The 872,946-nt window shown below is 41.1% G+C and overlaps 6 protein-coding genes, 1 long non-coding RNA gene, 3 other non-coding genes and 2 pseudogenes across 53 annotated transcripts; 7 read left to right on the top strand and 5 right to left on the bottom strand.

Moving 5' to 3' along the window:
* The first annotated feature begins 178,778 nt into the window (after positions 1–178,778).
* TRNAC-ACA (transfer RNA cysteine (anticodon ACA)) lies at positions 178,779–178,850 on the top strand. The gene has a single exon. It is a non-coding gene; the product is annotated as a tRNA-Cys (tRNA).
* A 138,796-nt stretch (positions 178,851–317,646) lies between these two features.
* ATP10B (ATPase phospholipid transporting 10B (putative)) lies at positions 317,647–622,537 on the top strand. Of its 2 annotated transcripts, XM_081500594.1 has the most exons (24): positions 317,647–317,870; positions 319,210–319,275; positions 497,280–497,574; positions 498,732–498,926; positions 518,107–518,311; positions 539,425–539,510; positions 543,488–543,594; positions 548,710–548,841; positions 553,139–553,266; positions 555,271–555,523; positions 556,677–556,915; positions 572,736–572,927; positions 574,406–575,006; positions 577,189–577,298; positions 580,302–580,428; positions 583,531–583,715; positions 590,734–591,055; positions 593,368–593,444; positions 594,749–594,874; positions 602,471–602,671; positions 603,969–604,049; positions 605,351–605,455; positions 614,637–614,824; positions 619,463–622,537. In XM_081500594.1, the coding sequence occupies exons 3-24, from the start codon at positions 497,300–497,302 to the stop codon at positions 619,920–619,922; spliced, it is 4,395 nt and encodes a 1,464-aa protein (XP_081356720.1). In that variant the 5' UTR covers positions 317,647–317,870; positions 319,210–319,275; positions 497,280–497,299; the 3' UTR covers positions 619,923–622,537. The 2 variants fall into 2 exon arrangements, with proteins under 2 accessions (XP_081356720.1, XP_081356721.1); XM_081500595.1 differs by lacking the exons at positions 317,647–317,870; positions 319,210–319,275; positions 497,280–497,574; positions 498,732–498,926 and adding an exon at positions 502,721–503,106.
* LOC145510152 (uncharacterized) lies at positions 406,340–411,418 on the bottom strand. The gene is made up of 3 exons (XR_014056823.1): positions 410,985–411,418; positions 407,952–408,026; positions 406,340–407,275 (listed from the first exon to the last, which is right to left on the bottom strand). It is a non-coding gene; the product is annotated as an uncharacterized LOC145510152 (long non-coding RNA).
* LOC145510150 (uncharacterized) lies at positions 571,258–759,332 on the bottom strand. 20 transcript variants are annotated; one of them, XR_014056822.1, is made up of 6 exons: positions 671,477–671,691; positions 624,259–624,361; positions 582,063–582,140; positions 579,704–579,756; positions 574,861–574,984; positions 571,258–571,382 (listed from the first exon to the last, which is right to left on the bottom strand). XR_014056822.1 is itself a non-coding variant. In XM_081500625.1 (5 exons), exons 1-5 carry the CDS (start codon positions 671,520–671,522, stop codon positions 596,996–596,998), a joined length of 393 nt encoding a protein of 130 aa, XP_081356751.1. In that variant the 5' UTR covers positions 671,523–671,691; the 3' UTR covers positions 596,816–596,995. The 20 variants fall into 20 exon arrangements, 1 of the variants encoding a protein (XP_081356751.1); XR_014056820.1 differs by lacking the exons at positions 571,258–571,382; positions 574,861–574,984; positions 579,704–579,756; positions 582,063–582,140 and adding exons at positions 596,816–597,141; positions 597,645–597,707; positions 607,612–607,646; positions 608,926–609,095; XR_014056807.1 differs by lacking the exons at positions 571,258–571,382; positions 574,861–574,984; positions 579,704–579,756; positions 582,063–582,140 and adding exons at positions 596,816–597,141; positions 604,803–605,645; positions 607,612–607,646.
* TRNAG-UCC (transfer RNA glycine (anticodon UCC)) lies at positions 595,818–595,890 on the top strand. The gene has a single exon. It is a non-coding gene; the product is annotated as a tRNA-Gly (tRNA).
* On the top strand, positions 728,864–728,997 carry LOC145511868 (U2 spliceosomal RNA; annotated as a pseudogene).
* Positions 759,333–760,217: 885 nt separating the features above from the next.
* Positions 760,218–855,986, bottom strand: PTTG1 (PTTG1 regulator of sister chromatid separation, securin). Of its 19 annotated transcripts, XM_081500624.1 has the most exons (8): positions 855,566–855,986; positions 855,022–855,119; positions 794,187–794,287; positions 793,076–793,257; positions 792,330–792,423; positions 789,045–789,203; positions 788,214–788,316; positions 760,218–760,470 (listed from the first exon to the last, which is right to left on the bottom strand). In XM_081500624.1, exons 3-7 carry the CDS (start codon positions 794,275–794,277, stop codon positions 788,237–788,239), a joined length of 606 nt encoding a protein of 201 aa, XP_081356750.1. In that variant the 5' UTR covers positions 794,278–794,287; positions 855,022–855,119; positions 855,566–855,986; the 3' UTR covers positions 760,218–760,470; positions 788,214–788,236. The 19 variants fall into 19 exon arrangements, with proteins under 19 accessions (XP_081356750.1, XP_081356739.1, XP_081356749.1 ...); XM_081500613.1 differs by lacking the exons at positions 855,022–855,119; positions 855,566–855,986 and adding an exon at positions 794,738–794,808 and having other exon boundaries at positions 793,076–793,260; XM_081500623.1 differs by lacking the exons at positions 855,022–855,119; positions 855,566–855,986 and adding an exon at positions 794,738–794,808.
* Positions 799,981–815,161, top strand: SLU7 (spliceosome associated SLU7). 2 transcript variants are annotated; one of them, XM_081500596.1, is made up of 16 exons: positions 799,981–800,090; positions 801,774–801,957; positions 802,784–802,937; positions 803,263–803,343; positions 803,640–803,804; positions 805,600–805,668; positions 808,756–808,803; positions 808,992–809,123; positions 809,415–809,512; positions 809,670–809,737; positions 809,868–810,007; positions 810,745–810,906; positions 812,268–812,372; positions 812,638–812,709; positions 812,824–812,937; positions 813,587–815,161. In XM_081500596.1, exons 1-16 carry the CDS (start codon positions 799,997–799,999, stop codon positions 813,764–813,766), a joined length of 1,866 nt encoding a protein of 621 aa, XP_081356722.1. In that variant the 5' UTR covers positions 799,981–799,996; the 3' UTR covers positions 813,767–815,161. The 2 variants fall into 2 exon arrangements, with proteins under 2 accessions (XP_081356722.1, XP_081356723.1); XM_081500597.1 differs by having other exon boundaries at positions 799,981–800,314.
* On the top strand, positions 816,543–822,284 carry FAM200C (family with sequence similarity 200 member C). 2 transcript variants are annotated; one of them, XM_081500598.1, is made up of 4 exons: positions 816,543–816,951; positions 817,775–817,852; positions 818,629–818,670; positions 819,866–822,284. In XM_081500598.1, exon 4 carries the CDS (start codon positions 819,915–819,917, stop codon positions 821,697–821,699), a length of 1,785 nt encoding a protein of 594 aa, XP_081356724.1. In that variant the 5' UTR covers positions 816,543–816,951; positions 817,775–817,852; positions 818,629–818,670; positions 819,866–819,914; the 3' UTR covers positions 821,700–822,284. The 2 variants fall into 2 exon arrangements, with proteins under 2 accessions (XP_081356724.1, XP_081356726.1); XM_081500600.1 differs by lacking the exon at positions 818,629–818,670.
* Positions 816,543–870,236, top strand: C1QTNF2 (C1q and TNF related 2). Of its 4 annotated transcripts, XM_081500604.1 has the most exons (5): positions 816,543–816,951; positions 817,775–817,852; positions 866,638–866,890; positions 869,458–869,475; positions 869,680–870,236. In XM_081500604.1, the coding sequence occupies exons 3-5, from the start codon at positions 866,647–866,649 to the stop codon at positions 870,069–870,071; spliced, it is 654 nt and encodes a 217-aa protein (XP_081356730.1). In that variant the 5' UTR covers positions 816,543–816,951; positions 817,775–817,852; positions 866,638–866,646; the 3' UTR covers positions 870,072–870,236. The 4 variants fall into 4 exon arrangements, with proteins under 4 accessions (XP_081356730.1, XP_081356727.1, XP_081356729.1 ...); XM_081500601.1 differs by having other exon boundaries at positions 869,458–870,236; XM_081500602.1 differs by lacking the exons at positions 816,543–816,951; positions 817,775–817,852 and adding exons at positions 865,576–865,716; positions 866,342–866,477 and having other exon boundaries at positions 869,458–870,236.
* LOC145510934 (glycine cleavage system H protein, mitochondrial pseudogene) lies at positions 850,595–851,131 on the bottom strand (annotated as a pseudogene).
* On the bottom strand, positions 859,690–859,791 carry LOC145511765 (U6 spliceosomal RNA). Its single transcript, XR_014058146.1, has one exon. It is a non-coding gene; the product is annotated as a U6 spliceosomal RNA (small nuclear RNA).
* Positions 870,237–872,946: the final 2,710 nt, after the last annotated feature.

Here is an 872,946-nt window from a genome sequence, read left to right as displayed (position 1 = left end):
TTCTCTCCATCAGTGCAGGAAATTAGGTGTTGACTCTGTTTAAGTTAGAAACAAGAACTGATTTAAATTCTGCTTGAGAATATCATTTAGGCCTCCCTTAAAAATAAGTGTTAGGCCAAGAGTTTCGAAAACTTGGTTCTAGTTCAGTTTGCTCCTAGTTACATTGCTGCCTGTGCTGAATGAACAGGGTTTTTTTTCCGGTACAAGTGGGATGTTATGTGCTTTTGGGGAGGGGCTGGCTGGGGAGGTGCGTGCTAAGTCGCTTCAGTCGTGTCTGACTCTTTGAAACCCTGTGGACCCTAGCCCACCAGGCTCCCCTGTCCATGGGATTCTCCAGGCAAGAAGACTGGAGTGGGTTGCTGTGCCCTCCTCCGGGGGATCTTCCTGACCCAGGGATCAAAATGGTGTCTCACGTCTCCTTCATTGGCAGGCAAGTTCTTTACCACTAGCACCACCTGGGAAGCCGGGTTGGAGAGAGAGGGAGTGGAAATTAAGCCAGGATGTTTATATGCTGCCTTTCCTGCTAGCACTGTCTTTATACTTTATTATTTTTATTTTATTCTTAGTTCTTTGAGGTATCACCACTTAATAGGGAATTTTTATACCCAAGGAACACAAGAGAACTCATCTATATCCACTGGGAATATACCGGTTCTTAGGCTTCCCAAGTGGTACACAGGAGGTCCCAATTCTGAGGAAAGGGGCAGAATGAATGGCTTCAGGAATAAATCAGCAGAGAGGAGGCTTATCTGTCTCTCGTCACCACTTCCTCTTCTGGCTCTGTGGCTCTCGTCCTGGCAGGAGTTGACATGAGATGACGAGATGACCCTAGGTAATATGAGGTTGAAAGAGAAAGGAGGAGAAGGGGAAATATGACAGTTTGCTATCTCAGCAGTGAGAGATCCACAGTAATACTAAAAATGGCTCCCACGTTGAGTGCCTACCCTATGCCAAGCATTGTTCAGAAGTTATTTTTCATACTTGCAACAAGTAAAGTATGACATCTGCATTTTAGTGATGAGGAAGTAGAGACTCAGAGAGGTTAAGTAACTTACCCTAGATTAAACAGTATATGTCAGGGCTTAGGTTTAAATTCATATCTGCCTCTCAAATCTATACCCTTTACACATGCTATGCTGGGGAATGGTTATGAAAGGATATAGAAAGTCGATATTTTTATCAGTTACTGCCTGTATTCAAAACTCAAAAAATCTTATTTCCTCCTCTGTAAAACAAAGAGATTTAGGATCCATCTAGAAGCATAATTTTAGACAAACCGAAGCTTAACACCCTTTGACATCTGCCTTGGCAAAGGATACGTTATAATGTTCCAAAAGAAACCTCATCTAATTCTCAGTAAATAAAATCTTTGGATAAACAGAATAAATAAGATAAGCACAAGAGCCATGCAAGATTCTGCAAGTGCAGATAAATAACTATAAGTAGAAAAGTAAATTTCAATTTCTTGAGATTTATGAAGCCTAAGAACTAAAATAGAGATAGATCTTTGGATGAAGTGGCCTGACAATAAATCACAAAGAGGAATGGTTGGGAGAGATTTTTTAAGGTCATTATTCTAATGCATCTACTTCACCTTCATGCCCCCAAGTCATCTTCCAGGCTCTGCTTAAACATGGTCAGAAATGTGGAACACACCATTTATGGAAAGTTCTTGCATTGAGCTCAACTCACTGCCATGATAAATCATAGACAATAGAGTGCCTAAATAATTCATTTTAGTTGAGCAGTGTTATTCATTTGGCACCATCTCTGGACTCCCAACAAACTGAAATAAAGAGGAGAAAAGGCTCAAACATTTCAGTGGAATGTTTTCAAGATAATATATTATCAGAATAATTAATGCAAGTGCAAATGTGATATTAGTTTCTGGGTACGTTTACCTTGTAAAATGAATCATAATTGTAATGTCAAAATTTGGCATCGAAAGAAAGGGACAGAAAGTCTCTTGACAATTTTTTTTTCCCCAATAGGATCTAGGCAGAATACTTAGAGTTAGTGTTTTCATAAGATTTAGAATCAAAAGTATTTTTTAGGCTCTAGCTTTTTAGTAAAAAAGACACCTTTTATTGGATGTATTGATTTGGCGAAAAGAGGGCATAAACTGTAATCAAATGACTAGTCTTCTAAACAAAACGTACTTGGACAATGTAGAAGGAATGTATTTCCTGAATGTTATACATTGAATGGAGCCCCCTCAAAATTCACATGTTTAAGTCTTATCCACATTGTGAGTATGTTTGGAAATAGGACCTTTAGAAAATAGTTAAAGCTAAATGAGGTCATAAGGGTGGAGCTCTGATCTGATGAGTGTATTTATAAGAAGAGCTATCAGGAACCTTAGTTTCATTCCTACTCCCCCACGCCCCAAACACACACACACTGAAGAAAGGCCTTATGAGTGCCCAGTGAGAAGGTAGCCATCTCTACACCAGGAAGAAAGCCCTCGTGAAAAACTGAGTGCTGCCAAACCCTGACCCTAGACTTCCCAGCCTCTAGAACCACGAACAAGTTAATTTCTATTGTTGAAGCCAGGCAGGCTGTGATGTTCTTGTTATGGCAGCCCAAGCAGGGTATCATTGTTCATCATAGATTATATATTTTCTCATAGGATTGCAATATAGTCTAAGATCTCCTGTTTGCGTCTTTGGCCACACATGTCTTCCCACTCTCTGTCTACACCATTCTTCCCCCTCCCACATTGATAGATTTTTTTTTTTTAACTTTTTGGTGTATAGTTGATTTACAATGTTGTGTTAGTTTCAGGTAAACAGCAACATGATCCAGTTTTGCATATTGTTGTTGTTCATTCACTAAGTCGTGTCTGACTCTTTGCCAGCCCATGGACTGCAGCACGCCAGGCTTTCCTGTTCTTCACTATCTCCTGGAGTTTGTTCAAACTCATGTCCATTGAGTCTGTTGCCCCCTTCTCCTCCTGCCCTCAATCTTTCCCAGCATCAGGGTCTTTTCCAATACTAGGCTCTTTGCATCAGGTGGCCAGAATATTGGAGCTTCAGCATCAGTCTTTCCAATGAATATTCAGGGTTGATTTCCTTTAGGATTGACTGGTTTGATCTTGCTGTCCAAGAGATTCTCAAGAGTTTTCTCCAGCACTATTGTTTGAAAGCATCAATTCTTTGGTGCCATATATTCATTTTTTTCAGATATAGGTTTTTCCCATATAGGTTATTACAGAATATTGAGTAGAGTTCCCTGTGCTATATGGTAAGTCCTTGTTAATTATCTATTTTATGTATAGTAGTGGGTGTATGTTAATCCCAATCTCCTAATTTATCCCTCCCCCCACATTTCCTCTTGGGTAACCATAAATTTGTTTTTGAAATCTGTAAGTCTGATTCTATTTTGTAAATAAATTCATTTATATCATTTAAAAAAATTAGATTGTACTTATGAGTGATATCATATGATATTTGTCTTTAACTGTCTCATTCTGTCCCTGACTTCCAGTCAGACTGAATTATTCTAGTTCCCTCGATCCATACTTTTGTCTTTCTCACTCCCAACCACAGGTACGCTCTCCATAGTAATCAGTGTCATCATTTGAAAAATCAAATGCAAGTGTAGGCCTGCTCTGTCTGACCCTCACTGGAACTTGACTGCACTTTGGGTTCAAGCCAAAATCTTCAACTGAGCCTTCAGCCCTGCAAGTCAGATTTGCTTCCTGCCTTTCCCCGTGTCTTGCCCTGTGACTCTGGAGCTCCCTGCTCCACTCACATGAAGCTCTGAAGTGTCTCTCCTCTGTCTCCTAGGTCTGGTGCTCCTTTGGTTAAATAAATAGAAATAAGGCATGTTATTCTTATTTTCTCAAGAGATGCTTTTTCCCTTGTACTTTTCCTTCCTGGCCCACATCACTGTTTTTTTCCCTGATGTTTTGATTACTTTTGGGCTTTCCATTCAGTTGAAAATTCAGAGGCTGTATAAACTAGTCTCCACTATATCCCAAGGGTATCACCCAAAGTCTGACATATAATCGTTAGTTTAATAAATATATACCCTTGATTAACTGCTCTTACATCCTTTAGTCTCTCCTCTCTATCTTAACCTCCCAAACATCCTTTAGATGTTATCTCAGAGAACATTCTTGCAAAGCCATCTGTCCTCCTCCCATGTTAAAACTTTATTTCCTGCCTCTTAACATTTTCCTGTTTGCTTAACCATCCCTTCCACTAAATTCTGATCTAAGGGAATGGACCATACTTTGTGCATTTCTGTATCATCAGAGCTAACTGGGGTGCTTGGCACTTAGCAGAACCTCAAAAAATCACTTCAAATGTTTGAAGTACAGAGTGCAGTGCTGTCTAGTGGTTGTTTGCTAGCATGCCAGTAAAACACCCTAAGTTCTGCTTCTTAAAAAAAGATGACTTCGTGTATGTGGGTCTGGGCTGTGTTTGTGTCTGTGTCTGAAGGAAAAAGTTGGCATTGACTGGAATGTGTCCTTGATGTTTTCTGTGGCATCAGCGCCCCTGTTTAAAGAGGCAAAGGCAGTGGCAGCTGCTCAGCATGTCTGTAAGGTGCTCCTCTGGATGGCTTTATTCTAACTGAATTGCTTTCTTCATTTGACCTCACCTTGCTGTGCCGGATGCCTCCCATAGACTAGCTATGGTGTCTTCATTAGCTTTTGAGAATATGAATAGCTTTGACATTGCCTGGCAGGAGTTACCCTCTTCACATTCTCCCTGAGGTAATAAAAATGGGAAAGCTATTTTAGGGAAGAATGTAGATGGGGATTAATCTTTTCAAAATGGAGAACAGAATAGTAGACAACATACAGGGTGTCTTCTTAGTCCATACCACACCCTATATGCCCTCTGTCCATGGAGTATAGAGGGAGCTGAAGGGTGCTACTGTTTTCCTATTTCTGTTATAAAAATTCCTTCTCCTACATGGAAGTTATCAGTCCAAGAACGTGTTTGACCCATGTGTGGGTTAATTCCAGTACCTCTCCTAGAAGTTTGGCATTAGCATTTCCAAATACTGGCCGTCTTTCTTCTTGCTTGAGTTGAGGAGACATAAACTGAAAGACTGCAGCAGGCATTTTTCATCACACACTGGGAAGGAAGAGTAAGCGGGTCTGCCAAGAGGAAAGCTTGAAAGAGACACTTTTGAGCAGGGATGAAAAATGATGTGGCTGCAGAGAGGTGGAGATAACGACACTGATGGGGCTGAGAGAGGGCTACCTTGGTGTAGAACTAAGGTCAATTACTGGAGAGTTTAACGTTTGTCGACATGTTTTCTTGTTTCCATCCTTCTTTAAGATTGGCCTCCCTGTGCTGCTTGTAATATGGGACACACTCTTATTTCCTTCTAAGTTGCTTCCTTGACTTCATATAATTTGAGTGGATTTTCTTTACTTGACCAAGGCACAGATTTTATAGCAATATTGAATATCTAGTCACTGAAATGTGACTTCAAAAAATGTAAACAAAAACCCAAATAGAGCTAAGGAACCGAGACCTACAGAAAAAGGAAGGGAAGTGGAAACTGGGCATGATCTTTGACTCAGTTGAACTGCTGTGGGAATTTTCTATCCTTCTCTAGGCGAGAAAGAGAATCAAAGTTTATAGGCTGGCATGGTATCTGTTTCTCTACATTGTCATAGAGAAGTCAGCAAGTGACTAGAAAGCAAGGCTCCACACTGTGTAGAAAATCAAGTTACTGATAATTTATTGGTTAAATTACTGAAAGAGGTACTTGTGTCCCAGACCCAAACAATTTGCCTACCCTACCTAATCCTCCATGTTTTTGAGTCACAAAGGATTTTTGTTTTTAGACTCCAGAGTCAATTGAGGACACAATATTTGGCAGTAAATGAGCTGTGAACACACTTGTACCTTCAGAAATAAACTCCAATATCATGTGAATGTAAAAAGCATAACTGAAGTGTTAAGGTGGCTTCTTTCAACTGGTTTATCAGCTGGTTCTATAGCTTGATCTTGGGGCTTCCTCAGTGGCTCAGGGAAGAAGAATCCGCCTGCAGTGCAGGAGATTCAGGAGATGCAGGTTCAATCCCTAGGTGAGGAAGATCCCCTGGAAGAGGGCATGGCAACTCCGGTGCTCTTGCCTGAAGAAGCCTATGGACAGAGGAGCCTTGTGGGCTGCGGTTCATGGAGTCTCAGAGTCGGAAACAGCTGAAGCAACAACACAACAGCACAGGACAGCTTGGTCTCAGTGCTGTGCTGTGACATATCGAGGAAGAGTAGAATCACTACAAAAAGTGTAGAACTAAGGCCCTATTTTATGAAGAGTTAGCCTTGAAATCGATCCACACTGTAAGTTTAAAGAAGATATAATGTAATTGCAGTGCTTTATAGTCAACCTTGCAATGCAGACATTTTCCTGTGAGGATCTCTGTAGCCCCAACTGTTAATAGTTAATGCTGGTAGTGTCACACAGCAACTACCGTTTGTGGAGGGTCGACTGTGTGCTAGGCACAGACAGAGGGCTTCGTGAATAGTTCGTCTAGGACACTCAACAACCCTATGAAGAACATAATTTTTTTTTAAGAAAGCAGTGCATAAATAAGAGAAGAAAGGGTGTATTTAAGCAATTCACTTGTACATGTAGATTTAAACCAGCCTTCATTCTTAACAAATCATTAACAATATATAAAATACAAGTAAGACCAAGAAGTAAAATGGCACCTGGTCCATTTTTTTTTGAAGTCTAGTTGATTTACAGTGTTGTGTAAGTTTCAGGTGTACAGCGAAGTGATTGAAATATATATATCTATATAGTGAGTGAGTGAAAGTCACTCAGTTGTGTCCAACTCTTTGTGACTCCATGGACTATACAGTCCAGGAAATTCTCCAGGACAGAATACTAAAGTGGGAAACTATTCCCTTCTCCAGGGGATCTTCCCAACCCAAGGATCGAACCCAGGTCTCCCGCATTGCAGGCAGATTCTTTACCAGCTGAGCTACCAGGTTTATTTATATACCCCAGTGTGTGTGTGTGTGTGTATGCTTTTAAGGATTCTTCCCCACTTTTGTTCTCTGTGCTTTACAAAGGTCCTTTCTGGTTATCTATTTTATATATAGTGGTATGTGTGTGTTAATCTCAAACTTCTAGTTTATCCCTCCCCACCCCTTTCCTCTTTGGTAACCATAAGTTTGTTTTTTATGTCTGTGGATCTATTTCTGGTTTATGCTGCTGCTGCTGCTGCTAAGTCGCTTCAGTCGTGTCCGACTCTGTGCGACCCCATAGACGGCAGTCCACCAGGCTCCTCCATCCCTGGGATTCTCCAGGCAAGAATATTGGAGTGGATTGCCATTTCCTTCTCCAGTGCATGAAAGGGAAAAGTGAAAGTGAAGTCACTCAGTCGTATACATAAGTTCATTTGTATCATTTTTTTCTTTTTAAATTTCACACGTGAGTGATATATGATATTTGTCTTTCTCTGGTTTGTTTCACCTAATGTGATAATGTCTAGGTCTATTCGTATTGCTGCAAATGGCATTATTTCATTTTTTATGGCTGAATAATATTCCCATTGTGTGTGTCTATGTATGTATCTGTTGATTATATCACATCCTTTTTATCCATTTTTCTGTTGATGGGTGTTCAGGTTGTTTCCATGTTTTAGCTACTGTGATAGTGTTGCTGTAAACCTTAGTGGCACCTGACACATTTAAACAGATTTTGGTTACAAATCCTGATGGCAAATCATAGAGCAATTGTATGGAAAAAAAGGATTTCAAAGCTTTAAATCCCATGTTTATTAAAAGCTAGTGAATTCTCAGGGCCTCCTAGTACAATACTTAAGTCTTTCTTGAAAAAAATCTGTCATTGAGTATTTCATAGAGCCCTTCAAGGCTTATTTTACATTTCATTTAAAAAAAAGAGAGAAGAATTTTGCTCATCAATAATTCCCCCCAAATTACTCTGCCACATTTAAAAATTTCTACTTTGCCAATAAGCAAAAGATATGTATATGTAAAGCTTCTGTGGTGGCTCAGAAGGTAGAGTCTGTCTGCAATGCATGAGACTTAGGTTCGATCCCTGAGTCAAGAAGATCCCCTGGAGAAGGAAATGGCAACCCATTCCAGTATTCTTGCCTGAAAAATCCCATGGACGGAGAAGCTTGGTGGGCTACAGTCCATGTGGTCACAAAGAGTCGGACATGACTACGCGACTAACACTTTCACTTTCATATGTGAAGTACTTAAAATGTTTCCCTTTCTCAATGCTTGCAGGCGTCCTCGTGTGTGTGTGTGTGTGTGTGTGTGTTTATTCTTGGTGAGAAAATAACACAAGAACAACTTAAGAGAACTAGTCATACTTTTGATTACATCCCTGGACAGCCACTTAACTTCCATTTCCCCATTTTTCTCAGTTGTAAAGTTGAAATTTAAATATACACGGTCCTGTTTGGAGAATGAAAATGCAAGATAATGGCATTACATGCTTCATCTTGATGATATTTTCCCCCACAGGGAGTGATTATCATTCACAAACCATGGGAAACTTTCTATTAAGGGAGCTTTCCAGTTGTTTTCACTTTCTTTTTTTCTGCCTTTGCCTTAGACCTTTAGGAAACATTATTCAAAAGGGGGACTGTAATTTCTTTAGCAGGTTAATGGGAATTTTTGTAGCATAAAATCATACAACTGTGATTGAAACAAATGGAGCATTTAAATCAATAACAACAAATCATTAGAACAGCTGGTAATTAACCTTTCATCTCTATAAAGGATTATTTAGACAGCAACACAGGGTAGCATCTTGTATACAAGTTTGGTGTTAGTGGAAAACCTTCTGGTCCAACACTGTTTTAATCATGAGTTAAAACTGTGAAATGGAGACTAATTTGATTTTAAAACTGATCTTAAAAAGCATAATTTGATTTTGCTTTTCAGATGCAAAACTTCTAAAGGTAACTAAAGATAATAGTTCAGGGTTTTCTATTTACATAGCAGTTTTCATCTCTAGATGATAGCGTATTTTTGTAGACATAATTTATTTGTGCTCTGCATGATTGGCGTAAGAAGGCTTTTAAGAAATAAGAAATATATAAAAGACATAAGTATTTGTCTAAGCAAGGGACAGGGGAGAGAATAACTTTTCAAGTCAAATAACCACCAAACCATTGCACAGTTCTTGGTGTTTCAGACTAATTTATCTTTCACCTCTATGGAGATCTCAAAAGACATCAAGTTTTATTTGAAATAAGCTAGACTTCAGGCAAGGTAATGAGTCTGATGCATAGTAGAGTCTCAGGAAGACATTACGACTGAGATACCTTCCAAGGCAAATGAGAGGGCAGACCTCATTCTTCATTCGTGTATTCAACAAGTTTATTAAGCTTTACTATGTACGTAGCAATTTACAAGATACTGGGAGAACACAGCAAAATAATGTATTCTCTAAACTCTGGGAGGATAAAACTTAACAAATGCATATAGGCAACTCATGACTACTATGATAATCACTGGATAAAGTGGGAACACAGAAAAAGAACATATAATGCACTCTTAGAAACTCTTAGAAACCACTTATAGAAAGCATCAGCTAAACAAAATTCTGAAGGATGACATCTATTTTACATAGGAATTTGCAATGTGATTCAGGAAGCTCAAACTCGGTTCTCTGACAACCTAGAGGAGTGGGATGGGGTGGGCGGTGGGAGGGAGGTTCAGGAGGGAGGGGGTATATATATACCTATGGCTGATTCATGTTGATGTATGGCAGAAACCAACACAACATTCTCTAAAGCAGTTATCCTCCAATTAAAAATAAATAAAATTTAAAAAGAATTAACCAGGGGAAGAAGGAAGGTCTGGGTCTGTGCTTAGAGGAATATCAGTGCAATAGTGTAGAAAAAGAAAACTGTTGGAACTGCAAGTATTTCAGTTTTAACAGGAGTTTGGAGCTGAATGGAAGAGAGGGAAATAAGACTGAAGAGATAATTATTAACTATATCAGTGACTTGTCCACCTACCAAGGCATAAGGATGGGTGATATGACTTAAGTCATGACATGTGTCATGTGACATGACTCTACACATTCAAGTCTCTGCCTCCTAGCCTCCTTATGGACTATTTCAGCTGAGTGGTTAAGTTTCAGATATAATTTTCTAAGTCATCCTTATGTTTTGCCCAGAGTTATACTATCTAACTTCCTTGGCAATAACAGTTTGTCTTAGCATCTCCCCAAGCAAGAACTTTTCTTCTGAAGTGTGTCAACATGGTCTTCTTTCCAGTGTTTTCCATTTTTGATCCATTTTGGTAGCTATATCTTCCCTGTTGTGTTATACTTACTTTAGATTGATAAAGTATTGCTAACTCATGGATCCATCAATCTTTCTGAGAGATTCTGTCCCAAGGGCCAGTGCAAATCATCCATAAAAACAAGCCAAGGATTAACGTTTTTCTGATCTAAGCTGAAAGAATTTATCCCCTAAAGAAAACATAACTTGTCCATATTCATCAGGGTGTACAATTCTTTCCTATTGGAGAAAAATGTGCAGTCATAGCCCTTTATGATTTATAAGCCAGTCTCACCAGTAGCCATTGTAGAATTTACTTTGAATTAAAAGTATGATATTGTGGAGCTATTTTTAACTGATCAAAATTATGCCAATGATTTGTGTGTGTCAACATAATATGAGGGGCTCAATTAACTAGTCTTCACCTGATGGTAATTTTGAAAAAAAAAAAAATAGCATTTTAGTTTCTCTGAGATCAGCAGCTAGGAATGTCAATTTTTTTTTATCTTTTCCAAAGGCTATGAAGAAATTTAGAAGTGGAGGAAGAAATTCTGACAAAAGCATTATGATTTTCTTTACACAGAATCTTTACGATGCCTATTGTAAGTAGGTGATAGAAATTTCCAGCAAAATTGTTCAAGCCTTTTTCATTCTTAGAATGATAAAAAGGGTATTCTACTTTAGTTGGTCTTAAGACTTTTTCCCCTTCTTCTGCATTTGATTTGAACATTCATAAATTCTGTGCCCTTTGCTATTGAATCATCTTAAAATTTCTTGCTTTTCTTGAATCTAGCTAGGGTAAGGATGGAGGAGTCATTCATTCTTGTAATATACTTGAATTGTGAATAAATGTTTGATGTTGAATAATCAAAAAATGAAAAGTGATAAAACCTTTCTCAATGTAGAGAAAATGTTCAGTGAAATGTTATTATTATATACAAGAACCACTACTTCTATTTGCAGAACATTGTGATAATATTAGAACAATTTAGTTTATACTGGCATTTTTAACTTCATTTGTGAATGAGGAAAATCATGCAAAGAGATCAAGTATTGCATAATACATACATCACTCAGAGTGACAGAGCCTGGCTACCTCATAACTACTTCATCTTTCTCTCTGAAAACACTATCAGTGTAGATTTTCCAGCCTTCTTTTATTCTTGGCTATGGCCATGATATTGAGTTCTAGCCAATGCACTTTAAAAGAATGAAGTGTACCACTTCTAGGCTGGACTTGCAATTAATATCCCTACTCAATCCTCCAGGCGTCTTCCTCCTTCTACCATAAATTCTGGAAGCTATTTTTGAGAATGGCAAAAGTCACAATATGAGTGAGCCTGGAAACTTGAATCACTGCTTAGAGGATAGCCATTAACCAATCAGGAATTATAGTTTGGGTCTTTTAATAAGAGAACAGTATACTTCTTTGTATTAAACCACTGAGATCTTGAGGGTTTGCTTATCACAACAACTAGTGTTACCCTAACCAATACATGCAGATAGTAACTGAGGGAAATAAAATTTGAATGACGGTATACCTTATCACAAAGGAATGCTCTTACATACTTCTCAAGCTGTCGGACAATACAGTGTCTCTAATATGTTGCCTCTGGGACTGTTGTAATGGGGGTACTATGTGGAAACTAATATCTGAACCCTTGGCAATCTATTTTCCAACCCTCAACCTCAATGCTGATTCCATCCAGGAGGTGCATCTTTTTTCCCTCTCTAGGAATTCAGAATTGTATAAAATATGATATGCCTAATGGATTACAAAATAGTGCAATGACAACGGCTGCTTGCCTATTTATGACAACTTGCTTACTCATTTAGTGGTTTCTTTGATTAAGGTCATTTTTAACAACTGCATGCAAGAAATTTAAATTATCTGGGCTTCACTGACTAAACACAAGCTATTATTTGTCATCTGGCACTATGGAACCTAGGAACTTGTGCATTGGAATTTGGCAAGATAAAAGGAAAATAAATTCCTCTTTGAGGTGCATTCTTGATGACTGAGAATAATAAAAATCATTATTAGATAATAAATAATATAAATCATCTAATCATCTGTTTAGATGACACAAATCATTTATTCTAGAACTTTGGTCCAAAAGATTTTTTTTATGGAAATCCATCTCATCAGGATCAAAAAAATGAGTTGCAGTTGGGTTTACTGATACATTCCAACATCGCAGTTAATTCCTTTCTGCCACTCAGTCCCTTGAACTCGGAATAAAATAACTTGCCAGAGGTGTTCAAGAATAAATGCTGTATTTACAAGGCTATTGACAACTCTGTTCTGTTCATCTTTGATCTACTTATTTCTCAAATAAGGGTATAAAATGGCAAGATACTATCTTGTCACTCTGGGGTAATGTATTGTTTTGAGCTGCCATGTGAAAATTCTCTGGGATATACCAATAGGACTAAAACTGGGTGAAGTAAAAAGCCCTTTTTATTTAAATATCTTGGTTAGTAAGAAAATCTTTCTACCCAAGAAAAACTTCTCCATCTGCTTTTTGGTGCTGGAAGTTGTTTAATAAGCTACAAAATCAGAATCTGAAAGACATAAAAATCCCCCTTGGATAGGAAATGGAGGGACCAAAACTTAGACTTCCTGGAAATGACTTACTTCAGAGCTTTTCCTGAGAGCAGGAAGAAAGATGATAGCACAAGGCCACAGAGAAGACAAAAAGTTCGAAAAGACGAGGTTGAGAGTTCACCAAACTTAATTTGTCTACTTCTCTGCTCTTCCCTGGGCCAGTTTATTTGTAATCATATTTCATCTCCATGAATGTATGCAAAAAGTATAAATAAAATTCAATAGCATCTTTTGGTCATGGCTGTGTTGCATGAACATATTTTTATATCCTTAATAGACCTTTTAAAGCCAAAAAATCTGAATATAAAAGCTTTTAAAAAGCTTCAAATTGATGGTAATAACTCATTTACAAACTTAGTTGGTGGTACTGTCTCATTTATAACTCATTTCCATGGTATATGTGTGGGCCTCACTTTTAAAATGCAGAACACTTGGTTTGAATTTAATTTCTCCGTGCTTATTAATCACATACAATATTGGGAATGGAACCTCAAAATAACATTGCCTCCCAGAGAGTGGCTTGTTCACAGCTGCCCAGAATACATTATTCAGTATTAAAATACAGCATGAGAAACTATTCCTCCACGTTCATCCGTTATGTATGATATTTCAAAATTTATATCTTACTACTTGAGATATTTTGTGTTCTTATCGACCTAATTCCTTCTTCACTGGTAGGAAAAATGACTGAAGAACAAGATGATGAGAATAAATTAAAATGGGTTTATCTTAGGTCACACACGTGTTTCATATTCCTTTTTTGGGAAGGACTGTAGGAAGGGCAATAGTAGAGGTGACTATAGGGCTAAGAAGAAACGTTTTCCTCTTCTTATACATCAGGGGAATCCTTTCTCACATCCTTCCTTTCAAAACCAAGAAGGGGGGAATAATTTGGTCAGATTATAAACCATTTGTTGGGCATCATTCACCAGGAAGGAATGGGGTCACCTTGTGCTTTCATAGAAGCCAGGTGCTATGGGGAGTTCTCCAGAAACCACCACTTCTAGGGTTTCAGCACCATCTCAAAGGGATACTTGGATTTATTTTTTGCCATTTGTAGTTCTATTAAGAACCTCATAAAATGGAGACGAGCTCTAATTTGGGGCAGAAGTACGGCATTCTACGATCCCTTGACCAAAATGCCATCTAATACACCCCTCCTCTACCAACAACTCAAATGCCATTCTTTGAGAATAACATATAAATAAACGAAAATCATATTTATTGCATTGATGAGATGAAAATTTGACAAAGCAACAGATATAGAAGCTGTCGTATTTTTACCAGGTTAGGAAGTTGAAGAAATAGGTAACAAATTCTGTGTATAGATTGCCTTTGTTCGTACCAGCTGAATTTCTGGAACGCATTCTTACTTGCAAATGCAATGTTGCTCCAGAGAAAATCAGTAACTTTTGTACATTTTATTTAGCTTCATTTCTATATCCAGGTAACACCACCAAAGCTTTTAGTCAGAAGACTGAAGAGGGTAGACATGGTTTAGGCAATTGGAAGAATTGTATTCCCTTTCCATGGGACCCGTGTGGTTTAGCCTAGCTTTGTCATTGTGTTGTTTTGCTGTTTTAACAGAGCATTGTACAGTATGTCAGGTTATCAATGTCAGTCTTATAGGATGGATTACTCTGAAAACTATGCTGCCTCCTGCCAAATCATTACCACTTAAAATTAAAAGGACTCAAAAGTTAATAAGATGCTACAAGTTTCTCTCCTTTTATCCCGAATCTTAAAAAATAAAGACTATCATAGAAAGTGCTTAGATGACATAAAGATATTAAAAGGAAAAAGCTATGTTCAGCATTTGTTTTATGAAGATTAAAGAAAAGGAAATGGCCATAAAAAGAAACATACGAAAGCTAATAATTGGAAGCAAGGATTCTGAATAAGAATCAACCAGGAGAAATATGATCTTCACAAGAAACTGGCGACCATGAGGAAGATTATGAGTTTCGCACCATACTTGGGATTCAAGCCACATTTTAAAAGCTAGTGATAGAAACAAACTCTTAGATACAGAGAACAAGCTAGTGGTTGCTGGAGCGGGGAGCACAGATGAAATAGGTGAAGGGGATTAAGAAGCACAAACTCTAAGCTGCAAAACCAGTAAGTGATGGGAATGTAATGTACACCTAGGGAATATAGTCAATAATATCGTAACAGTTTTGTATGGTGATGGACTTACTGTGGTGATCACTCCACAATGTATAAAAATAGCAAATCACTGTTAGACATCTGAAACTAATATAATATTGTAAGTTAATTGTAACTAAACAGAAGTAAATAAAAGCCAGTGATCATCCAGGATACTCACAGCAGGCTAAAAGGCTTTGGTCCTCCAGATGCCTGATGTTAGCGTTATAGGTACTCCTTGCAGAGAGCCATCCTTTGGAGTGTTTAGCTAAAGATGCTGCCTAAAGTCAGGCTAATCTTCATGGCAAAGCTTAAAGGCAGTTCTGGAACAAGAAGTGACAGAGGAGAATAAGATCTCGATTCGTGCCAGTGATGCCACCCAAGAGGGTGAGAAAGTGGTCTCAGGCTAGCTTAAGGAGTTGGCTCCTTATCTCTTCATTATGCAGATGCAAACAAGTCATTTATCATCAGTGTGCCTCAGTTTCCCCCAAAAAGTGCATAACGTTATTCCCTACCACACTAGATTGTGATAAAAGTCAAATGGGAATAGTAAGATAATTATGTGGTGTGTAGAGGTGTTAGCTAACACTATAATGGCAATTGCGCTATAATATATAAATGTATCAAATCAACATATACATTTTAAATGCATACAATGTTATATGACAAACATGTTTCAATTAAAAAAAACACCTAAAAAAATGTCAAATGGGGTAAAGCATGGGGAACACTTTACAGAGTTGCTGGCACAGTTAGAGCTCCATGGCTGCCCTGCCACTCTGCCCTGGGTGCTGTAGTACCACAGGTATGTGGCGGTTACCCAGTCCAACCAGTTCCCCTTGAAGAGATGGGGAAACTGAGGACATTACAAGTGAGCTAGTGTTTAAACAAGGTGTTTTAACCTTAGATCACAAAGATATCACAATAAACCACATAATGGAAATATGTGCAGTGACAGTAAGGAACTCAGAAGCCCAGCCCCGAAGTGGGGTCTGTCACCTGTGCTTGAAACTACTGACAATTGTTTTCACAAAAACCATAGCGTAAGAGTGTCCGCTGGAACCAGCAGGGCATGAGGAAAAGGACCCATTTCAAAGGTGAAGCAGAAGATTACCTCGAGCTGTTTGGTAAATCCCCAGGCTCTTCCCAGAGTGGGAAGCTGAGGAGGCCTCCTATTTGATGCTCCAATTCTTTAGCAGAAAAAAGAGAAAATCTCAAGGCTTCGTCATTGCTCAAGGTGAGCCGAAATAGGGCACACCACGTACTGCTCCCAGGCAGCTGTATTTACTTTAAGCCTGTGCTGTTTGCAGCTGCACAGGGTCATGTGGTGTGGTCTCTGCCAGGAGTCCAGAGAATGCTTAGCGAGACTCCCTCTGATTGCTAAACCATTTATAGTGTGGCAGGCAATAATTATTAGTGCCAGGCATAAGACTGTCTCTGTTTAATTCAACAGAGATAGACGATCTCTCGTGCTGATCGTCTCCAGGCATTGACACTGAGAATGGGGACTCTGGAGACATCCAAAGATAGCTTTGTACACTTGTTCTCTATCTTTGAGAAAGAAGTGTTAGAGACATAATTAAATGTCTGAATCTATTAGGCCATATGCTGGCATCAGAGCTAGTCTTTTAGAACAGAAAGTTCTCTAATTCACACCTGAAATTTAGAACTTTGGGGAGCTGTCCCTGAGTCTTCTGAAATTGGGTATAAAAGTACGTTTATATCTAAAGGATGCATAGGACAAAAATGTTAAGACCCTCTCATTTCAACTTGCCTCACATAATACTGAATCTCAGTTCCTGCTCCAGCCCTGTAGTTATAATACAGCGAGCCTTGAGTTTGCAAGTTCTTCAAACCCAGTTCAAACTGACTTAGGAACTAAGAGAATTCATGGTTTTTTGTTATTGAAAAAAAGTCCAGAGACATCTTGCTTCAAAACTGGCTGGATACAGGCTTTTAAAGAAGATTACCAAGACTAATTTTTTTTTTTTTCCTTTCTCTCTCCATCTCTCGACTCAGTCTTTTTTCAAGAAAGATTTTGCCACATCCTGGCAAGAAGTCCGTCATAGTTCCAATCTGGCAACCCTGCTAGTCTAGCAAACCCAGGGAAAGAATTCATCTCCTATTTGGTATTCCAGCGATTGACTCTGATCGGACTAAACTGAGTTACATTTCCTATCCCTGAGTCAATCACTATTGTCCAGTGGAATTCAGTTTTGCACATTTGGGAATACCTGAAGACAGTTTTGGTTATCACAGCTCAAGCATGCTACTGGAATCCAATAGTTGGAAGACAGGGAGGCTGCTAAACATCCAATGCATAAGCCAGTCCTCAACAGTAAAGAATTATTCAGTTCCACATTTAATAGTGCTGAATTTGGGAAACTCTACTACACAATGGAAGATAAATGGATCAAGCCTGGAAGCCTATCCCTGGAGTGGGATAAGAGGATCCAACAATAAAATGTGTAGAAGAAGACATTTCCAAAGCAAAATCAGGATGCTGGCACCAGAGGAAGGAGGAGTGTGTTGCATGCAGGCAAAATCTAAAGAGATGCCTGCTAAAGAAGTTATTTTTATGAGCACTCTGTCATTGAAGGCTTATGATGTATCAGGTACTGGGCTTATTATTTAGCCCTCACAAAACAATAAATCATTTGTTATTATTCCCACTTTGTAGATAAAGCATTTAAGCCTTAGCCACCTCATAAGAGGCAGAAAAGTGTACAAACTCGTGATTTCTGGCTCCATAGTCTGAGCTCTCTCTCACATTCTTCTGTGTCACAAAATTCTGTTTGATGGAGAGGGAAAAAAAAAATTCTACTACTTAAAAACTAAGAAGAAATAAAAAGTATCTTGTCAACTGATTACTCAGATCTGTCTTGACTCCAGTGAAAAGGAATACTTGCCTTACAAAGACATTGCCTGGGTCACACATATTCCATGTATGCATGCACACACTGGTTTTCACTTGTGTATTTTAGGTCATTGAATAATTCCTTTTTCCTTTTGCTTGTATGAATTGTGTTTATTTAGGGGAAAAAGAATTCTTTTAGGGCGCATATTTTCTGACTGCTTGCTTATTCTTTATCACAAATGTCAAATTTTAAATCTCTTGCCACAGGGCAGTGGTGATTTACTCTCCTCCTTAACTTTGGTGAGCTGGTAAAATTAGACACAGCCCTGGATTTATATATGTGTATATATGTTTTAGGAATTGTATGTAAGGATTAATGGCTTCATTAGCAAAGTGTTATGGACTGATTTTTATATGTCTCACCTATTTTGGTTGGTTTGTAAATCACATCAGACAAATTTTGTATTTCAGTCATTTTTTAAACTGTTTATTATGGAAATTTCTAAACATATCCCCAAATAAAAGATACAAAGTACCCCATGTACCAGTTATCCAACTCTAATAACCATCTTTATTTTTACATTCTCATTTAATTCTGAGTTTTTTTCCTGGAATATTTTATAGCAAATGTCAGATGTCATTTAACATCAAGATATTTAAACATGCATATTTAAAATGACATTTTCTTGCGTACTACAACACCATTATTAACACAAAAAAATTAACTCCAGCTCCTTTTGTCTAATACCAAATTTATATTCAAATCTCTCTCATAGAATCTGTTTACCTTTGGATGGTTCAAATTAGTGTTTAACTTGTGTCCACTCATGGTATTAAGTTGTTAATACTTAAGTGCTAAGTATTGATACTTAGGTTGTTAATAATTAAGTCCATTTAAGTCTTTTTTAAGATAGTATCCTCTCTCTACTCCTACTTTTTTTTATGTCACTGGTTTGTTAAGGAATACAAGTAAGGTGTGCTCTACATTCATGGTGTAACTGAACTAGTTTATCATGACCATATTATCTATCAACTGAACTGTGGACCTAAAACTCTGATCAAGTTCAGGATGAATTTGTGTTTTCATAAATTCATCACTGTGTTACATTGTATGAGGGAAGACATGTCTCACTTTAGTGGCACTAATATTGATCAGTGATTAATAGATAATAATAGATTCTTTCATTGCAAATTCCCTCACGGAGTTTCACTTGGTAGTTTACCGTTATTTGATGACCATTACTTGAATCAACTCTTTTACTATGGGTTGCAAAATGGTGGTTTTTCTAATTCTGTCATCTCTTTTGCACCTATTAGCTAGAATTCTGTATAAAAGAAATCCCTGAGGTAGGATTCATTAGGCAAAAGCAAGATAAATATTTACTTCTTTTTAATTATCAACGTTCAGAGTAATGGCTACTATCCTAACATCTTTAGTTCTGCCCAATGACTTGTGTATATGTGTGTGTATGTATATATAAAATCTCATTTTGGGGGTAGAAAGATATGTTCTCTTATGAACTCATGGTATTCTAAAATATATATTATGTCCTTTGTGAATTACAGGCATTATCTTTTTGTAACTCTTTCATATTGACTTCAACTGTATACAGTTATTGAGAGAATAGGAAATAATAAATTCAATTAGCCATAATCCAACTTTAACAATTAGCAGTTTATGGCAAATCTTTTTATTAAGTCTATAGGTACACACTGTGTGCTGTGTGTCTGGTTTCTCAGTCAAATCTGACTCTGTGACCCCTTGGACTATAGCCTGCCAGGCTCCTCTGTCCATGGGGATTCTCTAGGCAAGAATACTGGAGTGGGTTTCCATGCCCTCCTCCAGGGGACCTTCCCAACTTGGGGATCACACCCAGGTCTCCTTCATTGCAGACAGATTCTTTAACATCTGAGTCATCAGGGATGCCCCTAGGTGCACACTCCATACCCCAAATTCATATTATTTAGAAGTAGAATCTTGATGTATATTTCACCTATAAATACTGACTATGTCTCTCTGATGAAAAGAGTCACATTCGAAAGTCAAATCATGTCCACAATAAATTATTAAAACCATCATTACAAAAAAAAGCAGAGTAACAATATACTCCTTGATGAACTCCTTTCCCAATTTTGAACTAGTCCATTGTTCCATGTCTGGTTCTAACTGTTGCTTCTTGACCTGCATACATGTTTCTCAGGAGGCAGGTAAGGTGATTTGATATTTTCATCTCTTGAAGAATTTTCCAGTTTGATCCACAGAGTCAAAGGCTTTAGAGTAGTCAATGAAGCAGAAGTAGATGTTTTTCTGGAATTTTCTTGCTTTTTCTATGACCCAACAGATATTGACAATTTGATCTCTGGTTCCTCTGCCTTTTCTAAACCCAGCTTGCACATCTGGAAGTTCTCAGTTCATGTATTGTTGAAGCCTGACTTGAAAGATTTTGAGCATTACCTTGCTAGCGTGTAAAATTAGCGTTAATTGTGTGGTGGGTTGAACATTCTTTGGCATTGCCCTTCTTTGGAAATGGTATGAAAACTGACCTTTTCCAGTCCTGTGGCCACTGCTGAGTTTTCCAAATTTGCTGACATATTGAGTGCAGCACTTTCACAGCATCATCTTTTAGGATTTGAAATACCTCAGCTGAAATCCCATCACCTCTACTAGCTTTGTTCATAGGAGTGCTTTCTAAGGCTTATTTGCCTTTACATTCCAGGATGTCTAGCTCTAGGTGAGTGATCCACCATCGTGATTATCTGGGTCATTAAGACCTTTTATGTACAGGTCTTAAGTGTATTCTTGCCACCTCTTCATAATATCTTCGTCTTCTGTTAAGTCCATACCATTTCTGTCCAGTATAGTGCCCATCTTTGCATGAAATATTCCCTAGGTATCTCTAGTTTTCTTGACGAGATCTCTAGTCTTCCTATTTCTGTTGCTTTCCTGTTTCTTTGCATTGTTCACTTACCAAGGCTTTCTTATCTCTCCTTGCTGTTCTCTGGAACTCTGCCTTCATTTGCATATCTTTCCTTTTCTCCTTTGCCTCCAGCTTCTCTTCTTTTCTCAGCTCTTTGTAAGACCCCCTTGGGCAACCATTTTGCCAAATGGTTTTTTTCAAAAGCAATAACCTGATCCAGAAACTCTTGAGTCAAAGAGGAACAAGGAGGCCGTAGCATAATAGGTTTCCACAGGCACTGGTGGCAGAATTGCCATTATCTCTCTTTTGTAGCTACAGGGTAAGGCATGCCATTGTGTATTCAGTGCTGTCCCCACCATCTGATTCTGGAGCATGATTTTGCCTGTTGTGTTAGTTATCTGGATTCTGGTGGTTCTTGTCTGTTTTCAGAACCTGATTTTCCAGGCATTCACCTTGTACCTTTATGGGACACAGTATAGTTTCAGTAAATTCCTTTCTAGCTTCAGTCAGCCATGAGTGGTTACTGTTGTTTACAATTGTGGCTTATGAGCAGTGCAATTACCCTTGTCATTATCATGTTTATGATGATAAGATTACAGTTCATTTAAAGTGTGCCAGGCACTCTGCTAACCACTGCGTGGGCATTATCCCAAACAACTCCTTCAGCAAAAATGGTCTTTCAACTGTACTGAGAGCTAAGTACCATAATTACCCTCATTTTACAAAGCTGTAGCTTGAAGAAGTTAAGGAATTTGGCCCAAGTTAGTAAGTATAAAAGCTAATTGATCTCAACTCAAGCATTTTCAATACCCACCTTGAATTGTTTCCATTAATATTAGAGTAGTAGTATCTGTGTTGTTATTACTCTACTTCCTCACTCCTTGACAGACTTTAAAATTTCTAATCATTTTACCTTATCCTATTCTACTGCTAGAACAGTGTTTCCAGTCCTTGTGAATTAATCATGGAAGGCATCATTAGCCTCAATTTACAAATAAGAAAACTGAATAGATACCTCAGTTGTTCAGAGTCACAGTCAGTCAGAAAATGGAAACTGAGATTGAATCCAGATCTTTAGACTCAAATATGATTCAAAGTTTATTACACTAGAAAAATTCTAAAATAAGTTTTCTCCCATTTCTAATCAGGGATCCCTTTAATAATGATTATTGCTGCTGCTGTTTAGTTGCTGTCGTGTCCGACTCTTTGTAACCCTATGGACTGTAGCCCGCCAGACTCCACTGTCCATGGGATTTCTCAGGCAGAAATACTGGAGTGGGTTGCCATTTCCCTCTCCAGGAGATCTTCCTGACCCAAGGATCAAACCCATGTCTCCTCCTTGGCAGGTGAATTCTTTACCACTGAGTCACCTGGGAAAACTTCCTTAATAATAATTGTTGTTCAGTTGATTAGTCATGTCTACATCTTTGCGACCTCATGGACTGCAGCACACCAGGCTTCCCTGTCCTTCACTATCTCCTGGAGTTTGCTCAAATTCATGTCTATTGAGTCAGTGATGCCACCCAACCATCTTTTCCTCTTCCACCCTCTTCTCCTTTTGCCTTCAATCTTTCTCAGCGTCAAGGTCTTTTCCAATGAGTTGGCTCTTTGCATCAGGTGGCCAAAGTATTGGAGCTTCAGTTTCAGCATCAATCCTTCCAGTGAATATTCAGGGTTGATTTCCTCTAGGTTTGACTGGTTAAACCTCGTTGCTGTCTAAGGGACTCTCAAGAATTTTCTCCAGCACCACAATTCAAAAACGCTGAGCCTTCCTTATGGTCCCAATTCTCACATCAGTACATGACTACTGGAAAAACCATAGCTTTGACTATATGGGCCTTTGTCAGCAAAGTGATGTCTCTGCTTTTTAATATGCCATCTAGGTTTGTCATAGCTTTCCTTCCAAGCAGAAAGTGTCTTTTAATTTCATGGCTGCATTACTACCATGCAAAACACTGAGAAATTAGGAAAACACTGTTTTTTGATCAGGTTCATATCCCCAAAGGATCTATGAACCTAATAGACTTTCATTAAATACCTGTTGGGATGACAGAGTGAATCAAGTGATACTGTATCTGTCAACTTTAAAGATGGTGTACTGTTGATATTTGTAGATTTTTTTTTTCTTTTCAATATATAGAAGCTTGGCATCACTGAAAAAATACCTCCTTTAATTTGTCTCCATTAGACATTAGGAAGTAATACTTAAAGCTAATATGCAAACTCCTACAAAAGAAAAATGTAATATGAAGTTGTTAACAGGAAAAAGAAAATGGAATAGAGCCCTTACAAAGCTAGGCTCATGGAAGCATTAATTTACAACAGTGAAAGATTGCAAACACCTTAAAATTTCTACATTAACCAGAATACTCTCACTTTAATTCATTTTTTTATTATTCTGCATTTGCTATTGTTTATTAAAAGTATTACTGTGTTTAAACAGCATTTGGATGTCTTCCATTCAAATCATGTAATAACAGGCTCAGACCCTTATAGTCAGCTTCAATATTCTCTCCACTGTCTCTGCTGTCTTATTTCCTACAACTCTCCACCTAGTTCACCCCATTCCAACCACACAGGCTTTCTCAATGTTCCTTGAATATGTCAGTCCAGCTTCTGTCTCAGGGTCTTTACCCTTTCTTGTTCCTCTGCTTAAACAATTTTCTGCCTGATATAATTAGGGCTAGTTCCCTCACTTCACTGATACTCCCATTCAAATGACAGACTTTTGTTTTCGTTTAGAAAACAAATGTATTTTTTTTATTGAAATGTAATTCATGTTCAATACTATGTTACTTTTAGGTGTACTACATAATTTGATATTTGCTTACATTATGAAATGATCACAAAAGTCTATTTACCATCTGTCCCCATACAAAGTTATTATAATATTATCGACTATATTTTATGCTGTGTATTGTGGCCCCTTAACTTATTCACTTATTTATACAACTGGAAATTTTTACCTCGTAACTCCCTTCACCTATTTCACTCACCTTCCCCAACTCCCTCCTATCTGGCAAACACCAGTTTATTCTCTTGTACCCATGAATCTGTTTTCATTTGGTTGTGTTCATTTTACTTTTTTCGGTTGTACATATAAGTGAGATAGTGTGATATTTGTCTTTCTGTCTGACTCATTTCACTTAGCATAATACACTCTAGACCCATCCATGTTGTGACAAATGGCAAGACTTCATTTTTATGGTTGAATTGTATTCTTTATCCATTCATCTGTCAAAGCTTCCATATCTTGATTATTGTAAATTATATGGCAGTGAACATTGGAGGGCACATATGTTTTAGAATTAGTCTTTTTGTTTTGCTTGGGTAAACATTTCAAAGTGAAATTGCTGGATCATATGGCAGTTCTATTTTTAACTTTTTGAGGACCCTCCTGTACTTTTTTCCACAGTGGCTGCACCAATCTGTAACCCCATCAACAGTAGTGCACAAGGATTCACTTTTCTCTGCACCCTCACCAACACTTGTTATTTCTTGTCTTTTTGATGATCCCATTCTGACAGAGATATCTCATTATGGTTTTGATTTGCATTTTCCGAATGATTACTGATGCTGAGCATCTTTTCATGTGTCTGTTGACCATCTGCATGTCTTCTTTGGAAAATGTCTGTTTAAGTCCTATGCCCATTTTTTAGTCAAGTTATTCATTGTTTTGCTTTTCTGATGTTGAATTGTATAAATTCCCTCTGTGTTTTGGATGTTAATCTTTTATTATATACAGTATTTCCAAATATCTGCTCCCATTTAGTAGGCTACCTTTTTGTTTTGTTGATAGTTCCCTTTGCTGTACAAAAGCTTTCCAAGGTGTATTAGAGAGACATTCACTGACGTTTGTAAATGAACAGTATTCTACATTCATTCTCTACCCTTCACCCTGCTTTCTTCTTCTTTATTGTACTTATTTTTTATATCCTCTGTGTGTGTGTGTGTACATACATACACCCACACACATGTGCATATATGTGTTTGTGTTTAACTGTGTATTGTTTGGTCACTGCCAAATTCTCAATGACTAAATCAGTCCCCCCAAAATAGTTATTGGTCAATAAATATTTGTTGAGTGAAAGAAATTTGTTTGATCTCATGTAAGTCTGCTATTGAATTCCTAGTTGAGTATTTACTCTTGTCTTTTTGAAAAATCCTCTTTTCTCTGAATAGGAGACTTGAGCCTTGCTGGTCATTTTTAGTCTTTTTGCCATTCTTCCTTGAGCACTGCTTCAATTTCTTATCAATATTTTGTTTGAATTCACTGCTTCTTTTTTATGAACCTTGACACTCAGCTAGTTCAGTTCAGTTGCTCAGTCATGTCCGACTCTTTGTGACCCCATGAACCGCAGCACGCCAGGCCTCCCTGTCCATCACCAAACCCGGAGTTTACTCAAATTCGTGTCTGTTAAGTCGGTGATGCCATCCAACCATCTCATCCTCTACTGTCCCATTCTCCTCTCACCTTCAATATTTCCCAGCATCAGGTTCTTTTCAAATAAGTCAGCTGTTCGCATCAGGTGGCCAAAGTATTGGTCTTCCCCCAAAATCACTTTGAATGTTAGCAAGTAGAATGCTGTGTATTTTTAAAATGGTATTTATGAACCATAAATGAAAATAAGTAGAAAAATATTCAAAAGGAAGAAGGAAAGAAACAAAATCTGTAATACTGTTGGGTAATTTAACCTGAAAGTAAAACAATTAAATCTATCTATTTATCTATCAATCTATCTATTTACATATATAGGTGTGTATGTGTGTGTGTATATACACACATTGAGAATCAAATGTATTGGTATTCAAATATTCTATATGTTTTATTCATTTTTGTGTGACTGTTCTGACAAATAGCACTTATTCAGTAAATATTTGCTGAGACTTACTATTAGGCACAGTGTTAAGCATTTTCCTAGGTCATTTTATTTGATGCTTAAAACAATTCTATGAAATTATACAAGGGAAACAAAAGCTTTAAGAGTTTAAGTAATTGCCCGTAACCCTACAGCTCAGGGAATATGATGAAGTCAGTGATCCAAACATCACTAGAATGCAATTCTGTATTGTTCCAAGTTCATACACTCATTCAGTTCAGTTCAGTTGCTCAGTCGTGTACAGCCCTTTGCAACCCCATGAACTGCAGCACACCAGGCCTCCCTGTCCATCACCAACTCCCGGAGTTTACCCAAACTCATGTCCATCGAGTTGGTGATGCTATCCAATCATTTCATCCTCTGTCGTCCCCTTCTCCTGCCCTCAATCTTCCCCAGCATCAGGGTCTTTTCAAACAAGTCAGCTCCTCACATCAGGTGGCCAAAGTATTGGGAGTTTCAGCTTCAACATCAGTCCTTCCAATGAACACCCAGGACTGATCTCCTTTAGGATGGACTGGTTTGATCTCCTTGCAGTCCAAGGGACTCTCAGGAGCCTTCTCCAACACCACAGTTCAAAACAATCTTCGGCGCTCAGCTTTCTTTATAGTCCAACTCTCACATCCATACAGGACTACTGGAAAAACCATAGCCTTGACTAGATGGACCTTTGTTGACAAAGTAATGTCTCTGCTTTTTAATATGCTGTCTAAATGCACTCATGACATTGCTTAAAATCTCTTTAGGTAATATTCTCTATCATGGATATAGCAACTATTTTTGTTTGTTTTTTTCCAATCTATTGGGCAAAACCCTAGCTTCATTCCTTCTTATCCGAGAATGGTTCCTGGTTGACCTTGCAACTTCTCCTGTAGATCTGAAGATCTAGTGACTGTGTTTTGATTCTCATACAGAAAGGTGATTTCCATGATCTATTGAAGAAAAAGATAACATCCAACTGGGAATGTGAGCTGAAAAGAGATCCCTGTTATCTGAGAGAGAAAGAAAGGAAGAGAGAATGAAGGAAGAATGGATAGATAGATACTGAAAATCATACTGCTGTATAACACTCTTAATTGTTCTCCAGGACAGAAATACTTGAGCAGCCTTACTCTGGTGACTTCTAGAGAGGGACCTTACCTGATTTGTCCATTGCTGTGTCTTTGGCACTTAGGACAGTGTAGGTTTTTGTAAATATTTGATAAATAAATTAATTGGTATATATCATGACAGTTATACTAGTAAAGAAATTACTGGCTTGTTTTTATTTAAATGATGTAAAGGTACCAAGAGCAGATAAAGCTTTGAACTATAAGACTGGTACAACTACAAAATGCACTTACCGTGCTGTGCTTCAAACTTACTTTCAATTCCTGTTTCAAAGTCCCAGTGAATTAGCTGACTTGATAGTGTGATAACAAGGCAGTCTCACCCACATCTAAAATTTCCAGTTGGAGACTTACCTTCAGGATTTCCTTCATAACTTGCTATCCATAAATCACTCAAGTTATCCAGGTGTTATGAACTTTAAATGATCTCCAGAGAAAACTATCTTAATACTGTTATTATATTTTATTTTTAGCAAAACTGAAGCAATTACAATCATTCCCTTATTGAAAAAGGTATGAGACAAGATAATGAGTAGTGGGGCTTGTACAATACATTACTTTGACCAGGTATAAAGATAATGAACATAGATCAAATAAAAGTCTGGGACATTGACTGATGGCACCATCACAGCCATTTGTATGGGGAACAGCCAATTCATCATTTTGTTGAACATGTGCCATTGTAGAAAACAATCATTACAGATTATTTTGCTGTTGTTGCTTTATTATTGTTGTTTTTTTTATTTCAAAGTTTGAGACTGGCTTAGTAATATGAGAAGCCCAAATTTGAAATATATATAAATACAAATCTTGTGCAGTGATGCTGTGATAACATTTTCCATTATTTTAATGATATTTGTAATGCTCCAATCATTCGAATAATAGCATATGAGAAATTAATAGGCATTCTGCAAATTTTGATATTGAAAGCTTTGGATTTAAATGTAAATTGGGATAGAACTTCATATAGGCATGACGACTGAAAATAGAATTGCAGAAGTACATTTAACAACTTGAAATTCTTGGCAGATTTTACTCCTTATTTCAGTTGAGGGAAATACATTTAACTGAACAAAAAACCTCTAAGAGAAGCTGCCTTGTGGCTTCGGTAGGCAGCATTTATGGGATGTCATGAACATTTTGAGGTCTTCTGTTTTCGTAATGTTGGTCTTAATGTTGATTTAGAAATTTTATGACTGACAAATGACAGAGTCATTCAAAATGTGTAATATCTGGAAAGATGAATTGATCCTTAAAATAAAAGAAACAGAGTTATTGAGGGAAATTGTATCCAATAAACTACACGTAGTTGAAGTGTATGATTTCATAAGTTTTGACATATCTGTGTACCCATGAAACCTTCACCATAATCAGATAATGAATATTTTCATCACCCATGGAAGCTGTCTCAATCTCCCTTGCAATGCCTTATGCCTACCCCTCCCTTTTCTCCTCACGCAGGCAATAACTAATCTGTTTTTGGTCATGACACACTGACTTGCATTTCCAAATGCAGTCGTAGAATCATACAATATGTATTTTTTGCCTGTTTTCTTTCATTCAGCATAATTGAGATTCATTCATGTTGCATGTATTAATAGTTTATTCCCTTTTTTGCTGAGTAGAATTCATTATATAGATATTCTGTGGTTGTCAGCTCTTAATGGATATTTAAATGTTTCCAATTTCTGACTTCTATAAGTTAAACTCCTATGAACATCATTGTACAAGCCTTTATAGGCATATATGCTTTCATTCCTGTTGGGTAGATAACTTGGAGTGGAATGGCTAAATCATGTGTTACCAGCATGCTTAACTTTTTAAGAAAGTATAATCAGTTTTCCAAAGTGATTGTACCATTGCTACCTCAGGAGGAGTGTGTGAGTTCCAGATCTTCTACATCTTTGTCAGCACTTGACATGGTCAGTCTTTTTAATTGTAGCTGTTCCAAAAGATGTATAATGGTTTCCCATTGTGCTTTTAATTTTCATTTTCTTAATGACTGATATTAAGAATGTATTTATGGATTGGTTGATTCAAATTTTCTGCCCAGTTGAAAAAAATTGGGTGTTTCTTTTTTTACGGAGCTTTAGAGATCTACATATATTGTGGATACAAATTCTTTATCATATATATAATTCACAAATATTTTCTCCCACTGTCTTCTCTTATCATTCTCCTAACATATTATTTTGAAGAACAAAGGTGGTTTTTTTTTAACTTTGATGAAGTTCACTAAAAATTTTGTTTGTTTTTTTTAATGGATTATACTTTTGATATTACCTAAACATTTATTTGCCTAACTCAAGGTTACAAAAACTTTCTCCCATGTTGACTTCTGAAGTTTTATAATTTTTTGTTTTATATTTACTTCTATACTCCATTGAGATAGATTTTTACATATGGTATGAAGTACAAATCAAAGTTGGCTTTTCTGTATGTGAATATCCAGTGCTTAAAGCAAAATTTGTCAAAGAAACTATCTTTTCTTCCCTGAATTGTCTTTGCACCATTGCCAGAAATCCCTTACTTATTTATGTCTGGGTTTATTTATGTATCTTTATTTTTTTTTTGTTTAATCTATCTTTGTGCCAAAACCACACTGTCTTGATTACTTTTGCTTTATAATAAGCCTTGAAATAAGATAGTGCTATTTCTTTAACTTCTAAATAGATAGTGCTATTTCTAGGACCCACAACAGATTTCCCAACCTGGGGATCTGGCAAAGGGACTGAGAACCCCCAGGGAATTGGACTTTGGCAGCAAGTGGGATTTGATTATAGAACTTCCATAGGACTGGGGAAACAGACTCTTGGAGGGCACAAACAAACCCTTGTGTGCACCAGAAGGCAGGAGAAAGGAGCAGTGACCCCACAAGAGACTGACCCAGACTGGCCTGTGAGTGTCCAGCAGTCTCCGGCAGAGGTGGGTTGGTGGTGGCCTGCTGCAGGGTCAGAGATACTGAGTGCGGCAGTGCGTGCACAGGACTTTTTGAAGGCAGTCACCATTATCTTCCTTAACTCTACCATAGTTTGGTCTCAGGCCAAACAACAGGGAGGAAACAGAGCCCCGCCCATCAACAGAAAATTGGATTAAAGATTTACTGAGCATCAGAACTGGACCCAGTTTCCTACACAGTTAGTCTCTCCCATCAAGAAGATTCCATAAGCCTCTTATCCCTATCCTTCAGAGAGTGGACAGAATGAAAACCACAGTCACAGAAAACTAATCAAACTGATCCCATCGACCACAGCCTTGTCTAACTGAGTGAAATTTTGGGCCATTCCCTGTAGGGTCACCCAAGACTAATGGGTCATGGTGGACAGTTCTGACAAAACATGGTCCACTGGAGAAGGGAATGGCACACCACTTCAGTATTCTTGCCTTGAGAACCCCATGAACAGTATGAAAAGGCAAAAAAATAGGACACTGAAAGATGAACTCTCCAGGTCAGTGGGTGTCCAATATGCTACTGGAGATCAGTGGAGAAATAACTCCAGAAAGAATGAAGAGACGGGCCCAAAGTGAAAAAAACACCCAGTTGTGGATGTGACGAGTGATTTAAGTCAAGTCCAATGCTGTAAAGAGCAATATTGCACAGGAACCTGGAATTTTAGGTCCAAGAATCAAGGTAAATTAGAGGTGGTCAAGCAGGAGATGGCAAGAGTGAACATTAACATTTTAGGAATCAGTGAACTAAAATGGACTGAAATGGGTGAACTTAATTCAGATTATATAATTCAGACCATTGTATCTACTACCGTGGGCAAGAATCCCTTAGAAGAAATGGAGTAGCCCTCGTAGTCAACAAAAGAGTCCAAAATGCGGTACTTGGGTGCTAGCTCAAAAATGATAGCATGATCTCTGTTTATTTCCAAGGCAAACCATTCAATATCACAGTAATCCAAGTCTATAACCCGATCAGTAATGCTGAAGAAGCTGAATCCAAACGATTCTGTGAAGACCTACAAGACCTTCTAGAACTAACACATGAAAAAATGTCCTTTTCATCATAGGGGACTGGAATGCAAAAGTAGGAAATCAAGAGATACCTGGAGTGACAGGCAAATTTGGCCTTGGAGTACAAAATGAAACGGAAAAGGGTAACAGTTTTTCCAAGAGAGCACACTGGTCGAAGCAAACACCCTCTTTGAACAACACAAGAGAAGACTCTACACATGGACATCACCAGATGGTCAATACTGAAATCAGATTGATTATTTCCTTTGCAGTCAAAGGTGGAGAAGCTCTATACAGTCAGCAAAAACAAGACTAGGAGCTGACTGTGGCTCTGATCATGAACTCCTTATTGTAAAATTCAGACTTAAATTGAAGAAAGTAGAGAAAACCACTAGACCATTCAGTTATGACCTAAATCAAATCCCTTATGATTATACAGTGAAAGTGACAAGTAGATTCAAGGGATTAGATCTGATAGACAGAGTGCCTGAAGAACTATGGAGAGAGGTCGTGACATTGAACAGGAGGTGGTGATCAAGACCATCCCCATGGAAAAGAAATGCAAAAAGGCAAAATGGTTGTCTGAGGAGGCCTTACAAACAGCTATGAAAAGAAGAGAAGCAAAAGGCAAAGGAGAAAAGGAAAGAGATACCCATTTGAATGCAGAGTTCCAAAGAATAGCAAAGAGATAAGAAAGCCTTCCTCAGCAATCAATGCAAAGAAACAGAGGAAAACAATAGAATGGGAAAGACTAGAGATCTCTTCAAGAAAACTAGAGATACCAAGGGAATATTTCATGCAAAAATTGGCATAATAAAGAACAGAAATGGTATGGATCTAACAGAGGCACAAGATATTAAGAAGAGGTGGCAAGAATACACAGAAGATCTATACAGAAAAGATCTTCATGACCCAGATAACCATGATGGTGTGATCACTGGACTAGAGGCAGACATCCTGGAATGAAAAGTCAAGTGGGCCTTAGGAAGCATCACTACAAACAAAGCTAGAGGAGATGATGGAATTCCAGTTGAGCTATTTCAAATCCTGAAAGATGATGCTATGAAAGTACTGCACTCAATATGTCAGCAAATTTGGAAAACTCAGCAGTGACCACAGGACTGGAAAAGGTAAATTCTAATTCCAATCCCAAAGAAAGGCAATGCCAAATAATGTTCAAACTACTGCACAATTGCACTCATGTCACATGCTAGCAAAGTAATGCTCAAAATTCTCCAAGCGAGGCTTCAAGAGTCCACGAACCATGAACTTCCAGATAGTCAAACTGGATTTAGAAAAGGCAGAGGAACTAGAGATCAAATTGCCAACATCCTCTGGATCATCGAAAAAGCAAGAGAATCCTGAAAAAAATCTGTTCCTGCTTTATTGATTACACCAAATTGTTTGACTGTGTAGATCACAGCAAACTGTGGCAAATTCTTCAAGAGATGACAATACCAGACCATCTGACCTGCCTCCTGAGAAATCTGTATGCAGGTCAAGAAGCAACAGTTAGAACCAGACATGGAACAACAGACTGGTTGCAAATAGAAAGAGTATGTCAAGGCTATATATTGTTACCCTGCTTATTTAACTTCTATGCAGACTACATCATGCAAAATGGTGGGCTGGATGAATCACAAGCTAGAATCAAGATTACCGGGAGAAATATCAATAACCTCAGATATGCAATGATACCACTCTTATTCCAGAAAGTGAAGAGGAGCTAAAGATCCTCTTGATGAAAGTGAAAGAGGAGAGTGAAAAAGCTGGCTAAAAATTCAACATTCAGAAAACTAAGATCATGGCATCTAGTCGCATCACTTCATGGCAAATAGATGGGGAAACAATGGAAACAGTGGGAGACTTTATTTTCTTGGGCTCCAAAATCACTGCAGATGGTGACTGCAGCCATGAAATTAAAAGGCACTTGCTCCTTGAAAGAAAAGCTATGACAAACCTAGACAGCACATTAAAAAGCAGAGACATTACTTTGCCAATATGATCCCTCTGGGCAAAGCTATGATTTTTCCAGTCATCATGTACAGATGTGAGATTTGGACCATAAAGAAGTCTGAGCGCCGAAGAATTGATGCTTTTGAACTGTGCTGTTGGAGAGACTCTTGCGTGTCCCTTGTACTGTAAGGAAATCAAACCAGTCTATCCTAAAGGAAATCCATCCTGAATATTCATTGGAAGGACTGATGCTGAAGCTGAAACTCCAATACTTTGGCCACCTGATGCAAAGAACTGACTCACTGGGAAAACCCTGATGCTGGGCAAGATTGAAGGCACGAGGAGAAGGGGAGGGCAGAGGATGAGATGATTGGATGGCATCACCAACTCAATGGGCATAAGTTTGGGCAGGCTCTGGGAGTTGATGATGGACAGGGAGCCCTGGCGTGCTGCAGTCCATGGGGTCTCAAAGAGTCGGACACGACTGAATGACTGAACTGAACTGATTTCTCTAAAATTTTTTTTCACAGTTACTTTGTCTATTCTAGGTCCTTTTTATTTCACTAGTGATGATGGGAATGTCAGTTCCTTGAAAAAGTCTGCCACTGTCTTGATTGGAATTTAATCTATAGATCAGTTTGGAGAGAACTGATATTTGAACAATGTTGTGTCTTCTGTAAACAGGGTCTTCATTTTTGAAGTCTTTTTCTAATTTCTCCTGGAAATGTTTTACAGTTTTCAATATAACAAGGCTTTGACATATTCAAATTAATGCCAAAGTAATTGATATTTTTGTGTTGTTATAAATAGTAATATTTTCTTAATTTCAGTTTCTGATTGTTGATGAAATATAGAAATTCAGTTGCTCTCTGAGTGCTGATCTTTTATCCTGCAGACTTACTGAACTCAATTCTTAGTTCTAATAGCTTTTCTGTAACTTCCTTCAGATTTTCCAGGTAAACTCTTATGTTAGTTGAAAATAAAGACACTTTTTTTTCCCCCAATCCAAATGCCTTTTATTCCTTTCTCATTTTTACCGTAATGGCGGGGGCTACAACCTGCTGTATAGTGTCTAGTGGAAGTGGTGGGACAAGCATCCCATCCTGTGCCATTGCATACAATGTTTGCTGAAAGTTTCTTGTGTCTACATTTGGTCAGGTTGAGCAAATTCTCTTCTGCTCCTAGTTTACGGAGATTTTTCTCTCAAAAATAGATCTTGGATTCTGTTAAGTCCTACTCAGTCTATTGAGATGATTATATTTTTCTTTTACAGTTAATATAGTGAATTAAATTGATTGATTTTTAAATGTTTAACCCACCTCGCAATCCTGGAATAAACCCAAGTGGCTGTAATGTATTAAACTTTAATAATGTATGTAATTATTGAATGTAATAATGTAATGTAATGTAATGTAATGTAATGTAATGTAATAATGTATGTAATAATTGAATGTAATTTGCTAAAATTTTGTTTAGAATGTTTGCATTTATGTTTATAAGGCTACTGCTCCATAGATTTATTTTTCGTAAAGTCTTTGTCTTATTTTGGTAACCGGTATCGTAGAGTGGGTTGGAAAGTATTCCCTCCTCTTCAGTTTTCTAGATAATTTTGTAAAAGATCCTGGTTTATAAAAAATGAGTAAATGACATGAATACAGTTTACAGGAAAGAAATATAAAACTTTTCTAGATATTTCAAAAAAAAATTTACCCATATTCATCATATAAGAAGTGAAATTAAGACTGTAAGCTACCATCTTCACTTTCACATTAACAAAAACCAGAGTTTAATAAATTACTACTAGTGAAACAGTCAACAGTGACATTCTTCTTTGTATGGTGAGATGGTAAACAGGTTTAACCTACATGCAGGAAAATTCCACAGTATTTTCTAATTTAAACATCCATGCTCTTTATCAGCAATTCAACTCCTAGAAATTTATCCACAAAATTTAGTCATAGGCATATTATATATAATATTTTTAGCAAAGCATTCTAGTGATAACAAGATTGGATGCAACAGAAATATCCATTAAGAAGCACATGGCAAAAATATATAACCCACATCAGTACAACATAAAACAAGGCAATAGGTTAAAAGAACTGAACAATTTTAATGTATTGATATATACCTTCATTATAAATAAGAAAAGCAAAGTGAAGAATGTTTACAGTATGTTAATGTTCATGTTAACTATTGAAGGATGGTTTTCTCTCTATATAGTCAAATTCATCAGTAACATAGATGATTATTAGATAGTTGTACTACATATCAGGGTCCAGGATTAGAAGGGAGATAATTTTACTGGATGCCTTTTGGAAACTTTTGATTTATGTACTATGTTTATCTAGGACTTATTCAAATGAGCTAGCAATTAGTATATTAGTATATTTATATATTAGTCACCCATGATCACTCAGAGCTTAGAGCAAAATGTCAAGAAATTTATTCATTTTATCACTCCTCTTTACAAAAATACTGATCTCCAAATTCACCATCCTGTGTGTGTGTATATGCATGTATACGTGAATTTATTTTTCTGCTTAATTAAAGCAGAAGACTGTATTTATTCAGATTTATTTAAAGATTTTTAAACACTGATTTGTCTCAAGTAATTACACTTAAAATCAATTATCATTAAATCATTCAAAATGTCAGTTTTGAGGAAGCATCAGTGTGTATTATTTATATATTTCTCATTTATGCTGTTTAATTTTATTTGTTTTTATTAAGATAGAAAACCATAAAATTTATAATTAGTAAATAATTGATTTATACTTAACTACATATATTTAAAGTGTGCAGTGTAGTAAAGTTTGATATATGAATATATACAGGGAATCATCACAATAATCAAGATACTGACCATAACCGTCACTCTCAAAAGTTTCCTCGTCTCCCTAGTTTATCTCCTCATTCCCAAGCAAATCTTCACACGCTTTTTATCAAAATGGATTAGTTTATATTTTCTTGAGTTCTATATATAGAATTCTACTGTATGGAATTTTTTATCTGGCTTCTTTAACCCAGAATAATTATTTTGAGAGTAATCTGACATGCATAACTGTATTTCCTTTTAATTGTGGCATAGTGTTCTGTTGTATGGAAAACCACAATTTGTTTATCTGTACCCCTCTTGATGCACATTTGATTTGGGTTCAATTTTTGGCCATTGCAAACAAACTTGCTAGAGCACTCATGTACAAATTTTTGCATGAACATTTTTTCTTTCCTCTTGGATTCATATCTGAGAGCTAAGTGGTTGTACAATATGGTTGGTATGTGTTTAACACTTTAAAACACTGGCAAACTCCTTTCTAAGGGGCATGCACAATATTACAATCCCAGCAGCAACGCATGAGAATTTTAGTTCCTCTATATTTTCCCCTACAATTGGTATAACCAAGTTTAAATCATTCCAAGGAATATATACAAGTGGAATTGCATTCATCATTATAGGCACTTTCTCTATTTTGAAAGATTATCAGACTTTTTCGCAGTGGTTTCATCATTATATAATGTCATAGGCAGTATACAAGATTTCCAATATCTCCACATCCTTACCAACACTTGTTTTTGTCTTTATATATATATATATTATATACACACATATATATATATATAACCATCCTAGTGAATACAAAGTAGTATCTTGTGATTTGGATTTACATTTCCCTACTGGCTAATGAGGTTGAGTATTGTGATGTACTTATACATCATTTGTATATATTCTTTTGAATAATGTCTATTCAAATTATTCACTCATTTTGAGGGTTGTTTTTATTGTTGAGATGGAAGAACATTGGATGCTATCAAAGGTTGAAAACCTACTTAGATAAAATTTGACAAGTAGCTATGGCAAGTCTCCCCTAAAGTGCCAGGTCCAGACTGTTTTCAACTTTATTCTCCTGAATTCCTCAAGAAATGAGATCTATTTTTGTCTACTGAAGTTCAGATAGTCATTCCTCTTGTTACAAAATTCAAGTTTGGCTGCTTACCACTCAAAAGCAAATAATTGCAAGGCAAGTATTAGTAGAAAGGAAAGATGCTTTAATCAGAAAAGCCAGCTTTCTGTTCGACTTTCAGGACAAGGTAGACTCATGTCCTGAAACCAATTCTGAGGATTCTGCTTAACCATGATGATTTTCAAAGGGGAAAAGGGGTAAGAATTTCAGTGATCCACAGAGGCTGGAGGTTGGATTCTTCATCATTCTCCATTGTGTACAGGCTGGTCGATTCTCTCTTCAGATGTTATCTTGCCTGAGTGATCTGCCTGCAGGATTGCAAAGAGGCTGTTGTGGGTAGTATGTGCATGGTAAGTTGCCTCAATCATGTCTGATTGTGACCCTATAGACTGTAGCCCACCAGGCTCCTCTGTCCATGGGATTCTCCAGGCAAAATACTGGAGTGGGTTGCCATGCCCTCCTCCAGGGGATCTTCCCAATCCAGGGATCAAACCCGTATCTCTTATGTCTCCTGCATTGGCAGGTGGGTTCTAGTCATTCTTTAACTACTTACTTCTTCATTCTTTTTATCTAGGAAAAGAATCAACAAGTTATACAAGGCATGATGTGCATTAAGGAGAACATAAGTCAGGAGTTAGGTTAAATTACCCAATAACCCCATTCCTATCAGTAGATTCTTTTAACATTAGAGGGTAACAGAAATGGGAAAACAGGAAAGCAGCAAAAGAATTGCTTTCACTCTAACTACTTCTGATTGGGTTGTGTTGCACCAAAATGTTGGACTAAGAGATTGAGATCTTAATCATACAAGATGCCGATCTAAGATTTAGAATTTGGGAATATTTCCAACTTGGCATCCGTTCTCTGAATTGAGGCAGGACTATACCCTGTTACAGAAGAAAGTAACTGGAATGGACATTACTCTGTCCCCTGAAAGATTTGGAGAAGTTTGAAATTGGATTGGGGACTGAAACCAAATCCCCATAAAACCAAATTCCTCTGCAGATTTTATGACAAATCTGTCTATCCAAAATGTTGTTTCCTTTCTGTCCAACACTTGTTCTCCTCAAGATTGAGGAATATCAAAGAAAAGTGAGGGATTAGAACTAAGAGAAGGAAATGGCAACCCACTCCAGTGTTCTTGCCTGGAGAATCCTAGGGACAGCGGAGCCTGGTGGGCTGCCGTCTATGGGGTCGCACAGAGTCGGACACGACTGAAGTGACTTAGCAGAACTAAGAAGGAATTGTACTCCTGAGTACAAAAGCTTTTCTGTGTCCCCCAATTTCTTGCTTGAAAAAAAAAAAAGGGCTTCAGCTTCTTAGACCTCCCCTGAGTTCAGAAGGGTAGATTGTTTTTAATTAGAGAAGAGTAGGAATGCAGAAACAAAAGAGGAACAGTCAAGAAACAATAGAGCTGTGATAAAGCAGGGTCCTGTCTCCTCCACAGGGCTTCCCAGGAGCTTCTGTGGCAAAGAACCTTCCTGTCAATGCAGGAGACATAAGAGATGCAGGTTCAATCCCTGGATTGGGAAGATCCCCTGGAGGAGGGCATGGCAACCCACTCCAGTGTTCTTGCCCAGAGAATCCCATGGACAGAGGAGCCTGGTGGGCCATAGACCATAGGGTTGCACAGAGTTGGACACAACTGAAGGGACTGAGCAGCAGCAGCAGGCTCCTCCTCAACAAATGTATATTATAATGTATCTTTGAGTTCGCAGAAACGAAGGTCCCCACCCAGGTAGAGGATGGTATTCATGCTGCACACTAGATTTCCTGAAACTCTGTAAAAAACAAACATAAAAGAATATAGAATGCTAAATCCTTATCAGATATGTAGATGTATGGTTTGCAAATATTTTCTCCCATTTTCATTTTAACAGTACATTCTAAAGCGTACACTTTTTAATCCTAATGAAGTCCATATTTATTTTTTCTTCGATTGCTTGTGCTTTGAGTGTCATACCTAAGAAACCAGAAGCTATATGTTCTTCTATATATTCATACCGTGAATCTGATATGTTTTCTTATAAGGCCTTCATAGTTTTAGCAGTTACTTTTTAGGTCTTTGTTTCATTTAGAGGTAATTTAAAAATGTAATGTGAGGTATACAGATCCATAATAAACTTTTGTCATGCCACCATCCATTTGTTTCAGCATCATTTGTTGAAAAGAATATTTTGCCCTATTTGAATTGATTTGAAACTCTTTTCAAAAATCTATAAATGAATGGATTACTTCTGTGCTCTGATTTCTCTTCCATTGACCTGTATGTCTAGCATTATGCCAGTATCCCCAGTCTTGATTGCTGTAACTCTGTAATAAGTTTTGAAAGTGTGAGTCATCCAACTTTGTTCTTTTTCAAAGTTGGTTAGCTATTCTAGGTCTCTTGAATTTCCATAAAAAGTTTAGGATCAGTTTGTCACATTCTGCCAAAAAGACCAATTTCAATAGGGATTTGTGTGGCAATATTGCAGATTAATTTGGGCAGTTTTGCCATTGTAATAATATTAGGTCTTCCAATCCGTGAATAGGTTTATTCAGTTTATTCAGTTTTTCTTTAGTATCTTTCAACGATGTTTTGTAGTTTTCAGTGCACAAGTCAGGACATCTTTAGTTAAACTTATTCATAAATATTTTATTATTTTTTATTATAAATGGAATATTATTTCATATTTTACTTTTAGAGCTTATTGCTAGTGCATAGATACACTATTATTACCATGTATTAATCTTATATTCTGTATACTTGCTTTCAGTTTTTCTCCTCTAAGCATGATGCTATTTTAATCTTTAGGTTTTTTTGTTTTTTGTTTTTAAATAGGATCCCTTTATCTGGTTGAGGATATTCAACCTATTCCTGTTTTGTTCAGTGTTTTATCAGGAAAGGGAATTGTTTTTTTTCAAATGTTTATTCTGCATCAAAGGGTATGATCATATCATTTTTATCTTCTATCTTATTAATATGTTCCATTGCATTGATTGATTTACATGTATTGATCCAGTCTTGCATTTTTAGGATAAATCCCAGTTGGTAGTGGCACATGGTCTTTTTTTTATGTATTTGCTCAATTCTATTAATATTTTCTATTATTTCTGAGGGATATTCGTCTCTCGTTTTCTTGTAATGTCATGGTCTACTTTTGCTATCAAGATAGAATTTTTTTTCATAGAAGAAAGTGGAAAGGAGGTTTCCTTCTCAAAATTTTTGGATGGGTTTGTGAAGGACTAGTGTTAATTCATTTTTCAATATTTGGCAGAATTTACCATTGAAGCCATCTGTTCATAGGCTTTGTGGAAATTTTTCTGATTACTAATTCAGTCTCTTACCTTATACATATATTCAGATTTTTTCTTTGCTATATTTTAATACTTTGTGTCTTTCTAAGAATTTGTCCATTCCCTCTGTTACTTAAATTATTGATATTCAATCATTCTTAGTATTATCCTATAATACCTTTTATGTCATCTTCATTTTTAACAGATAGTTTTATTGAGTATAAATTTGTCAGCTGACACTTTTTACTGCCAGTACTTTAAAGATGTTTTCACTTGCACAGCTGTATTGTTTCTGGTGAGAATTCTGTTATCATCTTCAATTTTGCTACCTTGTACATAAAATTTTTCCCTATTATTAAGTTTGAAGCAATTTGGCTCTAATATGCCTCAGTACATGTGTGTTAGTTGATCAGTCACGTCCAACTCTTTGCAACCCCATGCACTGGAGCTCGCCAGGCTCCTCTGTCCATGGAATTCTCCAGGCAAGAACACTGGACTGGGTAACCCTTCCCTTCTCCAGGAGATCTTCCTGACCTGGGGTTGAACCCTGGTCTCCCACATTGCAAGCAGATTCTTTACTGTCTGAGTCACCAGGGATGCCCATGCTTCAGTATAGTTCTCCTAGTATTTCTTGTAATTGAGATCTCTTATAGTTTCTTAGATCTGTGGATTTATAGTTTCCATCAAATTTGGAAAGCTTTTAGTCGTTTCTTGATACAGCTTTTCTGTGCCTTCTCTCTTTTGGATACTCTAATTATAGGTACACTAGGCTGCTTGAAGTATTCCTGCTGCTCACTAATATTCTTTTTGTTTCTTTTATATATTTTAAAAAATTCTTACTGTGTTTTATTATGGATAGGTTCTGTTGATAAATCTTCAAGTTCTATACCCTATACTGATCTATTTGATATAACATAAAATCAGTTAAGTGTACCTTTTCATCCTAGTTATTGTTTTTATTTCTAGATGTTCAATTCAATTGATTAGTGTATCTTATGTGTCTACTTAACTTTTTGAAAGTATACATTATAATTGCTGTTCTAGTGATCTTGTTGCTAACGTAAAATCTTTGTCACTTCTGTGTCACTACTACCAGCCTTGTGTGAGTGCCAGACACTTTAATTTCTAACCCTTCTACATAGTTCTTTCTCTCGTGTCAGGTAATTTTCCCATGTTCAGCTCTATACTTTATGAAGACCCTCTGCAACTCTCTGTGAGGATCTCTGTAGGCTTTTTGCTCTCCAGTACTCTGTCCTATGAATTCTAATTTCCTTGATTTCCTTGGACTCTCAGCTCTGTTCCCTGAACTTGGGAATCTATTGGGTTCTGTCTGTTTTACCCACTGCACCATGGTCTGGAAACTCTTTAAAGGTAATAGGCAGAGGCAGTCATAGGGTTTACCTCGTTCGTTTCTTGTTTCTCAAAATCACTGTTCCACATTGCCTGTTTTTCAGTGTCTTGAACACTATTGTTTCACATATTTCTGTGCCTGTTTTTATGTTTCAGGGAGGAGAGTAGATATGATTCCTCCTATGTCATATTGTCTGGAGTCAGTTTATATCTGAAAAGAATTCCTTTCGGATATTATTTAAAGCATCCCCTGAGTCCATGGCCTCCCCATTTCAGAAACTTGACACAAGCCAAATATAGTTTTATTCCTACAGTTTTATTGCCTTTTACTCATCTATGCAGTCATTTATTAATTATGCAGTAAATAGGGTTTATTAAATGTGAAGTTTTAGGCTGGGCACTATGCCTATAGTGACAGGCAAAATCAAGTACATCTCTTCTTTAATGAGACTCATTGCCTAATGAAGGAGAAATATATTGCCAAGTTCTAAGATAAGTACTCTGAAAAAAGTAATATGGTCTGATGAGCCTATTTTAAAGAATAAACCCTCTGGAGTGACTGTGCAGCATGTCAACTTGGCTAGGCTGAAATATATTTTCCAGTACTCACTTTCTGCTATGTTTCTGGTTAGAGTATGCCACAGGGAAGATTCTTGGGAGAACAGGAGGATGAAAGGAAAGCAACATCTATTATTTAGCTCATGTACATATTTGCTGATCTGCTGACAATTTGTTTTCATGAAGCAGGAGTTAGATCTGAAGTTGCTCTACTTTTCCTGTATCTGTTTTAGATTCTCCGACTTTTTAGTGAGGTAGGTGTGTTTACTTTTGTGATGAAGGACCCTGGTGTCTACAGGGCACTGTTGTCACCAGGGTCTGAGACAAGAATTGACAGGGTTTCAGTGGGGTTTCAGGTTGAGTTTGTGGTTTCCAGGATGCTCTTGACCCTCCTACTTCACATCTATCTTTCCTTCCAGCCAAACACAGAAACAACAGCCTTCACAGAGACTGATTATCCAGCTTCCACAATTGCTGATGGTCAATTCCCTGTTAAAAATCCCTTTATCTGTTTGTATCTCATTAAGCTCTCTTAGCAGCTATTTGAATTTAGGATGTGTGAAACTTAGTGTCTTTTATCCTCAACTTTGGGTCTAACTATAATTTCAGAATATTAGGAAAAATCCCTCTCTGGATCCTATTAAATTTTATCCTGAAGGAAATATGGAGCCATTAAAGCATTTTAAGATAGGTCATGACATATGATTTGCAGTTCTGAGAAATAGCTCTGTCTCCTATATGAAAAGCCATAATGGAGACAAGAAGCAAGATGGCTAAAATGTCTATAATTAAGATGTTCTTGGAGCAGTCCAGCAGAAAAGTGGTAAAGTCACAAAAAAAGGGGCATAGAACATTAGGAGACTGCCACAAAGATATTTGGAGTAGATGCAGCAGAATTTGTTGAACTCTGATGTATTTCAGCTCATAAATTATTTGCACTTTGAAAGAGAAACAAGAAGGGAGAACACACAGAAGGAAACCAGTCATAATGGGCATTCAGGGTTCCAGGACTCCTAAGTAGGAAACTAGATTTAGGACAGAGTTGTCTTATCAGTATCTTTCATCAGCTCTGCATCACTCTAATTTTAAAATAGATTTTATAACTCCTTCCAAATTTTGGCTAATGGACCAGTGCTTCCTGCATCTCCAGGCACTTGTTAGAAATGTAGAACGTCTGCCCCACCTGTAACTTCTCAAAGCAAAGTCTACATCTTTACAAGATCCCCAGATAAGTCACATGCACATTAAAGTTGGAAAAGTTCTGCGAAGATTCTAGCAGGCTGACATTTGCGACACCATAGATAGACTTTGAAGGCATTATATTAAGTTAAATAAATGAGACACAGAAAGACAAATTTTGTATGATCTCATTTATATGTGAAATCTAAAAAGTTAAAAACAAACAAAAAATGAGTTCGTAAAAGCAGGGGGCAGGATGTGAGGGGTGGACAAAATGGGTAAAGGATCAAAAGTACAAGCTTCCATTTATAAAATAAAGAAATTATGAGAATACAATGTATAACTGTAACTATAGTTAATAATACTGTATTACATATTTGAAAGTTGCTAAAAAGAGTAAATCTTAAATGTTCTCATCACAAGAAAAATGTAAGTATGTTATGGAAGTTAACTAGAATTATCATAGTGATCATCTGTCAATATATAAAATATCAAGTCATTACATTGTAGACCTGAACCTAATATAATGTTGTATGTCAATTATACCTCAATTTTAAAAATAAAATAAGTGACATTTTAAAAGATGAATGATGCTGGCAAGTTAGAGAAATCTAAATCATGTGGTGCCTTCCCAGTCATTTAAAATATACCATCCTAGACAAATAGGAAATGGCTGGCTATAGAAATGTTTAGAATTTTCCCTCCCACTCTCAGGGCATCAAAGTAAGGCTGCATATTCTTCTTCACACTTATCATCCTCCACGTACTATTTTAGCCTCTTCCCAGTCGTTGAAGCAGGTGGGACTCCTGACATCTTATCACGGCTTGTAATTTCCAACCATCACAACAGCCATGGCTGTCAGTGGGATTTTCCGAAGCATTTGGCATACAGCAGACTTAGCACAACTCTGGCAATGCTAATAATAAAAGGCCTCCCTTTGGGATGCCTCAGAAGCAGATGTAAAACATTATCTAGTTATAACTAGATTAAAGAAGTTTCTTCTAATGAAGGCATTTTTCCCTCTTGTAATTTCCTCTTACTAATGATGAGCAGAGAATAGATCAGGCTCTTCATATCTCTGAATGCTTGTGATGAGACCAAGGGTGAGGACTGGGCTTAGTACTAAGTGAAGGCATTCTTATTCTCAGCCAAGCCCTGGGTCTGCTTATCCATAGGTTGCAATAATCCATTTCAGGGACATTCCTTTGAGGTCTGCTTAATCCAGCTTGCCATGAAGCAGTGCCTAGCTCTGTGTCTAGTCAGCAATTACTAATTGGTTGAGATCTAAATAAAAAAGAAGCTGTGATATGCCTCGATAATTTTCCATCTTCCCCAAGTAAACACACTCTACAACAGCCTGCAAAGCTTTGCCTGATCATCCTACCTTTTCAAACTCATCTCAGGCTATTCAACTCTCTTTACTCCAGTCTCTTATTTACCTTCCTCTAACATGCCAAGCTGATGACCTCCCTAGGGAGTTCACACATGTGCTTCCTCTGTCTGTGTCCTGCCATCCCCTTCCTGATGATGTCATTCCCTTGCTTTAGGTCTAAGCTCAAGTGTCATCTCCTCAGACAAGTTTTTCAAGAACCCTTCACCCATGCCTCCTGCTAAAAGTAGGTCCCCGAAGATATTTTCCTCATATTACCCTGTGAGTTTATTATCATGGTATTTATCAGAGTTTGTAACTATTTATTTCTTTATTTCTTAGTCCCCTTCACTAACTAATAAGCTCCCTGAGACCAATTCTGTCTTATCCACCCAGGAACTAGTACAAAATTATTGGTCAAAGGCAAATATTAATTTCATAAATACATGGGTTCTATCCTACCACCCAAACTGAGCACTTGTGAATGTCTGTAGTTCCCTTTAGGTTCTGTGTATGTTATGTACTTAACCTTGTGTTCTTTTGTAACTGTTTTTGGCTCATCCAGAATGGATGATTCCGGTATCAGCTCCTGAAGGAAAAAAAAAATATGTCTTTGTTCTTTTTTGTATGTCCTTTTTGGAATAGTTTTCTGAACATGGTGGCTCTCAAGAAAAAGTTAACTTAAATGAATAATAAATTAGTCCTCTATGCTATAAGTGGACTTCCCTCGTAGCTCAGTTGGTAAAGACTCTGCCTGCAGTGCAGGAGACCGGGGTTCGATCCCTGGGTCAGGAAGATCCCCTGGAGAAGGAAATGGCAACCCACTCCAGTATTCTTGCCTGGAGAATCCCATGGACGGAGGATCCTGGAGGGCTACAGTCCATGGGATTGCAAGAGTTGGACATGACTTAGCCACTAAACGCCCCCCGCCCCCGCCCCCATGCTGTAAGTAGGTAGTTCATATCCTACAGGAGAGCTTATCTTAAAGCTCAAAGTTACTTGGTAAAAGAGGCCAAGTGTTTGCAAACTTTAGTTTAATTGAGATGAATGATACCTTTTCTTCTCTGAACTTTTTTCCTTGTCCAGAATTGAAGAATTACATCATGTTTCTTTTTGTCTATGAAATTTGGCAAGTAAAATGGCAGAAGGAGATACTTGTAGTCATTATATACTTGCTTTAAATTATTTCAGCAGGTGCTTCTTATAACCTTGAGTATTATCTTTCAGTAAGAGAGTGAAGAAAAATGGGGAGTACAATTTATGGGAGGAGTAGGGGAGAAAGTCTTTGGAGGAATTTAATTTTTGGCATTGTTAATTGAATTCTCCCTACGAGATCAAATAGAGTTATCCAAAATGGACAGTCTGGTCTGTAGCTCCTGACACTGGAACAAAAATCATGTCTGTGGTCCCTTTCATTAACTCATTCAACGTTTGAGTGTCTGTGTATGTCAGGTACTGTTCTAGGCTCCAAAGACAAAGGGGCGTAGGACATTCTGCCTGTAGTTATCACCAGAGAGGAAATACAGAGCAGGAAAACACAAAAACAAGCACAAGATCATTCCTCATGTTAATAAGCGACACAAAGGAGGTAAAACAGGGCTGTGTTTATATAGAGTGGCTGAGGGGTGCTCCTTCAACTTGGTTGGTCAGCGAAGGCCTAAGGGACACATGAGCGGGGGCCTGACTGATAAAGAGAAGCCATCATGCTCTCCTTTCCCCCTCCCTCCCCTTCCTTCTCTCCTTCTCTTCACTTTCTTGCTGTGCTTTGTTGTTTTAGAGTTGTCTGACTCTGCAACACCTCGTGGACTGTAGCCCACGAGGCTCCTCTGTCCACGGGATTTTCCCCCCAATACTGGAGTGGGTTGCCTTGCCCTTTTCCAGGAACTTCGTAATCCAGGGATTCAAACCTGCCTCTCCTGCATTACAGGTGGATTCTTTACCTGCTGAGCCGTAAGGAAAGCCCCACTTTACTTCAACCCAAATTCTGATAAGTGAGACTCTTCCTGGTCCTACTTGAGTGAAGGGTCCACTTCTGACCTAGGAATGATGGAGGACGCTGTATAACATGGCCATCAGGGAAACCTGCCTAGATGAAGGGCCAGTTAAGGGGAGCACTGTGGCTGCGCAGACAACCTAGTGGCTGTCTCAAAGACTGCTGACTGTGTCCTCCTACCCACAACCAGGTATCTGATAATTTCAAAGATAGGAAAGAGGAAAAGATGGGAGGAGTGAAAAATGCGTGTGTGAGAGAGATGCATTCTTGCTTAGAAGTGAGGCAGCGGAGTTCGGGTCCCCACAAGGCTCATTCCTCCAGCTCCTGGTTTAAAACTCAGCATAGTGAATTTATTATCCAAGTACACATTATGTAGTTTAAACAGTCCAAATTAAAGAAACATTTTCCACACTGATCCTAATTGTATCTTTCTCATGATGCACAATTATACAGAAGGACCATAATTTAATTGTTGCTCCTTTGTTGATATATTGGTTTAATATGCTTTCTTTTATTGTTTAGACATTTAAACGTATGCCTTCTGGTATATGTGTCCATGCAGTGAGAGTAGTTAAATGATGTTAAACAATTAAACCACTGTGTCCCTACCCCTTATGTCTTCCATTTAATACCAAACACTGCAGAGTAGTAATGGTGTCTCATGATGTATCATTATAAAATGGGCCTGTATTGTCCTGGCTTATATTATCTCTCCTAAATGTGAAACACCTCCTATCTCCTCTCTTTTTGACTTCAGTGGAATCTTTGACATCATCAAAGAGGTATCAACAAGAATTTTTCAATGCTAGCAGGAAGAGAAAAATGTCTCTACAATTTCTAGTACTTTCCTCATAAGAATCTGAAAAATTGGTGAAGTTGTCAAGAACTCGACCAACTAACAAATTAGGAAAATTCCTGAATATAGTGTTCTTCTTAACATTCACTCATGTAATAAATTCATTAAATATTTGTGTATATGATGATAGTTTACATGTAAGATTCGGGAATACCAAACCCTGTGCTGGGTATGGAGAAGAGACTAGAGGAATTCTCAGTGTGCTAACAGTGTCTTTTCAGGCATCTTAGCTTCATATTATTTTTTTAATAACAAGAGAATCAATACCATTTGAAGAATGACAATGGCCTATAACATTTAGTGAGCATATGTTAATTGCTGAGTATTGTACTTAATTGCATTATATGCATCTTCACATCTGAACCTGACAACAAGCCTACAGATGACTGCTCTTGTCCCCATTATAGATCTGGACAGTTCTGGAAGGAAACAGCTATATTCTTTAATACCCTACTCGGCCTAGCAAACACATCTTTAGCATGGCCTCACTGAGAATCTAAGCCCCCAGGCTAAACACATATAGGTGATTGATAACAGGAACTGTAGCCTATGGAATATGCCAGTTGTCCATTATTAAACACGAGAACACTTAATGTTGCCCTAAAGATAGTGGTCAGCTGTAATGTCCATTATGCAGCCAGTTGGTAAGGCCACTCGGTACTTTCTTTCTCCAGAAATCAGTTCTCAATCACAGAGCTCTTCCACTGTCAAAAGAAAATTGCCACAGACAAATCAGAGGGGAACAAGAATATACACAGGGATACCATTTGGGTGATTGTTGCAAGAACCCACAGAAGAACCATGACTTCGTCCTTGATTCTGGCCTAGGAAAGAGACAGGGACAGATTTTAAAAAAAAAAACAAAAAAAACCCCACAGAGTATAAAATACTTATCTGCAGAAAATGGAAAAGTGAGGGAAAGTGGGTCCATTCAATCACAATCTCACATTCGAAGAGGCACCGAAAAAACTCACCATTGCCCAACCAGTATCATTTGGTCCCATTACTGAGCTGATGAGTGCTATTGATGGAGAAACAGATGGGTCTGGATTTTTCATTTCCTGATCTGTCTGTAATGTTGGTATATGGCCCCTCTTGATTATACAAGATTATTGTGAATAAAAAATGAATTATCCCTAGGAAGGATTTATAAAAATGTCAAATTTAATGGAAATGCCTGCTTCCGATTGTAGCATTGCCTTAGTAGTTTAAGTCATGACATCAAATTCATAAAGTTGTCAAGGGTAAACAGATAATATTATACTGAGTTTCACTCTGTAAACTATTTACTTCTCAATAAGGATTGATGTCTTGGGCCTGGCTCTGTGATTTATTAGTTTAGTGACCTTGAAAATGTCAATAATATCAGGTCATGCACTATGTGCAAACATGCTTAGTAAGCACTTTGCACACCTTCCCGCGTTGATTCCTCACAACAATTGGGTGTGTAGGTCTTGTGTTATTTAATAGATAAGGAAGCTGTCACCACTGAGATTAGCTTACTTGACCTCACTTATTAACCAGAAAAAGTCACTGAAAGAGCCAGAATTTAAACTAGGTTCTCAACATCAAGTTCAGCTTTCCATGTTTCAATTTCTTCATCTTGACACAGATATAATCCTACCAGCTTTACATGCTAGTTAGGAAGATCAAATTCAATAGCTTATGTAAAATACATCTGTAAACTGCAGTGCATTTTAGCATGTATATGAGGTTTAAAGCAGGTATAAGTTCTATGTGCTTTATCCTACCAGCTGGCCATGAATTGGATGTTTGGAGTCTTTCTGCTGAGTCCTGAAGATGTGCTATTTTTCTTCAGCATCTTTGTGTACTTTTGTATTTGTCATTTATTTTTTAATCAGTATTTCCTCTACTGGGACCTGGCTGGGGTGATCTGCTTAGGATAACACAGGTTGGTCTGTTACTTCAGAGCTGTCATTGTTGAACTGACAGCTTTTTAGGATCTCCTAAAATGATGTAATTTGAGATTAAGGTCTGTGCTGGCAGCTAAGAATCGTAACTTTAAAATGTCTTAATAGATACAAAGTCTAGTTAAGATCATATCCTATAAAAATCTGGGGGAATATCTTTTTCTTATTTTGACTGCGCTGAAAACAATTTAGAAAAATAGATCACTTGGATAATCTGGGCTTCTCTGATGGCTCAGTGGGTAAAGAATACAACTGCAGTGAAGGAAACACAGAAGACATGGGTTCAATCCCTGGGTCGGGAACATCCCCTGGAGAAGGAAATGGCAACCCACTCCAGTATTCTTGCCTGGAGAATTCCATAGACAGTCTGTGGCGGGCTACAGTCCATGGGGTTGCAAAGAATCGGACACAACTGAGTGAGTAAGCATGCACTTGAATAACCCGGGACTGAAGAACTCCATACTCTTATTGAAGATATGCGAGGGAGAATGCCATGCTGTGCTAAGTAGCTTCAGTCATGTCTGATTCTGTGCAACCAAGGGAAAATACATTGATTTAAATGAAACAATTAATTAAAAAACTTAATAGATAATACCTTTCTTTTTGGATTTAGATGTGCAAGTGACATACCTGGGCATTTCAGATATTCTTTGATTGATTGAAAAAGTGTATAGAATGTTTAACCCAATCAAGTTTAGAAAAACTCAGCAGCACATGTAGATACAACATATTTTATCCAAGTTTTCACTGGGCATGTGGATCCCTAGGGGAAGACTTGGATGTTGATGGTAATTCTTACAGAGTAAGGTCATGCTGGACTTAAGAAAGACCCTATTTGTGGTAAGTTATATCACTATTCAGCAAGAATTTAAAATTAGCTGTACATGTACTTCTATGTAAGGAAATACTGACACATTCTAGTTTCTCCTGACTCTTGAGTTGTGATTAGTTAAGTGAGGCCAAGTCCCCATCCAGGGACTTGTATCCACATTTCTCTGTGCAAAATCTCTGCCTACATATGTTGTCTACTCCAAAGACCCTATCCAGTCACTTATGAAGTGCTCAAGTACTTTGGAAAGCCTACCAACAATGATCCTTTTTGAGTTGGATCATTGAGGATGGGAAGGATTTGGGTGGAGAAGAAGTAGCCTTCCAGGTGAGGGATTAGTGGAAGCAATGATAGTTTTGAAGCCTCACCCAAATTTAAAGGAACTTAGACTGGAAAGATGACGAGTATGATTTGGAATTGCTAAATCTGTTTTCTCTAATAAGTTTGAATATTTAATTTTTTCAAAACATTCGGCTCCATATCAACTTCTCAGTTTTCCTCATAGAATGAGTGTGACACCATTCTCCCTGGAGCCTGGCCCACACTTCATGCTGAGATTTAGGCATGGGTCCATCTGGTTGATGAGTTGGGTCTGACAAAGGTCTCTACCTGAGACCAAGGAATCTTTGGAAGATTTTCAGTGAGGATTTCAGTGTTAGATAAGCTTAATTTTCAAATCCTAGTCCTGCCAAATCTTTAGCAAGTTGCTTTACCTTGCTAAACCTCAGCTTTCTCATGAATAAAATGAAGTTTCATTCATCTAACAAATATCTATTGGACAATTACTGTTTCAGACTCTGTTCTAGGTGTTGAAAATATAGTAGGAAACAAAACAGGCACATTTCTCTGCCTTCCTAGAAATAATGACCAAAATCTACCTTATAGGGTTTAGCTGAGATTAAGACACAAAACACACGCCAAGCACATGACTAGCACTCCTAAATATTAGTAGCTGTTATTGAGTCAGGCAGTTAAGCATAGTTCAGTAAAGAAGAATTAGTCACCAGAGGAGGAACACAGCTAATACATAAAATCAACTCTGAATATTCATTGAAAGGACTGATGCTGAAGCTCCAGTACTTTTGCCACCTGATGCAAAGAGTGAACTCATTGGAAGAGACCCTGATGCTGGGAAAGATTGAGGGCAGGCAGGAGGAGAAGGGGGCAACAGAGGAGGAGATGGTTGGATGGCATCACTGACTCAATGGACGTGAGTTTGAGCAAACTCCAGGAGATGGTGAAGGACAGGGAAGCCTGGAGTGCTGCAGTTCATGAGGTCACAAGTCCAACATGACTTAGCAACTTAACAACAACAACAAATTGTTCCTTGCATATAGATTCCGCCATGTGTTAGTTGCCCAGTCATGTCCGACTCTTTGCAACCCCAAGGACTGTAGCCCACCATACTCCTCTGTCTGTGGGATTCTTCAGGCACAAATCCTGGAGTGGGTTGCCATTTCCTTCTCCAGGTTCCACTATAGGTTTGGGCAAAAATATGAACAGAGCTGAGGCTCAAGAATGGTTGAAATCAGAAGCAACTAACTCACCAGGAAACTTAGGAAACACCGGCCTCTTTTTTTTTTTTTTAATAACACTAGCCTCTTATTTGGAGAAGGCAATGGCAGCCCACTCTAGTACTCTTGCCTGGAAAATCCTGTGGATGGAGAAGCCTGGTAGGCTGCAGTCCATGGGGTCTCGAAGAGTCGGACACGACTGAGCGACTTCACTTTCACTTTTCACTTTCACGCATTGGAGAAGGAAATGGCAACCCACTCCAGTGTTCTTGCCTGGAGAATCCCAGGGACGGGGGAGCCTGGTGGGCTGCCGTCTCTGGGGTCGCACAGAGTCGGACATGACTGAAGCGACTTAGCAGCAGCAGTAGCAGCCTCCTATTTGGAGGCCATATGACAAAGTGGATGACAGAAAAAAAGGGGAGTCAATCGTTTTCTGTCTTCCTGAAATATGGTGGCTCTGTCACCTTAGGGGCTGTGCTGAGTAGTAGCACCGCTTGACAATGGCAGCAGCAAGAGCAGGTAGCACTGCTCAGGAGACGCCAAGAGTGGGACTTGGAGCAACACTTGTGGTGCCCAAAGGGTGTAAAGATGCAGAGATGGGACTTGCCCTAGGAGGAGGCTAGAGTGAGTGGAGAAAACACAGTGCTTTTTTTGTGATAATGGACGAAACATGTTCATAAGTCACTTCTGTGGATGTAGTATCCATAAGAAGGGGAATATCTCTACAAAGCTGGAAGTTCTGCAAAGCAGGTAGGAGAAAGGGTGAACTATGCCTGTCTGGATTCCTCCATGACACTGCCGAAGACTTGCCAGTGTATACCATCTCCATACACAATTGTGTGATAAGTAGCATAAATGTTCAAACAGTGCTAATACACTGACTATCACGTTTATAAATAAATATGCTGAGAAGAGATCTTCATCAGAAAAAAATGGCAGTTTCTATAGGGAAAACTACCAAATGTACTCGTGTATGTGTCTGGAGCAACAGCATTAAAAAATGAACAATAAAAAGGATCACACAGAATACAGAGGCCAATCCTTGCTCCTAAATGAATATCTAGCAAATAGTAAATACCCAAAATGAAAGAGATCAATTGTGGAGAAAAATCTATATGGCCAGTCTGTGATACACCATTAACTTTAATGGTTCTCATTTTTTATGTATAAATTCTACTTCAAGAAGAGAGAGAGACCAATAAAATAACTTAGGCTGGCCCTTTGTTTTGTTTTTTTTACATGACAGCAATATATCTGCTTTCAACCTAATTTCTGGCCATGCAGGACCTGAGTGACAATAGTTTCACCTCATGATTCCAATTAGCTAGTTTGATTTCTTTTTATGGTGAACGGACTCTTTTTAAAGCAGATTATTTACAGTTGCCTTTGGTTTGTTTGTTATGATTAAATTCATTTGCTTATCAAATATTTACTGAATTTTTTCTAGGCACCCAGCAAGCACTGTTATAGGCACTGAGGATATAGGAGTGAGCAAGGCAGGTAAGTTTCCTGCTCCCATGGAGATTCCATTTTGATGTGAGACAGACCATACAGAAAACAAATGAATAATCAAGATGATTTCATAAAGTAGTAGTGCTTTAAATAATAAAAATAAAGTAATGCACTAAACTGTGTTTGAGCTTCCCTGGTGGCTCAGCTGGTAAAGAATCCGCCTGCAGTGTGGGAGACCTGGGTTTGATCACTAGGTTAGGAAGATCCCCTGGAGAAAGGAACAGCTTCCCACTCCAGTATTCTGCCCTGGAGAATTCCATGGACTGTATAGTCCATGTGGTCACAGAGAGTTGGACATGACTGAGCGACTTTCACTTTTACTTTCAAACTGTGTTTAATAGGTGGGTACTCATGTACGTAGGGAGGTGTGGGAAAAGTTCTCTCAAAAGGTGAGATTTTGAGATCTGAATGATGAGGAACCAGCTGAAAAGTTGTGGAAAGAACATTCTAGATGGAGTGAACAGCAAGTGCAGAAAACTCTGGGTTAGAAATAAGCTTAGAGAGAAAAAACATCTTAGAGACAGAAGACCAGTAAGCTAGAGCATAATGAAAAAAATGAGAGAGTAGTAACAACTCGAGAGAAAAGGGCCAGGACATGGTACCCATTCTAAACCTTGGAAGCAAAATTATGCTTTGTCTTGAGTGCACTGGGAAACTGTTGGATAGTACTAAGTAGTCTCTGAAAGTACTTACTTTAATTTCTTTTCTTTCTTTTTTTTTAATTTTTGGCTATGTTGGGTCTTTGTTGCTGGACAGCTTTTCTGTAGTTGTGGTGAGCAGGGGCTGCCCTCCAGTTGGGGTGCATGAGCTTCTCATTGCGGTGGCTTCTCTTTGTTGCAGAGCAGAGGCTCTGGGGCACACTGGCTTCAGTAGTTGGGGCTCACTACCTCAAGATCTCGGGCTCAGTAGTTGTGGCACGGGCTTAGTTGCCCCGAGGCCTGTGAGATCTTCTCGGACCAGAGGTGGAACCAGGATCCCCCGCATTGCAAGGCAGATTCTTAACCACTGGACCATGAGGGAAACCCTTACTTTAATTCTTGAATAGATTGTTTTGGCTTCAGTGTAGAGGATGGGTTGATCAATCAATCCCTGACTTAAATAACAGCTTGGTTAGATAGTAACTTGCAATTCAACTGCCAAATTCAAATGTCAAAATTCACTTGCTCAACAAACATTCATTGAGCACTCCATGCTATGCCCTGGGAATACAGAGATCAGTAGGGGAGCCATCAAGAATCTCACAGTCTAGCAAAAAGCACAGAAATTTAACAAATCATGGTTTACAGTTTTGACGTTACCCAAGTGAAGGTACAGATATTTCTTCCTTATTTGAATTTGACATGAACTCAGGGGTTGGAATCTATGACCCCCCAATGAAAAAACTCCATTGTTGACAGAGGTTCTACTGATACCTAAAGCCTTTATTTAGATTTTCTTCAGTTTCAACAGATGGAAAATCAAATCAAATTAAGACAAAAAGAACTGTATGGAGGATTTATTATTTCATATGATGGAAAACTCCAAATCTGAAGAGTCATGGCTAAGCTCAATCTTACTAGCTCAATGAATCAGATAATGAAAATCAGTGCAGTCAGACTCTGTAAAATAAAGGTGAAATTTTGGAAAGGAAGGTGCCACAAAAGTCTCCAAAATACTGCCCAAATCCCTTGGTGATCCCTGAACTGTTCATGAATCAAGGAGGCACCAAATTTCTCTGTGTAAAACAACAGATGAAAGACTAAAAATGTTGAAAGTTTTAGTTGCTGCTCACCATAGGGAAGGCAGAGTTTGGATCTTGATTCCAATTCCGAATACATCCAAAGACTCAAAGGAAAATATGCTTATAATGAGAGAAAGTGAAAGTGAAAATAAAAGTCACTCAGTTGTGTCTGACTCTTTGCAATCCCATGGGATAGTCCATGGAATTCTCCATACCAGAATATTGGAGTGGGTAGTGTTCCCTTCTCCAAGGGATCTTCCCAACCCAGGGATCAAACCTAGGTCTCCCGCTTTGCAGGTGGATTCTTCACCAGCTGAGCCACCAGGGAAGCATAATGAGAGAAGTTACACGAAACCCAGAGTAGAAATGGAGACTATAAAAACCAAATGGAAATTTTAGAATTATAAAATATCTGAAATCAAAAATTTCCTGTATAGGTAGCAGACAGATTGGCTGACAAATGAAAGAATCAGTAAATAAAAAATAATTTATGTATTACCATCTGACCCGCACAGCATGAAATACTAAAGAAAACTCTTTAGGCTAGAGTGACACCAGAAATATACAGTATGAAAATTTGTATCTATAAGAAGAAAGAAAGAACACTGAAAATGATAAATATTTAATTTTTTCTCTTAATTTCTTTAAACAATATATGACTATTTAAAAAAAATAGCATGTATTATGTAATTTGTTATCATATGGCTATATAGTATATAAAGTAACAATGGCCCAAAGGCCAGAGTGTAATTGAAAATATTCTATCACAACTTTCTTATATTTTGCTATTTATGTACAAATTAATTCTAAGAATTCTATGGTAAGTTAAGGATAGATATCGTCACTCTAGAGCAGCCACTAAACTAATGCTAATAGGTTTAGCTAAAAAGTTAAAAGAGGCGTTAAAATATTACATTAGAAAAGGATTATTAGATCCCTAAGAAAGAAAGGAAGAAATGAACAAAAACTGACAGAAAAATAGAAAACAAATGGTAAAATGGTAGTTAAGTTCAATCACGCGTGCATGAGTGCTAAATTGCTTCAGTTGTGTCTGACTCTTTGCAACTCTGTGGATTGTAGCTGCCAGGCTCTTCTGCCCACAAGGATTCTCCAGGCAAGAATACCAGAGTGAGTTGCCATCCCGCCTCCAAATTCAACCATATGCTATGCTAAGTCGCTTCAGTCGTGTCCGACTCTGTGCGACCCCATAGACGGCAGCCCACCAGGCTCTGCCGTCCCTAGGATTCTCCAGGCAAGAATACTGGAGTGGGTTGCCATTTCTTTCTCCAGTGCATGAAAGGGAAAAGTGAAAGTGAAGTCGCTCAGTCGTGTCCGACTCTTAGCGACCCCGTGGACTGTAGCCTACCAGGCTCCTCCGTCCATGGGATTTTCCAGGCAAGAGTACTGGAGTGGGGTGCCATTGCCTTCTCCGAATTCAACCATATTGATAGTTAAATTTTAATGGATTAAACTTTCCAGTTAAAAGTCAATGATTATTATGTTGGATTTAATCAGACCCAACTATATGTTATCTAAAAAAGCCCATTTTAAGTTTAATGACATAGGAAAAACTAAAAGGAAAGAAAAAGAAATGCCATATGAATAGTAGACATAAAAAAGTGGAGTGCTATATTAACATAAAAAATGAACTTAAAATATTATCAGAAATAAAGAGGAACATTTCATAATGAGAAAAACATTAATTCATCCAAAAATAAGACAATAATAAATGTATACATGCAGGCCTCATTTTATTGTGTTTCAATTTGCTGCTCTAGGCAGGTAAGCTTTTTTTTTTGATACAAATTAGAGGTTAAAGGCAACTCTGTGTTAAGCAGTTCTATCAGTACCATTTTTCTAACAGCACATTCTCACTTCAAATCTGTGTCACATTTTATTAATTCTCACTATATTTCTGTTTCATTATTATATATGTTATGGTGATCTGTGATCTGTGATGTCACTACTGTAAAAAGATTATGACTCACTGAAGGCTTAGATGATGGTTATCATTTTTTAACAGTAAACTATTTTTAAATTCAGGTATGTATTGATACATTTTTTAAGATCTAATCCTATTGCACACTTAATAGACTACAGTATGATATATATGTGACCTTTATATGTGCTAGGAAACCAAAAAAATAAAAAGGGATTTGTGTTATTGCGCTATTCACTTTATTGTTGTTGTCTGGAACCAAACCCACAATATCTCTGAGGTATGCCTTTATAGGCCTAATAACAGAGCTTTAAATATGTGAAGGAAAAACTTACATAATTAAAGGAAGAAAGATAAATCCCCAATCATAGTTAGAGATTTAACACCCTGAGCTAATTGACATTTGCAGACTTCCCCAACCTGTAGAATGCACATACTTTCTGAACCCATAGCTAAGCTAAAAATGTTTCAGTAGATTTCAAAATAAAGTCTTACAAAGTATTTCCTCTGAGTAAAATGCAATAAATTAGAAATTTAAAAAATAACATATTCAAAAATCCCAAAACTTAAAAATAAAACAAAGCACACTTTAAATATTCTATGGGTTAAGGAAGAAATGGCAAAGAATATCAGAAAATATTTCCATCTGAAAAAATAAATGTACAGTATATCAAATAAAGTGAATGAGGTTAAAATAAAATAAGACATAATGATATGAAGCCCAGGATATGTTTTACAAAAAAGTACCAAATATCATTCTGTAGAACTCTTGCAAAAATAGATGTATAGCTTTAACCTGGTTATAAAAAATTATCAGACAAACCCAATTTGAGAAACATTCTCAACTATAATGGGGCTTGCCAGGTGATGCAGTTAAAGAATCTGCCTGCCAATGTAGGAGACTCAAGAGACGTAGGTTCACTCTTTGGGTCAGGAAGACCCCCTGGAGGAGGGCATGGCAACTCATCCAGTATTCTTGCCTGGAGAATCCCATGGACAGAGGAGCCTGGCAGGTTACAGTCCATGGGGTAGCAAAGACCCTGACACGACTGAACACTCAGGCTCTCGAGTGTAACTGAGTAGTGTTCTTCAAAATGTTAAGGCACAAGAGACAAGGAAAGACTGAGGAGCTGTCCAAAATTGTAGAAGAATAAGGAGAAACAACATAAAAACAAGAAAAATATTGGAAAAATTGGTGAAATTCAGATAACGTCTGTAGTTTAGTTAATGGCATTATGCCAACATTAATTTACTCGTTTTGATAGCTGTGCAATGGTTATGTAAAATGGTAATGATAGGAGAAGTTGAGAAGGGTATACATGAACTCTACATTCTGTTTAAAAATATTTTCTTAACTCTAAAATTATTCAAAGTAAATTTTTTAAAAAAGTAGAATGAATCTAATGCAGAGTTTAATGTTTGTATCATATAGCAATTTATAGCTTCAAATATTTATATTAGAAAAGAAAAAGTGTTTAAAATCAATGATTGAAATTTTTACCTAATGAAATCAGAAGAAACAAATTCAATTCAAAGTAAATAAAAACAAGGAAAGCTTAAATATAAAGACAGAAATTAATAAAATGGAAAATAATATAGAAAACTAACAGAGCAAGCCAACTTTCTAAATTTCTACTTTTTATATACATATTAAAACAAAGTAAAAATGATAATAAAAATACATATATTTACTTACTTTTGCTAGAAACCTGAAAGTATTTAAGAACTTTTGTTTTTTTTTTTGAATTTACAACTAGAAGCTTTGTGGACTACCCAAGTAACATTAATTTGTGTTTCAAAGCCCCTTTAAGGAAAGTATATTGTTTAACAGTTCAGAGATTCCTGTACTATTGCTTAGCATCAAGGTAGCATTCATTATGGTTCCTAGGGGTTGGAGGAACCATATATTTCTGATTTATAGCTTACAGTAAAGATACTGACCTTTGGTCTGCCAGATTTAGACAGTTGAAAATCTCCTATTAGAACCTCCTTTTTTCAGTTTGCCAGCAAGGCCCAAAATACCTTTCAGTCAAAAGCAGTCACAGTGTTTTGCCTACTGCATTAGATTTTAGCCTTTTACTTAGACCAGTGATCAACAAACATTTTTTTGTAAAGGATTAGATAGATAGTGGGCTGGATGAAGCACAAGCTGGAATCAAGGTTGCCAGGAGAAATATCAATAACCTCAGATATGCAGATGACACCACCTTATGGCAGAAAGTGAAGAAGAACTAAAGAGCCTCTTGATGAAAGTGAAAGACGAGAGTGAAAAAGTTGGCTTAAAGCTCAACATTCAGAAAACTAAGATCATGGCATCTGGTCCCGTCACTTCATGGCAAGTAGATGAGGAAACAGTGGAAACAGTGGCTGACTTTATTTTGGGGGGGCTCCACAATCACTCAGAGAAGGCAGTGGCACCCCACTCCAGTACTCTTGCCTGGAAAATCCCATGGACGGAGGAGCCTGGTAGGCTACAGTCCATGGGATCGCTAAGAGTCGGACACGACTGAGCAGCTTCACTTTCACTTTTCCCTTTCATGCACTGGAGAAGGAAATGGCAACCCACTCCAGTACTCTTGCCTGGAGAATCCCAGGGACGGCGGAGCCTGGTGGGCTGCCATCTATGGGGTCGCACGGAGTCGGACACGACTGAGGTGACTTAGCAGTAGCAGCCAAAATCACTGCAGATGGTGATTGCAGCCATGAAATTAAAAGACGCTTACTCCTTGGAAGGAAAGTCATGACCAACCTAGACAGCATATTAAAAAGCAGAGACATTACTTCGTCAACAAAGATCCGTCTAGTCAAGGCCATGGTTTTTCCAGTAGTCATGTATGGATGTGAGAGTTGGACTATAAAGAAAGCTGAGCGCCGAAGAATTGATGCTTTTGAACTGTGGTGTTGGAGAAGACTCTTGAGAGTCCCTTGGACTGCAAGGAGATCAGTCCTGAGTTTTCATTGGAAGGACTGATGTTGAAGCTGAAACTCTAATACTTTGACCACCTGATGCGAAGAGCTGACTCATTTGAAAAGACCCTGATGTTGGGAAAGATTGAAGGCAGGAGGAGAAGGGGACGACAGAGGATGAGATGGTTAGATGGCATCACCGACTCAATGGACATGAGTTTGGGTAAACTCCGGGAGTTGGTGATGGACAGGGAGGCCTGGCGTGCTGCGGTTCATGGGGTCGCAAAGAGTCGGACACAACTGAGTGACTGAACTGAACTGAACTGAGATAGTGTATATTTTAGGCACTGCTTACAGTCATAACATCTCCATCAGGATGACTCACCCCTGACATTTTAGTGCAAAAACATCATGAACAATAGGTCAATGAGTAGAAAAGCCGTGTTTCAATAAAAGCTTCAGTTATAATGATTGAAATTTGAGTTTCATTTAATTTTCATGTGAAACTCTTTTTGCAATTATTTGAAACCATAGAAAACATTCTTAGCTTAGGGGCATTACAAAAGAGAAACAGCCCAGATCGTCTCACTGCTGAAGTTTCCCACCGTCTGACTTAGATATTTGCCTGATAATTTTTTCCTTCTTTGTTAGTGTTCACTAGTATATGTTTGTGTGTGTGTGTGCATATAGCAGAAAGCTATAATCAGATATCTGGCCAATCATATTAACAAAAATAGAAGTAAATACAGAAAAACTTATATTTAGAAATACAGTATCCTTAATATTCCTACATTTTTTTCACACTACTTGTAGATTGTAAATTCTCATGGATTTAGAGCCATTTATTCACCAGGTTTAGAATTAAAAAGAGAATCTGTAGACTTTATTTCAGAAAATATCAATTACATAGGCATTTATTTGTGTTTAGTATGAGACTTTAAGTTGAAAATTACTCATTTTATTTCAACATAATGGAATGGAGTAGAAATGAGCATATAAATTGTAATCAAAAGACATAAATTTCAGTATAACATTTAAGAGCTGATAATAAAGAAAATACAAGGTAGTCAAAATGTTTAATATTAAAGGTATTTCCTAGAGGCATCTTAATAGCTTTTATAGTAGGCTTACTTTCATGGTAGATGTTTAAGTACTTCCTTTAATATTTGACAAAATTTAAGAGCCAAAATAAGAAATGTGAACTCAAGCCTGTCAGTAACTTTGGTTTCTGTGGGAAAGTCACGGATGTATAATGAGAGTAATAAATGGTGGAACACAAGGACAGTGTAGTAAATTATAGCACAGAATGTCAATGTTTAATAAGTAGAATGCAGAGGTTGTATTGATTTCTAAAAACAAAGTATGCAAATTAAAAGAAATATGTCTTGTTTCTATTATCTAAGAGCACAGTAATGTTTATGAGTGTGAAAACATTGGTGAACAAGAATGCATCAGCCTTTTACATTTACGGTCAATTCATTTTTGGCAAATGTGCCAAAACCAGTCAACGTTGTAAGAATATTTTCTTTTTAACAAATTTTGCTTCAATAAAGGCATATCTACAAGTAAAAACATAAAGCTAGACCCACACCTTACTTCATATACAAATATTAACTCAAAATGAATGAAAACTCAGAAATGTATGGGCTAAATCTATTAAGCTCTTAGAAGAAAAAATAAGAGTAGGTCTTCATGTACTTTATTTTGGCAAGAGATTCTTAGATATGACACCAAAAAGTACAAGCACAAAAGAAAAATAGATGAATTGGGCTTTATAAAAAGTTCCATATGTATATATATATAAAGGTCAAATATACAAATAACTCTTACAACTCAACAACAGAAAAATAACCCAGTTTTTAAATGAGAAAGTAATTGAATAGACATTTTATCAAAGAAGATATACAAATGGCCAAGAAGCACATGAAATGTTGTTGCTCAGTGTCATTAGTCATTAAGGAAATGAAATAAAATCATGAAGAAATACAACTTCACACCCACTAGGCTATATTTTGTTTTTAAAAATACAATGGAAAATAAATTTGGTGAAGATGTGGAGATGAAAGAGCCTTCATTCATTGCTGCTGGGAATGTAAAATGGCGCAGTCAGTGTGAAAAAAAGCTTGGTGTCTCATCAAAATATTAAACATAAAATTATCATCTGATCAGCGATTCTGTTCCTAGGAATACACCAAAAATAATTGAAAAATTTGTACACAAGTGCTTCTAATAGTACTATTTCTCAAAGTATAAACAGACAAATGGGTAAACAAATTATGTTGTATACATATATTGGAATATTTTTCAGCCATAAAAGGAAATAAAATACTGACGCATGCCACAGTGAAAAAATGCAGACACAAAAGGTCACTTATATGCTATATGCTAAATAGGTATATTCATAGACATAGACACTTTGAATCAACCGGGCAAGAATACTGGAGTGGATAGCCATTCCCTTCTCCAGGGTATCTTCCTGACCCAGGGATCAAACCTGGCTCTCCTGCATTACAAGCAGATTCTTTGCCATCTGAGCCAACAGGGAAGCCTTAGCAACTAAGCAACAACAAAATCATAAAGACAGAAAGCCAATCAGGATTTGAGAGGAGAGGGGGAAATAAATACAATTGGGTGACAGCTTAATGAGTATGAGTTCTCCTCTTGTGATGGAAAGTTTTCAGAAGTTAATAGAGGTGATAGCTGCATAACGTGAATGTCCTAAATTTTACTGAATTATGTGCCTTAAAATGGTTACTTTTACATTATGTGAATTTTACCTCAATTAAAAAAAGGTGATATGCTGTACAGAGTTTTAAATCCTCATGCTGACATATTTACAGCACACCTTGCCTGTTTTTTCTTTTTATCCTATAAAAAAAAGTACAGACAAAAGAGAATAAGAATACATTGTGCCTAATTTTAATATATTTCCCATTTTCATATATTAACTAAATCTACTAAAAAATCCAAAAATATCAGATTCCTTCAGTCCCCCTAGTGAAAATGAAAACTGGAATCAAAGGCATTTTTAGGGTAGCTCATTAAATTTTTTGGTTCTCTCTTTTTCCTAACTATGAAAAAGATACATAGTTTCAAATCCAATTTCCTCATCTCACCTATATTTCCAGAGGGCTTTTGTTCTTGGATCGAACCCAGGTGTCCTGCATTGTGGACGTATTCTTTACTAGCTGAGCCTCAAGGGAAGCCCCCAAAAGCTGAAGATGATACAGTGGTGGTGCTCAAAGAGCCATGTGCTGTGAGGTCTATCAAAAAGCACCCTAACCTAATCTGAACGACAAAGGGTCTTCCTGGGGAAGCTAATGTTTGAGGAGAGAACTCAGGACAAAGTGAAGTTATTGAGCAAAGAACAGTAGAAGAGGCTTCCTATCCAAAAAGATGGATCCCCTGTATATAGGCAATGACCATGAAAATCAATATCACTGAAAATAAAAAAGGCCATGTGGCTGGAGCTCACATAGAAAGAGCGATCTAGTCCCTGTTTCTAGATAAATAAGCAAGGGCTATTTTATGCAGTATCTTGTTTATCTAAGGATTTGGAATTTTACTCTAAAACTATTAGAGATATACTTGAAGCTTTTAAATGAGAGAGAGACCTATTTAGATTTGTACTGTTGGGATATCTCTGACAATTTTGTGGAGAACACGTGAGTAAATTCAAAGAAACTAGTTGAACAGGACAGAAGTAATAATAACCAGTGAGGTGGTCAACAGCCTGGAGAGAGATAATCAGATTTCAGAGTTGTTCAGGAAGCAAAATTAAGAAGTCACATGTAATTGAATTATGGATGAGATGTTTTTGAAAAACTTTTGGTTAGCAGCTTCTTGTAATGGCAGACACTACCAGATGACTCCCCTGCAGAAGACAGTTATAAAACCTGGCCATAATCAAAAATAACAGCTTTCCTGAGGACCTGGAGATGGAATAGAAGAAAGGATATTGGAAACAGTGCTCTTTTTGGGCACGGGAGGAGTGGAGCTGGACAAAGTTCTGTTTTCACAGCTTTTAGTCTTGGACTAAGGACAGTTGCTGTGGCTCGTATGCACTTTTTTCTGACAAGGGGAACTATAGCTATGGAGATATTGATGAACTGAGGGATCTTGGAAAGACAGAAGAGGGAATCTTCAAATTCTTTCTACCCATGTCTCTGGTTGATCCCTGACCACACATTGATGGCCAGACTAGGACAGCTTAACCAAAGACAAAAAGTCAAAATGACAGAAGCAAGTTAATTTGGAAGTTAGAGCCTGGAAATTATCTAATATGAATAAGAGAGAAAAATAAAAATAAAAGTAAGAAAATAAGAGAAAGAAAAATAAAATTAAATACAGCTCTGAAGACCTGTTGTAACAAATGGTTCAACATATTGGATAATTGGAATCCCAAAAGAGAAAGGAAGGAAAAATTATGGCAGTAAAAATATTTAGTAAATAAGGGCCTCAAATTCCCCATATTTGATTGAAGAAATCTGCAGATACAAGATGCTTAATAAACATAAAGCAGAACAAACGTGAAAAAGCTCATACTGTCAAACTATTATAAGCCACAGTCAGCCTACTGTAATATAAAGATGCAAAGCACATCTTGAAAGCAGCAAGGGAAAAATGACACGTTACTTATAGGGGAAGATTGATTCAATTGATATCTAATTTCCTATGGCAAACCATGGAGGCCAGAGGATAATGAGACAACATTTTTAAAGTGCTGAAAGAAGTAGAAAAATTATACCAGAGTCTATAGATTTTTTAATCCTAAATTAGAAAATCCAGAAAAAATAATCTGCAAGAATAAAGACCAATTCAACCTAAGGAAAACTAAGAGATATCTTACTATAAATGTCTTTAAGGAAAATCTCCAGACTTAAAAAAAAAAAATGATATCAAATGTAAATTCAGATCCTCACATTACACTTAAGCACAATGTAAATGGTATATATCTGAATAAATTCAGAAACCTATTTTATTATTTATTTTTTCTCCAATTTTGTGTAAGTTATATTACTGTTTAAAGCAAAATTTATAGGTTGTCTTGTGGGATTTATAACACATATAGATAAATATATGTGACAACAACAACATAAAGTGTTAAGTGTATCAGTTCAGTTGAGTTCAGTCACTTAGTCGTGTCTGACTCTTTGCGACCCCATGAATCGCAGCACGCCAGGCCTCCCTGTCCATCACCAATTCACGGAGTTTACCCAAACTCATGTCCATCGAGTCGGTGATGCCATCCACCCATTTCAACCTCTCCTCGTCGTCCCCTTCTCCTCCTACCCTCAATCTTTCCCAGCATCAGGGTCTTTCCAAATGAGTCAGCTCTTCACATCAGGTGGCCAAAGTATTGGAGTTTCAGTTTCAACATCAGTCCTTCCAATGAACACCCAGGACTGATCTCCTTTAGGATGGACTGATTGGATCTTCTTGTAGTCCAAGGGACTCTCAAGAGTCTTCTCCAACACCACAGTTCAAAAGCATCAATTCTTCAGCGCTCAGCTTTCTTCACCATCCAACTCTCACATCCATACATGACCACTGCAAAAACCATAGCCTTGACTAGACGGACCATTGTTGACAAAGTAATGTCTCTGCTTTTTAATATACTGTCTAGGTTGGTCATAACTTTCCTTCCAAGGAGTAAGCGTCTTTTAATTTCATGGCTGCAATCACCATCTGCAGTGATTTTGGAGCCCCCAAAAATAAAGTCTGACACTGTTTCCACTATTTCCCCATCTATTTGCCATGAAGTGACAGGACCAGATGCCATGATATTAGTTTTCTGAACGTTGAGCTTTAAGCCAACTTTTTCACTCTCCTCTTTCACTTTCATCAAGAGATTCTTTAGTTCTTCTTCACTTTCTGCCATAAGGGTGGTGTCATCTGCATATCTGAGATTACTGATATTTCTCCCGGCAATCTTGATTCTAGCTTGTGCTTCTTCCAGCCCAGCGTTTCTCATGATGTACTCTGCAAGTAAGTTAAATAAGCAGGGTGACAATATACAGCCTTGATGGACTCCTTTTTCTATTTGGAACCAGTCTGTTGTTCCATGTCCAGTTCTAACTGTTGCTTCCTGACCTGCAGACAGGTTTCTCAAGAAGCAGGTCAGGTGGTCTGGTATTCTCATCTCTTTCAGAATTTTCCACAGTTTGCTGTGATCCACACAGTCAAAAGCTTTGGCATAATCAGTAAAGCAGAAATAGATTTTTTTCTGGAACTCTCTTGCTTTCTGGATGATCCAGCAGATGTTGGCAATTTGATCTCTGGTTCCTCTGCCTTTTCTAAAACCAGCTTGAACCTTTGGAAGTTCACGGTTCACTTATTGCTGAAGCCCGGCTTGGAGAATTTTGAGCATTACTTTGCTAGCGTATAAGATGAGTGCAATTGTGTGGCAGTTTGAGCATTCTTTGGCATTTCCTTTCTTTGGGATTGGAACGAAAACTGACCTTTTCCAGTCCTGTAGCCACTGCTGAGTTTTCCAAATTTGCTGACATATTGCGTGCAGCACTTTCACAGCATCATCTTTGAGGATTTGAAATAGCTCACTGGAATTCCATCACCTCCACTAGCTTTGTTCATAGTGATGCTTCCTAAAGTCCACTTGACTTCACATTCCAGGATGCCTGGCTCTAGGTGAGTGATCACACCATTGTGATTATCTGGGTCGTGAAGATCTTTTTTGTACAGTTCTTCTGTGTATTCTTGCCACCTCTTCTTAATATCTTCTGCTTCTCTTAGGTCCATACCATCTCTGTTCTTTATTAAGTCCATCTTTGCAAGAAATGTCCCCTTGGTATCTCTAATTTTCTTGAAGAGATCTCTAGTCTTTCCCCTTCTATTGTTTTCCTCCAGTTCTTTGCATTGATTACTGAGGAAGGCTTTCATATCTCTCCTTGCTATTCTTTGGAACTCTGCATTCAAATGGGTATATCTTTCTTTTTCTCCTTTGCTTTTCACTTCTCTTCTTTTCCCAGCTATTTGTAAGGCCTCCTCAGACAGCCATTTTGCTTTTTTGCATTTCTTTTCCATGGGGATGGTCTTGATCCCTGTCTCCTGTACAGTGTCACGAACTTCCACCCATAGTTCATCAGGCACTCTGTCTATCAGATCTAGTCTATTAAATCTATTTCTCACTTCCACTGTATACTCATAAGGTATTTGATTCAGGCCATACCTGAATGGTCTAGTGGTTTTCCCCACTTTCTTCAATTTAAGTCTGAATTTGGCAATAAGTAGTTCACGATCTGAGCTACAGTCAGCTCCCAATCTTGTTTTTGCTGACTGTATAGAGCTTCTCCATCTTTGGCTGCAAAGAATATAATCAGTCTGTTCTCGGTGTTGGCTATCTGGGATGTCCTTGTGTAGAGTCTTCTCTTGTGTTGTTGGAAGAGGGTGTTTGCTATGACCAGTGCATTCTCCTGGCAAAACTCTATTAGCCTTTGCCCTGCTTCATTCTGTACTCCAAGGCCAAATTTGCCTGCTACTCTAGGTGTTTCTTGACTTCCCACTTTTGCATTCCAGTCCTCTGTAATGAAAAGGACATCTTTTTGGGTGTTAGTTCTAAAAGGTCTTGTAGGTTCATAGAACTGTTCAACTTCAGCTTCTTCAGCATTACTGATCGAGGCATAGACTTGAATAACCATGATTGAATGGTTTGCCTTGGAAATGAACAGAGATCATTCTGTCATTTTTGAGTTTGCATCCAAGTACTGCATTTCGGACTCTTTTGTTGACTATGATGGCTACTTCATTTCTTCTAATGGGTTCCTGCCCACAGTAGGAGATACAATGGTCATCTGAGTTAAATTCACCCATTCCAGTCCATTTTAGTTCACTGATTCCTAGAATGTCAACGTTCACTCTTGCCATCTCCTGTGTGACCACTTCCAATTTGCCTTGATTCATGGACCTAACATTCCAGGTTCCTATGCAGTATTGCTCTTTACACCATCGGACCTTGCTTCTGTCACCAGTCACATCCACAACTGGGTGTTGTTTTTGCTTTGGCCCCATCCCTTCATTCTTTCTGGAGTTATTTCTCCACTGATCTCCAGTAGCACATTGCACACCTACTGACCCAGGGAGTTCATCTTTCAGTGTCTTATCTTTTTGCCTTATCATACTGTTCATGGGGTTAGCAATGCATTTTACTGCAGAGTTCTTACCTTCTTTGTGAAGAGGCTCTGCATTATCTCTATGTGACCATAAAAAATAAGTCCCTTAAAACAACTTCAGAAACATGCAGTGAAGTATAAAAAAGGTATTCAGAGAGGCTGCAGGATGCTGAACAATTCTTTAGGAAATTATAGGACTCAACAGAAACACGTGAGAATGGGATTAGAAGACCTCTAATACACCTCTAATGAGCTACTTTAGCATCACTGAGGTGTACAATTAAATCTCCTATCAAGAAAATACGTGACTTTGTATTGCAAGGAGTGAAATAAGCCAACAGCTTCTAGCTATGAACATCTTCAGAACCTGCTTCAGGTTTCAAACTGAAGTCGTGCTCTTTCTGGACAGCTGTAGCCAAAGACTGATCATGATGTGGTCCTGAACATTTATATCCAATATAGGACTCATCTAATGGAACATGTTTGTTCCATAGCTCCTCCATGGGGTTGACCAAGACTTTTGTTATATCTAATGCCATGCCTGTAAACCTTCTGTCTTCAACACTGTTTTTTCTCCTTTTATATAATAAGCCTCTTGTAATCCTAATTACATCTCAGCATTTACTCCCTGAGGACCTAATTAATACAGCTTCCATTTCAAAGCTGGGGCCATGCCTACCTTCTTTCATAGCTTTCCAGAAAACTGAATTTTCTGAAGCAGGGGCATGACAGAGAATAAAACATCACTTTTGCATGAAGATTATGAGGAAAAATAGTTTGCCATGTTCTCATATCCATCTCCTCCCCCAAGAAGTTCTGCAGTGGTGTAGAGACATAGAATATCTACATGCTGTAAGTGCCAATGTAAAGATCACATTTTTTATCCTGGCTTTCTTCCCTGCTCCATAGCGAGGTCACATCAGTATTCAAACAAATATAATAAACATTCACAACAAGTATTTGCTGAAATAGATAAAGGGGCACATGGAATAAATTTAAGCTATTTACTTATTGTTGCAACACATCATTCAAGGTAGAGAGGAGAATTCTATGGTATTTTTTTATTCTTGGGCTAAAGGAAGTATGCAGCTATTATGCAAGAGTAAGAGTAATATGAATAAAATTGTAAGAATGAAGCAAAGCTCTTAGGTGTTACTGGTCTAGAGAGAACACTGGAATCAAGAAGTGGCTTTTTTCCCTATTTTAATAAAAAAGAGGAGGTTAACTTTGAGACTAGAAACAGATAAGTAGCAATTTTGCATCCATTCAAAAGAATAATCTTGGTCTCCAAAAAGTGTTAATGATCAATTTAACGCTTTCTTGATTAAAAGATTGAAACTTAGAGGAGAGTATGAAGTTGTTTCATATAAAACAAAGAGCCCAGGCCTGGACTTGTAACCTGATTGCACTATGTGATAACTGTGGTCATGGGCTCTGAACTTGATGTTTTCATCTGTAAAATCGACAGAATAATGCCTAAGCAGGATAATTATGCAGATAAAATAAAAAGGTAAAAAAAAAAATCTATCACAATTTCCAGCTTCCAAAAGACTCTCAGATGATTACATTATCAATTATATGACAATGAAATATAATTATATTAACAAAATGATTATCTGTGGCCCCTCTGCTATTCCTAACCAGGACATCAGAGATGAACAAGAAAGCAGGAGTGATTTGTAGTACCTGAACCAAACTGATTTGGATTGAATGGCCTGAAGCTGTAATGGCAGCAGATAGTGATTTTCCTATAAGGAGAAAGGACGTTGAAGGTGGTAGTTCATCTTCAAAGCAAAGGCAAAGAAAGAATAAGCAAAAATGAGCAAGAGAGCAGGAATGCTGGAACAAAACAGATTTTGCTTAGAAAGCTGAAAATCACTCAGAGTCTGGAATAACCACACATTCTTTGAAGTTTTCAGGGACTATCCATTCATTGATCCATCCATCCTTTTTTGTTCAATACTTATTTTAAAGTCTAAATGAACAGCTTAGTTACAGAACTTGGAAGAGAAAATCTGAAAAGTGCCAATTTCCCTTGAGTAGCTCGAGCCTTATAAAATACAGTGACCAGGGGCCCAGAACACCAGGCAGTTTAAGAATATACATGCCAATGTCAGATGAAGTGGGCTTGAGTTCTGACTCCAGCACCACGACATTGGTCAAGTTGTTTAACCTCTCTGTGCATCATTTTCCTCATAATAACTACCTAATTCAGAGCAGAGAGGATTCAATGGCATATTCTTCTGAAGTGCTTAGATCCTAACTCCATAGTTAGCGCTAATTGTTATCTGCTATTGTTATTATCTCATTGACTGTTACCCACATTAAAGTAAATACTGCCTTGCCAGAAAAGAAAAATGCTAAGTGCATAAGAATTGTTATTGAGAGGGAAAACACTGCCATAGTTTCCCTTCCACCCACAATAACTTTGATCTTGCTTGCTTGGTGGTCTTCAGAGACAAAGTGAAAGAGTAAAAGAAAGAAAGCAGAACAAGAGGAAAGAAAGAGGGGAAATAATAAATTAACCTTTTATCAAGAGCATATTTGCTGCTGAACCAGAGTAAAGGTGTAGGTACATTATTAGCTTTTCTTTAATCCTTGCAATTGTATGTGTTCAATTATAATATCCACTTTCTAATTAGGAAATAAAGCCTCAGAAAATGTCATGAAAACACCCAAGGCCACACAATGGTATGCAGAGGGGTTTTTTACCCCCCTATGGCTTGCCATCAAAGCTTAAGGGAAAAGGGACAAAACAGAACACATTGTATAACACTTTACAAAGGGCTTCCCATAGTTAACTTTATTCCAACTTCACGGAATTTTTGTGAGATAAGATAATGTGGCAGGTTGGATTTGCCAGTTGAGGGAAATGGAGTCTCAGAAAGGTTATGTGACACGCCCCAGGTCACACAACACAGCAGAGAATGTGGAACCACAAGGGAGGCATTGGGTGTCCACCTCCCTTCTTTCCCTGGCTCCATTCTCAAGAAAATAGAGGACAGGGAACTCGGGAGTGATGTCTGCCACTATAGCAAAGAAGAAGAGTATATTCTTATTATCAGAAAAGGTGCTGGACTATTTCTCTTCCCTTAGGCCACTTCAATTATCATAAGGAATTATAAGCTGCATGAGGGCAAGAAAAAAAAAATGTCCTTTATACAACTGATTGTAACCCCAATAATTACCACAATGCTGGCATGGAGTGAGCAGTTGATACATATTTATTGAATAAGTAAAAGAATTAGTTAGAGGCAGAGAAAGTACGAAGCCCTCAATACCTTATGAGAATGAATTTATAGCCTTGGCGGAGGAAGGCCCATCTATGAGAATTTTTAACTATCCTTAAGTAAGTTCTGGTTATGTGCATTGATGTTTCCTGTATAAGTTCCAGTTATATTTCACTTTTTTTGTAGTTCCAGTGGACAGTGGGCTTCCCTGGTGGCTTGATCGGTGAAGAATCCACCTGCAGGGCAGGAGAACGGGGTTCAGTCCCTGGGTCAGGAAGAACCCCTGGAGAAGGGAATGGCAACCAAATCCAGTATTCTTGCCTGAAGAATCCCATGGGCAGAGGAGCCTGGTGGACTACAGTCCATGGGGTCACAAGCATTGGATTTGACTTAACGACTAAACCACTCACCACCATGGATAGTATTTTTCACCACTAGAATTGTAAATCTCTAGATTTGCAGTAGCCCCCTAATTTCTCCCATTTCTTTGCAGGAAGAAATAAAACATCTCATGAAGCATGTGACCCTTTGGGCTTCTGTGTAACCCCAGCCCTGAAGCATGTGGCCTGAATCCCAGGTGCCACGGTTTGGAAGTCCGGTGGACGTCTTTGACCACCTGCCAGGTAAGATGACTATAAAAGAGGATTTGCTTTTCAGAGTTTAATTACACAAAGAGTTAAGTTATTATTCTTCTTCAACAGTCAGCTTAAAATCAAATGAGTGTGACTCCTAAGGCTAGAATAACAGCATGACATAACCAATAAAACCAAATAAATAGTGGAAAACATGCATTTTTCTTATCAGAAGAAGAAGGTTTGAAAGAGTGCAAACCCATGGCAGACTTGTTCCGTTAGCTTGCCAGATGGGGATCCAAGGTCCCCGGGGTAGGGACTGAGCCATGGGGTGCCCCTCACACTAATGAGGTTTGCCCTAGAATCCGAGGAGACAGATGGATCTGCAGGTTGGAAGCCCTCAGCAATCTCCCTGGGAGTTGGCATCATTTCATTGGGCCGATTCCCACCTCTGGCCACCCCCCTTTCTCTGCCCTCCCTCTGCCTCTTCCACCTTCTCTCCTACTTGCTTTGGTAGCTTGTATAATACTCTATGCCCCAGTAAACATTCACCCCTGCACATTTCCTTCTGCATCTTGTTGACTGACTCCTTTTCTGGAATCACATCATTCTCTCTCTCCCTCCTGCCTTTTCCCCCCAACCCTTGCGTCCCACTATTTTGGTCTATGACAGCTCCATCTTAATCCCTTCTGACCCCATTAAATTTCTGTTTATTCACAAGTGTTCCAGAAAGAGGTCATGCATGAAGTAATGGAAAGGAAAGGAAGATACTATTCAAAATTCTCATTTATAACTCAATTTAAGGACTTTTTCAATCTTAGCTGACTTACAATCTTCTGTTAATTTCTGCTGTATAGCAAAATGATTCAGTTACACATATACGTACATTTTTATTTTTAAAATATTTCCTTATTTTTATTTATTTGGCTACTCCGGGTCTTAGTTGAGCATGCAGGATCTTTGATCTTTGTCACAGCATGTGGGAGCTTTACTTCAGGATCTTTAGTTGCAGCATGTGACCTCTTAGTTGAGGCATGTGGGATCTAGTTCCCTGACCAGGGATTGAACGAGGACCCCTGCTTTGGGAACATGGACCTCCCACTGGACCACCAGGGAAGTCCCTGTACAGTCTTTTAAAATCTCCTTTTCCCTTAAGGTGTATTACAGAATATTCAATATAATTCCCTGTGTTATACAGTAGAACCTCATTTATATTAAGGTTTTTTCTGTTGGGGGAAAAAATGGGAGACAATGCGTTGGTCATTTGAGGATAGTAGGGGTCTTCATGCCTACCACTAGCATTTAAAACTGCAGATCTCAGCTAATGTGGATGATCTAATCTCACACAGTGAGAAATGAGATTTCTATGACTCATGGCAGACTCACCAAGGAGAGGATAATTCTCAGGCACCACACTTCATGCCCATGACATGTGATACCCTAGCTTTGGAACTCTGTAATTGCCTTGTATGTGGCAATGCCTGGAATACAACTAATTCCACTAGTGCAATGTGAACATCATAGCCACCTATGGACTATTTCATCTCCCTCCAAACTTCACCAGTAGCAGCCAGAGTGCTCTTTCCAAAATAAAGTATACCTTTTAAAAATACATTAAGTGTTATGGTACATATATATATATATATATATATATATATATATTTCAGTAGAATAGTATTCAGTCTTAAAGAAGAAGAAAATTCTGTCATATGCTATATCATGGATAAACCTTGACAATATTATGCTAAATGAGATAAACTAGTCATAAAAACGGAGAAGGCAATGGCAACCCACTCCAGTACTCTTGCTTGGAAAATCCCATGGACAGAGGAGCCTGGTAGGCTGCAGTCCATGGGGTCGCTGGGAGTCTGACATAAAAAAGACAAATACTGTATGATTCCCCTTATATGAGGTATCTAAACAGTCAAAATTATAAAAACAGAAAGTAGAAAGACGGTTGGCAGGGACAGGAAAAAACAAAAGGTTGATATCGATGTATATAGTTTCAATTTTCTAAGATAAAAATAATTTTGCAGATTTCCCAACAATGTGAATAAATATGAATGTGAACTTTTAACATAATTTATAATGTTAAAAAAATCAAATAGGATTGCAAGACTTCAAACAGAAAAAGAAAACAAGAGAAGAATAAACTCAGAATTTAGGATAATGGTTACCTTGAATTGGGAAGGACAGGGGTATGGGACAAGAGTTAGAGGAAAGAGATAAAGACTGTTGTCAGAGCCTCCTAGCTTTCATAATGTGTAGTGAATCCAAAGGTGTCATTAAATTATTGGAAATAACTAATCAATAAAAGAGGACCATACATGGATCAATGATGGAAGTAGGGTAATGAGCCAAAAATTATTGAGACCAATTTTGTACCAAAAAAAAATTTAGTTACATCAGTTTCCAGTTTAAAACACTTTATAACTTTTTTATTCTTAAAAAATTCTTAAAACAGTGTTTAAGGCCCCACAATATCTCCCAGCATCTTTCTCCCTCATTATGCTCATTTTGTACCCTTTTCTCCTAAACGCTATTCAGGCTAAACGTGTTTCAGTTCCCAATGTGCTGTGTGTCATCTTGCCTCCAGGATTTCCAACGTGCCACCCCATCGCCCAGAGCACTGTTCTCCTTGCTCATTTTCTGGCGCACTTCCACTTCTTGATATCTTGGTAGAATGTTATTCTATCCTCAGGGAGGCCTTCTTTGAAGTTGGTCCTCCTACATCCCCATCAGATACTGACTGCAGTGATTGCCGCTGCCTGTGGACTAACTCTCCTCTCTTCCCTCTTGGCAGCAAGGACGTGCCTGTCTTATTTACCAGTTTTATCTTTAGCCCCTTGCACAATATTGATAACTTTACAAATATTAAACCATGCACAAAAAAATCAGCGGGCCTTAGAGTAAAATCCTAATCACCTTCCCCATAAAGACCTTCACTTTGCTGAATGGCCCCGGGCATGATGAATATCCAGAAACAGCAAATCTACTTGTTTTCTTGTTGTTCCTCTAATACAACAGGCATATTCCCACCATCAGGTCTATTCCAACTATTCCCTCTACCTGAAATGTTTGCCTTTCTCCCCACCCCCACCGCTAGTTATCTGTTTATCTAACCACTCACTTGTGTCAAGCTTTTGCATAAACATCACCTTTAATGAGGTTTTATATGTTTTTTATTTAATACTGAACTTCCCTCTGCAAGTGGCCCTTCAAATCCTCCCCTATCTTATCTTGTTTGAGTGCATACCTTCTACAATATCATATAATTTCATTATATTTAGTATATATTGTCACTTTCTGTTTTTCTCTAACTTACTTTACTTAGTCTGATAACCTCTAAGTTCATCTATGTGGCTGCAAACGTCATTATTTCATTCTTTTTATGGCTGAGTAGTACTCCATTTGTGTGTGTGTGTGTGTGTATATATATATATATATATAATCTTCCATATTCATCCCTCTGTTGATGAATGTTTAGGTTGTATCCATGTCTTGGCTATTGGAAACAGTGCTGCTATAATATTGGGATGCATGCATGTTTTAGAAGCATGGTTTTCTCCAGATATAAGCCCAGGAGTGGGACTGCTGGATCATATGGTATTTTTCTTTCATATTAAGGCTATATATTAATAGTATTTATTTTTATGTGTATATCACTTTCTGTTTATCCTTTTACCCACTGATGAACATTTAGGTTACTTTCACATCTTGCTATTATGAATAAGAGGCATAGATTTTTGTCTGTTTAGTTCACAGATGAGTCTTAAGTGTCTAGAACAGTGCCTGTTACATACTAGATGCTCAGTAAAAGTTTATTAGCTAAATGAAATATAGGGAGCAAAACAGAGGCTATTTGATAATCCTAGAACTTTCTGGATGACTTTTTCATTCTTTAGACACTACAGTCTATCACTATCTTGTCTTTGAGGCATCTCTATAGCATTTTCTTTAAAAATACTGAAGTCCATGAGTAAATAGGGTAGTTAAGGAACCATGGGGCCTGAATATCCAGACATTTCTTACCCACAGATCTGTTCTAGCATCTGGATCTTTGGGATGTGTCTTGTCCCTCTAAAATTATTGGTAAAATGTCATTGCCCTAGCTAGGGTGATTATATATACTCTGAGATGTATAAGGAAATAGAGGAGTCCTTGGCTTCCAAAAAGTAAAAGACCTAATGAAGATATGTTCTAAGGGTAGGAAAAAAGGCTTGGATGGGTACAAAGGGTGTACAGTTGGGTGGTACTCTCTCCACCTTAGGAAAGACTATGTGAGTTTCATTGATTCCTCCAAACACCTCCAACCCCACAATGGTTACAGACTGGTATTCTACGATTTCCCTCGAAAAGTCAGAAAATAATTTTTTCTACCCAGTGAGGTCATTCTTGTTGGCCTACCAACAAGGTAGAGGCCTATCTCTAAGTCAGACCTCACCCCAACATGCCATTCTTCCCTTTAAAAAGAAAATCCCCCAAATATTTTGATGGTTCCAAGATCTTGCTACCAGATTTGACAGTGATTACATAAGTTTGCATGACTTAACATTTAATTTCATCATGGAGTTTATGGCTATGGAATTCTGGAATCAAATTTAGGTTTTCATCTGTCAATTATAAAGAAATGAGATTGATAGAACAAAGTCTGGCAGCCTGATTGAAAGGACCTGGTGATGGCTATTCCTAAATCTTGGTTTACAGATAAACTCCAGACCCTTGACATTTGGAAAAGTAGATTCACAGATATTAAAAAAAAATCCCCAATTTGCACATATTTCCATAGCATATAAATTCTTTGAAAAAAGCAGTAAAGTTTGAAAAATTTGAGTGTTCTCCCCACATTCTTACTTCAATATATCAGAAAATATTGCTCCTGGATTCACAGTTCCCTGGAGAATCATATGTTTCTTATGCTCAACCTCTAGAGAGGCATTCCATGAGAGTTACTGCATATTCTTGGCTGAAGAACAACTCACTCCTAAAGTGCCTCCCTGATACATAACCATCCTTATAGTGCACAGTAGCTGGTGCTTCCATAAAAGTTAATACATCATAGGACATTGGATTTCTTAAAATTAATCAAAACCTTGATCATTCAGGTTATAAAGGTCAAGGGTTTATGATACAGCAAGATGCAATAAATAAAGTATTTAAACACAAAGGCTTTGGAGTTATTTGGATGTTCAATCTCAGCTCAACCACTTAATAATTATGATATTGGGGAAGTCCCCAACTGGTTCTTCATTTATAAAACACAAAAATAACTGATGCCTCTCTGGGCTCTAAACAGATCCAGGAAGAACAGAAGTGGAACACTCAGCATGTAAGCAAAGAATCAAGCACATACTACACGTGACAGCGAATCAGCTTTATGCTACCACACTTGTCTCCTGCCCTCCCCAACCCACCACTGGTTCATTCTCCACTTAGCAACAAGAGTGATCTTTCCAAAGCTTAATTCAGATCCTGTTACTTGATGATATAAAAGCCTTCCAATGACATTCCACTACGGTCAGAAGAAAATCCAAAGACGGGATGAATCCTGGACCTCTTCTAAAGCCATCCCCTGCCTCACTCATTTTGCTCCAGCTACACAGAGCTTCCTTCTGTTTCTCAAATTCACAGGCCTCATATCCTTATGAGGCCTTTGTACTTACTGCCTTCTTCTTCCTGGAAAATGCCCATTTCTGCATCTTTGCTTGGCTAACTCCTCCTTATCTGAGTTTGCATGTTACCTCCCTAGAGAAGCCTTCTGTAACTACTCAATACTCCCTTCACCCTGCATACTGTAATTTGATTTACTAACTCAGTAGTTCTCATCGTGATACATAATTATCTTGCTAATTAGTTTTCTTATCTATTATCTTTCTTTCCCAACTAGTATATAACTGAGCTCACTTTCTGCTAGGTTCTCTGAATCCCCACATCCTTGACATAGAGTAGGTATTCAGTAAATGCTGGTTGACTGGATGAATGGATGAGGATAATATCATACAGTTGTATTGTATGTGGTGACAGCATGGTAGGAAAATTATATACAAATTTACATGAGAAAGAAAATATTTTTAAAAATTAATGTAGTCTCCTAAGGCTGCTCAGAAACAATGGGACATGAGCTGACCGTGAAAGGATAAGTGAAATTCAGATAGAGGGAGGAACTTTTAGAAAGTTGTTTAACCTCTAAATATCTGAGACTTTATTCTTGTCCTCTATGGGTGGAGACAAGCCTGCCCCTCATTTATGGGGATGTTCTGGAGCCAGAGATAATGCATAAAAGCTGCTGAGTGCTAATTAGTCCTATCTGTCAGAGCACAGGAAGCCAGCAGGTCTGAGTGGCTGATTGCAAGGTCTGTAGCTGAAAATACTTCTTGCCAACTGCCTGGAGGGGCTGATAAGGGAAAAGACTACATTCTGTAAATTAACATATTCTAAGCAGGTCACAAGGCCTTAGTTGTAGAAAACAGTGGTGAGGATAGAAAGAAAGGTGAAACCACCCCTTTTTTAATGAAGCTGTGAGTTCTTTGACAAGGATCCTTGCCTTGGAGTCAGAGGTGGTGGCAGCTGAGTTTAGTTTATAGGAGTAGCTACTGGCAAAATTAGGAAAGAAATGTATTTGTCTCCATTGTGTTCACTTCCTAAGAAGAACTAATTCTCTTCTAACATCCTCAGAGAACCAGTTCTCTCCATTTTGCCCTTTCCTATTTGAGCTGTGAGTTTCACACTTCTTCTTCTTCCTTTTAGAAGCAGAGTGTTTTCAATTCTGCTACCCTAGCTGATATACCTTTTCTGGATGATTTTGCAAGCTCCAGGTTTCCTTGGACCTCATAGTCTAGGAGGAGCACTGGAATTGACATCAGAAAAGCTAGAATTCTGGTTCTGGTTTCTGTTGTGTAGGTGTATTGATCATGACTTCTTAGGTTGAAAGTTACAGAAACACAGATTAAAACACGCTTAAGAAAGAAATCATTGGCTTACATAATTGAAGACTTCAGGATTTGCTAGATCCAAGCATTTATCAACAGCAGCATCTTCTCTCAACCCCCCTTCTTTCAACCTTTCAACCTAATCCAAACTGTAACCCTTTTTAATTAGACTTGTTCTCAAGCTTTTTGCCTGGACTCACTATCCAAAAGGAAGAAGGATCTCTTCATTTCTACCTGGTCCATGCATTAAAACTCAAGGAACCAGAGGAAAGTGATCATCTGGGAAGTCAGGCTGGTAGTATGCTCGAATTTGTGTGTTGGCAGGATGGCAGAGTAGAGCCCCTGCTCATGAGCCCATGATGGACATTTCTAAGACCACTGAGAGGGAAAAAGAGACATTCACAAAGGAAAGGATGAAGACAACCACTGTGCCTACTAGTCTTTTCATCTGTAAAATAATTGTGTTCACAAGATTATGGATGTGGATATACTTTGAAAACCATAAATCTTAGTACAAATGAAAGCTAACATTGTTTCGTAAACCTTTTCTCTGTGTCCTGATTCCAGAACCCTTGCTATGCAAGGTGTCAATTGGCTTGTAAGGTTGGTGCAAAGATTAATTGGGACAATGAGTACAAGAACTTTTCACAGAATAATGGGCAGGAAGTCTGCCCAATGTTAGTATTTCCCCCTCATGCCGGGTAATATACAATTTGCCAAAAGTTTTACCTGAAGAGAAGAATCTGACGGTTAGAATTACTCATTATTTCTGCCAAGTGGCAAAGATATGTGGGGATGGGAGAAGAAAATTGCCGGTATTCATAACATTTCTTTTTTCTGTGTATTTCTTCTGACTCTCTCACTCCACCTACATAAATGGGGGGGGGGGGGCATGGGGAGAGGAGTGGGGAGAATAGTGCAGAGTTGAAATCATGCATCAGTAAGAATATGCAAATATGCCATTACCATTTGAATTTGTTACCAGTTGAAGTGTCTGGTACATGTTAATCTGAATTGTTTGGGTAAGGCTGATGAGTTTAATACAACAATGGGGACGATAATAGGTGTCAGTTTTATGGCACATGCTTTTGAGTGGAGGCTTTCTTGGTGTGAGTGGCAACCCCAATTCAGAGTGTCTTGCTCTGTGCAGGGCCTCCTCACCGTGGAAGAGGACAATTGACTGATGCGCTGGTTCCTGAGGTTGTGGGGCATCTGGTATGGGTCTTTCACGGGCAGGTGACATATTCAGTGAAAAATGGGTTCTTTGTCAGTAGCTTCTAGAACGATATGAATGGCCTCTCAGCCATCTAAAGTTTCAGTTCATGGAGGTATTCAGATATGGTCGGTCGAGAGAACACTAGACGAAAAACTGAGAGACCTGTGTTGTCCCCTTGAGTCTCTTGCTAACATCCTTCATGACTTTGGTGAACCTACTTCCCTCTTGTGAACATGACTCTGTGGTGATCTTGGAGGTGATATTTGCCAGCTGTATGTACCTGAATGCTTGTGGGAATCAGCCCTTAAATAGAACCAAGGCAAGTTTATGGGTGCTGTTTCTTCTCATCCGGTTCCCCTGACTTTCATTCTGGGCTGTTTGTCACTGTAGCTTCAGAAAAGAAAGATCAACCCTGGTTCATGGACCACTTTATTTCAACACGTACATTAGCACCAAATACCTTTACCTCTGAGGGGTCGTCTACCACTTTATTGATGTATCAAAGCTACCTGAGTGGGAGAAATTTTAGATATGACCATAAGCAGTGCCATGCTAATTCCACAAGAGGTGATCAATTTAGAGCTAGGAAACAGAGAAAAAGCCCTAAAAATGATCACCATTGCTCTCGTGAAAATATAATCCTCTCTTTCCAGTATTTTTCCCTGACCAATCCTTTTCCCATCCCCTGTAGATCTACATAATGATTCAAATTTAATTTCTGCCTGCAGATGAAACTGACTTGCTGGAATATCACTAGTCTTGATTCTCAAGGGTTTGTTTTGTCTTTCTGCCCACATGTATAAAATAACATGGATCTACTCCCACACTAGACTACAGACTCTGGGAGAGAAGGCATTATGATTCACTTATTCATTGCCAAAACCCCAGCCCCCAACATGCTATATGAAACAGAAAATCAGTCAGTGGGTAAATGAATTAATAATAAGTGACTGAATGACTGAATGATGTTCTGCTGATGAAACTTGTATAGGAAGCATTTCTGGAATTTCATTCATATTTGGTGTGAATTCCCATTGGTTTTTCAAATGCTGTCTATTAAGAAATTTTACATTGGTTGCTACTTCATTGTTTTGTACATCTCTATAAAAACAACTCCTCTTCTACATTTTTCAAAACTCAACTTCTTGGACACCACTGGATTGTTAGGTCCTAACATGCAGGGACATGAACAGAGAGTTCTCCATATTCAACACAAATTTGAATGTAAAGGAGAGTTTTGAGCTACTTGGGGTAGATAGTTGGAGAGGAATTCAATGGAAAAAATATATAACACACAGGTCTAGCCTGGTTAGGGAGTAGGAGATAGCTGAGAATCATCCACAGCATAATTCAGTAGTAAGAAAGCTACAGAAACAAAAGGAATATAATAACGTGTTTCAAAAGATGCTGAAAGTTACATGGTATAATCTTTACCATTTTGCAGTTAGAGAATCTAAAGATCAGAGAAGTTAGGTGATTTATCTGTGATCATCCAAGTAATCTGGGATCCTATTTCCAAATTCAAAGACAGTCTGGGATGCAGGCTACTGAAGTGAAAGTTAAATGATCATAGGCCAGAAAAGGTCATAAAATAAAAATAAATGGACAGCCATGATGGTCTGAGAATTCTCAGAAAGCTTTGATCACACCCTCTCTCAATCCTGGCTCTTACCCATGGAGGTTAGACTAAAGAAAGTCAGCTCCTGCAACTGTCCCGTCAAGGTCTAGAGTATTCAAGTCACATTTCTTTAGATCATCAGCTCTTTTCATTTGAGACTAATAAATACCTTTGAATGAATGACTGTACTTAATTCTGTTTTCTGAACCCTTTTAAGAAGAATTCTTATGAAACAGAATTGGTCTAGATGGGTGTTTTTTAACCTCTAATGCATTAAATTTATCTTTAGGATAAAAAAAGAAGACTCCTGCCAGTAATTGTAATAAAGTAGGTAAGGTAGATTTGTGCCTGGAGTACATGTTTTTAATAAGATGCCCGGGAAATTCTGTGGCAAGTGATTCACAGATTGCACTTAGGAAAAAACAGTGGACTAGGAACAAAAGAAGAGAAAGCACCCAAAGAGAATCCACAGCAGCAGCTGTGCATTTCTTAACTGACACACGCTCAGTGTAGGTGCTCAACAAATACTCATTAGATCAGTAGGTGGCCAGGAAGATACATGGATAGATGAGTAATGGATGGATGGATAAATGGACGCGTGGGTGCATGCATGGATAGAATGAAATAATGGATAGATGTTTGGACATATAAATGGAGGAAATTGCTTTTCTTTTCCTTGTAGATGAGCTAAATACTGACCTCGCCATGGTCACTGTAACAACTTTCCACAGATAAGATGAAATTCATTGTCCATGTGAAACCATTACGCAGTAAGTAGATATTTGCTCTTCCAGACTGATTTGTATTATTGTTGTTACACATTCAGTAGAACTAATATTACTTATGGTGTTATTTTTGAGGTGGTAATGGGGTAATACAAAATATCAGGGGGTCATTTTGCTTGACCTGAATATTTAGTGCCTGGCTTCTAGGCAATGCATTTTATTTCTATTATTCATAAACCACATAATCACTATACAACTGTTGCCCTTTTTGGATAGATTACCTAAAAAGAAATTTATTATATAAGATTGCTAATTATGAAGCTAAAGCATGCCCATTAAAGGCATTTACCTTGTGATTTTGTGATGAGAGACTGTGTGAAACAAAGCATAGAATATGATTATTGTGGCTGAGGATATAAGGATATAAAGCTGCTCATTTATTTTAGAACTGGGAATTAATTTCACATGATATGTTAACATCAGAAACAGAACTTCTCCAGAGCAAAGCTCTTTCCGCCCCCTCATCTGATTCTGAGGTCTTTGTCCAATTTCTTAGCTGCCTTTTCCCACCTCCTTCCTCCTCTCCCCTGTCTTAGACCTCCAAATTCAAATGCTCTGGACCTCTGTTTTTCACTAGATTCAGCTATTCAAAAAAACAGCTTGTTAGAGGAGTTCAGTGCATGGTCTCTGGAGAAAGAATGCCTGACTTTATATCCTGATGCTGCCATATACTAACTAGCTTTAAACCTCTCAGCAATTCAGTTTTCTTATCTGTAAAATAACAGTGCAAAATGATAGTAATTAACTCACAAGAGTGTTAGGAGGATTATTTGAGTTATCTATGCATTAAGTTTAAATCTTCATAGTAAGTTTTCAATAAATGTTATTGCGAATTTTTTATCGTGAAGGCACTTAATAACAGAGAAATTATGAAAAATTTTAAGAAACATACAATCATAATCCTAACATTCTAACCCACATCTGGTATTTTTCATTCTCATGCGCTAACATTTGAAAGTGGAATTTTGTCTTCTGGATACTCTTCTGGTTTGAAGAAACCACAAACATGACCAAAGAGCTTTTAATACTTTTCTCCTACAGAAGAGTTTTCTTACACAAATAACTAAAAAGGCCAAGAACTTACTTTGCAATTTGAAAAGATCTCTATATCTAAATGATATTTATTAAAATTTAAGAATATTGCCAGTGAAGAGCACTTTAGTAAGCAAATAGTTAATCTTTGAGTCTGGGTTTGTTTATCAGATTGGTTCAATATTCTGTAAAGTTTCATCTGGTCCGTAGGACCTTTAGATGAATTTATTGTATAAGCATCACTGGTTTGAGCCTTGAGGTCAACCACATGAGTTCAAGTCCTGAATCTGGATTCATGATCTTGAGCAAATGACTGTGCTTCCCAGATGCTTCACCTGGAAGAATGAGGTTAACAACCCTACATGGTGTTGTCAGAATTGCGATAATGATAACAATCCTTGGTCTAGCCATCACAGTGCACAGTGATGAACTAACCCTGACCAAAAGGTGGTGCAAAGAAATGGACTTTCCTGGAGGTGAAAAAGCTGGAGGCAGAGATATTCTTTAGGGATTCTGGTTTTGTCTCTCCATACCTTCCTGGCTCACCACAATCAAGTGTTGCAATGATGCCAGAGAACAAGGAGTACTATATATTTGTAAATTTGCCTTAAATCAGAAGAGCTAATTGATGGAATCCTAAGTATAAAAGGTCAGTGATGTGGCAAGACTGGAGCTTTCCACTCCGGCAAGATCCTTTAGGCATGGACAGTGTCAAGGTCAACTGTGTCTCCATTGGAGACCTTCTGGGTGGTATTCATCTACTTGGGCTCCTATAACAAAGTAACACAGACTAAGAAGCTTAAACAACAGAAATATATGTCTCAGAGATCTGGAAGCTGGTTAGCCCAAGATCAAGGTATTAGCCAATTGTTTCTGATGAGAAGCCACTTCCTGGCCTGACCTTTCATAGGTGTGAGGGTGCAGGGTAAGGGGAGGGTGGTAGAAGGGAAGAGGGAAGAAAGAGTAAAAAGTCTCTGATGTTTCTTCTTTTCAAGACACTAATCCCACTGGATCAGGGAGCCACCCTCATTACTCCGTTTACCTTAATTACCTCTTTGTTAGTACTATCTCCAAAGAGTCACATGGTTGTGGGGCGGGGTTAGGACTTTGACTATGAATTTGGAGGGGACACAATCAGTCCACAGCAGGGGCCAAGAGAAGTGATGTTGTGTTACATCTGCTATTCTTACATAATGAGAGTTGTATCAAGGTCAGCTTAATCGGTGTGTGTGTGTCCTCTTCCTACCAAATTATCAGCCCTGAGACTTGCTGCAGGTACCCATTATTGGAAATCTCAAAGTATAAGATGCCTCTCACTAAATATAATAATATCCTGATTATTATAGTTTTCCAGAGGCCTATTTAACAGAAAACAAGCAGGAAGTATGGCTTGCTCCTCCTGAGTACGGCACATGAGAATCATCTTGGTGGTTAAAATGAAAAAGTGGGGCTATCACTTCTCTTTCCATTAGTTTGTTTCAGATTTCCAATCACAATTATCATGACTCCTTGCAAGAGTTTTGAAGTAGTTTTCCTGCTCCGTCTCCTTAACTTATCTTTTCAAGCTCATTCCTTGCTAATGTATGACACCAGGCTTGGCTTCCTGGAGAGACGTGATCAAGGAGCACAGGGCCCTTGCTGAGACACACATTAGCACAATTTCTAAATATGCTCTTTAGACTCATTTGATCTATGATATGTGTTATCATTTGATAAATATTGGGCTAGCTGAGGTTTTGTCTATACATATGAGAAACATCTGTTGTCATGCTCCTTTAAGCAAGACAAAATAGATATTCTGATAATTGCTTCCAAGTATTTTGTTTTTTTCAAAATAAAGTTGTGATTCAAGAAACTTAAATGAGATAATTATAAAGTGTGCATTGAGGAAGAATTTATTCCTCCTTAAAAGTATTAATTAGGCCCTTCTTAATCTCTTTTGCAGATCTTCTGATGAACTTGTTTTTCTTCCAACTGCCTCTTTTGATTATGCATAAATAGAATGTAATTACGTATGGATGGAAGGTTATTATACACAAATATATTCAGAAATTATGTGGATAAAATTCGCAATAGGCTTTTGTAGTCCAATCATAAAATGATACAAAATAGGGCCAAACTAAGCAATTTGCTCTCTTTTAGTATCTACCTTCTCTATTGCTTTTTTCATGTTAGCACCATGGACCATTTTAGAAAATAGAAAGAAAATAATTAGTCATTTTGACCCGTAGCTAGAAGGAAATTTGGTTTCCTTACATATTTCCTTAACAGGTGAGTTCACTGTTAGTGATACTACTGAAAGTGTTAGTTGCTCAATTATGTCCAACTCTTTGTGACCCCATGGACTATAGCCTGCCAGACTCCCCTGTCCTTGGGTTTCTTCAGGCAAGAATACTAGCGTAGGTTGCCATTCCCTTCTCCAGGGAGTCTTCCTGACCCAGGGATTGAACTCAGGTCTCCCCCATTGCAGGCAGATTCTATACCATCTGAGCCACCAGTGCTATTATTATCTCTTTTTCTTTGCTTTGCCATCTTTTCTGTCAATTTCTCAACTCAAAATTTAAGATGGGGATCTCTAAACCTAAATTCTCTTTTTCAGAGAGGAGTGAGAAGAAGAATGTAAAAGGGAACAGTTGAAAATAAGATCAGTTTCAGTGATGCTTGTCCATATCATAAATATTTTGTTTCCTCAGAATGCTCACAGTGGGAAGGCTTTCCAAAAATAATTTTGAGAATAGTCTGCAATGGATTACATTTCCTTATGCTTACAGGCTGTCGCAGTCTCCAGTTTGAAATTGTGTGTGCATATGTGTATGTGAGATAAACAGCTAATTACCTGTCGGTTACCATAGCGATGTTTGTAAGACAAATTCTTATTATTCTAACAGAGCTCACATAGCTCTGTTACCCATCTTAATAGTGGAAAACCCACATAATTTCTTCCTTTCAATCTGCACTGGAGATTCTGGCAGAAATTTTGGGATGCTCTCTAGTAAGTGCTTCTGTGACATTTGAGCCTCTTTGTTTTGAGTAGAGACTGTGTTGATTTGAGTGAGAAGTGGAAAGAATTAGCTTGGAAGAAGCTCTGGGATGCTAACACAGTTGACTCATGACTTAGTTCTGTTAGCAGTAGTTGATACAGCACTGGCTCAGCCTGAGGCCTTCTTCCAATAGTTTTACCTACCCCCTGTGAATTCTCAAAAAAAAAAATCCTCTATAGATAAATACACTATTCTTTCAACAAATATTTTTCAACACCTACTATGGCTCAGCACTGTACTAGTCTTAGGGGAAGCCATAGTGAGGTGAATGTAAGTCCCTAATTTGAGAGAGGCATCCATTTATTCAACAAATATTTCTTGACCACTTCTCACGTGCTTACAGTGTTATCTGGAAATGATAAAAGAGTGGCACAACCCAGATTTGGAGGAGACATCAGTAGTCAGGAAAAACATCCAGGAGGAAGTTAGCTAGGAAGGATGGGGAGGATGGGAGGATGTGATGGGAAGGTATTTCAGAGAGAGGGATAATCTTGTGAACAAGATCAAACGCAAGTAAATATGGTAGATTTAGGGGAAAGAGGTTAGTATGTCTAGATAGCAGAATTCAAGAGAGGTGAGGGCAGTGCTATAGAGATGTAAGTAGAGATCAAATCGTAAAAGGCCGTAAGTAAATTGTGATGGATTCTATTTTCAAAAGATAATTACAACAATATCTCTGACTCCACATGCTCTTATAAAATGTGAATTTCCCACATTTCTGCCTTCAGACATTTCTTCCTTCTTCTCTCCCCTACAACTTGGATGGACATTTTAATCTCTGAGACAAATTATATAATGCTATTACTTCTGTTTTATTCACTGAAGACATTTGCTCTTGAAACTCAATCATGATGCAGTGAGGACACCCTAGCTAGTCCTCACAAAAAGAACACAAAGAGAAGCCACATCAAAGTATTTGGGGGTAATGGCTGGCGGTTGTCCAACCAACAGGTAACATTAGCCACCAAACATGTGAGTGAATTCTCTTCTAGATGATACCAGAACCCAGCTGTCAGGTTATTCCCAAACTTCTGCTGCTGCTAAGTTGCTTCAGTCATGTCTGACTCTGTGCAACCCCATAGATGGCAGCCCACCAGGCTCCGCTGTCCCTGGGATTCTCCAGGCAAGAACACTGGAGTGGGTCCCAATCTGCTAGTATTCCCAAATGAGCTCCCATACCTACTAGAGCAGAGAAGAGACAAGCTGTTTCCACTGTAATGTATCTGAAATTCTAACCTTGCATGGTTTGTTTTGCAGCAATAGCAACTAGAACATTTCTTAAGGAGTTTGTCCCTTTTTTCTGAGCCAGTGGGGAGCCACTGAAGTTTTAAGCAGCTAACTAACAGCATCAGATTAGCATAGGAGAAGGTTCATTCTGTCACTGTTGATTGGGGAGAGTTAGTGAGAGTCAACTCTGGAGGCAGGGAGACTGGCAGGGAAGAGATTGCCCCCAGTGAAGCAATATGTAAAAATGACCTGGACTTGGGTGATATTAAGAGAGATGAAGAGAGTAATTCAAGAGTTATAAGGAAGCTTGGATCTGCAGGGTGTGGCACTAGATTGAATGCGGTGACTGGAGAAGAGGAACATAGGAAAATATATCATGAAAACACTAATCAAAACAAATATGACATGACTATCTTGATATCAGAAAAGGAGACTTCAAAACAAAAATACACCAGAAAAGAGAGGGCATGAAGCAAAGACATAATTACATACAGAAGTCAATTCATCAAGAAGTCAGAACCATCTGACATGTTATATACCTAACAGCAGAGCTTCAAAACAATGAAACAAAAACGGATAAAACTGAAAGGAGAAATGGGCATACCGAGAGTGTAGTTGGAGGCTTCAATGCTCCTTTCTCAATAATTGGTAGACTAAGTAGAAAAATCAATGAAGGTATAGAAGTCCTGAAAACACTATGAACCAATATGACGGCAATGACATTTATGGAACATTTTGCCCAATACTCATACACAAACTTTTCAAGTGCAAATAGACTACATTCTGGACCATAAAACAAATCTCAGAAAATTTTTAAAAATTAAAATCATACAAAGCATGTTCTCTAACAATAATGAAGTTAAATGGAAATCCACACATTCTAATAATCAAGGACAGCATCTTCAATTAGAATTCATCATCTGGTAATAGCAGAGAAACTGGCTCTAGTATAAAGTAAATATAAATTAATATTATGCTTAACCTAAGTCTTCAAAATTTTGGCGCTAGATGCTTTTTTTTTTTTTTTTGCTCATTCTTTAGAGAATAAAATAGAAAATCTGCATTATTTCCCATCATTGTTGAAAAATGAACAGGAGAGTAACATTCCAGAATCATGTGACAGGAAAAAAGTAGGGTAGGCAACTTATTATTGAACCTATAAATTTGATCACTTGATTCAAAAATATGACAATACTTATATATGTTATCTATATATAAATAAATATATTTGAAAGTATTTTGTATTTATATACTTTACGAAGTAGGAATAATCTCAATTGTTTATAAGAGATGTATTACACAAACATCATAGAGTCACTATATGAAGTTGTTAAGAACTTGAGTTCTGAATGTAAATGGTCCTGTGTCCAAATTCCCAATTCTGTTATTTGGAGCCAGGTAACCTCACTGGTGTGCATGATGAGGATAATAGCACCTTGCCATAGCTTTATTGTGTGAATTCTTAAATAGATACATGAAAAAGCAAGTTAGCATAGCACCTGGTACAAAGTAGATCTATGTGTAGATGTATGGAGGGTAAACCCTCCATTCTGTTACCCACCATGTTTGACTGGTTGTCTTTGCCTTCTCTATAACATCATCCTGTGACTGCCAAAGTTTTTGCCCTCTTATCAACCAGTAGGTGTTTTTTGAACACCTAACATATGCACAGATTTTCACTAGATATTGGAGAAAAATGGCAGAGATAGATTATTCCCTTGGTAAATATAAAAGTTTTTATATTAAATCATCTAGGGAAGACTTTGAAGATGTCCCTTATTTTTAACAATAGGAAACTTTTCAATGAAATTTTATTTTCCTCTTTGTGCTCTATTACATTTTTTCAGCAAGTATTCCATGCACTGAAAATAAAAGATAATCATTCTTTCTATAGGAAATATGATGTTTAAGTATTTAATCTAAATAATTCAGAAAAGAAGATGGGGACAATGAGTACAGAGCCAAGTGGTAAGAATTCTGAAAACTCTGAATAAGGATAAGGATAACTCGGGAAACAAAAGAGGAATGCAAAATAAAATCATGTGACTTGTTAAAAGCCCATTGATCACCCCAATCAGTTGCTTCACATTTACAGCTCCCTAGGGGCTTACCCATGCCAAATGGGTCGGTTCATTACCTGACAGAAAGAATTAGAGAATGTTATTTTTCTTTTAAAATATCTGAGATTTTGACTCACAGGTGCTTCTATTTCTGCCACAGAGTCTGGCTATGGAAAATATGCCTGGATTCTGTGCTGTGCAGCTGTTCCTGCAGTTTCTGGCCCCCGGGTGAGCCCTCTCAGTCACACTCACCAGCTCACACTTTGTCTCTAATCTCATCATAAGCACTAGAACACTAGTCTTGAGGGCCACCTGTTCTTTGCTCAAGCCAGCTTTCCCACCAAGACTGCCTTATTCCTTACCACATTACATTTACCATTCCTCAGGATGAATTCTCTTTTGATGACCTTTGTTTAGTAGAAAACCTTTTTCAGAACCATTTCAATTTATTAGTGAATTTCTAATTCTCTGAAAGGAAAGAGGTTGTTTTCCTTCCAAAAATCTCATTTGAAGCCAACTAAGTCAACCAATTTCTTTCCCAATTCAGCTCATTGCTACACAGTTCTCATAAGTACTGTGGACCTCTCTATCCATCTATCGCTAACCTCCAAGGAGCCATCAGATTCTCCCCAGGGCAAGGAAAACTGCTCCAAGAAGATCTTCCTTCTTCAAGGAAAGTATCCAGAAACTTTGAAATGAGAGCTTTTCTTGTAAACCAAATAAATGTTGTATAACAAGACCTGAGAGAAAGTCATGAAGCTTAAAAGCAGTAGGGTTTTTTTTACTTTTAATATAATTTTTAAAGATCACTTTCCATTTACAGTTATAATAAAATGTTGGCTATACTCCTCATACAGTACAGTACTTCCTTGAACCCATCTTGCAACCAGCAGTGTGTCCCTCCAGCTCACCAACCCCTGTACTACCCCTTTCTCCCTCCCCACTGGTAACCATGCGTTTCTCTATATCTTAGTCTGAAAAGCAGTAGGTTTTAAACATATATAGAACCTGGGAATAGAATACATGGAATAGGATATATGGAATTTTCTTGAAGCTGAGCCTCTAAATAAGTTCAGAACATGTTCTGCAAGATAGACTTCAAATGGGGATCAGCTAGTGAAACTGAGATAAACAGTCCACAGCACTGACAGGCAGAATGTTAGACTAAATGTGATTCAAATTGAGTTAATATTTTTGAGGCCAGTTTGGCATGAATTCTGTACCAGGCACTGTGCCTAGATAAAGACAGCATAAAAGCCATGCTGGAGAGCCTTGTGGAGCCCGAGTTGGACAATTCTAGTAATTAAGTAATTGAAACAGTAGAGCCTCTATAAAAAAGAGACTGTATTGCAGATGGTAATAGTATGAGCAAAGTAATTTGAGAAACTTTTAGTTCAACAGAAGGAAACAGGTTTCTTTGCTGTGAGGCTTTGTGATATGTTTTATACATCACCAGGACAAGTGTAGAGTATGCTGAGTTTTCTCCACGAACTAACCAAGAAACGGTTTTGTCTTTGGAGCAGCTTTCGATACTAGGGAGTGGTCTGCAGAACCCTCCTTGGGAATTGCTCATTGTCATTTATTTTTCCCATCTGTAATATTTTGAAACAGATGACACTAGTGCAGACCCTAAGATTGCCACTCGTGCCAGCAAAGGAGAAAGTACAGCGTTATTCTAATCCTCCTTAACTTCTTGGCTTTATTATGCAGTTACTGCAAAGCTTTGATTAATGGAACCTTGATTGGAGACAACAGTACTTGGTTCTTTTTCAGGCAGGCAGCATGTTATTCCTAAAGGTGGGAGCATTAATCTTTCTTACTTGTTTACTTTCACCCTCCTTCTTTATAAATAGCTTCTTACACCATTGCTGGGATGTCTTTCATTTGGGTGAATTTGACCACAAGAAAAGACACTTCAATTGAGGGGGATCTACAGTAAAAAATACATATGACTCCTTCATTCATAACCATGTTCTTCTAACATACTTCTCCAGTTGTGACACTCAGTGTGAAAAAACAAACTATATTGAGTCTGTGTTTTAAAGACATGAACTTAAGTAGCTGGAAAAGATAGAAAATTAATGCAGAAGAACTATTTGTTAGTCTGTTACCTGGCAAAGGCAGGAAAATGAAAACTAATTTTGTTAAAGAGAGGGGACAGGAAATAGAAGACCCAGGTCTGAATTTGGGAACAAGGACTTCTCTTCTTGTAGGAAAACAGGCCTGGGAGTGCTCGACTGTGGAGAAGCAAATGTTGCTGTACATCTGAGAAGGGAAAAGCAGGGGGAAAATTTAGAAACAATGTAGACCACTCACATAAAGAATGACAAATCTAAGACTTTGTTGGGCATGTTTTGGGAGAATGCCTGGGATCACTCATGTGATCAACAAGAGACCCAGGGTTAGAAAGCTGTTCTTCTAGTGCCCCATGCATCACTCTTTTGCCTTTACTACAACCCTCTTAAGTGATTTTCTATCCCATCTGACTCAGGTTCTTTTCCAATCACTTTCACCCCCTGCTTTCTCATCTTGGTCAATGTCGTCAGCATATATCCCGTTGCACACATCTTTAACCATGAGCTCATTTTTTGTTTCTCTGTTCTCCCCAATACTTCCATTCGACTCATCCTCAAGTTCTTTTGTCTCGGTTTTCAAAATATACTCTTGAAAATATAGCTATCTCTACTGATGACACCATGCTATGTCTCTTTTCTGGACCATTTCTAACTGGTCTCCCTGTTTCCATGCTTGATCCTGACAATCTACACTCCATCCAGAATTCAGAGAGAGAGTTTTAAATATAAACTATATCATGTTATTCTACTACTTAAAACTACCCAGGGACTTCTCATAGCTCTTAGAAAGCAGTTCAGTTTTATTATTGTTCACAAAGCTTATGATCTGGTCCCCGACTTCATCTGTGGCATCATTTTGTACCTTGGGGCCACATTGACCTTCTCTCTTTGCCTCAGAAAATTCAACCGCATTCCTGCCCAGGGCTTTCATCATCAATATTTCCTCTGCTCTGGGTGTTCTTTCCTTCTAGGACTCTGCATGCCTGTCTCCTTATCATTTCTAAAGCCTCAGTTCAAAAGTCTCCTCTTTAAAGACCTTTTCCATGACTAAACAACCACTTCCCCCATGGAGCCATCCCTACCACATAATACTGTTTTCTTTTTTATAAACAGCTTACCACGATCCACAGTTCTTCTTCGTTGTCTGCTTAAACCCTGCTCCAAGAGATCAGAGACTTGTTCACCTTGTTCACCCTGGTACCATCAAAGCCCAGAAGATTGTGTGTCATAAAATATCCTCAGTAAAGATGTGCTGATGGAATGAGCACCTAGAAAATGACAAAATAAAAATCAATGATGTATTTTGTTAAACACCATAAGTCTTAATAGGAAAAATGAGAAAAAAGTTTACAGAAGATTATTGGTCTTTGGGCTGATAGAGTAATGCTATCTAGATTTGGCAATGGGGCAAATAAGACCAAGAGTAAAGATGCTGGTTAGTTATTCATCTAGTGTCTGAATGAGATCTAACAGATGGTAAATACTAATTCACATAAAGAAATAACCATTTTAAGAAAAAATGGTTATTTCTTAAGAGATGAATCTAGGAGTTAATGGGAAAAAAGGCTGAGATCTGAGTTGGAAGATCTTACTTTGCTAATATCAGTGGTCAAGTCTTCTAACAACTCAGACTCAGTGTCTCTGTATGCTGTGAAAGTATTTGACATAGACTATGAGGAGAACTACCATGAAAGATGTCTGCTTTAATCTTGCTGAAATTAAATAAGGGAGATATATATCTTGACTTCAGAATGTGTTTATACATAGAAGTTCTGAATATACATCAATGCTGACATTTTAAAAAATTTATAATCAAGATAATTTGTCTTCCAGAATGCTTGATAAATTCACATCAAGTATCAGTTGAGTTCCTACCATGTATAAAATATTTCAGTGTATATTAAAAATAACAATTTTCTTTAAAACAGGGGATTGGCCAGTAAAAGAAGGAAAGGGAGAGATTTTAGAGTATTTAGTCTGGAAATACATAGAGATGAAGGGTAAGAGGGAGGATGATGTACAAAGAGTTTTATTCAAATTTTGGGGGTTAATTATATAGAAGAATGACTAGACTAGCCCTGTGTTGCTGCAGAAAGCAGGATGGGAATTAAAAAGACAAATGCCACACATTTTAGAAACTACATAATCACTAAGTACTTGTAATGGTGACAGCTGTCCCACATCAGATTAGGTTGTTTTAGTGATCACAACTTGATACCTTAGTTGGTAAAGAATCCGCCTGCAATTCAGGAGACCCCAGTTTGATTCCTGGGTTGGGAAGATCTGCTGCAGAAGGGATAGGCTACCCACTCCAGTATTCTTGGGCTTCCCTGGTGGCTCAGCTGGTAAAGAATCCACCTGCAGTGTGGGAGGCCTGGGTTCGATCTCTGGGTTGGGAAGATCCCCTGGAGAAGGGAAAGGCTACCCACTCCAGTATTCTGGCCTAGAGAATTCCATGGATTGTATAGCTCATGGGGTTGCAAAGAATCAGACACAACTGAGTGATTTTCACTTCACTTCACTTCAGTGATGAGGGAGAGCCCCATCACTGAAACTTTACAAAGAATGGCAAGAGAAATACTGTGGTATGCTGGCAAATGTTAACTCAAACTCTCCACAAAAGGTTAAAAGGAAAACATAGATCGCTGACTTGTTGAGTCTGCTGATTTCCATAGTGTGAATACTCCCAGTGTGCCTGACTTGAAGCTGCTGCTGCTGCTGCTGCTGCTGCTGCTAAGTCGCTTCAGTCGTGTCCGACTCTGTGCGACCCCTTAGACGGCAGCCCACCAGCCTCCCCCGTCCCTGGGATTCTCCAGGCAAGAACAATGGAGTGGGTTGCCATTTCCTTCTCCAGTGCATGAAAGGGAAAAGTGAAAGTGAAGTTGCTCAGTCATGTCCGACTCTTAGCGACCCCATGGACTGCAGCCTACCAGGCTCCTCCGTCCACGGGATTTTCCAGGCAAGAGTACTGGGGTGGGTTGCCATTGCCTTCTCTGGACTTGAAGCTAATACCATTAAAAGCAGAGTTGGAAGGCAATGAGCACATTCCATTCTCACAAGCCTGAGTAAGACAGCTCTAGCACAGCACTGCCTGTAGTCAAGTCTTTCAGCCACCACTTTGAGGAAACTGAACTGAAATATCAGAGAGAAAGAGAGAGAGAAATAAGATTTTTGGTTCTTGTACTGTAAAGTTGGAGAAGACCATACCCTGCATTGCTGGGTTCATGGCTCAAACATGTTAGGAATTTTGCTACTGTCATTCATTCACTTATTTACTGATTTGTTCACATCTATTTAGATTCCCGGGTGGCTCATATGGTAAAGAATCTGCCTACAATGCAGGAAACTTGGCTTCGGTCCCTGGGTCAGGAAGATTCCTTGGAGAAGGGAATGGCTACCTACTCCAATATTCTTGCCTGGAGAATCCTATGGATAGAGGAGCCTGGCAGGCTACAGTCCATGGGATTGCACAGATTCAGACGTGACTGAACAACTAACACTTTCACTTTTTTTTTCTTTTCCCATCTATTTATTGAATACCCACTCTGGGTCAGGTACTATTCTGTGTGCTGAGTGTACAGGTGGTAGATAGACATAGTTCTGCCTTCATGAAGTTCTAGGTCTAGAGACAATCAGTGTATAAAACTGTATGAACTGATAAGTGCAATGAAGAAAAACAAGCCTACCTAAAGAGTAAGGAACTATGATGGGCTTAAGGAGGGACTATAACAAACTGGTTGGTCAGGGAGGTGATGATAGTTGGGCGGTAAGCTATATGAATAACCAGGGGAGAGCATTTCAGGTACAGTTATCAGCAAATTCACAGGTGCTAATATTGAAGCATGCTTTCATATTTGAGTTGCAAGTTGCAAAGTGTTAAAAAGTTCTGGTTGGTTGGAGGCAAGTGAGCGAGAGGAAAGACAGTATGAAAGGAGTTTGGGAGGGAAAAGGACCAGGACATATATGACCTTGAAACCCGAGCAAGACATGCAAAACCACTGAAGGTTTTGAGCAGTGATGTGCCATGATCTGATTTCTATATTAAAATAACTTGTCTGCCTGCTGAATAAAGTGTCATCTAATGAGGGCAAGACACTCTAAGTAGCAGGTAACAAGTTAGAGGGCTATGGTTCTAATCCAAGTGAGAGATAGATGAAAGTGGCTTGAACTGAAGTAAAGCTACAAAGATCAAGAGAGGTGGTCAGGTTTGTGACTGACAGGACTTAATGATGGACTAGATGTGTGGTGTAAGAGAAATAGAGATGTGAAGATTGACTGTGATATTTTGGATCTAAGCAGAAAAATATTCAGGCATGTGTGTGTGTGTAAAGATTCACAGAGATGCATATTATTGTAGACCATCTCAAGGTAAAGGTCTAAAGATAAACACATAGGAATTATCCATGAGTGAGAAGATGGCATTTAAAGCCGTGGATAGTAAATATAAATAGGGGAGAGAAGAGAATCTGGGATGGAGCTCTATTCTAAAAGAGAAAGAAGATCCAGTTACAACAATGAGAAAGGAACAGCAAATAACAAGGAGAAAACAAATGGTCTCAAAGTCAACTGAAATCAACACATCAAGAGGTAAAAGTGAAACACTGATTAAAGTGAAAACATGACAAGAGTGATTTCAGCGGGATAGTGGGATCACAATTCTCATTGCTGAGGGCTGAAATGAGGAGAAAGAGGAGACCAGGAACATAGAGAGATACTTAGAAGAAGGTTCACTGTAAAGGGCAATAGAGAAAAAGGCAGAAGTTGAAGAAGGATTTATGAGTTAAGAGAGGGAATGTTTTTAGTTTTCTAAGTTGGGAAAAGTCACAGAAAGTTCATAAACTGACAGGAATAACATAGTAAAGAGAACTTTGACAATGACAAAGAGCAAGGTGTAAATGAAAAAGCAAACTCCTTGAGTATTGGTGCTAATATTTGGAACCCAGTACACACCTATGTGCTATGTACACATCTGTGTACAAAGGTCCGTATAGTCAAAGCAGTGGTTTTTCCAGTAGTCATGTATGAATGTGAGAGTTGGACCATAAAGAAGTCTGAGCACTGCAGAATTTAGACTTTCAAACTGTGGTGCTGGAGAAGACTCTTGAGAGTCCCCTGGACTGCAAGGAGATCAAAGCAGTCAGTCCTAAAGGAAATCGACCCTGAATATTCATTGGAAGGACTGATGCTGAAGCTGAAGCTCCAATACTTTGGCCACCTGATGTGAAGAGCTGACTCATTTGAAAAGACCCTGATGCTGGGCAAGTCTGAAGGCAAAAGGAAAAGAGAGTGGCAAAGGATGAGATGGTTAGATAGCATCACCGACTCAATGGACATGAATTTGAGCAGACTCTGGGAGATAGTGAGACAGGAAAGCCTAGCATGCTGCAGTCTGTGGCGTTGCAAAGAGTCAAACATTGTTGTTCAGATTTAGTGACTGAACAGCAATGCTACCACATCAGAGAGCGTTGATAGTAGATCAGAGACAGATGACCATTGTAATAAAGGGAGAACAATATTTATAATATTACTAAGAAGCTGGAAGTTTGATAGCCTTGCTAGTGGAAACATAGGGTGTCCCCTTCTAATCGCTTTTATTTTCTCACTGAAATAAAAAGTGATATCATCAAATGCAAATGGATGGTGAGGGGAACACACCAGAAGCTTGAAGAGCAAGGGGAAGATTTAAAGTGGACCTCTCAGACAACAAGAGGGTAGATTGGCCAGAAAAATACATTAGAATTGCCAGGCAATGCCAAGGGACCACTTGAGGTTTGCAGTCATGTTTCTGGATTTTGCCTTCATTCTCTGACAGGCGTAACCTTGTTTGTGCCTGCTTCTCTTTGTTTTCAACCTAATGCCTTAGCAAGTCCAGTAGAAAGATAGAGCCTCTTTCCTGAGAGTTCCGATAAAAATATAAAGATGTCCCTGCCTGTCGGATTTCAGCCTTGCTCAGGTTTTATCTCACTGTTGTGTGTGGGAGGATGTTGTACTGGGACTACAGCTGACCTGAGTGTCCCTCCCTCCCCACAACAAGGAGCTTTGGGTTGCTATGGATTCAGCCCCAGCAAATGCAATGATGTGATGGGGAAGAGTGGCTTCCCAAAGAAAATCATAAAATATGTTACCATGTGAAAGAGAAATAGCAACTGGACAAAAGAGCCAGTATCCACCACTGTATATTATTGGCATATCATTTAGTACAAAATTGGCAGGGGAGAGTCAAACATCATAAATCACCTCTAAGAACTTTTTCATTCTAATAATCTTTAATTCCCTAGCTTTGGAACTCCCAAATTGGGCACCTTTGGCTGGGACAAGAACAATCCCACAGTCATATTATTGATAATTTTCATCAATCCTTTGAAATATTTACCAGCTATGGGCTTCCCAGGTGGCTCAGTGGTAAAGAATCCACCTGCCAATGCAGGAGACGCAGGACATAAGAATTCAATCCCTGGGTCGGAAAGATACCCTTGAGGAGTAAATGGCATCCCACTCCAGTCTTCTTGCCTGAAAAATTCCATTAACAGAGGAGCCTGGTGGGTTATAGTCCATAGGACCATAAAGAGTCAAACATGACTGAGTAACTGAGAAACCAAAGCCCTCCACCCCCGCAACACACATACAGCCTGCATATCTACTTAGTGCATTTTCAACCTCTTTGTAACATGCAGATTCTCCCTGCAGCCCTCTGTCCTGCATTGCTACACAAGCACTACTTTCTTCAGGATTTTTTTTTTATAGCCGTCTTATTGCATTGAATTTTCCTTACTGAGTTTCTCATATTTAAAAAGGTAAAATAAGATTCATTTTAAAAAATGTCTGTACCATCACTCCACAAAAGTACAATTTGGTTTTTATTTAATTCTGACTGTATATGTGTTTAAAAAAATTCCTTCCTAACAATTTTGTTGTGGATTTCTATTCTCAGTATCTGCGCAATCACATGAGTTGCTATGGTAATATTATAAAATTATTCCAAATCACGAGGCCTTCTTGAAACCATGCGTGCTGGATTTGGAAATGACATTGCTGAAAACCTTGCATTTAAGATAAGAAAGTCCCAGATAAGCAGAGACTCTTAACTAGGTTTACTGTCCCAGTTTTTTTCCTTAACTTACCATTAAGTTCTTGGCTTTGAGTGATAATGGACAGTGTAAAAAAAAAAAAAAAAAAGAAACCTTCTGCTCACTAAAAAAAAAAAATAATAATTTTGAAAAGAGCTACATCAATATTTAGAAAGAATACTGTTAACCAAATATAAAATAAGCTTTATTTCCTCTTCTGCCCTGAGCAAATAACTTGAATAAAAATATTAATACCTTTTTAGTCTTACCAGAATGTGTTTATTTTTTATTATAGTAAGAAAACACTTAATATAAGATCTATCCTCTTAACAAAATTTTAATTGTTCTATACAGTACTGTTAACAGGCACAATGCTGCATAGTAGATCTCTAGAACTGATTCATCTAGTAAAGCTGAAACTTTATACCCACTGAATATCAACTCCCATTTCCCCTCCCTTGGCAACCACCATTCTACTCTCTGTTGCTTTCAGTCTGACTGTTTGAGATACCTTTCATAAGTAGAAATATGTAACACTTTTTCTGCTGAGATTATTTCACTCAGCATAAGGTCCTCCAGGTTCATCCAGCATTAATCATAATAGCCAAGGAAAGCAGACAATTTGCTGTTGTTCAGTCAGTGTCTGATTCTTCATAACCACATGGAATAAAGCACGCCAGGCTTCCCTGTCCCTCACCATCTCTCGGAGTTTGCCCAAGTTCATGTCCATTGCATCAGTGATGCCATCCAGCCATCTCATCCTCTGACAATTTACATGTCAATTTAAATTGTACAATTTGCATGTCCACTAATGGATGAATAAAGAGAATGTGGTATTTACAGACAATGAGATATTATTAGCCTTGAGAAAGAAGGAAGTCCTGTCATGTGAAACAGTATGAATGAACCTGGAGGACATTGTGCTAGGTTTATTAGAATTTAAATAAGATGAGGTATCCATAAGGTTTGAACACAGGGTCTGCTACTGAATGATGATTTGTTCTCTCCTTCACTGTGTCCCCGACCCTCACAGCATTGAGACTTCACAGGTCTGCTACATACACTTAGCTCAGGTATGTGTTCCTGACAATTTGTTTTCCCATCTGCCAGCTGAAAGCCAAGAAAAATGGTTGATTCTGGAGGACCCCTCTAGGCTAAGAGGCAGGACACAATGGGAGGGGAATTCCTCCATAAAATTTTTTGCGAATGGCTGTTAGATTAGATTCCTTGGGAGCAGAGCCTGAGATAGGGGTTCTTACACAGGGAGATTTTAAGAGAGGGCTCTCAAGTGAAATCAGTTTGGGAGTGAGGAGACAGATCAGGGAAGACCCTATGCAGACTCAGCATGAGCTCACTGGGGGCTCTATAGCAGGAATGGTAGAATCAAAATGTCCCACCCTGGGGCAAGATAGCAGGCTTCCATTCCTATCAATCAGTCAGTCATTAACGGAGAGCTGCAGGGTGTTTGGGGAATGGGGTGTGGTGTATCCTCCCAGGCATCTCAGCAGGGTGGCTTCCTCTTGTTATTGTTTAATCTTTCAGCCACATCCGACTCTTTGTGACCCCATGGACTGCAGCATGCCTGGCTCCACTGTCCTCTACTATCTCTCAGAGTTTGCTTATATTTATGTGTCAGTTGAGTCGGTGATGCCATCAACCATCTCATCCTCTGTCGTCCCCTTCTCCTCCTGCCTTCAATATTTCCCAGCATCAGGGTCTTTTCTAGTGAGTCAGCTCTTCACAAAGTATTGGAGCTTCAGCTTTAGCTTCGGTCCTTCCAATGAATATTCAGGGTTGATTTCCTTTAGGACTGACTGGTTCGATCTTCTTGCTGTCCAAGGGACTTTCAAGAGTCTTCTCCTGCATCACAATTTAAAAGCATCAATTCTTCAACTCTCAGCCTTCTTTGTAATCCAACTCTGACATCTGTACATGACTACTGGAAAAAACATAGCTTTGACTATATGAATCTTTGTTGGCAAAGTAATGTCTCTGCTTTTTAATGTGATGTCTAGGTTTGTCATAGCTTTCCTTCCAAGGAGCAAGCATCTTTTCTTTTAATGGCTGCAATCACCATCTGCAGTGATTTTGGAGCCCAAGAAAATAAAATCTGCCACTGCTTCCACCCTTCCACCTTCTATTTGCCATGAAATGATGGGAACAGATGCCATGATCTTAGTATTTTTAAATTTTTCAAGCCAGCTTTTTCACTCTCCTCTTTCACCCTTATCAGTAGGCTCTTTAGCTCTTCTTTGCTTTCAGCCGCTAGAGTGATATTATCTGCATATAGGAGGTGATTGATACTTACCCAGAATCTTGATTCCAGCTTGTGATTCATCCAGTCTGGCATTTTTCATGATGTACTCTGCATAGAAGTAAGCAAGGTGACAGTATACTTCTTTCCCAATTTTGAACCAGTCCATTGTTATGTGTATGGTTCTAACTGTAGCTTCTTTACCACAAACAGATTTCTCAGGAGCTTCAACTGATCCAGGGCAAATTGTCACAGAAGAGTATGCCACTATGAACCAGTAGTAGCCAATATACATGGCAGCTGAGCTCAGCAAAAGGGATTGGTGCTCACCCTTTAACTTTTTTCTCTTTCACATTCTGTCTAAAGAATTTGTTGCCTCTCCTAAGAACCACTCTTCACCTCCCCTACCACATACAGGTACACAGTTTTCTGTCTCCACAAGAGAAAGGAGACTGTCCTTTGGTATGAATTACTATTAAACAGAAGGTGATTGGAAAATAAAGGATGGTGATATTACATTGCCCAAAGATGAATGCAATGAATTTTTTCTAGAAAGAATGCAATCTAAACTTTGATGGAAATCATCACTAGGACCACCATTTACTTGTGAGCAACAGTGCATCAGAGACTGCTTATTTTATATATTATCAACATAAAATGTATAGTAAACCAACATATCATTTGATGTTCACATTAAAACTATGGGGTGGATATTACTGACTCACTTGTCCATGGCCACATAGCTATTAACAGACAGAAGCAGAGCCCAAACTCTAGTCTAGATGATGACACTGTAGTTGAAACTCCTCATTGCTGCCCTCTATGGCTCCCTGCTCCTTGAGGACAGGAGGGCATTTGCCCCGGCTGGCACTGTAGCAGGCACTCTAATGTTTGTGCACTGGAGAAGACAGAGAAAGAGCATAATACTAAAAAACAAAAGGACCACAACAAACAAACAACAAACAAATGCTGCCTTACTAAGACTAAAGATTGCATATAGTGGTGAAGAGTGTTGGCTTAGCGGATCATACCTAAATGACTGCAACGCTTCTATTTGATGACCGTCTCATGCACCTGAGATTTGCGAAGTGCCTTGCTTCTTATTCCTGAACCCTAGCTCTGTGCAGAGAATATATTTTTAAGTAAAAAACAAAAAGGCTGCTCCAGGCTGTCCAACTTTGCCACAGGACACGGGGGAGAAGAGCTGCCTTTACTCAAGCTTGTTTGTCAAGAAGCAAAGTTTTGAAGTTGACCTCAAGAGCCAGAGTAGCCAGATAGAAGCATTTTTCATCCTGGGGAGGCTCTGCTCAAGTTCTGCATCAAACACGTCTCTGCTCTCTTTTTTCCTCTTGAACAGGACAAGAGCCCTAATCAGTCTGCTTAGAAACTCCCCCTCACAGTCACCTCTCTTCAGTCTTATCTCCAGGCCTTTCATAGAATGTGGAAATTACTTTCAACTTGAGGATTCAAAAGAAAAGTTTTCTCCACCGAGGCAGCCAAGGCAATGTGTTCCCTTCCCTCACCCCATCTTTAAACTAAAATTTCCGCCTGATGGCTGGCAAAAACTAGGGAAGAAAATTTTTGCAGGTGAGTTTAGAGCCCCTGGTTCACTTTTCAGCATGCCAATATTTGAGAAATGAGTTTTAAATATGGAACATGAGGATGGAGGGATGAGAAAATACTTCTCTGAAAAAAGTCAAGGGTATTTACAAACCTTTATCAAAAGCTCTAATAAACTATACATTGATAAGCAGTTCCTGGCAACTACTGCCTGTTGCTTTTCAGGAGTATGTAGCTAGGAAAGCTTTCTCTGCTTTATTTTTCCTCTGTTTTCTGGTAATGAATTATTAATGTGATTGATATAGCAGGGAGATTTCTTGATATTCTTCCTGTCTGTTTGCCAGGGACATAACTCCTAAGATGAGCTTGCCTAATAAAGCCTCATTTGATCATGTATGCATTTACTGAGCACCTACTATATGTTAGGCTGTAAGGGAATGCAGCCGTAGGAATTAGTCCCTGACTCAAGGAGCAAGAGACAGCAAGAGGATCAGTTACCATGTCATGTGTTAAGTAACAGAGGAAGAAGGTGTTCAGTGAGCACAGAGTTGCAGCAAGGGCCTAAGCATCTCACCTGGACTGGCTATAGACAGGCGACCAGGGATCTGGGCAAAGACCTTGGAGGAGAGAAGGAACTTGAGATGGGCTTAAATATTTCAAGAGGGCTTTAAGAACCTGAGAAACAGTCTTAGGGATGGGAGTGAAGGCAAAAGGTGCTGAAAACCATAGAGATAAACTTCTGATTAGAATAATGTTGGATACAAGTTATTGAACGCTTGATAAGTACCAGGTATTAGGCATAGCTGTATGTACACATTGACTCATTTATTTGACATGAAAACTATTTCAGCTAGGAACAGTTAGGTGGCAAGTAATAGAAAACTCAGCTCCAACAGACTTCCTTACAGTAGAGAATTTATGGGTTTATGTAGCTCAGTAGTTTAAAGGTAACAACAGTTTAAAGGTGTATCTTGAGAAGGTTGACTCACTTTTGCAAGTGAATGGGGAAGCCAGATATACCCTCCATGGAGAATAAACACTTGTTTTTCCTGTCATCTTTAAACACTTTTCCTGGTTTCATGTCCTCTTTCACTAACTCACTGTCTGACCTTGAGGAGGTTACTTAACTTCTCTATGCTTCAATTTCTTTACCTACAAAATGAAAATGATAATAATAGAACCTACCCTACAAGATGGCCATGAGAAGTCCATGAGATAATTCACATAAAGCACTTTGAAAAATGTCTGGCATGATGTAAGTGCAAAATAAACATTAGCAGTAATTAAATCTGTTAACTTGGAAAGCCTGGCTATACATCTCCCCCCAGAGGCAGTTTTGGCTGACTCAAAGAAACAAATCAAGCTCCCTATCATGTGACATTCTAAAAAACCAGTGATCTCCATTGACTGGCGTGTCTCTTAATGAGAATTATTCTCTCAAGGACACAGAAAAACTGTAAGAACTTCCAGGGCTGGAGAATTACTGAGAAAAGATCCTATTATATTTACTGTAATTGTTTTGTCACATATGGTCTCTTAAGTTTTGGTGGTTTTGAACAGAAAACCAGCACTGCAGGCCAAATCAATCACTTCCTGGATGTGAGACAGTTGTTCTAGATGTTTAGTTCGCTATACATCAGTTTCTTCCTGTGTAGTATACAGTTAAGGAGTTCAACTAGAAAATTTCAAGAAATTCTTTCCAGTGGTAATGTCCTGTGGCTCGATTAATTGATTTTTATGTATACTTGCTATGGGGACTAAGAGATCTGTGCCATCAGATATTTCAACAATTCAACAAATATTTACTGATTTCTTCCTGTATATCAGTCACTATAATAGGTGGCAGCAATACATTAGTGAAGAACAAAGGCTGATGTCTGCTTTTATGGAGATCGCAGGCTAGTGATGAGGGGGAGTAAACTGGCTCCTTGAACACACTGTGCAGGAGAGGTTGGGACAATCAAGACATCTTGACTCTTTGGCTTGGATGGAAAGTTCATAGAAATGTTAGTAGAATCAGAGAATGTCTGGTTTCACCACAATTTAGAAACAGAGGCCAGGGGAAGGAAAGCTTTTGGAGAGTTTCAGTAACAAAAAGATAAGAATCTATCAGAATTGAGGTGTTATAATGGGCTCCCTTTTAAAGTAGAACAAATCTACCTCAATGAAAATTCTCTCATCTTTATTCTTCAGGACCAAGGCATTGCTCTAATTTATGCTTCGGTCCTCTGTCTTATCTATTAGACTTGTCAGAAATATCTGGGAGAGTCTGCAGCCCATTATTATTTTAGAATGCTTTCAAATTTACCCTTGGCTGATATGTATAATCTATACAATTTTGGTGTTTAGATGACATGTTCAAGCTAATCATGAAGATGGATCCATACTATGATCTAGGCATCATGATTTCTTGACAAGCCCAATGCTTCAGTGTTTATCAATATGTGCTAAAAATCAGGGCAACATGGAAAATTAGACACTGAATGATAAATATTTCTGAATTAGTAGCAAAGATTTCTGACTCCTTCCGAAAATGCTTTGACAACATTGCTTCACCTCATTCTTATGTGGTTTGGGTGGTTAGGATCATGTGTTGAGACTGGAGGGAAATAGGTATGTTGAAAAAATGAAACTGTTTCATTCACACATGCATTTAACAAATGGCAACAGAGTATGAGCTAGAGGCCATTCCCTGCACTGTATCAGGGGGCATAACGTAACACATAAAAGACAAGGTCCTTGCCCTCAGAGTTTACAATCCAGTGAGAAAATAGACAATAAAAGAGGAAACAACAAATCAGTTACACATTGAGGTTTATGATTTACAAGATATTTATAGGCTTTTGTAATAGAAAGTAACAAAGAATATCTGCTTAGGTCACAAGGTCACTTATGAGGCAGTTCTGGATTGTGCTTTGCTTGCCTTCTTTAGGCTTCTTTAATGTCCTAAAATAAATAACAGACTGAAATCCATTTCTTTGGTGATGGATGTCCCTGCTAAAGGAGCATCCTAGATTCAGCATGGCATCCCACTCCAGTACTCTTGCCTGGATAATCCCATGGATGGAGGAGCCTGGTAGGCTGCAGTCCATGGGGTCGCAAAGAGTCGGACACGACAGAGCGACTTCACTTTCACTTTTCACTTTCATGCATTGGAGAAGGAAATGGCAACCCACTCCAGTATTCTTGCTTGGAGAATCCCAGGGACGGGGGAGCCTGGTGGGCTACCTTCTATGGGGTCACACAGGGTCGGACACGACTGAAGCAACTTAGCAGATTCAGCAACAAAGTTACTTGCCCAAGCTCATTAACAGCAGAGGAGAGATGAGAATCCAGGCCTCTCTGTTCTTGCACCTCTTGGTGTAATGGCAGAAGGTTAGCCTTTGTAATTAGAATCCAGAATATACCTCACCTTCTCTCATTTCACAGATTTCTTCTAGAAGTGAATTCCTGAGTTGTCTACCTTTTGATAAGTTTCTGTTCATTTCATCCACTATCCTGCAAAATGATTTAATTGGAAGGATTACCCTTAAAAGTAAAACCCAACATGCTGGGTAGGCTAGGAAGCCTGTGTATGTCTTGGCCTCTGGTTATGAAAGTCTTGTCATCTATTTGCAGGGACATTAGCCCACTAAAATGACAGAACAAAATGCCTTTGCAAGGGGCATCCAGCATGACTTTAAGTGGTAATTAGGAGGAAGGATTGGTCCCTAAGTGCATAGCAAAAAGGGCCTCAGGGAGGAGGAACAGGGAGAGGAAGGTGAGGGTGAGGAGGAAGAAGGAGAAGTGGAGAAGGAGAGAGGCGAAGAAAACAGAAAGAGGAAGCCTTTGAAGAAATGGTAGAATTTAGGCACAATTAGTAACTTCTCTGAGCCTTAATTACCTCACCTGTGAAATAGCAGAGTTGAGTACTTGGTCTTATAGATCCCTTTGAGCAACAATCTGAGTCATAAATCAAAGCTACAATGAAATTTTATTTGAAATATTGCAAGATATTCTTTTAGACTCTCTTTTTTATAAATAAAGGGCTTATTTATTATTTTATTATTTTATTATTTTTATAAATAAAGGGTTTCTTTATTTATTATATTTTTTTAATTTTTAATTTTGTATTGGGATATAGCCAACTAACAATGTTGTGATAGTTTCAGATGAACAGGGAGGTGATTTGGCCATACATATACATCATATACATGTATCCATTCTCCCCCAACTCCCAGACTGCAACATAACATTGAGCAGAGTTCCATGTGTGATACAGTAGGCCCTTGTTAGTTATCCATTTCAAATACATCAGTGTGTACATGCCCATCCCAAACTCTGTAGTTATCCCTTTCCCTTATCCTTCCCTCCAGCAACCCCCAGTAAGCTCAATCTCTAAGTCTGTGAATCTGTTTCTGTTTTGTAAGTAAGTTCATTTGTATCATTTATTTTTAGATTCCATATATATAAGGGGTACAATATTTCTTCTCTGTCTGATTTACTTCACTCAGTATAACACTCTCTAGGTCCATTTATGTTGTTGCAATTAAAAAATTTATTTATTTTTGTCTTTGTTGGGACTCCATTGCTTTGTGGGGGTTTTCTCTAATTGCAGCAAGCAGGAGCTACTCGTTAGCTGCAGTAGTTGTGGAATTCTCATCGTGGTGGCTTCTCTTGTTGGGGAACACAAGCTGTAGACACGCAGGCTCAGTAGCTGTGGCTCACGGGCTCTAGAGCCCGAGCTCAATAGTTGTGGTTCATGGGCTTAGTTGCTCTTAGTTGCTCCTTGGCATGTGAAATCTTCCCAGACCAGGGATCGAACCCATGTCCTCTGCATATTGACAGGCAGATTCCTATCCAGTGCGCCACCAGGGGAGTCCCCTGTCCTGCCTATTTCTATATATTCTCTCACGTCAGTTGGTTTGATTGTTCCAGAAAGAGAAATTTGATCATGCCACTTACCCTGTTTAGAACCCCAGCATGATTTCCCATTGCTCTAGAGAAATAGTCAGAAATTAAAGGTGACATAGAAAACTTCATAGGGTCTGGGCTCTGCCTTCTTCCCCAACCTTCTGAAACATTTCTCCACCTTCTGTTTGTCATGTATAAACCACATTGTTCTCCTTTTACTTCCTCAAACAGGCTGTTTCCGATTTCATCTCTTTCATAAATCCCTATAATTCCTCTTAAACCACACTGATTGCAGTTTGTCAGTTTTTATTTGTTTGATTATTTGATTAATATTTTCCTCACCCTGTGAAGAATAAATTTGGTTTTGTGTTTGTGTTTTGTTCATCATTGTGTCCACATGGTAGATACTTAATAAGTATCTATTAAACCAGAAAGGAACTAATCTCTGACTCCAAGATTTACTATAAATCTACAGTAATCAGGACAGTGTAGTATTGACAAAAGGCTAGACAAATAGATCAATGAAACAGGCCAGAGAACCCAGAAACAAATCCACATAAATAGAATCAACTGATCTTTGACAAAGGAGCAAAGGCAATACAATGGAGTAAAGATAGTCTTGTTTCATGTTTTTATTACATTTTATGTTTTTTATTATGATAAAATTCATATAATATTGAACATACTATTTTAGCCATATTTAATAATTGTACAGTTCAGGGGCACTAAGTACATTCACACTGTTGCTCAACTTTCTCACCATCATCCATCTCCTGAATTTTTCACCTTCCTAAGCTGAAACTCTGTCCACGTTAAACACTAAGTCCTCATTCCCGCTTCCTACCACCCTAGTTCCTGGCCCCTGGCATCTACTCTATGTACTTTCCGACTCCATTTGACTGTTTTAGGTAGCTCATATAAGAAGAATCAAACAGTATTTGTCTGTACCTAATGTATATTGGAATGCATTTTTAAGGTTAATTTAATATATGTCCCTCAAACATACTGTACCTTCATTTTTCCCCCTGTGGTATATAGTAGGTCCTCATTAGTTATTTATTAGATTTTGGAACAAGTAGATATCCACATGCATAAAAATGAGTCAACATGGATATCACACAATTCACAAAGATTACCTCAGAATATATAAACCTAAAGATAAAACCCAAAACTATAAAACTCCTAGAAGATAAGTTAGGAGAAAATCTAGATGACCTTCAGTATGTCAAGGCCTTTTAAAATATGATACCAAAGACACAGTCTGTGGAAGAAATAATTGAAAAGCTGAACTTCATAAAAGCTGAAAACATCTGCTTTGTAAAAGATAATGCCAAGAGGTTGAGAAGACAAGACAAAGACTTGGAGAAAATATTTGTAAAATATACATCTGATAAAGTACTATTATCCAAAATATACAAAGAAATTTTAAAACTTAACAATATGGGAACTAGCAACCTGATTAGAAAATGGACCAAAGATCTTAACAGACATCTCTCTAAAAAGATATACACATGGCATATAAGTAAGCATTTGAAAAGATGTTCCACATAAAACGTCACCAGGGAAATGCAAATTAAAACAATGATGAGATATCACTATACACCTATTTCAATGGCCAAAATCTGAAACACTGATGACACCAAATGCTGATGAGGATGTAAAGATACTAGAACTCTCTTGCATTGCTGCTGATGGGAATGCATAGTGATATGGTCACTTTGCAAGACAAGTTTGGTAATTTCTTTCAAATATAAATATATTTTAACCATATAATCCATCAGTCACACTCTTTGGTATTTACTGAATGAATTGAAAACATGTCCGCACAAAGACCTGTGCATAGATGTTTATATCTGCTTTATTCATAAGAACCAAAATGTCCATCAATAGGTGAGTAGATAAACTCTGGTACACCCAAACAATGAAATACCACAAATATTATTAAATAATTACTAGACCTTTTGATTTCTTTTGTAATTCCTCTATCTTATGGATAACTGGTAACCCATGGCAATTGAAAAGCTTGAGATTTTACACTTAAATGGAGAGTAGTCCTAGGTGCCAATAAGTGATTGAACAAAGAAAAAGCAAATAGAAGGGTGAAAGAAATCACACTTTAGCTACCTCAAAAATTTGCCTAGGGGTGGTCTTATTGTTCAATCGCTAAGTCGTGTCCAACTCTTTGTGAGTCCATGGACTGTGGAACACCAGGCTTCCCTGTCCTTCACTGTCTCCCAGAGTTTGGGAGATACTAATGTCCATTGAATCAGTGATGCCATCCAACCATCTCATCCTCTGTCGTCCTTGTCTCCTCTTGCCCTCAATCTTTCCCAGTATCAGAGACTTTTCCAGAGAGTCAGCTCTTCACATTAGGTGGCCAAAGTATTGGAGCTTCAGCATCAGTCCTTGCGATGAATATCCAGGGTTAATTTCCTTTGGGACTGACTGGTTTGATATCCTTGCTGTCCAGGGGACTTTCAAAGAGTCTTCTCAAGCACCACAATTTGAAAGCATCAATTCTTCAGCATTCAGCCTTCTTTATGGTCCAACTCTTACATCTATACTTGACTACTAGAAAACCCGTAGCTTTAACTATATGGAGCTTTGGCAAAGTGATACCTCTGCTCTTTAATATGCTGTCAAGGTTTGCCATTGCTTTTCTTCCAAGGAGCAAGCATCTTTTAATTTCATGGCTGCAATCACCATCTGCAGTGATTTTTGAGCCCAAGAAAGTAAAATCTGCCACTGTTGCCACTTTTTCCCTCTATTTGCCATGAAGGGATAAGACTGGATGCCATAATCTTCGTTTTCTGAATGTTGAGTTTTAAGCCAGCTTTTTCACTCTGCTCTTTCACCCTCATCAAGAGGCTCTTAAGTTCCTCTTCATTTTCTGCCATTAGAGTGGTGTCATCTGCATATCTGAGAGGTGCTCTTAGAAATATGTAAATTTAATTTGAAGCAGTACTTCTTAGCCTCAAATTCTAAGTAAAATATCAGGGTCCTGCTTACACAGACAAGCATTTTTTCTGGAAAGAATTTCAATACTTTTTCTTAGATTCTCTAAAAGTTTGTTATACTTTATTTTTAAAGGTTTTGTGGCATCTACACTTTATTATTGAAGGGTCAGCTCTTCCAGGTTTCTTTGGGGAGGCCCTGAGACTGAAAACATTGGCTTTGAGTGGTCATCTCAAGCTATACTACTGTGCAGTTTACACAAAGGTAAATTAAGACCTAAAGTGAGAAAGGAGCTAGCTGAACTTTGTATAGCTACTTAATGGTAGATCCTGGAGCTAAAACTTGGAGCTGTAACTTCCTGTTAAGTACCATTTTTGTTACATGAGACGTCTCCCCAGGCAAACCCTCCAGCAAACCGGCATTTCTCACTCTACCACACATAAAGGTGATGATCATGAATAACTTATATAGATAGAAGAGTCATAGGGTGATGCAAGGTGTGACCTATGAAAGAAAGAGGCATTGAAATGGTGAGAACCTATACTTCATTTCCTTGCTAAATAATTATTGAGCACCCCACAACTGTCAGGAACTGTGCTAGGCATTGACGTGGGAATGGTTTGTAAGACATTCACAGTCCCTGACCTCTTGGGAATAACAGTAGAACGAGGATTAATGATGTTAAACAAGAAGTTATAATTACAGTCAGTGGCATAAAGAAGAAACGTGATGTGTGAATGGAATCCTTACCAGAGTTTTAAGCTGATTTAAAGAGGCCAGATAAGGCCTACTGACAAAGTACTTTTTAAAGTGAAATTTGAAGGATGAGTAGTAATCAGCTCCTGAAAGAGGGTAGGACAGTGGGGTGAAGGACAGTGCTTTCAGAACATGAGGAGGAATACCATGTCACTTGAGATCCAAAGGACATCCAGTGTGGCTCAAGCATAGTGTGAGATGGAATATTTCCTGCCATATCAATAAACAAGGATATCGCAGCCATCCTTGCTTCTGGCCCTCCAAATGTGAATTTCTGAGCCCAGAAGGAACGCAGGAAGAATAATGCAACTATCCACTGGTCGTCAGCTACTCCTCACAGTGACCTAGGAACTAAGGATGTGAAAAATCCGATCTCAGAATGCTGGCCGCAGATAGATGAGGTGCGTATGAAAGGAGTAATTTCAGTAAACCCAGACTCTTGCATCTTCACATACATAGAAAAGCACTAAATTCTTAACTTGAGATATCTGATTTTCCTTCCTTAACAATAGTCTTTTGATGTTCACACTACCTACCCCTTGTTACAAGCTTCTGTACAACCTGACTCCCTCCCCACCCCACCCCCAGCTCCTCAGAACAGTTCTCTTAGGGACACTTGAGATGCTGTTTTCTGAGCTTGAAGTCCCACATAATAAAACATAACTCTCAACTTCTAGGCTGTGACTGTTTTTTAAGTCTACAATAGTATGTGAGAGGAGAGGAGCGGAAATGAACCTGGAGAGGTAGGTGGGGTCCAGATGAGCCAAGGCCTTTGAAGTCATGTTAGAAACGTAGCTCATTACTAATGAGAAAACACTGAAAGATTTGAAGCAGGGACATCACATGGGCACATCTACCCTTTGAATGGACAGCTGCAAGAATGGAAGGAAATGTGGGGCCCACCCTGGGCCCTGTGGCAATTTTCCAAGTGAGAGATGGTTTGTGGCTGCATGACAAAGAAATGGCCAGATTTCAGAGATGTTTTAGGATCATAAGCACTGGAATTTTGTTTTAAATTGAATGTGGAGGTGTAAGTGAAAGGAGAAAATTAAGGGTAATGTTTTGGTTTCCATCAAAGACTAAAGGAGGTGGCAGGTGGGAGTTAGGTGGATATAAGTGATAAGCAAAGATCTGAAGACATGCTGCTATTGATTACATAGACTTTGAATTCACCTAGAAGACAGTAAAGACCAGAACTCCAGTCTCTACCATATAGATATTCTTGGACAACAGGAAGAAAAGTGATAGTGATTGGCCCTGGTTATGCTCAGGATTTTGGCCACACACCCCTGGTCAGCTGTTGCCAGGTGATGCTGAGCAGCTGGTGACATTTCCTGGTGAGTTTTGACAGCTTCCTAGGAGTTCCCTAATACCCTTCCAACCCAGTCTCCTCTTAGACTCTATAGCCAGGCAGAAGTGACACTGAAAAAGGATACCACCGATTCATTTACCCATTTATTCAACATATGTGTGCTGATCTCTGCCACGTTCCTGGCTCCATGCTGGATCTAAAATATATTTTTAGATTTATCAATTGTTTGGGCTTTAGTCTATTTGAAGTCAGTAGCTCTTGGAGCTGATTCAGTACATCTAGACTGTGAAAATTGACAGGAAAGATGATGGTTTGTATCCATGTACCAATTGTTAGCTGAATAATCGTGTACATCAGTTTGCCTGGGAGGTCTTTACATCTCTGTTTTTCTCTTTTTGAAGTGTGGAGATGGTAAACTCAAAAACTATCCACAGAATGGATGACAATTCCTCAAAGACTTAATTCCAATTAAAACTAAATTAAGAAAAAGAGGCTTGTATCTCTGGGTGGATAGAATGGTTAATTTACTGTGTTCCCTTAAATCCTTGTCTGAGAAAAGCCATTCATCAGACCTATTCAAAGGTTATGTCATATCCCTTTTAGGCATGCAACAGTTGAGTAGTTTGACAATGTGCATGGTGAATGCCTTTCATATAACAGTTGGGTTATTTCAAGAAACCATCACAATAAATACTCACTGAGCATCTTCTCTGTGCAAACCAGTGTATGTATGAAAGATATTAGAAAGAGTATTTCCCTATACCCCAGGATCTTATTACTTCTTCAATAAAAGTAGAATTAGAAATAATTAACTCTAAAAGGCAGAGTATAATATCCTGAGGTGGATGTAGGAAAGAGTTCTCTCTTTCATGGGTGGGAGGAGATCTGATCCACTCTGTAGAAGAAAAAAAAATTTCTAATTGAAAAACTTTAGCCTGTATCTCCATTTTATTATGAATCACTCCTCCCTGGAGGAAAAAGAAGAAATATCCATTGGTGATCTCAAAGAAATCTGGTTATATAGGGAGGAAAAGTCATTGCTTTTAAAAGGTAATATTGGATCAGTATAATTCCCTGGTTTTGTTATTATACTGTAATTTTTAAAAGAATCCACATTAGGGGACATAGGCTGAAGGGTTCATGGAACCCTATTCTTCATTCTTTGCAACTTCTTCTGAATCTGTAGTTGCATGCATCCTTAGTCATTCAGTTGTGTCCAACTCTTTGTGACACCATAGACTGTAGCCTGTGAGTTTACTTTGTTCATGGGATCTCCAGGCAAGAATACTGGAGTGGGTAGCCATTCCCTTCTCCAAGGGATCTTCTGAGCCAGGAATTGAACCTGGGTCTCCTGCATTGCAGGTGGATTTTTTTACCATCTGAGCCATCAGTTCAAAATAAAACTTTATTTGTAAAAGGAAATAGTAATCTCTGTATTACCCTAAGGTTTTGCTGTCTGATAGAATAGCTACTAACAACATGTGGCTACTAAACACTAGAGATGTCTTTTAAGTATAAAATACATAGTAGATATAGTATGACCAAAAAAGGAAGGCAAAATATCTCATGTTGAAATGATAATGCTTTGAATAATTATTGTATTATAATTAAATGAATTTTTAATTAATATTAAATAAATACATTTAAAATTAATATTAATATATTAATGTTATAATATTAAATTAATTTTACACTTTAAAATTTTTTATGTGGCTAGTGAAAATTTTTTAAACTGCATATGTCTCACATCATCTCTCTATTGCACAATATTGCTCTAATATTTCTGTATAAGTCTGTGAAGGAAGCTGTGCTGTGCTTAGTCGCTCAGTCATGTCTGACTCTTTGTGACCCTCTAGACTGCAGCCCACCAGGCTCCTCTGTCCTTGAGGATTCTCTAGGCAAGAATACTGGAGTGGGTTGCCATGCCCTCCTCCACGGGATTTCCCAACCCAGGGGTCAAACCCAGGTCTCCTGCATCGGGGGCAAGTTTTTTACAGACCGAGCCACCAGGGAAGCCCTGGTGAAGGAAGCTACACTTTTGTAATTAGCTACTTATATAAGCATTTTCTCAATAGACTCAATTTTTCCCACATGGACTGTAGACTTGGGAAGGGTAGAGAAATGGCTGCTGCTGCTGCTAAATTGCTTCAGTCGTGTCTGATTCTGTGCGACCCCATAGACAGCAGCCCACCAGGCTCCGCCGTCCCTGTGATTCTCCAGGCAAGAACACTGGAGTGGGTTGCCATTTCCTTCTCCAGTGCATGAAAAGTGAAAAGTGAAAGTGAAGTCGCTCAGTCGTGTCCGACTCTTTGCGACCCCATGTACTGCAGCCCGCCAGGCTCCCCTGTCCATGGGGATTCTCCAGGCAAGAATACTGGAGTGGGTTGCCATGCCCTTCTCCAGGGGACCTTCCCAACCCAGGGGTCGAACGCAGGTCTTCTGCATTGCAGGTGGATTCTTTACCATCTGAGCCACCAGGTAAGCCAGAGAGAGGTTTGGGAGACAATTTATAATCCCATTTGGCTGGATATTATAATATTTGCCTGGGCAGTGTGTGATGTCCCCAAGATTTCTTAGGACAGATTATGGAGCAACTTAAATGAAGCCCATGACTGTGTTATTACTCCATAGGCAGTGAGGAGCCATAAAATAATTTTTGAGCAGAGGAGTTAGATGATTGGGGCTCTGGTTTGAAATAAATGCCAGCAGTGTGAAAAAAGATTGACTTAAAGAGAAATTAAAGGCAGAGAAACCACAGAATCCAAGAGTTGTCCAATGGTCTATAAAACCTAGACATTAAAGGTGAGGAAAGCCAAGTTATCTATAGGTTTTCCATTTGACTTCTGTTAGTGTTGATTGAAAATGTTCTCAAATCCAACCCTGTGTGAGGCATCTGGGTTACCTCTCCTCATCAAGCATATAGTCCACTACCTAAAACAAACATTGAAGAAATATTTAAAAGTGTGTCACTGAGTATTATGATGGTCAAGTGCAATGTACTTCTAGCACATTTAATCTCAGAGTCCTAAATTAACTGTGGGAATTAAGAAGTGACATTTCAACTGAGCCCAACAAAATAATTCACCAGTGGGGACTCAGTGACTTGGGGAGGGAGGGGGGAAAGTGAATATGCTAAAAGAACAACAGGTGTGTGGAAGCTAAGATGAGAAAGAGCATGGTGTTTTTGCAGAACTTAAAGGAATCCAGTAGGACTAGAATATGAGAGCAAGAAGGGAAAAGGAGCATGGGCAAGTGTGACATCATACCAAGCCTATGTCATAACAGAGACCGCAGTTCACATCCTTTAAATGTGGGAAGTCCCCGAAGGATTTCATACTGGGCAAGAGACAATTAGGTATTAATTCAGTATTGGAACGGGAAGGTAGGTGGAGCCCATCTAACCACAGGGCTGAGAGGACAGGAGGAGAGGTGTGCTACAATGTATAGGGAACACTCTGCCTAGAGGACAGGAAGAGTGGCTAAGCAGACTTTTAAAGACACCCATTTGCTGAATAAATGAATGAAAAACATGGATTGGAAAGAGGAATAGAAGGGTGGAAACTTTTTAAGAGGCTGGTATAATATGGTCAAGAGGAAGATGATGGTTACTTGAGTTTTATTTGTACCAGTGGAAATAGAAATGCACAAACAGAAGAGTCTAGAATTATTTAGGAAGGAACTGGATGAGACTTGATGAATCATCGAATACAGGAAGGTGATGAGGAGAGAAGAGACAAAGAGAATATTCAAGTTGTTGGAATGGCAGATGACATGAAGAAAAGAAATAAAGAACAATGTATAGGGAAGATCTTATATGCAAAACATATAGAGGTTCTTTTTCCTGTTGGATTAGGTTTGTCAGGGATTTTTGAGATGACTGAGTCCAACCTGGGACTTCTACATCCTTGCCTCTCAATGACTGATTCATGGTCCTGAAAATATCACTGTCACTGGGGATCATGTGAAAAGTGCAGTTGTAAGGCCCACCCTGGATATTTGGATCTGAATCTGCATTTCAGTAAGATTCCTGTGTGATTTGTATGCACATTATAGTTTGAGTCTTAACTTTTCTACATCAAAACCCCATTTTGTATGTCAAAGTCCAAAGCTAATCCACAGGCGATCATTCTTTATAGCTGGGAGACAAATGCATTTATTTCCCCTTGTCTTTTACATAACCCAGCACAATAAATTTCCATTCTATGTTAAGTAAAAAGAGCCATTCCTAGTCATGCCAGGATGCTGCTTTTATTCCTTTGTAAAAGAGAGGTTAACAATCTCAGCCCATTTTCCTGTGACAGAGGATGTAATTGAATGTAGCTATGAACTCAAAACACAATCAATCTATTTTTAACAACTTAAACTGTTCTTAAGGACAAAGATAACACAGATGATCTCTTAGATGTTGCTTGCTTTGTAAATCATCCTTGACACTAATGTGATTAATTCTGGACAGACATCTTGTTCCCGGTTATTTGTAGGAGGAAGGAACATGTTCTTTGCTCTTAAAAGCTGTGAATCTCCCCAGAGTTCCTCTGTCGTGCACAATAATCTTTCAGGATATTTCAGTGTTTTTCATATAAACCAGTTTGAGTGGCATTGAAATCAGACTTTGCAGACTTTCAGGTGATCTTTTGGTTCATTTCTTTTTTTTTTTTTTATTATGTCCCTTTTAAAAACTCTAATCCAATAATTTTTTTCTAGTGTTCCAGTATCTCACCTGAAAGTAGCCAGGCCCCTATCAACTTGTGACTGAGAGTTATATTTTCATGACATAGAAAAGTCTCCTGAAAGCAAAAGATCATATTATTTTTCTTGGTTCCACAGAACCTGACAAAGTGTGCTTTTACTTTATGAAGACTCTTGAAAACAAATGACGGAAGGAAACTCAAACCAAACAGACTTAAGGAATAAAGAGAGTTCATTAACTCACAAAATCAAAAAGTCCAGAATATGTTCTGACTTCATGAAAGGCTTGATTCAGTGGTTCAAACCCACTCAGTCACCAAGGCCCAGGGGACTTCTCCTAGCATCTTGAAGGCTTCAGTGGTTTCAGGCTCACCATCTTCATATCACACCATCAGAGGGAGAAAGAGAGAATCTGTTTCAGTTGCTTCCGTGGAAGACAAAGGAAGCTCAGTCGCTTCTTGTTTTAAATTGTCTATGATGTGCCCAACCTTGAATCAACCTTGGAGTCTAGGGAGGTGGACTATGTTGATTGGCTTAAACTGACCCAGGACCCTCTGAGTGTCAAGGGATGGTGGTGGGGCCCACTCATGCCACTGGGTGGTGATTGGTGGTTTAGCTGCTAAGTCGTGTCCAACTCTTGTGACTCCATGGACTATAGCCCGCCAGGCTCCTCTATCCAGACAAGAATACTGGAGTAGGTGGCCATTTCCTTCTCCAGGGGATCTTCCCAACCCACAGATAGAACTTGGGTCTCCTGCATTGCAGGCAGATTCTTTACTGACTGAGCCACCAGGGAAACCCCTGGGAATGTGAACCAAAGAGGGTATGTGTGCTGAAGAAAAATTGTTAAGTTATGTCAAGGCGAAGGGCAGTAAAGTAAAGATTTCTATTTGTTGAATAGAAATTATATTTGTTGACTAAATGAACAGTTGAGTTCATATTGATTTTAGATGCCTTACCACAGAACCATATTTTCAAATGCTGTCTCGGGATGGTAGAGATTATTTCTTGGATAATTTCTGAGAGGGCAGAGTAATATCAATATATTCTTGTCATTCAAAGAAAAATTATCCATAAATTTCTATATTTCTTCAGATCAGTTTATCCTCTCCTGCTCTCTGTTCCCTTCTACATGTGTATCTTCATTTTGAAGAAAATATTTAACCCCTATTTTTCTGTTCTGTTCACAAGGTGACTGAATCCTTCCCTGTACTAATTTTGCTGCTATTCTGAAATTTGGAGTTTTTTCAAACTCTCAGTTCAAATCTAACCTCAATACTACTTAACTGTTAGTTCATCTTTCTTCTCTTTCAAAGACCAAAGATTAGATGTCAAAGTATCATCTGCTTTGCTCCTCATTTGCCTTCAGACTTTCTATCCCACAGCTAGACTCAATGTTTTCTAGAATGAGCTACGGGCTCTCAACCCAGCTGTGTTTCTGGTCTGGCAGGACATCAGTGCCACATGGACTGAAAGCACAGTCCAATAGCAATCAAATACCATGGTTTGTCAGCTTAGATTTGTGGTCCCTTCTCTTTTTCGCTGTCTTCCTTTTAGTCAGATGATAGTTAGAACCTGCTATTACTTAGTGTTCAAAAATAGCTTTTTGTGTTTTGTATCTCAAAAATGTATCATTTATACCATTTTGAAGAATGTGTATATTACAATTTGTATATGAAACTGATTCCTCTTAAATTATATAGCAGAGTTCTGACTTGTTCTTGTTTTTTTTTTTTCATTTTCCTCATAATTAGCTGCTATTCTAGTGACAGTTGTCAATCACTGTAAATATATTCTTAATATGGATATTAATTTTCTAATTGTCAATATATGAAGTTTCATGCTCTGCTTCCTTTTTGGACCAATCCTAATGAACTAACTATAAAAATCTGATTTTAAAAATTACTATGGCATAACTAACACCATGTTCTACATGACAGCACCAGCAGATTTTAGAGATTTATAAAGCTATGGAATTGGTTATTTACTCTAAAAACATGTTAAAATATTTTGACGAAGAGTGGCATACACACCCTCCTTGGACAACCACACTAGCTTTTCTCTACTACTGGTTTAGACTCCATATATTGAAATATAACTTGCTCTGCTGTTGAAGAGAATCGTCAGTTACAAGTATGCTACAGAGCATCCTATGGTCCTAAGAGGGTAAATTAAGGGGATGAATTAGGTTCATGTATCACTTCCAGTGTTTTGCTGGTGGCTCAGATGGTTGCGGAGAAGGCAATGGCACCCCACTCCGGTACTCTTGCCTGGAAAATCCCAGGGACGGCGGAGCCTGGTGGGCTGCCGTCTGTGGGGTCGCACAGAGTCGGGCATGACTGAAGCGACTTAGCGGCGGCAGCAGCCGCAGATGGTAAAGCATCTGCCTGCAACGCGGGAGACCCAGGTTTAATCCCTGAGTCAGGAAGATCCCTTGGAGAAGGAAAATTCCATGGACGGAGGAGCCTGGTGGGCTACAGTCCATGGGATCGCAAAGAGTCGGACATGGCTGAACGACTATTCTTTCTTTCTTTATTCTCATGGCTTACTTGACGTGAGCAGGTTACATAGCATCCGTAACCTCACTTTCTCTCTGAAATAAATAAGCTAATGCAGAAGAGCGCTTAGTACATGCCTAGGACAGAGTAGGCACTTGGTGAATGCTGACTAACCCATAAATCCTCAGAAACTCATAGTGAGCCCTGCTACAGTTACCATAGTTCATTTGCATGAAGGGAGGGGGAAGAAGATATGGAGAAATAATTGGTTCTTATAAAGTAAATGTTTTATGGAAAAAAATACCTTGAGAGTACAAAACTAGAATTAATAACTTTTTTAACATATCTGCCTGAAAAATGTCTGATTTATATATCACATCTATACTGCAAGCCTAGACCTGCGACATGTAAATACTTTTAGAAACAGAGCCACACCCATTCATTTGCTCATTATCTTTGACCACTTTCATGCTGCAGCAGTAGTGAAGTAGTTACATCAGAGATCACCTGGCATGCAAGTTCAGTTGTGTTCAGTTGCTCAGTCATGTCCGATTCCTTGTGACCTCATGGACTGCAGCTCACCAGGCCTCCCTGTCCATCAGCAGCTCCTGGAGCTTGCTCAAATTCATGTCCATCGAGTTGGTGATGCCATCCAACCATCTCCTCCTCTGTCATCCCCTTCTCCTCCCACCTTCAATCTTTCCCAGCATCAGGGTCTTTTCAAATGAGTCAGTTATTCTCATCAGGTGGCCAAAGTATTGGAGTTTCAGCTTCAACATCAGTCCTTCCAATCAACACCCAAAACTGATCTTCTTTAGGGTGGAGTGGTTGGATCTCCTTGCAGTCCAAGAGACTCTCAAGAGTCTTCTCCAAAACCACAGTTCAAAAGCACCAATTTTTTGGTGCTCAACTTTCTTTATAGTCCAACTATCACATCCATACATAACTACTGGAAAACCATAGCTTTGACTAGACAGACCTTTGTTGGCAAAGTAAGGTCTCTACTTTTTAATATGCTGTCTAAGTTTGTCAAAGCTTTTCTTCCAATAAGCAAGCATCTTTTAATTTCATGGCTGAAGTCACCATCTGCAGTGATTCTGGAGCCGCCAAAAATAAAGTCTTTCACTGTTTCCTTTATTTCCCCATCTATTTGCCGTGAAGTGATGGGACCGGATGCCATGATCTTAGTTTCCTGAATGTTGAGTTTTAAGCCAACTTTTTCACTCTCCTCTTTCACTTTCATCAAGAGGCTGTTAGTTCTTCACTTTCTGCCATGGTGGTCTGGTATTCGCATCTCTTTGAGAATTTTCCACAGCTTATTGTGATCCACACAGTCAAAGGCTTTGGCATAGTCAATAAAGCAGAAATAGATGTTTTTCTGGAACTCGCTTGCTTTTTCAATGATCCAGCGAATGTTGGCAATTTGATCTCTGGTTCCTCTGCCTTTTCTAAAACCAGCTTGAACATCTGGAAGTTCACAGTTCACATAGTGTTGAAGCTTGGCTTGGAGAATTTTGAGTATAACTTTGCTAGCATGTGAGATGAGTACAGTTGTATGGTATTTGAACATTCTTTGGCTTTGCCTTTCTTTGGGATTGGAATGAAAACTGACCCTTTCCAGTGCTGTGGCCACTGCTGAGTTTTCCAAATTTGCTGGCATACTGAGTGCAGCACTTTCACAGCATCATCTTTCAGGATTTGAAATAGCTCAACTGGAATTCCATCACCTCCACTAGCTTTCTTCATGTGATGCTTCCTAAGGCCTGCTTGACTTCACATTCCAGTATGTCTGGCTCTAGGTGACCACACCATCGTGGTTATCTTGGTTGTGAAGATATTTTTTGTACAGTTTTTCTGTGTATTCTTGCCACCTCTTCTCAATATCTTCTGCTTCTGTTAGGTCCATACCATTTCTGTCCTTTGTTGTGCCCATCTTTCATGAAATATTCCCTTAGTATCTCTAATTTTCTTGAAGAGATCTCTAGTCTTTCCCAATCTATTGTTTCCTCTATTTCTTTGCACTGAGGAAGGCTTTCTTATCTCCCCTTGCTATTCTTTGAAACTCTGCATTCAAATGAGTATATCTTTCCTTTTCTCCTTTGCCTTTCACTTCTCTTCTTTTCTCAGCTGTTTGTAAGGCCTCCTCAGAAAACCATTTTGCCTTTTTGCATTTCTCTTTCTTGGGGATGGTCTTGATCCCTGCCTCCTGTACAATGTCACGAACCTCCATCCATAGTTCTTCAGGCACTTTGTCAGATCTAATCCCTTGAATCTATCTCTCACTTCCACTGTATAATCGTAAGGGATTTGATTTAGGTCATACCTGAATGGTCTGGTGGTTTTCCCTACTTTCTTCAATATAAGTCTGAATTTGGCAATAAGGAGTTCATGATCTGAGCCACAGTCTGCTCCCAGTCTTGTTTTTGCTGACTGTGTAGAGCTTCTCCATCTTTGGCTGCAAAGAATATAATCAATCTGATTTCGGTATTGACCATCTGGTGATGTCGGTGTGTAGAGTCTTCTCTTATGTTGTTGGAAGAGGGTATTTGCTCTGACCAGTGCATTCTCTTGGCAAAACTCTGTTAGACTTTGACCTGCTTTGTCAGTAAAACAATAAAAAGGTTGAAAACTCCAACATGTTTATCATTTAATCAGTTATTTTAATCACTTATTATTGATTAGCTCACTCAAGAATAACGTACATCCCAACTAAATTATAATCAACAAGCATGCTAGAGTCTTAACCAAGTGCTTATGGGCTTTTAAATTTAATTCATTACTTAGCTTCTAGGTGATAGAAGAGTGATCGGAGTCTATAAACAGTATTTAAAAGCACATCAATACATTTTCAAGTGATTTTCACAGCACGATGTACTGTAGCTTTACACATGGATGACAGGCTAAGGGCAGTGTCCCAGAATGAAAAGATAAATTATGTTTTACTGCAACTTGTGGCAATGAGAATAGTCCTGAATCTAGAGTCAGAAGTCATGTGTTCTTGATCCAGCTCTGCTACCCAGGTGGTTCAATGCAAGTCCTTTAGCCCCTCAAGGTCAATTCCCTGACGTTCACAAGGAGGTACAGTATACCTGCCAGACTATAATAAGGCTTGGATGAGGTCATATACTTGAGAACACTCAGTTAACCCTAAACATGAGGATAAACACAAAGGATAGCTAGCAGGATAGAAGTGTGTTTCAGCTAGGGGTTGTAGCAGCAGTTGAGCTGATGTCAAATATGCCTTTTGCTACCTGTGAATACAATCAACTGATTATTTTCTATCAAAAATGATGGACCTACAGTTATACATTCAAGAAAGTAATACATGAAAGAATAAAAACTTACAAACTGCCAGGGAATCTCTTTAGACCCTGGGTAATCATGATGACCCCTTATGTTTCAGTAGAACCTTTGTCAGTAGTCTTGCTGCTTGTGAATATTAGCATTTTAGGCCAAAGAAATAATTAACTATGTTTTAAACAAGACCTTTATTCAATCAAATATGCATGAAACTTTGGGATAATTTTTGAAGTTTTAATTTAAAAAAAAGTGTTTCAGTTAAATTAATGAACAAAAGTACACTATAATTACAATAAAGGACAAAATATTTGTTGAACTGAGTAATAATGATAAATTACTAACCTTTGTTGGATGTTTGCCATGTACCAAACATTTAGCTAAACATTTTGATTCTTTCCTCTATTATTGAAGAATCTACCTTTTACCAGAAACAAAAATGCCACAGAATTGATTTCTCAGTTTTCCTCCAAACCTACAAAGTTATTCAAAGTCATGTGAATATTTTTCCTTCTATTGCTGAGTAAAGTGTTCTACTTAATGATTCTAGAACATGAGTGTGCTACATTTGAATTCAGATTCATCCATGACTGTGTAAGTAGAAATTGAGCTGAAACACACCTAGAGATTTGTAATGACATGGATGAGCCTGGAAGACATGATGTAAGAGAGGTAAGAGAGCCATAGAAGGACAAACATCTTGGTTCCACTGAAGGGCGGTGGTTACCAGGGGTGGAGGGGAAGAGGACTGGGGAGTTGTTCAACTGGAATAAAGCCTCAGTTGTGTAAGATGAATTTTTTCTAGAGATCCGCTTACAGCATAGTACCCATAGTCAACAATACTGTACAATGCACTTGAAGATTTGTTCAGAGAGTAGATCTCACGCTAGGTGGTCTTACCACAATAAAGAAAGTGAAAGTGAAATCACTCAGTTGAGTCCGACTCTTTGTGACCTCATGGACTGTAGCCTACCAGGCCCGTCAGTCCATGGAATTTTCCAGGCAAGAGTACTGGAGTGGGTTGCCATTTCCTTCTCCAGGAGATCTTCCCAACCCAGGGATCGAACCCGGGTATCCCGCACAACAGGCAGACGCTTTACCATCTGAGCCAAAGAACAAATCCTTCTTGCTGGAGAACAGCAATGCCCAGACCTTGCAAGACCAGATGAGTGAGGTAAAACTTCATCTCCCTCACAAGGAAGTCCTCTAGAACACCTAGACTTTCTTTCTTCCTTGCCTCTGAAGCTTCAAAAGACAAGTTTCTTTCTACCAAAGCTCCAGGACAAAGAAGAAATGAACTGTCTATTCTCCATCTCAGAGCAAGTCAGTGAGCTGCCAAGAGCCTGAAGGGAAGCGAGGTTGGTTGAAATAAACTTTCAGTGATGTTTTTGCAGGAAGGTACATGCTGACATTGCTCCTGGTTCTTTTATCAAACTCCCCTTGCACTTCCCTCAGTTTGTGATTTAATTCCTCCTTTCTTCTCCAGGATCCTTTGCAAAGTCCCTGGTCTCCTTCATTCTCTATCCTACTAGATTTGGAGTTGAGGTCTCTGGTGATATGATCCTCCAGTGAAATCAGTATGCTCACTGCTGAAATGTTTCTAATTGTCCCACCTCAGTATACACACACACACACATGCACAGGGCAAGATAGCACACACTTGATAGCACATGGATATACTCTGACAGGTGTGTTGTTTTTTTTTAATTGTGATGAGAACGCTTACTATGAGATCTGCGCCTTTAACAAAATTTTAAAGCATGATACAGTTTGTTAGTTATAGAGACACTATCATACAATAGATCTGTAGAGCATCGTCTTTTTGCATAATGGAAACTTTATGCCTGCTGAATAATAATCTCTCATTTCCCCTTCTCCTTTGCCCCTGGCAACCACAATTCTATGCTCTAATTCTATCTGTTTGACTAGTTTAGACACTTCTTAGAAGTGGAATCATACATTTTTTTTGTGAAATATTATTCAGCCTTAAAATAGGTATTTTTTAATTGGCACAAAGATTGAGTCTTTCTATTTTGTTGTTTTTTACTTTGAGTTAATTTTCCAAAATTTACAAAATTGAATATTTTGCCAAAAACTATGATTTCTGCCTTCTGTTGAAGTATTGATAGCTTCACAAAACTGGGTCACATTCCAATCTGGGAACAGCCTGTGAGAGCTGAGAAGGGTCGGCTTTTATAGATTGGCTACATTGCTTTAATATACCATTGTCAACTCATTACCCACTTTCTGTTACATTTCCTGGCTGGCTACTGTAACATGAGGTGGTGCTAGTGGTAAAGAACCTGCCTGCCATGCAGGAGGCTTGAGATGCAGATTTGATACCTGGAAGATCCCCTGGAAGAGGAAATGGCAACCCACTCCACTGTTCTTGCCTGGAGAATCCCAAGGACAGAGGAGCCTGGCGGGCTGCAGTCCATGAGGTCACAAAAAGTCAGACACAACTGAAGCAACTTAGCATGCACGCACACACACATACAAGAGGTGTGCTCAGAATTCTGAATACTATAATACGAAATTTTGATCTTGGTTGATAAGCTTGAAACTGCATGTCCTTTTGGCTGAGTGATCACTCTCCAAGAGAAAAGCAAAGCAAATTACATGGTTGCACGTCCCTTGCCAGGGACAAACACTTCCTTGTATCATCCAGACTGACTTATGTCCCTTTTGATAAAATAGGAGGAACTAGAATGTGCTAGAATATAAGTTCCACAAGGACGAAGATTTCCATTTGTTTTCTTCACTACTGTATTTGCAGGGCCTGAAACTGTTGACACATGGAAAGTACTCAATAAACACCATTGAATGACTAGATGAACCAAATGCATAAGCTATCTGCATGTCTTCCAGCTTCTTGAGACAGCAAAAGAGTATTCTACTCCTCTTGGTATTATGACCCTATACCTTGGCTGAAGGATAAAACTAAAGATCTGAACTGTTTTATTTCTATGACAGAGATTTAGTGGTTAAAGCAATGTGGCATTAAACTGCTTACATTCCAACTCTAGCTTTCTATCAATGGTTGTATGACCTTGGAAACATTACTTATCTTTTTTTGTACCTCAGTATCTCTATCTATAAAACGGCATTTACCTCATAAAAGTAAGTGAACTCGCTCAGTCGTGTCCAACTCTTTGCGACCCCATGGACTGTAGCCTACCTGGCTCCTTTGTCCTTGGAATTTTCCAGGCAAAGATACCGGAGTGGGTTGCCATTTCCTTCTCCAGGAGATCTTCCCGATTCAGGGATCTAACCTGGGTCTTCTGCACTGCAGGCAGACTCTTTACCATCTGAGCCACCAGGGAAGCCCTCATTTACCTCATAGTCATGAAATTTAATAAGGTAATTTACATAAAGCATTTAGCAGAATATTTAGCACAAAGCCCATGCTTGATAAATGCTAGATGTTAGTATTGTTACTGGAAGCTCAATTTTAGAATAGAGACTAATAAATCACTCTATCTGAAGCAGAGAATTCACCTAGGACAGTTGTGGAAGGTAACGGCAAAGCCAAGCAGAGGGCTCAGTGCTAAGGAATCTAGGCAGTGAGAGCGATACAGGGTGCATAAACAAGGAAGTGGTTTAATATTCTCCCAAATATGCATGAGAAAATTAATCTGAAAGTATCAGGGGATGGTCTGGATTAAAGGAAAGGCAGGTACTACCTCTGGTCTCTATGTGGACTAACACAGACCCTAGGCTTTCTTTTGCTTCTTTTCTTATCACATATGTAGAAATTATTCTTAGTTCCTTCAATCTGAGAGGTTTGATAGAGTTCTAAAACACTGATTAGTCTCTGGATTTGTAAATTTGGCAAAGCCAGGACCTTAGGCTCCCTCCCTCTGAGGAAGAACACTGCATCAGCACTTCCAGAACAATGCGCCAATCAAGGGAGGAAATGGCATCACTCCGGTTGCTCTCCATGGTACTTATGCCTTTCAAAGTATTGATAGCAGGTCCTTGTGAACAAGAGGTCATCTGGAAAGCTATCTTGGGAGCTCTTCAAAGCCAGCCCTCTCCATGAGTTTCTTTATGACCCGGTGAGAGGAGGAAACAAAGAAGGACATGTTGTTTGGGGTTGTTACAAGCTCTGTTCCACCGGAACTCTCTCCATCTATGGGTGGAAAATTCAGCTAGTCTCCAGTTTAGAGCTATTTCTCTAGGACTAATAAATGATGTTTCCTAAATTGTTAAGATTATTAAACAGTGGGTCTTCCCAGCAAGATACCCAGAGAAGGAAATTACTAAACAGCATCCTGAGAGGGGAAGATGGCTTTATGAAGAAAAAAAAAAGATTTGATTCTATTTCCATTCAGATTATTAGCCTCTTACTCATGTATACATTTATTCACCTTTTCAACAAAGATATACTGAGTATCTATTCTTGGTGTTGCTGCTGCTGCTGCTGCTGCGTCGCTTCATTCATGTCTGAATAGTATTGAATAACACAATGTACCTATCAGCATGGGATATATATATATATATGTATGTATGTATCACAGGCAAGTTCATGTCTAATGCCTTTAAAACCTATACAGAATAATAATCAGCAGTTTGAATTTCAGGATCACACAAAGCTGGGATAGAATCCCATACTGTTTACATGGTCTTAGGGAAAATACTTAGTCTCTCTAAGCAGCAGTTACTTCATCAGTAAAATGAAGAAAATAGTATAGAATCTATTTCATGTCTTGTTTTAAAGATTAAATGAAATAAAGCATGTAAAGAGGTTATCATCATGCCAGGGACATAGTAAGTGTTCAATAAAAGATATTGAATTACAACAAACATGATGTCTCTTGTAAAGACACAGTATTCATTCCTCCTCAGCTTTTCAGTAATAGCTCACTCTGGTAACAGGTTTCATTCTACTCCCATGTAGTTATTCCTACACAACTATTGGTATGTCTTTTAAACTTATCTGGTTGTGAACAAAAAAATAATGAAAGAAAGAGCACTCATCTTTTGGAATCATTAGAAAAGCAGTAGATCCAGTTTATAAACTTGGCTTCATCAGCATTATCAAACAGCTATCAAAGTGTGAGTTAAAGTATTAAATGACTGATTGCTTTAAGAGTTTTTCATTTTTTATTTTGGATGTGAATTGATAATAAACAAATCAAAGCACATAACATTTAATAAGGTAGGCACTAGCAGTCATTAGAAAGGCAAAATAAAATGATCTCTTCTTAAATAATATTTGCAGTTCTCAAAATTTTATCTCAGTGAAAATGATATTACTCTTCCTCAAAAGCTGAACAGTCTAGAAGCCCTAGAATAAAAGAGTAATTTAAGGTAATCCTTACCATAACAATCTCTAAATTATCCTTGTAGATTCATTCAAAATTAAAGGTTCATGCATAAGGTTTTTATTATTTATGAATCTTTTTTTCTGAAACTCTTCTACCCATTTACCACCAACTATGCACTGGGGAAAAACTACTTTTAGAAATAACTAAAAATTAGCCACCTATACAAATAATTTTTGAGGACAAAGAAGCTATACGTATTATGTTTCTCCCTTGTCTACCTGGAATTTCAGTTAATTCCTTCAATTACTGTTTGAAACTCAAATTCTCATGAGGAAGGTAAACATTTAAGCTGTTATCAAGTGTTTATATTTTGACATGAATAAATTTATTAGCATGTCAATGTGTAATTATATGCTCATTGACCAAGATTCAAGCAGTACTAAGGACTGGAGAGAACACAGAATCTCTCGTTCTCATTCCATGCAAAAAATGAACAATTGTCAAAGTTTCACATACATGCTTACATCTACACATATATATTTTTATGTAAATGGGGGCATATTATACATACTGTTTTCAAATGTGTTTTTTTAAGCCAGCAACAAATTTTGATGACCCTTCTGTGCTTTTGTGTGTAGGGCCACTATTTTAATAGCTGCGTGGTGCTCATGTTTTATGTAACCATTCTTCTTAATAGTGAGCATCTAGGTTATTTCCAGTTATTTGCTATTGAAAAAAAATGATGAAATTAATGTTCTTGTATACATATATGTGTCTTTGGTATATTGCTAAATATAGCTTTAGGATAAATTCATATATTCCAGACATAAAATTACAATAATAATACTTAATGTATTTAAAATGTGATAAATTATGCCAAATTGCCTTCCAAAAACATTTCATCAATCCAGAATTCCACTGTGTATTTTAGGAATTATGCAAGTAACAGAAGATCCTATTAAAAGTAACAAATAGGTGGAGGTTTATTTTTCTCACAGACTAGTAAGTGTGGAGGCAGACAGCTACTGGCATTTGTTCAGTTATATTATAGCTGCACATCTGTGACCTCCTTGTCCTTCCCCTTATGATGAAAAGAGGACAGCCATTGTTCCAAGTATCATGTTTACATCAAAACATAATAAAGCTAAGACAAGAAAGTATCAAAAAAATTTAAAAAAAAGAAAGTATCTCCTACAAATTTACTTTATCAGCAAACCTCCAATTCAGAGTTTTTCATATATTTATTGATAAAACTCTGTTATATGACCGCCACAGCTGCAAAGAAGTCTGAGAAATGACTGTTTACATTTTTGGTCTCGAACATTAAGGTAGACAAGGGAGAAAGTGGCAGAAAATGTGTTAGCAAAATATCAGTGTTTATTAAACCCACAGAAGTGTTTGAGAATTCCCATTTTATTACATCCTTGCCAACACTAGAAAACTCAAGCTTTTTACCCACCTATTTGGTTACTGAAAAATATATCTAATTTTTAAATTTTTCATTTACCTAATAATCTGTGGGGTTGGTCATCTTTTTATTTTTTAAATATTTGGCCATTTATAATTCTCTTCTATGAATTTCCAGTTTATACCAATTGTTCATGAATTGCTCATCTTACAACAACACATTCCAGGAGTAGGTTAACATAGAGAGATATTTCATTGGGATAAGTCATGAAAAAATGATTCTAAGATTCTTTGATAAAACTAGTTCAGATGTTCAGAAAAGCTAATCAGAATTACCTATGGATTATGCCCACTTACTCGATGGTCCTAATCCTCAATCCAAAGATAATGAATCAATAATTTTTTTGTTTCTTTTTCCCTGACAAGGGGCACGGTTAATTCCAATGTTTAGCAGGTTGGCATAGGCAAATCATCAGTTTCAAGGGTGGTTATTTCTCTCCATGGTGCTGAAAGTAAATATCTTTGTAGGAAAAAAACAAAAATCAAGGGAACAAAATTTCAACAAAACTCACACTTCACAGTAGAAATTAGTACTTGTTTTCAAATCAAAAGAACCAACAGTGTAAAGAAACTGTTAGTTTTATAGGTTTACTAAGTATTAGCTAGCAAAATAAAAGCATTATCTATTATTAGCAATAGGTATATGCTATTAGGAAATAGGTAATAGCATTACCTATTAAAAGCAATAATTGCCTATTATTCTCTATGTAGAACAAAAATTTAATTAATTTGATCTCTAGTATAACAATATCTGGTGTTGCTCATTTTAACTTTTTAAATTTGCTTTATTTATTACCTTAGTTTTAAAAGCTAAAAATATTCATCTTTGGGAAAATTTGATGGGGATATTAAGAGATCTACTGACCTAATCTGCCTTACCTTTTATCTCATATCTCATAATAAAAAAGAACCTCCCCCAAATTACCTAAGGACTTTGGGTGGGAAAATTTCTATGTAGCTACAATAGTTGTCTACTAACTGTAACTACAGTTAGTTCAACAGTGTGCAAAACTTTGGGTGCAGACTCTGGAATTAGACTTCCTGAGTAGAAACTCCAATTCTAGTACTTATTATCTATGTGATTTTAGGTAAAACTGTTATCTTCTCTTTGTCTCAGGTTCTTTTTATGCTAACTGGGAGTAGTGACAGTACATATTACATAGAGCTATTATGCATGTTTAATAACATTTAATGATATAAATGTCTCTATGCCTATTCTGTAATAAGAATTAAGAAATTTAGCATTAACTGCATATTTCCTACTAAGCACCACAGATAACCATTAGCAAATTATTACACACATGCCTCTACATGCCATCCCTCTATGTACATAAAGAAAAGATACATATATCTCAATTATAATACAATTTTTATAATCTTTGAAACTAGACTATAGATCTAGGGAGTAAGGATCTTCTCTGTTGCTTACCACAATAATTATATCAGTTATTTGTTGCTAAAAAAAAAAACTATAAATGGGTGAAATGGAAAAGAGAATGTTCTTTGGTCTGTTCTTTTGATGCATTATTTTTAAATGTCTTATTTACTTTTGGTCTTATGAATTTTCTGTAAATAGACTAAGTAGGGTTTACAGATGAGGAAACTAAGACATAGAGAGGTTAACCTATTGCCTCTCCATTCACTGAATAGAAAACTCCCCTTCATAGAATTCTGTTCTATACAGGTGAGCATCACATTAAAAGATTCCTAGTTGCTTAGAAGTGACAAAAAATATACAGGAAAGATTAGAGAGAGCAAGCAGATGGGTTGTTAAGGAAATAGTCTGCCCATTTCATGATTTGACTCGTGCCCACTCTGCCTTTTAGCGTAAAGGATTATTGATTGGAAAGAAACTAGACATCAGCTATAACACAGAGCTTATGCTTTTGCAGACAAATTAATGAGTCAGTGTAACCCAGCCAAATTTATAAAGTAACTAGCTCAATACAAGTGATCAGCAAAGACTTGTCTGCAAGTGTCCTGGCTCTTAAGGGATAGTGCACAAAAACAGCAGATATTGTAAACATAATTACAAACAAACTGTTTAGATTATTTTCAGGTAAGTCAGAGGAGTATGTTTGAAATTAGAAACCTCAGTAACACAGGGATGTAGGTGTGAGAAGGATTGCTTTGCTTTGCTTGACAAAATTCATCTTCACTAGATTATGTCCTTTCTCTTCACCTGCTATTCATTTCCTCACCGCATCCCACCACCATCATAATTTAACTTCCTTACCAGTCTATTTGCTCTCAGAGTCTCCTACCACCTAATTTATCAAACTAAAGAAGTATGTAAGCAAAGGGTTTCTCCTCAGAGATACAAAAAAGACAAAGCAATATATTAGAAATTTGGGTTATAAAAACTATTGGAATCAGCCTCAAAGATCTGAAGGCTTAACATTTGTAAGGGATTCAGAAAGATTGGACATTTGTTAATAAAAAGTTCATTGTCCTAGATGAGAATTGGCTTTACTTAGAACAAGCTAGCCCTCATGAACTTAGATATTGAGACCAGTCAGGATGGAGGAAGGGGTTGGAGAGATTTTAGCAGTTTATAAATGCTAATGACACATATTGTGACCAGAGGATCTTTGCTGTGGAGCTGAGTGAATATGCTACTGAAAGAAGAAAAAAGAGCACTGGTTTCAATTATTAAAATGATTTGTTGGCAATAACAGAAACAGTGTTTAAGATATGGTCCTCTGTATCATACAGGCAGGTTGAAATAAAAATTATGTGCTAAGCCAAAGAGGAAAATTAATGATTAAAATGCTTGGTCCTGTCAGAGAGACCAAATTGGTGTTTCTAAAAGGCAGGAGTAAGGGGGTAGAGTTCATAGAGTCTCCTATTCTAATTTTTTGGGGGAGCACAGTCACATTGAACATATAGACAGTCCAATGCCACAGGGACCCAACTGTTCTAATTATTATGCAGTATATTAAATTAATGGAAATCACATTGGGAAAAAATATATAATTTATTTTCAGTCCATGGAAATGTCTAGTATCTCTTGGGAATGAAATTACTCAGGAAAAGAAGTGAAACTGAATATGATAGCTCTATGATATGTTTAACTTCTGCCTATAATTTAATTGAGTTGACTGATAGCCAAGCTTATTCAGCTACATGGGAACACAACAGCTTCAATGTCCAATTGGCCAATTTCTCCACATCACCCTTGTTCAAAATAGGATCTTATTTGGGGTCTCTAAGTCTCCCTTTCACAATTCACCAAACTCATTTGGTGCTATATTTTGTGGATGCAATTAACTAGCATTAGAAAACCCTGATTAAAGCATTATGATTAATTCAAGCATATTCATTTCCACTTCATCAGTCATGTTCATCTGAATCTGCTCAGTGCCTCATTTTAGACACTGCTCCTTTATTGAAATAAAAAAATGAAATGGTCTTCTGTGTACCAATAGCAGAGAGGGGAAAAACGGGTGCCATGAGGTTGTGTTTTGATCTATTTGCAGGTTCTTTCAGAGCTGGGAGCCTATAAATTTATTATGCTAAGAACATTTTTAGACTTGAGTCTTAGATCAGATGTAAATTTCAAAGGAAGTTTAAGCAGCACGTTTCTGCCTCATTGAAGTATCAAGTATCAAAATGGTATTTGATATCCAAGAAACTTTTAAAGTTTTCCATTTCCTTTGAGCAAAGAAGGGCATAATTTTCTACCATCAAAAGGGATTTAAAGCCCCAATTTTTATGTTTTTCTCACATGGTCTTTTTCCTCCACTTAGACTATTTTCTCCCTTAGCTTTTCCTCTGTTTCTTAATAGTTTGTCTATCCCCAGGATCCTTAGATTTCTTTACAAAGTTACTCTGTACTTGTACATTGCCATCTATCATCCGTGAGGAAGAGAAACCGGTTCACAGCATAAAGCACCAAGGATTTAGCTGAAAATGGATCTGGTGAAATGACTTTTTGAGAGAGAGAAAGAATCCAGAGAGTGAACTCACCCACTAATAAATGCATCGAGTGGGGAGATTCCGGCCCTGCTCCCATGTATATTAATTAACCCCTTACTGATTTTCCCGCTCCACAGTGCAAGATGAGCCACATTTAGGTTGGCACATGTTTCATTCTCTGCCAACCTGAGTGTGAGGAAATTTCACCAGAGAAGTGGCGAAGTTGAAACTGCTCCAATCATGATCACATGCCCTGGTGTGTGTTACTAACCATCTACAACATTTTAGTAAATAAACCACAGGATATTGCATCATGTTATCACTGTGTTAAGTCCTACTAGTCCCAGAAATTGAAACAAACCAGCAAAGGAAGCAGATTGATACAATCAAAAACATAAAACTCGTTAGGATAAGCCATCTGAAAGTGATTTCAAGACAGGAAGTTTAGAGGTATGATTCAACAAAAGGCATGAACATGAATGCGTGTGTATGTGTAGACACGGGAGGGGATGTCTCAAAAGATTTTAATAATTTCAAGGTCTGTTCTGTAACAAAAAAACTTAGTGTCCATAATTCATCTAATTTTTTCATGGAGAAGTATAGTATTTTAAATATGGCAGTGTGTGCATGTCAATCCAAGACTCCCAGTCTGTCCCTCCCCTGCACCCTTCCCCTGCATCACCATAAATTCACTCTCTAAACCTGTGAGTCTGTTCCTGTTTTGTAAATAAGTTCATTTGTATCATTGTTTTAGATTCTGCATATAACAGTATCATTTAACGATATCTGTCTTTCTCTGTCTGACATACTTTACTTAGTATGATAATCTCCAGGTTCATCCATGTTGCTGCAAATGGCATTGTTTCATTCTATTTTAATGGCTGAGTAGTATTCCATTGTATATATGTGCCACTTCTTCTTTATCCACTCATCTGTTGATGGACATTTAGGTTGCTTCCATGTCTTGGCTATTGTAAACAGTGTTACAATGAACATTGGGGTGCATTTGTCTTTACAAAACCTATTTTTCTCCAGGTATATGCTCAGGAGTGGGATTGCTGGATCATATGATGGCTCTATTTTTAGTTTGTTAAGGAACCTCCTTGCTGTTTTCTATCATGGCTGTACCATTTTACATTCCCACCAACAGTGTAGAAGGGTTCTCTTTTCTCCACATTCTCTCCAGCATTCATTGTTTGTAGATTTTTTGATGATGGCCATTGTGACTGGTGTGGTGATATCTCATTAAAGTTTTGATTTATGTTGCTCTAATAATTAGTGATGTTGAACATCTTTTCATGTGTTTGTTGGCCATCTGTATGTCTTCTTTGCAGAAACGTTTATTTGTCTTCTGCCCATTTTTTTGATTGCGTTCTCTGTCTCTCTTTTTTTTTTTTATGTTGATCTGCAACAGCTGTTTGTAAATTTTGGAGATTAATCCCTTCTTGGTTGCACTGTGTGCAAATACATTCTCCCATTCTGTAGGTTGGCTTTTTTTTTTTTCACTTTCTTTTTGCTATGCAAAAGCTTTTGAGTTAATGAGTTCCCATTTGTTTATTTTTGGTTTTATTTCTATTACTCTGGGAGATAGATCCAAAAAGATATTGCTGTGAGCTGGTAAATTTCTATACACTAACAATGAAAAATCAGAAAGAAAAGTTAAGGGAAAATCCCATTCACCACTACACCAAAAAGAATAAAATACCTAGGAATATACCTACCTAAGGAGACAAAAGACCTGTACTGCAAAAACTATAAGATGCTGATGAGAGAAACTGAATATGACACAGATAGAAAGATATACCATGTTCTTAGATTGGAAGAATCAGTATTGTTAAAATGACTATACTACCCAAGACAATCTACAGTGCAACCCCTTTCAAATTACCCATGGCATTTTTTTTTTCACAGAACTAGAACAGAAAAAAGATCTTAAAATTTGTATGGGAACTCAAAGGACCCCAAATAGCTAAAGCAACTTTAAGAAAGGAAAACAGAGCTGGAGAAATCATGCCTTCTGACTTCAGACTATATATACTAAGCTTCAGTCATCAAAACAACATGGTACTGGCACAAAAGCAGAAATATAAATCAATGGAATAGGATAGAAAGCCCAGAAATAAATCCATGCACCTATGGCCAATTACTCTGTGACAAAGGTGAGAAGACTATAAAATGGAGAAAAGACAATCTCTTCAGTAAATGATACTGGGGAAAGTGGAAACTATATGGTGAAACTGAAATTAGAACATTCTTTAATACCATATGCAAAAATAAACTCAAAATAGATTAAAGACCTAAACGTAAGATCAGTTACTATAGAACTCTTAGAGAAAAATGCATGCATTTCTATTTTTTATGCCACTGAACAATTTCAGTAGATGAAATGTTTCATATGGTGAAATGGTAAGACAATCAAATAAGCCTGTTGAATCTCTCAATACAAGGCTGTACTGTCACAAATCACCTATACCATAGAATCTTGAAGAAAAGCAAACATTTTTTTAGTAAGACAGACTTTATATCCCAGTGGAGAGCTACGTGAGACAGTAGCTGTGGATGAGTTTTATAAAAGTGAAGCACAGTCTCATCGTATGTGATGGCTAGGTTCTAAGATTAATACATTAAATGAAATTCAGTTATACTAAAAAAAGTAATTTTTGTTAGCCTGAAATTCTGCTTTAATTGGGTGTCCTGTATTTTATCAATCAACTCTAGTTCATAGTCATTCTCACATACCATAAGAAAGCCAATGCTGTCATTTCTCTGGCCAGTACAGCTGGCTTTCCTTCAGTCTTGGAACAGATCTTGTTTTCTTCACTCAAGAACCACATGGAGAAAGTTGGTTTAAGAGCCAGATTGTATGAAAAATGTGCACCTTTGATTAGCAGGCTCACATTTACTGACTTGAGTATTCACTATACACCAAGGCGTGTGGGATCTGAGAGAAAGATGAGCAGAAACAAGACTTCTTTTAGCTCCTGCTCCCTTGGGGCACACTCTTGATAAATAAAGGGAATAATGAAATTTATGTTTTCTTTTGTTTTGGCAAATCAGTATACATTAATAGAACAATGTGCAGCATGAGAATTATATAAAGTACCATAAAATATCCACGAACATTATTATGATAACTACTAATTAGAAACCCCATACATGTAACCTCCCAAGGAAGAGAAACTTGATTTTCAGCTTCAGACACATCTTAGTGATCTTTGATCAGACATATCTTAGTGATCTTTGGTCAGTCTTCAAAGCCTCTCAATACCACACCCAGTAGTTTTCATTCCCCCCACCCAAAAAATTAAAACAACCATTGGGAGCCTTCTTAGCTCTGTGCTTACTGTAGGAGTTTTATGATGTAGAGAATGCTCCAAGATGAGCATGAGGATCTTCACACAACCTGATTATCACAAATTAGAAACTTGGAAAACAACACCGGGCATGTGCATGCATCACCTTGACAGCCTGCCATCAAAAATGAACCCTCAAAACAGAATTTTAATGTGGATACCATGGAGATAGGAAATGGCTCCTCTTCAGTACCCAGATAATAGATCATCACATAATACATTACAACCCACAAATAAGATAGAACAAAATATCTTCATAAGAATGTTCATTGCTGTTGTCTCTCATTTAAAAAAATAAATCCCCTGTCTTTTGAAACCAAATTACTGCAATTAGTGACTCATCCACACATGGATAAAGTGGTATTAAAGATAATAGTGTAACTGTCGAAAAAGGTTAAGATCCTCAATTTGTTAGAGTTTTTTAAATCTGTGACTTTTTTTGAAATTAAAAATATTCATTATACAGTTTTTTAAAAACCTTAATCATACAACTTTTGAAAATAGTTCATTTGTAGCTATGTCAGATTTCTTTTTGATTCCAGTTCTCTTAGCACATTCTTTCTGTAGTCAAAATATCCACAACAGCTGCAGTGGCTTCCATGTGAGGAAATTCCCAACAGTTGAGAAGCTGCCATGATCTGGAGTGCCTTGTTATAACTTTCATCCTGTAGTTAGATCGCTGTGTCAGCCCTGCCCTGTGAGGCAGGTGGTCAGCGCTTGGAGCTGTGCCCAGTGTGTTGTGAACCAGGGAGTCACTTCCAGTAACTTCAGAGAACCTGCTGTTGTGGCTGTGTGATTCTTGAAATTGAACTGTAAAGTGATTTGCACCCTAGTTATTGGAATTTTTCTCGAAACTAAATATACACAGTGAATTTCTACATTTTCTTCAAAGAGGTCTCCCTTTCTCCTTCTTCGTTAAACCACGAATGTATCTACACTACCTAAGGGATTGCAGCCATAGGAATGGGCAGTAATTTGGTGGAGTCAGACATTAGAGACCATCGGTATAAATAAATTTCCCTTGTGCAGACATAGGCCTGGCAATGTAGGTGGAAGAGTGAGGAAGCAGAGTGGTGCCTGTCTGGTTCTTTCCACTTGTGTGTCTGTTAGTCACTCAGTCACATCTGACTCTTTGCGACCCCATGGACTGTAGCCTGCCAGGCTCCTCTGCCCATGGGATTCTCCAGGCAAGAATACTGGAATGGGTAGCCATTCCCTTCTCAATGGGATCTTCCCAAGCCAGGAATCAAACCTGTATCTTCGGCATTGCAGGGATATTCTTTACCATCTGAGCCACCAGGGAAGCACTCATCATTGTTCAAATATTCAGCTCTCAGAAAATGGTGAGAGTTTGTATGGGTTTAATATCTTACATCTGCTTTATAAAGCATCCTCTCTCCCTCTCTTTCTCTTTCCCCCTTTCTCCCTCCCTCTCTCTCAAAGTATTTGATAAACAAACCAGGGATTGAACTAGAAATAGGAGTGAGTGTATTGTCTTGAGTTCACCTCTTTACTTCTCTGAGCCTTCTACATTTATATAATTTGGGGGAGGAAGGGATATGTTGAACTGTTTCCAAAATTTTCTTTCATTTCTATATTCTCCAAAGAACTTTGTTAAAGTTGGTCTGAAATTATAAGCTCTACTCTCTGAAATGTTTGAGACTAGATGGTGTCAGGGCTAGGTTTGAGCAAACATTTTAGTAGATACAAATGTGGATACAAATCAAAACAGTACTTTTGTTCTTTCAGCTCAGCCAGTGTGATGAGAACGCTGCTAAAGAATCAGTAAGATTCAGGGAGTTCCCGCCAGCACCTTCTTTACTCATAGGCCAAACTTGATGCCATATCTTACACTGAAGCAGTCAATGTAGTTTCCTCTCTCAGCAGAATAGCCACCAAAGGATATGTGTGTGTGTGTGTGAGGGTGTGTGCGTGCGTGCACGTGCATGTGTGACAAGGGGCAGGAGAGGGAGGTGGAGAGAGAGAAGGGGGTGGCTGGCAGGGATAGGGAGAGAAAACCAGAGAGACAGAGAGAATTAAGATGTATCATTTTTTGCTAATTTATCTATTGAGATGTGAATCTTAATGAATGAAAAGTCTCAAATGAGTTGTGGTCTCTGTGGCCAGTTTGCTTCTTCTTCTCAAACTTGCTTCACACTGCAGCAACCTTTTCATGCTCAATAAAAACATGTATAGCTTGTGCCTTGGTAATGTTGATTATAAGTGTGCAGCTTTGAGAAACTCTTTCTTAAGAAAAAAATTGGTTACATAAACCAATTCTGTAAGTCTCTCTTGCTTGTTAAGCTGAACAGATATTTTACTCAATCTGATTCCTTTCTCTTTATATAGTTAGTGATTCATTTCCTTTCTTCTCACAAAGAAAAGCAAATTCAATCTCTAAATTTGTTTACACTGATCAGCTCCTTCTGCTGGCTAAGGTAGAAAAAAATGGGGTAGAAGGTAGGGACTTAGATTACAAATTATTCTAAAAAGGCTTGTAGAATACATTTTTTATCCATTTTAAAGCAGCATGTTGTACAATCAAAAGAGAAATTAGAGCAATAAAGTCCATTGCTGAACTCAGAAAGCCTAGAAGCCATAATCAAATTCCCTGCTTTCCTCATGCAGCCTGTTTACAGCCCAGCTTCATTTGCACGTGTCCAGTCATCTTTCCTGGTCAATCACATGTGCACTTAACTGCCTATGTATCATATTAGAAATGCCTTCAACAATTATTATATTTCATTATGAATCACTTTGCAAATTAATTATGTGCAAAGTTGCTTCAGTCATGTCCAGCTCTTTGTGACCCTATGGACCATCAACTCTTTTGTCCATGAAATTCTCCATGCCCACCTCCAGGGAACTTCCTGACCCAGGGATTGAACCCGTATCTCTTACATCTCCTGCATTGGCAGGTGGGTTTTTTTTTTTTTTTTTTTATCACTAGCACCATATAACTTCAGATATTATAACCGTAAGGATGATTAAGATACCTTCATAAAATGACAAAATCACAATGCTATTCATATTCTTGTTTTAAACAATAGTTAAGGAAAGAATTACATAACCTTCCGTTCCCCAGGAATCTGATGAAGTATGTTAGACATTATATACACTGAAGCATGTTATTTAATTGTTTGGAATGAGTGTACTTTTTCAAGACTGGCTACTACCATTTCAACCCCAAACTTCTACCAAACGAGACATTGTCAAATTTTGTCCAATATAGTGAACATCACATTTCAAAATGATTATCAAACAGAGACTCAGGTGATCTTTATTTTCTAATTTGGAGTTACTTTTAGTTGAATTGTTTTTAGTCAATATCTGTCTGGTAAGATCTAATACTGTATGAATTTTTAAAGTTTTTTTGTTGTTTATGGTAAAAATGGTACATGTACCCAAAATAAATTTATAATATGTGCAAATAATTTACAGTGACAATAATTAAAACTCCATATACCCACCATCTGTTTAGGGGTTAAAAATCATCATTAATAGTTGCATATAAGCCCTATCTCATCATCCTCTCGTACAACCACCTGAGTTAATCACTTTCCTGAATTTCATGTCTACTGTTTCCTTGCTTTATGTTTTAAAATTTTGCCCTATATACATCACCTGGTGGCTCAGATGTTAAAGAATCTGCCTACAATGCAGGAAACCCAGGTTCGATCCCTGGGTTAGGAAGATCCCATGGAGATGGGAATGGCGACTCACTCCAGTATTCTTGCCTGGAGAATTCCATGGACAGAGGAGCCTGGCAGACTATAGTCCGTGGGGTCACAAAGAGTTGGACACAACTGAGTAGCTTTCACAAGCAAATACCTCACCAAGCATTAGATCATTTAATTTTTCAGGTTTCTGTGCTTGACGTGTTAATATACAGAATAAAACTAGGAATTCTTTCATCACTTGATTTTTTTTTCCTCCCGATATTGCATTCTTCAGATTTATCCATGATGATTATATAGGTTTAGTTCACTTACTTTCAGTTCTGTCTAGAAATCCTTTAATTGACACCATGTTATTTCTCCATTTTCCTTTCAGTGGATGTTTGGGCAGTTCCACTTTTTTCCCCCCATTCTTGCAATGAACATACTTGTATATAATTCATGAAAACATGTGCAAGATTTCTCAAAAAATCACTGGTTTGAAAGGAATAGGCATTTCAGCCTCACAAAATATTACCAAGTTATGTCTAAAGTAGTTGCACAAATTTATATTACTGATAATGCCATCAGATTATAAGCGACCATATTGTTCCACATACTTTCCAATTATTGTTATTGTCAAACTTTTTGATCTTTGTCTATCTGATGGATGTAAAACAGAAGCTCATTGTCACTTGTATTTTGAAGATTACTAACAATGTTGAATATATTTTGATAAATTTATAGCCTTTTTTTTTTCTTCTCCAAAGTCTGTTAAAGTCCTTTATCCATTTTGATTGGATTGCATTTTTTGTTGTTGATTTTTAACATTTCATCACATATTCAGGAAAAACTACTTTATAAATATATTCTTACAATGCCTAAGTTTGTATTTTGACATTTCTTATCATAACTTTGATAAATATGTTTTATTCTTAATGAGGTTATATTTTTCAATCTTTTATAATTTGCATTTTTTTAAAGTCCTTATCCTTACTTAGTCCTAGGTTATGGATATTCTTCTGTGTTTTATCCTGTAAGCTTTCAAGTATGCTTTCAAAATAGAACTTTCTTCATGTATGATGTGATTGAGGGTTCAGCTTTTCCCTTAAGGATAACAAATTGTTCCAGCATAGTTTTTTGAGTCATAGTCAAATTTTCTTATATACAATATTATTTCTGGACTTTTGTTGTGTTCATTTGGTCCATTTCTCATTCTCTGCTACAAGATCATACATTAATGTTTACAGCTTGATTACAAGTCTTCATTTCTGCTAGTATAGTTGTCCCACATATTCTTCAGAAATCTCTTAGCCAACATCTGACCTTTTGTTCTTACACTTATATCTCAAAATCAACTTGTCAAGTTCCACAAAACATGCTGTTGGCATTTTGATTAGAATTGCATTGGATCCAAAAATCAATTTAGTGAGTATTGATGTCTATAGGATATTTAGCTTCTAATTCATGGACATGGCATAAAGCTTCATTTACTTATATCTTGTTTAACATCTGAAGTTTTAAAATTTTTCTCCACAGTTGACTTACTCATCTTTTTAGATTTATAAGTTAAACTTGTTGTATCCGGGTAGTATCCGGTAGTTGATATATTTTTAGATTATATTTTTTGTTGGTTAAAGATATAAAGAAATTTATTTGGAATTTATATGTTATTTTTTTTAATTCAGCAACTGTCAGATTCTTTTATTAGTTCTAATAGTATACCTGTACATTATTTTGAGTTTTTTATGTAGACATTTTATCATCTACATGTAATGGTAGAATGCTTTCTTTCTTTCCAGTTGTTGTTTAGTCACCAAGTCATGTCCAACTCCTTGTGATACCATGGACTGCACCACACCAGGCTTCCCTGCCCTTCATATCTTCCAGAGTTTCCTCAAACTCAAGTCCATTGAGTTGGTGATGCCATTCAACCATCTTATCCTCTGTCACCCTCTTCTCCTCCTGCCCTCAATCTTTCTCATAATCAGGGTCTTTTCTTTGAATCGACTCTTCACATCAGGTGATTTCATGTTCAGCATCAGTCCTTCCAGTGAATACTCAGGCTCGATTTTCTTTAGGATTGACAGGTTTGATCTCTTTGCAGTCCAAGAAACTCTCAAGAGTTTTCTCCAGCACCACAATTCAAAAGCATTAATTCTTCAGAGTTCAGCCTTCTTTATGGTCCAGCTCTCACATCCGTACATGACTTATATGACTGTTAGAAAAACCATAGCTTGACTATACGAAACTTTGGTGGCAAAGTGATGTCTCTGCTGTTGAATATGCTCTCTGAATTTGTTACAGCTTTTCTTCCAAGGAGCAAGTGTCTTTTAATTTCATGGCTGCAGTCACTGTCCACAGGGACTTTGGAGCCCAAGAAAATAAAATCTGCCCCTGTTTCCACTTTTTCCCCATTTATTTGCCATGAATGTTGGGACTGGATGCCATGATCTTAGTTTTTTGAATGCTGAGTTTTAAGCCACTTTTTCACTCAACTCTTTCACCCTAATCAAGAGGCTCTTTAGTTTCTCTTTGCTTTCTGCCATAGAGTGGTATCATCTACATATCTGAGGTTATTGATATTTCTCCTGACAATCTTGATTCCTGCTTGTGATTCATCCAGCTAGGCATTTTGCATGATGTACTTTGCATAGAAGTTAAATAAGCGATGGCAATATACAGCCTTGACATACTTCTTTCCCAGTTTTGAACCAGTCCATTGTTCTATGTCTCGTTCTTACTGTTGCTTCTTGACCTGCATACAGGTTTCTCAGGAGATGGGTAAGGTGGTCTGGTTTTACCATCTCTTGAAGAATTTTCCACTGTTTGTTGTGATCCACACAGTCAAAGGCTTTAGTGTAGTCAATGAAGCAGCTGCTGCTGCTGCTAAGTCGCTTCAGTCGTGTCCGACTCTGTGCGACCCCATAAACGGAAGCCCACCGGGCTCCCCAGTTCCTGGGATTCTCCAGGCAAGAACACTGGAGTGGGTTGCCATTTCCTTCTCCAATGCATGAAAGTGAAAAGTGAAAGTGAAGTTGCTCAGTCGTATCTCACTCTTAGCAATCCCATGGACTGCAGCCCACCAGGCTCCTCTGTCCATGGAATTTTCCAGGCAAGAGTACTGGAGTGGGGTGCCATTGCCTTCTCCCAATGAAGCAGAAGTAGATGTTTTTTTGAAGCTTCACTTGAAGGATTTTGAGAATTACCGTGCTAGCATGTGAAATGAATACAATTGTATGATAGTTTGAGCATTCTTTGGCATTTCCTTTATTTGGGATTGGAATGAAAACTGACCTTTTCCAGTCCTGTGGGCACTGCTGAGTTTTCCAAATTTGCTGGCATATTAAGTGCAGCACTTTCACAGCATCATCTTTTAGGGTTTGAAATAGCTCAGCTGGGATTCTATCACCTCCACTAGGTTTGTTTGTAGTAATGCTTACTAAGACTCACTTGATTTCACACTTAGGGATGTCTGGCTCTAGATGAATGACCACACCATAGTGGTTATTAAGACCTTTTTCTTTTTTTTACAGTTCTTCTATGTATTCTTGCCATCTGTTCTTAATCTCTTCTGCTTCTGTTAGGTCCTTGCCATTTCTGTCCTTTATTGTGCCCATCTTTGCATGAAATTGGTATCTCCAGTTTTTTTCTTTTTTAAGAGATCTCTAGTCTTTCCCATTTTATTGTTTTCCTCTATTTCTTGGCATTGTTCACTAAAGAATGCTTTCTTATCTGTCCTTGCTATTCTCTGGAACTCTGCATTCAGTTGGGTGTATCTTTCCCTTTCTCCTTTGCCTTATGCTTCTCTTTTCTCAGCTATTTGTAAGGCCTCCTCAGATAACCCATTTTGCCTTGTTGCATTTCTTTTTCTTTGAGGTGTTTTCAGTCACTGCCCACTGTACAATGTTATGAACCTCCATCCATAGTTTTTCAAGCACTCTATCTACCAGATCTAGTCCCTTGAATCTGTTCATCACCTCAACTGTATAATCATAAGGGATTTGATTTAGGTCATACCTAAATGATCTAGTGATTTTCCCTACTTTCTTCATTTTAACCTGAATTTTGCAATAGGAGCTGGTGATCTGAGCCACAGTCAGCTCCAGGTCATCTTTTGGTGACATTTATACTTTCTTTTTTTCCCCCTGCTTCTACTGCATAGTAATAATGGTATCGTTCTATGCTGGATTTCATTTACTAGTATTTGGTTCAGGACTTTTGATATTCCTCAACAAAATCAGACTATAAGTATTCTTTCTTTTCTTCATCAGCTTTTGGTATCAAGATTATACTAGACTTTTATAAATGAAACTGGATTTATCATCCTCCTTTTCCATTTTCTGGAGTTACTTATATGATATTGGGATCATATGTTTCTCTGATAATTATTAGAACTTGTCTATAGAAGTTTGTGAATTTTGCTAATTTTTGCAAACAACCAAACTTTAGTTTTGTAGATTTTCTCTGTTGTGTCTTCCTATTTCACTAGATTCTATGCTACCTTTATTATTGATGTTAATTTCTTTCTGTTTATTCTTTATTCTTTAGTATTTTTAGAATATTTTTAACTTATTTGGCTATCCTTCTTTTCAGAAGTTGACATTCAAAAATCTACGTTTTATGGGTTTTAACATATAGTAATTTCATTATAGTCAAATTATGAATCTATTTTCCTTTAAGGTTTCTTAGGTGATGCATCTATTGTTGGGATGTGTGTATTTTGTTTTTGGTTTCCAGTCCTAAGGAATTGTTCTTGTTTTATTTTTATTACCTGATTTCTTAATAAATTGAATTTTTTTCAAAGAATGTGATCTGAATGCTTTCAGATTTGAAATTTATCAACAGTTAATGTATGCACTAGTATACATTCATCTTAGATATTCAACATTTGCTCAAAAAGAACACATATTTTCAATTTTTTGGCAAAAACTTATTATTTTTCTCTTAAATCATCATTGTATTTTCTGGCTTTCTGTCTACTTGCTCTATCAGTGACTAAGAGTGAAGTGTATGGAGTTCTAATTGTAGTTGGGATTGCTATTCTTTTTCACTATTTAGTTCATTGTGACATCTTCAGCACTGATACTGTTTTTATTAAAGGCATTAGTTACTTGAGATTATTCTGAATTTCCCTCCCTGTCTTGCATAATTTCAATTGTAAGCATATGCTTCAAACATCTTATCTTATTCAATAATTTGTGTTTCTTGCTGCAAGTGAAATTGTCTTCATTTTTAGACAAAGAAAGAAGAAAATAAAACTTTCAGTACCCAGAATCATGTGTGTTCTTTTGTTCCATGTGAATTGAAATTCAGTACAGCCAATTGTTTGTGAATTAAAAATTTGAATGTATGTATAGGAAGTTGAATTGGTTTGTGGAAGGCTGTGCGTTTCCTATTTGTAATTAGTACTGAAGAAAAAAAAAAGCAACCCGAATTTCTAAGATGGCAAAAGAAGTTTTCTAAAACAGCAGTCTTTACTCATCTATTATAGTCAGTTAGAGATATTGGTGTGCAGTTTTATGGCTGAAATTATGAACTCCTTCATTCCTTCATTTTAATTTAATGTAGTGGAAATAGCACAATGTTTTCAAAAGCCCAAAAGTTTAAAATCCTCTAGCACTCATGTAAGTAACTGTTATATTCCTTGGGCTTGAATGGAACTTATGCTTATAAAGCATAATATGGGTCATTGGAGTTGATAGAAATGTTGATGATTTACTTGTCCATATCTGTGGCAAATCCCTTTAAGAGAGAAAAAGATTTTGTTCCCTCTAAAAATTCTTCCAGTAAAAGTGTAGTGTAGGAAGACATTCCAGGTTTATTCCTCCACTTCCAGTGTTATGCAAGCTGCCACTAAGTATCTGGTTTGAGATGAGATATTCAGTGCAGAGAAAGAAAATTTTCTTTTAAACCTCATTTGGCAAAATATTTTTGTCAATTATTAACATGTAATTGATAACCTCTCCTAGATAGTAGCTAATATTCCTGATAGAATACCTGAACAATTATCCAGTAGCTTTTAATGAGAGTAATAGCTACCAAGGGAAGTGAGAGTTGGACCATAAAGAAGGCTGACCACTAAAGAACTGATGCTTTCAAACTGTGGTGCTGGAGAAGACTCTTGAGAGTCCCTTGGACAGCAAAGAGATCAAACCAGTCAATCCTAAAGGAAACCAACCCTGAATATTCATTGGAAGGGCTGATGCTAAAGCTGAAGCTCCGATACTTTGGCCACCTGAAGTGAAGAGTTAATTCACTGGAAAAGACTTTGATGCTGGGAAAGATGGAAAGCAGGAGGAGAAGTGGGTGACAGAGGATGAGATGGTTGGATGGCATAATCGGCTCAATGGACATGAGTTTGAGCAAACCTGGGAGATAGTGAAGGACAGGGAAGCCTGACATGCTTCAGTCCGTGGAATCCCAAAGAGTTGGACATGACTGAGTGACTGAACAATAAAGGGAAAGAAGCTATCCACCCCCTCTGTATTGCCTAGCAGCCTCAGGCCAGACCTGCAAAGATACAACAGTGTCCTACATTCATCTTTGTGACTGTCTCCCAATCATATTTAGCTGGACATTCCTTTACCTTATTTTCTACATGTGGCAATAAGAGAGAAATCTTTGAGTTAGCTTTTCTGAAATCTTTTTTCTTGAGACTAGCTAGACCTAAGTCTTTTTCATAATCAGTTTATCTGAGAAGTTAACAGAGTTTTTCAAGAGAGAGACACTACATATATCTGGAAAAATATAAGGCTTTCAAGGATAGGAAGTTAATAAGCTAGACGTTAAGGGTGAGTAGAATTTTGACAAGTAAATTAATTTTATAATTTTTGCATCATATTTTCTCACCTAACCCCTCCATTTAAAGTAAAATACAAGGATACTTTAACAGAGTGTCTGAAATTCCTGTTAGTGTAAATACTAGTAGAGGGTGTACATTTATGGGCAGAAAGACAAGTTTTTAAATCATTCAAATAATCCTGATAAGCCAAATAATATTTATTATTTTAAAGCATATAATTTACATGTTTAAATGCAATTGTTAATACTTTAATTTGCTGATAGTTTGTAATTACCAACAGGCTCAATCAAGATATTAATTTCAAAGACATGTTTCCCCATAATCCTGTATTAAATATTTACTTCTTATATTGAAGCTCCAACTCCCATTCTTTCAATAATATACTGAAGTATTACATGTGTTTAAACACAAGTATTTATTAGAAACAGCATCATTTGAAGGTTAAACTTTAAAAACAGAATAGGTGCTTTTACATATATACCAAACTTCATAAGCCAGAAGATTACTGGGGACTGTCTTTTACAGTGCAATTCATATGAAAAGGATGCTAAATCAGATCACTAAATACACATTTGGTAGCCTGGAAAATTTCATTGACAGAGGAGCCTGGTACCCTATAGTCCATGGGGTTGCAAAGAGTCAGACACGACTGAGCACACAAGCATGTTTGTTTTACTGTAAATAAAAAATCTGATAATACAGAAAAACATGTGGAAAAGCTGATATATTCGACGCAAAAATACACAAAACAACTCATCATTTCAAAGTGGTCTTTTCCCCACCTCCTCAGTGAAAAACTTAAAGCTTTAAAACAAATACAGCTGTGTGCATGCTCATTCGTGTCCGATTCTTTGCAACCCCAAGGACTGTAGCCCACCAGGCTTCTCTCTCCATGGGATTCTCCACAAAAATATACTGGAGTTGTTTGCCATTTTCTTCTCCAGGGGATCTTCATGACTGCAGGGGTCAAAGCCCTGTCTCCTGCATCTCCTGCATTTGCAGGTGAATTCTTTACCACAGAACCACTTGGGAAGCCCTAGAAAAATCCTGTAACATACATCCACCTTTTTTTTTTTTTTTTAACAAAAGAGTTCCTAATGTTGGCAAGTTCTTTATTGCTGTGATTTGACAAGACAAATAGGAGAGGGGTTTAGTCACCAACTACATGAGCTGACCCCAGCCATTAAACTGCAAACCACAAAGCTGTTTTACCAAAGTTGACTTTTAATTCAGGGGCCATTATTTTGAAATAATTTTCTTGGCACCAAATACATATCTGAACATTTAAATCCAAATATGCCAACAGATGTCTAAAGCAAGAGCATTAATAAACCAATTTCATGTCAGTTAGGAATGCTTTTTCTGTCATGTTTTAAATAAACTTTTATTTTTTGATAGTTTTAGATTTATAGAAAAATTGCAAAGATAATGCAGAGACTGTCCATATACTCCACCCCAGTTGTCCCTATTATAAAATCCTATGTTAGTTCAGTATGTTTGTCACAATTGATGACTAAGTATTGATACACTATTATTAACTAAAGTCAATATCATATTTCCTTAGTCTTTACCTAATTTTCTGTTGCAAAATTCCATCAAGGATATTACATTACATTTAGTCATCCTGTTGCCTTAGACTCCTATAGACTTTGACATTTTCCTTCTTATTGATGACCTTGATAATTTTGAGGAATAGTGGTCAGGTATTTTGTAGAATGTCTTAATTAGAATTCCTCTGATGTTCCTTTTCTCACGAATAGACAGGGATTATGGGATTTAGGGTGGGAGATTCCCGAGGTAAAGGGCCATGCTTACTATATCACATTAGAGTACATACTATCAACATTATTGTGTCATATTGTTGACACTGATCTTGATAACCTAACCAAAGTAATGTTCATCATTTTTCTCTTCCTTACTATTTATTTAATTGTTCAGTTTACGTATACATGTAACGTAGTTTCAAAATTGGAAACCATGCTTCCATGAGAAACAACCTGATCAGCTAGTATATGGTGCTAAGGTGCTGTTTCTTTTGCCTTGTAGACCCTGCCCAACTCCAAAGTTAGTTAGGTCAAGATCATTTTCTCCTACCCCAGTAAGTACAGTTGCTTCATACCTTTGTAACACAGTTAAATTATTTTGTCATAGTCCGTATTCCATCTTTAGATTTCCCTATATCTTGTAATATTTTTAAAATTTCATACATTAAGGTTTGCTCTTTTATATACTTAAATTTATAGTGTTATGAATCCTGGCTACAATATCATACAGAATAGTGTCACCCTCTAAAAATATCTCCTGTATTTCACCTATTGAACATCCCCTCCCTGATTTTTTTCCCCTAAATTGTTGCTTTGGCCAACAACCTTCTAGTTAAAAAAGTAAATTTATGTGTGAAAAGCATTTATCAAACCAATATAATTTGTAGAAGAGCTAGAAAACATGAGCCCCTCTCTTTGAGCAGTTAGGATCTGAGTAGGAGAAATCCAAGGACCCTGGACATTTAGAACAGAAGGGAAAAAGAAAAACATGGGAGCACCCACAGTAAATATCATTCATTTTATAATTCATTGTTTAAAATCTATAGTATATCAGTGCTTCACTATGTAAGATCCAAGTTTATTCAGCCACTAAATGTTTATTGAACACCTACCATGAGCAAGATACCATTAGGCACAGAGGATCTAGTCATATGTAATACATGCCCTCTGCTTTACAAAATATTTCATCTCATAGCTCTTCATTCCCAGATTTCCATTACTTCTAGAGATTCTCAAGGAATGGTAGAAAGAGTTTCATAAGGGTAAATATGTAAGTTCAGATGGTAACTCTGACATTTGCTAACTTACTAAATGTATGACTTGTTAGTCAAATAACTTACCAAATTTTTTTTGGTTTTCTCATTTATTACATGAGTTAAGAACGTTCACCTCATAGAGTTATTGGAGTCCTGAAGAGTGTTTGGCATTGTCATGTCTCTCCTATATGTGATATTCTAGTCCCACTATTTCACAGTGGGTCACACCCAGCAGTACCTTCTGTGTTCTCCATCAGATATGATCATGGACTTGTCAAAAGGATGATGAGATAGCTTTGTGAGAAGCAAACCCCTCTCTAAGCAATCATCTAGGTTAACAAGCCCCTAGTCCCAGTCCAGATCTACTGCACCAGAATTTCCAGTGTGGGGGATCAGGGTTGGAGGACCTGATGGCCTAGTAACAACCACAGAAGGTAATCCTGATCATGGGAGCATCTTCCTAGATTTCATTCATTGTTGAGAAGGAGCTATGCCCAAGATTCCACAGAAGGAAATGGTAAGAGAGTATGGTGCATTGATATTGACAATTAAAATGTAAAACTGATGGTGGTGGTGGTAGTCAATGTTCATCAAGTACTCCATTGTGTGCCTGACTCTGAGTTGAGCCCTCTGTGAGCATTATCCAACTGTAAACTCACAACATCTCTTTGAGGTAGATACTGTTCTTTTTCTCTTTTTAGATAAGTAAATGAATCTTAGACAAATGAATTCATTCATTCAAATAATAGTGAAATAGTAAATAGTGAAAACATGTATTCCCCGACTTCAGAGCTGCTTCTCTCAACTACACACATAAAAAATATTATGGACAAAGTGCTGACAACTGGGACTTGATACCAGGCCAAGATTTAATCTTGTCCTTGTGCTCTACAGAGACTATAAAATTCAAGTATTTGATAAAAGAGTGATTCTAGGTCATTCATTTCACATGCTTCATTTTCCCTGTGTGTAAAATAAATGGAAGCTGTAACATTCTGTGATTCCCACACTTGCCTACTCTCCCCACATTTTTTGTTTCAGCCATAATTTTTTAATTAGTTTTCTGTTAGAGGAAAAAAAAAAAAGAGTCTGTAATTTTCACTTTGATGTTTACAATACCGTCTTTCTGATTAAAGTATTTAGATATTCCTTCAACAGGAAAAAGAATTCTGACTCTCATGATACACAAAGTTTTGAAGCTACACAGAACTAGGCCAAAGAGGATTTTTAAACCAATCTACTTTGCCTCCCTTTCTGCCCAGATTCTATAATAACCACACTTTAAGTAAATAGTCAATATGACTGTGAAGTGCATGTATCACAGAGTTGTCTCTTCAACCAAGGCAAACACTTACTGAGGACAGACTATTTATCAAGCAGTGGAGATTTAAAAAAACTAAATAAGAATAGGCCATGCTCACTATCTTCAAACTGCTTATCATCTGGGACCCATAGGCAGCCGTGTCAGCTGTAATAGACGGACCCTGCTCTGGGAGATATACAACTCTGGGTGTCTAGAAAGATATCACAGCAGAGCTGCCTTGATGTTGGGCTCAAAATAGAGAATCTGATAGATGGGGTTATACTGCATGGGAGGACAGTACACAGAGTAGCGCAAAGCAGTGGGGAAGCTAGGAATTAGGGACCTAACAGAGAGTGGTAAACTCAGCATGGCTGGACACCGTGAGTGTGGGCAGAGAGTGGAAGAGAAGGTAGGAGAGGCAACTGGAGCTCATTGAGATTTTGTTCTGAATGTGACACAGGGAGTAGCTGTTATTTTAGGGAAGAAGTAACACATTCCAGTAGTTTTTCCAGTAGTCATGTATGGATGTGAGAGTTGGGCAATAAAGAAGGCTTAGCACCAAAAAATTAATGCTGTAGAATTGTGATGCTGGAGAAGACTCTTAAGTGTTCCTTGGACTGCAAAGAGATGAAACCAGTCAATCCTAAAGGAAATCAACCCTGAATATTCATTGGCAGGACCAATGCTAAAGCTGAAGCTCCAATAGTTGGCCACTGATGAGAAGAGCCCACTCTTTGGAAAAGACCCTGATGCTGGGGAAGGTTGGGCAAAAGGAGAAGGGACAGCAGAGGATGAGATGGTTGGATGGAATCACCAACTCAATGGACATGAATTTGAGCAAACTCTGGGAGACAGTGAAGGCCAGGGGACCTTGGCGTGCTGCAGGCCATGAGGTCGCAAAGAGTCAGACATGACTTAGCAACTGAGCAACAAAACACATTCCTAACTGTGGTTGAAAGAACCTAAGTATGACAAGCCATGTATGCAGAAGAGAACTTGGGCTGGGGACTGACTGAAAGTGAAGGACATTAGTGAAGAGGTTGTTAGTAAAGTCCTGTGAAAGGAAGTAGAAATTGGGAGAGAAGGAAAGACACAGAGGATGGCAAGGGAGGGTGCAGGGATGAGAGCTACCCAGCTGGTACCCAGCTACCTACCCATGGATGGGCTGCCCAGCTGACTTCCTCTGCAGAAGACAAGTGCCAGTTCTGAGAGCTCCTCAAAGAAGACGGGATGTGAGCCTGAGTTTGTGCTCAGTGACTTCTTTAATCCTGCCTCTTTACTTTCCCGAGTAACCACTGAGTAAACAAACACGCCTTCAACAGAAAGAGGATGAGATTTCAATTCTGCAAATTTGAATTTGTATTTCAGCTCACCCATTTGAGCTATGTGAACTTAGGGTGGGGGGAGCTCATATAACCTCTCTGAGACTCACTTTCCTATTTTACTGGGTTTGGGGGAGAAAGAAAAGAGATTTATGATGTATGATTCATAGTAGTGAGTGCTAAGTTGATTCAGTCATGTCTGACTCTTTGCAACCCTGTGGACTGTAGCCCACCAGGGATTCTCTGTCCATGGGATTCTCCAGGGAGTGGATTTCCATGATGCTCCATGGGATCTTCCCAACCCAGGGACTGAACCCACATCTCTCAACACTTCTGCATCAGCAGGCGAGTTCTTTACCACTAGCACCACCTGGGAAGCACATGACATGTTGTAGGTGTTCAACAAAGGGCAGTTCTTTTGACTGTTTGTATCACAGGTGTTCCCTTGGAATGGAAAGGTAATAGAGACCATTGAGGGTCTGTCAAGAAGCTCATTCGTGGCACTGATACAATTTCATCCTGTCTCCTTTTACTGTCAACTGAACAGAACTGAAAACCATTTTTTTTTCTCTTCTTGCTTACACATATTTACACCATATTTGCCAAATGTCCTGTTGGTGAGAAATCAATTTTTCATAGCTTACTTGTATTCTTTTCCAAAAGACAGAAAACTTTCATAGACACTGGGATAAGCGTCAAAATAAAATGAAACATGTTCTGCTTCTTCCAAGGCTTGATTCACCATAACAACCAATACTTTTTCTTACATGTTCAGCACACTCCTTCTAATCTCCATTTGCCATTATAGTTCTTGAAACAAACGATAAAATAGCACCATATGTTTTTAACAATTTTAAACAAAATTTAGCTCCTGAGCCACTGCCTGCTTTCTCCTTCAAGAAGCAAAAACATGGCTCAAATATCAGAACAGTTTGTAACATTTGTCAAATACTTGCTTTATGGTCTGAATTTTGCTTACCTTGTATGATTATCTTATTTAATTATCAAGAAAATCTAAATACTAAGCATAGAACAAATGTTAGTGGTTAGTAATATTACTACTGCTACTTTTGGTGACCTCTTAAGTGAAAGTTGCTCAGTTGTGTCCAACTTGTTGTGACCCCACAGACTATACACTCCATGGAATTCTCCAGACCAGAATACAGGAGTGGGTAGCTGTTCCCTTCTCCAGGGGATCTTCCCAACCCAGGGATCAAACCCAGGTTTCCCGCATTGCAGGCGGATTCTTTACCAGCTGAGCCAGAAGCCTTGGTGACCTTTTACTATAGACAGTTGCTTATGTTATAGAATTTTTTTGTTTCCCCAAACCTCGGATTTTCCAACTTTTTCTTCAGCATTGACTTTTCTCTTTGCCTCAACCTTAATGATGAGGAGGGCATAAGCCAACACTTTTCTATCTGTTATGGTCTGAATTACACCCCCCCACCCACCCTTAAGTACCTCAGAATGTGACTGTATATAGAGATAGAGCCTCTAAAGAGGTAATGAAGGTGAAATGAGGTCATATGGTTAGTCCCTAATCCAACATGACTGATGTCCTTATAAGAAAAGGAAGAGGCACACGGATGCATTTGCACAAAGGAAAGGCCATATGAGGACTCAATCAGAAAGGGCTATCTGCAGGCTAAGGAGAGAGGCCCCAGACATAATCAAGCCTTCCAGGCCCTTGATTTTGGACTTCCAGCTTCCAGAATTATGAGCAAATAAATCTCTGTTGTTTAATAGGTCACCCCATCTGTGGTACTTTTGCTAGGGAGCCCTAGCAAATGAATACACCATCTGACCACAGAATTTTTCAACTGTACCTGTACTTCTGAAAAATCTTCAACTATAAGGACCCTGCTTATAAAGTAATTTTAAATAAGTTTATGTCAGTTTTCTGTTTATCTTCAGTTTCAAAGTATTTTCTAATTTATATTATGACTTGTTCTTTGACCAGTGACCTAGTAAGTATGCTGCTTATTTTTCTGAACATTTGGGAGTAGCCTAGTAATATTTCTGTTGTTGATTTCTAGTTTCGCTCTGTTGTGGTGAGAGAACATACATTGTATAATATCAGCCTTTTGCAATGTATTGCTTTTGGCTCAGACAGGAGTCTATTTTGGTAAATATTCTAATCCTTTTAAAAGGAATTTGTCTTCTGTACTTGTTGGCTATGTCTTACAAGGATTAATTCTATATCTGAAGCTGAAAGTCCAATACTTTGGCCACCTGAGGTGAAGAACTGACTCACTGAAAAAGACCTTGATGCTGGGAAAGATTGAAGGCAGGAGGAGAAGGGGATGACAGAGGATGTAACGGTTGGATGGCGTCACCAACTCAATGGACGTGGGTTTGAGCAAGCCTCAGGAGTTGGTGATGGACGGGAAAGTCTGGTGTGCTGCAGTCCATGGGGTCACAAAGAGTTAGACGCGACTGAGCAACTGAACTGAACTGAATTCTATATCTTAATTTTTTATCTTTTTTTTTTATCATTTACTAGTAGAAGTATGTTAAAATTTCCAACTGACATTTCAGTATTCACCTATTTCTCCTCTTACTTCTGTCTGCTTTTACTTTGCATATTTTAAAGTTATGTTATTAAGTGTATGCCTCCCTGGTGGCTGAGATGGTAAAGAATCTGCCTGCAATGTGGGAGACCGGGTTTGATCCCTGGGTTGGGAAGATCCCCTGCAGGTTGGCATGGCAACCCACTCCAGTATTCTTGCCTGGAGTATCCCCATGGACAGAGGAGCCTGGCGGGCTACAGTCCATGGAGCGACAAAGAGTTGGACATGACTGAGCGACTAAGCACAGCGCATTAAGTGCATAGGAAGTTTGAAAGTTTATGTCTCCCTGTTTAATTAACTTTTATATTACTATGAAATATCCTTTTCTATGTTTAATAATACTTTTAGTATTAAAGCTTTATTTTTCTGATGATAATACAGCCATACATAGTTTCTTTTAGCAAGTCTGACAATCTTTGTCTTTTAGTTAGAATACTAAGTTCATTTACACATAATATAATTATTGTCATAATAAGGTTTAAGTCTGTCTTGGCATTCATTTTCTTTCTGTTCTGTTTGTTCTTGTTTCTTATTCCTTCTAGCCTACTTTTTATTGTTTTTTATTATTTCATATTATTTTAATGTTTTATATTATTTTATGTCTTCCATAGGGTTTTTGGTTATTGCTGGTTTACCTTAATATTTTAGTGGTTACCCTAGACCTTAGAATATACATCCTGAACTTAAATATGCTGCCTTATATTATTAGTACTTCTCAAAGATTGCAATAACTTTACAACAGTTTAACTTTTATACCCCTTTCTACATTCTGAACTATTGTTTTTATATATTTTACTTCTATTTGTTGTATATAAACTCAACAACACAATCGTTTTTGCTTAAACAGTTGATATTCATATCAATTTAATTTTTTCTAATTTTCTTAATTCTTTTATACAGTTTTGTACTTCCTCTAGGATAATTTTTCTTAATCCTGAAGAATTTCTTTCAGTATTTCTTATAGTGTCATGGGCTGGTGACAAATTCTCTTAGATTTTTTTTTTTTAAGTATCTATGAATTTTGCATTTATTTTTGAAAGATTTTATTTTCTTCTTTTTTAAATTAATTTCTGTAAATAGTTTATTTATAATGTTATGTTAGTTTTTGCTGTACAGCAAGATAATTAGAAGTGTTAGTTGCTCTGTACCCCATAGATTGTAGCCTGCCAGGCTCCTTGTCCCTGGAATTCTCCAGGCCAGAATACTGGAGTGGGTAGCCATTCCTTTCTCCAGGGGATCTTCCTGACCCAGGGCTCAACCCAGGTCTCCTGAATTGGAGGCAGATTCTTTATCACCTGAGCCACCAGGGAAGCCTAACTTCATACACATACACATATCCCTGTGATTTTCAGATTCTTTTCCTGTATAGGTTATTACAGAGTATTGAGTATTCCGTTCTACAGCAGTAGGTCCTTGGTGATTATCTATTTTATATCAGCTCAGTTCCGTCACTCAGTCGTGTCCGACTCTTTGCGACCTCATGAACCGCAGCATGCCAGGCCTCCCTGTCCATCACCAACTGCCAGAGTTCACCCAAACCCGTGTCCATTGAGTCAATGATGCCATCCAGCCATCTGATCCTCTGTCATCCCCTTCTCCTCCTGCCCTCAATCTATCCCAGCATCAGGATCTTTTCAAATGAGTCAGCTCTCCACATCAGGTGGCCAAAGTATTGGAGCTTCAGCTTCAACAACAGTCCTTCCAATGAACACCCAGGACTGATCTCCCCCAGGATGGACTGGTTGGATCCTCTTGCAGTCCAAGGGACTCTCAAGAGCCTTCTCCAACACCACAGTTCAAAAGCATCAATTCTTCTGCCCTCAGCTTTCTTCACAGTCCAACTCTCACATCCATATATGAGTACTGGAAAAACTATAGCCTTGACTAGATGGACCTTTGTCAGCAAAGTAATGTCTCTGCTTTTTAATATGCTGTCTAGGTTGGTCATAACTTTCCTTCCAAGGAGTAAGCGTCTTTTAATTTCATAGCTGCAGTCACCATCTTCAGTGATTTTGGAGCCCAAAAATATAAAGTCAGCCACTGTTTCCACTGTTTCCCCATCTATCTGACATGAAGTGATGGGACCGGATGCCATGATCTTAGTTTCCTGAACGTTGAGCTTTAAGCCAACTTTTTCACGCTCCTCTTTCACTTTCATCAAGAGGCTCTTTAGCTCTTCTTCACTTTCTGCCATAAGGGTGGTGTCATCTGCATATCTGAAGTTATTGATATTTCTCCCAGCAATCTTGATTCCAGCTTATGCTTCATCCAGCCCAGTGTTTCTCATGATGTACTCTGCATATAAGTTAAATAAGCAGGGTGACAATATACAGCCTTGATGTACTCCTTTTCCTATTTTATATATAAGTGTGTATATGTCAATCCCAGTTTTCCAATTTATCCCTCTTCCACCCTTTCCCCCTTGGTAATCATAAGTTTGTTTTCTACATCTGCGACTTTATTTCTGATTTGTAAATAAGTTTATTTGTACCATTTTTTCTAGATTCCATATATAAGTGATATCATATTTGATATTCTCTGTGTGACTTACTTCACACAGTATGACAATCTCTATGTTCATCTATGTTACTGCAAATTATATTATTTTGTTATATTTTGTGACTGAGTAATTGTCCATTGTATACACATACACACACACACACACCACATTTTCTTTATCCATTCATCTATTGATGGACATTTAGGTTGCTTCCATGTCCTGGCTATTGTGAATAGTGCTGCTGAAAGATTTTTTTGATGTGTAAAGCTTCTTTTTACCTTTATGGAGTATGAAGTTAATCCATGTTTATGGCTTTTAAGTACTCATACAACTCAAGAACCTAAAATAATAATTAATTTAAAAATGGGCAGAGGAAATGAATAGACCTTTTTTTTTTCAAAAAAGTCGTACAAATGGCTAACCAGTATATAAAAAAAATACTCAACTTCACTAAAATCAAAAAAATGCAAATGAAAACCCCAAAGAGGTATCACCTTATATCTGTCAGAATGGGTATCCTCAAAAAGGTAACAGATAGCAAGTGCTGGTGAAGATGCGAAGAAAAAAGAATCCTGTGCACTGTTATTGAGAATGAAAATTGGTGCAGCCAGTATGGAAAATAGAATAGAGCTTCCTCAAAAAATTTTTAAGAAATTCAAAATATTACATGATCCAACAATCCTACATCTAGGTGTATAGCCAAAAAAAAAAAAAAAAAGAATAGTATCTTGCACTCTCATGTTCATTGCTTCATTATGCACAAGAGGCAAAATGTGGAAACAACTCAAGTGTCCATCAATAGATGAATGGATAAAGAAAATGTGAGACACACACATATACACCCAGAACTATTACTCCACATGAAAGAAGAAGAAATCTTACCATTTTCAACAACTTGGTTGAACTGGAGGACATTATGCTTCATCAAATAAGCTAAAAACAGTTATTGCATGATCTCTTTTATATGTGGAATCTACAAACATCAAACTTATATAAGAGAATAGAATAGTGGTTACTAGTGGCTTGGGTTAGGAGCAGGGGATGGGGAGCTGTGATCAAATGGTATAAACTTTCATTATATAAGAATGAAAGAATAATAAGAATAAACCTTCAGTCGGTTCAGTTCAGTCGCTCAGTCGTGTCCAACTCTTTACAACTCCATGGACCTCAGCACACCAGGCCTCCCTGTCCATCTCCAACTCCTGGAGTTTACCCAAACTCATGTCCATTGATCGAACCTGGGTCTCCCACATTGTAGGCAGACGCTTTACTGTCTGAGCCACAAGGGAAGTCCTAAAGTCATAAAGTTGCAAGTCAAACCATTATAAACTGGTGGTCACCTGTACTGGTCCAGGGCTCTTTTTTGTAGTGAGTAGATTTCCTCCCTCAATATGTGTTTAAGAAATACAAGAGGGGACTCAGAAAGATGTTTCTGCCATGTCCTCAATCAACACGAAAGTCCCAGCCAAACTCTTCACCAAGTAAATCAAAGCCAGTAATCTTGAACCAATAATAATAAGATCAATTGCATTTTATTGACACCTTCACAACCTTCCAGACCTTTAACATCATTTCATTTGTCCAGTGGTAAAGAATCTGCCGGAGGATGAGACAGTTGGATGGCATCACCGATTTGATGGACATGTGTTTGAGCAAGCTTTGGGAGTTGGTGATGGACAGGAAAGCTTGGCATGCTGCAGTTAATGGGGTCGCAGAGAGTCGGAAACTACTGAGCCACTGAACTGAACTCAAAGAATCTACTGGCCAATGTGGGGGACTCGAGAGATGTGAGTTGGATCCTTGGGTCAGGAAGATCCCCTGGAGGAAGAAATGGCAACCCACTCTAGTATTCTTGCCTGAAAAATTCCATGGGTATAAGAGCCTGGTGGGCTACAGTCCATGGGGTCACAAAGAGTCAGACATGACTGAGTGCATGCACACACACACACACACACACACATACACATTTGTCATAATAATCCTTTGGAACAGATACTAATATCAATCATTTTAGGGTTAAGGAAACTAAGGCCCAGAAAAAATAATAATAATTTGCCTCAGCGGACAGAACTAGTAATTGGTCAAACCAAGATATACCAGAGCCTACGCTATGTTGCCCTTTATGAACTCGAGAAGAAAATTTAATAATAAAAACATGATTGCACAAAAATGAATTCAGACTCAAAAGATGGACATTGCAGTGCTGACTTTGTCATTGGCTATAGTCTTTATTTCTTTCCCCTAAACCTTTCCATGCCTCATCCAGAGCCTCAATTCTACCTGAAAAATGGAAGACTTTTATTACATTATTTCTAAAGCTCCATCTGAGTCATTTTCTTCTTGTTTGTAGGTAATTATATTTTCAAGAGTTAGCTAATACAGTTTGTGTTACTGCCTGCCAATCTTCTCACTGACTGTCCCCACCCAGTTTTCTCTTCTGGCTTGAAAACCTCCCACTACCCCAGACTCTTAGGCAGTTCTCAGCTGCCTTTCAGAATGTTCAAGAAACATCAGCTCGGTTGAGAGCTTGGCAATTAACTCATCCTGCTAACACACTGTCTCTGAGCTACGTGCTAAATTACAGAGGGTGTTTATCATATGTCAGGCTGACAGCCTCCTGCTGTTGGCTTTGATTTGCTAAATACCTGCAAAGATGAGGTGCCTGGAACACCTGGTCTGCAGAGCAGGCTGTGCAGAGGAGCTTCAGGCAGCATCTCAAGAGGATCCAGTGTGCCTTCCTATGTCCCTCGCCTACCCACCCCTCTGCATTTCGGAATGAACTGAGACAGACCTTAGTCTGGACTGAAATGAACTGAACTTAACCAACCAAGAGAGGTGGGAACCCACTCCCATCCCTTTGCCCTGGCTGAGGCTATCATGATAAACTAACAAACAATTACAGTGTTATTATTATGTACCAGGATCAATGCCAAATACATCACTTGTACAAACTTATTTCATCTTTCCAGCACCCCAGGAGTTTAAATAACATGCCCCCAGTTATCCAGCAGGCAGCTTGTTGCTGTTCATTCACTGTCATGTCCAACTCTGTGACTTCATGAACTGCAGCACTCCAGGCTCCCCTGTCCTTCCACTATCTCCAGGAGCATGCTCAAATTCACCACTGAGTCAGTGATGCTATCTAACAGTCTCATCCTCTGTCACCCCCTTCTCCTTTTGCCTTCAATCTTTCCCAGCATCAGAGTCTTTTCCAATGAGCTGACTCTTCGCATAAGGTGGCAAAAATATTGGAGCTTCAGTGTCAGTCCTTCCAATGAATATTAAGGATTGATTTCCTTTAGGATTGACTGGTTTGAGCTCCTTGCGGTCCAAGGAACCCTCAAGAGTCTTCTTCAGCCCATGATTCAAAAGTAACAATTCTTTGGTGCTCAACCTTCTTTATGGTTCAACTCTTACATCTGTGCATGTGGGTACATGTACACACATGCATGTGGGTAGTATAGCAGAATAGGATTTGCCTGGTTCAGATCTCACTTCAGCCTAAGAATTTACCATTAGGTCTCTTAATCCCTTCTTGTTCTCCACATCCCAGTCATAGCTGTGCATTCTGAAAGGCAATAACGAAACAGCAAGAAAAATGCTTTCTGCTATGTTTTTCCTTGTCAGTTATCTAATCCCACTGCTCAGTTAAGGGGCAGTGGTCCCAATCCAAGCTGTGAAGATGCGATCTAGACACTGATAGAAGGAGATTTGACGAATGGCCAAACAGAGCTTTCCTTTGAGACTCTTCTTTCCTCTATCTCATGCTGACTCTGGCTCCATTCAGTCTCAGTCTTTGAATTTGCAAGTTGAAAGGCAAAGGTCAGTTGGTTCAGTTGGACATAGTACTTTATTGAAAATACTGAAATGCTCAAAACCAGGTACCACTGCTAATATTTAAAATTTGTTGAGGTCAGACATTCTTGAATGAGAATTTCGGTTTTTGTATGTACGATCTCTGCCATCTTAGGCAGCTGACTTAGCTCTGAGCCTTGATGTCCTCATCTGTAATATGCAGGTGGTATCATATATACTCTCCTCAAAGGCTTGTATAAGGATTAAAATGTAAACTTTACAGAGGGGCGAGGAAGCATGGGACTGTGGAAATGCATGTGCTTTTGAATCTTTTCTCTGAGACTTCAAAACATTGAATAAGTCACCCACTATCGGTGAGTCCATGTTCTTCGGGACTGTGTCTGTAGGACACAGTGTCCTACAACTGTCTGTAGGAATAATAACACTGATTTGAGGGTTGTGTGAGGAACTAAATGAGACAGTGTATTAAAAATGCTGAGAGCAGCAACTGCCACAGACTATTCACTCAGTTAGCATGTATCTTTCTGTTTACACATCTCTATTTTAATTTCTTAATTATTTTGCACTCAAATATAGACTATATGACTTTATCATGTTCGTAGAGAAAAGAATATTAATTAGGTTGTTGACCATAAACATCATTCAGGAATTCATGGGTTTTATATCTTTGGAGATCTATTAGCTTTTCCTAACTTTCATAGTTAGGAGTTATGGACTTAAGTCACACAAATGTATACAAGTCAGAAGCAGAAAAAAGTGGTGAGCAAAATAGTGTAGTGACATGGTGTCAACCTACAGTCATGAAACAGCTCTTGAATGCCGGTGACCAAATATCATCACAACCTGTTGATTCTGTGTGTGTACACCAGTGTAATTTTCCCTTGAATCGGCTAAGCTCAAGTAAGGGACATGCCAAGGCCCCGTTCACTTACTGGAAGTAAGTGGTGGCCTGTTGTGTCTGCTGTTTCCAAACTAGGGCTCTTGTACCAGGACCTCAAGGTCCCACAAATGACAAAACACCACTGTTTCTCAGTCTTTTATTCCTCTTCAATGTAAAGTCATTTGACTTGCTCTTCAATTAGGAGTGGGTAATTACAGCTCTTGGGAAGTATCAAAGGAAAAATGTTTCCATGCTGGGTTTATATAAAAGGGTAGTTGTCATGGCCCTTGGGAGAATGGGGCTGGAATTTGCCAGACACAGGGCAGAACCTTTCTGTAGCCCTTGGGAGGAGTCTATTGTAAAGAGACACAGGGATAATTCTCTCCTCCAGGAGCTGACTGCACATATGAGGGAACTGGAAATGGGTAGATTTCTTTTCAAAAACTAACTTCTAGGCCAAGAGAAGAATGTAGTAATCTCAGACCCCTGGCACAGAAAGCCTAGTAAGTTAGAGGCCAATAACCAAATCACAAATGCAATAACATACCGATAATTTGAACCACTGAAACGCTGCAGCCAAACAAAGGGATCTGTTGAAAAAAAAAGACAAGGTGATGAGCAGAAAAAAGTCCTGCATTTAGAGTCAGAGAAACCTTGATTAAGCTCCTGATTTTGTGACCTGGAATAAGTTATCCATCTTCGCTCAATGTGGGCTTATTTTTCTTTAAGGAGGGATAGTAATGTCCACCTCAGTAGAATTTTGTGAGGATTAAGTGAGATAATATACACAAAATCCACTGACTGATCTCTGGCAAATGCATGGTCACACTTTTTCATTCTTGAGTCCACAGAGGGAAAAGGGGATTCTTTCGGAGTGTTGCAGAATTTAAAGTTTGTCCTCTGTCTTCCATGTTTAAAAGGAGCACTCAGAATTAGGTATTAAATTATACCAAGGCCCTTTGTTGAACATTTAGTACATGCTGGCCTGAAGCCATGTGATTGACATGTATTTAACATTAAGTGCTACCTTTCATCATCACCTCCTTTTTACAGAGTAAGAAACTAAGCTCTAGCTTTAAGTAACTGCCTTGGTGACCTAGTTAGAAAGGAGCAAAATCAGGATGGAATCCAGGTCTACCAGGAGCCAAAACACTCAACAACTGTACTTTTCAGCTACACTGAATTCTTGGCTGCTTGGCCTCATTTATCCCTATGTTTTTTTTTCCCCTCTCTTTCTGACCTCTTTTCAGTATCTTTTCTATAGTCAAGTCTTAATTCATTTGGGATTTGTAATCATTCTGAAGTTGAGGCTACCAATGCACATTGTTCAGGAGCCACTTGCTTCATATGCAGCGTAAATAAGTGGTGTTCTGGGTATGTTTACACTACTTCCCTGGTGGCTCAGATGGTAAAGCGTCTGCCTACAATGTGGGAGACCTGGGTTCGAACCCTGGGTCGGGAAGATCCCCTGGAGAAGGAAATGGCAACCCACTCCAGTACTCTTGCCTGGAAAATCCAATGGACGGAGGAGCCTCATAGGCTATAGTCCATGGGGTTGCAAAGAGTCAGACATGACTGAGCAAATTCACGTTCATTCATTCATTCATTCATTACGCTACTTAAGGAAGCAAAAGGTCAAGAGCAAACAGAGACTAAGTGTTATTGTTCTTCTGTCCTCATTAAATCAAGTCACCTCAACTGGGCAAACACTTATCCTTCCTAACTCATTTCCTATCTGTCTAAGCTGTTGCTGTTGTTCAGTCACTAAATTGTGTCTGCCTTTTGGTGACCCCATGGATTGCAGCACAGCAGGCTTCTCTGTCCTTCACTACCTCCCAGAGTTTGCTCAAACTCATGTCCATTGAATCAATGATGCCATCCAACCATCTCATCCTCTGCTGCCTCCTTCTTCTTCTATGACACTGAGCCGAAGTAGCTTTTAAGTTGACCTTGTTTATCTCTCTCACTTTCTACCAAAGACCCTGGGCCCCTAGAGGTTAGTATTAATAATAGCAGTACAGTAGCAGTAGTCAAAGCAGTAGCAATAGCCACAGTCAGAGTGGTTGTAGCAGCAGTATTGAATGCTCACTATGAACTGGACAGAATGCTATACACTTTATTTGCACTATTGCAGTGAAGAACAAACATTATTTCTATCTTCACTTATAGGTAAAGAAACAGCGATTATATGGTTCATTCAGGGTCTGCTAGTCAAGTAATGATACTGAAGTATTTGCACTTTATCAGTGTTCAATTAATATAAAATAGCAAGTCCAACTTAAAGGCATTGTCACATTAGATTCCCTCATACCACCCCACATCACCCCATATGAGTTTGGTGGATGACTGTTTTCTGACAGAACCATGTGAGGAAATAAAGAAATGCAGAGAATAACTGTGAATGAGACTGTTAGACCTTTTGTAATGAATTAGAACAGGGATCAGAAACCTATGACCTGTGGGCCAAATCCACTCCAGCACTGGTTTTTGTAAGTAAAGTTGTATTGAGCTACAATCAAGTCCATCCATTTATATGTTGTCTGTGGCTCCTTTCAGGCAACAATGGCACAGATGAGTAGTTGCAACAGTGACTTTATGGCCTGCAAAAGTGAAAACACCTACTATTTGTCTTTTGACAGAAAAAGTCTTCCAAACCCTGGCCTGGCTTAGAACATCACTGATTCTAAAGATGCCCTACAGTCCTCCCAGATCACTTGCCAGCCTCCCACTGCTCCTCAGAGGTAATTTCTAGTCTAAATTTTGGGTGAGCCATTATCTGGCTTACTAAGAAAAAAGTTTTAACACATATGTATTCACCTGCAATATTTTATATTGTTTTGCTTGCTTTTGTTGAAGGAAACTTTTAAGTGAAATATACATAGAGAAGTACACAAACCATAAGTTTGCAGCATGCTGAGTGTTTATAGAATAAAGGCAGCACTAGTAATAGTCAGTGGTGACAGGATTATTACCCCTGTTGATGTACAGAACATCACCAGGACCTCAGAACACACTCTCATGCACCTCCCCAGTCATTATCCCTTCCTGAAAGAGAGAACAATTATGACATCTATTACCATCCATTAGTTTTGCCTGTTTATTATGAAAATGAAACTTTTGATGTGTAAGCTTGTGTTTGGCTTCTTTGCTAATCTTTGCTAAATATTGTGTCTGTGAGATTCATCTGTTTTATTGCATAAAGCAGTAACTTGTCAATTTTCATTACTCTAGTATACCATTATATGACTATTCTACAGTATTCTCAGTATTTTAATTATTATTCAGTTGTATTTTTAGTTTCCATTATGATTTTTTTCTAGTCTCAAGATAAAAAATTTTAAGGTTTTTAAGTTTCCTTTACTGTTAATTATTTCTTTGAATCTATCCCTTTACAAAAGTTATTTCTAAATGCATTGTGATCATATAATGTGTTCTAATAATGTTCATATCCTAAAATTTATCAATGTTTGCTCTATGACCTAGTACTAGGTTTGTTTTGTGAACGTTCCATAGGTGCTTCCAAAAAATGTGTTCTATAGTTGTTTAAAGCAGAGTTCTGTGTATGTTATTATATCACTCTTGTTATTTGTGTATTTAAATTTCTATATTGTACTGATTTTCCATCTGCTTGTCTTAAAATTGAGAAAGATATATTGAAAATTTCCACCACGATGATGGATCTTTCAGTGTGCCCATGTAGTTCTATCATAGGTTATATCTATATGTATGTCTTTGTTGTCGTTCAGTTGCTAAGTCTTGTTCAACTCTTTGCGACCCCATGGACTGCAGCACACCAGGCTTCCCTGCCCTTCACTCTCTGCTGGAATTTGCTCAAACTTATCTCCAATGAATTGGTGATATCATCCAACCAACTCATCCTCTTTCGCCCCCTTCTCCTCCTGCTATAACATTTTATTAGATACCTATAATTTTAGAATTACTATGTCTTCCTTATAATTAAACCTATCATCATTTAATAATGATTTACTTTATCACTATTCATGCTCTTTTCCCTTAAGTACAGTTTGTCTTATTACCCAGCTACATATTGCTTGGTATTTGCCTGACGGGCCTGTTTCCATCATTTTTCTTTCAGTCTTCTCATTAATATTTTAAATGTGTCTTTTAAATATCATAGAGTTGAATTTTAAAAAATTTAATATGGTAGTCTCTGTCTCCCAGTTAACAGGCATAGTTCATTGTAATTGTTATTGTTGCAGAAAAGTGAGTGAAGTACAAGAGGATAGTCATATCCAAGGTCATGTCTGAGACCCTGGAATGGCTGCCTAGTGTGGGTTCTTGGCTTCACAGAGGAATTAATTGAGGAGGGAGCCATAGTACAGTGAAAGAAGGTATATTCAGGAAGGAAACACTCCATAGACAGAGTTTGGGCCATCTTGGAAGACAAGAGAGATATCAGGGTATGGGGTTGTCAGTTTTTATAGGAGTGGAAAGTTGGCTTAAAGCTCAATGTTAAGAAAACTAAGATCATGGCATCTGGTCCCATCACTTCATGGCAACTAGATGGGGAAACAGTGGAAACAGTGTCAGACTTTATTTTGGGGGGCCTCCAAAATCACTGCTGGTGGTGATTGCAGCCGTGAAACTGAAAGACGCTTACTCCTTGGAAGGAAGGTTATGGCCAACATAGATAGCATATTTAAAAGCAGAGACATTACTTTGCCAACAAAAGTCCGTCTAGTCAAGGCTATAGTTTTTGCAGTGGTCATGTATGGATGTGAGTTGGACGGTGAAGAAAGCTGAGCGCCGCAGAATTGATGCTTTTGAACTGTGGTGTTGGAGAAGACTCTTGAGAGTCCCTTGGACTGCAAGGAGATCCAATCAATCCATCCTAAAGGAGATCAATCCTGGGTGTTCATTGGAAGGACTGATGTTGACGCTGAAACTCCAATACTTTGGCCACCTCATGTGAAGAGTTGACTCATTGGAAAAGACCCTAATGCTGGGTAGGATTGGGGGCAGGAGGAGAAGGGAACAACAGAGTATGAGATGGTTGGATGGCATCACTGACTTGATGTTCATGGGTTTGGGTAAACTCCAGGAGTTGGTGATGGACAGAGAGGCCTGGTGTGCTGCAGTTCATGGGGTTGCAAAGAGTCGGACACGACTGAGCGACTGAAATGAACTGAACTGAACTGAATGAGTGGGAGGAGTATTCCAGCTATTTTGGAGAAAGGGTGGGATTTCCAGGAATCAGACTGCTGCCCACTCTTTGACCTTAATGATTGGCCTTGAAATTGTCATAGCACCCATACGTGTGTCCTTTAGCTTGCTAATGTGTTACAATGAGTGAATACTGAGGCTCAAGGCCTAGTGGAAGTTGACTTATCCCATCATCTTGAATTTGTTTGGTTCTGATCATTTTATGCTGTGTCCTCGGGCTGTGTCATTCTTTTAAAGGTTATGTCCTGCTTCTTTCTTGTCACATCCAGTTCCAGTTCAGTAACTCAGTCATGTCCGACTCTTTGCAACCCTATGGACTGCAGCACACCAGGCTTCCCTATCCATCACCAACTCCCGGAGTTTACTCAAACTCATGTCCATCAAGTCAGTGATGCCATCCAACCATCTAATCCTCTGTCATCCCCTTCTCCTCCTACCTTCAGTCTTTCCCAGCCTCAGGGTCTTTTCCAATGAATCAGTTTTTCACATCAGGTGGCCAAAATATTGGAGTTTCAGCTTCAGCATCGGTCCTTCCAATGAATATTCAGGACTGATTTCCTTTAGGATGGACTGGTTGGATCTCCTTGTAGTTCAAGGGACTCTCAAGAGTCTTCTCCAACACCACACCTCAAAAGCATCAATTCTTCGGTGCTCAGCTTTCTTTATGGTCCAACTCTCACATCCATACATGACTACTGGAAAAACCATAGCTGTGACTAGATGAAATTGTGTCAGCAAAGTAATGTCTCTGCTTTTTTAATGCTGTCTAGGTTGGTCATAACTTTTCTTCCAAGGAGCAAGTGTCTTTTAATTTCATGGCTGCAATCACCATCTGCAGTGATTTTGGAGCACAAAAAATAAAGTCTGTCGCTGTTTCCACTGTTTCCCCATCTATTTGCCATGAAGTGATGGGACCAGATGCCATGATGTTAGTTTTCTGAATGTTGAGTTTTAAGCCAATTTTTTCACTCTCCTCTTTCACTTTCATCAAGAGGCTCTTTAGTTCTTCTTCGCTTTCTGCCATAAGGGTGGTGTCATCTGCATATCTGTGGTTATTGATATTTCTCCCATCAATCGTGATTCCAGCTTGTGATTCATCCACTCGAACATTTCTCATGATGTACTCTGCATATAAGTTAAATTAGCAGGGTGACAATATACAGTCTTGACATACTCCTTTCCTGATTTGGAACCAGTCTGTTGTTCCATGTTCTTGTGCTGCATACATATTTCTCAGGACCCAGGTCAGATGGTCTGGTATTCCCATCTCTTTCAGAATTTTCCACAGTTTGTTGTGATCCACACAGTCAAGGCTTTGGCATAGTCAATAAAGCAGAAATAGATGTTTTTCTGGAACTCTCTTGCTTTTTGGATGATCCAACGGATGTTGCCAATTTGATCTCTGTTCCTCTGCCTTTTCTAAATCCAGCTTCAACATCTGGAAGTTCATGGTTCACATACTGTTGAAGCCTGGCTTGGAGAATTTTAAGCATTACTTTACTAGCGTGTGAGGTGAGTGAAATTGTGCGGTAGTTTGAGCATTCTTTGGCATTGCCTTTCTTTGGGATTGGAACGAAAACTGACCTTTTCCAGTCCTGTGGCCACTGCTGAGTTTTCCAAATTTGCTGGCATATCGAGTGCAGCACTTTCACAGCATCACCTTTGAGGGTTTGAAATAGCTCAACTGGAATTCCATCACCTCCACTAGCTTTGTTCATAGTGATACTTCCTAAGGCCCACTTGACTTTGTATTCCAGGATATCCTGCTCTAGGTGAGTGATCACACCATCGTGATTATCTGGGTCATGAAGATCTTTTTTGTATAGTTCTTCTGTGTATTCTTGCCACCTCTTCTTCATACCTTCTGCTTCTGTTAGGTCCATACCATTTCTGTCCTTTATTGTGCCCATCTTTGCATGAAATGTTCCCTTGGTATCTCTAATTTTCTTGAAGAGATCTCTAGTCTTTCCCATTCTATTGTTTTCCTCTATTTCTTTGCATTGATCACTGAGGAAGGCTTTCTTATCTCTCCTTGCTGTTCTTTGGATCTCTGTATTCAAATGGGTACATTTTTCCTTTTCTCCTTGTCTCATTATTACTAATATATTTTCACTGTTTCCTAGCATTAACTTAACGTTCTTTTTTCACCTTCTTTTTTCTGTAATTTTTATGCTAATAATCTTCTTTTTGATTGACTAAGATTGTTTTCCAAATATATTTCCCTTCTTCCACTCTTTTGGTGGTAATATACTCTTATTTCTCCACTTTTACCACGTTAATGTTGCCATTAACATTTTACCATGAATACTTAACCTAGCGTTTAATCAGCAGAACAGTAAAACCCCTTCAAGCTACCAAAATCCACCCCATTTAAAAAGCCATTGCATTATAAATTATGATTTTTTTCCGGTATGCAGTAATAATATTTTTGAGTCTAAAACTTCCAACTGTGTTCATTTTTAGAGCCCAATAGTAATAAGGACCCAGGAATTTATATTCCTTCCTTTTCTTTTTCCTCTTAAAATTTTCTAAAGAGCTATTGGAACTTAAAGGCATACTTTGATAAAATAAAAATAAATTACCATCTTGTAAATAGCCTATGAGATTTCAGAGTATAAGTAAGACTCAAACAAGACCACATTAGACTCATATTTGGAAAACAACAGAGGCAATCACAAATGATCAAACACAGCCTCCTGACTGACCTGTGTGATTCTGATGCTGCCAATGGTAGCTCTAGTCCGGATAATCCTCCCACCTCATAGATAAAATGCATTAAGATTCACAGTCACTGCTGCTTGAGAGCTTCCAGTAGACAACCAGCCTCGGCTTTCTTAATCTCTCCAGAGAATCATCTAGCACAAGCCTAAGTCCTACAAGAAGCCCTTCCTAGCCTCCTTCTCCATTATGGAGATATTCCCATGATTTCTCTGGAAGGCATTTTCCTTTGCTTCAGTGAGGTAAATAAACCAAGCAATTTTTCTGGGTGTTCCTGGTGGCTTTTAGTCAGTGGGCTTCAACAACTTTGATCTCTAGTTGTAAAGATACCAAGTAAATTGCTAAGTAATGATGAGATCACGTTGGTATTCCTTTTATTCCAACTTAACAGACTTTGTAGTGCTGCAGCCAGTGCAGCAAGGAGGCATCGCAAGTAGTCGACACACAGTTTGGAAAAAGGAAACTAGAGACAAAATTAAAGTTTTAAAGATGGGACCGAGGGCTTCAAGACCTCTAGATGCAAGAGCCCTGTTCCTCAGAGCCACATCACTTTTATTTAGTGTCTTGGCACACAGAAAGCATCTGTTGTGCTATGATAAAATCAGCCTCCTGTGTCCCCGGTCACGTCTCCCGTTTTATTGATTACTTTGGACTATCTTTGTTATTTTCTTGTACAAAGAGTATCACCCAGCTGGAGACCATAAACCTGCATATGCTTTTGGAAAACATATGCAAAAAACATCTTGGAAAATGAGAAAACATATGGTGTGTACACAAACAGCATCCTAGACTTGCGCTGACCTGGCATTCCAAGGTCCACACTATGTTTTTCCTTAGCTCAGCAGAGCATGACGACCCCAACTAATCAACCCGATGTACTTTTGTTTAGATTATATTGGATTGCTATATTTTGCTTTTATTTTTTTCCCATGGTGTTTTTCTCATGGCTTAGCCTGAGCAACAGGCAGCTAATTATTAACCCCTGCTTTCTAGAAAAACATATATGGCAAAATCAAGTTGTTTTAATAAAACTGGGTTTTGGTGATATGTTTGAAATAACATGTCTGTAGTACATGTAGTCTAATTTTTGAAAATCATACTTTAGGTATTACTAATATAAGAGGCAAAGGGGCAGCATAGAAAAAGCATCAGAAGAGCAAATTGTAGGGTAAACATCATAATTATTCCTCCTAGGTGACTCACCTGTCCTGAATCTTGTCGTCTCCATTTGTAACATCAGCTTATTAATAACTTACCCACTGATGTCCTAGTTTTACTGAGAGGAGAACATAGGCAGAGGACTTAAAGTTTATTTGCAGAAATCTATCAATATTGTCAGTGGAATCATGCAACAGCAGCAGTTTTCACTTTGCAGTAAAAGTAATCTGATGAACTTTTAATAAAATACCATCACCCATATCAATTTCATCAGAATTCAGAGGGCGAGACCTCACCCAGAATGGCCAAAACAATGTTGAAAGAGAAGAATAAAGTCGGAGAACTGAACCCCAAAGTTTAAGACTTATTTTAAAGCTACAGTAATCAATACCGTGTGGGAATGGCAAAAAGAATTTTTTTTAATTAATATTTTTGAAAATACCTCAGATGATTCCAATGTGCAGCCAAGTTTGAGAAGTAATGGGTTAGAGCAGTGCTTTTCAAACCTTATGTTCATATGAATATTTGATTTTTTTGAAATGCAAATTCTGATCCAGGAGGTCTGTGGTGGGGCCTGAAATTTTACGTTTTTAACAAGATTCCAGGTGATGCTGGTGTTTCTTATCCATGGGCCATCTGTGAGTTATGGAATAGAAATGCTAAAATATGTATTTAAAAGACCAACGCAAAATAAAAATGGCAAATACCTTCATAACTCAGATTGGTAGCAAAAACTAATATAACATCTTGGCACCTGAGATAGTAACTACCAAAGAAACTGGCAAGAAAATTTTATTTGTGTACAAAAATGCTTTTTGGTTTGTAATTTCTCCCTTCCCATCTCCTCACCTTCCCCTTGGATTAAGAAAGAAATAGGCTAGAAAAGCTAAGATCACAATGAGAAAGAAAACCAGAAAGGACAAAAGAATGAACATCTTAGTGAATTTGTTTTATTAGGAATTAAGAAGGGAATTAACTGCTGATGAAAGTTATTTCCACTCTGGCAAAATGAAAAGAATAATTAATATGTATGCTTAAATGCTATTTGTGCAATACTTTTATAAATAATGTACTTTTAAAGAAATGAACCATTATATGTTAATGCACTGTGAAATTTTGAGTGTACCACAAGTAGATGCTTCAGTAGGTGGGAAATCATATAAGAAGCTGGAAAGACTCTAAGCATGAATGAATGTTCAGCATCCAGTGAGGAAAAGTGCATCTGTATTTAGGAAGTTCCACAGCTCTAACCAACACTGCCTCTCACCAATGAATTAGTTTGAATTGAAGGCCAGAAAAAAACAAAAGATTATGCCCAACTATAATCTCCCAAAATATATATTCTGCAGGTAAAATTTCAAATTTGAGTACCTACTCTATATAATACTTCTCAAGTGGCACAGTGGTAAAGAATCCACTTGCCAATGCAGGAGACAAAAGAGATGCATCACTGAGTCAGGAAGATCCTCTGAGGGAGAAAATGGCAACCCACCCCAGTATTCTTGCCTGGAGAATTCCATGGATAGAAGATCCTGGCAGCCTAAAGTCCAAGAGGTTGCAAAGAGTTGGACATAACTGAGCAACTGAGCAAGCACTATGTATAATACCTTGTCAAAAGATATAAATAAGCCCTGATCCCTATCCTTAAGTAACCCATAAATCTAGAAAGGATGTTAAGTATCACTGCTGGGCATGATGCTTTAAATTTCTCCTATGAACTGGAAGTTTGGCCTTGGGCTTTCTGTTTATTTTCTAACTACCTCCGAGTTTTGCTGATTGTAGGAAGACCTCTTTTAATCCTACTAATGCAATACCCTTTGAGGATAAAGGGAGTAAAAATATTAGAGTAGGAAACTTTTTTTTTTTTGTCTCAGTTTGCCCAGCATATAAACTATTTCAGTCAGAGCAAGAGTCACTGTTGAGATATTGGTAAACAAGCTAACGTGAAGCTTTGCAATTTTCAAGAGATTGCCAACTGGGCTGCAGATTCACAATGAAAAAAGATTTAATATCCCAAGAAAGTAGTGGAATGAGGCAGAGAATGAACAGCAGTGGAGTTGAAGTTGTATTATACCTGAATATTCCCATACTTCCACCTGAACACTCAGTTCTCAAAGGTGTTATTAGGAATTCCTGCATGAAGAAATCAGCCTGACTTGACAGACTGTTGGGAGAGAATAAACAATTATGAAGTTTAGCAAGAAAGAGACTAGGCCTCAGCAGCCAGGTCTTGATGAGCTCTTGCTAAGTATAAGTCTTTTAATCGGTACCCTCTACTAATGTGAACATTGCTGTCATCATCTTCAGAAAATCTGGAAAATCCTCATTGTCTTCTCTAGGGAATCTGATGTGCTTGAAATGCCAGGATGCAACTAATATCTTCCTTTGAGGCAAAAGGTTTATTCTAGACATACTCTGTTAGGCCATGGTTGCTGCTCTGAACATGACCAAGTTACATAGGTTTCATGATTAAATTTTATATTCAAGTTACTATTACTCTGTCTCACAGTCACAGACAAAACAGTCTGTGCAAGTGATCACAAGGGTTCTGGACAGGAGACAGTTGTTTCCATTTAAATTCCATGGATAACACATGTAATTTTATCTTTACTAAAGAGGTAAAGATTAGAGATAATGCCTTTGTGCAGGTTTGGACTGTGGCTTTTTTTTTTGTGTGTGTGTGTGTGTGTTAATCAGTTTGGCTCTGTTGTGTTGGGTGTGAATATCTTTGTATTTATCCTACTTGGGATTCATTTAACATCTCAGGTCTGTAGATTTATGGTTTTCATCAAATTAAGGGCATTTCTCTATGATTTCTTCAAATCCTTTTCTACTTCTTTTTTTCTTTCCTTTCTTATGACACACTGCGTGTCTGTTCATACTCATGATATTTTCTGTGAAGTTCTATTCATTTTTCTTTGAAATTATTTTTCTCTGTCTTTTAGACTGAATGATTTTTGTTGATCTATCTTCAAATTCATCTGATTCATCTGCCAGTTTAAATATTTTGTTGATCTATCTAGTTACTTTTTCATTTCAGTTATTGTGCTTTCTAAATCCAGGCTTTCATTTTTCCAGGTTCTTTTTTATAATCTCTGTTTCCTTATTGAAAAATCTATTTTATTCATCGTTGGTATCATTTCATTAATTTTTTAAACATATGTTCCTTCAGTTTTTTGGCTATGTATGTAATAGCTTGTTTGAAATCGTTGTTAAATCCCATATCTGGGAACACAGTTTCTATTCACTTTATTGACTGCTCTTTGTATTTTCTTGAATATGATTCATACTTTCTTATTTATTTCCACATCTTATAACTTTTTTTAAACCAGATATTTTATATAACATATTCTATCTCTTTTGGATTCTAATTCTTCATAGCTCCACCCTGCCCCAAATTTTGCTCTTCTGATTTTGTTTCTTTGTTTTGTAACTTTACAGGCTAAATCTGTGAAATCTTCCTCTTCTGGAGTGTACAACCTCTATTCTCAGGGTTTTTTGTTCTTTCTCTCTTTCCTCCTTTATTCCTCTCTCTCTTTTTTTCATTTCTTGAAAATAATTCTTATTTTCATCTTGAAGCTTGGTTTCCCAAGGATTACCCTTGGGTCTGCCTAACTTAATAGCCAGACAATTACGGAACACCTTTAGCCAGCGAGGCTCCTGTCCTCTGCCAATTTATCTATATGAATAAGAAAGTACGTTATAAATTCAGATTGCTTTAAAATCTGCCTCAGTTTTTACTTTCTGCTTAGTCTTTCTAGTCTTCACTGTACATGTGTGCTGCCTCAGCCAAGAGTATGTATTTTTGCAGCCACATTTGCCAACTCCAGCCCCATTAGCCATGCATTCCCTAATATTTGTCACTTGCTCTAAAAACATCAATGAACTTTGCAACTTTTCCAAATCTAGTGATCCTCCTTCAATTGTGACAGTGACACTTCTGGTTTATAGTCATCCCTGCCCTGGAAGAAGCTCTATGTTAATGGCAGAAATGGGAATTTTCTCAAGCAAGAATACCACAGATGCCTACTGTTCTTAACCAAAGTTCACCAGTTTTCAAACATAAGTGCTTTTCTGATTGCTATATGAATTTGTTTGATTCCCAGGGAGCTAAAATGGTTGTTTTTGTCAGTTTTATCTGGTTTTACAGTTGCTCTCATATTCATAAAGTCTATGAATTATTCCCTTTGATTCAATTCATAACACCATTTATTTGAAGTTGATCTTTTCCTACTTTTGAGTATCTACCCATGGGCATGGGCTCTTTTGATTACTTTTGTTATACTCCAAACTATTATACATTCTACTGGGTTTTTGAATGATAATCCTACCCCTCTACCCTCCAAGTTCTGAACCAAGTGAGAAATAGATACAGGAGGCATAGAGGGATCTAAATATCAGCTTTCCCCCCTTGCCTTGTGGGTATAAGTTAGATTAGAATTTGAGGCTTTGATCTGAGGTTTAAAAGAGTTCCCCACCCACTCTGAATTGAGCTGAACTTTCCCCCTGGGTCTTCATGGACTGGACTCCTGCAAACCTCACCCTTGAGAACATTGCGTTTCTCCATGTGCGTGCTTCAGGAGAAGCAGAGAGAGAGCAAACAGGTGAAGTGGCCAGTGGTCCAGAGTGTGAGAGACATACACGCTCAAGAAAGGGTAGTGCTAACATCTGATAAAATCCCCCCCCCACCCTCTTCCTAATATATTACGAACTGGACAAGTCACTCTTTGCTCTATGCACATGCTAGAAGTGGTCCTTTAATCGCTGGTTTCTGTTTTAGAGAGAAGAAGGATGATCTCTACACTACTGGAAATAAAAGAGTAAGTGTTCTTTTTTGTATAAAGAAAGTACCTGGTAAACATCAATCCAATCTTATGATCTATATTTATATGTAGAAAACATGTTTGTCACTCTTTGCCACATCAGAAAGTCTATTCATGTTGTTAGGATGTTTAATTGAAATTATTTCTATAAGGTCACACCTAATGGGCTTCCCTTGTGGCTCAGCTGGTAAAGAATCTGCCTGCAATGTGGGAAACCTGGGTTTGATCCCTGGGTTGGGAAGATCCCCTGGAAAAGGGAAAGGCTACCCACTCTAGTATTCTGGCCTGAAGAATGCCATGGACCCTATAGTCCATTGGGTTGCAAAGAGTCGGATATGACTGAGCGACTTTCACTTTCACTTTCAATGATAAGAAGTCCCCTTATTTTGAAAAGAACAGTCCCCAGACAACCTTGATCTATTTGTAGTGAATTCAATTCTGAAAGAGACTGAATGTGAATATCACATCTGAACTGAAGGCTTCACTAAGACTGTATCACACCTAAGCCTAGATGGTGCAAAAGAATCAGTTCACATCTGTGACAAATGGCATAGAATGGCTAGTGAAAGTGTGTGTGTGTGTCTTTCTGCCAAGCCATTGCCTAAGTCAGTTATACATTCGTAAAATGTATTTTTTGCAGTACAATCCTATTTCTAAATGAAATCTTAGGTGTAACTCCAAAAAAAAATAAAAGGTGAACTGCTTTTGTTGAAGCCGTAGTATACATCCAGTGGCATGCAGTATACATCTACGCCTCATTCTGCCTTGGGCCCCAGGGAGCGAGTGAACTACCAGCAGAAATGCAAAGAAATTGGTCTTCTAGTCCAGGGCTCTCTCCACCTGATTTCATTATCAGCTGAAAAATGTAGATATTAGATTTCCAGCCTTATCTGCATCAACATGGAGACAGTACGGATGTCTGAAAATTTCCTAGTCTTTGTCCCTTTCACTGAGGAATAATAAAATCTAGAGTCTTGAGTTCTGATCTTGGCTTGAGCCCTAACTAGCAAGTTTTTAAACTTTATCATATACCAGTTTTCTCATCTATAAAATGGGAATAAGAATAAAACAATATCATGTGAAGGAGATAGCTTTTCTAACTGTTCAATAAGTTAAGATGATGGTAATGACATTTATCATTGCTATTGTTGTAAACCAGCACAATTCAAGTTTAAGACACTGGTATCAATTATAGATGGTTTTATTGGTTGAATTGTATTCCCACAAAAGGTATGTTGAAGCTCTAAATCCAGCACCTGTGACTTCCACCTCATTTGGAAATAAAGTCTTTACATATGTAATATTTGAGTTCATAATGGCATATCAAAAGGGCAACAAGATATCACCTCACACCTTTTAGGATCGTTATTGTAAAACAAAGGATGAGGGATTCCTTGTTGGTCCAGTGGTTAAGACTCTGTGCTCTCACTGCTGAGGGCTTGGGTTTGACTCCTGGTTGGGGAGCTAGGATCTCACAGGCCACATGGCACAGCCAAAAAAAAAAGATAAGTGTTGGTGAGGATGTGAAGAAACTGAACTCTTCTATACTATTGCTGGGGATGTAAGATAGTGTAGCCACTACAGAAAACAGTATGGCAGTTTCTCAAAAACTTAAAAATAGAATTACTATGTGATCTAGTAATCCCACTTCTGGATATTTATTGAACTGAAATCAAGATCTCAAAGATATCAACTTGCATATGTCCATTGCAGAATTATTTATAATAGTCAAGACATGGAAGCAGCATAAATGCTCATTGATAGGTGAATGGATAAAGAAAAACTGGTATATACATACAAGGGAATATCATTCAGTCTTAAAAAAGAATGAAATCCTGCCATAGGTGGCAATATAGATGAACCAGAAAGACATTATTCTAAGTGAAATAAGCTGGTCACAGAAGGACAAATACTGCATTATTCCACTAGTGTGGGTATTTAAAATAATCAGACTCATAGAAAACAGAGTAGAATGGTGATTGTCAGGGTCTGAGGGGGGAATAAAGAAGAGCTGCTGTTCAATAAGTATAAAGGTTCATACTTGTATATTAGTTATACAAGAATAAATTCTAAAGATCTGCAGTGTAACATTGTGCCTAAAGTTAGTCATACTGTTTTGTGCACTTCAGAAATTTAAGAAGGGAAGGCTCATGTTAAATACTCTTACGACAATAGAAAAAAATGATGTAACATGAATTAGAGTGAGCCCTAATCCAGTGTCCAGTGTCCTTGGAAGAAGGGTATTCAAACACAGAGACACATAGGAAGGATGCTACTGAAGGAAAAATCTGAGTGTCACTTTTTTTTTTATAGCACTTCACAGCAAAACTGAAATGAAGGTACAGAGATTTCCCTATGTCCACTTCCATCAGACAGCTTCCCCATTATCAATTCCATGATCAAGGCACATTCGTCACAATTAATGAAGCTACATTGACATATTGTTAACATATTATATTATGGTTCATTCCCTAGTGGCTCAGTTGGTAAAGAATCTGCCTACAATGCAGGAGACCTGGGTTCGAGCCCCAGGTTGGGAAGAACCCCTAGAAAAGAAAATAGCAACCCACTCGAGTTCTCTTACCTGGAGAATTCCATAGACAGAGGAGCCAGGGAGGCTGTAGTCCATGGAATCATAAAGAGTCAGACACGACTGTGTAACTAACTTTCATTTTCACTTTGATGTGGTAAAAGTATGTTTAGTCTTACAAGCAACTACCAAACTGTCTTCCGTTGTGACTGAACAATTTTGCATTCCCACCAACAGTTAATGAGAGTTCCTGTTGCTCTACTTTCTCATCAGGATTTGTTGTTGTCAGTGTTCCAGATTTTGACCATTCTAACTGGTGTGTTCCCTTGGTATCTCTAATTTTCCTGAAGAGATCTCTAGTCTTTCCCATTGTATTGTTTTCCTCTCTTTCTTTGCATTGATCACTGAGGAAGGCTTTCTTATCTCTCCTTGCTATTCTTTGGAACTCTGCATTCAAATGGGTATATCTTTCCTTTTCTCCTTTGCTTTTCACATCTTTTCTTTTCACAGCTATTTGTAAGGCCTCCTCAGACAGCCATTTTGCTTTTTTGCATTTCTTTTTCTTGGGGATGGTCTTGATTCCTGTCTCCTGTACAATGTCATGAACCTCCATCCATAGTTCATCAGGCATTCTGTCTATCAGATCTAGTCCTTTAAATCTATTTCTCACTTCTATTGTATAGTCATAAGGGATTTGATTTAGGTCATACCTGAATGGTTGAGATTTTCTCCACTTTCTTCAATTTCAGTCTGAATTTGGCAATAAGGAGTTCATGATCTGAGCCACAGTCAGCTCCCGGTCTTGTTTTTGCTGACTGTATAGAGCTTCTCCGTCTTTGGCCGCAAAGAATATAATCAATCTGATTTTGGTATCAACCACCTGGTGATGTCCATGTGTAGAGTCTTGTCTTGTGTTGTTGGAAGAGGGTGTTTGCTATTACCACTGCGTTTTGGCAGAACTCTATTAGCCTTTGCCCTGCTTCATTCTGTATTCCAAGGCCAAATTTGCCTGTTACTCCGGGTGTTTCTTGACTTCCTACTTTTGCATTCCAGTCCCCTATAATGAAAAGGACATCTATTTTGGGTGTTAGTTCTAGAAGGTCTTGTAGGTCTTCATAGAACTGTTCAACTTCAGCTTCTTCGGCGTTACTGGTCGGGGCATAGACTTGAATTACCGTGCTATCAAATGGTTTGCCTTGGAAGTGAACAGAGATCATTCTGTCATTTTTGAGATTGCGTCCAAGTACTGCATTCGGACTCTTTTGTTGACTATGATGGCTACTCCATTTCTTCTAAGGGATTCCTGCCCACAGTAGTAGATATAATGGTCATCTGGGTTAAATTCACCCATTCCAGTCCATCTTAGTCCATGATTCCTAGAATGTCGATGTTCACTTTTGTCATCTCCTGTTTGACCATTTCCAATTTGCTCTAATTCATGGACCTAACATTCCAGGTTCCTATGCAATATTGCTCTTTACAGCATCAAATCGTGCTTCTATCACGAGTCCCATTCAAATGACACCACCCTTATGGCAATTTTTCCATGGACCAGGGGACAGGGAGAGTGGTTTCAGGATGATTCAAGTGCATTATGTTTATTGTGCATTTTATTTCTATTATTATTGTATCAGTTCCACTTCAGATCATCAGGCATTAGATCCCTGAGGCTGGGGACCCCTGCTTTAAAAAATATACTAGAATTGGGCAAAGGTAGAGATGGAAGGAAATAATTGCAGGCAGGTAGAATAGTAGGAACAAAGATAGTCCAGTAAAAAATGTGCTTTAAGTTTTCAAGAACACTGAAATCCAGCTGCAAATGTTGTGGGAGGAAAAATGTAAAGAAGGTGGATACTTGATGGAGTGAGAACCTTTCATGCCAAGTTAAAGAATTTGAGATTTATACTGGGAAGTTCCTTGGAAAGTTTGAAAATAGTGTTTCATAACAATGTATTAGTCTCCTAAGACAACAGAGACTTGCATGAAGAGAGATAAATTTTTTAATGGTGATTGTTTTTAAAATTTGAGCTCTGAACATAATATAAACATGAGCAATAATGAAGTAGCCCAGTGGGGTCTCAGGAAGTAAATGGATGGTGGGCCCATAAAATATATCATATGGGTCACACTGACAGGGCTGACAGAGCTTTTGACTGACGAGATGTGAGAAAAGTTGAGCGGAAAATGATGTCACCTGGGTATCAGTTCTGAATAAGACAAACAACAAATGACCCATTAACAGAGATGTCAGACAGAGAAGGGGGTTAATTTGGAGCAAGAGGGGAGCTCAGAAGGAAAAAGAGAAGCCTTGGATGGAAGGACAAAGAGAAACTAAGAGGACAGAAGAAATTAATGAGGTAAAAGACATCATCGTCACTTCAACCTTCAAAGGAGAAAATGTGTATTAGAGGCCGTGAATCATTCAGCCTAGAAGCACGGGCATTAACACACTTGAGTGAGAGATTTTGAAATATTGGCTCATGTGGGAGAATTTATAAACCCTAATCCCAGAGACCTTCTGTTGTGCTTTTCAGAAACTTAATCAGAAGCTAAGCATTAAACTCACAAGTTGAGGTATAAAATAAAAGCTTTCCCTGCAGCCCTCTCCCCAAATTTTTTCACACACAAGCACTGAGATCAGTTGCTATGAGAGGACACGTAAATTCTGACACATCAATTCTTGTATCGCAGTTATATGTTACTAGGTCCTCTCAACATTCTCTGTGTGAGTGTGTGTATGTGTGTGTGTGATAAATATTCTCCAAGGGATTCATTTCATCCTTCATTGGCAAGTGTTCCAAGACACAGTGGGTCTCAATGTGATTACCTTAATGCAGGGATAGTACCTCCAGACACAAGCCAGCGTATCTGCCTTTGTGTGCCCAAATATGCTTGCCTGAGAGCAAGCAGAGAGCTACTTACTTCACTCAGCATCACTTACAATCTTATCGGTTAGGCAGGAAATCATGCCATAAGCTACAGAGAGTTGGAAAGAATTTCCTGGAGTCCAAGCCCACAGATGCAATCTGAGGGTCATTGTTTTTGATGACCACTGGTATCAGAGGCAACCATTAACATTTACTCCAAGGCCGAGATGGTTCCTAATTTGTCTTCCTGTCTCCCATTTATCTTATGCACTGTCTTAATGTCTTTGAGCTGCTATAACAAAACACGGTACCCTGGCTATCTTACAAGCAACAGAAATGTATTGCTCCCAGTTCAGGAGGCTGGGAAGTCCAAGACTAAGACACTGGCCTGGTGGCTTCCTGGTTCAGAGCCAGCACCTTCTATCTGTGTCCTTAAATGATGAAAGGTACAAGAGATCTCTGGGGGAAGGGGATATTAGTGGGCAATCAACTGTATGAGGATTAAGAGCCCCCTTAGACACCTCAGAGAAAGAGAAAACACAGAGCTTTCCTTATGGACTTCCTGAGCTCTCAGAAGAGGAAGCTGAAGGAAGAGCACCGGCAGTCAGGGGAAGCTCTTCTCTGTTCTCTCTCTATTCCTGCCTGGCTCTGGCTGAGTCAGCAGAACCCCAGGGCAAATGTGCAGGCGAGCCACGGTTATTTGGAAATAACTATGGCTTTGCACATATTTTTGGTTGTTGTTCTGAAGGAGTATTTGTCAAGGGCAAAGAATGTAACATATTTCATGTGATTAGTTTGATATATAACTCATACATATTTAAACATGTATTATATAGGCTTCCATTTGTACACTTGCTCTGGCCCCACAGACATTCTGGGTAGCCTATCTGTCTTTCTCCTGCTTTATCTTTAGGCTTCTCCCCTGTTCTATGAGCCCCACATGTCTTTTCACAGTGGCTTTTTGCAGTTGGGTCAAAGTTAGCTTCTGTGTTTGAAGTTATGGGCACTTCCCAGAAGGTTTGCCTGCATTTGCAAATTGCCCTATTTCTCTTTCTTTTGTTCCCTAATGGTTTTGGAGATGGGTGTGTGTTTGTGTGTGTTTTAAATACAAAAAATAAAAAGCAGAAAAAGCAACCCGAAATTCAGTTGACATGTTTGTACAGTCTTTTTCAATAATCCACTTTTGGCAGAACTGGTGTTAGTCACATGGTTTTATATCTATCCTTTTCACTTAGCATAATCACTTCCCCATGACTAAAAATTCTTAGGGGCAATATTTTTAATGACAGAATCCCATTGTGTGGATATTTCATAACTTACCTGACAAATCCTTGAGTTTTTTCATTGATATAAACAATGCTGAGATTCAGATTTTTGGACACAAATCTTTTTCTGTATTTCTTATTATTTGTTTAAAAATAGATTCCTAAAGGAAGGAATGTAAATTTTTAAGTGAAAACAGTGGAAGTGTTAGTCATTCATTTGTGTCTGACTCTGTGCAACCCCATGGACTATAATGAATCTTCCAATGTCTACTTAGATTGGATGATCTGGGAATACCAGACCACCTTACCTGCCTCCTGAGAAATCTGTATGCAGGTCAAGAAGCAACAGTTAGAACTGGACATGGAACAACAAACTGGATCCAAATCAGGAAAGGAGTATGTTAAGGTTGTATATTGTCACCCTGCTTATTTAACTTATATGCAGAGTATATCATGCTAAATGCCAGGCTGGATGAAGCACAAGCTGGAACCAAGACTGCCAGGAGAAATATCAGTAACCTCAGATATGCAGATGATACCAACCTTATGGCAGAAAGCAAAGAAGAACTAAAGAGCCTCTTGACGAAAGGGGAGAGTGAAAAAGTTGGCTTAAAACTCAACTTGCAGAAAACTAAGATCATGGCATCTGGTCCCATCACCTCATGGCAAATAGATGGGGAAACAGTGGAAACAGTGAAAGACTTTATTTTCTTAGGCTCCAAAATCACTGCACATCATGACTGTAGCCATGAAATTAAAAGACGCTTACTCCTTGGAAGAAAAGCTATGACCAACCTAGACAGCATATTAAAACACAGAGACATTACTTTGCCAACAAACGTCCATCTAGTCAAAGCTATGGTTTTTCCAGTAGTCATGTATGTATGTGAGAATTGGACTATAAAGAAAGTTGAGCGCCGAAGAATTGATGCTTTTGAACTGCAGTATTGGAGAAGACTCTTGAGAATCCCTTGGACTGCAAGGAGATCCAATTAGTCCATCCTAAAGGAAATCAGTCCAGAATATTCATTGGAAGGACTGATGCTGAAGCTGAAACTCCAATAGTTTGACCACCTGATGCAGAGAACTGACTCATTTGAAAAGACCCTGATGCTGGGAAAGATTGAAGGCGGGAGGAGAAGGGGACAATAGAGGATGAGATGGTTGGATAGCATCACTGACTCAGTGGAGATGAGTTTGAGTAAACTCCAGGAGTTGGTGATAGACAGGGAGGCCTGGCGTGCTGCAGTTCATGGGGTTGCAATGAATCGGACACGACTGAGCGACTGAACTGATCTGAACTGATATGTATTGAAGAATGATGATTGGATTACGTCTCTTCCATTATTATCAACATTACACATTTTTCTTGCCAGTTCCTCTGTCCATGGAATTCTCCAGGCAAGAATACTGGAGTGGGTAGCCATTCCTTTCTCTAAAATATCTTCTCAACCCAGATTTCGAACGCAAGTCTCCTGCACTGCAGGCGGATTCTTTACCATCTGAGCCATCAGGGAAGCCTGTAGATTTTTAAGATGATTGGTAAATATGAACAGAATACCCTCAAGCAAAGTTTAACCAGTTTGCCTTCCAGCCAGCAGAGTTTGAGAATGCCCAATCTTCACACACCTTCCCTCTCCACCTCTTTTTCATCAAATGCCCTTAAGGTCATTATTAGCTGCACATTCTAACCCCAAGTGAGAGTCTTCTAACACACACAAACACACACACGCATGCACACCACGACACCTCACTTCATCAGGGTAAAGGAGGTGCCATGATAAAGTTTAAGAACAAAATGGATGGAACAGAGGAGATAAATAGATTGTGAATTGAAACAAAAATGGGTTGGAATTCTCTCTTGGTCTTTGTCCCTTTTGGTCCTGTGAAAGTGATCTGGCTCCTCGTCCTTGAAGTCTAAATGACATCTTCTCTTAACTTGGAAGGCCAACAGGAAACAGACAATCCTGAAGGGAACACTTAGGTCAGACACTAATCTAGGTAAAGGATACTTTAGTGGGTCACACTTGTTTCAGGCCCGTTTAGCAGATATACATGATATAAAGAAGATGAACTTCCAGATGTTCAAGCTGGTTTTAGAAAAGGCAGAGGAACCAGAGATCAAATTGCCAATATCCGCTGGATCATTGAAAAAGCAAGAGGGTTCCAGAAAAACATCTATTTCTGCTTTATTGACTATGCCAAAGCCTTTGACTGTGTGGATCACAATAAACTGTGGAAAATTATGAAAGAAATGGGAATACCAGACCATCTGACCTGTCTCTTGAGAAACCTGTATGCGGGTCAGGAAGCAACAGTTAGAACTGGACATGGAACAACAGACTGGTTCCAAATAGGAAAAGGAGTACGTCAAGGCTGTATATTGTCACCCTGCTTATTTAACTTATATGCAGAGTACATCATGAGAAACGCTGGGCTGGAAGAAACACAAGCTGGAATCAAGATTGCTGGGAGAAATACCAATAACCTCAAATATGCGGATGACACCACCCTTATGGCAGAAAGTGAAGAAGAACTAAAGAGCCTCTTGATGAAGGTGAAAGAGGAGAGTGAAAAAGTTGGCTTAAAGCTCAACGTTCAGAAAACTAAGATCATGGCATCTGGTCCCATCACTTCATGAGAAATAGATGGGGAAACAGTGGAAACAGTGTCAGACTTTATATTTTGGGGCTCCAGAATCACTGCAGATGGTGATTGCAGCCATGAAATTAAAAGACGCTTACTCCTTGGAAGGAAGGTTATGACCAACCTAGATAGCATATTTAAAAGCAGAGACATTACTTTGCCAACATAAGTCCGTCTAGTCAAGGCTATGGTTTTTCCAGTGGTCATGTATGGATGTGAGAGTTGGACGGTGAAGAAAGCTGAGTGCCGAAGAATTGATGCTTTTGAACTGTGGTGTTGGAGAAGACTCTTGAGAGTCCCTTGGACTGCAAGGAGATCCAATCAATCCATCCTAAAAGAGATCAACCCTGGGTATTCATTGGAAGGTCTGATGTTGAAGTTGAAACTCCAATACTTTGGCCACCTCATGCGAAAGGTTGACTCATTGGAAAAGACCCTAATGCTGGGTAGGATTGGGGGCAAGAGGAGAAGGGGACGACAGAGGATGAGATGGTTGGATGGCATCACCGACTCGATGGACATGGGTTTGGGTAGACTCCGGGAGTTGGTGATGGACAGAGAGGCCTGGCGTGCTGCAATTCATGGGGTCACAAAGAGCCGGACACGACTGAGCGACTGAACTGAACTGAACTGAAAGAAGATGGAAGCAGACCCTGAAAAGTATTAGATTGACAAAAGAGTTCATATGGGTTTTTCTGTTAGGCATTCCAAAAAACCTATATGAATATTTTTGGCCAACCCTATATTTTATTAATTACCTGAATTAACTTTTTTATGGATGAGGGAGTAATTGCCTGAATTAACTTCTTTATGGATGAGGGAGATTGGGTGTCAAGGTTAGTAGAGGCTGTGCTTGAGAGATAGTCATGTGTTTGGTGATATGATATCTCACCATCAAAGGCCTAGCACTATTTTATTTCAGATTTGCTTCTAACGGACATTTGGTACAACATAAATTAGTCAGCTGGTTATCTGGTTAACTGGTAGAAAATGGAATGAACACACCGAGGAAACCAGAATTGAAAGAGACACGTGTACCCCAATGTTCATCGCAGCACTGTTTACAGTAGCCAGGACATGGAAGCAACCTAGATGTCCATCAGCAGATGAATGGATAAGGAAGCTGTGGTACATATACACAATGGAATATTACTCAGCCATTAAAAAGAATACATTTGAATCGGTTCTATTGAGATGAATGAAACTGGAGCCCATTAAACAGAGTGAAGTAAGCCAGAAAGAAAAACACCAATACAGTATACTAATGCATATATATTGAATTTGAAAGATGGTAATGATAACCCTATATGCGAGACAGAATAAGAGACACAGATGCATAGAACAGTCTTATGGACTCTGAGGGAGAAGGTGAGGGTGGGACGGTCAGGGAGAATAGCATTGAAACATGTATATTATCATATGTGAAACAGAACACCATTCCATGTTTGATGCATGAGAAAAATGCTCAGGGCCAGGGCAATTGGATGACCCAGAGGGATGGGATGGGGAGGGAGGTGGATGGGGGGTCCAGGAAGGGGAACACATGTAAACCCATGGCTGATTCATGTCAATGTATGGTAAAAACTACTACAATATTGTAAAGTAATTAGCCCCCAACTAAAATAAATAAATTTATTTAAAAAAAAAAAAATGGAATGAAATGATGCCTCCCACAGAAAGCTCAGCAAGAACAGAAGGAAGCCAACCAAATCTGCTGATACAGCTGGAAGCATCTCAGAAGCAGGAGTTGGAATGAACCAGATGGTTTCCCAGAATGGCCTATTGTAGGAAAAGTCAGAGGTCAAGTGTAGGTTGTATGGAAAATAGGAACAACCTGGGAAAATCAAATCTGCCTAACTTAGGTGGTTAGAAATGGGAGAGAATTTCCATGTGGACGAAGACAAAGTGAGAAGCTACAGGAATGCAGAGAAGTAAAGAGAGGATCCCCATGAAAATAAACACTGAGGTTCCCATTTTTATGGAGCATGGACAAACAGCACACCCTATGATGCGGCACTCTCCCTCCACCTTCAGGCCTCATTTATCACTAGGAATTCCATTGTTAAAGGCAGATGATTCAAAAATCTTTCTGTGCCTTTTGAGGGCACCCCCATTCATCTCTCTCATACTTTTATCTCAAACTTGTCATGGCTCTGATGAGGACCCAGATTTACTTGTCATATTTAAAAAAAAAAAAAACTAGACAACATGGGGTCTTTCAAAGTGAAATGGCAGTCTTTGATTCAGAATATTTGGAATCATACTGAATTGCAGTTTACAGTGGGTATGAGAAAAATTATGTACATATAAAATATTTATTTATTTATTACTTTGAAAAAGAAAAACACTCTGGAAATGCATCTCCTCTGATTGTGTCTTTGGGTGAAAAGATTTCTGTGGTTTATATAAACCAGGAACAGTCTCTACCTTTTTGAGAAGGTTTTAAATTATCACCATCCTGGTGACTCAGATGGTAAGAATCTGCATGCAATGCAGGAGACACAGGTTGGATCCCTGGGTTGGAAAGATCCCCTGGAGAAGGGAATGGCAACCACTCCAGTATTCTTGCCTGGGGAATCCCATAGACAGAGGAACCTGTCAGGCTTCAGTCCATGGGGCCACAAAGAGTCGGACACTACTGAGTAACTAACAAAATCCTTTCTCTAGTTCAAATTTCATTTTTGTTTTCTTCATTATCTAGGTACTACAATTTAAAAGTCAAAACTGCTAGGAGAAAAAGCTCCAAATCATAAAACAGACCAATTGGAGGAACCTGATTACACTGAGTTAAAATAAATCTGCCACTAGCTCTGAAGTAGATGGTAGAAGTCACCAGGGTCCCATATTTATTTGGTTTATGTTCTGAAGAAGACAGCTGGTGGGTGAGGCTGCCTGGCCTTAAGAAGGAAACAGAATTCTTTCTCTGAGAATCAGTAGATTTGCAGGCCCTGAACTCAGAAAATGTATATCCCGTCACACAAACAAACAAAAGACATGAAAAGTATACGTATGCCTTTAGCAGCTGTGAATGTTCTAGTACAAGTTTCCAAGCTGAGGGGGAAAGGGTCAGTGTATGTGGGAGAAGAAAGTCAGTTATGTCCCTTCACTGCACATCAGACTTGGAGACCAATCTTAGAAAGTACATTTGCCTTTATTCTTCTTGACTGAAGGTAATGGGATGAAAATAGCTTCAGAATACATCATTTCTTTTCCAATTTCACATCACCGCAAACCCTTTATTAAGGAGAGCTGACCTTCCACACTGTAGTGAATGTGTTTTGTTCTCTTAATTTTGCCAGCAAGTAGATAGCCAATCCAATGTCACTCACCAAACCTGGCCTAGGACAGTGAGCATTTCATTAGCCCTATGTTAGGTCCGAGATAGAGACAACCCCCATTAGAGGGTAAATGATTTTTCAGAAATGTAGATTCAATAGGATTTGTGTTTCCTATTTTTTATGCAGGGAACAATGCAAAAGGTGTGGGTGGTTGCGGGGTTTTTTTGCTTGTTTAAGTTACTTTGAAGGATTCATCGACAAAGATAATGACAGGAAAAGAATGTGGGATTTGGATTCAGGCAGACCTAGGTCAACTAGCAGTCAGTATGATCCTGGCCAAGTTATTGAACACAGTGTTTCCTGAACCTGATCTCACACATTAGAATCACTTGGGCTTCAGTGAAAGAATCTGTTTGTTAAACAAGCACTTGAAATGATACTGATATGCAACCTGGGTTGGGAACCTCTCACCTAATTTCTCCATATTCCGCTTCCCCTTCTAGATAATGTGCTTCAATTACCTACTCCATGTGCGAGATCTCAAGGAGACAGAGGACAGGAGACATCTATTTCATTGTCCTGAACTCAGTACATAGTAGATATTCTCTTTGTAGGAATACCTTTGAGATGATTTCCTCCAAAAGATTTCACCTTGATTTTAAGAGGCAACCTAATTATCATAATGAGCTTCCCAAGTGGCACTAGTGGTAAAGAACCCTCCTGCCAATGCAGGAGAAGTAAGAGATGTGGGTTCGATCCCTGGATCAGGAAGATCCCCTGGAGGAGGGCGTGACAACCCACTCAGTATTCTTGCCTGGAGAATCCCATGGACGGAGGAGCCTGGTGGGCTGCAGTCCATAGGGTTGCAAAGAGTTGGACACAACTGAAGTGATGCAGCACATGAGCACAAATTATCATAAATACCAACTATTGGGTTTTGACTACCCAAGTAGTTGCAGCAGTATTGCTGCTAAAGGAATCCAACACGTCACAAATAAAACATCTCCTATCAGAGAGGCATGAGGTTAAAGTCAGAGAAATGTTCTTCTTTTACTGAAAGATGTAACTCTGTAAAATCAGTAAAACATGGATTTGAAAGATAAGGATTACATGTTCTCTTCCCATTTCCTTTCCATCTGAACACAAATAGGGATGGGACAACCACTCTGCAGCCGGAGATCACGCTAATCTTCTGGGTCATTCTCTCAAGGTGTCCTTAAAAGGAGCAGTCATCTCTGTTCAAAGCAATTCTCTCCCATTAGATACATCGGCTCCCCAAATGTTTGACACCTTTTAATAGCTGCTTTCTGTTACCTTAAAAAGCACCGCCTGGGTGGAGGAGTTTTTCCACCAGCTTTGCCCAGTGTGAGAACTGCAACATTGGAAAAAGACAACAAACTCCTACCAGGGCAAATTTTTTCAGAATGAATGTTCCATGATGATGTCCATATATCTGTATAGCATTTGTTTTTACTTTCAAATTCCTTCCATAGCCTGATCGATATAGCTCTCACAATATTGGAGAGCTTGTAGGTAAAGTAAAGTAAAATCACTTGTAGATAAAGCAAGTTTCATGGTTGCATTTTTTAAAAAATGAGGAAATGGAGGCTCAGAGATATAGAAATGTTTCAGAGCTGGTTGAGTGCCCAAAATGGAGCCAGAAACAGTCCTATTCTGTATTGTTTAGGACTCTAAGCCCAGATGGCACCAGTGGTAAAAAAAAAAAAAAAAACCTGCCTGCCAATGCAAGAGATGTAAGAGACACACCTTCCCTCCATGGATTGAGAAGGTCCTCTGGAGGAGGGAGTGGTGACCCGCTCCTGTATCCTTGCCTGGAGAATCCCATGGACAGAGGAGTCTGGCCAGTTATAGTTCATGGGGTGGCAAAGAGTTGGACACAACCGAAGTGACTTAGCATGCACCAAACCCAATAGGCTCAAGCAATGTCATCTCTTAGAACCAGGAAGTCCTATGAACAGATACCATTTTATGCACAGATGACTGCAGGAATTCAAATAATATCATCAAGTGTCAGTGACATCAAGTCCCTTTGGTCCTCTTCACATATATCCGATATGTCTGCACGTGTGTCTATTTCTGTTTGTGTGTATGTGTTGCTCCCTGTCTGGGTTTATGTGTATGGATCTGTGTGATCTGTGTGTATACGTGCCTAACATAACTCTTCTTTCTTGGTTTTTGTCTTTTCCTGCCTTTTTCTTCGGAGAAGGCAATGGCACCCCACTCCAGTACTCTTGCCTGGAAAATCCCATGGACGGAGGAGCCTGGTAGGCTACAGTCCATGGGGTCGCTGAGAGTCGGACATGACGGAGCAACTTCACTTTCACTTTTCCCTTTCATGCACTGGAGAAGGAAATGGCAACCCACTCCAGTATTCTTGCCTGGAGAATCCCAGGGATGGCAGAGCCTGGTGGGCTGCCGTCTATGGGGTCGCACAGAGTCGGACACGACTGAAGCGACTTAGCAGCAGCAGCAGCCTTTTTCTTTGAGTTTCTCTCTTCCCTGCCTCCTTCCCTCCCCTCCTCCCTCTCTCTCCTGTTGTTTCTCCTCATCTGCCTCTCCTCTTTCTCAGTTAGCAGCTCTGTTTTCTTCTTTTCAAATTTAATTCTCCAGTCAGTTTGTTCCACACGATAGCGGATGATCCCTTGAAGTTTCAAGCCTCCATGTTTACAGAAACCTAGAGTGTAATGGCGATCTCTCTCTGGCAAAAGTCAAAACAACCCTCTAAAACTGACTCTGGTTGACCTCCCTGGGTCCCATGCTCTCCTATGGACTACTCTGCTTCTCTGGCTAATCTGAGTCATGTGTGGTCCTGTGCAGGGACCACAAGTCCCATCAGAATCACTTGGAGGGAGGAATAGCAGTTCTTGAAAGGAGAAGCAAGACACATCACAAAAGGGAGAAGTCCGTTGAACTGGCCAAAACAACAGGCAATTTACACAGCCCTCATTTTGGTGCACGAGATATTATCTCCGGTTCATGGTGTTTGTAAGGATTCTTACTCCTTTAAAGTCAGGTCCAAACAAAAAAACACCCCATGTTACTTGAGCTGATGACACATATCAATCACTGAGGGTAAAACCATGTGAACAGACTAAATTCCCACAAGCTTACTATAAATAAACCTCATCCATGAAGACTTTAATGAGAAAATATGTTTCCTGTGCAAAAGAGTTTAATGGAAGGAATGTTTCCTTCCTTATAAGCAGCTATGAGCCTGTTTCCTCATTTGTCAAATGCGATGACATAAGTCAGAGGGACTTCTGCAGACCCCAGAATCCACTCTGATTAGTTCAAACAGAATATAATTTTAAATAGAAGCTTCTAAATAGCTTCTATAAGCTTCTAAATAGAAGCTGATATGATTTCTGGAACCACATTGGGCTGCTGTTTAGCCATCATCACGGGCAGTCAGGAGAAATGTCCAGTCACCCCAGGGGCTGTTGTGTGGAGGCTCCACTGCTGTGTCACCCACAACCTGGACCAAAGACAAGGGAGAGAGAGAAGTTTCAGCCCAGCCACCCCAGAAGAGCCTCCAGCAGTGTGTTTGCAACAAGAACCTGTTAACTGTGTGCAGAGCTTCCACTTTGTATGGTTCATTTCTCACATACAAATCCAGAAACCATAACACAAACCTGCTCCCGGATGTGAGAGGAAGGGCAGGGATGTGCTTTATCTAAGGCATGGATTCTCTGAGCACATGTAGGATGCTTGATAGTCTACAAAGCATGGACTTTGGATTCAAGCCCATCTAGGCTCAAAAATGTATGGTTTTACTTTAACCTAATTAAATGCTCCATGTCTACCCCTTGTTAAATAGGAATCCCTAGAAGTAGAGATCAGGTATGCAAAGCACTTGGCATATAGCCCACAGCCCATACAAGGTAGCTCTTAGTGTTTTCTCTGTGAAGGTCAAAAACATTTGTGAGAATATATAAAAGACATGTGGAGCAGGAAATGGCAACCCACTCCAATATTCTTGCCTGGAGAATCCCAGGGACAGAGGAGCCTGGCAGGCTACAGTCCATAGGGCTGCAAAGAGTCAGACACGAAAGAAGCAACTTAGCATATATAATAGACATGTCTTTTTCTTCTCTCTTAAAATCATCCCCTTGGCCCGTCCTTCTACACACAGCTTCACTGAATACATTTCCCTGCAAACATGTGTTGCAAAAGCCTCCCCAGGTGAAATGTTAGTCATTGGCAGCCTTGATTTCTAATTTCTAATACCTCCAACCCTAGACTCTCCTCTGGCACTGATGTGGCTGCTCAACCACCTCCTACCACCCCCAGGCTGGGCCCCCACAGCAGTGGCAGCTCTGTGTTTGCCCTGGCTCCAGAGTCATAAGGCACTCCGGGACAGACTGCTGGGATCTCTACTTCCTGGACACCAGGCCCGTCTCCATGGCATCATTCAGCTGAAAATAGACAAGAGGTTTATTTCAAGATCCATAGAGAAGAAACAGATAGATGGGGAGATGATTAAAATGAGGGATTGACAAGTCTTCATGCAAATTCCAGAACCATCCACCTTCCCCAACAGGCTTTTAGTCCAGGGCAGCTGAAAGGTTGGCCCCCATTCCTCCTGGCTCAGAGCAGTCAGTTGCTAACCTCATACTTTCAACTGGAATTGGAATTCCATTTCTGCTATTTTCTGTCCATTGCTTTCTATATCCTTTGGGAGACTGTGAGATTCTGGAGGGAAGGAGTCAAGATCTATTGCTTTTCTATATTCTCCCAGTCCCTAGGTCAAAACTGTGGCTTTAAAAATAAACACATCGTTGATCGTGGCTTCCCTGGTGGCTCTGATGATAAAGAATCTGCCTGCGATGCAGGAGACCTGGATTTGATTCTTGGGTCAGGAAGATCCCTTGAAGAAGGGAACGGCAACACACTCTAGTCTTCTTGGCTGGAAAATTCCAGGGACAGTGGAGCCTGGCGGGCTACAGTCCATGGGGTCACAGAGAGTCAGACACGACTGAGTGACTAACTTTTTGACTTTTTGTCAATCATCAAGCTACTACCTACGTGGTATTAGGCAAGTCACTTAATGTCCCTCCATTTTAGTATATTTGGAGGGGGGCAGTGCTGTGTAAATAAGATAGTTTTTAAACATCCAGCATAATATCTGCCACAGTAAGAGAGACAACCCCTGAAAATGTGAATTCTGAATGCAGGCTTTCGGGTTTTGTGTTGGCTCCAGCACTTACTGGTAGTTTTATGGAACTTCATTGTAGAACATTTATACATTTTTAAAATGAGTCCATGATAGTCCATAATATATAGTGTTACTGTGAGAGCTGAGTGAGACAAGCCATAAAAAACCGCTTAGCAAAGTGTCTGTCACGCAGAGAAAACTTTAACGCAATTCTCCATGGTCTTCTCATCAGAGGCTAAACTCAGACAAACTGAGATAGCACACTATCTGCATCTTGCCAGTCTTTCAGAAGAATTTTTTGGCTTGCTTTTTAAATTTAGTGAACTATTTCCTTATTACCACTATTGTTGTTTTATCACCATACCCCACCTTCACCCTTGGAATATCATTTTCACTGGATTATTTAAAAACAAGTGGTAGAAGTTCTTTCTGATAAATTAGTTACTTTGGAGCTTCAGAGCTTTTAAATATAGCAAGTGAGTACATTATTCTCCGGAGACTCCATATTCTCCCCTCCTACAATGACCGATGGAGAAGGCGATGGCAACCCACTCCAGTACTCTTGCCTGAAAACTGCATGGACGGAGGAGCCTGGTAGGCTGCAGTCCATGGGGTCACTAAGAGTCAGACGTGACTGAGCGACTTCACTTTCACTTTTCCCTTTCATGCATTGGAGAAGGAAATGGCAACCCACTCCAGTGTTCTTGCCTGGAGAATCCCAGGGACGGGGGAGCCTGGTGGGCTGCCATCTATGGGGTTGCACAGAGTCGGACACAACTGAAGCAACTTAGCAGCAGTAGCAGCACAATGACCGAAACACTTCAATGGCCAAAGAGCAGAGTTGGTCTGTTCAGGCAACATGGCTTCCTCTGCTGGAGGAGGGAAGTTTGGGTCAGAGGAAGGGGCAGTGCAAATATATGGCCTCTCCCAGCTTCCCACACTGCAAATCCAGCCACAGTCATGTAGGATATTCTCTTCTAACCATTACTCTGGTAGATGAATGCCACATGAAGCTCCAACCCACAATCATCAATCCTCTTCTCAGAATTCGTATTATGCTCTGTGGAATTGTTTAGATCTTGCTTATAGTCCAACTTTGTATCCTTCTGTTTAGTTACCTCAACTGCCCCTGTAATCATTATCTTTGTCTATATTGGGTGTTCCACTTACAAATGACTTATATAAATATACTCCTAACAGAGGACCTTAAATTTCCCCTTCTCTTCCATCCTGTTTCTATGCCTGCAAAAGAAAAACTAGGGGGACTTTTTCCAGATGAAGGCAGTGAATCAGAGATGTTCTAAGAGAATATTTAATACAGGAAGTGTTAGTTGCTCAATTGTGTCTGACTCTGTGACCCCATGGACTGTAGCCCTCCAGGCTCCTCTGTCGGTGGGATTCTCCAGGAAAGAATACTGGAGTGGGTAGCCATTACCTTCTCCAGGGGATCTTCCTGACCCAGGGATCGAATCTGGGTCTCCTGCATTGCAGGCAGATTCTTTACCATCTGAGCCACCAGGAAAGCAGGCACTAAGTGTCTGGTGTGATCCCTGAAGTCCACACAGTTAGGTGAAGAAGACAGACAGACATGATGACATAAGAAGGCACATCCATGTCTGGGCCCTGAGGGGAAGGAGTTGCTGTATTAATAGCACAGACAAAGCTCAGGAACCGCTCAATATATCTTCATTTTGCATGTGTGCTAAGTCACTTCAGTTGTGTCCAACTCTTTGCAACTCTATGGACAATAGCCACTATTTTGCAACTTTTCTTTTTTCCCCAGTGTACCATTCAGTGTCTTTCAGTTGATCACACTCATCTCTTTGGAGGACTTCCAAAAAAAAGGGGGGTTGGTCATTTCATTCATCTGAATCTCTGTTTTCCATTTTGAAACTTTTAAGAATCCTCCACCTTAGTTCCTTCCTTGTTCATACTTTCCTTGTTTAACTCAAAAGGTGGTAAAATGTTGCTGGGCTATGCTATGTTTTGGCCAGGACAGGAGGCTTTCATTGATATTCGTGGTTGGTAGGAAGAAAAAGCAAGTTCAGCTTCATAGAATGTTCTTTTCTCCAACTTTGAAGACACATCAACTCTTCTTGGTCACAGATTCATAAAACCAGGTAGAAATGGGCTGGATCTCTCAGGTAATGAGCCTTTGGTAGCACTGAAATAAGTAAACATTTGTAGCCTGAAAGCCAAGTCCAGGAGACCCCCCCTGACCAGTCAGCCATACCCAGATTCACTGGAATGAGGTTATAGTGGGAGGACATGGAGAACACACACTGGGGTTTCTTACATTTTGAATGCTGGGTATAAAAAGTGAAACTGAATCCAAGTGACTGCACCTGCAACAGCAAAAAAAAAAAAATTATAGAAGAAAGTAAGACAAGTTCAAACTTCTAATTTGGGAATCAGCCAAATTATAGTCTCAATTCGGTCCTTGCTTTCTGATCTACCAAGTGGCAGGTGGGCAAACAGATTCGAAAGAGCTATTTTCTCTTCTCCCTGTACACACAAGTAAGGGGAATATATTTAACATACTGAAACAATGTAAAATCTGGAAGCAATTTTTGAGATCATAATTACTAGCATGCATGTTTACGTGATGAAATCAAATCCCAGAGAGTGAAAGTGGCATGCCCAGGGCCATCCATCCATCAATGGAAGACTAAGATTCAGACTCAGAACCTTGATTTATTATCCACATCTCTTTGAAATCTACAGAATTTCTGTCCTTGGGAGAACATTTCTTGTTGGTTCTCATAATTAGAGGAATCTTAAATATTGCCATCAAAAAAATTGCCAATTTTGTATTATGAGTCCCCAGTATTATAGGAATCTTAAATATTGCTCATCATCCAGGCGTGTATTTACCTGATAACACTGTTGGAGTTAATGATATATATTACTCACTCAGTCGTGTCTGACTCTTTGCAACCCCATAGACTGTAGCCCACCAGGCTCCCCTGTCCATAGGATTTTCCAGGCAAGAAATACTAGAGTGGGTAGCCATTCCCTTCTCCCAAGGGATCTTCTCAACCCAGGGATCGAACCCCAGTCTCCTGCATCGCAGGCGGTTCCTTGACCGTCTGAGCTACCAGGGAAGCATAAAGTGCAGTGAAAGTGCATGATGCTTGACCCTGTTAAAGTCAGAGAGGCGAGCAAATAGGACTGAATGTCTAGGGTAGAAGCCAGTAACACAGGAACCTCACATCCTGGCAGGGGATTGGTTGGGATCACAAGTCAGCTTCTAAAGCAAACACCAAAAATAGTCAAAAATCTCCTTGCTACCGCCCTGAGAAGGCGCTGCATTGGAGATCCCAACACTAACTCTCAGCCTATCCAACTCAGACTGCATTTGCTCCAATTTTGAAACAGATTGCTCTTTCTTCGGTTGAGCACCAGATGAAGTGGTGAGTTGGCTTGCATTCAGGGGCAATGTTGTATGAAAAATATGTATCTTTAAACACCAAACACTCAACGGCAGAGTGAAATGCTGTCTCCATGGGAAGCACGAGAGAACTTACTAACAAGGGAGGAATGGTGTGTCTGCCTGTGTCTGGCTGCTCCGGGTCTTAGAGGAGCGTAAGGGGGGTGACTGGCCAGCCACCTGCCTTATTTAAACTCTTCCCTCCCTCTTTGCTTCTCCCTTTCTTTGCTGAGCTCCTGTAGTTATGTTTGACAAAATTAAATGTATGTTGGGTCTTCACTGAACTTACCTGTGAAATTTAGACAGGTCCATTATCGTAAGTCACTGGCTCAGAATAGTGAAGCTACATATATACACACATGTACTTATTTTGGTGAATTCTCTGCCAAGCAGCCTCAATGCTTCCATCTCAGCTGCATCTATTATTGCAGCAATTGTAAGGCAAAAAAATTTTTAAATGTGATGTAATTGGGAATGAAGAGAACTAGATGCTAAGCTTGGTCCTACAATCAAGCAGCTGAGAAATGTTGTCAGGTTTGTCTAACCTCTGAATCTCAAATTCTTATCTTCCCAGAGAGGGCTCTGAGTAGATACCCAAGGTGACTTTCAATTCTAAATTTATGTTAGAAGTTTATACAGCTGGTGACTGCAACCACTGGGACTTCAACCAAAAATAGAAGACAGGACTGCAATTAGTAATCTGATACCTCTCCCTTCCTGTCTTCCTCCTGTTTTTCCTTCCCCTCCTTTCTGTCCCCAGCTCCTGCCTTTTTTTTTTTTTTTTTGCCATGTGGTTTGTAGGATCTTAGCTCCCTGACAAGGGATGGAACCCATGCCCCATGCATTGGAAAAAGAATAGTCTTAACCACAGGACCACCAGGGAATTCCCCCTTTCCTTTCATAGTTAATTTCTGATCCCTTACTCTTGTCACTTTCCCTTTCTCCCTCTTCCCCCCGTCTCCTCCTTCATTCTTTTCTTCCATTTTTCCTCCCTTGCTTCTGCCCTCCCTTCCAGACCATAATTCCATGCCCATTATGTGTTAGAGATGACAGAAGCCCTAGGGATGCAGCGATAAATTTGAGATTAGATTCTCTGGTACATTGAGAAGTCTTTTTCCCTTCACTTATCTTCAATACGGCTGAGCAAGTCCAGTCTGATACTATTGTCGTATAATAATTCAGTGTGAAGTTTCTTTGGAAAATCACATCCTTTATCCAATTTGGATAGGCAAAAATACTTTTAGGTTCCAGCAGGGAGTCACACAAATCTCTCTAAATTACTGAAATGTTTCCTGAAGCTGTCTGTGCTCTATTTGTTGACAAAGAAGGAAAAGGGACTAAAAGCATCTAGCAGAGTATTCATAGCCGTGTGGAGTCTTTCTTCCATCATACTCCAACTGCCCCCAGTGTCAGGACAGGAAGACAATGTGCTGCTGCTGCTGCTGCTAAGTCGCTTCAGTCGTGTCCGACTCTGTGCGACCCCATAGACGGCAGCCCACCAGGCTCCGCCGTCCCTAGGATTCTCCAGGCAAGAACACTGGAGTGGGTTGCCATTTCCTTCTCCAGTGCATGAAAGGGGAAAGTGAAAGTGAAGTCGCTCAGTCGTGTCTGACTCTTAGCGACCCCATGGACTGCAGCCTACCAGGCTCCTCCATCCATGGGATTTCCCAGGCAAGAGTACTGGAGTGGGGTGCCATTGCCTTCTCCGGAAGACAGTGTAGCTCACCAGAAAAAACCCAGGCATGGAATTGGACAGACCTAGTTCATGATGTAGCTCTACCACTTATAAGGTGGGTCACCCTGGGAGTGTAACTTCACCTCTCAGAATTACTGATTCATTTACATTGTAAAATGTAAGTGATAATATCTACCTGGCAGAACCGTGGTGAGGAATGACAGCATGCAGGCCAGGAGTCCAGGAGAGTGCTTCATATGTCATAAGTGTGAAAGAGAAGGTAACTGAGCAGAACTGTAAGTGTAACTCACGGGAAAAGAACTCACATTCACATAGCACCTGCCATGTGTCAAGGATCATATTGTGGAACTGGGTCAGGCTGCAGTGACAAATTGATGTCAATGTGTACAGTGGCCCAAACAAAATAGGAGTATATCTATCACTCATCTAACAGGGAAAGTAGATGTTCCTGGTGGGCTGCTGGCTGTCCTCCACATGGCAATGCTGAGACCCAGGTTCCTTTTGTCTCATGGCTCAGTTCCCCTCCTCATCGCCGATATTCAGCTGACAGAGAGAGGATATGTGTCGCTTCTGTCCTCAGTCCATTATGGAGAACTACTCACCAGGCCACTTCGGGCTCTAAGTAGGACCTAGGAAATGTAGTCACTGCTGGGAAGTCAGTACCCAGATATGACTATGTCCTAGGAAGGACAGCAGAACTTTGGTGGACCAATGTCTTTGCTATTCTTACTACAACTGTTAAGACACTTAAGTCTGTAAGTTGGGCATCATCATCCCACTTTTTAGTGACAAGGAAATTTCAAGTCAGTTATTAAGTGACCCCCAGGTCATTGGGATCTAAGTCCAGGTGTCAGATTCCAAAGCTGGCCTTGCCCATCTCGCCTCACTGTGTCCTCTAATGAAGAGTTGACAGACTCCTGAGAGGTGGATTGGGCTATCCCACACAGCATGCCCCAAAGGATGTTAATTTACACACAGAATGTGCACACATAACCTTTCTTTATAAATCAGAACATCTGGCAACTCTGGATCCCCATTCTAGCAAGGCTACAACTGCCTGAAGATGGTTTCCAGCTTTTGATCCTTTAGATGGGTGTTTGGCCAAAAGTCTTCACTTTCATCTCAGGTTCAAAGAATTTGTTAACAAAATAAGCCACTCATTATATACAAATAAATATTTATTAGAGGATTATCTAGCTTACTTTCAATATGCTAGCATTAAAAGAAAAAAGAAATACTAACAGCAGAGGATACATCACCAAATTGGGTTTTCACCAACATCCAGACTTAAACAGCGCTGGGAAGTCCTGCGTCACAGCACATCTGGGGTCCCAATTAGGAAAAGGTCCCAGGCAGCATTTCTGCTCCATGACTGAGACTTCAAAAATTGCAATTTGTGGTTCCCACTTATAATCCCAGGATGCAAACTGATATCGTCTTCAATCTGTGAGCAACTTGCAGATCTGGTTGCATGTTAATGCTGTTTGTTTTATCATGTAAAACTTGGAATGTTGTTAAGCCTGGAGCTTGGTTGGCCAGATCCCCTCCAGAGGTTCAACAATCTCAAGTTCACCCCATCCTATCTATGGTGCTACAAGTCTTGCACTCATAGCAGGCAGTCACTCACAGTCAGGGCAGTGTCCAGGCAGGTTAGAAGTAAGGTCAGAGGCCTGTTCTGCTTTGTCTCTGAAGCCTGAAAGTGAAAGTGTTAGTTGCTCAGTCAGTCATGTCTGACTCTCTGTGACCTCACTGCTGTAGCCTGCCAGGCTCCTTTGTCCTTGGGATTTTCCAGGCAAGAATACTGGAGTGGGTTGCCACTTCCTTCTCCAGGCGATCTTTCAGACCCAGGGATCAAACCTAGGTCTCCTGCATTGCAGGCAGACAACCTACCATCTGAGCTACCAGGGAAGCCCTTCTCTGAAGCCTAAACATGACTATTTAATTTTCCTTACAGATGAGGCATGTGTTTTGGGGTTCATTTACCACTATCACTGGCCTTCCTTTGTGGCTCAGACAGTAAAGAAATTGCTGCAATACGGGAGATCCGGGTTTCATTCCTGGGTCAGAGGAGCCTGGCGGGCTACAGTTCATGGGTTGCAAAGAATCAGACACAACTGTGAGACTAGCACTTTTACCCCTGTCCCTTTCTTCCCAATTCATCCCTGTCCAATTTCACCCATTGACATCATCTACGGAGGCTCTCTAGGCAGTTGAATCTATCACCTCGGCCATAAAAGCTGTCTCTACTACTTGATTTCTTGACAGAGAAAGTCAACAATTTGCTCTAAACCCTTGAGGACATCAAAGAAATTAAAGGCATTTAGTATTTGAAGCTGTCAGAAAGAGACTAATATACTTTGTGCATCTTCAAATTTTGTGTTTCTCATCTCTATCTTTCATCTAAGTTTTATTATTCAGTCCTGATTCACATATCCATCTCCACACATTTCCCTGAAGCCTGACCCCATGGGTAGAGAAGGGCTCTCCTACTCCTCCACAAAATAGGTCTTGTGTCTCTTCTCCTGGTTCCCTCTCTCTGTTCATTTATCTACATTCCTCATTTCACTCCCAATAATAGCTTTGCTTCTATCCGTTTCATCCATCTAATCAAAGCATCAGCTATTTGTCATCAGAGCTAGGGGAGTTTCAGGTCTGTGTTCTCCAGATTAGAGTTCAGTGAAGCAGTTGAAAAGGAAAGAACAACAGACTGGGAGGGGAGATGGACACCAGTGAGAGAGTAGGAGAGTTCAGAATGAGCCCATAGTCCACCCCTTCTGTGGGCTTGTCCCCTAACCCTGAAAATCAGCTCCAGCTTTGCAGTCTGAAGCATGGCACCTCAGAGGACAGGGCATTTCCTGTCCTCTTATGCTGAATTAAATGTAATTTTATTTCAAAGTCTTAACTCTGATTCATCAACCAGACAGGTTCTGCTTTGACATTATAGTGACTTGAAACATGGAGGGTATTGTTAGAATTCTCAATTTCTATATTGATTAATTATTTGGGTTTCACAAGAGCATGCTTTCTTGAAATAGTTGCCTCACTATGTCCACTTTCTGTCATCAGTTGGCGTCTTCATTCAACTTTCTCACTGGCCATTCTGCCCTTACTGCCTTAATCCTTCATCAGCTCGTTAAGCAGCCCTTCTAAGTGAAAGATTAAGAAAACTGTGTTCCCATCATTCTACCCAATAACTGTCCTGAAATAGGGCCATACAATATTAATTCAACAAGATGCTCCTAAAAGGAAAGTTTCATCTCCTGTAAGATTTGCTAAAGCTACCTACTACATCATCTTTTAGCATATTCATGACACAAGTGAACAAATAAAAAACTTTGAAAGTGCCTCAGTTAGCAAAACAAAACATCATTTAAATATGCCTCTGTATTTTCTGTAATCTACCATAGAATCCCACCCCTTCCCTCCTTTATGATGAAACATTAAGTCATGTCTCTTGAAATTAGTGTTTCATGGTGAATATTTTAGTAAATGTTTTCCCAGCATCATGATGAATTTTATTAGCTGAAAATGTTTATTTGCTTTTCACTGCCTTTTTCAACCTTATTACACACACGTTAGGATGAATTATTGGTTACAAATCTTCATCACTTGTATATCCATAACTTTCGACATATACATTTCAGTTCTCATTGTAGATGACTTTGCTCTTGACCATGTGGTTTGCTTTGGCTGGTGGTAAATGTAGAAACAACATGAACAGTGGCTTAAAATGGGCTTGTGAGGTTGAGCTTGTCCCCTTGCACTTCTGCAATGATCCTGAGAAGAACATGCTCCAGCAACCCACCAGCCCCAGATAAAGGATGAGCGACACACAAAGACCCACAGACCTACAGCCTGAAGTAGGGCTTCTCCAGCTGACCAGTAGAGCATGATCACGAAATCAATGCCTATTTTGTAGCCTCTGAGATTTTGAGGTTGCTTGTTATACAGCTATGGCTGATTAACCTGCTAGGTTTTATTTCTAGAAAATATCTGGCTACAAGTGAAAAAAAAAAAATTGCTCTCTAACCTTAGTGACCTCATAGTAAGAGAGAATAGAAGTAAACAACTAGTTATAATACAAGACAAAGTAAAATGGAAGTACCAGTAGTAAACTGTAGAAACAAAAAAGTAAAGCTGATGTCCTCCATAAGTTCTTAAGCAAGAAGGTAGAATTTTGACTTGCTAGAGGAGTGAAAGGATTACACTACAAGAAGAAAGATATTACAGGTCTTCTTTGTGGAATGGCACGCACACGGAGAAGTTTAATTGTCTTCCCTCTCTGGGAATGGTATTGCTCTTTTGTGTGTATATATTGGTTTGCCTTTGTAACTGAGAAAACTAGAAGGCAACCTAAGATCCTGTAACTAATAAATGGCAGAACTGGGCTCTGGAACATAGGTCTTCTGACTCTAGTTCTAGACTCCTGTTCTATAGTTGTTTACATAGCCTGCTATAGAATGGAAAAGCGAAAATAGAAAGTTAGCTTTCTGTTGTGCCTGGCAGTAACCACTGGGGTCCAAAAGTAGGCAAGTAAAGTGTGTATATTACTGGCGATTATCACCATCATAATCATAATCATACAAACAATAAGAATTATAACCCCCACAATAAGAACAAAAACTACAATAGCCATCATACTTGCTATTTATTACTAACCCACCATGTGCTACTTGCTATTGTACGTGCTGTTTCTATGCTATCTTAATCTGTCCTTCATATGGGGAAGGGACTACTATTAACCCCATTAAACAAGATGAAATAACTAAGTATCAGGTTAGATCACTTTCTCGTGGTCAAATTCTAAGTGGGAAATGAGGATGTGAAACCATCCTTGTCTCTTCCAGATACCTGAGCTCTAACCACTGTGTTAAATTGTTAAACTTACAAAAAAAATTATAATCCCCTCTGAGGGCTTTTAAAAAATACTGATACTTATGTCCTACTCACACTAAATTAGAACCTCTGCTAACAGAGTCCATGGCACCAAATCATCTTAAAAGCCCTCCTCGTTATTCATTAGTACTGCTGGTATTAAGAACCACAGAGAGAGCAAAGCAGAAGGCACAGGCAGGCAGGCCAGCCGGATTCAAAGTGTTCACAAAGAGAAAGAATGCAAAACACGTAGATTAGACAGATACCAAATAGGGTAAAGCTGACCTGGTAATGATGGTTGGTGGTTTAGTTACTAAGTTGTGTCCGACTCTTGCAACCCCCTGGCCTGTAGCATGCCTGGCTCCTCTGTCCATGGGATTCTCCAGGCAAGAACACTGAATCTTTTCCAGGCGATTGCCATTTCCTTCTCCAGGGGATCTTCTTGACCCAGGGATCAAACCCAAGTTTCCTGCATTGCAGGCGGTCTCGTGCATTGCAAGCATATTCTTTACCGACTAAGCCACTAGTTTATAAATCAACTGGGAAAACCTTGGAATTAACTTACTGATAAAGGCAATGTTCTAAATGGAGACAAATTTCTGTAATAGCCCACTGGGGCATAACTGACCCATATAATGGGCAATCTAAAGTACCAATAATGTAGATTGCATTTGGACTCTTCACAGTAGGAGGGAGAGAGAACAGAAGACAGATTGTACCATCTTTCCTGGTCTGATTCTTTCACGTGGTTCTGTTTTGATATGGGCACATTCTCACCTTATCTTCTGTAATTTTCTTTTTTGCGTCATATTTTTGGCTGGTTTTGGTATCAGGGTGATGGTGGCCTTGTAGAATGAGTTTGGGAGTGTTCCTCCCTCTTCAGTTGTTTGGAAAAGTGAGAAGGATAGGTGTTAGTTCTGCTCTAAATGTTTGATGGAATTCGCCTGTGAAATCATCTGGTCGTAGACTCTTGTTTGTTGGAAGATTTTTAATCACAGTTTCAATTTCATGACTTGTGATTGATCCGTTCATATTGTCTATCTCTTCCTGGTTTACCTTACCTTCTGAATTGCCTTGTGTGCCTTTCACCACGTGCCTAAGATCTTCACATTTCCCTTAGTTCCACATTGCCATGGACACACTCAGGTCCTCGAGGCAACTCGATCTATGATATGTCCATCTGCCAATGAAATAGTTCCCCAAGCAACCATTGCTCTCTTACACAACTCCTCACTGAGGCTGGACCCAGGCTCAGATCAGCTTAAGGCAACCCCTGAGAAGCACCCAGCCCTGCTGCTCGAGGGGACACATCAGTTCCCACTGGGGCGATCACCATATCAGGGTGGTAATGATGCCACACAACAGATCCAACACCTGCTGAGCTGGAGTCAGTGCAGCCGCTGGATGTAAATACTTCTCCTGCCTGCTTCTCATGTCTTCCTCTGTCAGTTTCATTTGCCAAATCAGACCTCCCATTTGCACATTTCCTCATCCACTAACAGTTTTTGTAAAGACTTCACTGGCTACAGGCCCGGCAGCACATGATAGAAAATTCTCTCAGGTGGGTACTCCATTTTATATAAGTTTAGCCCAAGTGCAAGATCACTTTTTCCTCATCAGAACCCTGTGAGTGATGCAAGGTAACTGCTACCTCCTCCTTTTGTCAGGTGATAAACTGAAGCTCAAAATGGAAAGAGTGTTAGGATTTTCAAATACTAGTCAGGAAGGAAATTGTGTCAGCTCATGACTTAGTTTTTACCAGGATTTGAATCATGTGTTCAGTCAACAAATACTTTCTGAACACCTACTGTGTGCTAAGTATTAGGATAGCACCTGTGGTGGTGGTGGTTTAGTCGCTAAGTCGTGTCTGACTCTTGCGACCCCATGGACTGTGGTCTGCCAGGCTCCTCTGTCCATGGGACTCTCCAGGCAAGAATACTGGAGCGGGTTGCCGTTTCCTTCTCCAGGGGATCTTCTTGACCCAGGCATTGAACCCGGGTCTCCCGCGTTGCAGGCAGATTCTTTACCAACTGAGCTATGAGGGAAGCCCCAAGGATAGCACCTAGAAAGAGATAAATAGGTAATGGTCAGTATTCTGAAGAGCTGATAATCTAGAACAGATACAAACAGATCTTAGATTCTGGGCCAAATTTGGCCCAAAGCCTGTTTTGCCAAATCAAGTGTTATTGAAACACGCCCAGGCCCATTCATTTGTATATCATCTCTGGCTGCTTTGTGCTACATCAGTGGAGATAAGCAGTTAATAGAAACCGTGTGGGCCACAAAACTGGAAATATTTACTATCTGAGTCTTTCCAGAAAAATATTGCTCTCCCTGATATAGTAGAGAGAGGCTTAAGTGAAACCAAGTTTTGCAGGTGTTATTATGGAATTTTGTGAGGGGTATACAGTGTAGGCTCAAATGAAGCAGGGGGAGGTCTCATGAGAAAGATGATGTCTTGAAAGTTATCCAAGCAGAGAGGCAGGATACAGGGATGCAGGATGAGGTGGCAGTATGAGCAAAATAATGAAAAGAAGAAACAGCAAGGCTCATTAGGCATTTATGGTGAGGGTGGGCCAGAGTGGAGGAGGAAGTCAGCAAAAAGTGGTGATCAGAGATCATGAAGGAAGGGTTTTATATGCAAACCTAAAGCCACTCACTGTGGGCCAAAGAACCTTTGAGTTTTTGTATGACACATGCAGGCTATGGTAAAATTGAAATCTTATATTTCTCTCCCAGGCTGAGCAACCCCCCAGGAGGATTTAGGATTCAGTAATCATGGTGCCATTATAGAATAAGATGAGGCATAGTTTCAGCTGAATAAATTGAATCTCTGTTAAATGAGATTTCAAGCTGTTTCTTCCTGTTATAATAGTTCATGGCAGTAGCTAAGAAAGAGAGACAGAAGGTATTGTAGGAGCAGATGATCAAGAGACCTGGCTCAATCTATGGGAGTTGAGCAGGTTATCCCCAGGAAGCAACACTGAAGGCAAGATTTGAGACCTGAGTACACATTAGCCAGGGAGTCTCACATGAGAACTTTGTCTAAACATTTCAAAATCTGCAAAACCAACAAGCTATCCTCCAATGGGACTCCTCTTCCTGGGAAGGTCACTGGGTTAAAATATCATTGGGTCCAGCTATAAAATGGAGAGGATAATGGTACCTATACCATAAGGATGCTCCAAGGACAAAATAAAGTAATATATTGAAGGTGCTTAACATAAGGTCGAACACATAGTAAGCTTGCAGGAAATACTAGCTGTCAATCTTTGTATCTATTCTTTTCTTCTTAGTCTATAAGAATGGTGAGCCTATCTTGTGTGTTTTATACCCTTCACAAAGTCTAGACATAAAATAATTTTTGTCCATAAATTGTTGTGAAATACTGATTGATAAGTATTTTTGTGCATCAGTGAATCTTAGAATCAAAAGCAATGGAGCTCCACCTCCCCCTAAGTGTGGTAATCCCTCTTGCCAATACCTACTTTGATGAAGCCAGTGACTGCTTGTGCCCCAACCAGGCAGCTCTGATCACAGGAAAATTATTCTCCATGTGGAGCTCAAGTTAACTCTCCTGAAACAGTCATCCACTGCCTTACTTCTGCTTCTGGATCACAGAGAACATGGCTTCTGTCACTTCTACTTGTTCTTCACTCTCTAGGTCGTGCCCAACTCTTTGCAGCCCCATGGACTGCAGCACTCCAGGCTTCCTTGTCCTTCACCATCTCCCAGAGCTTGCTCAAACTCATGTCCCTTGAGTCGGTGATGCCATCCAGCCATCTCAACCTCTGTTGTCCCCGTATCGTCCTGCCCTCAATCTTTGCCAGCATCAGGGTCTTTTCCAATGAGTTGGCTCATCCAAGCAGGTGGCCAAAATGTTGGAGCTTCAGCTTCAGCATCAGTCCTTCCAATGAATATTCAGGACTGATTTCCTTTCAGATTAACTGGTTTGATCTCCTTGTGGTCAAGGGACGCTCAAGTGTCTTCTCCAACACCACATCAATTCTTTGGTGCTCAGCCTTCTTTGTGGTTCAGCTCTCACATCCATACATGACTACAGGAAAAACCATAGCTTCAACTATATGGACCTTTGTCAGCAAGTGATGTCTCTGCCTTTTAATACACTATCCCTTCCACATGATAACCCTTCAAATCTGACAGTAGCCTTCCCACTCAGACTACAGAATGGGATCCCTCCATTGCACTGCACTGACTTCTCTCTCTGACCTTTACTGATTTTTGAAAGTCAGAGGCCTTTACCACAAAGCTCATGTCTCATTCATTTCTGTATCCAAGTACCCGGCACAGAGTCTCACACATGGTAGGCACTCAGCAAATGTTTGTAATAATGAAGGAAAGAATCCCTAAATCAAGTGATTTACTCTTTTTTATTGAAATATTGTTGATTTACAATGTTGTATTAGTTTCAGGTGTTCAGCAAAGTGATTGAGTTTATTTATATACAAATATATGTATATATATAAAACTTTTCAGATTCTTTTTCGTTACAGATTATTATACAATATTGAATATATTTCCCTGTGCTGTACAGTAGGTCTGTGTTGGTTATCTACATACAGTGGTGTGTTCTTTTAATCTCAAACTCCTAATTTATCCCCCTGTCCACTTTCCCCTTTGGCAACCATAAATTAATTTTCTATGTCTTTGAATCTATGTCTGTTTTGTAAATAACTTCATTTGTATCAATTTTCTTTTAGATTCCACATATCAGTTCAGTTCAGTTCAGTCGCTCAGTCAAGTCCGACTCTTTGCGACCCCATGAATTGCAGCATGCCAGGCCTCTCTGTCCATCACCAACTCCCGGAGTCCACCCAAACCCATGTCCATCGAGTCGGTGATGCCATCCAACCATCTCATCCTCTGTCGTCCCCTTCTCCTCCTGCCCCCAATCCTACCCAGCATTAGGGTCTTTTCCAATGAGTCAACTCTTCGCATGAGGTGGCCAAAGTATTGGAGTTTCAGCTTCAACATCAGTCCTTCCAATGAACACCCAGGATTGATCTCTTTTAGGATGGATTGATTGGATCTCCTTGCAGTCCAAGGGACTCTCAAGAGTCTTCTCCAACACCACAGTTCAAAAGCATCAATTCTGCTGCGCTCAGCTTTCTTCACCATCCAACTCTCACATCCATATGTGACCACTGGAAAAACCATAGCCTTGACTTGATGGACTTTTGTTGGCAAAGTAATGTCTTTGCTTTTAAATATGCTATCTAGGTTGGCCGTAACTTTCCTTCCAAGGAGTAAGCGTCTTTTAATTTCATGGCTGCAATCACCATCAGCAGTGATTTTGGAGCCCCCCAAAATAAAGTCTGACACTGTTTCCACTGTTTCCCCATCTATTTCCCATGAAGTGATGGGACCAGATGCCATGATCTTAGTTTTCTGAACGTTGATCTTTAAGCCAACTTTTTCACTCTCCTCTTTCACCTTCATCAAGAGGCTCTTTAGTTCTTCTTCACTTTCTGCCATAAGGGTGGTGTCATCCGCATATCTGAGGTTAAGTAATAGCAAATGATATTTGTCTTTGCCTGACTTACTTCAGTCAGTATGATAGTCTCTTGGTCCATCCAAGTTGCACAAATGACATTATTTTATTCTCTTTTATGGCTGAGTAATATTCCATTGTATGTATACACCACATCTTCTTTATCCATGCATCTGTTGATGGGCATTTAGGTTGCTTCCATGTCTTGGCTATTGTAAATAGTGCTGCTAAGAACATTGGGGTACATGTACCTTTTTGAATTACAGTTTTCATCTATTCTAGATATACGCCCAAGAGTGGGGTTACTGGATCATATGATAACTTTATTTTTAGATTTTTTTGAGGAAATTCCATATTGTACTCCATAATGGCTGTACCAATTTACATTTCCACCAGTGTTTCCTAGGAGGGTCCCCTTTTTAGACACCCTCTCTAGCATGCATTATTTGTAGACTTTTTGATGGTGGCCATTCTGACCACTGTGAGATGATACCCCACTGTAGTTTTGATTTGCATTTCTCTAATAATTAGCTATGTTCAATATCTTTTCATATGCTTATTGATCAGCTCTATGTCTTCTTTGGAGACATATCTTCTGTCCATTTTTTGATTGTGTTATTTGTATTTTTACATTAAAGTTTATTTTTAATTTAAATTTATTTTTAATTGAAGGATAATTGCTTTACAATATTGTGTTGGTTTCTGTCATATATCAACATGAATCAGCCATGAGTATACATATGTTCCCTCCCTCTTGAATCTCCCTCCCACCTCCTACCCTATCTCAACCCTCTAGGCTGTCACAGAGCACCAGTTTTGAGCTCCCTGCATCATAAAGCAAATTTCCTCTGGCTATCAATTGTACATATGGTAATATATATGTTTCAATACCACTCTCTCAATTCGTCCCACCCTCTCCTCCCGCCTCTATGTCCACAAGTCTCTTTTCTATGTATGCGTCTCCATTGCTGCCTTGCAGATAGTTCATCAATATCATCTTTCTAGATTCTATATATTATATACATTAATATTACAATATTTGTTTGAATAATCATTCAGCCAGTTTTAGTCCGAACTCTAATGTGTGTCAGAAAACATCACAAGGAACTTAGTAAAGATGCAAATTTCTGAACCACACCTTCAAAGATTCTGATTCTATCAATCTGGAGTTTTCCCAGTCATTTGCATTCTTACCAAGCACCTTGGATGTATCTGAATCAGGTGGTGACCACACTTGGAAAAAAACTACTTTAAGCCTCCAAACATCAAACCAAGAAACTTTTATTAAACTTTCTATTTAGAAGCAGCAAATGGATTTCAGTTATTTCTACCTAGAACAGCTTTTCATTTGTTCATGTACATATTTTTTTTTCTTCTTGAAGTATTTTTTTCTGGGTTACCCAGCCATAGCTCCCCTCCCATGCTGAGAGGTAAGTATGCTCCATCTATTACATTCTTTTCAGGCCTCCTAAGGAGATAATAAGGCATTGCAATTGATTGCAATTTATTAATCAGGGCAGGATGTTATAGAGTTTGGTGGGGATGGGGATGGGGAAGGAAACACCATCTTGAACTCTAGTATAAATGCAAGGGAAGTGCCAGGTGACAAGGAAAAAGGCAGAAATAACCCCAAAACACAGGATGTTTTAAGCTCATTCCCTATTTTACACTGTGGTATCTTGACATATAAAAAGGGGATATTAAAACCTGACTGGTCTACCAGCATAGCCAGGTGAGGTTTATTCTATAAATATTTATTGATTGCCTATGAGGTGACAGGTACTAAGGTGCTAAGGATCACAGAAGAAGACAAAATTCTTGCCTCATAGAGGCATAGATAAAAAAAAAAAAAACATGTAATTACATAATTACATACATTTATGTTACACTGTAAGTAAGTAGAACTGAATAATGTATTAGAGAGGAATGGGAGAGTGCAGGTAAGATCTCCTGTTATGTAGGAAGGTCGGGGAAGAACTCTCCAAGGAGGTGCTATTTAGGCAGATACGTAAGCAATGCAGAAGAGCATGCCTTGTGAAGAGCTGATGGGAGAAACTTCAGGAAGAGGGGGTGGCAATGCAAAAGACCTAGGAAGCCATCAGAGGATAAGGAATGGACTCTGTATGTTGAAGGAACAGCAGAAAAGTCTACATGACTGGAACAGAGTGAGTGAGTGAGGAGTGATAGATGCAAGTAAGATCACACAGACAGTAGCACACTGACAATTAGTCCATGATGGGATAGTTTTATTCTCATGGTCCTAAGCCACCAAGGACCATATTGGTCATTTGGTCCAATCCATTCATTCAACAGGTAGGATGACACAATCCTAGAGAGGTTAACTGGTAAAAAAAAAAAAAAAAAGTGAAAATGAGGTCGCCTAGTCATGTCCGACTCTTTGCGACCCCATGGAGTGTAGCCTACCAGGCTCCTCCGCCCATGGGATTTTGCAGGGAAGAATACTGGAGTGGGTTGCCGTTTCCTTCTCCAGGAAATCTTCCCAACCCAGGGATTGAACCCGGGTCTCTGGCAATGTAGGCAGACACTTTACTGTCTGAGCCACCAGGGAAGCAACTAACTGGTAAAAGTCAGCTGGTGAAGAATTCGCCTGCAATGCAGGAGACCCTGGTTCAGTTCCTGGGATGAGAAGATCCACTGGAGAAGGGATAGGATACGCATTCCAGTATCCTTGGGCTTCCCTGGTGGCTCAGCTGATAGAGAGTCTGCCTGCAATGTGGGAGACCTGAGTTTGATCCCTGGGTTGGGAAGATCCCTTGGAAAAGGGAAAGACTACCCACTCCAGTATTCTGGCCTGGAGAATTCCATGGACTATATAGTCCATGGGGTCACAAAGAGTCGGACATGACTGAGTGACTTTCACTTTCAGAGAGGTTAACAGTTTTCTCTTATGTAGGAGCCTAAGAAAAAACAGTGCTTATGTTTTATAATATGTAATAGAGTTTTTGTTGTCATCTTTCATGATTTTCTTCTTCATCTTCCATTTTTCTTTCTCTTCCTTTCTCTTCCTTTCCCTTTCTGCTAACTCCTCCTCTGATTTCCCTTATTTCTCTTCCCTCTTTTCCTCCTTTTTTAATATCTTCTCCTCCTTTTCTCATCCTGCTGTCTCTCTTCTTCCTCATGATATCAGTCTTTTCTAAGTCCCTGGCCTGTGGTCAGTGTTAGGTCAAGGCAACAGTATTTATCCCTATATGACAGCAGTTCTAACTAACAGTCCTGTGCTACTTAACATCAGATGATTTTAAATCCTGAGATCTGCAAACCTCAACATATCACTCCCCTAGTTCTCCTTCCCTTTCTTTAAAAGCTACTTGTTAAAAAATCCCTTTTCCTAGTGTCTGATGTACAAGCCACTTCCATGATTACAGAGGTTGTATATCTCCACCCAGTGCAAGATATTTGATACAGAAGGTCTAAAACAAAACTCAAGTGTGGCTAAATTCAAACAGAGAATCTAATATAATGGGCCAGGTGTTAAGTGTAACTAACTGCCATTAGGTATAGAGGAATATAAAGACTTTAGACAAACCACAGGAAACCGCTGCTCCTGTTAGAGAGATCTGTTTGTTCATATCTGGCCCATTTCTGGAAGCAGAAGTCTAATTCAGCCTAGAATCTTATGAGAGATGATAGACAATGGTGGTACTCTGAGCAATGATATCAGTGACCCAAATAGATGTCTTTTTTTCTAAACTGTGTAGAAGTAGTGCAGTGTGAGTTCATCACATCCTCTCCCCAGCATACCTTCCCAAGGGGGTCCTAATACAAATCCCTGACCATTATATTTGGTTGGCCAAAATGTTCATTCAGATTTTTCCCATAAGATAGAACAGAAGAACCTGAATGAACTTTTTGTCAACCCAATATTTCAATTTCATATTTCTAACAACATAGCTGGAAAATACAGAGCTGGCATCTGTAGAAATTGATTTTTCTTTTTCTGTAGAAAGAGTCCTTTGCTGTCACAACAAAGCATATTCTTTCCCTTGGAAACAAAGTAAGAGGTATTACTGGGAGTCCTTTTATCCTGCCAAGTAACCAACATCGGTCTTCCATATAGCTTTTCAACTCTCCCAACTCTATCTGCTGCTGCTAAAAAAGAATAGCTACACATGTATTACTAAATCTTGAAAAAAGTAGCAAGTCAAAATTTATTCCCACACCTAGTCTCCCCGGAACTCAGTTTCCTCATCTATAAAAAGAGGGAGTCAAATAAATGAGGTGCTGCCTCCCGGGCTGCAGTCCTCATTTTGCCCCAAATGAAACTTAATTCACAACTCTCAAGTTGTGCATCTTTTTTTAGTCAACATTTGTTAACTGTCTGGTTAGAGGTCTTTCTCAGATCCCAGAGGCTGCCTTCTGGTCCTAACCACAACTTGGCAACTTCTTCAAAGCCATTAAGAGAATCACTGTCTGTTATGACTAAGTCTTATATGACATACCATAACCACAGAAATGACCATCCCAGTATTTTTGTCACATAATGAAACCTAATTAAAGGTTGAAATCTCATTCCAGTTATGGCCCTACACCCTAGGCAAGGAGAAGGCAGTATGTCCTTGGTATAAACCAAGAGGCAGGAATCTTCAGGGCTGTCTTAGAATTCTACCTGCTTCCTACATGATATCCTCAGCATTGCCTGTTGATGTGCAAAATCTAAAATATTTACTATCTAGCCCTTCACAGGAGAAAAAAACAAACTTGCCTAGCCCTCATCCAGCTGTTTTCTTTAATGCATGATTTCAGCTGCATACGCCTACCCTGATTCTTTTAGACTGAAAGCCGGTGCAGGGGAGGAGGTGTGTGTATACCCCAATCAAAAAATTGGACCATTTCTGTGCATTCAAACGACCTCAGGTCTATACCTGCTCATCCAGTGTCTAGCTGTTCTCAGTTTTCTCCAGTATAAGCTCTTGGCCCGCACTCCGCATTAGCATTTAAGATAGAAAAGTGAAGGCAGTGCCGCAATGTTTCTGAGCATCTCAGCTTCCTGTTTTTCAACATCCTAAAAATCCATTTCTCCTCAGCTCCTTGCTTTTCTCAACCAAATAAATTGACTGTAACATTATCCCAACAATTTTAAATGCCTTCTGTTTCAAACACAAAATTTGTTTGGGAGTTGAGATTCATTTCTGAACTGTGCTCTTTTTCATTGTTTTCTGTCCGGCCCCGAGTCGGTACCATTCTGCTTCAACTAGAGTAGCCGGTTGCTTCATTTTCCTGATAGGGTTAATCTTCTCTTGATACGCTTCTTTTTAGGCATCTTTCTCATGTGGCTTATTTATTGTGGTTTTGTTGTTGTTGTTGTTTTGACCACTTAAGTGAGTGTATTTATCTCCACATTCTGGGTCAGGAAACTGAAGAGCAATGAGATGCAATATCCTTCCCCAGGTCTGTGTCAAAGCAAAGGTTAAATCTCAGAGGTATCATCCCCTTCTTTGGAGTTTTGCATTTATTTTTGTATTGTTGTTTGTGTGTTGATTTTTTCTATTCCCTTTGTTATTTGCGCTTTCCCAGTATTTTGTAAAACCCTGCTTGAACTGTTTGAATGTCAGTTGTGATAAGTGTACCCCAGGGCGTTTGCTTGAGACAGCATCTAACACAAAGGATTCACGGTTGGGTTATCGCATCTCTGGGGGCTTTGTATGATGGTAGCAGTTGCAGAAGGCAAAAGTTAGAGCATCTCAGAGAGGGGGTAACATTTAGAGGGCAGAGCCATGGGTCATTTTATCAAACTTTTTACTTGAAAATAATTTCCGTCTTACAGAGAAGTTTCCTGAACAGTGAATGGCATACTCTTTACCCAGATTCACCTCATGTTATCATTCTGTTCCATTTGCCTTCTTTCTGTTCCTACACACAATGACGCTTTTTCCTCAGTGTTGGAAAGTAAATTGCATACATAATTGCCCTTTATCCCTAAATACTTCAGTGTGTATTTCCAAAGATGGAAATTCTTTTCTACAACCACAGCATGGTTCTTAGCTTCAGTGAACTGAACATTAATATAGAAATTCTATCTAATCTGGTGACTGCATTTCTTGTCAATTTAGCCAGTAATGTCTTATTGCATTGTTTTTCTCCAATACTGAATCCCATCTAAGATCACATATTGTGCTGCTCATTTGCTTCAGTCATGTCCAACACTTTGCAATCCCATGGACTATAGCCCCAGGCTCTTCTGTCCATGGGATTTTCCTGGCAAGAATACTGGAGTGGGTTGTCATTTCCTTCTCCAGGGGTTCTTCCTGACTGAGGAATCAAACCTGTGTCTCCTGCATCTCCTGCATTGCAGGCAGATTCTTTACCAATGAACCACTGGGAAGCCCTTAGGAAAGCCCTAAGATCACATATTATCTTTATCATGTTTGGAATATCCTATAATTTGCAAAAGTTCCCAGCCCTTAGGAAAGCCCTAAGATCACATATTATCTTTATCCTGTTTGGAATATCCTATAATTTGCAAAAGTTCCCCGACTTCTACTTTTATCACATTACCAGTTTTGAATTATAAAGTGTTTTTTCCCCTTTGGGGGAAAGATGGGGACATTCCCTTTAAGGAACTCAGTGAGAAGGCAGAGGGACTTCTCTCATCAGAGAGGTAATGGACCACCTTTCCCAGGATGTGGCATCAACAGAGACCTTAGTGCCCCAGTTCTTGCATTGAGGAAAAAGATGCTCGTAAAAGAAAACCAAAAAAAAAAAAAAAAAGGATGAGCTATTTGCTAGGGTGGATTTGTCCAAGGAGAAAAGGGAAAAGATAGCAAGTTGCCTTGAAACCAACTAGGTCAGTGTCAGCTGTCCAGCGATGGAGTCCAAGGCGTCCTTCTTCCATCCCTCCTGGAGAGTCTGTGTTTCCCATAAGGACCCACCAGCAGGTGGCAAGGGTGCCAGGTCCCACAGACTGTTGTCACCACTGCCATCTGCTCTGTATTATGGGATGTGCTTTCCTCCCTGAGCCCTAAAGTCTCTTTCCATCCATGTAGAACCTTCTCTGAAGAGGATAACCTGTTTTATCTATCCCCCAAAAATGTTCTTTAAAAATATGCTTGTTCAAATTGGAGAGTGATATCCTCTGTGTCTGCTGCATTTGGGGTTTAGGCTATCCCAGTAGCTTGTGCTCTGATAAAGGGAGCACCAGCTCCTAGAAAGCTCCTGGTTTGCCTCCTGAAGAGCCCTTCTGGAGGGAAGCTGACAGTGGGATCGCACATCCATTACCATCCAGCGTTTCTTCCTTTTCATCACTGAGAGGCTCTACCTTAAAATATTTTTTCTTAAATTTATCATTTAAAAGTTTCACAACAAAGACATATTGTAAAAGTCTCTAAGAGCCTGTGAGGGTGAGACATGCATTAGAGTCCCAAGCCCAATGCCGGCTCAAGCAGCCCTTCACCCTACACCCTGGCTCTCCTGAACTCTACACAGAGGTGGGGTGGATAGGGCCACATAGGCCTGCTATGGCCAGAAATCCTCCATGAAGAGTAAAAGACAAGCGCCTCACATATCACCCTGTGAGAATGCAGTCTGGGGAGGCTGGGTCCTGAGTCTGGAAGAGTTGGGGGAAATCTGTGTTTCTCAGTCTCTTGGTGGAAAGAGCTGACCCCTTAACTCAGACCCCTTTCCCTTCCTGATGAAGACTAGGAGATGGGCACTCCGCCCACCCCCACTGCGCTCTGCCCCTCTGCCTTAGTGAGGTGGAGAGTGGCCATGGCTTCCCCCTCCCCACTTGACATGCTCCAGGAGCTGGATTTCCAGGCGTGTGTGTACATACATACATATGTGTGTGTGTGTGTGTGCGCATGCGCGTGTGTGTGTAGCTGTAGGGGTGGCTGCAGTGGGACTCATTTCCCTCTTTACACAAATGAAGATGTTTATCATTTGTATAGCCTCATTTCCTGTCTCAAGGCCAGAGAGGCTGCAAATGGCTCAGTGGGTGGACCGTGACTGTCCACCTTGTGGTGACCTTGGCTATCGACTGTTGGATTCAGGGGACCTGAAGGGAGGTGGGGATGGGGTGGTGGCATAAAGCAGTGTCCTTTCTGTGTTCTTCTTTCCCCAAATGGGAGAACAGCAGAGGGGAGAGAGGGAAGGTTTCAGAGGAAGTTTCTAGCAAAACTAGGAGAAGCAGTAGGACATGAGGTTCATCAGCCTGGGCATCTCTTCACACATGCCAGGGCCTCTGAGGTCTGTCTCCAGCCCTTGGACGGGAACTTGATTCACAAGTAGGAACACAGAAATGGACCCCAGACCTAAGTCAGGTTTCCCTACCTTCCCCAATTGATAAGATAGCCCAGCTGTTAAGTGATTGAGGTATGGGAACATTTTCCTGAAGATACTAGAAACAAACTTTGAACTTGACCATGACATGATTCCCCTGGATGGAAGGAAGGCTCTGCCTCTTTAATCTCTGCCCGGTGCTTGGCTGCAAATCTTCTTTGCAGGCCAGGGGATTGCCCAGTCATCAGTGGTGGGAACACCCTCAGTGCAGTTACACGCTGGGCCGGGGAAAGCGAGAGAGAGTGAAAAGAAGTGTGGGGAGAGTGAGTGAGAAAAGAAGAAATGGATTGAAGAAGAGAAAGGATCCACCAACTGGCTAGAGGGAATGGAATGTCTCCATTTTCCTTAATTGAGACTCCTGCCTTGTGATCAGCATGAGCTTGGTGCAGCCTGACAGGATCCTTCAGGAACACCCTTACCTCATGCTCCACAGGAGGGTCTTCAGGCTTCTCAGGGGGTGACGGGTTGCCCCTACTCAGCGCACTGAAGTCAGTGTGGACAAAGACCCTAAATGCTTCTCACATGCACCCATGTACCCTGGGACAAAGGCACTGGGTAGTTGAGGGTAATGACTGCTGCAGAAGAAGTCTTCAAAGGTGCAAGACACCAAAGGGACAGAGGTTTTATGGGACGTTCCCATGGATAATGTGGGAGAAGAAATCCCAGGGCCTCTTGACACCAGACCATTGTTGGTCTTCATTCCCTGAGAGTTGAACGAGGCAGGGGCATCCTGACTCTACCCCAACCTCTTCACCTTTTCCTACCTATGAATCATAGGCCTAGACACAAATGGTTCTCCTATGTAAGTCTTTGCTTATTTCTCCTCCTCAAAGCCCCTTTGCAGCTAAACTTAAGTAACCAAGAAGCTGGTCTTCTGAGTGTGAGAACTTCCCTTGCTCTCCTGTCTTGTATTCCACATGGTCCTATGCATCTTGCCCATGAGACTGTCAGCATCCTGAAGCAAGGATCTCATCTCTCTTATTCTTCGTTCAGTCACTTGCACCAAGAATACCCCGGTACAGGGTAACTGTTCAAAGTTGAGAACCTTTGCCTGATGGTCTGCTTCTTTCTACCCATCCAAGTGTGGGTCAAATGAGGACATCTGAGGCTGTAATCTCTACTGGCAAGCGTGCCTGTTTCAATGCAAATGAAACAACCAGAGGAGAGTCCTCTGGCTAGGGTTTTGATGTGACGCTGATAGCCAACTCTCATATTTCAGGTTCCTTTTTATCTAAACAGTGATGTTCCTTGGAGGGCTAGGTACCTGTATCCTGAAGTAACACCTGGATCTCCCTGAATTTCAATTTTATGACTGCTTTGCAGAGATGTCATGGATAGGAACAGGATCCCCAATTTTGAAGGGTTGTGATGCATAGCCTCTCTAGCTCTCTGAGGCTGAAATCCCCTGGCTCTCTGCATCTCCTGCAAGAGCTGTAACTTCATTATGCAGTGATGACTGTCCTCATGGGGGAAGATGGGGGATCAGAGCCCCCTCGTATTACACGCACAGTCACTCAGAAGGAGTCTTATCTGTGGCTTTCACTTTTCATTTAGCTTCTTCTGCTCAGGTCAAAGAGATTAAAATTAAGGACTTAAGAGTGGAATCAAAATATTAACAGCTTTTTGTTTGTTTTTATGTTTCCCCTGACATCTTCTGATGACAGTTGAAGGCCATAGAAAAATAAGCTCAGGCTATGGAACCTGGTTTGTCATTCTCTGTGTGACCTTTGGCAAGGTCATGTCTCACAGTTACTGTTTTTTCCAGCCACAAGATGGAAATATCAACTCACCCAATGTGGTGCTTTAGTCCCTAAGTCATGTCTGACTCTTGCGGCCCCATGGACAGTAGCCTACCAGGCTGCTCTGTCCATGGGGATTCTCCTGGAAAGAATACTGGAGTGGGTTGTCATGCCTTCCTCCAGGGGATCTTCCCGACCCAGGAATCGAACCTAAGTCTCCTGCATTGCAGGCAGATTCTTTACCGACTGAGCTATGAAAGCAGCCCAACTCACCCAATATGTTGCTTTAAGTGGAAGGGAAACCCAGTTATCAGCTGTCCTCTTGTTTTGGGGAGCCTTTGTTTCAGTGGGCTGTCTCTGTGATCACCCAGCAAACACTCAGATGCAGATCTTCGCACCTCCTCCAGCTTCTCTAAAGGATCCACTCACACAAGTGTCTTCTTCACTAGCAAGATTGATTTTGCTGAAGCTTTTGTAAGATTGAGGATGTTTTTATTACATACGTGATTTTTTTCCACTTTCATTACTTGTTTTTTTCTCTCCTAAAGAGCATCAGCTGAGCTGCCACAGGTAAGACGAGAGCAAGGATGCTCATCAACCCTTTGTCCACAGAGGGACCAGTCCACCTGGTTGCTCTCATTCCCTCTTGGGCAACTTGAGTTCTTTACCTTGACATTGTTAGGCACAATAGTTTTCTACCCTCTTAAGCCTTGAGATCAAATCCCTGAGGCTCTGAAACCCTAAGGGACTTAGGAAACAAATTTCAAAAAATAGGCTGAAGTCTTAGGAGAGGGCGAGGGCGGGATGATATGGGAGAGTGGCATGGAAGCATGTAAATTATCATATGTGAAACGAATCGCCAGTCCAGGTTCAATGCATGATACAGGGTGCTCGGGGCTGGTGCACCGGGATGACCTGGAGGGATGGGATGGGGAGGGAGGTGGAAGGGGGGTTCTGGAAGGGGAAAACATGTACACCCATGGTGGATTCATGTCAATGTATGGCAAAACAAATACAATATTGTAAAGTTAAAAAAAAAAATAGGCTAGAGTCTTTAATGAGAGAGTGGTGTCCTTATTGTAAAGAAAATTTTAAAATCCCCCTTGGGGGCAGACTGCTTAGATTAAATTCTGGTTCTGCAGTTTCCTACCTTGTTGGGGCAAGTTGTTTCCTCTTGGTAAATTGTAATTTCCCTGTCTCTAAAATAGGAATAAGAGATTTTACATTATACTGTTGTTATGATTAAATGAGATGATCCCTTAAAAGGACTTAGCACAAGATCAGGCTCATAACCCCACAAATGTTAAGAAACAGATGTGTGAAATGCCGAATACACAGCGGACTTTCAGTAAGGAGAAGCTATTGCTATTTCATAGGCTTTTATATGAGTCAGATGATGTCTGCTTGTCACGCACATTAAAAGGGTAGAGATTTAAGGCCCTGCTGGGGAAATATTTTGAATTGAATATGTGGTTGGGCAGAGAGCATTTCTCTACTCATTGAATCAGAACTGTCTGTGAAAAAGAACCATCCTGGATGGGTTTTGGAAATGTAAGTTTTTATACGTGTCCAAGAACCTTTTAAATTTAGGAGGATGCTTTATCTGCCCCATATCATTTCCAGACCAAGGTGCCATTGTTCTTTTTTTCTTATTAGGTAGTGTCTGGGTTCATGGGGTGGTCTTTCACTTTAGTCAGAGATCTGGCCAATAGGATTCATTTCCACAGGTAATTATTAAACTTTAATCTCATATGGCTTTTGGTGACCTGCCATTATAGACACGGTGAAGTGCCATCCAGATTTCCCTTCATGGCAAGACATGTTGCCCCAGTTGACAGCAGGCAGCCTCAGCTGATAGCTGCTCTGGGCCTTACGTCAGTGCAATAGGACACACAAAGGCAGGCCCTTCTGAGGGAGCCTCGTGTACAGTGACTGATCAAGGCAGGGGCTGGAGGCTGTAGAGGCCCTGTGGTGCTGGTACTTTGGGGAACAACTCTGTAGGGCTGGGTTGACTGAGGCTTTGTAGGGTCTGCAACTCAGTTGGACTTCTCCATCTGCCCAATTCTTCTTCCACCTTCCTTCCACGTGCATTGATCCCTGACAAATATCCTGCAAGTTCAGTTCAGTTCAATTCAGTTGCTCAGTCATATCCAACTCTTTGCAACCTCATGGACTGCAACACGCCAGGCTTCCCTGTCCATCACCAACTCTCCGAGCTTGCTCAAATTCATGTCCATCAAGTTGGTGATGCCATCCATCCATCTCATCCTTTGTTGTCCCCTTCTCCTCCCACCTTCAATCTTTCCCAGCATCAGGGTCTTTGCCAATGAGTCAGTTCTTTGCATCAGGTGGCCAAAGTATTGGAGCATCAGCTTCAGCATCAGTCCTTCCAATGAATATTCAGGACTGATTTCCTTTAGAATGGACTGCTTTGATCTCCTTGCAGTCCAAGGGACTCTCAAGAGTCTTCTCCAACATCACGGTTCAAAAGCATCAATTATTCGGTGCTCAGCCTTGTTTATGGTCCAACTCTCACATCCATACATGACTACTGGAAAAACCATAGCTTTGACTAGACAGACCTTTGTTGGCAAAGTGATGTCTCTGTGTTTGAATATGCTGTCTAGGTTGGTCATAACTTTTCTTCCAAGGAGCAAGAGAACCTGCAAACTGAACTTCATCTCTTTGTCTGCTTCTGGAAAACCCAAACTGTGACATATCATTATGGGACCTACCTCTTTGAGGTCTTAAGGAACGTCTGGGACCAAGCTAAACACTATGGGGTTTATAAAGGAAGTGCATATGTTCTTATACTCAAGGAACACCATAAAGAGAAAACACACACACACCCCTAAAATAGCTAAATAATAATGCAACGTTGTTTACATGACAGTATGTGATTTTGTGTGATTACATGACAAGATGAGAGAAAGAAAAACTATTTACAGAGAATTAACAGTAAGACGAGTAAGTTCAGGGATTTTTCAGGCTTGTGTGGGCTCTTAAGGTTGAGGGGAATTGGAATAAGCATTCTAATGTATAATTTAAAAAATTTTTTCCCTTTTAGGAGGAAATAGGCAGATTGGCCTTCTCAATTCGTGGTAAACAAACAGATTCAGCTATTAATCCCAAGAGTCCTTGCAGTTCTTTCAGAAATTGCAAAATCAGGGCATTGCAATCACTGAGACCACAGTAGGATGGGGGAGCCATGCACGTTTTAATACCGCTGACCTGGCAGCTTGAAGGGTTATCATGATGTATTGGGCACAGAACGTGTTGGGCAGCCTTAAGGAGATTCTGGAAGGTGGTAGATAAGAAAGTTTGCCAAAGACAAAGTCTGTGCTAAGTTATGGTGCTCCAAACTTGCCTCTCAGCTCCCAGACAACTTTGCATTCCATTTTAAGTGTCAGATGGCAGGGCTTCTGTCAGTGCAAACCCTGGTTTCCCTTAATACTTGCGACTGGGGAGTCTACCAGGCATTTGTGCAGTGGGCAAATACATGAGCTGAACACAGAAAAGCATATCTTCCATGCTGCCTTGCTCATTCATTCATTCACTCATATGGCATTATTTATTGAAAGTTTATTATGTGCCAGGAACTACATTGAGCACTGCCCTCAGAGCTTAACAAAGGTTCATGGGAACAAGAGAGTATAAAAAATAATAATCAATACAAATAGGGCAAAATGGGGGGAAGTTTCTTCAAGACAGGCTGGTGGGAAGAGCTTTTCAAAAGAGAAGACAAATAAATGGAAATCATAGAACCAATAGAAGTCGACCAGGTGGAAAGGTGGCAGGTGGGATGAGAGGATGTAATTTTAGGCTAGGAGACTGGAGCATGTGGAGGGAGCCTGGGACAGAAGGTAGCATGGCTTATTTGCAGAACTGCAAAGAGGCCAGCTGTCTGGAGTTGATCAAAGGAGGGAGCAGGTAACTCAGGTGAGGAAGAAAAAGAGGCAGGGCATGTACAGAAATTTGAATCTTGACCCAAGAGCAAAAGGAAGCTATTTCAACTTGAATCATGGTCTGATTAAATTTAAAAGCACATTCCTCCTGAAGGATGAAGAAAAGTTGCTCCCAGATAAGTTAACCAAAGCCCATGGAGGACTAGTAATGATGGAGACTTTTTTTTTGTCTCTTTGTCTTTGTTCCCTTTGTCTAATCTTTCTCTCTCTTTGTGGTGGGCTCCAGCATCTGTCTGCAATGCAGGAGACCCAGGTTCTATCCCTGGGTTAGGAAGATCCCCTGGAGAAGGAAATGGCAACCCACTCCAGTATTCTTGCCTGAAGAATCCCATGGACAGAAGTCCCTGGCGATCTACAGCCCACGGGGTCGCAAAGAGTCAAACTCGACTGAGTGACTAACATTTTCACCAGCCCCAGAACTGCACTGCAGAGTTTGCTGCTGTGTATACACACCACTAAAACCCATGATGCTCTAAACTATGTTTTGGGGAAAGACATCAAATGTGAAGGAGTACATCAAAAAAGAACATGGGCATTGGTGCCAGATACGTGACAGGTTGAATTCTGACAACTTGTTTCACCTCCCTGGGTCTCATTTTTTTGTTCATCTTTAAAGAAAATTAAGCAACATCTAATGCCACTCTCCTTTCATAAGAACAGTGAAGAGACATGAGATAAGAGATGACTTAGAAGCATAGTATTTTCATAAAAATAGAACCATTTTCTTTACAATTTATTAGCATTAAATAACCTGGAAGATAGGTTGAGTGCATTGGTGAGAAGTCAGAAGCACAGAATTTAAAGAAAAGACATGATTTTTCTATTTTCAAGCACATATGGTTACAGCAGGTAGAGAAAAATTTATTCTCAGGTGTATGCTACAGAATTTATTACAGAGCAAAGCACATACCTTGGAAGAACGCCATGAGAGGCTCTCTTTGGGTCATTGAGTGGCTGTGGGGAATGCATGTCAGCTTACAGGGAGCCTTCAGAGAAGGGCAGAGCTGCCTGCTAGTGACAGGAAAGGAAATTTGTTCCTAAGAGGGAAAGAGGAGAGGGTGGGGAGAGAGGAGAGGAGAAGAGGGGCAGGGGAGGGCAGAGGTGGCAGAAACCTTTCCAGGACACAGTGTATGCTCTCCTCTTTGACCCTCCAAATGTTTGGAAAGGTAATCTAACTCACAAAATGGGAGTAGCTTTATTTCCCTGGAAAGAGGAGAATAGGCCAACCCCACAATGGCCACAGACCTCAAGACAGAAGTCACCAGGAGGAAGCAAGCTCCTGAGAACTCCTAGAAATTTTGGTAACACTTCAGCCTTCCCAGAGCCATGGAATCAGCCATTTAAACAAGGGCTGGCTGTTCTCCAAAAGGCAAGGGAGCTTCTATCGTCACCTTGGTCATAAGAGAAAGCAAATAAAGGTTTTTACAGGGGATGTTTAGGTGAACCAGCATCCTGGATATGAGCACATTTTGGAAAACTGCCAAATTACAGTAGACCACTTCTTTTTTTAATTGCAGTAAAAGTCACATAATATAAAACATGCTATTTTAACTATATTTAACTATACAGTTCAGTGGCACTAAGTACGTTCACTTTGTTGTGCAATTTTCATTATAATCCATCTCCTGAATTTTCACCTTCCTAAACTGAAACTCTGTCCACATTAAACACTAACTCCTCATCCCCACTGGTATCTCCCACTGTATGTTCTAACTCTATGAATCTGACTATTCTACGTACCTTGTACAAATGAAATCAGACAAATACTTTTTGACAGACCAGTTTTCTTATGCAGACTTAAGGTCATTTTATCAACATCATTTTTTTTCTTTTTTGGCAAACTCTTTCTTCTCAGAGCAGGGAAATTTGCTTTCAGCCCAGTTCCTTCTCCAAGCCATGTAATTCCATTATATATGAAACTAGAAATGCTTTTTCACCAAGTTGTGTCTGACTCTTTCAGCGTGCCAGGCTTCCTTGTCTTTCACTGTCTCCCAGAGTTTGCTCAAACTCGTGCCCATTGGGTCAGTGATGCCATCCAGCCATCTCATCCTCTATCGCCTCCTTGTCTTCCTGCCCTCAATCTTTCCCAGCATCAGAGTCTTTTCCAATGAGTCAGCTCTTCACATCAGGTGGCCAAAGTATTGGAGCTTCAGCTTCAGCATCAGTCCCTCTAATGAATATTCAGGGTTAATTTTCGTTAGAATTGACTGGTTTGATCTTGTTGCTGTCCAAGGAAATCTCAAGAGTCTTCCTCAGCACCACAATTGGAAAGCATCGATTCTTCAGCTGTCAACCTTCTTTATGGTCCATCTCTCACATCCATACATGACTACTGGAAAAATCATAGCTTTGACTGTACCGATCTTTGTGGGCAAAGTGATTTCTCTGCTTATATTCATTCTTTAAGAGGTTCTCAAAATAAAAGGCAGTACAGCCTTATCTAGGGAGTGGCCAGCAATGAACTCACTGACATAAATGGATGGAAGGATGGGGATTCACATTTCCTGCTGAGCAAGAGGGCTCTCAAAGAAGGAAGACGTTTCTGTATGATATTTTCAGATTTGCTTTCCAGTGTGGCATTTTAATATTATAAAGTAGTTCAGGACACTGACTCTAGAAACTAACTTCATAGGTTCAGATCCTATTTCTCCCACTTGCTGCTGTGTGACCTTTTACCAATCTGTTAACCTTTCTGAGCTTTAGCTTGAACATCCATGAAATGGACATGCCTACCTTGTAGAGTTATTGCAAAGGTTAGATGTATATGAGTCCTTAGCATAGTGTCTGGCACTGCACAAATAGTGAATGTTATCTGCCTGTATTTTTATAATTATTATTATCTTTAATATTTGGGCCCTTTGTCATTGCTACCCAGGGCTATAATTAGATTTGTTTTTTTTAATTTTAAGAACACAATTTCTCACTAATTTGGTGGGTATAAGCCAAGCCAAACTTTAAAGAACATGAGTTCAAAGTTATGTATTTGACATTTTTCATTCTGATACTTATTTTTATTAGTTCTTCCCTGTCAAAACAGTGCCATCAAAACATACCTGTACTATTGTTACCTTCCACTAAGGCAAAAGGAGCACCCTTATTCAACTGAATTTTTTAATGGTTGATAATAACACACGTACAGAATGACAGACATAATGTTCATTCTTAATTCAAAGGCACAGGTTAATGTGGACAAAAGACATAAGTATATATACCATACCTAGATAGACATTAAGCAGATTCACCTCTTGTCTCTAGTTCTGCTTGTACTTAGTTGTATGATCTTGAGAAGGTCACCCAACCTCTCATGTAACCTCTCTGTCTTTCTTTGCTCATTAGTAAAATAACAGTAAGTAACATTGTCTGGGGCCGTTTTTGTTTTAAAATGTGTGCAATTGATATTTCATTTTGAAAAACTGTAGAGGATTTTCTAGATTTGGATCTGCAATTGAAATGTATGGGGAAAAATAACAGAGCTGAAAGCCAGTGTTCTGAGTCCAATGCTTCCCCTACATTTTTAGTGTGACTAAATTCTTGACTTTATTCTTTTTTTATTATTATTATTGTCTATTTATTGAAGGATAATTGCTTTACAGAATTTTGTTGGTTTCTGTCAAACCTCATCATGAATCACCCATAGGTATACATATATCCTCTTCCTTGAGAACCTCCCTCCCACCTCCCTCCCCATCCCACCCCTCTAGATTGATACAGAGCTGCTTCTTGTTTTACAAGCCATACAGCAAATTCCCATTAGCTATCTATTTTACGTATGGTAGTGGAACTTTCCATGTTATTCTTTTTTAGTTTCTATTTTTTAATTGAAATATTGTTGATTTACAGTGTTTCACATTATAGCCAAGTGATTTAGTTTATATATATATATACATATATATATATTCTTTTTCAGATTTTTTTCCATTGTAGGTTATTACAAGATATTGAATATAGGTCCTCGTGCTATACAGTAGGTCCTTTTTTTTATCTGTTTTATATATAGTAGTCTGTATCTGTTAATCTCAAATTCCAATTTATTCCTTTCCCCTTTGGTAACCATAAGCTTGTTTTCTATGCCTGTGAGTCTATTTCTGTTTTGTAAATGATTTCATTTTGTATCATTTTTTGGATTCCACATATAAGTGATATCAGAAGATGTTTGTCTTTCTCTGACTTATTTCACTTAGCGTGATAATCTCAATGTTGCTGCAGATGTTATCGTTTCACTCTTTTTTATTACTGAGTAGTATTCTATTGCATAAATGTACCACATCTTTATCCATTCTTCTGTCAATGAACATTTAGGTTGCTTGCATGCCTTGACTTTTGTAAATATTGTTGCTATTAACATTGGGGTGCATGTATCTTTTAAAGTTAGTTTTTTCTTTGACTTTATTCTTGACAGAACTGTTTCTTCGTTATTTATAACATAAAATGGTTAAATTAGCTCTGTCTCTCCAAAGCATTTCATATTGTAGCTAAGTCGACTCAGTCGTGGCCGACTCTGTGCAGTCCTAAGGACTTCAGCCTGCCAGGCTCCTCTGTCCATGGAGTGGGTTACTGTGCCCTCCTCCAGGGGATCTTCCCAACCCAGGGATCAAATCCAAGTCTCTTAAGTCTCTTAAGTCTAACCTGCATTGCCAGGCAGGTTCTTGACCACTAGCACCACCTGGGAAGCCCTAAAAAGACATTTCATAGGTTTGCCAAACAAAGGGTTCTACGAACAAGTCCCTTTACTGTACAAAACCCCAGAGAGTTAAAATGCTGATGTACACTATAATAATTCTTTGCAACCTTCCTGAAGCTTATTTGACAAAAAAAAAAAAAAAGAGTCGTTTCTTTTTCCCACAGTGGCTCTTGTTTCATGGAACACCCATTGAAAAACAGAGCCAGGCAACCAGCCAAGTTCTTTCTGACCTCGATAGCCCTAAGTTCTGTGACTCTGGGGTAAGGGAGCCGTGAAAGTGAGGGAGATGTGGATTTCAAACCATGAAATCGATGCAGCATTATTCAATGTCCATAGGAGAGCAGTAATCCTCTCAAAGAGTTAAAACTGCCTTCCTCTGAGACAGAATCCATAGGTCTATAGGAGGTTAGGTTCTGAAGACACTATCCCTTCTGTTTTATTAAGGCTTAGAGATAGAAAGATGGAGAAAAAATGATATGACATTGTACAATATTGTAAGCCTCCGTTCAGTGGCATCTGCTATAATTCAGGTAAAAGCAATCTGGAAAATGGAAACTTTAAAGAAGATTCTTCAGGAGAACTGGACAAGACCACTGAGTGCACTTCTCCTGTCTAATGCTAATAATAATCTGTGAAGATCTCCTCTTGCTCCCCCAGATGAGTTTCTCTAAGTTTCAAAGATGCTCATTCTACAACGGCTTGAAAGGGTAGAAAAAATGTTGTCGACCGCTGAAATTGTTTGGCTTGAAATAAAAGATTCTGAAACTCAATGTGAGGAAAAATTGCCTCTAACAGGTCTTCTTCAACAATAAAAATTAGGATTGCCGAAAATCACAATAATGTTTCATAGTAAGTATTTTATAAACAAATCAACAGTCAAGGTTTATCTTCATTAAAAATTTGGTGATGAAGGTATTAAAAAGCTTGTCCTTAAAACACATTAATGAATGAAATTGAATTATGAGTAGTAGAAGTAAAAAGACCTTAGAAGATTGTCTAGTTTGCTCTTTCCCCTTATATAAAAGAAGAAATCAGCCCAGAGAGGGAAAATAATTTGCACAAGGTCATATAAATAAGTTAGTGTTGGAATCCAGGTTAAAAATCTTGAGTCCCCATTCTCTCTTTAGGTTGTACTAGATTTGCCAGGCATGGATCTGGGTATTTTATCTTAAAAAATAAGACAAGCTTTTGTTTTAGAATCCTCACTCTACTATGGAAATGTAGACATTTAAATCTTTGAGGAGTTTACTAGTATCCCTTTAAGAATAATATCATGCACAGTTACCTCTAATAAGCACAGTAGCAATACTGCTTTAATGAAATGCCACCTAGTGGAGTTTTTGAGTCAAGACACAGTTCTTCCATGCATCCTTCTCCAAGCGAATTACCTTTCTTAGACTCATATTTTAATCAATATCATTATCTCCCCGAGTGCTATGTGATTAAAAATAACACTGAAAATTGTCCTACTTCCAGAGCACAGCAGGGAAGATGAGATTGCACAAAAGTAAGTTGGTTCACAAGAAAGACAGTATCTGAGGTCAAACTGAAAACCATGAAGCTAAGTGGCCTTAAATCTCCAACCCCTGTTGGACTATAACAGAAAACAAAAGAAGAATCAGAAGGAAGTTTGTTAGGCTATCACCTCTCCATGGCATGAGGCATCCAAGTCTGCATGGAAGGTAGAGATTGGAAAGGGGGGAGGACTGTCTATTATGAACAGCCTACTAGAAAAACTTTCCTAAAATCAGAAAACCTTGGGATGAGAAAGCACCTAAAATGATGTCTCGTCTAGCTCACTGACTGGTGAGGTTCTCATATATCCACCCAGATTGTAATGTGTGTGCAGCCCATCATGCAAGAATGAATGGGTGGATCTGAAAAGTTCCACATGGAAAGCTAGTAACAGTGCATGGATATCAGGCAAGCTGATTTCCACTCATAGAAAGAACTGTCGAAATCTAAAGTGTCCAACATGAAATGAAAAGACTATCGCTGGAAGGATGGATAAGCATAAATCAGGACTATTCTATTGGTTGTGGAGTTTAAAGAGGCTTAATATTAACCCTACAGAGACCTAATACTTAAAAGGAATTGGAGTGAACTATTCTGAATGGTGGAAGACTTTGGAATTTGTCTCAGATTAGTTCTCTGGTTAATAGACTCTGAAAAGGAGATTTGGTGGCAGGATATTGATTGAGAAGTGCCCTCAGGACCACCTTCAGGGGAATGAAGGCAGCAGGCCTGGGCCAAGGGAGGTATTAGACAGTAATGCACAAGCAGGAAAGGCGCCCTCAGATCTTCTGGGGATATCTGAAATTTCAGAGTTGTTGTCTCTTGTAGTAAGGGCTTTTATATAACTGCTAATTAGCCCTGGCTTTGGACTGCCCCAGGGGAACAGGTGTGACCTTGGATTAACAGCCCTCTTTTTATATATACATATAAATGTATTTATTTTTAACTGAAGAATAATTACTTTACAGTATTGTGTTGGTTTCTGCCATGTATCAACAGGAGTCAGTCACAGGTATACATATGTTCCCTCCTTCTTACACCCACCATCTTACCCCCCCTCCACACCATCTTACACCCCTTCCCACCCCTCTAAGATGTTGCAGAGCTCCGGTTTGAGTTCTCTGAGTCATACAGCAAATTCCCATTGGCTCTCTATTTTATATATGGTAGCATATATGTTTCCATGTTACTCTTTCCATTCGTCTCACCCTCTCCTTCCTCCCCTGCACCCGTGTCCACAGGCCTGTTCTCTATGTCTGTGTCTCCATTGCTGTCCTGCAAACAGGTTCATCAGTATCATCTTTTGAGATTCCATATGTACACACACAGACATATATATATATATGTATGTATGTATGTATATTACACATACACATACATATGTGTTAATATACAATGTTTGCTTTTCTCTTTCTGACTTACTTCACTTTGTGTAATAAGCTCTAGGTTCATCCACCTCATTAGAACTGACTCAGATGTGCTCCTTTTTGTGACTAATATTCCATTGTATATATGTACCAGTTTCTTTATCCATTTATCTGTCAATGGGAGTATAGGTTACTTCCATGACCTAGCTATTGTAAACAGTGCTGCAGTGAACACTGGGGTACCTTTGTACCTTTTTCACTTGTGGTTTCCTCAGGATATATGCCTAGTACTGGGATTGTGGGGTCATATGGTAGTTTTATTCCTAGTTTTTTGAGGAATCTCCATACTACCTTCGATAGTCAACAGCCCTCTTTTTGAGAATAATTCCCGGAGAGGAACTCACTGAGAGTAGCCGGCAGTTAGTATTGGGTAACTTAGCTCTGAGGAGGCTGTGGGCAGCACATGACAGCATCCACTACAGCCAGCTCCCCCATCTCCCTAGAACCCAACAGGAAGTTATTCTTGTCATCGTCCAGGGTTGAATAACCTTTAACCTGTAATTTTTTGTAGGAGAGTATTCCTCAAGTCTTTTTGTTTTCTATCTACATGCTTTAGCATATACCTCATAGAAGTTTGCATGAGAAACCTGATTTGTTCTTTTCTGATATTTGTCACGGAAATTTGGCCTCACTTTGAGTTTTAACGTCTCTAAAATCTATCTTCTTAATCTCTAAAATCCATGTAGTAATAGTATTGCCTTTCATGAGTTGTTATGGGGATTAAATGAAATAATAACTGTGAATTAGCATAGTATCTAATTCAAAGTAAACAACATGCTATCATTATTACCAAAAGAGAAAAAGATTCATGTATATCACGTAAACACAGAAACACTCTCTCTCTTTCCCTCTCTCTCAGCCCTTTAATCTCCAGTGTCTTTGTCTGGACCAGTGGCTCTTAAAGGTCCTCAAGACCCATTTTGGAGGTTCATGAGATCAACATTTTATAATAATACTGGCATTAACTGACTTTTCACTTTTATACTTTCTTAAATGTAAAATGGAGTTTTCCAGAGGCCAAGTGATGTGTATTATTAATGTGCTGATGTTAACAACTTATTATTGTTATTTTTAAATAAACTCACAACAATTTAACTTCTTTATAAAATTTCTAATGTGATAACTATTGGTAGATATAACCCACATGAATAATGATTTTTACAAATGTGAAGAAATCCTGGGACTGAAATGTCTGAGAAGCACTGTCCTGGAAAAACTTTGTCTCCTCCTTTTAAATCTATCTGCCTGCTCCCACACTTACCGCAAGCCTGCCTGGTGGCCTGCCTGACTAGTACTTCAAGGTTGATCTCCCTATTTTTAACTGAGATCTATTCAAGATATAGGGGCTTCCTAGGTGGCTCAGTGGTAAAGAATCCACCTACCAATGCAGGAGACGTGGATTTAATCCCTGAGTCAGGAAGATCCCCTGGAGAAGGAAATGGCAACCCATTTGAGTATTCTTGCCTGGGAAATTCCATGGATGGAGGAGCCTGGCGTGCTATAGCCCCTGGAGTTGTAAAGAGTCGGACATGACTTAGTGACTAAACAGCAGCAATAATTCAGGATATAATCTGGGAGATGGGGACATGGCAATGGGATCAGAGAGTAGGTACATGATATGCTTTACCATTTGTTGTTGTTGTTCAGTCATTAAGTCATATCTGTCTCTTTCCAACCCCATGGACTGTAGCATGCCAGGTTTCCCTGTCCCTCACTATCTCCCACAGTTTGCTCAAACTCATGTCCGTTGAGTCAGTGATACCATCCCACCATCTCATCCTCTGTCACCTCCTTCCCCTCCTGCCCTCAATCTTACCCAGCTGCTGCTGCTGCTAAATCACTTTAGTCGTGTCCGACTCTGTGCGACCCCATAGACGGCAGCCCACCAGGCTCCGCTGTCCCTGGGATTCTCCAGGCAAGAGTACTGGAGTGGGGTGCCATTGCCTTCTCCAGTCTTACCCAGCATCAGGGTCTTTTCCAATGATTCAGCTCTTTGCATCAGATGGCCAAAGTATTGGAGCTTCAGCTTCAACATCAGTCCTTCCTATGAATATTCAGGGTTGATTTCCCTTAGGATTGACTAGTTTGATCCCATTGCTGTCCAAGATGCTTTCCCTGCAAGGCTCCTCCATCCATGGAATTTCCCAGGCAAGAATACTCAAATGGGTTGCCATTTCCTTCTCCAGGGGATCTTCCTGACTCAGGGATCAACCCCATGTCTCCTGCATTGGTAGGTGGATTCTTTACCACTGAGCCACCTAGGAAGCCCCTATATCCTGAATAGATCTCAGTTAAAACCTCAAATGGGAGGTTCTGGAATATCAAATGAGGTGCCAGAGAATAGGATGCTATAGTTAAAAACTGCACAGAAGATGCTGAATGGACCCAAAAGGATCACAAATTGACTGATGTCCTGCTGCTCAGTTGCTGACTGGATATTAGGAGGACAGCAGAACAATGTGGATTCCATCATTAAATAAATTATCGTGTGAGGCTTTTTCTGATGATTACCATAGAGATGACTCACACAAGTCAATTTGACAATGCAACAGAAAATTTCAGCAAGGCAGTTTCAAACTGTCAGTACTTAGGGAAAGAGTAACTCTGACAATATTTGCACACACTTTAGTTTCTTATCTTCCCTCCAGCCCAGTGAGCTCTCAGGATAAGGAGGGGGCACCTGCAGGGATGCTGTGTACCTAAAGGGAGAATTTCACAGGGAAGGGAAAGCAAAAACTGGTAAGAAAGGTCCTCCTCATTCTATGTGACTGTCCTGCAGCAGCTCTGGGCTTCTCTCCATTTCCCTCCCACGAGCCCCATGAGGTAGAGATGGCCACCCACACTCTACAGATAAGAAACCTGTGGATGAAAGCCGCTTAACTGACTTGCCTGAGGCCAGAGCTCAATTAGATGACAGAACTAGGTTACTCTCCCACGTCTTTCTGCCACAAAACAGAACGCTTTGCTTTTTTTGTGCCTGAATTCCCAGATTCAGTTTTTAATTGATTTGAATGTTTATTTACTGCCTAAATAGGTACAGAGTTAGAGTCAGTGGGGTCTTCAAAGATGTAAATCTACACCTATCTGGGCCCTGCTCGCAAAGGAACCACGGGACTGGCTGAGAGCAGTCAGCCTGCAGAAGCCATGGAGAAGTCATGGAGTCCTGCAGAGGCACAGAGGTTGATGGAAAGAAAGGCCATTTCTACAGCATTGCTGCTGGCCATTCACACGGCATTTCACAAGCAATCTCTTTTTCCACCCCACAGGTAGAGAAGGTATAATGATTGTCCCTACTTTATAGTCAAGTAAACAGAGGCCTGAAGGGATGAAACACTTTGTCCAAAGTATGCAACTTGTAGTTCCAGTGCTTGTATTCAAATCCCAGTCTGCAGGCATCATGAAGCTCCAGGCTGCTCATGGGCAGATCTAATCATAGGGGATTGGGAAGGACCTTGTATGAGAGGATATTCAGCAGTCTCTGATGTCCTTGTCTACCCCTCACTTAGAATTATCCCTTCCCTCTAAGCAGTGTAGTCTAATGGCCAGGATGTGGGTATCATGGATGGGATAAGAGACTCTCCAAACTGGTATTAACCGTTTGCTCGCAGAGGTGCACTCTGGATGGGGGACTTGGGGTATGAAAGAGTTTTCTCATTTACAGGATAGCACTTTTATGTTTTTGTTAGCATACTGTGTTCACGTGTTACTTCTTCAATTAAAAGTTACAGAGAGAGGGGGTGGTAAGTGAAGGAAGAGAAAGAGGAAAGCGTTTTGAGATAGAATTAAAGGATGCATAGGATTTTGAAAGAAAAGGGGATATGACATTCTAGGAGGCAGAAACTTGAACCAACTCCATGAGATGGTGAGAGGGGCTGAATCATGTCCCAAAATTCATTTACTAAAGCTCTGATCTCCTGTGCCTCAGACTATGACTGTATCGAAGATAGGGCCTCTAAAGAGATGATCAGGTTACATGAGGCCACTAAGGTGGGGTCCTGATCTGATGTGAGTGGTGTCCTTATAAGAAGAGGGAGAGACATCAGGGATTCCCATGTACCGAGAAAAGGCTGCGTGAGGACACAGCGAGAGGGCAGCCATCTGCAAGCCAAGGAGAAAGGTCTCAGGAGAAACCAAACCTGCCAGCACCCTCATTTTGGACAGCCAGCATCTTAAGCTCTAGAACCATGAGGAATAAATTTCTGTTGTTTAAGCCACCCAGTCTGTGCTGTTTTGCTATAGCAGCCTGAGCAAACTAATACAGATAGCAAAGTACAATGTGAGAGAGTCTGAAGTGGCCATGGTAATGGAAGATCAGGAAGGATTATGGAGAGAGAAAGTAGCAAAGACAGGGCAGATCGTGGAGAGCCTCGTGTGTCATTAAAGGTCAGATTTTCAGACTAGCGTGAAGAGTAAGAAATAAAGGGGAAAAAAGAGATTTCTCATCTACAGTTCCTCACCTCTCAGAAATATTTGTAGCAGAAGAAAATCTGCTAAGATTTTTTAAGTAATACTTTCTTTCCCTAAGCAAATTAATGATTTTCCATACTCTAATTGGTGCTTTTCTTGTCCAGTTCTTTTTGTTTCTCTCTTGATGCTGTCTTCTGCCTTATTTCTGTATTCCAGTTTTATTCTAAGTTTCAAGTTTCTGAGGATTATGCAACAGCAAAAGCATACTGACCTGCAGCTTTGCTAACCAGAAGAATATCCAAGGGAGGAGAGCTGCCTGAATGTCTTGTCTAGTCCTCTTCCTTCACATATAAACATAGTGAGGTCCAGAGAGGGAAGGGACACTCACAAGGTCACCAGGCACCTCTGCAATCCAGTGCCCTTCTCATCTGTTCATTGCATTTGCTTCATCACCTGTTTGCCTGCTCAGTTCATTCCAGGGACCATTTTTGCTGAGGTTAGAATCCGCAAACAGATTATCTTTTCTGTACATACAGAAAGTATCACTCCCCTGCATGCAGGCGACAGGATAGCATGCACACAGACCGACCTGAGCTCACACACCCAAGCCTGGCCAGAACTGATCCCATGCTCCTCATTTCTCCAGGGTCCCCTTGCATCTCTGTTTTCTACACCCTGCAGGTCATTCAGCAGGAAATTCTAGATGGGAAAACAGAAACAATGTCCTATTGCTGTACCCGTTTCCATACCCAAACTGGCCACCATTCATCCCAGAGTCTGTCTGTAAGAACATGTAAAGGTCCCTTTTGTTCTCTTCCCAGAAGCTCTTTCTCCCTGGCAGTAGACTAGAGTCAAGGTCTGGTGAGAGTTGGATCAGACTTTAGCAAATAACTTATACTTTAGTCTCCAGCAAATGGTCTTTTGGTTCTGCTTAAATTTCAAATGACAAGCTACTAATGGAAGAAAAAAAATTCTCCATTCTCAGTCAGCTGTTTTTAAGTTGTATTTTTAATGTAACCATTATAATCCAGGTACCCAGGTGGTTCAGTCACAGAGGGACTTTATGTTCAAAAATATCAGTATAATCAATATCTAGAAGCAATGAGGACTTCCCTGGTGCTCCGGTGGTTAAGACTGTTCCCCACTACAGGGGGTGTGGGTTCAGTCCCTGGTTGGGGAATGAAGATTCCACATGCCACAACCTGGCAAAAGAAAGTAATGAGAAAGGAATTCTACTCTCCACTCAACAGCATTAAAAGTGACCCAAATAATGTGTCCATAGCTAGACACATTATCCATCCAGACCTAAGAAATGTCTTTCATCTCCCAACCTTTTCTCTCAATGTGAAGCTGCTGTTGCATCACCATCCAACCCTTGAAACGTTTCTCCTCTGTTTCTACTACTGCAGCTTTCCTTTGCTTCTGTCTTCCATTGCCCTTTCTCCCCAAGATGTGTGTTATATAGACCGACTTAGCACCTCTCTCAGCAAGAGGGCATCATTCGTTTTATAAGAGGGAAAAACTGATGGCAATTTGGGGCTTCTCTTTTGTAGTCTTTGTGAGCCTATGTTAATATCTCCTAATACCTATTTACTGGTCCTGTCAAAGTGGCTTGACCTTGGAGCCACTCCTCCACATGACAGTGCTTTACTGTTTGACCAAAGGGTTATAAGCCTGTGTGTGTGTGTTAGTCATTCAGTCGTACCTGGCTCTTTGCGATCCCATGGACTGCAGCCCACCAGGCTTCTCTATCCATGGGATTTTCTAGGCAAGGATACTAGAGTGGTTTGCTGTTTCCTTCTCCAGGGGATCTTCCCGACCTAGAGATCAAACCCAGGTCTCCTGCACTGCAAGCAGACTCTTTACCAACTGAGCTACCAAGGAAGCCCATACATGACTACCGGAAAAACCACAGCTTTAAAAACATAGTATAAGCCTGTACCCACTCTCTTTTCTGTTCTCCAGAAAATGATGCCTGTTAGGGGGTCATTTCTTTTCTGAGCCTTCATGTGCAACATGTGGTGTGAAAATACTATGTATCGATAGAACGGGTTGATAAAAAGAACAGACGTTGCCATTGTTGTTATCAAGTATTAAACAATCCAATGTTAATTAAGCCAGTCATTGTTCTAGGCACTGCGGATTAAGTGCCAAACAAAACCCTACCATCTAGGAGTATACCTTCTGATTGTGAGACACTGAATATTAATTAGTAAACAAAGAAATATATAAGATATTACATAGTAATAAAATTCTGAGCAAACAAAAATAAACCATGAGATAGAGAGTTACTAGGACATGGAATCGAGTCACTTTTGTTGCAGCTCAAGGTGGCCTAGGGAGAATGTGATATTAGAGGTGAGACCTGAATAAGCTGAAAGTGGCAGCCTTGTGACCACCTGGAAGTCCAGGGCAAAGACCTTCAGAAAGTGACAGCTTGGCATGTTCAAGGGTAAAGAACAGCATCACATGGAGTTGGAATTAACCAAATGAGGGCAAGGGCAATGGCATATCACCTCATGGTGGAGGGGTCAAGGGTGTAAGGTAAGGAGAACGTGGTTTTTTGTTGTTTTCGTTCTTTAAATAGTAAATAGAACATTTATCTTTAGTCTTTCAAAGCTATCATTAAATGGATAGTGCATTTTAGTTTTTAATTTTATTGAAGCATAGTTGATTTGCAATGTTGTGTTAGTTTCGGGTATAGAGCAAACATATTCAGTTATACATATACATGCATCTGCTCTTTTTCAAATTCTTTTCCCATTTAGGTTATTGCAAAATACTGAGCAGCGTTCCCTGTGCTATACAGTAGATCATTGTTGGTTATCTATTTTAAATATAGCAGTGTGTACATGTCAGTCCCAAACTCCAAAGTTAGCCCTCCTGCCAACTCCTCCCTGGTAACCATTAAGTTCATTCTCTAAGTCTGTGAGTCTGTTTCTGTTTTATAAATAAGTTGGTTTGTATAATATCTTTTAGATTCCATATGTAAGTGGTATCATATGATATTTGTGTTTCTCTATCTAACTTACTTCACTCAATATAACAATGTTTAGGTCCATCCATGTTGCTGCAAATGGCATTATTTCATTCTTTTTTATGGCTGAGTAATATTCCAGTGTGTGAATATGTGTGTGTGTGTGTGTGTGTGTGTGTACCACATCTTATTTTCAAGGAAGAGCCAGTTTTACTGGTGCTGCTCTCTTGAAAATCTCATTGCAGATGAGTAATAGAGGGCTTGAAAATTCTTTCTAACACACCATGGTTCTGCTTTGGGAATTACCCCTGTTTCAGTCTCATTTGTAGGACATTTCTGCCCAGCTGCAAATTCAAGGTGGTGAAGGAATGAGAAATCCTAAAAGTTCTCGGGACACATAGAAACTTTCTTGCTGTTTCCTCATCAATACCCACACCCCTGCAGAAGAGGAAGGTCTGACTTTCTAGAGAAGCTGTATCTGTTTTCCAAAGCAGCCATCTTCTGCCAGGCAGACATTTAGTTTGCTTCCATGTCTTGGCTATTGTAAATAGTGCTGCTATAAACATTGTGATGCGTGTATTCTTTTGATCCATGTTTTTCTGTGGATATATGCTCAGGAGCAAGATTGCTATATCATATGATAGCTATATTTTTAGTTTCTTAAGTCACCTCCATACTTTTCTGCATAGTGACTAAACCAATTTACATTCCCAATAACAGAAGAGTTTGGTTTTCTCCACACCCTCTTCATCACTTATTGTTTGTAGATTTTTTGAGTGGTGTGAAATGATATCTCATTGTAGTTTTGAATTGTGTTTATGTCTATTTAGATCTTCTGCACATTTTTTGATTGGGTTGTGTTGTTCTTTTTTTTTTTTTTTTGACGTTGAGCCACAAGAGCTTTTTTGTTAATTTTGCAGATCTATATTTTAGATAAAATTTTTATAGATACAGTTTTTGCAATTTTATTTTTTTATTGAAGTATAGTTGATAGCAATGTGTTTGTTTTAGGTGTATAGCAAAGTGATTCAGTCATATACATACATATACATGTCAGTGTGTATATATATATATATTCAGTCATAGAATATGTGTATATACATATATTCTTTTTCAGATTCTTTTCCCTTATAGGTTATCACAAAACAGTGAATGGAGTTCTCTGTGCTACACAACATGTCGTTATCGTTTATCTATTTTATAGATAGTAGTGTATATAATGTGTACATATTAATCCCAAACTCCTAATTTATCCCTTGCTAAACGGGGGATATGTTTTGTTCTGAGTGAGGTGAAAAGCTATGTGAGCATTTGAGCCAGGGAAATGATGATTAATTTTCAAAAGCTCACTCAGCTGCTTTGGGGAGAACCAACTGATGGGAGACAAGAGAAAGCCAAGACGCTGGGAGGAGCGGTCCACACAGGTAACGCGCTGGTCCAGGCAGGAGAAGAAGAGAGTGCCAGCTGAATGTGCATGAGTGGAAGTGATCAGCCTGGGGCAGTTATGTGACATATTTAGAACCAGCAGGATCTTGGTTTTCCCTGTGAGCTGCCTTGGCCTGCGGTGAAACCCATGTGCACACAGCCTTCCTGAAGGGCTACTGAGCAAATAAAAATGCACACTTTACCCTAAACAAGCCACTGATTTTAGTCACATGTATTTCTAAACCAAGACTTTGAAAGGAAAGTTGCCTCTCAAAGGAATATGGTCTGAAAATATATATCTTTGCCTACAAAACAGAAAATGCTTTCTGTTATTACAGATCAATTTAGTTCCTTCAATCCCCCACTTCTATCCTTCTACCCCCTCTTTTGATCCCACTCGTTTGTTGTTGTTGTTCAGTCATTAAGTCATGTCCAACTCTTCATGACCCCATGGACTGCAGCACACCAGGCTTCCCTGTCCTTCACTATCTCCCTGAGTTTGCTCAAACTCACATCCATTGAGTCAATGATACTATACAGCCATCTCTCCTCTGTTGCCCCCTTTTCCTTCTCCCCTCAATCTTTCCCAGTGTCAGGGTCTTTCCCAATGAGTCATCCCTTCACATCAGGTGGCCAAAGTATTGGAGGTTCAGCTTCAGCATCAGTCCTTCCACTGTATATTCAGGGTTGATTTCCTTTAGGATTGACAGCTTTGATATCCTTGCTGTCCAAGGGACTCGCAAGAGTCTTCTCTAGCACCACAGTTTGAAAGCATCAATTCTTCAGCTGTCAACCTTCTTTATGGTCCAACTCTCACATCCATACATGGCTACTGGAAAAACCATAGCTTTGACTATGTGGACATTTGTCGGCAGAGTGATGTCTTTGCTTTTTAATGCACTATCTAAGTTTGTCATAGATTTTCCTCCAAGGAGCAAGCACCTTTAAATGTCATGGCTGCATTCAGGTATAACTAGCTGCTGCCTTGCCAGTGGCTAGGTTTAGAATCCAGGAACACTAGGGCTGTTGGTTCTGATACCGACCAGGGCCTTCCCCAGTCACTAGAAATTGATGAGAGTACTGATAAGAAATTCAGGCAAGGCTTTATTGGGGCTCCTGCACCAGGTGCAGGATGGAGGGAAAATAAGTAACAGGTTTCCTTGCTCATTCCTTTTATGGGGTGAAGGTAGGGGTGTGCTCAGGGCTCAGGCAGAGGGGTGGTATAGGTAGACTGCCCACTCATTTGTGGTGTTAAGTGCAGGGGGCGTGTGCAGTACCCTGCTTTTGCTCCTGACACCCGATTTTTGTTACTCCCAACTCTTCCGAAATGATAGTTGGGCTTTTTGTCTTTTTGTATCTTTTGGTCCAGAATTTGCCCCAGCTGTGCATGCACGCAGTTATTTTTAGTTCCATGTAGCCTCTCCGTATTTTGTCACTCGAGGAGAGGTATGTCCAGGTACAAGCGTTGCAGCACTGCAGCAAAAGGCCCCAGGTCCCAGCTTGTCTCAGTCTGACTCCAGAACTCAAGTGCAGTGCACGTTTATGAATGACTTCACTTTGGTCTCACTCAAGGTGTAATATTAGTCTAAGCCAGGCCAGATTCCACATCCCTTGATGAGTGACTCTGAAATGTGCCTGTGACCTAACCGGCCAATAAATGAAACACAGAGGGGAATAGTTTACCTTCTTCCTCTGGCTGTTATCATATCTGCCAGAGATGCCTGTAAATCCTGCAGCCATTTTTGAGCACATAACCATCCATAAAATGAAGCCCAGGCTGAGGATGACAGAGTAAAGAGAAGAGAAGAATTTGGGTCCTTGGTGACATTATTGAGACAATGATCAAAAGAACCTGCCACATGGCTAGGCGTCCAGATTCATGAGATAAATTTTCTTTTTGCTTTCTTTCAGTTTGCATTGTAGGTTTTGGTTCCATTCAGGAAAATTCATTCTACCAAATGTGTTGAGGTTCGTTTTGTTTAAGTATTTATTGAGCACCCACTATATGCCATGCACTGTTCTAGGTGCTGGTAATACAAAGGTAAAGAAGACATCAATATCTACTTTTATTACACAGTAGTCTAGTTTAGGAGGACAGGAAGTAAGATGTAAGAAATAGATGGGTTATCTTAGACATACCAAATTCTAGAAAGAAAATAAAGCGGTATAAGGTACTGGAGAATTGCTAGGACTATGGAAGAGGGGAGGGCTTCTCTGGTGGCTCAGATGGTCAAGAATCTACCTGCAGTGCGGGAGACCTGGGTTCAATCCCTGGCTTAGGAAGGTCCCCTGGGGGAGGGCATAGCAACCCACTCCAGTATTCTTGCCTGGAGAATCCCCATGGACAGAGGAGCCTGGGGTTGCAAAGAGTCGAACACGCTGAGCGACTAAGCACACACACACACACGGAAGAGAATGGAGTCAACAAAGCTATTAGACGTAAGCAGAAGGGGGCCAAGTACAGGAATAAACGCCCCTCAGTTTTTGCAATAGCTTTGTAATGACAGTTACCAGAAATAACCCAGATGTCCACCTATGGGATCCTAAGAAAATAAATCTTGATACATTATGTGACGAAATAGTATATTTTCAGTAAAAATATTAGAGTATAAGATTATTTTGCTTATATGACACTATCTCCAAGAGAAATTATTAATAAAAATAGAAAGCTGAGTGAAGAACAGTATATAGTGTGTTACCTCAATTCTGGGAATTAGAAAAAGTATAGCTGTATATAAATATTGGTATAAATATATTTCTGACTGGATATGCAAGAAAGTTTATCGGTGTCCTTTAGGAGAGGTGAGAGAAGAGAGACTTTATCTTTTATTTTGTGTCTTTCTGACAGTTTTAGAATTTATTTTACCATGCGCCTTTTCAATTTATAGAGCAAGCTCCATTTAAAAAATTTAGTGACATCTAAATTTTCTTTCAATGCAAATCTGAGTTCAGCAATAATTAATCTAAGTAAATATCATTGCTTAGGAGGAGTGGCTTTTGATATACATGACATCAGAGGAAAAGAATTTGACTTTAAATTGGAACCAGACAGAAAATGAGGCCATCTGTTCTACCTGGTGTCACCTGGCATACAGTCTCCATACCATCAGGGATAAAAGCTGCAGGAAAAGATTCTACCTCCAAATGCTCTGCAGCTACCAAGAGCAGCATTGTGTGGGGCCAGCTGCCAGGATTACCCACAAGACAGTGTCAGGGCAGAGAGATGATGGGGAGGATGATAGAAAAATATTTGAGGATGCTACAGGAGGCCAAAACCCTGAAAGATGATGGCAGTACCTGAGGAAGGGCCCACATAACCAGAAACCTCTGAAGACCTGGAGGTTGATGAGGGAAAGTAAGGTTAGCAGCAGGTGTATTTACATGGCCTTCCAGGGGATTTTACTCCCCAGGTCTTTTGATCTGAGCCAGGCCAAGAGCTCACATTGATTTCACTTAAGCTGTGACCTCCCTCTTCACAGAACATGTGTTCTGAAAAATCCTCATCTGCTCCATGTCAAACTCGTATTTGTAACACAATCAGCAGGTCTCCAAAGGAGGCTGACTCAAAGCCAACTTTGAGAGCAGAACGGATTGGGCGATCCACTATGGTGATGAGAAGATTAGTGGCGGTCTGCTTTTCTGCATGCCTGATTGTTTTCCTTCCAGTTTTGTTTTCTTGTCTTATCAATAACGATCACCTATTTGGTGGCTAGTGAGCCATTTTCTGATAAACAGCACATGTGGTGAGAAATGATCAATCAAGATGAGGAAAACAGGCTTTTGTTCATCCATGGAAGCTTCCACACATTCACAGTTCTGTCCTGTGAGTACCTATTCCTCAGTTGTTACATGCCATTGCTTAATGATAACCAGGGTTGCTGGAAACCTTGGGACTTTAAGTTGTTTCATACATGAACTGTGCAAGTTTAACCAGACCTTTAACCTCCTTCTAACATGCTTTCTCCCTTCCTGACATAGGCAGAGGTGGTAATCCAAGGATGAGAAAGGGAAAGTACCCAGTGGTTGCCATTTGAATTTGAGTTTGTCTTGCAAATCCTAAACTCTAAAATACATTCTCTCATCTAAAGCAAGCAAGACTGTGACACGTGTTGCTTTCCTATGCTCGTGGCCAGTATCACTAAGTCAGCATAACAGCACTCTCTCCTATTGCTCTGGAAGAGAACTTAGAGCTTCAGGCAATTACTTTAGAACTGGCCTGTGAGCCAGACTATCTGCCACCCGTGCAGTCGCTCCAGCCAGGCTTCGACTTTGAGTTTTGTCCATGGTTTGGGTCCCAGTGGTGTCAATTTCCCTTGTATTTATACAGTGTGATGTGTATGTAGTCTAGTGTATATCATGCCATTGCTAACAGATGACTGCTGAAGACCTTTTAACTTGCATAGAACACATCCTTATACTGAAAAGGAAGCTAAACTTTTCTCATGGATCATTGTGTGTCATTGACAGCAAGTTTGGAAATTGATGGTTTCCTCATTAAATCACTTCTTCAGACTTCCTTTTTTTAAATTAATTTATTTATTATATTATAGGCTAATTACTTTACAATATTATGGTGGTTTTGCCATACATTGAGATGAATCAGCCACGAGTGTACATGTGTCTTAAAAATAACTCAGTATAAGGGAAAGAAATTTTAGCTTTCGTATCTATCCACTGTCTTTCCAGGTCTCCTTTCAAGGGAAGGGATGGGGGGGATTTCCAACATAATTGGTCAGAGATCAAGAATATGTGAATATTAATGGATAGGGCCATGGCATTAAAAGACCCTAACCCATATCCTTCTCCTCTCTCCATTGCCATCCACTACACACAGCGTGGTTGTAAGTCAAATAGGACTTGTGTTTGGCAGGACATGTCACCTGCCTCTACTTTTCTCAGACTTCATGAATACACTCACTCAGCTGAGTCAGGATTCTCCTTGGAGCCCTACCATCACTTTGCCTGCATGCCAGCATGTGTGTACACATGCAAGTTATGCCAGACATTGCACTGGGTTAGCATCTCATTCACTAAATTTCTTCCAAATAACTAAATAGTACCTACTATGTGCAAGCATCATGGGAGTCATGGGCTTGTAGCACTGCACAAAGCAATGAAAAATAGATCTTTCATTCTAGTAAATAAGTGAGTAAAACTAGAGTTCACCAGATAGTTGTAAGTTCTTTGGTAAAAATAAAGGAGGCAAGTGATGTAAGGAATAGAAGGGTTCAAGGGAGATGCATTCTGATTTCAAGTAGTGTGGTCAGGAAAGCCCCATGGAGAAGGAGACAGGTGAATGACACCCAAGGATGTGAGGCTCAAGTAATGTGACTATTTTGGGAAAAGAGCAGGTCAGGTATGTAAAAGATAAAGGCAAAGAGCAGAGGGCGCATCCGAGTGTTTGAAGCCAGGAGGCCAAGTGGCTGGAAAGAGCGAGTGAAAGGGAGGCTCATAGGAGGTGAGGTCTGAGTCACCAGGTGGATAGTGGAGTACAGATGGTGTGGGACCCTGTAGATCCTTGTGATGACTTTGGATTTGACTCAGGATGAGAGGGAATGAAGAGGGTGCTGTCTTCAGTGCATGTTGCTGCTGTTGTGAATGACCATGAGTTTAACAGCTTAAAACAACCCAAACTTATTCTCTTGCAATTCTAAAAGTCAGAAGTCTGCAATTAGTTTCACTGGACTGAGGTCAAGGTGTCAGTGGGATGGTTCCTTCCAGAGGCTGGGAGAAGAGACTCTGTTTTCTGGCCTTTCTCAGGGTCTAGGGGTCACCTGCATTCCCTTACTTCTGGCCCGTAATTCCATCTTCAAAACATGTTGTTGCAATCTCTGCTTTCATCATCACATTATTTCTCCTTTAACTCTGTTCAAGCATCCACTTGTAAGGACCCATGTAGTTGCATCAGACCCCCCCCCCCACCCACCGGAGATAATCTCATCTCAAAATCCTTAACTTAATTTGATCTGTGGCATCTCTTTTGCCATATAAGGTAACATGCATAGATTCTGGGGGTTAGGATCTGGCCATATGTGGGAAGCCACTGTTCACTCTACAGACTTCCCTGTAGCTCAAATGGTAAAGAATCTGCCTGTAATGTAGGAGACCAGGGTTCAATCCCTGGGTTGGGAAGTTCCTCTGGAGAAGGGAATGGCAATCCACTCCAGTATTCTTGCCTAGAGAATTCCATGGACAGAAAAGTCTGGTGGGCTACAGTCCATGGGGTCGCAAAGAGTCAAACATGACTGAGCAACTAACACGCATAACACACACACACACAGTGTTCACTCTGGGCTTCCCTGGTGGCTCAGATGGTAAAGAATCTGCCTGTAATGCAGGAGATTTGGGTTCAGTCCCTGGGTTGGGAAGCTCCCTGGGAGAAGGGAATGGCAACCCACTCCAGTATTCTTGCCTGGAGAATTCCATGCCTGAGCAACTGACACTTTCACTTTTTTTTCTTTTCACTGTTCACTCTACTACAGATACCTTGGTCTGGCTTATGTTTCTAAAGGGTTCTTTGGCTGCTCTCTTAAAAAGAGAGTTCTGGAATTGCAAAGGCGGAAGCAATGAAACCTGTCAGGTGGCTCTTGCAGTACCCCAGACCAAAGATGGTGATGGTTCAGTTTTGGGTTATGGCAGCAGAGTGACTGAGAAGTCATATCCTGGGTATGTTTAGAAGATAAAGTCAACATGTTTTGTTAATGTGAGTCATGAAAAATATAGAAGAGGAACTGACTTCTCCAAGTTTTCAGTCTGAGAAATTGGAAGGACAGATACAATTTTTCCAAAATGAGAAAGGTTATTGAAGGAGCATATTTAGAGGAAAAATAATGAGTTTGGTTATACATTAAATTTGAAATTAAATATTACATTTGAAATGATATGTCAACATTTGAATTAAATGTTAGCAGTTGAACCTAAACAGGCAAATCAGATTAACCTTTACCGTAATTGTGTGCTGAGAGATGTTACACATTGTACTTTAAATACCATTTGGCTCTTATCCCTTGCATATAATTCACACGGGAATATTAAAAGAGCAGGAGAATGTGGGAAATGTGTGCGAGCAGGGCAGGATTCATGCACTACCAAAAACTAACTGTCATATCATCAAAATGCATCAAAAAAGACCTCAAATCCCATTTAACCCTAACACTGAATATTTGCAAATACAGTTGCAGTGTCTGAGTCTGACACTGAGATCTACTAAGATCCACTTGTATCTTGGTTGATGGTCTATTTCAATGGTCTTAAACTCTGGTTTGCGTAGAAACAATTGAAGAGTGTGTTAAAATGCAACTTTCTGACTCTATCTGAGGAGTCTGACTCAGAAGAGCTGGATGGGTAATAGCAGAGATCTGCAACCAGGGTAACAGTGGGGAAGGAGAGAGAAAGGACAGATGGATTGTGTTAAATGATACATGTGGTGCAGATTTGGTTTGGTTTGAAGCTAAGAATTTATTGAGGACTTAGACTATGAAGTTATGATATCACTGTATGCCCACAATACCCTAAGAAGTGGATGCGTGTGTGCAGGCTAACTTGCATCAATCGTGTCTGAGTCTTTGTGACCCTATGGACTGTCACCTGCCAGGCTCCCTTGTCCAAAGGATTCTCCAGGCAAGAATACCGGAGTGGGTTTCCATGGCCTCCTCCAGGGGATCTTGGAGGAAAGTACTATTATTAGTCTCATTTCACAGATGAGAAAACAGAAGCCATAACAAATTAGATGACTTTCCCAGATCACATAGCCCATCAAAGCAGAGCTGAGATCTTAAGCTGGGTTTGTTTGTCTCTGATTCCTGTATCCATGCCGGTACTAAGAGCTCTGTGATGCTGACAGGAAGGTGGATTGATGAGTGGTTGGATGTGGGGAAGGGGACGATTCTAAGATGATAATGAATATGTCTGGATTTATGTTGGAACTTGTGCTTTGAGTTTTGGAGCCAGGTTGGTTTCAAATATGGACTCTACCACTTGCCAGTGATGTGACCCTGACCATGCTACATCACCTGTCTATGTCTCACTATTCTCTTCTGTAGATGGGGATACAAATAGCACTTGCATTGTAGGGTTATTGTGGGGGTTGAAGAAGATAATGCATTGAAGTGTTAATTGCCATGGCCTACAACATCTCCTCAAGGCTTCCCAGGGGGTGCAGTGGGGATACAAATAGCACTTAAGCTGGGTTTGTTTGGCTCTGCTAAGAATCTGCCTGCCAATGCAGGAGACACAGAAGACATGGGTTTGATCCCCTGAAAGAAGGCATGGCAACCCACTCCAGTATTCTTGCCTGGAAAATTCCATGGACAGAGGAGCCTGAAAGCCTGTGGTACATGGGGTCACAGAGTCAGACACGACTGAGCAACTGAGCACACACGCACACACACATCTCTGCAGTGACCTGCCGTCTGCTTTCCTCTCCAACCTCGTGTCCAGATGACTCTCTCCCGTTGTGCATCTTGCTCCAGAGATGCTGGCTTCTTTCTATCCCACAAACAAGACTGGATCACTGGGGACATTTGTCTTGAAATGTTCTAGAACTGTCTGCCTAGAAAACCTCCACTGCAGATTGTTACATGGCAAATTCTTTCTTACCCACTGAAAGAATGTCAGTTAAAATGACTCTCCCATAGAGAAGTTTTTCATGTACATGCAAAGGAAAGTAATCATTCATCCCCAGGTCACTATCTCATATTACTCTGTTCTGTATCCCCATCTGAAGTTGTATTGTTTGTTCACTTGATTATTATTAGTATCCCTCCAAATAGAATTTAAGATGCATGATGTCACTTGTTCACTAGTATAGCCCTAGCTCTTAGAAGAATACCTGATATGTACAGGGAACTCCATGAATATTAGTGGAAATACAAAGAAGGGAAGGAAGGATTGGAGAGAGTGAGAGAGAGAGGAGAGAGAGGAAAGATAGTACTTAACATATCACCTGATACATAAAAATATTAAAAACATACTCTTATTATTATTAAAGAAATGGTTGTTAAATACCTTCTCTAAACCAGGCATTTTGCTAAACTAGATTCATCAGCCTTACAGCAGAGTACATTCCATGTTCCTTTAAACCTCTGTTGTATATGATCTGAAAAAATTGAGTGGTGGCGACCAAGTACAGTGGGAATCTCTCTGAGAACTCACAACCACATTTTCAATATATTTAGGAAATTCAGATTTATCTGGAACATGTCCCATACATGCAATTCACTCTCCAAATCCACATCAGACAGAGTGACCAAACAGATGGGCTCTGCGTTGCACCTGGGAGTCTAGCCAACTCTGGCTATGCTAGCACATTGGAGAATCTCACAGAAGTAGGGCAGAGTTTACAAATTTTCAAAGGAGAGTGAGATCCTAAGTCCTACTTCCAATTTTGAATTACACAGGTTATGGGTTTTAAATAGACCTTTTCACTGTTTATTTTCCCTTAACATTTGCCCCTTCTCATCTGGAATGATGAGACATCATTTGGTAGCTCTGTCAACCTTATCATCAAGGTTTTCTGCCTGGCAGAGGATGGCTTCTTTGGAAAACAGATCCAGCTTCTCTAGAGTGTCAGACTTCCAGATCTTCATCTGCAGGTGTGTGGGCACTGGTGAGAAAACAACAAGAAAGGTTCTGTGTACCCAGAGAACTTTTAGGATTTCTCATTCCTTTGCCATCTAGAATTTACAACTGGGTAGAAATGCCCTTCAAATGAGACTGAAATGGGGGTAATTCCTAAGGCAGAACCATGGTCTCTGTTAGGAAGAATTTTTTTTCCAGTCCTCTCTTGGGCATCTCTAATGAGATTTTCAAGAGGGCAGCACCAGTAACTAGCTCTTCCTTGAAAACACTCATTCGAAACAGACTTGGAACTTGTCAATCTAAAAGTCAGATCTTTACTATCCTTCCAGTTTTGGCAAAATAAGTCTTGGAATTCAGTTCACTTCACACAGACTTAGGAAATATTTTCCTACCAGGCCCAGTGTGTTGTAAATACTATGGTAAAGCAGTCACTTTTCTCATGGAGCTCACTGTCCAGTGAAAAATAAAATCAAGGCAATAATTCATTACAAGTCACTGTGATGAGACCTAGACTGTTATAGAGTATTTTTTTGGAACCCAGAGATGTTTACAATCCAGGTTTTGGATTGTAGACTGAAAATCTACCAGAGGAAGAGGTATCTTAATCCAAATCCTGAACAATATATACCTGAAAGAATCTTAGACCTGGATCTGTATCCAGGTCCAGTTTTTTTTTTTTTTTTTTTTTTTTGAGTTATTGGTCTTATAAACATGTGCAAGTCATTTAAAATTAACATCAGTTTATTCATCTGTGAGATGGGGATAATAATACAAGTCATAGTACCATGTAGCAAAATATATGTGCACATGATTGTTAAATTCTAAATCATTCTACACAGTGCAAGAGAAGATATTATATGAGGCACCATTGCTGTCAGTTTTCTAGCATCCTAGCCTGTGTGTATTTAGACGGGGGCCATAAAGTTGGGCTTTGCCTTTCCATAGCATCATTCATTGAAAGTGCTTGAGGTTATTTTTTCAACCAAGATCCACAAACGGCAACCCAAATTTACTTCCAACTTAACTCTGCTGATATTCAATCTTATCTCCCACCACACTCCAAGCTCTGACCCCCATAAGGTGTTTTTCTTCTCTCCATACTTTTCTCAGAAGCAAAAGAAAATGGTCCATGAATATTTACCAGTATGATTTGTGACTTGTAAACAGATTTGAGAATAAAATGTTATTATTTCAAACATCAAGGCTGAATAGCTTTCAAACTAAAACCAAGCTCTTATTGCAAAACAAATATGAGAAACAAGCTTTTTTATGGCAATGCCATAGATTTATTTGTATGTCTCATCTTTCAGCACTCTCAGTTTTTAGGGCAGCCCTTTTCCCTATCATCCTTGGAGGCACAAAAGTTAAAGATCTCTTCTCCTCAACTGAAATGCATTTTGCACTAATGAATACAACAGTCACCAATGTGTTCTTCTCTAAGAGTGATATCTGGAATCACCTCTGAGGTAGGAAACCAAACTCTAGGAAACCTGAGCCAAATGCCCAGAAAACCAGTGTCAATTTCTTATAAATATTTGGACAAAAGAAAACACCCCAAATGAAGGGTGAGATGAGAAGACCAAAGATAACCTGAGAGAGAGAGTAAAAGGAGCCATTCCGTCAGTGTTAACCTATGGAGACAGTGCTTACACCCTGCCCCACATTTCTTCACTCAAGATAAGCAACTATTCTCTCTTAGAGGCAGACTTTTCTGCAAAGCTTTGATCTAGATGAGAAATTTTATCCTAATGTTAGACCTCAGGAAGCTAAGATAAGGCTACCTCTCAACTCAATACAACCTCATCACTTGCTTGATTGGACTAAAAAATCAAATTGCTCAAATAAAGCTAAAACAGTGGCTTGAGGTTAGGGTTCGTGGAGGATTTTTTTGGTTTTGTTTTGTTTTGTTTTCAGGCGAGGTTTTCATTCATTAAAACCCAGCAGAAGACTTTTGGGACCAGATGTTTCCATCCGGGGCTCCTTCAGAGGAGAACAGAGTGAAACAGTTAAAAACTTGAATTCCGGAATCGAGTATCTTAACTTTATGGGCTTCCTGGCTGGCTCAGTAGGTAAAGAATCTGCCTGCAATGCAGAAGACACAGGTTTGTTCCCTGGATTAAGAAGATCCCCTGGAGGAGGAAATGGCAACCCACTCCAGAATTCTTGCCTGGGAAATCCCATGGACAGAGAAGCCCAGTGGGCTACAGTTCAAAGGGTCACAAAGACTCAGACATGACTGAGCTACTAAGTAAGCACATCTTAACTTTAGTTGTTCATGAAGTGTAGCAAACAGATGAGGTACATATGTCTTTTTAACTTATGGTTTTCTCAGATATATACCCAGTAGTGGGATTGCTGGATCACGAGGTAGTTCTATTTTTAATTTTTTAAAGAACCTCTATACTGTTCTCCCTAGTGGCTGTACCAATTTACATTCCTACCAACAGTGCAAGAGAATTTCCTTCTCTCCACATCCTCTCCAGCATTTATTGTTTGTGGATTTTTTGGTGATGGCCGTTCTGACTGGTGTGAGTACAGATAAACCTAGTTCCAGGGTAGGAAGGAGACACAGATTTTGAAAACGGACATATGGACATCATGGGGGTAGGGGAGGGTGGGACAAATTGGGAGATTAGGATTAACAGATATACACTACCATGTATAAAATATATAGCTAAACGGAAGCTGCTGTATAGCACAGGGAGCTTAGCTCAGTACTCTGTGGTGACCTAGGCAGGTAGGATGTTAGGCAGGGAAGGTCCAAGAGGGAGGCAATAAATGTCTAGCTGATTCACTTCATTGCACAGAAGGAATTAACATGACATAGTAAAGCAATCATATTCCAATTAAAAAAGACAATGATTCTAAAACAAAATCATAAAAAGCAAACAGATGAGTGGAGTAAAATTTTCAAAACTGTAGAGTTTTCCTATCTAGTCTGTCCCTGTGCAAAGTAAGGGAGAAATGTAAGTTTTATTAAAGGATCTCATAACTCTTCTTGCCTTAGTCACGTTTCCCGTGCTGTGATCCCTGTGTTCCCTGTTTCCTTCACTGTCAATATGACATATGTTCCAAGCTTGCATGTGTCAAGTTTACCTGTCTTGCTTCCCATTAATGGGGGGAATTATATTTTCAGATTTTCAAGGTAAAAACTGGTGAAGTGTTAGCTGCTCAGTCACGTTCAACTCTTTGCAATCCCATGGGCTATAGCCCGCTAGGCTCCTCTGTCCATGGTATTCTCTAGACTAGAATACTGGAGTGGGTTGCCATTTCCTTCTCCAGGGGATCTTCCCAACCCAGGGATCAAACCCGGGTTTCCCTCACCTAGAATTCAATATTTAATGGCTCCTGGTACTTTGGGGTTGTACCAGTCCTAGCTGTATTTTATAGGAGATCCCTGAAGACAAATGCTTTCATGAAAAGGAATATCTATCTAAGTCTAGATTGTTTAATAGGCCAATGAAAATATAATCTTGAATGGAGAAGCTTTCTAGTCTTCAAATCATTCAACCTGCCATCTAGATCTAGTTAGGAATAAGCATTCATACAATAAATATGAAATACTGAGATTAAAGAGAGCATCAATCATTCACTTTTAAAAACTCAAATCTGGATGGCTAGTGCCAAAAGTCTCATAAATGAGCAGCTGCCTAAGGTGAGTATTGTATTTTACATATTTAAATGTCTTCATCTTAGGAAACTGAACAAAAAGTCAGTAAAGTTGAGTGTTTCCTTATTCTTTGAAAGTCTGGATCTTTAGAGGGCTCCCCTCCATTTGTTTTTCCTGCATTTGTTATTTTGCTATAGGCTGCCAGAGTGCCAAGATGTAAATGATCATTACTAGTTAAATAGACCACTTCAGTGAAAAAGAAAACCCAAAGAGAAGATAAGGGGGGAAAAAATCTGCTACAGGCTGCATATGAAAAGAGGTAGCTGAGAAGGACATGATTCCTGGTGGATGAAAGTGAAGAAAGTCAGCTTAATGTTTTAGCCCATCTTTGATTTTTAGAGGAAGATGAATGCTGAGCTTGCCACAGATGGAAAAGAAAGAATAGCAGGAAAGTGGCAGTACATGGTGGAGAAAGCAGGTCTTTGAGTAAAGACACCTGCTGTGCCACTGCTAGGATGCTTTAATGGGAAAAGACTCTCTATTTTTTGAAACTCAAGTTGACCCACTTTAAAAATGAAGATGTTGTACTAAGTGGTCTCCAAAGACCCTTGGAGGGATGCTCTGATGCTTAAGGAGCTCAGAAAACTGCTTGGGGTGCTTTGAACCTATCAGCTCTGTGATTAAAATCTTCACTTATCCCCTCTTTCCTCTTGCATAATTTCAGGGCACTTATCCATAGATTAGGCAGAGGGGGTCAATTCCCAGACCTGAAAAAAAGTTGTGTCACTTTCTCAGCATCGATTTCAATTGTATATTTTGGTTTTTGACACATAGAACAGATTGTGAAAAATAAACTCTCCAAGCTGTATTGCAGAACCATTAGACACAGCATCTCACCCACTGGTAAAGTGTTCTAGAGGATTTGTCTGCAGATACACCATGGAAACAAGACACAATGATGTGATGAGCTTTGTATCTTTTAAGTGGGCCGTATTTCTAGTTGAAAAAGAGTACAACCAAGTTCTCATCTTTGGAATTGGTGGGAATAATACAGAGCCTAGAAGTTGCAGTTGGCCTGGGGCTGCTTCTGTCCCAGTCATTCACTCATTCAACAAATATCTACTGAGTATCTATTATGTACCAGGCACTGTGCTAGGCATTGAGGGAGCAGTAGTAAGACAATCTTGGTCCTTATTCCAATGAGATGTACAATTTAAAGGGTGCCATGGCAATTTCATGGGAGATAGCCTAGAGTTACATCTTAGGGAAGTTCAGTTCAGTCGCTCAGTTGTATCCGACTCTTTGCGACCCCATGAACCGCAACATGCCAGGCCTCCCTGTCCATCACCAACTCCCGAAGTTCACCCAAACCCATGTCCATTGAGTCAATGATGCCATCCAACCATCTCATCCTCTGTCATCCCCTTCTCCTCCTGTCCTCAATCTTTCCCAGCATCAGGGTCTTTTCAAATGAGTCAGCCCTTCGCATCAGGTGGCCAAAGTATTTGAGTTTCAGCTTCAGCATCAGTCCTTCCAATGAATATTCAGGACTGATTTAGGGAAGTTCTTAGGGAAGTTCTCCCTCAATAATAGCACTTGGGAGTTGAAAGATAGCTCTCCTGCTTCTCCTCAGCCTTCTAGTTCTTTAGATATTCCTCATATGAGATCTTTCCCCTTAGCTACTCCTGAACACACTACAGTTTATCAGGGTGCCTTTAAGTGGGGCATCAGACATGAAACCCAGATATTTCTAATCTGAGAAGAAGGAAAGAGGATTTTCCATTCTCCCTGTTTTGAGCCCATAGTTCTATTAATATAGTCTGCCATTCTATTTTCTCTAATAATAGTATTATAACAATGATGGTGATGATAAATAAGATTAAGAGGATGCCAAGACTTTGACTGGGCAAGTCTGTCTCACATCTCTGTTTTGGTTTGATTCCCCAAAGAACAGAGATAAGTTGGGGCATAATTACAAGACCTAGATAGGTTGACTCTGAAATATACTCTTTATATGTAGAGAAACCCCTACCTGCTCCCTATACTTCTCTTCCTGCACACACTCCAGCTGGCAGTGCCTATAAAATCTTCAGGTCTTAACCTCACTACCTCTAGGAAGCCTTTCTTAACTCCCACACCTCTTCAGTTTGTCCTCTTAAGTGTTTCCACAGTATCTTGCCTTTGCTTGCTATGGCACTCATCTTGCTGCATTTGATATGGCATTGTTTTTTGTATTCATGCAACCATGAGTTCAAAATGACCATATATGGAATAGTGATCTACTTTTCTCTAGACCAGTCAAGCATTACCTCACTTGCTACTCTGAATTTAAAAACAAAAACAAAAACAAAAAAAACACACAGATCTGTCTTCAAGAGGTTTATTTATTCACAATGAATATTCTTCCATTAGGTCTACTCTGATCTCCTCCAGTCTGTAGAAACATGACTTATTTTGGTTACTGGGACAGAATTTTTGAAATGCATAACTTTTCAGGCCCATTTGGTGAATGTGAGAGGGGACAGTTTAACATTAATCAGGCTGCTGCTCCAGCTTGGAAGTCCGGTGATCCCTCCAGGCCACTTCTGGATGGTCTATTCAGGAAATTAGTCAGATCTCGGTCCTACAGGATATATATCCTCAGGGTGACACTATTAGTGGTGAGAGAAGAGACTGTATTATTTCTCCCTTAAAAAACTCACCGAAGAGTCCTCTTGCAGACCAATGAAACACAAGCCAGGACCTAGGCAATTAGCAGGGCGTCCCAGGTGACTCAGTGGCAAAGAATCGCCCACCAGTGCAGGAGATGTAGGTTCAACCCCTGGGTCAGGAAGGTCCCCTGGAGTAGCAACCTACTCCAGTATTCTTGCCTGATAAATCCCATGGACAGAGGAGCCTGGCGGGCTACAGTCTATGGGGTCACAAAGAGTTGGGCATAACTGAAGTGACTGAGCACACACACAGGCAATTAGTAAAATAATAAGGAAGAATGGGGCATAAGTTTCTGAGAGAATTAAACCCTAAGTCTGTCCATTATCAGCCTCACACAAGTCACCTCCATTCAGTGTGCCTCACTCTCCTCTGTTATCAAGTGGAAATAATATTTTCTTTTCTTGAAACTATGCCTATAATCTAATATATCCTGATCTTAAGAGATACATGGTAGCATACAGACGGAAGAGTATCCCATTTGAAACGGCCCACGGAGGGTGCAGGGGAAGGGCAGTAGATCGCTATTCTTACGAAGCCAGTAGTTGTTCTGAAAAGATTCTTTTATACTCGGGCTTCTCAAACTATAGCAGGAATAAGGCTCAACTACAGGACTTCTTAAAATAAAAATGGGCCTGAGTCCTTAAGTTTCTCATCCAGTAGGTATGAAATGGGCCAGGCATTGGGCTGGGCCCTGGAGATACGGGGGTGAAGTCACTGGTCCCTACCATTACGGATCTAACAACTTAATGGAGGAGGCATATATTAAACAATGCTCTGACATGTAGAGTTTTAAGAAGACAATATCATATTCAGACTTCTCCTCTAGAATATCATTAAGCCCTATGTTGGTTCTCAAACTTTGTTGTACAAAGAAATTATCTTGCATGTGAGCCTGCTAAGTCACTTCAGTCATGTTCAATTCTTTGTGACCCCATGGACTGTAGCCCACCAGGCTCCTCTGTCCATGGGATTTCCCAAGCAAGAATACTAAAGTGGGTTTTCATACCCTCCTCCAGGTGGTCTTTCTATCCCAGGGATCGAACCCACATCTCTTATGTCTCCTGCAATGGCAGGTGGGTTATTTACCTCTAGGTTCCCAGGTTCTTCACACTTGGGAAGCCCAGAATGAAAGTGTTAGTCGCTCAGTTGTGTCAGACTCTTTGCAACCCCACAGACTAGAGCCCCCCAGGCTCCTCTGGCCATGGAATTCTCCAGGCAAAAATACTGGAGTGGGTAACTATTCCCTTCTCCAGGGGTTCTTCCCAACCCAGGGATCAAACCTGGGTCTCCCACCTTTGCAGATGGTTTCTTTAGCATCTTATCCAGCGTGGTGGATGTTAAAATACAGATGCAGGCTACACCCTCAGTGAGTTCAGTAGGTCTGGGGTGAAGCCAAGAACCTAAATTTCTCACAAGTTCCCCAAATCATCCTAATGTAGGCAGTCTTCATGGCACACTCTGAAAACACTGCTTTGGAACAAGGCATCATTCTTTGCTGATGGAGTTTTAATGTAGCCTCCTAAGTTGAAATAGACCAGATTGTCTTCCCTTCCATTTTAATAAAGGATTTATTCAAAATTAAATCTCTGTTCTTCAGTCTCTTCTGCTGGTATTTCAATGGCCTTCAGGGAGCTCTTTTAATTAAGTAACTCATGGAGAGAACACCTGTTCAGGGAGTGCCTTGGCTTTATTTGTAAAACAATGATTAAAAACCAAAATCTCACTATTTCTGGAAGGAGATGGGCATCTATTTGTTTGAAGGCATAGGTGATATTTGCAAGATGGGAGAGAACAGGGAGAATATATGGTAGACTGTATATGATATTCAGGACTTCCCAAGTGGCGCTAGTGGTAAAGAAACCACCTGCAATGCAAGAGACCTGAGTTCAATCCTTGGGTGGGGTGGGTCCCCTGAAAGAGGGCGTGGCAACCCACTCCAGTATTCTTGCCTGGAGAATCCAATGGACAGAGGATCCTGGTGGGCTACAGGCCATGGAATTGCAGAGTTGGACTCACTGAGCGACTAACACATACTATGTTCTATATAGTATGTGTATAGTATTCTATATAGTATATAACACATACTGTAAGCACCATCTGGTAATATTGAAGCAGGTAGGGAAGGCAAATAGATTTGATGTCAGTCATGTAACCATTTTTGTCACTGAGGGGGGCTGTGTGGAGCTATGTGAAAGACTACTCCTACAATTACTTCTGGATTCAGTGGCACAGAATGAGTGTAGAAGGACTGACATGATGAAACAAAGAACTGACAGGCTTTAGCCCCTGCTCTTTCAAGACAGGGGTGCAAACGATGCCAGTGTAGAGATAAATCATCATAAGTCCAGTTCACCTGAGGCCTCTGAGAGACTTGCAGGCACTTAATCTAGCACCCCAGCAAGCAGGACCATGTCAACAAGGGTTGCCCTTTTCTCCGCATTCCCCACGGACACAACCCAGTGCTCTGCTAATGGCCTTTTCATGTTGTAAGGCTTGGCCCCGCTGTAACATGAGAAGGAGAGCATGAAGGTACAATTTACATTGTCAGACTAGCTTGACAAGACATTAGCACAATCTGTGACAGGAGGGAAAATGAAGTCCAATCTCTATTAAAAATTAACTGGAAATCATGCCACGTATCAAATGGATAAAAATTCTTCGTCTCTGGCTAGGAGGAAAAGTGTGTATATAAGAAAGAGAGATTTAAGTCATCGGGCTTCTATCAAATCAGAATGTGTTGTTGCTAACCTCTGTTATGAAAATGGAAAAATTGGTGTTAATTACAATCTAAAAAGAAATTCTGAGTGACATTCACAATGACTTTTGGTCCATAATCTTTTATTGATATAGCCACGTGCCAGTCTCCACAAGTGAGTCATTCATCAGGTCAGGATTTACCCACCCATTATGCCATTGTGCCTTTTCTTGGCATTCATTCAGAAATGTTTATGGACTATAAGGCATGCAGAGGACAGAGTGAGTCACTCTAGGAGGGCACAACATTTAACTACAGAAACACGCTCTTCATTTGGGGAGATGAGGTGTATAGGAAACATATCATCCTTTCATGTACATAAAACCAACTGTCTGCATTCTTCCTGGCAGCTTCCACAGTAAAGAGACTGAGGCAATCAGAGAAGACTTCTTGTAGGAAGCAGAAGAAAATCTTGCAGAGTCATAAGGTGACAAGCAGTCATAATTTGCTGAAGAGAAACAGAGTGCATTCTAAGCCGAGGATCCAAAAGGCCCAGCATGTCAGTCGGGTAAGTCCTTCCCTAATGAAAACACTGGGAATTATAGAAAATAAGGTTCATCCTGAATAATCAAATAAATGTAAAATTAAAATAATTCCACTGATTAAAATGTCAATATAAGATAATTATCAACAGAGCTGGAAAATCCTGTTCTGCTGTGGTGTGTGATTTGATATGACTTTTCTGGAGGGACAGTTGACAACTTGTGTCAGTGGTCTTAAATTTGTATATCCTTTAAGATAAAAATGTCACATCTATGAAATAATATTGATGTTGCTAAATCTAAAGAAGTCCATTACAGAGTTATTTAGAGACTTTTATAAAATGGAAAAATTGGGGGGGGGGAAAGCCTGTATGTCCAGTAGTTTAGAACTAGTTAAATTATGGCACATCCATATGATCATACAGTAAGGAGACTATTTAATAACTTGGAGAATATTTGTAACAACTGATGAAGAATATGATCCAGTTTTTGTTGTAGAAATTATGTACTTTAAAATAACATCTAAAAGTCTAGAAATATGTTCAACAAAATATCAATGAATGACAGCTCTGTGTTGTAATATTAAGGGTGATTTTTAAAAATTTATCTACCATATCCACACTTTCTCTAATAAACAGTATAATTTCAGAGATCAGAAAAACAGGAAAAGTATTTTTTCACAACTAAGGGAAGAGATTGAATGGGTAAAGATCAGTGTTTTTATTGCTCACAGGATACAGTTCAGATTCCTTTGCATGGCTTGGCCCCGCCTGCCACTCCACCCTCATCTCTCCTGTTCCAGCCAACTCTCTCACTACTCGCCATGTAGGCCTCAGACTTTTTCCTGTTACAGAGCCTTAACACAGTAAATTACATTATTTTTGCAGTTTTTCATTGCCATCCCTTTCCTATAGGAGGATCACATTCCTGTCAACTGCTGTGTCCCCAGTGTTGACGACCATCATTCCTGTCCCACTGGCTTTGTACTTTAGCCAAAGGAATGTACACAGCGCAAGGCCACACCCAATCAGAAGCCCTCAGAGTCATGGCACGTTTCCACCAGTGCTCTTGACCTTTCTTTATGCTACATGAATACCGTGTCTCACACAGGGACTGTTCTGCAGTTTGAGTGTCTAAATGAGAAGCAGAGGCATAGCCTGGGCAGAACGACAGTCAACCATGGCCTACCTATAAAATAAGCAAGTAAGCCACAGAGACACGGAGGTCTTTTGTTACTGCAACAAAAACTGGCACATGGCATCTCTCTATCTGTAACATTCTGACTGGCCACCCCTACTCCGTGAGGCTAACTCCAAACTTCCTTCACATCCCAGTTCTAATCTAACCCTTAGGCCAGGTCAAATTACTTCTCACACATGCTCTCTCAGCACTGTTCCCTCTTGACAATTATCACAATATTAATGTCACAGTTTTTGTGTGGTTGTTCAATCAATACCCTGTATGCCAATAGGCTGTAAACTCCTCAAAGCAGTAATCATGACTGTCTGTTCACCCATTGTATCCTCAGGACCTGTCGGTTCTTGACACACAGTATATGATCAATTTAAAAAAAAGAAAAGAAAATTTAGATGAATACATGAAAGAAAGCATGGGTAAAATAATAAAGAACTTTGAACATAGAGTTGAGAAGTGTAAATCAAATAAAGCAAATGTTTGGACAAGATTATTTGTCTTTAGGTGAGAAAACATTATGAGTCTTCTATAGTGCAAATAAATATGCACAGTGCTGCTAACAGAATAATAATAGTAGTATTTAAGCACTTTTGCTGTTAAAAGCACTTAATAGATATTAGTTCATATCATCCTGGTAACAGCCCTATAAGTACTACTGTTATCCCAGAAGGAAGGTTAGCACTTTGCCCAAAAATGTAACTGGAAGCTCGTAAAGAATGGGTTGAATCCAACCCAAAGTCTGTTTATAACCACTGGACCCTGATGCCGTTCCTTTGGTCTGAAGATTATGTTGTTGTTGTTGTTTAGTCACCAAGTCTTGTCCAACTCTTTGTAATCCCACGGACGTCAGCATGCCAGGTTCCTCCGTCCTTTACTATCTCCCAGAGCTTGCTCAAATTCACGTCCATTGAGTCAGTGATGCCATCCAACCATCTCAACTTCTGTTGCCTTCGTCTCCTCCTGTCCTCAATCTTTTCCAGCATCAGTGTCTTTTCCAATGAATTGGCTCTTCGCATCAAGTGGCCAAAGTATTGGAGCTTCAGCTTCAGCATCAGTCCCTCCAATGAATATTAAGGACTGATTTCCTTTAGGATTGATTGGTTTGATCTCCTTGCTGTCCAAGGGACTCTCAAGAGTCTTCTCCAGCACCACACTTTGAAAGCATCTGTTCTTTGGTGCTCAGCCTTCTTTATGGTCAAACTCTCACATTCGTACACAACTACTGGCAAACACATAGCTTTGACTGTATGGACCTTTGTTGGCAAAGTACTCTCTCTGCTATTTAATATGCTGAGTCCTGGGAAAGTCTTACAGAACTTCATTAACAAGGCAAGAAAACATTTCTATTTAGTTTTCATATTGTAGCACATGGGATCACTTGAGCTAATGATAGGGTGGGGGTGTGCAGCCCTAAGAATGCATTTCCCCTTGAACAAATAAAGCACACACTCCTTCCCACATGGCTCTCATGAATGGATTCCTACTCAGTGTCCTCTGCCCAATTCACTGGTAGGACGATGGATGCCAATAACTGTAACACCATCATCAACACATCTTGAGTTTTTTCCTTTTTTTTAATTTTGGCTGTGCTGGGTCTTGGTTGCAGCATCTGGGCTTTCTCTAGTTGTGGTCTGCAGGGGCTTCTCTAGTTGCAGCACAGGGCTTCTCCTCTTGTTGCAGCACAGAACTTCTCGTTGCAGTGCACAAACTTCTCTGGTTGTGGAGCATGAGCCCCAGTAGTTGCCACATGCGGGCTTTGTTGCCACCTGCTCACCGCCCCCCCCCCACCCTGTGGGACCTTAGTTCTCTGATCAGGGATCAAACCCTCATCCTCTACATTGGAAGACAGATTCTTAACTACTGGGCCATCAGGGAAGTCCCCATCCACACATTTTTGTCCTCTTTGCATTCCTTGCTGGGCTGAGCCCAGGCCCCTGCCCACATTAGGTGCTTAGTCAATGTGTTTTAAATTAAACAGCCTTGTAGTTCTTGCTTTAGGGTTGAAATGATCGGCATGAACAAAGCGGTCATCTGGGAGATCTAGTTACCTGTATGAAAGCTCCATTTGGGAGAGCAGGTGGGATGTGAGAATCTCATTGTAAAACTAAATGACTCAGGAAATAAGGGACTTCTCAGGTGGCATTAGTGGTAAAGAACTCATCTGCCAATGCAGGAGACACGAGATACGAGAGACAAGGGTTCGATCCCTGGGCTGAGAAGATCCCCTGGAGGAGGGCATGGCAACCCACTCCAGTATTCTTGCCTGGAGAATCCCATGGACAGAGGAGCTTGGTGGGCTACAGTCCATAGGATTGCACAGAGTCAGACATGACTGAAGCAACTTAGCATGCAGCACAAACAGACTGTGTCGGCTATGAGTCAGGAAGAGGAACTGATTGTGGGGCCTGGTTTCAGCAGAAGTGCTACGATGGGGTGCTATGAGGACAGTGTGCCTGGGGTGGGGCTGGCGTGGGGGGATTTGCTTTGGGACAGGTGGTTATACTGTGAGGTCTGGGCCTCTGGTGGGGAGAAAGGGCCAAACTAGGGCTTAATGTCTTTGGTCTTTGCTGTTGTGATAAAGGCTTCAACAATATCATCTCTAATGCCTCTTATAGGCACAAAGGTCCTCCCAGGTGGCGCTAGTAAAGAACCTGCCTGCCAATGCAGGAGACATAAGAGACACATGTTGGATCCCTGGGTTGGGAAGATCCCCTGGAGAAGGGAATAGCCACCCACCCCTGTATTCTTGTCTGAAAAATCCCACAGAAAGAGGAGCCTGGCAGGCTACAGCCCATGGGATCGCAGAGTCAGACCCAACTGAAGAGACTTAACATGCACACATGCATAGGTACAAAATCTTTGGGGCTAGCACTCTCCCCTGACAAAGCTCATTTATGAGTCAAAGGAAGGAGGAAGAGACTAACCCCAGAGAGTCTGCCTGTGCTGCTTGCCAGGAGCTCCTTGGCCTGGAGTCAGCTGGAAAATTCCTGAGGACAGGAGTGAAAGTGAAATTCACTCAGTCATGTCCAACTCTTTGCAACCCCATGGACTGTATAGTCCGTGGAATTCCCCAGGTCAGAATACTGGAGTGGGTAGCCTTTCCCTTCTCCAGGGGATCTTCCCAACCTAGGGATCGAACCCAGGTCTTCCACATTGCAGGGATGAAAGAGTGATTTGGAAACAATGCGGAATGCTGTTTAAAACCTCCAAGAAATTCCAGGATGGTGGACGGGAGGGGAATTTGAGTGAGAATAGATTCATGTATATATACGGCTGAGTCCCTTTGCAGTCCGCCTGAAACTATTACAACATTGATAAACGACTATACTCCAATAAAATGTAAAAATTTAAAAGAAATTCCAGACTGGGATAGGAGAACTTAGGTGTCTTCTAGACTTGCATTCCTTCAAGTTCAGGTGCAAGACCACTCACATCAGAATCACCCAGGATAAAATTTTTAAGTATGTATTCCTGAGTCTTCCTGGAATCTGAACATTTCATGCAGAAATTGCATTTTTAACACCTGGATAATTCGTATGAATCCTAAACTCTGCAAACCTCTCATCTGGAAAGACAAAATACTTGCCAAGGTAGGGAAATAAAATCCCAAATAGTTAGATTTGGGACCTGAATAATGATGCCTTTTTTTCAAGGATCATTTAGTGCCTTATGTTAAAACCACCTGTGGATTCAGTGGAATAGCAATTAACTAGAATGACGAAGTGCTTTTTAATAACAGACATGGGGTGCATTGTTAAACTTTCCTTGCTGATCTCCCCAATGCTTCACAGAGGAAGAAATAAAATCTCATTTTGGCCTGATGGGCAGTTTTCAGCCTGGCTCTCAGGTCCTCTCCCTCACTTTTCTACTGAGAATAAAGGTAGGCACTGCCTCTGATTTGGGCAAAGCTGGAGCTGGGAAGTAAGGATGTGATCTAGCCAAGTCTCAGACAGAGAGAGGTATCTCTTTGGCCTGGACAAAAGCAGGACAGAAGCCCCGTCCCCTGACATTTGACCTTCAGATTCCTACAGTTTAAAAATTAATCACCAGAAAATGGATACTTCCCATTTTCCCTCAGCTAGACCAAAGTCCTAAGTGCTGGCTCTAACTAAGCCAGGGGTTCTCTCTCAAAATAAATTGGAGGGGTGGGAGTCGGGCTGGTAGGGACCAGGCCAACCAGCCCACAGCTAGCAGCCTCTCCAGGGTTTGCTCTGGTCTCCTAGCCGGTTAGACCAGCCCTGCCAGGGCTCCTTGGAGAGCAGGGTGGAGATGCCGGGCTTGGAAGAGGAGCAGCGAGGCCTGGGGAGGGCGGGGCTGAGCAGGTCTCTGCAGCAGGTGGGAGAGGAGGAAATGGGGTGGAGGAATTGTGTTCAGGTGTGCGCCACTGAAGGCCAGGCTTCAAAAGGGGTTGAGGCTGCCTGCCCAGCCAGGCAGGAGAAGGACGCTCTCTCGGTGGCTGTGATGCCCGTTTGAGGGGATAACTGGAGGTGTCGCAGCCCAGTCTCCCTCCCCAGAAGAGGAACCCAAGAAGGGCCCAAGGCATGCCAACTCCCCTGTCATATCTATAGAAACTGCACCGAGGTGAGAGGAGGTAAGGACCCTGCTGATGCAAAGACTGCGGGTGCGGGGGGTTTTTCTTAGCGTTGCTCCCATTTGCTGGCCCGGAGCTAGGATGCTGCTTCCAAGGGACCCCCTGAGGCTGCTCCAGAGGCTTCATCCTTTGTTTTCTGGGTGTTGCAGCCATGCCTACCACCAACCACCTGCAGCTGGGGGTCCTGTGGAACCTCATTGCCTTGTTTGGGGAGCTCTTTGCTCCCACTGGAAGGTCCGGTGCATGCAGCTGACTGGGTCATGAGGGCAACTTCAGATAGTGATGATGGTCGCTCGATGTAGCCTCGGCTTTTTTCATGCACTGATGAGCAGACAACCTCTGCCTTTGCTGTCTAGAGCTTGGAATGTATTACCTGTACAGAGAGTCCATAATATACCGGCATTGGTCGTTACCTGTAATATTTCAGGACCTTTTTCCGAAAGCTTACCAAACCATTGTGCAGCGTTTTGAAAGAAGTACATTGTGTGAGGAAGAGTGAGAGTGAGAGAACTGAGTTTTTGATGGTGATGAATAAAAACAGTAACGGTGAGAGCTTACTGAGAGATGATGACTTACAAAGCATGATGATGAAGACTTTTCATCTTGGTGCAGTCCGTGCAGCAGGTGTTGGTTATTATCTACAATTGGTGGTGGGGAGGCTGAGGGGCAGGAAGGTTACCTGAGCCAAACCAGGGTTTGCTGAAATCAGTACATGCTCTTGACTTCTATCCATGAGGTCATATTTAGCTGAAGGTCTTTCAGATGCAAAGTGAACAGAGGCGAGGTGCAACCAACTGTGCAGAGACTTTCTCCATCTGATAGCCTTTATCTCCTGTTGCCATGTTCAGAAATTAATTTAGACCCGAGTCTCTACTTCTCAGGCCTCAATAGCCCCGTCTTGTGGATTTGGAGACTGTTAAGAGCCTACTGTCAGCAATATGTAATCTCGAAGGTCAGTGTTATTAAGAATTCAGAGGCTACAGCTGAGCAATGGAGCTGGTCCTTAAAACACCAGAGGACAGGAATGCATTTGAGAGCCAGTGCCTTGTGGCCACTTAGAATTAAACCTAACACCCCCACCTCCAAACAATTGACCACATCTCTCATGTTGCCAACCATTCCCTGTTTCCAAACTTCACCTGTTACATGGCCCCTCAGTTCGAGGTAAGCCAGCAACACTGGCTGCCTCTGTACTTTCCCTGCTTAGAACCTGTGGTTTTTTCCTCTCCTTGCAACACATCCCCCTGGGCTCGTCCTGTAATTGGATCTCTCCCTTCAGTAAGGCTGCAGCTCAGATTGGCCTGTTTAAGAGGGCTTCCTAGATACCAGGATGGCAAGTAGAATGGCCGCTGCCACCCCAAGTACACTCCTTACCATGTTGGTTACAGTCATTACACTGATGTCAATCTGAAACTTGGTTCTCTTGTTTGTCGTCTGTCTCCCCAGTAGAACTCCATGAGGGGAGGGACCTTGCGTGTCTTCTGCCTGCTGGACACTACTGGATCCCCAGGCTTTAGGTCTCCCAGTAACAAGGCCTGAGTTAATGTTTGTTGAGTGAATAAATAATACAAGGGATCAGGAGATATCATTGCCTCCTTCTTATCCAACACCTCGACTCAGTCTCCCATATGGATGCAAACGTCTTGGTCTAGAAGGTGAAATATAATAGCATCTGAGCTTTCAAGTGTTCAAGGGGCAACTGGTTGCATTCTTGGAATAAAGAAGGGAAAAAGGCTAAATGGCATCAAATGAATTTCATTCCCTGAGAAACAGCAAGGTATGATAAGGCTGGCTCTGCTGGCCAGTCTTGATAAGCAGCACTCACTGCCTATGACTCAGCCCAGCCGTCTTCTGGACACAGGGTATTGACCTTGGCTCTGCCTGAGGTACTTGTAGGGACAGTGACGTTTCAGAAATCTGAGAGTGCATGGTTCCTGGCCTGCTTCATCAAGCCTTTCATTCAGATGAGCCACCAGCCTTTGCTCACATGCCCTTTGCTATTTTGGAGTGTCATTCATTTGCTGGATGGGAAGAGGTCCATCCCTAGGAGCATGGGATCTCAAGTGTTTCTATGGGCTTTATCGCTCTCTGCCACTGTGGGCATGTTCCTTAGTGTGTCCACATCTCATGCTTTTCCTCTATAAAATGGCATGGGAATAGCTGCCTGCGAGGTTGTAGTGGATTTTGGAGGACAGTGATGTAGAAACCAGTGCCATAAATCTCTTGCTTTACAAGTACCTGGGCCTGTCAGCAAGGAGGAGCAGAGAATACACAGGAAGGTGTGTTTGTTTTGGAGATTTTTGCTTGCATAAAATCCACAGTTCCAAAAGAAATCTGTGAGAGGAAGAGACTTCTCTACAGGATTCCTTCTCCCAGGCAGCTACCTCCAGAAATGACTTACACACTTTAATTAACACCCAGACGATTTGCTTTGCAGCGAGTTGCATTAGACTCCAGCCTGGTGACACTTCCTCCTTGGCAGGCATGCAGCACTTGGCAATATTTCACATGCTGGTGGTTTTATGGGTCCCATGTTGCTCTTCTGTGTTCTTCATTGTAATGTGTGGTAAGCCTTTCTGGCATCAGCCCTGGCCCCACTTGATTTAAGGGACTGCTGATTTTATTTCTGATCCTCAGGTTGTTCTGTGATTCTATTTTTTAATGCACTCCTTATCCTGTTCTACTCACTTGTGCAATTCTTCATTTCCAGACTTTAAAATATGACTTGTTCGAAAGAAAATAGATGCTTGAATTAGGAGTGAAGCCAGAGTCTTGAGGATCTTCTGAGGAGAAAGATGTCCATGTGCAAAGTTGTGTAATGGAAGGAGAATGACATTAAGTATCCAGAGATTGGGACTTGAACTCTCTCCTGACTTCTTGGACCATGGCGGCGGGGGGATAATAGCAATATTGCAGCGGACTTTTACTGAGAACTTAGGGAATGTTTAAAGGATTCTTTAGATGTTCTTATTTCATGGTGATGCTGAAAGCAGGTATTCCTGCTTTTGAAAATGGGAAATGTGAGACTCAGACTTACGTACCGGGTAACTTGCTATCTACTCAGCCATACTACTTGGGGATCTTTATACATAGTTCAGCCTTCCCAGGCCTGCTGTCCTCACAGGGTGTCATCCAAAGAGGTGGTGCCAGTGAAGGTTTAATGAAATAATGCAGGTTTATTTCACCATTTCTCATACATCTTGTTTAACAAAATTTAGAAAAATGTTCTATGGATATTTCTTCTTGAGAATTTGTAGATACTATGCTATGAGTTAATGATAAAATCAGAATAGTCAATATTCATTAACTACTACTTCATACTCCACACTGATGGAAGAATATTCCTCCTGTTAAAGCGTGTGCATTCCTCAGTGGGGAAGGTGTGGGCTTGTGGTTTCAGGAGCCTGGCTCAGTCAGTTGCTAGCTGTGTGACCTTAGGTAAGTTTCTTAAACACTCTGTTTCACATTCTCCATCTATAAACAGAGATATTACTAAACTTTTCCCCTAGATGTTGTGGACATTGTCTAAGTGAATACATGTAATGGGCTGAAATGGTGCTTGGTATGAAATGTCTCAAAGTTGAGCTGTCATCTCAAAGTTTGTCCTCAGCCCTCCTGTGAGTGATATCCTCTCATTCCCATCCTACACGTGTAGAAACTGATAAAGAGTCAGGTCACACAGCTAAAATCAGGGTTTGAACCCCCAACCGTGTTCATCCCAAGCCTCCCCTTTTCTATGTCCTATTTCCTCAGTAAACCCTAAAAGAAACACACATTCCTCTGGGAAGTCAGTTGGACAGGAATTCATACTCCAAAACGCAACCTACATTCTCTCCATACATGTAGCTACTTATGTCATCTTTAGGATGGTGAGTGAAGTGTCTTGTGGCAGATGTCTTAAGCTCTACCTCTAGGCTATCATCAAACCAACCAGAATTCCCTCCTCTATTCAAGATTTGGTCTGTGGGCAGGCAGCCACACTGGCCTTGAGGTGATAAGTTTGCTCATTAAAAGCAGTCAATGCCATTCCTCTTCCCCAAGACAGAGTGCTGACCTGGTCAGTGAGGGGCCTTCTTCTAGCTCTGTGATAACATTGTTCTGTGCTGGCTGGCTGAAATCTGTCACTACACAGTCTCTTGAATTAGCATCTGTGTTGGCATAAGTGACCAGAAGAAACTGTCCAGGGTTCTGTCCTGGGCTGGTCAAAGACAGATGCCAGCCCTTGTGCCCTTTTGACCATGGTACCCCGGTGGATATTGGAGTTATGTATGGGTTCGTTCTTCCTGGGCAAGGACTTGCTTCTGCAGGGTCCCAGTATACGGTGCGAGAGCATGAGATCCTGAGACGCCCTCCTCCTTCCGCTGCCAGCACTGAGTCTGCCTGGCTCCCAGCTGCCTCCCAAATCATGGCTGTCATTAATAATTAACAGCTTCCTTTCACTGAGTACTTGCTATGTGAGAGTTCACGGAATCTTAACAATACTCTCAAGTAGGTTCCAGTATTGTCCTATTTTAGGGAATAGGAAGATGACATCAAGGGAATACCTTGGTCAAGGGCACCCAACTGATGGTGCCACCAGGATGTGCCCCCAAACCTGTGTGACTGAACACGTGTTCTTCACCTCTGTGCTCGTCAACCCCAGACTCCTCCTGCCTGAGTCACCCTCTCTGAGATGCTGTGATAACACGTTCCCCATTAGCTATGGAAAAACTGGTCCTGCTGGGCCAACCCCATGGGGGATGTAGACAAACCTGCCTCGCCTGGTTTCCCTGGGCCTTGAGCCTGCTCTCTTTTTGCTGCATCTTCTCCAGACACAGTTGAGCACCTTAACTACTCCGGCTGGCTTTCTCCCCACAACCGTGTGTGTGTGTGTGTGTGCGTGCCCTCAGTCACGTCTGACTCTTTGCAATCCCATGGACTGTAGCCCACTGGGCTCTTCCATCCACAGAATCTTCCAGGCAAGAATGTTGGAGCAGGGTACCATTTCCTACTCCAAAGGATCTTTCCAACCCAGGCATCAAACCCATATCTCTTGCATATCCTGCATTGGCAGGCAGGTTCTTTTCCACTGTGCCACCTGGGGTTCATAACTCTGTAGTCACTGAAATATCACAGTAGAAAAGAATGAGAGGGGACTTTCTGTCTCTGCCTGTCCCCCTCAGTACCTATCCTTTTGAACAGTAAACCTTCTGAGCTATTCTAACTTTTCTGTCTTTCTTTGTTCACTTCTCAGCCTAGTTTAAAAGCAAGCCGAATTGGATCAATTATAAAGCATATTTTCAGTGCTGCAAGGTAACTCAGTAATTGGCATCTTAGCCTGAGGACCGTCCTGTGAATTGTGTTATTTACAAAAGCAGACAAAACAGTGGGCTACACGGTGGCTGCCTGTCAAGAAAGTGTCATCCGTTGAAAGTGGTGCTTGTACCGCTGGGCTGTTAAAAGGAATAAATGCAGGAAGGAGTTGGGAAATCTAGTTAAATCTTAGACATCATGACCTTTTACTATCCATGTGATCTTGCACAAATTAGTTATTTTCTGCAGTAGCATAACACTGCTTTCATTTTGCTCAGCTCTGCCTACATCTAGTAATAACTTTCTACAGTGTCCCAGGCATTCTACTGACCGCTTTATGCATACTATTTCCCTTAATTCACTGATAACCTAATGAGTTAAATAGTGTGAACATCACTTTAAAGATTAGGAAACTCAGGTTTGTAAGGTTAAGTAGCTATTAACAAAGTGGTGGAGGGGGGGATTGAACCAGTTCTTTCTCTTTCTTAGATTTATTTATTTTTGATTGAAGGATAATTGCTTTGCAATGTTGATTTGGTTTCTGCCATACATCAACATGAATCAGCCAAGGTACACATATGTCCCATCCCTCTTGAACCTCCCTCCCATCCCGTCCCACCTCTCTAGGTGGTCACAGATCCCTGGTTTGAGTTCCCCTAGTAATACAGCAAATTCCTAGTGGCTATGTATTTTACATATGGTAGTGTAAGTGTTTCCATTAATGTCAGAATCTATCCCCCAGACTTGGCTACTCACTCCAGTATCCTTGCCTGGGAAATCCCATGGACAGAGGAGCCTGGCAAGCTACAGTCCATAGGGTTACAAAGAGTTAGACATGACTGAGTGATTAACACTTTCACTTTGATCCCCCAGACCAAGATAATGCCCCTGGTTGATGGTGCGATGTTAACTTCCTTTTCTGCCATGAGAGCATGCCTAAGTCTTTCTCTTGAGTGCAGTCTGCTTTTGCAGCTCATGCTAAGGACTCTTTCCAGGTCCTGTCTCATGACACTGCTCCTCCTCTGCCAACCTCCCGATCAGTGAACCATGTGGCTCCAGCCCAAGCCTAGCCATCACTCATTACCCCTGCAGCTCTCTCTGCTCTCCCCACCACAGAAAGATATCTCATCGATAAGCATAAATCTTTTCAGTTTCTTAACAATTGAGAGAGCTTCCAAACAACTACTTGTGCTTACCTCTGAGAAGCCATCCGTTTTTCCTTTCTCAGCATGGCAGAAGGACCCCCCAGATCCCACTGCCTTTCCAAGACACTCAGAGAGAAGCAGGGCTTGTGTGTGGGCAAACTGAATGGGCCCTGGAGTCGGGGCTGGGAGTGGATCCAGCCGGATGTATGCGCATCAGTGCAGGGGGCTCCATCCTGTGTATTGCTGTTCCCCGGTACCCAGTGCAGTTCCAGGCACATAAGAGGGGCTCAAGTGTTTAGTCCCTGAATCACTGTGTTAGCTTCAGGGGAAACGGTACATGTTTATTGTGGATTTTTCAGACACTTGTTTGTTTTGCTTGGATGGGTGCTTAGTCACTCAGTCATGTCCTACTCTTTGCGACCCTTTGGGCTGTAGGCTGCCAGGCTCTTCTGCCCATGGAGTTTTTTAGGCAAGAATATGAGAGTGGATTGCCAGTTCCTTTGCTTTAGAAGAAACAAATAAGGGAGAGGGTTAAGCGTCGGGTCACTGGAATGACTACATTTGGGAACACATTTTCGTCTCTCAGCTTCTTGGAGTGTTTCTCTGCCAAGCTACTTTTTGAGTTAGTCTGGACTCTATTTGGGGGTGGAGCTCGTCATTTCCATCCCACCTAATAATGTCACTTTATCCCTCATGGCTAAACTGGGAGGCCCATCACACACACTCCACCTCTTTCCATCACAGGTGGAAGCCTGGCTGAGCGGTGACCACGTGAGTGTCCCTAGGCCCCAGTCTTCCCCACATCTCCTTTAATTCCTCTTCAGGAAGAGTCCAGGATGATAAGCTTTCCAGGTATTGAGTGCTAACAATGTGCCAGGCTCAGTGCTAAACATCTCCCTGAAAAGTGAAAGTCGCTCAGTCATGTCCAACTCTTTGCATCCCCACAGACTGTACTCCATGGAATTCTTCAGGCCAGAATACTGGAGTGGGTAGACTTTCCCTTCTCCAGGGGATCTTCCCAACCCAGGAGTGGAACCCAAATCTCCCACATTGCAGGCAGATTCTTTACCAGCTGAGCCAAAACACCTCCCTACTGTCTCATTTCACTGTCACAAGATCTCCGCTTCACCATACTGAAAAAAACCCTGCCACTGACAAGGTGAAATGCCCTGCTGGAGGTCACAGTGCTGGTGGGTGGTGAGCCCTGGCCTCCATGCCAGGACTTTGAGCACCCAGTCTGAGCTCTTTCCATCGTGGGCTGTATAGTGAATCCACCCCTGCCTTCAGCCACAGTCTGTTAGGCGCCCTACCATGTGAGACAGATGCTGGTCCTTCTCTGACTTCTCTCAAGACAGAAATTGGCTCTGTGTGTGTGCTCAGTCACTCAGTCGTATCTGACTCTTTGCGACCCTGTAGATTGTAGCCCACCAGGCTCCTCTGTCCATGGAATTTTCCAGGCAGGAATACTGAAGTGGGTTGCAATTTCCTACTCCAGGGTATCTTCACAACTCAGGGACTGCATGCGAGTCTCCTGTGTCTCTGGCATTGGCAGGTAGATTCTTTACCACTAGTGCCACCTGGGAAGAGAAAATGGCGCTAAAGGGTGCTATTTTCTATTAGGGCAATCTCCTATTGCTTTAGTGTAAGGAGCCTGGGGTTGTGTTCCCTGTTTGTTTCTTTTTTTAAACTTTGTGTGTTATATTGGGGTATAGTTGATTAACAACCTTGTATTTCAGGTATACAACAAAGTGATTCAGTTATACATATATATGTATTATTCTTTTTCAAATTTTTTTCCCATTTAGATTGTTACAGATTATTGAGCAGAGTTCTCTGTACTATGTAGTAGGCCCTTATTAGTTACCTATTTTAAATATAGCAGTGTGTACATGTACATTCCAAACTTCCTACTATTTCTCCTCCCAACCCTTCCCCCTCGTAACCATGAGTTAGTTCTCTAAGTCTGTGAGAAATTGTGGTACATATATGTACAGTGGAATATTACTCAACCGTTAAAAAGAACACTGGGCTGGATGAAGCACAAGCTGAAATCAAGATTGTCAGGAGAAATATCAATAACCTCAGATATGCAGATGACACCACCTTTATGACAGAAAATGAAGAAGAACTAAAGGGCCTCATGATGAAAGTGAAAGAGGAGTGAAAAAGTTGGCTTAAAGCTCAGTATTCAGAAAACTAAGATCGTGGCATCCAGTCCCATCACTTCATGGCAAATAGATGGGGAAACATTGGCTAACTTTATTTTGGGGGGCTCCAAAATCACTGCAGATGATGACTGCAGTCATGAAATTAAAAGATGCTTGCTCCTTAGAAGGAAATTATGAGCAACCTAGACAGAATATTAAAAAGCAGAGACATTACTTTACCAACAAAAGTCCATCTAGTCAAAGCTATGGTTTTTCCAGTAGTCATGTATGGATGTGAGAGTTGGACTACAAAGAAAGCTGAGTGCCGAAGAATTGATGCTTTTAAACAGTAGTGTTGGGAAGACTCTTGAGAGTCCCTTGGACAGCAAGGAGATCCAACCAGTCCATCCTAAAGGAGATCAGTCCTGGGTGTTCATTGGAAGGACTGATGTTGAAGCTGAAACTCCAATACTTTGGCCACCTGATGCAAAGAGCTGACTCATTTGAAAAGACCCTGATGCTGGGAAAGATCGAAGGTGGGAGGAGAAGGGGACGACAGAGGATGAGATGGTTGGATGGCATCTCCGACACAATGGACATGAGTTTGGGTAGACTCTGGGAGTTGGTGATGGACAAGGAGGCCTGGTGTGCTGCAGTCCATGGGGTCTCAAAGAGTCAAACACAACTGAGGGACTGAACTGAACTGAAAAAGAATAGTTGCCCTCTCTCTTGAAGAAGGAGGGTCTGCTATGTGGTCTGACTTGGAGAAAATTGCCTATAAAAAACTGCCTTTTGATACATGAGGCCCTAAGGGAAGACCAGTCTCCCAGGTAGTGTGTGGAGAGAAAGGTCATCAGTGGCAGCTCAGAAAGGGAGCAGGAGTGTCTTGTGCTTCAGTTCTTCTTGAACTGCAACTTTCTGATCTGGGGCACCACCAGGAGCAGCCTTGACTAAAGCTCACTAGACCTCATTATTTCGATGGAACTTTGGTTTATTTAGAAAGGAACTACTTTAAGTGAAAAATCAACATTGTTCATCACAGAAAGTTGTTTTTGTTGCGTAGTTGCTAAATCATGTCTGAGTCTTTGTGATCCCATGGACTATAGCCCACCAGATTCCTCTGTCAGTGGGATTTTCCAGGCTAGAATACCGGAGCAAGTTGCCATTTCCTTCTCCAGGGGATCTTCTTCCCAACCCACAGATTGAGCTCAGGTCTCCTGTTTGGCAGGCAGATTCTATACCTCTAAGCCACCAGGAAAAATCAGTACTATTTATCACAGAAGGTAACGATAGTTAAACACACTGAACCCAAAGCACCATGAGTAAACTCTAGTCAAATATCACTGTCTCCTATAAGCTCTGGCCCTGAGACCAGTTCTTGCTTTGTTTCAAAGGAGAGTTAAATATTACCTGGCACCATTTCATGGGTGTGGAGTTTCAGTTTGAGATACTCTGGAGATGGGTGGTGATGATGGTTACACAAAAATGTCAATGCACTGGATGGTAAATTTTATTTTATATATATCTTACCTGTTAAAAAATTCAGCAGCTCTTTATGTTACAGTTAAGAAACAGTGTTCAACATGCATCAAGTGAAAAATGCAAAGTGCTGAACAGTGTGACCTGAATGCTGCCATCTGTGAGTTGTTTTTAAAGGAATATGTATATACACACGCATCTAGGCGTGTATATGCGATGATCCCTCTGGAAGGATATCAATTCTGGATTCTGTAGAGGGAATGGGAAATAGAAAGAGAGGGAGGGTCATTGCTATTTGATTTGTGTTCCATGTGCGTGTATAACTCATTCTAACTGACAGTTTTTTTAAACCCTTAAAAAGCTAGGCACCAATGTATGGCAAAAACCACTACAATGTTGTAAAGTAATTAGCTTCCAACTAAAATAAATAAATATTTAAAAAAATAAAATAAAATAACACAAGATGATCTTTAAAAAACTACAAATTTGTTAAATCCAAACACATGCCCAAAATAACTAGGAGCGTTGCTTCAAATGTACTATAAATGCAAATGGATTAAATTTATCTGTAATATTAAAAAAAAAAAAAAAGCTAGGCACCAAAATGAAACTATCTCCTTAAAGCAATGCTTCTCAACCTTGCCTCCACCTAGACTCTAGCTGCTCAAAGTCAGGTACCCTGACCTAGCATTGTTATCCCCTGTGAGCTTGTAATTTGTTAGAAATAGAGGATCTCAAGCCCACCCAGTTGCAGGGAATCCAAATCTACATTTAGCAAGGTCCCCAGTGCCTTCCTTGATGGCCCAGATGGTAAAGCATCTGCCTGCAATGCGGGAGACCCAGGTTTGATCAATCCCTGGATCAGGAAGATCCCTTGGAGAAGGAAATGGCAACCCACTCCAGTATTCTTGCCTGGGGAATTCCATGGACAGGGGAGCCTGGCTGGCTACAGTCCATAGGATCACAACGAGTCTAGACACGACTAAACAACTAATACTTGAACTTTCACTTTTCACCAGTGGCTCACAGGACGTTAAAGTGTGAGAAGTAAGGCACAGGACTAACTAAAGCAGAATCTCTGCGGTGAGGTTTGAGCCTGGGAGTTCCTTAAGGCTCCCAGGCCACCACATGGAGACGGTTAATACTGCCAACTTCAGATTTAATGTAATTGTTTCTATATTAACCCCTTCATTTTTCCCAATAGTGTTACTACATGGTTCAGTCTTACTCATTGTGGGTTCCATGTGCCCCTTAGAAATCATTATGTGCCCCACACTTCAGAGCACCGGCCAGCATGACTATCTGGGTCACGTGAACATCACACAGGAACATATAGTGTTAGATTCCCCTGAACTTGAGGGGCAAGATGTTTCTTCCTCATATAAAATAGACTATAATTTTTCACCAAGGCACATAACAATGACAAGCCTTCTCTAATCCATGGATGGAGCATAATGGCACGTCTTTTAATTTATTTATTTACTGTAATAGTTGTCTTCCTGTTTATTCATTTCTTCGGCTGCACCAGGTCTTCGTTTGGTGCGTGGGGCCTTCCGTCTCCCTGGTGGCCTCGAGCTCTTCAGCGTCGCAGGTGAACCCTTAGTTGCGGCGTGTGGGCTCTAGTTACCTGACCAGGGTTGGAACCTTGGCCTCCTGCCTTAGGAACACAGAGTCTTGGCCACTGGACCATCAGGGAAGTTCCTGTCAGGTCTTTTAAAATCAGACTTTAGAGTCAGAAAAATAGGGAGTTGAATTTACTTCTCTGAGCCCTAGCCAAGTGGGCTTAACACCTGCCTCACAGAGCTGCCAATAAAATGATAAAAGTGTTTGATCATTTTTAGGCGGTAATGATGGTTATGTCCACTTGCCTTCCCCTCCCCACTTGCCCTGGGCTCCTTTCACTGTCGCTCCTCCACATCTGTTTCTTCTGCCTTGAGCGTCTCACATACAGATGATATTTCTCACATTGCAGCTGAATGTGAGAAAGTTCAAGTTCCACCTCCCCCATCCCTTGACAAACAGTACAAACTGCTGTCTCTTAGCAAATTATCTGACACTTCTCTAAAATGCAACTGAAACCTCATTACATGGATGAACAGCTTTCCATCAGCTCATTCCTAGTCTGATATTAATGTAATTGTTGCCAAGACATTGCAGTTGGCCTAGAGGCAGTCAGCAAGGCGTCATGGTTAGTAACCCAAGATGACTGCAAGTGCAAAGAGCTAGTGGAAGCTGCTAGGATTTCCGCGTGGCCAGGTGATGCTGAGAGTGGTTTCCAAGCTTCCTTTCTGTTGCCAGACAGGTGTGTGATGTTGGGGGTGGGGGGGTGGGTGTCCAAATCATAATAGCTGACCCCCTCTGACAGCATCCACCCCAACAGTACCTAGAATCATCTTCTCCAAATGTTAATCTGAAAATGTTTAGAACTGCTGTTTAAAACCCTTCGAGATGTAATTTCAAAATATAATTTGAAAATATCTGTGATTTTTGTAACAAAGGCACAGGTACCGCTAATACTACTGTGGTTTGTTGACTACGTTTAAAACTCAAAGAAATGCTACATTTCAGTTAGTGATTAGGGAAAGGAAAGATATATCTTGTCCAAAAATAAATAAAGTTCTATAAGAACTTTGCAAATAAAGACCAATACTCTTAACAGGGTCTATAGAGTCTGACTTCTAGATTCTTCTCCCAGTCATCTCCCCAACTTCCAGTGGTCTGTTTATTGGGTTGTCTTTCTCACCTGATTGAGTCCTTGCTCTGTGTGAGTCCAGATTCCCAGGCTATAGACTAAGTCTGATTTTGTGCAGTGTCAGCCCTAGGGTCTGGTTTGTAGCAGTTGCTCAATAAATATTCATTGAAAAAATAAATGCATGTAAGGATGTCATACAAAAGCTTCCTGCCTAATATTCCCCCCTCTGCTTTGCAATGTGTTTCTCGGTAACACTGAAATGCTTCCAGTTGCCTGTATAGGTACCAGGCTGTGTTCTACCTTTTACCTTTTGGTTAATTTTACCCCAGCAGCCATGAAATTAAAAGACGCTTACTCCTTGGAAGGAAGGTTATGACCAACCTAGATAGCATATTTAAAAGCAGAGACATTACTTTGCCAACAAAGGTCCGTCTAGTCAAGGCTATGGTTTTTCCAGCAGTCAAATATGGATGTGAGAGCTGGACTGTAAAGAAAGCTGCGCACTGAAGAATTGATGCTTTTGAACTGTGGTGTTGGAGAAGACTCTTGAGAGTCCCTTAGGCTGCAAGGAGATCCAACCAGTCCATCCTAAAGGAGATCAGTCCTGGGTGTTCATTGGAAGGACTGATGTTGAAGCTGAAACTCCAGTACTTTGGCCACCTCACACGAGAAGTTGACTCATTGGAAAAGACTCTAATGCTGGGTAGGATTGGGGGCAGGAGGAGAAGGGGATGACAGAGGATGAGATGGTTGGATGGTATCACCAACTCGATGGACGTGGGTTTGGGTAAACTCCGGGAGTTGGTGATGGACAGGGAGGCCTGGCGTGCTGCGATTCATGGGGTCGCAAAGAGTCGGACACGAATGAGCGACTGAACTGAACTAAGATATCATTGTGTTCCTCACTCATTTTGTGTAGGAAACTGTACTCTTAGACAAGAGTATTTTCCTCCCATTAACTTCCATTGTCTCATCAAATTTCTAGGCTATTATGGCCCTCCTTCATGTCCCCATTATGCCACATAGAGAGACTTCCCAGTTGGAGCAGTGGGTAAAGAATCCGCCCACAATGCCAGAGATGTGGATTCAATTCTGGGTTGGGAAGATCCCCTGGAGGAGGGCATGGCAATTCACTTCAGTATTGTTGCCTGGAAAATCCCACAAACAAAGGAGCCTGGTGGCTATAGTCCATGGGGTCACAAAGAGTCAGAGACGACTCAGCATGCAGAAACACACACACATGTACCACATAGATAATCTCTGATTTCACTTAACTCTTCCATATTTGTGTCTGCCTCTCTAACACCTTGAGAAAGAAAAAAATGAGAAAATATAAGTGTGTAGTGTAGCAGGTGATGATGAGTAAATAGGATGTGTATATGTAAATACATGTATATGTGATATGTCACTGATATTTCATGCTGAATAAGGAAGTATTTCTGATAGCGTCAGTGCTTTTGTACTTGGTGTCCCCTCCGTTTGGATATTCTTCCTACCTATTTTCCTAGTCATTTTACCTGCCTTGCAGACCTCAGTTCAGATATATTACTGCCACAGGCAAGTTTTCTTCCTGCTCCAATCAAACCCACAATTTTATGTTCTAGCTCCTTATGTTTCCTTTATGAGGACTGCTACCAATTATAATTATAGACTCTATTATCTAATGTAAGTTTGCCTCCTCCTTTATACCTGAGGCCTCATGAGGACTGTCTGTCTTCATTTCCCCCCAGCATCTAGCAACGTGCCCAGCATCCTATAGATGCTCTCTGGAATGAATAGCTGATGATCTGCAGCCCTTATTAGAACCCCGAGTGTGAAAAGAGAGAGTAAGCAGTAGGGGATGCCTGGCCCGCCTTCTCACGGTGTTCCTGGAGGGTAAGCCTCCACTGGCTGTACATAGAAACTCTGCCCAGTCATTCAGTACCACGGGGACTTGCTGGGAAGCACTGTGGCTGCTGGGTCCCAGCCTGCCCCATGGTGCTCCCCTCCCGTTTAAATCAGGCCACAGCTCTCCTGCAAGCTTATTCCTTGCAACACTGAGCCGGGTCCAGCTGCCAACTGCTGAGGCAACAGAGGGGTGTGATGGCAAATCCAGAAGGGAAGGCAGGTGGCAGGGAGGGCAGCAAAGTTGTCTTGTAAGTAGGTCTGACACCCCAGACACATTCTGTCTGAAGAATGCGTCTCACCAGAGTCGGCGGACTGGTGGAGGAGAGGTGTTTTCTCCCCCTTCTACTGACCACCTCACTCAAAGTGGACAAGTAGTGTGATGTGATTTGAATATAAGGAGCTTTTGACATGAGCCCCTACCCCACCACTTGGAGTTGACCATTTTCCTGTCATTGACATTCGTGATATTACCAAGCCACTCCAAAGCTTTTCTTCCATTCGTCCTATCCTTGAAAGCCTTTTGGTGATTGTTCCCAGCTAGCTTTTAAGTTAGAAACATTCAAACATCCAGGCAACCCAGGGAGAGGCTTGAAGGGATAATGGAGTGTGTTTGTCGTTGACTAGTAATAGTCTTTTGGCCACAAGTTGGGCAGTAGCCTGGTTATAGCAAGGAGATCAGCAGACAGAAAACAGTGTACTGGGATCAAGAATTTGGGGGCATACCCGGCTGCCTGCTCCTTGGGCTCCATGTTACCTCCTGGAAGACGGAAGGGCAGGCAAGCCCAGTGATCTTCACATTCTGTCTCTGAAGCCGAAGGGTCCTGAAGAGATAACTTGGAGCCACTGTGGAGAGCAAAAGAGGAGGACTTTGAGACACTCACACTTCCTCTTCACTGACCCCCTGCATCTCTCACACAGGCGCACACACTCTTACATACACTCATACCCACTGTGTACACCCCTGCTCTTCTCGGAAGCTCTCATCTGTTTCATGCACCAGCGTACAGGGCACGTGGCACTGTAGGTAACAAGAATAGCGTCCAGTTGAGTATGAAAAAGTTAGGAAGCCACTGAACCAGATGATCTCTGAGTTGTTTCAGTCCTTTGAACTTTAGGCTTTCACACTGGGAGGCACAGTCCTGTTCCACATGTCTGTTGGAAGTAACACATGTGTAGTAGTTTAAGAGTATGGACTCTGGAGCCAGACTGCCTGGCTTCAGAATCTGGCTTCTGCTGCTTACTGTGTGTCCTTAGAAAAGTTACTTAACTTCTCTCGGCTGTGATTTATTCATCTCTAAAAGGAGTATAAATGAGTACCTATCAGAGTTGTTATGAGGACTAAATGAGCGAAATATATAAAATGTGTAGAATAATACTGAGCATTACAATGCATTCATAACTATTGGCAGTTTACAATTTTATAGCTTAGCATTACTAAACTAGTGGTTCTTAACATATTGGAGGATGCTGGATCCTTCCATAAGTCTATTAAAGCTATGGCTCCAGGGCTTCCCAGGTGGTACTAGTGGTAAAGAACCCGTCCGCCAGTGTAGGAGATGCGGGAGACTCGGGTTTGATCCCTGAGTTGAGAAGACCCCCTGGAGGAAGGAATGGCAACCCACTCCAGTATTTTTGCCTGAAGAATCCCATGAACAGAAGAGCCTGGCAGGCTACCGTCCACAGGGAGAGAGTCGGACGTGACTGAGCTGACTTAGCACGCATGCACATATAGTCATGGCTGCTTATAGCGTTGCATTTTTCATCTAGTTAATCTTTATATGTCTTAAGTCCCCAGTTTAATTTGTAAGGTGTCCCTGAGAGTAAGGCGGTATCATATAACCTCTTTGCCTTTGGGTCCAGGACAGTTTTGAACATAGGAAAAAACTTAATCTAACAAAATTGCTTTTAAATCTTCAAAAAAATTTTTAGTCTGACCAAGCAAAACACAAAAGCTTGCTTAATTTTTTTCATAAATAAATACATACAGTGTAACATTCCTGACCTATGTGCATACATGTATATTGAAGTGGCACATAGCTTGCATTTTTTGAAGTATTTTGGTGATTCAACCTGTCAAACAATAAACAATCAGGTAATTACCAGATTCTGATGAAAGTGAAAGTGAAAGTGAAGTCGCTCAGTCGTGTCCGACTCTTTGCGACCCTGTGGACTGTAGCCCACCAGGCTCCTCTGTCCATGGGATTTTCCAGGCAAGAATACTGGAGCGGGCTGCCATTTCCTTCTCCAGGATTCTGATAGATGATTGCTAACTAAATTTTATGATACATGGAACAGAGGCCCTTCATTTTGATATTTGAAAGAATCCAATATGTCTCTCAAATTGCTGCAAATCTCTCAAACAAGGTATACATTTATTTAAGCACTTTCCAGAGGGACTTAGTTTCAGGGATTGCAATTTACTAAGAGATTGGACTGGGTATTTCCATGGCAAGTTATTCCGCTTACATTATACTCAGCTCCAGTAACACTGCATGCTCTGAATAACTCATTGCTATCAATGTGAGGCTTCCAACCCTGTAAAAGGTGCAACAGCATAAGTGATACATACAAGAGGCAGAACATGCAGGCTCTTTACATTTTTCCAGTCTCTCACTCCCTTTTTTTTTTTTTTGCCAGCACTTTTGTCTTAGAAGCCTTTAGATGGGGGAAATGAAAGATGTGAGTTGCATAAACAAATTAGGATGGGAGATTTGGACCAAGAGGATTGATGTGAAGCAGGTAATGGATGGACAGTGAAAATGAGCTCAAAGAGGCCAAATTGTGAATGCAAACACTAGGTATATACATGCAGCTTTCACTTTGCTAAAGCTGGTTTTATGAGGCTGCATGACCAACACCTCTGGTGCCAATTCAGCCTCCATGAATCTGACAAAGTTCGGAAGGTGGAGAGGAAATAAAAGGAGACAGAAGGGAATCCCCTAGCATCCATTTCCTCCATCAGTATTGACTTCTTGGATTTCAGGAGGAGGAGGTCACCAGAGAATAGTAAGTCCCACTGAGTTTTATAAGGTAGTTCAGAGTTCCACCAAAGTTGGAAAAAGCTTGGAGCTAGGATTGGAAACATGCGTATGCTAAGTCACTTCAGTCATGTCTTACTCTTTGCAACGCTATGGACTGTAGCCCACCAGGCTCCTCTGTCCATGGGATTCTCCAGGCAAGAATACTGGAATGGGTTGCCATGCCCTCTTCTAGGAGATCTTACTGACCCAGGGTTCGAACCCACATCTCCTGTGACTCCTGCATTGCAGGCAGATTCTTTACTGCTGACCCATCAGGAACTGGAAGCATGTATCTCTTAATTCCCATTCTGGTGCTAGTTTCATGAAAGACAAGGAAGAGATCGCTTACCCGTTTATCTACCTGGAGACTTATTAAAAGGAATTTTTTGGGGGGTGTGTGTGTATGGTTCATTACTAACTTGAAATATAATTGACATAGAATATTAGTTTCAGGTGTACAACATGATATTTGTATATATTGGGAGATTATCACCACCAGAATTAGTCTACTAAGTTTTGATGTATCTGAGCTGTGTACTCCTTTGGCACCCAAAATCACGTCTTACAGAACAGAAAGAGGCATAGAAAACAAACTTGTGGTTACCAAAGTGGAAAGTGGGTGTAGATAGATGAGTTTGGGAATAACGTATACATACTACTACTATGTATAAAATAGATAATTAACAAGGACTTACTGTATAGCATAGGAACTATAAGGGAAAAGAATCTGAAATATATATATATATATGTATCTCACTATGCTATACACCTGAAGCTAGCATGATATTGTAAATCAGCTGTGTTGTTGTTTAGTTGCTCAGTCATGTCTGACTCTTCTGCGACCCGTGCACTGTAGCCAGCCAGGTTCTTCTGTCCATGGGATTTCCCAGGCAAGTATACTAGAATGGGCTGCCATTTCAGGGGGTCTTCCTGACCTAGGGAACAAACCTATGTCTCCTGCATTGGCAAGTAAGTTCTTTACCACTGAGCCACCAGGGAAGCCTTTAAAATCAACTGTACTTCAATTAAAAAAAAAAAAAAAAGATTAGAAGTGACCTTGAAAGGCATCTAGTCCAGCCTCTCACTTCCAGCCAACTCTGTACTTAGGCACCCTGGCTACATTTGCAGAAGGGACGCTTTCTTCCCTTGTGATTCATTTCATCCTTTTTTCTCACCTTCTAGGTCAAATGAAGCTCAATTTTTTTTTTTTTTTTAATTTTCAAGATACAGCACAAGAGTTAGTTTTGAGTTGTATCTCCTTTGTCCTCTGAGCCTTGAAAAGATACCATGACCAGATAATGCTGGTCCTGGGTGTTTAACCTGAAATACAAAAGACACCAGAAGTTTTAATGTCAGTTTCTACCACTAGCTTCCTTCAGGGTTTGGGGAAAGTTTCTTCCTCATTTTTAAATAGTTATAATGGTGTTTCCTTAATTCTAAGTTACACACTTTTTTGTCCTCAATGTTTCTTAAGCAGATTCAGCCTTATAAATTATAAATATAAAATTATATATAATATAATATATACTATTATATATTATAAGTAAATATAATATAAATATAAAATATATAATTATAAATTATAAAACACATTCAGTGGGGTGGTTTTCCCTTTCACCTTAAAATCCTCCAAATTATAAAATTAGTTATCATACACACACACACAAAGACAAATCATCTTGGTATTGAAGTACAACAATTCTTAATTAAAAGAATAGTAAAGTCTCAATGAGACTAAACTTGAAAACTATAGAAACCTTATTATTCAGTTGGCTACTAGATATTTACTGACCATACGCTATGTACCAATGGGGTGGGCTTCCCAGGTGGCGCGAGTGGTAAAGAACCTGCCTGCCAATGCAGAAGACAAAAGAGATTTGTTTGGTCCCTGGGTTGGGAATATCCCCTGGAGAAAGAAATGGCCACCCATTCCAATATTCTTACCTGGAGAATCCCACGGATGGAGGAGCCTGACCGGCTGCACTCTGAGGGGTTGCCAAAAGTTGGACAACTGAAGCGACTTAGCACATGTACCAAAATTTTTCTTAGACTAGAGGTTGCATGCATGCGTACTAAGTCGATTCAGTCATGTCTGACTCTTTGTGACCCTATAGACTATAGCCTGCCAGGCTCCTCTATCTATAAGACTTTCCAGGCAAGATTGCTGAAGTGGGTTGCCATTCCCTTCTTCAGGGGTTCTTCCTTACCCAGGGATCGAACCCAGGTCTCTTAGGTCTCCTGCACTGACACACGGGTTCTTTACCACTAGTGCCACCTGGGAAGCCCCTAGAGGTTAGAGCAGTGGGAGAAAAAACCTGAAAGTCCCTGCTCTTATGAAGCTTTCCTGCTCTTAGGAAGATAATGAGAATATACACACAAGCAAGGGAGATTATAGAAAGTGGTAGATCCTATGAATAAGACAAGGTAATATAACAGTACTGTGTGGAGGAGGATTGTTTTAGCTAAGAGAGTCAGGGAAAGCCTGTTGGAGTTGAAACCTGAATGTCAAAAAAGATATCTGTCTCCTCTTGAGAGGAAGAGGATGGGAAAACATTGCAGACAGAAGAGTAAACACAAAGGCCTTGGTGCGAGTCCTCATGGATGAGAGGAGAGAGGCTGCAGCACAGTGGACGAGGAGGAAGAGGGAACACAAAGCAGAGAAACGAGCCAAGGCTGGATCATACCCAGTGTCTCAGGTTATGAGAATGAGTTTGGACTTGATTTGTCCTGCCCCTGCTTCTAACTCAGGAACTAAAGCACCGTGACTTGTTCAGTGTCATTGAAACACTGGATGGTTTTGGAAATGAGATGGTCTCGCTTCCTTACAGCTGTTCTGTTTTATTGAGCCACTTGCAGAAAGTGGCGTTCATCAGTCAGCTAAGGCCTTCAAGACGGAGCCTGACACTCTTTTGCACTGCTGTGATTTTTCCCAATTTTTTCTAATTTATGACTTTCCTCCTAATTAGAGATGAATATATTCTTATCACTTAGCTGTTTTATAAGCAAAAACAAAAATAGAAGTGATTCCAAACCTTTAGGGTGTGGGTGGGTGGGTGGGTGTGCATGTGTGTGTGTGTGTGTACACTTAATCGTGTCTGATTCTTTGCGATCCCATGGACCATAGCCCACAAGTCTCCTCTGTCCAGCGAATTTTCCAGGCAAGATTACTGGAGTGGTTTGCCATTTCCTAATCCATTAGGTTAACTTTTAGTTTTTCAAATACTGAATTAGTCAAGATGGAGACAAGGACCTGGCGGGTGACTCTGCACACCAGCTCCTCTATGTGGTCTCTCTGGCCGTTCCACCAGGAATAGTACACTGACACACCTAAAGAGATCCTGTGTTTGTTTTTTTTAGTTTTTATTTATTTATTTCATTTTGGCTGTGCTGTGCAGGCTTTTATCTAATTGCAGAGAGTGGGAGCTACTCTCTAGTTGGCAACGTGCATGCTTCTCATTGCAGTGGCTTCTCTTGTGGAACACAGGCTCTAGGCATATGGGCTCAGTAGTTGTGGCTCCCGGGCTCTAAAGCTCAGACTCAAGATTTGTGGTGCATGGGCTTGTTCCTTAGTGTGTGGGATCTATTCAGATCAAGGATTGATCCCAGGCCTCCAGCATTGACAGCTGGATTCTTTACCACCGAATCACCAAGGATGCCCGAGAGCCTCCTCTTGGTCCAGGACACAGACTGTCTTGAGATGAGTCTGCTAATGCTATTTGTAGTCCTCTGCCAAGTTTCTCTGCTCTCTTCTTGTAGAATACTGACCTGGAACTAAGACACATATCATCAGAGACCAGCCCATATTAGGTACACCCAGCGGGGAAACCAGTGTGATGTGGCATAAGACCAAGGCTCTGATGTCACATTTGAATTTGAATCACTCTCCAGTGCTTTGTTATTTTTCTTCATCTGTTAGATCAAGTTAATATTACATGCCAGCTTCCCTGGTGGCTCAGATGGTAAAGAATTCGCCTGAAATGCATGAGACCCAGGTTCAACCCCTGGGTTGGGAAGATCCCCTGGAGAAGGGAATGGCAACCCATTCCAGAATTCTTGCCTGGAGAATTCCATGGACAGAGGAGCCCCAGAGGGTAGTTATCATAATGAACCTGGACAATGAATACAAAAAAAATATTTTGCATACAAAAAGTATGCAAAGAGAAAAAAGTTCCTAACAAAGTATCTGGCACCGTGTCCCTTCTCTTCCCACAGAATCACTTAGAATTAAAGGCTCTTAGTGTCCCAGATCAATCTACCTATTTCTGTTGTTCAGTCGCTCAGTCATGTCCAACTCTTTGTGACTCCATGAACTGCAGCTTGCTAGGCTTCCCTATACTTCACTATCTCCCAGAGTTTGCTCAAACTCATGTCTGTTGAGTCGGTGATGCCATCCAACCATCTCGTGGTCTGTTGTTCCCTTCTCCTGCCCTCAGTCTTTCCCAGAATCAGGGTCTTTTCCAGTGAGTCAGCTCTTCGCATCAGGTGGCCAAAGTGCTGGAGCTTCAGCATCAGTCCTTCTAATGAATATTCAGGGCTGATTTCCTTTAGGATGGACTGGTTGGATCTCCTTATTGTCCAAGGGACTCTCAAGATGCTTCTCCAGCACCATTATTCAAAAGCATCAATTCTTCAGTACTCAGTCTTCTTTATGGTCCAACTCCCACATCCGTACATAACTACTGGCTCATGCATAATAATATTGGTCCCAAAACTATTTAATAAGCATCTGTGGGATGCTTTGAACTGTACCATATACATCCATTCAATCAATATTTAGGAAGTGTCTACTAAGTGCCCATCAGTGGACAAAACATTATGAAGTCTTTAGGAGATACAATGAGACATAGTTTCTGTCCCAAAGAGTTGAACACTTACAAGGAAAATTTCCAGATAGAATGTTCTTTAGGATTTTAAAAAAATATTTATATATTTGGCTGCCCTTGGTCTTAGTTGCACCATGTGGAATCTAGTTCCCTGATCAGGGATAGAACCTGGGCCCTCTGCAATGAGAGCACAGTCTTTGCCGCTGGACCAACAGGGAAATCCCATTGGATTTTATACTTAAATTTTCCAAATGCCAGAATACATGTTCTTGGAAGAAAGAGAGGGGAGAGGGATGCAACCCACAGCAACCAGAAGGCTTCATGAAAAAGCATAAATGGAGAGGGAGACTTGAGCTGTGCAGGATGAGGATAAATGAAGTGAAGTGGTGGTCTTTCTGGCCAGGGGAGGCAGGGTGAGCATGGCCCGGGGAGAGGATCATGAGATGACAGGCCCTGCCCCTACCTAGATTAGATGCCTTGGAGGAAATGGCCTTCTTAGAGAGTTGGAGGCAGAGAAGGTTTGGGGGGACACTTGGCTACCAGTTCTGCTCTGTCCCTGTGATGATAATGTGGTCTTGTCGCTACAGAGCTGAGGGACCTGGAAAGACTGAGACTGCACCTGTAAGTCTCCTAGCTCTTGCTTCTCCAAGAATGTGGGCATAAGTCCCAACCAAACTTGAAAGGGCAGTGTGAGTGGCAGAACCCTCTCTCTCCACACTGTGTGGAGGAGCCCCCAGCACTGCATGTCCTGTTGGGAAATCGAGTTCAGGAAGAATAGCCAGCATTTGGTGCCTCTCACCCTAACACTTCTTCTGGTCATGTTTTAAATTCTTGGCCAAATCAATTGACTCCTTATAATGCTGAGGAAGCCTTCCTGGTAGTCTGGGTGCAGCGCCTCTGCTAAGGTATTTAGAGCTTCTTCAGCTTCTCTCATCAGAGCCCTCATCACACTATATTGTGATGGATTATCTGTGTCTTCCACCCACCCCCAACTCCCTCCCCCTCCCCCTCCCCCAGGAGACCATAGACCATCTGATGTGAACAAGTACCATATTTCTTTCATGTCCACCATTCAATTCCCAGACCCTGGCACAGTATCAGACACATAGTAAATATTCGGTTAATATTATATTGAGTTAAATTAAGATCAGCTTTCCTAGAATAAAGGGTGGTGGGTGGGAAATAAGGGAGCTGAGCTCAGAACTTGCCAAGCAGTAAGCCTGAGGGAGGGTTGGGTTTGATGAGAGAGCAGAAGGAGTGTTCACCAGAAGAATAAAAGAATAATAAGCATCAAACTGTACTGCCTGCTCCCCTCCCAGCAGAGCAGTGGGGATAAATGGAATCAAATTAGCAAAATCATTAGCTTGATGATAACCAGAACCCCTCATGCTGGGAGGTAAGCAGAGGTGTTCTCTGCTCGCAGCCTCCATGCCTTTCAGATTCCTGCTCCCTTCCTGCTGAGGACAGAGGAAGGGATGCTCCAACACAGCTGGCCTCAGGGTTCTCTCTGAGATGAGGTCTCTGCGGGGGAGAGAGAGGGAGGGCGCAAAAAAGTAAGCATTGTCAGCTGATTCCAGTCCTTCAGAAGCAGATGAGCAGTCAAACTTAGAGGGCACTGAGATGTGGAGTCTAAATGTGGGCTTTGAAATCTGAACTTCCAGGGTTTGAATTCCAATCTGCCACCTACTAATTCAATGGCCAATGGCAAGTGAACACTCAAAGAGTCGAGCTAGTTATTTCCTTATGTGATTTTGGTCATCACTGCACTAGAAGGAACCCCACTGGCATGCATTCAAGGCAAGAAAAGAGAAAGGGAATATTCCCAGAGACCCAGGCTAAGACCAGAGAGCTCCAATAGGATTATTTTTTAAGTAGATGTCTTTTCTATCTCCTCTTCCAGTTCTATATTGTTTTTGTTAAAAGATAAAACAGAGAGAAGTAAACCAGAAGTGATTTCAACTCACTCTGCATTGGGCAGGACAATTAACTTGAAGTACACAAAAACACATCTTGAACTCCCAGCAGCTTAATGGGCTATTTTCTCTAATGTCACAGCCCTGTGTGGGTTGCAAGCCCATCATTGCACCTGCAATCAAGCCATCCTCAAAGGCCATGGAGGCAGGGAGTGAGAATAGGGATGATGCACCAGCTCTCACCTGCTTCAACCTGGTAATGCATATATCCTGGCCACTCAGGTTCCATTTGGTTATTTACCAGGGCCCCATCTAAATGCCAGAAGGCTCAGTAATACAGAGTAGCATGTGGATATTGGTTAATACTAGCTGTCTCTGCCACAGCTACATCCTTGCTGTATGATGTTGGAGAAATCCCTTAGCCTCTTTGAGTCTCAGTTTCTCCAACTCTGAAATGGCCTCACAGTTCCTACTCTATCGAACTTTGTAAGAATTATCTAGAATACTGCAGGGAAAGACTTGAGCACATTACCTCACAAAAAGTAGATACAAAGTGTTAATTGCTCAGTCATGTCCAATTCTTTGCAACCCCATGGACGGTAGCCTGCCAAGCTCCTCTGTCCATGGAATTCTCCAGGCAAGAATACTGGAGTGGGTAGCCATTCCCTTCTCCAGGGGATCTTCCCAACCCAGGGATTGAACCATTATTCAAACTTTTTTGTGTCCATCCCAGAGGGGTGTGTGTGTGTATGTGTGTGTGTGTGTGTGTATGTGTGTGTGTGTGTGTTAGTCACTCAGTCATGTCCAACTCTTGGTGACCCCATAGACTGTAGCCAGCCAGACTCCTCTGTCGATGGAATTCTCCAAGCAAGAATTACTGGAGTGGGTTGCCATTCCCTTCTCCAGGGGATCTTCCCAACCCAGGGATTGAACCCTCATCTCCTCTATCACATGCAGATTCATTACCATCTGAGCCACCAGGATAGAAACTATTCAATACCACTGTTGTTGTGGAGATTAGTAAGCATCAAGAAGGACTCTTGGGCTGTAGGTGACAGAAACAGGTTCTAACTCACTTCAGAAAATACATAATTTAGTGGAAGAATTTGGGGTACCTTTTAGAGTTGAAATAAAGACTGAAGAACCAGCTTGTAAAAGACAGGCAACCGAGACTTTGTGGTAGGAAACACCTGAAACTCTTTGACTTGGTGCCATCCCATTGGCAAACCCAGGGCTAGACATGTTGACAGTTCTCCTCTGGGGAAGAAGTAGTTCTTTAAAAGAAAATCTGGCTCCTGCTGCAGAAGAAAGGGAGTGGAGCCTGAGTAACCACAGATGAGTAATATCCAGTCACTATATGGGTTGCTGCTGCTGCTGCTGCTGCTGCTGCTGCTGCTGCTGCTGCTAAGTTACTTCAGTCGTGTCCGACTCTGTGTGACCCCATAGATGGCAGCCTACCAGGCTCCCCCATCCCTGGGATTCTTCAGGCAAGAACACTGGAGTGGGTTGCCATTTCCTTCTCCAGTGCATGAAAGTGAAAAGTGAAAGTGAAGTCGCTCAGTCGTGTCTGACTCTTAGCGACCCCATGGACTGCAGCCCACCAGACTCCTCCATCCATGGGATTTTCCAGGCAAGAGTACTGGAATGGGGTGCCATTACCTTCTCCAATGATATGGGTTAGGGATAAGTCATATACAAATCAAATGCAGTATCAGTGTAGAGGGAAGCAGTCCAGGGCTGATGCATGGACTCAGTGATGTCCTCCGAGCCCCATGCTCTCTACCCTTCCTCCTTGTTTCCTTAGCACATCACCCTCATCCCCATACCTACAGTCAATAGGAGGAGTTACCTACAATAGGAGGAAGAAGAGTGTTACCAGCAGACCTCCATTCCATCTCCCTGGACAAACTGTGACACGGAGCTAACCCTAGCTGCAAGGGAACCTATGAAATTCTGATTTTCAAGTACCCTTTGGTAGATTTAAGCAAAGAAGTTGAGCTTGGAAAAACAGATGTGCTAACTTTTCACATCTGTCAAATGTCCCCAGTTGAACATCAGTGATACAAGAGGGAGTGGGGAGGAAATAACAACCGACCTGACCCTGAGGAATTCCTTTCACTGACTCTGCTCTCCTTGATGCTTATAAAAAGTAGAAAGATGTGAACGTTGTTCCATGGGGTCTGCAGAGACTCTTCCTGGCCCAGGAGAACTTGAGTAGTATTGGGTATGGAGAGTGGACTGGTTGATAGATGCTTTCCCAGAGGCTATTTCTGGATAGATCTCTCTGGTTAAAGCCTCTTTCTATAGTAGGTCAATTATTTCTCAATAAAACAGGAAAGAAAAAGCAAGAGCTCCTTCTATAGTGAAATGTCTCAAAGATCCCAGGACAATCCTTTTCTGTGGTCACACATTAATAGGTAGGAGGATAGATGTTCTAAAATTTCAGCATAGTGCCTGACCCATTCTAACTTCTCAATAAATAGAGGCTGTTTCCCAAGTTCCTTCGGAACCTACCTTTCAAAGCTTTCTATATTCAAAAGCTGCAAATCTAAATCTAAATGTCAGGTGCTGAAACATCCCCAGAAAGCAACTGGGACACAATTCCAATGTAAGGGCAATAAAAGGGAGGGAGTGGAGGCAGGGAGGAAAGGTACCTCTTGGAGAGTTAAGTTCTGCGTAAATTGCCCCACCTCTTTCTTAACCGTTTCCCCACCCCTACTCTAACCCACAAACACATTTTTTTTATTCCAGTGAAATGAGATAGGCTTGAGAAAAAAGCCTAGGCAGAAATGCTTCAGCTTTTTAATACTTTAATGAAACAGCTCACTTTATCATGATTTAACAGCCAGATTTTATTGAATGTCAGCTGTGTGTCCCGTTCTGTAACAGGGTCTCATATACATTGTAATCATAATATTAGCTGACCTTTAGGAAGTGCTCACTGAGCCCCAGGCTTGGTGCCAGTGCTTTACATAAACAATCGTCTTGATTCATCAGGAGGACCCCACCAGGTTAAAGGTGCTGTTTCTTAACTTGTTTTACAGACACAAAAACTGAAGATCCAAGCAAGTTGAGACATTTGTCAAATATCACAGCTACAAGCGGTCGAGCTGTGGGTCAGACTGGTTCTCTTAATCACTAAGCTGTGCTGCTGTAGAATTTTCTCAGCAGCCCATGGGACGCAGGTTGTCTCACCTTACACCCGAGGAGCCCAGGGCTCAAGGAGGTTGATGACTTGCCCATAGTCAGCTTCAGAGCTATAAAATGGCAGGGCTGGGATTGAATCTAGGCCCCTCTGTCTTAAATACAAAGCTGGGCTATCTCCCAAGGTGTTTTATTATTGGCTAAACATATCTGGTGGCTTCCCTGGTGGCTCAGTGGTAAAGAATCCAATGCAGGAGATGCAGGTTCGATTCCTGGGTCAGGAAGATCCCCTGGAGAAGGAAATGGCAACCCAATCCAGTATTCTTGCCTGGGATATCCCATGGACAGAGAAGCCTGGTGGGCTACAGTCTATGAGATTGCAAGAGTCAGACACGACTTTGCGACTAAACCACCACCACCAAACATAACTAATGCCCTAACTCCCTACCTGTAACTCCACCATCAATATTCACTCACACAGGGTGGTGAATTAGTCAAAAACATGAACTCTAGAACCTAACTAGCTCTCTTTCATTAAATTTCCCCAATACTCTAAGCCTCAGCTTACTCATCTGTAAAATGGGATTTGGCATCTGGTCCCATCACTTCATGGGAAATAGATGGGGAAACAGTGCAAACAGTGTCAGACTTTATTTTTGGGGGCTCCCAAATCACTGCAGATGGTGATTGCAGCCATGAAACTAAAAGACGCTTACTCCTTGGAAGGACAGTTATGACCAAACTAGATAGCATATTAAAAAGCAGAGACATTACTTTGCCAACAAAGGTCCGTCTAGTCAAGGCTATGGTTTTTCCAGTAGTCATGTATAGATGTGAGAGTTGGACTGTGAAGAAAGCTGAACGCCGAAGAATTGACGCTTTTGAACTGTGGTGTTGGAGAAGACTTTTGAGAGTCCCTTGGGCTGCAAGGAGATCCAACCAGACCATCCTAAAAGAGATCAATCCTGGGTGTTCATTGGAAGGACTGATGTTGAAGCTGAAACTCCCATTACTTTGGCCACCTCATGTGAAAGGTTGACTCATTGGAAAAGACCCTGATGCTGGGAAAGATTGAGGGCAGGAGGAGAAGGGGACGACAGAGGATGAGATGGTTGGATGGCATCACCGACTCGATGGACACGGGTTTGGGTGGACTCTGGAAGTTGGTGATGGACAGGGAAGCCTGGTGTGCTGTGATTCATGGGGTTGAAAGAGTCGGACATGACTGAGCGACTGAACTGAACTGAAAATGGGATTAATAATAGTAACTAATATAGGTTTGTTGACAGGACTTGATATAATAATCCAATGTTACTGTTCAATAGCTGTTTGTTTGTTTTTTTTCCAACCTTGATGGAATTTCATTCATTATCTAACTCATTGTTTAGCCATGAGGAATTTTCTCCTCTCTCCAGGTCTCATTTGTGAAATAGGAGGAAATTATTTCAATATTCTCCATGTCTCCTTCTGCCTGTCATTCCATGCTTTTCACAGTTGATTCAGGTGCCAAGGGCAGCTAAACTGTCTCCCAAGGAAGCGAAGAAAAGCACAAGTTCTAAGAAAAATCACATAGCTTACTGTTGGCACAGGAGTGCCAGCAGCCCCGAGTCTCAGGATAATAATAGCTCTTATTCACGAGGTACTTGCCTCATGCCAACTGCTCTTCAAAACATTCTACATACATTATCGTATGTCATTGAAGAATCTGTTCATCCTTTTCCTCCTCTCTTGCTGATGTTGGCAAAATATATATTTTGCCTTAAATTATCTATTGCAAGTTGGGCAAGCAGACTTGACCAAGTTATCACATTAACTAAATATATATATGTGTGTGTGTGTGTGTGTGTATGTACACATATGCCAGTATGAGTGCCTACACACATCAACATTGAGTGGGAGAGGCTAATGTGATTCCCTGGTGAGGACTGTCTGCCCATCCTGCTCTCTCTAGGTGGTGAAGACCCAGAACAGGAAGAGCTAACATGTATTGGGTAACAACTAAGGTTCAGACTTTGCTAGAAGCACTTCTCATGGGCTGCCTCATCTGCTCCTCACAATAACCCTGTTGGAAAAGTACTGGGGATATCTTTATTTACAGATACACACATGAGGCTTAAAGAGATGGAGTAGCTTACCCCATTAAGAAATGGGAAACCTAACCCGCAGTGTAACTATCAACCACCACACTCAGAACTTTAGTTTCTTTACTTAAGCCCCTTTTAAAAAAAAATAAAATAAAATAAACAGGAAACTATTTCCAGCTTCCTGAATATTAAAGTCCTGAGATCTCTCCTGGTGCTGGGGAGAAGAGTACAGAGGTGGTAACCTCAGCAGGGAACTGAGAGGCTCAGACCTAAAACCTTTGGTGATGGAAACTATCAGCTGAGATTCCCCCATGGATATCCTGACCTCCCACGGGTCACCAGGTAGACACTCACCTCAGGGCCACTAGTCAGGGATGACCTTCTGGTTCAGAAAGTCTGGTCCCACCCTCCCTGACCTGGGGAAAGTGTAGAGTTGCAGCTTCTAGCCACTCAGCACGCCTGCACACCTTTCTGAACAAGGAAAATAGGAGGCTACTAGACAAGCAGGCAGGTAGGGCCACGCTCTATTCCTGTTCCGCTGTTGTTGGATGTGGGAAACCTGCAAGGAACAGCCAGGATAAACCTTGTCAAGCATGTGGTAGAGGCGCCTCAAATGACAACTGGGATCATCCTGTTGTCAGCTAAATGGGATGACAAAAAGGATATTAAAATGATATCAGGGCTTCTGTGATATTTCATTTGCAGTAGACCATCAAACGCTTGGGTACTCAGTGTTTTGTGTAATGGGAAAGAACAGATTCATGTTGTTACTTGTTTTCCATTTACCGAAGAGATGCTGGAAGGCCCTGGTCCCTTGATAGCTCTCTGAAGCCCATTTGCCATGCAGACAATGCAGTGGGCCTTTGAGAGCCTGTCTGCCAAAGCCTGCTAGAAGCCACTCTCCCTGTGTTCAAGGCATGGAGAGCTGTGGACCACATATAAGCACCTTCAAGCCCCGATGCCTGCCATGGCCTCAGCATCACCGCATTGAGAACAGGGACAGACTTCTCTAAGACCCAGCCTAGCAATGTAGAAACTTCAAGTCATCAGACCAAGTTCTGGTCTGTGGGACTGACATCAACAAGCTATGAAGCCCTGAGCAAGCTGGCCTTCTGGAGCCTCAATAATGCTGTTTGTAGCAACATGGATGGACCTAGAGAATATCATACGGAGTGAAGTAAGCAGACAGATAAAGAGAACTATTGTGTGATATCCCATACATGTGGAATCTAAAATGAAATTATACAAGTGAACTTATTTAAAAAACAGAAAAAAGGTTCACCAAATCAGAGATTGAACTTACAGTTGCCAGAGGGAAGGGATAGTTAGGGAGTTTGGGATTGACGTGTACAAACTGCTATATTTAAAATGGATAACCAGCAAAGTCCTTCTGTATAGCACAGGGAGCTCTGCTCAATGTCATGCAGCGGCCTGGATGGGAGGGAAGTTTGAGGGGGAATTGATCCATGTATACGTATGTCTTGAGTCCCTTTGCTGTCCACCTGAAACTCTCACAACATTGTTAATCAGCTATACTCCCAATATAAAATAAAAGCTTTAATTTTTTTTTTTTAAAAAGCTTTAGACTATATGGTCTAAGACACCTTCACTTTTAAAAGGTCACACAACCTCTCAGCCATTTGCTGCTTTTGTGAAGTTACTCATCTTCTGAGGCAAGGTAATTGATATACTAGGTTTTTGGCTCCAAGAGGGCAGATGTGTTTTGTCCAAGATTCTGTCTCCACAGTTCAACAGTGCCTGACACAGAATAAGTATAAATAAATCAGTAAATGTCAGATGGATGGTGGTAGGATAGGACCAATTTATATTCTGAACTGCCTGCCATGGACACGCATGGTGTGTAATCACACGAACCCATCAGAGAGAAGTAGACTTGCCCTCCTGTGTATACTTCTGCATGTGAACTGTGTCCATGCTAATTGCTGGTGACAAATTCCTGAGGTTTACACAGAGAGTCTCTATAGTTATCTGACTTTGTCTACTTCTTACTTTCTAAACATTAGTCATCATGTCTTTGTAATGAGCATCCTGTCCCATCTCTGAATGTTCCAAATTATTGACCAATCAATGAATCACATACTATGTGCTGGGGCCCTCGAACAGGTCCTGTTTGTTGTTGTCCAGCCACCAAGTCACATCTGACTCTTTACAACCCCATAAGCTGCAACACTCCAGGTCTCCCTGTCCTTCACTATCTCCCAGAGTCTGCCCAAATTCACATCCATTGAGTCGGTGATGCCATCCAACCGTCTCATCCTCTGTCGCCACTTCTCCTCCTGCCCTCAATCTTTCCCAGCATCAGGGTCTTTTCCAATGAGTCAATTCTTCGCATCAGGTGGCCAAAGTATTGGAGCTTCAGCTTCAGCATCAGTCTTTCCAATGAATATTCAGGGTTGATTTTCTTTAGGATTGACTGGTTTGATCTCCTTGCAGTCCATTGGGCTATCAAGAGTCTTCTCCAGTACCACAGTTTGAAAGTATCAGTTCTTCAGTGCTCAGCCTTCTTTATGGCCAACTCTAATAGTGAAAAAAAAAAAAAAAAATGAAAGAAATAGGCACTACCATCAGGAAGTCTATGGCTATTTGGGAAAAGAAAAAATGTTCTCATTTTTCTGTCCCTTGCTGTTGTCCTGTTACTCCTTTTTCCTTCATCATGAGCTCTATTCCTTTCTCCCAGAGCAGACTTCAAAACTAGGTTCTCTTCTGCCATTCTTTATCCCACTTTGACCCACTTATTCTCACCCATACGTTTGCCACAGTCTCTCACATTAGTGTGTTTGCTGTCAAGGGTGTCATCAAGGACTCCGAAACAGAGAGTTGCGGATTTATTTCTTTAAGATTATGTAGCAAATTCCTCAAAAAGCCCATCCAGGACAGAGGCTCATTCAGTCCATGCTCTTCAGTTCTCTTGCCCACAAGAATGTTTTTGAATATCTTTAACCATAAAGAAAGCTGAGGGCTGAAGAATTGATGCTTTTCAGCTGTAGTGTTGAAGACTCTTGAGAGTCCTTTAGACTGCAAGGAGATCAAACCCTCAATACTAAAGGAAATCGGTCCTGAATATTCATTGGAAGGACTGATGCTGAAGCTGAAACTGCAGTACCTTGGCTACCTGATGCAAAGAACTGACCCATTAGAAAAGACCCTGATGCTGGGAAAGATTGAAGACAGGAGGAGAAGGGGACAACAGAGGATGAGATGGTTGGATGGCATCACCAACTCAATGGACAGGAGTTTGAGCAAGCTCCAGGAGTTGGTGATGGATGGGAAAGCCTGGCATGCTGCAGTCCATGGGGTTGCAAAGAGGTGGACAAGACTGAGCGATTGAACTGAACATCCATCTGAGGTGCTATTGAGACAATGAAACTTTTTTTTCCTATTAAAAAGAATGACTTTGTCCCCTAAAATTTGATTTCATATTTGAAAGAGGCAAAGGACTTTTGTAAAACTAATATTTGATTTTTATTTCCACTATGTAAACAATTATGTGTTCAATTTTAGTTCTCTCATTATACCCATTTGTATATGATTTCATACCTTTACTTCTTTAAGGATGAATGAAAGCAGGTGGATTTTGGAGGTGGCCAATAAATATGAGCTTTGATTTGGGTTCTGTTGCTCATCAGCATTGGGCAAGTCATTGTTTTCTAAACCAGTAGAATGTGGGTCCTTTATTTAAAGGGTTACCTCATCTGTTTGTTGGGAAGATTTAGTGAGGTGGAGTCTATAAAACAGAATGCTTAACTAGTAACTGGAGCTCAATAACCTGTCTGAATGAAGTTCAACAATGTATTGGTCTCCTGCTGTGCACAAGGTCCTGTTAGGGGATGCAGAATAAGTTGACTCATTCATTCCCAAACCAAAGGTCTGATATGTATCTATCATGTGCTTCCTATCCTTGGACTTTCAGGCTCAGCTCAAATATCATCTCTACTGAAAGGCCCTCTCTTTCACCATATCTACAGTTGACTCCTGGTTACTCTTCATCATGTCACCTTGTGTATTTCCTTCACAGTATAACAATGTTCTGTTGGTTTGAGTATCTAGTGTGTCTGCTCCTTCCCCATAAGCTGGGGGATGCTGAGAGTTTGTCTTTTACTACTAAATCCTCAGCATGCAGCCCAGTGTTTGGAACGAAGTAGACACTCTATTTTTAATTGAATGAATGAATAAATCCTAGCTTCCAGGAATACATTGAAAAACAAAACAGACATAGATCTTCCCCTGATCTGATTCACAACCAAGTGAAGAAGTGTAAGGATCTTTTTGTTACACTACTAAAACCTCTTTATTTCCGTAAGACTATGAATTTTCTACCTCAGCGCAAATTTGGTAGGTTTTATAAGGTAGGTATCACGATGGTGTGATCACTCACCTAGAGCCAGACATCCTGGAATGTGAAGTCAAGTGGGCCTTAGAAAGCATCACTATGAACAAAGCTAGTGGAGGTGATGGAATTCCAGTTGAGCTATTTCAAATCCTCAAAGGTGTTGCTGTGAAAGTGCTGCACTTGATATGCCAGCAAATTTGGAAAACTCAGCAGTGGCCACAGGACTGGAAAAGGTCAGTTTTCGTTCCAATCCCAAAGAAAGGCAATGCCAAAGAATCCTCAAACTACCACACAATTGCACTCACCTCACATGCTGGTAAAGTAATGCTCAAAATTCTCCAAGCCAGACTTCAGCAATACATGAACCGTGAACTTCCAGATGTTCAAGATGGTTTTAGAAAAGGCGGAGGAACCAGAGATCAAATTGCCAATATCCGCTGGATCATCGAAAAAGCAAGAGAGTTCCAGAAAAACATCTATTTCTGCTTTATGGACTATGCCAAAGCCTTTGACTGTGTGGATCACAATAAACTGTGGAAAATTCTGAAAGAGATGGGAATACCGGACCATCTGACCTGTCTCTTGAGAAACCTGTATGCAGGTCAGGAAGCAACAGTTAGAACTGGACATGGAACACAGACTGGTTCCAAATAGGAAAAGGAGTATGTCAAGGCTGTATATTGTCACCCTGCTTATTTAACTTATATGCAGAGTACATCATGAGAAACGCTGGGCTGGAAGAAACACAAGCTGTAGTCAAGATTGCCGGGAGAAATATCAATAAGCTCAGATATGCGGATGACACCACCCTTATGGCAGAAAGTGAAGAAGAACTAAGGAGCCTCTTGATGAAGGTGAAGGAGGAGAGTGAAAAAGTTGGCTTAAAGCTCAACGTTCAGAAAACTAAGATCATGGCATCTGTTCCCATCACTCCATGGGAAATAGATGGGGAAACAGTGTCAGACTTTACTATTTGGGGCTCCAGAATCACTGCTGATGGTGACTGCAGCCATGAAATTAAAAGACGCTTACTCCTTGGAAGGAAGGTTATGGCCAACCTAGATGGCATATTTAAAAGCAGAGACATTACTTTGCCAACAAAAGTCCGCCTAGTCGAGGCTATGGTTTTTCCAGTGGTCATGTATGGATGTGAGAGTTGGACAGTGAAGAAAGCTGAGTGCCGAAGAATTGATGCTTTTGAACTGTGGTGTTGGAGAAGACTCTTGAGAGTCCCTTGGACTGCAAGGAGATCCAATCAGTCCTTCCTAAAAGAGATCAATCCTGGGTGTTCATTGGAAGGTCTGATGTTGAAGCTGAAACTCCAATACTTTGGCCACCTCATGCGAAGGGTTGATTCATTGGAAAAGACCCTAATGCTGGGTAGGATTGGGGGCGGGAGAAGAAGGGGACGACAGAGGATGAGATGGTTGGATGGCATCACCGACTCGATGAACATGGGTTTGGGTAAACTCCGGGAGTTGGTGATGGACAGAGAGGCCTGGCGTGCTGCAATTCATGGGGTCGCAGAGAGTCGGACACGACTGAGCGACTGAACTGAACTGATAAGGTAGGTATAAGTGGAAGTGCCAAGCCCAGAACCGAAAGGAAGAGTTAGTTGGGGTGAGAGAGTTGTGGTAAATCTTGGGTAGAAGATGGCATGTGAAAGTCCATATTATTTGCAAGCATTCCTGGGACACAGTCTGTCTGTTTAGCTGTGGTGACTCTTAGGAGGAAAACTCCCATTCTGAGCTTTACTGAATTTTGCTTTAGACATGTTTTTTTTCGCACCTCTGACTTTCCTAAACTCTTGGAACAACCACATAACTCTGCTCCTCTGGGAAGGAAGACATGCCACCCGCTAGTCAGAACCAAGATTATAAGGGGAAAAAGGAAAATATATCCCTTCCTTCTAAAAGATTGCTACTTCTTTAGAGAGAGTTCCTGTACTTTTGCTTGTGACACATGTAATACATGTTCATCATGAATATTTAAGAAGAGGCAGATAAGCTGTAAGAAGAAAGTGTATCTAATTGATCATCTCATGATGCAGATGACCACTGGTACATTTTGGTATATGTGCTTCATTTTTTTTCTTTCTTTAAATTTATTTTTATTACAATGTTGTAATTCAGCAGTTAATTACTGCTATACAGTATAGTGACTCAGTCATATATATACATTATTTTTCATGTTCTTTTCCATTGTGATTTATCACAGGATACTGGATATATAATTCCCTGTGTTATACAGTAGGACTTCGTTTTTTGTTTTTTTTTATTCTATACATAAAAGCTTCTGTCTGCTAAACCTAACCTCCCATTCCATGCCTTTCCCAAACCCCTCCTCCTTGACAATCTATGTTGTCTATGCCTATTTTCTATCTCCCTGTTTCTATTTCATAGATAAGTTCATTTGTTTTGTATTTTAGATTCCAGATATGTGAATCATATGGCATTTGTCTTTCTCTCTCTGACTTATTTCACTTAGTATGTTGATCTTTAGGTCTATCCATATTGCTACAAATGTAATTATTTCAATTATTTCTATGGCTGAGTAGCATTCCATTGTATATATGAACCACATCTTTATCCTTTCACCTGTCAATGGACATACAGGTTGTTTCCATGTCATGACTATTGTGAGTAATGCTACTATGAACATAAAGGTTCATGTATCTTTTTGAATTATAGCTTTGTCTGGATATATGCCCAAGAGTGGGATTGCTGGATCATATGGTAATCTATTTATAGTTTTTTGCAAAACCTCCATACTTTCTTCCACAGTGTCTGCAACAACTTGTCTTCCCACCAACAGTGTAAAGGGGGGGCTTCTTTTTCCTCAAACCTTCCCCAGCATTTGTTATTTATAGACTTTTCAATGATGGCCATTCTGATTGGTGTGAGGTGGTACCTCATTGTACTTTTTATTTTCGTTTATCTAATAGTTAGTGATGTTGAGCATCTTTTCTTATGCCCATTGGCTATCTGAATTTCTTCTTTGGAGAAATGTCTCTTTAGCTCTTCTGCTCATTTTTTTATTGGGTTTTTGTTATTGTTGTCAAGTTGTATGAGCTATTTGTATATACTGAAATTTAAGCTCTTGTCAGTCATATTGTTTGCAAATATTTTCTCCCATTCTGTAGGTTATCTTTTTGTTTTGTTTATGGTTTCCTTTGCTTTTCAAACTCTGATAAGTTTGATTAGGTCCAATTTGTTTATTTTTGTTTTTATTTCTATTGTCTTGGCAGAAGACTGACCTAAGAAAACTTTGGCACGATTTATGTCAGAAAATGTTCTGCCTGTGTTCTTTTACAGGAGTTTTATGGTTAAGTCTTTAAACCATTCTGAGTTTACTTTTGTGTATGATGAGAGGGCATATTCTAACTTCATTGATTTACATGCAGCTGTCTAACTTACCCAACACCACTTGCTGAAGAGACTGTCTTTTTCCTATTGTATAATCATGCCTCCTTTACCGAAGATTGATTGACTGTGGTGTGTGGGTTTATTTCTGGGCTGTCTTTTCTGGTCCATTGATACATATGTATGTTTTTGTACCAATACCACACTGTTTTGATTACTATAGCTTTGTAGTATTGTCTGAAGTCTGGGGTTGTTTTGCCTCCCACTTTGTTCTTTTTCTTCAGGATTGCTTTGGCAATTCTGGGTCATTTATGGTTCCATATGAATTTTAGGATTATTTTTTTCTGACTCTATGCAAAAGGTCATGGGAAATTTGAAGGAATTGCTTTAAATCTATAGATTGCTTTGGGTATTTTGGCCATTTCAACAATATTCTTCCAATCCAAGAGCATTGCATATCTTTCCATTTCTTTTAATCATCTTCAACTTCCTATATTAATGTTTTATATTTCTCAGCATATAAGTCTTTCACCTGCTTGGTGAGGTTTATTCCTAAGTGTTTTATTTTGGGGTTGCAATTTTAAAATGTATTTTTTTTTTTACATTCCCTTTCTGATATTTCATTGTGTAAAGAAATGCAATTGATTTCTGTATGTTGATCTTATATCCTGCTACCTTGCTGAATTTGATGTATCTGCTTCTAATTTACTATATACATGTGCACTAGACATTGAGTTGTTGTTGTTCAGTTGCTAAGTTATGGCCGACTCTTTGTGACCCTGTGGACTGCGGCGTGCCAGGCTTGCCTGTCCGTCACCATCTCCCAGAGTTTGCTCAAACTTATGTCCAGCGAATCAGTGATGCTATCCAACCATGTCATCCCCTGTTGTCCCCTTCTCCTCCTGCCTTTGATCTTTCCCAGAATCGGAGTCTTTTCCAATGAGTCACTTCGTATCAGGTGGCCAAAGTATTGGAGCTTCTGCTTCAGCATCAGTCCTTCCAATGAATATTCAGGACTGATTTCCTTTAGTATTGACTGGTTTGATCTCCTTGCTATCTGAGGGGCTCTCAAGAGTCTTCTGCAGCACCACAGTTCAAAATTAGGCCATAGAGTACCTAATTATTGAACACCTTTCTTATGCTTTACAGTATGTGATAATTATTTCCATACCATTTAATGTAGTCTACCACATTTTTTTAAGAAACATAGAATACTTTTCCAGTGGAGGTATCACACATCTTAATATATGTATAAAGGGGAAAGGAAGAGGGGAACTTGGGGCTCCACATTTATAGCAGGCAGAGCATCCATGAAATTTGGGGCTCCACATTTATAGCATCCATGAGTCCCTGAACCTGTCACAGTATCATTTTCCTCTTCTGTGAAAGAGGATTGGTGATGGCAATTGTTCCCTGAGGTGGTTTAAAGGATAAAATAGAATAATGTAAGTGGAGAAGGTGGCTGCATAGTGTTCAACCAATGTTAATTTATTTTTACATTTAAAGAGGGAATAGAACAAGAAGAGAAAGGAAACATGAGCAGAGTAAAAAGGAGGAAAGAAAACAGGTGTGGTGGGGCGAGATGCCTTGTCTGTAAACAGGAAGGCTGCAGCAGTTGAGGGTGAGCCGAGAAATGGAGGGCAGCACTGAGAGAGGAGAGGTCGATGGCTGTGTGGGAAATGATGGGATTTCTGCAGGAGCTGCTGGTCTGTTGTCTGAACTCCTCACTGCTTTAGGCAAAAACAGAGCACGGTAAAGGCACAGCTTGCTTCTTGTCTGGGCTGGACGGTTTCCCTCTGAATGCTGGTGCCCGTGACTGTCCTGATTTTACTCCCCCAGGGTGCCTCTTTGAAGATGAAGGTGAGGCCTGGACAGCAACCACTGCCCCACAAGGGCTGTTCTGTCTCTCTTGCATCTGCAAAAGGGACCCCACCAGTATCCCATCCCCACATTCCCAGAACAAATGGGATGCATTATCTATATCTTCAGAAATGTAGATTCTGAAACTAATCAGCCTGAGAAAATTCATGATGCTGTTTTGCTGTGGAGGTTATTATTGTTTTCTCTCTAATCTTGTTAATGTTTTGAGTAGCCTTACTGAGGTATAATTGCCGTACAATAAACTGCACGTATTTGAAATATTAGATGCAGGTTATCACACATGGATTCACCTACGAAACCATCACCACAGTCACCTGGATGAACACATGTATCATCCCGGTTTTTTTGTGCCCCTTTGTAGTTCTTCCCACCACCCTTGCCCCTGAAAGCCTTCTACATGACAGTAGTGTTTTTCCATCTTCTTATTCCAAGTAATTATAGACAATTTGATGTTATCAGATCCTTGTGGTTCTGTTTGCTTGGGAGTGGGAGCTCACAGTATTTTTCTCAGTATCCCTCTGAACACTCTGATGTCTTCCCTCCCCCTCACTCTGCCCTCATGTCAAAGCTGCTTCCGTGAAGGCAGATGCATCTTCTCTGTATATGTCACTGCAACTGGGAATGATTTTTAATATTGACGCTTACTATCACTTTTGATCTGTTTATGGAATTGGAAATCAGGCTCACTGGAGATGATTTTGGCACCAGGGTGGAAGAAAAATTATGGTTTCATTCATTCAACAAAGGAGAGGCTCCTCTGTCTCGGTGCTTTGTGTGTGAAGTGAAGGGCAAAACTGACCAGGCTCCTTGACTCATGAAGCTCACAGCTCAGCAGGGGGCACTGACCACCTCTAGGTAAACAAATATTGAAGGAAAATGGAAAGCACGCAGTGACAAAAAAATTTGTGATTTTGTTTCTATTTTTAACATCATGTATAAGGAATGAAAGGGAGTTAAGGGAGTTGATAGAAGTTTCTTTCTTACCCAAAAGCTTGAGGAAGCCTTGGAGATAAAGTTGAAGGCTGGGTGGTCAGCAGATGCTAAGGACCCGAAGCAGGAAAGAAGTTGGAGCCTCAGGGGAACAGCTACTCTACAAGGCTAGAGCAAGGCTTGAGGCCCGCTAGGTTTGAGCTTGAGAAAAATGGAGAGATGTCAGAGAATACAGCTAGAGGGGAAGGTAAGGACCAGATCAGAAGGCCTTGGAAGAAGTTTGGGTCTTATTCTAAACACAGTGAGAAGTCATAGGAAGTTCTCAGAGGAAAGTGAAAGTGTTACTTGCTCAGTCGTGTCTGACTCTTTTGCAATTCCATGGACTGTAGCCTGCCAGGTTCCTCTGTCCATGGGATTTCCTAGTCAAGAATACCAGTGTGGATAGCCATTTCCTTCTCCAGGGGATCTTCCCAACCCAGGGATCGAACCCAGGTTTCCCATCATACAGGCAGATTCCTTACTGTCTGAGTCACCAGGGAAGCCCAGGAGCACATTTAATTCTTTAAAGATCATGGCTTCTCACTAAAGAACTCATAAATGAAGAAAATATCAACCTTCTGATTAAAACAGATAATTAGGAATCATTATAAAAATGATATTTTAAATAATTATAATAATGAAATTCTCTCTCTACTATGGCACCTTAGCTTGGATGAAAATAAGAAACGAGTATTTTATAATGATGCATGCTATCTGCTAAGCACAACTCCAAGCTTTTGACCTATAGTTCTCATTTGCCTCAATAAAACTGGTATCATTCCTATTTTACAAATGAGAAAATTGACTCAGAGGTTAAATAATTTTCCCAAGTTTTTAAAACTTGAAGACTAACTTACCAAGGTAAATGAATAGGGCCAAGAGAAATGTCATTTTCTGTTGAAACTCATCTGTAACTTTTTGCTGCAAGGGCACATTTCAACCTGTTTCCTAGGCTCTGCAGAGGCTGATGGCTTTTAGAAAGAAAAATAGGTCATGTACTGAAAGGAGATCTTAGCTTCAAGAGTAAGATTCTCTTATTAGTTGGACACTCTGGCCCCTTGATTCTGATGACCCTTGTTGTTGTTGAGTCGCTAAGTCGTGTCCAACTCTTTTGCGACCCACAGGACTGTAGCCTGCCAGCCTTCTCTGTCTGTCCATGGGATTTTCCAGGCAAGAATACGGGAGTGAGTCGCCATTTCCTTCTCCAGGGGATTTTCCTGACCCAGAGATTAAACCCACATCTCCTGTATTGGCAGGCAGGTTCTTTACCACTGAGCCACTAGGGAAGCCCTTCTGACCACCCTAGCAAGAGATTAAATGGTCAGAGGTCAAAGAGTAGGGAATGTTCCTTCAGTGAGGAATGTTGAAGTCTGGAGTCAGCTGACAGGTTAGCGCACTTGCTGAGAGCATTATGCTGGCGTCCAGGGACCAGGATCTTCTGCAGTGCTCTTATCTCACCACGAAACCTAAAAGTCTCTCCATCTCTCTGGTTCTCCGTCCTGTTAGGGAAGTGAATAATGAACATCTTGACCTAAATGATTTATCCCTACCGTAGTCTTTCCTACAGAAAATTTTGTCTAATGTGCTAATAGCATCTAATTTATTTGAGCCATTGTGACAAACGGTTACTGTGTTAAGAGTATTAAAACAAACCACTCAATGAATTCAGCAACACTTTTAATAGGATTCATATCTCATTGTTCCCAGGAACACCTATGTCTCAAAATAATGTGTATTTATGTGTGTATATATATGTGTGTGTACACATATATACATGGATATGTACCTACACACACATATATATAAAAATCTGTTATTTATTCACTCTAATGATAATGTTTAGTTCTCATGAATTTTCAAACCCTTGGCACTAATTCCATGACTTCATGAGTTAGGAGCTGCTGGAATGAAAAAAAACATAAAAGATCATAATCTTAGGAACAAGGGAAAACAAAGCTGATTATAGAAGAGAAAATGAAACAACTTCACAGCCTGGTTGATTGAACTGCGTACTTCTGACCCCTCCCCTCTGCTTCCTGATTCTAGACAGGTGATTACACTTAATACCCTGGCCTCCTGCAAGAACGGTCCCCCAGATTGAAGAAGCAGATTGCCTTATTCCCCTTGTCAGATGAAAGATTCTTTCCCCAGCATGTAGATCCTGGGCTGGTTTCTAGAATGGCTCACAAAATGAGGAAAATTCAAAGAAGTTGCCTGGGTGTTGGGAGATTTCTGTTGGCTTCTTAATGAAGGTTATCTGAGACAAAACTTCTGGATCTTTGAAGCAGAGAAACCCAATTCTAGAAACTGGTATTGCCCTCTCCCTCTGCTGTGTTTGTTTCTCAAACAGATTCCTTTGTCAAAAGCACTGATTTTCTGTTCTCCAAGCTCATTAATTTCTCAGCATTAATATATTTACTTTATCCTCTAATTAGGTGCCACTTCTCACATACTTGTGGTAATGAAATGCCCACGAGCAAGGGTCGCCCCTTTCTGTACACAGAGGCCAGTCCCCACTTGTGATCTGTGCTCCCACTGTATGCATGAGCAGTGCGGTACCACTCATCAAGGGTGACTCACCAAAGGTTCCTTTGCCCACAGGTTTTTATTTAATACATTAAACAAATATTTGAGCAACTACTGCATTCCAGGTACTATCTTAGATGCCTGGATTTTTGCAGAAAACACAAGACAAAAATCTCTGTCTCCTAACCCAAGTAAATTCTATCATAGGTTAGCAGGTAGTAGATGACTAGGAGGAAAAAGCAGAGAGTGGAGTGACAGAGGCTGGGAGAGTTCAAGCGTGGCAATGGGGTGGGGTGTATTTGTAAACAGAGTGTTGAGAGGTTGACTCTCTTTCTTGTATAATTTTATTTATTTATGTATGGCTGTTCTGGGACTTCACTGCTGCATGGGCTACTCTCTGGCTGTAGTGAGCAGGCTTCTCATTGCAGTGGCTTCTGTTGATGCTCAGAGAACAGGCTCTAGGGCTTGAGGGCTTCAGTAGTTGTGGCTCCCAGGCTCAAGACAAGCTCAATAGTTGTGGCACACAGGCTTAGTTGCTCCACAGCATGTGGGATCTTCCCAGATCAGGGATCAAACTCATGCCTCCTGCATCAGCAGGCAGATTCTTACCACTGAGCCATCAGGTAAACCCAAGAAGTTGATTCTTAATAGGGATTTGTATCAGGAAAGACTTAGCCATGCACATATTTGGGAGAAGAGGAATCCAGACATAGGACAGTGAGCAAAAATCTTTAAAAGTATGCATGACTGGTACATCCATTCAAAAAATGGTAAGGAGACAACGTGGCTGAAGTTGTAGGACCAAGAGGATCATGGTGAGGTTGAGTTCAGAAAAGGATTGGAGGCAGGTGGTGTGAGTCCTTGGTGGCCTCTGTAAGGAGCTGGGTCTCAGAGTGAAAGGGGCCAATGCTAAGCTTAGATCAGAGGAGCTATGAAATCTCCCTTGTATTTTGTTCATCACATTTCTACCTACAATGTATTTTCATTCACCAAATAGTTTTAACAGCAGTTGAAAATTCTTGCCTGAATCAATTACATGAGAGCTTGCAGACACGTTTGCTAATTTTGTCACTCATTCTATGCTTATCAGCTGACATTCCTTTGTGAAATATAGCTTTCTCAACAATTCTAGGTATTTGATTGCACAGGAATACATTTCCTGCTGAAAAGTAAAAATAAACACTTAGATCATTCCCTTTAAGGGCATATGTTCAAGAGAAGCTTTAAAAAAAACAAATTAGCCTCTCAAATTGAGACAAATGTGGCTTGTGCTACAGAAGGATGCCCACACTGTTTCCCTCTTATGCTTTCCTTACTTATTGGGACGAAATTCCAGCAGGGAGCCATTCCTTGAGTTTGCTGTCATCTTTTGGAGTCTCCTTTTGGATGGTGCACCTGTGATAACAGGGAGGAGAAGAATGACCCTGGAGGAGGGGGCGTTACTAACTCTTGCCTAAATTTGTTGGTCAGATGAGCTAATTGTTGTGTCCAGATCCTAAGAGCAGCTGAGATTCTGCATATCCTTGCTACATTACCTTCATTATTTAGTTAACTCCAAATGGCTTCACTGAGTTTTTAAGGCTCCGTAAAATCTGTGCCCAGATGGCCTTAACTCCTTGATTCTTGCTCTCTCTTTGTCCTTTCTCCCCACTTCTTTCTCTCTCCTCTCTCTCTCATACATCAACACACACACACAAACACATACACATCCCTCCATTGTAAACATTATTATAGCCCCTCTAAACTACCCAGTATCCCTCCCCAAAAAAGCTTTGTTCTACCCCATCTCAAGATTTTGTCTGGGGTATAATCTTCCCCTGGGACATCCTTCTCCAGAGTTACCTCCACCTGTTGAATTTCATCCTTCAAAGCCTTCAACAAATGCTCCTTCCCTGATCTCCACCCTACTGACCCCCAAACTGATTTCTCTTTCTCTGTGCACCCATAGCCCTTTACCATATCCCCCTCACACTTTGTTTCTCATGATCTCAAGTTGTATAAATGTTACTAATGTTTATGGCTACATCAGCCTCAGGTCTACAAATGTCTTTACAAATGAGTCTGTTGTAAAATTTCTCCCAGTGAAAAAAGTTGTCTGGTTCATGGTAAGCACTCAGATATTCATGGAGAAGAATTTAAATAGCAGCCATAGTGATTTTCAAATGTCTATTTTCATTCATCAGTTCAGTTACTCAGTCATGTCCGACTCTTTGTGACCCCTTGGACTGCAGCACACCAGGCTCCCTGTCCATCACCAACTCCCAGGGTTTATTCAAACTCAAGTCCATCGAGTCAGTGATGCCATCCAACCATCTCATCCTCTGTCATCCCCTTCTCCTCCTGCCCTCAATCTTTCCCAGCATCAGGGTCTTTTCCAATGAGTCAGTTCTTCTCATCAGGTGGACAAAGGATTGGAGCTTCAGCTTCAGCGTCAGTCCTTCCAATGAATATTCAGGACTGGTTTCCTTTAGGATAGACTGGTTGGATCTCCTTACAGTCCAACGGACTCGTAAGAGTCTCCTCCAACACCACAGTTCAAAAGCATCAATTCTTCAGTGCTCAGCTTTCTTTATAGTAACACTCTCATATCCATATGTGACTGCTGGAAAAACCATAGCTTTGACTAGACAGACCTTTGTTAGCAAAGAAATGTATCTGCTTTTTAATATGCTGTCTAGGTTACTGAGCACCTATTGGGTCTCAAATAATGGGTACCATGCAACAACAAAAGTGAATCAAGAAATAGATCCTACCTTTGGGCAGAGTCCAATTTAGGAGAGAGGGAACATGTATGTAAAGTTCTATATTATAAAGGAAAGTGAAGTGAAAGTGTTAGTCATTCAGTCGTGTCTGATTATTTCAACCCCATCAACTGTAGTCTACCAGGCTCCTCAGTCCATGGCATTCTCCAGACAAGAATACTGAAGTGAGTTGCCATGCCCTTCTCCAGGGGATCTTCCCAACCCAGGGATCAAACCCTCGTCTCCCACATTGCAGGCATATCCTTTACTGTCTGAGCTACCAGGGAAGTCCCATATTGCGAAAGAAGATGTGTTGAAAACTAGAGAGTCAAGAACAATAGGTTTACTTCACGCCTATTTCTCTCTGCTCTGCAAGATGTTTTATCCAGCAGCCTATGAATCATCCCATCAACTGGGATAGAAACAACTTCCACACAGCCACCAGGGAGTTTCTCTCATTCCCCAGAAGAGCTTTCAGTCACTCTGATGGACTTCCTGAGCAGAGAACAAAGACATGGCATGTTTTCTCTCTCTCATTAATTCAGGCTGGATTCCCTCTCAGATGGACTTTTATCACTTTCCTTTCCACCAACAACCAGGAGTTTATTTTCATGATTCCTGTAAATTAGGATCAATACGCTTAATCCAAGATACAGCCAAGGTGACCATCAGCTTCTGTCTCCTCTGATTGCCTGGAAAGTCATTTCTGGGTCCATCTGGGATTATCAACCAGCCCTCTAATAATCTAGAGAGAAGACAGACAATCGCTAAGGAGTGTTTTCTCTAATTTCCTGCCTATTCAGACTCCATGTTTCCCATCTGGGCCATGCATGGTGCTCTCTTCCTTGTTAGAATCACAGTGTACTCCTTGAATCAACTCTCCTTATTAAAACAGGAGAGCTAAGAACAATCAGAGCTTTGCAAATTCTCCCTCTTAGTCCGTCTGTTTTCTCTGTTAACTTATTCATTCACTTACATATTCATTTATTCAACGAATACTGATTAATCACCTCCCTTTTTATATACTCGGCCTATTCCCAAAAGGATCAGAGGTGGCTTTTGGGATCAAACATAATGCAAACCAGGGAAGCCAGGGATGAAAATAGAAAGGAAGGAGGAGGGCTTGCCACCAGCTCTTAAGGTGGTTGGAATTTAGTCCTTGCTCTATTCCAGCAAAAAAGAGATCTGTTGGATTTCCATGCTTTTGCTTTCTGCCCAACCAAAACGTGCCAATTGGGCGTGGAGGACACTTTTTTCCTGCAACTGAATGCATTTATCGAGCATCCAGTGGAATGTTTTGTTCCTCTATGCAAATGCCTTCAGGTAAAAGAAAGAAATCATTGGTTCCCAAATTTTAGTTATTTGCATGCTATCTTTTAAATGTTTGTCTAGCTTCATGACTGTTACTTATTTCATAGTTTATTTTAAAAAATTGACTTTTAAATTTATTTTTTAAATACTTTTAAATTTTTTAAAAGGGAATATTTATATCAAACACCATAGTTAGATAATAATGTTAAAATAAACGTAATTAAAAATAGCGTCACATTCTAAATAAACAAAACTAAAACTCAAAACTGTGGTATCTTCCTTTGCATTACGGGGGAGATTAGGATGTATTAATGATTAAAATCACACTAGCACCAGATTGATAGCCAATTCTTTTGATTATTCAATACAAAATGAAACTAAAAAAGAATAATCTCAATATGAACATCAGTGTCACATTACCACTCTCAAGTAGCATCCTTACTTTGCTCACAACCCTTTTAAGTAAACATTGGTCAATTAACTGAAGCTGAAATTTGTGTGGGAGAGATTTTTTGGTACCTGGAAGACATGAAAGCTCTTGGTTCGTGTTCATATTAGGTTGATATTTTTTAAAAAAAAGTAAAACATCAAGTCCCATAAAAGTAGAACCTCAAGCTACCCACACCTACACCCTTTGTTATCAACAAAGAATTGTTGCAATATAGTTGGCCCCAGAATAAAGCATGTGTTGTCTCTGGGAGGAATTAATAATTCTGATGAAGTTAGGGTTTTGGAAGACTTGCTTAGGTTCAGCAACAGTGAATTATACTAATTTAATAATATAAGGCTGCTTATAAACAATATTCTAGAAAGAAAAAGGAACTATTAGTAAATTTGAAAGTCTTATGAAATCAGATGTTTCCATTCCCTGACTAGATGTCCTAGTATCAATGTGCTTGGACTTGGATCTTAATTTCTTTCTCTCATACTCTGAAGTACTCATGTGCCTTCTTTCATATCACTGGGCTTCCCTGGTGGCTCAGTAGGTGAAGAATATGCTTGCAGTACAGGAGACCTGGATTCAATCCCTGGTTCAGAAAGATCTCCTGATGAAGGGAATGGCTACCCACTCCAGTATTCTTACCTGGAGAATTTCATGAACAGAGGAGCCTGATGGGCTACAGTCCATGGGTTGCAGAGATGAATATCAGTAAGCAGAATCATCTACTTGGTAGATAAGAAAACTGCCAGATGTGCCAGTGACATTCAACATGTATACCAGCAATGACACCTATTTTAATGAGCATCTAGCTAGGTTTTGTCTACTTTGACAGGTTGCTCTACCATTTCAGAAGCAGTCCTTTCTCTTCTGTCTTGCTACAGGTTTAACTGTGTCTCCCTCAAATTCATGTGTGAGGTCCTAATGTCCAGTACCTCAGGATGTGACCTCATTTGGGAATAGTCATGCAGATGTAATGAAGCTTTAATGAGGTCATTCTGAAGTCGGTGAGCCCCCAAGCCAATACAACCTGTTCTTATACAAAGTTGAGATGTGTGTGTAGAGACGTGCGCAGAAGGAGAATGCCATGTGAGCATGAAGACAGGGATCTAGGTGATGGGTCTATAGGCCAAGGCACATCCAGGTTTGCAGCAAAACACTGAAGCTATGAAAGGGGCATGAACCAGATTCTTTTCTCACAGCCCTCAGAAAGGGCCAACCCTGCTAACAGCCTGATCTGGGCTTTTAGCCTCCAGAACTGTGAGACTAAATTTCTATTGTTTAAGCCACCCACTTGTGGTACTTGGTTATAGCAGCCCTAGCAAACTCAAAACTCTCTCTTTTTCCAATTTCATTGCAGGAGTGAAGGCTTGGAAACTTAGCATCACTTGACTTTCTAAAAACTACTATCCTTGCTGACATAACAAACCTCACCCCCTATTATTTGATATACCACATGCACAAATGTACACTTGGAAGAGTCTTCTGGCAATTTGAAGAAAATACGGTCTTTCTATTAAAGAAGTTGCCATTGATTTGGGTATAGTTAATGACAGTTTTATATAATTTCAGGGACAAGTAAAAGGCTTGTCTCTTTTAATATCTTGCTCTCACTAATCCTTTCTAAGTTGCTTTTCCCATTCTAGTATTCTATGATTTATTGCATTTGTAGCAGTTTTTGTTCTCCCTTGTTGTTGCTTCCCAGTTCTATACCAGTTATTTGCAAGAGGTTTTTATGAAGGAGGTGCTAGGAAAAATTTTAAATGGAAGGTTTTGTGAGTAGGCTTGTTCAGACTTTTCTTTTTTCAACTGAAAAATGAGGCAATTATACAACTATTTTCTGTCCCCAGGCACTGTTTCCTTGAAACTAGACATTTGTATGATTTTTATAGTTAATCCTACTCTCTCAACTTCTTTTAAACAAATAGAAAGTGAGGGTGAACTGATAAATGATGGTATCCTAGGAGATGAATTTCATTGTCTGTTTCTCATATTGATAGGAGAAATGAGAGCTATTAGAGTATTTGAGTTTACAGTTGGGTTGGGTATGGTGCAGTGATAACGAAATTGCCATTGAGTACTCATTATGCCAAATATGTATATACACACACATTGGACAGATATATATATATATAGAGAGAGAGAGAGAGGAAATTTATAATCATGTAAAATAGCTATTATTTTGCTTATTTTTCAGAAGAAACTTAAGGCTAAGAGATTAAGTAGTTTTACAAGGTCAAACAACCAGGGAAAGGTGGCAGAAGTGAATTTAGAACCAGGTCAGTTTATGTGAATCATTTTCAGTGAACATTCATAATCTCGCTGACTCCTAGTGGTTACTACGTATTTAACTCTTACAGGAATCACTTGGCTTCCCTGCTTAATTAATGCAATTGAATAATTGTAGATTGGGTGGGTAATAATATATCCGTGGCTTCATTAACTAATCAGGGCTCCCAATCTTGATTCTCTCAATCTGTATAGGTATTGTGGTGTGAACTCCAGGATTCTCCTCACCAAGCATTCCTGGAAATTTAAATCCACGTGTAAAGCTTAAATCCCAATAAATGCTAGCTAGTCCTTACTAATCTGTGGGTCTTCGAAAAAGTCATTTACTTTCCCAAAGTTTAGGGCAGTATCCTGTAGTTGATTTGTTGAGGAGAAAAAGATTTCTTTATAAGCATGATAATTCAATCTCTGACATTCAGATTAGAGAGAGACATATAAGTAAAACAGCAGATTTTAGATGGTGTGTTTTCATATTGGGATATGACTTTGTTATCATATACTTACATGCCTTAAAATGGGGTTATTGGAAAAGATGCAGTGTTTTGGTGTACATGCTTTTGTCTAAAGAAAATTATAAACTTCATAGCAGTGGTTTCAACAAGTAAAATGTTGAATACAGATAGGGAAATTAAGTAAAGCCTCATTGTGAACCCTGGAATGTTTACTTGTAAATTTAAGTATGAGAAAAAGAGTAAATGGGATCAGATGAAACAGTTTTCCCTGAGAAAATAACCATCTAGTCAACATGTTTACATTGATTGGAATGCCAAAAGAAACTGAGCAAAAAGTCAAATAGGCACTCTTTCTGTGTAAAATTAGCTGCTATTCCACCCCAGATGTGGTGATGTTCTGACTGCTTCTCCTGATGAGGAACGGTTGTTGTTGGTTTTGTACGGAAGCTTAGAGGGCAGGCCAGACACATCTGTGCAAACCAGGCTCAACACTCCTCTAGCCTGTGATGCTCAGGATTCGGTTGCCTCTTGAATCTGTTTGTCACAGGATTATATTTAATTTGTGAGCTCCAATACATTGCCCCCTGATGCAGAGTCAAGTCATTGGAAAAGACCCCATTGCTGGGAAAGATTGAGAGCAGGTGGAGAAGGGGGTGACAGAGGATGAGATGGTTGGATGGCATCACTGACTCAATGCATATGAGTTTGAGCAACTCCAGGAGCTAATGAAGGACAGGGAAGCCTGGTGTGCCACAGTCCATGGGGTCATAAAGAGTAGGAGATGACTTAGCAACTGAACAACAAAATATGAGGAATAATTTTAACCTTGAAGTTTAAGATGCAATCAATTATATATTTCTTTATATATTTAATGATAGCATTTGGAGATTAAATATCTCATTAAAGATGCATACCAAGTGTAAGAGGCACCACAATTTCAGAAACATTAGAATGTGAAAAAGTGACAATATATATAGTAATAGAGCTTTGATCTTATGAAACTAATCTGAATGGATCATTCCCACAGACTTTCTTGGAGAAAAGAAAAGATACCAAGGGTAGTGGAATATTAGTCACAGCTGAAGTTGATGGTAAATCACACATGGACCTCTCATCCTATACTCTTTGGCCCGATTCAAACTTAGTTACAATGGAGAATTGTGGGGAGGGTCATTTATGGGCATACAGTTGGGGAGTTTCTATATGATGTTACTAATGTGATTGCAGAGATGGGATTTGTACCCTGCACAGGCACCAGAGGTCAAGGCAGATCCTGGAAATCAGAAACAAGACTCACAAGATAACAAAGTGAAAGAGACAACAAACGGTAGAGGCAGTGAAGGGACAGCAAGATATGGGGACTGCTGACTATTGAGGAGTAGTAGAATGGAGAAAAATTCTGGAGTTGTTGAACAAGGTTTTGAAAGTCTTTCCCAAGGCTATTTGTATAAAAAATGTCCTTAGCAAACATTTGGTGCCTGGGCTTTTTTTCCTGTTAGGGCACAATCTGAGATACCCTCACATCTGATACTTCTGCCACCGCCATCCTATTAAGGAAATACAACAAGGAAATATCAAATTGAATGCTTTAATCTACTAAAAATGTAAACTGCTCCTGGACCAAAGTCCCAGGAGACACTTTATATACCACTGTTTATAATCGTGGTTTGAACATTCCAGCCTTTAGCCAAAGCATGATGCTAAAGATGACAGCTAAATTGTCAGAAAGTCCATCCTCCGTTACCTTTCTCGTTCCATATCTTTGATAATAGAAGAATATTAAAAGATAATATATAGATATAAGACATAGGTTTATTTGGGCCCCTGTGAACAAGTGAATAATAATTTGAGATTTATGGGCCTTGGACACATCTATACAAAAAGAGAGTGTGAGGAGTCTTAGAAGATTTTAAGATGAGTTTTTGTCCCAGTCCATTTATCTATAGTAACTGTTTGTAATAAGTTGACTGCTAACGTATGTAAAATAGTCAAATTTGAATTCAGAGAGTTGGAGAGAATGAAATTCCTTTCCCTGGTCAGTCCATTGACAAGTATTTTATTGATTTCTTATGCTAAGCTCAGGATGATGATACAGAGACTGTGGAAGAAGCAACGTGTAATTTCCACAGAAAAGCTGCTTAAATTTCAGTTGAAAAGAATATTATGCAACAGCTTATGTTCCAAGCAGTCTGTAATTAGTACTTAAACTGTGTTTGTGAAACAAGCTTTATTCCTTGTTCATGTATTATTTGTCACTGTGTTCCACATCATCCTCACTCTACAACTCTGGCTGACAAAAGCTCTGCATTTCCGAAGGTTGGTGGTCATGTTAACAAGGACTGAACATGAGAAGCCACACACATGAGCTTAAGTGCTTCCACCCGGAAGCACCAAGGGTCACTTCCACTCTTCCGTCACAGTCATGGCCACGCATTTCTTTAAGCCATGGGAAAGGGTGATCTTCATAAATGTCCAAAAGTACAGGAGGACTGGTGGGCTTCCCAGGTGGCACTAGTGGTAAAGAACTCACCTGCCAATGCAGGAGACACAAGAAACAACGGGTTTGATCCCTGGGTCAGGAAGATTCCCTGGAGGGGGGCATGACAACCCACTCCAGTATTCTTGCCTGAGAATCCCCATGGACAGTGTAGCCTGGCAGGCTACAGTCCATAGGGTTGCAAAGAGTCAGACATAACTTAAGCAACTTAGCACGCATGCACAGGAGGGATGACTATTGTGACCAGGAGCGATGACCACCACAGAATGTGATCACAGAAGCAGTGAGAACAACAGGGAGCAGGCAAGAGAAGATGTAGCCTGGACTCAAACAAGAGAGATGGAAGAAATGAATAGATTTTAGAGACAAGCGGCAGTCACAGAGAATCCTGTATCTGCTGGCAATCTGTCTTAATGTCTTATTCTAAAAAAACAGCTAAACAAACAATCAAAATAATCAGGCAAAATGGAGAGATGTTGGTCAAATGGTACGAACTTCTACTTATAAGATGAAGAAATTCTGAAGATTGAACTTACAGCATGGTGACTATAGTTAATAATATATTATTAGTTACTTGAAAGTCACCAGGAGAGTAGATCTTAAGTGTTCTCACCACACACACAAAAATGTGGTAACTATGTGAAGTGATGGGTGTGTTAATTGGCTTGGTTATGATTATCATTTGTATATGTATTTCAGATCATTTTGTGTACCTTAAATATATACAATTTTTATTTGAGGTACAAGGTCAATTGTACCTCAAAACTGTAAAAAAAAAAAAAAAATGTGATTATGAAGAATCCAAAAGGAGGTGGACAAATGAAAACAAAGAAATGTGGGAAGGCTTCTTGGGAAAAATATAAAAGTTGTTTATCAGTAAAATCAGTGTTCACAAATGTGCATTTTCATTTTGTACTTGCAAACTGCAGCAGATGCTATTTCTGCTCTTTATTTTATTGCCCAGAAATAAGCTACTTTTTTATGGCTGTCATAACAATGGTTAACCTGTGTTTAGAGTTCAAAGAGTACCATACACTCTACATCCATTACCTATGAATTAGGTAATGCTGCTGTCCCACATTATAGATGAGGTCATTCAGTCTTATTGTGTAAACTAAGTTGACTAAGACCAGCCAGTAAGATGGTAGGATTTGAACCCAGAACTGTTCAACTAAATAGCCCTGTCTCCTAACTATGATCATACTCTACCTCGTTGATCTCCAATGAAATTAGACAAGTGACAATTTCTTAACAATTTGTGCTTCATTTAAGTCTGTGGTTATTGTCCAGAGTGACATTGTAGAAACCTAATTTTACCAGATGACAAGATTTGAGCTATATTCATGAAATTCTCAGACATAATAACCAAAGTTCATGTCAGTTGAAATTAAGAAAGAAAATCTGAATAATAGAAATTCTGCTGAAGTACAAGGAGGGTGGGGAATATGTGCTATGAAATCCCAGAGCACATGGCAAGCCATTCTGAAAACTGTGGCATTCAAAAGCTCAAACATTGAAAATCAAAAAATGTGGAACAGCTTATAGTCCACGTTGTCTTTCAACTGAGACTTCATAACATGAATGACGCTGATAGTGTGTGGAGATAGAAAGGTGATGACAGTAGCCTTAGCACAACTCAAGCTAACTATTGTACATGTGCAAAGAATGAGAATGAGCATTCATTGAATGTCTCTGCCAGACACTGTGCAGAGAATATAAAATATTGTATGTTGAGTGTGTATAAAAGCAATTATTATGATGTAAGCCATAGTGAATCAATCTTTCATCTCCTGAAATGAGATTTTTCTTTATCTTTGTCATTACAGAAATTGACACAAATTATTTAAAAGAAGAAAAGCAACACCATCACCATAGATGACTTCCTGTGTTTGGTAAGCTTCTGTTTTTAGATATTTCCTTCCATATGGTTTTATTTTAGAAGTACGTTTATAATATATATTTGTTAATACATGTTTATAATAATATATATTTGTTGCTTCTGCCTGTTTTTAAAATCCTTGACTTCTTTTTAATTAGATAACCCTCTTTTCTGTGAATAATATATTCAGTGTGGCTTAAAAGACCTTGGCACAGAGAATGTATTGCTATATGAGCTGGTGGAGATGGGTACCCAATCCAGGATGAACCAATCACAGGTTTTCCTCAGACTTTGGCAAGATAAAACATGTCAGGGAAGACTTTCAAATGAGGCTTCTGGGTTGAGTCAGTATGCGTCTGGAGTTGCCAAAGGCCATCTGGCCACCACATGGAGAAAGCCAGCTTAAAGCATGCAATTGGAGCCTTGGGTCTCTGGACATTCCATTTCTGTGAGCCAGTAAATTTTTCTTTTTTGCCGAAGTAGATGGGTAGAAAACAGTTGGGTAGGAAGACAGTGGTTGTGGTGACCACACTGAGACAGTGTGAAGTGACAAAAGTACATTTGATTAGAAGTTACAAGGTAGTCCTGGTGGTAACCTTGACTCATGACCCTACTTAACTTCCCGGAGTCTTTGTCTCCTTTATCTGTGATATGCTAATCTTGGATTACTTAAAACCTAAGGCCTATTTCATCTTAAATTGTTATTCCAAGTTCATTGCTTTAACTCCATTTTGTTTATCCATTCTATGTACTGTTCAATAGCTTACATCTGCTAATCCCAGACTTCCAATCCACGCCACTCCTACCTACCTGCTTGGCAGCCACATCTGCTCTCTATGTCTGTTGAGTCTGTTTCTGTTTTGTAGATAAATCCATCTGCATCTTATTTTAAATTCTACATAAAAATGATATCATGGTATTTGTCTTTCTCTGTCTGACTTTGCTTAGTATAATACTTTCTGGGTCCATCGTATTTCTACTAATGGCATTATTTCACTCTTTTTAATGGCTGAGTAGTATTCCATTGTGTATATGTACTGCATATTCTTTATCCATTTATCTACTAATGGATATTTAGGTTGCTTCTCTGTGTTGGCTATTTTAAATAGTGCTGCTACGAACATAAAGATGCATATATCTTTTCAAATTACATTTCCTGGATATATGCCCAGGAAAGGGCTTGCTGAATCATATGGCAACTCTCTTTTTAGTTTTCTTAAGGCACCTCCAAATTTTTTTCCATAGTGGCTGCACCAATTTGCATCCCTACCAACAGTGTAGGAAGGTTCGTTTTTCTCCATACCTTTTCCAGCATTTGTTATTTGTAGACTTTTTAATGATGGCCATTCTGACCAGTATGGGGTGGTAACTTATTGTAGTTTTGATCTGCATCAAAAATAAAGACGAAACCTCACACTAAGACTGCAAATTGAAAGGTGTGATTATTACTTATTGGATACAGGCATAAAAAGACTAGTGCTATATTAACAAGAGCAGTGCTTATTCATATATTGTGACCAGTGCCATATATAGGCAAGTGAATCCTGCCACTTACCTACTAGTCTACTTACCTATCATCAGCTGATTTTACTGCCAGCATACCCAGATAGTAACATGTGAGTTTCACTGAATGTGAATAGCCACCATTTGTAAGCTCTGTAGATATCACATATTCAGCTATATGTCTCTCTTAGAAGATCCTAGACACATACAAAGATGTCTATGTGACTTGTAAGCAGTTTTGCTTTTTATTATTAGCCTAGACCGGTGCCTCCTTAGCAGTTCATTTCCTGGGAACCTCTAGTTAATTTGCCATGTAAGCAGAGAGAACTTGAAAATGTAATAGGTATATCAGAAAGTTTGACAATCTAAAATTTGCAACTTTCAGCTTCTAACATTCTCCCCTAAATCTGACCAATGATGTATTGAAATTAAATATGCCTGCAAAATTTTATACAGTTTCTCTTTTCCCAATTATGCTTAAAAAAAGAACTTTTGCTCCAATTTAGAATAACAAAATGCAAAAGTCCAATCTGTTGTATATTGGCTGATCTAGTGGAAGGAGCACTGGGCTAGAATATTAATTACCTCTGTCACATCTTTGTGCTTGTACTATTAAAGTAATTTCCTGATTGTTCTGGCTCCAATATTTCCCTTTAATGATTCATTCTAACTAGCATGAAATATATTTTTAAAATTGACAGGTGTCTCCCTATCACCATCCCAATTAAAAGCCTCCCATGGGCTGCTTACTGCCTCTAGAATTAATAATAATTGCAGTAGTAACATTAATAATCATGGGAGCAAACACTCACTGGATTTACTCTATGCTAGACATATGTGATGTACTTTGTATGTACTTCTTTGATCTTCACAGTAACTGAAGTTCATGGTTGTAGAAACGGGGGCCAAAAAGTTAGGTAATTTACCCAAGATCACATAGCTAATGTGTGATGTAACTAAGACCCAAACTTACATCTGTCTGACTAAAGTTTATTCTCTCAGTCATGATATTATTCTTCCTCTTCTTCCTAATGAAAGACAGACTCCTTGGCCGGTCTTTCATAGAATGGAAGCCTTTCATTTGTTCACATAACTCTTTTATTACTCTTTGATACACAGTCTTTTCTCCAGCTCAGTTTCCTCTTTATTCTTTTTTAAAAGTCATATTCCTTCTTTAAGCTCTTTGGTTTTTTCATTTCTCTAAACTTTTCCACTTTTGCTCTTTCTTTTCACTTCTTTGTATTGCACCCATCCTTTGCATACTCAGTCATTCAATGAACAGGTCATTATTACTAAGCACCCACTGGTCAGTGAATATTCCTGTCTTCCATAAATTCACTGAGTAGTGGGAGCATCAAATATGCATGGGGGAGCCATTCCATAATAGCAGTAGCTGAAAAAGATGAAAGCAGCCCTATTCCAGAGCCTAGTACTTAAAAATTATTGGTAAAGAATCAAATTCCTAATCATCTCATTGAATCTCATACCTTCAGGAGTGAGTAATCTCATTCTACCAGGCACATTATAAGCTGCTTGAGCATTAAACAAAGCCCTATGTTTCTTTAGTATCACTTTTCCTTAGGAAACCAACTTAAAGGTTTTAAGTCCTATCTACTTTTCTAAAGAATTTCTGTATGGTGTGTGTGCATTAAGTAATATGACTGTCTAGATCTGTGTTGTTCTTCAGTTGCAAAGTCGTGTCCAACTCTTTGAAACCCCATGGACTATGGCACACCAGGCTTCCCTGTCCTTCGCTATCTCCCAGAGCTTGCTCAGACTCATGTCCATTGAGTCAGTGATGCCATCCAACCATCTCATCCTCTTGTCACCCCCTTCTCTTCATGCCCTCAATCTTTCGCAGCATCGGGGTCTTTTCCAATGAGTTGGCTGTTTGCATCAGGTAGCCAAAGTATTGGAGCTTCAGCTTCAGCATCAGTCCTTCCAGTGAATATTCAGCATTGATTTCCTTTAGAATTGACTGGTTTGATCTCCCCACTGTCCAAGGGACTCAAGAGTTTTCTCCAGCACCACAATTTGAAAGCATCAGTTCTGCGCTCACCCTTCTTTGTGGTCTAACTCTCACATCTGTACATGACTACTGGAAAAGCCATAGCTTTGACTAAAGGGACCTTTGTCAGCAAATGATGTCTGCTTTTTAATATGCCATCTAGGTTTGTCATAGCTTTTCTTGCAAGGAGCAAGTGTCTTTTAATTTCGTGGCTGCAGTCACTGTCCACGGTGATTTTGAAGCCCAGGAAAATAAAGTCTGTCACTGTTTCCATTGTTTCCCCACCTATTTGCCATGAAGTGATGGAACTGGACACCATGATCTTAGGTTTTTGAATGTTGAGTTTCAAACCAGCTTTTTCACACTCTTCTTTCACCCTCATCAAGAGGCACTTTAGTTCCTCTTCACTTTCTGCTATTAGTGGTATCATCTCCATATCTGAGGTTGTTAATATTTCTCCTGGAAATCTTAACTCCAGCTTGTTATTTATCCAGCCTGATATTTTGCATGATGTATCTGCATGGAAATTAAATAAGCAGGATGTCAACATAAAGCCTTGACATACTCCTTTCCCAATTTTGACCAAGTCCATTGTTCTGTGTCTGGTTCTAACTGCTGTTTCTTGACCTACACGCAGATCTGTGTGTATACTTGCAAATATATTGACAGTTATTGTGCTAAAGGATAGGAGCACTGAAATTGTTGTTGTTGTTAAGGATCCAGACTAAGAGCCTCTGATGGGTATGTGGCATTTGATAAATATCCTCTCTGGGGAAAAAAAAAATAATCATTTCTGCCTTTTTGACTTCATAAAATTATTATGTTAAGCCAATTAGGTAACTGACACCAAAGACTTTATAAAGTATATCTTATATCAGTGATTCTCACAGTGTGGTCTGAGGACCCCCTAGGGGCTTCCTGTGTCAGAGTTCAGCCAGGGGAACAGAACCACTAGGTTTTATACACACACACACAGACACACACACACACACACATATATATAGAGAGAGAGAATTTATTGATTTATTGCAAGGAATTGGCTTACATGATTGGTGGGCTAGCTACGCAAGTATGACATTCATAGGGAAGGCCGTTAGCTGGTCAGGCTAGAATTCTCAAGTATGAGCTGAAACTGCTGTCTATAGATGGCATTTTTTCTTCCTCTGAGAAGACATAGCTGTGTTTCCAAGTCCTTTCAACTGACTGAATCAGGCTCTATTTTAGGTGGACTGATTATGGACTTTAGTCACACCTACAAAAATACCTCCACACCACCTAGACTGCTAAGTCATTTCAGTCGTCTCCGACTCTGTGAGACCCCATAGACGGCAGCCCACCAGGCTCCTCCATCCCTGGGATTCTCCAGGCAAGAATACTGGAGTGGGTTGCCATTTCCTTCTCCAATGCATGCATGCATGCTAAGTCACCTCAGTCGTGTCCAACTCTGTACAACCCCATGGACAGCAGCCCACCAGACTCCTCCAACCACAAGGTTCTCCAGGCAAGAATACTGGAGTGGGCTGCCATTTCCTTCTCCTAGTGCCTGGTTGAATAACCGGACACTGTAGCATAGCCAAGTTGACACAAAAGCTAACCACAGTTCTCAAAGCTCTTTTAGGGGATCCATGAGTGCTCCCCTTTATAACGATGTATAAAGCTGGATTTTTCTTCATGTATTTCAAGCAAAACAACATGATGCAACAGAACGAATGGATAAATGCATCTGAGAATCCAGCTGTCTTCTATAAATCCAACCACTAATGAGATTTAGAAAAGTTCTCACCAATTATTTTAAAGAAATGAATAAATAATTTGGATTTTTCTAATTTTAAGTTTCTAATACAGTAAGTGTAGATGGATATAGCATACATAAACAAAAAGCCCTAAATAATTTTTAAGAGTATAAAGGAATACTGACTCACAAGCCTCTTTTAGTGACTTGATCTGATGGTATAAAATACCTATTTGAACTTTGTTCCTCACTTTCAACATCAGTATGCAGTATTTTATTCTAAAACTAACTTCGTATCGATCTCAGTAAATTATGCCTACCAAGTTTCCTTAAGTGCTGGTCAAAATATTTATTTGGGAAATATTTTTATTCGTGTTTTATATATCCAAAATTCTTAAGCTAACAAAATGGGTAGGACGGGAATTGTGGTGGCTTTCCATCCCAGTGGGTTAACGATGAGTCATTTTTTACTATTTAGTCACCTTTTGAGTAACCAGAAAAATTGAAAGAAAAAGAAAAACAAAGTCATCCAAAAGTCATAATTGTGATTAACACAAACATAGCCAAAAGATGGTGTAAAACTGACTGAATGAAAATCAGTCTAAGCAACACTGCATACATTGCAAAAGACACCATCATTATATAGGGTCACCCAAAAGAGGAAAGTAAAAGAAGAGTAAGTATGAATTTTTTAAGACAGAAGTTGCAAGCTAAGATTGCAGCAAGGACCAGGCAGGTAATATAACCTCCAGAAGCAGTCCAGCTGAGGAATGGAGCTGCTCATGCCCTGTCTAGGCAGCACCATTCAGCAATGGACAGCTCTTGAGTGATGAGAAACAACCCACAGTTGTCAGTTCTTTGGCTAGTTGAGTTCCACAAACAAACAAACAAAAACTTTATTATTATAAGAAGCATCCCAATGTTTAACACTGCCAGTGAATCTAAAATTTAAGTCTGTGCAGGCCAAATGAAATATTTGTGCAGGTAATTACCACTCTGTCCCATGGGTTTAGGAACACTGCATATCACATAAATTACTTGATGACAAACGACCAAGAAGTCATCATCCACTGAGGTTTTCTGTAGTTACTGGTGTTTTTCAGCCGAGCCTGCCCTTGCCCCCTCAATACTTCCTACTATAAAGGCTTTTCATCATTATTTTGTCTTTGCTTTTTAAAATTATTTCAGGAATCAAATTAATTCCTAGCGACCCAGCCTAAGACTTCACACTCCTTCAAACCATTCATCTTTAGAAGTTTGTTCAATAACTGTCCAGAGAAAGAGCAGAGCCTAGGTTGGGGAAAGGTAAACAAGACTCACCAAACTCATTTACTTGGTGATTCAGTTCTGTGGTTAGCTTAACCCAGCACCTTGAGAATTTAGGGAACAGTTTTTTTTTTTTTAATTTAAATTTACTTCATTTTAATTGGAGGATAATTGCTTTACAACGTTGTATTGTTTTCTGCCACATGGCGACATGAATCAGCCATCAGTATACATATGTCCCCTCCCTCGTGAACCTCCCTCCCACCTCCCACCACATCCCAACCCTCTAGATTGTCACAGAGCACCTGATTTGAGCTCCCTGCTCAGGGACCATTTAAGGCAGAATTTCTCAACCTCAGCACTGTTGACATTTTGGGCCCAGTAATTCTTCATCATAAGAGGATGTTCTGTGCAGTGTCGGATGTTTATCAGCATCTCCGGGCGCTGTTCACCAGATGCCAGCGACTTCCCCATCACAGTACGATGGTCAAAGATGTCTCCAGATAGTGCCAAAAGTCCTCTGGGGATGGGGGGGTGGGCAAAGTCACCCCTTGTTGAGAATACTGATTTAGGAGGAGTGTCCATGCCTGGCCCTTGAGGGCATCTTACCTATTCTCAGTCTGCTTATATTGTATTCTTCCGAAGGGGAGAGCTGGTAAACGAACCGTGTTCATCATGTTATATCTCCAGAGATGTTTGTGCCCTGGGCTACTGTCCTTCCGTCCATCCCCAAACCTCAGTCCTGAAGACATTAGTTGCATGCCTAGTCTCTGCTGTAACTAACTCCTCCTCATGATCTTGTTATTACTCAGTACTTCTTCCAACTCTTGTTCATTAATCCTCAACCAGTGTTGCATCTGGTTAACCAGCTAAAAGGCCTCAAGTTATTTTCCTTTCCAAGTACTTAAAACATTACTCTGCTTGTTCAGTGAAGATTTGTTTTCTAGACCCTTGACTTTCTCTTGACTAAAATCAAGACAAATGAGCATTGACTTATCAAAGTGACTACAAGAAGATTTTTCCCCGCAACTACTTCTGATACCATATGAAGAATTTTATGACTTTTTTTATAGGAATAATTAAGTCAAACTGTTAAGTATATTGAGGAATTATATGAGTCTGATTATGTAAGTACTTACCCCAGTGCTTCTCACAAAGTAACCACTCATTAATAGTTATAGTTACTACTGCTGCTAAGTCTCTTCAGTCGTGTCCGACTCTGTGCAACCCCATGGACTGCAGCCTACCAAGCTCCTCCATCCATGGGATTTTCCAGGCAAGAGTACTGGAGTGGGGTGCCATTGCCTTCTCCAATAGTTATAGTTACCACCAGTAAAATTCGCACAGCATGGAGTAAATAATGGGCCTTAAGCATATGAAATTTATCCTGGTTGTGTGGTATGGGTGGGTAGGAGGTGAAGAGGCAAAAGTTTTGGTCACCCGCTGCTTCTTGCTTTGGCAGATGGATACTTGACCACTGAGCCACTTGGGAAGCCCTAACTATTGCCTCTTAGTTGGTGATTTGGGGCAGCAAGAATATAAGGGCTCAACCATGACAAACTAAAAATTTTACATGAAAAGCATGATGCAGCCAATGAGAAATCCAAATACATACAAAAATGATTAATTCACTTAAGTGTAGAAAAGTTGATAGCAGGAAAGAGGGACTACATAAAACTCTGTCATGTGTGATCTTTTAGCATGATTTATTGAGAAATTCTAGCAGCCAGATGAAAGAAATACAGCCTCTCTAGCAAAAACTGAACATAGTCTCTTCTGTCCATTACTTGTCATTAGGGTTCTAATTAGCTGGACAGAGATATTTAATTTCAACTTCATGATGCAAATAATTTGGCACATGCCTGTTAGTATCAATATTTACAGTTTCTAAGTAGGTTGGAAAATGAGCTTATGCTTTGAGTACTCTGTAGCCACTGGTCCCCATGATTATCAACAGATTAATATGCTAGATCTTCTCATCCCAGCTTTGTGCGCACCTCTCTGTTTCTTGGAGAAGTGGTGAGAGGAAGAGCACTGGTTTTAGAAGCAAGGAGATGTGGTTTGTGGCCCGTCTGTTTCCTGTGTGCCTTGAGCAGATTTATTAACTGCTCTAAGCTTTAGTGTCCTCTGCCACAGCACAAGGAAGCAGTGCCAAACAACCTCCAATTGTGATGCTAACACTCCGTGATGTACCAAATCTGTGAGTCCAGGTCATGCTAGTGCCAAGAAACACAGGGCTCTGAGAAAGGGGAGAGAAAGAAACTAGGACTTGCAAAGCATTCTTCTCTTTAGCAGATGGACAGCTGTGAAATGCCAAGTGCCTTCTGAAAAATTTCTGGACTGTCTCAATTGTTAGGCAGATTTTACATTCTCAAAAGTTGCTGGCTTGTACCTTACAGCTATTTAAAGTTTAGATGTTTTGGATGTTTCAGTCCTTCTAAAACTTTGCTTGTGTCCATGTTTCTTATTAACAGTTTCTAATACGATCCAATTGTACATGTAAGTTCACAATTAACATAGCAACCAATCAAGAGCATGTGGAAAGATTTTCATGGAATTGGTATGTTGATTTCCTTTCACCTCCTTTAATCCCCAAGCTTCTTAGTATTTCCTTATTGCTACCATCAAAATAGTATTGTTGCTTGCTTTACCTTTTTCTTTATGAGCTCACCAATAACTGTCCATCAGTGTGACAGCTGGTTCATAGCATTTACTCCAATTAGCTCAGTAAAGAGAAAACTCACTTTTAAAAAATGTTATGCATGAAAATCTCCTTTTAAGGGAGTGACTCAAATCTCTCAATAAGCCCATAAACAATTCTGATTTTATGTATGTCTGAAGAATTCATATAATACATAAGTACAATATTCTGGTCCCACTTTTCTTATTTTGTGTAATCAAACAGTAATCAATAAGAAGTACAACTGCTGCAAAATGGGACTTCAGAAGCTTTGAGGGTAAATTCATCACCAGCATGCATATAAAAGTCACTGCAGAGAGTCTTTTCTTCCTTAAGTGCCCTTGAAACACAGCGACTAAATTATATTTCAAACCCCCAAGGAGAGGTACAAGGTTATAATTGTCTCACACTTAATTATGTGCACTGCAAAAGGTAAATGGACAAAGTCATTTTTGTACCATGTATAGAGAATAGAATCACTTATGAATTTTTATATTGCTCGCTCACTGATTCACAGAAAGCAGAAATTTATGCAGGAGCCATATCTAACAGTGATGGTGCTGTGTGAATGTGCAGCCGAGTTGAGAACACTGCCTTCACTGTTCTGTTACTGGGCCCCACACTCATAGTCAGCTCATTCTTCTCTGTCTCACAGGGCTCTAGTGAGGCAGCTTATTTGTCTCTTTCTTTTATTGGTCAGAGTTGTTTCTTTCCAAGCCTCCTCCTCTTCTGAATTTCCAAGGGAGTGTTAGCTTAAGGCCTCACGTTGACACCATCAGATATAATCAGAGAAATGAAAAATGCAATAGGAAAGAGAGATGACATTTTAGCCAAGCAGCACAAGAGAAATATGCCAGTTTCAAGCCCAGTTTTCCATAGTTTCTAATGGAGCCCACTCAGGAGAGACGTCATCTTTGCTGGGGTGAGTAAAAGCAACTTGGCCCTTCCATATAATAGGGGAATCGTTGCCTCCTCTGGTCACTAATTTTAACTTGTGAGTTATGCCCAGCTCATAACTGCTTTTCTTTTTACCACATTTGAAATTGCATTTGGTTTGCTGAGTGTGAGATCCACGTTTCTTTTGTAACAGAATGTCGTATTTTTCTGCAATTGATTTCATTAGGATAAGCTACTTCCTCATGCAATAGAGCTTTCAGTTTGAATGGACCTGAATATGTTTTACAATAATCTATCCCTCTCTCAGCCATTGCAGCCTGAGGAAACAGATGTAGTTTGTGTCTGTTTCTCAAAGCATTGAGAAAATAGAGCTTTGAGGAAGAGAGTGAGACCATTAAATGATTTCCCAGTTTCATCTCGATACACCCTGAAGCTGCCACATTCCAGTGGTTTTCAACTATAGGTGGCAACGTCTTGTTTTCCTTTGAGTTCAAAAGAGAAGATTGATGCTTAAATAAAAATACATTTACTCCCTAAATTATTAACTACTACCCGCCCCCCCCCCAAAAAAAAGCCTCTTGTGTACAAGTAGTTCATGATGCGTACCTTTAGTAAAAATCCTACTGTGGCATGCCATCAGGGCTGGGGTAACACATCTCCAACCACAAGGTGCAAAGTAAAATTTTTGCAATCACTCTAAGAAGCTAATTAAGAAGTTCATATACCTGGTAGAGCTCATTTATCCTCTGAATTAGCTATACAGTTCTGGTCGAGGTAGCCAGAGGGGAGTTCAAAATTCTCAGGAGGAACTTAACCACCAATAACCAATCTGGAACCCTGCTCCTTTCTTCTCCACCAGTCCTTTCTTTATTTCCAGATCTTGCAAACATACAGTCGAGAACGCCAGGAGTGTTACTCCATTAACAGATGCACTGATACATTAAGCCATTAATCAGGCAAATCACAGATGTTGTTTTCTTTTCAGATATTGCCATAATTATCCCTAATAACACCTACTGAATTTGTTGTTTCATTGTCATTGATGACTTTAAAAATTAATCAGATAATTAAATTTCTTCTTCTTAAATTCTATTTAAATGGATTTAAATTTTGTTTCTACCTTGGAGGGTTCAGATTCTCTCCTCCAGTTGTGCTACATCCCAAAGAATGTAGCAGGGTAACATCACATATGGACAGATTAATAGGCTCTTGAAAGACGGTAGGCTGAAACCCACTGCTGAGTTTGCAATCAAACCATATTCCCATTATGCCAAAAGAGGAACATAATCATTTTGAAGCGTATGGTGCTAATAAATCCAGTTGAAGGAGTCTGCCATTCTGAAAGGGAGAATTAAGAAGGGAACTTGGGCCAACTGCCTGGTTTACAGATGGTGAACGTGGGGCTCAGAGAAATAAAGTCAGGGTTACTGAGATAAAACAACAATCAGAATTCAAGGCTCATGGGTCTCAATCCAGTTTTGATTGTTCTACCACACTTTTCTCCAAAATGACCCTTAACATACAAGAAGGGAATAAAACGCTCCTTCTTGACTCGAGTACACTAAGGCAGGTTGGATTTCTGAGACTGGTTGTATCTACTTATTCACGATCCTAAGAAGAAAACTTAAACATTCTTCCATCCTTGAACCTAGGGAACTCTACCTCCATTGCTGCTTAAATATCACTGATTTCTCCCTTTCAGTGACATTGTTTTAAAATTTTCTTTCAAAAGTTTCAAGCATCTGGAGCCCTTTCTCCTTCTTATTTTTTGGTTCTCTATAAAATACAGTTTTATTAAGAGATTGCTTAAGAGGGGATATACGTATAATCTATGACTGATGTTTCTGTCATGTTGATAGATGACAGAAACCAACACAATATTGTAATTATCTTTTAATTAAAAATAAATTAAGGAAAAGGAAATTGAGTAGTAGCAATAGCATGGGGTGGCTTAGTATTGAAAAAAAACAGAAATAAATAGGCATTTAAATTGAACTTAGCGTTAAATCACTGTGATACTTCTTAGTAATTCTGTGACCTTAGATAAGTTACTTAGCCTCTCAAACCGTCGCTTTGAGAGTGAATGAGTGAGTGACTGAGGGTGTGTGTGTGTGTAATTACCTAGTACAATGCAATGACTGATTCAAAAATGGCATTTTGCAATTATTCATCATTACTATTAACTGCAACCAAAAGAGAGGGAATATTAGCTGCTGTAGCATTTATTAACATTACATAATGTCTTAACGTGTGGAAGAAAGAAGGAGAGTCTCATTTTTTGCTTTCAAAACTAATGATCACTGGTTTCTGTTAATGCAAAGAGCCTTGCAGATAGTAAGTTGCCTGGAATTGACCTGAATTATTGGGTCTAGGGGAGGTACTTCCATCCCTCAGCTGGTATTACCTCAGACTGCTCAGATGTGGCGTAGTATCAGTGTGAACTCATTGGATTGAAGAAACTCCACAGGAACACAAGAATGCATTGTTTCTTGGCTGCATCTGCCTATTTCAATACAAATGCCAGACCCCTGCAATTACTATCAAACTTTTGGTGAAATTTTCACACATGTGCCATCATGTATTCTCTACCTGCTCTCTGCAAAGTACAGCCCAGAGCAGTGATTCTTAAGATGTTGTTCCTGTTTGAATTGTTTCACCATTACTCAGGAATGTGTTAAAAATGCAAGCTCTCAGGTTCTGCACCAGACATGCTAAGTCAAAAACTTGGTAAGACTCAAATCTGTGTTTTTAATAAGCCTCCAGCTTGCTGACTAGAGTTAGAGCATCATGGTCTGGAGAACCTGCCCAAGTGCTGTAGGTACGTCAGTTTTTCTCAAAGTGAGGAGTAGATACCAGGATGGTACTCAAAATAATCTGAGAGCAAAGATGACTTTAGGTGACACTGATGTAGCATCAAACAGCTGAATCACATAGTGAAAGTTTTCTGTCTTGCTTGTCTTTCAATCCTTAAATCTCAGTTTGGTGTTGCTGGGCCTTTAATATCTCTATAACCATTGCTAATATCCATTTACAACAGAGACTAGAATGCAAATCCAATGTAAGGAGCAACAGAGTCTAACTAAAGTTTAATAATATTTTTGTTGGTTTGTGTTTATTTTTATAAATATCTTCTGCTTACAGCACATATTTGTTTTACATTTAAGTGTGATAAAAAGCTTCCTTTATAAATGTTTAGTCTATTTAAGAAAAAAGTTAAGGAAACAGTAATCCATTTGGTATGTGGATATGGGCAGAAAAGAAACAGAGATATGGGGGTCAGTGCATTCAGAGAAACATTGGGTGTACTGAAAGGAACCCAGGTACATCAAACCTTTAATTCCATTTATGGTCATTATTAGTTATACTACTTTTCTTAATCTCAACTTTTTCATCTACCAAATGAGAATGATGATACCGACATCATAGAAATGGTATGGGAATTTATATACAGAGAATGCTTGCTGCAGTCCTCAGAATATGTTAGGTGCTTCCTACACAGTTATACCCCCAAGCTTTGTTTAGAAGCCAATTTGCTTCATAGCCTTCAGAATAGCATTTCTTTCTGGGCTTCAGAGTCCTCATTTATAAGACAACAAAATGAGACTTGATGATCTCAAAGGCCCCTTCCAGCTCTTAGTTAACAGATAGATATGTGTACATTGTATATGTGCATATATGCATATATATACACATATATAATAACTTCTGTATTCCTTACCTTTAAGCATGGCACATTGCCCAGACATAAACCTTGAATGCTTGAGAATAATACTGACAGTGGATGAGCCACATTGGTAAAATATAAACTCAAGTCATTAGAAATCTGTAAGCTGATGTACATTTCAGAGCTCAGAGGTAATTTCATTGTATTTTATTATCATCTGTCAAACTTAAAACATTACTGAGACTAGAAAATAGATTGTCACAGTAGTTTCTAAGGAAAATGGCTTCCATGAGTTGGTGTAAATATATTCAGAGAGACTTGTTCCTACTCAATAACCCACGTTTTTCCTTCTGAATTGCTGATGTGTTTGCTTATAGCATGTGAAAGGCAGCTTGTCCTTTGCTGTCAGGTGAACTTGATAGAATAGTAGAAATTTCTGAGAAATTCAATCAGATCTTGTTGCTTCTCAAGGGAATTTCTTGACTACTTATTCTACTTGAGAAGAAGCAACAGTGTTTCTTAGGTCTTGTACAAAACGCTGACCAAGTTGAACAGCTTGGGTTCCAGGCAGCAAGTGCCACATGGAGTTTTCCCTCCTCAGCATCTGGATGATGGTGCTGCTGGGGTTTGGGGGCCCTTTGGTAGGTGAAAGAAATACTTAAAGGGTTACTACAAGATTGCACTGTTAGGAAATTGGAGGTGGTAACCATTACCTTGTCTATTGCTTACAGCATTCTTGTCCATCAGGAGACCTAAAAATAACAACAACAACAAAAATGGTGACATTAGTTTCTCTTAATAGAATACAAAAATCCTTGCACTGTCTTTCACATAACTATTAAAGAGTCCCAGATGCTTGATCTGCTCTAATATTGACAATTCCGCTGAAACACCCCAATGAGGTTATTTGATTGAACTGTCACTTGATTGAAAATTGCTATGTAAGACATATGTAAGGGCGTGTACTTGAACTCAAATGGACAAAAGTTCGAATTGGCATCTTCTCTTAAAGCTCTGGTATCCTCATCTATAAACTGAGAATAAAATGTTTCTGTTTCACAAGATTGTTCTGAGATTATTTCTGACATCATCTCCTTGATTAATCAGAACAGGTAATACACATTAAGCACTTACTTCCTGCCAGGTGCTCGTCCAAGGGCTAGGATTATTTAAGCCTCAATAAATATTAATATCTGAGGTTATTATTATTAACTTCAGGTTAGGGATGTGGGGACAGGCCCCAGAGAGAACTTGCCATGTACTCTGGCTCTAGATGCCTCTTCTTTAAGGCATAAAAACACACATGAGTTGAACCATGTGAAATTATGGACATGACAGTTTTTAAATATATAGATAGCCATTTCATGTGGTTGTGGCTATTAAGCACTGAATTTGGATAAACAGTAGCTACAGTTGCTACTGCCAATAATAGTAGGAATGAAATGTTGATTTTGTCTTTGAATCTTTTTGTTAATATTGGAAATGTTGATGTCATTATAGTATAAAGACCATTAACTTGGCAATCAGGAACTGGGTAAAAGCTACATCTTAGTTTCCCCACTCGTAAAATAATGAGGTTAGTCTTTTTCAGCTTGAATAGCCAATGGCAGAGCTTTAAAAACTATTCATGGAAAAGGACCAGATTCTTGTAGTTCAACCCATCTTCAACCAATAACTAGTTTTACTATGAATGACTAGAACTTAATTCATGTCATATGAAGGCAAATTTCCTAATCACATTTCAATATCTTAGTAGGGTTTGTCAACTGAAAAAATAGGCACAATTTTATTCAGTGGAAATTTTTAGGACTTAAGCTGGGGAGACAGCAACTCCAGTAACCCTGACAGAACTGCTCCAAGGAGGTGGGGGCGGGGGGGATCCAGGTTATATCGAAATTTTGCAACAAAAGGCAGGCAGTCTGAATGTCAAAAACTGGTTGTAAATTAAAGAAAACCAGACACCTCAAGTTAAGGAATTTAGTGCTGTTCTATATATGGGAAGATAGAAGAGTCTAGGCTCAGTGAAATCATTCCTGTGATATGCATGTCAGCTATTGGGGCCAGTATCCTGCTTTCACATCCTGATTTCCTCAGGACTCAGTTTGGGGAATGGCTACAGTCTGATAGCTGCTAGATGGCAGATATTCTTCTTCTTCCTGAGCTCCCTAAGGGCTTACTGGTTCACTATCCCTGGTGGCTGCAATTTCTGATGACTGTAACATCCTTTGTTTACTGATATGGCAGGAAATACTCCATTTTTCAGATTATATTGATATAATCCAGATTATATTGATGTACTTATTTCTGAACATACATTCTCAATTTCTGTGCTTAACTTGCTGTAAACCAGTAATTAACAGTTCATGGACTAGCGCTGGTCCATGGACTATACTGAGTAGCATTAGAACTTTATAATAATATAAATTCCTTAAAAGAGAATGAGGGTGTGTCAGCATGCAATGGTGGTGCTTAGTCGCTAAGTCATGTCCAACTCTTTCTGTGACCCCATAGACAGTAGCCTGCCAGGCTCCTCTGTCTGTGGGATTCCAAGGCAAGAATACTGGAGTGAATTGCCACTTCTTTCTCCAGGGGATCTTCCTGACCCAGGGAGCAAACCTGCATCTTCTGCGTTGGCAGATGGGTTCTCTACCCCTGAGCCACCAGGAAAGTCCTGGGTGTGTGTACCTATCCCTTTACAACGTATTCTTTGAAGATGATAAATGTTTATTATAAAAACAGGAAATTTTAAAAAGGAAAGCCACAAGTGTATTGTGACACTTACAATATCACTCAGGGCATTTCAGTAAGATAGAGAAAAGACAGCAGGTAAAAGAAAAGACAGCAGGTAAAAAAAAAGACCTGAGTTTATATGTTTATTTTGAACAATTGTCCTTCATTTCACAATGCTTAACCACCTTCCATGTTGTTGTGTTTGAAGCACTAGGAAACTAAAGATAAATAAGCCATGGCCCTATCCTCCAGGCGCTCACAGTCTAGCCAGAGATGCCATCAGTAATTGCATAATTATAGACTAGTATGTAAAGCTCTAAAGGAAAACAAAGGATTTGACTTGGGAATCAGAAGAGGTTTCACCCTCAAGGGGTAATTTCTTTTATTTTGCTGCTTAGATTGTTTCTTTCTGTATTAAGGGCTTCTGTGTTAAAATACCATATTATTCATGTATAATTTATACATACACAGTGGATTAATCTTGTGTATACAGGTTAATGAATTATAACCAAATGAACACTTCCACATAGTCACTTGATCAAGAAGCCACCACTAAGTCAAGAAATAGAATGTTTTTAGGAGCTTTCCGGAGATGCTGATGCGCCCCTTCCCAATCATGGCTTCCCCCCTCTTCACCAACATAAACAAAATCCTAATTTCTAGTATCGGGGATTATATTTGCCTGTCTTTGAAATCTTATGCAAATGGAATCACGCACATATGCCTTTGTGTTTGGCTTTTTTGTTTAATGTGATGTCTACACTCATGGTTCCCCAAACTATGTACCAAAGCATTGCAGAGTACTGCGGGGTATTTTTACATTTTATAGAAACATGACAATACTCAACACCTAGGGAACGGTGAGCAAAGTAATAGTTCATGACAGTTTAGTTTCACCATTAAGTTGTGCTACATTTCTTTGCATGGTTTCATACCTTTGCAGACATTCAAAAGTTCATTCAAGCTGTAATTAAAAGCAAGTATGTGTAAACATCACTGTGGAACAAAAAATGAGGGTGACAGTTTACAATCTGACTTCACGATTTGAGAAGCTGTGCAATATCTAGCAGGTATACACATCCCTTTAGTAAGATACTGTGGTTATTTAAGGATGAAATAAAAATACTAGTTTTTTTTCTTTCCATTTACATGTATTTTTTAACATGGCCACTAATTTATTAGGACATGTTGTTTAGTCACTAAGTCATGTCCCATTCTTTTGCAACCCATTGGACTGTAACCCACCAGGCACCTGTGTCCAAGGAATTTTTTAGGCAAAAATACTGGAGTGAGTTGCAATTTCCTTCTCCAGGGAATCTTCCTGACCCAGGGATCGAACCCAGATCTCCTGCATTGCAGGTGGATTCCTGCTGAGCCACCAGGGAAGAAGGTGTGGAACATGGCTCAGACGGTAAAGAATCCGCCAGCAATGTAGGAGACCTGGGTTCAATCCCTGGGTCAGGAAGATGCCATGGAGGAGGGCAGAGCAGCCCACTCCAGTATTCTCGCCTGGAGAATTCCATGGACAACAGAAGCTTGGCAGGCTACAGTCCATAGGGTCACAAAGAGTTGGGCACGAATGAGCAACTTTCACTTTTATTAGTAAATATGAAGCTTTGGGGACCTAACTACTTAATAATCAGAATGGTTATATTTTTCTTTTGGTGTAGTGACAGTTTAAACTTTTGCTGAGATAATAAGTAACCTGAAGAGGTTTGTAAAAGTCTGGTCTATGAAATTCGTTTATATTGTGTGCAGCAGTCATTTATTTTCATTTCTGTTTGGTTTTCTACTGTGAGTACACAATTTATTTATGTATTCTATCAATGGAAATTTGTGCTGTTTCCAATTTGTAGCTGTTGTCAATAATGCTCCTATGCACTGTTTTGAACATAGCTTTCAGTACACATGAGAATCACTGAGTCATAGGGTATGGGTATTTCAACTTTAGTAGATACCGCTAAAAAGTATTCTAAAGTGGTCATTCCAGTTTACACTTCCACCAGGATTGTATGAGAGTATAAATTGTTCCGTATCATACTAACATTTAATATTTTTAGTAATTTTAACGCAAGCCAATTCTAGTAGGCACAGATCCAGATTTTGTGCTGTCTGAAGGTTAATTCAATTTGGGAGGTCTGATCTAAGGAAACAAATAATTTATAAATACAAATTAAGAATGAATAATTATTGACTAGAAGAAAATAAATCCCAGCAGATTTTAAGATTTAAAAGGCAAGAAATAACCCCAAATACCATTAAATCAAGAAAAATTGAGCAAAATCATTTGAATTCACTGCCCATCACATCCCCTACAATTTTTCATTTCTGTGCTTTTAGCTGCCTTTTCCAGAATTACCCCTTCATAGGGTAATAATTTTGCATTTTCACTTTCTTTAAAGAAAATAAAGACAAAGATTTTCTTATACTTTAATAAAAACTTTTAATACAGGTAGTTTAGAAAAGTGTATTTAAGTTCAAAAATTTGTCAAATTTGAGGAATCTCTCAGGTTTTTTTCAAAAATGAACTGCAGTTTTTTAGGATGTTGCAGGTTGCACAGTAGGTAGTCTTAACTATCCTTTAAATTGGTGAAACTTACTAGTTTCTTTGTCATCACTTTCCTGGTTGTGGTGACTTATTATGTATTGAATCATTAGCAGATGGTCCCGTTTGTTTTGAATTGCCTCTGAAATCCAGCATAGCAGAAATAGTGTATACCTGGAAGTCATTCCTATGTAAGTATAGTTCGGGCCGAGGCAGAAAAGAAGCAGAGACGACCTCAACAGAGATAAGTTACCTTTATTCAGGAAAGGAGGGGCGACAGTCGGCCTAATGACCAGGCTGAGCGCAAGAGGGATCAGAGAGGCTTCATATTTAAAGGGAGGTTTGTGGATGCGATAAGGGAAACGTTAGTCAGGAGGGATGTTTTGGGTATTCTTTAGTTGAGATGGCATTTGTAGTTGAACAGGGGGTGGGAGGTTTTGGGCAGGGGATGATAAGTCCTCTGGGCAGGGAGTGATAAGTCCCTGGCAGATGTAGGGTGTGGAAGGTTTCTGGACAGGGGGTAATAAGTCCCAGGTAGATGCAACCGGCTGGAGCATCAGGGCAGGACCTAAAGTTCTGTTTTGTTTTCTCCTAAGTTAGATGATTCAGCAAGGGCCTTTGAGACTGTTGTTTTCTTTTCTAGGCCCAAAGACTCCTTCACCCTAGAAAAGCTAGCAATTAATCATTGCTAGCTATTAAGTATATTAACTGTATAATTAATTAGATAATTATAATTGTATAAAAATACACCACTAAATCCAAACTACAGATACCCTCAACTTACCCAAATCTCACATATACCCATAGCTGCTTCTGTTGAAGTGATCGTATGACTTTCCTGCTGCCCCTCAGCCCCCCAACTACATGTTGAAACAGTCCAGTTACTTTTCTAACTTAAAGCCACCCTTGCATTCCTGTGCAGCCTGATCATGATGTATTTTCCTTTTTATAAATCTCTAGGCTTTGTTGGGGAATGTTTGGTTTAGGATTATTATTCTGTGATCATAAAAGATCAGTCAGTAGTATTTACCTTTTTCCGACTTTCTTGAGGTACGGTTAACAAATAAAAATAAAATGTAATTAAAATGTACATTGTGATGATTTGATGTATTCACAAATAAATACATTGTGAAAGGATTCCTCCTGTCTAGTTCGTTAACATCTCCATCACTTTACTTACTCATTTTATTTGGATGATGTTGACTGAAAAAATAGACGTAACCTAAAAGTTGAGAGTTATGTTTTGTTTGTCGGAAATTTTTAAGACTTAAGCCCAGGAGGCAGCATCTCAAGTAACCCTGAGAAAACTACTCAGAGGCGGGGAGGCAGGGAGCCAGGTTATACAGAAGTTTTCCAACAAAAGGCAGGTTGTTTGAATGTTGAAAAATGATTGTAAATTAAAGAAAACCAGGTATCTCAAGTTAAGGAATTTTAGTGCTTTTCTATGTATGGAAAGATGTGAGAGACTCAGCTCACTGAAATCATTCCTTTGATATATACCTTAGGTATTGGAGGCCAGTATCCTATTTTCTTATCCTGAGTTCTTCAGGGCTCTCTGTAAGGAGTGACTGTAGTCTGATGGCTGCTAAATGGCCTGCATTCTTCCCCTTCCTGAGTTCCTTCAGGCTCACTGGGTCCCATTGGAGGGCTGCGATCACTGATGACTGTGACATTCTTATTTTCTGATATGGCAGGAAATGTTCCATTTCTCAATGAGAGCATTCAAGTTCTACTCTCGTAGCAAACTTCAACTATACAGTACAGTGTTATCAACTGTAATCACCTTTTATACATTAGATCCTCAGAACTTATTCATCTAATAGCTGAAAGTTTGTACTATTTCACCAACCCCTCCTGTTTCTCTCACTCCCTAGGCTCCAGCAGCCATTTTTTATGTTGTCTATCTCTGAGTTTGAGGGGCTTTTTTCAAGATTTTTCGTATAAATGATGGCATGCAGTATTTGTCTTTCTCTGTAGGGCTTAAGTCATTTAGCATAATGGCCTCAAGGTCCGTCCATGTTGTCACAAACTGCAGGATGTCCTTCTTTCTCATGCTGAACTATATCCTATTGAATACATATGCAATACGTTTTCTTTATCCATTTATCTCTTAATGGACACATAGGTAGTTTCCATATCTTAGCTTTTGTGAATAATGCTGCAGTAACTATGGGAATGCAGATACATCCTAGAGGTTCTGTTTCCATTTCCTTTGGGTACAGGCCCAGAAGTGGGAATTCTGGAACACATACTAATTCTATTTTAGAAACTGCCATACTCTTTTTTTATGGTGGTTGTACCAATTTGCATTCCCTCCAACAGTGCACAAGGGTTCCCTTTTCCCCACATCCTCCTCAAGACTTATCTCTTGTCTTCGTCATTACAGCTGTTCTAACAGATGTGAGGCAATACCTCACTGTGACTTTGATTTACATTTCCTTGATAATTAGTGATGTTAAGAACATTTTCATATACCTGTTGGCCATTTGTGTATGTCTTTTTTGACAAATGTCTATTCAGTTCCTTCGTCCATTTTTAAATACAGTTGTTTTTCTTTTTGCTATTCAGTTGTGTATGAGTTTCTTTACCCATTTTGAATACTAACTGCCTAATCAGAGAAATAATTTGCATATATTTCCTCCCATTCAGTAGGATGCCTTTTGTTTTGCTGATGGTTTGTTTTTGCTTTTGTTACCTTTGCTTTTGGTGTCTAATCGAAAAATCATTCCCAATTCCATTAACAGGAAGATTTTTTTTCCTATGTTTTCTTCCAGGAGCTTTACAGTTTCAGGCTTTATGTTCAAGTCTTTAATCCATTTTGAGTTTATTTTTTGTTTGGTGGAAGATAGGGGTCCAGTTTCATTCTTTTGGCATGTGGCTGTCCAGTTTTCCCAACATCATTTATTGAAGAGATTATCCTTTCCCCATTTTATATTCTTGACTTCTTTGTCATAAATTCGTTGATCATATACACATGGATGTATTTCTGAGTTCTCTCTTCTGTTGCATTGATCTGTGTGTCTGATTTTATGCCAAAATCATAGTTTTGATTACTATAGCTTTGTAATATAATATGAAACAGAAAGTATGATGCCCCAGCTTTGTCTTCTTTCTCAAAGTTGCATTGGCTGTTCACATCTTCACAACTCCATACAAACTTTAGAATTCTTTTAAATGTCTGTAAAAAATGCCACTGGAATTTTGATAGGAATTGCATTCAATCAGTAGATCACTTTGATTAATATGGACATGTCAACAATTTTTTTTCCAATCAATAAACATGAAATATCTTTATTTTCATTGAAGTATAGTTGATATAAAATATTATGTAAGTTTCAGCTGTATACATAGTGATTCACAGTTTTTTAAAGATTATATTCCAGTTATAGTTATTATAAAAATTGACTATATTCCCCCTGTTGTACAATATATCCTTGTTCAGCTCAGCTGCTCAGTCGTGTCTGACTGTTTGCAACCCCATGGACTGCAGCACACCAGGTTTTCCTGTCCATCACCGACTACTGGAGCTTATTCAAATCCATGTCCATCGAGTTGGTGATGCCATCCAACTATCCCATCCTGTGTCGTCCCCTTCTCCTCTTGCCTTCAATCTTTTCCATCATCAGGGTCTTTTCAAATGAGTCAGTTCTTCACATCAGGTGGCCAAAGTATTGGCATTTCAGCTTCAGCATCAGTCCTTCCAGTTACTATTTAGGACTGATTTCCTTTAGGATGGACTGATTGGATCTTCTTGCTATTCAAGGGACTCTCAAGAATCTTCTCCAACACCACAGTTCAAAAGCATCAATTCTTCTGCACTCAGCTTTCTTTATAGTCTAACTCTCACATCCATACATGACTACTGGAAAAACCATAGCTTTGACTAGATGGACCTTTGTTGGCAAAGTAATGTCTCTGCTTTTTAATATACTGTCTAGGTTGGTCATAGCTTTACATCCAAGGAGCAAGTGTCTTTTCATTTCATGGCTGAAGTCATCACCTTCAGTGATTTTGGAGCCCCCAAAATAAAGTCTGTCACTATTTCCATTGGTTCCCCATCTATTTGCCATGACGTGATGGGATCAGATGCCATGATCTTAGTTTTCTGAATGGTATGTTTTAAACCAATTTTTTCACTCTCCTCTTTCTCTTTCATCAAGAGGCTCTGAATTCCTCTTTGCTTTCTGCCATAAGGATGGTGTCATCTGCGTATCTGAGGTTGTCCTTTTCATTATAGGCGACTGGAATGCAAAAGTAAGAAATTAAGAAATACCTGGAGTAACAGGCAAATTTGACCTTGAAATACAAAATGAAGCAGGGCAAAGGCTAATAGAGTTTTTCCAAGAGAATGCACTGGTCATAGCAAACACCCTCTTCCAACTGTTTTGTGGTTACCATGAGGTTTATATATAGAAATATGTGTGTGTGATTCTTTTGAATTGCTCATCTCTTAATTTCAAATGCACTTTAACAATCCTGCATTTGTTCTCTCCTCCCCTCACAATTACTCTTGACATCATGTTTTATATTTACTTGTTTTGTGTGTCTCTTTGAATATCCTTATTGTTGATATAGATGATTTTATTACATCTTTTAACCTTCCTACTGGCTTTGTGCATGCATAATGGTTTCCTTTATCCTTTAAACATACCTTTACTGTATGTTTTCCTTTATCTATGAGATTTTCCTTTTGTAATTTTTGTGATTCTAATTGTAGGCTTTTCTTTTTCACTTAGAGAAATTTCTTTAACATTCTTATAAAGCTGGTTTGGTGATTCTAGACCCTTAAATCACTTTAAATGTATTCTGCCTCTCCCTTCTGGATTGCAGCATTTCTGCTGGAAAGTCAGCTGATAGCTTTATGGGAGTTCCCTTGCATGTAACATCTTGCAGTTTCGTTACTGCTTTTAATATTATCTTTTTATCTTTAAATGTTGCCATTTTAATTACAATGTGAATTGGCATGTTCCTCTTTGACTTAATCCTGTATGAGACTTTCTTGGACTTGGATGTCCTTTCCTAGGTTATGAAAGTTTTCATTTACTATGTCTTAGAAAATTATGTTCTCAGTCCCATTCTGTATTCTTCTTCTTGGATCCCTATAAATATGCAAGTATTAATGTGATTGAACTTGTCCCAGACAACTTTAAGACCAGTTGTCTTAAACTGGTCTCACTTCATTTCATTCTTTCTTTTTCATGATCAGCATCAGTGACTTTTGGTACTGTCTTCCAGTTTGCTGATCCACTTTTTTGTATCATTTAGTCTACTGTTGATTACTTGTGGTGTATTTTTCATTTCAGCTATTGTATTCTTCATCTCCATTTGGTTTTTCTTTTTATTTTCGAACTCTTTGTTTAAAATTTTTAACTTCTCTGTGCATTCATCCCAGGGGATTCTGGGGCTGGTGCCTGCCTACTGGCAGGTAGAGTGTCCCAGGGTCTCTAGCTGGAGGGCCTTGGGGATTCCACGTCTAGGGTCTGTGCACTAGTATATGGGGGTGGGTCTTGGTCCCTCTGGCAGGCAGTACCAAGTCCAGGGGCAGCTCTGGGGTCAAGGGTTCTTAAGCAGCCTTTTTGGTAATGGATGGGTCTGTGTCCTTGCCTGGTTAGTTGGTTGGCTTGAAATGTCCCAGCATTAGTGCCTACAGACTACTAGGCCTGGTTGGGGCTGGGCCTTGGGACTAATAAGCTAGAGAAAAGATTCCAAATGGCGCTTGCCAGTTGAAATGTTCCTGTGGTAGGAGCTCCCACAAGAGCTGCTGCCAGTGTCTATGTCCCCAGGGTGAGTTGGCTCCTACCTCTTCAGGATACTCTCCATGATCAGCAGGTAAGTATGACCCAGGCTCCTATCAACCTGCTGTTTCTGCCCTGAGTCCCAGAGCATTTTGTGTATACCCTCTGAAAGTGAAGTCTCTCTTTCCCCCAACCACATGGAACTTCTGAAAGTAAGCCCACTGGCCTTCAAATTCAAATGGTGTGAATGCTCGTCTTTCCAGTAAAGGACCCTCATGCTGGGGAGCCACATGTTGGATTGAGAACCCTCATTCCTATTCTCTTCTTTGTAAATCATCCGCTGGGGGTATGGGTTTTGACTATACCACAACTCCATTCCTCCTATATATCTCTATGTAGAAGAGGTTCCTACATAGGAACATACACAGGAAACTTCATATGTAGGTTCCTTCTCTATATCTTTATCTGTAGAATAACTTTTCTGCTAGGTTCTCATCTTTTTCATCCATAGTTGTTCTGTAAGTAGTTACAGTTTTGGTGTTCCCATGAGAGGAGGTGAGCTTAGGTTCTTTCTACTCTATCAGCTTGGGAACTCACTATTTTGATTGGAGATTTCAGCCTACTTACACTTAAAGAAATTATTGATAGGTATGGACTTACTGGACTTCCCTCATGGCTCAGATGCTAAAGAATATACCTGCAATGCAAGAGACCCAGTTTTGATCCCTGGGTCAGGAAGATCCCTTGGAGAAGGGAATGGTTACCACTCCAGTATTCTTGCCTGGAGAATTCCACGTACAGAGGATCCTGTTGGGCTATAGTCCATGGGGTTGCAAAAAGTCAAACACTAACGAAAAAAAAATGAACTTACTTTTGCCATTTTCTTCTTTGTTTTCTGACATCTTTGTAATTCCCTTTTCCCCATCTTCTTTTCTTACTCATTTTTTTGTTTGTTTTGATAATTTTCTCAAAGATTTGCATAGATTTCTTTGTGTTTATATTTTGTGTACCCACTATAGATTTTTGCTTTGCAACTATTGTGAGGCTTACATGCAATGTGTTATATTTCTAACAGTCTTTGTATTCTTCAGCTCTGTGATTTCTGTTTTGTACTTTCTTATTTATTCTGTTTCTTTGTTAATATTCTCACTTTGTTCATGCTTCTTGACCTCAGTGAGTATCTTTATGACTGTTATCTTGAACTCTTTATCATGTAAACCACACATTTCCATTTCATTCATTAAGATCTGTTTTTGGAGTTTTATCTTGCTCCTTTATTTTGGAACATATTTCTCTATATTCTTCATTTTCTTTGTCTCTATTTTGTTTTCTGCACATTAGATAAAATAGCTACTGCCTCTCCTAGTCTTGACGGAGTTGTCTTATTTAGGAGGTGAATTGTTAATCAGCTAAGCCCAAGCTTTTGATTATTATTCAAACCTTTGTAATCATCCAAGCCTCATTTCCTATTCTTAGTGGCTCCTGGTAGTTTGCCAAGACCTGTGCCTGTTGCAAAAGGGAGGGTCACAATGTCGACTGAAGAAAGAAAAAAAAAAAAGGCACAACCCAAAAAGTTGAGAATTAAGTTTTATTCGAGGCATTATTGAGGTCTATAGCCTGGGAAACAGCCTCTCAGATAGCTCTGAGAAGGTGCTCTGAAGAGGTAAGGGAGGAGCCAGAATATATGTAAATATTTTGCTGGGAAAACTTCTGGTCAAGTGTAGAAAGATTACTGCTAATAACAAAGAAGAGATATCTCAAGTTAATTATTTTAGTGCTTTTCTATGTATGGGAACATGCAAGAATCTGGGGTCATTTAAAAATTTTCCTTAGATAGACATCTTAACCATCTAGGGCTAGGATCCTGTTTTTAACCATCCTGAATCCCCCCCTAGGGAGTACTGTTAGGTGCAGCTGCAGTGGCTGATGGCTTGATGGGGCAACATTTGTCATTTACTGAAGTAACAAGTCACATTCTTTGTCCCCAACAGGCCACAGCTAGATGCAGGCTGATCCTCAGGCAGCAGATGGGAGAATCTGTAGTTAGGGCCCTGCTAGGGAGAAACTGGGAGATGGTCTTCTTTGCCTCCTTTTTTTCTGGCACGTGCTGGGTCTGGATGTGTATCTGTGCAGTCTACTTCTGAGCCTGTCAGTGATTCCTTCTTTGTTTACTACAATCCTGTAGGACTTTTGAATGCAAGTACCTTTGGCTCGCTAAGCCATGTGATTTGGAGGCCCATCCCTTGGGTGCCTTCACAAAAGTCGGGGTGCCAGACATGTGTGCCAGTACCTCCAGGGAGATACTGTCAAATTGGAGCAAGCTTAAAGGTGTCCACATTCTTCCCTGTTATTCAGAATGAGTCAAAGTCAGGCCCTAGATGTGTGCTAAATTAAAAGTTCAGTCCTCAGGCAGCAGCTTTTAAAGTATGCAGACAGACCTCTTTCAGGGAGCTGAGCCCTGGAAGGGCTGAGCCAGGTAACTGATGTTTCTTTGTTTACTACAGTCCAGATGGACTCAAATACAAGCCCCAGTGGCTGTTGCAGCCAAGCAATCCTAGGAGTCTGTCCCTTGGGCATCAGGTACAACAGCAGGAGGACCAGACCTGTGTGTAAGCTTCTGCGGAGATGTTGGCAGTTTGCAGTGGACTCGGGTGAGGAGCTGAAGGTGATATTTGCTGGTTTCCCTGGTCCAGGAGGGGAGAGATTGTAGTCAGCCCCTAGAAACCTGACTTCCAGGCGGCAGCTTTAAAGTATGCAAATAGATCTCTTTCACAGAGAATTTCTGTGGGAGATGGGAGTTTTGTGGGGCTTCCCTGGTGGCTCGGACGGTAGAGTCCTCCTGTAATGCAGGAGACCTGGGTTCGATCCCTGGGTTGGGAAGATGCCCTGGAGAAGGGAATGGCTACTCACTCCAGTATTCTTGCATGGAGAATCCCATGGACAGAGGAGCCTGGCAGCCTATAGTCCATGGGTTTGCGAAGTCAGAAACAAGTGAGTGACTAACATTTCCACCTTCACTTCCTGTGTTGAGCAGTTTGTTTGCTTTGGTCTTGCAAGCACAAGTCCCATTGGCTTTCAGAGGTAGATGTTTTGGGGCGCCTCCCTCAGCTGGGAGTCTTACCAGCTGAGACACTAGATGTGGGGTCCAAACCCTTCACTTCTCCAGGAGAAACTGGGAGGTGGGAGTTCTCTCCCAATTGTATGGGACTATGACTGGGCTCAGGCTTAATGGCAAAAGTATGTTTTAGTCAATGGCACCCCACTCCAGTACTCTTGCCTGGAAAATCCCATGGACGGAAGAGCCTGGTGGGCTGCAGTCCATGGGGTCGCTAAGGGTCGGACACGACTGAGCAACTTCACTTTCACTTTTCCCTTTCATGCACTGGAGAAGGAAATGGCAACCCACTCCAGTATTCTTGCCTGGAGAATCCTAGGGACTGTGGAGCCTGGTGAGCTGCCGTCTATGTGGTTGCACAGAGTCGGACACGACTGAAGCGACTTAGCAGCAACAGCAGCATGTCTTAGTCTTTCCTACCCATTTTGATATGGGTCACATGGGTATTTCCTTTTATGTTTAATGTATAAGAGTCACATAGCTAGTTTCTGGATTTCTTCCAGAGGAAATTGCTTCATTATAAACCTGTGGATTTGGTGTGTCCGGGAAATGAGGTGCCTTCACGAGGTTCCCATGGTGCCATCTTGGATCACAATTCCAGAGATAGTCTTCTGTTTGTGTCTTTCACTTTATATAAGATGTCTATCTGGTCCTGGCATCAAGGCTCTGCAACCTCATACAATAAATTGAAAAGTGTTTGCTATTTTCTAATTTTTGAAACAGTTTTTATAAAATCAGTGTTATTTATTCCTTAAATTAAAAAAAAATATCACCAGGAAAAACACATGGTCCATCAATTTTCTATGGGAATGTTTTAAATGATGAGTTCAATTTTTTTAACAATCATAGGTATATTCAGATTTCCTGATTTTTCATATGTCAGTTGGTAAGTTTACTATTTTAAGAATGTTCATATCACCTTAATTTTATTGGTATAAAGTCACTCATAATATCTTCCAATGATTTTTTGTCAATGAAATCTTTAATGATATCCTTTAATTTCCTTTGGGGCTTCCCAGGTGGTGCTAGTGGTAAAGAACCTGCCTGTCAATGCAGGAGACATAAGAGGTGGGTTTGATCCCTGGGTCAGGAAGATTCCCTGGAGGAGGGCATGGCAACCCACTCCAGTAATCTTGCCTGGAGAATCCCCATAGACAGAGGAGCCTGGCGGGCTACAGTCCATGGGGTTGCAAAGAGTCAGGCATGACTGAAGCAATTTAGCATGCAAAAATTTCCTTTACATTATTGGTTTTTTTGTGTTTTCTCTCTTTTTTTCCTCTTGATTAGCCTTTCCAGAGGTATGTAAGGTTTGTTGGTTTTTCCTAAGTCACCTTTTGAAAATTTGAAATTCTACATACTATACAGTTCAAAATTGAATTAACTGTCTTCAGTTTACAGTCTTTGGGTTTCATTTGCTCTTTTTCTTACTTCCTTGAAAAAACTACTTTGATAAGATTTTGAGCATTTCCTCTTTTCTAGTAGTTGCACTCAAGGCCATAATTTCCCTCTAAGTACAGCTTTAGCTGTATCCCCCAAATTTTGAGATACCATATTCCTTAATCAGTTCAAAATATTTTCTAAACTTTCATAATAATTCTTCTTCTTGTCCTATGGGTTATTTAGTAGTGTATTGCTTACCTTTCAGATTTGGGGAAATCTTTTCTAGTTATCTCCTTTTATTTATTTCTAATTTTATTCATTATGGTCTGAGAATATACTGTCTATGATTTAAATCGTTTGAAATATGTTGAGACTTGCTTTATGGCCTGCAAGGGGTCTATTTTGGTAAAATGTTCCACATGCACTTGAAATCCTGCACAAGATCGAAAGTATATGATCAAATACTCTTGTTCATAAATTAATTGGAATTGTTCTTTCTCCCCTTCTGTTTAGCATGGTTATATTATTTATTGGAAATGCAATTGGGTTCATTTGTTTTCAGTTTGCTTTCGCTTAGAAGTTTTCTTCCTTCACATCCTTATCAATTTACTATTTTAATATGAAGACCATTATTAATATACTTCTAAAAATCAAACCTATGCAAACAAGAATACTCAGAAAAGTACCATTTCCTCTTGTATTCCTACCTGTCTCCATCTAGGTAACCAACACTATTATTTTGTAACTTATTCTCCCTCTGATTTTTTAAATGATAAGTAGTTGTATATTGTTACTTTATTACCTCTTCTTTCTTTTATGCAAGGTAGCATGTAAGCTTTTTCACAGTTTGCCTTTTTCATTTAATAGTATCTCCCAGAGATTACTCCACATCAGTTTGTAGAGATCTTTCTTATTTTTGTTTACAGATGGAAGTATTCTACTGAACATATGGTCCATATATTCAATCAGTTTCCTGTGCTTAGACATTTAGGTAGTTTCCTAAAAATGATACTGTAATTAGCTGCTTTGTGCATATGTATTTTTGTGTTAGTTGCTCATTCACATCTGACTCTTTGCAACCTCATAGACTGTAGCCCACCAGGCTCCTCTGTCCATGGGATTCTCTAGGCAAGAATATTGGAGTGGATAGCCATTCCCCACCCAGGGATCAAACCCAGGCCTCCTACCTTGAAGGCAGATTTTTTATAGTCCGAGCCACCACGGAAGCCTTTTATTTTTTAACTGTCGTGGGCTGTATCTTCAGGATAAATTTTTGGAAGTGGAATTGCTATATTGAAGGTTAGATGAATAAGTAATTTTATTAGCTGGTGCCAAATTCCTCTCAGTATGGGTTTTACATTCACACCATTTTGCATTCCTTCCAACAGTGTATGAGAGGGTCTGTTTTCCACAGCCAAGGAACAAAGTATATTACCAAGCTTTTGAGTTTTTGCCAGTCTGATAAGAGAGATATAGTATCTCAGTGAGTATTAACTTGGATTTATCTTGAGTGAAGTTGAATACATTTTCATATGTTCAAGGCTCATATTTATATTTTTTTGTAAATTGCCTCTTCAGGTCTTTTATCCATTTTCTATTGAATTATTAGTATTTATTTTTCTTCAAGTGTTAAAGGTTTTTGTTTGTTAACAGCACTGGTCCTTTTCTGTGATCTCCACTGCAAATACTTTCTCTTAGTCTGTCATTTGTACTTTAACTTTGCTTATGGTGTTTTGTTTTGTGGCTATAGATTTCCATTTATCAATTGTTTACTTATAACCTGGATTTTTTAGTCAACAACTTGAAACATTTTCCTAAATCTAGACTATAGAGTAATTCACCCATACTTTCTTCTTATACTGGTAAAGTTTTATTTCCTTCATTTACTTTTCTCGGTTTAGAGTTTTTTCTTGTATATGGCATGAGGATTGAGTCGTTTTTTTTCCATTAAAAAAATGATCATCCAGTTATTACAAGATTATTTATTAAAAAGATCACTGTTTCCCCAATAAGTGTAGACACCACCTTTATAATATACTAGATTTGTGTTCCATTACATTCCGTCACCTCATGAGCCCAATACTGCACTGTTCTAATTACAGAGGCTTAGTAGCATTAACAGCCAGAGGACTAGACCACACCCCCATCTATAGCTCTTCCTATTCACTCTTTATCTACATATCCTTGTATATTTATTTTTCTTTTATAGCTTTATTGAGGCATAATGACAAAATTATAAGATGTTTAAAGTATACGATGTGATAATTTGACATCATGTGAACTTTAGTTTCAATATATCTGGCTTAATAATAAATTGTGTCAATATTTCTGTTCAGTTACATTAAATTTACAAATTAGTATAGTGGAAATGAGATCACAATTATGTTGAGGCATCCTAAGCAAGAGGATTATTTTCCCACTTGTTTATATCTACTTTTATGTCCTTCAGGAATATTTATACTTTTCTTCATATAATTTTATTTCTCATTATGTTGGTTCCTAAATAGTTTATCTTTTTTATTGTTATTATAAATAAGATTTTCTTATTCATTCTGTCTTCCAACTGACTATTATTTATGTATATGAATGCTATTGAGTTTTGTTATATTTCTCATTGAGAAATATGGCTTTTAGCATTACAAAATGTCGTTGGCCTCATTTTATGCTTTGGGCTTAAATTCTACTTTGGTATGAAATTTTCAATTCCTGCATTCTTATTGTTTTCATTTGCCTGTGGGAAATCTGTGTATATATTTTTAGCCTTGAATCACTGCAGTTTAGCTGCATCTCTTACATTCAACATTGAATTTAGATTTTCAGTATTGGATAAACTTGAGAATCATATTATTTTAATAGATGAGTTAAGCTCTTTCATGTTTATTGATATGACTTATGTTTGGAGAAGGAAATGGCGACCCACTCCAGTATTGTTGCCTGGAGAATCCCATGGACAGAGGAGCCGACAGGCTACAGTCCATGGGGTTGCGAGAGTCAGACATGACTTAGCAACTAAAGAGAGAGAGAGATGTTTGGTGCCAACTGTGTCATTTATGTTGCAGTTTCTGTGAGCATCATATTTTCCTTCTTCATTCATAGTATGGTCTTTGCTTTTATTTTTTATTTTTTAGCCTTTGGCTATTTATGAAGTTTTATGTTTCTCTTGTACTATTTAGCCTGGTATTTATAATATCTTTGATTCCTTTTTTTCTTATTTAACCCTTTATTATCTCAAAATGTTTAATGGTTCCCCAATCTCAGAATAGAATCCAGTATCCTTGCTATGACCCACAAAGCCTTCCATAACCTACTTTTAAACTATTCCTCTGAGGTTTTTTCCTATGACTCTCCACTCACTCACTGAACTCCAACATCATGACTTTCTTGATCTATCTCAAACTCGTTGCCATCTCAAGGCCTTTGCAGTTGGGTTACTTCTTTCTGAATGCCCTTCCTCGAAATTTGTATACTATTTACTCTCTCACTTCATTCAAGTCTAGAATCATATTTTTATCTCATCATCAAAAGAATCTCTGACCCCATGTTTAAAAATCACTACTGTATTGATCTCTAGACCCTTGTCTGACATGATTTCTCTTCAAAGCACATGCCACAACTTGCCATTGTTAATAAAAGTCACATATAGATACAGAAGGCTAAAGAAAATATTTGAATGTTCCCTTCAACTAAAGAACATATTTCTCATGGCATCTTGGCATTATTAAGATACTGCCCAGCTAAAGTTCTAAAACTCAAAAACCTGGGTCAAGTATATTGAGGGTCTCAACTAGACAACAATACTAGAAACACAGTTAGCAATGGCTTCATGCTGCCTAACAACCAGATGAGAGCCCTGTCGAAGTTTTTCTCCAGGCTGTTTCCATATCACAAATTGGAAGTTTTACCCACATCTTGTTTTTATTGAACCTGTGAGCCTGTTTTCTTTCATTCCCTCAACCATTCCAACAGGAATCTAGAATAAGGTTAATTCTAAACCCTAAAACTAGCAGTGTGAGACCCTCCAGAATGGAAACCTAGCACCAGCTGCCCCATGCAATTTTCCAACTTCATGCTACACAAAGCAGAGAAGAGAGGCATGGGGAGTTGATGAGGTATAGCATAGTAACCCAAGGCTTCAAAATGTGTGCCAGATGAGAAGACAATTGGAGCAGGCTTCTAAGTACCAGCATAATCTTGTAATTCTGGCAAAAGTTTGTGAGTGAAAGATAGCCCAGTCCCAAATGGTGCCTGCGGTCTGTGGCTACATTATAGAATCCTGTCATGGCAGAATCTGGTTCTGATAACTTTGCTCAAACTTCTGTAGGTAATGAATATCTTTCTAAACAGTAGTGGTTATTGTATACTGGTGAGCTAATAATAAGTACAGGAATATCTCCAGGGCAAGGATAGGCTGGAGAAAGGGTCATGGGGAAATACTTTTTAAAATTGTTCTCCAGGACTAAGAGATTAAACCAGATGGTACTGTATTTGAAAAATGCAGGAGAACAAATTATAGCTATTTACATTTCTGCTCTGAAGGCAAAGCTTGTGTTTTCTGTAAAAGGGCTTCTTGCTAAGGACTATTAACTTGAGGGGAGATCTACAACCAAATGACATTTTAATGGCTAGCATCAAAACTGTGTTACTTTGCTGTGATTTCACAGAAAAACTAAATGTATCTTGGTAAAGAAACCTTAGTCATATTTTAGAAACTCTGTTAGGTCTTTCACATGATATACAACAGTAATGACATTTTAGGAAGAGAAACACTAACATGGATTTCCCTTTTAGAAACTATTCAACTCAACAAATGTTTAATAAGCACTTGCTAGTTCATGAACCTCTGCTAGGTACTAAGGGAGTATAAATAAAAATAAATATACCCCTTTATCTCAAAGCATTTGTAATTTTGCAAAGAATATTCCAACAGCTAAATCTTCTGCAGTATATGGTAAGAGAGAGTAACCAGGTATAAATGACCCACTTCACCCACATTTATAGTAGCTGATTTTTTATCCCTCCTTCAAAAAGACCTTTCTAGTTGAAAAAAGAAAACCCCGCAAAATGATCTCTTAGAACCACCAAACAACTTAGTATTAGACAAATATAATCAGCAGTGATGAGAAAACATGATGGACTGACTGATGAGGTGGAAAGATGTTTGATTGCCTGGATATGTGATAAGACAGTGAATCTGTATGCCTAGCAGCCAAATAGTGATTTCTCCAAAGGGTTTTCATACTTCAAAACTCCTAAGAAAAAGAAAATTGAAACACTAAAGACATTTTCAGCTTGAGCAAGGGAGTATTTGAGAACTCCAGCAGTTGAGTCTATTAACAGGACCTCATAGTTCTGGAAAAAGTTACAAGAAATAATAGCATTATATAACGTAAGGAAGAAGAAGAAGAGATGGCCAGGGATGGAGTATAAGTAAAGACCCTTGGAGGAGGTAGCATTTAATTGCAGCTTGAAGAGTATGGTTGGGTCAAGTCCTTGGGAAGGAATGATTGAGTCAGGGGTACCAGGGTGAGCAAACATATGAATCTCTGAATTTGCTAGAAATCTTGTGCAGAGAAAAAATTTGTCTGTTGGGTTGGTAAGAGTTAAGGAAGCAAAGAGTTTGCAACTAGTTCACAGAGAGTGTTCACTTGAACTTGATTAAGTAAGCAATGAAGGAAATGTAGGATGTAAAGAATAATGTGATAAAATTAGGGTTTTAGAAATATAACTCTGATAGAGTAATATGAAGGACAATAAAGTACATGTGACAGCTAGACCAGAAAGGAGACGCACAAGGACTCTATCTCAGTTTGTTCTCTACACGTAACTAGCATGTTACTGAGCACGTGGGAGGCCTTCCAGGTATACTCCATTCACTCAACACTGAATTACAGAATGTTGTTGTTCAGTGGCTAAGTTGTGCCTGACTCTTTGTGACCCCATGAGCTGGAGCACTCCAGGCTTCTGTATCCTTTACTATCTCCCAGAGTTTGCTCAAACTCATGTCCATTGAGTCAGTGATGCCATCCAACCAATTCATCCTCTGTCGCCCCTTTCTCCTCCTGCCCTCAATCTTTCCCAGCATGAGTGTCTTTTCCAGTAAATTGGCTCTTCACATAAGGTGACAAAAGTATTGAAGCTTCAGCTTCAGCATCAATTCTTCCAATGCATATTCAGGGTTGATTGCCTTTAGGATTGACTGGTTTGATCTTGCTGTCCAAGAGACTCTCAAGAGTCTTCTCTAGCACCACAGTTTGAAAGCATCAATTCTTGGGCACTCAGCCTTCTTTAATTACAGCATCAATTCAGTTCAGTTCAATTCAGTTGCTCAGTCGTGTCCAACTCTTTGCAGCCCCATGGACTGCGGCACACCAGGCTTCCCCATCCATCACCAACTCCTGGAGCTTACTCAAACTCATGTCCATCGAGTCAGTGATGCCATCCAACCATCTCATCCTCTGTCGTCCCCTTCTCCTCCTGCCTTCAATCTTTTCCAGCATCAGTATCTTTTCAAATGAGTTAGTTCTTCGCATCAGGTGGCCAAAGTATTGGCGTTTCAGCTTCAACATCAGTCCTTCCAATGAATATTCAAGACTGATTTCCTTTAGGATGGACTGGTTGGATCTCCTTGCGGTCCAAGGTACTCTCAAGAGTCTTCTCCAACACCACAGTTCAAAAGCGTCAATTCTTTGGTTCTTAGCCTTCTTTATAGTCTAACTCTCACATCCATACATGACTACTGGAAAAACCATAGCTTTGACTAGATGGACCTTTGTTGGCAAAGTAATGTCTCTGCTTTTTAATATGCTGTCTACGTTGGTCATAGCTTTTCTTCCAAGGAGCAAGTGTCTTTTCATTTCATGGCTGCAGTCACCATCTGCAGTGATTTTGGAGCCCCAAAAAATAAAGTCTGTCACTGTTTCCGTTGTTTCCCCATCTATTCGCCATGCTATTAATTACAATTAATCTATTAGTTACAGGATGGCTACAACATATAAGCATTTCTGGAAGACAGAGAATGCCCCAGATATCTGGAAATTAGGTACCTTGCTGCAAAATATTCATGAGTCAAGAAATAAAAAGCAAGCTTAGGAATATTTTGAATTAAGTGATAAGACAACATATCAGAAAGAATATTATGACAGGTGTGGTCAAGTAGTCCTTAGAGAGAAATTATAGCTTTAAATGTTTATGTTAGGAAAGAGGAAAAAAAAAGTTTAAAATATTGACCTAAGCTGGAGAAGGCACTGGCAACCCACTCCAGTACTCTTGCCTGGAAAATCCCATGGATGGAGGAGCCTGGTAGGCTGCAGTCCATGGGGTCGCTAAGAGTCAGACACTACTGAGCAACTTCACTTTCCCTTTTCACTTTCATGCATTGGAGAAGGAAATGGCAACCACTCCAGTGTTCTTGCCTGGAGAATCCCAGGGACAGGGGAGCCTGGTGCGCTGCTGTCTATGGGGTCACACAGAGTCGAACACGACTGAAGCAACTTAGCAGCAGTAGCAGCAGCATTGTTTCCAAGAAACTTTAAATCTTTATTGATTGGTCATGAATTCACAAGGTTGTGAGGGTTATCCAATGTTCAGTTGCCCAGGTGTTTTGAAATGGATATCAAAACACTCCAGGATATCAGTAGTCAGGACCAAACCTCAAGAATTAGTTAAATAAAAGATTGTAAACTGAATGAAACAAACAAAATTGGCTCTCTATTTTTATTCTATATTTCTATATAGCGCTTGTTTTTTTTTTTTTTTTTAATTGAGATTGAAAGAATATCTAGGAAACCAGAAATGGAAAATATCAGATCTGACTACAGGGGACAATCAGGAACCCTATGAAAGATGTGTGTGTTTTTTGAGGCAGGATTGTATATTTCCAATGCATGAAGATAAAAAAATCCCTGTCTTAGCCAAACTCCCTAAGCCAATGTCCAACTTGCTTCATAGACATTATCCAAATATGTATAATATAGACAATAGCTTCTTGACAGATAGAACTTTGAAATCAGGAAGAGGAAGAGACTTTCTGGTTGAAGATATAATGGTAATCTTTATTTTCATAATGCTGAGCATGCCCATGGCTTGCCTTCATCCTAACCCCTAAGGAGAGAAATAACTGGATTCAAGCCAGTGGGTCAAGATCCAGTATAGCACATATGCTTATTCCTGATGCAGGTAGGAGGTCCCAGAGAACAGCATATTCCATAAAACCTTGGGCAGCAGAGAGAGATGACCATATGTTCTTCTTGCCACAACTACTTGTCATTTTCCACTCCCCTTCCCCCTGCAGGTGACTGACAAGCAGAAGTTTAACATTCCTTCCAACAAAAAGCCACCACAAGCAATACATCTCAGCTTGTTTTCCAGCAAGCACAGTCTGTTTCTGAGCCAGTGTTTGGTGTTAGAAGTGACAAGTCAAACCAATAATGTTATTCCCCTCTCCCTCAATCACAAATTATTCTTTGTCACATCTTAATCCAGGGTGTTAGAAACAGGACTCTCATAGAATGAAAAAAAGTCTTGCTGAGGAATTCTGTCTCTTTTTTGCATAATTCTCCCACTGAACATGTGTTCAGAGGAACTTCTCACCTCATCAGTAATCTGTATCTCAGCTGTCACTTCATTTTAAGGAAAAACCTTGATTTTTTTCATTTTTTAGAGAACACACACAGTCTTGTAGGGAGTGAGAGAAGGAAGCAATCACAAATTCTAGTCAAGGATGCACTAAGATACATACTAAGCTTGTTGTGGTCACTACCTTTACTGAGAAGTACTGAGAATGCTGAGGTTTTACAGATCCTTAATCCTCAAGGAAAGATTTATCATAATAACTAATCTATGTTTGGACTAGGAAGCATGTATAAAAAACCTCTGAAATGTATACCACAAGGATCATCACCAAAGAGCTTCTCTGAATGATGAGAATTTGTGTAAGAATCCAGATACATGCTGTAAATTGAGAAGATGCACCATCACTAACACCCCAGATTAAGGTTTCATTTAATTAAATTTTAAACATGGTTCACCCTATTGCCAATCACTCTGCCTCTTTTTCTGTTTCATCTGTGTTTATCTCCACCAATAGCATTATATAAAGAATGTTGCCCTGAAAATACAATATCCTTTTGTACAGATTAATCAAATCTTTTAGAAATCAACATATATTGGCTTCTGCCACATACAGCTTAGACTGAACTTGACCATCCTGGACAGCATGCCTATTACTCTGTAATAGCATTATGCCTATGACAGCAAACAAGTCTGCTGTTGCTTCTTAAAAAGATGAAAAAGTTCTTCCCAGAGAAAGCGGTGTGTCTCCCTCTCCCCTCAGGATATTGTTTATCCTGAAATCATGCTGCTGGGATTGGAAAGTCTCCCTCCCATACATAGGCTTTCAGAAATACTGTTGATGCGGTCACTATCGTCATGTCTAGATGTCCATCTAGACCTTGATTCTTTGCCTCCAAGTATGGTAGAACCATTATTGCCAATAAACCCCAGTGCATAGATCTTCACTGAAGTTTTTTTTTTTCTGTAGAGTTGAGGTTTCCCTCTAAAGTGTTTCAATTATGCTTGAGCCATTTCACATGGAAAGATTCATAAAATTGTTTTTAAAGTCACTTAAAAATTTTTTAAATGTCTTACCGCTGCCCAAATGTGAAGGATAAAATGCATACAATGTAAAAATATGGTTCTTTTTTTAGTTTTCATATTTTGCTTAAAATTCTGTCTCTTTGTGAATTGTTCACTTTCCTCCACTAGATTTTATAACATATTTATCACAGTTATTTTAAAGTCTTTGTCTTCTGATTCCAACATCTGAACTACTTGTACTGACTATTTTTTCTCTTCATTGTAAATCACCTTCTCCTGTTTCTTTGCCCATCACATAATTCTTGGTTTCATGCTGGACATTGTATGTAAAAAAAAAAAAAAAAAATAGAATGAAACAAATATTAACTCCTTGAAAAGAGCATAACCTTTATCTTCAGACTGCTAGTGTGAAAAGTTGAGTCATTTGGATCAACTAATCTATAATTGAACTGAATCTGGGATTTGTTGGAACTTTTGTTAAATTCAGTTCACCACTTGCTTCAAAGATTTGAGGGCAGGATCAGAGCTTTGCCTTCATCAGGGCTTAGGATTTCATTATTAGTGAGAATCTTGAGTTTCCTTTACATTCTACCATCAAGCTGTCAGCTCTTGAAATTGTTGGAGATCCTCCTGTTTTATGACACAGCCATCAGTCTTTTAGGTTTTTGTGCCTTGTGAAATCTCCCCATCATATGACCCTGCCACGAGGCTGCCACCTGATAGTAGATACTACCTGCCATTTGGAAGACTAATGCCTTAAAAAAAAAAAATGAAACATTATACTTGAAGGTCCATGCTCCTTAAAGTAAGTCTCTATCAGATCTCTTGGCCCACCCACCACAGATTTGGGCACTCTAACCCTGTATACTTGGTTGAAGTGCTATAGTAAAGAGTTGACAGGTGAGAGCCTTCTTGCTTGGGTTTGGATTTGCTCAGGATTCGAATCGATCATGCCATTCCTTAGCTGGCCATGAAAAGATTGTTACATATTGAGCTTGTTTCTCCTTGCCCCGATCTGGGGCAGGTTTCCTTCTTTTTCTACCATGTCTTCAGAAGTGAAATGAGGGGTGGCATTCTTTTCTCCTAGGAATTGCTCATCCCTTTCTGTTTGTTTTATTTAGATTTCTTTGCATCCTCAACTCTCCAGTGACTTTTTTAGAAATAGGATTGTGTGACCTATCTAATTTCATCTTACTGTCAGGGTGGGAGCAGCAGTCTCTTAAAACATTCTCTATTCTAACTGGAAGCAGAAGTCATCCATTAAAAGTTGAAGGTTGTCTTTCTTGTTCCCCAGGTGCATCCATATGGGTGTGTCTATAAACACACACACTTTTATTCATTTATTTATTCATTTCTTTCTCTCTGTCATATGTATTTAACTTTTAAAATAAATGTTTAGCCTGCCATGCATATGCTTTACAACATTCTCTTTTTTTTCCAATAGTATGTTATGTGTATATTTCCCTACCAATACAGGTGAAATTACTACATTCTTTTGAACATTTGTTTTCCATCATATAAGCTGAATCATGATTTATCCAAGCAATTTCTTACTGATGGACATTTAGTCATTAAGTGTTTTAATATTATAAGTACTGTATTCGTGAGCAATCTTTAAAAAGGTATGCAGGGTTTTATGAGCATTTCTACAGTTGAATTTCTCAAACTAAAATAACCAATTTGAAGGTGTTTCCTACTTCTAAAACATGACATTAATTAAACACAATCTAATTTTTCCAAATGGCTCTGTGATGCCATTATGACTCTATCCCTCTACTGTGATTCCCTTATCACTTGTTGACAAGTGTTGGACTGTTTGACCAATAGTCTATACTTACATGAGCCAGAGATCACAGTAACCCAAAGTAGGTTATATGGAATACTAGTGACATGAATATTCCATTAAAAGGAGTTCTGTGATCAAGTTAGATTGGGAAACCCAGTATACACTAGCTATACACCCTTCTTTGAGATTCAGAGTATGTTTCAACATACTAAAGACTTTGTGAAGCCATGAAGAGTAATGATGATCTTCTTAACTTTATTTAACCTAGTGTTTTCCACACCTATTGATCAAGTAACTTCTCATTGCCTATTATATATTGACATTCTATAGGAAGAACGTAGTATGGGACATACTGCTCTAAGTAATCATTTCCTTTAAAAATAAATCCAAATATTCTTGTTTCTTCTATCTCTTTCCTTGTGATTAGACTTCGAGCACTTTTCATAATGAGTTACCTGTTTTTCCTAATCTCTGAGTCACCGAGTCCAGAAAGACTACTCCCCCTCAAAGATGAGGACATGTCCTACTTGTTAGAATTGTTTATAAACTAAAAATAAGTGAACTTTAAAATCAGAGGACCTAATGAGCTCTCCCATGAGTCAATAAGGCACTCTAATACCTGAACTCTACCAAACTTATTTGGCCTTCCCACAACTCTTCTTTCCTTCTTTCATGTTAGTCATCTGTATTTTCCCATAAGTGAAGCATGATGTACTTGGTTACCCCCTGAATTCCTGATCTAGGCAGTTCTCTTGCTTATTAAAGGCTTAAACAGAATGAGTGTATCCAACAAAAGGAAAATTCAGTAATCTTATTTGTAATAAGGTTTCAGAAGAAAGTTGTACAGTTAAACAAGTGAGACTATGTGCTAGGTAGTCAGCATTAACTGCTTAATCCCAACCATGATGCTAAGAAGTTCCCCTGAATCATCTTACTGACTTCACTCAACAGTAGACCAAGAAAATACTATTTTTTGTCTTAACAGATAAAGAACCGTGCACCCAGTGAAACTAAAAACAAACAAAAAACCCCAATTCATTTAAAGTCACTAAGAAAAAAAAAAAAAGTGGCAAAATTGAGATCTAAATTTGCCTAATTGCAAAGACTGTCTTCAACCACGATAATATTCTTTCTGCTGAGTGTGTGTGAGTGTGAGAGAAAGACAGAGATGGAGAAGGAGAACAAAACTAGCCAAAGTGTTTTTCCTAATGTGTCAGATTCACTAAAATAAGAGTCAGAGACCGGAGGCCAGACCAGCAGGGGTAAAATTGCCACTGTGAGCCATCCATCTGGATCCCATTCCATACATTGTCCCATTTCCCCTCTGGAGCTTCCATTGACATCAGCTGTAGACTCAACGGTAGAAATCTGCACTGCAGATAAAGACAATACAGAACATCTCCAAGCTAAAGGGAAAAAAGGTCCAGAGAGTTTCACACATAGAAATTTGGCTCAATTCCTAATGAATTTGGATTACGTGAATTCAATAGTTTTCTCTGTGGATAACCGATCAATGCAAGTATAAAAGAAGGCTTAGCTTAATCTTCAGCTGGAATCACACTTGACAAAGCAAAGCACAGGTTTTCAAGGCTCAAAAAATATTAGGCCTACTTGATCTAGTGTCATGGTTACCATTTGTCACATGCAAAAAGCGTATTTATTCAGCAAACATGTATTGGGCACTTCACTTTCAAGCACCATGTCAGTTGTCACAGTGCCTACACACACACTCAGTCATTGGAAAAAATTAAGGAACTAACTGCTTGAGTGCTTCTGGGAAGGTTATTTTTAAAAAATGGAAGAATAAAGAAAATATAAAAATGTATACTACTAACTTTTGACATGCAAATAAACATTAGCAGTAAGTAATTTAAATGGCATCAGTGAAATAAAATTTTACAGTAGAAATCTCATATTGATCCAACAGATCAATTTGCTGAGCAACTCCTACATGCTAGATATGTGTTGGGTTTGGGGAATGTGGGGGATGTGCAGGACAATTTTCAAATAGCTTACTGCTCAGTGGAGAAGAGAGACAAAAAGAACAAAAAAGATAATTGCGTAAGAAGTATAATAGTGGTATAAACAAATGGAAATGTTAGTAAATTGGAGAGATCACAGGTAAGTGTCCTCTCTTGCTGCTGCTGCTGCTGCTAAGTAGCTTCAGTCGTGTCTGACTCTGTGCAACCCCATAGACGGCAGCCCACCAGGTTCCTCCATCCCTGGGATTCCCCAGGCAAGAATACTGAAGTGAGTTGCCATTTCCTTCTCCAATACACGCATGCATGCTAAGTCGCTTCAGTCGTGTCCGACTCTGTGTGACCCCGGGGACAGCAGCCCACCAGGCCCCTCTGTCCACAGGATTCTCTAGGCAACAATACTGGAGTAGGTTGCCATTTCCTTCTCCAAGTGTCCTCTCTTACCAAAGAGGAACTCAGGCACAGAGGAAGAAGGTAGGTTGCTGAGGAAAGTCCTTGACCCCCAGGCTAGTGCCTTAAGCACCCTTTGTTAGAGATATTCAAAGAAGGCATGTGTCCTCTGGTGGACTTCTCACCCAGGAAGCTGCTGTATCTGATTTTCTACTGCACATCTTCTTAGGCTGGGACGATCATTTGTGAGCAGGACCAAGTACTTGCCTGAAATCAAAGGAAAATGCAAACAGTTTGAAATAAACAATTACAAAATATAACAGAGGGTACTTTCTTGAAAACTATTTTACATTAGAGCAAGCTGTGAAGTGGCAACTGCTGGTGTTGACCGAAAACCTCCCCCCTTCTTGGCATAACCGGAATGAAAAAAGCGGCTGCTCTATTTCTGCCGTGTCACTGCTCAGAGGTTTGTTCAGGTACCTCTTGTTTGTGTTGGATATATCTCTAGGCCACTAAGAGATACTATCTTTTCCAGGAATTAGTTTAACCCTCTTTATTACTCGTAAAATAATGAAAACTGGAAAACCAATATCCAGCTGCTATTCAGTCTGAATCCCTTTTTGGTTTTAGTCATTAGACTACGAGATACAGAGACAAGAAAGCTGTAGAAACTAGATGGGAATCTTATTAAACAGGTTTGTGGATTTCAACCCCAAAACTGTGCTTCTTAAAGTTTATATGGAGAGGTTACTCAAAAAAAAAAGGGAAACATGCATTGTATTAAAGTTGTAAGAGAACTAGTTATAATAGTAGTAAAAATTATGCAAACATCTTAAATATCAAATAATGGAAAGTTAGATCAACTTTTAGAACATTTAAAAGCCATTAAAAATACTAATGAATAGCTATATAGTTTCATGGGAAATTGTTTAACATAAGGTTTGTTTTCTGACGTGATGGCCAATAAGCTAAAAATTTTATAGACGATATGGCTACATACTCTGAAAGTCACCTAGAAGTGAAAATATTACAAACACCCTTTTAGTGCTAGCTAAGCATCCAGGAAAGTAAGGAAAATCCTAAAGGGTCAAAATCAAAAATGTGACCAAAGAAGAGACAGCATCGGTATTATTCTGAGTCCCTGAAGTGAGTTTGAGGAATGGCAGATGCGGCTGGTAGTCTCTCTAACATAAGAACTTGATTTTTAGTGTGCAGAAACCAACATCTTGAGTCTCAACTATTTGAGGAATTTTGAATTAAGCTCTCTATATAAAACCAACAATTTCAAAAGACTCTAACTTCAGTGAAAGGCTAGAATTGAAGGGGAAAAGTTTGCCCTTCGAAAAAGGAACACTGGAAATTTATGTATTTACAATGTCCTAAGCTCAAGGAAAAGTATTAGGAAAAAAACCTCTGAAAATTCATAATGAATCTGTCTTCACTTGTGTTTGGAGTTTGATTCTTTTTAGAACTTTATTCATTTGGCTGCATTGGGTCTTAGTTGTGGTGTTCAGGATCTTAACTGTGGCATGCGGGATGTTTTTGTTGTTGTTGCAGCACCCTGAGCTTCTCTTTAGTTGTGATGCACAAGCTCAGTAGTTGAATGGACTGAGTTGCCCTGCAGCATGTGGGACCTTAGTTCTCTGACTGGGGATCAAATCTGTGTTCCCTGCATTACAAGGCAAATTCTTAACTACCAGACCACCAGGGGAGTCCCTGGAATTTGATTTTTATACCATCTGCTTGGTCCAGGAACTAGGAAGCTGTAACATGCACATACACAAATGGTCTTGGGATCTTCTGCTTCTGGTCATGCTGGAGGAGCCAAACTAGACTTGTCTCTTTCCATGAAAGCTCCGAAAATTGGGCAAAATACACAAAACAGTTCTTTTCAAACAATGAACACAAAGTAGTGTAGGCCTATGGTCGCTAATAGAAGGGAAGAAAATGAGGTAAACTTTTGATTCCCCTAACTTCTGCTTGTAGGCATTTCCTAGACCACAGAGAAGGGAGAAAAAACCCAAGCAGAACTCAACAGACTCAGTGATTGGAATAGACTGAAATAAGGGTTCAGGAAGGCTAAGGTGAAAGGAATTTGTGGGCTAGGGCACCAGAGAAGAAGAAACTACAGAGAAAGAGTTCCAGAACATTTCATAGGGGTCCCTTTGATTGTGCGTGTGTGCTCAGTAGTGTCTGACTCTTTTGCCAACCCATGGACTATAGCCCACCAGGGTGTTGCTGAATATCAAAGTGTACATGTGCAGGATGAAACTACATGAGACCAACCAAAGAAAAACTTGGGCATCATAAGCTGGCCCATTCAGAACTCATACAAGGCTGGGAAATAATAGTGTTCTGAAAACTTGGTGGAGAGTAAGCATTAGATACTGAGTGTACTCGGTAGCAACCCCATGAGACCACACCCTAAACACTTTAGTGGGTGGGGTAACTTAGTGCTAGAGTAAAAGTTGCTTTAGACTATAAAGAATTTTTAAAATACAGTTCAGAAAAGTAATGTGACCTGCAAATAATTAGCTGACTGTTAGAACAAAGTCCAACACTCTTTAAAAGGAGACAAATAATCCAGATATCCAACAATGTGTAATATTCACAATGTTGAGCATTCAGTCAACTCTAATAGAGTTAGAATTAAGCACGGTAACAGGACCCCTTTCCAGGAGAAAAATCATTCTATAGAAACAGATCCAGAAATGACAAGAGATCATGGAATTAGTAGGCAAGGTCCTTAAAATAGCTGCCATAAATATCCTCAGTGATCTAAAGGAAATTTGAACATAGTGAGGAGAGAGATAAAAAATATAAAGAAGAAACATGATTTCATACCTGAAAGTACATTATATTTAAATAAAATATGCACTAGGTGGGAGTAATAGCCAATTTTATACTGAAGAAATGATTATGAAACTAAAGTCAAAAGAGTAAAATTATTCAAACTATAAAGCAAAGAGAAAATAGTGGAAGGAAAAAAGAAAGAGATTCAGTGACCTGTGAGACAGTAATGAATCAACTAACCATGTATACTTAAGAGTTCTAGAAGGGGGAACCTGCAAAAGAACGTTTTAGTTTTTTTTTTTTTTAATTGATGAAAACTATAAAGCTAAAAATCCAATTAACTCAATGACCTCCATGGAGAATATATAAGGAAAACCACACTACAGCACATCAAAATTAAATCTCTAAGAACCTATGATATAAAGGAAAATCTTAAAAAGCATCAAGAAGAAAAAAGACATATTACCTAGAAAGGAATAAAGATAAATCATTAATCAAAGAAAAGGATCATGTACTGGAAATTCCTCAATAGAACTACTGTAAGAAATTTAGGAAGGTCACCGAAAAATAGAGAAAACTTATTTGTATTTTTAAAAACTGGAAAAATGATTAGAAATAAAATTTAAAATACTGTTTACAAAGATCAGAAAAACCCATTAAACAAAACGTTACCTAAAATCTCTGCTGAGAGAAATTTTTAAAACTAAATAAATAGAAAGACATGTTAAAGTCATTAATTGGAAGACTCAGTGTTGTTAAGATGTCAGTTCTATTGAAATTTGTGTGTGTATTCCAAACAATCTCAATGAAAATCCAATCAGGCTTTATTGTAGAAATTTAAAACGTGATCCCAAAATTTGTATCAAAATGCAAAGATCTCACATAGGCAAAGAAACTTTTTAAATGAATAATAAAGTTGGAGAACATGTACAACCTGATTTAAAGAATTACTATAAAATTGTTGTGATCAAGATAGTGTAGTATTGACATACATGTACAGACCAATAAAACAGAATTGACGGTCAGTTGTTTTTTGAGAGCCAAGGTAATTCAACAGCAACAAAAAATTGTCTTCTCAACAAATATTTCTAGAAAAATATGACTACCTATACAGGAAAATAATGAACCTTGAAAAATGAACTTGAATAAGATAAACTAACATCAGATATAAATCTGAAAAATTTTCAAAGGAAACATTCTTCTGTGTTTGGAATGTTAAAGCTTAAAAAATGTGAAAACAACTTGTCAAGAATAAAGTTTATTAACACAACAAATATCAGAATTAGACAATAAGAACTTCAGATGATAGAAGGCAAATGTTATAATATGATTGAAAAACATAATAGAAGGGACTGAAAAAAAAAAATATATATATATATACACACTCATACACACACATATGACCAGGCAGATATAAAAAGAACCAAACAGAACTTCTGAAGTTTAAAAAAAAAAAAGTGATTTTTAAAACTAATTGAGGAACTGGAATGGAGAAGTGAACCAGAATATAGTTATAAAGACATTACCCCAAAAACAGTACAGTGAGTTAATGAGATAGCAACTACAGGGTAAAAAAAAAAAATCAGACATGAAGGAGAGAAAATGAGAAAATGAGAATGAGATCACTAAAACTGTTGTTTTAATATTTCAGATTAACTAGAATGAGATTCAGAAATTGAAGTGCCATATTTAGACAGAAAATAGACAAAAATCTCAGAAAAACATTTAAATATGTATATTATTTGCAAAGAAAGACTTCTCATTATAAATAGACTATAAAGAAAATGGTGCTACAGAAAAATAACTTTTAACCTCAATATATATACAGCTAGTGTAGTATTTAAAAGTGAGAACAAAATAAAGATGTTTTCAGACAAAGACTAGAAGAACTACTAAGAGACTCCACTGAAGCAATTAGTAGAGAAATTAACCCAGTAGGAAAAAAATGGAATAAAAGAAACTGCTGAGCAAAAAAAAGTTTAAACATTTCAAGAAATTTAAATAAATACTAACCATATGAGAAAGCAATAATATTTATTTAGAAGTGGTAAAAACAAAGGTAGAATTAAATTCTGGGTGGTGGTGGTGGTGGTTTAGTCACAAAATCATGTCTGACTCTTGTGACCCTATGGACTGTAGCCTGCCAGTCTCCTCTGTCCATGGAATGTCCCAGGCAAGAGTACTAAAGTAGGTTGCAATTTCCTTCTCCAGGGGATCTTCCCTACCCATGAATCAAACCCAAGTCTCCTGCATTGCAGGCAGATTCTTTATCACCTGAGCTACCAGGGAAGTCCTAAATTCTGGGTAACAACTGGTGAGACAGATGGGATGGGGGCAGAACAGAGATGAGCAGAGTCAAAGAAATCTAAATTCCACAGGGACATAAATATATAATTAATTTCACCTTTTTATGTACTCATGTTAGATTTTTAAAAATAATCATTGAAAAAGATAAAAATACATTGAATAACATCCAAACCAGTAGAATACAGAAGATAGAGATATAAGAAGAGCAAATGTTTAACTAGAAAGTACTGAATAAAATGGAAAAATAAAAAAGTGTGTCAAATCACAAAAACATAAGTTAAACTTGCCTGTAAAGATAGACTTAACATAATGGATTAAAATTATACAATCCAATCTAAAGCTCTTAATTTTTAAATTAAGGACATAAAGTGACTGAAAGTAGAAAAATACAAAGAGATTCTAACCAAAAGAAAGTTGGCACAGGAAGATCAACATCACATGAAATGGACTTTAAAGCAAAATTAATAGAAATAAAGAGGCTCACAACATTGGTAAAGTTACAATTCACTGGGAAAACTCAAATTTTCCTACAACTAAGGGCATAGCCTCATAATAGGTATAAACAAACTAACAGAATTTTAAACCACAAACTTTTTGTTGGTTTATACAAGTATAGTTGATTTGCAATGTTGTTAATTTCTGCTGTACAGTTCAGTTCAGTTCAGTCGCTCAGTCGTGTCCGACTCTTTGCGACCCCATGAACTGCAGCACGCCAGGCCTCCCTGTCCATCACCAACTCCCGGAGTCTACCCAAACCCATGTTCGTCGAGTCGGTGATGCCATCCAACCATCTCATCCTCTGTCATCCCCTTCTCCTCCCGCCCCCAATCCTACCCAGCATTAGAATCTTTTCCAATGAGTCAACCCTTCGCATGAGGTGGCCAAAGTATTGGAATTTCAGCTTCAACATCAGACCTTCCAATGAACACCCAGGATTGATCTCTTTTAGGATGGATTGATTGGATCTCCTTGCAGTCCAAGGGACTCTCAAGAGTCTTCTCCAACACCACAGCTCAAAAGCATCAATTCTTCGGTGCTCAGCTTTCTTCACCGTCCAACTCTCACATCCATACATGACCACTGGAAAAACCATAGCCTTGACTAGATGGACTTTTGTTGGCAAAGTAATGTCTCTGCTTTTAAATATGCCTTCTAGGTTGGCCATAACCTTCCTTCCAAGGAGTAAGCGTCTCTTAATTTCATGGCTGCAGTCACCATCAGCAGTGATTCTGGAGCACCCCAAAATAAAGTCTGACACTGTTTCCACTGTTTCCCCATCTATTTCCCATGAAGTGATGGGACCAGATGCCATGATCTTAGTTTTCTGAACGTTGAGCTTTAAGCCAACTTTTTCACTCTCCTCCTTCAGCTTCATCAAGAGGCTCTTTAGTTCTTCTTCACTCTCTGCCATAAGGGTGGTGTCATCCGCATATCTGAGGTTATTGATATTTCTCCCGGCAATCTTGATTCCAGCTTGTGTTTCTTCCAGCCCAGCGTTTCTCGTGATGTACTCTGCATATAAGTTAAATGAGCAGGGTGACAATATACAGCCTTGACGTACTCCTTTTCCTATTTGGAACCAGTCTGTTGTTCCATGTCCAGTTCTAACTATTGCTTCCTGACCTGCATACAGGTTTCTCGAGAGACAGGTCAGATGGTCTGGTATTCCCATCTCTTTCAGAATTTTCCACAGTTTATTGTGATCCACACAGTCAAAGGCTTTGGCATAGTCAATAAAGCAGAAATAGATGTTTTTCTGGAACTCTCTTGCTTTTTCGATGATCCAGCGGATATTGGCAATTTGATCTCTGGTTCCTCTGCCTTTCCTAAAACCAGCTTGAACATCTGGAAGTTCATGGTTCACGTATTGCTGAAGCCTGGCTTGGAGAATTTTCAGCATTACTTTACTAGCATGTGAGATGAGTGCAATTGTGCGGTAGTTTGAGCATTCTTTGGCATTGCCTTTCTTTGGGATTGGAACGAAAACTGACCTTTTCCAATACAGTAAAGTAACTCAATTATACATATATATTGTTTTTCATATTCTTTTACATTATAGTTTATCACAGGACGTTGAATATAGTTCCCTGTGCTATATAGTATGACCTTGTTGTTGTTTGTCCATTCTGTATATAATAATTTGCATCTACTAACCCCAAATCCCCAATCCATCCCTCCCATATGCCCCCTCCCAACCCTGCAACCCCTTGAAAACTGCAAGTCTGTTCTCTATGTCTAGAAGTCTGTTTCATAGATAGGTTCATTTGTGTCATATTTTAGATTTCACATGTAAGTGATATCATAGTATCTGTCTTTCTCTTTCTGACTTACTTTACTTAGTGTGATAATCTCTAGTTCCATCCATATTGCTGCAAATGGCATTATTCCATTCCTTTTTACTGCCAAGAAACATTCCATTGTGTCTATGTACAACATTGTAGTTATCCGTTTATCTGTCAATGGATGTTGCGGTTGTTTCCATGTCTTGGCTGTTGTGAATCATGCTGCTGTGACCATTGGGGTGAGTGTATCTTTTTAATTATTTTCTCCAGATATATGCTTAGGAGTGGGATTGCTGGATCATATTTGTTGTTGTTGTTGTTCAGTCACTAAGTCATGTCCAACTCTTTGCAACCCCATGGACTGCAGCACATCAGGCCTCCCTGTCCTTCACTATCTCCCCAAGTTTGCTCAAACTCATGTCCGTTGAGTCGGTGATGCCGTCCAGCTATCTCATCCTCTGTTGTCCCCTTCTCCTCCTGCCTTCAATCTTTCCCAGCATCAGGGTCTTTTCCAATGTGTTGGCTCTTCCCATCAGGTAGCCAAAGTATTGGAGCTTCAGCATCAATCCTTCCAATCGATATTCAGTGTTGATTTCCTTTAGGTTTGACTGGTTTAATCTCCTTGCTGTCCAAGGGACTCTCAAGAGTCTTCTCCAGCACCACAGTTTGAAAGTATCAATTCTTTGGCACTCAGCCTTCTTTATGGTTCAACTCTTACATCCGTATGTGACTACTGGACAAACTATAGCTTTGACTCTGTGGACCTTTGTCAACAAAGTGATGTCTCTGCTTTTTAATACTCTGTCTAGTATTACTAGTCTAGTACTAGTAATACTAGTCTAGTTTTTTTTAATACTCTATCTAGCAATACTCATAACTTTCCTTTCAAGGAACAAGCATCTTTTAATTTCATGGCTGCAGTGACCATCCACAATGATTTTGGAGCTCCAGAAAATAAAATCTGTCCCTGTTTCTATTTTTTCCTCATCTCTTTGCCATGAAGGGATGGGACTGGTTCCCATGATCTAAGGTTTTTTAATGTTGAATTTCAAGCCAACTTTTTCACTCTTTTTCACCCTAATCAAGAAGTTCTTTAGTTCTTCTTTGCTTTCTGCCATTAGAGTGGTATCATCTGCATATCTGAGGTTACTGATATTTCTCCCAGCAATCTTGATTCCAGCTTGTGCTTCATCCAGCCTGGCATTTTACATGATGTACTCTGCATAGAAGTTAAATAAGCAGGGTGACAATATAAAACCTTGATGCACTCCTTTCCCAATTTTGAACCAGTCTGTTGTTCCCTGTCTGGTTCTGTTACTTCTTGACCTCATATGGCAGCTCTATTTCTAGTTTTTGAGGAGCCTCCCTACTGTTTTCCATAGTAGCTACACCACATTACATTCCCACTAACAGTGTAGGAGATAAAACCACAATCTTGATGGGAGATTACTGTTGCTTTCTAATTAATTTCCAGCTGAAGCACATAAAATGTTAATAAGAACATATAAAGATTTGAAGAATACATTTAGCAAGCTTGATGAAATGAGCACACAGAGAATCCATCACTTTGATTAGACAATAGATATCCTTTTTAAGAATACACAGTTACTTAAAAATTTTCCATACACTAAATATAAAATAAATCTTAATGAATACTAAAAAATTGATATCATACTCGGCAATTTAATTAGAAAAAATTATTAAGCAATTATTAAAATAGCATTAAAATTTTAATATTTGGACAGAAACTAAAAAATAGGTCAAAGAAGAAAGAATAATAGAAATTTTTACATAATTAGAAATATGAAGTAGTGAAAATGCTACATATTGAATTGTAAACCTTATAAGAAAAACTAATGCCTGAAATTTTCATATTATGAAAAATGGACATAAAAAATAAGCTAACAGAAGAGCTAGTGTATTGGAGGAAAATAAAAACAAATTTAAATAGCTGATAAACTAGAAAAGAAATGGGACAAAAAGTCAATAGCTTGTTCTTTGAAAAGACTTACAATAAGCCATACATACTCCTAGGAAAGTTAATCAAGAAAAGAAATAGAAGATACTATAGAGATTAAAAAGAGGTATAAAATGTTACTTACAGCTTTAGGTCAATAGTTGTGAAGGTTTTTTGATTACAAGACCACTTTCTTTAAAAATATAATTTATCAAACCTGATTCAAGAGAAAAACAGAAAAGCTGAATGATCATTAAAAATCCCAATATACAATAAAAGATCTTAACCACTAAGAAAAATGGAACTAATAGTTAAAACTATCTCTTTTCCCCATCTCCAAACCCTTCTATTCATACCAAGTGAGTTTTTCAGGTAAGTTTTGACTGGATGTTCAAGGAACAGATAACATCACTGAATACTTCCAATTTATATTCAAAGCTAATATAACCTAGAAGTCAAAATCAGACAAGTGCTGGAAGAAAGGAAAATCACTGGCCATCTCACAAATGAACATAGATTGGAAATCTGAATTAAAACAAGTTAAAACTGTCAGTTTTGAAAAGATATCTCAAAGATTAAAAAACAAGTCACAGACTTGGAAATTTATTTGAATTTCATCTAACCAATCAAGCATTATTATCTAGTCTGTTGTGAAAATGTACAAATTAGCAACAATAAGAGACAAGCTAACAGAATGAAGTCCAATTTGTACTGTGTGCAAAGCACTTCGGTGAATACCCAACTTACAAAAGGGAAGGGAATGTCATTCATCTCTGCCCCCACGATGCTCACAGTCCAGTGGAGGAATAAGAAATAATAAACAGGTAAACAAATAAATCAAGTTGAATAGATTTTATTATGGATTGAATCATGTCAACCAAATTCATGTGTTGAAGTCCTAACTACCAGTATCTCACAATATGACCTCATTCAGAAGTAGCAGCATTGCATATGTAATTAGCTAAGATAAAGTTATTAGGGTGGGCCCTAATCCAGTGTGACTGATGTCCTGATAAAAAGGGGAGACTTGGATACAGAGGCATACAGGTAGAGTTATAACATACGTTAAGATGAAAACAGAACTGAGGGTGTCATGCTTCTACAAGCCACAGAACTCCAAAGACTGTCAGCACACCACCAGAAACTAGGACAGAGGCATGGAACACAGCCCTCAGCAGGAACTAACCCTGCCAACACCTTGATCTTGGACTTCTAGCCTCTAGAACTGTGAGACAGTGCATTTCTGCTGTTTAAGCCACTCAGGTACTTTGTCACAGCAGCTGTGACAAACTAATACACGTTTATTTAAAGATAATAAATGAGGAAATGTATTGGAGCACAGTGGAGAATCTTGCCTGGTTCAAAGGTCAAGGAAGATCTTCCAGAGAATGTCTTAGTTAAACTGACGTCAGAAGAAAAAGAAGGATGCAAGTTTGCTGACAGTTTGGGGCAGGACATTCCAGTGAGAGAACGATGTAGCCCAACCAGCAGGTAGAGAAAAGCTTATTTACAACATATTAAAAGGAAATAGGATTGCGGAGGCAGTGGCAGGAACTGATGATAGAATATAGGTTCTTGGGCCTTAGCCTTTGGAAGGATAAATGATGATCCAAAATAGAACACTCACAGTCAAGTTTGTCCTCATCTATTTGGGGGTCTCCAAGGTCATGGACACCCTATAGAATCCCTTGACCACCCTCAGACAGAGATAACATGCCGTCCTCAAGGTATTTTCCCCACAGGGAGTATGGTGAAAGTACCACTTCCAGGGACAGGAGTGTAGTATAATGGAAAGTCATTAGAATACCTCCAAGCCCCAATCTACCCTCCAAAGTATCTTTACTTCAGCTCTGGTATCTTTAGTGTCTATTTGAATATTCCTTGTCCACTCACCACCTCAAAGTACAGTCCATTCTGTTTCTTGGCTCTAGCTTAAAAGTTCATTTCAACTAGGTGATACAAGCACATGGCACAAAGGTTAAAAAGATTAAAAAATGTTTACAGTGAAAATTACATCTCCCTCCTCCCCTGCTCCCATCAGAAGAGTTTCCCTTACAGAAGCAATCACTACTACCAGCAAAGTCTATGTGTTTATAAACATACATGAATATTTTATTTTTGTAACATAATTAGAGCAATTATACACACTCTCCTGCCTGGTAATTTTTCTCTCATAGCTTCCATATCGGTAACTAGAGAACTGTTCTTTCTTAACAGCTGTATGTATAGTTTTCTTCTGTGGTTCTAATTTGTTGTTAAATTTTCTCTTTGACTAAATCGAACTCTCATCTCTTTATATTTTTCCTCGTTTGTCTGTTCTCTGAAGTCCTTGAAAATGGAGCTAATCTCACTTGTGCTCTACTTCCTGCTTGAAGTAAGGAAAGTTTCCCTGTATAGTAAGTCCCCTACACACGAACCTTAAAGTTTCGAACTTTAAAAGATGCGAACATGTACCCCATCAATGTCAGGCACTAGTGAAACTGCAGCTTGCTCTCTATCTCTTATTGCTGACAATCCTTTAGCTCTACCATCTCCCACCTCCTGTCCCTCCTCCTGACAGTAACTCTTCTTACCTGTTCGCTCAATACCAGCCCCTGTGTGCCAGCTGTCATATTATGCTTGTACTTTTCAAGGTAGTGCACTGTAAGATGAAAAATATTTTCTTTATTTTTTGTGTTTGTTTTTTGTGTATTATTTGTGTGAAAAAGTATTATAAACTTATTACAGTACAGTACTATATGGCTGATTGTGTTAGTTGCATACCTGGGCTAACTTGGTTGGACTTACAAACGAATTGCACTTACAAGCGCACTCTTGGAATAAACTCCTTCGTATGTAGGGGATTTGCTGTACTATGTGGAGGCTGATAGAGTACTCTGCTTCTGTAAATAGCTATGGAAGTGATGATGAATTCTGGAAGACACTATAGATATTGGTTAAGAAGACAGGCTGTTTTCAAATCCTGATTCTACCACCTCCAGCTAAGCGATCTTGGACCAGTTACTCAAACACTGTGTCTCCTCAATTTCTTCAACTGGAAAATGGAAATAAAAAGAGCACTCAAGAAGGCAGAGTTGTTGAGTAGATTAAATGATGCTTGTCAAATGTCTAGCACATGGTAAGAGTTCAATCAATGCTAATTGCTATTGTTATCTCCATCTTCCTTAGAGGATAAAGATCAACTTCCCAAGACCTCTTAGATGATGCTCAGAGAGAAAGACACACAATGAAAGGAAACCTCTGCTCTCAGCTCACATCTCTGTCTCTTGAATGTTATCTCTGCTCTAGGGGATAATTGTGTGTGGGTATACGCACACTGTTATTAAGGAAAGACGGCAGTGCCAGATTGCCCTTCAAAACTGGTAGCTTGTTTTCAGATCCTGTCCTTGACACCAAAGGCAGTTGACTTTGGTCTGTGTCAGGAGAGTGTCATTGGACTTGCAACTATCTTCCCACAGAACATCCCCCCCCCCATCTCAAACTAGGGGCATTTGCTCACACACACAGCTACAAGCTCCAAGGACCCAGAGACATCATCTGAGGCCCTTGGGGCTATGGCAAGCACTACACAAATGCACCCTATACTTGACTGTGCCAGAGTCTTTGCAGGCAGCAAGACAGATTTCTGGCTCTGAAAATGTGGGTTAGTCCCAGGTGGCCTTTCTAGGTGGGTTAGTTAGTATTTCTGGGTGACTACACTAACTCTATCCAGTTAGTGTAGTCACCCAGAAATACCCTTGTGTGCTTGCCAATCCTCAAATCAGCAGCATTGCAGGCAGCTTTGGTTTGACTTCTAAAGTGAGCAGGCAACTTAAAACCTCAGTGATGATCTAAATGGTTTCTTAGAGATACACTTAGCAAGACAGCTCAAATCAATAAGATGCTGCTAAATACCAGTGATTGTTTGAATTTGTGGAGGTGCTGCCATGTAGAAAATGCACATTCATGTTAATTACTGTTAAGAGATTTTCATCAGCAGCATTTAAATTTCAACATTTCTCGTCAAATTGGGATACTTAGGTGCAGAATCCTAAATATAATATAGAAGCAGTGGTAAATGTTCTGTAAAGCCATTTATCTTCATAGAAGGAGATATAGCCATCTTTCTTCATAGAAGGAGAATAAAAGTGGATATGTGGCCACATATGATATGCCAAGCTCTAAATACTTTACAAATAATACAATTAACCCTCACAATAACACCATGAGATACTATTTTTTTAATCTCTGTTTTACATATAAATAAACTCAGGTACAGAAGGGACATAGGACTAAAGATCAAACTCCTTTTATGTGAAAGGTGATGGATCCAAGATTTGAACCCAAGCTGACTGACTCTGGACCCCACATGCTTTACTGCTGATTATAACATCTTATCCCACATGACTGCAAACTTGTAAATATCTACTTTTCAAATTCTAGTCTTATACTAAGGGAACATGGGGCTTTGGATCCAGATGAGTCTGGGTTATTATCCTAACTCCACACTTACTAGCTGTGTGAAGGTGAACTCCTAAGCCTGTTTCTTTATCTGCAAAACATTAGCACCAATGCGTCTCATATGATAAGATAATACAGGCAGAATGCATGGTAAGATGGTGCTTCCAGACCTAGCCTGTTCCATAAATTACAGTTTACTCACTTGACTTATTTCTGGAATGGTATATACAACACTGTGGTAAACACCGGGCAAAAATTATCAGCAAAGGCAGTTCAACATGGTTCACATTCTTATCACACACATAATGCAGACTGGACATTACTGAGTCGGGAGGTACATGCTGCTGTGAGACCATATAAAGAGGACTTTTCTTTTAACTTTTTATTGGAGTATAGCCGATTAACAACATTGTGATAGTTTCAGGTAGACAGGCAAAGGACTCAGTCATACATACACATATATCCATTCTCCCCTAAACTTCCCTCCCAAGGGGGACTTTGACCAGACAAAAAAAGCTTTCCCTGAAGAGATGAAGAACACTTGTAACTTCATCATTCATAGAAGTAGCTATTTAGCCCAACAGATTGAATTGTCTCTATGCATGGTCATGGATGTAGGACATTGGGTGTTCTTTTTGCTGTGAATCTGAGCACTGGCACTCAGGAGGCCATCAGAGAACAGTAGGCTGGTTCAGGGACTACGTTGGAAATTTGATCTCTACCTTCCCGTGAATCCTGCAGGGACAGTGCTGGAGAAACCTCAGTGTGACCTTCTCTGGGACAGTCTGTAGCACACAAGAGCTGCTCAGTACATATTAGTGGAAAGTATAAAACACAAATACAAAATGCAGAGGGGAAATTCTGGGATTTACAGAGTACCTCACATTATTCAGAGTTCTTACTCTATATCACTAAGGCAGAGCTCAGTGTAAACTACCAGGTTTAAATAATTCCACCACCTATACGCTGCCTGATTTTGAGCAAGTTCTCTCTTTATGTGCCTCAGTTTACTCCTCTTAAAAATAGATTATCAGTTCAGTCGCTCAGTCGTGTCCATGTCCAATTCTTTGTGGCCCCATGGACTGCAGCATGCCAGGCTTCCCTGTCCATCACCAACTCCCAGAGCTCGCTCAAACTCATGTCCAATGAGTCTGTGATACCATCGAACCATCTCACCCTCTGTCATCCCCTTCTCCTCCTGCCTTCAATGTTTCCCAGAATCAGGGTATTTTCCAATGAATCAGGTCTTCAAATCAGGTGGCCAAAGTATTGGAGTTTCAGCTTCAACCCTTCCAATGAATATTCAGGACTGATTTCCTTTAGGATTGACTGGTTTGATCTCCTTGGAAGAAAAGTTATGACCAAACAAGACAGCATATTAAAAAGCAGACTTTACTTTGCCAACAAAGTTCTGTCTATTCAAAGCTATGGTTTTTCCAGTAGTCATGTATGAATGTGAGAGTTGGACTATAAAGAAAGCTGAGCAAGGGAGAATTGATGTTTTTGAACTGTGGTGTTGGAGAAGACTCTTGAGAGTCCCTTGGACAGCAAGGAGATCAAAAATAGATTATGGTGATAATTAAATAAGATAGTGTGTAAATCACTTAGCACAGTGTTGGCATATGGTAATCTTCATCACTGTGTTAATGGAGGTAGTGGTCCATGGCAGATGATGTATGTTTTTTTTTTTTTAATCCATGTAGCACAACTAAAATGTTTGGTCACAGCATTCTCCTTTTACGTAAAAGGAAAAACTGAGGTTCAGAGGTCTAAAGTTACACAGCTAGTCAAACCCAGGTCAGCAGGATCCAAACCCAGCAAGCCAGGTGAACCAGCCTTTAGAGCAGGACTGTGCCACTAGGAAATCATCAAAGAAAAACGCTGCTCAGGGAGCAGGCACGGAAGCGTGATGTCAGCTGAAACTAGTTCCTTCCTTCTGAGCAAGTGAAGAGCACACTTAAAAATGTTGAGCCCTAGTTGTTTCCCCTCCTTTCCTTTTCTGGAATGGGGTGAAGCATGCAGAATTGTGGATCTGGAAAGAGACAGATTTCACTCCCATGAGCTCAGCAGGAAAAAGGTGAGACACCAGACAAAGGCGTCCCCCTCTCACAAGACTGTGCTACCCTGAGTGTGAGGTGGTGAGCAACGCGTGTTCAATTCATTCTCCCACAGTTTACCATCTAATGGGACTCTGGCTCCTGCTACAACAGAGGCTGAAAGTCTAAACTCACGCTGCCCCCTAATGTGCGAACGCCACATCCAGAAGACTGCAGCTGGGAGAGTAGAGATGATGTTGCCTGAGCAGCTGACGAAAAGCAGGAGGAGAGGGGAAGGACTCCAGTACCTTAAGCAGCAGTTCTGTGTGAATTCAGTGTGTCACTAGCCCTGGGTTTTGATTTCTCTATGCCAAGGATTCTCAACCTCAGCACTAGTGATTTTGTGAGCCGAATAATTCTTTCTTGTGAGGGATTGTCCTCTGCATTCATTGTAAATGTTTAGTACCATCTCAGGGATAATGCTAAAAAGAAATTTTCTTGATATCTTTTCATTTAGATACCAGTTAAAATCTTCAGCCATGACAACCAAAGATGTCTCTGAACATCGGCAGTTGTCTTCTAGGACAAAACTGCCCCCAGCTGAGAACTAAGCCTTGACATCTGACTTGCAGGCGGACCATGGCTGTGGGTTTGGCATACTCCTGACTTCATTTAAGGGCACAGCCTAGAGTTTATGGCCTGACTGTACCTAAAGAAAAAGTCTTGCATCACTGGGAGAGATATTTTTGTTCTGTCTTTGCAAATTGAGGCAAATCAGGAAGCATTTGGCTCATCCCCTTGTCTCACGTGGAAGGAAGCAGTCATGAGGCACTTAGCTTCCTCAGCTTATTTTCAGCTTTCTAAGGCCCACCTATATTTTTAGGAAATAGTTTCTCAGCACCTGATGTACAGTGGTATGAATCATGTCCAGAGAGGTTAACTGAAGGAAAAAGTTGTTGCAGAAATCCCTGCCATGCCTCCACCTCCACACACAGGGCTGGGGAACAGCAGCAGATCAGTAACAAGCTAGCAGATGTTCATCTTGAAAATCATACTTAGCTCTATCCCACAAGTATTTCTTGGCCCAATTTCTTGTATTAGGCATTGTGCCAGATAAAGTGGAAGGTGCTGAGATGAAAGAAGCATTGCCCCCAGATCCAAAGCTTCTAATCTATTTGGAAGGACCACGTGGGCTACATGTACCTTCTAAATTCAAGACCTGCAGTTTGAATCCAGATTTGGATTCTATCTGATCACCTGGTGAACTTGGGGTATGCATTATTCCAGGGGCCAGAGTGAATGTGTGGGCTCTTTCTAGACATTGATTTGCATTAGAACTTCTGCCTTCTTTGGATCCTTGGTTTGGAAAAACAAGGGTTCGGGAGAACAGAATAGTCATTTATTCACTCAATACATATTTAATGAGCACAATTATGTTCAAGACTGTGCTACCCTGAGCGTGAGGTGGTGAGCAAAGCATGTTCAATTCATTCTTCCATAGTTTACCATCTAATGGGGAAGATAGACATTAGGCAGAAATGTCACAAAATAACGTGTATTTACCATTAGTAATAAGAGCTACAATAGAAAAGATCAGGTATACCTCTGTGTTTGAGCCTGGTTACAGTCTGAGACTGATGAGGAAGGTGTTACAAGCAGTGGCTCCAGGAGCTGTTAACATGAAGGGCTTTGTGAGATGAGGTATAAGCAGGATGACTGCAGGACCAGTGAGATGGGGAAGTGGCGAGTTGCATTTCTGTAGAGGAAGCAGCACCATGTTAGTTCCTGGTGGGGTTTGTGGTTAGGAAGTTCCCTGGGCAGGGAATGTGTTCACAAAGAGGACCCTGGGAGTTGGGGTGGTGGTTGAATACATCCCAGTGGATTCCTGGGCCCCAGAAATCAAGGAGGAGGGGGCCAGAATTGCACAAGTTCCTGTGAAACTCCCCCAAGGATTCCTGAAAGTAACTCTAGGACATTCTGACCTAGGGCTGACCACGGCTTGACAGTGTGAAAGTGGAACCAAAAGTCTGCAAACTACATCACAAAGTTATTTAATAAGAGGCAAAGGAAAGGCCTGGGCTTTGAGGGCCTTGTAGCAGAGGGCCCTTCAGAGGACAGGGAAGTTTTGAAGATTCCTGAGAGAGGAAAGGCTTTAACTGAGCCTAGAAGTATGAATGTTTTTAAAAGTGTTTCTTAAACTGATGTCATCATTCCCAGATATTAACCGGGAAGTATTTTCTGCTCAGACTGAAGAACTACTGAGATTCGAAGGGGAATGGCCTCTCTCTCCAGAACACAGTGGAGGGAGAGAAGAAGCCAGTTGTATTAGGAACCTAATCAAGTATGTGTGCTAAGTCATTTCAGTTGTGTCCAACTCTTTGGGAACCCATGGACTGTAACCCACCAGGTTCCTCTGTTCATGGGATTCTCTAGGCAAGAATACAGGAGTGGGTAGCCATTCCCTTCTCCAGGGGATCTTCCCAACTCATGGGTCTCCTGTATTTCAGGCAAATTCTTTACCACAGGGAAGCCTAAATGGAAGTTACTAAGTGAGATCCAAGAGTCTCCTCTGGAAGGAATACATTGCCTATAATTTATCAACTTACAAATATTTATCTGGCATGTACTTTGTGCAAACCAAGAGTAGTGAGAACTCTAGATCACAGTGCTAACCATGGATCAAATCCCAACTCTACCATGTTTTAGCCATGTGATAAAGGGCAAGTTTATTAACCTCTCTACTTTTTAATTTTCTCATATATGAAATAGGAATAATAATATCCATGTGTAGAAGCATGCTTGGCATACAGGAAATACTATACAGTTGTTACTATTATCTTTTAAATTTTTAATCATCGCCATTATTGTAATAGGCTAGACTTTATTACAGGAATCCACTTAGTCCTCATAAAATACACAGTTTTATTGTTTCCATTTGTTTACAAAACAAGAAAACTGAGGCCTAGAGAGATGAAGCAGTTAACTCACTTAGCTACTGAGTTGCAAGTCAGTATTTCAATCCAGGGTGTTGGACTCCAAGTTTATACTCCCAACCACTACCCTACAATGATAGGCCTATAAGAAATAATGTACATAAAGTACCAACCAAGATTTTTGACACTCAGTAAATGACAGTTATTGTCATTTTCATCCTTATCACTGGTGTATGATTTCCTTCTTAAATGAGATAATGGATATACAGCATTTGGTTCAGTAACTGGCACACATTTAGTGTTCCAACTCAAAAGGCTTTACTCCAGCTGGCAAGGAGAGAGGTTCAAATTCCTAATCAGTAAGCTTTGCATCTTGAATGGAGGAGAATTATGGGTGAACCCTGAAAAGAATCAGCCTGCAATGCAGGAGATATGGGTCTAATTCCTGAGTCAGGAAAATCCCCTGGAGAAGGGAATGGCTATCCACTCTAGTATTCTTGCCTGGAGAATTCAATGGAGAGAGGAGCCTGATGGGCTACAGTCCATGGGTTCGCAAAGAGTAAGACACGACTGAGCAACTAACATGTTCACTTTTCACCATTAGTTATAAGGGAATAAGAAAATTATTTTCCCCCAGATGCTAAGAAACTGAGAAGTCCAAATCCTATCAGGTTGCATAAAGCTGTGAACTCCAGAACTTTCTGGTTTATGCCCTATTTTCCCATTTGACCAATTGGGAATGAGTCCCCAATTTATGTGTTTTTCCACAAGCGTCAGACAGCCGGCATTCATGAATTGCTTAATTCAAACTGTAATTGGGCACCTGAATCCAACCATGCATTGATTTTTAGGCACATACTGAAAGTCGTGTTCAGAATTAGAAGAACCCTTCGTGCCTTAAATAAGCACTTTTTACAGCAATGTCAGCAAAGCAAACATCAGCTTTAATTAACAGTGACTTTGGAATGTGTGATGTTTTCCGTTAAATCTGAAGGGGGTTGGAGGGAGGAGGGGAAAGGACAGCACATGTCGTCACCACGTGTCCAGAGAGAAAAGGATGTAATCCAGAATGTAGAAGTAGACCCCAGTCTGCTTAAAAATAGAAGGGAAATGTTTAGAAACCTCAAGTGGCTAATGATGGAGATGGTTAAAAAGATGACTCATCTCCCAGAGTGCCCCATCACGCATGGTCAGTGGGCAGCTACATTATCGGTGCCGTGGGCATCTCAGCTTTAAGGAAATTGTTCTGAGCATGAGGACTTTTCTCATTCATTTGATGTACCTTTATAGAACACAAATCTGAAAGAAAAATCAGTTCTTATTACTGCTTAACATTCTTTGATGAATCTCCATTTCACTGATAATAAAATGTAGACTTTCCCTTACCCCCTGTATTAATTTCCTACGGTTACCATGGCACATTCCCATTTTTGGTGGCCTTCACCTATAGAAACTTATTCTTCCATGGTTCTAGAGGCTAGTTGCCCAAAATCAAGGTGTCAAGGTCTTGGGAAAGATCCTTCCTTGCTTCTTCTTGAGCTTCCAGTGATGGCCAGTGATCCCAAACATTCCTTGCCTTCTAGATGCAGGACTGCACTCTCTGCCTTTGTCTTCACGTGACCCTCTTCTCTGTGTTTCTCTCAGTCTGTCTGTTTTCTTTTCTTCAAGGATAACACCTACTGGAATAGGGCCCATCCTACTTGTGGTGGTGGTGTTCAGTCGCTAAAGTCATGTCTGACTCTTTGTGACCCCATAAACTGCATCACACCAGGCTTCCCTGTCCTTTACTATCTCCTGGAATTTGCTCAGATTCATGTCCATTGAGTCAGTGATGCCATCCAACCATATCATCCTCTGTTGCCCGCTTCTCCTCCTTCCCTCAATCTTTCCCACCATCAGGGTCTTTTCCAGTGAGTCAGCTCTTTGCATCAGGTGGCCAAAGTATTCGAGTTTCAGCATCAACCCTTCCAATGAATGTTCAGGGTTTATTTCCTTTAGGATTGACTGATTTGTTCTCCTTGCTTCCAAGGAACTCTCAAGAGTCTTCTCTAGTACTCATGCAACTTCATCATAACCAATTCTGCAAAGACCCTTTTTCCAAGTAAGGCCACATCTGGGCGGCCTGAATTTTAGGGAAACCCTTCAGCCCAGTTCACACTTGATCCCACTCTCCACCTTTACCAGCTGAGACTCAGTCACAGTGGCCACCCTTCAATTCTCTGAATATGTCAAACTTTTTCCCACCCTTTGAACTTCTGAGTCCTCTTAGCCCAGAATGCTCCCTGCCTGCCATCTCTTCACCTGACTGGCTCCTTCACACCCTCACATCTCAATTTAAATGTCACCTCCTCTGAGAAACCTGCCCTTACCCACCTGTCTAAGCTCCCTGATCCCATCAACTATTCTCAGTCACTATATTTGTTTATTTTCTTGTATTGTTATTTAGCATCACACCAGGGCTCTGTGTATTTTCTTAGGCTTCTCACTGAAAGTCAGCTTGTCCACAACTAACTTGTTCCCTGTGAACTTGTTCTCCCAGAACCAATCACGTCCCTGTCACCAGATCACGTACCAAATGGAGAGCTGATCATTAAAGAAACAACTTGGGTATCTATTCTGTGCCAGGCCAGGTGTTGAGGACTTGGGGGACATGGAATATGTGAAATATAATTTGTGCTTTCAAAGAACTTAGGCTGGGGGCACAATCAGAGATAGATACCAAAAATTCTAAGATAGGCTATATTAAGTTCAAGCAGAGAGGGACTGAAAAAGTGCCATAGGAAGAACTCATTTTAGCAAAGCTGGCAGTCTCAGGGGAACAGAGGGACGCAGGTGGGGAGAAACTCAGAAAGTTGCTATCAGAGCAAAAGGGAGCTGGTATTGATGCAAAAAGTGAGAGTAATTCAGGATGCAGATACCTAAGGGAAACCCCCAGGGCATCAGGTGCGTTTGCAGGCCTGGTCCAGGAAGCTATGTGGAGTAATGTGTGAGCCCATCTGCTGCAGTAGACAAGGCAATCAAGAGGAAGGCACAGCCGATAAAGCCTTCTCAGCCCTGGCTTCCAGAGTCCTGGTTCCTGGACCTCCAGGGGCCCGGAAGCCATACGTGTTTAATGAGTTCTGACATACACTGGAGACTCAGGGTGAGCTTTTGCTCCCCACCCTTGGGTGCCCCTCGCAGCTGGGGAAGGTCCTCCATGACAACTTTCTTTAGATTTCTTTCTGCCCCTCCTTCCAGTTGCCAACCTAGAATGTTTTGTTTAAGCCCCGAGTGAAATGAAATCCCTATGCTCCTGGAGTAAATGGCACTCAACTTTAATACGCTAGACAGCTGGCTTAGCAAGAGCTCCTTTCCTCCCTTTTCTCCTAGTCCTTCAGGATGCCCTTCTGGTCCCCCAATTGCAGCTAGTGGTGCCTGGCTAAAGTGTCCATGCTCACGATCTTTACTTCTTGTGAGAGTCTACAACAGACAACCTGTCAGAGGACAAGGCGATCCCTTAAGGTCCACTGAATATAAAAATGTAGTTTCCTCTGTAGTCTACCAATCAGAATCAAAGGTCCTTCTGGAGGAATTATATCATTCCAAAGGGCATGTGTAAACATGAAGCAAGACAACTTAGGTAACCCGGGGATACAATAGTGTGCCTTGAATATGGTCTCCCGAGTTGCATACAGATCCTTTACTGACTGAGCCACCAGGGAAGTCCAGATATGTTTACTTGCTATTATTCAGTTAAGTCGTGTCTGACTCTGTGACCCCATGAACAGCAGCATGGCAGGTTTCCCTGTCCTTCACTATCTCCCAGAGTTTGCTCAAACTCATATCCATTGAGTCAGTGATGCCATCCAACTATCTGATCCTCTGTCACCCCCTTCTCCTGCCCTCAATCTTTCCCAGCATCAGGGTCTTTTCCAGTGAGTTGGCTCTTCACATCAGATGGCCAAAGTATTGGAGCTTGAGCATCAGTCCTTCCAATGAATGTTCAGGATTAATTGCCTTTAGGATTGACTGGTTTGATCTCCTTGCTGTCCAAGGAACTCTCAAGAGTCTTTTCCAGCACCACAGTTTGAAAGCATCAATTCTTTTTTTAATTAATTAATTTATTTTAATTGGAGGCTAATTACTTTACAATATCATAATGGTTTTTGCCATACATTGACGTGAATCAGCCATGGGTGTACATGTGTTCCCCATCCTGAACCCATCTCCCACATCCCTCCCCATCCCATCCCTCACGGTCATCCCAGTGCACCAGCCCTGAGCACCCTGTCTCATGCATTGAACCTGGACTGGTGATCTATTTAACATATGACAATATACATGTTTCAATGCCATTCTCTCAAATCACCCCACCCTCGCCTTCTCCCACAGAGTCCAAATGTCTGTTCTTTACATCTGTGTCTCTTTTGCTGTCTCGCATATGGGGTCATCATTACCATCTTTCTAAATTCCATATATATGCATTAATATACTGTATTGGTGTTTTTCTTTCTGACTTACTTCACTCTGTATAATAGGCTCCAGTTTCATCCACCTCATTAAAACTGATTCAAGCGCATTGTTTTTAATAGCTGAGTAATATTCCATTGTGTATATGTAAACAGCTGAAAGCATCAATTCTTTGGTGCTCAACCTTCTTTATGGTCCAACTCTCACATCCATACATGACTACTGGAAAACTATAGATTTGACTGTATGGACCTTTGCTGGCAAAGTGATGTCTCCGCATTTTAATGTGCTGTCTAGGTTTTCAAAGCTTTTCTTCCAAGGAGCAAGTATCTTTTAATTTCATGGCTGCAGTACCAACCACAATGATTTTGGAGCCCAAGAAAATAAACTTTTTTTTTTGTTTCCATTTTTTCCCTATCTCTTTACCATGAAGTGATGGGACTCAATGCCATGTTGAGTTTTAAGCCAGCTTTTTGACTCTCCTCTTTCACCTTCATCAAGAGGCTTGTTAGTTCCTCTTAGCTTTCTGTCATTAGGGTGGTGTCAGCTACATATCTGAGGTCACTGATGTTTCTCCCAGCAGTCTGATTCCATCTTGTGCTTCATCCAGCCTGGCATTTCACATGATGTACCCTGCATCTAAGTTAAATAAGCAGGGTGACAGTATACAATCTTGATGTATTGATTCAAACTCCTAGTTTGAACCAGACAGGGAGCAACAGACTGGTTCAAAATATAGTTTCTTGGCCTGTATACAGGTTTCTCAGAAGCCAGGTAAAGTGGTCTGGTATTCGCATCTCTTTAAGAATTTTCCAGTTTCTTGTGATCCACAGTCAACGGCTTTAGCATAGTCAATGAAGCAGAAGTAGATATTTTTCTGGAATTCCAGAATTTCAGAATATGTTTACCAGGGAATTCATTTAGGAGGTCCTGATTTTGGAGGCTGAAAGAGACAATACATGAAAAGTACTCACCACCTCAGTTGCACATGGTAAACAACCAGTTAGTGTTAGCTACTATTACCCCTGTTATTACTGGTACTGTTCATGTTTTCACATCTCTTGTGGGAGTGGAAACCTTCATAGCACCTAAGGGAAGACTGACCCCTCCTCAAACACTTGCTGCTGTGTCATCTGAAGGGAGTTGGAGAGGGAGTGAGGATGAAGAGGAGAAGAGATGCTATATGACTGAAGGTGGCTGGAGGAGAGAGGTCCCAGGGAAAAGAGGGAGCAGTAGCTGCTGTGGGAGATAGAATGTGAAAGTTGTCCTAAGTTGACTAATGACAAAGTTGACACACTGGGATGTGATGTGGATTAGATGGTTCCCCATTTCTCTTTTTCACTGGACTGTATATCAATTTTTAAGCTTCTAGAGTGGGCCTAGGAGGGTTACTAGATGTGATGAGATTAGAAACTTGGTTCTGGGCTAGAGAGGCCAAGGGGCCATCAGTCACAACTGGGCTTAGAGATGAATACTATGTTAATTTCCTAGAGGTGCCAGAACACATTACCATAAACTTGGGAACTTGACAGAAACGTGTCCCTTCACAGTTCTGGAGGTCAGAAGTCCACAATCCTGCAGCGCCACAGTTCCTCTAGGGGGGAGAATCTGTTACTCACCTCTTGCAGCTTTTGGTGGCTGTTGGCATTCCTCAGTGGATGGCCACCTCATCCCATCCTCTGTCGCTGTGGTCATATAACCTTCTCTATCTCAAATCTCCCTCTGCCTTTCTCTTATGAGGACACTTGTCATTAGATATAAGACCCATCTTTATAATCCAGTATGGTCTCCTCATTTTAAGATCCTTAAGTGAATAGCATCTGCAAAGACCTTTTTCTAAACAAGGAAACACTCATGGGTTCCAGGAATCGTGATGTAGACCTATCTTTGGGAGGCTCACTATCCAGCCCACTGTATGTACCCTAGAGCTGAGAGAGGTTAGGTGACTTGCTGAACATCTTGGCAGTAGCACAGAGAGGAGCCCAATGCAGAAATTTGAGGAACAGAGACAGAAAATGACTTACCCAGGATAGTATGGTAGATACCAGAATCAAATCTTCTCTCCACACCAGTCTTCAGTGGTTTTACCCAAAGATATGAGTAATATGGGTATTTTCTGTAATATTTAGATCTTTTTGTCTGGGTAATAGAAACTTTAAGGAAGATTGTTTTGCTACTGAGATAGCCAATCTGAGACTCAACTCAAATCTTATTTTTTAATGAAGATTTAAAGGGTTGGCTTGTTATCAGATAAAGGAATGGACTGGCCAGTGTACCATGTCAATGTCAAAACAAAAAGGGGATGATTTCTGTATAACATAAGATCCCTGTCGTTACCATCAGTAAGAAACATTCCTCTGTTCATACACTCATTTGTTTATTCATTTAGCAAATATTGAGGCAGCGTGCTTAGGGCTAGGGAGACAATAGTGAACAAAATGAACATCCTCCTTGTATTTATGGACTGCAATACAATATGGGAGAGACAGACAACAATCATAAAACAAAGGAGTGTTCCTTTGAAATTTGGAAAATTGCTATGAATGAAATAGAGTTCTGTGAGAAAGTCTATTGCTGAAGATGCTACTTTAGAGGAATTAGAGTCTCTGTGAAATTGAGGTGAGATTTGGAGAAGCCCTCTCTGCAAAGAGGCTAGAGAAGGCATTCCCTCCCAAACACAATGCCCTAAGGGGCCAGTGAGTTTGGCATGTTCTGGGAAAACACTTGTGACCAGAACTTAGAGCTGGATGGGGAAGGTGAGTGGTATGAGACGGCAGGTGGCATTTTTCACTTTGTAGGCCAGGGAAAAGGTGTGAATAACATTCAAAGTATGATGAAGTGATTTAAGTGTGTGTGCGTGCATGGGGGAAGGATCTAATTTGCATTTTTCAAGATCTCTATATGGAGGAAAGATTATGGGATGATAAGAGGGGAGCAAGAACCTTTTTGGGGTCTATAGCACTGTTCTAGGCAGAAGATAGTGAAGACTTTTTAATTTATTAAATTTATTGATTAATTTAGTAAAATTTAATTTTATTTATTTATTTTTGGCTGTACTGGATCTTTGTCACTGTGTAGGCTTTTCTCTAGTTGCAGCAACTGAGGACTACTCTTCATTGCAGTGCACAGCCTTCTTTTTGTGGTGGCCTTTCTTGTTCAGGAGCATGAGCTCAAGGACACATGGACTCAGTAGTTGTAGCTCCCAGGCACTAGAGCACAGGCTCAATAGTTGTGGTGCAGAGTTGCTCTGTGCTCAGTTGCTCCACAGCATGTGAGATCTTCCTTTACCAGGGATCGAACCTGTGTTTCCTGCATTGACAGGTGGATTCTTTACCACTGAGCCACCAGGGAAGCTCAATAGTGAAGATCTGAACTTGGGTAGTGACTGCATATAGAAAGAGAAGGATGGATCTAAGGTATCATTTGGAGGTAAACCCTATGAGACTTGGTTGATGTACTAGATATTGGGCATCAGGAGAAAAAAATAAATCAGGAGCCATCTTGACTCATCAACTGTCCATCAGATCCTTGGGAACAGGGATATGGTCTGTTTTGCTCATCACTAGATTCCCCATGCTGAAAACTATTCCTAGGACACACTGACTCCTCCAAAGCTGTCTGTTGCATTTATATAATGACATAAAAGAATGACACTTTATTATTTGATAAAACATGATTTCCATTATAACATACTTCACAGTGCATTACTAGATATTATTTTTCTACTACATCATTGTTGAGGACTGTTGATCTAGGGAGTTGGAATACTACCACTTAGGCTATACAACTTAGCAGGTTTCCTTGATGATTAAAGGCTATTACATTGTGAAAGGACTTTGAAAAGTATTAAAACAACATACGAATACAAGGCATTTTGTTGTTAATAGCCAGCTAGAAAATGAATGCTCAGTGGAATTGTCTGAATAGGCTCTTAAAGGGGTATGGGAAAAAAATGGGACTTTGTAAAGAAAGTTTCAAATGGCAAGCAATACTTACGCAGCAAAAGACAATTTTCCAAAATGATGGGATGAATCAGCAAAGAATGTCAGTGCAAAACATTATTTAGCGAGTCTGGACATACTTCTGATTGAAGATATTTTCCAGAGTAACTCCAGCAGAAATAATAAAATGCTAGACTGGAACCTATTCAGTTAGCTCTCCTAGCTGACCAGAAGGAGAGAGCTGGGCTCACATCTTATCAAGTGCCCTTGGGTACTTTTAAGGCATGGCCTATGTACATTCAGTACTTCAGGTCTCATTATTTTAGGCTACATGTCACACTCCTGGTGAAAGGCAAGTGGAAATGAAGCCAGACTGTATCCATAGGGAAGGAGCCTAGTTCCATTAATCATGGGAATGAGCTATGGCACAGATACACTGCTCTCATAAAGACCAAATATAGTGGCTTAGAAGAGCAAGGTTGCGTATCCCTCCCAGTTTAAAAGTAGGACAGCAGGCCAGGGCAGGTAGGCAGCTCCACGAGGCCTCTGTGAGCCACAGGGTGGCCTCTTGGCTCTGCCCTCCTCCACATGGGGCTTCCACCTCTGATTCTAGGGGAATTGCTGTACTGTTTTCCAGCCAACAGGAAAGGGATAGGAGGAAGAGTCCGAGCAAGTAGATTTATCTTTATATAGATGACCCAGAATTTGCAAATATCAATCCAGTTCATATTCCATTGGTCCTTAACCATATGGTCACACATAATCCCAAGGGAGATAAAGTACTGAACTATCTAGTGATATGGCAATGTATACAGCTAACACTTAGGGCCAGGAAGGGTGGCTCTTTCTAATAAGAAAAGAGGACTATGATCCTGGGGGACAAGCTAGCAGTCCCTGCTGTGTCATGTATGTACTGAGTTTGTGCTGTATTTGAGACTGTCAGCTGTGAATAAGACCTGCATTCCAGAAGGCAAGAGACTCTCAAATACAGCAGTAGCTCTCACATTACATGGAGTGTGACAAGGAGTAAATAGAAACCCAGTGTTAGGAAAGTTGAAGGAAGGTGGAGAATTAATTTTCCTCTGAGTGAATCTTGGGAAAAATTCTTAAGGTTAAATTTGAAATGGGCCTTGAAGATTGGATAGAATTAGAGCAGCATGCAAATGAAAGTTAGGAAAAAAGACAGAGGAAAAGGAGAGAAAGGACTGTAGTCAGTGTGGAGCGAAGAACTGGCATGCCAGCCAGAGTTATTTGCATAGCTGGGGGCTTTTGAGAGCCATCTGCTAATCACCAAAAAAAAAAAAAAAGAATGAAGAAAGATATTCTTGGTTCTCTCTCCAAATCCATTCTCTCCTGTTTCCTTAATGACAGTTCTAACTTTTAGTTGAGTATATTGTCTGCCTCACCCTTATTTAGAGTTACATGTGATCATATGACCAAGTTTTGGCCAAAGATATATGAGTGGAACATTATATGCAACTACGGAAAAGTGTTGTCAAGGAAGTAGCTTTCCTTCACACTCCCTCCAGTCCACTGCCTGGAATTCAGATGTGACAGCTAGAGCTCTAGAGGTCATGTTGGGTCAGAGGAAGGGCAGCCAACCCTGGTGGTAGCAGAACAGAAAGTTGGAATCTGCCCACTTTCCTGATGTCTCTGTAGAAGCACCTTAGTGGGAGGCCCTGGACTGCCTACACTCAGACTTCTTTAAAGCCCCAAAATCAAACACAAAAGATATGGGAGGTAGACTCAGGAGATCTCTGTAAACTATAATAAATGTTGGAAGAAGTTGTTGATATACATGCAAAGAACCCTAAGCTATGCTTAGTCACTCTTCAACCTCACTTCAAAGAGCTGGAAGAGGTTTGAAGTGCCATCTAATTGTTGCCTTATTATCAAGAAAGACTGCCTTATCCAAATCCTTTACAAAGACTTTACTAATATAACAGTCTCAATATAGACATCTTAAAAGTTTGGGGGGGAAAGCACAAAAAGGTATCCATACCTATGAAATATTTTAAAAAAGAAAACAAGAAAAAGGCTTTAGGTGTTTAAGCCACTGTTGTTGTTGTATGCCATAGACACACCAAGTCCTAACTAGCTTTCAAACCTCACCTGGTGCTATATCAAACGTAACAATGAATGGCAACCAAAAGTCAGCTTATTAGTTTTCTGTTACTACCATAACATATAACCACAGCCTCAGAGGTGTAAAGCAGCAGAACTTTACTTATCTTACAGTTCTGTAAGTCCAACCTGGGTCTCATTAGGATAAATTCAGTGTAACAGATCTGTTTTCTCTCTGGAGACTCGAAAGAAAAAATCCATGTCCTTTATCATTTGGGTTGTTTGCTGAATTTAGTTCTTGCAGTTGTAGGACTGAGGACTCCCCTTTCTTTTCTAGATTTTAGATAAGGACCATTCCCAGCTTTTAGAGACTGCCCACATTCCTTGGCTCATGGCCCCACAGTCCATCTTCAGATCAGCAACAGTGGATCGTGTGTACTTGCTAAGTCTCTTCAGTTGTATCCAACTCTTTGCAACCCTATGGACTGTAGCCTGCCAGGTCCCTTTGTTCATGGGATTCTCCAGTCAAGGATATTGGAGTGAGTTGCCATGCCCTCCTCCAGTGGATCTTCCCATCCCAGGGATCGAACCTGCATCCCTTATGTCTCCTGCATTGACAGACAGGTTCTTTACCACTAGTGTCACCTGGGAAGCCCTAACAGTAGATCAAGTCTCCACATTTCAAATCTCATCTACCTCTCCCTCTATAATTGCATATATCTGGTCAACTCTTCTGTCTTCCTTTACCACTTTTACAGACCCATGGGATTACTTGGGCCCACCCAAATGATCCAGTATTACCTCTCTATCTTATCCTTAGATAAGGTCCATGGTCTGTAACCTTAATTCAAAGTTCCTTTTGCTGTGTTATGTTACATAGTCATAGGCTGCAGGAATTAGACGTGGACATCTTTAAAAGAGATTTAGTCTGTCTACCACAGCTGGAGAATAAGAAGTTCCCTCAATGCCCTCATTCTCCTGTCCATTTGAGATCTTATTTCAGCTGTCACCCTCATTTACAGCTATAATAACCCAAGGAGCAATTTTCCCTGGGGGCTTGGGGTCCTTTATAGCCTTGACCCAGTCAGGAGTCCTGGCCTCCTCTAATTCTCAGAAATAATGCAGTGTCTTTGCCTGGTCTCTGGAAAAGCTTGGGGTGATATGTGAACTTGATGCAAACGTCTGTCAGATGTTGGTGGGGCCAAGTTACATGCCAACTCTAGTGACTGCTAGTTTTTTCAGGTAGGGGTGGGATGAAGACCACAAGTAAGACTAGGTCAGTCTCTAACTTTCCTTAAAGTCAGAACCTGAAAGACCCTGAGCAGTTCTGCAAAAGGACTTAAGTCTGTTCAGTGGGCTGCGAAGAGGAAGTTCTTTATAGAAACTTTCGGGTTAAATTTGAGGAAAAGATTGAAAATAGATGTAACAAACTGAAGGTGAGAAGAGAATAGAGAGAAGAAAAAAGAAAAGCAGGAACAAATGCCCTGCAAAGAAAATGTGGAGATGGGGTACCATCCAAGCTATCTAAGTGGAGCTGGGGAAAGGTCATTTGATTGACAGTGTTCTCTTTAGAGAACCATTATGCCTGGATCTTTGTACTTTCTCCCTCGTGCCTTTGGGGAATGGAGACACTTCAGTGTGAGGTCATTAGAATGTATGCTCCAGGAGGACAAGGACCTTGTCTGTCCTGCTTTCTTTAGTCCCAGCTTTCAGAATATTCTTCTGCAGAGTACTAACAAATATGTATTTCCATGAATTGGTGAATTAATGCATTATTTTTTAAGATTTTTTTGATGTGGACCATTTTTAAAGTCCTTATTGAATTTGTCATAATACTGCTTCTGTTTTATGTTTTGGTTTTTTGGCCATGAGGCATGTGGGATGTTAGCTCCCTGACCAGGAATCAAAGCCACACCCCTTGCACTGGAAGGTGAAACCTTACCCAATGGATTACCAGGAAAGTCCAAAATTAGTGCATTATTGATCAATTGAGTAATTGGTGGAACTCCAAGTCCCTCTTTAGTCATTTTCCCTCTGGGCAGTGTAGTCTCATACCTAAAAGCTTATGCTTTGAAGCCACACATGGGTCCTGGTCCCACCTCTGCCATTTATCCCACCAGTGTGTTCCCTGAGAACTTACCTGAGTCTGGTTCCTGTCTGTAAGCATGTAACCAAAGAAGTACTACTTTGTGAGATCTCATTGTGGTCATAGTTAAGATTTTTTTTAGCACTGTTCTCAGTAGTCAATGAGTGTTAGTTCTTAATTTTAGTCTAGGCCCTCTGCTGTAGCCAGTGTCTCCCCTTGATCATCAAGCTTGATTTCCAGTCTACATGCCTTTGCTTGGATCAGTTATCCTGTCCTGTTAGCATGTTGTACACATGTATGGGCATGTGTACATATACAGGCACATACACGAATATCACAGGGGACAAAACCAATTGAAATGCTATCTTCTCCGTGAAGCCAGCCTCCATAGTACTAGTCAAGATTTCACCTCTTCACTTTAGAATTCTTGGATGCTGATTAAGTCACTTTCGTGTTTATGACATACCATTGTCTAGCACAATGTCTGACATATAATACAGAAACCTAATACACTTAGGATGGATGGATGGATCGGAAATTAACTTATAGTCTCTGACAGCTCCACAGAAATTTATGTATCTTTATGCTCACCTGAGTCAGCCCAAGTGCCTTACCTCCAGTAAGGCTCACTAAATGTTGGTTGTATGGGGATAAAAGGGAAGAAAAATTGGGAAAAGTGAAAATCAAACCAGTGCCCACCTGGATTCATTCTTCTTTCAGGGCATCCTGTTGAAGGCATTATTGAGAAGGAAGCAGGGAGTTGACAGCCACTCTCTGGACTCTCTCCCAGGGCCTTTTTAGAACAGGAAAGTTAATTACGGAACCAGATTAACAGTTTCTTTTTTGATACAGTCAAAGTAAAACCAGCAGGATGCAATTTAGCTCTTCCCCACTTTCCAAATAGCAGCAAATTTTCATACAAAACAAAGAGGCACTTGAATTGCAAATTACTTAGAGAATCAGCTAGCAACCCCAACGGAAGAATATTTCTGCTACTTTCAAAGCCCGGCTGTTGCTTTTTCAGGATTAACTGTGTAGTGGGATCTTCACAAAGACTTGGGCGTCTTGCTGTTCCAACTCTGGGCCAAGTGGGAAGTGGTGACCCATTAAGATTCGCTGGAATTCTGAAGCATGGTCTCTGCTCAAAACATTTTTCTTTTCTCCGAATCATCTCTAACCCTTAGATCACTAGTCTCCACTCGCAGAATGGGGGCTGATGGGTCCCTGGAGGTCATCTCATTCAAGGGCAGAAGAGCAAATGCCTATGAGGAGAGGCAGGGCTGTAAATAAACTGATCAGCCATGGTGAGGGTGTGTGTATGGCAACTAGGAAGTGGGTAAGGATTGAGGTGAACTCAGAGCCTTCATCTTACCATCATGTCATGCAAGGATACCGCCTCATTGTTGATCATTTCTAGATAGTTCTGAGAAGTCTGTCATCTGAATAATCTGGATTCATACTTTAAATATGCTTCTTTTTAGCTGCTAGCGTATAATTAATAAAAGAAGACAATGCCATCTATTGGCTGAATATGAGTTGTGGGCCACCAGCTTAAAAGTTCTGATCTAGCTCAACTCCCTTTATTGACAGATGAAGAAACTGAAGTAGAGAGAAGGAAATCATTCACACAATAACAGAATATTCTGACTTCTCATCACATGCCTGGTTGATTATACCACACCACCTCCCTCCAACCCCTATGCCATGCAAGACACAGGCCAGCTTCATTTTACAAGAGTATTTATTAAAAATAAAAAAATTTCTGATTTAAATAAATGATTCTTGTTTTTTAGCAGAGAATTTGGAAGATCCAGATCCAAAGATAAGGAAACATAAAATAAAATCACACTGTGATGCCCTTGTGATTTTATTTCTGGAGAGACTGGAGTCTTGGGTGGGGCATCTGGCTACAAACAGAAGGTTTCCAAACACAACCACTGGAGGGCAAGGTGGCATCTCAGCTGGGTTAGCACCAACAGGTGCAGAAAAGTTGAGATGGTTGAAAGTGCGTGTGCTCATAGCAACCAGGCAGGTGGCAGAAGTGAGTTAAAAATAAATAAATAAAAACCAGATACGTGATATGGTGAAGAAAGGAAATAAGTCTAAATAGGACTCAGGAACCACCTGGATTCACCCATGTCACTGTGTGGGAGTACGTGTAGTGTTGACAGGCCTTTTGATTTTTTTTCAAGTGAAGCATAAAGTCTTAAGTTTTTGTGTAAAAACTTTCAATCTTTAAATGGAGCTCCATTTTTTTTAAAAGTGAGTCAAAACAGAGAAAGGAGTAGGATTGGGTTGTGGGCTTCATCTTTGTGACCTTTGCTTAGTGACTGTCTGCGAGTGGATGGGTCACTGGGCAGGTCAATCAACTGAGTGGAAGGTTTGTTTGTGATCAGTTCAGTCACAGACCAGCAGATACAAGGGCACAGAGATGACAGGATCAGAATGATGAGACAGTAGAGACCATCTGTAGACTTAGGGCATCAGTCCCCTGGGGAGAGAGGGTTTCAACTAGCGACAGTCTGCAGCTTGGGCAGATCCCAGGGCAATGCTCTTCTGTGCAAATCTAAGGCACCTACTATGGCCTTTTGTAGTATAGGGGTGACTGTGTGTCACACAGGTAACAATCTTTACTCTGCTAAGGTCACATAAATAATCTCCCTTAGTAACCCAGTGAAAGACCCCTTCATTTTCTCTAAAGCAGAAATATTTGAAGTCAGTAAAGATAGCCGTGGGTGTGTTGATTCCTTCCACTTTACTGCAATGAATCACCGAATGAGTAGGCAGCAGATAGAATGGCTGGAGCCCTTGAGCGAAGGTCTTGGATCTCCCACGCTGAGCTTTCCCTGAGCCTCTGTTTCACACTTGGTAAGGTGAGGATTATGATACTTGTCCTCCGCTCTCTGTTTTAAGTGAGGATTGTTGATTGGAAGAGACAGACAACCCAACTGGCTTAAGCAAAAAATAATTACATATTGGTTCACGCAACTGTAGAGTCCAGGCATTTTGATCATAGCTACAGGCCAGTACCCACATACCATCAGGGCTTGGTACCTCTCACTCAAAACTGCAGTCCTGATTTCTCATGTTGGCTGTCAACAGCTCCGGGAGTGGCATCCCTGCTCTCCTAAGTACAGCTGAAGGAGAGCTTCTCTTACCCTACATTTGCAACACAAGTTTCAGGACTGACATACGTTGGCCTGAATCAGACCCTGTGCCCATCCCTGAACCAGTCAATGTGTCAAAGAAGATAAAATGAACTGGGTGGCTGAGCCAATACATGTTTCATAGAGCAGTTAAGTGTTTAGCTGGAGTGTGTGGGAACAGGATGTGCACCCAGAGAGCTGCAGATAAAGGAGTAGACCCGATTTCTTTAGTAGGAATAAACCGCTCCTGTTAAATAACTTCCTGGGGAAATGTCCAGCCTGCTCCCTGGAGTTTAAAGTTGGAGCCATTCAGATGGAGAGAAAAAGGCAAAATACTTGATAAACTACCTGATGCCAAAATGAGATTGTATATTTTGTGTTTTTTTTCTCTTCTGCATCTTGCAGACTTGCTTTGATAGGACTAGGACTGGTGACACTTGTTTCAGTGAAAGCAAGAGTGTGAATAGTGAATAGTTTTTCCTTTTTATTGCTTACAGGATATGGATTCCTTTATGGTGTCAAGATGAGCTTTATTAAATTACCATCCTTCCTCCAACCAATTTAAACAAATATCCATTAACTCATTGGTAAATCAGATGGCAAGCCTATGGCTTAACTTTTCATATATATGTTATATATATGAAAATATGTATATATGGATATATATGTATTCCCCAGAGCAATATAGGAACTATCAAGGTGAAAATCACTGAAGAAGTATTCTTAGCCACAAGTAACAGAAAACATTGATTCAAGTTGCCTTAAATAATAAGAATAAGATCATTAGTTCTCATAGCAAGATATCCTAAAGTAGGATAGGTCCATAGTTGGTTAACTGAGTAGCTCAAAATGGTCATCATGATCTAGGTTCTAACAGCTTCAGTGGGATGTCTGTTTCATTTATATTTTTACCAACCTTTCCAGAAGTCCTCCTGCAGGCTCATACTCACATTCATGGGCCAGAACTGTGTCACATAACCTTGCTTAAATCAGTCCCTGGCAAAGCAGATGGGACCACAGTGATTAGCTTAGACCAGTCATTCATCTCTCCTGGAAGCTAGGGAGGGGACCCACATGCTCTGAAGTGTATGGTCACACAGAAGAAAGTGAATATCTGAACAAAATTCAAATCTTGTTAAAAAGGAGAAAGGAAGATGAATGGTTATTGTTAAGGCTACAAGGTGATACTGTGCACACCTCAGTGGTACTTCCTCCATGATGAAAGCTTTTATAGGTACCCAGTCTCCAAGGCATCATATACTCCATCACTAAAGAAAGAGCAGGGCCCCAGCCTTGGCTCACCTCCCCCCATGTCATGGATAAAACTGAAGAAATATTTAGACCTACTGTTGACTCTGGATATAAAAGCCAAGGCATTATCATTGTACCATATGCAGACTGTTTCTCCAATTTGCATAATTATAAACTCCCCCTCAAAGAGTAAACATTGCTGCCAACTTAAAAAAAAAAAAAACCCAAAGACTACAAAGCAGTATTAAATATGCATTGCTAATTGGACTTTTTAATTTGTCTGGGATCTCACAGAGACATGCACAACTCTAGATACTGAGAGCTTAATAAAATCTTCCACCTGCCTAAAAGAACTCAACAGCAATAGAAAATCTAAAGCTCAATTTTTTTTTTAGCTGAAGAATTTGAGTTGATGCCTGAAAATTACAAGTAGGAGTTCATTCTATTAAAAGGATTCTCAAATTCATTATTCTGGACATTGACTACCATCACTCACGTTTAGGAAATTGCTCTGTGCAGCCAGAGGAAGATAACATTCCTCAGATGTCTTCGTCTGCTTTTGAGTCACTTGTGAGCTGTGTGTGGTCTTAAATTTAAATATTTAAGAGAAAGGACTGAAGAGGTGCAGAAAGACTTTCCTGCCCCCAACTCCCTCTCTTACTGATCTGCTTAAAATCCCTGACTTAGATCTCAAAGTTCTCAGCTACAGTACAGATGTGCTACCTGATCAGTTCAGTTCAGTCGCTCAGTCATGTCCGACTCTTTGCGACCCCATGAATTGCAGCACGCCAGGCCTCTCTGTCCATCACCAACTCCCGGAGTCTACCCAAACCCATGTCCATCGAGTCGGTGATGCCATCCAACCATCTCATCCTCTGTCGTCCCCTTCTCCTCTTGCCCCTAATCCTACCCAGCATTAGGGTCTTTTCCAATGAGTCACCCCTTCGCATGAGGTGGCCAAAGTATTGGAGTTTCAGCTTCAACATCAGACCTTCCAATGAACACCCAGGATTGATCTCTTTTAGGATGGATTGATTGGATCTCCTTGCAGTCCAAGGGACTCTCAAGAGTCTTCTCCAACACCACAGTTCAAAAGCATCAATTCTTCGGTGCTCAGCTTTCTTCACCGTCCAACTCTCACATCCATACATGACCACTGGAAAAACCATAGCCTTGACTAGACAGACTTTTGTTGGCACAGTAATGTCTCTGCTTTTAAATATGCTATCTAGGTTGGCCATAACCTTCCTTCCAAGGAGTAAGCGTCTTTTAATTTCATGGCTGCAGTCACCATCAGCAGTGATTCTGGAGCCCCCCAAAATAAAGTCTGACACTGTTTCCACTGTTTCCCCATCTATTTCCCAAGAAGTGATGGGACCAGATACCATGATCTTAGTTTTCTGAATGTTGAGCTTTAAGCCAACTTTTTCACTCTCCTCTTTCACCTTCATCAAGAGGCTCTTTAGTTCTTCTTCACTTTCTGCCATAAGGGTGGTGTCATCCGCATATCTGAGGTTATTGATATTTCTCCCGGCAATCTTGATTCCAGCTTGTGTTTCTTCCAGCCCAGCGTTTCTCATGATGTACTCTGCATATAAGTTAAATAAGCAGGATGACAATATACAGCCTTGACATATTCCTTTTCCTATTTGGAACCAGTCTGTGTTCCATGTCCAGTTCTAACTGTTGCTTCCTGACCTGCATACAGGTTTCTCAAGAGACAGATCAGATGGTCTGGTATTCCCATCTCTTTCAGAATTTTCCACAGTTTATTGTGATCCACACAGTCAAAGGCTTTGGCATAGTCAATAAAGCAGAAGTAGATGTTTTTCTGGAACTCTCTTGCTTTTTCGATGATCCAGGGGATGTTGGCAATTTGATCTCTGGTTCCTCTGCCTTTTCTAAAACCAGCTTGAACATCTGGAAGTTCACGGTTCACGTATTGCTGAAGCCTGGCTTGGAGAATTTTGAGCATTACTTTACTAGCATGTGAGATGAGTGCAATTGTGCGGTAGTTTGAGCATTCTTTGGCATTGCCTTTCTTTGGGATTGGAACGAAAACTGACCTTTTCCAGTCCTGTGGCCACTGCTGAGTTTTCCAAATTTGCTGGCATATCGAGTGCAGCACCTTCACAGCATCACCTTTGAGGATTTGAAATAGCTCAACTGGAATTCACCTCCACTAGCTTTGTTCATAGTGGTGCTTTCTAAAGCCCACTGGACTTCACATTCCAGGAAGTCTGGCTCTAGGTGAGTGAGTGCTACCTGATCACTATGGAATATTAAACTATTCTTATACACCTCAATTTAAGTATATCCCTTAGCCCCAGTGATGACTGAGACAGAGAATACAAATATGTTTATACATAGAGAAAAGTCCTCCTGGATCTATAGTAAATATTAAATATATATATATATATATACACAACACACACATCCACACACATATATGTGTCTACTTACATACAATGGAGATGCATATTATGTTTAAACACACAACACACACACACAATGTTACATAAGTGAGTTCCTTTCCACAAGTTATTCTATAACCTACTTTTTAAAGTCAACAATACATTATAAACATCTTTCCATTGCATTGTGTGTGTCCACATTTTTGTTTACCATTGATGTATATTGCATCTCAGAAGTGAAAGCTAAATTTTTTACTCAGTCTCCTATTAAAAAATGTAAGTCCTTACTTGCTAATATTTTTACCATTTTAGAGTATACCAAACATTCATGTGCATGGAGACCTTTCTCCACACATATGGTTCTCTGTTTAGCCAAGTTTCTAGAAGGGTGATTGCTGGGTCAGTGAGAGACCAGACAGCTGTGTTAGGAGTCATAAAGGACTAGAATCTCAACACTGCCATGAGTCACCAGAGCATGGGCCCTCATGGAGCCATTGGATATGCCTATGAGGTTTGGGTTCCTACAGAGGGGAGAGGTTAAATGACAAGAGGAAGAAAATGAAGGTAAAGTGCACCAAATGTGAACTTTCCTAATGCCATATTTTTATCTCATCCTACTATGGAACAGTTAGGGGATTATTGTTATTACAGGCAATTATATTCATTTTTATGTTTGAGTAATGGTCTGTCTGTTATCTGTCTAAACTGTAAACTCATGGGTAGAAACAAAGTCTGGTTTTCTTTTGTTGTCCATGAATACATATTGAAAGCCCAGTATATTTGCAGTACATTGCGGGTAAATGTGTTTTTTGGGTGTAAGAGTGAATTAATTGCATAGAAATATTTCATAATGGAAAGAAGGAAGTCCCTAGATAGTGAAGTGTCTGGAGAATATATGCTCTTCTTAATCTCACCCAGCCCTCACCATCACTTGTTTATTATAATCTACATCCCAAAACAATGGAAATAGCTATGCAACTCCAGGTATTCCCTTAGTATTTTAGAGCAAAAGACAATTCTGCCTCAGGAAGTATTGTATAAGGAGCAGATTGTAGTAAATTACCTTAGGGGTCAACCTATTTTTATGACCAGCATTTGATTTATTTTTACCTTTCTCATTCTAAACAAGATGCGGTTCGGTGAGGTTATGAAAAATCAAAGGGATGGACGTAGAGATGTAACTTTACACAAAATTCTATCCACTGTAAAATGAATGGGTTCTGTAATATTGTACCAGTTTGATTTGCTCCAAGACACATCAGAAAGACAGAATTTTTTTCTCTTTCCATAAATGATATTTATTTGCCTTTTCTCTTTTCATAAATGTTTCCTGCCATATAATTCAAGGCTCTATCTAAGTTTCTTTTTTTAATCTTTATTTTACATTGGAGATAGTTGATTAACAATGTTGTATTAGTTTCAGGTGTACAGAAAAGTGATTCATTTATGCATATACATGTATCTATTTTTCAATTTCTTTTTGTATTTGAAAGTTGCTCAGCCGTGTCCAACTCTTTGTGACCCCATGGACTATACAGTCCATGGAATTCTCCAGGCCAGAACACTGGAGTGGGTAGGTAGCCTTTCCCTTCTCCAGGGAATCTTCCCAACCCAGGGATCAAATCCATGTCTCCCACATTTCAGGCAGATTCTTTACCAGCTGAGCCACAAGGGAATCCCAAGAATACTGGAGTGGGTAGCCTATCCCTTCTCCAGCAGATCTTCCCAACCCAGGAATTAACCCAGGGTCTCCTGAGCTATCAGAGAAGTCCCCTTTTCCTACTTAGGTTTTTGCAAATTTGGTACTCTAAGCCCAAGAGCCAATGGGGTTATCAGTTGGCAATGAGTGTAGGGCTCCTCTGTTTAGCTAGCTCTTTTGCTGGACACACAGATATTAAGTGAGTTAGGGAACCGGAAAACCACTCTCTCCTCTCTGAGAAGGATAACAAGGATTCCAAGAAACTTGGGTATCACCCTGCTATATTTAAAATAGGAAACCAACAAGGACCTAGTACACCCATTGTCAACTGACAGCTCCATTGGCTCCCGGGCTTAGGGTAACAGAATTAGACCTCCAGGACACTGTCAATTACTCAGATGAAACTTACTGACCAACTCTGATCAATACTTCTTATATCTTCACTCCTCCTCATGTATAATATTGCTTCCGTGGAAAACCAAGTCTAGAAATCCTTCAACTGTCCCAGTAGGAAGAAAGCTTACTATTTGGCTATTCAAAGTGAAGTGTGGAAACCAACAGAATTAACATCACCTGGTCACTTCTAAAAACTTCAGAATTCCAGGCTCCAACTACTGAGAATAATATTCATTTTCTCAAGACTCTTAGGTATTTTAGCATGCACATAAAGATCTAAAGGACAGTTCCTAGGAGACATCCTCCTATCTTCCTGTTTCCTGTTTCTCTCCATACTTTAACCCACAAAATAAAGTACATATGAAGTAGAGAATCACTAAAAGTGCTTGATTTCCATAGCTGTTTATTTCCGTAGCTCATACCTTTATCACGATAGGCAAAAATATTAATAATAAATACATAAAATTAAAAACTTTCATAATTTAAAGGATACTTTCTCTATTTAAAAGCAAATATTTACTCCATAGACCATTTCATTATTTTTTAAAGCAATTCCCCCTCCATTCTCTTATTTTTTCAAATTGGCAGCTCTATAATAAGGCCAAATCATGGCAAAAGTGAAAGACAGGATAAAGTGAACTTCAGTGCTCCTAGACTCTTCTTCTGAACATGTCTCCCCTATTCTTTTAAGATTCCAAGTATTATCAGGTTTTCTTCAACCGTTCCTTCAAGCAAAATGTATTCTTGGGGCAGCCTTTCCCTTCTGTAGGGGATCTTCCTAACCCAGGGATCAAACCTCCATTTCAGGCAGATTCTTTACCAGAGCCACAAGGGAAGCCCAGGGCTATTGGGGTGGGTAGCCTATCCCTTCTCCAGGGGATCTTCCCAACCTAGGAATTGAACCAGGGTCTCTTGCATTGCAGGCGGATTCTTTACCAACTGAGCTATCAGGGAAGCTCCTTACATATAATGGCAGCTGTTTTTATTTTATATACATTCATAGCTCCATTCTGATAATTTATAGTCTCTCGTGATGAAAGACTTGGTTTTCCATTAAAGGACTATAACACAAGAGTAAGAATTAATAGATAAGAAATATTAATCAGATCAGAGTTTGCCAAAAATTTCATCTGAGCAATTAATAGCTTCCTGGTGGACACAACTGAGCAACTGAACGTGGACCGTGAACAAATATTTTGTGATGAATCAGATGTCTGCTATAGTGAAGTGAGGGAAAGTCGCTCAGTCATGTCCGACTCTTTGTGACCCCATGGACTATACTGTCCATGAAATTCTCCAAGCCAGAATACTGGAGTGGGTAGCCTTTCCCTTCTCCAGGCGATTTGCCCAACCCAGGGATCAAACCCAGGTCTCCCGCATTGCTGGTGGACTCTCTGTCAGCTGAGCCACAATCACTATTAAAATGTATGGAACACTTCCGTCACTCCAAACATAGATGTCTGCTATGGGTGTGGGACAAAGCCATATATCAGCCACATAATGTTCCATACCAACATTTACTAAATCTTTGTATGTCATGTACTGTCAAGCTACTTGCATGCTGTCTTAGTTATCTATTGCTAAGTAACTAGTTGTCCCGAAATTTAACAGTTTAAAAGAATAATATTTGTTATCTCGTATTTTCTGTGCATTGTGAATCTTTGAGCAGCTTTCCTAGGTTCTCTGTCTCAGGGTGTCCCACCGGGACACAATAAAGGTTTCGGCCAGGGCTACAGTCTAACTCAAAGTCTTGAATGGGGAAGGATCCACTGCCAAGTTCACATGGTAGCATTGAGTTCTTCCAGCGCTGTTGCACTAGGGTCTCAGTTCCTCACCAGCCATTGTCCTGAGCCTGTCCTCTGTTCCTTGCCTGATTGCCCACTTCACAGGACAAGGATGCAAGAAGAGTGAGAGAGGATGCCAGCAAGAAAGAAGTCACAGTCTTTTGTCACCTAGTTGTAGAAGGGTTAGCCCATCACCTTTACCTATTGTATTCATTAAATATAAGTCAGTTTGTCCACTCAAGGGGAGGAGAGAATACACAGGGAATGAATACAAGGAGGTGGGACTAATTCCGAGCCCTCTTATAAGCAGCCTACCATACACGCTTTATTCTGTTTAATCTTCACCTTGACTTCCGGAGCTTCCCTGGTGGCTCAGAGGGTAAAGCGTCTGCCTGCAATGCGGGAGACTCTGGTTCGATCCCTGGGTCGGGGAGATCCCCTGGAAAAAACATGGCAACCCACTCCAGTACTCTTGCCTGGAGAATCCCATGGACAGAGTGTAGGCTACAGTCCATAGGATTGCAAAGAGTCAGACACGACTGAGCGACTTCACTTTCACGTTGACTTCTTAAGATAGGTACTATTATTATCCCATTTTTAAAAGTCAGGAAGCAGGCATCAAGAGGCAGTCATATTTATTCAACATGACATAGGGACAGAGCTGGGATTTTGACCGAGGTCCATCTGGTTTTAAAGCTGATGTTATTGTCACTATGCCTTTTGCCATCTCTAGAATTATGTATAGAATGGACTTCAAAATGTTTTGACCATGAACTCCTACTAGCAAAAGCTTTCAGAATGCACCTTTACCATATGCATATGTATTTATAACATGCCTCTTAATGTATAATTAAATATGAGTTAAGTTTACTGCAAAAAGGGATTAGAAATTTCTTTTATGCAAAAAGTGATTAGAAATACTTTTATCCACACTACAGAGCATTGTTTTGCACTCCCTGAGGCCTCTCCCACATTGGAGACTACCAAGATAACCCTCTTCTAACTGCAACATCCTATGATCCATGACTCTCTAGTGAACATCAAGTGGGATGATGTGATACAGCTGAAAGCCTCTGCTACTCAACCACTGAAAATGGAGAAATTGGCTGTCAGCCTTCTCCTCCCCTCTCTGATGAGTGTTAGGAGGAATACTGAATGAGGAGTAGTTTAGACAATTCCTTCTTCTCGCTCAGTGTCATCAAATCACTTAAGGCAGGATATTGCAGGATATCTGAACAGCTTTCTCCCAGCCTCAGAGCCCTAAGGCTTCACTGTGGGAGGGAAACAAAGATGCCTTTAAATCAGCCTCCTAATCAAGCTTGAAGGATAGAGAAAAGTTGAGATGAGGTTTCCAAGTGAGGCTCTATATTTTATAAAGACCTATTTATTATTGCCTAAAAATTATGTATGTGTTTATTTGAAATAGGTTATTCATGCACATGGTAAAACATGTTTAAAGCATTTTGGATATTTAGTGACAAGTAAGCTTTGGGCTTCCCTGGTGGCTCAGATGGTAAAGAATTTGCCTGCAATGCGGGAGACCTGGGTTCTCTGGATCAGGAAGAACCCCTGGAGAAGCGAACAGCAGCCCACTCCAGTATTCTTGCCTAGAGAACCCCCATGGAGAGAGAAACCTGGTGGGTTACGGACTACAGTCCATGGGGTCGCAAAGAGTCAGACACAACTGAGCGATTAACACTTGCACTTTCTTTCACAAGCTTTGTATAGAGCTTGCCTTCAACTTTTCTGCTCTCCTCCCCTTAAATAACCACTTTGTGTGTGTGTGTATCCTTCCAGTGAGAATCTCTTTTCAAATATACATATTGAAATACATATTGAATATACATATACTTATTTTTTTCTTTGTAACCCAAATGGTATACACACTGATCTACACCTTGGTGTTTTTTCACCTATTGTTTCTTGGTGATGGTGTTATATTAGTATACACAACACCTGCTTATTCTTCTTAATGGGCACATAACAGTTTGTAGTATGAGTGAATCAGAATTTATGTAATCAGTCTCCTATGGGTAGATACTTAGATTGACTCTGATCTTTTGCTCTTATAAACAAAGCTGCGATAGATACATCATTTAGAGAATTGCTTTGGAAAGCATTTGGCGTTTAATGTTGGTGTCTAATAGCTTTTGCTGACCACTTAAGAACCACATCATCATGGTTTGAGCCAGGTTGGGGAAACAACATTGAATAACAGTGACATATAACCACCTTCTGGACTTTTCCAACGTAATTCTCTGAATTACAGTGCTCCCCTTGCTCTGATACTTGGTACCTTAGCTAAATAAGCCCACAATGCTGATAAGAGAGAAATGTCCTATGTGACTTTCCTGAAAGACTTGAGAAACTAAGGTGCCTCTCTCCATCTCTGGATTTCGCAGTACAATCCTAGGAAACAAGGGTAAGAACTCCTCTCCAGACTAGCTAACAGAGTTAATCCAGGGAGGTATGGGTGACCTTGAGCTGTGGCAGAACGGTGTGATAGGAGAGCACCAGTTTTTAGGTCAGTGTGCTTGGACTGCACAGGTGGTTTGCCCAAATCAAGATGTTTAGTGCTGGGGTGCAGCCAGCCTCCTTTGGGGAGCTTCCTGGGTGTAATCTGAAACCCCTCCCCCACCCCCTGCCCTGCGTGGAGGGCAGGGAGAGATAATAAAGATGGAAACCACTCCAGGTTACTAACTAGCTGTTTAAATAAGCAAAGAAACTTACTTATGAGGTTTGTCTTGAGTGGCTGCAAAACAAATGGATTTCCTTACCCATCTGCCAAATCTTAAAAGTTTATATAGAGGCCTTAATTGGGTTCAGTCGTGTATGCAGTCCAAATGGCCTCAACAGCACATTACTATCTCAAGGCTGTGTCCTTGGACAGCTTCTGTCAGCAGGAAGGCAAGAAGACCACACATTCCAGGGGCAGAGGTGGGGGTGACAAGCATCTGACTGCCGGCGTCCGACTCACAGGTCAAACTGGTGGTCACGTCTTGTTGATAAGCTCCCCCAGCAGATACAGTCACTAGAAAATGGAGGATTGGATACTAGTCGGGCACAAACCATAGATGCCAACCCTAGGGGTTGTTTAAGCAGACCCTTCATCAGTGACCCTGTGTCAGCATCCCTCCTGTAGCTCCGATCCTCTCTGCCTCTCTGGTCCTCTTTTCTTAGCAAGACTAGATGACCTCTGAGGTCATCCAACTCTGGCTTTCCCCAGGTTTGTGATGCTGTCACACGTGGCGGGAGAAGTCAGACTCAGGCATCTGCCTTTATTTGGTCTGATCCCTGTCTTGTCAGATCACTCAGAATTCACCAGCTATGGAAATCTACCCCTGTCTCTTGCCTTCCTGACCAGCTGCATATGGGAATGACTCACAGTTGCCCAACTGAAATGCCTTTTGAAGACACATGTTTGCACTGATTTTCAAATCAGTATTCTGGCCAGGGTGACAGACACACACGCTGAAATGAAATCCCAGCCTCTGAGTTCTGACTGAGCAAGATTTTTCACATGTGGACAAATTGCCATAAGCATGCAGATAACTAAGCTGACTGAATCATTTCCTTCCACTGAGTGTCATGGAGGGGAAATCCTTAATAACAGCAACAGTAGCAGCTACATTTGAGTTCCTGTTTTATGAGTCTATGTGAGACACGGAGCATCAGGATGGACAGTTCAGGACCTGGTGTCAGCTTACCTGATCTGGACTCCCATGTGCATCACTCAGTAGCTCGTGTCACTCAGCACATTTCTTGATCACTCAGTATATGATCTGTGAAAACACACACATGAAAAACACCAGTAACCATACTTACCTCAAAAGGGATATTGTAAGGATCAAAAGAGGCAGCCTGTGGAAAGTACTCAGCCCAGTTCTTGGTGCATAATAAACACACAGTACCAGTTAGCTATTTTTTTTCTAGCTGCCCCTGCAAGATTTGTTGTTGTTCAGTCACTCGGTTGTGTCTGACTCTACGACCCAAGGACTGCAGCATGCCAGGCCTCCCTGGCCTTCACCATCTCCCTGAGCTTGCTCAAACTCATGTCCATTGAGTCAGTAATGCCATCCAGCCATCTCATCTTCTGTCGTCCCCTTCTCCTGTCCTCCATCTTTCCCAGTATCAGGATCTTCTCCAATGAGTGGGCTCTTTGCATCAGGTGGCCAAAATATTGGAGCTTCAGTTTCAGCATCAGTTCAATGAATATTCAGGGTTGATTTCCTTCAGGATTGACTGGTTTGAGTTCCTTGCAGTCCAAGGGACTCTCAAGAGTCTTCTCCAGCACCAGAGTTCGAGGGCATCAATTCTTCAGCACTCAAGCCTTCTTTATGGTCCAACTCTCACATCCATACATGACTACTGGAAAAACCATAGCTTTGATTATACAGACCTTCATCAGCGAAGTGATGTCTCCGTGTTTTAATATGCTGTCTAGGTTTGTCAAAGCTTTTCTTCCAAGGAGCAAGTGTCTTTTAATTTCATGGCTGCAGTTACTGTCCACAGTGATTTTGGAGCCCAAGAAAATAAAATCTGCCACTGTTTGTACATTTTCCCCATCTCTTTGCCATAATCTTAGTTTTTCTTGAATGTTGAGTTTTAAGCCAACTTTTTCACTCTACTCTTTCACCCTCATCAAGAAGCTCTTTAGTTCCTCTTCACTTTCTGCCTTCAAGATTGTTTTTCCCCATTTCATAAATACGCAAACCCAGAAGCAGAGAAGGTAAAAAAAAATGCCCAAGATAAAAGTGGCAGAAATAGTTTAAACCTAGGTCCACCTGTCTCATTAATTATTCAGATATTTATAGACTGTTTGCTATGTTCCAACCACTGGTGATAGAGAAATAAGCGAGCAAGGCACCGTCCCGGTCCTCGTGGAGCTGACAGTCTGAAAGGATGCAATGGAGATCCTTTACTGCCTCCCACCACTGCCTTTACAAAGCTGCCCCAGGATACTCTTGACAGTAACTTCAATAGTTTGTGTTTATTGGGTGCTATTTTGCTCATTTAGTCTTCTCAGTAGCCGTGGGAGGTAGCTACTATTACTATCATCATTTTACAGATTAGCAATCTGCGGCTTGCAAAAAGCAGAACGCCTTGTCAAGGTCATGTAGCTTAAAAATGACGGAGCTGGGATTGGAACCCAGGCAGCATCCCAGCACAGTTCATCATGTTATTTCCAAGGAGGCATTACCAACTCAATGGACGTAAATTTGAGCAAACTCCAGGAGATGGTGAAGGACAGGGAAGCCTGGCGTGCTGCAGTCCATGGGTCGCAAACAGTCAGACATGACTGAGTGACTGAACAACATCAAGGTGGCTTGACACTGGGGCGGGAGCTAGGGCTGAAATGTTACTGATGTTATTAGATGTTACTGATGCAGCCTGCATCTAATCACATGTAAAATATATCTGCTTTTTTGTGCTCTGAGCTCCTGCAGTAAAAAAAAAAATCTATATTGTTTTACGATTAGCCATGAAATATATCAAGTACAATATAATTAAAATCAGGCAGCGGGACTTAAACCCACTTTGCTCTCTTAAGCTACCTAGTTGCATTTTCAAGGACTCTACATCAAGAGAAAAGCTCCTTTAGTTCAGCCAGTGATAGATACTGGCCGCCTTCGGCCCATGCAAATAGAGTTTGACTTGGGGGGATGCAGACAGGTGTGGAGACACCCTGAGGTGTCTCCAACTTCAGTTCTGCCTCCCTGATTTGGAAGATCCATCTGAGTCCCTTCAGGTGCCTCGTGGGTCCAGGAGCCAGTGACGCCAGCAATAAGTAAAATGCTGCCAGCGTGATTTCCACCATTGGCACCCTTTATTCATAGCTCACAGTTACCAGCCAGGAGGGAGGGTCTGCACACCCCGAAGGCACTGTTAAGATTGTTGACAGGAGTAAAAACAAGGCTCTCTGCAGAAAACAAAGAGGCCTTGCCCTCCACAGTCACAACCAAACAATGATAGAGCCTGAGCTCAGAGCTGAGTTACTTAAAAAAGAGAACACCCAGACAAAACAGACTAGATTTGTAATCTTGTTCCCAATATGGAATTAAGAATCCTAAAACACCATGGGGTCGCAAAGAGTCAGACACAACTGAGGGACTGAACTGAACTGAAACAAAAGCAGTGAGTCCTTCATGGACCAACCCTCAACCTGCCTCCCAGGATGGACAGTCAGCTCAGGGATATGAAGAATGGCCCGGGGGTGCTGAGGAAGCCCAGCGGAGGTGACCAAGCCAGAAATTGGCCAAGGGTATTATCCCTTCCAGAGGCCTTGCTATTCAGGGGTCTCCTTTGAGCCTTGTGGCTCCAGGTGGGGACACAATGTTTTCATTTATTTTATGCCCGTGCAGACTCTGAATATCCAGACAGGTTATGAGATCTGCATGCAGTCATACTGTGCTTTGATGGAAGAAACAGAGCCAGAACTCCAATCTCTCTACTCCTGATGCCACTTAGACCTCAGCTTCACCTCCAGGGGAGATGTGAGGGTACAGGCCGGGCGCTGGGCACAGACAGTGCAGCCTGGGAAGCCCTCAGTCCTGATTTGCTGTCATTAAGTGGCCAGGACCTTGAGTTGCTCTTCCCATGGGGCCAAAATGAAGACCGATGTCGTTTAGTTTGTCTGTCCACCTCCTGGGGTTAGGCTGGCGAAGCTTCTAATGAGCCGCAGTAGAAGAACACATCCTTCTCAATTAAAGCCATTAAGTAAGCTTGCTACATCGTCTTACCTGCAGAGGAAAACACTGAATCGAGAGGCTGTATATGAATAAACAAGAGAAAAAGTTGTATCTCTGATGATCCACAAAGCTAACAGGAGGCTTTACAATGGCAAATGGCCCGAGAGACTTCAGGCCCACCATATTGGGTTTTTATAAAGTAGTTTTCATTGTTGCTAATGGAAACACCATGTTGTGACCTAGATGGATTCTGCAATTAACCATCAAACAAGCTGTGAGGTCAGGTCACATGGGATAGGACTCTCTGACTGCCAATCACATGACTGCTCACTCAGATAGAGGCAGATGTTTCTGGTACCCTAAAACCCTCCCACCCAGAGCTGGCGACTGCACTGGTGAACCATAAACTGTTGCAGAGAGTCAGATAGAATGGGATTGGAGGCTGTGTGCCACATTCTAGCTGTGTGACACTGGGAAAATAGAATGTTCTGAGTCTGAAATTTCTCAACTATAGAGTGGAACTTAAATGTAACCTAACAAATGGCACATACAGTATTTAGCTGAATAAATGAGCCATCTCAGAAGCGACAGAGCTACCATTCTAATAGAGCTGGAAATGACTCCAGAAATAACCTCCCACAGAGGTTCCTAAATCTGCCTGAGCATCAGTATCAACTGTGGTGCTTTTGAAAAATGTAAAAATAGGCTGGACCCCAGACTTTTCTATCCCATGCAGCCTGCTTTTACACTCTAACTTTGGAGAATTCCATGGACAGAGGAGCCTGGCAGGCTACAGTTGGAGCTGCAAAGATTTGGACACGACTGAGTGACTTTCACTTCACTCACTTTGTAGATCTCCCTGCTCATTTGCTATGTGATGACAGAGTCTGTTTAGGGCAAAAGTACAGCGTTTCCATGAGCAAAGACTACTTTTCAAAATATGAGAATAGGGTCCAAGCTTCTGTGTTTTTCAAAGCTTCTTCAGCAAGCAGGTGAGCATGAGTCCTTAAAATGATCATGGGACACCGTTGACTTGGGAAACCTGCAGGTCACAGAACTATTAGCTGGATAATAATAACAATAAAAACAACAAACATGCTCAGTTTTTCTGATTCCTGGCCTAATAAACTTCTCACCCAACTCAGTACAATATAATTAAGAACAAGATGGATTTTGTGGCTGATTATCTCAGGTGTGATCCAAAAGGTCCTGGTATCCACCGTGTTAGCAACGTTGAGAGCTATCAGCCAATTCTCGCTGAGGATTCACTGGGGATTTCTGTCAGAGCTGCAGACCCAGGGATATTGAGGATCTAAGTGCTCAAGCATCACTGACTTGCACCAAGGAGGGCTGGCTGTTTAAGACACAAGGTCACAGACCAGATATCCAAGCTCCATCGACAGATACTACTGCCAGGTGACTTCCTGGATGACAGACCATGTGTCCAGCAGGAAATGAGCCAATCAGAAGCAAATTTGGCATGCAAACCTGTAGGGGGTGGCATGTGTTGCTCATATAATCTGAGGATAATATTGAGAAAACCTACTTTTCCCTGAGCTGACCATGTGCCAAGTATCTGATATAACTTAGTGAGCAGTCTTAGGAGGTGATACTTCTGATTGTCCTTTATTCTTATTTATCCTGGCTTTTTTATGGTTTGTATTTTTTTAATATAGTTTTATTAAGGTATAATTGATATACCATAAACTGAATTTATTTAAAATGCAGCATGTGATCAATTTTAACATACCAGTGAAACTGTATCACAATCAAAATAACAAATATATTTATAGCTTTTGGAAGTTTCTCTCACTCCTTCCCAACCCATTATACTCCTGTTATTTCTTGGTCTAACTTTTTTCATTCAGTATGATCATTTTAATTTTATCCATTTTGTTACATATATCAATATTTCTCTTTTTATTGCTGAGTAGTTTTCCATTGTATGGGTGTACACACATTTATAGTTTATTTATCATTGGTAGACATTTGTATTGTGCCTGAAAGAAAATGAAAGTGAAAATCACTCAGTTGTGTCTAACTCTTTGTGACCCCATGGACTATACAGTCCATGGAATTCTCCAGGCCAAAATACTAGAGTGTGTAGCTATTCCCTTCTTCAGAGGATCTTCCCAACCCGGGGATCAAACCCAGGTCTCCCACATTACAGGTGGATTCTTTACCAGCTTAGCCACCAGGGAAGCCCAAGAATACTGGAATGGGAAGCCTATCCCTTCTCCAGTGGATCTTCCTGACCAAGGAATCAAACAGGGGTTTCCTGCATTGCAGGTGGATTCTTTACCAGCTGAGGTACGTGGGAAGCCCATTGTATTGTGCTTAGCTTTTGGTTATTAAAAATGGATCTGCCCATTTGTATATAAATGTTTGTAAGAGTATATATTTTCTTTTTTTCCTCTTTTTAAAGAAAAACAGTTAGCAATGAAATGTCTGGATTATATTATAGGTATATAAGTTTAACTTTGTAAAGAAACTGACAGACTGTTTTCCAAAGGGTTGATATCATTTTAACATTCTCACATTCCCTGGAGCATTCCTGTTCTTCCATATTTTCACCCAAATTGGATATCATCTTTAACTTTTAGCCTTCCTAATAGATGTGTAGTTTTATCTTGTAATTCCCACCTCCCCATCTATATGCCTTTTCTTTCTTTGCCTTGCCTTAATGCAGTGCCTGAGACTTGCAGTGTAATGTTGAATAGCAGTGGTGAGAGAAGACATCCTTGCTTTGTTCCTGCTTTGAAGCAAAAGCATTCAGTTTTGTTTTTTGTTTTTTTTTATCAACTGTGATAGGAGATATGTGTTTCTTAGATATCCTTTAAAGGTTAAGAGATTTTCCTTATATTCCTAGTTATTGACAGTGTTTATTTTGAACAGATGTTATGCTCCTTTTTTGGTATCTATTGAGATGATCACAACATTTTTCTTCTTCAGTCTGTTAATGTAATGAATTGTATCGATACTGAACCAGACTTTCCTTCTTCTGATAAACCTTCTTCATCATAATGTATTATTACTCTTATACATTGCTAGACAAGATTTGCTAACATTTTAGTGAAGATTTATTTATTATCATTGTAAGGATGTGGAAATGTAAGCTTGGAGGTTGAGGATCACAGGTCTGAGATGAGTGTAAAGGCATATAAAAAAGAAAGATGGAAGATTCCTACCTTTACTAATGCAAGCAAAAAAATTTTTAATGCCATAACTGTTAATAATGACTTTGCCTTTAAATAATAGAATATTCGTTACCCTTGATATTTCTCTAAGCTCCAATCTCCTCAGTTGTAAAATATGGATTCATAATGCACCTACTTCTTAAGACTGTAAAAATTAAATGACTTAATACATAAAAAGCACTTAGCACAATGAATACATCATGATTGTTCAATGAATGTTACATATTGTTGTAATTACTGTTAGACTATGGATTTGGTTTTATAAGCAGTAAAATTTACTGAAATCTAAGACTAGAAAGTGCAGTGGGTAACTATGTTGAATTCATTTATAAAGAGAGTAATATCCAGACAAGAATACTGGAGTGAGTTGCCATTCCCTTCTCCGGGGGATCTTCCCAACCCTAGGATAGAACCTGAATCTCCCACATTGCATGCAGATTCTTTACCATCTGAGTCACTAGAAAAGCCCATACATAATAATAACATTACATTTATATAATATGGATACCATATAGGGCTTTACATACAGTATCCACTTTTATAAAAATTTCTGTGTAACAAATTCCCAGAAATTTAGCCTAAAGCAGCGTGTGTTTAGCGTGTCACAATTTCTCTATGTCAGAAGTCCAACAAGTCATGGCTGGTTTCTCTCCTCAGCATCTTTCAGGGTTGAAATCAAGGCTTCATTTTGGCTGTGTCCCTTTCCAGAGGCCCTGGGAAAGAATTTGCTTCCAAGCTTATTCATATTATTGGCCAAATCCAGTTGCTTGCAGTTGTAGTATTGTAGTCCCCATTTCCTTGTTAATCATCAGAACTCTTAGAAGTCTCTGACATTTCTTACCCTTCTATCCATTTTCAAAGCCAGCAATGGAAAATCTCTTTCCCATCAAATCCTTCTCACACTTTGAATTTCTCTTGCCAAGAAGAGCCCAGTCCCCTTGAGGGACTCACCTTGTTTGTCACACACCCATGATAATCTGTCTTAATCTGTCAACTGCTTTAGGACCTGAATTATAACTGCCGAGCCTTCTCTCCACAGTCCCTAGGATAATATTTGTTTAGATGGGAGAAGGCAAATGTAGACCTGGGGCCAGGAATCTTGGGGACCATCTTATAAGTCTTCATAACACAGATACATTTCTCATCAACTGTGACTTCAAATAAGATGAAACTATAAAATAATGAGAGTGACTTCCTTTTAATGTGCAGCCTGTAAAATAATTCATTAAAGATTATTCTGATTGTTTTAAAATTATACCCCATATATGGGATAGCCAAGCCCCTTGGCCGACATTTAGCAGGTATGAGGGTTAAAGATGCTAAAGTTAATGTATTATTAGACCCTCTAGGAATAATCTCAAATATTCCTCATCACTGGCTGTCACTTAACCCTGTTATGCCTGTTTGATCACCTGTCAAAGAAAGAGATGAACATTTACCTTGCATGGCTGATGTGAGAGTTTAAGCATCTGTTTTACAGAAACGGTTTTGCTGATGAACAGTTGTCATTTCTTGCAAGCTGACCAGGTGCCAGTGCTGCACGTGCTTCCAGGGCATCATGGTGTAACTGAAGGTGTGTGGCCCCAGGCCTGAGGCCAGACCCGTGATCCAATCCCAGCCCTATATGCTTGCGTGAATTTTTAACCACTCAGAGCTCTAGGTCTTAAGTAGTAATAAAAAGGATGGAACATGGATAATAATAAATGATAGATAATGGTCCACCACACAAATGTGGACCTAGCCTTGGCATCCATTCCATATATGGCAAGCGTGTAAATATGGACCCTATGGTAATAACCATTTGCTTCCAAAACTGCACTCATTCAAGCACCACCTTCATATTTTTTGCCCTAAATGCATGGCATCTATTTGTCCTACCTGCATCCCATACATTCTTGTAAATCAACTTTTTTCCTTATCTGTGAGATCATGGTTTTGATGAGCTTATTTCAATTTTTCCCTAAGCTTATATTAAAATAAATGCATAACTGTTAAAACTGCACTGAGCAAAACTGCCATGTACATCACTAGAGATGAAAACACTGCAGGTTGAGCAGGGTTGCAGCGAAGATATGAAAGGCCCCTTCTCAGGGAAAAACAGTGCCCACTGAGGTCCCTGAGAAAGTAATTTGAGAGCTACTCAGATTTTAAACAACTTAATTTTGTTTTTTGAGAGAGTCCCTTGAAACTGAATTCATCTGATGTTTAAAATATGCCTACGGAATAGAAAAAATGCATATTTACTTAAAATGAAAATAGGCCAAGGCCAGAATTTATCTTCACATCTAGTTCTAAGGTCCACATTTTTTTTTTTTTTTTTTTGCATCACAACCAGAAATGGAGCCATTGGGAAGGAGCTGAAGGGTAGGGGGGCGGGCAGGTGATAAAAGAAGAAAGATAAAAATGCAGAAAAAGAGTGACTTGCGAATTAGTATTCAGAAACAGAAAAAGACGGAACTTGAGGGAAGTGGGGAAAGGATTTGGTAAATTATTAAGTGATTATAAACCTTTCTTGTAACTCCATATTTGGGCTCCTCTGGCTTTCAAATTACAGTTACCATTTGTCTCTGTATGTTGTTTAGGTGATTGACAGCACTTCAGCTTTCTTTTCTCTTAAAGACTTTAGAACTCCTTTCAGAATCCACACAATATGACTGCCCACTAAGGCGAAACTGTGACCTGTAGAAACATGTTCATAATCAGGGCACTGTGACTGTGGAATCTGAAAGTCAGGCTGGGGTCCTACACTCTGAATCCCTCTCCTTGATATAAAAAAATCACCATGCTAATTATACTATGGGAACCAACTGAAAACGCTGTTGGACACAAGAATGAGATGGTTTCAGTGCTTCTTTGTAGCTTTCCACTCCTTGCTAAGTGGCTCTCTGGAGGTGACTTTCTTGCGGCTATTTGCTTCAACAACTGGAATTAAGCGTTCTGCCTTTGCCACTTCCTGTCCTGAGAAGCACCATGGCGCTGACGGCCCAGTACCTAGGGAAGAGCACTTTCGTTCTATCTTTTAATTAGGCCCTGACATCTGGTGTGGACTGTGAGTGCTTATTTGCACACCTGCCGGCTACTGGCTAGAAAGGAGCCCAGCCTATCTGGAGATTACTAGTGCAGATGGAGACTGCAGTCATTTAATTTAATAGAGCAATTGTGTGGACCTTGTAGAACATGCCACCCTTGTGAAATGGGGGCCCGGGTCTCAATTTCAGGTACTCTGAGCGGTTCCTTCTGTAATCTCACCTCTTCTGTCAATCTCCATAACCGATACAGTTAGAAGAGGAGCTTAGCAACTGAGCCGTCTTGGAAACCTTTTGAGGGAGAAGAGAGAGATGTGGGCCTCAAGGGAAGGGATTTGACTCATAAAGACAAGGAAATTTGCCCAGGATTTAAATGATGATCATGCCTCCTCTGTTAAACAAATGTGTTATGTACCACTCCAGCCTCATCTAACAAGCCTCAGTCTACCAAGATGCTGCAGGAAGAGCACAGCTGGTGCTGAGACAGAGGCAAGTGTGACAGATGTTCAGGGTAGCCTCGTGAGCACTTGTGTCTCTGTGCCTTTGGGGATGATCGCTTCCTTCCCCACGATGGAGCCAACTCAAGCCTGAGGCTTCGGCTTTATGCAACCTTATCTGTAACATGTGTTTTGTTTCCAACTGTATCCCCAAGACCTGTCTCAGAGTCCAACACAGTGTGTGCGCTCATTAAGCAGTTACGGAAAGAATGAATAACAAGTCAGCTGAGATCGTATTGCCAGACCACTGAGACCCGCTAACTTCCCGAATGTCTCCTTCTCAGTGTTCTCAAAGCTCTGCGCCCACCCTGGGTAACTTGCTGGAATATTCCACCTGTCATCATGTTCACTGGCTGTAAACACAGGGATGTTCTTACTTGGCTTACATTGTTTCCTGATTATCTTATGTCCCTGTGGAATCCCAGGTGGTACACAGTTTAGCAGAGGAGACAGGGCACTTATAACTTAGTGACAAATGATACAAAATAGAGTAATGCCTAATGTATTGGTACTAATTCAGTATTGGAGAAATTGAACATCTCTCCTACCTCCCTCCCCATCCCATCCCTCTAGGTTGTTACCAAGCCCTGGTTTTAGTTCCCGTAGTCGTACAGCAAATTCCCATTGGCTATTTATTTTACATATGGTAGTGTATGTTTCCATGTTACTCTCTCCATACATCCCACCCTCTCCTTCCTCCCCCACCAGCTGTGTCCATAAGTCTGTTTTCTGTCTGTGTCTCCACTGCTGCTCTGCAAATAGGTTCATCAGTACCATCTTTCCAGATTCCATATATACACATTTATTTTTCTCTTTCTGACTTCACTCTGTATAATAGGCTCTAGGTTCATCCACCTCATTAGGACTGATTCAAATGCATTCCTTTTTGTGGCTGAGTAATATTTCATTGTATATATGTACCACAACTTCTTTATCCATTCATCTGTTGATGGACATCTAGGTTGCTTCCATGTCTTAGCTATTGTAAATAGAGCTGCAATGAATATTGGGGTACATGTGTCTTTTTCAATTTTGGTTTCCTCAGAGTATATGCCCAATAGTGGGATTGCAGGTCATACGGTGGTTTTATTCCTAGTTTTATTCCTCTCACTGTTTGAGAGGAGAAAGAATTCTTGTGGTGCAGAAAAATGAGACAGACTATGCTATAGGACTTGAGTGTGAGCATTCAGAGAAACTGTGGCAAGTTTTCTATATAAAGAGGCAAGGGCACATAAAGCAGTTAACAGCATGGATTATGGACAAATGTTGCTTACATTCCCAGCTTGACCATTCGCCAGTGAACTAAATTTGGGTAAATAGCACAATCTGTCTAAATTTTACTCTTCTCTTTTTAAAAACGGGAATAATTGTGGCTATGCCACATACATACCAGAAAAAAAAGTAGGATTAAAGGAGGCAACATGAATACAGGATTTAGAAAAACTCAAGATATATAGAAAATGCTCAATATTGGGTTGACCAAAAAGTTCATTCCAGTTTTTCCATAATATCCAGAAGTCCAAATGAATTTTTGGCCAACCCAATAAATAACAAGGATATTGAAAGAGGAAGGGAAAGACGATCATGATGATGATGTCGACAATAACTAAGGTCTCAAAGTAGAAGATTTGTCTGACTGGAAACAAGGAAGCAGACAAGTGCCTGGGAAGGAATTTGGGTGACCAACATCAAAGAGGGTTTGGGGGACCAATGCAGGGAGACCTGGGGGACTGGGAAGGGGCAGAGCACTGAGAAACAGACATTCGGGACAGGGAAGAACAAGTTTACTTGCAAGGAATGCGTGGAAGCCACTGTCAAACTGCTGAAGTTCATGTTCACTAAATGCAAAACACAAGTGTTTATAGGCAGGTATCCCCAAATCACCAAATATAACAAGTTCACATTTGTCTGTTCAGGGTGGAAAAACAGTGACACACTCATGGAGCTACCATATGTAAAGAGGTCAGGACATTTCCATAGATATCAGCTGAGCGTTATCTGGGATTAAATTGCTTTGTGAGGGTGTCCAGGCTTATGTGAAGTAATCACTGTTCTGGTATATTGGGGTTCAGAAGCAGGCAGGGTAACCTGTTATTCTGGAGGTTTTCTAAGAACGAGGTCCCCCCCCTTTTCTCATATTAGAAAGAAGAGTGTCCAGTTTTGTTTCTACTGAAGTAAGAAGTGAAGTGAAAGTCACTCAGTCATGTCCACCTCTTTGGGACCCCATGGGCTGTGCGGTCCATGGAGTTCTTCAGGCCAGAATACTGACGTGGATAGCCGTTCCCTTCGCCAGGGGATCTTCCCAACCCAGGGATCAAACCCAGGTCTTCCGCACTGCAGGTGGATTCTTTACCAGCTGAGCCACCAGGGAAGCCCACTGAAATAAGAGCTATAATCTATTTCATGTGCTGTGTGCTTAGACACTCAGTTGTGTCTGACTCTTTGTGACCCCATGGACTATACAGTCCATGGAATTCTCTAGGTCAGTATACTGGAGTGGGTAGCCTTTCCCTTCCCCAAGAAATCTTCCCAACCCAGGGATTGAACCCAGGTCTCCCACTTTGCAGGCGGATTCTTTACCAGCTGAGACACAAAGGAAGCCCATTCATTTCATAGCTACAGATATTTAATTCCAAGTTACGGATTTTGGTGTCAGACATGGGTCCAAATCTCAGAATTACTGTTGTGAATTCATACACGTTACTTAATCTCTCAGAAGCACGGTTCCTTCATTTGTTTAAACAAAAAAGAGGGGATAAAAAAATACTTCCCTTATTTCTTATTTAGAGATTAAAATATAAGTAAGTGCTCACACAGTGCCTGACTCAGGAATCAGAGAAAACTGGTCTTCTCACATTGCTGAAAGCAGTGCTTCCTCAGCTTACCCCTGTACCTTAGGAAAAATTATTTGATGGTGAGAACATTGACCCAGAGGATCCTGGGGGGGACCCCCGCACTTCCTGAGTTAGCTTGGACAATGCCCCAGAGACTGCGGGAGTGTGGGGTGGGGGTGGCAGGTGTCCAGTTCCATTTGTCTTGCTCTGAGTGAATGTGTTTGCATGTATGAAACAGCACCAGTGTTATCCTCAAATCTGTCTTCAGCAAAATGAGAAAAATTAAGAATATATAATACATTTTGTATAAGGCTAAATTTATTTAACTAAGGGATTATCATTTATTCTAACAGCATGTCTTTCCTAATCTTAACAGAATAAAAGCATGGTAAGAGTGAAAGTAGCTTGGGTTTTGCTTTTGACTTCATTGAGAACGTAAACACTTGACCATCATAGAAAGAAGCTAAATCATCTCTGACTCTTGCGATTCCATGAACCGTAGCTTGCCAGGCTCCTATGTCCATGGGATTTTCCAGGAAAGAATACTGGAGTGGATTGCCATTTCCTTCTCCAGGGGAGCTTCGCGACCCAGGGATTGAACCCATGTCTCCTGCATTGCAGGCAGATGCTTTACTGACTGAGCTACCTGGGAAGACCATCATAGATCAGCTCCCAGAATTTCTTTAGAAATGTTGTGGTATCATATACTCCACAAGGATGGGCACGCTAGCCTGGGAAGTAGAAAATCCTCATTTGGCTGACTGGGACAGATGAGGTGATTGCAGTACCTTTTATCTGGGGACACTGTGTCTTTGGGTTTCGATAGACAGCAAGGCTTCCTTGGGAAAGAAGGATTTTTAACCTGCTTGGTTATTGATTATTTGAAGCTGCAAGTACACAATTTAAAACCCAGTCACACCTTCTTTCACCAACACTGCTGTTCTAAGTGTTTGCAAAGTGCCTGTTAGCAGTAAGTAAGTAGAGGTATTGACTTGTGTGCTGAGGGTAGCAGGTGCTGTGATAGCCCGATTTGCCTAGAATAAGAATGGAAGTTCATCTCTCCCTTTACATTTAAAATTTGGGAATCGTATCCTAAAACTGCTGGTACTGTTTTCTGTTATCCAAGGATGCAACTCTGAGAATGTTCATGAAAGAGCTGCAGACTAGGTCTGAATGCCTCTGGGAGTGGCCCGGATGCTGCCTCTGCAGTTGTGGCTGTGGTAGTGACGTCAGTGAGTGTGCAAAGATGCCAGAATTCTCATGGACAGGCAAAGTCTAGGACAGAGTCAGAGCCAGCCTGGGGATGAGTGATTGTATTCACACCGGAAACAGAGTTGAGGAAATTGGTATAACATGTGGATTTCCACTCCAGAGAAATCACTTCTAAAAGATAAAACAGTCTGCATTTGGAGAGGGTGGAGGGTACAGAAGGAAATGTTTGCAGGCAGACAGTGAGTAGAAATAGGGGAGAGGGCTCAGGCAAGAGCAGACAGCTGGATATTCCTTTGGGTGCAGACATATTGACTGTTCTTACACTGCCTATTGCCAGAGGTGTCTATAAAACATGCACTCTGATGTTTGGAAAGTCTAAATTTAGAAAGAACTCAAATGTTCACCCATGCTTTACTGAGTTCAGTAAAACACAAGAAGTCACGATCCTTAAAAAAAAAAAAAGATTCTAACTCTATTTATTTTCTTATTGTAAATTCAGTGAAAGATAATTAGATACATCATTCATAGGTGACAAAACTGTTCTCTTATTATCATGTTTTGAGTGTTTGAATAAGCTATTTGAAGCTATATAAGCTATTCGAATGCTCACCTGTGTTTCTTTCATGAAACAATTTAAGACTAAGGTGTTATTCAAAAATGAATTGTCATCCCGTAAGAGGTTTTGAAAAAAAAATTGTAGGTTGATCTACCAGACAGACACCAGGCAAGGTTTTCCTTATCATGAAGGATGCAAAATATTTGAAGATTCTCAGGTGCCTAGGCTTCCCAGGTGGCGCTAGTGATAAAGAACCCATCTGCCAATGCAGGAAGCATCAGAGACACAGGGTTCGATCCCTGGGTCAGGAAGATCCCCTGGAGGAGGGCATGGCAACCCACTCCAGTATTCTTGCCTGGAGAATGCTGTGTACAGGGGAGCCTGGTGGGCTGCAGTCCATAGGGTCACAAACAGTTGGAAACCACTGAAGTGACTTAGCGCACACACACAGGCCTAGAACTCCATGCATGTCAGAGAAAATAATTAGAGCTTAAAAGGACCCTGTAAGGCAAGTCCAACATTCCTTCCCAGATTCTTGAATAAAAAAAAAATTATTGGTAAAAGATACTCTAAATTATTATGGATTGATGGTTAATGTTTTGATGGTTAGTGATTTGATGGTTAGTTTTCAGTCCAGAAATCTTAAAGACCCAAATCCAGCTCTACTAATCATCTTGCCACTTTATATTTTCTCAAAAAAATTGTGTACAATGGCTAACCAATAAAAGCATTGCAAAGTACTACATCATTGATAGCGTTGGGAGTAAAAGGAATAGGCTGAGTCGCAGGGCTTACTGAGGACTCTCTTATGTTTCTCACCTGCCTATCTCTCACTTTCTCTGTCTCTGTGTCGGTCTTTATCTCTCTCCTTCCCATCTAAATCTTGACCTGGTATTCCAAAATATGCTGGAAGGAAAAGAGAGGTGACCAGACCCAGGAGAGGCACAAGTTCATTCATTTATCTGGGGACATTGAATCAGAAAAAGAAGAGAGGCTGGAAATCAGCGGACGGGACTGCCTACATCTGCTTACCATGCAGAGACCAGAAGGCAAAAGTGCAAGAAAGAGGCTAAAGCTTATCAAGGTACAGTGACCTTGACCACTAGTGTTCTTGTCCGTTCTTTGATCAGTCCTGTAAGCATCTTCGCTTCTCTCCCAGAGGTCCTGGGAAGAGAAAGGACAGAGGCCCAAGCTTTCCCATGTAGGGAAGTATTTCTGGAGTGCAGATGTTCCTGCCTCTATAATAACAACAACAATACTCACCACGTATTAAGCATGTACTCTGTACTGGGTCCTATTCTGAGGGCCCTATGGACATCGTCTCTCTTAATCATTATAGAGACCTGTGGTGTTGGCATAATTTTACCCATGTTACAGAGGAAAAAACGAGGTTTAGAAAGGTCAGGCTTTACCTCCTTTGAGTATCTGCTTATTATCTAAATGCCCACTGTGATTAGCCACCTAGTGTTGACATATTTTAGAAAATCCACATTCACCACCACCTCCACCACAGACAGCTTGAGTCTCCCATGGGTAATTCTGACCATAATGAAGTCCCTTTGCTATTGAAAATGCTATCTCCCTGCCGCCTGCTATCCTGAATACCATTTGCACCTTTTATAGCAATGGTGCTCAACCACATTGATTTTTCTCTTATAGACAGTTGACAATGTTGGACACATTTCTGGCTGCTACACTTGGAAAGGGAGTTCTACAGGCACTCCATGTAGAGTGCCAGGATTCTTGCTAAATATTGTATACAGGATGGTCCCCCACAGCAAAGAATTGTCGGGCCTAAAAGTTCAGTAGTGCTAAGACTGAGAAATCCGATTCTGTTGCCACATAAAGCAAACTGAACTGGTTTCTGTGTTAGCCATTAGACTATAAAGAGAGCAGTAACATCAGGTCTAGCCACCCCCTCACACACTAGCATCCTTAGTGCACTGACTCTCAAGTCTTCTGTTACCTACCTATTTTTAACAATCCCCTTTATCCAGAAGTGGAGGTTTAGAAGACTAAATGAGCTACTAGTGAATACTAGTTCAAATACTAGTACAAATACTAGTGAATGACGAAGCCAGAACTAGACCCAGATGACCTGATTCCTCTTTCAACCATCTTCCAATGACATTGTGTACTAATCTTTTAATTAGTTCATCTGGAATAGAGTGAATATTACCCACTCCAGTATTCTTGGGCTTCCTTTGTGGCTCAGCTGGTAAAGAATCTGCCTGCAATGTGGGAAACTTGGGTCCGATCCCTGACTTGGGAAGATCCCCTGGAGAAGGGAAAGGCTACCCACTCCAGCATTCTGGCCTGGAGAATTCCATGGACTGTGTAGTACGTGGGGTGGCAAAGAGTTGGACACGACTGAGCAACCTTCACTTCACTTTCAATAGAGTGAATAATACATTGTCTCCATTCTCACAAAGCTTACACTCCAATGAACAGCCTAATATATTCAGCCTAATATATTCCCTGAAAGTGTTAGTTGCTCAGTCGTGTCTGACTCTTTGTGACACCATGGACTGCAGTCCACCAGGCTCCTCTGTTCATGGAATTCTCTAGGCAAGAATACTGGAGTGGGTAGCCATTTCCTGCTCCAAGGAATCTTCCTGACCCAAGGATCAAACCCAGGTCCCTCATATTGTGGGCAGATTCTTTACCATCTGAGTTATCAGGGAAGACCTACGTGTTCCCTACCCATTTTTAAATCATCTCCTGTTATCATTTGATTTGGTCATGTCTTCTTTTAAAATCAATAAAAAGATTCTAACAATCAAGTCCCTTGGGGAAAGCATGACTACTTTCAAGTCAAATGTGAGTCTGTACACATAGATCAATAAAACAGAATAGAGAGCCCAGAAATGGACTTATATGCATGAAGTCAATTGATTTTGACAAAAGCACCAGGCAATTCAGTGGGGAAAAGGATAATATTTGCAACAAATGGTGCTAGAAAAAAATTATTTATGTATTTATTTTTATTGAAGTATAGTTGCTTTACAATATTGTTAGTTTCTACTAACTAGTACAACAAAGTAAATCAGCTCTACATATACATACATTCTGTCTTTTTTGATTTCCTTCCAATTTAGATTACCACAGAGCATTGAGTAGAATTCCCTGTTCTATACAGTATGTTTTCATTAGTTATTTATTTTGTATACAATATCAATAATTCAGTTCAGTTGCTCAGTTGTGTCCGACTCTTTGCAACTCCATGGACTGCAGCACGCCAATCTTCCCTGTCCTTCACCATCTCCCAGAGCTTGCTCAAACTCATGTCCATTGAGTCAGTGATGCTATCCAACCATCTCATCCTCTGTTGTCCCCTTCTCCTCCTGCTTTTGGTTTTTCCCAGCATCAGGATCTTTTCTAATGAGTAGGCTCTTTTCATCAGGCAGCAAAATTATTGGAGGTTCAATTTCAGCATCAGTCCTTCTAATGAATATTCAGGATTGATTTCCTTTGGGACTGACTGGTTGATCTCCCTGCAGTCCAAGGGACTCTCAAGAGTCTTCTCCAACACCACAGTTCAAAAGCATCAGTTCTTCGTCACTCAGCTTTCTTTCTGGTCCAATTCTCACATCTGTACATGACTACTAGAAAAACCATAGCTTTGACTTGACAGACCTTTGTCAGCAAAGTAATGTCTCTGTTTTTTAATATGCTGTCTAGGTTGGTCATAGCTTTTCTTCCAAGGAGCAAGCATCTTATAATTTCATGGCTACAGTCACCAGCTGCAGTGATTTTGGAGCCTGAGAGAAAAAGAAAAGCCTCACACTGTTTCCATTGTTTCCCCATTTGTTTGCCATGAAGTGGTAACATTGGATGCCATGATCTTAGTTTTTTGGATGTTGAGTTGTAAGCCAGCTTTTTCACTCTCCTCTTTCACCTTCATCAAGAGGCTCTTTAGTTCCTCTTCTCTTTCTGCTCTAAGGGTGGTGTCATCTGCATATCTGAGGTTATTGATATTTTTCCCGGCAATCTTGATTCCAGCTTGTGCTTCTTCCAGCCCAGAGATTCTCATGATGTACTCTGCATATAAGTTAAATAAGCAGGGTGACAATATACAGCCTTGACATACTCCTTTCCAAATTTGGAACCATGTCTGGTTGTTCATGTCCAGTTCTAACTGTTACTTCTTGACATACATACAGGTTTCTCAGGAGGTAGGTAAGGTGATCTGGTATTCCCATCTCTTTGAGAATTTTCCACAGTTTGTTGTGATCCACACAGTCAAAGGCTTTCGCGTAGTCAATGAAACAGAAGTAGATGTATTTCTGGAATTCTCTTGCTTTTCCTATGATCCAACAGATGTTGGCAATTTGATCTCTGGTTCCTCTGCCTTTTCTAAATCCAGCTTGAACATCTGGAAGTTCTAAGTTCACGTACTGTTGAAGCCTTGGTTGGATGATTTTGAGCATTACTTTGCTAGCATGTGAAATGAGTGTAATTGTGCGGTAGTTTGAACTACCCTTGGAATCCATGAATTGTTCTCTACATCTGTGTGTCTATTTCTGCTTTACAAATAAGACTATCTATACTATTTTTCTAGATTCCACATATATGTGTTAATACACGGTATTTTTTTTCTCTTTCTGAATTACTTTACTCTGTATGAGAGTGACTAAATTTCTTTCCTTTTTATGGCTGAGTAATATTCCATTATATATATAATATGTAATATATATACATATTACATCTTCTTTATCCATTCCTCTATTAATGGATATTTAGGTTGATTCCATGTTCTGGTTATTGTCAGTAGTGCTGCAGTGAACACGTGTCTTTTGGAATTATGTTTTTCTCTTGATATATACCCAGTAGTGTAATTACTAGGTCATATAATAACCCTATTTTTAGTTTTTTAAATGGCCTCCATACTATTTTCCATAGTAGCTGTATCATTTTACATTCCTACCAACAGTGTAAGAGGGTTCCCTTTTCTCCACACCCTCTCCAGCATTTGTTTATAGATTTTTTGATGATGGCCATTCTAACTGATGTGAAATAATACCTCATCATAGTTTTGATTTGCATTTCTCTAATAATTAGTGATGCTGAGCATCTTTTAATATGTGTCTTGGCCATCTGTATGTCTTCTTTGGAGAAATGTCTATTTAGGTTTTCTGCCCATTGTTTGATTGAGTTGTTTGCTTTTTTATATTGAGCTACATGAAATATTTGCATATTTTGGAGATTAATCCCTTGTCAGTTACTTCATTTGCCAATTTTTTCTCCCATTCTGTGGGTTGTCTTTTCATTTTGTTTATGGTTTCCTTTGCTGTGCAAAAGCTTTAAGTTTATTTAGGTTCCATTTGTTTATTTTTGTTTTTATTTTCATTACTCTGGGAGATGGCTCCAAAAAGATATTGCTGTGATTTATGTCAGAGAGTGTTCTGCCTATGGTTTCCTCTGAGACTTTATAGTATATTGTCTTACATTTAGGTCTTTCACCATTTTGATTTTATTTTTGTGTCTAGTGTTAGGGAGTATTCTATTTTCATTGTTTTCAATGTAGCTGTCCAGTTTTTCCAGCACCACTTATTGAAGAAACTGTTTTTTCTCCACTTGCCTCCATTGTTATAGATTAGTTGACCATAGGTACATGGGTTTATCTCTTGACTTTCTATCCTGTTCCTTTGATCTCTATTTCTGTTTTTGTGCCAGTGCCATTCTGTCTTGATGATTGTAATTTTATAGTATAGATGCTAGGAAAAAAATTGTATTGTCATATGCAAAATAAATAATCTTTCAACCTTACTTACACCCTAAACAAAAAATCATAGTTGATTATAAGCCTAAATATGAGATCTAAAATTACAAAACTTCTAGAAAAAAAAATAAGAGGAAGATCTTAGTGACCTTGGGCTTGGCAAATATTTCTTAAATATGACACAAAAGCCTGAACTGTAAAAGAAAAAAATCAAGAATACAGATTTCAAAAAATCTAAAGCTTTGTACTTTAAAAGGCATTGTTACAAAATTAAAAAGCAGTCTGTAGACTGAGTGAAGATATTTGCATGAGATATATCCAACAGAGGCCTTCTGTCTAAAATACGTACAGAACCCCTGTAGCCTACCTTCCCTGGTAGCTCAGCTGGTAAAGAATCCGCCTGCCATGCAGGAGACCCCAGTTCAATTCTTCGGTCAGGAAGATCCTCTGGAGAAGGGATAGGCTACCCACTCCAGTATTCTTGGACTTCCCTGATGACTCAGACAGTAAAGAATCTGCCTGCAACATGAGAGACCTGGGTTCAATCCCTGGGTTGGGACGATCCCCTGGAGGAGGGCAGAGCAACCCACTCTAGTATTTGTGCCTAGAGAATCCCCATAGACAGGAGCCTGGCGGGTTGCAGACCATGGGGTCACAAAAGAGTTGGACATGACTGATCGGCTAAGCATGCACCTGTAACCTACCAGTGAGACAAACAATCTAGTTTTTAAAAGGGAAAAGATTTGAAAGATATCTTACCCCTTAAAAAACTTTACAAATGGTAAAAAGCACATGAAAAGCTGTGTAATCTTTCATCATTATGGAATTGCTAATTAAACTGCAATGGTATACCACTACAACCCACTAGAATGGTTAAAAATTAAAAAGACTAATCATAGCAAGTATTGTCCAGAATGTGGAGCAACTAAAACTCTCATACACTGCTGATGGTAATCCAAGATGGAAAAATCCCTTTGTAAACACTCCAGCAGTTTCTCAAAAAAAAAAAAAAAAGAAGACATTAAATGTACACCCACTATTCAACAGAGCTATTCCCTCCTAAGAATTTACTCAAGAGAAAAGAAATATATCCACACATGTAGACAAATGTTCAGAGCAGCTTTTATTTATAATAGCCCCAAATTGAAAACAACCCAAATGTTCATCAAAAGTAAATAAGTAAGTAAATTGTGGCATATCCATGCAGTAGAAAGGGACCAATGATTGATACACACAAGATATATGATTATCAGAATAATTATGCTGAGTAAAACCTAGATACATACCCCCACCACTATCAGAATGCAAACAAAAATCTACACTGTGTGGTTCCATTTATATAAAATTGTGAAGATTGTAAATCATCTGTAAGACAGAAAACAAATCAGTGGTTTCCTAAAGGAAAGGAATAGTAAGGAACGGAGACCTATAAAGGGGCAAAAGGAAGCTTTGGGGATAATGGACATAGTCGTCGTCTTGGTTGCAGTGATGCTTTCATGCATATAGACTATATCAAACTCATTACATTGTATACCTTAAATACACATAGTTTATTGTACATTAAATCCCAATAAAACTTTGGAAAAATTAAATAAATTAAACTGAGTATCAGTTCTATGTACTTTGGCTCTCTTTTCCCATTTGAGAGGCTGCCACCCAATGAGTCGCATGTGTTTCTGTCCCTGTAGTGCTAACAGGCTAGCAAGACTGCTTGCCTCCTTTAGTGACAGCCAAGTGTGACCTTCTGGCCTCTGTCATCTCTAGGACGGTTCTGCTGGTGCCTTCATTCAGTGGTCAGCCCATCCACAAAAAACTGAGAATCCACACTTCCTTAGAACTTGCACATCAGGAACCTAATCATTGTCACTAAGTACAGATTGAGTTACACCAATCATTTTAAAGTCAAGGCATAGCTTGGAGGTCACACAAGACCCAATCGGCTAAAACACAGTGTCTGAACACATCTTTCACTTCCACAGACACTTGCAACACATCATCCTGGAGTTTGATTTCACATCTTTATTTGTACCCCTGATTACATGTCTTTAAAAGCTTATCTGTTGTGACTTTTCATCGTCTCTTTCCTAAGCTGGAAACAATAAAATCCTGAGCCTGATTAAAACCACAGTTCATCAAAACATTTATTTCCTAGCAATTTTCTTCTCTGTTAAACAGACATTCAGTAATTAGGAATTGACATTGATGGCATTCAGAAAGATGATGCTGATGCTCTCTGACAGATTTTTGTCATCATACCATCGGTTTCCTCTATGTCTGTATGTATGTAACAGAAAATGGCTGTGAGGTATAGTATACATAGGAGGATACAGTAGAAATTACCACAAACTGGATTCAAATATGAACTCAAAGCCCATTCGTCAGATTTTCTAGTTACATGACTTAACGGCAAGTGTTTTATCTTTTTGTGAACTTCAAATTTCTCTTCTATAAAGTGAGAGGATTGTTGTAAGGGTTTAATAAGATATTTTCTTTAAAGAACTTTTTAAATTAAGCCATAGTATTTGAAACAACTTAATCTAGCATAGTTATCTTCAATTAGCAGTGATATATGTTTAAAAAGCAGCTTCTAGCAAAAGGAACTGCTTGTAATAATGTTTCCTGAAGAAAATACCCCTTAACTTCCTAATGACTTCAGGTAAACACTGCATCTTTTTCACAGCACCCTGTGATTTTTACACTAGTCTCTAGTTACAATATTCAGACTTCCTGAAATTAGCTATGGTAAAACTAGTTATAAAAATTTTATAATTCAAGGATAATATTGGTATCTTCAGTCTTATATAATATTGTAACTTGCTTACAGCCATCCCTAGATTTGGGTCAAAATACTCAATAATATTCCCACTGGAAATAAAGTGGAGAAAAGTTTGTTAGTTGTATAGTGTCCAGTGAAACACATTACTGTCTTAATTTTGCAATATATTGTGTTTGCTGGTGCTATTTTTATACAATGAAGCAAATAGCCTTCAGGAAAATAAGAAACAGTTTAATAAAAAAACATTCAACTTCTTAAAAAACAAACAAACAGACAAAAGAAACCATAGTGCAGTCATTCAAATCACAGGATCTGAAGTCAGTCTCCATTTCAGTCCTGATCTTGCCACTTACTTTGCAATACTTAATGCCTTGATTTCTTCATCTGTCAAAATGAGGATCATAAGAGCACGTCACGTATAAGGCTGGTATGTGGGTTAAATTAATTGATACATATATATAAAATGTTTACACTTGTACTGGCACAAGAAGAGGACTCAATAACTATTAGTTGCCATCAGCATTGTTCAGTTATCTGTGGTGATCTGTTCTGTATAATAGGTGTTGGATAAATGGTAGGCATCATCCATTTAAAATCCTCTGTCTCTTTCAGTTTTCAAAACAACTTATTTATCCTACAGCTATTCCTGAAGTGCTCCCAAGAAAGCCTTAACATTCTCCAGATCACAGTACGAATAACACTTTTTCTGTGTGTGTATGTGTTGCTTAGCAAAGCAAATAGAATAATAACTAATGTGAGATTTTAATTATTGTGTGTGTTAGTAGTGCTGCTTTGTAAATCAGAGTTAATTAATTCTGAGTACTTGCTACTTCTTCAATCCTCCTACCAGCTCAGGAGCAAGCATGCTATTTTCTATGTCAATAACGAGGGTGCTTCTAGAAAGAGTATTCAGAACAAGCAGGGTGCCATCTACATGAGAGCAATTTCAAGACTGGGAATATAGACTTGTCATCAATTCTACCTAATGTATGTTTCCCAGAAAAGGACAAGATGTTTCCTCACTGTAATGTTAGATAAGGGCACAGCCTCCCCCGGCAGCTCTCTTTCACCTTTTCCTTCAGAAATTGGTCCAAAGCTTTCTAATCAATGATTTTGTCTTAACAATTCTTGAAAGCACTCCTTCATATAAATGGATCTGGTTATTTATTTGGCTGTTATGTTCAACGGTACTCTCTTTTATTTACCTAAATGCATGATTTTCAAACCTACAGTGTTTACTCACAACTAAATTTTGTGTGGAAACATAATTCATAAAGCATAAAAATTGAGGAGCTAAGGAGTGTAGATTGAAAAATGAAGCCAGTGGCTACCCAGCTAAACCCCACACACACTCCTGTCCCCTACAGCTGCCCCTGTGGTACTTCCAAGAAACCCCACATTCTTCAAATCACACTTTGGAACCTTTCATCCTAAACTACATTTCTTCATTAAGTTTTCCAAAAAACTCTGTCACTGTATTTGTGTATTTCATGACAAGCCCATCATTCCTTTGATTCCCTTGATCATGCTTCTGTCCATTTCATCCAGATTTCAAATGGATAGAAGCCGCCTCCTTTCCAAAATGATAAACCTTACATTTTTTCAATAAATTAAAAAAAAAAAAACTTCTTTCTATCCTACCATCATTCGTTTTACCTTTGTAATGATTAAGAAAAAGGAGAGAAACTGAAGGATTCACAATTCTTCTGTATGGAAAGATACAGCAAGCAAAACTTTGGAATGACTGAGGTCTATGAATGGACTGGAAAGGAGGAGCTGAAAAGGAGGATTTTTTTTCAGCCAATTCCTCACTTGGTTAGGTGTAGGGGGTAGGGGTGTTCCTTGTAGCTTAACAATAAAGATCCATGGAGAGTAGGAGAATTTATTGCTGAGGCAACTATAGCTCAAAAATAGAAATCTCTTTGCAAGAAACTGAGTGAATAAATTAAGATAAGGTTATAAATGTTCATTATTCATCAGTCTGGCAATGGCAAATCTATGGCATGTGTGCCCCCACTCTCACCTCTAATGCCCAAGGTAAGGATTCCTGATGATCATGACATAGGTGCAACCTCAGGATCCTTCACAACACAGTGTTCCAGGCAGCCCCTCCATGTTAATTAATTGGCATCGGCATGTGGTTTGAAGTCTCTCTGCCAATACTGATCTAGTCCAACCACCAGATTTCATATATAAAAACAGAAGCCCAGAGGGTAGACAATTTGCCCAATATCACACAGCTAATTAGTGATGGATAGCTATGCCTTTCACCAGCACAACTCAGGGTCCATTACACTGAATGTCTTAGAACAGTTGTTGAGCTCTGAGAATTCCTGTGTCCTTACCCCTTGGGTCCATACATAGGGAGCTCTCCTAGTTGTTTTTTTTTTTCACTCCTACAGATTGGGGGCAGGAGGAGAAGGGGACAACAGAGGATGAGATGGTTGGATGGCATCACCAACTCGGTGGACATGGGTTTGGGTAAACTCCGGGAGTTGGTGATGGACAGGGAGGCCTGGCATGCTGCGATTCATGGGGTCGCAAAGAGTCAGACACAACTGAGCGACTGAACTGACTGACTGACTGACAGTTGTCTCACAGTGTTTGTTCCACTGTAGCCTTTCAAAATTGATGTCACTTATACCAGATATGAGAGACAAAATCTAATAAAAACCAAGAGCACAGGCTTTGCCTGACCAACTCAAAGAAGGCTGATCATTCTGCTTTGCTATTTATGTGCTGCATAATCTCCAGAATGCAGTCTAACCTATTGAACCACAGTTTCATCTTGCAGAGGATAAATATCTGCAGAGGATAAATATCCATCTCACAGGGATGCTCTGTGATTAAACCAGATTCTGAATGTAAAAGTGCCTAGCACAGGGCCCAGAACGTGGTAGGTAAATATTTGCCCATAAGAATTTTCCTTTCTCCCCTTCCTCCTTCCATTTTCTCTTCTCTTCATATTTGGTTCTACACATTATTAACTCCTTGACCTTGGGCAAGGTCCTTAACCTTTTTGAGTCTCTCTCTATATATTGTTAAAACTGGATTGCTTTAGTACTGACCAAACTGTCTTGCTGTGGAGAGTAAATGGGATTAGAGCATCAGCAGCAAACTCAATTCACGATATGAGTATAGACTCACAATATGAGTACAAAGAATCTTCTAGAAGACTCACTAACTTTCTTGCACTTAAATGTCTTGCCTCAGAGACTTTTCCCCTGAATATTTATATTATGGCCAGCAAAGGAGGTGACTACTGTCAGAAGGTCCAGCTCTCTCCTGAAAGGGTGTCCTTTTATGATGGGTAAGAGTCATTGAATTTCAAATTTAAAGCCCTGAATTTTCATGGAGCCTGTTACGAGCTTGCTCTTTGACCTTCAGTAGGTCATTTAGATTCTCTGGACATCAGGGTAATCCACCGGCCCACGTCATTGCATCAGCAACCCAAATGTGAAATGACCCAGGGAAATCTAAAGGCCATGTGGAAGTAATCAGATTTTCTCTTTTTCACAGAACAAAAAAAATGAGGGGGACCTGCCCCCTGGAGTTTGAACTGGCTCAAGTGTATCTTTATTCTCTTGTATGCACAAATGACTTTTTATGTAAAGATTTTTTTTTTTAATGTAAGATTGGAAATGTGGCTGCCCTACTTAGAGTCTAAGCTGGTTCTGAGCAGCTGTCTTTAACTCCTACACATGTAGCCAATTAGAGGATGTGCACTGATCCTGGGCCTCCAAGAATCTTCTTCTGATCTTTACAGTTAAGCCTTCATGTTTAGAGAGCCCCTGAATTATTAGGTGAAATGACCTAGTTCAGCCAGGACAAAAAGGCAAAACACATCTTCCCTTCTACCAGTTCCCCCAGCGCACACACACACACACACACACACGCGCGCGCACACACAGGCATGTGTGCACACACATGTACTCCTTGTTCCAGACCCCTTCTGTCAGAGAGTTCAGAATTTCTCCAGCCAAGCTTTTGCGGGGCTTCAGAGTGACAACCAAGGGGATGGCACCAGTGACAGTATCAGTTCTGATGAATCATTCCGATCAGCAGCCAAGAGTTTCTGGAATGGAATGGAATGAAAGCACCAGGTAATTGAGGATAAGTCCTCTGGGCTATTAGGTATCTAGTAGATGGTAAGATAAATCCTCATCTTCTGCTAGTTATGGAAAAAGAAATATATTTTTCCCCTGCAAAGAAAGTGAAAGGACTAGACCGTTATCAGTTACCATGGCAACTCAAATCCATTACACGCTCAGTTCATCCTGTCACTATGGAAGACTCAAGGAAAAAAGAAAACAACACTAAGCTTCTCTCTGTTTTTTGTCAAATGTTTTGAAGTGTCACGAGCCTGAAACAACTTTTTCTGAGCAGAGAGGACAGGAGAACGTGAGAGGGAGATGAAGGCGGGATGCAGAGTCTGGAAGCCACTGGGGATGTGTTGAGAGGAGCTCACTATTGCCTGAGATGGTCAGTACCAATGAAACTGAGAGGGAAGGAAAAGAAAGCAGGAAATACTTATTGAGTGCCCACCACATGCCTGGTGCAGTGCTTAATAATGAACAGTCTGCAGCCTCCTAAAGCTCTCTGTCTGGAAAAGAAAGACAACTAAACAAACAATTAAAAATATAAGGGGCAGATTTTTCCAGGGCATAAGTACAGGGGCGATGGGAGTAGGTGGCCGGCGGTGCTGACATGGGTACTTTTGCAGGGAGAAGGGACAGTAACAGGGTTCTTTATGTGCTACCACTCCCAGATACTTCTTCTCCCACATGGATAAGACAATGAAAAAATAAACTCTCCCCTGCACTTTCATCATTTGTCAGTCCTCTAAGGTAGCCTTGAGCACAGAACCCGAATATGTTTACTTAATTTATGCTCCCTCCAGCCAGTGCCATAAATTACTCTTGAGTAACAGAAAGAACATGGATTTGGATTCAGACTACCTGGAGTCAGTACTGATATTTACTAGGTGTACAGTCTTTGTTCAGTCATTAAACTTCTGAGAGTGTCTGCTTCCTCACGTTCATTTATCTGGAAGATTGATGAGAAGCCATGACAGAGGGTTTGGGGATTTTTTTAATTTGTTTTGTTTTATTGAAGTATAGATGATTTACAATGTTGTGTTGATCTCTGCTATACAGCCAAGTGACCCAGTTATACACATATATGCAATTTTTAAAATATTCTTTTCCATTATGATTTATCCCAAGTGATTGGATACCATTCCCTGTGCTTTAAGAAAGTTTGTAATATAATCAAAATCAAGCTGGCAGCAGAGTGCAGGAAGATTCTGGCATCCAACAGTAGTGGTGGAGGGAATGAGGGAAACATCCTATGGAGACAAGAGTGTGGGTGATGGATTAGACAAGACGAGTGCCCGTGGAGAGGTATGGATATGTTCTAGGAATTCTGTAAATTAGAACCAAGAAAAGTTACTGAACATGAAAGGGAGAGAGATGAAAAATGAAGCCCAAGTTGCTGGGCAACTGAGTGAATGGCAGAACCATTCGCTAAGTGATGGAGGCATAGGTTTGGCGCCATGTTGGTTGGTTAGAAAGAAGCCAAGTTGATTAAAAGTCATCTGAAGCTTTTATTTTTTTTTTTTTATAAATTTATTTATTTTAGTTGGGGGGCAATCACTTCACAACATTGCAATAGTTTTTGCCATACATTGACATGAATCAGCCATGGGTTTACATGTGTTCCCCCTCCTGGACCCCCCACCCACCTCCCTCCCCATCCCATCCTTCTGGATCATCCCATTGCCCCGGCCCTGAGCCCTTGTCTCATGCATCGAACATGGAATGGTGTTCTGTTTCACATATGATAATATACATGTTTCAATGCTATTCTCCCAGAACGTCCCACCCTCACCTTCTCCCTCAGAGTCCATAAAATTGTTCCATGCATCTGTGTCTCTTATTCTGTCTCGCATATAGGGTTATCGTTACCATCTATCAAATTCCATATATATGCATTAGTATACTGTATTGTTGTTTTTCTTTCTGGCTTACTTCACTCTGTATAATGGGCTCCAGTTTCATCCATCTCAGTAGAACCGATTCAAATGTATTTTTTTAATGGCTGAGTAATATTCCATTGTGTATATGTACCACAGCTTCCTTATCCATTCGTCTGCTGATGGACATCTAGGTTGCTTCCATGTCCTGGCTATTGTAAACAGTGCTGCGATGAACATTGGGGTACACGCGTCTCTTTCAATTCTGGTTTCCTCGGTGTATATGCCCAGCAGTGGGATTGCTGGGTCATATGGCAGTTCTATTCCCAGTTTTTTAAGGAATCTCCACACTGTTCTCCATAGTGGCTGTACTAGTTTGCATTCCCACCAACAGTGTAAGAGGGTTCCCTCAATTCAAGAAGAAGACGTAACAATCATAAATATATGTCTACAAGCATCTGAAGCTTTTAGAATGGCGCTGTTAAGCTTTTGTGTGAGACTGGTGTGTAGGTATGCCCAGAGTTGGAAACAGGCCTGGAAAACTATGAGATGATGATACGTTTAGCTTAAGATATGATGAGGGATTCTAGAATGAGATTTTGTGTAGACCCCACCATCAGGTGCATAAGAGCAACCACAGCAGAGCATTTTGGAGCATCTTCTTACACTTTCTTTAATAACAACCTACATTCCTTCTCCACCCTCCATTCCTGCTACCAGCACATAAAAGATCCGAGATCATCTTGAGCCTTGGAGGAAGGAGTAATTTAATTCCCATGTTGCTATTTGCACTGATACCCAGGAACTTAGCCTTTGTGGAGTTCAACAGCCTCAGTCAGCTTTGAAGAATGCCAAAGGCAGGACATGTTGGCATGAGATAGAATGTGGCCAAGTTGGGTTGCCTCTGGTAGTAGTCTGCCAGTTGGCTGGCTAGAGGGTTCCGTCTGTGACCCTCACCTGTGCTCACTTATGCTCCATTCCCTCTTGCAGCAAACCCAGTGCTAAACTCATCTTCTTCCTCCATGGTCAAGAGCCCTGTTCCAAAGGCAGAACTCATTCCTGTATCCAGCTGTGCAGGATCTTGGCTTCTGCCAGGAAAGTACATGGAGTCAAAGGGTGTGGATTTGGGACCCAGGGCCACAGCTAGCTGAGATGTTTATATTGAACAAGTTTCTTCATTCTCAGAGAGTATCCGTCTCTGTGTGGCAGGGATAACAGTGACAAGAGAGGACCCCACCCCACCCAGTGGCAATGAGGAATAAATAAGACATGGCTCAGGAAAGAGGTCTGGAACTGAAACAGGAGTTGGGGTTTGACTCTTGTAGCGTGGAGAGGGCTGCTGGACTGTAGAAAGACAAAGAGTGAACCCCCCACCACCTCCTTTCTGCTGTCATGCAATGAGGAAAGCATTCTCTCAGGGTGACCTTGAATCTTCTGTAGAAGGGCACTGAGCTCTGAGTAGATAGAATTCTATGTAGATAGTGGGGCTACCCCTCCTAGGCACTTCTTCTCCCTCATGGATAAGACAATGAGTAAATAAACTCTCCTCTGCACCTTCACCATTTGTCAATCCTCTAACATAGCCTCGAGCACAGTCCCCAAGGCTGTGGTTAGGTACTTTGCACTCCCTCCAGGCAATGCAGTATGTCACTCCTAGAGGAACGGAAAGAACATGGCTTCAGAGTCACACTGCCTAGATTCAGTCCTGATATTTCCTAAATGTGCAGTCTTGGTTAAGTTGTTTAACTTCTGTGTATGTCTATTTCCTCATCTGTAACAAAGAGCGATTATCCTTCTCAAATGTTCTTACAAGGATTAGAGGTAATTTCTGTAAGGTTCCAAGCACAGGCTGGAGCACACATCAGACACTCAATAAGCAGTAGCTATATTCTTGTATTTATACTCATTTATAATAATAAAAAATAAGAGGATATACTTCTACAGACCCTCAGCCCACTGTCTCTCAAACTTCCTATCAATTACTATGACTGTATAAGGATTTCTCCCTAGTCAGAAGGCAGCATCCAGATTCAGTGCTTATGAAACCAGTTGACATCAGAGAGGATTAAGAAAAAATCTTGTCTCTGACTCTATCCTTATGTCTGCTCAGAAATCTCAGCCAGAATCCTCTGGCTTCTAGAAGTCACTCCTACATCTCCCAGCACCTCTGCAGGAGCCATGTCCCATGAGAAGGGGCAGCATGGGATGGTCAGACAGAGATGGTCAGAGGCAGGACAGCTCACGTCTAGCTGGACCCCTGCATACCCAGTGGCTGTATAAAGGGTAGATGAAGGATATTTGGTTTTAATTGGGAAATGCTATCAATTGTCCTAGGCTCATTTAAAAATCCATTAGTATCAGGAAGTGGATGGATTAAGTAATGAGGAAGAGAAAAGAGGAAAAGCTGTCAGCACCCTGCTTTGCAGGGACCAAACAGCCTGTCTAAGCTTCATCAGCAAGGGCTGCACTGAATGCTAAGAAGCTACTAGAGTCGATTTTGAGATGCTGTAGAGGGAGAGGTGTCGTGGCCAATTCACACAAAGTCCTGGGCAAGCCTGTTGTTCTCACAGCTTCCAAAGGTGATACTGCAGTGATCGGTGCTGGGATTTCAGGCTCCCACAGCTGTTTCTGGCAGCCTGGAAACGCTGCCGCTCAGCAGTAACCTTATCAACACCCATAGATAGTCCCTCTCCCGTGTCACCTCCCCACCTGCCAAATTCAGAGCTGCTTCTGGGGCCTTTTCATCCTGGGAGACATGAGTCAGGTTCAGAGTCCGTAGTGGACCTGAGATAGACAGGGAGAAGGATAGAGGTGTCCTCCTGGAGGATGGATGAGAGAGACAGGGAAGCAGAAGCGAAGGAGTACAAAGATGAAAGCAGGCTCTGAGAACCGGAATTGAACAGGATATGTGACAAGGTTGTGTATTAGTTTCTTAGGGTGGCAGTTCCACAACCTGGGGGACTTCAAGCCACAGACAGTTGACTCCCTCACACTCCTAGAGGCTACAGGTCTAAAGTCGAGGTATCTGTGGAGCTGTTCCCCCTCCAAAGCTTCTAGGGCAGAGTCCTTCCTTCCTTCTTCCAGCTTCTGGTAGCCCAAGATGTTCCTTTGTGGCTTAGTTTGTGTCCAACTTTACATGGCCATCTGTCCTCTGGGCCTGTACCTATGTCTCTGCTCCTCTTTCTATCTTTTTTTTTCTTTTTAAACTTTTTATTTTATATTGGAGTGTAGCCAATTGACAATGTTGTGATAGTTTCAGGTGAACAGCAAAGGGACTCAGCCATACAGATACATGAATCCTTTCTCCCCCAAACTCCCTCCCATCCAGGCTGCCACATAACATTGAGCAGAGTTCCATGTGCTGTACAGTAGGATCTTGTTGGTTATCCATTTTAAATAAGGACACTGGAGTAGAGTCCACCCTAATTAAAGATGATCTTATCTTGATAACATCTTCTAAGGAGATCCTATTTCTAAATAAGGTCACATGCAAAGGCCCTGGGGATTTGGACTTTAATAAATCTTGGGGGGGGGGGTGTACACAGTTCTACCCATTAGAGGCTGTTCTGTCTGATTCATTTAGTCCAGTACTCTAGAAGGGCTCTGGGGAAGGCTGGAAAGACCCTGGTTGTGATTGTAGAGTCACACATTCCAGTGTAACATAATAGTTAATTAAGTAGCATAATAAAATTAGTTACAAAACAGGCTGCAGAATAGGAACACTGATGGTTGTCCCTTAGCCTTGGGATGAAGATGAACTAAAGTCCTTGCGTCAGATAAGGGTAAAGACCCCTCGGCTCCAGCCACTGTTGCTCTGTGGGACTGAGGCCCAGGGAGGCCAGACCCTCCAAGGAGCGGAGAATCCAGATTTCTATGTGAAATCTCACAAATTTTTTTAAACTTTGGCAACTTTTTTTTTTTAATTTTGGCAAATAATTTTTTCCAAAATGTGATGCAGGCCAAACAGCCCATCTGTAAACTGAGGACAGTCATGAGCAGCCAGTCTGCCCACACTGGCAAAGAGCCTTAGGTTCAAGTCCCAGGCTTGTTACTTACCATATGACCTTCCGTGATTCCTCTCACATCTCTGTACCAGCTTCCTAGTGGGGCATGAGGCAGTCTCCAATACCCCACATGGTATGGTGATAGGTGATAAGTGAATCAGTGAAGGATTTCAAGGTGTGGGGTACCAGGTGCCGGCAACATACAGAGTAGTTTGAGGAACAAGACTTAGACACTGGAAACTTGAGTGACCTCCTGAGTTGCTCTGAGGATTATGTAAGTGGATCAGTTTAAATCCACAGGAAAGTGCCTGCCCCAGCCTCACGCTGAATAATTCCTCTTCTCATGCTATAACCCCTCTCAGGGTTCCTCTCTGAATCAGACTTAGTGGCTGCTTTAGTGGTTTTAAATGCACAGATTCCAAATGCAGAGATGTGAGGGAGATATAACTGAGTTGCTAGGAGAGAGAGTCCTAGAGTGGAGACTTAGGGAAATCTTTCAATCCCTGCTTTCATGCTGATGATAATTGCTCGCTGTGCAGATTCTACATGTGAGGCCCTGTGCTCAGAGCTGCTGGGGATTATTTGCAGTTCTCATGCCAACCTTCAGAGGTATATGTTATAATGACTTCTATTTCGTTGATGGGGAAACAGAAGCAGTAAGTCCAGAGTTTCGGGTGAAATCTCCCAGTTCCTTTAAATTGTGACAGCCCAGTCAAATATTTTTCATAACCTTGTGCAGCCAAACTAAGCCCTTCTGCAAACTGAACCTAGCCCCATGGGCAGCCTCTGCAATCTTTGGTCAAGAGCCTTGGATCCCAGGTCTAGTTTTGCCATTCTCTGTGTGACCTTGGGTAAATCACATAACCTCTCTGGATGATGGCTGCAAGTTATTGATGCTCAATAACTTGCAGAGGTCACAGAGCTTATAAGGGGCAAAGCTCAGGATCTGAACCCAGGCAGTTCAAGATCACAGAATGTAATCACTTTAAATGTAAACAATCTTCAATATGTGTTCCTGTTACTCTTCTAAGACCCTCTGCCAACCAAGCTACCAGGTCTAAGTGATGATCCAGTGCTAAGGATGATAACCTAGTTGCATTGGCTAATACCTTTAACGTATTCCACTGATGGGCAGTGAGAATGAAAGTGAATAAGTGAAGAATTGCATAGACTTCTTTCAATGTGAAGGGCAAAGAAGAGGTAGGAACACTCCCCCATGCGCCACATCATTTGGCCTGAGATTGCATCCTTGAGCTTTTTATCCTCATCCACGTGACACTCTTGATTCACGCTTCAGAATAAGAAGAGTCTGGTGTTAATATTGGGTGTCATTTAGTCTTAAAAGCTCTTGATGTGAAAATGAAGCTGTCCACTGGTTTTTCAGTTTTATTTTTAGCAAAAAACCTTTTTTTCTTTTTAAATGAAACCTTATATAGAATGCCAGCACATAGAATAGAATCAGCTGGTGTCCATTATGTACTGCTCCAGCATAATAATGATGATGAAGGTAATAATAGCAGGAGCTAATCCTTGCTGAGAATTTGTTGTGTGCCAGGCACGATTTATTATAAGACCTGACCCTGGGGCTTCCTTGGTGGTCCAATGGCTAAGACTCCAAGCTCCCAATGCAGGGGCCCTGGGTTCAATCCCTGGTCAGGGAACTAGATCCTACATGCCACAGCTAAGACCTGGTGCAGCCAAATAAATAAATATTTTTAAAAAAGAAAAAAGACCTGACCACGGTAACTCATCAAAGTCCTACGACATCTCTGTGAGGAACTGAGATCCACAGATGTTCAGTAATTTGCTCAAGGTCACGGAGCTCAGCCTGGGAGTTAGGCAGACTGCCTCCAAGGCTCACAGCCTTTCCCACCCTGCTCCTCTGCTCTCCACCCTAGTTAACTCCAGATGCTCCCAAGTAAGAAGATGCTTCTTTCAGAGAGCCACAGTGACGCAGAGCCATGCCTTTGCCCTTATGATCCTCAGTCATTGAAACCCTAGCTTGATTTTACTATCCACGGGGTCTTCATCTGCGGGAAACATCTCTGCTCGTTGACAGTTACTAGGCCTGTCCTTGTATCTCAGCCTTAGCTAATTTGTCTTTGAGATGCTCCAGAAGATCTTTCAAAGAGATAGTCATGTCTGCCTCAAAAAGTAAATTAGAAGTCAGAAACAAACACACACACACCTTTACTCTCCAAACTTGGTAAAAATATGTCTAGAGTGGTTAGAAACAGACCCCAATCCACTGGATTTATATAAATAAAAGAGGATCTGCAGTGATCGCAGGAAGAGGGTGGCTGAGAAGCCCAAGAGGCTTCTTCAGGGAACCTTGCGTTCTGGGAACAGAGAACAGAAAGCCGTCAGACAGGAAGAAACAGACTTGTCTGAACTCTGGTTTCTCTGGGACCTCCCAGAAGGTATTTAATTTACATAATTAGGCTGGGGCTGATGGTGTGATTAATGATAGGTTAGACCTCCCTGGAGCTTTATTTTCTTTACACTTTACTAATAAAATGTAACTTTTAAATAAAATATGGATCTTAAACATTAAATTTCTAGAGAGTTGAACTGGAACAGATTCCTCAGTCCTGGTATTATTGATATCTAAGGCTGGATGATTCTTTGCAGTGGGAGCTGCCCTGGGCACTGGAATATCTTTAGAAGTGATTCTGGCCTCCACCCTCTCTGGGCCACTAGCATGGCCCATTGGTGACAATCAAAAATACCTCCTCACATTGCTAAATATCCCCTAGTGAAAGTGACAGTGTTAGTAGCTCACATTAGTCATATCCGACTCTTTGCTACCCCATGGACTGTAGCCCACCAGTCTCCTCTGTCCATGGGATTCTCCAGGCAAGAATATTGGAGTGGGTTGCCATTTCCTTCTCCAGGGGATCTTTCCAACCCAAGGATGGAATCTGAGTCTCCCACATTGCAGGCAGATTCTTTATAGTCTGAGCTACCAGGGAAGCCCAAATATTCCCTAGAGGGCAAAATAAATTCCATTGAGAACACTGAATTAGGGAATTTCAGAGATGCCATTTCGTTATCTAGTTATTTAGTCCTATGATCCCTTTGATATTTGAGATCAGTTTTAAATGAAAAGTTTGGCTCAGTATATTTTTTCCTACTGCTAAACATGTCCTTTGGAGGTCCTGGTTCATAGGTTGAGGACAGCATCATAGTGGTTTGCCATCACACCAGCTGCTCTTACTAAAAGTTAACAAGTCAGTTACTAAAAACATACCGCTTAACAATCCTGCACAGATCAACCTCACCACCTCCTGTTGCTTTCAGCTCCCTTCTTTCATCCTATCTCCTCTTCCCACAAATGTGAAACTGGAAGACAAGCAAAAATAAATGTCAGTTGTCTTGGCTGAGGCATCCTACCTCACCCCAGACAGCCTTTGTCCTATCAAAGGGCATTATTTATTTTTCACTTTATCTTTTTCTGTTGTCTTGTTAAAAGTTTCTAATAGAGTATAATTGCTTTACAATATTGTATTGGTTTCTGCCATACATCAACAGGAAACAGCCACAGGGATACATATGTCCCCTCCATCCTGATCCTCCCTCCCATCTTCCTCCCTATCTCACCCCTCTAGGTTGTCACCAGAATCACACAGCAAATCCCCAGTTGCTCTCTATTTTACGTATGGTAATATATGTTTCCATGCTATTCTCTCTGTTCATCCTACCTTCTTCCTCCACTGTGTCCACAAGTCTGTTTTCTGTGTCTGTGTCTCCATTGCTGCCCTGCAAAGAGGAGTCTACAAAGATGAGATTCCATTGTCTTTTTCTAAACAGTTTTCTCCAGTAATTACTACTCAGTTACTTAAGGGCTTAAGTCACACTCTGTATGTAGGTGTGGGTGTTAAAAGTTCAAACCGCATAATCAGAGCATAGCCCAGGTTTGAGTCCTGGCTCATCCATCCATCCACTAGTTTCAGGATGGTGGGTAAGTTTCTGAAGCTCTTAACTGCAGTTTTATTATCTACAACATGGGGACAGTAATAGTGCCAGCCCCACACGGTGGTTGTGAGAATTTAATAAAATACATATGTGACGTCTTCAGCAAAATGCTGTGCATTAGCTACCATTCTATACACGTTCTTCCCACTATAATCATCACCATTATAATTATTTTTAATGATCACTTCATTCCCTATCCTCCTATCTGCACTGGAAATATCTGGAGGTAATGACTTCAGGCAGACAGGAGATTGCTTCAGAAACTTTTGAAGAAATAGACATTTTTTAAAAAGCAATTAAAACTTATCCCGTCGTACCTTTCTATCACTCTAGACCACAGCCAAAGTGACCATAGGATATCTACAATGAACTCAGCCAGAACCTGAAACCAGGAAGTGCCTAAAGACCCACCCAAACGTCCCCCAAATCACCCTTCCCTTTTTCTTTTCTTAGGCACCTTCATAGGACCTCCCCCCACTCCCTCACATTTCCTTTTCTAAAAATCACTCCTGCTATCATTTGAAGTGGCTAAACTTGAATTCAGAATGACAAGAAAGAAAATATCTTGTTCCTTAGTGATACTTATTTGCTCAGCAGGTAAAAAGCAAAGACTTGCAAGGAAGAAGTGAATCTATGATGCAGCTGAAGTAGCTATAACCCCTTTCTCACCACCAAGCATTAACTCCTTGTTGTCTGAGTGTCCAGCATGAAGGAAACATCCCTTTTGGATTTAAGGATTCAATAGACTTACTGACCTTTTTTCTTAATCAACAAAGATTAAAGTGTTTACCTTCAAGTCCTCTTTTTTTCTGAGTAGATGACCAGCAGCGAGAGGTCTGAGTAATGGTTTTTTCTATGTACTCAGTATGACATATAGCATCACGTTTACACTCTCAGTCTGGAAATGCACATGCCTGGATTTTCATCCCAACTCGGCTGTTTACTAGCTGTGAGAAAAACATTGTCACCTCATACATATTAAGGCATTCTCTTCTCCATATGCACAGATGGTCCCCATGCTAGCTAAGCCCTGGGAGACCAGGAAGAGATGCTGTTAAACTCTGAGTCAGGTTTCCAGTGGCTCAATATTACATATCAGTTTATATTAATATGTCTTGGCTTGGAGAATGACTCTGTTATCTGACTTGTTTGGCTTCAGTTTTCATTTCTGTATTTCTTCTGCATAGGGTTGTTCTAATGATTCAGTTTATAAACAATGTGACAGACTGAGCTCAAAGCCTGGCATCTAATAGCTACTCAACTAATAGTTCTGAAAATAATGGTTATTTAGATAAAGATCATGGGGGTCTGTGCAGAGCAGTATAGCCCAGCATTAGCAATTAAGAGACTTGACCTAAGTCCCCAGATTTGTTCCTAAAAGTTATCTTGTACGGCTCTCAACCTCTGAAGCATAGTTTCCAATCAGGTTAAAATGGAGTTAATATTATTTGCCTATAATTGCTTAGAAAGATGGTGACAGACTCAACCGAACTTTAGGGAAGAAGGAACTGTGAAAAATGTAAAATGAAAAACAGATTTAACTGCTAATAATCTTTTTTTTTGCACGCTGTTGTTGTGGTTGCTTTTCATCCTGGTGGTGGCATTTGACAGGCTCACTACTCATAGGCACTTCTAGCACATTCCTAGACAAGGAGAGACTGCCAGAAACCATTGCTCAAGCTAACTGAAGGCTGAATCAGGATCAGGAGCCAAGTATGTGACTTTGGTCTGGTGTCTTTCTCCTTCACAGAATGGGAGGGTCCTACAGAGACTGGACCTTGTACAGAGGCTGGAATTATTGACAAATGGCATTTACAGAATGAGAGGCATTAGATGATTCTGTGTAGCTCTTCTGTTTGCTAAACTTACAGAAACATTTCTTCAGAGCTATTTCTCTTTCCTTCCTTTCCCAGCTCTTCAGGGTAAAAGAGTATTCAACTGTTGACAGCTGGTGATGTGCTTACCCTGGGAACAGTTCATAAAGCCTGACTGCTTCCAGGAGAGCCTGGGAGAGGGCTCAGTCCACTAACGGAGGCAGTCAAGATTGCCTGCAAAATAAACATGCAGCTTCTTAAAGATCATTACTGGACATTGAATAGCTCCCTGATGGAGGCTGTGGCAAGGGAAGTGAGGATTGGGGAGGTCATGCCATGCCAAGTCATGCCATGACTTTATTAAGACCCATTGAGGTGGGAGCCAAGTTGGTTAGAGAGCCGGCCACAGATGGTGACCTCCCAAAGCAGATCAGTGACTTGTCACGGATGGAGGTCAGGCAAAGGTCCAGAGACTTACACCCCTGCTACTTCTTCCTGTAGCGCTTAACTGGGAAAATGTAACTAGTGCAAGAACTCTTGATATTCTTGGGTTTCCTATACCTGGCGATTGCTAAAGTTAAGTCACTTGAGGACAGGCAGTGCCAAGGGGTCATTGTCTAATTCACCCACAGGCTATTGCTGTACTGGTTACAGAAGGGAACAAAAAATCCAGTGCTAGAAATGTTTTCTTGCTGCTGCTGTTGTTGTTGTTCAGTCGCTCAGGCATGTCTGACTCTTTGTGACCCCATGGACTGCAGCACACCAGACTTCCCTATCTTTCACTGTCTCCTGGAATTTGCTCAAACTCACGTCCATTGATGTACTATGTAGAGTACATCATGAGAAATGCTGGGCTGGATGAAGCACAAGCTGGAATCAAGATTGCCAGGAGAAATATCAATAACCTCAGATATGCAGATGACAGCACCCTTACGGCAGAAAGTGAAGAACTACTAAAGAGCCTCTTGATGAAAGTGAAAGACGAGAGTGAAAAAGTTGGCTTAAAGCTCAACATTCAGAAAACTAAGATCATGGCATATGGTCCCATCACTTCATGGCAAATAGATGGGGAAACAGTGGCTGACTTTATCTTTTTGGGCTCCAAAATCACTGCAGAGGGTGACTGCAGCCATGAAATTAAAAGACGCTTGCTCCTTGGAAGGAAAGTTATGACCAACCTAGACAGCATATTAAAAAGCACAGACATTACGTTGTCAACAAAGGTCCATCTAGTCAAGGCTATGGTTTTTCCAGTAGTCATGTATGGATGGGAGAATTGGACTATAAAGACAGCTGAGTGCCGAGGAATTGATGCTTTTGAACTGTGGTGTTGGAGAAGACCCTTGAGAGTCCCTTGGACTGCAAGGAGATTCAACCAATCCATCCTAAAGGAGATCAGTCCTGGGTGTTCATTGGAAGGACTGATGTTGAAGCTGAAGCTCCAATACTTTGGCCACCTCATGTGAAGAGCTGACACATTTGAAAAGACCCTAATGCTGGAAAAGATGGAAGGCAGGAGGAGAAGGGGACAACAGAGGATGAGATGGTTGGCTGGCATCACTGACTCAATGGACATGAGTTTGAGTGAACTCCGGGAGTTGGTGATGGACAGGGTGGCCTGGCGTGCTGCAGTCCATGGGATCGCAAAGAGTCAGATGTGACTGAGCGACTGAACTGAACTGATGTCCATTGAGTCAATGATGCCATTCAACCATCTCATCCTCTGTCAACCCCTTTTCCTCCTGCCCTCAGTCTTGCACATCATCAAGGTCTTTTCCAGTGAGTCAGCTCTTTGCATCAGGTGGCCAAATTATTGGAGTTTCAGCTTCAACATCAGCCTTCCAATGAATATTCACTGTTGATTTCCTGTGGGATTGACTGCTTTGATCCCCTTGCTGCCCAAGGGACTCTCAAGAGTCTTCTCAAGCACCATAGTTCAAAAGCATCAATTTTTTTTGTGCTCAGCCTTCTCTATGGTCCAACTCTCACATCTATACATAACTACTGGAAAACTGTAGCTTTGACTACACAGACCTTTGTCAGCAAAGTGATGTCTCTGTCTTTTAATACACTGTCTAGGTTTGTCATAGCTTTTCTTCCAAGGAGCAAGCATCTTTTTAATTTCGTGGCTGCAATCACTGCCTACAGTAATTTTGGAGCCCCCAAAAATAAAATCTGTCACTGTTTCCACTGTTTGCCCATCTATTTGCCATGAAGTGATGGGACTGGATGTCATGATCTTAGTTTTTTGGCTGTTGAACTTTAAGCCAGCATTTTCACTCTCCTCCTTCACCTTCATCAAAAGGCTCTTTCGTTCCTTTTTGCTTTCTGCCATAAGGGTGATGTCATCTGCATATCTGAGATTAGTGATATTTCTCCCAGCAATCTTGATTCTAGCCTGTGCTTCATTCAGCACAGCATTTCTCATGATATACTCTGTGTAGAAGTTAAATAAGCAGGATGACAATACACAGCCTTGATGGACTCCTTTCCAAATTTTGAACCAGTTCATTGTTCCATGTCTGGTTCTAACTGTTGCTTCTTCACCTGCATACAGGTTTCTCAGGAGGCAGGTAAGGTGGTCCGGTATTCCCATCTCTTTTAGACTTTTCCACAGTTTGTTGTGACCCACACAGTCAAAGGCTTTAGCATAGTCAATGAAGCAGAAGTAGATGCTTTTAAAAAGTATTAGAAAAAGAAAAATAAATAAAAGACCAGAGATGAACCTGATACCTTTCAGGCATTTGAAAGAAAGGAAAAGATGACATTTTTTAACCTGGCTCCATAAAATAGATCCAGAGCCAGTAAGTAGAGGTCATGGCAAGATGGCCCACATTCAGAAAATGGACAGCTCAGTGGTCCAGAATGGAGTGGAATGCTTTGTGACATGACAAGTTCTTCACTGAGGTGTCCAGGCATAGACTGGTACTTTTCTGTGTATCCTTAGGATTCTCTTGAAGTTCAATAAAGTCACAGCATATGTAGAAGTCAACCTTGAAATTGGCCCAGAACCAAAATCATAATTGGTCAAAATTATTTTTGAGAATCCTTGAAAGTGAAAGTCGCTCATTTGTGTCTGACTCTCTGCGACCCCATGGACTGTATAGACTATATGGACTGTGTGGGCTATATATGTGAATTCTCCAGAATACTGAAGTGGGTAGCCTTTCCCTTCTCCAGGGGATCTTCCCAAACCAGGGATTGAACCGGTGTCTCTTGCATTGCAGGCAGATTCTTTACCAGCTGAGCCACCAGGGAAACCCAAGAATACTGGATTGGGTAGCCTATCTCTTCTCCAGTGGATCTTCCTGACCTAGGAATCGACCCAGGGTCTCCTGCATTGCAGGCAGATTCTTTACCAAATGAGCTATCAGGGAAGTCCCAGCATACGTAGAAATCAGCGTTGAAATTGGCCCTGAACCAAAATCATAGCTGGTTAAAATTTTGAGAATCCTTTAAATTGTTCATAAAAACTGTATATAAATATGATTTTAGTTTCACCCTGGACAGTTAAGCCTGAGTTTCCTCTAGGAACCATACTGTTGAAAAAGGGTCTTTACACATTGGAATCACTTTTACTGGGGTTAGGTGCTTGAGGATTAGAAATCGTGGCTGTTCACCTCTTTCATCTGCGCTCATGCTCAGTGAGTGAGTGGAAAGGCAGGGGGAACCACTCACATTATTTAAATGAATGTATATTTATGTGTACATGAGGTGTGGCACATATAGTTGATTGTGCCAATTTAAAATTAGATATGCTGCTTATTAATCTCACAGGATGAGAGCAGAGATGAAATCTCGACCCACCTATCTTGGTGGCTGAGATGGTAAAGAATCTGCCTGCATTGCAGGACACCTGGGTTCCATCCCTGGGTTGGATCCCTGGAGAAGGATATGGCTACCCACTCCAGTATTCTTGCCTGGAGATTCCATGGACAGAGGAATCTGGTGGGATACAGTCCATAGGGTTTTGAAGAGTTGGACACAACTAGACAACTCACAGTTCTGTAACCATCACCACCAACAAGACATAGAACATTTCTATCACCACCAAAATTTCCTTGTGCCCAGGCCCCTTTGCACTCAATCCTTTCCTCTTAATCTTGGAAACCACAGATATGATTTCTGTCTATATAGTTTTCCTTTTTTATATATTGCACATAAGTAGAATCATATGATACCTAACAGTCTTTTGTGTTTAACTTCTACTCAGTATGTTTTGAGATGCAATCACATTGTTGAGTTTATCAGTAGTTCTTTTTTATGGCTGACAGTCCATAGTATCAATATATGACAAGTTTGGGGATGATTTTTTATTAAAGTATAGTTGACTTACAATATCATGTTAGTTTCAGATGTATAACACAACTATTCAATTATATGCACATATATACATGTATGTATATATACATGTATATATGTATGTATTCTTTAGATTCTTTTCCCTTATAGGTTATTACAAATTATTGAGTATAATTTCCTGTGCTATACAGTAGGCCTGTGTTGGTTATCTATTTTATACATGTTAGTGTATACATGTTAACCCCAGCCTCCTAATTTATACCTCCCCACCCTGACAACTTAATCTATTCACCTGTTGATGGACATTTCAGTGGCTCCCAGTTTTTTTACTATTATAAGTAATGTTACTATAAATATGGGCTTCCCTGATAGCTCAGCTGGTAAAGAATCTCCCTGCAATGCAGGAGACTTCTGTTCAATTCCTGGGTTGGGAAGAGCAGATGGAGAAAGGGATAGGCTACCCACTCTATTATTCTTGGGCTTCCCTGGTGGCTCAGCTGGTAAAGAATCCACCTGCTATGTGGGAGACCTGGGTTTGATCCTTGGGCTGGGAAGATCCACTGGAGAAGGGAAAGGCTACCCACTTCAGTATTCTGGGCTGGAGAATTCCATGGACTGTATAGTCCATAGGGTCACAAAGAGTCAGACACAACTGAGCAACTCTCACTATAAATATAAACATTCAAGTATTTGAATGAACATGCTTTCTTTTTTAATTAATTTTTATTGGAGCATAGTTGATTTTCAATATTGTGTTAGTTTCTGCTGTACAGCAAAGTGAATCAATTATACATTTGCATATATCTACTCTTTTTTAGATTCTATTCCCATATGGAGTAGTATTGAGTAGAGTTCCCTGTGCTATGCAACAGATTCTTATTAGTTATCTAGTGTATGTATAGTAGTGTGTATATGTCAGTCTCAATCTCACAGTTTATCCCTCCTCCTACATTCCTCCTTGGTAACCATAAGTTTGTTTTCTATCTGTGACTCTGTTTCTGTTTTGTAAGTGAGTTCATTTGTACCATTTTTTCAGATTTCACATGTAAACAGTATCATATGATATTTTTCTGACTGACTGAGTATAATAATCTCTGGGTCCATCCATATTGCTACAGATGGCATTCTTTCTTTCTTTTTTATGTCTGAGTAGCATCCATTGTATATATGTACTATGTCTTCTTTATCCGTTCCTCTGTCGATGGACATGTAGGTTGCTTCTGTGTCCTAGCTATTGAAAACCATGCTGCATTGAACATTGGAGTGCATGCATCTTTTCAAATTATGGGTTTTTCCAGACAAAATATGCTCAGGAATGGGACTGGTAGTCCTATTTTTTTTTTAGGTTTTTAAGGAACCTCCGTACTGTTTCTTTACATTCCCATCAACAGTGTAAGAGGATTCCCTTTCTCCGCACCCTCTCCAGCATTTATTGTTTGTATATTTTTTGACAATGGTCATTCTGACCAATGTGAGGTTATTCTTCATTGTAGTTTTGATTTGCATTTCTCTGATACTTGGGCTTCCCTGGTGGCTCAGCTGATAGAGAATCCACCTGCAATGTAATGTGGGAGACCTGGGTTTGATCCCTGGGTTGGGAAGATCCCCTGAAGAAGGGAAAGGCTACCCACTCCAGTATTCTGGCCTGGAGAATTACATAGACTGTATAGTCCATGGGGTCGCAAAGAGTCGGACATGACTGAGTGACTTTCACTTTTATTTTTCTCTGATACTTAGTGATGTTGAACATCTTCTCATGTACTTTTTGACCATCTGTGTATCTTCCTGGAAGAAATGTCTATTTAGATCTTCTGCCCATTTTTTGATTGGATTGTCTGCTTTTTTATATTGAGCTGCATAAGTTGTTTGTATATTTTTGAGGTTAATCCCTTGTTAGTCACTTCCTTTGAAAAAGTTTTCTCTGATTCTGTGGGTTTTCTTTTCATTTTGTTTATGGTTTCTTTTGCTATGCAAAAGTTTTTAAGTTTAACTAGGTCCCATTTGTTTGTTTTTGTTTTTATTTTTATTACTCTAGAAGGTGAATCCAAAAAGATATTGCTATGATTTATGTCAGAGAGTGTGCTACCTATCTTTCTTCTGAGACTTTTGTAGTATCTGGTCTTAGATTTTGTCTTTAATCCAGTTTGAGTTTATTTTTGTGTATGGTGTTAGAAAGTGTTCTAATGTCATTCTTTTACATGTAGTTGTCCAGTTTTCCCAGCACCACTTGCTGAAGAGACTATCTTTTCTCCATTTTATAGTCTTGCCTCCATTGTCAGAGGTTAGGTGACCTTAGGTGCGTGGGTTTATCTCTTGGCTTTCTATCCTGTTCCTTTGATCTCTTTCTGTTTTTGTGCCAGTACCCTACTGTTTTGATGACTATACTATAGTCTGAAGTCAGGGAGCCTGATTCCTCCAGTTCCATTTTTCTTTCTCTAAATTGCTTTGGCTGTTCAAGGTCTTTTGCATTTCCATACACATTTAGAAAGTTTTTGTTCTAGTTCTGTGAAAAGTGCCATTGGTAGTTTGATATGTATTACATTGAATCTTTAGATTGCTTTGGATAATATAGTCATTTTGACAATATTGATTCCTCTAATCCAAGAACATGGTATATCTCGCCATCTGTTTGTGTCATCTTTGATTTCTTTCATCAGCATCTTACAGTTTTCCAAGAACAAGTCTTTTGCCTCCATAGGTAGGTTTATTCCTAGATATTTTATTCTTTTTGATACATTGGTAAATGGGATTGTTTGTTGAATTTCTCTTTCTGATCTTTCATTGTTAGTGTATAGAAATGCAAGGGATTTCTGTGTATTAATTTTGTATCCTGCAACCTTACCAAATTCATGAGTGAGTTCTACAAGTTTTCTGGTAGTTTGTTTAGGATTGTCTGTTTATAGTATCATGTCATCTGCAAACAGTGACAGTTTTACTTCTTCTTTTCCAATTTGGATTTATTTTATTTCTTTTCATTCTCTGATTGTCATAGACATTTCATGTCTGATTGTCAAAGCTATGTTGAATAAAAGTTGCTAGAGTGGATATCCTTGTCTTTTTTCTGATCTTATAGGAAATGTTTCAGTTTTTTACCATTGAGAATGATGTTTGCTGTGGGTTTGTCATATATGGCCTTTATTTTTTTGAGGTAGGTTCCCTCTATGCCCACTTTCTAGAGACTTTATATCATAGATGAGTACTGAATTTTGTTAAAAGCTTTTTCTGTGTTTATTGAGACGATCATATGATTTTTGTTCTTCAGTTTGTTAATGTCATGTATCATATTCATTGATACTGGAGAATCTTTGCATCCCTGGGATAAACCCCACTTGGTCATGGTGTATGAGCCTTTTACTATGTTGTTGATTTTTTTGATTTTTAATTTATTGATTTTTATCCATTCTTACAAATTCTGCATTTAGAATGTTAATCTCCTTAATATATAATATGATTTTTATATGATTGTATTTTAGCCTAGCATTTTGCTATTTTCAACGTGCTCCCTTTGGTTTGGCTTTGTTGTTCCTCTATTTCTAGGCATTATTTTAATAATATTGAAAATTCCATTTTATTTATTTCTCTTGGGTTTTTTCCCCCACACTTCTTAACTTTTTTTTCATGGTTTTTCTTAAGTCTTAAAATCCTTAACTTTTATTGTGTTTTAATGTGTCACTTAAAGTTAATGTGTACCACTTCGTGTAAAATGTAAAAGCTTTGAAATCATGTAATTCCATTCTCCTACTTCCACTTTTATGCCACTGTTATATTTATGACATCCACTTACATAAACATCTCAGAAGGTACTACTGCTGTTTTTCCTTTATACAGGCACTTGTATTACAAACAAATTAAGAAGAAAAGGGCAAAAAAAATCATGTTTTTCACATTTACATAGATATTCACCACTTCTGATACTTTTTATTCCTTTCTGGGGATTTGTGTTTCCATCTGGCATCATTTTGCTTTAGCCTGCAGAAGTTACTTTAGAGTTTTCTTGTAGTGCTTATCTGATACTAACAAGTTCTCATAGTTTTCTCTTATCTGAAAATATCTATTTTGCCTTTATTCTTGAGGAATTATTTTTGCTGCTTATATAATTCAACTCTATTTTTAAAGCTCTTTAAAGATGTTTTAATATTTTCTAGCCTTTAATCAAATCAAAATTCTTGTATATGTATTGTGTCATTTTTCTCTGATTTCTCAAGATTTACTCTCTTCCTTGGCTTCTGATAGTCATGGACATATTATGAGCCGATAGTCTTCTTCATATTTATTCTGCTTTATTGAGATTAAATTTATTCTGGTTTACTGAGCATCTTGAATATGCAAATTTGTTTCTTTTTTCAAATTCAGGAAATTTTGGGCCACTATTTATTTACATATCTTTATATACCCTCTTTGTTCATTCTTGTCCTTCTAGGGTTTCAAGAACATGTACTTTAGATATTTTTTATATTATTAGCAAGCCTCTGAGACTCTGCTCGTTTTATCTTTGTTCTTCACTTTGGATAATTTCTATTGCTCTATCCTAAGATTCACTAATTTTTACCTCTGTCATTTTCATTTTATAGTTATATCTGTCTAGTGAATATTTTATTGCAGATATTTTAATTTGGTTATAGAATATTAATTTTTACACATTTTATTGTTCCCATATTTATGCCAAGATTTTTACTCATTGCAAGCACATATTATTTTATATCATTGAAGATGGTTATCATAACTGTTAAATTTCATGTCTGCTAATTCTAAAATCTGGATCATCTTGAGACTCATCTTAGTTGATGGCCTCTTCCTTTGAGAACTTATCACATTTTCCTGGCTCATATATGTTGGATATCCTGTGCATTTTGAATGTTAAGCTTGGAGACTCTGGATCCTATTATTTTTCTACAAGATGTAGCTTCTTTTCTTTTAGAAGACATTTAAGTTGGTTGGAATTAGACTACAAAGTTTTCTTCTTGGGAAGCAGCTTCCATATCAGTTCACCTCTCTTTGTTTTTAGTTGATCTTCTTGGGTCTGTTCCATGTGTACATAGTTCAAGGGTGAACCAGAGATGTGGGAAGACAGAACTTAAGGATCCCCTCTCTGGCTCTTTCCCTCCTGGAATTATTCCTCTTTCTTTCTGTAGTGAGCATGATTTCCCCAGACTTAGTCCTTACCCATGCCACAAAAACAGTTTTTCTCACTAGCACCTCCACCAGTTGAACAGGTCTCTTCCAACAAAACCTCCTTCACTTCTGTACCTTGTCACTTCAGTGTTAAAATTGTCTCCATTGATAGAGAAACTTGTTGACACATAAAAATTTTTATTTGTCTTGATCTCTCCTACGGTTAGATTTGCCAACACTCCATTCCTTTATCACTTACACCTTTCCCTTTGTTTCTGATCTACTTCTCACTCTGAGTGCCTTCCTTTGTTATCCAGATCCTACCATCTAAATCCTAACTCACACTCCACCATGAAACCATCATCCATTCTATTCCCAGTTAACATTGTCTTCTTCAAGTAAAGTTTTCTTAGAATTCCAGTGGTTACATCACATATAGTGTCTTAGGTCATTATTTACTTTTTGAATTAAAGGTGGTTTTTTCCTCACAATTGGCTTAAACTCCATGGCCACAAGAACTATGTCTTAGGCAATTAGTTTTTACCCTCCACAATAATTAAGAGCAGATAGATCAAGATTAGACCTAGATTATGCTATAGATTTACTATATATTTCTGACAAGTTACCTCTGTAACTTCAGCATCCTAATATTTTAAATATACTTAATAATACCTGATTTATGGGGCTATTTTAAGATAAATAAAATTATTTCCCTAGCACAAACACTCTCCTATTCTTATGAATGTTTTATAACTTCATTTTCCTCAAACTCCCAACACCTTCTACCCCTTCTTCATTTTCAGCCAATGAATTTTTGCTTCTTATTTCACTAAGAAAACTGTGAACTCAGTAGCAATCAGAAGGAAACTTTCACATTTCCCAACTAGTCTACCTCCCCACCTACATCTGTGCCCATTTTCTCTATTTTTCTTCTTGTTAAATGTCAATGCTCCTACCTAAGGCAGTTCCTTCACTTCTGTATTTGAGGTCTTATACTTGTGTCCTTTTCTACTCAAGGACATTGTTTCTGCAATATCTTACTCTCTCCTAGGTCATCAGTTTTCCACCTCTACTCAATTATCCCCATCAACATACCACCATGCTGTGACAACTCCCCTGCTTAAAACAAATCAGATTTCTCCTAACTTTATGTACCTTCTGTTGTTCTACCCCCTATTAACAGTTTTCAAGACTTGTCTGGACTCACTCTTTCATTTCCTTACCACCCATTTTCTACTCAATCAATGTAATCAGGCTCTTATATCTATCATTCAGTGAGAATATTTCTTGTTAAGAGCTCCATAATGGCAAATCCCCGGGCTAGGCATCAGTCTTCATTCTTAACTTCCTTTACTGGCTTTCAGAACCCTATTCTCCCTTGGTTCTCCTCCTACTTCATTGGACACTCTATTTCAATATCCCAGGATTCATTTCTTGGACACTTCTCGGCACCCACTATCTAGACGATCTCATATTATCCCACGGCTTTAAATGCTACCTACACATTGATGACTTGAAAATATATATCTTCAACCTAGATCTCGCCACCAGATTCCAGATTCAAATACTCAGTTCTCAAAAGGTCACCTCCACTTTGATAATTAAACCTACATAATTTTTACATATGTAATTAAACCAACATAATTAAACCTCAAACTTACATATCCAAAACTGACTTTCTGTCTTCATCTTCCAAGCCAGTTCTTTCAGTAGTCTTCTCCTTTCAGTATTTAAGAACTCTGTATCTAATTGCTTGTGACAAATACTGCCCTCTGGTCCTTGACTTTTCTTTCTGTCTTACCCCAAATGTAGTACATCAGGAAATCCTTTGGGCTTTTCTGAGTATATCTGTAATCCGACCATTTGTCAGCTTGAGTTTGAAACAAGCTCCGGGAGTTAGTGATGGACAGGGAATTCTGGCGTGCTGTAGTCCATGGGGTCACAAAAAGTCAGACACAACTCTGTGTCTGAACTGAACTGAACTGACCGTCTGCTATCTCCATCACTAACTTACTGAGATAAACCACAATAATCTCTCAAATGGCAGTATTATTTCAGTAACCTCCAAACTGCACTTCCTAGTTCTATTCTTCACTCTAGCTACACTGGCCTCATTTTTCTCAAAAATGCAAGTGTGCTTCTGTTTTGGTGCATTACATTGGCATTTTCCCTTTGTGGAATACTCTTCTTTTAGGTATCCCCATGGCTTTACCCATTTACTTCTAGTTTCTGTGTAAATGTCACCTTGTCCTAGAGGCTTTCCTGATCTTAATGCAGAAAATAACAACTTTATACCCATTACCGAGTTCTGTTACCCCATTTTATTTTGCTTCATAGCACTTATCACTGTCTGAACTATTGCATAGTTGTTTCATACACACACACACACACACACTGGGGACAGGATTTTGTTTTGCTTTGTTTTTACAGCTATAGCCCTAGCACCTAAAGCAATGCCTGACATATAACAAGAATTCAATAATTGTTATTGGGTGAATGGGTGAATAATACAAACTAAAATCTTATCACAGTACCTGGAGTATAGTTAGCACTTAATAAATCATAAGTTTTATTATCAGGCACTGGATAAATATGTTTATTCATAAATAAAAATGAATGAGTTTGTTCAAAAGTAGCAAAAAGAATTTTATCTATATTGAGCTAAGATCATCGTATTGATCTTGTGATCAGTTTGAACCTGATCACTTCACCAGGTTCTACATCCAGATATTATGTGCCCAGGGTTCAGAAAACCATTGCATCATGCTCATGAAGGACTCTGACTTGGGGTAAGATTACCCTAAAAAATACTTGCAAAGGTGTCAACAACAGCTACCTGCTCACTTGACAGACCGAAACCCCTGAGCAACGCCAAATTCACCCATAGAGGATCAGCCCAGATATGGTCATTATAACAGAAGACTGGGTCAGGACCACATGGCTGCTCTGAACTTACATTAGAAGCATTTTTATTCCCCATGTTTTTCTAAGACCTACAAACTGCAAACAAGTTTGGATCATCTCAGTAGGTGACCTGGGTTTATGACCTACATTTAAAACGAACTGAAAATAGTAATGAAAGAGACCGTTGTCACATGAAAAAGTAGCTTCTGCATCTTCTCTGCAGATTCTGTACTCAAAATCTACTGGGGTTTTTTTTGTTTTTTTTTTTTTGGCTACATTTCTTTGGTTAGCTTCCTTCGAACTAGAGAAGATGTCCAAAAGGCTTTTATGAGAAAGTTCATGAGGTCTCATACAGAATCCACAGCATGGCTGCACGCAGGCCTCGGGGAGGACAGGGCCTGGGGCAGCCTAGCAGCCTCAGCAGTGGAGGTCCAGGGCCCCCTCCACCAGTGTACTGCCATTCGAGGGACTCCCTGTCATTGCCAAGTCATGAAAGAATTTGATTGGCCTGGCTGATTTTGAGAATGCACTCAGGTCCGACCAGTTGTTCCAACCAATTGACTAGACAGTGGTTCACATAGTAGAAACCTGAGGTGGGAGTTAGAGGGGTATAGTTTTCATAAGAGGAAGGATAATTGGAAAAACACCCTGGGAACTGTCTAGAAGACATAAGGGAGAGTACAGGGCAAATTCAGAGGAGTCACTTTATGGGCACCATACACATGAAGGAGAAAACTGCATTGAGGACTCACTCATCCAATTCAACAATGAAAAAATATTGATTTCTCCCAGCAGCTCATTCAGACTTAAACATATGCAACAGCTATGCATGCTATATGTAGCATGTGTTGTTCCAACTACGGTCAGGTGAGGAGAAAGTACGTTATGAAGCCAAATAAATAATTTCCATTCTTGTGTGGTCTTGGGCTTATGTGTGCATGTGTGGTCAGTCGCATCTGACTCTTTGCAAACCCATGGGCTGTATAGTGCTAGGCTTCTCTGTCCACTGACTTTATGTACCCAGTCCCTTGCTAGGCTTCTCTTCCTGACCCAGGGATTGAACCCATGTCTCTTGCATCTCCTGCATTGGCAGGCAGGTTATTTACCAACTGTGCCACCTGGGAAGCCCCTTGGGCTTATGACTTTATCTTTATTCATTTCAGGCTCCTCATCTATAGGATGGGAAGAGTACTATTTCCCCACACAGGGTAAGAATGAAGTGAGATAGTGGGGCAGGGCAGGAGTCAGGACAGACTTGAGTCTGAGAGATGAGGTCAAGGCTAGCCCTGCTGTCCAGCTGTGAGGCCCTGTGCAAGTTCACTTTCTCGGACCTGCATGCTCTGTGTCTCTAAAACAAAGATAAGTGTGCCCATCCTGGGCTTTGGCAGCATGAAATGAGTTATGCAAAGCACTGCATCAGGCCCAACAGTGTGAGGGCTTAACATTGTGCTTCTTAAAAACTGTTTTTAAGTTATGGTGCTTTGAAAAATGTAAAATATCTACAGGTGTACATGGTGATTTTTTTTTATATTATTACTGTCACCACTACTATCATCAGTATCACCACTGATTCAGGAAAGCACAGTAGAAATAAAGATAAATATAGTTTCAAAGGATGGGCTTATCCTTCCTTCTTTAGAAGGCCCTTCCTTGCTACCAGGTAAGATAAAAATGCTTTGACTTGACAGACAAGGCCATTCATTCTCCAATCTCTGTCCTTCCAACCTCATCTCTTGCACTTTCTCTCTCTCTTGCTTGTTCCTGCCGCTTGCCCTGCTATACTTCATCACCCAGGCTCACAGGCTATGAGCTGTCCCTAGACATGCTCTGTACTTAAAGACTCTGTGCCTTCATTCTTGGTGCTTTCTTCTCTTGGAAAGGTCATTTAACCAGTCTCCGTCCATTGGAATTGTTCTCATTTATTTGGCTGCACCAGTTCTTAGTTGTGGCATGTGAGATCTAGCTCCCTGACTAGGGATCGAACCCAGGCCTCCTGCACTGAGAGCATGGAGTCTTAGCCACTGGACCACCAGGGAAACCCTCCATTGAAGTTCTTATTTCTAGTTTCAGTAAACCTTCCTAATAGGTCTTTATTACAGCTACTAGCCCTGTTACTTTTTGAGATATTTGTTCACTCTTTCAAATTTTGCTTGTCAGTCTACTATTTAGCCCTTATTTAGCCCCTTAGATTTTCCATGAAGTTGTCCATGTGACCCAACACAGCATCTTATTAAGGTTCTCTTTAGGGCAGGACTGTGTCATGATCATCTTTGTGGTCCCTGTCGGCTAGCACAGTGACTGACATAAAATTGAAACACTAGAATTGTTAGAAGGGAGGGAGGGCAGGAAAGAAGGCAGAGAGGCAGAAAAATGGCACTCCAGTCTGCCCTCTGTGGACCTCGATCTGTGATCATGATAAGTATTAGCCCTGTATTCTAAGCAACTGAATTTGCAAGAATATCCAGAAATGAAAAAATAAAGTCCTCTTCTAAACCTGCATAGAGTTGTTACTTTTTCCATGCTGTCAGACCACAGAATCTCAGAAAATCATAAGCCTTAAGGGACCTATCTTTGGCTGCAAAGAAGAATGCTCAAACTATCGCACAATTGCACTCGTCTCACATGCTAGTAAAGTAATGCTGAAAATTCTCCAAGCCAGGCTTCAGCAATACGTGAACCGTGAACTTCCAGATGTTCATGCTGGTTTTAGAAAAGGCAGAGGAACCAGATATCAAATTGCCAACATCCCCTGGATCATCGAAAAAGCAAGAGAGTTCCAGAAAAACATCTATTTCTGCTTTATTGACTACGCCAAAGCCTTTGACTGTGTAGATCACAATAAACTGTGGAAAATTCTGAAAGAGATGAGAATACCAGACCATCTGATCTGTCTCTTGAGAAACCTGTATGCAGGTCAGGAAGCAACAGTTAGAACTGGACATGGAACAACAGACTGGTTCCAAATAGGAAAAGGAGTACGTCAAGGCTGTATGTTGTCACCCTGCTTATTTAACTTATATGCAGAGTACATCATGAGAAATGCTGGGCTGGAAGAAGCACAAGCTGCAATCAAGATTGCTGGGAGAAATATCAATAACCTCAGATATGCAGATGACACCACACTTATGGCAGCAAGTGAAGAGGAACTGAGGAGCTCTTGATGAACGTGAAAGAGGAGAGTGAAAAAGTTGGCTTAAAGCTCAACATTAAGAAAACTTAAGATCATGGCATCTGGTCCCATCACTTCATGGGAAATAGATGGGGAAACAGTGGAAACAGTGTCAGACTTTATTTGGGGGGGCTCCAAAATCACTGCTGATGGTGATTGCAGCCATGAAATTAAAAGACGCTTACTCCTTGGAAGGAAAGTTATGACCAACCTAGATAGCATATTTAAAAGCAGAGACATTACTTTGCCAACAAAGGTCCGTCTAGTCAAGGCTATTGTTTTTCCAGTGGTCATGTATGGATGTGAGAGTTGGACGGTGAAGAAAGCTGAGCACCGAAGAATTGATGCTTTTGAACTATGGTGTTGGGGAAGACTCTTGAGAGTCCCTTGGACTGCAAGGAGGTCCAACCAGGCCATCCTAAAGGAGATCAGTCCTGGGTGTTCATTGGAAGGACTGATGTTGAAGCTAAAACTCCAATACTTTGGCCACCTCATGCAAAGAGTTGACTCATTGGAAAAGACCCTAATGCTGGGTAGGATTGGGGGCAGGAGGAGAAGGGGACGACAGAGGATGAGATGGTTGGATGGCACCACCGACTCAATGGACATGGGTTTGGGTAGACTCCGGGAATTGGTGATGGACAGCGAGGCCTGGCGTGCTGCAATTCATGGGTTCGCAAAGAGTCGGACGCGACTGAGCGACTGAACTGAACTGAACTAAGGGACCTAAGAATAACAGTATCTCCGTATTACAGATGAAAAGATTGAGGCTGAGAGAGATTTAACCTCTAGCCCCCAGAGGCCTTAAACAAGAAGTAGAGCTGAAATTAGGTTGATGGTGTGTGTGTGGCGGGGGGGAGGGGTGGTGTTGGGTAGTGTCTGTGACCGCCACGTCCAGACCAGCCTTTCCTCAACTCCTACCTGCCATTTCCAGCTTTTGCTTGGCTTTCACTTTCTTGGACTTGACCACTGACTTCATGTCCCCAGTCCCTTGCTAGCCCAACCCAGTGTGATAGTGGCTCATTCCAGGATTTGTTGCTGAGAAAAGAGAGGAACATAGTCCAAAAGAATATTGCCAATGCAAGGAGTGAGGGAAACCACGAAGTTAAAGGGAGCACAGTCCATCAGCCCACCTGCTCCTCTCATACCAACTGCAAGTTTGGAGGTTCCCAAGACCACCTTCAGGGTTGATCATTCACTGGCAGGACTCAGAATTCACTGAAAGCTGTTATATTCAAGGTTGTAGTTTACAGCAGGAAAAGGATACGGAAGGAAATCAGCCAAGGAATCATGGGGCAGATTCCAGGGAAGTTCCAAATGCAGAGTTCCCATTGTCCTCTTCCCACGGAACTGTGGACAGTGTTACTTTCCTAGTATCCACGTGTGACAACATGCACAGAGTATTGCCAACAAGAGAGGCTCCCCCAAGCCTTGTGTGTCCAGAGTTTTTCTTGGGGCTCCATCCTGTAGATACAGCTGTCTGCCCACGTGACTGAGTTAGGCCCCTCTGGACACCGAGCTGACACTCCATGACCCAAAGCGTCCACCCTAGATCATGTTGTTAGTCTCTCTGACATGACCCAACATCCCCAGGCAAAAAGAAACACTCACACATGACATTCCGAGACCTTCGAGATTATTTCCCAGAAGCTGAGGCCAAATAGCTGACCTCTTTGGGGCAAGGTTAAATTCTGCACTCTGCAGAGCCCAGCGTAGACACCCTTCCTGACTGTCATTACCCCCACTTCAGCATGCTGGGAAGTGTATGAACTTGGAGCCAGACAAGCCTGTGCTGACTGACCGTTTATCCTTGCATGACCTCACAAGTCGCCCACATCTCTAAGCCTCAGTTTTCTCTTTTGAAAAATGGAGGTAAAAATGCCTGTGCCTTGCAGTATTTGAAAGGATTAGAGATGATGCTTTTAGGGAACTTAATATAGTTCTGATGTATAGTAAGTACCCAACAAAGGTAATAGCCTTTTCCTGTTCTTCAATTCTTTTTTTATGCTCCCCCTCCTCTTTCTCTTTTTTCTCTTCCTCTCTCTCCCTCCTTCCTTCCCTCTGTCCCTCTCCTTCTCCCTCTGCTCCCTTATGCTCTCTCCTTTTCCACCCTTCCATCTTCTCTCAGGATAGCAGAATGTCACTTCAGCTTGCTGTGACTAAGGAAATGCCACCTCAAGGGACCCAGTTTCCCACAGCAGCTTTGGTATACCCTGCTGGTATCTGCTGATCAAAGCTAGCTGTCCTGGGCTGGAATAATAGGAATTAACACATTGTAATGACTTAGCTCCATTCCAGATCTGGTGTAAACTGAAGATGAAAATGTGTTTTCTAAAAATATCGAGGCTGCTACAGATGTCTGGGCCTGTTTCACCTCTGGTTACACAACAGTCCTGCCTGGACACCTCTACTGAGTTCACGTGCCAGGAAACTACCCTAAGAACAGCCCTGCCATCCTCACTAGTGTTAGCACCGTCCACCCATGACATAGACAGAGAGGTTAAAGCACCCAAGACGGATACTAAGCGAGTTATGAAGCAAGGTCTTAGCGAGACCAGAACTTGCATCATCTGAGTTAGGCATGTGTGACTCTCAATAGCTCTCCTGATGCTGCCTGGAATTGTTCTGTGGTTTCGGAAAAGCCAAACCCTCCCCTTGACCTCTATTCTGTGACTGAGATCGCACTTCCACGTACACTCTCTGCCCAGAACCTTCTCCTACAGAGCTACCATCATGAGGAAGAAAGTCCTGGTTTAGGGCGTCTGTTTTCAGACTGCTGAAGATCTGAGTCACAGACCTTGCCAGTTTCTCTCCCTGAACCTCTCCCATGAACGTGGCATTGGGAATGGTCAGTGATAAGCTGCCTGCATGTTTGCTCCCTGAGAATCCCATGATCAGCCTGTGACATAGCCCCAGAGATTAGAGCTGCATACAATAAATGCTGCTGCATTGACCTTATTTTTCCTGCCATGTCTAGAGAGAAAAAGTCACTTCCCTGAGTTTTCAGGCATTTTTAGTGAGCAAAGCGGGAGACTGATGAGGGTAATCCATGAAGACTGAACTGCAGAGCAGGAAAGCAAACATTTTGCTTTCTGTACCTTCAGGCTATGTTTATGCCTGACCTCTGTTGTTTTGTGTCAAAGTCAGCTTCCCCTGTAAATATTTCTTCCTTCCTCATCTTGTCTGCGATCATTCCTCCTCTTCTTCCTCTTCTAGATCAAGCATCACCGTCGTTTTCAATCTTGATTTCTTTTAAATGATCAAGTCAGAGGAATAGGTCCTCTTCCTTCATTCATTAACTCAATATTTACTAAGTGCCTCTTACATACAAAGAACTCTTCTAGGCAATCTAAAAAATGAAATGGACAGAACAGACAAAAATTCCTGCCTTCATGTAGTTTATATTTTGGTAGTGGGGAACAAGCAATAAGTGAATAAAAATTAGTAAAAACATGTTCTGCCAATTGATGGTAAATGGTTTGGAGGAAAAATGTAAGGAAAAATTATAGATTTGGGGCATAGAGGGCTTGTGGTTAGATTGGTCAGGGAAGTCCCAGTGGAAAGATGACATTTGAGTAAAAACCAAGGGAGGTGATCAAGGGAGCCCATTGGGGCTATCAAGACAGAGTCTTGGTCTTTGAGATGTCCTATGGCAGGAATGCCTAAGAACAAGTAGGAGGCCAGGGTAGCTAGAACAGAGTGAGCCACGATGGGGAGGGGGCTGAGAAAGGTGATCAGAGGGGAGAGGAGAGGCCAGAATACACAGGGTGTTCAGTAGTGATGGCAGATCACTATTAGTTACCTTTTTTACTCTTTGTTGTTCAGTTGCTCAGTATGTCTGACTCTTTGTAACTCCATGGACTGCAGCATGCCAGGCTTCCCTGTCCTTTACTGTCTCCTAGAGTTTGCTCAAACTCATGTCCATTGGGTAGGTGATGCCATCCAACCTTCTCATCCTCTGTTGCCCTCTTCTCTTACTGCCCTCAATCTGTTTTTTACTCTGGTCATATGGAAAACCATTGAAGAGTTTTGAGTGGAGTTGTGAAATAATTTGATTTCTATTTTTCAGAATGACTTTAACTACTATTTTTAGAACAGACTCCAAGGAGCCAGAATAGAAGTGTAACAGGTTAGGAGCTTATTGCAATAAGCCAGTTGAGAGGTGATGGTGGTTCAGGCCAGGGTATATCAGAGGAGATGGAGAGAAGTGGCCAGATTCTGTAAATACAGTTGACCCTTGAGTGACACAGGTTTTAACAGTGCAGATCCACGTATACATGGATTTCTTCAATAATAAATACTACAGTACTACGCCATCCACAGTTGGTTGAATCTACCAATATAGAACCACAAATACATAGGAATCATATACCCAAGCAGCCAGTTATTTGACTGCAGGAAGGGACAGTACCCCTAACCCCTGCTTTGTTCAAAGGTCAATTGTATATTGAGGTAGACATTTCCTGATTGATTGTATGTGCGTGCATGCTCAGTTGTGTCCAACTCGTTGCAACACCATGGAGTGTAGCCCGCTAGGCTCCTCTGGCCATGGCATTTCCCAGGAAAGAATACTGGAATGGGTTGTCATCTCCTTCTCCAGAGGATCTTCCCGACCCAGGGATTGAACCGCATCTTGTGTGTCTTGCATTGGCAGGCATATTCTTTACCACTATTGCCACCTAGGAGGCCCAACTGATTATATATAATTAGATAGTAGGGTATAATAGAGACAGAAAAAAAACAAGAGAAATAAGAATGACAGAAGCATTTGGCCAACAATTGGAGAGATAGAGTTGTAATTTGGGAACAAATTATGATTTGTTTTCTCATCTGCCAAAAGGGTAAATTAACTAAAATGTGAAAGGTTGTTACAAGCACATGGCTTAGAATCATTCCTGGTATGTAAAACTCAAATGTTAGCTACTAATCTCAAGATTATCCTCCTTTCCCTGCTTGGTTCCTTCAGAGAACTAAGCACAGTCTGCTAGGATCTTGTTTATTTTTCTTTGTCATCCATCCCCTCACCAGAATGGAAGCTTCATGAAGGCAAAGATCTCACCTGCCAAGTTCATGCCATATCATCAGCTTCTACAAGTGTTTCAACTTTAATATATGTTTGATAAATATTTTTGAGTAAAAGTGTGAAAGAATTAAACACTCAACCTGCATTTCCCATGATATATCTCTTCTTGACATGTTTCTTGTGTTTATACTGATCCATTTACGACTTTAGAAAATGACATTAAGGAGGGCCTTTCTAAAAGTTGGATCAGGGTCTTTCCTGAGGCTCTAGTGGTTAAGACTTTGCTTTTCAATGCGAGGGGTGGATGTTTGATTCCTGGTTAAGGAGCTAAGATAGAACATACCTCACAGCCAAAACACCAAAAAGTAAGACAGAAGCAGTATTGTCATGAATTCAATAAAGACTTTAAAAATGGTCCACATCAAAAAAAATTTTTTTAATATAAAATAAAAATAAAAGGTGGATCATGCAAGGTTAAATAGTTCTCTCAGAAAATCCTCTCTGTACTATGCCTTGATGGAGGAAAAAGTTCTAAGTGCCGCCATCAACAGGAGCTCTGAGATTTCAGACACCACAATCTATGCTCCTCCTTCTGAAGCTGAAATCAGTGCATCCTGTTCTTTAATTAGCAGAGCCGCTGCCCTGCCTCCATGCCGTGGTTCCACTGTCAAGATGTCGCACATCTCTGGGTTGGCTGCCCATCCCAAGACAGTTCAGCTCTCTGTGCGTGGCTGGAGGAAGGCAGGAAAAGGGCAAGGAGCCAATTAGATTGAAATGGAATCTGCTCTTTGGAGGCCCCCTGTCAGGGTGAAGAGTTTTGGATGTTCCCAAAGATGACAGATGTTTCTTTATTTGAGTTGCTTTCAGAGGTTAGAGGTCATTTGTAAATAAGATTTGCTCCATTTGGTATGGCAAGTCGTGTTCTTCGAGTCTTATTTTTTTTAATCCCTGAGTCTTTTTCTCTGTGTTTTGACATGCTTACTGCCCACAGAAAGGCTATTTGGTCTGGAATGAATATTTCATGTCCTTGGGAGCAGCTGAAGTAGCAATCACGTTCAGAGAGGGTACCAGTGATGAGCTGACATGGTGCTGCTGCTAAGTCGCTTCAGTCGTGCCCGACTCTGTGCGACCCCATAGACGGCAGCCCACCAGGCTCCGCCATCCCTGGGATTCTCCAAGCAAGAATACTGGAGTGGGTTGCCATCTCCTTCTCCAGTGCATGAAAGGGAAAAGTGAAAGTGAAGTAGCTCAGTCATGTCCGACTCTTAGCGACCCCATGGGCTGTAGCCCACCAGGCTCCTCCGTCCGTGGGATTTTCCAGGCAAGAGTACTGGAGTGGGGTGCCATTGCCTTCTCCGGACATGGTGCCAAGACAATCCAATGGTGCTAAGACAATCCAATGGGAAGGATAAGATAGAACAACTGGGGTGATGAATGAATGGATAAATGAATGAAGGAGTAAATTAGTGAAGCCTCAAAATTATTTCCTCTGATTTTACCTGGCAGGAGAAGAAGTAAGCTAGATTCTATTATTTAGTCTTTACTTTGTTGGTCCAAGAAATTTTGTCTTTGTATAGATGATATTCCATGGAATATTATCAAGTAAATAATAACCCATTCTGAATATAAATACAAATTTTAATGCAAATCAGGGAATTTTTTTTTCATCAGGTCAATGGACTTATAAGTATCCATGAACTGTATGAAATATGTATGCATTTATATATAAAATGTATATATATATATATAAGTTAACCACTTTAAAAGGAAACACTTGGTATGGGGCAGTCATTGCTCTAATATTTTTTTAACTTTTTATTTTATATAGGAGTAGAGCCAATTAACAATGTTGTGATAGTTTCAAGTGGACAGCAAAGAGACTCAGCCATGCAAATACATGAATCCATTCTTCCCCAAACTCCCCTCCCATCCATGCTGCCACATAACATCGATTGCTCTAATGTTTTAGAAATTGTTTCTTACGTAATCCCCACAACCCTAGAAAGGCGATGTTGTTATTAATACTATCCCCACGGAAATAAGGTTACTGAAATACTGGAAGGCTGAGTAGGACTCACAGCTAGGGAGTGGCAGAGCTGGGATTTTAATTTAGGTAGTCTGGCTCTAACTATCTACACAATGTCATGGTAGGGCAAGGAGAAAGCATGGATGTGGAGTTGGTTTTTGGTTTTGATTTATTAAGGAAGTTACATTGAAAGAAATCAGAGCATCTCATAGACTCCAAAGGCAAGAAAGCAGCTACCCTCACAGGAATTAGAACCAGAGGTCAAGTCATCAGGAACATCTGCAGCCATCTATCTGGTCTCTTAGATTTTCTGCGTGTTTTATCTGCAACACTGGCCTGTGAACCCATCCATCAGCATGAACATGGCCCATTATAACTGACCAACACACAACTTGAGCTTCTTAGCCTCTTCTGTCTGGCTGTTATATTTACCTCTCATCTGTGACTCTGAAGATACTAATGAATAGTCGAAATGGACAGAGTTTGAAAGTTTAATCTCCAGCAGCTTCATTGCAAATCTTGAGTTGCCCTGCAACAGCCTGTGCAGAACTCTCCATTCCATGCTCCTTCCTTCATGCCATGATACTCATGGCAATAGACTTGGGCCAAGATCGGGCAAAAGTGTGAGGTTTAGCCCAGGGATGACAATGTTGAAGGTCTAGCAGAATCCACTTTATATCTTGAAACCTCATTTCAATATTCAATCAATATTACAAATCAGGTCAATATCCACATAATTACCTATGAAGGCTCCTTACTCAGAAGTGTTAACCTTTGGTGAGGAGCAGAATACGCCACCTCCAGAATGTGCGTGAGGATTACTTTGAGTTGCAGACAACTGCAACTGACAAATTTAGGAAGAGCTTTCTACTCCCCCCTTAACTGCCTGAAAGAATTTCAATAGGAGGCCTGTACCCAGCAGAGAGGACTTACCTGGTGGCTCAGTGGTAAAGAATCTGCCTGCCAAGCAGGAGACATGGGCTCAGTCCCTGGGTCGGGAAGATCCCCTGGAGGAGGACATGACAATCCACTCCAGTATGCTTGCCTTGGAAATCCCATGGACAGAGGAGCCTGGGAGGCTACAGTCCATGGGGTCACAAAGAGTCCCTCATGACTTAGTGACTAAACAGCAACAACCCGAAAGAGAACTATTAATATTACCAGAGATAACTTTTTTATATCAGAAAGACTTATTTATATGGTGGGGCAAATACTTGTTTACCAAATATGTGCTGTTCTCATCTTCCTGTAAATTGTCTTCCTCCTTTCTGAAAACCCAAATCCCTGCCCTCTTCTCCTTAGCTCAGGATGGTATATAATAAGCCTCAATTACCTGACTGCAGCGAGTCTCATTTTTACGGGCCTTTCCTAAGTATAAAATTTGTTTTTCTCCTGTTAATCTGTCATATGTCAGTGTAATTATTAGACCAGTCAAACAACCTAGAAAGGAAGAAGGGGAGCGTTTTCCACTCCTGCACATTCCATAAAGAATGAGCACCATTGTTCATGAATCCCTAGGTGCTCTGATGCATTCCTACCCTGTGATTCAACAAGAGGACTGTGTATGCTCTGCCTCACCTTCTGGAAGCTTTTCACATTTATACGGTTCTTATCACGTCACACACACACAAACACTCTTACTCCTCAGCACCCACTACTTGTGTGTTAGAGTTGGCCTACTTACTACAACAAATGTAGTCATTCAGGCCAGTTATCTGCTGAGTGAATTGACACCAACAATAATTAGAAAAAGCAAAGAACCCACACACCTACAATCAATCTTTGACAAAGGAGGCAAGAATATACAGTCAGAAAAAGATAGTCTCTTTAGCAAATGGTGTTGGGAAAGCTGGACAGCCACATGTTACTCAATGAAGTTACAACATACTCTTACACCACATAAAAAAGTAAACTCAAAAGGGCTCAAAAACTTAAATATAAGACATGACACCATAAAATTCCCAGAAGAGAACATAGCCAAAACCCTCTGACATAAATCATACCTATGTTTTCTCAGGTCAGCCTCCCAAGTCAATAGAAATAAAGACAGAGTAAACAAATGATACCTAATCAAAATTATAAGCTTTTGCACAGCAAAGAAAACCATGAGCAAAAGGAAAGACAACCTACAGACTAGGAGAAAATATTTGCAAGTGATGCAACTGACAAGGGCTTAATTTCCAAAATATACAAATAGCTCATACAACTCAATAACAACAACAACAACAAAAATCAAAAAAATGAGCAGAAAACCTAAATAGACATTTTTCCAAAGAAGACATAATCAGTAGGTACCTGAAAAAATGCTCACATCACTATTAGAGAAATGCAAATCAAAACTACAATGAAGTATTGCCTCACATTGGTAAAAATGGCCATCATTAAAGTCTACAAATAAATTATAAAGAGAGTTTTTTTTTTCTCCTCTCTCCTTGAGAGAAGGGAACCTTCTTACACTGTTGGTCAGAATGTAAGTTGGTGCAGTCACTATAGAAAACAGTATAGAGGTTCCTTGAAAAACTAAAAATAGACTTACCATGTGATCCAGCAGCCCCATTCCTGGGCCTATATCCAGAGAAAACTCTAATTCAAAAATATACATGCACCCCAGTATTCACAGCAGCACTATTTACAGTAACAACACATGAAAACAACCTAAGTGTCCATTGACAGATGAATGAAGAAGATATATATCTTCTTTATAGTATATATATGATGAAATATTACTCATCCATAAAAAGAATGAAATAGTATCATTTGCAGCAACATGGAATGACCTAGAGATTATCATACTAAGTAAAGACAGAAAGAGAAATACATATGCTATATGATATCACTTACATGTGGAATCTAAAAATATAACATAAATGAACTTATTTATGAAAGAGAAACAGACTCACAGACATAGAAAACAAACTTACAATTATCAAAGAAGAAAGGAGATTGGGGGAGAGGTATATTAGGAGTTTGGGATTAGCAGATATGAACTGTATAAATAAAACAGGTAAACAACGAGGTCCTACTGTGTAGCATAAGGAACTATATTCAATATCCTGTAATCATAATGGAAAAGAATATTAAAAAAGACATAATGGGCTAAGTCATGAGGTGGAATAATTTTTGATCACATAGCTTTATGTGCAGACATGCAAATTATACACTTCTCCACCAAAACTATACTTTTTTACCAAGACAACATCTCTCTGAAAAGCTGGCAGCAGATGTGATGAAATACCAAAGTTTCCAACTTGAGTTTAAGGATAGTTTGAGATGTTCAAGAAGGCCATAAACTCAGTGGTGGTTTAGTTGCTAAGTCATGTCCAACTCTTGCGACCCCATAGACTGTAGACTGCCAGGCTCCTCTGTCCATAGGATTTTCCAGGCAAGAATGCTGGAGTGGGTTGCCATTTCCTTCTCCAGGGGATCTTCCCGACCCAGGAATCGAACCCAGGTCTGCTGCATTGCAGGCAGATTCTTTACCGACTGAAACTCAGGGGGAAATAAAAATGCATAAAAGAGCTGAACCTCTTAAGAAGACAGTCATTGCAGAGGATTTTATGTTGTAAAACAAGGATCAAGATTGCCTGGTCAAAGCCTGATTGCAGAGGTTTTCAGGCATATTGACTCATTGGAAAAGTTTAAGAGTTGACTTTAATTTGAATTCAGTTCAGAGGACCCTAGAGCAAAAAGAGGGTGCTTAAGAAGCTTGTTAGAGGAGTATTTGCCAGAAAAAGAAGCCAGCACTTTGATTTCAGACTTCATTGCTCTCAGATTTTTGTAAATTCTGTTCAATAACAGAAAGAAAATACAATGTAGTCTTTATATTCCCTATTTGATTTTTGCTTCTTAATAAATGTTTGCAAAACACATATTTGAAGGATGCAAAGAACTGACTCATTGGAAAAGACGCTGATGCTGGGAAAGATTGAAGGAGGGAGAAGAAGGGGACAACAGAGGATGGGATGGTTGGATGGCATCACTGACGCAATGGACATGAGTTTGAGTAAGCTCCAGGAGTTGATGATAGACAGGGAAGCCTGGTGTGTTGCAGTCCACGGGGTCGCAAAGAGTCGGACATGACTGAGCAACTGAACTGAACTGAAGGTTGCTTTGTCCCTCATTTATTTTTATGACTAGTGTTGTTGATATTTTAGGGTATACCAAGTTTCCATAGGGTAATACCAGTTCATGCATCCCTCTCATGGGAAATAAGGGCTCACATGAAGTCAACTAGAGTTGCCAGCAGAAAACAATTAGGTTAGGAGCTGCACCTTAAGTATATTCAGAGTAGCTGCAAGATCACAGTGCCTCAGGAGTAGTCACAGTGCTTCAGGAGTAGTCACAGTGCTTCAGGAGTAGTTACAGGGAACATACCAGGATCTTTTCCTCAAGGAGAAATGTAACTTCTTTTCTGCCATTCTTTGAAGCTGCAATTCAGTCTGTGAAAGGGGGCAGTCTGGCCACTGCACTAGCAGAAGCACAGATTTTGAAGCCCAAGAGACCCACCTTTAAATCCTAACTGGGCTCCTTGGGATATATTTGATCTTCAACAGGTCACTTAACCTTCTGGGACTGGGTCTCTTCGTTGTGAAATGGCAAGAATAATACTTCCCTTGCAACATGATAGTAAGTTTTAGAGATAATCTACTTAACAACACCTGGTACATAAGTCAGACCAAACAAATGGTGTCCATAGTTATTTTGTTTTTGATGATGAGATTAATGACGTTTTTATTTGAGGTATAGGATCATTTTTAAGCAAATGTTGCCAGTACTCAGTCTCTGTTCACTGGTGCCAAATAGAAACGTGAAGACACAGTTTTGGGTGAAATAGAAAAGAGTAGCTTTTATTGCTTTAGGCGAAGGTGGCCACAGTGGGCTAATACACCTTAGGGTGTGACCACCCTGGAGTGGGTAGTGAGGAGTTTACAGAGTTCAGGGAACAGGGTGTGATTAGCTCAGGGACAGTTCTCAGGCTGGTTGGCATCAGGTTAAAGTTCCAAGTATCACCAACCTTCTTGTTGCAACTAATCTAGAGTCTGTGTACTTGTGGTCAGCAGTTTTTATCTGGAGGGGGATCTGCTTCCCATAAAAACAACTTAGGAGTGTTTGTGTCAGGCCTTTATTTGTATCTTTCAGGAAACAGTGAGTTTGGCAATTCTGCTATATGGCAGATTAATAGTCTAAATTGTTACCAGTTGCCCAGTCCAGCAGCTGTTCTTTGTCTTTACATCTTCATGTTTCCCAACTATTAACTCTTGAATCTGCATTTTACTTCAGTGGACTAGCACACGGGCTCATACACGGTTTCACAGCCTCCAGGCTCTTTAATCTGTGGATCTCTGGAATACCCCCATACAACTCCAGCCCATTGTTATAAATCCCTGTATTTATTTGATAGTTCATCTCAGTTCTGCTCAGCTCTTCAGCAAGAACTGCTGTGGGCACAGTGCTGGGGCAAGGTGTGAAAACACGAATAATGCATTGCCCTCAAGGAACTTAAGCTAAATTTGTGTTTATTGTGCTCAGCGCTCAGTCCCGATTCAGAGGACACCAGTAAAACTCAGTCCTCTTGAGTTTACTTGTTTGTGTGTTCATTTGTTTGTTTAGCAAACATTTTTGTTCCTACCGTGTGTCAGCACCATGTCAGATCTTGCACCAGACAGTCTCTGTCCTCAGGGAGCCCTCAGAGGGCAGCAGAGGGAGCCCGCAATGGGTACACAGGTGGCTGGTGCTGGGCCCGTTTAAAGCTCAGGGAGAAATGACAGGAGGGAAGTTAGTGTCTGTACACTCTTCCTGGCCAGAGTTCCACCCTGAGTGCCTGGCACATCCTACCCTGCAGGGATAACACTGCGATTAATTAAAGCTCCTTAAGAAACCCTTCTTATTTCTTTAGCTTCCAGACCAAGGCCCCACTCTGAGAAAATTGCTTTCTTCTTTGCCTCAGTCTGGCCCTCTGTGGTCCTTCCAAACTGAGACCCCACCAAGCATAGGATAACACAGCCTGTTTTTCCATGCCTGTGCCAGCATCCCACCTTATCCTTGGCATCTTGTTTGATACATCCCAAAGAGCCCTTCTTAGAAGTTCTAGCAGGAGTTGGGGCAGGGATGTCAGAAGCAAGTGGACGAGAGAAGAGCTGGTTACGAGCCCAGGTCCAAAGGCCAGACTCCCATCTGGACGGTGGGATCTTCAGAAAGATTTTCAACCTCTCAGAGCCCTATTTTCCTCTTCTGTCACATGTAAATAATAATTATTCTTAGCGCCCAGGGCTCTTGTGAGGATTAAATAAGTTAATGCTTGCCTAGGCCATAGCTTAGCACTTGACATTTGATAAGCTCTCAACCAATTTATTCCCATTGAAGCAGGCACACTCCAAAAATGTTGCAATTTGAAACAATCTGCCTTAAGTTCAGTGAGGGCTTGAGCTTTCAACAGGGGAGGTGGCTCTGGGGGACCCTTCCCTACAAAACAAGAGGAAAATGAGAAGGAGCGAAAAAATCACACCAAGGTAGGAGAGCATTGAAAACACACATAACACGCCCCAAAGACACACGAGGCCTTACCCTCCACCCAAATGATCACAATTTAAATCATTTTTGCTTCAGATTTTTTTTTAAAGTTGAGATACAGTTGAAGTGTAGCCCCTTCCTTCTCCAAACCTAATTATTGCTCTAAATTTGATATTATTCCCATGCATGTTTTTATATCATAATAAGTATATGTAAATCCATAAATAGTATATCATATTCTTTTAAACCTTATCTAAATGGCATTTACGATAGAAACTTTGTTGCCTGCTCAGTATTTGTTTATTAGCTGGTCTACTTCAATATTTTCTTCTTTGCAGAACATGTAGTGTGCTCTGGGCAACAGTGCATCCAAATCAAGGCCCTCATTTCCCACCTTCACTTCTGCTAGAGAGGTAGCCAGTAAAACGAAGGTGAAGGTCATTGGCCAGGGCTTCTGGGATGATCCTTTTTAGGGACTCACTTGCCAGGTGTACCCTTGCTCTTCTTCCCCTTTTCCTCCCTCCTGCCTGGAATATGACTGAGTGGATGAAGCTCCAGAGGTTTTCAGTTCATGCCACCCCTGGAGGTTGGACGCCAGTAGTAAGCAAGGTGGAGCAGAAAGGCCTGAGTCCCTCATGACCTTAGAGCCTTGGCATCAGCCAGCCTTGTACTACCTGCCTCAAGATGTGTCTTGTGTCGTAACTAAATATTGTAGTTAACGCATGTTTTCTTCCCGTGATTAAAAGCAGTTGAAGCTAAGCCTAAATAGTAAAGAATCATACTGTATGTATCATCTTCCAAAATGAATCTCTTTTCAGCATTATTTTCTTTGCTCAGCATTCTGTTTATCTTATGAGATAGGTTAGGGCTAAAATCGCCAGTTCTAGAATTAGACTGGCTGGGTTACAACCCAACTCTGGCATTGACAGATTTGTGAGACCTTGGATAACAGCTTAAACTTCTCTATCTTCATTGTTTGTCTATAAAATGAGGATGATCATAGTACCCCCATCATAGGATTGGCAAGAGAATGAATTGGGTTAATATTCACATGCAAAGTGCTTACAACTGTACCTACAGCAATATCATAAGTAAACCTGTAGAGATATACTATTATTTTGCTGCTTGTCTGTGATGATATTGTTCCATTTTAATTGCCATATAATATTCCATTTTATAAACATGCTCTAATTTTTTTTTTTTTTACTCTATGTTTGATGGATTTTTGTTTCTTGTTTTTAGCTTTTACTGAACGATGATGCACTGAACATTCTGAACATGTCTCCTTGTTTACCCCCATACGAGTTTCTCCAAGGCATCTACCTAGAAGTAGAAATGCTGATCCTAGGGGCATGTGTGCTTTCCACCTGACTCAATAAAGCTAATTTGCTTTACAAAGTGAAACACAGCAACCTGTGTAAGAAAATCCCCATTGAACCTCATCTTTCCCAAATCCCAAGGTAATTCAACTTCTTGTTTTTTGCCATTCTGGTGTTGTAGCAAGGTATTGCTTTGTTCTTGTTTAAATTTGCATTCCCCTGATGAGTAGGGAAGCTGGAAATAATTATGTGATTTGGAGCCATTTGGAGGTTGTCTTCTGTGAACAACCTGTTCCTATCATTTCTCATTTTTCTTCAGGGTTGTTTATCTTCCTCTGTTTGAATTTGTATCTGTAATAATGTTACAAACATCTCTTCCAAATCTGTGACTTGTCTTTTCCCATCTTTGGGGGCGTAGATATTTTAATGTAGTCAAATTTATCAAACTTTAATTATTGATGCCTGTGCCTTAAAAGAGTTCCCTCTCAACCTCAAGGTCATAGGGACTTTCTCCTCTATTTCATTTTAAATTTCTCTCCCCAGGAAGGAAGTCTTGACTGCAGCTGGGATATATTTTTTATGTGCAGCATGAAGTAGAAATTTGTTGTTTCTATCTGAGCTAACAGTGATCTCAACACTATTGATTGAGCAGTCTGTCTGTCCACCCTGATTTGTAAGGCGACATCTGCCACGTATTAAGTCCCCATATGTACACGAGTCTGTTGCCCAGATCTCTTGTGTGTATCATTTATCTGCTTGCTATCCTGGTGCCAATACACACTGCCTGAGTCTCAGTCTCTAAAAGGTCTTTAGTCCGTGAGAAGCTTGGTTTGTTGGCATCATGCAGATAAATCAAATCATAGGATGGGTTTTCTCCTGTCCAGACAGCTCTTCCGGCATTATGTAAGACAAGTCTCAGTGCCACAGGGATACAGCAGAAGGGAGAGATACATTTAATTTAAACTTGCCTCTTCCATCTCTTCTCACTGTATGCCCTGTGGTGTTTCAGACTGCAAAACCCATGCATGCATCCTGCCACCATCAGAGTTGGCTCTGTGATGCTGTACTCAACACTGCTGGACAACAAAGCTATTTTGTCTTTCTAATGGTCCAAAGGAAGGGAAAGTTGCCTAGATGCAATATTTATAGCCTAGATAGTTATGAAGCACTTGTGAGAGAAACCATTATATTGGAGATGTAAGAAGTCACCAAATCCCCACATGCACAACTCTAAAAAGACTGAGAAAATTAGAAATAGATTATCCACTCAGGAGATGGAGTGTTATGTCCTTGGCTTGTTCATGAAAGGACAGAATGAAGTGATTAGGAGGTGGGAAGGCAGCTGAGTGTAGCTACCTACATGTGTTAATTTGCTTTTATCTCAATTTTCTATATCAGAATAATAGGCCAAACAAAGGGCCCCAGAGAGAATGCTGATTTTGCTTTATTAATCAGATAACAAAGCCCCTGAAACATCCTAAGAAATGTTGAAATGGTTGCCAACCCCCTTGGGCACCAGGAAATGTCAGTGGGTCTCCCTCCACAGAATGCAATCAGAATTCCATCAGACAAGAGCATAAAAAGCAAGGCCCAGTGGTTTTCTCTAAACATTCAGGGTCTCTCACCAAGGATTGAAGTTTAATGAAGAGGGGAGAATTGGGCCTCAGGGACCAAGTCTTCAGAAGGGGTAAATTTCGTGGAGGCGTGTGCAGCCCCCAGGCTCCATCAAGCAGCCCAGCCAGGGAGCATCACTCTGCCATTCTCCTTCATGCTGAGTGTGACTGATTGATTTATCACTGTGCTGCAGTTCCCCTGCTTCCCAGATGGCTCAGCAGTAAAGAATCTGTCTGCAGTGCAGGAGACACAGGTTTGATCCCTGGGTGGGAAGGATCCCCTGGAGGAGGGAATGGCAATCCACTCCAGTATTCTTGCCTGGAAAAATCCCATGGATAGAGAAAGTGAAGTCTCTCAGTTGTGTCCGACTCTTTGTGATGCCATGGACTGTAGCCTGCTAGGTTCATCCATCCATGGGATTTTCCAGGCAAGAATAGTGGAATGGGTTGCCATTTCCTTCTCCAGGGGATCTTCCCAACCCAGAGATCGAACCCAGGTCTCCTGCACTGCAGGCAGACTCTTTACCATATGAACCACCAGGGAATCCCATGGATAGAGAAGCTGGCTACGATCCATAGGGTCTCAAAGAGTCGGACGCGGCTGAGCACACATGCTGCTCCCCTGTCTCCATGGGCCTTTGTCATTTAAGCCAGACAATATTTAAATGGTGAAGCCTGTTTTCCTCCTTTCTTCCCGTTTCTTTTTTGTCTCTTTTCTCTCCTCTTCCATCTCTGGGATTGTGGTCTCACCACAGGAAACCAGAGTCATAGTCTGCTTTACAATCTTTTTTTTTTTGTTTTGGCCTCACCACACATCGTGTGGGATCTTAGTTCCCTGACCAGGGATTGAACCTGTGCCCCTGCAGTGGAAGCGCAGAGTCTTAACCACTGGACTGCTAGAGAAGTCCCTCTGCTTTACTGTCTTGTAGACCTCTATTCAGTCATCTGATATAAGCAAACTTTTCTTTACCGTGGGAAATGAACATTAACAACCGTGGTCTGTTATTCTCCAGAAAGCCATATGTAGATCTGTGTGCCCCTATCCTGAAGATAAACTGTGTATATTACAAAAAAGGAAGAAGAGTATGTGATGTTGTCATGTGCCATTGTGAAGTCTCTGTCTAGAAATTTGCTTCCCTGCAGTTCAGTTGGCCATAAAACAACCAAAGAACCCTTCTGAGTCCGAAATGAGGCGAGAACCTAGTGATTTGTGATTGGGATGAGTCCAAAGTTACTGCCCTGAGGAGTTAGCCCCCTGCCCACCCACACCAGCTCAAGGCTCTTCCTGAGTGAGTGAGATAGAAGGAGTGTGGGTGCCATGAGAAAGTCACTTAGTATCACTTCAGCTAGGAATAGAGGAATATGAAAACAACCCACAAACCAGTGTTGAACTGACTGAGTCTCTTGCTGCCAGTGATCAAGTATTGTGGTCCTGGGGTTAGAGTCTGTACTTTTCTCTCATTTAAGATGCTTTGTGATTTTAGAAGTTAAAAAATGCCAAGGTAAAACGAAAATAAAGTTTATAGTTTAGTCAATTGTATTGTACACTAATTTCTCATTATGACAAATGTTTTCTAGTTTTGTAAGGATAGGAGAATCTCAGATGAAGGAGATCTCTGTACTACCTTTGCAACTCTTCTGTAAACCTAGAATATTCCAAAATCAGATGTGTATTTTTAAACAAATCAACCAGGGCAATCACAGGTGTCCAAAATTACAGGAATAAACATAAATGGCTCACACTGACTTAGAAAAACCAAAAGCTAAGTTCTCCACCTATACATTAGGAAACGGATGTGAACTCTACCACTGATAATTTTTGTGACCTTGAGCAAGTCACCTAACCCCTCCTCATTTTATTTATTATTCCAGAGAAAAAGGGCAATCAGATTGATCTGCAAAATATGGAAAAGTTCAGAATTATCCACAGTCATACTCTCCAAGCCATGATTTCCCCAAATACAAAAATTCAGTAGAAGCAGATTTACTTCTGCGTATCTTCTAGTTAACCCAGGCAATTTCAATTTCAGTATATGCAATTATCACGTCACTTCTAAGAGAACAAGTAACTAAAGAGTTAGGAATGAAGATGGTGTACTGGAAGTAAAGATCAGTGTGACATAATACGGAAGGATAAGGATTATTGAAAGCATGTGACTTATGATCTTAGAACCGCACCCTGGGTTTATAGGGAAAGCTTTTGCTGAGAGGTGTCAGAGCATTCAATTAAAAGTACTTTGATCAGAATTCCTCCTGAGCAAGGTTAAGGACATGTAACAGTGTGTCATGGGAAGGAAGTTTCAGCAACACCTCCCCCAATAATTTGCGCATCTCAAAAATCCAGTCATTTAGTCTGTGAGATCTGAGGAGCCAGAAATCAAAAGCTCTGAGTCATAAACCGGAACAATTTTGTTTTCATGCTTTATAAAAGATGTTAGTGACAAACAAAATTAATTTCAAGTTTCTCGTGTTAGGGGAGGCGAGCATTAAAAGGCTGTAGGGAGCAGATTCTGAATGGAAGTGTACCGTACCTATGGTTATTTTAAAAGGTAAATGTCATTGATATTGACATCATGTAGTACACTACCTTGATTGCTTTGTTCAAAATATTTTGTATTACACTCTCAAACTTGGTCACAAGGAAAGGGAACTTCTGTGAGTTCTAAAGTTCTTAACCACAGATTTACCTGTAGTTTAACACTTAGAGCTAGGGGGAACCACTGTGGTACAGACCTAGCCTACCTCAAAGGGCTGTTTGAAGGTAAACAGAATACAGTCATGCCTCATCTTACTGCACTTCTCAAATACTGCGTTTTTTCATAAGTTGAAAGTCTGTGGCAACCTTGCTTTGAGCAAGTCTATAGACGCCACTTTTCAAATAGCATTTGCTCACCTCATGTTTCTGTGTCACATTTTGGCAGTTCTCCCAGGATTTCACACTTTGTCATTATTGTGATATTTCTTATGGTGATCTGTGATCAGTGATCTTTGATGTTACCATTGTATTTGTTTTGAGGTGCCACGAACCACACCCGTATAAGACTTTGAACTTGATTATTGAAATGACAACAAAGGATTTAGAACATTACATAAGCTTAGCTGATGAAGCAATGGCAGGGTTTGATAGGATTGACGCCAACTTTGAAAGGCATTCTACTGTGGGTAAAATGCTATTAAGCAGCATTTTGTGCTACAGAAAAATCTTTGGTAGCAAACCTACCTCGTTGTTTTCTTAAATTGCCACAACCACCCCAATCTTTAGCAAGCACGACCATGATCAGTCAGTAACCGTGGACATACTGTAATGGCACACTTAATAGACTACACTGTACTATAAACATAACTTTAAATGCCTTGGGAAACCAAACTATTCTTGTGACTCACTTTATTTTGCAACAACATTGACTTTATTGTGGTGGTCTGGAACTGAACCTACAATATCTCCAAGGTACACTTGTAATAGAGTTGAAGTTCTCTGAGTTTTTTTTAAATATTCATAATATTGATATACAAATTTTTTATTAGAAAAATCAAGCATGTCTTGGTGCTTATCACCGCACTGGGAAAGGAGGTATAAAGTGCTGATTGCTTCCAGGACACACTGCTGGGTAAAGTGGTGATGACACTATAGAAATACTCAATGTCTACAAGTACAAAAGTTTAATATACAGAACTAGGAGCTAAGATGGGATAAGGTCAGAGTACTATGAGGTGAATGAGTAGCACCTCAATTATACAACAAGACAAAGGACAGCTTTCTGGGGGTGGTGACATCTAAGTCCTAAAAAATGAATGGAAATTAGCTAGGCTTTGGGGGGATGGGAGCTGGGGAGTGCTGATGGTAACAGCACTGGTGTGACAGAGAAAGGCAGACACAAGAGGAAATAAAATAATTTCCTTTGGCTAGAATAGAGCATGAACAAATGAGAGATTAGCAAAAGACGAGGCTACAAAGAGAGGCCATCTCTGATTGATGGAGGTAAGGAGCTGTAAGTTATATTACAGTGTTGTTCCTTACCCTGTCTGAGGGAAATTGAAGCCAGAATGGGTTTTGACCAAGATTATGACATAAATGGATTGACAGTTTGATGACATCTTTCTGACCTCACTGTGGAAAAACAGATTGGAGGGAAGAAAAATTGGAAACATAAGGACAAACTATGATAAGTAATCAAGACAAGAGATGAAAGTGGCCCGGACTGGTGTGGTGGCAATCAGCCCAGAAAAAACACGACAGAACTTACAGATGTATAGAAGTTACAACCAACAGAACTTGGTAATTAGATACACTGAATGAGAGAAGAATCAAAAACTTGAGGAATGAAACTGTAGAATTCCTATTCCATGGAGATAGGAAATAGGAGGTAAGAGCAGATGTAGGAGTAAAGATAATGAGTTTATTTGGAGGCAAGCTGAGCTTGATATTCTCAAGAGATGTCCAAATAGTGATGTCCAATAGACTGATGGATCTTTCCTGAAGTTCTCCCTACTTTCAGAATAGAAGTTTGGAACATATGGAGGCCTTTTGAGAACCTTGTCCATTAATATATTAATCTAATAACAGAGGAGAAATAATAAAAGGAGAGTATTAGTTATAATAAGAGAATGTCTTTGGAAATAAGAGAATGTTCAGTCCAACACATGTATGAGAGAGTAACTCAGCCAAAACAGATAAGAAAGCTCTATTTCTGAAAGGAGAAAAGATCAGCCACTTAACAATGATGTGCTGTGAGACCACTTCCTTTTATGGATAGGCTGGCATCTGGGGGGGAAATAATTTGCCATCTGTCAAGATGCAAATCAGGGTCACTCATGCCCTTGACTTCAGAAAAGGTACAGTGAATTAAAGATAAAGTGAAAGTGTGGGAGATATACATGGGCCATAGCCACTACTGGTCCAATTCCCCCATTTTATAGAGAAACGAATTAAGATTCAGAGTAACTGACCTTCCCATGATCGCACAGCTGGTTAGCAGGATGTGTAAGCCACATGTCAATTTGGTGTCTTACTCTGCCCTTTGAAATCTACAAGAGGTCAACTTGAGCCCCCATCCCATATCCTTTGGAAAACCCTGCACCATCACTTCCCCTATCCCCAACTTCTGTGAATTCGTGTGAGACTGATGTTTCTCCCAGTCATCTCTGGTTCTCATTTCCAGCAATTGCTAAGTTTCTCACTCTCTTCTTTCTTATGGCTCTTTTAGTTTCTCCCCTTGTCATTGAGCCAAATATGGGGACGACTCCTCCTTGACTTCTAGACTCTACCCCTAATCAAATGATACCAATCAGTCAAGGCCACTCTGTGTTGTAAACTTTTACTAACAATTTTAAAGTAACATGGGTGGATAGTGTAGCATATTATACTATCATACATATTTGTAAGTAAATATTGTTTAAAGTACCATTTATACAATGAAATATTATTCAGCCATAAAGAAATAAGGAAATCTTATCATTTGTAACAACATGGGTGTACCCTAAGTATGGATTATGCTAAGTGAAATAAGCCAGACAGAGACAAATGCTGTATGATCTCACTTACATGTGGAATGTAGACAGATCAGTAGTTGCTAGAGGTGGGTGTGAAGGGGTGAAGTGTGTTGTTGTTCTTTAGTCACTAAGTCACGTCTGACTCTGCGACCCCATGGACTGCAGCACACCAGGCTTCCCTGTCTTTCATTATGTCCCAGAATTTGCTCAAAATCATGTCCATTGAGTCGGCGATGCCATCCAACCATCTCATCCTCTGTCACCCTCTGAAGAGGGTCAAAAGGTACAAACTTAAAGGTACAAAAGGTACAAACAAAATTAATGTTACATGGGAATGTAACATACAGCATGGTGACTATAGTTAATAATACTGTATTGCATACTTGAAAGTCACTGAGACTACTAGATCTTAAAAGTTCTCATCGTAAGGGGAAAAAGAAACATTTTGTTTCTATATATGGTAACAGATATTAACTGGACTTCTTGTGCTGATCATTTTGCAAAGTATACAATTATAGAATCATTATGCTATACATCTGAAACTAATACAATGTTATTTTTTTATGTCCATTATGCCTCAATTTTTAAAAATAGCCCCTCTGCCTTTTTTTGACAACCAAGAGCCAATCTGCTACCATCTTAATCTCATTTCTCATGCTTTTGCCAACTGAGTCACCCCCCTTCCTTTTCTCTTTTCCACTTAATTCTTGTCTCCTTGCCATTAAGCCCAAGTGCTAATCAGGAGATGTTCCCTCCCTAAGGAAACTCTGGAACCACCTGTTAAAATATTCATTTTTCTCACCCCACTTAACAAATCTGGTCCTACACTCTTTGCATGTGCCATATGACTAGTCCATTTGACCTTGTAGAAAGTTCCTCCCAAATTTCCCAGGTCCTGCTCCCTGTCTGCCCCGACCTCAGGCTTTCCTGTGCTTGCTAGTCAGCATGCAACTCACATAAGCATGCATATGTCTTGAGTGAAGTAAACTGAACCCATCAATGTGTATTATTGTCTTTTAATTGCTTTTAGACCTGCAGACTTTGAATAACTTTCTACACCCTTCAGCTCAGCACTGATTTATTCAGCTTCTGTGAGCAATTTATTCACTTTTAATTAGATCCAACTTAATTATTTTGTCAGTAAAACAAACCAAAAGAATCTATAAAACAACTTTTAAGTGAAATCACATTCCTGCCTGGGGGCATATAAAAAATGAAATTATGCATCTCATTTTACCTGCCTCTTGCAAAGACAGGATTGCCCACATTGTCTTTCCCAAGACTTTTTGTCTTTCATTAAGGAAGAGACATGAGAAATCAGGCTTGGAATAGAGAGGAGAAAATGGAAAAAGTTATTTTCAGTGGAGAGCAGGTATGGGAGTGCATATGTTAAGTGTTTGTTGCTCAATTGTGCCTGACTCTGTGCGACCCCGTGAACTGTAGCCCGCCAGGCTCCTCTGTCCATAGAATACTCTAGGCAAGAATACTGGAGTGGGTTGCCATTTCCTTCTCCAGGGGATCTTCTTGACCCAGGGATTGACCCCAAGTCTCCTGCATTGCAGGCAGATTCTTTACTGTCTGTGCCACCAGAGAAGCTCCCGTACATGGGAGTGCATAGGGCAGGGCTTCTCCAGATCTGCCCTTGGGAAACCCCTGTCCTAAAATGTTCTGGGAACTGTTTAACAGAGTAGGTTTCCTACCCCAGCCCTGGAGCTTCTGATTCATTAGGTCTGAGAGGTGGGGATGAGAGATGGGGCTTCTTACTTGCCTATTCTCTCACATTCTAAACTCATGCCGCTTCTGGACACCCAAGCTCTCATCTTCACTAAATGGCCACTTCTGCTTCACCAGGAAGCTTGCTTGTCCTTCCTATTCCAACAGCTTTTCTTCTGTCTGTGACAACTACCACTGCTTGCTGTGTGCACTTATTCAGCTTCCCATTGGTAGCCTATGCATTCCCTTGTCCTGTGTGTACATCTCATTTCTATAATTATTTTGTTAGGTCAGGAACTCTCATTACAGATCAGTCACTCAGCACTGAGCCAAGTCCCCTGTCTGCACTCTTGGGCTCCCACTACCACACCAGTATTTCCAACCTTTCAGAGCCCAAAGATCCCTTTTGTCATCAAAGAACTTTACAACCTCTACCTGAAATTTGCTGTAATTTTAGTTTTTGTGTGACTTCCCTGGTGGCACAGACAGTAAAGAATCTGCCTGCAATGCAGGAGACTTGGGGTCAATCCCTGGGTCAAGAAGATCCCCTGGAGAAGGAAATGGCAACCCACTCCAGTATTCTTGCCTAGAGAATTCCATAGACAGAGGAGCCTGGCGGGCTACAGTTCACGGGGTCGCACAGAGTCAGGCACAATTGAGCAACAAACACTTAGTAATCATGGATTGAGAAAATGCATAGTAGTGAAATCCTATTGTGAAATCAGTAATGTTTTTAGACAAATTTATAATATATCCATCTTAAAAGTAATTGCTACGACTTCCCTGGTGGTCCAGTAGTTAAGACTTCGCTTTCCAATGTGGGACGTTTTTGTTTGATCGCTGGTCAGGGAGCTCACATCCCCCATGCCTCATGGCCAGAAAAACCAAAACATAAAACAGAAGCAATAGTGTAACAAATTCAATAAAGACTTTAAAAATTATCCACATCAAAAAAATCTTAAAGTAACTGCCAAACTTTAAAATAGGGGCTCATATTTGTATGCAGCATAAAATGTGTTCCATCTACAGACTATGCCAGGAGGGCATTGAATACTCTGACCTCTTGCTGTCAGTGGCCTACCTCAGGGAAAAGTATAAGGACCAGAGTTTAGGGGCTACTCTCTTGGCCTCAAATTTGAAGTATGACACCCAAGTAGAAGGTGTCAGGGTGTTTGAAAAATATAAACTCTTTCTTCAGCTAACAGCAGTAATGACAGCTCTGGCCATGTCATGTTGTCATCTTCCACATTACTCCAATAGCCCTCACTGGATTCATCTGCTGTTTAACTCTCTGACTAAAGGTCTTTTAATCTGGGACCTGGCAGAGAATGGCTAAAGATTCTTTGTGCATCCCAAGTAGCCCAGCTTCCTTTGCAGTCAGGGTGAGGCCGTGTGACTGATTCTGGCCATTTGACTCTGAGCAAAGTAATGTTATTCACTTATGGTTCCTTGTTATGGCTACATTTAAAGCCACATGTTGAGATCATGATGTGGAGAGGGAGTCTGGATCCATAAGTCTCTGGACGGGAGCAAGTTATGTGGACCTCTAGACTCTTTGTAGGTTGTGCTAAACCACTGAGATTTGGAGCCTTATTTGTTTCACAAGCTAGCATAGCTTTTGTTGCTGTTGTTTAGTCACTAAGTCGTGTCTGACTCTTTTCAACCCCATGAACTGAAGCTCACCAGGCTCCTCTGTCCATGGGATTTTCCAGGCAAGAATACTGGAGTGGGTTGCCATTTCCTTCTCCAGGGGATCTTCACGACCCAGGAACTGAACCCATGTCTCCTACATTTGCAGGGGGATTCTTTACCACTGAGCCACAAGGGAAGCCTCTCACATGGGTTAGCCTGACTAATATATAAAACTGAAAAAAAGAGCTTTTAAGGAACTGCTAAATACCTAGATCCATGCACCTAGAAACAAGAAAGAGAGAGAAGGAGAGCTTGGATATTTGAGAATACTGAGCAGGAAGGAAAGAGGTAGGCAGGAGCTGCATCAGATGAAGAAATGTAGGCCACAATGAGAAGTCTAGATTTTGTGCAAAGGCAACCATAAAGAGCATAAGAAGAGAACTGATGTGATCTAATTTGCACTGTAGAAAAATAGCTCTGGCTGCTGTGTGAAGGCTAGATTGGAAAGGGAACAAGCAAGGCTGTAGGAGCCATCTAAAAGTTTGTTGCAATTCATCCAAGACAAGAGATGCTAATACCTTTTATTAGAAAACAGTAGAAATGTTGAGAAGCAGATGGATTTGAAGAATATTTAGAAGACAAAAATGGATAGACCAAAAAGATAGATTGGTTGTAGCAAATGAAGCAGGAATCAGAGGTAATAACTAGATCCCTTGACTAGGGCCTTGTGGGAAAATCACTAGGCCATTCAGGTAAGACCTAAATCAAATTCCATACAGTTATACAGTGGAAATGACAAATGGATTCAAAGCATTAGAATGGATAGAATGCCTGAAGAACTATGGATGGAGGTTTGTAACATTGTACAAGATGCAGTGATCAAAACCATCCCTAAGAAAAAGAAAGGCAAAATTGTTGTCTGAGGAGGTCTTACAAATAGCTGAAGAAAGAAGAGAAGCTAAAGGCAAAGGAGAAAAGGAAAGATATATCCATCTGAATGCAGAATTCCAAAGAATAGCAAGGAGAGATAAGAAAGCATTCCCCAGTGATCAATGCAAAGAAATAGAGGAAAACAATAGAATGGAAAAGACTAGAGATCTCTTCAAGAAAATTAGAGATACCAAGGGAACTTTTCATGCAAAGATGGGCACAATAAAGGACAAAAATGGTATGGACCTAACAGAACCAGAAGGTATTAAGAAGAGGTGGCAAGAAGACACAGAAGAACTATACAAAAAGATCTTCACAACCCAGATAATCACGATGGTGTGATCACTCACCTAGAGCCAGACATCCTGGAATGTGAACTCAAGTGGGCCTTAGGAAGCATCGCTACAAACAAAGCTAGTGGAGATGATGAAATTCCAGCTGAACTATTTCAAATCCTAAAAGATGATGATGTTAAAATGCTGCACTCAATATGCCAGCAAATTTGGGAAACTCAGCAGTGGCCACAGGACTGGAAACGGTCAGTTTTCATTCCAATCCCAAAGAACGGCACTGCCAAGTAATGTTCAAACCACTGCACAATTGCACTCATTTCACATGCTAGCAAAGTAATGCTCAAAATTCTCCAAGCTAGGCTTCAATAGTACATGAACCAAGAACTTTCAGATGTTCAAGGTGGGTTTAGAAAAGGCAGAGGAACCAGAGATTAAATTGCCAACATCTGCTAGATCATCAAAAAAACAAGAGAACTCTAGAAAAACATCTACTTCTGCTTCATTGACTATGCCAAAGCCTTTGACTGTGTGGATCACAACAAACTGTGAAAAACTCATAAAGAGATGAGACTACCAGACCACCTGACCTGCCTCCTGAGAAATCTGTATGCAGGTCAAGAAGCAACAGTTAGAACCGCACATGGAACAGACTGGTTTCAAATTGGGAAAGGATTACATCAAGGCTGTATGTTGCCACCCTGCTTATTTAACTTATAAGTAGACTACATCATACAAAATGCTGGGCTGGATGAAGTACAAGCTGGAATCAAGATTGCTGGGGGAAATATCAATAACCTCAGATACGCAGATGACATCACTCTCATGGCAGAAAGCGAAGAGGAACTCAAGAGCCTCTTAATGAAAGTGAAAGAGGAAAGTGAAAAAGCTGGCTTAAAACTCAACAGTCAAAAACACTAAGATCATGGTGTCTAGTCCCATCACTTCATGGAAAATAGATAGGGAAACATTGGATATAGTGACAGACTATTGTCTTCGGCTCCAAAATCACTGCAGATAGTAACTGCAACTCATGAAATTAAAAGAAGCCTGCTCCTTGAAAGAAAAGCTATGACCAACCTAGACAGCACATTAAAAAGCAGAGACATTGCTTTGCTGACAAAGTTTCCTCTAAGCTATGGTTTTTCCAGTAGTCATGTACAGATGTGAGAGTTGGACCATAAAGAAGGCTGAGTGCCAAAGAATTGATGCTTTTGAACTGTGGTGTTGGAGAAGACTCTTGAGAGTCCCTTGGACTGTAAGGAGATCCAGCTAGTCAATCTTAAAGGAAATCAGTCCTGAATATTCATTGGAAGGACTGATGCTGAAGCTGAAGCTCCGGTACTTTGGCCACCTGATGCAAAGAGCTGACTCATTGGAAAAGACCCTGATGCTGGGAAAGATTCAAGACAGGAAAAGGGGATGGCAGGGGATGAGACAGTTGGATGGCATCACCAAGTCAAAGGACATGAGTTTGAGCAAGCTCCAGGAGATGGTGAAGGACAGGGGGGCCTGGTGTGCTGCAGTCCATAGAGTAGCAAAGGGTCAGACATGACTGAACAGCAATGGTCCTTTGGGTAATTGAAGATGCTATTCATGAAAATAAGGACTGTTGGAACCAAAATGAATTTTGGGGAGAATCCAAGAGTTCTAGGTATGTTAAAGTTGTGATACCCAGCAAAGCAATGGAGATGGCAATCTCAGCCATTGGGATTACCCCTGTCAGTGCCCATGAATGAGGTTTGAGCTCCAAATACACTGAATGGGAAATCAGCTTGCTATATAACTGATGATGCCCTAAACACTAATGAACTTGGGGGATGATGACGTTTAACATGGCAGACTACAAAAATAATCTCATCTGTTTAAAAAAATAGTTGTCCTTGAAAGTCTGTTGGAGTAAGGCTTTCATGGACTTAGAAGCTAACAGAAAATCAATCAGGGACAAAAGCATTAACTAGACTTACAGTGAATTCCGAGCGGGGCATGTTGTGATAACCTAAGTCTTGTAAAAATCTGTCTTTGATCACTCCTTTCCCGCACAGGTCCATTGTATAAGGATTTCATTTGTCAAGTATTTTCATTATCTTCAACAGCAGTGGTCCCCGACCTTTTCAGCACCAAGGACTGGTTTCATGGAAGGCAGTTTTTCCGTGGACCAGAGAGATGGGGGATGGTTTCAAGATGATTCAAGGGCATTACATTTATTGTGCACTTTATTTCCATTATTATTACATCAGCTTCCATCACAGATCATCAAGCTTTAGATCCTGGGGATTGGAGAACCCTGTTCTACAGAACTGCATCCTTTGGTTAATTTTATTAGTATTTAAGGTGACTGCTGTTTCTTTTTCACTCCCCAACTCCTTTTATGCTAGTCCCCACTTTCACCAACCTCTAAAGGCAGCCATCCCCACCCCACTCTAGGCAAGGTCCTGCAGACTCAGTTCTTACTCAGTATTGCTTCCTCTCTGGAGGAAGGCAGCATCTGGCATCCTAGTTATAGGACACGTTTTGTAGTCTGTGAATGAGGCACAATCACAGCTCTTGCCCTTCCCTTTGGGGAGGACAGAGCGCGTCTGGTGCTTGCAGGAACTACGAGCACACAGCAGCTATATGTAGACTCCTGTAGCTGAGTTCACAGCCAGTGAAGGCTCTGAAGTTGGGCTGTCCTCGAGGCTTCTAGCCTAGCTGAACTCTACTGCAGGATAAGGTCTCCCTTTTGACCATTCTCCCCTTTGACCATTCCTTTCATAGGAAGCTTTACTGAACTTTCCTGGGCAGGTCCCAGAGCTAGAAACCTTAGTGAATGGCTTTCAAACCATGATTTCTGTTTTCTGGCCTGCAATTAAACATATTTTCTTGAATCAAAAATGCTATCAATTGAATAATGTTGTGAGGGCAAAAAGAAAAAGAAAGAAACATAACTGGATATAACCATATCAATAATGTGACATAAAGAAGTCACTTGTGGTCCAGGGGCTAAGACTTCATCTTCTAATACAGGGAGTTCAGGTTCAATCCCTGGTTGGGAAACTAAAATCCCACATGCCGTGTGGCCAAAAACCAAAACATAAAACAGAAGTAATTGTGTTGTGACAAATTCAATAAAGACTTTAAAAATGGTCTACATCATAAAAAAAAAAACTTAAAATATGACATATCCTGGGTTCAAAATATTACAGTGTGTGTGTGAGGGGATGAAGGGGTTACATCTTAGATTCTAGTAATCACAGGTTTTCCTGAAAGGGAGTAGAAAGAAATGACAGTTTCTATGGAGAAAGTATTCTATTTCCTTTATTTTTGTTTCTTCATTTGTAAAATGGGTATGAGTAATGTAAGTAGACAACTACATAGGATGAAGGCCATTTCCTCAAGCAAATCCAAACAAAATAAATGGAGCAAATGTAGCAGTAACAGGCCAACAGTTTTCATTTTGATAAAAGTAGGTCTTATTAGTATCTATTAAAAAAATAATGTGTGTCAAGCCCTAATTTCTAATATCAATGTTTTAGCACAAAGCCAAAGGTGATTAAGCTTTTTAAAAGTGAGTTGACTTAAAATATACTGCGTTTAATAAAACAAATAATATTAGGGTACAGTAAGAATTGGAAAGGTGACTCAAGAATGCTTGCATTTTGGGGAAAACTGATGTAATTAAATGATTTAAAGACACATTAACCCTAGACTATTTCTTCTATGATGGTTATTGTTTAACTCAGTGTCTGACAGGAGACTCTTTCTGTGAATTTATACTATTTGTACTCAGGGTGGAGTGCTGTAAAAACCCATCAAACTTTCTTACATTCTAATTAATTCTAATGTCAGGATAGTGTACTATTTCTCAAGAATCTAAGTGTAGATTATATTTAGTTTTATAGGATTCCCCCCTCCCCTGGCCCTGACCAACTGATTCACTTTGTAGAGAACTGTACGTGAAGGGAAAATAATTCTCTAGTAACCACTTTTTCCCATTTATAGTCCCACTCTTGGGTCTTCTTTCCATTTTTAAATTCAACATATTTTCTCTAGGTGCAGGAAGCTTGCATGTGTGACTTCTTGCTAAGTTGCTCACTTACTTCCAGACACATACACCGTCTTTACACACATATAACACATGCTCACTATTTCATCCAGTTACCTCTAATCCCCTAATCTCAGCTCAATGAACTCTACCTGCTCAGGGGCAAGGTCACATCCCTGTCTTGCAGTCACACAGTACCCTCTTCTCTTTTTTGGCACTTATCCTGATTGGTGAATATGTACCTATTTCTATCAGTGTGTGCTTAAAATCTCTCAGCTAAAGTTTAGGAATTCCCCTAAGTCAATTAAGAATATGTGCATGATATTAGAGATAGGAATAATTTCTTAAATAGAATGCAAAAAGCAGAAACCAGGAAATAAAAACTAATCAATGGATTATTAAAAATAAATAAATTTTAAAAATAATAGTAAAATAAAATCTCTAAGCCTCACTAGAATGCAAGCTCCAAGAGGAGAGGGATAGATGTCTAGGTTTTACTCACCTGGTGCAAAAAAAAAAGTTCAATAAGTGGGTTTTTTGTTTGTTTGTTTCAATGAATAACTGTTTGAAAAGTTAAAGTGTTAATTGCTCAGTCGTGTCCGGCTCTTTGCAACCCCATGGACGGTAGCCCACCAGGCTTCTGTTTAATTGACCCCTGTAATAAAAATGGAATTTGCCAAAGATGAGGTTTAGTTGAGTTCATTAAAATGTAAAAGAAAAGAACTAGGGTTGATTAAAAATGTGAGCCAGGCAGGATGGAATACATTTGGGAATAAGAACAAAATTTGTTAACAAACTGTAGTTAACCCAGTATTTTAGACCCATGGTCCACTGTAGAAGAAGGGTCCCTCCACACACCCCCATCTAGAGGAACTCCTGCCCAGTGGAAAAGTGATATTGATACCCGAGAGGATTACTGCTACAAGCCAGAGGTGATCTGAGTGTTAATTAGCAACATCAAATAATCCCCAAGTTTATGGTTAGTGGGAGGTGCCATGTTGAAAAACTAGAATGAAAGGGAGACTTTACAACTGGAAGGACCTTGGCAAGTTGCTGCAGATGTGCCCCTCCCTTTCCGAAAGCAGTTAAAACCACACCTCAGATAAAAGCATTACACAATCCCCCTTTGGTTCCTGTTCTACTTTTGGAAAGAAGTAACTTATCCGGAGCAAGGGGGAAGCAGTGGGTCAAGGAGTTTGTCCATCTTGGCCCCTCCAGCCCATTCCTTTGCGCTTTTGCCAGAGCACAGCCTGGGGCCTACAGCTCTGGTCCTTGGGTCCCTGCCTGACAGTCTCCAGGGCTTCTTCCTCTCAGCATCATAAATAGCCTTAATGGGCCATCTGGCCCTTGTCATCTCTACACCCTCACCTTTTGCTACTTTGTCTCCTACTTCGTGGCCTCTATGGGAGAGTCCTGTGAATTTTGTTTCTAGAACCAGTTCTTCTACCTGGAACACCCTCTTACAACCTCCTACCTAGCTGATAGTGTCTATATATACATACACATACAAACATATTTTCTTTCTTTAAAAAAAAAAAAAAACTTTTATCAGAGTGTAGCCGATTAACAATGTGCTCCACCTCCCACCCACTTCCCCCGATCTGCCTGTGCTGGTGGAAAGACAGGACTCGCATCCCTCCAGCCATCCAGCACCTCCGCGCCTGTTTGCATTTCCTCCCTGTGACTCTCACCTGTGCCAGCAGCCTGGAGAGCTTAGAAGCTGACCTCTGGGGTCATTGCAATTGGTAGTCAGAGAAGACAGTCTGACAGGACTCTTCCCCACAGGATGTTTTTTTTTTCCCCCAAACTTTAAGCTTTTTATTTTGTATTAGGGTATAGCTGATTAGCAGTGTTATGATAGTTTCAAGTGAACAACAAAGGGACTCAGCTATACATATGCATATATCCATTCTCCCCCAAACCCCACTGCCATCCAGGCTGCCACATAACATTGAGAAGAGTTTCCTGTCCTGTACAGTAGGTCCTTGTTGGTTATCCATTTTAAATATAGTAGTTAAGCATATTGTTTTCTGAATCATTGAAATGTCTTGCCCCTTTACCCATAACTACTTTAGGATGGATTTCCTATGAATAAGAACAATTTCTTATATAAGCGCCATATATTTATCATCATCAGGAGATTTAACATTACTAAAATCCTGTTTCTAATCCATACTTCATGTTTAAATTTTCCCCATTGTCCAGTAATGTCTTTTATACCTCTTTGATCTTCCCCTGTCCAGGAGCCAATCCAGGATCGCGCATTACATTTTAACCTTCTTTTATCAGAAACAGTTCCTCTGCTTTTCTTTGACCTTTGACATTTGAAAAACCTAAGCCAGTTACTTTGTAGACTAGCCCCTAGTTTGAGATTTTTCATTGTTTCCCTGTGACTTCCACAGAAGCGATTCTCGTATATTGTGTCAAGGGACTTAACATATCAAGTTATCCCCAAATAGGTGATGTTTGCTTTGATCTCTTGGAGAAGGTGGTGTCTGCCACATTTCTCCACTACAAAGTGATTCTCTTTTTTAAAACCATTGTAATTAGTAATTTGATAGAAAGAGACTTTGAAGCTATGCAGATATTCAGCTCCTCATCAAGCTTTCATCTACTAATTTGACATCCATTTTATATCTGCTTTATTTTTACAGAAGCTTAGTTAACATTGTTAATAAAGAAAAAAAGTAATGTGATATGATAAATGGACTTTCTAAATTACCTAAAATACCTGCATCTCCCATGTCAATCCAGTCTTTCTTTATGAAAATCTTATCACATAAAACTGAGAGATGTCTCATATATATGGCATTAGCCAAGGCAAGATTTCTCATTTGCATTTTCTATTCTATTCATGAATGATCTTTTCATTTCCTTTTCTTTTGCAATAATAATATTTTTTAAAAAGAATTCATGAAAGGGACATTTATTTTAATAATGAGAAAAACAGGTATTATTTCAAGCTTACCACCTGTCAAAATATTGCTTTTGGTCACATCATGATGGGCACCAGTAATTGCATTTACTTTTTCATGCTTGATACAAGGGCTCACTTAAGTTTCCAAAGAGCTTCTTGCAGCCTCAGGGTCTATGAATTGGAAATCATTTGGATTGATTAAAGTCATGAAGAGAATTAGGATAAGGGTCAGATCATAGGAGCATCAGGAAGATAAAATATTACCATTTAAACGAGAAATGGAACGTTTTCTCCTTTAGTGAATCCCATTTTCAATGACAGATGGGGTTGGTCACTGTGAGATTAATAATACCTGACATTCACTCATCCATTTATTCAAAAGAAAATCATCCTGCAAGCCTACTAGGTGAGAAGAAAACTCTGTACAACTTCTAGCCTTATAAATTATGTATTTGAATAGATTCTTCTGGATCTCTAAGCAAAATATGGCCCAAAGGAACATTGGAAGCTTGATTATAGGTTCTATTAACATGTTATTGACTGGGGGATTTTTGCAGAAATTAATGCCTATGGCTAGTGATTTGTTATGTAAGTGAATATTGAAAAGTCTCTGGTCAATAATGTTCAGGTAAAAAAGATGTATTAATATGTCTCTGGTCAGTAAGTTGTTAGAAGAGCTCAGAACCTGGAATACCCTAGAAAAAGCAGCCTGCTTCCTCCATCTCAGACTAAGCACTCAGTTTTAGAAACCACCAAATGGAAAGGAGAGAAAGAAACTGGTCTCCGACCCCAACCCCTGACAACCAAATCAGAAAAAGCCCACGTATTCATAGAACCACACTTAGTGAAGTCCACTCACCTCAGGCCCAAACTTCCTAGAAATAAACTTTCTCCTTTGTTTCACCAATTACTCTCACATGAGGTTCTGACCACAGATGAGCTTCTCTGAAATATCATTAGTATCAAAAATTTAGAGAGAGAGAAAACCTAAAGAATAAATATCTTTCTCCTTAAGACATATCTCCACTTACTTCATATACTGTCCAATTTGTTCCTCACCAAAAGCTTGTGAAAAAAGTTGAGTAAGACTAGATCTCCTCATATTCTGGTGAGGAAACCAAACACCAGAGAGGTGAAGGGACAGTTTGGAGTCAGGGATGAATCAGAGCTATAATTCTGATCCCTGGGGCCGCAGCCCTCCTGGCTATACTTTTGCCCCAGTGAGGTCATCCACAGCCTCCCCATACCACTCACCAGCTTAAGTGCTTTCATAGTACTTTTATTTATGTGATTTTTTAAATTATTTTTTTATTTGGCTGTGATGGGTCTTAGTTACTGCTCACCAGCTTTCTCTAGCTGTAGCAAGCAGGGGCTCCTCTCTAGTTGCGGTATGCAGGCTTATCACTGCAGTGGCTTTCCTTGTTGCAAGTACAGGCTGAGTAGTTGTGGGGCATAGACTTAGCTGTCCCCAGCATGTGGAATCTTCCTGGACAAGGGATCGAACCTGTGTCCCCTGCATTGACAGGTGGATTCTTAACCACTGGACCACGAGGGAAGTCACTCTTTATGTGATTGTTTGCTTAATGTCGCTCACTCTATCATATAAGGATTAGAGGGATTAAACCTATCTTTCTCACCTCATGTTCCACAGCCTACCTTGGATGGTTTTGGATGGACACGTGGATGGGCCAATATCCCACCTGTTTCTCTTAACCATAGCCACGTCTTAAGTTGATACAATACATGTTTCTCCCGACCACGGTAACCTCCTGTGTCCTTTTCCAGGCCGGAGCTTGCTCCCAGACATGGCCCTCTCAGTGGACTCATCTTGGCACAGGTGGCAGCGGCGAGTCAGAGACAGCTTCCCCCAGTCTCCATCAGAAGCCACACCGCTGCTGCTCCCAGAGAAGGAGACGCGGAGCTGCAGCCTGGCGCAGCAGCGGGTCGTGTTCCCCAACAATAACGTGTTCCACCAGTACTGGGCCAAGTTCTCCAAGCGATACTCCAGCAACAGAATCTGCACAACCAAGTACACCCTCTTCACCTTCCTGCCCCAGAATCTCCTGGAGCAGTTTCACAGGTACACGACCACCTGGCTGAGCACTGTGTACTTTAACCACGCATTTGCCACTCGGATGAACTCAGAAATGCTGCTTTCTGGTCTACCTTTCCTTTAGTATCCAAATGCATGTACCTTGGAAGCTCATTCATTTGCTCATTCAGATTCTACTCGGTGTTAGGTCTTGTGTTGTGTATTAGAGATATATGAGGGAGAAAAAAAAAAAAAAAAGACGCATTGTCCTGACTATGTTGGCTAATGAAGGAAACCAGATGTTAATTTTAGGAATTATATGCATGCTGAGTCACTTCCTGTCTCTTTGTGACCCTTGGACTGTAGCCCACCAGGCTCCTCTATCCGTGGGATTCTCCAGGCAAGAGTACTGGAGTGGGTTGCCATTTCCTACCCTAGTGGATCTTCCCAACCCAAAGGGATTGAACCCATGTCTCTTATGTCTCCTGTATTGGCAGTCAGGTTCTTTACCACTAGCGCCACCTGGGAAGCGCAGAAGTTATATGAATTGGTGTAAGCTATAATTCAGATAGGTACTTCCAAGGAGAGGTACGTGTTGCTATTAGTATGAAAACAAGAGAAATCATGCCTAGTTAGGAAAGTCAAGGAAGACTTCCAGGAGGAAGGGACAGTGGAAGTCTAACCTGAAAGAAAAGAATGCATTAACTAGGTGGAAAGAGGCAGATAGGAGTTAGGAAAGGGAGCCAGAAGAATGTTGTTTCAGACAGACCTTTATGTGTGAAGGCGCTGTGGCAAGAGGGAGCAAGATGTACCTTGGAAAGCTTAAAACTTGCAAGTCATTGTTTTGAGATAATATAGGCAAAATTACATTTTAATTATAAAGCAAAGTATGCATCCAGACATTATCCTAAAATTTGTAATTATTAGCATCTACCATTTATCTAGCAACTACCATACTGTGGAACCCTCTAGTTCATACATAATAAATATCACTCCATGTAATATGTATAGGAAACCTTTAAAGTAGGTAGTACTATCTCCATTTTAGATGGATCTGACTTCAAAGCCCTTACCGTGATGTTCAAGGTGACGCTGAAAGAGCATGTCATATTAGTTAGTAAAAGCTAGTAGTAGGGAAGAAATAGTGTATCGACTACATTTTTCTTCTCCATAGTTTTCACCTACACCTTTCTTGCTCCCTCCAGATGGGCTAACCTCTATTTCCTGTTCCTGGTGATTCTGAACTGGATGCCCACCTTGGAAGTCTTCCACAGGGAAATCACCATGTTACCATTGGCCATCGTCCTGTTTATCATCATGGTCAAGGATGGCATGGAGGACTTAAGGAGATACCGCTTTGACAGACAGATAAACTGCTCCAGCATCCATATATACGAAAGGTAAGGGCAAGTATTCCTCTGTTTTCTCTGTGGCAAATAGATTGTGTAAACTTATCAGCATCCTCAAAAAGTTGGTCTCTCTTCTCACATTCATTTTTTGCAATTCACTTAATTCAGTGATACTCAACCAGGGCAATTTTCCCATGCAAGGAACTTCCGAACTGTTTTGGAGACATTTTTGGTTGCCATATTGGGAAGCAAGGTCCTACTGGCATCTAGTGGGTAAAAACCAAGGATGATGCTAAACATTTTACAATATACTGGAAAACTTCCCACAACAAAGATTATAATCCTGCCCAAAATGTCATTAGTGCTAAGATTTAGAAACCTTAATTTAACTCATGTAAACACTGTATTATTAAACCTAGGATGTTACATTATTAGGAGGATAGAAAGCTCAGGACTTAAACTCTAGGGATTTCCATTGTGGGCCAGAGGCTAAGACGCCATGCTCCCAATGCAAAGGACCCAGGTTCAATCCCTGGTCAGGGAAGTACATCCCACATTCTGCAACTGAAGATCTTACATGCCACATCTGAAAGTCTCACGTGTTATATGAAGATCTCGAGTGCCCCAACTAAGACCTGGCACAGTCAAATAGTAGACAGAGAAATAGATAGTTTTTTTTTCTTTAAGAATTAAACTCTGAAATTGACTGAATCATCTCAGGAGACCAACATCAGGAACAGCTCTTTGAAGACTCAAGGGCAATGTCTCCCAAACCAGAAAATGTATACCATTTTTATTTATTTATTTATTTTTATTTATCTATTTTTTTACTTTACAATATTGTATTGGTTTTGCCATACCTTGACATTAATCCGCCATGGGTGTACATGTGTTCCCCTTCCAGAACCCCCCTCCCACCTTCCTCCCCAACCCATCCCTCTGGGTCATCCCAGTGCACCAGCCCCAAGCACCCTGTATCATGCATCGAACCTGGACTGGCGATTTGTTTCACATATGATAATTTACATGCTTCAGTGCCATTCTCCCATATCATCCCACCCTCGCCCTCTCCCATAGAGTCCAAAATACTGTTCTATACATCCGTGTATTTTTTGCTGTCTCGCATACGGGGTTATCTTTACCAATTTACTAAATTCCATATATATGCATTAGTATACTGTATTGGTGTTTTTCTTTCTCTGTTACTTCACTCTGTATAATAGGCTCCAGTTTCATCCACCTCATTAGAACTGATTCGAATGTGTTCTTTTTAATGGCTGAGTAATATTCCATTGTGTATATGTACCACAGCTTTCTTATTCATTCGTCTGTTGATGGGCATCTAGGCTGCTTCCATATCCTGGCTATTATAAACAGTGCTGCGATGAACATTGGGGTACATGTGTCTCTTTCAATTCTGGTTTCCTCGGTGTGTATGCCCAGCAGTGGGATTGCTGGGTCATATGGCAGTTCTATTTCCAGTTTTTTGAGGAATCTCCACACAGTTCTCCATAGTGGCTGTACTAGTTTGCATTCCCACCAACAGTGTAAGAGGGTTCCCTTTTCTCCACACCCTCTTCAGCATTTATTGCTTGTAGACTTGTGGATAGCAACCATTCTGACTGGCGTGAAATGGTACCTCATTGTGGTTTTGATTTGCATTTCTCTGATAATGAGTGATGTTGAGCATCTTTTCATGTGTTTCTTAGCCATGTGTATGTCTTCTTTGGAGAAGTGTCTGTTTAGTTCTCTGGCCCTCTTTTTGACTGAGTCGTTTATTTTTCTGGAATTGAGCTGCAGGAGTTGCTTATATATTTTTGAGATTAATTCTTTGTCCATTGCTTCATTTGCTATTATTTTCTCCCATTCCGAAGGCTGTCTTTTCACCTTGCTTATAGTTTCCTTTGTTGTGCAGAAGCTTTAAATTTTAATTAGGTCCCATTTGTTTATTTTTGCTTTCATTTCCAATATTCTGGGAGGTGGGTCATAGAGGATCCTGCTGTGGTTTATGTCAGAGGGTGTTTTGCCTATGTTTTCATTAGGAGTTTTATAGTTTCTAGTCTTACATTTAGATCTTTAATCCATTTTGAGTGTATTTTTGTGTATGGTGTTAGAAAGTGTTCTAGTTTCATTCTTTTACAAGTGGTTGACCAGTTTTCCCGGCACCACTTATTAAAGAGATTGTCTTTTCTCCATTGTATATTCTTGTCTCCTTTGTCAAAGATAAGGTGTCCATCGGTGCGTGGATGTATCTCTGGGCTTTCTATTTTGTTCCATTGATCTACATTTCTATCTTTGTGCCAGTACCATACTGTCTTGATGACTGTGGCTTTGTAGTAGAGCCTGAAGTCAGGCAGGTTGATTCCTCCAGTTCCATTCTTCTTTCTCAAGTTTGCTTTGGCTATTCGAGGTTTTTTGTATTTCCATACAAATTGTGAAATTATTTCTTCTAGTTCTCTGAAAAATACCGTTGGTAGCTTGATAGGGATTGCATTGAATCTATAGATTGCTTTGGGTAGTATACTCATTTTCACTATATTGATTCTTCCAATCCATGAACACGATGTATTTCTCCATCTATTTGTGTCCTCTTTGAATTCTTTCACCAGTGTTTTATAGTTTTCTATCTATAGGTCTTTTGTTTCTTTAGGTAGATATATTCCTAAGTATTTTATTTTCATTGCGATGGTGAATGGAAATGTTTCCTTAATTTCTCTTTCTGTTTTTTCATTGTTAGTGTATAGGAATGCAAGGGATTTCTGTGTGTTGATTTTATATCCTGAAACTTTACTATATTCATTGATTAGCTCTAGTAATTGTCTGGTGGAGTCTTTAGGGTTTTCTATGTAGACGATCATGTCATCTGCAAACAGTGAGAGTTTTACTTCTTCTTTTCCAACCTGGATTCCTTTTGTTTCTTTTTCTGCTCTGATTGCTGTGGCCAAAACTTCCAAAACTATGTTGAATAGTAGTGGTGAGAGTGGGCACTCTTGTCTTGTTCCTGATTTTAGGGGAAATGCTTTCAGTTTTTCACCATTTAGGATAATGTTTGCTGTGGGTTTGTCATATATAGCTTTTATTATGCTGAGGTATGTTCCTTCTATTCCTGCTTTCTGGAGGGTTTTTATCATAAATGGATGTTGAATTTTGTCAAAGGCTTTCTCTGCATCTATGATAAATCATATGGTTTTTGTTTTTCAATTTGTTAATGTGGTGTATTACATTGATTGATTTGCAGATATTGAAGAATCCTTGCATCCCTGGGATAAAGCCCACTTGGTCATGATGTATGATCTTTTTAATATGTTGTTGGATTCTGTTTGCTAGGATTTTGTTAAAGATTTTTGCATCTATGCTCATCAGTGATATTGGCCTGTAGTTTTCTTTTTTTGTGGCATCTTTGTCAGGTTTTGGTGTATACCATTTTTCGACCATCTGTGGCTCTTGGCTGTAAATCCTTGCCTTTAGAACTTAACCAGGTAGGTTTTAGGACCCAGAGTTGGCACACCTGTTCTGGGTTGCCTGGGGTGGAAAAGGAAGCTACCTGTGAATGACGTCTGCATTCCAACAGGTGGAGTCTCAACAAGTAGAAGGAAGTGACCCAGTGGATACACACCTGTTCTCTGCAAGCTCTTTCCTTATCATCCTTTTCCCTTAGTGTTTATATACCGGCTTTTTATTTTTAGTTTTCCTTTTGAAAGCAGAGAGAAATTTTCAGCCAAGAAGGCAAGTCAAAGATGTCATCACTTGCTGGCAGCTGAACAATGGAAATGATCAGAAAAGAATCTCTTTTATGGGGAACTTGAGTGTCCTGCTTTGAGAATTAGAGACAGGATTGAGTAGAGATGAGAAAGGAAGGCAAGAAAAGGCGGAAAAGGAAAGAAGACAAGAAACGAGTGGTGGTTTCCAACCTGCTGTTTGAAGGATGGGCCCACAAAGAGAACCCCAACAGACATTATCGTGGGAATCAAATCAAGACCAGCAAGTACACTGTGTTGTCCTTTATACCCAAGAACATCTTCGAGCAGCTGCACCGGTTTGCCAACTTCTATTTTGTGGGCATTGTGGTTCTGAATTTTATCCCTGTGCTCAATGCATTCCAGCCCGAGGTGAGCGTGATACCAATCTGTGTCATCCTGGCGGTCACTGCCATCAAGGATGCTTGGGAAGACCTCCGGAGGTACAAATCCGATAAAGTGATCAATAGCCAAGAGTGCCTCGTCTATAGCAGGTAAAGCCAAACGCCTGGGGAAGTCTTGACCCCAGCTCTGATCTTTCTGTGGCTGCTGCCACCGCAGCAGCTGTTTATGAAAGGATGGGGTAGGGAGATAGCATTATTTTATCATAGTGAAGCTGTTTGATTTTCCACAATGGGGTAAAGAAGAAAACAAAAGAAATTGAGGTTTGAGTCCATCATTTATTAAAATTAGGAGATCTTTATGTATGTGATATTTCCTTTGCTGTGTAAAATGTCTTAGATGTTTAAAAGTCTTGCATAAATTCACATTCATTTTGGTTGAGTGTGGCCATGAGCATGTTGGAGCATGTTTAGAGACCCTCAGGGAAAAGTTGTATCACTGTTTTTCAGGGGAGTATTAGGCACTGTATTAGAGAATCAGCCCCAGACACACTTCCCACTTTGAACTCTGTCTCCATCAGTCATTAACTCTGTGTGAACTTAGGCAAGTGACCTAGCCCCTCTGAGACTCATTTTGTCATCTGTAAAATTGGAACACTTCCTGAGGTGGTCGTGAGAGTTGAGTGTAATAATCCTTGGAAAGTACTTAGCACTGCTTCTGTTGTATGATAGTATACAAGCTGTCGTGGCTTTATTTTTAGAATGTAAAACTCATATTAGCTTCATCAAGACTGCCCTTAAGCTCTCTTTCCAGTGTCCCAACCCAAACAAAAACGGCTCACCACTTGTTTTGCCATGCTATAAAACATAATTTTATATATGCTGTTGTTTTAGAAATACTCCACCGAGTCAATAACCAGACTGGGTTGTTGGGAAAAGGACATGCTCCCAATCAGTAAGGGAAGATAGTCGAGTTATCGCCTATCTCAACTTTATGACAATTCCTGTAGCCCAGAAAGAAGCAAGGGAATGGAGTCTGGGCTTGCAGTGAGATTTCAGTGACAAAGAGTGCTTTCTGGTCTGGCAATGAGATGCCTTAGATGAGTCAGTCAATTGCAGCAGGTGAGGGCTTGACTTCCTGCCAAGTAAGAAAAAAGTCCATCTCTCTTGAGAAGCACCATCGCTCTGACTTGTTCCCTCTGATACCATGGATCCCAGTTCAGCAGAAGTTGGTGCTGTCACTCTGGTCCCTCTTGGGATGAAAGGAGCTTGCTCCAGGGTGTGCCTCACCGCTGTTCAGGGGCTGCTGCTTTCTAAGAAGCCCTCTTCCCTGGGGAAAAACATGTAACTTATCGACTTAGAGCTGACTGATGAGAGAGTTTAAGAGCCAGACTCCACTCAGAAAGTTGTAGCCTGGGGAAGCTTCTCTGGAGATCATGTAATGCAAGGGACTCGGCTGTCCCTTGGGCACCCCTAAGAGAACCTCCATACCCTCCCCTCAGCAAAAGATGAGCTTCTGCTCCCTGTGCCCGCAGGGCCACAATTGCATACCTAAAAATATTAACCTGAAGCCTTGATTTTTTTTTTTTTTCCTGGCTAGATCTAAATGTTGAATGTGATTAGCACACTGAATACCTAGAGTTGAGATTGAGTTGTTCCTCATCTTTGAATAAGGAAATTATTAAGAGAGAAAAAATAGCTCTTGGAGTGTGTCACTTTTCCCAAAGAGACTGCTTTTTTAAAGAAAGCATTGTTTCTGTCTTGTCACCGATCCACCACCACCACCCCCATTATCTTTGGTTTTGTGCTTTTTTTTTTTTTTCTGTCTTTCTCCTTTGTTGTTCTTCCCATAGAAGATGCCCTGTGAAGCTGGTTCCTGTGAAGCAGGGACACATGTGGACCTCAGTCAGCTTGGTCCTGCTCTCCCTGCTCTGTTCTGAGCATCCCATAAAAATGGGCCTGTTCTGGGGTAATTTCAGTGTCAATCAGACTGACCTGGGTGCTGGTCTGATACAGGCCAGGCTGTTGTCATTCTGCTCTCAAAATAACTTCCAGGAGAACAGTAACAAATGGAGGTGATGACAATCCAGAGAAAAAGACTTTTATTCCCAGGCCACTGGTAGAGAGGGACATAAAGATTTTCCTTTTTTTTAAACATATATCATTTTATTTATTTTTTTATTAATAATATAATTTCAGAGATATCTTCTCAAAATTGTTCCACATCATTGTTTAGTAATAATAATGGGTTTGATCATTCTTCATTATTTTGGTAAATCATAGTTTAACCGAGAGAGTATTTGAAACCCAGAATCTAAGTTCAATTTATTTCAGTACTTGATTGTCATAGCTGTCAGGACTTAAAAATTACTTTGGGAATGCTTATATCATGCTATATGTACTTGGGAAGACTTTTTGCTTATTGATAATATAAATACAAATTCTTATTTTTTTCAACTGAACTGTAGTTAATTTACAATGTGTTAGTTTCAAGTGTACAGCAAAGTGATTCAGTTATATATATCTTTATATTCTTTTTCAAATTCTTTTCCATTTATAGATTATTACAGGATGTTGAGTATAGTTACCTCTGTTATATAGTAGGTTCTTATTGTTTATGTAAGGGGGTTTTGTGGTAGTATTTCCCAAAGTGTGTTCAGTGGAATGACAGTGACAAGAGATGGTCTCTGCAAAAAAAAAAATTCATGAACAGAGAAATATACACTGGCCCTCCTAGACCCATGGTTCATGAAAGACTAAGAAAAGATTACAACAAACCTGTTCATCTTTGATTAACTCGATGTTGTTCCAAACTTGTAAAATCTTGGAAAGATTTTATAGTATTTCAATTTAGGAAATTTAATTTTTCCAGTATTATGAAGTAATTGACTATAAGAACCAGGCTAGTGATTGAATGAAATAGACTGGGTATAGAAAGGAAAGCAATATTATTGACGTACTTATTGATGGAAACTGACACTTGACATCAATGCGAGGAGACAATAGGGAGTGGTGGGACCTGTGGCAACCCGAGAGACAGGGGCATGCATTCATCCTCAGAGACAGAACTGGCCACTGAGCTCCAGCTGGTCACCATGTGGAAAAGCAGGCCTAATGTTGCCACATTGTCTGAATTTTATTAGGGGAGCTAGAAATCAATAGTTTTATTTGAAATAACCTGATTTTTTTTTTTTTTTTTGAATGGGGGCTGTCCTGTGGCTTTGTTGCTTTGTGCTAAGTCTTTGTTGCTTTCCATAGGCTTTTTCTAGTTGTACCAAGCAGGGACTACTCTCATTTTGATGTGTGGGCTTCTCATTGTGGTGGCTTCTCCTGTTGCAAAGCACAGGGTCTAGGGGCTCAGGCTTCAGTAGTTGCAGCCCACAGGCTCAGTAGTAGTGGCTCTGGGCCCTAGAGCATGTGGGCTCTGGTAGTTGTGACGCACAGGTTCAGTATTTGTGGCTCGTGAGCCCTAGAGCATACAAGCTTCAGACTTAGTTGCTCCTTGGCATGTGGAATCTTCCCTGACCAGGGACTGAACCTGTGTCCCCTGCACTGGCAGGTGGATTCTTATCCACTGTGCCTCCAGGCAAGTCCTGAAATGACCTGATTTTTCAGTGTTGACAACTGATACATTTTTTTCCAAACACTACAGATCTATTTTATTTGACCTAAAATTCTTACTTTGCCTTTGAGCCACCTAATTTGTAACTTTTGCTTTATAAATATCATAGGAAGTTAGAATCGCTGCAGAAGAATAATTAGATTCTCCTTTTGAGATTTATCTTCAGTGAGGGAACATCTCTGTAGAGAGGTGGTATGAACTTGAAGCAAGAATGCAGGCCTTGGTGTCAGAAGGCCTATACTCAAGGCCCAGATCTCTATCTAACTACTAGTGGTAGCTTAGAAAAGTCCTTGAAATCTCTGGGTCTCAGCTTCTACTCTTGTAAAACCTGGGAGTCAGACTAGATCTTGTCCTGTGGGATGAACTTTGAAAGAACAGAACCCACAGCCAATTAAATCTGGGAAATAGTAATTACTTTATAAATCTCTTGAGCCAAACAAATGAACATTAATAATAAAGATTCTGGGAGAACCTTCAGTAAGGAACTATCCGACTTTATTGAACTGTTGTGTCAGTTTAGATACTCTTTACTGCAAGAAGTGGAAACCTCAACTCAAACCATTTTAAACAATGAAGAGATTTTGTTTCTTCAGTCGCTACAAATATCCAGAGGTGGGCAGGTGATCAGGCATAGTTCAGTCAATCAGTGGTGTACTAGCTGCAGCACTTAGCTGTCCTTTTCATTTGGTCCCCCTCTGTGTCATCTTTACCCTCAAGCAGATTTCCCTCACGGTAATGAGATGACTGCAGCAGCTCCAGCCCTCACATCTACATAAAATAATCCACAAAGGGAGAAACAAAAGGACTTTTGGAGGCATTCTCAGAAGGTTCAGTAAGTTTACACCCCAGGTCTTCTTCACCTCTTAGTAACCCCAGTGGGTCATATGCCCATCCCTTAACCAATCCTTGTGAGCAGGAGCTGAGATTATTCTAATTAGGTTATACCTGAGTCACAGAGCCCAGGAAGAAGGTTCACCTCCTTGAAAACATGTGGGCTTCCCAGGGAAGGTGAAAAATCCTAATGAAAACATGAGTTATTTCCGAGAGAAAGAGGAGCAGATGTTGGAGAGACCGCCTCCATGTCCTCAATACCGTCACCTTAAAATATTTCTGAGCTTCAAGTCCTTGTGAATTATTTTCCACATATTAACAGGAACAGAAACACTTTGGAACATTCTGTAATATAAATCCCTAAAGTTCCTCCAATCCTGAAGCAGATTAATTCTATGAAAGACCCCAGAATAGCAAGCCAGAAAATGTTAGATAAGTGTTAGTTATTATCTTATCTGATGGTGAGGAGCATTCACTTCTACCATTCAAAGATATATGGCAGAATTTCAGGCAAAGAATACAAGATCTGAGAGGACATTTTTTTTTTCCTGAGAAGCACTATAAAAGCTTATATCTCAAGTACTAGTTCTATCTATTTTGTCTCCGATTCACACATTTCAGAAACTGAAGTCAAATGTCTTCATTTTTGTGCAGTTGAATACTAGGACCTTTAGTATTTTGCTCCCTCTAATCCCATGCATCATCCAGCCTAGACTTATTTATACTGTGAGAAAATCTTTTTGCAAACAGCACAATCATTGTTAACAGAATTACAATCCTGTTAGAGCATTTTCTTTTAATATAGCCACTGTGCTTGTGGTCTTAAGGTGACCCATTAATCAGATTTATGGAATGACTTCAAGGAGAGATTAGCTTCAGAATTGTATTAGCTTAGTTTCTCCCAGGGCTCAATTTAATGAATCTAGAAACCATACCCAGCAAGAGATTTGTAATTTTCCATCGAGCTTAATACCTTTTTTATTGGTATTCAGAAAACAGGCAATAAGGAAGCAGAAGCGGGAAGCAAAAAAAATCCGTGAAGGTTTTTGTCACCATATTGTAATGCAGTAAAAGCCTTTCAGTGTTTCAGCTGCCGAGCACACACTCATTCATCTGTTCAGCAGGTCTCAAGTAGGGACCAAATGCATGTGCGTGAACATGGAAGACCCTTTGAGCCCTCAAAGTGCTCTCGGTCCATAGATCATGAGGAACTGATAAACAACTAGTGTCTCCTGCCTGTGGATAGAGGGTCACAGTCATGCATGGGCTGCAGTGATGCATCTGCCTGCCAAAAACATCAGAGCCAGCCAAGGGAAGCCTTCCCTGAAGAGGTGACATTTCAGGAGGTCACTGAAGGATGCTATGCTATGCTAAGTCGCTTCAGTCGTGTCCGACTCTGTGCGACCCCATAGACGGCAGCTCACCAGGCTCCGCCGTCCCTAGGATTCTCCAGGCGAGAATACTGGAGTGGGTTGCCATTTCCTTCTCCAATGCATGAGAGTGAAAAGTGAAAGTGAAGTCGCTCAGTCATGTCCGACTCTTAGCGACCCCATGGACTGTAGCCTACCAGGCTCCTCCGTCCATGGGATTTTCCAGGCAAGAGTACTGGAGTGGGGTGCCATTGCCTTCTCCCACTGAAGGATGAGCAGCTTTCAAACAGGCAGAGAAAACACATCAGCTCACAGCCTGACGTGTCACCCAAAGGTTGTACGTGTGACTTATTCTGGTACCAAAAGACCAGGATCAAGAGATGTCAGGAGCTTAGGTGAGAAATGGTTCCATTAGAAAGTTTTATTTCATTTTACTGGCCACATTCGAGCAAGCTCCGTGAGTTGGTGATGGACAGGGAAGCCTGGCATGCTGCAGTCCACGGGGTCGCAAAGAGTCAGACACGACTGAGTGATTGAGCTGAACTGGCCACGCTGTGCAGCTTTCAGGATCTTAATTTCCTGACCAGAGATCAAACCTAGGCCCTGAGCAGTGAAAGCTGAGTCTTAACCACTGGACTGCCAAAGAATTCCCTGGAAACTTTTAAATTCTGACTTTTTAACAAAACTTGGAGATGCTCTTTTTCTGTAAGTCAGTTGGCTGCTATAACATAAAAAGAATTCCCAATGCTACAGGATTGTGGCCAGTCTCCTGACAGCATGGTCGTGAGGGCTCCCAGACATGGCGAGCTCTGCTGGAGAAGGCAGATGCCTGGCTTGCAACCTGGTTTTATTTGTATGTCAGTTTCCTTCCATGCCAGAGCCCCCTGGAAACCCAGAGAGCGAGGAGACCAGAGATCCTGATCCTGGGTCTGTCACTATTAACTCCATGACCTAAATGAAGCCACTTAGGCAGTTGTGGCCGCATTTATCTCATCTCCAGTGATCATAGTCCCTCTACGGTAAATTTTGTGAAAAGATGACATATGAGAGAGCTTGAAAGTAACAGAGCTCTAGAAATAACTAGACAGTGCAGTGCCAGAGGAGAGTGCATAAAGTGGTCTCAACGAGGATGTTTAAAATGTGACGTCTTACTGGATGTTTGGAGTCAAGGACTTCAGTGTCATACCTGGGCTTGTTTCAGAACTGCCACTTCCTAAATGCATGAACATTTGTAGTCACTTGATTCCTGCAGCCTGCATTTCATCTTCTGTAAAATGGGACCAGTATTAGCACCTGTCTCCCAGGGTCCTGTGGATTGAATGAAATAATCCTTATAAACTGTTAACTCAGTGTCTGCACTATAATTAGCACTACATTATTATTATTATTTTTATTTCCAGTCACTTCAACTCTAATTTTTTCAAAGCCAGGTCCAACCTGAGCCTTCATTTTCCTTGCTACATTCTCCACCCATACAACTGAGGAATTGCCTGTTTTATTGGCGTAGGTCACGGGCATTCACTGAATCACGTTTTCCATTGGGCAGGGTAACCATGTTTTAAAAGCAGAACCTGTGTTCTGTTCTCTCATTTCTCTTTTATGTGGCAGGACTTAAAATCTGAATTTGGGAAACCCTTCTAGAACCTGGACCTCTCTCCCCCAAACCCTTTCCATAGCACTTCTGAGTACACACAGACTGAGATTTAGATTATACAAAGGATTTAGGTGGATTCATCTGTCCTAGAGCCCAGGCCAATTCTCCCAACCCAACTTCTAACACATGGTATTCTACATTAGAATATCATATTTGTGTGGCTCTTAATATTAATAGCTATTTGATCCCCATGCTATTATTATTTTCCTCCATATACCATCCCTCTGGTAAACCCAAAGGTGATGGGATGATGGACAGGGTAGAATTGAGGCTTTACCAGGCTTTAACATCAAAATACACTCATAAATTCTTCACCCTAAAGCTACTTTCCTGGGTTTGCTGCAAGTGTTAAATGAAGTAATGCATGTAAAATGCTTATATAGTGGCTGGCATTCAATAGCCATCAACAAATGTTGGCTAAGATGTTACTAAGGACAGTTCTATAACCTTGATAGCCAGGAGTCACCATAAGCTTGATCCAAGTGAAGTTACAGTCAGTTAGTCGTGTCTGACTCATTGCGACCCCATGGACTGTATAGAATTCTCCAGGCCAGAATACTGGAGTAGGTAGCTGTTCCCTTCTCCAGGGGATCTTCCCAACCCAGGGATCAAACCCAGGTCTCTCACATTTCAGGCAGATTGTTTATGAGCTAAGCCATCAGAGAAGCCCAGGGGAGTAAGACAGACAGACCATTGGCTAGGGATTTGAACTGCATGGAAGAAGACAAACTCTTTATCATGAAGCTTGAATCCAAGCTCTAATAACAAAGCAAAATAGGTCTGGGGGAAGAATCTGAAAAATGCACACAACAGAGAAACATAGTGTCATCTGAGGCATGACTATTAAACGTGCCACTGGCTGAAGTTGACAGACCAGCAGACCGCTGCATCCACCGCGCAGCTCTTTGCTCTGCATTTGGCACCAGCCAAACAGACGCCCTCTCTGAAGCATCAGTTTTGCAAGTGCCCACCCCACTCCCACAGCCTCACCCTGCACTCACAGCGGGCCATAAACTATTTGGCCCAATTCAGCTTATCATCAGGTTTGAATGCATTAGGTTCTCCCCCCAACTCAATGGGTGGAAGAATCATAAAACAAGAATCCCGGTGTCCCCAAACCTCTGGTCTCCTGTCAACAGGCATGATTTGTATCTGAGCAGATGACAATTTATAGCCTGTGTCTCGCCATGATGGAGCTCACAATTCCAAAAACTGAGGCTCCTGTTCTCAACCCCTGTTCTTGGTTACATTTTTGTCACCAGATGCTGAGGCTTCATCTGCTTTGTATTCACTCACTCTCCAACAGAACCAAGAGACCACGTGGAGCCAGGAAGCCCCCACAGCTGTCATTCCTGTGTCCGGGTAGATGTACCTGTGTGACCTTACACAAGTTGGATATCCTCTCTGGGCCTAAGTTTCCTCATCTATGAAACAGAGATAGCAGTAGTAATACAATAAAAGTAGGCAGCTAAATGATAGTACAGGTTAAGTGCCATAGGCCTTAGTTTTTTAGGAAACCAACAAATTGTCTTCCAGAGTGGCTGTTCCATTGTACCATTGAAAATGGCTGTACCATTCCTACAAACAATGTATGAGAATGCCTGCTACTCGGCCTCCTCACCTGTTAAAAAAAGAAAAAGCCCTTCTTTTGGGGCTTGGGGAACATGTTTGGATTTTTAAATTTTTTTAAATATGTTTGCACATTATGTGTCTGAACCCAATTCATGAAATGTAATAACAGACATAAAGTGGGCATCCATCCCAATAGCATGAAGAAGAAAATGCTGTGTTGTTAGTGTTCAGGATTTGGGGTATTCAAATAGGGATGTATGGTATCTCATTTTAATTTACATTTATTTGATGAAATATGATGTGGAGCTCTTTGCATGCCTATTTGACATCTGTATATCTTCTTTGTTGAGGCGTCTGTTTAGGTCTTTTGCCCATTTTTTAATTGGGTTGTTTGTTCTTATTGTTGAGTTTTAAGAGCTTCCCTGGTGGCTCAGATGATAAAGAATCTGCCTGCAATGCAGGAGACCCGGATTTGATCCCTGGAGAAGGGAATGGTTACTCACTCCAGTAACCATTGCCTGGAGAATCCCATGGGCAGAGGGGCCTGGTGGGCTACAGTCCGTGGGGTCTCAAAGAGTCAGACATGACTGAGTGACTAACACTTAAGAGTCCTTGTATGTTTTGGATAACAATCCTTTATCAGATGTGTCTTTTGCAAAACACATATTTTGTCCCAGATAGTGGCTTGTCTTCTCATTCTCTTACCATCATCTTTCATATAACAGAAATTTTTGATTTTAATGAAATCCCACTTATCAATTACTTCTTTCATGAATAGTGCCTGTGGTGTTTACCTGAAAGTCATCATCATACCCAAGGTCATCTAGGCTTTCTGCCATGTTGGCTTCTTGGAGTTTTATAGTTCTGCATTTTACGTTTAGGCCTGTGATCCATTTTGAGTTAATTTTTGTGAAGAGTATAAGATCTGTGTCTGGATTCTATTTTATTCTTTTTTGTCATTTGAATGTCCGCTTGTTCCAGCACCATTTGTTGAAAAGATTATCTTTGCTCAGTTGTATTGCCTTTGCTCCTTTGTCAAAGGTCAGTTGACTATAATTATGTGAATCTATTTCTGGGCTATCTATTCTGTTCCATTGATCTATTAGTCTGTTCTTTGGCCAATACTGCACTGTCTTGACTACTGTAGCTTTATAGTAAGTCTTAAAGCTAGTTGGCCTTTTTTGGCTCTTTATATAAACTTTAGAATTATTCATAGTTTTTCAACATCCTCAAAAACTTGGTGAGAAGCCCTGATTTTAAGGATATATATTTCTGAGAATTTGCCCAGTAACCAGCATCCAGAGTCTTTAGGCTGAATTTGGCCTTTTTTGGGCTTGGGGGAAATGTTTGGATTTTTGAAGTTTCTTTAAATGTGTTTGCACATTATGTGTCTGAACCCAATTCATGAAATGTAATGACAGACATAAAGTGGGCATCCCAATAGTAGGAAGAAGAAAATGCTGGGGCAACGGTGGTGGTTAGCCCTCCCCCATAACATTAACAATCATTGTCATCAGCATCATAAAAGCAGCTTGTATTTAGTGAGTCCTTACTAAGTGAAAAACTGAGCTCTCAGTCCCTTACATGGGTCATGTCACTAATCCTTTCAATAAGCATCTGAGGCAAATACACGTATTACCTTCAACTGAAGATACTCTCTGAAAGATTAAGTTACTTCCCCAAGGTCACTCAGGTAGTAGTGGTAAAGTTGAGATTCAAGCCCACTCTTAGTCCCTATACTGCACTCATTCTCACTGGCTTCCCCTTTCACCCTGGGGTAACAACATGGACCCTTTGGGGCCTGACATGCCAGCTTCTTGAAGGACAAGAAGGTCAGCTCATCCGATACCGGGTGGGAAATCTTACAGACAACTAAGCTTCCTGATAAATCTCCTCTACTCTAGTTCCTAAAAACATAAAACCTTCATATGTGTGCATGCTAAGTTACTTCGGTCATGTCGGACTCTTTGCAACCCCACCAGGCTCTTCTGTCCATGGGATTCTCCAGGCATGAATACTGGAGTGGGTTGTCATGCCCTCCTCCAGGGGATCTTCCTGACCCAGGGATCGAACCCACGTCTCTTATATCTCCTGCAGTGGCAGGTGGGTTCTTTACCACTAGTGCCACCTGGGGAACCCCAAACCCACATAGTACTTGAGAAATGGGACCTTAAACACCCTCTCCTCCTCCATTCCCCACCTTTCACCTGCTTCCCCACAGGATCTAGTTGTTTACAAACCTCTCATGCTTTTTATTTACCTCTTAATAAGCCCTAGCTCCTCTCAGAAAGCCATTTAGCACTGCACCACTTAATTTCTCCCTGAGGCAGAATCTGCCAGATGGAGTCTTTGTCCCCAGCCATGTTGATTTGTCTTATTTTTAAACAGCAGTGAACATGCCACAAAACTAAAATAGCAATCAGTTCCCAGGTGTGGACTCACTGAGCATGTGGGAAATGATCAGGAGCGTGTGGACGTGTCCACCCGGGGCATCTGCTCCAAATGGGCTGGATTAACCAGGGACTGACTCCCGCAGGTGGCTCCCAGCCAGCTGCTGGCCACATCTGGGCGTCCCTCAGTGCAGAAGCATACCACTTTTCTGCCTCAGTGAGACTCAGCCACTCAGCACCTCCTGGGGCTGGATCCCAGGGCTGTGCACCCTTGTCTTTTCCACAGTTATGTTTCTAACAGTTGAGGAGACAGAGTGGGTCCCCAGGGGATCAGAAAATCAGCCCAGAATAACCCAGTGCAAGAAGGAAATATCTCCAATGTCACTTTTTCTTATCCCCAAATTCCTATAAAATCTAACTCCATTTCTATAATATTACTTTGTTTGGGTCAATCAATATAAATGTGATTCAAATTCTATTCCAGCTAATTACTAAATTATGTCCCCCCCCCCAAAAATTTAAACACCCTCCCCAAAATCTGTTGCTTCCATAGCTTCTGTGCTCCTGGACACAGGACAGGATATATGCCTGCAGGGGTATAAGCCTCTGTTTGAGCAGCATGACCTGGAGGTGGGCAGTCTCTGTTTGGGGGAGGGTAAGCCTACAGCAGGGACTAAGAGTGTTCTTCAGCACTGCATGTCATCTTAAGGGAGAGAAGATGACATCTAAAGGAAAGACAGGTGATTGTTACCAGGACAGCAGTACTGGACAGGACCTCCCTGAGATCCAAGGAATGATGGAATGAAGTTAGAGACCAGCCTGATGTATAGCTTCTTGTGTAGTTCCATTGATCTTGCGATACCAGTCATCACCATGGGAATTGACAAGACAACACTCCAGCCTAACTCACAGAAGTGACTCCTCATAATTATCTATATAGATATAGATATTTACATTTCATAATTCATCTGCATAACCTCCATCTTCCACTCTCTTAATAACTCACAACTCATAATAAGTAATGCGTGTATGCTCAGTTGTGTCCGACTCTCTGTGACTCTATGGACTGTAGTTCTCCAGGCTCCTCTGTCCATGGGGTTTTCCAGGCAAGAACACTGGAGTGGGTTTCCATTTCCTCTTCCAATAATAAACAGTGAATTCCTTTATTAGAAGGAGGAAGAATGAGGTTCAATATTGATGGGTAGAGGTGTGTTGGCCTGCCTTTGGTATGTCTATGTATATGGCACTCCCAACTAGCTTTTGCAAACCTTCTGAACCATCATTCTCTGAAAATATTGACAGTGAGAATATTGCTCAGAGTCAGTGGTGTTCTCATAAAATCCCATCTCAAGTACCAAGCAGAGTGCTGAGGTCACCTTTGGGGGTGGGCCATTCCCAAAGGACAGAAGTCAAAGGCGGGAAGTGGAGAAGAATATAGACAAGTTGAATGGCAATCCTTTGTTCTTTGGAGCAATTTTGCTGTATTATTTAAGAATCTTTTTTCTAAGTGCCCTCTCACAAAGGGGGAAAAAAAGAAAAAAACAATAGAGAAAGCCTCCCTCCTTCACCAGGTAGGTTTTCCCATGGAGAGTATCTGCCATTCCAATTTCTTTAAGTAGCCTTATATTTGGACATTTAACAGGTGTTACCAAGGCTGCTCTAAAGGAAAAAAGTTTTCCTGAATCAGCATGTAACTGTTTCTCTGAGATGGCAGTGAGAAACAAATCTGGGAGAACTATCTCTATTCTTCATGGCAAAAAATTTTAAAATAACATAGAGAAGCAGGAAAGCATTAAACAAGCTGAGGTAATGAAAAGGGCTTAGAAGCCTACTTTTTCCATTAAAAGAATTATTGAAATGCTGCAGATGCACTGCCCTCAAAATACTGGGAAGTGGTCTCCATTGGGACGATATTGCCCACCGATTAGTTTAACCAGTGGCTGCTGCGCTGTGGGCACTTTCGAAGAATTCTCTGGGTCTTGAGAGTTGTAAGACTGCTCCCTAGTTGCAAACCCTGTTTATTTTATAGACTCTGATCAGATCTTCTCTTGGATGGCCTTCCAAAAGGCTTCCAAAGGATATACATCTATTTCAGGAAAGTGGGGGGAGTCCTTCACATGGATCCTTTATGACAAGGAAAATGCAGTCTTAGGAGGGCTTACTCAGGGTTTTCTAGAGGGCCCCAAAGAAAGGAGAAACCTCAAACCTTTATCTTCAGTCTGAGGAGAAAAGTGAAGTTCCAGTCACGTCTCTCTGTCTGCAGAAGAGTGGTCTTGTCGTGCTCAGGGCAGCTCAGATTCCTACAGAAACAGAAGCAACAGCATGTCCAGAGGGGCCCAGCATCTGTGGAGAAAAACAGCAAAAGAGAGCTGCCTTTCCAGGCCTGGCTGGGCTCAGAGGTGTTCATCTGCAGGCCAGCTGGGCCTAATTCAAAAGGCCACATCTGGAGTATAGGTTTGGTCCCAAATCTCACATCTAAAGAGATTTCCAAGCAGTCTTAAAGGAGCCCTCACTTCTGGACAGATCTGGAAACTATGCCACCCATAATAATTGAGAGCACTTAGAAAGTTAAATTTGACTTGGCAAGTCCAAAAGGCTTCAGAGCATGCCTGATGAATACTTCAAAATATTTCTTAAATGGTAGAAGATGGAATAAATCAGATTGCCTGGGAGAACGGAATGAGTTCAATATTTGGTTAATCAGAAGGAAAAATTTGTAAAATGAGGGCTCTTGGAGATGAAATGCTTTGCCTTGGGGAATAACGAGTCTTTTTGCTGGGGTTGTAATAGCTGACACTGCCATTTCACTGGAGAACGAAGAGGGGAATGTCTTCGAGGAGGTAGGAGACCTGCGCAGCAGTGAAAACTGGGTTTGGGGTCAAGGTGGACCCAGACTCAGGGTCCAGCTCTGTTTTTGTAAAACTTTGGGAAATTTCTTCTAAACCCTCCACTCCCTCTTAGTGAAATGGGTATAATAATATCTTCTTCAGTAGATTATTATGCAAGCAAATGAAGTATTAATTTATACCGGTGCTTGGCATGGTAGAAATGCTAGATTCACAGTTGTTGCTGCCCCCGTCATTATATAAGCTCTGATGAACTGGATGGGAAGAGCAAGTGCATCATTTTCTCAGACTTCTTCAGCCCCCTGACTCCGTGATCAGTGTGGGGCCCACCCTGTCAATGTTCCTGGCGCCGTCTCCCTAATTCCCTGTTTCAGCACCCTTCAGATCTTCCTAGATGGTGAGCTATATTCTCACCTTTCTAATGCCACTCTCCACCTATAACCAGAAGCAATATGTCCCATTCTCCAGTCTTTTATGACCCTGCTTTCTTCAGTGATAACTGGGTATTCTAGGAAGTGAAGTTTATAAAGAATATGACGTTAATATGAATATATGATCACCTTCTCCTTAAAAGTTTTTCCTCCTACCAGGAGGCAAAGGCTGAGCACAGCAACCAGTCACGAGCCAGCAGTCAATCAAACTCCACATGGTCATCAGGAGAGATCTTTACTAGTGGAATACTATAGATCATGCTTAGCTTTTCTAGAGATGATGCTAGTGGTCATTTGGGGCACGTAGAATACAGAGCAGTCTTGTGACAGGTTGATTGGGGGATATTAGGTACGGGGAGGGGGACTTTTTCCATTCACTCATTTATGTTCTGAGAACCTTAACATACGCTCTGACCCCTGTCTTTCTTCCACCCCAGGAAAGAGCAGAGCTACGTGCAGAAGTGCTGGAAGGATGTGCGTGTGGGGGACTTCATCCAGATGCAGTGCAACGAGATCATCCCAGCTGACATACTCCTCCTCTTCTCCTCAGACCCCAGTGGGGTCTGCCATCTGGAAACTGCCAACTTGGATGGAGAGACCAACCTCAAACAGAGGCGGGTTGTGAAGGGCTTCTCACAGCAGGTAGGGCTCTTTCTAAGATAAGATCTTTAACTGGAGGGCCAGGGGAAGATGTCAGCCAACTTTACTTGGAAATTGGATTCAATCTGGTGGGTAGAGGAGAAGGTAGTAGATGCCTCCTTTCCCAAGCGTTTTGTTGTTCTTTCTGTTCAGTCACTAATTCATGCCTGATTCTTTCTGACTCCATGGTCTAGAGCATGCCAGGGTCCACACCAGGGTTCGTATCTCCCAGAGTTTGCTCAAATTCATGTCCATTGAGTTGGTGATGCCATCCCACTATCTCATCCTCTCTCAGCCCCTTCTCCTCCTGCCCTCAATCTTTCCCAGCATCAAGGTCTTTTCCAATGAGTCAGCACTTCGCATCAGGTGGCCAAAGTACTAGAGCTTCAGCATTAGTCCTTACAATGAATATTCAGGGTTGATTTCCTTTAGGATTGACTGGTTTAATCTCCTTGCTGTCCACGGGACTCTCAAGAGTCTTCTTCAGCACCATGGTGAGACAGCATCAACTCTTTGGCGCTCAGTCTTCTTTATGGTCCAACTCTGACATCCGTACATGACTACTGGAAAAACCATAGCTTTGACTATATGCACGTTTGTTGGCAAAGTGATGTCTCTGTTTTTTAGTACTCTGCCTAGGTTTGTCATAACTTTTCTTCCAAGGAGCAAGTGTCTTTTAATTTCAAGGCTGCAGTCACACAATCTTCCCAGCAACTCTCTGAGATTAATATCATCCCCTTCTCACAGATGGGGAAACTGAGGCTTGGGAAAGTAAATAACTTGTTGAAACTCTCAGAGTCCTTAAAAGGGGACCCCTGTGTTTAGTTGAAGAAACTGCTCTTTGCTCTAAACCAAAGAGTCTAGTATCTGCTAAGTTACTCTTGAGACCAGCCTACTTTTCTGTGCTTTCACTTTTCTGTGCTTATCTGATACCCACTCATCCTGCCCAGATCAGCTCCAGCAATTTCTCCCTCTATGAATTTTTTCTAGTACTCCTTTGACACCAGCATGAAGGCAGCAAGGTATCATGAATTGTTTTTCCATTTTGTATGTCTTACCTTCACGACAGTACTGAAATCTCTTTAAGAACAGGGAATGATCATCAACATTTTAATTTAATCCCTGCTTATGTGTATGATACCTTGGACATCATGGAGAAATCATGATTGTTTTGTGGTTAAGAACGCAGGCTGTAGAGTCTGGCAGAGCTGAACTCCAAGCCCAACCCTACCATTTATTAACTGTCTCACCCTTTATTCCCTCATCTGGAAAATGGGCACAAAAATAGTACCCTCTCTATAGCATGCTTCTGAGGACTGAACTGTTACTGAACCAAACTTGATTCTGCTTGCCCATGTGCTGTAGAGTCCATCTACTGACGCTGGGTCATAGTGAAGGAAAACACAGCATTTATTCTAAGGCTTCATACAAGTAGTCCAGGACAGCTAGTGCTCAGAAGGCCCAAATTCCCTGATGGGTTTCTGGATAGCATTTTTTTTTTAGTTAATTTTTATTGGTGTATAGTTGCTTTAGAATGTTGTGTTAGTTTCTACTGTACCGCAAAGTGCATCACTTATACATATACCTATATCTCCTCTTTTTTGGATTTCCCTTTCATTTAGGTCACCATAGACCACTGAGTAAAGCTCCCTGTGCTATACAGTGGGTTCTGATTAGTTATCTATTTTATACATAGTGTCAGTGGTGTGTTTGCCAATCCCAATCTCCCAATTCATCCCACCCACCCCTTCCCCCCTTGGTTTCCATATGTTTGTTCTCTGTGCCTGTGTCTCTATTTCTGCTTTGCAAATAACATCATCTATACCATTTTTTCTAGCTTCCACGTAGATGTGTTAATACACAGTATTAATACTTCACTCTGTATGACAGTCTCTAGGTACATCCACATCTCTGCAAATGACCCAGTTTTGTTCCTCTTTATGGCTGAGTAATATTCCGTGTACCACATATATGTACCACATATATGTACATGTATGTACAATATATGTACCACATTTCCTTTATCCATTCCTCTGTTGACAGACATTTAGGTTCCTTCCATGTCCTGGCTATTGTAAATAGTGCTGCAGTGAACATTGGGGCGCATGTGTCTTTTGGAATTATAGTTTTCTCTGGGTATGTCCCCAGTAATAGGATTGCTGGGTCATGTGATAGTTCTATTTTTAGTTTTTTAAGGAACAGAATGGCATTTTTAAAGCCTAAGTAAGGGAAGGGGGACAGGGTATGCGATCAGCTCATGCTCAATGCTCTGACTGGTTGATGGTAGATAACAGGGCAGTGTCACAGGGGTTATCGATCCACAGTCACCGGGCTGTGTGCTGTAGACCTCAGGGCTGTGTCCTCATGGTCATTAAGCAATTTACATCTTCCATTTGGTGGGGGCTTTCACGTCAACAGCTCAGGAAATGTACGTCAGAAACTATTATCTAGGTACTTCAGAAAGGAACTAAAGCAGAGAATATGGGGTAAGTGTTGGCCCCAGTATGGCCCCATAAAGTCCTGCTCAGTTATAAAATGATAGGTACATGAATTACTTAGCATGAAGCTAGGCACATAGTAAGAGATCAATAAATAGTTGGCAATAAATATAAGTGGCGTTCATAGGCAATATGTGTTGGCTGATTGAAACTGAGTGTGAAAATTTTCAATTTTCAATTAAATTCTGGGAGCAGAGCAGTAAAACTTGTATGCATTTACAAATCTCCCTTTTCAGGCTGCCCACCCCAACAGCCTCCCCACAAATCTAAGTCCTTTTACTCTCTTGGGTAGTTATCTGGTGTCGCTGTTTCACCCAGTTATTTCTTTTGTTTGTTGTTGGCGGCAGCCCCGAGCTGTTTCTAATGTATTAATTAATCTGATGGTTTGGGATTTGACCAGAATGAAGAGCTGGATGAAAAGGTCATTCACACTCCACTGCTATAAACCAGCCAACTCAATTTAATCACCTCTCTCAAACTCTAACCCTAACTTCTCTTAGGGTACTTGATGTAATGATTTACAAAAAAATAAAATTCATTTGTAAAGAGTGTAAGATTTGTTTGATCTTGAAAGTTTTCAGAATTCTCTATTTCAATTACTGATTCTCCCCCTCACTTTGCTTAAGTGTGCTTTTCCATATAAGAACAGTGATAATAGTACTACTAATAATGCATTCTTAAATTAATCTTTATTGGAGTATAGTTGCTTTACAATGTTGTGTTAGTATCTCCTGTACAGCAAAGTGAGTCAGCTATATGTATACATATATCCCCTCCCTTTTGGATTTCCTTCCCCCTCAGGTCATCCCAGTGCATTTAGTTCCCTGTGCTATACAGTCCGTTCTCATTAGTCATCTATTTTATACATAATTAATCCCATGCCCCCTTCCCCCTTGTTGTTTATGCATTTATTCTTTATGACTGTGTCTGTATTTCTGCTTTCTAATGCACCTTTTTTAAGTCCTTTTACACATAAGACAAATGAGGCACAGAGAAGTAAAGTAACTTGTCCAAGGTCATCGAGCTGGGAAGTATTGGAACCTCAATTCAAAGCCAAGTTTGTCCAGTCTCAGCTCTTAAAATGTGTAGTAGCTCGTTTCCCTGGTCCTTGGACTCTCACTCAGCTTTTACCCAGAGTTGCTGACTTGAAAGCACACATGTTTCATTTTCAATATTTCTTCCCACTTTTAAGTAACAAGTGGCAGGAGGGATAGAAGCAGACCTAGCCAGATCCCAGGTGAGTAGGAATTTTAGCTGCTCTTTGCTGTCTTGCTTCTCCCTTATGTCTTAATGCAAAAAGATTTCTGAATATGTACAGAATTCTCTTCTAACTCTATGTATAATATGTCACAAATATGTTGAACAAAGATGTCCATGAGAGTTGCAAGAAAAAATACATGTTGCCCTTTCAAGTAAGATCAGATGACAATAGTTTCCAAGTTTTCAAATAGTGTGTATTGCAGACCTTCTCAGATACTTTAATAACCCCCAAGGAGGAGGGGTCAGGGAAGGTTCTAGTATGTAGCATTTCTAATTATTTAAACACAGAAACCTTTTATTGCATGGACCATATACCAGGACTACTGCAGAAGAGATGGGATCACAACTTAGAGATTTGCCTTAAATGCACTGAAGGTATTCAGATGTATCATAACCATCACAAGGAGAAACATTTTCACATATACATATATCCTTCCCTTTTATCATCACCAAATTATAATTCATGGGGTTGGGGCATGCATATTTTTTAAATATTCTCCCAAATGATAATATGAACCTACAACCACTTCCTTAAAAATCTATATAAGAAAAGGAAGGTGCTACTTCCAAAAAACTTTCATTGTAATAATGAAAATAAAGCCACCACCTATAGACGTCTTACATGTGCTAGCATTTTTGTACCCATTTTCTTTTGTCCTCATGACCATCCTGTGAGGCTGTTTCTACTCCATCTGACGATGAAAACCTGGATGTACAGAAAAGGCAAATTTCACCAGTTGTCTCAGAGAAGACTTTGAACCTGCAAATGCGGTTTGTTTGGAAATTTAAGTAATTAAAGTCTTCTATTAGCTTATTATTCCTATTGGATATGAGACTTTTATCTTTTCAAAAGGGAGTGTTTACTAACTGCAAAGATTTCTAGAAATTCCCAACTCCACATCGTATACCCACACCCATTTTCACCAGTGAGTTCGGTGAATTCAAAGTCAGTAAGACAAACTTTGTCCCAGCTCCCCTAGATCAGCATTTCTCAAGGTGCAGTCTGCCAAACCCTTATCTCAAGAGATAGTTCTTAAAAAAACAAGATCCATAGTCAAATCTGATTGGGTGGCTCATGTCCTGTCAACTCCTCTTAGAGGTTCCATTGTCCAGAATATGTTAAGATCTCAGAGAAGACCTGGAGAGAGGAGGTCAATTAATCTTGCTTTAACTCTGAGCTTTTCAAACTAATTTAGCCTCTGAACTGTTTTGGGCACAATAATTTTTCTCCTTCCTAAGGAAGCTTGAGGAAAATATTAATCTACCTTATGGGGAACCCAGATGATCACGTCAGCTGAAGGGTGACACAGAGGCCGACCATCGTCACAGCCTAGGCAGCTCATCCTTCCCTTTCCTGTCTAAGTTCAGAGAAATTATCAACATGAAAGAGCTTCTCTAAAGGATCTTCCTTCTGTGACGCAGCACATCATCCTCAAAGTTGCCAAAGAGTTAGTTTCAAAATCCTTTTCTCAGAATGCAACTTGGACCAACCAAGTCAGGGTAGATAGATCATTTACCAAAGCCAAGAATCAGAAATGAATTCCCCCAATTAGTATTTCAGAGTTATCTTTTATCCAGACCACTGAAAACCAAAGTCCTACTGAAGTGTGTGTGAGATCATTTCCCAGCGACACGGAACTTATGAAACCAAGTAGATAGGAACCAGACTCTTCAGCATCGCCTGAAAGCTTGTCAGATGCAAAATTTCAGGCCCCATCCCAAACTGAACCAGAATCTGAGTTTAAGAATTTCCAAGTGATTAATGTGCACATTAAAGCTTGAAAGCAGTGGCCTAGGGCATCACTGATTAACGTAATTAATGATTGTGCTTATCTTTTCCACTGCCCATGTTAAAGATTCACGACTGAGTGACTTTCACTTCACTTTCATCTTTGTCATGCCTAAAATAGGGGCTGCTGTGTCCATGCTCTAGTTGGGTCTGACTCTTTGCAACCCCATGAACTGTAACCCACCAGGCTTCTCTGTCCATGGGATTTCCCAGGCAAGAATACTGGAGTGGGTTGCCATTTCCTTCTCAGGGGAATCTTTCTGACCCAGGGATTAAACCCACATCTCTTGCGTCTCCTACACTGCAGGCAGATTGTTTACCACTGGGCCACCTGGGAAGCCCAAAATAGTGGCAATAATTCCTTAATTTCAACTTTTAAGTCAGTATTCAGTATTTTCAGTTTACTTGAACAAGAATCAGTTCAGTTCAGTCGCTCAGTCGTGTCCGACTCTTTGCGACCCCATGAATTGCAGCACGCCAGGCCTCTCTGTCCATCACCAACTCCCGGAGTCTATCCAAACCCATGTCCATCGAGTCGGTGATGCCATCCAACCATCTCATCCTCTGCCGTCCCCTTCTCCTCCCGCCCCCAATCCTACCCAGCATTAGGGTCTTTTCCAATGAGTCAACCCTTCACATGAAGTGGCCAAAGTATTGGAGTTTCAGCTTCAACATCAGACCTTCCAATGAACACCCAGGATTGATCTCTTTTAGGATGGATTGATTGGATCTCCTTGCAGTCCAAGGGACTCTCAAGAGTCTTCTCCAACACCACAGTTCAAAAGCATCAATTCTTTGGCATCAGCTTTCTTCACCGTCCAACTCTCACATCCATACATGACCACTGGAAAAACCATAGCCTTGACTAGACGGGCTTTTGTTGGCAAAGTAATGTCTCTGCTTTTAAATATGCTATCTAGGTTGGCCATAACCTTCCTCCCAAGGAGTAAGCGTCTTTTAATTTCATGGCTGCAGTCACCATCAGCAGTGATTCTGGAGCCCCAAAAAATAAAGTCTGACACTGTTTCCACTGTTTCCCCATCTATTTCCCATGAAGTGATGGGACCAGATGCCATGATCTTAGTTTTCTGAATGTTGAGCTTTAAGCCAACTTTTTCACTCTCCTCTTTCACCTTCATCAAGAGGCTCTTTAGTTCTTCTTCACTTTCTGCCATAAGGGTGGTGTCATCCGCATATCTGAGCTTATTGATATTTCTCCCGGCAATCTTGATTCCAGCTTGTGTTCCTTCCAGCCCAGCATTTCTCATGATGTACTCTGCATATAAGCTAAATAAGCAGGGTGACAATATACAGCCTTGACGTACTCCTTTTCCTATTTGGAACCAGTCTGTTGTTCCACGTCCAGTTCTAGCTGTTGCTTCCTGACCTGCATACAGGTTTCTCAAGAGACAGGTCAGATGGTCTGGTATTCCCATCTCTTTCACAATTTTCCACAGTTTATTGTGATCCACACAGTCAAAGGCTTTGGCATAGTCAATAAAGCAGAAATAGATGTTTTTCTGGAACTCTCTTGCTTTTTCGATGATCCAGCAGATATTGGCAATTTGATCTCTGGTTCCTCTGCCTTTTCTAAAACCAGCTTGAACATCTGGAAGTTCACGGTTCACGTATTGCTGAAGCCTGGCTTGGAAAATTTTGAGCATTACTTTACTAGCATGTGAGATGAGTGCAATTGTGCGGTAGTTTGAGCATTCTTTGGCATTGCCTTTCTTTGGGATTGGAAGGAAAACTGACCTTTTCCAGTCCTGTGGCCACTGCTGAGTTTTCCAAATTTGCTGGCATATCGAGTGCAGCACTTTCACAGCATCACCTTTGAGGATTTGAAATAGCTCAACTGGAATTCCATCACCTCCACTAGCTTTGTTCGTAGCTTTTTGTCCAAGCTACTTCAAATTGGAGTTCCCTCACGTGTAATCAGGAATCTTGACTAATCCATATACTAGGTTAGAATGTCTTTCCTTTGAGAAACTAAATACTTCTCACGTTGACCTAAAATACCCACAATTATCCATACTGGTTAAGGCAGAGAAGGCCACTATTACAATATAAATATGTTATCGTGGGGTATGGAGAGAGTTTCAACCTTCATGGTTGAAACTGCCCTGTGAGGTGGGAGAGTACTGAGCAGCACAGCAATAAATATTCATGGCATCTATTCTGCATCAGGGCTAGATAAGCCTAACAGGTACAACCAAGGTCATCTATGCTGAAGGACAGGGGCCTGATGTCCTCTCTCCTGAAGCTCCCAGTGGCATTTGCTCTTCCCGGAAAGCCCTTTCCTGTCTTCCCTTTCTCTGCCAGGCAGCCTTCTCTACGAAGTATCCAGGACAAATCCCTCCTTTGTGCTCCCACAGACTTCAGTCTTCTCACCCTCAATGACTGCACATTCCTCTTTGTACTTCATTTAATAAATTCATTTACTCAGTCAACACATGATACATTATGGTCATATCTTCCATGAATAACTGAATATGGACTTTCTCAAACTGGAATTCATACTCTCTTCTTTGTGACCTCTTTTGCCCAAAACATGAGGTACAGAATTTTGGATCTCATGTCATTTTCTCGCATCTCAGTTATCCATAGCGAGAAAAATGCGTACAGAAAAGTGTGTCTTTGCAACACTCCCTTAAGGCACCACTGCCCATCTGGTGACAGCTGCCTGTGTTTCCAGCATCACGCATTCACGCTTTCATTCACCAAATATTGACTGAATGCCTTCTGTGTGCCAAGCGCTGTCATGTACTCTGGGGGTCCAGGTGTAAGTAAGAGAGATACAGGTCTAAGGGGGAATCAAACAGACAGTTGTTAACAACTCCGCAAACAATTGATTCCTTTTAGGAATAACAGAAGTAATCATCAGTTTTTCAGGACTTGCTTCAAACCCATGCCTTTTTGGTTAGAAAATGTCATGGGAAGGTTTCAAGAATAAATTTAATCTTAACCCTGAATGAAAACCGGAGAATTTATTCACTTTAAAAGAGGGAACATAGATCGGCAAGAATTCTTAAGAGTCCTTTTCCCACAGCCCTCCAGCCCATTCTGTGTGGGAATTGCTGGGGCGGGCAGGGAGCCCCTGGTGCTTGTACACGCAGAGCATATCTTCATCCAGAGTTAGAGACGAAAGTATCTGCCAGTCACTCTATTGCAGTTATCTTGAAAAGAACTCTGACCAGGGAGCGGGAAGGTTATCAAGCACTGGAAAATGTCATTAGTTTTCAGATAGAATTCTCAGCAATCACAGGGCTAATTTGCATGCCAGAGGATAAATTTTTATCACCTGACTCAGCAGCTGGGACATAAAGGACATTTAATTCTACCATTTATCCAAGCGAGTTTGCTTAAAAAAAAAAAAAATTAATCACTTTAAGTAGTACCCTTCTAAGGCTGCAGTGTATCTCTTGTGTAGCTGCCCAGATTGATGTGGTTTGTGTAGCCCATAACCCCCAGCCCTTGCAGAGTCCCTGTGAGCCCGTGAGTCCTTGCAGAGAACGCAAATGAATTACTGATTCTGCTTTGTCATTCTCCCTCCCAGTGTGGAGTGGGAGTGGCTCTTCTAGTCATCTAACCTGAGGGTTGTGTGAAAACACGCTCTGAGAGCATCACAGAAGCTTGGAGATCCCTAGTTCAACTCTTCTTTTTCACATACATCTCTGGCTTATGATAAAAGCTCAATATATAAATGCATTCTGTGTTGGGGGAAAGAAATTAGCTGTTTCTCTTTCTTCAGTTAACAGAATCTTTATTTTTTAATGTGCTCAGCTCTTTATTTTTTGTTTTTTATTTTCTTTTTCTTTGAGTTTTATTGAGATATAGTTGATATACAGCACTTTTTTCAGTTTAATGTGTAGAGTGTAATAATTTGACTGACACACAAAATGGAATGATTACCACAATGAGTTTAGTGATCATACATCATCTCATATAGATACAAAATTTTTTAAAAATATATGTTTTTCCTTATGATGAGGACTCTTACAACTTACTGTGTTAACAACTTTCATATATAACATACAACAATGGTAATTCATGTTAGCAATGTTAATCATATTATACATTCCATGCTTGGTACTTATTTATCTTATGACTAGATATTTGTACCTTTTATTGCCTTCATTCAATTGTCCCACCTCCTGCTTCTGGTAACCATAAGTCTGATTTCTTTTTCTATGAGTTTGATTGGTAAGCTGGTATTAAAATAGAATTGACCAATAACACTATGTTAGTTCTGGTGTAAAACATAGTGATTCGATATTTCTGTACATTACAAAATGATCACCACACCATCTGTCATCATACAAAGGTATTACATTATTAATGACTCTACTCCCTATACTGTATGTTTCATCCCAATAGCTCATTTATTTTGTAACTGGAAGTTTGCTTTTGTTTCTCTTTCCTGAGGAACCAGATCTAAAATAGTACTGCTAAGACTGCTATTAAAGAATATACTGGCTGTGTTTTCTTCCAGGAGCTTTATGACTCAATCTTAAGAGATTGTATGTTTCTAGGAGTTTATCCATTTCTTCTGTATTGTCTGTTTTATTGGCATATAATTCTTCATAGCAATTTCTTCTGGCCTCACATTTAAGTCTTTAATCCATTTTGAATTTATTTTTGTATGTGGTGTGATAAAATAGTATAGTTTATTTCACATGCAGCTGTCTAGTTTTCCCAGCACAATTTATTAAAGAGAGTGTCTTTCCACATTGTATATTCTTGCTTCCTTTGTCGTGATTAATTGACCATATAAGCATGAGTTTATTTCTGGTCTCTCTATTCTGTTCCATGGATCTATGTGTCTGTTTTTATGCCAGTACCATACTGTTTTGATGACTGTAGCCCTGTAGTATAGTTTTAAATCAGAGAGTATGATGCTTCCAGTTTTGTTCTTCCTTCTCAACATTATTTTGGCTATTCTGTGTCATTTGTGCTTCCAATCAAATTTTAGAATTATTTGTTCTAGTCCTCAGAAATTTAATACTTGTGTTTTAATAAGGATTACATTGAATCTATAAATTGCACTGGGTAGTCTGGTCATTTTAACAGTATTATTTCTTCCAATCTATGAGAAGGGTGTATTTTCCATTTGTTTGTGTTGTCTTCAATTTCTTTTATCAGTGTCTTATAGTTTCCCAAATACAGGTCTTTAATCTCCTTAGGTTTATTCCTAGGTATTATTCTTTTTGATGCAGTTGTTAAATGAAATTGTTTTCTTAATTTCTCTTTCTGATAGTTCATTGTTAGTGTATATAAATACAACAGGTTTCTATATATTGTATCCTGCAACTTTATGAAATTCAGTGATGGGTTCCAGTAGTTTTTTGGTGACATCTTTAGGATTTTCTATGGACAGTATTATGTCATCTGCAAATAGTGACCTTTTACTTCTTCCTTCCCTATTTCAATGCCCTTTACTCCTTTCTCATGTCTGGTTGCTATAGCTAGGACTTCCAATAAAAGTGGTAATGGTGGGCATTCTTGTCTAGTTCCTGATCTTAGAGGAAATGATTTCAGCTTTTCACTGTTGAGTATGATGTTGGCTGCAGGTTTGTCTTACATGACCTTTATTATGTTTAGATGTATTCCCTCTATGCCCACTTTGTTGAGAGTTTTTACCATAAAAGGATGTTGAATTTTGTCAAAAGATTTTTCTGCATCCATTGAGATGGTCATATGATTTTTTCTTCTTCAGTTTGTTAGTGTGGTATGTCACATTGATTTGAAGATATTGAATGATTCCTACATCCCTGGAATAAACCCCACTTGATCATGGTATATGATCCTTTTAATATATTGTTAGACTTGGTTTGCTAATATTTTGTTGAGGATTTTTCCATTGCATTTATCATTGATATTGGCCTGTAATTTTTTTGTGGTCTCTTTGGTTTTGGAATCAGGGTGATGCTGGCCTCACAGAATGAATTTGAAAGCACTTCTTTTCAATTTTTAGGAAAAGTTTGAGAAGTATAGAAGTTAATTCTTCTTTAAGAGTCTGGTAGAATTTACCTGTGAAGTCGTCTGGTCCTGGACTTTGGCTTATAAGTAGTTTTTTTGGCTACTGATTCAATTTCATTAATGTTATTGGTCCATATATATTCTGTATTTCTTTCTGACTCAGTCTTGAGAGATTGTATGTTTCTAGGAGTCTATCCATTTCTTATGTTTTTTCCATTTTATTGGCATATAACTGTTGATAGTAATCTCTTCTAATCTTTTGTATTTATTTGGTGTCAGCTGTAGCTTCTTTCATTTCTGGTTTATTTTATTTGAGTTTTCTCTCTTTTTCTTGGTGGGTCTGGCTAAAGGTTTATCAGTTTTATCTTTTCAAAGAACCAGCTCTTAATTTCATTAATCTTTCTTTCTTTTAGTCTCTTTCATTTATTTTCACTCTGGTATTTATTTCCTTCCTTCTACTAACTTTTAACTTTGTTTGTTCTTCTTTTTCTGGTTACTTTAACTACAAGGTTATGTTGGGTTTTTTTGAGAATTTTCTTGTGTCCTGAAGTAAGCTCATATCTCTATAGCTTTACTCTTAAAACTGTTTTTGAACACAATGATTCAAAATCTATAGAATACAACAAAAGCAGTTTTAAGAGCAGTGTCCTCTGCCATGAGGGGCCAGGGCCCAGGTCCCAGCTCTAAGAGGCTAGAAAGAGGACTCCAAACTGGCAGTTGCCAACACCAGCCTCTTCACAGTAGGATGAGCTTCTGAAAATAACTGCCACCAGCCTCTCCCAGAGGGAGTCCCAGTTGCCTCCTGCCGCTCTGGAAGGGTCTCCAAGGTTAGTAGGTTGGTCTGATCCAGGTTCCTTTCAAATGACAACCTTTGTTCTGGGTCTCAGAGTATGTGAGATTTTGCATGTGCCTTTTAAGAATGAAGTCTTTGTTTCCTTCAGCTTTCCCATACACAAGCCCCACTAGCCTTCAAAACCAGATATTATGGGGGCTTGTCTTCCTGGTGCAGAACTTATGCGCTGGGGACCCTGATGTGGGGCTCAGACCCTTACTCCCTGGGGAGAACCTCTGCAATTGTGACTCTCCTATTTGTGAGTTTCTTACCTGGAGGTGTGGATTTTGACTATTACTACATTTCTACATCTCTGTACCTCCTACTCAACAACGTGTGGTTCCTTCATTATATCCTTAGTTTTGAAAAATCTCTTCTTCTAGTCTTCAGATCATTCTCATTCATAGTTGCTCTGTAAATAGTTATAATTTGATATGCCCATGGGAGGAAGTGAGCTCAAGGTCTTCCTACTCTGCCATCTTGCTAGAAGAATCTTTCTTGACTATTTCCTAATGGCACTTGAGGGGTTTCAAAGTGGTCTAAGACATACTTCCTGTCCTTTAAGAGCTTAGGACTATGGGTCCCTATTTTTCTTTAACATAAAGACCCTCAGTGACAATCAAAAATTTTTGATTAAAAAAATGATAAAAAAATTTGTTTGATAATCCTTACACCCCAATCCCTTTTCTCTGAAAGTAGTTGTCTTTTCAGCATCTATTAGTTAAGACAATGAATTAAAATGAAAAGCTACTATGAATTTGGTGATCTTTAAAAATAAATTTGTATTTATTGACCTTAGGAATTGCTACAGAAAATTGAAAACCACATATGTGTGAGAGTTATTTTTACTCTGTCCACAGACAGCATTTTGGTACACATGGGGATTTATAGACAAGTTGCAATGTTTCATCTACCAATTGGCTTATAGAGATAACTTGGTATTTGACAATTAAAAGTATAAAATACTGAAAGTTCTAATTAGATGGGGAAACAGTGGAAACAGTGACAGACTTTATTTTTGGGGGCTCCAAAATCACTGCAGATCGTGATTGCAGCCATGAAATTAAAAGATGCTTACTCCTTGGAAGGAAAGTTATGACCAACCTAGACAGCATATTAAAAAGCAGAGACATTACTTTGTCAACAAAGGTCTGTCTAGTCAAGGCTATGGTTTTTCTAGTAATCATGTATGGATGTGCGAGTTGGACTATAAAGAAAGCTGAGTGCAGAAGAATTTATGCTTTTGAACTGTGGTGTTGGAAGAGACTCTCGAGAGTCCCTTGGACTGCAAGGAGATCCAACCAGTCCATCCTAAAGGACATCAATCCTGGGTATTCATTGGAAGGGCTGATGTTGAAGCTAAAACTCCAGTATTTTGGCCACCTGATGAAGAGAGCTGACTCATTTGGAAAGACCCTGATGCTGGGAAGGATTGTGGGCAGGATGAGAAGGGGACGACAGAGGATGAGATGGTTAGATGGCATCACTGACTCAATAGACATGAGTTTGGATAAACTCTGGGAGTTGGTGATGGACGGGGAGGCCTGGCATGCTGCAGTTCATGGGGTCGCAAAGAGTCGGACACGATTGAGTGACTGAACTGAACTGAACTGATGGATATTGCAAATTGTCTAGAATCAAAGAAAGGAGAAATTGCTGTGATCTGTGGTAGACAGTTGGGTCCTTAAGAGGTAAAACCCTTGAGCTTGGCAATAAAGGTTTAAGAGAATTGTATATATGGAAAACTTGCAAAGAAAGCATGAAAAAGGCCCAGAGGGTTTGTTGTGTAAGAAGACAGCATTAAATGCTTACATCCAGCAAAGAACAAGCACACACTTTAGAATGAGACAAAACTGGATGTTCAGGAGCTATGTGACCTTAGCAAGCTATTTAGCATTACCAATACTCAGTTTTCTCTCCTATAAAATGAGACTAACCTGTCCAGAACACTTTACAGGAGAGTTGGAAAGATCAAATAAGATTAAGCAAATAAGGGACAGCATTTTGTGAAGTGTGATTTTATCAAGTAAATAAACGTCGTTATTTTTTAAAGGCCCAGAGACACCCAGTAGATTGAGCAGACCACTGCTGACTGGAATTCTTTGTTTTCAAGGAACGGAAATGACTCTGGCTCACTTAGGCGAAACAGGACTAGTACAAGAATGTACTGGGAGGTGAACTAGAAGGAGTGAAGTACACGGTGTGAGTCAGAGAATCTAAGGAAATATGAAGACCCAGGCACAAAAACAAGAACTAGTACATCAGGAGAATATTGGTAGCAGCAACTACTTAATAGTCTCCTTCGTTTTTCCTTCCTTGAGTTATTCTACTCAAGTCAAAGTCCCACAGTGAGATAGGCTAGTGGGCAGGGCATCTTGATTTATAGTCCCATGAAGATTATGAGCCAGGGAGAAAGGGTAATTTTCCAAAAGGAAGTTAAAGGATTGTTAAAGAAAGGAGAACAGGATAGAGAGTGAGTGAACAGAAAACAAATTTCGGAAGATCATTCATACATTTATGTAATCACATTTATTGATCAACATGAAGAATACTGAAAAACTAAGCCTAAGAAAGTAAAAGTTGAGGCTAATTCAAGAGGAATAGCCTCTCCTAGGTATAGGAATATATCTCAACCTCTTTGCTTCACCTTGGCTTTCCTGGTGGCTCCAGGAGGCTTATTGTATCTAGGGCATAGGTCAATGAGCGTACCTTAATCCCAAAGTCATTACACTCTAACTCTTGGCTCACTTTCCTTTGCTTTCATAGATACCACAATTGACACACCAGACTAACCTGGGAACTTTGAGCTGTTTTATGGCTGCAATAATTGAGTTGTATCAATAACCTCTTCCTCTCTCTGATTCTCTCTCATTTCTTCCATGGCTCATACTTTATGAATATTCAATAAATACTTGAATATGTGGATGGATGGGAGACTAGTCTGGCCCATGTTGGGATCTAGGACCTTGACTCCTTTTTCTTTTTTCTTAGTTGAGCCACATCTCCTTGCAAGAGCAATCTTATTCCCATGAATCAAAGTTAACATTTGTACCTGGAGCTTTTACAAGTCTTTACAGGGATTTTCTTTGTTATCTCCTCATCCATCACCTTTCAGTATTTAATGTCCTCCAGCTAACCTTACCTTTACCAATCTTTATGTTGTTGTTATTCAGTTGCTAAGTCATTTCTAACTCTTTGTGACCCCATGGACTACAGCACACCAGGCTTCCCTGTTCTTCACTGTCTCCTGGAGTTTGCTTAGATTCATGTCTCTTGAGTCAGTGATGCTATCTAATCATCTCATCCTCTGCCATCCCCTTCTCTTTTTGCCTTCAATTTTTCCCAGCATCAGGGTCTTTTCCAGTGGGTCAGCTCTTCACATCAGATGGCCAAAGTATTGGAGCTTCAGCATCAGTCCTTAAAATGAATATTCACAGATTTCCTTCAACCCTGAATATTCATTGGAAGGACCAATGCTGAAGCTGAAGCTCCAAATCATTATAGTATGCCTGTTAACACAAGGTGTCGTGGGAGGTGCTCTAGAGGAAGCTGACAGTTTACTCAAGAAAGCAGAGACCTAGATACACCAGTGTTAAATGGAGGCATGAGAGTTTATGTGGAAACATGTTAAAAGAACAGTTCTTATTGACTGAGGTGAAACTGTGGGGATTTGGATAGGTTTCATAGAGGAGGTGGCAAATTAAAAAATCTCAAATGTTAAAAACATATGTATAAAATTAATAATTCTCCAAGAATGTTCTATATCTAGGCAATTTTGTGTCTTAACCTCTACTCTTTGAAAGTACCCTACTTTAAATTGCAAATATACTTGGAAGAGGTAACACACTGCATTGTTTATTAGTTGTAGTAATTTTCATATATTTTTTGTGTACGTGCGTGTGTGCTTAGTTGCTCCATTGTGTCCGATTCTTTGCAGCCCCATGGACTGGAGCCCACCAGGCTCCTTTGTCCATGGGGGTTCTCTAGACAAGAATACTGGAGTGGATTGCCATGCCCTCCTTTAGGGGTTCTTCCAAACTGAGGGATCAAACCCAGGTCTCCCATACTGCAGGCAGATTCTTTACCATCTGAGCCACCAGGGAAGCCCATGAAAACTGGAATGGGTAGCCTATCCCTTTTCTAGGGGATCTTCCTCACCCAGGAATGAACTGGCGTCTCCTGAATTGCAGGCAGATTCTTTACTAGCTGAGCTACCAGGGAAATCCCATAAATTTTCTACAATATATAAAAAAGAAATTCTTTTTTTTTTCCTAATCAGTCTCCTTTTATTTTTAACCATAGGATAGTGCACATATTGCAAGTGACCCAACCATGCTTATACAGTAGCTTTTATAGTATAGAATGATATATACAGATTTCTCTTATTACAAGTCATTATGACCTCCAGGCATAAAGCCTAATATTTTTTCCAATAGATGAGAAAGAAAATAGAAAAATTAAGATCATGTCCTTTCTTAATGGACGGATAGGATAGAGAATATTCTCAATCCTTGCAAGTTCATCTCATGTTAACTTGGAACTTCTTTGAGAACGATTCTTAGTTCTTTCCCCCCTCCCCAAGGGACATTTGGAAATGTCTGTAAACATTTTTGGCTGTCACAACTGAGGGGGAGAAAGGGAGGGTGCTACTGGCATGAAGTTGGTAAAGGCCAGGGATGCTGCTAAACATCAAAGAATCATCCGGCCTGAAATGTCAAGAGTGACTTGAGCTACCCTGGTCTTAGAAACACCTTGACCTGCCAACCAACCAGGCATCTGTATAGATACTAGAAAAAACAATGAGAGTGCAAAGCCTTTCATGAAACATAAAAATAAATCTTTAGAAACAGAGTAATACAAAAATGCTAATAGTAGTAAATCAAAGGTCAGCATGACAATATTATGTATTTTAGCTTTTGATTCTTCCTCATTTGACCCAAGTTAAGAAGGGTGGTAGTGATGGTGATAATGATATGATTTCTAGACATTGGAGTTTGCTTGTATTTTTTATTAAGATATAACTGACATATAACCTTATGTTAGTTCTAGATGTATAGCATAATGACTTTTTATCTGTACATATTGTGGAATGATCACAAGTCTAAATAAATACTGATCACCATACATAGTTACTTTTTTTTCTTTTGATCAGAACTTTTAAGATCTACTCTCTTAACTTTCAAATATGCACTGTAGTAAATATTAATATAGTTTCCATGTTTACATTTTATTTCTTGACTTATCTATCTTTTAACTGGAAGCTTCTAACTTTTGACTTCTTTCACCCATTTCACCCACCCACCACTCCCTGACTCTGGCAATAGCTTTTTATTAAAATTTAGATTCCACATATAGTTGACCCCTGAATAACACAGAGGTCAGGGATGCTAACCATCCACACAATGGAAAATCTATTTATAATTTATAGGCAGTCCTCTGTAGTCACACTTCCACATCTAACAATTCAACTGACCACAGATAAGATAGTACCATAGTGTTTATTACTGAAAAAACCTGTATAAGTGGATCCACACAGTTCAAACCCATGTTGTTCAAGGGTCAACTATCTGTTGACCTCATTTATCATATCAGGTACTTTGATCACAGGAAGTGGAAAAGGAACATAGAAAAGGAAACAGGACCGAAAGGAGCTCTTAAATGATCATCTTTCTTTTGTGCATCAAAATAGAACTGTAGTTTGAGAAAGTGGGCTGTATAGCATCAAAAATTCTGAGGTTGAAGCCTGTCTTCTGTTCTGCTAACTCTGTGCTACTGGGAAAATTCATTAACTCTCCCTAAGTCTCAGTTCCTTCCTCTGTATTAAAAAATAGGGTAATAATAGTGCGGCTCTGATCAGTTTATTGTGTGACTTCAAGAGAAGAGCATGTGTGAAATATTTAGCTGTTCTTGACACATAATAAGCATCCAATAAGTGCTATAATAATAATGATAGGAAGAGAAAGTGGAATAAATGTCTTGATGATGATGACGACAGTGATAATGATGACTGGCTTTAGATTCTGATGTTGTGGATTGCAATGCTGTCTCTGTTACTTACCAACCATAAGACAATTGCTTTATTGATCTGCATTTGCACTTCTGTCCACACGTCTTAAAGTTACTGTGAAAACTAAATGACAGGTGCCTGGAACATAGTAAATGCCCCAGATCGTTGGGTCTGACCTGAAGAACCACATACGATGCTGTCCTCTATGGAAGGGGTTTATCTTTTCCTGTACCCTGATGGCTATTGCTTTCCTCAAGGTTGGTGCCTTCGGTAATAGGCTGGGTCACCGAGAAAACGTGGTTAGTGGGCTTTATCCCCAAGGTAAGAAAAGCTGAGTGAGCGAGAAGTGGATCAGAAACTCTAGTAGGGAGCTGCTGTGTAGCTCAGGGAACTCAACTCAGTGCTCTGTGATGACACAGAAGGGTGGGATGGGGTGAGGGGAGAGGGAGGGATGTCCAAGAGGGAGGGGATATATGTATACATATAGCTAATTCACTTTGTTGTACAGCAGAAACTAACACAACATCATAAAGCAATTATACTCCAATAAATAAATAAATACATTTTACAAGCTCATAAAGGTAAATAAAGGCCCCTGACAGATTTGGAGGGCTTGACTGTGCCCCACCACTGCTGTCCTTGGGTTCTCCTAGCAGCTGCCTGGGGTGAGTTACAGCAAAGCCAGGGAAGGCAGCAATCCTGAGGGGCTGTCTGGCAACAGTGGGGCCTGTGTGTCCTTCTCCACAGCCCATCTAGGGAAGAATGGACGGAGCTCAGGGGACAGGGAGCTAGGAAGGGCAAAATCACCTCTCCATGTGGAGAAGGAGACAGACACAGCATCCAAGGCAAGTGCCCAGAAGAATAAAAGAAGGCAGGACTCTTCAGAAGGAAGGTCACGGGGAAGCCCCACTGAGGGACAAGACAGCCGGGGATCCCTGGAGATGATTAAACAGGCGACAGGCTCACTGCAGTGTGATCATTAGCTCTCAGACCCACTGCTGCAGACATCTGAAATGAGTTCGGATTCCAGAAGCCAGCAGTGAGCCGAGTGGTATGGATCCAGAGGGAAGCACGTGGCTGAATCAGAACCACGAAGGCAGCTGACAAATCACAATGTTATTTGTCATCATCTCAGAACTCGGCAAGTGTTTGTCCCTGAAAGAATCAATACTTTGAGGGGAAAGGGCTGTATTTTTAGAAACTCCTGGATGGGTAATTTATTTCAAGTGAGCAGAGAGTTTATTTATGTTGGCACCTTCACAGAACCAATGGACAGTATATTTACACGAAGCCAGAAGATGCTGTCATTTCTTCTAATCAATCTACCCCTTTGAACAGCTGTACCTTGCAGCTTGGAGTGATAAATTCACTACTCAGGCTAAAAGCTCTACCCAGGGAACCAGTTCCAATCCCACCTTTAGCACTACTTCCTTCTATGGCATGGCCTGTTACACCTTTCAAAACTTTCCCACACACAAATTCTGTCTTCTGAAGCACAATGGTGTTAGCCCCATTCTATAGATGAGAAAACTGAGGCTCAAGGATTGAATGTACTTTTAGCCAACGTGGGGAGGACTTAAAAAGCAAGATCTCACCCCTAGTTGTGTTGTCCTCAGGTTGGACTTTAAGAGATTGTAGACTAAAATACCCAACAAAAGAGAAAAAATGAAGAGTCAAGAATGTGTTTTAAATGCTTTGCTACAAGAATGTGTGTGGGGGTAGGGTGTGGGGGGGCAGTGTGTTGTGCAAGTAAAGAACAGAGGGTCAGCAGTCAGACTTGGATTCATATCCTAGTCCTGATATGACCACAGGCAGCCTCTTAACCCTTCTGAGTCACAGTTTTCCCATCTCTAGAAAGGCGATAATCAAGTTCTTACTTCATAGAAGAATTGTAAGCTTGAAGAAAAAATAGCATTTCTAAAGTTCTCATCACAGCATCTGACAGAAGTAAGAGTCCAGTAAATGCTACTTATTTTGTTTTATTAGCTATTATTTTCACAGCATTTTTGCAACAGCCAACAGTTGAAACCAGGTCAGTGTTCAGTAGTGAAATATGGTGGCATTTATACAATAGGTTTCTATCCAGGTGTTTAAAGAGATGTAGAAAAATGTAATAATGTGTAAAAATGTTCACTGTATATGACCACTAAGTCTCATTTTTGAAATGCATAAATGTGGGTGTGTGTCCATACATAAATGTGTGTAGGTGTATGTACATGCTTTTTTAAACCCTGAAAGTTCTAAATACACAAGAATATTGGCTAGCTGTAGGTGGTGTGATTTATAATTTCTTCTTTTTGATCATCTATTTCTACACTGCCCAGTTTGGTAGCCACTAACCCCAGGTAGCTATTTAAATTAAGTTAAAGTTAAAAATCAGTTCCTCAGTCATACTACCATATTTCCACAGCCACATGTGATGCTTGGCTTCCACTTCAGACAGTGCAGACGTAGAAAATGGCCATCATGGCAGTAAGTTCTATGGGGCAACTTGAGTCTAGAGACTGAAATCCAGGCCAGAAAGAGAGTCAGGACAGGGCCCTCCCTTTGCCAAGCACTCAAGTTTTCATCTGCATCTACTTCCTCCTTAATGAGGATGTTACTGTTTCTAAGACATTACAATTATCACGGTGCGACAAAGTGGGGATTACCTTATTTGCAATGGTTCTAACTATGATTAGCTCTCCCAGTGATCCTGTTAAAACAAGATCCCTCTGACTTAATAATCTCACAGCATTCTCTCTCTCACAGGAGGTACAGTTCCAACCAGAACATTTCCACAACACCATCGTGTGTGAGAAGCCCAACAACCACCTCAACAAATTTAAGGGTTATATGTGAGTATTTGCCACCCATGTGCTGCTTATAAATATTGCCTCTGCAGCTAGAAGTTTTGTCTCAAAATGGCCAAACAGATAAGCATCTGGGTCCTAAGAAAGTTTATTTCTTTTTATCTTAAGAAAGGGCTAGAGAAACCTAACTAAATTGAGAAACATTTTCCAGTCTTTGTTGTTGATGGAGTGACATTTAATTATCTCGCAGGTTTAAATTCACTAATAGTTTTTTCAGAACTCTGTGAAACAGCATCAAAATCGAGAGCACAGTCTGATTCAGGGGAGGCAAGTATGATTAAATTTAGACCAGATTTCTGAAGGAGCCTTTATTGCACTGTAGGTAAGAATGGGGACTTTGGAGTTTGACAGACCTAGGTTCAAAACCAGACTCTACCACTTACAAGTTGTGTGACCTTGAGTAAGTTAATTAACCTCTCTGGGCCTTCATTGCCACTTCCATAAAATAAAGATCACATCACAGGAATTTTCTTGTCTGAGAGTTTATCATATACAAAGCATGGAAACAGGCAGAGTAGATAGTTCATGGTGCTGCTGCTGTTGCAATTACTGTTATTATTTGTCAGTTTTGATTCGGCCTGAGAGTTTTGCTGTAATTTTGCTCCCACATTTGACAACCGGTCTTAATGCAAAAGACCAAAAAAAAAAAAAAAGAGCAGTGGTAATAGATGTGAATAAATGACCTATTCAGGACTTTAAGACTTTCAGAGGACTTTCTCAGAACATCATCTCATTTAATCTGCAAAACAACCCAGGGAAGTGAAAATTCTGATTCCCAATTTTCAGATGGGAGATCTGATGATAAAATGTTTCAGGATTCCCTCAGGAGCACACAGCAGCTACAAGATGGGGCCAGGACCTCCATCCTGTCTTTTCACTCTAACCCCTGTGTGTTTTGCATTGTCTGCACGCAGACAATGAGCGCGCATTGTCTGCATGCAGACAATGAGCGCAGACAGGTTATGGCATCTTCTCTACCAAAGGGCCTTCAATGAGACTTCAGAAAATTTCTCAGGAGGCAGGTGTCAGGGCTTTCCCTCCAACCACTGTTTTCCAGGCCATATGAGATGTCTTGAGGAGCAAGATAAGAGGGGGAAAAGCAAGAACAATACAAAAGAAATAGCAGATTTTCTGTGCAAATTACTTTTCAAAAATTAAGAGAGCACAGATGGAGACAGACAGAGAAGGGTACAAGTTCCTGGAGGAGAAGAGGATTCAAAGCAGGCATCTGGCGAGGTGGATCTTGCCACATGCTGGGCAAGAAGTCCACCCCTCATGCCTGAGTTTTGTGGATTTGGTTCATCCCAAGGCTCCCATGCCTTGAGTCATCTCCATCCTCTTGGAGAGTAGCCTCATTTTGGGGTTTCTATTTGTAATCCTTTGTCCCCCAAACAGCTCATGCTGGCAGCCAGCCCTTCTAAGCTTCAGCCTGGGCTCATCTCAGACAGAACTTTCCCAGCTCCATTCAACCCTCAGAACCCCCTCTTCCTGGTCACTGCCTCTAAAGGCATCTTTCCGTACCTACCTAGGGCTCCTGGGTGAGCCCAGAAAGTCCAGTTAGTCAGTCTAGCAGCCAACCCATGGGATGCTGGCAAGTTCTCCACCATGCTCCTACATCTTTGCCAAGGCCCAGCACCCACAGATCATCTACACTGTCCTCCTGAGCAAACCACAGGTCTGATGCCTCCAGGTGTCCAGAAGCTTCTTTGGGTCTCCTTAATGTAGGAACTCTCTTGGGGCTACCCAGGCTGGCTAGAAACTGTGTAGTTTTTAATGCTTTGAAGATTTGGAATGTCAGATTTGACGATGCAATTTTTAAACAATAAGATCACTCCAGGGCAATGGTTCTCAAACCCCTTTCCCTCCTCTCTATCAGAGGACCTTTACGGTGTCTGACACGTTGTTGATTAGCACACCTGGGAAGAGGTGCTGCTGGCATCTGGTAGGGGTAGGGGTCGGAGATGCTGCTCAGCATTCTATGAGGCACAGAACAGACCCGTAACAAAAACTAATCCCACCTAAATAGTCAGTAGTGTTGGGGTGGAGAAATACTGCCATGAGTCAGTTAAATCAAGCATCCCTGTAAGCAGTACACTAAATAGAAGGGCTATGAGATCACAGTCCCTTTGTACCATCCACTGAAAAAGGAACATTATGACCGGGAGACAAGGAAGACGCTGTCATAGGTTATCACCTTAGAGCATCATAAAAATACTCTTTAAACCACTAGCTACTGACAGTGAATCATTCAATATTCTATCTGTAGTAGCTCCCCCTGTAAGGACAGGTGGGTCTTCAACTTCAGCCATTCTCAAACCACATGATTTGTATCACATTCATAAAACACTACATTATAAATTTTTAATTGGCTTATTTTTGTCTTATTTTATTTCAAAACAAAAAGTTATGTTACTGGTACTATGGGCAACCGATATCGCCACTATATATAGCTTACCATAGATTTATGGCAGTATTACTTTCCATATATAAATTTTATAACAGTTAAATTAGTAAAATGAAATCAAAACAGCTATTTTACTCTAACTACAGACTATTGCCAAAACCTCCTCTGTGTTAAAAAATTAGATAAATAAGTGGTAGAAAGGATTAACAGAGATAAACTAAGGTATTTCCTTGTTAAATTCAAAAGAATTACAAATGGAAATGACTGATTCAATGTAAGTTAATGGGGTGCTACTTTAAGAACTCCAGTGTAGTGAAAACCACATGAGGCTTGGTATTTGGAGCCTGGGTTCCCAAGTCCTGGGATGTCCTATGTCCTGGATGTGTGTTCTTGGAAAGATCTCTCACCTTCTCTGAGGTTCAGCTTTCTCATAAGCAAGGATAATCACCCTGCTAACTTCCCAGAGCTGTGAAGAGTCAAATAAAATCATGTAAGTAATATAGTTTATAAACACAGTAAAAAATAATTCTGAGTATATTGAGTGGTATTGTAGTATTCTGGAGCCAGACTTCCTGGATTTGAATCCCCTCTCTGCCCTATACTATGATTGCCTCAGTTTCCCTATCTATAAAATAGGTATGAAACATGACCTATCTTCTAAGGTTGTCATGACCATTATTTAATACATAAGATACATAACTGAACCTAGAGAAATGAAGTATTAAAGAGTTAGAAGGAGAGAAAATCTGTTAGGGTTCAGATGATTATTGTTCTGTTCTCCCCATTGTTGTGAGGAAGTTATATTTAAAGTTCCTAAAAATCCCAGAGGGGAAGGGCATCAGGACTGGATGAGGACCAGACACTGAGTAAACCCTGGTGTGGGTTGACTCAGAAGTTTCTAGAGTGAAGTGGGAAATTGTGTTGCCTCCTGAGTCTAGAAGAAGGGAAGCACTCTACAGATCTCCCCTTTGAGAAGCCTCCTCCCAGGATGTTGCACAAAGGCTGCTGGTCCTCCTGCTGTGAGGTCTGTTTATTTTATGAGGATGGAGCAAGAGAAGGATAGCAAGGCGAGAGGCCAAGAGGGGAGCCTGTGGGCTGCCCTTCCTCATCATCTCATGATAAGAGAGGTGGGACTGTCTCTTGTACTCTACAGACTTGGACGTTCAGCTTGTGTGGGTGCAGCCCCAGCTGCTGGGTGATAGTGGGTGTGTGAACACTGCCTCAGGGAGCACAGGACCTATCCTTCAGGGTCAGAAGCCAATTCCTCCACATTTTGCCCCTAAAACCATTTTGAATCTTCCTCATCAGAATTCTGCCTTTTAGGCAAAATCACATCCTTAGGGATGGGTAATTCTCCTCTAATGGTCCAGTCCCCATTAGGTGTCCTAGGACCAATGAAGTCTTCCATTTAAACATGGGAATCAGTTTCCAAGTTAATATTGCTCTTGTAAAGAAGAGGGAGAAGGGGGATTGTGTTTACTCACCACTTCTAATTCTGAGACACTAACCAGTGAAAGTGTGGAGAGGCCACCAAACTGTTCCTGTCTTTCATCTCCAGGGAACATCCCGATCAGACCAGGACAGGCTTTGGCAGTGAGAGTCTTCTGCTTCGAGGCTGCACCATCAGAAACACTGAAGTGGCTGTTGGCATTGTCATCTACACAGGTTATTGTCCCTGGACACTTTCCTATGTTCCTGCCCTTTCTCCTCCTTCCTCCAAAGCCTCCTCCAAATTCATCTTTAGTTGGTGGGAGCTCACAGCACTTCTAAGGGGTAGAGTCATGTGATTTCCCATTTCTCAGCTAAGCAAACTGAGGCTGGAGTCACAGCAGCTCACTTGGTCCACAGGAGACATAATTCGATTCCGAGTCACTGTCACTCATCTGGATAACACGGGGAGGGGGACTCATGCATCCCTAACAGTTTTGTGACACTAACCATAGGTAGGATGAAGAGCATCTTCTTGAGCTTGAGGAGTAACCTCACCAAACTTAGCAACATCACCATGTGTGCCTCAGTGTCCTCATCTGTACAATGGGAATAACATCTGTATCTGCCTCATAAGGCACTCATGAGAGTCCAGTGACCCAGACATAGAAAGCACCCAGTGCCGGGTGTAGCACGTGAGGGCATGATGAGTCTTGGTTGTTGTTTTTGCAGTTGTTTTTATTATTAGCTTTATTCATTTTGTGGCTCTGTATATGGTGGTCTATCTCTTCTTTGCACTTTGACTTTGCTTCCCCTTGAAAAGAGGTAACAGCAGCACTTCTCATAATGAGATTTGGAGGGGGCCTTGGGATGGTTGAATCCCCGGCACCTGGTGCTCAATGGGTGCTCAGTACATGACTGTTGTTACTTGAACAACTGCAAACATCTATGGAGGTAACACAGTCTCCCTGGAGTGTCTACCTTCCCTGGAACTCTCCAGAATAAGCTTTCCTGGATCTTTCACTCACTGGGACACCTCGTAATATTTTGTTTACTTTTAGTTGGTATGTTTTGGTCTGCATAGAATCCAACCTTTGTTAGACATGGAAGAGCACTAACGCATCAATCTACCCTATGACTCCCTTCGGCAGACTGAGAGAAAAGTAAGTTTTTTTTTTGAATAGTGTCACAATCTAGCTTGCCGGGAGAAATAGCAATAACCTCAGATATGCAGATGACACCACCCTTATGGCAGAAAGTGAAGAAGAACTAAAGAGCCTCTTGATGAAAGTGAAAGAGGAGAGTGAAAAAGTTGGCTTAAAGCTCAACATTCAGAAAACTAATATCATGGCATCTGGTCCCATCACTTCATGGCAACTAGATGGGGAAACAGTGGAAACAGTGTCAGACTTTATTTTTGGGGGCTCCAAAATCACTGCTGATGGTGATTGCAGCCATGAAATTAAAAGATGCTTACTCCTTGGAAGGAAGGTTATGGCCAACCTAGATAGCATATTTAAAAGCAGAAACATTACTTTGTCAACAAAGGTCCATCTAGTCAAGGCTATGGTTTTTCCAGTGGTCATGTATGGATGTGAGAGTTGGACGGTGAAGAAAGCTGAGCGCCGCAGAATTGATGCTTTTGAACTGTGGTGTTGGAGAAGACTCTTGAGAGTCCCTTGGACTGCAAGGAGATCCAATCAATCCATCCTAAAGATCAGTCCTGGGTGTTCATTGGAAGGACTGATGTTGAAGCTGAATTTCCAATACTTTGGCCACCTCATGCGAAGGGTTGACTCATTGAAAAAGACCCTAATGCTGGGAAGGATTGGGGGCAGGAGGAGAAGGGGACGACAGAGGATGAGATGGCTGGATGGCATCACCGACTCGATGGACATGGGTTTGGGTAGGCTCCGGGAGTTGGTGACGGACAGGGAGGCCTGTTGTGCTGCCATTCATGGGGCTGCAAAGAGTCAGACACAACTGAGCGACTGAACTGAACTGACAGTCTAGCTGGCTTTCCCTAATTTGGGGGAGGGATGTTATGTTTGTCAACACAGGTCATTGCTTTCAAGGGTCTTTGGCAGTGGAGTTCAGTGCTCTCTGGCAGACTTACTAAACATGACCCCTTCAACAATCCCTGCCCCACCAAAAAACCCTCATAAACATTGAATTTTCTTCTCTCCCTGAGCAGAAACAAAGCTCTGAATGGGTGACGGGAGTGGCCTATGAGAGGGCAGACAGAGAGGGGTTAATTATGGTTCCCTGGAGTCAGGCTGCCTGGGGCTAAACCAGCTCTGGGCTTCCCTAGAAGCTCAGCTGGTAAAGAATCTGCCTGCAATGCAGGAGACATGGGTTCAATCCCTGGGTTGGGAAAATCCCCTGGAGAAGAGAACGGTTACCCACTTCAGTATTCTGGCCTGGAGAATTCCATGGACTGTGTAGTCCATGTGGTCGCGAAGAGTCAGACACGACTGAGCGACTTTCACACACTAAACCAGCCCTTGGCTGCAAGTTCCTGAAAAACTGGTCAAGCTTTCCACACAAAAGGCACTGATAACCTGTTCTCATAGGATTGTAAGGTTCAGATGAGATGGTCTGTGAAAAGGTCTTAACACTAGCCTGGCACACATCAGGGTCTCAAAAAATGTGAGCAAAAATGGTACTAATGGTGTTACATGTTGTCATCTAGAGCAGGGGTTCTCAACCTCAACACTGTTGACCTTTGTCCCAGATTGTTCTTTGTGGTGTGGGGTGGTGGCGGGGGCAGGGCAGGCATCCTATAGGATGTTTAGCAGCAGCTCTGGCTTCTGCCAACTAGATGCAATTAGCACCACCTCCTCAAAGATGATAACAAAAATTTCTCAAGACTGCCAAATGTCCCCTGGGGAACAAAGTCCCCTGTGGAGAATGCCTGGTCGGGGAGCTGTACCCTCTGTCTTGATGGTATGCTGCTGCTGCTGCTAAGTCACATCAGTCATGTCCGACTCTGTGAGACCCCAGAGATGGCAGCCCAACCAGGCTCCGCCATCCCTGGGATTCTCCAGGCAAGAACACTGGAGTGGGTTGCCATTTCCTTCTCCAATGCATGAAAGTAAAAAGTGAAAGTGAAGTCGCTCAGTCATGCCCGACTCCTAGCGACCCCATGGACTGCAGCCTACCAGGCTCCTCCGTCCATGGGATTTTCCAGGCAAGAGTACTGGAGTGGGGTGCCATTGCCTTCTCCGCTTGATGGTACAGATGGACACAACAGGAGCGCCTCAGGATCAAAGGCAAAAAAAGCTTTCAAATTTTCCAGAAGGAAGAAATTCCACGTGGAGGAGTATGCTCCTCACTGCAGACATTTATTGAGGCCCTACTGTGTACCAGAAACTAGTTTAGGTACTTTATGTGTATCAGTTCACTCCCTTATCCCCGAGCATACAACCATCATCTCATTTTGCAGATGAGGAATTGAGATACAAAAGGATTAATTCCACCAAGGTCACATGTCTCCTGAGATTAATTCCCTCTAACCCAAGGTCAAGTGCCTGAGAGCCAAGCTCTGTCAGACACTGGAGCCCACGTTCTATCCACCACACCATGCTGCCTCCCCCATGAGACCACATTTTGCCAAAGGAACAGAGGAGTCTGAGGAAGTGAGGAGTGGGTGAAGGGGGTGGTCCCAGGACCCCTTGTATGGGGTGAGCCCAGGGCAGGCAGGGACCACAGCTGTGGCAGCCCTTGAACAACTGCAGCAATTGAAGTCTGACATAAGCTCAGAGCATGCTCACTCTTGCAGTTTCATGCCGCTTTAAATCCACAAGGCCACGAGCTAAACAGCATTAAACCACTCGCTGCTAGAGCTGATATATTGGTTCTCTTTCATTTTGCACAGGAAACATGTGACTGGTGTCCTTTAATTTGTCTTCTGAGGGGTATGGCACAGTAATTAAAATTTATCAGCCCCAAAGGAAAGGCTCTGTTTAAAGACAAGGCTTAGTTAAACTGTCAGCTCTTAGCTGGGTGACTTGGGTACCAGGGGTCAGTGGAAGGAGAACTAGAGTGGGAATCAGCATCCCAGGTTCTTGATGCAGCTCTGACGTTCATGTATCCTTTCACTTGAAACAAGTCCCTCCTGTGCTTCCGTCATGGGTTTCTCCAACCGGAGAAAAGGGGCAACTGGATAAGATCAGTAGTTTTTAAATTTTATTATTTTTTCTTTGAACAAAATTTTATGCAGAACTCCAAGATAGGAGAGGAGCTGCCCAGAGTTAATGCTGGGGTGGAGGCCTTTGGCCACTACACTCTTGTACAAGCCACAAACACCTTAGCAAAGAAGCAAGCATGAAAATGACTGGCCTCAAGTACCGTGCTGCCACAGGGCCTTGGCATATACTCTTCCCCAGCCCAAAGCCCTTTTCTTCCAACTTTTCTCTCTCCATTCTTGTCTCCCTTGAATGTCACCTCCTCTGAGAAGCCTTCCCTGACCATGCTCTCTAATAGCATCTCTTAATTTTTTAGCCCTTATTTATTGTTTACTTCATGGGACTTATCACCAACTGTAATGACCTTACTTGTTTGCTTGTGTATTTTCACCAGCATGTGAATCATCTGTCTTAACTACTGTAGCCCACCACTAACCCCTAACAGCCCCTTTGTGCAAATTAGAAGGTCCCGTCTTGAGGCCCTTCCTCAAGACAGCCTTTTGTTTGCTAGAAATGTGTCCTAAGAGGCTTACAAATACCTCTTGAGTTGTGTAGGACACAGCCTGTGCACAGGAGCCTGGTCTATGCCCCCTCCCCCTCCATGTCTGGCAGGTAGGGGGTATCTGTAAAAATCTGCTGACCAATTCTGTGAGGTCTCTCCAGCTGTTCCCAGAACCTCCCTATGCCAGGACACATCCAGGTTAGAGAATGAAGCCTCTCTTGTTTTTTTTTTAGTTTTTTTCTGTTTGTTTTTTTCAACTGGAGTAGAATTGCTTCTACAGTGTTGTGTTAATTTCTGCTATACAGCAACCCGTGAATCAGCCATTTGTATACACATATATTGTATAATATATCCCCTCCCTCTTGAGCCTCACCCCTTCACCCCCCCACATCCCGCCCCTCTAGGTCATCACAGAGCACTGAGCTGAGCTCCCTGTGCTACACAGCAGCTTCCCACTAGCTATCTTGTTTACGCACGGTAGTGTATACATGTCAGTCTTATTCTCCCATTTCATCCCCCCCACCCCAGCCCCTTCCTGTGTCCACACATCCATTCTCTCCGTCTGCACTCTGTCCCTGCCCTGCACAGAGGTAAATCTCCTGCGGGAAGAGCCAGAGGCAAACAGAGGGGCCAAAGACTGATGATCTTTCTTTTCCCTCAAAGGCCATGAGACGAAAGCCATGCTGAACAACAGCGGCCCGCGGTACAAACGCAGCAAGATTGAGCGGCGCATGAACAGAGACATCTTCTCCTGCATTGGCATCCTCTTCCTCATGTGCCTCATTGGAGCTGTAGGTATGGAATGTTCTGGAAAGAACAACCCCACAGGCATCTTCTGTTTCTTTTATACCAGTTGCCTCAACACAAAGCCTCAGTTTCCAAATTATCTACGAAAAGAAGTTAATAAAAAAAAAAAGCAACCCTATTTAACAGGGTGCCCATTCTGCCGAAAATGCAGATGACATTGTTCTGAGAGTTGTATGTGCCCTAAATCGTAGGACAAGCATCTGTCATGTGTCTATTCAGGAAATAGTTCCTGAACCCAGGCACCCCCTTACCCAGGGAGGGTAACAGATGAATCAATCACAGGACTGTCCTCAGAGAGCAGGAAGGTCCTCAGAGTCCAGCAGGAACAAGTCCAGCCTGAGAACAGAATCAATAACACCATCTGTCACATTCAGTGAGGGCGGCATCAGGTACTGTGTTCGTTTCCTAGTGCTGCTGTAAAAGGTTAACACAAATTGAGTGGTTTAAAACAACACTAGCTGATTCTGTTACATATCTGGGGTTCAGAAGTCCAAAATCAATTTCACTGGGTTAAGACCAGGGTGCCTGCAGGACCGGCTCCTTCTGGACACCTTGCGGGGGAAGCAGCCCCTGGTCTTTTTGGTTTCTACCGGCCACCTGGGTTTCTGCATTTGCGGCATCGGGAGATTTTCAGGACTTCCAGGTGGTAAAAAATCCACCTGCCAGTGCTGGAGTCGTAGAGACTCGAGTTCCGTCCCTGGGTCAGGAAGATCCCCTGGAGAAGGAAATGGCAACCCACTCCAGTATTCTTGCCTGGAGAATCCCACAAACAAAGGAGCCTGGAGGGCTACAGTCCAGGGGGTCACGAAGAGTCAGACACAACTAAGCAAATGAGCACACACACACATACACGCCTTCATTTTCAAAGCGCCTTACTTTACATCTTCTTGTCTGTGGGCATATCTCCCTGTGCTTCCTTTTTATGAGGACATTTGTAAATCCATCATCAGGCTCCTCTTCGCCATCTCAGGGTCCTTCACTCAATCTTTTCTGCAAACACCTTAAGGGACATTATTCAGCCTGCTGCGGGTGTTATAGGAGCATCAAGGAAGGAAGTCTTGCTGAAGCTGATTCTCACCAGAAGAGGGAGGTGGCAGGGACAGGATGGGACCGGCAGCTATGAAAGAAAAGAGAGGATGCCTTACCCCCAAGGACAGCACAGGCAAAGCACAGTGGCAGGAGAGAAAATCATTCTTTTGCAGAGGAGAGTTTGGCTGTTTGGCAAGAGCAAGGCCAAGGATGGAACCCTGGACAGAAGCAGGCTGAGGCCAGGTTCTACTACAGCCAGTGTAGACTGCTGTGGGAGGACTGATCCGGAGTCATTTCATTTGATCCTCGGAGTGTAGGCAGGTCAGTGAGTACGATCCTCATTCTTACTCTCCCCCTCTATGGCTTAACACTAAGGATGGTTCTTGGCATCCTGCTGCTGCTGCTGCTGCTGCTGCTGCTAAGTCGCTTCAGTCGTGTCCGGCTCCGTGCGACCCCATAGACGGCAGCCCACCAGGCTCCACCATTCCTGGGATTCTCCAGGCAAGAGTACTGGAGTGGGTTGCCATTTTCTTCTCCAGTGCATGAAAGGGAAAAGTGAAAGTGAAGTCACTCAGTCATGTCCGACTCTTAGCGACCCCATGGACTGCACCCTACCAGGCTCCTCCGTCCATGGGATTTTCCAGGCAAGAGTACTGGAGTGGGGTGCCATTGCCTTCTCCGTCTTGGTATCCTAAAGGAGGCCTTAAAAGAAGCAGGGAGGATCAAATTGAAGAACTCCTACACTGAGTCTAGAGCCCCCTGCTGACTCCACACCAGGGAACAGCCGTGACATTTGCTCTTCACTTGATTCTATCAGAAATCGTACCCATCACTGTTGTTCTACTTTATTTTTTTGAAGCTATTTCTTTTTAATATTTCTTTATGTTTATTTATTTGACTGTGCCAGGTCTTAGTTGCAGCATGTGGGATCTAGTTCCCTGACCAGGGATCGAACCCAGGCCCCTGCATTGGGAGCACGGAATCTTAGACACTGGATCACCAGGGAAGTCCTCATCATTGTTTTTAGAAGACACTGTCCAAGGCCTAAAATGCTGCTCAGCCCACAAAGTTCTTAGGTGTCACCACAGTGAACACAGTGGAGTTTAGTCTTGTGCATGGCCTGGAGTTTAGAATGAATGTACTTCCCCGGTGTACCTCACGGCACTCCGAGAGGGGCTCAAAGCTGGAAAGGCAGTACCTGCAGGGAGCAGAAGCCAGCAAACAAGAAAACCACCCATTGGTTTTGTGGTCCATCTGTGTCCCCAGAGATGCTGCAAAACTCTTGGCCCTGTTTGGGGCAAGTTTTTTAGGTACCATCAAAGCTGGAAAGGACATTGATGATCATGTCACTATGTCTCTAAAGAAAGGAAGTTAATGATTAAAAGGTCACAGAGATAGACAAGACTCAGGCAAACCAGAAGCAGTTTGGTAGACTGCCCAAAGTAAGAAATACTTTGAGAAAGTAATGGGGAGGGGCAGTATTCTCTTGTCTGAGAATAACAACTCATAGAGTCACAGGCCTCTGTTGGCACCTAACTAAAGCGCAGCTCCTGCAGGAGGTGATAGCTCTCAAAGGAGCACCATTCCAGGGCTATTTATCACACATTTACTTTACCAGGCTTCCCTGGTGGCTCAGCTGCTAAAGAATTCGCCTGTAATGTGGGAGATCTGGGTTTGATCCCTGGGTTGCGAAGATCCCCTGGAGGAGGAAATGGCAACCACTCCAGTATTCTTGCCTGGAGAATCCCATGGGCAGAAGAGCCTGGTGAGAGAACGGCTACCCACTCCAGTATTCTGCCCTGGTGAATTCCAAAGACTGTATACAGTCCATGGGATCGCAAAGTGTCGGACACGACTGAGCGACTTTCACTTCACTACTTTAACGTGTGAAGATGGAATTTCTTTTTTATTTGTCTGGATTGTCTTCCCCAGGCCTTTCTGATCACCCATTACCCACCTGGGCTTCAGAATCCCTCCAGGCCGCCTCCTCCGTGCAACCTGCTCTGATTTCTTCCATGATCTCTAGCTCCTCTGAAAACCAGTGACCCTTGCTGCTGCTGCTGCTGCTAAGTCGCTTCAGTCGTGTCCGACTCTGTGCGACCCCATAGACAGCAGCCCACCAGGCTCCACCGTCCCTGGGATTCTCCAGGCAAGAACACTGGAGTGGGTTGCCATTTCCTTCTCCAATGCATGAAAGTGAAAAGTGAAAGTGAAGTCGCTCAGTCGTCTCCGACTCCTAGCGACCCCAAGGACTGCAGCCCACCAGGCTCCTCCATCCATGGGAATCTCCAGGCAAGAGTACTGGAGTGGGATGCCATTGCCTTCTCCGAGTGACCCTTACTCTGTACCATATATTTGGCCCTTAACCTCACATTTATAAGTCTCCTTTATTCTGCTGTGTATGATGGTATTTGGCCCAACCTCTTGGGCAAAGAAGTATCTTAGGGGCAGGGTGGCATCCTTTTTGCCTTTTATTCTCTATAGTTTCTGCCCTGGAGCCAAGAGCATTATACACATAGGGCGATCCTGTTCTCACAATAACCCCATGGGGAAGGTACTGTTACTAATTGATAGATATAATGCTGAGATTCAGGGAGCTCAGTGCCAGTTACACTTATCAATCTGCACTTGATGGGTGTTGCTATCCCCATTTATAATTAGAGACACAGAGGGTTCAGTCTGTATCTGAGGCTGTTGCTATGGGCTTTTATAGCATTCCAGGATCTAGCTCATGCTAGGTGACATTTGTATCTTTACATCAGACTCCATGACTTGGTAGGGAACTCCTCAAAGATAAGAAGTAGGACCAACTCCTTTTTGAATTAATAAATTTTGGATAAAGAGAGGGAAGGAAAGAGGCAAGGAGGAATGAGTATACAGAGTTGATGGATGGGTGGGTGGGTGGATGGATGGATTGAGGGATGGATGATTGGATGGGTGGGTACATGAGGGAGAAAACAAACAAGCTCTTGTCCCTTTCTCTATTTCCAACTCCTGTATAATAGGACTTAAACAAAATCTAAATAATCACAATGCTAGTCTCCTCTGCTAGGAGGAGAGATTGAAATATAGGGTATGTGAAGGACCACCTTAGAGCTAAATGAATATACACGCACACACAGTGTTATGTAGAACAAGGGTGTGCTCCTCCAAAGCACACTGATTTCTGGCAGTAGGTCTGGGAAGGGCTGATGTAATTGACCAATTTAGGATTAAGTGGAGATTTTGCCTCATACTTGGCTTTGCCTCCTCTCAGGTCACGGCCTTTGGAACGGGACCTTCACAGAGCACCCTCCCTTTGACGTGCCAGACGCCAAGGGCAACTACCTTCCCCTTGCCCTTGGGGGCTTCTACATGTTCCTCACCATGATCATCCTGCTCCAGGTAGGAGGTCCTCCGCAACTCGGGGCTCAAAAGACCTGCGGCCAACACCTGTACAACTTTGAAAAAAAAAAAAGAAAAGAAAACTTAGTACTGACCCTGAGAAAGAACTGACTGGACTGAGATGAGAAAACATTTATTGCTTCTTATGGGTCTTAGAAAGTATTCATGTCTGGTATAATGTCAGGACCAGCCCTGCCTTGTGGAGGGGACCTTGGCCTCAGATAATAACAGAGGGAACTATTTATCAGACTCTTGTATTTAAAAGTAAGATTGCAGCAGAGATCCACAGGTGCCTGTCCTGCTGCCAGATCTAGAACTGGTGAACCCTCTGACCTGGGAACCACAAAGATAACACAGCACAAACAATGACAGAGAACTTTCGAGACCCAAGCATTCAGAGAAAGAAACCACAGATTAGTGTTTTCATATTTGTTAGATTGAAGAAGAACCAGCACTATATATAGGAGAAAAAAAGGCAAAAGACATAGAGTACCTGTAAGAGAGAGGTAAGAAAGGCCCCTGCTTATAGGTAAACACCTGCAGTGAGGTACAAAGAGATTTAAAAAAAAAAAAAAAACCTCAGGCCCAATAAGAATTACAGACTATGAAAAGATAGGGGAAGTTGTAGTTTTGCTTTGACAAAACGCCATCTGTATGCGTTCTTACAGTACTTGTGCATGTTTCTTGGCCCTCCAACTGGCAACTTTTTTCCTTCATTAGTTCATTCATTCATGGAGCAAAGTAACCCTTTTAAATGTGAGGAGGAAGTCATGCTTTTCCTCTGCCCTGAACCCTCTGATGGTTTCATAACCAAAAGTGAAATAAATACAAAGTGAAATACAAAGTTCTGAGGCCACCAACAAGGCCTAAGTGATCTGGGCCCCGCTCCCTCGGGGACCACATCTCTGAGCTGTCTCCCACACACTGGCACACACGCCTGCTGACTCTCACCCAGGCCCTGCAGACACCTAGCTGCCTGCCCGTGCGTGCCCTTCCTGGAACAGGCCTCCTCCCACAGATAACCTCAGGCTCACACCCTCGTTTCTTCAGGTCTCAGCACAAACGTTGTGGTTTCTGAAAGACGCCCTCCCAGCCTTCACTCTTTTCACTTTTCTTTATTCTTTTTTTTCATGAGACTTGCCACCACTCAATATAGGTTTCTTTGTTTGTTTACTGGAATGGGAGGTCTTCAAGCCCAGGGCTTTTATTCTACTCATTGCCTTTGAAGGACCTAAACCAGCACTCAGTATTTGTGTGTGTGTGTTAGTCACTCAGTTGTGTCCGACTCTTTGCGACCCCATGACTGTAGTCCGCCAGGCTCCTCAATCCATGGAATTCTCCAGGCAAGAATACTGGAGTGGGTTGCCATTTCCTTCTTCAGGGTATCTTCCCGACCCACGGACTGAACCCAGGTCTCCTATATTGCAGGCAGATTGTTTACCATCTGAGCTACATCAGTGGGCAGTGATCAACAATAAATCCAAATAGAAAACATACTTAGGGTTACCAAAGGGAAAAGAGAGAGAGAGACATAAATTAGGAGTCTGGGATTAGCAGATACACACTATCATATATAAACAAGAATCTACCAAAAAAAGTATTCAATATCTTGCAATAAACCGTAATGGAAAAGAACATGAGAAAGTATATACAATGTTATATAGAGAGAATGAAATCACTTTGCTGCATACCTGAACCCAACACGACTCTGTAAATTAACTAGAGCTCCTTACCTCTTCCAGCTCAGTCATTCAACAAGCAGTGGTGAGTGTCTACCCCATACCAAATACTCCTGGCTCAGGAAGGCCTATGTCTTTTTCAGATTCTCCTAAGGATCCCAAGGTAGGCGTGAGGTCACTGAGCTTTAATTTATCGGAGAAAACCCACTGCATGAGCTGACCTGAGCTTTTCATGAAATGCTTTTGCTGCTCCATCACTCAGGAAGGTCCTGAGATGGCAGACCAGCCTCTTTATCTGACACAGTGGGACTCAATCTCCCCACAGATACTGATCCCAATCTCCCTGTATGTGTCCATTGAGCTGGTGAAGCTCGGGCAAGTCTTCTTCCTGCACAACGACCTTGACCTGTATGATGAACAAACTGACTCGTCCATTCAGTGTCGAGCCCTCAACATCACTGAGGACTTGGGTCAGATCCAGTACATCTTCTCCGACAAGACGGGAACGCTGACCGAGAACAAGATGGTGTTCCGGCGTTGTACCATCATGGGCCACGAGTATTCTCACCAAGAAAATGGTACGAGGGGGCTCCTGGGGGCCCACCCTTCTTAGAAAGAAATCACCCCTGCTCTCCTAAGAGAGTGATGATTAAAACCCATTCTCCTGGCTCTCGGCAAAGGCTGAGTGGCTCTGTGGGAAGTAGCTTCCTGTATCTCTGCGGCCTCCTTGTCACAGATCAATGCTGTTCTTATCACTTGTAAACTTTCATTTGCTCCTGAAGGCTGTGGGTAATCTGTGTGGTAGCCCTCCAGCTGGTTGATCTTTGTCCTCAGTGGATCTTTGCCTGGTGCAACTGACACAGAGGATTTTTATCTGTCAGGAATGCACTGGGGAGATGTCCAAATTATGTTCCAGTCCTGCAACCAAAGTTTAGGAATTTTTCAGGTTACCTTATCTGACAGGACAGGCCCAGGTGGAAGCGCACGGTGGGATGGGATACAATCAGGAAATGCCCTCCATGCTAACTGACCTCTGGGGGTTCACTGACACAGAGCTTTGCCTTAGGGGATGCTAAAGCTTTGCCTTAGCTTTCCAGGCTAGGAAATGCCTAGATTGTCATCTTGCATAGACTGAAGGTGGCTGATACAGCTGACTGATCCCCTCAGTTCCTTCCCCCCACAGCACGTGTGTGCACACAAACACACACTCACAAACACACACACACTACTTCCTTCATTCTTCGTTCTTTTGAGTGGGAACAATGAAGAAAAAGAGAAGGTACTATAGGCAGTCCAATCCCCTTTGCCACAGTGGTAACCAAGTACATGGGAGCTTCTAATCTTAATAATTACAGCTACCATTACCAGTACTTAGAGTATGCTTATCAGCTTTATATCGTTATATATTAAGTCTTTTATACATACCATTATATCATTAAGTCTTCAAAACAATGAGTTGAATAGTTTTCATAACCCCTAATTGAGGAAGTAGAGGTATGGGTTATGCAAAGCTCAAAGTCACATAGCTAGGAGGTCGGAGGGCCAGGATTTGAACCTGTGTGACCAAGTTGCACCCCACTTTCACCAGTCAGGGTAACCAGCTGTCTGTTATCTAGAGCAGCATAATGTTCTTACACCATGCTTTTAGCTTCACCCCCAAAATCTAGCATCTCCCAAACCATGATCTGGCCGAGGTACGACTGATGCAATAACAAGATTCCTTTCTTGCAGCTAAGCGGCTAGAGACCCCAAAGGAGCTGGACTCAGACAGTGAAGAGTGGACCCAATACCGGTGCTTGTCCTTCCCAACCCGAAGGGACCAGGGCCCAGCAACAATGAGGGGCCAAGGGGGGTCCCAGCCTCTGAGAAGGAGCCAGAGTGCCCGTGTACCCATCCAGGGCCACTCGCGACAAAGGTCTATGGGGCGCTGTGAAATCTCACAGCCCTCTGTGGCCTTCAGCAGCTCCATAGTAAGTACCTGCCTTTCACTCTTTGAATTGCAAGTGACCTTTCTTGAGAAGAGATAGGGGATGGGCTCCAGGGCATGAAAGAGAAGGGTGTGCAAACCCTGAATTGCTCTCAAAATGGCAGCCCTTGGTCTTGTTTGTAATCTGAATGGGTTTTGTTGGGCATGTACGAGTCTTGTTAATTTCAAATGTTCAATGTCTTGTAATTGAGAGATTTTGAAATGGAACTAGAAAAAGTCTCCCCACTAAACCAGTGTTTCCCTGTGGTGATAAGTGGTTTGAATTAAGAAGTCTGTGCTCCCCGGGCTGGGCGTGCCGTCCTCAGCCCATCATGTCCCCCACCCCCTCTCTCTATACCCATCCCTGCGCTGAGGCCCAGCAGCATGTTCACTATGTACATTTTTCCAAAATACAGTTGATAGGAAAGAGAGATATCTGACATGTCCATGTTTCTATAAAATGGAAAAATGAAAGATGAACCTATAAGGCTTACAGGTTTCAAGAAAAATGGGAGAATGCATTTATTGTGATAATCAGAGAGTCTTAAGTTGTTATGAAGCAGAGAACATCTCTGTCAAATTTACTCAGTCCACCTCATTCCCTTAGGCTAACTGCTTGGCCCCTAGGATGTTGAACTTTGCAAATTTGGGGTTTTCTGCATATGGTCCCTCCACGTTTGACCCACTGAGACAGTTACCATTAAACATCTAGGTAGCAGGTGAAGAAACTGAGTTCGTTCCCCAAGATGACGCAGACACAGCATGCCCTAGAAGCCAGGGCCTCTGACTCCTGTCCCATTCCACTGTCCTCTGCATCAGGCTCTTCCTCTAGGGGACACATCATTCAGATCTTCTATACTTACAGAGAAGGCCTCAGGGACAAGACACATATACTCACAGAGGGACCAAAAGTGCTATCATCCTATTGTTAGAACATTAGATTTTCAGAATGATCAGTTTGGTGAATTTCATTCCAGTCTTTCATTCCCCTCATTATACACACACACACACTCACACACACAAACTACATGTGTTAACATTTTTGCGGTCATCGTACACATAAATTATAGCTGCTGCTTTTTTGGATTCTGACATGATAGCAAAAGCCTTTTCTACATTGCTACCTAGTATTCATTACCCAGGACTGTGTTTTCTGACTGTGACAAGAAATTCTGTGAGTCTGTATCTTCTGGGTTGTTGTGTATCTAATTTAAGTAAGTACAAAGTTAACCTACTTACGTAATTATATAATACATGTAATGTACACTCTGTACATGTATGTCATGCACATAAACACAACAATAGCAAGGATAAAAATAGCAATGTGTTAAGACATATGGTACTTATAAACCTACAAGAAGAATGATCCATTGATGACTCTGGGAATATTTTGGTTTTATTTTTCTTTTTGATTTTCCCAAAAGAAGTAATAATAGGATATGCATATTGTCAAGTCTTTCTCTGATTTAATTCTGTCCCCTCTGAATGGAATGCTCGTCCCCCAGCTCTTTACCTAAATGTTTGGACAATGAATTCAGTGAATTCTCTTTGGGCACAGGGACTAAATCTTGCTCTGCTGGTGTCTTTTGGTTTCTTCCAGTTCTAGATACCACAGGCATCCTGTGTATCTGAGAATGTCTCATCCAGGAGAAAAAGGAAGCTTTCCTGTGTAGATATCAGCTGGGATATACAGATTCATTGCTCCCTGTTCAGTGTGACAAATTTCAGAGCCCAGGAAAAACTGTGGCCCTGACTCAGTCAGTATAACTTTATTCAGGGCCCCTAGCTGATGGTCACTGAAAGGGGCATGTGCACCTATGAGCTGTTTCCAGATCTTGAATGTCATCAGTTTGCCCTAGATGGCACATTTGAAGTCCGGTTCTAGCTAAATTCACTCATGAACAATAAGGAAATTGACACAGTAATATCCAGTTCTTGTTGCCTGGGCAGAGGAAGATGATGATGTGTTCCTTCTATGAACTGCTAAATTTTCAGACTGAAAATCTGGGGTTAGCCAGACAATAGCACCCCAGCTATTTGTTTGGGGGTTGGGGGTGGGTTGGGCACGGGGCCTAGAGTCAGGAAACGTGGGCTCTGGTTTCAACTCTACCGAGGTTTGCTGGATGGCCTTAAGCAACATGTTAAACCTCTTTCTGTCCCTGTTTCATCACCTGAAAATACTTGGCTTACAACTCTCACTGGCTTTTCTAAAAGTCAAAGAATATGACTCTTGTGCTGACTAGCAAGGTCGCTTCCAGCTGTGAATTAGGCACGTTTGGGGTCAAATGCCCCCAGGTCTTCATCTCAGCTCCACTGTATCAGCTCTGTGACTTTGGTCAGTTCATCGAGTGGAAACCTCAGTATTCTTATCTCAAAAAAGGATTACTGTTATGCCTCGTGAGTTGATTTTGAGGATTTAATTCTTAAAATACTGTGTTCTAGACAGAGGGATAAATAATAGAAGTTTTAAATGACCTTTTAAAGGAAAGCCACCTGCCTTGGACAAATGTTCACATAAGTGATGACAGGGAGAAGAAACGGGAGTTTTCATAAAATACTTGAAGTCCTCTCCCCTGAGATTCTGTGCTATTTGGTCTAGGGTGGGGCCTGAGTATTTATATTTTGATTTCTGATGATTCTACTGAGCAGCCACCAAGAACCTCTCTAAGCACACCATCACCCCACTCAGAAATAGTCTTCATTTGGTTCAAATAGGCTCCTTCTACAGCTTGGAAATCATTGGTTGAAGGGGGTGATTTAAGCTGCCTTAAAGGGATCTGATACTAGCCTGTATACTCTCTGTGGCTGGAATATCAGATCCTTGAATTTGTCTGTGGAGAACGTCTGTGGCAGCCCCAGGAGGATTCCCTGGCTCCTGACCCCCACCCCCACCCACTCTTGGCAAACTCTGTGCTGTCTCCTCTTCCACCCGCCCATCTGGCCTCCAGTCTGGTCGGATAATCTCTTGGCACCAACAGTGCTTTACCTTCCCTTTGTAAACCCAGCCAGAACTTGCCTCTGAAGCTCCAGAGATGCCAGGTTGTGGCAGAGCACCCAACCCCCTTCAAAGATGCCCACTGTTGGCGTCCATGGCCCTTTGCTCTAAACCAAAAATAAAATGTGCATCAACAATAACAACCACCACAACAAAAGATGACTTTTTTCTTTTACTACAAAGAGCAAGGTAGCATTGGTAGTTGTTGTCTAATTGGCTGCCGTCATATCTGTGACTTTAGGGTGGGGTAATATATCGATACTTAGGAAAGTAAGGAGTCCTTAGCCAGTATTTAAGAGTTCTGGTAGATGGAAAATGAAATGCCTTCCCCACTCACAGTCTGTGAGCAGCCAAGATTGGAGTACAAAGTCTTTGTTTAGACATGCCACTTGAAAAATGTTTTCCAGTCATCAGACCAAACACTATCTTCCTAATCATAAAATTTGCGTCAGGGTGGTTTAGGCTCCATACTTCACCTCTCCCTCCTGTGGGCACAGCCTCTCCCATCTGTCTGGAAAGAATGCAATAGAGTAAAGTAAAGAAGGTTGTCTTTGGCCTTCTGCTTTCTTTTTGAAACTTGGTCTTCCTTTCCTTCTTGGGAAGATACTTGTGTCACATTTGTTGTCTGTTCTGGGACAGCCCACGTGCACACACTCCCACGGCAAGGTTAGATGAGAGTCTGCATTTAACTAACCTAGCGTGCAAAGTCCTTTAGGAAGTGACGTGACTACACAGGGCAATAAATGGATGCAGCCTGTCTCAGCGTGTCTTCCCTTAGCTCCCAGAGTCCTAAATGGGGGCCCACAGCCCTATTCATAAGAACTGGGTCTTGCCAGCAAAAGAGACACAGATATAAAGAACAGGCTTTTGGACTCTGCGGGAGAAGGCAAGGGTAGGATGATTTGAGAGAATAGCATTGAAACATTTGTATTACCATATGTGAAATAGATGACCAGTCCAAGTTCAAAGCATGAAACAGGGCACTCAAAGCTGGTGTACTGGGATAACCCAGAGGGATGGGTTGGGATGGGAGGTGGGAGAGGGGTTCAGGACAGGGGGGACACATGTATGCCTGTGGCTGATTCATGGCAATGTATGGCAAAACCACCACCATATTATAAAGTAATTAGCCTCCAATTAAAATAAATAAGGAAATGGCAACCCACTCCAGTAGTCTTGCCTGGAAAATCCCATGGACGGAGGAGCCTGGTAGGCTAAAATAAAGTCCATGAGGTCATGACTGAGCAACTTCACTTTCACTTTTCAAAATAAATAAATTAAAAAAAAAAGAACTGGGTCTTGCAAGATCTGGGAAACTCCCTGCCTTTTTTTTAAAAAAAATATTCAAGTATAGACTTTTAAATTTTATTATTGGATTATAATTGCTTTACAATGTTGTGTTAATTTCAGCTCTAGAACAAAGTGAATCAGCTATATGTGTACATATATCCCCTCCCTCTTGGCCTCCCCCTACCCCATCCCCCCATCCCACCTCTCTGAGTCAGCACAGAGCACAGAGCTGAGATCCCGTTGTTTCAAAGGAACTTCCTGCTGGCTCTCTGTGTTACACAAGGTAGTGTATATATGTCAGTGCTCCTCTTCCAGCTCGTCCTACCTCCCTCTCCTTCTGTGTGCCCACATGTCTGTTTACATCTGAGTCTCTATTCCTGCCCTACAAATAGGTTCATCTGTACCATTTTTCTAGATTCCATACATATTTGTTAATATATGACATTTTTCTCCATATTGAAGTATAGTTGATTTACAATGTTGTGTTGGTTTCTAGTGTAAAGCAGTGATTCATTTATACACATATATATTCTTTTCCATATTTTTTCCATTACCGTTTATTACAGAATAATGAATATAGTTCCTTCGCTACACAGTAAGACCTTATTGTTCATTTCATATATAGTAGTTTGTATGTGCTAATCCCAAACTCTTAATTTACCCCTCCCTACCCCTCCTTTCCCCTTTGGTAACCATAAATTAGAGTTCTGTATCTGTGAATATGACACTGTTATGTAAATAGTTCATTTTTATCACATTTTATTTTTTACTGTGTAGTGTATCATATTTTAGATTCTACCTGTAAGTGATAACATAAGGTATTCGTCTTTCTGACTTACTTTGGTTCATATGCTAATCTCTAGGTCTATCCGTGTTGCTGCAAGTGGCATTCTTTTCTTCTTTTTAATGACTGAGTAGTATTCCACTGTGTATATACATATGTACATATGTATATACACCACATCTTTATTCATCCATCTGTCAGTGGATATTTAGGTTGCTTCCATATCTTGGCTATTGTAAACAGTGCTGCTATGAACATTGGGGTGCACATATCTTTTTGAATTAGAGTTTTCTCTGGATATATGCCCAGGAGTAGGATTGCTGGATCACATGGTAACTGTATTTTTAATTCTTTAAGGAACCTCCATACTGTTTTCCATGGTGGCCGCACCAACTTACATTCCCACCAACAGGTAGGAGGGTTCCCTTCTCTCTGCACCCTCTCCAGCCTTTGTTACTTGTAGACTTTTTTTTTTTTTAATAAATTTATTTATTTTAGTTGGGGGCTAATTACTTTACAATATTGTAATAGTTTTTGCCATACATTGACATGAATCAGCCATGAGTTTACATGTGTTCCCCTTGTAGACTTTTTAATGATGGCCATTCTGACTGGTGTGAGGTGATAGCTTATTATAGTTTTGGTTTGTACTTCTCTAATAATTAGTGTCATTGAGCACATTTTCATGTGCTTATTGTCCATCTGAATGTCTCTGGAGAAATGTCTTTTTAAGTCTTCTGCTCATTTTTTGATTGGATTGTTTCTTTTTTGTTGAGTGGTACGAACTGTTCATACGTTTTAGAAATTAAGACCTTGCCAGTCACATCATTTCCAAATACTTTCTCCCAGTCCATGGGGTGTCTTTTTGTATTATGGTTTCCTTTGCTGTGCAAAAGCTTGTAAGTTTGATTAGGTCTCATTTGTTTATTTTTACTTTTATTTCTATTGCCTTGGAAGACTGACCTAAAAAAATATTGTTATGATTTCTGTCAGAGAATGTTTTTTGTATATCCTCTTCTAGGACTTTTATGGTGTCATGTCTTATATTTAAGTCTTTAAGCCATTTTGAGTTCATTTTTGTGTGTGTTGTGAGGGAGGGTTCTAACTTCATTGATTTACATGCAGTTGTCCAGTTTTCCCAACACTACTTGCTTAAGAGACTGTCTTTTCTCCATTGTATATTCTTGCTTCCATTGTTGAAAATTAATTGACCGTAGGTGTGTGGGTTTATTTCTGGGACCTCTATCATGTTCCATTGATCCATATGTCTGTTTCTGTGACAATACTATATTGTTTTTATTATTGTAACTTTATAGTATTTTCTGAAGTCTGGGAGAGTTATACCTTCAGCTTTGTTCTTTTTCCTCAGGATTGTTTTGGAAATTCTTGGTCTTTTACGGTTCCATATAAATTTTAGTATTATTTGTTCTAGTTCTATGAAAAATGTCACTGGTAATTTGATAGAGATTGTTTTAAATCTGTAGATTGCTTTGGCTAATATGGCCATTTGAACAGTATTAATTCTTCCATTCTAAGAGCATGGATTGTTTTTCTGTTTCTTTGTGTCATCTTCAATTTCCTATATCAATGTATTATAAGTTCTCAGAATATAAATCTTTCACCTCCTTGGTCAGGTTTATTCCTAAATATTTTTTGATGTGACTTTAAAAGGGATTTTTTTTTTAAAAAAAAAAAGGGATTTTTTTTTTTTCCCTTTCTGATATTTCATTGTTAGTTTTAAAGAAACGCAACCAATTTCTGAATGTTAATCTTGTATCCTGCCACCTTGCAGTTCTAGTAGTTTTTGTGTGGAATCTTTGGGGTTTTATACAAATATTACCAAGCTATCAACATATAATGACAATTTTATCTGTTTTCTTCCACTTTGGATGCCTTTCCTTTTTCTTGTCTGATGTTTGTGGCTAGGACTTTCAATACTGTGTTGAGCAGAAGTGGTGAGAGTGGGCATCCTTGTTCTAGATTTTAGCTGGGAAGGCTTTCAGTTTTTCACCATTGAGTATTATGTTGACTGTGGGTTTGTCATAAAAGGTTTTTATTATGTTCAGATATGTACCCTCTATACCCACTTTGGTAAGGGTTTTTTTAATGAATCAATATTGTAGGGAACTCTCTTCTTGCTAGTCCACTTAGTTTTTCCCTTGGAATTTCTGTCCCATTTGGGAAAAGCTCACTTTAACAATCCATGTGCTTCTATTTAAGCAAATATTTACTAACATTCAGTTCAGTTCAGTCAGTCAGTCATGTCCGGCTCTTTGCGACCCCATGGGCTATAGCACACCAGGCTTTCCTGCCCATCACCAACTCCTGAGCTTGCTCAAACTCATGTCCATTGAGTCGGTGATGCCATCCAACCATCTCATCCTCTGTTGTCCCCTTTTCCTTCTGCCTTCAATCTTTCCCAGCATCACGGTCTTTTCTAATCAGTCATTTCTTTGCATTGGGTGGCCAGAGTATTGGAACTTCAGCTTCAGCATCAGTCCTTCCAATGAATATTCAGGACTTTCCTTTAGGATGGACTGGTTGGATCTCCTTGCAGTCCAAGGGACTCTCAAGAGTCTTCTCCAACACCACAGTTCAAAAACATCAATTCTTCAGTGCTCAGCTTTCTGCATGGTCCAACTCTCACATCCCTACATGCCTACTGGAAAAACCATAGCTTTGACTAGACAGACCTTTGTCAGCAAAATAATGTCTCTGCTTTTTAATGTGTTATCTAGGTTGGTCATAGCTTTTCTTCCGAGGAGCAAGCATCTTTTAATTTCATGGATGCAATTACTAACATTGGACTCTCCTTATTCTTCACCCAAACTCAATATCAAGGCCACAACCTCAGCAAGGGAAAAAAACATCACTACCCTAAATAATACTTCAGCTTTCAACCCCCCAGTAACCGAGAAAGTTTATGTCCACAATAGGATACAAACACGTGGCTAAGTATTCATAAGGAACCAAAGGGCAGATGGAAGAGTAAGCCTCCTTCCCTCCTCTGTTCCCTACCACTCAAAGACAGCCATTATTTGAATTTTCCTGTGTCCTTCCCAGAGGTGCTTGTAGCTTTATCAGGTTAGCCAAAAAGTTTGTTTGGGTTTTCATATTCTCTTATGGAAAAACCTAAAGGAACTTTTTGGAAAACCCAATAAAAGCATGCAAGTGGAATACACATATAAGCACATCCTTTCCCACAAACAAAAGTGCACCATGCAATGTTTTGAACTCTGAACTTCTCTTTAACCTAATGAATCTTGAGGAATATTTAATGTATATAGACAAATGGACAGATATTCAGTGGAGAGCTGCCTTGTCACCTTTTAAATGGCTGTTAAAATCTGTTGACTGGTTGAGCCATCATCTGTTTCTACATGTATGTAAGTTTTTCTATAGATTCTTAGAGGATAAATGCTAAATTGAGATTTTGTGCACATTTAAAATTTGGATTGATACTACGCAAGTGGTTGTACCAGTCCAGACACTCACCAACAGCAAATGGAAGGGTCTGCTTCCTCTTCATATGTCAATTCTATATATTCTCAGTATCTACGTTTCTTAGACTACCCTTTCATTTATTATCAGTTAGCCAACAAATACTAAACAAGCATCTACACTATGGAAAGTACCATTCTAGCCACTTGGGATATAAAGTCTAATGGGTCATCATCACTGATTTCAGGCATTTGCAGTCCAATGAAGGGACAAGAAGAATCCCAGTGACTACAGGCCACTGCTCTCAGGCTGGGATGTAAGGGGGAAGAGGTGCTTAGAGGCCCAAAAGAAATGCATTTACATCCAACTAGGAGTCGGGGAGCTTCCTAAAAGGGTTAGCATCGGAGCTGAATGTGAGACAAAATTAAAGGTTAACCAGAGCAAAGAGAAGAGACTGTCTAGTGGGGGGATTGCAGGTTGCTGTGGGGGAGACATTCCACACAAGCAAATGGAGACTTGGGGCTCTAAACAGTAGCTAGAATAAGAGGCACAGGTCATATAGAGGGGAAGAGGAGATGGAGGCATGGGAGGAACTAGGCCACAGTTTGTTCCAGGCCTGCACACCAGGGCTCCTGTTCATTTCCACCGCTGGCCCTGTGGGTTCCCACAGCAGCAATCTGCTGCACCCAATCAATGATTGTCAGCAGTGTGACTGTGAATGAACTGTCATTTAAAGTGAAAGGAGAGTAGAGGATTGGAGCTTGGCCACCTCCTCACAGCTTTCAATGTCGAATGCTCCCAGCCAGAGAGGAAATGGGAGTGATAGGGCAGCCATATAGCCTAGAACCTTGTACTCAAACTGTGGTCCTCAGAACCACAGCAGTCAGGAGCACCACTTGGGAGCTTATAGAAATGCAGGAGCTTAGGCCTCACTCCAGACTTGCTGAATCAGCATCTGTGTTTAAACAAGATGCCTAGCTGATTCATGTACATGTTAGAGTTTGGGAAGTACTGGCATCATGTTTAAGGGTTTGGGTCTAGGATCAGCAGAACTGGGTTCAGGACTGAGCTCTTTTATTGATTTTGAGACCTTAGACAAGTTACTTATTTGCAGTGAGCCTCATTCACTTCATTAATAAAATGGGAGAATGATAATAGCTATTTAATGCTGTTATAATGACATAATATTCATGGAAGCCAGGCTTCCCAGGTGACAATTGTGGTAAAGAACTTGCCAGACAATACAGGAGACATAAGAGACGCAGGTTCAATCCCTAGGTTGGGAAGATCCCCTGGAGGAGGCAACCCACTCCAGTATTCTTGCCTGGAGAATCCCATGGACAGAGGAGCCTGGCAAGCTACGTGGGATCCCAAAAAGTCAGACACAACTAAAGTGACTTAACACACACATGGAAGCACTTAGCATAGCACTCACTTTGCTGTAAGTTGTCAATAGACACAATCCACTGATAATAACAGAATCCTTAAGGGTGTGGTGTGAGGTCAGAGAGCACCTTCTTCAAAGAGGAAGCCTTGGGGGTTCTGCTATAGAAAGAAATCCAACCAGTTGGGTGCCTGGTTGCCAAAAAGCTCTAATCTGAACAACCAGTAGCCCCACAGATGTGTATTTCTTTTCCTTCAGAGAAATAGACTAGCCAAAGGGCCCAGAGGTGGGTAAGGGGCGCTGCTTTCTCGCTAAGTATCCTACATGCCAAGTTCCTAATGTTAATGAACCAGATAGGAAACCAATGGGCTGTGGGCAAAGGGAACCACGAAGAAGCTTGCCCTGCAGAAACAAGTCTGAGTGTCTGGATAAAGCTGCCGTGACATCTTCCGCTGACACCTGCAGGCTGGGCCCGCTGCCAGTGCCAGAGACAAGTAGGCCCTTCGCCGAACTTCTTTTTAATGCAGTGCTGTATGATTGGAAGGAAATACTAAGAAAGAGTTTTAACAAAGAGCCCCTGTGAGTTCATCAGTGGTGAGGTAGTGTCTTGCCCTAGATAGGAGTCAGGCAACAAAGGTCTAAGTGAGTGCCTGCAGGCTGCCAGGCACCGGGACACACCGCAGTCTCTGCCCTCATGGCACTTAGAGACTAGAGAGTAAATGGACATGCAAAAAATAACCATTAAATCATTTTATCTGTGTCACCGTTTGGAAATACATAATGCATAGCTTGGAGCAAAGCAGTATGCTGTCGGGCTGGAGTCAGGTGGTGTGAAATCTGTCCTAGTTCTGACCCTGATTCATGCAGTCTTGAGAAGTTCACTTCCCTCCTCCCTGGCACTCAGTTTTATCATCAGGAAAACTGGGGATTTGGCTGTGATGACATCCAAGCTTGTTCCCAAGTCTGGGTATCTGTGGTAAGGGTTAAAAGCATCCCATTCATGTACCCTCACCAAAAAAAAAAAAAAGATATTTTCTGGAAAAGATCCCTGTAATCCCCTTTATAATCTTGTGGACTGTCTGCTGAGCCCTAAGGATTAGATATGAAAGTTCACTGAGATGCCAGACACTAAAGATGCCAGCAGTCAGCAAGAATCAAAGGCTACTTCTTTCTCATGGGGGATCTTGTCTGGCATGGCGGTTAAAGAGCATGAATTCTAGAGTTGAACTTTCTTGAATCAGCTGACTGTATGACCTGGGCAAGATGCCTAATCTCCCTGGGCAGCAGTTTCTTCATTTGAAATGCAGAGGTAACTGGGAGAATAGTAGTTGTTGTTGTTCAGTCACGCAGTCATGTCCGACTCTTTTCGACCCCATGAACTGTAGTACACTGGGCTTCACTGTCCTTTATCATCTCCCAGAGTTTGCTTAAACTCCTGTCCATTGAGTGTATGACTCCATCCAACCATCTCGTCCTCTCTTGTCCCCTTCTCTTCCTGCTTTCAATCTTTCCCAGCATCAGGGTCTTTTCTAATGAATCAGTTCTTCTCATCAAGTGGCCCAACTATTGGAACTTCAGCTTCAGCATCAGTCCTTCCAATGAATATTCAGGACTGATTTCCTTTAAGATGGACTGGTTTGATCTCCTTGCAGTCCAAGGGACTCTCAAGAGTCTTCTTCAACACCACAATTCAAAAGCATCAACTCTTCAATGCTCAGTCTTCTTTATGGTCCAACTCTCACATCCATACATGACTACTGCAAAATCATAGCTTTGACTAGACAGAACTTTGTCAGCAAATAATGTCTCTGCTTTTTAATATACTGTCTAGTTTGGTCATAGCTTTTCTTCCAAGGAACAAGCATCTTTTGATTTCACGGATGCAGTCACCATCTGCAGTGATTTTCGGAGCCCAAGAAAACAAAGTCTGTCACTGTTTCCATTGTTTCCCCATCTATTTGTCATGAAATGATGGGACCTAGATAGCATATTAAAAAGCAGAGACGTTACTTTGCCAGCAAAGGTCCATCTAGTCAAGGCTATGGTTTTTCCAGTAGTCATGTATGGATGTGAGAATTGGACTGTAAAGAAAGCTGAGCACCAAAGAATTGATGCTTTTGAACTGTGGTGTTCGAGAAGACTCTTGAGAGTCCCTTGGACTGCAAGGAGATCCAACCAGTCCATCCTAAAAGAAATCAGTCCTGGGTGTTCATTGGAAGGTCTGATGTTGAAGCTGAAACTCCAATACTTTGGCCACCTGATGTGAAGAGCTGACACATTTGAAAAGATCCTGATGCTGGGAAAGATTGAGGGTGGGAAAAGAAGGGGACAACAGAGAATGAGATGGTTGGATGGCATCACTGACTCAATGGACATGAGTTTGGGTAAACTCCGGGAGTTGGTGATGGACAGGGAGGCCTGGTGTGCTGCAGTCCATGGGGTCACAAAGAGTTGGACACAACTGAGCAACTGAGCTGAACTGAACTGATGGGACTGGATGCCATGATCTTAGTTTTCTGAATGTTGAGTTTTAAGCCAGCTTTTTCACTCTCCTCTTTCACTTTTATCAAGAGGCTCTTTAGTTCCTCTTCACTTTCTGCCTTAAGAGTGGTATCATCTGCATATCTGAGGTTATTGATATTTCTCTGGCAATCTTGATTCCAGCTTGTGCTTCATCCAGCCCGGCATTTTGCATGACCTACTCTGCATATAAGTTAAATAAGCAGGGTGACAATATACAGCCTTGACACACTCCTTTCCCAATTTGGAATCAGTCCATTGTTCCATGTCCGGTTCTAACTGTTGCTTCTTGACCTGCATACAGGCTTCTCAGGAGGCAAGTAAGGTGGACTGGTGTTGCCATCTCTTTAAGAATTTTCCACAGTTTGTTGTGCTCCATGCAGTCAAAGGCTTTAGCATAGTCAATGGAACAGAAGTAGATGTTTTTTCTGGAATTCTCTTGCTTTTTCTGTGACCCAACAGATGTTGACAATTTGATCTCTGGTTCCTCTGCCTTTTCTAAGTCCAGCTTGAACATCGGGGTGTATAGATAACATGCTCCAGGGATGCAGTGAGATGACAGATGTACAGACCATAAGAAACACTCCACAGATAAGAACTCTCATTACTGTTAGGATGAATTGGCTCAGAGTTCTTTGAACAGTGTTGGTAAACTGATGACAGGTACTGGAGGGACCCTGAAATAAAATTAGAGGAGTCAGCATGGGAGCATTAAGGGAGCATACTACTTTACTATGACCACAGAAAGGAAGACCCTAGACTCGCAATCAAGGGGTCTGATGTGCAATTCTGGCTTTACATTGACTCACTGAGTGTCATTTGTCAAGTCAGCCCATCCTTCTGGGTTTCAGTTGAGATTAGCTTCATCTCTGGTTGGGGCTGTGAGAACCCAGTGAGATGCATAAATGACCCTGTTGGAGAGGTAGGATGATCTCCATCACTGTGAGCTCCTGCTGTGACAACTGCACTCAAAGGCAGAGAGGACAGGTGGTCCTCGCTCCTGCCTAAGCTTTCTGAAAGTGCAGACACCATATGGTACGGATGGGCCACCGTTACTCATTACAGGGCAATGAGATGAAATGCAGATGATGCAGTTTTAGTAGCACTCTTCCTTTTCATAAACAGGTTTTTGCAGGAAACTCTCCTCTTAATATGGGATGAACAAGATGGAAGTCTAGGTGCTGGCTCTGTGAGAGTCCTCCAAATGAAGGTTAGAGCTCTTTAAAGTGTGTGTTCCACATCCCATCCACTTCCCCTGATCAACTGTGCAGGTGGAGACCAGACTGTCATCCCTCCAGCCATCCAGCACCTCCACGCCTGTCTGTGTTTCCTCCCTGTGACTCTCACCTGTGCCAGCAGACCAGGGAGCTTAAAATCTGACCTCTGGGATCATTGCAGTTGGTAGTCAGAGAAGATACTGTCTGAGGACTCTTTCCTACAGGATTTTTTTTTTAATTTTTCATTTTATATTGAGGTATAGCCTATTAACAATGTTGTGGTAGTTTCAGGTGAACAGCGCTGGGACTCAGCCATACATACATGTATCCACTCTCCCCCAGTCTTCCTTCCCACCCAGTCTGGTACATAACATTGAGTAGAGTTCTGTGTGCTATACAGTAGGGCCTTGTTAGTTATCCATTTTGAAAATAGTACTGTGTACATGACTTTCCCAAACTCCGTAACTATCCCCTCCCTCTGGCAACCATAAGTTCGTTTTCTAAGTGTGCCCCACAGGATGTTTTTAATTTCAACTTGGGTTCTAGTTTGTAAAACTTGCGAGCTCATTGGCCCTCAGTCTTCTCTCTGCATGTATCAGTCAAAACTCCCTCAGTGCATCTTTTTCAATCATTGACTCTTCTAAACTTGAATTAACCTGTGAACTCTGAGCATTGATAGAAATGGCTATATGTGAAAACGTCTTTACAGAATGGCTTTTGTCATGTCTATGAAGAGCTGATGTTTATTGAACTTCTGCTTCACATCAGGCAATCTTTGGGGTTCCAGGAGATACAACTTCATAGAAAAGGCAGTCCATCTTTCAGGCTCTTGGTTTATCTCTAGGGAGATTAAACATGGACATAAGAAAACTTAATTTAAAATACAGGCAATATGTAGTGAATTCTAGAGGGATAGAAGAAGTGGCAACTTCAACAAAGATGTGAAAAAATTGGAAATCCATGAGTCAGATCCAGTCCGCAGAGTTTTTTAAAAAGAAATTAAAAAAAAAAAACAAACAGTCCTTACATCATTCTTTACTTTATCTTTAAAAACCCAGAGATTTAGCAAAATGCACCAGCCTTGGAGCATTTTACTAGCAGAACAGTCACCCCCTTTTAGATGGGGTGGGACTTGCCAGGGCTCAGCACAGCCCCACTCCCCATCCCATAGTGTCCTCATCTGTAGCTTGGCCATCTTCCCTCATTCCCCGTACCTGCCTGACTCCTGTGGATATTCTCAGTTCAAGAAGCTGCTGCTGAAGCTTCTGGCTCAGAAGACAGATGACTCACTGTGGCTGAGTCACATCTCATGAACCCGTGGAGTTTTTATGGTTATGAAGTCGAGGTAGGGTTTGGGTAGACAGGAGAGGACTTCCAACAGAGTGTGGAAGGAGGCCTAGGAGGGGAGTATACACCCAAGAGTCAGCCAGCAGACCACCTGGCTGAGCTGAAGGACCACACGCAGAGTGGTGGGAATCAATAGGAGAAATGCAAGCTGGGAAATAATTTAGATGCCAGACTGAAATGATCGTGTTCACGGTGAAGATCTGAAGATTTTTTAATCTCAAGAATACCTTGAGGGAAATGGTGTCTTAGAAGGATGTATGGGTGATATACATATGAAGGGTTGGAACGAAATGAGGTAAGAGGCAGTCACCTCACTTTAAAGGCTGAAGTGGAAATCCAGAGGGCTTCCCCAGTGACTCAGTGGTAAAGAATCCGCCTACAATGTAGGAGATGCGGATTCGATCCGAGAGTTGGAAAGATCCCCTGGAGGAGGGCATGGTAACCCACTCCAGTATTCTTCCCTAGAAAACCGCATGGACAGAGGGGCCTGGTGGGCTACAGTCCATGGGTTTGCAGGAGTCAGACACGACTGAAGCAACTGAGCATGCATACACCCAGGCTGGAGGGCTAGAGGGTCTGAGCCTGGCTAGAAGCATCAGGAATGAGGGGTAAATGGTGGGAAGATGCTGTGTGGGCAGAACAACCAGAGCCTATTTAACTGATGGACATGTGGGCTTGAGGGAAGGGAAGGAACCAAATCAGACTCTGTGGTGAGCAGGCCTGGGGGAAGAGAGCCGTGCTGGGTGCAGGATGCAGGGAGGACTGTATCAGCCTTTCTCAGGCATGAGGATGCCTTCCTCTCCAGTCCCTTCAGGAAAGACTCTGACCCTAGCCTTTCTCTCCCAGGAAACAGACGTGACTCCGGATAAAAATCTCCTGTCCAAGGTGCGAGACGCAGCTCTGTGGCTGGAGACCCTGTCAGACGGCAGACCCCCCAAGCCTTCCCTTGCCACTGCCTCCTCCATTGCTGACTTCTTCCTTGCCTTAACCATCTGCAACTCCGTCATGGTCTCCATGACTACCGAGCCCAGGCAGAGGGTAAGGGCCAGTGATGGTGTGGGTGGGATGGATGGGAGGAGGGCAGGCATGAAGGGGGTGCCCTGCACAAGAGCACAAAACACCTGGGTCCTGGTCACACTGTCACCATGTCATCACTGAGAGACCTTGAACAGAGCTCTTGTCTTCTCTGGGCCTCAATCTCCTTATGTTTTAAATACAATATAAGAAGTTCCATATGAGTTTTCTGTGTAGGTTTTGCATTTTGTGTCTGCAGGGTAGATGTTATAAGTTAATATTTACTTAGCGCTTGCTATGTGCAGGGCTCTATGCCAAACATCACCTGCTGCTGCTAAGTCGCTTCAGTCGTGTCCGACTCTGTGCGACCCCATAGACAGCCATCACCTGCACTATCATTTAATCGTTATGGCCCAGCAATCCTGTGGGGTATGTCTTTGGATTTAGCAAGTGAGGAAACAGTGGCTCGGAGAACTTGAGTAACCTAATGAAGGACATATGGTGAATACATGGCAGAACCATCTGTATGATTCTATCATAATGTCACGGCATGCCGGTATCTGCTTTTTAAAGGGGGAGTTAAAAAAAAAATGAACACCGCGTATGAGGTTCTGCTAAGTTAGAGATAACACAGCTGGATGGCCATTTATAAAAGATTATACTTGGAGTTATTTTTCAGTACTGAAGATAGATTTATCTTTGATTATCTACATACTATCACCCAAGCTCTCTTATAAGTGATGAATAAAAATAATGGGTGTTACAGCACATGGCCACAAAAATTAAGAAAAAGAGGGTTCATCCAAGTACCAAACCAGAGCCCCTATTATTACACCCAGGTTCTAAACTTCACTGAAAAGTCAGCAAGTAATCAGAGGTCTGCAGGTAACTTTGGGAAGCAGGAAGCATATTTGAGAAGTTCTATTTTCAAGAGAGAAAGAAGTATACCATCCATTTCTCAATTTTCAAGCTAATGGAAGGCTACAGCTGGCAGGTAGCTCAGAAGCCCCTGGAGTCAGACAGACCCAGATGTGAGAGCCAGCTCTGCCACCTACAAGCTGGGTGATCACAGCCCACTTAATCTCTTTATGCCTTGGTTTCCTCATCCAGAAGTTGGGATAATGATAGGATCCCCTAGCATTGTTGCTGGGAGGATGAAGTGGGATGCTGCATGCAAAAATAAAGCAGGCAAGGTGATGGTAAGGGTTCAGGGCATGTGAACTGCAACTCTGAGTCTGGCTTTTGTCTCCTTTTCTTTGCTTGGCCCATGATCAAAGTGGGATGGTCACCACCAATCCCTAGGAAGTCAGGGCTGGAAGGAAACCAGTGGCCTAACCCTCTCACATTATAGTTGGGTAAATAGAGGTTCACAGAAGGGAGAAGGCTTGCCCATCATCATTGAAGTGGATGACTGCAAAATGAGCTTTATATTCTGCCATAAGGCAGCTTGATAGTTTTCCCAACCTGGAGAGTCATGTTCTCTTTTCCTCTTTTGCCTCAAGGTCACCATGCCACCCTCGACCAAGGCTCTGGGGACATCCCTGGAGAAGATCCAGCAGCTGTTCCACAGGTTGAAGCTTTCAAGCCTCAGCCAGTCCTTCTCATCCACTGCACCCTCCGACATGGACCTGGGGGAGAGCTTGGGGACCAACATGCCCACCACAGACTCGGAAGAGAGAGATGACACGTCAGTGTGCAGTGGCGGCTATTCCACCGACGGCGACTACAAAAGCAGCATGTGGGAGCAGGGTGACATCCTGGGGGCAGGGCCGAGGGCCTCCCTGGAGGAGGTGCTGCAGGCCCCAGCCCTCAGCCTGGCCAGTCCCGAGCTCTGTTATGAGGCCGAGAGCCCTGACGAGGCCGCCCTAGTGCATGCTGCCCGTGCCTACAGCTTCACACTGGTGTCCCGGACACCTGAGCAGGTGACCGTGCGCTTACCCCAGGGCACCTGCCTCACCTTCGATGTCCTCTGCACCCTGGAGTTTGACTCTGTCAGAAAGAGGATGTCCGTGGTCGTGAGGCACCCGCTGACCGGTGAGATTGTTGTCTACACCAAGGGAGCCGACTGCATTATCATGGACCTGCTGGAAGACCCAGCCTGTAGTGAGTCTATCTCATTGGGGTCCAAGAAGAGAGGGTTCTGGTGTTTAACTGGTGGCGTGGAATGGTAACTGGGGGGCTTGTGTTATGGTGTCACTCAGTCCAGCAGGTCCCAGCTGGAACACAAGCCCTTGAGATGTTTTCCTCATAGCATCTTCCTTAACACACACTGCTCGCCACATCTCCATGACCTGGAGAATTACAGAGCTTATTAAAGGCATTGCTCAGCCTTGTCACAGAGGAACCTCTTTATTTATCTCAGTTTCTAATTCTCCAAACTCATTTAAACATGGATGCTCCATACACAAATTTCCCCGCCCCCTACCCAGGACATCCATCAGTATACCCTAGAAAATACTGTGGTCCTAACTGTTAGTTCTGGGGAGAAGCCAACTGAACCTGAAGAGGGAAGTGGCATAAAAGAAGATGCTCAGCTAACTAGTGGTGAATCCTAGTGGAGGTGTCCTGAATCCTGGTTCAGAGCTTTTGTCACGCCACCAGAATTCTGCACTGGGCTCGATTCACTCTGGGAAACCTCAAGGGATACTCTTTATCATTCTTTTCCCCAGCCTCCCCCACATGGATTTTCATTAACTTGCTCCAAGCCAGAAAAATGTTCCAAAATCCCTGCATATCAGTGTCCAGTTTTGGAGCAGCATGAATTAGTGTGTGGCCGCTTCCTGACTGCTAACAAGGAGAAGACAGTTATGGGGCTATGATTCTCCCAGGACAGGAGCTTCCAGCCAAGCTTAAGAATTGCCCAGGCATCCCCGTGCCTCCTGCATTGTCAGCTATGGATCAGAGCCAAGAGGTTCATGGGGATTGATGAGCGTTTAGAATGGGAAGGGAGCTAATTAAGTGTCTTCATCCCCAGACTCTGGCAGGCAAGTGGATTTGGTGTTTCAAAGTCAGGGGAACCACAGCATTTCATTCCTGCACAACAGCCTTCCACACTGCCCTGGAGATATTTCTTTGTTCCTCACCTGATTCCAAAATGAATGAGAGATGCCTCCAATAAAAGATACATATATGATGTTACTATGAGATTTGAGAAGCAAAGATTTCAAAGGCAGGGAGGAAAATAACCTCAGTTTTAATATATGTACAATGTTTGAACAGTCAACTTGACCCTGAGGTTCCTGGTAGCCTGAGCAATAAAGTAAACTCAGAAGTACACAGGTAGAAGGCAAAAGGTGTTTTTAAATTCAGGAGCAGATGTCTTTGAAAATAAAACATCATAGATAGTGGTCCAAAAGACAAGGTACAAAGACTGTGCTTAAGGCACCTGGAAAGGCAGAGGAACCAGAGATCAAGTTGCTGACATCCACTGGATCATCAAAAAAGCAAGAGAGTTCCAGAAAAACATCTACTTCTGCTTTATTGCCTATGCCAACGCCTTTGACTGTGGAAAATTCTGAAAGAGATGGGAATACCAGACCATCTGACCTGTCTCTTGAGAAACCTGTATGCAGGTCAGGAAGCAACAGTTAGAACTGGACATGGAACAACAGACTGGTTCCAAATAGGGAAAGGAGTATGTCAAGGCTGTATATTGTCACCCTACTTATTTAACTTATATGCAGAGTACATCATGAGAAATGCTGGGCTGGAGGAAGCACAAGCTGGAATCAAGGTTGCCGGGAGAAATATCAATAACCTCAGATATGCGGATGACACCACACTTATGGCAGAAAGTGAAGAAGAACTAAAGAGCTTCTTGGTGAAAGTGAAAGAGGAGAGTGAAAAAGTTGGCTTAAAGCAGATATTTGAGTTTTCCATGCTTTTTTTTTTTTTTTTTGGCTGCACAGTATACAGGATCTTAGTTTCCCAACCAGGGATGGAACATGGGCCCCTGCATTGAAAGCACAGAGTCCTAACCACTGGACAGTCAGGGAATTCCCACAAACAAGCATTTGGAAACAATACTTGAAGCCACCTAACTTCCCTAAATAGTACTTCTCTCAGCCAGACTTCTGATGATCAGATATAGAAAGCGGACAGTTTAAGGACCCATGGAGTTACCACTTTGCAGGGCAGCCTGAAAGAGCAGCTTCATGTTTGTGTAAGGGGTGTGTGGGGGTGGGGGTGGCATAAAGGAATTCCTCCTCTAAAGACTCCCGGGTGTTAGAAACGGGATCCCTAAGCATTTTGTCCATGACCTCATGGGGAACAATGACTTTGACAGTGACCGACACTGATGTGGAAAAGAAGATGAGGAAAATCCGAGCCCGGACCCAGAGGCATCTAGACTTGTATGCAAGAGACGGCCTTCGAACACTGTGTATCGCCAAGAAGGTAAGAACAAATTCCACATTTAGTAGCCGAAAGGCTCCAACCCTGCTTGTGTCTTTTCTGTTTCTTGTTAGAAGATCCTCAATATTGGTTCTTCTAATATTTTCAAAATTGGCTACCCTGACCACACAGACCCACAACTTTGACAATTTTGCCGGGACAGAAATCTGAGCTTGTGGTTCCCTGCTTTTCATTGTAGATATAATTGGTAACCTATAACTCATGATTTTTTAATGTTGTAATTGCCTTTAAATATCCTCTTACATTTCCATTACTTGCCGAGATCTAGAAGTTGGGAGATTTTATGTGATCACATACAAATCTAGATTTCTGGTTTCTCTTGAAAATGTAGAGGATCTGGAAAACTGGATCACCATTCTTGAATAGTTTCAAATACTGTAGCCAGGTAGCAGCAGATTCTTGCTGAGGAATATATTCTTCTGTGTTCTGGGGTTGGTCACAGTTCTTACCACTCTCTATCACATTGCCCTTGGCCCAGCTAGATTCAATTAGTTTACCTTCCCTGGGCCCTGCAGTTCTTTCAGTTTGCAGCCGCTACAGGAAAGGCAAGCAAAGAGCTATGAATCCCAGAGCTGGAGTACCTCAAATCAGATATGGGGAACTACAATGGGCATACATTTCAAGATGGTTAGAAGTGATTTCTTTTTTTTCTAATTGGGGTATAATTGACTTATAATGTTGTTAGTTTCAGGTGTACGATGAATCAGTTATACATATATATATATATATATATCTCCACTCTTTCTTAGATTCTTTTCAAACTTAATGGTTATCAGGGGGCAATGGGGGGAGGGATAAACTAGGAGATTGGGATTGATATACACACTACTATATATAAAATAGAGAACTAATAAGGACCTACTGTATAGCACAGGGAACGCTACTCAGTATTCTGTAATGGCCTACATGGGAAAAGAATCTAAAACGAATAGAGGGTGTTTTTTCTCCATAAATCCCAGAGCTTTTCATCTCTTTTGTGGTGCTTATGCACCATAAAGTTGAAGAGCACCCACTTTAAAGCCAGGCCTGGGACAAGTCCCAGTCACTTATCAGTGATGTGACCTTGGGCCAGTTTCTTCACCTCTCTGAGCTTTGGGTTGTTCTCATGTGTAAAACGGTGCTAGTGTACCCTACTTCATACAGTTGTCATGGAGATTAACTAAGATAACACAGGTAATGCTGGGACAGTGACTAGCACTTTCTACTCTATAGATTGTAATTAAAACCTACCACTTTCTATATTTTATTGAAATCATCTATTTCTATTTTGCCTCCTCTGATAAGACGGTTCTTTCTCAAAAGTAAAAGACTTACCTGTGTCCCCATTTCCCCACAGTGCCATGCATGGCATATTAAAGAATATTAATATTAAAGAATATTAATATTAATATTAAAGAATATTTGATGCTTAGACAAAAGAATCATTTATTACTGTAACAGACAGTGTGCATATAATGCCAACCATTCAGTTCAGTCACTCAGTCGTGTCCAACTCTGTGCGACCCCATGGATCACAGCACGCCAGGCCTCCCTATCCATCACCAGCTCCCAGAGTTTACCCAAACTCATGTCCATCAAGTCGGTGATGCCACCCAGCCGTCTCATCCTCTGTCGTCCCCTTCTCCTCCTGCCCCCAATCCTTCTCAGCATCAGGGTCTTTTCCAATGAGTCAACACTTCGCATGAGGTAGCCAAAGTATTGGAGTTTCAGCTTCAACATCAGTCCTTCCAATGAACACCCAGGACTGATCTCCTTTAAGATAATGCCAACAGAGGGGTCTAAAATGCTATGAACTCCAGAGGAGGAACTATGTCCTCTGCTGCTGCTGCTGCTGCTAAGTCGCTTCAGTCGTGTCCGACTCTGTGTGACCCCATAGACGGCAGCCCACCAGGCTCCGCCATCCCTGGGATTCTCCAGGCAAGAACACTGGAGTGGCTTGCCATTTCCTTCTCCAATGCATGAAAGGGAAAAGTGAAAGTGAAGTCGCTCAGTCATGTCCGACTCTTCACGACCCCATGGACTGTAGCCTACCAGGCTCCTCCGTCCATGGGAGTTTCCAGGCAAGAGTACTGGAATGGGTTGCCAGTGGTGGTTTAGTCTCTAAGTCACGTCTGACTCTGTGACCCCATGGACTATAGCCCACCAGGCTCCTCTGTCTATAGGATTTTCCAGGCAGGAATACTGGAGTGGGTGCCATTTCCTTCTCCAGGGGATCTTCCCAACCCAGGGATCGAACCCAGGTCTCCTGCACTGTAGGCAGATTCTTTACCAACTGAGCTACCAGAGAAGCCCCCTGTGTCCTCTAGTTGGATTTTTTCAGCCATTGGACCCCTTCAGGAGCTAGTGGAATAGTCTACTAGGCTACACAAGACCTGTCTGCTACTTACTTTTCCAGCCTCATCGCTGGTCCTCTCCATCTGGCTCTCCATCCTTAAGCCAACTGCTGTGTTCAGGGAACAGAAAGAAAGCCAAGTTCACTGCTGTTTCATGGCCTTTTAACTTGCCTCTCCCCATGACTGAACACTTCTCATCATTGGATTTCAGCCTGTATGTCAACTTGTCTAAGGGTCCTGGCGATCCAAACAAAAATAACCCCCTTCCCACAGCTATCCCCCTACTCAGTCATATGCTGTTTGTCTTCTGTATAGAAGTCCTTGGGATGGTCCATTCTTTTAAATTATTCACTTAGATAATGTCTCTCACCCTCTACTAGCACATCAGCCCAGGTCTGTAGGGCTCTTGTCTATCTTGATCACTACTATATCCATAGTACCCAGAGCATTACAGGGGTCAACAGACATTTGATGATAATGGAACATGAAGATCAATCCTTCAACAATTCAAGAATCTAGAAAAAAAAATCATTGAGAAGAAAGCCCCATCTAATTGTATAGTGAAACTCAAATTGGCCTGTAAGGAGGTCCAGCACATGGGCAGGGGACGGAGTCACCCAGAGTTGTGAACGAGCCTCTTCCCATCTCATAGGTCTTAAGTGAAGAGGACTTCGGGCGATGGGCAAGTTTCCGGCGTGAAGCTGAGGCATCCCTCAACAACAGAGACGAGCTTCTCCTGGAGACAGCACAGCATCTGGAGAATCAACTCACCTTACTCGGTAGCTAAAAATAAGTTTATTGTTATATTTTTTAAAAGGAATGCTGCAAGCTGGAAAGGGCATTCGTGGCCTTGACTCTGACACTCTTACAAATGTGTCTCAATTAGGAGCCTCCCTGGGGAATCCTTCCAGGCATTTGGCGCCAGTGGGCTGTGCCGGCATCCTACCAGGCTCCACACCCTGCTTCCCGAGGACGCCCGGGAGCATTCCTGCACTCCCTGCTGGAGGAAGCCTGATTGCTTCTCCTCCAGTCATTCATATGTTTATTGAGCACCTACTGTGTGCCAAGTAGCACACTAGGTATTGTGGCTTCAAGGGGGAACAAGAGCCACGGACCCTGCCCTGGAAGATTAAATAAGAAATTTCATCAGGGTGTGACAAGAGTGGGGCTGGGAGATGTAGCTGGTAGGATGGAAGCACAAAGGAGAAGGTGGCAACCTACCGCGGAGCCAAAGAGGGCACAGGAGGGCTTAAGCTGATTGGAGAAAGGGAGCTCATCAAAGGGGTAGGGTGTTCCATGAGAGGGAAGGGCCTGAATGAAGGTCTGGAGGTAAGAAAGCCCAGGCTAGCCGGAGACCTAGAGATCTGCCTTGGCTGGACCACAGAGTGCGAGGGAGACCCATGAGGTTAAGAGAGGTCAGGAGCATGTAGATTATGAAGGGCCATGTAAATCATATGCTAAAGGTTTGGAGAAGGGGAGTTAAAGCAGGGACAGATTTATGTTTTACAAAAATCACTCTGACTGCTGCTGTATAGAAATTAGACGGCCACCCTGAGGGAAAGATGGAAAGCACCAGCTAAGAGACAGCGATGGATTTCTGTTGAAGGAAAAGCATTGCCAAGGGAGAAGGGGGAGGCTTTCTTTTTCAGATTCGTCTCCTTACAGCTTGGGAACAAGATCTAGGAAAGGCAACGCCTGCACAGCATGCACATACTGGCCACGTGGCAACAGCCTTCTTCCGCCTGGGAAGCAGTGCTGATCCAGGGATGAAGGCCACGTCTTGGCCCTGTGTGCCCAGGGACACTTCCCCGCAACCCTCTGAGCCTCTCTGCCTCCTCTGGAGAAATCACACTCCACCTAGCTCAGCCAGGCAGGGGTGAAGGGGGAGACCTAGGGTGTTGCTGTAAGAAGATGGTAAAATCTCTTTATATTTAAAACGTAGCAGCAAGATTTAATGGGATGAGTGGCGAGCTAGGGGAGGCAGTTTTGCACCCCACCTCCTTCAGCCTTTTGTTTCCTGTGTTTGGACTGCAGGGGCCCTTGTCTGCTGTCTGATGAGGTTGCCTGGAAAGCTGGCCTGGAGAACTCACTCTAACAGGAACCAGGGTGTAGCTAGTGTGGACAGCTCCATCCAGCACACCAGGCCACCATCGGAATGTCATCCCATTAGGGCCCCTGACTCCTATACACATTTCTCCTTGTTCTGAGGGAGGCTTCTGGCCCCCGCTGATGAGAAGTGCCCCTGAGCCAGTTCGGCATAAAAGAGAACACACTTGTTAGGACCTGTCGGCTTCCTGGCTGAGAAAGGCTCTCACCCCTCATTTCATTTTCTCTCTCACACCACTAAATGTGTTTTTCCTCCTCTCTCCTTTACTCTTCCTCCCTGTAATATACATCAGCTTCAGTCTCTCACCTTCCAGGTTAATGCTTGGAGAAAAAGATGAGGGTCAGGCATCATTTTTCATGGGATTGTTCTCCAGTGCACTTGGGCCTGAAATACAAAATGAGCCCATTTCAGGATGGAGAGGTTTATTTTTCTTCCCTCACAGTGGCTTAGGATAGAGCAGACTGGGGCCGAGAAGAGACTTCATCCTGCCACCAAGAAACTGCCTTGCCATTCAGAAGCTGCATTGCATTCACACCGGGTCTCCCAGTACAAAATGATCTTTTCAATATGCATCCAGCATGACTGCTTTGCCAACCTATTGTCACTCGGGATTATTAAAAGAAACGGCATGCTTCACTCCTGCCCAGAGTGAAATGGACAGCCATTAGTCTGTGGTCTGAAACAAATCTCAATTTAAATGCAGATTTATTTTTGCTTAATCACTTGGCAACCATTGGATGTTTGGGTATATATTCATCAAGGTTGGCTCAAAGCTTGAGACCATTCAAAAAATGATGGAATTCACATCTTTAATTCCCTCTAAGAATATTATTTTAAAAACCCAGCTCTATTAATTCTGCAGTGAGCACTTGTGGAGGAAAGACTTTAGTGTCCACATGTCCTTCCACTCCTATTGCTGCTATGCCGGTCCAGCCATGCCAGCTTTCCTCTGACTCTTAGCCCTGAACCTCATCCTGTTTCCTCCACCCTCCAGTCCAGTCTCTAGAATGATCTTCTTGAAATTCAAAACTGTCCATCACTCTCCAGCTTAACTCCCTTTAATTTGCTACCAAGTATATGCCAAATCCCTTCATGCCCTGACAGGCTCTGCACGACCCAGCATCTCCCTTCCCTGCCTCCCTTTCTGTGTCATCTTCTTCTCTGACCTCTAGACCTTCACTCCTGCTGCTCTCTCTGCCTGGAATTCTCCTCTTTCCCCACCTTTAGGATTTATCTTCCAGGTCTGAGATTGAATGGCACTTCCAACTTCCCTGGTGGCTCAGACGGTAAAGAACCTGCCTGCAATGCAGGAGAATCTGGGTCAGGAAGATCCTTTGGAGAAAAGAATGGCCACCCACTCCAGTATTCTTGCCTGGAGAATCCCATGGACAGAGGAACCTGATGGGCTACAGTCCATGGGGTCGCAAAGAGTCGAACATGACTGAGAGACTAACACTTTCACTTGTTTTTCTTCCTCAGCAAGGCCTCCCCTGACCTTCTAGAAGAAGTTCAAGTCTCCGGGTATATGGTTGTCCAGCACCCTGGGCTTCTCTCCTCCCATAACTCGATTATAAATCCTTATTCAACAGGCCTTTGAGCACAGAGATGGCGGGGACCAGCTCTGTCTCTGTTACTGCTGTATCCTGGGTGCTTAGCACAGCCTAGAACATGGAGATAATCAATGATCACTGCCTGGTTTGATAGGGCTTTGGGGAGATTAAGCAGATGCTTTTTCCAACATAAATGTGGACTATGCTGTCTTTCGTCACTCCAGGAGCCACTGGGATTGAAGACCGGCTGCAGGAAGGTGTTCCAGACACCATCGCTGCTCTGCGGGAGGCTGGGATCCAGCTCTGGGTCTTGACTGGAGATAAGCAGGAGACAGCGGTCAACATCGCCTATGCCTGCAGACTCTTAGACCAGACGGACACCGTTTACTCCATTAACACAGAAAGTCAGGTGAGCCCAAAGTAGAGCCCAGATGTCCCAGTGCAAAGTGGCACCTAGGCCAACAGGAGACAAGACTACGGGTACACAGGGGCAGCACCACCACCACCCCAAATCTTGGCCCTCACGCAGTCCTGGTCCTCTGCGTCATCCCCACACATGGTTGACTGATCTATTTATATTACATCTAGCAAAACCTACTAGCAAGGTGTGGCTCTCTTGAATTCCACCCTTCGCCCAGTCTCCCCATTCTATGTACAAGAAACTGAGGACTGCAGAGGAGCTGAGTCATCTCCCCAGGGCCACCCTGTAGTTTCTGATAGACACGCTAAGTCTAGAATGCCCTTCTCTGGTCAGGCCAGTGCTATTTGCATTATTCCAGACTGTCTGCTCACAGAATCTCAGTTGTTACTTTCTTATATATTGGATTAACTCATCCATTGAAAAACCCTAACTAAATTGACATGATTCTGAGTTTAAATTTTCAGCTCCAATTTGTAATATCAAACTGGTTGCCACAGAATGAAATCTGAAGAGTGTAGTACACAAGACCAGTATGCTTTGATGGGATGGGAGAGAGAGAAAGATAAGCCAAGTTCAAAAACCGCAATTTTCAGCCTTAACAGGTTGTGAGTGGCAGGGAACAATGTTTGGAGAAAGAGGGCTGTATAAAGTCTAAAGAAGCATATTTAAAGTTGCAATGGTTTTTCTGTTCAGGAGGAAAAAACCTATTTTTATGATGTAAACTGAAGAAAGTAAAATTTCAGTAGCTCCGTGGCTGATGAGTACAGGAAGTAGGTGTTGAGTCAGTTGCCCCTATCAAAGGGAGCAGTATTGGAGTAGATGTGGAGTTGGAACAAGAAAGACACTGGGTTGTGGGGGTGGTGGGTGGAGGGCACTGGAGACCTAGAACATTCCATGGGGAGAAGGATGGAGAGAGGGAGGAAGATGAGAGATGGGAAGAAAGCAGAGAAAGAGGCAGGAAGGATGACAGAATCTCACTCCTTCGCTTTTGCCTGAAGCTGATCTGGACCCAAAACAGATGCTTACACATTTCAGTTTGGTTTTCATTCAATGAAGAATCCACGTTTTTTTTTTTGTTTGTTTTTTTTTTAAGAAGTGGTGTATCCCAATAAAAAATGCCAGAGACCCTAATGTGGCCTAAAGATGAATTAGAAAAATCACTTACTCTCTTGTCAGGCGCACAGACTATGCTATGATTAGATGAAACCCCAGTGAATTTTCAAGAGGAAAATAATCTCAGGGAAATCTTGGCATTAATATTATGCTTAAGAAAGAAAGTAATTTACATCTCGTTTGAGTGCTTGATCCCTGTAACAGTGTGGATGTCTGCCTGCCCAGCTTGCAACGGCAATTCCATTTGCAACGATCATTTCACTTCCAGGAGGAGGACATCAACAAGCCTGTGAGTCCTCCTGAGAGGGGTGGAGTGGTTTTCTGTGGATTCTGTTAAATGCAACGCCTTCCTGTAAGGAGCTGAGGATGTTTGTTGATTAATTAGCCAAAGTTCCCAAGAAACAGCAGGTCATAGCCAAGTTGAGCTCAGTCCCTGTCAACCATTCTAAAGATGTCCACGACCCTCCAAGATGGTACCTGAATGTTGAGCACTGCCCATACCCCTGGGCCCACTAAACCTGAAAGATTAGGCTTTCTCATCCTGTTGAAAAAGTAGTAGATACAGAGATAGCACAGAGTCAGCATCACTGACTCAAAGGACATGAGTTTGAGCAAACTCCAGGAGATAGCAAAAGACAGGAAAGCCTGGCATGCTGCAGTCCACGGGGTCGCAAAGAGTTGGACACGACTTACAACTGAACAACAACAACAGAAATATGTGAAGACAGAAACGGGGGAAATCCATTCTAAATCTGACTTATTTAAACCCCAGTTTAATGTAATTTCATATTCTGTAGGTATTTTTTTCCAATGGTTTTAATCTGTTTGATTCTGTATACATTGATTTAGGACTATTGTTTCTTTGATATGTATCTTAAAGCTATAAGCAAGTTATGAGACCTGTCTAAACTTCAGGGTTCTCATCCATAAAATGAGAGAATTACCAACCCATCACTGGAAGTGTTGATCTGTCAAGGAATTTTAGAAGGGACTATATAGTATTAGATGATGTTGTTTAGTCACTAAGCCGCATCCGACTCTTTTCTGACCCCATGGGCTGTAGCCCACCAGGCTCCTCTGTCCGTGGAATTCTCCTGGCAAGAATAATCAAGTGGTTTCCATTCCCTTCTCCAGGGGATCTTCTCCACCCAGGGATCAAACTTGTGTCTCCTGCATTGGCAGGCAGATTCTTTACCACCAAGCCACCAGAGGAACCCATAGTGTTAAATAGGAACTAGTAATAGCAATTATTATTATTATCACTAACAACATATATTGAAGACTTAATATGGTCCAGATACCATACTTTGCCAAACTTCAGTCTTCTCATCTGTAAGATGGGGAATTAAAAAGTTTTATTTCAGAGGCTATTTGGAGGATTAAATAAGATCATAGAAGAAAAATAGTTATTAACACAGGATTTGTATGAATTAACAAATTACCCCTAAACTTAGTAGCTGAAAACAGTGGACACTTATTATCCCACAATATTTATGGGTTAGGAATCCAGGAGTACTTAGCTGGGTACCTCTGGTTCAGGGTCTCTCTTGAGGTTGCAGTCAGGGATGTGAGCTCATATAAAGGCTCAATGGAATGGGTCATTTAGGGATGGGGAGTCCTCCTCCTTCCAAGTTCATGGACATGATTGTGAGTAGGCTTCATTTCCTCTCCATGGGAGCCTCTCCATAGAGATGCTTCACAACATGGCAGCTGGTTTCCCCCAGGGTAAGCCTGGGGAAATGGGAAAGAGTGCCAAATTGTAGCCACAGTCTTTTGATAGACTGACCTGGGAAGCGACATCCCATCACTTTTGCAAAATTTTCTTCATTAGAAAGGAAATATTAGTCATAATGACAGTCAAGGGTTGGAGATTACACAAAGAAGGACTGACTACCAGGAGGTATAGGGATCATTGAGAACCATCTTAGAGGCTGCCTGTCACCATACCTGACAGATACTAAATGTTAAATGAATGGTAACAATTGTGATTATTATAAAGATAGTTTGAAGGAAGTACGTTCAGAGATTTTATTTTGAAGCTTCTATTTCCAATGACTTGCTGCAGTCATATGTTGGAGGAATTTATAGGCATACCTCATTTTATTGCACTTCACAGATACTGTGTTTTTTACAAATTGAAGTTTCATGAAATTGAGCAAGTCTGTTAATGCCTTCTTTCCAAAAGCATTTGGTCACTTTGGGTCACTGTGTCACATTTTAGTAATTCTCACAGTTCTTCAAGCTCTTTCATTATTACTGTATTTGTCATGGTTATCTGTGATCAGTGATTTTGCTGTTTTAGGGTGCCACAAATTATGCCCGTATAAGATGGTGAACTTAATAAATGTTGTGTGTGTTCTGAGTGCTCCACCATCCAACTGTTCCCCATCTCTCTCCCTCTCTTCAAGCCTCCTTATTCCCTAAGACACAACAGTATTGAAATTAAGTTCAGTTCAGTTCAGTCACTCAGTCATGTCCGACTCTTTGCGACCCCATGAAACACAGCACACCAGGCCTCCCTGTCCATCACCAGATCCCAGAGTCTACCCAAACCCATGTCCATCGAGTCGGTGATGCCGTCCAGCCATCTCGTCCTCTGTTGCCCCCTTTTCCTCCTGCCCTCAATCCTTCCCAGCAGCAGGGTCTTTTACAATGAGTCAACCCTTCGCATGAGGTGGCCAAAGTATTGGAGTTTCAGCTTCAGCATCAGTCCTTCCAGTGAACACCCAGGACTGATCTCCTTTAGGATGGACTGGTTGGATCTTCTTGCAGTCCAAGGGATTCTCAAGAGTCTTCTCCAACACCACAGTTCAAAAGCATCAATTCTTTGGCGCTCAGCTTTCTTCACCGTCCAACTCTCACATCCATACATGACCACTGGAAAAACCATAGCCTTGACCAGACGGACCTTTGTTGACAAAGTAATGTCTCTGCTTTTAAATATGCTATCTAGGTTGGTCATAACTTTCCTTCCAAGGAGTAAGCGTCTTTTAATTTCATGGCTGCAATCACCATCTGAAGTGATTTTGGAGCCCAAAACAATAAAGTCTGACACTGTTTCCACTGTTTCCCCATCTATTTCCCATGAAGTGATGGGACCAGATGCCATGATCTTAGTTTTCTGAACATTGAGCTTTAAGCCAACGTTTTCACTCTCCCCTTTCACTTTCATCAAGAGGCTCTTTAGTTCTTCTTCACTTTCTGCCATAAGGGTGGTGTCGTCTGCATATCTGAGGTTATTGATATTTCTCCTGGCAATCTGGATTCCAGCTTGTGTTTCTTCCAGCCCAGCGTTTCTCATGATGTACTCTGCATATAAGTTAAGTAAGCAGGGTGACAATATACACCCTTGACATATTCCTTTTCCTATTTGGAACCAGTCTGTTGTTCCATGTCCAGTTCTAACTGTTGCTTCCTGACCTGCATTGAAATTAGGCCAGTTAATAACCTTCCAGTGGCCTCCAAGTGTTTAAGTGAGAGGAAAAGTTGTACATCTCTAGCTTTAAACCAAACACTAAAAATGATTAAGCTTAGTGAAGAAGGCATGAAGAAAGCCAAGAGAGACCAAAAACTAGGCCTCTTGTGCCAAACAGTTAGCTAAATTCTGAATGCAAAGAAAAGTTCTTGAAGGAAATTAAAAGTGCTACTCCAGTGAACACACAAATGATAAGAAAGAAAAACAGCCTTGTTGCTGATAAAGAGAAAGTTTTAGTGATCTGGAGAGATCAAGCCAGCCACAACATTGCCTTAAGCCAAAGCCTAAGCTAGAGCTAACGTTCTTCAATTCTATGAAGGCTGGGAGAGGTAAAAAAGCTGCAGAAGAAAATCTGAAGCTACCAGTGGTTGGTTCATGAGGTTTAAGAAAAAAGTCATCTTCATCATGTAAAAGTACAAGGTGAAGCACTGAGTGCTAATGTAGAAGCTTCAGCAAGTTATCCGGACGATCTAGCTAAGATGATTAATGAAGGTGGCTACGCTAAAGAACAGATTTTCAATGTAGACAAAACAGCCATATATTGGGAAAATATGCTGTCTAGGACTCGAGTTAGAGAGAACTCAATGCCTGGCTTCAAAGGACAGGCTGACTCTCTTACTGGGGACTAACGCGTCTCCTGACTTTAGTTTGAAGCCAGTGCTCACTTACCGTTCCACAAATGATAGAACCCTTAAAAATTATTTTAGATCTACTCTACCTGTGCTCCATAAAGGGGATAGCAAAGACTAAATGATAGCACATCTGTGGACAACATGGTTTACTGACTATTTTAAGCCCGCTATTGAGATCTACTGCTCAGGAAAAAAAAAAAAAAGATTCCTTTCAAAATATTACCACTCATTGACAATGCACCTGGTCATCCAAGAGCTCTGATGGAGATGTACAATGAGATTAATTTTGTTTTCATGCCTGCTGACACAACATTCATTCTGTACATACCTATATAACTTTTTAGACATAATGTTACTGTATGCTTAATAGACTGCAATATAAACATAACTTTTATATGGCCTGGGAAACCAAAAAATTCACGTGACTCACTTTATTGCAGTAGTCTAGAACCAAACCCACAATGTCTCCATTATCCAAGGTATGCCTGTATATAGATTGTGCTAACCCCAGCTTCTAGCAAGGACTACTTTGCTCTGTTTCCCAAAGAAATGCTTCAGCTTTAATCACCTACTCCTGAACTACTTCTTGTGGCCCCTCTGGGTCCTATGCACACCCTATTGCTTGCAGTGCTCAGTTTAGCATCCCCTAAAGGAAGGCTCCAGAATGATGAACTGCAGTTCTACTCACTTCAGAAGAAATTATTCCAAATAGTCTTAGAAGCTCCTAGATCAATGGTCTTCAAACTTGCCATTTCAGAACAAACTTAACAATTTTTGCCTAAATCCATATACTACCTATACTGTTATTTATTTAATAAGTTCATTTAAATAGACTGAAATTTTTTAAATTTTAAAAGAATTTTTTAGCAGTACAATAAATGAAATATTATCTCTTGCCATGGATAAAAGAACACTGCTAAATAAAGACCCTGTGAAGAAAACAATGCAATTAAAATTGGTATTCCAACTGACTGCCACAACTTTTCTCTATCTTTATTTAAAAGTGATGTTTACATAAGTGAAAGAGGTATTAAGGATATATTTAGATCCAAATCTGTCTTTATCTTTGATACAATCAAAAGTAATGGAGAAGAATTGATAAGAGGAAATAGCTTCTTCCCCATATATCAAGATAAACATCAGAAAAAATAAGTTTCTTTAAACCAATAAGACTCACATACATGGTCAGTTTCAACCAGTGTGACCAATACATTTGTACCAATGATGAACACACAATGTATTTTTTCAATTACAAAGCCACAAGTGGAATCATCATGATCTGCCTCCACTACTAAATTGGATGACTTTAGACAACTTACTAAGGATTTCAGTTTCAATTTCCTCATCTCTAAGCTAAAGTCAGTAATACCCACCCTACCTACCACACAGGTATGTTCTGAGGAACAAAGGAGAAGGGAAATGACTTGTAAGAAATGAAAAGCCCGATACCAGCCTGACATATTGTCATCATTTACCGTCTCATCAGTATCATTTATAAATGATACCATCCCTGTATCAGTCCCCATCTTACTGAGCTATCTACACTCTCATACCCAAGCTCGCTCTCTCTTTGGGCCATTAATGTGGTTCCAAATTATTCTTGCTCTGATGCTGTTTGAAATACTGCAAAGAAATGTCAAAATCAGAGAGTGATTCCCAGGTCATCTCTATGGTAGTAGAGTTTTATAACTCTTTTACCGGAGGATAAAGTGAGGCTTTTAACCTATGTTTCCAGTGTTGCTTACTAACACCAAATTGATTATTCTGCTCTTTATACTCTTTATAGGAAACCTGTGACTCCATCCTCAACTTGGCATTGGAAGAGGTAAAGCAATTTCATGGACCTCTGAAGCCAGACGGCAAGCTCTCTGGGTTCCACCTACCTTCTGCAACACCACCCCCCACCTCAGGAGCTGCAGCTCCAGATGTTGGATTGGTCATCGATGGGAAGACACTCAATGCCATTTTCCAGGGAAAACTGGAGGAGAAATTTCTGGAGTTGACCCGGTATTGCCGCTCTGTCCTGTGCTGCCGCTCTACCCCGCTGCAGAAGAGCATGTTGGTCAAGCTGGTGCGGGACAGGCTGAGAGTCATGACCCTTTCCATAGGTACCTGGCATGCAGAGATGAGGGAGGGGGAGGGGGAGGGGCAAGGCCACTCTGACATGACATCTGGACCAGACCGGGGAGGTCAGATGTCACAGTCAGGATGCTCAGGCTGAGGGCACTGTCAAAGTGACAATCAAGACATGACAGCCGGCAGTGGAAACAGAGGCTAGGCAGAGTAGGAGAGCGAACCCAACTTCTCTGCTAGGGAAATGTCAGGACTTAGATGGAGGCCAAAGCCAAGTTCAGAACATCCAGGTCGATCAGTATACACTCAGGCTCCCTCAGTTCTGGGATGCAGACCATGTCCTCTTCAATACTTAATACATGGCCTAATACCATGCACCTCAGGTGTCTGTGGACTTGATATTCTGCTGAGTGTTGATGGCTAGTGGGGAGATTTTAAAAGTGGAGCCTGCCCCACATTTAACATTGTATATTCATTTCTAAATACAAGACTCCACATAAAGCATACCTTCAATAAATGGTGGCTTGTAGACTGATGAAAAATTCCTATAGGAGATTAAACTTTAGTCGTGGTTGAAGCAGAGAAATTAAAACTGTCCTTACTTCAAACTTTCCAGAAACATCCAAATCTGGATTATAAGAATCTTTATGATCTGGATTCCATTACCTCTCCAGCCACCTCCCTCCCCCCAACATTCAGCACTCTGTGTTCCAGCTGTGGGAAGCTGCTTACCATTCTCCGGGATCCCCATTCTCTCTCACCTCCTCGCCTTTGATCAAGCCATTTCCTCTGTAAAACCTCCTCTAATCACACCAATGTTCCTTTACTATACATTCCGCCAGCTCCACACCACTGTTATGACTTGGTGATGGGCTGCTCAGGAGACCAGGAGTTTCTCGAGTGAAGGGACAATGTCAGTCTTACTTAATTCCATCCTGTACTCAGCATGTACCCAGCACATGGTGAACATTGCTTTCATTTAGGGACATTCTTACAGATGGTTCAGGTTTTCTTCCTTCTACACAGATATGGAAAGAAATTTTCTTTCCTGGCATTTCAAATAAGAGACCTACTTTACATTGTTGTTTTGCAGGGGTAGGGGGCTGGTTTTTGTTTTTTTTTCCCCTCTTGGTCTTCAGGTAAAAGCAGTTCAAAACCAGAAAAAAAACAAAAAAAGGGAGGGGATAGGCAGAAAGAATACAGAGAGCAAGAGCAGAGTTTTAGCAACTGCATCCTAATTTCATTCCCTAAATTGTCCTCTTCAAAGCTTCAGACACGTTTAAGGCAATAGCCCAGGATCAACTCCCTTAGGTAAGGGGCTGGCTTCAGTGCCACCGCAGCAGAAACAAAACCAGCAGGGCGAAAAATAGGATTCCACACCTCTACTTCCCCTTGCTTGCCAACAGAAGAGGTTAAAGGGTGGGTTTGTTCTGCCACAGGGAAGATGAAAGCTATGCACTGCTATGCTAGCAAGGAAAAAATCGTTAGAAGAGTAACAGCTACTTACAATGACAACATTTTTAAGATTAATGAATTTTGTTGCCAGACAATTAGAAAATTCTCTCCCCCAATTGCATATTCTGTATAATATCATATATTTCTACACTATTATGAGAACCTACTAGAAAAACAGATGGGACCAGGAGAGAAAGGAAGTCATTTCAGTCTACAAATTCAGTCTCAGGCTGAGTCCAGCCCACTGCACATTTCTGTAGAGATGCTAAGAATGGATTTTGTGTTTTTACTGGTAAAATGAGTAAAAATCTATTTGTCATTCAGAAAGAACAGTTGTTCAATATTGCATCTTGGCCCACAAAGCCTAAAATATTTATTATTTGGCCCTTTACAGAAAAAGTTTGCTTAACTTTAGTCTGAAGAATAAGGCATTGCAAGAAGCCAGACTTGTGAAAAAGATCTCACTGTTTATAGAACTGTGCTATCCAAAATGGTTGCCCCCTGCTATATGTGGCTATTTAACATGACACTTTAAATTAAACAGAAATTCACCAGCCACATTTCAGTGTTCATAGGAAGGTAATGGTTTTCAAATTGGAGAGTAAAGAACAGGACATTTCTATCACACAAAAATCCATTTGACAATGCTGGTATGAAAGGTGGCATGTGTGTGTATGTATTTGTTGAACAATAAAAGTAGGATTTCTTGTCCAAAGAAGAAAAGACATCTCTCAGGCTAAGTGACTAGCGATGGCTTTCCCAGAGGACTATTCAGAGCAACATTAAAAGGATTCAATTATGTGCAAATAGAGACAGTCTAAAACTGCATGTATAAGACTTCTCATTGTCTCACAGCAGTTGGACCAGGATCTCATGACTGCTCTCCTTTCAGGTGATGGAGCAAATGACGTAAGCATGATTCAAGCTGCTGATATTGGGATTGGAATATCTGGACAGGAAGGCATGCAGGTATCATTTCCTTCAACTCTTCTTGTTACTTTCTTACTCTCCTTTATCCTTATTGGTGAATTAAGGAATTCCCCCTGAGTGCTGAGGGAACTCCTAAAGAGCTTTGCAGAATTATCATCTGAGAGGCAGGGGGCTTCCCTGCCTATACATAACCTCTATCACCACATCCCTACTGGCCAGTCTTTCACAGTAGAGATCAAAGGATGCTTGGCTTTTTACAGACAGTTGACTGTACCTGTATTCTAAAGCCAAATAGTACCCAGCCATTCAGGGAAAACTAAGTTTCCCCCTGATTCCATGTTTCCTCCCTGCAACCCCCACCCACATCAAGGTTGCAACACCCTTTGTGAGCAACTGGAAAACAATTTTCAATTGCCATTTTAGTTGTGATGGCTAGATGGACCTCCATATTGCTTGTACCAAAATTACTCAAAATTCGGCCTGGAACAAGCATACTAACTTGAACTGCTATGTTCCCCATTAAGACAGACCTCACTTTGTAGTTTTGGACCATTAACAACTGTGTTCCCACCACCAGCACAGACATTAGGTGTTACCTAAATTTGTTGGTGAGGAGGAACGAACACTGTCACTTTTTGAGTGTCTATCATAGGCCAGCACTCTATTTGCACTTCACATTTATTATCCCAGTTTCAGCAGTCACTACCACCCTGTGTGTTAGGGATTGTTATTCCACGTTTTTCTGATGAGGAAACTGAGGCTAAGAGAGGTTAAACACCTTGACCAAGACTCTGACAAGGATTTATAACCAGGCATGTCCAAACCTCCTACTCTGAAAAGTAATATGAATTAGGCCTAGTTCTGAGTCATCCCAAGGGCAGAAGACACATTTTGGCTCTGCAGAAAGAAACAGCTATCCAACCAGCAGCTCCACCTGAGACTGGAGTGGAAGGCCTCCCTTGGGAGGTGGCCAAGGGTATTGAGAGGTTTGAAGATAATTTGCACAGAAGCCCTCAGTCTCTGGTCAGCCATCACACGCCTAGTATGGTGCTCAACACACACTGGTTCACAGTAAATGCTTGTTGGATAAGTTGAAGGAGGGGAAGAGCCAGACCAGACCACTGGTCCCTTCTGACCGCCCTCCTTGGGTTCTAGTGAGATCCAGATTTCCCACGGCAGGGGTTGTCAGAGTCCAAAAAGTCACCCAAGGGTGCTGTATGTGACAAAGGGTCTTTCGGGCCTTACCTACTGCAGACCTTAGAACAGAGCACCACCCTCAGGGGAGCCTCTTTGGTCCGTTAGCAGCCGTGGATGGAAGCTGATACGTCTGCTCTGCCTCTCAGGCTGTCATGTCCAGCGACTTTGCCATCTCCCGCTTCAGACACCTCAAGAAGCTGCTGCTTGTGCATGGCCACTGGTGTTACTCGCGCCTGGCCAGGATGGTGGTATACTACTTCTACAAGAACGTAGTAAGTAGCCCGGCTGCAACCTCCCTCCCACCCAGGCAGACAAAGCGTCTCAGCATAAGGGAATGAGTCGGGCTGACCTGGATTTTGAATCCTGCAACTGTCCCTTACCAGCTCAATGACCTTGTACTTATGAAGTCACTCAGTCATGTTCAACTCTTTGCAACCCCATGGACTGTAGCCTACCAGGCTCCTCCATCCATGGGGTTTTCCAGGCAAGAGTACTGGAGTGGGTTGCCATTTCCTTCTCCCGGAGATCTTCCCGACCCAAGGATTGAACCCCGGTCTCCCACATGGCAGGCAGACACTTTACCGTCTGAGCCACCAGGGAACCTTGGGCAAGACAATTCAGTTCTCTGGGCCTCAATTTCTTCTTTGATAAAATGGGGCTAGTACTATTTGGTGAGGTTATTGTGAAGACCAGCAATGCTGTCTGGAAAGCACCTGGCACATACACAGTACTGTGAGTAGTTCCAAGCATGGACTCTGGAATCAGATCAGATTTGGTTCAAATAGAGGTTTCTGTATTTGGTAATGGCTTCATGCCTTCGTTTCCCCATCTGAAAAATGGGGATGGTGATAGTAGCTTTCTCATATGCTTGCTATGAAGATGAAATGACAGCTTGTGTAGAAAGTGATTGGCATGTAGTGATCACCCTCTAAAATTAGCCACTCTTTTTTCTCTTTGGTGCTGCTGTTGTTAACTCTCAGAGAAACTCCATAAATGAGCTTTGTTTTCTGACCGCAAGGAGGAAGGATTTGAAGAACAGCTAGTGTGACTTACAGCTTAGGTTTCCTCTCCAGATAGAGATAGACCAATGTAAGAGCCCCATTCTGCCTCTTGGGAGAGTGAAGAGAAAGGTTTAGGACTGAAATCTTGGGCTTCCACCTGAGACCCTACATATCACTCTAGCATTGCCAGCCTTCGCAGCCAGGACTTGTAATTTCCTTAGTGGTCCAGTGGTTAAGACTCTGCACTTCCAATGCAGAGGACACGGGTTCAATCCCTGATTAAGGAATTGAGATCCCACGTACTGAGCAGTATAGCCAAAAATAATTTTTTAAATATCTATTTGCAAAAATACTTAGACTACAGTGATCATCTGGGTTTTAGTCTGGCCTGACTCTAATATGCTGTGTGAACTTGAAAGAGTTACTTAACTTCTCTGAGCCTTGATTTCCTCATCAATAGTATGGGGAGACTAGGACTCTCTCTGTCCTCAGAGAGCATTATCAAGAGGCTTTATCATCAGGGCTCTGGGTAGCATGTAGCACTATATAAATAGTCATTGTGAGCTATTATTGTTTCTCTAAAAAATGTGTATTTCTGTCTTGTTGATAAGGACCCAAAGCAGGCACACACCAACTGAGGTAGTAAAACTGTCAGAGGTTGTTGTTTGCAAAGCACTTGATTAACAATGGGCACAGGAAGAGGCCAGAGCACTGCCTTACTAAGGGAGGGAACAGGGCCTGCGTTTCCGATTATCCAGTCCAGGGACCTTTAAATAATCCCCAGGAGACTCCAGATAGAATCCTGTTTGCATAAGAAAAAAGGGAGGATTAAGACCAGAGTGATGGAAGGGAAACATATCAGGCCAATAGAAATTACAAAATGACATATATCCGTTCTCCCAGGCCTGCTTTCAGGCACCATCATAGTTACCCTGACTCAGGAATAAGCATTTCTGTGCAGAGTTCAATGAATATGTACATAAGCAGCATGATAACTAATAATGTAAATTTGAGAAACTGGATGGCACCATGATTTCAGCAAGTCTATGCAAACAAGTCTCTATCTGACTTGAAAGACTGCTTATTTAGAATTTAAAATGCCCCCATTTAATATTTTTTTCCCTTGTCTCCAAAAGAATCATTCTTTTGAATAAGCACAACTTCTCTGCATTAAATTTGTGAAATAGAAAAGGAAACGTTTCCAGCCAGCCATGCTTTCAAAGCTTAAATGATATTTATTTCCAGCCCAATGCCGTGCTCGAAATTTCAATACCGATGCCGTATTATCTCCCCTTTGCAATTAGAGGGTGGAGAACTATGACTTCCACATCCAAAACCAATTTCAGAGGGGATTAAAACCCTGCCTGTTCTGAAATGTGAACAATGAATTAATTATGCACTGTAGCTTCTTGGGAGGAAAAGCAGGCACCCAATCTCAGCCATGCCATCTGCCATCATGGAGTTCAGTGCTCTTCCCTCGGGGTGCAGAGATTCCAGCCAGGCAGAGCAAGTAGAAACAAGTAAGGTCCTAACATGACCTGTGGGGGAAGGAAACACACTTTCATGTTCAAACTCCAGGATGGGGCGTTAGGACAATAGAACCACAAAGATGTAATTCATTCATTCAGATAATTATTGAACAGCTGCTGTGTCGGGAACAGTATCAGGCATTGGATGTGGAGCAGACATCTAGACAGACATGTTCCCTGCTCTCATGAGGTGTATAGTCTAAGTCAGGGTTCAGCAAACTTCTTCTGCAAAGGGTCTAATAATCAATATTTTCTGCTTTGTGCACGTACAGCCTCTGTCACTCTGTTGCACCAACTCAGCTCTACTCTAGCCTCTATAGACAATATGCAAATGAACCACTGTGGCTGTGTCCCAGTAAAACTTTATTTATGGCTCGACTTGATGTGCAGAATGTAGTTTGTCACCTTCTAGTTTCAGTAAGTCTCAAAATGTGGTTCTTGGATCAACAGCATTAGCATCACGTTGATGCTTGTTAGAAATGGGATCCTAATCTGCACACCAGGCCCATTACCTTGGAATCTGCAGTCAGAAAGATCCGTGGGTGATCCATATGAACCGTAAAGCTTGACAAGCACTGGGACAGGGGAAAAGGAATGAAAACTTTTAAAACATTTTCTTGGCGCATCTCCCCTAGAGGAAGATCAGGGTGCCGTGAACATATTGCCAGAAGACTTTAACCTAATCAATCCAGAAGAAAATAGCATTTAAGCTATTGCCTGAAAGACAAGATTCAACTATAAGTTACTCAATTCCTCGACCAAGGAGGAGATGTTTGACAACCTGAGTCCTTACAGGAAATATTTCAGGAAGTTTACTGATCATTTTATAACGTATGTTATATCTAAGTGTAAGTGACTTACAGTAAAAAACTCAAGGCAGTAAGGAAGTTATAAAGGAAGTATAAGAGTGTAGATCAGGAACCATAAAGGGAGGAGTTTGGTCACACCTGTAACCTGGGATAAAATGCCAAGTATTTTTTTAAACACATGTTCAAATTGTTTATTACATTCAACAGACGTGAACTACTCTGTCAGATTGCTTATATAAGTTTCTGAAAGCTGACTTTCAATTTTTCATCATGGACCAGTAACAGACATTCCTGGATCAACGCAGGTCCGTGAACAACTCGGTAGCAGCACTGGTGTCCTGTGCAGATGTGCTGTGTGCTCAGTCCTGTCGGACTCTCTGAGACCCCATGGACTGTAGCCCGCCAGGCTCCTCTGTCCATGGGATTTCCCAGTCAAGAATACCGGAGTGGGTTGCCATTTCCTACTCCAAGGGATCTTCCCGGCCCAGGGGTCGAACCTATGTCTCCTGCGTTGGCAGGTGGATTCTTTACCACTGAGCCACGTGGGTGTACTCTACATATGTCTCTAACTGAAAATCCCTGGTGGAGCAGTAAAATGATATGGTGGTAAAAGTCCAAGACCAAAGGTCAGAAATCTTGTATTTATTTTTTATTGACTTAATACAGCTTCAGTTTTTTATATTATATTATTTTTTTAATTTTTATTTTAGAGTATAGTTGATTTATAATGTTTATAATTTTAAATAATATTTATAAATGTAAATGTATGTCGTGTTAGTTTCTGTTGTACAGCAGTGATTCAGACATTTACATATATCCTATCCACTCCTTCCCAAATTTTCTTGTATATATTACTATTGAGCAGAGTTCCCTTTGCTATACAATAGGTCCTTGTTGATTATAGATTTTATATAGAGTGTACATGTTAATCCCAAACTCCCCCCACCTTTCCCCTTTGATAACCTTTGTTTTCAAAATCCATAGATCTATTTCTCTTTTGTAAATAAGTTCATTTGTATCATTTTTTTAGGTTCCACATAAGTGATACTATATGATATTTATCTTTCTCTCTGACTTTACTTAGTACGATTATCTCTAGGTCCATGTTGCTGCAAATGGCATTATATCATTGTTTTTATGGCTGAGGAAACATTCCATTGTATATATACACCTCCTCTTCTATATCCATTCATCTGTTGGTGGACATTTAGGTTGCTTCCATGTCTTCCGTGCTGCAGTGAATATTGACTGCATATATCTTTTCAAGTTATTTTCTCTGGATGTACACCCAGGAGTCGGATCGCTGGATCATACAGTAAGCTCTATTTTTAGTTTTTTAAGGAACCTCCATACTGTTCCCTATAACAATTGTACTGATTTACATTCTCACCAACAGTGCCAGAGATTCCCTTTTCTCCACACCCTCTCCAGCGTTTATTTTTGTAGGCTTTTTGATGATGGCCATTCTGACTGCTGTAAAAGTGAAAGTGAAGTCGCTCAGTCACTGCTATAAGGTGATACCTTATTATAGTTTTGACTTGCATTTCTCTAATGACTAGTGATGTTGAGCATATTTTCCTGTGCTTTTTGACCATCTGTATGTCTTCTTTGGAGAAATGTCTATTTATATCTGCCAATTTTTTGACTGGGTGTTTTTTTTTTTATATTGAGCTTCATGTACTTGTATATTTTGGAGATTAATCCACTGTTGGTTGTTTCATTTGCAATATTTTCTTCCAGTTCATAGGTGTTTTTTTCATTTTATAGTGTCTTTTACCGTGAAAAATCCTCTAAGTTTGATTAAGTCCCAGTTGTTTAGTTTTGCTTTTATTTCTAGTGTCTTGACCTAAGAAAACATTGGTATGATTTATGTCAGAAAATGCTTTGCCTATGTTCTCTTCTAGGAGTTTTATGGTGTCATGTTTTATATTTAAGTCTTTAAACCATTTTGAGTTTATTTTTGTATATGGTACTAGAGAATGTTCTAGTTTCATCCTTTTACAGGTAGTCGTCCAGCTTTCCCAGCACCGCTTACTAGAGAGACTGTCTTCTCTCCATTGTATATTCTTGCATTTTTTTGTCATAGATTGACCATAGGTGTGTGGGTTTATGTTACGTTCCTTCTATGCCCACTCTCTGGAGAACTTTTATCATAAATGGGTGTTGAATTTTGTCAAAAGCTTTTCTGCATCTATTGAGATGATCACATGGTTTTTATTCTTCAATTTGTTAATGTGCTATAATGCACCAATTTTCAGATCTTAAAAAATCCTTGCATCCCTGGAATAAATCCCACTTGATCATGGTGCATGATCCTTTTAATGTGTTGTTGGATTTGGTTTGCTAGTCTTTTGTTGAGGATTTTTGCACCTATGTTCATCAGTGATATTGGCCTATAATTTGTGTGGGTGGTATCTTTGATTTTCGTATCAGAGTGATAGTGGTCTCATAGAATGAGTTTAGGAATGTTCCTTCCTCTGCGATTGTTTGGAACAAGTTCGGAAGGATATGTGTTAGCTCTTCCCTAAATGTTTGATAGGATTTGACTGTGAAGCCCTCTAGTCCTGGACTTCTTTCTGAAACTGTGATTTTAAAATTTCCAACAATTTCATTACTTGTGATTGGTCTGTTCCTATTTTCTGTTTCTTACTGGTTTAGTCTTGGGAGACCATACCTTTCTAAGAATTTGTTCATTTTATTGGTATAGTTGCTTGTAGTAAGTAGTCTCCTATGATCCTTTGTGTTTCTGTGGTGTCTGTTGTAACATGTATCCTTTTTCATTTCTAATTTTATTGATTTGAGCCCTCCCTTTTTTTTCTTAAGAGTTTGGCTAAAGGTTTATCAATTTTGTTTATCTTTTCAAAGAACAAGCGTTTAGTTTCATTGATCTTTTTTATTGTTTTCGTTATTTCTACTCTAAGATTTCTTTCCTTCTACTATCCTTGGGTTTTGTTTGTTCTTCTTTCTCTAGTTGCTTTAGACATAAAGTTAGGTTGTTTCTTCATGATTTTTCTTGTGCTCAGTCATGTCCAACTCTTTGGGACCTCATGGACTGTGGCCCACCAGGCTCCTCTGTCCGTGGGATTTCCCAAGCAAGAATACTGGAGTGGGTTCCCATTTCCTACTCCCAGGAATCTTACCAACCCAGGCATTGAGCCTGTGTCTCCTACATTGGTAGGCAGATTCCTTACCACTGTGCCAGCTTGGAAACCCAAGGTAAGATTGTATTACTCTAAACTTCCCTCATAGAACTGCTTTTGCTACATCCCATAGGATTTGGATCATAGTGTTTTCCTTGTCATTTGTCTCTACATATTTATTTCCTCTTTGATTTCTTCAGTGATCCATTGGTGGTTTAGCAGCATATTGTTTAGCCTGAACATCTAGGTCTGGACTCCAGCTTTCCTACTTACTAATCAGTAACCCTAGCCCCATGACTTGACCTCTCTGAACCTCAGTTTCCTCAATTGTAAAATGAGGATAGCCGAGTTTGCCTCATAAGGCTTGCAAGTGAATTGAATGGGTCAGAACAGAGCCTGGCACCTAGGAAGTGCTTTAGGAGCCTCTGTTGCTATTGCTGCCATTGCTATTCTTGGCCTCGTCTGTAGATGGGTCACTTCAAGCCCCGGCATCCTAAGATTCTACAATCTCAAGTCACAGTTCCAACCCCAACTGGCCGAGGGACTTTAGTGGTGTCAGTCACCCCATCTGAGCCATTCAAGCCACCTGTGTGTACATGGAACTAAGAGTGAGTGTGTTTCTCAGCCAGCTGGGGAGGGAGAAGCAAGGTAAGGTGCTCAAAGGGCCAAAAAAAAAAAAAACCAAAGCCTCATATGATTGCTAAACACTAGTATCAAGGAGACTTTAGCACTTTGGTTCTTCTTAAAGCCACCCTGTCAAGGGCATAAATGGTTGATGTTGTTTTGCAGACTCAGTCTGCCCGTGAAACAGATTGAGCCCTCTCCTTCCCAAATCTCCTCCTCTGGAAATAACTTCATCAAAAACTCATATAGCAGAAAAGCCCTTTCAGCATCATAGGACTAGAGTGGGAAGAGGTGACCTGAAGTCCTCCTCCCACCAGCCATCCTGCCCACAGTCAAGTCTTTGCTCTTACTAATCATAACTACTTACTGCCTTTTGGTTTCACGTGCCATGGTCTATATGCCACTATTCCCATCTGAAAGGTGGCAAGAGGACGTTCAGAAAAGTTAAACAATTTGTCCAAAGTCACACAGCTAGTACATGACAGAACTGAGGATTCAAAGCCAGTCCTCCCTGCCTCCAAAAACCACTGTAGTATACTTTACAAGTTGATAGAATTCCCTTCAGGTCCTAAAGAAGGTTAGTAGTAGTAGTAATAGCAGAATCCAAGGATGAGAATTACCTCTAATCCTTAGACAACCCTGCATGTAACAAGTGAGGGAATTGAAGTTCCAAGTCCGAGCAGTTAGTTGTCAGAGCTCCTAAGCAGCGTCTGGTGATGGCTGCCCTCGGGTCCTCACTTACAAGGCCATGCTCTCTGCCCACAGTGCTACGTCAACTTGCTCTTCTGGTACCAGTTCTTCTGCGGTTTCTCTGGCTCCACCATGATTGACTACTGGCAGCTGATCTTCTTCAACCTCTTCTTCACTTCCTTGCCTCCTCTTGTCTTCGGAGTCCTCGATAAAGACATCTCTATGGAAACACTCCTGGCGTTGCCTGAACTGTACAAGAGTGGCCAGAACTCCGAGGTAAGGGGATCGGGCAGGCAAGGGGACAGGGAGGTGACCTTCAGCTCCTCCCTGGAGTTGTCAGAGAAGGAGTGCTGGGCCAGAAATCCTGTGTTCTGATCACCACTCTGCCCCTTATCTCCCATGTGACCCAGGAAGTCTACTCCCTGTTCCTGGCCTGTTTCTCATTTGCTGTTGAAGGGGATGGACCAGACAAGTGGATATTTTTCTTTTTAGTTATTTCTTAATTATATCACACATTAATATGGGCCTGTGCTAGTTAAAGGGGAAGAGGGCTTACAGAAAGACTGCATCACTTTTACCTTATCTTTGTAGACCTTCAACAGAACCCCCAAGGCTTGGTTTGGGAATCCCTGGGGCTAAAAGCCATCAAAATAGTTTCTTAGAAGGCATAGAGGCTACATTGATGCACTAAATGATTTGGAAAAGTCCTGTAGCAGGCAGTCTGACCAGCGCAGACAGGCTGGGAACCTGGATGCAGGAGGCAGAGAGGGAAGCTGATGGCCTCAAAGGAGGAGCTCTGGGAAAAGGGATGTCGCTATGCATGAGGGTAGCTCTACACCTCAGATAAGGAGGGCAAAGCCAGATGTGGTGCTTGAGAGGTGGTGAAACTTGAACCAAGCCCCATCCTCACCCAAAGACAGGTGGAGAGCAATATAGCAGCAATATACCAGCACTTCAGGCAAGGGAGATGTGGAGATTACACATGACATCCTGGGCCCTTCTCATTGTCCCCTTCCCATAGGTGAGTTGGCTGCATAATGTATTCCTTGAGTATCTAACATTAAAAGAAGTTAATGTAGCAGAAACATACACAGTAAATGGTTTCACTGTTCCCAGGGAAGGAAACACAAAATAAGAAAGCTCATCTCCGAAGCCATTGAGCTGTCTCTTGGGAATTCGTGATCCTGGGCTGTGATTGAGAGCTCCGTTTCAGATGTTATTCAGAATCTCTAAACTTAACACGTTTGTATTTGCACTAGTACTAATGATCATTAACAGCCGAGCCCTTTTTAGGTACCAAAGCACAGTTGTATTTAGACCTCCTGAAACTCAAGGAAATCTAGCTGGTGTTGTTTTTATCGACTTCCCATGGAAGAAAAAACAATTCCCAAAGCAGTTTAGTGACTTTCACTAAGGTCACACGGGCCGGGAATTTGACTTGAGGTCCTGTCACTCGATCATTCCATCGTATTGCCTCTAGGGTGAGAAACGTTGTGAGTAAGTGTCATGTTGCTTACAAGGAACAGAGGCTTGCTCGGATGGTGCTAACTGTCGATGTATTCTTTCCTGGCAGTCCTATAACCTGCTGACTTTCTGGATCTCCATGGCGGATGCGTTCTACCAGAGCCTCGTCTGTTTCTTTATCCCCTACCTGGTAAGTTCTATGGTCCCATTCTAACCATACAAACAGCAGGGTAGAACTGGTCCCATTAATATGAAATCCCAGACAAATAGTATCTTTCTGGACACTTCAGAGCAGAGGCTCCAAATAGGAGGCCTGCAGACTCCACCCTACCGCGAGTATTCAGAAAGTCAGAATAGTTTACTAAAACGTCTTAATTTCCGCTAGCTTCGGAAAAACTAAAAGCTGTTATTACACAGAGTCATGGCAAAATCGAGATCTGACCCATCACCCTGAGTAGATAGGGCACCTGTTCTCCAGTTTGTCATAGTCCCCACCATGCCCTTTTGTGTCATGCCTAGCCATCTTCACTCACTCATTTACTGCTTCTTACTTGAACATTGAAGGTATTTGAATTTACAACTCTTGATTTGTATTTACATTTGTGCTTCCAAGTTCTGATAATAAGGGTTACTACCTTATCTGAAATAAAAACAAGAATACAGAGAGCTCAGGATACCAGCCCCATCTTAATTCGGTTCCCCAGTTTAAAGAGTGAGAATGTATGTAGCATAGGATATCTGTATTCTTCCCAGACCGGGAGCTCAGATGTGGAGTAATTTGTGCCAGGAAAACAGTGTTGTCTGCAGAAGAATGTGATCCAGAGACTAGGCAAACAGCAACATGATGGGTGTTGAGGAGGCGAGCCTTTTGTGCTTTCTCTGAATTTCCTGGTTTACAATAGTCAGGCCTCTTTTGCCCTTACTATGTGATCAACAGACTTACCATTTAGGACTATTCCATATAGGAGGATTTGGACTTTTCCCCTTCAGTTCTGGCTTCTGCCTGATCTGCCTTTCCTCTCTCTTTCCAAGAGAACAATTCCTCTTACTACAGTCTCAGCTGATTTCTCATCTCTACTCCCAAAGTGCCTTGCACTTGCTTCCATTTTAGCATTTACATCCTTAAACTGTACCACATTTGTCCTGCCTAGTAGCCTCTAAACTCCTTGAAAGTGAACACAGGAGTATCTTTAGCAGTTGGCATTGTGCCTGGTAGGTACTCAATTTTTTGTTTACTCATTCTGCAAAGCTCTGGGATACTCTTCATGGCTTCCTTTGCAAATGCATTTTGAAGAGTTTAGTCCTATCAATTCACTCCTCCTCCTGTCTGTCCCTGCAGTCAGTTCCACATGACGGTAGCTGGACAGCTTCTCCCCATTCCTTCCCCTTCCGTGACACCTGCCTTCACTGATGCTTTACAATCACTTGTCCAAACCAAGGCCTTCAGTCCATGGGCACAGCTGATAGCGCCTGTTTTTTCCTGCTCTGCAGACCTACAAAGACTCTGATATCGACGTTTTTACCTTTGGGACACCCATCAACACCATCTCCCTTGCCACAATCCTCTTGCACCAGGCAATGGAAATGAAGACCTGGGTAAGTCCCCCAAGCCCTTTTGGGCCTAAAAATTGTGTTCCTCTCCATCGACTGCATTCAGATTTGAGCTGCTTTTCTCCGTATCATTGACCCACTGAATACACACATGATGAACTCGTACTTATGGTCCAGTTTGATAGGGATAAAGAAGTAGAGAAGATAAAACTGCTGGCCTCAGCTTGCTCACCATCTAGTCAGGATGAAAAAACAAAGACATATAATACAATGAGGCAGTGTATTGCCAAAACAGATACTTTCGATTTCAAAATTCACGGCTGTTTGAGAGACAAGGAAAACATTTGACTGACCATACTTGAGGCAATGTTAGGAAGGTGTGCTGTCCATTTAATTTGGGGGTAAAAGATTAGAAGACTGTCTCCACATAAGCATATCTCGAGTATGTCCAAATATCGCTTTTTAGTAATCCGAAATGGTAATGCTAGCTTTCTTATTAAATTTGACTAGTCAATGATAATTATAAAAAACATAGAGCTTAACATTACATGCCAGGTACACACCTGTATGATTTTAATGTACTTTCTCACTTAACTACACAGAGCACTGTAAGTTGTACAACACAATGACTTGACATACACAGTTGATCCTTGAACAATTCAGGGTTTAGGAGCACCAATCCTCCTCACAGGGGAAAATCCACTTGTAACTTTACAGTAGTCCCTCCAAATCTGAAGTTCCATATCTGCAGATTCAAGCAACAGTGTATCATGCCGTACTGTAGTATGTATTTAGTGGGAAACACATCTGTGTATAAGTGAACTTATGCTGTTCAAACCTGTGTTGTTCAAGAGTCAACTGTATTGCAAAGTGATGGATGTTTACTAAACCTATTGTGGAAATCATTTTGCAACATATGCATGTGTTAGGTATTTTTTTTAATTCCCATTTTATAGATACAGAAATGAGTATAAAGAGGTTAAACTTTCCCCAAGCACTGCAAGACAGAAGCAAGCCTAAACCCTAGCTGGCTGACTCTTGACCTTTTAACCTCTGTGCCAATAGTGTGACGAGGTAAGATTGATGGGTGCAGGGAGGCCACTTTACAGAAAGAACCATTTCAGCTTGGCAAAGACCAAATCTTTCTGAGAGCGTTTGTATTAAATGTTTAGAAACTTCCCTAAGTAGACTCAGGGTATTCCCAACCTTCTACAATGGAACTCCCTCCCTTCCCCCTACTGTCACAAGCTAGACCAAGCAGTGGCTGATAACAGCCACCCACGGGGGGCTTCCAGATCGCGGAGTTCCCATCTTGAAAACCCCTTAGTTCCAGTTCATGCCATGACAGACAGAACAAAGTGATAAAAACAAAAAGGCCTAGTCAAGCTTAAATAAATTTCTTTCAGAACCATCAGAGAAACCACTTAAGTTTTATCAGAAACTGTGAAGAAGGCAGTCATAATTTTAATACTAGGAACTGAACCAAGCTAAGGAAATATTTAGAACTCCTCTTGAAAATGCAAAAAGTTTGAAACTAAAAAGGCAATTTGTAGAATCCACTCTAGACTGGACACTGGCTAAGAGTAAACTACCAAAATTGGAAAGTATTGTGTACTCATGCAGGATGCCACATAAATATGAAAATATAATCAAGAGGAATGATATTTGGAATACATGACTCCAACAGCCACATAATAGAAGTCATAGAAGAACAAGGAAAGAATGGTTAGAGAAGTACTGAAAAGGTCATCATTGAGAATGACAATCAAAATAAATCTGGATATAGTACCTGGTAGTAAAACTGTACAGTTTAAAAGAAACAGTCTTAAAATCTGCCACAGACTATGGACAAATTACCTGAAAATTAACAGCAATTAAACAATAGAAACCAAAAAATACTGGAGCAATTATATTCAAAGACTTAAGGCCAAATAGCAAACAGTTACACTATTTGTACACTATCTGTACACTTCTTAAGTGATTGTTCACTTAAGACTAAGTGATAAATGAAAAGATTCCCAAGGGAAGTACACCCACCCAACCAGTGGAGAAACACTGATTTTAATTCTCTAAGAAGGCCACGAAAATCTCCTAGGTCATTACTATATTCATTCAGTCAAGAGAAAATGATTTATTTTTATCAAACAGAAGACTCAAAGGCAAATGATACAGCTGTATGTTTGCTCTCCCCCCCTTCTTACCTGTATATAACATGCTTCTGTCCCTTCTTAGTAGCCTGTGGTAAAAAAAAATGAAGGACATTTTTAGATAAACTCTGTAAGGTCTACTACCTATAGACCCTCACTAAAGGAAGAAAAAGAAATATGCAAGAACATGAAAGAAAAGAAAAGCTAGAACTGCAAGAAGCAACATAATGGTAAGGAATGGCTATTCAGTAGGTAATTTATGCTGAAGTCTTCATTGTATGAATAGGACGAGAAATACACAACCATAAAATTGTTCCATAAAAGTCTAATTTATTTAGTGCCTCCTAACTATAAGTATTAAGATACTTTAAGGTTTATTAAAACTTAAGATTAAGCATAAAGGAGAGGAAAGAAATTAGGGGAATATAGGAAACTATCAATTCCCTAGGCTGTAGGGAAGAGGAAAAGGTAAGACAAAGAAAATGATGGCCAGAAGTATCAGATAGGACTTTTTCATCCCGCGAATATGAAGAGAAATGGAAAAGATTACAATTCTAGAATCATGTTTTTATAGAACTCTATCAAGACACAGATCAAGCTTTGAATGAATTACCACACTTGACCTAATGTAGTTAGCACTAATATATAAAATCCTGCTCTAAACAAATACTAAATATGCATCTTTCAGACACACCTGACCATATACCAAAAATTTAAAGACCAAATTCTAAATCACAAAGGAATTTGAAAGAATCAGTATCATAAAGAACCTATTATCTGATAATAATGCATTTAGATTAATAAATACAAACAATGAAAGTACAGCCAAACAAGCCTAACATGAGTGGAAATTTCAAAATGCACATCTAAATATGTCATTTAGGAGGTCAAAAGCAAATCATAATGGAAATTATTGCTGCTGAATGACTAAAAATATATATGCAAACTTGTGGGATGCAGCTAAAGCTTTTACTATTAAAAAGCAAAAATTAAAAAGAGGTTAAGTTAAAATTTCAACTTAAGAAACTTTTAAAAATACCATGTAAACCTAAACAAAATAGAAAAGAAAAAAAGATGAGAGAAAAATCAAAGAAAGGTCAATAAGACCAAAACTGAACCCTATTGAAAACTCACCTCTTGGGACTTCCTTGGGGGTCCAGTGGTTAAGACTCAATGCTCCTAATGCCAAGGGCATGAGTTCAATACCTAGTCACAGAACTAAGATTCCCACATGCTGCACAGTATGGCCAAAAATGGGAAAAAACTCACCTCTGATGAAACTGATCCAAAAGACAGAAAGAGAAGGCCACGAAAACAGTACTAGAAATGAAAAAGACTGCAATTATGGATACACAGTTGTCTCAGTACCTGCAGGGGATGGATTCCAGGACTCATGTGAATACCAAAATCCACAGATCCTCAAGTCCTTTATATAAGATGGTGTTGAGCCCTCTGTTTTCACGGATGCAGATCTCATGTATACAATGGTCAGTGGAATCAATATTTAATATTTTTCTGAAGTTAAACCAAGTTAAATCCTTTAAATGTAAAATTTACCAAACTATAGTCAAAATCATTCATCAAAGCTGAATAAACCAATCACCATTCTAGAAACCAAATCAGCAATCTTAGCCCTAAAGTTACAAAGCCAAAGGATTGTAAAGGTGAGTTTGACCAAGTTTATAAGAGACAGATAATTCCTATGTCATACCAACTTTTTCATGGATTCAAAAAATAGAAACATAAGCAATCCAATTTTCATGGTTAGAATAATTCTGATATCAGAATGAGCTTGGACAGTCCTAGGAAACAAAATTGTAGAGCAGTTTCCTCAATGAACATAAATGTAAAAATTCTAAATAATGTATTGGCAAATTAACTCAGTGGTATGGGTTAATACTACTATAGTATATAGTAGAGTATATACTATAGTATGTGGTATAATAGTACTGTAGTAGTATGAGTTAATACTACTTCATTAAAGATAATAAAGCCTAACCTAGGAACTTTCATATTCTGTTGGTAAACTGTAAACTGATAGTACCACTCTGGAGAAGCAATTTTTAAATAGCTAGAAGAATATGTTAGAAGAGTTAGCTAGAAATATTCACATGCTGTGACACAATTCCACTTCCAACTGTGCTGCCTGGACGATCCTTTTACACATGTAGATACATAGACATATATAAGATATTACATCATTATTGTTTAAAGCAAAATTTAAAAATTGGAAACAGCTTAAGTGTTCACCAACAGGAAAACAAATAGTAGCATAGTCATACACTAGAACAGCATTTAGCAGCAAAAATAAACCTCCAAAGCATACTGTCTAGTGAAAAGAATTCAGAAGGATATCTACATGATAAAATTTTAAAAGTATCCATTAACACGATACATAAACATGTATATATAAAATACACATAAAAATGATGAACACGATTTGTTTTCAAGATGAAAGAAAAAGCATTTGCAAGGGATACGTGGTGGTTGAATTGTATCTGTAAGGCTCCTTTTAATAAAATCTGAGGGAAATGTGTGTGTAGAGGAAGAAAAACTAATTTTCTCTCTACCCTTCTAGGTCTCAGCTTAGACACTCCTGTAATAAATGACAGATTAGTGGGAGAAAAACAAACACAAGTTTAATCAGTATTTCCTATACACATGAGAGAGACCAGGAAACTAGGTATCTCTCTGAAATGGCCCTAGCTACCACCTTAAATACCATCACCAACTAAAGACAAAAGAAGTTTTGGGGTTAGGAGAGGCCAGATGTGGAAGTTGATAAAGACTTTCTAGAAATTGAGGATGTTTCTTTTTCCTGGTACAGAGAGGGAAACACCCTTACAAATGGAGATTTCCCTTATAAGTATAAGTGTCTCTTACAAAAAGAAAACGTCTATTCAGTTTTCAGAGCTTCTCCTCTGTCTGCTGTTTCTTAAAAACAACCAGCTCAAGGTAATCCTGATGCCAGAGACACATTTTGGAGTGAGAGATTCTGCTCCCATGTATATGGCATAAGGTTAAAACTGGTAAAGCTGGACATTGCATGCATGAGATTTGTTGTCTGTGTGCTTGAAATATTTCACAGTAATTACATTCTTTTTTAAAGAGTAGCACAAGATATTTCACAAGAGGAACTCTTCTCTCCATGACCACCTTAACCGTTAGATTTTTTTTTTTTTTTTAAATGCCCTGTAAATAATCAGACCGCAATGTAAGGGAGTAATGATTGGTCATTCAGCCTTCTTAGAGCACTGCATGCTTTAAAACAGAGAACTTGTTCCTTTCACTCACCATTCAGCACTATTAATCCATCTAATGCATCTCTAGACCAGGTGTCCTGGTAGTCACTGGTGATTTATGTTGCTTCAAGGAAAGGAGTCAGCTACTACCATCATTTCGAAGAAAGTATTTCCCTTTTTCAAGTGCTTGAAGCAGAGGGAGAGTGTCTTTCTTCCATGGGTAGAAAACAAACATGAGGTTTTTTTGGCTGCGCCATGCAGGATCATAGTTCCACAAACCTGTGCCCCTGCATTGGAAGCAGAGTCTCAACCACTGGACAGCTGGGGAAGTCTCAAAATCTAACATGAATTTTAATAGCTGTGTCAGCTTTCACAGTCCTCACCTAAGTGACTGAAAAATGTTAACTAACTGTTTTCTTCTCTAGGAACAGGGGATAGGATATTTCAAAACATCTCTTCCACTGAAAACAAATAAATGTGTGTGTGTATATACATTTTAATATATTATATATATAAACATATACAAACATATACAAAGAGTATGTGTGTGTGTGTGTGTGTGTATATATATATGTATACATACTCTAAAAGTATGAAAAGGCTGATAGGATAATTAAAGACCAAAACCTCTGGGAAAGTGGGATTGTAGTGAAGCAACCTATGCCAAAGTCTATGTTTTCTTGAGAGTGTTTGCAGCCCTGCCTAAAATGAACTTTTTGGCAGACTTCATTGAACATAATATTCAGAAATTAAACCCAGGCTCCTGTAGTGACCGTCTAATATGAGATCACATTACATTAGGGCCCCAAATGCTCTACCTTCAGAGTAAGGGAACACCTACCTGCACTTCTCTCCCCAGCAGGGACTGTAGGGATTGTCCCCACTGTGCTGAACAGATCAGGGAGAGTCAACATAAAGGACTCATCCTGGGAAATGGACCACATGTATGTAACTAAATCACTGTGCTGTACACCTGAAACTAACACAATATTGTAAATCAACTCTACCTCAGTTATAATAACAAACAGTAGACATTAAGATATTTGCACTATATAACTACTGGCTGTATTAAGAAATTTAAATAACTCTCAAATGAGTTAACAAAAAATTTTAAACACACACACACAAATAATGAAGTTCAAATGAAACAAGGACTCATCAATAAAGATGACAGGCACATACATCAGTAACAAATATTTTAGGTATTGAATTATCAGAAATAACTCATAGAAAAGGTTTGTTTGCTATGTTTAAAGATGAATAAGCTTTAAAATACCTACAAGAATGTATGGTAAGTCATACAAAAAAACCTAGAAGATTTTCTTTAAAGACAAATATAACTTTTAGAGATTAAAAAATCCGATAACTGTAATTTAAATTTCAATGCCTGGCTTAACTACAGATTAGGCAGAGCTAAGGAGAAAATTAGCGAATTGGTCAAATTATCCAGACTATAAAACAGAAGTATAATAATGAAAATTATGGAAGAGATATATAGAAGATAAGGTGAGTATCTTAAAAGATCTAACGTACATTTGATTAGAATCTTGGAGGACAAAGAGAGACCAAGGTAATATTTGAAAAGACAGTGACTTGAGAATTTTGCAAAAGTAACAACAGACATCAAGCCACAGTCTCAAGAAGTTTAGCAAAACTCAAGATAATTTTTTTTAAAAAATGCCATGCTTATAAGAAAACTATAGAACACTAAAGACAAAAATAAAAATCATAAAGCAGCCAGATTTTGAGATAAAGATTTCCTTCTAAGGAGCAACAGATAAAGTTTTGCTAACATCTCAGTAGCAACAATAGAAGCCAGAATATAGTGAAAGTTGGTCCCTCAGTCATGTCTGACTCTTTGTGACCCCGTAGACTGTAGCCTGCCAGGCTCCTCTGTCCACGGAATTCTCCAGGTACGAAAACTGGAGTGGGTAGCCATTCCCTTCTTTAGGGGACATCCTAAAGGGGACATCAATCCTGATCCAGGGATTGAACCTAGGTCTCCTGCATTGCAGGCAGGTTCTTTACTGTCTGAGCCACCTGGGAAGCCCAGAAAATAGTGAAATGCTATATTAAATATGCTAAAAGAAAATAACTTCCAAAAAAGATCAAAAATATCTTTTAAGAATGAGGATGAAATAATGAATCAGAAAATATATCACCAGCAGAGTTCCACGAAAGGAAAATTCTAAAGCATGTATAGCCATCCTCAGTATCCACTGGGGACTGATTCCAGGACCCATCGCAAATACCAGATTCTGTGGATGCTCAAGTCCCATGGTCAGTCCTCTGTATCTGGATTCAACCAACCATGGATCAGGCAATACTACAGTATTTTTGAGAAAAATCCACATATAAGTGGACCCACACAGTTCAAACCCCTGTTGTTCAAAGATCAACTAAAAGTACAAGACAAGATATCCCAGTGTTCACTGCAATGCTATTTACAATAGCCAAGACATGGCTATTGTTTTGATTGAATAGACATGTCCAATGAACGTCTGAATAGAGGAATGGATAAAGAAGATGTGGTACATATATACAATGGAATGTTACTCAGCCATTAGAAAGAGTAAAATAATGCCATTTGCAACAACATGGATGGACCTGGAGATTATCACACTGAGTGAAGTAAGTCAGACAGAGAAAGACAAATATCATGTGATATCACTTACATGCAGAATCTTTTAAAAATGATATAAATGAACTTAGTTACAAAACAGAAACACAGACTTAGGAGAACAAATTTGTGGTTACCAGAGGGAAAAGGGGTAGGGGATAGACTAGACGTTTTGGATTGACATGTACACAGTATTATATTTAAAATAGATAACCAACAAGCACCTACTTATTCAGCACAGGGAACTCTGCTCAATATTCTGTAGTAACCTAAATGGGAAAATAATTTGAAAAAGAATAGATACTTGTATATATATGACTGAATCACTCTGCTATACACCTGAAACTAATGCAACATTGTTAATCAATTACACCTCAATACAAACTTTTTTAAAAAAGGATAAGAAAGTACAGTTTGGATGGAAAACCCAAAATGCAAGAGATAATGAAGGCATAGAAAGTGTCAAGCATGTAAGTAAATCTTAAAGACTATTGACCATATTAAACTGTAATAATGACTTGTGTGATTTATAAAGATGATAGAATTTAAATATATAGTAGCAATAAGATATAAATCAGGAGGAAGGTAAACAGAGTTAATTTATTCTAAAGCCCTAGCATAATTTAGGAGGAGGGAAACATATAAACTTTATACTACAGTAAGTTAAGATTGCTTACTGTCATTTATTGAGTAATCACTGACAGAATTGAAATGAAATACAGAACTTTCAAACTAGTAGAGGTGGAAATGAAATTGCATGAAATCATCAGTAAGTTTACAAGAGGACCAGAATTGGAAGAAGCATAAAAGAGGCAGGACAAAATGAGATCAAACTACAGAAGACTGTGCTGCTTCAGAAATGAATAACTGACAGCCACATGTAGAAAAGACTGATTCATCACACAAGCATAACATTAAGGAAAAAAGACAAAAGTCACACAAAATATAACTAACTAAGACTAAAGAACAGCATGAAAATTATCACAAAAGTCAAGGTGATTTAGGGGTGTCTGGGGTATCTGTGTTCAAATTCTAGGTGTAGCAACATAGGTATTTACTTTATAATAAGCCATTAAATGGCACACTTTTAAAAACTGTTTATATGTATGTTGCATTTCCAAAAAAGAAAAGTTTAAAACAAAGTTAAAGTAGCGTGAGTGCATTCCCCCCTAATCTAAACTATCCCCTCAGCAGTGTTTACTTCTTTCCTTCCACAGACCATCATCCACGGGCTTGTTCTCGCAGGCAGCTTCCTGATGTACATAGTGGTGTCCCTTGTGTACAATGCCATCTGCGTCACCTGCAACAGCCCCACCAATCCCTACTGGGTGATGGAAAGCCAGCTCTCAGACCCCACTTTCTACCTTGTCTGCTTCCTCACACCGGCCGTGGCTCTTCTCCCAAGGTTTGAGCATGGGGTGCCATTTCCTTCCTAGAACTACCCCTCTCCTCCATCAGCCATTCTCATAGCCTAAGAGTCAGGAGTTTGACCCCAGCTGGGATGCTTGAGGCTCTTGTTCCAAAGGGAGGGAGCTAGGACAGAAAGAAGAATAAACCTGGAGGCAAATAGCATGGAATCTGGTCCCAGGTCAGCCACAGAGCAGCAAAGTCACCGAATCTGGCATGCCCTCTGTTACGACACTTGTAAAATGAGAGTACTAATTTCTCCCCTCCTGCCATACAAATCTTGTTGTGTATAAAGAATCATTTTGAAAAGCTCTTATAGTCCTTTATTTATCAGTCCAGGAGTCTCACTTTCAAATGTCTTCAGGGACAGGTAAGCAACTGCAGCAAGCCAGGTGAAGTACAGGCATTGGGGAAGGAACTTCTAAGCTGCAGCCTATCACTGCCACAAGGAAGAATCAAGATGAGCACTTCAGAGCTTTAGATTTTTCCCACAAATTTTGCAGGAAATATCCAACTTTATTATTTTTTTTTAACAGCAATAGCATTTAAAATACTACTCAAATTTGTTAAAACACACACAGACTCATACACACACCCTATATTAGCCAAATAAATCACTTCTGCAGAGCGACCATTTCTAACATTTCCAGTCTATAGCCTGTACAGTCACTTTTCCAAAAAAAATAGCAACAACAACGCCTCACATGTCCTTGGAGTTCACTATTGACACATCCTTTTCTATCCAGTTCATCATTTTGCTTTTTCAAAATCACCTAAGAAATTAAACAGAGCTGTGGCTGTAGTCCCACTTGCTCATGCAACAGCTGAGGTCCCAGGAGGAACCAGAATGTGTCCTCCAGCTTACCACCAATCACAGGGAGAGTCTGTTCTCCCAACTCAGAGGCCAATGTTCTATTCTCCAGCCTACATCCTATAGTCCGAGTATCTGGTGAACTTAATGATGCTGTACCCAAAGGCAAGACCTAGCCCCTCTCCTGGGAAAGACCTTGAAGGTCCCACCCTCACTGGAAAAGGGTATCAGGTGTCTGTGTTAAATACTTTGATCCACACTTTTGGGGTTAAATATGGCTGTGATCACCTCTGACCAAGGACTGACCTCCTCTGTTCGGTGTCTTATTTGGGGTAGAGGAAGAGTTCATCATCTACAAAGAGTTCCGGGTTCTTTGTCTTATTCTTGGTTAGAAGACACGCTTGGAGCCAGAGGCTACCAGCTTGATAAGGATCGTTGAAAAGCACGGGCATTCTTGGAAAAGACAAACACTCACCATTATATCTTGTTAAACAGATGAGGGACAAGCTAGGGAAAGTCAGCAAATATTTTCTTGCCAGTTACCATAGCATGCAAGTTAAATCTCTGCTTATTCTAGATCATCATAAACTTGAATTCCTACTTAATTCTGTTTACTAAGAAAGGCAAAGAGATTTCCTTTGACAGAGAAAGGATTATTTTAATAGCTCCAAGGACTGTTAACTTATAACCTTGAAACGATTAATTTTTGTTACAGAAATCTACATGGCAGAACGTTTGCTATAGAAAACTGTATTTGTTCACTTAAAGATGTAAGCTGTATTTATAATAAGATTGATTTCACTCACCAAGCCTGTGATAATTAGCCACTAACCATGACCTCACTAAGCATAGTCTAATTATTTCAACCAGTATAAAGGAACTGTATGATTCTCTTAAGCTGAGAGCAAACTTCTTTTGTTTTATCTGTAAAATAACTAACACACAAACTTTAAAACACAATGCAGCATAATTAGCTACACTAGGCCCCAGCAGTCCTTGTACACTTCATTTGGCTTCAGTAACACAACACTGTCTTGGTTTTTCTCCTACTTCTTGTTTCATCTGCTGGTTCAAAGATGACATGGTGTACGTCAAGCCTTTGTCCTAGGTTCTTTTGTCTTCTAACTTTAGTTCTTTCCATAAACATAGCAACCATTATTGTGAAGTTAAATGTCATTTTTCACAGATGAATCTCTAATATAAACTCCCAGCCCAGGTCTTTCTCCAGAATCCCAGATACATCCTTCTAGCTACCTGTGCCTCACCAGCACTGGACACGCCACATCTGAGGAAAGTGGCAGACATCTATAACTCAATCCACGATCTACCTTCTGTCACCACCACCCTCCCAGAAACATGGCTCTCTTCCCACGCTCCTTCCATCCACTGTTACCCACTGAGGATCAAGGCAGACCCATGAGGATTATCCTTGACACCACCCACCACCACGTGGCCCTCTTATCCATTGCCAAGACCTGATTGTTTTATCTTGTTAAATAGAATCCATCTGCTATTTCCATTTCTACAGCCACCACCATAGATAGGTTATAATTCTTTCATTCCAAATTATTTCAATAGTCTCCTATTGGGTTTATTCTAATCCATTATCATTGTGTCAAAGTGTGATCATGTCATGTTTGTAACTTTCCAAGGGCTTGCCACGGCCTTTACAATAATGTACAAAACCCAAGACATTCCCCGCAGTCCTTACCTGCTCTGGCCTTACCAACACCTGTGTCCTCTTACCCCACTCCTGCCCTCAGTGGCCACACTGCAGCTATTGTGCCCAGAATCCGGCTCTCACCCCTTCTTTGCCTGGCTCCCTCCTGTGCATCCGTCAGCCCCCAGCTTTATTGTTTCCTCCTCTACGAAGGTCTCTAACATCAGATCATGTGTGTGACACACTTGCTATTCCCGTGGCTTCTGACTCTGGTTCCTGTGCTTCCTGACAGCTAGAATCCTGTCAGTCTGGTTCACAGCTTAATCCCGTGGGGCTTGGCCCGTTGTAGGAACTTGATGGTTATTTGTTCACTAAATGCACAGAGACAGAAACTCATAGCTTGGGGGAATGTTTAAACTGTGGAAATTCTAGTTTCCAGGCAAGAAGTTGAGTCTTTTCCTGAAACACAGAGGCATGGCCACCTGTTCTGCCTCCCTGAGTGAGATGAGAAAGAGAGGGGGAAAGTTTCTGATTCCGTAGGGTCTATTGTGGTCTTCAGAAACCCTGCTCACGTTGAGGTCGTCCAGAATCTTTTAGACATAATAGAAGGATAAGAGCTTCTCTGCTTATAAGGCTCTTAAAAAGTTAAAAAAAAATAAATAAATAAGGATTATTTTTGGAAAAGACCTTAGATGTCCTCTGGACCAGTAGGATTACTTTTTATTTTTTAATTGAACTATAATTGCATTACAATGTTGTATTAGTTTCTGCTGTACAACAATGTGAATGAGCTGTAAGTATACCTATATCCCCCTACCTTGAACCTCCCCTCTGGGTCATCACAGAGCACAGAGCTGAGCTCCCTGTACTATACACTAGCTTCCCACCAGCTATATTTAACACATGGTAGTGTATCTATGTCAATGTTACTCTCTCAATTTGTCCCACCCTCTCCTTCCCTATGTCCACAAGTCGGTTCTCTATGTCTGTGTCTCTATTCCTTCCCTGCAAATATGGAATCTAGGAAAATGGTACCAACTGGATTACTTTTTAGATAAACCAACACCCAAAGACTGAGTCTAAGTTACCGAGAACTGCAAGATTGTATATGCTTAGATCAGTTCAGTCACTCAGTCGTGTCCGACTCTTTGTGACCCCATGGACTGCAGCACGCCAGGCTTCCCTGTCCATCACCAACTCCCGGATCCTACTCAAACTGATGTCCATTGAGTCAGTGATGCCATCCAACCATCTCATCCTCTGTCGTCCCCTTCCCCTCCCGCCTTCAATCTTTCCCAGCATCAAGGTCTTTTCAAACGAGTCAGTTTTTTGCATCAGGTGGCCAAAGTATTGGAGTTTCAGCTTCACCATCAGTCCTTCTAATGATATAGATCACATAGTTGTAATCACCTTCTTACCCCCTCTTCCTACTTCATCTTGGAATAGGAGACATATAGAGACTTCTATTCCAGAGTGCACTATAGGCAACTTGGCAGGAGAGAGGAACCATGAGTTAACCATCAGGGAGATCTGTCAACTCCTCAGGAGATCTTAGGAAATCCAGCTCATCATTTGGGACCTTGATGGTATCTTCATCTAGCCAATAGTGATAATATACTGATGCTGTGAAGTTGGCATAGCCCATGGATTCAAGAAAAGAATATGTATTGGGAAACTACTTAGAAATTATTAAGTTCCACAAAGAGTTGACACTCCAAAGCAAGTAAATTTGCCTAAATTAGAACAGCCCAGAAATAGAATGGACTGCCACATGTATAGCAGGTGAGAGGAAAGCATCAGAATCCAGGGCACTGGGTCCTGACCACAGCTCGACCACTGTATGGCTCTCGACAGATCGTTCAGTCTCTCAGTGCCTCAGCTTCCATGTCTGTACATAGTGGGAGACAAAAGTACCAGCTGTATGGGATTTGAGGGAGAATAATGTGAGTTCTGTGTACAGTACATAACAAATGTTAGCTGTTACATTTTGTTGCTCAACTTCCCCAGTACCTGAAGTGCTTGGACATAGATTTGATCCATCAGTTAACAGAGCAGCAAAGGGGATCCTCCGCTGGGTGGGGACTTCGATTCTAAGGGCCCTTTCAATGCTGAAATTCCAGAAGCCAGAAGTCACAAAATATCTTTATTCTGTTATTTCCTACCAGGTACTTTTTCCTGACTCTACAAGGGACATATGGGAAGTCTCCAATCCTAAGAGCTCAGAAAATTGACAAACTCCCCATGGACAAGAGAGAGCTGGAAATCCAGAGCTGGAGAAGCTGCCAGAGGCCTGCCACCATCCCCGGAGAGGCCCAGCCCACCAACCGTCTGGGGTCGCCTGCCTCAGATCAGAGCTTCAGAAGCAGCACCCCAAACAACTCAAGCCCCACCAAATGGAGGTACAAGGAGGACTGGGTACTGCCTGGAGACAGATGCAGCAGAGACCACACAAGGGACGACCCATACTTAGGGGACTCCTGGGCTAAATTCTCATCTAGGGAGCACCTGCTCTTGAAGCCTAGTAGGATGATGGCGTCCGGAGCCTACTCAAGTGGACAGGCTAACTCGAACCGGCCCTTCAGCCGGGGCAGCCACTGCCGATCCCAGAGCTCACTGACCATATGAGGGGCCTACAGACTTCTGTACACACTCAGAAGAGGCCACCTGATCAGTGGCTTAATTAACCATGACTGTTCCTCCTCAAAGAGGAAAGAATGTGCCAGTCTTACTCTCTTCTCCTCACCATTAGAGGACATGCTGTCCCCAAGGGGTTTAACGAAAAAGAACTTTTTATAAGGAGGTTATATTTCTATTGCATTGAGTTTTTTCATTCTTTAGCCCAGAGAGATTCTCTGACCCTCTGGATAATGACAGCCTACAACCCAATGCAACTGGGCCATCAGATTCCTAGATGGTAAGAGGTGTCTTGACCTAGCCAATATCTCAAGATCTGGAAGTTTCTGGGCTTGTCAAACCATCACCTCATCCCTTAGTGCCAAGAGTTCAAGTTTCAGAAGAGTCTCATACACACAAGTGCCTCATCTCAAGAGTAAAGCAGGAATGGTCATGTCAGGGTTAACATCTCTTCCATTCTCAGAGTTGGGTCTGCTCTAAGCCAAAGAAAAGGACATCTGAAGATTAAAACCAGATTTGAACTCAGAGCCACAGACACTTCCAAAGGTGGTAAGGCCACAGCTGGTGTAAGAGCAGAAAGAAAACAAGCATGTGAAAGTGAACAGGTGTACCAGTAATCCCATGCTTTAGCTAATAGGCCACATGTCCCACAGTCTGGGGAATCTACCAAGAGGACATAGGCAGCACTCTTCTTTAAGTTATTTATTTATTTTTAAATAAAAGTATAAATATTCCCAAGTTCTCCAAAGTTTGCCTTACACCATTTCCCTTTAAGGAAAAACCTACATTAGTACCTATTGTTGCTAACCAAAAGAAATCCAAAGAGAATTTTTCCTTTTACCAAAACAAAAGGTGAAAAGAGCATTCAGCACTCGTTTTGCAGCCAGTGGTTAGAAGTAGTCTGCACCTCTAACCAAGCATTCGGTGGCGCTGCCAACCTTCTTCCCTGGGAGCTATACAGCATCTCAGAATCAAACCGCCATAGCTTTGAACTCTGTCTGAGCATCTGTGCCTTATCTCAATTTATTTTGTACATCTGTTAGCAAGATGTATCCTAAGGTAACTGTTTCTTTGTTTACATCATTTTAGCTTATGAAAATTTTCATAGTAACACTCTGCTTTCAGACTGCAGGGGAAACCTGTACCCATCCTCATTCTGCTCTCAGAAAAAGCAAACTCCAAAATCAAACCTTTGCACAGCTGCACCCAGAATAGACAACCCAGATGATAGAGCAACTCTGAGCCCAAACAACAGCATCTGAAAGAGTAGAACCAATGTTAAACCCCATTCATCCAGAACATCACAGGCTTCAGCTGAGTAAGGGAGAGCCAGAGGAAGTCTCACTTCACAGGAAAAAGAAGAATTACATAGACGACTTGTATGGAAAACAGGGTTGGAATAAAATAATGGATGATACGATTCTAATACATTGTCAAGAGAAGTGAACTCTACAATGGGCAAGGATATCCTGTCACTAGTCTTTTAAGGTGAGTACCCACCTTAAAGTGGTACCTAAATACTGAGCAAAAAGTATTGATACAAGGGTAGAAACAATTGTGGCAAGTCACAGCCACCCTACGAATTGACATCACTTGAAAAACTTCTCAGCAAAAGCACCCAAAAAGAGCTCAACAATCAAGCTGACAGATGCCAGAGTGAGCTGGTCTCCTGACCATCCTGCTGGCAAACCTGAACTGGAAGGGCCATGTGGGGCATCATCCTAGAGTCAATACACTGGATCTCTCTCCCTGACTTTGCCACATAATGGTGCCAGCACTGGCCAGCTGGTGGGGCTTCAGAGGACTCCTTCATGAGGACGGCTCGAGGAGGAGCAGGTGAACGTATCAGGCAAAGCAGTAATAACATAAATTGTCCCAAATGAAGGGACTGAGCCAAAGCTTGGAGCTCAGGGTCCTTCCTTTTCCTTTAAGATTCCTGTCTACTCCTGAAAGCCAGATAGACAGGTGGGACATTTCAGAAAAGAACAGAGTAGTGGGAAGAGCAGTGGCCTCAGGAGATGGAGATGTGAGGCTTTTCTCTACCCCATATTCTCTAGGAGCCAGGAGCATTGACATAGCATGCCTCCCCTGCACTACCTCCCAGACTCGGCATAAGGATCAAGTAAAAATTACATGGGGTTGTTCAAACCCTTTGAAAGCTGTAACATCCTTGATAACAACACAGGGATTTTTATTTGAGAGCTAAGAGGAAGCAAAATCATGGAGAAAAGTTGAGAGAATATCACATGTACCTAAATGCTAAAGCACACCTGACATTCTCATACTGCTCTCTTTCTTGCATGACCAAGCATCCCAGTTTGCCTGGGCTTTTCCCAGTTTTAGCACTGAAAGCCCCACAGCCTGGGAAACTCCTCAGTCCTGGGCCAACCAGGCCAACTGGTCACCTACTCTTGCCCTTTTTTTTGAAGCAAACCAACTGCGTCCGTCCAAGTGCCATCTTAGGGGAAAAGGTTGTAACAACTATTTCTCTGTAACATAATGCTAATGATTGTAATTAATACATTTTTATATATTCACAACTTTTTACAGATTGACTGGGAACATATCCTTTATTAAAAGAAAAAAATAAACATGGTTTATTCTGAGTACTACTGCTCATCCATCTTTCTTGACATCCACTCATTTGTTCATCCACTCATCCACTCATTCATCCATCCATTTATTGATCCAGTAAACTTCTGTTAAGCCCCTACTAGATGCCTGACAATGTGCTCAGGGTTGTGAGAAACCCATCTCTTAAAGCAGCCCATATCCTTGTTGGACATAGGGTATCAGGAAGATAATTGATCCAACAAAGATTGTGACACAAACCTAAATGGCTGTAAGAATTAGAAGCAGCATACACAATCCCCCCCCGCCTCTCTGAAACTCCAACCTGGATAGTCTCCTCTTCCTGGCTGCCTGACACCAACCTCAAACTCGTACTGATTAGGTGCCTCTTTTCACCCACTCATTCAACAAACACCAAGTGAGTTCCCACTGTACTCAGCACTGTGGTGGGCAGCAAGCATACATGCCCAGCTCCTGCCCTCAAGGGATTTAGTCTAGAAGGGGACCCAGACAATATTCAAGGGAATCAATAAATGTGATAATGACACACAATGAAATGAAACAAGAATGGAAAGGATGGGAGGCAGGAGGTTCTTGGGGTAACCAGAGAAGGCTTTCTCAAGGAGGAGACCCTAACCGTGAAAACAAGGTAGCAGGGAAGGACCATTCTGAATGGAGAGAATTAAGTATGAAAGCCTTGAAAAAGGTAGAGTTTGATATATAATAAAGGAGGAGGAAGGAGAAGAAAGAGGAAGGGGGAAGGCAGAGGGAGAAGAGGAGGAGGAGGAAGACAAGAAAGGAGGTCATTGGGACTAGAACCCAAAAAGCAAGAGGAGGTGCCCCGTGATGATGTCAGTGGTATTCACTGTATTCACTTATTGTGTGCTAAACGCAGATCTAAGTTCATAGTATCATGTAAACCTCACTGCAACCCTTCAATGTAGGTACAGCAGTCCCCCCTTACTCAAGGGGGTTATATTCTAAGACCTGCAGTAGATGCCTGAAACCACATATAACAGAGAAATATAAATATATATAAAATATAAATACACACACACACTTCCCTGGTGGCTCAGCTGGTAAAGAATCTGCCTGCAATGCGGGAGGCCTGGGTTCAATCCTGGGTTGGGAAGATCCCCTGGAGAAGGGAAAGGCTACCCACTCCAATATTCTGGCCTGGAGAATTCCATGGACTGTATAGTCCTTGGGGTCCATGGGATCACCAAGAGTCGGACACGACTGAGTGACTTTCAGTTTCACTTTATACATATACACATACACAATGTTTTTACCTATACGTACTTACCTATGATAAAATTTATAAATTAGGTACAATAAGAGAATACCCAAATTGCTTGCATCAGTACTGGTGTGTGCTGGAGCCATCATTAAGTAAAGTAAGGGTGACTTTGGTCACAAGCACTGTGATACTGGGACCACTGATCTGAAAACCAAGACCAGAGCGTGCTGAGCAGTGGGGTTGCATATGCTATGTGGACACGCTGGACAAAGAGATGATTCATGTCCCAGTGGGAAGGTACAAGATTTCATCAAACTATTCACAAAAGCATGAAATTTAAAACATATAAGTTATTTCTAGAATTTTCTAGTATTTTTGGACCAATATTGACCTCAGGTTAACTGAAACTATGGACAGCAAAATCATGGATATGGGGAGACTACTGCACTGTTCTCTCCTATTTCAACCAGATTCTGCAACATAACAAACCACCCCCAAAATGATTCACATACTCACGATGCTGCAAGTGGGCAATTTGGGCTGGGTGGCTGGGGTCTCCTTCCACACTGCCTCACATCCTCAGTGGCATCAGCCAGCCTTGCTGCATGGCAACAATGTCCTAAAAGAACAGAAACCACAAAGAACTTGGCTCAGAACTCAGCAGAGTAGTTGGAAAGATCACGCAGCATAACTTTCCATTTTGCACAGAGAGCCCCCAGAAGAAATCAATCACACAGGAGTGAATTCTTCCAGGTAGCCAGCAAACCAATCCCCAAAGCATCTGGGATGGGTTCCCTGGATGAAGGAGATGGGACTGTGATCTAGGGCGGCCCCCCAGGCAGGCCTTAGGAGAGGAGAGCACTCAGCCAGGACTCCAGGCCGCCCACACTGAGGATTCAAACGTTTTCAGATAGAAGCTAGATGGGAGCCTTTCTGTTGCAAGGCGTGCTGGTGCCATCTAGCATCTAGCATTGGCGGAGGAACTGCTGCACCTGAGGGGTTCCTCCTGCAGCCGGAGCAGGAATAAGAGGACCTGGGGGAGCCAGGAGCCAGAGGCCAGACCTACCACTCCGGCTCTGCTCACAGTTTCTGCTGTGGCTCTGGACAAAGCTTTCCCAGGTTTCAACCTCAAAGTGAGGCTCACTCAGATTCCTCAAATGCTCAGGGAGGGAACTGGACTGGTTCCAACATCCTGTGATTCTAAAAACTATTTGGGGGAGGCTGGTTACAGTGAGGGAAGGACCCCTGGTAAATCAATTTACTACTGGTGCAGTTGTTTGAGTCTTGTGCATGAGACACACACACACACACACATGAAGATCCCATGGGGAGGGAGTCTGTGATCTTCTCTGATGCATTCCCAGGGCTTAGCACATGGCAGAGCTCAGCAATATGGTAACTTTTGCTGTTGAGGAAAATCATAGATGGGGACTGGTCTCAGGATGAGTGTAGAAGGCAGGAGGGCAGCAACCATTTGGGAAGATAATGGACACCCTAAGCCCCACTGAGGCCCCAGGTTGCCTTTCTCAGATAAGTAGGTAGTAAGGAATTGCAAACACCCAAGCAAGAGGCAGGGCAGCCGCCATTTGAGCTGTCATGTCAGGAGGGAGTCGGAGGCAGGACACCTCTCCTCACCGCTGTCAGCTCACTCCAGGCGCTAACGGATGGACAAAGAGCAGCTTCACTCGCCTGTAACCTCCATCAGTACCTCCATGCTTCTCCATAAAAACAACTGCTTACTATACAAATAAAACACCCAGACAAGCTCCAGCACCATGCGCACCACCACCCCTATGCCCCTCCTCTGCCCACATTTAAACAGCCACCAGCTCTCCCCTGACTCTCAGGCTGCAAGAGGAGCCAGCTCCTCGCAGGTCAGGCTTGGGGAAAGGTCATCTCAGGCATGTGAGGGATGCTGACCTGGGAGGCACCAGGGATATATGGTGCTCTGAGGGAGGCACCTCAGAGCCTTCTTCAGATCCCAGTGCAACAAAGGGAAACTGCCTGACAGACACTTGACTCAACTTTGAGGAAAAGTGATTTCTCTTCCGTGTCATGAGCCCTTCCTATCCAAGCTCACCTACGTTCCCACAAGATGAAGTGGGAGATATTCCTGTAGATGCAGATGACAAAACTCAGGTGAGAGATAAGTGGCTGTCCCCAGGGTCACCCTGTAATTTGGAGTTAGAACAGAGACTGGAATTGGGGTTTCCTGACACTCCCCAAGAAGGACTCTTCAACCATCTCAACAGCTAGAGATTAACTGGCAGTCCTTTTCAGAGTTGCCTGGACATTTAAAAAAGAGAAGATTAACCCCAGAAGGTAAATTTTTAAAATATCAGACCACATAGCAGGTGAGCCAGCATAGATCTGTTTGACTATGGAATCGATCTAGAACTCTTCATATCACTCTTTTTGCAAAAGGGTAGCCTGGGAGTGAAGGATGGGGCTCTTCCAGGGAGAAGTCACCTCTGAGTTCTCTGGTCCTCAGAAGCAAAAACAGAATTCTGAAGCCCCACCAACTGCTGCTTCTAAGCCTCAAATCTTGCCTTTAAGAGAACTCACATTCCCCTTCCCTCCACACACACAAAGTAGCATTTGTCCCTCTGGAATGCGAAAGACAAAAGTGTGAAGAGAAGCGTATGTTTGCTTTCCCCATTTATAACAGATTAGCAGGACTTCCCTTGTGGTCCAGTGGTTAAGAATCCACCTTCCACTGCAGTGGATGCGGGTTCGATCCCTGGTTGGGGGAACTAAGATGCCACATGCCTCGGGGCAACTAAGCCTGCACACCACAACCACTGAACCTGCACGGCTAAGCCTGCAATGGCACAACTATGCTCTGGACCCTGCACGCCATGCACCACAACAAAAGGGCCCACATGCTACAACGAGGATCCCACATGCCACAACTAAGACCCAACACAGCAAATACATACATAAATATTTATAACAGACTATCAGGGAAACTTCGCTTTCAAGAAGTGAGTACAGGGAACTTAATGTTTGCTAGGTTTCTAGCAAAGTCCTTCTCTATTTAAAGAGCAAGGAACCAGAGAGGGATACAAGGCCGAAAGAAGAGATGTAAACTTGCTAGAGGTTGAGAGTCACCTCTGCTACCCTCCATTGCCCCTGGTGGCCGGAGGACAGTGATTAGAAGATCTGTTCCTTGTTGAAAATGGAACCTCTGGGGTACCCTTGTACCCTCAATGGGTGATTTACCAAATGGGTCCATGGTGCCCTTCCAAGCAGGACCTCAGGTCACCCTCCTGGCCTCACCATCCATCAATTGGCTCAGGATAAATTGGAGAATGTCATTCAGACCACAGTATTAATGAACATCATGACCAATGTGAGATCCTATCTTGTTAATTCATCTATTTTAACAGCAGTTTGGGGTACCCATGCTGAATAAGCAACAGAAAACAGGAGTTCTTCAGGCAGGCTGGTAGGGCATTGGAGATGAATACCTTTGGCCAAAAGGCTCTTTCTTTAAAAGACCCTTAAATCAACCCTTGCCTACACATCAGACAGCTCTTGTACAATAGGACAAATGGAATATATGCCCCTTTTTTGTTCCCTGCAGATAATAAATTGACTTTCTTCTCCCATTTTAAAGATGGGTAAACTGAGGCTCTTCCCAAAGTCAACAGGCAATTATGTGATCAAGAACCAAGATTCAAACCCAAGTTGCCCAACTCCCGGGCCCAAAATGTTAACCTCTAGGCTACATTCCTTCCACAACCCACCGAAAAGCCTGAGTGATTTAGAGGCAAGAGATCTGGTTCCCAAAACTGCAAGTTTCTTATTGGGAAACCTTTTCCCTCTTATATTCTGTGTATGAAATAAAGAGGTTGGCCAGGATATTTCTCAGGTCTTTACATACTTCCTGGAGAAGGAAATGGCAACCCACTCCAGTATTCTTGCCTAGAGAATCCCGTGGACAGAGAAGCCTGGTGGGCTGCCATCTATGGGGTCACACAGAGTCGGACACGACTGAAGCGACTTTAGTAATAGTAGTAGTAGTTACATATTTCCAAACTGGTGATCCTCATCTGGAAGAACATGTTCTCATTTGACTCCTAAACACACTTGAAGCTTTCACTCAAGATATCAATAAGAAATCTTTTTTTGAGTTGATGTGTTTGAAACCAGGCTAATCAGCACTTCAGAAGGATAATTAAAGGGCTTCCCTTGTGGCTCAGTGATAAGAAATCCACCCGCCAATGTAGGGGACATGGGTTCGAGCCCTGGTCCAGGAAGATCCCACATGCCTCAGAGCAACTAAGCTCATGCGCCAAAACTACTGAGCCTGTGCTCTGGAATCTGGGAGTGTGATGACTGAGGCCCACAAGACTAGAGACAGTGCTCTACAACAAAAGAACCCACGGCATTGAGAAGACTGAGCACCTCACCTAGAGAAAAAGTCCGTGCAGCAGTGAAGACCCAGCACAGGCAAAAATAAATAAATAAATAAAACTATTTTTTTTAAAAGGGATTGAAAACCTGCTGACTAGCTAAGTATAAGCAAACCACAAACATGGTTGGAAGGTGGGGGACAGGGAAAGTAAGCAAGTGGCAGGGAAGGAATCTGAAGGATAAGATACTAAAGCCTTTGACTACGTGGATCACAACAAACCATTGTGAAAATTCTGAAAGAGATGGGAATACCAGATCACCTTACCTGACTCCTGAGAAACCTGTATTCACGTCAAGAAGCAACAGCTAGAAATGGACATGGAACAACGCATTGGTTCAAAATTGGGAAAGGAGTATATTGTCAAGGCTGTATATTGTCACCCTGCTTATTTAACTGATATGCAGATTACATCATGCAAAATGCCAGGCTGGATGAAGCACAAGCTGGAATCAAGATTGCTGGGAGAAATATCAATAACCTCATATATACAGATGACACCACCCTTATGGCAGAAAGTAAAGAAGAACTAAAGAGCCTCCTGATGAAGAAGAGAGTGAAAAAGCTGGCTTAAAACTACTTAGCATTCAAAAAACTAAGATCATGGCATCTGGTCTCATCACTTCATGGCAAATTGATGGAGAAACAACGGACCCTGCTTGGGAAAACCATCTAAGGGTTGCAATCTGTGATTAGACTAGCTGCTCACGTTTACCGATCCTGGACTTCATTACTGACTCCCTCAGTTTTAAGTCAGAGATTCTGTCAGAAACCAAGGACTTCTATTCAGTCAGTGGTGGGTTTCACTTCCAATTCAGGGCTTGTCCTAATGCTGCATACATAGTCAACACCACCTTCAAGTTTGTCTATGTAATCTGCAGTGTTCAATACATTGCTCCATTAAAAGCTCTGCCTATTATAATTTTATTTCAACAATCATTTGCTTGAACTCTTGATTTAAGTGTTAATGACAGACTTTATTTTCTTGGGCTCCAAAATCACTGCAGATGGTGACTGAAGCCATGAAATTAAAAGACATTTGCTCCTTGGAAGAAAAGCTATGACCAACTTAGACAGCAAATTAAAAAGCAGAAATATTACTCTGCCAACAAAGGTTCATACAGTCAAAACTATGGTTTTTCCAGTAGTCATGTATGGATGTGAAAGTTGGACCATAAAGAAGGCTGAGTGCTGAAGAATTGATGCTTTTGAACTGTGGTGTTGAAGAAGACTCTTGAAAGGAAATCAGTCCTGAATATTCATTGGAAGGACTGATGCTGAAGCTGAATCTCCAATACTTTGGCCACCTGGTGCAAAGAGCCGACTCATTGGAAAAGACCCTGATGCTGGGAAAGATTGAAGGCAGGAAGAGAAGAGGACGACAGAGGGTGAGATGGTTGATTGGCACCACCAACTCAATGGACATGAGTTTGAGCAAGCTCTGGGAGATGGTGAAGGACAGGGAAGCCTGGCATGCTGCAGTCCATGAGATCAAAGAGTCAGACACAACTGAGCAACTGAACAACAAAGGAGATAAGAAAGAGCCTTGTGCTCAATTTATGCCCCAACTCCTGAACCAGGTATTCACTGTGCCTCCATTGCCTCACCATGACCTTCCTCACCAAGCTCAGAGCCTGTGACTGAGGCAAACAGGGTGCTTGCCATCCTAAACCACCTCTGTGCCTTTGGTCAGGCCACATTCCCTACCTAGAACACCTGCTCAAAACCCAAATTTCAAATTCAGATCTCTCAACCATTTCTTCCATAAAGATTTCCCTAGTCACTGAACTTTCAAATCTCTTTGCGTACCACTTACAGAACTCAACACAGACTCACCTCTAGGTTCTCTTTTTTTTTTTTTCTTTTTTCTTCTTCCAATCATTCCTGACAGAATATCAGAGCCTGATGTCACTGGTCATGAAAGATTCAACTTTAGGTCATTCTAGGGTGAGTAACAGTAGCAGACTAGCTCATAAGAATGTTCTACCTTCTAATCCTGACTCTAAACCTAGGATGCAGAGATGGAGTATTTCTTCTGCCTCTCCCATGCCATGAGGACTCTGTCTTGTCTTCCCACTCTTGCCTCCCCTACAGGCAAAGACCAGAGGATGATCCAAAGGTCAAAGTGCCAGACAGATCAGTGGTTCTTGAAGGCCTATGTCCTAAAGGAGATACAGTCTCTCTCTTGCATTTCCTCCTTCCATGAGGTCAGCCAGCACACTAAATTGAGGCTCATCTCATGGAGAAAGCCAACGTCTCATTTCTTCTCTTTTCTTTCTCCTACTTTGAGTCATGGGGCTCAGTTATAAATAAGTTATTCTTGTTCCCATCCTGCTAATGCTCCTTGTGGTACTAGACTAGGAGAACAGAGTAAGGGAATTGGGAAGTGGAGGCCCACAAAGGGTAGAAGTGATTGCCCATGTAGGATGCAGGCATTCCTGATTTCTATGTCCATGATGCCAAAATACCCAACTTAATTTGTATTTTTATCCCTATTTTATAGATAAACAAACTGAGGCTCAGAAAAGTTAAGCCATCTCCCCAAAGATGCACTGTTAACAAGAGACAGAACTAAGTATTCCAAACCCAGATCAGATTCCCAGTGCACTGTAATTAATAACCAAGACAGCCTGGTCTCTGGGAATGTGACATGCAGGGCATATGATTTTCCAGAACACTCCTATCTCACAAACTCCCTCGGAGTCTCAGGTTGTACCTCCAGCTACTTAAACTTTCCAGCCTCCTCCCCTTCCAGTTCCTCCACAGGCACCCCGTCCAAACACTGATGCAGAGCCTAGAACTGGCTGCCACACTGACACCAGCCCTGCTCTTATTATAGCTCAAACAGCCTGCACCAAGCCTGTAGACAAACCACATCAGAGGCACATCAATCTCTGCCCTAGCTGGCTCCCACCATGGGCATGTTCACACTATTGTGCACAAAGGGGCCCTGCCTGAACCCCTGATGTGGGAGGAATGCACCCAGCCTTGTCTTACTGCTTATTTTTAATTAGAAGTTCCATTAAAACCACTACAACAATGAGGTACACCCCAGGCTACACACTTCAGAACAATTAGCACACCCCTTGGGTGGCTAAAATGGCCTCAGCCCTGGTCCAGGCAACATAATTGCACCAAAACATACAGCCTACCAGGAGCCTCCCAATTTAAGTGGAAAGAAACAATTAGCTACACAATCTATGGGGCAGTTAGAGCTGTAGGAAATTCTTCAGTATACATAATTTAAAAGTTTACCAGGGAAGGGGTAAGATATATGGACATTATCTATTGCCTATGGCTCAGTCAGCAAACCTCTATCCTTACCCAACCCACACCTCCATGCCATTAATGCTGTGTGTGTTGGGGTTGGGCCGGGCAGGGGGTACATTAAAGGGACCTGTTATTTGGGTTGGACAAATAGTTCATTCAGGTTTTTCTGTAACATCCTATGGAAGAACTTGAATAAATTTTTGGCCAACCCAACAATTCCATGTCTGGTTCCTTGTGGACCCGAACATCCCACTCCTGGAATGTGGGAAATAATCAATGGGGCAAAGAGGTTATGGAGTCCCCACCTACATTGCTGCCACTTTCAAATCCCCAAGTCACTAATTAAAACCTACCCCTAAGATAGTTCCTGGCTGCGTCATCCTGGTGATTCTAAGGAATAAATAAAATGAGCAAATGAGAAGACCAGAAAGACCTCTCTGAACACCAGGAGAGCTACAGAAAACCACCAGAGGCTCCCTGGCCTCTGTGTGAAGCCACACTTGTATAGCCAGAAGCATCTCGGCCGCATTGCGTCTTCCTCGGGCTGGCACTGCCGCTATAATTAATATTCAACTGGCATTTCCACTGAGTACTCAAAGCCTGTTCTTTCAGCCTTTTCAAATCCAATTCTGACCAAAGTCATCTTTGCCCTTGCATTTCAGTTTGGGCAGCAGTGATAGGATTCCTGCTTATGGTTTATTAGCATTTATTGAACAGCCAAGGAGCCCTGCATGAGAGCGGTTGTCACTAGGTCTCTGACTCCCAAACTAAAATTAACAAGCCAGCAGGACACCAATTCTGGGGCAGGAAGGAGGCCATTTCAGTGAGAATTATTATTTATGATTTTTTCATGCAAAACTATGGATGGAGCGGAGGCTTCTGAGGCTTTGAAAAAAGGGGCAATCAGACTAATAGAATGCAGCCACTGTTTGATCACTCACTTGAAAGTCTCCACAATCACCCTCCAGGCTTCATCATATGTGGATCTAGAGGCAGCGGTAAAGTATAAGGAGGACTTGATTCGAGTCCTGAACTAATCTGGTACACGACCTTCTGCAAATTATTTCCCCTCTCGGGGACTCAGCCCCTTACATTCAAGAGGAGAGTTAAACAGGATCAGGGGTGGTCAGTACATCTCCCTGGGGAGATGTGGTCAGGATGGGGACGGCAGATTCCCTTGCCTGCATTACCCACAGCAGCTATCATTCTACCTGATTCGTGTGGCAGGCTCTCCCCCAAGACTGTGTTTAAAGAAAATTCTTCTTTTTGATCTGTAGACTACAAATTTGAAGCTACTAGGTGATACCAAAAATCGTTCATAGCTGTGGAGCCCATGAACTAGAAAGAACTGAAATGGTGTAAGGAAACGGCCACACTAGAATAGAGCAGCTGTACGATTTGACTGAGGAAAGAGACATGAGGGCCCAGGAAAAGGATCAATATGGAATCCCAGAGAAGCAGAGAAAACACCCAGGGATTATATTAATGACTGTAGATACAGAAACTCAGAGCACAGGGGAGCTGAGAACTGATTTGAGTGATGTGTAGGCGTACTTTAATAACTAAGATAGCTCAGCATAATTCTATGGCAAATTTCCTGGGCAGATGGAAGGCCCCCTGGTCCAGGCTGACAGGTCCAGACTAATAAGACTTTCTACCCCTCCTCTCTTGAATGGGTGCATTGCTTACACATGCAACCTTTGAAAATAGGCAAAGTGTCAGCTGCTTGACCGAAAATCTTCTAAAGACGAAATCTGAAAGCCAAAAGAAATCTCCATGGGTCTTCCAGGATGAAAACAAATGATTCTGATTAATGAAAGCCTGATAGACACACATAACCAATGATGACAGACAGTTATTTAACTTTTGAAACATAAAAAGAGATCAGCTCAACTTCCAATTAAATGAGATGGATTGACATACATATTTATCTCCACTTTCTCCTAAATTCCCACTAGAATATGAGATAAGAGAGTAGAAAGGTATAAATCCTCAAGAACAAATAAAAAAGGGAGAGAAATAAAGCCAAAGAACAGTCAACAAAATTTAAGAAAATGGAAAAGAAATAAAGAAAAGGTAACTGGATTACATTTCAGCTTTCTTCTCTCTGCAAAGTACCTGCAGGGTGAGAAACCAACATGAATCCAGGCAGTACCTACCAACAGCCCTCAGAGGCTTGGGAATCAGAAGCACCAAGTAACTCTGAAAACGGGGGTCCACAGAGTAGAGCTGAAAACAGGGTGTTGCAAAGTCTGAGCCAGGTCCCCTCCCCCAACCAGTGCAAACATGGAACTTCAATTCCCCACACCAGGCAGGAGTTGAAATGAAGACTCTGCAAGAGGTAACATAAGCAGAGGACAGGCTGAGAGCAAGATCCTCCCTGATCAAAATGTCAGGCTCGTAGCTCTTAGAATGCAGGCAGCCTCAAAACCAAGCATGAGATCAGAGAACTCTTTTTTTGGAAAGCTGAATAGTCCAACAGGAGAGATTCTTCAGGTACTACCTCAAAAGAAACCAGGCAGAAGATATGGAAGCAACATAAGTGTCCATCAACAGATGACTGGGTAAAGATGATGTGGGAGATATGAGTGAGTGAGTGAAGTCGCTCAGTCGTGTCCGACTCTTTGCGACCCCATGAACTGTAGCCCACCAGGCTCCTCCATCCATGGAATTTTCTAGGCAAGAGTACTGGAGTGGGTTGCCACTTCAGGGGGATATATATATACATCCGATTCTTTGTGGCCCCATGGACTGTAGCCTGCCATGTTCCTCTGTCCATAGAATTTCCCAGGCAAGAATACTAGAGTGGGTTGCCACTTCCTACTTCAGGGATCTTCCTGACCCAGGGATCAAAACTGTGTCTCTAGTGTCTCTTGCATTGGCAAGCGGATTCTTTATCACGAGCACCACCTGGGAAGCCCCATATACATACACACACACCCACAATGTAATACTACTCAGCCATAAAAAAAAAGAACAAAATTTTTTCATTTGCAGCAATGTGGATGGGTTTGGAGAGTATTACGCTGACAAAGATTCATATAGTCAAAGCTATCATTTTTCCAGGAGACATGTACGGATATGAGAGTTGGACCATAAAGAAGGCTGAGCACCAACGAATTGATGCATTTGAACTGTGGTGCTGGAGAAGACTCTTGAGAGTCCCTTGGACTGCAAGGAGATCCAACCAGTCAATCCTGAAGGAAATCAACCCTGAATAGTCATTGGAAGGACTAATGCTGATCTGATGGTCCAATACTTTGGCCACCTGATGCCAAGAGCTGACTCACTGGAGAAGACCATGATGCTGAGAAAGATTGAGGTCAGGAGGAGAAGGGGCTGAGAGAGGGATGAGATGGTGGGATGGCATCACCAACTCAATGGACATGACTTTGAGAAAACTCCAGGAAATAGCAAAGAACAGGGAAACCTGGTATGCTGCAGTCCATGGGGTCACAAAGACATGGACACAACTGAGTGACTGAATAGCATGCTGCATGGAGTAAGTCAGAGGGAGACAAACACTATGTGATATCACTTCTATGTGGAATCTAAAGGACACAACAAACTAGTGAATAAAGCAAAAAAGAAGCCGTCTCACAGATATAGAGAACAAACTAGTGGTTACTAGTGAGGAGAAATGGTGAGGGAGTGGGGGGTGGGGGAGGAACAGAGTGGGTTGGAAAATATAAACTACTGGGTGTAATCAATGATCTAGGTACACACAGAATATAATAACTGTAAATGGAAAGAAACTTTTAAATTTGTATAAAATAGTTTAATAAAAAAAAGACAGGCAGGTCATCATTTTAAAAGCCCACTGTGTTTAAGACCCACTGTTTCCCTCTGCCCTAGAGAATCACAACCCAACCCTTTTCTATCTGGAATTCCACCACCATCACCAGCTGGACTCCACCAGGAATATGGTAAGTGGAGGCCTTAATTGAGTCTACCCCCATTTCATTGGCAGGGGAGGATGAGGGAAATCAGTAACACACCTTATCATGCTAGGTTTTGCTGAGTGTAGCTGTACAAGTACAGGGTGAGGGTGAAATAGCACAGAGTGAGAGAGTCTTTTTTTTTTTTAATATTGGAGATTTGTGACTTAAAAAAAGAGATACAAAAGGTGGTTTGCAAGGAAGAATTACTCTAGGGAGAAGAACAAGATATATAAAGGTATGACTCTCTTATAATTGCCATGCATAGTCTTCAGTTAAATGTCACTTCTCTTTGGGAGATGGACCAAACTTCCATGTCCTTCCTCAAAGGGGCATCAGGAAAGAAGAGAGGCTGCCACATCCAGAATACCCAGTTATTTGTCTGTATCCCACCAGCATGTCTTAGTTGAGAATCACTCATTTTAAAAATGGTCAGGGACTTCCCCAGTGGTCTTGTAGCTGATAGTCCATGCTCTCCAAACAGGGGACATGAATTCAATCCTTGGTCAGGGAACTAGAACTCACATGCCACAGCTGAGAGTTTGCATGCCAGAACTACAGATCTTACATGTCACAACAAAGACTGAAGATCCTGAGTGCTAGAATTAAGACCTGGCACAGCCAAATAAATAAATATATTTAAATGGTCAGAATGACTACCTTCCCACAAATGAAACCACCTGCCAATAAACACCATGGACACACCAGTGCCTTCGCATGCAGTGTAACAATTCTTTGTGGCATTCTCTGAGGAGAAAATTCTACCCCTTTTCTTGCATTTCAAATTAAGATTTATGAGGATGTGGAGAAAAGGGAACCCTCACTGGTGAGAATGTAAATTGGCAGAGCCAGTGCTTTCCTGGTGGCTTAGTGGTAAAGAATCCACCTGCCAACGCAGAGGCTGGGGTTTGATCCCTGGCCCAGGAAGATCCCACACATCATGGGGCAACTGAGCCACAAACACTGAGCCCCCATGTGCAACTATTGAAGCATCCTAGAGCCCATGCTCTGCAACAAGAGAAGCCACCACAATGAGAAGCCCAAACACCAAAACTAGAGAGTAGCCCCCATTCACTGCAACTAGAGAAAGACCATGGAGCAACAAAGACCTGGCAAAGCCAAAAATAAATACATAAAATTATGTGGGAAAAAGATTGGCACAGCCACAGTGGAAAACAGTACGGAGATTTCTCAACAAGCTAAAATAGCACTACCATCAGTTCAGTTCATTCGTTCAGTTGTATCCGACTCTTTGCGACCCCATGGACTGCAGCACACCAGGATTCCCTGTCCATTACCAACTCCTGAAGCTTACTCAAGCTCATGTCCATTGAGTCAGTGATGCCATTCAACCATCTCTCCTATGTCATCACCTTCTTCACCTTCTGCCATTAAAGTGGTGTTATCTGCATAACTGTGGTTGTTAATATTTCTCCTAGCATTCTTGATTCCAACTCAGGCTTCATTCAGCCTGGCATTTTGCATCATGTACTGTGCATATAAGTTAACTAAGCAGGGTGACAATATACAGCGTTGACATACTCTTTTCCCCAATTTTAAACCAGTCCTTTGTTCCACGTCCAGTTATAACTGTTGCTCTTGACCTGTATACAGGTTTCTCAGGAGACAGGTTAGGTGGTCTGGTATTCTCATCTCTGTAAGAATTTTCCACAGTTTGTTGTGATCCACACAGTCAAAGGCTTTAGCATAGTTGATGAAGCAGAAGTAAATGTTTTTCTGGAACTTTCTTGCTTTTTCTATGATCCACCTGATGCTGGCAGTTTGATCTCTGGTTCCTCTGACTTTTCTAAATGCAGCTTGTACATCTGGAAGTCCTTGGTTCATGTATTGTTGAAGCCTAGCTTGAAGGATTTTGACCATTAACTTGCTAGCATGTGAAATGAGTGCAGTTGTGCAGTAGTTTGACATTCTTTGGCATTGCTCTTTTGGAATGAAAACTAACTTTTTCCAGTCCTGTGGCCACTGCTGAGTTTCCCAAAGTTGCTGGCATATTGAATGCAGCACTTTAGCAGCTTCATCTTTTATAATTTGAAATAGCTCAGCTGTAATTCCGTCACCTCCACTAGCTTTGTTCATAGTAATTCTTCCTAAGGTCCAATTGACTTCACACTCCAGGATGTCTGACTCTAGGTGAGTGATCATTTCATCATGGTTATCCAGGTCATTATGACCTTTTTGTTCAAGTCCATGGGGCTGCGAAGAGTCAGACATGACGGGGTGAATGAACAACAACAAGATCTGGTAGACAGAGTGCCTGATAAACCACGGACAAAGGTTCATAACATTGTACAGAATGTGGTGACAAAAACCATCCCAAAGAAAAAGAAATGCAAGAAGGCAAAGAGGTTGTCTGAGGAGGATTTAAAAATGGCTGACAAAAGAAGAGAAGCAAAAGGCAACAGAGAAAGGGAAAGATAAACCCAACTGAATGCAGAGTTCCAGAGAGTATTAAGGAGATATAAGATCACCTTCTTAAGTGAACAATGCAAAGAAATACAAGAAAACAATAGAATGGGAAAGACTAGAGAGCTCAAGAAAATCAAAGATATCAACGGAACATTTCATAGAAGGATGGGAGAGATATCAACAACCTCAGAAATGCAGACGATACCACTCTAATGGCAAAAAGTGAAGAGGAACTAAAGAGCCTCCTAATGAGGGTGAAAGAGGAGAGTGAAAAAGCTGTCTTGAAACTCAACATTCAAAAAGCTAAGATCAAGGCATCTAGTCCCGTAACTTCATGACAAATGGAATGTGAAAAAGTGGAAAAAATGACATATTTTCTTTCCTTAGCTTCAAAATTATGGCACCTGCAGCTATGAAATTAACTCTCACCTATTCTTCTCAGACTGTTGAAAATATTGCAGAGGGAGGAACACTCCCAAGATCATTCTGTGAGCCCACCATCACCCTGATACCAAAAGCAGACACAGATATCATACCAAAAAAATTACAGGTCAAGATCACAAATGAACACACACCAAAAGTCCTCAACAAAATATTAGCAAACCAAATCCCACAACACTCTAAAAGGATCATTACACCATGATCAAGTGGAATTTATCCCAGGGATGCAAGGATTCTTCAATATACACAATTCAATTAATGGGATACACCATATTAACACACTGAAGAGTAAAATTGCATGATCATCTCAATAGATGCAGAAAAAGCTTTTGATAAAATTCAATACCCATTTATGATTAAAAAAAAAAAAACTCTAGAAAGTGGGCATGCAGGGAAACTATCTTCACGTAATAAACAGTTTATGACAAACCAATAGCAAACATCTTTCTCAATGATGAAAAACTGAAAGCATTTCCTCTAAGATCAAGAACAAGACAGGGATGTCCACTCTCACTACTACTATTCAACATGCTTTTTTAAGTCCTAGCTACAGCAATCAGAGAAGAAAATAAATAAAAGGAATCCAAACTGGAAAAGAAGAGGTAAACCTATCACTGTTTGCAGATGACATGATACTATACATAGAAAATCCTAAAAAGGCCACCAGAAAACTACTAGCGCTTATCGATGAATTTGGTAAAGTTTCAGGACACAAAATTAATACACAGACATCTCTTGCATTCCTATGCACTAACAACAAAAGATTAGAAACAGAAATTCAGGAAACAGTCCCATTTACCATCACAACAAAAAGAGTAAAATACCAAGGAATAAACCTACCTAGGCAAAAAACCTGTACTCAAAGCATCAATTCTTCAGCGCTCAGCTTTCTTCACCATCCAACTCTCACATCCATACATGACCACTGGAAAAACCATAGCCTTGACTAGACGGACTTTTGTTGGCAAAGTAATGTCTCTGCTTTTAAACATGCTATCTAGGTTGGCCATAACCTTCCTTCCAAGGAGCTAGACAGCATTAAAAAGCAGAGACATCATTTTGCCCACAAAGATCCATCTAGTCAAAGATATTGATGGTTTTCCAACAGTCGTGTACAGGTGTGAAAGTTGGACCATAAAGAAGGCTGAGCGCCAAAGAATTGATGCTTTCAAACGTGGTGCTGGAGAAGACGCTTGAGAATTCCTTGGACAGCAATATCAAACCAGTCAATCCTGAAGGAAATCAACTCTGAACATTCATTAGAAGGACTGATGTTGAAGCTGAAGTTCCAATACTTTGGCCACCTGATGCAAAGAACTAACTCATTGGAAAAGACCCTGATGCTGGGAAAGATTGAGGGCAGGAGGAGAAGGGGATGACAGAGGATGAGATGGCAGGATGGTATCATTGACTCAATGGACATGAGTTTGAGCAAACTTCAGGAGATGGTGAAGGACAGGGAAGCCTGGTGTGCTGCAGTCCATGGGGTCACAAAGAGTCGGACACAACTTAGTGACTGAACAACAACGAGAACCTACCGTATAGCACAAGAAATTCTACTCAATGCTCTATGATGGGAAGGAAATCTAAAAAAGAAGGGATATGTATATACATATAGCTGATTCACTTTGCTGTGTAGCAGATACTAACACAACATTGTAAAGCAATTATACTCTAATAGGAATTATTTTAAAATAAATAAATTTAAAAGGGGGGACCTAATCAAATTTACAAGCTTTTGCACAGCAAAGGAAACCATAAAACAAAAAGACAACCTATGGAATGGGAGAAAATATTTGCAAATGATATGACCAACAAAGGCTTAATTTCCAAAATATGCAACTTACATAACTCAATAACAACAACAACAACAATTCCAAAAGAAGGGCACAAGGTCTAAATCTGTATTTCTCCAAAGAAGACATGTGCTGTGTTCAGTTGTGTCTAACTCTTTGGGACCTTATGGACTATAGCTCATCAGGCTTCTCTATTCATAGGATTTTCCAGAGAAGAATACTGGAGTGGATTGCCATTCTCTTCTCCAGGGGATCTTCCCAACCCAGGGATCAAACCCACATCTCCCGCATAGGCGGGCCAATTCTTTATCACTGAGCCACCTGGTCAGAATGGCCATCATCAAAAAGTCTACAAATAACAAATGCTGGAAAGGGTGTGAATAAAAGGGAATGCTTCTACACTGTTGGTTGGAATGGAAGTTGGTGCAGCCATTGAGGAAAACAGTATGTTAGGTTCCTCAAAAAACTTAAACTGTTGCCATATGATCCAGCAATTCTATTCCTGGGCATATATCCAGACAAAACTAATTCAAAAAGACACATGCACCCCTATATTCATACAGTACAATTCACAAGAGCCAAGACATAGAAGCAACCTAACTATCCATTGACAGATGAATGAACATAGATGTAGTGTGTCACAACAGAAAACTACTCAGCCATTAAAAAAAAAGTAATGCCATTTGCAGCAACATGGATGCAAACAGAGATAATCAACCAAGTGAAGTAAGTCATAAAGAGAAAGACAAGTACCATATGATATCACTTATAGAGAGAACCTGAAATATGACACTAATGAACATGTCTATGAAATAGACTCAGGTATAGAGACTAGACTTGTGATTGCCAAGGGGGAGGGATGTAGTGGGAGGTTGGGGTTAGCATATGTATAGTTATATATAGGGATTGTTAGGGACTTTATCGTATCTTAGGATAAATACAGCATTGTGTACATGACCCTCCCAAAGTCCCTAACTATCCCAATATATGACTATATTTAGAATGGATAACCAACAAAGACTTATTGCATAGCACCTGGAACTCTGCTTAATGTTATGTGCCAGCCTGAATGGGAGGGGTGTTTAGAGGAGAATGGATACATATATATATATGGCTGTGTCCCTTTGCTGCTCACCTGAAACTACCACAATATTGTCAATCAGCTATACTCCAATACAAAATGTTTTGGGTGTTAAAAAAAACCTTTTTAATTTAAAAAAAATCCTATGCTAAACCATAATTAAAAAAACAGTTAAAAAGATATATATATATATGTATATATGTATAGCTGAATCACATTGCTGTACAGCAGAAATTGACATTGCATATCAACTATACTTTGACAAAATAATTAAGAAATGTTATATAAATGAAGATATATACATGCACAACAGAATACTACTCAGCCACAAAAGAAGAATGAAATTTTGTCATTTGCAGCAACATGGCTAGCCTTGGAGGGTATTACGTGAAATCAAATAAATCCAATAGAAAAAGACAAATACTGATTATCACATATATATGAAATCTAAAAAAAAAAAAATGATAAACTAGTGAATATAACAAACAATAAGTAGACTCACAGAACAAACTAGTGTGTATCCACAGGGAGAGGGAAGGAGGAAGGGACAATATAGGATTAGGAGAGTAAGAGGTATAAACTATTAGGTATAAAATAAGCTACAAGAATATATTGTACAGCATAGGGAATATACACAATGTTTCATAATAACTAGAAATGGAGTATAATCTTTAAAAATTGTGACTCACTGTGTTGCACAGAGTGATGATGCTGATACTGTGAAAGTGCTGCACTCAATATGCCAGCAGATTTGGAAAACTCAGCAGTGGCTACAGGACAGGAAAAGGTCAGTTTTCATTCCAATCCCAAAGAAAGGAAATGCCAAAAAATGCTCAAACTCCCGCACAACTGCATTCATCTCACACGCTAGTAAAGTAATGCCAAAGCCTTTGACTGTGTGGATCACAATAAACTGTGGAAAATTCTGAAAGAGATGGGAATACCAGACCACCTGACCTGCCTCTTGAGAAACCTGTATGCAAGTCAGGAAGCAACAGTTAGAACTGGACATGGAACAACAGACTGGTTCCAAATAGGAAAAGGAGTATGTCAAGGCTGTATACTGTCACCCTGCTTATTTAACTTATATGCAGAGTACATCATGAGAAATGCTGGGCTGGTGGAAGCACAAGCTGGAATCAAGATTGCCAGGAGAAATATCAATAACCTCAGATATGCAGATGACACCACTCTTATGGCAGAAAGTGAAGAAGAATTAAAGAGCCTCTAGATAAAAGTGAAAGAGGAGACTGAAAAAGTTGGCTTAAAGCTCAACATTCAGAAAACTAAGATCATGGCATCTGGTCCCATCACTTCATGGCAAATAGATGGGGAAACAGTGAGAGACTTTGTGTTTTGGGGCTCCAGAATCACTTCAGATGGTGATTGCAGCCATGAAATTAAAATATGCTTACTCCTTGGAAGCAAAGTTATGACCAACCTAGACAGCATATTAAAAAGCAGAGACATTACTTTGCTGACAAAGGTCCGTTTCGTCAAGGCTATGGTTTTTCCAGTGGTCATGTATGGATGTGAGAGTTGGACTATAAAGCTGAGCGGCGAAGAATTGATGCTTTTGAACTGTGGTGTGTTGGAGCAGACTCTTGAGAGTCCCTTGGACTGCAAGGAGATCCAACCAGTCCATCCTAAAGGAGATCAGTCCTGGGTGTTCATTGGAAGGACTGATGTTGAAGCTGAAACTCCAGTACTTTGGCCACCTGACGCGAAGAGCTGACTCATTTGAAAATACCCCGATGCTGAGTAAGACTGAGGGCAGGAGGAGAAGGGGACGACAGAGGATAAGATGGTTGGATGGCATCACCAACTCAACGGACAAGAGTTTGGGTAAACTGCGGAAGTTGGTGTTGGACAGGGAGGCCTGGCGTGCTGCAGCTCATGGGGTCGCAAAGAGTCGGACACGACTGAGCAACTGAACTGAACTGTGTTGCACACCTGTAACATATATTGTACATCAACTATACTTAAATAAAATTTTAAAATTTAAGAACGTGCTAGTTATTTCTGTGAAAGTCGCACAGTCATGTCCAACTCTTTGCGACACCATGGACTATACAGTCCATGGAATTATCCAGGCCAGAATACTGGAGTGGGTAGCCTTTCCCTTCTCCAGGGGATCTTTTCAACCCAGGGATTGAACCGAGGTCTCCCACATTGCAGGCGGATTCTTTACCAGCTGAGCCACAAGAGAAGCCCAAGAACACTGGAGTGCCCAGCTTATCCCTTCTACAACGGATCTTTCTGACCCAGGAGTCACGGTACCAACACCCTAAATGAGAACCCTTTTGACACTGTGTCCTTAAAGACAGCTGTAGGGAAAGTAGCTTTTGCTTACAGCATGCACAGCAACTTCTCCAGAAGCCACCAGATAAAGGAGAAGCATGTTGGAGGATGATACTAAGTCACAATGATGATGCATCCTGTAGCTGTCAGAACCCAGGCCACTGAGATTCCTCTCTAACATTCACAGCTCTTGGGAATGTTGTAAGTTCTTAAGGTTGAAAAGGATAATAAGAGTAACTGTAATAATGATAGGATTCCTTGAGCATTTACAATATTCCAGCCACAGTACTAATTCTCTACATACACCACTTCACTTAATCTTTATGACATCTGTAACAAAGTATCACCATTTCTGTTTTGTAGAGAAAACTAAGGCTCAGAGATATTACTTACTGATGGACACACAACTAGTATGAGGCAGGCCTCGATTTTAACTTTGGTCCCTCTTAAGTCCATAGTCTGTCTACCTAACCATCAAATCTGAATTGTTTACTCTTAAGCCATCTCCACATCACTTATCAGCTTCGAAAGTTTCAATGACACCTTACTGCCTACAACAGTGGCTCTCAACCCAACATTATATGTTCATCAAACTCAACAACTTACCATTGCCTAAAAAGTCATATATACTATCCAACTCTTGGAGGTTTTCCTATATTTAGCTGCGTATTACCCACCTTTAAGAGACCAACCAAGAAGCCACACCTTCTCTGAAGCTTTGTGAGCACTTTAGCCCCTAAAACTTTCTGGAAAGACTTTCTGACCTCTGGACTCCCCAAATGGTTACTATCATTCATTCCACCTTTATAACACCTTAAAACATCTTATATGTTGTATGGGCCGTGGTTCCAGCAAGAAATGTATTCACTTTAGAATACTTGGAAGTGTTTAATAAAGGGACTATCTACAAAGGTATGGAAAGGTTAGAGGCAAACTACAGAAGCTAGTGTGAACCACAAGTCTGGCAATAGAGGCCCCCATAACCACTCCCAGTTCAAAAAAAAAAAAAAGGATGAGAAGAGGGAACATTTGTGGTCAGTGGGACCCCATACAAAAAAAGGTTGCCTAGAGAGTGGTGCCTTACAGGAACTGTGATTATCAGCTGAGGAATCAAATAACTCCAGAGAAAAAACTAAAACTCTAATTCAAAAAGAAATACTATTTACAACAGCCAAGACAAGAAAACAACCAAATGCCCATCATCACACGATTGGCTTAAGACGATGTGAGATACACACACACACACACACGAATACTTCTCAGCCATAAAAAAAAGAACAAATAATGCCTTTTTCTACAACATGGATGGACCTAGAGATTATCATACTAAGTAAAGTAAGTCAGAGAAAGACAAACACTATATATGTCATTTACATGTGAAATCCAAAAAATTTTACAAATGAGTCTGTATACAAAACAGAAACAGACTCACAGATACAGAAAACAAACTTATAGTACCAAAGGGGAAAGGGAGGTCAGGGAGGGATAAATTGGGAGTATGGCATTAACAGATACAAACTATTACACATAAAATAGATAAGCAACAAGGACTTACTGTATACCACAGAGAACTTTAATATGTTATAATAACCTATAATGGCAATAATCTGATAAAAAATTTATATATATACACATATACATGTGTGTGTATGTATATGTAAAACAATCATTTCTGTATACCTGACACTAACACAATATTGTGAATTAACTATACTTCTTTTGAAAAAAATCCCAGATGGGAAAATACATAAATAAATAAATACATGCATATATGCTTAAATACATACATACATATATACATATATACACACATACACACACATAAATCATTCCACTGAGTAAGAGACAGTGAACAAATATCTTGCCTTGCTCTTTTTCCTCCCTCCCTCTCTACCCATCTTTTGTTGATGCTCCTCACTGGCAGAAATTGACAGGAAGCTGAAGGACAAAGAAACTCATAGACCAGTGGTTCCACAACATTAACACTCATCAGAAGCTGCTGTATAACACAGGAAGCTCAATCTGGCACTCTATGATGACCTAGAAGGGTGGGATGGAAGCGGGGAGGGAGGCTCAAGAGGAAGGGAGCATATATATTTATAATTATGGCTGAATCTCATTGTTGTACAGCAGAAACAACATTGAAAAGCAATTATCCTCAATTAAAAAAAATCAATAATCATACATCAGAATCAACCAAGGACTGTTAAAACCAAGATTCCTGGGCCCCTCCCCCAGACTTCCTGATTCAATTATTCTAGGGTAGGTGGGGTTCAAGAATCTGCCACAAGATCACTAGTGATGTTGGCATAATGCCAATTCCAGGACCAGACACTGAGAACAACTGCCAGAGACCCTAGGCTACACACCAGCCTCCTAGGGTACAGAACAGGGTGGAAAGGGTGAAAATTTGACCCTGTGGGGCAAAGGGAGGATAGGCAGCACACACCCATTTATCCAACCTACACTGTTAGACTAGAGGTCAGCAAACCTTTTCTGTAAGATCCAGAAAATAAATATTTTAGCCTTTGCAGGCCATATGGTCTCTGTTGCTACTACTTAACTCTACATTCTTAGCACAAAATCTCTCATAGACAACACAAATGAATGAATGTGGCCATATTCCAATGACATTTGATGTTCATTCTTTATCAGTATAAAACTTTATTTACCACAAACTCATTTAAGTCTTCCCCACCTTTATATCCCCACAGTCTTCAAAAACAACCACTACAATTATTCATTGAGTGACCACACATAAATGCCAGGAACCTTACATGCATTATCTCTTCACTTTGAGGAAACCTAGATTTAAATGATGCTTTCACACTGTGGGGTGGGAGAAGACTCTTGAGAATCCCTTGGACTGCAAGGAGATCAAACCAGTCAATCCTAAAGAAAATCAACCCTGAATATTCTTTGGAAGGACTGATGCTGAAGCTCCAATACTTTGGCCACCTGATGCGAAGAGCTGACTGACTGGAAAAGACCCTGATGCTGGGAAAGATTCAACGCAGGAGGAGAAGGGGGCAACAAGAATGAGATGGTTGGATGGCATCACCGACTCAGTGAACATGAGTTTGAGCAAGTTCCGGGAGATGGAGAAGGACAGGGAAGCCTGACGTGCTGTTAGTCCATGGGGTCACAAAGAGTTGGACATAAAAAAAACTAAGCGACTAAACAACAAGATTTAATCTGCCCCAGTGAGGATCAGCACTTGGGTAGCTCTCAATTTAAGTCAGTCTTTTTTTTTAATTTTGAAATAATTTTAATTTACAGAAAAGTTACAAAAACAGTACAGATTCCCTGTGTACTCTTACCCCAACCTCACCAGCCCAAAGACTTCTTGTCTCTTTTGATCTCAGAAGCCACACAGGATCAGATGTGTTCACCACTTGGATGAGACTTTCTGTGGCTTCTCCTTAAGGCATATTACTAGAGAGTTAAGACTCCTCCTTCAAAACCAGTGATTTTTTCCACTTTATTACTGACTTGTAGAACAAAACTGTTTCCTCAAATATAAATTTTTTTGTCCAAATATAGATAGAATTACCCAAGTAAATTTTACCCAAGTAAAATTACCCAAAGAATTCACCTGGACATTAGTACTACATGCTATAACTCTTATTAGACACCCATAAGGTTTGCAATAATCTAAAAAATTCTACTTTAAATTGTTAAGCCAGTTTTTCATCTCACTGTGTGTCAGGAACTGTGTGACTCACTCCGGATCCAGAGGTGAAGGAGAGAGTCACAGTCCCTAGCTTTGAAGGTTAACTGACTAATGAGATATCAGTTCAGGTTTTCTGGTCACAAGCAACAAATGTGAGCCTGAGTAATTTAAAATGAAATGTGCTGGCAAAATACTGAAATGCTGATAGGATTGAAAGACAAATAAGTCAGCCGTTCTTCAGAAAGGCTGGAAACCAGAATACATACCACAAGAGATGCCAAGCTCAAGTTCACTCTGAATTCTTGTTACTCTTTCCTGGATGGGGCTCTGGCTTAGGGAGTTTTTAAAACTTCCCAACATGATGGACCTAGAGATTGTCATACTGAATGAAGTAAGTCAGAGAAGGAGAAACATCATACAATATCGCTTATATGTACAACCTAAAAAGAAATGATACAATTGAACTTATGTACAAAACAGAAATAGACTCACAGACTTACAGAATGAACTTATGGCTGCCAGGCGGGGGGGAGGATAGTGGGGGGAAGAATAGAGAGATGAAATTGACATGTACACACTGCTATATTTAAAATGGATAACCAACAAGGTCCTACTGTATAGCACAAGGAACTCTGCTCAATATTATGTGGCAGCATGGATATGAAACAGCAGTTTCGGAGAGAATGTATACATATACATGTATGGCTGAGTCCCTTTGCTGCCCACCTGAAACTATCACAATATTTTAAATTGGCTACACTCCATTATAAAATAAAAATTTTTTAAAAACTTCCTTTATGTTTCTAATTTATAAGCATGGTTGACAACTACTGCTCTGGTCTCTTCAACAGAGTTGTTTTACTTTTCAGTGTCATTCTGGTTTTTAGTAGATCACTGGCTCTTGATAAAGTTAAAGTAAACTTTCAAAAGCATACTCCAATTCCCCCACAAAGTTTAACAGGAAAACAACAATATATTCCATGTTTACAGCACTCACTTTGCCTGAAAGCATTCTCAGAAGTGCCATCTCAAGTGAGTTTCATGACTGCCCTATGAGTTGATGGCACAATGTTACTATTTCTCCATAAGAAAATTGAGGCTGTGGTAAGGGATAGGTCCAGATTCTCATGGCGAGTAAACCACAGAGGTGAGACTAGACCACCAGATATCCATAGGGCATCATCGCCAACTTTAGAGGGACTAAGATGCACCTGAGTACTAGTTCCAATGCAGCCTCCTTGAATTCAAACCCAGAGGTTCTGATCCATTATGTCTTGAGCAAGGCACAAGTTCCTACAATATCACTCATGATGCACCTGGCCCCAGAATCTCAACTGGTGAAATACCACCAGCAAAGAAATTATTATTCTGTCCATGGCTTTGAATATGATCCGGTTCAGAAGCAAGGACATGGGTCAGCTGACTAATACATGATGCTTTCCAAACTAATAGCATTTCCTTTACTTTTCCCTCCACCTTCTTATTATCTACTACTGTTAGCTTTTCAGAGAACAAAGACAAACTCTAGATCAGCAGTGGCCAATGAGTTTCAGTCAACTCAGATCAATCAGCAATGGCTTCTTAGAGCCTTGGATTGAGAAGTAATGAGACTGTACCGGGCAAAGTACTGTGATCAATCAGTGATGTCTGTCAGGGACACAGTGAGGACTCCAAGCCTATCACTGATCTAGATAGGACTTTATCTTCAGTTTTTTATTATTACTTTTGTAGAAAGAATATGTCTACAAAAAGACTTTGTTTCTAACTACAATTAATGAGAAATGATTTTTTAAAACTGCCTCCATGCTGCCCATAAACTATGGGTTGTATCTGAGACATTTTAGATGTCATGATTCAAATGTAAATATCCCCTGAAATCCATCACTGTCTGGGTAGCTAATTAAGCACCATGCACTGTAACAGTGTTCCCTTTTCTGATCTTCAGGCATTTTTTTATTTTTGTGAGCTGATGTATTACAAGGACGAGGGTACTTTCTCACATATTCTGCTCATGGTAACAGATAAGCTGTGAAATTGATTCTGAACACCTAGGAGGGTTATGATTTATCATCATACATTAGGCCCTGTGGAGCTTTACAGGATGAATCCCAACTACGCTCAGAATCCAACCACCCTTCTGGAAAGAGGACACTTAGTGACTCAAGATACATTAAGTACAGCTACTTTACAGCTGGCACCCAATAAGGGGCTTCATTTCATTCAGTCAGTCAGCAAATATTTACTTAGCACCTAATATATGTCAGGTACTGTTTCAGGAGCTGCAGATACCACAAAAGGCAATAAAGACTCACTTATCCCTAGAATTGGCTTCTCTCTCTGATAACTCACACTCACCATTGGCCAAACACAGCAACAACCTAGAACCTGGTGACCAACACTTGAGGCGGCCTGAACTGAACATCATCCTACAATTTTACTTGGAGGAACCAACTTGTCAATAGCCAGTGCTGTACCGTCAGTGTTATTACTCTCTGTACAAAGGAGGGGTCCATGGAAATCTCTCATGAGTGAGGGGTTACAGCCCGTGAGCCCCTCAGGAAGTTGCTCAGTAAAGACGGGGCTTCAGGGATTTCCCTGGTGGTCCAATGGCTAAGACTCCACATTCCCAATGCCGGGGGCCCAGGTTTGATTCCTGGTCAGGGAACTAGATCCCACAGTTCGGTTCACTTCAGTCGTTCAGTTGTGTCTGACTCTTTGCGACCCCATGAGTCACAGCACACCAGGCCTCCCTGTCCATCACCAACTCCCGGAGTTTACCCAAACCCATGTCCATCGAGTCGGTGATGCCATACAACCATCTCATCCTCTGTCGTCTCTTTCTCCTCCTGCCCCCAATCCTTCCCAGCATTAGGGTCTTTTCCAGTGAGTCAACTCTTCGCATGAGGTGGCCAAAGTATTGGAGTTTCAGCTTCAACATCAGTCCTTCCAGTGAACACCCAGGACTGATCTCCTTTAGGATGGACTGGTTGGATCTTCTTGCAGTCCAAGGGACTCTCAAGAGTCTTCTCCAACACCACAGTTCAAAAGCATCAATTCTTCAGCGCTCAGCTTTCTTCACTGTCCAACTCTCACATCCATACATGACCACTGGAAAAACCATAGCCTTGACTAGACGGACCTTTGTTGGCAAAGTAATAGGAAAAGGAGTACGTCAAGGCTGTATATTGTCACCCTGCTTATTTAACTTATATGCAGAGTACATCATGAGAAACGCTGGGCTGGAAGAAACACAAGCTGGAATCAAGATTGCCAGGAGAAATATCAATAACCTCAGATATACAGATGACACCACCCTTATGGCAGAAAGCGAAGAAGAACTAAAGAGCCTCTTGATGAAAGTGAAAGAGGAGAGTGAAAATGTTGGCTTAAAGCTCAACGTTCAGAAAACTAAGATCATGGCATCTGGTCCCATCACTTCATGGAAATAGATGGGGAAACAGTGGAAACAGTGTCAGACTTTATTTTTTGGGGCTCCAAAATCACTGCTGATGGTGATTGCAGCCATGAAATTAAAAGACGCTTACTCCTTGGAAGGAAGGTTATGACCAACCTAGATAGCATATTTAAAAGCAGAGATCCCACATGCCACAGCTAAAAAGATCCCATGTGCTACAATGAAGACTGAAGATCCTGTGTGCTGCAACTAAGACCCAGCGCAGCCAAATATCAATAAATAAGTATTTATAAAAGGAGGGGAGCTTTACAAAAACCTTACCTAACTGAAAGCATGTAAACCTCTGGAAATAGTTCTCTCTCCTGCTAATCAATGCCTAAAAGCATCTCCTTACACAGGACTAGGCAAGATAAAAGGGAGACAGGACATCAAAAATGCCTAAGCAGGTGGTGGTAGCTGTTTTTAATACACAGAATTCTGCCTCTGAAGTTCCGGGCTAGGCTCCAGGCAGATCTATAAAAGCACCCATGGGTGATTCTGATGAATCTAGAAAACACTTTCTTCAAGCTTCATTTAGATACAGGTCTCACTTCTGTGAAAATATAAGGTAGAAATTATGATAAAGGGAATAGAAACCCATCTGATTGGGAATCACCCAGCTTGAGTTCTAGTCCTGATTCTGTCTTTAATCAGCTGCATGACCTCAGACCAGCTACAACAGCTTTCTGGGCCCCAGTTTCATTATAGAAACAATGAGAGGAGGAATAGATGATTTTAACCTGTTTTAAAGAGCTAATGTTAAGTAGCTATTTCTTTCACATTTGCAGGCCAATTTCAAACACTAATTGATTAAGCCTCGGTATAAATAATCACTGTTAAATAGTTCTTACAGGAAAGTAATGCATATTTAAAACACATTCGTGCCAGATCAGTCCATTACATATTTAGATGTCTTCAGAATCCATAATCAAGTTTCTGCAGTGTTCAGTGTGGAATTTTTATAAACTCCCCAGTAGCAATGTCATCCTTGTACTATTTGTCACCCTGCCTTGCACCTTCCTGACCCCTGCCCCATCCTTCAGATGTCCCTCAGCTGCAGTAATTAGTCATTATCTGACTCTTAAGTGGAAGCTACCAGATTTCTCTAGTAATATGTAAATTCTCTCTTCTAATTAGAGAATCCAGAATTGTAACTTCTTACAAGACTGACTAGATTACTATTCTTGTACTTCTTCATGCTGATTGCCTGCCTCTCTATACCCCATTCACTCACAGTATCATGCAAATCCTCTGTGTTGATGGCTGAGACCACTGGCCAAGCAACTTATCACAAGACAAACGTCAAAATTTTTGTTATCTATTGCTTATCCATGTGGCTTCCCAAATGGTTCAGTGGTAAAGAATCTGCCTGCCAATGCAGGAGACACAGGAGACTCAGGTTCAGTCCCTGGGTCAGGAAGATCTCCTGGAGAAGCATACGGCAACCCACTCCAGTATTCTTGCCTGGAGAATCCTGTGGACAGAGGAGCATGGTGGGCTACTCCTTTATGGGCTACAGTCCATAAAGTCACAGAAAGTCAGACATGACTTAGCAACTGAGCATGCACATTGCTTCTCCATACAGATAATCTCCTTTGAGATAATGATGAATGAGACCAAAATCTGACTTTCTTGACCATTCACCACAGTTATCTTGTGGACACCCCTAGTTCCAGGCTAGTCACAGGTCAAAAACAGCAAGAGTAATTCCCCAGGAATCACCAGGCCACAGTTGACTCAGCCAGTGTTTGTCTTTGGGATGACAAACTACTCCCCTAGAATCATAGCATGTTAGAACAGTAGATCTCACACCTGTAATGTGATAAGAATTCCACAGGAAACTGGAATTGTACGGTTGTTTTCCAGTCTGCTCACAGCTCCACACTCCCCTTTCAATCTCCTACTCTACCCTGCCAGGCCTGGAAGCATGCTAGGTTTTCCAGATTCTCTTTTCAGTGGCTTTTTGTTAGGTTCAGTCAATGTGAATCATTGGCATCTGGAAAGGAGAAGTCACCCTGGTCCTAGCAGAGGCGGTATATCATAAGTAATTCAAGCAGCAGCAGGGCACACCTCCCTCCAAGACCCCAGCACTGCTTGTGGACACAGTATTGCTTTTGCTATCATTTGTCAGCCAAAGCAAGCTGTAAGGCCCACCCAGACTCAAGAGATGGAGAAGACTCCACCCCCTACAAAGGAGCAGTTCCATTAAAATCATATTGCTGCTATGTCGCTTCAGTCGTGTCCGACTCTATGCGACCCCATAGACGGCAGCCCACCAGGCTCCTCCGTCCCTGGGATTCTCCAGGCAAGAACACTGGAGCGGGTTGCCATTTCCTTCTCCGATGCATGAAAGTGAAAAATGAAAGTGAAGTCGCTCAGTCGTGTCTGACTCTTAGCAACTCCATGGACTGCAGCCCACCAGACTTCTCCATCCATGGGATTTTCCAGGCAAAAGTACTGGAGTGGGGTGCCATTTCCTGCTCCCGTAAAATCATATTAAAAAGGTGCTATTCCTTAGCACATTCCTTGTTACTTTAACTCCTCCAGTTCTCCCAACACCATTATTTTTATGATAGACAGTATGCAAAATGGTCCAAATTAATCCCTTCTGACAACCTATTACCCTTTGCAGTACGACTATAAATCTCCTCCCATCAACAAGTAATGTCTTTCTCCACCTCTTTGATCCAGGTTGGACCTATGACTTCCTCTGGCCAATAAATAGTAGCAAAAACAATATTCCCGTTCTGATTTTTTTTGTATTGCATATATTTATTTCAACCCAACAACCTGTGATCAAGTGGGATTTATCCCAGCGATGAAAGGAATCAAGTCCAACACTACATTAACAAACCAAAAAATAAAAACCATATGATCTAAATAGATGCAGAAAAAGCTTTTGACAAAACCCAACACCCATTTATGATAAAAACACTTTGGAAAGTGGGCATAGTGGGAATATACCTCAACATAATAAAGACCATATACCACAAGCCCACTGCCAGTTCTGATTTTAGACCTAAAAACCTTGCATGCTTTCTTCTGGAATCCCACTAAGCTTCTGCATGAATGGGCCTGAGCTGGTCTGCTGAATAATGAGACCTCACAGAGGAGAACAAAGTGCCTCAGCCAACATCCATCAGGTGTCAGGACCAGAGGCACCTCACTGTACATCTACCACAGACACAAGATTGAGACCAGCCAGGATTAGATGAGCAACCCAGCTGTACACCAGACTGAGGAGCAGTAACGAACAGTTGTTCCTTTAAGCCACTAGTTTTAGGGTGTTCTGTAACCTCCCAACAGATAAGCTGATAATAACTGATCCCTTTCATTAGATGGAAGACATTGCTTTTTCTCCGACTAGATAATGACTAATAAAGAAAGCTTGTTAAAAATGCAAAACCCCAGTTGAAGCACCCCAGTGATTTTGATCTTTGTCAAACAGATTTCAAGGAGTTGTGGAAAATATCTTGTCAAAACTCTCAGCTCTCAGGTGATTTATCAATAAGATCACCTTTAGGCAAAACGTCAGTCTGATCAAATACTTGGTAATCAATTCCAGTGTCCAAGGAACATCACCATACTGTCAGGGATCTTTTTTTCATTCCTAGCTTCATTCCCTCAAGCTGCAATTTTTGTCTCTTTCCTCGTATTTCTTTCTGAGAAGAAAAAAATACCAGCTGGCAGATATTCTCTACAACTAAAACATGTTTTACCCCTTAGGTTAAATAGCTGCAGCCAAATTCTTTAAGTTTCATTCTGGCTGTTTGGAATTAAAAAAAAAAAATTTTAATTAGTGCCTGATGAACAGCATAATGATCTGAGATTTCTATACATTACAAAATGATCACCACAGTAAGTCTAGTTACCACCTGTCACCACACAGAGATATTACATTACTATCGACTATATTCTCCTTGCTGTACATTTCAGCCCCGTGACTCATTTATTTTGCAATGGAAATTTATACTTCTGCTGGAGAAGACTCTTGAGAGTCCCTTGGACTGCAAGATCAAACCAGTCAGTCCTAAGGGAAATCAAGTCTGAATATTCACTGGAAGGACTGATGCTGAAGCTGAAGCTCCAATACTTTGACCACCTGAGGCAAAGAGCTGACTCTCTGGAAAAGACCCTGATGATGGGAAAAATTGAAGGCAAAATGAGAATGGGATGGCAGAGGATGAGATGGTTAGATAGCATCACCAAATCAATGGACATGAGTTTGAGCAAACTCTGGGAAATAGTGAAGGACAGGGAGGCCTGGCATACTGCAATCCATAGGGTTGCAAAGAGTTGAACACAACTTAGAGACTGAACAAACAGACAAACAAACCCCCTTAACATATTTCACTCATCTCTCTGTTAGGCAGAAAGTTAGCTGAGAACAAGAGGCAACTCCTTCAGCTAAACATCCATGACCATGCCATGCTACAAAAGAAGAGACTCATTTTCTTTTGTATCACCTTTTTTACCAATATCACCTTTGGGTCTGGGAATCCTGGCCCCTAAATGGAACCATTAATTATAGCACTATTCTCCAGTTAGACCTATTTTGCAAAAGGCAGGGCAAATAGTCTGATATCCCATATATACAACTTTCCTTTGTCCTACAGAATAGCCAGAATTTCCTTACAACTTATAAACTTCCCACCCTTGCAACCCTGCTACTTATGGAGAATCCCTCAATTCCACCAGCCACATCACATCTAGTTCTTCCCCACCACCTTACAAGGGACCTCTGTTACCTCCATCAGCTAAAGTCTATCCCTTGGTGGAAGCACCAGGAGGCAAATTTGGCCCACAACTAGTCCATAAGCCTTTCTCGTTGGTAGAACTAAAACAGATCAAGGCAAAATTGGGTAGCTTGTCAGACAATCCCACTAAATGTATCGAGGGATTCGAACATATTACTATGGCTTATGAAATGACCTGGAAAGATATTACCATAATCCTAAACTAGACTCTCTCTGATACTGATATAGAACGAGTTGCTGCTGCTGCTGCTGCTAAATCGCTTCAGTTGTGTCCAACTCTGTGCGACCCCATAGACGGCTGCCCACCAGGCTCCCCCATCCTGGGATTCTCCAGGCAAGAACACTGGAGTGGGTTGCCATTTCCTTCTCCAATGCATGAAGGTGAAAAGTGAAAGTGAAGTCGCTCAGTCGTGTCTGACTCTTAGCAACCCCATGGACTGCAGCCCACCAGACTTCTCCATCCATGGGATTTTCCAGGCAAGAGTACTGGAGTGGGCTGCCAGTGCCTTCTCCGATAGAACGAGTTGAAAGAGAGGCAAAAAAGTTTGCTGATGGACTCCACCTTTCTGATACTAAATACCCCACTGGGGAAACTGCAGGCCTCAGCATTGATCCAGAATGGGACTACAATCAGAAAGAACATCAATGGGAAAGAAACAATTTTATCATCTGTATCAAAGCAGGCCTTAAGGCAGCCCAGTATAAAGTCATAAACTACTCCCACGTAACAGAAATCAGCCAGGAGCCCAGGGAAAATTCAACAGCCTTCCTTAACAGGCTGAGGGAAGCATTCATTAAATATACCAATCTAGATCTGGATGTGTAACAGGGACAAGTTAACTCACCACCTGATATTAGATACAAATTATAAAACCTAATTGAAGACCTAAATGTCACCTTAGATGCACTAGTGAAGAAAGCCTCTGTCTTCTATAACTGTGACCATGAGACTGAGCCCAAGGCCTGGGAGAAGGAAAGAAGGAAGGAATCAAGGCAAGCCCAAATGATGGCTGCCCTACAGGGTCAAGCTGCCCCCAAGAGTACCCTGAATTTACAGCTCAAAAAACGGCAAATGTCACATTTGTTGCCAGATGGGCCATTGGGCACAGAAGTGCACCAACTGGGATAAACCTAAGACTGCTTGTTATAAATGCCAACAGTTGGGAAACTGGGCAGCCCTTTGCCCCTTGATCCAAAGAGACCAAGGACCAGAGGCTGCTACCCAGATGATTGCCCAAGACTGAGGAGGGCCCCTCCAGTTGACCCCAATACAACAGATCCACATCACTGGAGTGGAGTCAAGAACACAAATGGATGTGGCAGGTAAGTCAACCATTTTCTTACTCAACTGTGGGGCCACCTATTTGCCTTGACTTCCTTTCTGGACCCTTCTCTTTATAGACCATCATGGGAGCCACAGGCAAGCCATTCAACAGGCCTTCTACTATACCCCTCTTCTGTGTCTGGGAGGGATCTGGATTCTCCCATAATTTTTTACAAATGCCTGACTGTCCTAGACAACTCCTGGGGAGGGACGTACTACAAAAGTGGAATGCCATTCTTTCTCTCTTCCTAGGAGGGTCACATGGACCCCATCCAGGGTACAAACTCTGGGAAACTTTAGGAACTCTAACTAACGGAGATATCAAAAATTCCTCTGGGCCAGACCGGCTACAAGTCAACCCACTGGCCTGGGACCTGGGTGTCCAAAGAAAAGCTAAAAATGAAACACTGTTCACGACAGCTCCAAGGACCCACATAAATTTCCCCAAAAGACATAATATCTCCTTAGGTCCAAAGCCCACATGGGACTTCAAGCCACCATATACAAATCCATGATGTCTCATGGACTCCGTATCCCCACAAATTCACTTTGCAGTACCCCAATACTAGCAGTCAAGAAAAAGGATGGCACTTACCACCTGGTCCATTATTGACTCCTTAATGATTTATGAATCATTAACGAGGCAATAATTCCCCTACACCCAAGAGTCTCCAAACCTTATATACTTTTGGGAAAGCTACCCCCAGATAGTAGCTGATTCTCAGCCCTAGATTTGAAAGATGCTTTCTCCTGCATCCCATTGGCCCCAGAATCACAATAATTGTGCATTCGAATGAGAATCTCCATTACAAGCCCCTCAACAACTGACCTGGACTGTTCTGCTGCAGAGCTTTAGGAATAGCTCCCACCTCTTTAGACAGGTGCTAGCCTGAGATTAGGGCTTCCCTGATGGATCAGATGGTAAAGAATCTGCTTGCAATTCTTCAGGTTTGCAAGGAGACCTAGGTTTGATCCCTAGGTCGGGAAGATCCCCTGGAGAAGGAAATGGCAACCCACTCCAGTATTCTTGCCTGGAAAATTCCGTGGACAGAGGAGCCTGGCAGGCTACAGTTCATGGGGTTGCAAAGAGTTGGACACAACTGAGTGACTTCCAGCCCGAGATTTACAAGATTTAACACCTGAGAGGGGAGCTTTCATACAGTATGTAGATGAACTCTTGATTTGTTTCCTCTCTCAACCCTAGGCCATTCATGCCAGTCAGGGCCTTAATTTCCTGGCCGAGTGGGGTTATAAGGTGTCTGAATCTAAGGCTCAGCTAGCACAACAGTAAGTGTCCTATCTCAGAACAATACTGACAGGTATACTGACAGGCACAGCATTTCAGAAGACTGTATAAAAGCTATCTATATCTGACCTACAGACTCCCACCACCTGTAAGCAGCTGCAAGCATTCCTGGGCCTAACCAGGTATTGTATTCAGATACCCAACTACAGTTTCATTGCGCAGCCCATAAATGAAGCCCTAAAAGGCAGAGATTATTAAATACCCCTTGCAGGGGGGCCATCCCAACAGGAGGCCATAGAAACCTCCTCTTTGCCAGAGCTCCAGCTTTAAAATCTCTTTGCCAGCGATTTGGCAAAAAAAATCTCTTTACCAGAGCTCCAACTTTAGGATTACCCAACCCTTCCAAGCCATTCCAACTTTCCACCCACGAAAAAGGGGGTGTTGCCTTAGGGGTCCTCACCCAAAGACTAGGAGAAACTCCAAAGCCAGTAGCCTATCTCTCCAAACAGTTGGGTCCCGCTGTGAAGGGCTGGCCCCCTCTCTTAGGGCACAGGGAGTACTATCCCTCCTAACAGAAGAGGCCCTTTAATTCGCCCTGAGAGCACTCATTTGGATTCTCACTGCCCAGCATGTAACACATTTAGTTAATAACCAGGCTTCAGCCTGGCTTTCAGACAATAAGATCCTCAGATATCAAATCCCACCCCCATTTTTTTTTTTTTTTTTGAAAACCCACAGATATCTTGGATGTTTGTAGGACTCTAAATCTAGCAATCTTGCCCATACCAGGGGGAAAAGGTCCTACCCATTTTTGTTCCAAGGTCCTGACAATTCTTTTAAATGCCCACCTGGACCTCTCAGATCAACCTTTGGCTGATGCTGACCAGGTTTGGTTCACCGATGGAAACAGTAATACAGCAGAGGGAAAACATAAGGCTGGGTAGATATGTCCTCATGTCCCTCCATGAGATCACTGAGGCCTGGGCTCTGCCTCACTGCTCATCCCCATAACTTGCCAAAGTCACTGCACTCACCTGAGCATTAGAATTGGCCAAATCAAAAAGGGTCACAATTTACACTGATTCTAAATATGCTTTCTTGATCCTACATGCCTGTGTAGCCATCTGCAAAGAAAGAGGATACCTAATCTCCAAAAACAGCCCCATTAAATACAGCCCTCATTAATCAGCTAATCCAGGCTGTCCACCTGCCTACAGAGGTAGCCGTGTGTGTGTGTGTGTGTGCGTGCGTGCTAAGTCGCTTTAGTCATATCCGACTCTTTGCGACCCTATGGACTGTAGCCCACCAGGCACCTCTGTCCATGGGCTTCTCTGCAGGCAGGAATACTGGAGTGGGTTGCCCTGCCCTTCCCCAGGGGATCTTCCCAAACCAGAGATCAAACTCATGTCTCCTGCATTGGCATGTGGGTTCTTTACCACTAGCGCCACCTGTGAAGCCCCCAGAGGTAGCCATAGTTCATTGCAAAAGCCATCAGTGAGGCTCATCTGACATTACAAAGGGAAACCAATTTGCAGACCAAGCTGCTAAGCAGGCTACCTCTAAAGAAGCCCCAGGACAGGGAGCTCTCATCCCTGCCCCAGTCTCTTCCTCTACCCACCTATATGGAGGAAGAAAAGGCATGAGCAGCCCAGAAGTTTTTCCATATCGACTCATCCAGATGGTATACTTCTGATGAAACTCTTCTTGACCCCAGTAGCCTCCCGTAGAAATTCAATAAGGCCCGCCATGAATTTACATTTGAGACAGGATGCCCTCTTCTGCCTTGGTATCTAGAGTCCTAAAAGGCACAAGACTTAAGTAATCCAGCAGGTATCCAGCTCCAGTCCAACCTGTCCCTATAATAGTGAAAGTGTTAGTCACTCAGTTGTTGTGTCCGACTTTTTGTGACCTATGGACTGTAGCCTGCCAGGCTCCTCTGTCCTAGGGATTCTCCAGGCAAGAATACTGGAGTGGGTTGCCATGACTTCCTTCAGGGGATCTTCCCAACTGAGGGATCGAACCCACATCTCTTATGTCTCCTGCATTGTCAGGCAGGTTCTTTACCACTAGCACCACCTGGGAAGCCCAATATCATTTATATGTGGAATAAAAAAATGGTACAAATGAACTTACTATAAAACAGAGTCACAGATGTAGAAAACAAACTTATGGTTATGGAGGTGGAAAGGGAAGGGGGGCAAAAATTGGGAGATTGGAACTGACATATACATACCACTATATATAAAGTAGATAACTAAATAGCACCCACTGTATAGCACAGGGAACTCTCCTCAGTACTCTGTAATGATCTGTATGGAAATAGAATCTACATGTATACAGGTAACTTGATTCACTTTGCTCTACACCTGAAACTAACACAGCATTGTAAATCACCTATACTCCAAAAAAATTTTTAAGAAATTTTTAAAAATAAACAAAGAATGTCTTGGTTTCACCAAACCTCCAGACTCAGAAATGATGCATTTGGTCTGAACCTTCCAGTCTCTAATGCCTGACTATGGCTCTGTGACCAGCAGCTGTACCTAGAGAACTCTGGATCTGAAGTTCTTTTTATGATCTTCAAATAAAATAAATGTAATGTTTCCTCTCCCTCCAAACACAGCTTGAACTTTCTAATTTCCAGGAAGCTTTCCTTACCTCCCAGTTTGGGTTTTATACCCTTCTTCTCTTTTTTGGTGCATCTCTGTTATCCTGTTTTGTAATTGCCCTGTCCCTCCCATAAACTTTAAGTTCCTTGGGAACAGAGACATTGTCTTACTCATCTTTGTATGCTCCTTCTCTAAAATGCATGCCCAGTGCATGGTCAGTAAATTTTCACTGATTGAATAAAGATAAATGGTCTTTACTCTCAAAGGAAAAAAAAAATTATTGGGACTTTCCTGATGGTTAAGAATCTGCCTGCCAATGCAGGGGACACAGGTTCAATCCCTGGCACAGGAAGATTCCACATACCACAGGGCAACTAGGCCCATGTGCCACAACTACGGAAGCCCACACACCCTTAGAGCCTGTGCTCTGCTGCAAGAGAAGCTACGGCAATGGGAAGCCTGCCCACAGCAATAAAGAGTAGCCCCCACGGGCAGCAACTAGAGAAACCAAAGATGCAGCACAGCCGTAAATAATTTTAAAAAAAAAGAAAGAAAAAATTAAAAATAGAACAACCACATGACCCAGCAATCCTGCTTCTGGGTATATATCCAAAAAAATAAAAATAGCATCTGGAAGAGATATCTGCACTCCCATAGTCATTGCAGTATTATTCACAGTAGCCACAATATCAAAACAACCTAAGTGGTAGTCAAAAGATGAATGGATAAAGATGTAGTATGTATTTTATATATATACATATACACACACACACACACACATACACAATGGACTATGTTCAGCCATGAGAAAGGATATCCTGACAATTGTGACAACATGTATGAACCTTGAAGTCATTACACTAAGTAAAATAAGTCATTCAGAGAAAGACAAATATTGTAATATCACTTATATTTGGAATCAAACAAGTTAAATTCATAGAAACAGATAAGAACTGTGGTTACCAACTGTGGTAAAGGAGGCGACATTGGTCAAAGAATACAAATGTCTAGCTATAAGATAAAAAGGTTCTGTGAATCTAATGTACACCATGGTGATTATTAACACTGCTGTATGATTTACTTGAAAATTGCTGAAAGAATAGATCTTAAATGTTCTTACCACAAAAAAAGTTACTAAGTGATGTGATGGAGGTATTAACTAATGCTATGGTAGTTATTTCACAGCTTATAAGTGTATCAAATCAACACACTGTATATCTTAAACTTATATGATGTTATATATGTCAGTTGTGTATCTTAAACTTATAACATATGTCAGTTATAAATCCATAAAACTGGAAAAAATATATTTTCTGTAAAACTGGAAAAAATCTAAAAAAGATGACTTGAAAATTAGAATGATTTGGCAATAATATGCACTAAAACTTATATTATTTGCCAAGTAGTCTTAAAATATATATAGTATATAAGAATTAATCTCCAAAATATACAAGCAGCTCATGCAGCTCAATACCAGAAAAATGAACAACCCAATCAAACACTGGGCCAAAGAACTAAACAGACACTTCTCCAAAGAAGACATACAGGTGGCTAATAAACATGTGAAAAGATGCTCAACATCACTCATTATTAGAGAAATCTGAATCAAAACCACAATGAGGTATCATCTCACGCCAATCAGAATAGATGCCATCAAAAAGTCTACAAAAAATAAATCCTGGAGAGGGTGCGGAGAAAAGGGAACCCTCCTACATTGTTGGTGGGAATGCAAACTAGTACAGCCACTTTGGAGAACACTGTGGAGAGTCCTTAAAAAGCTGGAAATAGAACTGCTATATGACCCAGAAATCCCACTGCTGGGCATACACACGGAGGAAACCAGAATTGAAAGAGAAACATATACCCAGTGTTCATTGCAGGACTGTTTACAATAGCCAGGACATGGAAGCAACCTAGATGTCCATCGTCAGACAAATGGATAAGGAAGTTGTGGTATATATACACAATGGAATATTACTCAGCTATATAAAAAAAAAGAATGCATTTGAGTCAGTACTAATGAGGTGGATGAAACTGGAGCCTGTTATACAGAGTGAAGTAAGTCAGAAAGAGACACACCAATACAGGATATTTATGTATATAGATGGAATTTAGAAAGAAAGTAACAACAACCCTATATGCAAGACAGCAAAAGGGACACAGATGTACAGAACAGACTTTTGGACTCTGTGGGAGAAGGCGAGGGTGGGATGATTTGAGAAAATAGCATTGAAACATGTATATTACCATATGTAAAATAGATGACCAGTGCCAGTTCAATGTATGAAGCAGAACACAGGGCTCTGAGACAACCCAGAGGGATGGGGTGGGGAGGGAGCAGGGAGGGGGTTCAGGATGGGGGGACACATGTACACCCATGGCTGATTCATGTCAGTGTATGGCAAAAACCATCACAATATTGTAATTAGCCTCCAATTAAAATAAATAAGGGCTTCCCTGATAGGTCAGGTGGTAAAGAATCCACCTGCAATGCAAGAAACCTGGGTTCGATCCCTGGGTTGGGAAGATCCCTGGAGAAGGGAAAGGCTACCCACTCCAGTTTTCTGGCCTGGAGAATTCCATGGTCTGTATTTCTGGGCTTGCCTGGTGGCTCAGACAGTCAAGAATCCGCCCACAATGTGGGAGACCTGGGTTCGATCCCTCGGTTAGGAAGATCCCCTGCAGGAGGGCATGGCAACCCACTCCAGTGTTCTTGCCTGGAGAATCCCCATGGACAGAGGAGCCTGGTGGGCTACCGTTCACACGGTCACAGCGAGTTGGACACGACTGAGTGACTAAGCACACAAAATAAATAAATTAATTTAAAAGAAAAAAAAAAGAGTCAATGAACCTATATATGTATGTGCTCTCATTATCATCATTATGGCTTTGACACTACTCCAGGGAAGCCTCTTGTTTTCTTATCTTAATCCAAACATCCCTCTCCTCAGACGCCCTTTCCACAGCCACGAAAAGAGCAGGAAAGAGCAGGAAGCGGGAAAGGAAAGAAGATGACAGCTGACCCTCGCGAGGACCAAAGCTTGTCTAGAAACACCCAGGAGTACAAATGACCATGACTTCAATGCCTGCCGGCTCCAACTTCAGGGTGACTCTGGGGCAGCAACATGGTTGCTAAATTACTTGCAATACTGGGCTAGAGAAACTAGGCCAGTGCTCAGATGTGCAGTCCACAACAGCCTGCGCTGGGTCAGCAATATCTTGAACTCGCACTATTGGCCAGGGAGCACTTTTCATCAAGAGCCTTGTGTACAGAGACCAGAACTCACCACTAGCAAAACATTCCAACAACAAAATTAGGGAAGAAAAAAAAAAAACCTATGGGATTGGTAAAGCCCCCCCCCCCCAATCTGGGGAAAAAAAAAAATGATTGGAAAGGTGAAAATGCCTGGAAAATATGACTAAGACAAAGCTAGCTTATATAACCCAAGCACTTTCCAGGTGGCACAGTGGTAAAGAACCCACCTGCCAGTGCAGGAGATGCAAGAAACAAGGGTTAGATCCCTGGGTTGGGAAGATCACCTGAAGAACGAAACGGCAACCCATTTCAGTATTCTTGTTTGGAAAAACCCACGGACAAAGGAGCCCAGTGGGCTACAGTCCATGGAGTCGCAAAGAGTCGGACATGACTGAGCAAATGAGCACAGATGGGCACACAGCATAACCCAAATGAAACTAGGTCTTCCAATTCCTGCTTCTCTGTGTGGGGTTATGTTCAAAATAAACACAAGTTGGACCCCAAGAGTCTTCAGGATCAAAGAATTTAGGGAAGGTGTCCTTAAGCACAAAAGGAGAATTTCGCTCCCCACTAGAGAACAAGATTGAACTTCCTAAAAATCTTCCCAGACGATCCACACCTCCTTCTCCCCAAAGGTGTCCTGTGCCCTGCTGCCCCTCTCCTCCCTCACAGCCTCTCGGTTGCATCCCATCTAGGATCCTTCCTCGCTGGTGGCCTAGGGCCCTTCTCCTGCAGAGTCACACACCTCCTGGCACTTTGTTCTGTCCCAAGGCTCTGTCCACTGCCTCTGTCAGCACTGCAGAGGCAGGCAGCTGAGCACCAATCTTCTCCTTAACAGACAGGAATGAGAGACCAAGGATTTATATGTTACTTTTTTCTCCTGCAAGAAACCATTTTGAGTGCCATTAAGTACGTTTGGGGGTCACAGTAAAGTTCTAAAGTTTGCACCATCACAAGCATCGAAAAAAAAACATGTAACAACAAATCATTTTGTGAATCACTTTCTTTTACTGCTCATAACAGATCACTAAGGTTTGGGACTCCATTTAGGCAGATTCTCCTACAGGGCTTCTATTCAACAGACTGCTCTGTTCTAAGATTTTAAAGGAGCCTCTGCTGGCTTGCAATTTGATCTTTTTTTTTTTTTTTATAAATTTATTTATTTTACTTGGGGGCTAATTACTTTACTTTACAATATTGTAATAGTTTTTGCCATACATTGACAAGAATCAGCCATGGGTTTACATGTGTTCCCCTTCCCGAACCCCCCACCCACCTCCCTCCCCCTCCCATCCCTCTGGATCATCCCACTGCCCCGGCCCCGAGCCCTTGTCACATGCATCGAACATGGAATGGTGCTCTGTTTCACATATGACAATACACATGTCTCAATGCCATTCTCCCAGAACGTCCCACCCTCACCTTCTCCCTCAGAGTCCATAAAATTGTTCCATGCATCTGTGTCTCTCATTCTGTCCCGCATATAGGGTTATCGTTACCATCTTTCAGATTCCATATATATGCATTAGTATACTGTATCGTTGTTTTTCTTTCTGGCTTACTTCACTCTGTATAATGGGCTCCAGTTTCATCCATCTCAGTAGAACCGGTTCAAATGTATTTTTTTTAATGGCTGAGTAATATTCCATTGTGTATATGTACCACAGCTTCCTTATCGTTACCATCTTTCAGATTCCATATATATGCATTAGTATACTGTATTGTTGTTTTTCTTTCTGGCTTACTTCACTCTGTATAATGGGCTCCAGTTTCATCCATCTCAGTAGAACCGGTTCAAATGTATTTTTTTTAATGGCTGAGTAATATTCCATTGTGTATATGTACCACAGCTTCCTTATCCATTCATCTGCTGATGGACATCTAGGTTGCTTCCATGTCCTGGCTATTGTAAACAGTGCTGCGATGAACATTGGGGTACACGCGTCTCTTTCAATTCTGGTTTCCTCGGTGTATATGCCCAGCAGTGGGATTGCTGGGTCATATGGCAGTTCTATTCCCAGTTTTTTAAGGAATCTCCACACTGTTCTCCATAGTGGCTGTACTAGTTTGCATTCCCACCAACAGTGTAAGAGGGTTCCCTTTTCTCCACACCCTCTCCAGCATTTATTGCTTGTAGACTTTTGGATAGCAGCCATTCTGACTGGTGTGAAATGATACCTCATTGTGGTTTTGATTTGCATTTCTCTAATAATGAGTGATGTTGAGCATCTTTTCATGTGTTTGTTAGCCATCTGTATGTCTTCTTTGGAGAAATGTCTGTTTAGTTCTTTGGCCCATTTTTTGATTGGGTCATTTATTTTTCGGGAATTCAGCTGCAGAAGTTGCTTGTATATTTTGGAGATTAATTGTTTGTCTGTTGCTTCATTTGCTATTATTTGATCTTTTTGTCTTCAGTCTCCCTTGTTTCATCGTCTCAAGATTTAGCTGAATGCTTAGGAACCACGTGGCCTTTCCTCAAACTTCATCATTTTTTAAAGAGTTTATTTTCCTAGATCTGTATTTCTATGAATAACAGAGAGTGAATGTTTAATTTAAGCCACAAAAGTACATTAGTTCTCCTGGAAGGGCCAGCCATTCTGTTCTCTTTTTTTTTTTTCTGTTCTCATTTTAAAGAGCCTACTCTGAATTATACTACTTACAAATATTTTATTTTTGTACAGTTTTCAAATAAAGAATTATGTTACGTCCAAACCACAGTGTTTCAGGATTATGACATTTTTCAGACACTTCAGGTGCCCAATGTCTAAGATGTCTAAGATGTCTATATTTACTCATACCACAAATGTGGTCATGCTGTAGGAGAAAGGCCACAAGCCCTGGAGTCACAGAAGCCTCGTTCAAGTTATGGCCCTGATTCGTATGAGCTCTGGGACCTTGACCAAGTGCTAGTGAAGGATTAAATTCCTAATCTCCTAATAAATATAACTACGCATACTTTACAGCTTTTCTCATCAACAGAGGGAGTTTCTCCAACCTTAGGATCTTTGCTGGCCTTGAGACTTGCTGTGACAAATGAAATGTGGTAGAAGCAACAGCCTTGCAGCTTCTGTCTTCACCATCTTGGACTGCTTCCCTGAGACCTCCAAGTGAGGAAGCTAATCTAGTCTATGGAGGAGGGGAAGCCATATGGGGGAGAAGCAAGGCGTCATAGCCTATAGCTAACATCAACTGCAAAATACACCACTAAGGCTCTCTTGGACCCTTGAATCCAATGGACCCTCCAGCATCTCGAACCTGGGCAAAACCTGCCGAGGAGCCACCCTGCCAAACTACAAAATCATGAAGAAGTTGTTACAAATAAACTTCCTTGTGAAATAGAAATAGACTCACAGTTGTAGAGAACAGATTTGTGGTTGCCAAGTGCAGGGGGACGGGGGGAGGAATGGAATGGGAGTTTGAGGTTAGTCGATGCCAACTAGTATATATAGGATTGATAAACAAGATCCTACTGTATAGCACCGGGAACTGTATTCAATATCCTGTGATAAGCCATAATGGAAAATACATATGTATGTATAACTGAATCACCTTGCTGTATACCAGAAATTAACACAACATTGTAAATCAATAAAAAAAATTTTTTTCAAGGAGTCATTGTTGCTTTCAGCTACTAAACTTCAGAGAAGTCTCTTACCTAGCAAAGAATATGTTTCCATTTCCTCATTCAAATAGGACAATAATGCCTATCCAACTATTCATTTGTTTATTCGAGAGTTAATGGCTTACTACATAGAATCTATAGAATATATAATCATATATAACTGAGAATCAAGTGAGACAATGGATGTTAACGTACTTGGTAACATTAATTTTATTTTTGTTACTAACACCTCCTTTCACGGAGCTCCCATGTTTCTTAAGCGCTTAAACTCACTTTGATCTTCTCAGAGGATCAAATAGCATTGTTTTCAGCCCTCTCTGATGGAGCTGACCCTTCACACCTGCCCTTCTTCTACCTACTCTCATTAGCAGAGAAATCAGCCCTTAAATTAAGGACCACTGGGACTTTCTTTTTAGGGGCCAGAAACTGACTCATTACAAGGAGCCACAAAGCACTGAAGATGGAGAACCTTCCCATTACCATCCCAATAAGAGCTTTAAAAAAAAAAGTTAATAACAATAACAGCTAAAATGTATTGAGGTACAGTACTCAGTTTTTTAGTGAACTGTAGCTGGACTCAACAGCACTCCGGGGTAGGTGGTGTTATTACCCCTAATTGGGGGAGGGGAAACTTATACCCCAGCAATGGTCATTTTAAATCACTTGCCCAATCATCATCAGATGGACTAGGATTCAACCCCCCGGGAATCTGAGACCAGATTGTGCACCCCTCCCCCCTTAACCCCTGCCCTGATCTACTCATTTTTCCACACCAAGTTTTGCTATGGCTCCCAATACTCGTCCAGAACAAAGATTGTGTCTTTTTCAAGCTGAGTTCATTGGAGGCGAAGCTCTGTGACCTTGGCCAAGTCATCTCCTTCTCTAGATCTCTGCCCCAAACTAGGTAAATTACGTGAAAGCTTAGACCAGGTAATGTAGAAAATCCCTTCCAGCCCTGAAAATCCAGATAGTAAATTCTTCCCCAATATCTTTTTTATTATGAATTCTGTTCTCTTTTTTACTAAGGCAACTAAAGAATATTAGGTGAAGAAAAGAAAAAGCAGATGCTATAAATGTGTGTTTATTAACTAATGCAAGGAAATGAAAGGGCAACAGAGGAGATTCTATTTATATCTGCCTGGAGGATTATGTCATCATCTATACTATTTGATTTCTTAATGCATTCATTCAGAGCTGAGACCCTGTAGGGTGCTCTTTAAGCCCGACATTGAATGAAATAATTCAATTAAAATAGACTTGAGGCTTTTGCAAGGTATTAAACTCCCCGAAAAGATTTAAGACTTGCTCCTGGCAGCTTCAGAGCCTGGCAGGCTATAGTCCATAGGGTCGAAAAGAGTTGGACATGACTGAAGGGACTTAGCACATAGGCACACATACCAGGCAGTTTCAGCAGCAGTGCTGGTGAACCCACAGGAAAGCATAGATGGGCTCAGCAACAGGTGTTTCTGTACACATTGGTGGAGGTGAGTTCTGGGCTGCCTAGAAAGGGAGTTGTCAGAGTAGGAACTGTACCTCAGGGAAAACATTCTGCGCAAAAACTTCCGAACAGCTCACTAGAGTCTGACATTCATTTTACCATATTGCCCTGGATGAAACCTATCCTTCCATAGCAGGAAGTGAAATTTAATAAATAACGATCATTAATACATACCATTCATTGAGTGCTCTCAGTGAATACCCTCAGTATTGACCAAAGCACTTTTCATGCATCATCTTATACAGTCTTCATAACTGTATGATGTTAACCATCATCAAGCCCATTTTATAGATGAGAAAACTGAGGCGCCAAAAAGTTCCATGATTTTGTTCAAGGTTACACGGTTAGCTGGCTAACCCTCCTCTGTGGTGCCAAAGGCAGTGCTGCTCAGCACTTAAAAATGCAAGTGGATGAGAAAAACATAATTCAAAAAGACATGTACCCCAATGTTTGTGCATGCTCAGCTGCTCAGTCATGTCTGATTCTTTGCAACCCCTGGACTGTAGCCCACGAGGCTCCACTGTCCATGGAATTTTCCAGGCAAGCATACTGGTGCCACTTCCTTCTCCAGAGGATCTTCCCCACCCAGGGATCAAACCCACATCTCCTGCATTGTCAGGCATAGTATTTACCACTGAGCCACTGGGGGTGTTCATTGCAGCACTATTTATAATAGCCAGGACATGACAGCAACCTAAATGTCCATTAACAGAGGAATGGATAAAGAAGTGATACATATAAGCAATGCAATATTACTCAGCTATAAAAAGGAACAAAATTGGGTTATTTGCTGTGATGTGGATGGACCTAGAGTCTGTCCGCACAGAGTGAAGTAAGTCAGAAAGAGAAAAGCAAATGTTGTGTATTAACGCATATAGGGAATCTAGAAAAATGCTACTAATGAGCCTATCTGCAGGGCAAGAATAGAGACACAGACATAGAGCATGGACTTGTAGACACAGTGGGGGAAGGAGTGGGTGAAACCAATGAGAGAGTAGCATTGACATATATATACTACAATGTGTAAAACAGATAACTAGTAACAAGCTGCTGCATAGCACAGGGAGCTCAGCTCTGAGCTCTGTGATGGTCTAGAGGAGTGGGATGGGGGTGGGAGGGAGGTTCAAGAGGAAGGGGATATATGTATAAACCCCAGTACTTTGGCCTCTGAGATGAAGAGCCAACTCATTGGAAAAGACCCTGATGCTGGGAAAGACTGAAGGCAAAAGGAGAAGAGGGTGGCAGAGGACAAGATGGTTAGAAAGCATCACCGAGTCAATGGACGTGAATTTGAGCAAACTCCAGGAGATAGTGAAGGACAGGGAAGCCTAGCACACTATAGCCCACAGGATTGAAAGAGTCAGACACAACTTAGCAACTGCTACTGCTGCTGCTGCTGCTAAGTCGCTTCAGTTGTGGCCAACTCTGTGCGACCCCATAGACGGTAGCCCACCAGGCTCCCCCGTCCCTGGGATTCTCCAGGCAAGAACACTGGAGTGGGTTACCATTTCCTTCTCCAATGCATGAAAGTGAAAAGTGAAAGCGAAGTCACTCAGTCGTGTCCGACTCTGAGCGACCCCATGGACTGCAGCCTACCAGGCTCCTCCGTCCATGGGATTTTCCAGGCAAGAGTACTGGAGTGGGGTGCCATTGCCTTCTCCACTTAGCAACTGAACAACTGCAATAGCTGATTCACCTTGCTATACAGCAGAAACTAAAACATTGTGAAATAACAATACTTCAATTAAAAAATTGAAAAATACAAGTGGCACGTTATTACAGGAGTCTGAACTGGAGAAGTATGTGCATGTGAAGAAATAAAGACACAGCCCCTTTCCTCAGGTGCATGCAGTCTGATAAGCAAACAGGGCTCATTCTCAGAGTAGCTCAAACTAACCTACAAATGACTGAGGTCAGAGTCAAACGTGAGAATAGGTTTTCACATGGGCAGAGCAGAGAGTACAAAATTACAGAAAGAGGAGGATATAAAACAGGCAAGCTAAGGCCCTAAAATCACCCTGCACAAGTCTGCCCGAGGCAGGCACAGTTGAGCCACTTTTTTTGTTTAAATTTTTATTTTGTATTGGGGTAGGGCCGATTAACAAACAGTGTTGTGATAGTTTCAGGTGAACAGTGAAGGGACTCAGCCATACATATACATGTATTCAGTTCAGTCGCTCAGTCATGTCCGACTCTGCGACCTCATGAACCACAGCACGCCAGGCCTCCCTGTCCATCACCGACTCCCGGAGTTTACTTAAACTTATGTACATGTATTTATTCTCCCCCAAACCTCCCTTCCATCCAGGTAGCCACTTTTATTTTTAATGCGGGTAAATTTCTGACTCCACTTCCAATGTGTGGGTCCTTTCCCACACCAAGCAATTCTCCAGCACCACCTGGATGTCCTACAATTCAACTCAAATCTGATACTGTTTACCCAGAGGTAGCATCATATCCCACAACTTAAGGGCTCAACCCAAGACTCTCCCCAATTCAGACACCAGTGGAAAGCCCAGGTTTTAAGACTGACCAACAATAATTGGAGGTTTCAAAGACCCCCTGCTTAGGTTCAATTAATACACTAGAGCGGCTCATAAAACTCAGAAGAACATTTTACTTACCAGACTGCCAGAAAAGACAGGGGTGGAGGGTGGGTGGGGGAAGCATCCATGTCCTCTCCAGCTGCAACACCCTTCCAGGGCTTCCATCTTCCCTGGGAAGTTCTCTGAACCCAGGCCTCCCGGGCTTTTAAGGCCACGTTATTATGTAGGCCCACTTGACTAAATCATTGGCCACTGGAGATGGAACTCATTGGCCATCCCCTCTGCCCTGCTCTGAGGTCAGGGGGTGGAACGCAAAGTTGTAATCACATGATTGGGTCTCCTAGCAACCAGGCTCCTCCCTTAGGTGTTGTCCAGAAGTCACCATTAACACAACAAAAGACACTTTTAATGCTCTCATCACAGGAAATTCCAAGGGAAATTCCAATTTTGGAGGTCTGTGCCAGAAGTGGGGACAAAGACCAAATATACATTCATTATAAATCAATATGACAACTGGGAATTCCATGGGCTTAGAAACCGTGTCTTCCTTATTAAGCTCCAGGAAATGTTGGGAAAATTTCCTCCATTTTCCCAACACCAACATTTTGTTGGGAGAATGGAAGAGTACCTGATAGAATAAAAATAAAATATATAAAATTAAATAAGCGAAAGAAAAGAAACCTCAACCATAAATCTAACCTCTTCTTAAGAGGGGAAGGAAAAAAAGGAAAGCAGGTGAGGGAATGCCTAGGAAATGGAAGGGGAGAATTTGAAAGACCTGTTGGGTCAATGTAAGTGAGGTCAACGGCTGAAATGACCACCCTGAACCGCTAGCCCTGGATCAGGACTTAAGAGAACTTGAGTGTGATGAGAATCACCTGGGGAGCTTGTTTAAACACAGATTGCTGATTCACCCCCAGAGTTTCTGATTCAATAGATCAGGGGAATTTTGCCTTTCAAAGTAATTTCCAGGTGATGCTACTGATGCTGGTTCAAGGTCTCGCTCCTGAGAAGCAACACCATTCAACTTGATTGCACATTAAAATCACCTTGGGGAGTTTATAAAAATACCTAGGCCGTACCCTTGACCAAATTCATCATAATCCCTGGAGTGGAACCAGGTTATACCTATTTATTTGTTTTTTAATTAAGCACTTATTTTTGGCTGCCCTGGGTCTTCATTGCTGCATGCAGCGTTTTCTAGTTGCATCGAGCAGAGGCTACTTCTCATTGTGGTGGCTTCTCTTGTTACAGGGCGCCAGCTCTAGGTGCGCAAGCTTCTGTAGTTGTGCTCAGGCTTAGCACCTGAGCTAAGTAGGATCACCTGAGCTAAGCTGTGGCAAGTGGGATCTTCCTGGACCAAGGGTCAAACCCATGTCCTCTACACTGGCAGGAAGATTCTCAATCACTGAACCACCAGGGAAGCCCCCTGTCTGTTTTTTAAAAGTAGAACTAGGTCATTGCAATGTGCAGTCAAACCCAAGACGAAGTAATGTAGGCATATGTGTGGACTTGAAGTTCACATATCATTAAAACAATAGCTAATATTTACTGAGCAATTATCATGTGACAGTCAAGCTGCTGAGTACATTACTGCACGATTTCATTTAATCCACACACAAACCTTCAAGTAGGGACTAATAATCCCATTTTACTGATAAGAAGGAGAGTCAGAGAAGTTAAGTAATTTGTCCTAGGCAATAAACTAGTCATTGAAAACCTAAGAATCCAATTCAGGTCTATGTTTGTGCAAAGACTCCTAATCCCTGGGAGTCTTTAGGCCCTTCCCCAAGACACTTAATGCTCTGGCCTCTGCCTTAAATCTTTAGTGTTTGGTTGAGTCCAGATGCCAACAATCTGGTCTGGAAGAGTTGGAATCAGCTTCATATCTGGGATTATATAGATAGATTAACAGACATCTGTATTCATAGATACACACATTAAAAAAAATGCAAATCACAGAATGGTTGCTTTACTGAATTCCATACTATTAATATTTAAAAATCCGGCCACTCTCCTGCTTATACTCCTTCAACAGCACATAACCACTTTCAAGAAAATTTCAACCTCCAAATATGGCATTCAGGGGACTTCATGATGGGACCCCGGCCTGACTCTCCAGCCCCACATCCCTCCTCCTTTATTTTCACCAGCCTATTTTCTGTTCCCCACATCCGACCATGCCCCCAAGCCTTTGTCTGGGCTCTTTTTTTTCTCCTTCCTTCCTCCTCATCTGCCTGGAGAACTTGTACCCATCTCTTAGACCTCAGGTCAACTATCACCTTCTACCCAGAACCCTCCCACCTGCCCCTTCTCTGAGCAGTTACAGCAGCATGTGTATCACATTCTATTCTAGGGTTACTATGTATCATTCTCTACCCCTTTACTCTGTTGGCTGAATTTCTAAAGGGACATTTTTAACAGAATCCTGGCTTTGCCCTGAGAATGAGACTTTACCTAAAGATTCCCCCCAGTAAAAACTACACTCTCTCCATCCTCTGGAGAGGGAGTATACATCCTCTCTTCCAGACTATTCTTCTCTCTTCCTCTGTAAAACCTCTGCAGCTCTGAATCGTGTGTTCTCAGACTATACCACCCACCATCCTTTGTTGTCACAGTCCTTCTCCCAGCGTCACTCCTTTAATTCCTTGAATACTTAGCTCCCGGCTCACTGTCCCTCTCTGCAAAACCAGATCAGTCCTAATTACTGGTGATTCTCGTGTCTACATTGTTGACCCTTCCAATATCCTGTTCACACACTTCCTTGATTTTCTTGCCTCTGATGAGCTTTGTCTCTATGCCACTCCAACAACCTCTCCCATGGTCTCACCCCAGACCCTAGACCTTGTCATTACCAATCACTAAAACCCCTCCAAAATCTCAGCTTTCAAGCATCCTATTCTCCAAGTGAGGATGTGCCGTGGGGGAGGAGGAGGGACAGTGAACAGAGGCTTAGATTCCCTGCCCATTGTTATCCTTGCTCCCTCTTGCCCAATCCCCTGGCCTCTTCTCACTTTGTCAGACTCACTTGGCTAAAACACACATTTCTTAGTTAAAACCATGTCTCTGCCTGTTCTGTCCCTATACACTGAGAGCTGAAAGAGGCTAGAGAAAAATATAACCACGCCGACTGATCACTGCCAAGTCGTGACTGTGAACATCAGTGGCTCCCGTTGCTCACTTTTCCACCCACACTGAGAATTCTTTCATGTTTCTGCCCCTCACCGCAAACAACAAGTCCCCATCCCCATTTTCAGCACTTGGCTTTGCTTCTCTAAATCATTAGAAAACAGAGGCAATGAGATAAGAACTTCCACAAATTCCCACCCCATTTCACTCAGGTGAACCTGCACCCACATTCTCACCACCCTTCTGAAGTTATGGGGCAGGGTTCCAGAGACCTTTCCCTGGTCACCCAGGGATTCCAGAGGCAGCAGCACCACTAGAGTGAGCCAATTCTCTTCTCTCCTTGTGCCACATCCTCCCTAGATGGGGAGATGCCACCGAGACAGAATAAACTGTGGTGGGAGTGCAGATCTCTTTTATTTTGTTATATTGGAAATTTAAATTATTCTTTTCTGTTTTGTACCAAAGTAAAGGATAAAGCCCTTGATATGCAATTATTTCAACAAACAAAAGGCTGGGCATCCCTGTATTGTTCCTCCAGTGGATGCCTATTTATCTGGCTTCTACTTATTTCAAGTACAGTGACCCACAGAAGACAAATAAAATAGGATTTGAAGATTTGAAGTCCTTAATGTGCTGTGTATTTACTTGGATTTACAAAGACAAAGACCAATTGTTCAATTCAATCAGTAAAAATGAGATCTTATTCAGTCTTTTCCCTTGTAATCATCGGAGGATCTCAAAAGTGAATGGGAAGTATGTGTGGGGGAGGGAGGAGGATGGGTGGGAATGCCACTTTCTGCCAACTTCTTTGAAGTCTTCACTTGCCCCAGACAATTTTTTGAAAGAGTGCTCTGTAGGATTGTTTTCCCCTCCCTTTCCAGCCCAGACTACTGACAATTAAATTCCCACTTCTATAGTTAGTTAAAGCCATAGAAGAGAATCTTCTTAGAGTATTTCTGTTTTAATTGACCTTGAGAATTTATCATCTGCCTTGGCATTTGCAAGTGCTTTGTGTCTGATATTTGAATCTTTAAGCTTCATAGGACAGGTAGTATTGTACCATCATCCCCATTTACAGATTTGGAAACTGAGGCTTAGATAAATTCAGAGGTCAGCCCAAGGTCTGTAACTACTGAGTGAGGGAGCTGAGAACCTAACCCAGGCAGTCTGACTTCTGGGTGTGTGTACAAGGGGTGTCACAAGACTTTCCATTTTCCTCTCAGAGATTCAATCCTTTATATTCTACAGTCCATTTGAAACAGGAAGGAAGGAGGCAGGGCACAACTTTTAAAAGAATGACATAACCCAAGGATACAACATCAACCGATTAGAATCAAATGGGTCCAAGATGGCACACAAGTCCACTTTGACTAGACCTTGACCCTCAATCAGCAAGCTAAATAACACACCCAGAGGGGCCATGACAGTTCCAAGGCCCTATCAAAAGACCAAAAAGTGAGCAGGGACCCAACTCCTAAAAATCTCCACTCCTTCCCCAAAATAGTTGGAATAATCGTCCCACTCATTTGTCTATGAACTTGCTGCTGCTACTGCTGCTAAGTCGCTTCAGTCGTGTCCGACTCTGTGCGACCCCACAGACAGCAGCCCACCAGGCTCCCCCGTCCCTGGGATTCTCCAGGCAAGAATACTGGAGTGGGTTGCCATTTCCTTCTCCAATGCATGAAAGGGAAAAGTGAAAGTGAAGTCGCTCAGTCATGTCCGACTCTTAGCGACCCCATGGACTGCAGCCTACCAGTCTCCTCCATCCATGGGATTTTCCAGGCAAGAGTACTGGAGTGGGGTGCCATTGCCTTCTCTGCTATGAACTTAGCCAGCCCATAAAAGCTAACCATGCCACATTTCAGGGCCCTCACACTCGCCCCCTGTGTGGCCCACTGTGGAGTGTGTTCCGCTCCGAATCTGAATAAATCCACTTCTTACCTGTCACTTTGTCTCTCACTGAATTCTTTCTGCAAGCAGACATTAAGAACCTGAGCTTCATCATGTCCTGAAACCAGGTACCATGGGTTTTGGCTGGGTTCAAGTCCTGGTCACATGGGTTTGAGTCCTGAACTAGGGTTTGGCCAGGTTTGAGTCCCAGCACATGAGTTCAAGTCCCAATCTGAGGTAAATGGTTTCACATTGGATATTTAAAAGGGAAATGGGGGACTTCCCTGATTGTCCGGTGGTTAAGAATCTGCCTGTCAATGGAGGGGACGTTGGCTCGATCTCTAAAGTCCAAGAAGATTCCACATGTCTTGGGGCAAGTAAGCCCATGCACCACAACTACTGAAGCCCATGGGCTGGAGAGCCAGTAATTCACAACTACTGAGCCCACATGCTGCAGTTACTGAAGCCTGTGCACCTAGAGCCCATGCTCCACAACAAAGAGAAGCCACAGCAATGAGAAGCCTGTGAGGTACAACTAAAGAAAGCCTGCATGCAGCAACAAAGACTGAATGCAGCCACAGATGTTTTTAAATAAATTAATTTTTTTAAATGGGATGAATGGAGTGAAGTTTCACTGAGAAGATAAAAGATGAGTTAGATCATACAGAATGGATTCCCTTACTCAGGAATAGAAGTAGCAGTCAAAATGTAAATTCTGCTGATGGAGAGGTTGCATTGTAAATTCTTACTGGCTAACATACTGGCAAAGACAGAGTGACTCCCAGTCTCTAAGTGGCTAAGGGAGGTAGTCTAAGGTGGTGGTTTCTGGAGTGAAAGCTGTCAAAGTTTAAAGCCAGGCTCTTCTTACTGTGTGATCTTGGGTAAGTTACTTAACCTCTTTGACTCTCAGGTTCTTCTAGGTAAACGGAGATGACAATAACAGTAGTTACTTCCCAATCAAGTTGGCTCCAAGTTTTCATCAAAGAAGCACCATTAAGTTTTGAATGCAAATGCAGCGTAAGAGACTGAATATACAATAGCCCGTGCTGTGCTTAGTCACTCAGCCGTATCGACTCTGCGATCCCGTGAACTGCAGCATGCCAGGCTCCTCCGTCCATGGGGATTCTCCAAGCAAGAATACTGAAGTATGTTGCCGTGCCCTCCTCCAGGAGATCTTCCCGACCCAGGAATCAAACCGGGGTCTCCAGCATTACGGATGGATTCTTTACCAGCTGAGCTACCCGGGAAGCCCATACAACAGCCTAACCCTATGTAAAAATAGAACTCAAGCCTTCTATCTCAACCAGCCCTAGAAACCAACTCATTATCTAGGGAGCCCACGAATCCAGCCCAGTTATTATTTATAAGGCAGACTTGTACAAAGTCAGACCACTATCTCTAAAAAAAAATTCCATGAAGCCAAACAACAACTCCTGTCACTAGCAGCCCAAAACAGGCAGAATTGATTAATAACTGGCAGCTTCATTAAAGTTTGTCCTTGCTTCCAACTTAGAAAACCAGAGAAAGCCAAATATGTACCCTTAACCAATCACATAAGATGTCCTGACGCTAGCTGGCCCCCCTCTTGAGAACTTCGCCACACTAACAGCATCCAATCAGGGCAAACCTAAAGTCTTCTCTTTTCTCCACTACAAAATCTTCCCATTTCTCTGCCTGCTTTTGCTGCTGCTGCTGCTAAGTCACTTCAGTTGTGTCCGACTCTTAGCGACCCCATGGACTGCAGCCTTCCAGGCTCCTCCGTCCATGAGATTTTCCAGGCAAGAGTACTAGAGTGGGTTGCCATTGCCTTCTCCAGCCTGCTTTTGAGTCTCAGCTAAAACCCAAGTGATGGCAGTTGGCTCCCTTGTTACAGCAAGCTGTGTACAAATAACCTTCACCTGTTCTCACTGAGTTGGTCTTTATTTCCACAAACATTAACTGAACTCATTCAAGTTATAAATGATGGAGACATAGATCAAGGTGTAACAGTGAAGATAGTACTAGGCATATACCCTGAGGAAACCAAAATTGAAAAAGACATATGTACTGGAATGTTCATTGCAGCACTATTTACAATAGCTAGGACATGGAAGCAAACCAGATGTCCATTGACAGATGAATGGGTAAAGAAGCTGTGGTATATATATGCAATGGAATATTACTCAGCCATAAAAAGGAATGCATTTGAGTGAGTCCTAATAAGGTGGACGAACCTAGAGCCAATTATACAGAGTGAAGTAAGTCAGAAAGAAAAAAAGAAACAACATATACTAACACATATATATGGAATCTGGAAAGATGGTACTGATGAACCTATCTGCAGAGCAGCAATGGAGTCACAAACATTGAGAACAGACTTATGGACAGGGCTGGGGAGGAAGGAAAGGATGGGATGTATGGAGAGAATAACAAGAAAACATATATTACCATTTGTAAAACAGATAGCCAATGGGGATTTGCTGTATGACTCAGGGAACTCAAACAGGGGCTCAGCAACAACCTAGAGGGGTGGGATGGGGAGGGAGGTGGGAAGGATGTTCAAGTGGGAGGGAACATAGGTAAACCAATGGCTGATTCATGTTAATGTTTGGTAGAAACCAACACAATACTGTACAGCAATTATCCTTCAATTAAAAATAAACAAATTTTTTAAAAAAGTGATCATATTCAGGAAAACTTTTAAGGGAGAACCTTCAAAATGTAAGCAGAAAAGGAAAGTGAGAATCAAGCTCTAGCCTGAATATTCAACTAGGTAGGCAATAGTGACAAGTGGAAAGCTGGAGAAGGTGAGAGTACATACATTCTCAAATAGGAGAAACAAGGCCTCAGGTTCATGTACTCCCTGCATGCACAGTAACATAAATAGCTCCAAAAATCTTCTCTATCTCAGAGACCATATCTGCCAGCCCAACATGTGGACAGAAAATCATTTCTTTGGATGGAGATGCCTGTACAGTGTTAGTTAATGAATATCTATGAACTCCCACTGCCCCCTCCCACCCCATCAACTTCCCAGATCAAAAAAGAATTGTTTACAATCCCCTAACTGATTCATGAAATTATACCCTTGAAATTGGCTTCAACCACAATTAAAAAGTTAATAAAACAGTTGAATCTCAGTTGCTTTTTTTTAAGTATGTGTATATCTGGAAGCAAATATAGCAAAATGTTAACCACATTTGTTATTCCTGGATAGTTATATTCTAGGTGATTTAAATTTTCTTTTTAATACATTTCTGTATTTCCTAAGCCTTTCAAAATGAACAAGACTTTTCTTATTTTAAAAAAAAATACGTATCTTGAAAATGAGATCTCTGTAAATCAAGAATGCTTCAATTTTTTTAAAAAAAAATGAGACCTCAGGGATAGTTAACAAATTAAAAGCTGTCAGTCATTTATCCCTTGGTATGAATAAATAGTGTGTTTATCACCATTCTGTTGAGGTGTGTAGGAGCTATGAGAACTGGGGTGGGAGGTGTCAAAGGCATCCCCCTTTATGCCTTAATAGTGCCAAAGGCACAAGGACAAATGTATTCCCCAAACATTCCACAACATGACCAAAGACAGCCATGCCTCTGAAGGTATGTGAGAGAGAGTGGACACAGAATTCAGCCCAGAGACAGGAGCTGAGAGATACAAATGTATGCAGTATTTCCAAACTGTTTCAGTGGGGTCACTGCCCGCCTAAGAACAAGGAACAGACCAGTTCTTAACTAAATAATCAAAGCATTTGAAATGCAAACAGAGGCAAATTGAGAAGTAGACACCCAAAAGAACATTGACCAGGGCAGATTCAGCCCTGACCAGACCTCATGGACAAGTCCTGGACTTGGAGAATCACCAAGGTATGTGGCAGTATTTTGTTACCAAGGTGAGAAGTGAAATGATTTCAGGCACCATTCCCTTCTCCCAAAACAGAAGGGGAGAGATGTCATTGCCCAATGCCCACTTCCAATTCAACAGGTCTTCTGCTTCAGGAAATTTAAATCTTCACTTATTTCCACTCATTCTTGGCTAAACTGACAACTAAATCTGTTTACTCTGGCATCTAGCAAAGAGTAGGTCCCTCCTGGGTTCAGGATTTCAAATACTCAGCAGTTTGGCTAGTTGATACTGGGAGGTTTGATGTTATACAACAAGACTTCTCTTTCCTAGGATAACTTCCTCTTGCAATGTATACATAAGAGATATACAGATAGATGGACCCTCAAAGAATCAAGGACGCAGAACACTCCAGGAACCCATATACCTTCTAGATAGTAACAATTGAGGAGTACTTCAGACTTTTTTTTTTCTCATCACATTCACATACTAAACCAAATTTATCCAACTTGGAAATAAACTACCATGATAAAGGTATGTCTTTTCAGTATCACTGTTTTTAACAGACTCATCAGAAGAGTATTAATTAGGACTTTCTTTGATTTTGCCATTCTACTTGTTTAGAGAGCAAACATTGTGAAAATAATGTCAACTTGAAAATTTCTATCCCAAAAGTTACAATTTCATTGCCCTGTAGATTAACCAATTTTGTATCTTTTAGCAAATTCATTTCCACCTCCAGTCCATTTGACTAACATACTATATAAATGTTTCTTAAATTTTCTTTTGGAATCAACTCTGCTGCTGCTGCTGCTAAGTCGCTTTAGTCGTGTCCGACTCTGTGCGACCCCATAGACAGCAGCCCACCAGGCTCTGCCGTCCCTGGGATTCTCCAGGCAAGAATACTGGAGTGGGTTGCCATTTCCTTCTCCAGTGCACGAAAGGGAAAAGTGAAAGTGAAGTCGCTCAGTCGTGCCTGACTCTTAGCGACCCCATGGACTGTAGCCCACCAAGCTCCTCCGTCCATGGGATTTTCCAGGCAAGAGTACTGGAGTGGGGTGCCATTGCCTTCTCCAGAATCAACTCTATCTTCTTTGAATAAAATCGTTAAATGTTTTTTGTCTTTTGCATAATTCATGTGTCATAGAGAAAAATCTTTCCTCGACCCTCTTATATTCTGCGTTTGGGGGCCTGCAAATTAAGCTCAAAAGAACAGATCAGTAAGAGAAGAAATAGCTTTAATCATGGAAGTTCATAAAAAAGATGCAACTCAAAGGGGTTTATGCTGCTGCTGCTGCTGCTGCTGCTGAGTTGCTTCAGTTGTGTCTGACTCTGTGCGACCCCATGGACTGCAGCCTACCAGGCTCCTCTGTCCGTGGGATTTTCCAGGCAAGAGTACTGGAGTGGGGTGCCATTGCCTTCTCCGAAAGGGGTTTATATACCATCTTAATCAGGGAAGAGGAAGAGAAGGGCACTTCTGGGGAAAAATGACTTTTTAGAAGGAGAGGGAAAAAAGGGCACTTGAATATGGGGAGTAGAATAGTTTTGTAGCAATGTCTGGTTTGGTGTGGTGCCAGCTTTACATCTCCAAGAAAATTAGAGAGTTGTTCCCAAGGAGGGGATTTATGACAACTGAGCTCTTTTGAGAGCTTTTAGGCAGATAAGCAATTTCAGGATCTCAAATGCTTCAGCCCAAAACAAATTTTATGCAAGAACGGTATACTCTGGACTTCTTCATTCCTTCATATGTTTTAAATTTTCTGAAATTTACTCCCCGTATTGTAGGACAGCAGAAGAGCCACACCTCATCAGGATCAGAGCCAGACCCTAAAGCCGGTTCTGACACTACAGTTCTTCCCACCCTGCCAAACTAAACAACGGTGTGACCTTGAACAAGTCACTTTTCCTCTCTGGGCTCAGCTTCCTTAGATATAAATTGGGTCATGTAGAAGAGATGATCTCTACAGTTCCTTCTAGATCTAGCCATCGTTGCTAAAGTTAATTACTTGGCAAAATGATAAAAAAAGAAAAAAAACAGGCCTCACTGATCTTCAAGTCCTCTTCCCATTCCACCCCCCTCCCTAATAACGTCACCTCATACGTGAGGCCTTTTCTTCCCAAGCAGAAGCCCAGAGTCATGAATTTTCTCTCTCCCCACCAACACTAAACTAATCTATGTCCTGTCTACCAGGAAACCTTTCCAGCAGGGAACCTACTCATATTATAAACTATAAAGTAATCAGTAGCCAAGGCACAAAGCTAGTAAGAGGGGATGTTCTCACAAACAAACACATACTCTCTTTTAAAAAAAAAATCCGTATTTCTCTTTCAAGAAAATAAAATTTTTACTCAAGTGAGGGGTAGACTCTCAGGCAGTGTGACAGACAAGAGGGGTAGGCTTGTGAAGGCAGGAGAATCTTACTACCACTATATCAAACGTATTTGGAGGGCTGGTTTTTGGTCAAAACAGACCAGAACTATGTCCTGGCTAGCCCCAGGCCCCATGCTATACCAGCTGCTGTACATTTTGAACATCACCTTCGGTTTTTTGGCTTAATGCATAGTCACATCTGTCTTTAAGTATGTACAACAGTGACAAAAATTTCTGCATCTGTTGCTAGTCATTCATCTTCTCTGACCCAAAATGTAACATTTGCACTTGAACACCGCTGTTAAGATGATTAGACTTGATTCTCATTATTTTTCATTAAATAGAAACTAGATGCTTATGTATTTTTCTTTTCACTTATTAATCTGTCCTAGTGTTTCTACACTGAAGATTTCTTTGATACTAGAATTTAAATTATGAAAACAACTGAATTCAGAGACTCTATTAAGGATAAGGAATGAGCCACCGACCTGATTCCTGCAATGAAGCTTGTCTTTTTAACGCTCATTCCCTCCTCCTTGGTAATTAAAAGACAAACATTTACACCAGGAAAGGCTGGGGGTGCGCATGTTTTAGAGCAGAGGAGAACCAGCAGGACAGTTGTTGCCGCTGCCACTGCTGTGAGAACACAGCATGTCTTGACTTGTGGGACAATCATTTCAACATCATTTTTTACAAAGATAATGATGAGTCTTCTTCTGGGGTTAGCATCTTATCTCTAGGGACTCTCCTGGCCCAGACAAGACACAGCACACGTGGTCAAAGATGCATGTACAACCGTGACTCTTAGCCCCAGTCTGCACATTAAAATCACCTGAAGACCTTTTTAAAAATATTCATGCCTGGGCAGCACTCAGGCCAATAAAATCAGCACCTCGGGTAATGAGATCCAAGTACAGGAGTAGAAGAGCTGATTAGAAAAAATGCTGACTGCCAGCTATGCCACATTCGAGGCCTGAGGCCGGGAGTGGACGGCAGAACTGCCTGGACAATCTCATCACCATTAACACTGAAGAATTGGGGGTGGGGGGGAGTGGGGAGACTTTGTATTTCGTGCTCCTGATGACAGAAGAGAATAAACCTTTTATATTTGGGGAGAACAAAATAGGAAATGTGATTCTAAGATGCAGTCAGAAGTGTGAACACCTGAGACAGAGGGGTATTCACTGAAGCTTTGCTTGTAGAAGGAAAACAATACAAACAAGTTAGATTTTATTGATTGGGTGTGATTAATTATGACCCATTCACACAATGAGTTAATAACCTAATTATTAAAAAAAAAATAAGGCCAATCTATAGGCATTGGGTGGGCTTCCCAGGTGGCTCAGCGGTAAAGAATTTCCCTGCCAATGCAGGAGACACAGGAGACATGCATGGGTTTGATCCCTGGGTCAGGAAAATACCCTGGAGTAGGAAATGGCAATCTGATCCAGTATTTTTGCCAGGAAAATCCCATGGACAGAGGAGCCTGGCGGGCTACAGTCCATGGGGTCCAAAAGAGTCAGACACGTTTGAGTGACTGAGCACACATAGGCACTGGGCAAAACCATTCTCTCCATCAATAATTTGGGCACAGTAATTAAGACCTACAAGTCTGGGGGAGGCCTATAAAAATGTTAGAGACCTGAAAAAACTTGTTGATTACAAAATACAAAAGTAAAACTACAACGTTGCAATGAATGTTTATAATATCATACCAACTTCAGCAATTATTAGGTTTAGTATTCACAAAATTATTACATTTGAAAACAGTTGGTAAGCTCTATTTTACCTCAAGAATTCCCAAGTATACATGGTCAATGGTTCTCAAAACGCGGTTACCAGAACAGTGACATCAGCCTTGTCCGAAAACTTGCTAGAAATATAGACTTCTAGTCCTCACCTCACACCTGTCAAATCAGAAACTCTGGAAATGGAGCCCAATTCTCTGTTTACACAAGCCCTTCAAGTGACTCTGATACAAGCTTAAGTATGAGAATAACTGTGCTAGGTGATTACCAAAGTATAAGGATAATAATCTTACAGAATAAAATTTAATATAACCAATCATTAATAATAAATACCAATCATAAATAATAGTCAAGCAATTCACAAAGCACAATTTGAAAATTCTTTTAAAAATTTCTTTTGAGAGAAATATATATAGTCTCAAAAATTTAAACATAAAATTACCACATGATCCAGCAATTCCACATCTAGATATATACCCAAAAGAATCAAAAGCAGGGACTCAAACACATATTTCTTTATCAGTGTTCACAACAACATTACTCACAGTAGCCAAAAGGTAGAAATAACTCAAATGTACATCAATAGACGAACTGCGACCCATATATATATATATATATACACACACACATACATATATACATTATATACACATATATACATACACACATATATGCATATATATATATATATATATATATACACACACACATATATACAATGGAATATTATTCATCCTTAAAAAGGAATGAATTCTGATACATGCTAGAACTTGGTGAACCTCAAAAACACTATGCCAACTTAAGTAAGCTAAAAACAAAAGGAAAATTTTGTATGATTCCACTTATATAAGGTATCTGGAATAGGCAAATTCACACAGGCAGGAAGAAGAATAAAGATTACCAGGAGCTGGGGAGAAGGGAATAGGGAAGAGGCAATTCCTGTTTAGTAAGTACAGAGTTCCTGTTTGGGGTGATGAAAAAGTTCTGGAAATGGACAGTGACATGGTAGAGGTGCACTAGTGGTAAAAAATCCGCCTGCCAATGCAGGAGATGTAAGAGACACAGATTTGATCCCTGGGTCAGGAAGACCCCCCAGAGAAGGAAATGGCAACCCACTCCAGTATTCTTGCTAGGAGAATCCCATGGACAGAGGAGCCTGGTGGGCTATAGTCCATGAGGTTGCAAAGAGTAGGACATGACTGAGCATCTGAGCACAGCACATGATTATACAACATTGCAAATGTACTTAATGTCACTGAATTGTGCACTTAAAAATGGTCAAAATGGTGACTTTTATGTTCTGTATATTTTACCACCGTAAAAAACTGCAAGCTGGAAAACCAGGAAAGCCAGTAATAGAATTCAGTCCAAAGGATTGAGAACCAGGGAAGCCCAGGGTTAAGTTGCAGTCCTAGTCTGAAGGCCTGAGAATGAGGAATGCTGATGTTTAAGGGCAGGAGAAGACTGATGTCCCAGCCAAGGAAAAAAAACAAACTTGCCCTTCTATCCACTTTTTGCATTAGTCAGGCCCTCAATAGATGGACAATGCTCAATAGTATTGGGGTGTGGGGGTGATATTTATTCAGTCTCCAAAACCAGATGCTAATCTCCTCTAAAAACACACTCACAGACACCAAGAAATAATGTTTTACCAGCTGTGCAGGCATCCCTTATCCCCATGAAGTTGACACATAAAATTTACCATCACAGATGGTTTACTTACCATCTGTAAGCTTGGTCTATAAAATTCTTGAGGGTAGGGATCATTGTTCTTGAGTCTCCAAAACCTAACAGAGCACCTAGATTACAACATTAGCTAACAGTAAATGAATGAACAAGTGAATAAGTGAATGAGCAAGTAAATGAATAAACGAGTGTGTAAATAAATGATTGCTGCATAAGTCATTAGGTCATCACATCCACTGAGATTATGTGCAAAATTCTGTGCATACATGAATTTTCCAGAGAATGGGTGTATATCCATTATCATAGTATCAGTGGAATGCATGATCCCAAAGTGCTCAAAACCACCTGTGTAGAGATGGGATGAAGATGGAATAGAAGATTTCTCAGAGATGGCTGCTGGCACGTATTTCAAACAGATCAAATAAAAGTGGGCCAGGGACTTCCCTGGGGGTCCAGTGATTAAGAATCTGCATTCCAATGCAAGGGATACAGGTTCGATTCCTGGCTGAGGAAATAAGATACCACATGCCACAGAGCAACTAAGCCTGTGAGCCACAAAGAGTAAGCCCATGTGCCCTGGAGCCTGTGGCCCACAGTGACTGGAGAAAAACCCACGTGCTGCAACAAAAATCCCCACAAGCCACAACGAAGATCCTTGTGCTGAACTAAGACTCAATGCAGCCAAATAAACAAATAAAAAATTTTTAAGTGAGCAGCATACAAGCTGACAAGATGACATTCACACTGAGGACAAACAAGAGTTTAGAAATCAGTGTTTACTGAGTGGAACCTGTCATTAGATGAATATTCCTCTTTGCATCCTTTAAGTTCACCGATTTTCTGATTTCACAGAAAAAAATGCACTTGTCATTATCCTGATTGCAGTTCTGGCAAACACTAGCTAGACACAGATGCTTCCAACTTACAGAAATTTCAAGAAAAATTTGTATTTGGAACACCTCAAGCCTCTGCTGAAGGAAGAGCCAGGCACTGATGTAAGGAAGAAGATCCTACTGGGTAACAGAGGTCAAATATACACACATGATTATTCCTCAGCCTCTGGGGAGCTTACTGTTTCATGGAAGAGAAAGATAATCTTCTGCTCAACTTCCAGTAACAGTGAGAAACCCTGGGAGATTCATCAGATGTTCCGTGAGGATATGGGAGAATGGGATCTTCACGGCACTAAAAAGCTAAGATCATTCTGGAAGGCCCTGAGCTCACCATGTAGCCCATCCAACCTTACCCCAGGGTCAGTACACCTTCCCTCAGTTCAGTTCAGTTCAGTCGCTCAGTCATGTCCAATCCTTTGCGACTCCATGGACTGCAGCACGCCAGGCCTCCCTGTCCATCACCAACTCCCAGAGCGTGCTCAAACTCATGTCCATTGAGTCAGTGATGCCATCCAACCATCTCATCCTCTGTCGTCCCCTTCTCCTCGTGCTTTCAATCTCTCCCAGCATCAGGGTCTTTTCCAATGAGTTAGTTCTTTGCATCAGGTGGTCAAAATATTGGGGCTTCAGCTTCAGAATCAGTCCTTCCAATGAATATTCAGGACTAATTTCCTTTAGGATTACCTGGTTTGATCTCCTTGCAGCCCAAAGGACTCTCAAGAGTCTTCTCCAGCACCACAGTTCAAAAGCATCAGTTCTTCAAGGGTGCTCAATTTTCTTTATGGTCCAACTCTCACATCCATACACGACTCCTGGAAAAACCATAGTTTTGACTAGATGGACCTTTGTTGGCCAAGTAACATCTCTGCTTTTAATATGCTGTCTCGGTTTGTCATAGCTTTTCTTCCAAGGAGCAAATGCCTTTTAATTTCATGGCTGCAGTCACCATCTGTAGTGATTTTGGAGCCCAAGAAAATAAAGTCTGTCACTGTTTCCATTGTTTCCCCATCTATTTGCCATGAAGTGATGGGACCGGATGATCTTCATTTTTTGAATGCTGAATTTGAAGCCAGCTTTTTCACTCTCCTCTTTCACTTTCATCAAGAGGCTCTCTAGTTCCTCTTCACTTTCTGCCATTAGGGTGCTGTCATCTGCATATCTGAGGTTTTTGATATTTTTCCTGGCAATCTTGATTCCAGCTTGTGCTTCATCCAGCCTGGCATTTCACATCATGTACTCTGCATATAAGTTAAATAAGCAGGATGACAATATACAGCCCTTATGTACTCCTTTCCCAATTTGGAACCAGTTCGTTGTTCCAAAGCCGGTTTTAACTGTTGTTTCTTGACCTGCATACAGATTTCTCAGGAGGCAGGTAAGGTGGTCTGGTATTCCTACCACCCACAAATCTTACTCCCAGGTATACATCACCAAGAAATTATCACATCGATTCCTAAGAAGACAAAGTTGGGAAAGTTGTTCTCCAAGCTTCCTAAAAACCCCAGATGCTCCCTTTTTGACTCTTGCTTACAGGGAACATGTTGGAAATATTAGTTCATTAAGGTTGTACCACAGGGGGAGAATTCAAACATAAAACCTCAACCTAGCCTCACCACATACCCCCAAAATTCCCATCCTGAACCACCGAAGGTATGTAATTTCTATTTGGGGAGGTTGAGGTGGGGCTGATTAGAGGGCACATGTCCCCTGGATGCTGAAGACAGAAATCTATTCAGAAACATGGTCTTGAATGTAATAGGTGTCTTGGCCACCACTGTACGAGAAAATAGAATGAGAAACTTGGAAATTAACCTTACTAGGTCATTTCATCTAGTCCTCTGCCTCCCGTGCCCTGAATGATTAAAGCATCCTCAAGAACACAGATCTAAAGAAATGATTTTTTGGTTTTTTTCCTGAGACTCTTTAAAAACTTTGATTCAGGAGAGCTATGAATTCTTGTATAGAGGAGACGAGAGAACTCAAGGGAAAACTACAATGGTACACAAAAATTTGAGAATGGGACCCAAATATGAGTACTTCATAAATATTTTAAAATATCAGCATAGTTACAACTCACCAGTAATGTGCTGAGTTGCTTAACAATCTCAGCAATCTCTGTTTCTCTACAAGAATTATAGTAGACCTACCTCACAGGGCTGTGGTGAGGAATAAGCGAAATAATAATTATGAAGCATTTATCACATTTTAGATAGCCCAACAATGTCAGCCATTATTCACAAATTCATTATTTCCTTTTATTTTCTTAGCCAATAAAATGTATTAAGCCCTTTTGTGTTCACTGAACTAGAGCTTAGGAGAAGAGACTGGACATATAATTTTTGAAAGTTGAACAATAAGTTAGATATCATTCATTTTTCCTAAATTGAACCTTAATTGTAATACCCAAAAAAAACAATAATAATTAAAAACAGAGCTTCTGTGATTTGCCAGTATTTTCTCACCTTTAAAATATTCTGATGTATGTATGGTATAATGTAAAACATTGCTTGTTTTCTACTTGACTATGTTATTTCAACCAAGTGTTGTTACTGTTGTTTAGGCACTAAGTCATGTCTGATTCTTTGTGACCCCATGGACAGCCGCTGACCAGACTTCTCTGTCCATGGTATTTCCCAGCCAAGAATACTGGAGGTGGATTGCCACTTTCTTCTCCAGGGGATCTTTCTAACCCAGGCATGGAACCCACGTCTCCTGCGTCTCCTGCATTGGCAGGCAGATTGTTTACCACTGAGCCACCAGGGAAGCCCCATTTCAACCAAATACCATATTCAAGTCTCAATTTTTTGCTTATACTGTATGTAACCTAATAATTGACTACCCAGAGTTTAAATGTCTCTTGGCCTTTAAAAAAAAAATTAAAAACAGAGCTGCTGTAGTGGGAGAAGTTGGTAGAGAGCTGCCCTTTTGCCCTCCCCAGGGAGCCCTAAGGCACTGAAGAGTACAGTTCGCAAGTCACAGTTCATCCACCTCTTCATCTTACAGAGGAGGACTGTGGGATTACTGGTCCAGTTGCTTGTCAAAGATCACACAGACAGCGTGGGCTAGAAGCTGGATCTCCAATATCAAAGAATTTACCAACTAGCTATGGAAACTGGATATATGCATGTCAGGATATGGTGGAAAATTGGGGGTCATTTTCTTCAAGTTGTATTAACAAAGCCTGGACCTTAGCCAGGTCCCATGCCCTTTGGGTTTCAGATTCGCCACTGGACTTTTGGTTCTGAATAACTTCTGCCTTAGTATTCATTAACATGAAAAGAATGATCACTTATATGCTCAGTGACTGGTACCAATTTTTCATTGAATATTTTTTTATAAATTTGTGGATTTATTAGAAGTGTATTCTCTAAGTAAAATACCAATATGTTGATGTTATAATTAAGGAAAATCATTTTGAATAAAACATCCTTATGCAATCTGGAAATACACAGAATAAAAACTCAGAAATTGAACATTAAGCCTGATTTCTATTTTTTATCTTCTCTGTGCTTCAAACAATGAAATTTATATGACTTTTAGGGAGAAGATTTATTTTTTAACACTTACTAAGAAATTTGTCAAATATACAAAATAAAATCTACTTGCCCTGACACCTGATTTTGAGCAAGGCAGAGTGACAGTGAAAAGAAATGTTTTGATAAAATGCAATTCCTGCCTAAAGGAAAAATTAAAGATTAAATGATTTGGGGTGTTGGATATTGTATCAGTTCCTCTAGGGTGTGAACAACCAAAGGGAAGTGGAACTTGTTTCAGTGCTCTATCCCACTACCTGGGGTTGGCAGTAAAATGCTCAGAGCCCTCCAGATCCTCCTTTTAATCTCTCTCATTATTGCATTAGCTTTCCTTGTGAAAACCCACAGACATCCTAGCCTATGTTTTGAATCCCATTTCCAAGGCCTCAAATGGAAACAGGGAGGGGCTTCAACCAGAGAACAGAGTAGATGAAGTGAGGTTCATTTACCCTCCACCAGCATCCCCTCCTCCCACCAGCCCTGGACAGCCAGATAATTCTTTTTTTTTAAATTGGAGTATAATTGCTTTACAATGTTGTGTTAGTTTCTGTTGTACAACAAAGTGAATCAGCCATATGTATACATATATCCCCTCCCTCTGAAGCCTCCCTCCCAACAAGTCATTCTTGCCCAACACATACACTCAAAACAAAGGAACATGAGGGCTCAGACCCTGCTGAAAAGGTTTATTGTCTCAGTCAGTCAGTTCAGTTGTTCAGTCGTGTCCGACTCTGAGACCCCATGGACTGCAGCACGCCAGGCCTCCCTGTCTGTCACCAACTCCCAGAGTTTACTCAAACTCATGTCCTTTGAGTCGGCGATGCCATCCAACCATCTCATCCTCTGTCATCCCCTTCTCCTCCCGCCTTCAATCTTGTCTAGTGGCTAAAAAATTCAAACACATGGACATTAAAAGGGAACAAATGTCTCAGCAGAAGATGTTTGGTACCAAGTGAGTAGAATAAATTGTAAATGGCCTGGAACTTTACAGAGAAATCATTGCTGGTATTTAGAAAAGACTTTGGCATAAAGATATGGACCATGAACTAAGCCTTAAATAACAAGAATCAGATGGACAGGAAGGAGGGTGTTTCAGGTAGGGATGTTTTCCTGGATATTCTTGTGTATCCACAATTATTAAGATCAGCCCAAAATGGATACTGTTGTGCAGAATGAAGTTGAGGTAAGACCACAGAGCCCACTGATAAAAGAGATGAGGGATGTTAAAGCCTGTAATCATAGCAGTTGTGTTTATCTTAACCTACTTCTTTAGTGAGAACTTGTTGTTATTTAGTGGTTAAATCGTGTCTGACTCTTTTGCGATGCCACGGGCTCTAGCCCTCCAGGCCCCTCTAGCCATGGGATTTCCCAGACAAGGATACTGGAGTGGGTTGCCATTTCCTTTTCCAGGGGATCTTTCTGACTCGGGGATGGAACCTGTGTCTCCTGCATCTCCTGCATTGGCAGGTGGATTCTTTACCACTGAGTCACCAGGGAAGCCCCTTAGTGAAATCTACCCAGTACTTAAAACCATGCAGCCCACTGCACGTGACTCCCAGGGCAGATCAGTCCTCACTGGCAGCTTCTCATCCTGATCTCTGATCTCCCTGTCTCTAGTTTTCTGTCCTGTTGGAAGCCCTTCATCTGCTTCCCTACCATGCTCCTGGGGACAATGGGGTTTGTCGACAGACAGAGCAAATTTTTTTCTTTTTTAATTCTTCCTGTAAATGCAAACAAGCGATCAGCACTACAAGAGCTTTCACATTTGCAAATACCCCAGGGTGTTTCACAAAATTCAATCTGACCAAAACCCATAAAATATAAATTCACCTGCTACAAGCACAGGATGACTGCAGCAATTTCTCCCCCCCGTCACCCCACCACCCACCTCCACATTACACAGTGTCCATAGAAAGGACTCTGGAATCTGTACCAATTACTAGAACCATGGGGAAAATCTCAAGGTCAGAAGAATTTGCAGGGAAAAAGAAAACAAATGAAATGCCTCTTTAAAGAGGTCCCTTATAGAAGAGTCTGCTCCAAGGCATATTTGAGCAGAAGTAGATGATTTGAACAAGAAATTTGCCACCTTCCCTTTGAGATGTTGCAACTCTCTGAGAATCACCGCCCCAGCATCCATTCCCAGAGGTGTTCCTAATCTGGAGTCTATGTGAAGTGCTTCTGCTACTGGAGCAGAAGTGAGGGTCGTGCTGGGCATGGGGGAAGGCAGCCGGGAGGGGCAGAGCGGCTGAATATTTAAACACATAAAATGTTTATCTTTTTAATTATAAAAAAACGCTTCTTGCTTACTGTTGAAACTTAAAAATACAAGGAAAAAAATGTCACTCCTCATCCCTCTCTGGGCTTCCCAGGTGGCGCTAGTGTAAAGAACTCACCTGCCAATGCAAGAGATGTGAGACATGAGTCCAATCCCCAGGTTGGGAAGATCCCTTAGAGGAGGGCATGGCAACCCACTCCAGTATACTTGCCTGGAGAATCCCATGGAGGGAGGCATCTGGCAGGCTACAGTCTATAGGGTGGCAGAGTCAGACATGACTGAAGCAACTTAGCACACACATCCCTCTCCAACCATTGCCTGGCAGTACATCAACCAGCAGAGTCTCCCAAAGCCTGCAGCAGAATCTCCCCGTACACACACAGAATTAGACTCCTGGGCCTGCCCCCCACATCTGCAGAATCCAGATTTCTGAGCGTGGATGAGTCCCCAGCACCTGAATTTTGAAAGGCACCCCCAATGATTCTTACGATGACTTCCTTTTGGAATGGTAAACTCTGCCAGTGCAGATATCTGGGCTTCTTCTGTTCACTATTTTATTCCAGAGCCTGCCATATGGGAGGTATTCAGTAAACACACATTGAATAAAAAAATAAATTCTTTTTTTTAACCACATACGCTTTTCTTCCTTTTTTTTGAAACATGTCCTCATAGTTTCACTTAATGATAGATGAGGGATTTACCATGTACTTGTCACTGTCCTGAGTTTTGCAAGCATTATCTCATTTATACTAAACTCATTAAGCAATCATAATTTATAATCCCTATTTCAGATGAAAACTCCTAAACACAGAGAAACTGTGTAATTTGTCCAATGCCACATAGCTAGTAAGTGATAGAAGCAGGTTTAAACCTCAGAACTATAGAAGACTGGAGCCTTCATGTTTCACGTTTGGATCCACTGAGCCTTTTCTCGGGCTTTCAACAATGTTCTACGTTTTTATGTGACTGACTGACAAGGGCTTAATTTCCAAAATATATAAAAAGTTACTACAATTCAGTAACAAAAAACAAACAATCCAATCAAAAAATGGGCAGAAGACCTAAAAAGGCATTTCTCCAAAGAAGACACACAGATGGCCAAGGGGGACATGAGAAGATGCTCATCACTGCTAATAACTAGAGAAATGAAAATCAAAACAAGAATGAGCCACCACCTCACACCAGTCAGAAAGGTCATCACTTAAAAGTCTACAAATGATAAATGCTGGAGAAGGTGTGGAGGAAAAGGAACACTTTTACACTGCTGGTGGGAATGTAAACTGGTTCGGCCACTGTGGAAAATAGTATGGAGTTTCCTCAAAAAAAACTAAAATTAGAGATGCCATATGACCCAGCAATCCCACTCCTAGGCATATGTCCAGAAAAAAAAAACTGTAATTCAAAAAGATACGTGCACCTGTATGTTTATAGCAGCCCTGTTTACAAAAGCCAAGACATGGAAACAACATAAATGTCCATTGACAGATACAGTGGACTATCGCGTGCATGCAAGCCAAATTGCTCCAGTTGTGTCCAGCTCTTTGCAACCCTATGGACTATAGCCCACCCGCTCCTCTGTTCATGGGATTCTCCAGGCGAAAATAGTGGAGTAGGTTGTCATGCCTTCCTCCAAGGGACCTTTCTAACCTAGGAATTGAACCCTTGTCTCTTATGTCTCCTCCATTGACAGGTGGGTTCTTTACCACTAGCACCACCCGGGGAAGCCCACAATGGACTATTACTCAGCCATTAAAAAGAATGAAATAACCCCATTTGCCATGACATGGATGCAACTAGAGATTATCATACTAAGCAAAGTAAGTCAGAAAGAAAAAGACAAATATCATATGCTATCACTTTCATGTGGAATTAAAATATAACACAAATGGACATATCCATGAAATAAAAATAGCCTCAGATATAGCAAACAGACTTGTGGTTGCCAAGGGGTAGATGGGGGAGAGAAGATTAGGAGTTTGGGATTAGCAGATGCAAACTATTATATATAGGATGGCTAAACAACAAGGTCCTACTGCATAGTACAAGGAATTATATTCAATATCCTGTGATCAAGAAAAATGGAAAAGAATATATATATTATATATGTGTATGTGTGTTTAATTGAATCACTTTGTTGTCAAGCAGAAATTAACACAACATTGTAAATCAACTATATTTCAATAAAATTTTTTAAAAAGCAATATCCTACATTTTTTAATGGTAATGTGGTATTCCACTTACACATTCACTAGAATTTAAGAAATTAATGAACAGTTTCTCTCTATTTTTATAACACTGTTCCAGAAGCATGTTATCTAAATTTTTGCACAATCATACTTTTTCCTTTAACCATTTCCTGAAAGTGGAATTGTCAGGTGAAAGGATATGATCACTTCTAGGACTCTTGACTCATGCTGACTATTGTCTTACTAAAATGTTTTAATAATAAGACACAGATCTACCAGCATTATAAAGGTGCCTATTTCTTCCATTAAAAACATAGAAACTTTGAATATCATCAAAAAATATTTGCTTATGGATGTCAAGCTTGGGGGCGTGTCCTAGTTCTATTTTAAAAGGGGCCCTTCTCACAGAGCAGGACCTTGGAAGTACCAGATTCACTCAGAGAGACAGAGTTCATCTCCAAACCTCTGGTAACACCTGTTTTGGGGTTTGTTTCCTGCTTTTATTTTATTTTGTTTGACCTCTGTGCCTTGACTGATGTTACACCCCCAGCTGCTGGGGATGTTTTCATTTCTGTGCATTCCACAAATTCACTCTGTCCCATTCCAGCTCTTGGTGACCCTGCTCCTCAGAAGATCTCTGTAAGGTCTGCCGAGGGCCAGCAGAAACCTGGTCTCCTGTCATTGTCCACAGAGCACAGACAAAGAAATCCAGGCTCAGCTAGGCTGAGTAACTTGCCCAAGGTCACACAGCATGTAAAGAGGTAGAATGAGGATTCTTAGAGCTGGAACTCTTCACCATCACCCTCCATTGCTTCTCCCTTGGCAAAACTTGCCACCTGGGAAAGAAAATCTGAATGGTGAACCATCCATTGCCAGGGTGGACTAACTTAGCAACCCTTCAGTCAAAAAAGAAATTACTTCTCCTCATGCAGAGGAAGTGAGAAGGAAAGAGCCCCTACCCACGGCCCCAGCACTCCAAATGTATGCATCACTCAGCCCAGAGACACTGGCTCCAAACACTCGGCCTCTGGAGGAACTGAAATCACTATTGATCCAAAACTGTTCTCTGAATGAGCTCACAATCTACCTCAGCTGCCTGCTGGCCCGCCAGGTTCCTAGGAGCAGCTGCTTCCTTGGTCAGCTCTTCCAGGCTCATATTTACTCTGAGAAATTAGAAGTTAAAAGTAACAGCAAATAGAGATGGAATTTAATTATATTGAGCGGATTTGCAACGTGCAAGGAATGCGTTCTTCTCCTCTGAAAAGCAGAAGAGACAGCTGAGCTGGCACCCAGGCACTGCCTGTGCCGACAACTCAGCTCTCTTCCCCTCTCAGCATCTCTCCATCTATGGATTGCAGGTAGGCTCCATGGGGGCGAGGACTGTGTCCCCGTCGCTCAACATACTGCTATCTGTTACTATAGCTTTCAGCAGGAAATAACTGATAAAGAGGATGAGAATGTCTTGAACCCTTCTGCACTGATTGTTTTTAAATGAGAAGCCCAGAGGAAGGCAGCCTTAGAGCTGGTTTGGCAGGATCCAGACTCTCCTGTGCAGTAATCTCCCTTGTCCGCAGTTTTGCTTCCTGGGGTCTCAGTTACTTCCCCGCCCCCAGGTCAGCTGAGGGGCAGAGGGGTAGGTGAATGCTGTCAGCCAAGAAAGTGAGAACTCATGCCAACACAATTTGTGTTTCCAGACTGGTGATACTTGGGTTGCAAGTGAGCAAGACATAGTTGGCTACAGTTTTCCCACGTGGGGAATGTGGCTTACCTAGATGCTCAGAGCAGGTGACACTGCTGGTGAAAAGCCCACCTGGGAATCCAGAGGTCAGCCTCTCTGTTAGGATCTGAGGATTCTGCAAACAGAACAGGAATCAAGGGAATGCTGGCAGCCGAGACCACCTCTAGGATGTACGTGGAACCAGATCCACTGCTCTCTCACTGGGTCAGATGGTCCTGTGGATGAAAAAAGTTGCCTGTCATAACAGTAAAAAAAAAAAAAAAAGGATGTTTCAGTCATCAAGCTACTACAGCCACCCCTGATGATGAGCCCTGAGGAACTCAGGATGGAGACAGAAGGGCTGCCCGCTGCCAAATCCTCAGCCTTTGGAGTCACCCCAACTGTGCAACAGAGGATGGGAAAGAATAGGATGCTGGTTCTAGACAGCTGAGGTGCAAATGAAAGGAATGGTTTCAGTGAGCCCAGACTCTTGCATCTTCCCATACATAGAAAGTACTAAATTCATTAATTTGAGATGTATGGTTGTCTTTAATTAATGGTAATCTTCTGATGTTCCGACAAGCTGGTCTTGGTTGCAAAAACCTCTAACATCCTGTCTGCTTCCTTACCTCTTCCAAGCAGTCGTTCAGAGCTATCTGAGAGGTTGTGTCCTGAAACTGAAGTCCTCAGAAAGCCTGCCAAATAAAAGATAATTCTCTACTTTTAGGTTGTACATTTGTTTTAATCAACAGTCCCTTCTCTTTTGGGGGCCTCAATTTCCTCATTTATAAGATAAAGGAGAAAAAAAAAGAGGAATAGATCACATTATATCTCTAAGTTCCTTTAACATTTCTGTTCAATTTTGTTAGTTATAGAATCTACAAACAAGAAAAAAGTTAAATCAGTAATGCAACAGAGGATATGAATAAAGATATGGCCCAACCATAACACAGTAAGATATAATAGTTGAGAATCTGGGCATGAGACTCAGCTGGACTTGGCCTCAGGGCCAAGATCTGTCACTTACTATATGATCTCATGTTTTTAAGCCCAAGATGAGTTTTCCTTGTCTACAAAATGGAGACAATAATAGCGATCTCATGAAAGAGCATTGAGAATTAAATAATATACTCATGTTGCCAGGTAAAGGACCAGGCACATACTAGGTGCTTCATTAACTGCACTCTGAACAAACCAAAAAGATAACTCCTTAGGACAGCCCTGGTGTGGTGTCTGACTCTGCGACCACATGGACTGTATCCCACCAGACTCCTCTGTCCATGGGGATTCTCAAGGCAAGAATACTGGGGTGGGTTGCCATTTCCTTCTCCAGGGCATCTTCTCAACCCAGGAATCGAACTTGGGTCTTCTGCATTGCAGGCGCATTCTTTACCACCTGAGCCACCAGGGAAACCCAGACTTCCCTGGTGGTCTAGTGGTTAAAAATCCACTCTGCCAGTGCAGAGGACACAGGTTTGATCCCTAGTCTTGGAAGATCCCACATGTTGAGAGGCAACTAAGCCCATGTGCCACAACTACTGAGGCCACGAACCGCAAATACGGAAGCCCACTCACCCTAGAGCCCATGCTCCACAACAAGAGAAGCCACCACAATGAGAAGCCCAAAAGCCACAATGAAGAGTAGTCCCCACTCACTACAACTAGAGAAAGTTCGTGCACAGCAACTAAGCCCCAGCATAGCCAAAAATAATTTTTTTAAGCTTAAAAAAAACATGAATCCTCAATTGATAATCTTCCTTTAAGACTTCAAGAATCTCCATATCTTGGTTTTGGTTTCCAAATCTTTGTTTCAAAAGAACTATCGTTTTTTCTGATTGCTAACTTTGAGTTCAAGGAAGGTGCCGGGACCATCATTCTTCCTGAAAACTGGATGATTATGTGTTTTATAAAGAGGAATGCTAGGCTTCACTGTAGACTCAGGGAGGTGTGCAGAGGCCATCTATTCTGGCAAGGGTCCACCTTTCTTCCTTTCATGGGCCTTGTCTTGTTGGATAGCCAAATAAAAGGTTCTGCCCACTCACATTCAAAAATCTATTCATTAATGGAATGTAATTCACATTATGTGCCACTAATTACCCTAGGAAAGCAGTAAAAATTAATAAGGAGCTACAGTTTAATTGTTTGATAATGACAGGGAGTTCCAAAGTGTCCTCTTGAGTAATAAAATTAACATTTAAACTAGTTTAGTCAAAGAACCTTCCCTTAAATATAACTCTTCACTATTAGTGTGGCTTATTTATTTCTTTATTATCTCTTTGGCAGCTCTAAAATATCACAAATATCTACTGAACATTGGGAATCTTCCCAGCGTTCCAGGACAGTGACGAGCCTGTCTGCAGAGCTTCAGGTGAACTGTGGGTGGTCCCCACCACCCACACACACACATACTCACACACACTCACAAACACACACACTCACACACACTCACAAACACAAACACACTCACACAGTAAAAATCAGATTATTCTATGTTTATTTAACCAGGGGTAAAGAAGCTTCTCGGAGAAGGCAATGGCACCCCACTCCAGTACTCTTGCCTGGAAAACCCCATGGACGGAGGAGCCTGGTAGGCTACAGTCCATGGGGTCGCTAAGAGTCAGGCACGACTGAGCGACTTCACTTTCACTTTTCCCTTTCATGCACTGGAGAAGGAAATGGCAACCCACTCCAGTATTCTTGCCTGGAGAATCCTAGGGACGGCGGAGCCTGGTGAGCTGTCGTCTATGGGGTCGCACAGAGTCGGACACGACTGAAGCGACTTAGCAGCAAAGAAGCTTCTCAGAAACTAGGGCATTTTCCCAAAGGGAGATGGGAGCTGGAAGAAGCTGCCAAAACACTGCCTAGAGTAGGGTCCTACAAAATCTCAGAAATGAAATTTTTGCTACGATGTTACTCTTTTACATTGGAGTGTGTACTTCTATTCCAGGATACTCTCTGGTCTTTTAAGGGAATGTGGTAGTTTTAAAATATGCCCATAAAAACTGGAGTCTAATTTCCTCCCGCTTAAACATGAGGAGGATTTAGTGCTTCTAACAAAATGTAGCAGAAGTGAGGTTGTGTGACTCGAAACTAGGTTCTAAAATGGATTCAGCTTCCACCTGGCTGTCTCCTGAGATGCTTGCCCTTGGAATCCAGCCACCACATTGTGAAGAAACCCAAGCACAAGGAAAAGCCGCACACAGATGTCTCAGCCAACAGACTCAGCTAGGCCCCTAGCCAGCAATGGCATCAACCGCCAGACTCATACTTGAAGGAGACCTTAGATCAGGTGCCCCCAACCCCAAGCCATGGACCAGTACGCAGTCCGTGGCCTGTTAGCAACCAAGTCGAGGTAGCGAAGCTTCATCTGCCACTCCCCATTGCTACCCATCACTCATATTACTGTTTGCACCATACCCTCACCCCTATCTTCCTGGAAATCAGTCTCTGGTGGCAAAAAGGTTGGGGACCACTGCCTTAGATGATTCCAACACTCAGCCTCTGACCCTTCCTGCTTGTCCCATAGCGGAGGCCCAGAATTGGTGCATCAGATGCAGAGCATGCCCTCTGTGTTCTACATTCCTGACCCACAGAAACCACGTGCTGTGCTGTGCTCAGTTGCTTCAGTTGTATCTGACTCTTTGGGACCCTGCAGACTACAGCCCGCCAGTCTCCTTTCTCTATGGGATTCTCCAGGCAAGAATACTGGAGTGGGTTGCCATGCCCTCCTCCAGGGGATCTTCCTGACCCAGGGACTGAACCCACATCTCCTGCACCTCCTGCAGGGTAGGTTGATTCTTTACTGCTGAGCCATTGGGAAGCCCACAGAAACCATGAGAGAAATGGTTCAATGATAATTCAATGATAATCATTATTTTAAGCCATGAAATTTGGAGATAAGCTCTTATATGGCAATAGATGACACATACAGAAAATTTTATAGACATGGGGCCTCTTGGTTCTTGAACCAAAAGCTTAAGGCCAGCAAGGCATGACTCACACAGGTCAGAGGGGAATGAAGAGGAAGGGCTCAGTATTGCTGACCACAGCCCCAGCCCCCAGCCTTTCAACATATTCATTACCTGCTGAATGACATACCTCAACAGAAGCTCTGTAGTTCTGAGCAACTTAAAGACCAAAGGGTTTACTTGTAATTCACAGAGACAGGACTAAGTACTGTTTATCCACCTGGAATGTTTGCTTTCCCTGAAGAGTTAAGGATTGGCATTGATGATCCCTTGAAAGTTGGCTTTCAGAGAATCCCATCATGTTATGGCCCATTTCACATTTGCCTGAGACAGAGAAAAAGCCAACAAAGAAACAGCTGTGCCAGTCATGCCCACCCCTCCACCCTCAACTCAGACTCCATGCCCCATGTCTGCTCTCTCACAGCAGCACTGCTATCTTCCCAGGCCAGGCCAGCTGTCTTCTTACTCATTCATTCATTCACAATGTATCTAGTGCCTACTTCATCAGGGGAGACAGACATTAAACAACTAACCATACAAACCAAGAATTCTACTCGGTACTTTCCTAGTGGTACAGTGGCCGGGACTCAGCACTCGCAGTACAGAGGAGCTGGGTTTGATGCCTGGTCTTAGAACTAGACTCCACATGCTGCAACTAAGATCCAGGGCAGACAAATAAATAAATACTACAAAAAAAAAAAAAAAGAAGAAGAGGAATTCTGTTTGTCCTAAGCACTTACAGGGAGGAGTGCAAAGTCCTCTGGGGAGGTAGGGATATCTAAGCTGAGATGGAAAAAATTAAAGAATGAGTGAGGCAGACAGGGGTGAGGTGGGGGCATAGGGAAAGCATTCCAAACAAAGTGCTGCTTTGTAGGGAGACAGAATGTGGTTTCTGGGGACTTAAATACCAGTCAGGATGCCAGTCAAAAGTGAAGGAAGCAAGAAAGAGAGTGCCCCCAGAAGAGTCAGGGCACGGAGGGAACAACCAGATCATGTGAAGCAGTATAGAAAGATCTTAACTGTGTTCTAAGAACAACAGGTAACCACAGAAATGTTTAAAGCAGGACAATGGCAGGGCCAAATTTCATCTGTTAAAGCATCTCAGTCCCCTAACCCCACCATTTCCCTTCTATGTGTACACATCTATACAACCCAGATCACCTTATATTAGTTAATTGTTTGGGTATCTTTCTCTCCCACAGTGCTTATGGTCTCTTACCATATCTTATTAATATTTGTAATTCCATTAGGCTTCCTACTGCTCTTGGGATCAAGAGTAAACTCCTTTTGCAGCCCACAAGGCCTGGCATCATCTGTCCCTTGCCCACGTCCCCAGGATGGTCTTGAGTCACTTCCTTTGTACTTAGTCATTCATCATGGTCCAGCCACTCTGAAAGACCTGTTACATCCTTCCAAGATGCCCTCGCTAGGACAAAGCCCCTGCTAAACACTCTCAGAGCAACAAACTCTTCTCCAGCAAAGCACCTAGTGGGACTCACATCACCACTCATACACATTATCAATTTAATATCTGTCTCCCCTCCTAAACTGTCAGTTTTATGAAAGCAGAGATCTCATATGCCTTGGTCACTATCATATCTCCAGGACCTGGCACTCTGACACTTAGAGTTGGCATTCCACAAAGGGATGTTGAATGACAGAATGAGGGAGTGGGAACGCGTGAACAGGTGATTTCATATACGATCCCAGTGGTCACCCAGGCCAATACAACAGCTGATGTTGGACACCTCTCTCTGATCACCACTCAGGTCCTTCAATGACATCACCTCTTTGCTGGCCTCACTGACTCTCCACTGGAAGAAGCCAATGTTAGTAAAGGCTTTATGGAATAAATGGAAAGTAGAAATGTATAGAGAAAGCAAAGAAGGCATTTCTGGCAATCTCTGAGTAGCTATTATCTTAATCCTTCTGCCAAGCAAGACAGGAAAGCTGGCAAACATCCATGCTCAGTCACCAAGTCCATGTAAATGCTGACGTGTATAGGACTTCGGCTGTATTCGTAAGCTTTCCAAATCCAGAGCACTTCCAAATCCTTTATGGGAACTAATGGGGTCAAATACAGTCCTCCAGGTCAGCGCTTCTCAAACTATCTCTGGTAAAGGGCCAAGTTTTAATTTCATTTTCAATCCATCACAGATCAATACTTTACAAAGATAATAGGAATTATATACTTAGATGAGGCTGCAATGTCAAATTTCTATAAAAGTTCCCATATGCTTACTGACCATTTTTGTGCTCAATTCCTCATGGGTAACAAATATGTGAAGACCTGCATCCATCTGCAAATCACACTATGAGCAGCACTGATCCAGGTCAGTACTTGCACTCCCACTGCCTCATTCCTCAGCCATAGCAGATATTGCTAATCAATCATCATACATTGCCTCATGTAGCCCACATTTCGTTTTAAAATCTTCCTCATCCCAGTGTTCAAGATAACCACTACCCTTCACATCTGTTAGAATGGCTATGATCAAAAAGACAAGAAATAACAAGTGTTGGTGAGGATGCGGAGTAAAGGGAACGTTCATGCGCTGTTGTGAGAATTTGAATTGGTGCAGCCACTATGGAAAACAGTATGGAGGTTCCTTAAAAACTCAAAATACAACTATCGTATGATCCGTCAACTCCACTTCTGGGTATTTACCGGAAGAGAACGAAAATACTACATGCACCTCATGTTCAATGAAGCATTATTTACAATAGGCAAGATACTGGAAACTACCTAAGTGTCTATCAACAGATGAATGAAAACTGTGGATTATATAGCTACAATGGAATATTGTTCAGCCATTAATAGAACGAAACCTTGACATTTGCAACAACATAGATAGATCTCAACGGTGTGATGTTAAATGAAATAAGTCAGATTGAGAAAGACAAATTAGAGTTATGATATCTCTTATATGTAGACTCTTTTTAAAAAAGAAAAAACTTATAGACGCAGAGAACAAATTGGTGGTTGCCAGAGGTGAGGGATTGGGGGGAGAAATGGGAGGTAAAAATTAAAAGTTTTTAAAAGAAAGAAACCCTGTAAACTTTATCTGTTGTCTTCCTATTCTTCCTTCCCCTACAATCCCAGGGCTAAGCAATCACTAATTTACTTTCTGCTTTCTATCTTTCCTGTTCTGAACTTTTTATATGTCTGAAAAATAAACAAAGTCAGCCACAACCATATACACAATCAGGAGTACCACGGGAAATTACACTTATTTACCATCCCTACTCTCCACGGTCCACAGGCTGGCCATTTGTCATATGCACACCCAGGAAAAGGAAATGTCTCTATTTTTGTTTCCAGTCTAATGAAAAGTTCATGAAGAATGACCATCTCATCAAAAGGAGTCCTTCCTGATCATTCAGTCCATTAACAACCTCTTTGCAGCTTGAGAAGCCCTTAATTAACACACACTAAGAGAAGATATAGCAATCAATACCATGAATAGAAACTTCTGGTATGTTCTCAGATATAAACTATAAGGATTGCATTTGGGAACCCGAAACCACTAGCCCTTCACTGCTTTGACCCTTTCCTCCCTCAAAGTCTCCATCCCTATGGCTCACCTGCTTCTACTTCAAGCTGTCACAAGGACTCATTCACAGTGAGTTATTTTCACTTCTCAATACACTCTTTAACAAAACAGTGAGGTTTTCATTCCTCCCACATTCATTCTTTTCCCCAGGCAAGATTAAAACTCCTGGACCTTTCTTGGGTCAATATAAGGCTGTAAGTCAACCTCCAGTCATGGTCACTGAGAGGACAGAGAAAAAACAGCCACAAGGTGGAGAGAATTGATCTGCTGTCTTCCGGCTTTAGATCTGAAACTCACTCTTGGAGAAAGACAAGTTTCACTTTGAAGCTTTTCTCTCAAACTTGCCTCTAAAGTTCTCTTTGAAATTTTTTTTTGCAACTTCCTCCTGATCCCTGCAAACCACAGAATCACAGACTGTTGGTGCTAGATATGCCTTACAGGGCCTCTGGATAATCCAAAGTCCTCTTGTGGGTAGTGGGGGAAAATAGTGAGGTCAGTGTGAGGAGTCAGCAGACGTGGCCCCCTTGTTAACCACTGATGACCTCAGAAGAGTTAATCTATGTCTCCAAGACTGTTTCCAAGAAAGACAGATAAGATCCCTAAAATGGAGTGATTGTGACCCACTCATGGGCCTAGCTGAGAATAAAATTAGATGATGCAAACAAAGTTGCCTTGAAACAAAAGCACCATATGAATGCTAGGATTTTAACAGTCCTTCTCAGCATCATAGTAAACTACAGGCCAACATCAGAGTAGAAGCACAGGGAGGAGAAAGAGAGGGTGAGCCAAGGTGCCCTTTGCCAAAGATCTTTTTTGACCACTTGGGACCTGGAATTAATTTAAGGAAAGGAATTGGGGTGTTTTGGACCATCTTAGTCCAAGCAAGAAAGGAAAGTTGATTGTAATTTGATCTAGGATGGTGGTCATGATAGAAAAAAGTGGACAAATTCAAAAATATTTACGATGTAAAATTATCAGGCTAAGTGTCCAACAGCAGGTGAATGGATAAAGACAATGTGAGAGAGCTATACACACCATGGAATGTTATTAACCATAAAAAAAGAAGGAAATTCTGCCATTTATGACAACATGGGTATTCCTTAAGGATATGATGCTAAGTGAAATAAGCCAGGCAGAGAAAGACAAATTCTATATGATAGTATATTTACATGTAGAAGCTTAAAAAAGAAACCAAACTTAAAAAATGAGAACAGATGTGTGTTTACTAGAAGCACAGTTGGGGTGTGGAGGAAATAGATGAAGGTGTTCAAAAGGCACAAACTTCCAATTATAAGGTAAATAAGCTCCAGGGATGTACTGTACAACATGGTGACTACAGTTAACACGATATATATGAAAGTTACTGAGCTGAAATCCTATCAGTTCTCGTCACAAGGAAAAAAAATGGTTTTGTAACTATGTGAGATGGATGTTAACGAAACTAATCATTTTGTAATATATGTGTGTCATTATGCTGTATCCTTTAAACTTACACAGCAAGTTATTATGCTATATTCCATGATATCTCAATAAAACTGGCAAAGAAAATCATCAGGGCTAGGTGATGGATTGGATACAGGAAGAGAGAGGGAGGGGCATGTTCGGGCTGCTATTTCTGACTTAAATATTTAACTGGAGATAAGAAAGATTAGGAGAGATCCAGTTGGCGTGGGTACAGAAGGGAGATCACAGACTTGCTTTTGCACATGTTGAGTTTGACTCAACTTTGGGATACCCAAGTAGATATGCTAACTAGGCCACTGGAGCTGAGGGATTCTGTGTGGCTCAAGATATAAAAGGTAAAGTATATCCATGTAGGTGGGAATTGAAGTAATTGGCTAGGATGAGAGAATACCAAGGGAGAGAACACAGGGTGGGAAAAGAAGGGGGCCTAGGACAAGTCTGTGGACAAGGTACCATAATATTTAATAGCAGAAGAGGATGAAACTTAAGAGAAATCAAGGAGAGACCAGAGAGAGAAGGAAAAGCAGAATAGTATTTTTAAGCAACGGAAGAACATAATTTAAGAAGGAAGAAAAGGGACTCCCCTGGTGGAAGAGTGGATAAGAATCTGCCTGCCAATGCAGGGGACACAGGTTCAATCCCTGGTCCAGGAAGATTCCACATGATGCAGAGCAACTAAGCCCGTGCGCCACAACTACTGAGCCTTCATGCTGCAACTACTGAAGCCCGTGCACCTAGAGTCTGTGCCCCACAAGAAATGCTACCACAATGAGAAGCCCACGCACCACAACAAAGAGTAGCCCCCACTCGTCACAACTAGAGAAAGCCCACACACAGCAACAAAGACCCAGAGCAACCAACATTAAATAAATAAATAATAAAAATTAAAATTAAATAAAAAGGAAGGGAGAAATAGCCAGTGGCATCAAGTACTGACAAAGATTCATCTAAGAGATGGAGAAATATCCGTCAGAAATTGAAGTGCCCTTTCATGATAGCATCCCCTTTTGGGTCCTTTCCAAACACAGGTTCTTTCCTATGACTTGTCCCCATGACCACCCAAGGCTCAAAACAGACCTCAACGCTCTGGGAACACCAACCATTTATGAGATCCTGAACACTAGGGCTGTTTTCAACATGACAGTTTGAGGCTTCAGCTAAGCCTGTAACTTTCTGGAGCCACCACTACACCCTACATACCAAGAAATCCTATCTCCTGAGATTGGTTTCCTCTAGATCACAGATGGCAAGTATGTGGCATGTCTATTCACAACCATCAAACCCGGGTCCACATCAATTCAGTTCAGTCACTCAGTCATGTCCAACTCTTTGCTATCCCATGGACTGCAGCACGCCAGCCCTCTCTATCCATCACCAACTCCCAGAGCTTGCTCAAACTCATGTCCATTGAGTCGGTATGCCATCCAACCATCTCGTCCTCTTTTGTCCCATTCTCTTCCTGCTTTCAATCTTTCCCAGCATCAGGGTCTTTTCTAGTGAGTCAGTTCTTCGCATCCGGTGGCCAAAATATTGGAACTTCAGCTTCATAACCAGTTCTTCCAATGAATATTCAGGACTAATTTCCTTTAGGATTGACTGGTTGGTTCTCCTTGTAGTCCAAGGGACTCTCAAGAGTCTTCTCCAGCACCACAGTTCTAAAGCATCAATTCTTCAGTTCTCAGCTTTCTTTATGGTCCAACTCTCATATCCATACATGACTATTGGAAAAAACCATAGCTTTGACTAGGTAGACATTTGTCGGCAAAGTAATGTCTCTGCTTTTTAATATGCTGTCTAAGTTGGTCATAGCTTTTCTTCCAAGGAGGAAGCATCTTTTAATTTCATGGCTGCAATCACCATTTGCAGTGATTTTGGAGCCCCCAAAAATAAAGTCTGTCACTGTTTCCATTGTTTCCCCATCTATTTGCCATGAAGTGATAGGACCAGATGCTATGATCTTAGTTTTTTGAATGTTGAGTTTTAAGCCAGCCTTTTCACTTTTCTCTTTCACTTACATCAAGCGGCTCTTGAGTTTCTCTTCACTTTCTGCCACAAGGGTAATGTCATCTGCATATTTGAGGTTATTGATATTTCTTCCAGCAATCTTGATTCCAGTTTGTGCTTCATCCAGCTCAGCATTTCATATGATGTATTCTGTATATAAGTTAAATAAGCAGGGTGACAATATACAGCCTTGACATACTCCTTTCCCAATTTGGAACCAGTCCGTTGTTCCATATCCAGTTGTAACTGTTGCTTCTTGACCTGCATACAGATTTCTCAGGAGGCAGGTCAGGTGGTCTGGTATTCCCATCACTTTAAGAATTTTCCAGTTAGTTGTGATCCACACAGTCAAAGGCTTTGGCGTAGTCAATAAAGCAGAAGTAGACACTTTTCTGGAACTCTCTTGCTTTTTCGATGATCTGACAGATGTTCGCAATGTGATCTCTGGTTCCTCTGGCTTTCCTAAATCCAGCTTGAACATCTGGAAGTTCTCGATTGATGTACAGTTAAAGCCTGGCTTGGAGAATTTTGAGCATTACTTTGATAGCGTGTGAGATGAGTGCAATTGTGTGGTAGTTTGAACATTCTTTGGCATTGCGTCAGACATCACTAATTGACTAGAAGTCCCCACTGAAAAATATGTGTCTCTAGGGGTCACTGTGTCTAGATGCCATGTTCCAGGATGGAAGAACACCTCTGAACCCTGGACCCCCTGCCCATCTCATTGTCCCCTACTCCCGTCCTCTCCTGAGGAGATGGAGATGAGACATGCCGTGCCACGTCTCTCTGTCCCTGACTGCACTCAGCCCTCAGCCAGACTGTTGCATCTGTTCCCAATGCTGATGTGATCCGCAGTTATTTGCTTTGGAAGTCAAAGCCTGAGGACTGTCAGCTTTATCTGGAGAGAAGGGCCTGCTCCACAGAGAAGGCAACAACTCTGCACGCAGCAGAGTCGTGTTTTTTGGTTTGTCCTGGGGAACATGAATACCCACCAGGTCCTGCTCAGCACGGATGAGGTGTGTACCTCCTCGCCGGTCTGATTTGGGAGGATAACAAGCTAAACAAAGGAGCAGATGATCATGGAAGCTTATTTGCAGTCTGATGGTGTATATTTAGCCATCTTGTGACTGGACTGCTGGCGCTGTGTGGCAGTCGCCCTTGGGAAATTCAATTCTGGGGAGAGCAGAGGTGGGACAGATCTGGGAGAGAGGAAGGAAGGGCTTAAAATGACACTTGCAGGCACTGGAAGGAGGAGCAGCCCAAATTTGTCCAAAAAGCAAGCAGCCAGGGACAGGATTTTGGACACTTGCAGTAACATGGAATAGACTGTAAAATTGTGTAAGAAGGGACATTTTTCTTAACCATCTGTAAACAGCCAGACGTTGGAGCGTGAAGTCCCCTCTTCTTTCCTTCCTGGCCACCTTCAATAAGCCTGACACCGGTAGCAACTCAGAAAACCTGAATTCTAGCCCTGGTTGGCCATCAGCTGGAAGCCAAGTCTCTGCTCTGCAGAACGGAAGGGCTAGAGAGGATGAGCCCTAAGATGCCGCGACCAACCTCAAGATGAGGAGAGTCAACACAGGGGATGTACAACGGGTGCCTGAGGCGGGTGGAGAGCTGCCAGTTGAAATGGTGGGGGAGGGGAATTCCCTGGGGGTCTGGTGGTTACGACTCTGCTTCCACTGCAGGGGGCACAGGTTTATCCCTGGTTGGGGAACTAGGACGCCCTCAAGCTGCACGGTGTGGCCAAAAAAAAAGAAAAAAGATCTTAACTAGAACATTCTGGAATCATTACAAATTATGGTACTGATGTCACCCAACCAAAAAAACTTGCCCTAAAATGTACGTAAACATGAAAATAATCTTTAGAGAAACACAAATCACGATCTAATCTATATTAACTGAGAGTAAAGGTATCTATCACATCCTGTGGGAATTCAGCAGCCACTCGAGGCAGCCGCTTGCTGTCAATCAGGCAGCGGTGGGAGGGGCGAGACCATCACCCAAGGAGGAAAGGAGAATCCAAGCCTGGCCGCCACGGCAACTGAGGACCCCTCCCACCCTATACTGCGAATCCCAGAAACTGGTACTACCAGAGAAAGGAGGTTTTTCTATAGGGTTTTTGTTGTTGCTGGTTTTGATTTGTTTGGGTTTTTCGTCTCTGGGATGGTCCACCCCAGCACGAGGCATCAGGGGATGGGTAAGGACATCACAGATCCTCCGGGGGCCAGTCCCAGGGGGTCCCCCCTCTTAGAACAAGTCTGCAGCTTTAGGCAGAAGGCCCACTTCTTAGTGGGGCCTCCCAGAGATAGTCCTGTCTGGCCATAAACTTCTAACTCTAGAATACGGAGGCAGAAAGGGGCCTTAAAGATCATCCCTCAATCCCAGAGCAGTCCTGGTTTCACCATGTTTTCTTTTCAAGCTGGTAGCCTCCTGAGCCATGTCCATAAGGCTCTGGATTCCAGGATCATGGAGGATTTGAGTTTCAGGGAGAATCGTGCTTCTCGCCTGTATTCACCCGGTCACCCGTATCAGAGCCAAATGCCTCATCCCTATTCAAAGGCAAAGAGGATTCTGACTGTCTTGGTGTGATCTGAAAAGAGTATCTCTCTCATCACTTGCCAGAACTCCGCCCTAGCTATTCATTACTTTGTGGTAAAGTATATTCTTCTGTAAAATGAAAGCAGGTATGAGTCAGGAAAACAGAACTCCCTCAGGGGGAAAAACCCCTAAATTAGAAATTACACAAGAAGGCATCTGAGGGGGGCAGTTCTCCACTCTTAACTGTCTTCACCACTTGGATTCTTCGAATCAAAAGTGACTTTTCACAGTGTATCATCCTTTTATAGAAGAGCAGTTTAGACCCAGAGAGGTTATGTTCTTAAGCAAGGTCACACAGCACACTGAGAACCAAGACTGGGGCCCTCTAGACTCTGCACATTTTGAAGGACTCTTAAAGCTTAAAGTGTAATCCAAGACTCCATTCCTTTGTTTTACAGGCAATACGAACCATCCCCACCGGAAGCTCACTTTTAAATTTTCTCTGCTGGCACTAGCACTTGTAGCAATCAACACTGTGCAAAAGGGAATCATCACTGTAAGCACACTTGGTGTGTCCGAATCGAGACACGCAGAGCTTGGGCTTCGGAGCTTGACGGGTCCCACAACCAGCGCAAACCCTGTCCGACTGTTAAGCTTGTTACCTGCGGACTTCATTTGTTTTCTTCCCGGAACTTAGTCCTTTGCTTTGGCGCTCCTGCCCCCTAGTGGCAACAAACTTCACTGCAGCAATATTCTTCATTCAAACGAAAGGGAAATTGAGTTGCGACTTTTCTGAAGAGGAATAGAGGCAATCCGTATCCTTCTCTAGAAGAGAAGGCTTGGTTATGATGGTGGGGTTTCTTAACCTCATACAAAAAAGCGTGACTAAGTAGACGTTAGCCTGCAGCGGATCTGAATCTGCGGAGACGTGAGGCCAGAGCACCAAGGATCCTAGGTTGAAGATAGATTATATAACTGACTCAAGGACTCGTGAGCTCTGAGAATCTGATGGGCAGGAATAAAAGGACCTAAAATAGCAAAAGAGAGGAATATTGGCACATGGTACCCCCAAAATAACACTGGCATGAATGAATTCAAAGTCTTGCCCCCTAACTTTACCCAAGCTCTGTCCAACATTCAAAATACTGGTCCCCATTCTGCTTAGCTAATGCCTGCTCCTTTTGCCCATCTCTGCTCAGCACTTCCCTTGCCTCAGCAGATGACACGGTCCTTTTTATATGCTGCCGTGGTTCTGGGTATGTATCCTTCAATAAGAACTTTCACAGTCCCTAAGTCTGTGTTTCTCATTATTTTCATGCCCACACTAAAGCATAAGTTCCACGAGGACAGTCACTGAGGCTATCTTGTTGACTACTGAATCTGTCTGAATCCATGCCCCTAAACTAGTCAGTAGCTCAAAGGAGGCCCTCAGTTAATGCTTTTCAGTCAAATTAACGAAATCACAAGTGCTGGTTGAATGGCTGAATGATAGCTGTTTATGGAGTTAAAAAGTAAACCTCATCGGAGAAAGCAGGTGAGCTACTTGGGTTTTCAGGGCTATGCAGCACTGGCTGTGTGATCAGTGCTTTTCTTGACATGTCTTGGGATCCCTCCTAACCTAGAAAAGGCACAAAAAATTCTGAGAATGGAGACCACCCTTGACTATCACCCCAAATGGTCACCATCACCCTTGGGGCAGGTAGCTGGGCAGGTATCTTTACCATAATTACACTTGTTAACGTTCAGCCCCCACCAGCTCAGCTTTCATTCCTGCCATGGTGGGGAAATCAGCCCAAGAACTGAAGACCAGCAGATTGAGTGGCTACATGGACATTAGAAGACCTGACCTTCAGAGCTGCCTCTCTCTGTGACCTTGGGTGGTGCCTTTCTTCACAGGCTCTCTTGTCCCATTTCCAAAGTTTTGGGGTATGCAGCATCAAAGCCACTGGTTCTCAGGTGTCACAAAACCCAACCTAAACTGTCCTAAGCAGGCAAAAGGCGGATACATATTACTCATGAAATCGAAAAGTCATGGATTCAAAATTGACTAGTCCAGGATATCAAGCAAATTCCTCCCAGCCTGGTCTCTCTCCTCCATCCTTCAGCACTGTTTCCCTCCTGTGTTGGTTCCCTGTTGGTTCTCTTTCTGAAATGTTCCTTATATATGAGGATCCCCAGCAGCTCCAGGCTTTCATCCCCACAGCAGAAAAAACAGAGGGGCTTTCTCTGGACTGCCTCATGGGTGCCCTTGGGCCACATGCCCAACCGTGAGCCAGTTGCTGTGGTCCAGAGAAGTTCTGGGCTCCACCAGAATCACATGGATTGACTCAACCAGAGACCAGGCACCCCCAGGGGTGATAAAGGAAGTACTCTCAGAATGTGAGCGAATAGTTGCTAGATGTGCAAAAACAGAAATGGCACTGCAGAGTAAGTGATCTTGAACGCTTTGACTAACCTTACGTGACTCTCATTGGATGACAGGGAAACGGAAGGGAGAATAAAGCCATGGACATGCTTTAGCGTTAACCCAGCCTCAAACTCTTTCAGAAAGCTGAAATGACAAATAAGACCCCTCACCCATTCTGGAGGGAGAGAAGGGGTGATGTTAGCAACCTCTAGAAAGCAAGGAGTAATGGTGACCCTCCAGAAGCCAAGGGGCAGAAAATGAATGGCATTTTGATAACAACACGAAATGGAACATTTCTATTTCCCAAAAAGATAGACACTGTCAGTGAGATTCATAAAATAAAATAAAAAAAATCTTATTAAACTTTCCCTTTCACTGTTTCTTTGTATCTCTCGTTGAAATGGAGCGGGATGCAGGTTGCCATGGTGACAGCTGAATTTTTAAATAACAGGGCTCTGGAGCTCTGGCTGCTGGCTGTACCCACCCCAGGCAGGAAATGGTGGGGGAAAGAAGGGAAGCAAAGTGAGAAAAGGATGAAAGCTCCTGGGCTCATCCCAGGACATGGTAACTTCTCAAACTTGTTCTCCTTGCAGTAAAGATAAGGCCCCCAGTTTGCAGACTCTGGCTTCTTCAGAGAATAAGAGAATGTGGAGCCCAAATGCCTGAGGACAGGACCTCAGAAGTCACTCTGTCCATCCCTTCCCTGATTCTCTCTTGTGACAGAGGGATTTCTCCTACATTTACACTCCTTCCCATGAGCAACAGGCCCAGCCCAGCCCATCCAAGCTTTACATGGGCCACTGGAAACCTGACCCTAAGAGAAATGTTCAGAGATGTCCTGAGATCAAGAACCCATAGGACTTTTAAGTGAAAGAGGAATTTGAGGTTAGGAGCCCAGTAGCTGCCAATTCAAAACAGCCCTGGCCACAAATTCTGGTTCTACTCTTCTCTCTCTAGAACCATCTAAGAATGAGATGGAGAGATTCCAGAAGTGGTGAGTTCCCCATGCCTGGACATACTCAAGCCTGCATAGTCCAGCAAGGAGCTAACTGATAGGGATGTTTTTAAATAGTTCCAGGCATCAGAGAGGCAAGACCCAGCTGAGGGCAGCTTCAGAGAAGCAACACAGCAAGGCCTTCATCCAGAATCTTTTAAACTCCAGGCCAAGGAAAGGGGAAGCCAGAAACTAAGCCTGAAGAGCAACCAGGAAGCACAGAAATCTGCTCTGATGGTCGCAGCGCAGAGAGCCTTTCTCTCTGCCTAGCTGACCCCAGAAAGGACGGTATTTTTGGCTGGCCCCACCCCTTGTCTCCTGACCAAACTGGCAGGCTACCAAGGCCATGAGGTGTTTGTCAGAGAACGGCTTCTAGAAGCTAAATAATAATAGTAATAATAATAATAATAAATACTAAGTTTGTTCCTCTAAGCTAGGAAAGTGACAGGATTACTAAAACTGAGTGAGTCTGATCTTTCCCCCAGAAGCTGGCTGAGCAGAGGCCCCAGGAGAAAGGGGAAGAGCCAAGGAGTTGGGACCCCTGGGCCTGTGACCTGCAGATCCATGATCTGAATCCCCACCCCTGTCTTATGCTGTAGGAGTGATGATCCAGTGATGGGGTCAAACGGTCCCCATCAGATTTCTTCCCCAAGAAGATTGGAAGGAGCAGAGGGAATGAGAGCACCTTAAGAAAGAGATAAAAGCCAGACTCAGAGCGAGGGGAGGTGGTCCCACGTTTATACCCCCAGGCCACCCTCCTGTGCCTTCAAGAACAGGGTGAAAGACTCAAAGGCCCCCAGCCCTGAGGGAGGCCAAAGGAGGTCACCCAGCAGTGGCCCTGAGTCACCTTGGCACTTCCCTGACCTACTGAGGGCTTCTCTGGTGGCTCAGTGGTAAAGAATCCACCTGCAATGCAGGAGACAGAGGAGACTCACATTTGATCCCTGGGTTGGGAAGATCCCCTGGAGGAGAAAATAGCATCCCACTCCAGCATTCTTGCCTGGAAGATCCCATGGGCAGAGGAGCCTGGTGAGCTACAGTCCATGGAATTGCAAAAGAGTTGAACATGACTTAATGAGTAAATGGCAACAAACCTACTGGCCTCTCTTTCCAAGGGCAAGGTTAGATTCCAAACCCCTACATGCCCTCTTAAGCCCTCCTCCCATACACACACACACACACAAACAAATACCTAGAACTGGAGACAGAAACAGCATCAGGCCTTAGAAATAGTGCCCAGGGATCCATACAAGCCCGGTTTGTCCACATGTGAACCAGGTCCTGGAGGATGCCAGAGTCCATCAACAGAAAAGGCCTAGGAAACCAGAGGTTAGTGGCATGGAGAGACTTCACCACATGCCTTTTTGTAGAATGTTTCTCACATGCCTATACTGCCTTTTCAAAAAACTAATTCTGCTCTCCTTTCTGGAACACATATACAGAATCTGTCCTTTGTCCTGGCCACCTGAAGTCAGGAAAACTAATTTCTAGTTCTATTCTGTAACTAATACTGAAGCAGTTTGATGTCAGCCTGGTCTTAACCATCCTGCACTGTGGTTCCTCAGGCTGTAAAATGGGGGTGATAAAACCTACCCTACCCTGCTCACAGGTACTTTAGGAGTTTGATGAGATCCAACAGTAATAGCAGTGATAATAATTAAATATACTGAGTGCTCATCATGGATTATCTCAACCCTGAAACAATCCTATGACAAGGCAGTTAATTTAAGCCTCAATTTAAAAGAAAAGAAAGGGACTTCCTTGGTGGTCCAGTGGCTAAGACTTCTCACTCCCATTGCAGGGGTCTTGAGTTCGATCCCTAGTCAGGGAATTAGATCCCACATGCCAACCCTTAAGATCCCACAAATCGCAATTAAAGTTCCTATGTGCAGCAACTAAAACCCGGCACAGCAAGTAAATAAATAAATATTGAAAGAAAATTAAAACAAATAAAAGACAATAAAAATAAAGCAGAGAGAAGTAGCCTTGCTCAAGTCATGCAATTACATGTCTAGCCTTCTGATTCCAGAGCCAACATTTGCATCCACTAAGTGCAATGTGGCAGTTTGATATTGGCATTCATTATTCTAGATGCAGCTGCCTGTCCCAAGCAAGAGGTTTGGGTGAGTGAGTGATTAGATCGCCTCCACATTTGCCCCAATATCAGTCTCTGCCTTTGCTTAAGACTGTTAAATGAAGAGCTAGAATTTAGAGATAGGGATATTAGGCAAATTCCACAGTAGACTCCCAGTGCTAGATGTTAGGGTTTGTTTTGTGACAGAGACCAGGATTGTGGATCTGCCTCTAACAGCAAGAAGCCCCACCTGAAACTCCTATACACAAGATTGTCTTGTTGCTGCCCTAGCCCCACTGTCACCATGGCAACAAGGGACCCAGGAAGCCAGTCCTCAGTTGCTGTTCCTGATTTACAGAGTCTTCCTAATTCACACTTCCTCTTTCAGTCTCCTCTTTTCCCTCCTGTGGACTTCACAGCCCTTTACAATATCTATCAACTGGACAGTCAGGTAGCTTCCTCCTTGAACACCACCAGGGACAAGCAGCTCACTACCCAGCAGACACAAACCATTCTCAAACCACACTAACTGCTTGCAAAGTCCTCCTTCTATTGCCCTGAAATCTGTCTCCACCTTTTGTCTAAGCTCTAGTTTTAGGGCTGCCCTTGGGGGGTCTCATATCACACTTCCCCTGACAGTCCTGCAAATAATTAAAGATGGTGCTCATATTCTGTGTGATCTTCTCTAGGCCAGTGGTTCTCAAACTCAAGCATGCATCAAATGTAAAGATCTTGCTAAACCACAGAGTGCTGGGCCCCACCCCTAGAGTTTCTGATTCAGTAGGTCTGGGGTAGGCCCAGAAATTGACATTTCTAAGATGCCGATGCTGCTGACACTGCTGCTGCTTGGGAATCACACTTTAAGAACCACTGCTCTGAATGAACACCCTTGTACCTTTGAAAACGCCTTCTGTGTGAGATTCCCAGACTTCTTTACCATTCTAGTCTCTGTCTCTTTGGGACCTGCTCTGGTTTGCCAGTATGGTACTCAGAGCTAGACACGGAATCTTAAGTAGATGTTTTGGGTTTCAAGGAACAAAGATTCCCTCAGGTCACCTCAAGCAAGAGGAGGTGTTTATAGCGGACTTCAGAAAAACAACAACCTCACGTTTCTGGCCAGCCTGACTGGACAACAGGCTGATGAGGCCTCTTGGGAAGAATAGAAATGGCAACATAGCTGAATCTCCACCCAGGGGACAAGAGACCTTGCTAATCCCTTAGCAGCAGGGTGACATTTACCTTCAGAGCTCTGCCTCTTCTTCCACCACTTTTGCTGCCACCAGCCAATTCCTTATTCCCCTCCTCTTGTAGGTTTGCTCATCTTCATAGCTTCTGCTTCCTCATTCTTGCTTCTGTTTCCCTATGTTCCTATGTCCCCCCTTGGCCTCTACAATACCTCCCTGGCCTGCCGCCAACCACCTGACGTGCTCCTTTTTTCCCAGTTCAAACTTCCAGAAGAATCAAAGTGAGGGAACTTGTTCTGGTTTGGATAAAGCTCTTTAAACAGCCTGTGGATTGGCAGTCCTTGAGTCCAATCCGCTGTGGCTAGTAAAAGGCTAGATTACATGATTTAAGCATAAGGATTGTCCTTGGAAGGAGACAACAGGAGGAAGCCTGAAGTCCATTGGCTACTGACAGGTTTCTTCTTGCATGCCAACTCCATTCAAAAAATACTGGCTGGGGACTTCCTTGGTGGTGCAGTGGCTGGGACTCCATGCTCCCAACGCTGAGGGCCCGGGTTCAGTCCCTAGTCCGGGAGCTAGATCCTACATGCTACAACTAAGACCCAGTGCAGCCAAATAAATAAAAGTCAATATTAAAAACATATATATTGGCTGGACTTTCACAGCAGCCCAGTGGCTAAGTCTCTGTCTTTCAATGCAAGGGGAGCAGGTTGGATTCCTAGTCAGGAACTAGGGTCCTGCGTGCCATGGGGTGTAGCCAAAAATTAAAAATAATAATAATAAAAATATTGACCACCTTAAAGACCTGTTGAGAAGAATTCAGAGATTACCTCTAAATGCAGTGGAATATGATGAATTAGAGTTATCTGCCGAGGCACGCAAACACGAAGCCTCAGCCTGCATGCCAGTTACTCACCATCCTCATATTATAGCATGTGATATGAAAGAAATGAAAGTGTTAGTTACTCAGTCATGTCTAACTCTTTGTGACCCCATGGATGTAGCCCATCAGGCTCCTCTATCTCCATAGGATTTCCCAGGCAAGAATACCGGAGTGGGTATCCATTTCCTCCTCCAGGGGATCTTCCTGACTCAGGAATCGAACGCAGGTTTCCTGCAGTGCAGGAAGATTCTTTACCGGCTGAGCCACCAGGGAAGCCCGTGTGATCTGAGGAGACAAACTAAGTGGAGCCCTCACTCTCCTCATCCTAAGTTTACAAGGACTTTAGAAGGACTAAGATTTCATTTGCCTAATTAGACAGCTGGATCACACTATGGCTTCACAGTGAATTTCAGCCACATAAAACCTAAGCCTTTTTCATACCTGCTATTAAATCTCACTTCTCCCATTCTGTATTATGCAAATAAAGAAAAGGAACCAAACAGTTGAATTTTACATATCCCCCTAATAAAGTTCATCTTGCTTAATTTAGCTTACCACTCCAGCCTACTAAAATCATCTCACCGTGTTATTTTTTCTTGGCCTATTTGATAAATTGCTCATACTGTATGTATCTGCAGGACTCTGTCCATGAAATGAAGGTTAATTGTTTACACTAACTCCTTTACAAGAGTGACACAAACATGAATTTAGATTATTTGTTTTCATGGACCTACTTTGTACCACTTGGGATACAGTTGCTCAATAATTTCAAGAAATTATTTTGGTCTAACAAATCCTTCTGGAGAAGGAAATGGCAACCCACTCCAGTGTTCTTGCCTGGAGAATCCCAGGGACGGCGGAGCCTGGTGGGCTGCCGTCTATGGGGTCGCACAGAGTCGGACACGACTGAAGCGACTTAGCAGCAGCAGCAGCAGCAACAAATCCTTTGTGCCTTTATCCATTGTGTGTTTGGTGAGAATAAACAAAGACAGTTATGTTAGTTCATGAAAGGTGTCTCCTTTCATAGAATAATTGCTGTCACTCATTGAGTATCATTCTAGGTCATGGGTTATCTAATACATTATATCTAACCCTTACAACAACTTTAAGAGGTAGGTTTTACTATCCCTTTGGGGGAGGGTGAGGCAATGGAGATATAAAGCACTGAATTACTTTCCAAGATCACACAGCTAGGACATGGTAGGGCTGCATCCCAGTCCCAATCTGCCTGACCCCAAATCTTGTGTCCCTTCACAGTGCCACATGCCTTCTCCCTGTGTGTGCCTCTCTGAAAGACAGAAACACTTGCTGGAAATAACAGAAGGCAGAGATCGGGGGCAGAGATGAATATAGAATAGTTACTCATGGATCACATTTTTTTAAAGTACCACTTTTTCAGGTCTTTAAAATATGATCTAGCCATGCTTCAGAATATTACACAATTGCTAAAAAGAATGAGGTAGATCTATATTTTTCATATAAAAGAATCTAAGATGTCCTGTTAAGTACGTCTATTCAAGATCCCATTTTTTAAACATCATATTAACATAGTTTATATGCAGACTTTATTTTCCTGGGGCTCTAAAATCACTGCAGTCAGTGACTACAGTCATGAAATTAAAAGACGCTTGCTCCTTGGAAGAAAAGCTACAACAAAGAGTATTAAAAAGCAGAGACATCACCTTGCCCACAAAGATCCACATAGTCAAAGCTATGGTTTTTCCAGTAGTCAAGTACAGATGTGAGAGTTGGACCACAAAGAAGGCTGAGTGCTGAAGCACTGAACTGAAGCTTTCAAACTGTGGTGCTGGAGAAGACTCTTGTGAGTCTGTTGGGCAGCAAAGAGATCAAACCAGTCAATCCTAAAGGAAATCAACCCTGAATATTCATTGAAAGGACTGATGCTGAAGCTGAAGCTCCAATACTTTGGCCACCCGATTCAAGGAACTGACTCATTGGAAAAGACCCTGATGCTGGGAAAGATTGAGGGCAGGAGAAGGGGGTGACAGAGGGTGAGACGGTTGGATGTCATCACTCAATGGACATGAGTTTGAGCAAACTCCGGGAGATACTGAAGGACAGTGAAGCCTGGCATGCTGCAGTCCGTGGGGTCGCAAAGAGTCAGAAATGACTGAGCAACTGAACAACAATGAAATTAACATAGTAGGTAGGAGGTAGAGAGTTATAGGTGGCTTCCAGCTTCTTTTATTTTGCCTTCCAGTTTTATTGGCATATAGCACTGTATAAGTTTAAGGTATACAGCATAATGATTCAACTTACATACAGCAGGAAATGATGACAATGAGTTTAGTGAATACTCACCATCTTGTATAGAAACAAAACAAAACAAAAAATACTTTTCCTCTGTGATGAGAACTCAGGATTCACTCTAGTTTCTATTTTCAACATTTCTGTTTTGATTGAAGTTTTACATCTATGTACAGTAAACCCCCTACATACGAACCTACATATTGCAACCTTCAAGTTGCAAACTTTCAAAGATGTGAACATGTGTTCCATCAACGTCAGGCATGAGTGACATTGCAGCCTGCCCTCTGTCTCCTATTGCTGACCATGCTTCAGCTCTACCATCTCCCACCTCCCCTGCCTCCTCCAGTCAGTAACTCTTCTTGCCTGTTCACTTGAGGTCAGCCCCTGTATGCCAACTGTTTTACTGTACTACTGAACTTTTCAACTGTACTGAAAGATTTAAAATGCTTTCCTTATTTTTTGTGTTTGTTTTTATGTATTATTTGTGTGAAAAGCATCATTATTATAAACCTATTACAGTATAGTACTATTCAGCCAATTGTGTTAGTTGGGTACCTAGACTAACTTTGTTGGACTTATGAGCAAATTGAACTTAACATGCTCTCAGAACAGAACTTGTTCATGGGTAGGCAGATCTGAGCTGCCTGTGTCTGTGGTGTCAACAATCAGAAATGCATTGTCTCACATAAGACCTGAGGTAGGCTAGGACTTGGGTCAGTGAATCCAGTGGTTACCTGAATTATGACATCCTAGAGCATCTTTGCATTCTCCCACCCTCAGCATGAGCTCCGTTCACATCATTACCTGGTGCCACAGCTGCCATTGTGATACTGTCCAGTAAAGAAGAGGCAACTATTTCTTTCTGTGTGACTCTTTTTAGCAATAAGAAGAACCTATTCTAGAACTATCCACAGAAGACTTCTCACATCCTATTAGGCCTGCATTCCGTGTCCCTGCTAATCCAATCACTGGTAAAGGGGACAAAGTTATTCAGCCTGGAATGGGCAAACAATTTTTTCCCTAAGACTGGAGAGGCCCATGACTTGCCTAGTCTCTGAACAATACTGGGGTTCTATTAACAAGGAAAAAGAGGGAGAAAAGCTCATAACAACATAATCAATGGTGTCACAGCTGTTCCCTAAATTAATTATGATACCATGCTCCTCATATGAATATTCTCACCCAGACATTCTATGTCCCTCCCTGCAGCTATGTCTTTGCAGAAGTATATGTGTTTCTGAGCCACAAATACTAGGTTTAAGGACTATTTGCATTGTTATAATATTAGCTAAAGTGCTACTGATTTTGTTACTGTTACTTATGCTGAGAGGGATACTCATAAACCTCTGTGATACTCATAAACCTATGGGAAATGTCACTGCAAAGATGATTGAAACACACTAACTAAAATCCACTGAAGATCCAAGACCTTGGTCTAGTTGATTTCAGAAAAAGAATTCTGAAAGCAAGCAAGCAAATTCTTTTTAGTGGTGGTAATATATGGCTGAATTTAGCAGGATATACAGTGTTTGACAAGAAGTATTAAACTGAATAGCTTTTAGAGGAGAAATTTAAAAACAGATCTGTCTTGAATGTTTGAAGATACAGCTTTCTACAACCCTAGGGTTCAATGAGATCTTCTACCCTTCTGAAAACTTAGAAGAAGGTACCTCGCTGCATTGTTCAGCCTTTTGTCCGTTTGGAAAAGTCATCAAGACAAAAGTCTCAAGCCCCATGTTACAAATGTGCGGAATCTCTGACATGGAATCAATAACATTTCTAGCAGGCAAGGTAGCTAAGCATGGCTGACAGGGAGAGAGAAGGAGAAAGAGATTTCGCAGCCCCATCAAAGCTGGACCTTCCATTTCCTGACACAACAAGATTAAAAACAAAAATAAATAAATGGGGCCTAATCAAACTTGCAAGCTTTTGCACAGCAAAGGAAGCCTTAAACAAAATGAAAACACAGTCTACCAAAAGGGATAAAACCCTTGCAAACAATTCAACCAACAAGGGCTTAATTTCCAAACTATATAAACAGTTCATGTAACTCAACAACAACAACAAAATAAACAGCCAACTGAAAAATGGGAGAAGACCTAAACAAACATCTCTCCAAGGAAGAAACATAACTGGCCAATGGTGGTGGTGGTGGTTTAGTCACTAAGTTGTGTCCAACTCTTTTGTGACCCCATGCACGGTAGCCTGCCAGGCTCCTCTGTCCATGAAATCCTCCAGGCAAAAATACTAGAATGGGTTGCATTTCCTCCTCCAGGCGATCTCCCCAACCCAGGGATCAAACTTGCATCCCCTGCTCAGCAGGAGGATTCTGGGAAGCCCACATATGGCCAATAGCCACATGAAAAGATGCTCAACATTGCTAACTATTAGAGAAATGCAAATCGAAATTATAATATGGGTGGTTACCAAGGAGGGAAGGTAAGGTGGAATGAATTGGGAGATGGGGACTGACATATATACACTATTACATATAAATAGGTAACTAATGAGAATGTACTGTGTAGCACAGGGAACTCTAGGCAATGCTCTGTGGTAACCAAATGGGAAAGGAAAAAAGAGTGGATATATGTATACATATATGGACCTAAATGAAGCAGAAGATATTAAGAAGAGGTTGCAAGAATACACAGAAGAACTATACAAAAAAGATCTTCACAACCTAGATAATCTAGGTGATGGTGTGATCACCATCCTAGAGCCAGACATCCTGGAATGTGAAGTCAAGTGGGCCTTAGGAAGCATCACTACGAACAAAGCTAGTGGAGGTGATGGAATTCCAGTTGAGCTATTTCAAATTCTCAAAGATGATGCTATGAAAGTGCTGCACTCAATATGCCAGCAAATTTGGAAAACTCAGCAGTGGCCACAGGACTGGAAAAGGTCAGTTTTCATTCCAATCCCAAAGAAAGGCAATGCTAAAGAATGCTCCAACTACTCCACAATTGCATTCATCTCACACGCTAGCAAAGTAATGCTCAAAATTCTCCAAGCCAGGCTTCAACAATATGTGAACCATGAATTTCCAGATGTTCAAGTTTGTTTTAGAAAAGGCAGAGGAACCAGAGATCAAATTGCCAACATCCGATGGATCATCGAAAAAGCAAGAGAGTTCCAGAAAAATATCTACTTCTGCTTTATTGACTATGCCAAAGCCTTTGATTGTGTGGACCACAACAAACTCTGGAAAATTCTTAAAGAGATGGGAATACCAGACCACCTGACCTGCCTCTTGAGAAACCTGAATGCAGGTCAGGAAGCAACAGTTAGAACTGGACATGGAACAACAGACTGGTTCCAAATAGGGAAAGGAGTACGTCAAGGCTGTATATTATCACCCTGCTTATTTAACTTACATGTAGAGTACATATGAGAAATGCTGAGCTGGATGAAGCACAAGCTGGAATCAAGATTGCCAAGAGAAATATCAATAACCTCAGATATGCAGATGACACCACCCTTATGGCAAGAAAGCAAAGAGGAACTAAAGAGCCTCTTGATGAAAGTGAAAGAGGAGAGTGAAAAAGTTGGCTTAAAACTTAATATTCAGAAAACTAAGATCATGGCATCTGGTCTGATCACTTCATGGCAAATAGGTGGGGAAACAGTGGAAACAGTGAGAGACTTGATTTTCTTGGGCTTCAAAATCACTGCAGATGGTGACTGTAGCCATGAAATTAAAAGATGCTTGCTCCTGGGAAGAAAAGTTGTCACCAACCTAGACAGCATATTAAAAAGCAGAGACATCACTTTGCCAACAAAGGTCCATCTAATCAAAGCTATGGTTTTTCCAGTAGGCATATATGGATGTGAGAGTTGGACTATAAAGAAAGCTGAGCACCAAAGAATTGATGCTTTTGAACTGTGGTGTTGGAGAAGACTCTTGAGAGTCCCTTGGACTGCAAGGAGATCCAACCAGTCAATCCTAAGGGAAATCAGTCCTGAATATTCATTGGAAGGACTGATGCTGAAGCTGAAATTCCAATACCTTGGCCACCTGATGCAAAGAACTGACTCATTTGAAAAGACCCTGATGCTGGGAAAAACTGAAGGAAGGAGGAGAAGGGAACGACAGAGGATGAGATGGTTGGATGGCATCACTGACTCAGTGGACATGAGTTTGAGTAAACTCTGGGAGTTGGTGATGAACAGGGAAGCCTGGCCTGCTGCAGTCCATGGGGTCGCAAAGAGTCAGACATAACTAAGTAACTGAACTGAACTGATATTAGGAAACTAACACAACATTGTAATGCACACTATATTCCAATAAGAATTAATTTAAAAAAATCTACAATGAGACACCACCTTCACACTAGTCAGAATGGCCATCATTAAAAATTCAACAGATAACAAATGCTGGAGAGGGTAAAAAAGGGAACCCTCCTATATTGTTGGTGGGAATGTAAGCTGGTGCATTCACTGTGGAAAATAGTATAGAGATTCCTCAGAAAACTAAAAATAGAATTACCATATCATCCAGCAATCCTACTCCTGGATATATATCCAGACAAAACTTTAATTAAAAAAGATGCATGCACCCCTATATTCATAGAAGCACTGTTCACAATAGCCAAGATATGGAATGTCCAAAGACAGATGAATAGAACAAGAAGATATGGCATAGGATTTCCCTGGTGCTGCTGTGGATAGGAATCTGCCTGTCAACACAGAGGACATGGGTTTGATCCCTGATTCAGGAACTAAGCCCATGTACCACAGTTGCTAATCCTATGCTCTACAGCCCGAGAGCCACAACTACCAAGCCCTTGTGCTAGAAGCCGGCTTGCCTAAAGCCTGTGCTCCACAACAAGCCAGTACAATGAGAACTCCGCACGTTGCAACAAAGAGTAGCCCCTGCTTGCCACAGCTAGAGAACGCCCACACAAAGCAATGAAGACCCAGCATAGCCAAATATAAATAAATAAACATGCAAAACAATCATTTAAAATAAAAAGAAGATATAGTACATATATACAATGGAATACTATTCAGCCATAAAAAGGACAAAATAATGCCATTTGTAGCAACATGGATGCAACAAGAGATTATCATACTAAGTGAAATAAGTCAGAAAGAGAAAGACAAATACTATATGATATCACTTATATGTGGAATATAAAATATGACACAAATGGGGACTTCCTTGGTGGTCCAGTGGTTAAGACTCCATGTTTCCACTACGGGGGCACAGGTTCAATCCCTGGTTGGGGAACTAAGATCCTGCATGTCACGTGGCACACACACACCCCCAAAAAAACATAAAATATGACACAAACAAACCTATCTACAAAACAGGAACAGAATCACAAACATAGAGAACAGACTGGTGGTTGCCAAAGGCTAGGGGTTTAGGGGAGGGATGAAGTGGGAGGTTGGGGTTAGCAGATGTAAGCTGTTATATATAGAATGGATAAACAACAAGGTCTTACTGTATAACACAGAGAACTATATTCAATATCCTATGATAAACCATAATGGAGAAGAATATTTTTAACCATATATATATATAATGTACATACATAGATATATGTTACATATAACTGAATAATTTTGCTGTACAACAGAAATTAACACATTGCAAACTAGATATACTTCAATTAAAAAATATATTGGCAAAACTAAAACAAAGTTGGACCCTGAATTCACAATCATCTTAATTTCTTCCCCTACCCATCATCGCTCTGTCCCATAAAATGCCCTCGGCTTTGACCTGCCCCTGTGCCAGGTGCCTTTGCTTGCCCCTCCTGAGCCACTCCCTACTGCTCTCCACCCTGCTCTGTTGTACCCCCAGGACCCCCAGATTGGAAGGATACATCAGTTGACTCCTCATCCTCTGACCTCCAGTTGAGTCTGTCATGGGTAAGTCATCAATGGAAACGAGTAGAGAGAACTTGGGGGATTTATTCTCCAAGTTTCCTCCCAGTGAGGTCCCCAAGGGCCAGGTGCATTCTAAGGTCTCAGCTCAACTATGCAGCCTTCTCCACAGTCCTGTCTCCCCAGTTCCATTAGCCCACTCTGTCACCTGCCCTTAGAGGTCTCAGAGTGGCAATAGAGGCCCACTACTACTAATCTGGGGTTCTGCACTATACCTTGTGGTTTTCCTACACTCTGCCCACACTTTTACAAATAGTTTCTTTATGAACACTGCTTGAGTTCTCCTAATTTGAGGTGCCACCTGTTTCCTGCTGACACCGCTCTCTAATTTGATCTTCTATAGGCTGGATGCTTTTGCTTGCTGATATATCTGTGTTCCTGACTCCTGAATCACCTCTGTGCTCGGAGGCAACAATCTCAGCCTCCAAAATTGCAAAGAACCCACTCTACCTTCTGTAGCCAGAAGACTTCGGGCTAGTCACTTTATCTCTTTGAGCATCAGTTTCTTCAACTGCAAAATGGCAATAATAATAATAGTGGTATCCACTCATAGAGATCCCATTAGGATCAAAAATCACAGTAGGGAGTGATGGGAAGTGTGACGAACTCAAACCTCAACTAAAAGGAGATAACAACTCCTCAAATCTGAGTGACGGTTGTCTTATGAGAAAGCCAGCTCACAGTTATCAGTTCTTCTGATACTTTGAGCCAAAAATCCAGATTTCTACATGAAATCTCACCTTTACTAGAATATCAGTACCATGGGGACAATAACAGCTATTTTATTCATTACTGTATCCCCAGTGACTGGAATAGTGCCAGGCAGACAGAAGTGATCAAAAAATATTTGGTGAATAATTATCCCACTTTCTAGACATTAGTAACTAGTGAGTTACTTCGAACTGTGGTGCTGGAGAAGACTCTTGAGATTCCCTTGGACAATAAGGAGACCAAGCCAGTCAATCTTTAGGGAAATCAACCAAGAATACTCATTGGAAGGACTGGTGTTGAAGCTGAAACTCCCGTATTTTGGTCATCTAATGCAAACAGCTGACTCATTGGAAAAGTCCCTGATGCTGAGAAAGACTGAGGGCAGAAAGAGAAGAGGGCATCAGAGGACGAGATGGCTGGATGGCATCACTGATGCAATGGACATGAACTTGGGCAAACTACAGGAGATGGTAAGGAACAGGGAGGCCTGGCGTGCTGCAGTCCATGGAATAGCTAAGAGGTGGACACGACTGGCTGGCTGAACAATGAACAACTAGTGAGGACAAAACAAAACCAGGGCCATGCAAGTGATACGCAACCATGCGAGTGAACATCCCCTCAAATTTTGTATTCTAAGCACCTCACTCACCTCATTCCAGCCCTAAGCAAAACACTTCTATTAATTGCTGTTTTAGACTTCTGCTCTATAAATAGCCACAATTTAATGGTTCTAGTAAATGATGGATCTTTTTTGAGCCCCCTCCTAATTAGATAAAGCCATATTTTCAAGAAGTAGGGTCCAGCCATAATTTTCAGCATTGCCACTATGCAGCCTCTAGCTCAGTTCACCTGTAGCCAGGCCCCTGATGAATATGCTCATGGCTGAGACAAAAATAATACAGCAACTTGTTTTAGCCCAAACAGTTCACAGATCCTCCTCTCCCTCTGCCACAGCCTGAGGATATGAACCCAGTGAGCTGCAGGTTTGTTACCCAGTTATAAATGCCAAGAAGATGGCGCTCCAGCAAAAGAATGACTTGGTGGACACACCACAGATACATAACTTGTGAAAAACACTTCTATTTTAACAGCACTTTGCAGGACACTAATATTGATAAAAATGTTAGCATGTATTAGATACTGTTATGCTCAGTGAAAGAGGAGGTTTGCAGGCTCCAGGCCACTTCTAGTCCAGCTACTTTTAGAGGTGTAAGAAAGTATTCCCAGCTAATAGTTATTAGTCCCTGTGTGAAACAGGCTGGTTGGATCACATAAGACCAACACTTGACCTTGGCAAGTATCTTGTGGTGGTCACTGTAGGTTAACTGACACAACAGTCCTTACCAAATCATTCTCATCTAGTCAACTTCCTCTTCAGAGGCTAATAAGTTTTTCCCCAGACTCTTCTCTGGTTGGCAATGATCATGTAAAACACAGTTCATGAGTGAAACTCTGCTGAGTGAAAAAGGGAGTTCTGGGAAGAAAATGTGCTTTCCTGATAAAATGGGCAGAAATATTAAGTCAGAACTTCCTGCCCTGAACTGGGAAGTGATGTCTAGAGCAATCGCACAGCCATTTTAAAACCAAGAGGCACAGGAAAAGAGGACTGCAGTGACAGCAGTCTCAGTGTTACTGAGCCTCCAAACCAGTATCAGTAGCTGCTCATGTGCAGACTGTTTAGTTCAGTCGCTCAGTCGTGTCCGACTCTTTGCGACCTCATGGACTGTAGCCTATGACGCTCCTCCGTCCATGCTATTTTCCAGGCAAGGGTACTGGAGTGGGTTACCATTTCCTTCTCCAGAGGATCTTCCCAACCCAGGGATCGAACCTGGGTCTCCTGCATTGTAGGCAGATGCTTTACCATCTGAGCCACGAGGGAAGGGGATATATGTATATGAATGGCTTACTCATTTTGGTGTACAGTAGGAACTAACACAACATTGTAAAGAAACTATACTCCAATAAAAACTAGTTTAAAGAAGAAAGAACTCAGTACATAGTACAGCCTTAACATTAGCAATTTTGCACACTACTGATTAAGAAGCTACTAGGCGCTTTTTTTTTTTAACACTAAGGTCATCACAAATAATGCCTGAATCAATGTAAGCAAAAGGCTAAAAGGAAATAAAGCAGATATGTGTGGGCGGGAGATCAGCAGATTTGGATTCAGAAGATCCAGGTTCTAAATGTCCAATAAGAGGGGAAGATAAACAAAGGCACAGCTACTCTACGAACTACATGTGCAGCCATTTAAAAGGCATGAAAATTGCTTCTCGGCCTTTTGGCTATGATCAAGTGTAGTATCTGTTCTTATCAGTTTAAAATGCATCAAAAAGATATATAAAGATATGAGGAAATGCTTATGACAAGATGTTAAGTAACAGGAAAACAGAACCGACACACAGACATATTACATTTACACAATATCAATAGTGTGGGGCTTCCCCTATGGCTTAGCAGTAAAGAATCCACCTGCAATGCAGGAGACTTTGGTTCAGTCCCTGAGTGGGAAAGATCCCTTGGAGGAGGGCATGGCAACCCACTCCAGCATTCTTGCCTGGAGAATCCCATGGACAGAGGAGCCTGGTGCACTACAGTCCATAGGGTTGCCAAGAGTCAGACACAACTAAAGTGACTTAGCATGCACCCATGCAGAAACTAACATCACACTGTAAGGTAACTATGTGCTCAGTTGCTCAGTCATGTCCAACTCTGTGATTCTGTGGACTTTAACCCACCTGGCTCCTCTGTTCATGGGGTTGCCCAGGCAAAAATACTGGAATGGCTTTCCATTAAAATTAAAAAAAAAAAAATTGAATTGGTGGACTGAGTAAAGCAGATTGCCCTGCCTGGTGTGGGTGGGTCTTATCCAATCAGTCGATGGCCTACATAGACAAAAAGGCTGAACTCCTGGGAGTAAGATGGAATACCTCCTGTCTGATTGATGAGCTGGGACTATTTTGCCCCTGCTTTTGAACTCAAACTGAAACATTAGCTCTTTCTGAGCCTTAAGACTGTTGGCCTTCGGACTGGAACAACACCAGGTCCCTCTGATTTTCAGGTCTTGAAACTCAGACTTAAACTTCACCATTAGCTCTCCTGTGTCTCCAGCTTGCTGACTAACCCCACCAAGTGGGACTCCATAATCACATGAGCCAATTCCCTATAATAAATCTCAATGTATATATAATCCTATTGGTTCTGTTTCTCTGCAGAACCCTAATATAGGAATCTTCACCTTAACTAACAGAGGTTTAACAGAGCTGGGAAGACTCACAAAACTACTGTGTCCCTAAATCACCAAGTATCAGTAGCTTCCTCTTGTGGATAGACAGCAACTACTGAGTGTGTGTCCAGCTACCCACTGTGTCCCATCAATGCAAGCTGATAAATCAAGGCCTTTTCCTTTTGTCTGAGGATGGCAAATCAATACTTCCATTAGTATTAATATTATTACTCCCAAAGCACCTCTCCAAGAGCATCTGACATGTCCTCTCCCAAGCACAGAGCCAGAGGATGATGAATCTGCCTCTGAGATCCCACTGATCACAGCAGGAAGGGAGAGGATGAAAAGGAGAGAAAAAAATGCAAGGAAGGGTACAGGGGAAATAAAGAGTCTGAAAAAGTCAAAAAACATTGCTTAAAGTGTTAAGGGTGGACCGTGAATTTACACTTTGAACAAGTTCTCAGGTGATACTGATGTTACTTGTCCAGGAAACTCACTTGAAAACTACTGGTTTACACAATGGATAGATGCTTAGAAAGTAACACATATACATTGAGAGTTCTTTTTCTACTTATTTGGGCAGGAAAGTATAAGTAAAGAAGAGCGAAAAATCGCCTGCTACCTCACCATCCATGACCCACTAGATTCCATACAGACACACACACCCACACACATGCACACTTCCCTCTTGAAAAAAAAATCACACTATACATTTTTCTACACTCACCTCCTTCACTGAACATGTCAGGAACCTCCCTCCATATAACTTCTACTAAATGCACAGCACTAGCATTTGTCTAGATTGATCACAATTGTGTATGAAATCTTCTTCAGTAACTTTATTGTTTTAATTAAACATGTTCAGTGTAAGAATAAAACTCTAGAGGAAAATACAAAGAAAGGAAAACACATCTTAATTCCCACCACTCCAGAGGTAATCCTTGTTGATAAACTGATGTGTATTTTCAATGCACATATTCCTTTATGCATTTACAATTTTACATAAATTGAATCATATAATCCATGCTATTCTGTAACCCACTTTTTCCACTAACAGAAAATAAGTTTTGATACAGCAAATACAATCTCAAAAATCCTTGGGAAATGTATTACTTAATGGAATCGCCTCTGACTTAAAAAAAGTCCTCTTATGAAAAGAAACATTCTTCATATAGTAAATTTTTGCCTACTCCTCACAGATCTACTTCATCATTGTATAAAGTGTGTATATGTGTGTGTGTGTGAATTCCATATTTCATTTACCAGGTCTGCTTTAGGAAGAGTTCACCTGCATTAAGGATTAGCCTTTTGCAGTAAATCAGAGTCCGTGGTCTAAGTCCCTGTTCACAACACAGATGGTCAGAAACTCAGAGCATCTGGAGTTTCTGGAGTAAATTCTGGATTTTCTCTAGCATCTAGGACTAAAGAGACTGATCTCTGATCCCACTTGAGTTTCACCAGTGTTCTGGTTCTCAAATGAGTCACTGGCTAAAGGTCTAGTAAGCAAGAGGCGGAAGTGGGCAGACTGGTGGGGGGGGTTGGGGGGAGAGGGAGGGGCGGGGCCTTGATAACATCGGTATAGCTCAGAGAGCACACCCATGTCCCAACACCCAGGCGGGGGGGTTGGGGGGGGGGGCTTCAGAAGAACCAAGCACTCCTTTGCATCGCATAACATCACTACACTTTTTTATTTGACATCTTTTGGTTAATTCGTCCTCAGTTTCCAGATAACCCTTGATGTGAGATTCATTGAGATCACGCACAAAATGCACTGAGCCCAGTGCCCAGCATGTAGTAGGCACTCAGTAAACATCAGTGTCACTGAGAAGGGTCTCCCACTTTCGGCCTGCCTTCCCTCACTGGGCCAGACCACACCTGCATTCTGCAGACATTAAGAGATGGACATTTTAGGACACTAAGACCCTTAAAGATGAGTTTCCAAAGGATGGGAATGCCTGGTTCCCCATCAAATCTAAAGCCTAACAAAGCCCAGATGTTACTTATACAGAATGCACCCCTCTGCCTAAAGGGGGAAATCACCATCATCGCAGCAAACATGACCTTCAGAGCAGACCTAGCGACCTAGGACATAGGAGGACAACACACGGCTTCACCCATAACATAAAGCTGGCCATACTGGCAAAGGGAAGGAGCCTTCAAAATCCTCATATTCTTTTTCCCTGGAAGAAACTGGGCACCATAGTAAGGTCTAATCACATCCTCCTTTTGCCTAGTTTGTAATACAAAGACACAATGTAGCCCTAATGTATTTATAGAAGGCAAGGAAAGAGATTCAAATAAAGGGAGAGGGGGACCACAAGAGGGATGTATCCATGTGTCTCATTCTAAAAAGGGATCAATTAGCTCAGCAGTCCATGCTAAATAATACTTGTCACATTCTGTTAATTCCATCTGATGCCATGCAGAGGGGAAAAAATCATTGCATGGCAGTGCCAGGCATCTTAAGCTTCATTAAAGCGATTTTTCCCAGGAGTCTTCTATAACAGCATGGAAAGTACTTAGTACAGTACCTGGAACGTCATAAGTAATCAATAAATATAAACTAGTAAAAGCAGCAGCAGCAAGAATGACTTGCCTAGAGCATCCATTTAGCTAGTTGGAACACTGCTCAGCTAGAATCCAAGTCTTCTCACAATTAAATGAGAGCGCCTCCTGTGAACCCACCCTCACTATTCCTTCAGAGCCTGAGACTTGGCCCTTGAGTCTCCAGTCTTCCAAGTTCTCCAGCTGACCTTGGATCTGTTCTCTCCAACGTCCCTCGAATCCAGGATGATATAAATATCCCAGCTAAAGAACTAAACTTCACAGGTCTGACACTGACACAACCCATGGAATTCAGTTCTCAAAGCTGAGGATACACATGGGCTTTCCAGAGTCCAGCACAAAGACCCTGCATCGTGGTCCAGTTCCATCCCAGCCCTGTAAGATACAAGAGAGAAAAGTCAGGTGAACCCGGAGCAGCCGCTTCCCTGGACCAGGTCTAGTTCTGGCACTTGTGAGTCCTAACCACCTGGAGGATGTGCTTCACAGAGAGTATTAGTCATTCAGTTGTGTCTGACGCTGTGACCCCATGGACTGTAGCCTGCCAGGCTCCTCTGTCTATGAAATTCTCCAGGCAAGAATACTGGAGTGGGTAGCCATTCACTTCTCCATGGGATCTTCTCAACCCAGTGACTGAACCCAGGTCTCCTGTATTGCAGATAGATTCTTTACCATCTGAGTACCAAGGAAGCCCACCTTTCAGATACACATATCATTAAACACGGTAGCTGGGCTTTCCTGCCTTCTGGTCCTCCCACAGGCTCTTCCCCTGCCTGGAAAACTCCTCCCTTTCTCCACCAATTCATCCTCAGGTTCTCACCTTCAATGTCACTGCCTCAGAGAGACCATCTATGGTAGAAACTGCTAATTGTTCACCCTACATCTCTTCTCTCCTCCTTCTGAGTAATAGGATCTCCAAGGTTATAACAGAGCCTCTAAGGGCACATGACATCTGGCATATGACTTCCTTTCCCAGCCTCATGTAATTGAGCCTTGGATATGAGCAGAAATGAAGAGCTTTCCAGTGACCCCTCCCTCTCTTAGTGCTGGACTACAGACAGGTTGGAGAATCACCAGGGACCATGCAGATAAGGACAGCGTCCCTCTCTCGGGAAAGACAGAGGAACACACCAGGAGATCCCTGAAATCATGGGCTTCCATATAAGGCCCAGACTGCTTACACCTGTGCTACTGTATGAGTGAGAATTCAACATCTACCTTGCTTGCTAAGTCACTTCAGTCGTGTCTGACTCTGCAACCCCATGGACTGTAGCCCACCAGGCCCCTCTGCCCATGGGATTTTCCAGGCAGGAATTCGGGAGTGGGTTGCCATTTCCTCTTCCATGGGATCTTCCCAACCCAGGGATCGAACTTGTGTCTCTTTCATCTCCTGCACTGGCAGGCAAGTTCTTTGCCACTAGCACCACCTGGGAAGCCCCTTCTACCTGGCTTAAGCCACTACTATTTGAGGATCTCTGTTGGAACACTTGAATGTTACAGTTTTCTAAATACCTCTTCCTTAACCCCCAATAACTCCTGCTAGTCTCTGTCATAAGATTTGGCTCTTTCCCTTCATTGTATTTACCAAAACTGACTAGCTACAAAACTTTTGTATAGTTATTTAAGCAATGTTTATCTCCCCAACAAGATTATGTTTACCACAGCGGCAGAGCTCATGCTAGGGTTTTTTAAAGTATATATAATAGTTTTATTGAGATACAATTCACATATCATACTATCCTCCTATTTAAAGTATACAACTTGGTTTTCAGTATATTCACTGAATTTTGTAACTATCAACATAATCATTTTAAAACATTTTCTTCAAACAATCCAAATGGATTGTTTCTATTTTTTGCCTATTATGAATACTACTTCTGTGAACACCTGTGTAAAAGCATATGTGTAGACCTATATTTCCATTTCTCTTGGGTATACCCCTAGGAGCAGAATTGCTGGGTCATATGGTAACTCTATTCCAGACTGTTTTCCAGGGTCGTGGCACCATTTTACAACACTACCAACAGTGTGTGAGGGCTTAAATTTCTCCACACCTTCCACCAAGACTTGTCATTATCTTTCTTTTGGTTATAGCCATGCTACTGGGTGTGAAGTGATATCTCATTGTGGTTTTGATTTGCATTTGCCTGATGACTAATGATGTGGAGCTTCTTTTCACATGTTTACTGGCCATCTGCATGTCTTCTTTGGAGAAAAGTCTTTTCAGATCCTTTACCAAGTTCTTAATTTGGCTGTTTTTCTTTTTATTACTGAGTTGTAAGAGTTCTTTATAGGTTCTGGATACAAGTCCCATGTGTGTGATTTGTAAATATTTTCTCCACTCTACGGGTTCTTTCAACTTTTTTGATGAGTGTGTATCTGTTTTCCATAACATTATTTCCAGCTTCAAGCATAATGTATAGTTCATGTAGGCACTGCCGTGATTGGGGGAAAAGGAAAGAAAGGGAGGAAGGGAGGAACTTTTAGGGACCATGTGGTTTAATTTCCTTGTTTTACAGATAGGGAAACTGAAAGCCTTGAGACATTAAGACGCTGCATAAAAACAAGGAGCTAGAAGTTAGACATGGGTTCTAGTCCCAGCTTGTGAGAACTAAGCAGGTCACATAATCTCTCTGCACATTAGAGAACTCTTCCTTCCAATCAGGTACTGGAAGGAACAAAGTGAACAAATGCATAAGAAAGCACTGCTTGAACATGAGTTATAACTCTTGAGGCTCAAGACAAAATAGCTAAATCAGTCAAGTCAGAAAAAGGTGGCAGATGGCCCAATTTCTGGTTCAGGGTGCATGCAGGGGCATTATAATGCATTTTTCAGATTGTTGCTGATTCCCATCATCAACTGGGTTATCTTCTGGTTCAACTCAGGGAAGTATCTATCCAGAATCACTCAAATTCTGAGTCTTCCTACTCATTGAGAGTCCCAGACAGGAAGTAATGCTTCTACTAAGTACAGTCCCTGAGCAAGGATTGTGTCTCATTCACTGTGGAATCCTCAGTACCGAATACTGTGCCAGGCACATGGCAAATGCACAGAAGCACTGTTCAGTGAGTGAGCGGCTGAATGAACGAATGAGCACACGTAGCATGAACCTCTACCCCACAACCTTAATGAAGCAGATGGGGATGAATTTTTATGGGGTAGAAGGATTCTGAGGTAGCATCTGGGCATAGCTAGGGGCTGTAAAGCACAATAATTGATAGCATGCTCTGGTGTTTGGTGGCCAGGTTCTAATCCCAGCTCTGCCACTGGCCAGCTTGGAGACCCTGGGCACATTACTGACCACTCTGGGACTGTTTCCTCATCTGACTAGGAGGATAATAGACCCACCTAACTGAGTTGTTGTGGGAGTAAGATGATGTGCATAGAACACAGTGCTTGACTTGCAGTAAATACTCAAATAATATGAGCTTTACATCAGAATCAGGAATCAATGATGTGACAGATGAACCAAGTCTGCCACGAGCGCAAAGAGGGAAAGAGGCAGCCACATATTCTGATCTCTGCTTAAATGTACATCTGTTTATATCTATCACTGTGCTACACCTATGCCTTCCACTCCTGTTCCATGCCAGGCTTCATGCTCTGTTCATCCATGGCCCTAAGCCAAGGCTCCAGGCATTTTTCATTCTGGCTGGATCCACACAATTTGGTGATTACTATATAAACACCATGTATTGCTCACACTGCAGCATCAATTCTGCTTACTGTAAACAATCCACTTGGCACTCACTTCCCCCGGGTGGTGTGGAAAGCCTTCTCTACCATCCTCAACTCAACCTGTCATACTTAGAATTCAATGTCATGTACAATGCAAATACCCAGATCTGAGAAGCTCCATGGATTCACTGCTTCAGTAAATCTCATTTCCTCCCTTTTTTATGAAGGAAAACCAAGAACATGGAAGGGGAAAGGGGGATAGCCTTACTGCCAAAAGCTCCAACTTAGATGACTCTGAGATATAAGAGCTAGCAACACAGGAATCTAATGGGAGGTGGGGAGGCACACAACATGAAAACCACCAGGCACCAACCAACTGCTTTCCAGACCCACACAAGGCACTTCACATGCGAACCGGTAGAAGTTGATACTGTTGCCTTCTCCATTTTACAAAAAAAAAAAACAAAAAACTTCAGGAGGAAGAGGAAGAGAAAGGGAAAGAGGATAAAGGCTAAGCTGTTAAAAGCCTCACCCTAGTACACACACACACACACACACACACACACACACACACCAATAACAATTTTAACCACTCTGCCCCACTGGCTGCCTCTTGGAAAAGGTTCCTTCCCTAAAGCAATGTAAAGATTAGGTAAGGTGGTGATGTATATAGATAAAAAATAAGTAACTGTAGAAGGCAACATATAACATATGCTAAGATAGGCTCATGGATATATTGCACAACACGGGTAATAAAGCCATGGGTATTTTGTAATAACTGCAAGTGGAAAGCAGCCTTTAAAAATGTATAAAAATTAAAATTTTTTTCATTACATTTTTTTTAAAAAATAGGAATTCCCTGACAGTTCTGTTGTTAGGACTCCACACTTGCACTGCAGGGTGCACAGGTTCAATTCCTAGTCAGGGAACTAAGATCCTGCATGCTGTGTGGAGCAGCCAAAAAAAAAAAGAAATCTATATGCTAATCCTGGCATCAACAAGAAGGACCTTGAGCTGGTAGAAAGAAGACCTCACTCTAGGAACAGTTCCCAGGAAGGCTCCCCTCACAATCGACCTTGTCTCCATAAATGGAACCCAGTGCCTGGGCTAGACCTTGGCTTACCTGACTCCTCTTTCTTTCTCCACCTCCCTTCCATCTCTCTGCAAAGCCTGTGAGCTCTACCTTCAGAGCATACAGGAACCTTACCTCTCTCTCTCACCCACACCGCCATCATCTCCCACTGAGGACCCAGCAACAGCCTCCTTGCTGGGTCCCTGATTCCACTCCTGCCCCTGCTGTCCATCCTCCAAACAGTGGCTGGGAAGAGCCACTCAAAAGGCAAACCAGGTCAGCCACTGCCCTGCATAAAGCTTCCAAATTCTCTCAAAGCAACACCCAGACCCCCTAGCACAGTGTATAAGGCCTGTGTGATCCGGTCCCTGTCCCATCTCCAGCCTCATCTCCCACCATCCTGCCCTCACTCCTCCATTCCTCCCCACCTGGCCTCCTTGCTGTTTCCAATTCCTTCATGCTGCTGCCTTTTCCTGGGACGTTCTTCCCCCTTCTTCCAGAGTCTTCTCAAGTGTCACCTTGTCTGAGTCACCAGAACATCCTCCCCTCACCTAAAAAAAACCATACACACACCCACACTCACTCCCAAGGACTCTAGCTCTATGCCTGCTCTTTTCTTCTTTACAGAATTTCTTACTAGTTGACAGTTACAGCTACTTATTTGTTTACTGCCTGCCCCACAAGAATGAAAGTTCCAGGAGGATAGGCACCTTGACCAGAATAATGCCTGACAAGGAGCAGGTCAGTTCTCTTCCTTTTTTTTCATCATCATCTCTCAAAAGAGCCTTTTTAGAGATTTTTCCTAATCACCTCCACTATGAAATTTTAATACCATAGATATGTCATATATCTGTTCAGGTACTATATGTATATCTGTGCTTCATACACAAAAGGAATGAAACTGTTCACCTCCCACGAGCCAATTTTTGTGCCTTTGGGGGGTGATAGTTCCCCTGTTGGGATTGCAGAGAACAGGTGCTTGATAAATATTTGTAGAACAGATAAATCGCCTGAGGTGGACAGCAGGCTGAAAGACAGACATTATTCAAGGTATCAAGTTCAGGTCAGGAAATTCCCAGCGACCTCGCCACCCAACCCTCCAATCTGCAAAGTGAGTACATCCTGTCAAGTGCAGTCTGGTGACTATGTGGTATTTTTCTAATTCAGGTTTTCAGCTGTTTTTTTTTTTTTTTTTTAAAAAAAAAAAAAAACAACCTAATCTTATTTTGCATCCCAACTCTTACCATTATTTTGGATGCTTAAATTCACTATTCCTTCACCTCAACCCCAGGCATGCTTTAAAACCCAGATAAGCGCCACCTACCCCCAATTCATGCACAATACATTCTTCATCCATAAACCTTCACTGGTTTCTATGTTAGCCAGACTCTGGAGATGAAAAGACAATTATGATCCAACTCCTGCCCTCTGGCAGCTTTAGGCATGTGAGGGTAGGCAAGATGTTTAGTATAATACAACAAACCAAGTGCTCCCATACAAGGAGGGACAAAGTGCTTTGAAAGGACAGTGGAATCTCTCCATCTACATCCAGCTATCCATTCGTCCATCACTCATTCACAGAGCACCTGCTATGTCATGATCTGGAGCACGATGCTAGGGGTACAGCAGGGAACAAGATGAGCATGGCTACTGCTCTGGTCTTCCTGGAGATGACCAAATAACAGGAGAGACTGAGGTCTTACTGATAATCTCACAAAACAAGTGAGCTCAAATGTGAGAAGCGCTACCAATGGAAAAGTACACGATCCTATCAAGTATCTGGTAGTTAGGAAAAAGTGACATTTAAGGAGAAATCCTGAAGGATGAATAGGCTGTGGTCGGGAGTCCAGGCAGAGGGAACAGAATGTTCTGACACTATGAGATAGGACTGGAGTAGGCACACAAGTGGGGACTGAGAGGGACCCCTCTCCTGGGGAGAGTACAGAGACCAGAGATGATAAGGTCATCCCAGAGGTGAGGGAGGCCCAGGCAGCCAAGATCCAGTTCGTATCACCCTTTCTTAGGAATTAGGGAAAAACAGAAGCAGCATAGAAATGATGTGATCCTGACTGCATTTTTAAAAATTCTGGCCAGATGCGATGAACAGGTGGGGGAAGGGCATGAAATAGTCCTGTTCAGCCATCATCTGATCATGCAATGATCTTGTGGGTTCTTGTATCCATCAGTGAGTGTTTGTGAGACCGAAATTCTCAAAAACAGGTGTCTATTGCACATGACAGACAACTAGAAAACATTTCTTGGGTAATTATTCTGTGATAACAAACTCTATGTCTTTCTTATAACGAACAACTCCTTGCCTCTGCCCTCTGAAAGATTCCCTCCTGTCCCCAACTGTCCAGCACCCTTTGCCACTGTTACATTCTGGTTCTGAAGACCACCACACCTTTCAGATAACCTCCTCACAAGCTCTCTGAACACTCACTGCATCACCCGGACAGGGGACATCAGAGTCACCCAGACCCTTCAACCTCTGGTTCTTCAGAGTCTGCATCACCAATGAGGCAGGAGTTCACACATGTGCTGCTGAAGCAGAGCACAGTGAACTTCAACTGCACAGCTAGAACCATTTCTCAGCCGAAATGGAGAACAGGACAGAGCAACTCAGCAAAGTAATTGCCTCCTATTTACCAGGACGTACTCTGCGCTGTGAGATAGTTTATCAATTTCATGAGATTTGTAGTCAGAAAATACGAAGGCCTTTTAACCACTGACTGTTTACATTTATCAACACTCCTGTTCTACCCATTATTAGCACTTCCCCAGTACACAACCCAGGGAAAAAAACTGAAGTTGTATGAAATCAATAAAAACCTGAACTCACCAGGTACACAAGACAGAATTCTGTTGTGTAACTCTGTTGGGTAAATGTATGCATTTATCCTGTGGAAAGAAACCCACACCTGACCTGGTCTTGATGTGTTATGCTAGATGAACTATTCATCTCTGTTTCCAAGAATTCAAGCCCTTCTCCCTCATGAATTTTCCCTACTCTTTGAGGGAAAAATAAAAACCCAAAAGTTGTCATAAATATGATCTTGCCCCCCAAAATTACCACCATGGCACTCTGCTCTGGCTATATACAGTTAGAATATAGGAATGAGTGTCTAGCATGTGAGACTTTGAGGTGAGCTACTATCTAATCTAGTAGAACTTTGCAAACCTAAAATCCTTTCAAAGCTAAATGAATCCTGGTCATCCAGTTCATTTCCAAAAGGTGTAAAGGAGAGGCATCCAAATTGCTTTATATGCTCTCCACTAAAAAAATAGTCCCTTACATAGCACATTTTTTTTTTTTAAACAGTCTGCATAATTGTCTTGTTTAGGTCTCCACACACAGCCTTAGAAGGAAAGCTGGAGCAGACACAGCCATATTAAAGAAACAGGGTCAACAAATCTTTGCCAGGAAGAAACTGCAGGGTTATTCTCCAGGGTTAAACTTCGTTAGCCCTTTGTATAAACAAAATCCTCTTGTAAACAGGTGGCAAGTTCTTGCAAAGAGAAAAGAGACTTAATAAAACACAACTCACCAAACAAATGATTGAGGCCCATGTATAAGAAGGGGGTCAGGGGGTTAGGGAGGCACCTCGAGGCTCTGGGGCCCAGTCGGCCAGGAATTAGACAGAGCTCACTGAATAATAGGCCTAAATCTGCAGAAATTGATGGCTGGATTCACTGGACAGAAGCCAGCAAATACCTCTCTCTCTGGTAGTCCAGCTTATCCACGTCAAAGGAAATTGTTTCCTATTGGGGAGGGGGAGGTGATGGGGAGGAGGGTTCTAAGTTCCCTGTCCTGTTTCCAATGGCCTTGACTGTCTCTCCCTCTGTGCATAGGCTCTGCCATATCCAGGGTCCAGGCCCGTGTGGTTACTAAGGTACCAGTTTCTGGGGATTTCTCTGACTCTCTCCCACATCCCCAGGCTAGCATGCTCACCTGTAGAAACACAAATTTCCAGGGTATTAAACTCTGTGGATGCACAAAATGTAGAATTCGACCTGCTAGGGGTACTCCCTGCCCCTGGCACAATGATTGGTTCACAGAGGACACTCAAATAAATGATAATTATAACAATTACCATAACATCTAAGATATATTAAGTGCTTATTATGTGCCACTGGGCTAAATGAAGTATTTTACTTAAAATTCACAGCAAAGCTGTGAGGTAGGTTCTAGCATCAATTTCATTTTATAGATGGGAAAAAGTTCAAGTGACTTGCCGAAGGCCACACAGTCAGTGAGTTAAGGAATTAGGATTTCAACCTAATCATTCTGATTCTTGAACCTAGGTCCCCTACAGCCCAGTTGCTCAGGCTAAGTGAATTAACCAAGTTTCACCAAAGCCAGCAAACTAAAGAGCCCCTCCTGGCCTACACCCTCTCCAGCTCGAGCCAGAGCAGTCCTCTCCTCTTCAAACCACTCCTGGTTTCACTGGAGGAAGTGAGCCCTTTGGACAGGGGTAGAAACAGCTCACACCCACCATGTCAGCCAAATTTTCTTAAGATACTAGAAATAATCATCCCCATGAGAGGGGTTCTTGGACAAGCTTCATAGCAAACATGGTTTTACAAAAGCTGCTGTTACAAAAGGGAAAAGAAGCCCTCTGGGTGACAAAGTCACATGGATGGGTGGACGACAAGTCTTCCATCCAGCCCTCTCTGAACTGCAAGATGATGGTGTGTTTCAACAGTAAATAACACAGGGTTCCCAAAGACACCAAGTGAATGAATCAAGCAAATCCTCAGTCTTCTCCTCATCCCAGATTTCTCTTTTCCCACTGACATCATCATCTTACTTAGAAAATCCTTTCTGGACCCTTCTGCTCTACAGAGCAAGACTGTCACTTAAAAGCCTGTTCACTAACTGGAATTGCTCTTCTATGGCTGCAAATAAAAACCACGGGCAGCTCAGACAAGTTTATCATGGGAGCTGATTAATTAGTAGTTACAGAGCCCTGAAAATAGAATTCCATTTCATTAACACAGATATGTAACTTTGGAGTGAATATTGTTATGATTTAAACACATTTGCTCCGTGGTGGGGAAGCTATGGAGGTAATACAAAAATGGGAAGTCTGTGTATTTATTTGAAGTGTGAGAAAATATGAAGAGTTTTTTAATAATAGCATCAATAATAGCTAACACTGAGCTAGGATCTGTCCCACCCATGTCTGTTCTGAGTGCTTATGTGTATCTGCCTGATTGAGCCTCAGGATCATCCTAGGAGACAAACATCATTATTGCTTGCATTTTACACAGGACGAAATAGAGGCCTACGGCGACTGAATGGTGGATCCAGGGTTAACGTTCAGGCAGGCAGAACCAGACCGGTGGTTCTCAATTGGATGACAGTGGGCATGGACATTGGCCTCCAGGAGTATGTGCAGTGTCTGCACATAATTTTGATTGTCATGAGTAGTCTGGGCTGCTAAAGGTATTTGGTGTACAGAGACCAGGGATGCTGCTAAGCATCCTACAATGCACAAGACAGTCCCCAAAGCAAAGAATTTTATCAGTTCCAAAATATCGATGGTACTGGGGAGGAGAAATCCTACTCCAGAGCCTCATCCATGTCACTGTGTCTGAGGGCTATGCTCAGGAAACAGGGCTTCCTATACAAGAGGCAGGTCTCCAATGGTGACCCCTTCCCTACGTACTAGGGAGGTACACGTGCTCCTTCCTGGCCAGGCACCTCGGCAGCAGCAACACCCATACACAAGGCTAATGCTGTCATCCTTGCCTGAGGTCTGGATGTGACCTCTTGAAAGCCAATGAGATTTCAGATTCCCTATCAAGAGCTATGAACTCTCTAGAAATCATATTAATTAAACATATGCTGTTTAATCAATTAAACAAATAGCCAAAGCATCAGTAGAATGAAAGTAAGATTCTAAAAAGACATCTGTGTATATGTGGGAATTTAGAGCCACGTGAAAATATCCTTTCAAATCAAAAAGCAGCTGAGAGAGGTTTACCGGAATGCTCTATACTCTCTATGCAACTTGTCTATACAGCCAAAACTACCCTAAAGTAGTTTATTTAAAAAAAAACAAAAAAAACAAAAAACAAAAAAAAAACAGCAGAGGGGAAAACTGGTATCTATTGAGGAAAATATTAATATCAGATCTAACACTTTGTGAAAATACACTTCAACTGGATGAAAAAGTTAACTGCAAATAAACAATGTGATAACAATTTAAACTATAAAAGTTTCATAAGTAAATATAAGAATAAATCTTTATAGCCTTCACTTGAGAAAGGCCTTTGTAAACAAGGCACATGGACTTCCCTGGTGGTCCAGTGGTTAAGAATCCACCTTGCAGTGCAGGGACATGGGTTCAATCCCTGGTCCAGGAAGATACTACATGCTGTGGGGCAACTAAACCCATGGACCACAACTACTGAGCCTGCACTCTAGAACCCCCACTCTACAAGGGAAGCTACCACAAGGAGAAGCCCATGCACTGCAATGAAGAGAAGCCCGGGCTTCCCCAACTACAGAAAGCCCACACACAGCAATGAAGACCCCGCACAGCCATAAACAAATAAACGTGTTTTTTTAAAAGGCAACTAAACCAGCAAGGGAAAGACTGGCAGGTTTCAGACCACCTAGGTGGCCAAACACATGCACACTGCAGACAGAAGGAGTATCAGTTCAGTAGAGAAGGAAATCAGAATTGCTTTTACAGCTTTCCTCTGGGAGAAATTTCACAGCCAAAGCTCTGAATCTCCGATTACAGAAGTCAAAGCGAAAGGGCCAGGGCGGACTCCTGCTGGTATTCCCCTCTAACGAGCTTTAGATTTAGAAGGGAAATTCTCTTTCCTGGTGTCTTGGGGCTGCAGGAAGTCTCTGGCAAGCAGACGGAGTGTTAGTGAAGCATAGGTGCAACCCTACAGCCTAAGTCTCAGCTTTGAGAGAACAAGAGGCTCTTTCCTTGCTATTTTAATATCCAAGTTGATCTGAGTGACAGACAGTTCCTCGAGCAGTGGGAGCAGTGGTCACAACTATTACAGGCCAGGCAACCTCTGGTCCCTGTACACGAGGCCCCCCGGCCAGAAAGGTGGCACTGCCTGCATCTCCCTGTGCCTCAGGAGACAAAGCTGAGATAACTTTTCAGCTACACACCCCACACTCTGGTTTTAGTTTCCCCTGCGATCTGTGCAGTTTTATGCCTACAGCTCCAAGAAATACTACAAATCCAGGATGGTCATTTTTTCAGCATGACCTATATCTCCAATAAGAAATATATCCAATAGTCATGATCTTAAAAGATACAAATTTCTGGCAGAGTAAAGGACCTAAGAAAAATCTGTATAAAGAGATAGGGAAGCTCTCGGCCACTCTTTGATAGTATAACCATCCGTTTGCATTTTCTCCGTATCTTTTTTTTAAAGAATCAAAAACATTTTCCAAGAGAAATAACAACAAATATCATGCAAAATTCTATATCACAGCCAATCTGGACTTGAAAAAAATCAGAGGATCTGAGTTGGAGTCATTCTTGGGGAGTGGGGCCCTGGGTAGGATGTTTGAACTCTTTGCGTTTCAATGGGAAAAATAGATATAATTCATTCATTCAACAAATATTTAATAAGTTCCCATTATGTGCCAATTCTACTGTCTTTACTAATCTTACAGATAAGGAGAATTACATGAAAATGCTTTGCAAATTGTAAAAATACTTCCTTCAGTCATCCTTAACATAAAAAGAATGTCTTGTTGTTGTTACTGTTATTGTTATTATTAAGATTGAGGCCAGGACCAAAATAAGGAACTTTTGCCAGATTGTATTCAGAACAACCAGAGGGAGGAATCACCATTTCAATTTTTAAAAGTGCTCTTAAGAACCACACCCAAGCCTATAAAATGCTGACAGTCAGGAGAGAAAAAAGCATTGGCTACAGATTTATCCCAGAGACGGTAAGACTCCACCAAGTTTCTACAGGGTCCTTGGAAAAAATGGGATGATAGGAATTCAGAGATTAGAGGATGACCAAGAAACATCACAGGCCTTCCACTCAGCACTGCACCCCATCCCATACCTGGGCCTGGTGAGGTCCTGAAGAAAAGACTCCAACACCACGCAGCCCACGTGCTACCAACCCAAGCAACTCCAAACTATCTGAACAAACCCCAAAGTCAAGGTTTCTCCTTTCTTCTCCCTCTGTGAACTCCACCATGAAGAGTGTGCTTATCTGTTCTGAGAAGTGCTATGCCTAAGGACAGCAAGGTGATTTTTATTAAACAAATGAAGAGAAATCCATTCTGTTCTAACACCCATAGTTTACAACACAGGGGCAAATGTCAGCAGGGCAGGGCAATCAGAAGAGTTTGGGGCAAAACCAAGCAGAATTCTGGGCAGGCAAGTGAAATAATGGACACTGATTGCAAAAGTCCCAAAAGACAAGAAAATGCAATCAAACAGTAATCAAGCCTTCAAGAAAGAAAAGCTACACTATTTGCCACCATTAAAGTCAGGTTCAGCATGTTAAAAAAAAAAAAAAAAAAGATTATTTTCAAAAAAGAAAACTCTTAAAAAATGAATGAGATCCAACATTATGTAACAACCTAAATGGGAAAAGAATCTGAAAAAGAATGGATACATGTATGTGTATAACTGAATAACTATGCCATACACCTGAAACTAACCTTTGTTACTTAACCATACTTCAGTATAAAAGTTTTTAAAAATTTAAAAAAGATTGTATGAGATCAAAAATAGGAACAAAACTGACAAAATGGTCATAATTCCTCACTGTGTAGCCCCCAAGTTACACCATATGTACTGTGCAATATTTCCACGCTATTTTCACTACAAAAAGAAGCTTATGACTTGCTAAATAGAGGCTACAGTCTAAACAGAGGCTACAGGGTTTAAAGCATATTATTTTATCATCCCTATAGATTCTATACCATTTCCAGGCCCCATCCCACTTCACCCTGAAAATAACAAAAGGTTAAAAATATTTTCCTTGTGAAACGAGCCACAGCTTAACCAAAGCAGTGGAAATCTCTCCAAGCCTCTGACATTTTTGTATTTATACACCATGACAGAAGTCTCACCTACTTTAACTCATAGTGTCATTCAATATGCCTTAAACATCTTGATTATATCTTTAATGTGCCATTTACTCTGCAATAACCCACTGTACAAAAGCCAGCTGCCTTTCAGACAGAAGATAAGTACATAATAAATCAGCTTGCAATGATTCTTTTTTCCAGCTTATACTCACAGCGAGCTCCTAAAATTTCATTTTACTTTATCTTTCCAATTCAGCGGCCGTTCTCGCCCTCCTCATTCTGCTACTCACTCGCTCCTGTGCGTCCAGCCCACCCGCCCTTTAGCCCAACTCCTGGCCCAGGTGTTACCACTCCACTCGGCTCTGCTGCCGCCGTCCAGGGAAGGATGAGGGCTGTCAAGAGTCTTGGAGCCAGAGCATCTTTCTGGAGAAAGGCTCTTGCTCGCAGGGGTAGAGGAAGGCACGCAGGGGCCTATTTGCATATGCTTTTATTCCATTTCCACACCCTGCACGCTAACGCTCTCTGGAAAGTCCCTTCTCGAATCCCTACTCGGCGCAGAGAGGGGGGAAGAGGCTGGGCCGGAATGGAAGGTTCCAGCTGGCAGGGTCAGCCTCTCCCCGGGGAATAGCCTCAACCTGCCTCCCGCTGCCCGCTGGGTCTGGACCCTCGGGTGGGGGCCTGGGACCCTCTCCCTGCGCGCGATGCGAGCCGACGACGGCCCGGGCCTGCGCGCTCCGGGGAGTTCTGAGCGCGATGCTCGAGCTCTGCTCCAGCCTCCCCCGAGGAAGTTCTGGTCAGGCGCTCGGTCCCGGGCTTCCTGTCTGTACTCTCCGCAGCCCCGCGGGGAAATCCCGAGAGATTTATCCGCTGCCCAACGAGCCTGTCGGCTTTTCAAGTATGTGCAGGTTGAGTTTCAGTCTAAACCTCAATTTAACGTTAACCATAAATAAATAAATAACATATGTGCAAGGCATTCATTTTCAAAAGAAAGAAGAAAGCAAAGACAAGCAGCCTTTGGGGTCAGGATCGGGCAGAAAGTTCCTTTCCTTGCTGCAGATATACAAAGCCTGGATCAGTTTGAACAAATGGATGCTTTGAAATGTTAACTGGCTGCTTGTAGTGAGAGCTGATCTAGCAGGCAGTGGACCCAGAAATGTTCTTCCTAGCACTGTTCTCTGAAACGTGGACATACAAAGCTGTTTCACTCAGCTAATAGCAATAATCGCTCCATTTTAGTTGATTCTTACTATGCACCGGGCATCCTACTCAATGTTTCACAGGCAAGGTCGTTCCTAATCCCAGAGCAGCCTGGCAGGAAGCCAGTAAAATGAACCCCATCGTACTGATAAGGGAATTTTATCTCCCAGGAGGCTAGGGCAACTTGCCCAAAGTCACACAATTAGCAACTCCTGCCAGGGGTACCCTGTACTTTTCCCAAGCTGGAAAAGCCTTCCTAAACCTTTGGAATATGCCATTACAAATGAAGATTCCCAAACAAAATAACCACGGTTCCCTACACTGGAAATTTACCCATGGACAGAAAGGAGCCAATTTAAAGCTGTTTGCTTCCAAGTAGAGTTAGTCATTTCCCTGACCTCCCCGAGGTGTTAATTGCTCACTTACTGGGCTCCCAAAAACTTTGTTTGAACTTCTATTATAGGTAACTTTTTAGAAAGCAAGTATTTATTGAGTGCTCATTACATGCCAGGCACTGTACATGCATACAGATTCTTATTCAGTTCTCCCAACTACACCAAAAAGTAGATCCTATTATCATCCCCAGATTACAAATGAGGAAACTGAGGCTCAGAGAGGTTATAAACTTGCCCAAGGTCACACAGCCAGAAATGAGCAGAGCCAGGGTTTGAACTGAGGTTTGCTCTCCTCAGAGCTCTGAACCCACTGCCACTTAAGGGAGGCAACATCAAAACTCTGTACTTCTGTGAGATTCTCTCTCATGAGAAAGGAGTTCCTTGGGAGTAGGGGCCTGATGCCAGGTATCTTAGTCAGCTCTAAGCTGAATTTTAGGCATTATTTGGCATTTTTATTAAACACTGGATGGATGAGAGGGAGGAAGGATAAAGTGATCAGAAGACTTAAGGGTGTTCTTAACCCATCTCACATTGAAGTAAGGAGTAAATGATCTATTTGTGAAGCTTTTATAAAAGGTTAAGAGCTGCAGCATGTCAATTAGTGACAATCTTGTTTAACGAACCATTTAGGCCCATTAACTAGAGCGTAATGCAAATGGAATAAACAGAAGAAACCCAGGCCTGGCTGGTTTCTGCTAACAAGTTCATTACCCTGTTCCAGTCAGTTAACTTGACTTCTGGGTCTGCATTCTTAGTCTCCTTTGGTATGGTTTTCCAGAAACCAGGAAGTGCATGGACAGAGCCAGGATTTAAATACTATATGCCACCAGATGGGTCTTCCCTGGTGGTTGGGTGGTAAACAATCTGCCTGCCAATATGGGAGACACAGGTTCAATCCCTAGGTCAGGAAGATACCCTAGAGAAGGAAATGGCAACCCACTCTAGTAACCTTGCCTGTAATCCCATGGGCAGAGAGTCTGACATGACTTAGGGACTAAAACAACATGCCACCAGCTGTGTGCACCTCACACACAAACCCTAAATTTGAGCCAGGTTTTTATGGATAGTATTTTAGCCTCCTTTTATAATCAAAATTCATATCATTTTTATTTTATCTTGTGGGAAGGGTGACCTTAAATACCATTTATGGAATTTATATGCCAGGCAAAGTTCCAGGCACGTTAGCTACATTCCTATTTAATGCACAGAAAATAGATGTTACCATCCCCAACCTACAGATGAGAATTTACAGATGACTGAGGCTCAAAGAGGTTTCATCACTTCCCAGAGTTACAGACGCAGGAAGGTGATGCTGGGAGGGGAGTATGAATCTTCCTGGGTGACAGGAACACTGCCTCTCCTGATGTGGAGCCCAATCTAACTAAATGCTGTGCTGTTCTTTCCAGGCGCTCACAAACACAAAAGTTAACAGGATTACTGGGCTGGAGCTATTTTCTACCCAGTTACTTGGGAGGCAAAGGGTACAACATCAATATGAAAAAATTTGAACCCTGCATTGTTTTATTTTAAATCCAAGCAGGGCCACCTTTCCTTTTGAATAATTCACTCACCTATCCCCCACTTTCTAAATATTACATATAAGGCAGCCCTTGATTTTTCACAATACTGTGTTAACTAAAACTAATGTTGGGTTAAAGTTCATAAATTCATACAATGTTCTGATGTTATGCTGAGGAGGCATTTAATAGTTATTAACATTGATTTTGTAGGATTCTTTTTGAATTTTGGAGCCAGCCAGTTCTTCCCCCATGAGCCCTGGAAAAGCACAGATAGTGTTCAGGGACTCTGATATGTTACCTGGGTCCGTGTTTAAGAGATAGCTTTGCTCTATGATTCACGATACACTTACAGGAAGCCTGAGAACCTTGCCATTCTCCACCTTAAATATCACAGTGTGGGCTCAGGGGTACAAAAAGTCAGACTGGAAAGATGACCTCAAACGTGCCCCTGACTACTTTGGGGGACATCTCTACCTAAGTTCTTCGGCCCTCCGACACTGTGATTTGGTGCTAGGAAACTGTGACATAGGTGGCTATGAAAAATACCCCCAAGTGTCATGCTGATGCTTGTGTTTCCAGCCCACTGGGTTGCTGAGATGTTTGGGGTTCTTGAACCCAGGAAATCCCCAAATAAGACAGGCTCTGTAGGGGTGAGGGTTAGAGCTGGTGCCTCAAACAGCTTATAGTTCAGCTGGAGCCCAGAATGAGGATTCAATTCATCCTCCTCTCTGCAGGTCCAAGGGAGGATTAGCTGTGCCTGGTGGACTGCCTCTATCCAAAGGAAAACCCCATGTCACCAAGCGCCCTTCTGCTCGGGTGCCACCCACAGAGCACGTGAGCAGCAGCAGGCCTCCACTCTGCCACATCCCAGCTCCCCCTCCCCCCGCCGTATCACAGGACTGTCCGGCATGCATGCTTGGTCCAACGTTTTTAACTTTTCATTTGTGCACGCCTGGTCTCCAACTTGACACCCTTCAAGACAACAAGGAGTAGTACAAAGAGCCAGACGTTAAACTCCAGCTGAGAAAAACTAAACTTATTGATTTCTAATATAATTGGGAATAATTCCTATCTCACAGGGGTATGTTAAAACTTAAATTTTTTAAAAAGCAGTTAAGTGCCAAATATAACATATAATCGTTCACAGGCCCTGAAAATAACAGAGTAAACAGATCACCTATTAAATAACTTTGTATTTTTTGGGGTGGCTTTTCCCTAAGCTGGACCTCCAGAGAGGCAGTGCCCAATGAAGAGATGATACTACACTGTGACAGAAACAGGCAGGAAAATAATAAGGATGCCAGCCATGTTCCTGCATTCTGAGAGGCCTCTCCTGAACCTGAAAGCCATGCACTTTCAAGGTGGGAAGAACATAGTGGGCCCGAAAGAGTGATAGAGCATCCTCATCTCTGGATGTGGAAGACTGAATAAAGCTGTCTTAACATCAAAACACTGGCAGCAAGTCTAATTGTCAAAAATAGTGTAAAATAGATAGCTAGTGGGAAGCTGCTGTATAACACAGGGAGCCCAGCCCAGCATTCTTTGACAACCTAGAGGGGTGGGATGGGGGAACAAGAGTGAGCTCCAGAAGAAGGGGCTATATATGAACATATACTTACAGCTGATTCATGTTGTTGAGCAGCAGAAACAACACAACATTGTAAGACAATTATCCTCCAATACAATTTTAAAAAACAGGGAGTTGGGTAAATAAATTATGAAGCATCTACCAAAGAGTTGTATCCACTCTATTTAAAATGATGCTAAAGAATGCTTCATTGTAGCTTTCAAGATCTTCTAGGTATTTTTTAAAGGGAAATAATACTATAAAATGCATGTAGTCATGTAATTCCTATGTTTTAAAAAAAGTGAAAGCAACACACCAAGAAAAGTAATGTACAAAACAGAGATGCAGCTATGTGAGATGTTTCTTAAATTTTCTCATCTGTGCTTCTACATTTAAAAAATAATTCAAGTGTATACTTTTACAAAAAGAGGGAAAGTGTTTGTTTGAGAGAGAGAATGGAAGAAAGGGAAGAAGGAGGAGAAAGAAAAAAGGAAAGGAGGTCAGCAAGCAGGGGTTCATAAACATCTTCCTACCAAGCTACTTCTCCTCTACAAATCTTTCTGCTCTGCTTTCTCCAAAACCTCTGCTGAGGAAAAACACCAGCTGTGCTGCTACTGATGCTAGTAAAAGATTCTAGATAAAAGCCTAGGAACATATATCCCATGCATTAACAGAGAATAAACATTTACAGATCAAAGATAAATGCAATTTAACAGTAATTTTAAACCAAAAAAGTACTTTGTCTTTCCTACGTGCTCCTAAAAGTATGATGGGACCCTGAAAATAACCAAAAGCTTTCAACTAAGCAGAATGATTCAGAGCAAGTTGTAACATAATCTTCTTCAAAAAGCATCCTGAGAAAAAATACATTTTATAGAAAATAATATTAGGGAAGTGATTTTGTGGAGCAGAATTATTTGAGATCACAGCCTGGGTCTGGTAAAAAACCATGGTGTAAGGTTGAAGCAGTGGATCCAGAACCAGACTGCCAACATTGAATTCATGTGCTTTCACTATTCAAGAAGGCAACTTCATTTCATTCGGTCTCTGTTGCCTCATCCTAGGGATAGAAAAAAAAATAGCAGTACCTCATAGGGTTTTCATTAGCACTAAGTGAGTTTGATGCATATAAAATGTCTACAACTATAGTCCACATACAGTAGGTACTCCAAACATACATAATTGATGATTCTACTAGGCACTTAAAATATACTGGCTGCCTAGCATCCATTTCCCTTCCCAACACTCCTTTGTGAAATCACTGCTCCCCTGTTCTCATCCCTTCTATTTTGAATGGAATTGATCCTACTCTCCCTTTCAAACATGGTTGCTGAGTGACTTAAACCACTCTTCTGAACAATGATGATTGGGTCAGGAAAGGACACATGACCCTATTCAGGCCAATGAAAGAGAAGCAATTCTGAGACTCAATGTTGTTGTTCAGTCACTAAGTCACGTCCGACTCCTTGCGACCCCAAGGACCTCAGCATGCCAGGCCTCCCTGTCCCTCGCTATCTCCTGGAGTTGGAACAAGTTTATGTCCACTGAGTCGGTGATGCTATCCAACCATCTGCCTTCAATCTTTCCCAGCACGAGTGAGACTCAGTCCAGAATCTCTAAAAGAGACCTTCTCTCCCCACCTGGAAGATGTAGTATATGGATATGGGTCTGCAGCTGCCATAGACATTTAGTGACCATAAGGGGAGTCTGGAGCTGCCGGAGGGCCTCATGTAAGAGCTGAAAATTAAGCCATCATTAAAAAAGCTCTTGATGGTATCACTGGAGTCCCTGGATTGGTCCTTACCTTAGGGTAGCCCTACTACTAAACAATTCAATTATGTGAAGCAATAAACTGTGTATTACTTAAGCCAGTTTGCTCTGGCTTTCTGTTGCTTGCACATAAGAAGGACTAATCGATTCCCTTTTCTGAGATAAACAGTCCTTTGCATTTCTTCCCCTGTAACCATGTTCCAGGCATTCTCTACATCAACTAAGTTTAATTGAGTTGAGTCTCAGGCTATCATTCATTCTATGAAGAAAATGAAAGAAAACAAGCCTTCAGCTTCCTTGATCCTTTCCTACCTCAACTATTTCAACCCACCCCAATTTCCAAGGTACCCGCCAAAACCAACAACATGACTTGAAAAATGGTCCAGGTATTGGCAAAAAGAAAAACATAGAAAATAGTCATGGACTTCCCTGGCGTTTCAGTGGTTAAGACTTTACCTTCCAATGCATGGGGCTCAGGTTTGATCCCTGGTCCGGGAGATAAGATCCTACATGCCTCATGGCCAAAATGCCAAAATGTAAAACAGAAGCAATATTGTACCAAATCCAAAAAGACTTTTAAATGGTTCACACACACACACACAAAAAAACCTTAAAGTCAAATGCATAAAATTCTATGTTGTCCGTATACATATGTGTCTTTTAACGTGGTTAATTACCAAGAAGGAAAACGAGAAATATGCATATTGTGACAATATTCTTAACCATTTTGACAAAATTCTACCACAAAGTTGATGTTTTCAGGATGTTTTGATGAGCTACTTGAAGGACAGGGCACGTTATCACTCAGCTTTGAATCGCCAAGGCACCTAGGCCATCGTCTCCCACATAACAGATCCCAACCATCACGTGTCAAATTGAAATGCCCATCCTGTAGGCCACACCCTGTTCAAACCACAACTGCAACCATTTTTTGAGTACCCACTGTTCACCAGGGGCTTTGCTAGGCAATTCACACATAATTTCTTAGATAACTTACTTCAGAGCATATGTGCATGGGTAAATAGCGAACTTCCATTCCTATTCATAGAGGAGGAAACAAGGTCAGAAAATTTGCCCCAGGGGCCAGGCAGGTAGTAAATGAGGACACTAAGATTAGAACCCTAGCCTAATATGTAAAAGACACATCACAGTGAAACACACATCACATGAGTATCAGTAGAAGAACAAAAGGTCATGTGGTTACAAGATGTAAAGGTTAAGGGCAAAGATACTTCAGAGGCGAGAGGCAGCATGATGTAGAGGAAAAAAGGAACACGCGCTCACACAGCTCTGCTATGATGGAACTTCACGAGCTTAAACAAGATAGTCCATTCATTTGTTTGATCAACAAATACTCATTAAGGGTCTGTGACCATGCTCAGCCACTCAGTCGTGTCTGACTCTTTGCGACCCTATTGACTGTACCCCACCAGTCTCCTCTGTCCATGGGATTCTCCAGGCAAGAATACTTAGAATGAGTTGCTGTCTACTCCTCCAGCGGATCTTCCTGACCCAAGGATTGAATTCCTGTCTCCTGAATCAGCAGGTGGATTCTTTACCACTGAGCCACCTGGGAAGCCCTCATTAAGGGTCTTCTGTGTGCTTAATACTCAGGAAAGAATAGTAAATAAAACAAACATGGTCCCTCTCCTTGTGGAATTGACAACCCCATGAAGATCCTAGAAGTGGAAAGGACCTTCAGGATCACCTAGTCCAATTCCCTCTTTGGCGGATGCAAAGACTAAAACCCAGAGATGGGGAGAGACTTGCTCCGAGTTTACACAGTCAGTCAACAGCCAAGCTGGACTGAATCCCAGCTCTTCATGTGACCCTCCTGCAGTGCTTCACAAACAGGAAGAAGATTAACTGTCTGCCCTCACCCCATAGGAGTCCCAAACCAGCTGAGACAGAGTACCTGAAAGTAGTTAGAAGACATAAAAAGATGTTCATTATAGCAGTTAGAAGTAGCATACACAAAGACACATATACACAGGCACACACACACTAACAACAAATGTCCCCCAAGTAGTAAGGTGTTAAATAAACTCTGCCACATTCATATGATGAATGTTTTTGCTATTAAAAATAATAATAAATATTAATTTTATTGGCCTGGTCTACAGAATGGCAGTGGTGCTTTATGAAGCATGGGGGAAAGTAACTTGCAGACTAATGAATATAATCCCATTTCTTGCTGGCTTCTTGCTTTTAAGGAGAAAACATAGATGGATTTATAAGTTTTATATACTCATGTTTAAACATAGCAAAAGATGTAGAAAAGATATACATCATTGGTTTTCTTAAAGGGTAGAGATGGAAGACAGAAGGGACCATTATTAACTTTTTCTTTATATTTAAATTGTATCATCTGACTTGGTACAGACATGTATGCTTTTTATTTTTGATCATTCTTTTTTGAATAGGCAATATAATCACATGGCTCAAAATTCAAAAGAGACAAAAGCGTATAAATAAAGGATGTCCTCCTCTCACCATCCTCCAGAGAACCCAAGTTCCCATGGGATATTAGTTTCCTGTGCATTTTCAGACATAGTTAACATAAAAACAGAGATCTCTGCATGTATGCATGGTACAGATACTGCACTTTGCATTTTTTCACTTGATAATATAACTTGTCCCACTCCAGTACCCTTGCCTGGAAAATCCCATGGACGGAGCTGCCTGGCAGGCTGCAGTCCATGGGGTCGCGAAGAGTCGGACACAACTGAGCAACTTCACTTTCACTTTTCACTTTCATGCATTGGAGAAGGAAATGGCAACCCACTCCAGTATTCTTGCCTGGAGAATCCCAGGGACAGAGGAGCCTGGTGGGCTGCTGTCTATGGGGTCGCACAGTCGGATATGACTGACGCAACTTAGCAGCAGCAGCAGCAGCAATATAACTTGTATATGCTATTGTCTCAGTCAACTCAGGTGGCTCCAAAAGAATACCAGAGACTGGGTGGTTTAAGCAACAAACATTTAGTTCTCACAGTGCTCGAGGCTGGAAGTTGAAGATCAGGTCACCAGCAAAGTCTGGTTCTTGATAAGGACCCTCCTCCTAGTTTGCAGATGAACATCTTTCTTTTTGCTGTATACTCAGGTGATGGAGAGCAGAGAGAGAAAAAAGCAAGTTCTCCCTCTCTCTACTTACAAGGGCACTAATCTCATGAGGGCTTTACCTTTGTCACCCAATTACCTCCCTAAGGCTCTACATTGGGGATTAGGTTTCAACATACAAATTTTGGAAGGACAGGAACATTCAGTACATCGCATACAGTATCATATCCATACAGAACAAGTTTTCTTTTCTACAGCTATGTTTGTTTAACCAGTTCCTTACTGATGGGCATCTAGGTTGTTAACAGTCTTTGTTCAAATGACCACTGCTGAAAAGACTACTTTAAATTATTATTTTAAAACTACATCAGATCATGCTACTCCTTTACTCAAAAATCTCCACTGGAACCTGGTCTCATTCAGAGCAAAATTAAAATCCCTCTGATGGCCTATACAGCGCAGGGAAATCTGCACCCAACCCACCACCTCTCAGTTCTGGGACCTCATATTCTACCATCAGCCCTGCCCTCTCTAATGGGTGACAAAGGCGTCCTCGCTGTCCCTCAGAACTGTCCTCTCTACTGTCTCCACGGCTCACTCCTTCACCCACCTCAAGGCTTTGATCAACTCTCACCTTCTCAAGGAGGTGCCCACATGTTAAACAGCCCACACACTTCAGTATTTCCTGTCTTATCCACTCCCCACTATTTTTTTCCATACAATTCATCATCTTCTAACACACAACTTATTATCTTCGTTGTCATCTGTCTTCTCCAAATATATGTAAGCTCCCCAAGGGCAGGAATTTGTGTCTGTCTTGTTCACTGATGTGTCCCCAGTGTCTTGAACACAGTCACTGGCACACAGGATGAGTTTAATGAGTGTTCATTGAATGAATGAATATGAACGAATTGCACGTGTGTGTGAGTATCTTTTGTTACACATATACTTTCAACAATTAGAGGATATGAAGCTGTAGGAAACTGGAAAGGCACACTGTATTTAGAGGAGGGAGCAGGGGAGTCAAAGATATGAATATGCATGTAACCTAGCACTTACTTCATGAGATCTGTGTCACTTTACACACATATCTCAGACAATCCTCACAATAACCTGTGACTTAAGTATTGTGGTTACCCCTTTTAGGGTTGAGGGAACTTGAGCAAAGACCCGCACAGTGAGGCACCCACAGTCACACGGTGGGAAGGGGGAAGAACCCACAGAGGGATCCAAACACAGCAGCCTTGGTCCAGAGCCATGCTCCTGTGTCCCTAGCTTCAACTTTGATTTCTTCTCAGGCTAGAGGCCTTTGTAACACAAGCGAAAGCCCAGAAGGCCACTAATAAATCACCAAACCCCTTAACTCTATTTTCACAGGTGCACTGGGAGAATCACACACCTGTCCAGGTTAAAGGCCCACTGAGATTTAAGTAACTCACTCAAGCTCCCACTGCTCTGTGTAGTGGATGTGAATGCAGACACTGCTTGTTCCTGAGCTTACCCTCCAAGTACCACACCACACTGCCCACACTTGGGCCAGAATGAAGAAATAACAAACAGGAGGGGTGCGTGCATGTAAAGACCAAGGAGCGCCCAGGAGTTTCCTTGTCCCCAAGGACTCACATCACCACTACAGCACTGCATGCTCACTGGAAAGTTCTGACTTACAAGGTTCTTTCAACAGGAAATGTTGCCAGCTCAGATCTTACCTAGATCAGTGCAGTGTCTGGGAGTTCTCCAAGCTACGTCAACAGGGCACGAGACAGATAATATCATGGCCAGCCTTGAAATATTATCTAAGAGACAGCTGACCATCATTCCAGACCATCCAAGTGTCTGAATTATGGGCAGTGTCAGCACACATTAGGCCCCTGAGACCCACGGACGGTTGCTCTCCACATCTACCAGGACATCAAAAATCATAGTTCTATCCGGGCAGCGCATCCTTTCAGGGCAGGATATGGCCAACATTCAACAGGACCTTGACCCAGAGCAGGTTCATGAGTCTCCTGATGCTGCCTGTTTGCACTTGTGAAATAAAAATGAAGCATTGGGGCTATATTTGTTTACAAGCGGCTGCTTAGGGTTTTACTTACTTAAAAATGCCACTAGCCTGAGAGTTAGCAGACCTGCGTTAAGATGATATCAATTAGTCTCTGACAGTCACATGACATCTCTTCGGGTCTCAGTTTCTTCATCTGTAGGGTGGGCAGCTAGAATAAGGGCTGTGAATTCAGGCTCTGTTGTACTCTGAGCTGTGATCCTGGCCAAGCCCAGGCCAGGGACCCCTGTTCTTCGTGCTACCCCATTCCTCATGGTCTCAGAAAAAGCAGGGCAACCAAGAAAGGAACGTCTTTTTTTTTTTAAATAGTTTCTCCCCTCTGCCCTTAGAGCAGGAGTTACTCCAGGCGCAGTGCCCGGGCTTCTCACTGCAGTGGCTTCTCCTGTCGAGGAGCACGGGCTCTAGGGCACACGGGTTCTGTAGCTGTGAGGCATGGGCTCAGCAGCTGTGGCGCACAGGCTTAGTTGCCCAGGGCATGTGGAATCCTCCAGACCAGGGGTCAAACCCATGTCCTCTGCACTGGCAGATGGATTCTTTACCACTGGACCACCAGGGAAGTCCAGGAATGTCTTAAAAGCAAAAGATAATTCAATAAAAACACAACAATGAAAAAACATCTGAACATTTTTGTTACATTAAGTAACGATTTTTACTAACAGGGGAGAAGCATTATCTTTCCATGTTTTTAACCTTTCAATCTGACCCTGCTCTAAAAATGTACAGTCGTCTGACTTCCTTTCTACCTCCTTCCTTCCCTTAATTTGAGAAGATTCATAAAAACCTGTGTGTCTTGGTCACCTATTTTTAAAAGGGGAGCAATTACCCAGAGTTACTTCATACTGTACACATTTGCATGTAAGGGGACGCAAATCACTTACCATGAGGGCAAAGAAGTGTGTGCAGGGTATTCTTCACAGCATTGTTTGTAATAGCAAAATAGGGGATAAACTAAACACCCATCAACGTAAGTGCTCATCATCAAACCAAACCTGGCACATCCATTCTACAGAACACTAAGGTGCTCTTAGAGTGACAGCCACAGACCTGCATGTGAGGAATGGAATCCTCCAGAACCCATTTCTAAATGAAAACCAGATTCAGAGCAATACATAGTAGGCTCCCACTTGTGTTTCTTTTAAAGAAACCCATTTTCACATATGCTGATTTATACATGGAATATTTCTGGAACAATAAACAAGAAACTGTTACCAGTGGTTGTCTCTGGGGATTAGACTAGGCAGCCTGACAGGGAATGAAACTTCATTTTCATCCTATATGCTCTTGCACTACTTACTTTTTTTTTATCACTCACATGTAGCGCTTCTATTTAAATAAACAAAAGGCCTGCATTTATGTACCATATTGTTATCAATGCTAATGGTAGAAAACAATGAAAGATTATAATGTCAAGACCAAGTAGAAAGCATTCATTCATTTGAAAGATTAATAGAGCATTCACGACGTGCAAAGTAACATATCTAGGAGCACCTACCCACTCAGGTCCTTCTAGGGCACCAGCTCAAGCTCTGGATCGAGGTGGGGCAGATTCCAGGTACACTAAGGATCCACCAGTTCCTGGCTGGGCAACTGTGGGAAAATCAAGTCACCTCCCTGAATCTCTGTTTCTTTATCTGCAAAATCAGGATATTTAAAGAACTTACTCCCCCCACTCACCCACAAAGAGCTGTGATGAAGACTAAAGTAGATAAGGCAGGTGAGATGCCCAGCCCTGGTCCTTGTTAATGGTGATGAGCACAGGCCATGGTTATGACAGGTGTCTTTCTTTATCTGAACACCAGCCACTCACTCCCTCAAAGTCAGGAATCTCTTAGTTCTTGATAACCGACTGTCCCTCCCTGCCCAAAGATGATATATGAACTCAGAAACAGAACAAAACAGATTCAGAGAGTAAGGGATATCTTTAGTCTTAAGAAACTCAAAAGAAGAATCTGAGCTAAGCTTTGCAAGATAAGTAGGCAGATTCAATAGGTACGGGTGTGGAGTAGATTCCTTGCAAAGGAAGCAACAAGGATGAAAGAATAAAGCAATAAAGATGGCTGAGGAATGGCCAAGAGCCCAGCATGGGTACCTCCATCACAGGAGCCCAGTGGACCCATCAGGGCAAGGTTTCATACGCTGTGATGAGGAGATTTCAGTACAAAGTAGATACTGCAAGTTGAGGAGAAATGGAGTTTCTTGATCCAACTCAGAGGTGATGACGGTATTGGCAGTGAGAATAGAAATGAGAGGAGGGACCCTGAAAAATCTCAGGCTTGGAGACCACTTAGATGTTTAGCTGGGGAAGATGAGGAAGAAGCTCAAGATAAACTCCAGATTTATGGTTAAGGCAATAAATCTGAGCTCTCCATAACAGAGAGAGTGGATGGGTACATGTGAGCTTGTATAATGTTGCCAACACAATTCACCCTTTTAGTTTTAATTTCCAAACTATCAAATGTTAGCCAGCTTCTCTTTAATTCATCCAATAAATCTTTATTGAGCACTTATTGTACATTAAGGAGAATGATATAAGCCAGGAATATAACAGTAAAGGAAGTACAGCGCTTGATCTCACAGGCCTTAACATCTACCACAAAGCGCAGGCAGGGTAACAGTCCATCAAAGCCTTGCTAGGTCAGCAGAATTCATGGCATGTTGGGACTTCAGGTAGGGACACCTACTCCAAGCTTGGGTGGCAGTGAAGGCTTAGGAAGTGACTTCAAAGCTGAAAACAGAAAGAAAGAGAGGCAGGATTTAAGAAGACAAAGAGCCAGGAAAGAATATTCTAAGCAGAGTAGACAGAAAATACAATGATCACCAGATCTGGAGGAGTTGAAGAGATGCGGCATGGCTGTACAGAGACTGGGAGGTGGGGCGTGGACAGAAAGGAGGCACGGTGGGACCAGATCACGAGAGAAGGTGTTACACCTACAAGCAAAGGCATCACTCCCTGGGCATTTCTCAGCACCAGCTTCACGGAGCACAAACCCTGCTCCTAAAGCTCCAGTCTGCACACCTGGGAGAATTGCCTCCAGGTGCATGGCCTGGGAGCACCTACCAAAGCCTGTGCAGAAGCACTAGTCTGGCCAATGAGTCAGAATCAAGTTCGGGTTCAAGAATGATGACTTTGGCTTTTGTATCAGATTTCTAAATAGGAATTTTTTTCAGCCCCATCAATGTCATGTGCACTGAGTTCCCCCTTTCACTCACTTAAAAAAAAAAAAACCTCAGGCAAAATCCACATGAAGGTGGATATCCTGGTGTGACGAGGTGGAATATTTTTAAGTATACAACTTTGTCTGCAGATTTCTCCCATCCTTCATCTGACTATAATAACAACTTCCAAGGCCCTGACAACATTATCTCAGTCTCAGGATACAGAAAGTAAAAGCCATTTAATTTGATGTTGGTTCTGACACTGGAAAATATTTTTCAACTTGCTCAAAGTCATCCAGCGATCTGTGGATATAAAGGCAGAGCAGTTTGATTTATTCCATTTTTCTACTTATCTTTCCCATTCTTCTCACCATTCATTTTTTCTTTCCTTTCCCATGCTCAGTAGCACATAATAGAGACATGCTTGTTTGCCTTAAGCAGTGGGGGTAGGGCAGAAACTAAAAGGGAAATAATAAAGCCATTGATATTGGGGAACTTAAGACCTACAGCGGGGCAGCAGGAAGAGCTGGAGCATTCCACACGCTGGCCCTGGGTCCATGGAAGCCCCGTGGACACTGTACCAGGAAGTTCTTGCCTGGCCTCCCCAACCCCCCACACCCCCACCCCACCCACGGCACCCCACACACACACCCCGCCCCCCCACCTGCCTGTGCTGCCATTCCTCAGCTTCAGCTGTTTTCAGGAAGTGTATTCCCACTCCTCCCACTACCAACCAGTTTTAAAGTAGTGTTTTTCACATTTTGACCCTTGGGTCATTAAAGAGACAGGACAAGTAGGTGGAATTCATGACCTCAGGCAGATCCCAGGTTGAATATAGAATAACTATAAGAAGAACCAGAGAGGAGGGGACTATGTATACCTGTGGCTAATTCATGTTGCTATTTGGCAGAAACCAACACAACACTGTAAAGCAATTATCCTTCCATTAAAAATAAGTAAATTTTTTAAAAAAAGAATAACTGGAGAGATCAGAATATGGATAAAAGATGAGGTGACAGTATTGTTGTATCAATGTTACATTTCCTGAATTTGATCACTCCACTGCGGTTGTCTAAGAGAACAGCCTTCACTTTAGGAAATATACTCTGAAGGATTTAAGAGTAAAGGTGCTTGGTGTAAATTACTCTCAAATAGTCCAAGGGAAAAAAGCGTGTGTTTCTTGTTGGCAGGGCTGGGGCAAATACGGCAAAATGTTTACAACTGGTAAATCTGGTTAAAGAGTGTTTGGAATTTTTTACAACTATTCTTGCAACTTTTAAGTTTGAAAATATATTTTAAGTTATAAAATAAAATTAATTTTTAAAAAGCCCCAAAACATGGTCCTGGACCAGATGCATCTGAATCTCCCAGAGACTGGTTTAAAAATACAGTACTGGCAGATGCCTCAGAAGGGGGCCTCAAATACATGCAGAACAGAGTCCCATAAAGACAGTGACAGCTGTCAGATGGGATCCACAGGTGGAGAAGGCCTTGTGCCTTCTGCCACATGAATACACACAACAGAAGATGAAAATGTAGGAGATGGAGATGATCATGAGAGAATACAGGAGGTTGGAACCAGCCACCACGAACAGTCTCATTGACATAAGTATCTGAGCAGGACAGGACAAAGAGAGGTTGGTTCTCACAGTAAATGTGGTTGATTTCATTGGGTTCACAGAAGGAGAGACAGAGCATCAGAATGGTCTGCGCAAGACCATTTGCAAAGCCACAAATATAAGGAGTGGGCGTCCCTGGTGGCTCAGTCAGTAAAGCATCTGCCTGCAATGCAGGAGATCCGGGTTCAATACCTGAGTCAGGAAGATCCCCTGGAGAAGGAAATGGCAACCCACTCCAGTATTCTTGCCTGGGAAATCCCATGGACAGAGGAGCACGGCAGGCTACAGTCCATGGGGTCACAAAAGTCAGACAGGACTTAGCAACTAAACTACCTACCTACCTAATTATAAGGAGTAGCAATGAGAGAGAGATAGACACACTGGGACATTTTACTGCCTTATAACAAGGGTTTGCAGATGGCCATGTAGCAGTCATAAACCATCACTGTGAGCATATAGCAATCTGTGAGCCCCAAGGAAATGAAAAAGTCAAACTGTATAAAGCAATTAAGGAAGGAAATGGATTTCCTTTTGGATAAGAGAGTGACATTGGTGTCACTCCAGCATCCAGCATCTAAGGAGTGACATTGGTAGCATAATAGAGATCTACAAAGGAAAGGTAGCTGAAGAAGTACATTGGAGTGTGAAGTTTTGAGTCACTTCTGATTAACAAAATCATGCTCACATTGCTGATGACTGTGATCAGGTAGATGACTAGGAAGACCACAAAAAGAATAGGCTGCAACTCAACTCAATATGTCAGTCCCAGGAGCACAAACTCAGTCACCTCTGTGTAGGGTTCTTAAACATTATGTTTGCTCAGCTTCTAATAAGGTCTAAAGTAAAGAAAATTAAAAATTAAAAAAAAAAATACTGTACCGGCTCCCAAGCCCCAACCCAGAACGCTGGAATCTGCATCTCTAGGGCTGAGATCTAGGAATGGCCTATCAAGTAACCATTGGGAAAGAATGAAATGAACGTCAGTGAGTTATAAGTCCCCAAAGGGGGTGGCGGGTGTGGGGACAGGAAGAAAAAAACTGAAGAAATAATGGATGAAAATTTTCTAAATTTGACAAAAACTGTAAGCACAGACCCCAAACACAGCAAACCCCAAACACAACAAACATGAAGAAAACCACAGGAAGGTACATCATAATCTAATTATTCAAAATCAGTGATAAGGGGGGAGGGAGGAAGCATCTAGCAAAAAAAAGACATTACCCACAAGGCGACAAGGATAAGAAAAATAGCAGATTTCTCCTTATTGAAAAAAAAAAATGCAAGAAGAGAAGACAGTGGACCAGCACTTTTAAAGCACTGAAAGAAATAGACCTACCAACCTAGAATCTGGCAATAAAGATTTTTTCAGAAGTACAAAAGCTGAAAGGATTCATCATCTGCTGACCCAGGCTACAGGAAATGTTAAAGAAAGTTCTCCAGGCTGAAGGGAAAAGATACCAGGTGACAATCTGGATCTACACAAAGGAAAAGCACTGAGAAAAATAACGTTTTCTTGTTATTTAAATCTCTTTAAAAGATAATTGACTGTTTAACAAAAATATTGACAATGTACAATAGGGTTCATAATATATTAGAAAGTACAAAGTTATGACACCAATAGCACAAAGGGAGGGTGAGGAGAAATGGCAATATATTGTTCAAGGCTCATACTATATATGAAGTGATATATCACTTGCAAGTAAGTGGTGATAAGTTAAAGATGTATACTATAAACTCTAAGTTCAGTCGCTCAGGCATGTCCGACTCTTTGAGACCCCATGAACCGCAGCACATCAAGCCTCGCTGTCCATCATCAACTCCCTGAGTCCACGCAAACCCCTGTCCATGTCGGTGATGCAATCCAGCCATTTCATCCTCTGTTGTTCCCTTCTCCTCCTGCCCTCAATCTTTCCCAGCATCAGGGTCTTTTCCAATGAGTCAGTTCTTCGCATCAGGTGGCCAAAGTATTGGAGTTTCAGCGTCAACATCAGTCCTTCCAATGAACACCCAGGACTGATCTCCTTTAGGATGGACAGGTTGGCCCTCCTTGCAGTCCAAGGGACTCTCAAGAGTCTTCTCCAACACCACAGTTCAAAAGCATCAATTCTTCGGCGCTCAGCTTTCTTCACCGTCCAACTCTCACATCCATACATGACCACTGGAAAAACCATAGCCTTGACTAGATGGACCTTTATTGGCAAAATCAAAAGCATCAATTCTTCGGCGCTCAGCTTTCTTCACCGTCCAACTCTCACATCCATACATGACCACTGGAAAAACCATAGCCTTGACTAGATGGACCTTTATTGGCAAAATAATGTCTCTGCTTTTTAACATGCTATCTAGGTTGGTCATAACTTTCCTTCCAAGGAGTAAGCGTCTTTTAATTTCATGGCTGCAGTCACCATCTGCAGTGATTTTGGAGCCCAGAAAAATAAAGTCAGCCACTGTTTCCACTGTTTCCCCATCTATCTGCCATGAAGTGATGGGACCGGATGCCATGATCTTAGTTTTCTGAATGTTGAGCTTTAAGCCAACTTTTTCACTCTTCTCTTTCACTTTCATCAAGAGGCTCTTTAGTTCTTCTTCACTTTCTGCTATAAGGGTGGTATCATCTGCATATCTGAGGTTATTGATATTTCTCCCGGCAATCTTGATTCCAGCTTGTGCTTCCTCCAGCCCAGCATTTCTCATGATGTACTCTGCATATAAGTTAAATAAGCAGGGTGACAATATACAGCCTTGATGGTACTCTTTTTCCTATTTGGAACCAGTCTGTTGTTCCACATCCAGTTCTAACTGTTGCTTCCTGACCTGCATACAGGTTTCTCAAGAGACAGGTCAGGTGGTCTGGTATTCCCATGTCTTTCAGAATTTTCCACAGTTTATTGTGATCCACACAGTCAAAGGCTTTGGCATAGTCAATAAAGCAGAAGTAGACGTTTTTCTGGTACTCTCTTGCTTTTTCGATGATCCATCGGATGTTGGCAATTTGATCTCTGGTTCCTCTGCCTTTTCTAAAACAAGCTTGAACATCTGGAAGTTCACGGTTCTCATATTGCTGAATCCTCACTTGGAGAATTTTAAGCATTACTTTACTAGCGTGTGAGATGAGTGCAATTATGTGGTAGGTGAGCATTCTTTGGCATTGCCTTTCTTTGGGATTGGAATGAAAACTGACCTTTTCCAGTCCTGTGGCCACTGCTGAGTTTTCCAAATTTGCTGGCATATTGAGTGCAGCACTTTCACAGCATCATCTTTCGGGATTTGAAATAGCTCAACTGGAATTCCGTCACCTCCCCTAGCTTTGTTCGTAGTGATGCTTCCTAAGGCCCACTTGACTTCACATTCCAGGATGTCTGGCTCTAGGTGAGTGATCACACCATCGTGATTGTCTGGGTCATGAAGAACTTTTTTGTACAGTTCTTCTATATATTCTTGCCACCTCTTAATATCTTCTGCTTCTGTTAGGTCCCTACCATTTCTGTCCTTTATTGAGCCCATCTTTGCATGAAATGTTCCCTTGGTATCTCTAACTTTCTTGAAAAGATCTCTAGTCTTTCCCATTCTATTGTTTTCCTCTATTTCTTTGCATTGATTGCTGAGGAAGGCTTTCTTATCTCTCCTTGCTGTTCTTTGGAACTCTGCATTCAAATGGGTATATCTTTCCTTTTCTCCTTTGCTTTTTGTTTCCCGTCTTTTCACAGCTATTTGTAAGGCCTACTCAGATAGCCATTTTGCTTATTTGCATTTCTTTTTCTTGGGGATGGTCTTGATTTCTGTCTTCTGTACAATGTCACGAACCTCCATGCATAGTTTATCAGGCATTCTGTCTATCAGATGTAGTCCCTTAAATCTATTTCTCACTTCTACTGTATAGTCATAAGGGATTTGATTTAGGTCATACCTGAATGGTCTAGTGGTTTTCTCCACTTTCTTCAATTTCAGCCTGAATTTGGCAATAAGGAGTTCATGATCTGATCCACAGTCAGCTCCCGGTCTTGTTTTTGCTGACTGTATAGAGCTTCTCCATCTTTGACTGCAAAGAATATAATCAATCTGATTTCGGTGTCGACCATCTGGTGATGTGCACGTGTAGAGTCTTCTCTTATGTTGTTGGAAGAGGGTGTTTGCTATGACCAGTGCGTTCTCTTGGCAGAACTCTCTTAGCCTTTGCCCTGCTTCATTCTGTACTCCAAGGCCAAATTTGCCTGTTACTCCAGGTGTTTCTTGACTTCGTACTTTTGCATTCCAGTCCCCTATAATGAAAAGGACATCTTTTTTGGGTGTTAGTTCTAAAAGATCTTGTAGGTCTTCATAGAACTGTTCAACTTCAGCTTCTTCAGTGTTATTGGCTGGGGCATGGACTTGAATTACCGTGCTATCAAATGGTTTGCCTTGGAAATGAACAGAGATCATTCTGTCGTTTTTGAGATTGCATCCAAGTACTGCATTTAGCCACCACTTAAAAAAGAGTTATCGAAAAAGTCCATTTTTAAAAAAAATTCTCAATCCAAAAGGAGACAGAAAAAAGGATCCAAAAACAGATGAAATAAGTAGAAAACAAACATTAATAGCAAGATAACAGACAAACTTAATCACCTTTACAGAAAAGTTTCAAGAATACAGAACTTAAGTATACTCTTCATACAGATTCACCAACTTTTAAAGTCATTTCATATTTGCTCTATCACTCTCTCTACATATATTTTTTTCTGAACCTTTTGACACTATGTTGTAAACATCATACCCTTTTACACGTAAACACTTTCACATGTATTTATTTCCTAAGAACAAGGAAATTCTCCTACATAACCACAGTCAAGTTACCAAACCCAGGAAATTTAACAATGATGCAATACTCTCACCTTAAAAAAAAAAAAGGTACATTACAAAATTTCATTATTTCCCCAATCATGTTCCTTAGAATAGCTTTTCCCAATCAGGGATTTGATCCCAATGACACATTGCATTTAATTGTTATATATCTTCACTGTGCAAATTCAATATACAGCCCTTTTTTGTCTTGCTTGATCTTGCCATGTTTTGAAGTGTACAGGTCAGTTGGGTGTTATTGTTGTTGTTTAGTTTGGTTCAGGTGAAGAACCTCCCTCCAACTGTGGCTCTCTGATAAAAATAATTTTCTTTTACTCTAAATCATATCATGACACTGCTTCCTACTGAACTAAAAGCCTTGGAAGGGCAGGAATTGTGTCTTATTCACAGATGAGTTCTCAGTACCTAGAATGGTACCCAGCACGTGGTACATATTTTTGGAAAGAACAAATGGAGAAGGGACAGAGGGTGCCAAGGAAGAGAAAGAGAGGAGAGAAATGTAGAAGAAAAGAAACTCTAGTGATATCACTAACACCTGTTGATTTCTCCACATACGAAGCATTCTTCTAAGCACTGTGTGAATGCACCAGCTCACTCATGGGATGGTCAGAACCTTGAGTCACTTAATTTCTGAGAACCTAGACCCTCCATCAGTAAAATGAGGAAGACCTGACATTCTGGGAATATCGGAGAAGCTAAGTGCAGCCTCAAAAATATACGAGGAGGTGTGTCAAGGTTATCTAAAGGGACCTCCACAATGAGGGAGCCATGTAGAACAGCAGAGACCCATCTGGGGCAGCCAGAATGAAGGTAAAAAGTGGGTGGAAGCCACCTGTCATAGTGAATGCCAAGCTCTCCTTCCAGGCAGGGACCCTTAGAGCCACAGGTGGGGGCTCCAAATACCCCATTTTTACCACATGACCCTACCTCCTGGACTGTGGACATTAAATGTCAGAAAGCAGAGAGAGAAAATGAAGAAGGAGCCCAGAGCAGCAGAGATGAGAGCTAGAGGAAGCGTTCCGCTGATGTTCAAGTTCCTGGTTCCAGGCCATTGAAGGTCTGGCTTCCCTCCTGTCCTTACTTTCATGAAACACCCTCCAGCCTTCAAGAGTTCTCTTTACTGAGGCTAACTCTAGCTGATTGCTGTGTCTGCAGAATGTCTGTTGATTTGGGAGGGCTGCCTGCAATGGTTTGGGGAAGTCCTCCACTTAAGAGTCTTGGTGGGAAACAGAGAAGTTGAAAATGTCAGTCACTCACCCTCCCAGGACCCTGTGCAGCTGGAATGGTCAAGCACATGATCCATGGGCAACCAATCAGATGTCACACGCAATGAAATGGAGCCCTGGAGGATTCATCTTAGTGGTTGCTGGCAACAGCTACACTTTCCATCCAGCATCACCAGTGGCAGCAAGGTAAGCTGGGATTACTTGAAGGCAGTGGCATCCATGCTAGGGTGGGGCTGCATCATCACTCAGACCACTATTCTGGCTGAGGCCTCACCTCCATTGTCACTGCTTTGTATCTCGTGCATGTTCTATAGCTTTCCTGACATTTCTGTGAACCACTGGACATGCTTTCAATACATCCCCTTTCTGCTTAAGTCAGCTGAATTGGTTTCTATTGTCTGCAAACTAAGAACTTCAACAAATGCAGTCACTTTCCACAAGAATCCTAACTCATTCAAGGATCTCAGTGTTGCCCAAGTCTTAAGTGCGTATTTCTGGTCTCTCAATGACCCTTCTCTCCAGCCACTAATTAATACTGTCTACTGAGCCCAAACAGGGAGAGTCAGCCTCAGGTCAAGTCTTTGGGCAAAGAATTTCCTGCTGGACCTTATATTTTGGTATCCAAGTATATGTTGCAAAGGCTACATTTGGCCCAGGTCCCACTTGTGCGTGAACAGGAAAAGGTGTAGCCATCAACCGGGATGCCTTGTGCAGGGAATAACCTGCACAGTCACACGCAAAGGCCCTGGTAGCTCAGCTCCTTCATGCCCCTGCTGGGCTGAGGCTCACTTTGCTGAACTGTGAGGAAGAGTATGCTAAACGCACCTTTGTAAATGGACAGGTTCTTCATTTGCTTTAGGTTCAGCAGGAAAGCCAACTTGGAAGGCACAGGCTTCATGGAAGCTTGAAAGCTAAATAAAGCATAGAATCATTGGTTTGCCACCTGGATTCCATGGAAGGGTTTCCAGGGGTGTCTTGAAACAGCCTCAAATTTTTTACAAAATGAGTGGGGACCTATGTTTTTCTGGAGACAGAGTCTATATAACTCTCATCGGTTTGTCCAAGGGCTCTGTGACATCTACCCCACACGTACACAAATAAGTTGTAACTTAAAAACCACTGGTGTGATCTAACCTTTATTTTACAAATAAGGAAAGGAAGAAACAAAAGTGTTCAGAAAGGTCAGAGAGCTCATTGGTGGTCAGGACAGAATGAAAATCCAGGTCCACAGCTCTAATAACAGAACTTTCTATGCTTCAGGGAGTTGTCACATGATCATCCAAAAAAAAAATGTCATCAGGAGAATTCCACTTGGTCAGGAATGTCCCAGCAGTGGCAGCAAGATCTCAAAGACAGGTGTGCCCAGGACAAGCGATACTGCTCTTTCAAATGTCACGCTCTGCTGCCCCAGCCACCTTGCCCAGCCCCACAAGGGCGAGAACAGGCCTGCCACGGTGACAGAGCAGGTCAGGGGCCATCAAGGGGAACTCGGCTCTTCTGCTATTCCCCACCTCACCCCGCCACACGCTCTCCTCGGTCCCACACGCACACATGCAGACACCTGCACCAAAGGGCCAGCCAGAGATGCAGGAAACCTGTGGGCTGGAAAGCCACAAGCTGCTCAGCTAAAGCTTTTCAAAAACATTATTTTTTTCAAAAGTCCTAAAACCCACACAAATATACTTGGCCCTCATATTAGCACCAAGGCTGTGTGTAAGTTAGACAGCCTTGTACATTCACATTCACCTTTCTCAGACTAGGCTTTCCCTTCTTGGGAAACATTCATTTCATCAGTTTTAAGATATTGGGGACAGGGCCACCAAACAGTTTCTCCCAATGGCTTACTTCCGAGTTTCACTTAAAATAAATAAATAAATCTTAGCAATTACCATAATAAATAGGAATCACTGCTGAGACATGGGCCAGGCACTGGAGTGAGCACCTAACATTATAATTTCATATTCACAATATGGATAAATACTCTCACTGTCCTATTGTATAATTAGAGAAACGGGGGCCAAAGAGGGTAACTTGTTCAAAGTTACAATACATACATACCGGAGGTACAGCAAGGACAATACTTAGAGGAGGCACAGCAAGGATTTAAATCCGGGTGTCTTGGACTCCAGGTTCTGAACACTCAGCTGTTCTGCTATGTTCGGTTAAACCGCCCCAAGGTAGAGACGGTGCTGGTCGGAATTTCTGAGAATCCGTGGTTTTCCCCAACCCCCTTCCAAGGTTCTAAGCACAAAATAAAAGGATGCCCACCTTAAATCCTAGCTCTCCTTTGGATGAGAATCAGGGCTTCAGAGTCTTTGACTATTAGGTCCAGAAGAACTTTAGAGATCATCTCTTCTAAGCTCGCTTTACAGATGAGGCCAGAGAGGCCCAGAGAGGGCAAGTGACAAGTTCAGGACACACAGCTAGTAAGTGGTCCCTTGACTCCCAGTTCAGGAAGCCATCTGCTGTACCTGTCTCCAGAATGGGAAACATTTTACCCACTGTTGTATGGTAGATGATTTTTGGGGTACACAGATAAAAATTTAAATAATGTGGATTCTCTTAAATAGTGAGAAAAATATTCCCTTTCACTTCTCTTTTAGCTCTGATTACCTTAAGGATAGTCTTGGTTTGGTATGACCATGTCTTTAACACTTCTTCAGCTCCTTTTTTATAGAGACAACGGACCTTTGGTGGGAAACCAAAATATAAATAAGAATGTAGTAATTTGGCTTTATTTCTTTGGGGTTTTGTTTTGGTTACCCTCTAGTTAAGCCAAGTGGTATAATTTTTACATTTATACATTTATTTAAGGTTTCTATTTAAATATATGTATTTAGGTTAAAGAAAAATCCACTAGAGAAAAATATTAAAATGAATAGCTGAAAAGTGAAAGTGGCTCAGTCCTGTCCGGCTTTTTGCAACCCCACGGACTACAGTCCATGGAATTCTCCAGACCAGAATACTGGAGTGGGTCGCCCTTCCCTTCTCCAGGGAATCTTCCCAATCCAGGGATCAAACCCAAGTCTCCCACATTGTAGGCGGATTCTTTCCTAGATGAGCCACAAGGGAAGTCCCAAGTCCCTACAGCTTGCTATAATACAAAGTAACCTAAAAAATAATTTCAATGAAAATAAAACAAACATGTTGCTTCATGGTCACTTTTTAAGCAAAAGATTCAACAACAAAAGTAAAACTTGAAAGAACATGACTCTAATCCTGGCGAGTTCATGTGACTAGAAATCTAGCACACCAACTTGGTGAGGTCAGTGTTCGCAGCAGAGGAAGATATACACCGCCCCCTGGTGGACAGCTTGGGGATTTAGCCCGGCACTTCCGTTCTCCGGTCTGTCACCAGCAGGCCTGCTACGCAATTGATAGGAAGTAATAATTTGCTTTTGTATTAAGTGTAAACATATATGTTAACACAGATACATACTACTTTAAAATTTCACTTCAGGATAGTAAAATGGGTGTTACAAAATACTTTCTAAAGAAAGGGGCGTTTGTGCCTGACAAGATTGAGAACCACCTGATCCCTGCTTTCAGGGCTCCCCACTGACGGCAAGCTGCACTGGAGACCATTTCCCCTGCCTGACAAGACTCTCTCTGGTCTTCTCCTTCTGTCCAGATCTTGCCTCTCCTTCCAGCTCACAGCCCTCTCATCCTCCTCTGCTATCAGCACACTTTCTCTGGATTTGAATCAGCTCAACCACAGCGGACTTCACACAAGTTACCTAACCAATCAGAGCCCAGGCTTACAGCTATTAAAAATGAGTGCCCATACCTACCCCCGGTGGTGGTGGTCTGAGAGTTCAGGAAATGTTGCAAGTGAAGCACTTAACACGGCCTGGAATAGAGTCCATGATCCACAATGTCAGGTGATGTTGGCGACACCCACAATCTCCTTTCTACCAACACCTTCCCTTCAGTTTTATTTAAAGTGAGTGAAAAGTTAAGTTCGCTCAGTCATGTCTGACTCTTTGCGACCTCATGGACTATACAGTCCATGAAATTCTCCAGGCCAGAATACTGGAGTGGGTAGCCTTTCCCTTCTCCAGGGGATCTTCCCAATCCAGGGATCGAACCCAGGTCTCCACATTGCAGGTGGATTCTTTACCAGCTGAGCCACAAGGGAAGCCCAAGAATACTGGAGTGGGTAGCCTATCCCTTCTCCAGGGGTTCTTCCCGACCCAGGAATCAAACTGGGATCTCCTGCATTGCAGGCGGATTCTTTACCAACTGAGCTATGAGGGAAGCCCCTTTATTTATTTAAAGAGGTAGGTCTCAGTAAATCTGTATTGACTGATAAAAAAACGAGTCGGGATTTTCAGACAAAATTCAGCCTGAAGACAAAAACCGACAATTGCCACCCATCTCAGCTAGAACATTTCCAAATTAGAGAAAGGAGCCCGTGGATGAATAAGAAGGCAGAAGGTGCCCTCTACTGGCATAGTTACTTATCTTGGGAAGAAAGGCAGGTTCTGGAAATGGAAGGCAGAGAAGGGTGGCATAATTTTCAAGGAGAAGGACAAATCCAAGTGTTAAATTAAGTTCTGGGGACAGCAATGCCTGGAAGATACAGCAGGAATTTATTGTCTCCTCAGTGGACTGTCACAATGCCTTTATTATCTGACTTTACCCACAGGAAGTGGCTTGCTCAAGGTGAGGTCACTAGTCAAGGGTAGAGCTGGGAATTGAACTCACAGATGCCAACTACAAATCCAGAAATCTCTACCCTGCTGGGCAGCAAACCTCTTCAGAGTAGAAGCTGTGACTTATGCCATTTTAAATCCTGCCAGTACTTAGCAAAGAGTTATGCACTCAGTCAATTGTTACATGAAGTAATAATCAACATTTGTGAAATGATCACTCTGTACCCAAATATCACTGTGCAAAGTGACTTTAATACATTATTTTACTTGTTCACAGTACTTGCCTGAGGTGGCCTAGTTCATAGACATAGACTCTCTAAAGTCTCAGAGAGGTTGAGAAACTTGCCTAAGATCACAAAGCCTGGATTCCCACCTAAGCACACTAACTCCAGAGCCTGGCCTCTTATCTATTAATTCTCAAACTGTTGGATCCCAAGATTCCTTTACACTCTTAAAAATTATTAAGGACCATAATGAGCTTTTGCTTTGCTTATAAGGATTATATTTATCAGTATATACAGCATTACAACTCAAAATGAGAATTTGAAATATTTACTAGTTGATTTAAATATTGTAATAACCCTTGTAATGTTAACATATTTTTATGAAAAGTATGTTCACAACTGAAAAAATATTTAGTGAGACTGACACTGTTACACATTTTTGCAGATTTCTTTAATATCTGGCTTACAAGAAGACAACTGGATTTTCATATCTGCCACCACAGTCAATCAGTTGTGATGTCATACTTCTACAAAACTTAACTATATGCTTATGAAAAGGGCAAATAACATCTTAGTGTGATTACTGAAATGGTCTTAACCTCATACATCCCTAATAGAGACCCAGACACCCTTGGAGAACCACTGCTTTGTGACCACCTATCTATAGGGTGAATGAGTCCCTTCTCCCAGAAGTTTTCCAGCTGAAACATTCCTACTGACTTTTCAAACACCTTTTCTTTCTCTTTTTCCCTCCATTCTTGCTCTTCTCCTGGCAACTGCATGTCTTCTACTAAGTCAACGTTTTCTCCCACTGTGCTCTGGATGTAGCCTGTCAAGGCAATGATGAGCCTCGAGAAGGAACCCTACAAGCAGTAAAGAGAGGCTCTGCCTTAATCCTAGATGCCTCTGTCTAAAGACCAAGGAGCACAAATGATTAACTCCTGCTATTCCATTTTTAAGGAAAAGAATTTTTTTTTTATTAATTTATTTTTGGCTGTGCTGGGTCTTTTTTGCTATGTATGAGCTTCATTAGTTGAGGTTCAAGGGCTCAGTAGTTGCAGCTCACGGACCTTAGAATATGGGCTCAGTAGTTACAACACCCAGGCTTAGTTGCCCCATGGCATGTGGGATCTTCCCAGAGCTGGGACAGAACCCAGGTCCCCTGCATAAGCAGGAAGATTCTTAACCACTGGACCACCAGGGAAGTCCCAGGAAAAGAACTTCTAAGAAACTCTCACTCAGTTTCATCTAGACTAAGAAGCCTAATATTAAGAAGTTATAATCATTTAGGTTTTATTAAATAGTCATCAACAGCAATATCCTAAAAGTCAGTCGCATTTCACAGCTAGAGGGAATCATGGCCCCCGGGTGCCATCTCTCCTGGGCTGCCCATGAGCATCAGTTAAGAGGGGGCCTCTGTTCCACTGCTGCTTCCAGACCACACAACCTCCCTCTGCCCTGAAACCCCAGCTCACAATCTCTCATCATCAGAATACATCATCCATTGCCTGTCTTGTTGCAAATGCCTGGGTCAGTCCCTTCCCTGCTTGAAGAATTTAACTACTAGCTCACTGCCATTCTCTCTAAAACCACTCCTTCATTCTGTTTATTCCTTCTAAGACCCTGCTCTCAAAATTCCCATAGTTCTCTTCCAATGAGCTTGGCTTCCACTGAGTCACTGGCTGCTGTGGTCATCTCCTGGATGACATCACTACCAATAACTTCAAACTGTCTATAATCTAATCCTCAGGCACCCCACTCTCCATCTTCCTGGCTCAGTGATACCCTGTCCCCAACAATCCTTTAGTCCCCCAAGGACCAACACTTCAGATCCAAATTCGTTTTCTCAAACTCATGGCTCTCAAAATTCTACATGATTTAGTCCCTGTCTACCTCTCTGGCATTGTCTCCCAAGCCTCTCCCTATTATTCACAACCCAGCAGCCCTTCTGACCCCTCTGCATTTTCTCAAACATGTCAAGTCCATTCCTAGCTCAAGGCCTTTGCACTTGCTCTCTCCTCTGCCTGGACAGCCCTACTAAAGGCGGATGTCCTCAGGACTCCTCCCTCACCTCTTTCAAATTTCTGTTCAAAAGTACCTTCTCAATGTGACCATCTATAATCTACTTAAAATTTCAACCCACCAACCCAAAGGACATACACCCTCTTCCCTACTTTACTTTTTCCATGCCACTTATCACTATAGCATATGGTATAACTTACTATTATTTTGCAGATAGTCTGTTTCCTTCAACTAGGATGAAGGTAGAGATTTGTATCCATTTTATTCAACTATATCCCTAGTACCTAGAATGGTGCCTGGCACCTAGTGACCACTCAATAGATATTTCCTACATGAAAAAGGAAATTGGATTATGCAGGTTTCAAACAATAAAAAAAAAAGTTATTAAGTCATCTTCTACATAAAATTTTAAACTGCAAAGCAACTACCAATTTTTCAGAATTTATCAAGAATCATTATTTGAAGTTTTAACAGGTTTAAAAGTGAAGTCTAAGTTATATTTATGCCACTACCACTTAGCCTTGCCTCTTTAATGCAAACACACATCTGTTATAGGCTGAATTGGGATTCATTGGAAAAGACCCTGATGCTGGGAAAGATTGACAGCAGGAGGAGAAGGGGGTGACAGAGGATGAGATCATTCAATGCCATCATCGACTCAATAGACATGAGTTTGAGCAAACTCCAGAAAATAGTGAAGGGTAGGGAAGCCTAGCACACTGCAGTCCATGGGGTCATGAAGAATCAGACACAACTGAGTGACTGAACAACATAAACCACTCACCCAGGAGGTGAGGTCAACAAAACACCACTGGTAGTAATCATTGAAGAAAGAAAACTGGTTCACATTTCTACCCTGATGGCTGGGAACTTATCAGAACACAATCATCTCCCAGGGCAGGGGAGGGGAGGGTGGAACGGGAAGTCAGTCCCCCGTATTTGTGCTCTGCCCACACCTCTCTGTGGAAGCCTTTGATGAGGGAAGGCTCCTCAGCCCTGACTCTGCATGATGTTAACATTGGACACAGTGCAGTCACCAGATCTCCCTGGACACAGTCCCTCATTTCAGCAAATACTGGAACACCTACCATATTCCAGGCAAGACAGAAGATAGACCTCAGCCAGCTGCTGGGGTAGCAGAAGAGACAGCCAGACACAGCTTAGTCTGGTAAGCACTAGAAGTTTAAAGGTCTGGGGCTAACTGAGAAAAAAGAAGGAACCTAACTCAATATTAGGGTACTAGGAAAAGCTTCTGGTAAGAGAAGTGTCTCTGTGGAGAGCTAAAGGATGGATGGGTGTTAGTTGAGTCACTAGGAACAGATTTCCAGGTGATTCCTCACATCATCATGTCCCTGGGAGCCACCACATAACCTCAGGAGCCATGTAGAATTTATCCCAAGGGCAAATGGGGCTTCATTAAAAAGTAAATGAAATGAGGACTGACTGCTTAATGGGCATGGGTTTCTTTTTTGGGGTGATGAAATTTTCTGAAATTAGGTAGTGGTCATGGCTGCCTAGCAATGCAAATGTACTAAAAGCCACTGAATTGTACACACTAAAATGGTTAAAATTTTTAAATGGTGAATTTTATGTATGTAATTTGACCTGGAAAAAAAAAGAAAAGATGATATCTGGAGGGAACTTTCGATTTCAACCAAGTAAGATGGAATAAGGACCAATTTTACCCTCCTGCCAAAAACAACTAACACCAAGACAAATCTAAGAAACATGGTTTCCAGGAGAATAGACATTGGGCAAGAAAAGACATCAATCCCTGGGCAATGGGAAACAAATGAAGTGAGTTCTAGGACTGCCCCAGCATATTGCTTTGAGGGCTTCAAAGCCACAAAGTGGGGAAGAAAGAAGAGCCAAGCCAGCTCCCAGAGTTGAAGAAACAGAGCAGAAACTCAGGGAAGACCATGGCAGCTAGAGAGGAAGAGAGAACCCTGAAAATCTGCAGAGGGTCTCCCTCCAGAGTCCACCACACGCATGCAAGAAACTGGATTAGAAGGAAGAATGCCAGAACTCAGACAGAGCTGGGAATAGCATCTGTTCCCAACAACCAGGCTGTAAAAACCTCATAATTTATGGAACAGTGAATAGACTACTAAGAGTCTTAACCACATTCCTCAAAAAATTAAAAATAGAACCACCATATGATCCAGCACTCCTAGTACACATCCAGAGAATATGAAAACAGGATTTTGAAGAGATGTCTGCTGCATGTTCATTGCAGTATTATTCAGTATACAAAAACAATCTAAGTGTCCATCAAGAGATGAATGAATTAAAAAGATGTGATATACATATATACAGACACACACAATGGAATATTATTCAGCAATGAGAAAGAAGGATATCCTGTCATTTGCAACAACATGAATACACCTTGAGGACATTATGATAAGTGAAATAAGCCAGAGAAAGATGAATACTATATGTATGGTGTCACTTATATGTGGATTTTAAAAAGTCAGATTTATAGAAACGAGTAGAGTGATGTTGGTCAAAGGGTACAAGCTATGTTATAAGACAAATAAGTTCCTAGGATATAATGTACAGCATGGCGTTATGGCTAAGAATACTGTATTATATAACTGAAAGTTGCTAACAGATCTTAAATGTTCTCACCACAAAAAAAAAGATAAACATGTGATGTGATGGAAGTGTTAGCTAACACTATAGTGGTCATTATTTTGTAATGTATGTATCTCAAATCAACACACCGTACACCTTAAACTGATACAGTGCTTTATGTCAGTTATGTTTCAATAAAACTGAAGGAAAAAACAGAGACTGGGGCCAGACAGATATGAGTGTGACTCTAGGCTCCAACAACCTGTCACCTGTTTCACAAACTTTGGAAGCCTCATTTCCTCATCTGTAATACAAAGATTCATTTTATAAAGATACATGGGGAAAACACATAGTAAAAAAGTTGTACCTCAGTACTAAGGGGAAATTAACCCTAGCCCTGTCTGCTGCTGCTGCTGCTAAGTCGCTTCAGTCGTGTCCGACTCTGTGCGACCCCAAAGACGGCAGCCTACCAGGCTCCCCCATCCCTGGGATTCTCCAGGCAAGAACACTGGAGTGGGTTGCCATTTCCTTCTCCAATGCATGAAAGTGAAAAGTGAAAGTGAAGTCACTCAGTCGTGTCCGACTCTTCACGACCCCATGGACTGCAGCCCACCAGGCTCCTCTGTCCATGGGATTTTCCAGGCAAGAGCCACTGGAGTGGGTTGCCATTTCCTTCCTGTCTAAAACACCTTAAAAGCAAGATTCAAATGAATCTGTTTCTAAATATTAATAGCTTATTTATACCCTAGAACAAAGTTTAAGAATGTTTCTAGAAATGTAAAAACACTCCGTTAAAAAACAAAAAGTAAAATTCACATCTGATATCTAATTAAAAATTGTCAAAAGCAGTAGGAAAACATGAACTGTAAAGAGGGGAAAAAACAAAAAAATCAATTGAAACCAACCCAGAGTTGACATACATGTCAGAATGAGCAGACAAGAACATTAAAACAGAGATTATAACTGTCTTCTGTATTTTCAAAACATTGATTAGAGAGACAGAAGATATAAAAAAAAGACTGTAATCAAATTTCTAGAGGTGAAAACTACAGTGTCTGAAGTTAAATGATACCATAACATTTGCTGAGTGGGAATACTTGTTTTGAGTGCCACCTGGAGAATGGTTTTAGGAAAGTAATATTAAAGTAGGAATAAGAAGCTGTTAGAACATCCCAGGTGAGAAAACAATGGTCTGAATAGGAATGACAAGCACTGGCAGAAGCAGGCCTTTGTGAAACATTTAAGAGAAGGAATTGGCAGGATGAGGTAGAGTGCTCGGGTGTGTGAGGTAAGGAAGCTGAAGGTGACTATGTGAAATGTAAGATGATGGGAAGTGAGCAGCTTCTTCACTTGAGGCGAGGTCAGGGAGCATCAGCTGTGCCTTACATGGAACCAGCAATGGGTAATGGAAATGCAATTCAGGAGGTATGAAAGTCACTCAGTTGTGTCTGATTCTTTGCGACCCCGTGGACTATACAGTCCATGGAATTCTCCAGGCCAGAATACTGGAGTGGGTAGCCTTTCCCTTCTCCAGGGGATCTTCCCAACCCAGGGATTGAACCCAGGTCTCCTGCATTGCAGGCGGATTCTTTATCAGCTGAGGCACAAGGGAAGCCCTCAGGAGATGTGCTTGCATACTTCAGTCATGTCTGACTCTATGTGACACTATGGACTTCAGTCTGCCAGGTTCCTCTGTCCATGGGATTCTCCAGGCAAGAATACTGGAGTTGGGTTGCCGTGCCCTCCAACAGAGGATCTTCCCAACCCAGAGACTGAACCCCCATCTCTTATGTCTTCTGCACTGGTAGGTGGGTTCCTTACCACAAGTGCCACCTGCGAAGCCCAATTCAGGAGGTATCTGCCATGAAACCAGGCGATGCCTCCTGCAGGGACCACACCGGGAGCAGGAACAGTGAGCTCAAAAACTGAAAGATGGGTGCAGCTGGCTTCAGGGGAGAGGAAGGAGAGAAAAGGGGGACACTGGAAGGCCAGGTAGGGCCCAGATCAGGCAGAGCTTACAGGGCCAAGGAGACAAATTCAGATGTTACCTGAGGTAGGATGGGAATCTACTTAGATTACAGTCTAAGCAGTGGACTGACAATTAGATTGGCCTTTTCAACTGTCACTCTGGTCGATGGTTTGAATGGACTGGAAGGGGCATGAGCAGAAGCAGAATGACCAGTTTGAGGACTTTGATCATCATGAGAGATAACAGCTTGCATTGGAAGGGTGGGAAAGAGTGAGCAAACTAAAACTAGAAATGTATACTAGAAGCAGAACCGTCACGTTTGGTTTGAGATGAGGAAATGCCCTTTATGGAGGTAGAGAAGTCTAGCAAAGGGCAGATTTGGGAGGGGAGAACCAAGAGGTCTAATTTATATATATAGTAGATGAAATCTCAGGTAAGCAACTATAGACGGGGTCTCAGAGTTCAGGGGAGAGAAGTAGACTCAGTTCAGTTCATCTCAGTTCAGTCGCTCAGTCGTGTCCGACTCTTTGCGACCCCATGAATTGCAGCACGCCAGGCCTCTCTGTCCATCACCAACTCCCAGAGTCTACCCAAACCCATGTCCATCGAGTCAGTGATGCCATCCAGCCATCTCATCCTCTGTCGTCCCCTTCTCCTCCTGCCCCCAATCCTACCCAGCATTAGGGTCTTTTCCAATGAGTCAACTCTTCGCATGAGGTGGCCAAAGTATTGGAGTTTCAGCTTCAACATCAGTCCTTCCAATGAACACCCAGGATTGATCTCCTTTAGGATGGATTGACTGGATCTCCTTGCAGTCCAAGGGACTCTCAAGAGTCTTCTCCAACACCACAGTTCAAAAGCATCAATTCTTCGGCGCTCAGCTTTCTTCAGTGGACTAGAGTGGACTAGAGACACAAACACAGCACAGAGGTGGGATTCATAACAGCAGCAGCAGATAAGATCACAAGGAGAAGGTTTGTAGAATGAGAAAAGAGGCCAACACTGAGCCCTTACAATGTGACATTTAAGAAAGATATGGAGATAAGGAAGGATTTTTTAGAGGTGCAGTTGAGACTAAAGAAGTTGCAAAAATTAAATAAAACAAAATGGAGAGGAAGATGATAACTGAAGAGGGGAGGTAACCCAGAGCACATGTGGAGACACTGGCCTATGATAGCAGGAAGGACACCTCTTTTGCAAGATTCAGGCAGCTTACAGAATAATCGACTGTTGGTGGGAGCCTTCCTCTGCTACAGGGAGGTACGCTACCTGAGAGGCAGGGGTGCTGCGGAGAAAGGTAAAAGTTTAGAGAGTAGAGAAGGTATGAATAATCCACAAGGACCTACTATATAGTACAGGGAACTCTATTCAATACACTGTAATAACCTGTATGGGAAAAGAATAGCTCTATGTATAAATAAATCACTTTACTATATACCTGAAACTAACACAACATTGTAAACCAACTATACTCCAATATAAAATAAAAATTTAAATAAAAATTTTTGCCACTTTAAAAAAAAAAGAGAGGAGGTATGAAAACAGTTGACTCAAAGTAGGAGGATAAGTATGAGTGTAAAACTTGTCAGGCCATGTTGTGTGGGGTCAGCTCCCAAAGTTGGTTGATCCTGAATCCTTAGGGATGCTAACTAGCTGCAGAAGATGGTTTTCTCCGGGAATGCTCTTCAGTGCTCAAAGACACTAACATACCACAGTACTGCATCCAATCCCTAGCCTCTTTTGAGGCTGTCCCAGAATCAGCTGCCCCATCTCCAACATAAGTCACAAACTGGGTGTTCAGACAACCTACAACCTTCAGAGCAGGTATCAAGGCAAGGTTAAAACTTGATGCTCCCAATTCCACAATGAGGTCAGTGGGTATCAACAATAGGAAGGCAATCTCTCAAACCTCCAGGCCCTCAAGGTTCCAGAGGGAAGGGCATTTTCTTTCTTTCAATGGGATAATCCTATTAATACAAAAATTTTCATAAATTTAGACTATGCTAATCTCCCAAATGTGTGCACACACATACACACACAAGATAATTCTGGTAAGAGATGAACACATAGCTTTACAGATATTTTCATACTTGCTCTGGAAGTAGGGAGACCAATTTGGACTCTCTTGCAGATCATGATGATGATGAAGAAATGATCCCGAGGAGATGACAGTGGAAACAAGACTAAGGATTCAGGAGGAATCAAGGAGTTGGAACTGGAAGGATGACAAATGGTAAGAAGAAAGCACAAGAAAGAGTCAAAAATGTACAAGGAAACCCCTCATACAAGTGTCCTCAGGTGTTTTTACAAGGATGTTTGCTGTTGCATAGTTTATAACTAGAAAATATGATACAGTTATACAATGGAATAAAATATGTTCATTAAAAAGGATAAAGTAGATCTACATATGTAGACATGGACATATGTAGACATGTTAAGACATACAATATTCTTGGACTGGAAAAATCATTATTGTCAAAATGACGATAGTACTCAAGGCAATCTATGTATTCAATACAAACTCTATCAAATTACCAGTGGTGTTTTTCACAGAACTAGAACAAAAAATCTTAGAATTTTTATGAAGACACAAAAGATTCTTAATAGCCAAAGAAACTTTTAGAAAGGAAAACAGAACTGGAAGAATCAGGCTCCCTGGCTTCAGACTATGCCACAAAACAACAGTCATCAAAACAGTATGGTATTGGCACAAAAACAGAGCTATAGATCAGTGGAACAGGATAGAAAACCCAGAAATAAACCCACCTATGGTCACCTAATCTATGACAAAGGAGGCAAGAGTATACAATGGAGAAAAGACAGTCTCTTCAATAAATGGTGCTGGGAAAATTGGAAAACTACAACTGAAAAAATGAAATTAAAACATCCTTTAATACCATACACAATTACTCAAAATGGGTTAAAGACCTAAATGTAAGACCAGATGCTATAAAACTCTTTTAGAAAAAAGTATAGGCAGAATACTCCTTGACATAAATCACAGCAATATCTTTTTTGATCCATTTATTAGAGTAATGGAAATAAAAACAAAAATAAACAAATAGGATGTAATTAAACTCAAAAGCTTTTGCACAGTGAAGCAAACCATAAACAAACAAAAAACAACCTAAAGAATGGCACAAAATACTCGCAAAAAATGGGAGAAAGGATTAATCTCCAAAATTAAGTAACAGATCATGGCAGCTCAATATCAAAAAAAAAAAAAAAAAAATCAAAGAATGGGCAGAAGACCTAAATAGATAAATCTCAAAAAAAAAAATACACATGGAAAAGAAAAGAAGCACATGAAAAGATGCTCAACATCGCTAATTATTAGAGAAATGCACATCAAAACTACCATACCTCACCTCACACTGGTCAGAAGGTCATGATCAAAAAGTCTACAAATAACAAATGTTGCAAAGGGTGTGGAGAAAAGGGAACCCTACAACACTGTTAGTAGAAAAGTAAATTGGTACAGCTACTATAGAGAACAGTATGAAGTTTCCTGAAGAAATTAAAAATAGAGGTACCATATGATCCATCAATCCCACCTCTGGGCATATATCCAGAGAAAAACATGGTTCAAAAGGATTCATGCACTCCAATATTCACTGCAGCACTGTTTACAATAGGCAAGACACAGAAGCAACCTAAATGTCCATCAACAAATGAATTGATAAAGAAGATGTGATACATACACACAATGGAATATTACTCAGCCATTAAAAAGAATGAAATAATGCCATTTGCAGCAGCCAAGGATGGACTTGGAGATTATCATACTAAGTGAAGTATGTCAGAGAAAGACAAATACCATATGATTTTACTTAAACATGGAATCTAAAAAAAAAAAAAAAGATACAAAGTTATTTATAAAACAGAAAGACTCACAGTCTTAGAGAACTTATGGTTACCAGAGGGGAAGGTAGAGAGAAGGAATAGATTGGGAGTTTAGGATTGACATGTATAAACTGATATATTTAAAACAGATAACAAGAACTTACTGTATAGTACAGGGAACTCTGCTCAATACTCTGTAATAACCTAAATGGGAAAAGAACTTGGAAAAGAATACATATATATGTACAACTAAATCATTTTGCTGTACACCTGAAAGTAACAACATTGTTAATCAACTGTACTTCAATATAAAATAAAAATTTTTTAAAAATGTATAGTGCACCTTGGAAATAGTATATATGGTTTCTGTGAGAGCAAAAGAACTTGTAAGAACTCAAGATGGTATATACAAAAGAGCATTTCTCATTGTGGGATCCTTGGAACACTGCAGAATTGTTTCTATATTTCAAAGGGAAAATATTAGTGAAATTTATATTTGAAGATATAAGAAAAAATTAAATGCATCAATAGTACAGAAGGATGATACTCAAAGTATATATTGATACAGAGGCAGCACAACTAACCACCCCACATATGGTCTTTTCAATAAGTGGATTTTGCTACATATCTTGTCAAAATTTCAAATTTTTCTGTAATGATACTTTTTTGTTCTATATACTGTTGAGGTATATGTATAGTTTAAGATATATGTATATTCATTGCTGAAAATAGTTTGCTATGATTTTGCAGAAAAATACAATTAAATAAATGATAAGTGAAAAACAAAAGAAAATCTTTCCATGGCACCCAACATCCCCATGCCAAACTCAAAACCCCTTGCACAGTTCAAATAGCCATATGGTCCCTGCTTCACTCCTTTGTTGGCAACCACACTGCTTGCTCAAACCTAAAGCAGAAAAAAAACAAAGGCAATTTTCATTTAACAATCTGTGTTCACTTGCCTCCTGCCATTTGCAAAAGCTGCTCCCTATGCTCAGAACACTTCTCTTCCATCAAGGCTCTATCCACATGTACCTCCCCAGGAAGCCTTCCCTAGACTGGGCTGGGGAGTGTTCCCCAAGTCCTGGTCCTCCCCACCCCATGTGCATCTTCCTGTATCACAATGGCATTTGACACCTCTCTCCCCACTGGATGCCAGGCATCTGAGGGCAGGGGCAATGTTGTTACTTAACCATGGTAGGCTTAGTTCCTAGCACATTGAGCCTAATAAATGACAAATGATTAAATTACTGGCAAGAACAAAGTCAAATTAGGATTTCTATCATAGTACTAACCCTTTTGGGACTTGGTATAGGGACTAATCTTCCTATACAGGTTAGATCAGAATTAGTCTAATAAAGAATACTAACAATATATTTTGCTCCTGTTGAAGGTAAATTGGAATCTGAAACCTGAAAAAATGCCAGTGCAAAAATAAGTTAGGTGTGGATGAACCTTACATAAGTAAGATCCTGCTTAAATGCAGTGTAGGGGAACGGGGTGATTGAAAGAAATAAACCTTAATTCTACATTTAGGACAGATCATATTTCCAAAAAGCCTTCTCATAAGCTTTCTCTTAATGAAGCCAAAATAGTAAACTGCTACAAACAGCAACAATACTCCCAAAAAGAATTATGTATATTAAAGAACCATCTGTTTAAAATGCTCAAAGTCAATCAACATTAAGCACTCTGAGTTTTGATAAACAGTGAAGAGAAGATCGTTTGTGCTCAGGTCTGACCAAGGACCTGGTAAAGAACTGACCAGTCACCTTGCTCCCAGATCTTTGTTTCCTCCACCACAACAAACCACTTTCCAAAGTTTCTAAATTATTGTAGGGTATTAAAGCCACTCAGAATTAGGGTTTGCTTTTCAAACTGGCCTGATTACACCTGAGGATGTGAGGTCTAATTCTCTTCCTTAAAGTCAAGTGCCAAGTTGTCTTATTCTCTTTTAGAAATCTTTCTACTGATTTCAGAAATCCAGACTGATTCAGTAATATTTAGAGGGTCAAAGTTTTAAAGTCAGGACCAGTGACTGTGTATATTCCTGTCGTTTCATGCCTAGTATCTTGTAGATTCCTCTAATAATAATGGCAAAGAAAAGGCTCATATTCTAACTTGAGTATAGACACCACAGACATCTCAGGAGAAAGATTTCCTGTATAGGTTAGTATTAAGCAAGGATCAAATTCAGTTGACTGTCTCACCAGGCAAGTTAAGTGATTTAAATAGGCTGGGTCACAGAAGAGACAGAATAAGAGGAATACTTCAATTCTCCCTTCAAGCCATCTCACATAGGGTCTAGAGGACAGAAAACCCACACTCCACCTAAAAGGCAGCCAGCACTCTATCACCACTCAACCAAGTGCTGGAAACAAGGGCCTACTATTTAACAGGTCTCCCTTTCAAAGAGAATCTCTAAAATCAAATATATGTGAAGCTCTAATTTAAAATAGTGGCAACAATTAATTTTTTAAAATCATCATCAACCCTCTCTACCCAATAAGAAAAACAATCCAGAGGCAACCATAAGCAATCTGATATTTTGATTCCGGTATCAGTTATGGAATCAAAATACCAGTTCTATCATTTTCTAGCATTTCATACCTTCGGCACATGAAGCTTCTAAACTTCAATGTCCTCATTGGAAAAATAGGATCATGAACATGAAACATTACGCATATTAAAGACTTAAAAACAATTTCCAACACAGAGTTAGCAACTAGAGTTTCCTGTAGGTAAAGAGTGGATCTCACCACCAGCAAATTATCTGCTGTGGTCTTCAAAGAACCCAATTTCAATTGAGCTCAAGAAGGCAGAATTCTCAGGAGATTTAGAGCCTTTCAAATTTTGATCACTGAATACAGGGTATTGAAGTCATTAGAAACTAGACCAATAAAGAATTCCTAGCAATAGACACTTAATGAGCTTGAAGTGGCTCTTCTAATTAAGAGGTCTAATAACAGTCACTAGTTAATGGCCACAAAAACGGAGTAAAGTATATATGTTTCAGGGAAAACAGTGGCAGCTTTTAAAATAAGCTGCTAAATCAGAGAGTTTTAAGGTAAGTTTTTCAACTTAGACAAACTTCTTATCACATTATAGACTCTCATCTGTTAAACATGTTTATTAGTTTTCACACTGTTTTTATTACCAAAATACAAGTTGGTGTGCCCTACACCCAGTGAGGCCAAACAATACCAAAACGTTGGAGTATGGTACAGAGAAAGGTTCATTGAGGGCCATGCAAGGAGATGGTTGGCTCATGCCTTAAAGCCCCAAACTCCCCAAAAGCCTTCAGCAAAGCCCTTTTCTAGGAAAGGTGAGGGAGGGGAATGGTTAATTGTTGTAAACTTCTTGTGTCAGATCCTTTGTTCTTGAACTCAGATCATGGTCAAGTAAATGTTACATTAAATAAAAGTTACTCCCTGTTCTGACAAGAAAGGACCAGGTCCCAGGTACAACTTTCACCCTCCGAGGTCTGGGTTCTGGCTGAGAGGAGGCAAAGCTTAGTTTGTGGCTCCCTCAGGGCCAGGTCCCGAGACCCTGGTCATCGCTGAGGGAGCCAGGCACCCAGGACCCAACTGGCCCTCAGTCTCCTCAGGCTGCCCGTATGGCAGGGGCAGATCCCGAAAATTGTGACCCAGGCAGACAGCCGCTGCCATTCAGTCACAGAGACAGGGATAGGCGAGAGGTTCATCGCCTCCTCAAGGTCTGGGCCAGGCCAGTGGCCAGCCTTGGTGAGGGCTCTGGAGCCCTGCAGGACACAGACAGCCCCCAGCCGGTTCCCTGGGCCCCTCAGCTCACTCACTGGCTTGAGGGTCATCGGTGAGCTGGAGGCCCGCAGGGAAAAGGCCAGGATCTTTCTCTTACCTCACTCTCTACCTGACAATCACCACTCTGCCACTAACAGTCACTGATTGACAGTTGGTTGCTTGGGGGAGGGGCCCACTGCAGCACCAATCAATGGCTGAGCAGAGCACTAACGGTCACTCACTGACAGTTGGTTGCTTGGGGGAGGGGCCCACTGCAGCACCAATCAATGGCTGAGCAGGCCACTAACGGTCACTCACTGACAGTTGGTCGCTTGGGGGAGGGGCCCACCACAGTACAAACCAATGGCTGAGCAGGACCACTAATAAGTCTCATGGTCACCATTCATTGCCTGGACAGGGTGCAAGGTTATGGCAGCAGGCACCAACAGCAAAAGCAGGCTAAGGGCTGTGCAGCCTGTAGCCTGCTACATTTTAAGCAAATTTTAAACAACACCAACCACAATATTAGCACGAGTCTGTTAAATAAAGAATTGCTTTATTAATACCAACTATTAATACATACCAAACTATAAAGTGCTAAGAAATTTAAATATCTAAGTCATAGCAAACAGGTGGCAATTCAACATCCAGAGTCGATAGAATGCTTGAGGGAGACTGCAACAGATCTAGAAAACAGGAATTTCTTATTCAGTATCTGCAAATCCACATGTCCATCAACACACACATTAGTTTCACTTTAATCATGAACTCGAACTCTTATTATTTTTCCCTTTGTCTCATGAATTACCCTGCCCCACCTACATACACACACATACACCTTCTCACTTATTTCTTGGAATATGGCTGTGGTCCCAGAATTAACCCTCATTATGAAATAAATCATAGAAGTACCCCAAATTCTATCATTCTTAGAGACCCAAGTAACTGCCAACAATTATCACTAGTGTAATCTGGCAAATAATGTAAGTTATTCCATCAGATGTAATAGAAAACATGCTGATAATGGCTTTTGACCACCAGTCTGAACCAAGACCTAAAACCTTCTGCTATTGTGTAGATCTTGATCCTACATGAGCTTTGGATTAACTTGGAACTCTCATTTCAAGCAAGTTTATTTTACATCAACTTTTAATATAAAAAGTTATACACTAAATTTCACCTCATTTTGCTTCTATGTAAGACTGTCCAGATTCCAGAATGACTTAATTTTACTGGGCATTTGCAACTAAAAAACAGTACCAGTTGAGAATAGTTTTCATTATCCTGAAACCTTATCCCTTCAGTCTGAAGGATAGAAATTACTAGCCTTCTGCACAACCCTGTCCTCACAGTAATGGAAGTGTTATGACACAGATTGTTTACAGCCCTTCTAGAAGGGCACTTGTTCACTTACTAGACTCCCACAGTGGAGGAGGCATCTTCAGAGGCGAAGGGGGGCCCATGTGTAACAGCTGCTCAAGCTCCCGCTCCTCATCAAGGATCATGAGAGGCACTCCATTCAAGGGGAGGTGTGCGATCTGGTGCTCCTCAGGCAGGTCAAAACTCTCAAAATCTGCCACAGAAAGCACTGTCAGGGTAGCAGTTCTCAGGGTGGTGAGTGGCACCCTGCCAGTCTGAGACCCTTTCATGAGGCCCAGGAGCTCAAACTATTTTCATAATAATATTAATACCTTTTCCCACTGTGCTGACATCTGCAATGGTGGTCCAAAAACAGAGGATAAAAATTCTGTGCCTTAGCACAAATCAAGGCAGTGGCAATAAATTATATTTAGTATATTTCTCACTACCATTCACTTGTATTAAAAAAAAAAATGCCTGTTTCACGTATCACTTTACCATATGCAGTAAAAAGTATTAATTTTATGAGCTCTCAACCCTTGAAAACATGTCTTTTTAGTATTCTGTATAAGTTGTGAAGTATGCCATTAAACAGTTCTATCATATACTGAAGTACCATGGTGTTTTCCAAGAAAAAAGACATGTGCAATTATTTGATTTGCAAGCTAAACCAGAGGTGTTACTTCTAGACACTGTTTACTATAAAGAACTGAAAGACAAACTTTGGTAACTCGGAGTTGGATATGTGTTGCACATTTTCTCCAAGCAGTGAAAGTCTACCAGTTCAAGGGAAGCAGTATTTGTTGCCAATGATAAAACCCACAATTTCAAGGGGAAAAAACCCCTAGAATTTCAGCAAACTTATTTGCAATCATTAGCTTGACAGCTTCCTAGTACTGAAGACTTTTCTGATGAGGTCAGTGGTGAGCATTAATAAGTGTGCTTTTGACACGCATAAGAAACATTTCAACTTGTGGATGACCTACATTTCCCAGCAAACCAGCATTTCTAAATAATCAATGGTGATAATGCAGGATAAAAGACACATTCAAAGTTCAAAACAGACCAATGGATTTAAGTGTCAGAGACTAATACAATGCTTACTGAAATGGTTTCAGATTCTACATTGCAGCTATGCATACAGAAGCAGCCACAAGTTGAATTTTAGAGTAATAGCAAAAAAAACTATCTATACTTATCTGAAAAGACCTAAAAATGTTTCTCTTTTCCTAACCACGGCTGCAAAAAGCCAGATTTTCTTCATCTATGTCAACCAAAAACAGATTCAACAGGTGGAATGCACAATCCCATGTGAATCTAGCTGTTTTATGTTACGCCAGATTAAGCAAATTTTCAAAAACATAAAACCACGCCACTCTTCTCATTAGATTTTGTTTTAAGCTATGTACATTAATGTAATGGGTTTATTGTATTTTAACAAATTAACACTTTTTAACTTTTCAATTTTAATTTAAAATATAGGATATATAAACAATACGCAAAAGTTCTTTGGGGTCTTCACTAATTTTTAAGAGTGTAAAAGTCCTAGAACAAATTTAAGAAACAGTATATGTGACTACTTAATTTAAACCACTGAATTATAAAGGAAAATAAACAGACAAAAGACCCCAGAGGAAATAAGTCTGCAACACACAGGGCTAATTACCTTTATCCAGAGAGTTCTTTACACACACACAGTGTAAGCAAGTCACAAAAATCAAGAGAAAACAAAGATACAAACAGAAAATTTAAAAACTATAAATGACCAATAGTCAAATATGCTCAGACACACTCACATACCACAATTTTAAACAATGAAATACCAATTATCTTTCTGATAATATTAAAACATTTGCAGTTAGAGAACAGGGGGGAAGCAGGCATCCTCATCCACTGAAGGTGGTTTCAATAACTTATGCTGCTATTTTGGAAGGCGGTTTAGCAATATCTCTTTCCTCCAATACAGCTATTGTACACAGTCCTCTTTCCTGGCCAATATGCTTAAAGTGTAAAAGTGTTAGTCGCTCAGTCAAGTCCAACTTTTTGCGACCTCATGGACTGTGGCCCACCAGGCTCCTCCATCCATGGGGGAATTCTTCAGGCAAGAATACTGGAGTGGGTTGGGTTTCCATGCCTTTCTCCAGGGGATCTTCCCAACCCAGGGATTGAACCCAGGTCACCCGCATTGCAGGCAGATTCTTTACCATTAGAGTTACCTGGGAAGCCCTCAATATGCATAAATCTACCTCATTTTCCTGAATGGTAATGATGAGATGCACCACATTTTGTCAAAACTTAATCACACAGCTTTGAGACCCAGTAATTCTTCTTGGTGTTTACTCTCTAGGTATACTCAAACTCTCAACAATAATTGCAGAAATGTTTTGTAATATATATAAAAGCCAGAGACAGTCTAGATGTATACTAGTAGAATAATTAAATGCTCTTTGGATCAAAAGGCAAAAAACCCAGCTAAGAAATCTCAAAGACCCTGTGTGATTTGACCCATCCCCCCTCACCAGTGTCACCCTTCATCTGCTTTTCAGTTTCCCAGAACCACTCCAGTCCTTCTTTCTGCCTCAAGATCTTTTGTCTGTTACAGTGCTGGCGCCCAGCACTATCCCTTCTCCACCCAACTATCTCCTTACATCCTTTAAGCCTCCACTGGGTGTCCCTTTCTGAGAGAACACTTCCCTGCTCCTCCAGGCTAGGTTCAGTCCCCCCTAACAAGCCCTGTTTTTCTCCTTGGCTCACACTCAAAGTGAAAGGATTTGTTCAGTGTCTGACTTTCCCTCCAAATCTTGGGCTTCCTCAGGGTGGGGCCTGCCTTGTTAACCACTACATCCTAAGCCAGTAGCGCCTGGCATGCAGTCTACTCTCCTCAATGTGAGTACATTAAAGCTTAAAAAAAGCTGATTCTATAATAGAAAATATTTCAGATACATGTAGGAGGTTGAAGAAGTCAAAAAGCACATGTTTTCACTGGCTATGTGGATTTTTCAGGCTTTTCATTGTTCAACTTGACATCAAGTCCCCTTTCTAAAAGTGAGCTTGCTAGGAAGGCTGTCTGCTAACACTGAACAAGTAATCTCCCCCTAGGTGGTTTTAGCTTTTGAGGACAAGAATAATGTTCTCCCATCTTTGCTATGATTCCTCTTCTGACTTAAGATGATGCCTTAAAAATAAATCCACAAGTTATTTGTCAAAAGCACCCCAGATTCAGACAGCCTTGTTATAGTTTTAGATCACATGTCATATTCAGAGCCATATCAAGTTACAGTTGAATTGAATCCTAAGAGAAACTGAAAGCTAAAGCATTTGGACAATACCAAAAGATTACCTAATGGATTGAAGGGAAAGAATTTTTCTATTTCTGGATAGGTGTCATCTGAGGCAGGAACAGAACTTTTTGCTTTAACAGTCTTCTCAGTTATCTAAAACAAACCCAAGAAAACATCCATTAGTGAGAGTGGAAGCCCTGTCAACTGATTAGTACAAGAGATTGGAGAGATTCTTCAACACATGGGATTGCTTCTTTGTCCTAAAACCACACGTGACAGTTTGACATCAAGTATACTAGTTTTTTGCTAATACACATTAAAACAATTACTGAAATGCATGCAGTGCTAATTCACATGCTAAAGTTATCTTTCACAGCCAAGTCCTCTCAGTCTGGGATGCACTGACCTACAGTTTGTAAACACATGTACAAAGGTCAACATGCTACCAAGTTATAACCTACAAAGCTAGTGCTTGCTCTGAAAGGAGGGGAAGAGGATGGCAGCACCTGAGTTGTTATACTAGCATCATAACCTCTTGCAAAGTACCCTCCCTCACAGTACTCAGTAGTCTGTTTTAAGACACTTGTTAAAGACAGGTGAGGCAAATATATTAACCAGCTGCTCCTGATACGTGTGATCCCAAGGTACAGAGGAAGTCCATAAAGACTGGATGATGATTCTCTTCTGTTAATCTACTTTGCTAGTCTCTATTTCCTTCCATTCACAAAGGAGAAAGTCAGGTAAGATGCCAGCAGTCATTTTAAGAGTCAAAATGCTGACGTTTTTAATTATAGCCAACACTTACCTTTTTGGTAGAGAAAGTTGTCTGTTTCTGTTTGAGTGGTCCATTCGTCTTAACTGGCTTTTCTGTAGCTCTGTTGACCGTTCCCAAAGCCTTTCTGGCAGTTTTTGGTAAAGCTGGTGGAGCATCAAACATTTTGCCAACACGTGGTGTTGAAACCTGAGATCTCCCATCTAAAGCTTTGACTGCTAAAGAAAAAGTATTAGTAAGATCATTCCAGCAGTAAACACCTGTGCAACTTGAAAGCTAACTGTGCCTATAAACTTGGCCTAATTCTTACAGCCAAACTTAACCCCCATTTTTGACAGTGGCACGGTCCTATTCCTAACAGCACTTCAGTTTACTACCCTCTTAAATAATCTCTAAGATACTGAACATGAGGGCTTCTCTGGTTTCTCAGTAGTAAAGAATCCACCTGCCAATGCAGGAGACAGGGGTTTGATCCCTGATCCAGGAACCCCCACATGCCACAGAGCAACTAAGTCCATGTGCCACAAATATTGAGCCTGTGCTCTGGAGCCACAACTACTGAGCCCATGTGTCTCAACTGCTGAAGTCAGCGTCCCCTAGAGCGCATGCTCTGCAACAATACAAGCTAATGCAATGAGAAGCCTGGGCATCACAAATAGAAAGTATCTACCACTCATCGCTCCTAAAGAAAAGGCCAGGCAGCAACAAAGACCCAGCACAGTCAAAAATAAATAATTAAAAAAATATATATATACTGAAGATGAAGAGACCCATAAGTACTTGGCAGTAAGAGTACTGGGTAAACTCGACTCCAACTGGGCTTCCCAGGTGGCGCTCGTGGTAAAGAACTCGCCTAGCAATACAGGAGATTTAAGAGACTCCGGTTCAATCCCGGGGTCAGGAAGATCCCCTGACGAAGCGCATGGAGACCCACTCCAGTATTCTTGCCTTGAGAATTCCATGGACAGAAGAGCGTGGCGGGCTACACAGTCCATAGGGTCGCAAAAAGTCGGAAACGACTGAAGCAACTTAGCACGCACGACTCCAACTGCCCACAAAGTATATTTGGGCCTCCCCCAGCTCCAAGCCACACCCACCACTGATTCACAATACCTGTGTATCTGATAGCCGCCTGTATACTTACAAGGCACAGACGCCAGCTTCAGCCCGTCCTTAGGAGCCACATGGGTGCCTGGTTCTCCATTTTCCTTATCAACATAGATCAGAGTAGCCATTCTCGATCAGCTAGAGGTGTGAAACACTCATTAAACCTTGGGAGTTAGGGAAGATGAAAGAAGCTAAAGTGTAGCACTGACCCAACTTTCTACCCTGGGGACGTCTACGCAGTAAGAGGAGCTAAGCAGAGGTAGAAAGTATCTTGAGCCAACAAGCACTTAATCCAGTTCTTAATTCTTGAAGCCTGCGTCAGGGGCCCTAAATTCCTGAAGAGTTGGCCGTCTGGGACTGGCACAGGCCCTGGTACTCATCGGAACCAAACTGGCGTGGGTCGCGCACACAGTTCAAGACCGTGGCTCAAGCCGGCTGAGCGCGTCTGACGTTCCAGAGAAGTCCCAGCCCCCAAATCCCAGGCCCCGGCTCCCAGACATCCGGACCCCGGTTACCAGGCCCCGAACCACCCCCCCCACACACACACACACAGAGCCAACTCCCGCTTCCTATGCCGCCGGACCGTACCCGCCCAACCACTCGGTACCGCTCGGTTCACCCACGTTCGGAGTAACAGCCAAACTCCCAAGACTCGTCTCCAGCGGACGCGCCAGACTCCGCGTTTAAACCACAACTTACGCCCCTATTGGTTCATCCGTCCAGAAGGCGGGACAGGGGCGGGGCGGAGGCTCCGGAAGAACCAATGGGAGGAACCTAAGCTCCCTGGGCTCCGCCCTGAAAGCTTCCCCCCCCCCCCGCAAGCTCGTCGTTTGTTTCCCGGGAGGAAAAAAAATCAAACCCGCTGACAGCTTGGTCGTGGATGGCTATTAACGGTTGATTTTTAATCTCCCCCCACAGAGATAGAAGACAGTAAATACGGTCTTTAATTCCAAGAAAGTCATTATTATTGTTATACCAAGAGACAGACAGAGTTGGCTTTTGCAATTTTTTGTTTTTTTCCTGAGACACTTTGGTGTCCAAAGTGAAAGTGAAAGCCGTTCAGTCGTGTCCAACTCTTTGCGACCCCATGGACAACACAGTCCATGGAATTCTCCAGGCCAGGATACTGGAGTGAGTAGCCTTTCCGTTCTCCAGGAGATATTCCCAACCCAGGGATCGAACCCAGGTCTCCCTCATTTAGAACTGATTCCTTTATCTTGTTTAATATATTTCCATTTACCATAGAAGGGCTTCCCTTGTGGCTCAGCTGGTGAAGAATCCGCCTGCAATGCGGGAGACCTGGGTTCGATCCCTGGGTTGGGAAGATCCCCTGGAGAACAGAAAGGCTAAGCGCTCCAGTATCCTGGCCTGGAGAATTCCATGGACTGTATAGTCCAAGGGGTTGCAAAGAGTCCGACATGACTGAGCGACTTTCACTTTACCATAGGAAGAGCTTCCCTTGTGGCTCAGCTGGTCAATGCGGGACACCTGGGTTCCATCCCTGGGTTGGGAAGATGCCCTGGAGAAGGGAAAAGCTACCCACTCCAGTATTCTGGCCTGGAGAATTTCATGGACTATCCATGGGGTTGCAAAGAGTTGGACGGGACTGAGCCACTATCACTTCACTTCACCATAGAAAGGGAAAGGTCACCAACTTTTTAAAGCACAATTTTATTGTGCTTTAATTTCATTGCAGGCTGATTCTTTACCAGCTGAGCCACAAGGGAAGCCCAAGACATTTGTCGTCCAAGACATTTTTAGATGAGAAGACTGTGAACTTCAAAAGTCAAAGTGAGATGGTGACAGAACTATTTTCCTAAAGTCTTGAAGTAATCAACTGTTTTTCCAGAGAATAGGTACACCAGATCAAATTAAAAAGAGGCAGCACAGGAGGAAAGGCATTGTAGTCATTGGGGAAATGACTACAGAAGATGGATACTTAACTGTATTTCAATTAGAGGTACAAAAAATACATATATAGTCAATAAATAGTTGGTGGGGGGAAAACCCATATTAGATCTAGAGAATATTAGCAGAGCAGAATTAAAAATTAAGAAGAAATGAAAGTACAGATAGATAAAATGACAAGTTTGTGTTATTCTGTTGTGCTTGTGATTAAGAATGGAGTGATTCTGAAACTAATACAATATTGTAAGTCAATTATACTTCAATTTTAAGCATACTGATTTTTTCCTAATTGCAGGACTATCATCAGTATTTCAGGTTAGGATGCTGTCTCCATTATACAGAATCTGTTGTTCAGTTGCTCAGTCGTGTCTGACCCTTTGCAACCCTAGGAACAAAATGATGATCTAGTGAGTACACAATTCTGAACTTAAAATTCCATCCATTAATCAGGCCTTTGTTTTTGGCTGAGCTGCACAGCATGCAGTATCTTAGTTCCCCAACCAGGGATGGAATCTGTGCCCTTTGCAGTGTAAGAGCAGAGTCTTATCCACTGGACTGCCAGGCAAGTACCAATATACTTACTTTAAACCTTTAACATCTCAACAATATGTTCATCAATGCTGGTGGGGCAGGACAGAAGGATGAACAAGAGAAAAAGAACCGAGGAATTATAAAGACATACAAAATGATTTCCAATTTCCAAGACACGTGGAGAAATTTTGCTTTAAAAAGTTGGTGACCTTTTTCTTTCTATGGTGAAGTGAAGTGAAAGCCACTCAGTCCTGTCTGACTCTTTGCAATTCCATGGATAGTCCATGAAATTCTCCAGGACAGAATTACTGGAGTAAGTAGCCTTTCCCTTCTCCAGGGGATCTTCCCAACCGAGGGATGGAACCCAGGTGTCCCTCATTGCAGGCGGACTCTTTACCAGCTAAGCCACAAGGGAAGCCCTTTCTATGGTAAATGGAAATATATTAAACAAGATAAAGGAATCAGTTCAAAAGACCAAGGATGATCTGTGCCATCCAAACTCTACTCCCAACAGGGCACCAGATACTTTTTAACTTAGCAGGTAAGTTGGGAGGGAGGAGTTAAGCCTACATTACTATTTCACAAAAGCCTTAGCATTACACCTGGCATAGATATGGTTTGAAATATATACCAGTTCATTGTCCCTTCTTCCCTGGCATTTCAGGGCCAAAACATTGAATGACTCATTCATTCAATAAATATTTATTAAATGTTAGTCACTGTGCTAGACATCAAGAAGAAAAGAGGGGGGAAAGTGTGTATCTTTTTTGCCCTTTCCATATCCTCTTTCATCCCTAGTTTATTAATTCAGTTCAGTCACTCAGTCATGTCCGACTCTTTGCAACCCCATGGAATGCAGCATGCCAGGTTTCCCTGTCCATCACCAACTCCCAGAGCTTGTCAAACTCATGTCCATTGAGTTGGTGATGCCATTCAACCATCTCTGTCAAACACGTCTCCTCCTGCCTTCAATCTTTCCCAGCATCAGGATCTTTTCTAGTGAGTCAGTTCTTTGAATCAGGTGGCCAAATATTGGAGCTTCAGCTTCAGAATCAGTCTTTCCAATGAATAGTCAGGACTGATTTCCTTTAGGATTGACTGGTTTGATCTCCTTGCTATCCAAGGGACTCTCAAGAGTCTTCTCCAACACCACAGTTCAAAAGCATCAGTTCTTCAGCACTCAGCTTTCTTTATGGTCCAACTCTCACATCCATACATGACTACTGGAAAAACCATAGCTTTGACTAGACAGACCTTTGTAACCCTCCCATTATTTCCTCCCTGTACCTCCAAGTGCCTCAGCTCTGAATTACATCATTAGCACACAAAAATATTCATATTTAAACCAAGTCTGCACAACACTGTCAAAAAAAAAAAATTCAATCAAGTAAATTTGAAGATCTAACTGGTTTTATTAAATGACTCAAGAATCAGACAGCCTCCCACCTAGCAATCAGAAGTGTGCTCCAAGGGGTTGTACAAACTGAAAAGTGTTTAGAGGAAAAATGGGTGAGGCATGGGAGCTATTACTAAAATAAAAGAAAGGATTATTTATAGGCCAGGGCCTCTTTGGTGGGGAGGAAGGAACAGCAAGGTTTTCACCGCTAATTGCCTCTTCTTCCACTGAGAGGAAGGGTGAGGGTGAGGGGATAATGGAAAGGGGCCACGTGCCAGAATACTTCTTCAGTACTGACCAGGAAATTCCCAACTGGTTGATTGGATTACATTTATGGTGATTGTATTTTGAAGTTGTGATTAGGTTAGTTATTAAATATAAATTTTGTATCAAGGGCTTTAGCACAAGTGAAGCCATTTTGGACCTGTGGCTTTTCTCTTTTTAATAGCACCTACAGCTTCCAAGTGGGAATTCTTTATCTCCTGAGATTTTTGGATGCAAAGTTTCTATCTCCCTAGGCTAAGTCTCCCCGCCCCTACAACAGGAAACACTGTTTCCCAAAAGTGAAAGCGAAATCGCTCAGTCATGACCAACTCTTTTCGGACCCCATGGACAGTAACCCACCAGGCTCCTCTGTCCATGGGATTTTCCAGGCAAGAATACTGGAGTGGATTGCCATTTCCTTCTCCAGGGGATCTTCCCGACCCAGGGATTGAACCCAGGTCTCCCGCATTGCGGGCAGACGCTTTACCGTCTGAGCCACCAGGGAAGTCCAAGGTAACTGTAAAATGCCACAACCAATTCTTCTGTTTTCTTACTAATGATGCCCCAAACTCACTTTGCTATGCCCTGTTACTGGTGATATCCAACTGCTAAACTACCCTTACCTCACAACCACACCAAGATCCTAATTGATCCCAGTTTATCAAACAGCCATCCCGTCCAGAACTGATCCCTGCTTCCTCAGATCCTCCTCAGGATCCTCCAGGGGGAATCTGAACCTTACAAAAAGTTCTTCCCTCTTGTCCAGCATATTCCATAATTCCACTGGGAGATGTGTTCCCTGACTTGTGCTTGATAGTTTTAACTAAACAGACCTTAACACTTTCAAACAAATTTCAGGAATTGTATTAAGGAGATAAAAATTAAGTGTGAGTGATTCATAGACTACTCACTTTCAGACTATTTTCTGACAACTTCCATTCCTTCAACTTCTGCCCTGTAAAATCAAAATTTACATTTCTATGCTCTATGCACTAAAAATTCTTAATAAGAGTACGATGAGATTCTCTTAGAGGCACGGATGTCATTTTGACATCTGAAAGGAACACATATTGTTTTGAAAAATAAAACGTTACCAGAATACATAGGATTTAAAGGGGGCGGGAGGGACTGTACTCCAATATTATTATTTTCCAGTATTTTATTTCATATTATTCTCTAAAGGAAGGTTGAGATATCTATGACATTGTTTTTCCACACTGGAAATCGTTTTACAGTATTTTTTTCCTAACAGTATCAACATCAGGGGAGAGGTGTCACAATTGCTGAATTGCCCTATGTCTTCAAAGCACCTAGTACACCTTTCATAGCGGCTTTCTAGACGTGTAAATTACTTAAACAATTCAGTCTTTCTCACTCTATATGATGTAAATTCGAGGAGAGGAAGACAGTTTTGTGTTTACCTTGTCCCCAACGTGTTACACTACCTGGCTACTAATTAATACTGATTTTAACTGTTTTAACTTCACGCACTTCGCTGCGCTCTAGTGATGCTTACGCTATTGTCTGTTCTCCGTATGAAATTTGTTTTGTTTTGTTTTACGTCGTAATATTCGTCGAGTCTTAAAAGAGTTAAAAACTGCGGAGCAGAAAAGCAGCTGCACAATCCTAACCCATGCTACTGACCTACCGTAGAGCGATAGGAACAGCTCGAGATCTCGCGAGACCAGTTTCGCTTGGGACCCCTTGCGGCCCAAGTGCGCATGTGTGGGTCGCCCGGAAAGTGTCGCATGTCTGCCGGGAGGGGAGGACGTCAGGAAGTAAACATTGGCGATTGTCTTCATTCGTGTGGAACTGTGCTAGGGTCAGCAGCGTTGGGACCGGGTAAGGAAGTCTTGTGAGAACTTGGAACGAGGAGGAGGATGAAGGTGGAGAACTCGGGGAAGAGGTCCAGAGGCTCCTAATTCTTAGGAATATCCTCACGGGATTGATGAACGCCAGGTTGAGAAAGGAACGGGGACCGAGAACCAAGGAAGCCGCTGTCCTAGGCCTCAGTATTGGTACTTGTGCCCAGTCAGACCAGGACTGTGTCCTCAGTGGTTTTTAAAGTAAGAATTATAAGGTGCTATTGGAGCTGAACTGTGCTTGTAGTTCTTAAGCACTTGAAATGTCGGCCATTCTGAATACATGTAAAATCCGTATCAGATTTTAAAGACTTGGTTTATTTTTTCCTATGTTGAAATGAAAATGTGGTGGTAATTAGGCAAAATGTTGCAAAAAAGTAATTTATCTGTTTCTTTTTGCTTTTTTAATATGTTTACGGAATATTTAAATTGACATATAGGACTGGTGGTATATTTCTCTTGGACAGCATTTTATTTGAGGGTTTTCAGCTTGGGTAATGGGACATGATATGACCAAATCTGTGTTTGAAAAAATAACACTGCAGTGTGGAGAACTGACTGGCAGGAATCAGAAGAGACTAGTAGGTAAAGGTAATACACTCAGGTTATCGATAGAAGTAGGTGAATTCGAGTGATATTCAGAAAGTGAAAATAACAGTACTTCGTGATGAAATAGGTATGGGAATTAGCTGGAACACTTCTGAAACGGAATGGATAGTGGTATCTTTCATCAAGAGAGGGAACAGTGGAAGAAGATTAGATTTCATAGAGAAGATTATGAATTTGAATTAAGACTAGTTGAGTTCAGGTTTCTTTGAGACATCTAAGTGGAGGTACTTTGAAGTAAGCAATTGGACTGTATTTATCTGAAGCTCAGAAAAAAGGTCTGAAGTAGAAAAATAAATTGGAGAGCCAACAGTCATATATCGTGGCTATTGAAACCTTGGAAATAGATGAACTTGTCCTATGGTGGAGTTTAGAGGGATGAAGGAAGCCTAGAATTGAGCCTTGTGGAATCCAAAATTAAGTAACTGGGCAGAAATGGAAGAACTTATGAAGGATACAGGAGGAGCAGTGAAAGGGGTACAAAAAAACCCAGGGGAATATGATATCACATCAGCCAAAGGATAAGAATATATCAAAAGGGGGAGGAACAGAACTAAAAAATGTCCAGAGGACTTAGCACATTGCTAACTTAGAGGTATCTTTGGAGCTGGGAGGGGAATGATTGAGAAGGACAGCAGATAATGTGGAAATAGAGATAGTGAATATAGGTGATCTTAAAGCATCCAGTTTTTAAGAGGAACAGAGATAGGACCCTGTGTACTCATTAAGGATTAGTGTGGTAGGAAAGTTTGAGACACATATGTAGAGAGGAAATCAGGAATATAATACATGAAAGAATGAGTCTCGTGAAATTTTAAATGCATGTGCATGTCTCTCTCCACTTAACCAATTAAAGTTGAAAGCACAACTGCAGCAGTATATAAAGACTTCAATGGAGGAGAAAGAGACCTTTCCCTTACAGATGCTCTGAAAGAAAACATATGAAACATTCTATATAACCCACAGTATGTGTTTTTAGGTTGTACTTTTGATAGTTTCTCAGGTGAATTCAGAAGGCCTAGTTTATTCTAATAGCTATTTCTTCCTTTTCATGTAGGAGGCCAGATAACCATGTCAACTGCAGCTGTGGATGCAGCTAATGCAGCCCCCTTGTCGGGGTCCAAAGAAATGAGTTTGGAGGAGCCAAAGAAGATGACTAGAGAGGACTGGAGAAAGAAGAAGGAGCTAGAAGAACAGCGAAAATTGGGTAATGCCCCTGCAGAAGTTGATGAAGAAGGAAAGTAAGTACTTAATTTTTTTGCAAGATCTGTTCATTCAGAATTCAAATTCATGTCTATTTAGTTTACCTATTTTTCATCCTTTGCTTTGACAGGAAACCATCTTTACCATTTCCATCATTTTTGTTTTCATTTATTGTATCAAACTCATACGTATAAAGTTTAATAAATAATAACGAAGGACTTGTAATGATGACTGTAGTCCTTTTTAGTTCTTCCCACTCCCTGTCCTACTGTACACAAGTGACTACAGCTGACCTTGAACAACACAGATTTGAACTGTGTGGGTCCACTTATACTCATATTTTTCTCAGTAAGTACAGGCAGTGCCACATGACCTGCCACTGGTTGAATCTTCCGATTCCAAACCATGGATGCAGAGGCCCAACTGTGCAACTTGAGCCTCCACAGGTTTTGGTATTTGAGGCAGGTCCTAGAACCAGTCCCTCTCAGATACCAAGCGAGGACCGAATTTGTCAATTTATTTTGAGTTTTTCTGGTTAATACCTCCACATCTCTGAATAACATACCTATACTACTATTATTATAATCAACTCGACATTATTAACTTCTTGTTCTGATAAAAGATTAATCTCACTAACATATATCCCTATCTTCCTTCATCTCTCCTACATCTTTAGTTATATGACTATTTTTAGTTTCTCTGTTAGAAATTTTTTCACTCTAATATACTTCATTTTTAATTCTTTTTATTATAGTGATAACAAGTATATTCTGTCTCCCCCTCCCACTACGATATCTCAAGCCTTACATTCTGTAAGGATATCCTTACATTCTACAACTTTGTTAAAAAATTTTTTTATTACAGAGACATCAATCCTCATATTCCTCAGTATATTTCTTCAGTGCCATGGTATATTGATCCATCAAAAAGGCCTACTTTAAAGCACCAGAGACCACAGCCAGAGAAGCAAAAGCAGTACAGCTCATCTGTAGAATGGTACAAGAGGGGTGTAAAAGAGGTGGGTATGCAACCTGTATATATGTGTGTAGAAATGGAGATTTTTAAGAACTTACTATAAGAACCTCTAATGTAATACTATATAAAGTATGAACAGATTACATGACCTTTTATCTGGTATTAAAATTCACAATACATACTACTTTAGTTTCTGTATTTTATAAATTTGATATTGCTAAAGTCTTTAAGCTTTCTCACTTATAACTGGTTTTCCTCTTAACAGATAAGTCATTTCATTAGACAGTACAGTAATGAGAGCCAAAGTTATTTTTAACTTATTTATATAAATAAAAATTTTCTTTGGTTTTCTTTATATCTGCTTATAGAATTCCATAACTACTAAATACCGAAAAGGAGCATGTGAAAACTGTGGAGCCATGACACACAAAAAGAAAGACTGTTTTGAGGTAAGCTCACCTTTGAGAATTTTGGAAACTGCTGTCAGAGAGTCTCTTTCTTTATTTGTGTCAGAGAATTTAATTCTGTTTTTTAAATTACCTATATTTAGGTACAAGTTAAATGAAAACATTAACTTGAATGAATTAGTTCAGCACCGTCAAAATTTTTTGCAGGAGGACTAACCAGTAATTGAGTAAACCATAAAGTCCCATGGTATGTTCACACTGCTCTGTAAAGGTTATATGAAATTTTCCTCATGGCTTCAGATACTTAGGGGAAAAATTTAATCTTCCTCGTTTTCCAGAGACCTAGGCGAGTTGGCGCAAAATTTACGGGGACTAATATAGCTCCAGATGAACATGTCCAGCCTCAGCTGATGTTTGACTACGATGGGAAGAGGGATCGGTGGAATGGCTACAATCCAGAAGAACACATGAAAATTGTAGAAGAGTATGCCAAAGTTGACCTGGTAAGCACAGTTCACTGCTTTCCTGCTATCCTTAAAGAATGTATATTTTGGTATATCTCTAGTTTAGCAACTCTGTTTTTTGTCTTTATGCAGTATAAAAATGATTGCATTTTTATTGTAGTAGTAGTAAGCCTAATTGAATAGTGAAATAAACAGTATACTAACCCTATTTGGCAGCAGTGTCTTTTTACTTTATTCTTATATTGTCCATTACTCCCTGATTTAGTTTGCAAGAAATACTGGAAGCATGAGAATAGATTAGTGTTCAAAACTTTTGGCTTCCTGAGGTTATAAACTCTTGGCTCCCAAACTGTATCTTGCCTATGGGCCTGTTTTATAGTTGTCTCACATAGCATTTGAGGGTGGGGAAAGAAGAATAGGATAACTCCTTTCAGGAAACTGAATTTTATTTTAATTTAACCTCAGTTTTTTCTGTTATGATTTCACCTACTCGCTCCCATTTTTTAAAAAACCGTAGTCACTGCTGTTTTTTGGTTTTGTGTTCCTTTTTTTTAAAGTAGCGTTAACATTTAAGACCGTGGGATTTCACATTTTAATAAAATCTGAATTTTATCTTTTCTCAAACAATGAAATATATGGTAATCCTGGGCCAGCCTGGAAGAGTCAGTCATCTGGAGTCAAGTGGCACTTTGTCAGCAAGGCTTGCTCTCTGCAGTTTATCCCTGCTGCTGTCTAGCTTAGTTTATATTAATGCCTGACTCAAACAGGACTTTATAACTCCTGCTTAAATATGGCCAATTGGATCTGACTCATTTTCATTTGGGTTTTTTTTTTTTATTTATATTTTATTAAATGAAAGATTCTTTAAATTTTACAGTGCTTTACAATTTTTAAAAGTTTCACACACACGATTTCATATAATCCCATAATACCCCCCTTTTATTAATCTCCTACCTGCCTATTGCCCCTCCCCTTTTATTCTACCAATTGGTAACCACTAGTTTGTTCTCTGTTATCTGTGAATCTGTTTCTTTCTTGTTTTATTCAGTAGTTTGTTGTATTTTTTAGATTCCACATAGTACTTGTCTTTCTCTGACCAGTTTCACTTAGTATAATGCCCTCCAAGTCCATCCATGTTGCTGCAAATAACAAAATTTCATTCTTTTTTATAGATAAGAAGTATTCCATTGTATACCACATTTTCTTTATTCATTCATCTGTTTTTTTAATTAATTTTTATTGCAACATTGTTGCTTTACAATGTTGTATTAGTTTCTGCTATATAGCAAAGTGAATCAGTTGCATACATACATACATACATTCTTTTTTAGGCCACTACAGCGTTGAGTAGTTTGGCGCATTTTTTGTTTGTTTTTTGGCTGCCCTGCATAGCTTGTGGGATCTTAGTTCCCCAACCAGGGATCAAACCTCGGCCCTTGGCAGTGAAAGCACGGAGTCCTAACTATATGACTGCCAGGGAATTACCTATAACTCGTGTTCTTCAGGAGCCAGAGGTCTAGAGCTACAAGACAACCTTGTCTGGTGACCTTTTCTGAAAACAGTAAGCTTATGCATTTTTACTCATATAAAAATTAAATGTTCATTTGATGGGACTTCCTGGTGGTCCATTGGCCAGAACTCCATACTCCCAATGCTGAGGGCTGGGGTTCATTACCTGGTCAGGGAACTAGATCCCACATGCTACAATTAAGGGTTTGCATGCCACAACTAAGACCCAATACAGCCAAATAAATAAATGAAAATAAAAATATTAAAAAAATTAAATGTTCATTTGAATGTTGAAAGTAAATTTCAAATGTTTCTTTTTCCTTAGGCAAAACGAACACTGAAAGCCCAAAAACTCCAAGAAGAATTAGCCTCAGGAAAATTAGTGGAACAGGCTGTAAGTAATAAAATGATCATTAAAAAATTTCAAACTCTTAGTAAACAAAAAATGAAGATTGACACAAAAATTCATTTTATATCTCTCCAGTTAGAAGAGATTTGAGAGAGAGAGAAGTGCTATCAAGGGGAAGGAGTAAAACTGACACATTAAAGGTTCAAGGGACTATAAATTGATGCAGTCATTTTGGAGAGAATATTGCCATAAAACATTTATATACCTTTTCTGGAATTAAATTAGTAGATCCATCCATCCTAAAAATTTTCTAGTATTCAGAAAAATCACTCTGCACAAAAATGTTCACTTCAGCACTTTTTACAACAGTAAGAAATTAAAAATAGTTTAATAAGGAATTAGTGAAGTGAGCTATCCTTCCTCTGCATGAGAGAATGTTGCATAGCTCTTAAAATGGCTTTCATCAAATCTTAGTAACAACACTGGATAACACATATTTTAATGACACATGTAAAATTTTATAATACTACCTCACAGGGAAGACGACTACAACACTAGTTGTCATTTAATATAGAAATTAAAACACTAGTTCTCATTTAGTATAGAATTTGTGGATTTTTCTTTTTATGTATTTTAGTGTTTCCTACACTTTGAACATGTAAAGCAAAAAGAATTTTCAAACTGAAAAAAAAAAGATGGATTGCAGACAGGTTTTTTCCTATTTTTTTTCCCAGTCAATTTAATAGTTAAATTATGTTTATTAGAGTTGTGAAAGTTTTTTTTTTAACAAATTTATGGCGTAAATAAAAAAAGTTATCAAGTTTAAATTTCTAAAAGGGACCCTTAGCAAGTATAATTACAAAGCAAACAGAACTAGGTAAGTTAATCACCAAGTGAGCAGTCACAGAGGCAGGTTCAAAGCACAGGTTAACAGACAGATGATGTTAAAATCCAGCTGTGCCCCTAGCTAGCAAGATGGTCCTGGAAAAATTAATTTGCCTCTCTGAACTTCAGTTTATCATCTCTAAAGCAGAGATAACAACGCCTGCCTGCCCCCAACACACACGGAGGAGGCTTAGCATACATGTCACACAGTAAACACTTGGTAGTTGGTAGCTAGTGTTGTGATTGTTAATCATTAGTAACTCTGGAAGAAAGAAAAGGGCTTTTTTTTTGTTTTTCTAACATGTTCTCTGTTGTTTCTTGTAAACATAATTTATCTTCCTAGTAAGTATACTTAAAATGTTTGTAAGGGACTGATGAGTTTTGCCCATTTGAATGTGAAGATTAACTACATACAGTAGGACTATGTCTACTACAGAGATCTAGCAATATAAATATCCTTTGTTGAACTAGCAACTTGCAAGAACTCAAAAAAATTCTTTAAAAAAATTTCCAATTTTGAAAGTAACAGATACTCAGAAAAAATATATAGAAAATGATAAAGAAGAAAAACATTCCTTATGTTAACCATTAACACTTTAAAGTAGGCTTTTCAGTGTCCCAGTCCACTCCCTCACATATATCCATGTATGTGTGTGATTATAATACAACATGTTTTTTAAATGGATTCATCTTTACATTCTCGTTTATCATCTACTCTTTCAATTAAATAATATACAGTACAATGAGGACCTGTTTTCTGTATCATTAAATGTAGACCTATAACATTTATGTTTATATAAATTCACATGGTTCAATAATCAAAATAATTTAAGACAGATGTGCAGTGAAAAGTCTCCCACTCCTGCCTCAGTCCGTCCTATCTCTAAACCTCACCCCCCATAATCTTTTTTATTTTTTTTACAGATCCTTTCAGAGTTTCTTGTGTAAATACAAACAAATACAAATATATAATCTTATTCCCATCTTTCCTTCTTTTTTTTCCTCAAACAAAAAAAAGGTAGCAAAGTATGAAAAATGAAAAGTGAAAATGTTAGTCACTCAGTTGTGGCTGACTCTTGGCAACCCCATGGACTGAAACCCACCAGCGTCCTCTGTCCATGGAATTCTCCAAACAAGAATACTGGAGTGGGTAGCCATTCCCTTCTCCAGGGGATCTTCCCAACCCAGTGATGGAACCTGGGTCTCCTGCATTATAGGCAGATTCTTTACCATCTCACCCACTAGGGAGTCCAAAGTATACATATTAATATTTTTCTGCACCTTGGACAAAATCACTTGAATGGTTGTTCAGTGTTTATTGAGCGCAGTAATTTATATAACCATTCATCTCTTATTAATTTGTTTTTTTCCCAGTTTTCTGTACAGTAGTACACAACATTAGAGACTTACATAATATATACATCTTTATATAATAGACATACTAATTTCCTTACAATAAATTCCTAAAAGTGCAACTGTTGATGCACTGAATATGTATATATAAAATCTGATGACTTATCACTTAGCAAGCATTTTAAAAGGCTATACAAATTTTTGTTTCTACCAATACACTATATATATGTATTTTTATACATATTTCCACCTCCCCCTACTGAGCTATAAGATATTCTTTTTAACTTGTGAAGCCTTTTAAAGGGACATAATGAAATACTGAGCACTTTGTTCCAGGCATTTTGTGGAGTTAGAGAATATCCTGACCAACTACTAATTAAGAAAGGGTGTCTTTGAGGCATGGAGTTCACACCTTCCTTAAATCACAGTATGTTGTCACCTGAGTAGATTTCTTCATTGCCGAAATTTTACAAAGGCTGTTTTGGCTCTAAAGATGCTTATTACATGATCCTGGTAACTTTCCTTTTTGGCCTTAATAGAAAAACAGTGAAATTTAATGAAAATGTTATGTCTGAAGATAAACATATATGAAATGAATGTTTATTAGGTATATTGATCAATTTAATCTTTCTGTTACATTTGTGTGATTATAATCCTATCATCAGTGAAAACTTTCGATTTGTAGACAGTCTGATAAAATTATTCACAATGACATACTTGTATTTAAAACTTACGTGCTCACTACAGGTGAGAAATATGAGAATTTGTTCAGTTAAATTTATTATTTTAACTGTGTTTTTAAAACATAGTTAAATAATAGTTAAAACATAGTTAAATAATCATTTGATTCAGTATAATAAAATCACAAATTCATTTTCTTCTTTTGTGGCATAGAATTCTCCGAAACATCAGTGGGGAGAAGAGGAACCGAATTCTCAGACGGTAATACATAGAGGTCCTATCAGGGTATACATTAAGGTTTAAATTTCTGATGGCTAATGTTAGTAATAACTCATGATAATAATAATAGGCTTAAACAACACAAGGAGTAAGAGTTGGGTTAAAGGGAAAATAAAAACTAGATGCTGCTCTTTTTTTCTTAAAATTTTTTCCCCCTCTTCCTCTTTCAGGAAAAAGATCATAACAGTGAAGATGAGGATGAAGATAAATATGCAGATGATATTGACATGCCTGGACAGAATTTTGACTCTAAGAGACGAATTACTGTCCGGAATCTCAGGATTCGAGAAGATATTGCAAAAGTAAGCCTTGCCAACTTAACACACATACTCAGAAAACATTTGTCTTCCCAACCTAAATTTTGTCTATTCACATTGTATCTGGATAGTATATGGGTAATATACTCAGTCATTCCAAAGTATATCATTCTGGATTTCTTTCTCTTCAACTGTACCCCCAGACATGTACACACACACACACACACACAATTTAATTACACACACACACAATTTAATTGTCTCCTCCTACTAGTCTGCTGAAATTTTTGATGAAAGTAAACATTAACACAGTCTTAAAACCTTTTTTCTTTCTAGTATTTGCGGAATTTAGATCCAAATTCTGCTTACTATGATCCCAAAACTAGAGCGATGAGAGAGAATCCCTATGCAAATGCAGGAAAGAATCCAGATGAGTAAGTAACAAGTTCAATGTAAAGATTTCAGGGTGAGGCAGGGAGTTGTTATTCATAAAACACAATCTGAATTAAAATGAGCATCATCTGTGGTTGGGTCAAAAAAGAATTTCCTTAAAGAAATTAATCTCTGAAACAGTTTTTTTTTTTTTTAAAGAGTCAGCTACGCAGGGGATAACTTCGTTAGATACACAGGAGATACCATTTCAATGGCCCAGACACAATGTAAGTGTTTCCTCTATGTCAAGGTATTTTATATCAGCTCATAAGAAATTGGGGGCATTTTTTAAAGCTTGTTTTCAAGCCTGAAAACAGTGTAGCTGACAACTCATTACCACGGTTTTAATTACCCTAGTGTTTGCTTGGGAAGCCTATGACAAGGGGTCTGAAGTGCATCTACAAGCAGATCCTACAAAACTAGAGCTATTGTATAAGTCCTTCAAAGTCAAGAAAGAAGACTTCAAAGAACAGCAGAAAGAAAGCATCCTGGAAAAGGTAACTATGACCAAACAATACACAGTCCATTTTAATCCATCGGGACTAGGTGCAATTGGTATACAGTATCAGTATAACTGAGTGAGCTTTTACAGCAAAACAAGCCACCTCAAAACTTAATAGTTTGAGTAGATATTTCTTATTTCTCACCATTTTGTACATCAGTTCGGTCTCCTGGTCTGAGCATGCCTATCTGAAACCGGATGACCTAGAATGGCCTCCCTTTGGTTTCTAGCAGGTAGCAGGCCTTCTCTGTCCCAAGGAGGCCTCACGTCTGCCCCACGTGGGTTCTCATCCTCTGATAGGCTAGCCCAGCTTCTTTACATGACATTCTCAGAATACCAGAGTCTAACAACAAAGTGTGCCCTGGTGCACAAGTGTTTTTCAGGTCTTTGCTTACATCATATTTGCCAGTATTCCAGGGGCCAGAACAAGTAGCATGGCCAGGCCCAGATCCAAGGGATGAAGCAGCAAAATCATGTGGCAAATGGGCATGCATACAGGATAAGGGGAATTTTATGAGCATTTTGTAATTCACCACACTCAACAGATGAATAGCAATTGAGACATCTTTTATTTGGCTATGAAAGTTTGGTGGCTTTTTTTCACTGTGTTTTATATAACAAAGCCTATGAAGAATAGTCCTCTAATCTTTGTGATCAGAAATAAACCCCTCAGTAGAGATTTGAATGCAAATCTTTGTAAAATATATTTAATAATGTTCAATGTCCTTTTAGTATGGCGGTCAAGAACACTTGGATGCTCCTCCAGCTGAATTGCTTTTAGCTCAGACTGAAGACTATGTGGAGTACTCAAGACATGGGACAGTCATCAAAGGACAAGAGCGGGCTGTCGCCTGCTCCAAGTACGAGGAAGATGTGAAGATCAACAATCATACAGTATGTGTTGAACTAGAATTATATTGTGTCCTTGTTAGCATTTTGCTCTGGATTATAGTTTTCATTAGTAAATCATTGTTGTGTTTTGTTTTTTTGTATTTTAACTTTCTTATTTTTAACAATTTTTAAAGGTTATATTCCATTTACAGTTTTTACAAAGTATTGGCTATATTCCCTGCATTGTACAGTACATCCTTGTAGCCTGTCTTATAGCCAGTAGTTTGTACCTTCCACTCTCCAATCCCTATACTGCCTCTCCCCTCCACCCCACTGTTAACCACTAGTTTGATCTGTGAGTCTGCTTCTTTTTTTTGTATACACTAATTATTTTGTATTCACTAGTTTGTTGTGTTTGTTTAGATTCCACATGTAAGTGATACCGTATAGTATTTGTCTTTGACGTATTTTGCTAAGCATAATGCCCCTTCAAGTCCATCCATGTTGCTGCAAATGGTAAAATTTTATTCTTCTTTATGGCTGAGTAGTATTCCATTGTATACCACATCTTCTTTATCATTCATCTGTGTTTTAATTAATTTTTATTGTAATATTGTTGCTTTATTCCCTGTATTTCCTATAAACAGGAATTCAGATACAAAAGCTTGATATAAGTTAAATATTTTGACAGAGACACTTAATAGGTGACAAAGTAAATGTCATATTGCATATTGTATCACATGATAAAGCTTATTTAATTTGCTGTACTTTTATAGTACCCAAACTACACTTGTCTTTCTAAGTAAGAGTCAAAAATCTAGCTACCTAAGAAGAGCCAGGCCAGTAATCATGTATGAGTGAAATGAGCCAGGCAAATTTTTACAAACTAGAGAACACGAGCCCTGTCCCTTTTAAAAGGAGCATCCACTGGTCAGCAACAGGCAGTTACTGACAAGTGTGAATGTGCCCAGAATTTCCCAATCCTTCTGAATTTTTCAAGAGAAGTAAAGTAGCCTAATTTTTTTAATTTTGGGGGAGAGAGTGAGAATAGAATGTAAGACCATTGTAACCACACACTCTCCTTGTTAGCTAACCCTGGACTCCCCGTAATTTTCACTTTTAATCACCAGCATGTGAGACTAACCCAGCAAGGACCTAACTGTATAGCACAGGGGACTATACTTAGTATTTTTTAATAACCTATGAGATAAAAGAATCTGAAAGATAAAAAAATATATGTATGTATGTATATATTCTGTGCTGTACACCTGAAGCTAACACGACACGGTAAATCAACTATACCTCAGTTTTTTAAAAATAATATGATTAATTAAAGAGAGGATTTTTTTACAAAGAAAAACAGTATATGAGAAACCTTAAGTTTCAGGTTCCTTTTTAAATAACCTCTCTCTCCCTCTCTGCAGCATATCTGGGGATCTTACTGGAAAGAAGGCCGATGGGGATACAAATGCTGTCACTCTTTTTTCAAGTATTCCTATTGTACTGGAGAAGCTGGGAAGGATATTGCTGTAAGTAATTGTCCTCTGGTTCGTAAAAACAGCCAAAACCCATGGCTGATTCATGTCAATGTATGGCAAAAACTATTACAATATTGTAAAGTAATTAGCCCCCAACTAAAATAAATAAATTTATTAAAAAAAAAAAAAAAAACAGCCAAAGCTCTTAGGTCAAAAATCTGTATGAAACATATATTTTTATGTTTCAAATTTTAAATTTTTCTTAGATGATTGGTAGCTATGATACTCAAGTTAGATTACTTATGTTTTTCCACAGAATTCAGAGGAATGTATTATAAATGATGCAACTGGAGAAGAATCTGTGAAAAAACCTCAAACCCTCATGGAGGTATGTCCATGATCAATTGCCCTGAATTTTTAAGTCTTAAAGGGAAGACTTTAAAACTTGCACTAGAACTTAGGTTTTGCATTAGTAACACTATATGTAAATCCTCCGTATCAGATGCATCAGGAAAAACTAAAAGAGGAGAAAAAGAAGAAAAAGAAGAAGAAGAAGCATCGAAAGAGCAGTTCAGAGAGTGATGATGAAGAAAAGAAACATGAAAAGTTGAAAAAGGTACTTTGTGAAGGCTAAATAAATAGTAAAAGTGACCACAGTCTTCTTTATTTGTAGGAATCTTAGAAAAGTATCTTGTCTTATTCCCAAGCTCATTTTAAAAATGAACAAACCCTAAGACTGGGTGATTTGCTTGGGTCACCTATCAGGTCTAGAATACAAATGGAGATTTTGTGTGTCTCCGTATTGCCTACTTTTTGAACTTTTGTTGAATATCACTAATGCACAGAAGAAAAATGGTTGGTATAGCTGTTATTTTAGAGTTATTGACATGTTCCCCAGAGATAATTGCCATCTAGCTCTATAATTGTAAGCTTCAGCAAGTCTTGGGAAAAGTCAGAATTGTATTCTCCACCCAAAGCGTCAGTTGCTGGCTTCTGTCAGTAAAATGAATCTCATTCAGTTTTTGTTGTTAAATAAAATTTCTTTAACATTGAAAATGTTATAGAATGTTTTGTGCTCTATGAAAATTTTTGAGCCAAATAATTAGTTGTAGCTTGACAGCAATAGAGCTGACTCCCAAGCTGAGGCAATCTAGGTTTTTGATGTAACAATTCAAAGTCAGTGGGGTCTTTTGGTACTCAGCCATCTCTGAACCAAAGGGATCTGACTCAGAGCCACGGTACTCATGTATTTCTTCTCACTGTAGGCACTGAATGCAGAGGAGGCCCGTCTTCTTCACGTCAAGGAGATAATGCAGATTGATGAGAGGAAGCGACCTTACAACAGCATATATGAAACTCGGGAACCCACTGAAGAGGAAATGGAGGCCTACAGAATGAAACGTCAGAGGCCAGATGACCCCATGGCCTCCTTCCTTGGACAGTAGTAACTTGTCACTGACGGTGACCCAAGATAGACTCTGCTGATACATTCTTTTAGATTCTTGCTGTTGATTATTGATGGAAAAATCCGTATCTATTCTCGTTAAAGTCAGGAAGCAAGGAGACAGCCTGACTTTAATAAGGTATTCAGAAGTCTCATAGTAAATTCATTCCTTTACACAGTGAAGAACAAAGAAGAAATAAAGTGGTATGTTAAGTGCAGATTAAGATTTTATTTCAGATTTTATATTAGTGATGTGGGAAAAGATCTTAGTTCTCCACCTATCATGAATACCTTCTCAACATTATTAAGTTTCAAACTATTTCCTCAATTTTTATGGCCCTTTAGTGTTAGGACTCATTGTGAAGGCAATTAGTTACTCTTTCTTGAAACAAGGGCTTCATTTCTTTTTTAATAGTAACTATAACTAGTTATTTAATAATCATTTCTTTTTGCCTTCTCAGATTTTTCTGATCTGAAATTGATAACCTGTCTTGAGCTTTGGGTTACTGGAAGGAAATCTGTAGAACCTGTGAATAACTTTATCCCTGATGTCAGTCTGCGTAGTAACAATTCTGTTTCCCACTTGGTTATAAAATTTTGATTTTCAAAACATTTCCTTGTATCTTATACTCAGAACTAAATGTGTTAGCCTTTGAATGGGTAAAAAAGTTTTTCACCCTGAGTCAGTGTTGACTGATCAGTCCTAGGTCTTTTACCATTCTGGACAGGAGTATTCAGACACCAAAATCCTCTCCTTTGTCACAGAGGATATGATTTGTGATACTAATTGCTATTTTAGTTTCCCTTAATATAACAGTCATGAATATTAGATTTTTAAAAGATTGTAGAGTATCTGTTGTACCTAATCTTTATAGCCAGCAGGTGTCTCGGTAAAATTTGCAAGAAGTGAAACCTGAAGTTGAAGGTTTCTTCAGAATATTACAAGCCTATAGGGCTGTTAGTATCTGAGAATGACATGATTTTTAAGCTTCTTCTAATAACATTGGGAAGATAATACTGACAGAGTGGGATTGGTGAAAACAGCCTGTTTAAAACCCCTGACACAAGTACATTGACTTTTAACAGTTCACTGGCTTTTCCAAACTACCAAAACCCACTAGAATATTGCATTAAATTAACATCTCAGAAATACTGCTGATGGGAAAGTAACTGAATCAAACTGTCAAGTACTGTGGATATATATTGTATCTAAATTCAGACCAGTATGAAATTAAAACAGTGATACAAACAGATCTAATTCTTACCTACTTTAAGAATATCAAAAATATGTTTTCATATTCCTACCTTAATATAGGCTGCTTCAACATAAAATCTGATATTATTGTCTATTTTGTATTTTAATTATCTTTTGTTAATAAAGATATATAATTGAAAATACTTAACTGTGAATGGTTTGTGGCATTATTTCAAATATTTGGCAGAAAAGTAGTTTATAGGACTGGCAGGAAGGCTGAGTTAGCTTCTGCACATTTGAATTAGAAAATTTCAGGACACTTTAACTCAAAAAAATGTGTCACCTAACATTTCTGGACTTCTGTTTTCTCTTGTGAAACCTAATTTATGCTGATTTTAGGAAGAATAATATCTGAAATCATGTCTTATTTCTGTTTCATTTTGGATAAAAGGTAACATCTAGAATATTACTCAAGATATGAGCTTTGATTTTATTATCTCAGTTATAGATGACTTGAGTGCTGGAACTGTGTGCTATAGTTTGCATATGTTATCCCTCAGAAGACTTTCATGGGGTGAGTAATAGGATAATATCCATATTACACAATAAGCAAAAGGACTCATTGAGTGCAAGTAGCTTCCTCAGGTCCTAACAGTGAAAGGTTGGGGTCAGGACATAAAGTCTTTGACTCTAAAGCCTATTCCTTTCTCTAACATTTAAGGCCCAGATTTTGGACCAGGAAGGCTGGTCTTGTGCAGTTTCTCTCATTGACAGAAACCTTAAGCGGGTTCTCAGTGTTTTTATCAGGTTCACCCTCAATACCTGAAAATGAGGTATCTGTCCCACATTCTTTGACACTTCTCCGTCCCCTAGGCTTGTGGGATGCTTCTCACAATGTTGACTATACAAAAATGAATAAAATGTGATTTCATTAAAAACCCTTAAAATAGGAAACAGGACTGTATTTAGGTTTGTTTCCTTCAACATTTTCTAGTTTCTACTTTAGGGTTTTTCTCTAAAATCTGATATGGGTTTATTTCTCTAAAAGTCTTGTTTAAAAGAATCTTAAAAGTCATTTCTCTAAGATGGATGATGATTCTTAGCAAATTCACCCACACGTTCTAATTAATGGGGAGATGGGGGCAACCAGCGTGGGCAAGAGGACACAAGCTCATCCTCTACCGTTTTAACAGAATTTACAGCTTGTCTCATTTGCCTGGATGTTTAATTTGGAAGTAGAATGAACTTCTTCTCTTCCTCATGGATTCCACACAGAAAATGGTTTATTATTGGAGCTTTGTAATCGCCAAGCTCAAAGCCTGACAATATAAATTTTTATTTCTAGTGCTCTGAATGTTAAAAAGTAGAACTATGTGGCTTTACAGCGCCTTTCGTCCCTGAGATTCTACGATGCATCTTTGCTAGCAGACACAGCATGCAGAAAACTCCCAGCTCCACGTACACAACCTGAAAAGGAACCAGCGCGCGTGCTCCTTACTAGAGGCGGTTGGGGGCCCGAGCCGTTTGCAGAGCGCCTGCGTGCGGGGATTCGCCTCGCCCTGTCTGCGGGCGGGAAGCCTCCAGGAGAACCCGGATGGAGCCCGGCGCGGCTGGAGCGGGGGGAGCTGTGGGCGCAGCTATCTCACCGCGCCCCGCAGGGTCCTGCGCCGGGGTCGCACCCGAGGAGCCGCCGCCTAGACTGGTTCCAGAGCCTGGAGGCTGAGCCCTAGCCTGAGTGGAGAGTGAAGTGGAGCCCGAAACGGGCGCCTAAAAGAAGCCGGAGCATCCCTTGGGCCTGCGCGTCTGTCTCGGAGGGAGCCGTTGGCTGGAGACCGAGCAGAGTCTTCTTCCCGCGCCACCGGAGTCCTTAGCTGGCCCGGGCCGCCTCCTAAATATTCCGTCTTTTATAATACACCAACAAGCCTTACCAGTTACGAGCCCGTGTCGTTTACATGCACGCTCTTAATTAAACCTCCCAACAGCCCTATAAGGTAGGTACTATTGTCATCCCCAGTTGAGGGATTGAAGCTTGGACAGGTCCCAGCCTCTAAGTGACAAAGCCAGCATCCCAGGCTTGCTCTCAGCTATTGCATTACCATACCTTCTCTCCTGGCTTTTGCTTTTAATAACGTAAAGATAGTGAATTTGCAATCCTCTGCCTCCCTGGATACCTGCACCTACCATGGACTGGCAGAGGCAGAGGCCAGATAGGAGTTTGATTGTGTTTGGTTTGGAGTTTAAGGTTTCCTGCTGCACTTGGGTGTTGTCACTGCTGAAATAGATGTTTTAGCCTTCCCCGGGTATTTCTGTTATGTGAATGTTTACTTGTAACTGACTGCTTTTTTTCTCAACTGTGATACTGTTTCATATCTACCCTTCATAAACTTGCAAAACATTTTACTCTGTTGCATCTGTACTTTCATTCTGCGTCTTCAGATGGCTTTCAACAAATTCTCAAAAAAAATCTTTCTGAAAACTAATTATGTCTATCTTAGTAAGTAAACCTTTTTGTTTATTCTACTGTTTATTATGGGAAATTTCCAGCATACATAGAGTGAGTACGGTGTAATGATGTGTGCCCATCATCTAGCCAACTCAAGACCAGTCCTATTCTATTGCTTACCCCCATTGTGTGTGTGTGCTGAAGTACTGTATTTCAGAGAGCCCAGACATCATTCCACCAGTAAATAATTAAGTCTGTGTTTCTAATAATGAAGACTTTTTAAAAACACAACCATACCATTATTACACTTGTTTCAGTGAATAATAATTCCTTAATAAGATGATGCTTTTTTTAATGTTTACATATTTTAGGGTATTGTGATTGCTAAATACCACAAAGGAACAAGTGAGAATTGTGAGATTCTATAACACAAGAAAGCCTCTTGGGCGGTAAGTTCATCTTTGAGGATCTTAAAACTTCTTGCTACCTATTCTGCCTTTTTGAGGGGGAGGGAGAAGAATTTTTCTAAAAATTCTCTTGTTCCAAACAGGTAAATCTTCAATCAAAATATATGTCAGTAGCATAGAATGGATAGGAATAGACTCTTAACTCATCCTATATTTTCTAGTTAGAAGTCATTAGAAGTAAACCTGAAGTAAAGAAAATCATTTGAAGTAAAGCTTTTTCCTTCACTTTCTCTGTATCCCCAAAATATACATAACAATATACAGAAAGATAAGCATTTTTTTTTATGTTCATCTCAATTCTGTTATCAGTCAGGAGAGATTCTAAACACAGTCTGCCCATGGTCCCCTCACTTGACAAAAGAAAGCTTAAAATCAACTCTAAACTGTCTTTACCGACTGGCAGACATCTTTCAATTTTAAACTGGTCGATAGCAACCATATGGCAGATCAACTTACTGGTTACGTAGAAGTACATTTTACAACTAGTTATTCTTGGCAGAGCCTCTAGCAAGCTAGGGCTTTAAGTAAATATTCTTGGCTTACTTACTGTGATTTTTTATGGCTAAAGTGGATATTTGGATTTCAATGTACCCCTGTTACATTATTTCAGCCATATTCTGTGGCCCAGAACTTTGGGAATCATTTATATGGGAGATAGAATTGTTTTCTAAGGTATATTTCAGCCTACATGTGGATTATACCATTACTCATTGCTCAGGAGGGAGAAAGAGAAAAAAAAAACATATCTTTCTTTTTAGGTCCCTCAGCTTTCATAGGAAGTTGTCATCAACTCAGAAAAGGTAAATGCATGTTAAAGCATTTAGTGTTTACTTAGCAACCTAGAATCTCTATAACACTAGGAATTGGCCTGGGGATATGTTCATTCCTCTAAATCTGTCTGTATACTTGGATATGTATCAGAATCACCTGGACAACTTTATTTTAGATTCTCCTGTCCTACTTCTGGAGAATGATGGTGTATTAGTTCTGAGGTGGCACAGGGACATGTTTTCTTTCGGAATTGCTCCCAGTGATTGTGATAGGCAATCTCATTAAGAGGTTCATGTTCTGGGTACTATTCAGAAAAATTATCTAAAACACCTTATTTAGAGTACATACTTGGGGCCCCTCCTCCAGAGCTAGGGAATCAGAATATCTGAGTGTAGGGTCCAAGAATATGTATTTTAGCAAAAGACTTAGATGATTCCTCCATTTATTTACTAAACTAGAGAATACCTGCCTTCTACATCCTTTCCTACTATAATTAAGGCTTTTCTTCTATGAGAGAACTTTTTCTGAAATGTCAGTAACGAGAATAGTTGTGTTTCTCCTGAGCCACTTGTTTTGCTTTTTTTATGACAGTGTGAATCACGAACTATAGTGTGTATCCTGCTTCTGTGTCAAAGGTGGCTTAGTCAGACCTGTTTGAAATTCTCTGCTTAGGTTGGAGTCAAAGCCACTCAAGGATCAAATAGTTTTATAGACTATTTGATTTAAATCCTTATATATTAGAAAGAACTAGCCACCATGTCAAAATGTGCCCTTCCTTAGAGTATTTAGTGAAGACTTCCTTCTCCATTCACTAGTTCATAACTGGGGGGTGTGCATGCATCTCTGGCATAGGATGGAAGAAGGGGGCGGCAGTGAGATGCCTTTTCTGGGGATACAAAATGTACCAGATTTGTTTGGAATATACATCATTGAAAACAAAGTAAGCCATAACTGCAGCTCACCAATAGAGAACTTACAGGGTATTCACAATTTGCATAAACCCTAATCTCTCATATATAACTTGTTGGCAAGGTGTTTGTTTCAGGGCTTTAGCTGTGAGTTTGCTCAATTTAAGCTGTCATATTGTCATGGCTTACACTGAGCTGACACGTTACAGGATATTTCTTGACATGTACACAGATGACAGGATGGTATGTGAAGTAGCTTAGTTTTAATTCAGTTAGCCACTGGTTTTTAATGTCTGGGTTATATTTTACTTCCAAGCAAAAATCTTCAACATCTGTGGAATACTACATGAGAAGTTTGGGGTGCCATGTCGAAGAAACGCAAATGGGACGATGACTATGTTCGTTATTGGTTCACCTGTATGACAGAGATTGATGGAACTCAGCGCCCACAGTGTGTATTGTGTAACTCGGTATTTTCAAACACTGATCTCCGACCATCAAAACTGTCTGACCATTTTAACAGACAGCATGGTGGTATAGGTGGGCACGATCTCAGTAGCCTGAAACATGTGCCAACACCAGCTGATCAGAGTGAAACCCTGAAAACATTTGGAGTTGCATCCCAGGAAGATGCCTTACTACAGGCATCATATCAGTTTGCATATTTATGTGCCAAGGAGAAGAATCCTCATACAATAGCTGAAAAATTAGTGAAACCTTGTGCACTGGAAATAGCACAAATAGTTTTGGGACCAGATGCACAAAAGAAGCTTCAGGAGGTACCCTTATCAGATGATGTGATCCATTCTAGAATTGATGAAATGAGCCAGGATATCTTACAGCAAGTTCTAGAAGATATCAAAGCCAGTCCTCTTAAAGTGGGTATTCAGCTTGCTGAGACAACAGACATGGATGACTGCAGTCAGCTGATGGCATTTGTACGATACATAAGAGAGAGAGAGATTGTAGAAGAATTCCTGTTCTGTGAACCACTGCAGTTAACAATGAAGGGAAAAGATGTGTTTAAACTGTTCAGAAACTTCTTTTTGAAACATAAGATAGCGCTCGATGTATGCGGCTCTGTTTGTACTGATGGTGCCTCGTCTATGCTAGGAGAAAATTCAGAGTTTGTTTGCTGTGTGAAAAAAGAGGTACCTCATATTGTGATCACACATTGTTTGTTGAACCCTCATACACTTGTCACAAAGACATTGCCTACAAAACTGAGGGATGCTCTTTTTACTGTGGTGAGGGTAATAAATTTTATCAAAGGGCGAGCTCCAAATCATCGCCTGTTTCAGGCTTTTTTTGAAGAAATTGGAATAGAATATAGTGTTCTCCTTTTCCATACTGAAATGAGGTGGCTTTCCCGAGGCCAAATACTTACTCATATTTTTGAAATGCATGAAGAAATAAATCAGTTTCTTCACCACCAAAGCAGCAATTTAGTTGATGGCTTTGAAAACAAAGAGTTTAAAATTCACCTCGCATACCTTGCAGATTTATTCAAACACCTAAATGAACTTAGTGCATCTATGCAAAGGGCTGGAATGAACACAGTATCAGCTAGAGAGAAGTTGTCTGCCTTTGTTAGGAAGTTTCCATTTTGGCTAAAGCGGATTGAGAAAAGAAATTTTACCAACTTTCCTTATCTTGAAGAAATTGTTGTTTCCGATAATGAAGCTTTATGCATCGCAGCTGAAATAACACTGCACCTGCAACACCTGAGCAGCTTCTCCCATAGCTACTTCTCTGTTGGAGATCTTGATGAGGCAAGTAAATGGATACTGGATCCATTTCTTTTTAATCTGGACTTTGTCGATGATGGTTATTTAGTGAAAAATGATCTTGCTGAATTACGAGCTAGTGGCCAAATCCTAATGGAATTTGAGACAATGAAGCTTGAGGATTTCTGGTGTGCTCAATTCACAGTGTTTCCCAGCCTGGCAAAGACAGCGCTAGAAATCCTTGTACCATTTGCAACTACATACCTTTGTGAGTTGGGATTTTCATCACTTTTGCATTTTAAAACAAAGTCCAGAAGCTGCTTGAATATGAGTGATGACATCCGTGTGGCTATTTCAAAAAAAGTTCCTCGTTTCTCAGATATCATTGAACAAAAACTACAGCTACAGCAGAAGTCACTGTAAGCTGACAAACTTTTTGTGTGTAATTTTTAACATATTCTTAAATCCATTGTAAACTTAAGCTATAATTCTCTCTTTTATGATAAACCAAATCCCATGTTTTAAAAGTTTAGCATTTTTAACTTTGGATTTTCATGTGGAAATATGTTTTGATAATAAGAGCACAAGCAGCAGAAGAGATTAAGTGCTACTAACACATAGGATTCTTCTAAGTATCTGTTTAACCTTTTGATGTGATACATAGAAAAAAGACACCCAAGCACTGGAACATCCAAGCTACCTGGTATAATAGGCTATGAATAGAGCCAAGAGAAAAAGAGAAGACCTCCCAGAACACACCATCTCACGTTAAAAGTCAAAGTCAAAGGGTGAAATGACATACTGAGTCCTCCCATGTCCTTGAGGGTTGTGTTAGGGATGCAGTGTAGTCAGAAGAGGATTATCAAATGTTCTAGTGAAAGAAAGGATGATCCTAGTTAGTATAAGTTTTATTTTTAAATGTATTATTTGGAGTTCTTCTCAATGTCCATTCCTCTAGTTCTATGCTCTAAATTTCATGACACTAATAAATATCCTGATATCTTGGTAGTCACTCCTTGTCTTCTTTTAAGTTACATCTAGACTCCAGGTCATCGGGGCAGCTAAAGAGGAGATCCTAAAGCCCTGTTCGAGAGGTTCTAATTGAACTGGTCTAGGCCAAGGAGCTTCATTTTCAACCAGCTTTCCAGATGGCTCCGATGGATTCTTTGGCCCTCTCACCTCATCTTATTGTTCCTACACTTGGTTTTCCTTTGCCCCAGTTTCTTCACTTATTTTATAACTTAAGCTATATGTATTTTTCTAAGATCAAAACTTGTGAATGGATCAAAATATCAATAATAGAGAAATTAACATGAAGTCACTGTAGTAATTCAGGGCCATCAAAAAAAGGTCCCCATGGGACTCTAGGTTAATATACTTTCCTGTATGATAATTTGGCTAGGTTAATTTGTAAATTTAAAGAAACTAGGATTTTTATTTCAAAAATAAAAATCATAAAATTTTATCCAAGTACTGTGTGCTCAAGGCTGGAGAAATGAAATGAGTCGTATAATGAAAAGCCACAGTCCCTTTCCTACCCAGTTACCTTAACAATTGCTGCTTTAACATTTTCTGGTCCCCCCAAAATATCTAAGTAATATGTTACACCAAATATACATATGCCAGTTTTTTGGGTTTTTTTTTATAAATTTATTTATTTTAGTTGGGGGCTAATTACTTTACAATATGGTAATAGTTTTTGCCATACATTGACATGAATCAGCCATGGGTTTACATGTGTTCCCCTTCCTGGACCCCCCACCCACCTCCCTCCCCATCCCATCCCTCTGGGTCATCCCATTGCCCCGGCCCTGAGCCCTTGTCACATGCATCGAACATGGAATGGTGTTCTGTTTCACATATGATAATATACATGTTTCAATGCTATTCTCCCAGAACGTCCCACCCTCACCTTCTCCCTCAGAGTCCATAAAATTGTTCCATGCATCTGTGTCTCTTATTCTGTCTCGCATATAGGGTTATCTATGCCAGTTTTGACTTATAAGAGTCAGAAGTTATGTATTGACTCCTCTAGATAATATGTAAGGACTGAATTTATAAAGCATCTATCTCCTACTACTTCCAGTTTTTTGTCATGGCAGTATTAATTTTATTTCCTCTTTTGATTCTTCATAGTCCTTTGATTGAGGATTTTTTTCCCTCTAGGAGTTTCTCACATGGAAAGCATCAGGGGTGTCCACAAAGTTTATAAGCTGGGTAATCATAGCATTTTTGAAAAAGATTTTTTTAACTTGAAGGGGAATGAAGTCTATGAAATTTAGATGCCACTTGAGTATGCAAATTGAAATTTATATTTCCTATACAAAACTAAACTTTATCACTATCCACCAAAATGCTTTATCAATAAATATAAATATACCCCTTCTTTTCTATAAAAATTTTAGTTAGAAAATATAAGTCCTAATTTTTCCTAATATAATCTAACATCAAGAGCAGTGGGAGAAATTTCCAAAGCTAATATAGGAAAAAAATCTGGAAGAGTATATATGAAGTTTAATATGTATGCATATCTAAAGATAGGAAGGAAGTAGGGATGGGAGCAAAGGCATGAATGAAGCCTGGGACCTAACAATACAATAGCAAGATTAGGATGAAATGCCAAAAGCAAATGACCTGTGATAGCCAGCTGTTAGGTCCACTAGAATTTTCTCTTAGACTAAGTTAATTAATTTCTGCTCTGAAACAAAACTCCAAAGGACATTTTAAAGGCAACAGCTAACCAAGTTCTTCATTCTTTTTTAAATTCTAGAACAGTTCATTTTCCTCTGATCAAATGAGACTGCAGTGTTTGCTAAAATGATAACCTGAATTTTTTTTTAATTTAAAAAATCTACAGTGGTACATTGGCAGGTATAAGTCCTATATGTTGTTTCTTTTTCTTCCAAGTTAGAGATAATTGCTCTTATATTTTCACAATATGAGGTCATTGATAATTGCAAAAAGTCAAGACGTATAAAGACATAATTTTATGACCAGCAGATGTCACTCTTAGTGCATGATTGGTTAAAAGCAAACTTAGTCTCATTACAATCTCCTCAAATACCTGACTTTCAACATCTCTAGAAAACGGGTATGAGTCTGGAGCTTCCAGTTGTCAACTTTCCTGCCAGAGGGTGAAGCCAGCAGAGACAAAGCCAGAAAAGGAAAGAAATTCCTTACGACATTGCTTCTGCACCTAAATGCATTATACTTTTTTAACTTTTCAGTTCTATAAACTAATTCTCTCTTTTGCAGTTTCCTGTCACATGCAACCTAGAAACTTACTTCATATACTTGGTCCAATCTTACTTTTATGAATGGCTAACGAGAAAGTTTTGACTCCATTAATTTTACTATGAATTTTGGACAACTCTTACTTGTCCCCTATAAGATGAAACAATTGGACAGATTTTCCCTAGGAAACCTTTTCATTTTTTCTACAGAGGTCATATTTCATCTGCTTAATTTTTTAATTTTGATGGTATGACATAGTAGATAGACCCTTTCCTAGATATAAACAGAAAAACAGACTTTTGTTGTTTTTGTCTTTTTGGTAATGGCATCAGCTTGGTTCCTGGAGCAATCACAGTTCCTATGTATCATTTCCTTCTACTAACAAAAGAGAGAACCTAGAATTTTGGACACTTTCACCCTTTATCAGGTTTACTTTTTTATTCTGGTACCGATATTTATCAAAATACTCGAGACCTTTATCTCTAATGCTATATTATGAAAGGTCTCAAACATACCAAAAAGTTGGACGAGTAATACAGTGGACACCCATATGTCTATTTTCTAGATTCAAAAATTGTTAACATTTTGCTATAGTTATCTGTTTATATAAATGTATAGATGTCCCTGTATCCAACAGGGTCCACTAAGAACAGAAACCGTACCAATTTTTAAATAAAAAGTATCTACAATGAAGAATCACTGACCTGGTACTAGAGAATTAGAAAGGCAAAAGGGGATACTGAGGTGTCACAGAGATAATAAATGCACGAAACAGCATCAATAGGGCTAAATAAACAAGAGGCTGACACTGAAACACAAGCTTGAATGAGGGGTCCCTTGGAAATGAGGCTCGGGTGTCAGAGGAAGAGGCCCTAACTGGTATTAATGTCTTAGGAGCTCAAAAGTCAAGAATGGGTGCCAGCCTGCTGATGCTGCTGTCTCTAAGCATGTATGATGAGGCTGGCTCCAGAAAACACTGAAAACCTAAACCAACTGCTGCTCCTAAACTAACTCACTGCCAGGGTGAAGAATCGCTGCACAGATGATATTGTCAGTAGTAGGAAGCAAAAGAGGAAGGAGCAAGTCCCTGGTCCTCCCTCTAGATTTCCACTATGTCTGTTGTTTACCCCTTACTTACCGGGCCTAACAGAAAGCTAGGTGATAAAGAAGTGTACTTTGTGAGGTCCCAGCCCCATCATGACAAAGCAGATGACAGGAAGTAGAGAGGGTGGGTTTGAAGCTGAAAGACAATAGCTTGGTAACCAGCACAGCCCATCTTTTTGGCTGCTCATCCTATCCATAATTGAATCTCTATACAATAAACATAGCTTTGTGGTTCTTTTAAGATGTAACTGTCCTCTGTACAAATAAAGATGCTTTACCTTCTCCCCAGAATGAGGAAACAGAAGTCTTTACTCCTCACATTTAGTAACAGTGCCATTTAATTATTCTGTTGCCTAAAAACTAGCCCCAACAACCAAGCATTTTTGTGTGGGCTTGAGAGGGCATAAAAGAAGTCTCCAGGTATAAATCATCTATCTCACTGTTAAAATAAACACTAAAATAAATTGGTACAAACCACCCTAAAACTCTTCAGATACATGATTACAAAACAACACTATTCATCAGGATATGCCATGCCTTGACCAGACCAATTTCAGGCCCACTGACATTAACCCCCACAGCACAAGCCAAATAAGGTCAGTAGTAGTCTCAACTCCCAATTCAGCAGAAACACTGTTAGGTCCCTTGGTGAAAACATTCCTCCCTTGGGAACCAAGGGAGTCACAGTCACAGCAATGGGAAGCAAAAATTCTGTGAATTATTAGGTGCTCACCCCCTGATTCCCAGACTAATGTATTCTGGCTTGGTGGATAAAAAAAAGTATATTCATTGGTGACCAATACAAAGCATAATTGCATCCTATAAGAACCTTAGCTTTTAGAATAGTTTTTCCTAGTTGCAAGTAACTGAGTATTAAGTAGGTCATTCTGTCATTCTAACAGACTAGGTGCTTCTGAGTGATCAAGTACATGACAAGACCAATAAATTCCATAGGTGTCAATCTGCTGCCACACGCTGTTATGAATTCTGTGTCCACTCCCAAATTTATATGGTGAAGTCATAACCCCCAATGCATAATATTTGAAGATGTAGCCTTTGGGAGGTAAGTTAGGTTTAGGTGAAGTCACGAGGATGGAAGCCTGGCCCAATGGGATTAATGCCTTTATGAAAGTCTTGCTCTGTATCTCTGGCGCACAAAGAAGTCATGTGAGCAGAGAGAAAGGTGGCAGCCTCCTACAAGCCAAGAAGGGAGGTCAGAATGAAACCTATCTTGCCACACCTTGATCTCGGATTTGTCGGCCTCCATAACTGAGGAGTTTCTGTTGGTTAAGCCAATCAGTCTATGGTATTTTCTTATGGCAGCCCAAGCAGACTAACACACACTCCTTTGCTGCTGCTTGATAAGGAGCAGTGTGGTGCAGGATACAAGGACACAATAAGGCTGGCAGAGGCACTGAAGACAAAGCCACATCCAGATGGTGTGTCTTTTTCCAGTGAGACTAAGCAGCTGCCTCTTCCATGATAGAAGGAATCTAATGTAATAAATCTACCACCAGGTGCCCATGTCTGGGGCTAAGTATTGGTCTCTGCAGTTGGCAGCTCAGGCACTCAGTGGGACAGGGAGGAGGGAGGTCCATGTTGTTGAGCCTCCATTCTTGCCAGTGTGGCCATTGCTGTATGTGGGCCCATGGGGCAATGATTAGGATGACTGGAGAAAGGCTGACTAATCACTACAAAGTACATCATCTTGTCCTCTTGATTACTGAGAGCTTCCTCTTCATTTAATGTAGGTTCAGCAAGGCCAATAGGAAGTCCTCGAGCCAAAGGCAGCTGTCATAGGAACAGGCCTGCCAATGATGAAAGTGTAAGAGGAGAGTGAAAAAGCTGGCTTAAACCTCAACATTCAGAAAACTAAGATCGTGGCATCCAGTCCCATCACTTCTTAGCAAATAGATGGGGAAACAATGGAAAAACAATGAGAGACTTTATTTTGGGGGGCTCTAAAATCACTGCAGATGGTGATTGCAGCCATGAAATGAAAAGACACTTGCTCCTTGGAAGAAAAGCTATGACCAACTTACACAGCACATTAAAAAGCAGAGACATTACTTTACCAACAAAGGTCCATCTAGTCAAAGCTCTGGTTTTTCCAGTAGTCATGTATGCATGTGAGAGTTGGACTACAAAGGAAGCTGAGTATCGAAGAATTGATGCTTTTGAACTGTGGTGTTGGAGAAGACTCTTGAGAGTCCCTTGGACTGCAAGATCCAGCCAGTTCATCCAAAAGGAAATCAACCCTGAATATTCATTGGAAGGACTGATGCTGAAGCTGAAACTCCAATACGTTGGCCACCTGATGTGAAGAACTAATTCATTGGAAAAGACCCTGATGCTAGGAAAGGTTGAAGGTGGGAGGAGAAGGGGACGACAGAGGATAAGATGGTTGGATGGCATCACCGACTCGATGGACATGAGTTTGAGTAGGCTCCAGGAGTTGGTGATGGACAGGGAAGCCTGGCATGCTGCAGTCCATAGGGTCACAAAGAGTCGGACACGACTGAGCAACTGAACTGAACTGAACTGAGTATCCCTGCCTTTCTCAGTCACTTGCTGGGAACAGCTCATGGGAAGTGTGAACCAGCCCAGGTGCAGTGGTGTGCATCAGAGGGCAGCAGCTAGGGCTTTGGTTAATTGTGTTCCCTGTAGTTGTATGTCTTCAGAGTGTATTCTCATGTTTGCACAGTCCTTTGGTGAACATTCTCCCAGAGCACAATTACCTTCAACTCTGCCCACTGAGAGGTCCTTCCATATATCTCACCCCCAGACCCTCTTGTCACTTGTCTTCTAAGTCTTTTCTTTTCGAGACCCTCACCATCCATCATGCCATGAGTGAGACCTCCCTGGTGATCCAGTGGCTAAGACTCCATGCTTCCAATACAGGGGTGAAAAAAAAGAAAGAAAGTGAAGTCGCTCAGTCGTGTCTCACTCTTTGCAATCCTATAGACTGTAACCTGCAAGGCTCCTCTGTCCATGGGATTTTCCAGGCAAGAACACTGGAATGGGTTGCCATTTCCTTCTCCAGGGGATCTTCCTGATGCAGGGATCAACCCCAGGTCTCCCGCATTGCAGGCAAACTCTTTACTGTCTGAGCCACCAGGGAAGCCCTATGCAGGGGACCTGGGTTCAATTCCTGGTCAGGGAACTAGATGCCACATGCCAAAACTAAAGATTCTGTGTGCTACAACTAAGACCTGGTGCAGCCAAATAAATAAATATTAAAAAAAAAACAACAAAAAAAACACGAGTAACTGACCTTGAATACTAGAGTTCAGATCCATACTTCTGGATCATGCTCAGTTTAGACAGCATAGACAATCAAATAAATGTACTGCTCAAAATTCTGCTCCCTGAGAAGATTCCCTTCAGTAGAATCTTTCACAGACATACCTGATTGAAATTGTACTGCTACAGAAGTTTTTTCAGCAACCAGCTGATTCTAGCATATTGGGCAGAATAAACTGTAAACCAGACCTAAGTTACTTCCTCCTAGTCAGCTAGTCCTAAGGAAATCCCCATGCAGCCAGGAGTTATAGACTGAGAGGAAAGGAAGGCTTTCAGGAGGAGTTATTGTTATAGGAGCTGGGTTACCTCTTCAAGCAACTTGCTTATGCCTTCCCAACCTGCCTGATCTCTAGCCCTCGTATACCATTTCCAGCTCATGGGAGATGACTGCTGTGCACACTCCAATTTATGACTTGCTGGATCACACAGCACCCAATCCCATGGTCAGGTGTTTACTTCTGACAAGGCCTAGTAGCAAACCAAGAGCTATTTCTCAAAAGGAGAATAGCAATCTTCAAAAGAGGGTGTGAAAAAAAGAGAAGGTGTGGACTTGCTCCAATATCCTAAGGGTCTATGCTTCCATTCCCCTACTGGCATTTGCCAAAGAACCCACACATAATCCTTATTTGCCACATTCGGGTGTTGCTGGATCTGCTGGGTCTCAGGTAGTGCAGTCGCAAGCACTACAGCATGGGCTTGCTGCAGAACGTTTTGCGCTCTGTCTCCACTCAACCTGGCAGTGTTGTGGGTGAGAATAACACCTAAATGTGCTGTATGTTGCTTCCAAAAGCCAAAAAGGCCCATCAAGCATTGTGCCTCTGTTGTAGTGGCAAGAGAGGTACCTTGAAAGGACTAGTGCAATATAGACAGTAGTGTTGTGTTACAATCATCAGCTTGTTAAGCAACTCGATCTTAATTATTCCACTGCCAAAAGGAAATGATAATTATGTGACAGGACAGAGTTGCTAACATCACTACGATGGCAATCGTAATTTATAAATGTATAAAATCAACATGTTGTACGCCTTAAACTTACAATGTTATTTTTTTAAGATTTTTTTAAATGTAGAACATTTTAAAAGTCTTTATTGAATTTGTTAATATTGTTTCTGTTTTATGTTTTGGTTTTTGGCCTAGAGACATATTGGATCTTAGCTCCCCAACCAGGGATTGATTGCATCAGAAGGCAAAGTCTTAACCACTGGACTGCCAGGGAAGTCCCAATTTACAATGTTGTATCAAAATATATTTCAACTAAAATAGACAATTTTTTGCTTTTTGTTTATTTATTTATTTTAATTTATTTTTTAAAGATAATTTTTTTTTAAAGTAATAGACTATTGCAACATACTCCAGACCATTAGCACATTAGAAACTTCACCAAAGTGGATGAGTCCTAGAATTTTTATGAGGTTTATCTTCTATTCTTTGACTCACATGCATTTTACTAAGGTATCTAAAGTAGTTTCTTCTGCGTTCTTATCAGATCCTTCTGTAAGTCATCAGTCAGGGGGGCAAATTTGATGATCTGTGAAATGGCAAGATCATCAAAATCTCTTCAGATTAGATTACTGCAGACATTTAGTCGATGTAGCCCTAGGGCAGAACTGTGAAGGTGATCTCTTGGTTCTGCACGGTGAAAACAACTTGCTTGTGGTATTCATTGAAATTGATTTCAGTTCAGTCACTCAGTAGTGACTGACTCTTTTCAACCCCATGAACTGAAGCACGCCAGGCTTCCCTGTCCATCACAGACTCCCAGAGCTTGCTCAAACTCGTGTCCATTGAGTCGGTGATGCCATCCAACCATTTCATCCTCTGTTGCCCCCTTCTCCTCCTGAGTTCAATCTTTCCCAGCATCAGGGTCTTTTAAAATGAGTCAGTTCTTTGCATTAGGTGACCAAAGTATTTGAGTTTCAGCTTCAGCATCAGTCCTTCCAATGAATATTCAGGGTTGATTTCCTTTAGGATTGACTGGTTGGATCTTCTTGCAGTCCAAGGGACTCTCAAGAGTCTTCTCCAACACCACAGTTCAAAAGCAGCAATTGTTCGGTGCTCAGCTTCCTTTGTAGTCCAACTCTCACATGCATACATGACTACTGGAAAAACCAGAGCTTTGACTAGATGGACCTTTGTTGGTAAAGTAATGTCTCTGCTTTTCAATATGTTGTCTAGGTTGGTCATAGCTTTTCTTCCAAGGAGCGTCTTTAAATTTCATGGCTGCAGTCACCATCTGCAGTGATTTTTGGAGCCCCCCAAAATAAAGTCTCTCACTGTTTCCATTGTTTCCCCATCTATTTGCTATGAAGTGATGGGACCTGATGCCATGATCTTAGTTTTCTGAATGTTGAGTTTTAAGCCTACTTTTTCACTCTCTTTCACTTTCATCAAGAGGCTCTTTAGTTCTTCTTCGCTTTCTGCCATAAGGGTGGTGTCATCTGCATATCTGAGGTTATTGATATTTCTCCAAGCAATCTTGATTCCAGCTTGTGCTTCATCCAGCCCAGCATTTCACATAGTGTACTCTGCATTTAAGTTAAATAAGCAGGGTGATAATATACACCTTTCCCAATCTGGAACCGGTCTTTTGTGCCATGTCCAGTTCTAACTGTTGCTTCTTGACCTGCATACAGATTTCTCAGGAGGCAGTTAAGGTGGTCTGGTATTCCCATCTCTAAGAATTTTCCATAGTGTGTTGTGATCCACACAGTCAAAGGCTTTGGAATAGTCAATAAAGCAGAAGTAGATGTTTTTCTGGAACTCTCTTGCTTTTTCGATGATCCAGTGGATGTTGGCAATTTGATCTCTGGTTCCTCTGCCTTTTCTAAATCCAGCTTGAACATATGGAAGTTCATGGTTCACGTACTGTGGAAGCTTGGCTTCAAGAATTTTGAGCATTACTTTGCTAGCGTGTGAAATGAGTGTAATTGTGTGGTAGTTTGAGGATTCTTTGGCATTGCCTTTCTTTGGGATTGGAATGAAAACTGGCCTTTTCCAGTCCTGTGGCCACTGCTGAGTTTTCCAAATTTGCTGGCATATTGAGTGCAGCACTTTCACAGCACCATCTTTTAGTATTTGAAATAGCTCAACTGGAAATCTATCACCTCCACTAGCTTTGTTCATAATGATGCTTCCTAAGGCCCACTTGACTTTGCATTCCACGATGTGTGGCTCTAGTTGAGTGATCACACCATCGTGGTTATCTGGGTCATGAAGATCTTTTTTGTATAGTTCTTCTGTGTATTCTTGCCACCTCTTCTTAATATCTTCTGCTCCTGTTAGGTCCATACCGTTTCTGTCCTTTATTGTGACCCTCTTTGCATGAAATGTTCCTTTGGTATCTCTAATTTTCTTGAAGTGATTTCCAGTCTTTCTTATTCTATTGTTTTCCTCTCTTTCTTTGCATTGATCACTGAGGAAGGCTTTCTTATCTTTCCTTGCTATTCTTTGGAACTCTGTATTCAGATGGGTGTATCTTTCCTTTTCTCCTTTGCCTTTCACTTCTCTTCTTTTCTCAGCTATTTGTAAGGCCTCCTCAGACAACCATTTTGCCTTTTTGCATTTCTTTTTCTTGGGGATCGTCTTGATCACTGCCTCCTGTACAATGTCACAAACCTCCGTCCATATTCTTCAGGCACTCTGTCTATCAAATCTAATCCCTTGAATCTATTTGTCAGTTCCACTGTATAATTGTAAGGGATTAGATTTAGGTCATTCTTAAGTGGTCTAGTGGTTTTCCCTACTTTCTTCAGTTTAAGTCTGAATTTGGCCATAAGTAGTTCATGATATGAGCCATAGTCAGCTCCCGGTCTTGTTTTTGCTGACTGTATAGAGCTTCTCCATCTTTGACTGCAAAGAATATAAGCAATCTGATTTTGGTGTTGACCATCTGGTGATGTCCATGTGTAGAGTCTTCTCTTGTGTTGTTGGAAGAGGGTGTCTGCTATGACCAGTGCATTCTCCTGGAGAAACTCTGTTAGCCTTTGCCCTGCTTCATTTTGTACTCCAAGGCCAAATTTGCCTGTTACTCCAGACTCTGTCAACTGTCAGTTGAATTCATACAACTGATATGGATACAAAACCCATGGATACAGAGGGGTGACTGTATACTGGAGCCCACCAAACTGTACTTTTAAGTGGTGAAATTTATGGTAACACAAGGGAGTCTGGCATCCTGTGGCTGCAGCTGTTCTGCCTGGACCCTGGCAGGTGCTGACAAGTCCAAAGCAGCCTGTCTTTTATGCCTTCGAAGACAGGACTGTGGTGACACAGGGTCCGAGACTGGACCCTGCAGAAGAAAAGGGGCTTGGCGGTGGGGAGGACTTGCCTATTGCAACCCTGCATCTATGAATGACAGATATTGCTGCCATATTGGTAAACAAGGATGCTGCAATCATCAAGCCATCACATTACAGCCACCTGGAACATAAGCCCTGAGGGAACTCAAGATGGAGGCAGGAAGCCCCCGCACCCCGGCTAGAAGTCAGCCACTGCAGCCACCACCAAGGGGCACCCTGAGGAGACTCGGGATGAGAAAACACAGGATTCTGGCCCCAGAGAGCTGAGGGCATACCAAGGAATGACGTCAGCAAGCCCAGACTTTTGCATCTTTCCCATGCATAGAAGGAGAAGGCAATGGCACCCCACTCCAGTACTCTTGCCTGGAAAATCCCATGGACGGAGGAGCCTGGTAGGCTACAGTCCATGGGGTCGCTAAGAGTCGGACACGACTGAGCGACTTCATTTTCACTTTTCCCTTTCATACACTGGAGAAGGAAATGGCAACCCACTCCAGTATTCTTGCCTGGAGAATCCCAGGGACAGGGGAGCCTGGTGGGCTACTGTCTATGGGGTCGCACAGAGTCGGACACGACTGCAGCGACTTAGCAGCAGCAACCAGGTATCTCTTGACTTCCTACTTTTGCATTCCAGTCCCCTATAATGAAAAGGACATCTTTTGGGGGTGTTAGTTCTAGAAGGTCCTGTAGGTCTTCATAGAACCATTCAACTTCAGCTTCTTCAGCATTACTGGTCAGTGCATAAACTTGGATTATTGTGATATTGAATGGTTTGCCTTGGAAACGAACAGAGATCATTCTGTCATTTTTGAGACTGCAACCAAGTACTGTATTTCAGACTCTTTTGTTGACTATGAGGACTACTCCATTTCTTCTAAGGGATTCTTGCCCACAGTAGTAGATATAATGGTCATCTGAGTTAAGTTGATATAGAGGGGCAAAAGCATTTGCCAGATCACTACTGATACATGCCAAGGGTTATGCTGATTCTCTTCGGTAGAGTTACACATCTGAAACAGTTGCTGCAATTGGAGTCATCATCTGTGCAGTTTACAGTAATCCATAGTCATTGTCCAGATCCTACAACCTTATGCACAGGAAAAGCAGGTGAATTTAAATGGGGATGTGATACATATTAAGCCTATGGTAGTGGCACTAATCTCTGCACTTTCCTCCAGCAATGTGGTAACTGAATTTGGTTTACTAATCTGGTAGGGAGGGGCTTCCCTGGTGGCTCAGACGGTAAAGAATCCGCCTGCAATGCAGGAGATTCTTGTTCGATCCCTGGTCAGGAAGATATATTGGAGAAGGGCATGGCAACCCACTCCAGTATTCTTGCCTGGAGAATCCCATGGACAGAGGATCCTGGCGGGTTACAGTCCACGAGATGGCAAAGAGTAGGACACAACTGAGAGACTAAACACACACACCCTGATAGGGAAGGAACTTTCTAGGGACTTCTACTTGGCCTTTTTTACCATAATAGCCCTCACTCCATGGATCAGAGAGTGAATCTGGGGATTCTGCCAGGAATTGAGTATGTCTATTCCAATTACATATTCATGAACTAGAGATATAACCACTGGGTTCACAGACCTACTAGGCTCTCTGTAATTTTAGCTTGGGCCAATACTCTACTCATTACCTGACCACCACCAGTTCTCACTGTAACGGGAGGACCATTGTAGTACTTTGGCCCCAGGAATTAGCCTTAACTCAGGGTGGGTGCCTATTATTTAATCCCTAAAAGATCTGAGGATTTCCTTTTTTCATAATACTAAGTCACCTATTAAAGACTACAGGTCTCCGAGGAAGTATTGAAGGAAGTCTGTAGTATATACTTGTGGCAGTATTGTGGAGTTTTGTTTTTTTTTTAATTTAATTTTTAAATTTTTTTTTTGGCTGTGCTGGGTCTTCATTGCTGCATGGGTTTTTCTTTAGTTGCTGAGAGTGGGGGCTATTTTTTGCAGTGTGAGGGCTTCTCACTGAAGTGGCTTCTCTTGTTGTGGAGCACAGGCTCTAGAGTGCACAAGCTTAAATAGCTGCAGCTTCCAGGCTTAGCTGTTCTGCGGCATGGGGGATCTTCCCAGATCAGTGTCAAAACCTGCATCTCCTGCATTGGCAGGCAGATTCTTTACCACTGATCCACCAGGGAAGCCTTGTTGTAGAGATCTTAAGGGAACTCAACATGTCCTTCAAACAAGGGGCTCTGGATCTGACAACTGACTTAGGTCTAGAAACTGGAGGAGAGATTCTGATTCTCTCCACAGTGACTTCAGTCAGATTTCTGGGCACCAGACCTCGTGCTTTTCCTGTTATAAAGATCAAGCAGTGCTTTAGTAGACTGTCTATCTATTCCATTCCTAGATGTACTGTACCATATAGCTGCTGTTTTAGTCAGGGTTCTCTAGAGAAACAGAATCAGTAGGATTGATTGATTAATGATAGGAATTGTCTCACACAGTTATGGAGGCTGGTAAGTCCAAAGTCTACAGGGTGAGCGAGTAGACCAGCTACAGAACGTGGTCTTGCTTGAGGGTAGAGTCTTTTTGTTCTATTCAGGTTTCCAGCTGACTGGATGAGGTCCACACACATTTTAGAGAGCAGTCTGCTTTGCTCAAAGCCCACCTCATCCCAAATGTTCATCTCATCCAAAAACATCCTCACAGAAACACCCAGAATAATGTTGGACCAAATATCTGGGCACCTGGTGACCCAGCCAAGTCAACACATAAAATTAACCACCACGGCTACTATCAACAATCCCTGTGGGTCAAAACATCCTGATTTCCATCTGTCTCTGCTGTGCTCTGAGTGCATCTACCTTATCCCTCATGACTGAACACTGCCATATGGCCCTCACTACTCCAGGATCCTGTTGACCCCACCAAAATCCATGAACTCATCCCAGTGGCAGTACCTTCTACCATCCTACCAGCCCACAGAGAACAGCCACCACAGAGATTTTCAAGGATATCGGTGATCTCCTCACTAATGTATTACTCAGTATCTCAGGGAAGGGGTGTCCTCTGGGCCCCCTTGAACCATATAGTAGTGGGGGTAATGGGTGAGGGAAGTTTGAAGGTCACACATACAAGTTTACCAACTTTTCTATCACCCCAAGTCTCTGAATGCCTTTCTCTACATTGTGCCAGGAAAGTTCTGGGATCTCAAACTCTTTATATGTAGGTCACTGTTCAGTCCAAGTTCTCCAAGTAAGTGAATTCTTATACAAGCTAACACATTAAGTCCAGAATCCCTGATAAGTATACCCATATAAGTGCATTTGGCCTGTTATATCCTGACTTTTTTGGTCTAATGCTGCTAGAATCCCATTCCCACATCTATTCACCAGGTTTCTGCCTATATAAATTAGGAAAATCTTGTAGTTCTTTTGGGTTATACATTCTTTCTTCCAGGTTCAGACTTTGTACTTGTTCCTTTGGAATATGCTGGATCTGACCCTAGTTATGGGTCTAGTGGCAGCAAAGAGCAGTAAGGTAGGTCTTGAAGAGTATAGGTATCTCCTTCAGTCACCTGTCTCAGGTGAGGGTATTACAGGGACTTCAATCAAAGGAAGCCTAATGTCAGACACAGAAAGGGAAGGCTCAGAGTGACTTAGGGGTTAAGATTCTCAGTTTCATCTGAGTCCACCCAGATGTCCTCATTGTAAGTCCTGAGGACACTTCCCCAATCCTCATCCTAACTTTCACTGAGGGACATCAGCCGTGAACTCAATTTACATTAAATTCTGCAACCTTCACAAGGAAATCCTGTGTCTCGGTTAGTAACTCTGATGGATCTGAGATACCTTTAGGGGCTGTCATAGATCCTCTCTAGTTCTCTGACTGGGACTTGAGCTGAGATGTTAAAGGGCTGAGTGTGTTTTCTTTCTGTAAGCACTCCAGGGCACTCAGAAGGAGGCATCTCACCCCACAGTCCTTGTAGTCATCATTATTCCCAGCAGCCACTTGGGTCCCCCAAGGTACCTGTCGAGTCTGGCTCAACAAGCCAGGGTTTCCCGAAAGTGCAATACAGTGAAAGAATGAGAAAGACACAAGAATTGAAAGCGAGGATCAGGGGACCAACACCGCTCTGAGGTGAAGGTGCCCAAAGTGATTAAGTCAGCTTTATTATATGTTTTCAGGCAAGGGAGTACATGCAGGGGAGAACATGCTCTCAGAAGCCTATGGAGCCATATGGCTGTTAAAGATAGGCTAGGAATGTAACATAAAGATTAACTAAGAAAGATTTACTTTTAACTAATGATTTAGGTTGCTGTCTAAATAACAAAGCCCCAGATACAAAAAAACATTTGACTCAGAGATGCCAGGTCATGGAACAGTCTGATGCTGGCTTCCCAGCTCCAGGCACACATCCTGCTTTCAAGATGTTTTTCTGTTCCCTCTGGACTTAATTCAAGAGTCATATGTCTTGAGGTTGCTAGTCAGCAAGATCGATAATGCTTTTGCATGCCTTTCCTGGAATCTGCTTATTCCCTCTTGTACTTGCTTCCTACAGTACCTGCTTTAGGAGATTTTTTTTTTTTTTTTTTGGCTGCACCTTGTGGCATGCAGGATCTTAGTTCTCCAACAAGGGATTGAACCTGTACCCCCTGCAGTGGAAGTCCCCAGGAGGTTCCTTATCACAATAATCTACAGCCAATAATTTGATTAATCAGGGCCATTCCATGCCATGAGTTACTAGCATCTCATTTCCATGACAAAGAGTTCAACATTGCACTCAAGTCTAAAGACAAACCCAAACACCTAAAAAAAGGGGTTCTGTTTCCTCAGATCCCTCATTCCAATTTCTGTATTAGTCAAAGTTCAGTCAGGAGACACAAACGCCACCAGTTACTTTTGCAGAGAGAATTTAAAGAACTGTCAGCCAGGTGTTAGAGAACTAGAAAGGTAAAAGGAATACTGTAGTAAACACAGAAAGCAGTTACCATCCCTAGGGCTGGGAAAAGAAGGAGAAGAGCTCAGGATTAATAGAATTTAGAAGCTTGGATTAGAGGTCCCATGGAGCTGGGACAAGAGAAGGCATTAGCCAGCGGATACATGTATTTTCTTGGGCTGCAAAATCACTGCAGATGGTGACTGCAGCCACGAAATTAAAAGATGCTTGCTCCTTGGAAGAAAAGCTGTGACAAACCTTGATAGCATATTCAAAAGCAGAGACAACACTTTGCCAACAAAGGTCTGTAGAGTCAAAGCTATGTTTTTTCCAGTAGTAATGTATGGATGTGAGAGTTGGACCATAAAGAAAGCTGACCACTGAAGAATTGATGCTTTTGAACTGTAGTGTTAGAGAAGACTTTTGAGAGTCCGTTGTACTGCAATGAGTTCAAACCAGTCAACCCTAAAGGAAATCAGTCCTGAATATTCATTGGAAGGACTGATGCTGAAGCTGAAGCTCCAATTACTTTGGCCACCTGATGTGAAGAACTGACTCATGGGAAAAAACCCTGATTCTGGAAAAGATTGAGGGCAGGAGAAGGGGATGACAGAGGATGAGATGGTTGGATGGCATCACCAACTCAATGGACATGAGTTTGAGCAATTCCAGGAGATAGTGAAGGACAGGGAAGTGTAGCATCCTGCAGTCTGTGGGGTCGCAAGGAGTCAGACACAACTGAGTGACTGAACAACAGGTATGTCTGAAGAAGCATAATGAGGCTGGTTCTGAGATTGTGGAAAAAATATAAACTTAAACTAGCTGCTCCTACAGGAAATTAATGTCATTCCCAGGGTGAGGAACTGTTGCTTGGGTGAGGCTGAGAGTAACAGAAGCAAAACAGAAACAAGCAAGCTCTTTGCGGCTCCTTTAGATTCCCAATTCTCTTCTAGAGCCCCCTACAGGCAGACTAACAGAAGGTCCAATGGCAGAGGAGAAACATCATTTGCAGAGTCCCAGCCATTACATCACATAGCTGAGTTTGAGACTAAGACAACAGCTTAATATTAATCAACTCTGTGTGCGTGTGTAGCGGGAGTGGGGTGGGGTGGAGGGGTTGTTCATGTGTGTATGTGAGTGCCTGTGTGTTCTTGTGTGTTTTCTAAACCATTTAAAAATAAGTTCCCAACATCATGATTCCTCCCTCCATACTTCAGCATGCATCTGCTAAGAATAAGGACGTTATCCTATATAACCACAAAATCACTATTCACACACAAGAAAATTATCAATAATTCCCTAATATTTTGTCTAATACTCAGACCATATTCAAACTTCTTCCAATTGCCCCCCAAATATTTTTTATTCCTAATTTTTTAAACCTCCTTTTAATATTTCTATGACATTAACAGTTTGAAGAATGCCTCACTCTCTGAATTGTTTTCTCCTGTGTTGTTTACCTAGTTTCTCTATTCCCTATGCTTTCTGCTAATCAGAGGTTAGGTGTGAAGGTTTAATTATAGTCAGGTTAAAATCTGGATGTATCATGTAAACGTCAGGTTTCACGCACTGCTGCTGCTAAGTCGCTTCAGTCGTGTCCGACTCTGTGCAACCCCATAGACGGCAGCCCACCAGGCTCCGCCGTCCCTGGGATTCTCCAGGCAAGAATACTGGAGTGGGTTGCCAATGCTAAATTTCCCTACTTGATTAACAGAGTGGCCACCAAATCTCTCCATTATAAAGGTATGTTTTTCCCTTTGAGGTTTTTAAGAGCCTGTTTTACTTTTAAAATGTGAAACAGGCATATGGTAAATTGAGACAGTACAGGGAAGGCTGTACCTCCCATCCCATCTCAGCTCCACAGTTCTCTTCCTAAGAGGCAGCCACAGCTACCAGGTTACATGTCTTTAAAGAGTGGTTAAAAATGTGTGTGCACATAAACTTTTATCTTCATAATCAGTAGCACATTAGACAAACTCTTGTGTGCTTTATAAATTTTTTATCATACCTATAATAAAGTGGATGAGATGTGTAGAGTTAAGTATCTTCTGAGTAGTTCTTAAATCTGCAGAAATCTTTTAAAATACAAAATTTAGAGAAATTAATCTCTTTCCATATCACAACAGCTAACAGAATAAAACATTTCTTTCTAGCCACAAGGTACATCTCATTTATGCAGTTTCAACAAGCCTCATTTCCTCAATCTGGGATGTCTGCTTTTCTTCTCAGCCAAAAGGCAGGGACAGACCCTGTATTTCACATATTCCCTCCCAAAATTATGCTGGAAAAGCATGGCAAAGACTTGGCTCCTATACTCATAGGCTACTTTCTCTAAGCTTGATTCTACAAACCAGAAGGCTCTAGACTTTCTTAACAGAGCATCTCCCTCAAATCAAACATCTGTTCATTTTTCAATCCACATACTGAGTTGAGAAATCTCATCAAGAGGTTTTTGCATCAGATTCCAAAATGAAGTCTCTCCAACTGAAGCCTTTCAAGTTACATCTGGAAACTGGTTGGATCTTTTCTGGATCATTTCCCGTTGAATGTAAGTGGTGTCTATTTTGGTCTAACTTCATTTATGCTGGGACTGTAGCTGGCTCAGGCCTTTAACTCTCCTGAAACCTCAGACCAGAAGAGCCCCTTAGAATTCTCTGGTTCTTCTTTTTCTTCTCATGAAAACTATGCTTGTTGAAGCCCTCTGCCCAGCTAAACATGGCCTAGAAGAAGGAACTTAAGCCTGGGCAAGTTCTGAGCTCTCATCCCAATGCTGCCCCTCTCTCACTGTGTGACCTTGGGAAGATGGCCTTGCTTCTGGACCCAAGTTCCTTCAACTGTACAAGGGGGAAAATACTTGTCCCCAAAGTGGAAGACTGCAACAGACTGTTCTTTGAGAATGTTTTTTTTTTTAAAAAGTAAGTATGTCATTGTCAGGGGATTATTATTATTAGCTCCCTAAACTCGCTGCCACATCCCCAGATCTGACTCATCCATCAGAGCAAAAGAAGAATTTCTAAGAAGCACAACACAGCATTTCTTTATTTTTTATTTTATTGAGTGTTAACGATTTCCATTGTTTTAAAAATCAAATTGTTCCAAAAGACATAAGCAGAAAAATACAACTCTCTCTTATTGCTATTTTCCAGTTCTTCTCTCAGAGACAACTTCTGCTGTTACAAGTTTTTGTATATCCTCCTAGAGATAAAATATGCTCATACATCCATGTGCATCTGTGTTTTCCTCCCTCTTCTTTTTTTAAAATTTTTATTTATTTATTTTTGGCTGTGTTGCATCTTCGTTGCTGTGTGGGCTTTTTTTTTTCTCTCGTTGTGGTGGGGGCTACTCTCTAGTTGCGGTGCACAGACTTCTCACTGCGATCGCGTCTCCTGTTGTGGAGCACAGGCTCCAGGGCACACAGGTTTCGGTATTTGTAGTTCTCGGGCTCCAGAGCACAGGCTCAGTAGTTGTGGTGCACAGGCTTAGTTGCTCCATGGCATATGGGATCTTCCCAGACCAGGGATCGAACCCATGTCTCCTGCATTGGCAGGCAGATTCTGTACCACTGAGCCACCAGGGAAGCCTCTCCTCTTCTTTTTTAAATTTGAATGGCAGCAAACTACACACACCATTCTGTTCCTTATTTTTATCACTAAACAGTATGTCTTGGAGAAAATTCTATAATAGTACATAGAGTTCTGCCTCTGTGTGTGTGTGTGTGTATGTATATATATATAATGCTTTATTTAATTAGTCCCCTATTGCTTAATATTTAGATTGTTTCTAGTATTTTATTAGTTCAAACAAGGTTGCAATGGATTCCCTTATGAATACTTCCAGGATAAATTACTGGATATAGAACAGCTATATTTTTAAAAAATAGTGTATTTTGAATTTTTATAAATCTTCAAAGCTTTCCTTGCAATTCAACTATCATCTTGTTTCATTCTAAGTGTTATAACACCCAGGGCAGCCAACCTTCACTCCAGCATTGTGATCTTTCCATGCGAAGGTAGAAGTCCCCTTTGTGAACAGCTGTCTCCCCAGTGTTGCCACATTATTAAGACCCCATCTGGAATGATCTCATTCTGGAGACTTCACAACCTCGAAGTCCCTTGTTGAATGTAAGCACTGACAGCTTGGATCTTGGCCATTAGCTATTTGGAATGATTCAACAATCATTTTAAAACCTTCTTTTGTACCAAAATCAGAGAAAGGAAAGGTTGAAAAAGGCACAGAGGAAGACCAGGAAGGCCTGTATTTTAATAATGCGTGTAAGTCAAAGATCTTGGGCTTTATCTTGACTTCATAACTAACTACCAAGTCACTGAACGTCTCTGGATCTCTTTGTCTTGTGTGTGAAGTGAAGACTTCGGACCAAATGATTTCTCAAGACCTTTCCTCCTTTGAGATACTGAAGACTTAGATGCAGCCTATGTTGAGGGCGCTTGTCTTCCCAACCTCACCATATTCAAAAAGCAAGAGATGTCACAAATTAGTGAATGATTAATATTCAAATGGGGGTACAACTGAGAAGATTTAGACAGTGGTATGCTGGTAAATTGGCTGAAGTGGGAAAAAGAGACCCTTGATTTGTAGTATTTGCTGATTTCCATGGTATAATTATTCTATGATGATTTCAAATAGCGGCTTGATGTCACTAAAGTCAAACTTGGGAAAAGAGGCAAAGAATTGGCTGCTGGCTCCAGAAAACCACCAGCAATGGGTTCAAAGCAAGCATTTCCTTCAGACTGTCCTAAGTTGAGAGGATTTCATGAAAGGGGAGAGATTTGCACCAGGAATTGAATTAGGACACTTTTCGTGATAACTGACAGAAACAATCCAAACTAGCTTAAGGTGGGTGAGAGAGAACATAGAATGTGAATGCTTTAGCACAAGTCTCTGAACAAAAGGCTCTATAATGTGGTCACAGGCTTGGAGCAGGCCCTCTCCAAGCGGCAGGTTCCCTGCCAGTGGCAGTCCAGGGCTCTGTACTTAAGAATTAACAGTTCAGAAGACAAGAGTGCCCTCCCATGGAGAGCCCATGGAAAGCCTGGCTGGCTCTGTTTGGGTGGATGGCTGGTTCACATCCAGCCTCTGGCTCTTAACTGGACACAGAAGGAAAGGTCACAGGTCCACACACCTGGGCAGGCAGGGCACTCTTCCTCTACCACTCAAACACATGAGAGTCATCCAATACAAATGCCCCAAAGGACAGAGGGATGCTGGGTAGATAAGAGCCATGCATTTCTAGTAGAAATATGGGTAAAGCTTTGTGGAGGGGCAGAAGGACAGGTAATAATTAGAGGGAACTACATAAGTGGAGGTGCAGAAACATACAAGGTTAAAGGTGCATTTAGAAGCCAGCAAGAAGACCACCTAACCTAAGCGGGGAGGTGTTGGGGAGCAGGAGGGGAGGCGGCAGTTTTCAAAGAAAGGCAACATTGCCCCTCTCGGGACATTTGGCAATGTCTGGAGTTATTTTTGGTTGTCACAACTAGGGGCAGAGGCCTAAGTACTATCACCTAGAGAGCAGAGGCCAGCGGTAACATTCAACAGGGCACAGGACAGTCCCCACAGTGGAAGACTCATCCAGCTCCAGATGTCACTAATGCCAAGACTGAAGAACAACGTCACATGGGAAAAACAGGAGAAATGTCTGGGAGGATGACAAATCACAGAGGGCTTTCAGTTACTGAAGCTACCAAAAGGCTAAGGATTGAGGCATTATCCTATGGCTATTACACAGCGAGCAACAGGAAGATGTTGAGAAAGGCTCACATGGCTCTTACACCCTCTGTTCCTGCTGCTTGACACCTCTCCTGCATCTCCTTTGCCCTTGGCACAGTTGGCTCTTTTTTATTCCTGTGCAGCTCACCTTAAATGTTACCTACTTGAACGAACTTCCCAGACCTCCCTATCAAAATAAGTTCTCTTGCAGACTCCACACCATCATTTTCTCCCACAGTTCCCTCTTCTTTTCCTTCATAACTCTTACCATGATTTTGAATTCTGTGTTTATTTGAGTAGTGGTAGAACATCCATCTTTGCATAAGCAGAGACCTTGTGTATCCGTTCACGACTGTGACCCTCAACATCAGAGTGCCTTGTGCACGTAGTTGTTTGACACAAGCAATTCAATTGATTAATTCATGTGAAGATTGATTATAGGATGGAAGAGGGGCTGAGGGTAGGAGGTGGAATTGAAAGAGGAAAGAATTGCAGTCCTCTGGATTTCTTCCCTGCTTGTTCCGCTGTGCACTCACGTCCCTTCTCTGACTTTTCTGGCACCTGTACGTCACAGCATAACATATCAATTAGGGTTCAAGTGAAGAAATAAAACCCTTCTAGCTATTTTAAGAAAACATGGAACTAATAAAGAAAATCAAGTGAGCTCAGAATCAGCACAGAGCGAGTTCTGCCTGGGCTTCCAGGAGTGATTTCCAGAACACCATCCACAGTGTTAGACCCCCACACCCCCCTGCCCCACACACATCCAATCTGGAAGCTAGAGTTCAGGGATGAACTGGCCCAGTCTCTGGCTACAGGAACACACCATCCTAGGTGTAACCTGGAGACCAAGAGCTACCGCCAGAATTCCAGAGCCATGCTGTGCCTTTTGGGCTGATCCCAGCAAAATGGATTTCTCCCAGGCTATTGCCTCCTCTCCAAACTCAATCGGTTTTTCTTCCTAACTCAGTTTTGAATTCAGGTCTTGCACAAGCACACAGGACTAGCGAAACCTAAATCTCAAACAGGAACCCAGCAGCAAGGAGCCTAGCAAACGGGTTTTTAGTTTTCCAGCCATGGCATCATCAATTCAATGGACATGAGTTTGAGCAAACTCAGAGAAATAGTGAAGGACAGGGAAGCCTGGCATGCTGCAGTCCGTGGGGTAGCTAAGAGTCAGACACGACTGAGTGAACAACAACCTCTGTGGTATGGGATCGCACACTCATGAGAGGTGTGGACAGATGAGGAAAAGCAAATTTACCCTGTCAGGCACATGGCTGCCCCTATCAGACTGTAAACCCTCTGTGGTCATCAGTATCCTAATGTATTCATCTTCTCTCATTCAACGGTGAACATGTTCTCCAGACATGAATGAAATTGTGAAATGAACTGAACTGAATCAAAGGAGGAAAGCCTTCTCATTTTTTATAACACATTGTACTTTTCCTCTGACAAAATATTGTATTTTGTATCTTAGAGTAATTTATGCTCAAATTCATTTCCCTCTAGACCAGAAGTTCGTCTCTCTGTCTCCACACTCATAACAGGTAATACATGTTTGTGGACTGAATAAAAAACATAAACAAGTTAGTGAGAAGTCTTGAGCCCCCATGTAGCTAGAAGCAGCTCCCGGAATAGCCATGTCATGAATATTTTAGATTTCCTGCTCTGTGAAACCATCACCACTGCAAAGACCCACAGGACAAGGTCCCCAGGAATCTCCTCGGCTTCAGGGGACCTGGGTTCCAGGGCACCTCCAAAAGTTGGGAAAACATCCACTCCCATTAACTCAGCCAGTAAACACTTATTAGATGCTTGCCCACTGCTAAGTGCGGCACCACTGCCTTTCCCTATACTGTTCATTAACCATTTTCTTGCCAACAAGGGCATGCCAGTGATCTCAACCTGAGTCACAGTGGAGCCCCGTGGGTAACAGAGAGATTCTTACGCTACCCTAGTGGAGAGGCTTTCCTGAGCCCTTTAGATTCTGAATGGCCTCCAGGCATCCTTAGCCAGGTTCCCTCACCTTGTCTATTCCTGACACATCTGGGAACAGACCAAGGCCCCCTTTCCAACCACCTGTGAACTGACACACTAAACTGCACTTCACATGTTATCTTTCAGTCAGTTTAGAGCTCTCACCCTCTCAACGCCCTTACACCTAGACAAGCCCCGCCATCCCTCAGGCTCAACTGAACACTGCTTCCCCAGGTCTCTTCCCCTGACCTCCCAGTTTCATATTCAGTATCTCCCTCTTCTGTAATACATTTCACATGAAACCACCTGAATCATCCCCACTAGATTCTAAGTGCCACAAGGCCAGGCACCAAGTCTATTTGGTTTACCTCTAAATCCCCAGGTGGCTCAATGGAAAGAATCTGCCTGCAATGCAAGAGACACAGGAGACATGGGTTTAATCCCTGGGTCAGGAAGATCCCCTGGAGGAGGAAACGGCTACCCACTCTAGTATTCTTGCCTGGAGAACCCCATAGACAGAGGAACCTGGCAGGTTACAGTCTGTAGGGTCACAAAGAGTCAGATATAACTGAGTATGGGTGCATCTAGATCCCCAGCACCTAGTGGGGGCTGACACATACTAGATGTTTACTAAATGTTTGCTGAGCCCACTAACTTTCATTCTCAAATAATATTTATATAATATTAATTCTCTACATAGCTCGATGGCTTACCAAACCTCTCTGTGAGTGAGTGTCACAACTCCGGGGGGAAAGACAGGACAAGTAATATAATTATTATTCTCCCTACTTTTCAGAAAGTGAAATATCACCTGAGGTAACTGACGTGTCTACAGTGGTGGAACCAGCATGAGAATTTGAATGCATATCTGCATTCAAATAAACCCTGGGTCATATACTATCTGTTCATCAGATGCTCTGGCAGCCAAGTGAAATACTGATAGCTAATGAAAGAGAGCAGGGGAAGGAATAGGGAGAAGCAAAAGCCAAGCCTCTAATCATTTTTCTTTCCTCTGGTGTCTGCTTGCTACCTAAACATGGGCACCTTGCCCATCTGGGGGCTGGTCCTCCAGCAGGGGCATGTCTCTCAAGGACCTGAGGCTGGGCCAGAGAGTTAATGAGGCCAGTGAAGCCTCATCCTCTGGGGAGGAGGGAGATGAGGGTGGGGTCACAGGGGCCCCCATCCATTATTATATGTATGCACACACTCACATCTGGACAAAACGCACACCAAAGTACATTTACATATAAACACTGCACAAACAGGTGCCACACAGTGTCATACACATACACATTGATAAGCAGTTATTGCCTACTCATACATTTAAACGTGCACCCAACATAGACATCCAACCACTAGTGTGTACATACCGCAACTGAAGTACACTTCTGTTGCACACCAAGCTGAAAGCTGGGATATATGCATGTGTATGTGCAGACATAGCCCTGATGTATATTTGGACACATGCTCTTACGCACACACACACATAAAACTAAACACATACACATAATTCATAATCTCTCTCAAGCACCCTTACATTCAGTACACATGAAAAGGTTCTCTGTTATAAGCTGTCACGTCCACAGTACTCCTAGATTCACAGCGAGATGCATGCTCACACACAGGCCTCATTAGACACATGCCACATACCCACACCCTTGCAAACGCCTGGATAAGGATCACTCTCCTGCACAGAAATCTTCAAATACACTGACAAGTTCTACGCACAGAATGATCCGTCGACACAATCAAGTTGTCACAGGAGCTGATAGGTTTTTCCAACCAAAGCCCAAGAGCGAGGCCGCTCTGCGGGCCGGCCCACGTGACCTGGTGGAAAGCTCTCCCGCCCATGACGGGATGGGAAAAGTATGCCTGGGGCGGGCGCCGGCTGGGCTGCAGCCGCGGGAGGCGGGACGGCCCAGAGCTTCGTGGCTGCAGACGCCCCTGGACGTGGCCGGCAGCGGTGAGGGTAAGTGTCCACACGCGGTCCGCCCGGCCCGCACCTCCGCCCCTCTCCAGCAGGGACAGAAAGTGCGGGCAGGGAGGAGGAGGATACGCAGTGACTGCGGGGGTCGGAGGAAGTGCGAGGGAGGGAACCGCCAACAGCCTCTCTTCGCAGGCCGGGCAACTCGCGGATTCCTGGCTCTCGTCCTCTGCCTTATGAATTACAACATGAATTGACATTTACTGAGCGCTTACAGAGCCTGTGGCAGGATCTGTGCTCAGTGGTTTTCTTGATAGTAATGGTAACAGCTCGACCATTTGTTGAGCGCTTATTTTGTGCCAGGCCCTGCCAGCATCATTTCCATGACAACAGGTTATCCCCACCTGCAGAAGGGGCACGGGATTCCGAGAAAATAATGACTTGCTCAAGTCACACAGCTAGTCGTTAGTGGTAAAAGGATTTGAACCCTGATAAGTCTGAGCCCAATACCTGAGCTAACAATCGTAGTTACCTATCAAGTGCATTATTTCATTGACTCTTGACATTACTTTAATTAAATATATCATACAGATGGGCAAGCTGAGATCTGCACTCAGTTCTTCACGATGTTCTTCACTCTCCCTCCCCACTGCCCCTCTTCAAGCCTGTCTTATTTCCTTTGTTCTTATTTCTCCATCCCCACTGCCACTGCCCCTTTCTGGGACTGCTCCTCTCAACTAAACAGCTGCACTGCCCCCCTGCAGCCTCGCAGCTCAGGTCAGTCCTTTGCACAACCTCAGTGCAATCCTCCTCTACCCTTTGACTGCAAAACTCTCCTGTGTGGAATCCTTCAAGGGTCCCCTCCTTGGACTTGCCATCTCCCAGAGACCCCACTGAACCAGCAGCAACTGCAACGACACTGTCCTATATCTGTCAACCCAAAGCTGATGCTCAGTTAGCATTGTTCAAAATCCTGTTCTCCATTGCCGCCCTCCCACCTACACAGCTCTCCTGATTCATTCTGTTGTCTGGTAATCATATCCATTATGCCCACTTTCAATTGCCCCTCTGCAACCCCTTCACACTTCTCAGACCCTCACTACTGCCCTTCATTCTAATACATCCAGTGCAACACAGGCTTCCTTTCTTGCCAGATGTCTAACTTCTCCCCATTCCCTAGCAGGGACACAACCTTGCCTATCTTCCAATCCTCAAGCCTTAGGGTTACCTTTTGTTTTAAATGACACAAAACTAACAACGTTTATCTTAAGAAATTCACACAGTATATAAAGGTGGAAAGTGAAAAGTAAAAACCCACACACTCTTCCCCAATTCTGGGAGATAACCCCTTTAACAAGATGTGTGTCCTTGCAGAAATTTCATATATATATATATATATATAAAATAGATATACATCTCTATTTATCTGTGTCTGTCTTGTTTAACTCAAAGAAAAGCCATACTTGACATTCCCTGCTGCAACTTGCTTTTTCATCTTTCTGTATCTCCATATACTTTGTTCCTGTGTATAGTGTGTCATTACACAAACGAATTTTCTTTCACAAGTCTGGGGCATCTTGAAAGCCACTCAGCCTCCATCAGATATTCAGCGAGTTCCCCCAGGAAGTTACTTCTTTCTCTGCACATCCCTCCATTCTTCCCTATTTTGCTGTTCCTCCTCTCATCTTCCCCTGCAGATTGGACATAGACGATTGGACCTTCTCTACCACAGTCCCAGGTTCTAATGCTTTCTACTCCCAAATGCTCATTATGGGCAGCACAGTCCCTGTGTTACTCATAGTTTCCCCTACTCCTTCCTCTAGGTCAAAGGCCTGCCACGCTGGCATTGCCTCTATGAGATGAACTGCTGCATAAGTCAGATTTCTGTTCATCAAGTTCTAATCTAGGTTTCACTTGTGAAGGGAATTCTTTGCCAAATATTTTTTCAAGAAAATAATCTTCCTTTGGATTTGTGCATTGGTGTAACTGGCTTATACTACACACAGACACACACAGACACACACACACACAGACACACACACACACACACAGCTGCCCAGTTAGTTAAGGCTTGGGTTCTGTCCCAGCTTTGATCTGGGAAAAATGAGTTCACTTTTCTGAGTTCTGTATTCTCTCCTGCCAAATGGGGATGACAGAACCAGCCTCTTAGAAGTTTGGGGAAAATGAAAGGAGAAAATGAACATAAGAGCTTTGAAATAGAAACACACAACTTATATGGAGAACACATACGGAAAATACCCTCTTCCTCTAGATCAGGGGTTGCAAACTCATATGCCAACAGGGACCATGCATGATACGTAAGTGAACAGGATGCACAGCATTTAGGAGTGGTGAGGACTGGACACTGAAGAACATAGGTCCTGGGTATTAGTTTGCTAGGGCTGTCTTAGCAAAGTAACACAACTGGATGGCTTAAACAACAAAAATGTATTTTCTCACAGTTCTGGAAACTAGAAGTCTATGATTAAGGTGATCGCAGATTTGATTTCTTTTGAGGCCTCTCTTCTTGGCTTGCAGATGCCTACCTTTTGACTGTGACCTCACATGGTCATCCCTTGGTCTGGGCATTGTGTCCTAATCTCCTTTTATTATAAAGATATTAGTCATATTGGATTAGGACTCATCAATATGACTTTGACATTAATTACCTCTTTAAAGATCCTGTCTCTAAGTACAGTCCCACTCTGGGGTTCCAGGGGTTAGGACTTCAACACACGAATTTTGGAGAAACACAGTTCAGCCCATAACACCTTGTCCAAGAGGCAGTCAATTGGTGCCCTGCCAGAATGTTGCCAGGTCCTCCAGATCCTTAAAAACAGCTGGAAATCTTTTTCTTTGGTTTCAAACTAGTTTATTTCGGGGTTCCATTTTCAGTCCTCAATAGATTTTGTGTATTTCTCATATACTTCTTCACTCATTAGTTCATCTATTTCTGAAGGGTTATGGAGTGTCATCTTGATCAGCCAACCATCTTCATAACAAGTTTTGTTAAGAAGTCCTGGATTTGCTGCTAGAGCCTCATTAATTTCAGTTACTTCTCTTGATAGAGGAGAAAAGAGTTCCTTCCCTAGCAGCTTTCACAATTTCCAAAGCACCAAATTCCTGGTTTGTTCAATTTTGTCCCCAATTCAGGCAGACTACAGTAAACAACATCTCCCTAAACTTCCTGCGCAACACTGCTGATTGCCATTGTTCCAAAACCATTTTCTGTTGTTACCCATTCATGTTTTTCTGTGAATTTCCACACCGTCTTCAGAGCGGGGTCCCCAGGGCCATGGTGGGCAGGGCATGTTGGGTGCAGAGATGGTGCGCAGGCAACAGGCCACAGCCTGAACGCTCCACACTGGCTGCTCACAGCGCCACATTTGCAGGGGTGCCTGGAAATCTTTTTTTTTAACTAAAATACAACTGACTTAGGATATTAGTTTCACATGTACAACACAGTGATTCAATATTTTTACACACTACAAAATAATCACAATAAGTCTAGTTATCATCTGTTACTATACAAGTTTATTACAATGTTATTGACTATATTCCCTAGGCTGCACGTTACAGTTCTGTGACTTATTTATTACGCAACTGGAAGTTTTTATCTCTTACTCTCCTTCACCTATTTCCCCCATGTCTCCTCTGCCTCCCCCCGGCAAACATCTGTTTGTTCTCTGTGTCTATGACTCTGTTTCTGTTTTGTTATGTGTTTCATTTGTTTTGTTTTTTAGGTTCCACATGTAAGTGAAAATCATACGGTATTTGTCTTCTCTGGCTTATTTCCTGTGACATAAAATCCTCTATGTTTATTCTAGGTCTGTCTATGTTGTCACAAATGTCAAGATTTCATTCTTTTTCATGGCTGGTAATATTCTATATCTTCTTTATCCAGTTATCTATCAATGGACACTTAGGTTGCTTCCATATTTTGGCTATTGTAAATAGTGCTACAATGAACATAAGGGTACACGTATCTTTTCAAATTGGTGTTTTTGTTCTCTTCAGATAAATACCTAGAAGTACAATTTCTGGATCATATGGAAGTTCCACTTTTAATTTTATTAGGAACTTCCTTACTGTTATCCACAGTGGCTGCACCAATTTACATTCCTGTTGGAGAAGGCAATGGCAACCCACTCCAGTACTCTTGCCTGGAAAATCCCATGGACGGAGGAGCCTGGTAGGCTGCAGTCCATGGGGTCACTAGGAGTCGGACATGACTGAGCGACTTCACTTTCACTTTTCACTTTCATGCACTGGAGAAGGAAATGGCAACCCACTCCAGTGTTCTTGCCTGGAGAATCCCATGAACGGAAGAGCCTGGTAGGCTGCAGTCCATGGGGTCACTAGGAGTGGGACACGACTGAGCAACTTCACTTTCACTTTTCACTTTCATGCATTGGAGAAGGAAATGGCAACCCACTCCAGCATTCTTTCCTGGAGAATCCCAAGGACGGGGGAGCCTGGTGGGCTGCCATCTATGGGGTCGCACAGAGTTGGACACGACTGAAGCAACTTAGCAGCAGCAGCAGCAACAATGTACAAGGGTTCCCTTTTCTCTCCATTCTGTCCAACATTTACATGTTGTCTTTTTGATAACTGCCATTCTGGCAACTGTGAGATGATGTTGTGGTTTAGATTTGCACTTCTTTGATGATTAGTGGTATTGAGCATCCTTTCATGTGACTATTGGCCATCTTCGGAAAAATGTCCATTCAGGTCCTCTGTTCATTTTTCATCAGGTTTGTTTTTGTTTGCTTGTTTGTTTTGCTGCTAACTTGTATGAGTTCTTTGTATATTGTGGATATTAACCCTTTATCAGATATATTGTTTGCAAATATCTTCTCTTGTTCAGTTGGTTGTCTTTTCATTTCGTTGATAGTTTCCTTTGCTATGCAGAAGCTTTTTCATTTGATACAGTACCATTTGTTTATTTTTACTTTTGTTGCCTGTGACTGAAGAGACGTACTAAAAAAAATTATTGCTCAGCATGATGTCAAAAAGCATACTACCTATGTTTTCTTCTAGGAGTCTTATGATTGCAAGTCCCACATTTAAGTCTTTAATCGGTTTTGAGTTTATTTTTGTATATAGTAAGTAAAAGTGGTTCAGTTTCTCAATATCAAGTTTGAAGAGGCTGTCTTTGTCTCATTGTATGTTCTTGCCTCCTTGGTCATAGATTAATTGACCATACAAGTATGGGTTTATTTCTGGGCTCTTTATTCTGTTCCATTAATCTAAGTGTCTGTTTTTGTGCCAGAGCCACATTGTAACTTTGTAGTATTGTTTGCAATCAGGGAGCATGATACCTTCAGCTTTGTTCTCCTTTTTCAAGATTGTTTTGGCTATTTGGGGTCTTTTGTGTTTCCATGCAAATATTAGAATCATTTGTTCTAATTCTGTGAAAAATGCCATTAGTATTTTGATAGAGATTGCACTGAACCTGTAGATTACCCTGGGTAGTATAGTCATTTTACCAATATTAATTATTTCATCCATGAGCACTATATATCTTTCCATGTGTTTCCGTCATCTTTAATTTCTTTCATCAAAGTCTTATAGTTTTCTAAGTACAAGCCTTTTACCTCCTTGGTTAGATATATTCTGTATTTTATTTTGAAATCTTGATTTTAACATAAAATCTCCCAAATTTTACACTGGCAACAATTTCAAAGTTGTAAATAAATAAATGAATGAAAGCACAGTGCAGTCTGTGGTTTGCATAAGGCCATTGATAAGCCAGTTGGTCATCTCTTGTCTAGATTATAACTTCATCAGTGGCAGGACCATCTTCCACAGCTCTCAGCCAGAAGTCCTTGCACATTGCAATCTCAACAAAAAGCTGATCATTGAATGACTAAATTCCAGTTTTAGATCCTTGTTTAAAGTAGGGTACACCCATAGAAATCCTGCACCTTTGCATTCATACCATGCCGTAAAATCACCTCAACTGTTACAGCTGCCTTCAATGCTGTTTATCCCAAAGCTCACAACTGTTCAACTCTTCACAAAGTCACTGTTCTCACCATTTTACAGATGAGGAAACAGCAGACCCAGGTCTGCTCGTTTATCCTTCTCCCATTTTATCTCTCATTGTCTTCAAATTTTATCATTATATCAGAATAATACCATTATTAATATTACTGAGGGCTTACTGTGAGCTATTTACTGAATGATCCTATTTAATATTCACACTCTATAATGAGGTATGAGCAATCAAATTATTCATGGAGACATTCCTAAAGTCCTCAAATAATTCAAATTGATGTAACTCAATACTCACCTGCTGAAGGATGACAGGTATTTCTGCTTACCCATTAGAATTTCTGTTTACCTATTAGAATATCCTTGCAAGGTTCTTGACAAATTTTCACATATAAAGTGAAACAATAAATATTTTTATACCATGCTTTTTCAAATTTAATAATTCAAATAAGACCATACACGTGGCTTTTCCTATTTTACAGACAAGAAAACTGAGAGCTTAAATAACGTAACAGAGGTCAAACGGCTAGAAAATGACTGTTAACCACTTCTTAACCACCAGTTCAGCCGTGTGCTCTCAAAGGCTAGCATTGTGTCACACCTTTAAACTTACCCTGAATGCCCATCATGGCCTGACTGGAAGTGAGTTCCTGGAAACCATCAAGCCCAAAGAAGTCAAGGAAAACAGTTTTTTCTCCCCGACCCCTCAGAGTACAGACTTTGTTCCTCTCCCTTAGTTCCTGAATCCTCAAGCATAGTCCCTTCCATACCATTCCAAGGGATCATCTAGTTCCCAAATTTCCTTCCCCTGCCTCTGTATGGTCCTGGATGCTCCTCAAGGGAGCCTAAATCAAAGAGAAAGGAGGAGCAAGGCTTGTTTCTCTCCTGGTCGCATAGGTATGCCAGTGGGACCCTCAGTAAAACCAGATCATGTGCCCTATAAGAGCAACACCCACATATTTTCATCTTCAGATCTCCAATGTCTAGGCTCCCAAGCAGTAAGAATAAGCCACACCATTAGGCATCCTTCCCAAGTCACGGTACCAAGTATCTGCATACATGATAGCCCATTTGGCCCTCCTGTCAGTTAATGAGATCAACACTCTGACTGATGCCCCTATCTTTGTTCTGTGGAGCCTGAACATGCCAAATGGATCAGGGGTAGGGGGCCAAGCCAGACACCCCCATTCTTCCCTCTTGATGGAATGGCAGGAGTGAAGGCCAAGCCTCGATAGGACTCTCCTTTGGTAGCAAGAGACAGAAAAACAAACTATCTTACCTGAAAATGGAGAATTTATTAGGAGAATACAGAGGCTCCAGGTGAGATGCCACAGGATTCATGGAGGAGGTGAGGGTAATTTTTCGTTGATTCAGTTTCTGTTGGTGACAATTTTAAACAAGGTCTGAATTTTTGTATCATGTTTCCTTTCAACTCCATCATCAAAAAAAAAAAAAATCCATCACCTTGTTTGCTTTTCAGAAGGACAGGATAGGCAATGCTTTTATATCTCTTCCCCTATAACAGGCCTTACTCTAGGAAAATTAAATCCTTATAAAAACTTTCTAAGGTAGGTACCATTATCCCCCCATTTTGAAGGGGGGATGAGGATGAGGGAGGGAGCGTAAGTAACCTGTAGAAGGACCCACAGCTAATGGCCAGTGCTGCAAGTGTGAAATACACACTAGGCTTCAAAGACTTAGTGGTAATTAAAAAATGTAAAATGCCTCAACAACCTTACACTGACTACATGTTGAAATGATGGTATTTGAAATATATTGGGCTAAAAATAGCATGAAAATTAATTTCATCTGCTTCTTTTTACCTTTCTCACATGGCGGTGAAACCAATTAAAAAGACACGTGTGACTCATATCCTCCTCCTATTGGGCAGCACTTTGGAAGGCCACTTGGAGGGCAGAACTCAGTAGAAGCTGAACACAGGGCTCTGAACACGTTCGGGCCTCCTCGCCCGTCCTCACACCCTATACATCAGCTGCCTGCTTCTCTCACTACGGTCTTTGGTCTCCAGGGCAGAGAAAGCTGTGGGTAGCACTGAAACAAGACGGCTTTAGCTTCAGCCGCCTCAGAGTCTGACTCCGACCGCAGCTGAGGTCCCATGTGAAGCAGCCTCGGGCCCAGAGAGCGGGCTGCACGCCCACCACATGTCACGCGCGTTAGTGTGTAAGAAGAGATTGGCCCTATCTGTCAGAGACGAGAATTTGGTGGCATACTGCAGTGCCCGCCAAAATGACTTCCGGTGTGCAGTGAGAGGTCCCAGCTGAGGCAAATCTCGCGATATCTGGCTCCTAAGCCTCGTTAGGTAACGCTTTGGCGGTGGACTTTTTTTATTTTCTAGACTGAGCCAAAAACAGGGGCAGAGGGTGGGAGAAGGAGAAAGTAGATCAGATATTTTCGGAGGTCTCCTGGCAAGTGGGCCCCATGACTTTTAATTCTTTGTGTTTAGACTCGGTGCTGCAGTGTTTCCACATGGGCATCCGTCTCCAGATACCAGGAAAAGGGGGACGGGTTCCTTGAGCCCTGTGGGAGGATCGGCAGCCCGCCCCTCTCTTTTCCCATCAGGCCTCTCTCAGCTTCTCAGAGAAGCTGTTTCCAATTTGCTTCCTGGAATTCAGGGAGGGCATGGGATGTTTTTCATCGTGGAATTTTCACTCCCATCAAAGCGAATTTTCAGCGAGCAAGCCTCACCCCATTCCCACCACCAGCCCTTTTCTTTCAACTGCAAACACAGGGAGAATTGCCCGGCTGGGCCAGAGTCAGGTGTCCTCCCCCTGAAGCCTTCCAGGGGCTTCTGCTGGGAGGTCAGGACGGTGCTGCTGTTAGTTCCACCGCAGTTGGTGGCAGTTACTGTTTTAAACAAGGCTCTAACTTTTGTATCATGTTTTGCTTTCAACTTTGGTTATCTTATTAGATTCTCCGAAGAACCCTGTAAGGCAGCCGGGGTGAGGGTTATGATCTCCATCTTACAGGTGAGGAAGCGGAGGCCCAGCTAAGAGGAAATGACTTTTCCAAAGCCACATGGCCATGGAGTTACAAAACTAGGACCAGGACCCACCTCTTCTGAATCCAAGACCAGTGGTCCCCTTGGGTTTCCCTCAGTAGCCGAGTGTGGCTTTGTCATCCTTTTGCTCCTGTTTCTCTTTTATACATACGAGTGACCGTTTCATTCAAGGCTGTTGAACAGCTGAGCTGAGCTCTAGGCACTGGTGACATAACAGAGAGCAAGATAGGCAGGGCCTCTGTATTCCTGGACCTTCCACTCTAATGGGAAGACAGCAGAAAGTTAATGAGCCAAGAAACAAAAAATATATAATCACAACTTGGGCCAAGTGCTTTGGAAGGAAGACCAGGGTGGTCTGAGCAAACAGGCAGGGGTGGGCCTCTCTGAGGAGGCGTTAGCCCTGAGATGGGAAGCATGAGGCAGGCAGCTATCTGAAGGTTTCTGAGGGAAGGGAGTTAGGCAGAGTTCAGAGTTCTCTTCAGCTGCTAAACTTTTACTGTGTCACACTTGGGGCTAGAAGCTTTGAATACATTATCTATTATTCCTGCACAAACTCCGTGAGTTGAGTATACTGTTATTCCCATTGGATAGTTGAGGAAACTAAGTGACTGTGTTTCCTACAGCTGCTAGCACTGAGTGGAACACCACCACTGTCTGTCAGTGTGTCACAACCTGATAAGTAACAGGTCAAATTTAATTGAGCACAATTTATATCTCCAGTCTCCAAGGAAGATTGTGCAAAACTCAGACTCAGCAGCCTCAAGGCCCAGACAAGTGTCTCTGGAGTTTGCACTGGCAGCCACATTCAGGTAGAGGCAGTGAGAGACCCATGTCCCCGCTGCTGGCCCTTCTCACATCACTTTGTGAATAGAAGACCCTTGGGAATGAAGCAGGGATTTCTGTCCTGAGGACCATGAACAAGAGCAGGGAGGAAGTCCTGACAGTAGACCTCAGGCTGAGGCTCTTTAGCTCCTACTGTTTTCCTAGAACACATGGCTTTATGATTCATTAGCTACTTAACTGAGAGATGAGAAACCCAGGGACTGAGCCAATTGAAACCAGACTGAAGAACTTCATCCAAGTTCAGCACCTCATGATTCCATTTTAGGGGTTGAACCAACTAATATTGTTTTCCCTTCGGCAGGAAAACTACTATGCAGCCTTCCCTGTTCAACTCACACCAGCAAGGACAATTTAGGAGCTAAAAGAGTTTTTTTTAAAAGATGAGGAAGGGGACTTCCCTGGTGGTCCAGTGGCTAAGGCTCCACACTCCAAATGCAGGGGCCCTGGATTCAATCCCTGGTCAGGGAACTAGATCCCACATGCTGCAACTAAGACCCAGTGTGGCCAAATAAATAAGTAAATAAGAGATAAGGAAGGACTAATACTTTTTTTCCTTATCAATTGAACAGATATTTATGGAGTGCCTGCCATGTGTAAAATATGCTGCAAGCCTTCTCCCCAGAGGAGGTGTGGAGCCCTGTGCTCTATGAGGTGAAAAAGAAGGTGGTGGAACGGAGCTTGCAGACCAAGGGGTGGGTTAGAGCTTGGACTGAAGGGGAGGGGAGTGCAGGAAGAGAGAGGACTAGCCTGGGTTAGGATGGAGGCAGGGGCCATTTCCTTTAGGTCCACATCAGGGGTTCCAATATTTGCTCTTTGCAGCCAGCAGCCACTGGAGTAAGACTGTCCAGAAAGTGATGTGGCTGAGTTACATTTGTAAATGATCCCTCTGACTTGGGCAGGCAAATGGCCATCAGGGGAGCAAGAGACCTGGGCGGAGTCACTTGCCAGGTCTAAGCAAGGAATGAGCTGATGGTGCTTGGGGAGAGGTGCTTTGTGTACCCTCATCTTTTGGTTCAGCCCCTCGGAACACCCCATTGACATTCCAAAGGGGCATCCCAATGGTGGGATGTCAGGGCTCAGGAGACTTCTCCTAATCACCTTGACTAAGCCAAGTATGGGCCTCTCAGAGGACAGGAGTTTCCCTCAAATGTCAATCTCAAATATCCTGAGGGAGAAAAAGCATCACTTTTACATTTTCCAAATCATGTATTTTATATATGTGTGTATGTTTGGCATGTGTGTCTGTGTGTATAAAATGATATAATAAAAAGATATCAGAGAAATTTCTCTATTGCTATGCATGGCTTTGGCCTATGCTTTAAGGACTCTGCTATGATTTGGGATATTTAGGAAAAAAAATATAAGAAATGCTGACATAATGGAAAGCATTTGGGCATTAGGGTCAGCCAAACCCCAATTCAAATATAACTTCTGCCATGAACTAGTTGTATAAACACAAGCAAGTTAACCTCTCTGAGTTCAGTTTCCTCTTCTATAAATTAGAGAGGGGGAAAAAAATAGCAGAGAAGGAAACAAGGAGTAGTACATTACACGTCTCCACAGCCCGCCAGGCTTGGGTTCAAATATTCTCCCCAGAACTCAAATTGTGTGATTTGGGGTAAATCATTTCACTTCTCAGAGCCTCTGTTTCTTCCAATGAAAAAGGAGACAGTAAGTTTACAGCCTTGTAGGGTTTATTGTAAACTTCAAATAAAATAATTCCAGTAAAGAGCTTTGCACAGTGCCAGGAACTTTTTAGGTGTCCAGTTAAGTCAGTTTGCCTCTGTCTCGGTTTCCCTCTCTGTAACCAATCAGGTTGGATTGGATGGTCCCTTGGGGCTCTCCTCAAGTTTCTAATTCTAAATTTTGAAAATATATTTATTTTTAATTGGAGGATAATTGCTTTACAATGTTGTGTTGGTTTCTGCCATACGTCAACATGAATCAGCCGTAGGTATACATATGTCCCCTCCCTCTTGAACCTCCCTCCCACCTCCCACCCCATCCCTCCCCTCTAGCTTGTCACAGAGCACTGGTTTGAGCTCCCTGTGTCATACAGTAAATTCCCACTGGCTATCTAGTTTTAAAAATAGGGAACGCTTCACAGATTTGCATGTCATCCTTGTGCAGGGGCCATGCTAATCTTCTCTCTATAGCTCCAATTTAGTATATTTGCTGCCAAAGCGAGCACCTAAATTTATTTTTAAAACTCAGCAAGGGTTCACTTGTCTGGATGCCTGGGCACTTGTCCACTCTCCACCCACTCACCCCTAGTTTTTTCACCACTCTGGTGTGGAGAGTAGGCTGCGAGCAGGGCTGTGTGGAGCTGGTTGTTTTGGAGGTGCCCCAGAGGGAAGGAAACTCTCCTTTCCCTCCCTCTGGGTTTGGAGTCAGAACCTAGTCTCCCCGCCTCTATTTCCAAAACAGTTGCTGGCTGGAGCTGCAGGAACCTTTAGGCTTCAGCTCAGAGAAATCCCTTCCTTCCTTCGAGTTCCAGAACCCCACACCTCCACCCAGCCCCTGGGGCCTGCCCTGGGCCAGCTTCACTGAGCCAGATCCCCTGTTGTCCAGAGAGGCTGGAGAGTGGACCCTGCTCCCTCTTGCTGGGCTTGTGTGTCCGGAGTAGAGATGAGAAGCAAGAGGGGAGCCAACCTGAAGCACAGGGTTCCCCTTCCATCTTTCTCTCCTCTTGCCTTCTCTCTTTCCTGCCTGTCTTTCAGACTCTCATCTGCCTGGAAGACTTGCTCCCACCTGCTTCCTTCCTTTCTTCCTCCTTCCCTCGTCCAAAATATTTGCAGGTTGTAACTTTCTGAATTATTTCAAATCTGCTTTGAGAAATGGGTTTCTCTTCTGGGGTCCCAGATGTGTCCCAGCTCACAAGTAACACTAAGATTAGTTTTACAAGACTCCCATCAAGCAGACAAGGAAAGGAGATGGAGATTCCTGGAGCCTGGGGAATCTAGGACACAGTTTTCCAAAAGTACATCAAACGTGTAAGCTTCCACCACGTTTCCTAATTCTGCCTCCCATCTCTACCACTGACTACATAGCCCATGTTGAGCACAGGAGGCACCAGAAGACAGCAGCTTAATTAAACTGCAGCTTAATTTTTGCTTCCCTCTGCTCCTTTATAGGGATTTCCCTATAGCTCAGATGGTAAGGAATCTGCCTGCAATGTAGGAGACACAGGTTTAATCCTTGGGTCAGGGAGATCCCCTGGAGAAGGAAATGGCAACCCACTCCAGTATTCTTGGATACCATAAAGCTCCTTTATAGGGCTTCCCAGGTGGCGCTAGTGGTAAGAACCCACCTGGCAATCCAGGAGACATGAGTTTGATCTTGGGGTCGGGAAGATCCCTTGGAGGAGAGCATGGCAACCCACTTGAGTATTCTTGCCTGGAGAATCCCGTGGACAGAGGAGCCTGAAGGGCTCCAGTCCATAGGATCGAAGAGTCAGACACAACTGAAGCAACTTAGTATGCATGCCCCTTTATAATTTAGCCAGTGAAGGTGTTGCAGAAACCAGTACTCGAGAAACCAAGCACCACACTTGGAGAGTTGGTGAACTCGGGTTTACTACCAGCGGGCCCAGAGGAGTTAACATTCCAAGCTCTGAGCCCCGAACAAAGGGGTTGCAGAGTTTTTATACATGGCCAGGAATGATTAAGCGGGTTTGCGGGTTTGCAGGAGCCGGGCTATTGCAAAGAACAGGACAAGGGTGAGTGAGGTAAGCTCCAGTTCCTAGTATTGTGAGTCCCACTTTCTGAGACATACATGATCTAGCCTTTGCAAGGAGCAAGCTGAGTTACAGATGCAGAAGGAGAAGGAGGTAAAATTTTAACTTTTCCTGTTCAAAGGTGCTCCCCCTTCTGCCTGGCAGTCTACTCCCAGGTAATCTGCTCTTCAATCATCATTCAAAGGTGAGGCTTCCTCCTGTCCCGCAGTGCAGCTGTGATGCTGGCTGGGACCACCTTAGCTCACCTCTTTCCAGGTTGAAGGAAGGTGCAGAAGAAGCACTAACGGGACAGATGGCAGGGTGGGAGGTGGTGGGGGGTGGTTCCTGTTTCATGGCTGAGATACGGCTAAGCTCCCCTGGACCTGGCAGACATGAATGATGTCTCTTTCTTGGGGGGACCTTCTGTGGGGGTCCTTGGGCGTTCCCAAGTTAAGCCCTCTGACTGTAACAACTGTGAAGCATTCCATCACACTTTCATTTTGCAGGCAAGTCCAGGCTTCTCATTTTCAGATAACCCTGTATGATTATCCCTGCTGGGCCCCTCACTTCCTGTCCTGGTCCCTCTGGCCCAGGCTGGCTCCTACTGCAGAATGTCTGGTACCTTCCGTGTACCAGGGAGGGTGAGAAGGCAGTCTGCTCCCTCCCTGTGCCCCAGAGAGCTCTCTTCCTCCTTCCATGCGGCAGGCAGCTGCTCTCCCAGCCACCAACTTGGCATGCAGTCCTCAGATGCATGTCCACAGCTCTCCCCCTCCCAGCCTCATGGGTGACATTTTTTTTTAATATTTATTTATTTGGTTGTGCCAGGTCTTTGTTGTGGCATGCAGGATCTTTAGTTGCAGTATGTGAACTCTTAGCTGCAGCATGTGGAATCTAGTTCCCTGACCAGAGATCCAACCTGGGCCCCCTGTATTAGAGAACAGTATCTTAGCCACTAGACCACCAGGGAATTCCCAAAGCTTGCCTTTTAAAATCCAAGAGTGCCCAGAGTCATGGAATGAGCTCTCAAAACTGTTTCTTTGGATTTCCCTGGCAGTTCAGTGGTTAAGAATCTGCTTGTCAATGCAGGGGTCATGGGTTTGATCCCTGGTCCAGGAATATTCCCCATACCATGGGGCAGCTAAGCTCCTGCACCACAGCTACTGAGCACGAACTCTAGAGCCACAACTCCTGAGCCTGCTCCGCAACAAGAGAAGCTATCACAATGAGAAGCCTGTGAACTGCAACTAGAGAGTAGTCCCTGCTTGCTGTAACTACAGAAAGCCTGTACATAGCAATGAAGACCCAGTGCAGCCAAAAATAAGTAAATAAATTAAAAAAAAGAAAAAGAACTTTAAAAACAAAACAACAAAAAAAGCTTCTCCTTTGTTAGTTCTTCACTTTGGCCTGACCCCTTGATTGAGCATGCAATATGTCCTCTCATATGTCCTGGTGCCCAGATGAAAATATGGATTTTTAACACTCTTTCTATCACCCACTAAGTCTTTCTTTGCATCCTCTCCAAAGGACTAGATCCTCAGAGCTAACTTGCGCCCTTGTCGAGTCCCTTTCCTCACATCGGACCGCAGGCCTTTCTTGCACCCCAGCACATGCTCTGTCCCAGGGTGTCTGGCACCATAGTCCTGTCTGGGGGCCTCCAAGGTTTCCAAATTGCACAAAATTTTGTAAGAATGGGTGTGCACTGCCACAGATGACAGTGCTCTTTATTGGAAAGGGATATTAGGAAGAGGAATGGAGACATGAAAGATATACTGTCAGCAAACTGAAACTCTTTTTCTTTACTTAATTAGGATTACGGAAATTGAAAAGATAATAACTTTGTTACTATATGTTATTTAAGGCAGTGTCTGGTACTAAATCATCTCTCCCTGGCCAGGGACGCTACTGTGACATTTCTTCTCTGAGGTCCAGAGAAGGAAAGTGACTGGTGCAAAGTCACCAGCTTGGTGAGCCACGGAGGTGGAACTAGACCAGCTCCCCAAGTCCCAGCACCATCTCCACTCCTCCTCCTGGCAGAGGAGGCCTGGTCTTCTCTCATCCTCATGTGTTCCCAGGGTTAAAGATTTGGAGGGGCAAGGAAGAGGGGCAGAGTCAGCCTGTTTCCAGAGCCAGCGCAGTGGTCTGGACAGGCTCCCAGGCCCCAGGCAAAGCAGGATGTGAAGGGAGACTGAGGGCCCAGGAGGCAAGTGTGAGCCTTGAGGGTGAGACCTGAGCAGTGTTTCACCTTTACTGCCTTCCCTATGGCTGCAGGAAGCCCTCTCATGCTTGAAGGCTCTGATGAAGTGGTCGAAGGTTATGTGGGAACAGAGATGCCAGCAAGGCCTTGCATCTGTTAAGAGAGGGCAGAGTGGAGTCTAAGAGTCTCAGTCAGCATCAGAGGTGAAGGGGCCTTAGAAATCATCTAGTCTGTGCGTGTGTTAAGTTGCTTCAGTTGTGTCCAACTCTTATGACCTCCCCACCATGGACTGTAGCCTGTCAGACTCCTCTGTCCAAGGGATTCTCCAGGGAAGTACTGGAGTGGGTTGCCGTGCCTTCCTCCAGGGAATTGTCCTGACCAGGGATCAAACCCACATCTCTGGTTTCTCCTGCCTTGGCTGGTGGGTTATTTACCACTAGCGCCACCTGGGAATCCCAAGTTGCAGTCAAATGGGTCCCTGGACCGCCAGCTTCAGCATTCCTCAAAATACCTCAAATCCTCCAGCCCCAAGGCAGACCTACTGAACCACAAACTCTGGGGGTTGGGCCCAGAAATCTGGGTTTAGACAATCCCTCCAGTTGAGTCTGATGCACGCTCGAGTATGGAAACCAACCCCTTATTTCTTGTAGATTGTTTAAAATTTTTATTTTTGGCTGTGCAAAGTCTTCATTGCTGAGTGCGGACTTTCTCTAGTTGTGCCTTTTGAAGTGTGGCCCTTTTGAGAAAAGACCCTGGGACCCAGGACAATTTTATTGCAGAGGGATGCACTGAGCTCTGGGTCTTCTTCAGTGCCTAAAGCATGAAGGCCTAACAATAGATGGAGGTTGCTGGGTTACACAGGAAGCAGCCAGACTCTTCTGGCTGCTGGTCCCCCAGGGTGTCTGGGAAGGTCACCTCCTTGGTACACAGGCTTCGCATTTTCTGGCTTATCATGTTTTCGAACATGGGATCTAGGGTGTGCCAGCTTCAGTAGTTGTGGCCCACAAGCTTAGTTACCCTATGGCATGTAGAGTCTTCCTAGACCAAGGATTGAACCCATGTCCCCTGCTTTGGCAGGTGAACTCTTAACCACAGGACCACCAGGGAAGTCCTCCAATCCCTTATGTTTCAGGGCGTAGAAACTGAGGCCCAGAGAGGGAAAAGGGCTTACCTAAATTCACAAAGCCAGTTACCACTTCAGAGCCCATCCTAGAGGCAGGAAGTCTTGCTTAGAATATTCTCCCTCCTGGTTTCATTCCTAGGAGAGAGGCTATTGGTTGCAAAGTGACTGAGTCAGTTTGCTGAGAGATCTTGAACAAGTGGCTTATTTCTGCCCCGGGCCTTTGTTTTGGCATCTTCCCGAAGAGGGGCTGGGGTAGATAATCTCTGGTCATGTAACACTCTGGTCTCTGGTGTGATCATGTCACCACTGCTCCAGCCTTGAGAACATGGCGTGAAATGAAGACTTTTTGAGACTTGCAAAGTGTACCCCGAAATTACATCCCACACTTCTTATCCAGAAATCTCTTATAGGATATGTGCCACCAAAATGAGAGAGTGAAAAAAAATAAAATAAAAGGAAGGCATGGATTTGTAAAGCAGGAGATAAAACACAGGAGAGAGGCAAAGAGAATCACTATGATGGTTATAAAGAAAAATCCTGGGCTGTAAAGTGTGTATACAGTTGGAACAGGAGGAAGGAGGGCTCTGGGACTTATGTCTTCGGGAAAATAAATGGGAGAGGTAAATTATCTGATAAATTTGATAATGTACAAATTAGTGATATAGAAAACTAAGCAAATAAAATTATTAATATCTCCAGTAAGAAAAGTGTATATAACAAAGGAAGTATAATTATAGTATAATGCTTAACTTAGCAGTAAATAATACTTATAATACTTCAAAGAGTGAATTTTGGTTTAGTCAAAAATTATGTTTAAATAGCATGAGGGAGAAAACAGGGTCCTTGAGTGACGCAAGAGGGCTGAATCCTCATCTGTCATAATAGGAATTCAAAAGGCAATGTCTGAAATTGATGGGACCTGCCTGGTGGTTCAGTGATTGGGACTCTGAGCTTTCACTGCAAGGGGCACAGGTTCAATCCCTGGTGAGGGAACTAGAATCCTGCATGCTGTACAGCACAGTTAAAAAAAAAAAAGAAAGAAAACAACAAACAACTTTAAAATGGATAAAAAGAAGCTACGTAAGCATATTATCTTTTAGTGTCAATAAATTCCAGAAGAAATAGCCAAGAGTTTAGGGGAGGGGAGAGGGTTGATGTGGAAGATGGGTGGGGTTGAAGATCACGCATGGTTTTTCATTATAAGCTTTATGTTATTATTTGACTTTATAACAATGTGAGTATATCATTTTTATTATTCTTTAAATGAAAAAACAAAAAAACCAGTGTAACCTGGAGCAAAGCACACGAGCTCTGGATCTTCATGGCCTCATTCAAATCCCAGCCCTGCCACGCTAATTGCCTGCTTTAGTCACCTTGTGAACTTCTCTGAGCTCCCTTTCCTCCTCATATCTATTTGGTTAGGATGCTGTGAGATTAAGTAACATGTGGAAAGCTCTTGGCCCAGGCCTGGTACACAGGGAGCCCTGGGCAGAAGAGTTGTGCCTATCGCCTGCCAGTGCTGCTCAGGCTTGGGGCACCGACACTCAGAACTGATGCCTCACTTCTCACCTGCTAATGTGCTGCCCCGAATCCTATAGCATAGTTGCAAATCACCACCAGCAGTCTGAAGTATTTCTGCCCTTGTAACTTTCCATTCAGGCCACATATTTGAATGAAACCATGGATCGATTCTCTCCATCCACAGCTCCTCCCCATCAGCAGTCACTGGGCTCAGTCCTGCCACTCCAGAGCACGAGGATGTGAGGATGAGGGCCTCCCTGATCCAGAACCCATCCAAAGTGTTTCTGAGTCCATGACTCGGCTCATCCAGAGATGTCCAGGTGTGAGAACACTGTCCAGCCACTTGCGTGTGATGTGAGAGAGGGAGGAGCAGAAGTATAACCGTGTCTCTCCCAGGGGTCCTCTCTTCCTCTGGACGACTGATCTCCCGTTAGCTCCGTGGTCAGACTCACCTACTCACAGCTCTCTTACCTCCCACAGGTGACCACCATGATCCCCTGGGTGCTCCTGGCCTGTGCCCTTCCTTGTGCGGCTGACCCGCTGCTGGGTGCCTTTGCCCGCAGAGACTTCCAGAAAGGCTCCCCTCAACTTATCTGCAGCCTGCCTGGCCCCCAGGGTCCACCCGGCCCCCCAGGAGCTCCAGGGCCCTCAGGAATGGTGGGAAGAATGGGCTTTCCAGGCAGAGATGGCCAGGATGGCCAGGACGGGGACCGAGGGGAGAGCGGAGAGGAAGGTAAGAAGCCTAGTGCTTGTCCCTCCTGTTCCCACCTGTTGATAACATCTGACTCAAAAGGGGTTTGCACAGTTATGAAAACTAATATATATGAATCTTATTTCCTTATAAACCAAACTAATGTCTCTTTAAAAAACAGTAGGAATTACCCGGCAGTCCAGTGTTTAGGACATTCCACTTTAGGGGGCACAAGTTCAATCCCTGGTTGGGGAACTAAGATCCCATACATTGTACAGCACAGCCAAAAAAAATTTTTTTTTAATTTTAAAAAATATGGTGTATTCTCTGGAAAGGAACAGTGAGCCTCAAATTTTCTGTTCCTGCCCCAGCTGCACTGTTGATTTGCTCAGTGGCTTTTAGCAAGTCTCCTGAAATAGTACTCAGAACTCTCTAGGTTGCAGGAGACAGAAACCCAATTTAAATAAATAAATAAAAATTTAAAAAGAAACCCAATTTATAGCCCCAAATGGAATTTACTGGCTCATACAACTAGAAAGTCCGAGAGCCAAGCTTCAGGAATAGCTGCATCCAGGAGCTCAAATATTGTCAAGGCTTTGCTTCTCTGTATATTGGCTTGGTTCTCACAAAGATTGGAATTTATGAAATGCCCACTGGTGGGCTCAAACCTACCTCCTGGCTTGATCCATAGAGCAGGTCTCAGGATGACTGATTCTTCTTGATCACATATTCATTCTGAACCAATCGCTTTGACCACAGAGGTGAGGTACCACCATTTGCCAGGACTGGGTCAAGTGCCCAGCCCTGGGTGTGAGTGTGCGTTGTGTGTGTGGTGAGGGCAGTTGATCACTGTGATTGACAGCCTCACTAGGAACACATTAATTAGTGAACAGCAGTTTTCCAAAGGAAGGGGTGCCAGGCAGACAACAGACAAACAGGAAACTGTCCACTTCACCTCAGCATCCTCCTGTTATCCTCCATTAATCACTATTAACTGGTTAAATGAATATCTTTCCTGGTCTCTTTCTGTGTATTTACATATATGTATTCTAATACCAAACATTACCAAGTACTTAGCATAAGCAATCTGTTCCTGAAAACTAGATGTTCAGTGAGAAAATGCTATTTGGGAATTTATTTCCCAATTATTTAAAATAGGAAAAACTTAAATGCATTACACATTAACCCAAAACTCCAAATCACAAAAAAAATGCCTGCATATATACATATGAGAAGCAAAGCACCTTGTTAGGATGTAAAATATCTGCAGCATTACTTGCTGACCACCCAGTTCATAGGGTGGTTAACGGACCCTAGCTTTGTATGCAGTGATGCTAAGACACTGCTTACACCTGGCAACCTCCAGCAACAGGCTCCTTAATTGACATCCAGCATGTTTCCCTGATGGCTCAGCGGGTAAGAATACACTGGCAATGCAGGAGACACAGGAGACCCAGATTCAACCCCTGGATCGGGAAGATCCCCTAGAGGAGGTTCTGGGAACCCACTCTAGTATTCTTGCCTGGAGAATCCCCATGGACAGAGGAGCCTGGCAGGCTATAGTCCAAAGGGTCGCAAAGAGTCGGACACGACTAAGCATAAACATGCTTTCCAAAACATCTGCCCCTCCCCCAGCTCTGCCAGCCTGCCAACTGTTTCAATTAACCATTGTGTTTGGATATGACGCCAGTTACTCATACGTTTTGTTTAAAATGTAAAATGTTGTATTGAGTTTGGGGGACATAAATACAAATATTTTTATACAATCATCAGCCAAAAATACTGTGTTGAGAGAAATGCACATTATTAGAATATGGAAATTAAAAACCCAGCGGTGTTCTGCAGGCACACATTACCATGGAAATGTTCTGCAGGATACACCAAGTATATACATCTAATGAATGGTTACTAGGTGCCAGGCACTCAAATGTGCAAAGTAATGGGCACTGTGGTTTCCTTTGAACAAAAAAGAGTTTCTGCCACCTTCTTTTTCCACTTAACAGTATATTTTAGAGAAGTTTTCATATGGTGCGTGTAAATCTGTATCATTTTCTTTAAAACTCCTGTAGAGAATTGCATATAAGGGATGGACCATAATTTTTCTCATCATCTCCCTTTGGATAAGCATTTAATTGTTCCTAGTTTTTGTTATTGTAAGCAATGCTGCTGTAAAAACCCTTGCCCACATGGGCAGGGATCTTGGGCACTGGTCAAGGATTTCACTAAGGTCAATGCTTTGAAGTCAAGAGGCTTCTTATAATTCTTGTCTCAACCCATTATTAGCACAGCTGGGGAAGTGCTGACCTGGCAGACAAACTAGACTCTTCCTTCAAAGGTAGGACAGGGAAGGGCATGAATTGTGACAAGTTATCTTTACCCCAATCCACATGATTCTGGAAGGTGCATATTACCATTCCCATTTTTCCAGATAAGATGGGAGAAATGCCCCTGGTATTACCATCATGATTTGCATCCATTTCTGTGTGACTGCACAGACTGTGTTCTTTCCTTTACCCAAAGCCTTGTGTTCCAAGGATGGAAAGCCAAAGCCAGCCCTCTGCCTAGTTCTCTGCCGTCCCCTCCATAACACCAGCTGTTCTGTTTTCCAGGTTCACCTGGCCGGACAGGTAATCGGGGGAAGCCAGGCCCAAAGGGCAAAGCCGGGACCATTGGGCGGGCCGGCCCACGTGGCCCCAAAGGGGTCAGCGGTGCCCCAGGCAAGCACGGGACACCCGGCAAGAAGGGACCCAAGGGCAAGAAGGGGGAGCCAGGCCTCCCGGGGCCCTGCAGCTGCGGCAGCAGCCACGCCAAGTCAGCCTTCTCCGTGGCAGTGACCAAGAGCTACCCGCGGGAGCGGCTGCCCATCAAATTCGACAAGATACTGATGAATGAGGGCGGACACTACAACGCTTCCAGTGGCAAGTTCGTCTGCGGCGTGCCAGGCATCTACTACTTCACCTACGACATCACGCTGGCCAACAAGCACCTGGCCATCGGCCTGGTGCACAACGGCCAGTATCGCATCCGGACCTTCGACGCCAACACAGGCAACCACGACGTGGCCTCGGGCTCCACCATCCTGGCACTCAGGCAGGGGGACGAGGTCTGGCTGCAGATCTTCTACTCTGAGCAGAATGGGCTCTTCTACGACCCATACTGGACCGACAGCCTCTTCACGGGCTTCCTCATCTACGCTGACCAGGACAGCCCCAGTGAGGTGTAGTCGGGCCAGTGCTGGGTCTCCCAGCAGCTCCTAGACTTGGGCTTCCAGCACAAGACCCCTAAACTGTTGGGGGCTGGAAGTTGGGAGCATCTAACCTCAGGCCAACTTCCTCCACCCCTTTTCCCTCCATCATTAAATCCAAGCGTTTTTATTCATCCTTCCATCTATCCATTTGCTAATTTTCTTAATAGGCACAATGTGAAGGGCACTGCGCTATACTCCAGAAGGTACCTCAGTGAACAAGACAGAGAAAGGTTCTCTCCTCATGGGGCTTACATTCTAATGGGAGAAACAATTTACAAACAAAACAACAAATAGTGTAAGTATTGTACCAGGATGGAAAGGCACGTGCCGCGATGGAGAATCATAGAAGAACAGGAGACAGGGAAGTGGGTGAAGTTGATTTTTTTAGATATTGTCTTTTGGTGTTTATTTACATAAAATCTGGGCTTCCCTGGTGGCTCTGCCTGCAAAGCAGGGGACCCAGGTTTGATCCGTAGATCAGGAAGATCCCCTGGAGGAGAGTATGGCAACCCACTCCAGTATTCTTGCCTGGAGAATCCCATGGGCAGAAGAGCCTGGCAGACTACAGTCCATGGGGTTACAAAGAATCGGACATGACTGAAGCAACTTAGCATGCACGTAATGTCTACAAATCTTAAATGGACAGCTCAGTGAATTTTCATGTATTCGCACACCTTGTCACCTTCGTGTAGATCAAGTACAGAATATCACCAGCTCCCCAACTCCTCAAGGCTCTCTGAAGTTCCCTCCACATCAGTACAGAAAGAGGTTAATGTTTAAGCTGGGCCCCGAAGCTCGAGCTATAGCAAGACAAAAGTGGGGAGGGGCGTCCTGGCAGAAGGAGCAGCCCCGATGCAGGAAAGAGCTTGGCCTATCCGAGGAACCAGCTGAAGGCCAGAGGGATGAGTAAGTGAGAAAGGAAACAAGGACAAGAGATGCGAGGCCGGAAGTTTATTCAGAACCTCACAGGCCATGGCAAAGAGTTCATTCTGCTCGAGAAAGCAAGAGTGAGCATGACGGTCAGATAGGGGTGACCCTGAATCTGTTCCAGGCATGAGTCAAGTCAACGTCATATTTAAGTGCTTCATTGTCAGTTACAAATCACCCACAGGCCCACTGCTCCCTTAGTGGGGTACACGGGGTACGCCAGCCTGCCTGAGAACCACCGGGCACACGTGAGGAGCCTATAGACGAATCTTGCCCCGGCGCAGGGGTTTCCAGCGTGCAGGGATCTGAGGGGCTGGTGCTGAGAAGGCCCTCTTCCCTCCCAGGTCGATCACTGGAGAGGACTTTCTGATGGAGCCCCAGTGCTAGCAGACTGTGCTGACTGACTTCTGGCTGGAAGAGTGGGACCAGGGGGGCCCTCGGGGACAGGAAACACTGCCTGGAGTAGTCCTGGAAGGAGTGGACCCATCCATAAACAAAATGGAGTTTGCTTAAAATAATTCCATTCTCTTTGATGTATAAAACCTATGAGGTGGGGAGGGTTTGGGGCCCAAGCAGATTAGTATGTGGTTGGGACCCTCCCCAGCTCCCTGTAAAATAGGGCCAGCTTCTGAGCTCAGAAAGCATCTTTGTCTATGAACAATTCTTTTGTCTCTTTCTTTCTTTTACTCTTTTTAAAAGAGCATCTTTAGCCACTTCCTCTCCCTTTCCTTAGGGGTGCAGATATCTGAAGGCAGGCGACAACCCTGTGAAGCCTGGGTAATAAATCCAGCCAGATAAAGATGGGCAGGGCCGCGAAGGTCCATAGTTGCCACTTCCGGGCCTGACCTAAACCCATGTCCCATTAACAGCCTGCCAGGGAAGCCCCAGAAAGGACAGTGGGGATGATGGGGAACACTCAGCACTCTTTGTGGGGGTGGGGCAGAGGCACACAGAGGCCCTATAGGACCAAAGGGCCAGGGTCTTGTCTTCCTTGGATGTAGCCTAGGGCTGCTGGAAAGGGTGATATAGCATTGCTGGGTTTGTGGCAGGTGGACAGAAGCAGGTGACACAGTTGAGGGGTCTCTGATAGCAAGGATGAGGGCTGATGTACCCCTAACACTTCTGAGGGTGCCTGCCTCCTAGGTGCTGTGAGGACTTGGAGTCCTCCTGATGCAGGATGCAGGCCCAGTTGAGGAAGGTGTTCCAAGGAGGTGGCCTTCCCAGACATCCTGGGGCACCAGGCCCTCCTCCGAGTCTGGCTGCTTCCTGTGGGACTCAGCAAACAGCACCTGTCTTTAGCCCTTTATGCTTTAGGCACTGAGGAAGACCCAGAACTCAGTGCAGTTCAGTTCAGTTACTCAGTCGTGTCCGACTCTTTGCGACCCCATGGATTGCAGCACGCCAGGCCGCCTGTCCATCACCAACTCCTGGAACTTACTCAAACTCATGTCCACTGAGTTGGTGATGCCATCCAACCATCTCATCCTCTGTCGTCCCCTTCTCCTCCCGCCTTCAATCTTTCCCAGCATCAGGGGTTTTTCCAGTGAGTCAGTTCTTCACATCAGGTGGCTAAAGTATTGGAGTTTCAGCTTCAGCATCAGTCCTTCCAATGAATATTCAGGACTGATTTCCTTTAGGATTGACTGGTTAGATCTCCTTGCAGTCCAAGGGACTCTCAAGAGTCTTCTCTAACACCACAGTTCAAAAGCATCAATTCTCCGGTGCTCAGCTTTCTTTATAGTCCAACTCTCACATCCATACATGACTACTGGAAAAACCATAGTTTTGACTAGGTGGACCTTTGTGGGCACAGTAATGCCTCTGCTTTTTAATATGCTCATAACTTTTCTTCCAAGGAGAAAGCATCTTTTAATTTCAAGGCTCCAGTCACCCTCTGCAGTGATTTTGGAGCCCAAAAAATAAA

The sequence above is a fragment of the Giraffa tippelskirchi genome, chromosome 6, assembly GCF_054371585.1.
Source record: "Giraffa tippelskirchi isolate mGirTip1 chromosome 6, T2T-mGirTip1v1.2.pri, whole genome shotgun sequence".
Taxonomy (NCBI): domain Eukaryota; kingdom Metazoa; phylum Chordata; class Mammalia; order Artiodactyla; family Giraffidae; genus Giraffa; species Giraffa tippelskirchi.
Note: the sequence above shows the minus strand (reverse complement) of the source record. Positions and strands in the feature narration are given on the sequence as shown.

Bases quoted from the DNA above. Each gene is read 5' to 3' on its own strand.
- PTTG1 (XM_081500609.1), bottom strand. From the start codon at position 794,277: ATGGCTACTCTGATCTATGTTGATAAGGAAAATGGAGAACCAGGCACC. The intron at 793,261-794,186 runs GTAAGTATACAG...CTTTTTCTTTAG, and splicing joins GAAGCTGGCGTCTGTGCCTT to CAGTCAAAGCTTTAGATGGG. The intron at 792,424-793,075 runs GTAAGTGTTGGC...GGTTTGTTTTAG, and splicing joins CAACTTTCTCTACCAAAAAG to ATAACTGAGAAGACTGTTAA.
- C1QTNF2 (XM_081500601.1), top strand. From the start codon at position 866,647: ATGATCCCCTGGGTGCTCCTGGCCTGTGCCCTTCCTTGTGCGGCTGAC. The intron at 866,891-869,457 runs GTAAGAAGCCTA...TCTGTTTTCCAG, and splicing joins AGGGGAGAGCGGAGAGGAAG to GTTCACCTGGCCGGACAGGT.
- FAM200C (XM_081500600.1), top strand. From the start codon at position 819,915: ATGTCGAAGAAACGCAAATGGGACGATGACTATGTTCGTTATTGGTTC.
- LOC145510150 (XM_081500625.1), bottom strand. From the start codon at position 671,522: ATGCTTCCCCCACCCACCCTCCACCCCTGTCTTTTCTGGCAGTCTG. The intron at 607,647-624,258 runs GTGAGTATGTGA...TTTTTACCACAG, and splicing joins AATTGCCCACTTGCAGCATC to GCTACTAAGAAGGGACAGAA. The intron at 597,142-597,644 runs GTAATGGGCCTG...CTTCCCCCACAG, and splicing joins TTCTGACTGCAGATTCCAAG to GTCATGTTAGGACCTTACTT.
- ATP10B (XM_081500594.1), top strand. From the start codon at position 497,300: ATGGCCCTCTCAGTGGACTCATCTTGGCACAGGTGGCAGCGGCGAGTC. The intron at 548,842-553,138 runs GTATGGAATGTT...GCCTCCTCTCAG, and splicing joins GTGCCTCATTGGAGCTGTAG to GTCACGGCCTTTGGAACGGG. The intron at 580,429-583,530 runs GTAGCTAAAAAT...TCGTCACTCCAG, and splicing joins GAATCAACTCACCTTACTCG to GAGCCACTGGGATTGAAGAC.
- SLU7 (XM_081500596.1), top strand. From the start codon at position 799,997: ATGTCTGCCGGGAGGGGAGGACGTCAGGAAGTAAACATTGGCGATTGT. The intron at 810,907-812,267 runs GTATGTGTTGAA...CCCTCTCTGCAG, and splicing joins TGAAGATCAACAATCATACA to CATATCTGGGGATCTTACTG. The intron at 812,373-812,637 runs GTAAGTAATTGT...GTTTTTCCACAG, and splicing joins AAGCTGGGAAGGATATTGCT to AATTCAGAGGAATGTATTAT.